Source organism: Orcinus orca, chromosome 20 (assembly GCF_937001465.1).
Source record: "Orcinus orca chromosome 20, mOrcOrc1.1, whole genome shotgun sequence".
Classification (NCBI taxonomy): Eukaryota; Metazoa; Chordata; class Mammalia; order Artiodactyla; family Delphinidae; genus Orcinus; species Orcinus orca.
The window spans coordinates 3041791-4153317 of NC_064578.1; the positions used below are offsets into that span (position 1 = coordinate 3041791).

At 54.8% G+C, this 1111527-nt stretch overlaps 12 protein-coding genes, 3 long non-coding RNA genes and 1 other non-coding gene across 47 annotated transcripts; 9 read left to right on the plus strand and 7 right to left on the minus strand.

Moving 5' to 3' along the window:
• Positions 1-182338: 182338 nt before the first annotated feature.
• On the minus strand, positions 182339-204422 carry IRF8 (interferon regulatory factor 8). Of its 3 annotated transcripts, none has more exons than XM_004280077.3 (9): positions 204319-204422; positions 200604-200778; positions 194652-194835; positions 192104-192192; positions 190638-190743; positions 189503-189550; positions 184629-185015; positions 183919-184034; positions 182339-183400 (listed from the first exon to the last, which is right to left on the minus strand). In XM_004280077.3, the coding sequence occupies exons 2-9, from the start codon at positions 200775-200777 to the stop codon at positions 183224-183226; spliced, it is 1281 nt and encodes a 426-aa protein (XP_004280125.1). In that variant the 5' UTR covers position 200778; positions 204319-204422; the 3' UTR covers positions 182339-183223. The 3 variants fall into 3 exon arrangements, with proteins under 3 accessions (XP_004280125.1, XP_033262221.1, XP_049560033.1); XM_033406330.2 differs by having other exon boundaries at positions 189503-189553; positions 204319-204421; XM_049704076.1 differs by lacking the exon at positions 204319-204422 and adding an exon at positions 204048-204067 and having other exon boundaries at positions 189503-189553.
• Positions 204423-236559: 32137 nt separating this feature from the next.
• Positions 236560-239875, plus strand: LOC105748533 (non-histone chromosomal protein HMG-14-like). Its single transcript, XM_033406182.2, has one exon. It carries the CDS (start codon positions 239570-239572, stop codon positions 239873-239875), a length of 306 nt encoding a protein of 101 aa, XP_033262073.1. The 5' UTR covers positions 236560-239569.
• Positions 239876-271992: 32117 nt separating this feature from the next.
• LOC117196733 (U6atac minor spliceosomal RNA) lies at positions 271993-272123 on the plus strand. Its single transcript, XR_004477064.2, has one exon. It is a non-coding gene; the product is annotated as a U6atac minor spliceosomal RNA (small nuclear RNA).
• A 4304-nt stretch (positions 272124-276427) lies between these two features.
• Positions 276428-284106, minus strand: LOC101278353 (cytochrome c oxidase subunit 4 isoform 1, mitochondrial). 3 transcript variants are annotated; one of them, XM_004280078.4, is made up of 5 exons: positions 283968-284106; positions 282728-282801; positions 278282-278449; positions 277559-277690; positions 276428-276671 (listed from the first exon to the last, which is right to left on the minus strand). In XM_004280078.4, exons 2-5 carry the CDS (start codon positions 282798-282800, stop codon positions 276535-276537), a joined length of 510 nt encoding a protein of 169 aa, XP_004280126.1. In that variant the 5' UTR covers position 282801; positions 283968-284106; the 3' UTR covers positions 276428-276534. The 3 variants fall into 3 exon arrangements, with proteins under 3 accessions (XP_004280126.1, XP_012392292.1, XP_049560053.1); XM_012536838.3 differs by having other exon boundaries at positions 283993-284073; XM_049704096.1 differs by lacking the exon at positions 283968-284106 and adding an exon at positions 283931-283951.
• Positions 284107-284190: 84 nt separating this feature from the next.
• Positions 284191-302739, plus strand: EMC8 (ER membrane protein complex subunit 8). Its single transcript, XM_004280079.4, has 5 exons — positions 284191-284676; positions 292718-292794; positions 298154-298223; positions 298925-299019; positions 299531-302739. The coding sequence occupies exons 1-5, from the start codon at positions 284446-284448 to the stop codon at positions 299688-299690; spliced, it is 633 nt and encodes a 210-aa protein (XP_004280127.1). The 5' UTR covers positions 284191-284445; the 3' UTR covers positions 299691-302739.
• Positions 302740-328293: 25554 nt separating this feature from the next.
• C20H16orf74 (chromosome 20 C16orf74 homolog) lies at positions 328294-358803 on the plus strand. Of its 3 annotated transcripts, XM_033406333.2 has the most exons (5): positions 328294-328439; positions 329744-329855; positions 337093-337137; positions 354805-354939; positions 357740-358803. In XM_033406333.2, exons 3-5 carry the CDS (start codon positions 337110-337112, stop codon positions 357796-357798), a joined length of 222 nt encoding a protein of 73 aa, XP_033262224.1. In that variant the 5' UTR covers positions 328294-328439; positions 329744-329855; positions 337093-337109; the 3' UTR covers positions 357799-358803. The 3 variants fall into 3 exon arrangements, with proteins under 3 accessions (XP_033262224.1, XP_033262225.1, XP_033262223.1); XM_033406334.2 differs by lacking the exons at positions 328294-328439; positions 329744-329855; positions 337093-337137 and adding an exon at positions 350922-354392; XM_033406332.2 differs by lacking the exons at positions 328294-328439; positions 329744-329855; positions 337093-337137 and having other exon boundaries at positions 350922-354939.
• Positions 358804-366892: 8089 nt separating this feature from the next.
• On the plus strand, positions 366893-388650 carry GINS2 (GINS complex subunit 2). 2 transcript variants are annotated; one of them, XM_049704095.1, is made up of 6 exons: positions 366893-366968; positions 367005-367134; positions 367364-367478; positions 384655-384754; positions 387607-387733; positions 387948-388650. In XM_049704095.1, exons 2-6 carry the CDS (start codon positions 367045-367047, stop codon positions 388071-388073), a joined length of 558 nt encoding a protein of 185 aa, XP_049560052.1. In that variant the 5' UTR covers positions 366893-366968; positions 367005-367044; the 3' UTR covers positions 388074-388650. The 2 variants fall into 2 exon arrangements, with proteins under 2 accessions (XP_049560052.1, XP_004280193.1); XM_004280145.4 differs by lacking the exon at positions 366893-366968 and having other exon boundaries at positions 366977-367134.
• A 3659-nt stretch (positions 388651-392309) lies between these two features.
• On the minus strand, positions 392310-807115 carry GSE1 (Gse1 coiled-coil protein). 8 transcript variants are annotated; one of them, XM_049704032.1, is made up of 16 exons: positions 804794-807115; positions 649284-649464; positions 426202-426420; positions 415729-415928; positions 410299-410474; positions 409655-409852; positions 408852-409043; positions 408103-408401; positions 406989-407313; positions 404037-404641; positions 402721-402833; positions 402212-402482; positions 399533-399898; positions 397591-397869; positions 394203-394306; positions 392310-393513 (listed from the first exon to the last, which is right to left on the minus strand). In XM_049704032.1, exons 1-16 carry the CDS (start codon positions 807089-807091, stop codon positions 393379-393381), a joined length of 5961 nt encoding a protein of 1986 aa, XP_049559989.1. In that variant the 5' UTR covers positions 807092-807115; the 3' UTR covers positions 392310-393378. The 8 variants fall into 8 exon arrangements, with proteins under 8 accessions (XP_049559989.1, XP_033262226.2, XP_049559990.1 ...); XM_033406335.2 differs by lacking the exon at positions 426202-426420 and adding an exon at positions 400682-400795 and having other exon boundaries at positions 804794-807066; XM_049704033.1 differs by lacking the exons at positions 649284-649464; positions 804794-807115 and adding exons at positions 400682-400795; positions 639741-639874.
• On the plus strand, positions 497204-505286 carry LOC117196701 (uncharacterized). 2 transcript variants are annotated; one of them, XR_007474543.1, is made up of 3 exons: positions 497204-497334; positions 498031-501761; positions 505118-505286. It is a non-coding gene; the product is annotated as an uncharacterized LOC117196701 (long non-coding RNA). The 2 variants fall into 2 exon arrangements; XR_004477013.2 differs by lacking the exon at positions 505118-505286 and having other exon boundaries at positions 498031-504084.
• Positions 807116-860683: 53568 nt separating the features above from the next.
• CIBAR2 (CBY1 interacting BAR domain containing 2) lies at positions 860684-869858 on the plus strand (the record flags this gene model as incomplete). Its single annotated transcript, XM_004280146.2, has 8 exons — positions 860684-861062; positions 862914-862987; positions 863060-863151; positions 863308-863323; positions 864108-864212; positions 867250-867363; positions 868853-868951; positions 869441-869858. Coding segments are annotated over 8 exons (993 nt in total), but the record flags the coding sequence as incomplete, so codon positions are not given.
• Positions 869859-870216: 358 nt separating this feature from the next.
• Positions 870217-933588, minus strand: KIAA0513 (KIAA0513 ortholog). Of its 7 annotated transcripts, XM_033406342.2 has the most exons (14): positions 933436-933570; positions 930869-930982; positions 895743-896246; positions 893605-893704; positions 892746-892819; positions 889703-889773; positions 888351-888555; positions 887599-887639; positions 887084-887162; positions 885135-885212; positions 883931-883960; positions 881055-881135; positions 880512-880606; positions 870217-873394 (listed from the first exon to the last, which is right to left on the minus strand). In XM_033406342.2, the coding sequence occupies exons 3-14, from the start codon at positions 896075-896077 to the stop codon at positions 873168-873170; spliced, it is 1416 nt and encodes a 471-aa protein (XP_033262233.1). In that variant the 5' UTR covers positions 896078-896246; positions 930869-930982; positions 933436-933570; the 3' UTR covers positions 870217-873167. The 7 variants fall into 7 exon arrangements, with proteins under 7 accessions (XP_033262233.1, XP_049560021.1, XP_033262234.1 ...); XM_049704064.1 differs by lacking the exon at positions 930869-930982 and having other exon boundaries at positions 933436-933588; XM_033406343.2 differs by lacking the exon at positions 930869-930982 and having other exon boundaries at positions 933329-933553.
• A 1904-nt stretch (positions 933589-935492) lies between these two features.
• Positions 935493-997744, minus strand: LOC117196704 (uncharacterized). Its single transcript, XR_007474540.1, has 6 exons — positions 997186-997744; positions 992133-992232; positions 979735-979861; positions 943543-946040; positions 941561-943506; positions 935493-935991 (listed from the first exon to the last, which is right to left on the minus strand). It is a non-coding gene; the product is annotated as an uncharacterized LOC117196704 (long non-coding RNA).
• ZDHHC7 (zinc finger DHHC-type palmitoyltransferase 7) lies at positions 942207-972687 on the plus strand. 8 transcript variants are annotated; one of them, XM_049704091.1, is made up of 10 exons: positions 948960-949232; positions 949441-949598; positions 953605-953721; positions 958394-958479; positions 961334-961655; positions 967768-967892; positions 968659-968755; positions 969194-969275; positions 969966-970096; positions 970721-972687. In XM_049704091.1, the coding sequence occupies exons 5-10, from the start codon at positions 961341-961343 to the stop codon at positions 970895-970897; spliced, it is 927 nt and encodes a 308-aa protein (XP_049560048.1). In that variant the 5' UTR covers positions 948960-949232; positions 949441-949598; positions 953605-953721; positions 958394-958479; positions 961334-961340; the 3' UTR covers positions 970898-972687. The 8 variants fall into 8 exon arrangements, with proteins under 8 accessions (XP_033262239.1, XP_049560045.1, XP_049560048.1 ...); XM_049704088.1 differs by lacking the exons at positions 948960-949232; positions 949441-949598 and adding an exon at positions 942213-942346; XM_049704087.1 differs by having other exon boundaries at positions 948960-949598.
• A 23232-nt stretch (positions 997745-1020976) lies between the features above and the next one.
• On the minus strand, positions 1020977-1106069 carry CRISPLD2 (cysteine rich secretory protein LCCL domain containing 2). 4 transcript variants are annotated; one of them, XR_004477017.2, is made up of 18 exons: positions 1105820-1106069; positions 1088269-1088574; positions 1083786-1083904; positions 1080919-1081051; positions 1080351-1080466; positions 1076382-1076482; positions 1070987-1071127; positions 1068698-1068758; positions 1065037-1065103; positions 1064427-1064557; positions 1062252-1062295; positions 1059966-1060038; positions 1057463-1057538; positions 1050936-1051069; positions 1029781-1029886; positions 1027390-1027668; positions 1027084-1027288; positions 1020977-1021304 (listed from the first exon to the last, which is right to left on the minus strand). XR_004477017.2 is itself a non-coding variant. In XM_012536846.3 (15 exons), exons 1-15 carry the CDS (start codon positions 1106039-1106041, stop codon positions 1041382-1041384), a joined length of 1779 nt encoding a protein of 592 aa, XP_012392300.2. In that variant the 5' UTR covers positions 1106042-1106064; the 3' UTR covers positions 1039049-1041381. The 4 variants fall into 4 exon arrangements, 1 of the variants encoding a protein (XP_012392300.2); XR_004477016.2 differs by lacking the exon at positions 1027390-1027668 and having other exon boundaries at positions 1020985-1021304; positions 1105820-1106068; XR_004477018.2 differs by lacking the exons at positions 1027084-1027288; positions 1027390-1027668 and having other exon boundaries at positions 1020989-1021304.
• Positions 1022113-1023763, minus strand: LOC117196683 (V-type proton ATPase subunit e 1-like). The gene is made up of 2 exons (XM_033406183.2): positions 1023739-1023763; positions 1022113-1022596 (listed from the first exon to the last, which is right to left on the minus strand). Exons 1-2 carry the CDS (start codon positions 1023761-1023763, stop codon positions 1022361-1022363), a joined length of 261 nt encoding a protein of 86 aa, XP_033262074.1. The 3' UTR covers positions 1022113-1022360.
• LOC117196706 (uncharacterized) lies at positions 1066217-1069205 on the plus strand. Its single transcript, XR_004477022.2, has 2 exons — positions 1066217-1067139; positions 1067309-1069205. It is a non-coding gene; the product is annotated as an uncharacterized LOC117196706 (long non-coding RNA).
• Positions 1106070-1111527: the final 5458 nt, after the last annotated feature.

Below are 1111527 nucleotides of genomic sequence, written 5' to 3' on the forward strand. Positions count from 1 at the left end.
TCCTCTTCTCTGCCTTTGCCTTTCTGATCAGATTCTCTCCGCCTTCAGTGGGACTGCAGTGGAGAGTCAAGATCTCAGGGCCCAAGGTTTTCTATTTTACAATGAAAATGCAGTGTTGGGCCTGGGGCAGAGGAAAGAGGAAATAAGCATCTTCTCTTTGGCTGCAAGGAGTGTAAATCAGGCCCCAGCCTAGAGGGCAAGGTGGCCGTGTGTAACCAGCCCCTCACGATGTGTGTGTCCATTGGCCCAGCGAGTCCACCTCCAATGATGTCATATAAGGAAAACTCAGAGATTGCATTCAAGTGTATGTATACGGACCCAAAACGTGGAGCATTTTTTTTTATACCAACGCACTAGATGTTCAACAATATGGAATTGTTAAATCATTAAATGATAAAGACAAGAAAGAGATGCAACCGTTAAGAAACATCTTTGTGGAAAACAGTTAAAACCAAGAAAAATTCGTAACAGTTCATATACGTGAATGCAACGTGCTAGGTGAAGCAAGTAATAGAATGAGATATGTAGCTGGATACGACTTAACCGCAGCTAAGCATCCGCGGACCAAGCACACGGTACACCTCTTGCAAGAATGCACTGGCTAATGAGCTCTTCTGTTCTGCTCACTGTGTGCAGGATGCCATTCTAAGTAGCCTCATGTCCAAGCAACACATTTTAAGTGCGTGCATTCATTGGGTAAATAGATATTAAAATATTATTATGTATTTTAATAAAATTACACTTTAAAATACCATTATTATGTAAACTGAGGCTCCAAGTCACACAGCTAATCAATATCAGATCTGGGATTCGAGACCAGGAAGTCGGGCGCTCTAGCTTCGTGCTACAAACAGTGATGTTCACAGTGAATATATTAAAGTGATTGTCCCGAGATGGGGGTGGGGGTTGGAGGACAAGTGGGAATAAGCAAGCAAACCAGCAAGGTGGGACTTTGCATGGTATGATAATGCCACCCCCTCCGCTGGAGGCCCGAGGAAGGGCGGGAAGAGGGAAGCTGTGCGTGGATGCAGCAGTGGGTATAGGTGTAGGTATCGACAGAGACAGAGGTTTGGAAATGTACGTATATGTTAACTCTGGCGTGCCCCGGCCTCCTAGGAGGACATGTTGTACCTTGGACTCCCACCCCCCAACCCACCCACCTCCTTACCCTGGTCACAGCCGACTAGATCAGGGCTAGACACAACCCGCAGGAAAAATAATGCACAAGATGGCCAGCAATCTCTAACCTCAGAAGTGCGCAAACAGGTTATTCGATTCACTCAGAGTCCAGAGAACTTGAACTTAAAAACATGGAAGGAATCTTCCAGTGATGGCAGAGCTGGAACAGAGGGGTGAAGTGGAGGGTGCTGAGGGGGCTGCCATGGAAGGCACGAGGGCTGTGGGGTTGTGCAGAAGAAAACCTCAGAGATGTATATGAAAGGGAGAGAGAGGAAAAGAGAACGGAAACTAACCCCACTGAGACCTCCCAGGTCTAGGGATTCTGGATCTAAGCCCATTAAATCCTAACAACAACGCTCTAAACAAACAAACCAAAACTGGCAAATACCAAATGTTATCTATTTTATTAATTGTGCAGTGCACGTGTTTTTTTTTTTTTTTTTTTGGCTGCACGACATGGCATACAGAATCTTAGTTCCTCAACCCGGGATTGAACCCGCGCCCCCTGCAGTGGAAGCAGCGGAGTCTTAACCACTGGACCGCCAGGGAAGTCCCAATGGATATGCCCATTTTAAATCGACTTCCACTTAATCTGTCTCTTCCCTTCCCAGGGAGATCTCTCATATGAGCTTTCATGCGTGTCTGTGCAACATCTTGGGACTGATTCTCAAATACCATACAAAACACAGATAATTTTGCAAGAGCTAATACTCTTCTAGCTGTTAGCAACAGAAAATTAAGAACACACACACACACTCAGCCACCCGTCAGGCAGACTCAGTCTTCTCTGAGGTTTTCCATTACAGCTCATTTTGTCCTCTGCTGGCAAACAAATACTGGCAGTTGCTTTAGGGTTCAGAAAAGCCTTTGGCAGAAAGACTTAAGAGGCAGGAGTGCTCGCCAGACATTCTGTCTGCCCCCTCATGTCACAGCCCCCTTACATTTAGGCGGATTCATGTGATGGTGCTGGTGGTGGGTGGAAGGGGCCCATCACTTCTGGCGTGAGGCTCAGGCCCATGACCCTCCGATGTCCCTTCCCCCACCTCAGTGACCACGGAGGCTTCCTAATGATGTGGCAGAGCCAAAACGTGTGGAGACTCCCCACTTGAAGAACAGGACCCGCCCCAGACTCCGTGTGAGTGAGAAATAAAGTCTTGGTTGAGCAGAGCCACTGAGATTCAGGGGCTACTTGTCACACAGCACAGCTGGCCTATGTTGACTAATACATGGAGGAGATTCCTTTCTCTTGCTGAGCTTCTTAGTAATGTGGGGAAATAGCAGCTTGGTTTTCCTCCTGGAAGATGGCCTGGCCTCTCACTGCACGGAGTCGTTTCTAGGAGAAAGCACTCAGTGTGAAGGCAGAGGCTTCCGGTGTCTGAAAACCCAGCCTCAGAAATTCCACGGTGGCACTCGCACCACATTCTGTGGGTCAGAAGAAGTCCCCAAACCCCTATTTCCCTGTAGGACGTGCAAGCATTTTTAACTCTACAAGTCTCTACGTGGTCTTCGCCTCCTCTGTGCCCTGCCGCTCCTTCACAGCCCCTCCCTGGCGTCACCTGGACTGGTCACTTCCCACTGTGACAAGAGATGTGATTGTCCCAAAGCCCTCTCTGTTGTGCCTTCAATCTTTTATACCCCTCACCCCACCACCGCTATTGACATGCCTCTTTAAGCTGTTAATTATGTAGACTTTGTACCCCGAAAGGCCAGTCTGGCTACAGGTTTCACATGCTTATTTCTCTTCTTTTTTCTCTCTTTTATTCTTGAAAAAAAAAAAAAAAAAAAAAGAGCTTGACCTTGAAAAGTCAAAACACATCACCAGTACGACACCAACCGGTTAACATTGGGAGGGGTTCCCAAGGGAATGTGAAATTGAGTGTGTAAAGTGGTTAAACTAAACCGTGAGCCTGGGAGCCAGCCCTCGGGGGCCTCTTCTCAGCTTCAGGCATCTGTGTGGTCCTGGGGGGCACTCGTCGGTGCCCACACCCCCACGCCTCTGTTTCCCAGCGGAAGTATAAATAGCAATGTCCTCTCCCACTTGAGGGTTTTCTCTCCCTGAAACTCAAATGTTGGACTAAAAATATTTGTTCAAATGTGAAAATGAAACCACAGAAACTCACATCCGCATAGGATAACTGGATTCTCTCTTCCTCTGTGCGTGCACTGTAGATTCCCAGGAACAGTGACTAAGAGCTGGATGACCAGGGTTCTAATCTAGCCTGGAGATGAGCTACCATTGGGGTCTGCACAAGTCACATGACCCCCCCCAGGCCCCCGTTTTGCATGAGCAGAAAGAATGCTGGCCCAGATGAGTGGCTCTCAACCCTGGTGGCACGTTAGAGTCACTGAGGAGGATTTTTCTTTTTTTAAAATCGGACTACTGTTGATTTACAGTGTTGTGTTAGTTTCAGGTATACAGCAAAGTGATTCAGTTATACATATATCCACTCTCCTTTAGATTCTTTTCCCATATAGGCCATTACAGAGTACTGAGTAGAGTTCCCTGTGCTGTACAGTAGGTCCTTATTAGTTATCTATTTTATATGTAGTAGTGTGTGTATGTCGATTCCAATCTCCCAATTTATCCCTCCCCCCCTTACCCCCCTTGTAACCGTAAGTTTGTTTTCTGCATCCGTGAGTCTATTTCTGTTTTGTAGATAAGTTCATTTGTACCGTTCTTTTTAGATTCCACATATAAGCGATATCATATGATATTTGTCTTTCTCTGTCAGACTTACTTCACTTAGCATGATCATCTCTCGGTCCATCCATGTTGCTGCAAATGGCATTATTTCGTTCTTTTTTATGGCTGAGTAATATTTTTTTTTAATGCTGACGCCCATACCTCACCACAGCCCCATTACATCAAATTTCTGGATGTAGGGCCTGGGTCAAGGAACTTTTGTTTTTGTCAAGGAACTTTTCAAAATTCCTTAAGTGATTCCCAATGTGCAGCCAGGATTAAGAGCCTCTGAATTGGATTCATGGTTTCAAAACTATTTTTAATCCGAGATTCATTTCTTTAAACAAAACTTACACTAGACGCCCTGCGTGTGAAGCAGGCAGACGTGTGGTTGTTCAGTTGGCGCAGGAGAGAGGCCCGAAGTTCTGCCCACTCGGCCTCTCCTCCCTTCACCTTTCCACCCTGGAACTAGCCCCTGGGACCCCCGGGACCCCGGGAAGCCCTTCCGGGCTCTGGAGCCCAAGAGGGTTGCTAAACACTGTTTAAAAACTGCTGGAGAGTATGCAACCTCCAAGACTGTTTAAAGAACTGAACTTCTGAAATCACGTGAACTAGTCAACATCTGGAGAGCTATCTGGGTCATAAATATCTTCACAAACGTACGTGCTGGTTGAAACCTAGTTTCCGCCCTGTTTCGTGTCTGGCTGTGGAGCCGTGGACCACGCTGGCCAGCAGTGAGGAAATTCCACCATCTGCTGAGTCCCCTAGCACCAGCCATGGGGCTGCCCAGAGCCCGAGGGGACGGGGTCCACGGTCTGCATGGCGGTGGGCAAGGAATGGCTTCATCAGAAACGCCCCTGGAACCATGCGCCGGGTGCTGAGGAGGGAAGAGTATTCCTGTTACACAGGAAGTGCCGGGAATCCATCTTCCAGACTCAATGGTGAGCACTTTGGTCGAAATCCGACCCAAACCAGGAAGTGCCAGTTCCAGCCCTGAAGTATTGAAAACAAACTTCCCTTTGCTGTGCAAGATGAGAAAGTACCAGGCTGCTAGTACAGCCCAAAGGAACAGCGCCACAGCGCCCCCTATGGGTGTCAGGTGGCACCTGGAGGAATGAGGACTTGAAGCCCTTCCCCAGGTGACAAGGAAAGTCAGACCAGGCTGAGGCTAGGGAAGTGTCTGTTCCATCTGCAGCACTTCAGGGCCGCTAGAACACACAGTAACCAAGGTCAGAGATACTTGAATGCAATATTTTTTTTAAAAAAAATGAAAATTAATGTGGAGTTCCCTGGTGGCCTAATGGTTAGGATTCCAGGCTCTCACTGCTGTGGCCTGGGTTCAATCCCTGCTCAGGGAACTGAGATCCCGCAAGCCATGCAGCGCCGTCAAAAAAACAAAAACAAAAAAAACACAAAAACTCAAAATTAATGCAAACAATTCGATTATAAAATATGAAAAATTTCAAAGGGAGAGGAGTATTCCTGATTTTTCTTATTGCCACAGGCTCCAGTAGAGCTTGGCTTGGTCCTGACAGTCCTTTGGAAGGAAGCAAAGAAAGCCTCCTTTCGCCCGTCACTCATGACGATTCTACCGAGGGTAAACCAAAACGACATCATCATGTTCGCCATGATCCAACAGCTAGGATGCCTGAGGACTTACCATGGTCTAGACGCTTCACCCCGATCATGTGCATTTCATTTTCACAACCATCCTGACAAGAAGGAATTTATTACCATTTTACAGATGAAGAAACAGGAGGCCTCAGGCGGATAGTAATATATCCAAGTGTGAGTGGAAGCAACGTGGAGCCCACAGAAAACCATCTGCAGAACCCAGGCACGGAGGAAACCTCTAGGAAAAGAGTCATCCTGGCCAAGGTTTTCCCCAGGTCCTCAGCCAGGAGTAACACGAATACCACCAAGGCCCACGGCGTACCCTTGACAACGGTTGTTTTTAATTGTGCTCATGTAACGTCATAGGAAACAGGACACAGCGTCTACACTCAGTGATGCGCTGGGGCAAATCACGCGGCTTTGCAAGTCAGTTTGCCCTGCTGTGAAGCCGGAGACGGACCTGACTGATCTCCAAGCATCTCAGGACGCTGAGGAGTCGATTTCCCAGCCGTCCACATCCTCTCTGGCTGCTCCTGGCCTTGTTGGGCGCGTCCCCTCCCTCTGAATGTGAGGTTGCAGCTGGGGATTGCCTGGACCTTTCCCCGGGAAGGGGCGCAATGGCCCCAGGACTGTAAGTTTCGCCTTAGTCTCTCGTTACTTTCGGGCAATCTTTACGAAGCTCCGCGGTGGAGAAGAGCTCCCTGCCTCGACCTTCACAGCCTCAACTCTGGAGGGCGTACCGGGTAGGCAGCCTCCTTGCTGAATGTTGATTCGAGAGGCCAAGTTTCTGACTCAGGCTCCTGCCGGATACGTTTGTTGTAAGCTCAGCTGCAGAGCAGCTCTGCACACCCCCTCATGCTGACCCCTCCTGCGAGACCCAATGACACAGGAGGTGCAGGAGGGACAGGGAGAGAGACAAAGGAGCGCGCTCAGCCTAGAGGCGCTTGTCATCAAGAAGAGAAAGGGGCAAAGATACGGAGAGAGGGAGCGTCCTCCATGGCCGCAGGGAGAGGGGTTTCTCCTCCCTCACATCCTTCCCAAACCCACTTCATTTTATTGTTTGAAGAACTGCCAGGAATCTGGCTAACAGGCCTGACACCTTATAGCTTGGATATGTACAAAAACAAATGGTCTTAAAATGAACAGAAACAGCGAATATAACTTAGCTCAGAGCCGAAGTCTCGGGTAGCTAAGCTCAGTGCTTGCTGAGAACGTTTTATTTGCAAGTATCAGAAACAGTCTGGAGAGTTTAGGGTGGCTGTGATAGGGCAGTGTGGGTGACAGTGCCCGTTCTTACCAGTATCTGTGTTGTCCCCTCCTCCTGGGCACACAGCAGGACTGCATTTTCCAGAAGCCCTCGCACTTAGAAGCCACCAGCGGCTTATGGGCAGGAGGGATGTGCCACCCCCCCCACGATGATCAACAACTCCTCCGCGCTACCCTTCCCTGCAGGGACCCAGGGGGGCCAGAGCCACAGGAGCATGGGCTGTTCCTTCTGCCTGGAATCAATCTTTCCTCCCAGTCTGCCCAGCAAATTCTTCGGCATCCTCAGGGCGCAGTTCAACTGTCACCTCCTCCTTGAAGCCCTCCCTGATCCCCCAGAGAGGAGAAGCCACTCCCACAGGTCTTCACACACCTGGACTTCTACACCTGTGACCACCTTAGCAAATTACCACATGCTAGGCAGCTACAAACGAGAGAAGTGTGCTCCTTCCTGGTCCAGGAGACCAGAAGTCCGAAAACAAGGTGTCACCAGGGCCGGGATCTCCCTGGAGGCTCAAGGGAGAATTTCTTCCATGCCCTTCTCTCAGCTCCCCATGTCGCTGGCCATCCTCGGTGTCCCTTGACTCCTAGACGCGTCCATCCAGTCTCTGCCTCCAGAGCTCCGTGGCCTTCTCCCTGTGCATCTGTTGGTCCTTTTCTGTCTCTTCTAAAGACACCCTGGTGGAACTTACAGCCCACCCGAATCCAGTACGATCTCGTCTGCATTCTTACCTTAAACACATTGGCAAAGGTGCTATTTCCAAGTAAATCACACCTTCACTTATTTGTTCATGTTCTGGAAGGACATGGATTTGGGTGGGGGGAACACTAGTTAACACACCGCACACCCCTTTTATTGCAGTTCTCGCTTGTGATTACTGTGTGCGTGTCTCAGGTGACCGCCAGCTCCTGGAGAGACAGGCTGTGCCACCTTTGCTCTGTGTCCTCAGCCTCGTGCCTGGAGCTCCGGCTAAGCGTCCGCTAACTAAGTGATGGATGAGGGATCAGAACGTGCTTCCCTCTGTAGGCACGCCATCCCCTAAGCCTTCTGATGTGACCTCTTGCGTCTCAAACACCCTGCCAAGTCCTCCCATCATAAGGAGGCTGGAGGAGAAAATGAAGTTGTTTAGTGGCTCTTTGGTTCGGTTGCTTGGGTTTCCAGAAACTCTCAAAGCCAGCAGCCAGAATGATTTAGTCAGTCTCAGGAACTCCAGGGCCCCGGCGCTGAGGAGCTTGATGGGAAAAATCGGATCTGTGCTCTTCTGTGTGGGCGGAGAGGGCCTGCTGTGAACGTTTTCCAGGAAGCAGATGGAGGGCAGAGCTGGGTAATTTTTTATGAGCATTTGTTCCGGATGTTGCTTGGCGATTTGCTTTCTGGAGCATCTGGAACCAGACAGCAAGACCCCTGAATTCCAACCTGCTTTGCAACCTGCTTTGTAATTACCGAGAAATTACGTGGCCTGCAAGTTGGGTAATCCCTGCAAAACCCAAATGGCCCTGGGAACGATGAATACCCGACTCGTCAGCTCTCGGAGCCCCCTACATCCCAAGGACCTCAGCTCGCCCACGCCCCGAGGTCTGCAGGTTCTTTCTGGGAGCCTGCAGGGATGACAACCGGCCCTCTCTGTTCTACTCTGGTCCCCTCTCTGGTCCAATTCGCTGCCCGGGTCTGTCTCCTGAGTTCCTAAAGTCGAGAAGTGGTGAGTTAGCTCTGCTGTCCGCTGCGCCGAGATAGGAGCCCCTTTCTGTAGCGCCCTATGTCAGCCAGGGAGCCAGGTTCCATCCATCTCGTTGGGTCACCAGTGTTTGGTCCCTGTCCCCTGGTTGCTGAGGAAAAAGGGGAAGTGGCGGGAAGGCATTTCCTTGGAAGAAAAGATGCAGAAGATGCAGGGCTATTTCCACTCCTGTCCTAAAGGAGTGAACTTGGTCACAGGCCCCCATCTAGCGTCAAGGGAGGCTGTAGATGGGTGTCCACAGGCCTAGTGAACACTCGGGGGGTTTTACTAATACAGGCAGACCTTGGCTTATTGCACGTTGCTTTACTGTGCTTCAAAGAGATTTTTACAAATTGAAGGTTTGTGGCAACCCTGCGTCGAGCAGGTCCGTCGACGCCATTTTTCCAATAGCATTTGCGCACTAAATGTCTCTGTATCGCGTTCTGGTAACTCTTGTGATATTTCAGACTTCTCCATCGTTGTTATATTTGTTATGGGGATCTGTGATCAGTGATCTTAGATGTGACTGTTGGAATTGCTTTGGGGCGCCACAAACCACACCCAGGTAAGAGAGCAAACAATCGATAAGTCGCGCGTGTTCCGACTGCGCCACAGACCAGCCGTTCCCCCCCTCTCCCTCTCCTCGGGCCTCCCTATTCCCTGAGACACAGCAATATTGAAATTAGGCCAATTAATAACCCTGCGATAGCCTCTAAGTGTTCAAGTGAAATGAAGAGCCGCACGTCTCTCACTTTAAATCAAAAGCTAGAAACGATGCAGCTTCGTGAGGAAGGCGTGTGGAAAGCAGAGCCAGAGGCCTGCTGTGCCAGCTATCTGAGCTGTGAATGCAAAGGAACAGTTCTCGAAGGAAATTAAAAGCACTGCTCCGGTAAACACACTGATGGGAAGAGGAAACAGCCTTACTGCCGATATGGAGAAAGTCTGAGTGGTCTGGATAGAAGATCAAACCAGCCACATTCCCTGAAGCTACAGCCTAATCCGGAGCAAGGCCCCAACTCTCTCCAGTTCCGCGAAGGCTGAGAGGGGAGGGAGCTGCAGGAGGAAAGTCTGAAGCAGAGGTCGGTTCATGAGGTTGAAGGACAGAAGCCGCCTCCGTAGCACAGAAGTGCCAGGTGAAGCCGCAGGTGCTGAGGGGGAAGCTGCGGCTCAGGTCGTCCATGAAGGTGGCTGCGCTGAGCCAGAGATGATCACTGTGGAGGAAACAGCCTGCTACCGGAAGAAGATGCCATCTAGGACTTTCCGAGCTGGAGAGGGGAAGACGATGCCTGGCTTCAAAACTTCCAAGGACAGGCTGACTCTCTTGTTAGGGGCTAATGCCTAATGTTAGAGTGACTTTCAGTGGAAGCCAGTGCTCATTTGCCATTCCGAAAACCCTAGGCCCCTTAAGGACGATGCTAAAGCTACCCCGCCTGTGCTCCATAAACGGAACAACAAAGCCTGGACGACAGCGAATCTGCTGACAACACGGTTTACTGAATATTTTTAGTCCCACTGTTGAGACCTGAGGCTCAGAAAGGAAGGTTCTTTTCACAATATTGCTGCTCACCGACAATGCACCTGGTCACCCAAGAGCTCCGATGGGGACGGACAACGAGATTAAGAGCGTTTTCATGCTGCTAATAACACAACTTCCATCCTGTAGCCCATGGATCAAGGAGTCATTTTGACCTGTAAGTCTTATTATTTAAGAAACACATTTCTTAAGGCTCTAACTGCCACAGTGATTCCTCTGACGGATCTGGGCAAAGTAAATTGAAAACCTTGTGGAAAGGATTCACCATTCTAGATGCCATTAAGAACATTCGTGATTCTTGGGAAGAGGTCAAAATACCAACATGGACAGGAGTTGGGAAGAAGTCGATTCCAGCCCTCATGGACGTCTTTCAGGGGTTCAAGATTCAGAGGAGGAAGGAACTGCAGATGTGGTGGAAACAGCAAGAGAACTAGAATTAGAAGCGGAGCCTGAAGGTGTGGCTGAATTGATGCAATCTCATGATAAAACCTGAACGGATGAGTTCTTATGGATGGACACAGAAGTGGTTTCTTGAGATGGCATGTGCTCCTGGTGAAGCTGCTGCGGAAATTATTGAAATGACAGCAAAGGACTTAGAATATTCCATAAACTTAGTGCATAAAGCAGTGGCAGGCTTTGAGAGGACTGAGTCCAGTTTTGAAAGAAGTTCTACAGTGGGTGAAATGCTATCACATGGTATTGCAGGCTACAGAGAAGTCAGTGAGAGGGAGTGTCCACGATGTGGCGAAATTCGCTGTTGTCTTATTTTAAGAAATTGTACCCCGGCCTTCAGCAACCACCGCCCTGAGCAGCCAGCGGCCGTCAACGCTGAGGCAGGCCCCTCCACCAGCAAAACGGTTATGACTCGCTGAAGGCTCAGATGATGGGTAGCAGTGTTTAGAAATAAAGTATTTTTTAATTGAGGTATGTACTTTTTTAGACATATGTTATTGCACACTTAATAGACTACCGTGTAGTGTAAAGATAATTTTACGTGCACTGGGAAGCCGAAAAGTTCCTGTGACTGTCTTCGCTGCGATATTCGCTTTATTGCCGTCGTCTGGAATCAAACCCACAGTATCTCGGAGGCCCACCTGCCAAGGAGAAGAGGATGGAGGATTCAGAAGGGTAGTGAGTGCTGTCTGCAGCAGCCGCTACCACAGACCCGCCTGCCCAGCAGCTTTTTTTGTGGAGACTGGGCACAGGGCAGCTGTGTGACATGGCACAGTGGGAAATGCACGCTGCAGTCTTCAGCTGTCATCTCTCTGGTTCTGGAAGGGGAAGAGGACATCTGTATCCAATTCCCTCTTGGGAGTCACCAAAGAAATGCCCCAAATGAGGTCAGAACAGGTGATCTCTTGCACTCCTAGAGGGTTATAGTTTGCAACAAAGTATACAATTTGGAAAGAACTGTGAAAATTTTAAATGTACAAATTATTTGATCTAGCAGTTCAATTTCTAAGAATTTCTTCTACAGCTGTATTCACAGTAAGAGGCAAAGACCTGCGTAAAAACATATTCATTGCAGCATCATTTGTAATAGCCAAATGCTAGGAATAACCCACGTGTCCAACAATAGGGGACTGGTTTAATAAATTACGGTAGAGCCATAAGGGGGGAATAGTATACAGCCATCAAAAAGAATAAATCGTATGTATGTGTACTGATGTCCATCTTCAAGATTATATATATAATATTATAATACTATTGTAAATATAATTAAGGGGCTAGATAGAGGAGAGGGCAAATAGCCTATTTCCCTGGTGGGCTGGGCATGGGGGCAGAAGCCAGCATGTAGGAGGCCTGTGTGCCTAGGCGTGGCCATCACACAAGGAACTGGAGATGCTGGTGGGCTCCAGGTAGAGACACAGAGTCTGGAAAAGGAGGAAGAATTTCTTCCGCTGTCTGCTCCTCTTTGTACACATTGATTTCTGTGGCCATGTGGATAAATCACTTTTCATTTAAAAAGACAAATAAATGAATAGGTAAGTAACTGGGGTTTAAAGATTTACAGAGGTGAAACCTGCTGTTTCAAGCGTCCTCCTCCCTGCTGGGGTTGACTTAACCCATCACCCGCTGGTCCCACTAGAGCTCGTCCGTGGCCTGGCCAGCGGCCACATCGCCAGGACAGATGCTCGGCTCTGGAAAGCATCATGGCGTTTCTCCTGTTTACAGAACCTGAATTCAGCTGCCCAGCGGAAAGTTCCCAGATCCCTGGGCAAGTTGCTCTCCCAGCAGCAACTTTACTGCTACGCGGTTGTAATTGCAGGGTTTACCGGGTCTCCACAGCCAAATTAGATCTGTGCTGTCCAGAAAACAGATATTTCAAAGAGTTTTCAGGACACAGAATACTCTCTACGTCGTGATTCCACGTGTGTTACAAACAACACCACCAGCAACAAAAACAAACCGAAAAACATAAACCAAGAGATAAACATAAACGAGATAAAACGTGAAAAATGGTATATTTGGCACCGCACGTGCTAAGGTGCCCCTGCGGCTTATTTTTAAGCGGTAGGTTGCTGTTTTCTATTTTCTTCTTTTTGGTTATCTGTCGTTTTTAATTTTTCCAGCGTGAACAGATACCAATAAAAGGTGGTGTGCAGGGCTTCCCTGGTGGCGCAGTGGTTGAGAGTCCGCCTGCCGATGCAGGGGACGCGGGTTCGTGCCCTGGTCCGGGAAGATCCCACATGCCGCGGAGCAGCTGGGCCCGTGAGCCATGGCCGCTGAGCCTGCGCGTCCGGAGCCTGTGCTCCGCAACGGGAGAGGCCACAACAGTGAGAGGCCCGCGTACCGCAAAAAAAAAAAAAAAAAAAAAAAAAGGTGGTGTGCAAAACAAGGACATTTATTTTTTTAACAGCTTTATTGAGATATAATTCACAGACCCAAAATTCATGCGTTTAAAATGTACCGCTCCATGGCTTCTAGTGTATTCAGTGATTTGTGCAACCGTCACCACAGTTGATATTAGAACATTTTCATCACCTCAGAAAGAAACCCCACCCCCTCAGTAATCGCTACCCATGTCCCTGTAACCCTAGGCAGTCGCTAATCTAATCTGTGTCTGAGCCTTTGCCTGTTCTTGACGTTTCATATGATGCTATCATAATACTATCTATCCTTTTGTGACCGGCTTCACTTAGCAAAATGTCTTCAGGTTTCATCTGTGCTATGGCACGAATCAGAAGTTCATTCCTTTTTTATTACCGTACAATATTCTATTACGTTAGACATAACACTCATTTTTTTAAACCCCCGCATTTTAACTGTTACAGTGGAAATAGCCATTCACCATGATGTATTCGCCCAGTGCCTCTCAGCTTCCATAAAGATCACACAACTGTGTGTGCTTCCGCAGATTCTCTACTTGTAGGGGGGCCACAGCCTGTCGGGACCACCCTCCACCCCAGTTCCCTCGCTGTGAGCTTTGTGACGTGGCAGCTCACATCTCCCTTTGGATGTGGCCTCTGGTCCAGGCAAGTCGAGGGACCAGATGGGAAAGGAATTCAACCGGGGGAGAAAATATCTTTAACAAAAATTAAACATTTGGGGGTCTCTCTCTCCGTCAAACCCGCCCCTACGTTATAGCTGCCAGTCTTTGGGAGGGAAGGTGGGAAGGAAACAGGACGGGGGCCGCAGAACGTGGGGTCATAGAAACAGTCGTGGCCAACAAGGCGGGGCCGCCAGGCAAGAGCGCCTAATTAATATGTGATGAATGAATGAACGAATGAACGAATGACTGTCTTGCTAACTAGGAACAGCCAGAAGGCAGAGACTAGACCCTGGTCCTTTCTGTGACCCCAGTCCAATGCCCTGCACGTAGTAGGTGTTCAAGTGACTGTAGTCTGTGACTTGGCCATAGATCACAATCATTTCTCTTAAGAGAGTTTTGAACTTTTCCCCTCTTCGTTGGATTTTTTTTTTTCTAAAACCCTTTACTTTGTAAAGGATAATGTGGTAATGGTACAAGCCAACACTGGACTATCTGTTTAATCTTCTTTCCCCTAAATATTAGCTCAGTGGGAAAAGGAGCCTAACCTCTCTGTATATTTTTCTCTGTATATACTTTTGGCCAGAAGGCTGGAAAAACTAGGACTAAAGCAAGATGCTTAGAGATTCTGAGAAAAGATGGGGAGAAACCGCCTGCCAGAGGCAGGAAGAGGGGGTGTCGGGAGGGCAAGAACAGATGTGACATGTCTCTTCTAGAAAGGCTCCGTCCGAGGATTTGCCTGTTTTACGTGTGAGCCGTTCTCAGTGACAAGCCACTTGCACGTCCGTGACCCCGAGGGGAGGACAGGTTCCATCTGGGCGGCTGCTTAGACTGACCCTGGCCAGGCTGGGGGCGCCCTTCACAGAGCCCGAGAAATGCAAGCCGGAGCCTGTGTTCTGGATTCTGCTCCAGCGGACGCACAGGGTGAGCTTGTGCCGCTGGTTGCATAACCCGTCCATTTATTAAAGGTCACTGCGTTACGCCCTCACGCTGCGTGGGTTTTATGATATGTAAGTTATACTTCAATAAACTGTTGAAAAGGTAAAACGTGCTCATTGGAAAAGCCTACATGTATGTGAGTATGGATATATATACACACATGCATAGGTGTATGTTATATATCTACACATGCACATGTACGAATCTCTGTATACGGATACAAATGTGTATATTACATGTACATATCTATATAGATACACACATATGTATATGCATACCTATGTACACATAGATATATATACATAAGCATTTATTTTTATTATTATTTTTTAAATTTACTTTTGACTGCGTTGGGTCTTCGTTGCTGTGCACGGGTTTTCTCTAGTTGTGGCGAGCGGGGGCTACTCTTCGTTGCGGTGTGCGGGCTTCTCGTTGCGGTGGCTTCTCTTATTGCAGAGCATGGCCTCTAGGCGCACAGGCTTCGGGAGTTGTGGCACATGGGTTCAGTAGTTGCGGCTCGTGAACTCTAGAGCGCAGGCTCAGTAGTTGTGGCGCATGGGCTTTGTTGCTCCGCGGCATGTGGGATCTTCCGGGACTGGGGCTCGAACCCGTGTCTCCTGCATTGGCAGGCGGATTCTTAACCACTGCGCCACCAGGGAAGTCCCGCATATGCGTTTAAAGAAGAAAGGCCATCTCTAATGGGAAAAGCCCCAGAATGAGAGGTAGGAGACCCCACGTAGACCTGGCTCTGCTACTGATTTGCGGAGTGACCCTGATGGGCAGTTCCTTTCTCCCTCTGGACCACATCGGTCAGCCTCTCCCTTTTCTCTCTAAAATCATTGCTCAGCAGCCGGAGTGACCCTTTGAAAATATCAGTCCTCCCGTCAAAACCCTCCAACGGTTTCCCACGCCTCGGAGTAGAAGCCACAGTTCTCACGATGATCTTTGCAAATCCCGCCAGGGCCCTAGAGGGCGCTGCACGGCGGAACTTTTCCTGCAGTGATGGAATGTTCTAGATCTGCAACAGAGCAGCCACTGGCCACATGTGGTTACTGAGCACTTGAAACGCAGCCAGTGTGGCTAAGGGGTCGATTTTTAGCTCGCTTTTACTTTAATTAACGTAAAGGAAAATGTAGGGAGTCAAGTGAGCCCAGAGGCTCCAGAGCCGGCCAGCACGCTCCCCAGCACCTTCCCTCCCCACTCACTCCTCTGACCTCCCCGCTGCTCCTCTCTCCTTGTCCTCCCTGCTCCAGCCACACTGGATCCTCGCTGCTCTGCCAGCGCTCCAGGCCCAGCCCTGCCCCAGGGCCTTTGCATCAGCTGTCCTCTGTGCAGTGTCCTTGTGGGTTATGTTTCCCACTCATTCTCTGTCTCCTCCTTCTGGAACGCTCCGTGGAAGCAGGGACCTCTGCCTGATTGGTGCATCTGTGCTTCCCAAGCTGGTGGAACAGTGCTTGGCACCTAGCAGGCGCTCAACAAATATTTGTTGAATAAAAACTTGAATGATGACCCCCACTCTGGTTTTGCTTGTGGAGCAGGACGGTCTGATCACTCGCTGTGCTACGTCCAGACTCCCCTGGCTCTTCTTAGCTCCCAGGGTCCGGATTCCCTCTCTCTGTCTCGTCCAAGCAGCTGAAAGGCTTTGGACTAAAATAACAGCCACCGTTCCCCGGGCAGCCTGGCTTTGCGAGACTCACGCGGAAGCTTTCACTGTGGACCGGCAGTCATAGGCTGGCGGGCTGTAGGGCTGGTGTGCTCAGCCTGGAGACGGCAAGCCCGCTTGGGTAGCTGGGTCCCTACAGCCCCCTCGCCCCCAGCCTGCCTCCTCTCCTGCACTTCCTGGACTTCGCTGCCCTTCTGCATTGAGTGAGGAGCTGGGATGGGGAACACGTGTCGCTGAGGACCTTCCAGCCCACCGTGCGCCCGCACCCGCCTTCCACACGTCTCATGAGTGGGAAGCTGTGGGTCTGGATTCCCACAGAGACACACAGCAAAGGCCATCCAGACGATGGCCAGCGGTGTGTGTCTCCTGGTCTATAGGTCCGTCTGTCTTCTCCCGTGAAAACAATTCTCCCTTTGAAACTCTCCGTGAACCCGAATGCTCCCAAGATACAGATGCGTCCTGGATTCTGTCCCCTCTAGAAATTCTGTTTTGCTTTTCCTCTGCTCTGGAGTGCTTTGCCCACGTAACAAGACCCAGATCTCCCGAAATCTGCGAAAGGCTGTTTGTTTCCAGGCTGATAGATTCCCTGATCCCGAGCTCACTGCAGCTCTGACGACAGTTTATAAACGCAAGGCCACTCTGCTCACTAGAGCAGCGCTTTAGTCTTGGGGCCAAACTAAATCTTTAAATGGTAGAGAGGCATTTAGATTTCTCTTCTGCCCAGCTGACAGTGGGTTTACAGTTTATGATCTGGCCTTTGTAAAAGCATTTGTCAGCCTGGATATTTCATTCTAAGCCCGACCACCCATGCAGAGGGACAGGCAGGAAGTGGCCCTTCATTCGTACCAACAGTCAACTTGGAAGTTGGCTGCAGAATCACAGAATCCAGGCGCAAAGGGGGACTTTTTTGGCATTATCTACTTCGCATCTCAGCGGCTGAAGCGGCCCTTGTTTATACGAAGCGATTCCTGAATGCTAAATTTGGAAATTCTATTTCTCTAATCCTCCAGGCCCCAGGCAGGACGGGGCCTCCTCTGAGATGCTTCTCCACTTCCCCAGCGTTCCTTGGGCTCCAGCCGACCCTCTCAGCGTGACAGGGAAGGCCTTGGGCGCGGAGGACCGGGCAGCCGGGGGCCACGCCAGCACCAACCTAAGCACTTCTCCCATCAGCCAGGGAGGCGCTCCGAGGCTGGCCGGCGGTTTTATTTTGAAGTGTCTGTGTACACATGTATATAATACGGCTCCCTCTGGGCCGGCCCAGCCTGATCTTTGGCAGAATCTCAGGGCTCCGGTCCACGGGAGTGGACCGGGGACCAGGGGGAGGTCTGTGCAAAGACAGCCTGAACTGATAAAGATTCTCGGTAGCCCAGGCTGCCATGATAGCGGGGAAGGAATGTAATATAATAAGGAACACTCACGTTTTATCTCTGTTGCTTGAAGACATTTTCAAGGGAGGAAATAACACCATTTCGGGCAGCAGATAAAGGAGATGGCGTCCACGATGGTTCATTTCCAGAGTACACTTTTCTCCCCCCACCTCCTCCGCACCCATGCCCCATCCCCCATCCTCTACCTGAGGGGAAGCGTTGGAATTTTGCTTTGAGCCTTCTTGCTGCCGCTGCAACATCTTATCACATACCAGCCACCTCCCAGAGGCTCCAGCCTCTCTTTAAGCTGTCACCCCTCCCTACTGCTGCCAGACCTTCTCCCACATCGTAGCTCACACCTCCTGCGGTCTGAACGCTACACCTCAGCACCTTCAGAGAATCAAGGACAGGCTGGTGGACAGGGACACAGATGCACAAGACCAAGGCAGAGCTCCAGCGAGCTTTCTCACCTTCACATGACTCCTTGCCCTGGAGCTGGGGCTGCTTTTCTGCCACCCAAAACTGGGCACATCCCAGGCCCCGGGACCTACCCAGGGACAGAAGGAAGAAATCACTCCTGTGTTTGGAGTGTGGGCTTTATGCCAGCAACTTACTTACGTCGGGTCCCTTTATCCCATCTCAGGGTGGGTGTCTCCCAGGCAGAGCCTGAGACGAGGATTCTCACACAAATGGATGAGCTGAGGGCAACCTCAGGAATACCAGCAGGGGAGGGAGGGACGGAGGGAGACAAGGAAGGGAATGCACCAGCGCAGTGCGCCTTGTCAAGCCAGTAACTCAGTGTCAGGCCACCGGAGCATAGCCCCTCTGGCGGGCTCCCTGGAAGAGTGTGGACATGCACAGCAGAGTTATCCACCCCGAGGGGACAGCAAGCTGGGGTGTCCCCCACTAACTCACTCCCATCCATCGTTAGACGAGAGCTACTCCCACGTGGCATTATTCCCTAAGGCTGCTGGCCTCCAGTGAGCATGGGCACAGCCTGTTCTTATAGCCAGACGAAGCCCTCAGGCAAAGCAGCACAGGCGCAGGCAGTTAAAAGCCAGACGGACGTTTGCCAGGACAGCCAGAGTGAGGGATACGAATGGGCACGGAGAGCCTAAGCTCCTCGCCTGGAAAGGAACGGAGATGCGGAGCCCGGCTTGTTCAGCACAGAGCCCTCTCCCCAAACCAGGCTTGGTTTCTCTTCATGCCTTATCAATTCAAATGACTGTCCATGAAAGCTTCCTGCTTTCTCACCGGGAATATATAGTTTATTTGGATAGAGTTATCATATGCTGCCTTGCAGATACCCCAAAGGTTAATGTTACCCTTTAAGTGGCCATAACCGAAGTCTGTTGGGACTACTCAGCTATTAACCAGATTCAACAGAAGTTTATGGCAAAACATATTTTCTCCTCTAATAAATAAAATTAAGACTCTAACATATAGGAGAGCTGTGGAGACTAGTGTTTACTGAATGACTACGTAGATACTGGTTTGGGCCGAGCACTTACTCAGGTACCCGTGTGTGGGATAGCTCCTGGTCTCCTAGAACACTGGCAACCTAATGCACCTGCTTCTCTAAGAATAGACGGCCGGAACTAGAATAGAGGTGAAATCTCCTAGTGTCACTAGTAACGATCTTACAAACCTGGGGCAAAGGTACTTGCAGAGGGGTGGATATAAAAGTGGTGCAGACTCATGTATCCAGTGGAATAGGATGGTGTTACACTACTATTTGTTTTTACAGATATTTACAGATTATTTCCCACTTTAAGAGGCATAACATCCCTCTTAATCTGTGGATCAGTTTAGCTCACCCATCTTGCTGCATGTCGCGTGGAGCTGGCATGTAATCTAGAGATAGCTATATAGTGGTTTCTCAGATTTTTCACGTAACGACAGTTATTCCTATGAAGTCTTATGTAGCCCTTCAAGATGTGAAACAGAGAAACATGAAGCTGTTTGGCTAGAAGTCGGGTAAGGGGTTCTAGTTGAAACCTCTGTTTCCCACCCGACCACCCGTGGTGCTTCCTCATGTACCTCCACGCACCCCAAGGACTGATAAAAACAGCATGAAAAACACTAATTAAGGCCAGTCCTACAACTGGAGTATGAGAAAAGTAAAGATAAGCAATGTTAAGTCATTTGGGTAATATGACAGAGGAAGTCTAAAGGCAGACCGAAATGAGAATTCAGCTCTCTTAACTCTGGGCTGCCCTCTAGAGCCGTAGATAAACCAGGATCCTCAGCAGAGATTCCAGAAGGGTCCTGCCTTAGCAGTCAGGCTAAAGGGACCCTAGAGTAAAGGCTAACAAAGATTAAAAACAAGCTTCTAAAGGATCAAGCTGGTTTTCAAGTAACTTAACCTCCTGCCAAAACAAATTTCAACCCTCTTTAGAGGAAGACAACCAAATCCAACAACTCAATAAATAACGAGTGTTTGTAATGTTTGGCATCCCATCAAAAATGACTGGACACATGACAAGCCGTAAAATGTGACCTATAACCAGGATAAAAATCAGTCAAAATAAACAGAGGCAGACGTGACAGTAATGTTAGAATTAGCATGGAAGAACTTGTAACAGCTTTCATAGATACGCTCAAGGATTTAAAGAAAAACATCAACATAATGGAAAGAGAATTGGAAGATAGGAAAAAGAACCAAATGGGATGTTATGAGCTGAAAATACTGCATCTAAAGTGAAATTTTCACTGGGCGAACTTTACAGAAGATTAATCATTGCATGAGAAGAGATGAGTGACCTTGTAGGCATACCCACGTAAGCCATAGAAACCAAAACACACTTGCGTGGGACAACATCAAACAGTCTAACATGCGTGTAATTGGAGTGCCAGAAGGAGGAGGTAAAGAAAGAGAAAGCAGTGGAAGACTGATGAAGAGGTAATGGCCAAAATGTTTCCAAATCTGATGAAAACTATAACCTGTTGATCCAAGATCACTGAAACTCAAGCAGGATAAACACAAAGAAAAGTGCACCGAGGCTCATCGCGATGAAACCGCTGGCGTACAGTGATAAAGAGTAAAGGTTAAAGGGCCAGAGGGAAAAAAACACACTGAATTCGAGGAACAAACATAAGAGTCCTCGTGGGACTTCCCCAGTGGTCCAGTGGTAAAGAATCCGCCTTCCAATGCAGGGGACGTGGGTTCGATCCCTGATGGGGGAACTAAGATCCCACATGCCGCGGGGCAACTAAGCCCACGCGCACCACAACTACTGAGCTCGCGCGCCTCAACGATAGAGCCCAGGTGCCGGAAACCATGGAGCCCATGCACCCTGGAGCCTGCGCGCCACAACTAGAGAGAGAAAACCTGCACACCACGACTAGAGAGAAGCCCACGCTGCAACGAAGAGCCCACACACCACAATGAAAAAGATCCCGCATGCCTCAACAAAGATTCCGCGTGCCACAACTAGGACCCGACACAGCCGAGAAAGAAAAAAAAAAATCCTCGCAGGTGTCTCATCAGGAAAGGCGGCCATCGTGACTGAGGAAGCTGATGAATAAGGAGCCAGCTGAGTTAGGAAACTTCCATTAAGCTTCCGGCTGGAAAGGCATTCATTCCTCCCTGGGATGATCTATGCTGGCCCAGTGTGTGCCCGACATGCCACCTCTCTACTCACCAGGTTCAGCCCCCGTGGCAGACAGGGTCGTAGCTCAACAAATGTTCACTCCTTCCCCAGCACAAACCTCCATGGAAAGAATGTATTTCTCCACTGCTTGACTTTAAGCTTCAGCGCTGGGGCTTGCTTGGGCTGAGATATTAGATATCACACTAGCAAAGTCTCGGCGTGAGTTTGCACATTTGGGTTTCCCCCCTCGTACTCCCATCTTTGACCATGAGAAGAGTGTACCCTGGGCCAGCTCTGAGCCTAGCACAGCAGAGCTTGCCCTAGCTCAGACAGACCTCAGGCAAACCTCTTGCATGCCATTGTATGGCCTCCTTTTCTTTATAACTCGTTCTGAAATATGTCTGAGTACTCACTCTGTTGTCCAGGTATGTAACCTCAAGCAAACCACTTCACCACTCTAAGTCTCAGTTTTCCTCTTCTGTAAAATTTTTCCACTCAAAGTACATTCGGCAAAGTTCTCTTTCACATGAAGAAACCTTGTTCAATTAAAGTCGACTAATACAAATAAGAAAATCAAATAAAGGCGTATGTAATTAAGAGTGAAATGGGTACAGAGATGTGAAATATTATCCCATTGGGGGGTACTTCATTTGCACAGGCAAAGGAATCACAAGGAAGGGTACAACGTCCACGGGATCTTGTAAAATAATGAAATGAGTCCCGGGACCCTTCAAGGCCACCTTCCAGGGATCTGTGTTGGGGATTCTCTCAGACATTTACGTCTACAACTTCCACTCCACTTAGCGGTGTTTGCAGAGAGGCGCTCTTGGCGGGAAGACCTTTCTACGACCATGCATCTTCATCGCCTCTTTCTGGATCAGCGTACCCGCGCTCCCCTGACATGTTCACCATTCTCCACACTCAGGACGATCTGCTACTCCATGAATTTGTATCTTCTTTGTTGTCATTAGTTTGTTTTTCAAGTTTTGACTGCCAGCTCTTCCCTGTCCTTTCCTGTCGGAGTTCTCCTGATTCTCATTTCTCTGCCCAATGTTTGATCCACTGCCCCCGTATCACAGCTGTCTCAGTGTGGGTCCCCCTGAAGGCAGACCCTGAGACCTGAGGGCCCCTGGTTTCTCTGGGAGGTGACCCCTGGCAGCACAAGCAAGCAGGCAGGGAAGTGAGTCAGGGCAGGGCGACATCAGCGGGAGGGCTACCGTTGGACGTAACGGGTTCAGCGCCTCGGGGTCTTCTCTGATGAACCACGTAGAAAGCACTTCAAAGTCGTCCCACTGACGGATGGGGGCTCTGAATATTTAGCCACCAAATCCCACCCTTCCTTGATTGAGGATTGCCCCGGAGGCATTAAATCTCGGCATCCCGTGACCTGATAAAGTCCCCACAGTGCTGGAGAAAGCTGTCAGGTAGAGGAGAGGGGAGATGCAGCGGCTCGGGGTGCACGGGAACCGGCCAGCACAGCTGGAGGTGGACGTCACGGTGAGCTGCGAACGGTGCCTCAGCAACACCTGCCGCCAGGTGATAATCCCCACCAGGTATGGACACCGCTGGAGACTGAGCCACCCTCTTTATGGGCATCATGTTACTGGCCTCCTCGCTAATTCTATACGACAGGTTTTACCATTGCTCCCATTTCACAGATGAAGAAAATAAGGCTTAGAGATGTCGTGTATCTTGCCCAGAGTCACCGAGCTCGTGACTGACACAGCCGGGATTTGGACCCCGACCTGGTGAGCACCGGGCTACTCCTCCTTCCATGTGGCCATGACTCCAGAGGCTCCGGGAGACCTCTGACCTCCTGCACACCTCAGTCCCACGGTCCACGCTCGGCCCTCTTGGCTCATGAAGGGATGGACGCCCACCACCCTCATCTCGGAGCCCTGGGGAATTCCACAAGGCTGCCCTCAGTGGGCCCTGCAGTGAAGGATGGACCCCGGACTGCCACTGCTCACCACGGCCTTGCAGATGCACGCGGTCAGAGGGCAGAGGAGGGCGGCATCGGAAAACACAGTTCTGCGAAGGATGCCACAAGGGCTGTGCTGAGAATACCAGCCTCATGTGACCAGCGCCTGGGGAGCGGGGAATCAACCACCACGCCTCCTGGGACAAGGCTAACTCTTCCTCTGACCGCATTTAAGAAGAGGCTTGCAGGAGGAACAAAGAGCTAGCGGGCCGGGCGACCAGCACGATGCTGGCCTGGCTGGTTAGGGTAATTCCAGGACAGACAGTGATTAAACTGCTTATGGTTTTGGCTCTGAACCCATAGAGCTCAAGGCAACAGAAGAATGATCTAAGAGCCAGGCCCATGCAGAACCTTCAGAAAGGGCTCCAGATGCTGTGGTGAGTCCTGCCTATCCCCCATGCCTTCTGTCCTCGCTGCCCCGGGAGCAGCAGCCTCGTGGCTGAGTGATGCCGTGGGCGACAGGAGGACGCAGGAGGCCGCAGGACCTGGTTCACAGCCCTGTCCTGTCATGAAGTAATTGATTTCCCGGGGCTTCCATGACAGAGTACCCCGAACTGCATGGCTTGAGAGCACAGAAAGCTATTCTGTCACAGTTCCGGAGTCCACAAGTCTAAAATCAAGGTGTGGGCAGAGCCAGGCTCCCCCTGAAGGCTCTCGGGGAGGATCCCTCCTGCCTCCTCGCAGCTTCCACCGTTGCCAGCCATCCTTGGTGTCCTTGGCCTGAGCTGCCTCACTCTACCCTCTGTCTCCGTCCTCACGGGCCATCTTGCCTCTGTGTCCAAATTTCCCTCCTCTTCTAAGGACACCGGTCATTGGCTTAGGGCCACCCTAGCCCAGTAGGGCCTCATCGTAACTGCATCTGCTAACACATGTTTCAAAGGTACCAGGGTTAGGACTCGAACATATCTTTTGGGGACATGGCTCAGCCCACAAGAGCCGCTTAGCGTAGGTCTCCTACCTTCCCTGGCAAAGGCTACTCAGAGTGCGTTCAGAGGACCATTGCTGGTCTGCTCAGAAACTTTCACAGCAATCTGACATGACTGTGACATCCAGTGTTCCCAGACTATCTTTGGTGAAGCACTAGATGTTTTTTATGTCCAGTTTTTCATGACTGGAACCATAGCCCTACTGGGCCGGCATTTGCCGTTCAAGGAGGTGTGTCCGCTGAATGGGTTGGCGTGGAACTCTGTGTGTCACACACACACACACACACACACACACACACACACACACACACACACACGCAGTGTCTCCCCCAAGAGACTGACCCTGGTGATCTTTACACCGAGTCCCCTCCCTTGGATAGGCGGGCCTTTGCCTCCTTAACTGGCAGTAACCCTTCAGAGCTCTGCGTCCTGGACACCGTCCATCCTGTGGGAAATAATTCAATCTCGTCAGGGATCTTCACAGTCAAGAAACTTCAGTTTCAGAAACAGCTTAGAAAAATCTACAAATAGGGCTGTGACTGGGTCTTACGATAGATTTGCTGGCCCAAATTTGACATCAAGAAGCACCTCACTGGTAAATAGAAATGAAACGGCTGTCCGAGGAGAATGAGGCTTCCCAAGACATCATGCCATTGCTAATTATGCAACAACTCAAGCCTGCAAAAAAAAGTGCAGATAATAATTTAACACATGTTCACGTGACGGTCGGGGAAGAACCCCAACCCCCTGGAAGGTGATGAGGGCAACAGGCCTCCAGTGAAGATGACCCAGCGGGCGGAAGGCCGGCTGGCCACCGCCGCAGGTGCGGAAATAGGTGAGATTCGATGGGCCAGCGCAAGACGGTGCGTCGCTCACAGCACGGCAAACAGGAATGTCAGCGTGGTCACGGGACTCCCCTGAGCCCAAGTCCCTCGGGTGATGTGAGAAGCCCAGATGGTGGCCACGCGTGCAGTGTGTTGTACCCCAGCTGAGGTTCCCAGAACCGCGGGCTCGGCACCCTTTACAACAAGCAGTAAACAGGTGCGGTCACCTTGACCTTCCTGACTGTCTACGTGACCAGCCGCAGAAACGGCTCGGCGTTGGAGGACGGCTGGGCCCAACACTCCACGGGGGCGTGCAGTGAGACTGGGGGCCCGTGGTGGACAGGTTCTGCCAACAGAGCCCACCCTCAGCTTAAGAAATAAAATTGACAGACACAACGGCAGCTCCCCGGGTGGGCTTCTCTCTTGAGTTGTCCTGACTAGGCTCACGCATGGCTTCCTACGTCTACTGCACAGACTTATTTCTAATAATAATGTATAGCTGAGTTTGACCTGTTTCTCAACTTCATAGAAATAGCATCGTCCCGGCGTCTCCTTGTCTTACTCTTTTCAACGTCACCTTAAGGAAATTCACCCACGTTGACGTGTGTAGCTAAAATTCATTCACGTTTCACTGCTGTGCAATATTCTGTGACGTGAGCAGATGACAGTTTATTTGTTTTTCTGTTGCGGGGCACTGAGGTTGTGACCGTTTCCTAGGACCAGTTGTCCAGCTATCACCGTCCTTGAAGACCAGCTTCCTTGCACACATTTAGGGAATGTTCACCAGCCAGTGGTCCTCAAAGTGAGGTCCTCAAACCAGCAGCACCACCACCTGGGAGCTTATCAGAAATGCAGATTCCTGGGTCCCGCCCCAGACCCGCCGAATCACGGCTGGTGTGGATGGCAGTGAGTGGCGGGTGAGTGAGTCGATGACCCACCAGAGATCCACCTCGGCCCCAAAGGATCTCCAGAGCTAACAGGGGGAAAAGACATCAACAGAAAGTCACAAAGACGAACAGCCCAATTAAGAATGGGCAAATGATCTGAATCGACGTTTCTCCAGAGAAGATATATGAATGCCAGAAAGCACGTGAAAAGATGCTCAACATCGTTAGTCGTTAGGGAAATGCAAATCAAAACCACGATGAAGTAACACTTGACACCCACTAGAATGGCTCGAATCAAAAAGGTAACGTGTTGGAGAAGAGGGGGGGATCTTGGACCCCTCATACACTTCTGGTGGGAATGCAAAATGGTGCATTTGGAAAACAGTCTGGCAGCTCCTCAAAACGTTAAACGTTGAGTGACCGTATGCCCTGGCAATTCCACTCTTACGTATGTATGCCCAAGAGAAAAAAACATACGTTCACAAAAAAAATTGTCGACAGATGTTCACGGCAGCATTATTTAGAACAGCCAAAAGTGGAAACAACCCACATGTCCACCGGCTGATGAAATGGATAAAACAAATGTGAGATATCCACACAATGGCGTATTACTCGGTCATAAAAAGGAGTGAAGTTCTGATTCGTGGTGCAATGTAGATGAACCTTGGAATCATTATGTTGACTGAAAGAATCCCAGCACAAAAGACCACGTATTGTATGATTCCATTTACATGGAATATCCAGACAGAATAGTAAACCCATGGAGACAGAAAGTAGATCAGTGCTTACCCAGGAGTGGGAGAACGGAGCAACGGGGCGTGACTGCTAATGAGTATGGAGTTTCTTTTTGAGGTGATGAAAATATCCTAAAACTAATAGGAGTGATGGTTGCAGAACTCTGTGAATACACTTTAAATAAATGAATTAGATGGTATGTGAATTATACCTTAATAAAGATGTCCACACACAGCAGTCACATCAGAAACGTTTGTGAACCGCTCTCTATTTTGGGGGCAGACCAGGGAACAGGAGAATTTTGAGACAAGTACAGGACACAGTCCCTGAGTTGGACACACTTGGATCCTAATACTCTCCACCACGTATGAGTCACATCAACCCAGATGGGTGCCTTTGCTCCTCTACTCTTCACTTCGCCTCCTTTGCAAAACGGCTGCTGACAGGACCTAGCTCCAATGGCCGCTGGGAGAGTTAAATGTGATCACGAGTACGCACTGACCACAGGGCCTTGGCACGTGCTGGGGCTGCCTCAGTGTCACCGTGTAACTTCTGCCGTTGCCAGCCACAGGCCGAGGACCGCTCAAGACCCAGAGAGAGCCGTACCCCAGGGGTTATAGCCTGGAAAATCCCAAGTTGGAACGGAGTGGGTGGCAAACCCTGGCCATAAGGCACTTGGGATCAGTTGAAAGAAGGCCCGGACCCTATTAACATGTTTGTTCCTGACACAGAGATTGACCTCACACCCCAAATCAGAGAGGGTGAGAGAGATCCTTCTAAGCCTAGGGACAGCCATGGAGAAAAATGACAAAAGACGGGCCATTTCCCTCCAACTTCAGAAAGCCACATCTGAGTGGGGCCGGGTGCTACCAGGGTCTCCTATTCAACCCCTACCTCTGCTCGGAGAAAAAAAATCCCTGGACGGGATCCATCTTTAACTCACTTGCTGTGTCTGAGGTCCAGACGCGCACTGTTTAGACAGCCTGTTTCGGTGGGTGGCCAGGCCGGGAGACCCGCATGCAGAGTTTACAGAAGGTCCTGGCACAAATGAACTGTTGACGACCAATTGGAAGGGCTCAGTGAAATCACAACATGTAAAATATGAAAAGGGGGGTGGGGGGCAGGGAGAAAAAAGGAAAGAAAGGCCCATTTGGAAGGGATTCAAACAACCCGAATAAGGCAAAGCCATCAGACACATGTGCCCTCGGCGAGAACCGGCCCCCCTTCCCTCCCCACCAGCACACACCACCTTTTAAAAAAAAATTCATAGATTTAAATAGTTTTTCTGCATCAGATACAAGAAACAGACCGACATTTTCTCATCCCCTGTTATGTGGCAGGCTAATATTTGGCCATTTACGCTCCATTGGAGACCATTTCTGGGAGAACGCAGCCCTCTCCAGGTTGGTGGCCGGCCACCCATACCCACCTTGACTGCAGGCGCTGGGCCGAGGTCTGAGCAGCGGGGCCGCCCCTCCGGCTGCTTTGGGGCACCGAGAGCTGGAGGGGGGCTCGGCTTCCGGCCCGTCCAATGGGTCCACACCCAGCAGCCCTGACATTGGCGGAAGATGTGGGAAGGTCCTCTTTGTGGACGTGAGCGCCCAGCAGCCGTCAGGACGGAGGGTCCGTCCGGGTGTCAATTCTAGAACTTTCCCACAGTAGCTTCAGGCCCCTCTTGGCTTAAGAGCTAGAGCGTTGCAGGGGACCTGGAGACCTCCGTGCACCCTCCCCTGTGCCCTTCCGTCCCCGAAGTCCCGCGAATGCCATCCCCTGGAGTTCTGTGCGTTTGCTCTTTACCCTTAGTTGCACACGGGTCCCAAAACGACCTATAGCTTTGTTTTGCACTTTTTAAAAGGTTTTAGAAGCATCATTATTGACATTTCCTTCTGAAACCTTTCAGTGTTGCTCTACCTCCGTTTTCAAAGTCTGTGGATACAAAGTATCCCTCGGATGAACTGTTCTGTCTTCGCTGCCGGGAACAGGGCACAAGCAGCTGGCTCTGCTGTTACAAAGGCGGTGGCAGCCTTGACCGTCAGTGCAGCTGGGACTGTTCTCCCGCCCACACCCCTGCATACAGATGGGCGTCTGCAAGAATTTCCCCAGAAAATGGGATCCGTGCATCGGGGGCTACCTATCTTCAATTTTACCGCTGATTTTGCCAAACGCCGTCCAATGCGTGTGCTCTGAGCTGCGTTCTGACCACAACAGACGCTCTCCCCTGCTCTGCTCTGTGCTCTGATGACGTCTGGGGTTGACACACCTCTGAGTTTGTCAACACAACCAGACTGAAAAGTTATCTCGCTGTTTACGTTATCATGTTCCCAGCTGCTGGTGAGAATACGCACCTTTACGGTGATACACGAATGTTTTGTTTCATCTTCTGTGAATCACCTGTTCACATCCTTACGTACTTTTCTCTTAGGTTGTCTGTTACTATTTATAGATTTGTTTTAAAATAGTTTACAAATTGGATAATTACAATACTGACAAACCCTGGTGCCTACCATGCATGAAGTGCTGTTCTAAGCAGACTAGAGATGTCATCTTTTATAACCCGTAACAATTGATAGATGAGGAAGCGGGGCGTGGTGGGGGGAAGACTGGTGACAGGGAGACTTACATGCAATCGCTGGAGGGAACGAGGCCGGAGCGGCCCTTGCACTGGGAAATATCTGCTTCCAGGCTGTGGCTTTCCCCCTATTTCATTCGTGGTGTATTTGTCGAGGACGAGAGAATCCGTGTTTTCATTTTAATATGAGCAGATTTACCAAACTCCTTTAAGGTCTGTGATATTTGTGTGTTGTTTATGAAAGGTGTCCTGTCTCCAAGGCCACAGAGATATTCTCCAATAGTTTCTGCTTAGCGTTTGAACACTCACCTTCCACGCTTAGTTGTCTTCTTACTTATTTTCTATTTATTTATTTATATTTAATTTAAAATTTCTATTTATTTTATTCTATATTTATTACTATTCTACTTTTAATTTTATTTATTTATTTCATATTTTCTTGTTTTCTTTATTTGATATTGTTTTATTTATTTTATATTTTATTTTATTTAGTTTTTTGTTTTTTTTGTGTGTGTGTGGTACGCGGGCCTCTCCCTGCTGTGGCCTCTCCCGTTGCGGAGCACAGGCTCCGGACGCGCAGGCTCAGCGGCCATGGCTCACGGGCCCAGCCGCTCCGCGGCACGTGGAATCTTCCCGGACCAGGGCATGAACCCGTGTCCCCTGCATCGGCAGGCAGACTCTCAACAACTGCGCCACCAGGGAAGCACTATTTTATTTAGTTTTATTTAATTTTTAAATTTTATTTTATTTCATTTCATTTTCTTATTTCTTAAACACCTACCCTGACTTTGCGGACCCATTGATCAACTATGGCTTGATAAGCCAGCTGCCTGATAGACTAAGGTTCCACCTAAGGGCTCTGAGGTGGTGTGGGAACCGCCATACAGTCGTTAGAGGGTGTTCTGGTCATAAAAACATTGAGAACCCTTGATCTGCAGCCAAAGTTTATTGCCTTTGGGACTATCTGGAGGAGAGAAGGTTACAGTCGCGCAAAATTCTTTTAGGCGTCTTTTGGCCCTATTTACAGGCGAATCCTGCACCCACTTGGTGACTGCCGGGCTCTGCAGGACCCCCAGGCTGCAGGCCCACGAGGTCTCCAGCTTAGGACTCGGGCTCTGCAGGCAGGCAGCCCGTGTCGAGAGCTGCTGCGTTACTCCCACTTACCCCCATCCCCACCTCTGCCGACACCCCGGGGCTCGGGGCGTGACAAGGCTCTGCCCAGGTCCCCGAGCTGGAATTCAGAGGTAAAGTGGATTCCAAAACAAGTGCTCCCTCCCTGCCCCCGAACTTCTCAGAGTGACATGCCCGCTCCCGGCGACGTGCCAGATGATTCAAGTGGCACAGACAGAGCGCCTGATCGTTTCCATAGTTCTTTGTTTATCTTAGCGTGAATTGGGGAAAGTATAACCTGCACATTAGCTCCTCAGCTCGCGGGCCGGATGTGGTCGGTTCCATGCGCGTGCCTGGAGCCGCCCTCCTGGGTCAAAGCCCAGCGCTGTCCCGGCGGCTGTGTGGCCTCGGGCTATGTGCCCTCTCCTTGCCTCCGGGTCCCTGTGTAAAACGGGACCAGTCCTGGCTCTATCTCAGCTGGTTGCTGCAAAGTTTAAATGCCAATATATAAAGAATGTCGGGAACAGCGCCTGGTACCAAGGGGGCATGCAGCGAGTGTGAAGTATCGGTTAAGATGTTTATAAAGTGGCTCTACTTAAAGGAAGAGATTACTGTTTAAAACACTTTAAAGATGACTATTTTAAATATTTTCTATTTAAAGAAAAATGGTACCGACATTTTGTGGATGCAGAAACGACATCCCCTACATCCTCCATCACACTCAGTGTTTTCAGAGCGGGATTCTCTGCCTGGCTGTGTTTGAATCGCGGGGGGAGCTTGCAAGATGCCCAGCGCCTGGGCCCCTCCTCAGACCACTTGAAGCAGCATCCCCGGGGTGCAGCCTGGGTTCCAGGAAGCTGCAGATGCCCCCTCGACTGCAACACACAGCACGTTCGAGAACCGCTCTTTCTGAACATCTGCTCTCCCCCGGGTCAGGAGGACCTGGGGACCCAGGTAGTCAGGCACAGTGGGTCTCCTAGTGCAGGTGCGGAGGAAGGACTCTGGATGTGGCGGGAAGAGTGCGGACATCTCGTCGGGAGGTGAACATCACTGCAGCATAAGACAGCGGGCTGTCCAGAGCAGCGGGGGCAGAGGGCTGGCACCTCGGGCAGCGGTGGGGGGCTCTGGGAGCCCAGAGGCCATGGGGGGCACAGCGCCCGCCTGAGGAATGACCATGAGCCATATTTTTAAATTAAGGTAAAGTTCATATAACCTAAAATTAACCATTTTAAAGTGAAAGAGTCTGTGGCCTTTAGTGCGTTCGTAATGCTGTGTGACCATCCCCTCTATCTCGTTCCAGAGCCTTTTCATCACCCCAAAAGGACACCTGTACCCATTAGCAACCCGTCCCCTTTCCTGCCTCCCCCCCAGCCCCGGTCAACCATGAATCTAGTCTCCATGGGTTTATCTACTCTGGATATTCCATATAAGTGAAATCATGTGATACCTAGCCTTCCGCATCCGGCTTCGTTCACTCGGCATAACGTTTTCAAGGTTCCCACGTCGCAGCGTGTGTCACTGCTTCATTCCTTTTCATAGCTGAGTCATATTCCGCTATGTGGATGGACCACATTTTATTTAGCCATTCATCAGCTGATAGACATTTTAGTGGATTCCACCTTCCAGCTGTTGTGAACGGTGCTTCTGTGAACATTTGTGTACAGGCTTTGTGTGGACCTGTGTTTGCATTTCTCTTGGGCAGATACTAGGAGTGGAATTGTCAGGTCATGTGGTCACTGTACATTTAATTTTTGAGCCCTGCACACCTCTCCCCAGCTGTCTGGAAGAACAGTGGGTGGACAGTCATGTCCTTGCTTCCTTCTGGTGGGGGTTTCTGGACAGGAAAATGGGACCTGGAGGGGGCAGCATCAGAAACTTTTCTCCCAGGAGCGTCTTTGGGGAGGAGGGCTGAGCCTCGAGCCTCCAACCTGCTGTGACTAAGAGAACTGGGGAAGCTTCCCATCCCGCTAGCCGTGCCCCGCCCCCACGGGTTCATTCAGTGGACCTTGGTGAGGCTGCTCCTTTGTACAGATGCAGCACCAGGTACAGTATGGGACACACACCCTGAGAAGCAGATCCTACCAGTATATGCAGGGTGTGCGGAACATGAGGGAGTGGGCAGGCACAGCTAGGGTGGCCCCAGGAAGGCTGGAGTACTGGTGGTTGGAGGAGCATCCAGGAAGACTTCCTGGAGGAAGGGGCTTTCCTCTGCCCTCTCCCCTCCCCACCCCCAGCACTAGCCTGGCATCATGTCTTCCAAACCCCCCTCCCACTCATTTAGTTACACACACACGCCAAGGCCTTCCTGTCTGTTTTGCACGGAGGGGGTTGGATCACGTACGAGTCTCAGCATCTTGCCTCTCTCACCCAAGAGTGCGTGGAAACCCCTCCAGCCAGATACACACCTCACTCGCTCTTTTACAGCAATAATCACAGCTAATGTTTATTTCTGAGAATATACGACATACCAGGCACTTTTCTCGACGTTTCCTCGCACCATCTCATTTAACCCGCAAGCCGCCCTATGAGGCGGAGAGTGTTAGTATTCCCACTTAAGGCCAGAGAGCTTGTGACCTGCCTACAGTCACAGGGCCTGCGAGGGGCGGGGCAGGGAGGGACGCAGCCAGCCTGGGGAGCCCCTCACCTCACCCTTGGCCCTCACTCTGACTTCCTGCTGAGCCCCCATCCACGGAACGAGGGGAGCCGTTGACGCGCTGGGAAGAGGTGAGCTCCCGGGGGCCCAGAGCAGACAGGAGAGGGTGGTGAGCAGAGCTGGAGGGAGACAGGAGATGCGGCGCTGGGGATGGAGTTGGAGAGACATGGGGCTGGAAGACCACCTGGAAACCTGGCATCGGTTATGCTCAGGGCCTGCAACGTGGGGTGGTCGCGAGGATGGAGAAGAGGGGAAGGGGATGGGCAGCACGCAGACATCCGAGGCGCAGACGACCGAGGACCAACAGGATGAAGTACCCAGATGGCTCCCAGCGCTTCCTCACTCCTCCCATCCAAACACTCCGCAGGGTGGTGGCTCTGGGCTCCCGGGAGAATCCACCGCCATCGCCGGGAAGCTCCTCCTCTCAGGCCCTGCGGCCGACCCTGGGGATGGTCACCAGCCATCCTGTCTAGCCTGACCTTGTGAATGAGGAATCAGAGACCAGGAATCCACGGCAGGCACAGGCCTGGGGGCCGGCGATGGTGAGAGGCCCGGTAGGGGTGCTGGAGGGGCCTGCCCTCTGCAGCGGCCCTCACTGTCACCCTGGGAGACCTGGAGAGACAAGAGGAGAGAATGCATGAGAGAAGGCACAGCCAGAGCCTGGGAGGGTGGCCACGGAGCACGGCCCACGAGCAAGGATGCGGACGGGGTCAAGGTGCCCGGCGTGGGCACCCTCGGCTGCCTGCCGGGCCCAGGCAAGCCCTCTCAGACCCCAATCTCATCACCTGTCGTGAGGAGGCCCTCTCAGGACACTGCCAGCTCAGAAGGACGCTGCGTGGGACAGTGCTCACGTCACCTCCCACTTGGGCCGCACGGGTGCTGGCTCCAGGGTCCAAGGTCACATCCCGGCTGCACAACTTCCCCCGTGAGTCTCATTTGCAAAACGAGGATAATAAGGCAACCAGCTCCTTCGGTCGGGGTGAGGCTTATGTGGGTGAGGCACGCACGTGTTCAACCCCTGCTGGCTTTTCCCATCGCCATTTGGTCACCAAAAGGGACTCTTCGCATCAGCCTGGCCAGCCGTAACCAAATCAAAGTGGAGGAGATGGAGAGGAAGAGGGAGGAAGGGGGTGGGGGGAGAAGGCCGAGGGGGAGGAAGAAGCTGGTTGGAGCGCAGAGAAGGCCGCCCTAGAACCTCCAGGCTTCATCTCAAATACCGGCTTTAATTACACATAGGGGCCGGCAAAGAAAAGTACGAACTGCAAGGGGGTCATGACCTCAGAATATGTCTTTAAATATACAGAGGAAATTCCCCATTTGATTGTGCTGGATGGGCGATGTTTTTATGCTCTCCCCTCACTGAAATCTGCTGCGGGACCTTCAGCCGAAAATCAGTGCTACCTTGACACTCAGCTTTGAACGTTGAAACAGGTTCCTAGCTGATGTCTGTGGTTGTGGGTGAGATGCTCGCCCCTATGAGTGGTCCTGCGGCCCGAAACCCAGGCCCCCGCCTACCCCTGTCACACCGGATACACCTTCCGTTCAGGAGAAGAACTGAAGAGGTGCCTTAGGAAGGAGAGAGGTGGAGCCAAGCATACCGGCATCTCCAACTTTAAAATGAGGTTACGGGTCTCACTCCTTACTCAGTGGAACCTGGGCCGCTAGGCCTGGTGGTTGGTTTCCTTGGCAACAGACCTGTCCGTGACCGCACTGCAGACAAGTGACTCAATCAGGTCCCCACATTGTTTGCGCCGCTTTAATCAACCAAACTTTTTTTTTTAATTTCAACCGTTTTCATGGAATTTTGTTTTCCAAAACGACTTGCACATTTCTCAGACGGTTTAGTCATAGTTTGAATTTCTTCAGATGCCGCAGGGCTGCCGCTGTGAGTCTGGACCACTGGGCTGGCCTTCATTCATTTCACCCGTTATGCTCCAGAGCTGCTGCGGGCGCTGGGGATTCACGGGGAGACAGAACAGACGAGCTCCCTGCCCACCGGGAAGGCCAGCACGAATCCCAAGTGACGTGGTGCTGGTCTTAGGAGGTGCTGAGTGCTGTGGAGACCAGACAGGAGGCGCAGGTGCTGAAAGATGGGCCACATTCCTCCGAGATGCAGGGTATTTGCCTCGGTGCTAAATTGTCCCCGCCCGCTACTCCTTGCATGATCATGTTGATTCTTTTCTATAATATTTTTCTTTCTCCTACTGTGGTCATCCTTGAATGGGAATTTCTGAGCAACCAGAAGAAATGGCAGGAAGTCCAGTCCATTGAAAGCCCTTACGCTCCCCCCAGGCCCTCAGCGGTTACAGGCTGTGGACCTACTTTGCTTATCTGGTTGTCACGTCAGTGCCCATTAGAGCTGAAAGGTAAAAGGACTGCCCGAGGTGGGAAAGCCGCCGGCGATAAAAAGCAGCAGCTGGGCTCTTAACCCCTCGTGATGGCTCAGAAACTTAAATTTACTTTCAGATACGTGCCTAAATTCTGAAGAAAACTTCCTGGCTATGAAGGCTGTTTCTGCTGTATTCTGACTTAGATGGGTTTTCCTGGATTAACCGGGAAACTTAAAAACTAAATGAACGGTCGTGAGAGAGGAATGCTTTCATGGCAAAAACAACATGGTCTCTGGGAATGTGTTCTGCCCCCAATGAACCGCTGGCTGTCCAGGCCTCGGTCCCACGGGGACAGGGCAGCACTGTGACAACGGGTCCTGAGGCCACACTGTGTGCTGGGCACTGGAGCTGGCCATCCTGCTACAACAAGGGGGACCCTCAGCCGTGCCTGGAGCAGGGTAGCCTGGGTGGGGAGGCCGACGGGGCTGCAGATCTCAGTGTGGACGAGCTACTTAACCTGGCTTTCAACCTCAGTGTTTCCGTCTCTAAAGTGGGGATAAAAGTGCTTCGTCAGAACGCTGAGAGAAGCAAATGGGTTAACCCATGCGAAATACTTAAAACAGTGCCGGAGGGCTTCCCTGGTGGCGCAGTGGGTAAGAATCCGCCTGCCAGTGCAGGGGACACGGGTTCGAGCCCTGGTCCGGGAAGATCCCACATGCCGCAGAGCAACTAAGCCTGTGCGCCACAACTACTGAGCCCACGTGCTGCAACTACTGAATCCCACGCGCCTAGAGCCCGTGCTCCGCAACAAGAGAAGCCACTGCAGTGAGAAGCCCGCGCACCGCAACGAAGAGTAGCCCCGCTCACCGCAACTAGAGAAAGCCCGCACGCAGCAACGAAGACCCAACGCAGCCAAAAATAAATAAATAAAATTTTTTTAATTGTAAAAAAAAACCCAAAACAGTTCCGTGATGTAGTAAGTGTCCGATAATTGTTACTTTCATTGCTACTGTTAATACTTAGCTTGGGAGATTTGTGAATTAGGCATTGATGTCAGTTTTGGGGACCTACAGCTGACGACCCCGCACAGCGCCGGGCATATCAAGAAATATCCACAATGAATGAATCTCCAACGGGTGTCACTCTGCCACCCCTCAGAATCAGCTGGTGACCTTGAAAACTCCCGCTGCCCCAGACAAATAGATACCAGTTCACCCGAATCTCAGGGGTGGGACCCAGGCAGCAGGAGATAGCACAGCTCCCAGATTATCTCGACGTGCGGCCCAGCCGGGACCCATGTTGATCTAAAGCACACGTTCTCGGAGCGGGTCCTCAGACCAGCTGGGAGCTTGGGAGCTTGCTAGAAATGCAGGTGCTCGGGCCCCACCCAGACCTCCTGAATCAGAAGTGCTGGGGAGTCTTTCACAAGATGGGTTACTGATGAGAACCTTCCTTACACCTGGAAGCACCTGGGTCACGGCAGTGGCAGAGGGCGCTTCCCGCAGGGCTGTGGGCCTTGCTGGGCCCCGCGGCGGGCAGATCACCGAGGGTCCCTCCCACGCCCAGCTATCTCTTTCCTTAGCCCCCAGCTCCCACACACCCTCCCCGCCGACACAGCCGCCACTCCCGACCCTGCCGCCTCCTTCACGGCTCACCAGGAAGCAGCCTATCACAGCCATTTTTCTCCTGTCTCGGCTCTGCTGTGTGGGTGATAAAGGCGGCCCTTCCTTGTGGAGGCTCCGCGGCTAATTAGATCCAGATGCGGCCTCATTAGGCCGTCGGCAGCAGGGCCTGGGCTGGCGTTGAGGGCGCTTAAGCCCCCGACTGACCGGGGGCAGGTCTGCACGGGGACAGCGGCCCGGGCATGGGTGTGCCCCAAGGCCTCTCGGTCCCCAACGCTGGATCATGGCTGTCGTGCGCGCGCGTGTGTGTGCACGTGTGTGTGCGTGTGAGTGTGCGTGTGCGTGCGTGTGTGTGCCTGTGCGTGCGTGCGTGCGTGTGTGTGTGGAGCCCCAAGCCGGGGAGACAGGAGCACCTGCTGAGGAGGGCGCAGGTGTGCTAGGGCTGTCTCAGGGCCGCTGGGACACCTCCACGGGGAGCGCCCTTCCTCCAAGCCCATCAACCCAGCTGTCCCTGCAGCCTCCTCAGGGGGACTGTCCCCTAGTTCTCCCAGCCCAGCGGGGTCCCCTGGAAGCCACTGGACTTTATGGCCAGGCTCAGACCTGCGGGGCGTGCTCCCTCTCACAGGGCTTGCCCAGGAACGAAAGGGTGTGTGTTTTCCTCCGCACCTTAGAAGCTTCTAGATCGGTAGTTCTCCAACCGCAGTGCTGTCAAGATCACCTGGAGGGAGGGCGTGTTCATGGACACACTGCCGGACCGCACGCCAGCATTTCTGGTTCAGGCGGTCTGGGCTGGAACCCAAGAGTCTACATTTCTAGCAAGTTCCCTGGTGACCCTGATGCCTGCTTGTGCAAGCACCTCACTGAGACTCTCTGATCTGCACTGACACAGGGTCTCCAACTTGGCTGCACGCAGACATCACCTGGGAAGGCCCCGGTGTTTCGTGACCTTCCGCTCTCTATCCTGGAAAGTAAGACAGGGTGGCCTTTCTTACTTTGGGGTGGCCTCGCCAGTCATTTCTTCCGCTAAGAGGGGAGACAGACAGGCAACACTGAGGACAGAGGGAACCAGTCAGGAGGCTCCGGAGCTGCCCCCGGGACTTGCTGGGTGGCCCTTATCAGTCCCAGTTTGCAGATGTGGACACTGAGGCTCAGGAAGCGCTGGGACTCACTTGGGGTCGCTCCTAGTCAGGCCCCGCCTGATACCAAGTTGATGCTGTTTCCATGAAGTCCTGCGGCCTCTCTAGGGGCTCTGTGGCCTCGGCTCTGTCCCCACCTTGGTCTTGGGAGAGTGCCTTCCAAGGGAGAGTGCCTGGAGAAGCAAAGCAGCGCTGAGGCTGTAACTGGAAAGCCCACATGTGGGCAGGGTCGCTTCCTGTTCTCAGAGTCCAGGGTGAGTGATCCCACCTGGCCCAGTGGCCGCCGTCCTAACTGCGATCAGAGACCCACGTTCCTTCTGGCTCCTGGCTCTTCGACCACTGGTTTCCGAGGCGGACACGTGCGTCTGAGCCAGGCTGGCAGGAGGGCAAAGAGAGCGGAGGATGCAGGGAGGTTTGGGACCAGGCCGGGGAGTGGTGCCCGTCACTTCTGCTCAGTCCCATCGATACAGCCTGGCCCATGCAAGGGCCGCTGGGAACGTGGTCCAGCTGGGAGCCCAAGAAGAATAGGAAACCAGGTGTGAACTGCAAGCTGGTCTCCACCACATCTGAAGACTGAACTTAAAATAACACCAGGCGGATTCCACTCCTAGATATGTTTACCCCTAAGAAATGAAAATCTTTCCACAAAAGACTTGGTCGCAAAATGTTCGTAACAGCCTTAATCGTAAGAGCCCCGAACTGGAGATGGCCCAGTGTCCATCTGCAGGTGGGAGGGTGACCGCGTGATGGTTCTCCATGGCGTGGGGCCCCACTCAGCAGGCACAGTGGACCAAGTGCCAACCCACGCACACGTGGGCAAATCCCCGAAACACCACCAGGCACAAGAAACCAGAAAGGAAGGGGTACGTGCATGACCCCACGTGTGAAACTCCACAGCAGGCAAAGCCACTTTCGAGTGACAGAAAGCAGATCATGGGTGCCTGAGGCCGGGGTGGGGAGACGGGTGGGTGGCAGAGGGCTGGGGGCCTTTTCTAGGAGGGCAACGCTCTATGTCTTCACAGGGGTGGTTACAGGGGCATGCGCCCGTGTCAAAGTTCATCAGACGGCATGCTTGTTCGGGTTGACCCTCGGACAGCACAGGGTTTGGGGCGGTGGCCCTACACACAGTTGAAAATGCAAGTATAACTTACCGTTATCCCTCCCTATCCATGGTCCCTCTGTATCCAAGGCACCGCGTCTGCAGATTCAACCCGCCCGGATGGTACAGGACTGTAGTGTTCACTATGGAAACAATCCCCGTACAGTGGACCCGTGCAGTTTAACATATGCGTGTGCAGGCAGCTACCCGGCTTCACGGATGCCATGTCCGTGTTTTCTGCCCCGCACCCTGGGAAGCTCCCTGGGAAGCATCTCATCCCTCGTGGCCAGTGCCGCACCTCACGTATTGCAGCCTTTGAGTAAGTACCAGCAGTACCCAGATTTTACTGTTCAGAAAATAGGGTCCCAAAGAGGCTAAAATTTCCTGGAGGTCAGCAAATGGCAGGGATGGGATTTGAATCCAGGCAGTCTGGCATCAATGACCCTGATCTTCACAGTCACATGATTCTGTGTCCAGTTAGCCTTCCATCCAGCCATCTGTCCATCAAGAGTCCCCCCAGCCATCCTGCCAGCCCCCCATCCATCCACACACCCAACCATCCAGCCATCTGTCTGCTCAGCCGTCCTTCCATCCAAACATCCTTCCACCCAGCTGTCCACCCACTGAGCCATTCAACCAACTCAACCAACCAGCCATCATTCATCAAAACAAACCACACTTATTGGCCGCCAGCTGTGTGCAAGGCCCTGGAGACGTGACAGTGAACACACACTCCTCACACTCCAGGAAGCTGTAGTCCACAAGAGGAGACTGACGTGACAGTGGACCTTGGCGGGTGAGCGGGCGTGAGCCAGAGTGTACACAGGGACACAGCTGTTGGCCAGCGGAACTGGCTCCACCTGGAGTGAACTGTCCTTGCACATGGAAGCCAGAGCTTGGCCTGGAGGGCCTGAGAATTTGCTGAAAGTCCTGCCCTGCTGGGGCTGACCCAGGAGCGAAATTGTGAAATCATGCAGCTTGCCCGCAAACCTCTCCCTCTGTTTGGAAAGTTCCAGCACCCACACCAGGGGCTGTCACGCCATCCTCTGAACGTCAGAGCCTCCCACAGAGACTTCCTGACCTCCAGAAGGCTCTCCCTGTCATAGCTTACTTGTCCCCTGCTCCAGACCTCAAGTCCCTGCCTGTGCTGATGACAGTGGGTGTTGGCAACTTATTCAGCTAACCCCCGTCCCTGTTAATATACTAATGGCGGTCACCCCGTTAGAGTAGCAGAAGGTTACCACCCAGGAAAAAGGCCCTGTTCCTCAGAAGGTCTTGAAGGGGACGTGTCACGTGGTGGTGTTTCGGGCACCAGACTGGACAGTCCGCTTCAGGGATGAGCCTCTCAATTTCCTTCCGGGAACTATTCCTTCCCCACTCTCACTCCACGAGACTCAGGTGGTGGATGGCACCACTCGACTCCCATTTCAGGGGTGAACACAGGACCCAGACAACCCAAGTCACAGTGATCGGTTGGGAGATGTCACATGATGAGCCAGTAAGCATCAACCCCAGGATGTCGCGGGGACAACAGAATAGAGCACACTCTTCACGTTTGCATCACGAGACTGGTGGAGTATAGTCGGAGCTTCCAGAGGCCAGGACATGGGGGAAAACTCTGTAAATGAAGACAACCTAGAGCAAAGTAGAACCCCGGGAAGGGAGAGAGGCAGACTGCCACATTATTCAAGCACCTGGATCGAGCTGTACCTGAACTCCTAGGACTGAGTCCTCGTATTATTTGAGTCATAAAGACTGTTCTCTTTAATTTAAATGCAAAGTGAGTCTCTGTCACTTAAAACGGAGAGAACCTTGAGCGGGGGGATCACATAGAAACACAACACGCAGACTGAAGCCCTGACGTCACTCCCTCTGAGAACGTTCCCCAACGCCATCCTCTTCTCTTCCACGTAGATACAACACCCCTCCAGGAGGGTCTGGAGATGCTGCTTCTGGTAGTCGTGTGACCCAGAGCAAGGCACTTCCCCTCTCCCAAGCTTCCTATCCTCATCTATAAAGGGTGGGTAAAGCTAGCAGCCACGGCGCACCGCAGTGTCGCTGGAGAATAGGTGGGCTGCTGCAGGGAGGCTGTGCAGAGCTCACCTGCAACCTGGACACGCGAATGCGGGGGAGGGGGCTGACGCGGGCGGCGACCTCGTCCCTGGGCCCTGACCCACTCTGGTCACCGCAGTGACTGTGCTGTTCTCTGTTTAGACTTTGCAACCCCAGGGCATCTCATTTCCTCAGTGAAGCCATGCGCTTGTCAGCTTGTCATAATTTCAAATGAGTGAAATTAGGCAACGTGTACACATAGGTCAGCTTCCTCTCCCGAGGTCAAGGAGAGAAGTGGAGCAGGGGCTGGGAGAGTGAGAGAGAGTCTGGAAGGACATAACCAGAGAGCTAAAGGTGAATTATTTCTGGGTGATGGGATTTCGGACGATTTTAATTTAATTCCTTCTGCCTTTTTGCTTAGCATTTTCCCAGTTTTCTGTCAGGAAGGTGTATCCCTTTTCTAATCAGACCAAAACTGAATTTTATTCTAAAGGAAAAAAGGAATTTAAAACAGAAATAGCCTGGACTTCAAAGTTGGCGGGAAGGAAGAAGTCGGCCACCGACATAATAGAACCAAGGAGGCGGGGATTTTCCTCCTGAGGAACACTAAGTGGTTGGCGTTCTCCTTGTCCTCTGGAATTTCGTTCTGCTGTACTTTATCTAACATGGCAGAGAACATGAGGTCTTCTTGCTAAGCCTGTAAAGAAAGTGGGCTGCTAAACCCCAGTACGGCCCGGGCGAAAGAAATGGGCAAGCCGCCTCTACCCCGCCTCACTCCCCAACACAGATGATCAGTTTTCCGATGATAAACGCTTCTGGTACGGAAGGAAGAGTTTTACCTAAATCTAGGCTGCAGACGCTGAGCCAGGAGCTCCAAAGCTCTCCACACCCGCTTCCATGCAGACGTGACTAATGGACCACCACACTCCTCCCGCTGAGTCTGGGCAGGGCTTTGTGGTGCTTCTCAGGAAGCCACCCCGGTGGATCGAGTTGGCATAGGGTGTGAGACGTGTGTACCCTCCCCAGGCCTCAGGGAGAGGGTCAGACTTGGGGAGTAAGTGCTCAGCCGGGGCGAGGCTGGGAGCCCCAGAGCCGAGAGCAAGCGGACCTGTTTTGTGGCTCAGGGCGGAGCCCGCCGCAGGATCACCTGGAGAGCTTGTGCGCAGATGCGTACAGTTACTGACTCAACAGGTCTGGGGTGGGGCCTGAGAACATGCATTTCCTGCAGGTTCCCAGGGGATGTGGATGCTGTTGGTCCAGGACCCCACTTTAAGAATCACTGGATTAGAGCAAGAAGAACTGAGAATTAGTTACTTAGTGAAGGAGATTGACTAGGGGCTGGTGGTTCTCAACATTAACTGCGTTCAGATAAGCTGGGAAGCAACAAAGCCATCCGACCTGATTCCCCACCCCACCCTCGAGGCTTCGACTTGGTTGGTTTTAGCTGGGACCAATGGGGATCTCTTTTTCAAACCTCCTCAAGTGATTCAAAAATGCAGCTAGATTTTGAAACCACCACTCTAGACCTTTCTAAAGTATTAGGTTTCTATTTCCTTTACCTCTTGCTCCTTACGATGTCTTTTCCTTTTTACTTGTTTCTTTTTTTGGGCGGGGGAGGGTACACATTAGTTATAAGTGATCATGGCTATAACACATCAGCTCCTAAGATGGAGTTTGGTGGTGGACACTTAACAATTACTTGTTGAATGACTCATTCTCTGATGAGTGACACAGAGGTCCTAATATGGATCTAATAGGAACTACTGCATCTAGTGGGGACTACTGAGATGACAGCCCTATAAAGTCTGAAGAAGGGATACACAGTCTTGTAAATCCAGAACATGCTGTCTGGTCCACGAACAAGGTGGTTAAATTGGCCATATTGAAAAGCTTGTTATAATGAGTGTAACGGAAGGAAGGAAGGAAGGAAAGGGTGAAGAGAAGAAGGAAGGAAAGGGAAAAACATGGCAGGGAGGAAGGGAGAGGGCAGGAAGGAGGGAGGCGTTGTTCCGGAGCTCCCTAGCTGTGTTCTAAAGTTGCTGTCCCTCAGCTACCAGCTGACCCCTCAGCTGAAGTGCGCTCCCCCCGCCCCACCCCAGTCACTCCAAATCCCATGGCTCGGACCCCAGTCCCATGACAACCACACTGCATGTCCGCTGTGTGACCCTCCCCGCTCCCTCAGTCTCAGCTTTGAACCGCGCAGATGAGGAAAACGAAGCTCCCGCAGGCGACACTGGACAAAGCTAGGGTTGGAACCTGTGATGGTTTGATTCCAAAGCCCAGTTCTTTCCAGGAAACCGAGCCCAAGGGAGCCCAGCTTCCACATGGAGCCGGAGTCCAGACTCCAGAGCCCAGGTCTGAGGGTGGAGCCTGCCAGAAGGGCCCCGGTCTGGAAGTGTCCACGAGGGAGAGGCAGACTGCACAGGGGCCTGGGCAGCACAGGTGGGGACCTGCCGCAGGTGCGGGCACAGGCAGGCCAGAGGGCATGGGCTCCACGACCACCGGGCTTCTCTGTGGGTTTGAGGGGGCTGCATGCGGGACCCTGGGCCGGGAGAGATGTCGCCTGTGTCACTCCCCCGTTATCCTCGCCCTGCAGGCTACCTGCATTCCAGGATGGCTGGAACGCCATCCAAGGGGGCAGAGGACAGGCCGAGATCCTTCCGGTGGGAGTGTGCCCCGAGGAGGAAGCAGGAGGATGGGCTGGCAGGCCCCAGAGCCCAGCCCGAGGCCACACGCGATCGAGGGGCTATTTTTAAACCAATACCAATCTCTGCGCTAGGGCCAGGGCATGGCACGTCCCTCCTCCCAGGGGCACTGCTGCAGGCCGGGGAGAGGGAGACCGTTCCAGCCCAATCACAGTTTTGGGGATTGAGTCGTCTTTCTCTAAATAAGTAAATTAGCTCTAATACCCTTATTTGCTATCAACCTTATAAACCTAATGCAAACCAGATGGGCCTCACTTCCCGAGCCCCCCATGCCGTGTGGCCCAGCCTCCTCGGGTCTGCCCATGGCTAACTGGCTTCCTTGGCCCCCGTGCCCCTCCCTCCTCGTTCCCACATTAACAGCCCCTTGGAAAGGAAAAGGCTTTTGGGTTACTGCCCGCGCAAGAGGCTTCCTGGGGTCCTCCCAGGCCCTCCTGGGAAGCAGGCTCAGGAGCCAGAGATGACTCATTTTCAGGGTCAGCCCAGTGGTACCTTCCACTGCCCTGTCTCATACTTTATTATTTTGTAGTAAAAAAGCATTGAGGGTTTTTCTTCCTTATTGCCAAAGTAATGTTTTCATTTCCGACACTGAAGAAACATTTGAAAGAGACATAAAAAGAAGAAAAATGCAAAATCGCCTATGATCTCTCCGTAGAGATAGTTAACATTCTGGGAACCAGCCATCCAGACTTTCATCTCGAGCAGAGGTCGGCAAATTTTTTCTGTAAGAGGCCAGATAGTGAACATTCAGGCCTTCGTGGCTCATACCATCTCTGCTGCAACTGCTGAACTCTGCTTGTAGAGTGCGAGAACAGCCAAAGGAACTATGCCAAGGAATGGCTGGGCTGTGTACCAATAAAACTTTATTTACAAAAAAATCCCACAGACAAACAGGCTTCGGGCCACACTGAGCCCAGGAGCCGTAACTTACTGACCCCTGCTCTGGGTCAGTGCCGTACGACAGAAACAAAGTCTGAGCCACGCTGTAACTAATGTTTTCCAGGAGCCCGTTAGAAAAAGTAAAAAGCAGGTGAAATTAGTATTCATGATAGGTTTTACTTAACCCAGTATAGACAAAATACTATTTCAGCATGAAACACAATTTTAAAAACTTATCAATGAGATGTCTTACATTTTTCGGTACCAAGTCTTCAAAATCCAGACCTAATTTCACACTGCCAGCGCATTTCAATTCAGAATAGTCACATTTCAGAAGTTCAGTAGCCGCGTGTGGCCAGTGGCCACTGTGCTGGGTGGTGTGAGACGACACCCCGCTTCACCTCCCACTTGGTTTTACAAGGCGGCATCCTCCACTCGTTCCACACCTGGGCACAATCAGCTACGTAGCCTCTCTCGGTTCTAGTTCCCTCATCTGTCAAGTGAAGACTGTAAATGCACATCTCTTAAGGTTGGTGTAAGGACCGAAAGAGAAGATGCTTAGAAGGCCAGCCTCGGGTCTGAAGAACGACAGATATCCCATAAGTGTAAACTCTTCGGTTAGCTGTTGGCGTGAAGGCAAAGGCAGAGAAAAGCTGGTTCTTGTCGGCATTCTCAGCGTCCCCATCACCAGACCGCAAGGGCCTTCAGCAATCAGCCATCCAGCCCCCCTCGCCATGTAGGGAGGGGCCAGCCTGACGTTAAATGACTTATCCGAAGTCGCTCAGCCAGAAAAACCTAGAAGCCATTAGTAATACTGGGTACCTAAAGCACTTCAAAATGTAGTTTTTTTGTTCATCAAAAATTCAATGAACTTGAAAATCAATGAGTAGTATTTACTACATTAATAGATTAAACAAGAGAAGGCATAGGATAATTTTAGTAGATGCTGAAACTGCATTTGACAAAATTCAATATCCATTCATGACCAAAAAGAAAAGTAGGGGTACAAGGGTATTTTGGGACAGAAAACCCACAGTTCACATCGGACTTAACAGTGAGAGGCTAAGACCGGGGACAGGGCGAGGAGGACTTCTCCCACCAGTCCTGTCCCCATCTTACTGGAGTCCTGGCCAGTGCAGTAAGGTCAGAAAAAGCAATAAAGAGCATATGCAGACTGGAAAGGAAGAAATAAAACTGTCTTTGTTTGCGGTTGACGTGATTATCTATTCAGAAAATCCCCCAAAATCTTTAAATATATATATATATATTTTAGAATAAGTAAATGAGCTTTAGCGAGGTCACAGGACACAAGGTCAAGATATATAAAGAACTCTTAAAACTCAACAATTTGACACATACCTCACACTTGACCCAAAAAGTAGCTCAAAATGGATCACTCACCTAAATGTAAGATGTAAAGCCGTAAAGTTCCCGGGAAGGAAGCGCATAATGAAATCTACATCCCCTTGTGTTTGGCAATGAGTGTTTAGATATGGCACCAAAAGCACAATCTATAAACGAACAAAATGAACACATCGTCCCGTATCAAAGTTAAAAGCATTTACTTTATGAAAGACAATGTTAAGAGAACGAAAAGACAAGCAACAGACTTGGAGAAAATACTTGAAATCATATATCTGATAAAAAGGACTGGTATCAGAATATATAAAGAACTCTTAAAACTCAACAATAAGAAAACAAACAAACCAAATAAAAATGGGCAGAAGATCTAAACGGACACAGCTTCACCGAAGGAGATATACGGATGGCAAATAAACATGAAAAAGATGTTCAGCGTCGTGTGTCGTTAAGGAAATGCACATTAAAACTAAAGAGAGATCGTGACGTGCCTCTCAGAATGGCTAAAATCCAAAAACCTGACGAGAATTCCCATTCCCTGCTGGTGCCGCAAAATGACACCGTCACCTTTGAAGACCGCTTGGTGGTTTCTTGTACAGTTAAACATACGCTCATTATACAGCCTAGCAACTCTGCTCCTAGGATTCATGTCATTGCCATGAGGGTCTGTCAATTAAATGTCAGGGCCACGAGGTGGGAGTCCCACTGGCAGGTGGTTGGGCGCAGAGAGCCGGAGTTTGAGTTTCCTGAGCCCCCAGCCCACCCGCGTGGACTCTGCACACCTCACCCCTGCAGCGCAGTCCTGTTTCTCTTCGTAGAGTCCTGTTATCTGTACAGTTTTTCCCGAATTTATAACTTGTAATCAACTCAGCCTATTTCTCCTGACTCATCTTGTAACTTCCCACCCCAGACGCCCCTCGGACGACTGTTATCAGTGCCACACACGGGTTTCAAAGTTTTCTTGACGCTGGGCTTCTCAGAACCTTGCTGCTCTGGACAGCACGTGACCGGCCGGCAGGGAGACGAGGATAAAGCGTGCAATTTGTTCAGACTGATCTGACCACAAAGCGGTTTTTTCCCACCGAGCCTTTCATGGGATTTGAAGGTGGTAGTTGAGGGTGCGGGATCCTCACCGAGCCCCCCAGCGGTCCTCCAGATGGGACTTGTTATCAGTCCCATTTTGCAGATAAGAAAGTCGAGACCTGGAGAAGTTAAGAGACTTGGTTTGTTTGAGGCCACGAGTGCGTAAACGGACCGGATTCTGACCCACGTGTCCAGACTCCACAGCCCACCTGGGGCCTAGCCCACCTTCCCTTTGGGGTCCCGTCCCAGCCTGCAGGGAGCTTTCGGCCACCCAGGCCCTCTCCCACCTTCAGCTGCCCAGTCACCCCATCGCCGATGCTCTCAGACCCACCGCCGTACGAGGCTCATAGGTGCACCCTCCCGTCCAAGATGCCAGCACCCCGGAGCTTGACCTTCTGCCCGGCGGGAGCTGCAACCACCAAGACTTGTGTGGGAGTCCTGAGGGTCCAGATGCTCCAGGAAGCTGCCCTGTTGTCAAACTTGGTGGAGGCCTTTTTGGGAAAATGAGTCAGAGCCGTGTCCTCCCGAAGGGCCAGAGGTCCCAAGCCTGGCAGCATCGCTGGGGCTCCAGTCTCCCTGGGTCTGGAGAAGGCCAAGGGCCGTGGGCAGGCGCGGTGTGGGAGGCCGGCTTGCAGGCTGTAGCCGGGTTTGCGCTTATCACGTCTGTGGGCACCCTGGCCCTCTGTGTTTGCTCCGAGACCTCAGGAAAGTGTGAGATCTTTCCTATGCTCCTGGCAGCCTCTTGTGTCCTGGTAAGTTGGGCCACCCAAGGCCATGGCCTTGTCTGGGACCCGGCACTCTTCCTGGCCCTTGAGCTCCTGGGGAGCCCCTTCGCCCAAAACCCGCAAGAACCCTCAACAGCTCCCCTCTCAGAGGCCTCACTTCCGTCCGGGTAAAAAAAGACCCCCATCAAATTTCTTCTGGAAGCACACCATCCTGTAGGGGAGCCGAGAGAGGGAGTGGGAACTGAGTTCATGACGGAGATGGAATTCTCCAGACAGAAAAGGTGGAAGTGAGTAAGTAGTTATCAGTTTCCTTAACTGTAGAACGGGGCTAAGGTGGTTCTTATCTGGGAGGGTAAATCGTGAAGACAGACGAGGCCATAAACACACAGCTCTTAGAAGAAAACAGGGCGCAGGGTCACCCTACACCTGATCATCATGGTGACTTAACCGCTTTAATAATGACCATTGTAACGATAGCAACGTGATCATCACAACACGCCCACGTCACGCGTGTGCCACACACGGTGCTGGCTCCCCTCCCGCTTCGTCCCGCCCCTGCTCTGTGACGATGAACGTTGCTGGCCCAGCTCCCCCGCCCCGGCCTTCTGCCTCGCAGACTCTTGCACAATTTTGCCGTGTCCGGGGAGGAGGAGTTCAGGAGAAATCCAGACCTGCCCCCGCGGACGTCTGTCCACATCCCATGGGAGGCAAGGAGGACATCTGGTGAACTGAGTCAGCTTCCCCGGCCTCAGCTCCTGCCCGTGGTGCTGCCTGGCCTCGGGCAGGGGCTCAGATGGCCCCGGACTCAGTTGCCTCCATTGAGATGAGGGTTGTTTTAAGGATTAAGAGTTTGGATAAAGAGCACAGAGCCCATGAAGTGGGCTGATAACCTCTGAAAATCTATGTCCAAACCCCGGAATCTGTGGATGGGACCTTTTTTGGAAAAAGGTCTTTGAGGGGGCGATTAAGTGAAGGATCTCGAGGTGAGATCCTCCTGGAATATCTGCGTGGAGCCTATCGATCTAATGACAGGTGTCTTAATAAGAGAAGAGCAGGGAGAGTTTTGTGACAGGCACACAGGGGGAGGCCACGTGAGGATGGAGGCAGAGACTAGAGCCATGTGGCCACAAGCCAAGGGACACCCAGAGCCCCCAAGAGCTGGAAGCCACAGGAAGGACGCTTCCCTAGAGCCTCCGAGGGAGCCAACCCCTTGATGTCCCACCTCTTCCTTCCAGAACTGGGAGAGCACATTTGTGGTGTCATAAGCACCCCGGCCTGGGCCCCTCAGTTTTGTTACAGCAGCTCAGGCGGCTCCCGGCACGTGGCTCACACTCAGTAAGCGGCAGCTGTTCTTCCATCAGCGGGTGTGTCTCCGGTACCTGCGTGCCTCCACCCCCAGCCTGGCACCCGGGACGCAGCGGCGACCACTGTTGGCATCACCGTTAGTGACACCGCACCGTGGATTCTTCTTAGCCATCTTAGTGAACACCCTCACGGCCGAGTCCAAAACACAGCAGTCTTACCCGCACGCCAGCACAGTGGAACCCAAAGCCCAAACACCCCCGTTCCCTCCATCCAGTTGCCTCAATCCTCAAGGCTCCGCCCACTTTGCAGGCTCTTCCAGCCTGGAATTTGAGATGGGCCTTCAGCTCCTAACGCAAGGGCCCAGGAAGCACGAGACCCGGTTACACACGGCCGCGTAGTCAGAGGATGCGTCAGACCTTGGGTAAGCTGGGGTCCCCCAGGTCTACAGAGAATTCTGGAGTTTCCCACTTCCCAGTTAGGGTTCAAGCTGCCCCCTTGGACTGGAGAGCTCAGGAAACCAGAGACCTCCGAGATCACAGGACCTTGAGATCCTTGTCAGAAAGGAGGAAACCAGAGAGGTGCCTGGGCTCCCGTCACCCATCCCACTAAAGGCCTGCAGCGCTCACACCCCCAGAAGCCAACTAGAGCCAGGCTGCTGGGGCCAGTGACACTGCCTCCCGGGCCTCAGTTTCCTCACCTGTAAAATGGGCTTATTAGGAGCGCTTCACCTGCAAAGCACCTGCACGTTGGATAGTATTATATCATCTGCATTAAATTGTGGAGGTAGACACCAAAGTCTGTTCAGGTCAAGTACACCTGATTCTTTTTTTTTTTTTTTTTTTTGCGGTACGCGGGCCTCTCACCGCTGCGGCCTCTCCCGTCGCGGGGCACAGGCTCCGGACGCGCAGGCTCAGCGGCCATGGCTCACGGGCCCAGCCGCTCCGCGGCGTGTGGGATCCTCCCGGACCGGGGCACGAACCCGCGTCCCCCGCATCGGCAGGCGGACTCCCAACCACTGCGCCACCAGGGAGGCCCCGCCCTGATTCTAAGAGACGCATCCACTGGCTTTTTCCTCCCAGAGAGAAACCAAATCAGTCCTCCTGCATGTGAGTCCTGAGCTCCCGGGGAAGTGACTTGAGCGGGGGCTGGCCCAGGAGTGACTGAGTCCTCCCGCGGCTGCCCTCCACCAAGCCCGGCGGTGACTTAATCCGTCCCACATGGAGCCCTGGTAGGCGCTGACCTTTGCCCATTAACCCCGAGCCCCGGCTGCCCTGGCGGAGAACTACCGTCTGTCCCCGATAACCTCCCCAGCATAATTCAACCGGCCTCGCACAGGCTGCAGAGATGGGCCGATAACGCCGCCCCTTCTGGGGTCAAGGTAGCGGGGCACGGCTGCCAGCCCTCTCTGCCTGTAAAAAAAAAAAAAAAAAAAAAGCCCACGTCACGGGGCCCCTCGGAACAGATCCTGCCACACTTTCAAACGCCTTCTCTCTGGAAACCTGGAGGAAACAACAGAAGGCGTGCGGGACTGCAAGGAGACGCCATCCTTGCAGCCGCTGGCCAAGCCTGCCCCAGAGAAGTTTCTCGCACACTCCTGAGCCCTGGGATTTGGCCAGGGAGGCACACCATGGCGCTGGCCTTGCTTGTTTTTTTCAAATATAAGTTGTAAAGATGGACCCAGGGTAGTAAGGGAGAGGCCCAGGGACTGAGGCCACAGCCGTCTTCCCCAGGGAGCGGTGCAGGGCCCTGAAGCTCTCGGCATGAAGACGGGCGGTCGCCACATCGCAGGGGCTCCGGGAACTCAGCTGGGAGGTGGCCTTCTAGGTGGGGAGCAGATCCCCCCCTGGGGGCTCGGGAGCCACCAGGCCTGGGTCCAAGCCCAGCTCCCCACCCCCACCTGAGCAACCTTGGGGGAGTCCCATGGCCTCTCTTGGCCTCAGTTTTCTCATCTGTAAAATGGGGATAATGGGTGGGGGTTGGGGATTGGCACTCCTAGAAGCTCCCAGCGCAGAAGCTAATGGGGTAGTGGTTCAATCAGTAGCACCTCCCGCTCCTCCCAGCCTCACCTGAGTCACCCCGAAGGCAGGAGAGCCAGGACGTGACACCGCAAGTCCGGCCAACCCCCTCGGGCCTGGATCCCTGCAGGCGACACTGCAGGAACAAGGTCTCCCCCCAGCCCCGCCTGACTCCCCCATCTGGGCCCCGCTTCTCACCTGTGAATGCGGGGTCACGCCACATGTCCTCTGAGCCTCTCCACCGTGAGCCCCGACCCCATGTGTCCTTTCTGGGGAAACCCAGATCCAGGGAGAAAAGAGCACGTCCACCGGGCGTGATTCAAAGCCCCAAGGCGTCGGTGGATGTGGAGGAGGACGCCGTCGCTGGGCCCGTGAGCCATGGCCACTGGGCCTGCACGTCCGTAGCCTGTGCTCCGCAACGGGAGAGGCCACAACAGTGAGAGGCCCGCCTTACGCCAAAAAAAAAAAAAAAAAGCTGAGCAGTAATGTTATTGTTCAGCAGCTCCACGTTCATTTAGCTTTGATTTTTAGAATGCTTTTTTGAGGTATAAAGTACGTACAGAAAAGTGCGTTAACCACGAGTGCATGGATGGGTGAATCCTCGTGAAGTAGCCCATCGTGTACCCAGCCCGCAGACCAGGAGACAGAAGGTGACCCGTCGACCCCCAAACCCCCTTGCGGCCCCTGCCAGTCACTGCTGCCCGCTGGGACCCGTGACCCTGACTTTGACAGCCTCGTTTCGGCCTCCCACCGTTTCTCATTCAAACAAGAAAAGTGTGAGGAAGTACGTCAACGTTCTGATTTCTCCCATATAACTTTTTAGACACGGCTACAACATCTATTTAAATTTATTGCAAAAGACAATGTCAGCCCCCGCGTTGCTGGGCACCCCTTCTGTCACTGTAACCTGGGATCCCTGCTCTGGACAGCCCCTCCCTCCCTCTGGCCTGTGCTCTGTGTGCCCAGAGCCTCCTCTGTTTGTTCAGGGACCGACATCCTGTTGCAGGAGGACACGGGTCGGAGTTCCATTCCCATCTCCACCATTCGGCACGTCACAACTTCTCTGACCCTCAGTCTCCTCGCCTGCAAAACAGGCATCCTAGCAGGACCTCCCTCCCAGGGGGCTGTGAAGGTTCAGTACATGAGCTGGTGTGGAAGAGCGGGCAGCCCAGCCCCTGCGGAGGGGACGCCGGCGCCGGCGGCTGGCCCTGGGAGCAGGGGCATAGCTGCCTGCTCGAACCCCAGCTCCCTCACCTGCGCCATGGGCCTGATGACAACTCCCCGTACAGGGTTACCGGGAAGAGCGGGGTCTGTAAAGCGTCTGGCACGTAGGGAGTGAGTGTGGCTGCCACAATTCGTTATTTATTTATTTTATTATTGTTATCGACATCTACCTGGCTGAGGGCCGCCTCCTCGAGGCAGGTGGAGGTCACCCACAGGGCAGCTGGGGAGGTCTGGCCCCCGGCCACCTCCCCTCCTTCCGGGAGATAAAGTCCATCACGGACCATCTGGGCTGGGACGTGTCCGTCGTAACCTCTAGGAGAGCAGATGTGTCATCAGCCAGAGGCCAGCTCCCTGGGCGGCAGATAACCCAGAGACCCCTCGTGGACGGCTCTCACCCACGGAGGGGCCGGGAGGCACCCCCTGCCCCGCCTCACGTGTCCCCATGCAGATCCCGTCAGCCCCGGCCTCCCCCAGTCCCGCCTCCCCGCCTTCAGCTGGCCACCGCGCAGCAGCAGGAGATGCTCAAAGACACTTGTTTGATGAGTGAGCCAGAGGGACGCCGGGTCCCCTCGGCCACTTGGCCCATTATAAATCACCACCTTCCCAGTAACCCCATCTTCCCTCTGCCTAGGACGCCGGCCCCAGGAATTCCACCTGCCTTTTGAGACCAGCTGAGTGTGTGGTCCAGCTACCCAAAGTCTAGCTGTGTGTTCTCAGAAACTCTCCAACCAGGAAGCAAAGGTGTATCTGTTGTCCACCTCTAGTTATTTAAGAGGCAAAAAAAACTGTCTGGGACGACAGAAGCCTCACAGTAATGGCGATGGTGATGATTCTCACGTTGCCCACCGTCTCAAGGGGCCAGTCTGCCAACAGTGGGTTAAATGATATTGATTCGTTGTGTTTAATTCCGTCCACTGGAAGCCGTGCAGCAGGGACGTTTGTGTGGCCTGGCCTGCCACAGCGCAGACGAGCACCGTTGCCGTTTGGGATGACAAAACCTCTCCAAAAGCCAGAGGTGACGAGGCGGGTACAGGACGGAGGGCCTGAGAGAGGAGCGAGGGCATCTCAGGCCCAGGCTGAGGGCAGCCACCGCCGGTATGACTAATGGACCGGCTCGCAGGCTCCAGGCCAGATAAACGCATCCCCTGTCCAGGCCATTTTTCCTCCGCTATCTCTTGTTGAGGCCACACTAACAACCCCGTCAGCCCGCCGAGTGATGGATGGCCTCGGGAAGGCCCCGGCACACCCCTCATGCCGACCCTTGCAGGGGCTTTGCAGAGCCCGCCTGCGAACCTTCAAGACTGGTTCTCTTTGGCGTGAAGAGTGAGCACCCCAGACTGGAGCTTCTCACCCTCCACAGACACCTATGCACACACACATGTGTGCACGCACACACACGCACACACCACTGCGTCCGCTCAGCCAGGTTTTAAAGCTTGGAGCTCTGCAAGCTCAGCTCCCAGGAACCTGCCTGAGATCACAACACCAGACACTGAGCTTCTTACTGACCCTTCGTGGGTCTCTATAGGGGTCATGCTCAAGTTCCCAAGGGGTCAGGGTGTCCACAGAGCGATTTTGGACGAGGAGGCAAGCTGACCACCACCTCCCGGGAAAGGCCCACACCGGCCCACCTTGGTCTGTCCAAATGCCAGATGACTCAGACCCCACTATTTCCTGGGGAAAGTTGGCCAGCGGTCCGTGTGCCCCCAAATCCTCAAAGGCGGTCAGAAACGGGAGAGCAATTACAAAGCCTCACGCCAAACACTCCACCTTCAGGCCGTAAACTTCCTGTCGAGCAAAATAGAATGAGCTGCGCGGGCTCCAGTTACAAACTGAATGTGGGAGCGTCACGCGGCCACACTGGATAAACAGTGGGCTCCCCGTCTATCCTGGCCTCTCTGCGTCTCATCCGTGCCCGTCTCAAATCCCACCCCTCGCCCCGGCCGTCTCCGGGGAAATGACAAACACCGGATGGAACCGATGGGACCCCGGAGGCCGGATGCCCACCGTCCAGGACTGTTTATGCCTGAGGCCGTCCTGGAAGAAAAATGTGAGAACGCCTTTTCGGAACATGGTGGCCAAGCGAGGTCCGACCGGGTGCCAGGGAAGGCCATACAATAGGGGCAAGTGCGTAGCGGAAGGATAGGGCTGGGCACGGCCGCCACGGGGACGGAGTGGGGCCGACGGGGCCCTTCCCTCCTCTCTCTGTCCAGACGCTGCAAAAGCCTCCCAGGGTCTGTTCCCCTACCTGGTACCCAGGGTTTGACCTCCCTCGACCCAGCAAGTCATGGGAACCAAATCCAGCTTCCCGCTGACTGGCCGTAAAAACACCGAGGTTTGGGCAGCGGACGTTCAAGATGGACACACGGTTTCCTTGCGAGAGTTATTGGTACCAGTCCTTTCTAGAAGCAGGCTTTTTATTTTATTTCAGCTCAAATGCATTGTTCGTTCAGAGGTAGGCAAGTTTCTCCAACAAGAGAGGTATTGCTGAACTCTGCGGCCATGTCCACAGCTCAGACGATGCTCGTCACAGAAGCCTCAGCTTTTTAGCAAGGAGGAATCACGAGGCACGTGGCTTCCCAGGAATCTGCAGGAGAACCAGGCACCTTGGCAGCTGCCATTACGAGTCTCACATCTTAATAAGAACCAAATTTCTGGGGATATCAACCCAGAAAAAAAGCCAATCTATCAATGAAAGCCCCACCCTGTACAAAGTGCTGCACGTAAGACTCATCAATGCCCGAGGGAAAAGTTGGTTGCTTCTGTGAGCCAGGAAAACTCATATTGGATTTCCAGAAGACGAGCTCTGGGGGCGCTTCAGATATTGTGTTTCAAGTAAGGGCTCCGCCTTTTGAGTAGCTACGTGAGTGCGGCCACATGATTTCGCCCGTCTGCCTGGATCTTCTCGTCTGGGAAATGGAGAGAGTAATCGTGCCTTCCCCTCTTCAAGGGTCGGTTATGAAAACTGAATGACAAGATGCTCGTGAAACTCATAGCCTTGCTCTCGGCCTCATCAATCTGCACTGGGGAGTGGAGGTCTGGGGGCGAGCTGTGTCTAACAGACCCCAACCAACAAGTCCATATTCTCCTTCATAGAAGTCCAAGCTCTGTTCCACAAAGCCCACAGGGGGCAAGGGTCCCTCCATCCTGCTCTTCCCACACCTCGTGTGTCCTCACCCGCTGGGTCCACAGTGGCTCCTCCACAGTACGGCCCGAGGGGAGGGATACAGGGACCCCGGGCAGCTGCAGAATCACATCGTCACGACCCACTGGCCAGCGCCCATTCACACGACCACAGCCAGCTGCAGGGGAGGCTGGAAAGCGAAGTCTTTATTTGGGGCCATCATTTCCCTTGCTCAAAATCGGGGGGTGTTATTATACAGAGGAAGGGAAGATGGATATTGGGGGCCTACAGGCAGTCTAGTTACTCTATGAGATAAGTATTGTTAGCTCCGTTTTACAGATGAAGAGGCCAGAGAGGTGAAGTACATTTCTCCGAAGCACACAGCTTTGTCAAACGTCCAGCCTTACCCACTGGGCTACACCACCGCCTCAGCAATGGCCAGAAGGGGGTATGTTTTCTCCGTGCGAACTCATGGAATCTCATTGAACGAACAGTGTGGTCATCTGGGGGCAGAGTGGGCTGCAGGCCGACATCCGCACGTCATCCAGGCCTTCCAGGAAGAGACCACAACTCCCCAGGCCAGGCAGGGCGTCTTCGGGAATGCAGCTGCTCCAAGGTGGGAGCCGCCCAAGGAGGCCCTTTCCACACTGGCCATTTTTTTTCAGCGTCTCAAGGGATTAAGATAGCAGAGAGGGAGCCTCTCCCGGAGAGCTGAGGCTCCCTCGCCCCGCTCCAGCCCTCAAGCTCTCCTCCCCCGGCCTCGCTCAGCAGTGTCCAGTGGGGCGGCGAGGCCCGGCAGGGGCAGACCCTTGAGCCCTGCCCTCGTCTAACGCGCTGACGTGGGCCGGGGGCTGCTCACACACTGCGCCAGACACTCCACACGCATCGCTAGCCCACGAGGACTGGCAACAGCTCCACGAAGCAGGCACTGCCGCCACCCCATCCCCAGCAAGAAAACAAGGCCCGGGTGACGGAGGCGGCCTGGGAGGGGCTTGGAATCCGGGTCGCCGGGCACCTTTACACCAGCCTCGTCCCACTGTCTTCTTCCTCGAGGTAAAGTTCAGCGGACCTGCGGCTCAAGGCGACCTCCCGGTAAAGGCTTTGACACAGGAATTCCGGAGGCACCTCGCGGACAGGTCTCAGACTCCACGAGATTTAGGTTCACGCGAACACTGTTGCCACGCTGGGTGTTAGGCCTGGGCGGCCTGTGTGCAAACCTTGCCTCTGCCCTTCCTGGCCGTGCTTCGTCTGCTAAGACACGTCACCCTCTGGACCACAGTGTCCTCATCTGTGACATGGGCAGGAGAGCAACTGCTGGTTAGGGCTGCTGGGAGAAAGCTGTCTCTTCAGTAGTGGCAGCGGTGGGCATTGGTACCTTTGTGTTTTTCTTGACTTTTTTCTTTACATGCGAAATGAGATCAAAAGTTAAAATAATTAAATGCGTGAGAAAAGAGGTGGAGGTCAATCTACAGATTAAAGGCGACTTAGATGAGATCGTAGCCCATCAGAGCGGAAACCATGGCATCACCTTTCTGTCTACCTGGTGATCGCAGAACCCTACAAGTGCATGGCTGGCAGAAAAGAAATACAGCTAAAGTTTTAAAACTTCTTGAAATGTAAAGCACAGTTCTAGCCCTCAGAGAATCTGGTCTGGGACACAGATAACCCCAACCCAGCGAGAGGGGGCAGGAGGGCAATGCTGAGACCAGCCCTCGAGCCTGGATGGCCCTCCTGTGAGGTCATAGGGGAGGCCTGGTTCCCACACTGTTACCTCCTCAAAACAAAAAGTGCCTGTTGGGCTTCTCTGGTGGCGCAGTGGTTGAGAGTCTGCCTGCCGATGCAGGGGACACGGGTTCGTGCCCCGGTCTGGGAGGATCCCACATGCCGCGGAGCGGCTGAGCCCGTGAGCCATGGCCGCTGAGCCTGTGCGTCCGGAGCCTGTGCTCCGCAACGGGAGAGGCCACAACAGTGAGAGGCCCGCGTACCGCAAAAAAAAAAAAAAAAAAAAAAAGTGCCTGTTGCAGGGACCTCACTTCCCCCGTGAGGAGACTGAACCTCAGGGGTGCCAGGGTACGGGTCACCCCCTCGTCAGTGGCAGCTGGGATCACACCCCCAGTGTTGTCGGTCCAGGGCCCCCTGTTCCCAGGAGGACCAAGGTGCCAGACGGTGTGCCTGAGGTGTCCAACGACACGTACAGAGACACATGGGGGAAGGGGGACTTGCGTCCATCCCAGCGGCCAGGGAGCAGAAGTGTGCCTCCACCAGCTCCCACCTGTACTGGGCTCAGGGTAGGAAGCCAGCCGTCCAGCTTGAGGGCCGAGGGGATGTAGGCGGGGCTGCCACGCGTGAGCCCACACACCTACGCCTGCATCTGCACCTGCGCTCTCGCTCTTTCCGTCCCTCTCCCCAACTACAGTTTCCTAAGTCGTAATATCCTTGATAACAAGAGAAGAGCAACAAAAGTCACTGAATTTTTTAAAAAACACAAGGAATGTTTGCCCAGACCTTCTCCCCAGAAGAGCTGGCTCACAGTGGGGCGCCTGGACGCAGCCTCCTTCCAACCAGGTCCCGCCTCTGGCCACACTCCCCCACCCTGCTTCCGTGGCCCATCAGGTGACACGTCATTATATACTTGAACAACAGTGGTGTCCATCAGCAGCCTGAGGCCACCGCTGCCTGGCTGTGATGACGCGGTCCTGACAAGGCCCCTTTTAGACAGAAATTCCTCACTCTTGGTGATCAGGCTTGGACCGACCCTCATGTGGGAGTTTTTGCGTTTTTCGTTTTGGGTCATTGAAATTATTATTAAACATCGCCCGGGGCAGGGAGTGAGGGGAGCATTCACGATGCAGTGAGTGTCTGGGCTGTGGGGGGGGCTGCAGTCCCACGAGTTCCTTCTCTTCCTGGGCCCCGACTAACCTTGGGATGCCCCACAGCAGTGAGAATGAGGCGTCAGGCCAACCCAGAGAATTCCAAACCAGCTCCTGGCAGGTCTGGGGAACCATTTGTGCGTTTGCCCCCGACAGAGAACCGGAGTCATCCCCTGAGCAGAATAAATGGAGAGCCACTTCCTGGAACTCTGTGCCTCAGGGGACAGAGGCTGAACCTGAAACCTGGCAGGGACCAGCCATGCTGTGTGACCTTGGGCAAGTGACTTAAAGTCTCTGTGCCTTTGGTTCCTCCTCTGAAAAAAAAAATGGCTATAATGATACTTGCTACTAATATAGATAACACCTAATCTTGTAAATGTAATAAAATAATAGGGCAAGGGTAATAACTGGGAGCCGTGGTGGTTGTGGTGGGGATTGGATGAGTTTCTATATTTAGAGAACTCAGAACTTTGCTGGGCACAGAGCTAGGGTCTCAAGGTGATTATTATTATTAGCGACATTGTCATTACGAGGCAGGGTGTTGTGTAGGAGAAAGACTGTAGAGGCTTTGGAGACTGAGAAATCCGTGGGCTCAGCCACTTACTGTGTGTCTTTAGGAGAATCACCTAACCTCTCTGAGCTTAGTTCCCCATCCGTAAAATGGATTGTTGTTGGGGCAAATAAGATAATGCAGCACTTTCAGAAATGTACAGCATAGGTCCTTGGGTGGCAACAGGAGATGATTTTAGGTGATCAATGAGCAGATTTTTATTTTAATGGTAAATGTATTTCTTTTCATGTTTACCAAGGAAAAGAATGCAGAATTGTATCCAACCCGTCATTTTTCAGGAATTATTACTGGGACCGAGATTCCTTTTACGTATACTTGAATGTCCTCTGTAGTGAATCTATTTATAGAAAAATATTAGGAAAAAGTACAGGGGAAAGACTTCCCTCATGGTTCAGTGGTTAAGAATCCGCCTGCCAACGCAGGGTTCGCAGGCTCGAGCCCTGGTCCGGGAGGATCCCACATGCTGCAGAGCAGCTAAGCCCGTGCGCCACAACTACTGAAGCCTGCGTGCCACAACTACTGAAGCCCACGTGCCTAGAGCCCGTGCTCTGCAACAAGAGAAGCCACCGCAATGAGAAGCCCGCGCACCGCAACGAAGAGTAGCCCCCGCTCGCCGCAAGTAGAGAAAACCCAAGCACAGCAACAAAGACCCAACGCAGCCCAAAATAAATAAATAAATATGTACAGCTTTAAAAAAAAATAAACTCAATTTATTTTATTTATTTTTAAAATTTATTTATTTATTTTTAAAAGTTATTTATTTATTTTGGGCTGCATTGGGTCTTCGTTGCTGCACACTGGCTTTCTCTAGTTGTGGCGAGCAGGGGCTACTCTTCATCGTGGTGTGTGGGCTTCTCACTGCTGTGGCTTCTCATTGCAGAGCACGGGCTCTAGGCATGCGGGCTTCAGTAGTTGTGGCACACGGGCTCAGTAGTGTGGCACACGGGCTCAGTAGTTGTAGCACGTGGGCTTCAGTAGTTGTGGCTCCGGGCTCTACAGCACAGGCTCAGTAGTTGTGGCACACGGGATTAGTCGCTCTGCAGCATGTGGGATCTTCCCGGACCAGTGCTTGAACCCGTGTCCCCTGCATTGGCAGGCGGATTCTTAGCCACTGTGCCATCAGGGAAGCCCCTAAAAATAAACTCAATTTATTAAAAAAAAAAAAGTACAGGGGAACCGACACATGGCAGAAATGGGGGAGGCGGTACTTGGATGAAGTTAGGTTTGCGCCGTGCGTAGCCCTGGGGGCACTGGCATCCCCGCAGCTGTGTCCGCATCTCTCTGCTTCTCACCTGTGCCAGGGAATTGTGCCACACTGCAGAGGGAAGCCTGGGAGTGGCGGAAACCTTCCCACAGTGAGCGATGGGCTCTGGGGATGAATGCGTCGCTTCCCATCTAGCCCCTCGTGGCACAGCTCTGAGGCACCTGTATGGTCCCTCAGAGGGTCCCCGGTGGGGCTGAGCCCCAGTTGCCTGCGCACTTACTAATGAACTTCTCCAGCATTCCTGGGCTCATGGCCCCTTCTCTGTCTTCAGAGTCAGCAGGGTAACACCTTCAAGTTTCTCTTCCATCTTTCAAGGATCTTCATGATTACTCTGGGCCTACTCAGATAATCTAAGCCTCTCTATTCTCTTTTCATGTTTTTTTCCTTTTTTTTTTTAAATTTTTATCGAAGTATAGTTGATTTACAGTGTTGTGTTAATTTCTGCTGCACAGCAAAGTGACTCAGTTGTACATATATATTCTTTTTCATATTCTTTTCCATTCTGGTTTATCACAGGATATTGAATATAGTTGCCTGTGCTCTACAGTAGGACCTTGTTTTTTACCCATCCTCTGTGCAAAGACATAGCTGCTCACCCCAAGCTCCCACGGTCCCCTCCCCCTTGGCAACCACAAGTCTGTTCTCTATGTCTGAGAGTCTGTTTGTGCTTCAGAGATGTGTTCACTTGTGTCATATTTTAGATTCCGCATATAAGTGATATCACATGGTAGTTGTCTCTCTCTTTCTGACTGACTTTGCGTAGTATGGTAATCTCTAGGTCCATCCATGTTGCTGTGAATGGCATTATTTCATTCTTTTTTATGGCTGAGTAATATTCCACGCTATATTATGTATGTATGTATGTGTGTGTATATATATATATATATACACCACACCTTCTTTATCCATTTATCTGTCGATGGACATTTAGGTTGTTTCCATGCTTTGGCTATTGTAAATAGTGCTGCTCTGAACATAGGTGTACCTGTATATTTTCAAATTATAGTTTTGTCTGGGTATATTCCCAGGAGTGGGATTGCTGGATCATATGGTAGCTCTATTTTTAGTTTTCTGAGGAACCTCCGTACTGTTCTCCATAGTGGCTGCACCAATTTACGTTCCCACCGACAGTGCAGGAGGGTTCCCTTTTCTCCACACCCTCTCCAGCGTTTGTGGTTTGCAGACTTTTTAATGATGGCCATTCTGACTGGTGTGAGGTAGTACCTCATTGTAGTTTTGATTTCTCTAATAATTAGCAGTGATGAGCATCTTTTCATGCGCCTATTGGCCATCTGTATGTCTTCTTTGGAATCTCCCTATTTTAAAAAGTTTAACTCAATTATACCTGCGAAGTCCCTTTCGCTGTGTAATGTCACATATTCACAGGTTCCAGGGATTAGGGTGTGGACGTCTTTGGGGGCCATTATCCTATCGACCACAGGCTTCCTGGATCATACTCCCTGAAAAGCTACCCATACCCAAATCCTTATCTCAGGCTCTGTTTCTGGGGGACCCAACCCCCGCCCCAAGATACAGCACACCACCACTCGGCCTCAAGGGTCCCTTGTTCTGTGCTCTTGGGAGTCCGTATGAGGCTTCTGTGTATGGAATTGGACTTCACGCTGCTGTGACTCCGACTCAGGTGCAGACACACCCACCAGCAGCCATTGTTCCCGGCTGCTCTTGAGTTTCAGCTGCAGGAATATCAATTTTATCTCAAAGTTACCCTCACGGCCTGTTCACCTAAAAGAAAGACCCCGAATAAGACAATATTGGCTGCTTTTCCCAAGCTTCTCAGAGCCCCTCTGTCTCCAGTAGCTGGGATCCCCAAGCCACTGGCAGTCAGGCACATATCTGGGACAGAACAGACACCCTGCTTGGCGGAGGTGGGGAGGCGGCAGGAAATGGGGTCCTTGTTGTGAGAGGGGAAGATTTTTCCCCAAGCTCCTGGACTTGGGAGTGGAGTGTGGTTGCCCTGGCTTTGAACCCAGCTCTTCCGCTTCCTAGCTAAGTGAAACTTGATTCCCCCAAGACTCCACTTACCCATCTGTGAAATGGGATAACAATATTCACCCACCTCCAAGGGGTGATAGTCAAAATATCTAGCAGCTCACAGAGAACAGGCATCAAACGTTCTGAGCAGGGCCAGGCATAAACAACCAACACGACGGAGCCAGCACTGCGAGCTGAGCACCAGCCTTGCCCACCCCCAGGGCCGTCGTGAGGGTGTGATGAGAACGCAGGAGAAGCAGTGTGTCCTCCAGCAGCGGGGCCGCGATGAGCTGCCCTTATCCTACCAAGGCCATCAGGTCATATCACTGTGCTGAGGATGAGTCCCTCAGCTGGACGCAAACTGAGTCTTTCGAAAAGCAAGTCCAAAGAATTGCACGGAAGGCAGGCCTTGCTGATTCCATGCCTGGACGAGGCAGCAGAGGCCGCTACGCTCGAGGAAAAGGCAGGACCGGGACTGGTCCCAGCTCCACCACGTCTGGACTTTATCTTGAAAATCAGGACATGTCTCACTTGAGGCTTGCCCCAAATTGCTCAACGAGAGCATCAGATCTTGGCATCGACTGTCTGGACAGAGGGCCATGTGGAATTGAGTCTCTGAAGCCAGGGCCCTAGAGGGGGCAGGCGGGCACTGGTACAGGGCAGCTGCCCCCCTGCTCTGGGGAGGGAGGCAGAGGGCAGGAGAGGGTGGCTGGCCAGGTTCCGAAGCTCTGGAAGACTCAGGGACAGTGTGACCTGGAGCCCAGAGAGGCCGACATCTGCAGATTCCGTCTGAGCCGAAGCCAGAGCCCAGCCGTCCTGTTACCTATTAGGGGACACGAACCCTGCAGAGGCCCAGCCTGGCTTTGGAAACCAAATGTGGGTGATTCCTACGCCCTGAGTCACGCCTGGGAAAGAGCGTTGGTGGGCCACGTTGCACGGGGTGGATTCCTGTTTCCCATTTTGTTCCTCCACATTTGCATCCTGTCCTGGGCCTGCAGGAAGGTGGGGTGGGTTGTAGAAGGAGGGTAGGCCCTCACTTCGGGGGTCCTGGCGGAGAAACAGAACAGAGGAAAACGATGGATGGGACACAGCGCCACCCCTGCTGGCCTCACGGAAGCAGTCTACCAGAGAGGACCTTCCGTGTGGCTAGCCTGGGAGGAGGGGCGGGAGTTCAGAGCCAGCCCTGCAGCTCCGTCCCTAAGCAACTCAGAGAACTCAACCACCGGCTCACACACAGCCACCAAACAAAAGAGTGGCACCGTTTATGCACAGAACACTTTACATATGTTATCACATATATGATCTCATTCAATCTTCACAGTAACCCTGCAATAGAAACCGAGGCCCAGAGGGGTTAAGTAACTTGCCCAAGGACACACAGCCAGTGAGTAGTGGAGCCCAGACTCACCATCTGGTCCATGAGATGCTAAAACCCCTTCAACACGCAGAGGGGGTAGAGCTGTAGATGCAGTGTGTCTTCTAGACATGCCTCCAGTGAAGCCCCACTGATGGCATTAAGCAGAGGGAGCAAAGAATGTGGTCATTCAAAGGAGGAGTTGTTTGCTCAGAATCAAGGACCTTTTTGAGCAGATGAGATCCTGATACCAGGAGATCCTGACACCAGGGCCAAGCCCTCTGACCGCTGAGCCCCCAGCTGAAAGCCCGTGCTTTGGTTCCCGGTCTGAGTGAACGCCGGCCGGGACCCTCCCTTTCAGTGCTGGAAAATTCCAACTGCCAGGGCCAGCATCTCCACGCCCGGAAGCTGCGTGAAGCTTGCCCTCAAAACGCTTGTCCACCCAGAACCTGTGAAGGGGACCTTATTTGGAATTTGGATCTTTGCTGAGGTGATTAATTAAAATGAGGTTATAGCGGACTTGCGCGGGTGCTAAAAGCACCAACTGCTGTCCGAGAGGAAGGCCACGTGAGGACGGAGGCAGAGACTGGAGTGATGAGGCCAGAGCCAAGTATCACCAAGGGTGGCCGGAACCACCCAAAGCTAGTAGCAAGGCCAGGAAGGACTCTTCCCTAGAGCCATCCGAGCGTGGCCCTGCGACACACTGATTTCAGGCTTCTGGCCTCCAAAAGTATGAGAGGGTAGATTTCCGTTGTTTTAAGACACAATTTATGATGGTGGCCCTAGACATCTGGAAATAGCCATTATACCTGAGCACAGGTAAACTGGAGGTGCTGGGTATTAACACCCCTCAGAGCAGCCCTCAGCCAATGACAGACGAGAGCCGATGACGAGAGACTTGGCTCCTCACCCCTTGGGTGAGACGGTCCACTTCCTAAAGCCTTGGCGGGAAGCAGCGACCATCTTCACCACTCGCTCCTATTGATGAGAACCAGTCACGTGACCACCTGGACGCAAAGAAGTCTGGGAAATGTAGTCCCTGGCCAGGCAGCCACAACTAAAGAGAGTTCTATAGAAAGGGGAGCAGTTTTTGGAGGACAACTAGCCATGAATGCATAATAAATATTTGTTTGACTCATTAATGTATTAACTAATGAATGAGCAAACCAACCACTGGGAAAGGCTATTTCACAAATGGTGGCTGGTTGCTGAGCTCACTTAGGGACCCTCACATTGAATAGATCCGGATACGGATCTGGAAGAGAGTCTGCCATGGGCCCCCCTCAGCCCCCTGCCTACTTCCCTCCCTACACATCCACCAGGTACGTCACCCACCGAGGGGCCGTAGAGGGGTCTCAGAGGCCAGCTCGCCGGCCTCCGCCTTTCCCACGCAGAGAAACAGGCCCAGGGTGGCACGGGGACAGGCCAGGGTCACACGGCAAGTTTGTCAGTGAGGAGCCGGGCCCCTGGCCGCTTGACCCCACGCCAGGGCCTGAGCCACTCAGTAGCTGCTGGACCCTCATTGTTCAGCTAATTACTGCAAGTCCAGGCCTGTGCAGCATCTGCGTGGGGACGCTGTGTAAACATTTCCTCTTTGGCAGAGCAGGAAATGAAGGGATGATGAGGTCAAGTGACTTTGCTGGGCTCCTGCTGTCCTGCCTATCATCCAGGCCCCACCCGAGCTGCCCGCGGCCCTTCCCAAGGCTCCTGAGTCAGGTCAGAGGGACGGCCGCGAGGCCTGGGCCCTCCCTCGCCTTCTGCGCCCGGGCCAGGGAGGCCTGGGGTTGAACCCTGCTCTGCACTTCCTGGCTGGGTGCTCTTGAGCAGGTTGCTCAACCCCTCTGAGCTTCCATCTCCTCCCCTGCCAAGTCCCTTCATCCCTCGTGCAGTGGTGAGGATCAAAGGACGCCATGTGGGCAAAACATTTGGCACAGACCCTGACAGACAGTCCTCACCACTGTTTTCCTAATTTTTAAGCTCTTTTGAAAAGATTAGTCACTGAACTGTACACTTTAAAATAGATAATTGTGTTATGTGAATTCCACCGCAATTAAAAAAGGATTATATATTAGACGTTTTTCCCCACTGTCGCCCCGTCACATACACACTCATACACATATGCACACTCACGACTTCCACATCCACATACTCTCACACACTAATACAGTCTCACACACACACACATATATACTCTCATTTGTTATCACACTGAAAATTCACAACAGCCCTGCAAATGTACACCCTGATCCCAGCCTGCAGATGGGTAAACTGAGGCTCAGAGAAACAAGCCACTGGAGGTCACCCAGCCAGTTAGTGGCAGGGCCAAGAATCAGCCTCAGTTCCACTCCAAAGCTGGAGGTAAACACTGACTGCAGATCCATCCAGGTCCGCCCCTGAGTCCCACACAATCCGCCAGCATTTATGAAGTACCTCCAAGGCCTGCTCTATCCCAGGCACTGGGCTAGGAGCCCTCCCCTCCCCATGGACTTTCGTGCTCAAAGAAATTTCAAGATGAGTTGATCCAATCTGGCACCCCATTTAAAGAAAAGTAAACAGACCAGAGAGGTTAAGTGACTTGCCTAAGGTCACACAGCTAATTAGTACCAGACCAGACACACAGCCGAGGCTTCCTGTTCCCCCGCCCCCTCCCTGGCCAGGGCGGCCCCTGGACTTGCTGCAGACATCTCCTGGGGAATTCTGCTCCAAAGACAGAGCTGTGTGACTGTGACGCCAGCAGGCAGGCCGGCAGTGATGGGCTGTGGCAGATCCAATGGACTTTTAAAAGTCTTTAGATAACAAGCGCCATTCCCGAGCTAGTCAAAATCTAAGACCCGTGCCACAGGTCTCTCTGTGTCCTGAACAAAGAAAAGTCACTTTGAAACTTAGGAGGAAACAATTTCCCAAGTGCCTGTGTATTAGATCAAGTAATCTTCCCCCCTCGTGTGGACTGTGGGAGTTTTGAAAAAAATATTTCCCATTAAACTTCAAAAATAAGTTCAAAGAGGAAAAAAAGAAATGAGCCCTTCTGAGCATGGCAAGATTTCCAAGCTGTCAGGAACGGGTTGCCCTCTGCTGGACAAAAGGGGCACGGCCACTTTATAATCAGAACCCTCTCACTCCCCCAGGTATCCTGGATCCAACACGATAGTAGCTGTGCTTTGCACAAGTGGGTTTGCATTTTCTCCGTAACTAACGGCTACTCAGAAATCAGAAACGCGTTCAATGTGTCATCTGTGCTGTTCACTCACTCACTCATCTATGCATTCGCCCTGCCTCACATCTTTGTGGAGCGGCTCCTGTCTGTTGAGCAATGTCCCGGGATGTTCTACATAGCCAACACATTCCAGAGGAGACCACAGACAAGAAGCAACTTAGAAATTAACAGACAAAGCAAATTAACCAAAAAAAAATCCAGGTGGCTATAAATGCTGTGAGAATAAATCCCAGAGGCAGGGAAGGGGCCGTGGGGTGAGGTGGGCAGGGAGGCCACACGGAGCCCAGACGGAATGCAGGGAGGGATGGAGTCGCGTGGGCTTGGGGGGGGCAGTGCTCCTGGCAGAGGGAACAGCCAGGGCAAAGGCACGGCCGATGAGGTGCGTCTGCCCGGTCGGAGGAGAGAAAGGGGGCCAGTTGGCTGGGACTCAGGGATGAGGGAGAAGCAGGAGGACACGCCACGGATGGGGCCGTCCCCGCCGCCCTGCAAGGAATTGAAACTGTGTCCAGCAAACACGCGAGAGAACCGGACCATGGACAGAGGAAGCGGGGGCCTTTGCACTGAGGGACTGCCGAGGGCTGGACCTTAGAGGAGTGAGAGGTGAGCAGGAACTGCACACGCCACCTCCGGCGGGGAGTCCCAGAGCCTCCCAGGAAAGAGAAAACACACGGCCTGAGATGCAGCCTCTCCCTCTGTCAGAGGGAAGTCGTGGCCTTGCTCACGGTTCGGGAGAACTAACTAGATTCTAAACCTTAGTAAGGGATCGGGGGCCAGTTTTGCTGACTGCTTCCCACTGTTAACCCGCATGGAAGTGGTCCTCGTGGGAAGCTAGAGCATCCAGAGGCTGCCGAGCACTGGAGGGAGGGTGGGCTTCGCTGGAGGACACGGTGCAGCAGCCCCGCCCACCCCCCATTGACCCCACCGCCCCCAGGCTGCAGGCTGGGCCCGCCGTGCTGAGCACAGGCCTCCGTGTCCCACACCCGGTTTCCTCTCGGAAAGGGGCCTTGCCTCCCTCCAGCTCAGGCCATGATGACGAGTGGAGGACAGCTGACCCCTGGCCCCAGGGTCAGGCGCCCATGGGCACCCAAGGCCAGGCAGCACCCGAGGGGCTCAGGCTGGAGCCCCACAGGCAGGCACTTGGTCCCTGTGAGGCGTGAGGGTAGGGCAGGGTTCCTTCCTATTCCTGGGCCCCTCTGGAGATGGCTTCGCTTACCGCAAAGGAAAGAGTGGCCCCGGCTGGAGGCATCTGCATTGCCAGGGAGCTGAGAGAAATGCAGAGCCTCAGGCCCACCCACCCCCCGAATATGCCCACCTCACCGGGTCCTGTTGCACCGGGCAGGTGAGACCAGCCTGCGCCCAGCCAGCTGCTCCCGGCTTCTGGCATCATCCGAAGTGAGGGCTCACTTTCTCCACCAAGGCCAGTCCACGCAGAACACAAGAGCCAGCTCTAGTCTAGTGCCGGGTGCCCACCCCGGGACGGCTCCGGGCCAGCCCTGTGCCCACCGTGCCGAGGCCACAAAACTCAAGTGCCAGGGTTCTCCTCCTGCCCTCCCACCACCAAGCTGCACCCTGGCCTTCCGGGCAGCTCCCAAAATGCCCCCGACGTCCCCTCCCGCCAGGCGGCAGCGGAGCCACAGCTTAGCTCACACCCACCGGCACTTTCCAGCAGGCCCCGAGAGGAAAGCGCTCCTCAGACACTGACATCTGAGTGTCCGGAAGGGAGAGGTGTCTCCCCACTGCCCCGGGGTCCACGGCAGCTCCTGGGACAGCCGGGCACGAGGGGACCCTCCAGGCGGCAGCAGGGTTGTGGGAACGAGGCCGGAGCCCCCGAGGTGCAGCCCGGGACCCCAGGGCAGGAGGCGGGCAGCCCAGCCAGTGGCTCAGGTGGAGACGGCTCCCGCTGGCTGAGCCCTCAGCACGTGCAGACACTTGCCATGGGGGTTTTCTGCCCTCAAACGAGTATTTAAAAGTTCAATATGTGAGAAAATTAGTAATAAAAGCAAATGGTTCCCATATATCCACGACTTAGACTCAACAATTATGATCTTTTTGCCGAATTTTCTGCTCAGCAGAAAGGCGGACAGATGTGGTTGAACCGTCGGATAGATGTGGTTGAACCATTTTAAAGTATCTCACAGGCAGCAGGACACTTTCACCCTGAATACTGCGGCAGGCGTCTCCGAAACCAGAAGGGCATCCTTCTGTGTGCTCACAGTGCTATTAGCTCACCTAGCAAAATTAGCAAGACTTTCCTGATATCGTCTGATACCCGGTCCACATCCAGATTTCTCCCGGTTGTCCCCAACGTGTCCTTCATGGCTAGCCTTTTAACCAGGACGCAGGCAAGGGCTGCACGTGGCGCTTGGCAGTCACGACGTCTTGTCGCTCCGGAGCGGTGTCCCCGCCCCTCCCGGTCTCACCGCTGCCGCCCGCCCCGCTGCCGTGGGCTGTTGAGGAGGCCAGGCTGTGGCTGCAGAGCGGCCTGTCTTCATCTTCAGGATGGGCCCAGTGCTCGTCAGGAGGGCCTGTCCTTCCTGCCAAGAAGGGGCCCTGTGACGCCCTCAGGGCGGCATCCACGGCACAGGCCAGCCAACCAGCACCAGCCTGGACACAGCTGCAGCCATGCAGGGACAAAGGACCCCGAGGGATACTGGCCGGAGCTGCCCAGACCCCTGCAACCGCAGCTCCCGATTGTGGGGGGCCCAGGGGTGGGCTGCACAGGTGCCCCCCCGGGGGGTCTCGGCTGGGCAGAACTGGAGGGAGATAGAGGCCGGGAGGCCCGGGCGCCGACGGGGCCGGAGGAAGGTGGGCCAGCAACACGCTGGACCCGGGCCTGTCCATTCACTCGCTCCGCCTGGGCATTTGCGGGCTCCCCGAAGGGCACTCTCCACACCGTTCTCCATCAGCGCTGACTTCAGCTCGCCAGCATCGCCTCCTCCAGCCCCACCCTGTCCCCCACACCGTGAACTCCCCAGGGAGGGGCTTCTTGCCCCCTCCGCCCCACCCCCACGGCTTCTGCGGGGCCGAGCCCAACACCAGTACTTGGAAGGTGCTCAGAAATGTTGAGGCCGAGGGCGTGAGTGAACAAGAAACAGAACAGCAGCAGCGACAGCTCACCCGCTCACCAGGCTGAGCCGGCCTCTGATCTGAGCACGTCGCCATCCACGCTTCACAAGAGAGGAAACTGAGCCCTGAGAGGGGAGTGACTGCCCCAGGTCCCACAGCCGGTAGGCGGCGTAAGGTGGTTCACCTGCGCTCCGGGTGGCTCGCAGACCCAGACCGGGAGGAGGAAGGTGGGCACGATCCGTGCGGTGCTGGGGGCTGCGCGAGCACCGGGCCTGGGGCTGCAGAGACTCGCCCCCTCCCCCCCGACCCAGGAGAGCTGACACCTAAAGGGAACCGTGAAAGGGGGCAGGTGACAGCCCAGGGCAGACAGGTGAGCAGTCGGCTGGGGAGGGACTGGAACAGAAAACAGGGTGCAGGGGCCTAGGGGGAGAGTCTCAGCTCCGGGATGCCTTGTGCAGAGACACATTCAGTTTTGTTTGCTTGTTGTTGTTGTTTAAACTCTTGCAAGGTAAGGAATTCCTGGCTTTGGGGGTGGCAGAGATTGGGGTTCGATTCATATGCACTTAGAAGAGCCACAGCGAGCAAAGTGGAAACAGATGAGCCTGAGAGGCGGGCAGCAGCCAGATCCCACCCTCAGGAGCTCGGGAGAGAACTTGGGTGGGGTGGGCACACGAGGGTGCTGTGCCTGTAGGTCTCCCTGCGGGGTCAAGGCCCACTGTGAGGGCTGGAGGCCTCAGGGTCTCCAGCAACAGGGGCCCAACCCTTGTCTGCAAGCCTGCGGGAACCTGGGTGCCTACCTGGCGTCACCATGGCATGCACTTGAGTGGGGTCTAACCCCCTAGAACGTGAGCCCCATGAAAAAACAGGCTGCCCCAGGGGTCACTGCTGGACCCCCAGCAAGTGGCCCAGTGCCTGCCCACAGTAGGAGCTCAAAAATATGTGATGACTTGGCCAGAAGCTCGACAGGGGCAAAGGGAGCTTGGCAACCGCCCAGACGACAAAGAACCAGGCCCCGTGTGGGACTTTGCACTAGGAACGTGCAGGCCACCCTGCGTTGAGGGGCGCTGGCCCCTCCCCCTGCTGTGACTCCTAGCACCCACCTCTCTCCCCCTCCCCTCCGTCTTCCTCACCCCCTTCCCTCTCTCTGTCTTCACCTTCTCACCCTCCTGGACAGGCTGAGGCAACACGTGTCCGGGACACCTGTTCCGTGGCACATGGCCGAGGCCGGAGCCGTCTGCAAACGCACAAGGAGGGTCAGGCTGAGGGCAGCCGCATAGGCAATGTTACTGAGAGCGGGAAGGGAGTCACAGAGGTGCAGCAGGAAGAAACCAGGGAATCTCAGTGGATGGGGAACGGAGAGGCAAGGGAGAAAGTCGCCCAGATTCCCCAGCAAATTGGAGCAGAGTGCGCCCTGAATCCTGGCGGCTCCGTGTATGTCACACTAGTCCCAGCCCCGATATTCCAGCAGCAGCGGTCAACCTACAAACAGGCAGCAGATACCGCTGGTGCCCCAGCCGGTGATGCCCCACCACTTTTAAGGTTTTGGTGTGTTCTTCCGCCGGCTTCTCTGTGTTTCTGCTTCTCCAGGCTTTCACCTGGGACTCTCTTCCGAGAACTGGCCAAGGGCTTCTGGAACCGCCTGGCACAGTCCTCCGGGCAGCCCTTAGCCGCCGGCTTAGCGTACGGGACTAGGAAAGCAGCTCTGCGGTGTGGCTCACCCTCCAGAGCCACCCCCCCCACGGGATCAGGCTGAGGCTGCGTCTTTGCCTTGAAGTCGCTGGTGGCCTTTTTCTCCTGTTTGCTTCACCCCTTCCTGGTTTCTCCCGGAGTCTATCTCTAGGGAACCCAATATATGCCAGTCAGTTGATTACCTCCCCAATTAGCCTGTTTAGAAATCTTATAAATCAATGCAGCTGCTCGTCAGGGAGAAAGAATTCATATTTACATCAATTTGCATACAGTTCTGGATCCCCCAGAAGTCTGCCCGCACCTGCCTTCCGGACCCTGAGCCCCAGGTCATGATCTGCTGCCAGTGTGTGTGTCCAGTGGAGGGTGGGGGCAAGACAGGGGTCTGCATTTGGATACCAGCCACCCGCCGGCAGTGTGAGTGATCTGGGGCAATTCATCCCCCTCTCTCAGCTCAGTTTCCTTGCTGCAAAGTGGGTATAACAATACCACAATCGCAGGTTCTCATGGAGACTGGTTATACTAATCTATATAAAGCGCTGAGCACAGTGCCCGGCACCTGGTAAGCATAGTATAAGTGCTGACACTATTATCGTTGTTATTTTACTGTAAGCTTCTGCAAATCCTTACTGACTTGCTTGTTATTAGAATAATTAAATGTGCCAAACCACTCAGAGGCTATTGGGAAGGTCTGATTCACTTAAAGGATCCAGAAATTCAACATCATACGTAGTAGCTCCTTTCTACATACAGTCTCAATTAAATCTGTAGACAGGTCCCACGAGGGGTGATGTTACCAGCCAAGGACACCCAGGTGCAGAGCCGGGGCTGAGGTCACCTGCCCCAGGTCACACAGCTAGCAGGGGTGACGTGGGCTGCCTTGGGACCTGCCATGACATGGGAGACTCCCAGGTGCCACGTACAGTGTTTGCCGCTTTTCTGGAAAGACTTCTTGAGGACCGGAAATCTGGATCTGTTGTCTTAACTGCCACGTATTCTGCTGTTCATCAACCTTGGAAAGCAGATGCTAAAATATCGTTTCCGCCTCGTGGGTTCCCATGCAAATCACTCCCAGAGCTGGGGAAAGTGCAGCGCTGTCAATAGTTCACAGCCTTCGCTCTTTCCTCTCCTTTCCAATTCAGGAACTGAGTCTAGTTCCTTTCTCCACAATGCGGGCAAGAGAGGAAGCAGTTTCTGCCCACCGCAGCCTGTGCAGGCAGAGACTTGGGTGGGCTGCTGGCTTCCTGCCTGCCCTTTGCCCCCTGACACCTCCTGCCCATCCTCCACTAATGAATGGGCTGCCTCCAGACACAAGTTCCTGCTGCTTCTGCCAGGCAGCCCACCTGGATTTCTCCCACTCACCAGACAAGAACAGGCAAGGGTGGCCAGGGTTGGCAGAGGGATCTCCTTTGAAACAAAATGATGAGCTTCACTCGCCAGTGACACAACCATCTGTCCCTCTCCTCAAGGCAGCCACCAACCACACTGGGGTCCCCAGAGCTCACAGGTAGAACATTTTTACATGGCCTTTCTATTGCACCACTAATGTCTGCTCAATGGAGAAACACCTAGCAGCACAGAGGAAATAAATCACCCACAATGATCTCAATAAAATAAGAACAATAACCAGTAACTGTGAAGGACTTACTGGACCAGGCACTGTGTGATAGACTCTCTCTTTGTGTCCATCCACTGGCTAGATTCTAGTCTAACTCCTTGCCTGGTCCAAAGCTTGAGTCAAGAAGCTGTCATCCGGAACTTCCCTGGAGGTCCAGTGGTTAAGACTCCGCACTTCCAGTGCAGGGGCACGGGTTCGATCCCTGGTCGGGGAACTAAGATCCCACATGCCGGTGCAGCACGGCCAAAAAAAAAAAAAAAAGCTGTCATCCGGCTTGTATGCCTCCAGGAGTAGGGAGCTCATTCCCTCGGGAAAGTTCTTCCACGTGATGAGATGAAACTGGACTCCTGCCCCTTTCTCCATGGGACCTTTGGAGCCAACCCCACAAAGCAAGCCTGGTTACAGCCCGTGAGACACCTGAACATAGCTGGCCTTCCGCCTTCAGTTCCTTCGCCCTTTCTCTGGCTTCGTCCCCATCGCACCACCTCTCCCTGGACATTGAAGCCAACACTGACTGAAGGCGTCCTTTATGCCAGGAGCTGGGCCGTCCTCTGAGTCTTCACAACAGGATGGCCACGTGGGCACTGTTCTCATCCCTGTGTCACAGGTGAGGACACCTGAGTGTCACAGAAGTAACCCCCAAAGTGCACGGTCGGAGCCCAAAGACCCTCTCAACCCTTAGCCCTCAGGCCGGAAGTACTTTCCATAAACCCGGAAGTGTTTCCATGAACGCAGAAGTGCGTTTCTGCAAAGCTGAGGAGTGCGTCTGTGAACCCGGAAGTACTTTTCAAAGCCTGGGTGTTTCCATGAACTCTGAAGACTTGGGGATCTTCCAGAGCACCTATTAAAGGGCTGTGAGCCTGAAAAGACGGAGGGAGTGTCTTAGGAACTGATGCGGAATGTTCTCCATGACATCCGTGTGTGTGTGTGTGTGTGTCTGCACCTGTGCGTGTCTGCCTGGAGACTGTTACAACTCATCTCCTGGGAGGGCACGGGGACCAGGAGGCAAGAAGGGAGGGGAGAGCTCCTTTTCACCCTCTGTCCTTTTTCACTGTTTGAAATTAGTTTTACCCTATGTAATTATTGCCTCTTTGAAATGATTTTTTTTTTTTTTTTTTTTTTTTTTTGCGGTTCGCGGGCCTCTCACTGTTGTGGCCTCTCCCGTTGCGGAGCACAGGCTCCGGACGTGCAGGCTCAGCGGCCATGGCTCACGGGCCCAGCCGCTCCGTGGCATGTGGGATCTTCCCGGACCGGGGCACGAACCCGTGTCCCCTGCATCGGCAGGCGACTCTCAACCACTGCGCCACCAGGGAAGCCCTCTTTGAAATGTTTTTTAAAATGGAAAGATTCGAACTCCTGGCGGGGAGAGACCATGGAATAGTCCTCTGTCCCCCCACCGGAGAGGGAGGGGGGCCTAATATCTGTTTGAAAGGAGACGGGTGGAGGGGAAGAAGAATAGCCTTTTGGAAAATTTTAGCCAAATTTTATCACATAGCAGGCATCACGTGTTGTGTAGGGAGAGCCCTGGAATGAGCTAGAAAAGGGCCAGAGACCTGTTTTTGTAGCTTCTTTCCTGGTGTGGCCAGCCCTGTAGCGATACAGTGGACATATGACTTACCAAAATCATTACCTTTCTTGCTGACCGTGGCAACCATTTCTCAGACACCAGCAGGAAAAGATGAGGAAAGTTTCTAATTTGGGGTGTGCTCTGGCCCTTGGCCACCAGCTCCACCCCCAACCCCAGGCCAGGTCCCTGGGCAATGCCCCAGCTAACGCTGCTTCGGGAATGACCTGGATCAGAGGTGTTTGCTCGGAGTGTGGCTCCAGGCCTGGCCTGCCTCCCAGCCCTTCCAGGCAAAGGGCCTCCCACCAGCAGGCCTCCCTGAGCGCCAGACGGAGAAAAAAATGCTCCTGGCAGCTCAAACATTTCTCCCGGCAGGTGCCAGGTCCCTTCCCCGCACACCTCCACTCACACGCCCCCTAGAAGAGCAGATTCTGCAGGTTTTCCTCAGTTCTTGTCTCTGATAGAACTAAGGTGGGAAGCCAACAGGAAAGAGGCTGGCTAGCTCCTGGAATTCGTCCTCAAGGGCATCTCACACACTGATGAAGGAAATCCAGATCCCTACAATGATGGGGTCCTGGGAGGCAGGGGTAGTACTCATCAACAGCCTTAACAATGTCCCTGTCTTTAACCCAGCCGCCTCCACTGCTCGGAATTCAACCAGGGAAGCCATTTGACAAGCAAAGAGACATAACTCTGGGGATGTCTAGCCCAGCATGGTTTTGATAGCAAACACTGGGAAACAGCCTAAGTGTCCCACAGGCAGGGCCAGGTGATATAAGTGAGGATATAGTCATAGGAGGCAATTCTGCCACTCCCATTAAAAGTGCAGGTATAGGAATGCTTTTGTGGATGTGGAAATATGTTTTCAAGATGTTGTTAAACGGAAAAAGGAAGTTACAAAATAGCAAATGTAACATGACTCTGATTTTGTAAAACACTACATATATATGACCTATGTACAAAGAAAATGTCTGCAGTGTCATTGGGGCTATAGGCCAAAATACTTACACGATTATTTCCAAAGGGTAGGATTACAGGTGATGTGTTTTGTTTTTGTTTTTTAATTTCAGTTAATCTGTGCATTCTAATTGTTTGTGAAATGATAACTATTCTTGAACTTTTTAAAGGTAGAATTTGTGTACAATGAAAAGCACTCATTTTAAGTGTATGTTTCCACCAATTTCGAAAAATTCATGCCATCCATGTAAATACCACCACGAACAAGATATAGAACATCCCATCATCACCCAAAACAATTTCCCTTGAGCCCCTCTTCAGGCAATCCTTGCCCCCTCCCCCAATCCTGGCTCCAAACAACCATTGATCTGCTTTCGGTTGCTAAATTAGATTTGTCTTTTCTAGAGTTTCATATAAGGGGAATCATACTGTATGTTCTCTTCTGTGTACGCCCTCTTTCACTCAGCATAATGTTTTTGAGATTCACCCACATGTATCATTCGGGGTTTTTTCCCTTTTAAAGCTGAGTAGTATTCCACTGTATGGACTTGCCAAACTTTATTTATCCATTTACCTCTTCATGGGCATGTAGATTGTTTCCAGTTTGGGGTTACAATTACAAAGTGATGGTGAGCATTGTTGTTCAAGTATTTCTGTGGTCCTCTGTTTCCATTTCTCTTGGGGGAAAATGCATAGGAGTGGAATTATTGGGTCACATGGTAAATGTAAGCTTGGTTCTATAAGAAATTATGAAACTGTTTTCCACAGTTACTATATAATTGCACACGCCCATCAGCAACAGAAGTTCTAGTTGTTCCAATCTTTGCCAGTAGTTGGTATTATTAGCTATCTTAATGGGTGTGTATCTCATTGTGGTTTTAATTTACATTTCCCTGATAACTAGTGAGGTTGAACATCTTTATTGTGTTTATCGACCTTTCATATATCGTTTTGCGTGCCGATACCTTCACACACCTCTAATAATTCTTCCATTTTTTCATGGTGCTGTTGGCTTATTATTCAGTGTAACAGGTTTTTGGTTTGGGTTCTTTTTTTTTTTAATATTACTGGATACAAGTCCTTCATTAAATATAAACATTGTGAATATTTTCTCCCAGTCAGGGACTGACATAGGCTTTTTTATTTTCTGAAGAACATAAGTTTAAAATTTTGATTAAGTTCACTTATCAGTGTTTTTCTTTTATGGTTTATGCTTTTTGTGCCTTATCTAAGAAATCTTTGACTGTCCCAAGGTTATAAAGATATCCTCTTGTGTTTTCTTCTTGAAGTTTTATAGTTTTGGCTTTTATACGTAGGTCGATGATCCATTTCAACTTAATTTTATAAATGGTATGAGACAATGTTCAGGGTACTATTTTTGTCCATAGTGTGCATTGTACAGAATGGTAGCCACTGACCACAGGTAGCTCTTGTGCCCTGAAGATGTGGCTAATCTGGATTGAAATGTGTTGTAACCATAAAACATACACCAGATTTCGAAGACTTGGGACCAAAAAAAATGTAAAGTGTCAATGTTGAAATGACGCAGTTTTGGATATATTGGGTTAAGTTATATATATATATATATATATATATATACACACACACACACATATATATACATATATATGTGTATATATAGACGTATGTGTATATATATATATTTAGTAGATCTTAATTGGAGTATAATTGCTTCACAATACTGTGTTAGTTTCTGTTACACAACAAAGCAAATCAGCCATATGAATACACATGTCCCCATATCTCCTCCCTCTTGAGCCTCCCTCCCACCCTCCCTATCCCACCCCTCTAGGTCATCACAAAGCACCGAGCTGATCTCCCTGTGCTATGCTGCTGGTTCCCACCAGTCAACTATTTTACATGCGGTAGTGTATGTATGTTGATGCCACTGTCACTTCGCCCCTGCTTTGTCCTACCACACCATGTCCTCAAGTCCATTCTCTATGTCTACCTCTTTATTCCTGCCCTGCAACTAGGTTCATCAGTACCTTTTTTTTTTTTTTTTAGATTCCATATATATGCGTTAGCATACAGTATTTGTTTTTCTCTTTCTGACTTACTTCATTCTGTATGACAGACTCTAGGTCCATCCACTTCACTACAAATAACTCAATTTCATTTCTTTTTATGGCTGAGTAATATTCCATTGTATGTATGTGCCACATCTTCTTTATCCATTCATCTGTCAATGGACATTTAGGTTGGGTCCATGTCCTGGCTATTGTAAATAATGCTGCAATGAACATTGTGGTACATGTCTCTTTTTGAATTATGGTTTTCTCAGGGAATATGCCCAATAGTGGGATTGCTGGGTCATATGGTAGTTCTATTTTTAGTTTTTTAAGGAACCTCCATACTGTTTTCCATAGTGGTTGTATCAATTTATATTCCCACCAACAGTGCAGGAGGGTTCCCTTTCACCACACCCTATCCAGCATTTATTGTTTCTAGATTTTTTGATAATGTCCATTCTGACCAGCATGAGGTGATATCTCACTGTAGTTTTGATTTGCATTTCTCTAATAATTAGTGATGTTGAGCATCTTTTCATGTGCTTCTTGGCCATCTGTATGTCTTCCTTGGTGAAATGTCTATTTAGGTCTTCTGCCCATTTTTTAACAGGTCTGTTTGGTTTTTTTGATATTGAACTCCATGAGCTGTTTGTATATTTTGGAGATTAATCCTTTGTCTGTTGTTTCATTTGCAAATATTTTCTCCTGCTCTGAGGGTTGTCTTTTTGTCTTGTTTATGGTTTCCTTTGCTGTATAAAAGCTTTTAATTAAGTCCCATTTGTTTATTTTTGTTTTTATTTCCATTAAGCTAGGAGGTGGGTCAAAAAAAGATCTTGCTGTGGTTTATGTCAAAGAGTGTTTTTCCTATGTTTTCCTCTAAGAGTTTTATAGTGTCTGGTCTTATATTTAAGCCTTTAATCCATGTTTATTTTTGTATACGGTGTTAGGGAGTGTTCCAATTTCATTCTTTTACATGTAGCTGTCCAATTTTCCCAGCACCAATTATTGAACAGGCTGTCTTTTCTCCATTGTATGTTCTTGCCTCCTTTGTCATAAATTAGGTGCCCATATGTGTGTGGGTTTATCTCTGGGCATTCTATCCTGTACCATTGATCTATATTTCTGTTTTTGTGCCAGTACCATACTGTCTTGATTACTGTAGCTTTGTGGTATAGTTTGAAGTCAGGGAGCCTGATTCCTCCAACTCTGTTTTGCTTTCTCAAGATTGCTTTGGTTATTCGGGGTCTTTTGTGTTTCCATACGAATTGTTAAAACTTTTTGTTCTAATTCTATGAAGAATGCCATTGGTAGTTTGATAGAGACTGCACTGAATCTGTAGATTGCTTTGGGTAGTATAGTCATTTTCACAATATTGATTCTTCCAATCCAAGAAGATGGCATATTTCTCCATCTGTTTATGTCATCTTTGATTTCTTTCATCAGTGTTTTATAGTTTTCTGAGTACCAGTCTTTCACCTCCTTAGGCAGGTTTATTCCTAGGTATTTTATTCTTTTTGTTGCAGTGATAAATGGGAGTGTTTCCTTAATTTCTCTGATTTTTCATTGTTGGTGTATAGGAATGCCAGAGATTTCTGTGCATTAATTTTGTATCCTGCAACCTTACCAAATTCATTGATTAGTTGTAGTAGTTTTCTGTGGCATCTTTAGGATTTTCTATGTATAGTATCATGTCATCAGCAAACAGTGACAGTTTTACTTCTTCTTTTCCAATTTGTATTCCTTTTATTTCTTTTTTCTTCTATGATTGCCATGGTTAAGACGTGCAAAACTATGTTGAATAATAGTGGTGAGAGTAGACTTCCTTGTCTTGTTCCTGATCTTAGAGGAAACGCTTTCAGTTTTTCACCATTGAGAATGATGTTTGCTGAGGGTTTGTCATATATGGGCTTTATTGTGCTGAGGTAGGTTCCCTCTATGCCCACTTTCTGGAGATTTTTTATCATAAATTTGTGTTGAATTTTGTCAAAAGCTTTTTCTGCATCTATTGAGATAATCATATTATTTTTATTCTTCAGTTTGTTAATATGGTGTATCACATTGATTGATTTGCGTATATTGAAGAATCGTTGCATCCCTGGGATAAATCCCACTTGATCATGGTGTATGATCCTTTTAATGTGTTGTTGGATTCTGTTTGCTAGTATTTTGTTGAGGATTTTTGCATCTCAGTATTCATCAGTGATTTTGGTCGGTAGTTTTCTTTTTTTGTAGTATCTCTGTCTGGTTGTGGTATCAGGGTGTTGGTGGCCTCGTAGAATGAGTTTGGGAGTGTTCCTTCCTCTGCAATTTTTTGGAAGAGTTTGAGAAGGATGGGTGTTAGTTCTTCTCTAAATGTTTGATAGAATTCACCTGTGAAGCCATCTGGTCCTGGACTTTTGTTTGTTGGAAGATTTTTAATCACAGTTTCAATTTCATGACTTGTGATTGGTCTGTTCATATTTTCTATTTCTTCCTGGTTTAGTCTTGGAAAGTTTTACCTGAATTCCAAGAATTGTCCATTTCTTCCAGGTTGTCCATTTTATTTGCATAGAGTTGCTTGTAGTAGTCTCTTAGGATGCTTTGTATTTCTATGGTGTCCATTGTAACTTCTCCTTTTTCATTTCTAATTTTATGGATTTGAGTCCTCTCCCTCTTTTTCTTGATGCATCTGGCTAAAGGTTTATCAATTTTGTTTATCTTCTCAAAGAACCAGCTTTTAGTTTTATTGATCTTTGCTATTGTTTTCTTTGTTTCTATTTCATTTATTTCTGCTCTGATCTTTATGATTTCTTTCCTTCTACTAACTTTGAGTTTTGTTTGTTCTTCTTTCTCTAGTTCCTTTAGGTGTAAGATTAGATTGTTTATTTGAGATTTTTCTTGTTTCTTGAGGTAGGCTTGTATAGCTATAAAATTCCCTCTTAGAGCTGCTTTTGCTGCATCCCATAGGTTTTGGATCATCGTGTTTTCATTGTCATTTGTCTCTAGGTATTCTTTGATTTCTTCAGTGATCTCTTGGTTATTTAGTAACATATTGTGTAGCCTCCATGTGTTTGTGTTTTTTTATGTTATTTTCCCTGTAATTGATTTCTAATCTCATAGCATTGTGGTTGGAAAAGATGCTTGATATGATTTCAGTTTTCTTAAATTTACTGAGGCTTGATTTGATGTGATCTATCCTGGAGAATGTTCCATGAACACTTGAGAAGAAAGTGTAATCTGCTGTTTTCGGGTGGAATGTCCTATAAATATCAATTAAATCTATCTGGTCTATTGTGTCATTTAAAGCTTGTTTCCTTATTAATTTTCTGTCTGGATGATCTGTCCACTGGTGTAACTGAGGTGTTAAAGTCCCCTACTATTATTGTGTTACTGTTGATTTCCTCTTTTATAGCTATTAGCAGTTACCTTATGTCTTGAGGTGCTCCTATGTTGGGTGCATATATATTTATAATTGTTATATCTTCTTCTTTGATTTACCCCTTGATCATTATGTAGTGTCCTTCCTTGTCTCTTGTAACATTCTTTATTTTAAACTCTATTTTATCTGATATGAGTATTGCTACTCCAGCTTTCTTTTGATTTCCATTTGCATGGAAAATCTTTTTTCATCGCCTCACTTTCAGTCTGTGTTTATCCCTAGGTCTGAAATGGGTCTCTTGTAGACAGCATATATATGGGTCTTGTTTTTGTATCCATTCAGCCAGTCTGTGTCTTTTGGTTGGGGCATTTAATCCATTTACATTCAAGGTTATTATCGATATGTATGTTCCTATTACCATTTTCTTAATTGTTTTGTGTTTGTTTTTGTCTTTTTTTTCTCTTGTGTTTCCCGCTTAGAGAAGATTCTTTAGCATTTGTTGTAAAGCTGGTTTGGTGGTGCTGAATTCTGTTAGCTTTTGCTTGTCTGAAAAGCTTTTGACTTCTCCATCAAATCTGAATGAGATCCTTGCTGGGTAGAGTAATCTTGGTTGTAGGTTTTTCTCTTTCATCACATTAAGTATATCCTGCCACTCCCTTCTGGCCTGCAGAGTTTCCACTGAAAAATCAGCTAATAACATTATGGGGATTCCTTTTTACATTATTTGTTGTTTTCCCTTGCTGCTTTTAATATTTTTTCTGTGAATTTAATTTTTGTTAGTTTGATTAATATGTGTCTTGGTGTATTTTTCCTAGGGTTTATCCTGTATGGGACTCCCTGTGCTTCCTGGACTTGGGTGACTATTTCCTTTCCCATATTAAGGACGTTTTCAACTATAATCTCTTCAAATATTTTCTCAGACCCTTTCTTTTTCTCTTCTTCTTCTGGGACCCCTATAATTCGAATGTTGGTGTGTTTAATGTTGTCCCCGAGGTCTCTGAGACTGTCTTCAATTCTTTTCATTCTTTTTTCTTTATTCTGCACCTTGGCAGTTATTTCCACCATTCTGTCTTCCAGCTCACTTATTCGTTCTTCTGTCTCAGTTATTCTGTTATTGATTCCTTCGAGTGTATTTTTCATTTCAGTTATTGTGTTGTTCCTCTCTGTTTGTTTGTTCTTTAGTCCTTCTAGATCTTTGTTAAACATTTCTTGTATTTTCTCAATCCGTGCCTCCATTCTATTTCCGAGATTCTGGATCATCTTTACTATCATTACTCTGAATTCTTTTTCAGGTAGACTGCCTACTTCCTCTTCATTTATTTGGTCTCGTAGGTTTTTACCTTGTTCCTTCATCTGTGACGTATTTTTTTGCTGTCTCATTTTTTTTTTTTTTTTTTTTTTTTTAATGAGTGGGATTGTGTTCCCGTCTTACTGGTTGTTTGGCCTGAGGCTTCCAACACTGGAGTTTGTAGGCTATTGGGTAGGGATGGATCCTGGTGCCGAGATGAGGAACTCCGTGAGACCTCACTCCAATGAGTATTCCCTGGGGTCTGAGGTTCTCTGTTAGTCCAGTGGTTCCGACACAGAGCTCCCACTGCAGGAGCTCTGGCCCAACCCCGGGCTCATGAACCAGGATCCCGCAAGCCGCGTGGGGTGGCGAAAAAAAATAAAAGCACAATAACAAAGTAAAAAATAAAATTAGACTAGGAAACTAACAGATATGTTAGGAAGAATATAAAAATACAGATGAATCAACAACCAGAAGGCACATCGGTACCACAATAGTAAGAAAGAGTAAGAGGGAAAAGAAAAAAAAAAGGGGGGGGGGAAGGCCTTGGCTGTGGAGGATGGGGCCTAAGCACGGGTGAGGTTTGGGTGGTGAGCGGGGCCCATGCTCAGGACCCACAGGACCGGAAAAGGCCCTAGGGGCTGTGGGAGGTGGGGCTTAGGCTCAAGGAACAGACGGGGCCCAGGCGTGCCCCCCAGCCCTGGTCTCAGAGGGTGGGGACGTCATCTGGGAGCCCAGCAGGCTCACCGGGCCGAGTGGGCGGGGCAAACGCCCTCCTCTCCCTCCTGCTCCTCTGGTCTGGGAGGGCCCCTCCCGCTTGCCTCTCCTGGTCTCCCCCGCCTCAGGGGTGCTGATCCTGTCTGGCCTCCACTTCTCCTCCCCCCTCAGTTCCCCCACATCCTACTGGTTCACTTTGGGGTTCCTCCCATCTCCTTGGGCGTCAGAGTCCCCCCCAGCGGTGGCAGGAGCTCTATTTGTGGGGAGATGCTAACTCCAAGTCTTCCCACACCGCCATCTTGACTCCGCCTCTAAAATATATTATTAACATTAATTTCCCTTATTTCCTTTTACTTTTTTAACGTGACCACCAGGAACTTAAAATTACCTATTTAGCTTGCATTATATTTCTGATGGGCAGCAGTGGTCCATATGGATATCCATTCCAGCACAGGTTCTTGAAAACACTATCCTTTCCTTGATTTTCATTGGCACCGTTGTCGAGAATCAACTGACCACGTGGATGCAGATCAGTGAGTGGGCTCTCTTCTGTTCCATTGATCTATAAGTGTCCTTGTGCCAATCCCACACTGTCCCAAGTACTGTAGCTTTTTTTTTAATATATATAAATTTATTTATTTGTTTATTTTTGGCTGCATTGGGTCTTTGTTGCTGCACGTGGGCTTCCTCTAGTTGCGGCGAGCGGGGGCTAGTCTTCGTTGCGGTGCGCGGCTTCTCATTGCGGTGGCTTCTCTTGTTGCAGAGCACGGGCTCTAGGCGCTCAGGCTTCAGTAGTTGTGGCACACAGGCTCTAGGAGTGCAGGCTCAGTAGTTGTGGCACATGGGCTTAGTTGCTCCACGGCATGTGGGATCTTCCCGGACCAGGGCTCAAACGCGTGTCCCCTGCGTTGGCAGGTAGATTCTTAACCACTGCACCACCAGGGATGTCCCACTGTAGCTTTATAGTAAGGTTTGAAATCAGGTCATATACTCTCTCCGATTTTATCCTTGTTCTCCAAAATTGTTTTTCTTATCTTAAGCTCTTTCCATTTCTGTGTAAGTTTTAGAGTTGGCTTGTCAATTTCTTTCTTTATGTCTTTCTTTCTTTCTTTCTTTTTTTAGCCCGTTGGAATTTTATTAAGATTGCATTAAATCTATAGATCCATTTGGGGAAAATTGTCTTCTAAATACAGTGACTCTTTTGATCCACAAACATGGCATATCACTCTATGTAGGTCTTCCTTAATTTCTCTTAGCAATACTTTATGGTGTAATTTATTCTTAAATATGTTATGGGTTTGATATTATTTTAAATGGTACTTTAAAATTTTTATCTTCCAATTATCAATTGCTACTCTGTAGAAACACAACTAAATTTATTTTGGTAAATTGACCTAGTATATTGCTAGCTTACTGCGTTCACTTAATACTTCAAGTAGTTTTTTGTACACTCCTTAGGATTCTGTGTGTACACAGTGATGCCATCTATGAAGACAGTCATTTTCCTTCCTTGTTTCCAATCGACCTTTCTTCTGTTGCCTTCTCCTATTAGCCAGAACCCCCAGGGCAAAGTGCAATATACATGGTCACAGTGGGTATCTTTTCCTCACTCCTGACCTCAGGGGGAATGTGTTCAGTCTTTACTATTAAGTATGATGTCAACTGTAGGTTTTTCATGTAGTCATGACCCTTTATCAGGCTGAGGAAGATTTCCTCTATCCCTAGTTTGCTGAGAGCTTTTATTATGAATTGGTTCTGAATTTTTGAAGTGTTTTTTTCTGGATATATCAAATTAGCCATATGGTTTTTCTCCCTTATTCTGTTAATGTGGTTATTTTCATATGTTTAACCAACCTTGCATTCCTGGAATAAACTACTTGATCATAGTATCATAGATCAGAGATGTGCTAGGCCCATCGCAGACACTGGACACTCTTCTATGGGCTGGTTAACGCTGGATCCCGGCCCTGGTCCTTTCACCTTAGAGCCCAGGAGGTCAGGCGTCCGTGAAGGGCAGGAGTCCGTGAGCCAGGTCGGAGCTGGGGTTGCTCTCCGCGCATCTCGCCGCAGAGTCCTTCTGCACTCTAGGCTGGCCACACTCCCGGTGCTATCAGACCCATGTTGTGGGGAGAAAGACTGACATCTTTCTCTAAGATCCCAGACATCACTGGGATCAAAATGGTTCGGCTGTCCCCATGGATTTACCCTCAGTTTCTGCCGTTAGTTCAAAGGGGGCTTCATGGGACACTCACACCCTCTGTACAAGTGGGTGGTCCAGTGCCGATTTGCCAAAACCCTCAGACAGTAGGGTGTCTGGTCAATTGTGCTTCGAGGTAATTCAGAGGCAGAGAGGCACCTTGATGCTTCAAGCCACTTCCAAGGTCAACCTCCCGGCGTCCTACGCAGCCCTGCAGAGAAAGGCGCCTTTGTAGGGCCGAGACCGTGAGGTCGCACCAGTCCAGCCTGACCACAGGAGCTCCAGCCCTGTGCCTGTCATCAGGTTCACTTCATCCCCAGAAAACATCACAATCTGAAGCATCCTCGGCAGGACCGAGGACATAAAGCGTGATTTATTGCCGTGGAAGCACGTCCTTGTGTATTTCCAAACCGCCTTAGGGAGCAATTCCTCACCATGTCAGCAGCTGGCTCAGGAGAGGTGGGAAGGGGGGAGTGTGAGGAAGAGAGACGTGAGACAGCGCATGCGTGCCCGTGTCTGGGCGCCCTCCCCAGGACTGCTGCTGACCACCTCGGCTCAGGAAGACATCTGGCCTCAAAGTCCTTGGGAGGGGGCTCCAAGGTCCCTGGTGTGACCGGGCCCATGGGCTCAGGGGAGCAGCCCTGGCTCTTCTGCACTTCCTGCCCTCCTGGCCCAGCTGCCCCGGTTTTATTAGAACCAGTTGCAGATGAGTTTCCTAGAAACAGAGGGGCTGATCTCATTGGCCTCCCCCTGTGCAGAGGAAATGCGAGCGCAAGAGCCTTGTCCGTGGGCTCAGAGCCTTTCCAACACCGCGTCCTGGGTCCTCACAGACACCCAGGAAGTCACTGGGGGATCGCCTTTGTCCCTGTACAGGAGGGAACACCGAGGCACAGAGAGGCTGGGTGCCCGGCCCAAGGTCCCAGAGCTGGATCTGAACTGGTGCCCTTCAGGCCCTCCGTGGCATTGCCATTGGCATCAGCAAGCCCGGCCTGCCCCCGAGATCCGGAAGCTTGGCTTCCTGTCCCACGTCCTGCCCAAAGGGAATAAGAACCCCACAGATACTACAGACCCGTCCCCCATGCCCCTCTGGCCCTGGGATTCCTCTACGAGGGGACAGTGACAGGTAAGAGCCTTCACCTGACGCCGATTCCTCACCTTTGCAGGTGGGGCAGGTCCCCCTCGGGAACAGTCATTGAACATCAGCGTTTGCTCAGGACTCCCTCCCTGCCAGGCGCGGTGCTGCCAGCTTCCCGGGTTTTATCTCATGTGGTCCTAAGAGCTCTTATTATCAGACGGAGGACAGGGACCTCGAAGGTCGGGGGACCTGAGCTGCAGTAGGCACAGCCAGGACTGAGGCTGGTCGTCCTGGCTGGCATGGAGGCCCTGGCCTCCCACGAGGAGTGTGGACGCCTCCCCCAGAATGGCACGTGGTACCAAAAAATGGTCAGTGACGTCTTGGTAAGGCCTCAGCGTAGCCAGATTCTCCCATGGTGCTGAAGGCTCCAGGGCAAGGGTCCCAAGAAAAACTGGCAAGAGCCACACGGCCTTTTCCAGCCCAGACCCCAAGTCACCCAGCGTCACTTCCGCTGCGCTCTTTTCTCCGAGGCAGCCAGTAGCCAGCCCAGGTTCAAGGGAAGGAGACAGATTCACCTCCACATGGGAGGAGGGTCAGAGAATGTGTGGACATGTGTTAAATCCACTGCAGATGAACACTACTAACATCTCCATTCTACAGATGAGATAACTGAGGCACAGAGAGGTTAAGTGAGCAGCCCAGGGTCACACAGCTGGTCAGTGGAGAACTTAGGAGTTGAACCCAAGAGAGTCTGTGCTCTTGACCACCTCACTGTGCTACGGTGTTAGGGGTTCATGTTTTCCTGACATTCCTGCCTGGGTCCCAGGCCAAAATCCTAGGTCTAAGTAGTGCCATACATTGAATCCTCAGTTTCTGGTCCACCAATATTTTCCAAGATCCCCTGTGCCCCAGGCCCTGCGTTAACCTGTGGTGACACTAATGAGGACACAGTCCCTGCCGTCAGGGAGCTCCTGGCCAGGCAGGGAGACGGACTCATCCCCATCTAACTGCTGCCCACGCAGCTGGCTTCACAGGCCGGAGAGGGGTGGGACGCTGATGCCTGGGGATCTGATGGGGCTTCTCTGAGGACACGTGGCATTGATGGGCTTAGAGCAGGCTTCCTGAGCCTCAGCCTGGTTGACACATTTGGGACTGTCCTGTGCATTATAGGATGTTGAGTGGCATCCCTAGCTTTGACCAGTAACACACACTGTCAATTTATGACAACCAGAAATAGCTCCAGATACTGCCAGATGTCCCCTGGGAACAAAATTACTCCTAGTTGAGTACCACTGGCTGTGGAGAAGGAGCGGGACTTTTTCCAGGTGGAGAATAAAGGAAGAGCATTCTGGGACTTCCCTGGTGGCGCAGTGGTTAAGAATCCGCCTGCCAATGCAGGGGACACGGGTTCGATCCCAGGTCCGGGAAGATCCCACATGTCGCGGAGCAACTAAGCCTGTGCGCCACAACTACTGAGCCTGCGCTCTAGAGCCCGCACGCCACAACTACTGAGCCCACGTGCCACAACTACTGAGCCTGCGCTCTAGAGCCCGCACGCCACAACTACTGAGCCCACGTGCCACAACTACTGAGCCCACGTGCCACAACTACTGAGCCTGAGCTCTAGAACCGGCGAGCCACAACTACTGAAGCCCACGCGCCTAGAGCCTGTGCTCCGGAACGAGAGAAGCCACCGCAATGAGAAGCCCGCGCACCGCAACAAAGAGTAGCCCCTGCTCACCGCAACTAGAGAAAGCCCGTGTGCAGCAACGAAGACCCAACGCAGCCAAAAATAAATTAATTAAAATTAATTTTTTTTTAATTAGAAAAAAAAGGGCATTCCAGGTGGAAGAAACGAAATAAACTAAATACAGGCAGGTTCAAGGTGAGGCTGAAAGGTAGGGTGCATCACAAGATATGAAACCAGAAAGGTGAGATTAAGCTAGACTGGGAGAGCCTTGGATATCTTGTTAGGAAATTTGGACTCTATCTTGTAGGCAGTGGGGAGCCATGGAAGGTTATTAAGCAAAGGAGTGGCATGATAGACCTTGCTATTTAAAAAGATCACTCCGTTAGTGACGTGGAGGCTACTGTCATGGTCCCAGGCAGAGAAGACATGCACGTACACAAAGAGGAATGTCGCCATATAGCAATGTCACCAAATGGGAATGTCACCAGGCAAGACCTGTGAACTTGGAGGAGGAAGGTGTAGAAGGCAGAGATGGTTGAGGGAAGTTCCAGGCCATTGGATGCTTTGCCTTGAAGGGGCGGCCAGGAGGGAAGAGGTGCTCCTTGCTATTGAAGAGGCGCGTAGCCAGTGGGGCAGAGCTCCGGGTCAGCCTGGCTGCAGTGCAGGGCCTGTCCTCCCAGAAGCCAAGCTACAGGACCTGGGCTTGGTCTGGGGCCGCCTGCTGGGGAAGGACATTCTCACACAGGGGTTCGGAGGATGGTGTGTAAGACAGATCACGTAGGCGTGTGCACATCCACTGCCATGGTGTCACTGGGGGTAGAACCCCAGGATGAAGCCCCCCAGCCCCTATGTCCTTACAGCTGTCTAGCCCAAAGGACCTTGCAGTTGCCCAGAGAACAGGCCAAGGGCTGCCGTGCCCAAGTGTCACCCCATCAGCCAGAACAAAGGCAGCAATTTTCTCAGAGCAGGTGTAAATCCCAAAAGGAGACACCTCATTTAACGTGACCAAAAATGAGAATTTGGGTGAATTCTGGTATTGCAAAAGCAGGGTCTGGGGGTGTCTTTGTGCAGACCCCTCCACCGTCCCGTCGTGTGCGTCCTCGTGTCTCATCTCACCGGCCCCGCCAGGTCTGGGAGGTCCCGTGGCACACGCCAGAGAACGGGGCGGGGGCCGCTTCACTGCTGCCTGCTCTCCACACCTAGCTCTGCGCCTGGCACAGAATTGATGCTCAGAGAATATGCATGAGTGCCAGCGCTGCTCTGCCCATTAGACGAGCTCTGGAACCACCCCATAAAGACGCCTTAAAAAGACCAGCGTCTTATGCAAAGCTATGTGAGCAGTCAGCACGTTTTTATCCAAAGAGAGAAGCCTGGGCCTTTTTTAATCTGACCATCGGAGATCCAGCCAGGCCTGAGAGTTTGGAGAAACATGCCCCAACAGAAGGTAGATGTATGAAGGACATACAGATGAACTGGGCAGGGCGCTTCCAGCTGCGGACACCCCGGGTGCCGGCCCACGACTGACCGTCTCACGGACAAATACCCGCTGATCGCATTTTGCTGCCATTTTCCCCCCGAGCCTAACCGCTCCGATGGGTAATGTTTAACGACATCTAGGAGGCGGTGGGTGACACTTACAGAGCTGTCCCTGCAGCCAGCCTCTTGGCTAAGGCCACGGGTCTCATTCGAGCCCCGCTGCCATCCCCTGAGGTCATTGCCTCATTTCACAGACAGGCGATGGAGGGCGTGAGATTCAGGCGCCGGCAAGGACTGGAGCCCACGTCCCGAATGCTGTGTTCTGCTGTCTCGGGAGCTCATGGCGGTGGGTGGTGGGGTGCGGGGGCGGAGAGGGGAGCGTGCTCGCAGCACGGAGCCTGGCGCGTGAGGAGGGGGGTGGAGTTCACAGCATCACTCCCGCATGACTGGGCTCCAGCCCCCTCTGCCTGCGCACTCGGGTGTAGCGGAGCATTGGATGCCCTCATTATCCCCATTTTACAGATGGGGCACCAAGGCACAGAGAGGTTACACGTCGCCTCCAAGGTCACCCAGCTGATAAGAGGCAAAGCTGGGAACGGCTGCCCTGAACTAGGAAACCACACAGACTGTCACATCGTTTGTGTTCGGTAAACCTGTGCTGTGCGAACAGGAAGTACATGAACAGAGTGTAATGACCACACTCACTGCCCAGCTGTGATGACCACAGCCACCGTCATTATTCCCAGCACAGGCCATCGTGGGGCCTGCAGCTCAGTCGGCTGCGGGGATGGGGGACAACAGTGCTGCCTGCCTGGCCAGGGTGGGCTGGGGTCGTTGCTGTGGGCCCAGTGGTCATTGTGTGGGCCCGGTGGTCATTGCTGTGGGCCCAGTAGTCATTGTATTGGCCCAGTGGTCATTGCTATGAGCCCGATGGTCATTGCTGTGAGCCCGGTGGTCATTGTGTGGGCCCGGTGGTCATTGCTGTGGGCCCAGTAGTCATTGCCATGGGCACAGTGGTCATTGCTGTGAGCCCCGTGGTCATTGCGTGGGCCCGGTGGTCATTGCTATGAGCCCGGTGGTCATTGCTGTGAGCCCGGTGGTCATTGCGTGGGCCCGGTGGTCATTGCTATGAGCCCCGTGGTCATTGCTGTGAGCCCGGTGGTCATTGCATGGGCCCGGTGGTCATTGCTATGAGCCCGGTGGTCATTGCTGTGAGCCCGGTGGTCATTGCGTGGGCCCGGTGGTCATTGCTGTGAGCCCGGTGGTCATTGCGTGGGCCCGGTGGTCATTGTGTGGGCCCGGTGGTCATTGCTATGAGCCCGGTGGTCATTGCTGTGGGCCCAGTAGTCATTGTATTGGCCCAGTGGTCATTGCTATGAGCCCCGTGGTCATTGCTATGAGCCCGGTGGTCATTGCGTGGGCCCGGTGGTCATTGCTGTGGGCCCAGTAGTCATTGTATTGGCCCAGTGGTCATTGCTATGAGCCCCGTGGTCATTGCTGTGGGCCCAGTGGTCATTGCTGTGAGCCCGGTGGTCATTGCTATGAGCCCGGTGGTCATTGCTGTGAGCCCGCTGGTCATTGTATTGGCCCAGTGGTCATTGCCATGGGCACAGTGGTCAAGGTGTTGGAGGTTCATCTGCACCGTGGCCTACACTGATCCTGGAATCTTTCCTGCTGCCTAGTAGTATTCCATTGTCTGAACATCTCGCAGCTGACGTACCCATCTACTACCAGTGGACCCTGGGCTTATTCCCAGTGTAGGGCTGTGATCCATGAAGCCACCGTGGACACCTTTGTAGGAGTCTTTTGGTGACCAACGTCCTCATTCTCTTGGGACTGTGTCTAGGGGGGAACTAGTGAACCGTTTCCCTATGTCCCTATGTCACTTTGGGCCCCGTGGGCAGGGCGTGAGTCCCGGCTGCTCTGCCCCTTCTCTAGCCCTTGATATTCTGTGGGTGGGAGCTGTGCCTCCTTATGACTTTGTGACATTTCTCCGTGAGCAGTGATGCCCGGGGTGTCGCATTTGCTCCCTGGCCATTCCGTATCCTCCTCGTGGAGATGCCGGTTCTAGGCTTTCGCCTGGATTTCACCCAGCTCTTTGTCTTTTTCTTATTGATTTGTGGGATTGTGGGAGTTCTTTGTATATTCTGTGAGTCCTTTATGAGATACACGTATTTGGAATATTTTCTCCCAGTCTGTGGCTTGTCTTTTCGGGTTCTTAATGGTGTCTTTTGATGAACAGAAGTTTCTTATTTTGATGAGGTCCGTCGTACCAACTTTGTCTCTTAGGGTTGCATTGTCTGGCTCGTGTTTGAGACCTTTGCCTGTCCCAAGGTCATCAGCGCCCCACAAGTGTGCATATCCTTCAGTCTCAGCCCTGAGAACTTCACACGGCCAGGGAGGCCTCTCTTGTCACTGCACCCCATCCCCGGCACAGCACCTGGCACACCGTGGGGCTCCCCAGATATGTGGCTGAAGGAGGTATTAGGTTCCCCTGCAAAGCCAGAGCTGCCCCCCACTGGCTCCCTCACTGCCCCTCAGATAAGGGAAGACACGGCCGTTCGGAAGGCGAGATGGCAGAGGCGCCCCCAGCTCCCCATGATAACTGCCCCTACAGTGTCCCCAGGGAGCCCGCCTGGCCAAAGGCCAGGACTCAAGTCACCTCACAGCCTGGCCTGCACCCCAGGCCCTCCGCCGAGCTCAGATCTTCCCCGAAGGGAAGATCAAAGACCCAGCTCCACTTCAGAGGCAGGAATTTGGACTGCGGAGATAATTGGGTCCTGGGGTGAGCGAGCGCAGAGATAACTGTGTGTGGGCGGGGGGGGGGGGGGGGGGGGGGGGGGGAGATAGCTGGGTCACTTGAAACCCTGACTCCTCGCACTTGAGGCAGACTCGCCAGACCCTTGCATCCCGGGATCCTGGCTGGATTAGAAGCCCCGGTTTAGAGGACGCAGTGGGAAAAAACTCACCCAGGCGTCCAAGACCCTAAAAACCCATCGCGAGAGATCCAGAAAACTCCTGCGTTGCAGGTGGGAGCTCACGTTGGTCCCCTGACTTTGGAAAATCGTCTTATAGCATTTGCTGCAGTTGAGCCCGAGCGTGGTTGCCCGTGTCGTGTCGCGTGTGCCCCACAGCCCCAAACTGGGACCCACCCAAATGCCTATCTGCAGTGGGATCGGTAAACAAATTGCGTGGAGACCAACATGCTGTCGCTACACGCAACAACGTGTATGCGTCTCACACGGGGCGGAGAGAAAGAATCCGGGAAGAGCAGAGTGTTCCGTGAATCTGTTTGTATGATGAATTTCAAGAACAGATAAATTAATCTGCGCTGTTGGAAGTCGAGAGAGGCCAGGGCGTACACGGGGCGGGGGCTCCAGGGGGCTTCGGGGGCTGGTCTCGTTCTGAGTTTTGACCTGGGTGCTGGACTGGGTTCAGTTGGTGAAACTTCCCTGAGATGTCCCTTATCTCCTGTGCATTTTCCCACGTGTATGTTACACTGCAGTTGGCAGGGGGGTTGGGGGAGGCTCTTTTTTTTTTAAATGGAAGTATATTCGGTTTACAATGTTGTGTTAGTTTCAGGTACACAGCAAAGTGATTCCGATACACGTATATATATTCTTTTTCATATCCTTTTCCGTTGTTGTTTATTACAGGATACGGAATATAGTTCCCTGTGCTATACACATTACATCCTTGTTTTTATCTATTTTATATATAGTAGCGTGTGTATGTTAATCCCAAACTCCTAATTTATCCCTCCCTCCCCCCTTTCGCCTTTGGTAACCATACGTTTGTTTTCTACATCTGTGAGTCTATTTTTGTTTTGTAAATAAGTTCATTTGTATCATTTTAGATTCCACATATAAGTAACATCATATGGTATTTTCTTTCTCTTTCTGACTTACTTCACTTAGTATGATAATCTCTAGTTGCATCCATGTTGCTGCAAATGGCATTATTTCATTCTTGTTCATGGCTGAGTAGTATTCCATTTGTATATGTGTACCACATCTTCTTTATCCATTCATCTGTCGATGGACACCTAGGTTGCTTCCATGACTTGGCTATTGTAAATAGGGCTGCAATGAACATAGGGGTGCATGTATCTTTTTGAATTATAGTTTTGTCCAGATATACGCACAGGAGTGGGATTGCTGGATCATAGTTCTGTTTTTTTAAGGAACCTCCGTAACTGTTCTCCATAGTGGCTGTACCAATTTACATTCAGAAGGGGTGCTCTTTTTAAAAGGGGAGGGTCATCTTGGCATCAGAAAAACCTGGGCTCCCACCTGGAGTGCCCCCTTGGCAAGCAGCTTTGCCCCCTGCCCCTCGGTTCCTCCCCTGTGAAATGGCCAGGCAGCAGCCCTGCTCCTTGACTTGTGATCGAGATGCTGAGGAGTGAGACTGTCCCACGAACGTCAGGCTGACCCGTGGAAACTTCATCTGAACCGGAGGAAGCCAGTACCTGCCGAAAGGAATAAAAATGAAAGAAATGTTACATTGTTTGACAGGGTCCCCGAGTCTTACTCAAGGACTGAGAAATAAGGATTGAAACAAGGAGTAACAGAGCAAAGTCTTGCAGTGTGAGGAACAGATTTCCCTTTCAAACCGGAGACAGGCTATTTATTTGAACAAGAACTTGCACAGGTCTCTTTTTATCCCCTTTGGAGCATATTTCATGTCGCCAAGAATTTCACGGCTATTAAAAGCTGCAAAGAAAAAATCCTTTTAAAACTGCCTGTTTGTAGCACGGGGTGGTTTCCAAAGCCCTGAGGACGGGAGGCTTCAGAAGCGCTTTTAAAGTTGACGGTCCTTAGACTCCGCCAAGGCTGTGCGTGCTCCCCGACCCAGGACCCAGCAAGGCCATTTCTGGGTGTCCCCCGCACCAAAAGGGGACGTGTGCTCACCAAAAGACAGGTACTAGAATGTTTGCTGCTGCCCTACCCAAACATCCATCGGTGGTAAAGTGGAGAAGTGACTGAGGACATAGTCTCACCATGGAATAGTATACGGCAATGAACATTAAAAAATCAACAGCTACCGAAAAAAAAGATTCATTAGGGCTTCCCTGGTGGCGCAGAGGTTGAGAGTCCGCCTGCCGATGCAGGGGACGCGGGTTCATGCCCTGGTCTGGGAGGATCCCACATGCTGCGGAGCGGCTGGGCCCGTGAGCCAAGGCCACTGAGCCTGCGCGTCCGGAGCCTGTGCTCCGCAACGGGCGAGGCCGCAGCAGTGAGAGGCCCGCGTACCGCAAAAAAAACAAAAACAATCAACAGCCACATACCCACAAACAAAGCCAGACACAGATTTTGATTTGGTCACAAGCCCAAAAGCAAACAAAGTGCTCTGCGGTGATGGAGGTCAGCATCCTGGGACGGGGTGGCTGTGGGAATGGGGCAAAGAGGGGCTTTGGGGCGGGGTCATGTTCTGTGTCTTCACCTGGGAGCTAGTATCACACAGTGATCATCGCTCAGGGCTGTTCTTACAACACCGAGGCATGGGTGTTCCACGCCAATAAAACATTAGTACAAGTTTAAAACACGTTTTTAAAATATGGCCTAGCTAAACCTGGGATGCAGAGTTGGAAAATCACCCCGGGTATCTTCCCGAAGGACCTTCTGGGCGGGAGAGCAGGTGCCTCGAGGCTCACACCCAACGAACCGCACCCAGGGAAATGCGTGACCAGGACTTCTACTGCCCACCCGTCCCCAGCCTGGGCCCTCGGAACACCGGCTCAGAGAAGGTGTGCATCTGACAGACCTCTGTGTCCAGCCTGCCTCTGGCCTGAGGCAGGAGGCTGCGTCTAGAGCCAGAAGCAAGTGCCCCAGACGGTCTCCTGCAAGACTGGAGGACAGGAGGGAGGCAGTGGCTTTTTCGTAGTGCATGACCTCCTCCCGGTTGCTCGTCCAATGCTAGTCTAGTTGCTGCTGGGGAGAGATTTTGCAGATGGGATGTAAGTCCCTAGGAGTTGGTTTTAAATTCATCTAAACAGAGCTCATCTTGGATGGGCCTGGCTTAATCAGGAGAAAGGTCTTTATAAAGGGATGTCAGTTTTCCGTGAAGGAGAGACCCAACAGCCACAGGGTCTTCAATGCCCTCCCTTATCCCTGAATCCTCCCTCCTGCAAGTCTGCCTCCGGGACAGCTTCACCCGAGCCCACGGGTCCCAGCCTGCCCCTCACGTTCCCTTCCTAGGCCTCTGCCCTGCGGACACTGGACATGCTTAGCCCCCACTAGAGTGTAAGCCAGTGCCTTATGCTCTGTCTGTCCATCCATCCCTCTGTGCATCTGTACCTATCCATCTGTATCCCTATATCCATCCACCTAGATAACTAGATCTATCCATGTATCTGTATCCATCTGTATATCCGTGTCTATACCTATATCTACATCTTTATCTCTCCACCTGCTTCTGCTTTTCTGGTTGAGCCCTGCTGCAGATGCCTCTGTTCCCCTATCTGATGGATGCTTGCTAGACTATAGGGGTTAACTACACAGGGTTCCCCCCTACCACTTATTAGGTAATGGTTCTAGGCAGGTTACTTCACCTCTGTGTCTCAGTCTTCTCCTCTGTAAAATGGGGATAAGAAGAAAGTCTCCTCCTCCCAGAGTTCTTGTGAGAATTAAACAAGGTAGTATATTTAAAGTACATAGACAAATGGCAGCACACAATAAGTACTTGATAAGTATTAGCTATTATTTCCTGCAGAATGGAACTGGAAAGAATCCATTATGCCCTCCATGTCGCCGTGGGGCCCGGGTTAGATCTGTGTTCCCTAAATTTAGGTCATCGCTATTTTTATTGTATCTGCATGCCACTTGTATTTTTTGTTTACTTAATATATTTATGTTAATCAACTTTTTTGTAACTTACAACTTGTATTCAGAAGGGAAACTGTGTATCACCAAGATAAAAGGAAAATCAGTTTCACTTTCCATAAATGGAAGGTATGATTTCCCATAAAAATCAACACAGCCCCGCCACCCCTTTTCACAATCCCAAAACCCAAGACTCTGAAAAGCACACAATTGTTTGGGGGTTTTGTTTGCTTCTGGTTCGTTTTGAGAATTTGATGCCAAACCTGACCTGATCTGACTTGAGTCTGTTCAGTCTATTTCTTCCACTTAGCGTGAAAATCACGTTTCACCGGAGAAACAGAAATAGAAAAGAACTAGAATCCACTAAAGGTATTAAATGAATCCCCGTATAAGCACCATACTGTCTTTTTTTAAAATCCAAGAGAGGGCTTCCCTGGTGGCGCAGTGGTTGAGAGTCCGCCTGCCGATGCAGGGGACACGGGTCCGTGCCCCGGTCTGGGAGGATCCCACGTGCCGCGGAGCGGCTGGGCGCGTGAGCCATGGCCGCTGAGCCTGCGCGTCCGGAGCCTGTGCTCCGCAACGGGAGAGGCCACAACGGTGAGGGGCCCGCGTACCGCCAAAAAAAAAAAAAAAAAAAAAAAATCCAAGAGAAATACGGATTTCAAAGTACGTCTGGCTAAAAATTTTGACTAAGAGAAGACCCTGAAGAAACATTGGTTGTAGAAATGAAGTTATGCGTAAATAGATGATTCTGCGTATACTCCACACGCAAAGTGAATGGGGAAACGCCTCATGCTCTGCTCACGCTCCAGAGTCACATGTCAAGCGGCCGGGACACCCAGGCCGGCAGCTGTTGCTGACGGCCGTCTGGAGCTCGGCTGGGCCGCGGATGGGAGCCCCCAGTGTGGTCCCTCCAATATGGCGGCCTTGGGGAAGTTGGGCGGCTTACGTGGTGGCCGGCAAGCGCCCTGATGGCACTGGGAAGAAGCTGCCTGCTCTTCTGACCCGGCCTAGACAGCCTCATTCCTGCCAGCTCTCTTGGTCAAGTGGCCAGAGAGCCTGCCCATACTCCAGAGGGGGAGATAGAGCCCACCCGCCAGTAAGTGGAGGATCAAAGAAGGCGGGCCATATTTTACAGGCTTTAATGCTGTTTGAATTTGTACAAGCACGTACTTCTTTTCTGAGTAAGAAAGAAGACATCTGCGCATCTATTTTCTCTGCAGTATGGGCTGTAGAGTCCAAAGATCCCAGTTCTGTCATCTACTGAGGATGTGAGGCCGGTGAGTCACTGGGCCTCACAGGGTGACCTTCCCAACCTCAAGTGATGTGGCCCCTTTCCTGTAACTTCGACAGTTCTCTCGTGTCTCCCTCAGTGACAGTTGTGCCTCCATTGGAGGCTGGAATGCTGGCAGGAGGGAGAGACCCCCCTGGAGCCCCCTACCATGCTACGCTGGCGTGGTGCCCCTTCGGGGATCTCCCTCGGGCCCCACTCAGTCCTCTTCCTTCCCCACCCCGCCCCCAGTTCCCTCCAGGCCCCTGCACGCTGGGAAGTCCAGAAGCCTCCCCGTGCTCCATCCTTCCTTCTGGTGCCAAACAAGGGCCCAGAGGGAGAGAAGAGCCTCAAGCCCGAGGAAGGATGGCCATCCCGGCGTTCAGAGGCCAGCGGTCCCTCTGAGACTCCATGAGGACAGTACTCGGCAAAACAGCTTCGGAGTTCTAGGTGGTTTCCAGGGCTCGGAACTTATAACCTTACTTTCTGTTTTCCCATGTAGAGAAAATGCCTTGGCTACTGGCCAGCCTCTGACCAGCAGCTTCTAATTATGCATGTGTGGAGGAGAAGGGCAGGGTGGAGACCGAGAAGGGTGTGCTGGATGGTGGGGGAACAGGGGAAGGAAGCCCAGAAACTTCCCTCCTCCCCAGGCCACCAGGAAGCTCGGCAGGGGAGGTCGGGCCAGTATAGGGAGGCCTGCACATTTTCACTGAGGCCTCACCCACCGGTTCCTGTGACCCGGACATACAGCTCTTCAGGGCAAAGGACTGTAGTTAGTCAAGGCACCAGCTGCTGTAATAAATGGGTCCTGAAATTTCGGTGGCATCTCACAAGCAAAGTTCATTTTTCACTCTGGATGTAATCCAGGGGCAAGTTAGCGCAGAGCACGGCTCCACACGCTTATTAGGGACCCAGGCCTCTTCCGCCTGTGGTTATGGGTCCCGAGGTGTTTCCAGTTTCTTCTCTGGGATCCTCACCGTCCCGCCAGCAAACAGGGGAGGAGGAGAAGGTGGAGAAGGAACATTGCTCTCAACTCTCCCTCCTTACCTGTGAACTTATTCCTCATCCTGCAGACCTTCCTCCCAGATGCTTAGATGGCCTCAGGAAACAATGGGTTCTAAGTCTATTAATGTCTAGATTACAGGAAATTGCTCTTAAATTTAAAAGCGCTGCGTACATATCTAGTATTCATGTTGAGAGACCTTGACATTCAACTTCACGCAAATCAGTAAAGGCCCTCTTGTGCAGTCAGCAACCTGCACAACTGTGCCCAGCAACTCTGTTGTAAATTCCACCAGTTGCCCAGCTTCAAAGTGGGAATGGTGTGAGCTAGCCCTCAGCCCAACCATAGAATCACAGTGGGAAGGAATCGAGGTCACCGAATCTGGTGGTTTTGAAAGCCCCACCCCCTCGGTTTCCCTCCAATAACCCAAATCCACTGGTCCAGCCCAACCTCCTCAATGTGGCACTGGGAACTTGAGGTTCAGATAGAGTTGGGGCTTTCCCAAGGTCACAGAGCCCTGTTATTGGTCAACATTACAACGGCAGATAAGTTCAGACTTGCAGTTTAGCCATCTAGACCAGCACTGCCCCACTGCAAAATAGAACATAAACCACATGCGTAATTTTAAACCTTCTAGTTACCATATTTTAAAAAGTAAAAAAAAAAAGGGGTGGGGTGGGGGATGGAGATTAGTTTTAATAATATGTTTTCTTTAACCCAGTATACCCAAAACATCAACACGTAGTGAATATTAAAAATTGACATATTTTACATTCTTCATTTCACCCTAAGTCTTCAAAATCCTGTGTATTTACACTTACACTCGACGAAATCTGGTGCAATTTCACACTTCCACCTCTTAATTTGGGTGGTCAATTTTCACTGAAAATACTTGCTCCGTCTTTACAGTTCATAAAACTTACAGTTGTAGAGGTAAACTCACACGCCAAGTGGGTGCACACACACTTCAGAGTTTTCTTAATCGCTGGAGGATCTGTTTTCAAGTTAAAATTCATGGAAGTTAAATACAATTGAAAACGTAGCTCCTGGGCCGCAAGGGCAGCATCTGCGGCGCTGGGAGGCCACACCAGGCTCGTGGAGACCGTATCCAAAAGAGTAGCTCTGGAACTTGCCCCACATCCTCAGTGACCCTGGGACCCTTCATTACAGGGAAAATCTGTGAGGATTACTGCTTCCCCAAGCGTTGGAGAAAGAAACCATCGTACCGGGAAAATAACGGAGGCTCTGAGACGGCTCCTTAGTCTTAGTTTCCTGCGGTCACACCTCTGGTTTGCCAGGGCACTTGTCTGATAAATGGCAGCGTTGCACCCACCGCGGAGGGCGGCCTGAATCTCCGGCAGGAAAGGCCCACAGAGCCTGGGGACACGTGGACGAGCGCCGGACCTGGGTCCCTGTAGACGGGGAGGATTGTGGGTGAGGCACGTGGCTTTGGAGCAGAGCCGATGTCCTGAGACCTCCAACGCCCATGAGCCACGTGACCAGGGAGAGTCTGGGTGCAGTGATGGGCCTTCAAAGGTTGGGTTTTCTAGGGCTACCGAGTGAGTGTTCTAGGGCTGCTGCCCAAGTCCTGTAGCGTGGGGCAGAAGACGGAGATCAGGGTGTCTGCAGGGCTGGCTCCCTTCCAGCGGCTCTGCAGGAAGATCCTTCCTGTCTCTTCCAGCTTCTGGGGTCGCCGGGCATCCTTGGCTTGCGGACGCATCTCTCTGACCTCTCTGTCATCACATGGCCATCTTCCCTGTGTACGTGTGTCTGTATCCAAATGTCCCTCTTCTTATAAGGACAATGGTCAGCCTGCATTTAGGGCCACCCTAATCCTTCTGAGCTCATCTCTTTTTTTTTTTTTTTTCGGTACGCGGGCCTCTCACTGTTGTGGCCTCTCCCGTTGCGGAGCACAGGCTCCGGACGCGCAGGCCCAGCGGCCATGGCTCACGGGCCCAGCCGCTCCGTGGCATGTGGGATCTTCCCGAACTGGGACACGAACCCGCGTCCCCTGCATCAGCAGGCGGACTCTCAACCACTGCGCCACCAGGGAAGCCCCCTGAGCTCATCTCTTAATCGCATCTGCAAAGACCTCATTTCCCAAAAAGGTCACATTCACAAGCACTGGGGGTTAGGCCTTGAACGTATCTTCTGGGGGGACCCGAGCCATAACAGTGCTTCACAATCAACTATGCGTTGACCCTCAATCCACCCTAAGAGGTTGGTGTCCCCGGGATCCCCATTTCACAGGCGGGAAATGGAGCCCTGGGGCTGTGGGAACCTTGCCCTGCTTGTCGCTGGCATCCTAGGACTCGAAGATGGTCCTTCCCCAGAGCCATGCTCTCAGGCACTTCCTGGGCCTCGGGCCCTTCTGGCTCAGAAACCAGGATAGTTGTTTTGCAAAACAACTTGTAAAACCCAGGTCAGTCTGCTCAGGCTCCAGCCTCCCCCATCCAGTGACCCAGGAGGACAATTCTGATTGGTTTCAAATGCTTGCCTAGGGAATGATCCAAGATTCTGGAAGAGATTCTCCGCTCCTTCCAGCTCAGCAAACTGGACCACAATACGGGAAACTGCAGACTCCACACGTGAGCGTGAAGTTTTCCTCTAACGAGCTGGCGAGCATGGCCAGGGATGGCTTGGTTTACTCCTGCCGAGGGGACGCCCCCACCTCCCGGGACCCCTTCTCCAGTCTCAGCTCGTGGCCCCTTCCTGTCCCCCACACAGCTCAGCCCCCAGCCAAGTGGCACAGAGGACAAGGCAGGTGCTGAGATTACTCCAGGCAAGTCCTCCACACCAGGACGGGTGCACTGGAAACCACACGGGCACAGCACCCACGAGGGGAGACAGAGAAACAGGAGGCTTTGGAAACGTCCACAGGATCCCTCCTCAAACCTGGCCAGACGTGCTCAGGGGAGAGCGTCCGTGCCAACAGGGGCCATCGGGAGCGACCCTGCTGCCGGGTCCTGCCCTCCTGGCAGGGAGGCCGGGGCAGAGGGCAAGCTGCCCCAGAGAGGTTGGGGCCCCCTGCCCCGGACGATTCCCTGGGGAGCCGAAGCCTCTTGCCAGGTGGCAGTGGGAGGGAGGCTCTTCCAAACGCTCCCAGAGCCTGAGTTTGGGGAAGTTGAGGCTTTGATCCCAGGCCTGCGTCTGCCGGCTGGAGCCCGACCACTTTCCTGCCTCTCATTAGGGAGCCCTGTGCGGCCGGGGGATCAGACAAGCCTGGCATTCTCTGTGTGACCTAATAAAGCCTTGCTAAATTGCGCTGCTCTCATTCCTGGAGAAATGAGACCTGCTCCAATTACTCCCATAAGAAAAGGCCTCTTAGAAAACGCCGGAGCGCAGGCAAAGGAAGGCTCTTCCTGCCGGCCTGGGAGCAGGGCTCGGAAATCCCAGGCGCCTTCTCCAAACAGACCCAGAGAGGAGCCTGTGTGGAGCCGAGGGTGCTCTGAGGGAAGTGGGGACCTCGGGAGCCTCTCAAGGCGGTGCTTTCCTCCCACAGGATAGGGGGCCGTTGTCTCACAAGTTGGCAGGTGAAATTGAGCATTAAGAAAAAATTGGCCTGGCCAGGTCAGGGTGGAGACAGAAAGCGCTTGGCTTTGGTAGGAAATAGAGTGGAGAGAGGGAGAGAGCGAGAGCGAGAGAGAGTGAGAGAGAGAGAGAGAGAGCGAGAGAGAGAGAGAGAGAGAGAGAGAGAGAGAGCGCCTTTCACAAGGTGTGGGTTTCCGTGAATTAGCGATGGGCTGTAGCCCCTGCAGGACTTGGTCTGAGATTGTCCAGTCTGGGTTTGGAACACAGGGTGGGATTGATTTAGCTACTGCTCGAAACCTTCACTTCCCCCTCCCCTCCCCTGCACCTTCCAGCAAGGGGGCTTTAGAAAGTGCAGGGTTGGGCTCCCCAGGAGGCTGCCCCCTGGTTTTCAGGAGGCTTGGCGGGGGAGCCCTTCTGGGAAGGGAAAAGAAAGGAAGGACGCAGGCCTGGGCACCCGGAGAAGCTGGGCTGGGATGCCATTTCAGGACCGGCCTCCGCTGTCCCCACGGAGAGCACCACGGATCCAGTGACCCTTGGAGCTGTTCCCTGTTGGACGGGGGGGGTCTGGGCCTTTAACCCCCATGTCGATCGGCCATTGGATGTGAGCTGCCCCACGCTGTGCAGAATGTTATAAAATTATGCAAAGCAACTGTACACATCGGTCTAAGAATTAGCTTAGGTATGCAATTACGCATCAAATTTAATTAAATAGCATATTTTTTAAATGGGCTTATTTTCATAATTTGGGGGTTTGTGGTTTTAAGACAAAGGCTCATCTGACTCTGAACGTTCAGTTCATTTTAAGCAGATTCACTTTTTCAGTGCGTGGCTTACTTGCCACCGCTCCACACCCATGGCATGCGGCGCTAGTCATTCACAGAGCACGTCAGCCTCCCGCTAACTCACAAGCACCCGTCCTGAGCCTTCCCCGGCTACGTCTCCATTTAAATTCTCCAGAACTACTTTTCTGGCCGTGGCCACGCTGCGTCAGCTGTCCCTTCCCCATGCTTGCCCTGTCATGTGCATATCCCACTGCACTGCATATGTCTGCTTTCTTATCTGTCTCTCTAACAGCCTATTGAGCCCCCACCCCCCACCGCCAGGGCCTGGCACAAAGACTGGCACGTGATAGGGGCTCATGGTGACCATGGCCGAAGTGTCCCTGAGACCCCTTCCACCCTGCCTCTTTGTGAGTTAGACATAGGTGTTGAGGAGGGGCTGACTGTATGCCAAGGTTTAGGTGTGAATCCTGTCACAGAGATCAGCCCAGGTAAGTCAGACCTAAACCATCAGAGCACGTTATTCCTCTGGCCAAAGGCGTTGGTCCAGGAATGGGCACACCATCCAGCTGGGGCCAACGAGACGTGACAGGGAGCTTGCTAGAGGCTTCTGGGAAAGAAGAGGCCTCTCCTTAAAACAAGCTCTTTCTCCTTGTAAAGGGATGGTGTTTAGGTGTGATGCCTGGAACTCCTGCCGCCCTTTTGCAACCTAGAGGGCAGTCACCCTGAGAATGACCTGACAGTCACCCTGAGAATGACCTGACACTGCAGAAAGAAAGAAATAGGGTCCTTGGTGATACCATCCGGTACTAAACCAAATCAACACCAATGCCCTCCCCATCTCCAGAACATTCCTTACATGAACTGACAAGTAAAATCCTTTATTGCATCAGCCAATACAAGTGGGCTTAGCCCCCACTTCCCACCTCTCTGACTTGGCCACTTGTTGGAGTCACTTCGTCTCATGGTCTGGGGATCCACAGGTTCCACCGCCAGCTCCAGGGCTTCCTCACTGTGGACCTCACTGTGGCACGTCACATCGCCAAGTTGAGCCTCCATTTCTTCAGACCAAAAATGTGGTTTAATAGGAAAAATGACTCTGGATCGGGTGTCAAGCATCACTTCTCCTTTGACGCTGCCTCTCTGTGCCCTCACTCCACCTAGCCACAGCTGACAACCACGAAGAGCATGGACGTCCCTCCGGCATGCAAGCAAAGGGTTGCCCCAAGGCTCAGGGCCCCACGTTGCCGGCTCTTTCTGGAAGAGACGAGTATATTTTTTCAGCAAATACCAGTAGAGTACTTACTCTGTGCTGGGCCCTGTTCTGCATGCTTTCAAATGTTAACTTGTATATCATCAACAACTCCATGAAGTGAGTACTGCGGCTATACCCATTTACAGGTGAGAAAACCAAGGCCCAGAGAGGTTAAGTGACTTGCCTGAGGTCACAGAGCCAGTGGGCGGTGGAGCCTGGGTTTGAACCCCAGAGGCCTATGGCTGCAGAGGTGGAACATTTAGCCACCCTCTCGTGTCAGAATAATCATCATGTGTGTTTGCTGTGTCTAGGCACCAAACACGAAATATCTCATTTGATTTTCCCAGCAGCCCCCCCGGCGTATGTGTCATTACTACCCCATTTTACAGATGGCAAACATATCTCTGAGAAACAGAGAAAAGACTACATCCGTGGGTGAGTGAATGAATGAACGAATGAGTGAGTGAATGCTGGGGAGCCGGACCTGCTGAATGACCTTGGCTTGAGCCCCACGTTCCCGGCCAAGAGTGGACTCAGGAAGTCCCAGTTACCCCGGGGTGTGCTCTTGGGACCCAGAGCCTCATCCTGTCTGGGATCCCTGAGAGCGGCCCTGGGCACTGAGTTCCCAGTAGCTTCAAAGGGAGCCGGAGCCGGCCAGGCTCCCAGGGGGCGAGGACAGCAGGAAAGCTGGGCTAGCCCCACTGCCAGACGTCAGAAGCGTTAGGCGGCTTTGGTCTCGGGCCCTGGCTGATGGAACCAGGGCAGCGCAGAGCCAGGCGCTTCTGGGAACTGCATGCTGGCATTTCCTTGTTTTGTCAACTCCACCGAAGGGCCCCGGAAACCACACGCAGAACAAAGTCTCCGGGGCGCTGTCTGGAAGGCGAGAGGATTAGAGAGGGAGCGGGGAACGTGCCTCTGGGCCAGCCTCCCAGGGCCTGGGAACTTCTCCCGGCCTCCCCTGAGATGTCAGCTCCACCCACACGTCCCAGGGACCTCGCACTACACTCATCAGCGCCACCGGGCATCGGGAGCCACCCAGGTGCTGAGCGCGGGCTCGTCAGCCAGGTGTGCTGGCCAGGTGTATCTCAGCCATCCTCAGAGCCCCCAGGGTAAGGACCAGCAGTGTCCCCGTTTTACGAATGGGATAAACAAGGCTGGGAACAGTGAGTAGCTGGCAGGTGATGCGGCTGGGTTTGGGAAAGCCCATTTCAGCCCCAGGGCCAGGCCTGGGGTGTTTGTTTGCTCTTCTCTTTGCTCGTTTTCGTGGATGATGTGGTTCAAAAATGAGAACGTGGAAGAGGTACTCATGAAGAGTCCCCGCATCCCTTAGCGATGAGGAAACTGGGGCCGAGGGCCCCGCTTTCACCGCCGCTACCACACGCGCCACGAGGGTTGGAAGGAGGATGGACGCTCTGTGGCAGCAAAGCCCTCGGCAAAGCGGGTCCTGGAATCGCAGTGATTGTGAAGGGAGGCCTCACGCAGGACCGCCCGGGGTCGGCGTGCGTGCGGGCAGGGGTGACCAGAGTTGGGTGAGGGGACACCCAAGCCCCAGCAGCCCCACGTGGAGGCGGGGGTCCCCCAGGGCTAGCGGGGAGAGTCCTCCACTTCGGATGCGGCCTCAGGCCCTGGGTATCCTCCCCGTCCAGCAACCTGCTCGAGGGTCCTGGGAGTGGGGGCAGATCTCAGGATGAGAAGCGGGGCTCCTTCAGGGAAGGGAACCAGATACACACGCAGGTGTGCGCGGTCCCCAGACGGGCCCGCACACACGCTCACGTGCATGCTCTGCGTACCTGCAACCCAGGTTCCCACTGGCTGTTCCAGGCAGGGCCGGATGAGGGTCTTGGGAGGGTCGCGTCCCAGACAAGGCGCCCCTCCCCTGCCCCTCCCGGTGCAGCTGGAGGCTGGCGTCACTGTCTCTGTCCTCTGCCTCACTGGTTCCCTCCATCTCCAGTGTGTCTCTGACACTCTGCGTGTTGGTTTCTTTGCATCTCTGTGGGTGTAGCGCTCTCCTCTCCCCACCCCAGGGGTCTCCCCTGTGGGCGTTTCGGGGGCAATCCTCTAACGAGGCCCATGACTGATCCGCTGTTAGACCTGGACCCTCGTGGCCCTGGAGCCCTGCGCAGGCCACGTCCCTGGAACCGGGGGTGGCCAGGAGGAGTGGACCCCGGATGGGGGGCTTTTGGGGCTTTGCATGGGGGCAGAGCGCCTTTGCAGGACGCAGCTGGGCCGTCCTCCAGGCGTCCTCCACGTGGGGTGGGGCGGTGCTCCTGTCTGGAGGGATTTGCGTCTTATCACTGCCCCACCAGCCTCCCCCATGCTGGGGCTCCCGGGGAGGCATTCTTGCGCTCCCCTGGAACGTGCGGAGGGACCCGCTAGGCTCCCCTGGAGATCAACTACGCCTGCCCCAGAACCCACTCCTTTTCTCCGTGCGTGGCCCTGGTCCGCTTCCAAATCCTGAACCTCCTGCGGGGAAGGGCTGAGCGGCCAAAGAAATCCAGGTCTCTGCTGTGTGCTGGGTGGGACATCTGACCAGTCCTGTCTGTCCGGAGGCGGGGTCAGCAAAGACCCTGCCCGGCCTCGGGGACCACTGCAAGCGGTGCGAGAAGGACCAGGCCGGGGGCTGGGGGCCGAGGTGAGCAGACAGAGAGACAGTGAGAGATGGTCCGAGAAACCGACAGAGAGAGAGAACTCTGCAAGAGACCAGTGGAGAAACAGAAAAGACAGACATGGACGGAGGGAGCGGGGAGGTCCAGGGCAGCCCAGAAGAGCCTAGAAGAGGGAACGCAGCTGCACGGTGTTGTACAGTAACATAGTGGGGATGGAGGCCACTCCCACTGCGCTTGGCCGCCTTGGGAACACGCGGGCGCTACAAGCCAGTTGTGTGCCTGCAGCCTGGCTTCAAATCCCTAATCAGCCACTTACTGGCTGTGTGACCTGCAGAAGGTGACTCCACCTCTCTGAGCCTTTGTTTCCTTATCGAGAAAATAGGGATAAGTGTCTGCATCATGAGACTGTCACAAGAACTGTACGAGTTCATACACTCAAAGCAGTGAGGAGCCCGGCTGGAGTACCACCTGCCAGGCTGCCCTGAGGACTGAGGTGTTCCTGCCCGAGACCCACGGCCCAGGTCAGATCAAGGAGAAGCATCAGAAAAACCAAATTGAGGGACATTCTACACAATAAGTGGCCCGCTCTCTGCAAGCGTGTCAAGGGTCTGAGCGACACAGAAAGAAGGAGTGACAATCGCTCTGACCACATCCGCTCAATGCGCTGTGGCAGACCAGACGGGAGCCTTTGCTATAAAAACTTATTGCGACGATTGGTGAGACCTGAACGGGGCCTGAGGACCCGATGGCAGTGCTGGGTCAGTGTCAGCCTGTGAGTGCGGTTCTGCAGGGGATGTCCTGTGCGCAGGACACTCACGCTGACCTATACAGGGGGACTGCACGTCAGGTGGGAGACAACTTACAAAGCCCGGTTCTCCACACTGGCAGCTCTTCTGTAAGTTTAACATGACTTCTATTTTTTTTAATATATGAAAAAATTAAAAGTAATAAACTTGGATCTGAAGCAAGCAACGATAACAATAAAACCTCAAGACAGACTAGCAGATGTTACACAGCAGTCAGGACCTGTTGACACCACCCTTAGACTTTCCTCTTGACCATCAAAAGGCCTAGAAGCAGCCTTTCCCCCCAAGTTTGAGTCTGTATTTTAGGGCCCAGCCCCAGGACCCCCGCCCCTGCATTTGGGAAGCGTTGGCGTCCTAGGAAGACCCTGGGCTGTAGGTCAGATCTACGTGCCCCAGAACCCTCCTCTGCTTTATAGCTGGGCAGCCTTAGACAACTGGCTCACCTTCTCTGAGCCTCAGTTTTCTCATCTGAGGCGTGATGGCTGACACCTCCCCTCAAGTGACTGTAATGAAATGGGACAAGTGTTCAAAATGCAATGGAAAGGGGAGGATCTTTTCAAGGACTCCTTTCCCTTCAGTTCTCCAAGACCAGGGTCCCTGTCCCTCTTTTGCTTTGTCTCAGACATGAGCCTGCAGGCTAGCAGGCTCCCGGGCCAAATACAGGCCACCTCCTGGCTGGATAAGTTCCCTCTGGAGCCGCTGAGCTGATTCAAGTCCTGGGGGAAGTGGAGCCGTAAACCACCCAACCCGCTGCTCCTGTCACTGGAGATCAAACCATTATCGGAATCAAAGCCGCCCCACTGATGGATGAGCTCTCTGGATCCGGGGCCCAGGCCTCCAGCCCCCTCCTGTTCTTGGAGTTCAGAGCACTCCAGCCACCTTGCCAGGAGCCCCTGCACAGTTTAATTGGGGCCAGAACACCTTCTGCCCCTTGTTGCCTCCTCAGGAAAGATGCTTATCTCTCTCTGCAGGGAGGGAGGGTACAGAGGTGTCAGCAGACGGGGAAGGATGAAGAGGCCTGATAGGGAAGGCCTGGCTGGCGGCCGGGCCCCTCTCCTCCGACAGCGTCTCAGCTGTAGGACAGATGCCTGGAGCCCCAAATGGCTTTCCAAGCCCAGGGAGCCCTGAGGTTAAAATGTGGCAGCAGCCGACAGATCTAGCAACTGAGAACGTTTTATTTCAGGAGGCTCTGCAGGGGACAGACAAGGGGCGGTGTCACCCTGACACCCTCTGGACTCTTGGCCTCCCAGGAGAAAGGAAGACACAATACCCAGGGGTCGGAAGATTCCAGAAGGGCCTGGCCAGCCTGAGAGCTGGCTAAGGCCCCAGCCTTGGGAGATCCCTGAAGGGGTTCCCAGAGCTGAATAATTATTATTAAGTATTATTAGGAACTGGTTGTTCACAGAGCTGAATAATTATTATTAATTATTATTAGGAACTGCTTGTGATATAACATCAAATGAAAATTCAAATGACAGTACATGGGGTGGTGAGTGGCGTCTGAAAGGAAATACCCCAAAATGCCAGTAGTGAATTTGAATGTGCAACGGAAGATTTCTCACTTTATCCATGCAATTTCCAAAGCCTTCTTAATAAACCTGTGCTTCCTTTTAACTGAAGAAGCTAAACCCAATAAGTCGTGTAAGAGATGGCCACGCAGCCAGGCCTGGGGCAGGGTGGCAGGTCCTCTAATTCTGCTTCTTGGAGAAACCCCGAGTTGCACCGGGTCACGCTGCTGCCCTCACCGGGTCCTCTAGCTGTTGAGAGCTGGTATAATCGCCGGCCGCCGCGTGGAGGTACTTAGATGATTGTAACTTTCCTGCCTCTGTTTCTGCGCCACTTGCCTACACTGCCTGTCGTGTCTGGGCCACAAGACATGCTGTCCCTGTGCTCCAAGGCTGAGCTCCGCCTGGCAATGCCACCAGCCCAGCCACTCTGCACGGCTGCTGCCTGCTCCGGGTCCGCATGGCCCCACGTGCAAAATATGCTTTCAGCTTCGCTACCCTGCAGCTTAGCAATGAGTGAATGAAAGAATGGAGATTAAAACATCACACTCTCCGGAGGAACATCGTTGGTAGAATGGGAGGAGGGCAAGCTTGGGCACATAGGGAAGACTGATTTTCTTCTCTGCTAGGACTGGAAAGCCAGAAATTAGAGGCAGAACAGGGAAGTGGAGGGACTCTGGAGGCAGGGGGGACCTGGGTTCAGCTCTGACCTCTGTCCCCCATCAATTGTGTGGCTCCGCCCCCCGCAACCAGGTGCCTAGTTCAGGGGTCTTCGGTTTTTCCTGTGCAAAACTGGTTAACAATTTATCCCATATGGGTTGTTTGTAAGGGCCCAACAAGATGCTAAATGAACAGCGCCAGCACATAGTAAATGTTCACTAAACGTGGTTGTGGAGATAAGGGAAGGAACATCCTTGCTCCCCACGCCCCTGCCCCAGGCCAGTGGCTCTCAACACCGGTTCCCATTACAGTCACCTGGGGAGGCTTTAATATCATGGGTGCCAGGCCCCAAGCCCCTTGGAGAAACGTCTGATTCCAGGCTGGGCGGGGAAAGCCAGGATGAACCCAGAATCAGTCCTTAGGAGAGGGTGTTCGGGGCTGAGGGCCTGGAGCAGAAGTATTTATGGTCGCTTCCAGTATCCATCTTACGAGGTTCTGAGAGTGAAACAACGTACCCAGAGTCCGCACAAGAATTTTGCAGAACCAGGATTTGAATACAAAAATATCTAGCTCAGAAGCCCGGTTTTTTTCCTAACCCATGGAGATCCCGTCCTTGTTTCCACCAGGGGTTTTTGCAGGAATCTTTAGCTGGAGCAGCGCCATCCCTAAAATACCTTAGAATAAATCTGCCCCTCACACTTCCACATTACCCACAATGTGTGTGTATTGTGTGTGTGTGTGCGTGTGTGTTTTAGGAGTCTGGTCCTTCTGGCTGTGTGGCATCGCGGCGGCCGCGTCCCCTCTCTGGCCAGTCTAGAAGCACCTCTGGACCCAGTCACTCTGGCGCCCTGTGGCCCTTGGGAGAACAAAGGCTGAGCCGGGGAGTGTGGATTGCAAGAGCTCTGGCCCGGGGCCTCCGGTGGGGTGGGGGGCGGTTACCATTGCAGCAGAGGGCCAGGGTCCCTCAGGCTGTGCGAACCCGGTGTTCAGCAGTGACACCATGTGGCCACCCCTGGAGCAGCAGCTGCTCCCGGGCCGGGCGTCAAGCTTGTTCCCACCCTCTCTCCTGCCCGGTGCAGGCAGCCTGACCTCCGCCTGGCACCGAGAACGCGTTCCAAAGCTCTAGGACAACGGGGAAGTAGGGTCTTTAAGAGGTGATACCAGACTTGGAGCAAATAAGGACAAGTTGAGCGTAAGTGGTTACATTTTAAAAATGTAATGTGGTCATGTTTGACCTCCGCGCTGGGGATCTGGGCGGATGAGTTATATTTCATCATAGCCCCCACGACTGCTTTTTTGGGAAACACAGCTCTGAGATCATAGTAGCTCATATCTGTCAATGAGAAGAGGTTGGCATGGGATTTGCAAACACGTGATTAACGCGAAAATTCCAGGGGCCGACAGGGAGGTGGGCCGGCCTCTGGGGCGCTTGCCCAGCGTGGACTCTGACCGCTTCCTCTTGCTTTTCTGTGTGCGTGAGTCCCCCAGAGGGTCTTTCCTTGCCTGACCGTGTCGTGTTCTCACATTGTTCTGTTTCTCTGACAACAGCTGGTTGCCAAGGAAACCACTGTGGAGCCCCAAATCAGACCCGTGTCTTCCCTGCAGGGAAATTCAGCCCTTAATCATCTCTCCGTCCACAGAAAGCTGTGTCAAACCCCAAGCAAGGAGTCCCCTCCCTCCCGCTGGGACCTTTCCCTGGGGGCTGAGCCCTTCTGAGAGAAGGAAGCAGGGGGGTGGGATGAGAGCACCAGGGACAGCAGAGCCGGAATGGCCCTCAGACCATGTCGTCGACCCTTCCTTGTTTCAGTGTAAACGTTTTACCCAAGTGTAACGTACCGTATAAAAAGCAGGAGGAACACCCTTTGCATCCCCTGGTGGCCACGCCCCCCCCATGCCCAGGAAGGTAACCACTCTCCTGACTTCTGAGAGCAGATGCACTTGACATAATAGAATCACACGGTGTGCGCTCTCTGCGGCCTGGACCGTGTTTTGAACACTACGTTGGTGGAAGCCACAGGTGCCATAGCCTGTGGCAGGCTCGCTCACTCTCACTGCCGTGGCCTAGCCCACCGTATGCACAGCCTAGAGCTCACTCCTTCATGTCCCATCGATGGGCACTGGGGCGCTTCCCAGCTTTGTCTGAAATGAGCGGCGTTGCTGTGACCTTGCCTGTCTGTGTCTGCGGGGGAACCTGTTTACATATCTCTCGCGTGTGTATCCAGGATCGGAGATGCCGGGTCATAGGGGATGGATCTAGTAGCCATGGCTAAAAGTTTTCCAAAACACTTGTTGCAAATGTCACTCCCACCAAACGGTATGAGATTCGGCCCTTCCACCTCCTCGTCAGCACTTGGTATTGTCTGCCTTTTTCTCTTAGCCATTTTTCCCTCCCTCTCATGTTGTGGTTGGAGATACTGAGGCCAAAGAGATGGCCACTCCCAGGATCCCAGAAGCAGAGGCGTTGGCACCAGCCTGGAGCCAGCTCTGCTGTCATTTCATCCTCTCTACTGTGCAAAAGGCACCAATTCAGTTTCCATGTCAAGTCTCGTCCAATTAAACTGTACTTAGAAATCAAGGCAGGCATTCCGCCGAGCGGTAACAATAAATACACTCATAACTAGCGTTTGTCAGACACTGACTGAGAGCCAGGACCACGTGAGAGCTTTGCCTGCATCGCCTCACTCGGTCCTCTCGCGGCCTCGGGAGGGAGGCCCTTCTCTGTCCCCGTCCTAGAGGTGGGAAACCGGAGGCCCAGAGAGGCGGAGCAGCTCTCCCAGGATCACACAGCCACGTCCTCTGTCTCCAGAGCCCACGTTGTTGGCCCATCCAGTGGGAGCTGAGATGCTCTCCCCGGTCTCTCCCAGGTTTCTTTCTCTTTCTGGACTCAGTCTTAACAGGCAGTGTTTGTCTTTTCAGAATTTGCTAATCTGAAAATTATATTTTTCAAAGATTAGGTAGCTAAGTAAACCGTTCCAAAGACGCATGCTTTTCAGGTCTCTTGATTGACACTTGAAAGCATTCTACAGTGAATCTGCACGTGTTCACCACATGTGCATGCGTGTGCGTGTGTATGTACCCTAGTCTAGCTTCATCCCAGGTGTCTTTACACCACGTCAAAGCGTACAGGTCAGGAATCATCTCCCGCCTGAAAGGGTTTGAGGCCACAAGGCCTGTCTCGTTCCTTCATTGATCCCACATGTCGTGATTCAGCCCCATAAGCCTGGCCCGGGCACACGATGTGAACTTCTGACACGGCCAGTCCCTGTGCTTGCACAAGGCAAATCCAGTGCAGTGAGAAAAGTGCTATGAGGAGGACATTCGGGGCACTAAAGGGGTATGGCCCCCATCCAGTTTTGGGAAGACAGAAGGCTTAGAGGAGGAAGCTGAGACCTCCAGGGTGAGTAGGACGAGCCAGGCCAGCGGGGAAGTGGGCTCCCAGCAGAGGGAGGGCAGGTGCATCAAGGAGACTAATCAGGCAGCAGTCTCCAGGAGCGTCCAGGGGGCGTTGTTCTTAACATGCTAATTTGATATGCTAATCCAACATGCTGATCTAATATGCTAATTTGGTGTGCTGAATTAATATGCTAATTTAGCATGCTAGTTCAACGTGCTGGTTTAATATGCTAATTCGGTGTGCTGAATTAATATGCTAATTTAGCATGCGGATTTAATATGCTAATTCAGCATGCTAACTTAACACACCAGTCTACACTATGAGCCTCCAAGAGCACTTCCCAAGCTCTTCAACCAAAGAATACAGTCACCCAATGATAAACCCTTATGATGTATGAGACACCTTTTCCCCGTGCTGTCTCCTTTGATCTCTTAAACCCTTGTGGCCTGTGCACCAGCAGCGCTGGCCTTCCCTGGGGGCTGGTTAGAAATGCAGAGTCTCAGGCCCCGGGACCGACCTACTCCATCAGAACCTGCATTTTATCAAGATCCTGCGTACCTCATATGCCTGTGAGAGTCCAGAAGCACTGCTGCCCTAAGAGTCCAGGAAGAGCTTTTGTCGTACCCATTTTACAGTGAGGAGACGTAGGCCCAGAAGGGCAGAGTCCGCAGCTAGGAAGTAACTGGCCGCTCTTGCGCCTCCGTCTCCAGTCCAAACTGCTGCTCTGTGGATGGGGACACAGAGGCCCAGAGAGGGAACATGCCTCGCCCAAAGCCACACAGCAAGACTATCATCCTGGTCTTCAGACACCACAGGCACGCAGGTGCTTTCCCTCCCCCTAAAATGCTGGGGAGCCGTGGTCACCCCGGATGCTAGTTAGAATGCACATTTCCAGGCCCTTCCCAGAGCTGCTGAATCCAAATCCCTGAGGACGAGGCCTTGAAATCTGCATTTTAGCAAGCTCTTCAGCTGTTTCTTAAGTCTCGCTTGGGAAATTGCTGAGGACCCCGAGGGAACATTGTGCAATTCTCAGGCTATCCACCAGAGGGAGCCCGCACCCCAGAGACGCAGCCTCGTGGTGCCCTGAGGCCCCAGATAGCAGGTTCCCGTGGCTTTCTCCCAGTGGGTCCAGCGTGGTTGCTGTTTAGGAAAGATCCTCAGGTCACACCAGTCAGAGGTGGTCGGGAAAGGGAGCACTTCTGTCAACATGGGAGACAGGAAGGCTGAGTTCTGATCTCATGCTGTCCACCTGGACCCTCACATCCAGGCCTCTTGCAGGCAGATTCACAGTGAGGCCTCAGCAGCGCCCTTCACCTCTGAGCATCGGCTTCCTCCTCTGCAGATCAGGCTGTCGTACCTAAACGTCCCGAGTCCCCCAGCCCAGCCTCAATATTTTACAAGGCGCACGTTAATGTCTGTAAAACGTTAGGAAACAGAAGGCATGTTGTCACAGAGATGTTCACAGGTTGTTTTTGGAAGGCTGTGCTGTGATGGCATGTGCTCTCCCGTGTATCTCCATGAATCAAATGCTCTCCAGCCAGGGTGAGCCAGGGAATGGCACAGGAGGTTGTTGTGCCGTGTGTGAGGGCTGGAACTGTGGCAGCCACCTTGGGCCCCTGAGGGGAGATGGATGGCTGCGCTTCTGAGACCATGGTTCATTGTGACCTGCAGCACAGATGCAGAACACTTTCATCATCACAGTGAGTTCTATTGGACAGCACTTTGAATAATACATATACATACTTTTAATGGGGATAATTAACACTGGGTCTTGAAGTTCAGAAGTTTTTCATCTCTGTCTGTTCTCACAAGAACCCTGTCAAATTTGGATCAATATATTACTATTCTCGTTTTTAATGAGGAAACTGGGGCTCAAAGAGAGACTTGCCCAAGGATGCATGGTCAGAGGCAGCAAAGCCAGGGCTCGAACCCTGATCTCCTGGCTTTTCATTTTATGCTCATTTGCTGCCTCTCCTCCAGGTTGAACCCATCACAGTGACAGTTTCCTCATCAGCCCGATGAGGCATGTTTTTAATTAAACCCATGCTCCTCAGAACGAGGCTCAGAGTTTTGCAATCATTGCCCTTCCCGTGGATGAAGTAGAAAGTGTTAGAATTCAGGAAATAGCTCTGCTTGGTTCTGAGAACAACACCCACTGAGTCCATGGCTCTGGAGCTATTTCTGAAGATGCCAGGACCAACGCTCCCTCAAAAGAGCAATTATCTTATTGCAAAACTATAATCAGCTTTCCCCTGGAATAACAGCTTTGCTCTCCCTGAGCAGAATGGAAGGGCAATCAGGACTACAGTCAGAGGCCCTGTGTTGCTACCTACTGATCTAATTCTAATCACGGCTAGGGATTGGAATCCAAAAGATTACCTCACCCCACCCTCTAAATATCGTAGCTCCTAAGAATTTGATTACTTTTCCCACTGCATCAACACTGCCCCCACTGTACACAGCTGATTTGGAAAGGCAGAAGGCAAGAAACACTGACCAGGGCTCTGTGATGGTGATGATGATAGTAATGGTGATAAAGATGGTGCTGATGGTGGTGACGGTGGTGGTGATGGTGGTGATGATGGTGGTTTAGGTTAATGATATAAATCACACCCTTGCTGGTACTTGCAACGTACCAGCCCCTGAGCCACGTGCTTTGGCCATCTCGTTACTTTTCTCACCCTCCCCTAGCCTCTGAGGAGCGTGAACTCCTAAACTCTGTTTGCTTCTGTGAGCTGGGACTCACAGCATTCCCCACGGCGGGGGGGGGGGTGTAGTGGAGAAAGCACAGGTTCAAATCCTAGTCTGCTGTTTCCTAGGCATGTGACTTTGGGAACTGACTTCCTGTCTCCGTTTCCTCATCAGTAAGATGGGGGTGACACAGTCCGTATCTTAGGGGGTAACTGTAACAATTACATGAGGTGATGGATGCAAACAGCTGAGACAGGTGCACCTGACAGGTACCCCCATAATCTCTGTTTCCCTGGCCGTGCCGCACACACAATCTTGGGCAATCATACTTGTCATTGGGGTTGTAAGGACACCTACTACAGAAACTGGAGCTCTACAGCAGTGGCTCCCATACTTCAATGACATAAGAATCACCCATGGAGCTTTGAAAGCGTCGAATGCCTGGCCCATGCCCCAGGAGAGTTAAATCAGATCCTCTAGGGATGGCTCAGTGGCTTATGGAGCTCCAGGTGGTTCCAACATGTAGCCCGTGTTCTGGACCAGGCTGCCCAATGGAAATGTAATGTAAGCCCATGTCATTTAAAAGTTTTCTTAGCCACATTGACAGGAGTAGAAAGAGACAAGAGAAGTTAATTTTAATAAAACATTTTATTTAGCCCAAATAAAACCAAAATGTTATCACTTTAACATGTAAACCCGGGACTTCCCTGGCAGTCCAGTGGTTAAGACTCCACACTTCCACTGCAGGGGGCATGGGTTCAATCCCCGGTTGGGGAACTCAGATCCTGCATATCGCATTGTGCGGCCACAAAATTTTAAAAAAAAGAAATTTAAATAGACATGTAAATCCAATACTGAAAAACTACCAGTGAGATATTTCCTGAATTCTAACACTTTCTACTTCATCCACGGGAAGGGCAGCAACTGCAAACATGTTTTCTGCCCCAAGTCTTTGAACTCTGCTGAGTATTTCACACTCAGGGTACGTCTCACTTCAGATTCACAAGTTTCAAGAGGCTTGTGGCTTCCATCTTGCACACCCACCTGGCGAGAAGAGCTCTCCCCACTTTACAGATGAGGAAACTGAGAGTCAGAGGGGTGAAGGGACCAGCCCAGGCCCCACAGCTGCTTCGTGACAAAGGTGACTCAAACCCAGGTGTTCTGGCCGCAGCCGGGTGCCCCCTCTCTGCCCACACCCTGGTCCACGTGGTTCCTGGCTGCCATGTGCTGCCCCAGACCATGGGAGGGGAGCAGCAGAGAGCAGGCCCTGGTGCCAACACCCCAGAAGCTGAGCCCCCAAGCTGGGCCTCCGGGATCCGTATACCTTGTTGGGTCTGATCCCTCTGGGGGAATGATTTCTCCATTGTCCACACTCGCCTCCCAGCTGCACTCCCAGGGCGGTGGCTGGGATTTGGGCCTCTTTGCAGTTTGCCCAGCACAGTGCCCAGGGCCCGCCAGGGGCACAGGTGAGACCCCAGAAACTAGGGCGTGTCTTCAGGAACCTCTGAAGGTAGCTGATCTGGAGGCAGACGTTTCCAGGGGTCCCAGCATCATAACCCCTGGGCAGCGGCCATCTGTTCCCACGGCTTGGGCAGCCCCTCCTAACGGCCGTCCTCCCCAGAACCCCTTTCTGGTCCTTGGAGACCCTAGAGGTGCACCCAGGCACCCTGCCTGCTTTGCTTTTGCTCCCGCTGGGGGTGCGGCTTGTGCGTTTGCCGGGGTCTGTCTTCCCCTCCTGAGTGGAGGTTCTGGAAGGGAGGCTCTGTGTCTGTTTCAGCTCCTACCGCGTCCCCGCCCTGAGGGCCTGGTGCACCCCGGCTCTGTAGACACTTGTTAAAGGAACCCATTCCTCAGCTCCCAGTCCCGAGGCACCTGAAAAGGTTCGTGCAGCTTCTAAGGACTCCACACTTAGAACAGGGAACGGCGGGGGCCTGGAAGAATCCAGTCCCACAGCTCCGAGGGGAGACGCCACCACGTCTCTTCTGCCACCAGATTAGCCGGTTTGTTTCCATTTTCTCAGTAGAGCTGCCGCCATGGGCCACCTGCGCCAGCCCAGAGCGCTGGGGGCACCTTTAGCGATGATGACGTTCGGTCAGGGACTTTGTACGGGAGCTAACATTCAGGAAAAGGGACCTAGCTTCCCACCAGGGCGGATCCGGCGTGGAGGGAAGCATGATGTAACAACTAGCATCTCAGCATGTGATAGACGCGTAGCCCGTGGGGAGGTGGGTTTCCCTTTCCGTCACCTCTGCAGCCCCCACATGTCGGCTGGGAGCCAGGGTGCCACAGGCACCTTCCCAAGGAAGCCCTCTGAAGTCCTGGCATCCCATTTAAAATCTCAGAAGGATGTTCAGAAAGAGATGCTGGGTAGACATAGAGAGCAGACTTGTGGTCGCCAAGGGGGGTGGTGGGGGGAGGGAGAGGGACGGACTGGGAGTTTGGGGTCGGTGGATGCGAACTATTACATAGAGGATGGATACACAACAAGGTCCTACTGTAGAGCACAGGGGACTATATTCAATTTCCCGTGATAAACCATAATGGAAAAGAATATGAAAAAAGAATGCATATGTGTGTATGGCTCAGTCACTTTGCTGCGCAGCAGAGACGGGCACACCATTGTAAATCAACTATACTTCCATTTAAAAAAACTAAAATTAAAAAGAAATAGATGCTGGAGGGTGTCTGTGTCAGGAGAGCGCTTGCCTCCCCCGCCCCGTGGCCCCGAGCACGAGGGGAGTGGCCCCAGGTGCTCTCCGGGAAAAGGACGTTTCACAACGGCTCACCCGATAGAGCCCACACCCCAAACCAGAGCACATTTAAACCAACTTCTTATATAACTCAGTTCATTCTTGTTCATCCTTGTGGTTGGAGTTTTCTAGAACCCACCAGCAACCTTCTGGTTCATCTTCTGGTTTTGATGTGCTGCTCTCCACCTTTGAAGGAGGAAATGGTCGGGAGACCTCAGGTTTCGTTCTGTTTTGTTGTTTTAATCTTTAGTAATGAGGGTGGTGGCCGCGCTCCATCAAAATGCTCCCTGCGGAGGGAGCTGGGCCCATCTGTTCCATGAAGGGAGCACAGACTCTGAGAAAGGGGAAGTAAGAACAGCAACTCGAGGATGCGAATCTAGACTTCCGTGGGGCGCAGGGAAGCCAGAAGAATTTCGCTGTATTTGTTGTGGTTACTTTTGTTGTTCATTGTGTTCAACGTGGTCCTTAACTCTGTGCTTCTGTGGATTCCTACAAACCGATTCTCAAAGCTGCCTACCGTATGAGGCCAACTGTTTGACATTCTAGAAAAGGCAAAACTATGAAGACAGGGCTTCCCTGGTGGCGCAGTGGTTGGGAGTCCGCCTGCCGATACAGGGGACGCGGGTTCGTGCCCCGGTCCGGGAGGATCCCACGTGCCGCGGAGCGGCTGGGCCTGTGAGCCATGGCCACTGAGCCTGCGCGTCTAGAGCCTGTGCTCCGCAGCGGGAGAGGCCACAACAGTGAGAGGCCCGCGTACCGCAAAAAAAACAAAAAAAAACTATGAAGACAGTAAAAAGATCAGTGGTTGCCAGGGGTCAGGCCCACCCGGATAACCCAGCATCATCTTGCTGACTTAAGGTCCATAACCCTAATCACATCTGCAAAAGTCCCTTTTGCTGCACGAGATAATACATTTACAGATTCTAGGGGAAACGGTATGAACGTTTTGGGCTAGGGGTTCATTCTGCCTACCACAGCATCTGTTCATGTAAATACTCGTACACAAATGTTCCCAGAAGCTCTGTCATCTCCAAAAGCTGGAACCAGCGCCCACATGGGAGTGGATAAAGAAATAGCGGTATATCTATACAATGTCACGCTGCTCCACAAGCAACAGAATGAATTCTTGATACCTGCCATGACGTAGACGAACCTTAAAATAATTATGCTGTAGGAGAGCAGCCAGCCTCCCCCTAAGAGCCACACAAACTATGTAGTTCCATTGGTATAAAATTCTAGAAAATGCAGGTTCATCTCTAGTGACAGGAAGTAGTTGCCACGGGCCAGGGGTGGGGTGCATTGGGAGGGACTGCAGAAGGGCCTGAGGAAACCTTGGGGTGATGGGTCTGTACGTTATCTTGGTTTTATGAGTGTAAACATAGGTCAACGCTTATCAAATTGTCCACTTTAAATATATATGACTCATTGTACATCAGGTATACCTCAGTACAGCTGGAATTAAAAGGCAATCCTCTGAGATGGTATACACATTCCATAGAGAGAGAGAAAACATAAATATGCCAAATGTGAAATTGCTGAAACCAGGTGGTGGCTATACAGGTGATCATCGCACTGCCCTTTCAACTTCTCCAAGTACTTGAAAGTTTTCATAATTAAAAAGTGGGGGTGGGGGGGAGGGGGGTACTTCCCTGGCGGCCCAGCGGTTAAGACTTTGCGCTTCCACTGCAGCGGGCGAGCGTTCGATCCCTGGTTGGGGAACTAAGATCCTTCATGCCGCACAGTGCAGCCACATAAATAAATAAGTAATGTGGAAGGGGGGCGGAAATCCAAGCTTTGGGATCACACCTCCAGGGGGTCAAGTCTGATTCAAGTCATATCCTAGCTGTGTGAGCTTGGGCAAGAGATGATTTCTCGAGCCTCGTTTTTTTCATCTGTGAAATGGGCCTAATCACCACGCTGAGCTCATTGGGCTGTGAGCATGAAATTACATTAACGCACAGAGCAGGCTTAGCAGGGGCCTGGGTTTGTCGTGAAGCCTCCGTGAAGGTAGTCGTCACTATTGAGTCTTAATCTGAGCTCCCTTATCTGAGAGACATGGAAACTGAATTAGAAAACTTGGCAGCCTTCTCTGAGATCACACAGTCACATGGTCCGAATCTGGCCATAGAGAACTACCCCTTTGGATGCCCACTGGCTACAACGCTTCTTAGAATTCTGATGTAAATAGTTTATGCAAATATGGCCAAGCCACCCCACCTGAGATGAGGCCCTCCCTCTGACCAAGAAAGGAAGCCAGGCCCAGCACCCAGATGTATTTTTAACGGAGTGGACATGTGCACTTTGCATATCTTGTCTGCTTGGCAGTTTGAGGTTCAAGGTCCCAAGCAAAAGTAGATGTTTTTATTTGTTTGTTTAGACAGGTAAGATCTCATAGTCTCAGACTCCACTATCAGAACACTGACTCTAAAATGGAGATAGATCCATTCCTAAAACCACTCAGTTGGTTATTCAGTGTGTGCTGAAGCCTTTATCCTCCAGGGGTCGCGTGAGGGTTGGCCAGGAGTGTACTGCATATCCTCCGTGTACAGGCGCTCGAGACACGTGCGCCAACAGAGGCCCAGTTGAGTCTATGAGTGAGAGGGTTTTCTAGAAGCAAGGAAATATCTTGGGCAGTCCTACCCCTCTCAGCTTTGGGGGATATTGCTACTTGATTTGCTCAGTGGTTTTTGTTAAAGGGAGCGGGGGTGGGGGGAGCTGTAAAGGAAGGCTGAATGTAATGGTAGAGAGGAAGTTGAAGGGTGGTCACTGTGAAGAGGAAAACGTACTCTGGGGAACCATGTTCCTCTTTTATTTGTCTCTTTACACACCAGCCTACCCACTTACCTAGAACACACACAGCAACTTTCAAGTATTTTGGTGACGGTTATATGAAAGGGACTTGTGTTCAACTATTTATTGCCAAGAACTCCTTTTGGTGAGGCAACCACAATAGCTTGTAGGCATATCCCTCCAACCAGTGCGAGTCCAAATGAGGTACAGGTGCCAATCCACAAACCGTGTCTGGTGCAAAAGGGGAAAAGAAATTGAGAGGAACAGTTTGGAAACTTTTATTCAATTTGACAGCGCACTTTTCAGTCTCTTACTAATAAAGCTGGGGCTTATATTTTGTATATTTTTACTTTATTTTCTAGTAATTCACTTTTATTAAAAAATCCACATGCAATGGATTAGATTTTTTTTCATTTCGAAGATAATTTGCCTAGCTTTTCTCAAGGATCAGCTCCAAATATATTCAGTAGAGGTCAACCATCATTTTTTAAGCTTTATAACCTGATGTCAAATATACAGGGTATTAGATATGAGCTCCTGAATACATTACACTCCATGCCCAAGTTAGCACACAGAAAGAGGACACAATTTGCCCAAAGACACAGTCCAAGTTTGTGGCAAAGAGAGTTGGTAAGGCCAGTTATTCAAGTTTTTCTCAGACCGAAAAGGATGTCTGCTTCACTTTGGTTTTCCTAATACAACATTTTAAACCACTTATTTACACACACAGAAACACAAACACAACTGTAAACTTAGAAATCCTTAGGAAATACACTACAAATAAGGGAATGAAAGGAGATTAGCCAACCTTAGAGAGCAAAAAGCAATTCTACCGCTTGGAATATCTTTCCTCAATAAGAAGTGACGCTGTACACAAGAAAGCAAGGCTCTGAAGATATCCAGGACCCTCTGTATGCTCAGGAAGTCCAGTGCTTTATAACCGAGCAAGTACACTACCCTCCCTTCACTGGGAGCATTGCTCAAGTCCATAAATAAAAAAGCAAACACACATTGGTGTGTGTATAAATCCTCGGTACTGAATCACACATTTCTTGGGGATTTGGAGAAAATAAATGTAATTTTTTTTCAGAAATTAAAAACCTCAACCCTTGGATTCAGTTACTTGATTGTCTTCCTTGGTCCAATGCACTTAGGTCTCAGGCAAATCTTGGTCTCATCTGGGAATAATTTACAATTAAGTGCTGGCTCAGAAAGACAAAAAAAGAATTTTTTGAATCCACCAGTAATGGTTGAAAAATGTATTCTCTGATGCTCTTCTCATCGAGAGCGGACTCCCACTGTACTTCCGTTGAATACGGCTCCCTTCTAAGGAAGAGAAGTTAGCGCATTTCGGCGTGGCTTCTGAGGCTACGTCCATAAAAGGTACCTTGTTCTCTCACTTCTTGGGACACAGACCTCTGGAGCCCTGAGCCACCGTGTAAGTCTGGCTATCTTATAACCACCGTGTCACTGCCACACGCTTCTACTCTTCTCTTGCCGATTAGATGCAGGGAGAGATGGGACATGCCAGGTGGATTTTATGATTTCCCTATTCCTCTACGGGTAAGATTCCGGGCGAGGAGAAACAGGCAACATGGATTGCATGAGATCATTTGGGGGTTACTTGCTATGGGAACAGGAAACAATGAAATACGAATTTTCTAACAACAGTGTGGTGCTCAGTCCAGACTCCCTGATAGTGTGTCTCCAGGGAGAGGTGGGGAGGTGGGGATAGTTCGGGGAACTCAACCAAAAAGGAGAACACACCAGTGAGTGAGCTCAGGCAGCATGTATTGGTGAATTGGGATGGTGGGAGTTGTGGAGTGTTTAGAGACCCCTCTGACCACCTTTGAACACAGTGACCTCTGCTGACTTCTAGTAAATAAACACTGCACTTTTCTTTAAAATATATATATATATATATATTATACACACACACACACACACACACACACACACACACACACAGACACACACACCGGTTATATACAGTACAAGTATTTCTCTATATCAGTCACCTTCATTTGGAAAGTGCCTCTTAAAAAAACAACAAAGACTCACCTTCCAGGTAAATGATTACCATACGTGTGTAGTGCAGAAAAAATATTTATAAATATGAATTTTCATCTGAACAAGGCAAGATACATTTTCGTCACTCATATAAAAACAATAGCATGGGGGCTTCCCTGGTGGCACAGTGGTTGAGAATCCACCTGCCAATGCAGGGGACGCGGGTTGGAGCCCCGGTCCGGGAAGAGCCCACGTGCCACGGAGCAGCTAAGCCCGTGCACCACAACTACTGAGCCTGCACTCTAGAGCCCGCGAGCCACACCTACTGAGCCTGCATGCTACAACTACTGAAGCCTGTGCACTCTAGAGCCCATGCTCTGCAACAAGAGAAGCCAGTGCAGTGAGAAGCGCGCGCACCGCAACGAAGAGAAGCCCCCGCTCGCCACAGCTAGAGAAAAGCCCGTGCGCAGCAACGAAGACCCAGTACAGCCAAAAATAAATTAATGAATTTTTTTAAAAAAGAAGAAGAAGCTCCCACCCCATGATGCAGACTCAGCCGGCCCACACCTGAGCTTGGGAACCTCTACTTTGCAATCACTGCCTCCCTCATTTTCTGGCTGAATTGTCCACACACATGTTCCTATCTTCAACGTCAGGTGCACAGTATTCAGGCTGGTCCTTAGGGACTTGGGGTGGAACATGCAGGGAGAGTGACAGGCCTGGAGGAAAAGCACAGATGCAGGAAAGTGTAAAGAAGGTTGGGGTGGGCTGGAGAGAGAAGCGCACTCTGGTGAAAAATAGGCTGGCAACTATACGGCACACTGCACCACCCCTCACCCACAGCAGACATTGCTAATCGATTGCAGCACTCCTGCAGCAAGCCCAGAGGCAGCCTTATAATCCCTGCAATCATCGCACAGCTCCACGGCAGAACGTTCCAGACCCACAACCACCAACTAAGCACAGTTGGCCCATGAAATACTATCTCAGGGCTGGAGAGTGGGGTAAGGGAGGAGGAGGAGAGGGGAAAGATCCTTTTAGGGCAAGATCGCGACAGACGCTGAATACGTTGCTAAGGAAGAGAACGTTATCCTGGTGGCTATGAGGGCTACGAGGGTTTTGAGCGGAGGACCCGATGTGTTCAAAGCTGTGCTTCTGAGGTCACAAGGAGCTATGCGAGCTGTTTTGGAGTTTGCAGAAGACAGAGCCAGGGAAGTGATAGGGTCCGGACACAGACTCTGGACGTGGAAGAAAGGGTGGAAAGCAAGAGAGAGCAAGCAGTGGGGAGCGAGGGAGAAGTTGGCAGTGACTCTGAGGTTTGGAGCCTCGGTAACTGGGGGATGAGTTGGTGTCATTAAGAATAGAGAAGGGCTTCCCTGGTGGTGCAGTGGTTGGCAGTCCGCCTGCCGATGCAGGGGACGTGGGTTCGTGCCCCGGTCCGGGAGGATCCCACGTGCCGCGCAGCGGCTGGGCCCGTGAGCCATGGCCGCTGAGCCTGCGCGTCCGGAGCCTGTGCTCCGCAACGGGAGAGGCCACAACAGTGAGAGCCCCGCGTAGCGCCAAACAAAAAAAAAAAAGAATAGAGAAAACCACAGGGCGGGCTGGGGGTGCTGACTTCACCCTGGGGATTTTTCATTCTTGCAACCAGAAGAACACGCAGGTGGAAATTTCCAGCAGGCAGCAGAAACTGTAAGCAGCGAAAGGAGAGGTCAAGCCAGGAGGGGCCAATGAGCCATAGAAGGAACGACTATAAATTTCAACGTTCCTGACACCCAGGGGTCAACCAGCAGCTCTGGGAAAGGGATCCCCGGCTTGTGGTGTCTTCCAGCCCCGGCGGGCAGCCCGCCCAGCGCAGCCGCTTCCATGCTGCTCCGTGACGTCACGAACAGGGGCTGGGAGGTGATGCTCCCAGCGGTTCTCTCCCACCCCGCTGGCTCCCTCACACCCCCTCCAGCTCCCGGAGGTGTAGCAAAGCCGGCCCCGCCCCCCGCGCCTCACAGCCCACCCCCAACTATGACTTTCTGGTTTTCTTCTGCCCAAAAGGGAGGCAGGCTTGGTTTCTTTGAAGTCGAGCCAAGTGGGTTTCACAGAAGAAGGTGTCCGCGTCCCGGTTTCTACCTGCTGGCCACAGTGGGGTGAGATCTGAGCGGTGGTGGCTCCGCGGCTGCTGTGGCTTCGTGGGCGCTGGGGGGGGCCTGCGGCGGCCTGTGACTTGAAATGAGATCAGTGGGGCTCAGCCAGTTCCCCCCGAGACGCATCTCCAAACCCAGACCTGCCCCGGGCCCAGCACCCCGGCTCTGAAAAGGTGGGCTGCAGGGGGCCGGAGGCTGCAGGGACCCCAGGGAGGCCAGCAGACACAGAGGAAGGCTCCCCCCCTGGCTGGCAGATCCAGGTGGGAGGAGGCCGGGGACCACATCCACTCCTGAAGGCCCCCCAGGCCCACCCTGGGTGCAGGGTGGGGGAGTCACGTGCCCACGTACGTTAGAGGCAGAGCTGAGATTCCATACAAGGGGTGTAAAGGACTTTGACATGAGGAAATGGAGGCCCAGAGAGAAGTGACGTGTTCTCGCAGGGACTGTGTGGCTGACCTGGGACCCGAGCTGATTCTCCCAAATTTCCTTCCTGCTTCCCTCTTCCATCTCTTTCTTTCCTCCCCTCCCTCCCTCCCTCCCTCCCGCTACCCATCCTTCCCTCCTTCCCTCTGATGTGTATTAAACACTTTCTGCTGACATTCGTGACCGTGGTAAAGAGACGGGCACCTCCATCCTCTTGGGCAGAAGGCCCACTGTGGGGGGCACGATGCTCTCTGTTTTACTGCATTTTAAAATAGAGACATAATTCACGTGCCGTAGGATTCGCCCTTTCAAGTGTGCCATTCCGTGGTTTTTAGCACATTTACCGTCTTGCTGTGTTTTAAGAGACAGCAGGTCTTTCGTTCCCAGGCCCAGCCACTCCTGCTGTCACAGCCGTGGCGAGTTACTCCAGGTGTCATATGGAGACGGTGACCGCCCCACCCCAGAGTGCAGACCCTGGCCTCAGTGGGAAGCACACAGTAGGTGATCTCATGTGACAGCTGTCATCATGACTCACTAAGTGGTGGGCCCTGGGCCCCGTGTGGACCGTGGAAAATGAACAGCCCAGAAACCGCCTTCCAGAGGCTCACAGCCTTGGAGAGGAACTTGTTATTAATTGCAAGAGAGAGAAAAAGCAGAGAACAGCTTCCTAGGGGGTCGTTCTTATAGGACGGAGGGCCTTCAGACATGACTGTCCCGACAGAGCAAATAATCTGTCTCCTGGCTCAAGCCACACGCTATGTTTATGGCCTTCACCCCACACTCTAGTTCTCCAATTTCTTTTCTTTTTTAAATTATTTATTTATTTGTTTTGGCTGTGCCGGGTCTTAGTTGCGGCACACGGGATCTTTGGTTGCGGCACGTGGGCTTCTTAGTTGTGGCACGTGGGATCTTTAGTTGCGGCATGCGGAATCTAGTTCCCCGACCAGGCATCGAACCCCGGCCCCCTGCATTGGGAGCGTGGAGTCTTACCCACTGGACCACCAGGGAAGTCCCCTATTTCTGCAACTTCTAAAGACAGGTGTTTACGTGACTGAATGGGGCAGGGGCAGGTATGCACCTCCTGCACGAGAAATTGAGAACAGGTGCTCGGTTTCCGTTTCCTGGGGAGATGGGATGATGTGGGGGCCACGGGGTCCGTTCTTCAGTCCAAACCCCAGCGCCTCCTCCTTTGGCCTCTGCAGAATGGACAGTGCTGGTGTCCGCGTTCCACCAGGACTCAGATATCATCTGCGGCAGCTGACCGCCCCCCCGGAGAAGCCCTCGGCATCTCCCGGGCTCAGTGCCTGCAGAACGAAGCTCAAACTCCCATCGCAGCTGGGTCCTGGGGGCGAGGACCAGCCTGGTTCCACCCGCCCGTCCCCAACTGCGGACGTTCCACTCCAGGCCCGCGGGCTGCCGAGCGTTCCCTGGGATGCGTGTGGCTGGGCTGCAGGCTTCAGTTCGTCTCTTTCTTCGTCTTCATACTCCAGATACTTATCTAGCACATAGTAGGTCCCCTTAAATGTTTGTTGAGTGAATAAGTAGACCAGAGGTCCACAGTTTCACTTGCCAAATCCCAGAGGAATAAAACCCAAACCCAAATGTGTGTGTGTGTGTGTGTGTGTGTGTGTGTTTTCAATGAGCCACAAGTAGAAACACAATGGTAAAAACAAGCCCCCATGGGAAACCGGAACGGAGCCTCCAGGCTTCTTGAACCAAAGAACCCAGAACAGAACTGGCCCATCAGACTGTCCTCCAGCCTGGATCGATATTTCAGTTTGACTCTCTGCTCGATGAGAGTCGCGGCTCCATTTCCATCCAAGATCAGAGGTACCTGATGCTCTGTCTAGTGCACCCTTCCGACCTGGTCCAAGAGAGGCCCGGAGGAGAGGGGCCCCCAGGCACGTCCAGCGGCAGCCCCCAGGGAGATGTGTGAGCGCAGGGGATGCCGGAGGCCGGAGGGCCGGTCCTGCCACACATGAGAAGCGAGAACCCTTTGTAGCTGGCCCTTGGTCCTGCTGTCCTCAAGCACACCTGGCCAGGTCTCCCATGCCTCGCCTGCCGGGGTCAACAGAGCATTACACTTCCCTGCTTGGGAGGGAGGTCCGTAAGCGTTCGGTGACTGTCGCGTGCAACCGAAGAGCCTCTGAGAGCACCTGCTAACTTAGACCTCTGGTATTTATGGCCTTTGACGGCAATGACGAGGGACATCTTGTGACTAGGGATGGTGTTTTCATTCCATGACATCCATTTCAAAAGGTTAGGAACGTGCCTGGAATGTGCCCCGGACAGTTCATTATGGGTCGGTGGTCACGGTGCTGGGTGCTCCAGCCCTGCCACCTGCATCCTGTGGCATCGTGGCCATGTGGCGTGGCCTCTCCAAGCCCAGTCCTAGGCTTGGCTTTGCCGTGTATAACCCACAGGACCTTGGACAAGTGTGTCTGTCCAAGTTCACTGTCTCCCCATGCGATATAGAGACAGCGGCTGCGGGGATCACACGGGTGGTTCACGGGGCCCCCGGCCAGCCGGGCCTGGCTCCCAGGGAGCCGTCCGGCGGCAGGAGCGTGACCGGCTGTTTCACTGGGAGGCGCCTTGAGGCTGTGCGGAGCGGTCCTCAGTGTCGTGTTTCTCACTGTAGGGGAAGCATACCTGGTGCTTCTCTCGAACCAAACCCCTATTTTCCTCCTCTGTAAAATGGGGACCCTAGGATTGGGGGAAACTGAAGGAGATAAGCAGGTAATGTTTTAGCATGATGCCTGGTGCGGGACCAAGTCTTCTACCTTTCTGTGCTACCCATCCTAGAACTCACTGCCAACAGCTGCTCCCATACGTGTGTGCTGAAGCCTTAAGGAGGGGCCCCCGTCCCTCCTTCCCCCCGCATCCTGAAATTACGTACATTGATCCACCACCTGCAGAAGGGCCTGGAAGCCAACATCTCATGAAAGAACAACTTACAAGATTAAATGGTTAAATCCCCGACCCCCCAAACAACCATCAAAGGCCAAGAGCCCTTCACAAAATGGTACATAACCCCGCCTTGAATGAAAAGGTGAAGGTCAGGGGACTCCCCTGGTGGTCCAGGGGTTAGGACTCCACACTTCCACTGCAAGGGGTGAGGGTTTGATCCCTGGTTGAGGAACTAGGATCCTACATGCCCTGTGGCGTGACTAGTAAAGGAAAGAAAAGAAAATAGGCAAAGGTCAAGAAAACTCGGGCTAATCGAAGTTGCTCTGCGGAGCACACTTCTGTGTGGCACTCCGTGCAGACCACCCATAAACACAGGGGGGCTCGCAGGTGTTCTTGAGCAGGGATGGCATCACGCCTGCCGTGATCTACAAGGGCTGCAGTGACAGCGACAAAGCTGCTTTTCTGGGAGGTTTCCCACACATAGGCCCCGGGGTTATGCAAGCCACAGACCTTTTGATACTTCCCTCGTTCAAGGAACATCTGGACACCCAGCTCACATGCTGTCTGCTCACTCACTCTCTCTCCTCCCAATTCCATCTGTCCTTCGAGGTGAATTCCAAACCTACAGGGAAGGCCGTCTGCTTTTCCTTAGGCGAGTTTGTCATGCTCCCATTTTTGCCGTGGCTGCCAGGAAGCTCCAAGCTGAGCTTTGTGTTCAGTGTCTTGCTTTCCTCCTCTCACTGACCTTCCTCTCCATGCTGCTTCCGGAACCCACGGGTCCCTTCTCTCTCTCCAGAATCCCTGACTCAGGCGTCCTCAGACCTCAGATCACAGTTTCTTCTCCTCATGTGCAGGCTCGAATCCTTGCGTCATACCTGCTCCTTGGCCTCCCTGGGGCCTCCAGTCCACTGGGCAGTTCATTCCTCTCCTGCCGCCCTTCCTGCTTTGCTCACTTCCATATCCAGCAGGGGTTCCATGATTTAGAACGACTATCACAGTGCTCTGAACTCCCAGCATCCCAAGGGCGCTGGAGAGGATTCTTGTCGTGCGGGGCCATCTGTGTGCTCTTGTTGATCCAGTAGTTCTTCCAGTTTAACCACTGTCTGTGGGCGGGGGGCGGGGGAAGCACATGAGCCACCCCCCTTCCTCTGGGAAAATAGGATCAAAAATAACACTTTCTCTTTTAAGAATGGTGGGCAGCTTCTGAGCAGTGCAGCGTGAGGCAGCAAGGACAAAGGCCACAGAGAAGAGTTCCAGGGCGGGTTTATTTATTCCCTTTCACGCTTACACTCGCGTATGCCACCCGGAGAACAAAGAATTCTGCTGGTGTGAATAAATGTGATTGGTTACTTTGCTTACAGAGGTTTTAAAAATCTTTTATGTCCTGTGGCTGTTCTGAGAGCTTTGGAAGCATGTTGGATGATTATACAAGTCATAAGTTAATTATGGTGAAATGAACTCTTTTTAATAATTTTTTATAAATTTATTTATTTATTTAATTTATTTTTGGCTGCATTGGGTGTTCGTTGCTGCGCGCGGGCTTTCTCTAGTTGTGACGAGCGGGGGCTACTCTTCGTTGCGGCGCGCGGGCTTCTCGTTGTGGCGGCTTCTCTTGTTGCGGAGCACGGACTCTAGGCACACGGGCTTCAGTAGTTGTGGCACTCGGGCTCAGTAGTTGTGGCGCGCAGGCTCAGTAGTTGTGGCTCACGGGCTTAGTTGCTCCAGGGCATGTGGGATCTTCCCGGACCAGGGCTCGAACCCGTGTCCCCTGCATCGGCAGGCAGACTCTCAACCACTGCGCCACCAGGGAAGCCCATGAACTCTTTTTAGATGTGGCGTCATTTGTTGTAAAGGACCCAGTTTTGAGCTCCAAGCCTTCCTTCAGTGTCGTCAGTGCTCAAAGCCTTGGCAGCCTCCACGTGAGCTCGCGGTGTGAGGGGAGGTAAATAGGAAGTAATTAGCATGCTTTTCCGTTTGTTTTACTTCTCCTAATAACCAAGCGCAGAATGACATTTTCTGCTCTTGGGATGTGATCGGTCCCCTGAAATAACAGGAAGGCAAAGTAAAGATGGGACACAGTGATGTACACTTTGGGTCCTTAGGCATCATTTGATGGACCCCCCCTCCCCCTAGAAATGCGGAAACCGAGGTCCAGAAGACCCAGTGAATGACAGAGCCCAGAACACACCCAGTAGCTCTTACTCCCAGTCTGAGGGTATAAACTGAGATCCAGGAGACTCTGAGCTACCGTTTTCGACAGACCCAGCTTCCCCCGCTTTGCAGGCGGACAGAGGACCCCTCTCTCCAGCCCCCAGCATCACTCCCAGCTGTCGGATCAGACCCCCGAGCCATCCGTGTCGTCTCTCCCTGCAGTATCTCGCTCACAGTGTAAAATTAGCTGTCATGAGTTTCAGGAACAAATACCTGCCGCTCCTTCGGTGGCAAGAAAAAGAAACCAGTGGGGACTTTCCTCCTTTCCTACTGCCAGGGCTGGGCCCCTGCAGTGCAGGGGTGCAGCGGGGAGCTTGGGGAGGGGCTGGGGGACTCTGCAGTCAGCGGGGGGCCTTGCTTTTCCCCTGGGATGCCCAGGTGGCAGAGGAGAGAGGTCTGGGCGTTTTCCCATCTCGTTCCCTCCCCATCCTGGGCAACTCCTCACCACGCTGAACGCAAAGACTGCTGTTCCTGGATTTTCTTGTAAACGCCCGTTCTCATTTAGAGGCGTACACTCCGGAGCTTTTATGGAAGGGGGACCCAGGTACAGAAAAGCACGCAAACCATGAGCTCCATGGATCTGCACACATCGGGCACCCGTGTAACAGCACCGCGTGAAGAACTGGTACGCTATTAACGCCGCCAGTGCCCCCCAAGGGGAACCCTACCGTAGCCTCCGATAACATAGACCCATTTTGCCTGGCTTTGAGCTCTGTAAAACGGAACCATAGTGTGGACTGCTTCGTTTCTGTCCTATTTTACTGCATATGCTGTCTGGGCCGTCACCCACGTTGTTATTCATGCATGTAGTATAGATCCTCCGTTCTCATCGCTCTGTTCTCTTTTCTGTAAATACACCTCAATTTTGTAAGGTCACACGACATGATATCCTCATTTTTGTAGGTTAAAAAAAAAAAAAGCAGTGAAACCATTCATGATTTCTGTTGATTTCCCCTTAGTATTTATCCGCACGTTTATTTCCGGTAAATGCATGGCTTTGTAACGTACTCTCATTCTGTTTGTTTGTTTGTTTGTTTGTTTTTTGTTGTAAATTCACCTGTGCTGCTGCCTCTCCACCCGGTCTGCCTGCACGCACGCCCTCACGTGGGCTGCCCCTCCCTGACGGCCACCAGGAGACCTCTGCGCGCCCTGCGCGTGCCTTAAACATCCTCACCCGTGTCACCTGACGGGCCCGGGTGGAAATTTCTTGGGAACCTGGGAGTGGAATTGTAGGGTCGTTTGTGTGTCCTTGAGGGGCCGCATCTGTAAAAATCATCCACCCCACGGACGCCCTGTGGCATGTCCTGCAGCCCCAAAGGCGCACAGTGTGTGGGCTGGAGATGAGAAGACGTCCTCTAGTTTCAGGGCCGGGGAATGGGAGGGAAAGGGGTGCACCAGCCAGCAGGGGGTGCTGCTTCCCTGGGGATCCTGGAGGCCCTGGGGTCCCAGGAATCTGGAGAGGCCATTGCACCGCTGCCGTTCCAGCGGCCCCTGTGCCTTCCCAGCGACCCCAGGCACCATCTGGAGTTGGCCGGAGCTCCCAGGTCGTCTGTTGGCAGGGTTGGGGGGCGGGGATTACGAGAGCGCGCTGGGCAAAAAGGGCTCCCCGCGTCTCACACACCAGGTGTCCTCTGCTGCCGTCACTTGGTTATCCGGAAAAGAAGACAGAGGGCAGTGAGAGACCCTCAGGACCCATCCCGGCGCCGCAGGGTCGGGACCCAAGCTCCCAGCCAGCAGCCTCCAGACATTTTGCCGAGGCCTGTCCCTCTCTGTGGCCCTGCCCTGTTTGTCATCTGGACTTTGCATTGCAAGGGAAGACCGAAAGTGAAAAGAAAAGAGAAAGTTGAGCAAATATTGCCAGCAGAGGCCGGTGGATAAGTGCCCGCAGGCCCGGGGGACAGCTGTCCCCTTATCCGACGTGATAAGCGTGGATAACGCTTCTTGTCTCTGCCCCTTCTCCCATGAAGGGATCCCGTTCACGCATCCATTTGTTCACGGTCTCGCTCGGCATCTTCCTGGCACCTACCGTGCGCCGGACAGGGTTCAGCTTCCGAGACGGAGCGGCCGCACTGCCAGAGCCTCACACAGCGGGGCGGCGGCCGGGGGCGCCGGGGGGAGGCAGCGGGCCAGCGCCCCACTCACCAGGTACGTCCATCTCAGACTCATCGAGGCCTCATACCCACTGCCACAGCTTTTCAAGAAGACTTCCACCCCAGGAGGTTAAACTTCTGTCTGGTTTTGCAACCCCGTTTCGGCATTTCTTCACTGGTAAAATATAAGCCAACAGCGTCCACCAAACCGGGAGTGGCCCTGCCTCTTCCCACTTGTTCCTGGACGAGACCAGACACAGGCCCTCGAGGGAAGGGCTGCTTGAGTTTCCACGGGCTGCTTTCATGAACCTTCCCACGCTGTGTTCCTAAGGCAACTGCTTTTTATTACGTGAATGATCGGGCTGGATCTAAAGTCACAGTAGCCACTGCCGTGTGCAAAGCCCTCTGTCCTGAGCACGACACATTTATCGACTTAGAAGGATCCCCATCCCACAGATGAGGGAGGCGAGTCACACAGAAGCCAGGAAACTCTTTCAAGGTCACCTTGAAAATCCACGCGGAAAGGGGGATAGCCCAGGCCGTCTGGGCCTAACGCGCCTTGAACCTCGTGCTCTGTCCTGCGGACATGCATGTCCCAGAGGCCAGGCCAGGGCTGCACCAATCCACTTCGTGGGTGACTGGGTGTCTGGTGTGCAGAAGAAGGTTCTAGAAAATGAGGATTTCCTTCAGCAGGCTCCAAGATGCTCTGGGGAGGGCAACACCCTGAGGTTTCATGGCTGTTCAACCTGGACCAGGACAGCATTCACCAGAGATGCGGAGGTTTTATGACAGGGCCCCCCATCTGGTAATAAACGTTTGCTTCACTTTCCTTTTCACTTTCTTTTTGTTTTGAGGGGTTTTTTTTAATTCTCCATCTTGCTGCTTTTTTTTTTTTCTTTTCCCTCTAACTTTCTGTTTTCCTTCCTTTCTAGGCTTCCTGCATTGAGCCCATATAACATTTGGAAATAAAAGAAAAGTTACTTTATGCCAGTCGAGAAATAAATGCTTACTGCCTCTAACCCACAGGTCAAGGGAAAAAGAAACTACGGGATTGATTCAAGCAAACAGTCGATATCATTTAGTTGTGTCATTTTCTCAGTGTATTTCCTAGGCAGACATGGCCCCAAAGAAACTTCTTTGAAAACTTTCCTCCATCTCAGTGTGAAAACGTGATCCGGGCTGGCAGTGCTAGGGGACGGTAGGGGTGGCGGTATTACATGCGAGGAAATGAGAACCAGAGTGGTTAAGTGCTGTTCCTGAGGCCACACAGCTGATTCCTAAGAAACAGACCCTAAAGCAAACCTCCCTTCATTCAGAGGGATGAGGTTCTGTCTCAGCTCCGTCAATCCCGCAGTTGCTAAGACCAGATGGCCTCATAAAGATCCCTTCCTCTGTCTAGGTCTCAGTTTCCCTGTCTGCACAATGAGAGGGTTGATCAAGAGAGTAACAGTCACTCACGTGTGTTAAAGGCTAGTTATCTGCCGTGTAGAAAATAGATAGTGATACCTGTACTATTCTCACGAGAGCCCCGTGCAGACAGGGAAACGGAAGCAGAAGGTGGTTGTCTACACCGGAGACGATGTCTCAGCTACAAGCAAGACCAGGGTTTGAACCCAGGGCCTCCAGCGCCAGAGCCAGGGACCCAGTCTCCACACTGTCTTCTTCTGGCAGGTTTTAGCAGCCCTGCTGGTTCCCTTTCCTGCTCCAGGCTTCCCCTCAACAGAAAAAGAAGCGGGTCCCAGGACGTGTCCAACGTGAGCGGACACTCACGCAGCAACGTCTGACGCTCACCAGGGCGGGGTGTCGTGGTGTTTGTGCCGAGACTCTGCGCTCAATTTTTCTGCAGGTGAGATATTCGGGGCAAACTGGCTCCCTTGACACTCAAAAGGGCAGGAAGAGGGGACAAAGTGGGCTCAGCACCTCGGCCAGGAGCCCGATCCTTCCTCAGATCTGAACACGTGAGCCTCGATTTCCCCCTCTGCAAAATGGGATGACGGGGCTGCTGAAAGCTATCGACTCCTGACTAAGGCACAGCTCCGAACACCTCCGCCCCTCCTTTGAGGTGCCAATCACAGCTACACACAGGGAGCGCTTAGGAGGTGCTGGCTCGGCACCAAATCTCATGAGGCAGAGGCTGTTACTTTGTCGCCACGTCCCTGACAAGGACACCGAGGCACTGAGAACACTGGTAGGTCCCGCGACTAGAGAGTCGGGGGACTGGCAGGTGAGCCCCACACTGCAGACCTCCCCAGGCCGGGCACCACTGTTCCCACCTGGCTCCCCAGGAGCTGGGGCCACTCGTGTCACTGTCCCCATCGTGCCAGACGCCACCAGATGGCCCAGAAGGGGAGGCCGCGAGGGCTCAGGGGAGCGAGGACTCCGTCCTTCTTCCCGGGCGCGGAGGGGCAGGGACCCTGCTGGTGGTAGGGCCAGGCTCCCACGTGGCCAGCGCGGGTGCAGCCCCCCTCCTCATGGGAGGAAGCGCAGCAGGGCCGGGGACCGCACCCGGGCAGCTGCACAGCCAGACCCCAGGCAGGAAAGCCGCTCGCCCTGCTGCCCTTCCGGCGCGGCAGGAGGCCCTGACCAGCAGGGAGCCGCGCTGCAAGGGCGGGCGTCCCCTGTATCCCAGAGCTGGGGGCCTCAGCGAGACGCCCTGGAGCGTAGCAGAAGGGACCAGACCCCGGAGACGGGCAGACGACTGCTTCAACCCCACTAGAGCGATTCCTAGCTGGGGGCCTCAGGGCCCAACCACTTCCCCACGTGGCTCCCATCCCTCAGGACCTTCAGCGCAGCCACAGCCCTCTCGGGCCTCCCTGCAAGGTCGTCAGATGGCTTAGAAGCCTCCAGAGGGCCAAGGGGCGAGAGGAAGGGCCCCCCTGCTGAGGCCACACCTGCCCAGGCGCCTCGGGCTGGTACTCTCGCACGAGGCCGTGGAATGGAGTATTCAGGCCTCGGTCCTGGATCCAGGCTTCCTCCCTCCTTGCCCCAATGCTGTGTGGCCTCAGGAAAATGACTTCACCTCTCTGGACTTCAGTTCTGCTCCATTCAGTGGGACTAAAAGTAGTTCTCATCTCACAGGCTCATGGGTTCCGTGGATTGGTGCGATGATATGCTTAAGACCAGGGCCCAGCACATAGTAAGAGCTCAATAAATTCCTTATTCCATCACTACCGTCTGTCCCCTCGCGACCTCAGCTGGGGCCCAGCCGAGGGCTCTTCTGACTGTCCTTCAGCCTGGTACCCCGGGCCTCGAGGAGTGCTGTGGAGCCGCTGGCTGGCCTGCACCCCGGCACGCGAGGGCACGCGAGGGCACACGGGCACGCCGGCAGCGGCCTTGCCTCGCCCCGCCTTTCGTGGGAGCGTGGCGGGGCAGCCGGTGGGTACGGGGCCAGGGCAGAGCCCTATTATTGCTCAATGCCAGGACCACGCTGGGTCTCAACCGTCAGGGACCTGGCTGTCGGGGCCCGAGGGGCCTCGCAATCAGACCTCTGTGGGCCACAGGCTTTTAATATTTTTAGAGAAGTTGGGTTTCTACCAAGTTCCTCTGCCTCAGATTCTTCCTAGAGCTGGCGTGTCCCCGGCCCACCACTGGCAGGAGCTCTGCAGAATCTCAGAGGCCACCGCGGCTGCCAGGTCACCCTGTGACCTCCACAAGGGGTCGTGCGGCCAGGCCACCCAGAGCCCCGTGTCCCTCAAGGTCAGGCCAGGGCCTCTGGAGGCACTGCATTTCCTCCCTGCCCTCCGGCTCCCCAGCTTCTGGTTTTCCTTTCTTTTCTTTTGTCCCCTCTGCATTTTTTTTTTTTTTTTTTTAATGTGAAAGATCCGGTCTGAGCAGCTGTGAACCAAGAGGGACATTCATTTCACCCTTTGTGAGGGAAGGTGCCTGCCTCTGGGCAGGAAGAGGCAGCGGGGCTTGGACCTCCCCTCCCCCCACACACACCCAGAGCCCTCGGGGGCCATTTTCCTCTGTTCTGTTCTGTTTGCTCAGACATGGGCAAAAGTCACTTTTCCCACATCCCACTAGGCCATAGTTCAAAAGTCAGCTCCCCACCTGGCTGAGCACAGGGCTGTCCTCAGTGCAGCATGTGGCTGGAACACGGTCTCACACAACCTTCTTGGGGGTCAGGGGGTACAGGGGACTGGGGGTCGGCCCCGTGGTGCAGACAGCAGGTGGCTGGCATCACGGGGAGTCTCTCTGCTCCAAGAGGGGCATCGGGTTACAAAGCAGGATATTCGGGTTGTAAAGTCATTCTTTTATCCATTCAACTTCTGTTGCTGCCATAACGTGTGACCACAACTTTAGCAGATGGAAACAGCACCGATGTATTATCTCAGAATTCTGGGAGTCAGAAGTCTGACACGGGTCTCGCCGGGTTAAAATCAAGGTGTGGGCAGGGCTGTGCTCCTTCCGGGGCCTCCAGGGCGGAGTTTGTTTCCTTGTCCTTTACGGTTTCTAGAGGCGCCTGCTATCGTTGGCTCGTGGCCTCGTGGCCAGCGGCTGCCAGTCTGTGACTCTGCTTCTGTCCTCACATCTTCCTGTGACTCTGACCCTCCTGCCTCCCTCTCCCTTGTATAAGACCTTCGTGGTTATCCTGAGCCACGTGGGCCATCCAGAATAATCTCCTCACCTCAAATCCTTAACCACATGTGCAAGGTCCCTTGTGCCGCGGCAGGGCACATGCTCTGGGGATCACAGTGCAGACATCTTTGGGGGGTGTTATTCTGCCAATCACACTAACTCCGGGCAACTTACTGGACGTGATTATGATGATGGGGGTGATGATGGTGGTGATGATGGTGATGATGGTGGTGATGATGGTGGTGATGGTGATGATGGTGATGGTGATGGTGATGGTGATGGTGATGGTGATGATGATGGTGGTGATGATGGTGATGGTGATGATGATGATGGGGGTGATGATGGTGATGATGATGATGGTGATGGTGGTGATGGTGATGATGACGGTGATGGTGGTGATGATGGTGATGATGGTGGTGGCGATGATGATGATGGGGGTGATGATGGTGGTGATGATGATGGTGGTGATGGTGGTGATGATGGTGGCGATGGTGGTGATGATGGGGGTGATGATGGTGATGATGATGATGGGGGTGATGATGGTGATGATGATGATGGTGATGGTGGTGATGATGGTGGTGATGGTGATGATGACGGTGATGGTGGTGATGATGGTGATGATGGTGGTGGCGATGATGGTGATGGGGGTGATGATGGTGATGATGATGATGGTGATGGTGATGATGGTGGTGATGGTGATGATGACGTGATGGTGGTAATGATGGTGATGATGGTGGTGGCGATGATGGTGATGATGGTGATGATGATGATGGTGGTGATGATGATGACGGTGATGGTGGTGATGATGGTGATGATGATGGTGGTGATGATTATGGTGATGGTGATGGTGGTGATGATGGTGATGATGACGGTGATGGTGGTGGTGATGATGACGGTGATGGTGGTGGTGATGATGCTGGTACCTACCCATATGGGGTTGTTGGGAAGATTAAATCAATTCATATTTACAGCTCATACAAAGATTAAGAATTTGCAGCTCAGTCTCCATCTTTCGAAGGGGGAGAGATCTGGGAGCAGAGCTGAGCAGGGTCTGGGCTGGGGAGGAGGGATTGAAGGTTGGCCCACACAGAAGAGGGCTGGGGGTTCAAATGTCTAGGACAAGCTTAAGACAGCTGAGAGATAAGCTCTAAATTCAGGGGAGTACACTCGAGCATGGCCCTTGGAGTGCTTGCTAAGTAACAAATCATGACTGTGTCTATTTATACCTCATCTTCAACATTCCCAGTGGTGAAAGAGCTGTGAAAATTGAGGAAGTGGTGGGTGGACCTTTTTTTTCTTCTTAATCAAAGTGCAAAGCTTTCCTTTAAGATTCCAGCTTCTCAGAGCATGCGCTGGGGCCACAGGCGCAAGCGGAGGTGGCAGCCGCTCCAAGAGCGAATCCTCTGTCGGTCCTCCTAACATGAGGCTGGAAGGCCACAGCCAGGTCCCCGCAGGTCCAGCATGGGGGCAGCCCTGGGAGCCGTGTGTTGTGACATCTCCAGGGTGGGTCGGGCATGCGCTTAGGCTCAGCGTTGGTTTGTAGATTGCCCTTGAAAACTCTCGCACAGGGTCCTTTCATAATGTGGCTCAGAACAGTCCCACAAACCGTTACAAAGTATTTTAGGCGACACATTTCTATAACTGTTAAGCTTTTTAAAACAATTTTTTTTCAGTTTTGCCCTTTTGCAAAATAACTGTTTTTATACTGATTCAGAAGCTCTTTTTTCTCAGCATTATTCTTGGCCAGAATTGCTCTAGCATATGACACTAAAGGGAAGCTGAGACCAAGGGCGCGATCCCTCCACGTCTAACCCAGGGTCCTGCCGTGGAGATTTAGCCTAAAGTAGCAAGAGCCACCTCCTCTGCCACAGAATCTTCATGCCAAGTATTCGATGGAGGGAAACTCATGCACGCTTTCCTCTGTAAGAGAAGAAGGCGTCCCCATGTGAAAGCGACCAAGAAAACAAGCCCTCATTCTGATGTCTCATCGGCACGAATCCCAGACACAGGGCTGGGCCAGCAGGTCACTTTTCAGGTACACATCGCTGTGAAGCAACATAAACATCGTCCACCCGCAGAATATGGACATCACGAGGTGCAGGCAGTGCATTCAGCGTAATCCTGTTATAAAAATCACACACGCGCGCGCGCCTGAGAAGGATGCCCAGCAAACACAAGCGTCACTTACCTCTTGTTGGAAGTTTGAGGAGGACGGCGTTTCCATTTTTTACTTTTCTACTTTTCTCTATTGTGTAAATTTTGGGGCAAGATGCATCTCTTCCTTGCATGGGCCTCTTACATTTGTATGTATTTTCCCTTAAAAAACAGTAATGGGAAGATACCATCGTTCACCGAGTACACTCAAGACGTTAAATTCGATGTTGAATGTCATACAAAAATGAGAAGTGGCAATAAAAGTAGTCATTACCGTTTTATTTAACTGAGCATTTACTATGCGCCCAGCACTTTGATAACCACTTTGCATACGGGATCTCCTTTGATCCTGAAGCAGCTCTTTGAAGTGGGGGCTAGTATTCTTCCCGCTTTGCAGGGAAGGAACAAGAATGTTGACTCAAAGTTAAGCCATTCGGCCAAAGTCACCAGTGTGGACCTCAGCCAGCAGGGCCGGGTTTGAACTCAGGAGCCTCTGGTCTGAACATGATGGCTCAGCACCGCGGAGCAGGGAAACAGGGCAGAGGGGCACGGATGGGGAGGGCGTGAGCTGAGATGCAGGAGAGGAAAGGCGTGAGGCAGGGGGGCCATGCTGACCCATGCCGAGGGGTCTTGCAGATGGACGGAGGGAAGGAAGGAAAACAAGAGGAGAAGGAGCTTTCAAGTCCTGGGAAACGTTTGGATGAAGGGGGGTGGTGGTGATTTGGAATGTTTATCCGGAGGCACCTTCTGCAGCTCTGGTTTTGAGATTCTCCATTTTTTTATGATACGCTCCAATTTTTCTTAAAACCACTGTTGTCGTTCATCTGTTTACACTTCACCGGTCAATACACGGATGTCAAACAGACGAGGCTCAAGAAAGAGTTCCTTTCAGCCTCCAGGACTTCGCGATAAGGCCACACAGGAAAGCCAGACCCGGGGAAATGCAACACTGGACACAGCATCACCCGGAAATTAAATCTCAAGCCACTGAGCGTTGAGAAGAGCTTTTTCAAGTACAGTTTGCATAACATGAAACTCATGGAGGCAACGTTCCCAGAGCCGTTTAGAGACAGTGAATCGGGAGGAGGTGTGCTTACAGGAGCAGGTTCTTAACACACGTTTGGTTTGAGGGGATTTCATTCCGTGCCGTTGGTTTTCTTTGTGATTTTTTTTTCTCTCCACCTGCAGTTTAGCAGCCTGGCTGTTTTTGAGGTGCATAACTGCATGGCCAGCAAGAGATTACACCACTGAGTTTTCAAGGCCGGTAGATTGGGTGTTCAAGGCAGGGCTGCCACAGACAGTGGTGCGGTTCGTGCACTGCCCAAAGCAGCTGGCTTTCAAGTGGAGCTAAAAATACAAGCTGTGCGCTGCCCCATCTGAAGCAAGGGGCTCCTTTTTCTTTGTACGAAAGGCACGGCAGTCAGCTTGCCAAGCCCTAGGCCTGCAGGTCTGCACTGGCCCAGAGGGGCGCCTTTCCCAGTCCATAGGACAGTACCATATAGGACGGCTAGCCTCGGCTCTGGACTGGGGAAGCTCCGGAAGGGAGGGGAGCCGGGAGCAAGGCTGGCCTGGAAGAGCCCCTCTCCATTGAGGTCAAAAGAATGAAGTGGAGCCCCAGGTGTGGGCTGATCGAGGAAAAGAAACAAGGCCCTTTTATGAGTTCAGTTCGCAGTGACTATAGACCTTTCAGGAACCCTTTGCCCTGAGGTTGGCCTTGGGCCCTTGGTTAAACATTGACCAACACACATGACAAAGGCAGTCCGACCTTCCCTTCAAGGCCACACCGCAGTCTTACTCTTGTCTAGGACGTTGGGGGTAGGGTAGGGACCATCCTGCACAGGCCAGGCTGGCGGTCTCCCCCTGGCAGCGTTTTAATTAAACAGCCCTCGCGCCTGCTTACCTGAAATCCTTTCATCAGGAACTTCTTAGTCCTGAAATATGGGAAAGGAGCCCCCTGTAGTTACTCTAAAAGTGATGCTTTGTTGATTGAAATCCCATGGAGGTGATACCAGACCCCTGAGGACAAGGTGTGACAACAAGGCAGTCCCAGCAGGAGACGTGGAAGGGAAGGGGGGCAGGGAGAGCAGAGAGAGAGAAAGAGAGGAAACCACATGGACCCGCCTCCCCGTGGGCGCCCCAGCCCTGGGATCTCAGCTCCGAACATCTCCTTGGTTTATTGCGTCCACGTGCACGGAGCCAGGGCTGGAACCAGGGAAACAAAGGCAGTCTCCCTGTTCTCACGGGCCTTCATCTCTGACATCGGGACGTTGTGTCAGGCGCTCCACCAAGCACTGTAGCTGCTTTATCTCATTAATCCTCACACTAATCCCCGGAGGCAGGTGCCGTGCTTACCCCCACTTCATGGAAGAAGAAACAGAAACTCAGAGTGGGGAAGCGACTTAGCTCACGCAGCCAGGACCGTCTGGCTCCAGTGCCGGTATTCTTCCTGACTCAGTTAGGGTGTGGGGAGTTTTACTGAAGCAGCCATAATGATGGTAACTATAGCAACTGTAGTAGCTGCAGTAGTCATGGTGATAGTGATAGCAGTTGTAGTAATCGTAGTATAATCCTCTGAGAACTAGTAATCATAGCAGGGAGGTAGGGGCTGTGCTAAGTGTTTTCACATATCAATTCATTTAATCCTCATGACACATGTGATAGGCACCAGCATTGTCCCCATCGTACAGATAGAGAAACTGAGGCACCCGCACACTAAGTATCCCACCCAAGGCCACCCAAGCGTCAGAAGTCGACTGTGAACGCAGGATGTAACGGGTCTTAACGGTGCCCACACCTATGGGGGGAACACAAGACCTGCTTTCTCTAGACCTGTGGGTGGCAGTGCTGGCAGCCATGAGGGGGATCATACCGTCCGTGTGGCCACCTGCCGCTGGCCAGGTGCCATCCAAGGGCCAGAGCGCCAGCCCTTGGAAGCCCATGTCTATTTAGCGGTGGGGAGGTCAGATGACAGAGAGGAACCCTGCAGAGAGGGCAAGGCGCAGGGAAGGAGACGCACAGTCTGAGGGGCGTGGAGGCAGCTGAGGGGCGGATGTCTCGGGTGGGCGAGGGTCAGGGCAGGTCTCTTCAGGAGGGGACACCCGGGCAGAGATCTGTAGCCACCTAGGGGTCCAGGGAAAGAACATTCCAGGCCTGCAGAAGCCCCTCCCTTGCCATAGCCCTGGAGAGGAAACTTTTTCCGTTAAAACTTTTTGAAAAATATTGCAAAAATACACCAAAGATAAAAACCTCGCTCATAATCTCACCACTTTTGCAAGTATCTAAAGCTGAGAAAATTCCCCCTTCTGTCCTGCGCCCCAGTCACGTCGGGGGGATTAATTGGCAGGGGAAGCACGTCGATCCAAGCGTACAGAACCATTTGTGTTGACATGAAAGGCCCCAGATTTCTCTGTTTTCATCACCCTCTTGAAGGCATGTGACTGTCCTTTCCTCGGCAGCTCCCAGCTGGCGCAGGTCTGGCAGCACAACAAACTGTTGTGGCCTGAGCACCCGTACAGCAAGAAAGTTAGAATTGTACGTAAACTAAGGTCCACAGGCTCTCAGCAAGCTTGGAGGTCTCTCACCTTGACCACAGGGCAAGGGCGGGAACACCCGCCTCTTTGGGTCACATATGTGGACCTGAGGCTTTTTGTCCTCGTTTTGGTTTTCCCAGCTGCTTTCCGGGGGGCTGGAATTTTTTGACAGTTGAGTTCCGGACTCACAGCGTTGGGATGGTGACCAGTGAGCCCAGTAAGAGACAAACACGCAGCTGCTTGAGCCAGAGAGAGCCGGAGCGCCTCAGCGCCAACCTGTCAACCACACGGCGCAAAAGAGCCCAAATGACACTCAGGAGGACTCAGGCTGCCAGGAGCCCCTCCAGCAAGGGTGCCACAGCCTAGATTCACAGCGAAGAGCCCTTGGCAACATCTTTCAGAACACGTGAAAATGGGGTGACACTACCGTGAAGAAAGGCAGTTCTGAGGGCTATTCTCAGCGTGCCACGGGGGACCAGATTCCAACCACAGAGGTAAATGAAAAACCAAAATTAATGAAATGATCTAACCAGAGAAAGCTGCCTTTGGGCAGCAGGGAGCTTCGTGTTTCAGGTAATCTCTTAAACGAGCAAAACTGCTTATGGGCCGTCGCCTCTCCCAGATGTGTGAGGTGTGAGCTCTTTTCTCCTATTGTCTGTTTAGTCTCCATCCTGCACCCGCGTTCCCCCCTCCCACTCCGTGTCTCTCTCTCTTCTCTCTCTGTCTCTCTCTGTCTCTCTCTGTCTCTGTCTCTCTCTCTCTCTCTCTTCTCTCTCTGTCTCTCTCTGTCTCTGTCTCTCTCTGTCTCTCTCTGTCTCTGTCTCTCTCTCTCTCTCTTCTCTCTCTGTCTCTCTCTGTCTCTGTCTCTCTCTCTCTCTCTCTCTCTCTCTCTCTCTCTCTCGTTATTTCTCTCTCCCCCTCTCCCTCTCCCTCTCTCTCTCTCTTCTCTCTCTGTCTCTCTCTGTCTCTGTCTCTCTCTCTCTCTCTCTTCTCTCTCTGTCTCTCTCTGTCTCTGTCTCTCTCTGTCTCTCTCTCTCTCTCTCTCTTCTCTCTCTGTCTCTCTCTGTCTCTCTCTGTCTCTCTCTCTCTCTCTCTCTCTCTCTCTCTCTCTCTCTCTCGTTATTTCTCTCTCCCCCTCTCCCTCTCCCTCTCTCTCTCTCTCCCTCTCTCTCCCCACCCCCCCAAAAAACCATTACAATACACTTTAAACCAACCGCCTTCTGGAATCTTTTCCCTTTTGTAAAACTCCATTAAACCTCACTCATTCATTCTGCAAACAATGTCTTGATACTTTATTCTGATTTGATTTACATCTTTTTAGAAACATCAACTCCCAATAGACTGCTGTTGAATATGTAATTGGAACTCAGACATAATTTTTATAGAACTGTGCTGTTCTGACTCTCCTCTCAGTTCTGAGAGCTGACGTCAGCCGTGGTAGTGCAGCAAATGCTGCTGTGGGGCAGAGTGAGTGAGGGGTGGGATTAGGGCTGTGGTGACTCTCATGTCCTCATCAGGACCCCGGAGCCGCCTGCCTGTCCCCGCAGTGTTTTCTTTCCCTACTGAAGTTTTTGCTTTCGATCTTTCATGCATCGTGGGACCAGTCAAGCTCAAGAATTGTCTTTTTTTTTTTTTAAGGCCCCCTCAAAACTTCCCACATAATTCCCCAGCAAGTGTTAATGAAACTCTTCTTCACCCTTGCTGTTCAAAGTGTGGTCTGCACCCCGCACCCTGGGCGCCCCCGGGGGCTGGGGAGAAACACACAGCCTCAGGCTTCACCTACCATCGTTTCGCGCCGCTGTTCACTCATCCGTTTCCACAACATGGTTTTTTTGAACCCTTGCAATTCTCAGAGCACCTGCCTGCTTCCTGGGGAGGACAGAAAGTGTAAGATCCGGTGCCCGCTCCAGGGGCCCACCGCCCAAGGTGGGCCGAGCACCCAGGCTTGGAGCCAGTACTGGCCACCCTGCCAGCCCGGCTGCACGCCCCACGTCGGAAGCAAAGGGACTGCATCCTCAGGTTTCTGGACCTCTGTGACCCAGAAGCACACCTATCTCTGGTTTTGGTACAAGAGAAAGCAGGCGCCCTGTGTGATGTGACATCACCTCTTCCAGGGAGCCTTTGTGTGTCCAGCCCCCCCACGCTGAGATCCGGCCCCGCAGTCCGAGATCCAGCCCCCCACTGCTGCACAGCGCTGTCATCTGAGTTGACTGTTTTAAATACGTAGGCCCAGGCCCCTCCCCTCATCAGTAGAATCAGGATTTCTGGGGTGGGGTCCCAGCAGCTCCCAGGGGGTCTGCTCTGCAGCCAGGGCCGAGGGCCCCCGCACACCCAGTACTCCCACTGTCCCCGGTTTGAACCTGCGCTGTCCCCTGCAGAGAAGCCTCATCCCACCCACCCCCGCCAGGTCGGATGCCCCACTGGTGTCCCGCCGCGCCCAGCTCTTGGTCCTGAGTGTGATATTCTATTTCTCGGCCTGCCCCACTAGACTGCAAGCGCCTGGAGGTCAGGAGCTGTGTCTTGTCTGCCGTATGTCCCAAGTGCCCAGCACACAATCAGGTCTCATTAAATGTGCGTGTCAATGAATAACCAGCCAGGTGGGATTGTGAACACCTGGCACCGACCCACGCTTCTTCACAGCCTCACGCAGGCCCGAGCACGCCCAGCCTGGGCCTCGACCTCTTTGCTCCCGTCTGCCCACAGCTGATGCCATTGGACCCCTTCACAGGGCCGGCTCTGCCGGCCACACCCAGCCCTCTGGGGTCCCCGCACTAGTGCCTGGGCTGCTCATCAGGTTGACCTTGGGCACCTGGGTTTCCTTCTTGCTTTTTTTACCTTTAATCCCCTTTGCCGGGGCCCCGATTCCTTCTTCTTCACTCTTCCAAACGTACAGCTGTTCTCTGATGTCTGAGAACCCTACCTAATACCCTAATATCCCATTCTTAAATATCCCATAGTTAAGCTCAGCAAATGTGTGTCGCTGGATGAGAAGACAGATGGTTTTGTTTGTGTGTTTGTTTAATAAGTTTTTTTTGGCCACACCACATGGCGTGCGGGGTCTTAGTTCCCGGACCAGGGATCGAACCCCTTCCCCCTGCAGTGGAAGCGTGGAGTCTTAACCACTGGACCGCCAGGGAAGCCCCTAGAAGACAGATGATTGAATGGGGGCTGGGTGGACGGATAGATGGATGGTTAAAAGAATGGAGGAGGATGGAGGATGGATAGACGAGTGAATGGACAGATGGATAGATGAATGGTTGGACAGACGGAGTGGTGGATGGATGGATAGAGAGGCAGAGAGACACAGTAAGTCAGCTGACCTACCTCAATCCTGAATGTCCAGCACCTGCAGCGGAGGTTACGGGATCAGCTCAGAGAGACATCTAGACAGTTTACCAACATGCCTAGACCAGAGTCTACAGAGAAGTAGTCGTAATCCTTGGCCCCTGCCCTCATGGCCCTCAAAGTCTGGAGTACTTGGGCCCCAATTTTCAGTGGGCGCTGGATGGACAGGCCACAGGCAAACTGACCAAATCCCTGGTCATATCCAGCGCTTCCCTTACGGGTCAGGATCACGGCTAGGATGGCCTCCTCACCTGTAAACTGAGGTGACGTTCACGGTACCTACCTGCGGCACTTTCCTGGGAGCGCTTCCCTTACGGGTCAGGATCACGGCTAGGCTGGCCTCCTCACCTGTAAACTGAGGTGACGGTCACGGTACCTACCTGCGGTACTTTCCTGGGGACGGCTACAGCAAATCGCCTCAAACTTCATGGCTTACACTAACAGAACTGTACTCTCTCATAGTTCTGGAAGCCTGAAGTCTGAAATCAGTTTCCAGGCCAAAGTTAAGGTGGCAGCAGGGCCGTGCTTCCTCTGGTGGCTCCAGGGCAAATCCATTTCCTCGACCCTGCCGGGGTCTAGTGGCTGCTGTCTGTTCCTGGCTCGTGGCCCCATCACTCAATCTTTGCCTCCATGACCACATGGCTTGCACGCCTCTCCCTCCCTCTTCGAAGGATACTTGTGATTGTATGTGGGCCCGCCCAGGTCATCCAGCATAATCTCCCATCTCAAGATGCTTAGCTTGACCACGTCTGCAAAGTCCTGTTTGGGCCACATAAGGGAACATTCCTAGGTTCCAAGCATTAGGCCACGGCTATCTCTGGAGGCCATCATTCAGTCTCCCACACGACCCCATAGGAGCGGATTAAGTTGCACCAGATACATAGCCACTACTCTCTAAATAGTAGCTGTGTCAATAATACCAATTATCCAGCACTGCCCTGGAGGCGCCTGGGAGCATCTGAGGAGAAAAGAGGAATTGTCCTTCTCTCTGAGTCCAGAAAACAGAATCATCACTGTCGCACACGTTTGTTTGGAAAACACAAACAGCTGCTGTTTGGCTGGGGCTCCCACCACCACTTTTTTGTGGCCACAGACCCTGTGGTCACTTCCCTGAAAGGCTCAGTCAACACAGTTTACTGAGAAACCTAATTTGGAGGAACTGTTGCTTCAGCGTTGGAGGACAGGCAAACCAGGAGCCTACCAGCCATTGTGGTATCATTTAAAGTCAAGAGAACTGACCCAGCAAACTCTCAGAAGGAGGAACGGAACCCACTTCCGAGCGAGCTGCTGGAAGCGGGAGAGACACCATCTCGTGCCGAGACCCGGGAGCCTTCCCAGGACGAGGCCCTTGAGTTGCAGATTAAAATGCCATCTGGTTTCTGCCCTAAGCCTGACCTGAAAAAAAAAAAAAAAAAAATCACTTTGAAAGATGGAAGTGGGGGTAGAGAAAAGGGTGAGGAAGACTTTTGGGAAAATGGCATGTGTTTTTCCAGGTATTTTTGGTCACTTTGGAACAACCTTATTAACCCCTCACAGGCTGGAAGAAATTCACTTCTTTTCAGATTCAAATGAATCCCAATGATGGATGCATCAGTGGGAAATTTTAACAGGGGCTAGATAGTAAAGATGATATTAAGTTTCTTTTTTTAAATTTTTATTGAAATGTAGTTGATTTACAAAGTTGTGTTAGTTTCAGGTATACAGCAAAGTGATTCAGTTATACATATATATATAAATATATATATATTCGTTTTAAGATTCTTTTCCATTATAGATGGTAAGAAGCTATTGAGTATAATTCCCTGTAATATACAGTAGGTCCTTGTTGATTATCTATTTTATATATAGTAGTGTGTATATTTTATTTTTATTTTTTTTGTGTGTGGTACGCGGGCCTCTCACTGTTGCGGAGCACAGGCTCCGGACGCGCAGGCTCAGCGGCCATGGCTCACGGGCCCAGCCGCTCCGCGGCATGTGGGATCTTCCCGGACCGGGGCACGAACCCGTGTCCCCTGCATCGGCAGGCGGACTCTCAACCACTGCGCCACCAGGGAAGCCCAGTAGTGTGTATATTTTAATCCCAAACTCCTAATTTATCCCTCCCCACCCTTTCTCCTTTGGTAACCATAAGTTTATTTTCTATGTCTGTGAGTCTTTTTCTATTTTGTAAATAAGTTGATTTGTATCATTTTTTAGACTCCACATATAAGTGATATCAGATGATATTTGTCTTTGTCTGCCTGACTTACTTCACTTAGTATGATGATCTCTAGATCCACCCATGTTGCCGCAAATGGCATTATTTCATTCTTGTTTATGGCTGAGTAATATTCCATTGTGTATAGGTACCACATCTTCTTTATCCACTCATCTGTCGCTGGACACTTAGGTTGCTTCCATGTCTTGCCTATTGTCAGTAGTGCTGCTGTGAACATTGGGGTGCATGTATCTTTTTGAATTAGAGTTTTCTCCACATCTATGCCCAGGAGTGGGATTGCTGGATCCTGCGGCAACTCTATTTTCAGTTTTTTGAGGAACCCCCATACTGTTCTCCCCAGCGGCTGCACCAGTTAACGTTTCCGCAAACAGACTGGTGGGGGTCCTCTTTCTCCACACCCTCTCTGGCTTTTATTATTTGTAGACTTTTGGGTGATGGCCATTCTGGCCAGTGTGAGGTGGTACCTCCTTGTAGTTTTGATTTGCGTAAAGATGATATTAAGTTTCTTTGGTGTGACAATAGCATTCGGATTCTGAAGGGGGAATCTAACGGATTTGTGTGTGGTCTGTGAACGCACCTTCAAATTTACTTTCAAATGGATCAACAAATACATAAACACAGATCTCTGAAGCGAGTATGCCACAGTGGTAACAGCTGTTGAACGTGGGGAGTGAGGAAATGCAGGTGTCCATAACTCTCAGCTTCTCTGTATGTTTGAAAATCTTCATAACACAGAGTTGTGGGGTTGGGGAGAAAGGAAAGATGGTTAAATGAAGCAAAGAGTTCCCCTGATCACTTTTCCAAGACTCGACTGGATGGGCTGGGAGCACCATCTGAGGTTGAAGGGAAACCTTCAGAGAGCGGAGGCTTGTGGGAACAAAGATGCAAAACCTGGACTTTTAGGGCAAGGGACCAGAGAGGGAGATGGGAAGGGGAGAGAACACCATGGTGAGGTGCTTTCTTGGCGTAAGGACATCGGCAGAACCAAAACCAAAGCACCCGTGGAGTACCGGGGGACTGGGCGGTGTTGGCATATCGCTGGGTACAGCTCAGTAAATCATATGTCAGTCAAGGACGATGTTAAAGGTTAAAGGTCAGCAGCAGGAGCCGGGGTGAGCCTCTGAGCGTTTCAAATGCAGCTCCTCTGAATCTGCTATGTTGGGGGCAGTCTGCTCTGTCCATTTTAACATAGAAGAACTGGGAGACCTGGATTTCCAGAGGAAAGAACCCCACAGGGCTCATGGAATCCTGGTCTTTTAGGCTGTGGTGGACATTGAGGCTGACATCTGCAGCCTCCCTCCCCCCAACCCCATCATTAGTCTAAACCAATCATCAATCCATCCCTCCAGAGTGATTGGCTCAGGACGGGGCATGTGACCCAGTTCTAGGCAATGAAATGTACGACGGTGTCGGCCAGGAGCCTTCTGGGAAAAGTGACGTCACTCCCAGGAGAGTACCGTGGAAGAGACGGTCTCGCTTCTTCCTCTGGATTCCGTCACCTGAACGGGATGCCTGGAGGCACGGCTGCCATCTTGTGACCAGCCCGAGGAGAAAGCCAACGTCAGGGTTGTCCGCGCAGGGAGATGGGAAGGCCCTCGTTCCTTGAGGACTCCTCTGGGGCATGGGGCCAGCCAAGCCTGAAGCCTCCCTGTACACTCCTGTGATGTGAAATCGCACATGTCCTGATTCTGGAATTTTGTTGGATTCCACGCCTATTCCTGATACGAGACCAGGAAGCTGAACCCGTGCTGGCCCATACGGTGCCTTTGCCTGAGTTGGGAAAGCGGCACCTTCCGCAGCCTGGGGAGTGGGACGCAGCCGGCTTTCAAGCCCACCTTGCCCTTGACTCCAGGGACCCGCCTGCGGTGGACATCCCGCACAGCGGGCGCAGAGGACCTCCGGCAAAGCCCCCAGGCCCCACCTGCCAGGCTGGTACCCCTGCTGAGACGGAGGACTCCCTCCCTCCGTTTCTGGATGATTCTGGCCCTTGAGAAGTTCAGGATGGTGCCGGGGGTGAGTGTAGCCCCTACCCTCCGACTCAGTCGGCCCTTCGTGGATCCTTTGTTTTGAACACGTCACATTTCCTCCATTCTCATTCAAAGTGCTGTTTAAGTGCACCTTCAAGCCCCACCCCACTTCCTTTCCAGCCGGAGTGACCCCTGAGCTGCCCTTGATGGAAACCCTGGAGGCGAGGCTGCAGCGTGAGCACCTCCGACCGGGCTCCTCCTTCCGTCTGGCCCCACCCGGCCCAAAGGCGCTGGGGGGGAAATCAGGGCGACTGCCTGCTCTTCACTCAGCTGAGGACCCAAAGGTGGGTGGGTACACGTTTCCCACGAAGTGTCTAAAGGAGCCAGATGTTTCCAGGGCAGATCCAAGCCCCTGCCCTGTGGGCCTCCTGCAGGACTCGGGACTCAACGACCTGGAGAGTGAGAGGGCGTTGGCGGGCTGGGCCCAGGGGACGTGAGGCCGGATGGAGCTCAAGGGCCAGGAGAGTATTTTGGTCTTGACCCCCGGGGCACCACGCAAGAGGTGGCCAGGCCATCGACTTCTGTTTCTCACCCGAAAAGGAGAGTGTCAGCCTCTTTTCCCGACATGGGGCGAATTCTGCTGGTGGAGCGCGCCGGACCTTGAGGGTCCCGCTCAGGCTTCTGAAGACCCAGATGTGGACGGGGCGGTGGTAGCAGCCAGGATGATCCAGCCGCCTCAGCGAGCATAGTCACCGGCCACCTTCTCCAGTCACAAACGTTTGCTGACCCTTCTCCCAGTTCCAGGAGCCAGGACACCCCAAAGATGCAGCTCGGTGCAGAGGTCAAAGATTACAGCTTGGAGTCAGTTGGATACAAGCTCTGCCTGTCCTCAGCTGTGTGACCTTGGGCAAGTGACTTCACCTCTCTGGTCCTGGTTTCCTTGTCTACCAAATGGGGGTAACAGTCGCTCCCTCCTGGGGCTTTCAGCAGGACTTGTTACACACAAAGCACTTAACACACTCCCTGGCATGTAGTAAGCATCAGTAAATGTGTCTAGTTACTGGTAAGAAGGAACCGCACTTCACAGTTTGCGAAGCACTCTCAAGGCTGTTACCTCATCACCCTGAAGAACTGTTGCTCTGGCTCAAAAGGCAGAGTAACCCATCCTGAAGGGAGTCCAGCTAATTCCCAGCCCCGTCTTTCTGGCTCCCCCCTCCCACTTTCCTGCCGCCTCCAAAGCCATCGACTCCCCAGCACAACCCCCGCAAGGCTGAGCGTCAGCGCAGGTTGAGTTTCAGTGTTGATTCCCACTCACCAGATGACTGGGGGCCCGTCGCTTCTTCCCCTTTCTGTTCCCAGTTTCTTTATCTGAAAAGTTAAAAGCTGGATCAACCCCCGAGTCCCTTTTCCTTCAACATGCTGAGATTTCTGCTAGATTTAATGTCTATTGCCTTAATTATGTTTTTAATACTTACTGTGTGCCCTCTCTGTGTCAGACACCAAATATTATGATAGCAATATATGATTTCTAGTCCTCACAAAAAAACCTTGGGAGGCGAGCCACTTTATCCCCATTGTACAGATGGGGAAACTGAGGCTCAGAGGGGAAGGGACTTCCCCAAGGCCACTCAGTGAGTTGGGGGGGGGGGTAGAGCTGGGCTTTGAACCCATGTTGGTCAGATTCCAAACTCAACCTTTTCCCGTAATGTTGCCTTCAGCTCAATCCCTCCACGGCCCGGTTAGCTTCTCGGTAAATGACCAGGCTTCCCCTCGGTCGACCACCTTGGAACTGGGTGGCATTGGTGACATCATGAAGACCAGAACCTCCCACAGGGCGGGGAGCCCTCTAGGCACACAGCCCCCGCTCATTCCGTGAACATCCCCTGTGCACCTGTGCCGTGCAGGTCCTCGGCCAGGTATGCAGTTACGAGAGGCACCCGAAGCCACCAGACAGCTGCCGGGCCGTGTGATCAGAGCCTGGGAAAGGCCAGATGGCTCCAGCCGCGCCTTGCTTTCCATTGCAGGTCCCTTGAGTCCCCTCCTCATGAGCACGCCAGAGCCCCCTACACACACACACACACACACACACACACACACACCACACACGCACGCGCACGCACGCGCGCGCACACACACACACACACACCCCTGGGGAGCAACCATGGATGCCTCACTCACTCGTGCAGTGCCTGGAATAACACGCGCAGGGAGTCCCTGTTCAGTAAATGTTGTCTTAATTAGCTCATGAATGAGTGAGTAAAGTGGATGAGGGAATTAGTGGTCTAACCCTTGAATATAGAGCTTGTCGTTTCCTGTATGTTCTGTGTGGCCGTAGAGACCACGGTGTCATGTTTTTCACAACGAGCTTCTCGCACTGCTTAGAACTTGGGACGCGGCGTATGGACAGAGAGCTCATTGCCTGCAGGTGGGGAGCTGGCTTCTCGCAGTGACTCTGTTACGAATTCCCTGACAGACGTACAACTAATTTTCCCACTTCTCCAGCCTCTCTAGACCTAAGCTTTTCATATTCTACGGAGAAGTCTGAGTTCTGTCCGCCAAGATCTGTAGGGCCAGTGCTGTTCGGAGCCAGCTTAAATAGGCTCAGGTGGGAGATGTACACCATGGAAATTGGCAAAGGCCTTTTTTGCTTTCCTGAAGAGCCTGTTAAATTTCTACCAGCTTGCCACTTTAAAAGGCCCAGATTTCTTTGAAGCATCGGTCTTATCTTTAAAATTCCTGTGCATTTTGCAGTTACTTCACAAAACATTATTTGTCATTTTAATGAATTTTTAAAATAAACTTATTTATTTATTTATTTATATTTTTGGCTGCGTTGGGTCTTCGTTGCTGCGCACGGGCTTTCTCTAGCTGCGGCGAGCGGGGGCTCCTCTTCGTTGCGGTTCACGGGCTTCTCATGGCGGTGGCTTCTCTTGTTGTGGAGCACGGGCTCTAGGTGCGTGGGCTTCAGTAGTTGTGGCACGTGGGCTCAGCAGTTGTGGCTCGCAGGCTCTAGAGCGCAGGCTCAGTAGTTGTGGTGCGCGGGCTTAGTTGCTCTCGGCATGTGGGATCTTCCTGGACGTGGGATCTTCCTGGCCAAGGGCTCGAGCCCGTGTCCCCTGCATTGGCAGGTGGATTCTTAACCACTGCGCCACCAGGTAGGTCCCCATTTTAATGAATTTTAAATGACCAATTAAATTACTTTATTCCCTCCCCCAAATAGTTTATTAAATTGTAGGCTTCTGTGTCTGTCCTGGGCCTTGATACATCTGCCAGCAACTGGATATTCCAGTTTAAAAAAGCAGGGTCGGGCTTCCCTGGTGGCATAGTGGTTAAGAATCCACCTGCCAATGCAGGGGACAGGGGTTCCATCCCTGGTCCGGAAAGATCCCATGTGCCGTGGGGCAACTAAGCCCAGGCGCCACTGAGCCTGCACTCTAGAGCCCGCGAGCCACAACTACTGAATCCCATGCACCTAGAGGCCACGCTCCATAACAAAGAGAAGCCACCGCAATGAGAAGCCCGTGCGCAGCAACGAAGAGTAGCCCCCGCTCACCACAACTAGAGAAAGCCCGCGCGCAGCAACGAAGACCCAACGCAACCAAAAGTAAATAAACAAATTAATGAATTAATTAAATCTGTGAGTGTTAAGAAAAAACGCAGGGTAGTGGGGAGGGAGGGATGAGTGGGTGGAACAGAGAGGGTTTTTAGGGCAGTGAAACTACTCTGTGTGATGCTCTGATGGTGGATACACGTCATCATATGTTTGACCAAAACCATACAATGTACAAGATCAAGACTGAACTTGAATGTACACCATGGACTTTGGGTGCTGACAGTGTGTCAGTGTGGGTTCATCAAGTGTAAGGAATGTGCCGCCCTGTGGGGCGTGGTGATGGTTGGAGGACCCCGGAGAGGCCGTAGGGGGGCAAGGGGTACATGGGAACGCCCTGTACTTCCTCTCAGTCTTGCTGCGAACCTGCTCTAAAAACAAACCCAATTTTCTAAAAAATCAGAACCCAAGAGGAAAAAGCCCTGGAGCACTGCATGATTTCTAAGTGTCCTAAGAGTCCATAGGGTCTGGCCTGCCTTCTTTAATTAGCACCAGTGAAGGTAGGATTTCCTCGTACTGCGCGTGCGGGAGGCGCCGCGGCTTACACAGGTGCCGGCCCATCACCGTCAGTTGTCTTGCCGTGTGGTCAGAGTTTGCGGAAGGTGAGCGAAGGGAGGCTTGATTCTTCCAGGGCCGTCGTTTCTCCAAGTGTCTTTAGCCACCTGCTGAGTTTATTAAAATGCAGATCCCCAGGACCTGCCGAGACCTCTTTCTGGGATAAGCCTGGGAATAACAAGCTCTCCGCTTGCAGAAACGGCGTGAGCGACCGCCATGTTGCAAAACACTGGTGCGTTAAGCGTACACTTCCCTACCCGGGGCAGGCGGGCCTCAGTAGGATGGAGTAGCATGTTTATCGCCTGTTAGTCCTTTCTTGGGAGCTAGAACTCGCTCTCCCTGCCCCCATCTCCTTGCAAAGAGGGGACGTATCAATTTGGATTTCCCCCAAGAAACTGAGGGGTCATCCAGCCCTTCTCTTCCCTCAGCTTGGGGTGGACCTTGGGGTGATACAAAAGGAAGCAGTTTTAGTATCAGAAAAAGCTTATTAGAAAATTCTCATCCTGAGCTGGTGTAGCACGTGATGTGGTATTGCCATTCATTAAAACCAAGTGGAGGAAAAAAAAAAAAATCTCTGCTTGCAGGGCTTCCCTGGTGGCGCAGTGGTTGAGAGTCCGCCTGCCGATGCAGGGGACACGGGTTCGTGCCCCGATCCGGGAGGATCCCACATGCCGCGGAGCGGCTGGGCCCGTGAGCCATGGCCGCTGAGCCTGCGCGTCCGGAGCCTGAGCTCCGCGACGGGAGAGGCCACAACAATGATAGGCCTGAGTACCGCAAAAAAAAAAAAAAAAAATCTCTGCTTGCAGTGGACCAGTGCACAGCCCGGCGGTCCAGGTGGGCCGCGTGGGTCCATCCCAAGAGCGGCAGGACTGTTGGGCTCTGTCCATCTCAGCTAATGGAAAAGTGCCGACTCCTGACTCAGGCAGCCCTGGAAGCCAAAGGCCCCTCCGTTACCTACCGTGTGAGCTTCCATCACTTTGAGCCCCAGTGTCCTCAGCTGAAAACATGGGGCCGACGCTCCCTCCCCAGGGTCGTGGGGAGAATCAAACTGGACACCCCGTGACTGGAAAGCACTGGTCACCTGCGAGCCCTCAGAATGTGGGTGTGCTCCTGGGAGCACCCGGACCTGGCCCTTGTGGGGTCACTGCCCGGCAGGATCCAGCCAGCCGGATTCCTGGGACACTCGGGCTTCTCGACTTCCTCATCTGGGTCACATCCCAGAGCTGAGACACCCGAGTCTGGGTTTGGGGCAAGTTTGGTTCAGGCCGCCCCAGGGGCAGGTCAGCATCACGTGGACCACAGTGTTCTGGCCTCTAGAGTGGGGTCACCCCTGCCGTGGGGAGTGAAGGGGCTCTGACCATGGTTGCAGCCTGAAATCTCCAGGACGCCAGTGGTCAAACAGGGCCAAAAATGTTGCTTCTAAAGGCAGAGACCTATTCTTCCACCCGGGACCTCCCCCAGCACCTACCAAACTAACACCCAGAATGTGTTCACGTCCACCTTTTTGGAGGCATGAATGTGCCACGGAAAATCCCCAACTGAAGTTGCCCCTGGATCCGGGCACCTTCATAAGAGCCTTTGCCGAGGGCCGGGAAACAGCCACCCCTTCTGTAAACAATTTGGAAATCCATGTCAGGAGGCCTGAAAGGTTCGTACCAACTCCGTGTACTCGAATGTTTGTCCAGTGGGTGCTGTCGGGCACCTCCTGTACGCCAGGCCCCTGTAGGAAGCTGGAGATGGGATGATGCAACAGACGTCGTCCTCAGGGTGTGTGCTGTCTAGCGGCGGCCACCAACCGCATTCATGTCACGTGGTGACAAGTGCCCCCGAGAAAAGAAAGCCAGACCATGGCAGAGAAAGCGAGGACGGCCCTCTCTGAAGAGGTGACATTTGAGCAGACCCCTGGATGAAGAAAAGGAAAAGCCACATGAACGACTGGGAAAAGAGCATTCTGGGAGCAGCAGTGCAAAGGCCCTGAGGCAGGACCACGAGGACAGCAGAGAGCCCCAATGTGGCCACAGAGGGGTGAGGGGTGCAAGGGGGGATGACTTGGCGAAGTGACCAGGGACTAGATCATACTGGCCACCCAGTAATGCCACTCCTGGACGTTATCCTAAGAGAACAATTAGAAAGAAGCAAAAACACACACCCACAGGCATTTGCAGCATCATCCCAGAGGACCAGAAGTTTCCAGCCCACCTAAATGGCCACCAGCACGGGGGCAGTGTCATAGAGAATGGCACGCCAGCCCCTGGGTACTACCCAAGCTCCCCAGACAGTTGTGAAGATTTGGTAGCAACGGGCACAGTATGCATGATATAATATGCTTTTTTAAAAACTCACAGTTCAAAAATACATTCTGGCACCAAAATGAGGACCAAAAGCTGTTGGGTTAGAGCGGGGGTGGGGGGCAGGATATGGGAGGACAGTTCTTTTTTTCCTTTTTCAAATTTTATATAATGCGGTTGCTGTATTATTTTTATAATGTAAAAAAAATTAAGGGGGAAAATGTGTTCAAACCAAACCAATGGTGGAGGCAACGAAAAGGCTGGTTTCCCTTCCTCATGATACCAACCCCCGCACCGAGGTTTCAGGTCTTCTCACCACCACCTCCTGGAACCCAGCCAGCCCGGGGAGCGCTCCATTCAGCCCCAAAGGGCAGCATGGATCCTCAGGGATGTGCGAATCCTACCCCGCTGAGTAGCCGTCTTGCCCAAAGCATAACTAGATGTCATGTCCAGAACAGGTGCGGGGCGCTGGGGGTGCGTTCTTACAGGACGGCCGGAAAAACCTCGTCCCCAAATACCCACCTGGCTTCTGCCTGACATCCCACCATCTGAGACTCATGTGGTCACTAGGGCTTTCCTCCCAAACCCTGATGGAGGCCGTGTTCAATCCAAGGTGAGGCCGGCCCCAGCTGCAGCTGAGCTCCAGGCTCGCTGCCTCTGGCCCAGGGGGTTAAACAGCCCCCCAGCCCCCTCCTGCCGTGGGTCCCCAGGCTTGCAGGCAAATCGGAGGCTGCCTTGCCCTGAAACACCCTGTGGATCGCCGGCCGCCCTCGCAAGGGGCACGAGGCCCTGATGGACTCAGAAAGCCTCGCCCCCACTCCTGCTTCCTCCGCTGTCCCCCTCCCAGGCTGCCCCCTCCCCGGGTGCCAGCCAACCCACTACACCGCTGTTTCTTGGGCTTAAAGCATCCTGCCCGCCCAGCTCTGTGCTTGGCTGAGCCCTTGACACTCAGCGCAGACGTCCCCTCCTCCAAGAAGCCCTCCCTGACCTCACCACATTCCAGTGTGGAGCAGGACCCTGGCCTGGCCTCTCCTGCCCAGCATGCATCGCGGCAAGCCTGAGGGGAAAAGGCTCCCTACGTGCCCCTTCCCCATCCCACACTCTCGGGAGTACCAAGGGCCCCTGCTGAGAAAGCCACGGAGTCACAGGACAGAGCCAGCTCGGTGGGGAGAAGCCCTTTGGGCAGCCAGCAGCACAGAAGGAGAGGCAGCCCCTGCAGCCACCAGAGGGTAGAACCAGGCCGGCCCCGCCCAGCCCACCCAGCGCCCCACACGGGTAACATGTCCTGGGTGTGACACCCACCAGCAGGCAAGGGACCTTGCGTTTGCTGAGTGAGCCCCCCAGAATGACCATGTCTGAGCCTGCACGGACCAGGTCCCTGCGGGGCCTGAACGGGGGCCGTGCCCAGCAGCTGTAGACACACACAGGCGTCCATGTGATGGGAGTTGTGGCTTCCTTTTTCCCAAATGGAAATAGTATATAAATTGTGTCCTCCCCCTGTTGCTGTTGTTGTTGTTTTAATGCTCATTGCAAAAACAAAAACAAAACGAAAAACATACAAAGACAAAACCCCAAATTGGACTCATCTCTACACCCACCCTCAGAAGGCTCTGGAAACTTTAAAGAGAACTTTAAACGGGGATTCTCAGATTCCTGGGTCCAGGGAGGCAGCGGGGGGGGGGGGGGGCACCGCTAAAGGGCCCCCAGGTGCGTGTTCCCAGGAGGTCCCAAAGGCCCCCGAGAGGGTGCATCAGTGCCCAGGAACTCAGAGTTTCCACCTTCAAGTGTTTGCTTTCTTGCAAGTGTTTGAAGTCCTGCCAGCATCTTCCGAGGGGAGGCAGGGCTGCAGGAGGGGAGTCCAGGAGAGAGAGGAGAGGGAGGGGGAAGGGAGAGTCTTCTGAAACGGGTCACGAGCCTTGGCAGCCCCCGACGGGTGGCCCTGCCCTTGGGAGGCCGCAGAGGCCTGGGCTCGTGTCTCAAAGCCCTGCTCCCTCTCCGGGTGGCCTGGGCGAGCAGGGCCCTTGGGGACCCCGTGTCCTTACCAGCACACAGAGGTCTGTCTCTAAGGGGCCTCCAGGCCCTGAGATCCTGCCTCAAGTATAGTTTTCCTGATTCCTTCCATGTCAAGTGGCACAGATACACATCACCTTTGGTGCAAACACCACCTCACTGAAGATTTTGTTCTATGACGTCAGCTGCTCCCTCCAGCACTTACGCCTCACCCAAGATGCTGATGAGTATTGACTCTGTGGCTTTCACTCCCAAACCCGCCCCAAATGGCCCCCAGAAGGAGAACCAGTCGTCAAAGAGGCGAGGGCTTCAGATTCATGAATCTCCCAAACGAAAACTACAAGCTTTGGAAACCGTTCCCGGTGAGTTCCAGAGTCTGAACAGTTGCTTATTTTCACCCCCCTCCACGCTCCCAGCTGGTCTCGACTCAACACGTAATGGGCCCGATTCGATGAACAGAAACTGGCTTGGAAGGGTGTGACGAGGTATTTGGTTGAAGCCCGTCTGTGAATCGAGGAGGCTGGGCATGGGGTGGGCAGCGAGGGGCCCTGCCCGGCTTCACGTGTGGCTTCTGCAGCTGCTCTGGCCGCAGGAGTGGGATGAACCTCCGTGACTTGGATACGAGGGTGCGGAACTCCGCAGCCCGAGTCAGGCCTGCAGAGGCTGAAGAGAGAGGACGGTGGGCCCCTGGCCTCCACACGAAGGGCCCAGGGATCTCGCTGGAGCCCTCAGTTGCTGTGTGGCCACGTGGCCACTCTGAACCTCTGCGTCTTCATCTCCGTAACGGGGATGAGCTGAACTTAAACTGGTGGGCAGCGGTCCCCCCAGAGATGTCCCACCCTCGTTCCCAGTACCTGTGGGTGTGTCAGGTTACACGGCAAAGGGGAATTACTGTGGAAGACAAGTTTAGCTCGCTCATCAGCTGATTTAAAGACAGAAATTAGCCTGGGTTATCCAGGTGGGTCCAGTGTAATCCTAAGGGTCCTTAAAAGTGGAGAGAGAGGTAGAAAAGGGAGTCAAAGAAAATGATGGAGAAAGGACTCCACCTTCCAGGGCTGGCCTTGAGGACGACGGAAAGTACGTGAGGCAAGGCACACAGGCGCCTGTACAATCTGGGAAAGGCAAGAAGCAGGGCTCTCCCCTGGCACCTTCAGAAGGAACACGGCTCCACGGACACCTTACTTTGGCCCAGAGACACCACGTCAGGCGTCTGACCTCCAAAACTGTAAGATAATACGTTTGTGTTGTTCTAAGCCTCCAGGCGGGTGCTGATTGGTTACAGCGGCCATAGGAAACTCATTCACATACCGTGCGGGGTTGTGGGGATTAAAGGAATGTCTGCACCTGCAGCCCTCAGCACGCTGGAAGCGCTCAACAAACGTTGGCCATTTTCATCACACGCGAGAGGGATTCGGGGTTTGCTGCCGACCGCTTCCCCGTAACACCCACCATTCCCAGGCTTCTGGCAGTCCTGGGCACAGCCAATGGGATGCACCTCCTAAAGATAGCCCTGGGGGTGCAAAACTGGGCCCTGGCCGCCGTGAGCAGACCATCAGAACCGTCCATTCTTACTTGCTCAGCAGAGCTGTGTGGATTTAAGGGGGACGGAGGCCGTGTCCAGTTTTTCTCGGCACCAACTTATTCCTAACCTCGGGGGTGGGAGGCGGGAGCGGGGGCATCTGTGTTTGTTACAGCTCCCAGGTGGTTCCCGTGGACGGCCAGTGCCGAGGACTTAATCTAATCCAGAAAGAATGCTGACTGCAGGCCTAGCCAGCAGATCTTTACTATGTAGTTAAGGACAGTGACATCAACCATGGCGTCACTGTTTGTTGACGGGGCACTGGGCTACACGCCTCTTATATGCAGTCTACTAAGTCCTTCGACAAATGGCAGCTGTTGGTACTAATATCAGCTCCCCCACTTTACAGATGGGAAAGCTGAGGTTCAGGAACGTGAAGAAACTCACCCAAGACCACTCAGTTACGGAGAGACGGAGCCCAGATTTGAAATCATAACCATCCGACACCACCGTCTTTCCCCCAAGAGCGCGTAAGTCCTCGCCCAGCTCCATGCAGCGCTGCGGGGCGTGGCCACCGGCCCCGTTCCTCCAGCGCCCGATGGCAGATGTGGGCCGCAGTGGAAGCAGCTCACTGCGGTTTAGGGAGACCTGGGTTTAAGTTTGGACTTCGGGAGGGAGGAGTAAACTGTCTCCTTCCGTCAGTCACTGTATAGTACTTCTTGGTCTACGGCTTGCTTCGAAAACACAGTCCCCCGAGTCAAGGCTTATCACAAGGAATATCTTTGCAAAATAAATTCCACATATTTTCAAAAGGATGCTTCATGTGTAATGCAGTGGAGATGTGTTCAGCTCAGAGGACCATGTGTTTTCGAGTGTCGAAGGCCCCCAGCCAGGACCACCAGGAGGCCAGCGATGGAACAACTGGGTCTTTCCCTCGTTGCGTCATCAGTGGACCCTCCCTATGGGCACCTGTTGAGCGAGGGGGTGTCAGAAAGAGCCTGCTGTGGGAGTGGGCTTTGGACAGGCGGGTGGTTCTGAGGAAGGGGGTTCGCCCTGGTGTGGGTGCTGTCGGAAACGGGGGCAGTCCTCTGATGAGGGTCTGACTCATCCACAGGGAGGGTGGGGGGAGCTGTGACGGGTAAAGAAGCAACCCCTCATTTTGGCCGAGCGGAGACAAGGTTTGCTGTTGCGTGTGTGACCTCCGTCACTTTATCATGACCTCGTGTGAGGTCGGCGTGCTGTGAGGCGGCTGATGCCCACATCAGGAGGACAGCATGGCCCAGCTGGGCGCCAGGCCAGTGCCCGGGGGTCAGGGGGGCCTTTGGCTCCCTCAAGAGTAACGAGAGTGAACCCTTCTTCAAATACTCGACGATTCCTGCTTTTCACACCGGCCTCCCCTCTGCGCAGGCTCCGGATGGGGCCCTTAGACAATTCCCAGCTCACACCTCAGCTGGCTCATCTGCAGAATTAAGCCCTGTTTCCCAAAGCATTTTCCACATAACACTAGTTTCACCAGAGTAACGGAGTAAAAGGGTTCCCTGGACTACTGAGTTTGGGCATCACTGGCTTCTTTGCTGCAGGACTTCTCAGAGCCTTTAATACGCTTCAGTACATCGTGAAATGCCCAGAAAGAAATGGGGTGCTCTTGAAACTTGTTGGGCTAGAATAACTCTTGGGGTTTGGTTTTGTTTTCTTCAGCGTGCAGTGACCTATGGAACAGTGTTTATACAATGCTAAGACAAAGGGGGTTCTAAAACAATGGTGTCCAGCTGGGAGGACTTGGGTCCTGAGGCCGGGGGTACTTACAAGCGGTTCCTATCCCACTCCATCTCGCACATGCGTACATGACTACTGCACAGATGGACCAGAAGCTGCTGTGATTAAGGACAAATCCGTTGGCCAAACCATGTAAGAGAACTCAGCCGTGTCAGATAATTATGGAGGTTCCCAGTGTGTGGAGATGTAACGTGAAGCCCTCTATGAGCCCTGGGTGGTCTGCTGTTGCCCCCCCACGCTCCGGCAGCCTCAGGTGACCCTGCAGCTGAAACTGGCCTTTTCCAGATCTGCTGTCGAGCGAGCTTCTTCCCTGGGAAGGCTTCTCACCTGCTGCTCCCTCCGTCGGGACGCTCCCAGGTCCACCCTCCCTCCCTCCCGGGTGAGGCCAGGTCCCTGCTGCGTTCTCCTTCTCCGGTGCCCCTTTCCTCGTTCTTTTCCAGAACCTTCCACGCTGTGACTTGCGTGGCTTCCTCTCAGCGTCTGATGGTGTCTGTTTTGTTCTCAGTTGCAGCCAGCAGGCTTGGCACACAGTAGGTGCTCCCTAACCACGTGTTGAGTGAATAAGTGAATGAGAGGCCTGTGCAGAGTACTTAACACTTAAAAGGGTCTCTACGACTCAAAAACGTTGGAAGCCACAGCTCAAAGGATGCATAGAAGTATTAACAGTTAAAAAAAAATATATATATATATATATATATGTATATTAACCATAGGTGAGGGGTGGCCGCCGAGGGGCGTGGGGTTGCCTGGAGGAGGGAGCAATGAACTTGTTCTAAAATGGACTGCGGTGACGGTTGCACAACCTGTGATACCAAAGGGCATGGATGGAATGGCATACTTTCAGTGAGTGAATTGTACACTAGTGAGTTAGGCCTCAGAGCTATTACCAAAAAGAGGTGAATCTGGGCGAAAAAGTAGGAGAGTGTTCTTTGCACTATACTTAAAGCTTTTCTGCACACTTAAAATTGTGTCCCCCCCCCCCCGAAAAAAGTTTTCTAAGTGGCTGTACCAGCTTCCTCTGTCTCGAGGGACCAGGACTTTCGCGACCCCCGCCCCCTCCCTCCTTCAACAGGCACTGACTTTGCATTCATTCTGAGCCTTACGTGTGTCTATGAGAAGGACTTTACGGCATTAATTTGCTCCATCCTCAGCGCCTCCCTGGGAGCTAAGTCTTATCAATTGATCCATCATGCAGATGGGAAAACTGAGGCCCATGAGGGGAATAGCTTGCTGAAATTACCCGGCACACAATGAGAGGGGGCAGGACCCCAACGCAGGACCTCAAAGAGTCCAGAGTCTTGGCCACTGATCCCCTGAATTCAGGCGTGTGTGTCAGTTATGGGATGTGGGTCCGGAGACCAGCCCTGTGAAAAATTAGGCGGGGTGCTGTGTTTTTCCAAGGGGGTCTAATTCGGTCTCTGGCATGTGTCTTGCCCACAGCACCTGGGCTGCCTCTGACCAAAGGGGCCACAGAAACCTCAGCAGCTCGTGTCGCAACAGCACGGCCCTGCCACACGGCCAAGCAGGCAGCTGCCCAGGAAGACACAGCCGCGGGTGGCCTGGCACAGGTGTCGCCAGGGGTCAGGCCGCCTCGGTGACGCCCGGCAGGGATGCCAGGGCCTCAGGCAACCAGACCTCCCCCCAGGACACCTTTCCTGACCCCCCACCGGCCAGGAGGCGAGATCCTGAAACCAAGCTCCCCCGCCAGTTCTCCTTCCACGGGCAGCGAAACGTACAACTTCCACCCAGGACTCCTCTCGGGGAGTCGCTTGTTCCTTCGGGCAGGACGTGGAGCAGTGGATTCAGGAAGTTGCAGGGCGCCTGCAGTTTGCAACTTCACGTTTTCGCTTTTCTTATCAGAAAGGTGCATGACTAATCCTGGGAGCCGGGCACCTTGTCGCTGTGGAACTACCTTGGTGTTCAGGGTCCTCGAAACTTTGCTCGCTTCTCCTGTGTGCGCATCAAGGTAGGGGCCTGAGCTGAAACGAAATTCAGAATGAGAAGAGCCGAAATAGAAAGGAGAAGAGTGGGAGACCCAGCGGGAGCCGGTCACGCGCTCCGAGCCCAGGCTGCCCCTGCTGGGGTCTCTGCACCGGGCGGGGATCCCACTCCCAGCGGCCTCCCCAGGAATCAGCATTGGCCCAGCAACGGCCCAGCTTCTGAGCCACGGAGACCTGGCTCCACCAGTGGACCACTGCCCGACACACAGAATCACTCCTCTCTCCTAAGCCTCAGTTTCCACATCTGAAAAATGGGTGACAGTAACACCCACCCACCAGGTTGTAGAGGACCGAGTCAGCATGCCCAGAAATAGGTACTGTTAATTCTAACAGTGACTATAACTGCTGAGCACCGCTTTATTCTATCAGGCGATATGATCCAACATTTAACTGTTCCACCCCATCGTGCTCCAGGTATCATGCTGAGCGCTGCCCCCTTTCCTTATGTGATCCTTATAGCACTCCAGTGAGGAGGTCCTATTATTTCTAGTTTTAAAATGAGGGAACTGAGGTTATTAGGGCCGAGTGGCCTGCCCAGAGCGGATCTAAGCTTGTGGGCCTTAGACGACTTAAGTCCTCTTTGAGATAAAGAAAACAAAAATTATTAATGGAATTTTAAAAAAAAATTTTAAAAGAATACAAAATTCGGCACCCAGCCCAGTAAAGGACCCATGCAAGAAGGCAGCAGTAGACTGTCAGCTTCACACGCCCCGTGGTACCTCTGTCACTGAGCCAGGATCCCCCCAAGGCCGGGTGAGCCCAGGCCTAGGCCTCGACCTCTTCCCCATGCAAGGAAAGTGCATGTCACCCCGGGACCCTGCAGGAGGAGTGAGGAAGAGGAGAGGATGAAGGGCAGGGAGGGGACTGAGAGTGGCACACGTGGGAGGGAGACAGGAGGAGGCCGGCAGGTGGCTGAGGGGCAGCCGGGAGCGTGGGCCGTGCAATGCACCGCCACTGATGGTTAAGCAGAGCGTGGGAGTTGGCCACTGGCCCCCTAAGAGCCAGCCAGGTTCTAGGTCATTCTCCTTAGCGCTTGTGTGGATAGTAGAGAAGAGCAAGCGGCCTGGAGGCCAGGTGGGAGGCTGTCATGACTTGGTTATAAGTAATGTAAGTGTAGGTAGCCACGTGGGCCAGTGGCTGCCACGCTGGACAGCACAGCACTGAGCCGTCATGGGGCTCAGGCTGGGGACCTGTGATCAGATCTGTGTGGCTCGTGGCCAGATGTTTGCAGAAAAATAGTGACTCCCCTCGGGTACCAGGCCAGGCAAGAGAGGGTGGAGGCCCAGAGGGAGCCAGGTGGCAAGGGTGACCCTCAGGTTTCTAGACTCCGCAGCTGTCCTTAACTGAGGAGCGAAGAGCAGAAGCCGGCTCTGGGGCTGAGGGCAGTGGTTGCAATAAGGATTTCAGGTTAAGACAGTTTGAGCTGGAGGTGCCGGTGGGCCGTCTCGGCAGAGAAGTCAAGGGGGGCTTCGTTAGACAGTTCGGGAACCTGTCACATTGGTGCTAAAGGTGTGGGTGTGGATGTCGTCAGCCACGGGTGGCTGTGTCATGTGAGGAGACCCGAAGAGATGGCACAACCCTAGGAGGTGGCAGATGAAATAACAAATTCCTACCTGGCCACCTCGATCCTGACACCAGCAGCGGGCGCACACTGCCTTGACAGACGACCGTCTGGATAGCAACAGCCATAGGTGTCGAGCTGTGTCACCGCCAGGCCTGAGCCAGGCACTCTGCGTGCATTTCATCCTTGCTGCCCCACTGCAAGTTCAGGGCTGAGGGTGCCATTTCACTGGCAGAAGCTTCTCTCTTCACACGCTAGACTCAGGATTTAAAAATAAAGAAAAATAAAGCTTGGTTCAAAATTAGCACAAGACTCGCTACAAAGAACACAAGACACGGCTTCCTGTGTGTTTTTTTCTTCAGTTTTTTTTTGAGACTTCCAGAAAAGTCTCCTCTGCAAAGCTGAAACGAAAAGGGTAAAAAATGCAAATGTGATGGTCCGACCTTGAACCATCATCTGTATGTGCTCAGCCCAGGGGAGCCACACAGAGACTGAAGAGAGAGGTATCCGAGTCCTAAGTTCCCAGAAGCTCCAGACAGGAGCTGCCTGGAATTATGGGGCGGGGGGGGGGGGGGAGGTCACCAAGACTGTGGGCTCCTTTAGGGCAGAGGCAGCTCCTTTAACACTGTGTCCCAAACCTGGCCTCATGCTTGGCTCAGTGAATGGATGGATAGATGGATGGACAGAAGATCGGTGGATGGATAGAAGGTGGACGGGTGGGTGGGTGGGTGAATGCGTTCATGAACAAACTGTACTTCTGGAAGCTCCATCACTTGACGTCTAACAGAACCAATGTAAGAGGAAATGCAGCCCAGTGCCTCTACTTGCAGGTTAGGGACTCACACGGACCCAGACGTGAGTCCCCACTCCACCCTCGCTGGTACTCGATGCTGTTTTGACCAATTATTCCGGTTATTTTGAGGCATCTAGTCTTTCACGTGATTGGTCAGATTCCAGTGTTCAAACACAAGGTACCAAAAGGAAAAATGCCCAGAAGCCCTTTCCGACCCCTCCAGTCTCAGACGCTAGTCCCATCCACACAGCTGAACAGAGACATCTTGGCGGTAAACCGTAAGCTTCCCTCTCTTGCAGCCAGTCGACGTGGATGGGATACGGTTGGGCCACCCGCTTGCCAGGTTGAAGAGGATATTCACTCGTCCCTGACTTGGGCCACCCCAGCTTCAGAGACCTGCTGCCTCGGGAACCATCCATCCTGCAGAGGCGAGGAGAAAACGCTAGTCCTTGCGTCCCAGCCTCTCTTGCAGCTGGGGTACAGCCATGTGACCCAGGCTCACCAATCAGATGCTAGTCCTCACTTCCCAGCATCCTTGGGGGGGGGAGCAGCAAACATGCGAGCCAGGCACACCAATCAGATGCTAGTCCTCACTTCCCAGCCTCCCCTGCAGCAGAGCTGCAGCCCCCATGTGACCCAGGCTCACCAATCAGACGCTGCCTGACTAGGCTACCTGGCCTCGGGCCCTTTATTCCGCACACCTGGCGTCCTCCCAACAGGCTCCGTTTTGGCGAAACAACGGCAGTTGCTGTCTGCTGTTCTCAACGAACGCGTCTGCATGATTCCGGCGTGCAATTGCTCACGCAAAGTGGCTCTGTCCTCAGAGAGAGCGTGGGGCCTGGACCACGCAGGGCTGCAACGCCGTCCTCGGAGGAGGTCTGAGGCCCCCCCGCCGGCCTGCCCCGGCCGCCCGCTCCCTAAGAGGGCTGGGGAAGGCGAGGCGTTGCCGTAGCTCTGACTGTGATCAGCCATCATGGGAACCACACAGAGCACTGAGGGAGAACCGGGAAAGGACGCCCGTCCAGAGAGGGGCGAGTCCCCGGCGCGCGAGCACGTGTGTCAGCGGCAGAGATGGCGCTACAGGTAAGTGGAGTGACACTCCGCACGTTTTCTGCCGTGGTGACAGTTTTGAGGGTGCCTTGCTTTGTGCGTGATCCCTCGCTTACCCTTTGGCCACGCTACTGAAGTGCGCGGCAACGCAGGAGAATCCCATTTTACTGCTGAGCAAACGGAGGCCAGGGAGGTGATTTCTGTAAATGACGGGGCGGGGTCGGGAGCAGGGCGCCGAAGAGTCCTCGTGCTTTTCTGGCGGGTAAAGGAGGGAGGCTGAGAGGAGACGGGGGAGAGGAGCCAGAGACGCCCCTTAGGACGCTTGCCAAGGAGCAGAAAACTCCAGGTGCAAGGGAATATCTGCCCTTGAAAACAAGATATACCAAACTGAGGCAGCCTGGGGCTGGCACGCCTCTGCCACGTCCCCTCCAGGGGTCAGCGTCACCCATAGGCTGGCAGCGGGATGGTGGTGGCAATTCCACCACCTCCCCAGACACGGCCACATGCCAAGGAAGGAGGCTCCTGCTCTCTCACAGGAGTGAGAAGACGCCCCAGAAGCCCCAGCAGGTGTTTTCCTCACAGCCCATCACCATTATTCGGCCCCAGGCTCCTTCCTGAACCCTGACTGTCAAGGGCAATGGGTGACCCCATTGTCTCAGAGAGGGATCAAGAATCGTAGCTGGGTCTGAGGATGCGGACCCCCCTCCCTGAATCAGGTAGAGCAGATGCGTGAACAAAAACCTGGGCTCAAGGTGTAAGAGCCCAGAGTGGGGAGATGGATGTCAGCCCTCAAACAGCCGTGTCCTGTCACTGGCCAACCTTGAGGCAAATTCTGGTCACCCAGACCTGGGCACTTTGCTTACTTGTATATCGCTGAGTCTGTGTTTTCATGTGGATAATGGGAAAAGTGCTCTGGTAAGGTTGTTGATGACATGATAGGCTCTCGACAGGTGTGAGTTCCTTTCACAATTAGGAAGATGCCTTGTTGTCGAAGAGGATAGGCTCTCGACAGCTGTGAGCTCCTTTCACAATTAGGAAGATGCCTTGTTGTCGATCTGATACACACAGGGTTCCTACACACTAATCCCCGTCAGAGCCTGTGTGATCGCTGGTGTACTTAGTGAGCCAAAGCCTGGCTCTCTGTTTCCTCCAGACTTGGGAAGCTTGGTCCCACCAGGCCCTCTGACTCAGGGAGTTTGAGCCACAGGGAAACGCTCCTTAGTCCCCGTTAAGCAAGACTCGGGGTCATTGGTTCCACCTGATACACGGTTCAAAGCGAGGCAGAGCGTGAGGGTAAACTCTGGAATATCTCAGTTGCTTCAGAATTCATTGCTCCCCAACTCACGCATGCGTTCATTTGGTTGTTCATTCAACAAACATCCCTTGTGCCAGGGAGTAAATTGGACACCTCGTTGGCCACTGTTAGGTTGAGTCTTTATGGCGAGCACAGGCTTTTTTTTTTTTTTTTCCTTTTTTTCTAACATCTTTGGCATTTTGGAAGCATTCCTGTCTGAAATGAAACAGATTGTAAGCCTCATTTAGAAAATAATTCCTTTCCTCCCACACATCCTAAGACGACGTGTCAGGTGATGCTGTTCAGATTTTCCAAGTACAAATCACCTTTAGGTCAAGCCCAGGAACCCAGTGGAAGCAAAGGAAAATTTCGTAGGGCTGTGCTAACGGTGGTTTTGAATGGAAATATCTTCTTGGCTATAACAGCATCATGGTTGAATTTCACACCAGAGAAAGGAAGCACCGACTTTAACCTCAAAACGAGGAAGATCATAATAGTCACAAAAAAGGGAAAAAAAAAAAAACAAAAAACACCAATCCTCTAAACCAGAAACCCCTGGTTGCAGGCCGGCCTGGACCCATGTCAGGAATTTTTCCAAGGAAGTACGCTTTGAGGTTGGTCCACACCCTGACCCCAGAATGGCTGAGAGCTTGGCTTTCGCAGAACTTGAGCTTAAAAGGAATGGGAGTGTGGGGAAATGCCAGTGAAGACAGCTGGCAGAAGCGAGTCAGGAGGAAGTGGCTTTGTGAGTTGACAACCTCACAGCAGGCTGAGAAGCAGAAACCGAACCACACCGGGTACAGAGCTATTTTCAACCTTGGGGTTTTCACCCCCTGTCCCCAGTGTTCTGGGCAGTGTAACTCCCGTATGACACTGTCAGAGCCGTGGGCTCAGGACAGAAGAGAAGGCAGGTCTGAGAAGCAGAGGCAGGAGGGCGCCTGCAGCGGTGCGTCCCCGCCGTGGAAACTTGGCCGCGTGACGCCCTTTCTCCGGGCCTTGTTTTCCTCCCCTGCTCTATCACTAAGGCTCTGTATCACTGTCCTCTTGCTGCTGTAACAAATGACCCGAAAGCGAGTGGCTTGAAACAACACACGTCCATTCTCTCACAGGTCTGGAGGGCAGAAGTCTGACACGGGTCTCACTGGGCTACAATCACGGGGTCACAGGGCTGTCTCCTTCTGGAGGCCGCAGGGGGACGTTTGTTGCCTTTTCCACCTTCAGGAGGTACTGCTTTCCTTGGCTGCATTTTCCAAGCCAACAGGTAGCATCTTTCAGTCCCTGACTTTGATCGTCCTGCGTCCCCCTTTTAAGGACCCTTGTGATGACATAGGCTCTACCCAGGGAATCCAGGACCGTCTCCCCACCTCAGGGTCTTTAACCTTTTCACATCTGCAAGATCCCTTCTGCCGTGAAGGTCGCTAGGATGTGGACATGTTGGGAGCATTATTTTTCCTACTACGAGCTCCTTCCCTCTTGAACTTTCTAAGAGCTGGGGTAAGAGCTGAGTCTTCTGTGAAACTTGCTGTCAGTTACAACAGTGGCTGACGTTCACGCATGCCCTCCTCCCCACACCCCAGTTACCAAGGTGCCCCATGTAGTCCACCAGCATCCCCGGAGTTAAGGCCCATCTGCATCTCCTGTCCACAGACGAGGACAGTAAGGCTGGGGGTGGGGGTGGTCCTTGGCCTGTCCACACTCGCGTGGAGGTGAGCTATAGAGCTGGGTAATTGAACCCCCCTCCTGCCAAAGCCTGAGCCGTCGACCACGTCCATAACTGTCGCCCGGGTGTTGCCTCATCGAATCAACTGGGATCAAAGGTTCACAAAGCAGACTCAGCCACAGGACCTCCCACTCGTTGCTGGCGGGAATGCAGAATGCACAGCCACTTTGGAAAACAGCTGGGCGGTTGTTTCACAAAGCCAGACATAGGCTTAACCGTATGATCCGGTAGTTGTGCTCCTAGGTGTTCACCCAGAGGAGGTGAGAATGGACGTCCACACAAATACCCGTGCACAGGTGTCGTAGCAGCTTCATTCATAATCGCCGGGCAGTCCGGGGGGCATGGAGGTTACGGAGGTGCCACTGCTGGGCATCGCAGTGCTGTGTGAGCTCCTGACTTTGGGCAGAGTCCAGGCAGAAAAGCCCACACCTGTCACCGTGGTGACCCAGCCGCCTCTCACCACCCTCACCGGTCCCCACACCCCACGATAATGTGCCTCGGCTGTGCCCTCTCCCCTCTCGCCCTCCTGACCCCTCTGTGTTTATCGCATCCCGGGGCAAAGCCCTCCGCCAGTCTTGCCTGTGCTCCACAGTGGGTAAGGGGCCCTCCTGGCGCTGGGCAGCTCCATCCTTCACTAGTCCACGCTGCTGTCATAGTTTCCTTTTCCTAGATGTGAGCTGGGGAGGGGGGCCAAACAGCGATGTGCCCCCACTGGCCCCGTGTCCTAGCGCCAAGCCTGGGCTCCCTGAGCCTTCAGTGGACCGCCGGACACCTCCTGGGTCCTCGCGTGGGTTCCGGCCCCGTCTGTCCTTCCTCTGATCCGGCAGCCCTACGCTGCCGAGGGGCCTCCTGGACACACACCCACGTGTCCCAGCACGCCCGGCCCCGACGTAGTGATAGGCAGCGTCCCTGAGCGCCCTGCTCTGAGAACCTTGGGTGTGTCCGTCGTCTCATCTCCACGGCAACCCTGGGAGAAGTGCGGAAGCTGAGGCTCCTGAAGGCCGGTGAGTCGCACCACCTCGGAGCCAGAAAGCCTCAGGGCCGGGGCCACACTCACCTCGGTGCTTCCCGCGTCCTCGATCTCTGATGGTGCCCGTTGTCCGGGGAGCAATCTAACGCACCAGCGTGGCATCAGGGCCACCCCCACCGCGGCTCCGGCCACAGGCCTCGCCACCACTCGCTCAGGACACCAGCACCGGCCCGCGTCACCCCGGCACGCGTACCCCCGTGCCCGCTCGTGCTGTTCTAGCATGCCCTTCCCCCTCTTCTCCTGATGAGCTCCTCTGCTTTCTTCTTCCTCAAGGCCCAGTTCATGTATCATGTGTTTCTGTGGACACTCACTGCCGCGCCAGACACAGGGGCCTGTGATGTGGGCAACAGACAAAGCTGGGCTGAGATCGCGGCCAGCTGGGGGGACGGTGGGAGCCTGCGCTTGAAGCTGACTGGACGCCCGGTCCGGGGGGGCAGCAACGGGCAGACGTGGAGAGGAGCCCAGGGCTGGCGTCAGAGGTGCCAGGAGCCTCGAAGACCTGGAGGAGGAGCCAGCATAAACGCCAGAGCGAGCTCGTGCCCTGGCGAGTCCCCTCTGCGCCCTCGGCGGCGCCCTCGGCGGCACCTGCGTCGTCTCGCGGCTTCAGAGCTTCCGCTGGGTTCGCCCCCGGCTTGTACTTACCCAGAGAGCACACCTGGGCTGAGCAGGGGTCTCAGGAGATATTTGGAACCCTTGACATCCCTCCAGGCCCCAACCACTCAGAGCCAATGGCAGCTCCGCAGAACGGGCGTGGGCTCCCACCCAGAGACCAGGAGGAAAGACAGCCCGATGACAAAGTGGGCAACAGCTCAAACTAACGGCCCTTCACTGCCTGCTAAACCGACGACAAGGAGCCCAATCCCGTTAGCCACCAGAGAGATGCCGGCGACGGCAGACAGAGGCATCACAGCACCACCCGAATGGCCGCAACACGAACGACTGAAAGCGCCACGTGTTGGTGGGGACACGGAGCCTCGGGAACGCTCGCGCTTCAGCGGGAGGGCGGCCAAGCCAGCCACGTGCGCCCGCGACTCGGAAACCTGAGCGGGGCGCGGGTACCACACCTCGGTGCAGGGGCCCCAAACTGGAGACAAAGCCAGCGCCCCATCCACGGAAGAAGGGAACAGTCGTGACTGTCACACGCGGACGCGACACCGCCTTGGAACAAACGCACGGCAGTGGGTGACACTCCCCGCCTGAAGGTGGGTGAGTGAAGCCAGACGTGGAGGTTTCAAACGTACAGTTGTCTTGTGGAACATCCCCAAATAGGAGCGTGTTGAGGGGCTACTGGGGGTAGAGGTGTAAAGAAGAGGAGGGCAGCGGTTACCCTGAAAGTCAGGACAACGCTGTTCTTCTGACACCCTGCCCCCAGCAGGGGAGAGGAGGGCACTGACGGGCACCGGGCGGGCCCAGCCGAGCCCAGGCAGTGAGGGCGCAGCTCCCCACTTACTCGGCAGCGTCCAAGGCCCTTCCACAAAACAACTCACTGTGGCTTCGCACCCATTTGCCAGACGAGGAAACTTAGGGTCAGAGAGGTCACGCCATCAGGCGTGGCAGCGGTGGGACACAGCACCCCGGGCTGTGGGCGGCGGCTCCAGGGGGCCGTCACTGATCACTTCCGGTGCCAGCAGTTCTTCACGTCTGAGAAGGAGGGAAGTGATCCCAGCTCACTTCACGATCAGGAAACGAAAGGCACAGTTGAGAGAATTACCTTGAGTTTCGGAACGGCCGCGTCCCACACCTTGTCCCGACACTTCCGGAAAGCAGGCTCGTCTTGAGTAAAGCCTCGCGGCTGGGCTGGGCCAGGCAGGTGCGGCCGTCTGGAGTCTCTTGTTCTCCCTCTGGCCACACAAAGGCCCTGGTTTGCCTCCAGACACCCTCCGTTGGGCCCCCATCTCTCATCCACTCTGAGTCCAGGCTCCAGGCCCCAGCCCGAGGTGCCTCCCCACGGGCCCCCCCATCTTGCTCCTCCGTCAGGGCTCCACCAGTCCCCCAGAGTCGCCCTCTGCTCCCATCCTCTGAGCCCACAGGGCCGTGTCCCGCCCCGCACGTGGGGCACGCAGTGCCTTAGATCTGGGAGGCACATGCAGCCCCGTTCCTGTGGCGCCCTGAGCGTTTGCTCCTGCATCGGGAACTCTAGTTTTGAGCACATACTATATGCTGGAGACTTAGTAACAAGCAAGACAGACGTGGCCCCTTCTCCACCCACACTAATGCCACCTTCCTTCCTCTGATCTCCTGCTGGGGCTCCCACTGGCTGAGCTCAGCCGGAGGCCAGAGGGTAGGGAAGCCGTTAGTGGTCTGTGGCAGTCAGCCTTCCAGAGACCGAGCAGGGCGGCACTGGGGACCGTGGAAGACATCCAGCATGACGAGCGTAGAATGCTGTGTGCCCACGTGGGTCCCCACTCAGAGTTGCACCACCTCCGTGGACAGGCCCTCTGGAAAATCTCTCGGCTCCTTCTGTTCGATTCCACACCCACTAAGCAGGGTCCCCAATTGCTGCCCACGTCACCTGCCATAAAAGACCTCAGTGAATCCTCACAGCAACCCCACGAGGTCAGGGCAGTGAATCCTCACAGCGTCCACATGAGGTAGGAATGATGGGTAATTTATAGCCGAGGACACTGAAATTGAGGGAAGGAAAGCCCTCACCCCAGTGTCTCACAGCTCATCAGCGGCGGACTCAGGCTTTGAACCCAGGTCTAGCTGACTTCACGGACCATAGATGTGCCCCTTGCATCGGCCCGTACTGGACCTGGGTAAGAATTCAGGCACTTTTCCCCCCTTTCTCTTCTCCTCTGCCAGCTTCTGCTCCACCCCCGCCCCCGTCGACGCCTGCCTTTGGACAACTGAGCCTGCCGCCCAGTGGTCAGCCCCCAGGGCTCCCCGCCTCTGTGCCGTGGCCCTGTCTGACCCAGTGATGCAACAGCCGGCGCCAGCCTTGCAGTTGAAATGTAATGCAATGTACAGTAGACCAGGCCATCTGCTTCCTCCACACATCGCCCTCTGCCTCCGTCGGGACCCGGAGCAAACGTGCAGGGACACCAAAGCAACAGTCTCTTTATTTCTGGGCTCAGGATTTCTAACTGGCCTGATTGCTCAATGCGTGTTTCAGACATAGGAGCCGGGAGGAGGTCAGAAGAAAGGGCTCTGCAGATGCTGCAGGAAGGGAAATGCTGAATGGAGAGATAACATCTTGGTCTGCTAAGTGCACTGTGATTTTTTTCCCCCAAAAGCTCTTCAAGAAAACAGCCGGAGTCTCTCCCTCTTGTGTTTCTCTGAGAGATTTTTATTTTCAAGATTCTCTATTCTTTCTAACACCGTCTGGTCCTTACAGTTTAATACAAAGGTGCAGGAGGGAACAACTACATGTACTGGACGCTTGATGTACGTGGGTGTCCCTTAAACAGCCAGGAACCATAGGGCTCAGTCTGAGAAATGCCCCTCCTGACGTAACATAGCTCTGCAGCCACATGTAGTTGCACAGTAGCTCAAATGCCCTAGTGCTGTGGGTTGAGAACCGTGAGGTAGGTCCATTGAGAGGTGTGTGAACCCGATCACACGAGAGAAGGGCTACATTCAGAAGAAGGTACACGACCCTGTCGTGCTCCCAAGTCAGAGTGAGAAAAGTCTACCTGCCTGGGATTCAAGGAATCAGGGCAGAAAGGAGCCAGGGCTTCCAGGGCAAGGGCAGAAGATTTAGGAAAAAAAAAAAGTGGGATGAGCAGCAAAGGAGAAGATGCTTCTGGGCTCCAAATATGACTGCATGTTCCTTGACACTCCTGTCATCAGGAGGTGGGGCTCTGCCCATCCCCCTGAATTTGGACAGCCTTGTGACTGCTCTGACCAATAGAGGTGGCAGAAGTGATGCCAGATGGTGTCTGAGGCTGGGTCATAAAAAGCCATTCAGCTTCCCCGGTGTCCACTGGACGGCCTGGGGGCTGCCATGCTGGGAGGAAGCCCGACCTGCCCGGAGAGAGCACGTTCCAGGGGAGAGTCGTGGCTGTACCCAGCCCTCCAGCCCTCTCCATGCCCACACAGGACGTAGATGCAAAGCCTGCAGCTGATGCCACCCCAGGCACTCAAGCCACCCTCAGCTGTTCGAGTCTTCCCAGCTAAGACCCCAGACGCTATGGACACCATCGTACCCTGTCTTAATCCTGACCCACGAAATCTGTGAGCAAATAAAATGTCCTTGATACCAACAAGTCTGTGGGTCACTTGTTACACAGAAAGAGACGCGTGGAGCCGTCGCCATGCGGGGCCGACTCCGTCGAGTCTGAAGGCCGCAGCCCAAGCAGAACAGGAAGGAAAACGCACGCTTTCCTCCCGATGCCTGAGGTTTCTGACTTGGATGAGGCCCCGCCTCCTAGACACACTGCGAGGCGTGATCTCGGAGCACGTGAATTAAAGAAACACTGCATGAAACGACTTTCTTGCCTTGAGAGTGAACTTTTAAAATGCCAGTGAACAGTGCACGTGTCCGAGAGGAAGATGCCGGCTGTGAGTGGGCTGAGACATTTGCTGCTGCTCTCCCACTTGCGGTAAACGCAGCCAGACTTTCCACTGAGACACCACCTCCCTGACTCTCAACCCACTGAGCTGTTAAAATTACAGTCATTAGTTATAGATCATTCTTTAGCAAGAACTTCTAAGTATTTCTGGGTAGTTGAGTTGCAAAACTTTCTATCACGGAGGGTCTGAATCACTCACACAAACAATTTCTTCCTGGTTCCCACAATTGCTTCTTTGTGGAGAGAAACCGTCCCGGTAGCACACAGGGATGCCTGCCCAGTCTGTCCCTTTCAGGAGGATTCTCCAGGCTTCAGGAGGGTTCCCTGGGCCCAGCAGATCCTGTGGACGCTTATCCCAGGGTCCATCATCTCATTAATCCATCTGAACATTACAGAGGAAAACAAACATCTTGCATCCCGGGGTGGGGTGTGGGTGGGATGACCTGGGAGACTGGGATTGACATATACACACTATGGATACTACGTATAAAATAGCTAGCTAATGAGAACCTACTGCAGAGCACAGGGAGCTCTACTCAGTGCTCTGTGGTGACCTAAATGGGAAGGAAATCCGAAAAAGGGGATATATGTGTATGTATAGCTGGTTCATTTTGCTGTACGTCAGAAACTAACACAACATTGTAAAGCAACTATACTCCAATAAAAATTACTTAAAAAATTTTTTTGCATCACAGAGGGATTTTGCAAGTTAGTATGCCAAGTGGCAGTCACCCACAAAGTGAGTGTTACCTTAATTTTGTTAATGATTTTAAAGCACAAAGAGTGAAGGCTCCTTGTTTCCCCGAACGTCTCATCAGCCCATTCCCACGAGTTGCCTTTCAAAGGCCCCAGAAGCCAACTGTCCAGAGGGGTCAACATCTCAAAACTTAGTTCACATCTAGGACCTTAGCAATGTTTTCTCGACGCCCCGGTTTATACTGAAGCATCTCGTCCTTGAATTCCCTCCTCCGCAAATGAAAGCCCTTGCGGCTCCCCGCCTGTCTCTCCGAGGTTCCTGCAAGAACTCGAGTGGGAAGGATTTGTCAACTGTCTGCCTCAGGGTCTCGAACTCTGGGGAGAAGCAGACTTTATCGAGTATCCACGTGTGGCCCTGAATCCACAGGACAGAAGAGGACTTGCTCGTAAACACGGCCCGGGCTGTGGCGTGCAGGAACGACGTGACCCGCTTCCGAGAGAGCCAGCCATTTGCCTGCCCACTGCCTCTCCCCGGCTGTCGGCCAGCCGGCCAGCCAGCTGAAGCAATGCAGCAAGAGCTGGCCCCCCAGGACACAAAGGGCCCAGCGGCAGCCACGCATGGCCCTGTGCCTAGGACTCCTCATCTGTAAGCTGAGAGTAAGAACCGTCCCATCCCGCCGGGCTCGCCCGAGCCAGAGGGAGAAGGCCCGTGGCCTTGCAGACAGTGTGTCGGGTAGCTTGTCTCTGCCCTGCCATCCATCAGTCTGTCCTGGGTGGTTCAGTGGGCACGTCCCATGAGGACATCTCCATGACGGCTGGACTAGGCCCCCCGTGTCCCCGCTGTATCCCCAGGACCAGCACAGTGGGCGTGTGAGTGAGTGGAAGAAAGCACTCCCCCATCATGGGTGGCTCTCCAACAGGTCATTTCCAGCAGCTCCCAGGATGGTGCTCAGGGCCAGCCTCCTCCCTTCTCCACACCCCTGCATACTCTCCAGTCAGCTCACGGAAAGTCAAGCATGAGAAAACCCTCAGAGTTCATAAAAACATGGTGTGCCCACACCACACTTTCTCCAAGAAGTTCTGTACGGTCTGTAAGTCTCCAGACCTTTCTGCTACTGTTCTGAGGATTAGTAAAAAAACAAGCAAAAAAATCCTGAAAAATCACAGTGCAGGGACTTCCTGGTGGTCCAGTGGGTAAGACTCCACGCTCCCCAATGCAGGGGGCCTGGGTTTGATCCCTGGTCAGGGAACTAGATCCCGCGTGCTGCAGCTAAGACCCGGCACAGACAAATAAGTCGATTTTTTTTTTTTTAAATCACAGTGCAATATCGTTTTGCAATCCCCCCTTTGAAGAATCTAGAATCTGATGAAAATGATAAAAGATTTGACAATGACTTAAAAAAACCCAACACAGCAGCTTTTTAAAAAGCACTTTATTTTAATAAAGATCAGTAAACTTTTTAAATGGATGCAAAAGTAAATGTTAATTCGGCATATTAAAGATGTCTGCTCTGACAGTCATCTGAGCAGAGACTAAAGCCTATTTTTATCTGACAGAACTTCAGAAAACAGGTCTATTATCCTTAAAAATGTAATGCCGGCTTTGTCGGCCCAAGAGGAGAAGCCACTCCTCCTGGAGTTTTCCTGTATTCTCATGTGAATTCCAGCACGTCTGAAGAACCTATGATGGAATCTCGCTCACACCACACCTCCATCACCTTCGTACAAATGGCAACAGGAAGAATAAAACGGCATTCTTTGACTTTTCAGATTTTTTACTGGGGACTCTCACAAGGCCACCGGGTTGGCTGAGCTGGGGCAATCATGTCCTCAAGCCCCAGCTTCTCTCACTTCTCAAAACAAGGGTTGACAGGTGAGGCCCCTCCTTGCCTTTTCCTCGTGAGATTCTGAGTTCGGGATGGTGGTGACCCAGGCTGGGAGAAAGAAGAACGAATAGAAAATTCTCCTCCCCACCCTGGAGAGAGTGGATGGGAAGCAAAATGGACCGTCACCAATGCCCCCACCCCAAACCTGCCCCGTGTCTACACTGACTGTGGGATCGACTCGGCCAAACCCACAGGCTCTGTGACACCGAGCAGTGGGGAGCCTGCAGGTCCTCAACCACGCCGTGCCTGTCCAATCCTGGCCTGCCCCTGGGTACACCCATCTAGCAAAATACGTTTGTTTTTTAGAAAAAATGTCCAAGTGCTTATTTGCTTATTTTTTAAATAATTATTATTGGAGTATAGTTCATTTAAAATGTTGTGTTAGTTTCAGGTGTACAGCACAGTGAATCAGTTGTACATATGTATATGTCCATTCTTTTCCAGATTCTTTTCTCATATAGGTTATCACAGAATATTGAGTAGAGTTCCCTGTGCTGTACAGTAGGTCCTTGTTGGTTATCTATTTTATATATAGTAGTGTGTATATGTTAATCCCAATCTCCTAATGTATCACTTCCCCCCATGTTTCCCCTTTGGTAACCAAAAACTTGACTGTGATGCCCATGAGTCTGCTTCTGTTTTGTAAATAAGTTCATCTGTATCATTTGTTACTAGAGTCCCCATATAAGTGATATCATATGGTAAACAGTTGTCTTTCTCTAACTTCACTTAGTGTGATAATCTCTAGGTCCAGCCATGTTGCAAATGGCATTATTTCATTCTTTTTTATGGCTGTGTTCCATTGTATGTATGTACCACACCTTCTTTATCCGTTCCTCTGTCGCTGGACACTCAGGTTGCTTCCGCGTCCTGGCTATTGTAAATAGTGCTGCAGTGAACATCGGGGGTGCATGTATCTTTTCAAATTATAGTTTTGTCTGGATGTATGCCCAGGAGTGGGATTGCTGGGTCATATGGTAATTCTATCTTTAGTTTTTTAATGAACCTCCATTCTGTTCTCCATAGTGGCTGCACCAATTTACATTCCCACCAACAGTGTAGGAGGTTTCCCTTTTCTCCACGCCCTCTCCAGCATTTATTGTTTGTGGACTTTTTAACGATGGCCATTCTGACTGGTGTGAGGTGGTAACTCATTGTAGTTTTGATTTGCATTTCTCTAATAATTAGTGATGTTGAGCATCTTTTCATGTGCCTTTTGGCCATCTATGTCTTCTTTGGGGAAATGTCTGTTTAGATCTGCTGCCCATTTTTTTATTGGGATTTTGTTGTTTTTCTGATACTGAGCTGCATGAGCTGTTTGTATATTTTGGAGATTAATCCCTTGTCGGTCACTTTGTTTGCAAATATTTTCTCCCGTTCTCTGGGTTGTCTTTTCACTTTGTTTATGGTTTCTTTTGCTGTGCAAAAGCTTTTAAGTTTAATTAGGTCCCATTTGTTTATTTTTTGTTTTTATTTTCATTACTCTAGGAGGTGGATCAAAAAAGATATTCTGTGATTTATAACAGAGTGTTATGTCTGTGTTTTCCTCTAAGAGTTTTAGACTATCCAGTCTTACATTTTAGGTCTTTGGAGTTTATTTTTGTGTTTGGTGTTACAGTGTTCTAATTTCATTCTCTTACATGCAGTTGTCCAGTTTCCCCAGCACCCCTTTTTTTTCTTAGCGATTGATTGATTTTAACCACTTATTGAAGAGACTGTATTTTCTCCATTTTATATTCTTGCTGCCTTTGTCATAGATTAGTTGATCATAGGTGCGTGGGTTTATCTATGGACTCTGTATCCTATTCCATTGATCTGTATTTCTGTTTTTGTGCCAGTACCATACTGACTTGATTACTGTTGCTTTGTAGTATAGTCTGAAGTCAGGGAGCCAGATTCCTCCAGCTCAGTTTTTCTTTCTTAAGATTGCTTTGGCTGTTTGGGGTCTTTTGTGTTTCCATACAAATTTTAAAATTCTTTGTTCTAGTTCTGTGAAAAATGCCATTGGTATCAAGTGCTTTGTAATTACGAAAGTGATTTTAAGTGGTTGTAGAGATACATTATCCTGCACGTTGGAAGGTCAGTGCGATATTGTGAACCAGAAAGCCAAGCAAGCCACTGTTTTCAGGCTCCTATCTGGCTTTTGATTAGTATCATGATTGAGGGTAAATATGTGGATATATTTTTGGGGGGAGTAGATGCATGTTATTTGCTAGTAAATAGGGTAAGTTCTTCCAGGGCTAAAACTGGGACTTCTCTGTTGGAATCCCACTATGTTGAAGGGTAGAATTTGGTGTGCAGTGGGGTCATTTTTTAAAAAATTTTATGTGTATTTTACCACAATTTTTAGAAATTTTATTGAAGTATAGTTGATTTACAATGTTGTTCTAATTTCCGCTGTACAGCACAGCAATTCAGTTATATATTTTTTCATGTTTTTCTCCATTATGGTTTATCACAGGATTTTGAATATAGTTCCCTGTGCTGTACAGTAGGATCTTTTGTGTATCCATTCTGTACATAATAGTTTCCACCCGCTAATCCCAAACTCCCAATCCATCCCTCCCCCAGCCACCCCCTTGGCAACCGCAAGTTCTGTTCTGTGAATCTGTTTCTTTTTCAGATGGGTTCGTTTGTGTTGTATCTTAGATGCCACATACACGTGATATCATACTGTATTTGTCTTTCTCTAACTTCATTTAGTGTGATAATCTCTAGGTCCAGCCATGTCGCTTCAAATGGCATCATTTCATTCTTTTTTTTTTTTATGGCTGAGTAGTGTTCCACTGTGTATATGTACCACACCTTCTTTATCCATTCCTCTGTTGATGGACATTTAGGTCACTTCCATGTGTTGGCTACTGTGAGTAGTGCTGCTATGAACATAGGGGTGCAGGGATCTGTTCGAATTATTATTTTGACTGGATATATGCCCAGGAGTGGGAGTGCAGGATCATATGGTGAGTCTATTTTTAGTTTTTTAAGGAACCTCCATACTGTTCTCCATAGTGGCTGCACCACCTTACATTCCCCCCAGTTGGCAGTGTAGGAGGGTTCCCTTTTCTCCACACTGAGTGGGGTCATCTTTGACTGCAAGGAGTACTGGGGCTAGGGGACCAGCGTAGTGGTGAGAAGCTGACATATCTCACCCCGTGTTCCCCAGTCAACTCCGGCTGCCCTCCCACGTTCCACATCGCAGGCCCACGAATGGGTTGACTGAATCGAAGCCACGATCAAAAAGCTGGTGCCATCCACAGTTATTTTTTGAACTCGTGGTTTACATCCTGCCCACTTTATAAAAAAAAAGATTCAAGGCAGTTTACAATAGGACAATTAACTCAAAAAGGGCCATTAAAAGTACAAATATTTTAAAAACAGGTGAAAACCATTCAGAATGAAGAAGAGAGAGGTATGTCAGATGATTTAATTACAGAAATGAAAAAATAAACTTAGCTCTAAGCTTCCTGGCAACAAAGGCCCCAAAGGAAAGGTTTCATTGTCTGAAGATGAAAACACACCAGTTCACCTGGCAATGGAAATGCTCTCCTGGCACCAAATTCTAGGAAGACGATGCGTTCTTCTAAAAAAACCCAAGCGTTGTGCTTTCACTTATTAAAGGAAGGCCGGTATCCAGGTGTCTTTAAATCTTATTAACATGCTTAAAAGAAGACACTTCACTGAATCAAGCATATGAAATGATAACTCTATAGCTCTAACCAAAGTTAAACTGATCTTCTACTCCAGATTTCTGTTCTGGAAACAGCTATTTGCTAATAAAATTGAATGCCAGGTCTTTGGAAATATCAAGTATCCCCAAATACTGAAAGAATCATAGCAACTAATGGTAATTAGGGGAAAATGCAGGAAATAAATGTTTTAATCACAGGTTATCGTTACAGCCTCCAGAGCGTCTGGTGCGAGTTTCGATGCTTACACCTGAACGGCAGAAGTGGGGCACGGCTCTGTTTCCCTGTCAAGTCCTCAGAGGACGCCCTTACTAAATGAAGAGCAGGGGTAAAGCCTTCCACCCCAGGTCAGAGGGATCCACATCCTTAAATAATTACGACAGTAATTGTAATAATGAAATTCTAGATGTGGGCGGGGCGGGGTGCCCGAGAGAGAGACTTAAACTGTGATCTGTTGGTTTTCTCTGAAAAAAGGTCTCTGGTGTGAGGCGCAAATATCTGGAAACATGCGGAAGACCTGGTCTGGCAGGGGCTCCTCGGGAGCCTGCATCACGGAGCCGGCGCTGCAGCTCTTCCCAGCCTCTTCCACCAGCTGTCGGATGTAGAGCTGCTCGACCTGGAGGGACATGCACCACAAGGTCAGAGATGGAGGTGGGGAGTGAGGTGGGCCTCTCTGATTACCCCGGTCTGGAGCCATCCATCAGACCTCCAGGCCGCCAGTGGATGAATGAGCAAGCAGTCCTCTGTATACGCTCCAGTCTGGCGAGCCAGGGTCCAGAATTCCACCAGTTAGAGTTCATTTCTTTGACTAGAGTTAAACAAGGGCTGGCAAAGTGCTAATCTGTCAACTTAGACCTTAAGACAACTGAACAGGGGCGACTCCTTCTGAAAAGGAGGTTTTCAGTTTTAAACAACGACCTAAACAAAAGGAGGGGAAACAACGTGGACTCTGAGAGTCCTGGAACATGAGAAGATAGTTCAGGGGTGAAAAGAAAGAGTCTCCTTCCCCCACCCGAAGCGCTCGTCCAAGCCTGCACACGGGTGGAGCCCCGCCCCGGGCCCTGCTGCCTGGTCCCCAGCCAGACGTGCAGGCTGCAAGGTCTGGACGCGAGCCCTGAAGCCGCAGGTTCTCACCTGCACGAGAATGAGCTTGGAGCGCAACGGGGTCATATCTGGAAACTCCTCTCCGAAGCACAGCACCACCCTGCTGTCGGGAAGCCGGCTCTGGCTGTTGTAGAACTGCTGCAGCTCTGCAGGGACACCAGCGCAGGGCAAGGTGTTGGCAGATCCCGGCCTCGCGACCCCCTGGGCCAGGTGGACTCAGGGCTTTCGCACCTGAGCTCGTCCCCCGTCGCGGGGCCCCTTCTACAGAAAGCCCCCGGGAGTTCTCTGGCCAGCAGCCTCAGGGGACCAGAGTGACTGATTTCACACGTCCCGACCTTCCAGGAGGAACTCGCAGGCGTGGGATCCTAGCCACATGCCTCCCAGGATGACGGCAGCCTCGGGCAGCACTCCCGTGCAGGCGTGCACAAGGTCACTGTCTCAGGACGTGGACACGGCTGCCCGGGGACCTTGCCAAGCTGCAGATTCTGACCGCGCAGGCCCGAGCTGGGGCCTGAGACTCTGTGTCAGTAACCAGCTCCCAGGGCCCGGGGACAGCCCCCAACGACGTGGCAAGGCGCTAAGTTCCTTAATCCTCCAACAGCTGCACAGGGAAAGAACCGCACAGGCGCCCCCTCTGCGGGCACCCCCCTCTAGACGCCGGGAGTCAGGCAGGGGAGGGGCCTCTCCTCCACAGGCCACCCCTGGACGCACCGGTGGGAGGGAGGCGGGTCGGGACTGACCTCGGAAGAACTGGCTGGTGTCGAAGACCTTGACCACCTCGTCGCGCTCCAGCTTGTTGGGGCCGCCCCTGCCCACCGCGGCGTTGCCGCTGTAGAACACGCGGCCCTGGCACTGCCGCTTGACCAGCACGCCCTGCCGGCTGCTGTGCAGGAGGACGCCGCGCTCCAGGTGCCCGAACAGCTTCCGCGTCACCTGCCGCTGCCGCTCACTGGGGATGGCGTCGGCCGGCGGGAAGCGCACCAGCTCCAGGCCCTCGGGCCCACACAGCTTGCCGCCGGGCAGGCCGGGCTGGCCCAGGGACAGGCGGCAGCCCTCGGGGCACGTGGTGGTGGTCTGGCCCATCAGCTTGCCCCCGTAGTAGAAGCTGATGACCATCTGGGAGAAGGCTGTGGGGAGACGGGAACAGGTCAGGGGCCGCGGGAGCAGGGGCCCCGGTCCCTTCTGTGCCAACACGGCCGGAGCTTGCCTTTCTCCCAAGGGGGGGGGGGGGGGTGGCTTAACCCTGGGAGTCTTCGGCATTCTGGGGAAGTTCACGCACCCCTTCTAGAAATGATGTTTTTATAAGCATGAATAAATACACAGAATCACTAAGGAAGCCAGTGATTCAAAAAATAGTAAAAACTGCTGGCGGGTCCTCCCTCCCTCTGGGGATGGTCTCTAACTTACAAGTCACGGTTGAGGGTAAACGATTGTTGTGACAACTTAAATTCTTCGGAAAATAACTCCATCTCACAGGCCCTGCTCTACCACTATCACGTACACAGCATACGATTTATACTAGATGTATACATACATATCTACACATGCACGTATATGAACGTACATATATATGTACACACGCAAACACACACACACAGTACTGCCGACGTTCATAAGGGAAGGAAATGCTGGATCTGATTTCCAGGTTAGTGAAAACAAAGATGTAACCTTTTTCCTGACAAATTCACAGTCGCCTTGGGGTTCCCTGAATTTCCAATTAAGAATCTCTCCAAAACCTTTCCTCCAAACCTGTTCTCAGGAAGAAGTCTGAAAAGTTCTCAAATTAAGGCAACGTTTCCCAAAATGTGCCACACGTAAGATGACTGGGGGGCGGGGGGAGACAGCATTACATAAATGACGAGGTTATTCCATTTTCAATATTCTCTCAATCTCTGATCAAAGAAAGCCCTAGTTTGGTGCCGATGGACCCTTAACACGTAATTCTGACAACCTCCCTTTCAAACGAGGCAGAGAACCTGAGCCTCTGAGCCTTGGGTGGGGGTAATATAACGGCCAGGATTTCTGAACAGTGTGTCTGGTTGCCACTGGCTTTGCTTTGGCCGCCGAGTTCCTACTTACAGCAAGTGGCACTGGTTCCACCTGTACAGGCCATGACAGATGGTCCCCATTTAAATTAAACTTCATTTTTTAAAAGAGAAACTTAGAGAAAAGTCAGACATTAATAATAGTCCAGGCGGTACCCAGATGTGAAAACCAACTGCGAAGGCGGGGCTCACGTGACCACTGTTTGTTTGGGAACCTCTAAACTAAGGTGAGAGTGAAGACAACAGGCAGTCCAGGGACACCCCCAGAGGGAGCTGCATCTTACTACCTTAAGCTACAAGAAGTACCCACACTACCAATGAGCCTGGTGAGTTCAGGGCACCTTCCGAGTGCCCCGGACCCGCCGAAGGCTGCCCCTGGAGCCACACAGGCTGTGAGTGGCCCAACTCCGTGGTGCCCCAGAGAGCTGTGCAGCGCACCACCTGCCCCACTGTCAGGGGCGGCCCCGCGAGCAGCCCGCCTGGCCTGGGTTAACGCTGCCGTGCACTCCTGATTCCTCGGACCCGCCCGCTGGGCTCCGCTCAAACGGCACCACTCCCTGCTCCATACCCCAGGCTCCGTTTTCTCCCACGTCGGAGTTCAGCGGCGTTCCCGAATCATGCGGGGTTGTGGGTCAGGGCTTCAGGTGGTCCAGTCCAACGCGTTTACTTGACATTTGGGGAAACTGAGGCCCGGGGGGGGGGGCTCAGCAGCACCCGCATCCCAGCCCGCGTCTCGTCCCCCGCTCACCACCCTCCCCACGTGCCGTGTCTGCACCACCTAATGCTCCGCGCTCCGCTCCCCACGCTCCAGGGCAATTCTGACCTTTGTCCCAAATGGATGAAACGCTCCAGATTGACTCTGTCACCGCTCTGCCCCTTCGCCCTGTCATCGCCCAGGCCTTATCTCATGCCAGCGCCCCTGGGCCGTGTGAACGGCTGCCGCACAGGTGCTCCAGACAGGCCCAGGAGGGCTGTGCAAATGGCCCCTGCGGAGGGGCGGCGCGGGCTGGCAAGGCCTGAGCGGGGACACGCGGCCGCTCCAGCCGAGCGGTGGAGGCCCCGGAGGAGAAGCGCCTCAGCCCGGCCACCGGGGAGCGCAGGCCAGCCTTCCTGCGGATCTAAGAGCCGCACGGCAACCCCGTCCTGCACCCGGTTTAGCCGCTCGCCCGCCGAGGACAGCCCTGCTGGGGGACAGTCTGACCACGCTGGCGGCTCAGCACAGATGTCAGGGGCATGGACTCTGGAGCGTGTGCGCCTGGCGTGTGGCCCCAGCTGGGTGGCCCGGGCAGCGGCTCCACCACTCCGAGCCTCGGTCTCCCCATCAGCAGAGTGGAGACGACGGCCCCACCCCGCCGGGCAGCTGTGAGGACAGCGTGGGCTCGCATTTGTGTCCGGCACGTGTAAGCACCGTGTAAGCGATGGTTAAATAAACTGGGACGACGGGACAAAAGACGAGCCGCGCAGATGAGACCCTTGAAATTACGTCCCATCCCTGGTCTCACAGCCGTACCGTGCTGAGCCCAGTGGTGGGGACCCATTAGCGTACTGAGTCCTCAAAGCGACCCCTTGAGATAGAGACTGTTCCTAATGACACCATTTTCCAGGTAAGCAAACCGGGGCATAGACAAGCGAAGGCGCTCGCCCCGACGACGCGACTGCTAATTTGGGGGCCTGGACCCAGCCCCCCCAGCAGGCCAGCTCCTTGCCTGCCACTCCTGCCACTCTGACAGTTCCAGACGATGCCCTTGACCCTGGTCACTTGAACGACACAGTCGAGAGCACACGCTGGCGGCCCGAGGCGCGTGTGGATCCGCCAGCACAGTGGGGTGCTGTCAACACGTGTCTGTAGCCAGCGTTTTACATGGGATGTTTCACATAAAAATCCAGACCTCTGGTTTCTCTACAGTAAACGGGGAAAGCAAGGCTGGCTGGGTCTGCGAGTCCACAGGGCAGCGCGGTGGGCATGGGGTTCCACTTTGCCACACTCCCTACCGCTCCCTGGCGCCTTTCACCTGCCCGCTTCACTCACTGCCTCTGCCCTTGCCAGCTTATTCACCTAGCGGTGGGTGTGTGAACGAAACAGAGGGACCGAAGTCCACAACTCCTACAGGAACGTTTTAGGACTTTCTCGGCATGAGGCAGTGGCTGTGAGTCTCCTCCCACGTGGGGCGCTGAGAAGCTCTGGAACAACCCGGGAAACTTCCTCCCTAAACTGTCTTCACTCACCCAGATGCCGCAGCCCTGTGCCCGGCTACTCTTCTGCCCCCAGAAAGCATCAGTCAGCAGACTCCCTGGGCCACGGCCCCGTGACCCAGGCATAAAGCGGTCTCAACGACGGGCTCGCACCAGATGCCTGGGTGTGAGCCCTGCACCCCTCTTCCCAGCTGTGGGACCTCGGGCCAGCAATTTAACCTCTAAGCCTGTTTGCTTCCTCTTCTGTGAAGACGGAGTTCTAACAGCCCCCAGCTCGCAGGGCTGCCGCGCGACGCATAAGAGCTCTGAGAACAGGAGAGTTGTTTTCTTTATAATCTTCTGGCCTGGGTGAGACCTGGCTCCACCCCCACCCCCCAAATACACCCGTCCCCTGAAGGCCTTGGTCGAGACACTGCTCCCTGAGCCCCGTTTCCTCCGCTACACCAGGAGGCCCGAAGCCCGCAGCCCTAATGTCCTGTGGTCCACCTTGATGAGTCAAGCCGCTCGCTTCTCACAAAACAGGGCAGCTACTGGGGAAGACACCGCCTTCCTCTGCCCTGAAGATGCCACCAATGAGCCTGAACGTAAATTCCAGAATCCCCAGCAAAACTAGACAACCACGTGGCCCAGGCCACCTCTGCCCGCAAGGGACAGGGGCACGGACGGAACGGCCCAGCTCGGCGGCCCACGAGCTGCGTGACACAGGGTTTCTGAGCCTGTGCAGTGGGGACAGTAACAGCACCTACCTAGAGGTGCTGCCGTACTGAGATGAGGCCGTGAAAGTCTCAGCACGGATCCTGGCACCCAACTAGCACCATCTTCACCACCACCACCACCTCCGTCATCATCAACACCGTCACCCTGTCGTCGCCATCATTGTCATTAGTATCCCTATCGCTACAAGCTTGGGCGTGGGAGAGGGTATGTCAGTAAAGGAAACTGACCCCAGGAACGCTGACCAATTATGTCCCTACCAGAAAGTTGTCATAACACTCCGTTAAAACCTCAGAGCACTCTGGTGAGGTGGCTGTCACCGTTGTTCCTACTTTATAGGTGAGGCGCCTGACGTTCCGAACGGTTCCGTTACTCCACCTGGGGTCACACAGAGCTGGGCCTCGAGCGTGTCTGTGCCCACCCTCTTCCTCCTGCATAATTACACCCAGAAAGAACTCTCTGGATCTGTTGGTCCGACCCAAGAAGAAGCCCAAGAAGACCACCACTTGCTCCCAAGCCAAACAGGGAGAAGGAATCGGACTCCCAACTGCCGACACTGGATCGCGCTCGTCCGCAACCCTCGTGGGCCCCCACGGGTCCGTAGAGCTTTGTTCAAAGAGCTCGCCTGGCCCGCCCCCGGCCCGCCCCGAGCCCCTCCGTACCTGCGTGGTGCGCGTCGTAGGTGCTGTACCCTGGCACCAGCGGCAGGCCTGCTGGAGAGAGACAAAAGCAGCGTGAGACCCAGCCAGACCCCCAGCCGTGTGCGGGGACCCAGTCTCCTTAGGAGCCGCACATGCGTGCTCCTGAGGCCCCGCCGCAGGCTTCCGCCGCATTCAGGGTGCTCCCTCCCGGCACAGCGGCCCTTGTTTCATAAAGCCAGACCTCAACCCGACGGGCGGGCAGGGGGAGGAGCCTTCCCCCGTGCTGTGGGACCTCTGATCGTGTGTCGGCGTGACACCACGGGGCCACACTTCCTTCCCGCCCCAGGGTCTGCTCCTGAAATACCCCTGGACTGCGGCCCCTCACCCAGGCCTTGCCCCGGAGGGGAGCCCGGAGCCCAGCGAGTGTTCCCGGTCGCGCTGCCGCAGCACAGGGACCTGGGGCGACACTGTCCCCCAGCAGCCTGGCCAACTCTGAGGCCGCTAGGCCAGCTGTCACCTCCCGGTCTCCCACAGGGGATAGCGGGGCAAAGAGGCGAGGGAGGAGGCAAAGATGCTCGTGCCCACAGAGGGAGGGTCGTGTCAAGGAGCGGGGGCGGGGGGCATGAGAAGCTAAGAAAAGGGCGAAGGCCTCACTTAGTCCTCACGACCCCAGGGGGGCAGGTCCCGGTGTCTCCATTTTATAGTCAAGGAAACTGAGGCTCGAATAAGATATGCAACTTCCTGGCATGGGCTTCGAATCCAGGGCTCCAAGCTCTCCCCATCTCAGCTGCCCTCGGCTATCCTTGGCTCTCAGGGGTCCTCACGTCACGAGACTGTCCTAACGGACCTACGAGCCCCGCTGCATCTTCCCTCTGGTCTCCCACCCCTCCGTCCACCCTTCACAGGGGCACAGCGGAGCGCGCCACCGCTTACGGGAAGGACACTGTGCCTCCAGGGGACAGTGGCAAGTGGGGCGCAAAGGCGTGGCCGGGCTGTGCCCTCGGGCCCGGAAGCCACGCCAGCTCTCTGGGCTCAGTCACCTTCAGGAAAATAGGGATCACGGTAGCCTCCCCGCCCACCCACCCCAAGCAGAAAGGAGTGAAGGCCTGAAGGCCGGCAGCCATGGGAACACCTCTGGGGGGCGAGGCGCCCTCACCTGCGCTGGGCTGCTGCATCCACCAGTCCGGGAGGAGCTGACTCCTGCAGGCCTCGGGCGGGGAGGGGCTCCTTTTGACCATCCCCATGTAATCGTCCACGGGAGGCTGGGGCAGGGGCGAGAGAGGAGAGCGGTGCTGTCACTGGGTTTCCAGACTTAACTGAAACCACGCTGTCATCTCTATCGCACGAGATGAAGCGAAGTTTCACTTTGCATCTTGAAAGATCCAAGACAATAAATCCACCAGGCTGGGCGGTCAAACCACGAGACCGAAGCCCTGGCCTCTGCGGGGCCCCTCCTGTGTCCACTGGCCTTTTCCATGGAAGTGCCTATTGCAAAACCGAATGGCCAGGTCACGCAGCTGCCCTCACGCCCTGGGGAAGCACACGGTGACCTCAGACACAGTCTCCCGCGCTCCAGCCCATCTCACTCCACACGCCACGTCTAGACTCTCCACCTCTGACCCATTCCTTAAAGGAGGCTGGCAAATCCAATTAGAAAACGTTCTGAAACCTGCTCTCGCTGTGATCCTCACGTGCCAACGCAAGTATCGCACTCTCTTAGCTGAGCTGGCTGGAAAGCCTTGTATGGAAAACGGGACATCACTGGAAAGGAGCGAAGCCAGGAATTCACTGGGTGTCTGCCAGAGCCCACCCAGAGACTCACCAGCTGCCATCTGCAGGAGAGCCGGGCAGCCCGGAGGAGGCTGCATTGTGTTATCTGCGTTCTCTCCCTCAAAGCACTCCCAGCGATTCTATTATTGCCATGTGAGCGCTGAGAAGAATCTGGAGAGCACCCACACCCCCTTTTGCAAGGCCGTGCGGAATAATTTTAGCTAGGCAATGTCGGCCTTGCAACGTGCAAAAAAACACAGCTACGCAGCGAAAGGTAGCTAAAACTAGTATTCAGAAACCCACGTGTTTTGCCTAAGGAGACCCCATTAAGCCTTCACTTACAGCCTATGAACTATGAGCTTGTGTACGATTCTAATAAGCCTGGTTATATGGCTTTCCAACCCATCAAGGACTGAGAGGTGCGTGTTAGTAAACAGGCAGCCCCCCAGCGCGAGAGCTGTACGATAATGCGTATCATGGCGACAACCCCAGCAGCAAAGAACGTTTACTTTTTCACGACAGCCTGCCTGAAAAGGCAAGGGCATGTATGGTGCCACTCAACATGTGTAAAACATGACAAGTTTAGAGGGAACTTCACTGATGCAGAGCCGGCAGCTCGGCCCCAGCCCTCGGGATGAAGGACAGGCTGTAAGTTGCAGGGGGCTGACCAGCGGGCCGAGCCTGGCCTCGCGAGGACGGCGGGTCCTCACGCCCCACCCCTGAGCGAGCGAGAGCCCGAGGCCCCGGATGCCTCGGCGGAGCATTGGGGATGGTGCCGCTCTCCGCCGCTCTCCACCGAACACGCGCAGCTTCTGTCGGGGCCGGACCTCCGGAAACGCTGCCCCCACTCACCTCCTTGATCAGCTCGTCGATTTCGGAGCGACCGCACTCCATCTCTGTGGCTTCACTAATGCAACCGGGAGCCACCACGCCTAACTTGCCTACGGAAAAAAGGACAAACGCGTGACAGCCGGCACTGGGGCATCACAACCATCATCAAGGCCACAGTCAGAGGCTTTTTCTTAAGGCTAGGCTGAGGGAAACGGAAGCCAATACGCGTCTTCAGTGGTTTGGGAAAGGCCGAGAAATCCTTCTCCCATGCTGCTTCAGTCGTCTGGTCAGCGGGAAGCGGGCTGCTGCTGCGTCCACTCAGAGGACCAAGGCAGCATTGGTCTCTTCCTTCTATCTGCTGAGATCTAAGATGAACTCACGTCTGATCTACTCTACACCTGACAGAGGTTAGAGTTACCAGCTAGGGCATCTGAAGACAGGCAAAGATTTCCCGGCAAAATGTGTTTGCAGGTTGGAGTCTTCTTTTTTTTTTAAAGTTAACGGGCAGGAAACCTCATTTTGGCCTTTCCCAATAGACATGTGTGCATCTGTGCACGCACGCGGCGCACCGTAAAGGCCCGCGGGTGCCCAGGCTGGAACCCGCCTGCAGCGGGAACCGTCTAAAGGCACACGGGCGTTCCCACGACAAGCACTCCGGACCTGGCTAGTTTCTTCCCCCCTCTCAGCCCTCTTCTCCAACCAGAAACTCACCACATTACATATATCCACGTGAGATGTATTATGACCAACAAACACTCGTTTGCTGGAATTCATCAGTCCCAATCATCTATAGAACTGACCCACTGTTTCATCCGGACTGAATATTGATTTGATTTTGATTTGAGAAAATCACTCAGAAGCTGCTGATGGGGGAAGCAGGGGGCAGGTGGGGCACCCCCAGAGTAGCCAGCAAAGCCCTGAGGTACCGAGGAGAGTGCGCCCACCTAGGCATTATGCAAATGCAAAGCTTCTCTGCCCCCTGAGAACCGCTGCTTCTGTAACATCCACGCCTGCAGGTGACGCTGGCTGCGCTCTGAGCTATAAACAAGCCAGGGTCGCCTGCCTGTTCAAGCTTGGCTGACCTTGTGGGTGGGAGGATTAAGAGAAACTTCTCTATTCCTTCAAGTCACAATTTATTATACTTGGCGATGATGAAAAATTTATCCCAAACTGGAAGTAAGATGGCAATAGAGCATCCGAGAGTATTAGCTAAGAGGTGTCCCCCTAAGGGCCATCTGATTCTCCACGGGGAAGGTCAGTTTGTTTGACTTCCTACTGATTATCCATGAGGGTTCAGACTCAGTAGAGTTAGGTGTTAATTCACAGACAACTAAGCTACAAATGATCACTAGAGAAGAGCGCCCCCAGCTATGGTTGTGCCGCCCGGGCAGGACACTCACAGGTTCGGCTCAGCCTTCTGCCTTTCGCTGACCGTGCGCACCTGCGTGGCATGTTCTGTGAAGCAGTCTTGGGTGACAGCACACTGGTGCCCTCGTTAGTGAGTTCAACAACTCTCCACCCCAGGCTCACCATTTATTTCTGAGAGTCACGATTTTAACTTAAAAAATTATGTATCAACATTTTCAACCTCCCTGCGGTGGGAAGAGCCCTCTCAGAAACTCAGAATTCCTGCCCAGCCCTAGGCAGTTTTCAAGGGTTCTGTTTTCTTCCCAGCATTACTGGACAACTAACTAAGCAGCTACGAGGAAAGGATGCTGTGCTAAGATTCTAACGGCTACATCAAATGGCTAAGAAAGTCAACGTGTTGAAAGAACGTTTTAACTAGGGGTGGTAATTAGGTTTCATCTCCTGGGCCAGCTCTAATCTGTAGCAGCTGCAGAGCACAGCACTTTGAAAACGCCTGAGGCCCGATCTGAGCTCAACACATCCTGATCGATTAGTGATGTCTGACCAGAGCAGAGCGTGGACAGCAGGACGGGGGTGGGGGGGGGCGGATGTGAGGCAGGTTTTTGCTATTCTGCTTTAATCTCCTCACAATTGCTTTCCTGGGATTTTACAGCGGGAGGAGACTTCAGGAATTATCACAGCTGGGGGTTCCCAAACAACGGTCAGGATCTAATATCTAGAAGCATATCCCGTCTCCAGCAATGAAGCCAACAGTGCTCCACCTGCAAGTTCATTCAAGAACTCTGCCCTCAACCCCTATCAGCCATCCCTCCTTTGTCCACCTTATTTTCTCCTAGCCTGCTCCGCGAGCTGCTAGAAAACAAAAGGAATCCCTCATCGGCACTGTTCGGGGAGCCTTGCTCCCGTCCAAGCCCGTTGCTGAGCCCCAGGGAGGCCCCAGCACTCGCTCCTGGTCCAACAGTCAGCGAGCTGCAATGCCAGCTGCCACCCCGTCTCCCGCCCCTTCCTCCCGTCCGCTGCCTCTCAACTGGAAGCTGCCACAGTCGGCAGATGGTGGGTGAGGTCAGCGGAAGGAGACCTCAACCTCTGCTGACATAAAGGAGAGAACTATTTGTTTAGCTGGACCCCGTGGGCGGCGACTCGAACCCCAGACCCAGGCGGCCTCCGTTGGGCCAAGTGCCCATAAAGAAAGGATACTTACATTTTTGCTCCTCCTCGGGGACGATTCGGTAAACTTTATACGGTTCAGAAATGTCCAGCTGGGACCGGTCTGTCACTTCCTCAAAATCCGGGCTCTTGTTCAAAGCACAGCGTAACCTCGTCTTCCATGTGGCCGGCTCGGCCTTGTCCCCTTCCTTAAACTTCCCTTTAAAAACGGCCCAGGCCTGAAGGAAGGAAAGAAAACACATGAAGTACCCAGCAGGCCCCGGGACCATGCACACCCAGGGCCACGGGCAGGCCCTGCTCTGCTCGCCCTCCTGAAGGTCCTCAGTCAAGGATTTCAGGGTTCAGGGACCCCAATCAGACCACTTCCTCTGACAGAAGTGAAAAGACCCAGGTCGGGGGTGGGGGCGGGGGGGGTTCCGGAACTTGAACCCAGGCCCAAGGACACACACACATGGATCTTGGATCTGTCCCCTGCAAATCCTCCCCGGGACCAGAGGGCCAGGAGGAGCCTGAGGTCAAGCAGCGCAAAGAGGAAGTTGCACATGGTTTCACTCGAATGTTCAAAACAAAGAACAATTTGTTGCTTTTTCAAATCAACCTCTAGCTACAACGCAGCACGAAAAGGGAACATTTGCAAAGAAGTCTGAATGTGGTCATCCACTGCCCTGCTACTTTTAACAGAAATTTTGTTTTGCATTTTGGCGTTCATTCTAACCTTCCCCACCCCCTTCTCCCCTACCGCTCCCCAGGGTACTGTTTAAAATGCAAACAAATGTTTTCCCTCTCTGTGGGTTTTTTTTTTACAGCTCTGTTTTCTGACCTCTCCAAACCTTAGAATGTGAACTAGGACCAGAAATTCAAAGCTGGAAACTTTAAGTCAAAATGTAAAATGGGGCAGTATTTAAAAAAAAAAAAAAAAAAAATTAAAAACACGTGGATGGGCACAGTTTTTAGATTTCAAATTTGGAATACCGACACACCAATCAGAGGGTCACTACTGTCAGGTGAAACTAACGTTTGGTGTCAGGCAAAATCAGACATGTCTTCCAGCCTAAAATAACAGGAGATCTGGAGGGAATTCTCAATGCTCACCGGGGAAAATGAAATTCTAAGAGCTGACTTTCCCCAAGGTGACCCAGTCTGGGCTTAAAAACCAGCTGTTTTGACTTCCAACCCAAGGAATTTCTACTTCAGCAAGCAGCAGGCAGGTGTTCCCAAGCTTCATGCATATACCGATCCCCTGGGAAGCTCGTTAAGATGCGATTCCTGGGCCCTGCCCCTCAAGAGTCTCCTTGGGTACCTGTGGGTTAGGTCTGGGAACCCGTATCTTTAGCCTACATCCCAGTGATTCTGACTTAGGTGGCCAGGAACTCCATAACATCCTGAGTCAGATTCCCATTTAAAATAGTCCTGGTAGAGCTTCCCTGATGGTACAGTGGTTAAGAATCCACCTGCCAATACAGGGGACACAGGTTTAAGCCCTGGTCCGGGAAGATCCCACATGTCGCGGAGCAACTCAGCCGGTGAGCCACAACTACTGAGCCTGCACTCTAGAGCCGCGAGCCACTACTACTGAAGCCTGTGTGCCTAGAGCCTGTGCTCCACAACAAGAGAAGCCACTGCAATGAGAAGCCCACGCACCGCAAGGAAGAGTAGCCCCCACTCGCCGCAACTAAAGAAAGCCCGCGTGCAGCAACAAAGACCCAACGCAGCCAAATAAATAAATAGATTTTATAAAATCGCCCCGGCTTTTCCCCCGATGTAAGACAAGTTCAGTGCCTGTGCTCTCTGCTCAGCTGCCGCCCTAAGCTCAGAGTCTGCAGTCTTACCCGAGGTAAAGGAACCGGAGAAGCTCCCTTACTCATACTAGTGAGCACGCGCAGTCACTTCCTCCTCACAGACGCAGGACTCCCCTTTAGAAACATGTTTAAAAGTAAATGGCTTTCAAGCCTTTTCCGTCCTTTTCTCTTCGTTTATTAACTGCGTCACAGACCAAGCACTGATTTATGTTTTTCACAGAAATTGAAGTGTAAACTGTGTACACACTGAACGGTAATTTCAAACGTGCATTTACGTTAAATGCGGTTTCTCCACCTGGCACTAATGACGTTTGGGGCTGGATCACTCTTCGGGCTGGGGGCCATCCTGGGCACGGTGGGAGGTCCAGCAGCATCCCTGGCGTCTACCCACTAGTGTCAGTAGCATCCCCTCGCCCCGCTGTGACACCCAGAACATCTCCAGACACCATCAACTGTCCCCTAAGGAAGTACTATCATGACTCACGCGCATCCTCATTTGAGAACCACTGAGCTGGTAATCCGCGTTACCAATGGGACTGGAAGACCGTGGATCTGGGGGCCATATTAGGCCGGCTGGGGTGTACCCAGAGCTGCACAGCCCAGGGGGCACTGCCGTGGGCACCCGTCCATTCAAAGCTCACGCTCACCCCATCAGGAAAGCCAGATCCAGAGAGCAAGGCAGGGCCCCACAGTCAGGACGTGCACCGGGCTGCATCGGGTGCCCCACCGCCAGCCTGCCCTGAGCCCTCGCAGGGCTCTCTGGCCAGCTCTAAAATACCAGCTTACCTGGGTGACCTCTCAGGACTCTTCAAGAGCAAATGCTAGACAGAACAGAGGGATCTGAGGCCCGTCAACAGCCACGCAGCGGCTCAGAATACACCAGAACCCACGTCTCCCCTGTCCGTGCGCTGCTCTGCACTCGTCAGCAGCCAGCGTTAAACCCGGGACCACCGGCTCTTCCCCATTTAACATTATTGTCTCATAGAGAACAGACTTGTGGTTGCCAAGGGGGAGGGATGATTGGGAGTTTGGGGTTAGCAGATGCAAACTATTAAATACAGAATGGATAAGAAACAAGGCCCTACTGTAGAGCACTGGGAACTATATTCAATTTCCTGTGATAAACGAGAATGGAAAAGAATATAAAAAAGAATATATATATATGTATAACTGAGTCACTTTGCTGTGCAGCAGAAATTAACACAACACTGTAAATCAACTGCACTTCAATAAAATTTAAAAACAACAGAAAACAAACATTACTGTCTCATTTTGTGCTTTAAAAGTCAAATGCGATTTTCTTCCTCGAAGGCCTGCTGAATTGGAAATATCTGCTACGAAGTACGTTCTAATTTATTCAGGCCTGTCAAAAGCCTGGTCAATGGCAGAACAATTAACGAGTCGTAACCCTCAGTTAACTAGATCTTCCCCCTCAACTTTATGAAAAGGAGGCAAAATACTTTTTTAAGAGTAAGTATGAGCTGATATCAGGGCCTCATCATACAGTCAGGGATAATACAAAATGAGCTAATGTCTTTTTCAATCTCCTGTCTCTGGTCCACACCGCGAAGCTGCCCTCACGATGACACCTGCAGACAATGAAGGATTCTCTGGTGTAAGTGGCTTCTTACAATCCCTAAGTCAGGAAAGCAGGCTCATTTTTTTCCTCTTAACTCATACATTTTTGAAAGGTTTTCTTTGAATGTTTGCAACGAAATGTTCTCTACTTAAACAGAAAATCCCCAAGATGGCTCAAGGCCTGACTGCTGGCTTCTTCCAACAGCAGCACTCTGTTGGTGGACAGGGCAGAGACGTGCCCCTTGGTGGATGGAAGTAAGCACCACTTGGGGACAGGCCAGACAGGTCTTCCACCACGTGCATGTCCACCAGCCCAGGATGTCACCCTTCGGGTGGCCGCCCAGCTCTGGGCGGGCGCCTGGTCTCCCTCCCGCCCCCATTCCTGCCGAGATTGTAGACTCATTTCAGCTTGCCACACTGAGGGACTGCGTAATCAACGGAAACATTGGGAATCTTGCACATGTTTCTCAACGCTGTTGAAACGGCCATGAGGAACATTGCATAAGATGTATAAATCTGGGGCTCTATTTCATTACCCCCCAGAGCAAAGCGGGAGCAGGGTGAAAGGAGAGGCCTGCATCTCTGCCGGCAAGCCACAAGCAGGGCTGTGCAGCCACTGGTCTCGCCCCCAGCCCCCTCCTGAAGCAGTTTTACTGACGGTCAGCTTCCAACTGTGCCCTTCGCACCCCCAGGCCTCTGCTTCAATCTGTTCATCCTGGCCACAGTCCACTCCTAGCAGGCTTCTCAATGGGGACGGGGGCATCTGGCAATGTCAGAGGCATTTTTTGTCGTCACAGTGGGGCAGAGGGTGCTACTGGCATCTAGAAGGTCAAGGCCAGGATGCCGCTAACACCCTCTTAGGTGCACGAGATGGACCCACACAAGGAACAATCTGGCCCCGGGTGGCGGAGCCCTGGCTCACAGCCATCTATGATCGAGAATTCCCAATCGACTGGCTGGACCTTGGGCAATATTAAAATTTAGACGGAGCCGTTCCCAAGAGAAATTCCCTGAGATGCCAAAGGCAAAAATCTTCTCCGAGAGAGGAATCCACGAGGCCACCAAGGAGGAGAAAGGAGGCATGAGCAGTGCCCAGGCTCCCGACCAGGGCTCCCTGAAGGGAAGAAGCCTGCCGGATGGATGTCCAGGCCACGAGAGCCCCCTTGAAGGTAAGCGCAGAACGTCCGCACGCGCCCACTTTTCTTGGAGGGGCAGGCAACTGGCATCAGATTGTCAAAGAGCTCTGTGACCCGCGCTACACAGTAACAGAAGTGCTGAGACGTGCAGCCCCCCTGCAAACACCAGGCAGAGACGTGAAGGACTGAAATGCCTCACAAGCCAGCTCTGACCTATCAGTGCTCTGCTCTGGGGCCAAGGTATAATCTCTGTCATTTTGGCTGTGGTGGGGACAGTCGTCCCAGCTAAGGGTCCAGTGCTGTGCTGGGGTCCTGCAGGCCTTTGCTCCCCTCACTCATGCACGCCTGGGGTCTGGCTCTGCGCCCCCCACACCCTGCTCAGCCTCCTGGCTCCTTCCCACACTCACTCACTCTCCCCTCCTGGACTCTGGCCCCCAAATGCCCACACGACAAGCACATATAGCAGCAGTTTGCAACCCAGATTCGGAGTCGGATCACCTCTGATATGTCTGTTTGCAAACATGGAGGCCTGGCCTCACCTTGGACCTAGCGCTCCAAGTCTCCCAAGGGGCAGAGCCCGCACTTCTGTGACCCTGCTGACCGATGGGGGATTCTGATGACCCGGCTGGGCTGCAGAGCTGGGACGCCCTGGCTCCTCTGCCTGGATCTAGGTGATGGGTACGGCTAGGGGTTGGGAGCCTGGGCTCACGGCTGGGATGCCTGGGTTCAAACACTGGCTCCATCATCCAAGAGCTGGGAGATCTTGGACAAGTCACATCTCCTCTTGGAGCCTCTACAGAACAAGGACAGGAACGGCACCTACTGCATAGGATTGTGTGAGAGGAAAACAAATCAAACACGTGCGGCTGGGCCTCGCACAGAGCAAACTCTCAGTCAGTGCTGCTGTCTCAGTGCACGTGGTGGAACTACACAGCAGCTCGCTCCATGCTTGGGGTACTGATGATTCTCAAGGGAAGTGGACTAGTTTTAGACACCAGCTGCAGGTTCAGGACACCCACATGACCTGGTCCCAGAAGTGATGACAGATGGTGTCTCTCTCATCTGAGCTGACCCTACACTGCCAAGCAGAAGTAGCACCTCTGAAAGAATGAAGAATTAAACCTTTCCTAGAATTCTAAATGGAATTTAGGGGGCAGCCCGGGGGAAAAGGTCTCAGTGTAAAAGAAGTATTTTCTCTCTGTGTTTGCCAGTCCTCATGCAAAAGAAATGGTAGCGCAAGGGAAGAAAGTGCTCTGTTTTCCTCATCGGAAAATGCCAACAATATACAACATACCGGGAAAGTGGTTAAATCGTATGACAGGTGTACAATCACCTACTATATTTTTTGAGACACACTCGGCACTCATTTGTTTTAAAAAAAACTGGATTAACTTTCAAGCAAATAAGCGAGACATCAATCACTCAACAGCTGCACCAGGAGCTCACGATGTGGCAGGGAGGCCAAGCCACTACCTTGAAGATGGAGGCGTCCACTTCCTGGTTGTAATCCTGTTTGCCGGCGTGTTTCCAAGGGATCCGGAACATGCTCTTCTCGTCGTTCTCCCAGATCAGCCCTGGGTACATGGTACTGTCGATCTGCTCAATCAGCCATTGCCGCAGCCGCCGGCCGCCGTTGCGGTCACACATCCTTGGAAAGAGAAAACATAGCCTGTGAAATTACACAGCCGTCTAATTACTCACAGCACCCCAGGTACTCAACAGCCAAGCACTGCTAACAGGAAAATCAGAGGATCACGACACAGGTGCCAGCTTGGGGGAAACCCGTGGATCCAGGAACTCTGGGCCACCTGCTGTGAGAAGACAATGCCGGCTTCCAGGGCCTCCAACCCTGAATGGAAACTGAAAGCTCGCTGGGAAATCTGCAGCTGTGCCTCACAGATGTGGCCCCGACTAAGGCTCTGGCTGTGCTCTTTCCAGCTTTCACCCCCTGTTCTGTTTCACGCAAACACAGCCGCATCTGAGAGCATCACTCATCGTTCCATTTTTAGCAGGAGATGGGGGAAATCACTTTCACCTTTTCAGGTGCCCTCAATGAGCAGTCCATCGCTCTGAGAGCCAATTCCATGACTTAATGCCCCACTGGACCAGCATGCGTGAGCAAACATGACATTTGTGCTCTCCGAGAAACAAGAAATCCTCAAGGCTATCCCTTCTAGATTGCCCCTTCACAGCTGGTTTGGGAATGGGACCAAGCTGGGGTCCCATTCAGGTCTCACCATCTCTCAGCTGGGTGAGCCTGGATCGTCATTTAACCTCGGAGTGTCAGCTACGCTGGCTGACACACCAGGATAAGTGCAGATACCGGGCGTTGTCATGGTGAGGACTCAGACGACACATACAGAGCACCTCACACAGTGCCTGGACCTGCGAAGATTCTCTTTAAACAACACATGTTACTACTGTCCCAACTTTCCTCCTCAGGAACTCTTATGACAAACTGGGAGATAGAGGACAAGAGTGAGGAAAAAAACCGCAGTGACAGAACAGAGCAAAGCTAGCCTCTCCCAGAATGCACGAGAATCTGGGGGCCTCAACACCCCGGGCGCCCAAAGACACCCCTGGGAAGAACATTCTAGCCAGAGCAGACAGCTTTCCCAACAGCACAGAGAAAGAGAGCGCGACCGTGCCGTATCGACTCACAGCCCACGTTTACAAGAACAGGGTGGAAATCCCCTAGGCGGTTGGACAGACGCCCACCCCAAAAAAATCAGCATTTCAGTTCTTCCGATTAAAATGTGACCGCTTCGGGCCAACAAATTTGAAACAATCACCAGTGACAAGACATAACATCCCTAAGAACACGGTCACATCCAGAGCCATCCTGGTCCGTAATGCAAGAAGTGTGTGTGTGTTTTGGACACTCCAGCCACCCCACGGATGGCTATGCGGTCGGTGAAGGGGTCCAGGTCCCAGGCAGCAGGAGAGGAGGTGAGGGCCCATGAGCGCCACCTGTAACTTTTTCATCCAATTAACTCCAGCTGCCCGTTTGTGGATTCAAAAGCAGTGAAGCGTGTGAAATGGGAACTAGACTTCGATTTGGAAACTGTAGACCCCAGCGAAGGCTTTTCTCTAACTAGCCCTTGGGAAAGTCACCTGACCACCTCTCTGAGGCTCTCCTCATCGGCAAAGTGCATGGATCTCAGAAGTCCCAGAATTTGAAAACAGTCCCTCGTGTTTATAAGCTGGAAGGGACAGATGTGGGAGGGACACCTGGTGAGAGAGATGAAACAACACCGCCACGCACCCCAGAAAATAACTTGGCAGGGCAGAGATTCCCACAGGGCTTTCCTGGAGGAAAGATGGAGCAGCTCCCCTCACTTGAGGAAGGAGCTGTGTGGAGGAGGGCGAAAGGGGTCAGAACACAAAAGAAGGCTGGTGTCTGCGCATCTGTCGATTAAATGAAATGTCCCCACTCGTCAGCATTTTGCTCACCCCCTTAGTACAAAGTCCATACACTGGAGTCCGTGCTCCAGGAGCCTCCTGAAATAAAAAGCAAAGTTTCGTTTGTACAGGCATTTTTCTAGAAAGCAGGTCAACACCTTCTCATCAGGATTTCTAACGGATTCATGACCCCCAAACTGTTAAGGACGAATCTCGTGGTGATTTATAAAAAGAAAAAAAAAAGGTAAGAGAATGGCATTGAGAGGAAGAGTGAGTCAGAGAACATGAAAATACTCTAGAAATCATCTAATCCAGCCCCCGCTTCATTCAAAAGACAAAACTCTGAGGCCCAGAGAGACATCCCAACCCCCAAGGCCCCCAGCAGGATCTCGTTTTACTCACCCTGCAGAGAAAAGCCACGGTTAAGTGAGAGGATCTCAGCACATGGACAGCTCACCTGAATTGTCACCGAAACCCCCCGTCCAAGATTCTAAGTGGCGTTAAAAGCCTAAGATTCTCTTACAGTGTGATCCATAACGATTTACTGAACACTAACAAAATCCCACCAAATACAGAGCCAGGAAACGTTTATAAGCCCAGTCACATGTTTAAAACTTCCTCTTCCTTGATTTTTAGGTAATAATTCTCTTTATGGCCAAGTCCTATCTGGAGCTAATCTGCATTAGCTATAAATCGGCCGGGGATCAGGCTTCCCAGGCAGGAGGTGATAAGAGGCTGCCCTGGGCCCACCCAACCCGGATTCCAGGAAGGGCCTGAGAGGTGGTGCAGGTGCAGGACTCACCTTCCCCACGTCTCTCAGGGCGCCTGGTCATTTGCCCTGGACACCCATAAGACCCAAAGCACAAAAGCCATTTCTCCTTCTGGTCCCAATCTTGCTGAAATACCTAAACCTCTCCCAATTCTCTCGAGAGGAAACTGCATAATCTAAAAGGACTGTCATTCAAGGGCTGGCTCCTAACTTGGCTTTCATAAAAGGTGGGTTACATCCCTCGTACGCTGGGGGGTAGTTTAAACTCTGGAAAATCCAGTCTCTAGTTTCCATCCACAAAGCACTCCGCCGCTCTGGGTAAGGAGCACACCTCACCTTAGAAAAGTCTGCCCTTTGCCCTGGGGCTCATGTTACACCAAAATGCTCTTTTAGCTGTGAGCCCGAAGGAGACTTTCTTGCCAGGAACGACCGGGCTATTACGGAAGCAAAGTACCTCCACCCGCACTCAGAAATCTTACTTGTCATCGATGAGAATTTAAAAATCCAGCCCGCCCCGCTTCACAATCTAACCCCACCCGCGCGGCTGGACAAGAGGCAGTTTCACAGTTATGACTCCAGCCCGGTTCCAAGAGCAGGATTTGAGCGGGAAAGGAGCAGGTCTTATAACAAGGGGGTCAATATTTCCCCGCATTGTTCGAGCCATTCTAAAATTTTCCGTGCAAACCAGATTTTAAGAAAAACGAGATTATTTTAAAGCACCAGCCAATCTCTGGGAGCAGCCGCACCTGGATGCTCGGTTCGGATTCAGGAGAAAACGAGGAGAGAGAAAACAGACCAAGACTGCACGGCCGCTGCCTCCGCGCCAGCCGACGTCCGCGCCCCCGGCCCGAGCTCCCAGCCCACCGCCTACCTGCGCCGCCTCCCGCCGTCCGCGCCCCAGGGCCCCGGGCCCACCTGCGCCGCCCGCCGCCGCCCGCGCCCCAGGCCCACCTGCGCCCCCGGCCCAGGACCCCCAGCCCGCCGTCCGCGCCCCTGGTGCTCCAGCCCGCCGCCCACCTGCGCCGCCGCCAACCGTCTGCCGCCGCCCGCGTCCCCACGCCCGCCGCCGAGCTCCGGAGATGCGCCGCGGCCCCGGGCGCCCGCGCTAATTTAAGGCCGGGGGCGGGCCCGGCGCGCAGAGCGACGGCCGTGCCGGCCAATAGGCGCGGAAGGGCGGGAGGGGCCGCCCAATGGGAGCGGCGCGCCTGGCCCGCCTTCTTCGAAGCGTTCGGCTTTCCGAGAAATCACTTTGCTCGGAGGCGTCGGCGGCCGAACGGTCCGCGAGTCTTCCGGGGTTCGTTCCGGGGGTCCCGGGAGTGTCCGCAGGAATTCCCGAGGGCCGCGGGGGCCGTCCGTCGGCCCAGGTCAAGGTTAGGGCGGATGGTGGGTACCAGATGGCGTAAGTCAGGCCAGTTGGGGCTGAGGCAGGGGGTCAGATGGCGGAGGTCAGGGCTGTGCGGTGGATGGTGGGTGTCAGCTGGCCGAGGTCGGGGCCGAGGTGGAGGTCTGACAGCGCAGGCCAAGGCTGGAATGGTAGGGGCCCCGAGGTCGGTGCTGCACACGGCCAGGGGTCCCCGCAGTGTGGCTCCCGCGCCACCACCATCTCTGCTAGTGTGGCCGAAGTTCCTGGAGCTGCTGTGGGCCAGCTGAAGACGTGTCTGAAACCACTGCCCTCTGAACATGGGAAATAAAAGCGGCAGTGTCTAGCTGTTAAGGCTAGAATGTCCAACTAGGGAAATTTTCATCATAAATTCTCTTCCCCAGAAAACATGGGTTGTGTTGAGAAGGGTCCCCTGTGTATCTGTGTCAGCGTCCAGCCTCTCCTGCATGTCAGCGGGCACTTACTGCAAACATGGGAGTGGAGTGGGGGAACAGAAATGAGAAACAAAGTCCTGGAAATGAAAAGAAGAAGACTTGTTTTCCCATGTTCTGTTCTGGGGTAGCCTTAGAATAGAGAAAAGCGAGATTCTTCATTGACTTTTATGCCTAGTTGGTGAATCATACACAAGCAGCAGTGTTCATTGGGCCATTTTTTTCATTAGGCTTTTCAAGGACCTATGAAAAGGTGTGGGACTGAAAAAGAAATTTTATTAGGCCCCAAATGCAAAAAAATACACTGCAAATCTGAAGTGAATAAATATTCAAAGAAAGATCCCTGAAATATAACATGTCAACGTCATAACTGTAATTTATTGATAAACATGTCATTATATTTGAAAACCATGTGTGAGTTAGAAATCACTTGGTAAGAATTTCCTAATACCACGATTCCCAGGCAGTCATGGCAATCATAAATTAAGTGAGTACCCCACTGCCAAATAATTTCCAGTGAAAACTATTTTTTTAAAGCTTAAATTCTTTAAGAGTATTTAGACAATGTGGGGGTATTTTGATATGTCTGTTATGATGGGGGATCAGCATCCTGAACTCAGAAGTTCTTACAACAGCCTGTATGTACGTGTATCCTCATATCTTTCCACCTATGTGCCCCTTAAGCCTACCCAGATTTACTAACCTATAAACGCTGTCCACTGCACAATGATGTGTGATCAAATTTCCGCTCAACGCGCCACTTAAGTAAAAAGATAAGAGCAACAAGTATAGAGAAGTTGGTGGAAGGGTCCCAGCATATATTATTGGCAGTAGGTGTCACTATATACATGACAGGAACTGTTCACAGCACCCTGGCTTGCATCAGAGCTGCTCCTGAAACCCTGTATTTTCAACGGGGTGATTCCTCGCTGCTAGGAACAACTGCTGACCTTATCCGCTTAGCTCTGCCCTTATGCAATGAGCACTTATCGAGCCACTACTGTGCGCTAGAGGCGGTGCCAAGGACAGGAAACGCAAACAACAAATTATCCCTGGTCACGCCTTCCTCTTCAGTTACCTCCAGCATCTCCCACTCGTGGGAGAGTTCATCGTGATTTCCGCAGCAGCCGACTCACTCCCCTTCCTGCCTCCACCTCACGTCCCTGTTTATCCTACTCTTCGCTCCCCCAGCCTGAGCCTCTCCGTCGTACACTGGTTTCCCCGTGGCTGCCACGGCAGGTCCAGGTGCTCGTCCTGGCGTCTGAAAACCGTGCTCTCCCAGCCTTCTCTCTCCCCATCGTCCAGCAGGAGCCCCTTCTGGAGACAGCAGCCCGTCACCACACTTAGAACAGCATGTTCTGGAGTCAGGCCCCTGTTCAAGTCTACGTGCCCTGACTCACTAAATGTGTGACCTTGAGCAAATGACTTAACCTTCCTAAGCCTCAGTTTCCTCATCCATCTAATGGCGTTGATGATAATATTATGTTAAACGGTATGAAATCGCCAATATTCAACTGTTTTTCCATCTACAGAAAGGACAGTTCCCTGCGGGTCAACCTAATCATTCCTGCCTCTTAGGATTAGTGGGGACTGAGTGAGCTCTGTGGGTTGGGGCAGGTTGGCGACTAGGGAAGGGAACTGGTGAAAAGCTTTCCTAGGAGACGGTGTTTCCACTTTCGAGTCCCCACCTCTCCCTTCACACTTTCCAAGCCCAAGCACAGCAAGGGGGGTTCAGGAGAGCTCTGCAGCGTGTCTGCTGAGAGGACAGGTGTCAGCTCTCCTGAGAAAACCAAAGTCACCGACAGCAGGGCTCCGACTCCTGCCCTGGAAATCTACAGGACAACGGAGGCGCTTGGTGGTGGTACCAAGGACCCGTGTGCCCGTGTGCCCTCCTCCACATTCAAGCACCCTGAGATCACCTTAGGCACATATACTGTACACATCCCACGCGGACAAGCCAGGACACGCTCCCCACCTTAAGGTCGGCAGACCTTAACTCCATCGGCAACCTTAACTCCATCGGCAACCGTGTTGCCCTTTGCCCCGGAAGGTAACATCCTCCCGGGGCCCGCAGGTTAGGCTGTGGGTGTCTTTAGGGGTCGCTGTCCTGCCTGCCACACCCTTAACATCCACCTCAAGTCATCTTTCCTACCCCCGCCTTCAGTGACCCTCATTTTCAAAACACCAGACTCCAGCCACACTGAAATCTTTCCAACATAATTTGGGACTTAATGTAGCCTTTGTGAACTATTTCACTGAACGCTTCTTTAGATGAAGTGTAAAATCTTATTCTGGTTCAGTACCCCTAGTTAGCACAGCACTGAATTAGGAGTGCCTTACATAACAAGGGTAACTTCATTGCAAGATCTCAGGCGGAGCAACAGAAGAGGGGCTGGAAGCACAGCTGTTCATCTCTGTGCTCCAATATATGAGTTGGGGGTCTGAGGTGGGGGTCTCCAAGAACACGTCCAAGTTCAGTGGGTCGCTAGGAGGACTCGGGGACGCAGCACAGCGCTGTCATCACAGCTGATCTATTACAGTGAGAGGATGCAGAGCACGATCAGCTCAGAGGCTGGGTAGGGGTTGGGGGGGTGAAGTCCAGGGGAACCAGGCTCCAGCATCCTGTCTAGTGGGGTCGCACAGGACGCGCTAAATTCCCCCAGCCGCGAGCTGTGACAGCACGTGTGCAGTGTCGTCCATCAGGGATGCGTTAGAGCTTCAGCGCGCGGGGTCTTTATTCGGGGGGCCGTTCACACGAGCACCCTCTGCCTGGCACGCACCCAAACCCCAGACTCGCAGGAGGACAGCAGGAGTCCGGCATCCCCCGCCCCCGCCCCCCAAACCCCAGACTCGCAGGAGGATAGCAGGAGTCCGGCACCAACACCCCTGTCTGTACACACGGCCTAGGCACAGGGAGCCGCTCATCAGTCCTGGGAGGGGGGGACCCTCCCCAAATCCACCTTCCCAGACACTGGCTGAGGGCCGACCCTGGAAGGCAGCCCTTCTGGGGACCCCAGTCTCGAGCCTGCTGTGTTAACTCCTCTGCACATGTTCCTAATTCTGAGGGGGCTTTTGACATGCAAAACCTGCTACACTCGTTGCAAAGGAGACCGTGGCTGTTTTCACCTACCATCAGGTGCATTTACCTGCCATTAACTAGGGTGGGCTGAGTTTTCTTGCCCTTCGCTAGGCTGGGGGCTCATAATTAGGGACAAAGGAGCCGCTGCAGGCCAGCTTTTGGAGGACGGTGGGAGCAAATCCGGATCAGGTGGGGTGCCGAGTCTTCCAGGGAGGGGTCTCTCTCCCCCTGGGAACGCCTTGTCCTCCCAGCCCCAGCACGCAGGCTCACTTCGTCAGATACCAAACATGCAGGAGTGGAAGCTCTTTTTCCTCTTTTGGGCTTTAACGTTCCCAATTTCATCTGCTCTCCGGATTGGCCACCCGTGCTCCGCAGTGCCTGCTGGCTCCCACCTCTGTCAGCCACGTGGATCTCAAGAGGCCTCTGGTTTTCCCCTCTCCCCCAGTCTGACCCAGTGTCCTCCAAGTACAACTCGTAGGAAACGCAAATTGTGGAAATTCCTGCAGATTGCATACTTCCACAGGAGGCTAATAAAGGACGACCCTAATGGAATCGAGCCCCTTCGACATGTCGTGTTGACTCTAAATTGAAGTTTCCCCTTAAGACGGCGCCGGCGCGGCGAGACGAGACTACTGAGGCGGTCATTAACTGCAAGACGTGGCACTGACGCTGCAGCTGTGACCAGGCACAACTCAGAGAGCCAGAGAGAGAGGCCCAAGAAACAGGGAGTAATGAGAGGTCTATCTGTCAGCAGATCACCGATCTGCACAGGTAAGAGAGGCTTTGAAGAATATCACTGCAATGGGGTCAGGGCAGCCGGTAAGTCAGAAATTCAAAGCAGATGAAACAGGACATCTGCGAAGAAATAAGCTCACAGTCAAGAATGTAACAGGGTTGGGGATGGCAGTGAGGTAGGCAACTGTTTCTTAAACAGGACAGAGAAATTACTAACCAGAAAAGAAAAGCTAGATAGACTGGACTTCATTAAATTAAGAGCTTGTGTTCATTAAAAGACAGCATGCAGAGTGCAGAGGCAAGCGAAAACCGGGAGGAGATGATGCCAACACACGTTTCCAAGGAAAAAACTTACACCCAGACATAAAAAGAAATCCTATGACTCAATAAGAAAAAAGATTCCATCCTAAATTCTCAGGCAGAGGTAGTTTATTGCATGGATCTTTGCAGATATTTTAAGTTAGAGCAACAGGAACTGTGGCTACTATAGGAATGCACTTTGCTCATATTCGAGTCGTGGCGATGTTTAATTATCCGCTTGGCTGTTATGGGAAAATTCTCAGCTGTAACTGGGGGTTGTTGCTGTAGTAGTGTATTGCCCGTACACTTCTGTCTCCAGTGGGTTTTTATGTGCCAAGTTTTCATAGCCTTGAGCCTGGGCAAGTGCTTTAGGCTTTTTAAAAGAAACGTAATCGAACTGCACAAAGCTGACCACTTTTTTGTGTTTTTAATTTATTTTATTTATTTATTTTTGGCTGTGTTGGGTCTTCGTTGCTGTGTGCGGGCTTCCTCTAGTGGTGAGCGGGTGCTGCTCTTCGTTGCGGTGCACGGGCTTCTCACTGAGGTGGCTTCTCTTGCTGCGGAGCACGGGCTCTAGGCGCACAGGCTTCAGTAGTTGTGGTACATGGGCTCAGTAGTTGTGGCTTGCAGGCTCTAGAGCTCAGGCTCAGTAGTTGTGGCACACGGGCTTAGTTGCTCCGCGGCATGTGGGATCCTCCCGGACCAGGACTCGAACCCGTGTCCCCAGCATTGGCAGGCGGATTCTTAACCACTGCACCACCAGGGAAGCCCCTAGAGCCGATCAGTTTTGAGAGATCATTAATGTCCTTGAAGTCATTTTTGTGGGTGCAAAACAAATGGTAAATTTGAATTGGTCCCTCTTATAAGAGTTTGCAATCAAGTCTGCTGAACTTACGAAGTTATGCCCTTGCCCTGATTTTATATACTCATGTCCATCAATAAATATTGTGATACTTGAATTAAAAAAGAAAATAGGAAGACTGAACAGCCACTGCACTAACCAAATAGCCAAGAAGCACATGAAAAGATGATGAAGGACTTCCCTGATGGCGCAGTGGTTAAGAATCCACCTGCCAATGCAGGGGACACGGGTTCAATCCCTGGTCCGCGGAGATCCCACATGCCGCAGAGCGACTAAGCCCTTGCACCACATCTACTGAGCCTGTGCTCTAGAACTCGTGAGCCACAACTACTGAGCCCACGTGCCACAACTACTGAAGCCTGCGCGCCTAGAGCCTGTGCTCCACGGCAAGAGAAGCCACTGCAATGAGAAGCCCGCGCCCCGCAATGAAGAGTAGCCCCCGCTGACACAACTAGAGAAAGCCCACACGCAGCAACAAAGACCCAATGCAGCCATAAATAAATAAAAGTTTTTTAAAAAGAGAAAAGAAAAGAAGGAGGCAGCAGGAATCCATGCACTCACACCAAAACACAGAGGCGGGCACATCGAGGATGAGGAGAAAATTCTTCCTCGGTCCTTCACCCAAGACTAACTTTTTAACCTCACTGTTTAGAAAACGTACGCATGCAGGGTATGCTGAGTAATCAGGAGGGATGGAGAAGAGGAACCGTATGTCCTCTCTGAGGAAGCCTGGGGCCACTGAGTGGGGAAGATGGGACAGGTGCACAAATCACGATAATTCAAAGCAAAATATACTTGTGGTTAGAAGGCTCTGCGTGGGGCCAGCGAGGCGGGAATCCAGAGGGACAGAGAAGGACACACAGACGCAGTGCGCTTGGAGAGCACTGTAACCGAGCAGGACCCTCGGAGGCCGTCCCAGAATAGACCCCACCATGTCCTCCACCTGCCTTTGGTCTGTAGAAAACTTCAGTCAAAGGATACATTTAATCAGAGAAGTGAGAAAGCGTAGAAAGAAAGGAAAACAGTCAAGCAAGAGAAAATAACAATACTTTAGCCATTGAACAAAGTCAAGGACCTTTAGCTCCTCCTCGAGGACTAGAGATGATACTCTGCGCCATGTCCTGGGAGCTGTTTGGCAGGTACTGAAACCTCCACCAAGTGGAAGAAGTTAACTGTGTGCCGCCCACGAGCACGTGGACCCCAGACCGGTTGCAACCAGCAGGTGGAGGAGGCTGACTCCCGATGACCTCACCACCAGCCAATCAGAAGAAGGTCCGCGAGCTGACCACGCCCTCCTCCTTGACTCCTCACTACCCGCTCCAGGGCGGGACACAGTCTTGAGAGTGCTGGCCCGCTGCGGGGCCCCCCTTTGCCTGGCAAATTTCTACTTCACCCAAACTCTGTCTCGTAGATTTGCTCCAGCACCGGTGCACAGAGGCCGAATTTCGGCAACATTGTCCACGAAGCTCCTCCCTGGTGCTTCCAGACCATCAGGCAGGGCGGGCGGCTGGCCAGCAGCATTCCACCCCGCCAAACAAACACAGAAACTAAGATGCAGCGAGGCAACGGGAGCCGAGGAGGAGGAAACGCAGGTTCTCCGGTGTGAAGGAAGCGGGGGCTTACCCCCTGCATGGAACTCACCACCACCAACCCTCCACCCCCAACCCGCCGGAACATGCAAGAAAGGCTTCGTGGGGGAAGCAGCATTTGCAATGGGTCTTAACGGTTGAGAAAGGCTTTTCACAGGTGGAGGAAGAAAAGACCAAAGCAGGAGAAAGACTCGTGCCAGGGACCCGGGGGCCATGTGGGCGGGCGGGGCGTGGAAAGCCTCATGTCCTTCTTGGAACCGAAGGTGCCTCCTGCGTAGAAGAGCAGTGTCACCACGAACACACTGAGCATGCCAGGGGACAGGCGTGTCCCCACGGGCGGTGTCCACCTTCGAGCTAGGAGAGTAAGGGACGAGCTGGGGGGAGGGGGCGTGCTGGGCGGGCTCCTGAGCGGGGCTGGGACACAGACGAGGCGTCCCTTGGGAAGGTCCCCAGGCTCGATCACAGGGAGCCTCTGCGACACCTTCGTGGCGGGCTGTCGACAGTACAGAAGGACACACAGTGTCACTGAGAAAACGTTTCATGGGCAGTGGGTCTCCCTGGCCATGGCCCTGGGGGTCTCCAGGGTGGCAGCTCCCCTTCCTGGTCGCCCTTCCTCCCGCCATGGCAGGTCTCCCAAACACAACAGACTCTGCAGCAAACAATAATCTTTCATATCCTCAATTTTTTTAAATGTGATTTTAATTCTGTGCCCCTTAATAAACACTACACAAATTCCACAGCAGAAAAAATTTAAAACGCTTTGCCTCTGCAGTAGCCAAGCATCCCAAATGCCACCTGGGTCAACCTTGTGAAAGTGCTAAAATCCATTGCAGGGCACACTTGAAAACGGTGCCTGTTTACGGCGTGTGCATTCTAACTCAATAAAAAGAAATGGGCTTCCCTGGTGGCCCAGTGGTCGCGAGTCTGCCTGCCAATGCAGGGGACACGGGTTCGAGCCCTGGTCTGGGGAGATCCCACATGCCGCGGAGCAACTGGGCCCATGAGCCACAACTACTGAGCCTGCGCGTCTGGAGCCTGTGCTCCGCAACAGGAGAGGCCGCGACAGTGAGAGGCCCGCGCACCGCGATGAAGAGGGGCCCCTGCTCGCCGCAACCAGAGAAAGCCCTCGCACAGAAACGAAGACCCAACGCAGCCAAATAAATAAATAAATAAATAAAACGAATTTATTAAAAAAAAAAGATTAAAAAAAATAATATTAAATTAAAAAAAATAAAAAGAAATGAAGAAAAACCAACATAAAGTAGTGGGCCTGGGAATGGAAGCGTTTCAAACTCAGTATGGTCGATTTCTAGCTACTGTGCTATTTCAGAAAAATTATAATGTTCAAACTAAAATCACCAAAATTTCACTTTGCCTAAGTTGTTGAATGACATGGTTTTCACCCAAGGTTTTCCACTTCTCTCTTCTGGTTTTGACTGGAGGAAATTTAAAAATTATGTCATCCCTAGGCATTGAAGTTGCCTGTCTGCCCACCACGTAGATATCATCAGGAGAGGATGACGAAGAAAAAAGAGAAGAGAAAACGCGAGGGACCTCGGGACAGAGAGGGTGGGCAGACAGCCTCGAGGAGGTGACATTTAAGTTGGGACCCGAGAGCAGAGAAGTCGGGCGTCCCGGAGGCTGAAGTCAGGTGGGTGAAAGGTATTTGGAAACTACAAGACTTCCAGCCAGCTCCGACCCAGCAGAGGCTTCCAGTGTCTCGGGAGAAGTGGCAGGGAGTGTGGGTGTTGAACTTGAGACAGCTACATGAAGTAGACGAGCCTGGAGCTGAGATGCGCTGTCCCAAGCACTGCGGGAGTTTCCTCCTGCCAAAAAAGCCTTTAGTACGTTTCACGCTGTAGGATGTATGTGGGAGAGATTTTTGACTCATGTCCACTCAGTGCTTTCCCGATTAGATAATGTTTGAGAGTAAAAAAATAAAAAGGTCAGTCCTCACCATAACTTAATCCTGTTCAGAAGCTCTTTTGGGGGCGGGGGTGGGGGGAGGCGTTATTTTCAATTTGCAAGCCAAGAATACAAGCAAGTTACAGCAGCAAAAACCATGAAAAAGTGAGATTTGGACAGGAAAGCTCAGTAATCCTCTAGGAAGGTCACAAGGGTTCTTACCCTTTCCAGTGTGCTGTGGGCTCCCTAGTGAGTTGAATGGTGATCCCGCCAAAGAGATATGGCCCCGGGCTAAGCCCCAGGACCTGGGAACGTGATCTTATTTGGAAAAGGGGTCTTTGTAGATGTAATTAAGCTAAGGATCTCAAGGTGAGACAACCCTGGATTTAGAGTGTCCTTCTAAGAAGAGAGGACTCACCACTGCAGAGGGAAGCAGAGATGGGAGTGACAGCAGCCCCAAGCCAAGGACCACCCAGGGGTGAGGCAGCCACCAGAAAGAAAGCACAGAATCAATTCCCCTCCAGAGCCTGTGACACCCTGACTTCAGACTTGCGGCCTCCAGAGCTGTGAGCGAATACATTTCTGTTGTTTTAAGCCCCCCACTTTTTGGTGATTCATTAAGCGTCCACAGGAAACTGATACAGATTCCCTAGCGATCAAGAACGTTTCTGAAATGCGTATATAATGAAATGCACAGGATTGGGAAAAAAAAAACAACAACAGTTGTACTGACCTCTGCGTCTCTCTCTCTGGTAACTGAAGACACCCCAGGAACCCGGATAACTAGACAAGTTCCATGTATCAGAATTCCTTAAGAAGAGCCACTGGCCCGGCGAGGGGCCACCTGTCACTGGCAGCCATGTACGCATTCCGCCATGGAAACAGTGGGGTCCTGAGGCTTCCTCCCCAGGACACTCAGACTAAAATGTAATTCCAAACTTCAGTGCCAAGTGACTAAGGTGGAATGTGAAACCCTGAACAATGACTTCTAATAGGGCTAAAGAAATACAAAACATTTCTGTTAAACATCTTCTATTTAACTTCCTGGTAAAAGACACTAGAGCACTGCGCCACCTTTATTTCAGGGAATGGGTACAAAGCTGGCTCTTCAAGGGGCCCAGGTGGCCTCCAACCCAGGATCCACTCAAGTCCTCACTGTGCCTACAGTGAATCTATACAGCCTGCTGTGGGTCCGCACTCCTCGCCACGAAATGGGATCCAATCCTCATAACCGGGGGTGGGGGTGGGGGGAAGCATTGTGATGACCAGCCTCTCAACAAATACTGTTTTGCTTCCAAAATATTCAAGATAATATTCAAGTGACCCTAAAATCACCACTGCATTCAGAAACCCAAAAGGACTAAAAGTGTTACCATCACATCACAGTGTCCCCTGGTCTGCATACTTAGCAGGAGGACTGGTCGCCCGTTGACCTTGGTCAAACACTTGGGAAGATCGTTAGTTCGGAGAAAAAGAGAGAATGTCCAGAAACAATCACCAGAGGCAGCACAAAATCAAACTCCAGAAGCCTCATCCCCTTCAGCACTTTCCCCTCCTCACCTCCAGAGAGCCACAGCCTCAAGGCACCCCACAACCCTTCCTGTGACCTCCAGACCAGGTGGGCAGGAGAGCCTGCCACATACCGAGTGAGGCTCACTTGCAGTAATGGGGTGGACAGAACCCAAGAATGGCCCCCAATGTTTCCCACCCTAATCCCTGGAGCTATGAAGGTGATGAGATCTCACACCCTGATTATGTTATGTTACATGGCAGAAGGAATTTTACAGGTGTAATTAAGGAAATCGGTTGACCTTGAGTGAATCGAAAGGGAGATTATCTGGGTGAGTCTAATCTAATCACACGAGCCCTTAAAAAGCAGAGCGTTTTCTCCAGCTGGTAGCAGAAGGGGAAGTCAAAGGGTCAAAGCATGAGGGGGCCACACGGAAAGCATAAGAAGGGATGTGGGTGGTATCTGGGAGCAAAGACTGGTCCCGGCTGACATCCAGCAAGGAAACGGGGGCCCTCAGTCCTACAGCCGCAAGGACCCAAAGTCAGCCAACAGCCTGCGTGAGCTTAGAAGCACAGCTTTCCCTAGTCGAGCCTCCAGATGAGAACGCAGCCTCGCTGACACCCTGACTGCAGCCCGTGACAGCCTGAGCAGAGAACCCAGTTGGGTCCATGTGGACTTCTGACCTACAGAACCAAGATGACAAATGGGTGTTGTTGAAAGTCACTAAGTTTCTGGCAACTTGTTATCCAGCAGTAGGAGACTGACACAAGTAACATTCCATCAAGCGTGCTAGCTGCTTGGCCAGCTGGAACTGGTCAATTCACACGGCAAGGGAGCAGCAAAGAGTCCACACAGCACCAGCTACCGCCAGGCCCTGTCCACTCCCATTTTGCCCAATAGGGCAGCCACTAGCTACATATGGACACTGCGCGTTTGAAATGTGGCTGGTATGAACTGAGATGTAAAACACACTAGGGCTTCCCTGGTGGCGCAGTGGTTGAGAGTCCGCCTGCCGATGCAGGGGACACGGGTTCGTGCCCCGGTCTGGGAAGATCCCACATGCCGCGGAGCGGCTGGGCCCGTGAGCCATGGCCGCTGAGCCTGCGCGTCCGGAGCCTGTGCTCCGCAACGGGAGAGGCCACAGCGGTGAGAGGCCCGCGTACCGCAAAAATAATAAATAAATAAAAAATAAAACACACTAGATTTTGGAGATTCAGTACATGAAAAAAAGAATGTAAACTATTTCTTTAATACTTTTTATATTGATTGCATGTTGAATTGATAATATTAGGAATCTATTGGGATAAATGAACTATATTATTAACATTGATTTCACCTGTTTCTTTTTAGTTTTGGGGGTTTTTTTTTTCTTTTTAGTTTTTAAATGTGACTTCGAGAAAATTTTAAATTAGGCCTAGGAATCACATTGTATTTCCACTGGACGGTGCTGATCTAGGTATTATCTCCTGTAATCCTCCCAGCTCCCCTGTGAGGTGGGTGCTACGCTGTGATTCAGAGGAAAAAACTGAGACTTTGCAGAATAAATTGTTCAATGTCAGAGGGTGAGGGAGTGAACCAGGGATGAGAACCGGGGTTATCAGAGCCCAAAGCCCATTCTCCCACAGCTAGGTGGGCTACTCTCTCAAACAACAACAAAAGTCTGCATTTTCAGCAGGGGCCACTAATGTCTTAAACCAAACAAGTGGCTACAGATGTGGACAAAACCATAAGCCGATCTATTTAGGGAAGTACTTTGGGGTGGAGGGAGAGCTTTCACCACCATTCAGATTACACTCTAGGAACGGACTCTGATAAGCCCAGGGAACTGGATCTTTGAAATGAGTGATGAAGCAGTCATTAGGGAAATTTAGGGGTTCTTGGTCTCCTTCTCCATGATATCCAAGGACATGTTATAAGAAAAAAAAAAGGTTAGGGAATTTCCTGGTAGCCCAGTGGTTAGGACTCTGCACTTTCACTGCCAAGGTTGTGGGTTCGACCCCTGGTCAGAGAACTAAGATCCCACAAGCCACATGGTGTAACCAAAAAAATTTTTTTTAATTAAAAAAAAAAGAAAGAAAAGAAATGTTGTTAAATGTCCATCGACAGATGAATGGATAAAGAAGATGTGGTACATATATACAATGGAATACTACTCAGCCATAAAAAAGAACGAAATAATGCCATTTGCAGCAACGTGGATGCAACTAGAGCTTATCATACTAAGTGAAGTAAGACAGAAAGAGAAAGACAAATATCATATGATACCACTTATATTTGGAATCTACAATATGACACAAATGAATCTATCTATGAAACAGGCTCACCAACAAAGAGAAGAGAGTTGTGGTTGCCAAGGGGGAGGGGTGGGGGAGGGATGGAGTAGCAGTTTGGGATTAGTAGATGCAAACTATTATATATAGAATGGATAAACAACAAGGTCCTTCTTTAGAGCACAGGAAACTATATTCAATATCTTATGATAAACCATAATGGAAGAATATGAAAGAGAATATATATATATAACTGAATCACTTTGCTGTACAGCAGAGATTAACACAACACTGTAAATCAGCTACACTTCAATTTAAAAAAAAGAAAGAAAAGGTTATGATCCATACAACATGATCCATTTTTATAAATGCCTTTTATAAGCCTTAGCATTTGAACTACAAATAAAGAAGTTAAATGTACCAGTTATCTTTTTCTTTTTAATTTATTTATTTTTGGCTGCGTTGGGTCTTCGTTGCTGCACGTGGGCTTTCTCTAGTTGTGGTGAGCGGAGGCTACTCTTCGCTGCGGTGCACAGGCTCCTCATTGCGGTGGCTTCTCTTGTTGCGGAGCACAGGTTCTAGGTGCCCGGGCTTCAGGAGTTGTGGCTCGCGGGTTCTGGAGCTCAGGCTCAGCAGTTGTGGTACATGGGTTTAGTTGCTCCGCGGCATGTGGGATCTTCCCAGACCAGGGCTCGAACCCATGTCCCCTGCACTGGTAGGCAGATTCTTAACCAGTGTGCCAACCAGGGAAGCCCATGCCAGTTATCTTGATGTAAGTTCTACCCAATACCCTTCCAATCGCCCAAAACAAAATTGCAGAGAAGCCTGCCCGTCAGGGGCATATGCTGCCTCTTCGTCGCACTATGGATACAGTCTAGGAACAGAAAGGGAAGTGGTGGGGCTTCTCTGGTGGCGCAGTGGTTGAGAGTCTGCCTGCCGATGCAGGGGACACGGGTTCGTGCCCCGGTCCGGGAAGATCCCACATGCCGCGGAGCGGCTGGGCCCGTGAGCCATGGCCGCTGAGCCTGTGCGTCCGGAGCCTGTGCTCTGCAACGGGAGAGGCCACAACAGTGAGAGGCCCGTGTACCGCAAAAAACAAAACAAAACACACACACACACACACACAAAAAAGAAAGGGAAGTGGTGGCCTGTGTCCCAGCAACATATAGAAAACCAGCAGGATGCAGTCCTTCCATCTCCCTAAAGGCCAGTCCCTCGAGGGATCGGGGGCCAGGGGTCACCCTTGACACCAGGAGAAACTGAGGGTTACTTCAGGAAGTGGTGATTTAAGGATGTGGCCCAGTCCCTCATAATCACCCACTGTTCATCCGTTTCCACTCTATCTACTGATCCCAAGACACTTGTCGTGTTTCACACTTCTAGTGTCCCGTTTCAATTTATATTCAACTTGCACTCCTCCTTAGCAAATGTTGATCCATTTACAATTCAGTGTTTATTGTGTCAAGGATGCTGAGCTCCAAATTCCTCCCTTGGAAAGGCTGTTATTGTAATTGCCATGCCTATCATCAAGGATGCAAAGATCTGCCAAACACACCACCTCCCAGAAGGCCTCCTGGGATTGTTCCTGGGGTGGAGGTCAGGGGAGGCGGGATGGTGTTGGTAGGGGGATCTCCAGGATCATGTTTTGAAATCCATTCTAGACTTGTTTTTGCTATTGACATGTGACACTCACTGTTACTTCTCAAAAAATCTTGCTCCAAAGATGCTGACCTCGCTAACATGGACTGTGGCCCCAGCAAGGAACTAGGGTCCTTCCTGCTCATCCCGGGATAGGCGGAGCGTGACCTGGGGGGAATGTGCTTCCTTCTGAGTCACAAGACCAAACTGGGGTGACTGTGGGTCGGGAAAGACAAACACCCCACTCAAGTCCCAAGAGCTTGACGAGCAGATTATCATTTTTCTTACACTGGAGATGAACTGAAATCCTTTGTTTTAAAAGTTATGGCTCTGCCTTTGAGCCTCTGTGTATTTTAATTTTTATCAAGGGTTTTTACCTGCCAGCATCTCGAATGGCTAACTTTAGGTGCATTAGCCTGAGTCCATCCTCTGCTTAAGATTAGAAGCAAGGCGCTTGAATTCCCTAGACCCACTCCTCCCCCCACCTCCCCCGTGTGCTGCCTTTTAAAAATTGATTATCTGACATGTACACACACGTTCATAGCAGCACAATTCATAATAACCAAAAGGCAGAAACAAGCCAAATTGTTCATCGACGGACAAAGGGATAAACAAATGTGGTCTGTGCATATAACTAAATATTTTTCAGCCTTAAAAAGGAAGGAAATTCTGACACACTACATGGTGGATGAACCATAAGTACATTATGCTAAATGAAAGAAACCAGACACAGAAGGACACACACGGTCTGATTTCACTTATATGAGGCATAAACGATAGGCAAATTCGTAAGGACAGAAAACAAAATAGTGCTTTCCAGGGGCTGGGGGAGGTGGAAGGGTGAGTCAGGGTTTAATGGGGGCAGAGTTTCAGCTGGAGAAGATGGAAAAGTTCTGGAGACGGATGGTGGGTGATGGTTGCACAACAGCGTGAATGTACTTAATGCCACTGAACTGTACACTTCAAAGTACTTAAAATGGTACGTTTTATGTTATGTATATTTTACCACAGTAAAAAAATTTTAACACTTTCGGCAACAGGAAAAGATGAACGAGATGCACTCTTTGAATGATAAATATTAACCTTATGACAATGAAAACCTTCCAATTCTGAAATGTTGAATCAACAGCTAACCAAGGAATGTAGGATGGGGGAAAATCAAATTGCTATTTCCTTGAACATGTGCAGAAAAAACTGGATGTTAATATATAGATTTTGAATGTAAAAATATATTTTAAAATATGTGTAAAAAATTTTTGAGGAGTTGAGAGAAAATATAAAGATCACTTTCCATGTGAGGCTGTAAACTGCTTGTTGACACTTTACTGATTCCTTTGTTTCCCTGATGTTCACTATGGATTTAATTTAGGACAGCTCCCCACTCAAACTGGTTTTACGCTTTATAAAGATAAAAGATACTTGTAGGAAATTTCCACGCTGTAGAAAAGCATAAGGAAAAAATTTAAATTCCCTGAAATTAAATCACTCAATATAAATACCATCAACATTTGGATAACACCCTTCCAAACCCCTTGCTATTCTAATGGTTGGAGGTAGGTAGATTAGCTGGACAGATTAGATTAGCTGGATAGATAAATGATTGATGGATGGATAGATAGATAGATTAGAAGGATAGATAAATGACTGATGGATGGCTAGATAGATTAGAAGGATAAATGACTGATGCATGGATAGACAGATTAGAAGGATAGATAAATGACTGATGGATGGATGGATTAGAAGGATAGATAAATGATTGATGGATAGATAGGTAGATAGGTAGATAATGAATGGACAGATGATGGAGAGATAGCTAGATTAAGTTTACACAAATACAATCATTATATTTTCCCTTTTTTTACTCAGCAAAACATTGTATAGATAATTCCATGTTAAGGAATATATATATCTTCAGAATATATGATGATAAAAGAATTCATCCAGAAGACGTAACAATCCTAAATGTGTATGCACCTAAAAACAGAGAATCAAAATACGTGAATAAATAAACAATAGAAATGAAAGGAGAGAAGGCCAAATTCTAAAATTATACTTTGGGGAATTCCCTGATGGTCCAGTGGTTAGGACTTGGGGCTGTCACTGCCGGGGCCAGGGTTCGATCCCTGGTCAGGAACTAAGATCCCGCAAGCCATGGAGCATGGCAAAAAATAAAAATAAAAATTATACGTAATGACATAAACACTCTCTCAGAAACCGATCAAATAAGTAGACAGAAAATCACCAAGAATATAGAAGACCTGAACAACACAGCAACCAACTTGACCCAATTAACACTTACAGAACAGCCAGCCAACAACAGGACAGTCTTCAAGACGGACCGTATCCTCAGCCACATAACAAACCTTAGCAAATTTAAAATAATTGAAATCATACAAAGTAGGTTCTCTGACCACAGCAGAATTAAACTACAAATTAATGACAAAAAAGATACTTAGAACCCCCCCACACAAAAAAATATTTGGGAATTAAACACATGTCTAAATAATTCCTGGGTCAAAAAGTTAAGTCACAAGGGAAATTATAAAATATTTTGAATGGAATGAAAATGAAAATACAAAATATCAAAATTTGTGGGGTGCCAGTAAAGCACTGCTTAGAGGGAAGTTTAGAGACATCAGATGCTTAGGTTAGAAAAGAAGATAGTTTTCAAATAAGTGATCTATGACTTTACCTTAAGGAATTAGGAAAACAAAAAAAAGGGCAAATTAAACCCAAAGCAAGCAAAATGAAAGAAAAAATAAAGACAGCAACAAGTGTGAATTAAATTAAAAACAGAAAAACAGTGGGTAAAATCAATAAAACCAAAAGCTCTTTCTTTGAAAAGATCAAGAAAATTGATAAACCTCTAGCCAGACTGACCAAGAAAAAAAAAAAGACAAAAACTACCAAAATAAGGACTATCATACACATCTCAGAGATATTAAACAAAGAACAAAGTAATATTGTAAACAACTCTATGAGAAATTGGACAACTTGGGTGGAACTGACCAAGGACACAGATTACCGAAACTCACAAAATAGATCATCTAAATAGTCCTATGTCTAAAGAAATTGAGTTTGTATTTTTAAAAAACCTTCCAAGAAAGAAACTCCAAGCCCTTTACCAAACATTTAATAAAGGAATAATACAAATTCTACAGTGTCTTCCAGAAAATAAAAGATAAGAGAACAATTCCCAAGTCATTCCATTCAGCCAGCATTACCCAGATACCAAAACCAGAGAAATACTACACAAGACAGGAAAATTACAGACCCATATCCCTCGTGAATATAGGTACCAACGTCCTCATTAAAATATTAGCAAATCACAGCCATTCATAAGAAAACAAAATCAACACCAAGTAGAATTTAGCCTGGAATTCTAGGCTGGATCAACATGAGAAAATCAACCAGTGTAATCTACTGTATTAGGAGATTAAAGAATAAAAACCACACATCATTATCTGGATAGATACAGAAAATGTATTTGACTAAATCTAATATCTATTCATGACATTAAAAAAAAAAAAAAAAAAACCTCTGCAAACTAAGTTTCCGCTTCTCCATTCTTTGGCCATTGGATAAAGTTTGTGCTGTTCCAGTCTCAAAAAAATAAAAAACCTCTCAGCAAATTAAGAATATAAGGGAACTTTTCTAACCTGATAAAGGACATCTACAAAAAACCTACAGCTAACATTATCCTCATCGTTGAAAAACTGAATGCTTTCCCCCTACATTCAGGAATAAGGCAAGCATGCCCACCCTCACCCTACAGAGTTGAAAACATGTCTTCCCAAAAATCTATACAAAAAACTTCAAAACTTACAGCTTTAGCTTTGCTCAAAATTGCTAAAAATCAGAAACAATCTAGACGTCCTTCAGTGGATGACTAGATAAAGAAACTGTGGTATGTTTCCCTACGATGGTATAGTATATGCTACATTTCCATAAGCCAGAATACTACTCAGCAAAACAAAATAATAAGGAACAAACTATCAATTACATACAACATGGATGAATCTGAAATACACTAAATGAAAGCAGCCAGACATAAGAAAGTACAGTCTGTATGACTCCATTTATACGACATTCTTGAAATGGCAAAACTAGAGGGGAGAGGAGAGGTCCGTGACTGCCTTGGATTACGGATGGGGGGGGGGGTTCCGTCTACAAAGGGGCAGCTCGGGGTACTGGGTGGGGTGGGAAGTGGCACAGCTCCATTTCCTGGTGTGCTGGTGGCTGCAGAACCCCACACAGTTGTCAAAACATAAAGACCGTACCTCAAAAAAAGTGAAACTTACTATACGAAAAATTTAAAATAAATTTTGTAGAAGCTAGAAACACACACACACCCACTTCCTAGCCATCCTGCCATGTACGGTCTTATAGATAAACTTTAGATTAATTGTGGGGCTATTTTTAAAGCTCACGAATAATTTGCTTGGAACTGCACTTGAATTATAGATAATTCGTGAAGAACTGACATACTTTCAACAGTAGGTCTTTCTATCCAAGAACATCCGTGTCATCTTTTATGCCCTTTAACAGAGTCCTTGAGTTTTTTCACTTTGGCTCCTACACGTTTTTCTGAAAAATTTCCTAGGTTTTTAATGCATTTTGTTGTTACTGAAAATGAAATCTTTTTTCCATTGCGATTTCTAAGTGATCATTATTGGTTTAAAGGGAAAATACAGATTTCTGAGTAGCTGTTTTATAACTGGCCACCTCACTCATCTCCCTGTTCATATTAATATCAATTATTAATTAATATGATGACACATATGCTTACATCACCCACCAATAGTGACTGCTTTTTTCCACCCTGTATATGTCTGACTTCCCTTTTTTCAAATTGCGATGACTAACGCTTCGAAAACAATGTGAAGTAATTCCACTTTTATTTTCTAAGTTCCACCCGCAAGTAGGAGACCAAGCAGCTGTCCAGCCTTTTGCTTTCGGGCATCATTTTTCTAAACTCAAAATCAAAAGCGCGGAGCCTGTATACACATCGCTCTGTATTTCTCACAACTTCCCATTCATTAAAAATTAATGACTCGGCAATATTGAAAATTTTAAAGGAAGAAAGCAAATCGTTGCTCCCCACGCCACGACCCCAGCCAGCCGCCTCCGGTTTGCTCTCCGCGCTCATCCTGTGTAGTTAGCACTTAGTTGTTATCGGAACATAGGAAATGTCAGTTCAGAGGTTGAAAGCACTTCCTGGATCCTGCACGCAGACCCTAGACCCAGACAGGCATCCGCGCACGTTCCCACCTCCCCGTCAGAAACGGCGATAAAACAGTGGAAAACAGAAAGCATCGGAGTGACAGCTTCTCTAAGGATCACTGTGAAAAGACAGGAGGGAAACAAACCGGGCGTGGTGCCTGTCCCATACTCCCCGCAACCCCAGAAGGGGACGGAGCTGGCAAGGAAGCAGACAGCCAGAACGGCCGCATCGTCAGGCTGGGCTGGCTGATCCAGCAGCTAGAAAGGCCAGGAGAGCTGTCCCTGTCACTGACTGACTGGGTAACCGTGGACAAATCAACTCCCCTTAGTAAAGAGAGCAAACTGAATTTCTAAGGACACTTCCAGCCCTAAGTTCTCATATCTGTTTCTTTGGGGAAACTGGGCACCTGGGATGAGGGTTGAGCCATCAGAGCAAGACGACTGAGAAGCAATTCCAGGTTTTTTCCAGATCATGAAATCAACCGCTCCTTGTGTTGGAAAGGACCGGAGGGCTGACCTAACATAACCTCCTCCCCTTCAGGAATCCCCTCTCGAACACCCTTGACATCCCAAGACTGCCTGATTCTGACCCTGTGTCCTTTCCATGGGTCTAAATGGCAATTCTCAGACGCTGGTACAGGGACAACACCAGTCTGAGACGGTCTTCACCCTTTGGAGCCAAAATTTCTTTTATGAATAATGACACTGCCATATGGGAGCTGGTTTTGAAAATCACCTTATAACAAAATCAAAGCATCAATTCCCCCAACACACACAGGGTTCTTTTCCTGCTAGTGTTTAAAACACCAAAGAGTAAGAAGCCCTAGAGAACATCATATGTGATCAAACATATCATACATGAAAGTAGAACACGCTGTGAGAGTATCACTGTTTCTGTGCATGTGATAAACAATAAATGCAAATACAAAAATATGGTTTGTGGTGGCGAGAATATAAGTGCTCTTTCACCTTTTTCCCCCTCACACCCTGAGATGGGAATGCAGGATCACACATGTGTGTAACCCCAGACTGTCTACAACTGATGAACGTGCATATTAATTACTGAGCCAGGGAACAGAAACTCACCCAGGTAGTCTCATGCCTGACATCTGAACAACCAGAGAAGATTTAAGATAGTCCTAGAAACTGGGAAGCGTTCCTAAGGTGCACTAAGATGGGGACCTGTATTTGAAACCAGCTCCCATCCTCCCAGGTTTAAGGCAGAGGTTCTCTTGGACACTCACTGACCTGGGAGTTGTGTAAGATAAAGAAACGCAGAAATAGGGGGAAGGCGTGCATTTCAGATCGTCATACCTCATTCTCAAAAGGCATCTGACCATTTGTTTCCACGAGTTACAGTATTTAAACTGTTCCCAGATACTAATGCTTTTGACCGAAACGCACTACAATCTTGCACAAAAATAGACTATACTCTTCAGAGGGAATGGAAATATTCTTTTTTTTAATTAATTTTTATTGGAGTATAGTCGCTTTACAATGTTGTGTTAGTTTCTGCTGTGCAACAAAGTGAATCAGTTATACAGAGACATACATCCGCTCTTCTTTTTAGCTTTGGAGTAGAAATATTCTAATTGGCATCCTAGATAAATACATTATTGGATAAAGTATGAATGGGTTTTCACGAGAGGCGCTGTGCTTTAATCTTACTTCTTCCAGTAAAATCAGAACAGAATAGAGCCCAGAAATAGACCCACTTAGACGCGGCCACTTGATTCTCTATAAAGGTGCCAAGGCGATTTAACAGAGAAAGAATAATTTTTCCAGCTAATGGTAGTCCCAACAGCTGAACAATTGGGCACACATATAGGAAAAAAAAAAAAAAGACCAGTGACTCATATCATATACGAAAATGAACTCAAAATAAGTCTAAGACATAAATGTAAGCTAAAACTATAAAACTTCTAGAAGAAAACACAGGAGAAAATCTAAGTGACTTTGGGTTGGGCAAAGATTTCTTAAACAGGACACAAAAAAACTATAAAAGAAATATTTGAGGGGCTTCCCTGGTGGCGCAGTGGTTAAGAATCTGCCTGCCAATGCAGGGGACACGTGTTCGAGCCCTGGTCTGGGAAGATCCCACAGGCCGCAGAACAAATGGGCCCGTGAGCCACAACTACTGAGCCTGTGCGTCTGGAGCCTGTGCTCCGCAACAAGAGAGGCCGTGCACCGCGATGAAGAGTGGCCCCCGCTCGCCGCAACTAGAGAAAGCCCTCGCACAGAAACGAAGACCCAACACAGCCAAAATTTAATTAATTAATTAATTAATTAATTATTTTAAAAAAAGGGCTTCCCTGGTGGCGCACTGGTTGAGAGTCCGCCTGCCGATGCAGGGGACACAGGTTCATGCCCCGGTCCGGGAAGATCCCACATGCCGCGGAGCGGCTGGGCCTGTAAGCCACAGCCGCTGAGCCTGGACGTCCGGAGCCTGTGCTCCGCAACGGGAGAGGCCACAACAGTGAGAGGCCCGCGTACCACAAAAAAAAAAAAAAAAAAGAAATATTTGATAAACTGGACTTCATCAAAAATTTTAAAAGTTTTGCTCTTAGGTGACACTGTTAAGAAAATGAAAAGGCAAACCACAAAAAATAGTTGCAAAACGTGTATCTGACAAAGGACCTGTCTCTAGAATATAAAGAACTCTTGCAACTCAATAAGAAGAAAACAAACAACCCAGTTTTCTTAAATAGTCAAATGATCTGAGCAGACATTTCATCAAAGAAGATAAACAGAGGGCCAATAAGCACATGAAAACATCATTGGTCATCACAGAAATACAAATTAAACCCACGAAGGGATACCCCTATATGGTCATTAGGAAAGTTAAAATTAAAACACTAACACCGCCAAGTGCTGCGAAGGATGTGGGGCAACGGGCACTATGGCACTGCTGGCGCGAGTGTAGAGTGGTGCAGCTGCTTTGGGAAACAGTTTGGTGGTCCCTTAAAAGGTAAACCATAAACCTATCACATGACCCAGCAATTCCACTCATAGGTATTTGCCACAAAAACAGAAAACATACGTTCACATTAATATATGTATAAATGAATGTTTACAGCAGCTTTATTCAAGGCTTCAAAAACTGGAGACAACCCAACTGTCCATTAACTGGTGAACTGGGGACTCCCCTGGTGGTCCAGTGGTTAAGAATCCGCCTTCCAATCCAGGGGACATGGGTTCGATCCCTGATGGGGGAACTAAGATCCCACATGCCGCGGGGCAACTAAGCCCACGCACCTCAACTAGAGAGCCTGTGTGCCGCAAACTACAGAGCCCGCGTGCTCTGGAGCCCGTGTGCCACAACTAGAGAGAAGCCCACGCGCCACAATGTGCCACAACTGAGACCCGACACAGCCATAAATAAATAAATAAAATATTAAAAACTTCATTCCTAAAAAGACTGGTGAATTGAGGAACAAACTGGGTGTCGCCAGGCCATGGAACAGTACTCAGCTAAAAGAACAAACTGCTGATACACACGACGGTGTGGGTGAATCGTAAAAGCGTGACATCAAGTTTAAAAAGCCAAACATAAAGACTACTTACTGTAACATTCCATGCACATGCAATTATTTAAAAAGACCAAACCACAGTGAGAGAAAGCAGATGAGTGGTTGCCAGGGACCAGGGGAAGAGGGAGGAGATTAGCACAAGGAGATAAGAGAACTTCGGGGAGTGATGGGAACGTTTTATCTCGTAATTGCGGTGCTTACACGACTGTACACGTTTGTTGAAACTCACTGAATTGTCCACTTAAAACTGGTGAAGTGTACTGTCCATAAATTACCCGCTGGCAAAGCTGAACCCCCAAAGCCATCCAGAGTCCGTGACCAAGAGCAAGCCCATTACTGCGGTCACCAGGAGACTAGGGTGGGGAAGTAAGACTGCAGTTTCGTTTTGCCAGAAGACTCCTCTAAATCTAGGTGAGTGAAAACAAAACACTGCAGAATTTTCAGGCTTTTCCTATGCCGCCCCCACGCCAGGCCCCTAGCCCAACCATGTGGCTCTCCGGGCACGTGGCCCAAGACTCTCGGTTTCTCTTTTTTTAGACAACTTTGACCTCAAGCTCAGAGGGGTTTTGGTTCTCAGCTGCCATGTCAGCGTGGACTTTCCACACTGCGTTCCCCCGTGTACATCCCGGACCTGGAGCCTCAGCGATCTGAGGATGCTCGCGCCCACCCTCATCCCTCCTTTTCTGTGACACTTGGCTAACACTTACATCAAGGGCAGTCTTGAAGAGAGAAGGTTCTCCATGGACCCATCACGAGATGACAGATGGTCCTCGGATCCACCTGAAAAGGCATGAGTCGGACAGGGCAGAGAGGCCCAGCCAGCCCCTCTGTGCTCCACCTCCAAGGCCGCCTGTGCGGGGCTGAGCCTTCAAAGGACCGGTACGGGCCACCAAGGAGCCATCCTCGGTGGCGAGAGTCAGGTTAGTGGGAAAGGCACCCAGCAAGGCTGGTCTGGGGTGAACCATCACCTATAGCACCACCTGCCACGCCCAGGTGCATAGGACCTCCTAAAACCAGCCCGAGCTGCTGTGTCCCCACTAGAGGAAAGGTTCAACAGCGACTATCCAAGGAGAGGCAACGTGGGATGTAAATCATGTGTATCAAGGGGCCAATAACTGGCGATACCCTCTCCTGTGTAGATAAGGGGAAATCAAAAAGGATGCTTCATAGGGAAAAGATCAACACTCCGGACCCCAACATCAACTTTTCCACGTCCACAATTCAACCCAAAGGCCACATCACACATACTGTTGCAGCTCAAGAAAAAAAAAAAAAGGAGCTTTCTCCACTGGAGAAGTTCCCAGCCGAATGAGTCCTTCCTGAGGGGCTCGGGTGGAAATCCTCGGGTTCCCTGTCCTCCAGCCTCAGCCACTCCTTTGAGTGGCTTCTGCTGACTTTAGGGCTGGATCATAGCTCATGGTGGGGCCGGCCTGGGCACTGTAGGTGTTGAGAGCATCCCTGGCCGCCACCCACTAGATGCCAATCGCACCCCCTCCTCTGGTTGTGACAACCAGAAATGCTTCCAGGCACTGCCCAATGTCCCTTGGGGGTACAACCGCCCCCCGGATGAGAACCACTGAGTTATGCTTCTTCCTTTTCTTTTTTTCGGGCGGGGGGGAGGCCACACCACACAGCTTGCAGGATCTTAGTTCCCTGACCAGGGATCGAACCCGGGCCCCGACAGTGGAAGCGTGGAGTCCTAACCACTGGACCACCAGGGAATTCCCTGCTTCAGTCTCTTTTAAATCTCTTCGCCTCCACTCCCTCCTTCCTCTGCTCCCCAGCCTTCAAATCTGCCCCCAAACCAAAGTCACCCCATTGGTACTGTCAAAGGGTCAGTGACCCAGCACAGGGTCCCTCGGAGAGCACAGTGGCTTCTAAAATGACCGAGTGCTACTGTCCCTGGGCGAGTGCCAGCCCTGCAGGGAGCAGGCTAGACCTGCCTGGTGGGCATCACCAAGTTCCCTCACCCCAGTTGGTGGCCTTCTGGCTCGATGACGCCCACCCTTTGCCTGTCAGTACCCAAGGCCCTGCGGGCAGTCTGAGGGGCAAAAGCCCACAGCACCAGAAATTCCTAGGAAGGGCTTTTCCCAACACTTCTTGAAGTGTGAGAGTAACAGGATTCAAAAGAAACTGATGTGAAAGGAAACTGAATGATGGGGCGTCACTTCCCGTCAGCGGGACCTACCACACCAGAAGACCGGGGGAGTCCCCGGGGCTGCCTGAGCCACAGATGTGGTCCATAAAAGGCCCTGAGAGCACACCTGTCAGGAGCAACCCACAGCACAGACAGGAACTTGGCCTTCAACTCTCCTGGCCCCTGGTTTTTTCTCCTATTGCCTGGCTCAGGGGTAAATTCAAACCAGGCTGGGTCATAATCCCCAGGTCTGAATGAGAAATAACTTCTGAGCTAGTTAAATATCACAATAACTGTGTTCTGGTGTCAGCTGATCTATCACAACCAGAATGTAAGTTTCTTGAGGATTTACGCTACCTGCCCCCCACCTGCTGGGCACGGTGGCCGCTCAGGTTTCCAGGTAAAGATCTGTGTGCTGAGCTCTCTGTTCAGACCACAGTCCCCAGCGGGGGCGTCAGGCCTGGGTCAGTGGCCTCAGGGCCCTGCGCTCTCCGCCTACCATGTGTTCATGAGATCAGAGTTAAGGACAGCCTCGGAGGAAAGTACACTGGGGTTTCCCTGATGGACACATCCTGGCTGCTCTGGAGGTCCGTGAGCGCCACTCCCACCTCCAGACCCGCCCTCTGTCCGCAGTGGGAGGTCCCACCTGCTCGGCCCAAAAGGAAGGGGAACCAGTACCCGCAGAGCGTCACCCTCTCGGCGGGTACCAAGCCTGGCCAAACGCCACCCTTTCTCCTGCCTGTGCCCCGCGGTGGAACGTGGCCGGGGGAGAGCACGCAACGGCTGGCCCGCCTCTCTTTTGTCACGTTCCTGATCCTCTGCGCGCCTTCCTGCTGCCCGGTAACTGGACCCATCTCTCTATCCTGCTCCTCTCTCCTGGAAACCATCGCATACTTTCTCTCTCCCCAAGCCTCCAGCACTCCCTTGATCTTGCTCCTATTTCACGGAGAAAATAAAAGCAACCAGAAAAGGAGACGGGAGCCGAGGTCCGCCTTTACTTGGCATCTTCACGGAGGGTTTACTTCCCCAGCGCCCAGCTCCCCAGGCCTGGCACTGCCCACAGCACCGGGCCACTTGGGGAGGCCACGATGCTTACCTAAGTGTATGCCCTGACACTGGCTGCAAAGCCCCTGGGGTTAGAATACTGTGTTGGATTTCCTCCTCTCTTATTGGACAAACACGCGGCCTGCAAGTGGATAGGAATGGATCAAAGGAGAAAAATTTCAAGTTGAGGATAATTCAAGCAACATCCCTTTCTCGGTCCCAGGAATAGAGCTGTGGACAAGACAGAGTTCCTAAAACAGTGGGGGAGACAGCCCTGAAAACACACATACAGGATTACAACTTGTGCAGACCCTGTGACAGAAAGAAGGGCGGGGGGGGGGGGGGAGTACAGAAAAGAGATGTGATTATAAGTCTTGAAATGGGGAGAGTATCCTGCCTCATCCAGGTGGGTCCAGTGTCATCACAAGGGTCCTTACAAGAGGACTGCAAGAGGGTCAGAGTCAGGGAAAGAGACGTGATGACAGAAACAGAGTCAGAGAGAGAGAGAAAGAGACATTTGAAGCTGTTATGCTGCTGACTTTGAAGAAAGAGGAAGGGGCCACGAGCCTAGGGATGCGGCTGCCTCTGGAAGGTGGAAAGGCCAGGAAAGGATTCTCCCCTGGCGCGTCCAGAAGGAGCACAGCCCTGCCCACACCTGCTGTCAGCCCAGTGAGACCCGTGTCAGCCTTCTGACTCCAGAGCTGCAGGAAAACAAAGTGGTGTGGTAGGACAGACATACCACATTATATTGGCTTCACATATACAACAGAATGATTCGACATTTGTACACACTGTGAAATGATCACCGCAAAAGTCTAGTTAACATCTGTCACCACACACGGCTACAGAATTTTTTTTCTTGTGACGAGAACTTTTAAGATCTGCTCTCTTAGCAACTTTCAAATACGCAAGACATTTTGTTAACCAGAGTCACCGTGCTGTACGTTATATCTCCAGGACTTAAATGTGTGTTGTTTTCAGCCATTAAGTTGGTGGTAATTTGTTACAGCAGCAAGAGGAAACTCATACGGGACCTTAAATGTCAAATCCATTCCTTGAATGATGGAAAAACTGAAAAAGGAAAATCGGGTAGTATTACGAGGCAGCAAGGCAACATATACTAGATGTCAAATCAAATGGACACCTAGTAAGTAAGTGCACTGACGGCTAAGAGGTCTTCTAATTCCTGGCAAGAGTTCAGCAAGAAACGTCTCAGGCTGCTGAGAACAGCTTCTGGAACAAAGGCTCTCCTGTCCCCAAAGCCAGACACTTTGTGTCCATTATGTCCAACAGCCCCACAAGCCCTGACTGGGGAACAGTCAGGTGCTCGCGTATAATTGCTCTGGTTTCAGCAGGAGTCACGCTCCACGCCTCCGGGAATATTTTGTCACAGATTCTCCAGGGCACTCACCATGAGGAGAGCTATGCAAAGTCAACACTAGGAAACAACTCAACCTAACCATGGAAGATTCTGAGTTCCTACGACCTTTGAGCCAGCGCTGCACAGGTCCTAGTCTGTTACGGAGCACGCTGACTGAGCTCACGTCCTGTCTCCACCACACCAGCCGTGCGCTCCTGCCCCGAAGTCCCTTTGATTGCCCTGAGCCCGTGTCCTCCTTTGCAAACTGCAGAGAGAAGCATCCACCTCAAAGAGCTGCTGCGAAGGTGAAATGAGATGTGTGAAGCAGCCGGGACCTGGCAGGTGCTAAAGACGGCAGTTATCACCTGCATCTGTACTTCAGCGCAAACATGCGTGGAGACATCCACCTCCAACAGGAAGGAGAAAGAAGAATGGTGGGAAGCAAAGGACAGAAAGTCAGACAATTTCAGTCATGCCTATAATGTAAATGATTAGTACTTTATTTTCCTTTCTTTTCTGTTTTGGCTGCATTGGGTCTTTGTTGCTGCACACAGGCTTTCTCTAGTTGTGGCAAGCGGGGGTTACTCTTCGTTGCAGTGAGCGGGCTTCTCATTGTGGTGGCTTCTTTTGTTGCAGAGCACGGGCTCTAGGCGCGCGGGCTTCAGTAGTTGCAGCACGTGGGCTCAGGAGTTGCAGCACTCGGGCACTAGGATGCACGGGCTTCAGTAGTTGTGGTGCGCGGGCTCAGTAGTTGTGGCTTGCGGGCTCTAGAGCGCAGGCTCGTAGTTGTGGTGAATGGGCTTAGTTGCTCCACGGCATCTGGGATCTTCCCAGACCAGGGATCGAACCCGTGTCCCCTGCATTGGCAGGTGGATTCTTTTTTTTTTTTTTTTTCTCACTGTTGTGGCCTCTCCCATTGTGGAGCACAGGCTCCGGACGCGCAGGCTCAGCGGCCATGGCTCACGGGCCCAGCCGCTCTGCGGTAGGTGGGATCCTCCTGGACCGGGGCACGAACCCAGGTCCCCCGCATCGGCAGGCGGACTCTCAACCACTGTACCACCAGGGAAGCCCGGCAGGTGGATTCTTAACCACTGCACCACCAGGTTAAGTCCCTCTTTCTTTCTTTTTTTTTTTTTTTTTGGCCATGCCGCATGGTTTGTGGGATCTTAGATCCCCAACCAGGGATTGAACCTGGGCCCTCGGCAGTGAGAACATGGCATCCCGACCACTGGACAGCCAGGGAATTCCCAATCATTCATACTTTTAAGGGCAGCTGGGCTGGATACAAACTCCACGTAGTTCAGAGGCCAGACCCATGGGGAAACTGGAGGGAGACCCTCCCTTGACTTATACGGACGAGCACACACACTGAGGTGAGTCGCTAACGCGAGAGGCCAATGCTGGCTGCACATTCCTCAGGCCATAAACCAGTGACCCCGGGCTCACCGTCTTACGTGAAGGGGTACTTTTAAGAGCAGCAGTCTTCCCAGAAGGCCCCTGGGTGATTCTGAGGGTTTTGAGAACCACTGCTCTAGGAAAAGTATTTTATTGCTTCTGGGAGAAAGGTGCTCCCCGAAATATCGAGCCAGGATCTTTCGACTGGTAGCTCCACAGAAACCTATCTAAACTTGTAGGATTAACATTGACGAAGTGTAGGGGGTCGATGGAAAAGAAACTGGCGTTTGACAGAATTGTCCAAGATAAGTTATGTGAACTCAAACAGACATATAGAAAAAGCGCAGCAGTACAGGCCACTGGGACCCCCCAGTGGTTGGGTCACTCTATTTTTTCCTAGTCCTTCTCCAAACTCTTAACTTCCCCATTGCAGAGTCTCATGGAGTTGACCTCTCACTTCAGGCGCATTTCCAGAAGTGTTTAGACGCTCTGCTCTGAAAGTCTCCTTCTCTAAAGGCAATATTTAATGATCCCTCTGATTCTTACCCTCTCTGACCAGACAAGGGGATCCACAGAAGCCCTAAGTACCTCCTGAGAGCATCTGACTCCCAAACTGCCGCTGCCATTGAGGGCATGAAGCCTCCATCTCCCCACCTAAAGGCATGCCTGTTGTGAAATCTAGGGTGTAGAGGGATGTTCAGAAAATAGCTTCTTGAACGAGGCTTCCTTCCTGTGGCCAATTTCATGTAGACATGTCACAATTGCAGGGGGAAAAAAATGAGAGGTTAAAAAAATACACTGGATTTGCTGAAAAAGTTATTTCTTGTAAAAAGCATCTCCCTTCCACTTAGGGAGGACATGAACAGGCAGATGCCCCTCGGTTTCCTTTATCTGTGAAGGTGAAGAAAACCTCACTTCAGCAAGGGCTCTGCGCCTAGGCCAGCAGCCATCTGCCCAGCCATGGGGTGAAAATAACTTGCAGGGTCGATCAGACCAAACCCCAGCACACTCATGGCCTGTCCAGTGGGCTCTGTTTGAACACTTCGCATGACCTCAGAAAAATGTGACGGTTCAGCCTGCAGAACCTGGCGGAGATGTGGGTAGATCTTCCACTTGCATGCGGTTACTCCATTCCTGCCTACAGCCCTTAAAAGGTCTTTCAGTTCAGGTCACAAGTGGTAAACCTCTCTCCGTCTTCATCCGAAATGTCTTTGTGTCGCAGTTCCTCTTGAGGGATGGTTTAGCCTGGTTTAGATTCTAGCTTGACAGTTACTTTCGCTCATCTCTTTGAAGATATTGTTCTATTGTGTTCCATTTTAATAAGCATGCTGGGATAACTGGGCATCCATATGGGAAAAAAAATGAAACTGGAGCCCTACCTCACACCATAGACAAAAAACTCAATTCTGTGTGAATTATAGGCCTACATGTGAAGGCAATAATACAAAGTCTTTAGAATTAAGGTAGAAATCTCTCTTCACGAACTTGGAATAGGGAAACCTTCCTTAAGACAAAAACAAGTCAATAACCATAAAGGGAAAGATTAATAAATTCAACTCTACTATAATTTATCCCCAAAAAATGCCATTAAAAAATCCACAGATGAGGGCTTCCCTGGTGGCGCAGTGGTTGAGAGTCCGCCTGCTGACGCAGGGGACACGGGTTCGTGCCCCGGTCTGGGAGGATGCCACATGCCGCGGAGCGGCTGGGCCCGTGAGCCATGGCCGCTGAGCCTGCGCGTCCGGAGCCTGTGCTCCGCAACGGGAGAGGCTGCAACAGTGAGAGGCCCGCGTATCATAAAAAAAAAAAAAAAAATCCACAGATGAGAGAAGATATTTATAATACATGCACCAAACAACTGGTTCAGGATATATAAAGATCTCCTACAAAGCAATAAGGAAATGACAGACACCATAACTGGAAAACTGGAGGACACTTTTTACAAGAAATCCAGAGGCCAATAAACACACAAAAGCAGGCTCAACCTCACTGGTAATCAGATAAATACAAATTAAAACCATAATGAGGTACAACTACGTACACCCTATGACCTACAATTCCACATCTAGCATATGCCCGATAGAAATGCAAATACCAGAATACATGTGAAAAAAAATATATACACATATATATGTATCTGTGTGCATGTATGTGTATATATACGTATGTATATGTATATATAGTAATTCCCAAAGCATAAGGGAAAACGTCCATCAGCATTAGAATGGATAAACTGTGGTATATTCATGCAAAGGAATAATATACAGCAATGAAGATCAATCGCCTAGGGCTACACATGACACAGATGAATCTTTAATAGAGTGTTGAGTGAAAGGAGCCAGTCCCACCCCTCCCTCCAAAAAAATTGCATATGATATGGTTCCACTAGTATCAATTTGGAAATAAATGAAAATGGAACATTTAGGGATACATACACAGGCCAGGGGAGCAGAAGGCAAAGTAGGGATCAGATGACCACCGGGGCAGTGGCTGCTCCAGGGACGGAGGGCCTGATGGGAGGGGATACTTCCCAGGGACGCGTCAGCGACACATTTATATTTTATGCACTTTTCTGTGAAACGTTAACACAATAATAAGGGAAAGTTAAGGGTACCTGCTAAAATAATAGGAACGCAATGTATATCTTCCAAACTAGCAGATTAGAAAACCTGCAGAGGGACTTCCCTGGTGGTGCAGTGGTTAAAAATCTGCCTGCCAATGCAGGGGACACGGGTTCGAGCCCTGGTCCGGGAAGATCCCACATGCCGCGGAGCAACTAAGCCCGTACGCCACAACTACGGAGGCTGCGCTCTAGAGCCCGCGAGCCACAACTACTGAAGACCGCACTCTGCAACAAGAGAAGCCACCACAATGAGAAGCCCGCGCACCGCAACGAAGAGTAGCCCCCGCTCGCCGCAACTAGAGAAAGCCCGTGTGCAGCAACAAAGACCCAACGCAGCCATAAATAAATAAATAAAATAAAGGTTAGCATGGATTCTTTAAAAAGAAAAAAAAGAAAACCTGGGGAGAAGAGTGCAGAGAGGGATATAAAAAGATTAACAAAACTTAAAGCAAAATGTTGGGGACAAGAATAACACCGAAAGGAGAGTAAACAGAAAGAGCAACCTAAATGCCAGTGGGAAGAGGTCAGCTGAGTGAACTGGAGGCGTCCACTCACTGGGCGGCTGCCCCCTCGATGCCCACCGCACACGACTGAGAGGAAAGGGAGGTTCCCACGCCGAGGCAGCATCACAGTCTGTCTTTGTTTAAAATAAATACACGTTGACATGGCTACACACACGCATCTACAGGTTCTGAGGGACCATTCAGCAAAGTGTTAAACAGTGGTTATCTCCGGGTGGTACAACTGTGGATCGTTTTTCATTTGTATCTCTAATATTTCTACCATTAACTTGTGTCACTTAGACTTTTTTAAGACTTTATATTTTAGAGCAGTTGTAGGTTCACAGCAAAATTGAGAGGAAGGTAGAGAGAGTTCCCATACACCCCCGTCCCTGTCCCCACACACACACAGCCTCCCCGCACTGTCAACATCCCCACCAGAGTGGTCCATTCATCACACCTGATGAATCTACATTGACACGCCATCATCACCCGCAGTCAACAGTCTACACTGGGGCTCATTCTCGGTGTTGCACATTCTGTGGATCTGGACAAACCTATAAGGATGTGTATCCACCAGCGTAGTATCACACAGAGTATTTTCACTGCCCTAAAAATCCCCTGTGCTCCACCCATTCACCTCTCCCTGCCCCTAATCCCTGGCATCCACTGATCTTTTTATTCTCTCCAGAGTTCTGCCTTTTCCAGAATGTCACAGGGCTGGAAGCATACAGTCTACAGCCTTTTCGGATTGGCTTCTTTTGCACGGTAATATGCCTTTAAGGCTCCTCCACGTCTTTTCACGGCTTCATAGCGCATTTCTCTTTAGTGCTGAATAGTAGTATTCCATTGTCTGGGCATGCCACAGCTTATTCACTCACCTATTTAAGATATCTCGATGCTTCCAAACTTTGGCAAGATTGCTTTCTTAAGTAATGGGAGTTAAGTGGGTAACTAAGATGAAGCCATGGTATGGAGATCCTCAGAGCTGGGCCAAGTTGAGACGTCACACAGTGGGGAGCTACTGAAGATTCTTGAGCAGAGCCGCAATGGGACAAGAGCCGGGTTTGGGGAGGACCCATTCACTGCAGAATTGGGGTGTGGTGGGATCGGAGGCAAGAGCTCAGCCAGAAGGCGCTGAAACAGCCCCGAAGGAAGGTGGGGAGGGGAGTTTGAGGATGATGCAAAAAGGCCGGCGAGGGGAGGGGGAGTGGGGCCTTAAAATCTTTTAGGACATTTTGTAGGAAAGAAATAATAGAGCACAGTGAGTTTCAGGTGGCTGGGTGAGTCCCAGGAGGAGGGAGTGGGCAGGAAGTTGATGCTCAGCCTGGGAAACCAGGAGGGGAGGCTTTAAGTCAGTCGGGGTTAACCTCAAGGGCTCCCAGCGTGTGCTAAGACGATGCCCAGGGAAAGCCAGGCGCAGTTAGAGCATCTCTGGGGACGCAGAGAGGCCACTGGGTAAGAGCGCTGTCCAGAATGCATTGCACCCTCAGCTCTGACGCCTCCCTCTGGCCTTACCGCACAGTCCTACAAGGTGGGAATTACGATTCTCCCTATTCTGCAGATGGGGACAGTGACTCTCAGAGAGGTCAGGTGACTTGTCCTGGATCAGAAACAGTGCAGGATGTGACTACAATTTGAACTCGCATCTCCTGTGGGCAAATCCCACTTTGCTCTCCAATAAGCTGCTCCCACAGAGATGCTTCCATCCGTGGGGCTGAGGAGCAGAGAGAGGCGGGCAAAGGATCCCGTATGCGAGGAGAGGGTTGTGGGTGGCAGGCACAGATTGCACCTTCTGGGGATCTGGACGCCAGGCATGGCGGTGAGTGGACACAGGACGCAGCAGGTGGTCTCATAGAAGCGTGTGAGAACACGAACAGGCGTCGGGTTCCCTGGTCCTGTGAGGAGGTGCTTCACACACACTGCTCTTTCCTTCCTCACCAGAGCCTGGCACTCAGGATTGCTATCCTTCCTCCCTCTTATAATGGAAGAGTCAGAGGTCCCAAGTGGCACACAAGTCCCAAGATGTAGTAAGGCAAGAGGTCGAGGGCACAGGCTTCAGGGTCAGTCGGACTAGCTTTGAGCCTGGCTCTGTAACTTCGCAGCCTCGGGTTCCCCATCTGTAAGATGGGGACAGCATTGACAACCTCACAGGCACCCGTTACGCGCTAAAGCGTGCTCGCTGTTACTATGACTACTGCTCTTATTACATCATCACAACTAGCACCTGCACAGAAATGATGGCTCATATTGATCAAGCATTTTCCAGATGTCAGATACTGTGTTACAAAGTTTTCATAACTCTGAGACCAGTTTTTTTTTTTGTTTTTTTTTTGCGGTACGCGGGCCTCTCACTGTTGTGGCCTCTCCCGTTGCGGAGCACAGGCTCCGGACGCGCAGGCTCAGCGGCCATGGCTCACGGGCCCAGCCGCTCCGCGGCATGTGGGATCTTCCCGGACCGGGGCACGAACCCGTGTCCCCTGCATCGGCAGGTGGACTCTCAACCACTGCGCCACCAGGGAAGCCCTGAGACCAGTTTTTTTTTGAACTCCAGTTCAAGCGCCCTTTCCACGACATTATACCATTTCATTGGAAGAAACAGTCTGTGGAGAGGAAGAAACTGAAGATGCTCAAATATAAGGCTCTGGCCCCTTGGCCACCGCAGCTCTTGTCCCCGCCGGCACTCTCCGCCGCGCCGCCCGGCAGCCGCACTATGTAGCACGGTGGCGGGAAGTGGCAGCTTCACCGCCGCCACGATGCCCGAGAGGAAGCCTGGCTCCACCGAGGGGGCGGCGAAGGACGAGCCCAAGAGGATATCGGCGAGGTTGTTAGCTAAACCGGCTCCTGCAAAAGTGGAAACGCAGCCCCAAAAGCCGGCAGGAAAGAATGAATCTTCAGACAAAAAAGTGCAAACACAAGGGAAAAGGCGGGCAAAGGAGAAACAGGCTGAAGCCGCTAACCAAGAGACTAAAGAAGATGTACCTGCAGAGAATGGAGAAACCGAAAACGGGGGCAGCCCAGCCTTCGATGAAGCAGGAGAGAAAGAAGCCAAGTCACATTAACGTCACCCACCCGGTCCTCTCAGTGGTCCCTGTCCCTCTTCTTACACAACCCACAGGAATATTTTTATAACTGTTTTGTAAATGCCAGTTTTTTAGGAGCTCTAGAAACATTTTTAAAAGGGGGAAATCCCCCCCATCCCATTATTTTTAAGTGTAAAAAAAAATTTTTTTTTAAGAGGTGAAATCATTTGCTGGTTGTTCATTTTCTGGTACAACCAGAACATAGTAGGATATTGAATGTGGGGGGCTCTGATTGTCTTGGGTGTGAGCTTAACATTCCACAGGTGGGGGTAGCCTTTCTATCCTATAATACAAAGCGTACTAAATGGTAGGTTGGAGTCAGCTGTGCATTTAATGTCTTGAACACGTTTTTTTTTTTTTAATTTTTGTTGGAGTGTAGTTGCTTTACAATATTGTGTTAGTCTGTACTGTACAGCAAGGTGAATCAGTTATACATATTCATACATCCCCTCTTTTTTGGATTTCCTTCTAATTTCGGTCACCACAGAGCACTGAGTAGAGTTCCCTGGGCTACACAGTAGGTTCTCATTACTTATCTATTTTATACATAGTATCAATAGTGTGTATATGTCAATCCCAGTCTCCCAGTTCATCCCATCCACCCCGACCCCCAACACTTTAAATTACTTCTCTTCCCATGTTGTTTTTGGTAGAATTTTGCCTAAAGCAAACCACTCACTCCTTGATCTTGGCTCTCCTGGTCAGAATTTTGTGTGCTCTGTAAGTAACATCTTTGGTCGTGGTCGTACAGTTCTAGTAACTTTGTCAATGTGCTGTGAACGATGGACAATTTGAGTATGTACAGTACATGATATTAAATTGTGAATTAGTGGGATTTATGACGGAACGGCATATCAATATTTGAAGATATTGGTACTTGCTGTCCTGTTAAGGAAAATTTGCCTCCAAATTTTAAGCTGGAAAGTCACTGGAATAACTAACTGTTCAGAAAAGAATCACAACTGCATGATTTTTTAGATTTTTGGTATGTAGGTTAAGAATTGTGTACAGGGACTTCCCTGGTGGCGCAGCGATTCAGAATCCGCCTGCCAATGCAGGGGACAAGGGTTGAAGCCCTGGTCCGGGAAGATCCCACATGCCACGGAGCAACTAAGCCCATGCGCCACAACTACAGAGCCTACACTCTAGAGCCTGTGGGCCACAACTACTGAGCCCGTGCACCTGGAGCCTGTGCTCTGCAACAAAGAGAAGCCACAGCAATGAGAAGCCCACTCACCGCAACTAGAGAAAGCCCGCGCGCAGCAACGAAGACCCAACGCAGCCAAAAATAAATTATTTAATTAATTAACTTAAAAAAAATAAGGTTCTGGCTGAGAGTGAAAGGCAGGAAGAAGGATTGAGTGTAACCAGGATCACTCTCCTGGGAGTGGGGGGAGGGGGGAGGGCGCCGCATGGCTTGTGGGATCTTAGCTCCCCGACCAAAAACGGAACCCGTGCCCCTGCAGTGGAAGCACGGAGTCCTAACCACTGGACCGCCAGGGAAGTCCCAGTGCTGGATTCTTGAATCCTGCATCTTTGCGGAGGGAGACTGCGGGCTGGGCAGTCTGAGAGACTGGCACGACACAAAGTTTCTGCTTTCAGAGTAAAGGGGGCACTAGTGCCATCCCACCGAATGGGCTCGTCCCACCGGAAGTCATCCCCAATGAGCTCCGGCCTTCCTGAGACCCTGGGTTTGGGATCGTTTTGAACACGTCTTCCTTCCGCTGACACATTCAAAGCTTCTGATTGTTTTTGTGAGCCCTATGGCATGGGGCCCAGCATGTCTCACCCATAGAAGGGTTTTGGGGTTTGTTTTTTTAATATATTTTTATTTATTTTTGGCTGTGTTGGGTTTTCGTTGCTGCGCGCGGCCTTTCTCTAGCTGTGGCGAGCGGGGGCTACTCTTCATTGTGGTGCGCGGGCTTCTCATTGCCATGGCTTCTCTTGTTGCGGAGCACGGGCTCTAGGCGTGCGGGCTTCAGTAGTTGTGGCATGCAGGCTCAGTAGTTGTGGCTCGTGGGCTCTAGAGCGCAGGCTCAGTTGTTGTGGCACACGGGCTTAGTTGCTCCACAGCATGTGGGATCTTCCCGGACCGGGGATCGAACCCATGTCCCCTACATTGGCAGGCGGATTCTCAACCACTGCACCACCAGGGAAGTCCCCATAGAAGCATTTCGATAAATATTTATGGAAGGCAAGGATAGGGAGAGTGAGAGAGCAGCCTAGATGGAAAATTGCTAAGGACCAAGACCTCCTTCGCAGAGAGCGTTTGTTATGCCAGCGTATAAATACGACGGTTCCAAGATTATACAATTTTTTTCCCTTGGGATTCAGACACACTGCCTATAGGAACAAGTGTGGCGTCGATGACCTGGGCACACAGGCCTCCTTCAGGTTGAAAAGCTGTGTCCTGTGCTACAAATGGCCTAAGATGTGGAGAAGGGGCTGGGCTGCTTCCCCATCAGACAGCGACACATAAGCACAGGCTCCGTCCAGCAGCTGTTCTTGACCGCTGGCTGTGGACCTCTCTCGACCAACGAAGAGTACTGGGGGTTGGCAGAATTTCTTTTCAGGGCAAATCTTTTTCAATGAAATGAGACCTGCCCCCACCCCCAATCCTTCTATCACACTGAAATTAAGACGTGGGAACTCTTTGGAAGCCGCACGGAAAGGTGAGTGTTCAGCCTGTCGGACAAGGTCTAAACACAGCTCGCTCCACATGCAGAGCCCGGCATCCCACCCACCTCCCGGCACCACGGGTGACCTACACTGTGCTTGACCTTCACAAAACCACAGGCACATAAACAGTGTGAGAGAAGACACAGCCGTGGTGTCCGCTCCCAAGTGGAGAGTGGCTGAGAACCTCAGAGAGGGAAGTGGCCGTGTCGCTGAAATAGAGCACGTTAGTCAGGAAGGCCCAGCCCAGCTTCCCTCCAACAGCTGCCTTTTGCTATGTTATTAGATCTGGAAACATTCAAGCAAAGAGTGCGATTGAGAGGTCAAAACAGTAATACTCAGAAGCAGACAAGCAGAGACCTGGAGAGACGGTGCTTCAAGAACAGGCTTGTACGGCGCACACGGGTGTGTCCTACTACACCACTGTCGGTACCCAAAGAATAATGAACAGACACTCCCACAACCTCAAAACTGAAGAGGGTGACGTGGGTTCGGGATCATTTTGAACACGTACATAGAAATCAACTGATTCCTAAAAGATCTGGAGTTATGTATTCTATTTTTAAAAGCCCAAATTTGAAACACTAATGCGGATGATAGAATTAATCCTGTACTGGGGGATCTCAGTGATGATACGCTGCCGTGTGTTTGCCATGTGGGATAAAGGAACAATAAAAATTCAAAACAAACACGGAGGTGTAGGGAGTGAGCACTCGGATGCTGGGGTGACACAAGGGCATCTATGTTACGAGGACTCTGGGGGCCAAAAGCAGAGCATGGGGGATAACGGGAAAGGTGCTGGGATTCTGGGGAGGGGTTTGGGAAGTTTCAAATATCTAAACTCTGAAGTGCTGTGGTCACAGGGAGGCTGAAAGCAGCAGGGGAGGGACTCGGGCAACGTCAGTGTTAACACAGCAGGCTCGAGACTGGGGTCCCCAGAAGGGCCGCCTTCCAAGGTCAGCCCTTGGCTGGAGTCTGGGAAGGTGGATTTGGGGAGGGTCCCCCCCTCCCAGGACTGATGAGCGGCTCCCTGTGGCTAAGCTGTGTGTACAGACGGGGGTGTTGGTGCCGGACTCCTGCTGTCCTCCTGCGAGTCTGGGGTTTGGGTGCGCGTCAGGCAGAGGGTGCTCGTGTGAACGGCCCCCCGAATAAAGACCCCGTGCGCTGAAGCTCTAACGCATCCCTGATGGACGACGCTGCACACGTGCTGTCACAGCTCGCGGCTGGGGGAATTTAGCACGTCCTGTGCGACCCCACTAGAGAGGATGCTGGAGCCTGGTTCCCCTGGACTTCACCCCCCAACCTGTTCCCTTCACAGTGGCAAAACCAGCCCTGGAACCCAGTCGGGTGTCCTAGGGGAGGATGGTAAAGCAGGAGACAGCATTCTTAAGCACACAGCCACACAAAGGTTGATACGAGGCCAAACGCAGATGAATGACAGCTAGGAAGACCTGAAGTGGGTCACGAGTTATCACAGGAATGGTTAAAACCAGATAAACAAATAAAACAAGCCATGGTCTGCTTTTAAATGGGACTTCCAAAATTACTGTGTTCTGAACGTAAGCTAGATTGATTACCAAATAAAAATAAAAATGAGGATGTGGTATATCAGTGTGGTAAATCCGTATATCCCGAAAAGATATACTGAAGCCCTAACCACTGGCACCTGTGAATGTGGCCTTATTTAGAAGTAGGGTGTTTGCAGATGTGATCACATGAAGATGAGGTAGACTGGATTGGGGGGCCCTGATGCAATGACTGGTACCCTAAGAAAAAGAGGGTGCCTGGACACAGACACGGGGAGAGGGCCATGGGACGATGGAGCCAGAGGTTGGAGCCACGCCTCCGCGAATGAAGGAAAGCCCAGGATTTCAGGAGCCACCGGAAGAAGAGAGAAAGGGAAGGAAGGAGGCTTCCCTAGCGCCTCCAGAGGGACCAGGGCCCCGCCCTTACCGTCAGACTTCCGGCCCCAGAACTGTGAGAGATACACTTCTGCTGTTTTAAGCCGCCCAGTTTTCACTGCCGCCCAGAAGCTCATACACCGACCTGGCTAAGGAGGGTGAGTACGTGGAACGCATCCTGTATCGCCCAATGTAAGAGCCACAGCTTTACCCGCACGACACATATTTCATACACACATCAAACTTTTTCACTCCGTGTGGCAGAGAATCAGTCAACTTCAGTAAACTGATTCACAGTTTTTAAATCAATCAATCAATCAGCCGCCTCTGCCCTGGAGAAGCAGCCTCTGACACTCAGCTTCCCAGTCAAAGGCAGGTGACTCAAATCAAATCCAAACAGGTGGTGCAAGGACACCCTCCCCTGACAGGTGGGTTTGTCTCGGTTACTGGAGTCCGGGGAAGGGGAATCTATGAGCTTTGAAAGGGGCTGCCCCAGTGTGGGAAAAATGCTTTTAAATTCTATGTGCTCGAATTGAAAGAAACAAGTCTTCACCCTCAAAGCATTTGTTCAGGGCCATTAAAAGTTCAAAGACAGGGCTTCCCTGGTGGCACAGTGGTTGAGAGTCCGCCTGCCGATGCGGGCGACACGGGTTCGTGCCCCGGTCCGGGAAGATCCCACATGCCGTGGAGCGGCTGGGCCCGTGAGCCATGGCCGCTGAGCCTGCGCGTCTGGAGCCTGTGCTCCACAAAGGGAGAGGCCACAACAGTGAGAGGCCCGCGTACCGCAAAAAAAATAAAAAAATAAAAGTTCAAAGACAGACTTTGGAATCTTAATACCATAGGGTGGATTTTAAGTCACATCCATGCCAGGAACACCAAAAGGCCCACAACAGGATCCCTGGGCTGGGGCCAGCTAGGCGCGGACAGGTGGGTGGGGGACCACAACCCGGCAAGGGACCAATGCCGAAGAGGTCAGAGCATAAGAAATACCTTACGCAGGCTTCCCTGGTGGCGCAGTGGTTGAGAATCTGCCTGCCGATGCAGGGGATACGGGTTCGAGCCCTGGTCTGGGAAGATCCCACATGCCGCGGAGCCACTAAGCCCGTACGCCACAGCTACTGAGCCTGCGCGTCTGGAGCCTGTGCTCCGCAACAAGAGAAGCCGCGACAGTGAGAGGCCCGCGCACCGCGATGTAGAGTAGCCCCCACTCCCCGCAACTAGAGAAAGTCTTCGCACAGAAACGAGGACCCAACACAGCCAAAAATAAATAAATAAATAAATTTGTATATATATATAAAGAAATACCTTATGCGGCGTCCAAAGCCCCTCACAACACACTTAAGAGATTCCGGCACCTTCCAGAAGGAACCTTTGAGCTTAGAGTCTCTAATCCCCACATTCGAAGGCTTAGGAAATTCTGTACCCGAGGAAGAAGCCACTCCCTCAGGGTTACACGGAGGGAGGGACGGGCTGGGCCAGCTTGGGGGCTCCCGGCTTCCCGTGTCCTCATCCCCCTCCATCCACACGCGGCCCAGCGGCCCAGGGATCCACGCAGAGCGCTCTGTGCGCTTCCGTACTCCGCCTAGTCGACAGGTGAGAAAACAGAACTGGAAGAGGCAAAGCTGCGTTCCCAGGAGCCCCCGCCTCCCCTCCAGCGAGCGGTGAGGTTGGGACGGAGCCCAGCTCAGCCCGCATTCCCCTGCACAGCCCCACCCCCTGGCCCTGGGGAGAAGGATTTGATGCAGCGGATGGCAGGGGAGTGGTGGAGAGAAAGCTTCCAGAAGGGTCTTCCTTGAGCTTTGGAGGCTGGGGAGTCTGTGGCCGGGCTGAAGGGGTGGAGGGCATCCCCTTGGGTGGGAAGAGGGGAAGGAAATGAAAGGCTTCTCATGAAGCAGGCCCAGAAGCAAACCCCCTCCAACCCACTGCCGCAGCAGAGCAAACGTGGGAGCCGCAGTGGCGTTCAACCCGGGGGCTCCCCACTAACTGTTACCCTGGGGAAGAATTTACAACCTTGAGGCCGAAAGGGGACACCCGTGTGAGGTGCAGGGTCTCCCCGGTAACTCTGGATATCCAGGTGTTAACCTTTACCTGGCCCCCTGCAGCCCTGTCTCCTGGACCCCGTGAGGATTCGGGGAGGCTCACTGAACTCCAGAGACCTACAGCAGAGGCTGCCTGTCCCTGCACTTTGAAACCCAGCCCGTGCCCTCTCCTCGGGGACCCTGTGGAGACGGGACAGGGAACAGAGTCCCCGGCCAGCAAGTGCACGTGGGAGGTCACCCCCACCCCATGCCCCCTCTGCCCACAGGGGGATGGGCTCCTGGTCTCTGGGTTCCACGCTACAAGGGGGCTGGAGGTGAATGTATCTGCCCAGGCGGGGGGACTTCCAGAAATGGAGTTTGACAGAGGACGTCTCGGGGACAATGGCAAGAGAGTCTTTTCCCTGGGACTCAGGACTGTTTCTTGCTTCCAGCTCGTCGGTAAAAGCAGTGGTCCTGAGCTCACGCCGGCAGGGAGCTTTTGGCTTTGACTTCCCACGAGTTCGATTGTCCCGTGGTCACCCCGAGTTTTGGAGGTGGCTGTGTGGCCCTCTGCAGGCGGGGGTGGGAGGGCGCAGAAAGACTCCACTGAAAGGCATCCCAAACCCCTGACCCCCAGCCACCCCTCTGGTGGGGACCCCTCACTGGGACCCTTTCATCTGGCCAATGTAGTGAGCGCCCCCTGCACCAGACGTGGTCCCGGTTGAGCGCTCTGTGTCTGCAGAGAGAAGGGCAGGCCGAGCTGAGGGGACCCACACCACCGACCTCCAAAGGGAAGCAGAGGGACCGTCCCGGACGTGGGGGGAGCAGTGAGGTGTCCTGCGTGGGGAAGGAAGGAGAGGGCTTGGAGGCGCCAGAAGGTCCTGAGAGGGACCTCCAAAGGGAAGGGGGACACAGTCAACGTCTGGTGCATAGTGCGAGGGGGTTTACACACACACACACACACACACACACACACACACACATATACACACACACACACACACACACACACGGCCCCTTTGACCCCCCAGCAACCCTGTGCCGTAGATCTTATCACCCAAGTTAACAGAGGGGGGCGGTCCGAGGGGCTGGTGCCTCGCCCGATGACAACAGCAACCAGCTCAGGCCGGGAAGCCGTGGACCCCGGCCTTCCCCTGCACCCCCAGCCCTCTGAGAGCCAACACTCACGGCCAGACGGGCCACACCCATGTCCCCATCCAGGCCGGGACAGGCGCTGGCACGCAGAGCCCCGCTCCCAGCTGCCGCGCCAGCCGCAGGCCAGGGACCACAGCCCCATGGCCAGGCTTCCAGCTGCGTTGGGCAGCAGCAGCCCTGGGAACGAGGGCCGATGGGGAACTGAAAGAGCACAGCCTGACCCAGCTGGAGTGCGGAGCCCAGTTCCCAGGGACCCAGCGAGGACAAGGTCAAGACCACACTGGTGTTTGTTTTGTTCTTCGTTCATTTCTGGAGCGCCATCTGCCTTCCCGTACTGGTGCACCCACCTGCCCGTCCCCGGGGCCCCCGCAGAGCCTGGCCAACAGCATACACAGCAGGCCTGTCCTCATCAATCGACTCCCTGGAGACGGGGCGGGCGGCACCGAGGTAGAGACGGAGCCCCAGAGGGCCCGTCTCCAGGAGAGGGCAGAGGGTGGGCAGGGACGTGCAGGGCCCATCCGGGGACCCTCGCGCGGGGACAGGTCCAGCGACTTCCTCCTCCCTCCCTACCAAGCCTCGCAGGCACGCCGAATGCTGGGCGCCGGGGCCCCCTCGGGAAACCCTGACGCTGCTCCCACCTGTGCAGCCCAGACGACTTGCCCGGCTTCACCTGCCCTGGCTGCCCTGGGCCCTGCGCCTCAGGTGTTTGCTGAATCACATCTTACCCCTCTCTCCTGGAACACTCATCAATGCTCACTCCTCACTTCATGAGCAAGGAACCCTCCGCCCCTCGGTCTCACCGGTACACTCAGCACCGCACCAATTGCTTTCTAATGTTCTCAGCTCCTTTCTGGATCCAATCCAGCTGGGACGCTCCTTACTGCACAGAATGGGGGGGAAATGGGTCTTGTTGGTCAAAAACGGGGGCAATACTTGAGCCCCAGAGCAGCCGATGTCTCTCGAGCTGCCTCTCGCACCCGACGTTGGGTTTCATCTGTTTTCACCTCTATCCTCTAGGGAGTCACCCCAGCTCCCTGCCTGGGAACACAGCTCAGTGGCCTCTGAGTGTCAAGGGGCAGGAAAGACTGCTGCCACCCTCTGGGAGGGGACCCCAGGCCATGTCAGAAACTGAACACCCACATCCAGCCCGTGATTCACGAGTTGTCACCTGGGTGGGTCACCCCTGTGGCTCTCGGAGGCTGAGCTGTGAGGCTGGGGGGCTAAGGCCTCACTGCCAGGGAGAGGAGAGGAGAGAAGAGGGAGGGGAGGAGAGGGAGGGAGGGGGAGGGGAGAGGGAGAGGAGGGGGAGGGGAGAGGGAGAGGAGGGGGAGGGGAGAGGGAGAGGAGGGGGAGGGGAGGGGGAGAGGAGGGGGAGGGGAGGGGAAGGGGAGGGGAGGGGAGGGGGAGGGGAGGGGAGGGGGAGGGGGAGGGGAGGGGAGGGGGAGGGGGAGGGGAGGGGAGGGGGAGGGGAGGGGAGGGGAGGGGGAGGGGGAGGGGAGGGGAGGGGGAGGGGAGGGGAGGGGGAGGGGGAGGGGAGGGGAGGGGAGGGGGAGGGGAGGGGAAGGGGAGGGGAGGGGAGGGGGAGGGGGAGGGGAGGGGAGGGGGAGGGGAGGGGAGGGGAGGGAGAGGGGAAGGGGAGGGGAGGGAGAGGGGAAGGTGGGGAGGGGAGGGGAGGGGAGGGGAAGGAGGGGAGGGGAGGGGAGGGGAGAACTGAACTGCAGGTCTCCAGAGTCCCTGGCGCTGAGATGGATGACTCGCACTCAACACAAGCGCCGTGGCAGTTTCCTGAGACAGAGGCTTCCGAGGACCCGGAAGCACTTCCGCTTCTACAAGTCAAGAGCGTTCTCCGTAGATGGGTGAGACGGGGTGGACCCACACCAGCCCAGGACGGCCCCTGGAAGCCTAAGGTCATCAACCTTTTTTATAATTTGCCTTTTAAAAATTTTTAAATTCCCTTATTCAACGTTTTACTTCATGACGAATTCTCAGAACGGCATTCACTCCCACTTCTCAAAGTAGCCTGGACTCCAGAGTCGAACACAGAATCATTTTTGACTTTGTCACTATTTTATTCTGAGGTCTGGATAGAAGCTCAACTGATCTCAAAAGCCAGGAACCTATTTTTACAAATGACTTTTAGGGTGTAAGTCTCCTACTGTTACCGTCAGCCAGCAGCCTTTCAGCCTGCTTTTAACAGTGACCTTTTAAATCAACTTTAATGCTGAGCATTTCACCGGCATTTGATTCTGCCGACAATTCCGAGGCGGGGGTTACGATCCCCGCGTGACCGAAGAGCCATCTGAGGCTCAGTGACCGTGCCTTCCAAACCCTCTGCAGCAGGACTGCTGTCGCCACCCCCCACCCCCCAGCCACAGGACTGAGCTCACATCGTTGGCCCTTTCCAGACCACTCCGCCCACTGACGTTTCTAAAGCCCGGGTTTTGAGAGCAAAGTGCTATTTTGTAGTGGCTTCAAATCCCTCAATCCTCAGAGCAGTGGCTCTCTACTCTTTGCGACCCACTTCTTACGTTCAGTTCTTGCACTGCTCACTGGAAAACATGAAAAGACTCAAAACTACATTCAACAAGATTGCAATGATGCAGCCAGGTTCCCAGAGCACAGCAGGGCCCTGGGGGCCACGAGTGACCCTGAGCTGTCCCATTCCTCCGTGGCTCACCCACGGCCACGCGCCGCCTTGACTGTGCTCTCCTGTATGCCGCGCGTCCTCAGGCGAGGCACGGTTGTTGGCTTCAAGAGATACCTTTGAAACTTCCCAAAGGCTTCTTTTGCTTATGGCTTCCCTGGAACAGGGGTTAATTGTGCCCCTCTCTGTGTGCGGTTAGAGGACAAGTGACCTTCAGCCCAGTCCATCAGGGTTCCAGACCCACAGGGGGGCACTCCTTTCCAACTCCACGTTTGGTGAGGCCACGTTGGCAGCTTGAGATCGGCCTTGGCGGGAGCGCTTCCATGGTAATGCGCCAGCACTAAGGAATCAGGGCTCTCCCCCAGGCCAGCTGGTTGCTAAATCTACCAGCACCCACCAGAGGAAGGAGCAAGCACTGGGCTTATTGTCCCGTGAGGGGTTGAATTAGGAGCTCCAAGACCCCCTTCTGGCTTCAGAACCAACGTTCTCCAACACACAGCACAAGGGGACTCAGACCGGAGCTGCCAACGGGTTTCCTTTGAGGACTGCCCTCCTTCCTCTCCAGGCGGCGGGTGTCAGCACCTGCACGCCTGCAGGAGCTCAGGCTGCTTAGTGTCTGCGGGGCTGTCTGACAGGCCCCTGAGACAGAGGGCCTCGGCCTGCCATGACTCTCCTAGCTGAGTACTTGCTTTCTGTTCGTTATTCGTAAAGGACAACCCACCTTCCACAAGGGCTGGGGGGATGCCAGCAAGGAGTTTCCACCCCCAGAATCCCCAACCCCATCCTGATACCCCAACCAGCAGCACGTGCCACTGTGGAGAAGGATCTGGAATGTGGACCTCAGGGTGGCTGGGGAGACCAGGTAGCCCTCCCCAGGAGGCCTCCTGGGGTGGCCTTCGTCCCCTTGTCCCCCTAACTCTGCTCCTCCGGGGTCTGCCAGTCTCAAAGACGCAGATCAAGCGCAGACCCCGGCTTGCTAGCCGAGCTTGGGAAACCAGAAGGCTGCTGCATTGATCGTTACTGAAGATTCCGCGTGTCGGGGGACCGGAAGACGCCTGTCAGCGTTACCTGTGCAGTCTCTCCCTCTAGATGGATCTGCACGGGAAGCCGGGTCATAAACCGGCAGTGTCTCGGCCGGCGCAGGGCCAGACAGCAGGGGCTGCATGAAGCAGACGCTCCGCAGCCCCAGCTAAGAGGTCTGGGTCCTCCATCCTGCACTGGACGGGCGTCTGCAGCCAGTGGCCCAGAACGTTGTGGGGCAGAGCTGATACCCACTGCCCTGGGCACCTCCTGGAGGGGCCGGGCCTCTGGGACTCTCCCTTCCCCAGATGCGGGCCAAGTCCCTCCCTCTGCCCTGGAAACCCGTCTTCCTTCAGCTACGCCGACACCCTCGTGGGGCCACCCAGTCTGTGTAGGGGTGGAAACCACGCCTGACTCTTGGCCTATGTATCTCTGCTCCGGTCTGGTCCACCAGACGGACGTGCTGTCCAGGTCAAGCCTCTGTCCCTGCAGGCTGTGGACAGACGGCCGCCAGCCTCTGCTTGCTGGGCTGCGGGTGCAGGGGCTTGAAAGACTGGGCAAGCCCAGGGAACTCTTGCGACAGCACCTGGCACAGACCGATCACGCGCAACAAAGGTTAATGACCCCCACGTGCGGGATCCCGGGCTTCACTCCCCTACACCTTGCCAGTTTTCAGGAACTCCTCCGTGGACCAGAAGAGTCCCCGATCTCTATTCTAGGAAGTGCGCTTAGAGGTGCGGGAGGTTGTCCCCCCCACCCCAAACGCCCAGAGAAAAGCCACCGTGTTGCCTCTTTCAGAGCTTTCAATGTGAAAGTGCTTTATAACATTTGAGTTGAAATCTGCCTCCCCGGACCTTCCCCCCAGGGTCCCACACCAGTCTAATTCCCAACTCCTCCCTGGCAGGACGGCCTCTGCAAGGCTTAGGCTTCCCCACAGGGCTGCCCCTTGAGGTCAACACCTCCATCCTCTTCACCTCATGCACACAGCTCCTCACTCCCCACTGGCTTGGGCTCCGGCTGCACCTCTTGGAGGCATCTCCTGGTAATCGTGGGAGTCTACCATCAGGCGAGAATCGGGGCACCGCCCCATCCCCGTCCCCAGAGGCGCCCAACATTAAGAGCTGGCATGCATCCTTGCAGAGGATTCTCTCAGGGAGAGAAGCTACTTTTCAAACAAACGAACTGTAAGGCGAAGTGTTATGTCCCTTCTATTCATTCTACTCAAAACAAAAGGACTGGCTCTGTCTCCTCGTTTCTCCTTCTTGCTGGCTAGAATGCAGACATGATGGCTGGAGCTTGAGCAGCCATCTTAGACCATAAGGCACTGTGCTAGGAATGACAGAACAGCACAACAGGAGAAGCGTGAGGTACTGATGACCATATAGTAGCCACACCAGCCTGGAGCTGCTCCCTCTGGAGTTTTCTTTTTTAATATGTGGACGGGAAATGATCTGTCTGGTGAAAGACCTGTTTTTCTCTCTCATCTCTTTCCCTATTCTTCCTTCATTCCCCCTTTCCTTCTCTCCCTTCTTTCCTCTTTCCCTTTTCCCTTCCCTCCCTCCACTCCTCTCACTTTCCCTCCATCCTCTTTTGCACTCGAACTTAATTCTAACTGATACTCAGCCTGACGCTGTTTCCATTTCAACCAGCAAAGCAGATCAAGTAGGAAATAAATTGAGCAGAGCGGCCCCGCTACCTGCTCTGCAGGAAAACAACATCCATCAGAAGAGACGGCTTTTTCCAGACAGGCCATGTGCTGAGGAGAAACACAGACCAGCACCGTGGGGCGGAGATGCTGCACAGGTGGGTCCTGCAGTGCCCTGGCTCGGCCCAGGACCACGGGCTTTGCACCAGCTTCCCTGGGCACTTGCTCTGCGGGCTGAGCACAGAGGGTGTCACTCACTCACCCACCCGACTCATGGGCTGGCGTGACAGGGGCTCAACCTACCAGGCACAGAGCTGGGGGCGCCCACGATTTAAAGAGAGCACGTGGTTGGGGGAGGGGGAAGGAGAGGGGGTGAGCTGAGACCCCTGGTCTAGAACCCATGTGTTAGCCACCACCACCCTCCCCCAGTTCCTTCTCAGACCTCAGGCCCTTCACTAAACCTCTGTGCCAGAATCTTCCACCTGCCCCCCCAGCCTGTCCTCCCTGCCCCGGCAAGGCTGGCCCATGTGGCTCCACTGGCTCGGGGATGGGGATGGGGGGGAGGGCTGGCTAATGGGGAGCCCCGTGGGAGACTGGAGGGAGGGAGGAGGGCACTGTCGGGCATCTACCCGCTGACCACCCTCCCGCCCCCCTGCCCACCACTGGCTGTGTCCCTTCATCAGAGACCCCTGCTCCTCTCAGGGAGACAGAAGCCACACGACTCTGTCCTTCTGGTTCTAGAAACTTCTTCCTTCCCTCGCCCCTTCTGGACTGGGGTGGAGACAGCTCCTCTGCGACCAGCCTGGGGGCCCCAACTCTCCCTTGAGGTTCTGCTCACAGCCACACAAAGGGCCCCTGCACTACCCTAATCTGAGGGGGCCCTCTGCATGGGGCGGGTAACCTCATCGTTTGTAAACGTGGGTGGTCACGCCTATTTCCAGGGTTGCAGAGAGAGTTCAGTTGATGGTGCAAATAAAAAAGCTGCGTCATCTCTCACAGGCCCTGCAGACTCGGCCAGACCGAAGTCCAGCTGGGTCAGCAGTAGGTCGTGGCTGCCAAATGCAAGGGTCAGCAACTGGTTCTCAGACCTGGGGTCCAAAGAAAGGAGGTGGGAGGCCTGCTGGCCCCTGTGGTCAGGCCGTGGGGAGGGCTGTGTTCACTGCGGGCCTGGCACCGCAGACCAGGCTGTGATGAGAGCGGGGCTGGCGCGGGGTCAGAGGCCAGGGCAGCGGGGGAGCTGGAAGGGCCATGGCTGGTACCTGGAGACGGGAAGCTGTGCGGGACCCAAGCGCTTCTTCACCGGTTCTGTGACCCGCGGGGTGGACAAGCATTAGAGCTCATGGCTCCTGCCAGCAGGAGTGGGTAGGTGGAAGCTGCAAGGAGGTGGATTTGGTTCAAAAGGAGGAAGAAATTTCCAGTGATTCAAGCTTTCTAAAATAGAATGCCTCCCACAGGGAACAAGGTCCCTGCACAGGGATATTCGCCGCACTGCTGTTGGGGGAAGGTAGAGGTAGATTAAGGGACCATCAATAGAACTGTCACATCATGGGACAAATGAGCCACATTCAGAGAGGAGGGGTCTGTAGGTCCTGCTGTGGGACAAGCTCTGTCATAGATGGTTCAGTGACAAAAGCAACTTCCAGAAATGCAGGGGTAGCTGAGGATGAAAGTAAATAATGATAGTAACAGGGTCTGGCTTTGAATGAAATAGGAATCCACGAATGCACATTGATATCAGTGGATAAACGTGGACAGACCTCCATCATGAACCCACCCCCCCCCAAACACAGGATTCCCTTAGAAGAACCCAGCATTATTTCTGTGATTTTCCAGCCAAAATGCGTAACTTGCTATGAGGAAACATCAGACAAACCCAAATTGAGAGGCATTTGACAAAAGACTACTTTGGAATATTCAAACACGTCGAGGCTGCAAATGCCAAGGAAAGACCCCAGAACTGATCCAGATTGGCGACGGGCCATCGTGTGATCCTGGATGGGGTTGCGCCCCAAGAGCAAGAGGCTGGAGCCGTGGGTCCCATCTGTTGGGAAACCTGAATGGGGTCTCTGGGTGAAGGGTGCACAGGAATGCTTTGAAATACTCCTACGTTTCTGTAAGTTCAAAAAAGTTTCAAAGTAAAGAGTAACAATAAATGTAAAGGAGAAAAAACAAGCAAAACATAAAGTGATGGCGGTGACTGCCATGCCTCCCGCCCGATGCAATGTCACAGGAAGGCCATGGCGCCCTCTGAGCCCTTCCTGCCAAAAAGTGAACTCGAGTCGGGTCCAGCCTGGGGGAAAGAGGGACACACAGAGACCCACCATCCACGTCAGCATGTGAGACATTCTCCAGCACAACGACCCAGTTTCTTCCACAAACAAAGGGCCAGAGAGAGAAAAGAGAATTAAAGGAGACTTACAGCAGCCTTTCTTGGATCCTAATTCAAGCAAACCAACTTCAGGAAGACGTTCACGAGAAAAAATCAGAGCAACGTGGACCCTGCTTAGATACTGGACAATACAAGGGAATTACTTACTGTTAACTTGTCTGCATGGGATCATGCTATGGCTGTGATGTTTTTAAAAAGTCCTCATCTTTAAGAGAACTTCGACACATCTGTGGACAAAACAAGATGGTGTCTGGAATTTGCTCAAAAACACCTGAGCGAACGTGCATCGACAGGTGAATGGATAAACAAAATGCGGGACGCACATACAGTGCAGTATTATTCAGCCTTCGAAGGGAATGAAGTGCTGGCGCCTGCTGCAACTTCAGTGAACCCTGCAAACATTATGCTACGTCAAAGAAGTCAGACACAGAAGGCCCGGATTTTTACTCCACTTATAGGAGGCACCTAGATAGTCAAATTCACAGACACAGAAAGTGGAAGAGGCCCCAGAGCCAGGGGAGGGAGAAGGAGGAGTTAGCGCTTAATGGGGACAGAGTTTCAGTTTGGGAAGATGAAAAATTTCTGGAGACGATGATGGTGATGATTGCAGAACAATGTGAATGTGCCTAACGACCCTGAACTGAGCCCTTAAATGGTTAAAAATGGTAAGTTTTATGTTATGTGTATTCTACCACAATAAGAAAAAAAATACGGGGGGGGGGGGGGCTGGTGAGGGGGGCGCGGTGAGCCACAGGCTGATACTCGTCGAAACTGGATGATGAGAATCTAGTGATTCCTTTTACGATTCACTCTACTTTTATGCAAGCTTGAAATGTTTCCACAGTGAAACACTTTCTTAAATCCTTACAAATAAAACAGCAGTCCAAACACCCAGGGCTGGGCTTCCCTGGTGGCGCAGTGGTTGAGAGTCCGCCTGCCGATGCAGGGGACACGGGTTCGTGCCCCGGTCCAGGAAGATGCCACATGCCGCGGAGCGGCTGAGCCCGTGAGCCGTGGCCGCTGAGCCTGCGCGTCCGGAGCCTGTGCTCCGCAACGGGAGAGGCCCCAACAGTGAGAGGCCCGCGTACCGCAAAAAAAAAAAAACAAAAAACACCCAGGGCTGACAAGGACAGCTATGAAAACCACAGCAGCATGGAAAATGCTCGTGAGATTATGTTCGGTCAAAAGCTGGCTCTCCAATTATGTCTACACTATGTTTAAATCACATGCAAAAATATGAATTGAGGAAAAAAGTCTGGAAGGACACATACCAGAATTACAGTAGCTGTAGTGTTTGGATGGTGGGATCGTAGGTAAATTTTGTTTTCTTTTTCTGAACTTTCTCTAATAGAGTTACTCGTATAGGTTTTGGAAATAAATTACATACACCCCAGGGCAGGCAGTCACAGGCTACGAGAAGGGTGCCAGTTGATAAGGTAGCAATCCTCGTGGAGAGTTCTGGGACTTCTTGGGAGAGGCAGGCTGAAGCGTGACCCGAGGATTTAGGGAAGAGCCACCAGCCCAGGGCATGGGGTTGGTGCCTTCTTCCCCTGCCTCTCTGACCCTGGGGTGTGAGGGGGGCTTCCCCCAGGGCCAGCCCCTTCCTGGTGTGCAATGGGCGCAGGACAGTGGCGGCCCGGGCCTGACCCCAAGGCGCCGCCTGCACAGGAGGGCCCACTCGAGCCGGGCTGCGGGTGCTTCCTGTGCAAACGCCCGGCGGCTGTGGCGTCCAGGGCTGTGGTCGCCCGGCCCCAATCTGGGCTCCTGTTGCTCAACCCGCCGTGCTTTTCCTGTTCCCCTTTCCCGACGGCACAGCCTGGGCGGCAGGGGCTGGGGGCTCTGCGGGTTCACCGCATGGCGGACCCCCCCGGAGCTGTTTCCACGTCTCTGATTGTTTTTTCCCTCCCTGGGTTGCTAAACAGCTTATGAAGAAACCCCTTTCTTTTGCTTTTTTATTCTGGGGCAGGAATCCAGCACCGTCTGTTTGCCGAGAGGCTGTGCCGTCCAGCCAAAGTGGCAGGACAGGCCCCGGGGCCCCCCAAGGCCCAGGTGGGGCAGCTCCCCTCCTCCCGCCCCCTGAGGAATGGCGCCCAAACCTGTCCAGAGGTTGCACAATAATAATAACAGCTAACATGTACCGAGGCGGCGGGAGCTGGCCCCCTCCGTCCTCCCGACAGCCCTCCCGAGTGGGCCCGCCGTGACACCAGTGTTTTGAGGAGGAAGCTGCAGCATCACAGGGAGGTGACACAGTCAACCCAGGTCAGGCGGGGGAGGGGGGGTCAACCAGAACCAGGACTCAGCCGCTCACCCTCAAGGGTCCCCCTGCACTGTCCCAGATGCCCAAGTGCCCCCAAGGCCACACGAAGGCTACAGTACAGGAGGTCTCGGGGTTCCTTTGGAAAAGTGAAGGCTCACCCTGAGGTCACCCCTTTTGGAAGGAAATTTCAAGGGGAGGAGAAAAATGCCCACAGGGAAAAACACCTGTGTCGAGGAGAGCATCACTTCTGGGGGAGGGAGGGGCCAACTGAGAAGAGGTCCCAGGTAATGTTTTGTTTCTTACACCACGTGACAGGTCCATGGGGTTCACTGCGGTATCTTGCGTAGAGGTTTCTATGTCTGAAATATTTCATAACAATTTTAAAGCAAAAAACAAACCAACCAACCCAATTGCACAGGCCTTTTCTCTAACACTGAGTCAACACTCTGAAGAATGTTAGGCAAGTGGCTGACGATCTCTGCAGCAGACACTGGACTCCAGGATTTATCCCAAGATACATCCTCAGGATTGAAGCCTCCAGCAGACAAAACAGGAGTGGAACGAGGCCCTCCCTGACCGTGGAATCGTGGCTTTGATGACGGCCAGACAGCACCCTCCGGCTCCGAGGGAGGCCCCCTAACCCTGCAACAGGTCTTCCCTCCCCTCCCTTTCAAGAACCCCGTGGGAGACTACCAACCGCGCTGACACAGCAAGCCGGCCTCCGGGGAACCTGCCGTATTTTTCAAGCCCAAGAAAAGGAATCTTCTGGCTGCTCAGACAACTGAAACAAACATTGGCTTTTCTGATTCTGAGACCCACAGGGATCTTTATTACATAAACATCTGAGGGATATGTTCTGTGCAAATGGACAAAAGTGCATAATTCACTTACAACATAAATAGCTCAGCGTTCCACTGCTCCAGCCCCTGGCTATGTATTTTTTTTTTCCAGTTGTTATTATTTCGTTTTTTCCAGAATGGAAATTAGACTTTATAAAATTACATTTCAAGTAGTCCATGTATGGACCATATTTCTCAGCTTTTTACCAAACTACATGAAAAGCTGTAGTAGTCTAATATGTGAACCTGTGATAAAATGTTTATTAGAACGAATTTAATGAATATTGGCATCAATATTTTTTTAACATCTTTACTGGAGCATAATTGCTTTACAATGGTGTGTTAGCTTCTGCTGTATGATAAAGTCAATCAGCTATACATACATCCCCGTATCTCCTCCCTCTTGCATCTCCCTCCCACCCCCCCATTCCACCCCTCTAGGTGGTCACAAAGCACCGAGCTGATCTCCCCATGCAATGCAGCTGCTTCCCACCAGCTAGCTATTTTACATTTGGTGGTGTATATATGTCCATGCCACTCTCTCACTTCGTGCCAGCTTACCCTTCCCCCTCCCCGTGTCCTCAACTCCATTCTATGTCTGTGTCTTTATTCCTGTCCTGCCCCTAGGTTCTTCAGAACCTTTTTTTTTTTTTTAGATTCCATATATATGTGTTAGCATATGGTATTTGTTTTTCTCTTCCTGACTTGCTTCACTCTGTATGACAGGCTCTAGGTCCATCCACCTCACTACAAATAGCTCTAGGTCCATCCACCTCACTACAAATAACTCAATTTCATTTCTTTTTATGGCTAATATTCCATTGTATATATGTGCCACATCTTCTTTATCCATTCATCTGTCGATGGACATTTAGGTTGCTTCCATGTCCTGGCTATTGTAAGCAGCGCTACGATGAACATTGTGGTACATGACTCTTTCTGAATTATGGTTTTCTCAGGGTATATGCCCAGTAGCAGGATTGCTGTGTCGTATGGTAGTTCTATTTTTAGATCCTCCACACTGTTTTCCATAGTGGCTGTATCAATTTACATTCCCACCAACAGTGCAAGAGGGTTCCCTTTTCTCCACACCCTCTCCAGCATTTATTGTTTGTAGATTTTTTGATGATGGCCATTCTGACTGGTGTGAGGTGATACCTCATTGTAGTTTTGATTTGCATTTCTCTAATGATTAGTGATGTTGAGCATCCTTTCAGGTGTTTGTTGGCAATCTGTATATCTTCTTTGGAGAAATGTCTACATAGGTCTTCTGCCCATTTTTGGATTGGGTTGTTTGTTTTTTTGATATTGAGCTGCATGAGCTGCTTATATATTTTGGAGACTAATCCTTTGTCCGTTGATTCGTTTGCAAATATTTTCTCCCATTCTGAGTGTTGTCTTTTCGTCTCGTTTATGGTTTCCTTTGCTGTGCAAAAGCTTTTAAGTTTCAGTAGGTCCCACTTGTTTATTTTTATTTTTATTTCCATTGCTCTAGGACGTGGGTCAAAAAGAATCTTGCTGTGATTTATGTCATAGAGTGTTCTACCTGCATTTTCCTCTAAGAGTTTTATAGTGTCTGGTCTCACATTTAGGTCTTTAATCCATTTTGAGGTTTTTTTTTTTTTTCCTTTTAAAATTTATTTATTTATTTATTTTTGGCTGTGTTGGGTCTTCGTTTCTGTGCGAGGGCTTTCTCTAGTTGCGGCGAGCAGGGGCCACTCTTCATCGCAGTGCATGGGCCTCACTATTGCGGCCTCTCGCTGCAGAGCACAGGCTCCAAACACGCAGGCTCAGTAACTGTGGCTCACGGGCCCAGTTGCTCCGCGGCATGTGGGATCTTCCCGGACCAGGGTGCGAACCCGTGTACCCTGCATTGGCAGGCAGACTCCCAACCACTGCGCCACCAGGGAAGCCCCTTGAGTTTCTTTTTGTGCATGGTATTAGGGAGTGTTCTAATTTCATTCTTTTACATGTAGCTGTCCAGTTTTCCCAGCACCACTTGAAGAGGCTGTCTTTTCTCCACTGTATATTCTTGCCTCTTTTGTCAAAGATAAGGTGACCATATGTGCATGGGTTTATCTCTGGGCTTTCTATCCTGTTCCATTGATCTATATTTCTGTTTTTGTGCCAGTACCATACTGTCTTGATTACTGTAACTTTGTAGTATAGTCTGAAGTCAGGGAGCCTGATTCCTCCAGCTCCGTTTTTCTTTCTCAAGATTGCTTTGGCTATTCAGAATCTTTTGTGTTTCCATACAAATTGTGAAATTTTTTATTCCAGTTCTGTGAAAAAGGCCATTGATAGTTTGACAGGGATTGCACTGAATCTGTAGATTGCTTTGGGTAGTATAGTCATTTTCACAATGTTGATTCTTTCAATCCAAGAACGTGGTGTATCTCTCCATCTGTTTGTATCATCTTTAATTTCTTTCATCAGTGTCTTATAGTTTTCTGCATACAGGTCTCTTGTCTCCTTAAGTAGCTTTATTCCTAGGTATTTTATTCTTTATGTTGCAGTGGTAAATGGGAGTGTTTCCTTAATTTCTCTTTCAGATTTTTCACCATTAGTGTATAGGAATGCAAGAGATTTCTGTGCATTAATTTTGTATCCTGCTACTTTACCATATTCATTGATTACCTCTAGTAGTTTTCTGGTGGCATCTTTAGGGTTCTCTATGTATAGTATCATGTCATCTGCAAACAGTGACAGTTTTACTTCTTCTTTTCCGATTTGGATTGCTTTATTTCTTTTTCTTCTCTGATTGCTTGGCGAAAACTTCCAAAACTATGGTGATAATAGTGGTGCGAGTGGGCAACCTTGTCTTGTTCCTGATCTTAGTGAAAATGGTTTCAGTTTTTCACCATTGAGAATGATGTTAGCTGCGGGTTTGTCATATATGGCCTTTACTATGTTGAGGTAAGTTCCCTCTATGCTTACTTTCTAGAGGGTTTTTACCACAAATGGGTGTTGAATTTTGTCGGAAGCTTTTTCTGCATCTATTGGGATGATCATATGGTTTTTCTGCTTCAATTTATTAATATGGTTTATCACACTGATTGATTTGCATATACTGAAGAATCCTTGCATTCTTGGGATATATATGATTATTTCAAAAACTCGTGGAGGGTTCTGTGGCCAGTGACCAAGGCTCAGTCACCATGAGCAGAAGTCTGGCAATGAAAGGCTCTGTGTGGAGTAAACATGGGAAAGCCTGGAGCGGGGCCAGGACACAGGTCCCCAAGGCCCTGCATCCCAGCATCTGGCCACCGGCTCCCTTTTGTGTCGATGGTGTGCAGGTGGCACTGGATTCTGAGGTTCTGCTTTTCGGGATTGCTTCAAGTTGAAAACACTTTTAAGGGAATAACTCGGAGCTGCTGAGGATTCGGTTCCAGTCCACGCAAGAAAAAGTGCGTCATGAATCTTTTGGTTTCTCAGTGCACGTAAAAGTTACCTTTACACTCTACTGAGCCTATTAAGTGTGCAGTAGTATTATGTCGAAAAAATGTGCAAAGACAAAAAAATAATTACAACAGTAACATCTAAGATCACAGAGCACAAATAATAATGAAAAAGTTTAAAATATTGCGAGAATTATCAAAATGTGACACATGGACATAAAGTGAGCAAATGCTGTTGGAAAATGGCACTAATAGACCTGCTCAACACCGGGGTGCCACAAACCTTCAATTTGTAAAAAAAAATGCACCACCTACGAAGCCCAGTAAAGCAAAGCACAATAAAGCCAGGTGTGCGTGCACAGGGGAGCGGGCAAGTGTTTATACCTCTAAGCTCACCTCTCTGAACCTCAGCTGTTCATCTATGATTCGGGAGGGGGTGGAGACCAGATCCACAGTTAAAACGTCTCCTCTGATCTCAGATGCCCAGGGTGGGCTTCCAAGAACTTTTTAGCATTTTTTTCCAATCCATTTCAGCCTGAGATTCTTGGTACCTAGAAGACCCATGAAAGAGATCCACTGAGCCCGTGTGCTCAACCACATGCTTGTACGTATCTGCACGCTTGTACGTATTTCTGGGGAGAGGATTCTTAGCTTTTGTTGGATTCTCAAAGAGGGTGGTGAGTCCAAAAGTCTTTGAACCTGTCTGTTGGGACCCTTCTGTTATGAATGACCGAAAAAAAAAAAAAAAAACCCAACCTAAAGTGGCTGGAGTAGATAAAGGAGAAAAATGGAATTTATTGGCTCGGGCAAGCAAAAGGTCCAGGGGACGCCTGGCTTATGTAAAGCTGAATCCAGAAAGCCCAAGTCTCTCTCCATCTCTGGCTCCACTTTCCTCTTTTGGCTTCATCACTGTCAGGTGGACTCACTATAACCAGGTCCCCCAGTGGGTGCAGACTCACACCCTCACCGTTCCAGATGCAGAAGTCCTGGCATCCCGCGGGTCCAGTGTGGGTCACGTGCACATTCAGAGGACCAGGATGCTCATCCAGGACGTGGGTGCTCAGTCTCTCCAGCCCATCTCCCCTGCAGCCCCAGAACAGTGGTTCTGCCACTCATGAGGATCCCAAGCTGGTGTTTTCCAGGGGACATCTGGGAGGTCTGAGGAAGTGGTAGCCCTAATGGCTGGGAAAGTCCTCTGGGGCAGCCTTGTGACTTGCTTTGCAGGTGACCCCAGCAGGTTCCTGATCAAAGGGAAAACCCCACGAGTCCCTCTCCAGCCTGGCACAGCTACAGCGTGTACAGAAACGCTTGGGAAGCACCAGAAGCCAACGTGGCCACTGGCCAAGAAGCCCCAGACATGGAAATGCTGCCTAAACCCCCTGCTGGTCACACCTCTGGACACACGTGGTCACCTCCAGCTTGTGCCCTCTGGTATGTGGACCCTGATTGTCTCAGTACCCAACAGAGAAACTAAACCAAAGCCATCCCTAACCCAGCCAGCCTCTGAGCTTGCGTCCTGCCTGACAGCTGTGCCAGGAGCCTCGGGCCATCATGGTTGAAGGTGGAATGTCCAGGCACTGCAGTGGGACAGACCAGGGTTTAGCTCCTGACTCTACCAGGTGATACACAACATAGACGTCAGCGTGATTATTTACTGAGTATCTAATACGTGCCAGTTACAGCAGGGAACAACGCAGACACAGGTGTTCTGGAGCTTACGAAGGTGAAGAAGGAGGTGGTGATGGTCATAATAGTGATGATGAGGATGGTGGAGACCACAAGATCCTCGGGAGAAGGCGCTGTAGTTCCTACTTCCCGCCCCTCCATGTCTAGCACCGTGCCTTGCACGTAGTAGGTACTCAAGAAATGGGTGTTGTTGATGGACTTATTCTCCAAGTCGCTCTAGGCAGAGAAGCCCTCCAAGGGTGGCTCAAGCTGGCCCCCATGCAAATCTCCTTAAAGTGGTGTGTCTTACCTTTAAAACGGACTTGAGCCTCTTTCTACTCTGCGGTATATCTACGTTTCTTCTACTTGTAACAACAAGAAACTTTTTCCAAAACTTCGAGTGAAAATGATGCCCCAAGAAAACATACCCTGTTTACTCCTGTGGCTTTTGAGACGCGCACGCACGCACGCGCGCGCGCGCACACACACACACACACAGATCGGAGGTCCACAGAGCCCAGGGCCAGAAGCACGAACCCAAACTGTTAAGCGTCTGGGAAAATGCGTCTCTCCTGGCGGCGCTGAGCCAGAGCAAGAAGGGCAGCTGGGCACTGCTCCACCCTCCAGACGGGACCTACCAGGAGGAGGCTGAGCCCGGACTCGGCCACTCCGTGCTGAGAGCCAAAGGCTCTGAAAAGGCCTCTGGAAACTTTGTTTTCCCCTTAAAACCTGGTGTTTCCATCCCGGGGGCCGTATCACCACTGGACGGCCTCTGGATGACACGTGGGTTCTGGGACTCACGGCATTTAGGGAGCTGCTACTCGGGGTGGCCAGAGTCTCAGAACTTGCTCAGGAACCCTCGCAACTCCCCAGCAACAGCATTTCCAACCAGGAAACAGGCAGGAAGAGGGCAGGACACTCCCCACGGCTGCTGGCCGACCAGAACCTGATCAGAGCCCGGCTCCCCGCTCGCACCACCCCACTGCCTCGCCGCCCTGAGTTTCTATTTTGCCATTTCTGAAGTGAGTCTCCTACACCATCTCTCAGATGGTTTTCAGTTCTGTCACATAACATCCATCCTCCAAAGCGTGGAGGTGGACAACAGCTGAAGGGCGATTTGATGATGACACGCTCGTCACCTGATCCCCGAGGATGGGGGGGTCCTGTCCTTCCCGTGGCAGGACGCTAGCACTGACGTGAAAATGAACCAAGGGGGGGACAGTCAATCTCGGTCCCTCCCCTGCGCGTGTTAGGAGGCAGGTCCGAGAAGCCTGCAAAAGCCAGTGCATCTTCCTTGGGGGGCAATTTTACTTGGAATTTGTGGCAATCATTATTTCTATATTAAAACAAACACAGCAATGTCATGGAGTAAAACACAAAATTTCTGTGGATTTTCACGATCAAATACAAGACTTTCGAAGGCACGTCGCGTACGCGGCAGGACAATTCAGATCACTGCCCCACAGTCCAGACTGCACAAACTCTCCTGCCAACTATTCAGTAGACAAGCTTGACAAGGGGAAAAAAAAAATTGGGGGAGGGGGGCTTCCCTGGTGGCGCAGTGGTTGAGAGTCCGCCTGCCAATGCAGGCGACGCGGGTTCGTGCCCCGGTCCAGGAGGATCCCACATGCCACGGAGCAGCTGGGCCCGTGAGCCATGGCCGCTGAGTCTGCGCGTCCGGAGCCTGTGCTCAGCAACGGGAGAGGCCACAAGAGTGAGAGGCCCGCGTACCACAAATTAAAAAAAAAGAAAAAAAAAATTTTTTTTTAGTGCAGAGCCTGCCTCTGGGGGCTCCAGGACAAGCACGGAGGCTGGATGCCACCTCGTGTTCATTTGGGACATGACAGCCAGCTTGTGAGGATGTCAGATGCAAAGGCCTGCTGGCAGAAGGGGTTCCTACGTCCCTGCGGGAACCTCGCATTTCCCGGCCTCCCCACCCCTCCCCCGACAGCCTGTCTCAGCACCTGGGCCCCCCTTTGTTAACAGGCTCCTCTGCGTGAGGTGGAGCCTCCCCCGGCCTGGCCTCAACAGCACCCATGGGCTGGTTAACCCCAGCTTTGCTGCCCCGCAGATCATGGCCCAGCAGCCCTGGGTTAGGCAGAGAGGTCTCTGTTTTCAACTGGTTGTCCAGGCAACTTGGGAATGAAGGCAGTGGTTTGAACCTGCACTTGAATCACCTGGGGCCGATTTTAGACCCTGCAGACGCACCTAGGACAAGGCCCACGCATCAGTGCCTTCACACAGTCACCCAGGTGATCAAAGCGCAGCCTGAGCTGAGCACCACTGGGATGAAGACTTGCATCACATGAATTTCCCGAAAAGATTTCAGCATCCAGGGACGTCCCTGGCGGTCCAGGGGTTAAGACTCACGTTTCCAATGCAGGGGGTGCAGGTTCAATCCCTGGTGGGGGAATTAAGATCCCACATGCTGTGTGGCACGGCCAAAAAATAACTTAATTAATCTTTTAAAAGGTTTCCGCATCCTTGGGAAGGACGTCGGCGGTGAACCTCACTCCTCAGTTGTGTGATCAGCGCTGTCAGCTGTCCTGGGACCAAGGGGTTCCCGGATGTGTAGGCCGCCTGCGTGGACTCGTCCTGTGTTTGGGGACTATACCCTGCTTTTGCAAGGACTCTGTCAGGACACCCTAAATATCCTGTTTTCAGCTTTTTTCAATAAAACACATAAATTCCACAGTTAGAGCTATTTTCTGCCACAGTAATTGGTGGAATTAATCGGGTAAATGACGACACCAGGAATGCGGGGCTTTAGCGCTAAAATGGGGATGGACGATCCTGGGAAAACTAAGATAGGTTTGTCACCGTCAACCTCAGACCTGCCTCAGACTAGCAATAACTGGAGCCTCCCCGTGCATTTCTGAGAGTGGCAGTGGGAGCGGCCATCAGATTCTCGAAGGGTCTGTAATCCCCAAGGATGACAATCCTGCCTTCCGTGCTTATCCACAATGCAACCCTGCTGGTGCGCTGGCCTGAATCTGACAATAGCACAGCTAAGTTTTATGGAAGGAATGAGACCCCAAGAAACGTCCAACCCAAGACCAGGTGCTGCCCACAGGGCAGGTCTAGGAAGGGAAGGCTCGGGAGGTCACGGGTCAGCTGGAGAGCAGTGGACATCTGAGTTCAGCTGGTTTCGTTGTTGACTTTGGTTTGGTTGGGGAGTTGGGGAGAAATCACTGTTACAGGACAAAAGATGAGGAAATCGCTTGAAAAGACCCTTAGACGTTGACCCTTTCCTAGGGTTTGGACATGTTTGTTTATTTAATAAACATTTACTGAGCACCTATTTTGTGCCAGGAGTTGTACAGATGCTCAAGCGAAAACAGCAACACATCAGGCACTGAGTGGTCTCTGGTGCAGCCCAACTGGAATTCAAATCCAAGCTCTGACTTTACCGGCTGTGTGCCTTTAAACAAGTCACTTAACCTCTCTGTGCCCCATCCCGTAATCTGTAAAATGGAAGAATAACCTCATGTCTGTAACGAGGAAATAAAGCACGTAGGGCAGTAAGCCAGAGCTGGGACCCAGGCAGTCTGAGCTGGTGATGGTACACTTAACCCCTCGCCAGCCTACTTCACAGATAAAGCCCTTATGTACTTTAACCCAGGGAGCAGCAATGCCAGAAGCAACTGGCTCTCAGGCCTTGTAAGCCTACATCACATCCTTGTAAATTACGTTTTGCTTTCAGGGTCTGTACCAAGTCAAACCAAAGCATCTTCCTGGTAGTGAAATGAAGTTTCCAGCCTGCAGAGCTGAAGTCTGCAGCGGGATCTCCCCATGGGCCAGAGGATTCTTCAGGAGGACAGAGAAAGGGCAGCTGGAGGAGAGGACATCACTGCGACTGCCTGGTTTTGATGGGTTTGGCCAAAGCTGCCCTGCAAGTGCCCAGCCTGTGGGTGAAGCACTGCTACAAGCAGAGACGCATGCCGGGGAGGGTGTGTGAACAAACGTGCCACCCATACCTCAGCTTCTGCACCCCAACCCTAGAGAAAGCTCAGGAGAAAGCCCCACTCACTGTGCTGGTACTTTTTTCTGGATGTCCCACCCTACAAACGGGATGGCTGAGGACTCAGCTCTCCCTCTACTGTGCAGAATTGAGAATGCGGCCCAATGAACTACCAAGTCTAACTCTCCAAGACGCAGGTCCAATTGTGCATTTGAGATGCTTGCAAGCTGCAGACAACCCTTTAGAAGGCACGTGAGCCCCTACTTTGGGGTCAGAACTTCTGCTCAGGGGTGATAAAGGAGTTAGCCAAACTCCAAATGAGCAAAGGACCTGAACAGACATCTTCCCAAAGAAGATACACAAGATGCCAGCAGGTACATGAAAAGATGCTCAACGTTACTAGTCATTAGGGAAATCCAAATTAAAACCACAGTGAAATACAACCTCGCCCCTGTTAGAACGGCCATCATTAAAGTCAAGAGATAACAAATGCCAGTGAGGATGTGGAAAAAAGGGAACCCTTGTGCATTGTTGGTGGGAAAGTAGATTGGTGAAGCCACTATGGCAAGAAGTATGGAGGATCCTGAAAAAATCAGAAATAGAACTGCCATATGATCCAGGAATTCCACTTCTGGGAAGAAATGAAAGAAATGAAATGAAATGAAATGAAATGAAAACTCTAACTCAAAAACTCTAACTCAAAAGATACCTGCACCCTTATGTCCACAGCAGCATTATTTACCATAGCCAAGATATGAAAACAACCTAAGTGTGCATCAATGGACGAACAGATATAGAAGTTGTGGTACATATATGTACACAATGGAATACTACTCAGCCATATAAAATGAAGAAATCCCACCGTCTGCAACATGACTGGACCCTGAAGGCATTATGCTAAGTGAAGTAAGTTGGACAGAGAAAGACACTGTATGTTCTCACTTACATGTGGAATCTAAAAACAAAGGAACAAAAAACAAACCAAAAAATCCAAACTCATAGAAAGAGATGAGACTTGTGGTTAACGGCAGTGGGGGTGCGTGTGGGGAGGGGGGATTGGAGGAAGGTGGTCAAAAGATGCAAACGTCCAGTTGTGAGATAAGTAAGTTCCAGGGATGTGATGTACAACGTGACAACTCTAGCTAACACTGCTCCACGAAATACTAAGGAAATAGGAAATACTAGGAAATACTAAGAGTTCTCATGACAATAGGGAATTTTTGTCCTTTTTTCTTCTTTCTTTTCTTTTTACTGTATCTATATGAGAGGATGAGTGTTGTCTAGACCTATTGCGGTAATCATTTTACAGCATATGCAAGTCAAACCGGCAGGCTGACCGCCTTAAACTTACAGAGTGATGTACATCAATTATCTATCAATCAAGCTAGGGGTGGAGGTGAAGAATGTAGAGTTAAAAGAAGAATCAAAAAATAATTTTAAAATGTAACTTCATTCCGAATATTGAAACCGCCAAGCACTTGGAGAGAAAGTGGGTCAAGTCAGTACCTAACACGTCTGAAAGCTGCGGGAATAGGACTGGTCACTCATCACACTCAGGGAAAAACTAAAGTTCTGACGTGAAATTTGACACAATAAGGTAATATTGGCATCCACTTCTGAAGCCTTTCAAAGCACAGAGAAGACTTACAAGAACTCAAGAGTTTCTCTAGAGTCACTGTCAAAAAGCAGAGCTATCTACAGATTTTCCCCTTCAAATACCTATACCAAGGATAAATTAAAAATAAGCGTTCAGGGGCTTCCCTGGTGGCGCAGTGGTTGAGAGTCTGCCTGCTGATGCAGGGGACACGGGTTCGTGCCCCGGTCCGGGAAGATCCCACATGCTGCGGAGCGGCTGGGCCCGTGAGCCATGGCCGCTGAGCCTGCGCGTCCGGGGCCTGTGCTCCGCAACGGGAGAGGCCACAACAGTGAGAGGCCCACGTACCACACACAAAAAAATAATAATAAATAAATAAATAAATAAAATTTTAAAAATAAGCGTTCAGGACTTCCCTGGTGACACACTGGTTAAGAACTCGCTTGCCAATTCAGGGGACACAGGTTCGATACCTGGTAGGGGAAGATTCCACATGCCGCGGAGCAACTAAGCCCATGAGCCACAACTACTGAAGCCTGTGCACCTAGAGCCCATGCTCCACAACAAGAGAAGCCACTGCAATGAGAAGCCCGCACGCAGCAACGAAGACCAGCCCCCGCTCGCTACAAGTAGGGAAAGCGCACACGCAGCAACGATGACCCAACGCAGCCAAAAATAAATAAATAAATAAATTTATTTAAAAAGAAAAGGATTCCTAAGACTTAAAAAAAATAATAAGAGTTCAACTTATTCAACTTCTTTTCACAAAAAAATGAGCCCTGTCTCCCATGGTGACACTCCCTTTTAGAGAGCACACTGGGACACCTTGGGCTTCTCACAGGCCCAAGTGACGGCCTGTGAGCCACACGGGAGGCCATGCAGAGACTCCTCAACATGCCAGCCTGGCTGCATGCTGCTCCACACCTGTGCCAGGCCTTCTCCAAGAAATACGCTTAGGCTGATCCTGCATGCGTGGGAACAACTGAAAGCTGGGCTCAGCTACTGCTACGACAGTAACTGCCACTGCAGGGGTAAAGCAGCAGGCTGGGTGACACTCACAGGAAGTGAAAAGAAGTGGACAGCAAGCAGACGGGAGGCAGACAGGAAGCAGACAGGGAGCAGGGGCAGACAGGAAGCAGACAGGAAGCAGACAGGAAGCAGGGGCAGACAGAAAGCAGGGGCAGACAGGAAGCAGACAGGAAGCAGAGGCAGACAGGAAGCAGACAGGAAGCAGGGGCAGACAGGAAGCAGGGGCAGACAGGAAGCAGACAGGAAGCAGGGGCAGACAGCAAGCAGGGGCAGACAGGAAGCAGGGGCAGACAGGAAGCAGACAAGAAGCAGGGGTAGATAGGAGGCAGGGGTAGACAGGAAGCAGGCAGGAAACAGGGGCAGACAGGAAGCAGACAAGAAGCAGGGGCAGACAGGAAGCAGGCAGGAAGCAGGGGCAGACAGGAAGCAGACAGGAAGCAGGGGCAGACAGCAAGCAGGGGCAGACAGGAAGCAGACAGGAGGCAGGGGCAGACAGGAAGCAGACAAGAAGCAGGGGCAGACAGGAAGCAGGGGCAGACAGGAAGCAGACAGGAAGCAGGGGCAGACAGCAAGCAGAGGCAGACAGGAAGCAGACAGGAAGCAGACAGGAAGCAGGGGCAGACAGGAAGCAGGGGCAGACAGGAAGCAGACAAGAAGCAGGGGCAGACAGGAAGCAGGGGCAGACAGGAAGCAGGGGCAGACAGGAAGCAGGGGCAGACAGGAAGAGCTCCTTTCTCCTCCAGCCTTCCAACTCCCTGAGGGCCCCCAGCAGCAGAGGCTATGCCAGCTGGCCAAGCCCAAATGCTGTTTGCAGCATCCTGGCCCCAGCATCCATCAGCCAGTATGGAAGGGTAGGTTTGAAGCCAAGACAGTAACTTACCGGGCACTGTCCATCTCTTAGGCTACTCTGTGACCACGCCTGTTTAAGAACCTCCATACAGCATCAGACGACTCTACGACCCCACCAAACAAGATGCAAACGGCCTTCATACAAAGGAAGATGTTCTCACCCTCAGCCCAAAATGAGTCCCAAGAGCCACTACAGGCATCCCTGGGCCATGTGACTTGCTCCTTCAATTCAGTCACAGTCTCATCTGAATATTGTTACCTAGGGACTAAAACGTAAAATTAACCTCCAACAAACGTGTAGAAAACAATACGGAGAAGAAAAGCAGAAAAGAAAAACTAGTTAATACGCACACAGGCACACACAACAAGCAAGGAAGAAAATATGCCTGGAGGCTGCCGTCCTGACTTCTGAAACAGTCATGAAGCCATAATTAACATTCTTAACTTCCTTCTTCTGCTCCCATTCTGCTTCCTTCGCCCCTCTCCAGGGCTCAGCTGGTTGAGGTTCTTCACCTATTGGAGTGACCTTCATTCACGTAGGTCATGAATAGGGTCTGAACGCTTGGTGGTCCTGTCTCTTTGTTGTTACTGTGAACTACTGTTTTACGTTGACTTTGACTGTTGGACTTGGAAGATCTAAGTAAGAGGCACCCAGGAGAGTCCCCTGGGTTCTAGCCATAGCTTTCCTCAGCCCCATTATGTAACACAAACCCCATTTCCCATTTTTACTCAGGATCACACGTCCCACAGAGTGAGCAACCCTCTTCTCTTTCCGTTGGTCAGCGGCATGAGAAGCCCATCCAGTCTTGGCGAACTCAATCTCCAGCTCATGGGAGCCCACCGTGGCGTCTCCTGGTGGAAGCGTTCATTCATTCCCTAAGGAATCAGACCTCCAAACCAACAGAGTGTTCACAAATGGGAAACAAAGACCCTGTCGATGTGTTATTAGGTGTAACTGTGAAAGGAGACACTCCCCTTTCCACCTCGGATCCCTGGCCCATGTATTCAGTCTAAGAGAAAGAGAGAACCATGCACTGGTCCCTGATTAAAAGCATCATTTCGTATGAAAGGAAAGAAAGTTAGCATTCTCCTTGACGAGGATGGAAAATGCCCTTGGGTCTCACGACATGCAGACAGTTAAAGCATTGCTACCTACTTCCTGGCTCTTCCCACTTCTAGGTATATTCCCAAGAATCGAGAGCTGAGACTCAAATTTGGTACGCCCATGTTCGTATCAGCATTACTCACAACAGCCGAAGAAAACAACCCAAATGTCCCTCACAGGACAAAGGGATACAGAGAATGAGGTGTATACGTACAATGGAAAATTATTCGACCTTAAAAAAGAAAGGAGGAAACTCTGACATATGCTACAATATGAACAAACCTTGAGGTCATTATGTTGAGTGAAATAAGTCATACACACAAGGCCACACACAGTATGATTCCAGTTACATGAGGTTCATAGCGTCTGCAAATTCATACAGACAGAGAGTAGAAGAGCAGTTACCAGGGGCTGGGGGAGGGGAGAATGGGGAGCTACGGTTTAACAGGTACGGAATTTTCAGTTTGGGATGATGGAAGTTCTGGAGATGGAGAGCGATGATGGCTGTACAACAAGGCAAAGGTACCTAATGCCGTTGACCTACACACTTAAAAATGGTTAAAACGGTGAATTTCATGCTACATATATTCTCCCACAGTACAAAATTGATATAAAAAAGGCATATACTGCATCCTGTAAGATAGAATCCCATTCCCTGAGAGCGTTATCGCCCAAGTGCCCACCACTGAGTGTTCAGAAGTCCGCTGCCTCTAGGTGAGGGGTAGTGGGACCAGTGAGCCCGCTGATGCACGAAGAAAGTCCACCGGTGCCGTGCTGGGCCTTCTCAATGGTCTCCGCCATTGGCAGGTTAGGTACACGACATCCGTGGCCGGCAGGTCAGCCTCGGGGAAAGGAAGTCTAGGTTATGGGGCCTGCACGGCCTCCATCCCTGCCACCACGGCGGCTTAGTTCACGGACCCACTGAACACACACACACTGACATGCTGGGGGGAGAGCCGGCCAACAACCCCCACTCTTGTTGGCTGCTTCTATCCCTGAGTGTTGCTCGCGCTTCCCTGTTTCCTTGTGTGTCTCAGGACCCAGACATTGAAATATGTTGGACAGACGTTAATCCATTGTCGAAGCTGAAGTTCGCTTTCCTGAACTTCTAGAAGGAGGTGTGGTTCAGGATAACGTTTCTAATTTCACAAGGTTGTTTTCATTTGGGGTTGAAAAATATGGCAACTGGCCTTCTGAGATCTGGGGCCTGTCTTCAGTTCCTCCACACATATCTGGGGTTCACCTTTCCTTCAGCCCTGCCATCCCTGCCCTGGTCAGTCTGATCCCACTCTCAGCAATTTCTCTGCAGTGTGGGTCCCTGTCTCAGAGGTCAGCCCAGGAGGGTCAGTGTCAGGACCGAGAGTACTCCCGCCCCCTGGACCTTACTGAGGGCCCCCAGCATTCGCCCGTTGTTGGACCGGACAACCCTCCCAGCTTCATCAGCTGCTCCCACCACACCTCCTCCCTGGCAAAATCCTTGGCTACCCCAGGGTCTCAGCTCTCAGGTCCATCAGCTGTCCCTGCTTCCCTCTGCTTCCCCTGGCACCAAAGCGGATACTGTGCAGGGCTTGTGGCCGTGCTTGATCTGCCCCCACCCATCTGTACTTCGGGGGATCACGGGGGTCGGTTCATAGTAATATCTCCTCACCTCATTTTTTGGTATTATCAGCAGGGTTTTTGGTTTTGCTCTCTAGTTACCACTTCTATGCAGGGTTTCACAGAAATTCAAAAAGTATGCCACCACAGCCTTCACCTCCCCAGAATCCGCCCCCCCAGATTGGTCACGATGACTTTTATTGTTGTAGGCAACCAGTGTTTGGGTGGATCTGCCCTCATGGTTTCCAATCCCTTTGCTCCCCCTTCTTGCTTATAGCTCACTCCTTCCAAGTTTTCTCCTTCCTAGATTATGTCCTTCAGCGCTTCTGCCAGCAAAGGCCTGTTGGTAATCAATACTCCTCATGTTCGCCTGTGAATATCTTTATTTTTTCCCTCGCTCTTGCTTAATAGTTGAGCTGACTTTATCATTCTAGTTGAAACTATGGTTCCACTGCCTTCTGGCATCTAGGGTTGCGTTTGATACGTCTGCTGTTACTTGTTCCTTTGTACATAATGATTTTTAAGCTCTACAGGGTAGAAAGCTGCCAGCCGGTAACAAGGTGAGCGCTGACTGACAGGCAAAAATAAGAAGAGTAGAAAAGGATGAAACACACTTTAAACGGCAAGGAGCTCTCCACGCGTCAGTTGAGAGCCAGCAGCCCAGCAGGGCCTTGCAACGCTCCCAGGTAGAGTCCAAGCCTGGGCTGGTCAGGGACCCCCCACTCTGAAGAATCTCCACTCCTGGGGGGGACAGGGACCCTCTGGCCTCCGGGGAGCTAAGCTGGTGGCTGTCCCGTCAGCCTTCTTGGTGTTTCTCCAAGTCCTGCCCCAGCTTCATGTTACACAAGGAACCACAACAGTCTCCCCAGATACCCTGGGAGGGGCAGGGTGAGCGCCCTGTCTGCGGCTACATGAGCACACCCCCCAAGAGAGCTCAGCCTGCCCTCTCTCCTGGGCCCCCATGCTCTCCACACCCTTCCCCTCCTCCCTCACATGGTCTCAGCCCCACGGGTCATCTTTCAGGTCCTCGAACCGAGTCAGCTCCGTCCTCAGGGCCTTCGTCCGCGGTCCTTCGAGCATGACTGTCTCCACCCGTGCCCCCTCGTCCCTGCCTCTGCTCACGGGTGGGCGAGAGTCATCAAGCCTCAGCTCAAGGGCTACCTCCTGGGGGACGTCTCCCACCACCGACCTCGAATTTTTCCTACCCCCAGCTGAAACCCCCCCTCCATCACCACCCTGAGCCCTCTCGAACCCTCTAATTACGTTGTCCGTTGTTTCACTCGTCCTCGGTGCTCCTGGGAGCCCCAACGGTGAGCCCCAAGGGTCGTGTTCACTGTTACTCTCACAACATGCAGACCATGCATAAGTGCTCAGGAGACCTCCAGCTTAAGGATGGTGGGCTGGATCGAGCATTCATTGTTTCCTCCTCAATTTCCACGAAAATGGCAGTAAAGGGATTTTTTTTTTTTTTTAAGGCATAGACCCACAAAGACAGAGAGACAGAAGAGGACAACAGTCTCATCTTGGAAGCTGACGCTGAGGTACAGGAGGCCATCCTCTGAGCAAGTGCAAGAGTGGTTCCGACGTGGCCGGGGGAAGCCCCCAGGCCCAGGGAGACTCCATGTGAAGCCACTCCGGGGCAGCAGCAGTCCGGGGGTCAGTCTCCAGCACCCCCGGCTCCCACTCAGGCAGAGCCCTCGGCCTCTAGCTGCATTCAGCTCCACCACCCAACCCGGGAAGGGCCCCTTCCTCTTGGGGTCGTTCTGGGGAGTGAGACGGTGAGCGCCTGGCCCATGGCAGGGGACCCACCAGAGATCGTTCAAGGGTCAGAACTCCAGCCCCACCACAGGAGCCCTCGCTGGCAAGGAGCTGAAAATGGCACTGCCCGAGGGAGGTCCAAGCCACCCAGAGCCACACTGGTCCTCACAGCCAGGCTCGCACCCCACAGCTCCCGGCATTTCCTCTCCCCCCAGACGGCCCCCCGGGGAGGCAGCTGGCCCTTGAGAACAAGCCAGCAAGGCCATTTCCAGAGCAGCGGGAGATACTGCAATCAGGGGCTACAGTTCACCTGCCCCTCCTGTTACACTGGTTGGTTCAAGCCCTCTCACAAGCCTATCTGAGGCCAACTTCCTGTGACATTCCTCTGGTCGAGCTCTAGGGACCAGCTTCCCTTCCCAGTCACAGCTCCCCCCGACCCACCCCTGCACCGATGCTGCTGGGAGACCCCTCTGCACCAGCTCTATTCTGGAATCTGTTCTGCTTCCCTACGCAGGGGCTCCAGGACCCAGGGAAGGGAACGGACGTTAGAGCAAGGGGAGAGAACCACAGGATAGACCGAGGAGCCCCCACAGGACGCCTGCCGGGGGCTCGGGCAGGGCTCCTTAACTCCTGCCCGGCCTACGACTGGCTTCGCTGTTGCTTCTTAGATAAAAGAAAGGCAGGAGCGCAGAACTCGGTCTGCCCTTCCCAATCTCGTGGTCACACACTCCAACCAACACTCACAATTTCAAGGGGAGAGACAGTCCCAGGAGAAAAGCGACCACGGTGAGGTCTGTCAGTCTGGCTACTGTGATGGGGATTTCACTCTCATAAAAATCTCTTGTCAAAACATCCCATGCCACAGCACTGTATATTTTTAGTTTTTATATGCTATTCCCTAATAAAACTTATTTTTGCCAGTTCATTTATACCCAAAGTGTACTTAATACGGACACCTGGGAGAAACTTACTGTGTTTCGAACGACGCTTTCACTTCCTTCAGTTATCATTAAAGAAGCAGCCACGAGGACGTCACGTAAACTGCTCGTTTATTAGCACTGGTACTGGGAAAGAACGCTCCCGTAAGCGTGCGGGGCTGCAGGGAGGTGACGGGGGGCCCCGGCGTGCGAACGCGGCCCTCACTTCTTCCACTCGCTCCTGTCGTAGTCCCACTTGGCTGAGAAGCCCTGGATCGGGGCCACCTTCATGTCGAGCATCCTCTTGGTCTGCTTGGCCACCCACTCCTCCTCGAAGGTGTGCGGGACGGGGCCGTACACTGCAGTCCAAAACAACTTCGTGAGGCAACGCTGTCCTGACCAGGCGTTTCCAAGCCAACGCGCTACACGGGGGAGGCCTTCCCCCATCTCACTGGCAACCCGAGCAGCACAGTCATCTGCCACTTGACAGCCACACACAGGCGAACACACTGATTTCGAATCCTGGGCACTGACAACTCAGTATTTCCAAATTATTCCTTCGTTTGTAAAAGCAAGCAATAAAATACTTAAGCTAAAAGCAGAGCGTCCTCTCTCCAGGATACAGACAATGGGTCTACAGGCAAGCACAGAGCACAAACAGAACGAAAGGTGACGCAGGGGAAGAGCAAAGGGTCACAGGTCTGTCACCGACCCGCGTCCACAGGCAGGCCACAAACACAGGATCACACCTGCTCAGCACGGGAAGATACCTGCTCGGCTGGACAGAGAGAACGCAGGACAGGCAGCACCAGAACAAGCACACAGGCAGCGCAACGCTGGCCGGGCGGAAACTGCTAGGCCCGAAGACCCAGAACTCTGGTTACTGAGCTGCAGTCCCCGACGGCAGAAGCAGCCCTTGACGCGTAAACGTTCCCTTCTCCTTGAGCTAACCTCCACTACTCCTTCTTCTGACAACTGACTGGCGAGCAGAGAAAGCACTGCTGGATACGTGGCGGGCCGCACAAAGGAAGCCGTTCGTGACCGAGCGTGGCCCGCTCAGAATAAAGCAGACTCTGCTTACACCACTTCTGTTCACGCGAGCCACTCTCTCAAACCCGGTACACAAGCTGGGGATGGAGCCCAGGACGGAAGCGCCGATTCTGTGTGGAGGCCCCATGGCCCACTCTTGGGCACCGAAAGATGCAGCCGTTCCGGGTACACGGCCCCTTCTCTCCCCGCCACTCACCGTACAGCTTCTCCCAGATGAGGATGAGACCAGTGAAGCCGATGAAGAACATGGCGGCGCCCACAACCGTCTTCCACTCGTTTGTGCTCCTGTTCATTTCTGCGAAGCTCTCCTTGAACTTGAGGCGGTACACTGGGGACAGAAAGGACAGCGCTGCAGGCGCAGAGGGCCATGGGGACCGACAGCCCCTCCGCAGCGCGGGGCTCCATCACTCCTCCCCACAACACGGGGGCGGCAAACATACAGCTAGGAACACAACACAGGCCTGAGGCCCGGACGCACCCACGCACACATAAGGGGGAAGGAAGGAGATGCATGAAGTTATGGAGTTTACTCTGGGCACAAAAAGGCAGTGAAATTCCTTCTCCTTTAGATTAAGGTTTAAGGGTCTTTTTAAGCCCATAATACTTTCATGCCTCTTTCCTACCTGACAGCGAAATTTCGCTGATCTTCCATCAATAATTTACAGCCAACCCAGTCCCACCCAGGGAGGCCCGAGAAGCTACTCTCATACGCTAAGCCCTCCGCAGAGCCCTGCATCCTTGTTCCTGCTCCTCCCCGGGGGCGCTGGAGCCAACAAGCCCGGACATAGGGGCCTGGGCCCTGGACAGCCCCACAGAGCCACAGGAACCCACCCTCCCCAGCACACTGTGCTCTGGGCAGCAGCCCAGGACCAGAATTCTCAGCCAACGCAAGCTGCCCTTGCTTCCCTTCAATACCCACATTCCACTTTCTCATCGATGGAGAGGCTGCTCCAGGAGGCCTTCTCCTTCTCCTTCAAGGCCTTCTGGCTGGCAGAAAGGCTCCTGACGTGGGCCACATCGGGCAAGGGGTAGTCACGCCGGTCGACGTAATTCGGGAGAGCATAGTCTTCACTCTTCACAACACTTCCTAAAACATGCATTGGATAAATATTTGAAAATTCACATGGGTTCAGAGTTACAAACAGGGCGGTGCTTCTAAAAACCAAAGTAAGTACATGTATGTGCACCCTGAAAACTTCAGTTACCCCAGGGGCTGTGGCCACCATCCCAAATAGCCACAGGACTGTCATGTGCAACAGGGAGCAGGCCTGTCCCGAGGGGCCCAGACGGCACAGTGAGGCTGGCAGATGGGTAACAGCAGCGCTCTTCATCACAGCAAAACAAAAACCTGCCAGGGGCCTCGCTAACAAGGCGGCACTTCCAGCAACGACCAGTGTTCATGTAGAGCTCAGAGGGGGCGCTCAGGTTCCCTGGACTGGACTGCAGACCGGACTAAGTGAAGGCCCTTCTGCAAGGGACTCCAACTAACAGGGAAGAACAAAAACAATATACAACTCATGAAAAGGGCTTCCCTGGTGGCGCAGTGGTTGAGAGTCCGCCTGCCGATGCAGGGGACACAGGTTCGTGCCCCAGTCTGGGAAGATCCCACATGCCGCGGAGCGGCTGGGCCCGTGAGCCATGGCCGCTGAGCCTGCGCGTCCGGAGCCTGTGCTCCGCAACGGGAGAGGCCACAGCAGTGAGAGGCCCGCGTACCGCAAAAAACAAAAAAAAAAACTCATGAAAGAAACAAGGTTCAAAGTTCAGAAAGAAAGATGTATGAAAAGCTGGTTACTGCACCCCTGCTTATTACAGCAAAGTACCAAACAACCTGTGTCCAACCAAGGACGCACTAAGAAGCTGTGCTCCTTAGAAACACGCCATCATGGAGCCATTTGGCCTGTTCAACAACGGTTCACCAAGCACCTACTGTATGCCAAGCGTGGCTCCAACCTGGGGTGATCAGTGAACAACGCAAACATTCCTGCCTACCAGTGTCAACGTGCTAGAAGTGGGAATCAAACAATAAACTACAGAGCATGTTGGGAAATGAGAGATCTGGAAAAAAAAGAAAAAGGCAAGCAGAGGAAGGGAACCAGTGGTACATGCATGGCAGGAAACAAGTTACAACAGTACAATGAATGACAGAGATCCACGTGCCCAAAATGGAAAGTCAACTGTGTACCCGCCAAGTCACAGAACACTATCAGGGTTATGTTTTCTTTTTAAAAAGCTAAGTTACGTGTAGATACTCACAGGTATGTGTAGCTAAACACACAAATCCCCTGGCAAGTTAAACCCAAGCTGTTATCAGTGGAAAGAGGAGAGGACAAAAATGATGATTCTGCTCAAAAAGTGAGAAATTTTAGTGCCTTCACGTGGGTGTGTCCCCATGTATTCTTCCAGTAGAGAGGAAAAAAGTTCAGACAGCAGGGAAAAAAAGGAATAGCTTCAATTTTATTTAGGGTTTTCCCTCTGCAAAAAGCTGTGTTCAATTCTACCCTACATCTGCAAGAAAATGTTGTGTTCCAAACTGATTTAGAGGTATGAAGTCCTGCAAAAATGCTTCACCTCTATTTAGCTTAGTCCCAATGATTAAAATCTCCCAAACACGTTAACAGTAGTGAAATAAAACCTTGAGTCTTAAAGCAGTAAAGTTTCTCTAGGTGCGTATCTGTGACTTGCAAATGCCTAGCGTACTTATATATTTATACCCGACCTTATCCCAAAAGGATGTGAGATGAAAATGGCTAGAATTACCTTCCAATTTAAAAACTCTCAAAATGATGAGTGGAGTACAAAGCACTCAGGTTACACATGAGTTATTAAAAATAGATGCTAACTGGGGTCATGAGAATGTTCTACAATTGACTGCGTGATAATGGCACAACTCAGTGAATGAACTAAAAAACGACTCAAGTGCACCCTTTAGTGGGGGAATGTGTTATGTAAATTCCATCTCAATAAAGCTGTTATAAAGACGTAAATGCTCATAACCTTCAAGCACTCTAAGCATGAAATTGCACTTTCTAGAACAAGAATGGCCAATCCATGCTCTCAGGGCTGCCAAGGGCTCTTCAGCAGTTTGGGCCTGGTCCCCAGTAAGTGGGGGCGGGGAGGGGAGTGCGGAGCACAAACACGTAAAGGTTAACACACCAAGCATTCCTGTTAAAGAGAGAAAAGCAAAGACGTTGCATTCTAGTGCATGTTTTAGCATGTGTATCCTCAAACTGGATGGATTTTGGGGAGCCTCTGCTGAGGCAATCTGGTGAATCTAAGCTCCCCTCTCAATCAGACGTGTCACCACACAAATATCCGAACTTCCCACAAGGGCTACCAATGGCGCTCCAGACTGTGCTATTTTATGTGGAGAACCGGTTCATGTATTCGTGTGCGACTTGTACAACTAAAACTTTAAAATTAAAGGACGAGACTTGTCTAATGGACTGCAGTTCTCTCCACCTGCCTACCGTGTGCTGGAGACGCGGCAATGAACAAGCCCGGTAAGGTCCCTGGCCTCCAAAGCTGGCGCTCTAGAAGCAGACGACACTCTAACTACCCCAAATCCACAGTCTCTACGGAAGCACAAAGCAAGGTAAGGAAGGACAGGTGGTCAGGAAAGGCTGTTCTAAAACAACACCTGCACGGAGGGCGATGATTCGAAAGAAGCAACCGTCCACACCTGTGGAGCTGAGGCAGGAGGGGCCCGCGCGGGGCATCTGGGGAACAGCACACCCGTGTGGGCTGGGAGCCTGAGCCCACAGGAAGGGCTGGTGTGGGCTGCTCTCTGCCGCTCTGGGTCTGACATGACGAGACCAGAGAGGCTGGGCGCTGTTCGTACTCCAGGCACAAGAAGCCAGCAGGGGCTTCAAGAAGGGACTGACTAGATCCGACCTCCTCTGCCTAACGCAATACCCTAAGAATAAGTCACGGCCAGTGCCACCGAGGGAGGTTCGAGTTGACTTCTTACAGAAGATCCGAACGACCAAAGGGACATGAAAGAACTCCTGGGGGTGACGGAAGTATTGTATGTCCTGACAGAGGTCATTGTTACACAACTGTGTGAGTGTACCTAAATCCATAGAAACGTAACACCTAGAAAAGATAAATTTTCCTTTCTGTAAATTATACTACCAACTAAACTAAGCAAACAAACTAAAAGCTAAGGAAATACATTAGCAAAACCAAAATGGAAACAAAATGTAATTTCTGTCCTACGTGACTTGCCAGGCTTTTAGTGAAGGAGTGCTTCTTTCTGCGTGTATTAACTAAACAACTAATTTTTTTCATTACCTAGTCATTTAAATTACATATTTCAATAATACTCTTACTAATATGATCTGTTTTAGAGTCTATGTCCATCGTGTTACCCTGAGCAATACCAGCAATATAGAGAAACGTAAGACAACAGTACTGCCAACTAAAGGACACAATTTTAAGGAAAAATTCACACACAAAGCAACTCAGGCAACAGCTTTTGAGCCCCTGGATACATAAGCCTTGCTCTCTGACTTTATCACCCACCACTCAAGCCTTGCCCTCGACCCCTCAGTAACACAACCTGCCATGCTGACTTGCATTTCCTCCTTCTGCTTGTTCTCCCTCCGACTGGAATGCTGTGAGGTTAAAGCTACTAACCCTTCAGCAGAGCAAGGCCTCTCCTCTAGAAGCCCCCCCTGTGCCCCAGAGGCCAGGCTAAATGTTCCTCCTCAGGGTCCCTCTCTTACTGAAACGCTGCCTTCATGTATCTTCCCTCTCCAGACGGCAAACATCCTTGGGGAATGATTTCATATCTCATATTCTTTTATTCTAAGTGCCTAACAGTGACAAGTACAAAGAAGTGCTTGATAAATGCAAAACTAACCTCGCTATCTGCCAGGCACTGCACTAAGCCGTTTACATATATTTCAGGTGAGAAAACAGATTCCTAAACTTGAGTAACTAGTCCAAGGTAGAAATGAGATTGAACCCAGTTCAGGCGAGGAACTCCAAGCTCCTTCCCTTCCATTGTCCCAATAATGTAAACCATGTTCAAGGTAAGTGGCTGGGAGTTTTGTCGGAGGGAGAGAGTGTTAAAGTCAGGTATAGTGGGGATCTCTTAAAAGGGGTGGAACTTGAACTTGAACCTGAAAATATGGGAAGGGAAGGAAAAGGGGGAAAATACCAGTCTAAGCAAAGACTCAGACCAGAATTCAGTATGATTCATAAATAACTCTCTAATCTAGAAGTATGCCCCATTAACATATTTATACCTCCCCTCAAGTTCCTCAACAGCATGATCAGGATCTTAGCCATCTCAGCCCTCTGTGTTTGAAACTCCAGCACAGGGCCTTAAACAGAGCAGAGCAAAAAGAAAAGTTACACTTACCGTGTGCCCGTACACACACCGAAGTGGAAATTGCTCGCTTGCCAATTAGGCTAAATACTCTGGTAGCCAACATTCTGAAAGACAAAAACGTACCTTCCCTATGAATAAGCGTAAACACCTATTAGGAATGATTGCTTTTTGCCCCAATGCATTTTGGAAGTCAATGCAATTCTTTTCTCTTCTTCTCCCCCCTAACATAACTGATCCCTTCTTCATTACTGACTCTGAATTCACAAATTAACCTAGGATGAGATTTTTTTTTCTCAGCAGTCAGCACGTCTTAACGGAGCTTCATTATAAACCAAGCACCATATGTATGCACTTAAGGCAATTCGGAGAAAACTGGGTTTTTGGGTTATTTTGCATATCGTTTCTCTGCTTTTGTCTTTTAAACATTAGCTTTCTTACAAAGCAAAGAGAAAAATATTTTTAAAGGAGACTCCGGAAAAGCTAGAATGTGCTATGATGGGCTCCATTGTTCAGAGAAAAAAAGTCAACAGTTCAAAGGGACGGTGGCACGCACTGCATTCATTATTTGGTTTAAGACCTAATGTGTGCACAAGACAGGAAGGGGAAACCCGGGAGAAAGGCTGCAAACAGGGCCCTGGGCCACTTCCAAACCCTGCAGGACAACGAATGACCTGGATGACCCCCCTCTCACCTGGGCCTTCACTGAATCATGCCTAGCTCCCCTACCTCCCCCTCCCTTAAAACTGGACGTTTCAGGGGACCCCACCGATGACGAAAAGGATGCCAAACGCATTCAGAAAATGCCCATTACGGGCAGAAGCATGACAATCAGGGCTGAACTCGTTCCCGTTTCCCTTGTTTTCTCCACCTGCCTGGCCCGCGCGTGGGCGGACGCCGAACGCCTGCCCCTGAGCCCCGTTACACCCGGGGCAGTGGCGCAGCACCGTCTGAAGGGGTGGCCGGGAGCCCGCAAAGCGACCTGCCCTAGGGTGCGCGCCCGCGGCCAGCGGACGCTCCAAGGTCAGAGCCGAAGCCAGCCCGCGGCCGCGGCAGCGCAGGCAAGGACCGGCCGATGCTTCTGGGAGGCACAGAGACCGCCACCGGGCAGCTCCGGAGCCCGGAGCCCCCGCCGGCCGGCCTCAATGTCACCGGGACCGGAGGCCCAGCGCCGGTTCCTGTTGGCGCCGCGCGGCGCGCACGCAGGCCCGGCGGCTCCCTGCGCCCGACCCTCACCAGCCTCGCGACGCAGACCGGTCGCCGGCCGCCTCACCTGCAGCCGGCCAGCCGCTGCTCACCTTGCCAGCCAACGACCGCCCTCTACGCCCCGGGTACTCACGACCGGAAGAGAGCGAGGCCGCGCCGCGGAGCACCACGGGATCGAGGAGGACCCCACCCCGCGCCCGACCGCACAGGAGGTCACAGGACCGGAAGTCGGGGGGCGCCGCGAACGTCGTAAAACGCAGGGCCGGGCTGCTTTCCGGCGGCCGCTGGGAGACAGCTTTTCGGCGGCGCCCGGCGAGAGGCGCGAGGGGAGACTGACGTGAGCTCATCGGTCTCTCCCGGGGGGAAGCCGGCGTCGAGAGGAGCTGAGCCCCAGCGGGGCCTGGCCTGTGGAGGCCTTCGCCAGCCGCGGGGCCGCGCCAGGCAGCCGCCGCCTCGTCCCACTTCTCCCCCGAGGCGCCGCACGGCCGGGCAGCGGACCCAGGCCTCGGCCGGCGCCGGGCCTCCGGGGCCCTCCCGGGCTCAGCATGCCCGGGGTGAAGCTGACCACCCAGGCCTACTGCAAGATGGTGCTGCACGGCGCCAAGTACCCGCACTGCGCCGTCAACGGACTGCTGGTGGCCGAGAAGCAGAAGCCGCGCAAGGAGCACCTTCCTCTGGGCGGCCCGGGTGCCCACCACACCCTCTTCGTGGACTGTATACCCCTCTTCCACGGCACCCTGGCCCTCGCCCCCATGCTGGAGGTGGCCCTCACCCTGGTAAGCGCGGGAAGGGTCCTGCCACGGAATCAGCAGGGCAGGAGACCGCCTGGCGATCAGCTTCCGAGCAGTCCCAGCTGGAAGCTCCCAGTGGTCCAGCCAGAGTCTAGACCCACCCCCGAGGTAGCCGTGACCACGAACGCACGACCCGCGAGGGCGCTTAGGCCTTTGCCTGCACTTAGCAAGGCCCCGCAGATGGCAGCTCGTAGTGGCAGCGGCCGCAGGAGCGATCTTAACCGTCCTGGGTGTTTTTAGACGCTTTAGGCGACGAATAATGCATTAATTTTCTCACACCGGTATCCTTTATAGAAACAAGCCGTCGTTAAGTGAGCGATGATTTGACAGCGTTTGTATTTGGGATTTTGAGTCACGAGAAGTTTTGACACTGCGGTTTGGCTTTTGCGCACCTTCGCGGGGCCGGATCCGTGTCTGCCGTGGGTGTAAAGGCTGCGGTTCTTCCGACGTTAGTGCCCCGGACCCCGAGGGTGGAGGCACGTTTAGAGGCAGCGTTGGCCTCACGGGCACTGCGGCCCGAGAATGCGCCTGAGCGCTTTGTAAGGGAAGCTCGTCTGTCCTCCTTAGTGACATCTAGAATGCACCCGTGGTTTTAAAAGCTAAAACCCGCAGATGGCAGGTTTGTGGAATTTAAAAGCCGGAGCAGACATACCTTCCAGCCCGCACACTTATGTGGGTCTGCTCACGACTGGTCGGTCTATTGAAGTACAGTGAGAAAAGATGTGGCATAGGGATAGACTGGCTGGTCATTGAATCCTAGGCAGTGCTTGTTGAGGTATGGTGTCCCATAAAGGAAAAAAGACCACCGATAAATTTGAGTTGAAACCTTAGGGAAAAATAAACTGTAGACTCAGACTTGCCTGGCTTGAGGTGCAGTTTTTCATATACATATAAACTACGATACTAAAAAATATTAGTTGATTATGCAAAAACTAGTTAAGTTTGAGAAGGTGTAGCTAGAAGTCCTTTCTCTATACCTCCCAACAAGTAAAATGAATCCATTTTGTAATTTACCTAATTATGACACCCATGTAAAGTCTTGGTGAGCAGAAAGTATCTTGAGACGAACGGTCCTCGCCTAAGCTTACTGGGCACATCTTTGAATGCCTTTTAAACTGAGTCATTGTCTGAATTTCTTCATATCATCTTGGGGCAGGAGATAGATAAGAAGTAAATGATATTTATAAAATCAACCATTTTAGCTCCTGAAGAAATAGCTTGTCAGTACCAATACATCCCTAGGGTGTGCATGTGTCTGTTACTTCAAGTCTTCTCAACCACCTGTCTTGATTATTTTGTTATCAAGGGAATTGCGCGGCGATTGGATACGTGAAGTGCATTCCCTTTCGGGAACTAGATCAACCAGTAGCATCAATGCAGGATTATTCAGTTGTCCAGTGGTGTCAGGACTGTGCTGGGGGAGGGATATGCCTATGGATCAAACACTGCACCTGCTTCGCAGTTGAACTTGTACCAAGCGGACAAGTACAGTAGCGAAGCATAAGTGCCGTATGAGGAGTTGAGCAGAAAGTGGGGAAGGTTCACGTAACCCAGCCTTCCTTCAGGGGATGCAGGAAAACCGCTCAAGGCAGAGGGAGTAGCTTGTGCAAAGATCGGGAGAAAATGGGGGGAGGGGTATTTCGGGAGGAGCTAGAGTGTAGAGTATAAAGCGACCTGGCATGGAGAGAGGTGAGCAGTGGGCAGATTTCATTGTAGAGGACCTTGCAGATCACACAGCGGAGTTTGGGCTCCATCATGAGGACAGGGAAGCCACTGGAGGAGAGTTGCATGGTCACATTTGTGTCTTGGAATGATTGCCCCAGCCTGCAGCAAAGAGGATGTTGGAAACGGGAGTATATATAATACTAGAGGCAGAGAGGTGGCCTAAACTAAGTGCACTGTGGAAGCAGAGGAGACAGACCAGAGAGAGCCAGGAGGGAGAATCCACAGCATTCCGTGACTAATCGTGTGGGGACATAGGGAAAAGGAAGCAAGGGTGACACACCTCTATTTCTGACTTAAGCATCAGAAGGACAGTGGCACCATTCATTGAGGGAAAATGACCTAGGGTTGACGGCTGAAAAATGGGTCTGAAACTCAGAAGATGGGTGGGCTGGAGACGTAGATGGGGGACCAGTAGCTTCCCAATGACTTTTGAAACCATGAGAGCAGGTCCTATTGGCTGGGACTATGTGCAATGAGTAGAGAGCCATGGACAGAAACCTGAGGAACTCCAGCTTCTGTGGGGTGGGTGGAAGGAGGGAAGTCAGCAGACTAACCAAGGTGGAGCCAGGGTGGGTAGGAGGAAAAGGTGTGTTGCTTTATCCCTAGAAAATCCTATCAGAAATAAAGAGCATCTTAAAGGCAAACCTGAGCCTCACTTGGAATTGTCAAAATAGGATTAATTCTTTTCATCCTTAAGTAAGCTCTACAGAGTTAAAGGGTTATGTTCCTATTACAAGATATAAATGCAATACTTGAACGAATTAAATATACCAACTGTAAGCAGCTGCATTCGGAGTCGCCTTTACGTGAATTTTCCCCAAGGATTAGGGCTGTGTCCACCGTTTACCTGGGGAGGGAAGATGCCCAGAGGGGCCCTTGACTCTTAAGGCAGGCCCACTGCCACAGCTTGTTAAGGGGCACTGCTTGAGGCCTTGTTCTGACCCTGTTCCCCCTGCATCACTGCACGCTGCACTCCAGACTCGCCTTCCAGCATGTCCCCAAATGTGCCCTTCAGTGTTTGTGTCTGCTGTCCAGCAAAATTAAGTGCAAACTAGATTCTCTGCGCTTAGCTTTTCAAACAGTAGAAACTAACAGCCAAAGTTTTATCCTTGCCAAGCAGTGGTGGTTTGTGCTTACTTTTCTTCTATTGATCAAAACTTTGAATCATAGACTCAGAATTTGAAAAATACGAGAAAGATGTCAACTGAGTACAAATTAAATAACTTTCAAAATAAAGTTATAAAGGAAAATTTGCAGTTTGAGTCCATCCACAAATTTTGTATTACAATTAAGATATTTAAGTTTATATCATTCAGCTTGTGACTTAGCAACTTTATAACCTGAAGGCAGTGAAAAAATCTCCGTGTATGGAGCCATGGTTTATCAGCTATAGAAGATGTAGTTTTAATAAAGCGTGTAACTCCATGAAACTGTGTAAACGAGGCCTCATTCTCGCAGCTTGTTTCTATTCAGGGAGTTTCGTATCGAGTTTTTTTGATAAGTGGGAAAGACTGACTTGATATGCAGTCCATCAAAGGGCAGCCTCAGATTCCTTTGCAAGGCTTTTCATTATAATTTTCCATTAAAAAAAAATCCTTGCATTTCTGGGTGCTTTCTATTTTTTTTTTAAAGTACTTATGCCTGTTAATTTATCCTTATAACCCTTTGACGTAGGTAGTGATGGAATTATTTCTAAAAGCAAAAATCCATAAAATGTCAGTAGGGAAATGAGCATAAACCTGCTGTCCCCCTAAGCCCTCTTTGCCCTTTTCCCCGGTCGGTGGCTTCCTGGTGCCGTGGACCTGCTCTGCATTACATTCTGCTCCAGGACTTCCTTCTTTGCCGGTTGGTCTAGTCACTGTGACTTGGGTCTAGAATTCTTTCTGCTGCCTCCACACGTGCCTTCTCTACTCATCTGCACAGGCTGCTGCCCCTCTGGCTTTTGGCTCAGCCCCCTGCTTCCTCCTGCCCCTTTTTCTCTCCAGAACATAAACGTGCTGGCCTGGGAGAGGGAAGCTGGCTGTTCTGGGTTCTCCTTTCAGTTCTTGCCCTTGACCTTCACCCTCTGTCCCCATGCCATTTACCTCCAGAGCTTTTCCTCCTTGGAGCCAGCTCCTTTCCTGCCAGAGGAGGATCAGCAGCCGACTTGAGAAGGAGCTTTTCTTCTCGTGAAACTAACAAGCCCTCTACTTTTAGAAGCCAGGGCCTGCTCATTGCTGCAGACAGGGAGGCTTGTAAGTGGCAAACACGGGAGCAACGCCCTGCTGGGGGTGGCTCTTATCAGCTCCCTGCCTCGCCTACTTCATGGCTGTTATATAGCCACCTGAGGTGGGTGCTGGTGCTTTGAAAATTACAAGGTGCCTCATACGTGCAAATGTTAGTGAGATTGCTGAGAGAAGCTGCTTTCTTTGTGCAGTCTAACTGGGAACGGATGAGTTGGGCCCAGGGCCTTCAGTTGTTCTCCTATGTGTCTGGAATGGAACGAGCCTGAAAGGGCATTGAACAGAGGGTGGCAGACTTATGCCAAGGTGAAAGTGTCCTTCTTTCCCTCTGAAAAGTAAAAGAAACTAATAAGCAAATGCAGGATTTGGACCCTGTATTCAGAGTCACTTGACGAGTTTCAGAGTGTTGTCCTGAACTTTTTCATTTTGATCGTTCACAAGATGCATCGCGGGAGTAGGGCATCTTAGCAGCAAGGTGAGGAAGATGGAAGCGGATTCGTTGAGAACAGCGGTCAGACAGCTTCTCAGTTCTTTTGCCTTGTCCGGCCCCACTTGGGAGGGAGCGAGTTGCCATTTGGGCTGACTTCAGGATTCTGAGGGCCCTCAAGAGCTGCCTGCCCCACCCCCACCCTCCCGACTGTCCACACTGCTCGCCTCCTCCCACACCCTGACTCTTACTGCCCGCCGGGTCACTCTCACCGATGAGGTCTGGTTCCACTGAAACTTGTTTATGCCCCCTCTGTAGGCTCTGATGGCCAGTCTCCATTCCTCAACTGTGGGCCACTTGTGTCTGAATCTGGACAGCTGCGGACAGGCTGTGCGTGCCTGTCAACAGGCATCCAGACTTAACTTGGTCGTTCTTTTTTGAATCATTGAAAGGTTTCTAAAGCCAAGCCAGAGCTTTTGTGCCTGGTTCACTTTGGGGACAGCCTCTTCAAAGAGTTCTACTAGGGAGATCCCTGGTGGTCTAGTGGTTAGGACTTAGCGCTTTCAATGCCTGGGCCCAGGTTCAATCCCTGGTCAGGGAACTAAGATCCCGCAAGCCATGCGGCATTGCCAAAAAAACAAAAACAAAACAAAAGGGCTTCCCTGGTGGCGCAGTGGATAAGAATCTGCCTGCTAATGCAGGGGACACGGGTTCGAGCCCTGGTCCGAGAAGATCCCACATGCCGCAGAGCAACTAAGCCCGTGCGCCACAGCTACTAAGCCTGCGCTCTAGAGCCCGCGAGCCACAACTACTGAGCCTGCGAGCCACAACTACTGAAGCCCGCGTGCCTAGAGCCCGTGCTCCGCAACAAGAGAAACCACCACAATGAGAAGCCCGCGCACCGCAACGAAGAGTAGCCCCGCTCCCCACAACTAGAGAAAGCCCGCACACAGCAACAAAGAACCAATGCAGCCAAAAATAAATTAAATAAATAAAATTTTTTTAAAAAGAGTTCTACTAGAAGTTCAAGGTCCTGACGTTATTTTTCTGCTGGAATTTGGTTAGGCCCTTGGAGTTTTACATACAGGAATTCACCCTCGTTAGGTAAAGTGTAAGTTGAGGTGTGCATTGTGTGTGTCACAAGAATCATCCTTCATGTCAAGTGACTCCTCTGCTCTCTGAGTGCAGGTATAAGGTGCCACCATGTGTTTGCTAAGGATTGAGTCCTGAACCGATACCTTCAGCCCAGGAAAGGGATCTGGGAGCAGCTTAGACTGCTCACTAAAGACTGCTGTGGGAGTCCCTGGTGGCGTAGTGGTTAGCAATCTGGGCTTTCACTGCCGTGGCGCGGGTTGATCCCTGGTCAGGGAACTGAGATCCCGCAAGCTCATGGCCATGAGCTTGGCGCAGCATGGCCATAAAAAAGGACTACTGCTGGGGATGGTCAGGATAGCAGCAGCAGAAAATAATTATCTTATATTAAACGTAGCTGTGGTGGGCCAAAAAATGGCCCCCCAGGATGTCCACACCTCAATCCTTGGAACCTGTGAACGTGTAACCTTACGTGGTAAAAGGGACTGCAAATGAGATGAAGTTAAGGATCTTGAGACGTGGTGATTATCCTAGATTGTCTGATGGACCCAGTGTCATCACAGGGGTCCTCGTAAGAGGCAGCAGGGTAAGAGTCAGAGAGAAGAGTTGTGACAGAAGCAGAGGTCAGAGTGGTACAGCCACCAGCCACACCTAGGGTGACCCCTAGGTGTCGGGAAAGGCAAGGAACGAATTCTCCCCTAGAGCCTCCAGAAGGAATCAGCCCATTTTAGACTTCGGACCCGTAAGATAAATTTGTGTTGTATTAAGCCACTAAGTTTTTGTAACTTGTTACAAGGGCATTAGGAAGCCAGGACAGTAGCCAAACTTGGGATACCATCTGTAGTTGTGACTCTGGCTATAAGAACAGCCCACACCACAGGGCTGGGAGAGGGGCACCCAAGTGGGCAGGGGTGAGGGTCACCTCAAGGGAGGACACACTCAAGAGACCAGTCTTTGATCAGAAACAAAGACTGAGAGGGCTACACTAAAGGATGGGCTAACTTATGGGTTTGAGTTCAGGGAATGGGACCAAATGCCAAATTTTAGAACAGGACTATGCCCTTTGATACCACATAGAGATACATTTAGAAAGAAATGAAAGAATTTGCTGCTGTAAGCAGCAAGAGAGAGTTTCTAGAACTCATTCCTTGAAGAGGTGATAGAAACAAAATATAAGTAATTGTGGAATAATTTGCATCAAAGTTACAGTGAAAGATCCGTTATAAATATTTTGTAGACATGGCTCTCGTCTTTTGAGTGGATGACCAAAACGTCTAATTCGTTCACTGAGCCTTGGTTTTGGCCAAATGTGGTAATTTGTGAGCTCTTAGGAAGCCAGAATTATTATTCTAATCCTTGTGTGAGCGAGGGAACCTTGGGCTGTAACCATTCTGTAATGTCTGCTTTTAGTCATAAAGGAGACTGTTGGAGACCCACACCAGAACTTGAGAAAAAGAGCAGTAGAGCTATGTTTAAAAAAGGAAAAAAATAAGAAAGAAAAGGAAAACATTTTTAACCAGTTACTTTGAAAAACTCAAGGATCAATTTTATCTCTTCTTTTGCAGACTGAGGATAGAATTTACTGCAGTGTATTATTAAAGTTCCATTATGGCAAAACAGGATGACCTTTTGTTGCTTTTAATAATAGCATTAGACCTGCAGGATGCTAAATCTGATGAGAGAAGAGTGGCATTATAAAACAAAAAACTTTAAAAATCCACTGCCATGCTCCCATTTAAAAACATGCCACAGAGAAGGGTGTGCGCGTGCACGCGCGTGCCTGTTTACCCCACATCCCGGCATGATGGATTTTTCATGGTGTGTTGCTAGGAATACGGAGATACGGTATTAAAGCAGTTGGCTTTGAAACAGACTTATATTCCCAGGCTGGCTGTGCTAGCTGGCTGTGCAAACTTAGACCCTCTCCGAGCTTTTTAGTTTGCTTATCTGTGAAGGATTGATTTAAGGCTTATTCAAGCCCCAGAATGCCTCAGTGCTTCATATTGTCAGAGAAGGTGTGTAACTCTGGTCTCACCTCACCCGCGGCACTGTACCCATTTAATATATGTCTGCACTGGGGCCTTCTGCTGGGACTGGGGGAGGAGGTGATTCCTCATGTCCAGCCCCACCCTTCCCAGTCATTACAGGGTCCTCCTCTATGGGAAGACACCCCACCTCAGTGACAGTTGGAGCCCAGGCTCTTCTTTGCTTTCTCTGGCCTCACGTGGACTGTGAAAAGCAAATTGGGGTGACCTTCTTTCCTCTGAACGCCCATTTCATGCTTGTTTTTTTTTTTTTTTTTTTTTGGCGGTCCTGCTCGGCTTGCAGGATCTCAGTTCCCCAGTCAGGGATTGAACCTGGGCCACAGCAGTGACAGCCTGGAATCCTCACCACTAGGCCACCAGGGAACTCCCCCATTTCATTCTTATAGGGAGGAGGATACAGGGCTTATATCTGACTTGTCCCAGCATCTTGGGGGGGGGTTCCCTCTGTTTATTGAGACTTGATATTTAAGGGAAAATCATTCACCTTTTCTTCCCAAATTTTGTTCTTCTTTCAGATTGATTCATGGTGCAAAGATAATAGCTATGTGATTGCTGGTTATTATCAAGCTAACGAGCGAGTAAAGGATGCCAGGTATGTCCATGCAAAACCCCTCTGTGGTCTGAAAGAATGATACTGTGAGGGAGGTGATCTCTGCTACACGTTTTGACCTCCGTGGTCTCAGGATGCAAAATCTGTTAGAACCCCTCTGGGCCCTCCTTGCTTGTTTATGGTATTCCAGGGGGACTGCGGTATGGGTAATTCCAAACAACAGTAATTCTAAACTTTAGTAATTCTAAACATTTATATTAACGTTCTGTTCTGTATCTTCTTTATTTTGCTTGAAGGGAATTCATAGAATGAAAGCAACAGTCCAGGGCCTCCTGTTTCTATCCCCACTCAGCTGTGTCTTGCTTCCCATTCCCAAGGTGGGAATGATGTAGGGCATAGTGTTAGGAAAGAACTCCGCTCTTTTGGGGGGTTAAAAAAAGAGTAACTTGTAGGTGTGGTGCTCTTAAGGTCTGATACTTTGATGAAAATGCGGTGTTTGCTGCTTCTTTCATGTTAAGTTCCGGTTTCTTTTATCCGGCTATTTGCACCCACTGTGATTCTCACTAATGAGCAAAGCTGAGGTCTTTGCTTTCTTTCTGTGTCAAAGTCCCAGCAGAAAAACACTTGACACCCTGTAGTTAGGATAATTTGTGGAGGACTTAATAAGGCGGTTGTTTCCAGAGGTGTGAACGGTATGTAAGAGAACTCAGGAGAGGGTGGTGCAGTCACCTGGAGCTGGTGACAAAAGCTGGTACCTGCGCTGCCAGAAGGGGTGAGGGGGGTTGGGTCAAGACGTCCGGCCCGAGGATAGAGTGCCCTCTGGTCGAGGGGTACGACCAGCAGCCAGCCTGATGGACCTCACAGGCCGAGTCCCAGAGGAATCAGCACCCTGACCAGCCGAAAGCCAGAGGCAGAAGCCGGGGTGCCCTCGCACGCTTCCCTCACGTGGCCAGGCAGCCTGGGACGCAGTGAAGGACCCCAGACCGAAGTGTCTCCTGGAGTCACATCCACTTGCCCAGCAAAGGCAAGAAGAGGCTGGACTCACAGCGTTAGGGCCATAATACAATAAGCTGATGAAACACTTCAGGGATGGAAGCCGTTTTGCCCTAGAGGACTGGGCCCAGTCGGGACTCAGAGGGAGACAGGGTCACCGGCGCAGACCCCTGTGAAAGCCTCTGTGTGGGCCACGGCGCAGGGGCGCCCTCCGAAGCCTGGCTCCCACGCTCTTCCCGCCCGCTGCTGGTCGGGCTCTCTCTCAGGTGCATCTCTTGTTGACCACGCCTTCCGCTTGAGCCCCCCTGCCTCCCGGGTCCTGATGAGCTGGGGGTATTCATGGCCTGTTCATGGCCGGTGTCAGTCTTGGTCTTTGTTACACAAAAGAGGCTGCAGGGCACAAAGAGCCTGTCCCGGGCCAAGCTCTGTGCTGAGCCAAGCTGGACTCTTGGCCTTGCCCTCGAGTTGCTGGATTGAACACAAAAGGCACCGAAACCTAGGCCTGTGGTGCAGGCCCCCAGGCCCCATGCCGGGAGGGCGGTACAGAGGGCTGTCCAGCAGTAGCAGGCAGGCATTGAGTCCATTGCTGTGACCAGAGGGGCCCCCGGGGAGGGGTGTCGTTTGAACTGGATGCTTGCGCGTGGCAGGGTCCTGTCACGTGCAGACGTGGAGAGCAGAGGGAAGAGTGCGGAGCGGGGACAGCGTGATGCAGACACCAGGTGGAAACCGGCAGGAGTGTGGGGCGCACGCACAGAGGGGGCGCCAGCAGGTGAGGCCACCCTGACGGCTGTGAGGCATTTCTCTCTTTTGTAAGCAGCGGGGAGCTGTCCTTGGAAGGTTTCCCTGTCCCGCAGCTGTTCTTGCAGGAAGGAGAGGAGACCGGGCCAGAGGGGATGGCGCTGGCTTCCTTCCTCCCCCGCCCCCAGACGCGCCCGCACAGGCTCTCCCCTCCGCTGCCTCACTTGGCTCATGGCCTCTTCATCGTCCTGCCTCTCTTCGGACCTCATTGCAGCCCAGCCTAGAATCATCTTGCTCAGACACCACTTTCATGCTCTTCACACCTTCTAGAATTTCCCAGGTCCTTCACCTGCTCTGCTCAGGAGGTCTTCATTCTCCCACTGAAGCCAGTGTCTAAGTGCCTACCAGCCATTGGTGAGATCTGTAGAGAGTGTGGTGGGCGGTGAGACAAGTGTGTCCAGTAACCCTCTGGATCCCTTCTGACCCCGTGAGCCTCGGCCATACTCCGGGATCTAATCCACCGCCGCAGCGTGTTTGGAGTAAACCTCCAGTCACTACCACTGTGCCTGGCCTGGGGCTTTCGTGGTGTCATCCTTTCGAATCCTCACAAGGGCACTCAGCTGAAGAAACTCCAGCCAGAGACGCTCGCTGCACCAAAGCCACACAGCCAGGAAGCTCAGAAGCTGGGATCACACTGACTTCCTTCTTCGGTACCGTTTGCTTCTACCTAGAAAACCTTCCCTTCTCTCTTCAGCCTCGCCTAGCTAAAATTTTGCTCCTCTTTCAGAAACATCAGCTGATTCACATCGTCTCACAGCATAAGCTTTGGAGCCAGGTTAGACTTGCATTCAAGTCCTCAGTGACTTACTGATTCACCACTTTGGCCTCAGTGGTCCTGTCTGTAAAATGGAGCTAAAGAGTTCATCCCTCGGAGAGTGGTAGTGAGGAGGGCAGAGCGAAGCCACGTGCAGCGTGCTTATTAACTTTGTGTTTGATTCCAAGTAGAGGCCGGTCCTGTTACTAGTCCTGCGATTACCTTTTTTAAAAAAGGATCATTCAGTCACTGTTTTAATCAGAGAAAAAGAACTATAAGGTGTTTGTAACTAAAAGAACTGTAAGGTGTTTGTAACCTAAAAACTTCAGGTTATCCCATCAAGTTTCATTTGATCATTTCATAATTGCTGGAGCTTTGCTTCATGATAAACATTTCATGAGGGGTAGATTTCAGTACCAGGTCCAGTGCCTTGGCCTGAGGTAGAAGCTCAGTAAAGAGCTTTTAGATGTAAATGTGAGCTCTCAGTCACAGGTAGATGCCTAGTCTTGTGTGGGTTGGGAAGGGGGAGTGGCAAGAGGCTTCCTTCTCCAGGGTCCCCGCCGTTGTGTTTGGCAGCTGACTGTTCACAGGAACAAGGACTTGCGCAGCCTGGTTGGAAACAAAGTACTGACCTGACTGTCACAATGTGACAATCTGACATTAGGAGTGGAGCAGGTCGGTGTTAGAGACTAAGTGTGAAATACAAATAAGAGGTAAACAAAATTGGTAGTTCTTTGAAATACTTTGGCAATTCATTAACTATTGTAAGTTTTAAGTTCTTTCAAAAGAACACGTGTTAAGTGTGAGTTTGGGGGCACCTGAAATGAAACATAATAAATGTTTCTCGATCCCCTTCCCAATAAAAGTCACCAAGTACTATGATAATCATAAACGTTAGGATAATAGTATTTTGCCAGTTTCTTTGTGGCAAATGCTCCTAGGGAGAAGATCACGCTCTTAGCAAACGCTGGCTTCGTTTCCCTTCGCACTTAAGGTGCGAGTGAGCGAGGATGCGCAGAGACTCGGAGCGCGGTGCGCCTTCTCTGCAGTGGGCGGGTGAGTCAGCAGGTCCCACTACGCCGACTCCTGTGAAGCGCTGCCTTCACTTTGAGGGCCTTCCGGGGTGACCTGAGGGACAAGAATCCCTGAGGCCCTTTCTCTATGAAACTTTTTTTGTTTCATTTTTCTTAACACGATACTGCAGGTAAATAATCACACATCTCTGTAAATTCTCAATTTTAAAAGTGAAAATAGAATAATTGATAAACGTATTTTTATAAAGCATTGAACCAGCTTTTTCACCTCAGTCACAAAGAAACGACCGTAATTGTGTAGCGTGTTTCTTTATGGCTCTGTCCCTGCTTCGGAAAGCTGAGACTCTAGTTGTGCAGGGAAAAAAGACGCGGAAAAAGACAACTGCATACCGAGGCCTAAGTGTTCAGAGAGGGGGCTAATGGACCTCATCTGGGGCAGCTGGCAAGACGTCCCAGAGAGGACGGTGTTTTCTGGGCATTAAAGATGGAAGGAATTGAGTAAGCAGAGGTGGGCGCCGAAGGGCATTCCAGACCGGGAAAGGTCTGAGCGGGAGGAGGGGCGTGTGAGGAGGAGACGCGCAGACAGTTCCCTGGGATGGAAGGCACACAGCGTTGCTCCGGGGGTGGGAACGGTAGCTGGTCCCGTGGCGAGAGCGGCTGGGTCTACCAGCCTGAGCACGGGGGGCTTTTATCTTCTAAGAAGAGCCTGGAAATTGAGACTGGTGAGGAGGCAGTTTTAGAAACGCATGCCTCTGGTGACAGGCTGAAGGGGGCGGGTGGCAGGGAGAATGAAGGAGGCAAAGTGGAGGCGCCTGGAGCGGGGCTGGAAAGAAGTGGGAAAGGTCACCTCAGCCAGAGAAACTGGGAACAAGGCGGCCTGCCCGCCTCGGACTCCAGCCGCCCCGGATTCCAGCCGCGGGGCCTTGGGAGCCTGGCAGACGGTGGGGAGGCTTCGGGGTGCTGGCCCTCCGGGGTGAGGGTGCAGACGCCAGCCTGCACGGCATAGTGAGGAAATGGAGCGACAGGGACAGGACCGTCAGCTTACTAAAGAGGTTGAAGAAATATGGTTGAAAGCGAGAAGAGAAGTTGGACCGTGGCTGGACAGAACCGGTTAATTTTCTTGTCCTAAAAAGGAAAAGACTCAGATTTGACATCAGAGCTGGGCCGGTTGTGGGGGAAGGGAGCTAAGTAAGGCCCCGAGGGGGAGGTCAGAGTGGATGGGCCTGCGGGCGGGAGGAGGGGGCGCAGGGACGCGTGAGACCCGCTCTCCAAGTCACCCTATTGACGTAAGGTGGAAAGTTGCCATTTATCAAGGTTGCGGTGGGCGCAGGGCCAGAGCCAGCCAGGGAAGGCTCACGAGCACTGAGAAGATCTGGAATGGCTTAGGAATTTTTAAAACTAAAAAAAAGGAAAAGCAACTGACCCCATTCCAGCGGCTGAGGGCGAAGATGGAGGAGGTGGGCCCTGGAGGCTGCTGGCCTGGGGCAGCTCTCAGCAGCACCGTTGTCGCAGGCCCTGGGTGGCGCTCTCCCCCGGGGTCCAGGGAGCCTTTCCATTTAGAAGACACCCTCTCAGGACCCCCTCCCAGGGCTTCCTGGTGGGGGAAGGGCCCCACATGGCCCACGCAGCATTCCCCATCTTCACCAGTCACTGCAGGGGGAACGCAGTCACCAGAAGCTACTTAAGCGGGCGGGCGTAACAAGCTCGGGCAGCTTACTGGTGCCCTTGGTCTCTGTATCATTGCTCTCCACTCTGCCTTAGGCAGACAGTGTTGAACGGCGTTAACTAGAATGCGGTAACCTCGCTGGTTCTTCTCTCACAGTCCAAACCAGGTTGCAGAAAAGGTGGCCTCCAGAATCGCCGAGGGCTTCAGCGACACGGCTCTCATCATGGTAAGTCGCTCTCGCTCGCTCCGGAGTCTTCTGTGTGCGGGCGGCTTCTGAGCGTCCTCTTGCTGACGTGGAGCTCTATCTGTGGATGTCAGCGGTTTTCCTTCCTGCGGGTACTTCATCGGACCGTGGCCCCCTTTTGCAGTCTGCTCCCAACCGCACGCCACTGCTGTCCCGGCGCACGGAGTTCCAGGGGTGGGGGTCGTTCCACTTCAGCATGTCTCACAGCGGGGTCCCCATGGCAGCACCACCACCACCACCTGGGAATTTGTTAGAAATGCAGATTCTAGGGGCCTAGCAGTCTGTGTTTCAGTAAGCTTCCAGATGATTCTCACGCACGCTCAAGTGTGAGAACTGTTGGATTACGTTAGCTGGCACGGCTGAGGGAGCAGGGGAGGGAACCAGGGAGGGGAGTAGCTCTCCTCAAGAGCCTGTAAACCTCAGTTCAGGTGGGATTCTAACAGGGAAGGCAGAAGTAAAGTTTGGAAGCTTCACGTTTGTGAAAAAGCGGTAAAGTACTTAGTGTTTCTCCGGTATGACACAGTGCACCTGGGCCGTGCTCTCGTGGTGTCATGCGCTGTGAGGTGGGGTTTCGGCCACGGGCAGTGTTGACACTGGTCCTGGGAGAGCCATGAGGAAGGGTCTGCGGACTTGCAGCAGAAGTGCTGGCTCTGTTCACGAGCATGTCCTTTGTCTCGTTGCAGGTAGACAACACTAAGTTCACGATGGACTGCGTGGTACCCACAATCCATGTGTACGAACACCACGAAAACAAATGGCGCTGCCGAGACCCTCACTAGTGAGTGCCCTGTTCCCGGGATGGCCCACGTGCCACGTGTGCTGGTGCCATTCCGGGCACCCAGCTCCCACAGGAAAGCGTTTTTAAGTTAGCGTCTTCCCCAGAGGAGTGTGCAGACCTCACACAGAAGTCATGCATGTTCCTCGACCCCTGGAGGACTGAGGCCTACAGGGTTTCCGAGCAGTCGGGACAACCTGAGTGTCACTCGAGGGTCTTCCCACCCCAACCCCAGGGCACCCCTCCCCAAGCCACACCCTCTTTCCAGGCATTTGGCTCGGTTTATTTGTAATCAGTCATCTACTTCCAGCTTTTTCAGAATTTCATGTGGAGGGTGACTCCTTCACGTTTCAGATTCCTTATGTACATCTTCATGTGTTTAAACGTACGTGTTTGCTAGTGTTCAGTATTGTCTTCCTTTATACCACTCTGCATGTGGCTGGTTTCCTGTTTACTCTATTGAAAAGCCGCCGGTTTTCATTAAGAGGCTGATTTCTCCTGTTTCACCTCGTAGCGATTACTGTGAAGACTGGCCAGAGGCCCAGAGGATCTCGGCATCACTCCTGGAAAGCCGGTCCTATGAAGCGCTCGTGGATTTTGATAATCACCTGGATGACATTCGGAATGACTGGACAAACCCAGAGATCAATAAAGCTGTTCTGCACCTGTGTTAGGGAGGGATCTCAGTGACTGGCCTCTGGGCATTTCCGCTACACTGAAGAAGAAAAGCTATTTTTAAATGTAAATAAAATCTCTCATAGCCCGTGTGTCAAGCTGACAGTTTACAGAAGTGGCATGTGCCTTGCAAGAGGGCACAGTGTCCCGTCAGTCGTCTTTCTAATGCAGAGCCTCGAGAACAGGCACAGACTGTCCCATCTGACCATCCCTGTGGACTCCTTCCCAGTTGTACGTTGCTATAATGCTTTAAATCAAAGCTATTTCTGCTTGTCCAAGATTGTTCCTATTAAACGATTTTAACCTTTTATAATCTGGAGAGAATACTTTTTTTTTTTTTTTTTTTTTTTCTTTGCGGTACGCAGGCCTCTCACTGTTGTGGCCTCTCCCATTGCGGAGCACAGGCTCCGGACGCGCAGGCTCAACGGCCATGGCTTACGGGCCCAGCCGCTCCGCGGCACGTGGGATCTTCCCGGACCAAGGGACACGAACCTGTGTCCTCTGCATCAGCAGGCGGACTCTCAACCACTGCACCACCAGGGAAGCCCTGGAGAGAATACTTTTTAAGGCTTATGAACTATCTTTAAAAAAAAAAAAAGGCCCAGATCTTATACCCAAATGAGAGTGCGTGTGAGTTTTCATCCTGTTTGAGTTAATATCCAGACCCTGGGATTGGGCAGGCACGTAGCGTGCGGGTGCTGAGCAGTGTCTGAGAGCTGTGTGCTGGTGTCAGCAGCTACGAACAGCACGCCCCCGCCCCCCCACTGTCAGGCTTCCGTAGCTGCCACGACTCTACACGTGGGAATAATGCCACAGTTGCCTGAGAAACCTTCACCATTAAGGGTAAAAACAAACATCGTTGGGAAGGCAGCTTGGATGGGAGCACAGTGTAATAATCCTCAACCAGAAAGCTTGTAAACCTGTGGAACCAAAGGAAAAGTGGAACCATGCTAAGATTATCTTCAAGAGGCAAGAATCGGTCCTGACTCCCGACTGACTTGCATGATTGTCCAAATGGTTCTAATTTATGTCTTCAAAACAATTATTTTTTTGTATTTGAAGCAACAAAAGCAGAACAAAACTTAGGGTCCCGGAGTTTTACACTGCACTGTCTGTAATCATTATACTTGAAACAATCAGTCAAGCTTTTTAACCCAGTCGTAGGAAACTGATGGGGAAACTTTATGGTTCCATTACATCTTTTTCTTTTTTACATGAATTATTTCACGCAGAGTTCAGAGAACTGTACCTTTGCTACTGTCCTTTTTTGGACTACATGAAGGAAATTTGTAACAATCGGATAATCTATTGAAAAGGTTTATGACACAGCATTCACTATTTTCTCTTAATTAATAAGTAGGAAATATTTCAGCATTGCTTACAATAGATGTGCTTTATCTGGTCCACCAGATTTTCTCTTCTTTCTTCAAATCCTGCTCGCCCTTGGCTTTTTTTTTTTTTTTTGCCCTTGGCTTTTTAAGCTGACTTTAAGTCACGTGGGGAAGACAAATGAAGGGGTGATGGATGCATCGGTACACTTTATCTTTTCACTCTCCTCGACTTAGACGCCAGGGCCAGCACAAGTGGAATGCAGTGCACAGTCTCGTCCCAGATGGGTCTGTATTTGTGTCGAAAAAGAGTGAGTTACCTCCAGCATTTACCACAGAAAAGGCTGTCTTGGGACTTCCCTGGTGGCGCAATCGTTAAGAATCCGCCTGCCAATTCAGGGGACAAGGGTTCGATCCCTGGTCTGGGAGGATACCACATGCCGGGGAGCAACTGAGTACGTGCGCCACAACTACTGAGCCTGCACTCTAGAGCCCGCGAGCCACAGCTACTGAAGCCCGCACGCCTAGAGCCCGTGCTCCACAACAAGAGAAGCCACCGCAATGAGAAGCCCGCGCACCGCAAGGAGGAGTAGCCCCACTCGCCGCAACTAGAGAAAGCCTGTGCGCAGCAACGAAGACCCAACGCCGCCAAAAATAAATAAATAAATAAATAAAAATAAAATGAAAAAGAAAAGGCTCTCTTTTCCTGGGATTAAAATGAACGTGTGCTACCTCCAGGTCAAGGTCAAGGGGAACTGGCAGAGCGGTTTGGAACAAAAGGTGTGGCCAAGGCTAGTTTTGGAGGCATTGCAAGGATAGTCTTATTTCCCCTCATTTTCACCTCTTTGTGGAATTCTTGTTCTTGATGCCCCCACCTTCCCAGGAACATGTGCCGTTCTCCAGTCTGGATTTCAGCCTAGAACCAGGCGCCCCGTCCATGGCTGAGTCGGGCTTATGTTTTCAAAAGAAAGCATATTAAATACTCTAAAGGGAGGAACGTATCTGTGAAAAAAACAAAAACAGATTCCAGAGTGCAGATAACTGGTCCTGGGTGCTTGTAAAGACAGCAGAAGCCTCTGAGGGGAGCCCCAGGCCCTGGGCTGGGCTCCCCTCCCTGTTACCTCGCCAAGCCTTGCTGTGTGGCCTCTGAGCCTCCAGTCTCCTGGCCCTAAGAACAGTCTTCATTCTTCCCCACGCAGCATAAAAGTGAGAGCCTGTCAGTTAGCCACTGAAATGGACTCATACTCTGCCTTTTCCTAGAAAACTTAAAGGAGCAACACAGAGTATATTTGTACATTGAAGAGATCTTCGTCCGTCAAAATGCCCCTGAGTAACTCTTTCCTACTTAAATCTGAAGGGGTTGGAGGGGAAGGGGGAGGTGTAGCGATATCCCCTTAGAACCAGCCATATGCTTAAAATCCTGGTGGACATTTTTCTGTCTTCCATAGCATCTATCCATCATGAAGTGAGTGGGACAGATGAATTACTGGTTTATGTAAAAATGCCATTTTCCATGTCTAATGGTTGCCTTTAAGAACTGGGGATACTAGGGGCTTCACTGGTGACGCAGTGGTAGAGAGTCCGCCTGCCGATGCAGGGGACACGTGTTCGTGCCCCGGTCCGGGAAGATCCCACATGCTGCGGAGCGCCTGGGCCCGTGAGCCATGGCCTCTGAGCCTGCGCGTCCGGAGCCTGTGCTCCGCAACAGAAGAGGCCACAACAGTGAGAGGCCCCCGTACTGCAAAAAAAAAAAAGAACTGAGAATACTAAATGTGAAAAGGTAGGCATAAATGACAGAAAGCAATGCGTATACTAAGGAAAAATTGACTTTGCTAGTTCTAATGAAATTAGATTGACCTAGAATAAAAAGCAAATTAGAAATCTTGAGTAATTGAAGTTTTCCAGGCATCTGGTATTTTTAAGACTCCTCAGTGTAAAAAGTTCTGTCTAAGTAGCTTTGACTTAATAGCTCATTTTTCTGATTGATGTGTTTGGAAAACTCTTGTTCCTGTGTGTAGTCATTTTCAGCTTTTCTGACCTACCTTTTTTGTTTTGCCTTCAAAAGAAAAATATTTGCTTCCAAAACTGCCCCGTTTTAGCATTACAACTGTCTTAACAGGGTAGCTGCTTCGTGACATGCTGTTAAGTAGAAGCCAGAAAAATAACCGTGAGCATTCATCTCCGTACCCTGCGGAGATTTTTAGCAATTTTAATGAAGAGAGCTGAATTTTAAAATAGACTTTCGTTTTACTAATTGACATTTCTTTAGCCTTTCCATCAACTCAGTGCCTCTTAAGCGTTAGATTTTTTTCTTCGGTTCAGTAGAAAGCCTGGCAGCAAATGTTGGTTTGTGTTCCTCCTGCCACCTCTCAGATAGGTGGTGTGTTAACCTGACTGCGTTCACACTTCAGCGTCCAGGGGATAACTTTGATATTTGTATCCTCATAACGTTGACTTGTTGTTACTCCTAAAATGCTTACGATCTCCTCGAATGGGATGCAAAATCTGATCCAGTTTTGCATTTCTCCAAAATGAATCCCCATTCTTCTAAGGAGCTTTTTTTCCCTTAAAGATTAACTTCTTGGGATCTAGTCCAGCTTTAGAACCGCCAAAAATTGTGTCTTCCTTGGTCTTTTGCTTTCAAAGTAGTGTGACAAGTGCCAGCAGAAGCTCCACTTCGATTTGAGTGGAGGAAACCTTTGGCTTGAACTTGCGTTACCATATGAAGCAGAATAGCGTCCTGTATTAATGCTGTCTGAGAAAAGTTCCAGATACAGTCAGTAAGCCTGTAGTAAGTAATTGCGTTTCCGAACACAGGCACACCTCGGAGATATTATGGGTCCAGATCCAGATCACCGAAATAAAGCAATAGAGTCACATGAATTTTTTGGCTTCCCAGTGCATAAAAAAGTTATGTTTACATTATACTGTAGTCTGCTAAGTGTACAATAGCATTATGTCTGAGAAAACAATGTACGTACCTTAAAATACGTCATTGCTAAAACGTACTACCCATCATCTGAGCCTTCAGCGAGTCAGGATCTTCTTGCTGGTGGAGGGGCCTGCCTCAGTGTTGACGGCCGCTGCCTGATCAGGGCGGTGGTTGCTGAAGGCCGGGGTGCCAGTGGCAGTTCCTTAAAATGAGACAACAGTGAAGTTTGCTGCATGGATTGACTTCCGTGAACAATCTCTCTGTAGCATGTAATGCTGTCTGATAGCATTTGACCCACAGTAGAACTTCTTTCAAAATAGGAGTCAGTCCTCTCAAACCCTGCCTTATCAACTAAACTGATGTCATAGTCTAAACCCTTGGTGGTCATTTCAGCAGTCTTAACATCTTCATAGGGAGCAGATGCCATCTCAAGAAACCACTTCTGTGTCCATCCATAAGAACTCATCCGTTCAGGTTTTATCATGAGATTGCATCAATTCAGCCACATCTTCAGGCTCCGCTTCTAATTCTAGTTCTCTTGCTGTTTCCACCACATCTGCAGTTCCTTCCTCCTCTGAATCTTGAACCCCTGAAAGACGTCCATGAGGGCTGGAATCGACTTCTTCCCAACTCCTGTCCATGTTGGTATTTTGACCTCTTCCCAAGAATCAGGAATGTTCTTAATGGCATCTAGAATGGTGAATCCTTTCCACAAGGTTTTCAATTTACTTTGCCCAGATCCGTCAGAGGAATCACTGTGGCAGTTAGAGCCTTAAGAAATGTGTTTCTTAAATAATAAGACTTACAGGTCAAAATGACTCCTTGATCCATGGGCTACAGGATGGAAGTTGTGTTATTAGCAGCATGAAAATGCTCTTAATCTCATTGTCCGTCCCCATCGGAGCTCTTGGGTGACCAGGTGCATTGTCGGTGAGCAGCAATATTGTGAAAAGAACCTTTCTTTCTGAGCCTCAGGTCTCAACGGTGGGACTAAAAATATTCAGTAAACCGTGTTGTCAGCAGATTCGCGTCATCCAGGCTTTGTTGTTCCGTTTATGGAGCACAGGCGGGGTAGCTTTAGCATCGTCCTTAAGGGCCCTAGGGTTTTCGGAATGGCAAATGAGCACTGGCTTCCACTGGAAGTCACTCTAACGTTAGGCATTAGCCCCTAACAAGAGAGTCAGCCTGTCCTTGGAAGCTTTGAAGCCAGGCATTGTCTTCCCCTCTCCAGCTCGGAAAGTCCTAGACGGCATCTTCTTCCGGTAGCAGGCTGTTTCCTCCGTAGTGATCATCTCTTGCTCAGTGCAGCACTTTCACGGACGACCTGAGCCGCAGCTTCCCCCTCAGCACCTGCGGCTTCACCTGGCACTTCCGTGCTACGGAGGCGGCTTCTGTCCTTCAACCTCATGAACCGACCTCTGTTTCAGACTTTCCTCCTGCAGCTCCCTCCCCTCTCTCAGCCTTCGCGGAACTGGAGAGAGTTGGGGTCTTGCTCCGGATTAGGCTGTAGCTTCAGGGAATGTGGCTGGTTTGATCTTCTATCCAGACCACTCAGACTTTCTCCATATCGGCAGTAAGGCTGTTTCCTCTTCCCATCAGTGTGTTTACCGGAGCAGTGCTTTTAATTTCCTTCGAGAACTGTTCCTTTGCATTCACAGCTCAGATAGCTGGCACAGCAGGCCTCTGGCTCTGCTTTCCACACGCCTTCCTCACGAAGCTGCATCGTTTCTAGCTTTTGATTTAAAGTGAGAGACGTGCGGCTCTTCATTTCACTTGAACACTTAGAGGCTATCGCAGGGTTATTAATTGGCCTAATTTCAATATTGTTGTGTCTCAGGGAATAGCGAGGCCCGAGGAGAGGGAGAGAGGGGGGAACGGCTGGTCTGTGGCGCAGTCGGAACACGCGCGATTTATCGATTGTTTGCTCTCTTACCTGGGTGTGGTTTGTGGCGCCCCAAAACAATTCCAACAGTCACATCTAAGATCACTGATCACAGATCCCCATAACAAATATAACAATAGTGGAAAAGTTGGAAATACTGTGAGATTTACCAAAATGTAACGCAGAGTGAGCAGATGTTCTTGGGAAAATGGTGCCAATAGACTTGCCCAACACAGGGTTGCCACAGAGCTGCAATTTTAAAAAAATGCAGTATCTGCAAAGCGCAGTAAAAGGAGATCTACCTGTGCTTGTGAAGTTCTCTGGACAAGGCTTCAGGCCCAGCGCAGCCCGCGTAGTCGGGGAGTCTGCCCCACGACAGGACACTCACCCGAGTTTGCTGAGGGCCTGGGTGTGCCCTGGGCGCTGAGGGTTACGTGAAGTGTGTAGAGTGGACCCCGCTGTCGTCCCCCAGCTGCCCTTCTCCATTGCGCTGACCTCACTACTGAAGAGATGGTTGTTCCTCAGAGAAGAATGTTCTCAGAAACTGATCTTCCTGTTGCCTGGGAAGTGCTTCATCGCCCCGGTTCTTAGACGGCTGCGCCAGGCTGCAGCGGTGTGCGGTGTGGGTCCCAGCTGGCTACTTCAACTCTGTGGCCGTGGGCGGGTTACCTCTCGGGTCTCGTCTGAAAAAGGAGGGTGATGACACCTACTTGCAGGGAGGTTGTGAAGACCAGAGGTACTAATACATGTGCTAGCTCTTAGTAGAATGTGTTTGGGCTACGCTGCATAAGGTTCTTGATGCAAATGTTTTAACAGTTCTACAACATAGTGTTGGCCAGACTGACCCTCAAGGTAAAAGCCTACTTAGTCCTTTGCTAAGAAAGATGTTAAGTGTTTATTCATCGTAAACATTCAGTGAACCGTTTCTTGAATGAATGAGTGAATAAAAGCATTTGCTCTCAGCAGCAACAGCAGCTTACCTTTCTTTAACCCTTCGTTTACACTTGTCTTCCCAGTCCGCGCCCCCCACCCCAGCCCCGAGGAAGTGGAAGGGTGTTATGGTCTGCATTTCACAGGTGGGGAACCAAGGCCCGGACTAGAAGTGACTGCCTGAGGACTCCTACGGCCAGATCCCAGGGCGTGGGCCTCTCCTGGGAGACGAGGGGCAGAGAAGCCGTGTCCCTCCTCCTCTTTCCACGCTGCCTGGCCTCGCTCCTGCCCCCACCCCAGTCTTAATGCAGTTTCTGGCTTACTACGATGTCAGTGTCTGTTCACAGTAGAAAACCCAAAAGAAACTAGAAGTCACTACCATTCTGCCAGCCTCCCATTCCCCCCTGTTCACGAAGACGCGACGGAAAGCTGTCACATCGTCAGGATCTCCTGAGACCTTTAATGTCCTGGATACTGAGATGCAAAGTGGGAAGCGTGGGAAGCCTACATTTGAGGAGCTTACAGTGTAAATTAAGAGGTAAAATGCATAATTACAAGTAAACTATTAGAAAATTTGTGCAGATTCTTGGGCTCAGGCCCTGAGAATCCAAATTCATTGAGATTTCGGACCCAGAAGTCAGTTTTTAGCAGGTAATTCAGGCCATACTTTTAAAAACCCTGAGCTCTGACCAGAATCCATGCATTATTGTGAAGAATTAGAGATCCTCAGAACTGAAGTGACTTACCCCACTGTGTACACTCAGCCAGGGACAGAGGACTCGGACCGTTAGGCCGACCCTGTGAAGTTGCTAATTCAACAGGTCAGCAGCTCAAGCATCACAATTCCATAGGGTTCACCCTGGCGGGAGGTCTCCTGAGTGAACTCTGTCTCAGCAGGAAGCTCTTTGATTTTTTTCTCTTTTAAAATGTGCCACGCGCGGAATGCATGAATGTGCTGTAAACGTTTGAGCAACAGGAAGCAGGCAGGTGACGCCGGACTCAAAGCTTCTGAGCCATCTCAAGCCCCTGGACCCAGGACGGCTGGGCAAGGACAGTATTTTATACTTTCCCTGCGTCGCAAGTTATCTTATACCTAGGAAGGCCTGTTGATTATCTTTAATCTTTAAATTATATCTGGAATCTGTCAGTACTTCCCACTTCCTGGAGGCGGCTCTGTACCAAGAGTGCTCCGTGCAGCTGCCTCCTGTGTCCCCAGTGCCCTGTCCTAGGCCCTGGTGTGCGGGACATACCCCCGGAGACCTGCTGTTGTTCAAGTCGGACAAAGGTAGGAACTGGAAAAGCAGAATCATCTGAAATCTCCCCATTTGCTGAATATCCTCTCCCCTAAATGTTACAGTCCTTTATGTTTGAATTCTGAAGTCTTAGATTTAAATTTGTTGAAAGAAATGTAATTGATATTTTCTGGATTATTTAATCACTTCATCTCCAGAACCGTTAAGTTTGCCCTTTATATTCACGTCCTACGTTCTCTGTGTTCCCGTCTCAGACATATTTGGCAAGAGTTTTTTTTTTTCTTAATAAAATTTACTTATTGAAATATAACAGTTGTATAGAAAAGTGTACAAATCACAGGTACGTAGCTCAGTGAATTTTCACAAAGTGGACACAGTGGGCAGGTGCAGGCTCTTGTAACTACCACCGAGCTCCAGATATAGGACATTAGAACACTGCCAGCACCCAGGAGCCCCTCATGCCCAAACCTAGGTTAGTTCCGCCTGGTCTTTGAGCTTTATATAAATGGAAGGGTACAGCATGTATTCGAATTGTGTGTGAGATTCATTCATGTTACAGGCAGCAATTTTTCATGCATTTTCCTTGTTGTGTGTTATTTCTTTGTATCACCGTACCCCAATTTCCCCATTTCACTGTGGATGGACATTTGGGGGTTTTCCTGACTTGGGCTGATACAAATCTTGCTGCAATTAATTTTTTTCTTTAATTCATTTATTTGTTTGGTTGCACCGGGTGGGCTCCTTAATTGCAGCTTGCCAGCTCCTGAGTTGCAGCTCTTGGGCTCCTTAGTTGCGGCACACGGGCTCGTCAGTTGTGGCACATGGGCTCCTTAGTTGTGTCATGCGAACTCTTAGTTGCGGCATGCGTGTGGGAATCTAATTCCCTGACTAGGGATCGAATCCAGGCCCCCTGCACTGGGAGCGCGGAGTCTTAACCCCTGCGCCACCAGGGAAGTCCCTAACTTTCTTGTATTCTTTTGTGCGCATACATACACGTTCCTTTCAGGATTATGTGCAGAAGTGAGCCTGTCGGGGTGTGTATGTTCAGCTTTTTAGGGGACGTTACCAGTTGAACATCTGCCCCCCACTTTCTCCGTACCTTCAGCAACACTGCGTTGTCAGTCTTTTGAATGTGAGACATGTTGGTGGTGTGGAGTGGTATCTCATGGATTATTGGTCTACATATGAAAAGTAAAATGATAAGCTTTCCAGAAAATAACAGGAGGATATACTCACGTCCTTGGCTTGGCAAAGATTTTTAAACAGGACACCTAAAGAAGTGATCAGTTGTTAAAAAAAAAAAAAAAAAAAAAAGAAGTGATCGGTTGTACTACATTACAATCAAAACTTTTGTTCTTTAAAAAAAAATTACGACTGTGAAAAGGGAGGTCACAGAGCGAGAGAAGATATTTATAATACAGTCACCCAACAAAGACTTCGATATATCCAAATATATTAAAATTTTCAGACCAATTTTCTTAAAAAGGCAACACAACTGATCAGGTACTTCCCAAAAGGAGATATCCAAATGGCCAGTAACATCAAAAATATGCTCAAGTAGGGCTTCCCTGTGGCGCAGTGGTTGAGAATCCGCCTGCCAATGCAGGGGACATGGGTTCGAGCCCTGGTCGGGGAAGATCCCACATGCTGCGGAGCAACTAAGCCTGGGTGCCTCAAGTACAGAGCCTGCGTTCTAGAGCCCACGAGCCATAACTACTGAACACGCTTGCCACAACTACTGAAACCCGTGCGCCTAGAGCCCGTGCTCTGCAATAAGAGAAGCCACTGCCTACGCACCTCGACGGAGAGTAGCCCCCGCTCGCTGCAACTAGAGAAAGCCCGCGCACAGCAACGAAGACCCAGAGCAGCCCAAAATAGATATATTAAATAAATTAATTTAATTAAAAAATATATATATATATATGCTCAAGTAAAGTCATCAAGGAGAAGCAAATTGAAAACAGAGTTTTTCATGGGAAGAAAATGTGAAGAAGCAGAATCCCCCCGCTGCGCACAACTCCCATGTCCTGGGCCTCCCGGCACAATCTCGCGTGCTGTGACAGTGTCGGGCATCCGAAGGAGCAGCAGCCTCCGTGGCTCCTTCAACTGGGCTGGCGTATTCCTGAGACTCGGCTTTAATACTAGGCCTCCGCCAATAGGGAGCAACAGTGCTTTGTCTGAGGAGCTCGGCTGTGCCTTTCTCCTCGCCTACTTAGGACGTGTCCCTCTGTGAGACTTAAGGAAGACTACTGTGGGTGTCACCTGCTGCCTCTGCCATCCTTGCCTCCCACCTCATCCTGCCCTGCAGCTCAGAGCTGGTCCTTCCAGAGTCCAGCTGTTCTGTCCATCACCTCTAATGCCTGGAGTTTACTCAGTGCCGGCCTCACTCACTTTGAGGAGCTCAAAGCCATTTGCAGATTCTGATGGGAAAATGGCTGTCCCGCGGTCAGCCAGGCTCTCTGCTAAATTACTTCTGGGCGAAGAGGCCGTTCTCAAGACTCACGGAGCCCTGGGGTGCCTTTACCAGCAGGCTCTGCGCCCGCGGAAACCCCAGGAGGAAGGCGCCGCTCCTCCAGGCCTTACGGGATTATCCAGGAGGGGCGGCGTTCCGCATAATTACGGGAGCGTGGTTATCCAGGCCGGCTGACGCTCTGCGCACGCAGCCACACGCCGGGCCACCACCCACATCCGGGCAGAGGGAAACTGAGGCAGGAGTGGACCTGGGCAAGTGGGGCAGGCCGGCAGCAGAGACGAGGGGAGTGCATTTTGGTTGGGGGCCTGGGGGAGCAAAGCAGATGGGGAGCAGCCTGGGACCCAAAGGAAATTAAGTATTTTTCCAGTTTCAGCAAGGAGTCACTTGGCATTCTTCCCAAATGTGTCTCCCAAGCAGCCCACCTTTGAGACCAGCTTCACGCGGGCAGAGCCTCAGACACCCTGTGGACCCCACACCTCCCCTGGGCCTGCAGGAAGGTCGGGGGGGGTGCTCAGAGCTGCCCCCCGCCCCGCCCCCACCCCCCGCAGCCTCTAACCCAGCTGACTCCTGGCCATTCCTTTACTCAGCCGTCGGTACACTGTGTGAGAGCAGAAGGCGTAGAGAAGAGTCCCCTGCGGGCCCCGCCCACAGGCCCTTCAGTGCGGTGAAGGCCACAGCTGGTGCGCAAACACACAGGAGGAGCTTGAGTTCCTAGGTAAGGGCCGTCCCTCTGGTGGACGGAAGCTGGGGCAGAGAAGCATCCCAGGTGGGCCTCCCACCTGAGCAGCCAGGGAGGCGGGACAGAGCCAGGACAGAGCCACTCCCAGGGAGTGACCAGCCACCGGGAGTGTGGGCAGGTTGAGACCACTATCCCTGGCTGCTACCACCCTGTTGCTCGGCTATCCCTGCAGCTCCACCCTGCCCCCCAGCCCTGTGGGTCCGGGGATTGGGTGGTGGTCAAAGGCTGGCAGTGGGGGCGGGAACTGTCAGCCCGGGGGTCGTGCCTGGGGGCCAGGGTGACAGCTGACTTATCTCGTCCTTTCCATTGGCGCCTCTGATGTCTCACATACCCGAGCATCCAGACCAGGCAGTGTGCCCCATGCCCAGCATAGAGGAAGTGTGGGTGCTGTGTGTACAGGCTCCAAAGGGCAGGGGAGCGGCATTTAGGACGAGGAGGGACATTCCAGTGAATCGTGGAAAAGGAAGTGTTCCTCTATGCACACAGGTCTCCCTCCTCTGCGCCAATAAGCAAGGGCTGCCCTGTGGTCAGAGAGAATGTGGGATGTGAGAGCACATGCCCACCCACTGCCCATCTTGCCTGGTATCTCCTGTGAAATACCCTTGATGGTGCCAGCTTCCTGCGCCACCTGAGGGGCACCTGTCAGAACCTCAGAGACAGATGCTGCAGGGAGACACCTGGAAACGTGTGTCTCTGAGAAGCTCCTCTAGCAGAGCCTGGCTGTCCGTCTCACTGTCCGTGGAAGAGTCTGAGGTTAGAGCTGAGCCGTCCTCACCTGGCCCACGTGACGGCCCACCTTGGTCTGGCCCTCCCACCCCAAGCAGAGGGGCTGGACCAGTGTCAGGAATGTCCTTTGACGTGTGTGGCGACAACAGAATTCTAGAAGCCAGGACGAATCTGGGAAAAGTGCCACCACGGTCATTTCCCTCCGGCCTCCGGCTGCGCCTGGGCCCCCTTCGCTTAGCGGCCTTGGCTTCAGCCCTGTTACAACACAATGACGTGCGTGGGAGCGGTGAACACAGCAGAGGCCAAGCTCAGCCGTGGACAGCGTTTAGTTACCCCCAGGACTGCGCCCAGCGGAGCAGAGGCCGAGTTCTCCAGCCTGACCTGCTGCAAAAGGCCTCTGGTCCTCCCCCTGGGATGGCTGTGTTCTTGGCATGGGAGCCGAGAACGCACTGGTGACCCCTACACCCAGCTCCATTTACTCTGCTTCTCGGGCTCCGGGCTTTAATTGCAGGAACATTCCTTACTCCAGGGTGGGGGGCATGGAGGGGGATGTCAGAGTGGAGCCTTTCAGCGATGCTTCCATCTGAACTGCAGAAGGCGTCAGAGCTAAGCCTGGGGAAGGTGCTGGGGGAAGAGGCCTGCCTTCCCTTCTGGGACTGGGGCGAGCGCTGGCTTCGGGTGGGTTTTCCAGGTCTGAGCAAACGTCCTTGCCAGGGCTGACTTGGGTCTCATCAGCTAACTGGAAAGCCCTGGTCTCTCTGCCAGCCTGGTCTCACCCCCCAACCACAGCTCTCGGCCATGTGTGAAGACCTCGCAGCTCTCCACCTGCAGGTCATGCCATCGCCTGCTCTCGTCTGGCCTGCTACATGGCTTTGAAGCATCTGGGCTAGGGTCAGGGTTGCTTTCTTGCCCCGAGGCTGCTTGTCTGGCATCTCACGTGGGCTGCGTCATTGGAGCACAAGAGCCTCTCCCAGCACCATTGTTAGGGGTGGGGGCGACGGCAGGGTGCTGAGTTCTGCTTCTCCTCCCTGAGGCCACAGGCGGCCTGCTCACAAGGGGCGCACAGTGACAATGGAGCCTGGACACCCTTCCTCCCAGGCTCTCAAGTCATCAGGTCAACCATCCCAGTAAAGCCAGTGCGGTGACCGGCGTGCCCAGCACTCCCAAACTTGGGGAGCCCACCCCAGTCCCGAATGCCAGACCTTTCCCCTCCTGCTTTGTGAACCGCTTCCTGACATTCCCCCACTGACCCTAGTGTCACCCCCTAGGACCCCACAAGACTCCCACAGCTGCGTTCCTAGGGGAGCCTTCCAGAAATGGTCCCATCCTCGCTCTGTCTCTTCTCCCCTGCCGTGGTTTCGATCCTCCGCCACGTGGGTTTCTGTCTTCTGCGGGGCTCCGGCTGGCTCATCCCCCTATCCTCGAGGCCAGAAACTGGGGATATGAGCCAGGGATTAATGGCACAGAGTAAGCTTCCGAAAGCCGCGGGGCCCATTGGAAGGCCTTAGCTTACAGATAATTTCCCTTCTCTGCGAAGGCCAGGCATTTAGTCCATATGGGCAGAGTCAGGGGACAGTCAGCCAGCAGGGGCAGGGAACAGCCACAGCCCAGATGGCCGCCCAGGAAGAGCAAGCGACCGTGCCCAGCCTGAGGCGCGAGATGGCCACTGACCTCTTCTCCTAGAGGTAAGAGCTGGGGCACTGGGACCCCCCCCCCCCCGCTGTGCCTCCAGACCCCCAGAAGGCTTGGGCGGCCCCCTGTCTCTGTCCTCACTGTGGAACTCCCTCCCGCCAAGTGCCCAGCAGTGTGCCAGTTACTTTCCTGTCCTCTCCTGAACTGTACAAACTGTACCTTTACTTTGTTACGGCAGAATGCACTCCTGGGTTTTTTTAATGTAAAGATTTCAGAAGTTTATGCGAGAGAAAGACGTGGCAGTGCTGCCGCTTCTCACTCCCCACCCCGTCACCAAACCAAAGTGAGTCGTTCCAGTTCGTTCAATGAGGTATTGAAGTGACCCGGGAAAAGCAAGTCCGCTTTCTTCTCACTGTCGGCCGGCAGTGCCCATGGGGAGGAGGATGTTGGTCTGCGGCACAAATCTTTTCTTCGTGGAGGAGAGCTCGCTGCCGTTTTCAGGCTGCAGGGAGGCTGTGACCCCCTCACTCCCCAGCCCAGGTAGTTGGGGGGCTTCCATGGAGGGGAGCTGCTCTCTGGGGCCGCAGGGTAACTTGAAGGTGGATTTGGACTTGGAACTTCCCTTTCTGCGTGCACCCCACCCTGTTGGATATTTTTGTAGCTGGGAGATGTCCTCAGCAGCATGTAATAAGCAGATGGAACTTGGTGCGCTTGGGGGTCCCCTAAAGTCAGTGGGGGGCACTATGGTCTTCCATAGACCATATGGCCCATCTCTTCCATAGACGGGCTCGTCCGTGCCGGGGAGAGGGCTGTGAGCCGTCTGCGGCCAGGGTGGGCATCCCCTGCCTCTCCAGGGATTAGCATAGGCCCTGTGCCCTGGGGCTGATTTGGCACCTGCAGACTTGAAAAATAATTTTCAATCTCTGCAAAAGGAAAGAGAATCGGCACTGATTAGAGGCAGTCTACAGAAGGGGTCAAAATGCCAGTTCTGAACCTGGCTGGCTGAGTTCAAATCCCAGTTGCACCATTTACTAGCTGGTAACGCTGGGCGACTTAACTAACTCTGCCTCGGTATTCTCATCTGTAAAATGGGGATAGAGATGCCTGCTTTTTTTTTTTTTTTTTTTTGGCTGCACTGCGCAGCATGTGGGATCCCAGTTCCCCAACCAGGGGAAGAGTCCTAACCACTGGACTGCCAGGAAGTCCCAAGGATGCCTGCCTTTTGTACCTGATGTCATTAAGTCAGTTCATTTGTGTTTGGCACTTGGCAAGCACTCAGTAAACACTCAGGACCATTACTGACTAAGAGCTTCTATTACCCGATGCTGGTCATGAAAAAGTGGCCACGTTTTTGCCCCACGTCAACTCAATGACACAGGTACCATTATCCCATCTTTCAGGTGTGGGAAATGAAGCACAGAAGACAGGTGACTTTCACAAGGCCACTCATTCATTCATTTTTTTTTTTTACATTCAGAGGCGTTTTAATTTTTTATTATGAAATATTTCACGCATAGGAAAGTACAGAGAATACTTTAACACACACTTATGTACTTAACATATATTAGCATTTTGCTGTATTTGCAGAATTTTTTAACAGATCAAATGTTGAGATAAGACTCCCTTTGTCCTCCTCTCTTACTCCACCTTTCTCTCTCTGGAACCGATCACTCACCTGAAGCTGGTGGGCACCCCCTCAGATAGTCCTACAGTGTTCTTATGTACAGTTATAGACTGCTTTGTCTTTTTCAAAATGCTCCAGTCAACTTCATATCATACCATACAATCTTGCTTTCTCCCACTCAGTATGCTTTTGAGTATTTCTGTGTGGATGCCCGCAGACCTAGCTCGTTCACATTGGGTGCTGTGTGGTCTTCCATCGGACGAACAGGTCATGATAACACGCCACAAACTGTCTATTCGGTCTTCTGACCAACAGAGCCTTTCCAAGTTTGCTATTTTATACGCAATGCTACAGTGAACACCCCCATGCCCCCTCCTGGCGCTCATGTGTAGGCTTCCCAGGACACAGACCCCCTCCGTGGGGAGGCTGGCTGGCGGAGGTTAGCTTCCCCAGATGGTGCCCAGTTGCCCTCCAGTCGCCCCACTTCCACTCCCTGAGCAGCTCTCTGGCCAGGACCAGCACTTTTTAAGTTTTCATTTCAGTGGATGTGGAGTGGCACCTCCTCGTAGTAATTCCTTAAATGCATACCAGCGGCCGGAGCTGGCCAGGCACTGTGCACGGTTATCAAATGGCAAAGCAGGGACCAGGGGCCCACGGAGGATACTCTAGACAGAGCACCCGTGCTCTTGTGTCCCGTAGCGCTTAGCAAGCTCTGATTTGCATAATCAGTTATTTACATGTCTGCACACCCCCACGCCCCGTCCGCCCCAAGGAGCAGTGACCCCGTTCAGCAGAAGGTTTGGGTGTTACTGTTTCTCGCACCTCTAGATCCCTGCTGCCTGATATGGCAGCCGGCAGCCATGTGTGTCTCCTGAGGACTTGAAGTGCAGCTGGGCCAAATCAAGATGTGCTCTGAGTGTAACATACATACCGGCTTTGGAAGAGTTAGCATGGAAGGAAAGCATGTAAACTATCTTGTTAATAATTTTTATATTGATGACATGTTGAAGTGATCATTTTTGGATAAATCAGGTTCAATGGAATATGCTCCTAAAATGAAAATCACTTGTTTTAACAAGACTACTAGGAAATCATAAATGATAAATGGTACCTGTGGCTCGAAATAGATTTCTGTTAGATAGAAATAGCCCTAGACTTTACCAGGCTGGCACCCTGCGGCAGGTGCCTGGGGAAAGTTTGATGAATGAATGGGTGTGTGACCCGACGCTTTGAGAACAGAACTGCGGTGTATCTGAGCCCCTTCTGGCCCATCCCTGGTGTTCTCAGACTGTGCAGAGCGGCTGGTCCCTGACACCCTTCCCTTCCTCCCTTCTCCTCCTGCCCCAGGGGAGTGAGGGAGAGGCCGCAGGAGCCAGCCGCCTGTGCAGGGAACACTGGGTGTCTGCCAGGCTGACCTCCCCCTGAGCAGTGCCTCCCGGAAAGCCCCACGCTGACCAGGGAAACAACGTCCTGCAGAACAGCTCAGGCCCCTTCGGGGTCAGGCCCCTGCCAGCCACTGTGTGTGACGTCCGCACCCTCCTGGCACCGTCCCGGGTACATTCATCCAAACCCCCCGGGAGGCCGAGACCACACTGAGGGTTGCAAGCCAGGACGCTGGCTGCCCAAGGCCTCCCGGAAGAAAGCAGAGCTGCACTCGGCCCCTGGGCATGGGGCCCGGGCCCGGCACACCAGGGCACCCGCTTTGATGCCTTGAGAAAGGTTAACTTTGAAGCTGCCTGTCTGGGTGGCTGAGCCGGCAGGACTTGAAGAAAGCGCTGTCAGGCTCCAGCCTGCACCGTTCCACGGAGTTACCCCCTGGCAGGTGGGGAGGCCGGTCTGAATTGCCTGGGAATCCCCCGCTCTTTCCAAAGATGTGCAGAAACCTTACCCGTTTGGAATCTTTGGGAAGAAGTCTAGTTGACTTAAGCTAAGGTTTCGGGTAACCGAATCTGACCCCTCAGGCACAATGCTTCCACATATTTTAATGGTTTTAGGTGGGAAGTATTTAACGATGGGGTTTATTCTGTACGAGCCTGGACGGACGGGTGACCGGCGATGCCCTCAGACTCTGTCGAGCAGGGAGGATTGTCCCTCCACGCCGTCCCCAGTGGCCACACTTCCTGGGTCTTCATTCTTCTTCCTGGTACCAGGCGCTTCACCAGTGTGTGCTCTAGCTCCGTCGGGGCACCCACCTCCTTCGTCATCCCTGACCCACTTTCCCCATGGCCCATCTACATCCCCTTTGCAATGCTTCTACTGAGCTGAGCTGGGAAAGCCAAGCTTATTCAAGCCCATGTAAAAGAAGGGCAAAGCTTTGGCCCAGGTCTTGCCTCTAACCCCTGGGTGGACTTTGGCACAGGGCCTTGGGGTGTGGATAGGGAGGTCCCCGGATGTGCCCTGAAATAAACGGCGCTTACTGTCCTTATAAGGACAGACTGGTTTATGAACAAGAATGTCTAGCAAAAGCAACAAATTCCCTACAGATCACAAGGTACCGATCTTTTTATCTTCAAGATGGTTCCAGGATGGGCTGCTGCCCTGAATCTGGCAAAATCAGAGTTAATTCCTCCATTCCTGCTGTCCCCACCACGTCTCTCTCGTCACAGATCCATGCCTACCCCTCCCCCACTTCTCAGGAACCCCTCTGTATCTCTCCACACCCACGAGCTCAACCCCAGCCCGGGCTGGGGCTCCACATCTGCTGTGGGAGGTCCCATCCCAGCGGCGGGAAGACTGATGAGAAATCCCACCCACACCCACCATTAAACACCTTTGGTTCTGGAACATTTTTAAAATAATTCTTTTAGTTTGGCATTTGAAATTATGTGGCTATAAGTAACTTATTAAATTTAACAAGCACAGTCAAGCACGCTCAGGAATGCTCGTGAAGGGCAACCTCGATTTGTCTTCAAAGAACTGAAACTTTGTGAAGACCAAATTTAACTCAGAAGAATGTTGCAGTGTCTTAAGTAAACTTTTATTAGCTTCTATCTTGCAGGTTTCTCTATACTTTAAAACCCATGGATTTTTTTTTTAACTTTTGGACTGCGTAATCCATTCTCCTGATTCAAGTTTCAAAAGGAGCTAAAGGGAAGGGAATGAAAAGTTCCCCCCCCACCAGCCTCTGCCCGGAGCCCCACTCCCTCCCGCCGCGGGCAGCCGAAGGAGCTGGATTCTGCAGAACCCTCCAGAGTCACCCCAGCAAACACGAACAAACAAACGCAGGGCCTTGTGTTCTCCTCCCTTTTCAGTGAGAGGACTGAACCCTTCTGCAACTTGTTTTTTTCCACTTGGAGATCTTTCCGCATCAGGACATGAAGAGCTTTCTTGCGGCTGCAATCTTGTTTCTGTTTATTGTTTTTTGGGGGGTTCCCCCCCCCCCCGCTCTGGAGCAATTTCCTGGGTCATAGAGAGCCCAGAGGGCCTGGTGCGCCCCCGCCCCCTGACTGCAGTCTCTCCCCGGCCCTCCAGCCCAGCCGCCCCTCCCTGCGACAGGCTGGAGCCAGCTTTGCAGCCGCTCTGATCTGCCCACCGCCTGCCGAAACCGTCTCCAGGACCAGCTGCTACCAAACTCTGTGACCCCCGAGCCCGCGGGTTTGGCCTCCTCTGACCTCCAGGCGCGGCTAACGCCGCCCTCACCCTCTGGGCTCCGCTGCCCGGCCTCCCGAGGGACTCAAGGCAGGGCTGCCCTGCTGTCACTTCCATCCTATCACCTTGCCTCAGGGACGCCTTTTTGCTTGTCCCTGAACCCTGCCATCTGCCCCTGTGCCCCTGAACTTTGCCCCCGTGAGCCCCCAACATGCTTGTCTCCGCACATGTCAGGGCTCCCCTCCCCGCCCCCGTGCTGCTCTTCTGTTCCCCAAGCTGCCGGCACCCAACAGAGCGCGAGTACCTGTGAGATGCTCCGTACCTAAGGAACTGAAGAAGGAATGGCTCCTCGTTCTTTTGCTCCGTCACAAGTGTGAGCTAGGAAACACGAGGCTCGGTCCCGCTGCCGACGTGAGCCCCTCCCTCGGATCCCTGGGCCGCCAGCCCGCCTGCCCGCCAGCCCGCCAGCCCGCCAGCCCGGTCACGGTGCTCTCCAAGGTGCCGGGCCACGCCCCCCTCCTCTCCCTCCTCCCCCTCCTTCTTCTCCTTCTCGGGTCGCCTCTGCTTTTTGTCTTCCCTCCTCTGCCCACACCCTCCCACCCCTCATTTTTAGGACCCTCCCTTTGCCCTCCAGCTCCTCTCTGCAGGTGCTGCGGCCCCTCCACGAGGGTCCCGGGCTCCCCCTTCTCTGCTGCAGAGCCAGCCCTCAGGCTGGTGCTGAAGCTCGTCCACCTCGCTCTTTCCAAAAGCCCCGGAGCCCGAGAGACCTCTGCCTGGCAGCAGGCGGGGTCCCCTGGTCATTCCAGGGCCCAGTCCCTGCGGGACGTGCCTCTTCCTCCCTCGGCTCCTGTGGCCGTGCCCGCCCGGGAGGTGTTAACGTGGCAGCTGGGGCTGTCGTTGTTGTTGTCGCCGCATTGCAGCCTTCAGGAGGTGTAACTCACATACCACAAAATTCACCTGCTTCGCGTGCACTACTCAATCAGTTTTAATAAGTCTACAGATCCCTCTGCCCACCGCAGTCTCTCCTCATCCCCAGCCCCAGCCCTTGGCAACCACCCATGTTCTTTCTGTCTCCATACCTTTTGCCTGTCTGGACACTTCATATACATGGAATCGTCCTCTGTGTGGCTTTTTGTGTCTGGCTTCCTGAACTGAGCATCACGGTTTTGAGGTGCATCCGTGTCGGGAAATAGCGGTGCTTCCTGCCGTCTTACGGCTGAGTCATGTTCCATGGTGTGGGTGGACCACCATTTACTTCTCCGTACATGAGTTGACGGACAGCTGGATTGTTTGCACCTTCTGGTTCTTGTGAATAGTCCTGCTGTGAACATCTGTGTAGAAGTCTCTGTGTAGACATGTGTTTTCATTTCTCTTGGGTAGATACCTAGGAGTGGAATTGATAGATTGGTAACTAAACGTCTCACTTTCTAAGAATCTGCCAAGCTGGACTCCAAAGTGGCTGCATCACTTTACACTCCCAGCAGTGATTTAAGGGTTTCTCCACATTCTCACCAACATTTGGTATTTTCCTTTTATTTTTTTGATGAAAGTCATCCGGGTGCACTTGAAGTGTCATCTCATCGTGATTTTGACTTGCAAAACCCGTAAGACTAATGACATTGTGCTTCTTTTCACATGCTTCTTGACCATTTGTAGATCTTCTTTGGTGAAATATCTATTGTAATCTTTAAAAAAGTTTTTTAAATTTATGGTACCTTTTTTTTTTTTTTTTTTGCGGTACGCGGGCCTCTCACTGTCGTGGCCTCTCCCGTTGCGGAGCACAGGCTCCGGACGCGCAGGCTCAGCGGCCATGGCTCACGGGCCCAGCCGCTCCGCGGCATGTGGGATCTTCCCGGACCGGGGCACGAACCCGCGTCCCCTGCATCGGCAGGCGGACTCTCAACCACTGCGCCACCAGGGAAGCCCCTAAAAAATTTTTTTTAATTTAAATGTCAGTTGTTAATAGGGTTATTTGCCGTCTTGCTGTTGAGTTCTGAGAGTCCTTTATGTATTTAGTCCCTGATCGCGTGTATGATGTGCCAACGTATTCTCCCCGTCTGCAGCTTGGCTTTTCATTTCCTTAAAGGTGTCTTTTGACGTTTTTAATTTTGATGAAGTGGCCCTCGATATGTGTGACTTTCCCTCTATTGGTGGACGCTGCTTTGGCGCCAGGCATAGCGCAGAAACCACGCTCTGTCCTCACTAGCCCAAGACCCAGGGCAAGTGACAGCACCTCTCTGGGCATCAGTCGCCTCATGTGCAAAAGGGGGACAAGGATAGCGCCCACCTCAGAAAGCTGTGCAAAGCTGTACTTAAAACCGTGCCTGGCGCCCAGTTAGCTCAAAACAACCCTTAACTATGGATTGTGGATCCTTCAGGGAATTTACATTCACTCTTACTTTGGATCCTTACCGCAGCCCTTGGAGCTGATGCTCCTTACTCCATTTTAGGGTGAAAAACAGAGACTCAAACAGCTGAGTGACTTGCTGGAGGTCCCACAGACTGCGAGGGGCCACAGAGGTGTCACCCCAAGTGAGGGTTCCAGACCTGCTGCCTCGCCTCCCAATGGCTGACCCCCGGAGGCAAAGTGAGGCTCCCTCCCTGGACCCAGCAAGCCCAGGCAGAAGCTGTCCCCCGGGGACACTAAACCAGCACGGGCCAGGCCCCAGCCAGCAGGGGATGCAGAGACGAGGGACTCATCACCACTGCCCCAAGCCAAGCCTGTGCTCTGGGGGGAGACGAAGTGAGATTGGAGGGCCCCGGGCGGAGTTGGGAGCACTGAGGAGGGGCCAGACCCAGCCTGGGGTGTGGAAGGGGGCGTCTCAGCCTCTTCCTGGGTGGGGTTAAGCCCTGGGCCCCTTCTGACGGCCTGGCCTCCGGAGCTACAATGCAAGTCTGTGGCTCTCCAGTGATGCTTTCGGGTAGACAGGCCTGCAGACTGGGGTGGCCCCGCCCACGTGGCCCGCCTACCCTTCACCTGGGACCTGTCTCCCCAGGACCTGCGTTGCTTTTCTAACTTCAGGAATTTTCAAACTTGCATGTGGAGAGGAGACAGCACAGCCAATCCCCACATACCCATCACCCGGATCCAACACTGGCCTTTCCAGGGCCATTCTCGTCTGATCTCCCATCCTCTGAATAAATTCCAGGCATCATATCATTGCATCCCCAAATCCTGCAGTACAAGTGCAGACACACACATGCACACAAGGGTTTCCCCAGAAAGAGAGGAACTACCTGCCGCCCACTCCGTACCGGTGGGTCCTGGTGAGAGAGGCCGGCCCTGCCCCTTTGCAGCCAGACGTCCTCAGTCCAGGCCGTTTCACCTCTCTGAGCCCCAGTTTCCTCATCTGTACAATGGGATACCAGTGCCTACTGCCTGGCAAGATGGCTGTGGAGATTAGCCAAGACTGCAGACTGTCTGTGGGTGCACAGGTGGACAGCAGAACAGTAACAGCACAGCGGAGAAGGCTAACCCCAATGTCAGGATGGGAGGGAGGGGAGAGAATGGGATGGGGAGTGACACGCAGATCTTCAAATACCTGCAACAACGAATTCTTGGGGGAAAAAACCTCAAGCAAAGGTAGCAAGTTATAGGTGTATACTTTCTCATACTCTCTGCTTTTTTGGACATTGGAACAGTTCATAAATCTAACTGCAGCGAATTAAAGCTGCAGTTAGATCACGTCTCTGCTTGACACTTAGTAGGAGCCTGGCTCAGCGACCTATTCTCTGTAACAAACATCCCCAAACGTAAGACAGCAGTAACTTAAAACAGCCACCATTGTATATTTGCTCCCAACTCTGTGGGTTGCCTGGGCTCGGCCGGGTGGTTCTTGGGCATCTCATGGCACCGGCTGGGGCTGCTGTCACCTGGTGGGGACTTGCCTGGGCTGGATGTCCAACCTGGCTCACACACATGGCGGGTGTGGGGGACTGGGCGTCAGCTGGGGGCTCAGCCGGAGCTCTGACAGGCAGTCTACACCCGCGCTCTCCCTGTGACTTGGGCGTCTCAGCATGGCGGTGGGGTTCTGAGAGGGAGCCTTCCCGAGAGCAAATCTTCCCAGAGGGAGAAAGCAGAAGCCCCCGGGTCTCCATAGGGCTTAGTCCCGGAAAAGGCACATCATTGCTTCTCTTGCATTCTGTTGGCCGTGCAGTCTCAGGGCCATAGCTGTCAAGGAGGGGAAATAAATGTCACCTTTCAGTGGGGGAGGGAGGAAGAATTTGCAGCCTGCAGCCGTCTTTAACCTACCACTATGATCAACAAATGATTGTTGAATATGAAACTGAATTTCACAGACTTGCCTCAAATAGGGAATTAGCTGCAGGTGAGGCCTGGGGGGTTGTGAATGGACCGATCTCCCCCCTCCCCCCCCACCAGCCCTGCTCCCCACCCTCCTCGACAGCTTGTGGAGCCCCTCTGGGCCCGAAATCCTCCAATGCCACGTGTGACTGGGTAGCGCTCTCTGGGCGTGGGGAGGTCATGCTGTGGTGACCAGGAAGGCCCAGCTTCTCAGACCCTTGCACGGTCTGCTGGCAGTCCAGTGGGTGCAGGACACCCACTCTCCTACCCTGCTGCCTCGGCTGGGGGCTCCCAAGCGCCCCTATTCACAGGCGTCCTGGGCTGGGATGGTCTTTAGCCAGCAACGGCCCCTGCTGAGCCTTGGGCCTACGCTGATGTCCTTCCAGGCTCAGAAAATGTCCGGGGCGAGCACTGTCGTCTCAGCCCTGCCCCTCCCCTCGGCTCCCTCTGGTCCCCTCCCTGGTGTGGCTCCGGTGCTGCCTGGCCTCCACCGCTGTCGTCATCCACGCTGCCCCTTGCTGGCAACTAGAAGGGGCACAGGTGGGCGGGGCTGTGCAGACAGAACTGCCTCCTCCCTGTTCTGGGCTGGGCAACCTTACAGCCGCTCCCTCCCCAGCAGCTGCCCCGGGCAGCTCCCCTGGCTTGGCATTCAAGCAGATGGTTCCCTTTGGGAATGGGCTGTCCACCTGCTGCTCTCCTTGCGATGCGTCTGGTCCTCCGGTCCTCGGAAACCTTCCGAGGACTTGCCGCTCTTTATTGGTTTGTTCAAACCCCCAATGCGTTCCACATGTGTGTCCGGAGTGCCTGCCCTGTGCTCGGCCCTGCGTCCCAGGCCGAGGCTGTGAGGCCAGTGCTGCGGACCTGGTCCCTGTCCTCCGGGGGTTTCCCTGCTAGTGAGACCCAGACCTTCAGTCATCGCATTGATGAACCCACGGCAGCCTGCGGTCTGCCAGGCAAAGGGACACTTGCCTAGATCCGTGAAAGCGGGGGGGAGCTAACTGGACAAGGGCAGGGGGGAAGGACATCTCAGGAGGAGGAGCTGTCCTACAAACATGGTCCTTTTTTGCCCTCCATGGGCCATGCCCTGGACCCAGAACCATCACAGCAAGCGTTTCCTCCTGTTACTCACGCGGGACCCGGCTCCCTTTGGGGGCTTCTCAAAGGCCACCTTCTGCGAGTTCTCATCCACCCTGTCTAAAGTTTTAGCTCCTCTGTTTTATTTTCCCTCCTTAGCACTTAGACTCTGACATCCATAGGGGGCAAGGACTGTCTCGTTCACTCCCTGTATCCTCAGAGCCTGGAACTGTTTCTGACACGTGGCAGGTGCTCAGTGCACGTTGGAATCCTTGTAGAATCATGCACAGGAAGTGGGTCCCCAAGGGGAGGAGAGGGTGGAATTGCTCTAATTACCCTTCTCCTGCGTCCCCTGCAGACCAAGGGGCTGAGAAGGGAGGGCTTTGGGGGACAAGCATCAGGGTCCCAACTTCCCAAATCACCACCCCTCGGGGGCCACGCCTGAGGAATCCCCGCCTCTAGCACCTGCCTTTTCCCAAAGCTCCGGGTGATTCTGATCACAGACAGGCGTGGGCTGCTGCCTTGATCTCCAGGGTCTGTGGGTTCAAGGCTGACCCCTCCTCTTCAGTCACTGCAGCCGCTTCCAGGTGCGCGGTGCAAGGTAAGCCCACTGAGCTGAACTCTCCTCCAGAGCCCGTGGGGTCCCCACCACCAGCTTCCCTTACCCCCCCCACCCCAAAACAGGACCAACTTCCTGGGCACCTCACCTGGCTGCCAGGAAAATGGTGTCCAAGTGAGCGCTCTCTCTTTAAAAAGAAAACCCACTTTATTTCGGAAATTTCAAACACACACAAAAGTAAAGAGAATAGTATAATAAGCCTCCATGTACCCACCACTTAACTTCAACTATTACCAACATTTGCCATTGTTTTCACCTCCCTCTACCCCTCCCACCCTCACTCTGCCACCTTTTTATTTTCCATGTCTTTTAAAGCAAACCTCATCTTCATACTAATTCACTCATAAATACTTTTCCACATGGATCACTAACAGATAAGGGCTTTAGAAAACACAGTGATATCACTATCACAACTATTAACATTAGTAGTAATTTCTTTTTTAAAATTATTTAATTGGCTGCATCGGATCCCAGTTGCGGCGCTCGAGATCTTCTTAGTTGTGGCGTGCGAACTCCCAGTCGCGGCATGCATGTGGGATGTAGCTCCCCGACCAGGGATCGAACCCAGGCCCCCTGCCCTGGGAGTATGGTGTCCTATCCACTGGACTGCCAGGGAAGTCCCAGTAATTTCTTTCTTTTTTTTTTTTTTTTTTTTTTGTGGTACACGGGCCTCTCACTGTTGTGGCCTCTCGCGTTGCGGAGCACAGGCTCCGGATGCGCAGGGTCAGCGGCCATGGCTCACGGGCCCAGCCGCTCCGCGGCATGTGGGATCTTCCCGGACCGGGGCACGAACCCGCGTGCCCTGCATCGGCAGGCGGACTTTCAACCACCGCGCCACCAGGGAAGTCCCAGTAATTTCTTAATATGATCTAATACCCAGACTATGTTTAATTTTCTAGTATCTCACAAATATATTTTTCTGGTTGGTTTGTTCAAATCAGGACGCGTCCAGACCGCACAGATTTGCATTAGGTAGATCTGTGCCTGAAGTCTCTATCCTTCCAAGTGGGCTCTGACCCTCAAATCGAGGTTCTCCGTGGTATCAGCCGATTAACGTACGTGGGAGTTTTTACGGAACAAACACCTATACCTTGGCCCTAACTGGACCAATTAGGTCAGGGTCCCTGGGGTGAACCCTAGCCTGGGTGTTTGCTTCATTCATTTGTATTTATTTACTGGTTGAGCGCCACCCTCGGGGATCCTGGCATGCTGCCAGGGCTGGAACCCACTGGAATACTCTCAGGGGTTCTCAAGGCACTAGCAGTCGTGCCCCCCAGGGTGTCCCCTGGCAACCTCTGGGGAGGTGTTTGGTTGTCACCACTTGGGGAGGGGGCTATGCTACTGACCTTTAGTGGGTAGAAGCCAGGGATGCTGCCCAGGGCAGCCCCCCAATGGCTACAGTGCCCAGGGCAGCCCCCCAATGGCAGATCTAATTATCCAGCCCCGATGTCCAAGTGCTGACATTGAGAATTCCTGAGCCTGGGGCACAAACCCCGGTTCTCAGGCCTCCTGAGGGAGGAGGCAAACTAAGCTGGATTCTTTCCATTCCTTATCTCAACCCCATACAGTCCACGAAACACATCCGCCTGGACCTCCTCACATGAGCCCCGCGTCCCCTCCCCCAGTGCTGAGCCTGGCCGCTCCTCTCTCTGCTTGGGGCAGCAGAGCAGGGCACAGGTCGGAACGCACCACTCAGCGGCGGGATGACCTGTGGCCTCCCTCTGCTGCGGGCCCCACACCTGGGAAATGGAGAGAGCAGGGCTGTCCTGAGCAGGCGGTGACAGCAGGCCACGTGCCTAAGGAGCGCTCAGTCAGTGCCAGTTATGCTGTTCACTGCGGTACCCGGTGTCCTGCGCAGAATAGATGCTCAAAAAGTGCTTACAGAAATGAATGGTCTGTACACTAATAAGCATAAAATAGATAACTAATAAGAACCTGCTGTATAAAAAAAAAAAGAAATCAATGGGTCCCCATTTCTCCTTGTGGGAACTGGGGCCCAGAGACAGGCTGATCTCACAACCAGTGCCCAGCATGCGGCCTGCTCAGGGCTTCTCGGCCCGCAGAAGGGGCCTCGCTTCCGTGACAAGAATGTGGTTGGCTGTGCCCGCCGTCTCTGGAGGCCTCCCCACCCCTTTGTTGCCACCATCACAGGAGACGATGCGAAGCAGCCCTGCCCCACAGCTCCCTGGGGAGGAACCAGGGCACAGGACCCTCGCAGGCCACTTTCCCTTCCGAGGCGGAAGGCAGGGACGGGGACGGGTGGGGGGACATCCAGCCCCTAACCCTGCCCCCCACCTCTGTCCTTCTATTTGGAGGGGGGGGACATGATACATTTCCTGCCTGTCCCTCTGGACTGGATACGCTCAGGGGAACCAAAAGATTGTGATACTTTAGGAATGACTCAAAAGGAGAACACGGCTAGGGCACTGACTGTTATTTAGGAATGACTCAAAGGGAGAACACGGCTAGGGTGCTGACTCTTATTTCCTGCAACCCATGCTTCCCTGCATTCACAGAAGGGGTGTCACTGTCCTGCTCTGAGACTCAGTTTCCCTTTCGAAGCCTCCAGAAGGACACAGAGCAGGGGGTGTGGGGATCTTGGGCTTGTAAGACGGAGCTGGCCGGACAGGCTTGTGACAATGACATGGGAAACACTTGCTAGGGGTTGGCTTTGTTCTTCCTGGCACGCTGGGTAGGTGCCTGCAGAGGTCTCCTCTCTGTGGGAGGCCTCCTGAGAAACCCACTTGGTAAAAGGCCTCTGCACCCACACCTCTGGGAACTGGGTAATGACTACCAGCTGGGCGTCCTCAGAAACCCGAAGGCGGCCCAGCGGCCAGGAGGCAAGTCCTAACACCCTCCAGCTGGGCCGCGCCCCCTGGTTCACCCCCAGAAGTGGGGTGCAAAAGCATGTGTGGCGAGCCAAAGGGCCAGACGCTGACACCGGGGAAGCTGCCCTCTGATCACGAGGGCCATCTGAAGCCCCACAGGCCAGCGACTAGCCGGGGTGGGGAGAGGGTGCGTACTGTCAACGTGTCCCCAGGGCCCAGGGTGGGGGTGGCGAGATGCTGGAGCCCCACACCTCCCCCCTCCCCTCTCCGCAGCCTGGCGGTGGGGCCTGCTCAAGCACAGGCGTCCGGTGTGGAGGGAACCCCGAGGCTCAACTTCCACCACCCAGGGCTGGGGGGGCACAGCCGCAGGGGACCCGGCACCCAGCCTCGGAAGGGGCGCGCGGCCGAGAGCGCCCCCCGGGCCGCGGCCCAGACCTTCCCTGGGTTCCCCCTTTTCGACCTCACCCTCGGGCCGGGGCGAGAGGAAACTAAGGAGGGTAGGGGAGTCCGCGAGGCCGGAGGCGCGGGCGCCCGGCGCACCCCTGGCCCGCTCCCTAAGGAGGCGGCGGGCGGTACCCGCTCTGCCCCCGCGCCGGGCCGGTGAGATCCGGCGCCCGCGGGCGAGGCGGGGCCGCCGTCAGCACCGCCCTCGGGGGCCAGGGAGGGGGCGGTGGGAGGCGTGCGCGCGGCGTGCTACCCGGCCCGGGCCAGGAGCTCCGCTGCTCTCTCTTGAAGGCTTGTCGCCGCGGCCCCTCGAGCCCGGCTGCCGCCGCCAGCGGCGCCGGGGCGGGCCCCACAGTGAGCCCACCAGGAAGCGGTGAGTGCCCTGCGCCGCGCTCCCCGGTGCCTGGCACGGCGCTGCCCACCCCACCCTTCTAGAAGACGCCGCTCTTCCCGAGAGCCGCAGCCCCGCCGAGCAGCGTCCACGCCCCGCCAGCCCCCGCGGCGGGAGTGGCGTCCCTGGGGCGGGCGGGGGCCCCGGGGGGCGGCGGGGGACCCTCGCGGGCTCGGGCGTGCCCCTCCAACTTCTTGCAGACTTTTCTGCGGATACGCGGGTTTGGGGAGAGTTGGGCCTCCTCCGGCCGTGTTGCAGCTTAAGACTGGGCGGGTCGGGGGAGGGGTGTGTCCCCGCGCTTGGAAGCCTCCGGCCCCCCACTCCCCACCTGCCACCCCGCGCTGTCACGAGCTCCTGGGGGACGGACCAGACCGCCACTCCTGAAAGCTGGAAAGGAGCCCGGCGGGGGGTGGGGGCAGGAGGCCTCGAGAGGAACCATTTCCCCTCTATCGAGTATTTCAGAATATATTATTTATGAACCGCCTCACTTAGGGGCCCCCTTCGCTCCCAGAGCATCAAAGCAGGTTTGCAATCTCGAAAGGCGATTTGAGTGTGAACGCACTCGCGACTCTCCGGGCCTGCTGAGCTCAGCGGACCTGGGGGGAGGCACTCCTTACAAAGGATGACCTGTAGCCCGGCGTGGCCAGCCTGGTGGGCGGGGTCAGGGCGGCTGGGACCTCTCTCAGACTGCCCCCCGGCTCAGAAAAGTCTGTGCAAGCTGAGCCTCCTTGTCTCACTGAGGATGGGGTGGGGGACGAGGAGGTGAAGGCAGCCCGGTGGAAGCGCTCCTGTGATTGTGCAGCCTTTGTGAAAAAACACCCCATCTTACAGATGAGGAAACTGAGGCTCGGAGTGGCCCACCTGGATTGGCAGGCTCCAGGGTTTCCTGCACAGCCCCCAGGGGCGCTTGGGGAGCCCTTGTCCCAGGCCAGGTTAACTCCAGAAAGCACCGTGTTACCTGTCCAGGCCACACCCACCTTGGGTTCTGTGTCCCCACCCTGGATGGGAGGGAGGCCATGTATTTATGGAAAGACTTAATCCCTCTGCCCGCCCCAAGGAGGCTGAAACCTCCACCAGGCTAATCTCCTCTCCCTGGAAGCCTTTCTCTTGGCCAGTGGGGTGCCCTCCGTGGGCCCTGAGGTTGAGAACACCTGTGGACTTCCCCTCAGGGGCCACGGAAAGACGGCGGTGCTATTGAATGTCTATTGAGCACTAAATGACGGTACCCATCACCTGCGTTTTCTGTGTTCATTCTCTGACCTAATGCTGTTATCTCCATTTTACAGATGAGGACGCAGAGGCTTGTAACGATAAAGTGACTGATCCAAGGTCACGCGCGGGCGGTAAGTGGCAAGGCCGGGCCTTGGACCCCTAGCCCTCACGGCGTAGGACCACCAAGTACGAGCCTTCCCCCACGGAAATATTGTTAATGTATAATGTACACACAATAATGTGTAGACATGAAAAGTGTACCCCCAGATCAAGAAACAGAAATTCCACAGGAACCCACTCGTACCCCATGGAGCCGCAGTCTCCCCTGGGAGCCGTGGGTGGTTCTGTGTGTACCACAGGCAGTGCCACATTGTAGGTACTTTTTAGTTGGTGCAAAGAACACAATAGTTTACTTTTCTCTTTGCACTGCAAACCTGCAGGGAGTGATTAGGAGTTTGTGACTCCTAACTTCAAGGTTGCTGTAAAAACAATGACATGTTTTCTACTTAACCCCATGATGAATTAACCATTAGCCTAACTTCTAGTACAGTACCTCTTATTTTGAAACATTTTTATTGATGTATAACATAGGGAAAGTTGCACAGATCCTAAGTGTTGAGTTTAATCTCCCAGAGGCCCCGAGGTGGCAGTGGGCTAGTATTGTGCTCAGGCTTACATGGGCAGTCAGCGGAAGGCCACGGCTAGACCCCAGGTGGCCCAAGACCCTGCCGGGTGACAGCGAAGCGGGTGGGGATTTTGGTGGGCACCTTGCCCCCGCCCCCAGGCCCATCCTCTTTCGCTTCCCGTCGGCAAGCAGCTGTGGGCCAGGCCTCCTGCAGGTGTGTGGGCTAAAGCCAGGGAGAGGCTCGTGTTTGCACTCTGTGTACCAGGATGGGAAGCATGTTAACGCTCGTAGCATCTGTTCCCAGCACAGTCCCTTTGGCTGGTGTTGCAGGAATTCTAATCCTGTTGCAAAAGGAAAGTGCATTTTTTAAAAAAGGAAGAAAACCAAGATGTGTCGCGTGCCTGCTGGGAGCCCTGACTGGCCAGTCTGTTAGTACGTCTCCCCTGTGTTTGCAGTAAGGAAACAGGCACGGAGAGCTTACCCAGACTCCCCCAGCTGGGAGGGGAACCTGACTCCATCTGCTCTGGTGGGTCCACCCACCTAGGCAAAGGGTCACATTCCTCAGCTATGATTCTTCACACCTGGCCTCTCCTTGGTCCTCAAGTGAGATCTTGGTTCGGGGTGTGAGGCCCTGTGCCTGGGCTGAGTCATGACCTCCACGCAGCTACTCTGATTTCATCTGGGAGCTTGACTCCCCAGAGACCAAGTTCAGGCTTCTAGCCCGACGCTGCCTTTCACTGACTTTCCCTTTCTACATGGCCTCATCTGGGAAACCCAGGTGACAGCCTTTGTGTAGGGTTGCCAGGTTTAGCAAATTAAATGCCCAGTTCGATGTGAATTGCAGATAAATGATAGATGATGATTAGTGGGGGTATGTCCCATGCAGTAGTCGGGCATCCTGTATTTTATTTGACCAGTTTCAGTTCCAGATCTGCAGGATTCATGCCGGGAGGGGTTTTATTTCATCCTCTACAGCCCAACCTCCATGAGCCACCAAAGCAGAAACTGAAGGGACTCAGCCGACCTTGGCCAGAATTCTACAAGCAGGGTGCCTTCGGCCCTTGGGTGGTTCTTGTGTCTCCGGTACACAGGGCTACATCTTCTTTACTTTTTACTCTGTGCAGACAACACATTTGTTGACTGTTCTCTTCATATTGCAAACCTGCAGGGGGTGAGCTGGCCAGCACTCACGGCTGCGAGCTGGTCGTTTGTGGCCCTTACCTGCAAGGCGGCTATAAAGACAGCAACGGACACCTTGGCAAGGTGTGTCCTTTCCCCATGGCTTTAGAGAGGCCGTGTGGGGTGCAAAGCAGCAGATATCCCATCTATCTCTCCACCTCTCAGGGGAGGGGCAGACCCCCTGCAGAAGGACGTAAGTTTTTATCACTCGCTGCCCATCCCTGTCACCAGAGAGGATCCTGTCGTGGCCATTTGGCGGTAGGGAGATTTTTATGCCTGGGTGCAAGAAAGAACCTGTTCTAACTCAGGCTGTTGTGCAAATAAGTAACAATCCGATATTTTGAATGGAACATAAACAGACCCCGATTCAATATGAAAGGGAGGTTTTTCACACTCCTGCGAATGTGTGAAAAGAGAGAACATTTATACCTAAACTAGCAATTCTCTTGGGTCCGACTGCTTCCCTACCATCGTGCCAAGCTAAGGGGGCCCCCTCTCGTGAAATCTTTCCTTTCAGCCCATTAAATTTTTATTTTCTAATTACAAAAATGTGTATCTTTGTAACAAATTCAGACGGTGTAGACCTCCGCGAGTAGAATGATAGACACTTAAGCGGTGTGGCGAGATCAGCCGGGCTAGGGGCTGCGGTGTGGCGAGATCAGCCGGGCTAGGGGCTGCGGCTCCCTGGCCGCTTGACCGCTTGGAGCTCCGTTCCCTCCTGTGTACATTGGGGATGGGCATGATGTTATCTCGTCGGGTGTTGTCAGGGTTAGGAACTCTTGTAATGGGCTCGGCCTCTTGAAAGCATTAGCCTGACATCTGTCAGCTGTGATGGTGGCGTTTGGGGGGATATAGCCCCACTCCCCACAGTTAGGTGTCGGTGTGGCTACCGTTTGGACAGATGAAGCATCAGGCTTGCCTTCCTCATCGCCAGACATCCCATCCCATCCCACATACGGGGGTGTCTCCCACAAAAGCATCTTCCATCTCTGCAGGGGGCTGCCCCCCCAGCCCACTCACGAAGGGAGCAGAGTGGATGGGGCTCTGCCCACAGTCCTACATAAATCACCCTGGGGAACGATTCCTTCTGCTGCAACAGGCCACACCTCGGAATCCGGGACCACGTGGCAGGGTGCCCCTGGTTCTGTTCCCACACAGCACCCTCAGAGGGTGCTGAATGGTGACATGATGACATGTATGCTTGACAGTGAGGTGATGATGACGGTGACACCTGTCCCAGGCCCTGTCCTGGAGGCTGGGCCTGGATGCCTGATGAGGACACAGAGCCTGGGAGGCAGAGCATCAGCGTCTCAGGCTCAGAGAGGGAAATGACTGGCCTAAGGTCACACAGCTTGCACAGACTCCCAGTTCCTCTCAGCCACTCCCACCTTCCTTCTGCCCCTGTGGGGCGTTACAGCAACGTGCACTGGGATAAGAAAAGTCGGTTAGTGAAAACTCCATTTGGGAATTCTAGAAACCAGAAATAGAATCACTACACGTAGACAAGGCCTCTTGATGCGACATTTACCCGACCCTGGCACGGCTTCCTGTCCCCCAGTGTCTCCTGAATCCAGGCTGCCAGGTCCTCTCCCTCCTGCTTTCTTCTTTCTTTCCCTGAGTGCTTTGAGATAGACATTTATTTATTTATTTATCTATTTATCTATTTTTGGCTGCGTTGGGTCTTCGTTGCTGCGCGCGGGCTTTCCTCTAGTTGTGGTGAGCGGGGGCCGCTCTTCGTTGCGGTGCGCGGGCTTCTCATTGCGGTGGCTTCTCGTTGCAGAGCGCGGGCTCTAGGCACGTGGGCTTCAGTAGTTGTGGCACACGGGCTCAGTAGTTGTGGCTCGCGGGCTCTAGGGCGCAGGCTCAGTAGTTGTGGCGCACAGGCTTAGTTGCTTCGCAGCATGTGGCATCTTCCCGGACCAGGGCTCGAACCCGTGTCCCCTGCACCGCAGGCGGATTCTTAACCACTGCGCCACCAGGGAAGCCTGCAGAGATAGGTATTTTTAAGGTCACAAGACAACTTTGGGGATAAAACCCGTCAATTCAGGACTATTTTCTGGGAGGAACAGTGTGACACAGCGCTTTCCCCCAGCGAGAGCTGCAGTCCCTGGCTGCCCCTCCAGCCACATCAGAGAAGTTGTAGGAAAGCCCGATCTGATGCTCCAGCTGCGGGGGCTGGGTAACTCTGGTTGAGCTGCGCTCTGCTTTCCTTTCCTTTGTTGAATGCTTCTCTTGAAATAGTTTCAAGCTTGCAGACAACGTGTGGGAACAGGAGGTGCTACTGTGTATCCTTCACCGTTTGCCCACCGTTGCTTTATGGGCTTGAGGCCCGTTAAGATTTCTGGCCGAACTCTGTGAGTGAAGCTGCAGAAATGATGGCCCTGGAACCTGAACACTTCAGTGTGTGTTTCCTAAGAACAAGGACTGTCTCTTGCAAAGCACAGCCCAATGATCAAAATCAGAAAACTCGACACTGGCCTCATACCGTCACTTCCTAGGCAGTTGTCTTTCTTTTGACCATTTTATTACTTTTCAGACAGACACAAAAGTATGTCACGAACTCCCATGTCCCAGCTTCAACAGCAAATGGCGTCCCCAGCTCCCCCCACAGCACTGCCACTGTTTTTCTGTTGTATTTGACAGCAAAGTCGTGACATCACTTTATCAATGAGGACTTCAGCACGAATCACTGTTTTATAAACCCTGCGCTGGGATGTGTTGTAAACTCTATTGGGTGGGTTGTGACCAGCACTTAGCTGAGACAGAATGGAAGAGCCATAGACTGTGGAATCAGAGTGCTGCGCACAGCGTCTGTACAGTTGTGATGTTAAGTGTGCCTAGCAGGGGTCCCGACCTCAGGGGCAGACCGCTGGGCAGGAGACCCAGCTTGGGGGAGAGTGGTGGGGTGGGCAGAGACGACGGAGGTAAGCTCTGCGGTTGGCTTGAAATTCCGATCCCACCATCTGCTCCCCGTACGACCTTTTTGCAGGTTAACTAATAACCTCTTGGTGCCTCAGTTTCCCCATCGGCAAAGTGAGGGTAGGAACGGTCCCAATCTCACCGGGCTGTTGTGAGGCTTAACTGACCGTGAATCTCTGTCAAGTTTCTCTGGAGGGTGCTGGGCACATAGCAGATGCTCAGAAAGGTGCCCAGTGTGCCCATAGGTCTGCTCTGGGGCTCTCTCTCCTCCAGCCCCAGTCCCCCTTTCTCCTAAGGAAGGATGCATTCTCCCTGGCATCTCATCTTGCACACTAGAGTCCCCCCACTGCCCCCCACCCCGGGAGCTTTTGAAAATCCCAGTGCCAGGCCGCACCGCAGGCCAATTACCAGGAATCTCTGGGGGAGGGACCCAGGCCTCTGTGTTTTTGGAAAGCGCCTGGCGACCGGCTCTCACGCTGCTCAGAACATCACCCGGTTCTTGCTGGGATGCAGCTCCTGAGCGTGCGGGTGGGCGGGGTCTGAGAGCCCACGCTTTTCACAGCCTCCCCGTGGGCGTGCTGGAGCTGCCAACCCGACCTGACCTGACCGGGAGCAGTTCTGAGCGGTGGGGCCCTGGAGAAGAGGCTCCAGTGGGAAAACACCACCTCCCTCCCCTCCATCACTGTCAGAAATAACGGCAGCCCACGCTTCTGGGACCTTTGCTGTGCGCCGTGCAGAGCAAAGCCCTTTCGCAGTCGCCCCCTCCCGACACCCAGTTGACACCATTGCACGCGCATCAGCCCCGTTTTACAGATAAGGAGAGTGAAGGCTTGGCAGGTTGAGAAACCTGCCTGCGGTCACATGGCTGAGCCAGGCTCGGGTCCCAGCCAGGGAAACGTTTCCCTTAGCACACAGCTGCCCTGAATCTGTTCCCCAAGGTGTCTGTCTGTCCGCCCTCCCTTTCTCTCCCTCTCTCCCTCCCCCTCCCCCTCCCCCTTCCCTCCCTCCTAGTCCCCCAGTCCATCCCCTAGTGGACGTCTCCTGTCCACCTCCTGCCGGCCCACAAGTTCAACCTGGCTAAATTGAAGCCTTTATCTCGGCCCCTCCTGCAGACCGAGCCCTCTCACAAGCCTGAGCCTGTGCATCACCCCAACTTCCAGCTGCTTCCCCCTCCGTACCCTCACTGCCCCGCTGTCTTCACCACTCAGGCTCCACAGTTTCTGGCCCAGCGCCGAGCTGCTCTGACCTCGAGGGGCCTTGTTAAAATGCTGATTCTGGCTCAGTGCATCCAGGTAGAGCTGAGATGCTGCATTGTTAACAAGCTCTTGGTGCCAGGGCTGCTGGTAGCGAGGGCCTGGGGGGAGGAGACGGGCCTGCACAGCCCCCTAGAATGTGGAGGCTCCTAGGAGTGCTCAGAATAACCTCTGAACTGTGTAACCAGCCTCCAGAGACCCCACGGTCCGGCTCAGCTTTGGCCCTTCTGTGGCCTGTACCTGCCCGCCCCCCCACCCCCACCCTCTGTTTCCTCCCGTGGGCCACGCCCCTCTTGTCCTCTGGGCCGTGGTACATTCTGTCCCTGCAACACACCTCTGTTGCTGCCAGTTTGCCTACATTGAGGTGCGGGGTCCCATGTGGCCTTGAATCCACTTGTGTTGGGTCTTCTGAGACCAGACGCCAGGATGGGAAATGTGCAAAGGAAAGTATCAATAAGGGAAACAGGGAAGGGGGCTGGGAGGTCTGAGCCCAAGGAGCAGCGAAGCGCGGCAGAGAAAGCAAGGAGCGGCTGGGGTGAACCCAGGGGCAGCCGGCAAAGCCAGCGGTGGCCGGCAGGGGCGCCTGCCTTGGGTCTCGGCCTCGCGCAGGACAAAGAGGCGGCGGGCTTGCGAGCACAAGGGCCCGCCAGAGATGTGTGGGCGCTGCTCGCGGCCACCCCCCGCCGCTGCCAGCCTAGCACACAGGTGCCCTGGGAGGCAAGGGATCCCCGACTTCACCCTCTCAGAGAGCCTGCAAGAGCCTCACAGACCCCTGTGGGCGGGCGGGGGTCAGGGCAGCAGCAGCTTGGAATCCCAGCTCCACTCCTTCTAGTAAGCTGAGTGGCCTCAGGCAGCTGCTGACACCTCTCTGAGCCTCGATTTCCACATCCGTAAAACGGGGGCAGTGATAGCACTTCCCAGGGGCGCACCCGAGGCTTGAGTGTCGAGCCGCTGCCTCTGTTCACCCATCAACTAGTCGGAATGCTTAGGACCATCCCCTTGCAGGGAGATCGTGGGAACGGGCTGGGAAATTTTAACACTGGGGACTGGGGTCCCTTCATCTGTTAGATCTCTGAAGAATTTGCATTTTAGAAGAGGGGCAGCATTGTAACAAAAGGCACACCCATTTTGCGAGCTCAGGGCCCCCTTGTCCCCAACGCCAGCCACGCTCTGCTGGTTCTGCCTCATCTGCCCGGGCCAGGCCTCACCGGCACCTTCACTGGCTCCTACGCCGCTCTGGGCCTCCTCCGGTATATTTAGCTTTGAGGCGCCTGAAAGTTTTTTCCGCCAGCACACCCTGGGCTCTGAGCAAATGCAGCCCAGCTGTAGCGGGCAAGCGCCTCGGCCGCGGCTTCTCTCCGCTGCTACTTCCTGTTGTGCACCCATCAGGACGGGGGCGGGGCCTGGACACGCGTGGCCGATACAAACAAGCCTCTCCTCTCCTCAGGCTGCAGAGGCACCGACATGGGGCTGAAGCTGACCTGCCTGAAAGGTAAGCGGGTGGCTCTCCCTCCAGCCCTTAAGGGGGGCGGGGCGGGGGAGGTGGGGGGAGGCAGGAGAGAGAGTGGACCCTGAGACCCCACTGTTGCCGTCCCTGAGACGGAAGGTGCACGCCCACTGAAGGAGCACCTGTGCGCAGTAGGCGCCGTGCGAGTGCGCTGAGCGCTCCTCCAGGCCTTCCGCTTCCCTGGAGCTGAGTGATGGGGGAACGTCCCAGGGCCCCCCCACGCTTTGGTTGGCCCCTCGGAGGGATGAATCCCAGGCTGTGCAGAGTCAGGGGGTAAGAGGTCCTGGAGAAAGGTGCCACGGCCGCACGGGGGTGTTTGCTGTCCACCCCGAGGGGCCTGTTATCACTGAGATAGGTGGTCCCACCTGCCGGGTGCCGGGGAAGGAGGGCTGGGAGAGGGGAAAGGCCAGCGGGGAGAAAGTTCTAGGACACTGAGTCATTGAGGGGTGATACGGGCGCCGGCGGAGGCAGCCCAGACCTCTGTCTCGTGCTCTGGACCCTTCGGACCAGCGTCTGGATGTCTCAAGGGCACCTCAGACCCACACGGCCCACGCGAAGCTCATTATGGGGTGACGAATGCTCCCACCCCACGTCTCCCCAGCCTGAAATCTGGGAGTCGCCCTGGTGCCCCCTTGCCCACGTACAGCACTCCTACCAGCCCCTGACTCCCCTCCTGCCTGTCTCAGGCCTTTCCCCAGCTCCATCCTCTGGCACAGGAAGTCAGGAGGTATGGGAGGGGCCCCCCCAGGATGAGGGACCAGCCTTCAAGTCCTGCAGCTGGGATGAGTGAGCTCCAGTGAGCCTCTGGTTGGCCCTCGGGGGGAGGCAGGGCATCTTGACGGACAGCTCCTCCAAGACTGTGGGCCAGTGGGGAGCAGTGGTCCCCCTGGACGAGCGGGGGGAGGTGTTTGTTGAGCGGGCATCCGGAAGGGTTAGCTCCGAACGCTTGGCGCTCAAGGACCCTTTTCCCTTAGATTTTGCTGTGGGTCTCCCCAGTGCCGGGCACAGAGCAGGCGTTCAGGACAAGCGTTTTGTTTTGGTTTTTGATTGTGGTAAAATACGCATGAGATGAAATTTGCCATCTTACCCATTTTTAGGCATACAATTCAGTGGCATCGAGTACATTCACATTGTTGTGCAACCATCACCCACCATCCGTCTCCAGAACTTCTCCATCTTCTCCAGCTGAAACTCGGTCCGCATTAAACCCTGACTCACCCTTCCCCTCCCCCAGCCCTGACCCCTACAGCCTACTTTCCGTCTCTGAATTTGCCCCCTCCGGGTGCCTCACATAAGTGGAATCCTACGGCCACTGTCCTTTTGTGTCTGGCGTAACTTCACTCAGCATAATGGGGAAGCTTCGTCCATGTTGTAGCAGGTGTGTCAGAATAGCTTTCCTTTCCGTGGCTGAATAATATTCCGTGGTGTGTGTAGCCCACGTTTGGTTTATCCGTTTATCCCTTGATAGAGACTGGGCTGCTTCCACACTTGGCTGTGTGTCAGGACATCTTTGACAAACCGAGGTCCTGGAGGGGCCTCTGGGGACCCCTTGCCTTCCAGCCCGAGGCTGGGGGTCGGCCAGGGGAGGAGACCCAGGAGCTACAGCTGCTGAGGATCCCTGGGAGAGCCCCCCACCTGCAGGACTGAAGCCCGGGCAGCAGGCCGGGTGCCCCTGGGCTGGGAGCTTTTCAAAGGGCCCCGACGGAGCTGGGCGCTGGGAGGGGTACGGGAGCTGGTGGCGCCCAGCGAGGGGCGCTCATGCATCTTTCCTCACTGGCGCTCTGGAGCTGGCCCACCGCCTTCTCCCTCCCCCAGCCCCACCCCCCAGCCTTGGTCTCTGGAGGTGACAGGCCCACACAGGGTTAGGTGTGACTCAGGGCACAGGGGTTGGGGGGAGCACAGAACCCCTCTCCCTGTGCTTCACCAGGATGACCCAGGCCCCCCAGCCCAGGAGCCCTGGGTCCTCTCCCTCTTGGGAACCTCTTTCGTACGGGGAAGTGCAGAGGGCTGGATGCCTGCGCCGGTGAAGTTCACGGTTATCCGTGTCCCTTCCCTCGCTGCCCACAGGTGTGCTTCCGCCTGGTTGTTGGTGCTGGGACGTGCAGTTTGCGCACGGTCTCCTGTTTATATTTTGTTTAATGTTGGGTGCGAGTGCTGCACGTCTCCAGCCAGTATCACTTTCACGATTCTTTAATGCCTGTGTGTGTCCATTTCTGCCAAGAGTGGGTCTTTGGGTTGTTCCCAGCGTGTTGCTTTCGTGGACCATGTCATTTTGATCATCTTTGCTTTCTAACTTTTTTTTTTTTTTTTTTTTGCGTTATGTGGGCCTCTCACTGTCATGGCCTCTCTCGTTGCGGAGCACAGGCTCCAGACGTGCCGGCTCAGCGGCCATGGCTCATGGGCCTAGCCGCTCCGCGGCATGTGGGATCCTCCCGGACCGGGGCACGAACCCGTGTCCCCTGCATCGGCAGGTGGACTCTCAACCACTGCGCCACCAGGGAAGCCCGTCTAACTTTTTAAAATTAGTATTTGTTTGAGGTAAATTCCAGAAATCAGAATGACCTGGTCAAGTAATATGGATAAATGGTGGCTTCTTCCTGGGGGCTTGGCCCAGGCAAGGCCCTTTTCTGTGCCTTCTGAGTGGGTCAAGTCATCCATCCCTCCTCCCACCACGAAGTGAGTACTTCTAGGATTCCCAGTTTTCAGGTGAGGAAGCTGAGGAACAGAGAGGTCATGCAGTTGCCCGGGGCCACACAGCTGGGACCCAGGTGGGATTGGAACCCAGGCGGGCTGTCCCTGAAGCCCAGCTTTAGCCTCCGCTGGTATGGCCTCTTCAGAGGAAAACATTTTAATTCAACACTTGAAGTGACCACTGTAGCTAGAGGCTTTATCCACACCCTCTCCTAAATCTTCACATTAACCCTAGAAGACGATGTTTTAGTTTCCTGGGGCCATTGTAACAAATTACCGCAAACTGGGGGGCTTAAAACCACAGAAATCTATTTTCTCACAGTTCTAGAGGCCAGAAGTGTGAAATCAGAGTGTCAGCAGGGCCGTGCTCCCTCTGGGGGCTCGAGGGGAGAATCCTTCCTGCCTCTTCTGGCTCCTGGGGGCTCCAGGCATCCTTGGCTTGTGGCTGCATCCCTCCTGTGTCTGCCTCTGTCTTCACCCGGCTTCCTCCCCTGTGTTTCCCTGTGTCCTTTCTCTTAGAAAGACATTGTTCTCCCCTTTGTCTTATGGAGACACCCATCTTTGGACTTAAAGCCAGTCTTAAATACAGGATGATTGCGTCACAAGATCCTTAAGTAATTACATCTGCAAAGACCTTATTTCCAAATAAGGTCATATTTTGAAGTTCTGGGTAGATGTGAATTTGGAGGGAACTCTACTCCGCCCACCACAAGTCACTTCACCTCTGAGCCTCCTGCGTGTGGGACAAGCACGTAGCTCTCTGTCTTATTTTTAGAACGTGCTCATTGCCTGTCTGGCAGTAAAGACTCAGCCCAAGGTGGGCGATCACGAGAGTGTGACATGGGAGACAGCAGCACAGCTGGGCCCAAGTCCTTTTGTTTCTGGTTCCAGAGGAGGGTGGGCACAGCGGGACGCTTTGAGTGGGGGCCTTGTGCTCAAGGGCCTGGCTGTAGCAGCTGTGACCCGTGGGGACGGTCCGCCGTCCAGAGAGCACCTCCCTCGCACTTTCTCACGTAAGGGCTGGCGTGTCTGTCCCCGTGATCCGGGCCCTGTTCGCTGAACGTCTTCCCCCAGTTTGCTCATCTCGTCCTCACTACAGCTGGACAACGTAGGTAACATTATAGATGGGGAGACCGAGGCACAGGGACAGAGGCTGGAGGCCCCAGGGCCGGTCAGGAGGGGCTTGGCTCAGCAGGCGGTGGGGAGGGGGGAGTGCTTTTCCTGCTCTCTGAGCATGTCTGTCCCGGTCGGCCTCAGGTGGCACTGCCAGGAAACATGATGGGGCCGTGTGGCTCTCAGCGGGGCGTCCCCGGCCTGAAGCCTGGACTTAACATCTTGCATTAGAGTGGTACATTCATTACAGTCAGTGAACCAATACAGATAACATTATTTTAACTAGAGTCCATACTTTATCCTAATTTCCTAGTTTTTACCGAACATCCCTATTCTGTCCCCCGATCCCATCTGGGACCCACCTTACGTTTAGTCATCACGTCTCCTTAGGCCCCTCTGGGCTGGGCCAGTGTCTCAGAAGTTCCTCGTCTTGGTGACCTTGACTGTCCTGAGGAGGACAGGTCGGGTGCTTTGAGGATGCCCCACTGTAGAGATTCGGCTGCTGTCGGGGCTTTTGTAGAGTCTGTTTTGTGGAGTGTATGATCACGTTGAGGGTGGGGAGTGAGGAGGACACAGGTGCATTCCCCAGGACACTGGGCACTGGGGGCCCTGACTGCTCGGGCATCTTTCCTGGCTCCCTTCTGGGGCTCAGAGCCTCCGCTCCCCGTAATCCAGGTTTAGGTGGTTGGGAGGTGGCAGTTACAATGCCGATTTTTCTGATTGGTGTTTGGAGGCCCGAGACCAGCCCCGGACCACAGCAAAAGTGAGAGTCACCCCGCACTGCCCCATTCGAGTGCAAACACATGCTTCCAGCTGTCCCGCAGCGGGGTCCAGAGTTGGTCGAGAGATTGTTCATCACACAAACACTGATTGTGTCCCTACTGTGTGCCAACCCACAGCCGGGTGTACAGGGCTTCAGGGCTGAGCAAGGCGGCCACGGTCACTGAACCCCTGGAGCCCAGAAAGTAAGGAGGAGATGCACGTTACTTGGAACCGACGTCCGAGCACAAGCTGCTCTGTGCTAGGACAGAGAGCACCACCCAGCCCACCCAGCCCGGGGGTGGTACCGCTGAGGAAGCCGCACGCCTGGCGGAGCTGGCCTGCGAAAGAGTGGGACGGGACCGTGTCCCAGGCCACACGCACTCCCCAGGCAAACGCCAGAAGCAGGAAGGTGTCAGAGGGTTTGAAGGGGGATGGCGGGTGGGCAGACCGAGGACTGCTCTGGCCGGATGGGGCTGGAGGAAGCTGGGGTTTAGTCATCTTCGGGGACAGGAGCGCAACACAAGGGTAGGAGACAAAGGCATTCGTTTGGCTAATACATCTTGAGCAGTTTTCAGAACCGTGCTGGCTCCGTACTTTTAAAGGGAAGGTCACACGGTGGGATCCACCCCGAGGTAGAGAATGGCCAAGGCTCGATATGTTAATTTGCTGAGGTTTAGTGTTCCCACCTGTGAAATGGGCCTGTGGAGATCCTGGGGTGTCCCTAACCTCGCCACCCCTGCGCACCCTGGAACAGAGCCCGACACACAGCAGGTGCTCTCTCCCCCTGGAGGATCGGCCCAGGCCAGAGCTGTGCTCCTGTGTGACTTTTCATTTGTTCGGCAAACGGTCCTTGAGCGCCTGCCACGTGCCGGGCACTGCACTGGGTCCAGGGACACAGCAGCGACAAGCACGGCTCCCCTGCCTCCACGTACAGGGGACAGAAATGAATGTGTGAACACGGGACCCGGGCTGGTAGACTTTGTGGTGAGAGCTGCAAAGGGGGTTGAACAAAGAGGTGCAATAGAGGGGCTTGAGGTAAGTGAAGGCCTCTCTGTAGTGCCGACACTGGAGCCAGCCACGCAACGCAGGGAACAGTGTCTAGGCAGAGGGAACAGCAACAAAGGCCCTGAGACCGGAACAGGCTTGGTGAGCTGATGAGCAGCGAAGAGTCAAATGTGGTTGGAATTGGGGGCAGGGGCGGGGACCAAGCAGAGGGAATGGAGGTCCCTGGGACAGGCACGGCCATGGGAGCTGAGCGTTGTATCAAGAATGTCTTTTCCGAGTAATCGGAGACACTGGAATCACTGCAGAGCAGCGGTCTCATCCTCCACTGCACATCAGGATCACTCACGGCGCCTACAGGAGGCAGCAGCCCTGGTGCGCTGCCCAGCGCCGGGATTTAGTTTGGAAGAAGCTCCCCAGGTGATTGTCCTGTGCAGCCTGGGGTGAGAACCACTGTCTGGGGCCCGTGCCCTTGCTTTTCTGGTGGGCCTGGGGTATAGACTGACACCCAAAGGTGACAAGGGCCAGGCTAGCTTGACTGGGCTTCAGGGATGCAGGCTCCAATCCAGGGCTTGTTCTGGAACCTTCTGAACAGATCTCTGACCGGGAGAAGGGCTCGGGGGGCTAGGAGACCCCCAGCCTACTCAGAGGAGGGGTGGGCAGTCAAAGCCTGTTCTAAATGCTGAAGCAGATGGGGCTTAGTTTGGCCCCGCCCCTTCCCGGGGGAGAGCTGTCAGCCCTCCTGGCTCACAGCAGGGATTTATTAAACCCAGCACCTGCCTCCTTCCAAAGGAGGGAGGGAGGGCCCGCGGCTCGGTCCCTAACTGGGGCCCACCCGGGATTAACCTTTGTCTCCTCCTTATTCTCGGGGCTCCACGGGGTCAGGAATCACGCAGCCTTACTCATCCCTGGAGCCCTGTTCCCGGCTGTGGGTCAGCGCACAGTAGGGACACAATAAGTGTTTGCGGAATGAACACTCTCTCGACTTTAACTAAGATGTGGGACCCTCGCAGGCCTGTCCCTGGCTGGCTGGGGCCGCTGTGCCCTCTCAGCCCCTCGGCCCAGTAGGGAGGTCCACTCCTGCCTTCCCGCATCTCCTGCCATCCGCTCAGCAAGGCTCTGAGGACGATTGCTCATGCCCCCCCCCCCGGGTACGGAGGGGGAAACCGAGGCATAGGGTGGTGAAGCTCCGCGCCCCAGGTCACACGGCTAGAATGTGGCCGCGCTGGGGCCCTGAGGGCCTCGGGAACTGACCGGGCACCCCGGACACGAGGAGCCCCTGCCACCTGGTGCCGTGCCCGCAGTTTCCTCCGGGCCTGGCCTGGGCGAGGTGCTGCGGAAGTGTTTGTGGAATGAAGGCCAGACAGAGCAAGGCGGGGACGGGACACGGAGGGGGGGAGGCGGGGCTGGACCCGCCGCCTGGCTCTGCTGCTCTCAGTGGACAGGGACCTGGCGCTGCTTAGGACTCCTGGGCGAGGGCCGTGTTCACCAGTTATGAGCTGCTGCCACGCGGCTGGCCCGGGCCTGTGGAATTCCTCTCTGCCTCCTGGGCCGTGGTTCCTCAGCCTCACGGTTGGGGTGTAGACGTGATTCTCGGCCAGGATGGAGCTGCCCCACGTCCACCTCTGGCCGCCCCCCCCCCCCCCCCCCCCGCCCATCCTAATGCTTCTGCCTCACGGGCTTCGCGGGGCCCGAGACAGGTGGGTGTGAAGCTGGCTCGTGTGACCTGGCTGAGGGTCTTCAATCACTCCCTGAATCAGTGCTTTTTGTTTTTAACTGTGAAACAGGCAGAGTTAGACCCCACCCGGGTCAGGGCTGCTGCTGGAGGGGAAGAGGCATGCCAGGAGGTGGGACTGCGGCCCGCGGTGCGGTGCGCACGCAGACGTGCTAAGATGCGCCCATGCGCTTTCTTCCCTTTTGGAATGGCTTTGAAATTTTATTTATGACCGTGGGCCAGGCCTTCCACGGCCAAAGCAAGAGTAAGTGATCCTGGTGTCCACCCTGAGAGGTCACTGACTTGCCCGGGAGTCCAGCACACAAATGGACAGCTGTCCTCAGTCTGTCCCAGGTGGCAGGATGGACCTGCGGCCTGGCGAGCGCTTGTGGCATCCACGCCCACCGTGGGCAGCCAGGCCGGCTGAGGGCGGGGCTGGGCTTCCGCCCGTCCCATGGGAGTTTGGGAGCTGAGTGGCCCTGCGGAGCTGTCCTGGATGGCGGGGGACAGGCCTTTTGCCTGGCCACCTACTGGGGAGGGCTGGCCCCGAGAGCAGGTGCCTCCTTAAGCTGTGCACCCTAAGCGCCCTGCTTGCCTCACCCCAGCTCCACCCAGCTGGGTGAACACCTTTCCTGGGCTGAGGGTAGGCCCTGGGAGGGGCTGAACTGTGAGCCAGCCGCGGGCAGCATCCGGGCCGCTGGGGACTAGCCTGGCCCTGGGGGGTGGGTCTGGGCCGCACAGCCCAGCATCTACATGGGCCGAAGGCTCAGACCAGGTGCTGTGGGACAGGAAGGGCCTGGCGCTGAGGACACCTGTCCTTTTAGCCAGAGCCCCCTGTCACAGCCACCCGCCACAGCCGGCCTCGGCTCCGCGAGACACACTCTGAGGGCCCAGCCGTGGGCTTCCCACCTGTGGGTCAGAAGGGTGAGCCGTGCAGGGGAATACTCTACAGCTGTGAGAAAGGACCGGCAGCTCTGTCTGAGCTGATAGAGAGCCATTTCCAACTCTTGCAGTGAAGTGAAAAGAACAAGGTGCAAAACAGTGGCTCTGTTGCCACCACCTGTATTGGAAAAAGAAGAGGCACATGCCTGGGAACATATTTGCACGTATATACATAGAATATTCTGGAAGGAGACACAAGAAAACAGTAATCATGGCTGTCTCCAAGTGAAGAGGTGAAAAAGAGCTGGGTGGCTGGGGAGTGAGGTGAGAGCAGGACTGAGGTGGACCTTCCGGAGTCTCTTCCAGCTGCCCGTGTCTCTGGCCTGGGGAGACCGGCTCGACCCCATTGCCCAGGACTCTGTGAGGTTGACTCCCAGCTTCCTGGGCTCCTGCGACCACACGCTGGGCCACGCTCCTCAGTGATTCAAGGGAGAAGGAGTGTTCCTGGTGGCGTTCCCATCCCCCTCCCTGCCTCTCCAGGCCTGTACTCCGAATTCTCCCCCCGGCCCTTTCACCGCCTTTTTACTGTCTCACCTCCTCAACTTGATCAGACCTTTCCTGCAGCAGGAATGCCCCGCCACCCCCATTTCCCCATGCCACCTCCTAAATCTGTCTATGTCCACGCCTCCTCAGAAGATGTTTTATTTCTCTTTTAAATTATTTTATTTTTTGAATGCGTACAACGTCATGTAAAATGTGCAAGAGAATATGTAGTAATAAGTCAGACTCCTCTCACCTCCCTCCCAGCCACCTGCTCGGAGGCAGCCGTTGTTGCCTCCCCGTCTTTGGAGCGCTCTGCTGTCTGGCTGCCCATCTGCACCCCTCTCAGGCCTCAGCTGCCCACGGCTGGCGGACACGTCCCTATCCTCGGGGCCCAGACTCCCCCAGGTGCTCCCCGGTTTGCCCTGGATAACGCCAGCCACCTCCTTCCTCTGGGACTAACTGGGATCTCCTTGCCTATTTGCACATTAATAACCCCAATATCCTATTAATAGCAGTAATAACTACTAATAGCATTAATAACGATTGGCCCCCTGCTGTTAGCCAGGCTGCCCCAGACACCTTCTGCCTGATGTCACATGTCCTGACGAGAGCCCTGCAGGTTATGGGTTAGTATCTAGGGCAAAGGTTCAAATCTTTATTCCACCAAGGGGCCCACCACTTGCAGCCTCTTTGCAGCTGAGGAAACACAGGCTCAGAGAAGTTAAGAAGCTTGCTCAGCCCGCACAGCCGGTGAAGGGCGAACTGGGGAGGCCAGTCCTCTGGCTCAGGCCATCCTCGAGCCACTTCCCGTGGCTCCAGCCACGCAGATGTGCAGTGGAGCCCCTCGGGACAAAGGAAACCACCTGCTCCCAGGCACCTGCTCTGAGATACCCAAATATCGTCTCAGTTAGTAACAGCTCTGACGGTGGTTCTCAGCTCTGGGGTATCTTGCCCCCCACCAGGTAGAGTTGCCAGATTTAGGAGGGAAAAAAACATAAAATGGGATGCCCAGTTACATTTGAATTCAGATAAACGAGGACTAATGGCCTAGGATACGTCCGTCCGTCCCACATGTAGCATGGGACATATACTAAAACAAATTATTTGTCCTGAATCTCATCTGACAACCCTGCCCCCAGGGGACACTTGGCAATGTCTGGAGACACTTTTTGTTGTCACCAGTGCGGGAGCTACAGCGTCTGGAGGCCAGGATGCCGATCAGCCCCCTTCAGAGCACAGGACGGCCCCACCACAAAGAATAACCTGGCCCCAGAAGCCAGCAGCGCCGAGGCTGAGGACCCAGAGCTACACACGTCACGCGTTTCCCACGGCTCAGGCAGGCATCAAGGGCTTTGTGGATTTTCTTTGCCTTCAGTTCTCCGTCATCCTCTGAGGGCAGGCCTACTCTTGAGTCCATTTTAGAGGCCAGAAGACTGAGGGCTGGGGGCGGGGCTGCTTGCCCATCACACAGTGGAGACATGATGGAGCCGGGCTGGCCCCGCCATCTGAGCCCTCACTCTGCAGGCCGAGACCCCGAGAAGCCTTCCCAAGGGGCTGGTGTGAGGAGGAGAAAGGCCCGCCCACCAGGAGCGGCAGGGCTGGTGGGGAGGGAGGGACTGCGGGGTCCAGCAGAGGCAGGGAGGCGGTCGGTTGCTGTCGGGGAGGTGAACACACTTCCCACTTGGTCGTGGCGAAGCTTCTTGCTCTCTGTCTCCTCCTCCCAGCTTCTCCCTTCAGTAGCTCATCCCTGACGCAAGCTGGGGCTTTTCCCTTAATTAAAAAGAGATTTAAAACATCCAGTGCCATCTCCGCTGGGCCCGGGCTGCCGAGAAATGGTAAAACCCCCATCCATCCGCCCTGGCCTCGTTCGTAATAATGCAAGGCTTTCCCCTTAATTGGAATTTAAAAAAAAAAGAAGAAAAAGATTAAGTGCATCTGGAACCCTCGGAGGCATTTGTCCATTTGTTTTTTTTGAAAGACCTGCACTAAATCCAGACACCCGGTCATCTCCGAGGAATTAGTGCCAGCCCCAGTCTGCGCCTGGCCCCAGGGCCTTTGTGCCTGCTGCTGCCCACCCGAGAGCCCTCCCTGCCATCGTCTGCTGCTTGCTCCCATCGCTGACCCAGGCTCTGCAACGGGTTTCTTTGCTTCCTGGCCCCCAGGAGGACAGGCTGTGTGTCAAATCCCCTGTGAGTTCTCTGTGCCCCAGGGTGTCCATCTGGAAGATGGGCCTCGTTGGAAGGACCGAATAATGAATCCCTGCGAAATGCTCACACAGACCCCGGCCTCCCGGGAGCCCTGTTGTCATAGATCACCCATGTGGGCCCCTCCCGACAATGGCTTGGATCAGAGGGGACCCTCGTTATTTTTTCCAGCCTCCTCTGAACTCTTTGGGGTCCTGGTTTGCTGCTGGGGCCTGAAGCAAGAGGCAGAGGAAGTCAGTGTGTGACGGGAGAAGCAGAGAAGCATCTGCTGAGACGGTCTTGTTCTCTGCTGTGTCCCCAGCACCTGGAACAATGCCCAGCACACAGTAGGTGCACAGTAGCTGCCTGTGGACTGAGCATCTCCCCTGGGCCTGGCTCTGTGCGGCGGGCTTTATCCGTGTGCTGCAGGGGAAAGGAAGCATCCCCTCACCCTGCAGGTGAGCAGGCCGGGCTCGGGGAAGTGACAGAAGGGAAGCAGGAGGACCGAGACTCAGATTCGGTGTTTCCTCCTTCCCGAGCCCGTGGCCCTTCCAACCCAATGAGGAGGAAGGGTCTCCTTTGAGTGTTAAGTTGGAACCAGGAATATCTTTTCAGAGTCACTCCACAGACAGCTGTGTGACTGCAGGGATGAGACAAGGTCCCTGACCTGCACGCAGAGGGCGGGTGGTGCTCAGAATTGGCTGCGTCGGTGAATAAGTGCTAAGGTTAGAATATCATGTTAATAATAACAGGTTGTGTTTCTTGAGTGCACTGCAAGGCGGGTTCTGTGGTTTCCTCACCTGCGAAATGCGTGTAACAGTCAGACCCCTAGGCTGGAGTGAAGGCTTCAGTGTGGCTCTTAATCTTCTCAGCGCCCCCTGGAGGTGGCGAATATGAAGTACCCCCATTTTTGCAGGTGAGGAAAGGAGGCCCAGAGGTGGAGCCCCGCCAGTGGTGGAACCCAGGTGTACGTTCTGGCCTCCCACTGCACTGTGGGTCCGGCAGGGCCACTGTGTGATGGTGCCTTGGGGAAGAGTGGATATGGTCCCAGGGACGTGGTCCCAGGCAGGGTCTGCGAGCCGGCACCAGGGTGCTGATCGAGCGCCATTTTAAAAAGAGCCAGCAGAGGGCGCCCTTAAGCCACGATGCCTGCTCTTGGCGGCCTCTGGGTGGCTCGGGGGCCAGGAATGGTGCGGTGTCCCCCGTGCCTGGGGCATCCTGAACAGAGGATAGGCCTGGCTCAGGGCTTCTGAAGGATGAGAAGTGGTGGCTGATACCGGAAGGAGTGAGGTGGGTGCTCAGGCCTGGGAGCCACCTGGCCTCTGCGTGTCCTCAGACACGTCACCTTCCTTCTCCAAGCCTTGGTTTTCTCGCTGGAGAATGGCCATGACCCTAGCGTGCAATCCGAGGGATGGTGTGAGGATTAATGTGGACTCCGCCCAGAGCCTGGCACGGGGGGTGCTTAAGAAGGGGTGGCTCATCTCTGTGGGAGGCGGCAGCAGTGCTCACCTCCCCCAGTGTTTGACCCCAGGCCACTTCTCCCACACTGGGCAGCCCCACGCCCCATACCTTGTATTTCATCCCTACAAGATTGGTATCAGAGCTCCATTTTTCCAGCCGTGGATACGAGGAAAGCCGTGTGTTCCCAGGTGCCCTAGCTTAGGGGGTCCCAGCCCTGCTGTCAGAGTCACCCAGGAACGTTTTAAAGTCCTGGTGGCCTGTGTAGCACGGTGAAATCTGGCCCCCTGGGGGCAGGGTCCCCCCCACCCCGGGATATTTTTTAAACTTTCCAGGTGGCCGCAGTAGGCAGCCAAGATGGAAAACCACTGCCCAGGAGCGGGGTATGGGCAAGGGCCGAACCAAGTTTTCAGAGGCAGTCGGCCTGGCCTCCCATCACAGCCTCCACGTTTCCCCCATGGGAAAGTGGGCGCCAGGAGGCCAGAGAGCTCAGGCCCAGCTTGTTCCGTCTCCACAACTGAGACAGCGTGTGCCCCAGAGCAGGGCCTGGTTGAGGCGGGTGACAGCTGCCAGCCCGGAAGGCTTCCTGCGCAAGCCCCCCATCACATGCCCAGTCAAAATCTTCAGCGGCTCTGGGGCCCTGCTTCCTCCCTCCTGGGGCCCCGCCCCTTGGGATCCCAGCCAAGCCCTTCCCCTCAGGAAATGGGCTCTCACTGGCCTGAGACGGGCACATAATTAACAAATAACTATTCTGGCTTTAGCACAAATGAGCTTCTTGTCTGGGGCAAGGCTGGCTTTTGTTTTTAATCCCTAAAGTCGGCTTTATCTCCTGAGAGCTGCTCCCTCGTGCTCAGCCACCTCTGCTCTGAGGCTGGGGGGCCTGGGGGGTCAAAAGGGGCAGGAGTCCTGGCTCCCTCCTTTCCCGCCCGCTCCTCCCTCCTCCCTCCCCCCTTCTCTCCCTCCCTCCCTTCTCCCTCCTTCCTCTCTCCTCCCCCATCTCTTCCTCTCTCTCTCCTCCCTCCCCTCCCCTCCCCCTTTCTCTCCCTTCCCCCTCCCCTCCCCCTTCCCTCCCCTCCCCCTTCCCTCCCCTCCCCCTTCCCTCCCCTCTCCCCCCTTCCCTCCCCTCTTCCTCCTTCCCCTCCCCTCCCCTTCCTCCTCCCCTCTCTCCTCTCAGCCTCCAGCATCTCTCCAGGGCCCACCAAGCGACCTGATGCTTCCTGATTAAGAATGTGGGCTTTGGGGCTTCCCTGGTGGCGCAGTGGTTGAGAGTCCGCCTGCCGATGCAGGGGACGCGGGTTCATCCGGGAAGATCCCACATGCCGCGCATGGCTGCGGAGCCTTTGCGTCCGGAGCCTGTGCTCCGCAACGGGAGAGGCCACAACAGTGAGAGGCCCGCGTACCTCAAAAAAAAAAAAAAAAAAAGAATGTGGGCTTTGTCACCGAGCTCCCAGAACATGTTAAAATGCAAATGGTGGCCCTGGGAGGAGTGTGGTTTTTCTCCATTAGCCTTTTATTTTAGAACTTTGGAATATTCGCCAAGGAAGGGGCCTTGGAGACCGAGCAGGGAGACTCCCTTCGGTTCCAGGTAATAATAATCAGACCTTGCTTTTGTGGCCGGTGCTCCGCGAGACGCACGTTATGGATGATTCTAGAGGAAGCTAGCAGGGACCGAACACCCTCTTGGCCCCAGCTCACTGGGCAAGTACTTCCCATTCATTCATTCCGTTCATTTTCTCACGCCCAGCACCTGTCACTTGGCGGCAGCAGCAGCCAGGTCTGGGATTTGGGTTTTGGTTTTGGCATTAACGAGCCTCGGGCTTTTGAGGTTCCTTTGTTGCCTGTTAGGACGTCAGGCATGTCCCTGATCCAAACTCCCCGACCCCTGGATGTTATAGAGCTGGCAGTGGCAAACCACAGCCCTTGCGCCAAAGCTGGCTGCTCCTCCTATTTGAGTAAATAAAGTTTTATTGGCACACAGCCCCGCCCACTCATTCACATATTGTCTGTGGCTGTGTTTGCCCTCAGTGGCAGAGCTGGGAAGTTGCAACAGAGACTGCATAGCCCCCAAAGTAAAACATATTTACTCTCAGGCACCTTTCAGATAGTTTCCTGGCTCTGTTATAGGATCGTGGTTACAAGAAGCAGAAGCTTTTGGAGTCAGACAGACCCGGGTTTGGGTTCAGATCCTGCCCCTGCCTGTGCACTGGGTGTTCACCGCTGTGCAAGCTCTTACCCTCTCTGGTCCTCAGTCTGTGAGTTTGCATCTCACGGGGTAGCCATGAAGACTGAAGGAGGAAGTGTCTAGCACGTGGCCAATGATCCTTAAAGGCTGACTGGTGCAGTGATAACAGGAGGGCTTCCTCCAAGTGGCTTCTTTTTATGTGTTTTACATTCTGGGCTTCTGTGTAAGATGGCAGGAAGAAACAGCATACTAAGGCTTTCAAGAAGGTTGGCAGTGGCCTTGGTGGGTACTCCTGAGGGGCTTGTAGTCTGATGCAGGGGACGTGGCCTCTTTCTACAAAACTAACCAGCCTGTTAGATTCAGGGGGCCACAGGGGCTCCCTAGCGGGGAAACAGGAATGGAGTTTCAAGGACAGGCAAGCTGTGCTGACTGTATCAGTTACCTACTGCTGCGTAACAAATCACCCCCAAACTTAGTGGCTTAAATATTTATTATCTCACAGTTTCTGGGGGTTGGGAATTCAGGGATGATTTAGCTTGGAGGTTCCGTCGCAGAGGGTCTCGTGAGGTTACAGTCAAGCTGTCGGCTGGGTCTGTGGTCTCATCTGCAGGCTTGCCTGGGCTGGCGGACTCACTTCTTAAGTGGCTCCCTCCCACGGCTGTTGGCTCACCACCTGGGCTTCTCCTCAGGCTGCTTGAGCATCCTTACAACGTGGTGGCTGGCTTCCCCAGAGCGAGAGCATGAAGGAAGTGCAGTGTCTTTTATGACCTCTCCTGAAGTCACACGCCATCCCTTCCCTCTTTTTCTAGGCATTAGAATTCATCCTCAGTCCATCCCGTGCTGGAGAGGAGGGGAATTAGACTCCACCTGTTGGGGACATACTTGAGAACCACCACCCCAACCCTAGAGTGGTCATTTAGGAGCACTGTCCCAGTGGGGGTCAGGGAAGGCCACCCCACTGCTCGGCTCCTCATGTTGGCTAGGGGCTCAGATACTTGAGCTGATGCAATCCAGTCTGGGGCTGTTTGGGGGGGGGAAAAAACGCAGTGATGGAACATAGAGACAAAGATGTGACTACCCAATTCAGCAGTGCCTGAAGTTGTTGTGTTTTTTTAAAATTTTATTTATTTATTTATGGCTGTGTCAGGTCTTCGTTTCTGTCCGAGGGCTTTCTCTAGTTGCGGCGAGCGGGGGCCACTCTTCATCGCGGTGCGCGGGCCTCTCACTGTCGCGGCCTCTCTTGTTGTGGAGCACAGGCTCCGGACGCGCAGGTTCAGTGGCCATGGCTCACGGGCCCAGTTGCTCCGCAGCATGTGGGATCTTCCCAGACCAGGGCTCGAACCCGTGTCCCCTGCATTGGCAGGCAGACTCTCAACCACTGTGCCACCAGGGAAGCCCCTGAAGTTGTTTTTTATTTAAAATTGAAAGCACCCCTACTTGCTCTGTCCCAGGCAGAATGCTAGCTTCAAGGGACACGTGGCTGAGTGAGTAGAGGCTGTCCTCCAGCCGCGCACAGTAAAGGGAGACAGAACTAGTCGTTGCCATACAGTGAGATGAGCCCTGGAAGACCTCAGACTGAAGGAGCGGGGTCAGATACCTGGGACATCTTCCCCCACAGAAGAGCGTACTGTGCTGGCTTTTGCAGGATGAGTAGGAGGTCACCACCCTACCAAAGCAACGAGGAGCACTCCAGGCAGGCGGGGCGGCCTGTGCAAAGGCACGAAAGGGCTGGGGAGCCCAGGGCATTTGGGGGACTGTGGGCATTTCGGGGCGTGTGGGCAGGTGGCAGGGAATGAAGCTTCAAAACGAGTTTGGGCTAGACCGTGAAGGCTGAAGGCTGGGCTAAGAGGCTGACTCTAATTTATGATCAGCATTTCCCAAAACGTATCTCATGACTCATGGTCTTGTGAGATGGTAACAGGTGTCCCTCCAAAAACAGACATCAAGGTTATTTAAGTTCAGGAAGCCCGGGTTGAAGCACAGTGAAAGCAGCTTCCTTAGTGCAGGACTTCTCAGAGCCTTTAATTCTCTAACATGCATGGGACGCTCCAAGAGGACAGAGTAGATGGGATTCGCAGACTCATTTGATCATGGAGCCCCCTTCCTGAGGGAGTCTGAGGAGGCCAGTGTTGCAGGGGACACACTTTTGGAAAAATGCTGCCTGTAGCTAGCTGACAAGAGCTGGTGAGAATTCTGAGCAGCTGCGAGGTACGATCAGGTTTGTTTCTGATGCTGTTTGGAGGGCGGGCTGCCGAGGGGTAAGCCAGGGGGCGGAGAGGCTAGCTAGGGGCGTGAGAGGGGGAGAGGAAGGATGTCCTAGGTATTAAGGCGGTGGAATCTGCGGGCTTGGTGGTTGATTAAACTGGCCGGAGGGTTGGAGGGCAAGGAGGATAGGAGAACTGTGGCCGAGGCTCTGGTTTCCAGCGCACGGTGACGGCTTTGACTCAGATGGGGAGAATAAGGAAGGGGTTTGGCGAGAGTACTTTTATGTCAGCTGGAGATGAAAACTGGGCTGGGCTGGATTACCTGCACTGAGTTTATGGGAGAGAGAAGAGAAGGAATTCAACAACTTAGAAGACATGGACAGATTCCTTGATTAATGCAACGTAGCCAAATGGACGTAAGAGGAAACAGAAAATCTGAATAGCCCCATCTCTATTAAAGAAACCAAAGCGCCCAAAGAAAATTCCAGGCCCAGACAGTTTCTCCGGTGAGTTCATCACTCTTAAGGAAGAAACAATACTGATCTCATGCAAACTCTCTCAGAAAATAATTTGTGGGAGAGGTCACTTCATACATGGCTATGATTCGGACAGGTCTGGGTTCCGGTTCAAGGCCGGTTGGTTTCATCCATTCAGAGCCGTGTTTTGAATACCTACTGCGTGTCACACACCCAGGTCACAGTAGTGAACAAAGCAAAGCAAACTCACGCCCTCGCCAAGTTGCGCAGGGTCGGACGGGGCATTTCGCCGTCCTGAGGCGCAGTTTCCTCGCGTGTGGCGTGGGGACACACCGTGCTGGAGAAGGGCGGCCGGCAGGAGTGGGGGGCAGTCCCCGGCAGCCACTGATGCTTGTCTCTCTGTCGTGTGTGTACGTGTGTGTTCCACGGCCTGCCCTCTCAGGCTTAAAAATGTGTGTCAGCAGCAGCCACGATGAGGCCCCCGTCCTGAGCGACAAGCACCTGGATGTGCCCAACATCATCATCACCCCGCCGACCCCCACGGGCGTGATCCTGCCGAGGGACTCCCGGAGGGCAGGTGAGGCCACCCTGCCACCATGCTAAGCCAGGGGGTCTGGGGGGCCCCCTTCCGGGCTGTGGGTCTGCCCCCACCCCCAGTTTATTAAAAATTTACACTCGGCTCTGCGTACACTCCACCGTGGGCCCCTCGCCGTGGCACCAGCCTCAGCAAGGTGTGGCACGTTAAGTAATTAGCTAGACAGCCCCCGCCGGCAGCCGGGCGAGTGATGGATGGGGCTGGGCGGGCCCACGGAGGTGACGGATGCAGGTGCCTTCCGCTGCAGCTGGGGAACTGGGCCTCCGTCTTGCCGGCCACCACGGTTCAGCCGGACAGGACAGGCTTGGAAACTCCCCCGCGCCCAGGCTGTGGCTAATCTCCGCGCCTTCCGTGGCAGCGCACTGCAGAGAGGAGAGAAGGGATGGGACCGTTCCCAGAGAGAGGGTGAGAGGGAGCCGCCCAAACTGCTGGGTCCCCACCCCCGGCCCCTTTCTGGACACTATTGGAGCCAGTGGGACATTTTTCATGAACAGATTTATTGCTGCTGTTGCGAATAATACAGTAAGTCCCCTACACACGAACGGGTTCCATTCCGAGAGTGCATTCTGAAGTCCAGCAGAGCTAGCCTAGGTACCCAGCTAACACAGTTGGCTAGATAGTACCGTGCTGTAATAGGTTTATAATACCTTTCACAAATAATACGTAAAAAACAAACACAAAAAATAAAGGCACCGTTTTTAATCGTACAGTACAGTCCCTTGAAAAGTACAGTAGTAGAGCACGACACCTGGCACCCAGGGGCTGGCAAGGACCGTCAGCAACAGGAGACGGAGGGCCGGCTGCAGTTTCACTCGTGCCTGACGTTGACGGCACAGGTTCTGGTTTCTTGCTGGACTCAAGTCTAGCTACTCTCTTGAAAAAACGGTCCAGTGATGTCTGGGTAGTGCCGTACCAGCTACATCACCGCTGCTTCTACACTTGCTTCCGGACACGTGACGATGTACGCCAGACACGTGAACTAACTTACGTGATTGGACGTGCGAACGCACGTTTGCATCTTTGAAAGTTTGCAACTTGAAGGTTCGTATGTAGGGGACTTACCGATTATGATTATTTTTTCCTTGAGGTCCCACAGTAACTCTGAGTTAGGTCCCGTTTTCATCATCCCCATTCTGTAGATGGGTAAACTGATGTTCAGAGAGGTTGAGACACTCGCCGTACCGCTGGTACGTGGCAGAGTTGGGATTCAGACCCAGGCCGTGAGATCTGGAGCTCGCGCTCTGGACTGCCAGGCTAGACCCCGTCTCAGTGGCTACCGTCATTCAGCCAATCAACCGTCGTGACGTGAGCCCTGCCTGGCTCCTGCAGAGGACACGGGCCTTCAAGGCTGATGTGGGACTGGTGGGAGTCAGTGGGGGACTTGGGGAGGCTTTTCCAGAAGTTCTCAGTTTGGATGTCAGCTTGCCCGCCAGGGGGAATGAGCTGGAGAAGCCGTCGGACTCGGGCCAGGCCCCGTGTGGTTACTGGAGCTGGGCCATGCACAGTAGTGATAGCCATTGGTCACAGTCCTGTGTCACCTTTTCAAGTGCCCGGCACTGGGCTAAATGCTTTCCACAAATCTTATTTAATTCTCGCTCCAACCCTGTGGGCTGTGAGTACCGCCTTTATCTCTAGTTTATAGCTGGGGAAACTGAGGTTCAGAGAGGGACAACAACTCACCCAAGGGCACACAGCAGGGTGGGAGAAGAGCTGGGTTTCTGCTTCAGCGTCTAATCAGAGAGCTGAGTGTGGGCAGCCGAGGCCCTGGTCCTTGGCTCTGCCATTACGCTCCCTTCTCTCTCAGTGCCTCAGTGTTCTCATCTGTAAGATGGGATCATAACCACCTTCCCTGCTCCTAGGGCCAGTGTGAGTGCCGGGGAGACTCATGGTTACTCCTCAGGGTCCGCGGGGTGAGAGCCCAGAGGCCCTGAGAGCCCACGGAGTCCCAGGGTGGATTAGTGCCGAGGGACCAGCACAGGGGACCCCTCCTGTCCTGTCCGGTGGCAGAGCTCAGGCCTGACCCTCTGCTTTTCCGCATGTAGAGAGGGAGGTGTAGGAGAAAGGGCACAGGCCTTGGAGGCACAAAACCCTGAATTTGGATCCCGGCTCTGCCACGCGTTAGCGTGTGGTTTTGGGAACGAGGCCTCGGCTCCCCTGTCTCACAGAGAACAGCTGTGCCTCAGAGAGGCCGTGAGCATTCGTGACAAGGAAGGTCAAGGGCCTCACTTCACAGCCCGCACGCGGCCTGTGTCCTTGGTCTTCTCACCAGCGATATTTAGGGCAGCACTTCCTCCAGGGCTGTGGGCTCTGAGTGGTGATCAGATACCTGGGGCTCCCCCCACAGCGAGGGACTGGAGAGAACCCTGCCCTGCCCAGACTACCCTGCTCACTGGGGGAAGGTCACCCCTCTCTGGGTCTCAACTCCCCGTCTAGAAGCGGGGACCTCCCGCCCAGCCTCGGGCCTGAAGGCATCTCCAGACAGGCACTCAGAAGAGGCCAAGCCAGGGGTACAATCCCAGGGACCTCAGCCGGAGATCTGGGGGAGCTCGGTGCTGGGTGTGGGCAGAGGATGGGTGGGAAATCCCACGGGACCCAGGTGAGACCCAGCATCACTGGGGTCCCCTCTCAGAAGCGGCTGACACCAGTGCTGTATGCACAGGGAGCTGGGGCGTTGGTACAAAGCAAGGCGCCCAGAGGCACCGGCCATGGAGCTCCCAGGGAAAGGGGCCTGGCTGTGGTGGTGGGGTCCATCCAGATGTTGACGCCCCCCTCTGTCTCCTAGTCTGGCTGGAGGAGTCAGGGTCGGGCCCGGAGGATGGAGAAGCAGACCCTGAGGCCTGAGGAGAAGGCACGCGTGGGTCGGGGATTTGCCTGCACTGGATCCTTCCCTCGCTGCCCTTCGCTTGGCGTGTCCCGGGGTGCCTGGGACAGATGTGCTGAGAACGCTGGCTGGGAAGACAGAGAGATTCCGGCACTGGACCAGCAGAGGCGTGGCGAGAGGAGCGAGGAAGCGGCCCTGCCCTCGTCCAGAACGACATTTCCCAGGCCCCGTTGAGTGGACCGGACCTCTGATGCCTACATATTCTTGCCGACCCCGAGGCACAGTGACGGCCATCTGGGTACCAGGGACAGGCTTTCTTCTAGACAGACTCCCAGCGGCCTGGGCCATGCAGACGGGTGCCCAGGAGGTCTGCACATATAAGGACTTCTTGCAAAGGGCTGGCTTCATTTTTTACAAGTTGTCTTACCGACATTGAAACAGTCCAAAAAGTGATTTATAATTTCTTTTTTGCACTGTAAGTAAAGATCCCGTGTAACGAGCAGTGGACCCTGCTTCTTGGGCGGGCAGAGAAGGTGGTGCACACCCGGGTACCCAGGTGGGCTCCAGAGAATCGCTTATCATGGAGGGGCTGGTCCGGCTGGTGACGGGTCTTTGGATGGTCTTGGCCTCTTGATTTGCAGAGTGCCCTGTGCCGCCTCATTCTGTGGCCAGCAGCTACTGGAGTGCGTTCTTGTGACAGACGCACAGAGCACAAGCCAGGCCGTGCGAGAGCATTCTCAGCTTGGGCGTGTGGGCCAAGCAAGTCCCACGGCCAAACCCCACGTGGGTGAGCTGGGCGGTCCCATGGCACAGGAAGGGATGGACGTGTCTATTAAAGGGAGTGAGAGACGGGCTGGGAATAATAATCCAGTCTCCTGGCATAGACACTATTATTATCCCCATTTTACAGACGGGGCACTTGAGGAACTTAGAGGCTTAGATCCCTTGCCCAAGGCCATCAGATAGTAAGAATTTGAACCCAGACCCCATACTCTTTTCTTTTTTAATATAAATTTATTTATTTATTTTTGGCTGCGTTTGGGTCTTCATTGCTGCACACGGGCTTTCTCTAGTTGCGGCGAGTAGGGGCTACTCTTCGTTGCGGTGCACGGGCTTCTCATTGCGGTGGATTCTCTTGTTGTAGAGCACGGGCTCTAGGCGCGCGGGCTTCGGTAGTTGTGGCACACGGGCTCAGTACTTGTGGCTCACGGGCTCTAGAGCACAGGCTCAGTAGTTGTAGAGCATGGGCTCAGTAGTTGTGGCTCACGGTCTCTAGAGCGCAGGCTCCATAGTTGTGGTGCACGGGCTCAGTAGCTGTGGCTTGCAGGCTCTAGAGCACGGGCTCAGTAGTTGTGGAGCACGGGCTCTAGAGTGCAGGCTCCGTAGTTGTGGCACGTGGGCTCAGTAGTTTTGGCTTGCGGGCTTCAGTAGCTGTGGCGCGTGGGCTCAGTAGTTGTGGCGCGCGGGCTTAGTTGCTCCGCGGCATGTGGGATCCTCCCAGCCTAGGGCTGGAACCCGCGTCCCCCGCATTGGCAGGCGGGTTCCTAACCACTGCGCCCCCAGGGAGGCCCCGACCCTGTTCTCTTACCATCCCCACAGAGCTGCCTCCCAGCACATATTTCTCGTTGGTTGTCCAGGCAAAGCATCCCTTTCCGCCTGGATTCCCAGTGTCCCTCATATCTGCTTGGATGTGACGCTGACACTTCGTCCCCGTCCTTTTCCCTCTGGAACCCAGGGGATGCTGGGTCTCGGGGCTGGGTGCTCGCCCTGAGGGCTGGCTCCGTCCACAGCTGGAGGAGCCCACACACCTCCTGGGCACCGCTCAGAGGCCTCCAGCTCACTCAGCAGCCTGCCCTGGCTCATCGCCACTTCATCCCAGGCGTTTAGTGCCCATGGCAATGGGAAGAGGGCTGTGAGCTGGAGGCGAGGTGGAGGGGCCGGCCAGAGGCTGTGCAGCCCTGGGGTGCTGGCAATGGGAAGAGGGCTGTGAGCTGGAGGCGAGGTGGAGGGGCGGCCAGAGGCTGTGCAGCCCTGGGGTGCTGGCTTGACTTTCGTGCAGGGCCCAGGCGAGTCCCCTTGGTCTCCTGGAGAAAGAAAGGTATTGAGGTCCAAGGCACCCACACCAGTCCTGGGCTCTGGGCCTCTTGAATCTGGAGGCCCTGGTGAAGCCAGCCCGGGTTACGCACCCCAGAACGGTGCCGGCTGAGTGAGGGGGACCCTTACTGGTGACATCTGCACCCCAGGCTGCAGGAAACTCCGTGACGCTACTCACTGCCCCTGAGGCTCTGCCTTCAAGCAAGCTGTGTCTCCCCGTGAGGGAGGGGTGAGGTGTAGGGGGCCTGCTCCGTGCAGGCTCTAGGGCGTGACATCAGGGGGCATGGGACCGCACTGCAGCCCCAGCATCCCTCTTAGGAGCCGTGAGAAAGATTAGGGGTGCAAGGGTGTCAGCCGGAGCCGCATGGTGCTGTGTGGCCTTGGGAAGCCGTTCAACCTCTCTGAACCTTTGCTTCACCTGTAAAAGTGAGGGTAACAGGACCTCCCATGTGGGGTGCACCTGTGGATTAAGGAAAATGATCTACGTAAAACCCCACGTGGTCCCTGGCACAGAGCAGACAGTCAGTAAATGGGAGTCACAGTCACACAGGTCACCAACCTCCCTGGGCCTCCATTTGCTCATGTGGGGAATGGGCACAATTCCACGGGGATGTGAGGAGTCTGGGAGATTGAGGGTGTGAATGTGGGGTGGGTGGTAAGAGCAGGGTACCTGGGACCACATCTGCAGGGGCAGTGCCCCCCCCTTTATGTGTCAGCAGGATTCTGCTGCCGCACCCGCACCTTTCTTTCCAAGGGCTTCCTTCAGTGCAGGAGCAGTTGGGGTGCAGGCTCTCAGGGCCGCCTGGCAGTAACCCTCACCCACTGTGGATGGGAGTTAGCGGGTAGATTCCCCACCTTCCTTGTCCCTTGTGGGGGCCGTGAGGCAACCAGTGCTTCGCGGTGGGGAGCTGGTTCAAATCCAGATCCCGTCGCAGGGTGGTCTGAGGTAGGGCCTGCTGCTGTGCAACTCGCAGGGCGGCAGTGCTGCTGGCCCGGGGACACACTGTGAGGCACCAGGCTTCCTAGCTGCCCCAGGTTCCGAAGGGTCTGAGCCCCAGGGGCCCAGCAGCAGAAACCTTCTCCTTACCCTGAATTGGCCCCTGCTTCCTGGGCTCCATCCCCGGGCTCCATGTCTCAGCTGGGTGACCTGGAGCAAGTTACTTTGCCTCTCTGAGCTTCAGTTTTCCCCAGTCTTCACATGAGGGTAGTAACTAGGTTGTTGGGAAGCTGCAGCGGATGACCATGCGTACAGAACCTAGAATAACGCCTGGCACAGGGTCTAAAAAGCCCTCTAGAATGTTAGTGACTATGCTGACACTTGCAAAGCTGTATTTGAGGAGGTCTACCAGGAGTAGTTTGTGGTCACGACCTTGTGGGGTTGTTGGGTTCTACGTGGACTTGACCCTTCATGAAAGGTCAGGGATGCCATATAGCTGGGGGTGGGTGTCTCTTCGGGGCTGGTCTAGAATGACAACTTGTTTTGAACTCAAAACATGGCTCTCTGATCCTTATTTCTCTAGTCTGTTCTTCCTGAAATACATTCTGGGGGAATGGTTACTAATGTCTGCAGTTTATATATATATATATATATATATATATATATATATATATATATTTTTTTTTTTTATTTGCGGTACGCGGGCCTGTCACTGCCGTGGCCTCTCCCGTTGCGGAGCACAGGCTCCGGACGCGCAGGCTCAGCGGCCATGGCTCACGGGCCCAGCCGCTCCGCGGCATGTGGGATCTTCCCGGACCGGGGCACGAACCCGTGTCCCCTGCATCGGCAGGCGGACTCTCAACCACTGCGCCACCAGGGAAGCCCTGCAGTTTATTTTTCATGTATTTTTAATGCCAAAGCCACACATACAGATGAAAACGACCAACAAAAAAGTTTTGTTAAGTGGCTCCCCGCAAAGTGTGTGTGGAGCAGTGGGGGGAGGGGCAGAGGTCACTGTCAGTAGCGACCTAAGAGGAATTAACAGCTCTGGTCACCCACAAAGGCCGTTACCCCTAACCCCTGTGCGTCGCGGAGAAGCTCCCAGATTCCAAGAGGCGAGGGAACGTTCAGGTCCTCGGCGTGGGATTCGTGCTACATGCCTCCGGGAAGGGAAGCTGGGAGGCGAGAAAAGTGTGAAAACAGATGGAAATGTAAGTTTTTAATGACAGCGGCAGATGGCAAAAAGACACAAGAGTGTATTCGCACCATGTCGGAGGCATTTGAGAGCCCCTGGCTCAGCCGTGATGTGCACCGTGCGACTGGCGGGATGGCTCCCTTGCCAGACACTGGTGGTCGGGGAGCGGCAGGGAGGGACTCGTGGGCCCAGGGGTGGGGCTGGCAGCGGGGGCACTGCCAGGCTGTATGGAGCCACAGGTAGCTGTGGTCACCTGGGTGGGGTCCGGAGGCGCCCCCGGACCTGGCTTTTCTGGACACTGGCAGACAGTCCATGGGCTCTGGTTTCAGACCGTTCCTCCTCTAGATCCCCGTGGCTGTGCCCTAGGTGCCACAGCTCTGCTAGACGTCTGCTCCCAGCCTCCAGGTGAGTCTCCTGCTGCCAGACCGAGTCCCACCCCCACTCCATCCCCCAGAGTTCTCTTTCTAAACTGCGAATCGGCGCATGTCACTCCCCGACCTGCATCCCTCACACAGCCTGCCACTGGGCGCGGGATCTGGTCCAGGTCCCGGTAGCAGCTTACACAGCAGCCCTGGAGAACTGGCCGCCGCCTGTCTTTCCTGCTCCACTTGTCACCGCACTCAACAGAGAGAACACCGTGAGGGCTGTCGTGAGAAGAAACAACACTGCCGCTGCGTGCAGGAGCCCCCGCTGTCTACACGGCTGCATCAGACGCAGCTGAGGATTCACCTGTGTCAGTCCCGGCCCACCTCTCAAGGGCTCAAGGGCTCTAGGAGATGAAGGATGGAACGGGTACCCGTTGAAGTAGCTGGGCCCCCACCAGTGGGAGCCGCCAAGGGCCAGAAACTTCAGGTGACGTCAGGCCTGCGGGGCTCATGCTGTCGCCTTGCCTCGGAGACCTCAGAGGGGCAGGCGGTGTCCACGTCCCAGGAGGAGCCGTACTCTCTGGTGGGAGCCCAGGTAGGGAAGCAGCCTTGTGCTATGATCAGGGCCCTGCTCGGTAGGTACCACCGCATTGCCCCTTTCAGCTGGGGCCAGGAAGGGAGACTTTCCGGAGGAGGTGTTTTCCATTCCGCATTTCCCTTTTGCTGCTGTGACTGTAATTCTAGCCCCCTCTTTAGATGGGAGGTACCACCAGTGGCAAGTCACTGCTTCTCCTAAAGTCCCCTGGAGACCACAGGAGAGTGGCTGGCCTCCCAGCCACGGCCGAGGCCTGAGCCCCACCCGGAGGTTCCGATTCCCTCGGTCCAGGTGTGGCCGGGGATCCGGCAGATTCTCCTGCACAGGCAGGGCCGAGAGTCCCTGGAAGGTCTCGCCCACCTCCTCGATTCTTAGCTGTAATTAATTCTTTGTTTTCCTGGACCACTGTCTCCTCGCTGTAAGCGTATCGCTCCCCCGTGGCAGAGGTTCAGACCTCTGAGGTAGCCTGACCTGGGACTGAACGCAGATGCTCTGTGCAGGGGGACCACGGGCCCTTCCCAACGTGCTCAACCCCACGATCATCGAGGTGCATTGGTGGGCGACCGGCCCCGTGTCTGGGGCCCCGCCCCTTCAGAGGACGCCAGTCCCCCGAAAGTGCCCAGTTTCCACGTGGGGCTAGTGGCTACTGTCCTGGATCAGACAGCTACGGGACATTTCCAGCATTTCAGAAAGATCCACTGCTTTAAAATCAGAAGGCCGGGTTGCTGACTCATTTGGGGAGCGCTGTTCTGTGGCCTAAATTCAAATGTGACCAAAAGGTATTGTAGTGCTGACGACCCTGAGGGGGACACTCGGTTAGGTGCCCCGGGGTAACATGGAGGGGAGACTTTTTAATTTTATGTTTGTTTTTTTTTTTTTTTTTTTTGCGGTACGCGGGCCTCTCACTGTTGCGGCCTCCCCCGTCGCGGAGCACAGGCTCCGGACGCGCAGGCTCAGCGGCCACGGCTCACGGGCCCAGCCGCTCCGCGGCACGTGGGATCCTCCCGGACCGGGGCACGAACCCGTGTCCCCTGCCTCGGCAGGTGGACCCTCAACCACTGCGCCACCAGGGAAGCCCTCATGTTGATCTTGATCACTTGGCTGAGGGCTTGTTGGTCAGGTTTCTCTGTTTTTCCCTGTTTCCATCCTGTTCTCTTTAGGAGGAAGTGGCCATGGGCGGCCCGCACTTCAGGAGCGATGAGCTTTATCACACCATCTGGAGTTCTGCCCAGGAGATGTGCCCCTCCATCCCGATTTATTTTGTCCCCACCTCTTCATTCCTTACCACAGGGGTCATCTAGCTTCCTGGGGAGGCACTGTTCACAACAGGAGATAATGGCGCGAGGGCCCCGGCTACCCCGTCTAAAGTAGCGCCCCAGCCCCCCCCCGCTTGACTTTTCCTCTTGCCTGTTCCCCTCTCTCCTTCCCCGACTTTCAGAGGCCAGGCCTGAGGATGGGCGATCGGGAGTCCTCTCTGGATCCTGGGAGCAGCTCAGAGGCGGACCGGATTGGGACAAATCACTTCCCTCCCCAGTTTTGCAATTATAAGAACTTCCTGGGGAGCGTGTAAAGTGTGTGATTACTGAGTCAGAAAGCCTGGGTCTGGAGCTTAGGGAGGGGCATTTAAATCACAGTTTTCTTGAGGAATAATTCACATATTGTACAATTCACCCTTTCAAAGTTTACAGTTCAGTCAGTAGTTTTTAGTATGTTTAGAGTTGAACAAACACCACCACGGTCTAATTCCAGAACATTTCCATCCACCTCGAAAGAAACTCCGTCCCCCTCTCCCTCAACCCTGGTAACCACTAATCTAGTTCCCGTCTCTATGGGTTTACCTCTTCTGCACAGTTCATGTAAATGGATCATATATGGTTTTTGCGTCTGGCCTCTGGTTTTTGCGTCTGGCCTCTTTCATGCAGTACAATGTTTTCAAGGGTCCTCCACATTGTAGCATGAACCAGTGCTTCGTTCCTGTCTGTGGCCGAATAATATTCCGTAATAAGCATGGACCCCATGTTGTTTATCCAACCCTCAGCTGATGGACATTTGGTATTTCCACCTGCTGGCTATTGTGATTTGTGCTGCTTTAATAAGCCCCCTAAGGACCTTGGTGTCTCTGCTCAAGTTTGCGATTCCAGGACGCCACCATTTTGCAGTGTGTAAAGCTGCACCCCCCTTGTCTCGTTCTCCCAACAGCCCTGCAAGGTAAGCAGCGGCACTGTCCCCACCTTACCCACAAGGACACCAAGGTACCGGGCTCTGCTGGCTCTCCTGCCCATTCTGCTGAGGCCTCTCTGAACCTCGGCTTTCCAGCCAGCTTTTTTCCTTTGCTCTTTTACAAAAAGTTTTGCGAAAATCAGCGAGGGAAGCCTCACCCAATTTGAAACGCAGATATTTGCCGGTCAGGAAAACATTCCCCCATCAGTCAAAACCCAGACAAGCTGGCACACACTCTCTGCAGACTGAGGGAGCTTCTATTTTAGGAGGGGCCAGGTGGCCTACAGCTTCCCCTCCCCCGCAACCCCCCTGGGTACTCCTCTTCCTACCTGGCTTGCAGATGAAGAGACTGAAGTTCAGAGTGGTCACGTGCTCTCACACAGCATCCCGAAGGATCTTTTATTTTCTTTGAAAGTATTTGTCTTCGTAAATGACACAATGAAGGAAATCTCCAGGCCTGCAATGACAGCTTCCAATGCAGATAAACAACAGACAACTTTCCAGGCCATGCGAGTGAGCAGAACTGAAGTATGACCTTATTTCATCTTCCCGACAACCTGACATGGGGCAGGTTTCAGGGTGGTTAGAGAGGAAAGTGTGCTGTTTTCTGGGGTGAGGCAGCTTTCCTGCTGGGATCTAGAACCCTGAAATCCTCCTGTCACATATGTTTTTTCTTAGAGCCTAATGATCATGGTGTTGAACTCAACTCCCCCCGCCCCCCGCCCCTTCCTGACCCCCCACCCCCACCCCACCCCAGTTTTCTTCTAGCTGCTTCACCTCCTGGGAAGTTTTCCTGGCCTATTATCACCCCATCAAAATCCCTGATTAAAATCAACACTGTGTCCTCACCCAGACCCCTGAATCACAAGTCTGCAGGTGTGTGCATGTGAACATTCGGAATCTCCCAGGGGATGCTGACAGGCGGGTCTTAGAACCCCTGTTGTAAAGGTTACCATGAGCCCGCGGTATAGAGGGCACCCGGAATGGCCAACAGATGAGCTCATCAATACGTTATTTGCCCCAGTCGGGCAAAGTTGACCCTTCACAAGTCTCACCTGGGGAGTTTGCCAAAGTGCAAATTGTGAGCCTCTCCCCCGTGGTTTCCGAATTGGAATATGTGGGTGCAGTGGAGGAATCTGCGTGGTTTTTTTCTTTTGGCCGCACCGCGCTGCTTGTGGGATCTTAGTTCCCCAACCAGGGATCAACCCGGGCCCAAAGCGCGGAGTCCTAACCACTGGACCGCCAGGGAATTCCCAGGAATCTTCATTTTTATAGATATTAACCCCGTGTACAGGGAAGACAGAAGATTGTGAAGTTAAAGGAAACAACGCCTTCGCTCGCTCCGCTGCGGCCCGAGGCCGCGTCTGTGTAGCCAGGTCACGCCGTAACCAATTACATGCATATACTCCTGGCCCCGAAGCCCACCCGCAGTTTGACTCGCGGTGTTGGCGGGCGGGCGCCCGGGGCAGGTGAAGGGACGCCGAAGGCTGTACTAGGTGCAGGTGGGCCGGCGGCGCCAGGCGCGCTGGCCCACGGGAGGGGCGGGCCGGGACACGGGAGGGGGCGGGGCCTGCCCACGAGAGGGGCGGGGTCCACTCGCAGCCTCGTTCAGGCTCGCCAGTCCGCGGGCTCGTAGCATCCGCGGTCCCCGCCTTCCGCCGCCCCGTGGAGAACGCCGCGTTTCTATAGGCCGGCCGAGGCTTTTTCCGGCCAGAGGCTAGGCATTGCTCGGTGGCGGGAAAGCGGCGGCTGTAGCGCGTCTTCCCGGACGCTGAGGGGCCGGAGGCGGCGGCGGCGGCGGCGGCGGCGGCGGCGGCGGCGGCGGCGGCGGCGAGTCCCGGGCTGGCCGCGGGCCCCACCATGGACGCGGCCGAGGTGGAGTTCCTTGCCGAGAAGGAGCTGGTCACCATCATCCCGAACTTCAGTCTGGACAAGATCTACCTCATCGGGGTGAGACCCGCCGGGCCTCCGGCTCTCCCTGGTTGGTTCCCGCTTCCGGGAGGGGGGCTGGGCGGCGGGTCCAGCGCCCACAGGTGTCGTCTGGCGGCGTTCGGGACCCAGCGCAGATGAGCGGTGGGGCGCAGTGTGGCCGAGAGCGCGCTCGGGCTTCAAGCCCGTGGACAGCAGAGGTCCAGCGATGCAGTTTTGAGGGACGGTGTGTGTGTGTGTTTGCTTGCAGGGCGACCTGGGGCCTTTCAACCCCGGCTTACCAGTGCAGGTGCCTCTGTGGCTGGCGATCAACCTGAAACAGAGACAGAAGTGTCGGCTGCTCCCCCCCGAGTGGATGGACGTGGGTGAGCACGTGGAGGGGGAGCGGGGTGTGGTGGGGGGGCGGGCCGTGGGGGCTGGGGTCGCCCTCCCGCGGGTGGAGGCAAGCGGTCCTTCCAGGGACGCGGCGTCGCTCATCAGGTGAAATCAATGAATGCTTCCCAGCCTCAGCTGCGCGAGGCCGCGGACCACTGTTAGTAATGGTCGTTTGGGGTATGTGTACAAATTCTACTTAAGGTTTTGATTTTAAGATATTTCCACAAACTTTTTAATTTTAATTCTAGTTTTATATTGCAGTATAGTCGATCGACAGTGTTGTGGTAGTTTCAGGTGTTCAGCAAAGTGATTCAGGTACATATACATGTGTCTACTCTTTTTCAAATTCTTTTCCCACTTTGGTTATTACAGAATAGTGAGCAGAGTTCCCTGTGCTGTACAGTAGGTCCTTATTGATTATCTTTTTTTCCCTCCCCCCCAATTATCTGTTTTAAATATCATAGTATGTATATGTCAACCCCAAACTACCAGTTTCTCCCTCCCCTCCACCTTTTCCCTTTGGTCACCGTAAGTTTGTTTTCTAAGTCTGTGAGTCTGTTTACGTTTTGTAAATAAGTTCATTTGTATCATTTTTTTAAGATTCCGCATAAAAATGTTATCATATATTTGTCTTTCTCTGTCTGACTTATCTCACTTAGTATGATAATCTCCAGGTCCATCCATGTTGCTCCAAGTGGCATTCTTTCTTTCTTTTTTTAATGGCTGAGTAATATTCCATTGTATATATGTACCACATCTTCTTTATCCATTCCTCTGTCGATGGACATTTAGCTGACTTCCATGTCTGGGCTATTGTAAACAGGGCTGCAGTGAACATTGGGGTGCATGGATCTTTTCGAATTAAGTTTTGTCCTGGTAGATGCCCGGGAGTGGAATTGGCTGGATCATGTGGAAATGCTATTTTTAGTTTTCTGAGGAACCTCCACACTGTTCTCCATGGTGGCTGTATCAATTTACATTCCCACCAGCAGTGCAAGAGGGTTCCCTTTTCTCCACACCCTCTCCAGTATTTATTGTTTGTAGGTTTTTTGATGGTGGCCATTCTGACTGGTGTGAGGTAATATCTCATTGTAGTTTTGATTTGCATTTCTCTAATGATTAGAGATGTTGAGCATCTTCTCATGTGCCTGTGGACGTGTGTATGTTTTCTTTGGAAAAAAAGGCTATTTAGGTCTCCTGTCTGTCTTTTGATGGGGTTTTTTTTTTTTTTTTTTTTTTTTTGATATTGAGCTGCATGAGATCTTTCTAAATTTGGGAGATTAATTTTTTGTTGGTCACATCATTTGCAAATATTTCCTCCCATTCTGTGGGTTGTTTTTTCGTTTTGTATATGGTTTTCTTTGCTGTGCAAAAGCTTTCGAGTTTAAAGAGGTCCTGTTTATTTTTATTTTTGTTTTTAAGTTTTATTTTATATTGGAGTATAGTTGATTAACAATGTTGTGTTTGGGACTTTGCTGGTGGCACAGTGGTTAAGAATCCACCTGCCAGTGCAGGGGACACGGGTTCGAGCCCTGGTCTGGGAAGATCCCACATGCCGCGGAGCACCTAAGCCTGTGTGCCACAACTACTGAGCCTGCATTCTAGAGCCCGTAAGCCACAACTACTGAGCCTGTGTGCCACAACTACTGAAGCCCACGCGCCTAGAGCCTGTGCTCTGCAACAAGAGAAACCACTGCAATGAGAAGCCGGTGCTCAGTAACAAAGACCCAATGCAGCCAAATAAATAAATAAACAAAACAATGTTGTGTTAATTCCAGGTGTACAGAAAAGTGATTCAGTTATACGTATACATGTATCTATCCTTTTTCAAATTCTTTTCCCATTTAGATTACTAGGATATTGAGCAGAGTTCCATGTGCTATACAGTAGGTGCTTGTTGGGTATCTATTTTAGATATGGTAGTGTGTATATGTCAATTCCAAACTCCAAATTTATCCCTTTAGTAACCAAAAGTTTGGTTACTATTCTATTTCTCCCCTTTAGTAACCAAAAGTTTGTTTTCTAAGTCTGTGAGTCTGTTTCTGTTTTGTAAATAAGTTCATTTCCCTCTTTTTTTAGATTCTTCATATAAGTGATATCATATGATATTTGTCTTTCTCTGTCTGGCTTACTTTGCTTAGTATGTTAATCACCAGGTTCATCCATGTTGCTACAAATGGCATTATTTCATTCTTCTTTTATTTTTTAATTTTTTTAATTGAAGCATAGGTGATTTTTTTAACATCTTTATTGGAGTAGAATTGTTTTACAATGGTGTGTTAGTTTCTGCTGTATAACAAAGAGAATCAGCAATACATATACATATATCCCCCTATCTCCTCCCTGTTGCATCTCCCTCCCACCCTCCCTATCCCACCCCTCTAGGTGGTCACAAAGCACCGAGCTGATCTCCCTGTGCTAGCATGGGTGATTTACAATGTTGTGCTAATCTCTGCTGTACAGCAAAGTGACTCACATATGTACACATATATACATTCCTTTTTTTCCTAAAGAGTGGTACATTAGATCATTTATTTGTGGCAAGACAGATATTTCCATAGTGCATTTTTTCCCATGATAGAAGCTTTAAATATTCCCTTATTTTCCTTAGAAATTGGATTTTTGCTGGAAATGGACTAGATTTTTCAAGATTTTAAAAAAAATTTTTATTTTTATTGAAGTATATTTGATTTAGTGTTGTGTCACTGCTGTACAGCAAAGTGACTCATTTATACACGTACACTCATTTTTTATATTCTTTTCAATTATGCTTTATCCCAGGATATTGAGTATAGTTCACTGTGCTGTATAGTAGGACCTTGCTGTTTATCCATTCTCTGTATAATAGTTTACATCTGCTAACCTCAAACTCCGATTTGATCCCTCTCCCCCACCGCCCTCCCCCTTGGCAACCACAAGTATGAGCTCTTATGTCTGTGAGTCTGTTTCTGTTTTGTAGGTAGGTTCATTTGTGCCGTATTTTAGATTCCACATATAACTCATATCATATGGTATTTGTATTTCCCTTTCTGGCCTATTTCATTTAGTATGATAATCTCCAGGTCTATCTGTGTTGCTGCAAATGGCATTACTTCATTCTTCTTAATGGCTGAGTAATACTCCATTGTGTATATGTACCACATCATCTTTATGCATTCATATGTTGATGGACATTTGGGTGGCTGACATGTCTGGGCTAATTGTAAGCAGCACTGCAGTGAACATTGGGGTGCATGTATCCTTTCAAACCATGGTTTTCTCCAGATATATGACCAGAAGTGGGATTGCTGGGTCATATGGTAGTTCTATTTTTAGTTTTTTAAGGAACGTCCATACTGTTCTCCGTAGTGGCTGCACCAATTTACATTCCCACCAACAGTGTAGGAGGGTTCCCTTTTCTCCACACCCTCTCCAGTATTTATGGTCTGTAGAGTTTTTGATGATGGCCGTTCTGAGTGGTATGAGGTGATATCTCATTGTAGTTTCAATTTGCATCTCTCTAAGAATTAGCGATGTTGAGCATGTTTTCATGTGCCTGTGGACGTCTATATGTCTTCTTTGGAGGAAAGTGTATTTAGGTCTTCGTCCATTTTTTTATTGGGTTGTTTGATTTTTCGATATTGAGCTGCACGACCTGTTTGTAAATTTTGGAGATTAATCTTTTGTTGGTCACATCGTTTGCAAATACTTTCTCCCATTCTTTGGGTTGTCTTGTCATTTTGCTTATGGTTTCCTTTGCTTGTAGAAGCTTTTGAGTTCAGTGAGATACCATTTGTTTTTTTGTTTTTGTTTTAATTTTTAAAAATTTATTATTTTTTATTTATTTGTTTTGGCTGTGCCAGGTCTTTGTTGTGGCATGCAGGCTTCTAAGTTTTGACATGTGGGCTTCTTAGTTGTGGCCTGCAGGCTTCTTAGTTTTGGTATGCATGCAGGATCTAGTTCCCTGTTCAGGGATCAAACCAGGGTGCCCTGCATTGGGAGCTCAGAGTCTTTCCCACTGGATCACCAGGTAAGTCCCTTTTTGTTTTTTATTTTTAATTTTTATTTTATATTGGAGTATAGTTGATTAACAATGTTGTGTTATTTTCAGGTGTACAATGAAGTGATTTAGTTATACATGTATGAACTCTTTCAAATTCTTTTTTCATTTAGGTTATTAGAGAATGTTAATCAGAGTTCCCTGTGCTGTACAGTAGGTCCTTGTTGGTTATGTATTTTAAATATAGTAGTGTGTACAGTAAGTGCCTACATATGAACCTTCAAGTTGCGAACTTTCAAAGATGGGAACGTGCGTTCACATGTCCAGTCACGTCTGTTAGTTCACGTGTCTGTCGTACATTGCCATGTGCGTGCATCCTCTACAAGTGGTTGTGCTTTGGTGTACTTTACTATATAGAGTACACTAGTACAGTATCTTTATTTCAAGCCCAGGATGTCCGGAAGCAGGCATAAAAGCAGCGGTGATGTAGCTGGTACTGCTAAGAAGCGCCAAGCAATAATAGTGGAAACAAAAGTGAAAATAATTGAGAGAGTGGAGTGAGGCAAAAAGATGGCAGATGCCGCTCGTTCTCATAACAAGAATCGTTAACCACCAGCACGATCCTAAAGAAGAAGGACAAGATCATGGAACGTGTGAAGGCTGCTGTGCCGATGATGTTGACAGTGATATCAAAGAAGCGTGGAAAAGTGATGGAGGAGATGCAGAAACTTCTCAATAGGTGGATGACGGATCAGCATCAGCGTCGAGTCCCACTCAGCTTAATGCTGATTCAAGAGAAAGCCAAAAGCCTTGAAGAAGAAACACGGCAAAGAATCAGAGGGCACATCTTCTAATGCCAGCCACGGCTGGTTTCATGGGTTCAAGGCTGGAGCCAACTTCACAAGGTAAAAGTAAGTGGTGAGGCAGCGAGTGCAGATACGATAGCTGCCCGGGAATTTCCTGAAACGCTTTGAGAAATTATTGATGAAGGCGCGAATTTTCCCGAGCAGGTGTTTAATGTGGATGAGACAGGACTGTACTGGAAGAGGATGCCGGACTGAAGTTACATCAGCAAGGAGGGAAAGTTGATGCCAGGCTATAGAGCAGCAAAGGACAGGCTGACTCTGTTGTTTGGTGGCAATGCTTCTGGTGCTATGAAGCTGAAGCCTGTTAGTTTATCATTCAGAGAACCCAAGAGCCCTTAAAAACGTAGCCAAGGGCTCTCTTCCTGTTGTGTGGAAGAGTAACCCCAAAGCCTGGGTTATACAGGCCATTTTCCAGGATTGGCTTTTCCACCACTTTATCCCAGAGGTAGAGAAACATTGCTTGGAGAAGGACATCCCGTTCAACATTCTTTTGCTGCTCAACAGTGATCCGGGCTACCCCCCATTCATGAATGACTTTCATCCCAACGTCAAAGTAGTGCATCTGCCACTGAATACCATGTTGTTCATCCAACATATGGACCAGGGAGTTGTAGTGACTTTCAAGAAATATTATTTACGTCACACTTTCGTCAGGCAGTAAAGGCAAGTGACCAAGCAGGAACAACTTTGTGACAGTTTTGGAAGGACTGTAACATCTACACAGCCGTAAAAAAGATTGACTTTTCTTGGCATGACGTTATGGCCGTCACCATGAATGGGGTTTGGAAGAACCTTTGCCCACAGTTTGTTCACGATTTTCTTGGTTTTGAGAAGGTGGATGAGGAGTCCAAAGAAGTCTTCAGCAACGTAGTGACCCTCAGCGAGAAGCTGGCGCTAGATCTGCAAGAGGACAGCTTCATTGAACTCGTTGCTATGCAAAACGAGGGGCTTACTAACGAAGACCTGAAGGAATTGGAGGCCCAGAGAAAGGACAAAGACAGACAAGAGGAAGAAGTAACTGAAGAATCGAAGAGATTCACAACACAGGAAATTGCAAGGGGATTTTCTTTATTTGAGGGGGCACTGTTGGTTTTTGAGGCACAGGACCCTAACACAGAACGGTACACGAAGGTTGCAGCAGCCGATCAGAATGCAGTCCAGCGCTACCGTGTCGTCTGTGAGGAGATAAGAAGAGCCACTACCAAGACATCACTGGATCGTTTTTTCAAGAGGGTAGATAGAATCGATCCAGCAAAGAACCAGAACCTGTGCCGTGAACGTCAGGCGTGAGTGACATTGCAGCTTGCCCTCCATCTCCTGTTGCTGACGGTCCTTCAGCTCTACCATGTCCCACCTCCCCTCCCTCCTCCAGTCAGTAACTCTTCTTGCCTGTTCACTCGATGCCAGCTCTATGCCAGCTGTTGTACTACTGTACTTTTCAGGGTACTGTAAGATTTTAAATGTTTATTTTTTGTGTTTGTTTTTATGTATTATTTGTGTGAAAAGTATTATAAACCAATTACAGTACAGTACTATATAGCCTATTGTGCTAGTTGGGTACCTACGCTAACTTTGTTGGACTTGTGAACAAATGGGGCTACGAATGCCCTCGCGGAATGGAACTCGTTTGTATGTGGGAAACTTACTGTATATGTCAATCCCACACTCCCCGATTTATCCTTCCCCTACATCTTTTTCCTTTGGCAACCGTAAGTTTGTTTTCTAAGTCTCTGAGTCCGTTTCTGTTTTGTAAATAAGTCCATTTGTATATTTTGTTTTAGATTCCGCATAGAAGCCGTATCATATGATACTTGCCTTTCTCTGTGTGGCTTACTTTACTTAGTATGATAATCTCCAGGTTTGTCTGTGTTGCTGCAAATGGCATTATATCATTCCTTTTAATGGCTGAGTAATACCCCTTTGTATATATGTACCACATCTTCTTTATCCATTCCTCTGTCAAAGGACATTTAGCTTGCTTCCATGTCCTGGCTATTGTAAGCAGCGCTGCAATGAACATTGGGGTGCATGTATCCTTTCGAATCATGTTTTTTCCCCATATACATGCCCAGAAGTGGGATTCCTGGGTCATATGGTAGCTCTATTTTTAGTTTTTTTAAGGAACCTCCATACTGTTTTCCATAGTGGCTGTACCAGTTTACATTCCCAACAACAGTGTAGGAGGGTTCCCTTTTCTCCACACCCTCTCCAGTATTTATTGTTTTTAGACTCTTTGGTGATGGCCATTGTGACCAGTGTGAGGTGATATCTCATTATAGTTTTGTTTTTGTTTTTGTTTTTTGCGGTACGCGGGCCTCTCACTGTTGTGGCCTCTCCCGTTGCGGAGCACAGCCTCCGGACGCGCAGGCTCAGTGGCCATGGCTCACGGGCCTAGCCGCTCCGCGGCATGTGGGATCTTCCCGGACCGGGACACGAACCCATGTCCCCTGCATCGTCAGGCGGACTCTCAACCACTGCACCACCAGGGAAGCCTTCATTGTAGTTTTGATTTGCATTTCTCTAATAATTAGCGACGTTGAGCATCTTCTCATGTGCCTGGGGCCGTCTGTATGTTTTTTTTTTTTTTTTTGGCGGTATGCGGGCCTCTCACTGTTGTGGCCTCTCCCGTTGCGGAGCACAGGCTCCGGACGCGCAGGCTCAGCGGCCATGGCTCACGGGCCCAGCCTCTCCGCGGCACGTGGGATCTTCCCAGACCGGGGCACGAACCCATGTCCCCTGCATCGGCAGGCGGATTCTTAACCACTGCGTCACCAGGGAAGCCCTAGGACCTTGTTTTTTATCTGTTCTAAGTATGATAGTTTACATCTACCAACCCCAAACTCCCAGTCCATAGCTCTCTCCCTTCACCCGTCCTGTTTGGCAGCCACCAATCTGATCCCTGTGTCTGTGAGTCTGTTTCTGTTTTGTAGATAGGTTCATTTGTGCCATATTTTAGATTCCACGTGTAAGTGATATCACATGGTATTTGTCTTTCTCTTTCTGACTTCACGTAGTATGATACTCTCTAGTTGCATCCATGTTGCTGCAAATGGCATTATTTCGTTCTCTTTTATGGCCAAGTAGTATTTGATTGTATATACGTACCACATCTTCTTTATGAAGATGGACATTTAGGTTTCTTCCATGTCTCAGCTATTGTAAGCAGTGCTACCGTGACCACAGTGGTGCGTGTATCTTTTTCAGTTATAGTTTTGTCCGGGTATATGCCCAGGAGTTGGATTGTTGGGTCATATGGTAGCTCTAGTTTTAGTTTCTGAGGAACCTCCATACTGTGCTCCACAGTGGCTGCACCAACTTACATTCCCACCAACAGTGTAGGAGGGTTCCCTTTTCTCCACACCCTCTCCAGCATTTATTGTTTGTGGGCTTTTTGATCATGGCCGTTCTGACTGGTGTGAGGTGATATTATAGTTCTGATTTGCATTTCTTTAATAATTAGCGATGTTGAGCATCTTCTCATGTGCCTGTGGATGTCTGTATGTTTTTTTTGGAGAAAAGGCTATTTAGGTCTCCTGTCCATTTTTTGATAGGGTTGTTTGCTTTTTTGATATTGAGTTGCATGAGCTCTTTGTAAATTTTGGAGATTGATTTCATGTCGGTCACATCCTTTGCCAGTATTTTCTCCCATTCTGTAGGTTGTCGTTTCCTTTGCTGTGAAAAGCTTTTGAGTTTAATGAGGTCCCATTTATTTTTGTTTTGGTTTTAATTTTTATTTTATACTGGGGTTTCGTTGATTAATAATGTTGTGTTAGTTTCAGGTATACAGTATAGTGATTCAGTTTTACATATACACGTATCTACTCTTTTTCAAATTCTTTTCACATTTCGGTTATTACAGGATAGTGAGCAGAGTTCCCTGTTTTATACAGTAGGTCCTTGTTGGTTATTTATTTGAAATGTAGTGTGTGTATGTCAGTCCCATACTCCCAATTTATCTTTCCCTTCCACTTTTCTCCTTTGGTAACTGTACGTTTATTTTCTAAGTCTGTGAGCCTGTTTCTATTTTGTAAATAAGTCAGTTTGCATATTTTGTTTTAGATTCTGCATATAAGCTGTATTGTATGATATTTGTCTTTCTCTGTCTGGTTTACTTCACTTAGTATGATAATCTCCAGGTCTGTCTGTGTTGCTGCAAATGGCATTACGTCATTCCTTTTGATGGCTGAGTAATACTCCAGTGTATATATGTACTGCATCTTCTTTATCCATTCATCTGTTGGTGAACATTTAGGTTGCTTCCCTGTCTTGGCTATTGTAAGCAGCACTTCAATGAACGTTGGGGTGCATGTATCCTTTCGAACCGTGGTTTTCTCCAGATATATGACCAGGAGTGGGATTGCTGCATCTTATGGTAGCTCTATTTTTAGTTTTTTAAAGAATGTCCATAGTGTTTTCCATAGTTACTGCACCAATTTACATTCCCACCAACAGTGTAGGAGGGTTCCCTTCTCTCCACACCCTCTCCAGTATTTATTGTTTGTATACGTTTTGATGTTAGCCATTCTGACTGGTATAAGGTGGTATCTCATTGTAGTTTTGATTTGCATTTCTCTTATAATTAGCGATGTCCAGCAACTTTTCATGTGCCTCTTGGCCCTCTGTATGTCTTCTTTGGAGAAAAGTCTATTTAGGTCTTCCCCTATTTTTATATCGGGTTGTTTGGGTTTTTTTTGATATTGAGCTGCATGAGCTGTCTGTAAATTTTGGAGATTAAGCTTTTGTCGGTCACAACGTTTGCAAGTATTTTCTCTCATTCTGTGGGTTGTTTTGTTGTTTTGTTTATGGTTTTGTTTGCTTGCAAGAGCTTTTGAGTTTAATGAGGTCTCATTTGTTTATTTTTGTTTTTATTTCCATTATTTGAGGAGACAGATCAAAAAGATCTCGCTGTGATTTATGTCAGAGTGTTCTGCCTATGTTTCCCTCTAAGAGTTTTTCGTCTCCCAGCCTTACACTTAGGTCTTTAATTCTGTTTGAGTTTATCTTTGTGTATGCTGTTAGTGTTTTAGTTTCAGTCTTTTGCATGTAGCTGTCCTGTACACACTGGTACACTGTGCACCAGTGTAGCACCCTTTATTTAAGAGACTGTCTTTTCTGCATTGTGTAGGCTTGCCTCCTTAGTCGTAGATTAATTGGCCATAAGTTTGTGTGTTTGTTTCTGAGCTTTCTTTGATCTATATGTTTTGTGTTTGATCTATATTTTTTGTGTTTGCCTGTAGCATACTTTTTTGATTACTGTAGCTTTTTTGTAGTATAGTCTGAAGTCAGGGAGCCTGATTGCTCAAGTTTCATTTTCTCTTGTCAGGATTCCTTTGGCTCTTCCGCATCTTTTTTGTTTCCATACGCATTTTAAAATGTTCTAGTTCTGTGAAAAATGCCACTGTTCATTTGATAGGGATCGCACTGATTCTGTAGAATGACTTGGGTAGTATAGTGATTTTGACAACATTGATCTTCCAGTTGAAGAACATGGTATATCTTTGCATCTGTTTGTATCATCTTGGATTTCTTTCATTAGTGTGTTAAAGTTTTCAGAGTACAGGTCTTTTGTCTCCTTAGGTAGGTTTATTCCTGGGAATTTTATTCTTTTTGATGTGCTGGTAAATGGGATTGTTTCTTTAATTTCTGTTTCTGATCTTTCGTTGCTAGTGTATAGAAGCAACAGATTTCTGTGTATGTATTTTGTATCCTGCCACTTTGCTAAATTCATTGATCAACTCTTGCAGTTTTCTGGTAGCATCTTTAGGATTTTCTTTGTATAGTATCCTGTCATCTTCAAACAGTGACAGTTTTACTTCTTTTCCAATTTGGATTCCTTTTATTTCTTTTTCTTCTCTGATTGCCATGACTAGGACTTCCAAACTATGTTGAATAAAAGTGGAGAGGGTGGACATCCTTATCTTGTTTTTTTTTGTTGTTGTTGTTTTTGTTTTTGAAGATGTTGGGGGTAGGAGTTTATTAATTTACTTATTTATTTTTGCTGTGTTGGGTCTTCGTTTCTGGGCAAGGGCTTTCTCTAGTTGTGGCAAGCGGGGGCCACTCTTCATCGCGGTGCGCGGGCCTCTCACTATCGTGGCCTCTCTTGTTACGGAGCACAGGCTCCAGACGCGCAGGCTCAGTAGTTGTGGCTCACGGGCCTAGTTGCTCCGCAGCATGTGGGATCTTCCCAGACCAGGGCTCGAACCCGTGTCCCCTGCATTAGCAGGCAGATTCTCAACCACTGCGCCACCAGGGAAGCCCCTTATCTTGTTCTTGATCTCATAGGAAATGCTTTCAGGTTTTCACCGTTGAGTATGATGTTAGCTGTAGGTTTGTCATATATGGCTTTTATTATGTTGAGGTAGGTTCCCTCTATGCCCACTTTCTGGAGAGTTTTTATTATAAATTGGTGTTGAATTTTGTCAAAAGCCCTTTTTGCATCTATTGAGATGATCATATGGTTTTGTTTGTTTTTGTTTTATTTATTCATTTGTGGCTTTCTTGGTTCTTTGTTGCTGCGCGTGGGCTTTCTCTAGTTGCGGCAAGCAGGGGCTACTCTTCGTTGTGGTGCGCAGGCTTCTCATTGTGGTGGCTTCTCTTGTTGCAAAGCACAGGCTCTAGGCACGTGGGCTTTAGTAGTTGTGGCTCGTGGGCTCTAGAGCACAGGCTCAGTAGTTGTGGCGTGCAGGCTTAGTTGCTCCACGGCATGTGGGGTCTTCCCAGAACAGGGCTCGAACCCGTGTCCCCTGCATTGGCAGGCGGATTCTTAACCACTGCGCCACCAGGAAAGTCTGATCATATGGTTTTTATTCTTCAGTTTGTTAATGTGGTGTATCACACTGATTGATTTGCAGATATTGAAAAATCCTTCCAACTTTGGGATAATCCCACTTGATCGTGGTGTATGATCCTTTTAGAGTATTGTTCAATTCAGTTTGCCAGTATTTTGCTGAGGATTTTTGCATCTGTTCATCAGTGATATTAGCCTGTAATTTTCTTTTTTTTATGGTATCGTCTGGTTTTGATATTAAAGTGATGGTGGCCTTATAGAATGAGTTTGGGTGTGTTCTTTCCTTTGCAATTTTTGGGAATAGTTTCAGAAGGTTAGGTGTTAAACTCTTCTCTGAATGTTTGATAGAATTTAGCTGTGAAGCCATCAGGTCCTGGAATTTGGTTTGTTGGGAGTTTTTTAATCACAGTTTCCTCTTTAGTACTTGTGATTTGTCTGTTCATGTTTTCTGTTTCTTCCTGGTTCAGTCTTGGAGGGTTGTACCTTTCTAAGCATTTGTCCGTTTCTTTTAGGTTGTCCATTTTACTGGCATAGAGTTGTTTGGCTCTTATGGTCCTTTGTATTTCTGTTGTAACTTCTCCTGTTTCATGTGTAATTTTATTTATTTTAGCCCCCTCCCTTTTTTTCTTGATGTGTCTGGCTAAAGATTTATCAATTTTGTTTATCCTTTCAAAAAACCAGCTTTTAGTTTTATTGATATTTTCTATTTTTTCTTTGTCTCTATTTCATTTATTTCTGCTCTGATATTTATTATTTCAGTGTACTATCTTTGGGTTTTGTTTTTTTCTTCTTTCTCTAGTTGCTTTAGGTCTAAGGTTAGGTTGTTTATTTGAGATTTTTCTTGTTTTCTGAGGTAGGATTGTATTGCTATACACTTCCCTCTTAGAACTGCTTTTTCTGTATCCTATACATTTTGGATGGTCATGATTTTGTTTTCATTTGTCTCTAGGTATTTTTTAATTTCCTCTATGGTTTCATCAGTGATCCATTGGTTGTTTCGTAACATATTGTTTAGCCTCCACGTATTTATGTTTTTACAGTTTTTTTCTTCTAGCTGATTCTAATCTCATAGTGTTGTGGTCGGAGAAGATGCCTGATATGATTTCAGTTTTCTTAAATTTACTGAGCCTTGCTTTGTAGCCTAGCATGTGATCAATCCTGGAGAATGTTCCACGTGCACTGGAAAAGAATGTGTATTCTGTGGCTTTTGCGTGGAATGCTCTGTAAATATCAATTAAGTCCATCTGGTCTAATTTGTCATTTAAGGCTCGTGTTTCCTTATTGATCTTCTGTCTGGATGATCTGTCTGTGATGAAAGTGGGGTGTTAAATCCCCCTACTATTATTGTGTTACTGTCAATTTCTCCCTTTATGGATGTTAGTATCTGCTTTATACATTGAGGTGCTCCTATGTTGGGTGCATATACATTTACAATTGTTATGTCTTCTTCTTTCATTGATCCTTTGATCATTATGTAGTGTCCTTCTTTGTCTCTTGTAACAGTGTTTATTTTAAAGTCTAGGGACATCCTTGGTGCAGCGGTTAAGAATCCACCTGCCAGTGCAGGGGACACGGGTTTGAGCCCTGATCCGGGAAGATCCCACATGCCACAGAGCAACTAAGCCCGTGCGCCACAACTACTGAGCCTGCGCTCTAGAACCTGCAAGCCATGACTACTGAGCCCGTGTGCCACCACTACTGAAGCCCGCATGCCTAGAGCCCGCGCTCCACAACAAGAGAAGCCACTGCAGTGAGAAGACCGTGCAGCACAATGAAGAGCAGCTCCCGCTCGCTGCAACTAGAGAAAGCCTGCGTGCAGCAACGAAGACCCAATGCAGCCAAAGATAAATAAATAAAAGTAAATATATCAAAAAAAATTTTTTTTAAAACCCATAGACCAGCATGAGGAGCAGAGTCGTTACCTTACATTAGAGAGAATGCATGACAATAAGGCATCGTCCATCCAAGGCAATATTGTTTTTGGCCACCTAAGTGGATGAGGTTGTGACACAGGGTGCAGACATAGATGAACCTTTATTTTTTATTTATATTTTTGGCTGCGTTGGGTGTTCATTGCTGCACGCGTGGGCTTTCTCTAGTTATGGTGAGCGGGGGCTACTCTTTGTTGTGGTGCGTGGGCTTCTCATTGCAGTGGCTTCTCTTCTTGCAGAGCACGGGCTCTAGGCACGACGGCCTCACAGGCCTCTAGAGCGGAGGCTCAGTAGTTGTGGCGCACGGGCTTAGTTGCTCCGTGGCATGTGGGATCTTCCCAGACCAGGGCTCAAACCCGTGTCTCCTGCATTGGCAGGCAGATTCTTAACCACTGTGCCACCAGGGAAGTCCCGATGAACCTGTAAAATGTTACATTAAGTGGGAGAAGAACCAGACACAAAGACCAACTATTGTATTCTTCTATTAATATGAATTGTTCAGAGCAGGCAGATCCACAGACAAAGAAGATTAGTGGTTGCCTAAGGATGAGGGTTTGAGCAGGTGATGGAACCATTATGGGGTTCCTTTTGGGGTGATGAAAGTGTTCTGAAGTTGATTGAAGTGATGGGTGCACAACTCTGTGAATATACTAAAAAACCATTGAATGGTGAATGGTATGGTATGTCGATTATGCCTCAGTAAAGCTGTTGGAAAAAAACCGAGAAGGAAATACCGCATCAAAGAGGCACATGGTCTTCTTCCTGAACCGTTGCAGTCTTTTTCTCACCTTGGAGCTATGAATGGCTCATTACTAGTAAAGAATGAATGTCACATTTATTTGGGGTCGGGGTTGGGGGGCATATGAAATTTGAAAAGCCTCTGAGAGATTTTGATTATCCCCTTCCCTTCGGAAATCACCCGGGGGTACCTACCTCCTAGAAGCTAGGACACTTGGAGCCAGGTGCACTCAAATACAGTTTAAGAAAGATTGCTCGCGCGTTTTGTCTTTACTTCCTGTCCCAAAGGGGTGTGTGAATCTGGTGGTCCTGAAACATGACAGGAAACTCCAGTCCCTTCTGCTCTGAAGGGCGTTTTTTTAAGCAGGGACCTCCCCACCCGCCCACCAGGCCCTGGTTCTGTTGGCGCTGCATCCCTTTCTGTCAATTTTGGCCTATTCTAACCCAGGTGTTAGAGGGCAAGAGCCTGTGTCGTGGGAGGGCCAGAGTCAGAGAGAAGGTGCGGAGACAGTCTGCCTGAGGCCCCTCATACGCCTGGGCAGTCGTGCGGTGACCAGGAGTGGAAATCACTAGTCATCCCGTGGGTCCTGCCCAGGAGCCAGCTGCTGCTCCTGCCCCTGTAGATTGGTTCCACCTGTTCTTGGACGGCATGGGAATGGAATCGTCTGGCATGTCAGTTTTCCTCTGACTTCTCTTATTCATCACAGTGTCTCTGAGATTCGCCCTTGTTGTTGCACGTGTCATTGCGTCATGCTGTTATCACTGTTACCGCTGAGTAGTGTTTCCTCTGTTGCGTGAGGATTCCGCAGCTTGATCCCCCATCCTTCTGTTGGTGCATATTTGGGTCATTTCCCATTTTACGCTACTGTGAAGAAGGCTGCTTTGAGCAGTCGTGTCTAAGTCTTTTTGCGGTTATGTATTTTTATTTCTCTTGGGTAAATAAACACCTAGAGTCGTGGAACTGGCAGCTCGTAGGGCAGACTGTGCTTCGCTCTGTTAGAAGCTGCCCAGGAGCCCTGCAGAGTGGTTGAGCCACCCCTGTAACCCCAGCAGAAACGTACGAGCTCCTGTTGTTGCACTCCGGGCCGTCACTGGGTATGGTCGGTCTTTTTGATTCGTTGCAGGGTTTGAACAGAGGTGTTTCATACTCTGATTTAGATGTGGAAAAGAAAGAGACTCAGTCTGTAGTGTGGAGATGAGTGTGGGGAGGGGGCGGTAGGGGGTTAGCCCGGCAAGAGCTCAGGGTGGCTTGCCCAGTGAGTTGATGGAAGCAGGCAGATGTGGTTGGCATCTAGGCGTATTTTGAAGAAAAGGGTCAGCAGGATTTGCTGAAGGACAGACCATGGGATGAGAGAGAGGAGGTAAGGGTGCCCACTGGGGTTGCTGGTGGGGCTGCCCTTTCCTGAGACATTGCAGGGACAGTGTGGACCAGGGTGGGAGCCGGGAGAGGGTTTGAACATGCGACACTGGAGGTGCCTGTTAGACATCCGAGTGGCAATTTTGTGGGCAGTGGGGCACCTGAGTCAGGAGGTCAGGGGAGGGGCTGAGCTGGGATTCTAGGTGTGGAAGGTGTCATGAGAGCATAGGTGGCGTTTAAATGAAGTGGGATGAGAACACGTGGGATATGGGTGTAGGCAGTGGAGAAGGGGTGAGGGAAGGAGCTCTGTCCTCCAGTGTGTTGAGGTCAGGAAGGCCTGGAGGAGTCGGGGAGATGAGAGGAGAACTTGGGGAGAGTGGTATCCCAGAAGCCAAGTGATAAACACACCCAAGGACTGGCCCTTGTCAGACGTGACGAGGCCTGAAATGTGGCCATTGGGTTTGGCCGAGCAGAGGTGGTGGCCTCGGTGAGCCGTGTCAGAGGGTGGGATAGTCGCCCACCCGAACAGTTAGTGCCGATGTCAGGGAACTCTTGAAGTTTTGTTGTGAAGGGCATGAGAAATGGGTTGGTAGCTGGAGAAGGATTTGGTGTCAGGGGAGGGTTTTCTTTTTAAGCTGGAAGATGTTGCATCGAGTTTGATGGACGGCTCCGATAGCGAGGGCAAGAGGGATCACTCAGGAGTGGGGACAGGTGCCGGAGCGGTGTTCTGTGCAGGTGAGAGAAGGTCCAGCGCGCCCCTTAGAAGGATGCGGTGGCGGTAGTGTGCGGAGCCCCGCAAGGTGTTGGGGAGAAAGCATGGAGAGGGCGGGCAGGATGGAAAGTGAGAGGGTGTCTGGAGCAGGGGAGTGTAAGGATTGCAGGGTAGCACCGAGGGCACCTGGAGATGCGTGGCCAGTCATTTCACACGAGGCCCCACTGCAGAGTTCTGTCTCTGTGTCCCTTCGCCATAGCGTGCAGTGGCGGGTTCAGGACTCGGGTTTTCTCAGGCCAGGGGGAAGGACAGAAGGGGAGAGGGGTGAGGCATATGGAGATTGTTCCTGTGGATGGAATTGGACTCAGCAGTTTGATTCCAGACGTGGGGTGTTCAGCTCTGTATTAGTTGTAAGTTGTCTTGCTGTCTGCTGAACAGGGTTTAATATAAAAGTAAATTTCTCCGGTCACTGGTTACTGTCATCACTGCTTGCATCAAAGGTAGAATACTTCACTCTTTACCTAAGAAAAGAACTTCAGACTCTGACATACTGTTTTCAGTCATATATTCTGCAGGCCCAGCAATAACCCAAATCTACCACCTTCTCTAAGAGAAGTGCTTGAGGAGATCGGCCCAGTGATGTCTAGTTACTGATATGTTATTTCAAAAAGTGGGTTTTTTAAATGTACTTTTTAGTTGATTGACTAGGTAATATAGGTACTTGGTAAATTTGGACGGTTTTAAAACTATATTTTGCTCGTGGTCATGGTAAAACGTACACACTTCTAAATTTCAGAGAAGTTGGAGGAGATTCGGGATCATGAACGCAAGGAAGAAACTTTTACCCCTATGCCCAGCCTTCACTACATGGAGCTCACCAAACTCCTGTTAAATCAGTAAGTACCTCTCACTTCTTCGAACCCACATGCACGATGGAACCCCCAGTTCCCAGCCCACCTCCTTTCGTGTTCCACGCTCATTACCGAGGGAAGTGGTAGCTTTGGCCCCCAGGTCCTCAGTCAGTAGTCTGGGAGTCGTTTGTGGGCACGCACACACTGGCCGGGCTCTGTCTCTCCCTGTTTCTCTTTTTTTCCCTTTCTCCACCCTTCCCTCTCCTGGTGGATCCCGTGGTTCTTTCCATTCTGCGTCCTACCCGTCACTTGATATTGGACTCTAGTATCAGCCCATCATCTCCAGCAGCAGCCTTTTTCTTAACTGCAAATGTTTCGTTAGTCGAGCTGCACCCCTTTTCTCCTTTGGGCCTGTGCATCTGCGTTCTTGTATCTCTTGCACAGGAAAGGGCCAGGGGTCGCATTTTCCTTCGACCCTGGGCTAGAAGGCAGGTCCACTGGGGCAAAACTGTTTCCCCTCATCCAGTTCAGGCTCCCCATGGGCTTCTAATTCATTCTCCGCCTTGCAGCCAGAGCGGCCTTGCAAAGATACAGCTGCCACGTGAGTCCCCTGCTCCTCGGAGCCTCTCTAGGGTCTGAAGTCCTGATCGTGGTATTCGAAGCACCGCATAGCCTGGTTCCCTTCTCCCGTCTCGCGCCACTCTCTGCAGTCCTTCCCTCCGATTCTCTAGGGTGCAGGCTCACGTTGGCCTCCTTCACTTCTTCACACATGCCCAGGTCCTCAGAGCGCACAGGCACGTGTGTGTGTGTGTGTGTGTGTGTGTGTGTGTGTGTGTGTGTGTGTGTGTGTGTGTGTGTGTGTGTGTGTGTGTGTGTGTGTGTGTGTTTGTGTGTGTGTGTGTGTGTGTGTGTGTGTACCGTCCTTCTGCCCCATGAGTCCACCCGTTCCCTGCTCCCTCCTCGGGTTTAGCATAGCAGGTCCTCCCTCCCAGGTTACGTGTACCAGTCCTCCTGGCAGCTCTGCACCCCTCTATAGCATTTGTCAGGTGTAATGCTCTAACTGCTGTGCCTGAGCTGTTCCCCACCCCTGCCCCCAGGTCTCATGGGCAGGGACTGTCTCGCCTGCCCCTGCACAGTGCCTGGTACTCACATGTTTGTGGAATGTCGGGGGCAGGCAGGTGTGGCTACTTAGAATGTAATTTGCACAATGTCAAGCTTTTGAAGCCCTGAGCACCTTTTCACTGATGGATTCAAGAGCAGAAGCAGAACCAAAGTTGGAAGCTCCCTACTGCCTCCCGAAGAGCAGCAGGGGCCGGGGGCCCACCTGTGGAATTCAGGTGAAAATGTGCACAACATGGACTTGTCCTTGAGTTGACATGTGGCTGCAGTTGTGTAGTTCACAACATTCTCAGCATTCAACATGCTAAGCATCCCACCAGGTAGTGGAGATGGTCATGTAGGCTTGAGTTCCAGTTTCGTGGGGAGGAGATGCGACCCTGTTGACAGATGTAGTATAACCCTGCAGTGTGTGCTAATGCTGTTCAGAGTATGTTGGGGTGCAACCCTCATGCCTGGTGCTGCCAGAGAAGGGATCCCTGGCTTGGAGGCTGCGGGGAAATTTACTAGGGGAGAGGGCAGTGTAGGTAGAAGGACAGAAGGTGAAAGGGCCTGGATTTGTGGAGCAGGGCTGTTGGGACCGGCGTGGACTGAGTGAGGGCAGGGCGGTGGACGCGGCGTCCCCAGGAGAGTGTTCAGGCAGGTGGGCGTTATCCGGAGGATATGAGAGGGCTGCTTTTGTAGGGGAGTGTGACTTCAGAAGGGAGAATATGGGAGCAGAGGGGAGGCCGGTTCATCTTCAGTTTTTGAAGTTCAATGAGTTACGTACGCAGTGCCTATCGAAACCCTTGTTTTATAATTCCTTAGAGCCATGCATTCAGTGAAGGGACCTCGGTTCTGCAGTGCAGTTCACGAGGAGCTGGGGTCCTTTGTTCTTTAACCTGCTGTTCAGAGCATAAGATCCAAATGTTTGGGTCTTAAATAAAATCTACTGTATCAATTGTATGCTACTGATTCTCTATCTACTCATCTTGAGCTATTTTAGCCTGTGGAGACAGCCTTGCCAGCTTACCCTAGGACGCCTGGTGATCCGTGATGTTGGCTTTTGCTTTTGTCTTCTAGTTTGTCTCTTCCTTCAAAGGTTAGTTTAGTTTACAAATGTGTCACACAGGAAGGCTCTCAGTGCGGCCCCGCTGGCTCCAGTCAGACTGTTACCCAGAATTTGCTGTGTATAGGTGTGCTGTTTATGCTCATTTGCGATTTGTTCTGTGACTTCTGCAAATGTATCTTTGTTTTCTCTGTAGAGTGGGACAGTCCTATCCTTCAGGGATTTTGTGAGGATAGAAATGCCTGGCACAGAGCCTTCGTCTTCTTTGCCTAGTGGGTTCTAGCCCTTGGATAACAGATGGGGTATTAGCATTAGAGGTCATGACTGCTGAGCCAGCCTTTGAAAGAAATTCATTCTCGATGGAAATTCTATAGTATAGAACACTCAGTTATCCTGAGTCAGGGGAGGACCGACTCAGAGCTGCTTCTCCAAGATCTCATTTTTTTTGGTGAATAACAGAAGTCCTTGTACCACAGCTTGCCCAGGGACAGGTAACATGAGCACAGATAACTCGGTGAGGATCACGGCTGAATTTTCTTGGCACCAAGCTTAACCGCTAGAAATCCTTACATTTTAAAAAACTGAAAAAGCGAAACCAATTTTGAGTCTAGAACAGCTTGTGCATTTTTGCCTAAATCCAAGCAGCATTTACACAAGCCACTTCTACCTGGAAGTTGCCTTAGTTCGCTGAGTGCTTCCTTATACGATTTATTTCACCTTTTGCTTCCTTTAGTGCTTCAGACAACATCCCGAAAGCAGATGAGATCCGGACCCTGATCAAGGACGTGTGGGACACTCGCATAGCCAAGCTCCGGGTGTCTGCTGACAGCTTCGTGAGACAGCAGGAGGCACACGCCAAGGTGGGCATGCGGTGGGCCGCCCACGGAGGCCGGATGCTCTGTGGGACAGCCCGCGGCATCTTGTCTGCTTAGGGCGTCGCGGGAAGGGATAACTAGCCATGCGGGGCTTTCAGAAAATTATTACTCATTGGTTCCTTATTTTTTATCCAGTAGATTTAACCTTTCGTGAAATCAAAGACTCAACCAACCCGGTCTGTTTGCCCTTGTGTTTTAGCTGGATAACTTGACCTTGATGGAGATCAACACCAGTGGGGCTTTCCTCACACAAGCGCTCAATCACATGTACAAACTCCGCACGAACCTGCAACCTTCTGACAGCTCCCAGTCTCAGGACTTGTAGGCAGAGACTGGTTTGTAGAGGCCCGTGTCTGCCAGCAGGAGGCTCACCGGGTGGCCTGAGCGCTCGGGACGTGACAGAGGTACTCACATTTCCAGAGTTCTAGAACTATTTCTGAATGTATGCAAAAAACTGCAGTGAATCAAGGGATGGGTTCATAACCTTGTTGGCAAGCAACAGGCTTGTGCTTAGTCCTCGAGACATTCTGTAATTCCATGTCTGTATCTGGGAGCCAGCTGTCCTTTCATGGGGAAACAAGAAAAGCATTGGCAGAACGAATGATTTCGCTAGCAGAGCTCTGGGTCTCCTGCACGGGACTGTTGTGTGCAGGTGAGTGTTCGGTGCCGTCCAGTGTTGCTTTTAAGACGGAGATGTAGCAGGATGGTAAGATGGAGATGTAGCAGGATGGTAACGTGGCCTCGGCCATTCTTCTCCCTTCTTGACCCTCATCTCTGGGGCTAAATTTAGTCTGCTACAGAGGCTCTTCACACGGAGGAGGACAGCAGATGAGTGGCGAGTGACAGCAACCCATATTTATCATCTAAGCCCTGATACACAATAAAGATGGAATCAACCCACATCTCTGTTGGGTTTTTTTCCTGCATAACTGCCACGCAAGGGAGCAGGCCAAGTGGCTAGAATGATCTGATGGACCAAACTTGAGAGGTTTAGCAGGCAACTGTCAACTTCCGACCGACACTCTGGGTATGTCTTGTTCTCTTGGCTGTTTCTGGGTAAGGCCCTAAGGGTTGCTTATCAGCAAGAGGAAAGTCAGGACAAAATCAATTCCATGTTATCGAGTGTATGAGTGAAGCTGAAGACATGACCCCAGGGGGAAAAGTGGGGCCTGTTACATGGTTCTTGATGAACTGAGGGGAAGACAGTTCTAGGCAGCAATGGCTCAGGTAACGGTATTGGTTTTTTTCCCTAGGAGGAAAAGTTTAAGCGCTAGCATTGCTCAGTCCCTTACAGAAAAGTACATTACCGCAGGAGGCGGCGGGGGGGAGATCGTCTCGTCATGTAATGAGTAGGTTCGGTAACCAGCTGGTTTCCAATGCTAGCGCCGTCAGTCAAAAGCAGTCACATGCCATCTCAAGGGTTATGAGGGGTACGTGTGCGTGATCAACTGGGCCTAAAGAATATCTGCTGGTGTTTTTACCCTTCAGTGTTTAAAATACAAACTTACTTCAGGTTGCTCAAGCAGCTATTGTTTAAGCACCGAAGGGCTGCACATGGAGGGATGAGGACCCAGAAGACCTGGTCTCCATCACTTAAGAGATGACAGGACTTGTCTTTTCATCTCTCTCTTATGCAGAATCCTTCAGAGTTAATCTGGGGAATGTTCTAGAATGAAACCACATGTTACTGTGGCAGTTTAGGAGTCCTGTGTATCTCAGATTTCACCCCGAATCCCCTTCTCTTAAAACCTGGCCGAGGCACAGTCGAATGTGTCTTCACACTTTACCTTAAAGCTGTGTAATTGTTGAGCTCTTATTTTTATTTTTTGGCCTTATTACAACATAGAAAAGATTTTTCTCTTAAGATGATTTAGGAAGATTTTATTTTTTGGATGTTGTCAGAAATTACAGCAATATATTCATAAATACCTAATTACTACATTCAACAAATAATATTACAATACAGTTAATTCAAACAAGTACACTTAGAACAGGTTTAATTTCACAGCATCTAAACTGCCCCCCAGAGTGACCGAGGCACTGTTCCTCCTCCTTCCATGTACTGGTTGACTGTTCTAGCAGTTAAGCATAGGTACATACAGAGTAACACGACTGATTGATTAGCATGGTCTTCCTCGGGTCAAGGTAGAGTTAAGGAGTTAAGGTTAAGCGCTGGATCAGAAGGTTGGGGACAGGCTACTGCAAGTAGTAAAGTCGATAGTGTGGTTACTTGGAAGAGGACAGGGCTGCTGCGAAGTGGCTAATCCACGCTGTACGATGAACAGCATCGCGGTGCTGACCATCTCCATCTGGTGGCAGGTCCCTGGAACTTGCTACACTTTAAGCCGTGGCCCAGAGGGAAGCGGGGTATGCAATCTAATGTTGGAGATGTGACAGCATTGTGAGCTACTTGACGAAACACCATCCCACATACAAACTTAAGACTTCCTGTTAGAATACTTCGCTACTTTGCTGAAGGTGTCGGCTCCTTTTAATATTCTTTGAGTTTCCCTGAGGGTGTATAATCTATGAGCATGTATGCCAATTAAGTGTTTTGTTTCCTTTAGAATATAGACTACACTGTTGAAGAGCCTATCTTGGTCACTTATCTGAGATAATGGATTAAGATTACGATATTTCACATCAGTTTGGCTTGTTTCTACGTGTGGCGCCAAGTTTGGGGGGAAGCTCTGGGTTGTTGCTAACGATCTGATTAAATGCAGAACCACACGACTCACTTTTGGAAGGGATCCCATCCTGCACAGGTTTAGCGAAACCCCCTTTAGAGGGTAGACGGCAGCCGTCTCTCCCAGGTGCCGTGGGAAGACACAGGTCGTGCAGGACTGTTCACAAAAGTACTGACACAGAAGTTGCATGATCAGTTCTAGAGCAAATGTGGTGCACTTCTGAACTTTGTCTTTCAGACTCAGTGTGAAACAGCTGAACAGAAAGCTTCAGGGATTCCATATTTCTCTGTCAGTTTTTAAGCCCAAACTGAAAAGAGGCTCTGATGCTACCATGCTCTTTCAGAATAAGTGTTTTCAGATTATAAAACTAATTACTAAATGGAACAAAAAAACCCCCAAGATTGGGTACTATGTCTCAGTGGTGCAGAGACATAGTACCCAATCTTTTGTTTTCAAGACACTTTGTTTCCTTTTTCTTAGTTTATTCATGTTGCCTTATGGGTTTGTATTTATATTCTGATTGTCCTATTACTTCTTGAGCCTTAGAATATCCAGAGACCCTCACAGGTTGGTGGGAGTATGGGGAAGCAGAGTGATGGAGCAGCTCAGAGGCGGGGCAGGGGGGAGGCAGGCAGTTCTAGCTCAGTGACACAGCTGCACCCCTGGGCAGGCGTCCCTTTAACCTGTGTGCCGCGTCCTCCTCCCCAAAAGCAAAACAGCCGCAGACACAGACGCTCCCCTCAGGTGGTAACAGGATGGGGCTGTGCACGTTATCAGATCTACTCATCCCTTTGCTTTTTGGCCAGGACCCCTACCAGAGCCGAGGAGCAAAGGCATCCAGACATTTTCTACTACGGAGTTAGGAGGACTGGGGGGAAGCGTTAAGATGTAGTAACCTTAGGCCTTCAGAGCCAGCAAGCAGATTTTAGGTAGAGAAATTCAGTGACGTTTTGCCCTGATCGTTGGGCAGTGGGGCTCCCTCTAAACACCTGTCGCCACCTGTGGCACATGGCGCTCTGTGTCTTTGCAGGGGAGGAGGCCCCCGGAAGAGCCCTTAGTTCTCGTCAAGTCGCTTCTGTAGAGAGAAAAGCACTTGCTGACTGCTGCTAACACTGGCGGCACTTTTCGTCTGAGTTTGCTAATAACTGGAAGATTCTTGGCAGATATACAGAGCAAACTGTGTGGGAACAGATAAAGTGACACAACGCCATCTGCCAGCAAGCTGTTCCGCGCAGCTGAGGTCTGGGGCCGAGGGCGTGGCCACTTCCTGAAGGTCAGCCAGCCCTTCCCCTGGCCCGGGGCGCGATGCTCGGGTCCCCTCTCCCTCCCCCCTCCCCCGGGCAGACCAACAACCACTGGCTGCTTTGGCCTCTGGTTCAGGCCCACTTGGGCAAGAGATGCCTTCCTGATCTAGATTTCACGCTGCCTGAACCTGCCTCATCCCCGTTCCTAGCCGCTCCTGTGGTTGGCACAGTAAGTCAGTCCAAGAAGAGAAGTTCTGCGCAGACATTGTTCACCCTACTTTCAGGCTGGTACAAAGCTTTGCATCTAAATAAATAAACCCTATACAGTTTCTACTTTGCACCTGCGCAGACTGCCGTAAGACACCTCAGCATCCTGTCCCAGCAGCCGCTCCCTTCCTCAAAGGCTCTTAACGAAGCCCATGTGCGCCTGCGTGCGTGAAGGCGCACACACAGCGTCCACCTGGCTCCCACTGGAGCCCGCCCCTCCTCGCTTCATAGCATGGGCTGTGGTGAACTGGCTGCTGTCCGGAGCAGGGGCGGGGCACAAGAGGAAGTGAGGCGTAACCATGGCTTTCTACATCATCACTCTGGTGCAACTCAAAAATGAAGTGATCGCATAGGCGCCAGTGGTAAGCTCTTTACTTTTCTTCTTCTTTAATTTTTTTAAAAACACTTCAATATCTTAATGTCCTGACCAGCAGCAGTACAAACACTAAAAAGCAAGGATTTTTTTTTTTGCCCAGAAAAACAAAACAAAAACAAACAAAACCCCCAAACAAGAAAACAAACAACAAAAATCCCTCCAAACCACATATTAAAAATGGCAGGCTTTTTTATAACAATAATTAAAGTAATAAAAACATACAAAACTTTGTTTTTTAATATATATACACAGTACAAGGCTGAAGCACCTTTGACTTTCCTCTCAAAAATTTACGTTTGTATGAAAACACCCCTACCGCAGTAACAATCTGGTGGGTGTGAATAAACGTGTACACAGAGCTCTGTACATTTTCCCCCGTGAAGTAATAGAAAGGTACCTTCAGTTTGTTGATTCGCTTTTTATCTTTAGGTAAGGTAAGAGCTTTTCTGGGGAAAAGCCTTTGGGTAAGGCTTCAGCACTGTTGCTTTGTGTGCTCCTAGGACCTGTTGCTTTGAAGAAAATTTTGCAGAAAAAGTAACTGAAATAAGCCCTTTACTTAAAAATGCACCCCACCTCCCTTCCACTGAAGGTAGGTCTCAGTCCCGGGGAGGACTGAGACCGGCCACCACCCCCTGCAGCCAGAACCACCTGGGTTCTCGAGGCCTAGTCACATGGCAACCAAGACAGAACACCGACGGTCCGGTCCAGTCCTACACACCCAGGGGCTAGAAACGATTGGATTTTAGTGTTGGTAATGGAGCCTTTCATCTTCAGATTAAAAAATCATGACGTGGGGAAAGAATAAAACTGCCTTTAAAAAGAAAAAACTGGGTGTTCTACAGGGGTTGCTCGCTGAATTACAAAGGCGATTCAATTGCATTGAAGTCAAGGCGAGTTCGTTCTTTCTTCTGGAGCCTGGAATCCTTTGCTTCATGCATGTGGCACATTCTCATTTCTTTAAGCTTCAAACCTCCCAGTGAAAAATATTAAATATTCAAGGTAATAAAATAGATAATATGTCTATACTATAGGTTCGGCCTAGTGCAAGGGAAACCGTCACCTAGGATATCCCTTAAAGTAACCTCTAGGCCAATGCATTGCAGGCAACGCAAGGCACTTCCGTAAGTGATCCAGTTCTGCCTGGAGTCGCTCCCTTTCTGAAACAATCTTCTGTTTCTGGCTCCTCAACTCCTGGAGAGAGAGAGAGAGAAATTCACGTAAAGCACTCATTTCACGCGGTAAGGAAACGTGTGTGTGGAATGCTAAGGAAACGTGTGTGTGGAATGCACGAATGTGCTGGAGGCCGACCTTCAGCACTCAGAACCAGCTCTGACTGTCCCCGAGGTTTCGGATTCTTACAGTACCTGCGCTCGCTCATAGGAACAGGGTCTCCTGCTGTCTCAGCTTCAACGCTGAGATTTGAAAAATTAGTCCTGCCGCTATAAAACTTATGTCCTGCTGCTTCAGGACTGGCCAAGACATGAGACCCGATCTGAGACGAGCCCCCACCCCGCGGACGGGAGGAAGCACAGCCGCAGGGCTGAGCCTGGCTGCGGGGGGAGTCCGACTCGCTTCAAGAGCTTCCTCCCTCCATCTTCCTGAGCAAAGCACAGGAGGGGGAGACTTGACACAGGCGATATATACACGCAGCATCGTCACCCTTCCAGGATCAATAGTCTGCAAATGAATGACGCTTCCCTCCTTAGGCCGAGACTGTTTTCATCTCTCAAGGGCACAATTTCCCTTCAAAACTTGTCTGTATGGGTGCTCTTGAACCCAGACTCGAAAGGCTGAACAAAAATAAGCATTATGTGTTTAAGAAAACCCCCCAGGAGCCGATTTTCATTCCTTTCCCCCACGTGTGGTGCCCTGGGACTCACCGCCATGCTGTGGGAGAGCTGCTCGGCCGTGAGACTGAGGCTGTAGTGCTGGGCCTCCAGCCGCCTGCACTGCGTCTGTAACACCTGCCGCTCTAGATTTTGCTCTGAAAAGACAAGTGATGCTGACACATTTCCTGTATGCAGGGGCCACAGGCCTGGCGAGTGTTCCCCTCTCTCTAGAGCCGCCAGCAAAGTCCTCTCCTTTGGACCACACTGCTCCCAGCCCTTCCATCATGCTGGTAAGTACATTAAGTATCACTAAAGTAAATCCAACCCAGTGGAATGAGAACCAAGGATCTAGCATTGAAAGGCAATTTTAAGGGATACAGGTTAGGAAGTAATTAAGGATAAATGTATAGCCTTAAAATGCATTTTTCAAAAAGAAAGATAAAAAGATAAGGGTTAGATATGAAAACTTTCAAGCTGTTAAAAATTTATAGTTTTAAAATCTCTGCCTTTCCAAAAGATACTGAGCCTGGTTTTAACAGGAGAGTGACTTCAAACCATCAAGAACAAATCCCTGCTTTAACAGTCTCTTCGATAAGAAGTGGACAGCTACATGTAAAAGAATGAAATTTAGAACACTCCCTGACACAAAAAATAAACTCAAAATGGATTAAAGACCTAAATGTAAGACCAGATACCATAACACTCTCAGAGGAAAACAGAACTCTCTGACATAAACTACAGCAAGATCTTTTTTGATCCACCTCCTAGAGTCATGAAAATAAAAAACAAATGGGACTGAATTTAAAACTTAAAGGTTTTACACAGCAGTGGAAACCATAAACAAAATGACAAGACAACACACAGAACGGGAGAATATATTTGCAATAATCAGACCCACGAGGGATTGGTCTCCAAAATATACAAACAGCTCCTGCAGCTCAATATCAAAAAAAAAGACCCAATCAAAAAAAAAAGGGCAGAAGATCTAAACAGACATTTCTCCAGAGAAGACATAGAGATGGCCAAAAAGCACACGAGAAGATGTTCAACATCACTAATTATTAGAGAAATGCAAATCAAAACTACAGTGAGGTACCACCTCACGCTGGTCAGAACGGCCATCATCAAAAAATCTACAAACAATAAATGCTGGAGAGGGTGTGGAGAAAAGGGAACCCTCCTGTATAAGCTGGTGCAGCCACGATGGACCAAGAGTACGGAGGATCCTCAGAAAACTAAAAAAAGAATTACCATAAGATCCAGCAATCCCACTCCTGGGCATGAAACTAACATTGTAAATCAACTCTACTCCAATAAAAAAAAAAAAGAAATCCCTCCTTTACATGAAGTGTTTCAGAGAGTAGAAGCCAGGGAAGGCTACCTGACTGATTTTATAGAAGCTAGAACAATCATGAGAGCAGGGTAAAGTACAATAAAATCAATCTAATACCAATTAAGAATATAAATTAAAAATCTTAGAAGTACTACCAAATCAAATTCAGCAAGGAGTAAACAAGCAACATCAGAAAACATCAAGAGGTGAAAAACAAGGTTGTCACCTCAGTAAATCTAGAAAATACATTAGTTGACTTTCAACAACCGCACACCAGAAAACTCAGCAGCAACTTACTGGAGCGCTTGTAAAGTTTCACAGAAAAGAGCCCCACAGGTGTCCCTGTTCAACAGTCTACAAATGATCCTAGGCGATGCAGCATGACAAGAAAAAGGAAATGTATACAAAATTCAAAAGGAAAGAATGAAACTTTTTATGGGCAGGCCTGATCATCCATGATCATCGAACGAATAAGGGACGACAAACACTAAAACATCCCCAGTGACAACTGATACCTACAATTAGATCTAATAAAAGGAAAGTCAGCCGCTCATGGAGCAAAAATGATGTAACGCCATATTCATAGGTGGGATAACATCACCATCAAAGATGGCCATTTTCCCCAACTCTATCAATTCAGTGTACCTGAAAATCTAACATTTTTGGGTGGAACAAAAAAGGCGATCCTAAAATTCACCAGGGAAAGCCAAGGGCCAAGAACAGCTGAGCTGTCAGAAGTCAGGGTGAGTTACTCCAGACAATGGGGAGCTGCAACGCTACGGCAGTGACACAGGGACAGGCCAGGAGAGCACCCAGAGACAGGCCTGGGCACGTGGGGGGTACACTGCCTGCCAGGAGCACACCCCATGGGGAAGAGGGTACCCCATAAACCTCCAGGATAATTGGTTGTCTGGGTGGGAAAGAAGGAGTTACACTTCTACCTTACTCCATCCACAGAAATGAATTCTACACATAAGAAAAGCAGAACTTGAAGACTTAGAAGGAAATGCATTTGTTACCAAGGAATTCCAACAAGGCACCAAAAAATAAACCCAGAAAAGACGGATACATGTCACTGTGTTAAAATAAAAAGGAATGCTATTAACACATATCCTTCTGGATATATATGTACTTAATAAATTCAAAACGAGGGTTTCATTTGAAGGAGAAAAGGAAGCAAAATGTAGGAGTTGATACTACATAAAATAGGGTAAACAACAAGGTCCTACTGTATAGCACAGGGAACTATATTCAATGTTCTGTGATAAACCCATAATGGAAAAGAACTGAATGTGTAACCGAATCCCTGCTACGCACCTGAAAATAACACAACACTGTAAATCAACTATACACGTCAATAAAAAGTAAATAAAATGTAGGAGTTGACACTGGCATTCCTTTTGATTGTACTTGGCGTGTTTTAAAATATTTGAAAGGATCATGATATTCATGATAAAAATTAAGACTCCTGTATGATATGGTGATAAACAGAATTTGGGGTTGGCACTGGCCTGGGTTTTGACATGCTGGTGGCCAACAAGGGTTCGCCTCCTGTACAAAGCTCTAGTCCAGGAGGACCACAGAGCACGTGGGGGACACCACCACGTCGCCCAGATGCTGCACACTTGAGCAGCCTGGCCACGTGGGGCTCGGCTAAATGAAGCAGCTTTGCACTTTCCAGGACCCTTGTACGTACCCACAAGCGTCAGGACGGATACAATGTTTAGAAGTGCATGGAAGACAGCAGAGGGCGAGCAGGCCCAGGTTTGCGCTGTCATGCTGAGTGGGGACGGGCGCCTGGTGCCTAAATTCCTCCAGTGAGGATGGCCTCACGTTTGTCCGTGAGGAACTGCCCCTGTAAGCCAGCCTGGGCACCCACAGAAGCCTGAGGAACGGTTCTGGGAATAGGTGAAATGGCTGACGGAGACGTACCTTCCGGTGTTTCTGCCTAGTTGTGGCCCAGGGACCCTGAGAACCCTGAGAGCTAGTGCCATGACTTAGTCCCCAGCCCGGTGACAAAATCTGGTGCTGACTGGCCTGTTAAGCTTTCCTTCCCTGCCTTTCCCGGGCCCCTCGCCTGGGCCTGCCTCCCGCTCCCCTGCGTACCTTCTACGTGTTCCTGGTAAGCTTCAAAGATGGCCTCGATCCCATGCCACTTGCGCTTCGGGGGGTCCTCGTCGTCGTCCTCTCCATCGTCGTCGTCCTCCTCCTCTGAGTCCGGGTCCACCTCCTGTGCCAGGGGGCCCTTCCTCCCGGCGGGGGGCTCCTGCTGCCCGTCACGCTGGGGCAGAGGCAGCCGGCTGGAGGACCGCAGCTCGGGGATGTTGTAGTGGACAGAGGTGTCGATGCTGTGGTTCTGCTCTGCACACAGCACAGCTGCGCTTCCTGGGGAAGAGAAGACGGCTCATCACAGGGCCCATGGGGACCTGTGCTGGGGGCAGGCGATGGAGTCAGCGTGACTGAGGTCTCACTGCGGACAAGACGAAGCATGGTGAGGCCTGTGCCCTTCGGAGACCGAAGACGGCACCATCAGGAGGGCTGAAAAGAGCCGTAAAGACGGCAGCAGGCAGAGCAACTAAGCCCGTGCGCCACAACTACTGAGCCTGCGCCCTACAGCCCACAAGCCACAACTACTGAGCCCGCACGCCTAGAGCCCGTGCTCTGCAACAAGAGAAGCCACTGCAATGAGAAGCCCGCGCACCGCAACGAAGAGTGGCCCCCACACGCCGCAACTAGAGAAAGCCCGTGTGCAGCAACGAAGACCCAGTGCAGCCATAAATAAATAAGACAGCAGCAGGCCTAGATTCAGTTAATCGCACCACGGGTACGAGCTCAGCTGTGTTAGGCCCTGAGCTTCCGACGTCGTGTTCTGTGAAACTGTGGGTTTGACCTTGGTCTACAGTGGGCCCTCAGTAAGTATCTGCCCCCGCTCGTCAGGAAATGCAGGCGCTCCAGTCCCTGAACACACCCCGTGCCCTGCCGGCTACCAGGAGGCTGCTAACTGGCGGGGGCCTGTGTAGACAAGGTCCGCTCTGCCTTGTGGCCCTGCTGCTGGTGGTCTAACAGGCGCAAAGGTCCTCCCCGCGTGGACAGCAGCCTCGGGCAGTCAGTGGACCGGTACGGCCCAAACTGTCAGGGGCTGGGTGACTTTAAAGTCCGGACAAAACAGGTGTAACATCAGGGAATGGTTGAAATGAGGCAGGAAAAATGTGTCCTCAGGCCACCGAAAAGCCTCTGTGGGTGTGTCTTAGCGGGGGGCACAGAGGGGTTTGATCTAGTCACACAGTCAAAACGTTTCCTTCTGGAAAAATACGGTTCAAGTAAATTCACAACAAACTTCCCATAAAGCGCTCCTCCTGCCTTGGAGAGTTGTTTTCAAAGGTCACTGCGAAAACCACTGCCCTTTGCTTTGAGTATCATTTCATCTCTGCTGACAGCATTAATTTACCTGAAGGATACTGACGTCAGAGCTGTATGTCTAATAGTCAGCTCTTCTAGGTTGCAGGAGTAAAATTTCTTTTATACTTTCTTCTGGCTACTGGAGTGTACAGAAATTTATTTTACACTCAGTAGTGATTTAATCACTGAGGATTCTTTTCTAATCAACGGGAATGAAATGTACTGACCCCTGTTCTCTGACCTGCAGTGATTCCCACCAAAATGTCCAAGGGGCATGAATCTGGGGGCTCACACATGGGGCTGGAGCAACCAGTGTGTCACACAAAGTGCTCGCTGGGTCTAGTTATCAAAGGACAGGGAGCTTTCCGGGTGAGTCTGTAGGGGAAGCTGGGAAATCATTCAGCTGTAGAAGGCATGGATCCTGTTTTTGCTGAAAAGGCTCCTCAAAGGGCCTTATTAAATTCAGACGGCCTCTCTTGCTAAGCTTCCCTGACGTGTGGTCCACGAAGCAGCAGCACCCGGGCACCCGCTGCAAGCGGTGCGCTCTCAGGCCCCACCCCGGACCCGCAAAGGCAAAGCCCGCCTCTACCGCCAGGTGCCTCACACACCCCGAGCGGCGCTCCTCAACAAAGCCAGGCGGCCCCGTTACCTCTGTGCTTCTGCAGGGCTTTCTGGGTGGACTGCAGGACGGACTCGTGGAACTGATGCGCGAACTCTTCCGCCACGAAGGGCTCCCACGGCTTGCTCTTCCCGTTGATGCCGTGGGACAGCGGCACGGGGATGTCCTTGGGCGCGGGGCCCCGGATGTAGTGGAGCATGCTCAGGCTCTTCCTGCCCCCAGGGGTCTCGCTCGGCCTGGCTTTCTCGCCGCTGGCGGGGGCTGGCTCTGGGACTCGCTCCTGGGGCAGGAGCTGTTCCAGTCTCCCAGGCTCCGTGGCCTTCTGGGTGTCAGACAAGGAAGCAGTGATACCCACAGGCTTCTCCGTATCCAGAGAGGCTTGCTGCGTGGCTGGTTCTTTTAGAGACAGAAAGTGAGGAACACGTTAAGACCTGCAAATGTGAACGGGCCAACCCTGATGTCTAGAGCTTACACTGAATGAAGACCCGGACTCCGGAGCCATTTAATTAAAGGTCAGTGTGCACTGTGTGGTCTGAGACGGGGTGTGTTTAGCAGCAAGGCCATCCTTGAGAGGTGCCCCAAGAGGGCATCTGAGAGGCAGAAGAAGAATCTGAAGAAAGAAGCAAGTCGCTTCCAGTCATCCAAAAGGCAGGAAGTTACGTAGCCTGACCCGACCGGAAAGATCCAGTTAAGAGCTGAGAACAGGGCCAGACCAACAAGATTTCCTGCTCCGTCAGCAGGACAGTGCAGGAGAGTCAGAGCCACGAGAGAGAGAGACAGAAGGTGTGAAAGCAGGTACTGGAGGGGCCTGCAAGGCAGAAAAAGCGAGACAAAGACGCCGGGAGGAGGGCGGAGGGTGGATGGACGGGAGCACAGAGCCCAAGCAGCAGGTGCTGAGACCCGGGCCACCGCTGGGCGGACGGACGGCGGCCAGAGCCACGCCGACCACCGGGCACAGTCTGCCGCAGCCGGGACCCTCCCCCGAACCCTCAGAGCCCCGACTGCCAAGGCTCGCGCTGCGGCCGAGGAGATCCTTCCCACGCGCAGGAAGCTTGAGAGAGAGATGGAGAGAAAGAAGCACACGCTGTGTCCAGGAGGAAGACGACCTGGGGTGGTGGCCTCTGACCCTGGGCAGCCCCCGGGACAGTCCCGGGCGGTGGCGGATGGGGCTGGCCTTACCGCTCAGGGACCCAGCAGGACTGTCCCTCGGAGAGTTCCTGAGCGGGTCTGCCACCGCTGCTGACAGCGCCCTCTGCTTCATGGCCTGGAGCAGCTCAACAAGCCTCTCTTTGTCTATGAGAAAAGCAGCCCGAGATTAACAAGAGGATCGTGTCACTCCTGGGAGGGAAGGAGAGCAGGAGTCCAGCCCAGGCCGCGACCGGCAGGCGCGAGTCCTTTAGAACGAGAAACACAAAGCCACGGGGACAGGCTAGGTTTAGAGGAAGAAACTGCACTTTACAGCGAGCCCAGATTCCTCTCAGCTTTTACTACATAACATTTCAGGTGTGTTCGAGAACAGCTGTGTGTGTGCAGCGAATGACTGGTACCTGCGAGCTTCTGGGAACGAATTCTTATTTAAAAGAGAAAAAAGTTGGCTCCGACACAGGAAGCAACCCCGAAGAGCCCCACAGAACCCTGGGACGCACAGGCTGCTTCCTGACACAGTCTCCTCCCCGCCGCCTGCCACGCGAGTGCGAATCCCACGACGGCTGCCGTTTAGGGAAAAGGGACACCGACCTGGTGACATCTGATGCCACAGATTCCTGACACAGTTCAGGGGCCTCTCGTGGACTGAAACTTAAGTGGCCACATCGCCGGCGGCCTCCTCCAGGAATGAAGCCAGGCACAAAGATTCTCTTTACAAGCAAAACTATGCGCGTTCCCAGGGATTTGCCCTGGCAATCGTGTCACTGCCCCTTCAAGAGAAAGCAAGAACGCCAGCTCACTGGTTCAACACAGTAACTGAATGCTACACCCCCGCTACCGAAATAAGTGAAAGTAACTAGATGACCAAGAAGCACTTCTGCTTTCCTCTTCCTTCTGGAAAGAGGGGAGCGAGTGCCAGCAAGGGGAACGTGGGGGTGCGCACCCCAGGAAGGCCTAGTTTTCACCTGCGCCACCATCCTGGCACTGAGCGAGCGTGAGCGGCACACCAAGGCAGCAGGTGCCCCAGAAAGTGTTCAGACCGCACCACGGGCTCCAGCCCAAGAGTCGGCCCCGACATGGCCCTTGGTGGCCAGACCGATCTGGAAGCATCTCTCAGGGCAAACTGTCCACTCAGTGGCTGTCGGCTCTGCCCAGTGGCCACGAGAGCGGCCGCCAAGAGAAAACGCCCGCTACCAAGAAGCCTGAGCACCTTGCTCGGGAAGGCGCACATCCACCCCACACGCAGGGCGGGCTGAACGTGCTGGGAGGCCTGACGAGGGCCAAGAGCAGCCAGCAAGCTCACGGTGGGCTGTGCACAGAACATCAGCGCGTCTTCAATCCCACCCGGGATGAGACAAGAGCAAACAGGCTTTGAAGGGGGCCGTGCAAGTTTCCGACGGAGAGAGGTGTGACAGCGGAGACAGTGAGGCAAGTCTGTGAGAGCAGAGGGGAGCCGAGAGGAAGCCCGAGAGCCCCAGGACGCCGCCAGGAGCCCGCGGCCCCGCCTCCTTCCTCAGAGACCCTCAGCCCTCCTGGCGAGGCCCCGCCACACCCAGGCCTCACCTTTCCTCTTCTCAGTGCTGATGTGGGTCAGGTTGAAGATGGTCAGGAACTTCCTCTTCTCCTCGAAGTTGGGGCTGCTGTTCATCTCGTCGGGGCTGTAGCGGGTGGACAGCGCCAGTCTCGGCGAAGGCGTCTGCCGCTTGCTCTGAACCGTCGGGGGCGACGGGCTTCTTTCTCTCAGCATCCGCCGCCGCTTCCTCCGCTTCTGAGTCAGCAATTCCTCCTTCTGCTGTTGGGTGGTCAAGCCAAAAAGTTGCAAAAACTCTAGCTTCTAGATTGGGAAAGAAAACAAATGAGTTTGAAACCACTGGCGGTGGCGTGCTTCCACTGACCCAGGGGCCCCTCCTGGGGTCCTCGAAGCTCTTGTGCTGTGGCCACTCCGCGCCGGGCCTGGGAGGAGAAGGGCCCTGACGGCGTCCCAACGAGCGTGGGAAAGCCCAGAGGCAGGCACCGAGGTGAGTGCCAGCAGCCCAGCCCCGCGCCTGACCGCAGCGACGCGCCCCAGATACCTCGGAGGACGTGTCCAATTTGAGGGGCGGCTGCTCGGCCACGCAGCGGAGGTGGGCCCTAACCTCCTCCTCGTCACTCTCGTCGTAGGAGTCGTCCAGGTCGTAGTAGTATCCTGGAGGTGGAACGGATCTACTCAGCTGGGCAGGGAGCCTCGATTCGCCAGTGAACACACACAGGGCACTCCACCTGGCAGGCCAGGCCCTACCGCCCTTTGAGCACCCCCAAAGCCAGACTCCTTTCACCCCAGGTGGAAATGTGCATTAACCCCTAGTCCTAGGGCTTCTCCGGGCTGGCAGGTGGGGGGCAGAAAGCAGGCACCAGGCTTCCCTTGGATCCACAGACCCCAAGTGACCACGCGGTCTCCTGGCCAGCACCGATCCCCCAGCAGGGGACCGTTCATCACACAGGCCCGGGGCCACGTCCACGGCAGCCCAAGGCTGTGTGTGCACATCCACTCCCTCCTGCTCTCGAGGGGACAGGCACACTCAGGTCCCCATCCCCTCAAAGGTATAGAGCATACATGCCAACTCCTGTGCAGAGAACAGAACCCCTGCACCCGAGGGCACCGGGGCTCTCCCCCCGCCTTCTCACAAGGTGAGTGGAGCAGAGAAATCTTCCTGGGGTTCTACATTTAGCCTAGACCAACAACGTAGACCAACCAAGAGTCGCTCGGCCTTGGCCCCCGCTTCCGGCTAAGAGGCTGAATTTAACACCATGCAGAAGAAACTGGTCTGGACCCCTGATCCCTCCTGGTCTGACAGGGGCTGAAGGTAGGGGACAGCCATGCTTGCCCTGGGCCTGCTCGCCTGTTCTCCGTAGCTTTTTGGGGAACCCAGGGTGCCGCTGGCTGAGTCCCACCCCACCCTGTGCAGGAGCAGGAAGGAGAGGCAGCCAGAGCTCCCGCCTGCCCCGCCCCCTAGGGCGCCCACCCGCCTGCAACTGGGACGGCAGCCCCAGGAGAGGAGTCCCCGCCGGGCCCTGGGCCACCCTCTCGACAGCCTCCTCCCCTTTATGCTGCACTGTTAATACTTCAGACCGTCTTACTGGCCTCTGTTCATCACCTATTAAATGTGTGTGTCTGTGGAACTGTTTTCACAGACAGTCTACAATTTGGCTTTTCGGGATAACATGCATTGTGGCAGGACAGACGAGGGGCCCAGGTCTGTCTTCCCAGAAGTGTCAGGCAGAAGCCAGTGAACTTGCTCCCTGGAGCTGCTGAGACCCCGGGGCAGAAAGCCAGAGGGAGGAGGGAAAAGGAGGGAGGAGGGAGGAGGGAGGAGGGAGGAGGGAGGGCCGCGGCCGCCAGGGACAAGACCTTTCTCCTGGGCCTCCCGCCGCCGGCGCTCCTCCAGGTCCAGCTTGCTGACCAGCCTCCGTCGCTGCTGCAAGAACTCGTCGTAGACATAGGTGGGGTCGGGGCCCCGGGGCGCCGGGGGCCGGTAGGGCGAGCCCGGCTTCAGGGGCCCAGGGGTCTCCCCGAAGGGGGCCGGCGGGGCCCGGGGCTGGCCCAGGACGGTCTGGGTGGACGGCTCGAGCTCCGCCAGGAAGTGCGCAGGCGCAGGGGGGAAGGCCTGCTGCTCCAGGCCCCCTGCCTCGCGGGCCGGCGGCTGGTACTTGTCCAGGGGGGCGGCCTCTCGCTTCCGGGGTCCCTCCTCCGCCTTCTCGGGGCAGTAGACCCTCTCCACCTTCACCAGCGGGACGGCCGCCTGGCGGCTGGGCTCAAACGGGGCAGGGTGGCCGTGCAGAGGGTGGCCCTCGGGGGCGCGCCGTGTCTCCAGCGTGCTGTCCATCAGGGACACCGGGTTCCAGAGGGCCGTGGGCACCGAGTGGTGCTGGGGCTTGGGTGAGATGAGGGGCGGGGGGCCGCCAAAGTGCTGCGGGGGGTCGCGGCCTCCCGGCTCGTGACGGTTTGGTCCCGGCCTGCGAAGGGAGCGGAAGCAGCCATCAGCCGCGAGGGCCCAGGCGCGCCAGCCACCCTGGCCCCCAGGCCGCCTGCTGGGAGCCCCGAGCCGGCCAGAGCTGGAGGGGCGAGCAGGAGGCCTCCTCTGGGCCACGTCCCAGGGCTGGAGGGAGGACGGGCCTTCCGCTCCGCCGGCTTCTCTGTGGACAGCTCGCGGCAGGCGTGTGCAGGCCCGCTTTGGAGAGAACAGGGAGCCCAACATGGCTCTGCGGGTCTAGGGCAGAGACAGTCCCGGCCCGGCCAGACCCGCTCGAGCCCGTCTCTCACCAGCGACCTCACAGCAGCTCACCCTGTGCCACCGCTTCCTGAATTCCGAGCACGCTGAGAACAGACCCGCCCCCGGGTGATCCCAACTCCAGGCGAGCCACGCGGAGGGGGCCCGGCCTCCTCTCTCCCTCCGTGCTCACAGACAGCAGCAAGAGGCCGGCCTCGGGGGCCCACCCGGCCTAGACCTGCTTCCGTGGACACCCTCACAGCCGGCAGCTACGCCCAGAGGGTCTTCAAGGCCCGGGCTGGGGCCTGTCCAGGGAGCCAGGCCACCTGCCGGAGCGCGCGCCCCTGACACACAGGGAGGGAGGGAGAGGACCTTCCATCAGACACGCAGCTTTGCCCCGAAGCCAAACTAAGTGCCTCTTTGCTCGGTGCATTTAAAACAACATTCACCTTCCAGAGGACTATGTGGCCGCTGTTTCTCCAAAGTTTATCTATTTTCTTAAGGGAAGCCCCACGCTGCCACGGAGACCGAGGGTAAGGTCTGAGGGGACGGAAGGGGAAGGGCAGAGGCCACGGCAGGCACGTGAGCAGCCTTCTCCCAGGGCTCCACCTGCCGGGCCAAGGAGGGGGCCGGCTAATCAGAGCCACCAAGGCCACTGCGCCTCTGCTGGGCGGATACGCAAGGGAACCGTATCGAGAAGCGCTAAGTCCTCAAGTAAACAGCAGAGGAATGAAAGCTGTTAGCGAAGCAATATTTCACGTGCTGTAGCCAGGTACAGGCTGGTTTTCTAACCCGGAGCCCAGGGGCCCGAAAGACCATCAGGTTTGCGCTGCTGTGGGGACCACCGAGGCCAGGTGAGGACCGAGGCAGAGGCCACCCCCGCTGGGGACAGCAGCACACAGGCCCTGACAGCTGCGCTGGGATCTTGCAACCCCAAGCAGAGGAAGCCACCCTCGGGTGTCAGCACGCCCTGAATTTATCAGGAGATGCTGGACGTGTGCTGACTGCTCGCCCAGTCCCCTGGGTGTGACGGGGACCAGAGGAACAGAGGGCAGCTCAGAAGCAGACGAGATAGCCCCTGTATAGCCTCGGACGGGCCCAGAGAAGCAGAGGGACCGTCTGCAGCACAGACCTCGCTGTGGCCACGCTGAGCGGAGCAGAGGCCGGAGGAGGTAGGAGACCCAGGCAGGGGCCTGGCCACAGTGCACTCCCGGTCACACCCAACTAGCAAGCGAATCCCCTCAGTGGATGCAGAGGCAGGATGCAGACCGCTGGACGGGCCAGCCATGCCCAGGACACAGAAAAAAACCCACCAGTCAGCGAGAAGCTGGAGAAAGAGGGAGGGAACAAGTGGACATTTACAACGCCTCCGACCCAGAAACCCAGCACCGTGGACACCAGGGGCTGGCAAGAGGCTCAGAAATCCTCCCACCCAAGCTCCTTTGTGCAAAGCTGAGGGAGATGGGCCTGGAGAAGGCGAGTGGGGTCCAGTGTGCCCAGGCCTGGCCAGGCTCTCGCCACCACCTCTGGTGTGGGTCTCAGCCCGGCCCTTCAGAATGAGCCCTGGAGGGAGGAAAGGTGCGGTGGGGGACACAAGGTGACAGCCAGATCAGCAGACGGGGAGCAGTGAGGCCCCACGGGCAGCTGTAAGAAGAAGGAGCCCAGCTCACAAGGCAGGTGTCGGCAGCCAGGGGTCCCAGAGACAGGTGCAAAGGCCTCTTGGAAATTTTTTAGAACAGGGCTGGAAAAACGGGTATTTTTTAAAATTACAAAAGCAGTAAAATTAATTTTTTGTTTGATTAAAAATTAAAGGGAGTTCCCCTTCTCATTAAAAAAAAAGTTTGGGCAGAGGGAGATGGAAAGGACATAATTATTGAATGAAAATTCTCCATCGCCCTCCTTCAGGCGCCGCGAGCGTCGCTGCTGGGAAGCAGCTGGGCCGAGGCTGTAGATACAAGTTACTCGGGGATCGACGCCCCTGAGCAACCGGCCTTCCCTCCTCACCGCTCCCTCCTCCAGGCCAAAGCGGGGGTTAGACAAGTGGCAACACACAGGCTCCCTCGTGCAGACGCCGCCCCCATCCCCGGGCCCACCTGGCACTCTCAGGCCTGTGCTCCGCGTCCGTGGGCGCCGGCGGCCGGCCCAGGTCCAGGTGCTGCTCCAGCACCTGCTGCCGGAACTCAGACACCTGCGACTGGCGGTCCTCCTTCTCCTGCCGCAGCCGCCGCTGCCGCGCCAGCCACTTCTCCTCCTCGTTGGTGCGCTGGAGGAGCAGGGCCGTGGCCGCACTGCTGCCCGGCAGAGAGAAGAGGCCGTGGGTGGAGAGGAGGCCGGGCACGGGGTGGTGCGGGGCGGCCGCCGGGTGCAGGGGGTGCTGCACGGGCTTGGGCGCCTGCAGGCCCGCGTCCTTCAGCTTCTCTGTGGGGGAGAAAGGCTGTCACGGCGGGATCTCAGCGCCAGGCTCAGTCCCTCCCCGCTGCCTGTCCTCCCGGAGGAGACGTGCACCACCCTCCAAGGGCCTCCCCGCGGCTGGGCCAAGACAGCCAGGGGCATGGATGCTCCCGGGCACTCGCCTCATCTGGGTGACACGCTGGGTGTGGGTGTGTGGGGCAGGCTCACGCCCACACGCCAAAGCAGACTTGAACTCTGGGAATCACCCGAGCCGGTTGCTACAAGTTAGATTACGCGTACGTATAATAAAATAAAATGTTTAAAAACTAATGCTAGGGCTTCCCTGGTGGCGCAGTGGTTGAGAGTCCGCCTGACGATGCAGGGGACGCGGGTTCGTGCCCCGGTCCGGGAAGATCCCACATGCCGCGGAGCGGCTGGGCCCGTGAGCCATGGCCGCTGAGCCTGCGCGTCTGGAGCCTGTGCTCCGCAATGGGAGAGGCCACAACAGTGAGAGGCCCGCGTACGGCAAAAAAGAAAAAAAACTAAAGCTAACAAATACTTAAAACTATCCCCTCCTAAGAATTATGTCACGTTTTACCACGGTGCACAGTCTTTCAGCTGTCTACCTACATCTGTCTTCTCTGTGTCGTGTGCCTCTCCCCCCGGCTCCCTGTCCGGGGACATCAGGCGCGTAGCTTGCAAAAGGCATGGTGTGAATCTGCTCCAGGCCGGCGGGCAGACGCTACGCGGCAGGGCCCTTTCCTCGGGGAGCCCCCCAGCACGCAGCTCCCCACGCACGGTCCTCCTCTCGGGTACCTGCTCGGGTTGGGGTCAGCTGCTCCGAGGCCTTGCCCCGCTCCTCAGCGGCGTGGCTCCGTAGCCCGTGCAGCTCGCCCACGGGCAGGAAGGCCGGCTCCAGCGCCTTGGCGGCCAGCAGCTCCTTCTCGCGGGCCCGCTGCTCCCGCTGACGCTCCAGCTCCCGCTCGCGCTCCAGCTCCTTCTCACGCTCACGCTCCTTCTCACGCTCACGCTCGCGCTCCTTCTCACGCTCGCGGTCAGCCTCCCGCTCACGCTCGCGCTCCCGCTCCCGCCTCAGCTCCTCGTCCATCTGCATCCTGCGGGGCGAGCAGAGGGAGATGTGCGGGGGCGCTCGGGGCCGGGCCGGGCCGCTAGGGAGAACCCCCAAAAGCAAGGAGCTGACACCCGAGACCAAGGTTTTCGTGAAAAAGCCAGCATTCCCATCCGAACGGTGACGGGAGGTGAGGCGGGTTCTACTCTAGTTTAACGCGCTAAGAGACTCAAAGTCCATTAGATCAAAAGTTGTGCACCAACTCCCGAAGCGCCATGGAAAGCTCACGGCCAGGGGCTGGAGATTCTGAGGATGCAGCCTCGCCAGGCACTGGCCAGGAGCTCAGAGCACCCACCGTCACCGCCCCGTGTGCAGGCGAACAGACCCAGGACCCGAGTGGCCAAGGAGCCCGCCTGGCCACACACGAACGGCCCAGCCAGGCTCTGCCATCCGGGGAGGGAAGAGCAGAAGACACCCGGCCTGGGACGGGACTTACCTCTCAGCACTGAGGCTGGACATCCGCTCCGAGTGCAGCGCTGCCAGGGACGAGTGCGAGAGCTCGGGCGGGTAGCGGACCCCAGAGAGGTGAAGATGCATAGCTGATGGATGCAGTGGGGGCAGGGAGCCGGGGGTGGGGATGGGGTAGAAGGGGGACCGCAGGGCCGACAGGCAGTAGGAGTCGTCCATCCTGTGCGAGAAGATGGGGCTAGTGAACACGGAACGTAAAGGAAAAAAGGCAAGACCCAGCCCTACCACCAGGTGCCCCGGCCAGGTACGGTTATTGATCCAGGGGCGTTGGACAGGGCAGGACGGCCACAGAGCCTCCACGAAGGCCCTGAAGAAAGGGTCCACACCCACAGCCAGACCCAAAGCCCCTTCCTCCCAGAGGCCAACAGATGGTAACAGCTCAGGGCTCCGAGGCCCTGCTGGCCACCCCAGGCCAAGTGAGGAGACTTCCAGGTCTGGGGTGGGGTGGTCCACAGCATAACTGCCGACCCGTCACGGAGGACGCAGGAAGCTTCTACGTAGAGCAGTGGTCCAGCGCCGTCTCCAGCGGGGTTTCCTGGTCGCACACAAACCTTGCGCTCTGCGCTTTAACGCGTAAGTGCACCAGTGGAGCCGATGGCGGGAGAGGGAGGGGCTGGGGCGAGGCCAGCTCGGACAGAATTTCCCTCTGGGGGGAAAGTCCTAACGGCTCATCTGCAGGGCTGGGAGGGGCGGCCGCCTGGGGTCTCCCTGGGAATCTGGCCCCAAGCAGTGTCTGCCCAAGGGTGGGTGGGGAGGTCTGGGGCGCCTCACCTGAAGGCCGGGTGGGGGAAAGGGTGCGGGGCCAGGTAGCTGGGGTGGTAGTAGGCCGCGGCGGTGGCCGGGTCCAGGCCCAGGGGAGGCAGGGAGGACACGCGGAGGTCCTCGGCGGTGTGGTAGGGCCGGAAGCTCCGCAGGTAGTCCTCCGTCACCGTGCTGGGGGGCACCACGTGGTGCACGGGCCGCTGGAGGCTGCGGGAGGGACGGACAGAGGACGAAAGGCGGAGGTGAGCCCCAGGCCGGGAAACGGGCCAACCTCCCGGTACTTCCACCATGCCTCCCTCGCAAGGACAGGTCCTGGCAGGAGGCCCAGGGCACAGGTGGGCAGCTGCTGCTCCTTGGGCCCCCCCCAGCCCCCTGCCGTCCTCACCAAGTGGGCGCAGGGCCGCTATCCGCGGCCTGGAGGGACCCCTGGCCCCGGGAGCCCCAGACTGGGGGTTTAGGGTCGGGCAGACGGCAGAGCCAGCCGTCGGCTCAGCATGGAAACAGCCAGCAGGCACAGACGGGGCTGCCGGCCCGGGGCTGAGCCACCATCTGGCGGCTCTTGGGCTCAGCTGGTGCAGCTGGCCTGGCGGCCAGAGCCTCAGGGGTCCAGAGCCCAGCACGCGTGCCCTCCCCGGGCCCCGACCTGCACTTACTTCAGCGGAGGAAAGCGGGAGTCCTGCACCACCGAGCTGGGGGAGATGCCAAAAGGGTAGGGGGTGCTGAGCAGGTGGGAGGGGATGGCCGGGCCCCCTGCCTTCTCCTGGGGCAGCGGGGCCTCCACGATGAGGCGTTCCCGACCGCTGCCGCTGCCCCGAGAGCCAGCGTCTTGCTAGAGGACAGAAAGAGCGGGTCAGGGCAGGGGCGGGCGGCTCCGACCACGGCCAACGACGAGCCAGGCCTTCCTCCAGACTCGGGGTGGGGGGGGAGGGTTCAAGCTTTAGAGCACGATCTAGAGATGGCCTTTCCTTACGCTTTTCCACTCAAACCTGCGGTATGAGCGGCGTGGCAGGCGAAACAGAAAGAAGGGAGGACACGGGTTCCAATGATGGGGGGGTCTGGACTGAAACACATCTGGGCGACAGGAAAGGACAGACGCCCCAGAATCGGACTGGGGTCCAGAAGAGTGCCCGCCAGGGGACACAGCACAGTAGGGCCGCCCATGCCCTCCCAGCACGGATCTCCCACAGGTCACAGCTGCTCCAAACTCAGACGCGGGAGCTGGATGACGGTGGTCCCCGCACACACCCCCAACCCCCGGCGGTGAGCTCTGCACTGCAGCGGCTGTGACAGAACCACGCGGAGCCCCTGGCCACTGATCGCCAGGCACGTGCCGGCATCCCGAGGGGCCGAGGTGTCAGCTGTGCTGCCAGCTGCCGGCCTGCGTCACAGATACCTCTCGGCCCACGATGCCCATGGAGGATGTGGCCGAGAAGCTGCTGCTGCCCTTGGGCAGGGCATGCCAACCTATCCCCCGGACAAACCCCGGGGCGGCCGGGGCACCGACCAGAGCACAACTGGCCAGAGCTGTCTGGGGCCTTTGCACACTGATGGGGGCAGGGCCGTGGGCCCGCCTGCCCCAGACTCCCGGACACAGGGAGTGACCTGGGGCCTGGCGGGGAAGGCAGACCCCCGAGAAACCAGAAAGCGCTCACACAAGGCAGGACGGGGGGAGGAGGCGGCCCCCAGAACCCCCGGCCACACGGAGGAACGTCCTGCACGCCCGCCCACAGGAGCGTCCGCAACACATCGAAAGGTTCTGTCGTTGGGGTCATTCACACGGCTGAGAGGGGGCCGCACAGCAGGCACTGAGCGCCAACAGCAGCCGGGGGCTCTCGCTCTGGACGCGGGAGTCAGTCTGGGGGCTCCGTCACCATGACACCCTGCTCAGCATAGGGTGAGGATATCTCGGCCCAGGCCTCCCCTGAGCCCCGAAAGCTCCACAACCCGGCCCCTCCTTGGCCAGATGGCACGACGCCCGCCACCTGGTGCCAGGGCCGGCCGCCCCTGACCCACTGCCGCAAGCAGGGCGTGGGCCCAGGTCCGTCCACCCCAAACCCACGGTGTTGCCGCTGGGCCACAGCCCTGTCTCCTCACTGATGTGGCGCATGTCCAGGAATGACCACTGTACGTGGGGCGGTGACAAGAGTCTGTCCCCAAGGAGACACCCTCTACTGTCCCTCCAGCCCTGACTCTGCCAGTAACCTTCCCGTCAGAGTCAGGAGATGGGGCAGCAGAGACCCCCAGCCATCTCACTCCCTGGGTTGGGGGGCAAGAGACAGACTGCGCAGCCCCCTGGGCGACCCCTCCACCTCCACACCAGCAGACGGTAACCCCGCGGAGCACGAGGGGCCCATCCGTCACCGTGTTTACCAAGCGTGCTGGTGGGTGGGCGCCGCGGCAGTGATCACTAATTGGAGGAGACAGGCCGCTGACTGGGACTTTTAATGAGCGGCCACATCTGTTCCCACGTGTGGGCGCAGTCCCTCCGCTCACGGCGGGGCCCTCGTGGTGCGTGAACTCCGACCTGCCCTCCCCGGGATGGGTGGCCACGAAGCGGCGGCCAAGGGTGGGACCCGCGCGTGCGCCAAGCCCGGGTCAGGGCAGGGAGCCCGGGACCCCCGCCCGGGTAGTACGAGCCTTCTACACAGGGTCCGGCGCGGGGTGGCTCCCGTCTGGTCCTGGAGACCCTGGACGGGTCCCATAACTGCCCCGGGCCTCGGTTCCCCCAGCTGTCAAACGTGCAATCACAGCAGCGGCTCACAGAGCAGCAGGGGTGGGTGCACGGGTGTACACGGGAAGCGGGGGTCTCACCCAAGCAGCCGCACCTCCTAGCCCACCCCCCTACACCCTCTCGCGCTCCCCGTCGACACTACCACCCAAGGGGCTGTCCTCAGCATGCCGTGTCCCCCTCGCACCCCTCCCTCTGGGGGCGCAGGGCCAGGCCAGCACAAGTGCTGACCCCCACGACAAGGTGCCCCAGCTGCTCTGGGGCCTGCCCCTCACGGGGGCCACCGTGGAGTGGAGAGGCCCTGTGCCCGACGTCTCGGATGCACTAACAAGGGACGGCATGGCCCTCAGATGCTCTCTGGACGGGGATGCAGTGGCTGCAGCCAGAGGCCCCCTAGGTGCCAGGGCGGCTCCCCCGATAAATGCCCGGGGTGATGGGACCCGCAGTGACCTGGGCTCTGCCTCCAGGCTGGCAGCAAGGCCCCTCCTCCCCTCAGGCCGCAGTAGGAGGAAGACGGCAGCCAAGGGCCTCCACCATCAGCCCAGGACAGTGAAGTCCTCGAGGGGACCTCGATTTAAGGACAAAATCTGCGGACAAGCTCCAGGCAACTCCAGGCCACCACACGCTTCCTTGCGCTTCCGGCACTGTTTGCTGAATCAAACAGCAGAGTGAGGGGCCCCAGGCAGCCCCTGTCCCAGGAGAGGGGCCCCGAACGCACCAGCCCCAGCTCAACGCCGTCCCCAGAAGCCCCCTTCAACCCTCGGCAGGACAAAGCCCTGCTTGAAGGCGGCTGGGCCAGATGGTACCTTCCCAGCCCGGCCGAGGACAAACAAGGAGCTGGAGAGGCGGGGGGAGGGGTGGGCTGGCAGGCAGGGGGTCCAGAGAGCCAGACCCACGCGCCCGTCTGGCTGGAGCCCTGCCAAGCTTATGACAGGCACCTGGGAACGAGGTCACGGGGGGTGGGCCCGGGCAGCAGCCCCCAAACCAGGCCGGGCCCAGGAGGCTCAGCCGGCCACCCCGACGCCCCCGATGGTGGCGTCCAGGCCCCCGCGCCGGCCCGCGGCCGGGCTCGCCCCGAGGAACATCTGCGGGCAGCTCTCATTTCTGAGCAGCGGCTGCAGGCGCAGCTGTAGAGATGAAAGAAGGAAGGGGGGGGGTGGGGAGGGAGGAGAATCCTTCATTCTCTGGTGATTAGAGAGGTTTCCACTAGGCAGCCGGGCAGACATGCCCTGTTAGCTTTAAAACAGACTATTTGTCATTGCATCCGTCCTTCCACAGCTCCCGCTACCTGGGAAATACCGGTGACCCCGGTGCGCGGGAGGGCCCCCCGTGACTCACGTGCCGGGACTTCAGGACGCCCCCCTCCCCCCTCACTACTCTGCTCTTCCTGGTCTCCCCCTCCCCGGGCGGATTCAATTCTCTGCTGAGCCTTTGTGCCGGGGCGGCGAGCTGCACGTCTCCCACTGATCCAGCTCCCTTCCCGCCGCCCTCCCTGGTGGCACTAGTGTTTCATTAACCACCGCCTTGGTAAGTGGCTGGAGAGAGCCACCGCGGCCCCTCCTCTGGGGGTTGCTCGGTGTTTCTGAGGCAGTGAGGACCCCCTCCACCCCGAGGAGGGCTGAGCTTGGAGGGAAGGGGCCCAAGGCCAAGGCACCTGAGTGTCCAGGAGGGGGTCGCTTAGGAGGCTCCTGGGTCTGGATAGCAGCTGCTGGGACAGGGGACAGGACCAAAGGGGAGGATCTGGGCCGTGGGTGGCCGTCACCAGCCAGGGCCAAACCAGGGACGTGGCAACAGGATCAGAAACCACCTGGGCCCCCGGGAGTTAGGGGAGACGCAGGTGGTTAGGGCCCCGAGGTCGACGCTGGTCGCCAGGTGGCAACGGGCCCCTCTGGAGGCAGGAGATGCTGGTGAAGACCCCTTGTCCTCCCTCAAACCAGGACTGCGGCGTCTTGGGCATCTCCAAACCCCTCTGGCCAGGATCCGCTCACCAGGCCCTGCCCTGGCTCTCCTGCGTCCAAACTGCACTCGGGGTAGAGCGACAAAGCCAAGGCAGCAGCTTCTAGGCGGGCACGGGGGCCTTGGCCAGGTGATGACCCAGCAGTGTCTATCACCTCGGATGTGGGAGTCAAGCTACGGTCCCCTGGCCTATTTCCAGGAATTCAGGGGGTCCCCACTGGGCTCCGTGGTCAGGACCTGCCTGAGGGTGGCCCCCTCTGTGGACGGAGGCTGGCTCCCCCCACCTCCAGGGCAGAGAAAAGACAGATCCTGAGTGATGTTCAGCTGGGGCCCTGGGGCCCATCCCCCCACCCACCCCAGCAGGGCAGAGAGCTGCGAGGGGGGCGAGGGGAGAGTTCCACCCTCCCCGCTCCCCCCCCACTTTCTCTGTGGTTTAATTAGTATTTCCAAGTGGTGCTTTCCCTCTGGGAACTCCAGAAAAATCCAGGAGACAAGCACAGGGACAGTGTTCTTAGTTAGGAAGGGCCTCTCCAGGCTGGGGGCACCGGAGCTGGGGGCGGGTGGTGGAGGTAGGCAGGTGCAGGGGCAGCTCCCAAGGCCACGTGCTCCTTCTGCACGGCCACGTCATACCAGGGACCCACCCCCCCAAGCGCGGGAAAGGGCCTCCTGGGGCGGGCGGACTTCAAAAGTTAAGACAGAAATAGGAAATCTGATCTGTGAAAATACGGGCTGGTATTTTCGCTATTTCGATTCCTTGTTTGTGCAATAGAGAATAATCATAACAGCTATTGTCTACCTAGTGCTTAGGATGTGTAAACACCATTTTAAGCACTTTGTCCCCCAAAACTTCTATGTTGGAGTCCCAGCCCCCAGGACCTCGGAAAGTGACCATATTTGGAGACAGGATCTTTGAACAGGTAATTAAGGTAACACGAGGTCACGAGCATGGGCCCTGATCCAATAGGACTGGTGTCCTTAAAAGAAGAGGAGATTAGGACACAGACACACACAGAAGGAAGAGCACAGGAAGAGACAGGGAGAAGACGGCCGCCTACACACCGAGGAGAGAGGCCTCAGGAGAAACTGACCCTGTCCACACCTGGAACTTGGGCCTCCAGCCTCTAGAATAAATCTGTCTTAAATAAGCCCCCGTCTGTGATGCTCTGTGAGGCTCGTTTTGGCAGCCCAAGACCACTAACGCCCATGAGTCTTCTTGAATCACACAGACCCTCCAGGTAGGAGCTGTAGTTACACCATTTTGCAGAGAAAAAGACAAGCTCAGGGGAGTGAGCTGGGGCAGGGGATTTCAACCCCGAAACCCAGTCCCACTCCGCGGGAGGCCGCCTCCCCAGCACCTGTGGCACATCCGCCCCCCCCCAAGCCCCCTCCCCACACTCACCTGCCGGCTCTCGCTCCTCCACACGCCATTGACGGTCTTGGTGGGGGCGATGGTCACCACGGGGGGCGTGCTAGGGACGCTGTGGCCCCCGGGGGGGACGATGATGGGGCCCATGGGCACGCGCTTGGGCGTGCTGGCTGGAGAGCTGTGGTTGGTGGCCGGAGAGGAGACGGGGGACGACTCACTGCTCAGTGAAGACCCTGCGGGAGAAGGACACAGCAGCCTGAGCGGGTGCCCCCCGGCCCCCAGCAGCCGGGCAGGGGCACGCGGGCTCCTGCGGACGCCCCGCCCCAGCCTGGGATCTGGGCGGTACCTCCCCACCCCCACCCACGGACAGGGCCTCCCGTGCCCCATGCTGCTCACCGCAAGCCTCCCCCGAGTGGGGGAAAGAGCCGGGGGCGGAGCAAGTGTGGCTCGACGAGTTACACCCACGGCAGCTGGGGGCCGTGCGCGACACCCCGGGTCACCGGGGCTGATGTGGGCCGCTGGGCGCAGGGTGAGTGAGGGACCTGCTGAACCTGCCCCACAAGAGGCAGCAGCTGCACGTGAGGCTCTGAGCGAGGGGGTGGGCACGGGACGCCCCGAGGTGCACAGAAAGGCCCGAAGTTCTCCCTGCGAGCCCCCTGTGTGCTGGAGGGTGGGCGTCCTAGCTGCGGGACGGGCCTGGCAGAGTGGGGAACAGGTGAGGGCGTGGCTGACGAAGGCTTGTATTTTCAAAATACCGAACGTGTTCATTTCAAGTTTTAAGAACTGAGTTACGATCCGGCGCTGAAAGCATACAGGTCGGTGGTTTTGGGCACATTCACAGTGTTGTGGAAACGACACCATTATCTGATTTCCATCACCTCCAAAAGAAGCCCCACCCTCAGCATCACCCCCATGTGCTGCCCCCCGAGGGGGGTGGTGTGGAGGGTGGCAGGAGGATGGGATTGGTTTAGCTCCTGGCAGGGGCACAGGGTCGTGGTGGTGCGTGGGGTGGGAGGAGAGGGCGGGGCCTGGGGGGGCTGGGAGGAAGTCACCCATTTGCAGCCAGGTTGGCCGGCAGCTGCTCCTCCCGCGAGGGGCGGGGCCGCCTGTGAGCGAGGGGTGGAGGTGCGTCCCCCCTCCCCCACCCCCAGCGCCCAGGCTCGCCCCAACGTCACCGCCCGGTGGGATATCTATCCCGGCAGGCGGGCAGCAGAGTGGCCCCTGAGGGCTGGAGCTGCCGGCAGGGCCTGGTCCTGGGGTCCCCGAGAGTCACACCCAGGCCCAACGAGATTCGGCCGTGTGCACATCCACACCCCGCACTGCTCTGGGCTGCAGTCTGGTGACAGAGGAGACCCCTCACATGCCCCCCCACCGCCGAGGCCCCATGGCCCACAGGCCCCCGACACAAACCCCACCGCACCTGAGAGCCACGGAGAGCACCCAGGGCCCTGAATCTGGGGCAGGCCAGACAGGGGACCCCCAGATTTTACTACACAGCAGAACTTCAGCTCGTCCCAGGTACCGCGCTCGCCCATGGTCACGGGGGTTGTGTGAGCTCGGGCGGCCCGAGGGGGTGGACCTGGCCGAGGAGCCTGCTGACGACGGCCCCAAGCAGCAGCCCGGACATGCGCCACCTTGCAGAGCTCCCCTCTGACGGGCTCAACTGGGCGGCGTCTGTCTGCGGGAGCCCCACTTGGGGCACCTGGGGCCTCGGGGCCGGGGGGGGAAGCTGGGGCCAGCACAGACTCCCCCCTCCGCAAGCAGCACATCCTCCCTGGATTTTGTTCAGAACCTTCCTGGGTCCCCGGGACCAAGACCCGCGTCTTTTCTCCAAACCATCTCGAGTGGGCACACTCCTGCTACCTGATCAAACCTCTGCTTGAAGGGGAGGCACGGCAGCCTACAGCTCAGGGTGCTGGGAGACAGTCACCCCTCCCTCTGCCCCAGAGGCCCCGACCGTCGAGGCGCGGGCTCAGCAGTGACCAGGAGGCAGAGTGGTCGGAAGCCGAGGCCCCACGGACGCTGGGACAGAGCTTCGCCCTGAGCAGCGTGCTTCCCTACGCTTGTGCACAGCTTGAACAACTGTACGGGGCAGCCCCACGGGGAGACACCCGGGCCAGCCAGACCTGCCCCCAGCCGAGCCGCTCGCCAGCCCCAAGAACGATGCTGAGGCCAGGTGCCCCCTTCACCTGCAGCCCTCACCGTCAGTGCCCGGCCAGTGGGCAGTGAGGAGGCACCTGAAGGCTGCTGCCCCTGACGTGTGACCCCCGATTCCCCAAACAGATCCGCCGACCACGGCCCACACAATTCTGCAACCCCAAGTCGGCCGGGCCAACCACCGAGACCCAGCACCAGGTCAGGATCCCAGCCGTGGGGCAAGTTCCAGCCTCGGTCAGCTGTCAGTACCGCCCGCCTGGGGACAGCCGACAGGCGACAACGTCGGCGGCCTTCCTTTCCCAGTGGGACAGCCGCCAAAGTTTTGAAACGAGCTGTGTCTGCCAGGTTGGCGGGGCCCACCCGAGAAGCCAGCTTCCAGGGAGAAGCAGGAGGCAGGCGGCGGGCTGACCAGGCCGGGAAACCCCTGTACCCTGAGCGCTCACCAGGTTTGTGCAACTTGGAGAAACCGGGAGCATCTGTCTCCCCACCACCACCCACGCCCTGGCACGGTAACCCCGCTCCTGGGGCCCCAGCAAAGCAGGCTGCCGTCCACCAAACACGCAGGCGGGCGGCCCCTACGAGAAACTCCCGCCACGTCCACCAGCAGCCGGAAGGACACAGCGGGGAGGGGGTGAAAAGCCACCAGAGCTCTCGGCCACCAAGCAGGAGGACCTACCGTGTACCCAGCCTGCACCCCGGGCCGCCCTGTGTAAACTCCGCCTGGGGGTAGAGGGAGCGAAAAGAAAGAAAACAAACACACCGAGAACCCCACCAGTCAAGGGAGAGGCTGCACTGCCTGGAGAAAACGGTGGGGTCAAGGCCAGGTGGGCTCTGCTCCTCGAGGGGCCGGGCAGACGGGGGGAAGCTGGAGCAGACACTTCAGAGCCCCAGCCTGTGCCAGCCCCTGGGGCCTCACAGCCAGGAGGGCCCGGTGGCCATGCCACCTGAGCACAGAGACTCAGGGCCACCTGGCTCCCGCCCCCGCCGCTCCCCCGTCCCCGCCCACCTCTCAGATCACCCCCCTCCGGCCTCCGAGCCCCCGCCCCACGCCATTAGCAGGTCTCCACGGATCAGCATCGTTTCCAAGCGCTGGGCAGTGAGTGAGGAAGGAGGAGGGGAGGGCGAGAGACGGAGCCTGGGGGCCAGGTGCCCCTGCCCGCCCGGAGGCCACGGGCAATTAGCAGCCTCATCCCTCAGGGGCAGGCCGGACGCCTCGCTCGGCAGCCAGATCGATGCCTGACCACGCAACCGCCAATTAGCGACCCCGTTCTCAGGGCGGCGCGAGCTGTAATGAACCGGCGGTACACGGCAGGCGGCAGCGAGCCCCGCGCGGGTGCACAGCGCTCCGCGTCACCTCTGTCATCTGACCTCGCGGATTAGCGCCCGAGGCCCCCTGAGCCCATGTAATTAACAGCTGAGATACCGAAGTCGCTGTGAGGGGAGATGGAGATAAGCCTGGAAACACAAGTACAGCATGTCAGCTCTCTAGACGCCACCCGAACGACCTGAAGCACCCACTGGGCGCCCTAAACAACGGCTCCTGTGCCGGGACCAACCCTGCCCGGCGCACTGCAGAGTGTGATCTCAGTGCCACCGCACAGCCCTCCCTCTCCCCGGGCACAAGCCTGCACTGAGTCAGGCCGCCTCACCCGGGGAGGGACGGAGAGCCGATGATGGACAACGGTCCCCTGATGTGCTCCCTAAAGGAGGACCCCTGGGACGCCTTCCCAAGACGCCCCCTCCCGTGGCCAAAGCCGCAGCACCACAGGGCCAGCCCAGGTGCCGGCCGGAGGTGGGTGCGACAGATTCCGGAGCGAGCGCCAAGCAGCAGGGGTCCCCCCGCCGGGCTGAGCCTCGCCCAGACTTTCACTCGGTGCAGGCAGGGACCCGCCAGCCACGAGCACGTGCAGATCCCCACCATCATCACATGGAGGCGGGGAAGGAGGTGGGGGACCCCCTGGACTCCCCGCAGGCCGGGCGCAGCGGCGACAGCCGGGCACACGGCACATGCAATGGCCCCACCCACCTGTGGGCTCAGGGAGAACCCCCCGAGAAAGAGCCGCAGGGCTGCCCTCTGCCCGCTTCCCTTCCTGGAAGAGGCCCTCCCGGCCTGCCTGCCAGCTCCTCCATGGCGTGGGAACAGTCAGAGGCCCGTCCACCCAAAGCCCCCTCCCAGGAGCCCTCACCCCACCTCATGCCACCAGTGGGCGGGGCACACCTGCCCCAACGTAGCGTCACAGGACCGTCACTAAACCCCAGCCAGCAAAGGCAAGGTGTGGTCCTTCTTACAAGACACACTTCCAGGGGCCCATGATGTGGTGATGAGCAGGACGGGGGCTGGGAGGACGGTGGGCTTCCACTGTGCTGAGGGGCACAAGGGGCCGAGAGGGGGCGCATCCAGGGACAGGAGAGGAACTGGGGGCGAGAAGGCGGAGGGGGCTTCGGGGGGGGACGGGAAAAGTCGCTGTTGCAGCGACACGGCCCGGGGAGGCCTCTTGTCCCAGTGTCTCAGGGCCGGGCAGCCCCCATCAGGGCAGGCGCAAGCCCCCCTCTCCTCTGAATCCCCGGCCCCGAGCACAGAGAAGGAGGGCGGGGCACCGAGGACGCGCCTGTACGCTCACACCTGCGCCACGAGCCAGACGGGGCTGCAGACACGCTGGGAAGCCCGGCCCCGCCGAGCCCTGCGGCCACACGACTGACACACACGCGTGTCCGCTCAGTTGTTTCGCTGCGTTCTTTGGAAGAGGCAGGCTTCAGACGGCAGAACGGGGGCGCCGCCCCCCCTCCTGACTCAGGCCGGCTGAGTGAGGCACCACTGGCGGGCAGAGTCCCACCTCCAACCCCGACAGAGGGAGGATGCTCCCGCCTCCTCCAGGGGCCCCAGGGAAACCAGACCCACCCGCAAAGCCAGCGACAAGATGAGGTGAGGCCAGCGGCCGGCAAACACGCCTGCAGAAAAGCACACTCCCGCCCGCCTGGGCTCGGGGTCCTGGCCCGCGCCGCCCTTGCCAGCCTGCTTGCGTCGGGTCCAAACGAAGCCGGGGTCCGTCAGTCACTTCTCTTGCAGGCGGCGAAAACGGTGCTCGTGCCCTCGGGAGACCAGCTCCCTGAGGCCGCTCGGTGCCCCCCACACCCCGCCGGGAGGGACGGGACACGTGGGATGTGCACAGGCCGTGAGGCTTTGGAGCCCACCCTGCTCCTTCCGCGCCGCCCCGCCGGCAAAGGGGCCGAAGACAGACGCCAAGGGCACTGCTGCGGGACGCCTCAGTCAAGGGGGCCCCGGCCTGTCACTGCCGAAGGGTCCCACGGGTACAGCCGGGACCAACGTGGGGCCCAAACCTTCAGCCCGAGGCTCCTTCCAGAACGTGCTGTGTGGGCCTGGTCACGGCCTGGGACTCCCTTTCTCCAAAGAGGCAAGACGAGAGTTGAGGTGACAGGGAGCGGATGCCCTGGGCCTGCGCGCACCCACGCTGTCAGGACGTCTGGGAGCAGCCGTGGCAACTCCTCCGGCCCGGAAAGGACGGGCTCTCCCCAAACGGGGTCAATCTGGGCCTCGAGACACGTGCGCAGCAACTCAGCCCCGCTCTCAGCCATGGAAGCACTCGCCTTCCTTTCCCGGCCCCTCAAGCCCTGGCCGCACCGCAGGGGTGGGGGAAGGTGGGGATGGCCAGGGTTGGGGTGACGGCGTGGGTGGATCTCATCTGCTGCACACGGCGCCGCACCTGGAGCTAGCGTGTTCTTCCTACGTCGGCAAAATCTACGCAGTAGAGACGTTATCCTCAGCCTCTGTTGTTTTTCACCTTTTTTATTTTTGGCTGTGCCGTGAGGCACGCGGGATCTTAGTTCCCAGACCAGGGATCGGACCCACGTCCCCTGCATTGGAAGCACCGAGCCCTAACCACTGGACCACCAGGGAAGTCCCTAGACGCTACCCTCATCCTGAGGACACAAGGCAGCTCAGAGAGGTAGAGCACCGTGCCCAGGCCACACAGCAAGGGCGTGAACCAGAATCTGCCGGCGTCCGTGTCCACCCTGCTGGGCGCCCGTGTCAGAGTGGGTTACAGGGTCAGGCAGATATGGCCCCTCCCCCTCCCCGGACAGGCAGGCCCTTCGAGTCCCCCAGGGAAAGACACCCGGTCCCCCGCTGGCCGACAGGCACGGAGCAGGACCTTGGGGCTGCAAAGAAGCCTCAGGAAAGATGAAAACCCAGCGGGGGCCAACGTCTCCTCGTCGCATCCTCTCTCTGGGGGCAGAACAAATGATGGGCATGTGGATTACTTGCTCTGAACTGGATTTTTAAACTGCAGCCTGGAGACACGACGTGAGGAAAGACATCAGCCGGGGAAGCAGAGGGGAGAGCTGGGCCACGGCTCAGGGTAAGACGCTTCCACAGCGTGGGGGGCGGCGGGGCCGGAGGAGAGGGTCACGAGGCAGCCGGAGGCGCTCAGGGCTGCGGCCAGCACCCAGGCGGCCCGCGGCTGACCAGCACGGGCCGGGCAGCAGGAGGGGCCTGGGGGGGGCGGGGCTGTGGCCTCGGCTGTCTTGGCTCTGCCGTCGGGCCCGCCTCTCCCACCATCTCCCTGTGCAGGAGGGGACGCCGTACCTGCTCCACCTGGGACCTCTGCCCTTGGGGACAGGGCCCTCTGGGGTCAGCCATGGGGTCCTGGGTCACCCCGAAGAGACGGGGGCCTCGCCCTTAGGGAGGGACAGCTGCGGCAGAGGCGGTGGCTCCCTTCTCCGGGAAGGTGGACACGGATGTCAGGGTGGGGCAGGAGGCCGTGGAGTTCCCAGAGTCCCCTCTGCTGACTACGGCTTGGGACACCAGGGAGCCCGAAGCTCTCGGCTTTGCCCACCAGCAGGACGGACAGAGAACAGAGGCCAGGGCTATGCTGGGAACGCAGCGGGAGACTGCCCTGTACTCCGCAGGTGCTCGATAAACGCTCACTGCCGCGATGCGGGAGGGGAGAGCCCTTGCTGGGTCCACCTCCTCACACACCTGGTGCCAGGTGTGCGGTGCCAACCACCCGCGAGAAGTGTGCCGTGCGTGGACAGCCCTGCAAACAACGGTCTGAGAGCGGAAGCCAGCCGCGGGGCTGCGTGCGTGGACAGCCCTGCAAACACCGGTCTGAGAGCGGAAGCCGCGGGGCTGCGTGCGCGGACAGCCCTGCAAACACCGGTCTGAGAGCGGAAGCCAGCCGCGGGGCTGCGTGCGTGGACAGCCCTGCAAACACCGGTCTGAGAGAGAGCGGAAGCCAGCCGCGGGGCTGCGTGCACCCACAGGCGACAGGTGTCCAGACAGCGGGTCCTGGCTGCCAGGGCCGGGGGCGGCGTGGGGACAGGGTTGCTTTTAGAGGTGACAAAACATGCTAGAATTAAGAGTGATGGTCGCAGAACTCTGAATGCACAAAAACCCACTGAACTGTGTCCTTTAAAAGATGAATTTTCCGGGACGCGAATTATACCTTAAGAAGTTATTAACCAGCAAAAAAAATCAACCCCCACCCCCGCCATCACCAAGCCCAGCAAACGCCCCCCTTGGGCTCTCTGGTCCCCTGTGGAGAGGCAGGCAGGGGAGCTGGGGGGCTGCTGGCTCTCCCCCCTGTGCCCCTACAGCCCCCAGGCTTCCAGAAGCTGACAGCCCACATCTCCACCCTGTCCCCCGCTCTGTGGGGAGCACAGAGCCCCCCCCCAGGGCTCCCTGCACCACTGTGGTGGGTGTTGGGGGGTGGGAAGGGGGTGCCCCCCCCAGCCAGGACCATGCACTCAGTCTTGCCGTCCTAAGTCCGGCTCTCCATATCCACTTGGAAAGGCTGAAGAAGCAGCAGTTGAGGAGCACAGGGCGTGTCCTCACCAGCTGTGTGACCTCACGCCCATGACCTGACCTCTCTGAGCCTCAGCTTCCCCACCTGTACAATGGGCCGACGACTCTGGGCTGCCAGCCAATTCTACAGACGGGAGACAGCCCATCAGAGCTGGGGCAACTCCGTGAGAAAAATGGGGACCAGGCATGGGATGTGGCCCAGAGGATGCTCCAGAGAGTAACTGAGCTCATTTCTTCAAACCAGAGCCCCACTGGGGTGCACCAGACGGTGCACTGCCAATGAACCTCATCACTGCTGCTTTAAACTCCAGACTTTGCCTGGGGCCCCCAGAGTCAGAAATGAGGTCACAAGTCCCCAGGACACACACAGAGTAACTCGAGCATCAGGGCAGCCCAGGGTCCAAATACTGAGCACCCCCCCACCCAAACCTCGGCTTTCTCATCAGAACGATGGGAACAGCCTCGGGTCAACCAGCGGCGGACAGCACAAGCTCAGGCCAGCGTGGCTCGCCCCTCTCCTCTCTCTCCTGATCCTGTCACAAAGCTCCCGGGCGTCACGTAGAACACCCAGATCGCAGCCCCCGGGGAGCAGGGTCCGCTCCACAACGGCACACGCTGCTCCCGGCCGGCGAGGCCCGGCCATCTCCGGCACGCGGGCTGTCCACCGGCCCATTATTCGAGCCGGACGCTGGGGCCAGCCTGGGGCAGCAGAGAGGAGACGGAGGCCACCAAGGCAGGCTCTCGTGTGAGCCACGCCCGCAGACCTCTCCACCGCCCACTCGGCAAGGAGGGAAACGTGCCCTTTCACTGCCACATCCTCTACAGACGGGGGGCGTCGCCCCAGGATGAGCCCAGCTGCCCGGGAACGGACACAGCTGTTGGCTGAAGCCCTGACGCTCGGGGGTGGCTCAGCCAGACGGCCCCAGTGCCTCCCACGTGCTGACAGTTGTCTTTGAAAGCTGCGACAGCCCTGTTTCTCCGCCTCCTGGAATGCCGGGAAGACGCCAAAGCAGGGACCAAGTTCTGCCCTGGGGGCTTCGCGTCGACTCTGAAGAGACCCCCAAGTCTCGGCCCCAGCTCAGGGTGCCACTGTGCACGCTGCTCCCGGGGTGCTCGCAGCCAGCCCAGGACGTCTGTTCTGGGGGCCTCGCCGGCACGCAGCTCACCGTATCTCTGCTCTCCGGCCGCGTGGCCAAGGAGGGGCATGCGTGCAGGGACTGGGAAGGTCTGTCTGGGTGGACAGAACAGCCCAGGGCAGGCGGACACCAGCAGTGAGGGCGATCCCTAGCGATGCAGAAACCGGGCCCCGAAGGCCTTCGCTCCTGGGTCACATCCACGCCGCCCGTCAACTCCTGTCTACCCCCCTCACATTCCTCCTCCGTCCAACAACCACGTGATCAGCAAGGGTGTGGAGACAAGTCAGATTCAGAAATCAGCAGACCCCCAGCCACCCCGGTCAGGGCAAATGTCCGCTCTGCTGAGCTAGAGACCCCAGAGTCCACAAAGACAGACAGAGTTCCCGCACACGTGTTCTTTGGGTGCCCCAGAAGGCCTGGAAGCCAGGACGCCAAGCCCTGGACATTTGAGGCAAGGCAGATGGCCGGCAGAGGCACCCAGGGTCTCTGCTTCCTCTGCCCAGGAGGCCGACCCCCTGCCTCCAAGCAGTGAGTCCAGAGGGTGCCTGAGAGGCCTGCACCAGAACCCGCAACGGCCCAGGCCTCCCAGCAGCTCTGGTTGCAAACTGCCCGCCAGCCCCACTCATCCAGCCAGCAGCCCTTGGACTAACAGCCCTAGAAGTGCCCGGAGCCAGAGCTGTAGTGAGCCTCGTCGTATAAACAGGAAGGCGGAAGCTCAGAGAGGGTCAGCACTTGCCCAAAGTCACAGAGCACGTCACTGCCCACCAGGAGCTGGGGCTCTGGACCTCTGGGGGACACCTGTTCATGCCACCCCAAGACCCCTGCCTTGGACGGATTAAGCTGCGCTCCCACTTTGGGGCACTCGGGATAAAGAGGGTTTCCAGAGACCCTGCTCCCTGCCACGTCTGGAGGGGGTATCAAGGCCTGGTGCTCCCGGTCTCCCGGGAAACATGCCACCTGGGAAGAGGCCCCCGGGGCAGGCTGGGGGCTCCTGAGGGACGTATTGGGGTGCAGCACATCCACCCTCTGAAGCCACAGCTGCCGGACGCCCCCTCGGTGGTCCTACAGCCAAAGAAGGACAGAGCAGCAGGGAGCGCGGGAAGCAGGAGCAAGCAGAGCTGCTGGGGCCGCTGGGCTCACCGGACGGGCGGGGGTCAGGCAGCGCGGTCCCCGCCAGAACGAGGCAGCACGAGAAAAGCCAGCACGTGTAGACGCTGGCGTGCAAGCACGTGGGCGGGAGCGGCCCCGCCCCCAGAGCCCGTGCACGTGCGGGGTGGCGGCTCGTGGGACCGGCTGTGCCCCCCGAGCGCAGGAGCCGCAAGGCCTGGGCAGGAAGGAAGGGGCCGCTCTCTCCCCTGCTTCGTGGAGCCGCCCGGCGGGCGCGCCTCTTACCTCTGGGCTCCTCTGCCTGTTTGGCGAGCTTGCGCAGCGCGGCAGCAAAGCTGGAGGACGGCGCGGCCTGGGCCGACAGCGCGCTGCTGGTGGCGGGGCTGCCACTGGGCACCAGGGCGCCATTGAGCGGCGAGGGGGTGAGGGGGTTGACGGTGGCGGTGGTCCTGGTCGCGGTGGAAAGCATCCCTAGTGAAGGGGACTTGGGCTCATGGCTCATGCCTGAAACAGGAAAAGAAGAACCAGAAGTCACCCAGAGAGCAGGAGGGCCCGGCACCGGAGCGGGGTCTGCGCGGCCTGGGGGGCTGGTGCCAGTGGGCGGCATGCGGGGAGCGGGAGCTGAGCCGGCGGCCCCGGCAGCACAGGAGACGGAGCAGAGCCAGCGCTGCGCAGAGAACGGGGGCGCGACCCCGGCGTCCGCGGGCAGCCCCACCCTCTCGGCTCCGTAAGCGAAGAGCCGCTGTGCCCAGGACCCCTGTGAGTCCAGATGCCCAACGGCTCATCCCGGCCCGAGCCGACAGCCTCTCCGGAAGATCTGAGAGCATCCCGACAGGCGTGGGGGACGGAGACCAAGGCGCGGGGCCAGTGTCCTCGCAAGAAAGAGAACGCCAGAGGCAAGGGAAACGGCTGAGCCACTGACGATCACGCAGACGAACACACTTCTGCCAGGCCTTCAGCACATCGCTCTGGAGAGAGCACATCCTTTTCCTTCCAGAAAAGCAAACAGGCTCGTACGGGCAGGCAGCACAGACCCGGGATCGTCCCAGGCGGGTTGGCCGGAGCCCTCCTGCGCCGCAACCGTCCCCCCTTGAATCCCAAAGCCACAGGCACCCAGCGGGTCTGCACTGAGAAGGTGCCTCAGAGGAGAGAAACAGGCAGAGAACACAGCCATCCGCAGACCCTGCTGCCGTCTCGCCCAGTGCAAACCCCGCCTAGACGCTAGAAGACCCGCGACCGCAGGTCTAAACCGCTGTCCAGGGGAAGCCCCCTTCCCACGGGGGTCCAGGTTCAGGTGCCACGCGGGCCAAGGAGCCGCCACCCGCCAGGAGTGACATCAGAGGCCTTCCCGTGAGCCCCCGGCCCTTCAACCTTCACCCGGCCCCACGCGCCCCACTGACATCGGCCGGGCTCCCTCGCGGGCGGGCGTGAACAGTGCCGTAAGTCTTCGGTTAACTCCTCCTGCCCTCTCAGGGGCACCTGTCACATCCCCGCTCCCTCACCGTGGGTACACTCGAGAGGCGTAGATCAAGGCACACGGCCTCGCGGGTGGCACGGGCAACGGGCTGGGTGCAGGGAGAGGTAAACGAACTTGCGAAGCCCCAGACGGAGACCTAGGAGGGACGGCTCCAGGGAACACCCGGGGTCACCTGGGGAGGGGACCTGGGGAGTCATGGGAGGGGTAAGAGCGCACAAGCAGAGTGTCCCAGAAGATGACAGAGCAGGAACATGTGCTGCCCCCAGGCCACGGTCCCCACCCCAAGGGGCTCTCCGCAACCCCCCGAGCCCACGCCACCTCTGCAGCACTCTGCATACAGTCCAACTCGAGTCTAACTGCAACCTGCTTCCATGCCTGTCCCCGTGGGTAGCCAGGTGAACACTGGGGACCCCACCGGTGGCCAGGCAGGGGTGGGCCCCTGAGACCTGCCCTGCCCCCAGAACTAGCCAGGAGAGGCCGCGGGCGCCGACACACGCCCTGAACCCAGGGTCCCGGAGAGCCGGGCTGCGGCCACCATCGCCCTCTCGCCGGGCGGGGGGCAAAAGAGATCTTGGGGGCTCGGCCGCATAAACGGCCACGGCAGGGATGGGGTGAGGGGCGCATAAAAGGCAGTACTGAGGCAGGCGCAAGTTCGAGGGAACACCGTTCTCTCCGGAGAGGGCTCGCACCTCGGAAATAAAGGACCTGCACAAGCGCCCCTGTGCCCAGGCTGGCCTCCCAGCTGCCGGCGGGTCACGTGGGCGGTGTCACGCCGGGCGACAGGGCCCCTGAGCGGCCGGGGCGGCACCAACCCGAGGCTGACCCCGCGTGGCCTCCTCTTTCTGGAAGAACAGGGGAGAGGGTGGGAACCACATGCCCACAGGCACCGCAAGCCCACCAGAGAAACCCGAGAACCCAGTGGGGCGCAGGGTCCCTGCCCCAGCAGGCGGGTCACTAGAAAACACAGGTTCCTAACAAGAGTCCTTTCTCGGCCAAGCCAGCACCCAGCCAGCCACTGGAGGGCCGTGGAGCCCGATGGACGCCATGTCCCGGAAGCTCGGCCCAGGCCCCCCTCGGCCCCTCTCCTCCTCCACGGACGGTGTGAACAGGGAGGGCAGGAGGTGCTGCCGGCCACGGGGCCTGGAGGTCAGGCTCAGCATGGGCCAGGCTGCCACACGCTGGGGCCTGAATCCCGGCTCTGCCACCTGCAGCTGTGTGATGTTGGGCAAGTTACTTGGCCTCTCTGGGCCTCCTCAGTCTCCTCACCTATAAATGGGGGATAAAGACAAAGTCTGCCTCACGACGTTAATTCCATGAGGGCTCAAGGAGGTAAATTCCGTGAGAAGCTCCAGGGCACGGCTGGCGCATCCCAGGAGTCGCTGTTACTATCACGCAGCTGGTCAGCGGACGGGGGCAGAAACGCAGGTCTCGGGCGGGCGAGGGGCTTGGCTAGGCTCACATGGGTCAGGCTGGGCAAAATGGGACCCGACCTGCCGAATCTGTGCCTCCTACCCCCACGCCCATCCCTTCCGTGTCCGGGCCGGGAGTCACACAGCCCAGCTCTCCACATCCGTGAGTGGCACTGGCTGGTCAACGCGAACACACAGGACACCCCGGGACAGAGGGGGACTGGAGCTCTTGTCCTGCCGCCTGCGGGGACACCGAGGACGTGACCCCACGCAGGACCTGCTCTGGGTGGTCCAGATGTCTTCTGGGTCCTGCTCGGAACCGAAGCACCCACACTCAGTGGACCGACCGATGGGTTTCTTTTCTTGGGGGGCGGGTGGTGGTACACAAGGGCGCACCACCCTGTGGGGACCCCGTCTGGGCATGGCTCGCACAGGTCCTGGAGGTCCTGACTAACACCTAGAGGAAGGCATCGCCACGAGGTGCTGCCCGGAGACAAGGTATGTGACAGGGGACCCCGGGGCTCCATACCCCAGGGAAATGAAGACCCCCCCCGGGACATCAGGTCACACAGACGGTCGGGTCACCTCTCAAGACAGCCTCGTGATGGGCCTGGGAGAGGCCGCAGCAGCAGTGGACACCCCCCCCAAGCCCGCACTCACTCCCACCCTGGGCCTGCCCTCAGGGTCTCAGACAATCCTGAGAGGCCAGCAGAGCACCGGCGGGGACACCGAGGCCAGGAGCTGTTCGAAGATAGGTCACAGAGATGACGCAAGGTCACAGAGATGACGCAAGGTCACAGAGACGACCCAAGGCCACACAGACAATCCAAGGCCATTAACCACCTCCCTCCCCTTTCCCACATTCCTTAGAGAACTAGCCACCACCTTTAAATCCTTTCACCTCTAAGGGAAAGGTGTCACTGTGCCCATTTTACAGAAGGGAGACTCCAGGCTTGGGCCCAAGGGCCGACAGCTGGTCAACATCAGGGCTGGGATTACCTGAACACAGCACCTGTGTCCCACATACATAAAGCTGGTCAGGGCCCAGATCCAGACCCATCCTGGGGCTGCAGCAGGAGGGCCTGGCTCTGCTCCACCCCACAGCCCACACCGCATGCTGCCTCCAGACAGAGGGAGGGGGGCCGGCAAAGTGAGGCAGGCGAAGCGGTCCTCACCTCCCAGTGACCGGTCCCCGTGGCCCAGGGAGCAGATGTGGAGGTCTCTGCCCAGTGGCCCTGTGACAGGCTGGCCAGCTGGTGACCCAGCGGACATGCTGTGACCGCCAGCTGCCAGCGCTGGGCAGGATGGTACACGGGTGCTCGAGTAAGTGGGGAGCAGCCATGGGGCAAATCCCAGGGCAGACCCCAAAGTGTCACGGGCCCCTTAAAGCCACGGGTGGGGGTCTTCAGGTGACAGCAGGAGGAACAATTTTCTCGTTTTTAGCCTTTTTACTTCTCTCTGTTCTAGTTTTTCTGTAGTGAAGCAGGTTTTTAAAAGTGGGGGGCCCACGAACAGACTTGCCTGCATGAGTCTGGAATAACCAACAGGGGGCTGGGGTCTTCCCCAGACCGGGGCCTCCTGCGGGGCAGATGCGGGAGCTGAGGGAACTGGGGTGCCCCTCCTGGAACCCAAACCCTCACCGACAACCCCCGCCTTTCCCTGGTGACCAGGGTTCTGGGGGGCAGACCCACCCTCTGCCCCCTCCTGGACCAGCCACCACCTGAACGTCACTGTCACACTCCTACTGGCATCCAGCGGCGCCCCACCCCCCCTGAGCCTGCTCTCCCCCTTCCTTAGAGCCCGGCACGTGCTGCACAGGCCCCATGTACAGCGCCCCCAGGCTCCTGGGGCTCCCCCAGAGCTGGCGTCCCTGTCGTAGTGTCAGTCGTGGTCTCTGGAGCAGCTTCGGGCCAGGAACGCTGCTCTGCTGATGTCAGGTCACTCAAAATAGAATTCCAAACGAGCAGCCTCGTTAGGGGAGTCTAAAATTAGCATCCCTCCTCAGCATGTGTGCATTGGAAGGGAGGGGAGGCGAGGCAGGGGCCCGAGGGACCACCGGCAGCTGGGGTGACGGCCCCCTTGCACCTAGGACGGGGAAGGACAAAGGCCAAATTCGGGGGACCCAGAGACCCTGTAAAGGGTCACCTTGGACCTGCTGGGGATCGACACGGCCTCCGGGAGCACACCCCCCGCCGTGTGCCTCGCACCCCGAGTCACAGGCTCACGGTCACTTCAGGGCTGCTCTGCCGCCAGCCCTGCACAGGCAGGTGGGTCCCACACCCCGCCACAGGTGCCACCGCGACTGTGGAAGCCCCAGCGGTGCGTGGAGAGGAGAGGAGAGGAGAGGGAGCCCCGGGCAGCCCTGCACCCTCGAGAAGCCCCGCAGAGCAGGGGTGGTGCCTATTTTCCCCCACGCCGTCATCAGAGAGGTATTTATTAACTTCTGCGCTCCTGGCCATCGACTGAGTTCTTGTCTACATTATCAGCTCATGTAAATTCATTATCCTAACAGCTGGGAATAGGCACCACAGCACGAAGGCCAATGATGGACGAGGGCCGGGGGCTGGGGCGGCCCTGGGGGCAGGGCCAGAGCTCCCTCTCCAGCTGTACCAGCCCCTGACACACGGGGAGCTCAGGTGGCCTCCTGGCCGCCTCATTTGCATCACATGCTGCTGTCCACCTCCCGCCCCCTCGACCCCCCAGGAGAAAGAGCCGCCACGGCCAGACACCCAGAGCTGAGAGCCCCTCCCTGTGCCCGAAGCTGAGAGCAGGAGGGAAGGCCACCAGGCCGACAGCGCGCACCGCATCTGCCAGTCCCCTCCTCCCCCGCGTGGTGTCGGTCTTTAGAAGCAAGGACTGCCCGGCCCAGGACTGCCATCACCCTTCCCGCTCCTTCTACCAAAGTGTGGTGTCCTTAACCAATACCCTTTCCCCTTCCCTGTCCAGGTTTCTAACATGACCAGAAGCAGTACAAAGCTTAAACCAAAAAAAAGAAAAGAGCAAAGACGACAAATCCAAGTGCGCAGGGGCGAGCTGGGCTGACGGCTTGGCAGCCGTGTTCCGGAACCACTTTGTCCCGGTGCTTCCGAACAGACCCCGATGGACTCTGAACGTTCCCAACAGCTGGACTTAAGGGGCGGGGGGGGGGGGGGAGGGAGGCCCTAACACTCCATTAAACATGGTCGCGGCGCGGCTCCCCGCCCTGCGCGAGGGCGGAGGGTGTTATTAATCAGCGCGCCTCGGCCTCCCTCCGGCCTCCCACCGATCCCGTAATTACCGCTGCCTTCGCGCCGCTGTTCCGCGGCTCCAGACCTCAGGCCTGCTCCCTCCATGCTCTGTAATTACAAGCTAATAGCCGAGATGCACTTTCTGCTGGCCCCCGGTTCAAGCACCAACCCGCCCCGCTTCCCCTGACAGCCACCCCCCACCCCGGGTAATTACGCCCCACGGGGCCGGGCCCAGCAGGGCCTCAGTTTCAGGCCCGCGTGCGCAATCTGGACTTGGATTCTCTAATCACCCCCCTTGGTAATTTTTCATTACCGCAGAGAGAAATGTTTGTGAACAAATACAGGTGTCCCCCAGCTCGGGGCCTCCATGCCACTGCCCCGCCCCCCAAAAGGGGCGATACTTCTGCAGCGCTAACAAGGCTGGGGTCACCTGAGCAGAAACCCCAGCAGGCGGCGGCGGGGGGCACCACGTGATCCCGGGAGCCCGAGCGGCTTCATAATAAATTCATTATTACGTTTGCCTTTGGCGTGTCCCGAGCTCGCTCGCACGAAGCAATGTTTCTTGGGGATGGGGGCAGGGGCGGCGCCTGGGAGAGGCAGGAAGGCCTCTGGCTCCCGGACGCACACGGGTGGCCTGCTTCAGGCCTTAATGTTCTCTTCCAGTGACGGCCACCCTCTCAGGTTGTAGGTTTCCAAGGGGACTGAGGCCTTTTCTTGCCCAGGGTCCCAGAACTGGACGTACTCCCCAAGGCTAAGGCCCCAGTAACCGGCGGACCAAGCCAAAGCCATTTCGTTTTGGTTTGGGGACGGCCGTAGCAGATGGCCTGGATCCTGACCCGGAACCAGAGGGAAGAACTGAGGGGGGGATCGGGGGGAGGCCAGCCTGTGTGTCCAGAGACGACCCTGGCCGGGGAGTAAAATGAGTAACGAGGCAGCTCATTTTACGACAGGGCTGCCATCCCCCGCCCCGTGCAGCCCTGTTGGTCAGCAGTGTTTATGAAGTGACTACAGAACGGGGAAGGCAGGCGCTTACGAGCTGCAGAAAGTGTCTGGCAGGACCCCAGTCAATGGGAACGGCAGCCCACCCCTCCCAGAGCCAGCACCGCGGCGTGAGCTGTTTGCAAAGCTAACTTCTGGGGTCCCCAGGCAGCCACGGCAGACGGGTTCAGCAACGCCCCGCAGCTGCAGCCGATGGGGGGGGTTGGTGCAGGGTGGGAGCTGGGTAACATTTGCGGGTCCCCCCTTGCCTGCGCACTGCCATGTTAGCGACACCGCTTGGGGGGCGGCTCTCCAGAGGCTGAATCCAGGTCTGGGAGTGAAGAGCGGTCAGGACAGACGCCCACACATGGGAGTCCCTCAGGGCACTGGTGCCAGGTAACACCGGGAGTGTAGGTGGGGCTGGGGCCACTCGAGCTGGTTCACGGGGCAGCGGCTCCTGGGTGGAGAGGAGAGCGAGCGGTTCTCTGCTGCCCGCGGACAGCGACGGGCACGGGGTTGGCGCCCGGAGCAGCCCGCTGACAGAGGCCTCCAAGGACAGCCTAGGGGTTGAGGTTCAAGGCCTCAGACGCTCGGGAGTCCCGGAGGTTCCGGTGGATGCAAAGGACGGAAGTCAGGCAGCAGATGACAGCAACGTTCGACGGCGATTATTCTAAGCGGCCGCTGCGTCTGGAGCAGCCTGGGACGGGCAGATGAAGGGCGGCGGCAGCCAGGGGGTGGCGGGCGGCCTGGGGTGCGGGGCAGGCAGAAAGCTGGCAGCCCCGGGGAGGCGCACAATTAACACAAAAAAGGCTGAGAGAGCGGGTCAAGGGTGGCACCCAGGACCCCCGGAGGTGGTCCTTAACAACGGCGTCGGCAGTAACAACAAGAAGGCCTAGCTTCGACCAGAGCGTCCCAATCACCCTTCACAGTAACTCCAGGAACAGACCCCAGGCAAACACGTCACCCGAGGAGCCTCCTACATGGCCCGTCCCTACCCCCACTCTACAGATGGGTAAACTGAGGCTGAAGAGTCATCCCCTTGTCTGGGGCTGCGTGCTGAGATACTGGGGTGGGGATCCAGTTTTCCTTGCGGCTGTGCCACCAATTTCCCTTTAAACGAGAAGACACTGGAAAGGACCCCCCACCTCCTAGGGGTCCCGTCCCGTCCTGCAGGCCGCTGTGGGCGCCCACCCACATGCTGCATCATTTTAAAGGTGGCAGCAGGGAGGATCAGAGGTGGCACACAGCCAGGGAGTAAGAACAGATCTCACCTTGGGGCCACTGCACCCCCTGAATCCCACATTCCGGCAGCTCTGGGCTGGAGGGCACCCAGGCAACAACCCCAGGAGCAACTCCTTTGTGTGCCCAAGGCCCCTGAGCTAACCAGGCCGCCTCCTTACAAAGGAGCCCTTTGAGTGGAGCCCGGAGGCACGGGGTGCAGGACGCAGGTGGGGGTCAGAGGTCCCAGAGGACAGGAACCCAACCTAGCCAGGAGGTGGCGGCCAAACGCCTCCAAGTTTCCATGGAGCGGCAGGCCAGGGCCGGCAGGTGGGAAAACAGGCCAGGAGGGCAGGGGTCAAGGCCAGGTCCTTCTCCCAAAGGGAAGAAACCTGACTGGGAGACCAAACTCTGAGGAGCACTGAGAAGAGGAAGCAGAGGCCGCTGCTGAATGGGGCCTGCCCAGCCCAGGGCCCAGGAAGCCAGGTGTTTAGGCAGCTCCTGCCCTGCCCCTCAGGTGAGGAGAGAGGATCAAAGAACAGAAGAGCATTTGTCCCTTCAAACAAATTATTATTTTTAATTTCGGGGGTCTGCGTTGGGTTTTTGTTGCCGCACGTGGGCTTTTCTCTAGTTGCGGCAAGCGGGGGCTACTCTTCGTTGCGGTGCGCGGGCTGCTCATTGCAGTGGCTTCTCTTGTTGCAGAGCACGGGCTCTAGGCGCGCGGGCTTCAGTAGTTGTGGCGCATGGGCTTAGTTGCTCCGTGACATGTGGGATCTTCCTGGACCAGGGATCAAACCCATGTCCCCTGCACTGGCAGGCGGATTCTTAACCACTGCGCCACCAGGGAAGTCCTGTCCCTTCAATACTGAGTGGGTGTTGACAAAGCTGTCTGTGCAGGGCGGGCATCTCCACCTGCACCCCCAGGCCCAAAGGGCACTTAGTAGGTCCTCAGCCTGCAGAACAGGTATGTCAGTCCCACCTTCACAGTGCACAGCCCACCAGATTCAACGTGGAGAAGGCAACTTCAGAGTCTCACATGGCAGGACCACCAGGAGCTAAGTCAAGGAATTGCATCCTCGGTTGGAAACCAGCCAGAAGATGGGGATCCGGGCCTGGCTCCCCCGCACCTGCTGGTGGGGTCCTGTCGGGTCCTCATGTAGTCTGAGCCTCAGTTTCTCCATCCGTACCTCGGGGTTGGGGTGGGGGGACTAGACAGCAGGTGGCAGAGGCTGAGGGCTGCCTTTCATCCATCAACCTGTTTATTTGGCCTGAAGTCAAGACATGTTTAAATGTGAATCCATGGGGACTTCCCGGGTGGTCCAGTGGGTAACACTCCGCACTCCCAATGCAGGGGGCCCGGGTTCGATCCCTAGTGGGGGAACATGCAGGCCGCAACTAAGAGTCCGCATGTCGCAACAAAGATCCCGTGTGCTGCAACTAAGACCCGGTGCAACCAAGATAACAAAATATCAAATAATAATAAAATATTAAATATTAATAAATAAAATATTTTAATAAAATATTTAAAATTTAAAAAGAAATGTCAATCAATGGATGATATCTTAAAACCGGTTTCAAGTCAAAATGAAGATTTCCCATTTCCCTTGAAAAAGGAGGCGCCACCGACCATAATCCCGAGCGTGGCGACCGTCCCTTCGTCTGTCCCTAGGTCGCCAACTCGCCAGAGTCCCCGCCACTCCCTGCTGTTTAGAAACTATGTGGGTCTGGGTGATGAACGGGGTCCACAGGAGATTAATAAACGTGCGCGCGACCGGGACGCTCAGCACAGATGTCAGCAACACCTTCGAGCAGATTCAGCAGCAAGAGGTCAACTCCTCCACCCCCAGCTTCAGGGGTGATCCCAGCACCTGTCAACCGCAGGTGGGTCCCACGTGAATCAGAGCCAGGACTTGCCTCGAGTTATAAGATGTGTTTGTGGGGTTTTTTTGCTTTTGCAGAAGTTCCATTCTCACAATGGTTCAAAGTGACACACCAGACCCCCTGCCCAGAAAAACATTTCCACTGAATTCTGCATGTAGTTTGACCGTGTTCACAGAAGCCCATCTGTAAACCCCACAGGGATGTGTGTGTAGAGGTGGCTGGCACCCACAAACCCAGATTACAGACGCCTATAGCGAAGAATTCTTTACATATCAAACGCCGATACTAACACCCTCCCCCAACATATTCTACCAGGCCAAGGGAGTCCAGGGTGTCAAAGGTAAAATACTAAGTTCTTGTGGTGTTTCCATGGTCCAAGTTCTAATGGTGTTTCCTCACCTGGGCTCATCTGCCATCTTCAAAGCCCTAGGTACCATGCCCAGACATCAGAAAATGCCCCACCGGAAAAAACCAACTACCCTGCAGCCAAAGTGGGCTTCAGAACAGGACGACCAGGTAAAGTTTCGCAAAAGCAGTCACGAGCCACCAGCCATGAGCTCCCTACTTCCACCCCTGCCACACGCCAGGTCAAGCCAGCCACCTTCCTCTGGCCACAGCCATCGTCCACCAACTGCTGAGCAGCCAACTGCCTAAGCCTAACTAACCCTTCAGTTTCTCCAAAGAAACAAACAAAACCCCCTCCACAGCCCCAGCTGGTAACTTGTAAGGTTCCTGCCCGCCAGGCAGGATGCTGAGGCCAGAACTGGCTCTCACGGGTACCAGGCTTCAGCCCCCAGGACTCTTGGGTCACGTGGCAAGGAGCAGTGGGATCTATGCCCGAGACCTGCCGGGGGCAACAAAAGCCGAGGCTGACCAAAGGGTTTTCCTCCCCTTGTGGGATGACCTTGGAGGCCAAGGGCTGAGGGGCACAGAGGGGACCCCAGAATTGAGTAACTAAAGGTCTGGGTTGTACAGGCGGGCAGAAAAGCGAGTCCCTGCAACGCTCTCTGGAGGAATCTGGCAATATCTTTAAAGATGTGTCAAGCCTTCACGCCCAGCCCTCTCCCCTCTGGAAATGTAGCCAACAGATCAGTCCTGAGGTGTGAACACACCCACTGGGGGCTTGCTGCATGGGGCACGGACACGGCTGGAAACTGCAGCATGAAACCCTGACGCCCACTGAGCGCCCTGGCTGGGGAAGCCCGGCACGGACACCACACCACACACAGTTCCTCCCAAGGAGGAAGGCGACGCAGTCCTGCTGGTTTCAACTTGGAAACCTGTCTGGTTAAAATGCACTCCCCGGACCCAGGTGACAGGCTCCCGGGACTGGCATCCCTACTAAGGAAGTCCTTCTTAGTCTTATAAGACACGTATTTAGGTGAAAACTGCACCTTAAAAAAGCTAAGTCGATGTGTTCAGAAATGAGAAAAGCCTGGCCACCAATCTGATTTATTTTTAAAAATATTTTTTTAATTCATTTTTATTTCTCCTTCTTTTTTTGCGGTGTGTGTGGGGGGCTGCGTTGGGTCTTCCTTGCTGCACGCGGGCTTACTCCAGCTGTGGTGAGCTGGGGCTACTCTTCACTGCGGTGCATGGGCTTCTCACTGCGGCCGCTTCTCCTGTTGCGGAGCACAGGCTCTACGTTCATGGGCTTCAGTACTTGTGGCTCACGGGCTCAGTACTTGTGGCTCACGGGCTCTAGAGCGCAGGCTCACTAGTTGTGGTACCCAGGCTCAGTTGCTCCGCGGCATGTGGGATCTTCCCAGACCAGGGCTCGAACCCGTGTCCCCTGCACTGGCAGGCGGATTCTTATCCACTGCGCCACCAGGGAAGTCCCATCAATCTGATATAAAACCTACAATCTCAGACCACACTTCCACTCCCCTTGGGAGCCCACGCAGGGGCGACCAGAAATCCTTTCCAAGAGTCCATGGAAACAGGGCCCTGAGAGCCCACAGGGCAGAGCCACGGGGGCTGATCCTGAGCCTCAGTGTTCCCATCTTGTAAATGGGGCAACTACCCTTCCCCCACTCACGAGGCGGCAGGGGCCGACCACGCAGCCTCGCCACCTCTGGGAAGCAGAAGTCCCTCCAACACTGTCATCTGATGAAGCATTTTAGCTTCACCCATCTTCAACTCTGATATCTAGTCTAACACATCCTCACGTGTTTTAAGCGAACAGAGAAAGACCACATTCCCTATGTAAAAAAGTTACAAAAAAGCATTCAAAGATAAACGGACACCAGGCATTCAGTAGGACGAATCCGCTCACGCCCCCTGGTTTTCCACTTCACACCTATTACCAGCGGTCTGACGGCACGTAGGCAAGAGCCCCCGCGGAGGCAGAGGAGGGGAGACAGACGAGCTCCCGTGGGGCCCCCTGTTTCTCCCAACTAACAGTCAAAGGGGGGTAATCCCTACCCCACAAGCCAGACCCTCAGGGGAAGACAGGCAGCAGAGTGAGAACACAGCCCCACCTCACGTGTCACACGACGCCAGCCAGCCCTCCCGCCCCCCCCAAACAGGCTCTGGCTCAGCTCAGGGGGAGAGGAGACCGAGGTGAGCACAAAGGAGGCCTCTGCCCGCCCCTGCTGACACGCCTGGCCCTCCTCAGCTTGACGCGTGGATTTCCTTCAGGACGGCATAACCTGACCCAAAAAAAAAAAAAAGCCTGCCGATCGATTCCTTTTATTGCTGCCCGCGGTCACAGAGGCGCCATCAGAGCGCAGGAAGGGCCGGGCTGGGGAGGGGCCGCCATTTCACCTCCCTCCTCCCCACCTGGGGTGCAATCCCACCCACGGCCACCAAGGTGCGCGGGGGCAACAAGTTGCTGAGCAAGGGGTGAGTGTGCGAGCACGTGATCAAGACCCTGGGCGGGGGGGTGAGGCCCCAGAAGAACACGTCTGGCTGCTGCAGCCCCAACAGGGGAGGGTCCGCAGGGGCTGATTCGGCACCTTGAGCCTCTGGGTCTCGGTCGGAGAAGTGGTCTCCGCCCCTCCCCACACCAAACACTGCCAAGGCCGGGGTCTAGGGGAACAGAGCCTTCTGGGTTTCACAAGTTAGAATCCCAGAGATCCTAGAGCCACTGAACTGGGAATGATCTGTGCGCCTCTGACATACCCTTACACAAGAGCTCTCGGGCTTTATAAGAAAGCATTTAAGCCCCAACAGCCCAAGGACACAGGTGCCGCTGCCTCTCCCACTTTACGGACGAGAAAACCGAGGCCTGGAAGGAAAGCATGCGAGGTCATACTGGTTGAGCCAGAGGTGGACGTTAACGCCCTGGCCAGGACCTGACCACCATATCAACAGACACGTGGGGGCTAACCCCAGGCCCCCGAGGCTTTCAGGCCCTCCCCTGCAATGACCCCTTGAGGGCAGGCTGTGGCATACGTTACATCATCTAAACCCTTACCTCTGAAAAAACCTGTGCAGAGCCATCCTACAGATGGGAAACAGCTGGGGCTACTGATGGCGGCGGGAGGGCTGAGGTCCTCATTTGCCCGTGGGATGCCCCCCACCCGGGTCTGGCCACCCCAAAGCCACGGAAACGTGCAACTCCTCACACACGTCGAGTCCTCCAGCTGGAGGAACCGGTTCCAGAATTGGAAGGCTTGGCCAGAGCTTCAGACAGGCACAGAAGCCACCCATCCAAACACAACTCTGCACCTGAAGGCCCCTTTAGGAGAAGGGCTTGCAGCTCACCGGGGGCAGGGAAGGAGTACTACCTTCAGAAGTGGCCCCCAGGTTAACACAAAGCCCAGAGCCATCCAGTGACCCAGCGATGGGGTCGTGGGCACTGTTTCTCCCCGCCTCCCCGGCCGGGAGAGGGCTACCCAGTCCCATGTATTTCTGGAGCGAACAGGGCACACTCTGGCTTCCCACGTGGGACCCCAGTTCTCCTTAAGAAGCATGCGCCCACCTTCCCCCAAGGAGAGGAATTCCTTGCGCACTCTGCCCCCTGCCCCCGGCAGAAGGCCCTTCTAGCTCAGCTGGGGGTTTATAAAATACAGATGTCCGGCCCCCACCCCTAGAGATCTGGGTCTTAACTGGTCACAGGTCCGGCCTGGGCGTCTGAAGTTCCCCAGGTGAGCCTAAGTACGGCCAAGGATGAGCACTTGGCCTGGGGGCTTCCTGCCGCCCGCACACCTCCTTCCTCAGTTAAAAGTCACCTCGCAGAGACCCCCCCAAGTCCAACCAGGACCCCACAAAGCCTCCAGTTCAGCCAGATCCCCTCTCTTCCACGAATGCTTGCGAGCTCTGGTCCCCCTCCCCCATCCGCAGCCCAGATGGGCTTCTCTCCAGGCCTGGCCTCCGTCCCACCCTCTCCAGAGGCTGCTCTCACTTCCCCAGCCCTGCGGCAGCTTCCGCTCTGAACCAGCTCCCGGCATGGGGAAGGGAGGGGCAGGGGAAGGTGGTCTCAGGGACCCCTGGGATTTGCGGCTGACTGGAGAATTCCAGGCGGAAGAGCAGCCCCAGCAAAGACAGGTATAGGGCACGGAGCACGAACGCCCATGGTTGCATTCCTGCTGGAGCAGAGGCGCAAGCGCGAAGGCTAGGCTGGTGGGGAGAAGACGCTGCCGAGGCGAGATTAAGAGCCCCCCCGCCGCCCCCCGCGCGCTCTGGCAGGCGTGCACAGGGCCGCTCTGGAGGCACCGGCGGTGTTAGCTGTGTGCATACCTCCCAGCAGCGGGCACGGGCCAGGTTCTTAGCAGGCGCTCAATAAATTCTCATTGACAGGAACACTCCCAAACGTCACCTCCCGCCTGTGGCCTCGGCCGGGGAGCAAGGCCAGCGTGGGGAAACCACACTCGGCGAGAGAGGAAAGCGAGTGGCCAAGCTGAAATGTCACCCGAAACACGGATCCCTGTAGCTTAGAAAAACAGCTCTGCCGGCTGAAGGGGGGAGGGGAGGGGACGGGACAGGAGGGGGGCCGGGCGGCCTCACGCAGCCCTGTGCTTTGGAGACTGCTGTGTCGCCCTAACAGAGGTAATTAACGCGCTGCCACCCAACCCCAGCCTGGCGTGGACTTCGAGTAACCCAGGCTGGGAATTCCAAGCCTTCGGATGGGGCCAGGAAAAACCTGCCTTGCTGGCTGACTCCACAAGCCCCTACGAGTTCCCGGGGCAAGAGCGGAGAGGTAGCGGCCAGGTCCTGCTCACCTGCGTTCTTCTGGGAAAGCAGAAGCCGCGGGCACCCACCCTTCAGGAAGGGGCTCTGAGCCCAGAGGCCCTTCCTCCTTCAGAGAGGGGAGCGGGGACGCCACCTGCCGAAGGGTCAAAGGCCATTAGAGACTGAGTGGGCTGGGGAGGTGTCCGGCTTGGAGGTGCAGGACCCAGGTCTGCCACAGAGTGGCGCTGTGCGCAGTTTGCTGTCTCTTCCAGCCAGAGGCCAGAGACGCTGAACCCAGAGGCAGGCGGTGTCTTCTGCTCTGAAACCACAAGGCTCTCGCAGATCTGCAGCCCCTGACCTTCCCCGAGAGGCAGGCAAGTTAGGAGGCCAAAGGTCTGCCCGCGAGCACGGTTTGGCAAAGGCCACGGGAGCTTCCAAAGGGGTCCGCTGCTTGCCGTGGGCTCGGGTGCTGGCCCCATGCTTCTCTGGGCCTCAGTGTGCCCACTGTTAGGGCAGATTCCCAGCCCCAGTCTGCACATTAGAATCACCCGCGGAACTCTGAGAACTCTCCAGGCAGGAGCCACAAACCCAGAGGCTGTAGCTTAACTGGGCGGGGGAAGGCTGGCCGGCAGCAGCTGTAGAAAACCCAACAGGGGGCTCTCTAAACCCTTTTCAACTCCAGCGAGCCAGGATTCGGAAAGCTGTACCCAACAGGCCAGGGCCTGGCCCCAGAGATATGACGGTGCCTGGAGCCCGGACAGGCCTCCCAGCCTCCCCTCCCAAGGCAGGGCTGACCCCGGGTCGCTGGCCTGGCCGCTCACCAGCTCCAGACTCGCACCGCCCACACGGTTCACAGAAAGGAAAATCCGACTGTCAAAAGCCTGGCTGGCTCCTGCGGCCCCCTTCCCTCCTCACCGCAGTGACACGAAGTGACAAAGGCCAACCCAGCACCCCCTTTCACCCAGGGGTCAGGACTGCGCTGACAGGGCCCCTCGTGAAGTATCCTTGTAGCTGTTATCACAGAGCCAGGCCTGCGGAGAGCTTCCGAGTCCCCGGGGCAGGCGGGGCGGTGACTCCCCTGCGAAGCCGGGGCAGCCGGGATGACACACGGGCTGCCCGTCAGAGCCTGCGCCCTGGGCCCCCGTCACCTGTGGCGTGGCCGGGCTGAGTCAGGCGGTGGCCTGAGCCTAAGGGTCTGGGCGGAGGCAACCCACAAACACGAGCTGAGCAACACTTACATGCCCCGAGCTTAAGTAATCCTGAGGGCAGCCCGGAAGCAGCCTGCTCACCTGGGGTCCCCCCACCTTCCCCTGGGAGGGGGGGCCGAATCCCAGGGGAGAGGGCCCAGCCAGCCAACCAGGGGACATCTCAGAGTGCCCCAACGAGACCTTCTGCCCTCCCGTCCCTCTGCCTGGAAATCGGCTTAGGCGGGGAGGTTCCCACCCAGAATCCGCTGGGTCCTTTGTTCCAGCTTTTCACAAAAGCAGCCCTTTTTTTTCATCCGGTGGTCCCGCTTTTTGTTTCCAAACCACAGCCTGTGTGGGCCCCAGATAAGGCACTGCAGGGGTTAACAAGGGTTTAATGTATTTTAGACGCACTTCCCAGACAAAGGCCAGTTTACAAAACAAGAACCAAGTCGACTCAACCCGGCTGGTATCCACCACCCAGCCGGCGGGCAGGTGCTTTCCCCGCGTGCGCACAGCCCTCCAAACTCAAAGCCGGCGCTCCAGCAAGGGACCCCGGCCCATCACGTGGGGTGTCGCGGCAACACTTCACCCAATCCGGGCGACCCCTTCTCCCCGGGACCTGCGCCTCAGTCTCCACTGCACACTTCTAAGTGGTCCCCTTGTCCCTCCCCCCTCCTCCCCAGCTCGGGAGGGGGAGCGGGAAGGGGGAGGTGGGAGGGTGAGCCCAACTCCCGCTCCGCCTCCACGAAGGGAATTTAATTAGCCTGCTGGAGAGGCGGGCGGGCGGCCGAGGAGGTGTCTCTGGTGCTGCAATATAATTGAATCGGCTCCACTCGGTCGGGCCACTGGCCGCCCATCAGCGCGGCTGCCGGGCTGGGGGCGGGGAGGCGCATCCAGGCGGAGCAGGAAGGGCCGGGGAGGGGAAAAAGGACAGTGCGAGTGGGGGGCGGCGGATGCAATCACCTCCCACCTCCGAGGCTGGGGCAGCCATCTTCAGCAGGGGGAGGGGCAGGGGAACGGCTCCAAGAAGCGGGGGGAGCGGAGAGGGAGGAAAAAAGCGCCGGAGCCCCGGGCGCGCCCTTGGGAAGCAGGGCGTGGGGGTCGGAGACCCCGGAGGCTGCAGTCCCGCCTTCCCGGCGGTCTCCCTAGCTCCGAGGGAAGGGGGAGGAGAGAAAGACAAAACACCAAAACGTGCGGCTCCGGCGGGCAAGCGCCCCCCCCAGCCGCCGCCAACACCTGCCGCGGGGGCGTACCGCCGCCCCCCCTCGCTCCCTCCCCCGCCGCCGCAAAGTTTTCACTCCGGAGTCGGAGTGTAGACAGCTCACCGAGAGCCCCCCAGCTCCCTTGCTCCCCACTCGCCGCACACTCTAAGCGCCCCTCGCCGAACGCAGCCACCGAGCGCGAGCCCCGCGGCGGCCCGAGCCCCCGCCTGGAGCCCGGACGCCCAGGCTACGACTCGCCGCGGGCGGGGGGACCTTTGGTCGCATGCCCGCCCGCCTGGCTCTTATCGCCGTTCACACTCCGGGGGAAGTTGCCCCGGAGCCGTTGGCTGCCGCCCCAGCGGAACCCGCGAACTTGGAGAGGGGGGCGAGCGCGGAGACCGCCCCCCGCGCCCCAGCCCCCGCCGGCGCGGCGCGCTCACCTTTCATGCCAGGGCCCCGCAGCTCCGCCTCGCCTGACACATGCTGGAGCCACCGTCGCCCAGTGTTTGTCTAAACTGCTTATCTCACCCGGGGCTGCTCGGCGGCGGCGGCGGCGGCTCGGGCCCGCTGGGGAGGTGGAGCTTCCGGGGCCCCGGCCAAGAAACACCTGCTGCTGTCGCCGCCGCCGAGGACACACCCAAGCGCAACGCCGCCCACTCCCGGGCCACTGGCTCGCTCCCGGCTCCCTGACCTCAGCCAGCGGGAGGTGTCGGGTTTCAGCCGCAAACACACACGCGCGCGCGCACCGACGAGCGCCCGGGTACACCCGCGCGGGCACACGCCCCTCCCCAGCCAGGCTGGCCAGGTGAGCCGAGGACACTAGGAGGTAGGGGAAGCGCCACCCTCAGGCTCCCGGGGGCCCCTGGCTCGACTGCTCAGAGGTCCCATATACACTGGTGTCCAAGACTAGGCCCTTGCTTCCAAAAGTAGGGAGCAGTCACTTGCAACACGCCCGCCAAGCGAGCAGCGCCCCTGCGTCTCACGACCGCTTCCCCGGCGCCTAGAACAGTGTCTGGCACAAAGCAGGCCCAACAAGGAGTGGACGGATAAACTCACGTGCTCTAGAGACCTTCTGGAGGAAAACTTTCTCGGAGCCGGTGTCTGTGTTGGGGGAGGGGAGGGAGATACAAGGTCGGCTCTGTGCGTTTATCTTCCCCAAACCCCTCTTTCGGCCGCACCTCGAAAGGGTTGAATGTTAAGAACTGGGGCCTATGTTCCTTCCTCCCTAAATTCTAGGAACTCCGCCTTCCCGTTTCGTTTGAAAGAACTTTTGGGAAGCCCACAGCGCAGGGGGCAGGGGGTAGTTTTTTAAAGAACCCACGTCCCAGCGGCTGGAGAGCCCACGGAGGCGCCGCTCCGCCCGGGGGGTCATTAAGTAGCCGGGATTGCGGTCACAGCCGAGGCCGCCCGGCTCCAGAAACTGGCACGACCCACTGGGCCTCCGGCCCCAGAGCAACGCCTCCCCATTCCTGGCACCCACCCACCCCCCCCACCTCACCCAGGCACTTGACAGACTAGAATGACTCAGGGAGCGTCCTGAAATTCCTGGGCACCCACAAGCGGCACGGCGAAGAATGGCGGGCCCCAGCCACCCCCCAACGCCGGGCTCCGCCCCGCCCCCACCGACGGCGAGCGCAGACGATCAGCCTCGAGCCCACCCCCAGCGCGGCCCGCGTCTCCCGGAAGCGCCGGGTTAATGGGCGCAGGCCTCGCCCGACGCCCCTGGCCCTGGCGCATTACGGCGCCCCGGGCTCCGACCCCGCGCGTCCGAAGCTCCCAACGTTGCTCGGATGGCCCAGGGTCTCTCCCCGTACATCCTCTTTTGAAAATCCTCTACAGCTTTCATACTTCTGAGCCTGGAGGCAAACTAGTACCCACTCCCCGCCCCCCCCCCCGCCCCAAGCGGCCGCCCTTGCGCCGCGCTGCGGGTTTCAACTTTCGGCCGCCGGTGCCAGCCCGCGCTTCTGCCAGCCCCAAACCTGCCCCGGGACATGCCCGCGCCGCGCTTGGCAGGCGCGCACGCAGCCGTCCCCGCGGGCCCAGCCTCCCCCGCCTTCCCTCCTCCCTCTCTCTCCCTCTCTCCCTCCCTCCCCGCGCCAGTCAGGATTGCGACGGGAGGGAGCGCTGGGCGCCTGCCACCCCCCATCCATCTGTTCCCGATGACGCTGGCGGGCCTGGAGCAGTCGGAGCCCGCGCCAGCGGGGAGCAGAACCCGCCTGTGTGCCCGCTGGGGGACTAGGGGTAGGGCCCAGACGGGCGCCGCCAAGCCACCCACTCCCCCTGCTCCACCTTCCACCGAGCGCACGCGGATCGGCCCCTCGCCTTGCACAAGGCTCCTGGCCGACCACAAACGAAAAAGGAAACGGACCTGCGAGGCCGAGCCGGGGGCCGTTACTGGCTTCTACCTGTGGGCGCCGGCCGGCCCTGGCACCTCGTGGGAGGGGCGCTTTCGCTTCACCACCCGCCTCGCTCCGGGCCGCGCCTCCCTCCTGCGGGCCTAGGCCTCCGCCCGACGACGCTTTAATTTACGCACCACACGGTGTCTCCGCAGCGCGGCCTCCGGTAATTTATCCTCAGCAATGGCCGGCAGATTCACCGCGGCCGGGACGCGCAGGAGGGGGTGCCTCTGTCCACGCCGGGAGTGTCGGGGAGGGGGAGGGGGAGGGAGGAGTTAGAGAATTCAACAACGGGCCTAGAGCCTGAAAAACAAAATTAAAAACCTCTGGGGGCGGTTCCAACCCTTTCCCACCTGGATTACAGGCTGCGGGGGGAGGGGAGTAACTTACTAATGAAACTACTCGCACCTGGACCGGAGTCTCCTCCCAGCCCTGGTCCAGGCCCGGACACCCAGGCCCCACCTCCCAATCTCTCTCACCAGGACGAGGTGCTCGAGTTTATGTCCCTTCATCCCTGGGGAGGCCCTCGTGGTGGTGGTGGTGGTTTGGGGCGGGGGGTCAAGTTCTTCCACCTGTTTGAGAAGGACCACGATGGCCAAACATGAAATTTTGTGGGCTAGTTTTTAGTGTTGGCAGATCCCTCCCCTGTAGACATCTGGTTCCACTGCGTTGCGAGAGGGGTAGCCTGATCCCCGTTTCACAGATGAGGAAGTCGAGGCCAGAGTTGCTCAAGGTCACGTGCACGCTGGTGCAATGGGAGCTGTGCTGGGAGCTGCTCACACCTGCAGTCTCCCTTTCCAAGAACAGCCCGCGGAGACTGCGGGGAGCTGCAGGGATCCCCAGCGACCGCCGGGGCGCAGCAGCGAGCCGGCCTGCGCGCCCTGGCCAGAAAATGCTGGCGGCCACCAGGAGGGCTGGCAGAGCGGAGATGGATGACACTCACTGTCAGCGCGCCTGGCCTGAGGAAATTAGTAATCCGGGAGCACGGCCTCTGAGTTTAAGGGTGGGAATTGCTCTCCTGCAGCCTGCGCGCGCCCCGCTAACGAGGTTTGTAGCTGGACTCAATTTCCCGCCACTCCGGGCTCAGGCTGGCCGCCCTCCATTTCCCTCCGGGGCCGTTCCTTCCCCTCCTGGTGGCAGCTCCCACCCCGCAGCCATTCCCAGCCCTCCCTGGGCAAAACGCTCCTTCTCTGCACCTCCTCTCCCTCATTCCCATATGCCTGGAAACCGGGCAGAAAAAGAAGGTTCAGGGTAAAAGCAGTTGTTTTACCCAAGGCCAGGGTCAGTCCTAAGGTGGGACATATGGGGACGCTTTCCAGAGTGGGGACACCTGCCCTGATGACCCTGCTCACCAGGTTCCTGCTTCCTTTTCGCCAGGGGCAACGGGATGCTTGGTGGGTGCCTGCCCGCGCCCCCAGACTCGGGTCAGTCTGAACCGTGCTTCCTGGAGCAGGAAGCAGAAATCAGAAAGCCCTCAGTTAAGGAAAAGCCCCAGGAGCCCCGTAAACATACCCCCTGAGGCAACTGACAAGGGATCTGCCGGAAAGAAAGGCATGCCTCTAACCAACATGGTGGGCATTTAGTCACTCAACAAACACACCAGCCTTCCAGATACAGAACTGTAAATGCCAGGCCCCGGGGTGGAGGGTGGGGGGTAGGTGCTGACAGGAGAAGCACTTCAAGGCAGCAAGGAACTGGAAAGACAGGAGAGCGGGTTGGCGACTCACCCATCACCACTACCACCACCTGGGCACCTACTAGTCAGGTGAGATTCCCTGGAACGGAGGCACCACCGAGTCCCAGCACGGATCCAGCCCCTGGCCTATGAGGGGCCCTGGATACCAGGGAAGGGAATCCTGCGTCCTGCTCGTTATCACCTTGCGTCCTTTGGGGTCAGCAGGACTCAGGCTGTGCCATCCACCCGAACCAGGTGTTCCAGCACATAAGGGCTGCACGTCACCGTCATTTTCCCATCACCCCAGCCACCCCATTCAGCACCTGACTGGCAAACAAGCGTCAGGGACCTGGACGTCAGTGTGGGTGTGAAGGGAGGTTCATTTCTGCCATTTACCAAACACCTAACACGTGCCAGAGCTGCTCAGCTCCTGTCATTTAATCCCCTCGGGCCCTGCAAGGCAGCCTCCTGACCTCCATCACGAAGCCCGGTGAGGAGACCAGAGAAGGTTAATTAACTTGCCTAGGGCACACACATTCGATCCAAGCCTGATCCAGACCCTGGCTGTCCTATACCAGCAGCATTTCTCTGTAGCTACCTGCTGTAGATATATCAGGGCCGGGCAGGGGCAGCGGGGCGGGGGGAGGGGGGGTCGCAGCATCTCCAGCTGGCCATCCTGGTGTCCGAAAATCAGCCTCCCTTCCAGGAGGGTTGGGGGACCCACCACCCAGAGCCCCGAGATTTGCTCAGTCCCTCTGCATGTGTGCTCCACTCACCCGGAGGCTACCAGCACAGAGGGTACCCCCAAGCGCCTCAAGGGCTGAGGGACAGGGGGCCTGCCCAGCCGCCCCCTCCAGCCCCAGCCCCTCCTGCCCTGCCCTGCCGCCAACCCTCCATCGCTTACACTCCGAAGTCCCCTTTCTCTCTCCAGCCAGCTATCACTGGCCCAGAAATCCTCTCCATTCTTCAAAGCCCGGCTTAAATCTTATCTCTTCCAAGGAGGTTTTTCCCATCCCCGCCTCTGGAATTCTTCTCTCCAGGCACTGCGTCCCACTCTTAGATGCTGATCGCACAGGGGAGCGGTCGTGGATAATGGGGGCGTGGGGGAGAGCGTGTGAAATACAGATTCCCAGGCCACCCTAAGGAGCTATGGTCTGGGGTCAGGGACAGGAAAGAGCACGCTTAGCAAGAGCTGGGGGCAGGACTGGGGGTGTCTGGGCCTCCCCAGTGATAGCTGGAGCCCCAGACTCCCCTCCCCACACCCCCCCAAGAGACAGTGGGTACCCAGAGGGGAAAGGACTCTCGTCTGGTAGCGGTGACACAGCCCCAGCCTCTGCACATTCACATCTCACGCAGACCCGCAGGAAGGATAAAGGGAAGGAAAACCATGGCAGCTCTCTCCCCTTCCCCCTCTGCCCTCCCGGGGAGGAGCCGGGCTCTCCAGGGACACGGGGGCACATCCAGGCCCGGCCTGGGAAGCCTCCGCCGACTCGCCATCTCAGCCGGCTGTCCAGTAGCCAAGGTCACCCCCAGGGAACACGGGCCCAGACGACCCCGGTGGACGAGGTGGCAGGAGTTGGCCTCTTAACCCAGGGCTGCCCCGACACTTCCTGCCCTTTCAGTGCCGGCCTCCAAGCTGCACCCCCCTCACAGCTGCACTCCTTCACAATCAGTTAACAGCTGTTTTGCATAGATTTTCAATTCTAATTGCCCGGCTTTGTGAGCCGCCGAGCCCCGGTGAATGGGGAAGCCGCAGCGCGGCTAGAAAGCAGGCGGGGAGGGGCGACACTCCAGAGCGACTCAAAGGAAGCCAGTGTGCGCGCCAGGCCGGCTGCTTTATTTTTATTTTTTAATAGAAGAATACCCACTAACTGTCCCCGCTCCAGCTCCTGCCTCTTCTCCTGGAGCCCAGAATCTGAAGGGTGCCCCCCACCCAACCTCGGGAGGGATGCCCACTCCCCTCCCCCCGCCCCTCCCCCTTCTGACCCACCCCCGACACACTACCCCGGGGGGCAGCTTCCAGCTCCAGAGGCGCTGCAGGAGCCAGCGCTCCCCTCCCCCTCCGCCCCTCTAGCCCCCCAGGCTCTCCAGTGCCCAGATTTGGGAAGCTAATTGGACAATAAAGTCGAGCAGCGAGGAAACGCGCTCTCTGGAGACAGCTGGCATCTATAAAAGAGAAATATTTGCATTTAAAACCTTTAAACTTTATAGCGCAGGCCAGGCCAAGGCAGGGGGAGGGGGGATGGAGGGGGGTGCTCGGACTCTCAGGCGGGCGGCGGCTCCGGGGGGAGACCTCATGGGCTGCTGGGGGTCCACGGAGGCCCTGGGGCTGGTAGTTCTGAACTTCTCTGCCACCGGCGACTCCCCGCCCCCTCCCAACGCCCCTGCTACTTCCTGCAAGATACCAGCCGTGCACGCAGGCCTGGGTGGCCTTGCCACGGGTCAAGCACAGACCCTCCTAGCCCCCTGCCCACCCGGGAGCCCAGGCACTCCGTGGGAGTCCCGAGGCCTTTCCAGGCCAAGCACTCGGGGCTGGGGTCCACACCCTCCTGGTGGGCCTGCCTTGGCCCCTGCCCATCGCCCAGCCACCCTGACAGAGCTTCCGGCTACTCTCCCCAAGCCGTCGCGTCGCGGGGAAGTGGCCCCCAGGCTGCAGCTTCCAGCAAGAAGCCAGTCTGCCGCTTCCCTACGCCGTGAACAACCTAAACGTGCTGCAGGGGGAGCGCGCTTGACCCCGTCTGTACTCAGAGCCCCCTGGGGCAGTGCCACCCCATTGCCCGATGGAGAAATGGGGGCTGGCAGGGCCCCTCCCCCTCCAGGCTGCTGTCTGGGGTTGAGGGGGGCCGGGTTTTCATTTCTTCGCCTGCCTAGTTCCCACTTTTCATATTTGAGAGAAACCTGGCCGCCGTTTCCTACTGTCAACATTTGTGATGTAAAGCCGGGAGAGAACATGTGCCTGAGTGGTCTTATTTTAGCAGGCTTTCATGAGATCTCAGCTCCGCGGCCCGTCTACCTGGCAGGCCTGCAAATGAGGGGGCGCGCAGTGTAGACTCCCAGGCTCTGCTTTCCAGGGCAGGAGCAAACTTCCAGGGTGGAGGGAGGCGGCAGAGTATGTGGCCGAAATCAACGGCACGTGAGTCATTTTCAACAACGTCAATTAAGCAAACACCAAACCAGAAGCATCCCCTCTGCCCTGGAGCGTCGTATCCTCACCACTTCTGCTGTCATCAGGAAACACTTCCAGTCCCAGCAGTGCCCGCTCAGCTCCTGGGCCTCGTCCTGGCTTGGCGTTCAAGGCCCCGAGCAGCTATGAAACTGTCCTGCGGCTTTACCACACTCTACCTCCAGCCACGGAATCCCCACACCCTCGGCAGATCTTTTCACCATCTCTTCCTAAACACGACTTCCTGATCATCTTGGTGTGAACCTCATTCCAGGTTCATCCAAAACAGAAAAGTCAAAACATGGCTTCTGGGAATTCCCCGGCGGTCTAGTGGTTAGGGCTCCGCGCTGCCACTGCAGGGGTGCAGATTCGGAGAACTAAGATCCCAGAAGCAGCATAGCTCGGCCAGAGACAAAGCAAAACAAAACACGGCTTCTGAGAGCGCCCACTGGCGTGTGGGAGGGAGGGGAGAGGGGAGGGGAGAGGGTCAAAGGACAGACACCGGCCTGAGCCTGAGGGACGGCCACCCGGCCGGGCAAAGAGCCACCTTGCTCACTGTGCACCGCTTTTGCCAGCTGTTGACGTGCAAGCAGCATGACCCCTTCCCCAGCTTTCAGGTGACGATTCAACAAGATAATGAGCTAGAAAGAGCCTTGCATCGTGCCTGGAACACAGCTGGAGCTCCACAGAACGACTTATGTTTGGCTTGCGGAGGAAGTGGATGAGAAGGAGACAGCAAACAAAGTTTTACAAGGAAGCAGACGGGCGGGCAGGGAGGCCACATCGGCACTGGGGGGCATCAGGGCCTGCGACGGAGTCTGGGACCAGGCAGCGTTGGGCTGGCCTGCTCTCTCGAAAGGCCTGGCCTTTGGGCACAACCCTGTGCTGGCTTCAGGGTCAGTTCCACTGGCTGGTCACCTGCAGGGTCTGTGTAGCCAGATGGATGGGAGGAGAGCCAGAGAGAAGTGTGGGACCCAGTGGGCCACCAAAGGTTCTCGGCTGTGTCTTTTTTTTTTTTTTTTTTTGCGGTACGCGGGCCTCTCACTGCTGTGGCCTCTCCCATTGCGGAGCACAGGCTCCGGACGCGCAGGCTCAGCGGCCATAGCTCACAGGCCCAGCCGCTCCGCGGCATGTGGGATCTTCCCGGACCGGGGCACGAACCCGCGTCCCCTGCATCGGCAGGCGGACTCTCAACCACTGCGCCACCAGGGAAGCCCTGTCATTTTTTTAAATGCTGACAATACCCAGTCCTGACTTCCTTTTCAGAGATGTGTCCTAAAAATTATCCAGCCACCCCAAGTGTCCTCCCACAGATGACTGATACACAAGTGTGTGGTCTGTGCACACAGCGGATGATTCAGCCATAAAAAGGAGTGAAGTCCTGATATCGACTCTATGTGGGTGAACAGTGGGACCTGAAAACATACACACAAAACCTTGGACATGAACGTTCGTGGCAGCACATTCAAAATGGCCAGAAAGTGGAAACAACCTAAATGTCCAGCGACTGACAAGGGATTTTTAAAACCTGCGGTCTATCCACACAACGGAATACTATTCAACCATGAAAAGGAAGCAGGGACTGATCGTGTGACAGCGAGGATGAGCCTGGCAAACAGTAGGCTGAGTGAAAGGAGCCAGACACAGAGAGCCACTCACTCAGTGTATGAGTCTATCCAGAGGAAAGTCCAGAACAGGCCAGACCACAGGGACAGAGAGCACGTGAGTGGTTGCCAGGGGCGGGGGGAGTGACTGCTGACAGATACAGGGCTTCCTTTGGGGGTAAAAAAAAAACCGTCTCGCGACAAGGTAGAGGTAGTGGTTGCACAGCTTCGCGAATGGATTAAATACCACTGAATCTGTTCACTTTAAAACGGTTCATCTTACATTGTGTAAATCTTATCTCAATTCAAAAAAAAAAAAAAAAAAAGATCCAATGTGAAGGCCCCCCGCCTGCCCCCTGCTTGAGGTTGGGAGAGGCAGGGCCTGCAGTTTCTGGAGAAGCCGCCACGCAGATGCCCCTGAGACGAGCATCCCCTGGAAATTCCCTTTCACGCTGTTCTGTTCGCGACTCTCAGGCAACAGGAGGGAAACCCATCAGGTTCAAGCGTTTCTGTTCCCGGGGCGTTTTTCCACGCTCGGCGCCGACCCTCACACACACACAAGACACGCTAGGCACTGTCTCTCTACAGGCGGGAGGGACCTCTGCGCCCTCGAGGTGGGGGGTTCGCAGTGTCCTTCCCCCATCTGTGTTTTTCTGTCCCCATCGACAGTTCTGCGGCCTCGGGGAGGGCTGAGCAGCTGGAGGTGAGGACGCCGAAAGGCACACACCTGTCCCCGGCTCCCGCCACCTGGCCACTGGGCTGGAAAGCGGCCAGTGGTGGCCTGCAGCAGGCCTGGGGGACAGGAAGGGAGCTGGGGCGGGGGGGTGGCAGCTCCCCACCAGGGAAGCTAAGCCCACCAGAGATCACTGGTGACAGGGGAGTCCCCGATCCTGGACCCCTGACCGGAAGCCAGAGTGGGCCCTCAGTGGCGGGGAGGCCACAGCGCCCGGGAGCCCCGCACATCCGCGCTGGCAGCAGGCACACTTCCTCCTTCCGAGCCTGGACACCCAGCGGATGCAGAAATCAGGGTGGTTCCCTCAACAGCTTCTCAGGAACGACCCTTCTTTGTAAAATTTAACCACCTGGGGGCTTCCCTGGTGATGCAGTGGTTGAGAGTCCGCCTGCCGATGCAGGGGACATGGGTTCGTGCCCCGGTCCGGGAAGATCCCACGTGCCGCGGAGCGGCTGGGCCCGTGAGCCATGGCCACTGAGCCTGCGCGTCTGGAGCCTGTGCTCCGCAACGGGAGAGGCCACAGCAGTGAGAGGTCCGTGTACCACAAAAAAAAAAAAAAAGAAAAGAAAAAGAAAAAATTAACCACCTGTCCTCCACCAGGTGAGGGTCTTTCCTTTCTTCCTGGTCTGTCAGCTCAGAGAATAGGGCGCCTGGACTCCCAGCCAGGTGGCCACACAGGCCACAGGCCCAGGGGAGCCCTGGGGCAGCAAGTCACCACGAGGTCTGGGCTGATCTGGGTGGGACAGGGCTCAGGGTGAAGCTATAGGACCCTGTCCAGCAGCAGGAGAAGGATATGTTCTAGAACCCAGGCTGCCGAGCCTGCGGGGTCGCCACTGACACCCACACCAACTTGAAGGGATCCTCAGAAATTTATTTCAGGGGCTTCCCTGGTGGCACAGTGGTTAAGAATCCTCCTGCCAATGCAGGGGACACGGGTTTGAACCCTGGTCCGGGAAGATCCCACATGCCGCGGAGCAACTAAGCCCGTGCGCCACAACTACTGAGCCTATGCTCTAGAGCCCGCAAGCCACAACTACTGAAGCCCGTGCGCCTAGAGCCCATGCTCCACAACGAGAGAAGCCACCACAATGAGAAGCCCGCCCACCGCGACGAAGAGTAGCCCCTGCTCGCCGCAACTAGAGAAAGCCAGTGCGCAGCAACAAAGACCCCATGTAGCAAAAAAAGAAAAAAAGAAGGAAACTTATTTCAGGTCTCCATTCCCCAATTTCCCTTGCACGTTTAAAAGCTTTCAAAGTTCTTTACATTCGAATCGCCCTGGAAAACCGACATCTGTACAGGCCTGAGGATTCGCACACGTGTGTGCAGGGTGCTTCCCCCACCCCACGTGCCCCGCTCCACCTGGCAGCAGCTGGGGCTCTGGGAGCTGACGTTTGCTGAGTGCCTACTACGTGCTAGGCCTGCCTCTCGGGGCAGGAGACTAAGGCTGGGGTTTGAACCCGGCCCTCATTTAGAACCACACTCAGTCCTCCCTTCCCCTGCACTCCCCCGCTCACCATCCTTTCAGGGTGGCCCTGCTCCTGACAAATTTCTGGATTCATTATCTACTGCCTGTCATTCAAGTCCCAAACCATCACTTGGACAATCAAATCCCAGATGCGTCTATCACCTGCCAACTGGGCAAGTTTGGTGTGGGCAGATGACCAGTCCTCATGTGACCTCGGCACCTCCCGGCCAGGCCGGGGACCCCAGGGACGAGAGGTCGAGGCTGGGCCCCGTCTCCACTGGCTCACGGAGGCTGCAAGGACCCGCCTGCTCAACTCCCGTTGCATTTATGTTTTTATAATTTGGCCTCACGAATGGAAATAATCAAGGAGAAAGGATTTCATTCAAAGTGTCGTTTTCACCGCTGGAAGTCCCGGTGGTCATGGCCGCTGCCCAAGATCCTCTGGGTGTCTGCAGGGGGGCCCCAGGTGGAAGGTCGGGTGAGGGCGCTGCTGCCCGGGGCGCCCCTCTCACCTTCTACCTGTTTGCTCCAAGAAGGGCCTTTGCTTTCTTTCCCTCCTGTGGCTCTGCAGCCTCGCTGCGAAGCCCCCATCCCTGAAGCACCTCCTCCCAGCTGCATGTCCCCACCTGCCATAAAGGCTGCTCTGCCGGCCCAGCCCCTGCTGCCTGAACCCCCGACTCTCTGCAACCCAGACCCTGGCCCAGTCCCACCGCGACGCTGCCCGCAAAGGCGCCCAGAGCCTCCAGGTCCACTGTCTCCTCACTGTGCCCTCCTGACAGGTCCCCGGGGCCTCTCCTGGGCTGCCCTCCCCCCAGCCCTCTGCCCTCACCTTCTTGGGCTCCTCCAGCCGTCAAGACCTCAGGGTCCCGTTTCCCGGGTCATGCCTTGCGAATCCAGGTACCAGCCAGCCCACGTCTCCACCCTCCCACGCACAGGCCTTTCTAGAAGCGGCTACACGCACAAGGCCCCCGCCACACTTTCCCATCCCTGCTGTGCCCCGGCCCAACCCTCTCTCGACAGCGTAATTTAGATTAAGAGCCCCTCTCCTTTCCTTACCTTCAAGGCCAGCTCTACCTGCTACTCGGGGCACCCTCCCTGGCCCCTCCTAAAGCTCCTCTGTTTGCTGCTGACCTCTTCCCTCAGGCCCCAGCTTAAACTCCACCTCCTCCAGGTAGTCCTCCGGGATGCGGCTCTAACCTCCTCTAGCGGAAAGGGACCTTCTCCCTCCCACGGGGGTAAATTTCAAATTCTTTACTTTCTGCCCTGGGCTTACCAAGGCTGAGTCTATGGTGGAGAGGAAACAGCTGTCCTTATTTCTGGACCTTCCCAAGCCCTTAAACAGATGTTTGCTGAATCCATCTAAATGAGTTTAAGGAGCCCCTCTGAGGACTCGAGCCCTCGTTAGCAACAAACGCTGTGCGCATCCCTCTTCCCCCAAAATAAACTCAGCCCAAAACAGGAACCTCCCGGAATATACAGCCTCTGGTTCTAGAATGCTGAGCGCCTTTCCAGGGCAGACGAGGGTGGGTTTTCCCCATCGGCCCTTGTCGGATCCTCCATCGGGCGATGCCACCCCAATCCCTCCCCCTGAGAGTAGTTAAAAGTATTCTGCAAAGAGGCACCAGGGAAGCAAAAGCTGGGTTTTTCTGTCGCTGTTGTCTTCGTCGAAGGCTCCCACATGACCTTAGAGGAAGCACACGGAGGAACGCCACTGGCACCTTCCCAGCTACACACCCAGCCATCCCCACTCAACACCAACCTCTCACTCAGAGCGCACAACAGCCTCCTCTCCCAGGAAGGACAGGGACACTGGAGAGAGCTCTCAGCCTGGCCTTCACCATCAACTCGGGATGACAGCTCCCAGCCCCTCCTCTTGGCCCACATATAGGACTCCTGGTGGCTTCCCCCCCACCCGCCCCCCAGCACCCAGCTCCCCGTGCAGACCTGCCTGGCTAGCAATTTGAGCCCAGGGTTAGCACAGCCGAGCTCAGGACTTCTATTCCTGGCTCAGCCGGCAAATTGCTTCGTGACCTTGGAAAAGTCCCCACGCCGCCTGACCCCATCTGCGAGCGCCGTTAATAACGCGAGGTGGGACGTTAGAGCAGGCCCCGCTGGAAGCCACATCGTTTCGAGGTGACCCCAGTGTCTCTCCAGCCGGCTGTTCAGAGCCCTCGGGGGAAATGCTTACACAACCCCTGGAGGCCCTCTGAGCGCAGGGAGCCAGGGCACACGATCAAGGCCTCAGACACTCCCGAGGGGGGGGCCTTGCCCGCTCGGGTCGGGCCTGTCACAGCGGGGAGGGCGGCCACCCTCGCTTACAGAGAGGAGCGCCTCAGAGCCCTGCCCATGGGCGGGGGCGACAAGCTCACCTGTCTGGCAGGTGCCAAGCCTGTGAGCCTCACAGGCGGTGCTGGGCCGGCTGGGATCTTAGGAGGAACAGGAGGGGGGAGGGGAGGGGCCTGAGCTAAGTGGTCCTCCTGGCGCCTCCAGCTGCCCACTCCTGGCAACTCTTCAGACGCAGAGCCCACCAGAGAGGTGAAATGCAAGAGCGCGTGGTCACAGCTGGCCAGATCGGGCCCTGGGCAGGAAGCCGGTTCTCCAGACTCACCTCGCTGCTCTTTCTATTAACCCACAATCTCCAAACTTCACTTTCCACAAGATCAGCAGGGGTCACGCCCTCACCTCCATCACCCACAGACCAAGTTGGGGTGGAGCCCAGGAATCTACGTTTTCAACAGGTAGCCCCGCCCTCCTCCCCTGAGGGAGGTGCCCTGGGGCTCCCTCTTTGAGAACCACCACCTTACCCCAGCCTCTGTCATCTGACTTGTGGAGCGATCTTCTTTTAAAAAGTAATTTGGGGCTTCCCTGGTGGCGCGGTGGTTGAGAGTCCGCCTGCCGATGCAGGGGACGCGGGTTCGTGCCCCGGTCCGGGAAGATCCCACATGCCGCGGAGCGGCTGGGCCCGTGAGCCATGGCCGCTGAGCCTGCGCGTCCGGAGCCTGTGCTCCGCAATGGGAGAGGCCCAGGTACAGAAAAAAAAAAAAAAAGTAATTTTAATTTATCTCTTCCCCGGCTCTCTCCCCCAAAAGGATCCGAAGAAGCATTACCAACCTCTGATACGGAGACATGTTTATTATTTTTACGGTTTCTGCAGGAAGCTCCCCGGAACTCGAAGGGGAATTATATTCAGAGAGAATTGGGTCCCCAGCGTAAGTCAACATTATTCATTTAACAACTTCTATCGGCGCGTGGAGGTGTGAGCGGGGCCCTGCCCAGAGATGTCTCCAGTGGTTACGGGAAGATTTAATTCACGACATCCAAGAAAAATAATTAGGGGCAGCAGGAGGAAGGAGGTTGTGTGGAGGGGCCCGCAGACACTGCTGTTGCTGACGCCACCCGCTGCCGGTTACCCCAAGCATCCCCGTGGCTTCGATCAGGGGCTGCAGGGCCCGCTCTGGGCGGGTCTCATGGGGCACCTCACATGCAGACGAGGAAGGCTGGTACCGCCGAGCCCGTCTGGACAGAACTCTGGGGAGGAGGGACCTCCATGCTCATTCGGACCAGCCAAGCCACCCATCCCCAGCGCTCAGCTACTGGGGGAGCACCCCGCATGGGGGGCCGCCCAGGAGCCCCTTCCCTCCCCTGGCCTGAGCCAGGATTCTCCACGAAGGCCGAGGGAGCGGGGTCCAGGTGAGGGGGATTAGGTGTCCCTGCTCAGCTATTAGCAGTGCTGGGACTTTCTTAAGCACGTTGTAAATTATACTGGAGAGTCCTGAAAGATCAAAGTTGGTTTTTAGCCTGCGTTGTCTGTTGGAGGTAGGACACAGAAAACCAGACCCTGCTGGGGGCAGGGGTGCTCCTGTGAAAGCCGCGGCCTGCTGGCGCGGGTGACCCAGGCTCACAGCACGCTCTCCACCTGCCCACGGTGACCCGGCTCTAGGGGTGGCCCAAGCCAGCAGCTTGCTGGTCGGGGCAACGATTTACGGTGGAGAGGGGACAAGAGGCAGGGCAGGGGCTCTCGGGAGTGACCGGCCCAGACCTGGCGCTGACAAATCCCAGTGCAGCCCACAGGGACCCAGGAAGCAGGGATCTGCTACAAAGAACCTTCTGGATCATTGTGTCCAGCCTCCCCTCTTGAGAGTTGAGATAGTGAAGAAACAGGAGGTGGGACACATGCCTGGGAGGAGGAGAGAGCGAGAGAAAGAAAAACATCTTCCCTCACACACCGCTTCGCCCTGAAACTGTATAGCACTGGCTCCATGGAACCACAGCCGTTTTTATGTTTTATGTTATTAACAAGCCTAGGGAATACTACGTATCTATTTTGGCCCACGTCTCACCTTCCTCTGTACCATTTCAAGACAGAAGGAAACTCCCTCTTCCGAAGGTCCGCAAGTCTGATCTCTACAGCCCAGAGAGGTTAAGTGATCAAATCCAAGTCACACAGCACCACAGACAAGGTGAAATTCAAATCTGATTCTCAGCTCAGTCCTCCCTCCCCTATCAGGAGAACCCAGGAAAATCTAACTCGGGACCAGTAACGGCTGAGGACGGCCCATCTTTTAGTTATTTAAGACCGCCTGAGGGACCTCCCTGGTGGCACGGTGGTTAAGAATCAGCCTGCCAATGCAGGGGACACGGGTTCGAGCCCTGGTCTGGGCAGATCCCACATGCTACGGGGCAACTAAGCCCGTGTGCCACAACTACTGAGCCTGCGCTCTAGAGCCCACGAGCCACAATTACTGAAGCCCATGCAGTCCAGGGCCCACGTGCTGCAACTACTGAAGCCTGCGCGCCCTAGAGCCCGTGCTCCGCAGCAAGAGAAGCTACCGTAATGAGAAGCCCACGCACCGCAAGGAAGAGTAGCCCCCGCTCGCCGCTCTAGAGAAAAGCCTGTGTGCAGCAACGAAGACCCAACGCAGCCAAGAATTGAAAAAAAAAAAAGACTGCCTGAGTAAACACTTAGAACAGCGCCGTCCAATAGAACTTTCCACGATGGCTGACGTGTTCTGTATCGGAGCTGTCCCACGCAGTTGTCCCCAGCCACGTGTGGCCACTGCACACTTGAAACGTGCCCAGTGCAACCAAGGTACTGAATCTTTAATTTCATTGAACTTTTAATTAACTTAAAATTAAAAAATTAAATTTAAATAGCCTCATGTGGCCAGTGGCCACCATACTGGAAAACACAACTGTAGAGTATAAGAAACGACCATATTTTCCCAGCCAAAGGTTGAGATATTCGGTCTGAGAGGTACACGTGGGCTCATGGACAAAACAAGGCAGAGTATCTGATTAGGAGAGAATCCAGAGCTTATAGCTACAGCGAGTTCAGACCCCCAGCTGCCCCAGCAGGGGTCCCCTGGAAAGCTGTAGTCTAGAAACATTTCAGGAGTCTGAGAACACGCCTCCCTGGGGAATTGTTCTGAGGCCTCATTTCTCAAGTTAGTGACAGGGGTCTGCAGCTAAGGTTCAGGCAGGGGGACCATCATGACGGCGTCAGAAGAGCAACGGCATTCTTCCTGGGAGGGGGGACATGGCAGTGGGTAAGGAGAAAGAGTCCCGCCTTTAGACCAAGGACAGACATTATAAATGGATGGGTGAGTGTATTGGTGGATGCATGATGGATGGACGGATGGAAGGAAGGAACGGAGAGTGGGAGAAGATGGAGAATGGATCATGGATGGGTGGACATGATAGATGGAAAAACACAGGACATGTCTGCTTTCCAAAATCCCAGCCACACGGACCATGTCCAGAATTTTCCCAACATACCTCAATGGGTTTTCGGGAAGATACAAGTATTTTCTGGTCAATAAGACCATGAGGCCAGTGAGCCAGCGATCTGCGCCCAGGGGTCCTCCGTCGGGAGGGCACGTCCTCTCTCCCCCGCTAGGTCTCGCTCTAGAAGGGGCCCGGAGCTCTCAGGGTGCCTTTTGTCAGGGTGAAAAGGAGAAGTTGAGCCGCACAGAGAAAGGAGGCTTCCTGGGTTTCTGCAGATGCAAACTCTGGAAGACTAGACACACGAGGCCAATGGGCCAGCCTTTAAGGCCTGGGCAAAGCCTCCGGGGAGAGTGCCGTGTGGGGCGGGGCTGCAGGGGCCTGTCTGTCCCGAGCAGAAACACGGGTGCCCTGGAATCAGGGATGTCCGGGTCTGGGTGGCTCCTGCCTTTCCTCTCCTTTCTTTATCACCTGGGCTTCCTTTCCCAAGCCCCGTCTCCCCTGGGTCCTTCCCACCACACTGGGTGCCACTTCCATGACAGCCATCCCTTAATCGGCGGTCTTGATCGGCACCGCACCCCAGCGACCACACGTCCTAGGCATCTGTTTACTGCAGGCATCGCCTGACGGGCTTCATCCCCATCATGTCCTCTGATGCCCCCACAGGCCACAGGTAGGGACAATTATGATCCCCGTCCCACAGATGAAGAAACAGGCTCCAGGAGGTCATGGACCTTCCTCAAGTCGCAAAGGGAGGTCTGACTCACAGGGACCAATGCTCAAACTTACGCTCACCAAGCAGGAAGAAGCGTGGGCGTTTGCTGAATGACTGCACGAGCGAGTGAGAGAAGTGAGGACAATGTGAAGCAGTTCCGGGTGGGCCAGGGGACTGAGGCTGGGTGGAAGAAAAGCGAGAAGGTAGGCCGGCCCTGAAGAAGGCCCCCGGCCACACCCAGCCGGCCCAGGATCCCCAGTTCCCCCAGAGACTCCTGGGCTCACAGATGGGGCCCGGAACACGGGAAAGCAGATGGAGAAGCTGACCGCGGTGGGCAAGGATATCCGCAGGTTCTAACCTCTGCCCACCTGCCCCCATCGGCATGGGGCCCAGGCCCTCCACAGCGGGCCTCCTGCCCTGGCTGTCAGGGCCACTCGACAAATCGCAGGCAGGCCAGGCCTGGGGCAGCCCCTGCTGGTCCCTTCCTGCCCTGGGCTCCTCTCCTCGAGGCTTGCCTTTTCTGCAAAGAAGTCAAATTTGCCACTCGGCTGCGTTAACCAAGCTGGTAATGGATGGCAACCGTGTGGTGCCCCCGCTTGGAGAGGGAGACGCAGGCCAGGCGCGGACCCCAGCAACCAGGCAGTTTTCCAGGCTCTGCTTCCGAGCCCCTCCATTCAAGCCCCCTCCCGCCCGCCCCCCGCCCCCCATAAGAGAGGAGCAGCATGCTCCGTCATCAGAACCGCATTGTTCTGGCCAGAAGAAAAAACGGGTCCAGCAGATGGCAGGTGTAACAAAAGCAGCTTGCTGTGGCCAAACCAATTATTTATCTAATTATGATTTACCACTTAACCACATGATCTTTCTGCAGAGTTGTGGGCAATTAAAACCAGAGTGACTATGTGGATTATGCAAATGGGCCGGGGCCCAGCGAATAAAATTGGAGATTAGACATTCACACAGGCAGAAGCTGGCACAGGGCAGCCCCCAGGGGGAGCGGAGGGGCCTGAGGAGAGGGGAGGCTAAGGGGCCGGGCTGGGGGGGTCACGAAGGATGGGAAGCAGGAAGGAGAGAGAATGGAGGGGAAGGGGATAAGGGAGGGTGGGGGAGGGGATCCGGCTGTGGGAATCGCACCTCCCCGCCAGGCCTCCAGGCTGCCCGAGTGATGACATCAGGCCCCTGGGAGAGGGAAAGTCAGGGCAGCTGTCGAGACGGGAGCTGCAGAGAACATGGGCCAGGGAAGGGGGGCTCACCCCCCGGGGCGACTTGGAGGCCAGGCTGGACAGGGCGCAGCGAGGCTCCAAGACCAAGGCCAGGCGAAGCCAAGGCCAGGTGAGTGGTGGCTGGGGAGTCTCCGAGGAGGGGAGGGGAGGGGACTTGGACCCTCGGATGCGGGCGACTTTCCAAGGTTCTCCGAGGACCGGACCCAGACTCAGCGCATTGCTGTGAATTATTTTGTTTGCTCTTCGTCACCACCTTGGAGGCACGGCACCAGGCGGGCCCGTTTTACAGATTAGGAAACTGAGGCTTAATGAGGTTCTTTGCCCAGGTGGTGGCCTGCAGGGCCGGCCCAGGCAGCCTCCGGACCTGCGCTGAGCCCCCAGCCTGCCAGGGCAGGTTCCTTGCTGGAGGGGGCGGGGCAGGCTGTGCATGTGCGCGACTCTCAGCCGGTGAGGACAGGTCTGTTCAGGTAGTGACCAGACCAGGACGCGGGACACCCAGGATCAGTCCCAGCTCCGTGACTGACCAAGCAGCTGTGTGGTCCCAGCCAGGTCACCTGTCTTTGGGCTCGGTGTCCAAACAAAGGAACTGGAGATGATGACTCCTCCTTCCTCTGCCACTCTAAAGGTGTGGGGGACACGCGCCAACATCCAAAAGTGCTCCAGATTGCCCCTGAGACGGCTGAGCAGAGGAAGGAGCAACCCGGAGAGATGGCCAGGAATCATCATTGGTTTCCTCTGTTACTAATAAAAGCAGAAACTTCCAGAACACTGGTCCCAGATCCTGCTCCAAACACTTTGGGTGTCTTACCCCATCGGCCTCATAACAACCCTGAGAGCTGGTGCTACCATTATTCCCATCAGCTGAGGCACAGAGAGGGTGAGTAACTCGCCTAAGGTCACACAGCTGGCAAACGGCAGAGCTGGGATTGTCATTCACTGATTCATTCAACAGATATTTGAGCAGCCCCTGAAATGCCAAGTTTGGGGCCGGAAGTTAAATATAAAAACCGACATAAGAGAAGGTCCCTGTTCTCAAGAACCTGTGTTCTGGTGCAGTGACATTTTTGCATCTTCTGTGATTAAGCGGAGGAGGGGCGCTATGGCCAGAAAAGCTCCTCCCCTCCTCCCCCTGCAGTATGGTGGGAGGGGCAAACCCTCCTCCCACAGACACACGTGAAGGTCACTGAGACGTAGGAAGGGCGTCAGAAAAGGAAAACCACACAGAAAATCAGTTCCTACCCGGGTGTTCTTTCCACTAGATCTGCACTTTTTGGAGGGTGGTCGCTGGCCAAGGTGCCACTTAAACTGCAATACAAATGAATTCAAATCAAATCAAACAAAACCTTCAGTTCCTCAGTCTCACTAATCCTCGACAGCCACACGTGGCCAGCAGCTACCGATTTGGGCATCGCAGATCTAGAACATTCCATCATCCTGAAATATTGCCCCGAGAGTTCTGCTCCAGGGAACGGTATTGGGTAGGCAGGATTTTTACCTGCTTTGCTCACGGATGAGCCCCCAGCACCTAGAGCAGCGCCTGGCTCTTCACTTTTGGAAGGAAAGAACGAATGCAAGGCGTCCCCTAAGAAGGATGACAGTGCCAATGTGGAAAACGGAGAAGGAGCAGCAGCCACAGTCCTGGTGAGCTCTGACTGCTGAGCCGACAGCCTGCCAGCAGCAGGTCCACGGGCCCCGGGCCCATCTCAGGGCCCAGCGGGGAGGCCCTTCCCACCGCAGCCTGCGCCCGGGTGAGCTTCCCCATGACCCCAGCCCAGCGAGGCCAGGAGGAGGAGGGATGGCTCTCTTCACAGAGAAGCCAGTTCCCTACTGAGACGCAGCCCCTGGGAGCCGGGGCAGAGTGGGGGACGCCCTAGGGACCCCCACCCTCTTGTCTCACCTCTGAACTGCTATCTTCGCCTCCTCCCTTTCTGAGTCAGGGCCCTGGGTTCCACTGTGTGTGGGGGGAGAGGGCAGGGAGGTTAGCAAGTTCGGAGAAAACTTTGGCTCGACAACCCGGCTCCCAGGAGGCCTCCGGGACCCCCGGACTAAGCCAGGGGCTGCCCAGTGAGGACCCTGCACTTTGGGGTCAGGTGCTCTCCTGAGGATCTGATGAAAGCAATGGACCTTCAGCTCGAAGGTGGTCAGGATAACCCCAGTTGTGCCATAACGTCGGGGATCTGTGACCCGAATGTGTCTTTACGCACTGGGAAGAACAGGCAGAAGGTGACACCGAGCCTGTGTCCGGCCCCCCTGCAGCCCAGCAGGAGGAGCAGGGTGGCCAGGGCCCCTTCTCCAGCCAGGCCTCAGGTGGCCCCCGTGACACAAGCGGTGACCCTGGCCCCGACCCCAAATGGCAGGGTGAAGGGTCTGCCCCGCACGCCTGGCTGAGACCCCCCACTGTCCCCAGAAGGGCACCCGGCCACGTGCCACCCCTGGTCCAGTTCTGTGAGTCTGTCCCGTCCCCTAAGAATGCCGTCCTAAGTCCCCTCTACCGAGCTGCCCAGCGCATGCAGTATCCCTGGGGGACAGGAGTGTCCCCATTTCACTGGCTGTAAGACATAGGTTCCCAGAGGAAAGGGAGCTGCTGAGGCCCGCAGAGCCAGGCCTGAGCTCGAAGGGACGGCGGGCTCCCGTGTCCGCGCTGTGCGTCCTCCACACTCACGAACTCACACCCTCTCACACATGCGCCGTCGTGCACACACTCACACTCATACACACTCACATCTGATGCTTCATAAATGTTACGAATCAGTAAACAAACAGCAGGGACCCACCCCCTTCCAGAGACGCCAGGGAACCTCAAACACCAGGTTCCGGCCAAGGCTCTTCTAGAGTTTCTCTAGAAACGCCCACGCCTCACACCCCCGCCCGCTGCTCACACCCCGCCCACCAGGCCCCGCCCCCATCAAGCGTCCAGGCCCCGCCCGCCTACTGCCTTGGGTCGAAGGCCCATAGCCCTCTCCGCTATCACCCAATGTAGCCTCACCAGAGGGTCTGCAGTTCGGTGGGGGCGGACGTGGGACCCAGCCACCCACCCCTGCCACTAAGAAACAGGGCCCTACGTGACCCAGACATCACCCCAGCAGGCCTGGACGGCTGGCCTGGGTCTCGCGCCCTCGGGGCACACTCCCAACCCGAGATGAGAAATCTGTAGCGAGGCGCTCTTTAGCCCTGGCCTGGAGGCTCGGGGCAGGCGGGGCGAGGGGAGGGGGCGGAGTTGAGAGGGGGAGGCGAGTAGGGCCTGCGGGTCAGGACAACCGTGCCCCAAGGGCGCGCCCGAGCTGGGGGCGACCGCAGGGGCGCGGGCGCTCGCCTCCCCTCCCCTGGGCCCCGCCTGACAAAGGCCTGCTCTCCTCCGGGTAAGTGCTCCGTATTCATAACGGCAGCGGCGGCAGATTCCGCCGCCTGCCTGAGTTGATAGGAGATTTATGCAGCCTGCAAAGTCGGGAAACACAGAAGTATTTCTGATAATACTTCTTGTCCTACCAAAGGTCACGGGCAGGGCCCATCAATCCCGCGAAATAAAGAAGGTCCTGGTTTTGCTTGTTCTTCAACGAAGGAGGAGAAGAGCCTTTTAATCGCCTCATTTGGAGAGCTGGCTGGGGTTGTATGTCATCCGAATTACAGATTCAGCATTAATTGACCAGATGTGGGGGGCTCTCTCAGGGCCCCGGAGGACCATAAAGCCATTCCCACACTGGTAATTAGCAGACAGCGAGGCCCAGGCTGGGCCACCGGCCCCCAAGGCACGCAGCGGGAGGAAGGGGGGAGCGCACCGGATGCCGGGGTCGGGGGGGACACTGGTCATCCACCGACCATGTGCAGTGTCCCCTTGAGTCCAGGGGCCCCAGGGGCTCATAGGCCCACCCTCCACGCAGCAGGACTGAAGCCCTGCAGCCCTGTAGGGCACACTACATCCTGAAAAGTGGGTGGAAGGGGGTCCTTTCTCCCCGACAACTGCCTGCCCCGAGTGCATCCGGCTGGTGCAAGGTTCTGCCCTCCCGCCAGGAACCCAGTGGGACGCAAGCGACCAGCTGCAGAGCAGGGGCCAAGGCTGCCTGTCCTACGAAACTGTAACTCTTTACTGGCCCAGACACGGGAAGGCCTGGGGGAGGGGGCCCAAGGGAGAGTCCAGGAAGGCATGGGGGTGGGGAGATGGGGATCACCAGCCCCGTTAGTACCGGCTCCCTGGGGACGAGTGGGAGACCTTCCTGGGGTCCTGAAGCTTCCCCCTCCCCCTCCCCGGGCCTCTGCTCAGCGATGGGGGCAAACCTACAATGGGCCTGACCCGAGAAGCCCTACTGCACCCAGGTGTGTCCCTGGGTGTCCCTGGGCTGAAGGTGGGAAGCACACCGGCTAATCCCCAGGACCCTGGCAGGTGTGTTCTCGTCCCCCCCCCCCACCCCCCCGGAGCCCGGCCACCCGGAGCCCCACATGCGCACTGCTGGTCCATCAATTCTGCCGTAATGTGTTTTATGAACATGCAGATGGCATGGCTGGGCCAGGGGGAAGGTTTTACCTTGGGATAAGAAATTAACACTGGCAAAGAGCGAATTTGCTGCATGTATTTTCATTTTCCTAATACCAGTACCATCTGCTCGCAATTGGGGCTCCACACCGCTGTCTTCCCCCTTTATTTCTCCCGCCTGCTCTTTTTTAGTTATTTTTTTTCATTTCCCGAAGCCGGGCCCTCCAGATGCCCCCGGGGGCGGGGGGTTTCATCACCCCACCAGGGACACTGGCAGCCAGCAATCCCCGCCCGGGCCAAGGGCCATCCCTAGTTTTGTCTTCTCCAGGCTGCGAGCGATGGAGGTGCCCCCCAGTTCCATGCCTCGGAGGGGTGACGTGAGCCCAACAAGAAAGACAGACGTCAACCAACCCGCACACTGAACGGAGGCAGTTCAATAACAGCCAGCTACATCAAGACCCCTGGCAGCTGTGGGCACCGATTTCTCCCTTGCCGCTTACTGGAATTACTGAAAATTAAAAAGTTAGCCACTGTGCATTCCACAAGGAGCTCCCACCGGGCAGGAGGAGTGATGTGGGGCTGGGGGGTCTCGCGGGCTGCAGGGGGGCCCGGGGCCACGGATGACTAGTGCATGAGACGGAGAGGGGGCAGAGGCTTGAAGGTCCTCTGCGACACGGGGAGAAAGCAGTCCCTTTGCACCCAGCTGTGTGGCCGGGGTTCTGTGTGAGAGCTGGTCCCAGAGGAGGGCAGAGGGGATGCTCCCCCGGATGCGAGGCCACGGAGCAGGAGAGTGAGCACGACGACGGAGCACCTTTTGGGAGCAGCTGTCACTCTTGGCCAAGCAGCCTGGCAGTGGGACAGCTGGGGCGGCCGGGCTTCCGGAAGGAGGGAGTCCATCCTGGGAGCCCCTGGAAGAACACACGTCCCAGGGCCAGCTGCTGGAGAGCCCACAGTGGGGCAAGACCAGAGAAAGGAGTGGGAGGAGAGAGGCTGGGGGTGGGAGGCGGGAGCGAGGTCCTTCCCCCAGCGAGGCCAGGGCACGCGCGTGTTTTAGAACCGGAAGACCCGCCACGTGGGGCTTCCGTTACGGGCTGAACGGTGTCCCCCCACCCCTAAGTTGATACGTTGAGGCTCCAACCCCAGCACCTCAGAACACCACCTCGTTTGGGAACAGGGTCGTCGCAGATGTAATTCATTAGCTGAGATGAGGTCATGCTGGAGTAGGATGGGCCCCTAATCCAATGAGTGGTGTCTCTATAAAAAGGGGAAAGTCGGATACAGACACATGTAGAGGGAAGACAGCTGTCTCCAAGCCAAGGAGGGAGGCCTGGAACAGACCCTTTTCCCACGGCGTCAGGAGGACCAGCCCTGCTGAGAGCCACCCTGAGCACAGACTTCTGGCTCCCAGAGCTGAGAGAGGATGCATTTCTCTTGTTCCAGCCACACAGTTTGTGGTACTTTGCTGCGGCAGCCCTGGGACAGCTGAGCAGCCCTTCCTTGAACATGTGTCTTGAAACACGCGACCACCTTGGTAAGCGTCAGCCACCTCATGTGTACTGTCCTCCTTCATAGGTATCGGATGGAAAATTGATTACTGATGATAACGGCTATCTGACGTTCTAAGCACTTCCCATTTAATCCTTGCAAAGCCCTGCTCCCATCATGAGGTAGGTTCTTCTATTACCCCCATTTTATAAGCAAGGGAACGGAGGCACAGAGAGCTTCAGTAACTTGCCTAAGGTCACACAGCTAAGTAAGTAGCAGAGCCAGGAAGTGAACCCAGGCAGGCCAGCCCTGCGTCCGTGGTCCCCACCACGTCACACTCCTGAGCGAGAAGAGGTGTGGACCGGGGACCTGGCTCGGTGCCTGGCTTGGAAGCACTTAGGAAGGACCCCTGCTAGTGTCATCCCACCAGCTTTACAAATGAGGCAATTGCAGCCCAGAGAGAGGAGGTGACTTGCCCAAGGCCATTCAGGAAGCCAGCACCAGAACTGGGTGGACCAACATCTCCTGACGCCAGACAGCAATTACAGGGGAGGGCTCTAGACTCAGGCTGGGGCAGGGCAGGAAACTCTCCTCCCCCACCAATGGAGATACAGGTGGGGAGAAAAACGCCCCCAAACCAACAAGGGGCCGAAGCAAGAGTCTGCAGAAACTACCCGCCGCACAGGAGAGGATCCTGCTGTCCCTGGCGTCCCAGCTGGTGTCTCCTGGCATGGCTACACCCCAGCTCCGGGCCCCATTCCTGGGTATCCTAGAAATGCCACTTTGGCTGCCATGCAGGAGGGCCACTAAAAAGGGGAGGGGGGAGAAGGGAAGCCCCAGGTGGATGGATGGGGCCCTTTCAGGAGCCAGAGCAGCAGGGCAGAGCGAGGGACATTCCAGACAGGCCTCTGGTCTCTGCTGCCCTTGGGGGCCAACGGGTAGAGGCGACTGGACCCCAGGATGCTGGCGGTGCACGGGCTTGGCAGGCCGAGCCACAGGGGCTGGCCGCCACCGGCCAAGCACGTCCTCAGTACCCTGCCCTCCCCGCTGCTGAGACAAGAGCGGTGGAGGCTGCTGGCTCTACCCTCTCCCCTTAAACCACTCAGCTCATCACACCGTTTATCCCGCACCTTTTCAAAAATGCCCTGGCAACATTTCTTTCCCATCCGCAAAAAGGAGGAGGGAGGATCCAGCCCCACACGGCGGATCTGGCCCTGGAACACCTCCCCTGGCCCATCCGGGGTGGGTCTGTCACTGGTGGCAGCACAGATTACATGGACCCCACTATGTATTTCCACGAGGGCTCTGGATTGGACGGGGCACAGCAGGCAGGGGGGAGGAGTGGATCGGGCGGGCGGCGGGGGTCTCAGCGCCTCCTCGTTGGCACTCGCTTCATTCAAACAGACCACACCCCCCACCCCCAACCCTGGCTCGGCCAGCGCCGCCCCCCCCCACTCACTTTTCCGGCCGGAGGGAAGCCAGAGCACGAGATTGGAGGATAAAATTTGATTTGAAAGAATTTTATCGCTCAGCCCAATGACGGCTTTAAATATTAAAAAGGCATAAAGCGGAGGGGGGACGGAAAAGCTGTACCAAGTATCAGCCTCAGACAGCTTTTGCCAAATACGATGCCATCTGAGAAAAAACGAGCATTCGGAGAGAAGGAGTCTGCAGGGGCGGGGGGACCATTGTGCCTCCCGCATCCTCCTGCTTTACAGACATTTTCAAAGCAGCATCCTGGGTCTCCCAAACCTTACCCAGAGACAGGTAATACCTTCATTACTGATGGATCAGTACCCAGAGAGTGTAAATTACTGAAACAAACACGGCGTAATTAGGGCATTAGAGGGAGCTGGAGGGAAGGCAGGGTCTGCCACGCTTGGCTGTGGCTTTCATCTTTGCAGGTGTTCATCTCGGTGGCAGCCAGCATCCCAGCCTGCTTACCATATGCATATCCCGGCTAGCCAGTTCTCAGCTGGGAGGTCCACTGGGAACTCCCTTCTGCCCCCAAAGAGGGGTCCCGAACCAGCCAGGCATTTGGGGGAACAAGCAGAGGGGAAGAGAGCAGGTCTCTAAGCATATAGGCACACGCGTGCACACACACACACGTGCACACACGCACACAAAGACCGAAGGCCAGTCTGCGGGCTGTGCAGCTGGCGAGCCTGTGTCCCCGTCCCCATGCGTGCCCTCAGGATTTCATGACAAGAATGAAACTGATCAGGCAGCCTCCAGTTCCATAATTAGGGCCAATTGAAGGAGACAAAGAAATCTATGGAGATCACAGTGGGAAGTGGTAGTGATGAACACTGGCTTTGAAATAGCATTTTGTACTCACTGGACCATCACTGTCTTTACATAAAAGCTGCCTGCCTCCTTTCTCCTGCCCCCTCCCCCGTGGCAGGGCGGCCGGGGAGGCTGGCTCCAGACGGCCCCCTCCACCAATTGCCTTTTCTGGGTCAGGCCTCTTTTCTGGTGGCACAACTCAGAGGAGGATGGGGAGAGGGTCCTTTTTCGGGGTGTGTGTGTGTGTGTGTGTTTTGGCGGTGGGAAAAGACAAAAGGCGGGCATGAAAAGCACGCCGTCTCCCAGATGCATCTGAATTGGAAGGAGCTCAGGCAGGTGACTAACTTACTGGCTTTCTGCAACAGGACTCTCTGCGTGTGTGCACGCACGCGCGTGGGACTGGGTGTGGATGTGTGGAACTGTGTACATGCAAGAGTGTGCACGTGTGACTGTGTGTGCATAAAAGTTGACCACATGCACGATGGGAGATGTGTGAATGTGGGGTACACAGGCGCAGGTTGGGGGACCACAGAGGACCGAGAGCCTTGGAATCGGAGCCCCTGTCTTGCTCTCAATGTACTTCCTAAAAAGTTGGGACAACAAAACCAACCCAGGCCCAGAAGTGACAGCCTTCAGCTCCCGAGGACCCTGGAGGCAGGCAAAGAAAGGTGAGACTGGGGGGAACTGGGGCAGCTGGCAGAACTGCAGACTGCGGGGCACATGTGGCCAGGGCCGCCCACGCTGGGCCCCACCATCACACCTCGGGATTCTGGAAGGAGACCCCAGCTGAGAGCGGCCGCCCATCTCCTCAGCTGCCTGCTGTCCTGCTATGGGGCACGTGGGGCAGGGGTGCTGGAAGGCTGGGCCAGCCTCGCCAACTGTCCTCCAGAATTCCAGCTAGAGACCCCACGACACCAGCCTCAGGAAGGTGGCCGCCGGGCAGCACTGGGAGGAATGAAGGGCCTCCGGGAAGCGTCCCCGGCTGGCATCCCCGCGACCGTGCCAACCTGCTCACGCACGCATGTGTGGTTTCCCTCCTCGTGCCCGCAGTAATCCTCTGACTTTACAGCAAATTATTAAAACTCACTTATATTTAATCTGCCGTCTGGAATTAATTGAATTTTTACGCTCAGCAAATGCCACAGTGTGTGCTGCCTCCCGATTGCTGGCTCGGAACAGCTAAATGACGAGGCAGCAGACCAACCGCAGACTCTGCAGACAAGCTCTGGGGCTAAAAAGGCGTTAAGAGGCGGGCGTGGGGCGGGTACGGGGGTGCCGCATGGGACAGCCCGTCCCCACCTGACGGCCTGAACCACGGAGAACAGAAGCTCCGTTTATCAACACAGGGGCGGGGGCCTGGGCTCAGTACCTGGGGGGCCCATGCTCCAGAGGACGCCCCAGACGTAGGAGCAAGCCAGGAATGACCCCTCCCCTCGCTGGGGGTGTCCCCCGGTTGATTTCAGGCCAGGGAAGCTCTGCCCTCTCCCAAGAGACCGGGCTGTGGCCGGCCCCCAAAGAGGCCCAAAGAACACCAGCTCCTTCCCTGAACTTGGCGTTCGCAGCAGCCCAGCACACGGGGGCTTCCGACCCCTCTGAACCCTGGCCAACTTGTGCAGCGGGGTTCCACCCCGAAGGCGCCGAAGACCCGAGGTCACATGGAATCCTGGCACGCTCCCTTCTTGCCGGGACACATCAATCCAAGGGGCGCTGACACCTCCGGGGGAGGAGGGGCAATGTTTGCAGAGCCCTGTCTGGGGTGCTAAGAGCATTCTCTTACATCTGCCAGGCTCAGAGTTCTACGTGAGATGACACCAGGGCTGGGGCAGAAGCGGCTGTGTGTGTCTGCTCCCGCCCCCTTCCCTCCTGATTTCCACGCCAACAGCCAACCGCCTGCAGCCGGAAGACCAAACGGAGGAGGGGGAGGGGAGGGGAAGGAGGCGGCAGCGGCTAGCCACTGGTTTAGAGATTCTGAGCAGAGCCCACCCCCACCCACCCACCCCACACTGGCAGTGTCTGCTTCCTAAATATGACTGATTATCCAGTTGGGGTGGAGGGCTTTGAAAAATGCAGACCGCCCCCTCCTCGCCCGGGTCCAGCCCGGGTCCCCTGAACCAGATGTGCTGGGTGGTAGGGGCCTGGGGGCGGCGGCGGGGGTGGGGTGGGGGGTGGGATGCTGTATTTTTTTTAACTCCATGAAATTCAGATGCAGCCCGCAGTGGCTGGGAACCTCAGCGGGAGAATTACAACACTGGAGGGACTGGATTCCACCCCCTTCTGTTTGTAGGAAGGGCTCCTGAATGAAGGCAGAGGTCAGCCTGATTCACCAAGTGTGGAAAGTTCCAGGCAGCTTCGAGGGAGGGGCCACCAAGACTCACTGCATTTTGTGCCGGGGATCAGAGACAGGAGGTAAAGCAAGGCTCAGTCCCCATGGGACAGCCAAGTTACCCGGCCATGCCTGTCCCTACCCCGCTCCGTACACACACACACACACACACACACACACACACACACACACACACGCACACACACGTCTATGGAGTCAGGGAGCAGGGACCCCACTGGACCAGGTTCGCCTGTGTCCTGCCTATGACCCTTTCCACAACAGTGGCACAGAAACAGGAGAGGCTCATAGATCCCGCCCTCCCCAGCTCCCAATCCCAAAAGGCACGCCCCCAGGTTTATCCAGGCTTCCGAGCGCCTGTCCCGTTCAGACTCAGCAGAGAGCTGGGCCTCCTGGGCCCGGCGCCCCCGCAACCTGGCATCGATGCCGTGACCTCAGCGTCTGCCTTCCTATCTCCCTGCCTAATTCCCAGCATGGGGGTGGGGGCTGGAGGGCAAGGAGGCTTCATCTTCACCTCTCGGGGAGCCTTCCTCTGCCCCCCACTCCAGGTCCCTAATGCAGGAGGCAGGAGAGAGAGGCAGGAGGGGAGCCCCTCCCCAAACCAGGCCAGAGGTGTTTCACCAAATTCTTATTAAAACCATTCTCCGGGTCATGCCCAGGGCCCGGCCCTGCCTGGAGACAGTCAGCCAACTTTCAGGCGCCTACACCACCTGGCAGGATGAGGAGATAATGCCCGGGCATTATATGTGGGGCCTTAGTGACCGTCTTGGTCAGCTTGGGCTGCCATGACAAAATGCCATGGACTGGGGGCTTAAGCCACAGGAGGCTGCGAGTCCAAGATCAAGGCACTGGCAGGGCTCTCCCCTTGGGGTGCAGACCGCCTCCTTCTCCCCGTGGACAGAGAACACGCTCTCTGTGTCTCTTCTTTTAAGGACACTAATTCTATGGGATTGGGGCCCCACCCTTAGGTGGCCTCATTTACTCTTAATTACTTCCTGAGAGGTCCCATCTCCGAATACAGCCACAATGGGGGGTCAGGGCTTCAACATATGAATTTGGAGGGGGACACAAATATTCAGTCCATAACAGCAACCCCCCTGACATGTGTCAGCCACCAGTGCCAGGCTGTGTGGCCAGCAGGACACTTGAACCTCTGAGCATCGGCTGGGGCCTGTGTCAAACGGAGCTAACGTGTCTCCCTGGCAGAGGGCAGAGGGGTCCAGACAAGGTTTGACAGGCTCCTCTGGGCCCCCACTGAGGACACATGACTGGGCGGACCCAAATTCAACAGCAGGGCAGAGAAACACCAGCCCCTGCCCTCCTTCCCTGCGGCTCAGCTGCTGCCCAGCTTTCAGGGCTCACCACCTGCTCCCAAGTTCTTTTTTTTTTTTTTTTTAAATTAATTAATTTATTTTTGGCTGCATTGGGTCTCAGTTGCTGTGCGTGGGCTTTCTCTAGCTGTGGCGGGCAAGCGGGGGCTACTCTACTCTTTGTTGTGGTGCGCGGGCTTCTCTTGTTGTGGAGCACGGGCTCTAGGCACGCGGGCTTCAGTAGTTGTGGCACGCGGGCTCTAGAGCGTAGGCTCAGTAGTTGTGGTGCACGGGCTTAGTTGCTCCGTGGCATGTGGGATCTTCCTGGACCAGGGCTCGAACCCGTGTCTCCTGCACTGGCAGGCGGATTCTTAACCACTGCGCCGCCAGGGAAGTGCCTACTCCCAAATTCTCACATATCCAGCAAGGAAGCGTCCCTCCAAAGGCTCTGCATGCACTGATTGCTCTCTCTTTCTCTTAGCTCATCTAATTCTCTCTCTCATCATATATTTTTCCACTGTGGGACCAGAGTATCTGCAACCAAAACCACCTCTTGTTCTTCTTTGCTTTCCCCACGGCTTGTAGGCGCTCAATACACATGTACAGAACGGACATTTAGAGCTGGGTCACCGGGCAACTTAGTCCAGGAGCTGAGCCAGGATCCAGCCACAGGGCCTTTGCACTTGCTCCCCTCACACAGCGTGCTCTTCCCCCAGGAATCTACTGAGCCGCCTCCCTCACTGCCATGAAAGCTCTTACTCGAGGCTACCTAGTCTCCTCCCTGTGGCTGCCCTATCGAAAACTCTACCCACCCTTCGCCCTGCACTGCCTCCCCCTTTCCCTTCCCTGCTGTCTCTTTCCTCTGTAACCCCCATCTATCCCATATCTTATTGATCTTGTCTGTTGTCTACCTTCCCCACTACTGTGTCAGGTCCAGGAAGTAAGGAGTTTTCATCTGCTCAGTTCAGTCCTGGATCTCCAGTACCCAATTTACTTACTGAGTAAATGCTCGATAAATTTGTTGACTGCATGGAGTGAGCTCCCCATCTGTGGACGTATTCAAGCCAAGTGTGGGATCCTTCAGGGCCAGTTCTGACCTAAGACTTGGCAGTTCTGTGACTTTCTGAGAGGGGGCTTCTTGGGGAATTCTGCTCCCGGGTGAGGGACGAGAGGCCACGCCAGGAAACCATCCCTTAGTGGGGCTCCCACGCTCAGGTCTGGGGAAATCCCCCAACCCCAGTTCCAGTTACCTCAGGAGCGACACAGCAGGATGCAGCCAGACCCCGCTGTCCCCAGATCTCCAGGACATGTCCCTTTGACCCCGGTTGTCCTACACACAGCCGGCCCAGGCTCACAGCTGACACAGGCTGCCGGGCAACAGGGCCAGGCTGGATTATCATACATTAAGACATAATTACTCTGTGGAAATTTACAATACAAAGCACCCTCCCCAACAAGTTGGCTTCAGAAGGATTCCAAGGATACAATGCACTGCTGTGTCTGTGACTGACCACCGCTCCCCCCCCCCAACCAGCAAGCTGGACTCAGAATTTCAAAAGAAGCCGGTGTGTGAGACTTTTCAGAAACCCTATTCTGCAGAAGCCCTGCCCAGGGAGGGGCCCTTTGGCTCACTAAGCCCCACCCCAAGGGGAGGGTCCCCCATGTCCCCTCGGTCCCACCCCCGAAGCCCCCCTCAGATCCCCCAGCCCAGGAGGCTGCAAGCTGGCATCACTGGGTCCTGTCTTTCTCACACTAACCCTTCTCTGCTTAGGGTAGAGGGAACCATAAATCCCAAGCCACATGCTGGCTGTGACGTGCAGTGAAGCGGAGCTTCCAACTAATAGGCATTACTGAGCACCTACTGTGTGCCAGGCACTGTGTTAGCACCGGGTTGCAACTGCAAACAAGACAAACCAGATCTCTCCCTGTTCTGGCAACGCCTACAGTCCAGCTGGGGAGACTGACGATAAAATACACAAAACATGCACTTCAGGTGTGTGAAGTGCACACACAGGGTGGTAGAGGGTCCGCGTGCAAAGGCCCTGCGGTGGGACCGAGAGTGGGCGGGGCACAGCAGTGCGGTAAGACCGTTGGCTTTTATTCTAGGGAGAGTTTGAGTAGGGAGCCACCTGGTGGGATTTAAGTGATGGCTGGGCCTGGGTCCGAATCCTTCCGCCACTTCCTGGCCACAGGACCTTGGGCAGGTCTGTTAGCCCTTTAAGCCCCTGTTCCTCTCTGCAAAATAAAAACAACTCACTGCGCAGAGCCAGAGAGAGAACATAAACAGAATGAGCTGGCACGCAAGCGGGGCAGTGGGAGGAAGCTCTCGGGGCCTCAGTTGCCCCCATCTGTAAAATGGGCACCAGTGGCCAGGTCACCTGTGCCTCTGGCCTGTCGTCTGGGAGGTGATCCTGAGTAGACTGCCCGCCCACCTCCATCTACACTAGGGTCCAGCAGCTATGCCGTCAATGTCATCAACAGCATTAAGGTGAAAACACTGATTCGGGGTTATTGATCCTCTGACCATAAAACCCAGGGGCAGCCGGGCAGGAACAGCTGCCCCATCTCCACCCTCCCAGGTGTCAGCGCGCAGCGTCTGGGGCTGCTCTGGCCTCTCGGGAGAGGCTCCTGCCAATCGCGTCTGCCTGCTGGGCGCCAGCAGGAGGGGCTGGGAGAAGCCTGCACTTATCTTAAGAATCACAGGGCCTTTCACCAGCCTTGCCGGCTCTAGGAGAACAAAGGCCAGCAGCCTCCCAACACCAGGTGGCTGACAGTTCAGCGAGAGGCTCAGAGAGGGGAAGGCACTTGCCTGCCGTCACACAGCACCGAACTGGGGTCCTTCGCGGCTGGCTGCCAACCGCAGCCTCCCCGGTCTAGGCGACTGTGCAGAGGAGTCGGCCACGGGGCTTCTGACCAGCTTGGGGGGCTCGGCTGAGAATCACAAAGTGCTGGAGACCCAGGGGTGTGGGGGGACCCCGAGTCCTCCCAGAAACTCTCAGGTAAAGGTGGCCTTTGCCTTCTGAAGGTGCGGCTCCCGGGGTGGGCGAGCTGGACCTCTGGGCCACTGTCACACCCTGGACAGGTGGGGATGATGCCGGGGTGGGCAGAGGACTAAACGAGCTAATGCAGCGGCTAAGGTGGGGCTGGGGGCCAGAGGGCGGCCCTGAATTGCGTCCCCCGCCACCTTCTCAGGGCAGTATGCTCGGGACAGCACAGAAAAACCAAAGCGCCTTGAATGCTCAGCCCACTCCTCTGGAGGACCTTCTCCCTGGGTCCTCCCATCCCCCTGCTCTGAGGCACCCATCCTGTGGCCTAGCTGAGCTCCTGGCTGGCACGGGGTGGGGGGGGCAGGTCACCCCACCTCCAGGACCTCAGCTTCCTGTCTGGGATGCGGGGATGAGGTGATATTAAAGCCCCACGTAGGACCTGCTGGCTCTTATAAACCAGGCAGCATTGCCCAACGTGGGTGAGGGCTGCCGTGGTGGCCCGGTGACGACTTCGGGGGGCCAGCTGCACGTCCCTCGGGGTTTGCAGTGGCCAAGCACAAGATTCCCAAGGTCACACCGGGCATGGCCAAGGTGAGCTGGGGATCTAAGCTGCAACCCCAGAACACGGCTGTCAGTGAGGCTCTCCCTGGACCTCTTAGGAAGGAAAGGAGCCGTAATACCCACAACACACACCCCTGCTCTGGGAAGGACGGAGTTTCTGGCAAGAGAGAGTCTGGAGGGACCTCCGTCTGGGAGTGGGGGCCGAACAGTCTCCTGGGGGTTTGCTGAAGAAAGCCACTCAGAGGTCAGCCCTGGACTCCGCACACCCTGCTCCCCCATCACCGGGCGAACCCAGCCCAGGAATAAGGAGAGAGGGGTTCCTGCTGGCTTTTCAAAGGCAACCTCACCTCTAGACTCATTTTCTTTCAAAGTCTTTTTTCCTCCTGGATTCTGTAAAACCCACTGATTTTCAAATTCCAGTTACATCTGAGACCACGTCCCTTTAGATGTGCCTTTCTCTCTCTGGAGTCCACATGACTGAAAACCATTTGGTAATATCGTGTATTAAGGACACACCGTAAAAATAAATTGCATTGTAAAAGGGGGCCTCTTAACAGACAACCCTGGCTCTGGGGTTAAATGTCTAATTTCATACCATTAACCACAGCGAGATCAGATACATCAAAGGGCACCTGGGATTCTGGACCTGCTCCCGCAGGACTCCAGCCTGGCACAGAGCGGGTTAAACAGGGCCCCAGAGGAAGAAACCTCTTCCAGGTAATGCTTCCTCATCGCTGCATTAGGACCAGAAAATTCCTTGGGACCAAATGCTCCTGAAGACAGCTGTCAGACACGTTAGAAAACAGGAAGGAAAAAAAAAATAAAAAACATCTACACACATACACAAAACGAGGCAACGTACCAAATGCCAAAATATCATGAAAATTCAAACAGCTAAAACAAATATAACCACAAAAAGACTGGAATCCTAGAAAAGCAAACTCTGCAATTAAGCAGTTTTCTGCTATATACTGATAATCACCTAATTATATTATTAATGACAGTTCAACCTGCTCTGAAATAAAAGGGCATTCCTCCATACCAGGATGCCAGCTGTTAGTTACAGATGTCAAACATCTTTAAAGCATGTTTATTAAGGGGGAAAAAAAAAACCCTATAAAATGAACACATCTATATTTCCCCCCCTCCGTGAAAAAAAAAAAATCACAGTTAGCCACATTGCCTTTGCGGTGCCCAAATGAAAACGTGAAAATAAAATGGCAAAGTCCAAGTTGAAGGGAGAGGAAAGGGCAGGGAGAGCGCGGCTGTGTATCCCTCACCTGGGCCATGCGTGAGTATCCAGCCCACCAGGAGGGCTATAAGGAGGATCTGTATGTATTTTCACAGCATCTTTCATTCCTTCCAATGAAATAATCTCCGGAACCAGAATGCTGACGCCGGATAACAGATCTCCTGGCCATCCCGCCAGAGCTGCCCCAGGAAACACACACTGTCAGATGCGTGGCATTGGGAAGCCATCAGCTGCAGCTAAATCTGAAAGAACTCAGGTCACCCGAGGTCGCAGCCGCCCACCCACCTGCCCCGGACCCCGCAGACATACGCTTGGGCTTAGTCCCTGCCAGTATTTTTTCAGACTCTGTGCACCTTTGACATTCGGGGGCACCAAGGTGTGATAAACATCCCCCTTTGTCTTCTGACAATAGGGAGCCCCGTTTGATTAACTGGAGCAAAAGAGCTGGGAGGGGGGGAGGGGACACCGGGAGTAGCCACAGGGCGAGGGGATTAACCTTTGCAGCAAGCGGCTGGCAGGGCAAGGTGGGGTGCTGGCAGGGCAAGGTGGGGTGCTGGCAGCAGACAAGGCTGATAAATTGAAAGCAGGGGCGGCAGGGGGTGGTGCTGGGGGTTACAGCCACCCCCCTCCCCCCCCCGCCCCGAGGAGAGCAGATACTGATAACCCTGTCGGGCTCCCTCCAGGGGCCCCGGGGTCTCCAGGGTGGCAGGGACAAACGTCAGGCTGTCTCCCGTCCCGTGCTGATGGGTGGACCGAGGGGGCCTGCCATCTAGGAAGCCACCCAAATCCCAGCAGAGCTGCAAAAGGGACAGACAGGCTGGCGTTGTGCTTTCTGGAAGGTACATCTGCTGCATTTCCAAACCTGCTCCCCTGTGGGCTCTTAGCAGGGTGGCCCAGGAGCCCTTTAGAGGCAGGGTGGAGACCCCCAGAAAGGAACTGTGTGGTTTGGGGATGTATCCTGTGAGGTTGCTCTGGTGGCCTCCTGACCCCTGGGCCCTGTCAAGTGGAGGGAGGGGCAGCTTTGTGGAGGCTGGCTGCTGCTGACCTGCGGGGATTAAGCCTCGGGTTTTAATGGGATAGAAGAGGTTATGTCAGAGGGCAGGAGAGGATTTCAGAGCTGCTGAAAGGCACAGACTGGTGTCAGGAGGAGCCTTCCTAGCTCAGCTCGAACTTGCTGTGTGACCCCAGGCAAGTCACTTTCCCTCTCTGGGCTGCAGCTGAATAATGGACACTGGGATTTTCCCAGGCTGAATTCTCCCTGCAGAGCCGAGGAAACGCATTCTGGAGGGTCATTTATCCAGTTTACAACTTCCACGGCCGGCCCTCAATAGCTTCCTTTCTCTCCCACAAGAGCGCCAGGGCCAAGCCAGCTCTGCACCAGCTGGACGCCCTCCAAGAAAAATTCAGGCTCCAGGGGCCGCCTGTCAGAACCAGATGGGAGGTCCAGGCGCCCCACCCCTATGTAGGGGGAATAAGGCTCCCCAAACCAGTCCTCCAGAAGCTGAACTCCTGGGACGTCCTGATTCTGCCCCGGCCAAGAAGGCAACACTGCGTCCACCCAAGTTCTCCCGAAAATCCCCACCCAGAGGAGGGCGGCAGAGGTTACGTACATGTCCCAGCCTTCACCTCTTTTTCTATGGAATTCAGCTTTGGAGAAATTTCTCTCAAATTCGTAGGAAGTTCCCCAGAAACACATGAAGGACACTCACTCACGAGTCCATTCTGAGCACTGATGGCCAGAGGAGGGGAAATGCTTCCTGGGCAGAGGCTGGCAAGGGCAAGGGTGCTATTGGCCACCTGCTGTGGCCTCACCTGCTGGGTGGCCCTGGTGTTACTATTAACAGGAGCAATGAAAGGCATCATTTAGCTTCTGAGAGTTTCCAGTGAAGCTGTATCACTTGATACGGAAAAACAGTGCATCACGGCACTGCTCCATTTCACAGCAGTGAAAACTGAGGCTCGGGCAAACGGTCTTACAGCTCAGCTCCTCAGAAGCCTAAATGCAGAGCCACCATGCGATCCTGCAATTCCACTCCAGGGTACACACTCAAGAGAAATAAAAACATGTGTCCACACAAAAACTTGTACACAGACGTGCACAGCAGTGTTATTCACAACAGCCAAGAAGTGGCAACAGCCCAAACGTCCATCCAACGACATTTGGATAAACCAAATGTGTTCCATCCATACGATGGAATGGTATCTGTTCATAAAAAGGAATGACGTTCTGACACCTGCAATGACACGGATGAACCTTGAGGACATAACGCTAAAGGAAATCAGACCCAGAAGGATAAATGCCGTATGGTTCCACGCATATGAACTGTCCAGAACAGGCGAGTCCCTGGAGATGGAAAGCAGCGGTTGTCCAGGGCTTGGGTGATGGGGTAAAGTGGCGAGTGGCTGCTAATGGGTTTCTTTTGGGGTGAAAAATGTTCTAGAACTAGATTACTGGTGATTGCAACACTTCGTATTAAAAAATCATCAAAGTGCATACTTTAAATTCATTGTATGTGAATTATGTCTCAATAATTCAAAAAACCAGCTGAAACTCTGAGATGTGCAAGGTGGCAAGGCCAGGGAGGTGATCCCCAGGAGGGGCAGAACTCCCCGTGGGGCTCCTGACTCTACGTTATGTAAAGTTTGTGCCATGATCCTGGAGATGGAGGGTAACTGAGGGGCTGGAAAACAGGGGGGGTCATTACTGCCTCTGGAATCAGAATGTCAGGGTTCATACCCTGGCTCCTCCACTTACTGGCTGTGTGACCTTGGGCAAGTCACTTAACCTCTCTGTGCTTCGGTTTCCACCTCTGTATATGCGGCTGGTGATAACAGGGAACATGAAGGTTGGATGAACCAACGCATGGGAAGCCCCTTTAACCCCTCGCCTGGGGCTTCAGGCAGCCCCCTAACCAGAGCCCGTTGTGTCCCGGGAGGCCAACACTCACACAGTCAAACCCTCCTCTTCCCAGCCCAGGTTTCCCTGACGTCCAGCCTTCGTGTGTGATCCCCCTCACGAGGACTGCCCTGATGACACAGACGTCAGGAGGCCCCCTGGACGCTCAGGTGTCCTTTCCACGGATCTTCTCTAGCACTTGGAAGAAGTCACTGAGGTCCCGTGGCCACGGGGACTCCTAGGTTAGGGAGAGGCCCTAGAAACCGAGGGAGGAGAGCTGTGTTCCGGAACAGCCTCTTCCAGGTTCATGCTGCTCTGTACTTCTGGGTGTGTTGAGGACAGACTGAAGTGTGTGTGCACACAGGAGAGAGTGAATCCATTTGGAGACCTATTTTTTTGGGTGTTTTTGGCCACAAGGCCTGTAGGATCTTAGTTCCCCGACCAGGGAGTGAACCCGGGCCCTGGCAGTGGAAGCGCCGAGTCCTTAACCACTGGACCGCCAGGGAATTCCTGAGACCTTCTAGAGAGACATATCCCCGCGGGAGATGACGCACATGTGCACATGAGTGGACAGGCACATAACAAATCGCTAGAACTGTTGCCCTCCGGGGCCCACCTGGCCCCAAAGCCAATACCACTTGACAATGAAATCACTCCTCCCTTCATCAAACTGTCACTTGGTGGTTTCGGGCCCCTACCTCCAACCCAGCTCACTTCCCCATTTCACTGACGGGCACTGACACCATCTCTCCAGCTCCTAACACGTGTCCCCCACTTCCACCCCCTCCCTGGCCCTCGTCACCCACACGTGACGCTGCTAGCCTGACCTCCATAATGGCTCTGGCCCCCGTCCCTCCGACTTGGGCTCTCGTTACCTCTGAACTGTCCTTCCTGTGTTTAATGTTACAGGTAGGTCAATCCCCGTCCAGGGCTTCCCCGTGGCCCCTGACACAGCGAAGAGCGCCCCCAGGCTCCTGAGAGACTCTCTGCGAAGACTCAAAGGCTGTCCCAGGCCCCTGCTGGCGTCCCCTGGCCCCTGCCCGAGGTCACAAGCCAGGCCTGTCCGATGGAAGTTTCCATGATGATGGAAACATTCTCTTCCTGCACCGTCCAGTACTGTGGCCATCAGCCCCATGTGGCGATTGAGCACTTGAAGTGGGGCCAGTGTGACTGAGGAATGGAAGTTTTGATTTTGTTTCATTTTACTTATTTATTTTAATTTCAATTTTTGGCTGCGTTGGGTGTTTGCTGCTGCGAGCGGGCTTTGTCTAGTTGAGGCGAGCGGGGGCTACTCTTTGTTGCCGTGCACGGGCTTCTCATTGCGGTGGCTTCTCTTGTTGTACAGCAGGTGCTGTAGGTGCATGGGCTTCAGTAGGTGTGGCACGCAGGCTCAGTAGTTGTGGCTCGCGCGCTCTAGAGCGCAGGCTCAGTAGCTGTGGCACACAGGCTTAGCTGCTCCACGGCATGTGGGATCTTCCCGGACCTGGGATAGAACCCGTGTCCCCTGCATTGGCAGGTGGATTCTTAACCACTGTGCAACCAGGGAAGTCCCTTGATTTTGTTTCATTTTAATCAATTTAATTTTACGTTTTATGTTTCGATGGTCACATGTGGCTAGGCCTGGCCCCTCGCTACTCCAAGTGTGCCCTATGGATCAGCCACATCGATGCAACCTGGGCCTGGGGAGGATGCAGATGACCTCAGAGCCTCAAGGGAGGGAAAGTCCCCATCTGGTTTGTCAGGCACCACCCTGACCCACTTGAATCAGAACCTGCCCCTTAAGATCCCAGGTCACTGGAGGGCACATTACAGTTTGTCTCCTCCCTTCACACCTCCCCCATCTTCCCCTTTCAAAACCCACTAAGTCGGGCTTCCCTGGTGGCGCAGTGGTTGAGAGTCCGCCTGCCGATGCAGGGGACACGGGTTTGTGACCCGGTCTGGGAGGATCCCACATGCCGCGGAGCGGCTGGGCCCGTGAGCCATGGCCGCTGAGCCTGCGCATCCGGAGCCTGTGCTCCACGACGGGGGAGGCCACAACAGTGAGAGGCCCACGTACAGCAAAAAAAAAAAAAAAAAAAAAAGGAAAAAAAAAAACCCACTAAGTCTTCAGAATCTTGTTTCCGACACCACCTCCTCCAGGAAGCCCTCTCAGATTGCTCCAGCCAATTGGGAACTCTCTGTCCTCTGAGCCCCTGGAGTCCTCTGCATCCTTCCAAGGCCCCAAAGCTGGCCGTCCACGTGGGGCTTAGCCCCTCCCCTGCTCAGGTGGCCAGGAGGGCCTCAAAGGCATGACCTGTGACTTACTTTCCATTCTCCCCTCAGCCCCAGGCCTGGCACCCAGCAAGTTGCTCGACAACTGCCCCGGCAGTTGCAGCTGCAACAAGCCAACGTCTTTCCAAACCAGGGCAAGGAGAACAAAGTTGGTTGCGGGCTATTTGCTTTATTATTCCTTCCACTGGGCTCGCCCCACCGGTCTGACCCACTGGCTGCCTCCCTCTGAGCCCGAGCACCTGGGAGGTGACAGAGCCCTGAGTCAAAGGCATCAAAACCAGAATGAAAGGCCAGGCAGGTGGAGTTATTGGTTTCAATAAGCCACATAAAACCTCACATGCTTTTCATGAACCACTCTGCAGGCCAGGAGGAGTGCCGCGGCTTCGTCACGCAGCAGGTGTCAGGCCTCCAACAGCCCGCCTGCAGCCCACCTTCGGGACCCCGGAAGACCCTGAGCATCAAGGGCAGAGGCGGGTCAAGGGCAAGGTCTTTCCTCCCCCAACACGTTTCCTCTCACCTCCACACACTGGGCAGTGCCCCCCACACGGCCTGGGCTCTGAGGATCTCCCCTAACGCCAAAGCCTCGAAGGCCAACGCTGACCAAGGGCCAAGGCCATCCAGGACTCCCCCACCCTGGACAAGGCCCTCAGAACCAGCCTGTGTCCCTGGGACTCAGACAGGCGACATTTAATCCCATCTGGCAGCTCAGCCTGCCCCCGAGAGCCGTTTCTCTGAAGAGCTTGCTGAGAGGAGCCGCCGGTTCAACCTGGGAACCCGGGGCTGCAGGTCCTATCTTGGCTCTAACCCCGGAAGCCGCCAGCAACCTCGCTTTTCTGTGTCCTCCTCTGCCAGGCGGCGGGGGATCGAAACCCCCGCCTCCACGCCCGGGGCTCAGGCAGGAAGTGGCCTCAGCTCCACGCAGAGACGATCTCCAGGCAGGGGCTGAGACACAAACAGGCCCATCCAAGCTGAGGGCAGGTGCAAAGCCCCGAAGAGACCCACCCAAACCCACACGAGCCCAGCGTGCCTCCAAGGCCCTCACCACAGCACGCTAGGGTGACAGTGTGATCAGAAGTCCCGGGTTCCCGAGAAGCAGGGAAAACACACATTGACATGAGACTGCAGTCACCAGCAGAGGCCTGCTGTGCTCCCACGCTGAGCTGGGGAGACCCGGGGGGCCTGCCCTGGACCTCCAATCCCAGCCGGAAACAAGAGCAGTGCGGCCAGCTGGTTTCTTCCTGGCAGGCGTTACCCACCGTCAGTGACTCGATGATAGCGACAGAGTCACTGCGGTGAAACCCCAGGGGTCAGGGACCCTCTGACGAATGCTCCCCTCTCTCAAGCCGCTCCCAGCCCTGCTCTAGCTACAACTATGCTAATAATGAGATGTCAGTCATCAGCCCCATCTATGGATGGAGAAACTGAGCGAGACAAAGGTGGGAGCTTTCCCAGGAGCCTCCGCCCCAGGTACCTCGTCCGTCTCTGGGTCACGAGCCTAGCTGGCTGCCCTAGCCACGGATCACCCCTGCACGCTGAAGCCGAGGATGAATATTCATGAGCCTCTCTGGTTCCACACTTTCATTTCTGGCCCAAATTAATAATTTACCACGGAGTTTCATAAAAATCAGACAGAGCTCATTAGCAGCTCCCCAAAAGGCACACTAGGCTTCTCGCTGATCCCGGTGAGGGGCTGGTCTTTCTTCTGTGACAAGTAACAAGCCCTTATTTTGAGAAACAACCCTTATTTGTACAGGGATAGTGAACCTGAAACTGGAGGATACTGGCTGCCGTGGGAGACCACCTAGGCGTGCACCTCCCTGCTGCCTCACCAGAACACCAAGGCCTCTGCTTGAAGCCCCACCACATACAGTTCAGGACACTTGGGAAGTTGTCCCTGGAAAAGACAAGGCCACCACCTACCCGGACACAGAGCCAGCAGGCGAATGGAGTATGTGTTCCGAAGAGGCTCCACCACCTCCCACCCCCAAGCTCTGCTAGCACCTCGCTATGCCCACATCGACAAGTGGGGCTTCACTCCCCTCCAGTTGACCCCGGGCAGGCTCATCCCTCGCTTGTAAGGAACAGAATGTGGCGTAAGTGAAACTGCGTGACTTCTGAGGCTGGGTCCCAAAAGGCCATGCAGCTTCCCCCTTGCGAGCCGGGACGCCTGCCTTTGGAGCCCTGAGTCCCCACGTAGGAAGCACGGCTTCCCCGAGGCCACCATGATGTGAGAACGCCCAAGCCGCGTGCAGGGGCCACACGGAGGTGCCGGGACTGAGAACCCCAGCTGAGGTCCTGGCCAGCAGCCAGCATCACCTGCCGGACGAGAGGGTGGAACAAGCCCTCAGATGATTCCCGAGCCTGGCCACCAAACGGCCTCCAGCCTCCCAGTCTTCCTAGCAGAGGCCCCAGGCCTCGTGAAGCAGAGACCACCTGCACCCCATCATGCCCTTTCTGAAGGCCTGACCCGCCGCACACGTGAGCATAATAAACGACATCGTATTATAACCACACGCGTGCTTATGAAGGCCTCCTCCATCCCAGGGAGTCCAGGGAGATGTTGATGGGGCCCCACCCCACCACGGGCCAGCATGCTGTCACGGTGAGCGCTGAAGTAGAGATGCGGTGAAGTCTGCCTGGGTGGGAGACTTCTCAAAAGAGCAGTGGCGGGGGGAGAGAGTGACATCTTTGGCCCTGGGCCCTTAAGATCTAAGATAAAGGCTGGGGATACCTGTGCCACTCATTCCCAGAGGGGGTGAGAAGCCCGTGTGCCACCCGCCTCCGCACGCAGCTGCCGGGGGGGTGCCTCACCTCACCCCATCCTTTCTCTAACTGCTCTCCGGCAGGCAGCCCCACCCGCCGGGCCCCTCCAGGGAGTTCAATTAAGACCCAGGCACTATCTCCTCCTCCCCTTCCTTTATGTTTCCTGCCAGCCCCCCTTTTCTCTTGTCAGATAATCACGGGAAACCAGCGAACGGTTGACACAGTTACCAAGACGACAGAAGTTAGGACTGGAGGAGCTCTGAAAGCTAATCCTAAATGAATTATAGGACAAGAGTGACAAGGGGGTGGAGACCAGTGTCGGGCAGCTTCAAAGAAGGCCCCAGTGTACGAGACGAGGTGCCGTCTGCCTCTGGCGTGGGCTCTGTCGCTGGCTTGAGGGTGACACTGGAGTCCTCTGGGGGTGGAGCGGTCGGAGAAGGAATTCATTAAAATGAAAGTCTCCACTGGAGACGGTCTGGCAACGCCACCCGCCACCCAGGAAGACCCAGGGTCCCGGGCTCACCCCATTTTCCTTTTCTGACATGGGGGGCAGTGGGAAAGGGGCCAGGACGATCTAATCAAGGCGATTCCATTTCTTCTTTACTTATTTAGAACTTACCATCTTGTGACCAGAGCGTCGTGCATGGCCCCAGCTGGCTGACAGCCATTTCGAGCCTGAGCAAAGGGGCCTGCCCAGCCCCAGGGGCCACGGGCAATGTGCTCCTTGCCCCGGCTGCTGCCCCCCATCAAGCATGACTCATCCAGGTCCCTCGGGAAGGGCCTCCTTCCTCACATCCGTCCAGAATCCAAGACACAGGCAGAGCGAAGTCCAAACGTAAGCGCAGCTAACGGTTCCGCAGTGCCTGGTCCGCGTTTCCACAGATTAGCTCACCGAATGCTTGCAACAACCCGAGGAGGCAGGCCCTACCGTTGGCCCCATTTAACAGATGGGGAAACTGAGGCCCAGAGAAGGTAAGTAACCTGCCCAGAGTCACACAGCCTGCCAGGAGCTGAGACAGGATCGACCCCAGTGCTCTCACCCCAGAGTCTTTGTTCCAACCAGCACTGCAGCATCAGAAAAGTTCGCTGACCTTGAAGCCCGCCAGGCAGACCCCCACAGGGGCACCCCTGGAACCTCAGCTTCTTGCTGCTACCCACCTGAGGGCAGGCCCTGAAACCCCACGCACCACTTTCTTCCTAGGAGGCCCTTCCCGATTACTCTAATCCCCTGCTCTTTCACTTGCCAAGGGCTCCTATGTTAATTAAAACTCCATTCTCAAACTTCCTGGGGACCAGTTACCGCCAGCTTGTTTCCGCAGTGAGGCCGAAGTGTTAGACCAGTTCTCACCCCTGAGCGAGCACGAGAATCCCCTGGAGGGCTGAGAACACACAGATTGCTGGACCCCACCACAGACTTCCTGCCTCAGTAGGTCTTGGTGCGGGGGTGGGGGTTCCCGAGAAGCTGCATCTTATCAGCTCCAGCTGGTGCCAATGCTGCTGGCCCAGGAACCCCATTCTGAGAACCACCGGGGTGCTGGCCCACACTCAGAGCCCCCGGCCCTCTTCCTGCAGGACCCCATGGCTCTGAGAGGAGCCTCTGCTGATAGTCTGCCTCCACGATGGAGGCTGTCCGAGCCGCCTTCCTAAAACAGATGGGACGAGGCACGCCGCCATCTGACCCACCTCTCCCTGCCTGGCCCGGCCTGGTCCTTGGCGGTCACCTCCATGCTGGCCTCCCTCCTGCCCCCCAACCGCCCGGAATCTATCTCAGCCCAGCAGCCAGAAGGAGCGGCTGAAGTCACACTGCCCCCTCCTCTGCTCCCAGCTCTCCCAGCTCATCCCCCACCCCTCCTGCCCCTGTGGCCACACGGACACCCTTGAGGCCCCAGGACCTTTGCACGTGTTTGACCCTCTGCCTGGGACTTTCCCCTCAGCCCTCTCCAGGGCTAACCCCTCTGCTTCTTCGGGTCTCTGGCCAACCCTGCCCACACTCTGGCTACCCCATTCCCTTCTCCAGAGCCTGCACTGGGGGACGCAGTGCCATGGGCTCGTTGCTGGAACGGGTGCTCTAGGAGGGCACGGCTCCTGGGAGCTTCTCGGCCGTATTTCCGCGTGCCTGGGCCAGTGCCTGGCATGTCGTAAACACACGTGGAATAAACAGATGAACTTGGCTAACCCACTTACAGCAGAATCAGGGTCATGTGTCACTGGCCTTACGTCATTCAAGACGCTCCAAACGTGGTTCCGACCCACCCCGTGGCTTCATTTCCCACCACGCTGCTTTATCCCTCCTCGCCAAGCTCTCCTCTCCCCCAATACTCTCCTTTCTGCCCTTCCTGGGAGGCCCAGTGCGAAGGCCGCCATCTTCCAGGGGCCTGGCCCAGCCCCCCGCGGGGACAGCGCTGCCTCCCACCAGCTGGGCCCTGCCTGCCCGGCCCCCATTCTCTGAGGGCAAGGGCTGGTCCTAGTGCCGCTGCCTGGTCTCCAGAGTGGGGAGAGAGGCCCAAGGGCCCACTGGGCAGCCAGGGAGGCCCCTTCTGAGTGAGGCTCCATCCTGCCCACTCACTTTCTCCTTCTCGTGCTTCAGGTCCAGGGCCCTCACAGTCTAGAAGGGGTCCTGCTGTCTAGACACTCTCTTTAAAGGATGTGCAGGCTTCAGAGCCCTGTCACCAGCAGGCACCTCTAAGAATCAGAGCAGGACTGGTGGCCTTTCCTTTCAAGTGCCCAGACTAGAAAGGCCAGCTCAAACTTCACCTCCTCTCTGTGGCCTCTCAGATGCTGACTCCACCCCTACTTCAAAACCAATCGGTGCTTCCTCCGCACTCCCAGAAATTTCTACACACGCTCCCGGGCACCAGCATTTTTTACCCTGTATTACTCAATCCACATCCCCCACTTCCACCAGGGCAGGGAAGGCCCAGCACCCAGTTCTCAGCACACCTGGCATAAACTTAACATGCTGAATGTCTTAAGAGTGGCTTCCCTATTCTTGTTCATCCCTCCTCACTGTACTAGCCTCCTTTCACCCAGCCTCACCCCGCCTCTGCACACCTCACTTCCAAGGCCTGCCTCCAACGCCACCTCCTCCACGGAGGCTTCCTGGATTTCCTCCACCAGGGTGACTGATCCCGGGAGATTCCAGAGCACTCTGTCCTCACTCATCTTGCTCCCTATTCGTTCCTGAAGCAACTTGAGAATGAGACACAGACCTCCTTCGCCGCTCCTTCTGGGTCAACACAGGGCCCAGCACTTGCCCAGCTCAAACCGGTGATATTTAGGAAGGGACAGACTGGTTTTGTGTCCCAGGAGCACAGAACTAAGTGAAATGCACGTGTATGTTCCCCATAAAAAGCAACATTCTAACAACCCACGGTAGCATGGCAGGTGTGACCGTCAGAGACCACCAAATGGAGAGGAGGGAGGGGCTGGGCCATCTGACCTCTGAGGTCCCTTCCAAGCCCAATGTTCCATGACTTCCCAACCCCGCAGGCCATTAAGTAAGTGGCCAAATGCCCACTGGGCGGCAGTCCAGGCCTGGTCAGAGGGCGCTTCCTGTCTCTCTGCAGGGGGAGAGGGAGAAAGAAGGCCCTGATCTTTCAAGGCTGTGGGCTTCCACTGGGTAGGCTCGGGCTCTGGGGGCGAGACCTGGGTGCAGATTAACTCAAATTCGGCCAGTCCCCAACAAGCACTGCCCTCAGCTCTAATCCAGGCTCAGGGCAACCATCAACCCGAAGCTGTGGAAGGCCTGGCATTGGTGGGAACAAGCCGGAAAAATGCGTTTTCCCCTAAAGACTTGTAAAAAAAATGCTCACTGATTTTTCTCCCTTTTACCCCAAGCTTTTCTAGCTCTAAATATGCCACACGTAGTAATTTTACAAGCAAACTAAGCTATACATCACACGGTTTTATGTTCCTAAATTAACAAAAGGACTTTAAATCTATATGGAGCTCTTAAAAAAAAAAAGGCACTGCATCTCTTTTTACTCCCTCACCCCCAAATTCCCTCTTCTTAATACACCGCCCCCCACCTGCCCGAGTGGCTTCAAAATTTCTGATTGTGTAGCCAGACCAGCAAGGAGAGACAATTCCAGATGTGAATGTAGAACCGCTTTGTTGAGAGACCCTGTAAGAGGTGAGGCCACTGTCCTTTGGGAAAGGGTCACGTTAGGGGTTATTAATGCCTGATTTTTTTTTCCCTGCAAAGTACAGTATGATAGGACATTCCCTAGTAGATGAAGAGGCCACATCTAGCAACCCAATCTCACCAAAAATCTAAGAATTAGAAATCAACAGGTCCAGGCCTTCCCTGGTGGTGCAGTGGTTGAGAATCCGCCTGCCAATTCAGGGGACATGGGTTCGAGCCCTGGTCCAGGAAGATCCCACATGCCACGGGACAACTAAGCCCGTGCGCCACAACTACTGAGCCTGGGCCCTAGAGCCTGCGAGCTGCAACTACTGAGCCCACGTGCTACAACTACTGAAGCCCACACGCCTAGAGCCCGTGCTCCGCAACAAGAGAAGCCACCACAATGAGAAGCCTGCGCACCGCAACGAAGGGTAGCCCCCGCTCGCCACAACTAGAGGAAGCCCACGTGCAGCAACGAAGACCCAACGCAGTCAAAGATAAATAAATAAATAAATTTATATAAATAAATAAGTAAATAAAAAAGAAATCAACAGGTCCCTCAAGGTCTTCAGACGTCTGTGTTCTTAGCTGCCAAGCGTGGGGTAGACCAGATGACCAGAGGGGCCCATCTGTACTTGACCTTGGAGAGAGAGAAGCACAGTGGGGCTGCTCCGTTCACACATGTCCATGTCCAAGTGATATGGAGCCCTGGACTTGGAACAGAAGCCCAGGTCCAGACACTTCATCCCACTGCTGGCTCTGTCCCTGGGAGCTGGGTGGCCCTGGCCGGCTGCCCTCCAACCCTCCACTTCCTCCTGCACAGAAGGAAGCAAATCTTCCCTGCCCCTGCCCTGTTCTAGGGCAGGAATCCAGGTATCGTAATGAGTGCTCCGAGAGCATAAAAGAAACTTCTCCTGACTCCAAGAGTCAAGAAGAAGCAGAAGAGTTTCCAGTGGGGCCATATCAGATTCCCACCCATGGAGTAAAAACAACACATTTAAGGCAAGAAAAAAATCTTAATGAGAACCAAATTGAGCAGGGGGGTGGGAACCAGACCAGGCCCCTTGGTGAAGGGCTGGGCCGCAGCTGGGACAGAAGGGCCCCTGGCTTTCCCAGCCTGACAGATGGAAACGTGGCGGCCCCTCCCCCTTTCTCAGGGGTATCGGAAGATTAATTAGTGATTGCCTGGAAAGTGCAAGACGGGAGCCGAAATGCTTGTCCCTGCTGAGTTTCTGAGCTGTAAATAAGGAGCTTTCTCCATCACAACTGAAACGGCAGTGCTGTCCTTTTATCTGAGTCAGATTCCATTAGGCCCAACCGCCCCGAGAACAGGCTCTGGGTGGTTCCGGAGCCCCCCCCACAGCCGTGAGTTTGCTCATGACCCAGCAGCTTCCCACAATGAACCAGAGCTGGGCATGAGCTCGGTCACAGCTGGCAACTGCAGACAACCCACCCCCCTCCCAGCTTCAGCTCCTGAGGGGGCACCCCGGGATCGGGCAGCTGGAGGTCCGCGGCTCTGGCCTGCCCTCACCTCCAGCTGCCTCCCCCAGACCAGGTGGGCCTGAGCACAGATCCACACACGGCCACACCCTGGGGCTTTCTGGAAGCAGTCTAGGGGGTGAAAAAGAAAGTCTAGGCAGCTCCCCACCGGCCATTTGGGCCTAGGTTTACTTCTCCCGGGCAACAGCAGCTCCCAATAGGGGAAGCCCATCTCTTGCAAGCCTGTCAAAGGATGCGTAGAGAGGGGCCCAGGCCAGCTGACCCTCGGGGAAGAGAGGCAGCTGGGGGAAGAGAAAATGTTCTGGGGAGACCTGGATTCTCTGGGAGCAGCCTCCAGCAGGCCATGTGGCTTTGGGCCAAGCCCCAGCCCTCTCCGGGCCTCAGTTTCCTCACTGGAGAATCTGGAGTGTCCTTCCCAGCAGTGGACAGTAAATCCCCAGGGGAAGCCAGGGTCACCCAGAGTTCAGCATGGGGCCGGGGTGGGGTCAGCTGACAGCTGAGGAGTCCTCCCTCCGTGAACTCCAGGAATCAAGATAAGGGGGCCAGCAGGGCGCCACCACCAACACCAACGGCCAATTCCCTCCCTCACTCCCTCCCTCACTCGTTCAACAAATATTTATTAAGCAGGGACTCTGGAGCCAGACTGCCCGGGGTCAAAGCCCGGCTGCACCATTTACTGCCTGTGCGGCCTCAACCTCTCTGTGCCTCGGTTTCTTTAGGTGGCAAATGGGATTACGTTAACCCCATGGCTGGTACGGAATGGGCACCACAGAAGGACTGGCTGCTGCCACCTCTTCCTCATTATTTTTATTAGTATTTTTATTACTGGTCTGGCACTGAGTCAGGTAGGAAAGCAACACACAGTCCCCACCTGCGTGGAGCTCACAGTCTGGTGGAATTCCGGAAAGGGAGTAGCTGGGCGCAGGTGTGCACAGAAGGGAGTTTTGAGAAGAGGCACGCGAGACCCCCCGACCACTACCCACCAGTCCCCAGCTCTCTGTGCCGCCTTCTCCTGACACAGAAAGCATCCCCACCAGCAAATGAGCACCAGAGGCCAGACACCGCGTCATGGGGCGCGAGGGGCCTGGTCCAAAGACCCGAGTTCAAGTCCAGCTCGACTGCTAAGAAGCCCTGTGATTTTCTGCAACTAATTCCACCTTAATAATAATTATTACGATTACTATAGCTGTCCCTTGCTAAGTGTTCACGTCATCCCAGGCACTGTCCTCAGTACCCCGCAAGGATTCACTCGTTTAATCCCTTACACCAGATGTCAGCACACCTCCCTGGAAAGGGCCAGATAATGAATCTTAGGCTTGGCCGTCCTGGTCACACCGACTTGTTGGGGCTCTAGCTCGAAAGCTGCCACAGATAACACGTCAAGGAACGGGCGTGGCCACGTGCCAAGAAAACTTTATTCACCTAGTCAAGCAGCGGGCCGCAGAGGGCCAGCACCTGCCTTACGCTCACGCTGAGGTAGACCCTGTTATGGACCCTACTTCACAAATGGGAAAACTGAGGCCCAGAGAGCTCAAGACACCTGCCCCAGGTCACGGCTCCGGAGAGGCAGAGCAGGACTTCAAACCTCCACTGCCTGGCCTCAGTCCCGACACACAGGAGGAGTGGTGCCTGATGCCAGCCTGACTGTGAATGAACTGCCCCCCCGCCCCCGCCCGGGAACGGCTGGACGGGCAGGTTCTGGGCCCTGGCTCTCTGCAGTTACAGACACTGTGACAGGATCCGGCTGTGGGGACACAACGGGGTCCCAGAAACTGAAGAGCACCTACGTGTCAGGCGTCTAAGGCGACAGAGTCACAGCATGCCGGGCTGGCTGCATCCAGGCCCCTCCGTCCTGGGCCAGTGTGGTGGGCAGTGGGCAGCTTCACGGCCCAGCTCTACCACTTCCCAGCTGGGCAAACTGCTAGCTCCCCTGAGCCTCACTTTCCTCTTCCGTGAAATGGGCAGACACCAGCACTTAGCTCAGGGGTGGGAATGGGGTTTACAGGACCGATTCCCAGAAGGCACTTGCAAGGGAGCCTGAGGGTGACCACAGAACCAGGTCACTCCTTTCACAATTCCACCTTCTACTCTAACGTGAGTTGACTGAAGCCCAGGGAAGCAAAGCCACTGGACCACGGCTCTTCTTTCTACACTATTATAGCAAAATTAAAAAATACAAACCCTAGTTGGGCAATTGAAAAAAAGAAAACTCTAGTGGAGGACAAACCTGCCTCCACAGACCCAGAGGACGTGCGCACTGACCTCCCCAGGGTCCCGACCGGCAGCCCTCACCTCTGCTGATCAGGGCTTCTTCACATCAGCCAGGACTGATTTTCCTTAATTGCTCTGCGTTTCCTAAACTGACGCTTCCTCCTTTTCTCTGGGAGGCTCCCAGTGTAAAAAGACAATCGGTTACCTGATGAATAAATGTGCACCAGCAGTCACCCAGTGGCAGGTAAAGTGGGGTGGAGATTACAAATGCCTGTGCTTTTAAGAGCTCCGTACTTAAGAAGATGCACTCTTGCCACAATCATGTCGTGAGTGTCTCTAAGACAAGGTGCAGCTCTGAGGGCGGCGCTGCACGTACAAAGCGGGGGTGGAGAGGCCACCAGGAGCCGCCAGCCAGAGCAGGAACGCTGGGCCAGAGCTTGGGTTTAAAGGGCCCTGGCACCAGCTCTTGGGCACCCGGGGTCTACCTATGGGGGGAGCCGGCTCTCAGCCTGAGCACTTGGCCCTGCACCCTTTTGTCAATTGGGGATTCCAGCTTTAATGTGGAACGGACCCGCCCAGTGTATGCGGTGCAGAGGGAAGAGAAGTGCTAACTTTGCATTTCGGGCAGTGAAGGAAAAAGAGATCAAGAATACAGAGATACAAGCTAAAGAGACCAAGTGCCGACCCTGAGAACTATTCTTCCTGTGAAAGTGGTGGAGACACCAAGCAAGAGACATAGAATCTGTCAGTTCCTGGGAAGGGCTGGGGACCCAAAACAGCCACAAAGAAACTCAACAAGAGTAAATGGACAGATTTCCCACAGAATGGAGAAGTCCTTTCCACTCTTCCCCCCTTCTAGCCTCCCTCTATGCTATCAACTTGGTGAAGACGTTTGCCCCGGTTTCAGGGTCAGCGAGGGTCAGATCTAGCAGAGCTGGGTCCTCCCCGGGCCCATTCCCTCCCCCATGCTCCTCCCCAGGGGATCCAGGACAGCTGTGGGAGCCTCAGACAAAATGACAGGGGCTTCTGAACACAGAGGGAAAAACTCAAAACCCAACACCCGGCCACGTGCACCTTTTGCCAGCCAAACATTAAACCTCCTCTGGCGGCCTCCTATGCAGAATTTTAAAAGCCCCAACATAAGCCCAGAAACTTCCCCTCTCCTCTCTAAAGTGCCCCAACGTCCCCCCAAACCCTCCAATCAATGGACGCCCCAACTTCCATAGGAACTGTGTGTCAACGCCCAGGGAAGATAAAACTCTGAGAGGAAGGAAAGGGAAATAAAAACAGCTCATTCCTAGATCAAGCGGTCACACCAGCCTTCCTGACCTGCGGGTCACGTGGCCCACCGGGGGTTAGGCCTGCTGAGTTACTCCTGACCCGAGGGGGCTCTGGAAGGCGGTGACAGCGCGCCAGCCAGGAGGGCCCCAGGGATCACCAAGGCTCCCACCTCCCTCACCAGGAATCCTGGCTCGCCTGCTTCCCTTTAGCCTACATGTAATTATTTTTAAGGTTTCAAAGTGCAAATAAGGTCAACACAAGAGGGGCCCCCCAAACCTCCCGCTGTCACCCCCCTCCCCTTTGGGCTGCAAGTGCGACTTGCCCCGAAACAGAAAGTTACAGGGCAGGCTGCTGTCAGCGCGCAGGAAGGTTAGGGAAACAGGAAGCCACGCCAACCACCCTCCAGAGCTTCCCCCGGCCCCCTCCTCCGACCTCCGCAGGCACAAAACCTTCCAGGGAATCCCAGGCAGGAAGGGGGGCGGGGGGCGTGCGCGCCACGCTCGCGCGGAGACCGCGCAAGGGGCTGGCTGGAGGGAGAGGAAAATAATCCCGGGGACTGGGGGCGGGGAGGCGCATGCTACCCGATCAGGGCGGCCTGCGGGAAAGTAACTTCACACCCGGTGCTTAATTCACCTTGGAAGGCTCGACTGCCCCGGCCGCTCGCTGCGCCGCCGCCCCGGAGCCGGCTCCGGGCAGGCAGACAAAAGGAGCGAGACGCGCAACCCCCGGCGGCGGCGCAGCGGGGGCGGCGGGCCGGGTGGGCGCTCCCCGCCGCACGTAGCGCACACACCGCCGGCTGGACCGCAGCGGGAGCGGCCGGGGCCGCGCGCGCCCGCCGGTCTGCTGGGGGCTCGGCGGACCCACCGCCCCGACCCAGGCCGGGGTGGGGGGAGGGGTCTGGAGGGGTAAGTTAGGTTGGGGATCCGGGGCGCGCCGGCGCCGCGCGGGACCCAGGGAGGCGCACAGAGCTCGCTTACCTGGTAAGTAATACAGAGGCGGCTTCAATCCAAACATGATTCAGATTAGAATTCCATAGTGGCCAGAGAGGGATGAAGAAGGAAAAAAAATTAAAACCCAGCGAGGAGACAAAAAGCGCCGTCCGAGGCACGGCGCTCAAAAATGCCCAAAACAATAAAATAAAGGCAGAAGAGCGATCCGGACAGCGACGGGAAAAAAAAAAAAAAAATCAGTCTTTTTTTTTTTTTTTCCCCTCCCTAAAATGATCAAAAGGCTCTCTCTCCGGCCAGCGCCCGGGCAGTTTCGGCCACCTTGGCCCTGGCAGATCCACAATGAGGTAATTGACGACCAAGGACGGGCCGGAGCCTCCACGGCTGCCCGGTGTCTTCGCCGCGTGTGTATTTTCTGCCTTTTGGACTTGAGATGCAAATAAAAAAAGGAGGGGGGCGCACGGCGGAGGGAAGCAGGCGGGAGAGCGGAGAGGAGCGCGAGAAAAATAAAGGGGGGAGGTGAGGGTGAGGAAATTGGGGGGTTAAGATCTTCAGGGATTACTCATATGAAAGAAAAAAAGATAGAGAAAAAAGCAGCCCCCAAGACGTGCGAGTAGCAATCTCTCCTCCATTCAGCCATTTGAATGTCAAGGGCGAGGGTCAAGAGACCTGTTTCCAACAGGGTTTCACGTTCAGAACCAGAAGGAAGAAGGAAGGGGGGTCGGCGGGAGGGGGTATCTCTTGTTGCCAAGGAGAAATCGGCTTTGTTTTCGTTTCCCCTTAGCTACTGGGTGAGGAGGGGCGGGGGGGGGGGAGAAGAGGAGGGGGCGAGCGGGGAGGAGAGAGGAGAAAATTAATAGCCAAACAGCCAAGAAGTACCGAGGGGCAGATTTCTTCTCGTAAATAAGAGGCAGCGATTGCAAACAAGTCCCGGGCAGGAGAAAGCAGGCCGGCTCCCCTCCCCCTCTCGCCACCAACACCCCCCCCCTTTTTTTTTTTTTTTTTGGTTATCTCCCTGGCCCGGCGTCCCACCACTGACTCAGAGAGCAGGGGTGGGGGAAGGAGGAGAAAGAACTCGCGGGGGCTCGGGCGCCCGAGCAGAAGGAGCAGGAGAACGGGCAGGCGACAGCGCACGGCGGTGGAGAGCCCCTCGATCAATTTTCATGCAAGAATCATTATCGGTAAATTGGAAAGCTGGCTGCCTGACAGCAAATTTGTCTCCCCTAATGAAAGCGAAAGGGTAGGGGCGCAGCGGCTGGCGGCTGCAGGCGGCGGCGGCTCCTTCCGTCTCTACGCGGCATCTTCCAAGAGCTCCATGCTTCGCAGGGCGATAATAATAGTTTCACTTGCGAGCTTCCCCCCGCGCGGCTGCCGCGCCGGGCAGCATATCCACGCGGACCGGGATCGGGGCGCAGAGAGCCGGGTTCCCCTCTGCCAACGCGGGGAGAGTGATGCTGCTGGCGGCGGGGTGCTCCCCTCTGCCCCGAAGCGGGGGCCGTTTGCAAACTGTGGGCGGCTGCGGGCGCCGCCGGTCCCCCCTCCGGCTGCCCAACTCCGCGCTCTGGCCGCCCGCCCGCCCGCCCCTCCTCCCTCCCTCCCCACCCACGTCTGACAGCTGCGGGAGCTGGGAGTTCACCCGCCGCCGGGGCCTGGGAGAAGGGTCCCCAAGTCGTGCTCCGGGAGCTCTGGCCCGCCTTTTGTGAAACCCACACGGGGCTGCAGAAACACACCGGCCCGGCCCAGGGTGAGCTCCTAAGGACAGCGGCTGCCTTCTCTCCTTCTTTTCCTCTCACCCCCCCACCCCTCAAAAATCCCTGTTGCAAGTGTAATCAAATGCTTGATACCATCTCCCACACTCTCCCTGAACTGCTTGCATTATCAGATCCGGGAAGGCATGCTTCCAGGCAAATAGACCTAATAAATGCTATTACTGGGCTTCTGCAACCCCGGCTGCACCATAGTAACGAGAGCCCTGGCTAATTTGGTTGAAGAAAACGACCAACTGCACAGAGTGTGTGTGAGCGAGTGTGGAGCCTGTATCCCTCCTCCCCACCCGCCTCCCTTTCACACCAGCTCACGAAGGCCCCATGTGATAATTCCCCAAATCGAAGGGGGAAAAACCCTGCCGCCAAACCACATCCTGTGCGCTCGTTGTCCAGCCCAGCGATTTTAAAGAGACAGGACCCATTTCCCCACGCCCGCACACACACTTAAACGCACGCTGCAAAGCTGCCTCTTGATGTGACAATTTATTTTCAAGCCCTTTTACCTTATGAAGGGCCGGTCCCTCAGTGGCACAACCAACCGGAATCGCGACTTCGTAACACTAAGGGGTCACCTTTTGACCCCAGATACAATCACCTTTGTCTGTGGAACAGACCTGAGCCTGCAGGTACGCACCGCAGGTCACCGCGGCCACGACAGGCTTGGGTTCCCGCCAACGCTTTCCAGCCGCTGCGTAAATCAGGGGTCCCCAGAGGCAGCCCCGGGGGTCCCTACTAAACGCGGCGGCTTCGGGTGACAATTGCACTCCTGGAATATGATACTCTAGAGGGCGAACTGGAGGAGGTGGGCGGACTCCGCGTGCCTTCCGACCCCTCTCTGCCACTCACCCCCCCCCACGCCCACCCTGCAAGAATATCTTAAATGGGCTGGGCGGAGCGCTCGGAGCCAAGGGAGGGGTGGCGCTCCTCCCCGCCGCCACCAACGTCTGGGTGGGTGCAGCGCGCAGGCGGCTGCCTTCTCCGCCCGCTGGGCCGCCGGGGGTGCGAGGAGCATCTTTGAATCCCCCAGCCCCCGCGGCGCCCCGCCTGGCGCCCCCTCCCCGCGGGCGGCCGAGCGCGCGCGGGCACCCGGGAGGGCGCTGGGGCTGCTGACCCGGAGGAAACGGGCCGCTCGGGGCCGCCGGCGCCCGCCGCCAGCATCTGGCCGCTCCGCCCCGCGCTGACCCCGGAGGTCACGCCCGGCCCTCGGCGGCGGCGGCCCTTTGTTTCCGGGGCTGCGTGGCGGCGCGCTCAGCACTCCTCGCGCCTCCTCCTGCGCCCGCCGCCGCCTGCGGCCCTGCGAGGGAGACAACGGCCTGGCACGGCGGGGTCGGGGTCCAGCACCTGCCCGCCCGACCCCGGACCAGCGTCCGTTTCCCAGCCCGCCTTCGCCTCCCACCCACATATTTGATCATCTGTGCCCTTCTGGGAGTCGGTGGGGGGGGGGCACCAAGGCGCACAACGGACAGCCCAGGCGAGCAGCTGCCCACCCCCCCTGACTCCTCATAAGCTCGGAAAATCTCTGATTCTACTTGGGGGAAAAGAGAACTATTTTTCAAAGATCCTAACCTATCAGTTTCTGTTGTCATTCTTTTATTGGTTTTTAATTCTCCGGGATTACACGAACAACAGTAGTAATTAATACTAAACCTTCCTCTACTGTATATGCTAATGGCAGAAGCCATAAAAATTAATTTGCAAACATGTCATTACACAATAGCTGTACAGGCAATAAACCTGTAATTATGGGCCAATCACAGGCAGGGTACAGAGGGAGGGATGCTCCCCCAATCTGCTGGGTGCCCCCCTTCCCCTGCTATAGTAGAGAAGATGGTACCAGAAAGAAGCTTGCCTGCTGGGAGCCACCTGTGGAGAATGCGCCCAGACTGGGGATGGCAGAAGGGGTCTTTAGTCTTGAGTTCTAATGGCTTGGCTTCTATACAAGGCCCCCTGGAGACAGCCACTCCAGGGGAGACTGAAACTGTGGGAGGAGAGGCACGGTGAAGCCTTGGAGAGCTCCCGGGCCTGGCTGGCTGGCTGGTGGTGGGTGAGCAGAAGAGGGGGAGGGGGCAGAGAGAACAGGACTTCCCGGGTGGCGCAGTGGCTAAGAATCCGCCTGTCATTGCAGCGCACACGAGTTCAAGCCCTGGTCCGGGAAGATCCCCACGTGCCACGAAGCAACTAAGCCCGTGCGCCACAACTACTGAGCCCACGCACCACAACTACTGAAGCCCCCGCACCTGGAGCCCGTGCTCCACAACAAGAGAAGCCACGGCGATGAGAAGCCCTGCGCTCACGGCAACTAGAGAGAGCCCACGCGCAACAACGAAGACCCAATGCAGCCAAAAATAGATAAGATAAATTAATTTTTTAAAAAAAGGGAGAGAGGGAATAGGAGACCCCACACTGGCAGGCCAGCACCCGTTTATCTTTGCTTCCCGGTCAAAAGGCAAACATCTCCCCCCCCAATAAGTAGTTGAAGGCCTGCATCAAATTATCTCAAAATGCTCAGGCCAAGCCCTAATTGCTTTTAGCCACTCCCTGGGGCAGGAGGTGAGCTGTGAGATTCGAGCGATACCCTAAGTCTCCTTTGGCCCTGCGTCTGGGTGGCTCAGAGTAGGTTATTGACATTTCCTGGTGACAGGGACGTTTATAACGGAGGAAAATATGAAACCTACCATGGGAGGGTGGCTGCACCACAGCTCCCGACCTGATGCCAAAACAGCTGAAAAGTATAAAGCACCCCCGCCATGCCAAGCAGCCTGCTTAACGGGCTGCCTCGCCACTGAATGGCTCGGTTGTTTGCCATAACGTGGCTGAACGGGGGGGAGCTGGAAGGATTTTTCCTTTCCCACCGGCCCTTGTGGCTTGGCTGTCATTTTTGGAACCCATCACTAAGGCCATTCATTTCCAGGGGACTCGCCCCTCCTCGGACGGTGCCTATGGCCTGGCTAGAGGCGGAGGGGCAGCCAGTCTGGGCCCACACGTGGACCAGCTGCCAGGTGCCCAAGGTGAGAAGGACAGCACTCTTCTGGGGATTTCAGTTCCGCGGGATCATCTGCAAGGACGGGTTGCCTCTCTCCATCCCCGTTTCTCTTCCAGAGCCTGGTCACGGCAATACCCTCCTGCTCTCCCGGCTCACACCTCTGGGGAGGAGTCGGGCATTTATAGAAGAAAGGCAGCAATCGATGCCACTGAAGGGCAAACTCATGCCCACCTCCCTGAGAGACCCCTGCCCACGCTGCCAGCCAACCCAGGGGGAGAGGGAAGCGCTGGGCCTGTCCTGGGCCCAGTGGAAAGAAAAGGAAAGCGCAGCGCTTCATGTCTCAATGGGAAACAAGCTGGGGGCGGGCTGCTTCTTGGAAGCCGCGTGGAGCTCACCAGACACCCCCCAGCCAAGATGCGGGGGGGGAGGCCCTCCTTCCCCCTCTCCCCGGCTGCACCTTCAAAATGGAGGGGCCCCAGACTCCCTCTAGCGGGCCTGCCATTGCCACAGCACAGAGACAGCCTAGCCGGCCAAGAGCGTCAGCTGAATGCAGTAAAAATAGCCTCCCAGCACGTGCTGCAAACGCTGAGGCCGCAGACTGGGTCTGGATGTGCAGCGGTGTAGTGCCCGGCTCTGAGCGGGAGAGCCCAGTGCCTCTGTGTGCCCACTGGCACTCTGGTGGCGGCCCAGGCCAGGCTGCGACCTCACCTTTCTGGAGGGGGCACTGCTCCCCAAGGATTCCAGGGAAAGAAGGCGAGGGGAGGCTGGGAGGCCACGTGACTAAGCTGAAATGCCCCTTTAGGTCTGCCCCCTCCATTTCCCTCCCTGGGATAATCATGCCAGCTGATTGCTGTTCTGAGCGCTCTTCACAGAGAGCTCATTAGATCCTCATGACAACTGTGTTCAAGGTCACCCTTAGGAGTTCCATTTTCTAGATGAGGCCCAGAGAGGCCAAGCATCTTGCCCAAGGACACACAGCCAGGAAAGGGCAGAGCCGGGATTTGAAGCTGAGCTGGTTCCAGAGTCCATGTTCATAACCATCAGCTTGGAGTCGGACATACCAGAGTTCAAATTCTGGCTGGGCCCCCCACCCACCGTGTGCCCCCAGGCAGTGACATCACCATTTGAAAATGCCTCAGTTGCCTCACCTGGAAAATGGGATGAAATCAGCCCTGCGTTCCAGGAAGATGCGGGTGTGTAACCACTCTGGTGCCTGGCACAGAATAAGGACTCCATAAATAGAGCTGTAAATGACTGTGTTTGGGATAATAGTGATAATAGCAATAATAGCAGTTACCACGGGCAGGGCCTCAGGACAGCCACGCTACTAGCTTTGCTAAGGGCTTTATCTTATCTGGAACCTGCCCCCACCCCAAGGGGCAGACCTACAATGACCATCACCCCGATCTGCACACGAGGACGCAGAGGCCCCAGGAGGTGAAGCCACTCACCCAAGGGCACCCAGGGAGTAGACACACCCGCTTTCTCCCTCCGTCCAGCTCTGGTCCTTAGGTGACTGGACATGAGTGAAAGTTCTGTCTCAAGATAAGCAAGTCTGAGCTTGAAAGAGAAAGGGAGAACTTCTGCCCCGTCAAGGTGATGTCTGCAAACCCAGGTTTTGTTTCCATCTTGGCCTGGTGTGTTTACTTCTGCTTTCCTCTGCCAGTGGCTCCAGGCTCCCCACCCAGGGAGTGCTCCCAGGCTTCCCACGGCCTTGTCCACCTGTCCTGGTATGATGGGCTAATGGTGGCCCGCCAAAGTATATGTCCACCTGGAACCATGAATTGGACCTTAACTGGAAAAGGAGTCTAGGGACTTCCCTGGTGGCACAGTGGTTGAGACTCCACACTCCCAATGCAGGGGGCCCGGGTTCGATCCCTGGTCAGGGAACTAGATCCCACGTGCATGCCGCAACTAAGGAGCCCACGTGCCACAACTAAGGAGCTCGCGAGCTGCAACTAGGACCCGGTGCAACCAAATAAATAAATATTTTTTAAAAAAAGAAAGAAAGAAAAGGAGTCTGTGCAGGTGTAATTAAGTTAAGGACCTCGAGTTGACATCATCCTGAGTCATCAGGGTGCGCCCTAAAACCAATGGCAAGTAACCTTATAAAAAGAGAAGCAGACAGAAGAGAAGACACAAGGGAAAATGCCGTGTAAAGACGGAGGCAGAGGTTGGAGGGAAGCAGCCATAAGCCAAGGACACTTGGAGCCCCCAGGAGCTGGAAGAGACGGGAAGGACCCTCCCCTACGGCCGCTATAGGGAGGATGGTGGCCCTGCTGACACCTTGACTTCAGATTTCTGGCCTCCAGAACTGCGAGAGAATAAATTTCTGATGTTTCAAGCCACCCAGTTGGGGGTACTTTGTTACGGCAGCCACAGGAAACTCATACATCCTGTCACTTCTGTGAAAATGGAATGCCCTCTGTCCTGCCAACCCAGGGAGGCCCTGGGCCTTGTCCAAGGCGGGATGCCATGGGCCTTGGGCCAGCTGGGTCAATCTCTCCTTCAGGCCTGTAGCAAGGGCTGGGAAGGAAGATGAAGTGTGCCAGGCCCATGGGCAGGTGTGCACTCAGGGCACCTGCACTCCGTGAAGCTGATGTCAACCCTCCTTTCCGATGACCTGCCTGCCCTCTTGTCTCCCCCGCCGGTGACACACGTTTGTGGGCTGGGGTTTGGGCAGCGGCCTGGGCTACAGGAGATCATCGAGTATGGTAATTTGCCTGGGGAAGAGCCAGCCAGCCAGCCTTGCCCAATCAACCTATAAACTGAGGGCGCTGCTGGCCTTGAGCATCTCAGCCAGCCCCATGAGGCCCAGGGTAACAACAACAAACAAGAAGCCTGGTGGCCGGCTTTTCCCCAAACCTGTTTCCCTTCTCTCTTCGGCTCAGACCCAGACTACATTTCTCAGCCTACCACGCAGATGTGTGGGGCCAGATGACCACATTCTGGCCAAGGGAACGCAGTGGAAGTCATCACTCGCCGCCTCCACGTTCCCCTCCTGGGTCTGCCCACCAGATGTCAGCTCCCAGGATGACCTTGAACCCATGTACAGGAGACACAGCACCTCCATCACGCCCCCAACTGCTGTTGAGAGCAGAGGCCCCTGCATGGGCCCCCACTGATTATATATCACAGTGGCACACGATTAAGAAATATATTTCCACTGGGGAGTGTGTATAGAAGGCAGCTTCTAGCGTGATGAGCCACTGAGCTACCCGGGGCTCTTTGTTACAGCAGCTAATGTTACTTGCACATACATCCCAAGAGATCTCCTTTACGGATTTACTTAATGACCAGCATTGCACTGGATGCTCTGAATACATTATCTTATATCATCCTCACACTAAAAATCAATCTTTCATTACCCTCATTTTTCAGATGAGCAAACTGAGGTCCAGAGAAGTCAAGTGACTTGCCCAAGGTCATACAGCCAGTAAGAGGAAAATCCGATTGCAATCCAGACCCTGCATTTTACACTGCTCTCTCTGGTGGCCCCCTCAACTCTCTTCAGCAGGAGCTGGCAAAGGGGCTTAAACCCCCCCCCTTTTTTTTTGCGGTACGCAGGTCTCTCACTGCTGTGGCCTCTCCCGTTGCGGAGCACAGGCTCCGGACGCGCAGGCTCAGCAGCCATGGCTCACGGGCCCAGCCGCTCCGCGGCACGCGGGATCTTCCCGGACCAGGGCACGAACTCGCGTCCCCTGCATCGGCAGGCAGACTCTCAACCACTGCGCCACCAGGGAAGCCCCAAACCCCCTTTTTAATGAAAAGCCAAGCAAGGAGACAAAAACGAGCACACCGCACGTTGCTGCCTACACACAGAACCGCGTGCCTGACCTCCAGGTCGAGGCCGCCGCTGGAGCCGGATGCCGGGCCAGCTCAGGATTTGGGAGCTCTTTACAATAATGGTTTTACAAGACATACGCCATGATGTCGCCAAAGCGCTGCCTCCCCGTGGGCTGCACGGATGCCAGAGAAATCAGACAGAGACTGCGTCTGGGACTGCCGGGCCACACAGCTCCTCCCTGCGGGGGGACCCCCCGCCTGTCCTCGCCCCCGCGCCACCACCCTGGGATGCTGGCAGCCCTCAGTCTTTTCATAATCTCAGACAGCTCTGGTTGTCAACATCTTGCTGCGTGCAGAGCCAGCAAGTACAGAGCTGGCAAGCGTCTGTGGAAAGGCACGGAGGAAGGTCTCCGGGGGCTGGGGAGGGAAAACACGGGGGTCAGGCGCGGCGGCACCTTCTGTGGACACGGCGACAGCCCCTGTGTGGCCTGCCCTCTCAGATCCTACTCCAGCCGCCATCCTGCTCAGCTGCCTGGAGGCAGGCTGACAAGGCTTTCTTCTCCCCACCGGTGCCTGCCCACCAGGGACCCAGGGACCAGGCGAAAAGCCTGTGCGAGGGAAAAAGGCATTTGTGAACAGTTCTCCCCACTGCCTGCTGCTGGCGTCTGCCGAGCAAGGAGTCACTGCCGGGACATAATTAGCCGTTGGTGGATGACACACAGATCTGCCTGTCTACCTCCTGGGCCTGACTGCTTCAGGTCTGTGTAGCCCTCTGGCCAACACGATGCGGTTCTGAAGAGGTGGCTTCGTGCCTGCTTCTCTTCACGCCGGGCACAGCTTTCAGTAGGACAGAGTTGGAGTGGGGGAGCCCTGGCCCCCCTTTTATTCTTCTCTACCTGTACCTTGCAAAGAAATCCCGGTGGGCCCTCCCACTTCTTTTCCCCCTGCACCTCCCTTGCCCACCATCTCTCTGCCGTCCCCCAAGCCCTGAGCCGCCCCTTCATCCTCCGAGGGGTCATGCCTAAACTGAGGAGACTCCTGCCATGTCCCCAACAAGAGACATTCTCCCCGGAGAACAGCTCCTCTTTCGGTCGTTTTCAAAGCACAGATGCGGCACAACTGACATTGGGGCCAGATCATTCTTTCTTGTGGGGGCTGCCCTGTGCATTGCAGGCTGTTTAGCCCTGGCCTCCACCCAGGGGATGCCAGGGGCACAGCCCAGCTATGACAAGGAAAAGGTCCCCAGACATGGCCAAATTCCACCCCCCGCAGGGGTATAACAATTGCCCTGGTTGAGAGCCATTGATGTTGCATAAAGGATGCAGCTGAGAGAATTCCCTGGAGGTCCAGTGGTTAGGATTCCGCTCTTCCGCTGCCGAGGGCCTGGGTTCCATCTCTGGTCAGGGAACTAAGATGCCCCGAGATCCCCAGGCAAGCAGCTTGGTGCAGCCAGAAAGGATCCAGCCAGGGCGCTCAGTGACCGGACCTTTAGACTTAGCGCTACCGTTGGCCTCACGCAAACAAATGCTCTCTCTTGGCCCCAATTTTACCATATAAAAAATTAGAGGGGCTGGGCTTCCCTGGTGGCGCAGTGGATGGGAGTCCGCCTGCCGATGCAGGGAACGCGGGTTCGTGCCCCGGTCCGGGAGGATCCCACATGCTGCGGAGCGGCTGGGCCCGTGGGCCGTGGCCGCTGAGCCTGCGCGTCCGGAGCCTGTGCTCCGCAACGGGAGAGGCCACAGCAGTGAGAGGCCCGCGTACTGCAAAAAAAAAAAAAAAAATTAGAGGGGCTGAATGGGGTGCTGTGGTCTTCCAGCTGCCTCTGATTCTCTGAGGCTGATGGTTCCAAAGTGGGGATGAGCTTGGGATTCAGGAAATAGGGTCATAAGGAAAGGAATCTAGTGATGCCGCAGTGTCATACAGGAAAAAGGAGGGAGGGGCCGTATGTTAGAGGTGGGCGACCTCAGTGCCTCGGGGCCTTTTCTCCAATCCTCTTTCTCTCTAACCTAAACAAAACCTGCTCTGAAAAAAAGTACCCCGGCTATCAGTCATTAACACTCTAGTATGATTTAACTCCACCTCCACTGTCGTCTTACAACCAAGGCTGCGGCCCCGACTGGAGCCATCTCATGGCTAAGTGGAACGGCTGTAGGACGCATTTGGGAAAGGCAGGACAAAAGAGCCTTTCTGCCCACTGGGGTTTAAACGGTGGTTTCAATTTCATAACATCATGTGAGGTGAACTTCCGGGTGCCCTGTGTTACACACAGTCCGTTTCAACAGCTGCCACGGGGGAGGAAACAGCATCACTCAAGAGCTGGGGTTGGGAGAAGTTATGTGGCTTTGGATGAACTTGGATACGGACGCACATCCAGCAGGACCACCAACAAACCGGGCACTGGTGGCCGGCTCCCCCCGGCGTCACGACCATCAGTCTCCTGACAGCACCTGGCAAACGCCAGTTTGTGCTGAGCTAAACAGAGCGACAAGGCCAGAGCATTCTCAGTTGGTGACCACAATCCTGACCCCTGTGTCTCAAAGACAGGATTTCCGGTTGTTTGTGGGGGTGGATTATCCCAGAATCGGCTCTGCTTCAGATTTTGGTTGGGAGGCAGGATGCCTGTTCCTGGGGTTGGTGGGGGGGGAACATACACCTGTTTAATTCCATAGAGTGGGAGGCATGTGGGCTTGGGAAAGGCCGCTGGGTCCTAGCGCAGCTCCACCCCCACTGCAGGTGCAGCGTGGCTGTGGCCTTCTCTGGCCTTCAGTCTCCTCCTCGGTAGGACGCTCAGACTAAATGATCCCCCAGGCCTTCCAGCTCTGTGAGTCCATGATTAATAAAACTCAGACACACCATCTGCTCACTCTGACATTTAAGAAACAGAACAGGTTTCCGAGAAAGCTGCCCCGTGCAGCCTGCTCTTCCTCCTGCGCCCCGCTGATCGAGTGTGGGTTCACACCCTCCCCGCATCCCAGCCCCGACACACACACGCATACACAATCACACACAGAGCTGTCTCCCCTGCTCCCCCGCAGAGGTCAGAGATGCGGGAGCTAGCTGATGCCCTAGTCCAACTCGGAACCACCCGGCCTCCTTCCGGACCTTGCACCCTTTCTCATGTCCTCTCCGGCTGGAGGGCGAGACGTGCATCTTGGTAACACGGCCCCGAACTTCCCAACTCAGCTGGCAGTGACTCATCTCTCCCATCAGTTCAGCTCCTCCTCAGTGCCGGGGAGTGAGAATTGCTGCCCGCTTCACAGATGGGGAAACTGAGCTCGAGGAGGGAAGGGTCAGCCCCTAGGCCACACAGGTGACAAGGGGCGTCGCCTCGGCAGAGTAGGCGCGTGTCAAATGTTCGTGCCATGCAGGGCCGGTTCCCACAGCCCGGCTCATCACACAGGACGCCCGCGAGGCTGTATCCTGCAGATGACACCTCGCCACCCGAGGTGGCCTTGTCTCTAACACAAGGTGCTAAGAAGGCCAGAGAAGGCCACAGCCACGCTGTACCTGCAGTGGGGGTGGAGCTGCGCTAGGACCCAGCGGCCTTTCCCAAACCCACATGCCTCCCACTCTATGGGATTAAACAGGTGTATGTTCCCCCCCCAACCCCAGGAACGGTCCTCAGGCCCACTTGCTGTCAGACACAGAACACGGACCCTCCGTGCCAGGCTGATGGCCCTGCTGCGTCCGCTGAGTGGCCTACGATCAAGGGCACCTGAAGCCAGGCCGAGGGGAGGGAGGCGGGGGAGACATTCTGGGCCAGGTGAGACCTGGCCAAACTCGAGAGCTGAGCCTGGGCGGCGAGGGTAAGGTTGGACCGGTGATGGCTGTGTGGCAGCCAGGTGTCCTGATGGACCTGCTCTGTTACCTCCTCCAACTGCCCAGGTCCTGCCCCCAGCTGGGACCCAGAGAGGAGATTCCTAGGAAAGCCCCTGGGCCCAGGATCTGCGACTCCATGTGGGTTGAATCTCGGCAGACCCCACTCAAGTGCCCTCTCTCTGCGGGCCGCCCCCACGGGGTCAGCTGGATTCCAGACTCTCTCTGCTGCTCTTGCCTGGATGCTGCACTTGGCCACCAGCTCCTGCCCTGATCACACCGTCGGCCGGCCACTCCATGCCGAGCACAGACCTCCCTCTCACCCTCTGTCCCCTGCCACGCCCACTGCTCCCCCCACCCTGCTCGGAGAAGTGGCCTGGACTTCCTGTTTCTCGTAATCTCCAATAAGGTCAGCCCCAAAAGCCAGATAAAAATATCCCTCCAGCTTCTCAAGAGTACCAGGTCAAAGGGGACAGGGAAACTGGAATCCCCAGAGCTCACTGGGCCCACAGGCCACACTGGTCCCAAGGGCATGTACCATCCTATGACATTCGAACTTAGGTTATGATGGCCTTGAAGGTCAAGGGGGACAGAAAGCGAAGCCTGGGTCCCCTGTACAAGTTGGGGGTCTAAGAGAAGACCCTTCCCACAATAAGCCAAGGCCCCAGAGAAGTACCCACTCAGGGTGAGAGGAAGGGGAAGCTGGCCAGCCGAGTGCTGCCTGGGAATGTCAAATCCTGGACTGGATTAAGGAGGCTCTAGAGCGGTTGTGTCTCTAGGCCCCTACCAGCAGCACATACACGTCCACCTGAAGGAGACAACCTTCAGCCCAGGCTCAACTTACACCTCCAAATTTTTAAAAAAATATAATGACTAGCACACAGTCGAAGATAACCAGACCCCAAGAAACGCACACTTCCTGGTCGGGAGTCAGCAGCTGCAACAGCCTACAGAAGCAGATCTGCAGTGACTCGAGAGGCTGGAATTATTGAAGTCTCCGCAACTCCGCTGGCTCCCATCAAGAGAGAAGAGACAAGCCGAAGGGACGTGCAGAGAACAGGAAACCCTAACAAGAGCAGCATCAGAGTCGAACATCTCGCCAGGATGAAGTCTCCACAAGGGCAGGGACTCTGCCTGTTCACCACGACCTCCCCTAGAACCATGCCTGAGCCCCAGCGGGAGCTCAGTAGCTCCCTGTGGACTCTTTAGGACCCGAGACCCTCAGGGAGGTGAGAGTGGGGCGATCGGCCTGTTCCAGGGAAGTCTGGGGAATCATTCTAGTCAGTGAGAAAACAGGTGAGAGGAGGGGATTAACCCCAAAGTTCCCTTCACTGTGACATTTCTCTGTGCGAAGGTAGGCGCTCAGGAGAAACACAAACTCAGCCCTAGAACGGCCTCCACAGTGGAGAAGAACAACCCAGAGGTGTAATGGCTGCTGCAGAAAGCTAAATCCTTTAGGCCAGAACAAGCAACCCCTCACCGCTATAATTTCGAGTTATCCGTTCTTCACTATAATCCCTGGCCTTGGCTCTCAAAGCATCTACCAGGGAATCTTTCTGTAGGGGCAATTTTGGTGCCTGCAATTAGCTGAACAGGCATCTTTTGTCCCCACTAAAGTACTCAATTGCAGGTGTAATTAGGTTCCCTCACCCCTGAAATCTGCAGAGAGCTGCCCGCCTTGACTAACTGCACCCACAATTAAGTGCTTACGGGCATGTGGCTGGAGCCGGCAAACATGTGTGCGCAGCTAATAGCGGGGGCACCTAGCAGCCTTTCAAAAATAGACACTGTGTTGGAGAGATCCAGCCTCTTTCCATTTGTTGTTCAAACGGCTCTGTCCAGCTGGGAATAATGAGAAAAGACAAACAAGCCAATTAGGCTAGGTCCATACATAAATAAACCGCACAGCTCCTTAATTAAGCCACTTATAGGAGTGGGCAAGGCTGGGAGAAGCGGGAAGGAGAGCGATGGCCCTGTAGGGCCAGGGCCTGGCCTGGAGGAGCCGGGGGTAAGGATGCCGTTTTGGCCAAGATGGCGAAGCCAAGTGGGAGTCCTCCATCCATCACTGGGGGCTGTGGACCACTTTAGCCAAGGGATGCCGGCGGGCGTGGGGGGCAGACTTGGGGGCCGGAGGAGGACTATGGGGGTGGGGAGGGGTCTCCAGATGCTCCCCAGGGTGAGAGGGAGGTTGGGTTAGGGCAGGCAGCCTAAGTCCCGCCACCAGGAGACGGCAGTATGGGACTGAGCCTCCTTTGTCCTCTTCCATGGCTGCCTCGGCCTGGCACATGACCTCTTCCCTGAAAGCGGCCGCATCTGCTCTCTCCTCCTCTGCCGCCTCCTCCTCCCCGGGGCCTCAGAAGGGTGGTGAAGTCCACAATCAAATCACCTGCCTGTTTCCACAGCTGGGTCCCTCAAGGCGCCTTCAGTGGAGACACAGGCCCTGGCCAAGCCTCCGCAGCCACAGACTGTACCCAGGCTGTGTGGACGCACAGTTCAAGACAAAGGAGGGACACGTGTGGTCAGGGATGAGGCCAGGATGTGCCGGGGGGTAAAGGGCAGTCGGTGACGGGGGGTGATCTCTGTATCTCCGACACACCAGCAGCCCTAGCCCCATCATACACTTGCCACACTCCCTGCCACGCTGCTGCATTGCTTCTCGACAATAAAACCCAGCAGATTGCAGTCCCTGTAATCAGGAAAGGAAGCAAAGCCGCCCGCTCCCGCAGCAGTGCCTCCGAAAGTGATTTGCCTTTTGCGGAGCTCAGCAGTCCCGGCTGGAAGCAAAGGGCAAAGGCAATATTTAGATAATTAAAAACCTATTGCTGACGGGCCAGCCGGGTGGCCACAGGTGGCTTCAGGGCGGACCCGCAATGGCTCAGAGTGGCCAGCGCGCCTTCTCTCCTCCCCTTCCAGCTACGGTTAAAGGAGATAACAGGTCTGGGAGGCAGGCATGTGACCACTGGGAAATTCTGCCCCGAGAACAATGGGCCAAAGCCTGGGATTCTGGCTCCACAGTCCCTACCGGACCCGGGCCAGGCCCCGCCTCTGCCTCACCTCTCCTCCAGCCACGCCAGCCTGCCTGGACTCTTCCTGCCTCGGGGCCTTTGCACTGGCTGTGCCCTCTGCCTGGACCTCTCTTCCCCAGCTATCCACACAGCCTCCCTCCCCCCATTCAAATTCCACCTCCTCCGGAAGGCCCGCCCTGACTGCCATCCAAAGAAGTTTCACACGGCCCTCCCTAGTCACCCCATCCTCTCACTCTACAGCGGGGTTTCTGTTAACACTTGATCCCTGAATCTACACCCGACATTTTTGTCATCTTGTTCATCTTTCTCTGTGGGCCTCACCCGGCGTCTCCACCACTGCATCAGCGGTGCCTAGTGTGGTGGCCGGTGCTCCATGGGGACTTGGTTCTGAATAAGTGAATGAATGAATGATGCCGGAGTTGGATACAGAGCAACCCAGGGCATGGCCTCAGAAGGGGCACCGGGCTACAAACCAGACGGGGAAGGTACTCTGGAAGCTTCTGGGTTGGGGGGTGTCCCTCTCCGTGGGAGCTGGAGTTGGAAGGCGTCCCTGGCCGCAGCCCTCCCCCAGCTTTGCCGCCCTGGGCAGCAAAGGTGACCACAGGTCGATCTGGCCAAGCAGCCTGTGTCTCCTCACTTAGCCTCTGAATTTTTAAAGCTTGACTTGGAGCCAAGAATCACTGAGCTCCCAGGAACCCAGCCTCGCGCCTCTGTGTGACCCCCTTCCGGCTCCCCGCTCCCAGCTGATGCCTGTGAAAACCCAAACCAAGGCAGGCTCCTCACGGGGACGGCGGGAGCAGGGACTACTGCAGCACACAGATAACCTGAGGCCCCAGTCTCAGGCCCTGGGTCCTCTGCCCCATCAGACATCGCCGGCGGGGACTTCCCTGCTGGCGCAGTGGTTGAGAATCCGCCTGCCAACGCAGGGGACACGGGTTCGAGCCCTGGTCTGGGAGGATCCCACATGCCGCGGAGCAACTAGGCCCGTGAGCCACAACTACTGAGCCTGCACTCTAGAGCCCGTGCTCCACAAGAGAAGCCACCGCAGTGAGAACGAAGCCTGCGCACCACAATGAAGAGTAGCCCCCGCTCACCTCAACTAGAGAAACCGCGCAAACAGCAACGAAGACCCAACGCAGACAAAAAAAAAAAAAAAAAAAAAATCACCTGCAACTGCTTCTGGGCCCCCGAAGGGCAGGCTTGAATTTCATGTCCCCTTTGTCCCCCCACCTCTGCTTCAACGGGGCCTTCCCAGGAAACGTGATGGGCAACGGCCCCCTTCTCGCCCCACCTGTCGGGATGGGTCCTCTGACGGGCTTGGGGGCACACCTATGGCTCCAGACCCCTTGGTCTCCCGCTCCTCCAAACCCCTGGAGCGTGTGCTCCACACACAGGGCCATCCGCGCCCCGCCACCCCCCAGCATGCCAGCCCTGGAGTTTCTGAAGCCTTCCAGATCGTGACCAATGGCAGCCTTGACAGTCTGACTGGTGGCCAAGCCAGCCATGCCGCATCTCCTCGGAGGCCCCAGAGTGCCCCACCTCTCCCCAGCCCCTGCTCAGTTGGGTTGGATCACTTCTTCTTGGGTGCAGGAAACAGGTGTGACAGCCATTCCAGGCCAGGCAGCCTCCTGGGGGCCAGCTGGCCTGGGTCCAAACCCACCTGTCACTCGTGGCCCCTGACTTCTCTCCACCTCCAGTTCTTCCCAGCACTGAGTGTGGATGAAAGTGTAGAACATTCCAGCCCCCTGCCCCACGCATCCCGTTATCTGTTAACATGTGGCTAACGTCCCCACGTCACAGGCCCCGTCCGAGGTTGACTCAGGAAAGGGACCGCAAGAGCATGTGTTTGCCAAGTGGCGGACACCTTGGAGCCCCTCTTCCTCCCTGGGAATGGAGGTGGCTTGGCCCCCGAAGCTTCAGGAAGGGCCCTTGCCTCTTCCCACCCCCACGTAACCAACTTTGCCGTCAGTTCACCGAGAGGGTTCTGCTTCCCCTTTTCGAAGGAGTCCTGATCTAAGCCTGAGCGTCAGCCCACTTCCCTAAAGGAAACAAGCCAGTGGGGCCCCATGGAGAACTCAGAGCGTCCTGGCCTTTAGCCAAACCCACGGACGCTTGGCTGGTGACCTGGTCAGTTCTACGAATCCCCAGGCAGTTACTGGGCCTCCCTCTTTGGGACACTTCCCCTTAGTCGTCCCCTCCAAGTTCCCCCTGAATCTCTTTCTCATTGCCCTTGGGGCCTGCGTCACCATGGTCCCCTCCAGACACCACTGTCCTGATGACCCAGCCTTTACTGTCTCTTCCGTCTTTGAATCCCAAGGTCTGCTATACAGCAGGTAATCACTGAATGCTCGCCTGGTATACAGCAGGTGTTCCATGAATGCACGTCAGGAGACAGAGGCAGAGGCGCCGGGCCGTCAAGGCCCACACCTGCAGGAGTTGGGGAAACTGATTCTTCTGGCCCTGTAGTCATGCATCACCTTCCAGCAAAGTGAGGGTAGGGGGTGAAAAGGTGGTTCCCCAGTGGCCCCGGGGTAGGGGCTGCGTTGTTTTGGTCTCTCGGTCCCTGGGTTTGGGGCTGGGGTCTTGACCACAGGCAGCTCCAGATTAGTGGGGGTCCCACCCACTTCTGCTTTCGCTGGGTGTTACCACAAACCACCTAGCCAGCCTTCCCCTTATCAGCAACTGTCACGCCCAGAGGGCTGCGGTGGCTTTGTTTTTTCATCCCTCCCTCCAGGGAGCCCTGATAAGGAGGCCAACCTTTATCCTCTGCTGCTTCCCCTAGTAGCCTGGAAAAGCTTCCCCAGTAACTGGGGCCTGGGGCTTCTGCATGGTAACTCCACTGACCCCAGCCCTTGCCCTGCAGGAGGAAGCTGGGAGGGCCCGGTTCCCCATTCAGGCGAACCTCACCCCCCCAGGACACCTCACAGTGGCCCCAGGAGGCCAAGATGGTGGCCTGGAAGGGGCGTGCTGGGTGGAAAGCCAGGCCTGACAGCTGGTGGGTCTCCGCGAGAAAGCCTGTTTGCAGGACTAGCTCGCTGGCTGGTTTATAATCTTGGCACCGCTGAGCAGGAAGCGTGGAGCCAGCCAGAAGCGCAGAGGGCAAGCCTTGCTCGTGACCCCGCCCCCCCCATCTCAACAGCAGCCTCTCTTCCCTGTCTCGGTGCCGGGAGCCCTTCGGCGCAGGGGCCGGGTCTCGCTTATGTCTGCATCCAGCATCAGGGAGAAGCCTGGTCTAGGGAGTTGCTCAGAGGGCTGTGGGCTGCGTGCAGAAGCGAGAGTCCTGTTCCGTCAGCTGGTAAGGAGCCTGCGCCTCACCACACACACCTGGCCCTCTAGCTCACAGCCCCTAACGCTCCATCCCAAACAGCCCCGAGTGCCTATCCATCAGCAAAAGAACGGATAGAAGGACTTCCCTGGTGGCTCAGTGGTTGAGAATCTACCTACCAATGCAGGGGACACGTGTTCGAGCCCTGGTCCGGCAAGATCCCACATACTGCGGAACAACGAAGCCCGTGCACCACAACTACTGAGCCTGAGCTCTAGAGCCCACGAGCCACAACCACGGAGCCTGCGTGCCACAACTACTGAAGCCCGCGTGCCTAGAGCCCGCGCTCTGCAACAAGAGAAGCCACTGCAATGAGAAGCCCACGCACCGCAACGAAGAGTAGCCCCCGCTCGCCGCAACTAGAGAAAGCCCGCGCGCAGCAACGAAGACCCAACAACGAAGACCCAATGCAGCCAAAAATAAATTAAAAAATAAATAAATTTATATTAAGAAAAAAGAACGGATGGACAGCTGCGCTCTCACACAGGAATATTGCTCAGCAAACTGGACAAGTGTCACAGACAGAATGTTGCCCAGAGGCACCCAGGCTGCAGAGCACCCTCGGTACACACAACTCCCTTTGCACGAGGTCCCAGTGCACGCGAAGCTCCCCAAGGACACGTGCAGAAGAACGGGAGGTAGGGGCGCGCACAGATGCGGGCACACCCACGTGCGTCGCATTGTCCACAACAGGCCAAACGCGAAAGCAACTGTGCCCACCAACAGATGAACGCATAAACAAATATGCTATCCACATACAACGGAATGGTATTCAGCCTTAAAAAAGAAACGAAGCACTGCCACCTGCTACCACATGGATGAACCTTGAAGACACTGTGCCGAGTGAGATAAGCCAGTTACGAAAGGACAAATCCTGTATGAGTCCACGGATATGAGGTCCCTAGAGGAGTCACAGTCATAGAGACAGAAAGTAGGATGGTGGGCTTCCAGGGGCTGGGGGAGGGGGCTGGGGAGTTCCGTTTAGGAAGATGGATGGTGGGAACGCTCGTGTAACACTGAACACTGATCTGAACATCGAAAAATGGGTGAGACGCTAAATTTTCTGTATATTTTAACCACAGTTTGAAAATAAGCAGCAGCTAACCTCGAGGGATGGAAGGCAGATCAGTGGCCGGGGTGGGGAGAAGACTGGCCGGGTACACCTGGGAAGGAACTTTCTGGAGTGACAGCAATTTCCATACCTGGATTGAGATGGTGATTACACAGATGTGCACATACGTGTCAAAGGCCAAAGAACAGAACGCTTTAAATGGGGGCATTTTAGTAAACACAAACCCTACCTCAAAAAAGCTGATTTTAAACGGTAAAAAAACCTTCGAACGCTCGCCTCAATGCACATACGTTTTTATTTACAAGGTATTTTTATGTACTCTATATTAATCATCTCTCCGTTATAAAACATATGCAAAAAGAGGGTTTTTTGAAGAGATGAGAAACATAGAGTTCTAGCATATTCTTCCTGAGTTAATGGGTCGCTGGGTCCCCGCTTTGGAAGACAGGGGTCACGGCAGTCTGTGGGAGATTCCAAGTGCTGGGGGAGCTCGAGAGGAAGAGCTGGGGTGCGGGGCCGGGTTAGGGGCACGGGGGGCCCGCCCTGTAGAGAATCGCAAGGCCCTGCCGTCTGCTGATGCGGGCCCGAGACCAAGGCCACGGGCACAGGACGTGCAGGCGGGGAGCAGTTCGGTACCACACAGCCCTTCCCTCTCTGCCCCACACATATAAGATGTAACCCTCCCCCCCGAAAAAAAATACCCACATGGGCAAGTGTGCCAGAATGTTCCCTATGGAGTCCAGAGCCCCAGGCCAGAGGGATGGGCGCATCCTACCTTTCCTGGGGGGCTCAGCCTCTGCCCCGGGTGGCAGCTGGAAGCAACGTGGTGGAGAGGCAATCCCAGACCCGAGGTGGGTAGGGGTGGGAGATGGGGGAGCCCAGCTTCACGAGGCTTGGGGGCAGGATAGGAGCACCCGGGTTCAAACCCTGCTCTACCGCTGTTCGGCCGCGTGGCCCTGGCTGCATCCCTGTGTGTTCAGTTTCTCCGTATTTAAGGGGGGTGACGATGGTCCTCCGGCTGGTACTTTCTCCCTGGCCTCCGCCCACCCCGACTCCGGCCCCTTCTCCCTCAGGCTCCGTGGGGCACCCGGGGAAGGACAGTCTCTGCAGCCCAAGTTCAAGTCCACGGGGCGGGTCTGTGTTTATCTTTAAGTCGTCCTTTTCCTGCCCCGGGTCCAGCACCTGGCCCCTCCCTGGGCCCATTGTCTCAGGACCCAGGGCCATCCGGTCATCCTGGGGGAGAACAAGGGAGCCCCCCACCCCCATTTCCTCACACCGGCTTGGACTCCAAGTCCCTGACCCAGCCCTTGGCCAAATAAACAGAAGCGCACACAAAAGACATCCCGGCACAGACCTCAGGGCAGCGAGGGGCAGCTCGAGGGCGGAAGCGGGGCGGGGCACGACTCCCAGAGCCTTCTGCTCAGGATGCCCTGGGGCCGTCCGCCACCCCACCAGTCCGTGGGTGCCCGGGAGCCAGGGCCCATCCAGAAAGGTCTGTCGGCAGCGCTGCCCGAGGACCCTGCCTGGATGGCTGAAGCCCTCCTGAGTAAGAGGCCCTGTGTCCAGTGAGGGCAGCCCACCACCCCAGGGTATGAGACGCCACTGCTGATGCCGCCTGCACCCCACCACAGGCTGCCCTGGTGGGTTACGCTGCACCTGATACTCTCTGTCCCACGACTGGGGGACAGCGGAGGGGCATTCCCCACCGTCTCTCGGGGGCCGCCAGCAAGGCCAAGTCCCAGCTGCCTACATGGGGCTCAAGGACGCCCCCTCTATCAGCTCCTTCCCTTCCCCATCTCCTGTCCCCCCCTGGTGTCTCCTGGGATCACCTCCCAAATGAAGCTCTTGCACCCAAGTCCTGAATCCGGGCAACTAAATCCAGCCAAAGGCAGGTGTGTGCCAACAGCATCCCTGCGCGGGTGTGGGGGGGGGTGTCAGCGGGCACGACAAACTCAGTGAGGCACAGGGCTGCTTCATGCCCTCCAGGCAATGGCGGGGGTGGGGGGTGGGCGGGGAAGAAGCCAGAAGACAAAGTACCCCCAGGGGAGGTGCTGGGGCTCAGCCCTGGGACAGGGAACAGGAAAAGACTTGTCCTCACTTGGACCTCATGGCGTCTCCCTGCCTCAGATGGGTTTGGATTTTCTCTCCTCCCATTAGACCCGACTATCTCCAAAGAATTGCAGGGTGGTAGCTGTAATTGCTTCCTTCTCATTCCATCCATTAACGGGAACTCAGGTCCACGGGCTGGCTGCCTACTGAGGCTTCAGGTAGCAATTTTCCATTTGTGTTTCAAATTTTAATGAACACGCCTGTCCCCTGGGCCCAAGACGTGGGCTGTGAGTGGGTCGCAGGCGTGCCACCCAAGGCTGGGGCTCCCATGGGATTTCCACCAGAGCCTGACTTCTCCAGGGAATAGCTCTGAAGAAAAATGGTCCTCACCGCAGCCTCCCCGGCTCCCAGCGCCCCGCCCCACTGGCTCCGTGTTGTGTCGAGTAGGCTGCAAATCGTAAGATTATTATTTCTTTCCGACAGCCCCGAAGTATCCTATATCCCAAGATGGAGAGTAAAGTTCAGCTCTGATAAGATTGCATCACCGGGGAGGAGATACATTCTCACCCTTGCTCCCTCGGCCTCCTCCGGCTCACATAATTCCTTTCTGATCTTACCCAGGGCATCCAGTCAGGCTGGGAGGCAAACGGGATAAATCCATTTTAGAGAGATTGATCAATATCGTTAGAAACCTTTTAAATGGTTCCACCGGCTTCAAGGAGCCGAGGCAGACAGCTGAGCTGGAAATTGGGGGGCCAGGGGTGACCGGAGGGCAGGCGCTACCCGTAGGGGTTTTCAGAGAGTCCTCCCATTTCCTACCAGCCTTCAAGAGCTGGTTCTGATCAGGGCGAGGAGGCTGGGCACATGTGCGCAGGTCACGCACTGCTCAAGGAGCTGGGCTGAGGGGCTCGCAGGCTGAAGCCTGGCGGCTCCTGAGCTCATGACCTGGAGAAAACAGGAGGACACGTGCTCCTCCCGACATGGGCAGGAGCTGCCCAGCTCCCAGGGCCAGGTGCCAGTGGGGAAGGCAGACCCTGTGGAACCAGAGCTTCAGACTTTTGAAAGACAAGCTAGAAACCTGGGTTAAAAAAAAAAAAAAAAATCCCTGGACTTTTAAACATTGGCAATAATTTTTAAAAAATAAATAAAGTGCTGTGTGGGGACCAAGTAAAACACAGCTGCAGGCCAAGTATTGAGGTCTTCCACCAGCCCCAACCGCGAGGCTCTGCTCCTTCTTAGGACCTGCTACCCACCTGCCGCCGAGCCACCCCCTCACACTGCATCCCGCCGCCTCTCTGCGGAAACTCTCCCACGGCCTGACCCCCTTTTCTCTCATACCCCCAGCATAATCCACCTGTCAGCTCCTCCTTCAAAACGTGCCTGGAGTTGGACTACCTCTGACTCAGTCCTGCTAGCCTGGACTATTGCAGTACCTCCTCGCTGGTCTCCTGCTGCCACCAGCGCCCCCTGCAGTCTATTCTCAGTACAGCAGCCCGAGGAGGGCTGTCCCACCATCTCACCCTCGCTGGACTCCTGGCTTTCACTCCTGCCTCAGGGCCTTTGCACTTGCCCTTCCCTTGTTGTAACCTGGTCACCTCCTCTGCCAGACATCCACGTGACCACAGAGGGGCTCTATTAATAATCACACTGGAATAAGAGGCACAAATTGGGACTGCCTGCGGCAAACAGGATGTCCCCATCACCTTTTGTTTCTTCCAGGCTCTGCTAAAGGGTATCAGAAAACCCTTCCCTGGACACATCCCATAAAAAAAAGCAATTCCCACTCCCGCTGCCCTGAGCCCCCTTACCCTGTTACATTTTCTCCACATCACTTTTCACCATCAAACCTTGTGCTTGTTTATTTATCTGGTTTTGTTTGTTTTTTATCTACAGCCTCCATTAGACTGTAAACTCCATGAGGGCAGGGATTTTTGTCTGAGAAGCTCACTAATTGCCATGTGCCCAGGCAAGAAAGCACTAAATGGGTGAATGTCTCCCCATTTCCTTCAGGGTCCCTGCTTAGAAGCTGCTTAGAATGATGTTCAAGGCCCCTCACATCCCTACCCATCTCTCCAGCTGTATCCCCAATTCTCCCTCTGCGATGAACTGCCTGCAGTGTGTTCAGCACAACTCTATGCACATTCTCTTCTTTTCCCAAAAAGCCCTTCTCTTCCCCATCTACCAGGCAAACTCCTATTCATCCTTTAAAACCCAGTGAGAAAATCCCCTACTTCAGGAAACATTCCCTCTGTCCCTACTCCCGACTACAGTTAACCCCTCCTTCCACTACCACTCCCATATGTGCTAATGTTAGCATTTACAGCCTTCCATGTCCGTCTTCCAGGGCACAGTCTGCTGTGTCCCTCAGATTCCATGTGCCTGCGCTTTGCAGTCAGCCCACTGTTGTCATTCAAAGCTCCCCACCAAGGGCAGCTGATGGTCCCAGGAAAAAGGCATTGTTGCCACAATCGCTCCCCAGGGCGGCTTGATTCAGGGGTGGAAGGAAAGGAATTGCCTTCTGGACGTCTCTGTGCTCTCTGGCACGGAGTGACCCCCTGCTCTGAGATGCCAGTGGTGCTGGGAGAGAACACCAGGAGACCCAGCTGCCGCCCCCGCTCTGGGCATGCTGCCCTCGTCCTCACCCCCCCTCCCTGGGAGGGTGCGTCTCAGAGCAAATCTCTCTTCACCGTGTCATCTTGGCTTCCCTCCCCCACGGCAGGGGCAGCACCTTTCCCATAAATCATCTGCTAAGAGCGCAGGCGGCCCTAGAGCCTCTTGCACGTGGGTGCACACGGGTCAGGGGGCCAGGGCCGGGGAGGCAGGAGAGGCCAGCGGGAGCCTGGCAGACGATTCCTCCAGGAAGCACGAGGCATCTGTCCTGCCTGCAACCAGCTGCCCCTGCTTGAAGGGCCTCCCGCTGCTCTAGGAAGACAAGGAGGTGAGAGCGGGTCGGGGCGGCACCTGACCCATTGGGAGAGAAGGCCACTCGGAGGCGGGGAGTGGCCAGCGCGCCCCTCCCCAAATCCCTGCGCCCACAGCCGACGACATTTTTATAACACTGTTTTGGCACGTCCACTGTGAACTTAATTTAACATCCATGTTGCTGCTACTTAATTAAATAGATGAACTCATTCTACATTTACAAGTCTTCATTCATCCTGAACAAAACTGGCCATGTTTGGTTCTTTATACACTAGCAGCTCCCTGGAACAAATGGTGGCCTTTTCGAGTTAACGGCGGGGACAGGTTAAAAGCTAATTATCGGCTCCGGTTGCCTGTGTGAGAGAGCAGACGTCTTTATCCATCATCAGAAGTGAGGCGAGGGGCCGTCGAGTTCCACTTTCCCAGCCAGAGGGCGGTGGGGCTGGCAGCCCCTGCCTCTACCCAGGCCTGAACCCTCCATGGTGGGTGGGCTCCTGCCTCTGCACGGGGGCTCTTTCCATCCCCACCCACCGCCCCTCTCTCCTTGGGAGTGTTCACCTGTCCCACCTCCAGCCCCAGCTACCTGCATCACTCCACAGGGGTCCCATCAGGCGGCTGGGCTGCGTGCGTGTGTGTCCGCCCTTCCCAGCCAAAGCAATCGATCTGAGAATGGGGTCTGTGGTCTACATTTCTGCAGCCCCCTGAGGGCTGGGGGCAAGGGGCGTGGTGGGACCAGCTGGGCCCAGGCTGCCAGGGCGTCCTTATCTCACGGGGTTGGGGTTAGGGTTAGGTTTCCCCGAGCTAACCCTGGGGAGTGCCCAAACCAGGCCCTGGCACACAGTAGGTGCTCAGTACCTGTAGCAGGTACTAGCGTGTCTCCTAGTTTGCTGCTGGGCACAAAAGGCCTGTCTTGTAAAGAGAAAGTCAGGGACCAGCTGCCGTGACCCAGGGAGATCACGGCTCTGGCCGTCTCAAGGCAACCCTACCGGATTGGGACCAGCTCTGCCCTGACTGGCAGACGGAGGGGTAGCTTGGGGGCCTTCACCGCCCGCCACACGCCAGCCCCGGGTTGTAGGTTCCCAGAACATGAAGTCTGTGGCGAGGTGACTGGGGCACCCAGCCCACATTCCGCCAGGTGCTGCTCTAAGCGTTTCCAGGTCAGCCTCACAGCAACCCTGTGCAGGGAGGGACTACTCCTACCCCCACTTTACAGGAAGAAATTGAGCCCAGAGAGGTTAAATAGCTTGCCCAGGGTCACACAGCCAGCAACCGTGGAGAAGAGATTCTAACCCAGACATTCGGGGGGCAGAGCCCACAGTCTAAGCACCCCCAGGGGTGTGTGGCTGTGTCTGGGCTCCGTCTGAGACTCTGACCCCCAGGCACGTGGGCAGTGCCCCCCCCAGACACCCTGAAGAGCTGACCCCCCAAAGGAAAGCTTGCTGACCTACCACGGGGGTCCTGCCCCCATGGAATAAGAAAGCCTGGTGTCGGCCCTCCTTGCATCTGTCAAGATGCTGCTGGCCACCAGGCAGGCAGCTGGGCCCCGGCTGACGGCCAGCTCTCCTACAAAGCCCTGCTCTCCAGCCGGGCCGGTCACCACTCCGCCCCCTGACCCTTTGGGGCCTCTGCCAGAGAGGGCTCGGGCGTGGGAGAGGGGAGCGAAGCCCAGCAGAGGAATCATCTGTGCTTCCCAAGGCAGTCACCCCACCAGCCTGGGCCGCAGACAAGTGGGACAGAGGGGTCCAGCTGCAGGCAGGGGCGTGGTGTGTCGCCAACGGCTCCCTCGGGCCAAACGAGGCCACCGAGCTGCCCAGAGGCCACTGGCCCCCGCCCACTGGGCCAGGGCTCCATGTGGAGGCCGGGAGGCTGTGAATCGAGCGAGGCCGGCAGGCGCTGACATAACCTCCACAGCCAGTTGCCCAGCAGCCGGATCGCCCCAGGAGCGGTTGCTTGTTGGGAAGAGGGGAGCCGGCCGGGGGTCACTCACGAGCTTCCATCCTGGGTGGATTCACTAACGGCAAATCCCGCAGCCCCGGGGGCGGGGCAGGGGGTGGCGGCAGGGAGAGCCCAGAAATGCCCAGATGAGGCTCCAGCCGCCCTAGACCAGCCCCGAGGTGTGGGCTGGCCGCCTCAGTTTCCCCAGGGGGTGGACGCCCCGCCCACCTCCCCCCCCAGGTTGTGGAGAGGCCATCAGACCCCCCAGGAGAAGCCAGCTGGCCCCTCGGCCCTCTCCCCCTTGTAACTACAGGCCCGTGCCCTGGCTTCCCAGACCAGGAAAGCGAACAGGTCAGAGCGATACAAACTGCCTGCTTCCCGGAACCCATGAGTGGACACAACCCCGCCCACCTGCCCACCTTGTCCAGGTCCCTGCCCCAGACTGGGAGTCCCAGCCCCACCATTGCACACACCAACCTCCAGCCCCTCGCGCCCCGGGTGTGACGCTGTCTCTGACCGGTGCCCCGGGGCCTCAGCACCCTCGGGGGCTCTTCCTGGGCCCCTGGGACCAGGGCCTCATCTATTAACACCCACGACAGTGGCGGCCCCCTCAGCATTTCTGACGGCCTCCGATGGGCCAGAAGCATTATTTTTTTTTTTTGGTCGCGCCGTGTGGCACGTGGGATCTTAGTTCCCCGACCAAGGATCGAACCCGTGCTCCCTGCACTGGGAACGCGGAGTCTTAACCACTGGACCGCCAGGGAAGTCCCCAGAAGCATCTTTATATTCAGGCCATCTCGTTCTGTGTTTCACAAGTAGCCCCCACTTCTAGATAAGCAAATAAAGGCCCAGAGAGGTTGAGTTTCTTTCCTGAAGCCACGCAGCCGGCAAGAGGTATGACTGGGATCAGATCCCAGGTGGATCAGGTCTCCAACCTGAGCTCCAACCACGCCCCCTCCCCCCATTGCCTGCTCTGCTGACATCCAAGGGGCAAAGCCCCACCAAGCCCACCCACCCACCAGCCGAAGAGGGCAGGCCACCCGCAGACTACGGCCAGCACTGGCGTTAGAGGGCCGGGGAGGCTGGGAAATGGGGGTACCCCACCCCTTAGGGAGCCAGCCCAAGATGCGGCAGGGAATCAGGAGGGTGAGGGCTTCTTGCAGGCCTCCATCCCAGGCACTCAGTGTCACCCGCAAATGCCCCAGCCCTGGACGGGCAGGGAGGGGGCGAGCCTTTCCCCCCCGGGGATGGGGGCGGTAGGACAACGCTGAGACTGGACGCTTGGGACTCTCTCATCTCCCAGTGTCCAGGGGGCCCATGTGGGGTGACATATGGAACCCAACGGAGAGTCTGGGGTGCAGGCAGCCAAGACCCAGGGGCCCCCTCCCTTGCTCTACTGCCTGGAATTGCAGCAGCTCCAGCCCCCAGGGCTGGGGGTCTTGGGCGGGGTGGGAGGCAGGCGGCCCCCAGGGTCTCCCAGCTCTGCTTCCTTCCCCTGCCCCCACTCTGGCTCCTTAATCAGTCCCCAGGGACTCTTGCCTCCCAACTCGTCCCCATCCACAGACTATCTCATCAGACAGTCAGTCGACAAATATTTACCCAGCACCTACCCGAGCGTTCACGGGGCAGAGATGGGATTTTAAGAAAAGCAGAAGACAGCGCTGTGCTAGAAAGCGGGGTGGCCTCACACACAGGGTCACACTCTCACAGCACACACTCATGCACACACACACACCAACACACCACACACACACTCAACACACACACACGCCACCCCACCCCGTGGTTCAAACCTACCTTCTCTATAGGTGCCTCAGCTTCCCCGTCTGTAGGATGAGCACAATCGACCCAGCTGCTGTGAGTGAGAAATCAGCTCACGCAGGATGCGTGCAAGGGGCTCAGGTTGGTGCCTGCCCCCGAGCAAGTGCCCCAGGACCTCTGCTGCCCCCACTCAGGGCCTGAACCGCTACCCCCAGGATGAACAATCGAGGGGTCCCTGGGTGGAGAGTGAGCTGCATGGACCTGCCGGGGAGGGAGTCGCACTGACCCAGGAAGCAAGACAGCTGGGGCTGGCCGGGGCACAGAGGGAAGGGAGGGCTGCCCCTTGGGGGTGTCAGGGTGTGGGTGCGCCTCGGGCTGTGCTAATCTTTCACACCTGTTGACACCCTGCCCCGTCCTGACCCTGGCTCTCAGGCAGGTATGGTGGAGGGCGCAGGAGGGGCAGGAGGGCCGCGGGCTATGTTCTCGTTTGCCGCTGACCTGAACGCTCTGGGAGGGAGAGATAACGGATGAGCCACTTCCTGGCAAATCCCACAACTCACCGGGGGCCTGCCCTGCAGGAGGTGGAGGGGAAGACACGCCGGGCGGGGGAGGGGAGGGGCTGCCAACTGCTCATCACGCTCTTCCAGCTGCCCCCCACCTAGTCCCCGCTCAGCTGGCAAGGCCCTCTTCCCACGAGGGCTCCTGGGGTTTCGAGGAGGCCCTGGAGGGAATCCACAGGGAGGCAGACGCAGGGTCGCTCCCCCCTGCCACTTTCACCAGCGAGAAGACGCCACTCGTTCCCGTGAGCCGTGCCCAGTTTCTCGCTGGCATGCACAGACACGGGAACGCTTGGCATTGCCAGGGCCCTCATTAGCAGAGCATCTTAAAACAGTATGTGGAGACTCTTCAAGACCCCCTGGGCTGCGGGCCAGCGCGCTCCGGATTTTACAGGGTGAGAACACTGAGACAGAAGAGCTGGCCTCTCTCTGGCGGGCAGCGCAAGCGCACAGCCAGGCCCCCTGCCCCCAGGGCATGTCTTCCCCTCCTCCTGCAGGGGTGGGGCTGGAAACCCCTTCCTGCCTGCTCTGGAGGCTGAGAGCGGGGAGGCTGCAAACACACATTTTCAATGCAAGGGAAGGACGCCAGAGCAGGAAGGGGGTTTTGGGGACATGACTGCATAGAAGAAGAAACCGAGGTCCACAGAGGTCCCAAGCGTGCCCAGAGCTAGTTTGCATCAGGTAATGCTGGGCCTAGAACTCAGGCTTCTCAATGCCCACAGGCCAGCCCTGGGCAGGCTTTTGCACCAGGCAGGAGGGAGGGCCATGGTACCCAGGGAGGCTGGGCTGGGAGGAGAGCTCTGGGCCCAGAGGCAGGAGGCTTGGGACTCAATCTTGGCTGTGCCACAAACTCGCTTCGGGCTCCAGATCTTCATCTGAGGTGAGCCTGGGACATTCTTAGGGTTTAAGTCTCTCAATCTGGACAGAAAACATGCCCCCAGGCCTGAGCCCAGTGCCCTGTGCCCTCTGCACCCTGCCCTGGGGCCCTGGGAAGCACCCCTGGACTGCAGTCAGCAGCCAGTGGCTGGGACGCCTCCTGCCACTAGTCAAGGCAGAGGCACAGCCCAGGGTCAGTTTCTGCTGCAACCATGTTAATCCTGGAGGCCTTGCTGAAGACCCCAGACTCATTCCCCAACCCTCCCCGCCCCGGAGCGAAGACCTCTCAGCCGATCTCTGCCAAGCCCGAGACTGACGGACAGACCAACAGACGGACTGACTGGGCGAGAGAGACCCTCCTGAATGCTGGAAGGTGGGGCGGGCGCTTCCTGGGTGGGCACCTCAAGCAGCCGAGGCAAGTCTGGCTTTAACGACAATGTGTCCTAAACACACACCAACCGATCTGTCTACACCTGAGAACCACCCGCTGCACACCACGTGTTGGGTTTCCAACCAGCTCTGAACCTCTCCTGAGCGGCGTACTGTCCCCATTCTACAGCGGGGAAAACTGAGTCTCAGGGCAGCAGCTCGCCCGAGGCAGAGCTGGAGACTGAACATGGCCACCCGGAGCTCTCCCCGGCTGTGTGGCCTTGGCCAAGCCACTTCCCTCTCTGTGCCTGCGTTTCCCACAGCCTAACATGCTGATGTCACACCCCTGCCTCACAGCCAACGAAATGATTCAGACGAGCACGCGGCACAGTCGGCCACGCGGCCCCTGTATCACGGCCATTTCCGTGCGGCTCCTTCCGTGACCGCTGCCACGGCCAGCCCCATCCCACCCACGCGAGCATCCTCATTGCCTAGACACCCCCACGCTCTCTCTAGGACCCTCACATCCCGAGAGCCCCACCCCCACCAGTCCCTCCCATAGCCCCCTGCACTCTGGACCAGGAGACACAGCTGCCCGGGCAGCCAGGGACGCGGGGCCATCGCGGACACCCCTGCAGGGGAGAGATAACCCGCTGGCGGCAGCTCCCAGCACCTGATGCAGAGGGCCAGGGCCGGTGGCGGGAATTGACAGGAAGGCAGAGCCGGGGGACGGGCCCTCACAAAGAGCGCGTCCTCTGTAAGTGGAGATAAACCCTGGGAGGGAGCGGACGCTAAATCAGTTGCTGAGCCGATGTACCACATGCTGACAGGGCAGATGTGAGGCCTTTCACGGCCACCGGCTTTCATTTGTCATTCATGGAGGAGCCGGGGCCTTTATCTACCTCACATTATGTGAGGCCACGAGGCAGACACTGGCTCCGCGTGCGAGAGGCTCCCTCGGAAAATATTAATATGTAAATGTCACTCTCCCAAGACCAGAAATGAAATGGAATGACCGGCTGGGAGGTGCTCTGCTAGCAAGATAAAAAAAAAAAAAAAGAGAGAGAGCAAGAAAAAGCTGCTCGGGGCTGGAGGCGAGGGAACCGGCTTAGGGAGGGAGGGCTCACCGGGGAGCGCGGGATTTTGCGGGGGGGGGGGGTTCCAGCCATTTTCTCTCTCCAGGCAAACAACTTCAGGGCAAGACCTCGGAGCACGGAGGGGAAGCTTCTGGGCTGCGGCCTGATGTCAGGATGGCTTCACTAGTTCCGAGACAAATAGCACAGCTGCTAACGTGTGATCGGGCTGCCACTCTGCACCCGGGGACCCTTTGGAAGCAATTATGTGCATGGGCTCCTCGGTCACTGCCAGCCCTATGGCCCCATTTCCCGGATGAAAAGGTCGTGGTACACGGAGGCTAAGTGGCTGGGCCAAGGCATGTGATGGCGCAGCAGGAGGTGGAACCCAGGTCCAGGTGTGCCCAGCCCCTGCTGGCCACCATCCCATGTGCCCATGGTGAGAGAGCTGGGCTGGGAGTGGCGTCCTGGGAGCCAGGGGAGGGGTGCGCCCACCGGCCACAGGACTAGCAGGCCGGCACGCTGGCTTAAGGTCTTGGCAGAAGAGATGGGGGCACTCTGCCTCCGCTACGTTTCTGGGGTGTTCTGGGGGTCCCACCGGAGAGTGATGCTGTGGGTTCGCGTGTCTGCCCCGCCCCACTAGATCCTCAGAGCCCAGCCCTGCACAGCCGGCCACAGGGCACCCTGGAAGAATGTAGCGGTATTTCTGGCCCCCCCACCCCGCCTGCTCAGATGATCTCTCCACACACAGAAAACACCACCCCTGAGCCCCGAGAAAACACAGGCGTGAGCTGGCAGCAGCCTCTGGCCCTTCTTTCTGGGGCTGCTGCCCTCCTCCCACGTCCCCACCCCGCCTGCCCGCTGCCAGATGTCATCCGGGCTCCAGGGTGACCCCAGGCCAAGGAGCTCGCAGAAGCGGTTGTGTTTCTTCCTGGCAACGCCAGCTCCCTACTTAACCCCGTCAAGCAGGGAGCCCTCAGGAGGCCTGCGCGAGGGACCACGGGAGAGAGCAGGGTGTGGGTGCGGGCTAAGGCCAGGAGGCCCTTGGCTCCCTGGGCACCCCCAGGCTGGAGTGCAGGCCCCTGGGGACAGGGACAGGGACAGAGCAGAGGTGGGGCAGCGCCGGCAGATGGAAACTATGACTTCAGAAAGCTGGAATGCTGCTTGGGAAACATCAACGCTCCTTCATCACCGGGAAGCACCCCCAAGACGGAGCCCATGCACACACGTCCCGCCCCCTCACACATGAGCACGAACACAGACACACGTGTGTGCACATACGCGCACGCATACACAAGCATAAACTCGTGTACTCACACACACGTGCGTGTGCACACACCGCACGCACGCCCGTGCCCGCAGGTACACGTGCATACGTACATGTGCACACACACGTGTGCACAATACACACACAGGTACACACACACGCACACGTCCCTGCCGAGCTTCTGACTCACAGCCCTGACCGCCGCCCCGGTCCCTGCAGGCCTGCGGGCAGACCCAGGCGGAGGGCGGAGGGGAGGGAGCGGCGGCTTGGCGGGGGCTGGGGGCTCCGGGATGGAACACTGCGGAGGGGAGCGGGTGCTCACAGCCAGGCCTTGTGGTCTGGACCTGGGACATCTCCATCCCGTAATAAGAGATTCTGGCAACGGGGGCCCTTCCGCGAACAATGGGCTGCGCGTCTGTGAGCGCGACAGGCGCCGGTGTGCGAGGAGTCTGGGCAAGCTGGACGTGCGTTGTGAAGAGTGGAGCTTGGCAGGCTCTCGGGCTGCGCCAAACCACCGGCGGGGCCGCTGCTCCCCCAGGGCTGGGCCAGGGGGCTGCAGAGCCAGGCCTGCCCTCCCCTCCTTCTACCCTCCTCCAGGAGCTGCCCGGGGTGGGGGGCGGGGTGCAGGATTCATGTGATAGCTGGGAGGGGAGGGGACGAGGCTCCCATGGAGGGGGGAGCGGAGGCAGCGGTTGGGTCTGTTTCCAGGGAAGCCCTGGGGGCTCCTGGCCAGAGGGGGCCCGGGTCCCTGGTCCTCCTCTGAGACTGAACTGGAGGGAGTGGGAGGGGAGAGAAGGGATGCAGGGGGAGGGGAGGGGAGAGGACGAGCAGGGAAGGAGAGCAGGGGAGGGGGCAGCGTGGGCATCTTCAGGAGGAGATGCTGCTTGGGAGCCGCAGCCCTGACCTCGGCACCCAAGGTTGACCTCCTCCCTTCTCCAAGCACAGCTCTCCAAGGCTCTCAGCAGCCCTGGCTGCACCCCGGAATTGCCTGGGAAGCTTGGGGACTTCGTTTTTTCCAGGAGCCCCCAGGGAATCCACCTTGCATTGGTTCTCAAAGTGGGGTTCCCACGCAGCAGCAGCATCACCTGGGAGCAGCAATGCAGAGTCCCAGGCTCTCCCCAGAGCCGTGTCTGCCACACCGTCCTTCCCGGGGATGCTGATGCTGGGTGGAGGCTGGGCGGGACCCCCACCTGTGGTGTGCAACGGGGGGGGGGGGGCGCCTCCAAGAGCAAGGTGCTGTCAAGAGGAGGGAAAGCGCCGGGGGCGGGGGAGAGCCGTGGGGGTCCAAGCAGGGAGGGTCCTTCTGCTTCCTGGAGGGGTGGTAGGGCTGAGGCCGGAGGCAGCTGGTGCCCCAAGTCCTCCTGGCAGTCAGGCGGCCAAGGGAAGGGAGGTGCTGGGATGCCTGGGGACGTGTTCAGGCTGAAGGGCAGGAGAGGGAGGAGAGAGAAAAGTGGCTCATATGGGGTGAGGTCTGGGGGGCTTCTGCCCTGACGGGGGTGCCTGGAAGAGCCCCAACGTGGGCTGTGGCCTGTGAGGACGACAGTGGCGGGGACAGCTAGTGTATCAAGGTGCACTTTACAAACACCGTTCTTCCCACCCTACACACAGGAGCAAACGGATGCACAGAGAGGGGGAGTAAGTGGCCTGAGGGCACCCAGCTGCAAAGGTGCTGAGGGGGAGGGAAGGGACGGAGTGAAACCCAGCACAGAGTCAAGGTCCTCGCTGCGGCCAATCCAAAGGTGACAGACAGGAGTCAGGGCGTGGCAGAGTCCTCTCTGGGCCACGGCCAGAAGCTGCCCAGGATGTGCCAACGGACCAGAGAGCAGAGCGATGGACAAACCAGACAGAGGCCAGGATGGAGGAGGGTTTCGAAGGCTTCCAGAGGTCCCCAAGGTGACCTGAATGACGAATGCTGGGGTAAGGGTCAGGAGAAGTGTGGGATGGACTTTCCAAAAGCCCTGGCTAGTGACCTGCCCAACTGTCCCCATGCTCGCCAGGCTGGGGACAAGCGAGACTGAGGTCCCTCCGCCCTCCACCCTCTTGCAGATCTGCAGTTAAACTGGCGTCTCCACCAACGTCGTGCAGTCATCAGCCCCTGCCCTCCTGTTCCTGGGTGATGGGAGCGCTTTGATATCGGGCTGGACTCTAATGCGTGCTGTGCGAGGGACCCTTAATTTATTACGTGCTGGTAATTGATGTTTATATAAAGTAGCTCTTACAGCTACTCAAAGTAGGAGATGAAAGGCAGTCAATCAGCCGTTTGCCTCAAAGGAAAGGGGGAAAACACCACACATTGCAAAAGCAACCCCCCGAAAAAATACTGGAAGGCGGCTGGGTTAGCACGTCGGCACTTTGAAGCTCGGGGTTCCAACCACACAGACAGACGGCAGTTGCCGGGATGTGGGAAACCATCACCGGCCTGCCTGTGGCTTTCGGAGTGGGGCAGGTCTGGCGTCCCTCCCGGAGGACCCGGGCCGCGGTGCTGCCCTGTGGCCCAACTGCCACCCGGCCCATCACCGGCTCCTTCCCGGTCACTCGTTCTGTTCCCCCAGGCCACAGCTCCAAGAAATGTGGCTCAAGGCCCAGGCTCAGTTTTGAGGGGTCCCTGGTGAGGCCCAGAATGCCCCCAGAGCTGAGTTGGACCCCCGCACCCCAGCCCCATGGCTGAGGTTTAACGCCCCCCACGCGGGCCAAGTCCCAGAGATGCCTGGCCTCCAGGTGCCCCCTCCTCTGCCACCCACCCTCAAAACCAGCCCCATCCAGCAGATCCGGCACGCAGGGACCCGGGCTCAGAGCACTGGAGGGAGGCTGGCCTGCGGAGAGGGTGGCCCTCAAGCTGCCTGTCTGGCCCCTGCCCTGCTGCCGGAGCTTATCTACATTCTGTGTTAAATAGGGCCAGACACCGTGTTAGTTTCCTGTTACCCCAGATCTGTGGATTAAAACAACACACATGTATTCTCTCACAGCTCTGGAGGCCAGAAGTTGGAAATCAGTGCCACTGGGCTGAAATCAAGGTGCTGGCAGCGCCGTGCTCCCCGTAGAGGCTCCTGGGAGCATCCTTCCGACGTCTTCCAATTCCTGGTGGCTGCAGGAGCGCCCTGGCTCCGGGGCTGCCTCTGTGGTCACGTGGCCTCCTCCATGTCTGTGTCTCAGAGCTCCCTCGGCCTCTCTCGTGATTACACTGCAGGCCCACCTGGATAATCCAGGCTAATCACATCGCACAGTCCTTAACCTAATCACACCTGCAAAAACCCCTCTTCCGGGCTTCCCTGGTGGCGCAGTGGTTGAGAGTCCGCCTGCCGATGCAGGGGACACGGGTTCGTGCCCCGGTCCGGGAAGATCCCACGTGCCGCGGAGCGGCTGGGCCCGTGAGCCATGGCTGCTGAGCCTGCACGTCTGGAGCCTGTGCTCCGCAACGGGAGAGGCCACAACAGTGAGAGGCCCACATACCGCCATAAAAACCCAAAAAAACTCTTTTCTGAATCAGGTCACATTTACCGGTTCCAGGCGTTAGGATGTGATATCTTTGGGGGGCCACTTGTCAGCCTATCACACACACGAAGGGAACATCAAGCCAGGTTCCTGCTTCTTTCTGTGCACCTCAGCCGGGCCCTCATTCAGGAGCTCTTTCACCCGCCTACTTACAGAGCGCCAGGGACTGTCCTGGGCGTGGGGCAGTAAAGGAGACAGAACGCGGCCCCTGTCTACCTGCAGCTTCCATGCATATGAGGTTGAAGAGGAATCAATATCAAGTGAAACGAAGCCAGGAGAGGAATTTGGAGTTACGTTTCTTTTTTTTTTAAAGATTTCTTTTGATGTGGACCGTTTTTTTTAAGTCTTTATTGAATTTGTTATAACGTTGCTTCTGTTTTATGTTTTGCTTTTTGGCCACAAGGCATGTGGGATCTTAGCTCCCTGACCAGGGATCAAACCCGCACCCCCTGCACTGGAAGGTGAAGTCTTAACCACTGGACCACCAGGGAAGTCCCTCGGTGTTACATTTCAACAGCGTGGCCAGGGTCAGCCTCATGGAGCAGCTGACTTTTGAATAAAGGCCTGAAGGAGCCAGGGGCATGAGCAGTGTGGAGAGAACACTGCAGCAGGCGGAACAGCAGGTGCAAAGGCCCTGAGGCTAGAGAATGACTGGTGTGTTCCCGGAACAGCGAGGAGATCGGCGTGGCTAGAGTGAAGCGGATGAAGCGGGGGAATCAGAGGTGGATATAGGAGGGGGGAGCAGGACGTTGGCGGCGGGGGTCAAGGAAGGCTTTGCTGTTCTAGCTATGACCTTGACTTTGCTCCTGTGGGAGTGTTCCTACAACAAGGTCAAAGCCACGTATGCCCACACTCGGGGTCCTGCCTCCCTAACCAAGGGGTCCCTCCTTCCTTCCAGGGTTTTCTTCCAACAGTGACCGGCAGAAGCAGGTCCCAGACCTTGCTGAGTGCCCAGTCCAGAAGCCTGTGTTCACGCACACAGCTGCGGCCACGGAGCAAGGCCGCCAGCCATGGCGTGCGTGCCCCGGCCGAGGCTGGCTGCGCCGGCTGCGCACATGCACGTACACACACACACACACCCCCGGGGCGCCAGTCCCAGGCTTCTGGAACTGCAGCCTCCATTAAGAATTTATCAGCCCAGACGGAAGAAGCCTTTAGCTCTGGATTCCCTGCGGTGGGGTCCTCGGCAGTAGCGTAACTTTGCTTCTGGGACTAAAATGGAAATTCAGCCCCTGGAGTATAATGCAAAGCCCGCTCAGGGGGCGTCTCCCTTCGCGCTGAGCCGAGGGGCCCCTGATGCCGGGAGGGCTGGGGGGCGCTGGGCCACCTGCTCGGCGCCTCCTGGCCTCATAAACCCCCTCTCTTTGGAGCCCCATTCGACGCGGTTCCAACAGGGAGCCGTACGTCACCAAATCCAGCAAAAATTTGTGCTAAATTGAATCAATCCATCTTGGAAATGGCTCTTGTCAGGTTCTGCCAGGGAGACCGTCTGCAGGGGACGCAGAGATCAGGAGAGGCGATCAGGACGTGGGAGCTGGCGGGGCAGGGGGGGCGCAGATCCAAACCCCTCCAAGCCTCCTACAGCCTCTGGTGGGGGGAGGAAGAGGCCCGCACGCCCGCGTCCCGGCGAGTGAGTTCGCCGCACGCCGTAGGGTTTGCGGGTGGGGTGAGCGCCGGGTCCCCTCCGCCCGCAGCCTGGCTGGGCTGCCACTGCGCTACCTTAGACGGAGCCTTCTTGTCTCTCAGCTCCATACAGTTCTACAACGATCAGGCACCCAGCCATCTCCAGGTGAGCTGATGGCAGGTGGGGGCCCAGGCAAACCAGGCCGGGGGAGCCCAGATCTGAGGCTGCAGGACTCGGGCGTCTGGAGCCAAGGTGCCCTCCGGGTGGGCGGCTGAGGAAGGCAGCCTCTCCCGGCAGGAGCTGGCCTGGGGGACCACCGGGAGGCTGGAATTGGCCTGGAGAGGCTCTTGGCCTCCCCGCCGTGCGCCATGATTCTGGGTAGCAGACCCCACATCTGGAACTCTGGGCTCCTGAGATGAACAAGACACAGGGTCCCCAGGCCAGCCACCACCCCGCTGCTCTGAGTGAGGCCAGGCGGCCTCAGTAGCCAGCCTAGGAGTCCCTGCCAACGTGAGCCCCCGAGACCAGAACCCTCGCCGTCTCTTGCCCATGTCTGGCTCTCATCCACGGCCGGATCCAACCCCTCTAGCTGCCCTCCTTTCCACGCACGCTCGCACAAACCTGGCTCCCCTCCCGTGGACAGGCGGCTTTCCCCGTCCACGCGTAGCTCTGCGTGGTCCAGCTTTTGTCCGCGATGTGCCCTGCCCAGGTCAGCCTCCTCTTCTCTGCTGAGGTCACCGCAAGCCCCCTCTCCCTCAGGTTGTGGCTCAAGTCTCTCCTCCGCCATCCCCGCCATTGTCCGTCTCCCGGAACTCCAATCCCCACAGTCACGTCTAACGAGTTCCAACCAGCCAGCACTCAGTTACCCGAGGAGCTGCCGACCGGCCGGCCGCATGTGCCTGCCTCGTCCACACCCTCCAGCTGTCAGCCACACACCCGGAGGGCACAGAGCCGACGTGCACCCAAAACGTCCCAAAGAACGTGACACCCAGCAGGACACAAGATGTTTATAAACGTTTTCTCTGAATGTCAAGTTCATGGGCAACCAGGATGCAGGTAAAAGACAAAAAGCACCATAAACTTCCTTCGAGTTTCACTCTGTGGACAAGACAAACCGAGAAACCATCCCCCATCAGCACATCTAGTTCACACGGCGACCTCTTGCCCTCCGGCCGGGGGCTCAGAGTGACCATTGTCATGCGTCTGTGAAGCAGCTGCCGGATGCGTCAGCGGCTGGCCAGCCCCACCCCAAAGCCCGCTCAGGGCTCGGTCCAAGGGACAGCTGGACCACGTCTCCTTCCTGCAGGCAGCCTGCGTGCAAAGCTCCCGGACGGCCTGTCCCCGCTCCTGGAGCTGTTTCTGCTTCTCCCCCGTTTTGCCCCCAGTGGTGCAGAAGCCACTCAGAATATGTCACTTTGGAACATCAAAGTTGTTGTAAAAAAAAATTACCCCACGGGGCGACATTGGGGCAGTGGCTTCCCCAGGGGACAGTGGCTGACCAGGGGCCCGAGGGGGCTTCTGGGGGCCGGTCACACTCCATTTCTTTCCTGGGTGCTGGTCCCATGGTGAATTCAGCTGGTAAACACACATGAGGTGGGCACTTATATGCACTTTTTTGATGTACTTCACAGACAACTGAAAAGGAGAAATTTCACCTGTCATGGGCTGAAGCCCTAACCCCCAGCGCCTCAGACTGTGACTGTATTTGGAGACAGGGTCTTTCAAGAGGTGGTTAAGTTAAAACGAGGTCATTGGGGTGGGTCCTGATCCAACACGACTCCTCCTTAGAAGGACATTAGGACGCAGACACACACAGAGGGATGACCACGTGAGGACACAGGGAGAAGGCGGCCATCTACACACCGAGGAGAGAGCCCTCAGGAGAAACCAACTCTGCCGACACCTGGACCTTGGACTTACAGCCTCCATAACTGTGAGAGAATGAACGTCTAGTCTAAGCCGCCGCGTCCGTGATGCTTTGTTCTGGCGTCCAAGGCCGAGGACCACAGCCCCCATGTGGTGGGCCTGGAACCCTGTGGTCAGCTCACTCCCATCTGAGATGGGGGGGGGGCGGGGTCCGGTGGGGAAACAGCCAGGTATGGCTTCATGGGGTCGTTTCCCCTCAGAGTCACCACAACCCCCAACTCCATTTCCAAACCGGATACCAAGGAAGCAGAATGCCGAGGCCGAGATCTACAGAGGGGGGTTTATTAGCAGGCAGAGGAAGACGGAGGCAATCTCTCCTGACACAAATATAGATGAATACGTGCATAGGAGCCCACAGACTGGCGAATTAAAATGTGGTCAGAGCTGGCGAGCATCGAGGACGCCGGTGATGAATCTTCCCAGCTAGACAGCCGGGCCCACCAAACATGTCACCACGACACGTCCTCGGGCAACAGCAGCCCCGACACATGCACCCCGGTGCGGGGGGGAAGAAGGAAGAGGGGCCAGTGGGCCAGCAGGGCTGCGGACTCCAGGTGTAGGGGACAGTGTGCGTGCAAATCTGGTCTGGAACTTAAGCAAAAAGGGGCCTCAGGAAATGTGGGTGCATGGGGGGGACGGAAAACAGGACAGAGGCTTCCACTGCTTCCCCCCCTTGCTGAGCTGTCAGACCCCGCAGAGCAAAGGCTGTCTGTGCGGCCTCCCCCAGCAAGTAGCGGGAGCTCCCTGAATAGCTGATGAACGAACAAACGAACGAACGAACGAGTGAATGAATGAATGAGTGTGTGAACGGATGACGCTGGGTGCTCAGCAGAGCACTACACACACAGCTGAGACACTTCAGCTGTCAAGATCAGTGTTACTACATTGCCACCACCTCCCCAGGATCAAAGCCACATCGACGCGGATGAGCTGCGCTGCAAGAAACACCTGACCCCTTAGAAGCGTGTTCTGGGCTTTTCCCACCTGGGCCAGCCGCAGGCAACACCAGCTACTCGAGTCTCCCCGATGCCCAACGGCCCTGCCCTTTCCAGCCCCTCCCCATGCCTGTCTCATCCCCTTTTCCTGGAACAACCCTCCCTCCTTCCCCTGGTGGGTCCCACTTCATCCCTCTGGCTGCGTGGCAGGCACCACGGGTGATGGAAGGGCCCAGGTGACACTAATGTGTGGGGGTGGAGACTCCCACCCTCGGTGCCCCCCATCACCCTGCACTCTGGCACTCAGCTCTTGGGCACCACCACCACGGCGAGAGTGCCCCGTGAGTCCGTCCACCAGTAGCCACGGGGACGGAAGGGGTACAGAGCAAACATTTCAAAACCCAGGATCCAACCCGGAGAATGAGTGGAGAGGGCCCCTGTTGTTCCGGTGTCCATGTGCACGTATGTTTGCACATATAAGTGCATGTGGATATGTATGTAGACAGGGGCATGCAGGGTGTGTGGGTACAAGTGTGTATGCAAGTGGGGCACTTGCGTGTGTGTGTGTGTATATGCACGCGCACGTGTGTGCTGGTGGGTGGATGGCTGGGTACAGAGGGAATTCTCTGTCCAGCGACTGAATAGTTCTAACTTCTTTTCAGACCTTCACCTTCCTACATTCTTCGTTTACCTAACAAACAGGCCCAAGGACGATGCACACCCAGGGGCAGAGCCCACCTGACCCCCCTCTGCACCCCTTGCTCTGTGACATTAAGATCCCCGATGACTGAAGCCGGTTGCGGCCCCAGGCATCCAGCAGAGCCATCAGCTTAATAAGTGTCTAAACAGACTCGCTCACCATTTAAGCCCACACCCTCAAGACGCCACCGGCTTCCCAGGGAACTGCATGTCCTCTGGATACACGTTAGAACGACAGTCGGGTCACCCGTAAGCTTAGAGCCGGGAATCCACACACCCCGTGACTGCCCTGTGGTTGGGGATGGACCTCACTCCACACTGGGAAACCAGGCCTCAAAAGGCTTTTCCAGAGTCATGGTAAAGTGTGAGGGGAAAGAAGGTTGAGTATCGAGAAGTCTGAGTGCACGTGGGCGGGACAGCCTTTACAAACTGTAAAGTCCTGTTCTCACCATCCACCTCCCCGATCCCCAGGAGGGTCCAGGCCCCCCTCGGACGTCCTCTGCCCAGCAGGGCATCTGCTCCACCACTCTCCCTTCGGCCCAGGGGTGCGTGCAATCTGGTCCCTGAGCCCTCCCGCCCCACTGGGATCCGTGCCAGCCTCGGTCTGGAGGAGCGACACGGGCACTGCGGCGCAAGGCAGAGATGGCACCGACGAGGGAGGGGGCGCTTCCTGCACAGTCAGCAGCCCGGGCCCTCCTGCAGCCACCGCCACACCTGGCCCTCCCTGCTAACGCAGGAAGCGAGAAGGTGACCATCCGTCTTCGGCACGGCTGGTCCTAATTAAGCGTCCGTGAATTCCCCAACCTGGCTGCTTTCTGTCCCCAGAATAATATGTTATTTACCTGCAGCTAATAGGTTCACGGGTAATGATAGTCTTGTATCAGATGACAGCCGTTTGGCTTCTGACAGCTTTAAAGACCAGTCTCGGGGACACTACAGTTTCTAATTATAGGGTCTGTCACCGGTGAGGTTCGGTTCAACACCACTCCTTCTCCCGCGGGGACGCTTCTGTCCAGATAGGAAATTTAAGCTCAGCCGCGACAGTTAAGGTTAAAAATACTGTTGGGTACGAGGCCAGGGATCATAATTTGGGTCGCTGCCGCGTTTAATTAATTGGACTGCGGCAATCAGCACTCCGCAGGCCGTAATTACAGGCAGGGCGAGAGGCCCCGCTCCCCCTCGCAGTGTCTTACAGCTGTAATTTCGCGGGGGCTCTGACCTGGCTCAGAGCAAGAGGCCCTGGAGTTCTTTCAAGGCACGAGGTACTTCATTAGGCAGCCGTGATTTGCGAGCAGGCGAGGTGGTCGAGCTGCAGCGCAGGGGAGAGTGGAGGCTGGGCGGCGAGGCAGGAGGGGCCCCGCCTGCCCTCGCCCTTCCCAGCTGTGGGCTGCCTCCCCCCGGGGTCATCCTGGTCGGCAGCGTGGCGACAAAAACGAGAGACCCCTGGATGCCAGAGAAAGCCACAGGGGAGAGAGAATCCTGGCTCCCGAAGGCTGGCTCCGTGGTCCATGGTTTCCATGCCTCCCTGTTCTGCCTGGGCCAGGTGAGCTCAGACCACAGGGCCTTTGCACTTGTGGCTCCCTCGGCCCCCGGCCATCCTTCCCCAGATGCTGACGTGGTTTCCTCCCCATCTCTTGGTTCAGGTGCCAGCTTAGTCACCTCCTTAGGGGGGCCTTGCCCTGACCTCCTTACCCCCATCGCCCATCCCTGCACCCTCCCTTGTCCCTCCGATGCCCCCCGTCCCCACCCGAGGCCACGTTGTGCATGTGTGCCCTGGCTGGTGTTCCACAGTCCATGAGGACTCAGTCCTGGCCTGTCTTGGGAAGAATGGTTCTTTATCACTTCCGGGTCGCCCGGGGCCACCACCTGTCTCTGTACTGGGCTGATCTTGTTCAAGGCTTCAAGGAAGGGCCCGTGGACAAGTCAGGCTGGGTGCAACCCTTCCCGGCTCCACGAACACCTGCCCAGCCCGGGCCGCCGGACCTCCACCCCAGATGCGCCCCTGCCCGTGGGTCACAGGCAGCTTCGCATTCTTTCTCCGGCTTCTTCTAGCATCTCAGGCTCAAGCGTGACCTCGAGGACAGAGGACCCACCATCAGGACGGCAGACCTCGCAGACCTCGGCTCTGGCCCGGCCTCGGTGCTGACCGACCTCGGGGAAGGCAGTTTCCCTCGGAACCTCTCTGTGCATCTGCGGGGAATGACAGTCAACAGTGGGGGCTCTGGGTGTCAAGGGCCATGATCCTGCCAAGCTTCTTTGCCTCCTCTGTAAAATGGGCACCGTCCTATCTCCTCCCCCAGAGAGCCAGTTGAGGAGCAAATGAGCCGGGACACAGGAGGTGCTGGGGAAGAACAGGCAGGACCGCCTCGATGCCCCTCCTGGCGACCTCGCCCCAGGAAGTCTGGGGGGGTCAGGCTGGCCTCCCTGGTCAGCTGCCAGCATGGGAGTCTGCAATGAACTTCCGCATCCTCGGAAGCCACGGGCGGCAGCCTTCAGGCCTCAGCGTGACTGGAGCCTCGGCCTTCGGCCCCCAGGCCCACACACTTCCCTGCCCCCTGGCTGTCCGGTGCTCGGGGCTGGGGGTCTCGGTTTGCCCCGCCTCAGGCTGCTCTTCCCTGGGGTCAGCATCAGCAGCGCACACACCCCCTTTCCACTGTCACCCACGGAGCTGCCGCTGCTCCCACCCACTCCCCACCTTCCTGGATCTTCCTGCTGGAGCGAATTCCCCGTGGGTATCGGGCTCCCCGCTGAGCCTCCCACCGTGAGTGCGGGGCATGCTGAGCGGGGCCTCTGCCGGGTGCTCCCCCAACTGCTGAATGTCACCTGTCCACCCTCTGTCCCCACCTCACCGTCCAGGTAAGACAGCTGTTAAAGGAGAAGGAGGGGAGAGGGCAGGGCCCCAGGTGGGGGACAGACCCCCATTCCAAACCCACATGCAGAGGGGACGGCGTCCGTCAAGATCCTCACCCAGAACGGGGGTGTGGGCTGAGCTGTGGTTCCCCTCCCCCACAAAGATACAATGAAGCCCTAATCTGGGTATCTCTGGATGTGGCCCTGTTTGTTTGTTTGGTTTTTTTTTTTGGCTGCGTTGGGTCTTCGTTGCTGCACGCGGGCTTTCCCTAGTTGCGGCGAGCAGGGCTGCTCTTCCTTGCGGTGCGCAGGCTTCTCATTGTGGTGGCTTCTCTTGCTGCGGAGCATGGGCTCTAGGCGTGTGGGCTTCAGTAGTTGTGGCACACGCGCTCAGTAGTTGTGGCTCGCGGGCTCTACAGTGCAGGCTCAGTAGTTGGGGCGCATGGGCTTAGTTGCTCCGCGGCACGTGGGATCTTCCCGAACCGGGGCTTGAACCCGTGTCCCCTGCATTGGCAGGCGGATTCTTAGCCACTGTGCCACCAGGGAAGCCCCTGTGGCCCTGTCTGGAAAGAGTCTTTGCAGATGTAAAGAAGACGTATGCTAAAGAAAGGTTACACTGGGGTAGGGTAGGCTCTCAATCCGGTACAACTGGGGTCCTTGTAAGAAGAGAAGATACTCAGAGACAGACACACACAGGGAGGAAGCCACGTGACCACAGAGGTGGAGACGGGAGGGATGTGGCCACAAGCCAAGGAGCACTGAGGATGGCCAGCAACGCCAGAAGCTGGAAGAGACCAGGGGTCCTCCCCTGGAAACTTCAGAGGGGGCGGAGCCCTGCGGACACCTTGACCTCAGACTTCTGCCCTCCAGAACGTGACGGGATAGATTTCTGTTGTTTAAGCCGCCTGGTTTTGGACACTCCTTGGGGCACACAGGAGAGGAGCACGCCAGACTCGGTGACCTCTGCGGGTTGGCCAAATACATCACTGCCACGCGTGCCCCTCCTCCCGGACCCTCGGTCTGTGGTTCCCATGGAGCTCGGGGACCCAGTGGGTGGGGGGGAAACATGCCTGTTTATTAAGAATAGAAGGCCGGGCTGCTGCATCTCAGCAGAGAGCTGCTTTTGAAGTGCGGAGTGATTTATTTTAGCCAATTACTGGTGCACTTCCCCTTCCTGAGGACCCCACGTAATTGATTGAAACCTATTGAAAACAAATTAGCCAGCACCAGGATGCAAAGATCTGTTTATCACTTCTCTGGAGGTTTTCAGGGAATGCACGGGAACTACAAAACACATCCGCATTTGTTTTTCCCGGCCCCAAAAGGACAGGAGGAGAAAAAGAACAAATGTCTTCCAGACCCCTCCGTGCACCTGGCAGCCTGTCATTTATTACCGGATTCCCGCGGTCTCTGGGATTATTAGGACGATACGAGGACGCCCTAATACTCTTGTGCGCTGATGTCAGTGCCCGTCGGGGGATACGTAGGGGGGTCCCAGTTTTTCACAGTAGGATGTATGTCTTCGTACTTCCTGTTTTGTTCCTCACAATAAATCCCAGCATGGGATTTCTGGGATCTGAGCAAAGAAGCATCTCTGTGGGTCTCGCTACAACCTGCCCTTTTGCTTATCCAAAAGGGCTCTTCCCAAGCACGTGCTGCCAGCCTCCAGGCATCTGTCTGTTTCACCACAACTGTGCCAGCAATGCATGTTTTTCTTTTATTATGTCTGGGGGCTGACTTAGCAGGTATAAAATGGCATGGGGGGGGGCTTCAAATGTATAGGTAGGTTAACTTTTTTTTTTTTTTTGTGGTACGCGGGCCTCTCACTGTTGTGGCCTCTCCTGTTGCAGAGCACAGGCTCCGGACGCGCAGGCTCAGCGGCCATGGCTCACGGGCCCAGCCGCTCCGCGGCATGTGGGATCTTCCCGGACCGGGGCACGAACCCGTGTCCCCTGCATCGGCAGGCGGACTCTCAACCACTGCGCCACCAGGGAAGCCCATAGGTTAACTTTTAAAAAATCAATTTTAATTGTGGCAAAACTTACCACCTTAACCATTTTTAAGTGCACAGTTCAGTGGTATTAAGCACGTTCACATTAAATTGCATTTTTATTTTTTATTTTTTAAAAAATATGTATTTATTTATTTTCGCTGCGTCCAGTGTTAGTTGCGGCACGCAGGATCTTCGTTGCAGCAGGCGGGATCTGTCAGTTGTGGCGCACGGACTCTTAGTTGCAGCATGCGAACTCTTAGTTGCGGCATGCATGCGGGATCTAGTTCCCTGACAAGGGATCGAACCCAGGCCCCCTGCATTGGCAGCGTGGAGTCTTACCCACTGGACTGCCAGGGAAGTCCCTAAATTGCATTTAAAAAAAAATTCTTTCCCCACCTGTGTGAAGATGGCTCAGTGACGGCTGGCTGGCACACGCTCTCTGATGCCCTGCGCTTGGCTTACCCTAGCTTCTCTGTGGCCACGCCTCACCTGCCCAGGCCCACCTATCAGGAGCTACAGCCCAGTGTGTCCTAGTCCCACTTGTACGCTGGGCTTGAAAAGTGGGCAAAACCCTATAGTGCCTCCCCCTGCCCAGCCCATCAGAACTCAACTCCTTTTAGAAAAGCCCTGCCCCCCCCCACCAGGTGCAGGTCACTCTGGGCCGCCAGACCCGTCCACCTGACCCCTGATGCCAAGCTTCCAATTGCTCAAGCCGGTGTTTGCTTTTTCCTGCTCTTTTGCAAGCAAGGCAGGTGCACAGACCATACTGACCCTGCTGCCCTGCAGGTGGCCGGGCCAGACACTGTCCTTTCAGCAGGGACCTGACCAGGTCCTCCTGCATCCCAGCCAGCTGCGGGGCTGCCCCAAACCGAAGCAAAGCAAAGCTCCGGGCTCTGTGGGGACTCCGGCCGTCACCACCTCTGTCACCACGGCATGAATCCTGCTGCTATTTCTGTCACACCTCGCTACTGTCAGCAGGAACAGGCGTGTTGAAAGTACAAGCTGAAAGCGTCCCACAGAGCACCACACCCCGCAGGGCGGGTGTCCCCTGCTGCCGGGCATCCTCCTTGTCATCAGCAGGTGGAGGGGCTAGGAAGGTGCCACCCGCTGGCGGAGTCTGGGAACCTGGCAAACCCACGGCCTGGCCCTCGGGGCCCACATCAGTGTGTATACGTGTGTTACGTTTAGCTTGCGATACGTGTATGTGCCTGTTGTGTGCATGTGTGCATAGCGTGAGTGTATATGTATATATGTGCCATGTGCAAATGTGTGCATGGGTGTGTGTGCATGGGTGTAGTGCGTGTGTATGCGTCTCCGTGTGCGTGTGTATTTGCACGTGTATATGCGTGTGTATGTGCATATGTATGTATGCGAATGCGTGTTTATGTAGGCACAAGTATCTCTGTGTGTGCGTGTGTGCTGGGGGGGGGGGAATGAGGAGGCACAGACGGCAACCCAGCAGGTCAGTGCTACAGATGTGCAGGGCTGCGGGGATCCCAGCAGGGGGAATCACTGCCTGCAGGGCAGACGGGGGTGGCGTGGGGGACTGTGTCCTCCCTGCGCCCACCATCTACCCAACAGTGCTGCCCCTTCTCCATCAGCCCTTGGATTCTGGGCCCAGGTACCCGCACCCCGCCCCCGAACTTGGCGCTCCTCAGCAGCAGAGGCAGGGCAGCCAGGGCGTTGAGTCCCAGAGCCTGGGTCACCCGCTCCCCCGGCCCCCAGCCATGAGACTTTAGGGAAAAGTGGCCGCAACTCCCTCGGCCTCCATTTCCCCATTTGCAAAATGGGGACAACCAAAGCACCACCCTCACAGGAAGGCTTGTGTGGACTAAAAACGCCCAAGCTGAGTGCCGAGACCACGCAGGCACCAGGCCAGCACCTGAGGACGGCGGTGTGTGCCGTCCTGGGGCTCCCCTACCCCGCGACCTTGAGCCGGTCCTGGGCTGTGTCCTCGTGCAAACCCCTGGAACCTGCCACTGGGACCTTACTCGGGTCTCTGCAGCTGGGATTAGGATGTAAGTAAGCCATGGAGGTGTGACCCACCGCACCACGCAGCCGCCCAGAAGTGTGAGGCCAGGTGTGCTGGCAGTTCCTTCACTGTCTCGTCAGGAGAAAAATATATTTACATCAGAGACATTGACAAAGTAACACCAAGATGCATTCTAGGGAATGTCGGGCCGGCACTGGATCTAAGAATTCATGCACGTGATCTCATTTGTTCTGATCCTACCGGATAGATCCACAGCCCCACTTTACAGATGAGAAAACCGAGGCCCCAAGGCTGAAGCCTGTGGCTCAGGTTACGTGGCTTCCACAACTCACACGTGGGGATCCCCAAGTCCCCGTTGCAGCGCATTTCCCGATGTAAACCACGGGAGGCAGAGGAGGAAGGGGGTTTAATGCCAGACCCCCGCTCAGCGGACCAGGCGGGTCCCCAGGGAGCAATGCTAAGCGACAGCTTCAGCGGGACTAGGAAAGTCCAGACACAAAGGGAGCCGTGAAACACTCCACCACAAGGGCCATCCGGAACCCCCAGAAGCCCGGTGACAGCCAGCGGGGGAGGGACTTCGGCGACAGCTCCTCTTGGCTCTCGCCTGACCTCTCCTGCAGCAGCTGCCGGCCCCTCACCCGCACTCCAGGGAACCTGGCTGGCATTACAGGCCCTGAATCTTTCTAACACGCTGCCGTTGCTATCTGCCACTAACAGCACGGTTCCAACTCCCAGCTCCAAACAAGTCAGTTTCTCCCCAATTCCATTTCTGCCCTCAACCTAACCAAATCACCCAGCCCTCCATCAGCTGCAGGGCAGGCCTGGCTGCCCATTCGCAGACACACCTCGGGGCCCGGCCTTTCCACGCCAACTGCCTTCCCAGTGCCCTTTGGTAGCCTCTCGGGCACGGAAACCGTTCCTTCTTTGGAAGCTTTGCACGGTATTTATCATCGGGGAAGTCTCGTCCCTGGCACTGTCGGGTCCTGGCGGCACCTGGGCGTCAGAGGTACAAACACCATCGCTCACGCGGCGTAAACGTGTTGTAGCAAGTCCCCGCTGGGGCCCGTGAGAGGCGCCCATCACTCATCCCGATGACGGTGGCACCCAGAGGCGTGGGGTGCAGGGAGATGGATGGTTCTGGGAATTACCGCCGGCTGCAAAGTGGGGACCTTTCACCTCTGGGGAGCGGGGTCAACTCAATGCCACTACGGGGCTGGCCCCCAGGGAAATGAAGCAGGCGACCCCTGCCCCGGGCAGTGCGCCGGCTCCGCCCCACGTACAAGCATCTGGCCCACCAAGCCCCGGGGGATCCCATTCTGGCCTCCAGAACGATCGATTCCATAGGAGCCGCCTGCTGATGCTCTGAGGCAGGTGCCGTCTGTGGCTTTTGACAAATGAGGAATCAGAGACACAGGGACATTGGACAAATTACCCCAGGTCTCCTGGCTCCAATGTCCTTTCCGGCGGGGCACAAACTTGCCTCCCCTCCCCAGCCTCCCGGAGGCTATGATTAGGTCTTAACACCCTTCTCACCAGTTTAAGGAGTTCAAGGCACATTCTCATTTGAGTCTCAAAACCCAGGGAGACAGGGCTGTCTTTTTGTCAGCTGTCTTGAGAGCAAAGGGTCAAGAAGCCCTGAGGGTTTGAGCAGCTTGGCTTGCCGGGGTCACGTGGTCTGGCCAGGGGGCCTGGACTCCACAGCTCCAGTGGAATCCCCCTGCCTCAGGCTCATGGGAGAGGATCTCTCAAAAGCTTTCGGGGGACGGGCCACTGCCATCCTGGGCCTTCCCCCCTCTCCCTCCCCCAATCCCAATAGGGCCACAGAACACCAGCGTGGCCACATTCTAAATAATGCAGTGCCGGAAGAAGTCCAGCATGGTCATAGCCAGGAGGAGGGCTGCTGGCCTGACCTAGAAACTTCTGAGCCAGGCTGAGCCAGGCCAGGCCGAGCTCTGCCCACTCACGGGCAGCGGGTACCTCCCTACCATCCAGTCCTGTTTTCAGGCAGCACAACGCAGAGAGCCTGGACGGGGCCCGCCACCTCCTCGCTGCGTGCAAGGCCGCCCCTGAGGCATCTCGCCCACCTGGGCTCCGTTTCCTCCTTATCAGATGTGAGGGTCTTGCTTGGTGAGTCCCAAGGCTCCTTTTAGCAATCCAAGTCTGCAGTGGGGTGAAGAGTGTCCGCTCCAAAGTCACGTCCACCCAGAACCTCACGATGTGACCTTATTTGCAAATGCGTCTTTGCAGATGTAATTAGATAAGATGAGGTCATCCTGCATGAGGGTGGTCCCAAATCCAACATACCTGGTGTCCTTATAAGAAGATGGCCATGTGACAGAAGCAGAGACGGGGTGATGTGTCTACCAGCCAAGAAATACCAGGAAGCTGGGAGAGGCGAGGAAGGACCCTGCCCCAGGGGTGGCATTTCCTAAGCACTGGCTAAGCAGTTACTGATGACGATGCTATGCTGAGAATTCCTGGGAAAGACCAGTGAGGTGAGACGGGGGAGGGCTCCATCTGAGAGGCAGGACGTGAATGGGAGGCACCCACTAGATTCGTTGGAGGGGGGGCCTCGCGGCGGAACGTAAGAGACCCCCCGGAACAGGCCCATCTGGACAGCAGCAAACTTGTTAAAGGCTCAGAGTCAGTTCATTTACGGATCAAACATCAAGATCCCGGTGTTCCCAGCGCAAAGCTAGCTCTGAGGGGCAGGCACAAGGCAACCTGGCGCTCTGGCCAAGCCCCTCCGGTACCTGCAGCTTCCAGGGGGCGGGCACGGCTGCCGTCCGGGGGTCAGCTCCCCGTACCTCGGTGGTGCCCGGCAAGCAGAAAGATGTCCCAGCACCCCGGTGCGCCCAGAGCAGACCCGAGACCCAGGTGGGGACCAGGACAGGAGGACAGAAGGTCCCTCCTGTACACATGGGCCACGGGCCACAGCCACCACTGAGCTATTAGACACAGCTGGGGGACTGTGTCCCCCCAGTGAAGGACACTGTCCGGGTGGCAGGCAGCCAGGCCCAATGGGTCCCCACCCCCAATTCTCTGCCTCTGCTCAGCGCACACGTGGTTCAAGGGTGCCCCGGGGCACTGCATCGCCCCATCCTAGGAGGAAGAGACCCCACCCAGCCTTTCTCTCCCCTCCCCCCTCACAGGGCCTCCCTGCTTCTGTCCACCAACCCCCTTCCCCACACAACAGCCAGAAGGGTCACGCCTGGCCCTGCCCAAACCCTCCAAGGATGCCTGGCCCCGCTCCTAACCCCACCTGCGACCCAGCCTGACCCGCCCCCTCCCCCCAGCCCCCTCCCCAGCCTTTGCTCTCCCAGGCCCAGAGACTCCCCCAGACCCCAGACGCGGGCCTCTGTGCTCACTCCCCGGCCGCCTGCAAATCACTGCTCAAACGCCAGCTTCCCCTCCACCCTCTTCTACAACTGCAACCACCCGTCCCCAGAGCGCCCGCATTTCCAACACTCCAGCTCTTCCGCTGATGTACCGGGTTTATTATCTGTCTCTAAGGGCACGGACTGCTATCTGTGTGGCTCTGCTGTGTCCCAGGTGCTCCACAAATACCGGGTAAGAAGCAAACGGATCCTGGGTCCCTTCTCCGGGCCCCAGGGAGGCACCCAGAGGAGGTCTCAATCAGTGCCTGCTGCCCACACGAACAGGAGGGGTGGGCAGCCCAGCCGCGGCTCAGCAGGCAGAGCGGCTGGGGAAGCTCCCCGCAGCTGCACACATCCTGGCCCTGGGGTGGTGGCAGCACGTGGCACCCACAGGAACCGCCGGAAGCAGGGCTGGGGGGACCAGGCGGCCAGAAGCAGGAGCGGGGGGGGGAGAGAAGGCTGCCCTGCGGTCGGGGTCCAGGATGCGGCCCTCACCCCCGCGAGAGCGGGCAAGCTCCGGCAGGAGCTAATGGCTGCGCCCCCTCCAGCAGGCTTGGCCGGCATTAATTTGACCATATATACACACGCTAATCAGCTGTAACTGTGGCCCCCAGCTCAATTCAAATTGATTTACTGAGCCTGGAAATGGATACAAATGTGATTAAAGGCTTTTTATTTTACATAGGTTCTCTATAAAATGATTTAAATCAATTGCCCGGCAGGCCCCACGCTATTACTGCATAGAGCCTCCTCTTATATTGATGGATACGGTGCTCCAAGCTACAGCTGGGGTGGCAGCAACGCTGCCACCCAGCCCTGGGATCGAACTCTGGTGGCCGCAGCACCTGCCAGCCGTGGGTCCACCTCCGCTCAGCATGCCACTCTGCGGCCGGCCGGGCTGGCACCTTCAAGAGGGCAGTAAGGGCTGGAGGGCGAGGTGGGCAGGCCTGGGAGCGGGCTGGCACCGCCACGGCAACAGCCTTGAGCGCCATCTCCTAGCCCACGTGCCTCTTGTCCGAGACACCTGCCTCTGGACATCTCAGGGGGGCTGGACCTGAGCCTGGGAGGTCAAGTTTTTAATCTGGGCCTCCAAGGACACAGCTGGAATGGATGTTCTGCAGACAGCATCTGTCCCAGCCCCCTGGCCCCTGTTCACAGATAAGGAAACTGAGGCCGAGGGGTGTGAATCAGTAAGCAGAGTCTTGGACGGATGGGTCTCCTGGCTCCCTGGCCACCCACTTCTTCCATTAGAGCCTCTCCACCCTGAGTGTTGCTGCATGGCAGCCGTGGTGGTCTCCTCCATTTAAAATGGAAAATACGAGGTGTTCCTGGAAGCCCCAGCCTATGGGGGGCGCTCAGCATGGAGCCAGGGGCACAGCCGGACACCCAGCACAGGTGTCAGCAGGCAACACCCAGCAGGCCAAGGCCGGGTGTGTGCCCCACACCTTCCGTGTGCTGACAGGGGCCACAGACGGGGGCCTCAAACAATCCAAATTCATTCTTTCACATGCTGGAGGCCAGACGTCCGAAAGCGAGGTGTTGGCGGGGCCCCGCTCCCCCGGAGGCTCTTGGGAGCATCCTTCCCGCGTCCTCCAGTGTCTGGTGGCTCCGAGCATTCCTTGGCTCGTGGCTGCATCCTTCCAATCCTTTCCCCACCATCACACGGCCTTCTCCCCTGTGTCTCTGTGTGTCTTCGTCTAGGGAAGTTGTTGCATTTGGGCCCACTCTACTCAGGCTTGCCCTCACCTCTACTTGATTACATGTGCAAAGACCCTATTTCCAAATAAGGTCACATTTTGAGGTTCTGGGGGGATGTGAATTTTGAGGGGACGCTATTCATCCCGGTAGAGACGAGGTCTGACCCGCCACAAGGATACGGCTGTGAAGGGCCCATCCTTTTCTTTTCTTTTTTTTCTTTTTTGGTGGGGGGCCATGCCATGTGGCTTGAAGGATCTTAGTTTCTTAGCTCCCCAACCAGGGATTGAACCCGGGGCCACAGTAGTGAAAGCACCAAGTCCTAACCACTGAACCGCCAGGGAACGTCCCCCTATCCTTTTCTAAAGGAGGCCCTCGGCTGTTCAGTAACTGAACCACACGGCAGGGCACTGGACCACATGCCTGGGTCCATGGGCTGCACCTGCGCCTTCGAGAGGTGATGTGTCACTCCCGTCTCTGCCCGGGGGCTTCTGCAGCCTGCTCTGACCACCTGCAGAGGCAGGATGGGTGCCCAAGCCACAGGCCGCCTGACTCCCCTGCAGGCTCCTTCAGCGGCTGGGATAAACCTACAGCACCCACCTAGAAGTGAGGGCAGTGGGGGGAAAACACCTCAAGCATCCTCTTGCAAGGTCCTCGTTCAGAACAATCGTATCAGCCCTCGCCAAAGCTCATGGAGACAGAGGATGGGGTGGCTGGAGGGGGGAGGGTGGTTTCATTTCCCCTCCAGAGCTGTGCTGTTCAGGACAGCAGCGCCTAGTCACAGGCAGGGATTGGAATTCAAATTCAAACTAATTAACGTTAAATAAAATTTGAAATTCCATTCCTCGGCCTCAAGAGCCATGGGTAGCTTAGTGGCTACTGCACGGGACAGCACAGATAGAGAAAGTTTTCCACCATCGTAGAAAGTTCTACTGGACAGCAGCGCTAGACTCATTTTTCCTTGTGTATTTTGGACCACGGGCAAAAAGAATCAATGCCAAAAAAAAAAAAAAAACTGAATAAAAAAAAAATTAAAGCATACGGAGCTGCTGATTTCCCATCACACCAAATCCAATCCCTGGGGTGGTTTTGGAGTCAGCATTTTCACCTCTCCTCCCATCACTGACCAAACACAACACATTCTCCAGGTCCAACCCCTGCCTCGACTCTGAGAGGTCATCCACCACCTCTCCCCTCATTCTCGCTCTTGCCTAATCCCCAGGTCTGCTCAAATTTTTCCACAAGGCCCTCCTCCACAGTTTCAAACACTGTATCCTCTGTTCTCAGCCTCACAAACTCCTAGGCATCCTTCAAAACCCCAGTCCAAATTCACAGCCTCTGGAAATCCTGTTCCTACAGCATCTTGAACTTCCCTGTCTCGTGGCGTTTCCCACCATGAACCTGAGTCACTTGTGCATCTGTCCTCTCCTTGGCTGTGAGCGTTTTGTAACCAGGCTCGTCAGCATAATACCTGTGCTGCAGGAGGAATAATCCAGAATTCTCTCTCAACTAGACCCTGAGTTTCCTAGAGCTTAACACGGCCTAGAGCCCTGTGGACCATGACAGGTGTCGGCTGCATGAATAAGTGAATGAGTGACAAACAGAGATCCGGGGTCAGGTCCTATATCCTCCCTCCAGACGCTGAGCACACACGTAAGCACACAGTAGGAGCTTAAAATGGAGGGCGGCCGAGAAGCTGAATTAAGTGGAGAAAAGACTGCCGGAGGATGAGGCTACTGCGTGTGGAAACTACAGCTAGAAGGACCATTAAGACAGTGAGCCAGGCGGGGCACCTGTGTCCCCTGGGAGGACAGACTCCACCCTGGGAAGCTTGCTCCCAGCTCCATCTGTCCTCCGCCCCCACCTCAGCAGACAGTCAGGGGCCACGTGCAAGGTCACCGTGAGGCTGAGCAGTGGCTTCCTGGATGAATTAAAGCCATTTTCCCAGGCTCACCTTGCCTGCTCCGGCTTGAAGCCTCTGCAACCGGGCAGCGGGGCCTCCGCTGCTTCCTGACCCCACTGCTGCTGCCGCCGCCCTGCAGAGAGCCGAGCGGAGTGACGGGGGTGCAGAGGGCACCGGGGACGCGTCCCCGCGCCTGAACAGCCCTCTGGGAGGCCAGGGACCGAACGGGGGGAGAGCCTCCGAAGGACAAGTTAACCATCCAAGGTCATGCATGTGAGATCCCTGCTCCCCTGGGGCTACTTGGCCTGTCCCCTTCCCGAGTGAGCACAGCGCACCCCTTCTAAAGGGACACTTTTCTACTCAAAACACCTCTGACACCACGTTGGGGGTCGGGTGGGGGGGGTGTCCAACAACAATCCATTCTCTGGAGTCAGCGCCGGACCCCACAAAACTGCCCTGACCTCAGGTGCCAACAGAGGGTCCCGGGCGCCTTGCACTTCCGGGTGACCAGCTATAAATCAGAGGTTCCCATGACCTCTCCTTGGGTTCCATCAAGAACGGCTCACAGGGCTTCCCTGGTGGCGCAGTTGTTAAGAATCTGCCTGCCAATGCAGGGGACACGGGTTCGAGCCCTGGTCCGGGAAGATCCCACATGCTGCGGAGTAACTAAGCCCGTGCACCGCACCTACTGAGCCCGCGCGCACCTAGACCCCGCGCTCCGCAACAAAAGCAGCCACTGCAATGAGAAGCCCGCGCACCACAACGAAGAGTAGCCCCACTCGCCGCAAGCAGAGAAAGCCTGCGCGCAGCAACGAAGACGCAACGCATCCAAAAATAAATAAAATAAATTAAAAAAAAAAAAAAAAAGAACGGCTCACAGAACTCGGGGAAACACTTTACTTTTCCGGCTTATCATAAAGGATACAACTCAGGGACGGTGGATGGAAGAGGGGCCTCGGGCGAGGCCTGGGGGTGGACACGTCACCTCCCGAAACAGGATGTGTCCACCAAGCCAGAAGCTCTCAGAACTCTGTAGTTCATCAGGGATCTTTATGGAGGCTTCCTCACGTAGGCATGATCGATTATTAACTCAGTCCCTGGACGAAGGCGGTGGGGCTGAAAGCTCCAAGCTTCCCATCGTGGTCCTGGTGACCAGCCCCCTCCTGAAGCCGTCCCCGAGGCCACCCAGGGTCATGTCATTAGAACAAAAGATGCTCCCCTCACCCAGGAAATTCCAGGGGGCTTAGGAGCTCTGTGTCAGGGACCAGGCAGCAGCCAAGTAGATATTCCTCGTTATGTCACAGCTCCCTCGGCTCCCAGGGGCACGGCCCTGGCTTCCGAGCACCTGGCTCCCACTCCTGTTCTGTGCAAGGCTGCACAGGCATTCCCAGGTGGGCCAGACTGCCTGCGTTCAAGTCCCGGCCCGCCATTCCCCGCTGTGTGACCTGAGCCAGTCACCTAGCCTCTCTGTGCCTGTTTCCCACCTGTAACACAGACACGAGAACCACGAGGGTGCCATAGACTTCAGCCTGGCTCACGTGAGCCTCCCGTAAGCATTTATGAAATCAACTCACCCGGGGTGCGCACAGACACGACCCCACCGCAGCCGGGGCTACTCCCAAGGTCCTCAGAACTCAGGTCGGCAAAGGCACTGATTGTAATGAGGTGGATAGACCTAGAGTCTGTCATACAGAGTGAAGTAAGTCAGAAAGAGAAAGACAAATACCATATGCTAACACATATATATGGAATTTAAGGAAAAAAAATGTCATGAAGAACCTAGGGGTAAGACAGGAATAAAGACACAGACCTGCTAGAGAACGGACTTGAGGATATGGGGAGGGGGAAGGGTGAGCTGTGACAAAGTGAGAGAGTGGCATGGACATATATACACTACCAAACGTAAAGTAGATAGCTAGTGGGAAGCAGCCGCATAGCACAATAGCACAGGGAGATCAGCTCGGTGCTTTGTGACCACCTGGAGGGGTGGGATAGGGAGGGTGGGAGGGAGGGAGACGCAAGAGGGAAGAGATATGGGGATATATGTATATGTATAACTGATTCACTTTGTTACAAAGCAGAAACTAACACACCCTTGTAAAGCAATTATACTCCAATAAAGATGTTAAAAAAACCCCACTCCTCTCCAGCCACGTGTGACCAGGTCGCTGCACTGAGCAGGAAGGTGCAGCTTACGAGGTAAGGTAAACGCACTCCTTCTGGGTTGAAAACTGGGTCTGAATTAACAAGAACTTTCCCCAGGGGGGCAGGGCTGACTGCCCATGTCCTGGTAAGAGCCAGGCTCACTTAGGGAGTAAAGGATTTGCACTGCCCCCACCCTGCGGTCCATCCCTTCCCTGTGCCTGGATACCCAGGAGAGCGCTCAGCCAGCATCGGGCAGACCTACCCTGGAGCAGCGCCCGACGCCAGCCGGCCACTGGGAGCCACAGAAGGCTTGCACGGAGGGAGGCCACATCCATTTAGAATCCTGAAATTCTCAGAGGGGAGAAATGCCATCCTGAGCTGAGCCGCCAGCGCTTGAGGCCAAGTGTAACACCGGGGGGGGGGGGGGGGGGGGGGGGGGGGAGAGGGGAGGGGCCGTGCGCCCTCGGGGGGCCTCCCAGGGCTCGTGTGCACGTGCGTGTAACATGTGAGAGAGCAGACGTGTGGGACTGAGCCTATGAGCACGTGTGAGGGTGTGTTCTGAGTGCCCGTGTGCATTTCTGAGCACACACGTGTGCAAGCATGTGTGTGAGACTGCAGGTGAATTGCGTAAAAGGGTGGGCGTTGGCTGAGTGTGTGATCGTTGTGAGAGAGCATGAGTGTGAGAGGAAGTGCATGTGTACATGTGTGCCCACACGGGCGAGCTACGAGGGTGCGCACGCTCGTGTGCACGTGAGTGTGAGAGTGTAAGCACATGCGTGGGTGTGTAGGGAGTGTCATGAGTGTGTGTTGTGAGTGTGTGTGCCTGAGGGGGCCAAGGGGCCGAGTGTGGGTGGGCCCCGTCGGGTGCAGCTCACCGTCTGCCAGGCCCCCTCCCTCACCTGTAAAATGAGGCCATGACCCCTCCCAGCCAGCTTCAGGGCGAGACTTGGGGTTCTGCTGAGGTGAGGGCGCCCCCAGTCCAGGCCCAGGAGAGGGGCTCGTCCCCTTTTCAGTGGGAGGGGTGGGAGCAGCAGCTCCTGGCACCCCCGACCCCCAGGGACGGGCTGGGCAGGGGTCGGGTGGGTGGGAGAGGCGGGGCAGGGGTGGGGGCGTGGGGGGCAGCTCCTGCCGGCCGGCAGTCCCCGGGGAGGGCGGCACGAGGCTCCCAATTACAGGAACAATTAGGGCACACTGCTGCACAGCCAGCCACCTCGGCGCCACCGCGAGAGTGACAAGCTGGCCCCGGCGGGCTGCTCTAATCCCGGGAAGGCTCTCCAGTGCTAATGGTGCAAGCAGGCTCATTAGCTGTAATCCATCTGTCCTTAATGCGGCGGTGGCGGCGCGGGGCTGTGGGATGAAGGATGCCCTCCCAGGAACGGCGGGCGGGCACAGCGCTCAGAGGGGCCATGCCTCGTTCCCTCGCTCCCTCCCTGTCCTGCAAGATGAAATGGAGGCAGGGGTGACAGCCCAGGGGAAGAGAGAAGGACACAGCCTCCACTTCTCTGATGTGAGAAGTGCTGTGCGAAGGCTGGAACTGGAACCCGGCCACGCCTTGCTGTGTGACTGCGGGCGTGTCGATATCCCTCTCTGGGCCTAGGGTGGACTCTGGGAAAAAGCTGGGGCTAGAATGGATGTCTCCAGGGCACGGGAAACCATGGGTGGGCGGCCCTGAGGTGCCTGCCTCTGGGCTCGGCTGTCCCTCAGTTGTCTGGGGAGGTGTGGTGGTGTGAATGTCACCCAGACTGTTCCAGATGGTTTTCTGACGACCATAAATCCCGCCTTTGTGCATGGTGGCGGAAGGGGCCCTGCCACACCATCTGGGCAGTGGGTGCCCTGGCAAGGGGCCTAGGACAGGTGCTGAGGAATTAAGGGTGACTGAGCAGGTACATGCCTCGGGCCTGCTCAGGTGCAGCCGTGCCCAGGCAGCTGCAGGGGCGCTGGGCCCCAGGGGCGGGCATGGGGGAGGAGGCACCCCCATCGGCTGTCACACGGAGCACAGACCATGAACTGGAAGGGCTGTCCAGAGAGACAGGGCGGGCAGGAGAGCTGGCTGCAGAGGAAGGGGGTCTGGGGGCTTGCGGCGGTTCTGGGCCAGACTGCCGGGTTTAAGTCCCGGCTCTGCTGTGTGAGACGGGGAGGTTATTTACCCTCTCCGTGCCCTCCGTCTCCCCATCAGTAAAACGGCAAGTAACGGCACTCCCCCGACAGTTATGAGAAGGTGAGCGGATGTGTATAAAGCCGTCTCCCACGGGCCCAGCTCTCGGACGTGGCCACGTCAGCCGTCGTCATCTACGCTGTAGCACCCCCCCTCCAAGGCGCAACTCTGTACACCCCTGAATTACACACTCATTACTCCTTCAGATCGACCAGCTCTTTCTGGAGGGATAATTTACAACTCATTTTTTTAAAGACCCAATTTATGTCCAGAAGGAAGTTGCCGATCGGCAGCAGGAGGAAAGGGCAGCCCCCCAACCCCAAATCCTCCTGGATCCTGGGGGCCGAGCCCAGCTTGTTCAAAGGGGATTAAGCAAAGGTTAGTGTGCATGGGGCCCCCGGGCACCTGCCGGCCTTTCTCACCACAGGATCGGGAGGAAACGGTAGAGCAGGGAACCCACGGAGTGGCTTTACTTAATGGTCTCGAGCGCCCCGTAACATCGCCACGGTCTGCAGATCCGCGGGCCTCCACTGGGGCAACGCCACATCCCTAAGAGGCTTCGGAAGCAGGGCCAGCTCTTCCCCTCGCAGAAAAGCAGAACCAGCTCCGCCGAGCCTAGGACGCTGGGTCCCAGGCCCGTGCCCTGCATTTTAATCACCCTGGCCTCGGTTTCCCAATCTGGAAAATGGGAGCACTTGATCTATCCCTTTCCTGATGGCTGCTGTGGGGGTGGCTTCAGCCAGCACCCAGGTCTGCAAGCCCCTCTTGTCCTGTGGGCTCAGGGGCCACCAGCAGCACAGAGCCAGCTGGCCGCGGACGGGAGATGCGCCGAGGGCGGCTGTCTCCCCGACGTTCTTCAATTATTCAAACAAACACCACACCCTTATTTAAAGTCTAGTCTTGCATCTGTGCACCGGGCAGCGGTGAGCACCGGGGCCTGCTGGTAGATTTACATGGGGACAGGCTCCTTCTCGCAAAGTCAATTAATTAAGCAAACATTCCTGCCAGCGGGTTCTCAGGTGTGCAGCCGGGAGGCCCTCTGGTCTCAGCCGGCCGCCTCTGGGACACCCGATCCCACAGGGCCTGCCTAGCGGGCGGGGACAGTGGCCCCGAGGACGGGTGTTGGCTGGGAGAAGAGAAAGGACACAGAAACTACTGTTCCCAGGGCACCTACTGTGCGCCAGGCCTGGAACAGCCCGCGGCCACCGGGGGCTCTTCCAGCCCTCACCGCCAGCCCCTTACCACACCAACGCACAGACGGGGAAACGGAGGCACGGCGTGGTTGAGCGACTCACTCAAGGTCACCCAAGTGGTCAGTGCTGGGGTGGGGACTGGAGGCCAGGCCGTCTGGACACCCATGCACTAGGCCCCCTCCAGGCCCAGCTCCACATCTGGCCCTCCTCCGGGACAAACGTTCACGCACCTTCTGCCTCTCGCCCGGCAGAAGTGGGCACCACCCAGGGCGCCCCCAGAGTAAATGCAGCCCGTAGGCAGAGTTCTGCCATGTTGTGTCCCTGGACCGCTCGCCGCCTCGTATCTGCTGCTCTTCTCTGGAGAACGGCAACAGCCAGCACGTGGAGGCACTCGACAGCTTCCAAAGCCCTTTGCAACCATCGGCGCCTCCGAACGGATGTGACGACCAGGAGGGTCGGCGGCAGCAGCAGCAGCAGCTCCACTGTTCAGGTGAGGATGGGAAATCCGAAGGGGAAATGACCTAGGCCAGTCCCCCCGCCTCCAAGGGTCACAGTCAGGGACCAGGTCTCCGGACACCAGGCCACTGGGCCCTGAGGTGAAGGGCCAGCCTGTCCTGCAGAGGCCGCTAAGCACGGTGGCTAAGGGTGTGGACGCTGGGGTGGGGGGCCGGGTTGCACCCCAGCTCTGTCACCTCCCAGCTGTTTACCTTGGGCAAGTCACAAGTAACGGCTCTGGGCCTCAGTCTCCTCATCTGTAAAATGGGGGTGAAAACAGAAGCACATCCTCGTTCTGGCTGCCGTGAGAATAACGTAAGTTAATGCAAAATGAAGCACGGAGCGCAGGGCCGTCCTGACCGCACCTTTTCTGTGCTTCTCACTCCATCTCCCGAAGTGCCAACACACAGAGCGGATGGCCTCCAAAATGCATGACTGGCTCTAGCAACAGAATTGGCGGCATCAATGTGAAGAGAGGTTGCCAGGCTCTGTCTTTAGCAGCTCATCTCAGCTCCTGGAAACTGACCACACCAAGCACTTCCAGCAAACAGGTATTGACTGTCCAAACCCTGGCACGTGTACAGGACAGGATTACAGCTCAACTGAAACATCTCCATCAGCTCCCCACTTGGAAGGAGGAGGAGTCCATCCACACAGAACTAACGTCAGTTCTTTGACTGGGGTTCCTTTTATCCCCTCCTCATCCACTGAGAAAACTCCTACACACCCCTCAAAACCCTTCTCAAGCATCACATCCCTCTGCCCCCCACGGAGTTAATACTGCCTCTTCCCTGCCATCTCTGAGCCTGATGTGCACCTCTCCCATTGCCAAAACTGCCAACCACAAGCCAGATGCTGCATTATGCATTTTACGTGTTTTATCTCCGTTAATCTTTCAAAACGGGAGGTGCCGTTTTTCTTCCTTTGACAGATAAGGAAACTGACTGCACAGAGAGGTTGAGCCACATGCTGAGGCTGCACAGCTGGCCAGTGGCAGAGCCCGGACTTGAACCCAGGAAGTCTGGCTCTGATCTCAGGGAGGCTAAGCTGTTAGCCGGTGTCAGTATTTGGCTGGAATTGGTGGAACGGCAAGGGGAAAATTGCTGAAACGAGGCGGGAGGCCATTCGGCCCAGGGAGGAAGAAAGAGCGATCCAAAAAACAAGACTGAAATCCAGGCAGAGGCAGCACGCGCTGCCCCGGGAGGGAGGTGACAGAGACCTGTGGTTTCTGCACGCGCTGCTCCCTGGGGGACCCGCCAGCGCTCGTTCAGCTCGGAACCCAGCTGCTCCAGGAAATTATTATTTCAGGAGTGGAAGGAGGCGGGTGCAGGGCTCTAGGCCTCAAGCTGAAACCTCAGGGAGGGGGCGCAGGGGGTGCCAAGCAGAAAAATCAGACTGGGGGGCCCAGGGCCCCCAATGGTGCTGGTCACCCAATCTGGTCCCCTTTTTCCGAGGGCACCTCGGCCGCCCCCACCGCCTGCCACACCTGCTGTGAAAACGACACCCCTCGGCGGATGGTCCCTTCTTTACCTCCTGGGAGGGCAATCGGACACCACACACAGAGCAGGAACAGGCATGGGCCTCTGATCAGCTTGGAGTGGCTGGGGGTTAGGGTGGGGGGCCCTGCTGGGCCTCCCAGGAGCAGCAAAGCCCGAGAGGGTGGGCTTCAAAATGGGGGACAGCAGTAGGGATCCCAAGGGACCTGTGGGGCTTATGGCAGCCACAGACTTGCCCCAGTGAGAAACCAAGACACGGAGGCCCTGAAAGACGGAGTCTCATCTCGCCCAGCAGGGTCCCAGGATTTCCCTCCATCCCTGTCCAACATCTGCCTCTTACCCCAGCAGCAAAAGGTCGCGGTTCAGGCAGTAGCACCTGGAGCCAAACGGCCCAAGTTCAACTCCAGCCCTGACATTAAGGCCCATGACCGTGGCATTTACTTGGCCTCTCTGTGCCTCGGTTTCCTCATCTGTCAAACGGGAACAGCAACAGTCCACACACCAGCAGTGGGTTGTGAGAGGTTAGACGTTTCAACTGAGAGCTCGGGACGGGCCAGGGACACAGGAGATGCTACAGAGGTACCACCCACTGACGCCTGTTTCCACCCCTGCCGCCCTCTGATCTGCAAACAGGGCGAGGAGGAAATAAACCCTGACGCTGCGGCCACAAGTGAGGGCACCTGGGGCCTCAGTTTCCCCACCGTGTACTGAGCACGATAATAGCCCAGCCCAGAGCTGCTGAGGCCTCTGTGAACAGGCTCGGGCCAGCACGGGGCACGCGACGACACTAGGGAACTATTCCCTCCACCGTGACGATGGGCACCCCTGGCCACACACACCCCTCCCCCACCCCGCACTCAACACCAACAGGAAGTCCTCTGGAGGGGAGAGGCAGTGAGCGAGTTACCCACAGCAGGCCCCGAGATTTGAAAACACATGTCTGCACAAAAACGTGTCCACACATGTCCATACAGCACTAGTCATACGAGCCAAGAAGCGGAAACCACCCCAACGTCCATCGATGGATGAATGGAAACACGAAATGCGGTCCATCCACACACTGGAATATCACTCAGCCACGAAAAGCGGGGAGGTCCTGACTCACGCTACAGTGTGGATGAACCTTGAGAACACGATGCTCAGCGAGAGAAGCCACACAAAAGGTCCCAAATATTACGATTCCATTAACACGAAATGTCCAGTATAGGTAAATCCACAGAGACAGAAAGTAGACTAGTGGTCGTGAGGGGCCAGGGCGGGGGGAATAGGGGGTGACAGCGAATGGGTACAGGGTTTCTTTGTGGGGTGATGAGATGAGATGGTGGAATGAGATGGTGAGGACCGCTGCGCAATGCTGTGATTGTGCCCCAAACCACAGACTTGTACACTTTAAAGGGTGGTTTATACGGTATGCGAACTATATCTCAATAAAACCGCTAAAAATGCCAAAAGCCCTGAAGCCTCTTCTGTGTCTGGTGAGTGACTCCCGAGGGCCCAGGAGCCTCTCTGCAGGGGCAAGGATGGGGGCGGGGCAGGCAGAGGTGCCCACTTGGGGAATGGCCTGACCAGGCTGGAAGCCAGCCCCTGGCTGGGAGGGCACCGCTCACAAGCAGGCAGCACACGGTGGAAGATCTCTCAGTTTCCGTTTTGGCTGAAGAGTCAAGAAGCACATAGAACAGAACACTTATCCAGAATCATCACTGAGCACCTCCTGCGTACATGTTCCCCGAGAATCGCGAAGTCATGTGAATACATCCATACCAAGCAGACCCAGAAGACGGGCCAGAAACCTTCGATCCAAACGAAAAGTTGGAGTCAGCAGGGAACAGCATTACAGAAAGTGGGAACAGCATGTGCGAAAACTGTGAGGCTAACAGGAACATGAGGAACTAAAAACGGCCGGTGAGGCTGGACCCAGGGAACAAAAGGCAAGAGTGGCAGCAGTGAGGACCTACGTCTGGGATGACGGAAATCTCCCTGCTCCGTTCTGCACCCCGAACACTTACGATGTCCCCACCAGGCTGTGACGATGTCGGGTTGAAAGCACAACACACCTTATTTGGGACCGTCAGATGTGTATGTGAGAATGGAGGATGAGAAGGCGTAAGAGACTCCTCCAGCCCCTAACCGTTTGAAGTTTGCGATTCTCTGAACATCATCCCAACCCCGGTGGGCCCCTCCAAAATGCCAAGGAACCCCCTCCAGGCACCCCCAGGCCTTGGGGAGCCCATCACGTTCTTAGGAACCCTCACAGGCCTCCGGAAGAAATACTGTCCTCTGGGTTCCTGCTTCCTCTCCCTTCCCAGCAGAAGCAAGATGCCCTGTTTCCCTCCTGAGAGAGCTTCCTGCCCAGGAAATCACAGGCCCAGATACCCAGACACGGGCTCCTGTAGCCACAGAGAGATGTGACCCGGCAGCCCTGGCAGTGAGATTTATCAGGCCCCAAATTGCCTGTCATTGCAGACAAACCATGGCAGGCTACAAATAAACCAGCTTCTGATGGCCGGGGTGGTATTATTATAAATAATCGCTCCTCAGCATAATTACGGGTTCTGAGACGGGAGTCTGACTCCTGCAGCCGGGCAAGCTGAAGGATGGATACCCCACGCCCCGGCCCTCGCCCACTTCAGGACACCCTTCTGCATCCCGGGGGGCAGCAGGTGGCCCAGCCTGCAGGAGTTCAGATGTGGCAGGAAAACAGTCCACCCCCCTGGGAAGAAAGAGTCCCTGGAACAGTCCTTGGGCCTGGCGTGTACGGCCTGGTGACCAGACCTCTCCTGGGTAAAGGGCCCGTGGGGTCCCCAGCCCTGATTAAAGATTCAGCAACACTCCTGTCTACATTCCCACTTCCCTGCAAACTGTCCCGCCTCGGCGGCCCCAGGCTACACACCTGGCTGGTGGGGGCAGAGATAAGGAAGAGGGAGACAGAAAAGCTGGGACTCGTCCACAAGGGGCCGAGAAGAGAGGGGTCAGCGGGGCCCCCAGAGCAGATCAATGACTCCACTGGGAATGTTATGACAAGTTAAAATTGATCGTCCCTGGGCCACATCAGCTGTGGCATGGGGTATGTGGGGTCGCCCCGATTGAATCAGGAGATAAACTAGAACCGTCTGGAGAGCCAAGTGGGAGATTACAGCGAAATTCAGACCCAAGGTCCAAGCTGGGAGTCCATCAGTGCCAGGGGGACGTCCAATACTTTTGAGGAGAGAAGGATGGAAGGATGGAGCAGTGGAGGCAACACTTGTTTTGGAAACTGGCACAAGGACCTCACAGCATCCAGCTCCCCCAGCCCTACGGAGGCTGGAGGCGGAGGCGCGGGGAGGGGAGGAGGGCAGAGGGCGGAGGTGGAGAGGGCTATCTGGGAAGACAAGACACTCAGAAATCCACCCGAGAACACGCTGCCCCGGCTGGGTGGGAAACCGCACCGAGATGCCTGCTCGTCCCCAGACGCGAGCCGATCCCCACCTCTCGCCCGGACTGGTGCAGTAGCCAGCTAACTTGCTGGTCCCCGGCTTCTGCCCTGATCCCGCGCTTCACCCTCCGTGTGGCACCCGAGGACTCTGTGAGAAGGGAGGCCAGCTCACGTCCCCCTTCTGCCCAAACCCCCCCAGGCTCCCACCTCGCTCCCACGAAGGGCCAGTCTTTGGCACCGCTGCACGCACACCCCGTTCTCCTCCCACCCTGCTGTCCACACTGCCTGGCTTCCTTGCCGTTTCTTGAACACTTCGGGCAAGTTCCCTGCCCAGGGCTCTGCTTCAGCTGTTCTCCCCTCCGGCGTCGGTGTGACCAGCTCTGGCACCCAAAAGATATGCCCATGTCCTAGGGGACCTCTGAATGTGGCCTTATTTGGAAAAAGGGTCTTTGCAGATGTCATTAATGATCTTGAAATAAGACCGTCCTGGATTATCTGGGTGGGTCCTAAGTCCTATGATGAGTGTCCATATAAGACACATGGGAAGACCTGTGAACATAGAGCAGAGCTGAGGCCACAAGGCAAGGAACGCAAGCAGCTGTCAGAAGCTGGGAGAGGCAAGCAATGATTCTTCTCTGGAGCCCCGAAGGGAGCAGGCCTGCAGCAGGATCTCAACTGAGAGAATAAACAGCTTGTTGAGGACCTACTTCGTGGAGCTTTACTACAGCCATCCCAGGACAGCTAATAATCCTCCAACTTCACCCAGCGGTGCCCCCCGCACTTTCCTGCTGCCACAAGTTGGTCCTCATAGCACCTGCACCTTTAGACAACTCCGTAACAGGCGCTACTGCTATCATTTACTGCCTAGAATGCTCCCGACCTGGAACTGCTGGATCCTCCCTCACCTGCAACGAGCTCTGGGCCTATGGCGTGGCCGAGCCCCTCCCCAGGCCACACGCCCCTCACCTCTCAGACACCAAGTGCACGCAGGGGTGAGATGGCCCCCAGACGGTGCTACTGACTCTCAGCTGTGGCCATCATTTTGCCCCCCAGGGGACACTGGGCAATGTCTGGAGACCTCTTGGGCCATCACAACTGGAGGATGTTACTGGCACATAGCAGGCAGAGGCTGGGAACACTGCTCAACGACCTACGTTGCACAGAACGGCCCCACGACAAAGAAGCATCCAATCGTCAACAGTGTCCCAGCACCTTAAGACGTAACCACTCAGGTGACGGCTTCTCCCCCAACCTTAAGCGACCGGGAGGTCAGCACCGTTTTCATCCCTGAGCCATCGAGGCCCATCCCGGCTCCAGCCACAGGCCGGCGCCTAAGAAACCTGGGCTGAATGAATGATCCGAGGGACCGGCGGGCGGCACGACATAAGAACAGCACCACATTTACTCCTAGACCGTGGCCTCTGAGACTGAGCCACGACCTCCTCAAAGGCCACCGCTGAAACACGGCGCCGGTGGAGCCCCGCAATCAGCTGAGATGCTGAGAACCCAGCCTCCGTTCAGGTCAGCTGCTGCTGGGGTGTCTGAGGTGAGGGGGCCGGGCTGAGAAGGCCCAGGGCAGGCAGGCGAGGGCCTCCACCGGGGCGGGGCTCACCGAGGTGCCACAGGGGCCGTCCACAGGGGCAGCGCCCCGCTCTGGGCCTCCAGCAGGAACCCTGCGGCTACCCCTCCCTCCCGCCGCCTCCTCCCCCCTCCCCCCCCAGCATCAAGCTTCAGTGGGCTTGCGTGTCTGCCAGATGGCAACGCGCTATGTGTCAGGAGATAATCGCTATTAAAAATTCACTCGGTTTTATTTTATCTTTTTATTTTTTTAGGTTCCGTTTGGGCTCTCTGCTTCCTCCTAAAGAAGCTACCGAACGGCCACCGCCACACTGCTTTAACTGTCTCTAATTAAAAGAAACATTGACTGGGTCACCGGGGTTGCTCCACGCTGGAGGCTAGGGGCGGGGGGGCAGCATGGCGGCCGCAAGCCCCACCAGCTCGTCCCCCCCCCCCCAGGGAGCAGAGCGAGGCGCAGCCCCTCCCGTGGGGCGCCCAGCGGTCCTCCCAGACCCCCATCACTCCTTCTGCCCCAAGAGACTCCAGCTCGGTTGGGCATGGGTCACCAGCGTGATGAGTTCAGTATCCCAACAAGAGGCGATCGTGGCAAAGACAGCATTCGGGGCATCCCAGGAGGACACGGTGGCCGGGTGAAGACCTGTGTGCTACAGGCCCCGGACGGCAACTTCCCCCTGGAAGGTGACTCAGATCCCAGCTCTGTCCCTGGCCGACGGCCCAGGCTAGCCCTGACCTGCCCAGGGCTCAGTTTCCACATCTTCCCCGGGGCCCTGTGGTTGGTCTGATAGCTGCTGGGACTGCTGCCGGGCTGAGTGTGCAGGGGTGAGGTCAGGGCAGCAGAGGCAGGCAGAAACTCTGCCGGCCCCAAAGCTCCTTCCAAGACAATCAAGGATTCGGGCGCCTACTGGTTCCAGCATGCTCTGGGTGCTGGGATACGGCAGCGAACAGACAAGATGGCTTATGCTGCTAACCTTCTAGAAGGCGAACGTGGACGGGGGTTCCTGCAGACCCCGTGAGCCTCGCCCTGGCGCGAGGCCAAGGGGTGGGACCTGGGGGCAGAGGAGGTGGCAGCATCTCAGGCCGGGGATGAACAACAGTGACAGGCAGGGGCTTCCCTGGTGGCGCAGTGGTTGAGGGTCCACCTGCCGATGCAGGGGACGCGGGTTCGTGCCCCGGTCCGGGACGATCCCACATGCCGCGGAGCGGCTGGTCCCGTGAGCCATGGCCCCTGAGCCTGCGCGTCCGGAGCCTGTGCCCACAACGGGAGGGGCCACAGCAGTGAGAGGCCCGCGTACCGCAAAAAAAAAAAAAAAAAAAGAGTGACGGGCGGAAGGCTTGGCTCCACCCCCCACACCTCGCTCCCGCCCTCGGGCGTCCCTACCTCCTGCAGATGGGTGACCGCAGGGCGGCTACTGGGCCCAGCCTGGCCGTCTGCTGTGCCCATTGCAGACTGGAAAGGCCTTCCTTCCCGTCAGAGCAGCTCATTTTTCCCTCCTGAACTGGAGGCCAGGGAGGTAAAGGGAGGCCCCAGCTTCTGGGGTGGTGGGAAACAGGTCCCCCAAGCCAGGTCTGTATTCTCTAAGCCATCCCACAATACTGGGGGTCTTCAGAGGAATATCAGATGGTATTTTTCATATATTTATATATATTCTTTTTTCCGGTACGCGGGCCTCTCACTGCTGTGGCCTCTCTCATTGCGGAGCACAGGCTCCGGACGCGCAGGCCCAGCGGCCATGGCTCACGGGCCCAGCCGCTCCGCGGCATGTGGGATCCTCCCAGACCGGGGCACGATCCCACGTCACCTGCATTGGCAGGCGTACCCTCAACCACTGCGCCACCAGGGAAGCCCTATTTTAATATATTTTAAAAATATATTAAGGAGGGATGATGGCCTATGAGTGTCCTGGGGCTGCAATAACAAATAACCACAATCTGGGGGCTTAAAACCACAGAAACATATTCTCTCACAGTTCTGCAGACGGGAAGTCTGAAATCAAGGTGTCAGAGGGGCTCAGTCCCTCCAAAGGTTCTGGGGAGGATCCATCCCTGGCTCTTTCTGGTGGCTCCAGGCTCGGCTTGTGGCTGCATCCCTCCAGATGTTAGAAGCTCTGGGGAGGGTCCTTCCTGCCTCTTCCAGCTCCTGGGGGCTCCAGGTGTCCTTGGCTTGTGGCCTCATCCCTCCAGTGTCCACCTCCATCTTCACACAGCTGTCTTCCCTGTGTATCTCCTTTTTCTCTTACAAGAACACCACCAATCATTGGACTTTGGACCCCACGCTAATCCAGGTCGATTTCATCTCAGGATCCTTAACTACCTGCATATTTCCAAATAAGGTCACATTGCAAGGTTCCGGGTGGACATGTATCTTGGGAGACACTATTCACCCCAGCACAAATGACCCTCACTATCATCTATTATAACATCACCAGCATACTACCATGAGCCTTACCCCACTTTCCTTCCGGAGCTCACACTCCGATGTCAGTAGCTGGGAAAAGGCAGTCACTGTTCTCGACCACAGCGTGGCTGGAAGGGGGATGGGAGGAGAGAAGGAGAGAGCCGTTCCCCGGCTGGAAGGTCTCTGAGGCCAGGCTGTGGACCAGGTCCTCCTGTGGGCTCAGAAGGGTCGCTGGCCTTGACGTGGCTCAACTCACCTGCCCCCAGATCTGAGTGAGTCCCCGGGCCTGTGACACTGGTACTGCGCCCCCAGGAGGAGCCGGTCCAGCCCATCCTCATGGAGCTGGGTAGGCAGAGGCCCCAGAAGCGAAGTGCTTGTCTAAGGCCCCACGTTGGCTCCTGGATTCTTCCTGTTCCTCCAGGGCATCACCTCCTGCCTCCCCCTGTTCCTGTGGCCCCAAGACCCCTGAACACGGACACATGGGACACTGGACAGATGAGAGGCACCTTTCCAGGGGGACCCCCGTCAAGGCGGGCGATGGGGTCAGAAGGCCAGGACGCAGGCAGAAAGGGGGAGAACAGACTTCAAAGGTCAAGGGTCACTCCGAAAACCAGAGGCTGGGCAGAGAGGGAATGCTAACACAGGAGCAGGTGGGCCTACGACCCCAGACCCCCCCCAATTCCCCCTACCACATGCTCTCCTCCAGCACTTCACGTCACTTTTTTTTTTTTTTTTTTTTTTTTTTTTTTTTTGCGGTACGTGGGCCTCTCACTGCTGCGGCCTCTCCCGTTGTGGAGCACAGGCTCCGGACACGCAGGCTCAGCGGCCATGGCTCACGGGCCCAGCCGCTCCGCGGTATGGGGGATCCTCCCGGACCGGGACACGAACCTGTGTCCCCTGCATCGGCAGGCGGACTCTTAACCACTGCGCCGCCAGGGAAGCCCTTCATGTCGATTTCGATGAGAAGAATGTCACGGCGACCCAGCTCTGGGGAGAGCTAATGTTTACTAGGTAAACTCCGTGTTCTAAGCACTGTTTACGCATTTTAACCACTTAGTCCAACACCCTTAAGAGGTATGGAAGGGGGAGGTTTGAGACTTGTCTGAAATCCATCATCTTGGGGCAGTTTGTTACGCAGCAAGAGCTATCTGGAACAAGATAGATGCTATTATCATTTCCCCTTTTGTAGGGGAGGAAACCGTGGCACAGAGAGGTTATGTGTCTTGCCCTAAGGCACACAGCCAGTAAGAGGCAGATCCAGATGCAAACCCAGGCTGCCTGGCTCCAGACTGGCGCTCCTAACCGCTAGACCAGGCATAGGTGCCCCACGCTCGCTAGCGAGGGCCGGCATTCCCACCTGGCTGCTGAAGCCATGCTGAGCTCAGAACCTGGTGATTAAGCCGCCCGCTCAGCCCCACTTCCTTCTGGGCTGAGGGTCTCCAGATATGTTTTTTCCAAAAAGAGCGAGACATATGCAGACCTGGAAATGGCTTGTCTGGTTTCCTTACTGACAGATGAAAGCACAACTGATACTACCTCCACTGCCACCCCCAAGGAGTCTGCACTGCTGGCACAGGTGTTGCCACCTGCCTGTCTCCAAAGGGTTTACAAGGGCCATCCCCACCTCTCACAGTAGCTGACCTGAGGACCGACAGGCTAACCTACCAGCGTAGACCATCAGGACCCTTCTGAGGTCATGGAATCTCCTGAGAGAAGCCCTGGTCTGGGCCCACTGGCAGTGGCGGCAAGGGGCCCTGGGATCCAGACAACCCCTGTCCACACTCTGGGGGTTCCCTGGGACCCCACTTGGGGAATAATCCAAAGAGGTGGTATCCTACAGGCACAGAGAGGCCGTCCGAGGCTGCCACAGTGCAGAGGGACCAGATCCAGCCGGAGGAAGACGTGCCCGCGCAGCCAGCGATGGCTGACCAGGAACGCGGCCCAGAGTGGGACTGCCCGCGGCCCCAGCACCCCTCCCTCACCACCTCACTAGCTGTGTGACCCTGAGTAATGAGCTGAACCTCTCTGAGCCTATTTCCTTACCTGCCAAATCGATACACCACCAAACCAGCACCTCCCTCCTGAAGCTGCTGTGAAGCCTGAGGCATGGAGACCTGGGATTTCACCTCCGCACTGCGGGCCAGGGACACGGTCCACCTGGCAGATGGTGGCTCACACCCACGTGACCGCCATCCCGTCCACCCCGGGGAAACCGAGGTCTGAGGTGCCACGTGACCTGGCCAAGGGCACACGGCCGGCGAGGGGCCTCCTGGGGTCCCACGGGGCAGGGCCTCCAGTGCCCTCCATCCACCAGCCCTGGGAAGAAGGGCAATCACAGGGAGTGGGCAGAAGGCAGTGATGATCAAACACCTGAATGAGACGGGAGTTTCGTAGGTTCGTTTCACTAAAGGAAAAAAGCCTCCCCCTTCTTCTAAGCAGCTGCCCCGCACCTGGCCCCCGAGGAGAGCACGGGAAACCTTCTAAGCCGACATCCGACGGACGGGGATTTGTTTTAAGCTCTTTCTACCCACTGCACTATAATCATCAGCTGTTCACGACCTCTCCACAAGCCACTCTTCCCCTCCCCGAGTTTTCAAAAGGCAAAAAGCTTTAAAAGCCTTGGTTCAAACCGGCAGAGAGGCATACACACAGAGATGCAGGGCTGGAAGGGAGGTGAGGCAGGCAGGAGGGGCCCGGGGGACCCCAGCGGCGCGGATGATGGGGCGGGGGGGGGGAGCAGGAGGGACACCCTAGGCTCACCTGGAAGAAATCGTCTGCAGGTCAGGATGTCCTGTTCTCCAGGCCGTGAGGAGGGAGCTGTGCGGATGCCACCATGCCACCCAGCCTCTGTCACCAGCATCACCACGAAGGGACCTCGGCAGCAGTTACTGTCTGTGGCTGGCTTCTCCCCATCACCCCCTCCACCTGCCCTCCAGCCGAGGACCTCAGGGGCCCCCACCCTACCCACTACCATCTTCACAGCCTCTGCTTGTAGAGGTGCCCTGGACCTCAGAGACCTGCTGAACCCCCTCCAGTGGGGACTGATGAGGGGATCTGTCCACAGTGGGCTCTGCAACAGCGCTCGCCCTTTCACGGCCTGGTTCATACACAGCAATGTGAGGTCACAGCCTTGACACTGTTCCTCCACCAGGAGGGCCGGGTGGGCCCAGGGAGATGCTAGCACAGCTTGGGAAGGGGGCAAGTTGGGTGAAACATAATTTAAACCACCCTTGGTCCCCACCTGTGTGCAAGAGAGGGGAGAACCCCCCCACCCATTTTTTGTTCCTGGATCTCAGTCCCCTGGTTTCCTGCTGGCACAAAGGGGCCAGGCCTGGGTTGACACTCCCATCCCAGGTTGCTAATTGGCCGTGACAGCGCAGACCCCTGCAAGGCTGGTGCAGGCCCGGCTGCCCACGGACAAAATCTGCCGCTTTCTCCATGGTCTCACCGTTGGACCCTGGACGTGCCCCAGGCGTGGCCAGACAGACAGGTAGATGGGGCTTTTCTACCTTAAAAAAATAAATCGATCGGCTTCTTTTCTGAGTTGACAGGAAGACGAGGTGGCAGGCGCCCCGTCTGGGGGGACGGGCATGACCTGGGGGTAATCCCAGGTCCGCAAGCCAGGCGGGGTGGGCGGCGCGCCCCAGAAGTTCCATCCCAGGCCCTCCCCCTCTCCCTCTCCACGGGCTTGGGCTTGGGCGGCGAGCCCGGCACTTACTGAGGTTCTGGAGCAGGGACGACCAGGTCTTCATGCCGAGCATGCTGTGCTGCCCCCCGCCGGGGCGCGGGGACCCGGGGGGCTCTAGGAGGGGCTTCCCCGCATAGCCCGCGGCGTGGGCGCGGGGTCACCGAGCGGCGGGGCGTCCACGCGCGCCGTGCGCTGCTGCTGCCCGCTGCGCGCCGGGGGCGGGAACCCAGGGAGGTGGTGCGCGGGGGAAGGGTGGGGGGCGAGGGGGGGTGTCACGGGACAGCGGGACGTCCCCAGAGGGGCCAGGGAAATGGGGGATCAGGAGCCGCTGGGGGCGTCCGCCTGCCTGCTGCAGGGACCTGGGAGAGGGGCGCCCGGGGGCCGCGGCAGCCTCTCACGCCGCCCGCGGGAGCGCCCCGCGCCCCCTCGCCCGCGGCTTCATGCACCGCCGGCCGTGGCTACGCGGCCGCCTGGCAGCAACCATTTTATTCCCTTCCCGCTCGGCTGGGGCCGCGCGCCTCCCCCCCCCCCCCCGCCGCCCCCCGCCCCCCGCCACCTCCCGCGCGCCTCGGCGCCCCCATCGTCCGCCTCCCCTCCCCTCCCCTCCCGCTCCCCGGCGCTCCGCCCGCTCCCCGGGCAGCCCCCGCTCCGCTGCACTTGATAACGCGCTTGTCAAGACTGCTGAGTTGTTCCTGACCTCTCCCCCGCCGCTGCTAATTAAGGCTCCGCCGTGACAGTTCAAGTGCCGAGCATCAAGTTTGCAGAACCAAAGCCTCTAATTGGGACCGCTTTTCATTTCTCCATCCCGCGGGCTGGGGCTCCCCAGACCTGAGCACTGGCGCATTTTCCTTTTGTGTTTTTCATCAGAGGGGAGGAGAACCAGGGGGGACCGGCACCGGGAAAGGAGGGCAGGCAAACAGCCAAAAGGCACGAGGGGGAGCAGAGGAGCCGGGTGGGGGGCCCTCGCCTACCCCCCAAGAGCCCGTCGGCGGCTACGGGACGCCTCCCTCTAAGCCCACCTGACATCTCATCTAACCCAGGGGTCTCTGATCTCCTCGACTGAGGGTTGCCAGGAGCTGAGCACCCACCCCCGGCCCCCACAGGAGGCAACTGCAGCGGCACCCCCTGCCCCTCCCCTCCCCCTTGGGTGATGTGGCAAGGAGGGGCGGCCCCCAGACTGCGTGATGGGGGGCTCAGGTCGCCCAGGAGCTAATAACCCCGCAGAGGCTGCGAAGAGGCCGCCTTGCCGAGCCCCTCTCCGGCTGAGAGGTGTGCTCCTCCTTCCGCCCCGGCTCCCTCCAGGGGCCGCTGGCCTCTCCTTCCCAGATAAGTGCTGGCGAGCCTCAGGCTCTCAGTGACTCTTCAGGCTGCCTTTCTCCTCCAACGCCTACTAAATCAAGCGGGCGCTGAGAGCCACCGGCTGGGAGGAGAGGAGGAGGGAGGGGCCGGGCTGCTGGCTGGCTCTCCGGAGCTGCTGCAGGGGTGAGGGCTGGGAGAAGTCTCCGGGAGGACGAGGTGGGGGAGCTGAGCAAGAGGCCGAGACCCCGGGGTGGAGGAGGAGATCTGGGGGCGGGGGGGGGGGGCCCAGGCTGGAGGAAACCGAGGTACACGAGGTCCCTGCCAGGCTGGCTAGCCAGGGCCTTTCAGCTCAGAACCCTGGAGCCTCAGGCCGCCAAGGGGCTCACCGACACGGGGCGGTGATCCCCACGCTTGCCTGATTCCAGGTGATGCTAATTACATTGGGGGCCGTTATGTGGAGCCGCCAGCCAGGTGATCCTAGTTTGAGAAGCATTCTACCCCATGGGGTCTCAAACGTTGCTGCGTCTTAGAGCCTCCTGGAGCGGTTTTCAACACCTCTCCCACCCTCAGGTTGTCTGGGCCGGACCCAGACCTATGACATCACACCTCTGGGCAAGGGCCCAGGCGTCAGTATCTCTGCAAGCACCTAGGGGATTCCTACTTGCAGCCTAGGTAGAAAGCCCTCGTTCCAAGACAGTGGTTCTCAGTGAGCCAGGGGGTGGTTCTGCCCCCCAACCTCGGGCATATTTGGCAAGGTCGGCAGAAATCTTTCGCTGTCACAGTGCGGACGGGGGTGCTGCTGGCCTCTCGTGGGTGGAGGCCAGGGATGCTCTCAACAACCTGCGAGGCACAGGACGGCCCCGCCACAGAGAATCATCAGACCCCCATGTCTGTAGCGCTGAGGTCTAGGGCCCCGGGCTAGGCCAGTCCCTCCTGGCTGCAGGAAGATGCCCTTGGGAACACTACTCGAAAGGAGCCCAGCTCAGCACTTGCCCCAAGCATGCTCCCAGAGAACTGCTGGGTCTCCTTCCCTCTCTGGAACCCCTCCTGGGGCTAGAACAGCTCCGCAGAATTGCTTCCTGCAGTTGAGCTGAAATCTGGGAACTTCCACCCCCTGGGCCAAGCCCCACTCATCTGTCCTCAGACCCCAGATACTCACCAGCAGCCCACTTCCGGGGTCCCCTGAGTCTCCTCTGCTCCAACAGAATCTCACGCCATCCCCAGCCCAGCCCTGGTTTCCTCAACTCATTCCCCACCAAAGTCCCGGGTTCTGGAATGTTCCTCAGTTTATCAACATCCTTCCTAGAGTTCAGTCCTGCAGGACGATGACCACGCGCGTGTGCTCCACCATGCCAGCCTCCCTCCCACTCTCAGTGCCTCTGAAGATGACATTAGTAAAGGTCGCTACTGGTTCCTGCCCTACTTGGAGATGCCGAGGCTGAATTCTCCTCCTACCAAGTCAAGTTCCCCAGCCTCTGCTTGTCGGTTTGCTTTCTGAAACTAAGTGCTGGACCTCACATGAACGACACTGCAATTTATCAAGGGGTTTCTTCCATCGGCCAGCAGATTAGGAAACACCTGGGTTCCACATCCAACTAGTCTGCTGGCCCTCCCATGGGCGTGGGTATCTGTGTGAGGGTGATTCTCATCTCTGGGGGCCATGCCAGTCACCTGGGGTTTTTTTAAAATACCGGCCTGGGGCCCCACCCTGGACCAGTCATATCAGAATCTCTGGGGATGGGGCAGAAGCATCAATACTTCTAAAATATAGGTGGTTCCAATGTGCAGCCGGAGCTGAGAGCAGCTGCAGTAAGGACTGGGGACACAAGCTCTCCCCAGGTCAGCCCGTTTGACCTTGAACACACTTGGCAGTTCAGGCTAGAGCGGCTGTGGGGGAAGAGCTTATTGGTCCAGGGATATGGGCTGGGAGGGAAGGCAGGGTGCAGCCAGGATGGGTAGACCTCCCAGCAGCGGCGGTAACGCCCCACCACCCTCACCCTGCTGATGGCAGGAGGGGTGCCTGCTGATCCCATGCAGAGCCGGCGTGGGCAAATCCTGCCACAGGCCAGGACTTGGGTGAAGGTGCGTCCCGTACGTGTCCTGGGGGCCCCTCCTCTTCATCCCACAGGGAAGAGAACAGGATCCCAGGGAGCTATGGGGTCTGCTGCTTGGTGGGAACTCTTTGAGAAGCTGCTGGGAGGAGACAGGAGTGTAGACTCGGATCCAGCTGGGCTGGTAACTCACTGTGTGAGCCGGGGCGAAGCGCCCAGCAGCCCTGGGCTTCAGCACCATCGTTTGTAAAGGACGGGTGAACACCTGTTCAGCCCTGCATAGAGCAAGGGCTCAAGACGAAAGAGGAAGAGAAACAAAGTCTGAACTGACTTGCTCAAGGTCACACCAACTTGCAGGGCCTCAGTTTTCTCATCTGTACAATGGGCACACTGGGCTAAATGCCCTCTTAGAAAGCTCCACCTCTAAACCACCCTTTGGCAGAGCCGAGCAAAGCCCCACTAAGCACATGGGTAAAAGACACCAAGCAGGGCAGTGGAGATGAGCACCCTGGTCTCCCCAGGGTGAAAGAAGGCTGGGTGGTGTTGGGTTTGTGCTCTGAGTCTCTAGCAACCAACTGGGAGTGGTGGTGGGGGGGTGGTGGAGGGGGGAATCAATAGAAACCCCAGGAGAAGGGCCGCCAAGTGCAGTTGCTCAAGTTGTTCACTGCACAAAAGCATCTGGATGAAATGACAAATGGTTGCTGAAACCCAGCCCTCACTCTGCTCATAAAACATACCTGGGAATGTGTTCTATCTGCCTGGAGGAAGAGGTACCTTCCAATTTGCACAAAAGACCTGTATAGGCTGGTGGTGGCTCTCCTAGGGAAGGCCTGCTGCTTCCCAAATTCTGCCCTCCTAGTTCCAAATTCCTTTCCTAGGGATAGTGTTTCCTTTCGCTCTGAGAGCACAGACTGGAACTACAACCTCTCAGGAAGGACACAGACTCTTAAAATCATTCAAAGGGGTAAATGATTGACACCCATCATTTATAGACTGGACAAAGGAGGGCACAGGGGCAGTGTTTGGGGTGGGCAGGGTTGTCACCTAGAAATATCCTGCCTGTCTCCTGGCTTGGCCCCAATGCCACACTTTCAGGGTGAATGACTTACAGACCACCAAGCCAGCAGAGACAGCGATGGTGTCACATACAGTAGCAAAGTGGAACTCTCCAGAGCCCCCCAGAGCCTGAGAACAAAGGACCAAAACTGACACAAGCAAACCTGAACAGCACCTTGCTCCGGAGACGGGAGCTGGAGGGCATGGCCTCGGCCTCCCCTTCTGTAAAATGGGGCCAATGGCACTGCCCTCTGTCATGGGGTAAAATGAGGCAATGTATAGAAGGGGTTCGGAACAGGGTCTGGTGAGTTCTTTATAAATGTTAGTTGCTATTCTTACTGTTGTTCTTGGGAAACCCCAGGCAGCACCAAGCCTTGGGTCATATTTTGGGGCTCCCTTGACCCCCATATCTGTCTCGCTGGGGGCTAAGGCAGAATCACCCCAGTCGCGTTCCTGGGGTGTGAGCACCTCGCTGGCCGGCTCACACGGGGTGGCAGGGGAAGGCCACATGCAGGTGGCCTGTGGGTCCCTGGGAGGGAGCCCACCCAGGGAGCCCACCCCTTACCCTCACCCTGCTCCCCACATGCCCAGAGCTTAGGGACTCCCAGCTCCTGGGGTGATGACACATTTCATCCCCGTGAGGGAGATGACAAGGTCTGCCGTGCTGACCCTCTAAGGGACAGGAGAGAAACCCAAGATGGCCTGTATCATCGCAGGTCAGAGGTGGCCTCACCCCGGCGGCCACCACATTCCTGGTGTTCGTGACCAGGCAGCTGCAGCCCAGGCCTCCCGGGGAGCCCGCCCAGCCCCTGCTTCTGGGCTCACGATGGAGGCGCACACACTCCCCCACCCTCCTACCCCTTGTCTTGCCCGCTTCAGGGTCCTGACCTTTTCCAGATAAGCCAGACAGGGCCTCGCCCCTCTCCTCTCCCCATCCCTCTCTGACTGTTGGCTACACACTCCCAGGGCCCAGGGGGCAAACCCAGCTGCCCTTTCTTTTGGGGTCAGAGGAACGCAGGGGCGGCAGGAGCCGGCGGGCTCACCTCCTCAGCCATCCTGGGCTGGCGGCAAGGCTGGGACACCGACTTCTGGGGCTGGTTTATCAGAAGATGTCTCCGAGCCCCGTCGGCATCTCCTGGAGAGGAGGCCGCGGAAGCCCTCGTCAGCCTCTTTGGGTGCACAGCCGTGCGCTGTGATTCGGCAGGGAAAGGGCTGTCTCTGCGCTCACGTGGTGAAGGGTTGGGTGGCGTCCTCTGTGGCAAGCACAGCCCGTCTGACGGTCTCCCTTGGGGAGAGAGGAGGACCGAGGGCGGGGTCTTCCCTCCAGGACCGGGGTTCCTACAACCATCTCCCAGCAGGCCTGTCCCCGCGGCAATTTTCCCTCCGACAGATGCTAGATGACTCTTCTTTAAATACCACTTAGCCGCCTCGAGGGCTTCCAAGCACACACACGGCGAGGCAGCAGAAAACCACCGTTCCCTTCCCGTCCTCGGGATCCTCAGGGATTTGCAGGCGCCCCCGGTCCCCACTGCATGGGTCTGTGCTTCTTGCCGCCGCGTGAAATGCTGGGCTGCGTGTGCTGAGGCACCAGAAGTTGAGAAATTCCAGACCATAAAATGGGAAGCGCTGCTCCAGAGGAAGCTCTCTGGTACGTCCCATCGCCCGGATGCCCCCTCACCGCTCCAGATGCCCCAGCTCCGTCCGTCCCACCAAAACCAGGCACACAGAATGCTAACTCTCCCTGCACCACATGTCCGACGCACCACGGCGCTGTCACGCTGCGTCTCCCAAAAGGCCCGCCCGCCCTTCGCGGCCCCTCCTTGAAGCCAGGCCTCAGTTAACTCAACGAGAGGCCAGCCTCCTCTGGACCAGGCCAGGGTGAGCTGAGTCCAGGTGTAAAGCTGGATGCCTAGCTTCAAATCCCAGCTCTGCTACTTAGCAACCGTGTGCTCTCTCCAAGCAAGTCGTTAGCCTCTCTGAGCCTCGGTTTCCTCATCCGGCAAATGGGGACGCTTCAAGCATCCCCTTGCAGGGTTACAGTGACGAGGACACGAGTCCATACAGGTTTGTAGGGTGCATAGAGCAGGACCTGACCCGTGGGGTCACCTGGCCTGGGGGAGCTGGGAGGGCACTTCAGCCCAGGATGGGGGGCAGGTGGCATGAGCTGACCACGAGGGCTTCCAGGCTCTGGATGAGGGTCCGGGGGCAGCTATGGAGAGGCTCTGAGGGGCATCAAGCAGGTGGGGCTGTCCCTAGGGCCTTCCTCGATCAGACAGGCATCTTCCAAAAAAAAAAAAAGATACTCAACTCCCCAGGTCGGGGCGGGGTATGACCTCATTTTGCAGATGAGGAAAATGAGGTGTCAAGAGGGAAAAGGACTTGGGCAGGGTCACTCACAGGAAAGGCAAGGGCTACCCCCCTTCCCCAGCCACCCCGGACCCCAGGCCAGGAATCACACCATCTGAGCCCAGCCTTGAGGGACAGGCAAACCGCAGCCCTCAGCAGCTGGGGCTCCAGGACCGCCCCCCCATCAGCCCACAGAGTGGCCACCTGATGAGGCCTGCCCCATGGCCACCCACTGACTTCACCCCAATTAAAGGGGCCGCCTTCCCCGCGAGCTTGGGGGCCAGCCCTGCAGCCTCTACTGCTCGCTCCACAGCTGGCTCGCCGCCTACCTGCAGCCCCCCCTTCCCAGTTCATCATAATTATCAAACACTTAGAGCACGCTGAGCGCTCAGGGCCCGGCCTTCCTGCACACGGCTCACGGCGTGGTCTGCACAGCCTCTGCGGGGCTGCAGAAAGGAAGGGGCGCAGGGGGAGGGCGAGCTGCCCAGGGTCCCCAGCCCCCAGTGGTTTCACTGCTCCCCAAACGGCATCCCTTCACCCCCCCCGTCAGCTGTGCTGACGTCAAAAGCCAGAACCTTCATCCAGCGTGGGAACTAGAGGGGCTGCTTTGCTCTTGGCAACCGACCGCCTCCTCTGAACAAGGGGGGCCGGCCATGAGTCTGTGCCTCATCTGAGGTCCTGAGCCGGGGGTCTGCGCCCAGAACGACCAGCAATGGTGCGGCACCTCTTGGGGGTCACGAATCCCGAAACACACAGGCAAGGGGGGCACCTAGTGCCAAAACACACTCCCAGAGAAGGCAAAGGTCTCCAGCCAAGACCCTTGGTGCGGGCAGGATGGGTGGAGGCATCAAACGGCTCCCAGCCTCCCCGGAGGGGTCTCCTTCCAGGACACCTGGAGGAAAGGAGGCTCTCAGTGTTTACTAACAAAATAAACAGGGGGACAGGAAATGTGAACTCCAGGCCTGGAAAAGACACCCGGCGTCCCGCCCACCAGATGCTTCTCTCTGGCAACGTCCATACCGAGGGTCCCTGTGCTCAGACACTTCACCAGGATTCCACGAGTCCGTAAGGAGGAGACGACCACAAGCCTTCACCTGGGGACAGTCTGCGCCCATGGGAGCCCAGTGGGTCTGGGGAAGGAAGCGGCATCCGATCTAGCCTTCCAGAAGAATCCATCTCTTTAGGTCGGGGGCTGCCAGTCACACTCACCTGAGGGGGGGCTTTGAAAACTCCCAATGACTCGGCTATACCCCAAATTAACTACATCACACCCCCGGGGAAGGGGGTGGCCCGCATCACTATTTTAAAGTCTCCCAGGGATTCTGGAAGCTGTGGTCGGAGGGAGAGGTGAGTGGCTGGGTGGCAACACCCAGAGCCCAGATCCCGGCTCGCCACCCCACATTAATCACCCCCACCCCACCCGGCCTGGCATGTCCCAGCTCGTGAAAGTCGGGTAAATAAGTAAACAGCCGTGCTGGCGGGACCGGTAAGCACCACCAAATCAGGGATGCAAAGTCAGACAGCTTGACTCTCAAGACATAATCGGTTTAATTGCAGGGCCTCGGCATAGGCCAGGGTGGTGAACTGCTCCTGCACTCCCATCCGTTTTATTAAAATCCAATCATTTGAGTTGGCCACAGGGCTCCGTCAGGGACAAAGAGGCATCTTCAGCCAGGGTCAGACCTGATGCTGAGAGATGTGTCCATGGGGCCCAGACACTTCTTCCTTAGGGCACACGGGCCCCGGTCTCTCTGGGAATCAGAAAGGAGACAAAGGCAGGCAAGGAGGGCCTATCTCACGGCCTCCTGGGCTGAGTGGCCTGTGGGGAGGCGGCTGACAGCTCAACCCTGGGCTTCCATATCACCATCCACCAAAGGAGATGATGACGCCATAGACTTCATGAGAGTGTCACGAGCTGCTGTTGTGGACTGAACGTTTGTGTCCCTGCCAGTTTCACCCATTGAAGCCCTAATCCCCAGTGCAATGGTATTTGGAGGTGGGGCCTTTGGGAGATGATTTGGTCATGAAGGTGGGGCCCCCATGAGGGGATTAGTGCCCTTATAAGAAGTGAGACAGAACTGCACAAATAAGCAGCCACGTAAGAACACGGTGAGGAGACGGCCCCACCAGGAGCCCCGTCTGACGGCACCTGATCTCGTGCTTCCAGCCTCCAGAACCATAAGGAATAAACGTCTGCTGTCTAAGCCCCCAGTCGATGGGGCTCTGTCGTAGCAGCCTGAGCAGACGAAGACAGTTGTGGAAGAATTAAAACACACTAAGTAAACGCACAATGTCAACTGACGGGCGAACAGACGCACCAGTTGTGGCGCATCCTGACAACGGGAGCCGACTCGACCACGACACAGGCACCAACGGCAGCGTGCTCAGAGAAGGAAGCCAGACTCGTAATCTTCCCGCTGAATGATTCCTACAACATTCCAGCAAAGGCGAGGCCAGAGGGATGGAAAACAGACCTGCGGTTGCAGGGGGCAGAGGAGGGGAACCAGGGGATTTTCTGGGTTGAGGGGCAAGTTTTACATCTTGACTGTGGTGGTGATCTCACCACTGTATACATTTGTGAAAACCCACCAAACGGTACACTTAAAAAGACTGAATGTTGTTGAACGTAAGCTATGTCTTTATAACCCTGATCTTATAAGGAGACTGCAAAGAGCTGGCCACAAAGCGAGGCCATCGGAGGGTGTCTGGGTGCATCCAGGGAGCTCAGATTCTATGCAAAGGGCCTGGAGGGGGAAGGCCACTGGGGCTGAGACCCTGCCCCTCGGCCGGGCTGAGCTGGGAGCCCTGGTGGGCAGGGGGGCAGGAAGGGGGCAACCGGTAATTTGTCAGACTTTTCTGTCTTTCCACAGTATTACTGTCATCGTTGCCACTGTTGTCCTCATCAGATCCTCAAAGCGGCTCTTTAAAGGCAACCTCTACATTTTGCAGGAAGCAGGATCAGAGAAGTCAAGCCCTCTCTCCAAGGTCACACAGCGGCGGTGCAGAGCCCCCACCCACAACCACTAGGCTGGTGCTCAGTGTTCCGAGAGTGACTCTCAGCTGGGTGGAAACCAGGCAATGGGGTATCGAAAGCCTTGTTCCCGAGAGAGGAGAGGAGCCAGCGCTGGGCTCACATTCCAATCGATCTTACTCGGCACGTGTTTCTCCCGTCGTCCGGGCCTTATGGGAACGGGCTCCTCCGGTGACCCTGCCGCAAAGGTGGCACGACAGGGCCTGATCTGGGAGCCAGGGCTCGGCCCCCGACCCCCATGCCACTGCCACCGCTATCCCAGCGAGCGCCCTGAGGTTTCCCAGCCACCCTGGGCTTTGTTTTTCCAGGCCCTTCCAGGCCGCACACCGCCAGGAATGTCGTGGGTGAGGCCGGACACAGCTGCCCGGTGCCTCCGGAAAGCCTCAGATGAGGTGTGTGGCAGGAGCCCGCGGGCAGCACGCTGCCACGAGGTGAATCAGGCACCATTAGAGTCACAAAGGCCAATTAAAACGAGAGGAAGGACAGCCCTCCGGTCCCGCAGAGCACCCTGGCCAGCTGCTCCCTGCTCCCACCTCGCCGGCCCCGCGAGGCCGCTCCCTCCGCGCCCGGCCACCTGCCCCTGACAGCGGAGCCATGGACGCTGCCTCCTGGGCCTGGGCTTCGGCCGCCAGGGCCAAGGGGCGGAGGCCCCGGAGAAGCAAACGGCTCCCGGATTTTCGACTCAATTGCTGTGAGGAGAGGTGAGAAATTGCCTTTCTGACCCAAAACCCGAGTTCACAGCTGCACTTCATTACGGATTTCTCCAGGAGGCCCTGGGAGAGGCCAGCTCAGAAGGCCTCACCTGTTAACAGCAGCTGCGCCTGCCTCTTCCATAAGCCCGTTGGTGGTTTCCTGCCTGGCGCTGCAGGGGTAGGGGGTGTGGGCGGCATGGGCGGGCTGCCAGCGGTGCCCTGAAGCCCCCCTCCCCTGCCAGTCTGCATTAACTCAGCGGATGGAGGGAGGGAGAGGCGCCAGATAGGTGAGCGGGAGGGGGCGGAAATGGCCACAGGTCTGGGCCTTGCTCTCCTCAGAAGGTACCAGGAGGAAGGGGAGACATCGTCCCCCTGGGGGTCCCACCCTGTTCCTCTGGGTCTCACGTCCGCCTCGCTGGGCTAACGTGCACCTGTGTCAGGGGCCTGGAGCATCTCCGGGTACGTAGCCGCCGCTCAGTAAACGCCCCCTGCCCTCTGCCCTTGCAGCAGCCTCTCCGTGCTCGTGAAATGCCACCGTTCAATACCCGGCAGTTCTTTCAAGAGCACAGGAAACAGGGCTTCTCCACCCTGGCTGCATGTTAGAACCATCTGGAGGGCTTGTGGAGCCCAGGGCCAGCTACGGCAGGAGGAGAGCCAGGCTGAGGAGGCAGCCCGCGCTAGCCACCAGACTGCCCTGCCCTTCCTTCCAGCTGTGCTCTCCCTCTCCCATTAAGATTTGCACTCACGTCCCCCAACGCTGAGGTATAGAAGGCCACCCCCCGAGTCCGCCCCACCAGGAGAGAGCACACTGGCCTGGCAGAGAGAACCTGTGTGACACCAGGCAAGTCGCTTAACTTTTCCGGACCCTTGCTGACAAGGTCGGGTACTGGCGAGGTAGAGACAGCCTCAGAGATGTACCTGCAAGGCACCCGAGGGTCCAGCCTCACACCTAAAATCCTGTCTCATTTCTTCTTCCGTGCCTTTCCGAGCTCTCTGTGGTCTGGGGGGAAATGGGGTTTCAATTCAGTCTCTGCCTCTAGATCGCTGTATGAGCTAAAAAGGCTGAGTCACCTCATCGGGGAAGTGGGAAGGACGGACCAGCCTCATGGCTCATTGTGAAGGTGAAACAGGCACTGCATAAGTGCCTGGACCTGCGGCGGTGACGGCTGGCGTGTCCTGAGTCCTGAGACCTCACAGCACACCCGCCCGGCGGGTTCTTTTAGCAGCCCCATTCTCCAGATGAGAAAGCTGAGGTCTGGAGAGGTCGCTTGTCCAAGGTCAACTGGTGAGGCTGGGATTGGAACCCTGAACTTGTGAGTCCAAGGTCCTGGCCCCCACATGCTCCTGTGGGCCTCGTTCTGGTGCCTCCTCTTGTCCTGGGCTCTCCCACAGGGGCCACCGGGACCTTGGTATGGCCGGAGCCGATGGGCTGAAAGAACAGGACACACATAGGGCCCTGGGCCATGAAGGGGCTGCGGCTGGGGCTGCACACTCTCACCTGTGCCCGCCACCCAGGTCCGGGAATAGAGCAGGCAAGGCACGGGGGCCCAGGTCGAGAGGCCACACTGGGTCAGTGCCTGGAGCAGCTGGCTCGAGTCCTGGATGAACAGAGAGGCCCAGTCTGGGGCTGCAGCAGACACAGCACCTGACATTGTATGAGGCAGGGGTCAGGGGAGGGGAGGAGGAGGGAGGGAGGAAACTACAAAGGAAGTCCTGTGCCCGCAGAGGGAAGGCAGGTCAGGCCAGGCCGGGCCGGGGCCCTCGGTGGGCACAGACGAGGACACCGGGGCTCAGAGAGCTTAGCTCCCCCGGACGCCGGCGCACAGGAAGCCAAGTGGGACAGACGGCCACCGCTCCCGTGACACGCTGTACCCTCCCCCCTTCCATGGGCCAAGCTTCAGGCCCACCGGGGCCAGCGAGCAGGAGGTCCCACCACTACACATGCCGAGAACCAACGGCGGGCTGTCGACAGAGGACCCTGGAGGCCCCACCTGGCCCCCCTTCCTGCGCGTCTCCCATCCTGATTCCTCGTCCCCTCGGCGTCCCCCCAGGGGACCGTCCACAACACCAAGAGGTGTTTACTTGTCCCTACTACGTGGTCCTGGAGCTTCAAGCGGGTCAGCTCATGTAAGCCCCTCAGCCGTGCTTCCAGGCAAGTGCTGTGACTGTCCGCCTGTGACAGCCGGGGAAACGCAGACCCAGGGCATGGCGGCCGCCGCCGGGGGTCTCACAGCTGGTCAGGGCAGAGCCTGAGGTGGCCAGGCCGTGCGGCCCCAGAGCTCCCGCCTCTACCCAACAGGTGGAGGGATGAACAGGGGCCTTGGTGTCCTGGTAGAGCCCAGGTCCCCCCAGGAATGGGCCCCATCTTCCCATATGTGACCCTACACGGCTCCCCACCCACAGGATGCCGGGCCAGGCGAGGGTCTCTGGAAGCAAGAACGTTGACAATAATGACGACAATGGTGGCAGGGACACCGGCAGCTAATTGTTACACAACGCTCCCCGTATGCTTCCAAATGCTACGGGCACGACCATTACTCACGGAAACTCCCAAGCCTGAGCGGGCGGGAAACGGCATTACCTGCCCATGTTACAGATGAGGCACCCACAGCACAGAGAGGTTAGCTGGCCTGCCGGAGACACACAGCCAGTAGGTGTCAGAGCCCGGACGGGAGCCCATCGGCCTGACCCCAGGGCCTGTGAGATGGGGCCCCTGCCGAAACTCCACAGGCAGGCGAGGGTGGGAGCAGGCCAGCCGCCCCGGGGCTGAGGGCAGGAGGTGCCCTCCCTCCCACCAGGAGAGGCCAGGCCTTGCAAGGGAAGCAGAAATCTGTCGTTAGCACAGTGCCAAACCCAAAGTGGCTGCGCCCGAGCTGCAATCCAATAAAAGTGCGACTCGTCTATTTATCATCCTTGGGGCTTTTTATCACAGTGCAGATGGCTGCTACCTTGGGAAGCTCAGCAGCTCCCTGCCAGCCGCCCGCCACGCGGAGCTTAGCTCAACAGAATCTGGGCCCGCACCTGCGAGGGGCCTTGCGCGGCGGCCTCCCGGGCACGCGGGGTCCCGCCCTTCCCTCTCCACGCTCACCCCCAGCCGACTCTGCAACGTCTGCTCGGCTCTGACGGAGCAGGTAGCCCGCTCCCCTCCACCGCACCAGCCCGGGGCCGCCACACCTGGTGCCGAGCCCCTAATTACCCCGCGTGGCAGGTGCTCCTGGGAGGGAAGAGAAGGCGGCGAGCAGCCCCGCCGGGGGGCAGAGGGGGCGGCGGGGGGCGGGCTGTGGAGCGAGAGGCCCCCCAAGCCCATCGCCGGGCGGCTCAGAACCAGGGGGCCCCGTGGGGTTGCCGCAGGCGATTCAGGCTGGAGGATAAAGCCCGAGAAGATCAAGGGCGAGGCATGCGGAAAAGACAGCGACCGCGCAGCCTCCTGGCGTGCGTGTGGCGGGGGAGCCTGGCGGGGGAGCCGGAGGAATTAGAAGCTGCTTCGAGTTCACTGGAGGCTGAGACTCAGCTGCTGCAAAGCCAGAGGCCCGCTGGGGCCTCCCGAGAAGAGGGAGGGGGGTCGCTGAACCCCTGCGAGCCTCTGTGTCCACATCTGAAACCCACATGAAGCCTGGGATTAGACGGAGTGAGGACGGTCCCCGAGGTCAGGCCTGAGGCCAGGTGCTGGTTCCAGCCGCTGCGAGCATCACAGGGCGGCAGCTTTCTCCACCAAAACAGAGCCCCAGCTGCAGCGCGCGCGCACGCGCGCGCGCACGTGTGTGTGTGTGTGTGTGTGTCTGCGTGTCTGTGTGTGTCTGTGTGTGTGTGTGTGTCTCTGTGTGTGTGTCTGTGTCTCTGTGTGTGTCTGTGTGTGTGTGTATGTCTGTGTGTGTGTCTGCATGTCTGTCTGTGTGTGTGTGTCTGTGTGTGTGTGTGTGTCTCTGTGTCTCTGTGTGTGTGTCTGTGTGTGTGTGTGTGTGTGTGTGTGTGTGTGTGTCGGGGGCGGGGGGAGGCTGAAGGATTCGCCCCACCCAGCCTGTGAGGTCCAGGGGACCCGGGGTACCAGGGCACTGCAAGCCATGACCTCTGCCCTCTCGACTGTAGCCCAGGAAACAAAACAACCACCCCAACCCCCCACCCCCGAGGTTTCCCAGGCCGTTCCGGGTGTCCGCTCTCCAAATAAATCAGCCTCGGCAGCTGTAAAAATGAACGGCCTTCTGCATCACGCACCTCAGGGATCCAGCTGGACGAGGGGCTGCTGATCTGGAAAAGGCACTGAGCATCCTTCCTGCCAACTCTCTGGTCTTTCCCACAGGACTCGAGGCCCTGGCCATCCCCATGAAGTCCACTCCAGCTCCAGGGCTGTCGTTCCTGTCCCCCGGGGCACTGTAGCGTGTGCCCTTCCTGTTGCCTGGGAAGTCCCTCTCTGCCCTCAGAACCTGCCGGCCACCCTTCAAGGCCTCACTTAATTGCAGGAGCTCCGGGCCTCCGACAAACATTATTTCTGGTTGTCACAAGGTTCTACAAGTGGGCACGATCATCCCCCCTCAGCTGAGGAGGAAACTGAAGCTCTGAGAGGTCAGGGGAACTGGGTGGGGACACCCAGCCTGCCACCTTCTCCCCGGGGCCAGGTCCTCTGTCTTCCAGATGCTAGCGCTCCTGCTGTCCCGGCCTCTCCTGTGAGGAGGAGAGTGGGGGCCTGGGCATACGTGTGCAACGTTCCCTTGTGCACACGCCACACAGTCCACATTTGCCTCTAGGTTTCTGTTTTTCTAACAATACTTAAGTTCTTGCTTGTAATAATAGCTAACACATATAAATAATAGCACAGGCTGGGCTTCCCTGGTGGTGCAGTGGTTGAGAGTCCGCCTGCCGATGCAGGGGACACGGGTTCGTGCCCCGGTCCGGGAAGATCCCACATGCCGTGGAGCGGCTGGGCCCGTGAGCCGTGGCCGCTGGGCCTGCGCATCCGGAGCCTGTGCTCCGCAACGGGAGAGGCCACAACAGTGAGAGGCCCACGTACCGCCAAAAAAAAAAAAAATATATATATATATAGCGCAGGCCAGATCCAGATCTAAGCACTCTACATACATTTCCTTATTCGATCCCCTCGACAACACTAGGAGGAAGGTATTATCGATATCTCTGTTCCACAGATGGAAAGCAGCACAGAGAGGTGAAGAAACAAGCCCAAGGTCACACAGCTGGAGGAAGAATTCAAACCTGTAGTCAAGTAACCGAAGCCACGCTCTTGACCGCGTGTTGCACCTCACGGCCCTGGCGGGCCTCATCTCCAATACCACCTGGTCACAGCCGCCTGGACCATCTTTGTCTCAGACAACAGGGACCTGAGATTTCTACGCTCTAGCTGAAGCTTTCTTAGGGTGAAGGGGGGGATGGGTAATATCAAGCCACTTGTCACCCGAGAGTTCAAGGTGGCCAGCCTGCTGGGAACCACACCAGGAGACCTGTCCTGGGCTCCCAGAGACGGAAAATGCATCTCCCTCTGCCAGATAGGAAACTGACAGGGAGATGTCAGATCTCAGTGGGCAGGGTGGCCAACCGGGAGAGGCCATGTGAAGACAGAGGCGGAGGTTGGAGGGATTCAGCCACAAGCCAAGGACACCTGGAGCCACCAAGGAGCTGGAGGAGGCAGGAGGGCTCCCCCCAGAGTCTCCAGGAGGAACTAACCCTGCTGACGTCTTGACTCTGGACTTCTGGCCTCCAGAACTGGGGGAACAGATTTCTGTTGTTTCACACAGAGTTTGTGATAATGTGTCATGGCAGCCCCAGGACACTAATACGGGGGCTACCAGGGAGGCCACTGCTGAGGAAGGGTCCCCATCTGACGGGCTGCCTAACTGGGACTCCTGGCACCCTCTGTGTTCAAGGCAGGTCTGACACCTGGAGCAGTCACATCACGCCCCTCTCCCGACCAGACAATCCTGGATGACGGATTGGCACCTGATACTGTGCATCACCAGCCTCAGTTTACCTGGGCAGTGGGGTCCAACCTCCTGCTTCCCAACACATCGCCCTTCAATTCTTTCAACAAATGTGTATCAACCAGCTGAGCACCCGCACTGTTCCAAGCGCTGGGAACGGGACAGGGAAGGTGTTAAAGGTCCAGCGTGCATGGGGCAGACGCTGGGGTGGGGGAGCCAGACGGTAAGCAAGCAGACAAGTAACACCATTCCAGCCACGGACGACTGCCAGAAGGGAAACGAAGCGAGGGGAGGCGGCGGCCATGGCTGTTCTAAGGAGGGGTGGCCAGCAAGGGCCTCTCTGACGAGGTGATGCTTGACCTGAGCCCCGACGAAGGGAGGGACTGAATCCTGCAAACATCTGGAAGAAGAGGGCGCCAGGCCATTGGAACAGCAGGTGCAAAGGCCCTGGGGCAGGAACGAGATCTGTGCGCTTGAGCACCAGCAAGGCAGTCAGTGTGGCTACTACCTCTAAACTCCAAGAACATACGGTGTCTCTCCAGCCCAGACTTGCCCCAAGTCATGCGTCCGTTCATTCACTCACTCAACAAACATTTCCTGTGCCGGGAACTGTACCAGGCTTCAGGGATACGCAGGTGAACAAGACGCGGGAGGTCCGTTTGCGTGGGGTTTACACGCTCAGGAGTCAGAGAGATGATAAAGGCAGTCCAGATAAACATGGCAACACAAGGGGGCAGGATGGGGAGAGAGGCTGGTTCTCTGGAAAAGACTTTGCCGCGGGGAGAGAGCCGGCGGGTGGGGGCCGATTGTCCCGCGGGAGAGAGAATCTGCTCTGAAGCCCAGACGGACCAACCTACCCCTCCCTAAAGGTGAGAGCCTGGGGCTGAGCGAGTGTGAGTGCATCTGTGTGTCTGTGCGTGTGCACACGTGTGCGTATCTGGGCCTCTGTGTCTCCGTACGTGTGTCTGTGCACGTCTGTGTGCATGTGTGTCTGTGGATCTCTGTGCACGTGTGTGCACACGTATCTGTGCTCACGTGTTGGGGAGAAGCTTCCCCAGGCAAGTCTGGACCCGAAGACTCCTCAGAAGGCCACCCCCACTGACACAGGCCCAGAATTACAAAGTGCCTCAGCGTGGTGCCTGGTGCGTGCACGTGTGCTGTGTGTGTGCATGTGTGTGAGAGAGAGCCTTGTGTTCTCCCCCAGCGAGCCCCTCGGAACAAAGTCCACCCTCTACCTCTCAGGCCCACCACCATCTGTCTCTCCCCCTCCTGCCGGGCTCGGCCATTACAGCCAGAGGGGGGCACCCGCAACCTTCCAGGCCAGGAGAGGCCAGATGGCAGGAATCAAGGCCTCCTCTCCTCTCCCCCAAGGGAGGTCGCGCAGGGGCTGCTGCCCCCTCCTCCGAGCCCCCCAGCCACCTGGGTCACGGGGCAGGCCACCACCCTCATCCTCGGCGCCTCCTGGCTGTCCTGACCCCGTCCCTGAGCCCCACCGCCAGCGGCCTTTTGCCACCGCCACATAAATCACCATCCAGGTCACGGCCCCCAGGGCCCGCAGACAGAGTGGCTGACAGCTCCGGCCGGGGACCTCCAGGGGCCAGTGGGAAGGTCAGGAGGGCCCAGTGTTGCCCTGGGCCTCTGGGTGATGGCGCTGGCCCTACCGCGAGGGGAGGGCACCTTTGATCACAGGCCAAACCTTCCCAGGTGTCTCCCACGGACAGCAGGCAGGAGGCGGCACCGGGTGGCCCTCAGCAGCTGCCTGTGTCAGCGGACTCCCAGGCCTGAACCTCTGCACGCTGTGGTCAGGGAAGGGGCAGCACGGGCACTGCCCAGGGACCACCCCTAGAACCAGCTGGACCAGGGTCAGTGACTGGACTGTCTCTGGATTCAAATCCTCCTCTGAGTGGCCTCACCCTTTGTGTCTTCACACCGACTTTATAGGGATTTCGCGAGAATCCTCACCTAGGCTAACAGTCATACAACAAACGGAGGGGACAGAGGCTGGGCTGGACGCGCACGCTCTGGATCCAACTGCTTGGTTTGAATTCTGGTGTCTTGGTGAGCCTGAGCAAGTGACTCGGCTGCCTGGGCCTCAGTTTCCCCATCTGCGAAGGGGGGGAGGTGACTGCACCTACCTCCCTAGGCTCCCCTTAGGATCAAAAGAGGCAGCGCTTGGAACAGGGTCTGCACCTAGTATGACCTACCCAGTAAGGTCCTAGGGGTGGGCCCTGGGGGTACCAATAGGTACAGTGAGAAGGCACACCCTCCCCTTCCCCCCTTCCCTCCCCTCCCCCACGCGGAGACCACCCTAACCCCCGCTGTCCGTTCATTCATTCACTCACTCATTCCACACGCTTTACAGAACGCACAGAAATGGAGTGTCCAGTGTCCAGTGTGCGCTCACAGCCTGATGGGGCAGGAAGAGACAAAAACACAGACTCCCATTCAGGTGGGTACACATAGAGAGAGGGGGGCAGTCCCGGGGGTGCTCGGGACAGATCTCCTCCCCTAAGCCTGGGACAGCTACCCTGGGAGTGCATGAAGAGCCAGGGAATCAAAGTCCTAAGAGTAGCTATTGTTTATTGTCTGCCGCGTTCCAGCGCTTTTCACCCAGAACTGACAATCCCACAAAATCCCACAAACATAAAAATGTGACGGAGGTCCTATATGATCTAGGAAACCGGAGGCTCAGGGAGGGTCAGTGACTTGCCCAAGACCACACAATGAAAAGGGCAGAGGGGTATCTGAATCCAGAGACAGTCCAGTCACTGACCCACGGTCCGGCGGGTTCTAGGGGCGGTGTCCAGCCTCGTTGACAGCCCCTCCAACTGCTGGACTCCCGGAGCCGGAAACAAGGGGAGCAAAAAGCACATTCACTTTACAGGTGGGGAAACGCAGGCCCGGAGAGGGTAAGGGGCAGCCCAGAGTGGCAGGCGGTTAGTGGCAGCACTGGGACCGGAACCCAGATCCCTTCCTGGGCTCAGATCCCGGGTAGACCTTGCCGCCTCCCCCTCCCGTGCCCCTTCCTGGGCAGAGCCCACTGGGCTGTGCAAACACGCAGCTCTCCCCTCCTCAGGGCGGGGCGGCGTGGGTGCCCACTCCCTAGATGACACTATTTCCTTGTTTCTCCTCCACGGCACCATGCGGCAGCCTCCTGGTCCACAGAAGGGCCTCGGCAACGTCAGGCTTTCTAAATAAAAATGAGGGGAGAAAGCCTTTCCAGAAGGCCAGCTCTCGTATTTACATGTAAAAAGGGCTCCTCGGCGCTCTCCGACCCTCCCCCTGCTTCCTCTGGGGGCGGGGGACTGTTTGGAGGGCGCGCAGGGGGCCTCTGTGACCCCAGGCGCCTCCTCTGCGAACCAGGCAGAGGCGTCCGCCGGGAGGGAGATCAGATGGCCCCAGAGCAGGAGGGGCTGCGGGGGAGGGGAAGGCGGTGGCGGCCGCTTCTTAGCCCCCCCCCGCCCCCCACAATGGGAAATTTCATGGGCGTGGTAACACGTGAGACCCGCCGGCTGCGCCCGCGCCCCCCACCCCCGCCATCTGCTCCGAGGCCAAAAGTCGCCGCGGGAGGTGTGGGGCGCTGCTGCGGGCCCCGCCGCTCCGACCTCGGCGTTAACCTCCTCTCCCCACGCCCACTTTTTGAGCAGATGTCGCCCGTTGATGAGCTGGAGGTTCGCTCCAGGCCGCCCCCACCGTCCCGGGCCGCGCCGAGGGGTTGGGGGGCGGGGACAGGGGACCAAGCCCCGCCCACTCCCAGGCCTGCGGGCTCTCTCTCCCCGACCCCGCGAACGCCGCAGCGTGGGGTCCCAGCCCGGGAACCGGGCGCCCGGCCAGCGGGGCCCCTGCCAGGCAGCCGTCCCGCCCAAGGGGCGGGAGACCGGCGCCCACGGGCCCTCCGGGGTTTGGGCCGCGCCCAGCTAAGCAGGCCTGGGGCTGGAGCTGGTTCCCGGGGACTCCCCGCGAGGTCAAGTCCTTCTCCCTCCGGGGTGCCGAGGTCCATGACTTAACCCTCTGGGCCCAGAGTTTTGATTCTCACCACCCCCACTGAAGAAGGAAGTTTCTCTCTAACGGGGACCCTGTAAGGGTCGGCATTCTAGACAAGGCATTGCCCCAGTAATGTGAAAGGTTAATCCCCCACTCCTGCCCCAGAAGAGGCTTAGATGCCACCCCTGAACAGCCAGCCAGAGCCGTTAATACTGCAGGGACAGGCTGCGGCTGACACCATCACACTAGAATCACAGTGACTTAGCTGACACCGAGCTAGGGTCAGGGCTCTGACCAGGCTGAGCCAGCCAGCAGCTGTGTGGTCCGAGGCCAGTGTCTTGAGTTCTCTGGGCAGTTTCCCTATTTGCAAATTCAGGATAAGAAAAAACTGCCTTGCAGAACTGATGTACGCTTTCCCAAGTAGAGGGGAGAGGAGTTCTAACAGCCCCCCATTAACTGAGGGCCTGAGGGGCTCAACAGCCCCTGACCCAGGCTCCCTGCCCCTCCCTGGAAGGCCGCAGAGGTTGGAGGAACAAACAGAGCTAAATAAATTTACAAAGCACATCCCTGAGACTCAGGACCCCGGAGCCGCAGACCCTGCATGTCTTCTGGGGCAGCTGGGGGACCCCGAGGGCCTGCGCCTCGGAGTCCACAACCCGGGGATGGAGTGTGGCCCGATCCCGCTGGCTGATGTCTGAGCACACACAAACGTGACACCCCCCACCCCCACCCCCGGCCTCAGCTTCCTGCCTGGGGAAATGGGGCCCACAACACCCACTTGGCGGGAGACGCTTCACCAGGTGCCCGGCCCCCGATCCAACTCCAGCCCAGGTGAGGAAACAGGCGCGCACTGGGAGAGACAGAGCCGAGGGGGGCGCTGCGTTCCCCCCACTGTCGGACCATTCTACACACAGGCTCGCTCCCTCTCTCTCCCCCTCTCTCGTGTACACACACCATCAAGCTCTGATTACCCCCCAAGGCCTTCGAAGGCAGAAGGCTTCAGGGCGGAGGCAGTGGGAAACCAGGCCGGGCTCAGGCACTCCACAGCTCCAGCCGTTCCCACGACACCCACCCAGAAGTCAGGGGCCGCGCACCTGCTGGGGGGGCTTGGACAGATCTAGGGCACGGGCGTGGCACACACAGGGCTCCGAGGAATTTCCACTGCTGTGTGGCGGGGGAACGTGGTTGGGGGGGGCATCGCAGGTCGGGATCTCGGGGGCTGGGCAGAGGGAGGACCCAGACCAGGGCCACCCTTGGGAGGCTGCTGGCTGGAGCGCACCTCTGGGTGTGGCCCAAGGGTTCAGCCTCTTAGCAGGCTCGGGCCCCCTGTCCCAGCTGGACAGGGAGTGGGGCCCCTGAGGCACAACTGGCCACGGAATGGGTGGGGTCTGGTGCAAAATGAGAACGCAGGGCCCCTCGTTCAAAAAAGAAGTGAGTGTCAAGATGGCAACACCAGCATGAAACCAAGTGTGGGACTCCTGTGACTGTACAGGTCACATGCCCGTGAAGCCCCGCTCTCTGCTGTGGGGTCAGGGAGGAAGGGACCCACCCCGATGGGGCAGGGCAGAGATGGGCAAGCACAGGCCCCAGCCAGTCTGACATTCCGGCTCCAACACCTCCTAACTGTGTGGCCTCGGGCAAACAAGTCAACCTCTCTGTGCTTTACTTTCCTCATCTGTAAAATGCAGATAATAGCCCCTTCCTCACTGGATTATTGGGGAAGTTAAAGGAGCTACATACACATGTTAAGAGCTGGCACAGAGTAATCATGATGTGAATGTTATTAATTCTTATTAATATAAACTTTGTTATTGGCCGCCACCCTAGTGACCCCTGGGTCACACACTAGATGAGGCTCATCGTGGAGCAGAAGGGGACCATGGGGCGTCCTGTGGGAGCCATACTTCTATAGGAATGAGGCCAGGGTTCCCAAGCCTGCCATGAATAAATGCTGTGACTGCAGCAAGTCCCTTCCTGTCTGAGTCTCAGCTTCTTCCCTGGTACAGTGAGGAGTTGGGCCACAGTCCTTCAAACTGACGCTGCAGAATTCTTCGTGACACTCATCCCTTTCACCAGCGATATGAGGAATTATGGCTCTTCCCTCCCCGCACAGAGCCTTCCATTTAGTCATCTCACCTTCCATTCCATCTTTCCTTCCATTTAGTCATCTAACCAATTTCCATCCATCCAACCAACAACCGTCCATTCATATAACGCCAGCCAGTATTCATCCATCCACCCACCCATCCATCCACACAGCCTTCATCTGGTAAGAGAGACAGATATCGGTGCCAAGCAGAAGGGTCCCAGGACATGTCAAGAGTGGGCAGCAGAGGGCCCTGGGGGTGGCCAGCAGTCACGGTCCATGACATACACTCGGCTTCTCTCTCTAAGGCTCACAGAGGGTAGGACAAGTGGCTTGGGGGTCAGAACAAAAAGAGGGACCCACGGACTGAGATCAGATGGACCAGAGCTCAATCAAATCACAGTTCCGCTTTTATGTCTGGTGACCTGACCAAGGTGACTTAACCTCCCCAAGTCTCAGTTTCTTTGTCTGCAAAATGGGCGTAAGAACGACCTCCTTTGGGTGGTGTCCAGACTAAATGAGAGGAAAATGACAACATAAACCAAGCCAGAGAACGTATTTAACCCAAAGTGGGTTGGATGACTTTCTCACATCCTGCACCGCCACTGTCAATAACGGCACCTACCCGGGTCGGTGCCTGCACCGCCCCCTGAGCCCTCGAGTCCCCCAGAACCTCCAGGCCCCCTCCCGACTTCCCCAGAAGAGTCTTGGGGGGACTTATCACCATCTGGGCTTCAGAGCAGAACTGAAAAAGCACAAGATAAAAAACAGGGCCCACAGGGCCCTTCCATCCACATCCAGCGTAACTGCTCTAGACCTCGGGGAGACCAGCTCAAGACCCAGGGAAACCACCCGGGGGTGCGTGAAGGGGTCTGTGCGGCGGTGGGGGCTGTGTTCAGCCTGCAGCTGCAGCGTCAGACAGACCTGGGTTCAAACCCGGCTCCGTCACCAACAGTGTCTCCGGGGCCACGCTGCTTAAACGTCCCAGCCTCAGTCTCCTCACTTGTAAACTAGGGGCATTCAGACCTGTTGGAAGCATTACAGAGAATGACTGTAAAACACCCAACATATAACTGTCCTTCAATAAACACCTGTTATCATTAGAAACGGGGCAGAGCAGGGATGCGGGGAATCTCGGAAACGCACGAAGGGTATGACAGCAAAGGTGGCGTGCAATGGCCGGCTAGTGATACCCGCCACGTGTACAGAGATGTGAATGACACATGACACACGTGTACCACGTGCACACAAGGTGCAACATACAGATATGCAGGCAAGGCCCGGCAGGGAACGTGCAAAAAAGAAAACAACTGCGTGGAGATGCGTGTTCTGCGCCACTGCATGTAGGTGCCTGGGCCCCTGGCAGAGCAGAAAAGCACGGTTGGGACGCCAACACTGGGCCTCAATTTCAAGGTGCTGTTGCCTTTCTCCCACCTGCTCTCCACCTGCCCGTGAGGCAAATGCTCCCGAGATCCCTACTTCAAGGGAGAAGGTTCCACTTCGCTACGGACTTGACTTTCGATTTCAGGTGCCTCCCCAGTTCCCGACAGTCACTCGATGGGGCTGCAGCTGCGTACAGGTGCCACCCTCCAGCCTCCCGCACCTGGGCGTGCCCACATGGACGAGTTGTGGAGTGTTCTGGAAGGACTGCAATGCATTCTGCATGCTCAGAACCTCATCTTATGACCCTCTAAGGGTTTTATTAATAGCCTATTAGTGGGCAATTCATGCATTTTGATGAGAAATCATCTAGTGCTAGTTTATGGGGGAGGACGGTTTCTGGGCAAATTGAGGGGCGTGGAGCGAGGGTGTCGCCTCCAATTCGCTTCCCAGCACCTGTGCAGGCGACAATGACTCCGCTGGGTCCCACTGTGGTGGCGTGGCAGCGACGCCCCCCTCCTGACAGCCCCGCCACTCATTAATCTTGATGAGTTTTCTGCGGAGTGTTCTTCCAGGGCTTTCAAACCGCTCGCTAATTGCAATTAATCACTTACCGAAACAGATGTCAGGAACAATGGGATTGGGAAGGCTGGAGGCTCGATAAAGCTGTCAGGAGAGGATGCACGGGCGGCTGGGGGTCGAGGGGGCCCAGACACCCTCTGTGCTCTGGGTGCGTAGGGTGTCAGGGTCCCCGCTCCTGCCCAGGTGGGCTCGGAGGGGGCGGGAAGGCAGGGCCCCTCTGGGATGGAAGGAGGCGGGCTGGCCGAGTGTCAAGGAGCGACCACGAGAACGACGCCACATCCACCCCCGGAGGCCAGTCTCCAGTCCTGACCCCCCAGAGGATCAGATCAGGGGCCAGCGGGTGCTTGGATCAGAGAAGCACACTCTACCAACAGGGCCTGGCAACGCGGTTGGGGTTTTGTGTGGTTTTCTGCCCTGCGGGAACGTAGGAATTGTATATTCGCATCAGTTGCCAACATTTAAAAATCAGATTTGACAGAAAAACCTGGACTTCTGGCTTCTCTTGAAAAATACAAAGATTTTGCCATACGCCATCGTACAGCAACAATCAGCTGAGGCAGAGCAAGCCCCCCGCCCCTGCAAAGACCCCTCCAAGCACACCGGGGCGGCTGCCCTCGTCCTCTGGTTCCCGTGCGAGCTTCACGCGGCCACCTCTGTCGCGCAGACACAGAGACTCTGCACACGAATGCCCCTGAGGCCCCAAGCCTGTAGGCTTTGCTCGCTGGCCATAAGGACTCTGGCCCTCGAGGCCGGGATTTCCAACCCTTAGCTGCACAGGAGAATCTCAGGGGGTGCAGGTGGCGGTTAGAAATCATGCCCAATGTCCTCGGCTCTCCCAGTGCAGTTTCCACCTGTATCCCTCTCGGGGTCTGCCAAGCTGGTCCTGCCGAGCTGGGTGACGTCAGGCAGGTTGCTTGACCTCTCTGTGGGGTCTTCTCCCCCCATCTGTGAACTGGGGATGATTTCCACACAGGAGGCACGCCCTGTGTCCGGACAATTATCATCATTGATGATCATGGTTCATCTTTTTTTCATGTGCCTATTGCTGAAAATTACCATGAGGGGCTAGATTTTATCCTTCAGAGTAAGTCTGTGCCTGTTTCCTCATCTGCAAAATGGGTTTCATGGACCACAAGGTTGTGAAATTAAACGAGTTAACACGTGATGCTCCTACTTCAGCACCTGGCACGTTGTGAGTGCTCAGAAAGCGCTAGACGTTCTTAAGATCCTGCCCTGCAGCTGTCACGGAGCTGGGCTCAGGCTAAGCCCTGAATCTGTGCGTGGAGGACCGGGAAATGAAGACAGAAGAGGGCATGAAATCCACCGACATTCGCTCACTGCACAGTTTACGCCGTGCACCTGCCATGTGTCGGCCCCGTTCGCAGCCTTGGGAATAGTGCCTGCGTGGAACAAGTCCCCGGTGGAGCTGGCAGTCCAGCAGGGAGTCAGATAATAAGTAAATACACACATCCGTGTGTGCGTCAGCTGCGATGATGAGCTCTGGAGAAGAACAGCAGAGTAGGTGGATTGAGAGCCCCGAGGGAGAGAAGGAGGGAGGGAGGGAGGCCTCACAGAGGCCCTGCTGTGAAAGGAAGAGTGGCTAGAGTCATGCAGATGCGTGTGAGTGGGAAGAGGCAGTGCAAGCAGCAAGTGCAAAGGCCCTGGGGGCACGTCTGAGAGTCAGGGAGGAGGCCAGTGGGGCTGGAGAGAGTGGGAGACAGGACGGGGATAAGGGGGCTGGGGGTGTGGGTCAGACCACCCCAGGCCTGGAGGCCAGAGCAAGGACTCTGGCTTTGCCCCAGTGACAGGGGAGCCATGGAAGGTTCTGAGCAAGGAGGGACGAGACAACGCCTCCTTAGCAGATCTGGAGCGAGCTGCCCCCTGCCCGCCCACTGCCACCAGAGCCCCTCGGGGTCCACACAGGGTCCTTGGCGCCCTGTGCACGCAGCTTTCTGGGAGGACTATTTCTGCGCAGCGGTGCGGCGCTGTCCCTTCGGGAGCTCCCTGTGCCCTGGGTCTGCTGCACACATGCCCGTGACAGCGTGAGACAGCAGGCGTCTGGCTCTGCGGGGCGTCCTCTGGGGGTGCCCTAGATGCGTGTTCTGGGCAGGAGTCCTGTGCTGTGTTTCCATGAGTGTGACCCTTCCTGTTCCATTTGAGGGTGTGTGTTGCAGGCACATGGGTGCCCATGAGTGTCTGCTGCTTCCATGTGTGTTTTCAGAAGTTATGCAGCGTATTGGGGGGAGGGTGCATGTGTGTGTGTACTCGGACCTGTGTGGGCGTGGGCTTAGAGCTGCGGGTAAATGACGTGTGTACACAGAGACGGCACGTGCTGAGCCGTTCCCGCTGCAAGGTCATAGGTGAGGGGAGATGGGGTAGACAGTCTCATGGCTCCATTTCCCAGGTAAGGAAACTGACGCTCCGAAGTCACTCAATACTAAGGGGAGCAGCTGGAATTCAAACCACGGTCTGGGGGACCCACCGCGGCCCACGTTCTGTCCTGCCCTCCCCAGTCTCCGCTTCAAGCACTTCTCACTAGAAGACAAAAGATTAGGACCTTTGAGCCAACAGAAGTGGGCTAAAGCCAGGGTTAATTCAGCACCGTTCCACTGACTTCAAATGCCTCTCGCCAAGGGGACATTTTTCTGTTGTTTGTTCATCCATCCATCTATCCATCCCTCCGTCCATCTATCCTTTCTCCCATCCATCCTCCATCCATCCATCGCGCTTCCAGCCATCCATCCATCCGCCCATTTCCAACACATTCCTAGAGAGTGGTGACGAAAAGTGCAGACTGTGGAGCGGGACCATCTGAAGCTTGAATCCCGGCCCTGCCACTGACCAGCTGAGCAACTGTGGGCTGGTAACCCCACCTGTCGAGCCTCCCTAGCTATAAGAAGGGATATATCTATACGATATTATCTGTAAGATATTCGCCTGAGGAGGTTGCAAAATAGGAAGTTCAGATTCCTACCTGCCTCCTCTTGGCCAAGGTAAAAGTTACTTCACTGCTCAGCCTCAGATCTCCCCACCTGTAATTTGGGAACAAAGTTGCCCCTTCCTCGCACTGAGAGGCCAGGGAGACAAGGTTGCCCAGCACGGCTCGATCAGCGGGGGTTGGAGTGATTTTAGGAGGGCAGGAAGGGGAGGCTGGCCTTGGAGGGTGAGGTAGGGGTGGCAGTGTATGGGCGACAGCATCTTTTTCCTGCCCCTTTGTCCTCGCAGCTCTGTCCCCCAGCAGGAGGATCCCACGCCCCTTTGCCGCCATGAGATCTGCTTTGTCTCGTGAGCGACACCCCGGTGATTCTTTTCTCCAGCTGCTGTTTTCTCCCCACACGTCCAGCACCAGGCCAGCCTCGCCCCCTCCTCCAAGGCCTGGCTCCCAGCTCCGAGGGTCCCTCCTCTGTCAACCTTCTGCCTTTCAGCAGCCCCAACCTCTTCCTTGGCCCTAGGGGGTGTACTGCTTCCAGCTGGTAAGACCTCTCTGTTACCCACGTGTCCCACTTCTGCCTTTTCAGTCCTCCAACACCTGTTTCACCAATGCCCTGCATTAAATTCTCTCTGCTGAAATACCTCGGGTGGTTTCTGCTTTCTGGCTGGCCCCCAACTGAGACAACAGGACAGCTGTTCCACAGCTGGGACAACGTGGGAGCAGCCAGGGTCGTGGGGCACTGCCGATCCCCCAACCCAGAGCACTGAGGGAGGGCAGACCAGAGCCCTGGGCTTAAGGATGGGGTCCCTGAGCACAGCCCAGCGCCCCTGGTGTGTGCTGCCTGCCCGGCTCTCCGCCTACCCTGCTGTCCTCCGGGAAGAAGGCCCCGCTCCAGCTGCCTGTACATGAGGCAGAGAGGCTCTGCCTACAACCCGAGGAGGCCCTGACACGTGTTAAAATAAATATTCCGCAAATATGATGTCCCATATGTATGGCTTCGTGGGGTGATGATTTTCCTACTGATCGCCGTCAGTGACAGCTGTGCGGGAAACGCTGGAAACATGGACTCGGCGGCCTCCCTGCGCCACGCAGCGGGGGGGCGAGGGGGGCGTCACGGCGCGGGAGCATCTGGCAACTCGGGACACGCGGGGAGCCCAGCGCCTGTCAGTGCTCCCTGAGACACATTAGCTATTCCAAGGGACGGGTGGAGCAGGTGTTCCCAAGCAGCCTGTTCGTGATAATTACTTTTAGATTGTTTTAAAGTATTTAAGCAAGATCCTGGAGGCTGGGAGAGAAGGGAGAAGGGGGGAGGCGGGGTGGTGGGCCGGGCCCCCCAGGGGCCAGCCTCCCGGATTGGCAGAGGTGGGCAGGGGCTGGACCACATGACACAAGTGGATCCCACTGGCCACTGGGTCACTGTGCGGCTTGTAGCAACTAGGCCAGCTGGGCCAGTTGTTAAAATATTGACATACTTCCACCCTGTGGCCCCAGGTCCCGGCAAGCTGCTTCCAGAAGGCCTGGCCTCTCGCCAGGAAACCGCCGGTCTCCCCATGACCCATAATGAAAGGCGGGCTGGCGGCAGAACAGGTGAAACATCTTGAACATTGACCCTGGTGGCGCATCGCAAGCTCCACTTCCCCCAAGAACACTCGGCCCCCGCCCTGTGAGGTCAGGGGTCTTGGGTCCTCTGGCCCCACCCCCATGCCAAGAACACACAGAGGAGCTTAAGAAGCCCTCCGTGAACAAGTGAATGAATGAGTGAGTGAATGGATGAACGGGGACCGTGCTTATTAGGGAGACGAGAGCTGCCTTTCTGGCTCCTTCAGGAGACCTCAGAATATTCTTTGAACAAATAAGGTGCCCGAGGTGTGGGGCGCTGGGCAGGGGGCTCCATTCTCTCAGCCGGGACTGAGATGAGAGCAGGAAGCTTGGCTCTGGAAGTGTCCTCAGGTCAGTCCCCCAGGCGGGGAGCCGGAGCCAGAACTGACACCCCAACGAAGGGCTCGGGGGCTCCCCTAAAGAAATCTGATGATGCTGGGGCCGTGAGCCGGGCCGGGAAGCAGGCACCTGGCAGAGAGCTCTGCAGACAGGGGCACGAGCTGGAGCAGTGAGGGTTGGGTGAGGACAGACAGATGGACAGACAGTTGCATACTCTCACCACGGCTTGGTGGAGGAAGGATGTTGCCCCAGCCTTCCCTGACCCCTGCTAAGATCTACTTTTTCTTTGGTCCAAGCCCCTCTCAACCCCCAGCCCATCGCAGAACCCGCGGCTCAGGACATGTAGCGTTAAGGGCCCAGCAGCCCCCATGAATGTGTGCGGAGGCCCGGCCACTCCGGACCCATTAAATGGGAACCCTGGCAGGTTGGATTCTGGGTGATTTCAGAAGTGCTCCCAGGCGTCTAAGGCTCAGCAGAAGGTGATCGCACTCCAGGAGCAGCGGCCTAGGCCTGCAGCCTCTGGGCATTGGTGGGGGCCGGCTGGGTACCCCGCCAAGGGGCCTGACCCCAGCATTGGGGAGTACAGGAGGACAAAAGGCTGGTTCTGCATCAGGGAGGATGTCCATGCAGGGCTGGAAATGGATCCCCAGACAGGCTGGGACCTTTGCCTCTTTCTCCAGAGGAGGGTTCCTTCTGGCTATTTCCAGCCCAAACGTACACCTGCCCTCAGGGGTGGGTCAGATTATTAGGATTCTGGTTCCTGGGTAACTGGCTCCACCCACCCTTGCCCTCTGTGGTGTTTGCCCAGGTGGCGCCTGGGGCCAGCCGCACCTGAATGCCCCCCTCGGGCAGGGATCAGAGGGCCAGGGGCTGGGAGCAGTGATGTTGAAAGCTGCTATTTAAAATCCAGGCAAGTTCAATATTAGCTCAGGGGTTTGTGCAATCTGTTGCCAAGATAAAGCAGCGGAGCTGGTGAGCGGGGTGCCCTGCCCTGCCCCGTTGGAGCCCAGAGCGGCCAGGCCTGGTTAACAAGCAGCCTGTGGGCTCCAGCAGCCCCTCCTCCAAAGCCTGTTTGCCACAGTGCACCGAGCCCAATCCCAGAGTAGCTGCGCTCCAGCCACGGGGGAACCTAAAGGTTCCTTCCCTCCCCACTCAGCAAAGGAGCCAGAGCCCTGAGGGGCCTCTGAGGTCCTGCATGACCGGCCCCACTCCCCTTACTCCCCAGCTCCAGCCTCAAACGCACCCAAGCACACAGCCACCTCAGGGCCTTTGCACCTGCCTAGGACACTCTTCTTCCTCACCCGCAACGACAGCTCCTGCCTGTCCCTTTCCTCCCCTTCCCCGCTTGACTGTTTCCATAGAACTTATCACACCTGGCCTGGTATCCTGTATTCATTAGAGCACAGGTTTATCTTCTATCCATGCCCCTTCGTGAGGGCAGGAACTTTGTCTGCCCCGTTCTCGGCTAGAAGAGCGCCAGGCACAGAGTGGCAGCTCAGCAAACGTCTGCGTGGTGGCCTGGACTCCCAGCTCAGTGCTCTTCCTGTTCTGCCTTCCCGCACGGCCTCCAGGCCTCCTGGGCGGGGGAGGGGGAGGCGACATACCTCATTTAGTGGCTCTGTGGGGACACCCCAGCTCCTTCCCGAGAAGCCTCTTACTGTCAGTCTTGCCTGGAGCCTGTGTGCACGTGAGAGGACTCTGACAACCACCCCAGCGGAATTCATCTTTTATTCATGCCGATAATGTAAACGCGATGGTGTCTGCAGCAAAGTCACTTAGCCCATTAGAAGAAGCTGCCGCTGCGTCACAGACCCAGAGGCAGGAGGTGGGGGCCAAGGTGGGCTGAGCTGGGCCTCAGATGCACCCTGGGGGACAGCTGGGCGCAGGGGTCCACAGATGGGCTGCCTGGGTTCCAGGCCCAGCTTCCCCGCACTAGGTCATCCCCTCAGAAATGAACGACGGGGCTTCCCTGGTGGCGCAGTGGTTGAGAGTCCACCTGCCGATGCAGGGGACGCGGGTTCGTGCCCTGGTCCGGGAAGATCCCACGTGCTGCGGAACGGCTGGGCCCGTGAGCCATGGCCGCTGAGCCTGCGTGTCTGGAGCCTGTGCTCCGCAACGGGAGAGGCCGCAGCAGTGAGAGGCCCGCGTACCGCAAAAAAAGAAAACAGAAAACAAAAAACAAAAAAAACTGACTCGTTGTAGCACGCACACACACACGCGGAAGGAGACAGTTCACAAGTGCAGCAGTTAGGAGACCTGCCTTGTCCTCTGCCCGTCAGAAAGTGACTGTCCAGCCATCTGTCGAATGAATAAGTGATGAGCTAGCTGGGAGCCGTTGGAGGCCCGGCTCTATATCCTGCCATCTCGGAGACTGGGGCCCGGGAGCCCCCTTGGGCTCAGGCTCATCGGCTGTACTGCAGGGAGGGTCATACATCACCACGTCACAGGTGAGGATTAAATGAGATACTACAAGGGGGTATCGGCGGGCCAGCTATGCATCCGCGGGCCAGGCTCTGCCCCTCTCGGTGCCTGGGCTTGCTCCTCATTGAACGAGGGGGTGGAGTCGATGTCCTGCTTGCAGTGCTCGTTCGTGGGATTGGTGAGACAGAAAGAGGCCCGGGAAATCGACGGGCCTGTGGAAAGCAGGCACCTGGCAGGATGCCCCAGGCCCCCATCCTCCCACGATCTAGGGCCAGGGCCAGAGACAGCCCCAGACACCTCCATCCTGGGTCCAGGCCGCTGGGGGACCTCGCTCAGGAGAGACCAGGGCCTCCGCCCGCCTTCCCTCTGCCTGGCTTCCCTTCTGTAGCGCTCACTGCCTGCTGGGCGCTGTCCTGAACACCGCAGACGGCTCTCTAATCCTCCCAAGGGGCCCCTGAGGTAGGCATGTTCTTATTCCTATTGGACAGAGGAGGAAACTGAGGCCCAGAGGGTCAGGTGACACAGCCAGGGCAGGAGGCAGCAGGTGCTCCCAGAATGCTCCCTGCAGGGCGGGCGGCATCTGAGTGGCACCCCCTTATGGAAGCCCTCGACACTGCAGCCCAGGCGTTCCAGCCTGGGAGTCCCCACCCTCTCCGGGGGCCCCCCGCTGGGAGGCCCTAACCCCCTCCCCCCGCAAAGGTCGTCAGGAAGCCACCCGCCTGATCACAGGCGAACAGACACCTGAGCCTCGGGGGACAGGGTGTACTGGGTCACTGGGGGCTCACTGTCACCGCAGGAGCCAATCGGCCATCAATAGGAGGCGTGACTGGTGGGGACCCAGAGGGCAGGTGGGCCCGGGTGGGACCAGAGAGCACAGGTGCACAGCCTCAGCCCTGGAACCGCCTGGGTCTCTCAGGGCCTCTCCCTGCTTTCCTTTGAGTGAATTGAGGGGGGAGGATGAAATGAGGTGAGAATCAAAACCTGCTTGGCCCTCTATGAGTTTCCTGCGGCTGCTGTAACAAAGGACCATAAATGGGCTGAGTTACAAAACCAGGAATTTACTCTCCCATGGTCCTGGAGGCCGCAAGCCTGAGATCACCTTTCTGGAGGCCCTATGGGAGGATCCTTCCTGCCCCTTCCAGATTCTGGTGGCTACCAGCCATTCTGGTCCCTTCCCCAGGGCCTTCTTATAGGGACACAGGTCTCGGATTGAAGCTCCGCCCTAACCCTGTATCGCCTCGTTTTAACTACGTCTGCAAAGACCCTATTTCCAATGAAGGTCACACTCTGAGGTTCCAGGTGGACGATGCATTTTGGGGGCCACTGTCCAACCCAGCACAGCCCCATATTCAGCAATAACTCAGGCCCCAAGCCGGCCTCCCCACCTTAGCGCCCAAGCTGACCTGGCCCCTGCTGCTCCCCAGGGCTTTGTCTGCGTCCCGACAGCGGCACCTCATCCTCCATCCCAGTCACATGGAGCTCTGCCCCCACGGCCCCCTGTTCGTGCTGCCTCGGGCTCCAAGCTTTTCCCCACGCCATGCCCTCTGTCTGGAATGCCCTTCTCCAGTTTTCCATGGAGGGAACTTCCTTTGCCTTCAAAGCCCAGCTCAAGCATCACCACCCTCAGGAAGCCCTCCCTGATTTCGGGTGGGGCTCCCTGCTCTTTGTGCTTATTCCAGTCACTGTGACAAGCACGCTGTTCAGTATCTGCCGAGGTAACTGCTGGACTCCTTTAGACACTAGGAAGGCAGGGGGTTCGTCTTATTCAGGTCAGCAACTCAGCCCCTAACACAGACTCTGGGCACTTCACAGACCCGTGACAGAAGGAGTGACCGAACAGTCCCAGCTGGGTCTGGGCCTTTCTGGGGCTACGACTCTGGCCCAGCACCCCACGACGCTGGCCCTCCCAGAGCAGCGGCTCAGCCCCCAGTACACACACCGATCACACAGGAGGTCAGGGAGCCCCACCCAGCCGGTTCCATCAAGATCTCTGGGGCTGGGGCCCGGGCCTCAGAGGTGTTTCAGAATTTCCCCAGATGATGTGAACAAGCGCTCAAGGCTGGGAAGCCGTGCACCAAGGCAAGGGAAAGGCTGGTGTATTCTTAAACTCTGCCCCCCCAACTCTAGACAGGGTCCCTGATGTGGGCCACAGCACCCCCTATTAGGGCAGGGCCCTGCACCCTTGCTGCTGTCCTGCAGTGACCAACCCAGCACCCCCCCAGCTGTCATCACGCCCCAGGACCCCCACTCCTTCCCAAGGTGCCTCCCCCAGGCACCCAGCTTCACACACCATCTGTGCACCAAGGGTGCTGTGATCGTAGCTCCAGACTCAAATATCCAACTGCCAACTGGAGCTCCACTTGGGCGTCTAACAGCATCTCTTAACGTGGCCGGAACGGAGCTCCGGCTCCTCTCCCCAAACCCGCTCCTCCTGGCAACGCCAGCCTTGCAGTTCCTCGAGTCAGAAACTTGGAGATGATCTTGAGTCCTCTTTCTCTCCTCTCCCACCTCCGATCCACCAGCAGCAAATCCTGACAGCTCTGCGTTCCAAATGTACCCCGAATCCAATCACTCCCTCCAAAGCGCCACCCTGGGCCCAGGAGCCATCATGTCTTCGCCTTGATCCGTTTTCTTTTTTTAAATTTATGTATTTATTTATTTATTTTTGGCTGAGTTGGGTCTTTGCTGCGGTGCGCGGGCTTCTCATTGCCGTGGCTTCTCTTGTTGCGGAGCACGGCCTGCCGGCTCCGTAGTCGTGGCGCGCAGGCTCAGTAGTCGCGGCGCACGGGCTTAGGCGCTCCGCGGCATGTGGGATGCTCCCGGACCAGGGCTCGATCCCGTGTCCCCTGCGCCGGCAGGCGGGCTCTCAGCCACTGCGCCCCCGGGGAGGTCCTGTCTGGATTCTTGCAACAACTGTCCAATGGTCTCAATGCTCCATCCTTGCCCCGCTTTGTCTGTTCCCCACACAAAGCCCGGGGGATCCTGGGGTGGAGCCTGGAAGGGACGATATAGGAGCTGTGTATCCTTTCAGCTCTGGACCATGTCCTCCTGGTGGCGCCTGTCACCAACATTCCACAGACGGCAGTGGCTTCTCTGGGCCGAGGGCTGGAACGGTCAGAGAGGGCTTCCTGGAAGAGGTGGGATTTGTGTGGATCGGGATAGGCAGCCAGGGGGGAGATGGACAGTCCATCGTGTCCAAATTTGAGTAGCATGCTGGGAAAGCCAGCAGCGAACTGGACCATAGCTTCTGAGGGAGCCAGCAGTCAAGGGCACGCCTGGCATAGCCCTGGGGCCCCAAGCCTCGTAGCCTGCAGCCTTTTAGCCCCACCTCTGTGACTCTGCACGAAGCCTGCTTCCTGGCAGCCCCAAAGACTCCTGTCCAGTAACACTTCCCCACCTTGCCTTCCTTGAGCCCAGTGATTCTGTCTGTGGCCCCAGACCTGCAGCATCAGCGTCACCAGGGAACTTGCCGGAAATGCAGAGTCTCTGGCTCCATCCAGACCCACTGAGTCAGAAATGCTGAGACAGAGCCCAGCACCGTGGATGTTACCACACCCTCCGGGGATGCTGACGCTGCTGGAGTTTGAGAACCGCCACCCAGCCTTGCTGGAAGCTGGTGAACTTTTGGGACCCAGAGCCCTGTCCCTTCCCACTGGACGTGGGATCCAGCCTTCCGTCTAAGGAACGTCACCTGAGCGTATGACCGCTGGGAGCAGCCTGGGCCATCAGTGGGCGAGGGGGGATGGGGACAGAGCTGCAAACGCTGACACGGGGATGCACCACATCAGCAGTGACAGTGGGATTCCTGCCGCTGTCTCGACACACCTCGGCAAGCTCTTCTAGAACCGCAGGAGGGTAAGCAGAGGAAGCCAGGAATCCAGGGCTCGGACCCCATCCTTCCATCGGTGAGAACACGGAGGCCAGGAAAGCCAAAATAAATCATAGGGGTGGCCAGTGGCTGTGCTAGATAGAGCCTGGCCTCAGGGCTTCCGACGTTAAGTCCAGAGCCTGGTGGGCTGTATCGGTGGTTCCGCCGAGGGCCATCTCACCCCTGGGGGACAGCTGGCAATGTCTGGAGACGTTCTGGGTCTTCACTCCTGGGGGAGTAGGTGCTAACGGCATCTCGTGGGTCACGGCCAGGGATGTGGCTCCGCCACAGAGAATGGTCTAGACCCAAACATCAATAGCAACAATGTTGAGAAGCCCTGGGCTATACATACGTTCTTGGGCCTCCAAGCCAGCCCAGGACCAGGAAACCGGTGATTCCACGGGAGTCCATGTGCCAGGACCTCAAATTCCTGCCAAACCCTGCATGGCTGCTGAAATGTCCAGTAGGAGTTTGCTGGGCACCCTGCAGGTCAGCAGGGCACCATCCCTCACCACTGTCACCCCGGGACCCCTCCAGAGAGCTAGTGGCCATGCACCCTCCTGGCCTGGCAGCTGACCAAGCCCTCCTTCCTGGAAGGAGCTGGGCCATAGGGTAGCCCCGGACTTCACCCTGCTCAGAGGTGGGTCAGTCTGAGCCCGCTGCCTCCACCCCATCACGCCCCTTGCTCCCACTTGGGGCTCCGAACAGAGAAAACCCAAGGAGCAGAATCACACATTCAACCTTGAGAAATTCGGGGGCCCCTCCCAGCTCCAGGCTCCAAGACTCCTGTCCTCCTCTTGCTGGCAAGCACTGGTTCCAGGAGCGGTTCATATTTAATAACTCAATTTATATTCCACTCTCCACATAAACTATGGTAAAGGCGCGCTAATGTAAAAATACATCTGGCTTGCCCATCGTTTATCTTCTGGCTCTGCATCTAAATCCCTGGGCCTTTCTGACTTATGGCTACACCACTGCCTAATGAATAAAAAGGTGCAAATTATAGTCCCGGCTTTAATGCTCATCATAAAATTAGACGATAGTTGCAAAAGCTGCATTCTCCTGCCCACAGTGCAGCGACGGTGAGCCATAAATAAAGGGTATTTAATGTATCCCAGGGCTGTGAAAACCCAGGAAACAGTGTGTTATCGCTCGGCCTTCGACGCGTCCGCCAGAAGTTCAATGAAGTGATAACGGATCCATCATGTGAATTTATGTTAACTGTCTCTGCGCAAAGCCATGGCCTCAACACTGTAAATAGCCTACAATCCTTCTAGCAGGCCCGCCTGCCAATAAAACTGTCACTGCCGGGCTGGCAGCAAGCACCTTCAGGACAGGGGGACAAGCCGTTAAATTCCGGAGGCCGACGGGGGCCTTGCCTCCCACCCTCGCTGGCTCTTCTGCGGGTCCGTCAATTGCAAAGGGAATGAATCGTCTTTCAAACAACAGTTCCCGATTACGGGGGTCAGCAGAGGCTGGCCGCTGTGGACAGGTTTGCTGGGGATGTGGCCGGCGGGAGACAGCTGTCTGCCTAGGCAGGGGGCGGGGCGGGAGCCGGGATCCAGTCACTTCCTGCCCTGGTTGTCAGGCTCTTCCTCTCTAGGATGTGGTTTGTAGCCTCACGACACCTTCGGCACCTGGAACCTGCTGGTTCCATATGGTTTCATTATATAGTTATCCATCCGTCCATCCATCCATCCAACCACCCACCCACCCATCCATCCATCCATCCATCCATCCATCCGTCCATTCATCCATCCATCCTTTCGTTCATCACTAATATTTTACTCTGCACTTGCTATGTTCCAGGTCCTATGAGGACATGAAGAGGACACAGGAAGACCCAACACTTGAGAAGTCAGGACCCCCAAGTATTACGAAACTCCTCCCTTCTTAATATCATATCTCGTGTGTATCTAATTTACACCCATCTATCTCCTTCTCTGAAGCCCTGTGGCTTCACTCTCACTCCTTTCTTGTTCAAACTGAGTTGAGACCTGAGAAGGGGTCACGAAATCATTCTGTGGATGGGGCAAGAATCTTCCGTGGCACAAAACAGAACAGAAAACACCAGAGTCACTCAAGCACCATTTCAAGGGCGCATGCGTGCACGTGGGGCATGATGTGAAATGGAAAATTCATACTGTGAGTCGCAGACAGAAGTTTGAGAAACTCTCGTCTGTACCAGTCATTTGGCAAGTAACGTGGTTCCTGAAATACTAGCTTTCTTGGCATGTGGGAACGTCTGATCTTCCTGTATGAGTCCCACAAATGCCCGCCTCCCTGCCCTGTGTCTAGCTGGACCTCGTACCCCGTAGGACGGTGGTCTTGAAGGCAAGCGTGGGCCAGGGGGTGTGCAAACACCCACATCCTCCACAGGGCTCTGGGAGTATCTCCTAGGACTCTCTGAATCCTTTCTGAGTTGCTACTCCGGGCTCAGTTTTGTAAGCTACCCAGCCTGTTAGGACAGTGGTACACGTATGTAACATGTAAGTATACATGTTCTGGGAAGCACGTGCTACAAACGATTTGACTGATATGGGCTCGGGAAGTCTGGAGACCCCTGGGACCCGAGGTGGGCCATCACCTCAGTGTCATTGATGCTAACAATTAAAGATGGAGCTCTACAACAAAAGAAGCCACCGCGATGGGAAGCCTGCACACCGCACAGAAGAGTAGCCTCTGCTCACCACACCAGAGAAAGCCCGTGCGCAGCAACAAAGACCCAACACAGCCAAAAATGAATAAAATAAGTAAAGATGGAGCTCTAAACCCAACTGGGAGAGTGGGACAGTTGGGAATGACATCTGGAGAAGAGGTGACACCCATCTTTGTGTCCTCAGCAATGTCTCAGGGATGCCCCTGCCTTCCCCCTGGGTAGACCAGAAGCTGCCCATCTCCCCACTCTCCCAGCCCCCCACGGACAACACACCGCAGCCACCATGAGCATGTTCTCCCCCTATCTTGCTGCTTCAACCTCACTCTTTGGGGGGCTCAGAAAACAGGGGCTCCCACTTGGGTGGAGAAGTGTCCCTGTGGTGTCTGTCACTATGCACGTTCCCAGGCCTGGCCGTGCGCTCCCGGGTCAGCACCCCTGGGAGGCCAGCGATTCAGCTACTTCACGGATCCCCCTGAAGTGTGACAGCCTCCAACTGTCACACTGGGTTGGCAGGGCACGCGGAAACACACGGGCTTTGAAATGAGATTAAGCACTCTGACCTCACCAGTCAGCCGTGAGGCAAGCGGAACAGCTGGGGCTTGGAGCAGGGCATCCTGTGCGTTCCCGGCAGCAGCATGGAAGCTTCCGGAAGCCAGGCCTTCCGGAAGCAGAATCCTGACTTCATACATGTCGATCAAAGGTTCAACTTAGAACCTGTAACTGAATAAGCGGCAGGGCTGGCTTCATGAGTGTGTGGCCCGTGGAGCACGCGGGGCTGGGGGTAGGCTGAAAATCACCCCCAAAGATGTCCTTGCCCTCATGTTACCTTAGAGCCTGCATTATCCAGGTGCGTCCTAAATACAATCACATGCATCCTTCCAAGACGAAGGCAGAGGGAGCTTTGCCACAAAAGGAGGACAAGGCCACGTGAAGATGGGGCAGAGAGAGGGGAAGATGCTGGCCTTAAAGACCGGAGCGCACGAGCCAAAGATGCCGACAGCCTCCAGAAGCTGGCAGAGGCTAGAACGGATCCCTGTCAAGGCTCCCGAGGGAGCAGGGCTCCACCCACACCTTGATTTCGGCCCATTAGACTGATTCTAGACTTCTGGCCTCAGGACTACGAGACAACATGTCTTGTCTTAAGCCGCTGAGTTTGCGGTCATTTGCTACTGTGGCCCCGGGGCCCGCATACAAGGCCCCAGGTTCCAAAGGGTCTAGTGCTGGGAATTTAATGCTCTGTGGTCGGCGCCTGTAAATCCTTAGTCATTTCACCTTTTGATCTGTGTTTTGTAAGTGAGGTCTGCTGGGACCACAGTGTGTACAGGGGGCTCGACGCTTTGGCAGAGCAGTGGTCCTGCCCCCCACTGCGTCCCTCCCACAAAGCATCAGCCAGCTGTGTGTGGAGAGTGGGAGACTCTCGTTCCGGCATTACCTCCACGGCTGGTGAGGACCCAGGTATGGGTCAGGACGCAGCCCCCGGGGCTCGGGGTGGGGCACCGTGGGGACCCTAGGATGCCACTGCTGGGAAGCATCCCTCTTATCCACCCCCAGGTACTCAGCACGTCCTGGGGTGGAGGCTGCGATCCCTCAGGATCCGTCTGCAGTGGGCTGAGGTGGCAGGCCTGGGGGAAGGTGAAGTTGACTTTCATTTCGCAGCGGGACCGCAGAAGATGGAGCTGGCCTGACACCCAGAGCTCCAGGTGCGCCAGTGGGGCAGCGGTCCGGACAACCTGGGCCACTTCCTCGGCAGTGTCCCATCACTGCGCCCTGGACCAGGCCCCCAGAGGGTGCTCGAACCTGCAGAGCAGAGGGAGGCTGCCCAGCAGCTTTTCTGCCTTCATAGCAACCAGAGCTGAGGGCTGGCGTCACAGTAAAGACGTTTTCAAGAATTAGGACGAGTGCCGCCAGCTCTGCATCGCTCCCAGCAGTGCGGCTGGTTCCTGAAACCTCCTTCCCCTGGGAGCCAAGGGGAAGCACCTCAGCCACACCCCATGCTCGACACTGTCACTGTTCCTTCCGTAACAGTCCCCCAGATCTCTGCTGAGTCCCAGGATGGTAACTGCAGAAACACTGCTAATTTCATCCCCCCCCGGAAGACTCCCAGGGCACGTACAAACTTCACGGACCGAGGAACGTTCTGCTCTCCCAAAACTCCCAAAGTTGGGGCAGCCTTGACAGGCTCCCCGTGACCGCCCCCTCCCGGTGCTCATACCCCTTCAGTGTGGGCCGGACATAGGGACTTGCCTCTAATGAACAGAATATGGCAAAAGAGATGGGATGTCCCTCGTGAGATTCGTTTAAAAGACGGTGGTGCCCTCTCTGCCCCGCACACACTCTTGCCTCCTTGGCTCGCTCAATGTGACAAAGCGCGTGTGAGCTGCCACATGGGAGACGGCCACGTGGTAAGGAACTGAGGGAAGCGTCCAGCCAATCTCCAGCAAAGGACTGAGGCCCTCCATCCAACAGCCCTCAAGGAACAGAATCCTGCCCGTGACAGTGAGTGAGCCGGGAAGCGGGCCCTTCTCCGGCGAGCCCTCAGATGAGACGGCAGCCCCGGCCCACACCTGGATCACAGCCTGTGAGGGACCCTGAAGCAGGAGATCCGGCTGGGCTGCACCCAGATTCCTGACCCACAGACACTGGGAGATAACGAGTGTGAGCCCCAAGTTGTGGGGGCATTTGTTACAGAGCCAGACGTGCCTGAGGCACCTCCTTCGGGAAGCACTGCTCTGTGGTTCTGCAGCCCACGCTCAGCGGAGCTGGCAGAGTCCCATCTGCTCGCCCACACTCATCCCTCCAACCTCAGTCCTCACAGCTCAGCCTGGCCTTGACTCTCCATCAGACCACGATGGTCCCCGTCAGCTCATTCTCAGCTGCGAGGCTGCTCTCTCCGTCCCTCTGCAGACTAGGCTCACTCCCTTTAGGCCCACTCCAGGCTCCCCTTCGTGGCCGGCTTCTCTGATCAACTCCATCCAGGCCAAGTCCCTGCTCCCCTGGGGCCCTCAGCATCTCTGGGTTCAGTTCAGGGAACACCGTGGCCCCAACTGACAGGCCACGTCCTGGTCTCAGGATCCAATGGCTCGTTTGGCCTCCTCCCCAGGCAGCAAGGCTCCTACGGACAGATCACTCTTAACCAACTCAACACCAGACATTGTAGGGCACCTACTGTGTGCTGGAAGCTGGGCTTTCAGAAAAACAGCACCGGATCCTTGGCCTCCCTGGGTCAATGGTTCTCAGACCTGGGGACTGCAGGGCTTGTGAGAAAACGGTTCCCTCGATGGGTGTCCTTAATGTGCCTGGGCTCCGGTTTTGAGAAGCCCAGTGTGTGGCACTCACCGCCGTCCCCAGGGGAGTTCCGTGCAGATGTGACTGCACGCGGACGCAGGCCCCGAGTCCCCGGAAACGCTCGGTTAAAGGGTGGTCGCCCAGTAACCAGAATATGCCCAAGTTAATTATATTTAGACCGCCGTCAAGGTGGAGAGCACAAGGTTAAAATATTCTGGTAGGGAGCTGGTGGCACCCAGGCTGAGGAGCACACACTCAGAGCAGGGTGGCCATCAGCCAGCCCCACACACGTGCTCAAGGCTACAGCCTGGAATAACAGGAGGTACGGACGCAGCCAGGGAAGCGCCCCGGGCAGGACAAGACGTGGCATCTACGAAGGGACGGGGAGTCTGGGGCATCAGACCAGGGCACGCATGCTCAGTCAGCCTGAACCGTCTGCAGCACCCTTTCCAAACCTGACTGGACTCGCGGCCTGACTGTTTGAGGACAAAGAGACGGGCTAAATGCAGCAAATCCCGGGAGGATTTACACCGTGCAGTGCCAAGTGCACACAGTAGGGGCTCTATAAGCACTCGGTGATGAGAGCCTCACGTGGGCTCGCCAGCCCCTCGCTCATCGCTCAGCTTCCAGCTGCCCCCACGGCCTTTTCTCTCATCCGACCTGGGTGGTCCCCTCCCACCACCTTGTGGCCACAGCCGAGGCCGCCTAGCGCGAAGCCTGCCCTGGAGGGCGCACAGCTGGCGGGCCTGGCCGCAGCCTCCCCAGGAGCCCCGAGCCAGCTGGGGAGACAGCCGCCTGCCTCTGAGCCAGCTCGCCCGCCTGGCGTGACTCTGGGCAGATGCCCAGACCATGGCAGCCGCGGGTCCCCCTGGGGTCAGCAAACCAAGCCCAGCCTCCCCGGCCAGAGCGGCAGCATCTCCACCCGCCCCGCCCCGTTCTGATGGTCCCGAGGACTCCCTAATAATAGCGATCCTGCATCCTCGTGGCCAATTCTGCTCCATTTCTATAAATAATGTAGAATCTTTTTATTTACTGACAGGTTGTAAAAGTAGCAGGGAGAATAATGTGAAATCAGGAGCTGCTGAATAATGCATGACGTCGGCCTCAGTCCCCTGCCTGGGCGGGGTTCCCCACAGCCCCCAGCGACTGCACCCGGGTGCGGGGGATGCTCCCAGGCCCTGGGCACCACTTCCTCCCATTCAGACCTTCAAGGTTTGGACTTGATCTTGGGGGAGGGGTTCTGGGGCCACTTGGGACAAAGGCAGGGTCTGGGGTCCACACCCTTGTGCTTTTCATATTCAAACCAAGCCTCAGGCCCAGCCACCTCCTCTGGCAAACAGATATTTGCAAGGTCAAAGCCAGGTCTCTGCTACACCCCCTTCCCAGCACGTGTACTCAGACACACACAGACACGCACCCACAATCACACAGAGACATACACGTAATCATACAAAATACACAGCTACAGACACATACATAACGCGCACACACACACACGACACACAAATACACACATACACACCCAGACATGTATCCTCAAAGACGCACAATCACACAAGATATACAACCACATAAACACAGAGACACACACACCGATATACACAATCACGCACACACAGCCACCCACACAGACGTGAGATACGCAACCACACAGACACACACAGACATACCTAACACACACACACACGCACACACACACATAGACACAACCACACACAGAGATACAACCACACACACACAAGATGCAGACACACAGGAGAGCGGGGAGGGCGGGCTGAACCTTCGGTGGATAATTGCGTGTATTTCTTCTTGACTTTTGAAGAATCTGCATTAATTATTCAAGGTGCTGGCTTGGTTATGAGGGTGCAGGTGTTAAGGGTTGGGGCTCAGAGTGGCCACAAGGTGGGCGCGACTCGGCAGGCCCCGAGTCCAGCTGTGCTGTCCAGGCAGAGCCTCTGGGCAGGGCCTGGGCCCAGGTCTGCCCCAGCCGGTAGTGATCTCTCAGACATCAGCGAGTGGGTGCAGGGCTGCTGAGCGCTGGAAAGTGCGCCCATGAGGGTGGGGGCCTGGTCTGTCCGCTGACGGCTGTAGCCCCTGTGCCCAGGGAGCCTGGCACACAGCAGGTGCTCAGCAATGACTAACCACGCTCCGTGCTGCTGGTACCTCCATTTTACAGGCAGGGAAACCGAGGCAGGAGAGGTGAGAAAAGCACGAGGTCTCCCCGGCGGCCTGCAGGGGCTCTATAAAGCCCACAGCACTGGGGCAAGAGGAAGTTCTGAGGGGGTACAACCCATGTGAGTCACACTTTCTTCCGGAGGCTTTGCGTGGAGGGGGGCGGGGGGCGGGTGTGAGACTGGTTATTCTAGTCTTTGTATTTTTCTGAAAGCATCGAACATTCACAGTGAGATGCTTTCCAGTCCCTGCAGCCCCTGTGGACTGACACCCCCTGCCCCACATGGAAGGAGACCTTTCCAGAGTGCATGGGGCCTTGCTCTGGGTCAGGGGGCAGCTGGAGAGGGCTCAGAGCTGGGGGGACCCCGCAGGGCCACCCGATGAGGCAGCTCCCTGTGAGTGCAGGGCCTAGGAGCTGAGGCCACGCTGGAGAGCTTCCGACAGCACACTCACACCGCACATGTATTCACACCAGTCAGACAGTACACGCAAACACACACACATTGCTGGTTTGCACAGTGCAATACATACATTGGTGTGTTTGCACACAGCAGTGCACCAAACACTGCCACGTGTGCATGAAAGCACACACCCACGTGTACTCAGGACACACACACAAGTGTGCCTGCAGCACGCAATCGCACACATGTGTGTACGTGTGTGTATGCATACACGGTCACACACCATGTGAGTCTGCACACGCCACCATCACACATATGTCCACGTATGCACACAGCCCCCACACCCCAAACATACCTATACACGTGCACACACATCTGCACACACCTCCACACACATGCACACGTTTCCCTGAGCAGGACCAAGTGACCAGAAGAGGGACACTGTCCACTGGGCCAGGAACCCGGCACCGGCTGTGAGGTTTGGTTTCACCTGTGAGTTGCAGGCCCCCCAGTTCCAGCCTATTCCCCCATTTTACATCTGGGGGCGCTGAGGCGCCAGGCCGCACAGCCACTTGCCTGAGAGGATGGGATCTGGTGTTTGTTTAGCGCCGGTGCCCTGGCGGTTGTCACACACGTTACCTCTATTCCTGCCACGGCCATAGGTGGCAGACGTGTCCCCATGCTACAGACCCAGCGGAGGGTGCAGTCATTTTCCCAAAGACAGACAGCGATGCAGCTGGGACGGGACACAGGCTGGTGGCCTCTGAGCCTCCGCCTCCTGACAGGGGAGGGACTGAGCTCTCAGGTCTGCCTGGGTCCCTCCACCCACAGAAGGATATTCCGAACGCCCGCACCCCGCTTTCCCAGCAGGCATCCCAGTTCTTCACATGCATGAACTCATTCAATCCTCGAGCCCATCGGCGGAGTCGGCACTATTATCAGGCCCGTTTTGCAGGTGTGGACAGCGAGATAGAGAGCGACGACAGCACTTACAGGGTCGGAACCCCGGAGACTCTGGAACGCAGAGCGAGGTGCATCCACACCGGGGTTCTCCCGTGGGTGGCATGTGGAGTCACCCAGAAGCCTTGAAAACACAGCGATGTCTGGACGCTCCCACCCTGAGATTCTGAATTAATCAGTCTGTGGGTTGGAATGCGGGCCTCAGGCTTTCGGAAAAGTGATGCTAAGGGGCGGCTCCCAGGGGAGATGCCCAAATTCAAATCAGACCACAGGCGGGTCCCCTTTCCTGCGTCATTTTTAGTCCCGAAGCCCGAGGCCAGCAGGTCCCTGGAGAAGTGGTTGCGAAGAAGACCAAGGTGTGAAGCTGGCGGGTGTCCTTGAGCACGGCCAGATGGCTGCTCGGCCGGCGGGCGGTGCCGCGTGCGCTGCCAGAAGCTCTCGGGGTGCCCGGAGCTGAGTCAGACACCTAGGCTCCCTGCCCAGAAGGTGACTTTGGAACCTTGTGAAATCGGACTTGACGGCTCCAGAATCGGCCCTTCCCCAAGCCTTGGTCACCGGAGACCACGTGCTTCGGGTAGGGATGGTGCAAGGGGACCCCAATACCGGGTACCTGTCTGAGGGGTGGGGACAGCACAGTACTCACAGCAGGGGGCGGACACAGAGACGCGCGCGTGCGTGCGTGTGTGTGCGGGTGCGCGCACATGGGCGCGCGTGTGAAGGCGGAGGGCCAGGGCTCTTGGGCTGGCGATCTCTGCTGTTCGGCACTCTGCCTCTCTGAGCCATGACTCACTTTCCCATCTGGGAGCGGGGTGGGGGATCTCCACTTTGCCTGGGGGCTGAGAGAAGGTATCTGAACCCTTGACCCAGGCATGGGAAACCAAGCCTCACCTCTCCCCTTCCTCCCACCACACTTTGTGAGCGAGGGGGGCCCTGGGGTGTCGGCTTCTCCCCTTTTCCATCCACTCCGTACCTCCCCTACATCCTCTCCTGCCTCTGCCAGCTGGGTGGAGCCACACCCCTCCCCCAATCTCCTGCTCCCTGCCCAGCCGCCACTCCCCTCTCTTTCTGTCTCCCTTGTCTGACGGTGCCAAGCCTTGTGGGGTCCCAGGCTTCCTGGAGAGGGCACCCGATCTCCCACACAGACAGGAAACAGCAGCTTCCTGGGCGGCAGCCACACCGCTGCTCCTAGCGCACAGGCGTTCCAGATGGGACCTCCTCCGATGCAGCCCTGGTTCCAGTCCCCACCAGGCCTGCAACCTCCAAGGGGCCCTGCTCCACTTGGGCAGCCCCTGGATATTCATCCTGACCCCTTGAGAGAAAGTGGACATGCCCTGGACACTCTGAAATGCACACAGCCACCCTCTTTCCAAGTCGGGGAGAGGAGTGAGCCGCTGGGCCGTGGGCCAACTGATTTCCTCTGCTGGCGCCTGGTGGTGGGCAGCCCGCCTCTGGCGGTGGCCTGGCATCGGAAGGCGTTGGCAGACCGCAGGAGTGGAGGGAGCCGGCGGGGAGGCTCCTCCCCCATCGAACTGGAAGCGGGTGCTGGGTGGGGGAGGGGAGCGTTTTTGCATCACAGTTGCGGCGAATCTGCTGTCTTCTGGAGTTCAAGCCGGGACCTGTCTATGTTAGGGCCTGTGGTCGAATATTTCCTGTCTCTTAGAACAAGATACACCGCCCACTCCCAAGCTGCTGGCCCAGAAGAGGCTGCATTTTATCCACTCCGCGGCTCACAGGCTTGGGGTGGGGCTGGGGACCAGGACTGATGGCTGTCCACACCCACCTTCTTCTCACGGGGTCTGAGTGGGTTTTCCGACAAGGAACGTGAGCTGTGAGTGAGCAGGACAGGCTGAGGCTGGGAATGGGCCCCCAGGGTCTGAGAGGATGCTCTCAATGGCCCTATTAATATCTGAGAGAACATTCTAGAGGAAGGAAGCCTGGGGGCAAAAAGGAGGAAAAACCCCGAGCACCTCGGGGGAGCTCAGTGGACACAAAGGAGCCTGGGGATCGATAGCCTGCCAGCCCTCCAGGCCCCGGGCCGGGGGTCTCAGTTCTGGTCTGGAGGGACTCCCCAGGCATCCCTTCTGCAGGACCTGGGCATTTACGGTTTTCCTCTGTCTCCTGATCTATTCTGGGCTCGCTCTGCTCCCGGCCAGGCTGGGAAAGGGGCTGAGGCCAGGGGAGGGCGGCAGGGGGCCAGAGGGGGGCCGGAGGAAGCCAGGAGGAGGCGGGCGTGGACGATTTAGGAGCTGCTCTGGGCAGGCCCCTGGAGAGTGTGGGCAGGGGAGGGCGAGGTGACAGATGGAAGGCACATGTATTAAGGGTGAGTCAAAAGATGTGAAGGGTTTTCTTGGGAGCCCTGGTGGGAAGGGAGGCTCAGAGACGCTGCGGTGAGGGCTGGGCACCGTGCCCGGCCCAAAGCCAGAGCCACAGAGCTGGGCACTGGCCCCTGGGAGGTGTCTCTGGCTGGCATACATGCCAGCCTGTGTCCAGCCAGGCTGGGCCTGCAGGCTCCAAGACGCCCCTCTGCATTCCTGCTCCACCCTTGGGCAGACTGGGCCCAGGCGCCGGCCTCAGTTTGTCCATCCATAAAATGGGGAGATTCATGCTGCCCTTCTCACCTGGAAGAGCCTGGCACACAGTAGGGACGCGGTAATCTTAGTTTCTCCCTTTCCTTGTTTTGTAACACATTCCACAGCTGATGCTGTCTTGAGGGCCTGGCTGCCGCAGGCTTAGATTTTCTGGGCCTGATCCATTCCATTCTCAGACCAGGGGTTCAGGGCAAGGTCCATACTCTTAGCCTGGCATGCAGGTCCTGCCCTACCTGCCATCTCCCACCTCGCCTGGGCCCGACCTCCAGCCTCCCTTTTTCAAGGTGCCCAAGCCCCCACCCTCCCTATAAGTTCCCCCCTCCCCATGTGAGAATGCCCAGCTGCCTCTCTACACTAGCCTAATTCCCACACATGTCCTTCGAGGACTTTAGCACCACTTCCTACAGGGAGCCTTCCAGGGATGCTTCCAGTATGTCCCTAGTTGAGTTTCCGGAGCACTAGGCCTGGGCCCACGCCGAGCCCAGAAACCGTGTGCCAACGGAGCCAGGGCTGGCACGGAGGGCAGCAGGAAATGGGAGAGGAAAGGTTCACTCTGCTGCAGGAAAAGAGATGCTCTGGGCGGAGGAGGGGGGACTGCCACTCTAAAGATGACAAATGAGCTAATACCGACACCCCCAGAGACCTTCCGAGGGGAAGTCCACACCTGGCTGCCGGCAGGGCCTGGAAGCGTGGGGTGAACCCGCACAGGGGAGGTGCGGGAGAGCCATACAGGATGAGACCAGCCACCCCACAAAGAACGGGCGCAGGGGACTCGCTAGCCCAAGGACCCACCAAACCGTCGGCTTGAAGGTGAAGCTCAAAGCCAGACGGTCCTCTTCATGTTAACATGCGAAAAGCAAGTCCCAACCTCCACGATTATTTGAGAATTCTCCCTCTACACCCATCAAATTAAAGCAGCGTCCAACGGGGCCGCGGGAGCGCAGACAGGTATGAAATTTTAATGAGCACTAATGGCTTTGCCCTACATCGTGAGTGCCAGGCCTACATTCACGAACGCTTAATTTCTCGGGCCTTGACCCCTTTCCTTTCCTCTCCTGCCGACCCCTCGCCGGCTTCCACCCTCACAGATGTTTGCGGGCAGCAGGTATGGGCGAGAGCCTTCCTGGACCACCTGACAGCCGGCTCCCTGAGCCTGGTGACTAAATATTCATTCTCCTGGGGAGAGAAGCAAAACTCAACAGTCACAGCCCCAAGGCCAGCACGGCAGCAAGACTGTCAATCTGACACGAGGGAGGTGGCCTTTCATTAATTCCTTTGCTCCCAAGTACAGCAGCAGAAGCGTCAGTAGCACGCACCCTGGGGGAGGGGCACAGTACACTGATGCCTGCAGGCCGGCACTGCCGCCCTCATGACCAAAGTTCCCCAAGCCCAGGTCCGTCCCAGGGGGCCTGAGTCAGGACTGCAGGGCCGGGGTGGCAGCTAAACCCCTGTTGCCCCCTGGCGGCGATAAGGCCCACCTGTCTGGGGTGGCGTGGTGGGCGGGAGGGTGGCGGTGGTTGACCACAAATGCCTGGGCTCAGGCCCAGCCACTAGGCTGGGGGACCGCCTGGTTCTGGACCAGAACCTCTAGGAAGATCAGAGCCCTGGCGTCGGCTGCTATCTTATGGCTGTGGGTTCCATGGCCTTCGTGGGACTGCACATCACACAGCAGCCTGAAGACACACTGTTCCGGAAGGTTCCAGGCCTCTCTCAGTCAGCGACCGGTGGCCCTTTGGACCTCAGGAGTCGTCTCTGCTAAATGAACTTAACAAAGCATCCTCCCAGCTGCCTCATCAGCCCTTCAGCTCCAAGGGGGAGTCAATGCCAGTAGCACTTATGAAGCCCCTACTGTGTGCCAGGTGCTGTGCAGGGCTGCGCTGTAATGAGGCATCAGACGTGACTGCCAGCAGGTGTCATGGGGGTGATGCCATCAGGGACATCAGGTCACGCAGCCTGGAGTCCCCCGGGGAGGGTGTAGACCACCGCCTCCCCCCTGCCCTCGTACAGCCAGAGGCCCTCAGACACGGCCGAATTCTCTGGGAGGGAGCCGCAGCGCCCCAGCTGGGCCTGCTGGAAGCAATACCTGTAGCAGCAGCGTCTCACTGGACCCTCTCTCAGATCCTCCTCTCTCTGACCAGCCTGCTGTCCTGTCAAAGGGAAGAGGCCGAGCCCAAAAAGGCAGGCAGAGAGGGGGACAGAGAAACCCAGGCTCTGTTCCCAGCCACGCCAGGGTGCAGCTGCTCAGAGAGACACATGCCTCTCGGTGGAAAGACATCATTGTGAGGGTCCCTGGCCTGGCAGGGGTCAGCCAACCTGGACCCAGTCACCCCTTAGGTGATGCTCCCTAAAGGTCGGGGAGGCAACCGCCTGGGTTCCCGTCCCTTCCACCACTTCCTGGCTGTGCTCTCTGGCTGGGCCTCAGTTTTCTCGTCCATGAACTGGGGACAGTGGGAGAACCTATACCCTAACAAGACGGCCAGATAAAATACAGCGAAATTTAAATTTCACATATGAATACATTTTTAAATATAACAGCTTGATTAAGATATAATTCCCATACCATGTACAATTCACCCATCTAAAGTATACAGCTCTGTGGTTTTTATTATAGTCACAGAGCTGGACAACTACCCCCACAGTCCATTTAAAAATATACGCATCGGCCTCCCTGGTGGCGCAGTGGTTGGGAGTCCACCTGCCGATGCAGGGGACATGGGTTCGTGCCCCGGTCCGGGAAGATCCCACGTGCCGCGGAGCGGCTGGGCCCGTGAGCCATGGCCACTGAGCCTGCGCGTCCGGAGCCTGTGCTCCACGACAGGAGAGGCCACAGCAGTGAAAGGCCCGCGTGCCGCAAAAAATAAATAAATTAAAAAAATATATATATATATGCATCACCCCAAAAAGAAACCCCATACTCATGAGCACCACTTCCATTCCCCCCCAGCCCTAGACAATGAACACATTTTTAGCATAAGCACACCGCAAATATTACATGGGATATACTTATATAAAAATGTATTTGTAGTTGATCTGAAGTGGAAATTTAACCCAGCGTGCTACTTTGTGTTTCTTCCTAAATGTGGCAGCCCTACCCCCAGGCCTGCTGTAGGCATTAAACACATTAACTACCTCATACACAGTCAACGATACTCACGTTGGCTGTTCTGTTCTTACTTTTACTATTTGTATTGTTTTCATTTGGGTTCCCCGGCAGCAGAGCCTGAGACAAGGATTCGAAGGCAAGGGGTTTATTTGTGAGGGCCTTTGGGAAGTGGGGTGCGGAGCAGTGAGACTGGGAAGGTGGGAGGGCCGATGAGGGGCCATGGTGAGTGGTCCTGCTGGGGACCCTGGGAGAGAAGGGTCCCTGGGAAGGACAGGAGGATGGCGGCTTCATCAGCAACACCTTTCTTCCTTGGTGGGATGTCAACCCCCTGCCTGGAGACGCAGCTAAGACTTTGAATCTTAGAGGTCTGGAAGCTACAGGGGCCTCGGAACTCTCTGCTGGTGAGTGCCGGGGCAGGTGGAGGAGATGAAGGTGGGGTCTCAACAGCATCCGCTACAGGGACCCGAGGCAAGTGTACTGGGGTGAACGGTGTCCCCCCAACTCATGTTCACCTGTAACCTGTGAGTGTGTCTCCTTACGGAAAGGGGTCTTTGCAGATGTGATCAAGTTAAAATGAGTCCGATGTGGGCCCTCATCGAATGCCTGGTGTCCTTCTAAGAAGAGGGGAATATAGACGTGGACACAGACAGGGAATGTGGTCACGTGAAAGCAGAGACAGAGATTGGAGGGATGCGGCCACAAGCCAAGGAGCACCGAGGATGGCCGGAACCACCAGAAGCTGGAAGAGACAACGAGGGATCCTCCCCTGGAACCTTCCCAGGGATCACGGCCCTGCCCACACCTTGATTTCGGACGTCTGGCCTCCAGGACTGAGGGAGGATACATTTCTGTTGTTTGAAGCTGACCAGTGTGTGGTCCTTCGTTACGGCCGCCCTGGGACTCGAACACAGCGAGTTCCTGTATCTTTGAGCCACCGTCTCTTCAACTGACAAAAGGGATGAAAACGCCTGTCTCCTAGGGTGGCCGTGTGCGCCGCGCATTCATAAACCCAAGGCGTTCAGCACGGTGCCCAGGACGCACTAAATCCCAGACAGCGCCGGCGGGTGCTGCTGCGGGTTTGTCTCGTTCTGTCCCAGTCTCCTCTGTAGTGTGCTGGGCTGACAGCCGTGGGGGCCTGCAGAGCTGACAGCATCAAACCGTTTAAGCAGCCCCAGCCAGGGAGGCTGGTGCCCTTGTTCTGTCAACTCCTGGGGCGCCCACGATGGGGCCGGGCAGGCGTCGCAATAGAGGGGACTGCTATTAATCCCCCGGCCGGCTCTGCCCAGACCTTACCATTCTGCCAGCATCACACATCTCAAGAGCACAGACACAAAATGTAATGTCATAACATTCGCAGTCCAATCACCTTTGCTTCGGGAGACAGCTACGGCTGTCAGAGGAGCTTGGAGGTAAATATTTCAGCAGGCGGAGGCCAGCGCCGGGGCTCTGCCGGGGCCGGGCTCCCCCCGGGGCGGGTGGGAGGGGACAGGCAGCGTGGGGAACACCGGGGTCAAACCTCAACCCGTTTAAAATATTCGCACAGTAAATCCAAGGCAAGTAGGCAGGAGACGCTAAGGCAAGGATAAGATATGAGCGGATATAAAGCCAGACACCTTTATTGTTCTGAAATGTCTTCCAGCAAGTTACGGGCCCACAGCTTGACCCTAACCTATCATATTGTTATACAGCGGGACACAAAGCAGGTTCTTGGAATTAGGTCTCAAAGGGGGCTCGTCGCCCTGCCTGCCCGCCCAGCCCCGCGTCCCTCTGCTCGGCGGGAATCTGACCGTGACATTGCTGTAAAGAGCCCCGTCCTCCTATCCTGCTGGGCACCTCCCCTCGGTCACTTGAATGTGTCCTCCTGCTCTAGCAGAGCTGTGTCTGAGGCCTCGCAGAGCTACAGGCGCTAAGAATTTATTGAGCACCTACTACGCTCCAGCGATGGTCCCGGATCCTGGGGACACAGAAGTACGTGAAGGGACGTGGACTTCCCAGCCCAGTCTGAGGATGCATCTGAGCTCGTTCCCAAGTACAGCCGGCGCTTTATTCTCTCTGCCCCTTCTCAGGAGTCCACACTGCCCCTGGTGCCTCTCGGGTGAAGTGGACAAAGAGCCCATCTCCATCCAGGGGGTCTTTGGGAGACTTCAGCACCCCAGCAACACAAAGCGCTAAAGCTCAGGTCTACCCGCCGCGTGGCTGCCTGTCAGCGACTCCGCTCCCTGCGGCTCAGTTTGCTCCTCTGTGAAATGGGGGCAGCAGCCACACCTCCCTTGTGGGGTTGTGAGGATTCAGTGGGTGAATACAGGTAGCGGCTTCAGCAGGAAGGACTCCGTGCTTCCATGTAACTAAGAATAAGGATTATTCTTTTTTACACAGAAGGGGAGACCCTGGAGGCTCAGCCAGCAGAGCAGGGCACCCTCCTCCCTGTTTTAGGGTGTCTGGGACAGTGACAAAGGGTGGGGGGAGGCAGGAGGAAAAGCAGAGACAGGACCACCTGAAGGAGGTCTGAACAGCCAGGTTTGACACCACCAGTGTGCAAGTCTGATGCAAACACACTTGCTCCCCTCACCGTGGGCCCCAACACACACACCCTGGTATAGGGCCAGCAGCTTCTCGGAGAGGTTCTGCTCGATCGCACAGCTCCAGACGGTGCCAGGCAGGCCCTGGCTGCTGCTGGGCGGGGGCCACCTCTCCCTGCAGCACCTGGCTTGGAGGCCTCAGGACTGAGTTGCCTTTCTTGATCAAAAGGCCACTCCCAGGTCCCGAGAGGACCCTCAACATCACAGAGATTTTCTCCACCTTTTAGAATCTGTGACACACCTGTGACCTTGCCTGGAGGTGATTCCTCTAACCCACCTTGTCACAACCCAGCCACCAATACAGAGCCACCAGCCACCTCCCGCGGTCCCCCATCAGTGGGCAGAACTGGGTCAGGGGAAGGAAAGAAACCTGCTTTCCTCTCTTCTCTTCTTCCTTCCACCCGCCCCGCCCCCCGTCTATCCACCCAAGTGTCCTCCCTCCCTTCCTCCTTCCATCCACACACCTGTCTGTCCTTCCATCCACTCATTTGTGCAGCCAGTTATATTTATTGAGCAATTACTTTGCACCAGGCACCATTCCACGTTCTGGGGACACACTAGTGAACAAAAGAGAAGCAGAAGCTCTCACAATAGTATGTTCTAGCCAAGGGAGATTTTTAAAACCATGGAAATCAATAAACAAGACAATTTGGGGTGACGAGTGCCAAGCATGAAGAAGGAAGCAAATCAAGGTGTTTGAGAATGAGGGATTCCACAAGGGAGGTCATCAGATCGGGTGATCCAGAGGGCCTCACGGAGGAGGTGACATTGGAGCTCAGGCCCGAAGGGGAGCCAATCACGCAGAGCGCTGGGGCACGGGCATTCCAGGTAGAGGGAAGAGCAAGGGCAAAGGCCCTGTTGCAGGACCAGGAGAGAAGGGGCCACAGGAGGCCGGCTGCGGTGGGGCTCCAGTCGGGCGGTGAGGACGCCAGGAGCTGGGAAGTGGTGATTCTGGGAAACTGGTGGGGGTGGGACTGGGCGGGGCCTGGAGGGGGGGCCCTCAGGTGCTCAGGGAGCTGGCACCCTCTTCAGGCCCAGAGTCTACAGTGCAGTCCCCGGGCAGCCTGCGTGGAGAACCTGCCAATCCCGTACCAGAAAAGCCATCTCCAGAAACCACAGTGTCAGACGGGAGTGGGGACACCCCAGCAAGGCTCCCTGCAGCCTTCAAGGGGCTCTGAGAGCCCCACTCTCAAACTGTCGGGAACTCGGGGATCTGGGTGAGGACACTGCTTGTGATGGCCTGGGGGGTCACCAAGCCTTTGTGCCTCAGTTTCCCCACCTGGACGTGACGAGTGTTTGGCTCATGTCCACGGGCCTGGCCCAGAGTCTCACTGTTGGGGCCTACTGACCGGGAGCCCTCTTTTCTCCCTTCCCATTGCACAATGGAACATCCCAGAAGGGCAGTGGGGAGCTGTTTCCAGCACCCAACAACCGGAACTAATCTTCCCTGGGCGCTGACTCCACGGAGCCTCCCTTCCAAGGCTTTTCATGAGCGAGCCTGTTCAATCTTCTCATCATCTGACAGGTCAAGAAACTGAGGCCCAGAGAGGGTAAGCGTGTGCTCAGAGGTCACACAGCTGGGATCCGAGCCTGAGCTGTGAACTAATGTTGCCGCTGCTGCCAGCAGTAATAGTAACAAACCTGACTTCTGTAGCGCTCGGTCCCCAGTGCTGTCAAAAGTACATCCCATTTGCAATGCATCTTAACTCCCTTATCCCATTTTACACATGAGAAAACTAAGGCAAGAGAGGCTTGCCCATTTGCACAGCAGGTTAAGACGCCGAGGCTGGGGTTTGAACCAGGCAGGATGGGACTCCCGCCCAGCTTTGGAATCCACTGGCTTGGGGGCAGGAGGGCTGTTAATATGGGGGGGCCCGGGGTGTCTGCCACCATTGCAACCTCTGCAGGCCACACTGCTGAGCCGGACAGGGGCAAGGCAGCGTGTGAAGCATCCCACCTGCAGTCACAGTGTTTAAACAGTGGGAGGTCGGGGTGGCCTCCATGCTGGCATCCTGGCAACCCTGACCCATCGCAGAGAGGCCTTGACCAAAGGGGCAGCTGTCACACGGCCCCAGGAAGCCCCACACCGGCCAGCGAAATGATGCAAAATGCAGGACTGTCCTCCTCTGGGGGCCCCACCCCCCGGGGGTGTGCAGCAACCCTGAAGCCGTCCCTCGGCCCTCTCCCACCCTCACCCACGTTCAGGGAGTGGCAGGGCCCATCTGGAACTGGAGGCAGAGCTGGAGTCGGCCTGGCCCGGGGCCAGCAGTGGTCATCCTTAACGGCTCCACTCTGCCGTCCAGCTCCGTCTCCGCGAGGAGTGATCTATGACCCCATTACTGCCGAGGCCTCTGAAGGGCTCCAGGATGAATTACCGGCTGCCTTGGGAGAGCAGGGAGGCGAAGTCACGGGCAGGTGAAAAATGAACTTCATCAGACTCCCCGGGTCTCATTACCATCCGTCAGCAGCCGGCCCGACCCTGGTGGGGGGCTGCGGACACCCCTCCTCCGCTGCCGGGGCTCCACCTAAGCCACGGCGCTCAGCTCGGCTTTGCCCCCTGCCTCGTTCCCCAGGGACCCCAAGAAGGAGCCGGCAGCCAGCGGTGGGTTCCGGAAGCAGGCACCTCCCGCCAGGCCCTGACTCCGTGAGCTGGCGAATCTCTCCAGGTGTCTGGGCGGTGGCTCCAACAGTGGGGGCCACCCCGAGAGACACACAGTCAGTGTGCTTCCCCCCTCTGACCCCCTACCCCTGCCCCAGACAAGCAGCTACTGGCTGGCACCCACCCCCAAACACCTGCTGGGCCCAGGGCAAGAACGGACTTGTGTCCCAACTGACGGAGCAACCTGGGGCCCGGGGAAGGTGACAGGGAGCCAGCGAGACCTTTAGGAGAGAACGCGGTTCTGGAGGGCAGGCGGGGCAGGGGCCGGCGCCCAGCACCCTTAGCTGGCACAGCAGGGCTCCGAGTGGCCGGAAGCAGAGCAGGCCTGCTCCAGCGGCGGATCTCCCACCCTCCCCCGGTCCTCTGGTCACTCACCAAAGAGCCCCCAGGGCACAGGAAAGGCCCACAAGACTTGGACACGCCTGTGCTGTGCCCCTTCCCAGGCCCCTCCGCCCAGCTTCAAGTCACTCCACTCTTCCGCCCACGAATGTATCCCCCCAGGAGGTCAGGGCTTAAGCAGTCGGAGCTCACCAAGGTCCCCAAAGATGAAGGCTGCTGGGCATTCAGGACATGCCACCCTCACGCCTGGCCGCGAGCTGCCACCTGCACAGGTCCCAGCTTGTATGAGAAGGGAGAGCTAGGCCCAGGGGACAGAGGAACAGGTAAACGACATCTTTTCTCCTGATAATATCGGAGACCACTGGTTCACCGCCTCCTCTGTAGGTCCCGTGCGGCACAACGAGCAGGAGCTCGCGTGATCCTCCGGGCGAGGCTGCGGGTTGGTGATGTTGTGGGTGTGGAAATGAAAGTTCAGAGAGGTTGAGAGCATGGTCTGAGGTCACACAGCAAGTAAACAGCAGGGCTGGGAGGGAAGCCAGCACCCGGCGCCTGACGGCTCTGTTTCATCGCAGGATGGAAGCCACCCTGCAACCCCTGCCACATCCTCGGGGGGGGGGGGTCTCAGCCGGTGTAAGGAGGCCCAGTGCCCGTTCTCTCGGGGGGGGGGCGGTCTCTGGGGCCCCAGATCAGTATCCTGGGCTGGGTGGTCCCCACTGGCACATCACTACCCCCCTCTGAGGCTGTTCTCATCTATGGAGGGAGGTGACACTGACTGCTTCTCAGCATGGAGACAGTTCTGGGGAGGGACACTCTGTGAAGCGGTTTTGGCAAAGGAAGTCTCCTCCGATGTGGAGGGAGGGCTGACACTGATTGGATTCTGAGGGGAAAACCAACCAGGATCTGAGCCACAGCTGGGGGTGGCTGCCAAGCCCCACAGGGAAGAGCCAGGATTGATGACAGCAGCCTCCGGGCCAAAGACACAATCCTGTGGCTTAGAGGCCAGGGGTTCACTAGGACCCCAGGCTCTGCAGGTAGGAGGCACACGGGGTCTTCCCAAGGGTCCTCCCACCCCTGGCCTGATGATTTCCTGCCCTTGGGCGGGTCCCTTTAATGGCAGACCCCTCTTATCCCAGTCCCACCCTCAAGACCACTCGAGATCCTCCCGGCCTTGGCCCCCCTACCCAGGCAGACAAACACCCAGGAGGCAATTAGAGGGAAGCATGAATAGTCAATTGTGGGCAGCTTCTGAGGAAATGCGCAGTCACCCAGGCTGGCCTTGGGGGAGAAGTGTGTGTCAGAGAGACAGAGAGAGAGAAAGAGAGAGAGAGAGAGAGAGAGAGAGAGAGAGAGAGAGAGAGAGAGACATACACAGCATACAAGTGTGTGTGTGAGTGTGCTGCGAGCTCTGTGCATGCTTGAGTGTGAGACAGACTGTGTGTCTGAGTGCACGTATGTGAGTAGATGCGTGTGCTTATGCACTAAGGCTGTGTGCATATGTGTGGGCAGCTCCGTGTGTGTACAAGTTGGGAACTGTGTGTGTACGTGTGTGCGCGCACACACGCCTGTATCCATGAACGGAGCTCCGTGTGCCCGCAGCAGGCCCGCGAGGCTACGGTGAAGCGCCCAGCGGCTGCCCCAAGCTGAAGGGTGCCGGAGTATGTCCCTGCTCCCAGATAAGCCTACGGGAAGGAGGAGGCCTTCTAGAATTTCCCCTCTTATTCAGAAGCACTTTGACCTGCTCCGCCCCCATGCCCACTCCGTCCTTCCAAGTCACCCAGAGTCCAGGGGTGGGGTCCCCGGCCCGGGTGCCAGCTGAGGGCCCCCCAGCAGGTCCCCCACGTGCCCCGGCCTCTGTCATCGGGAAATCGAGGGGCTGTCTGTCTGCCCTGGGGTCCCTCCGGGCTGTGAGACCGGGAGGGATTTTATTTAGTTACCCACACTGCAGAGACGGGGGGCTGAGCGTCCGGAAGATCCTGGGGTCACTGTGTGTCCTCTCGGACACAAGTGCTCACAGCGGGGGCCTCGTGGGTGACTAGCCTTGGGGAGGAAACTCTGCCCCGAGGGTCCGGGACCACCAAGGTTCCGGCCCCCATCCCACTGGCAGCCAGGGCTTGTGGGTAAAGGAAGAGCCCAGAATGGAGAGATAAAGCCAGACTCGGAGGGACTGGGGAGGGAGCAACAGGCCGGGGAGATAAGCCATCGGAGCCGCTGGGGTCCCCGGCCGCGCAGGAGCGTGTGGCCGGGAGATAACCACGTTCCAGGGGGTGGCCAGCCGGGGCCCAGGATCGCGTGACTAATGCCCAGTGGACGAGTCCACCACCCGCAGGAGTGGGGGCTCTGCGGAAGTCCAGGGGCCCAGGAGAGCAGGGCTGGCTGAGAGCCTGCACTGCCGTCATGTATTCCTGACATGACACCCCCGTGAGCGGGCAGGGGAGCCCCAGGGGGGCCCACGGGGCCGGCCCCCTGGTCAGCACGGTGATCTCAGGCTGCTGTCAGGAGAGGCACCTGACCCGGAGAGGTACCCACCTCCAGCTCATCCTTGGCGACACTCCTCTCTAAGAACGAACACCCCGGCTTCAGGTTTACCCCACAGCCTCTTGGGATGGTGAGCACAGCAAGCTCTCCCAGACCTGGCCAGTGTTCTGAGTTACCCTGAGATGTGGTCACCATCCCAAGGGCCGGACAGAGCTGCTGGCCTCAGTTCTGCATGAGTGGGAGCTGCCAGGGTCTGACTACCTGGTTCAATTTCTGGCTGTCTAACTGCCATGCCTCAGTTTCCTCATCTGTAAATGGGGCTAACAGTGCCTACCTCTCAGGGGATGCCGTGAACACAAAACTGCACCTAGTCAGAGCGCTATACATGTTTATGAAATAAAATTAAATTCAGAGGATGACCTAGCAGATTCCGCTCCGAGGTATACAACTGACCCTTGAACAACACGCGTTTCAATGGCGCGGGTCCATTTATACGCGTATTTTTTTCAATAGTAAATACGACAGTACTACAGGACCCATGGTTGGTTGAATCTAAGGATGCGGAGAAACCGTCGGTGCGGAGGGCCGAGGGCATCAATCCTCCTATAAGAGGATTTTCGACTGCTCGAAGGGTTGGCTCCCCTAAGCCCTGCATTTTTTAAGGGTCAACTGTATACCCCAAAGAACTGAAAACAAGTGTTCCGAGTCAAGATTGTACAGGAACGTCCACAGCAGCATTCATCACAACGGCCAAAATGTGGGGACAGCCCAGGTGTCCGTCAGCAGAAGAACGAGTACATAAAATGTGGCCCATCCGGGCAGTGGAATATTATTCAGCCATGAAAAGGGATGAACTCCTGACACAGCTACAACATCATGGACCTTGGAAACACGCTCAGTGAGAGAAGCCAGGCACAAAAGACCACACGTGGTATGATTCCATGTATATGAAACGTCCAGAAGAGGCAACTCCATAGAGGCGGAAAGCAGGTTAGTGGTTGCCAGGGGCTGGGGGGCAGGCGGAGTGAGAATAACTAATTGGTACGGGGGTTCCTTTGGGAGCGATGAACTGGAAAGAGGTGATGGCCGTACAACATTGTGAATGGACTAACTGCCACGGAGTTATTCACTTTAAAATGGCTAGTTTTACGTTACGTGAATTCTATCTCAATACAAAAATTTAAATTAACATGCGTTGCCACGACTTTACCGGGCGGGCTCCCACAGTCACCTGGAAATTCACAGGTCCCCAGATAAAATGCAAAGACTGGGAAAAGGCATGCCTCCCACCTGGGCAGGAGGAGCAGTGGAGGGGCTGGTGTGCAGGCTGGATGACAGATCGGGGGCTGCTGACTCAGACCCCCCGTGCGTGTTAACTGGATCCAATTAGATCTGGGGCCACACCAAATGAGGCCAATTTGTTAACCATGTTTACGTCAGGACTTCAAACCACTACTGTCTACTGCAGAGCACAGACCAAATGTCTGACATTCAACACTAAACCCGACCGTGGTTGGGGGCCGGGAGGTGGGGGCACCTGGGCAACAGAGAGGGGATTCCTCACCTCACTTTCCCCCACCTCTGTCTTGCTTGTGACCTTGACCGGCGGCTCCCCAGGCTTCAGTTTCCTCATGTGCAGAAACAAGGCCCTGATTCCGGGGCTCAGGGAGGAGATGGGGGAAGCTTCAACATCCCCCCAATTCAGATGAGGCCCAGAGGCACCACCCCTCCCCACTGGAATAGCCTCCCTCTGTCTCCAAGAAGACCTCAACGGTCCTCCTTTGCATCTTGGAATCCTTCCAGTCACAGCTCTGTCTCTCTTCCTCCAGGAAGCCCTCCCAGACTTCCTCAGCTGCATGCCCTTAACCCTTGGGGTGCCCAGCTGGACTTTAAGATCCCTGAGGACAAGGTGTCTACCTCTGACCTCCTGCTGTCATTCAGGGAGATGGTGACCGTCCACATTAGAATTTCCTGGCCAGTCCTGCGGTCCTTATAATCCACCAGAATGTTCTGGGAATGACAAGGTTTTGACCTCCCAAGGCCAAATACCTGATGTCCTATCTTTGGATTTGGAAAATACACCCCTTTGCCACCAAGCTTGGCACCCAGTAGGCGTGGACTGGGCAGGAAGGCCAGCGGGCCAGGCACCCTCTCAATGGCCATGCCCTGGACCTGCAAAGGGTCTTATCTCCTGGGAGTCACAGCAGGAAGGTGACTGCAGTGACCTGCTTCCCTCGCCTACTGGCCGGGCTGGGGGTCAGGGAGCAGAGAGAACACACACCCAGGTGGCAGGACTCCAGGACCCTCACGGCCCTGCTGGTGGTCTCCTAGCCCATCAGGGAGCGGGGTCCAGGCCTGGTAGCCTGAGCTGGCACCCGCAGGGAGGGGGCGGCAGGAAATGCATCCCCCTACCCCGGAACGGGGCTGCTGGCTCTGTTTTGGTGAGACCTCAATTGATCCATGAGGACCGGAGGCCTGGGGGCCTGAGCAGCTGCTCAGCATGGGGGCGGGGAAGGACACCGACACTTAGAAGTACCTACTATGTGCCCGTCAAGTGAGCACCCATCAGGAGAACCATCGTCTCTTCAGGAGCAAGATGGGGGTAATAATCAATTCATCAATGAGAGAAAAGTGAAGAAACTCTTAGTTTGCTTATTTTGCTGATCTGTCCATTCATTCATTTGACATGTATTAATACATTGAGGGCCTACTATATGCCAGGCACTGATCTAGGTGCTGGGGAGACTGAGAGAAACAAGAACAGATGGAAAGTCTTGTCCTCTTGGAGCTGCCCGGCCAGTGAGGACAGCAGACGATGATCAAAGAAAGCCAGTGAAAAACACACGAGGTAGTGACGCATGCCCAGGACAGCCTAAGGACGGGGATGTGACATGGCAGGAGGTTGACGTTTTAGAAGAGAGGGACAGGGCGCTCTCAGAGAGTGCGACTTCGCCCACAGATCTGAGGCAAGAGAGGGAGAGCCCTTGGCTATCTGGGGAAGAGCCAGCAGCAGGGCCAAGGCCTGGGGGGGTGTACTTGGGATGTGCAAAGGGTACATGCCCCGCTGCGCGACACGGAGGGCTAGGAGGCTTGTCCAGGTTTGCAGCCAGTAGGTGCCCGAGCTGGGATCTGAACCCGGATATTTAAAATCTCCAGCTGCCTCTCTGGCTGTTTGCACCTACTGGGGAGGGTCCAATTCTGCTACCTCCACCACTGGTTTAGCAGGACTTCTCCCTGAGCGGAGGGGAGGGGAGGGGACGGGAGGGGAGGAGAGGGTGCAATGGGACGGAGAAACGATGGCAGAATGGCGCTAGGGTAGCCGGATGGCCAGGGACCAAAGGGACCATCTTCCATCCCCAAGTTGACTGTCCCGTGCGCCCAGAGACCCAGGGTGTGCACAAGCCTGCAGGGTGCAAATGTTCACCCGGGCCTCAGTCTCCTGGTCTCTAAGATGGGTTAATAAATGGTCCTGGCTTATGAGAACGTGAGGAGGAGTCAAAGAGTGAATTGGTATAAAGCATGGCGAGCAGGGCCGCCCTGTTCAATACATGCTCAACACACGTGAGTTGTTGTTCCTATAAGGGCAGAGGACTGGGTCTCTCTGGCCATTCGGGGGGCATCAGGGAGCCTGGGCGGCCTTCCCACGGCTCACTGCCTGAAATGGGCTTCCCAGCTTCCATCCTCCAGACCCAGGCCAGGCTTCCTGGCTGCTCCCTGGGAGGCCCAAATGGTCAGTGGCCGCGTGGAGGGCACCAAGTCCGCGGGCTGTGGAAGGGGCCAGTGGGGCCTGAATGTCATGGAATCTGGGAAGGGAGTTTGGAGACTTGGCCCTTCCTCAGGTGCCCAGAGCCCCCCATGGAGGAAGGGGGGGCCATGTCAGGCCAGCGTGGGTATGCCCCTGCCCCCCCGGCCCCCCGCTGGCCTCCCTCCGAGCTCCCTGCCACTAGACCACATGTTTTTCCAAGCCTCTAGGGACACAGATGACCAGGCTGATAAAACCCTTTCCCGGGGACAGGGCTGTCTGCAGAAGGCCTGAGATAAGGCTGAGCGGCAGTGCCGAGCCTGCGGTTTCCCTGCAGCGGGGCAGGGGGGCCCGCGTGGACAAAGGGGCCGGGACAGCAGGGGGCCCACGCCTCCAGGGCTCACCCTGTGCCAAGCCTGGTGCCAGCCACCCCTGGGGGACAAGGTGAACCCCAGCCTCCTGCCTGCCACGACCTCCAGGGGTCAGAGGAAAGATCAAAGCTGGTACTTTCTACTCAGGGCACACGGAGTGAGAAAGCTGCTGCCACTTTCTACACGCTGTCCCGGCTCGAGGTGCTTTTCACCATTAGCTCATTTAATCTGCCCACAACCCTACAATGTAGTCTATCACCTCTACTTTTCAGATGAGGAAACGAAGGCACAGAGAGGTTAGGTAACTTGCCCAAGGTCACACAGCTAGGAAAGGTTTCAGTTGGTGTCTCTCTTCCCAGGTTCTGTTTGGCCAGCAGCCCACAGTGAGCCCTGGAGTTTAGACGTCATATCTTGGCAAGGAGGGCTAGGACGCAAAAGAGAGAACGAGGTGGGGGGCAGGGAGACACGGTACCCACAAAGTTCTGATGTTACACAGATGCCCGTGGAGAAGGGGATGCACGGGACACTCAGACACGCAGACATCACTCTGACCTCTGAGGGACAGACACAGCTTCTTGCAACCCCCCAACCTCCACACCATGTTCAGCCCACGATGGGTGCCCTGTCACCCACAATCATTCACACATGTCACCCCCACCAACACTCCAGGCTTCTGATCAAAGGTGACCAGGATTCCAGAACCGAAAATCAAAATATGGTAGGTGCAGGGCTTCCCTGGTGGCGCAGTGGTTAAGAATCCGCCTGCCAATGCAGGAGACATGGGTTCGATCCCTGGTCCGGGAAGATCCCACATACCGCGGAGCAACTAAGCCCGTGTGCCACAACTACTGAGCCTGTGCCCTAGAGCCTTTGAACCACAGCTACTGAAGCCTGTGAACCTAGAACCCGCGCTCCGCATCAACAGAAGACACCGCAATGAGAACCCGCGCACAGCAACGAAGACCCAACGCAGCCATAAATTAATTAATTAATTTAAAAAAATATATATGGTAGGTGCAGACGGGAGGGAGGCCCTAGGCCACTGCACAACTCTACCCAAAGGCCCCCTGAGATTGTGCAGTGCACAGCCTGCACAACGGCAGAAGCAGTTTGGAAATCCAGCGGGACCCGCAGCCCTGGTGATGGTGGCCGTGCAGACCAACCTGTGTGGCCTTGGACACCTCTAAAGCCCCAGAACAGAGGGGGGCGGCTCCGCCCACCAGAACCCCCTCCTCGCTCTCCTGCACTCCCCTCCCTGGCGCCCCAGGCCTCCACTCACACCCTGTGCTGCGGGGGCACCTGTGGCTAGGCAGGGCCTGGCGCTGAGGGTGAGGGAAGGCGCAGACATCCGCTGCCCCTCCCCCACTTCTGGGCTCCCCTCCAGCTCCTGGCTCCTGCCGTGACAGCCCGCCTCCCAAAGCTCTGAGAACAGAGCCAGGCTGTGTTCACGTGCCCCCGCTGGGACCACACGGCAGGCAGGAGGGCAGGCGGGCAGGGGAGCACAACCACCACCCCACACCGCCAGGCCACAGGCTCTGTCTGTGCCCAAACCTGCCATTAGGGAGACGTGAGGCGGCCAGACCAGCCCACCCAGCTCTGAACTCACCCCAGACCAGCCCCTGGGGACAGGGGTGGGGCCTCAACAGCCCGGCCTTCCCCACACTAGAGAAGATGAACAACCTTGGTTATCCCCATTTCACGGATGGGGAAACTGAGCCTCAGACAGGGTGCACAGATCGGCCTGCGGGGTCTGGTTCCTAAGAATGTGCAGTTAGCCGTCTCCCCGGGCTCTGCTTCCTGCGGGGAGCGGGGGAGAAGCTGGGGACAGGCTGGAGCCCTGCCTGGGGGCCAGAGGGGCTTAGGGGGCAGGGGTTCGGGTCCAAAGAGATGGGAGGGAGGCCCACGCAGAGTGTGTAGGTTGGTTCCTGGTGGGAATTCCTGCTTTGCCTGGGGCTGGTCCCACGCCCCACGTATGCCTGGGGTGAGCATCCCACGGCTCTCAGTTTCCCTATCTGTAAAGTGGGGCCAATGACTTGAGAACGGGCATTCATGGTGCTTGACGAATGCTCCTTCCCATGCTGCACCCTGCTGGGTGAGGGGGATAGAGGGCCAGAGGCTGGGATGCTGGTGGGGGGAGGGTGGCTGGAAGCCGCCCTGAGGACGGCATTTTCCTGTGATTTCTGAACATTCCAGACAAGGGGGCTGTGTCTCACCTTGGCTGGCTGCCTCCCGCCCCAGGTCTGGTGAGGGTCAAATGCGAACTTCCCTGACCCAGTCAGGGTCCTGAGATTCCTGCCTTTCTCCCCACCTAGAGGAAGTGGGTTGTGGTAGGGTAGGGGGGGAGGAGTGACACTGGGATTCAAATGCTCCCAGACAAGGAAAACAGAATGATGATTGGGACAGTGAAAATCAGGGTGCTGACAGCTCGTGCTGCCTGAGCTGAGCTGTCCCGAGGGCCTCAGGTCCTGACCCACTCCATCCTCACAGCCCTGGTTCATGTCGGGAAATAGCCCAGAGAAGTTAGGCAGCTTGTCCAGGACACACAGCATTGAGTAGCAGTAAGGGGATTTGAGCCCAGGACAGCCAGGTCCAGAGCCCCACTTTTCACACCACATCTGGGGAGCGAGGGGTGCCAGGAATGGCTTCTTAGCCCCCATAAGGGAGGGCGTGGTACCACTGTCACCGGTGAAGGGACAGGGAGGCTGGTCCTTGTCCACTCATCTGTCCCCACCCACAGAGGACAAGAGCCTTCTTCTGGCCTTGGGGCAACAGTGGGTGGCCCAGGACGAGGGGGTTAGGGTCCCAAAAGCTAGCCTCAGGGGCCCTCTCCTCCACAGCCCCCCTCGAACCAGCAGGTCAGACTCGTGTCACGTCCACGCCCCTCACAGCTTCCAGGGACAGCAGACCTGGCCAGTTACCAAAGCCACTGTCTGCACACTAATTCCCTCAGCCTGAAGCCACAGGGGCCACGTCGCCCGCTGGGCCTGCCGGGCGCACGCACACATGCACACCGACACGCACATAAAACCACACACGCCCACAAACTCAGACCCACACACACCAACACACACAGATACAGACACATGTACTCACAGAGACACAGAGAGACAGACAGACACACACACACACGCACACACACAGAGCCCCCAGAGAGAGGGGGCAAGGAGCCGCTGATCCGAAAGCCACTTGACCTGTCTGTACTGATGGTGCCAAAGGGAGGGAGGGAGGAAGGCCTGGTGCGCAGCCAGGGCCTGTGGCTTAGGGAGGAGGTGCAGAGAGTGTGCGGCCCTGCCACGGCAATGGGCAGCCACGGGGGACCGTGGGGACAAAAGCACAGTCATACTAGCCCTGGGCTACCTGCTGCCAGTCGGCTGGGGTCTCCAGGCCTGCCTGGGATGAGAGGAGACCCGACATTCGTTCACTATTCATTCAGCCAAACATCCATGCACCCATCCACCTACCCATCCATCTATCCACCCATCCATCCTCCACTGTCCATCCATCCACCCATCCACCCATCCTCCGCTATCCATACACCCATCCACCCATCCACCCATCCTCCGCTATCCATCCACCCATCCACCCACCCATCCATCCACCCACCCATCCATCCATCCATCCTTCTAGAAATGTTACTGAGCACCTACTGTGTGCAGACCCTCTTCCAGGAAGCAATCAGTACATCTGAGGCCGTGTCTGGCACTAGTTTGGTGCCGGAAGGATGGAGGCAAAGACCGGTCACTTCCCAGAAACAAGGACAGCATGACTGAACGTTTGCTGTGCACGTAGCCTCATTTAACCTCACGGTGACCCTACGTGATAGCTGCTGCCAGCACTCCCACTTTACAGATGAGTAAGCTGAGGCTCCACTAGAAAGCAGCAACACAAGAGCCCATGCTTTGCATCTCTCCCCTCCCTCCTTTCCCCTTCCCTTTTTTGTCTGTTTTATCTGACAGGAAAGAGAACCAAAGAAGGCAACACGCAAATGGCCAACAATCATGGTAGAAGCCAGGCAACTGTATGTCCTGGTTTGCCCAGGACAGTCCTGGTTTTCAGCTAATGTCCCCACATAATAGGTTAATAGTGCCACCTGTGTTCTCCCACGCCCCCTGGTTTAGACCTCAGTGAAGTCAAGTGAGCTCCCTTCCCACTCTGGGGCTGAGGAAACGATGTAATACTGGGAGAGAGGGGGGAAAGGGAGGTTCTGAGGAGGAGCAATCACTGAAGGCTTCCTAAAAGAGGCGGGGCTGAGCCGCATCTACAGGAAGGGACACACTACCCACCAAGACCCCACGCCCATGGCCCAGGCCAGGGCTCAGCTTCAGTCCTCTGTTTAAAGAGGGTCTGGGGGATCCCAGGAAGCGCAGACACTGGGTACCGGGCAGTGTTGGGGACAGGGCCTGCAGTTGCCTGGGGCAAATGTGGCCTGTCTGGCTGCCAAGGGTGTGAGGAAGGGGCTGGAGTCCGGGCTGTGCCTTCGTGATGGGAACAAAGGCAATGACGGCCCCTGGCTGCCCTCCTAGCACCCACGAGGCAGGCTGGGCCCGGGCCTGCTCTTGGGCTCCCAGTGCCCCCCCGCCCCCAGGAGGACAAGGTGCCCCATCTCCCATCACCACAGATGCCTCACTGCCTGGCACCTGCCTGTCCTGGCAGGACTGGGGCTACCCAGTCCTGAAAAGCCACAGCCCACTGTCCTCCCAGCCAAAGCCCCGCAGTGACGCTGGAGAACCTTCTGGACTTCTCAAAGCTTAGGAAACATTTTCCTAAATGGGGTTGGCCTTCCTGTAATTGAGGATACCTCTTATCCTGCGTGGTGGGGCAGGATGCAAACTCTGTGCCACACTTTCATGCCAGTTCTGCCACTCAACTGACTGGCCTGGGGACCATCAGCCAGTCACCTGAACCTCCGTGCCTGGGTCTTCTCATCTGGAACATGGTGGAAGAAGGGCGCCCGCACACGGGGTGTGGTGAGGGTTCAGTGAACTGTCTGCCAAGGGTGGCAAAGAGCCTTAGTATACAGTAGGTACTCACTGAACGCCAGCTGCTACAGTCCCTCTTGCCGCACAGATGGGGCACACAGAGGAGGAGGGACCTGGAATCTCAGACACGGAAGGAAGATTGTCCCGTCTGACCTCTGCGCCTCTACAACCTCTCCAATGGGTTGGTGATTCCCGCTCGCATACGATCGAGGACGGAGAGCTCACTACCTCACAGCCAACCACCCTGTGGATGGGCAGGGGAGCGCGCTCCCCTCGCCAGTGTGTTCCTTCGTAATCAGATTAAATCCAAGGCAGGGAGTGGAGGGTCAGGACTAGAGTCCACGCCTCCCACCTCCCAGCCCAGAGCCCTGCATGCTGTCCTAGGGGCCAAGAAGCTGGCTGTGATGGGAGGAGGGGGAGCCCTCGCACCCCACCTGGTATGGAACGGGGAGCTCTGGGGTTCAGCATCACCTGTGCCGAGCACACCTATGTTCCTCCCAGCACCTCCTCGGAGGCTGTCCCTTGGCCTCCTCCACCAGCTCCCGAGCTCCCAGATCTGCCCGGCTCCTCTCCCAGCCCTTCTGCCCTTTTCCTCCCACTTCCGGCGGCAGGAGGGGGTTTGGCAGGTGGGTCACCTGGGTTCTAGACCCTGCTCTGTCCCGGGGGGCTGGGCAGCCCCCAGCAGCGATGCTCCCTCCTCCGAGCCTCAGGTTCCCCTCTGTAGGAAGGGACGGTAGGATTCAGTGACCTCTGTGAGCCACCTGGCTCTGGGCTTCACCTCCAGCGGCTGGGAGGACAGCAGGCTCACCTGTGCGCACCCCCAGGTGCCCAGCGCCAGGCCCCGCGCCAGCCTGAGCCCCGTGACGGCACAGACGGCGGTGGGGGCAGCGGGGACATGCCCGGGGGCGCCCAGGGCTGCGGTACTTGCTGTCATGCCTCAGCGCTCTGCTGCGCCCCCTTGCTACCCAACGCTTGCCCTTGGGCCCCGGCTCAGACTGAGGCCATTATGCCGGCCCCCGGGGACATTCCATCTGTCCCCTGGGCCGTGCTGCGTTCCACACATGCGCCTCGGTGCCCTTGCAGCCAGGACGTGCTCCCCTCACCGAGTCCCTGCTCAGCATCTGCTCCCCCATCTCTGCCTCTGCCCTGTGAGTCTGGGCACCGTCCCAGGACCCCCCTTCCCCCCCCCGCCCCCGCCATGGGGCCATCCCAGGGACTCACCCGGCAGGGGCACTGGCCACTTGGGGCTCTTCTGGTCCACGAGAACTGACAGTCCCAGCCCCTGGCCCCCTGGCCTGGCCATCTCGGAGCAGCTCCCTTCGGCCCGGGGTGGGGGGGGAGGGGGCGGAGCAGCAAGGCGGGGGGAGGGGCAGAGAAAGCCTCTCTCCCAGGTCTGCAGACCAGCTCCTGGAGCACACTCCCGAGAAGTCAGCTGAGAGACGGAGCGCGTGCAAGCCAGGGCTGCCCGGCGAGCCCCAGCACAACCACGCGGCCGCCCTCCCCCCGCCCCCCAGCCTTCCCCCCCTTCCCCCCCTCCCGGCCTGGCACACGCCCCGCCAGCTGTAGACAGGAGCCGCGCTCCGGAGGGTGGCGGCCACTTCCTGCCTTCCCTGCACTGTTCTCGTCCCGCAGGACCCAGGGGGCCCAAGGGATTTATTGCACATGGGAGACCTATGCCCTGGGCAGCAGAGGAGCCTCCGGATCCCAAAGGGGGTCACACCCCCCACCAAGGTCACCCTTGCTGAGTCACACCATCGTTCAACAGTCTGTACTGGGCACCTACTACGTGCCGGGTGCCGGGCCTCTAACCGTGTGCCAAGTCCCCATGGCTGCCGTGATGCGCTCCAGGCAGCAGGAGCCACCCCCGTGGGGGCATTCCTGCAGAGAAAGGGCCAAGGACGGCTCAGCTCAGGCTGGAGGAAGGGCACAGGGGAGCTGGGAGTGTGGGCGGCGTCCACCGTGGGCCGTGGTCTCTGGCGACCTATAGAGAAGTTCCCGTGGGAGACTTGTGGGAGAAGGAAGGAAGGATGGAGGGGGGAAGGGGAGGAGCCTGTTGTCATCAGGGTTTGTCCTCTCCCTACAAGGGTCCAGGTGCCCAGTTCGAGCGCTGCCTTCTCCCTGGAGCGCCCCCCAGCGGCACTGTTCTTTGTCTGCCACTCTGTCCTTGTTAGAGCCCATCTTGGTGCATTTGGGGACAAAAGGGCTGGACATTTGCTGGGGGTGGGGACCACGACTGCCTTGGGGCTCAGGCCGGGCCCAAAGGGTCACCCAAGGACCCGAAGGTGGGCCCACAGGCTGCTTGCTGGGGTGCAGTGGTGAGAGGGGAGGGGAGGGGACAGAGCCTTGTCCGGTCTCTGGGGTCAATCCCCTTCCTTGTACCTAGGATGGGCAGCAGGCGTGGGAACTGGGGTTGGGGGCGACCTGAGGGCTGTGGCTTCGGCCATGTTTCCAGTGCCCTGTTGTGTCACCTCCTGGGCAAACACCAAACTGCACCCAGAACCTCCTGGGATGGGCGAGAATCCAGGGTGGCGTGGGGACCCCCGGAGGTCCCCCATCTCCATTCTAAACGATGGTCGTTAACTGAGGCCATCTTCATGCAACAGCCCGGGGGAAAGGTTCTATCAAGACCCTGATGTTCTAGGGGAGGAAACTGACCCAGGGTGACCCAGAGCACACCTGCTGGGGCTGAACCGGCTGTGTCAGGTTCCGCAGCAGCACGGCCACAAGGCCAGAGGGTTCAGTCCCAGCACACACAATGGTGCCCGGTGCAGAATCAGTGCTCAGGAAATCCCTCTATCGCCGTGCAGTCCTCACCAACCTGCCTGTCCTTCAGCCGTGGGCACGGACTCCACGACCCAGGGGCCGCATGTGGCCAGCTCAGCCCGGCAAGAATGACTGGTGTGGAGGTCAAATAATGGTCCCCAGAGTCGGCCATGTCCTAATCTCTGGAACCTGCAAATGTGTCACTTTATAGAACAAAAGGGACCTTGCAGATGTGATTAAGTTGCGGACCCTGAGATGGGAGATCAGCCCCGCGGGCCCAGTGCAAGCACAAGGGTCCTCGTAAGAGGGAGGCAGGGGTGGGAAGGAGGAGATGTGATGACAGAAGGAAGAGGTTGGAGGGATGTGGGACCACAAGCAAAGGAATGCGGGAGCCTCTGGCAGCGGGAAAAGGAAGGAAACATTCTCCCCTGGAGCCTCCAGGAGCAACCAGCCCTGCGACACCCTGATTCTAGCCGGGCGAGACCTGTGTCAGATCTCTGACCTCCAGACTGTAAGGTAATAAACTTGTGTTGCTTTAAACTGCCAAGTTGGTGGGGGTCTGTTACAGAAGCAACAGGAAACGACAAATGTTTCCAGACTCACAGCACCTGACATACAACAGTTGCTCAGTAAATGCTCTTCTCTGTGTTTGATCCAGGGAGCTCACAGCCCACCCCCAACGTCAGCCAAGTCCGAGGGGGAGAAAGGACCAATCACTCACAGGTGACCTTGAAGTGTCCTTGACCCCAACATGATCACCCTGGGAAGCCTCGGGGAAAAGCAAGCAGCCCGTGGTTGCTGGAATTTTCTATTTTAGAGCAAAGCCCTGGAGAGGGAAGAAAAGTTCCAGAATGGAGTAAGGACCTGCTTGGGACATCAGCCCTCGGCCCAGGAAGCTCGAGTAAATGCACGCCCCCGATGTTTACAAGAGACTCATTTCTTCTTTACCTTCCCCTCATCTGGTCCCCCGGCACCAGCTGACTTAAAACTTGAATTCACTCAACAAACTTCGACCGAGCACCTATTACGTGCACTGGGCCAGGTGCTGGAAAGATAAGGAGGAGAGTAAAATACGGCCCCTGCCTTCACGGAGAGGGCGGGTGGGCTGCCTCGGAGCCTTTGCGCTTGCGCTTCCCCTTCCCCTGGCCTGGAACTCTCTGCCTAATGCCACCTCCTCTGCAAGGCCTCCGGGACCAGCCCGCCTACAGTCACAACTCTCGTCTCTGTGTTCTCCGACCCTATTTTGCTTCATGGCCCCTGTCACCACCTGGCATCGCACGTGCTGCCTAGCACAGTCTTTGGCACACAGCAGGTGCTCCACAAATATCTGTGAACAAAAGCCTCCACGTGAACGGCCGTGTAGTGGTGGAGACATGTGCCAACAGGCAACCGTGGTGGGGACGCAAGCAAAGGTCTTCTGGGAGATGCCCAATGTCAAGTGGTTTCTGCTCTAAATAGAAGGTTATAGGTGAGAGTTGGTGTGGACACAGGAGGAGTCTTACAAATGATGCTCTTCTAGCCAGTTAAATCCCTGTGGTGCTAAACCAGGAGAGCCAAGGTACCCCGAGTGCCAGCTTATCTACCAGCTTAGACCTGGTCAAGGGGAAAGCAGGGTGGTGGGTGGGTGGAGGCCACGGCAGAGATGGCAGACAGGTGGGCCCCAAGCGCAGTAGCCCTTGGAGGAGTGGACTGTGCTGGCTTTACTCCCTGGGGTCCCGAACGCTGCCCCCGGGACATCCCATCCTGAGCCCCGGAACAGTCATTTCTATGGCTCAACTGATCTCTTTTTTTCTACCTGAAATTTTTATTTTATTGTATTTTATTTATTTTTTTGGCATGCGGGATCCTAGTTCACCGACCAGGGATCAAACCCGTGCCCCCCGCAGTGGAAGCGCCGAGTCCTAGCCGCTAGACCGCCAGGGAATCCCCCTACCTGAAGTCTTAATCACAACCTTAATGGAAAGAAATTAAGAGTTCGGGGCAAAGAGACCCACCTCATAGCAATTTTGCCAGGTCTAAAGAGCTGCTTTTATCTTTGTGCCATTTTGAACTTTGTTGAAGTCAACACGCAGTTTATCGTTTTCTTAAATTGCCCAAGTTCTCTTTTCTTTTTCACGTCATGGACACCTGAATCAGTCAGACAGACACACACCAGCCAAGGGACCAGACCCTGGCAATCGGAGGAGAGAGGAGGGAAGGGGCTTCAGGCCCAGCCCGTGTGAGTCCCGCTAAATATTCAGAGGCTCCTGGGGAGAGATCGACTTACAAGCCTGGAGCCTCTGGGGCTGCCCGGGCTTCTCCACCTCCTGCCCAGACTTGCCAGCTCCGTGCTCCTGGCATTACAAGAAGTTCCCGAGAAGATAAACAGTCGCTAGTTGGAGGAAAAACAGACTTTGGATCCCAGCTTGGCTGGAGATGTACAAGGGAAGACAGAGGGGGTGACGGGAGCACGGAGACACTTCCACTGCACAAAGCCCCTTTCCATCAAGCCAGGATGAGCTACAGCCAAGCCCGGCGGCCCCTGTGTTCTCTGAGCAGCTGCCGCTTGGCCTCGGGGCACAGGAGTCCACCCAGCACCACCCGCCAAAGCGCTCCGCACCCGCAGCGCTCCAGGTGAGACCTGCCAAGGACGTCTCGGGGCCTGAGCCAGTACCCGAGGGGAGGCCCCGCCTTCCTGGCCACGGAGGTCCAACCCCGCTGGCCGGGAGCCCGTTCTCCCGACAAAGGAGAGACAAAAGCCGCGCAGGGCCAGGACCCTGGTGGTCACCAGCTCGCTCTCCTCGCAGGGCCAGGGCCAGCTCCCGTGTCCCTGAGTGCCGGGCACGGTGCTCAGCGATAGATGTGGATCGACTCTTGGATCTCCCAGCGATGGAGGGGGAAACCAAGGCACAGAGAGGTTGTCTGCCTAAAACCAGAAGCTTGGGAGGAGCAGAGGAGGGATCTGAATTTAGGGAGCGCCAGTCTGGATCCGAAAGCTTAGAAGATGTCCACGCCCAGCAAACGCTGATTTGATCTACACACATGGCTAGAAAGGAAAAGAGGAAAAACCCCAGTAGCCCCAGGACGGACGTTGGGACCTATGACCATTCAAGGTCCAGGCAACTCTTACTGCTCTGTCCTCACGGCTCTCAGGTTACATCTTCCAGGCGCGGCCCCCAGGCTCCAAGAACTCAGCCTGGGCCTGCGGGGCTCAGCTCCCGGGAAGCCGCCTGGTTCTCCGTGCTCTTGGCTCGTGGGGTGCCCTTCCTGGGAGAGCTGGTTGAGCCACAGCACCTGCGGTCAATTCCCCCATATCCGTGGGGCTGGGGAGCCCGGGCAGAGGCCGGTCACACTGGGGGCCGGTGCACGCATGTGCCGTGTCGCTTGCAGGCAAGGCTGAGCGGACGGCCCTGGGAAATACGCCATCCCAGGTGGTTCGTCAGAAGCAGACAAGGATGTGTGAGAGTGATTCATAAGGCACGGCACCCAGGGAGCAGGGCCGGGACGGGATAAGGAAGCAGAGAAAGAAAGCAAAGGCCAGTCCAGGTAAACCCCAGCCTGGTCCAGGGGAGCCCTGGAGGGGCCTCACGTTCCCACACCTGCCAGGGGATGAGGACGCCCAGCCCTTCCCCCAAAGCACACAGGGACCAGGGCAGGGTATCCAGGTGCAGCAGGACAGACTCAGACCCACGTTCTTGGAGCTCACGGAGCCGTGGATGAACCGCCCAGGGTGGTGGGCAGCCGGGGCAAAGATGACCAGCTGACTCTCCACCATGCCCGGGCGCTGCTGCAGTGGACAGCTGTCACTGCCCAGCTCCCTTCCATCTTTGGGGCCAGTGGGAGGACACGGGTCACCACAAGGCCAAGGGTGTATGTCCAGTGGCTTTCTCGTGTTCTCTTCTCCGTGTCTGTTGGTGATGGAATCGGGAAACTCTGGAAGCCACGAGCTAAAGGAAACCTGGGACCCTGTGTCACTCACAATGGGCTCGGGGTTACCTGTACAACTCCCGTCAATGGTTGCCCTGACTCATAAACTGATTTTATAAGGGACTTTAAAAAGGTCAGCAGGACAGTGGCCCTTAGAGACACCCACATCCTAAATCCCTGGAACCTGTGAGTACGCTCCCTCACGCGGCAAAGGGGAATGAAGTTTGCTAATCAGCTGACCTTGAGATGACAGCGTACTGTGGATGGTACAGTGGGCCCCTGGAATCATAGGTCCTTATATGTGGAGGAAGGGGGCAGGACAGAGCCAGAGGAGCTGGGACCACAGAAGCAGGGCAGAGAGACGCAAGGTTCTTGGCTTTGAAGGTGGAGCAGGGAGGACGCAGCCCTGCCCATATCTTGATTTTAGCCTAGGGAGACCCAGATTGGACTTGCGGCCTCCGGAAGTGTAAGATGCTAAATACGTATCGCTTTCAACCACCGACTTGGTGATGACCTGTTACAGCAGCAGCAGGAACTAACCCCGAACTCTTCCAAGGCAGCCGCTGCCGTGGCCGTGACAGGAGCAGGTGAAGGGAGGGGTCTTCTGGAAGGTGCACGGTGTCTCCCATATTGGCTCCTACCCCCACCCTGCCAGCCCCACTCCTCCTGTCCCCTCCCCGCTGGACCAGTGGTCCCCCAAAACCTGGAATAAGTACAAATGAGAATGGAGGCTTTCTGGGTGGGAGCAGGTCAGCGGCTATTAGGACAGCAGGAACCCACAGGCCACCCCCAACAGGGCTGGCCCAGCCCAGCACTCCAACGTGGCAGGGGAGAAAGGGAGGTGCCCAGGAACACAGCCGTGATGGGAGAGTCTGTCTCTGCCTGGCTTTCTGTGACCCCATCCCAGAGCCTTCAGTGGGGTCTGTGGCTCTCACTAGCTCTATATTATTTGCCATTTCAGAAGCTGTCCCACAGCTCAGAAAGGACACCCAGGGCCCATGCGGCAGAACTACAGGGCCACTGCTCCGCGGTGCAACGTGGCAGCCCCGATGGCCAGGCAGGGAGCACGTGCACAGAGGCGGCAAGAGGACCGGCGCCCCCTGGAATGGTGCAGTGTGCAGCCTGCACAGCCTTGCCCTGCAGCCCAGGTGCCCCCTTGGCGTTCCTCCCATGTCACTGATACTATGCTACAAAGAAGATTTCATTGTTACAATTTCACGCCTACTCCGCAGCTGGAGCAGCTAAGCTTTCAGAAGATTCTGAACCTTGCAGAGGCTCCACGGCCCGGAAGTGGCAGCTCTGAGACCTGGAAACTCGGACTTGGGTCTAGGACACCAGCCACACCCTCACTCATCACCAGACGCTGCTGCTTCTCTCCCAAGGAGCCTGCGACGGCAGAGATCATCGTTCAGGAACGCCTGTCCCCATGAGCTGGTGATGAATTGCAAGCGTCCTCCTGCTGGATTCCATACCGCCTGCGAGTGGCACATGAGAAATGGACCTCCCTTGGACTAAAGGCTTAAGAATACTGGAAAGAGCTGGGCCTGGGGGCTTGCCGCCTACAAGGGAAGGCTGCCTCGTGGTGAGCTTTGGATGGAACCCTTCCCCCACCAGCTTGGTCAGTCCAAGGTCCGTGCCTGGCCCGCCAGAGGGATGCCAGCCGTGGGGGTCCCCGCTTCCCCTGCAGCCCTGGAGCTCTTCCCCCTGCAGCCAGCAAGTGACCACTCCCCAGGTGGGCCCTCCCAGCGCGGCGCCCGAGGACCACACGGCCTCCTCCTCTGGGAGAAACCGAGGCGGGTTGGCCGTGCATATCCCTGGGGGCACGTGGCCCAGCCCCCCAGCCCGGCACCAGGGCTGCCGGTGTGACAGCTTCCTTCCCCTGGCAAAGATGTCTGCAGGGAACTGGGGCTCAGAAACGGATGGCAATGGAAAGCTACCCCCTCCCCAAGGCAACAGATGCAGCCCCCAACCTGCCCACAGCCACCCCGTCCTCTGCGAAAGGCAGCACTGGGGTGGATGCCACCATGCAGAGAGTGGGAGAGACAGCGGGGAGACGGGGAGGGGCTCAGAGCTCTGGAGAGAGGGAGTGACAGGGCTGTGTGTGTGGGGGACATGTGTGCATACGGATATGCGTTCCCAGGTGTGTGTCTGCGATGTGTCCTTATGTGCACGTGTAAGAGCGTCTAGTGCCTGTGTGTGTGTCTCTGCACATGTACCCTCATGTCTGGTGCGTCTGCCAGGTCTGCGCCTGTCCCCGCGTGTCCCTGCGCCTGTGTCCATGTGTCTCTAAGTGCTCGCCCCTGCGCCCGCCCCGCCGTCCAGCTGGCAGTGCACAGCTGGACCCGGGGGCTGTGCGCGCCTGCCCGATGAGAGGTGGCAGGTGTGTAATAAACCATTAGTCACTGTCACGTTTCCAAGTAGCAGCAGCAGCGGCCTCCCCGGGAGGGGCTGACTGTGGGAGGCTGCTCCTGGCGGGTCTCCAGCTGTGAGCTGGGCCCCCCCATTCCCCCCCCCAGGCAGGGCCACAGCCTGACAGAGAGCAGCTGGCAGACGTGGGTCTTGTGCCCCTGCCCTGGGGCGGCCCCAGGGCAGGGGGCAGGGGCTCGTGTGTGCCAACCGGGGGAGGGGAGGGTCCCCGAGGGTCACGGTTTTGCAGGTTATTACCCAGAGCTGAGGCACTCGTGGGGGCGGGGGGTCAGGACCTGCACTGAGTGCGCTCCTGTCCTGGTTACTTTAATTCTCACACCTGCCCGCGAGCCAGGCACTTCCACTGGCCTTCCTTCCCATTCCTCAGATGAGGAAACTGAGGCACACTGCAAGAAGACACTTGTCCCAGGCTCAGAGAATGCTCGGGGCCTCCCTGCCCAGCACCTGCATGTCCCCTTTGCTGCCTGACACTCCGTCCCCAGCAGCCAGGGTCTGGAAGCCCCGCAGAGGGCTGGGTGGCCCCTTCCCTCGCTGAGTCCACATTGCGGAGAGGAAGGTGGGTACCGGGGCCGTCCTGAACATGGATGTCCACGTGACCATGCGCCGGCTCCCCCAACCTGCCCGCTCCGGCTCCCTAACAAGCAGTGTTTTCCGCCAGCTGCCCCCGCAGTGGGCCAGCAACAGGGAGGCCTGGGCTGGGGGGCGGTCTTGAGACTCAGTCCTCTTAGGGGCAGGACACACACAGGGACTCGCTCTGAGGGCTCTCGGCCTAAGGGGCTGTTCCACGACCCTCCCTAGGTAAGAACGCAGGTGTCCACTCACTGTTCCCAGCCCGGGGCCCATGTGCCCCACGATAAACGCCTTGGGACTCCACACTCAGGCCCAACAACCCACGAGGGAGCTGCGTCTCCACCAATGGGGAAAGTGATGTGTCCAATGGGGCCGAGATGCGCGGACGGGGTCTCCAAGGCTGAAGGGGGAGGGGGTGAACGCCCACGCAGGAGAACGCTGGTCAGCATCTTCCCCGGCTGGACACCCTCGTTCCCTCTGGCCTAAATGGGGTTACGCCGAGAGCCACGCGCCGGGACACGTGTGGCGCAGCCACAAGGCGGGAGGGAGCACGGGCACACGCACCGGGCGGGCCCACCATCCCGTGGCGCACGACGGTGAAAGCAAGCACTGCGGCAGCTGTGACAACAGAAGGACCTCGCAGCGCTGAGCCGGGCCCAGGAGACAAAGCTCACACCCCCAGGACACCGGCGAGTCAGGCAAACACAGGTGCGACGGAAACGGCAAATGGGACCTGGCGGGTCCCTCCGGGGGCGCCGGGGCATCCAGGTAGATGGAGCGTCCTAGGGCTGGGTTGGGTGGTGGTTCACGGGGACCCATTACATTATTTTTTAAACGAACGAGTGAACACAATGGAACGTAGAGATGAAAAAACAACCACCACCCAACCAAGGCCATCTGAATCAACCATGAGACAGTGTTAAGAAGCAGGGGAAGAAAATCAAACAAGTCAGGGAGACGCAGCCTCCTGGCTTTTCCCTGGAACGTGGTGGCCGCGGGGTGGGAGTCTGCGCCAGAACTTTCTCTGCGTGCTCCCTCGCTGCCGGGGGCAACCTGATCGACTCCAGCACTCAGAGACAGTAAAAAGCTGGCACCTACCTGTGCCCGTGAGGTCCGGTCCGGCCCCGTCCAGGCTGCTCTGCTGACACCGGACTGGCCCCTGCTCCTGGGCGGTCCTGGGGCCCCTGGGCAGGCTCTCCGTTGGGGCGCCTGGCCGAGGCTCGGGCTCCCGGGAGGGAGGGTGGACGGCCGTCGATGCCTCGAGAGATGCAGAGGTGACCTGGAAGGACGGGGGAGGGGGGACATGGTGAGTCTTGGTCACGCCTGCCGGGAGGTGCCCAAGGGGTGGGCCCCCTGGGCCGCTGGGTACCACCCCTCCCCCATGATGGCCTGGCTTTGTCATCAGGGCCGCAGCGTGGCTGGCTCGCGGCAGCAGCAGAGCTGGTCCCCAGACTGCCAGTGTGAGTCAGTACCAGCGACTGCCTCGCCCAGCAAACCTGCCCAGCAGCATGGTGGACACCAGGCGATCACTGGGCACTGAGGATCCACTCCCAGGTCCCATCACTACCCAAGCCCCTATTCTCTGCACAGAAGTTTGTAATAACTACCCACGAGTTAGTTGCAACTATAACCATTAACCTAGTTCATCTTCAGTTCACCCCACAGGGCAGTCATCTCCCCCGCCTTTTCTGTCTTCAAAAAGAAATCGTAGTAAAACACACATTACCGTCTTGACCACTTTTAAGTGTACAACTCAGTGGCGTGAAGTCCAAACACAACGTGCAACCATCCCCGGATCCATTTCGAGAACTTTCTCATCGACCCAAACGGAAATTCCACACCCACTAAACACTACCGCTCCGTACTCCCTCCCCCAGGCCCTGGCACCCACCGCCCTACTTTCCGTCTCTATGGGTGTGACTATCCCGGTCACCCCACCCCCTTTCCACAGTTGGGGAAACTGAGGCTCAGAGAGGGGTAGTGGGGGCCTGAGGTCAGAGCTGCCAAGGCAGGGTCAACTCAGCTGAGCATCCTGGGCGCCAGGGTTCCAGGGTCTGAACAAGAGCAGTTCCCTGGGGGCCGGTCCCGGGGACTGGCGACGCCCCACGGCCCCGATTACGAGCTTCAGAGCCGCACGGCTGTCGAAAAGCAACTTCACGTTGACCCTGTTTTTCCAGGGATTAGGGCTATAAAACCAAAGTACCGGGGAGAGACGGACGGCGCTGCATCCAGGCTCCAGCAGCTCCACATGCGGGAGACGGATAAATTTACCATTTGTTTCCGGGAACGCTTTAATTTATGGGATCCATATGGTGACACTGCCCAGACTGCAGCCCCCGCAAATCCCACAGGGGTGCTGGCGGCTTAGGCTGGAGCCAGGAGAGGGCGGCGCCGGGGCCCAGCACACTTCATTCACTCGCTGGCTCGCTTAGGGCCGGGGGCCCCTCAGCATGGCGGGGAGCCTGGAGCCCCCGTACGGACCCCGCCCCGCAGGCTTTTAGCTGCTCTGGCAACCTTGCCAACATCACTTCGGGAAACTCTGCCAGATGTAGGGCTGCCGTGTCCCCGTTAGTCCAGCCGAGCCCAGGGACTGTCTGTGGGGTGGTACCTCATCAGAGCAGGCAGCATTCTTGCAACCCCCTCGGGGCAGGCTGGCAGGGAGTGAAGGAGGGTGGCATTGTGCCCTGGCCTTGACCCTGCCCATGCGCTGGTGGAAAGCAGAGTGGGGTGAGGCCCACCTACTGCTTGTCCTCCTGGGGCTGGGGGACCAGGGTTCTGCTGGGGAAAGTGGCCGGGGGGATGCCGCATGGGGGTGGGGATGGCTCCCTGGATGAAGAGCTTGTGGGCATGAGGATGCCGTTTACTGAGCACCTACTACGTGCTACGGTTAATCCTCCCAACGGTCCTGTCTCGAACAAAAACATGGAAACACGAAGAGACAAAGTGGCCTGCCTGAGTCCCCACAGTAAGTGGAGGTGTCGGGATGTGAACTCAAGCAGCTGGGAGAAGACTCTGCTGTCACAAAGCATGCAGGGAACATGGCTTTTAAGTAGAAAACAGCAGATGGCAAAAGAGAACACTACTGGGTGGGAGGGCGTGCAGATGACAAGGTCTAGAGGAGTTTGATAATAGGAGAACTCCCCAAGGGCTGGAAAATTCCAGGCAGGCTTCCTGGAGCAGGTGGAATTTGAACTAGGCCTTCAAAGGGAGCAGGCTTTAAAGGAAGGGGGGGACAGGAAGGACAAGAGATTCAAACACACATCTCTGCGGGGACCAGGGGGGTAAACCGGAAACAAGGCACTGGTAGGTGAGACTGTATGGGGCACCAGTGGGGGCCACATGGAAGGAAGCCAGCCCCGTCACGCCAGTTCTGATCTTTCAGGAGGAAGCGGGGAATCCATTTTTAAAAGCTGCACTCTCGTGATTCTTAAGTGTTGAAACAGGATGCAAACCCTCATACGCTGCTGGTGGGACTGTAAACTGGTGCAGCTGCTTTGGAGACGGCCTGGCAGATCGTCAAGGTCCAAACAGAGTCATCCCAGGACCCACCAATTCCACTCCTAGGTAGATACCCCAGAGAACCGAAAACAGACGTCCACACAAAAACGTGCATCTAAATGTTCACGACAGCGCTCAGTTCGCAGGCAAATGACTTCTGCCAACGACGAACCTGCAGGTGGGTCCTTCCCCAGTCGATCTCCCAGGTGAGAGCGAAGCCCCACGGATGCCTTGACCTGCAGCAGGGGCCCCCGCTGAGCGGGCGGTGATAGGCGTCTTGCTGTGAGCTGCTTGTGTGCAGTCCTTTGTTACACAGCAGTCGATAACTAATAAACCCCCAAAGCCCTAGAACAGGGCCTGGCCCAGAAACACATGTTCCCTGGCACCACCGTGTGCCAGACACCCTCCCTCCTCAGGTCCAGCTGTTCCCACCATGTTGACTCTTGTTGGAAGTAAAAGGATTCTACCCCCTTCTCCGGCGTTTGCCGGCAGCTGCCCGTGGACTCCCGAGAGGGCTCAGTCACTGCTAACGGACGGGCGAGGCTGCCAGACACACGTGGGTGGGGAATACGCATTATCTCATGCTAGCATCATCGTAGGTGGAGGCAAGGGTTCTCAGCCAGAGCATCACATGGAAGCAGAGAGCAGCCTTTCCTCACCCTTCAAGGACAAATTTACAACAATGCCTGACTAATAAAAAGCAGACCCTCGAACCAACATATTCCTTGTGCCTTTTCTCTACCAGAGCCAAGAGTTCCAAGCTCACGGCCTGTCTTAATTTAAAGTGCTATTAGGACCGGGTCTGGGACATACACTGCTCCCTGCCCCGGGGACCCTGGAAATTGACAGCATCCCAGAGAGCCCATGGGGCCCTCGCAGAGCAAGCAGGATAAACTTTATTGTCCCCTTTATTTTCCCGGACCAGGGCCACTACATTTAAAGCGTTAGTTAACGGCGAAAGGCAAAAAGGGGGAAAATTTCCAGGGTTCTTTACCATAAAAGGGATTTGCAGCCCACCCCTGCATATCCTAATGAGATCGCGCCTTGTTACACTTCCTCCGGGGAACTGAGTGATTTCTGGAGAACAATGACTCCAGGTAAATTCGCACATAGGGATGGGGATGGATGGGGCAGAGAGCAGACACAGCATCCCTGCTTCACAGGGGAAAACCATGCAGCACTGCTGTCAGTACCCAGTTTATTTTATTAATTGTATTAGTCCATGAGCTCCCCAAGTTTGAGAACTCCTGTTTTATCGTTCTGTAGAATTGTTTTATTGAGATATAATTCATATACTATACAATTCGCCCATTTAAAGTGTACAGTTCAGTGGCTTAGAGAAGAGTCATAGAGTTGTGTAACCATCACCAGAATCCGTCTAGAACGTTCTCATTAGCCGGTACCCATGAGCAGTCACTCCTCGCGCCCCCACCCCGGCCCCCTGGCAACCCCTCGTCTCCTTTCTGTCTCGATGGATTTGTCCCTTCTGGACATTTCATACAGGTGGGCCCCTACCCCGTGCAGCCCTCTGTGTCTGGCTTCTTTTACTCAGCGTAATGTCTCCCAGGCTCACCCATGTGGTAGCCTGTAAATGACGTACTTTAAAAAACAAGGGAAGTTCCAGTTTGAGGGCACACAGCGGCCCAGAGGCCACTGCCCGAGACGCTAGGATTTCTCTCTCCAGCAGCCTCTCCAACAGGGACTGGCTAGCTGGCTGTTCCCAGAGCCTGCTTCCCTCTCCCTCCTGGGCACCCAGCCAGACTCTACCTCTCCGGCTCCCTGTAGTGAGATGGGGCCAGGCACTGGGTCCTGGCCACTCTCCCCAGCTGGGAGATCTTAGCAAAGTGACTTCACCTCTCTGGGCCTCAGTTTCCCCTTCTGCAAAATGGATTAATAACACAGCAAGTGTCCACCTCCAAGAGGGAGGGTGCAGGGGATTAGATGAGTTCTTTCTGCTAAAGCACTTGGTACACAGTAGGTGCTCAAGAAATGGCAGCTCATCTCATGACCTGACTGCATAAGCATCAGAAACGAGAGCCACAGGGGGACCCCACAGAGCCTGGAGGGGTGTGTGCTGGGGAAGCCTTCACGGCCTCGGCCTTCGCAGGGGGGCCCACCTGGCCTCTGGGCAGTTTCGGCCCCAGCTGGCAGGGACACCTTCTAGGCCCCCTTGCCCGCTGCTGACGCAGAGCCTGAGGCAGTCCCGGAGCCCCTTAACTCACGGGGGCAGGATCTGGGGCATGGGCTCCCCCACTTTTCCTGATCACCCTGAATCGTCTCTTTCCTCCAAATCGGCTCAAGATATGCTCCAGGAAGCTGGCTTTGCTGATCTTGAATAAAGTAGATGGGGGACTGAATCCTGAGTGCCACTTGCCTGTGGGCGTAACTAGGAGTAACAGGCAAGTCACAACTGCTTGGACCTCAGTTTATGCCTCTGGGAAATGGGCCCGTAACGCCTACCCTAGATTTACTGAGCACTTGCTATGTGCTAGGTATCCACCAAGCACCTGCTGTCTGTAGCCTGTTTCCTCCTCCCAACAACCCTACCTTAACTCCCACATTGTAGGAGGAAACTGAGGCACAGAGAAGTCAAGTCAGCTGCCCAAGGTCACCCAGCCGGTCACAGTCAGAGCCCCCACAGCGCCGGCACCCAGCAGGTGCTCCCTGCATACTAGCAGGGCCCGATTCCTGTCCTCGCTGCCTCAGCAGACACACAGCAGCCGGGACTGTGGTCTCTGGAGCACAGGTTTATCCTGCGGCGGAGTGACGGTGGGTTTGCTGATGGTCTGCGGCTGATTTATGTGAAGACCAAGCCTGGGAAGATGAGACAAGAGCTGCAGGAGGCGGGAGAGGAAACGCCAGCATCCCGATGGCACAAAGGACGTGGCATCATCACCTGCCCTCGGCCGCGAGGAAAACTCAGACACAGGCGGGAAGCCAAGCTTGGGGAGAAAAGCCACCTCCCTCCCAAAGAGTGATGGCGGGGGGCCTGCCTTGGTTGGAGGGTGGGTGGGCACAGCCGGGTTGGCGGGAGACCTTTGCCAGCTGCCGGCGACACGTGGGTCACAGGCCCGGGGCCGTCTGTCCAGGAGCGACATAAGGGGGCACGGGCCAGCCCTCCCACAGGGCCCCTCCTTCCCGTTTCCTGGTCCCCACGAGAGCCCACCCACAAAGATGCACTCAACCCTCTCTGGTGGGATTCCTTGTTCTGTGCCGCAAGCTGGTTCATCAGAGGCCGCAAAACAGTATTTTACGCCCCTTAATTCCCTGTAATAGCTGCATAATGGCGAGCAGAGAACTCCAAATGCCGCAGTAAAGGGAACGATAAGGCTCCGGGTCAGGGGGAGATGGAGCTGCAGAACGCAGAGTCCCCGATAAGCAGACAACTAACGGGTTATTAAACGTGCGGTGCAGACCGGGCGTAATTGGAAAGTTATTAGATATGGAATACACACAGCACCCAGTAAATGAGTAATCAGGGGCTAATTAAGCTCACGCGACCCAGCAGATCGCGAGGGAGAGGCTGGTGGCTGCTACATCTGTGACAGCAATTAGGGGCGCTCCGGCTGCCGCGCGCGTGGGAAGGGGGTCGACGGCTCGGGCACAGCAGCCGCAGCCGGGGGTCTCGATCTGACTCTTTTCCCGGCCGAGACCCCCCGCCGGCTGCTCCCACCTCTCAGGGGCTGGAGGGAGGGGGCGGGGAGGCACCAGGTGCATCCGGCCTCCAAGACAAGAGGAGCCCAAGTGGACACAAGGTCCGGGACTCGGAAAAAACAAAAAGAAGGTTTTATCCCTGGCTTCACATCCGACCAGGTGAGCACTCACTGCAGCCACCAGAGGGGACGGAAACAGTCGTAACTCTCCCCCCAGACGATCTGCAAGGTGTGTGTGCAGCGTCACCTCCTGGAGCTTTGCGGTGGTTCTGCCAGGTGGGCTAGGCGGGGAGAGTATCAGCCCATTTTATAGATGGGGAAACTGAGGCTAAGAGGACCGGAAGTGGACAGAGCTCATCCAGCCTGCTTCCCCTTCCAGCAGGCACAGGACACCACCCCCCTGCCCCGGGTGTCTCGAAAAGAGGAAGACACTGGTGTGTCTCAGGAGGACGGCAGCCAAGCTCAGTGGAGAAAAAGGGGCCAGAGGCAGTTAGGTGGCCAATGGGAGTGACCGTTTGGGTTCCAAGCTGGCGACCTTGGGCACGCTTTTAATGCCTCTGGGCCTCAGCTTCCTCGTCTGAAAAAGGGGGTGCTGACAGCCACACCCACGGCACAGGGCAGTCATGGGGAGTTAGCATTCGTGCAGCCCAGCCCAGGCCTGACGCACAGGAAGCCCATGAACGCACTTGTCAAAGCAAGAAAGAGCAGAACTAAGAGGGGAAGCCCAGTCCCTCCTGCCATAAAGAGAACCAGAGAGCCGCTGGTTCAAGACCTGGGGGCTGCTGGAGCTGAAAAATCTCTGGGTTCAGCTGAAACTAGGCACTGTCTCCAAGCCAGGAGCTACTGCCTGTCCCTGATAGGCTGTAGCAGAAGGGTCATGGGCCATGACCCTAAAGCAGGAGGTTTGGGACAGAAATGCCTTTCGTTGGTCACAGCTAAACGCTGACAGCACCTACGGAGCACCGGGCCCCGTGCCAGCCTTTGCCGTGTCAGCCCTTGAAGCCTTGGCCCTGGTGGGGAGGAACTGTTGGGCCCCATTACATAGTTGGGGAAACTGAGACACAGAAAGGGTAACTCACTGCCATGTTTGGACGGGGCAGGTGGGGCGTGATGTCTCTGGGAGCTTATCAGAAAGCCGGAGTCTGCTGCTAACGGCACTCAGAGCCTTGGGAGACACGCCTGGCGGGACAGGTGCAGCTGGGACGGGTGAGGCCACGGGGAGACTGGAGCTGGCCAGAGGCAGGCATGCCCAACTTCTGCTGCTCTTGTGGCTGAAAGGAACATTCCGGAAGGCATGGGCCCGGCCCCCTCCCTCAAGGGAGGCCTCTGAGCCAGCTGACCCCCTCATAAGTCCTGGGACAGAGCAGGGGGCTGCATGGAGGAATTCACTGTTTCCAGAGGCAAGCAGGCCTCCCCCATGACTGCCTAACAACAGAGCACGTGGGCGATGCTGGCGGAATCCAGCTCAGGCCCAGGGTCAGGGGTGAGGGCCCTCAGGGATGCGAGGGCTCCCGGAGTCCTTGACGTTAGTGCCGAACGCCAGTCCCTGGAGGCCGGCCGCGGGAGCTAGACTGATCTCAGACCGGTGAGGGCTCGACTCCCCGGCTCTCCTGGGGTGCCCCCTCCTACTCCTGCTGTGCCCACTCACCTTCCCGTCCTCCCAGGGAGAGAGTCTCTCCTGGGCACACAGTCTCACCCACTTCACCCCCCCGCCAACCATCCTTGGCCTGAGCCAGCTTTCCAGAACACTACGCTCACCCACCTGCACAAAATCCTTTCCAGAGGCTCCGCCACGCGGCCTCTCAGAGCCACGTGATTCGGGCCAGCCCAGCTTTTCAGCCTGTCGTGCCTCACATCCATCTACCTGTCTACCTGACCGACCATCCATCCATCCACCCATCCAACCACCTGTCTACCTGGCCGTCCATCTATCCATCGATCCAATCATCTGTCTATTCACCCCCCAACCTATTCATCTACCTGCCCATCCATCCATCCATCCGTCTGTCCATCATCTGTCTATCCACCCACCTACCTATTCATCTACCTGCCCATCCATCCATCCGTCCGTCCATCATCTGTCTATCCACCCACCTACCTATTCATCTACCTGCCCATCCATCCATCCATCTGTCCGTCCATCATCTGTCTATCCACCCACCTACCTATCCATCTACCTGTCTATCTGTCCAACTATCCATCCATCCACCCATCTATCTGGCCATCTGGCCATCAATCCTTTCATCCAGCTATCCGATCGTTCAGTCAAACATCCATCCATCTACTAAACATTTATCAAGCACCTACTATGGCTAGGCACTGTGCCTGGGATACAGGAGCAAACAAAAAAGTTAAAAATGTCTGCCATTAAGGAGGTGACATTCGGTCGGCGGAGACAGACAGCCAGTAAATACACATTTACATGACAGGTGGTAGGAGATGCCAGAAAGACAAACAGGAGAAGGGGACAGGCAGGAGGGGGGATGGGCAGTTAGAATTCTCCATAGGCTGGCCCCATTGAGAAGGGGACATCTGTGCAAACACTTGAAGGAAACACGAGAGTTAGCCATGGAGATAGATATCTGTGGGAAGAGTGTTCCAGGAAGAGGGAACAGCAAACACAGTGGCCCTGAGGCAGGGAGCATGTTTGGAAACCTTTTCTGAAAAGGCCAGATCGGATTTTCAGCTTATGGGCCGTATGTTCTCTGTTGGAACTAAGCAACTTAGGCCTTGTAGCTCTAAGGCACACTTAAACAACATGAACAGGAACACTGTGTGGCTGTTCCAATAAACCTTTACTTACACACACTGAAATTTGAATCTCATATAATTTTCACGCCGCGAAACATTACTCTCCCTTTGATTTTTTTTTCTTGGCAATCATTTAAAGATGTAAAATCCATTTTTAGTCCATGGGCTGTATGGAAACTGGCTGTGGGCGAAGTTTGCCGATCCCTGTTCTACAAGCAGCAGGGTCCGTGTGGCTGCAGGGGTGGCGGTCGTGGTAGAGATGGAACACCATTTGCTGCGACTCCTAAACACACCTGGGGGAGAGGGGTCTGTGGGAGGACGGAAGCTGAGCCTTGACTCGGAGCAGAGGCGAGGCTGGGAGACATGGAGGTGGTGAGGCCGCTGCAGAGGCTCCCTCTGGTTGCCTAGGTCCACCCGATGCAGGAAGGGCTGCGGAAGGACGTGTGTGCACCTCTACTGCTGGGCTCATTACCTTCTGGTCTCCCCTGTAGGTATCCTGTAAGGGGCTGAGGGCAGATGCAGAAACCATCTTGCCTGGTTCAAATCCCAGCTCTGCCACCTATGAGCTGTGTGCCTTCAGGCAAGTGACTCTACCTCTCTGGGCCTTGGCTTCCCTATCCGTAAAATGGTGAGGATGCCCCAGGTTCAGGGTTCGGGGTGGAAGCAACATAGGGGTCTGCTCACGAGCCACTGTCATGCCCATGAGTCCCCCCTCACCCCGAAACGCCCTCTGCCCCTCCCCAATTCCCTGCCTCCTTTTCAGCCAACAGTCTGCCCCCCTCCCCTGGACTCTCTCCCCAGCTCCCCTTCCCAGGCAGAGCCAGACCCTCCCTTGGACCACCTCCATTAGTGCCGTCATCTGAGTACCACTGATTCAGCTGTTGCACTTCTGCCCCCACCAAGACTGTCGCTCCCCTGAACAGCACCTGGGGAACCCAGGTGCTGGCATGGTGTCCCCAACACAGCACAAAGAGGAGACATCTAAGTTATAGAAGGAACCATGTGGAAGCCTAGGGAACAGTGTTTTAGGCATGGGGAACAGCCCATGCAAAGGCCCTGAGGCAGGAGAGTGCCTGGTATGCCTGAGGAACAGCAATGGGGCCCACATGGCTGAAGAGTGGGGGAAGCAATGGAGCCATGTTTTGTAGGGCCTTGTGGGCCCCTAAAGGACTCTGGCTCTCATTCAGAGTTAAGATGGGAAACGGGTGTGTGTGGGGGGGGGGTAGTTTCTGAGCCAAGGAGAGATGTGATCTGATTTTTGTTTTAACTTTAACTTTTTACGATGAGATGCTTCTAGATTCACATGCAGTCGTAAGAAATGATACAGGGAGATCCTGAGCACCCTTTGCTCAGTTTCCCCAATGGTAACATCTTACAAAACTGTAGTACAAGGTCACAGAAGGAAATGAACAGGGCAACCTGCCTATCTTATGCAGACTTCCCCAGTGTGACCTGTACTTGCGCGCGCGTGTATTTTGTTCTCTGCGGTGTCACCACCAGCACAGGCTCCTGTAACCACCTCCACAGCTGAGATACAGAAAGTCCCACCTTAAGCATCCCTTGTGACACCTCTTGATAAACACACCTAGCTCCCTCCTGCCCCAGATGACAAGCCCTGGCAACCACCGATCCGTTCCCCATTTCTATATTTCGCCATTTCAAGCTTGTTATGTAAATCACAGTGGGTAACCCTCTGGGACCGGCCGTTTCCACTCAGCACGACTCCCTGGAGATTCACCAGGTTGTTGGGCATTTCGGTGGTTTGTTCCTTTTTCGTTCTTTTTTTTTTTTTTAATAAATTTCTTTTTTTATTTTTGGCTGCGGTGGGTCTTTGTTGCTGTGCGTGGGCTCTCTCTCGTTGCGGCGAGCGGGGGCTACTCTCTGTTGCGGTGTGCGGGCTTCTCATGGCGGTGGCCTCTCCTGTTGCGGAGCACGGGCTCTAGGGCACGGGCTCAGTAGTTGTGGCGCACAGGCTTAGTTGCTCCGCGGCATGTGGGATCTTCCCGGACCCGGGCTCGAACCCATGTCCCCTGCGTTGGCAGGAGGATTCTTAACCACTGCGCCACCAGGGAAGCCCCGGTTTGTTCCTTTTTATTACGGAGTTGTCGTCCACGGCATGGCCGTTCCAAAGCTTGGTAGCCCGTTGCCTGATTTCGGTGGAGGGAAGCCAGTTCCCTGCAGGTTGAGCTGCTTCCTCTGCCCCCACCCCAGGCTCACATCCCACCGCGGCCCTGGCCTTCCTCCTGTCTTCAGAGTCTGTGCCTGGCTTTACCTGCCAGCTCCCCATTAAGGGCCTGCCTCTCCCCCCGCTTTGGGAATCGACACCCTGTTCACCAGACGTGATGCTCTCGCACCTCTGCCCATAGCCTCCTTCGATGCCTCCGAACTGGGGAGGTCAGGGGGTTTATCGACAGTAACCCTTCTGCAGTTGCTCCCCATGCAAATGGGGATCAGAGATGTTTAGCAACCTGCCAAATGCCCCACAGCGGGAAGATGGGCAGACGCCCACCCTCGTGTGCTTCAATTACATCAAAGGCAGATGCTGTGGACCGGGGGGTGAGGGGGCCTGCCCTGGGCTCTGTGGGGGGGCTCAGCTCGACCCCACGCCTGCACCAAGGGGGTCTCGCCAGCTTCAGGTAAACATGACATAATTACTGTGGAGAGAACTGTGCTGTCTCAGCCAGGCAGTCCGTTTATCAGGCGCTGACAGTGCATTAGCTAAGTGATCACTAGACTATTAAATTTTTTCCCCAGCCCTTGCCAGGGGTATTACAGTGAAGAATGGCAGCTTAACCGCAGGGAAATTCTTCAGGGTGACAAAAATAAAAATAGCTCTAATTGAAGCTGATAAAAATTATACCCTTTAAAAACACACGTCGGGGGCTTCCCTGGTGGCGCAGTGGTTGAGAGTCCGCCTGCCGATGCAGGGGACGCGGGTTCGTGCCCCGGTCCGGGAAGATCCCACGTGCCGCGGAGCGGCTGGGCCCGTGAGCCATGGCCGCTGAGCCTGCGCGTCCGGAGCCTGTGCTCCGCAACGGGAGAGGCCACAGCAGTGAGAGGCCCGCGTACCGCAAAAAAACAAAACAAAAAACACATCGGGGTGCACTGGCTATAATGTAAATTAATGCCAGGGCAGGATTTCTGTCACAAGATCGTGGAAACACAGTGACAGCCACGGCAAACAGCCTCCCAGGGCGTCACATCTGCTGGGTCACGGCTCAGCAGCCTTGGGAGACAGCAGGCTGGGCTGGAGGCTGGCACCCAGGGGCCTGCAGATGTGGCCTCACCCACCACCCAGCCCCTGCAGAGGGAAAGCGGTCAGGACATGGCCAGGGCCCTTGTCAACGTCACTGCCAAGAGTGCTGGCGTGTCCTGGCAGGCGTGCTGCGGGCCTGGGGGCAGAGGTGGCCGGGCCCTTAGCAGGCCAAGCCGGTGCTCCAACACCACTGCCATCGCAGGGCCCTGCTCGTTCAGCTGGATGCTGACTTGAAACTCCCCCATTAAAACGTGTTAATAACAGAGGCCCCAGACAAACCGACAGAATCTGCGTGTTCTGGTCACAGCAGTGAGTGTCTCCCGGCAGCCAAAACGTTTCAGTTTGGTGCGTGCAAGAATGATGAATATAATGGCGATAAAGTCCTAATAATCACAGGCGTAGCATCTGCTCTGCGCACCACGCTGTTTCAAGTACTTTCCACATGTTTTAATTCACTTAATCCTCGATACAACCGGTGAGGCAAACACTGTCATTATCATCATGGTGTTCCAGACGAGGAAGCGTGTCTGGAGGCCAGAGAGATCGTGTAACCTGCCTGCAGGGCCAATCGGGGCTGAGCAGACGTTGAGCCCACTCAGCCCCCTCTAGAGCTGCCCTCTGAACCCCCCTGCCAGCTGCCTCTAAGCCCGGCAGGGGACGGGCCCCTCGACCCACGGGCACTTGGCAAGCATCTCTGCTGGCCACCGAATCTGAACTCAGCACACAGCACGTGCAGCTGTGTTGGGGGCTGGTCCTGCAAACCCTTGTAACGGGAGCAACAAATCTGACTCCGTGTTAGCTCTGTCTCCTTTCCTTTCTCACCTTTGTATTGCTTTTGCTTCCAGTTAAGAATGTTGCCGGCAGCCTGAAATAGACAGGATATAGCCCACTCTCAAGGCTCTGATCTTTAAGGATATAACACTTCTCCATTCACATAGAGATGAAAAGTTGCAGAACAGAGAATAACATTTGTCTTGATGGAAGTTTACAGGAACGTCATATCCTGACCCACGCGGACAGCTGCAAGAACAAAGGATTCCGACACCAAGAAGTTTGCAACAACTAACCACGCCCCTCCCTCACCTTGACTTTATTTGCTTGTTTGTTTTTCTGGCTGCGCCGTGTGGGGCTTGTGGGATCTTAGTTCCCAGACCAGGGATCCAATCCGTGCCCCCTGCAGTGGAAATGCAGAGTCTTAACCACTGGACCACCAGGGAAGTCCCCACCTTGATTTTATTGTTTTTTCTCAATACATTCTTAATGCTTTGTTCCCGCAACATTTTTTTTCCCCTGAACATTTTAAAAATATGTATGTATGTACGTATGTGGCTGCATCGGGTCTTCTTTGTGGCCTATGGGGTCTTTCGTTGTGGCACGCGGACTCTTCATTGAGGCACGCTGGCTTCTCTCTAGTTGTGGCACGCGAGCTCCAGAGCGCACGGGCTCAGCAGTTGCGGTGCACGGGCTCAGCTGCCCTGCGGCATATGGGATCTTAGTTCCCTGACCAGGGATCGAACCTGCATCCTCTGCATTGGAAGGCGGATTCTTAACCACCGTGCCACCAAGGAAGTCGCCCCACCTTGACTTTAAAAGGGCTTTACTGAAACCCTTCGGGGAGTTCAGGGTTTTGGGGGCATGAGCCGCCTGTGTCCTTGCCTGGCCCTGCAATAAACCCTTCTCTGCTCCGAACTCCGATGTTTCGGTATTGTCTGCCCTCACCGGGCGTCAGGCACACACACCTGCGTTCAGCAGCGCTCACAATTATTTTGACAAGCCTTGTGCAATTCTATTTTGACTACACCTTTACCTACTGCGGTTGAGAAAATTCACCTAGATTTCCTACAGCTCCCCCTGACTCAAAGCTGGGCTGGGTATGCATGGGTGGGGGGCTCTGAAGAAAAAACAGACCTAGGAATTAATTCTGGAATATTAATTGGGCCCCTGCCCTGTGCCAGGCACTGGAGATTCAGAGCAAAGGCAGGGAAAGTTCCAGGCCTCTTGCTGCTGACGTTTCAGGTTGGAAGAAGACAGATAATAGCACAGCCGCTCCTTCTGGGTCCACAGGCAAAGAGGAAAGGCATCAAAAATGAAAATCCAAACACGGTCTTATGATGTAAAGACACAAGTCAAAATCTAAGCATTTGACCAGCAAAGGATTTTAAGCTTACTCTTTTAAAAAGAATAAAGGGAAAGATTAGAAAGAATCTCTCATTTTCTCTCTCTTTCCGTGAGCGTGTGCATGTACACACACACACACACACACACACACACACACACACACACACACACACACACACACACACCATTTCCAGGGAAAGAAATCGAATAATGGGAGAAACATTGAGAAGAGCGACTTTTGTGGCTTTGCACTGCTGTCTTCCCTGAAAAGATCTGAAGGGAATAATTGACTGGAGTGAGTCCTGATTGAGGTGGAAAAGGGAAAAGTAAAAGTGGGAAATGAAGATCGGAGCTTCTAGAAAGGGTACAGCTTGTGGGCAAGTCATGCCAGGGCTGGGTCAGCCCTGCCAGCTGTTTGTTCAGAGAAATCACGGGAGACCCCGGGGCTGACCCAGATACACGTACCCCTTTCCCAGGAGGGAAGAGATGCCCCACGATGGAAATGACAGGCCAGCTAGGCAGACTCCAGAACAAATCACTAGGCGGGGTATGTGACCCCACGCAGCATTAACTTGGGCCATAGCAGCCGCCTGGGTCAGACCCGGGCCCCTGGGGGCACAGATGCCCCGCTTTGACCTCACGCGATCACCTGCCTGAATGCTAAGATCAGGGACGCCAACGGGAAGAGCTGTGACTTGGCCCATCACGTGCCCGGCCGCGCTCTGCACACGTCACCTTATTTCATCCTGAAGCAACAGTATCGGTAATAACCAGGAGGTTGACAGCAGCCTCCGTCTACTAAAGCTTTCCTGGACTCAGGCAGCGACTCCTTCCCTGTGGGCTGTGTGGCCCCAGAGAAGTTACTAAACTTCTCTGGACCCCAGTTTCCTCACCTGTAAAATGGTCATAATGATAGTATCCACTTCACAGAAAGAAAAGAAAAAAGACTCAAGACACACGCGCTTAGAACACAACCTGGCCCTCAGGAGCTGCTCAAGAAAGCCCACAGGGTGCTTCCCTGGTGGCGCAGTGGTTAAGAATCCGCCCGCCAATGCAGGGGACATGGGTTTGAGCCCTGGTCCGGGAAGATCCCACATGCCACGGAGCAACTAAGCCCGTGCGCCACAACTAGTGAGCCTGCGCTCTAGAGCCCGCGAGCCACAGCTACTGAAGCCCGCGTGCCTACAGCCCGTGCTCCGCAACAAGAGAAGCCACCGCAACGAGAAGCCCGCGCACCGCAACGAAGAGTAGCCCCGTTCGCTACAACTAGAGAAAGCCCACGCGCAATGACGAAGACCCGATGCCGCCAAAAATAAATAAATAAAATAAATTTATATATATATGTATAAAAGAAAGCCCAGATGATTTTACTTTTCCTTATGGCCGACCCCTTGAGATAATTACTTCATGTCATTTGATTTATGTGCCGAGCGCTGTTCAAACACTTTGTACCTCTTAACTGGCTTGATTCTCCTAACACGCCTACGAGGTAGGTTCCACTATATTACACACCCACTTTATGGATAGGGAGACCAAGGCACAGAAGAGGTAAGTCAGCTGCCCCAGGTCACCTGGCACCCGCTCTGCATCTAGATGCTGTCACGCTGTCTGTTAACCTCCACGCAAAACCGTCCCCGAGAACAGCCGGAAAGTTCACAGGGCACTCAGGGTCCCCCCTCACCTTACAAAGGCGACTTCATACACACGGCTGGTCAGAGGTGAAGCAAGATACAGATGAAGGTGAGTCTGGAGACCAGAGGGATAGAGATCTAATACTGCGATGGTCAGAAAGGAGAATAAAGTGGGCATAAAATGGGGAGGGAGGGATGCGGGGGAGTCAGCCCTTCTGTGGGAGGCAAAGGGCCCTGACTCCAGGGGAAGAGCAGAGGAGAGAGGGAGGGAGAGGAGACGGAGCCTGGGAGCACGAGGCTCCAGGAATAGGAAGGGGCCCTCCCTCTGTCCCGCATCCATTCTCCAGATCTTCATTCTGATGCTGCGTTTCTTTTGATCATCATGAAAAAGGAAAACCACCACTGGCACCTTGCGAGCAGAGGGGCTGGCGTGATGGGGCGCAGCTCCCGCGGGGCTGGGAAGGCACAGAGCAGCCGGCTTTGTCTGTGTAATCTCTGTCTCGTTGCAAAGATGAATGGGAGCTTAGGGAGGTTTCCAGCATCCCCAAATCTCAGAGGTGGGAGGAACCTGAAACGCTGTCTGCCTCATGTTTCTCAAACTCTGGGATGTGTCCCACATGGGAGCAATTTTTTTTTAAAGAGAATGGAATAAAAAAAAAAAAATACTGTAATGCACCGCATGTAGTAAAAATATTTTGTGAAACTTACGTTTCAGGTACTGATGTATATCAGTGTCACCTCGGACCGGGGCCCTGTATTTAAAGCCCACCTCTTTTCTGGCCTCCTCCCAGGTACCCCCAAGGGCGAGGAGTCTGTGAGGCCAAGAGGCCACACCCCACTGCCGTTATGCTCTCAAACCCTGCCCCCAGTTCCAGGACGCAGGGCCCCTGCTTGCGTGCCCAAGTGCACGTCCTGAGCCGTGCAAGCCTCTCTCCGGTGTGTCCCGCTGAGAAGAGGACCCCTGCCCTGCCGGGCAGCCCATCCTGAAGGGTGGCCAAAGGGCAGCGTGGCTGGAACTTGGACAAGCAGGCTGGGTGTCCAAGTGTGGGAGCCCTGTGTGATGTAGGATGCAAGGCCAGGCAAGAAGACGGAATGGGCACAAGTCTCTGTTTGTCCACTGTCCCCAACCCCGCAGATACTGGGGCGGACCTGGGGTGTGCGTGTGTGTGAGCACATGTGTGCACGCGTGAATGTGCACGTGGACGCACGCAGTTGTGTGTTCGTGTAGGCACATGTGCCTGTATGTGAGCACATACGTATGCACACAGGTACACACGTGCGCCGCTAAACAGGCATGTGCGCACACACGAATCACATTGTGCAAGCAGGCATGTGTGCACGCATGCGTGTGTGTATAAGTGTGTGCATGTGTGCACGTGTGAACCACACGTATGGCTTTGGCACGGGGTTGTATGCACCAGCGTGCCTTGTATGTGAGCATGTGGTGTGCCCATGTGAATGCGCGTGAGCGTGTGTGCACACACGATGCACTGCCCGTGTTCAGGAGCGCACAGTCTAGCAGTCGGAGGGGGCTGCCCCATCCACCCCCCTTCACCAAGGGGGCGGGCGCTCTGATTCCGCACCACACCTCTGCCCTCCCCTGTGGGGCTCCCTTACCGCCAGCACCTTGGATATTCTGTCTGCAAAGTCTGATGCTCAGACTGGGAGCTCCCTGAGCAAACCCTTGCCAACCTCCTGGCCCAGAGCCAGGCTTCATAAAAGTTTGTTGAATGAATAACTGAAGGAACACAGAATCCAGCAGCCAAGCCCCAAGCATCACGGAGTCCCACCCAGCAGGAGAAGGGTTAATGGAGGCTCCCAAATGAGCCCGCTGATCACCAAGGCCCGAGGCACAGCCCAGAGACTTCTAGAAGGACGCCAGCCCACACCTGAGTCAGAAGCAGCCCCCATGCTCCATTCTGTCACAGCCCCGAGATGCTGGGGACTCTTTAGGGAACCCTAAGGTGAGCAGGAAAACTCCACACAAATATTTATTGGGCGTGAGGGGTAGGAAGTCCCCACCTGTGCCCAGCGTGGCAGTGGCTTCCTCGGAGGCCTCCCACCAGGCAGCTGCTTTCCGTGGCCTTGAGGTTCCCAACTCTAAAATGGGGGTGATCCTTTCTCCCCCTCCCTCCCTCCTCCCTCCCTCGCAGAAGTTGTCATTACCATTGCTGTTGCTGGTACGGGACTGCCGCCGGCAGTGGAGGGGCTCCACGCGCCCCGGATGGGGGAGCCTGTCCAAAGGAGAGGGGGCTGCCTGGAAGTCGGGTTGGCCCAACAAACACCCATTTTATGTTATTTATTGAGGCTGCGCCGGGTCTTAGCTGCAGCACGGGGCCTTTGTTGCCGCGTGTGGGATCTTCGTCGCGGCACGCAGACTCTAGTTCCCCGACCAGGCATCGATCCCGAGCCCCCTGCTTTGGGAGCGTGGAGTCTTAACCACTGACCACCAGGGAAGTCCCCCAACACCTGTTTCAAACTTCACGCTCGGGTTATTTAGGACACCTGGTGGGCTGGTGGAGATGAAGGGGGACTAAAGCCCCCAAGCCTTCCCTTGGGGGCACAGCTCACTAAGGGGGGTGGCCTGAGGACGGGCACGCTGCTCACAGAAGCCAGGCTGGGCCGGCAGAGGGAGGCCCCCGGGTGCCCTGCACGGGGGCGGGAGGGGCAGCTCTGCAGCGGGACAGAGCAGAGGATGGGCATGCCCAGAGCGCTGCCTTCTCCTGCGGCCACAGAGCCGCCCCACGGGCGAGCGGGGCCCTGGGTGAGCGTCCTGAGCCAGTGAGGGGACCGGGGGACTGGGCGGCCTTTCTGCGCTGTTCACCTCGTGGGCAGCATCTCACTCCGGCCTCCTGAGTGAAGGGCGAACACCCCCACTTTACAGATGGGGAAGTTGAGGCTCGAGAGGAAGGTGGTCCGCCGAGGTCCCCGGGCTCCCGGTGGGGGCAGAGGAGCCAGGTGCCCCCCCCGGGGCTTGTGGCTCCCTGTCCCTGGCGATGCCCCCCACCCCCGGAAACAGGCGCCCCAGCATAGAGGAGCCTGATCTGCACAGCGGCCTCCGCCTCCAGCAGCTCCAGAGGCCCTGCCTTGTGTGATCAGCCAGCCTCGAAGCTGCCACGGTGCCAACTCACTGGCTCCTTGCTAATTACTCATTTTTGCAGATCAAAGGCCTCGTTTATTAAAAAGTGGATTGGACCTGCCTGCTTGCCTCCCTAGGAAACAAAGCTAAGACAGTACAGCCTCCGCCTCCGCCTCCGCCTCCGCGCCCTGCCTTCCACCAGAGCCCTGCCCTCCGCCCGCCCCAGCTTTGCAGAGCGAGCCCCCATGCACACGCCCTGCACAGCAGCGGCAGTGGGCCTGAGGCCATGAAGGGCAGAGTCAGCTCAGGGAAGCGGCTTACCTGCACCCGGGGCCCGGCCAGTGGTGTGGGGCTGGCTGGGCTCAGGGGAGGGCGGGGAAGGGGCTGGGGTCTCCAGCGAGGGGGTCCCACAGCCCCATTTAAGGGCTCCTGCCTGAGCGGCCCACCCCTCTCCCAGGGCCCGTGCCCCTCGAAGCTCACCCTCCGGGCAGGATGCCAGGGTGAGACCGACGCTGCAGGAAGGAGCTCGGCCTCCTAGGACGACCCTCTGACGCTGAGGGTCAGAGACAGGACGAAGGGCCTCAGGGAAGGGGAAGTGAGAAGGGGGTGCCCACCAGGCATGCAGCCACCCAGCCCAGGTGTCGGGAGGCGTGAATGCTACTGTGTGACCTTGGGCAAGTCACTTCACCTCTCTGAGCCTTCACTGCCCCATCTGGAAAGTGTGGCCAATGGTGGTCCTTATTTTGTAAAGTTGCTGGAGGATTCTATGAGTTAAGAAATATAGGGCTTCCCTGATGGTGCAGCGGTTGGGAGTCTGCCTACTGATGCAGGGGACACGGGTTTGTGCCCCAGTCCGGGAGGATCCCACATGCTGCGGAGCGGCTGGGCCCGTGAGCCATGGCCGCTGAGCCTGCGCGTCCGGAGGCTGTGCTCCGAAACAAGAGAGGCCACGATACTGAGAGGCCCGTGCACCGCGATGAAGAGTGGTCCCCGCTTGCCAAAACTAGAGAAAGCCCTCGCACAGAAACGAAGACCCAACACAGCAAAAATAAATAAATTAATAAACTCCTACCCCCAACATCTTAAAAAAAAAAAAAGAAATATAAAGTACACGGCGTATACTCTCCAAACGCTTGGGCTAGTTTTGACGTTATTTGGAAGGGATCATGCACGTGGGTCCGTGAACCCGATTATCCGGCACGCAGACCCAGGGATGGGTGGAGCGGCAGCCCCATCTCGTGGCTGAGGGCAACACAGCCCTAGAAGACCGGGCAGCAGCGATGCGTTTTTCCACCTCTAGGTAAATAAGAGTCCTGTTTGGTACCTGCCCCACCTGGCAGGATGTGACTCAGAGTCTGGGCCCCCCACCCTGTGCTTGAGGCTGCCCCTGGGGCCGCAGGTGCAGGAGAGGGGCCCCTGCGGTCCCCGGCAGATGCCCAGAGCCTGGAGCAGAGCAGCTGAGACACCTCAGAGGCAGCCAAACTGGTCCCGCACCTTGAGGCTCCGCGTCAAGGCAGGAAGCATCCAGGGGACATGGAATCACCACAAAGGTGACGCACGTGTCCACACCCCTTTCATCAAGAGGTCTCAGGGCCTGACACACACACTCATTAACTCCCTGGCGTCCACCTGACGGGGAGGTCCTGTGCCCACACTTCCTGCACCAGGCCCTGCTCTGGGCCTTACAACATCAAAAGAGATGCAAATATCAGAAGCATTTCCTTGTTTTCTACAAGAGAAGCCTGAGCTCAGAAAGGTTAGGCATCTTGCCCCAGGTCACACAGCAGCCTCTGAACTTGGTCTCTCTAACTCCCATCTGGTTGGTTGGATTAACTCCTGTCAGGCTGGGCAAGGTGAGCAGTTAACAGCTCCTATGTGCCCTGGGCCATCCGACTCCCTGCAAGCCCTCGGCCTCCCCAAGGGCCTGGTCCAAGCAAGGGAAGGTCTGGCCCCAGGCTCCCAGGGCCCACCCTTGCCCACGGATACTTGCCAAAGAGGGGCGGGAGGAGCCTGAGAGAGGGTCTGGGGACCAGGCAGATGTCACTTGGAAACATTTTAAATAATGCAATATCTCAAACATACAGAAAATAATGTAGCAAGCACACAGCTGCCCACTTCTTGCCCACATGTACCCCCCACCCCCCCCAATGCAGCAGAGCTGGACACCACTGTGCAGACAGCATCCCTGCCCGAGAGCCTGCAGAGCCCCGGGCTTGCCAGTCACTGTAGCATGGCTGTCACTCAGCAGAGGCATCAGTTTCTTGTGGCCGCTGTAACAGCGACCACAAGCTCGGTCCTGAAAACAACACCCCTTCATTCTCTTACAGTTTGGAGGGCACAAGTCCGACCCGGGTCTCAGGGAGCTAAAATCAGGTGTGGGCAGGCGTGGTTCCTTCCAGAGGGTCCAGGGGAGCTCCTCGTCTTTTCCAGTTTCTAAAGGCGCCTACATGCCCTGGCTCGGGGCCTCTTCCTCACGTCACTCCAGCTCTTACTTCTGCCGTCTCATGGCCTACTGCCTTTTCTGTAGAATGCCCCCCACCTCTCTCTCATAAGGACCCCAGGGGGACACCGGTCCCACCCGGATAATCCAGGATCCCCATCGCCAGGTCCTTAACTTAGTCACACCTACGAAGCTCCTTTGGCCATGTCAGGTCACATACACACGGGCTCTGTGGATTGGAACGTGGACATCTTGGGGACCATTATTCAGCCTGGCACAGCAGGCATTTAACAAACGTTGCTTGGGACCTCCCTGGAGGTCCAGTGGTTAGGACTCTGTGCTTCCACTGCAGGGGGGCACGGGGTCAACCCCTGGTCGGGGAGCTAGGATCCCACATGCCCCGCAGCATGGCCAAAAAACCCAAAAAGCAAAAAAAAACAACAAAAAAACCCAAACGTGGCTTTGCTCCTGTTTCTTCCCACTCTTCACCGTCACAGGAAGAACTCGTGGACCCCAGGGAGGCGGCAGAGCACGGGCAGGTAGGGGCAGAAGCACAGGAATGACAGCTAAGGGGCCAGGGGTCCGGGCTGGGGCTCTCAGGTAAAGCAGCTTGGAGAAAGGGGTCTGGCACCTGCCTCTCGAGTCCCCTGGCCACGCCCATGATGGGGGGAGTGTCTGTCCCCCCCGCCCGGGAAGGATGCTGTGCCCTGGGTTCCGCCCACCCACCACCCAGCCTCCCCTCCCCCAGCCCTTCTTTCCAGGCAGCCCCAAGTTACAGTTTTAATGAGTTCCTTGCCCTCTAATTAGCAGGTACGGCTTTGAAAGGAAGCGCCTGGTGTTTACCTTGCAAGGAGCCTTTAATAACCAAACCCAAGGAATCGAGGGCTGGCTCCCACCTAATCCCCATCTGAACAGCAGGCTTAACGAGGCTTGGCACCGGCGAACCCCGTCCTGCCCTCTCCCAGGCGCCCCACAGAGCCCCGCAGTGTCCCCGGGCTCGTTACCCAGCAGCGTCGGCCCTGCCAGGAGGTGCCCCAGCAGCCCAGGGGGACTGAGGCCTGGGGGCCAGCACGGGCTCAGATCGGGTGGCGTCCTACAGGCCACTCTGTGTCCCCGAGCTGGCAGGGGATAGGGGGCCGGGCCCTGCCTTAGCACCGACCAGGAGCCCAGCCTGTCCTGAGGCTTTACCCGTCCAGCGGCTGACACCCTGATGTCGTCCTGTGTCATCCCAGGCCCCTGGGGGCGCTGAGACCTGTACACCCAGGGCCCTGGGCACTGCGTAGGCACCTCCTGGATTAATTTCACTCACCAGCCCTGGGAGGCAGGCGGTGCTAACCCGCACTTTACAGATGAGAAAACCAAGGTGCAGGGCAGCTGAAGCCTTTGCTGGCAGCTAAAGGGTGGTACTGGGACTCACTCGGACTAGGGCTGGCCTGATTCCCAGGCTGTGGCTCTTTCCACGGAACCCAGGGAGCTGTGGGGAACAGCAGGGGCAGAGGACACAGTTCAAATGTTAAAACAGCGGTTGTCGCCTGAGCCTCTGGCCCCACCAGGGGTTACGATGACCCCCCTTTAGCCCATCGCCAAACGCCTGTCTCTTTAGAAGTTTCCAACCCTGGAGGCCATCGGCCAGCCTCCCGCAGACCTAGCGTCTCCTACTGGGAGGCTGGGGGCAGGGGTGGGAGTGGTGTCCTCTGTCCACATCCATCCCATCTGCTGCAGGAGGCCCCGGGGGGGCCCCCAGAAGGAACAGCCAGCTGTGTGCCGGGTGGCAGCTTCATAAATCACAGAAGAGGCAGAGCCCGCAAGGACCCCTGGGGGGGGGGGACATGCATGGCGGTGGGGGGGGGCGGTGAGCGGGGTCCCAGGCCCATCACCTCTCTCCAATTCCCTCCCCAGTGCATGCCCCGCAGGGCCCAGAAAGGGGTCTACTCTCTGAGAGGGAATATTCTAGAACATGGGGGGGGGTGTTCATCTCTTTAAAAATCAATGGATCCGCCTCGGGCTGCCGGAAGGCAGGGGAGCCTCCCACCCCATTTTGTGCGGTCATTACCTCCTCCCTCGTCTGCCTGCCGGGGAGCTTGAAAGGCATCTGGAGTGTTTAGGCGGGAGAGAAGAGGTCTCCACTGGCTTCCTTTGTTGGGAAAGGGCCCCCGCTGGGCCTTTATCTGGCTCCGCCGGCTCTTCCCAAGCCACCGAGGCACCTCCAGCAGGGGCTCAGGAAGCCCGCCCTCCAGGCCTCCGATCCCTTCAGCAGCCGGGTAGGGGCCAGCCAGGCCGGCACCTCCAGGCCCTTCTACCCCGGGCGGGCGGGCGGGCGGGGCGGGGTGGGGATGCAGTGCGGTGGTCAGGGCTCAGTTTGGAAGAGGAGGGGCTGCCAGGCTTGGCCATCCCGCGTGCCCTGCTGACCCCACGGCCCCTGGCATTGGTCTGTCGAGCATCGATTGAGCACCTACTGCATGCAGCCCTGGGGGGGTCGACACGGGAGAGAGACACCGAAGGTCTGAGGGGCCTTTAGGGACCTGGCCAGGGGGTCAGCTGGAATTCAGGTGGCTGGGGATCTGAGCTGGGCACTGGGGGGGCAGAGGGGATACAAAGACAAAGATGAATCAGCTCCTCCTCTACAGGAGTCTGCTATCAAGCAGGAAATACGGCCTCCTTCCAAAGAACCTGATTCCGGGCAAGGGGAGAATCTGTGACCTTGAGCTTCCGCTTTGCTCTCAGGACCTCAGTTTTCCCATCTGTGAAGTGGGGTGTGTGGTGGGGGCCGAGTGACCTGTACAAACCCATCCAGCCCTGACCCTTCGTGTCGCAAGAATGGATTCTCTTTCTCAAAACGGCTACGGTGATAATTTCCATCCCACAGGCTCTTCCAGAACTTTCCAGTTTTGTCCCTTTCCCTTGAATCTGGAGGGGGCAGGGGCTTTGAGACAGCCTCCGCTGATGGAGTATGATGGGAGCGGATGCCAGGTAACCTGGGAGGCCCCATCATGAGGGTGGGACAGCTTCTGCTGGGCTCTCTCTCTCTCTGTCAGCCACCCTGCTGTAATGCAGCCCAGGCCACGTAGGGGAGCCAACACCACCGAGCTCCAGGCTCCTGCCCTGGGGAGCAGAGACGGGTCATCCCCGCCAAGCTTCACCCAAATTGTAGATTTGTGAGCAAAAGCAATGCCGGGTTGTTTTCTGCTCTGAGTTTGGAGGTAGTTGGTCACACAGCAATAGATGAGTATTGGGAGAAATATCTCCGGGCGGGAGCTGAATCTTTCTGATTGGGACCCCACGGCATTTAGCATGAAGTGGGTGCCCACAAATACTTGTTGACGATCGGCTCTAAAACAGGAGATAAATCCAGACAGTAAGGACTTCCTAAGTGCCAGGCACTGTTCTAAGGATGACACGCATTTCATCAACATTCATTATCATTTTACGGATGAGGCAATCGAAGCACAGAGAGGTCAAGGAACTCTCCCGAGGTCACACAGCCAGGAAGTGGTAAAGCTGGGATTCAAACAGGGCCAGTGGCTCCAGAGTCCTCCCGTTTAACCTTTAGGTTTTACTGCCCCTTCCCAGTGGCTGCGATGGTCCCGAAAAAGTCAAGAGGGCCCTGATTCCAGAAAAAAACGTGTTCTTTCCAATGAAATGATGTTAAGTGCAAACTGTCAGGCTACTTTTCTACCCCTGTAAATGTTTTCGTGTGACAATATTTTAAAATCAACTTGAAAATCTCCTTTCTCAGATCACAGGACCCAGGTTTTGTCTGAAAATCTTGATTGTGATAGAGGGATAACTCAGACGGACAATAAATAATAAGCCCTCAGAGGTCAAAGTGGTCTGGGATATAAAGAAACAAAGTGTGCAGCCCAGGCGCAAAGCATGCTCTCGCCACTAAACCTTCTTGAAAGACAGAGACGTAATTTACATATCATACAACGCACCATTTAAAAGCGTGCAACCCAGTTAGTCGTTAGTATATTCACACATTACCACTACCTAATCCCAGAACGCTGCCACCACCCCAAACAAAACCTTGTCCCCCTTAAGAGCCATCTTCCCCTCCCCGCTCATCACCCGCCACAGCTCCCAGGCAAACACTTGTCTACTTTCTGTTGCTACGGACGTCTCTCTTCTGGACATTTCACATCAATGAAATCATACAATATGCAGCCGTTTGTGTCCGGCTCCAAGTTTCCAAGGTTTATTATGCATGTGTAGCATGAATCAGTACTTTGTTCCTTTTTCGAGCCAAATAATATTCCATTGTCTGGATGGACCACATTTTTGTTTATCCACTCGTCGGTGGATGGACATTTGGGTTGTTTCCACTTTTTGTTTATTGTGACTGGTGGTGCTGTGAGCACTTGTGGACAAACTTCTGTGTGGATGTATGTTTTCAATTCGTGTGGGCATCTACCTGGGAGTGGGATTGCAGGGTCGTACAGTGACTCAATGTTTTGAGTGTTTGAGGGACCATCAAACTGTTTCCACAGCAGCTGACCCATTTGACATTCCCACCAGCCATGGATGAGGGTTCCGATTTCCCCACATCCTCACGGACACTTGTTACTGTTTTTTGATTCCAGCCATGCGAGTGGGGCGTGAAGTGGTGTCTCGCTGTGGTTGAGTTTTCATGCAAAAAGAGATCAGGGGACACAGGGACAGTTCACAGAAAATTCTCCTAGACTCAAGAGACATTCGGGGTCAAGGCTTTACGGGACATGGAAGCTGTGTGGCCCTAAGCCAGGTGACCAGCCTCTCTGTGTCAAGGGACCTCATAAGGCAGATAAGAGGCAAGCACGTGACAGACACACACGGCCTACATCATTTGTGGGACCCAGCACAAGATGAAAATGGAGGTGGTGGGGAGGGGTCCTTGTTCAACGGCGATTAAGAACGTCAGGACGGCGACAGCATTAAACCCGGTGCGGGACGCTGGGTGACTGCAGGCGGCCACAGAGCTGGCCCTGGTCACGTGGTCGGTACTCGGACAAAGGCTCTCTCCAGGCCTCTGCCCTCCGCTCAGCCTGGGAGGACCCGGGGAGGTAGGGACCCACAGGGCAGTGCCTCCAGGAGTTCTGGAAGGTTCCACCTGCAAAGGCCTGCGGACTGGGGTCCCCGTTACAGGTCTCGTGCACACACCCCCTCCTCTCCAGCAGGGACTGGCCCGTCTCCAAGCTGTCACCCTCCCTCCCAGATCCCCTGCTTCTGGAAACTTCTCTTCCTCCTGCTAGAATGGGCCCAACCTCAGAGCCTCCTTGGAATCCCACTCTCACAATCCTGGTCGGCCAGCGCCCCCAGACCTCTAACTTTTCATCCTTTCTAAGGGCAGCTGAAGCGGGCGGCCGGGGCAGGGGGGTCCAATCCCACCCACAGAACGTTCCAGAAAGTGCTGAGCCTGTGGCACCGAACGCTGTTCCCCGAGACCATGTCTCCCGCTCCGAGGTGGCAAAGAAACGCCTGGGGGCCCACGTGAGCCCGTGTTTGGTTTGGAGACTGTGGCCTCCGAGGCCCTCCTGAGACTGGCGTTCAGGCCGTCAGAGATTCTCTCTCTGCCGGGAGCCACAAATGCTCAGAGGCAACGAGCCCCGGGCTATTTCTGTGGCTGGAGACACAGAGCAGGGACAGTGTGACCCTCGCCCCAGACCGACCCAGGCCCGGTCCCCGCGGGACCCAGGGCCCTCAGAGCTCGGTGCCCAGAGCAGCAGACCTCATGGACGTTAGCGGCTGGCACAGCGGCAGGATAAACAGTCCCTGGTCATCGCATGCGGCAAGTTCACCTTGATTAGGTTTATGTATTTATTTTTCTTTGCAATAGGGTTTGGAAATGCAAACAGTGTGGCCGGTTACAATGTTTCCAGAAGGCTCTGGGAGTTCTCGCCGCTCTGGGTGGGCTGCCCCAACTCGCCCCCGAGGGCGCTGACCCACTGGGTGCTATCAGACCAACCGGGACCGGCCGCCAAGGATGGCAGAAGACACACTGTTTCCCGGAACGTGTGCCACGTGACAGGACGGCGATGTTGAACTTGGAAGGTGACGTGCTGCTCTGGAGCCTGGGAGGGTCCACACGCCCCGGCCCTCCTGCCTGCACACTGCTGGGTGCAGGGCCTGGGGTGCCTCCCCACGAAAGCCCTGTGCCAGCCCTGAGCACTGGGCCCCTGAAGCTGCCCGGGGAGGGAGCGGCGGTGGTCAGGCCTGGAGTGGGGACACCACCTGGGTCAGACAGCAGAACCCGGGTCTGGCTCTACCCTGACTGGCTTAGAAGCCTGACCCTTCCCGCAGCCGCCGTGCCCTCATCTGTGAAAAGGGGCTGCTCGTCTAGATAAGAGGTTCGATCGGCTGTAGGCAGCAGGATTCTACCCCTGTCCCTTTCAAATAAGAAACAGATAAAATTGGGACTTCCCTGGTTAAAACTCTGCGCTCCCAATGCTGGGGGCCCGGGTTCAATCCCTGGTCGGGGAACTAGATCCTGCATGCCACAACTAAGACCGGTGCAGGCAGATAAATAAATATTAATTAATTAACTAATTAATTAGATGAGAGCAGAATAGCTCAGGCATGGGCGGGCGGAGTGGCACAGACGTCTTTGCTTCCCGCCCCCCCTCCCACTTGCTTCCCTGTCCTGTGGCCCCTGCAGCCCCACAGCTGAATAAATCATTATTTTAAGGATACCATGGTATCCTTAAAGCCTGAACACCGGAGCTCCATGAGCACTCACTTGGGCTACAGATTAGTTGAGCACCTACTGTGTGCCACGAAGTATTTTAGGGGCTGGGGACCCAGCTGTGAACAAGACAGACAAGGCCCCTAGTCCTCCAGACTCCTGGAGGTGGCGAGACCAAAAACAAACATGTGATATGCAGGGGGTGAGTGGAATGAAGGAAACTAGATCCACAGAAGGAAGATGCAGAGTGATGGAGGGTGTTACTTCTGGGGGGGCCACATGAGGAGACTCACGAGGGAAGAGAAGAAGGGAGCTCTGAGCGCCTTCCAGGCAGGAGGACCAGCAGGTGCAAAGGCCCTGAGGCACAAGCACCCCTGGTGCTTTGGAGGAACGGCAAGAAGGCCCGAGTGGCCGAGGCAGCCAAGGTGAGTGGGAAGAAAGGACGCAGGACGGCTGGCTAAGGGGACAGATCGTTCCTTGGTTGGCTAAGCGTACAGTGTTGAATAGCATCTTCCCCGATTCGTGTCCCCCTGGAACCTCAGGATGTGACCTTATCTGGAGATGGAGCCTTTGCTGACGTATATTAGTTAACATGAGGTCACGCTGGATTGGGGTGGGCCTGAGGTCCAGTAAAAGTGTTTTTATAAAAAGAGAACACTGACACGGAGGGTAAAGCCAGGTGAAGACAGATGCAGAGGTTGGAGGGATACGGCCACAAGCCAAGGACTCCTGGAGCTCCCAGGAGCTGGAAAAGGCAGGAGGGAACCTCCCGTGGAGCCTTCAGACGGAGCCTGGTCCCGCCCACACCTTGATTTAGGACTTCCGGCGTCCTGACTGTGACAGAATGCATTTCTGCTGTTTACACCCCCAGTCTGCGGTCATTTGGTACGACAGCCCCAGGACACCAAACATCCAGGGAAGGACTTTGGTTTTATTTGGGGTGAGATGGGGGTGAACACAGACACTGAGGGTGGGCATGGCATGAACTGCCTGGCACTTTAAAGGGTCGTGTGACATCACACTGCCCACCATACCGGGCTCCTAGCCTCAGAGGAAGCTAACAAGCACAGCATTCTGGGGAAGGAAAAACCACTCGTGGCCTGTGGTCACCCGAGAGCCCTCAAGTGTTACATCTGCTAAGCCCTCAAGGGCTCGCTCCCTCTGTGGAAGGGGGACCAGTGCCCTACTCTCCACCCAGGCCCCTCCAGAGGCCCCTGGCCCCAGGAACAGCAGCAAAATGGATTCCCAAGCCCCACCTGGCTCTCCCTGTTGCCTTGGTGAAAGTTTCCCAGACAGAGTTTCCCCTCTGAAAAGTTGGAACCCTTCATTATGCATCTGAGAACCTGTAATTTTTTTTTTTAAGGGAACACAGCCCCAGAGGAGAAGTGAGTCAGCTACACGCTCTGCCAACCGTAAGCCCCAGGACGAGGTGACGAACACAGGGACGGAGGGAAGGTCACCCACTGCCCTTGTGTCTGCCAGCCGCCGGCAGCCGCCATGCTGGGTGTTCCCACAAACGCAGCCTCAATTCAGTTGGAGGTTATTTTGCTGAATGTGTACAGTTTGCAAAAAGGTCTTCCAGGAAGGTGAGGAGACGGTAAGGCCCAAGGCCAACCAGAAGCATCTGGGTACCAGGCAGAGTGAGACAGGCCTCTGAGAGATCACGGGGGTGTTCAGAGGAAAGAGTGTATAACACTGGGTCTGGAACTCGAGGGCCCTGTGCGCTCTGTGTTCTGAGTCGAGCCTCTGCTGGTTCATCTGTGACACGGCTGTGACGATGGGTGCTCAAGCCCTTGCACGGTCACCACAAAGCTCACCTGGGATGTGCCTGGGAGCCCGTCCTGGTGAGCTCAGCCCCACGTGGTCCCCACCCCACCCCGCCCCACCCCGGCCGGATAACTCCGGGAGGACAAGGGCCAGGAGCTGCACGCCGTGGCGGGCACAGCTGCCCCGCTGCAGCCTGCTATGATGTCATGTGACCTAGAAGCTCTGGAAGGATTTCTGCTGTCCTGCCCCACCAGCACTGCAGCACTGACCGCAAGCCGTGGGTCACACGCCCACTTTTCCGGTGCTTCCTTCGCAAATTTCCAACCCCTGGCAGTGGGGAGTTGGTAATTGGCTCTGAGACCCCAGCCCAGCCCTGTCCCCATGTCAGAGGCCTACTGCACGCCCAGCCCCACGGTTCCACGTCAGGCGTCACCCAAGCTCCATCCTCTGGAGCTGCCCTGGCTTTCGAACCGAGACTCGGCACCCAGACACAGGGCCACGTGCCATCCGAGCGCTGCGCCCCCCTGGCCTGCCCTGTCCCCTAGGAACGCCGCCCGACTTACAAGCCGTTCATCAGCCACACTGAGGAGCTGACGGGCCATTCAGAGCTGAGAACATTCAGGCCCAAGGTCCCTGAACGACACGATGGCTGGAGCGGACAGCTAAGGAGGCCCAGGAACGGACAGTCCCGGGAATCGCCCCACCCCCGCCCCGCGTCTCCTGCACCAGCTCTGCGGGGGCGGGGAGGGAGGACCCCAGAAGCCACATCCTCCCTGGCGGTTGGCTCCAGAGTCCGCCCACAGCCAACCACCACCACCAGTGATGCCTCTGACGACAGCGCCGGCTCCGTGCGTGTCCCGCACGCGCTCCGCCCCACCCTGCCCGCTTCCACACACCACATGCTCAGCCCCACCACTAGAGACTACTGTCCCCATCCTGTAGATGGGGAAACTGAGGCACAGGGTGGCTCGAGCCCTTGTCTTCCAGGGCAGCCAAACCCCGGAGAGGACGCCCCTGACAGAGAGGGGCCCCCGTCTTCCTGCTTGCAAAGCACTGGCTCTCCCAAGGGGCCTGGCGCGGTGCCCTGTCCCATCGCATCCTGCCCACGTGGACGCAGGTCCCCGCCCCACTGCCCACCTTGCCTGTGCCACCGCCAGGCCTCTGTAGGAACTGTTCTCCCTGCCAGCCCAGGCAGCCAGCCCCTCCTTTTCCCAGCTTTCTAGAACCTTCCCATTGTTTGGTTGCTTTGTTTTTGTGTTTTGGCCATACTGCGTGGCTTGTGGGATCTTAGTTCCCCAACCAGGGATTGAGCCCCAGGCCCCGGCAGTGAAAGCACCGAGTCCTAACCACTGGACCACCAGGGAATTCCCTAGAACCTTCCCAGTTCTTCTGTGGCCTCGGTCAGGCCCTGTCTCCCCCGCACGGGACCCACAGCCCCAGGTTGATATTTGAATACTTCGCAACTGGTAAGGCAGGCTTTTTGTCTTAGTTTGGGGTCCCCAGAAGCAGACTCTGAGGCCGGGATTGGCATGGGAATAGCTAATTCGGCGGGGGGGGCGGTGCCGGATGCACAGGTCGGGGTGAGATGGGAAGGGAGGAGCCAGTGTGGGCCACACTGCTGCCCATCAGGTGACACCACAGTGACTGGGGTGCTGTGTGGGTCGGCTGCTGGCTGGGGGCTTCTCCTGGGACCCTGGTCCCAGCGCTGTGAGCCAGAGAACCTGATCGCCGCGTGTTGCCCCGACCTCACAGGTGCCCTGCCAGACAAGGCCCACACGGCACACAGTAGGTGCTCAATAAATGCTCCAGGTTAAATAAACACACAGCAGATGGAGCGAGAGACCTTTCCACGTGGGTAGGGAATAAGTGCCCGTGCCTTCAGCCCAGTGGCAGATGGAAAGCTCCCGTGGGCGGGGCACCTCGCTGCACCCCGCAGGGCCTGCACGCGCACCACCCCCGCCTGTGGAAGCCGCTCCCAACAGCAGCACCAGGGCGCCACTTCTGGGGCTCCCGCCCTGATGGCCGCTGACTCAAGCAGCAGCTCAGATTCTGTGAAGCCCTCCCCACACACCCCGCCGCTGGGCCGTAGCCAAGCTGGCTTGGGCGACCTGAGCAAGACGGGCGTTCACACCTGCCCAGGTTCAGCTCTGCACACCCCTGGTGAGAGAACAGGTTCTCCTGCCAAGAGGATGCCACCTCCCAACTCCCGAGGCACACAGGGAAACAAGCCACGGTGTCAGGTCGGACCATGACACCTGCAAAGCACCAGGGGGGTTCGGGGGGGGCCACCAGGGGTTCCTGACCAGCTCATCTGCTGCGAGATCACAGGTTGTTTCCATGGCCCCTCTGCTGAGGACAGCCTGCTTGCCGTCCTTGCAGGCGGCCTGGTCTGTGCAGAGACGCTGGGCACTGACCCACCGCTTCCCCCTACTGGCCACCGGGTCACGAGCACATCCTTTTCCCTCCAGAGTCGGGGATGAGACCCCAGTCAACAGGAGGTCGCACTGTCGGGGTGCTCACCCCTGCCCCCCAGGAGAGAAAGTGTCTGGACCAGGTGTCGGAAGATGTGGGTCCCAGAAACACTTGTCCAAAACAGTGGCCACAGACCACACGTGGCTATGGAGCCCTTGACATGCACCCCGCGTGACTGAGAAGCGCACACACCGGGTTCTGAGCACTCGCTACGAGACAAAGAAAATCGACTAATCATTCGATATCCTGATTACATGTTCAAACGATAACATTTCAGATATGCTGAGTTAAAGAAAATACATTAAAATTAGCTTCACCTGTTTCCCTCCCCACCCCTGTTTTATTGAGAAGTAATTGACATATAACGTGGTACTACTTTAAGGTAAACAACCTAATATTTGATAAATAGGCATATTGCAAAATGATTACTACAGTAAGTTTAGTTAACATCCATCACCTCGTGTGGTTACAGATTTTTTTCTTGGGATGAAGATGTTTTTACTTTTTCTCAACGTGGCTACTAGGAAATTTAAGGTTCCGTGGGTGGCTGGCATTGTATTTTTACTGGACAGCGGTTGGAGTTTCTGGTAAGTCACTTGGCCCTTTGGAAACCAGCAGACAGACCAGGCGGCCTCTGGCGTCCATCCATCCAGGACACCTTGTGGCCCTGAGCGCAGACTCTGAAGCAGCTGGAGCAGAGCCTGGCAGGGGCCACAGTCCCGCAGGATGCAGCCGCTCCTCTCTGGCCTTAACCCCAGCGGTCCCTTCCCCGCAGGCCGTCCTCGGCATCTCACTTAACATTGAAGCTCTGCGTTAGCGACTGGCTCTCACCCTTCCCCGCTTGAGTGACTCCACGCCCTTTATCCTTCCCACTTAGGGTTACCAGATGCAGCAAATAAAAGTCCAGGGCACCCCGTTAAGTCTGCATTTAAGATCAACAACAAATGCTTTTTTTAAAAAAAAAAATTTATTTATTTACTTTTGGCTGCATGGGGTCTTCGTTGCTGCGCACGGGCTTTCTCTAGTTGCGGCGAGCGGGGGCTACTCTTCGTTGCGGTGCGTGGGCTTCTCATGGCTGTGGCTTCTCTTGTTTCGGAGCATGGGCTCTAGGCGTGTGGGCTTCAGTAGTTGTGGCACGCGGGCTCAGTCGTTGTGGCTCGCGGGCTCTAGAGCGCAGGCTCGGTAGTTGCAGCGCACGGGTTCAGTTGTTCCGTGGCATGTGGGATCTTCCTGGACCAGGGCTCGAACCCGTGTCCCCTGCATTGGCAGGCGGATTCTTAACCACTGCGCCACCAGGGAAGTCCAACAAATACTTTCTTAGCGTAAGTATATCCCATGCAATACTTGGGATATACTTATACCAAAAATTTATCCCTTGTTGACGGAAATGCGAATTTAACCGGGTGCCCTGGATCTCGCCTGGCGCCCCCATTGCTATGAGATCTGCAGCCCACTCTTGTTCTGCATGTTGCCTGGAGTACCTGAGCCAGGACCACAGCTCCCGGAGGACAGGGGCATTGGCCACAGTTACCCTGGGACCCTCGGCATTTAGTTCCGTCCAACAAGCAATCTATTTCAACGACTACTGGTCACATGAATGAGGGAGACCAACGTTTCCTCCAGGAAGACGGCAGCTGACCTGAGACCCCCCCCCCGACCTCCTGCTGCTCCCTGACACACTCAGAGTGGGCTCCATTCTCCAAGTAAGCCTGACCGCTTGCAAACATCCTCCGGTCTCGAAGTACACGCAGGAAGCGCCTCAGCTGAAATGAGGCCGCGAGAGGCCCAGAGAGCCGGCCCTGACCGCTGCTGGCGTCACCACGCTCCTGGCCTGGGTGACCCTGAGCGCTCAGCAGGGATAAGTGTGGTCCCCAGCCTCCCGTTCCCCTCTCCCTCAACCGGCCCCTCTGCCTCCTTCTCAGCTGTCAAAAGCTAACTCTGCAGAGGTGCCTCTGGAAGTTCTCAAAGTTGCCGAAGACAGGGTCACTGGGCACCTCGGCCGCCTCTGTCCAGAGCGGGCAGGGCTCAGATCTTCGCTGGGCCTCTGCTTTGGCCCGGGACACACGTGGCTGATTTTCTGAGCCAGCCGTGATTTGAAGCACTGTGACCAGGTGTCCCATCAAGCCATCCAAATGTCCTGCATGTTCTGCTAGGTCAGCAAACCGCAAAGGCAGGAGTGTGCCAGTTTGCATCCTGATGGACACACAAAGGCCCTGGAACTCCTAGCGGGGAAGGACGGGCGCCCCAGCTGCTCTGTCTCTCCTACCAGATGCCCTGGAAGATACGCAAGAAACAGAGACCACACTGCCGCCTGCCCTCGGGGAATCTTGTCTGGGGAGATAAGACTCCAGAAGCAGCAGGAGAAAAACGCGAGCTGGAAAAAACTGAGAACCGAGTGATGGGGCAGAGGCAGCTCCACGCCGTGGGCTTCTTCAAGAGTGACGACCCAGGCTGGCGGGGCCACGAGAGGAGGCGGGAGAGGACCGAGGGAGCCTGTGTGCGCACGTGTATGCGTGTGTGTGCACACGGGAGTGTGTGTACGTGCGTGCATGTGCAAATGTGTACTCACACGTGCAGGGGCCGGCCAGCTTGGCCGCCACCAAGGCCCGCAGCTTCACCAGGCCCCACGGTGCCTGCCACCGCCCATCTGGGCCCCAGCTGTCCTTCGCCCGGTGCTGGGCCAGGTCCCAGCATGCTGTGTGCCTCACCTCCACTGAGTTGTAAGCTTAAACATGAACCCCCGAGTGGTCTCAAGAACTTTCCAAAGGGTTCCTGGGAGGCGGCAGCACTCACGCCCCCCTACTGTGGTGAGCTGGGTGCAGTGGGTGTTGGGTTCTGGCCTGTTCTGTGGCCCCAGCTGGTGAAATGCCTTCTTCTCCTTTCTCTTCCTTCCCCAGCTCCATGAGGCACAGCTGGAGAGGAGGGGGTGGAGAAGAGGGGCCCCTCTCGGAGCAAGGCTGTGTGTGTGTGTGTGTGTGTGTGTGTGTGTGTGTGTGAGACACACACACACACACACACACACACACACACACACACTCGGCTGGGACTAGTGCAGTATCACATCACCCCCGCACCTGCTCACGACTCAGGTGCCCCAGCCTCCCAGCCCCCAAAGTGAGCAGGTGTGGGGATCCAGCAGGCCCTGGGTAGACGCTGCCAGCTCAGCCCGGCTGCAGGGTGGCAGGTGGCAGGTCTCAGGCAGGAGAGCAGCTCAGCAGCCTCTGTATCCCTTCCCCACAGCAGTCCCGCTCCCAGGCCTTAGGGCCTGCCCGGCCTCAGCCCCCGGTGCCTGCTGCGCTGGCCGTGGAGGCCTACTTGAGGCTGAGGCCTCACTCCCCCCGGCCTGAGGCCCCTCCAGCTGTCCTGGGGTGACCGACAGGGCAGGAAACCCTCTCATGGCACAGAACAGGATGCTGGGGGTGCAGGAAGGAGAACTGGGGGCAGGGTTGGGATTTTTCTGCTTGGCTTCCCCAGAGAAAACATGAAAGGGCCCGTTGTCCACCAGAGAGGGAGAGAAGGCCAAGATGGCCTGGCCCGGGCCCAGCCAGGCAGGCTGTCCTGGGACGTCTACCAGGGTGGTCTTCGGGCAGGGGGGAGCCCCCCAAACATGGAACCACAGGCCGAGGGTCGAGCAAGGGGCCCCAGGGGCCTTGAAGGGGAGACACAGAGAACGGGGGTGTCAGCCGAGGGGGAGCAGGCCATGGGGAGGGCGAGGGCTCTCCGGCCGCCTCTCTGCAGGCGATTGTAGATGAACTCACCCACAGGCGGCCCTCACGCGGCTGCTACAGGTGCGGCTCCTCCCTGGACGGGAAGACGGGGTCGGCAGGGAGGGTGCAGAGCGGGGACTGGAACCCAGAGCCCACCTGGTTGCGGGACAAGAGTGCTGCCGGGCCTCCCCTCCCCTCTGAGAAAGCGCCTGGGAGGCCCGTGGCTTCCCTCCTGCTGGGACGGTGGGAGGGGCTCTCCCCCCAACTCCCACCCCACAGTCAGGGTCCTGGGGCTGATCGCAGACCTGGGTATCAGGCCTCCTCGGGGCCCCTGTGAGCTTCAGTGGACAGCAGGTCCAGTCCCAGGGACTGGCAGCCCCCGTTGGCCCCATGCCTGCTTCACTCGCTGCTTGGTGGCCCTGTAGCCTGGGACATGCTGCAGCCCAGCCAGGCCCGGCCAGTGAGGGCAGGGAGGGCTGCGGCCCCTCCTCTGAGGCCAGTTTCAGTCTAGATGGACAAGGCCTCCCATCCTGCTCTTGCCTGTGCTGGGGTTAACAGTGCCGCCCCCAACGCGTGCCTCCCGGAACCACGAACGGGACCTTATTTAGCAATCAGTCTTTGCAGATGGAATCAAGTTATGATGAGGTCAGACTGGATTAGGGTGGTCCTGCAGCCCATGGCAGCGAACCTCTAGGAGAGAGGAAGAGGAGAGGCCTCATGACAACGCAGGCAAAGACTGGAGGGGTGCGGCCACAAGCCAAGGGACGCCAGAAGCCACCAGACCTGGCAGGGGAGCCCACGGCCTGGTGCCTGGGGAGAGGCACCGCTCTGCGCCTTGGCCCGCCCACCTTGTGCCAGCACCGGTGGGCTTTAGGCATCAGCCCAGCTGCTGGTGGTGGGGAGCCCCAGAAATGAGGCCTCCGTTGGGCCTTGGAATTGGGTACCAAGGAGCGGGCCGTGCCTCCCCCCAGGCTGTCCTCTGTGGCTGTCAGACCCACTGCCTGCGGGCGGACCGGCTAATCCGTCTGGAGAGCCCACCACCATTCCTGACAACCACGGAGGAGAGTCCGACGTGGCTATATTTAGCCTCCAACTGCTCCGCCTGGGAGGCTGTGACGTACCTGGGGGAGGCGGGGGCCTGATGGATACAGGGTGGGGGCGGGAGGGGCGCAGGGCCCTGACCCCTCTGTGTGTGCCCCAGGCAGGTGCCCCAGCCTCCAGGGCAGACTTTCCGATTCAGGGCCTTCTTTGGCTGCGACACTGGGGGTGGGTGTTCCCAGTGCGGGGGCCACAGCCCACCTGGCCAAGTGACCGGGATGGAGGGCTTAGCGGAGCTCGTATGCTGGGCAGCCGTGGGTGGGCCTGGAGAAGAGCACAGGCCAGAGGTGGCTCTGAGTGCCCTCCCGGGGTGTCCTGACCGGGCACACTGCCCTTTCCAGATGGGGCTGGAAGCCCCCTCCCTGGCCTGGCTTGCTCCACCAGCTGCCCCATCTCACCCTGGCGGGCCTGGGCAGTCCCCACCCGACACTGGACAGAGGGGCTGATAAATGACGCCCAGGTGCCTGGGCGCAGGGAGGAGGGTGACAGAGGGAGAAGCAGCAAGGAGGGGTACAGGTGAGAGGGTCCGAGAGAGGAGCGCGGGGAGAGAGACGGGGAGGGAGGGAGGGGGCGGGGAGAGAGGGCAAGGCAGGCTGAGCCCAGTCATTACGAAGACCAAGGGTGGGTCGATGATAATATTAATAAAACGATGGTCTAATAAAAATAGCTGCTATTTCTTGAGCACCGCCATCCAGTGCGGCAGCCACGGCTAGTATCCCCATTTCCCTGATTGAGGAAACTGAGGCCCACAGCAGTGATGGGCACCAAAATGAGGGTGCCGCTCCCCGGCCCTCTCCCGGCACCGTCAGCACAGCTCTGCCTGAGCTGCCCCGCCGGTGGGCGGCAGCTGGCGGGGGAGCCAGCAGGAGGCACAGGCCAAGGCCAACAACCGCCCTCACCCTGCCCCCCGGCCCGGCCCGGCCCGGCCCAGCTGCGCGCCCGATGGCGGGTCAGGGGTGAGGCGGCACGAAGTGGCTTACGCCTCCGTGCAGAGGCCGACTGACAGACGGCTGGATTAACACAGACGCACTCTGTTCCCCAGCAGGTCATGTGGAAAGCAGAGCCACAACCCCTGTCACTTCTCCTTTTTTATTTTTTTGTAAGAAGAGATGTTTGTTCCTGAGCCGGGGTGGGGGAGGAGGGGGGCGCCTGCCTCTCTGCCAGCTGTAAGCACATGAGCTGCTGCGGGCACAATGGAAACTTCTCCGGCGCATCCACCCCTCACCCGGAGCCCCAGCCCCAGGCCACCAGCCAGCCCGGCGAACAGGGCTCAGCCTGCCGCCCGGCTTTGCAGCAGAGCCACGCTCCCGAGTGCCAGCTCGCAGAGCAGCAGCTGAAAAGGGATCATTAGCCCCAAAAGGAGCCTGCAGAGAAGAGGGCAGTGGGTGGGCAGCCTCAGCAGCTGCGGCCGCTGCTCCCCGCCGGGAGGACCACGGAAGCGTCCAGTGCCTCCTGCCGGCCCCAGCTGGTCACATCCCACACTGCTGCTATTTCAGACATACCAAGTAAAGGAAAAGACAGCCTCACAACTAATCTCCGCTTTTTAACTTTAAAATGTGGCTACTTGACAATTTAACATTACACACGTGGCTGGCGTTCTAATTCTATTGGGCAGTGGGTCCAGGCCCCTAGCATCAGCACTCCCCGTGGCGTGTTAGAAATGCAGATTCCCAGGCCGCCCCCAGGCTTGCAGAAGCGAATCCTCATTCTCAGGCCAGCTCTGGAGCCCCACCACCGCTGTGCTTGTGACCTGTCTCCAAACTGCATCAGGCCTCCGGCACTGCCACGTGCCCTTCTGGGCTCCTGCAAAGCCCTAAGTCAGCAGAAACGCCCACCCCTCCATCCGAGGCAGCACAGGCCCCAGCTGGGGGTAGTTTCTCCTGTGGGTCATGGTGGCAGAAAGTATGATCTTATCAGAATGCTGAGCTTGCCCTGGTCCCTCCAAAGAGCTTCTGGTCAAAATCTCTCTGATTTAAACTAAACGGAGAGAGACCATCTAGTTTGCAGAATTCAAGAACTGTTTACCAAGAGCCTTCTACAGGCAAAGCATTTAAAATACATATATTTCAGGGACTTCCCCGGTGGCGCAGTGGTTAAGAATCCGCCTGCCAACTCAGGGGACAGGGGTTTCAGCCCTGGTCCAGGAAGATCCCACATGTCGCGGAGCAGCTAAGCCCGTGCACCACAACTACTGAGCCTGCGCTCTACTACGCCACAACTACTGGGTCCGCGTGCCACAACTACTGAAGCCCGCGTGCCTAGAGCCCGTGCTCCGCAACAAGAGAAGCCACCGCAGTGAGAAGTCCGCGCACCGTGACGAAGAGTAGCCCCCGCTCACCGCAACTAGAGAAAGCCCGCGCGCAGCAATGAAGACCCAACGCAGCCAAAAGCAAATAAATAAATAAATTTATTTTTAAAAAAAATAAATAAAATACATACATTTCACTCTTCACACGTCAATACGAGCTGAGCTTGCCTCTTGAGCATCTTCTGGGGGCCAGTTTTACTAAATAGATAAGAAAGATTTCCCACTAAGGACCGGTTGCAACAGGTATGTTCGACAGTCGCTTTTAAAGCTCCTGGGGAGTCTGTTTTCTCAAGCAGTTTAAAATAAGTCCCTGTGTCCTTCTCTGTCATCAGCATCACACTCTGTGGCTGAAAACGTGTCCTGATATTTGAGGAGGGCGTCCCAGGCCTGGGAAACCGAGAGACTGTTCTGACACCCCGTCTAGCATCTTAAGAAGTAAAACGTGCCCTCGGCCCTGGCTGCCCCCAAAGGTTCTGGAGGCTGGACTCGGGGTCCAGGGAGAGTGGGGAACAGGCGGCCCTTCCCGCCCCCTGGCTCTCACCACCGAGACATCACCTACATGCACTGAGGCCTTCAGGGCTGAGGGTTCCTTTAGACGTGTCCTTTAAATTTACAGAGGACGCAAAGGGCCTGCCATTCACTTCAACAGAACTGACCCCAAATTTCTAAAACTCCCAGGTGACGGTGAGTAGTGAAGAGTGAGCCATGCCCACAGCGGTCTGACCTTGACCCCTGGCTCCTGGGAGGTGACCTCCACGCCACTGGGATGGCCTGCTGGATACGGGTGTCTTTGTTTCCCCGGGGCCTTGGGCCACACTGTATAGTCTGTGTGAATGTGACTTACAATGGGGGTCTCGACCATCTCCGGAGGGGCTGGAGGCGAAGGTCGGCCAGTTGGCCTTGTCTTTGTAACAAGCTCCAGTAAAAACTCTGGGCACCGCAGCTCGGGGGAGCGGCCCCGGTTGTGAGATTCCAGGCGGGTGTCACCGCTGTTGCCACGGGGAGTGAATGCTGTGCTGACTTGCTGCGAGGGGCGGCTACAGGTCTGGGCCCCTCCTGGACCCGCCCCAGGTGCCTCTCTTCTTGGCTGACTTTCCTCTGAATCCTCTTGTCATGAACCACAGCCGTGAGCAGAGCAGCCTTCAGCTTTGAGGTCTGTACGCAAACGGTCGAACCTGAGAGTGGCCTTGGGGGACCCCCGCCCCCCACCGCAGCCGCTCCGGTGGGAGAGGTGAGGGCAGGCTGCGGACCCCCTCTGAACCTGGCGCATGGCTAAACCAGAGACCGTGTAGACAAGAAACAAGAGAAAGGCAAGGAGCTGCCAGATATGATGAGGGACTTACCTGCCGCCCACCACCTGCCCCCGCCCACCACTGAAGTCCCTTAGAAGCCACATGCCAGCAGCAGAGCCAGGCCCGGGGGCAGTGGGTCTCCTGCAGCCTGTCTGTGTGGCCTGAGCACAAACTCTGCCCAAACCCTGCTGCTGGGTGGGCCTTGCAGACCCCCCTCACCTGCCCTCACCTGCCAGGTGCCTGGGCCCACACCCCAGAGCTCGGGGCTGCCGCCCTGGACGGTGGGAGCTGGGGTTTGGACACTGGGCCTCCGACTCCCAAAGCAGAGCTTGTGCCCGGGCGCAGAGCGGGAAGGGGTGCCGGCTCCCCCGCTCCCGTGATGAAGTGTCTCTCTACAGGGCTGCTCCCCTCTCTGGAAAATTCCGCTTAAAAGCCACTCCGTCAACCCCACAGCTCCATCAAACCTGCTTCCGTGTGGCCATGCCCAGGGCCAGAGGCAGCCCCCTCTCTGGTTGGCCTCAAATGGCTAGAAAGTTCCTTCCCACACTGAGTCAGAGTCTTCTGGAACTCCGCCTCCAGTCTGAGGAAGCTCTATCCTGAATAAATCAAACTGCTCTTGACATGACGCGTCCGTAAGCACAGCCACCAAGCCGTCCAGTCCCCTCCCCTGCTGCCATCCTGGCGGCCTCCCCCTTCAGACCTGCTCGGCCGGGCCAGTGTTCCAGCGCGTCGCCACCTGCCCTCCCGCCCTGGGCGGATTAGGAAACGAAGCTGGGCAGGAACGCAGCCAGAGCTGGAGGGCCGCTGGCAGCCGTAGACAACCGGAGGATGGTTCTTGCTCCTTCTCTAGAGCGGCAGCTCCTGTCCCCGGCTGCACAGAATCACCACCAGGGAACTTCACAAAATACGGATGCCCGAGGCCCACGGTCAGAGATTCTGGTTCAGTTGGGCTGGGCGGGGCCCGGGCATCAGCATTTTGCTGAAAGCTCCCTGGGCGGTTGTAAGGTGCAGCCGGGCCTAGGACCACTGCCCCTCAGCCCACACTGGGAGGGGAGAACCCGGGACCCCCAGGGAGCATCTTTGCCAGGGCACCAGGGCAGGGCCCACCATCAGGATGCCCCTGCAGCAAAGGGCGTGCACCCTGAGGAAAGCGGGGCCTCCCACAAGGCAGGCCGGGCTGGGCCGCGCACAGGGGCAGGTTTCTAACAGGACTTGGGCTGTGCAGCTCGGCCCTACTCACTCAGGCTTTAAGAAAGTGGGTCCCTAGGGCTTCCCTGGTGGCACAGCGGTTAAGAATCTGCCTGCCAATGCAGGGGACACGGGTTCGAGCCCTGGTCCAGGAAGATCCCACATGCCGCGGAGTAACTAAGCCCATGCGCCACAGCTACTGAGCCTGCGCTCTAGAGCCCACGAGCCACAACTACTGAGCCTGCGTACCACAACTACTGAAGCCCGTGCGCCTAGAGCCCGTGCTCCGCAACAAGAGAAGCCCCTGCTCGCCACAACTAGAGAAAGCCTGCGTGCAGCAACGAAGACCCAGCTCAGCCATAAACAAACACACAAACAAATAAATAAAAGGAAGTGGGTCCCGTTCCGGGTGCAGTCCTAAAGCAGGGGATGCCGGCTGATGGGGGAATCTTCACTTCTTCCCAGGTCGCTAGAGTTGCCACTGGCAAAGAGGAGCAGCCGTGATGCGGGGGGAAGAGGGGGCATCCGGCCACCTTGGGGCCGTAGAGCAGCTGTCTGTGCCCAGCGAGGCTACGGGTGCCCTCGCTGTCCTGTCTGTAGCCTGTTAGCGTTGCTTATGTTCGGCGGGAATGTCACAGCCCAGTGGCCCGCGGGCGGTTTTTCACACCAGGTCTGATGGGGTCTAGGGAAAGGGACCCCGCCACCGACCTTGGTGGCGGCGCACGGTGGGGAGTTCAATCCCGAAAGCCCTCTTTCTCTTTCTGTTTTGAAGACGCAAGCCTGGGGCTTCTCCTGGCATGGAAGGAGCTGCCCCTGGCAGCTACCCAGCCTCACCTGCGATGCCCGGTGGCCTCCACAAAGAGCGGTCTCCACCCACCTGAGTGCCCATCCTCTCCTGGCCGTGGCGGTGAAAGACAACCGGCCCAGACATCAGCCCAGGGCTATTCTAAGCTCCACACAAAACGGCATAGGGATTGGTCCCTGCCTCCTCCTGGGACTCAGCTTCCCCCTCATGAAACAGGAAGGCTGCCGCCGAGGTCCCTCAGTGCTCTGAAAAGGCCATGCTTTGGGGCGTCTGGTGCAGAAGGGACACACAGCAGCCGCCCTGTCCCCTAAGCTTGGACAGTCACTCCTGAGGCCTCTGGAGGAACTTGCTGCCATCTCCCTGTGTCCTGAATTCTGGAATCTTCTCCTGCCCCGCCCAGGACCACACCTGATCCTGTTCTCCTCAACTGGGTCACAGCCTTTGCCCGGAGCGAGGAAGCAGACGCTTCCTGTGGTCAGTCGGTTAGGATGCCCTGGCTGGCCCTGAAGAGTGCATGGAAAAGCATAGGGCACAGCCCTTGTGCTCAGAGCTCCCAGGGGCCTCGGGCCTGAGAAAGCAGGAGCTGTGGCAGCCCAGGGGCTCTGCCCCCCTGGACACTCACCCCGGCCAGACGCTTCACACACAATCCCGCATTTCATTCTCACCACCATCTGAAGGGGGGCATCCTGTTTTCACCCTCGTTTTACTCATGGGGAAACTGAGGCGGGGCCAGGCTAAAGTCACTTCTCCCAGGTCTCCCAGAGCACAAGAGGTAGGGCTGGCTGTGAAGCCGGGCAGCCTGGCTCCACAGCCCTGCTCCTGGCCATCATATATGTAACCTGGTCTGCATCTTGTGAGCTGTGTGACCTTGGGCAGGCCGCTTCGCCTCTCTGGGCCTCAGTCTCTTTGTCCGTAAAATGGGAGTAACAGTAGACCCTGCCATGCAGGATTTGTTGGGAGGGTCAAATGAATGAGTCCAGGAAGAACCCAGGGCACACAGCAAGTGCTTAGTAAGTGCCAACCACTAGGGTTGCCACGGTGCTACTTCTAGTTCAGGGGCTGGGGGCGTTTATAGCGCCCTCTGGTGACTGGGAGGTCTCCTGCAGGAGGAGACGCGCAGCAGCATCGGACGATAGGTAGGGACGGCAACAGCCACCGTCCACTGGCCACAGGTGACCACTGACATCAGGATGGGCTTCTACTCTGGGAACACCTGGGTGTGCTTCAGCACTGAAGCGTGGGCCCCGAACCCAAAGCACCCCACCGATCTCAGTGTTAACCATTGCTGGGGCATGTCCTGGAGCCCCAGAAAGGAGCTAAGTCAGAGTGACCATTACACAGCAAGCCTCCAGTCACTCGGCCATCTCACCTAAATGCCAGGCGCGTGCTTGGAATCCTGCTAGGCCTTGGGTGAGGCAGAGACTGGCCAATGCTCACCAAATCGGACACACAGCTCTGGACACACCCCTCGCTACCGCGGGGCTAGCAGTGGGGGGTCTGAGGTCCCAAGATACGGTGGTGCCTGGAACCCTGAACCATCTCCTGGAAGGCCTACTGAACACCCTACTGGACTGGGATACTGCATTAACCATTAAAGACCGGGGGCTTTTTGTTACAGCAGCTGGCATCACCCGCCTTGCCTAATACACCGAACGTCAACAATGGCTAAGGCCAAGATCCTACCTTGAGGAACGCACAGGGCTCTCAGGGAGAGAGCTCTGGGTCTTCTGCATCAGAATTACCAGGAGTGCTTGTTAAAACGCAGGTGCCGGTCCCCAGCCCTTGCCTCCTGAATCAGAAGTTTGGGGGAGGCCCTGTAACCCACATTTTCAACCAGCACCCCTCACATGCACAACGCATGTGAGAACGGCCGGTGTCAGAGCAGAAAACGACGCCCTCTCACTTGGTGCTGGAGAAGAGGGCGGGCTGGGTCCTGCGGCCTGAGCCCAGCCGCCCCCCCCCCCCCCGCCCCCGCCGCGCTCTCCGTGAAAAGCCTTGAGGGCAGCAGGCAGCGCCCTGTGGGGGTGAGTCACTCGACGCTGATGGTCAGTCAGTAAACTCAGCAGACAGCAGATTCATTAGGGTCCTTGCTTAACGCGATGACGAATTCATTGAATTCTGATAAGGTCGTCTCTTAGCAGGTGGGATAAATCGCGGCTGATCTCTTGTCAGGACGACTCTCAGTCATCCCGGATTAAATTAATAATGATTAATTGGGGCTCCTGAAAGCCGAGCGGCCAGGCGAAGATTAGAGTGTGCGTTCGAGCTCCCTCTCTCTCCCCTTTATTTCCTCTCTCCCTTCCTGGACTGCGCCTCCTCCCCCAGGTGACATTCTAAGACGGGAAATTGGAAGTGGAGGATTTGGAAATCTGGAGCAGCTATGAACAGCTGCTCAGAGGGCCGCTGGGCAGCTCAGCCGGGCGGGGAGGCCTGGGAGGGCTGCTGCCTGGGGAGCTCTGCTGCTGCTTGAAGATTTTCAGCCACCAGCGTGGCGCAGCCGTCTTCCTGGGTCAGGCAACCCAGATGGGCCGACTCCCCCCAACACTGCCAGGGCCTCAGGCCGCTCTGCCCCACTTAGGGCAGCTGGGGCTACACCTAATCGCTTCCTCACCAGGCTCTGCTGACAGGCGGCTTGTAGAGGTGAGGGCAGACAGAATCTGTGTTTTCGGGGACAGATTTTTAGGAGGAGATTGCATTTTCTGGAAACCATTCATTATCCCTAGAATCCGTCTGCCAGGGACTGCCCCATTCCGGGGGCCTCTCCAACTGCCCCCAGGAATTCCAGGCTCCCCCCCGCCCAAGCGAAGGCGGCTTCTGCCAACGGCTTGGGCTGTCAGCAAACGTTCACAGAGGGCATCACTCTGCTAGGCCCACACGGCTCATAAAATCAACACGGTCTCGACTTGGGAGGTTTAACCATAAACATTCCTGCAGCGGGCCTGGCGCCATGTGAGGTGACAGGAGAGGCGGGGTGAGGGGGGCGGGTCCCGGCCAGGCGCTATGGGTCGGGAAGGTTTTGTGCCACTTCAGAGAGCCGGCAGCTGGAAGTGAAGGAATTCTCAGCGGTGGGAGGGTGCAGGGGGAAGGGAGCCCCCGGGGGGAGGGCGGCTGGACCCTCTCCCCAAACGCTCCCAGCCCACTCCCAAGGGGGCCAGAGAGGTGAGCAAGCCCTGCGGCGCCAGCTCGTGGGACCAGCTGTCCCGTGGCAGCTCTGCCCGTGTCTTCTCCTCCTCTAGCCTCACAGCAGCCCCAAATTCCAGGAGGCAGGGCCAGCTGGGGGTCTCAAGGTGCGGGTCGTGGAGTGCAAGCCCCCTGCGGGTATCCCAGCCTAGGGGCACGCTAGGAGCGTGACCGGGGCCGAGCCGCTCACCTTTGGAAACCCTGTCTTCTTGGCCACAGTTCGGGGGTGAGGCTGGGCTCTAAATCACAGGGCTGTTGTGAGAACTGAGGTGGGTGCCAGGTACACGGTGACTGTTCCAAAAACGTCATTCATCACACATGAGTGGATAAGCAAAATGTGGTCTCTGCACACAGTGGAATAGTACTCGGCCATGAAAAAGGAAAGAAGCACTGACACAGTCACACCCCGGATGAACCTGTAAAACACGCTGCGCTAAAGAGGCCAGACAGATGGGCAACTACGGTATGATTCCCCTTCTAGGAGTCATCCGGCACAGGCTGATTCACAGGAAACAGATGAAAGGTACCACGGGCTGGCCAGAGGGGTACGGGGAGTTATTACTGAAGGGGTATAGAGTTTCTGCCTGGAAAGATGAAAAAGTTTTGGAAATAGTGGTGATGGTTGTATGACACCGTGAATGTACTTAATGCCACTGAATTCATTGTACACTTAACGATTCAAATGGCAAATTTTCTATTATATCTATTTTAACACAGTAACAAAATATAATTGTTCAGTCTACGGTTAAACCCATCTTAACTTCTGCGGAGGAAGGGGTAGGGCAGGGGTGTCAGATGGGAAGTGCTGCCCTTGAATGCTAAGAACATGCCTAGAAGCAGGCCCTCTTGAGGACACGCTCCCTGCAACCTTGGGCAAGTCGCTCAGCCTCACCTATCTGGCAAGGTGGATGTGGGCGTGCACACGGCCCAGGATCCAGGAGCCTGGATCCTGCCCCTAGCTCTGCTATCCACCAACGTGCCGTCCCGAAGACTGGCCGCTTCCCAGACAGACACAGGAATTCTGCTGTGTCAGACTCAGTGGGACATTCGGGACCGAACCCGTCAACGAGGTACTTTTGGGCCAGCACATTTCCTAGGCTTGCCAGGTCAACCCCAAATGCATTTTCTCCCTGAAGATGAGACGGTGCACGCGTCACTGTACGAGGTTTGATTGGAGCCATGATACACGTTCACTGAACAAATGTGCTGCCCAGAAGGCCATGCCCCACGACAGGCTGGGAACTAGGGCTGCAGAATGTCAGGAAGACAGACAGACAGATGAGGGGGTGCCCACAATCACAGGTGGTTGGAGGGACTGGCGTTACTGGCCAAGAGGGAAAACTGTCCAACGCCATGCACATGAATACCCAGACGCCCTCTGAGACACTCCTGCAAGTTCTATGCCACCCGCAGCCGAGTGTCCATGCCCGAGCCATGATATTAGCCGGGCTGGGATCCGTTCAATTAATATTATGAGGTCTCTTTTGTGAGGGCCGGACAAACAGATGTCCCTCCCAGAGGTCCTCCTCAGGGACCAAGGACATCGACCAGTCAAACAGGGTGTTCCAGACCCCAAAGGCAACCCTGGAAAGAAGCCCCCTAACAAAGCACCTTCCTGGAATTCTGGGGTCCTTCATTCACAGAGGGGTCCCATCACCCAGGCTGGCTGCAATCAGAGATGCTCACTGGGCCGACTGACCTTGAGAAGTGGAAACGTGCTCGCCCAGGGCTGGGTCCCTGGGCCCTGGTATCTCTCCTGCTCCTCCCTGTTGGCCTCCACCTGCCGGCCAACTGGTCACCCAGGGTGTGGCAGGCAGAATAACGGCCCCCAAAGATGAGTCCACCCTAATCCCCGGAACCTGTCAATACGTGACCTGACACGGCTAAAGAGACTCTGCAGGTGCGATTAAGTTAAGGGCCTTGAGATGGGAGATGATTCTGGATTATCCAGGTGGTCTCCCGGCCACGGTGAGTGGGAGATGTGACAATGGAGGCAGGGTCAGAGCGATGCAATGCTGCCAGCTTTGAAGATGGAGGAGGGGCCACGAGCCAAGGAGCGTGGGCGCCTCCAGAAGCTGGAAAAGGTCCGGAAACGGATTCCCCCTCCAGAAAGGAAGCAGCCCTGCCAATGCCTTGATTTCAGCCCCGTGAGACCAATGCCAGACTTCTGACCCACAGAACTGTAAGAGCATAAACGTGACTTGAGCCACCAAGTTCACGGTAATTTGTGAAGCAGCCACAGAGAGCCAGCACGGGGCTGGGGGCTCACCCTGAGCTGCTGAGACAGAACGGAGCTGCTGGTCGGCTGAGCGCACGGCAGGGTGCCCTGAGGAGACCTCTCTCCCCAGACGGCTTCCCAAGGCGCAGGCAGGGACCAAGGCACGCACAGCCCTGGAATCGGCCCTCCTGGTCCAGACTCTGCCCCTCCCCAGCCTCTCCTCTGCATGCCGGCAGGTCTGCAGGTGGAGCGACGGAGCAGATGTGGAGGCTGCCTGTTCAACGCCAGCCCCACGCTGGCCCCATCCTGGAGGCAACTGACAAGCGTCTACGGGAAGAATTCTCACGGTGTCACTTGCATGTCAAAAGCCTTCACGGCTGCCTGCCGTCCACAGAATCAACTCCACCCACCAGGACACTTCCAACGGGGCCTCAACTTACCTTTTCCCCTGCTCTCTGGAATTTGCCTCCGTTTAACTGCAGGGACAGGGTGAAGACCCGGGAGCCCCAGCTGTTCTACCCCTGCTGCTTAGATCTTCCCAGCCCGGCCCCCACGGGACACCCCCCGAGCCCAGCATCAACCACCTTGAGCCCAGCCGGGGCCCTGATGGTGGGAGCTCACGAGAAAACGGCAGTCACCATTTTACACCACCAAGTTTGGGGTGGTTTGTCACGTCCTACAGATAGTCCGAAGCTATCCTAAAGGAAATTCACTGCTCGCTCACCACCCCCAGATAACACCCAGGCTGCAGTCAACACAGAAAGTGAACCCACATGCACCGGAGTCTCTGTTAGGGCCTGAAGGGCGTCGGCAGTGAGAAGGGGCTGATGGGCAGGGTGGTAAAGAGGCCATGCAGGGCATCCGCCCTCTCTCGAGGGGACCGACAGGTGCAGACCGCAGACTTGAACCCCGAGAAGAGCCCACTGGGCTCAGATTCTGGCTGTGCTACTGGCCAGACGTTTGACAGTGAACCAATGACTTAACCTCTCTGTGCCTTAGTTTTCCCGTCTGTACAATGGGAATGACAATGCGAACCTATGGGGAAGGGTTACCTCTTGGGAGAACTGCACGACTTAGGTCAGAGTAGGTGCTGGCCCCGTGTTAAAAACCAGCAGGGCAGCCCACAGCCTCCCCCCACCGCCTACGCAGGGACTCACTTGCTCACTTCTGGGCTGGGCAGGATGGGGGTCACTCTCCACTCTCAGGGAACCTCAACCGTAAAGGCAAGCTCTGAAGGGCAGGTGCTCCCAGGAAGCATTTACCCGGAGCTTAAAAAGCAGGCCAACCGAAGCCATAGGTGGTCTCCGGTTAGAGCCACACGCCCTGAAAGTCTGAAAGATCAAACTCTGATAGAGGGTTGCTCTGGGGTGGAGGGGGCCCGAGGCGTCTCCCCGCTGCTGGAGCGATGCCAGCAGGAACAGGCATCTGAACTGGCTGATGCTGGGAGCTGGGCCGTGCTCTGTTATCTCATTTAATCAACAGCCCCAGGAAGAGGCGTTCCCGCCATTAACCCCACTGTACAGATGGGCAAACTGAAGCAGAGAGGTGCTGCGCTCGGTTGGGTAGCGTCCCCCTAAAATTCACGTGCACCCGGAAGCTCAGAATGTGACCTTACTTGGAAATAGGGTCTTTGCAGATATAATTAATTAAGACGAGGTTACACCGGATTAGTGTGGGCCCTGAATCCAGTGACGGTGTTCCCTACAAGAAGGCCATGTGAAGACACAGACCACGGGACAGGGGAGGCACAGACAGAAGGGATGCATCTCTAAACCCAGGATGCCAAGGAGGGCTGGCAGCCACACGTGGGAGAGGGGTACGAACAGAGTCCTCCCCGAGCTTCCACAAAACAGCAGCCTTGCTGACACCCTGACCTCAGATCTCTGGCCTCTGAGATTTGAGAGAATACATCTCTGTTGCTTTAAGCCACCACGTTTGTGGGCATTTGTTACGCCAGCCCCAGGACACGAATGCAGGTCTGCAACAGAGCTATCTGCCCAACGGCGAACAGAAGAGGCCCAGCTGATGACAGGTGACAGGTCTGTGGCTGCCGAGGGGAGGGGAGGGGGAGGGGATTGACGACAAAGGGGCACACAGAACTTTCTGGAGTGACGGAGACAGTCTACGCGACGATGTGGTGGTGGTTACATGACTCTATACGTTTGTCAAAACTCATTTAAGTGCCTCATGAATTAGGCACTTAAAACTCACGGGTTTTACTGTATATAAATTATATCTCAATAAAGCTGATCGAAAAAATAAAACAATTTAATTGGCATGCACACACACACATAATTATTCCTCACAAGAGAAGTGATACCTATTATTTGCCCCCTTTTACAGATGAGAAGTCAAAGCCCAGAGAGGTTAAGTAATTCACTCCAAAGATGCACAGCAAGTAACCGTGGATGTGGGGCGCCGGCACCTCCCAGGCTGAGGCTGGTTATTCTGTTTATCCCTCTGCCTCCTTACTGGGCTCGGAGGGTCAAGGGCAGGGCTGCTCTATTTCTGTAGAAGTCCCCACAGCCTGACCCAGTCAACCCGAAGCCAGCGCTAATAAAAGATGGAGGGGAATAAGGGCCCTTTGTGGTAACGGGAACAAGGGCAGTGCTCTGTGCTCCGAAGGGAAGGGGGCAGAGCCCGGCCAGGAGTTTAATGACCCCACAGACAGGCCTGGGAGGTGGCTTCTCGGCCCTGGACGGCTGTGACAGGCCGGACCTGCGCCCCCAGCCTCCTGCAGGGTGACGACAGCGTGGGGAGGGTCTCCCGGGGCTCAGGGGCTCTGTCTCAGCAGCTGGGGCTGGCGGGGGAAGAGGGGCTGGGATGAGGTTCGCCTCCCTGCCATGGCCCTGAGCCCTGCGGGCACGTCCACCCTGCCGGGGCGGACAGCCCTTCATTCAACACCCCAGGATGCCAGGGCACACGGGCAGGGGTGGAGACGGCAGGCGTGGTGTCCTCCCCCACCCCGCCCAGGCAGGGAAGGAAGGGAAGAATCCAGAAAATGCCGCTTGATTGCCTCGGGAAGGAAAAAAATACAGCAAAGAGCCAGACGGGCACAGAGGCGCTCTTCGGCAAGGCGGCCGCTGCGCAGGGCTTGTGCTGCCCTGGGTCCCCTGACCCCCTGCTTCTTACCTGAGCCCCAGACCCCGTGTGGACAGTCAGGGACGTGTAAGGGTCTGCTGTCGTTCCCGTGCCTGGCTGGGGCCAGCAGCCCTGCCCCGGGTTTGCTAACTTGGCTCTGACGGTGGAGAAACGCCTCCCTGCTACCCTGCCCTGGAGCGCTAAGCAGATACTGCTGAGTTGCCCACTCCTGGGGGACTGTGCAAGCTGGCAGTGCCTGCGGGAGGGGCAAAAAAGTACAGGATGTGGTCCCTGCCAGTCATCTGGTCAAAACACAAAGTAACTCAGAAACTGCAGGACAGCGTGGGACGGCGGGGGGAGGGCGCATCCTATCCTCTGTGCCTGTCTCGACCCCCGCAAAGACTCTTCGCAGAGTTGGTTAACATCACAGATTATTACAAAAAGAGAAGCAGGGTGTAAATTAGAGGTTTATGTGAGAAAAAGGTGTCCTCTTGCCCCAGGACACATGGCTCGGTGTGTGGTGGGTAGGCTGGATTTCAGTTGATGTCCTTGTGCAGTGTGGAGCCTGCACAACCGCACATGGGAGCCCCGGAATAATGAATAGAAAGCCACGTGAATGACAAGGGGTTTAAGGCATGTTCCTTGATCTCTAGAGGCCTAGCATCTAGGCCTGGGAAAGAGACGCACTTATGTTTCAGTCAACAACGTAAAGCAGCACGTCACTGGTGCTGAAGCCTGGGGCCGGGGATCCCTGAAAGCCAGCGTGTTCCTGGTGGAGTGGCCAGGCAAGGGGAGCGACGTGGACAAGGTCGAGCGATCAGACGACAGCCTCGGGGGCACAGGAGACAGCTGGCCAGGACGAGCTGGGCCAGCTAATGGGCCCAAGGGCAGGACAAGTGCCCTCAGCTGTGACACGAAGATGACCCTCCCTCTAGGGAAAAGGCCCAGTTGTCCAGAAACTGGCATCCAAACCACTTCTCTCTGCGTCAAGGAAAAGGCAAGCAGCCCTTTTGGGAGGAAGAGCAATGCCTCCTTCCCCACACGGGCAGCCTGGACCCAGACCCGACCTCATCCGGAGGGTTCCGGCTTCCCCGGGTTCTGCACCCCAGATCCCGCTCCTGGCTCCGTCCCCAAACACCTCCTCCCGACCTCCATCTGAGAGGACACACGCGAGAGAGCTGAGACTCCAGCAAAGGAGAGAAGAAGGAGCCCTAGGCGCTCAACCAAGTCAGCAAAAACCTCGGCAGGAGGGGGAGTCGGGGTGGCCCGCCCTGGGGCCGCGGGCCCTCAGCCTCCGGGACAGGGGTCTCGGCCGCGAGCAGGGGCCTTACATTGCCTCCGCACCCCCCGCGATGGAATGCCATCCCTCCCCGCTCCAAAGACTTCGACAGCTCTCGATGATGACCCATCCCCAGTCCCCAGAGGAGACGGAGCTGGCCCTGGCTTGGAGATGACCCTCACCCCCAACCTTCAGGGGCTCCCCACTGCCCACGGTTACTTTCCAACAAGGCCTTCAGCCCCACCACCCTCGGCTTCTCCCCGGAGACCAGGGATCTTCACCCACCAACAGCCCCTGCCTGTGCAGGCCCCCGGGGTCTCGACTCGCCTCTCCCTCTCCAAACACCCCCTTTCTCTGGCCCCTAAAACACAGAAGCCACACACGTGTGGTTCTGGCCTGGGCGGTCCAGGCCCAAACGGGGGTGGATTGAGCCTGTGAGGCTGAGCGGTTTCCCTTCTCACTCACAGCTTTTTGGGTTGGAATCAGTCCAGAAGCCGACGTCCCCTGCCCCTGGACCTGCAGTCTGAATGTCACCAGGGCCTCCAGGAAGCCCTTGCAGACAGATGTCAGCTGGTCTCTGCCCGGCACACAGGTTCTACCACCTAATTCAGCCCTTTGTAACCACCCACCACGTTAGCATCAGCGTTACGGTGGCATTTTGATAACATCAGGCAAGTGCTCAGCGCTTTCCTAAGTACCACACAACCCTCCCATTTTACAGATGAGGAAACCGAGGCGCAGAACAGCTAAACCTTGCCCCAGCGACACCGTGGCCTGACCCCCGTCTCCTGGGTCCGGGCGCAGCACGCAGCCACCAGACCATCCTGGCAGGGGCACCAGGTGATGCTGGTTCTAGCTAAACACCCAGGGGCCCCATGGTTGCTGTGCGCCAGCCCCTGGGCCGGCGTGGAGGGAGGGCAGGCCAGGAAAGGCGGCCCCTTACGCCTCCCTGCCCAATGAACCGTTGCCACCCCTGCACTGCGTCTCCTTGGCTTCCTGACTGCCGAGTTTCAGCCAGCAGCTCCCTCTCACCTCCTGCCTGCGCCCCCCTCCCCCGGTGAAAGGCTGTGGAGGGCTGTGGCTGGCCTGATAGGAGCCCAGAGCCCAGGCTGGCTTCGGTTTTGAATGTTCAGAGGCACAGTTGTTATTTGCACGTGAGGACTTGGAATGGAAATGAACGGGGGGCCAGCTCAGGCCCCACCTGCCAAGTGCCCCTTTGGGAAACAGGAATGAGCCGCTCTGAGCTTCACGCACGTGTGGGTGTAGGAGGGGGGGGTGTCTGATGGATGGAAGCCCGGGGGACGTGCTCAGTGCACCTAACCCTCTCCAGCCCTTCCCCATGCAAATCCCTCAGCAGCTGTCACAGCTCATCCTGCAGGGCCAGCTGCACCAGCTGGGCAGCGGGGCGAGCGGTGTGGGCCCAGGCTCCCTCCCAGGGCCCCTCCCCACACTGCTGGCTTTGTTTTGCATGGGGGCTTCAGAGAGGCCAGGAGCAGACTCCAAAGAAGCTTTAAGCAAGGTCTTGTGGGCCTGACAGCGGAAAGCCTGCCCTCCCTGCCTGGCACTGTTCCGGAAGCGGCAGGAGGTGCTGGGAGGCCCTGTGGGGTGTTTTTAGCCCTGGTGGTTAGATGTGCCCTGGGAGTCGGGCTGCCCTGGTATGAATCCTGGTTTTACCATTTCCTAGCTGTGTGACCTTGGGCAAGTTACCTGCCCTCTCTGGGCCTCAACCACCCCTTCTGTATCCTGGGGACAGTAATGGTCTCTAACCTCCAAGGATGGGGTGAGGAACAGGATGAGACAATCCTTGCAAAGGATTAAGAACAGTGCTACCTGACCCTGGACCAGTGCTCAGAAAATGCCAGCCAACACCAGTAATAAATGACGGGTGCCCATCTTCTGCATCCCCCCCACCCCCGCCCATTGCCAGTGTCAGGAGAGGCCTAACTTGAGAGCTGGAGAGACGGTGGAAGCTTCCATATCCCAGAGGAACAAAGCAGCAGGAGCTGCTCTCTCTAGCACCCTACAGGGACCTGTGGCTACTGCGCTGCACGTGGACTTGAGTCCAACGCCTCTTGGCTGTGTGACCTCGGGCAAGTTCTCAACCTCTCTGGGCCTCGGCCCTCATCAAGCAAACAGGGATGAGAAAGCCCTTCTGAGGAGACAGTGTCAGGAAGACTCAGAAGAAGCTCTGCAGAGTGCAGGCTCCGTCCTCTTCAAATCACCCTTTGCAGTTCTCAGAGTTTGCCCTCTCTGGGCCTCATCCAAACCCTCTGTGCATTTCCTCCTTGGGGCTGCCTTGGCAGCTGGGTTGGGGGTCATATCGGAGAAGGAGCCTCATGACATGACACTTGCCTCTCGGTCCTGCTCCACGTGGCACCCACAGAACCTCATTTATTCCAGGCTCACTGGCAACTACCACTGGCTGTTTCCAGAAATCAGTCCCCACCTCCCCACAGATGAGAACTTAATGGGTTCTGAGGAATTGCCAAGCTTCCCAACGTGACCACAGAAGGACAGGAGGCCTGTGAGTGCTGGCAGGTCACCGAGCTTGGGTCCAACCTGGGGGTGTTTGTGCCGTAAGCGCCATGTGACTGAATAATTCACTCTGTCTCCGCAGAGTCACACGCTGGCTTTTCTTTCTTCCTGCCTGGGGAGCCCCGTCCTTGTCCATCAGACAGAGGCTTCTCAGGGCTCCTGTGAAATACCATCTCTTCCGGGAAGCCCATCTGGGTTGACGGTTCTCAGCAGCACCTTCACTGCTCGCACAGAAGTGCTGCCCCCACTATCCCGGCTGTGCCCCTTGCCAGGACCGGGAACTCCTGCAGTGGGACGCAGCCTCTTCCTTCATCTGGACTCTGGAGTCAGACCACCTAAGTCAAATCAGTCACATGCTGCTTGCTCCCAGGCCCCAACAAACACACACGTGTGCTGAACACCACACTGCGATGAAAATGGGGGTTAAAACGGGATTCTAGAATATTACCTGTAATGGAACTAACAGCCATAATTAATTTTTAAAGATCTTTACTCTTTTCACGCCACTTTCACACACCCATCTCCCCAGGGCCTCACCATGTCCTCCACAAGCTGTGGGCTCCCTGTCACCAACTCCACACCTTCCTGTCTCCACCACCCTGGTTGCTCACCTAACTTCCCTCTCTGCAACCGTCCCACTGCAATTTCACCTGCCCAACATTTACCCAACGGGCTTACAGAGCTCTAGTGCCCGCACCAGTTAGAAGCTGGTGATGGGCACAAAGAACCCCAGCACCCCTGAAGGCAGGGCCCAGGTGTCAGCATTTTGGAGGCGATTCCTATGGGCAGCAGGCGTGCAAACGGTCCAGCTCGGTGGTTCTCAAAGTATGGCCCGTGGCCCGGCACACTGGCCTTCCCTGGGAGCAGGTTAGGAATGCAGAGTCTCAGGCCTCCCCCCAGACCTGCACCTCCACGAGGGCTGAGGGGTTCGCGCACAGTCCCCTTTGAAAAGCTTGGCTCTGTGACGCGTGAACTACGAAGGGGACACGCTCAGAGGTGAGTGGAGCTGAGCTGGACACAGGTCACCGAGGTACAGGGGAGTCCCGAGGGGCACAAAGTAGGAAGGGTGGCCCGGGCTCACAAGGGCCGGACCCCACTGCTCGCTCACCAACTACCTCCCCTCGAAGCACCCCAAGTCAACCCTCAGACACCCGTTGCTCACGCCGATGCAGGCCAGGTGGGGCTCAGGGCTCCGCCGGCAGAGGGGAGTTCAGCCACCGCGCCCCACTCCGCAGTGCGGGTGCCTTGTGTGGATGTCCACAGCCCGGCCTCCCTGCTTCCAACTGTGTCGGGGCCGAAATACCTCCCACCCCAGATCCCACTGACCCAAGCACGAATGCTGCCTCCTCGGAAGCCAGCCTGAATCCACGCCGCCTTTGGTCCCTCCTCTACGGCGCAGACTGAATCCCGACTTCCGCCGTTCTAAGTGGCAGCGGTGTCTCCCCCCAGACACGGGGCACCGTAGGATCAGAACCTCCTGGAACCTTGTCGGGTCTCCAGCCAGTGCTTGACGTGTCACAGATTCCCAGGCTGCCATGTCCTCACCAGGCGGCTGAGACGGCAGGCGGGAGAGGCGGGTGCACGGGTGCTGGGCGTGGCCTCAAGCAGCTCACTTCCTCACTCAGGGTCTCCTGCCCACCTGCCCACCTGGCTTTGTTGTCTGTGAGGTTCCCTCCCCCACCATCCACACCCCCCCCAACCCTGGCTCTGACATTCTCCAGTGACTTCAGAGTCGGTGCCTCTTTCGTTATTTTTTAAAGGTCAAAAAGCGGGGAGGAGGAGGTCAGTAGTGCTTCTTTCTCACTGATCTTCATTTCCTCCTTCCACAAATATTTATTAAGCACCTACTGTGTGCCAGGCACTGACCTCAGCCCCGTGCACACGGCCGTGAGCAAATCGGGCCACCTCTGCGGACGACGGAGCTTAGTCAGGTTTCGGAGGGACTGGGGGAGATAGGTGCCAAACAAGTAAAACAGTACGTCAGGGACACACGTGGAGAAGGAAAATAGAGCTCAGGAGGTGGGAGAGGTGTTGTTGAGCCGGGGGCTGCAATTTTAGGTAGGATGGCTGGGGGAAGGTAGCCATTAAGGAAGCCCCGGAAGGAAGTGAGGGAGCAAGCCATGCAGCTATCAGGAGGAACAGTATTCCAGGCAGAGGGAACAGCACATGCGAAGGCCCTGGGGCAGCGAAACGGCCAGCACATATGAGGAACAGCAAGGAAAGGGGCTGGGTTAGAACAGAGTAAGGACGAGAGAGCAGGCCAGAGGTAGGGGTGTGGGCAGATCAGGAAAGGCTCAGGGGTCACTGTGAGGTCGTGAGTGGTTGGTCAGCTTCCTGGTGCTCCAACAGGTCCTCCTATAAAACCCTGGCATGGGTGGCACAGGGGACAGGCAGGTAGCGTTTGCTTTGGGTCGCACCGAGTCGGCCGCGAGGCCACCCTGGAGCCCAGGTCTCTGCAGGCCCGCCAAGTGCAGCGTGTCTTGCACAATTTCTGGGAACCAAATCTGACAGAGCCATCTGTCTCGAACAGACCCCAGCGCCTGCCTCCAGCTGGTCCCTCGCACGAGCCAGAGTTCTCAGTGACACCGCAGAACAGTCATTTGCTGTCCCCATCCCCTGAGACACTGGGGGGGGGGCGGACAGAGGCGGTGCCCAGAGCTGCGTGTGCAGCTGAGGCAACAGCCGTCCCCCGCGGCAGGTGGGTGACCCCCCAGCCCCTGGTCCTTCCCAGGGTGGATGCACATTTTTCAATAGCTCGTCTTTTCTTTTCTTTTAATTATAAATTTATTAAATTTATTTATTTTTGGCTGCACTGGGTCTTCGTTGCTGCACGTGGGCTTTCTCTAGCTGCGGCCAGCGGGGTCTACTCTTCGTCGCGGTGCACAGGCTTCTCACTGCAGTGGCTTCTCTTGTTGCAGAGTACGGGTTCTAGGCGCACGGGCTTCAGTAGTTGTGGCACGCGGGCTCAGTAGTTCTGGATCGCGGGCTTTCGGGCGCAGGCTCAGTAGTTGTGGCTTGTGGGCTTTCGGGCGCAGGCTCAGTAGTTGTGGCTTGTGGGCTTTCGGGCGCAGGCTCAGTAGTTGTGGCGTATGGGCTTAGTTGCTCCGCGGCATGTGGGATCTTCCCGGACCCGGGCTCAAATCCGTGTCCCGTGCACTGGCAGGCGGATTCACGGGCAGAACCGCTGCAGCTGGTTCCTGCAGGGCACCAAACCCCAGGAGAACCCCGAGCCCCACGCCATGGAATGAGGAAAACACTCACGTGTTGTTTTCACTTTTTTTTCTTTCTTTTTTTCTTTTCTGAACTCCCTATGCAGGGAATAAAACACCCCACTCTGGCTGATAATACAAACTCGCCTGACTTGAAACTTCCCAAGCGATAGCAGAACAGATGTTCCAATAGCCCCCCAACCTTTCATCTTTCCACAAAAAAAAAACACAAACACCCCCCACAATCCAATCTGAAGCTGTTGGGCTTTGGACTCACAGATGTGTCCGCCGCGGCGCCAAATAATTTTTGGCAAGCCGAGAACTCCTCGTGGCGATGATTACAGCTCAGACGTGCCTGCTCTTAATTTATTATAACAGGACCCAGCCTTCCGGGCCAGGCGCTCGACAATGATCTATTGTCAGGATGGACGTCTCCCGGTGAGAGGAGTAGCATCTGGAAGCCCACCTTGTGAACGGCCACCCTGGCACGCCAAGCCCCCCATTCGGCCAGGTGGTGATTTGAGGGGACACCGGCCAGGCACGCGGATACAGACACCCCCGTTTGATTTTCCAGAGCTGTGTTGTCACACATTCCCTCAAATAAATGTTCCCGTTTCGAGTGAGTCACTTGGCAAAGATACCGGGCGCTGATGCCAGCACGTGGGCCGAGCCGCCTGAACCCTTCCTCGGAAAACATCAAGTGGCCACTGTGCTCCCACTAACGAGCTGGGGGGGACGGGCCCTCTGACCGTGCGCGTTTTCCGCGGCAGGGTCTGCTGCCCTCCTCCTGCGTGAGTGAGACGCCCACGTGGGCCCTGGGTTGTCAGTTCAGCAGCTCGGGACGAGGGGGCTATGCGAGAGAGCAGGAGCTGTTCTGTGACGATGTGTCAGGACATCACCTTTTCTGCAGCAACAGTCCAGGGAGCCACAGCCAGTCTCCCTGATAACCGGCCTCCGTGTCCCCATTTGCTCCCATGCGTCTGCCAGGGTCCTGTCGTGAAGTTCTGGTTTCCCGGGATGCTGAAACTGACTGGATTGAAACCACACCCTCTGGGAGCTGAAAGGTGCTTTCAAATTCTTGAGGGAGGTGTTTGCAGCCTTCACTGTGCTTGTGGAGCACCTGGGGGTGTGTGTGTGTGCGTGTTCCATTAAAGCGCAAGTTCTATTCTAGGTCGGGGGGGGGGGGGAGCTTAAGACACTGCATTCCTTGCATGCTCCGGGGAGGGGGCTGCCGCTGGAGCACAGACCACGCTGCGCATTGAAGGGCTGGTCCAAACCCCCTCCCTGTGCAGAGGCAGCTGGGTCAAGAAGCACCCACTCTCCTTAGTTTACCAAACAGGTCATTTTTGGCAGGAACACCCCAGAAGTGGCTGTAGCCTTCTCAATGTCTGATATCTGGAGTCCCCCGATGTCTTGTGTCCCACCCTCACGATGGTACCAAGGATCACTTGGCGTGGGTTGAAAGTGACCACTCTCCCCTTCACGATCAAGAAAGATCTCGAGGAAAGAAGCTTTGAGACAACGCGTACATCTCCCTTTCATCATCCTCCTGCCCACTGATTTCCGTAACCATTGGTGATTCCTGCCCGAGACAATGATGACTGTGCTGTCTGCAAATGGCGTTGCGCTATTTCCACCATTCCCTCTCTGTTCGTTAATTTTCTGATTCAAATTCTGGTCTGCTGCTGTACGTCTGATACAAAAAGGAGCCCAGATACGGCTGAGCTGAAGTCTTCCCAATGCCTGTTTGCTGCCGGCCGGTGAAAGTCCGCACACAACCGCCGAGCAGGCCGCCTCTGTTCGCACGGCGGCTGCGCATCCAGCCCTCGCCAGGCACTGGCAAGCCTTCCCTTTATTAGTCCTGCGCCACCATTTTCCCCACGATCCCTCCGGCCCTAATGACCCCAACAGGCCACGGACCACGACTCCCCAGCAGCGGGCGTTTAACATCCAGTTAGTGGCTCTCACCACCCCCTCACTGGCTCAAACACAAGGTCTGCACCGAGTTCCCGAGAAGCGTCAACCCGGCAGATCCCTTAATTGGCGGACATGAAAAACCCAGGGCTGTGTGTGTAGTAACAGAGTCCTGGGGGCCGGGGAGGCTGCACCTCTCGGAGGTCAGGTGTCTGGGGCAGGAGCAGAGGGAAGGGCACCGGGGCAGGTCTCCCCAGCCACCTCCCTGAGTGCTCTGAGAGGAGATGTAAGTGGAGGCTCCCAGGCCTGGCCCCCACCGGCTCTGCCCTCTCCCGCCTTCTCTCTGTCTGTTCATCCTCTGCTGTCATGTCCTTTGTCCCTGTGCTACACGCTGTGATTACACGCCAAGAGTCGTCCTGCAGTGACAGCTAAAGCACAACCCGTCGGGCAGATTCTCAATTCTCTCGGCCTCCTGACCCGCGGGGCCTTCTCCTGGGCCCGGGGGCATCTTGAAAGCAGAACCACGTGCTTCGGGGGACTGGCAGGCAGCTGTCCACGCAGGAGAGCCCCAGCCGTGGGCACGCACGGAACCGCGGGAGGAGGCAGAGAGCCTGTGCGGTCCCGACCCCCGCTCCCCACTCCCCGTCACTCACGCGAGGAAACCGAGGCTCGGAGGGGCAAAGAGATGGGACACCCAGGCAGGAGGGGTACACACGCAGAGTAGATCAGAACTCTGGAGCCAGACTGCTTGGGTTCAAATCCCAGCTCCGCCCTTTCCTAGCTGTGTGGCCTTCAGCAAGGGACTGAACTTCTCTGGGCCTCAGTTATCTCTAACATGGGGGTAACAGCAGTCTGCACTCCCCAGGGGTTGTCTGAGGGTTATATGAGCTACCACGCTTAGGAAGCACGGAGAAACAGCTGCAAAGGTTCTTTTCATTCTCAGCTTAGTGCCCTTGCCCGGGTCCACGGCCTGACGAGGCTGCACAGTGCAGCGGAAGCCTGCCCTCCTGCAACTCCAGCTCACCCCCGGGGGAGGGCGTCTGAGGATTTGGCACCGGCCCAGCCCCACTCTCTGGCCGCAGCGGGTGAAGATCCAGGTCCCTCTGGGGCCCTGGCCGCCCGCTCTGCCCAAGTCAGAGCATGCGTGAGGGCAGTGGGTCTCGTGAGGCCCCTGTGCTCCAGTCAGAGCACGCATGAGGGCAGTGGGTCTCGTGAGGGCCCTGTGCTCCAGTCAGAGCACGCGTGAGGGCAGTGGGTCTCGTGAGGGCCCTGTGCTCCAGTCAGAGCACGCGTGAGGGCAGTGGGTCTCGTGAGGGCCCTGTGCTCCAGTCAGAGCACGCGTGAGGGCAGTGGGTCTCGTGAGGGCCCTGTGCTCCAGTCAGAGCACGCGTGAGGGCAGTGGGTCTCGTGAGGGCCCTGTGCTCCAGTCAGAGCACGCGTGAGGGCAGTGGGTCTCGTGAGGCCCTGTGCTCCAGTCAGAGCACGCGTGAGGGCAGTGGGTCTCACGAGGACCCTGTGCTCCAGTCAGAGCACGCGTGAGGGCGGCACACGGGGCTGGTACCCACTCAACTGCAGCTTCTACAGCGCCAACTACCCCCGCAGGGTATTTCCAGCTTCCGCCAATTCAGCACTTGGTTAGGACAGAGCAAGGAGGGGTGAGGTGGAGGCCGGTGAAGCAAGAGCAGGGACCTGTGTGGCCAGCGAAATACGGTGGAAGGGACGGTTGATGACTCCTGAGGCGAGGACATCAGAGGTTTCACCCCTTCCACCCGGCTCTCGCGGGGAATCCAGCCGCCATGTTGTGAGGTCACTCAAGCAGCCCTGCGGAGAGACGCCCCACGGAGACAGGACCCAGCTCCCCTGCCATCCGAGGGCCCACCTTGGAAGCAGATCCTCCCACCCCGAGCCAGCCTGCAGCTGAGTCCAGCCCCCGCCGACGTCTCGAGAAACCCTGAGCTAGAACCATACCCGGTCAAGCCACTCCTGAAGTTCCGATCCACAGAAACCGACAGAGACAGTCAATGCTCACTGTGGTTTTAGGTCACTACGTTTGGGGGTGACTGGTTTTGCAGTATCAGTAATTAGTAACACGGCACTGAAGTGAACAAGTTAATCAGGAAACAAAACCTTGTAGCAGGCAATAAAGGTGAATCTGGACTTCAACCTTGGTATAGAAAATGTATAAAATTATGGACAGAAAGAAGGAAGTCACATTCATGATAAAATTCTCCTAGAAAACACAAGAGCCTTTGGGGTGCCCCGGCTCCAGCAACACGTGTTGTCGCAAACCCTATTCCTCTGGGGGATCAGCGTCCTTGGCATGAAAGCGATGGGCTACCTGCACGCTTCTCTGGACCTCTCTGACTCTGCTACTTGGCCATCTGGGATTGCAGCCCTGACCTGGTTCTGTAAACCCCCTGAGCCCCCCGGAGACCCAAGAACTCTGGAGCAGGCCCTTTTGATAAAAGCAACTTTCACAAGCCTGGAGGGAGGAAAGCTTTAAAATGAGTCAACCCCAGCAGGAGGCAGGTCACTGGCAGGTCGATGTAAACTAATGGTGAAAAAGCATGGTGACCAGAGGGTGGCCCCTGAGGTCGCCCCCAGCACCGCCCATGCTGCCCAAGACCCCAGAGGGGGCAAATGTAAGCCCTGAGGCTCTGAGGAAGTGGCTGAACCCAGGGACCCCGGGATTTCCGGCGAAATAATCCTGCATGCGGTGGGAACCATACACCTGCTCAGAAACGTGAGTCTCTCCAGCGTTGCTTCTAGATCTTCTGAAAGTAGGAGAGCAGCAATGACGCTTAGAAGGAACTCTAATCTCTTGCCCCTCCCCGCTTCCTATCCCGTAAAGACATCACCCATCACCTGGGAAGCGGGCTGAATCACCTAAGAAGAAGCAGAGCCTTTGCGACGTAACTGCCCCCCTCACTCCCCCGCCACCATGTCCGTTCCCCTCGGTTCTGCCCACAGAGACCAGGTTGGACAGAGCTTGAAATTCACGTTCTTCTGGGGTTTTCTTTTTCTGGAGTATCGCGTATGGTTTTTTTTTTTTTAAAGAAAACAACAAAACTGGAGTCTTTGAAAGTACTGGAAACTAATAGCCCCGACTAATTAAGAGGCAAGTTAGATTAGGCTCTGATGCACAGTAACTTCTCTATGGGGCATTTAATGCACTTGCTCAACCCCTGTGGGCCTCGGTTTAACCACCTACGGAAGGGATATGAGTAATAATTATCTCCTTTGGAGAGGTGCTGGGAGGGTTAATTAACTCGTGGCTGGGAATGCTTCGAGCCGCTCCGTGGCGGCCGGCTGGAGGGGGCGGGGGTGTGAACACCACCCCCAAGTGCTGTTCCAGAAGGAAGCCATCACTTGCCTGCTGACGAGAATCTGTGACCTCGGATTAAGTCCCCAGGCCCCGGATATCCCCCCTCCAGGTCCAGCACTGGCGCCCCGTAAGACCCCTTGCAGCTCTGAATCTCAGGGGCACTTGGGTAGAAAGAGAAGCCGTCTGCTTCTTCACCTTTCTGGATCTTTCCTTAAGGAACTTTAGAGCTGGGCGCAGCATTCTTCCCAAACTTCCCCACAGCGACCAGAGACACGAGCAGAGCAAGGGCACCTGGCCCAGCTCTTCCACCTAGTTTGGCCCTTCTCGGGTGAGTTCTCACCTGGCCCAGCTGCAGGAACGCACTCAGCCAGGGTGGGCTGGGCAGACACCCTCAGAACCGGGACAGGGTTCCACCCTAGGGTGCCAACCTCGGCCGCACCAGCTCAGCCCATGGGACCCACTCTTTGTACCCGGGCCCTCTGCTTCTCTCTGTCTTGTTTTTCTAAGAAACCAGATGTGGCAACATAAGACGATGTCCTCAGAGGGCTTTGAGAAAGAACAGGCGTTTATGCAAACACAGGAAGCAAGGGACACGTTTTGGAAACTAATGATAAAGTTTGCAGGAACGATGTTGGTGGGGGGAGTCCCCCAGTAAAAGAGATTGTGAGCCCCAGCGACCTCCGCCAGGAGATGACCCCCATGGGAGAAATCAGAGACTGCAGCGCTGGGAGGTATCTTGGGCAAAGAAGCCTCATCCTGGACCCGTGAGGGACTTTGTCAAGGTCACCGAGCAGACAGAAGCAGGAGCTGGGTGCACGCTCCCGCACCCTCCACGCCCTTGGCTCCGAGCTCCCCCCAAACACCTCAGGCTCCACCTGCAGGGAAGCCGTGTCCCCAGGGGCCAGCTCCGCTGCTCCTAAATGACATGGGCTTTGGAATGAGAGCTGCAGACCTTCTAGTTCTGGGAAAACTGCCAACGAAAGTGCTGACCTCAGCAGCTGTGGGTGAAAGGGAACGCTTTCTGGGGCCCCGGGCAGGGCTCAATTTCCCCCCTCAACTCTGTGGGTGCAAAGAATTAAGTCATCCCGCTGGGAATTCCTGGAGTCACACACTTTGACTCAGCGAACGCCCGTCTCCCCGGCTAGCAATGCACCAGATTCAAGCCGGCTGTTTGCTCTGAGACGACGTTCTTTCCAAGAGATGGGCTTCGCTCGCAATTCAGATCCTAACCTGGGCAGGGAAGGGTCAGTGTCTCAGGGACTTGACTGAACGCAAGAGGAGCTGGAGTGCGGAAAAGAATCACCTGCAACCCCGGCCCAACTCCTGGGGGATGCACAGGCATTCAGATACCGGGGCTCAACGGCTACCCATCAACTCCAAGAAGCAGCAGGGAGGGGGCGAGCCCTGTTACAGGCGAGCACGCGGCGGCGCCAAGCTCTGGAGCTACCTTCGGTGGGATCCGTGGCAGGCTGTGCAGAGGAGTTTCATGCCTGGGAACAAGAAAACACGGGTCCCCGCCCCAGGGACTTAGACCTGGAGCTCCCTCCCTCCCCGCACCAGCCACGACGCTCCACACCTGAGCTGGAAGAACAAACCAGGCCCCGAAAGCCTCTCTTCCACGTCCTGTAACATCGCATCATTTGCATTTTTAAAAATTGGGGGTGGGCTTCCCTGGTGGCGCAGTGGTTGAGAGTCCGCCTGCCGGTGCAGGGGACACAGGTTCGATCCCTGGTCCGGGAGGATCCCACGTGCTGCAGAGCAACTGGGCCTGTGCGCCACAACTGCTGAGCCTGAGCTCTGGAGCCCGTGAGCCACCAATAGTGAGCCCGCATGCCGCAACTACTGAAGCCCACGCGCCTAGAGCCCGTGCCCGGCAACAGGAGAAGCCACCGCAGTGAGAAGCCCCAGCTCGCCACAACTGGAGAAGGCCCACGCGCAGCAACGAAGACCCAACGCAGCCAAAAATAAATAAATTAAAAAAAAATATTGGGGGGGCTTCCCTGGTGGCGCAGTGGTTGAGAATCTGCCTGCCAATGCAGGGACACGGGTTCAGGCCCTGGTCTGGGAGGATCCCACATGCCGCAGAGCAACTAGGCCCGTGAGCCACAACTACTGAGCCTGTGCTCCGCAACAGGAGAGGCCGCAACAGTGAGAGGCCTGCGCACCGTGATGAAGAGTGGCCCCCACTCGCCACAACTAGAGAAAGCCCTCACACAGAAACGAAGACCCAACACAGCCCAAAAGAAAATAAATAAATAAATTAAATTAAAAAAAAAAAAAAAATTGGGGGTAAGAGGGAGGAGATAGGGGGATGTCTGTATACGTCTAGCTGATTCACTGTGTTATACAGCAGAAACTAACAGACCATTGTAAAGCAATTGCACTCCAATAAAGATGTTAAAATAAAACAAACAAGAACCAACAACAAAAAAATTGGGGGTAAACACATACTCAGCCAACATTTGAGGTAAAAAAACAAAAACAAAAAACCCTTAGGAATTCATGCTCACAGGGGAGGCACAAGTCAGTCTGGGATCAAGGGATTTTTTTTTAATCTGCATTATTAGGTGCAATGTCACCTTTCTCAAAGAAGCGCATGAGAAACAGGCAAATAAAAACAGAAAAAGCGCCATTTGGTAACGGGCACCGAGCCCCTTCCTCCAGCAGCAGACAAGGACCACCTGCTGTTGCTCCTGCCATCTCTGACCCACGGCTCCACAGCCAGGAGACAGGGTCTCAGGCCGAGGCCTGCAGCGCCTGGGCCACTGAAGGGTCCCCCCACTCAGGGAGGGTGAATCCAGGGGAGCCCCTTGCCCACTTGGAAACAAATCCTGTACTTTGGCCCAGAGAACCGAGCACCTCTCTCCTCAGTCTTGTCATCTGTAAAATGGGTCCTAGTGATGACGTTCCTTATGGGGCAGCTGTAAGGTTCAAACGGGACCATATAATTAGAGCAAGAGTGGCCAGCACTGTGCTTCCCAAGAGTGGAGCCAGGAAAGTCCCTGAGGACTGTTTTACTACCCATGTCCCCCCACCCCGCATACAGAGACGGCACCAGGGCCCCATGTCCCCCAGGCAGGAAGGAGCCCCGAGGTGGAGGCTCAGAGGAAACCACAGGCCACCCCAGTCAAAGGTCCTGCAGCCGGACGTCCTGGGGTCCCTTGAGGTCTCCCCCAGGCGCACACAGCTTGGAGGACATGAGCCGGCCCCGACACAGCCCAGAGTCAGGGGCGGGAAAGAAACTTTAGGCCTGAGCTGCTGGAGACAGACATAAGAAAGAGGAAATACTCCACGGGGGAGGCCAAGGTGACCAGGCCCCTACCTGCCCCGTCCCCTGACAGCTGCCCAGCTGCACCCCAGGGGCTCCTCCAGGTGGCGCCTCAAAGTGAGGCCTAGACCAGCATCACGGGTATCACTGGGAGTTGTTAGAAATGCAGAGTCTCAGGCCCTGCCCTGGACCCACCAGGGCCCGGGTGGCTGGCGTGCACATCTGAGCAGCCCGGGCCTGGGGTGGGCCTAGGTGGGACCCAAGAGTGCGTTTCTGAGGCTTCTGGGTGACTCCCACGTGGCCGCTCACCTTCACGCCCCCTGCCCTGGCCCACACCTGCAGAAAGGCTGCTCCCCATGCCACCTCTGCGGCCTCTGTCCGGCCAGCTGCCTCTGGTCACTCCTGGTCGTCACGCTCCACAGGCCTCCCTGACCCCACCGCCCTTTCTGGATCAAACAGCCTTCACGCTGCCCTGAAGAGCTGGGCAGCCTCTTCCTTGGCCCCGCTGCCGCGGTAACTGTTCAGTGACTGTCAGCTGATTTAGTCACGTTTTCCTTCCCCAGCAGGCTGCAGGGGCATGGGCGGTGGGGGAGGGTTGCTGGCACACAGTAGGTGCTCGGAAAACTGTGGGTGAATAGATGACTCTGAACCAGACTTCCTGGCCCACCCCAGAGCAGCTCTGAGGCTCCTAGGCCACCTTCCTGAGGTCCTTCTGCCTCAGTTTCCTCCTCTGGATTAAGTTCGGAGATTTGTGTAAAGTCCTCCAACAGTGCACACAGCAAGCACTCAGCTAAGGCAGAAGGGTCTTTGCAGCCACCAGAAGGGTCTTCCAGCTGCCCTGCAAGGTGGACACAACTGGCCTGGTCTAGTCCTCCCAGCTGTGTGACCCTGGGAAAGTAACGCAACCTCTCTGGGCCCCAGTTTCCTCGTCTGCAAAGCGGGGACGTGAACCCCGTCAATGCAGCCTCAGAGTTGAGACCACCTCCTCTGTGGCTCTGCCTGTCATGCTAGCACATGGCTAAATTATCTATGGGCGCCCCCCCATCAGAGGCAGGAAATGCACCCATTGTTGGGATGGGGACCCTGAGGCCTAGAGCTTAGGAGCATCCCCTCTGGTTTTGTCCACTGCCCTGCTAGCGCTGAGACTGGGCCTGTGTGAGGCCTGGTACCCACGTGTGCAAAAAATAAACCAGGTCGGAGGGCAGCGTGCAGGCCTGCAGCTCAGCCACCTGCCTCCTCCCTTCCCAGGCCAAGGGCGCCATCTGCTGGGAGCGTGGGGCTTGGCACCCTGGTGCACCGCTCTGCTGGGCTCCCACCTGGATCCAGGCTGGGTGGGGTCATGACCATAATGTAACCACGCTGGGCCCCTGGGTGGAGTCCTGACTGGTTCCCCACCCCAAGACAGACCCCTGGGATTCGGCCTTGACGCCCACGGACCTGGGGGGGGAATGCTGGGTGCCGGCTCCTCTCCTTTTGCTGGCGTGGTTCAAGTTCACTGGGTATTTACAATGAGCCTGGTGAGGCGGCTGAGATGCAGGCCAACGCACCTCCTGTGTGTGAGCCAGGCCCTGCCCTCAAGATGCTGCTGCTGGTGCGAGGGCCCGAGCCCCTCCCCAGGCCGTGCTCTCCCACCCCCAGGACTCTGCCCTCCCAGGGCCCTGGGCCTGGGCTTCCTCTGCGTCCCCCTGCCTTCTACACGGCTTTCAGGTCTGGTACTGAGGGGCTGGAGCTGTGGCTGGCTGTCCTGGCAGGAACTGCCCATTCTCCTCCCAATTCCTGGGGCTCTGGCTCTGGAATCTTCCTCTGCCCAAGGGGGGTCAGGAGAGCAACACGGGCACCCCCCTGCGCCTGTGGCCGGCTGAACACGCCACGCCACGCTCTGCGGGCAGCCCCGGCAGAATCCTGTGCGGCTTCTCAGTCCTGACAAGCTCCCAGCGCTGGACCCGGGCTGCCAACGAGCTATAATTAGGGATACTTTGATCCTCAAGTCGGCTGATGGTGAAATGGCAGGATATGCCTTGTCTTCCCCATGAACTGCAGAAGGAGCAGGGCCAGCCCCCCAGGGAGCCTACAGGGGCCAGGGCTCGGCTTGCACCGAGGAGGCGGCAGGTGACCTGTTCCAGGGCGCAGGTGCCAATGATCGGACCGGCCCAGACCAGCGCTCTGGGTTCTGTCCCTCCCGCTGGAGAGAAGGGAAAGGGCACTTGAGCCCCACCAGCACTGCAAAGACTAAGCCGCCCATCAGCCCTGCTCGCAGAGGGCGGGCAAGCCTGATGAAATCCCGCATCCCCCGGGCAGCAGGGTGCACGGCCGCTGGGACCCCGGGTCCCACGCCAGGCCTCAGGAGGGCCTTGCCGGCCATCACTGATGGGTGTCATCAAAAACACCCGGACGCCTCATCGCCCTCCCCCACCTCTGTCGTGGTGGTAAAACACGCACGAGATACACCTGAACGTTTTAACCACGTGAAAAGCAAACGATTCAGGGACACTTAGTACATTCTCAGTTTTGTGCAGCCATGACCTCTGTCTACTTCCAGAACCTTCTCACCACCCCAAACAGAAACCCTGTGGCCGTTCGCTGTCCTCCCCACCCTCCTTCCGCAGCCCCCAGCCCCCGGCAACTCCTAATCTGCTTTCTCACTCTGGACCTTCCATATACGTGGAATCGACCACGTGTGGCCTTTTGCAACTGGCCTCCTTCACTCTGTAGGCTGTCGTCAAGCTTCACCCACGTTGCAGCCTATGTCAGTGTTTCATTGCTGTTTATGGCTGAGGAATATTCCACTGTGTGGATGGACCCGTTTTGCTTGTCATCTGCTGATGGACACTTAGACCGTTTCTACCTTTTGGCTATTGTGAATCACTGCAGGGAATATTCATGTACAAGTTCCTTTAACGTGTTTAAAGGTCAAGTCCACTGAGGTGTAATTACACGCCGTAAAGTCCATCCTTCTCAGGCAGACAGTTGGCTGAGCTGTGACGGTCCCACGTCTCCCCTTCCAACCCTCACGCCCCACGGGCAGTGGGTGATGCTCACCCCACGTTGGAGGTGAGGACACTGGGGCCTGGAGAGGGTGAGTCGTTGCCTGGGGTCCCCCAGCTCTGGGGAGCAGGGCCTGTGTGGCCCCGAAGCTGGCGCGATGCCCCTCCAGGCCGTCATCGTGTCATCTCCCAGCCAGCCCTGGCTTCCGTTCCTGCCTGAGAAGATGCAGGGGCGCTTGGCACAGATGGGGCACCGTGGGGTTCTCCTCTGTTCCTCCTCCTGTCCCCTAAACCAGGCCCCAGAGCACAGCCAGGAGGGCCAGCCGAGCTCCGGCTCACCGGCTGCAGCCTGGGGCCACCTGGCGGCCTCTCCAGAAAGGTGCCAGGCACCTGGGGCCAGGGGATCAACCGGGCAGCCACTCAGAGGGTTGACGGAACACCGTGTGCAGCTGAACAGCACGCGTGGGAAGATCTCACCCAAACGGGACAGTTTTCCAGGAAAATAAAAACTGCCAAAACCCATCCAAGAAGCGGTAGAAACAAGAACAGACCTCAAACCGGGGAAGAAACAGCGAAAGTTGTCAAAGGATTAACTGCAAGGATGGTGAAGGCCAGACGTGTTTCCTTCGAAGTTGGAGGAACGGATCGTTCTCGTACTGGAAGCAGTTCCAACGTGCAGGCAGCGACGGCTCCCGGAGGAGAAGCCAAGGGCGAAGAGGGGGTGTGAGTGCCAATAACCCAGAACTGACTCCCATGTAGAAGAGGAGGACTGGGGCTTGCCTGTCCCTCAGCTCCCGGCAGACGAACGGTGACGAAGATGAGCACGCTGGATGCGGGCCTGGGGACACCAGGGCACCCCTGGGTCCAGGCTGGCGGCCGCCCACTCAGGGAGGGGTCGTCCACCTGCGGTGACCTCCATAGAGGGAAGGGGTGAGGCGGGAGGGTGTCTAGAGAAAGAGTCCTTATGAGGAGGCGCCCTGCAGACGCCGGCCTGGCCCCGAGGTCCCTGCAGGTGCCCCCAGGTTCCCCACCCCAGCCCTGGGGCCTCTGCCTGCTACCCCAGAACGAGGCACGTCTCAACCAGAATGTGACCCAGAAGCTGCCACTGCCCCCCTCCCCCCATGCCCTCATCCCCTCCCTCCAGGTGATGCTGTCCTCCCCACTGGGACTCTGTCCCAGGACTCAAGACGGTGGAAAAGGGGGGCGTGGGTCAGAAGATCCCTGCTGCCCTGTGACCGCGCCGCTCCCCCCCGACCCTTGGCCCCTCTGGGCCTGTTTCCAGCTGTACGACAGGGCTGGTTCTAGAGGCCCCGAAGGCTTCTCCGGACGGGTCAACATTCTGCTGCTGCAAGTGACAGGCAAGCGGTCTGTGAACCTTAAAGGTTCGTCATGGCTGCCCTCCCTGGCCTGGAGGGGTTTTCAGGCTTTGGGGCACCTCTCCACTCACCCCCCGAAGACTGCTGATGCCAATAACCACCATGACACTCTGCCACCACTTCCAGACCTTGTGTCCCTGAGACACTCTGCACCCCACCCAGCCCCAGGAGCAGACAAAGGTCCAAGCAGACATGTCAGAGCACAGGCAGGAGGTGAGGGAGAAGGGAAGGGAAGAGAGCCACGCTGGCCAGGTCACCCAGCCTTCAATCCTGCTCACCCTGCCGGGAGCTCAGTGGTCCCCCAGGACAGGAGGGAGCTGGGGTATCTATACACCAACCCAGGCCAGGTGTGCACCTGGGGCCCCAGAATCACCTGGAAAAGAAGGCCATTCAAGGGCAGGTAGCTGGAAGGTGGGCCTGCAGGATGAAGGGGGGCGGGGTGCGGGCGGGCCTGACGGACTCTGATGCGCCTGCAAACAAGCCCCGAGATGGGAGCACCGGCTCCGGTTAGGAAACAGGGAAACCAAAGTCACTCCAAGAGGGGGCAGATCTCCGAAACCAGGCGCGTCTGCCCCCAAGGCTGTCTGCTTCCCAAGTCCTCCCGCCCTGGTCTAGCCTGGGATGGATGGGCTGTCGGAGGCTGCAGACAGGCACATTTAGAAACTGCTCTTTCCGGAGGGGATGGCAAGACCTCATACAGAACCGCTCCCACCCCGGAAACACCCAGGGCGACGTTCTCTGCAGCTCGCGGGAGCCAGGCTTCCGAGGATTATTAAATGGATTTTTCCTCCCTCTGGTGTGTGTTTCCTTCAAGGCCGCACGCAGGACGGAGCATTAACGAAGCAGCCAGCCCAGGGCAGCAGCAATCCAACAAGTACAACAGCGTGCGAGCTTTGATTTAATAAAATCGGCCCCCACTGGGCCACTTTAATTGTTTCCAGATTCTGAAAACATCTGAAAAGAGGACGCAAATGGAAAAATCCACCTCTGGCTACCGCAGCGTCCGGAGCTCGCTGTGCTGAAGGTCCACGTGGGCTGTGAGCTCGGAGAGTCACCTGGGCAGAGGGAGTGAAACGCTGATGTCACTGAGACAAATGGCCCAGGAGGAGAAAGCCACAGGGAGGGGAGGATCTCTTTATCCATGAGACCAGGCTCCCGAAGGACGCGGGAGGGAGAGCGGCCAGTCAGCACGGTCATCGCCCTGCCAGTGAGCCCTGGAGGGACGGGGCCCGGGCGGCATTGCATCACCCCCCAGAGACCAGGCGGCTGCGCCACGGTAGGCAGCACGAAGGGCCAGGCCCCAGGAGTCTGCACAGGGAGCTGGCGGCCCAGGGAGGTCACTGTGGAGCGTCTATCTGGTCCCTTCTGGCCAGAGTGACTCTCTAGGAACAAAGCCACACCAGGCTCTGGGCAGAAGGCAACGCTGCAGCAGCACAGGAAGAATGCGGGCGTGGAGTCCAGTGGACGTGAGTTCAGCTGTGCAGCCTCAGGAAAGTCACCTGCTTACTCTGGGCCTCAGTTTTCACGCCTGCAAAATGGGCTGGCTAAGTGAACTCCAAAGTGCTCAACAGCGCCCACTGGTGGGTCAGTGGCACAGCATGTGCGCGGACCACAGGTGCCCCACCTATAGGGCCATCTCTCACCTGGAGACCCCGGGCAGACCTGCGGCCGAGGGCCAGGGTACAAGGGCACTTCGGCTACTTTCCAGGGGCACTGGAAGCCCTTCCCCATGACTTGGGTTTGAAGGGGGCCGGGAAGGCTGGAGAGAGGGGCTTCTCAGCGGCCAAGACACGGGCTGGGCAGGCAGAGCTGGGAGGAAGGTCGGCTCAGGAGTCCTGGGTCCCCAGCCCTGTATGCCACCTGCACGGCGCTTGTAAGGATCTCCCTCATCAGGAGGGACGGTTTGTTGTCTCCATAAAACATGAAGAGAGAACACGCAGCACACACAGGACGCACAGCATGAACGCACGCACGCACGCGCGCACACACACACACACACACACACTGACAGGTGCTCTCCCACCCCAAGCCTGACACAGATGACAGCCTGTCACGGTCTGAATGTTACAAGTCAATTACGCCCACCTCCCTGCCAGCCTCTGATGCCGCCAGGGGTAACCATCACACCGTATCGGGACACAGAGGAAGGACGTGGGATGCTCCCCTGGGGGGGCCCACCAGCCCTCAGGAGGCCGCCACCCGTCAATCAGGAGGAAACCGGAGGTGGGGCGGCTCATTTATTCTCATCCCTCAACCTCCATGTTAAACAGCATGGCAAGAAAAAAAGAAAAAAACAAGGTAGTTCCAGGGTAGCCTCGGTCAAGCTTCCAAGCATCCCTGCCCTCAGTTTCCCCATATGTACCATGGAGCCCAAGTCCACCGTAGGATCGCCCTATGGAAGGGAAGCCCCTGGCTCAGAGGGTCAGTCTCTCCCCGTCCTTGAGTTTTCTGCAGTTAAAATCAGAGCCTGCTGGCAACAGGGAGAAAGCGGGCCCAGCCACCTGGGGTAGACATGGGGCTCCTGCTTTTTTATTTATTTATTTTGCAGTACACGGGCCTCTCACTGCTGTGACCTCTCCCGTTGCAGAGCACAGGCTCCAGACGCGCAGGCTCAGCGGCCATGGCTCACAGGCCCAGCCGCTCTGCGGCATGTGGGATCCTCCCAGACCGGGGCACGAACCCGTGTCCCCTGCATCGGCAGGCGGACTCTCAACCACTGCGCCACCAGGGAAGCCCGGGGCTCCTGCTTTAAACCCTGTGTCTGGGCAGCTCTGAGTATGGAGAGACGCGCCCCTCCCCGAACGGTGACACCCACTACCCACACTGCTCCCCACAGAGGACCCATGCAGAGGGAGGGGGCGGGTGGCGAAGGGAGCTGAGGGGTCGTGTACGAAATGCAGAGTGGGGAAGGGGTGCTCGTCGTGCAGACCCTGTACGGTGGTCACTGCTGTCTCCTTTATCATCACCATCACATCATTGCCTATTAGGACGAGGATGCTGGGGGAGTAGCACCCGGAGCGTCAGAACAGGCAGGTGCTCTGTGTTAAAGGACTGCTCTGCACCTACGTTCTCCGGGGCGCCCGGCTGCCCAGGCCTGTGCTGCCCCCCGCCGCCCCAGCTCAGCGAACACAGCTGGTCCCAGGGCCCAGGCACGGACAACCCACCAGGGTAACAGGACGGACAGCGCCATGTGAACACAGAGGCAGGAGACAAGGCTACCGGGGGGCAGGGAGCTGAGAAAACCACCCTTCCTCACCGGCAGTGACAAACCCTGACAGGACAGCCCCTGGGTTGTGGCAGGCATGGGCCCAAGCTCATGACACATACGACTCCGTTCATCTTCATGCAGGCACGTCTGTCATCCCCACTTCACAGATGAAGAAACTGAGGCTCAGAGAGGCAACTTGGCCAAGGTTGCCGGCTAGTTCGCGGCAGAGCAGGCTTCGGACCGGGCATCCAGCCCACCATCCGTGTTTAACCAGCACACTCTGCCCCCGTTATATGGCAGCGCGTATCAATGCGGCGTGCGGCTGTCTGAGGAGGGGCCACCTGCAGAGGGTTCTGCAGGGTGAACAGTGGTTGGCCGGCAGAGGAAAGAACTCAGGGCTCGGGGAAAGTGTGGATGTGCTCAAGAGGACGGAGAGAAGTGAGTACAGGTGGAGAGAAAGGCAGGTATATGCCTGGCACACAGTAGGTGCTCAATAAATATTCATGGACCGAGGTGCTGGAGGTGGGGAGAGCATGAGACGCAGGCTGGGAGGGGTGGGCCGAGGCAGTCAGCTTTATCCCACACACACACCTGGGTGCACACCGAGTACCTCCACACCCCTCCCCCTCCAGACACGTTCACTGCCCGCACGTACTTCCTGCCGATCCCCAGCGGTGCCCCTGCATTGCCCAGGGCTGCCCTGCGCCACCCCTCGCTCCGCCTCGCCGAGCATCCTTGGGGACGGGGTGGACAGGGGCGCAGCAGGGATGGGAAAACTGGTCCACCAAGCCTTGGACGTTTAAGGACCAGGAACTACACTGCACGGAAGCGAGGTTAGCCGCCCGCTGCCATCCCCACTTCCCAGGAACCTCTGCAGTGGGTGTGGAGGGGGCCTCGGATGCACTCGGCCTCCGTCAAGGGCTGGAGTCTCAGGGGAGGCTGGCCGAGCGGCCACCGCTGCTGCTCCGATAACCTTCGGCCCTGACCTCATTTCCCACCGAGGCTCAGTGCAATTTCTTCCAATTTTCCACATAATTAGCTGAGCGGGAGACACGTCCCCCCTTTCTGAGGCAAGACAGAGCCAGCTGCTCCAGGGCTGCAAGCTTGCGGCTGAGGGCAGGGCCGGCCTGGCGGGCGCTGGACAGCGGGCAGTGGGGGGACAAGGTAGGAAGGGATGGGACTCGGGCAGGGGTTCGAATCTCTGCTCCCCAACCTGCTGGCTGTGGGACTTCGGGTCAGACGTCAGGCCTCTGAAAGATGCGAGTCACACAGGGTCTTTCCCGGGACGCAATCACTCAGCACTCAGAGTGGCCACTAGATCCTGGTCTCTACCCCACCCCTCTCGGCCCCCAACACACTCCCAGAAAACATTCACCCCTTTTTCCTGCTTCTCTCACTCTATCAGGTCTCAAACCACCCTCTTCCCGTTAGGAGCGTGGATCCAGGCCTGGCACCAGCTCCATCTCCCATCTGCCGTGTGACAGTCAGCAACGCAGACCCGCTGGTCTGGGTCTTGCCATCTGTGAAGTGGGCACAACAGAAGCCACCTCGAGGTTGGGAAGAAAGAGGTCCACACGTGGAGGCCCCGGGCACAGGCTGCCCGGCTCCCGGAAGCCACTGCAGGGGCCATGATGAAGCATCGGCGGCGCCGGCTCGGCTCCAACCACGGGGTTCCTTTCGAGGGATTCTGTCATCCCCGCCCAGCTCTGGGGGGCCCCGGGCATCTCAGCAATGTTCGCTGTCAGCGATCCCCAATTGGCTGAACAAAAGCAGGACTGAAAGGGTAAAGGCCTCCCCGGTGGGCCCCGACAAGCACCAATTCGCTCCTTGGGCCTCGGTTTCCCTTCCTGACTGCAGAAGGCATCCCAGAGAGAGAAGATGCGCCTCCCGGCAGCCTCCCTCTGGGGCAGGAAGGGGTCCCCATGGCCCTCAAGGTGCCCCACAGCCTGGGGAGGAGGCCGGCTGGGGTAGGGCATCCCCCGCCTCCCCGAGAAGCTGTGGGCTCCTTGGAATGACCTTCCCGTGACAGCATGAGCGATTCCCTTCGCCCCTCCGGAGCCAGAGGCAAGGCCTGGAATCCATCACTCCGCGGCGTCTGTCTAGGGCTCTGCCGGCCGCCAGGCCACTCTAACGGGGAGCATGGCAAACGTCCTCAGGCAGCACGGGGCCCAGAGAACGTCAAGGCTGCGCACAGACACCTGGGCCCACACCTGCCCCATGACTGTGGACGTGCGGCCTCACCTCCTGACCCTGGGATGCTCTTTGGAAAAATGCACTCACCTAGGTCTCATGAGCCCCGAACACCTGGGGTGCAGGTAGGGACCCAGGCACCCCTGTTTACCGTGCATAACAGAAAGCCCCCCACGGCCTGATCAGAACATGCTTCCCTCACGAAAATCAGCACCTGCCCTGAACGTGGGGCTTTCAGTGCCCTCCCCCAGCAGCAGGGGTGGCAGCAGGGGGATGGGGGGGGGTGGCACTCGGTGGCCTGGAGCCAGGCTGCATGCCCAGGGCAAGAAGCTGCCTGGGCTCCCTCACTGCAGGGTCTTGGTCAGTATCACAAGGCAGCTTCCCACACCCGGGGGGCACGGGGCCTGCTGCCCTAGGTGGATTGTGAATCCCAGGGCCTTTGGGGACCTACATCCTAGGACCTAGGGGCAGCCACTGGTGAAGGCACAGGGATGACAAATAAAGGAAAGGTCAGGGAGGCCTTCCTGGAGGAGGGGGACTGAGGCTGGCCTTGGAAGGAGCGAGGAGAAAAGGTGGCCCAGGGCGGGGAGCCAAGATGTGACAGCGCCTGTGATCTGGAACTCTCTGCAAATGGAAATGGATTGGGGCAGGTCTGGGTTGGGGAGGGGCTGTCTTTGCACGGACCCCCACGCTGGGAGGGAGTTCCTGGGTAGAGTGACAACTCTGTTTTCCAGTACCCAGGCCGGCCTGGGGTTCTCTGCTAGTCGGGGTTATGCCCCAGAAGAAAGCAACCTATCGTGAGGAGTGCAAGGAAACCATGCCCAGCTGGGATTCAGTTGCCCCAGGAGAACTTGGGGCAGAGAATAACATCATTCATTCATTCACTCATCAAATGTAAGGCCCCTGGCCCTCCTGGTGCTGACCACACAGGAGAAACCAGAGACACAGGCCTTGGCCTGAGGAACTCACGTTTCATGGGGGAGACAGATATGAAACCAGTTCCTAGAAAGCTGATTTGGAGGGGGCTATCATGGGAGACTTCCTGGAGGAGGTGACACCTAGGGTGAGTTTTCCCAGAAGAGAAAGGAGGGGTGGGGCAATCCCAGTTACAAGAGACAGCCCGGGCATACTCAGGGGGAGGCCAGAAGGGGGCCTGGGCTGGGAGGCAGTGTGTGGAAGGGTTCCGGAGACCAGAGACTGGGTCCCAGGAGGTCAGACTCGGCAGGAAAGGCAGCCTGTCTGAGCAGCCAGCTCCTATTAGCAGCAGTCATGACCGCCTCCACCCACTGCAGGGTGGCCGCAAGCTCCTTTCTGTTTTGTTGATGAAACTGACGTGCCAGGCTGCCAAGACTGGTGACAAGTTTTTCCTGCTACAAACAAGTTGGTTTCAGCCCCTTGTCTACACTCCCTGCATCTACCCGCAGGCCCTGACTCCTCTAATTCCACTGCTCGTGTGCTCTTACAAGTAACAAAATGGTGTTTATCCCCCCCTTCCCATGACTCCCAATTTGGCGACAGAGGGAAGCAGCCCCCCACCCCGAATGTTTACTGTGCATTTACAACATGCCACCCACCGCTCCGAGCACACCAGGGCCACCTGCCTGTTCACTCTTTACCACACCCCCACACGGCCATTCTGCTGTCACCGTCCCATTTCTCAGAGGCGAACGTGGAGGCACCGAGAGGCGAAGTCACCAGACTGGCATCACACAGCAACCCGAGTCAGGACCCAGGACGTCTGATCTTGAAATGCAGGGACTTAACCCCCCTGCTCCAGCCCTCCTGGTCCCAGCTGCCTGCACGCTCCCGACACATCTGACACCCGGGATTCTCAAGAGAGGGAGGGCCCAGTTTCACATCCTTCTCCCTGACTACCCACCTGGAACAGCTGCTGCTGGGGAGCTGGCGGGGAGGGCGAGGGCTCGAGCCCCTGGGGCCACCACACGCAGACGGACTGCACAGAGTGAAGGTCCGGAGGCTGCACCCGCCAGCCCCTTCCCCACCCTGCTGCTCCAGGCTGCTCTGAAGGTGGTTCTCAGGTCTCCGAGCAGGCTTGGGGCCAAGGATGCAAAGTGGAGGGTGCCCTGAGCACCACTAGGTCAGAAATAAAAAAGGAGTAGATGGTGGGGACAGGGGGACCACCGTAAGATAAAGATGGCCCCGGAAACCCAGAGAGGAGGTTTGTGACACCCCAGCAAGGGCCAGCTTGGGGTGCAGGCTCCTGTTCCACCTGGATCAGCCCCTGGCCAGCAGTGCCAGGCATGTGGGGTGGGGGGCTGGTTCACACCGCTGTACTGGGCCAGTCTGAGATGGGGTTCCCCGCCCCCAGAGTTTCCTTGTGCTCCGGGAAGGATCTAGGGGAAGGCAGAATCATATTCTGTATCCAAGACGTGTGTCCACACAAAGATGTGACACCTCATCCATCAGCGGCCCCCTTTGCCCTCAGGATAAAACTCCAGGGTGAAATGTCCCTGTCAGGATATCTGAGGCCCTTGGAGAGGGGTCCCAGTGCCTCATCTAGCTCCCCCCAAGCCCTCGCCCAGCAGGTTGGGTCCCAAGCTCACTCACTCCTAACCAGTGGACAAAAGGTCCCCTCCACCTGGAACACCCATCCCACCTTCCCTACCTGGTGGCCCTGAGACTCTATGGAAATACCACTCAGGTGTCACCTCCTCCTGGAAGCCTTCCCTGATGCCCAGGCTGACCTCTCCCACCCTGGACTGAGCTGTATGCCCGCACACAGTGTCCGTACGTCTGTCCTCCCTGCTAATCAGCAGCTCCATGAGGCCAGGACAGCTGTTTAGACCCAGCATACGTGGAACGGAACCAAATGCAACAGAACAAGAGGCGGTTTCATACAGTTGGATCTGATCCTCGGTGCCTCGGAAGTACGTGTCACAGGACTCCGTGGCTCTCAGCCACATCCACTAGATAGAAGAAAGTCAAGCTTTTGTGCACGAGACAAGTTTATTCCCGGCCCAGACCAGGGGTCCCTGAGCCAGCAGCCTCCGCATCACCTGGCAACTTGTCAGAAATGCAGATTCTGGATGAGGAACTCTGGGGAAGGCCTGCTGATGTGTTTACCAGGCACCCCAGGGGATCCTGATGTCGCTCAAGTGTGAGACCCCTGCCCTAAAAAGTATAAAGGAATACACCGTGTTTTTCTAACAAGCCAAAACGTGGAGCGGTGGTTAACGACCTTTGCCATTCGTCCTCGTAAACAAACACGATAGTAACAACCATCGATGATGTCAGTGAGGCCTTTCCTGACCACGGTGTTTGCAACTGCACCCTTCTCCCCTCCCCGCACTCTCTACCCACCCCAGGCTTCCCTCTCCTCCCTGCCTCTAATCACCTCTAATTAGCTGTCAGGAGGATGCGAGCCAGCCCGGCCCCCTCCCTGACAACAGCAGGGATTGCATATGCTATTCCTCGGTTTGTTATTTTCTCCTTCCCTTTTGGAAGGTCAGCAGCTTTTCTGTTCACTGCTCTGCCCCCGGCGCCCAGAACGGGGTGTGGCACTCAGTAGGCTGCTCGATACAAATTGGACCCACAGAACCTAGACGCTTCTTAGCTCCTTCAGCTCACTGTGTGACACACTCCTTTACGGGATGCTTGCAGCGAGCCTGAGGGAGCCAGAATGAGTATCCCTTTACACCCAATTTGCAGACAAGGAAACTGAGCCCCGGGGAGGAACGGACTTGCCTGGGGACAAACAGAGCCTCAGACTCCCACTCGGGTCTGGGTCCTAATCCAGAACCCTGCAACCGTTGGCAAATTCGGTCCCCAGGAATCCGCCGTTCCGGCCCTGCCCTCCGAACCCCAGCCAACAAGCAGGCCCCAGAGGGCCCGCAGTCCAAGGGCACCGCCGAAATGCAAACCGCTACCCTGGACACCTCCAAACCGGGGCTGGAGGCGGGAGGCCGTGGCGGGTCTCCGCTGAAGCCTTGGCGTGCGGCTTCGGGGCTGTGATGATGACGCCTGCCATATGAGAGGCCTCCCGGTGCAAAGACACACAGCTAATTAGCTGTCAGGAGCGATGCAAACTCTAGCTCGGCCCCTCCCCGACAGCCTCTCCCGGAATCGCCCTCTGCCACCTCGTGTCACCGCGTGATAAAAGGAAATATGTTCAAAGCTGAGGCACTAACGAGACGGAGAGGCACGCAGAGGCTGAGGGAAGCAGATTGCCTCTGACACTCTCCGAGGAAAGGGGGATAAATTAAAACCATTAAAAAAATAATGTGTCATCGTCAGTTTTCCGAAAGAAGTTATTCTTGGAGGGCACACTTCCTGTTCCGGCTGTGCCGAGCGTCGGCTGGGAGGGGCCAGCAAAGCGGCAGAGGGCCTGGGCTCTGCCCCTGCCACCTGTGTGACCTGGGGCAAGTGGCTCGCGGGCCTCAGTTTGCCCATCTGTAGAGTGGGGGTGATCAGAAGCCCTTCGTCATAAGGTTTAGGGGAGATGCTAGGACATGAATACATTTATGGGGGACATCGTAAGCGCTTCTTCGCCCCTGCTGGTGCCAGTCCCACGGAGCTATGGAAATCCTCAAACCCTCGACTGCTCTCTAGAATAGGGGTGACAACAGCTCAGACCTCAGAGATCGCAGGAGAACTCAATGAACGGGCGCCTAGAACACACCCGAGTAGATGGCTACTGTTCTGATTATCCATTCAAGGTCATTTGCTGGGCCCCGTGGACACTGTCAAAGGTGGGTGGCCTCAGGAAAAGGGGGACCAATAAATGCCAAGCCCTCTCCTACCAGCAGCCAGGGCTCCAGCAGACGGGGCTCAGCTGACCCCTCATCTGAGCTGGCTCTCCCCTCTCTCATGTGGCCCCCACGGAGCCTGCTGGAAATGCTACCTGGTGGTCAGAACCAGCTGTGCCACCTTGGAGATGTGCATACCCTCCCTGTGCCCCCCTTCTCTGCAGGGCAGGGAGACACACACGAATTGCTGACCCTCCCTGAGCCCTAACCAGAAGTCAGGCACAGTTCTAAACTCCACATGAATTCACTCACAGACGTCCGGCAACACTCCATTACACAGATGGGAACACTGAGGCACCAGGAGGCAAACTCATTTCCCCAAAGTCACACACCTAGTGAGTGGTGGCACCTGGACACCTATCCCCCAAGAGCCCTCGTAGGGTGTTACAAGGATTAAATCATGCACGTAAAGGGCTCCATGTATGCCTGGCACACAGCAAGCACTCAATAAATGTTGGCTGGTGATGGGGTCGGAGGAGGCGCCATTGGCAGGAAAGCATTCGCTCTGTGCCCGGGCTGTAGGAACACAAGCAGAGACGGGGTTTGCCAGGGCAGACGGACAGCGCCTGGATCATGGGGGTGGCCCTGCGGGGTAGGAGGGGAGATGAGAACGACCGCGAAGACTGGAAGCTGACTGGAACACCCAATTCCCACGTGGCCTGAGCTCCTGGAAAAGGACGATTCCCACTGGGTCACAAACTGTGTGAAAGTGGGCATCTCGGTTGAATTCCTGCCAAAATGCCAAGACACACCCCTCCCCCTTTGCTCTGCAGCTGGGCGGGGCGGGTCAACGGACGTCCCCACGAAAAAAACATGAGCCCATCTTGATGCTGAGACTGAGGCCACACATGGATTCCCTGCGTCCTGGTGGACAACAGCCCCGTGTGCTCATGTTACAGGACATGGAGGCGGTGGGGCGGGGCCCCACCAGACACAATCCTGGCCTTCGCGCAGCACAGTCTGGGGGGCGGTGGGCGAGCCCAGAGCGGTTACAACTCACGGGGGAAGGGCTACGACAGTGGGTGTGCAGGCAGGAGCGCAGAGAGGCTTCCCAGACAGGGGAGCGCTCAGGGGGCCGGGAGGCTCCTGTGGGGCAGCCCCCGTTGCCATGGAAACCCGCTCCTGCTAGATAGGTCCACTGAGTTGAAATATCTGACCTGACAAGCATCAAGGTCACTGAAATGAAAGCCATGGTGTAACCCCCTAAGACCAGAGGTGACCGCAGGGCTAGGGGCCTGGGAGGGCTTGCTGGAGGGGGTGGGGCTGGAGCACCCCCCTCTCCGCCCCCCCCCATGCTGTTGGAAGGGCAGGTGGGCTGCCATGGGGCCCCTCCCATGGGCCACTCCAGCCTGGGGCCACCATCCAGGGTCCTTTCAGGAGCTTGTGCTGGGAGGCGCATGGCCCTGTCCCATCCCTCACTAGACGCCCCCCACTTCCACCAGGCCCCCCACCCCGGCCCCACCATTCCTTCAGCTCCAGCCAGTCTAACCCCCTAGGGGGGTGTGCAGCTCCAGGAGGCCGAGTCGGGGGCGCCACCGCCTCTGAGCTGCCACAGCGCTCCCCCTGGCTCCGCACAGGACCCCCTGAGCTGCCCCAGCGCTCCTCCTGGCTCCGCACAGGACCCCCTGAGCTGCCCCAGCGCTCCTCCTGGCTCCACACAGGACCCCCTGAGCTGCCCCAGCGCTCCTCCTGGCTCCGCACAGGACCCCCTGAGCTGCCCCAGCACTCTCCCTGGCTCCGCACAGGACCCCCTGAGCTGCCCCAGCGCTCCCCATGGCTCCGCACAGGACCCCCTGAGCTGCCCCAGCGCTCCTCCTGGCTCCGCACAGGACCCCCTTCCCCTCCAGCTCTTACTTCTCGCTGGGTCCTCCACCTCCTGCACTGATGCTTCCACAGCGAGAACAGCCCTGCGAGGGCGGTGCAGCTACAGCCCTGTGCGGCTCGGCGCTGGTCGCTCACCCTCTCTGTGTCTCTGGGACGGTCACCAACCTTCCCGGAGAGCGGTGACTGCAGTCTGACACCAGTCACGGCTGACACCGCCGTCCGGCTGTTTCTAGACCCTCGGCCTCCTAACCCAAAGAAGTGTCTTCTGGAGCCTGGCACCCAGCGGAGCGGGCTGGAGCACACGGTGGCGGTGACACGCGGTAGGGGTGGCTGTCAGTGGGGCTGCGGCAGGCCTCCCAGGGGCAGGGGTGCTGCACAGATGCCTGGCTGAGAGGCGTCCACCAGGCCCTTGGAGACCCAAGGGCACACGTCCCCACCACGGGGTTATTTGATTGTCTCTCTGCCCTCGCCCCACCCCCGGCTTCCCACCATCTCCCAGGCCACCCAGTGACACCCTCATTCTTTGCCTGGAGCCCCCATCCTCCGCTGGCAGCGGTCAAGGCCTGGCCTAGGCCCAGGACCCCGAGGGGCCTCTGGGGGAACTTCCCTCTGCCTGGCAGCCCCCGGGGCCTCCCCGAAGTGGCTCTGGCCCCAGAGAGAGATGAAGAGGGAGCAGCAGGCCCCACAGACATGCTGACGGATCGCCATGGCAACCGTGCAGGGCGGGCCAGCTGGCAGGAGTGGAGCCTGGCAGAGCAACGGGCCTGGCCTCCCACCAGGGCCGGTCGGGCTGGGGCGCGGGGGCCGGGGGGGCGGGGCGGAGGCCAACATGACAAGGCCGCGTCCTCTCCGAGGAGAGCGTGGGGACCCTGCCCAGGGGTCACGGGGCAGGAGCGGACATCTAGGGAAGCCCACCTCCCTTCTGCTCACCCCCGGGGGCGAGAGCTCTTGCTGGAATTCTCTGATGCCTTCTGAGGCAAAGGGCACCCCCCCTCCACCCCAGCTGGGAGGGGCTTCACGGCTGTGCCGTCCAGGAGGAGCAGCTTCACTGGCTGTGCTCCCTGTTTCTGCAGCACTTAGGAGGGGCCCAGTGAAACGGGCCGCATGGAAGGATGAACAAACGCGCATGTTCACAGCCACCTGTGGCTGTGGCTGGGGCGGGGGGGTGGGGAGGCTGCTGAGTTTGGGGCCGGGACAAAAGACCTGCTGAGGGGCTTCCCTGGTGGCGCAGTGGTTGAGAGTCCGCCTGCCGATGCAGGGGACACGGGTTCGTGCCCTGGTCCGGGAGGACCCCACGTGCCGCGGAGCGGCTGGGCCCGTGAGCCATGGCTGCTGAGCCTGCGCGTCCGGAGCCTGTGCTCCGCAATGGGAGAGGCCACGGCAGTGAGAGGCCCACATACCGCAAAAAAAAAAGACCCGCTGAGATCAAACTCGGTCTGTCGGACCCTGCCCTCCCCTGCCCTGCGGATGAAGGTGGCAGCACCCGCCCCTGCTGGACCTTCCTTGCTCTCACCTGCGCCCCTGGAAGAACTCAGACCCCTGCTATGAGAACAGGATGCCAGGAAGATGCACGTTCCCAGGGAGATTCTGGTCCCCTTCCCTCCCTCCATCCCATGACAGGGGAGCCGGGCTATCCTGGGCTGTGTGACGGGCCTGCAGGAAAATGGCCCAACTTGGCCCGGGCCCGGGTGGCGTCGGCGGTGCAGGGCGAGGCGGAGGGGCCTCGTGGCCCAGCTCTGTCCATTCTGCTACTTCTCACAGTGGGCGAAGAGGGCCCTGCTCCCGCCAGGCCTCCACCAGGTGCTACACACGCACCCCACCCCCACCGAGATCCTCACCTCAGCCGGGGCTCTTCTGCCCATTCTAGAGATGAAGAACCCTGAGGCCCACAAGTGAGCCAAGCTCGCTGGCCAAAGCGAGGCTGAGTCCCCGACCTGTGCTCCCCACTGCCCCGCCCGGCCTCCCGGCACCCCCAGCTGGGGGCCCAGGAGACCGCCCCTCATGCAGATGTGTAAACTGAGGCCTGGAGGAAGGATGATAAACATCCCAGATGTTCAGAGAGACGTTCGATTTTAGTTTCTTTCTTCTTCTCGATGAAAGCAATCTGTAAAATGCTTAACCAAACGTGGCTTCATTTTTCATGTCTTTTAAGACTTCTTTAAATCAATTTACAAATATATAAGCAGTTTCCCTGCCCGGACCGTGTGCTCCAGCTCTAGGCTTGGTAAACCAGAACAGCCTGAATTCCTGGGGAAACAGGCCGCAAAACGCAGGGAGCGGTGCCACTATGTGCCCGCCTGCCTCTTAGAGTGGGACAGCCCGAGCAGCCCACCCTGCGTCTCTCCAGCTCCCCAGGAGGCATCCGCGGCACTCCCCAAGAGAACGCTCTGTGGGGATGGAATGTTCTAGATCAGTGCTGCCCGCTGCGGTAGCTGCCAGCCAGCCACGTGTGGTTACTGACCACTTGGAACGTGGCCAGTGCGACCAAGGAACGGAATTTCTAGCTGTCTTTCATTAAGTGGCCACATGTGGCTGGTGGCCACCCCCCATTCATTCCCCTCTCTGGAGTAAACTTCTCTGTTCAGTGCGAGCGTGGCTGAGGTCAGAGGGTAGGCAGGGAGGGACGAGACCCCGAGGCTGACAGCACAGCAGGACCTAAGCAGCCCCTGGGACTGGGACAGACGGGATGAGGTGGGGGAGGGGTGACAGGATCTAGGATCCCGGCCGGAGGCACTGTATCAGCAGATATGGGGAGGCCGGACCAGGTGATGGAGGCAGGCTGGACGAGGTGAGGGCTTGGTGAAGGGATGTGGGGAGGTGACCCTAAGCCAGTGCCTCCGCTGCTCTGAGCCTCAGTTTCCCCATCTGAAAACTGCATCTGTAAAGGTACCAAGCCCAAGGGCACTGTAAGATTAAATGAGTCCCCACGTGTGAGGCACTCAGAACACGCCTGGCTGTGGGAGCACGCCATGAATGCCGGAGACTGCCATCCTTACATGTTTGGCTGTGGTCATCCTCCCTACCTGAGGCCTCCCCGCAGGGCCATCTGAGTCTCCCTGCCGACGGCACAGCCCGTGGCTCCTGGCATCCCCTGCCTCCTACATGCTTTTACCAGAAAAAACTCCTTTCAGCACCGCAACGCTGCAGGTTAGGTAGTATAACTCTCCCCGTTTTACAGATGCGGAAGCCAAGGCACAGAGAGGTTAGGGGACCTACCCAAGGTCACACAGCTCCATGGAGTAGAGCCAGGATTCAAAAGTAGGCACGAACATGACCCCATCTGTAAGATGGGGAAACCGAGACTGGGAGGGGCGTCCTCAGTGGTCCTGGGTCACACAGCCGGGAAGAGGCTGAGCTGGGCTGGCAGCTGGGACTTGGGCCTCTTCAGGCCAGGCTCTGACCACTGGGCTCTCAGGCCTCCCAGGCGGGCTCCAGGCAGGGTGTTTTGGGAAGAAGCCTGTGGAAGGGCCAAGGAGGCAGGCCAGGGGGGGCAGGCGGAGGTGGCAACAGCAGGCCGGGCTTCTGCCACTGGCTTCCGTCCCTGCTTCTCACACCCGCCACTGCGGGGGAGGCAGAAGCTGGCGGCACCAACTGTTGCTGCCTCTCCCATCTGCTCCCGCAGGATCGGGGTGGGCGTCAGGTCCTCGCCTAGACCGCCCGCTGCTGTCGCAGTGGGGGGGCTGTCCCCCACCCTCCCCTGCTCCCGGGCCTGGAGATCGCCGGGGGGGGGGGGCGGTTTGGGGGGCACAGTGCTTGGGATGCCCCCTCACCTCCCTGAGCCCCGCCGTCACACGTGTCCTGGGCATAGCACACACCATGCACGTGGCTGTGAGCCCTCAGCCAGCTCCCACCCGTCGGCGGGACCCTGCAGCCCTCCCTCTGGGGGCTTTCTGACCACAGAGCCCCGCCCCCTGAAAAGGTCTCCTGCTGTCCCAGAAACACAGTTATCCTTGTTTCCCAAGGTGTGACCTGACTCACCGCAGCAAGGTGAGGGGCACGTGTGGGCGGGGACCTCTGCGGCTCCCCCGCTGGGGGCAGAGGCCCGCGGAAGCTGAGAGCTCAGCGCCGCCCCGTCTCTACCGTGACACCCTTCGCCAGACCTCCTGGGGGCTCAGCAGACCCCCTCCCCGCAGTACAGCCCCACTGAGGGACCACCCAACAAGAGCAGAGCATGTACTGGACGCCCGCTGTGTTCAGGGCACTGAGGGAGAGGCCAAAGGACAACCTCGAAGGGTCAACGTGCGTCCCAGTCCAGGCAGCCACGACGACAAGGCCTGCAGGGCACGTGGGCCGAGGGGGACACAGGGAGGAACACGGTGGCAGGTGAGGCTCCACAGGCAGAAAACCTGGGCCCTGACGGCTGCGGAGGGCTCAGTGGGCACCCAGGACCTCCCCCTGCTCCCCTCGCCTCTGACACTACCCCGTGGGAGGGCTGCATACTGGCCCTGCCACTTCCTGGCTGTGGGAAGGCAGGCCGGGTACCTGGCCTCTCTGAGTACCAAGGGGAGGCTGCACGGGCAGCGCCCTCCCCCCGCCCCCCCCCCCCGTGGGAGAGCCCCCGCCCCATTTCCAGGGCCTGTTAGGCTGTGGGTCTGCTGAATCTTGCAGGGGACAGCGACATCTAGTGGGCCGAGGGCACACTGCCCCATCACCCCAGGAGGTCCCCCCAGCGCACCCCAAGTCCCCAAGGGGCGGAGGCTCACTCTCCAGGGGGGACCAGGGCGCGGGCGGGCGGGCGACGTGCAGCGCTGGCACCAACGCCGGGCTCTGCTCCGTCCCTCCACAACTCCTATGCCTTGTCCCGTGGACGGCCGTGTTCCCACGTGGCAGATGCCCGCCATATGCTCTCTCGCTGTCACAGCACCCTCAGTGGGCCTGCAAGCAGCCTGGCGGCGGGGGTGGGGTGCCTCTGAGCTGGAGCTCACCCCAACCGCAACACGGAGCAGGATGCACGGGGAGCTGATCTGAGGAGGGCCAGCCGGCTGTGCGGGAGGCTGGCCTGTGATCCCATTTCACAGACCACCAAACTGAGGCTCAGAGAGGCCACACGGCTTGGGGTCCTGTGGTCCACAGCCTCCGGCCGTGCATCGGTAACTCGAGGGGGGCTGGGCGGGACAAAGCCCTGCGGGATTCTCTGGTGGCTGGAGGCTCGGTTTCTTCAAAGCTTTGCCTTTTCGAGTCCTCACACCAGAATACCCCCATGTCCTCCTCCCCCTGGAAGTGTCAGGGCCCCCTTGGAGGCCTCGGCCTCGCTGGTCTCCTCCTGTTCGGACCACCCCACAAATGGAGCCTTCAGGGCACTCTGGGCCAAAAGCCTGAAAGGGACTCATGCTTCTCACACTGGGTTCCCGGAGCTCTGGTGTCCTGCACACGGGCTTGGGGTCTGCCTGGGAAGCTGGGGGGAAATCGAGGGGTTGGGGGCTGGTCCCCTTAAACCACAAAGTGTCTAGAGATGATTTCCACAGTAAGCACATGGGCACACAGTCTGAAGTGGTGGGGAGAGGGGAGGAAGATTCTGGAGGCTTGCACACCATGCGAGCTAAGAGTGAGGGTATGACAACAGGCCCAGGGCCCTAGTGCACCAAACTCCCTGCAGCAGCCCGGCTCAGGCAGCTCCACGGCACCTTCTCATTGGCACAAACCCTTGTGAGCATCTACTGAGGACCGGGCAGGGTCACTGAAGCCCACATGCAGGGGTTAACTTCGGGGGAGGCGGGGCTCAGGAATCAGAATCCCAGGCTTTGAATCCTACCGCTGCCACCTGTCAGCTTATGTGGCTCAGGTGAAGAGACTCCATCTCTGTACCTCAGTCCCCTCATCTCTGAAACGGAGCCAATAACAGCTCCTACCTATGGATGACGGAATAAATGAGTTCACGGACTGACTAAAACAGAAATGTATCCTCTCACAGCTCTGGAGGTCCGCAGTCTGGAATCGAGGTACCGGGAGGGCAGTGCTCCCCACAGAGGCTCTAGGGGAGGGTCCTTCCTGCATCTTCCCGCTTCTGGGGTGGCTTGGCTGGTGGCAGCACGATTCGCATCTCTGCCTCGGTCTTCACGTGGCCTGCCCCCTGTGTCTCTGTCCCCACGTGCCACTCTGTTTGTGTCCAGATTCCCCTCTTCTTCTAAGGACACTCGTCACTGCATTTAGGGCCACCCTCATCCAGTGTGATGTCATTTTAACAAACTACATCTGCGAAGACCCTCCTTCCTAACGAGGTCACATTCTGAGGTTCTGGGAGGACAGGTATTTGGGGGGACACTCTCCAACCATGACATCCACCTACCAGTTAAGAACAGTGGTTGGCACACACGTGGGTTTTCTGCTCCGCGCCAGAACACCCAGAGGGTGTGAAGAGGCTCGCTCTTCAGTATGAGGACACCACGGGTGAGAACGGAGAACTGTCTGCCAGGACGCAGCCCTGCAACGTGCGGCTGGTTTTGCACCTCCACCGCCCGGGCATTTCCTGGCCTGACGTCCCACCCTGGCCACCTGTCTGGGCAACACAGGCATCACACGCTGCCCTGGAGGCCAGCCCATCCACGGAGACTTGCTGCCCATCTGGCCACCACACCAGCCTCTCTGATCTTCTGGGCTGCCCTCTGTAAATGAGAAGACAGACGGCTCCAACCTCAGAGGAGGAGAACAGGAGGGCATGGCCTGGCAGGGGCATGGCCTAGGGAGGGCGTGGCCCCATGGGAGGGCGTGGCCCGTGGGAGGATGCAGTTCACAGGGGCCAGCACTGCTGTTATTTTCGCTCATTGCCATGAACACAGCAGCCTTGTCCTGGTACAGAACAAGCACTAGATGAATGTTGGCTCTGATGGAGGACGGGACAGGTAGCTCAACCTGACTGCTAGGTTCCCATCTAGCAAACAAGCATGGAGCCCCCCCTCTGGGCCAGGCAGGTCACTGTGTCCACATCACAGACCAGGCAATGCCCCAGCCAGGCCGGCCCTGCCAGGGAGATGCAGGAGAGGAGCCCAGAGCATCTCGGAGTCAGAGCATGTTACCCAGAGGACCAGCAGTGTGAGAGGAAGTCCCTAACGCAGACAGGCAGCTGCCTCTGATGGAGACGAGGACAGGGTGGGGCTGAGGAGAGAGCCGGGTGCAGGGCTGCCGGGCAGCTGCTCTATTACTCAGGCCTCTGGACATAGAATTACCCAGGAAAGAAGAAAAGCCTTCTGCATCCTGGGAAGCTGGGGACCTGCCCACAGCAGGCAGGCTCAGATGGCCCGGCAAGGCTCCAGGCCTCCTCCAGGGTCACCCTGATCCTCTACTCCGGCCCCGTCTGGCTTCCGAGTGAGCCTGAGCAGGGATCAAAGACCTTGGGCCCCATCACCTCCGCCGAGCTCCAGTGAATCAGGGACACTGGCAGTGTCTGCTCTACTGGCCGCTGACGAGTGCCAGGTCCTGAGCGAGGCACTGGAGGGAAGTTAAGGCCCCTGGGCAGAGAGGTGGCCAGGCTAGCAGAAGCACCAGGTCTCGTGGCTCAGTCATCCACCCTGTGTTTACTGAACACCTACTTTGTGACACTGCTGTGCTCAGGACTGGGACAGAGCGGCAGACAAGACCCAAGTCCTTCCCCAGAGGGATGGGCTACACTGCCCTTGCGGTGTCCATGAGGGGACCAGACAGGGTAACACTGGGGCAGGGCCTAGAAGAGCTGGCAGAGGTGCTACTGGGAAAGGGGGCCGGAGCCTGGAGTCACCCAGCAATTCCAGTCCTGGGGGTGTGAACCCGAGAGAAACGCAAACACACATCACACGAGACCTGTCCGGGCGCGTTCACAGCAGCACCATCGCAGCAGCCCAGCTGCCCATCGACGGTGAACACATGGACCAAATGTGGCATGTCCGTCCCACGGCATATTACTCGGCCACACAAAGGAGCGATGGACCGACCTACGCTGCCGCGGGGATGAACCTTGAAAACGTTCTTCCAAGTGAAGGAAGCTAGTCTCAAGAGGACACATACCTGTAAGACTCCATTTATGCGAGACGCCCACACTAGGCAAGTCCACAGACTGAAAGTAGGTTCGTGGTTGCCAAGGGCTGGAGGGAGCGGAGGGCGGGGAGTGCCTGCTAAGGGTAAGGGATTTCTTTGTGGGGTGACGAGACACTCCAGAATTCGATGACCAAAATCCACTGAACTCTGTACTGCAAATGCGTGGACTGTTACAAAATTCCTATTGAAAACACTGCACTTAACACTTGCAAAATGCCATTTTTCATACAGTGGGGTGTTTTCGAAATTACAGAAATTAAAAGGAACGAGCACATGTTATTTTGTGGTCAGACATGTAACACAGGTGCTCGCAAGGCTTCTGTGACAAGGGGGTTTTGCGGGCAGGGCCGTGCAGGCTCAGGGAAGGCAGCACAGGCCTACAGCAGGGGAGGGGTGGCCAGCCAGTCCCCGCCAGCCCAGCTCGCCCTGGACCCAGCCAGCTGGCGCGGGGGGCACTGAGAAGAGGCGCCACAAGGCTGCTGTCTGCAAACCATCAGTGGTCCTCGGGGGCCTGGCCTTGGGGGGGCGTGTCTGGAGCTGGCAGGGGCCTGGCCAGGGATCGAGGGGAGTATGGGTGACCACCAGTCACTCTGAACGGGGACGCGTGGAAAGGGGTCCAAGGCCCTTCTGAAAGACAGGCCACCGTCTTCTCTCTTTGCAGTGGGCAGGGAGCGGGGGGCGGGGGGTGTCCCTCCAGGGTCAGCCAAGGGCTCGGCCTGGCCGCAGGATGGTGGACGAAACTAGAGAGGACTGGTAAGAAGCTGCCTGAGGCCGTGGCCAATACAATAACAACGTCACAGAGTGCGTGGCATGTGCCCCATGGGCGCCGTTCTGCAAACCTCCCACTGCCCCAGTGAACCCGCAACAGCCCGAGAATAGAAACCAGTATCACCCCTGCTGTACAGACGAGGAAACTGAGGCAGCAAGGGGTCCCAGTCACACCACTCTCGGCCCCAGAGCACCCGCAGCTGCTGCAGCAGTGACACTGGCTGTCCTCCCGGGGGTGTCCGGGCGCCGGGCTGTGGGCCCCCCCCCCGCCCCATCGCAGGATGAGCCTAGCACTTGCTTCCTGAGCCCCACTCAGAGCCAGGCCCTGAGGCTCCCAGAATAACACCCCTCCCTACACTGACCATCCATTTCTACCCGCAGGACTGGGCGTCCCACAATGTAACTCAGCTCTGACGCTAACACCCAGAGTTAGCACGACGCCACGGGTGGACAACGGCCCACGAGGGGGCCCCCCCGGCCCGCTTCCGTGCCCATCGCCGGCGCTCCCCCGCTTCTAGCTGACCGGCTCTCAATCGGGGGCTCCCACGACCCCTTCCTCGGGTTTGATAATTTGCTAGAATGGCTCACAGAACTCAGGGAAACATGACTCGCGAGAACCGGTTTACTGTAGAGGATACAGCTCAGGGACCGCCCCATGGAAGGTCCACAGCATCCTGCTGGGTGGACAGCTGGACAGTGGGAGCCCTGGTAACACCCTGGCCCTGAGGGCGGCCTGGCGGCCCGCCTGTCCCACGCGGTGGCACAGAGCCCGGAGCTCTGCTCTGAGGAGCTGTCGTTTCCACTGAGTGACTTCCAACGTGCAAGGTCCCTGCGCCGGGGGCGGGCGGTGACCTCAGAGGGAGATGCTCGCCGGCCCCCGGAGCTGGGGGTCCTGGTTTGCATCCCAGCTGTGCTGCTTAGTTTCTCGGTCTGTGAAACAGGCTAATGCCGTCCTCCTTGAGAGTTGCTAGCTACGCGAGGCCCATAAAACCCTGGAACGCAGCCTGGGCGTGGCCCTCCGCGGGTCTGCCCCTCGCTGAGCCCCATGCCTCCTTCTGGAAGGCCAGGGGAGGGGTCTGCAGCCGGGGATCCCCATTGCCCCCTGGGACCTAGGGAAGGGGCCAGGCGGCGGGTGGGCTCTGGCCTGGCATCCTCCCTCTGCAGCAGTTTTGTTCCTCCTGACTGGGTATATTGGGCTACGAGGTACAATGAAATCTGAACGAACACCCCTGTCGCTCAAAAACCTTTCATGCCTGGGTAAGGCAGGAGTTCTCAGCTGTGCCTCAAGCTGGTTGAGCAAAAGACGGACTCGACTTGGTAAGTGAAGAGTCTGGGGCAGAAGGACTTCAGGCACGGCTGGATCCAGAGGCTCATACACGTCACCTGGGAGCTGCCTTCTGTCTGTCTGTCTGTCTCCTCCACCCACACCAGCCCTGAGTTCTTCAACCTTGGCCTTGCTCTTGGGGGACTCATGCCACGTGATGCCCCCAGAGCAGCAACTGGAGGGGATGCTCAGTGCCCAGTGCCCACCCAGGCTGGTCCAATCAGACCATGCCCAGCATTGAGCCCACACCTCCCAGGACCCTCAGCCCAGGGCCTGGCATCCCCACCCAAAGGGAGCAGTTCCCACTGACCAAAGACCTTCTGAGCGGGTGCCAACAGGGGAGATGGTACCAGCCAGAACTGCCTCTCCCAGTTCGGCTCCAGCCAAGATAAGGCTCCCGGAGGACTAATGCTGGTGTGTAAATATTAGATCCTTCTGTCTCCTGTGAGACCAATTACACAGATCATGGCGGCTCCCGCAGGACTCTGCCTTCCACTTACTGAATCATCATCAACAGCCTATTAGGTAACAGCTGCTCAGAGAGTGGGGGTGGGGGGCGGGCGGAAGAGAGGGGAGAGAGAAGGGAGACAGAAAAAGGGAAAGAGACAAAAGGAGAGAAAGAGACAGAGATAGCGAGGATGACAGAGACACAGAGGCAGAGAGACAGACAGTGACAGAGAGTCAAGGAGCAAGGAGAGAGAGGCACATGGAATAGTCAGAGACACAGACATTCGGGGGAGAGCCAGGGAGAAGGCAGCTGTGAGCGCTCCAAGGGGGTGTGGGGCTCCTGGGGCAGCAGGCCCAGCTGCCCATCAGGGTCCCCTGCCTGTCCTCGTCCGCCGCCCCTGCAGCTGTGCTCACCCCGTGCTGCCCTCAGTCCCACAGGCAGGCCCCAGGAAAGCCCTTCTAAGGCCAGGGCTGCCCTCAGCAGGCCTTAACCCCGCACCACTGGCTGATTTAACCCCCAGGGATTCCTACAGCCAAAAGATGAGAGTCACTGCGGCACAGAACCCCAGATCCTTCTAGGGAAAGGCCTTCGGGTGCATATCCAGCCTGGCCGCATGCCACACCGTGGGTGCCCAGCACTGCTTAGAAGAGAAAGCCGGGGATCACTCATCTCCATTGGCCATCACGGACCAGCCCCCCTGGCACGTCTGCCAGGCACCCAGCCCCTCCTTGCGTCCCCTCTTCGAATCCCTGGGACAGCCCCATGGGGCAACCTATGCAGAGGTAAGGAGAAAGGACACAGAGAGGCTGAGTGACCGGCCCGCCCAAAGCCACCCAGCTGGGGAGCCCCATGCTGGAGTTCAAGGCCAGGGACTCAAGGTCAGGGCCATGCTCCCGAACCCTGGCACAGTGCCTCTGGGAGCAGCCAGTCCTCTGCTGGAGGCTTAGGGACAAAACGCAGCCCCCCAGGACCAAGGGCTTGAGCCAAGTTCCCAGAGGACGAGGGGCAGAGCATCCCCGTGTGGCCGGCCAAGACCAGGACTCCTCTGGTGAACGGGCTCTGCAGACCCTGATGCCCTCCAAGGCCACCTCCCCTTACTTCTCCCCACCCACGGGGCCCCCCTGCTTCTGCGCACTGAGGTCCTGTCCACCCCGAGCCTCGGCCTCTCAGCACGGCTGCGGGCTTACCACCCGTCTGTCTGTCCATCCAAACCACAAATACTTACTGAGCACTCCCTAGCCACAGGCGCTAGTCCGGGCACTGGGGACGGCGCGAACGGGGGGACGCAGACCCCGCCGGCGTGGGGCCAAGGGCACCCTTGGTCAGAGATGAGCGCCAAACAACAGTGGCCCAGTGGCCAAAGAAGGCCACGGTGACGGCGTGAAGGGGCAGCACCCGCGAGACGACGTGAAAGCCGAGGTAGAACTAACTTACACGTCTGGGAGGTAAAGAAGCCAGTGGTGCAGGGGGATGTGGGGTGGGGAGGGGTACAAGATGAGGTCAGACAGGAGACACCCCTTGAACCCTAAGGCGAGAATTGGACTTTCCTCCTAAGAGCATCGGGACGCTGCCTCGGGGACCTAGGCAGAGGGGGACCCAGCCCGGCCCCTCCACAAAGCTGCTTGGGCTGAGTGTGGGAGACACACCACTGTGGGCCCCCCGAGCGCCTCCCCCCCTCCATCATTCAGAAGAGGTGGCAGATGCCCCCCACCCAGCGCCGCTCCCCAGAGAGCCCCCCTCGCATCACTTCCAGGCGCAGAACCCTTGGCTGCCCCCTCAGTCCCCTCTCCAGGCTGCGGGAGGTCTGGGGCCTTTGAAGGTGCAGATGGGGAGGGCCTGGTGCCCTGGAGCCCCCGCTGGGATTTCGGGTTCCCAGCCCTGCAAAGCATTATACTTCTCCTCCTTCAGGGCTGGGAATAATTAGGTGACCGGGAACATAAATCACGGCCCGGTCCTCTACATCTGCTAATCACATCTCCTGAGGATGGGCAGGCGGGGTGGGGTGCAGGGGCCTCCTGCAGGGGGGTCCCCGCACCCCACGTCCACCATGCTCCCCCAGTGAGGGTGTGGGGTGCTGGTGGGGAGGGTGTGGTTCCAGGTTCCCTGAAACTCACACCCACGCACAGACACACACACCCACTACTCACACCACACCCAGAGACAAAACTCCCATACACACACACACACATTCACACACATACATTCGCATATACAGACATATCCTACACACACACACACACACACACACACACGCACACGCACATGCACGCACACAGGATCCCCTAGTGAGGAGCGGGAAATTGCAGTTTGGGGATTTGGCGCCGCCTAGGGTCTGTCACTGGAACTGCCAGCCTGAGACCTGGCCCGCCCCAAGGCAGAGCCCCCGCCCTGCCTCCTCCTTCCAGCCAGGAGGAAACTTCTTTCTATTAAAGGCCCGGTAATCTGTATCAATTCTGGTATATATGCCTACAGGAAACACTTAATTAACTGGCAATGGGAGGGAGGATTAAGGACTATTTTAAGAACTAAATATATAAAAAATTTAAGGTAACTGCCTAAGAGACTAATGCGTGTAACTTTATCTCAACAATCCAACCAAAAGGGGCGCAAAAGGAGTTTTTATGACAGTCAGGAAACTCCTTCTCCAAAAACAACAATAATAACAACGGGCCAGCCAGGGCCACTGCTACCACCACAGTTGTGATGCAAAGGATTCTTTTAAAATAAATTGACTTGGGACTTCTCTGGAGGCCCCCTGGTCAAGATACTGCGTTTCCAATGCAGGGGGCGAGGGTTCGATCCCTGGTCGGGGAACTAAGATCCCGCATGCCGTGTGGAGTGGCCTAAGGAAGTAAATAAATTTTATTTAGGGAAAGGAGGATCCGCTTTAGATAAAATTATGAAACGAGTAGTGGTGTAAGTGTCGTGTGAGGGTGAATATGCCAAAGCAAAAGGTGGTGCTGGAGACATCCTCACGGGCGTGGGAGGGGGGCTCTGCCTTTGGTGTCCGTCTTTCAGGGAGAAGCAGTAACCCAGGAAGGTTCTTTGACCGCCCAGGTCACTCAGCTCAGCGGCACAGCTGGACATCTGAACCAGGACGGTGTTTTGGACACAAAATGGTCCCCTGGCCCTCATCTCGCCCCCTCTGCTTCCAGGCAGCACCATGGGGTCTGGGAGGTGCACACACCAGGTTGACTGTCCTCAGGTGTACCGCTCAGGGCCACCGGCCCACGGTGTTCCTCTCGTCAGTCAGTCTGTGACTCAGTTTACCGCTTCATCCACCCTGCAGCCTTTCACACACCTGACCCTTGAGCTTTTCTCTGTCCAGACACCTCGCAGGACCCCCTTACAAGCTCCCTCCAGCAGACACCTGGCCGAGTGGTGACCCTGCAGCAACAGGACAGAGCAGAGGGGGCAGCCCCACCAGCTCCGAGCATCTCGAGGGCGCAGTATCCTGGAGGCACCCACCACCCGACATCTCCTGGGCCTTCCCTCCACCTCCATCACCGCCCTAAGGGAACATCTAACCAGAGAAAGCCACCTCCACGTTACTGGCCTTTGAGCCAGTAATACAAAGTCCCCTGGCGCCTGGTAACATTTCATTTTACACCAAAGGCTTTTAAAAATGTTAAATAGCAAGACACATGACTTCTAAGAAGCCAAGCAGCGTAGCACTCTGTACCATTACGTGAGGGTCCCTCGGACTTCAGAAGCGACCACTGTCCACACTTTCCTGCACCTTTCCAAAATCCACCATACACACACATGTGCGTCTGTGAGTGGATCTGCTCCTGGCTTTCCCACCGAAATACCTCTGGGAGCTTTCCACTCAGCCCCGCCTGCTGCACAGGGGCCTGGGTTGATTTCACAGTCCTGCACCCTAGCAGGGGCACCCGGCGGCCTGGGTGCACAGTGCCGCAGCGGGCATCTGCGTACCCCACCTTGTTTGAATGTGTCAGGCTGCTCTGGGACACGACGTCCGCCCCCCGAGGGCCCCTCTGGGTGAAGTAACAGCAGGGGACGCAGTCCTGGCAGCAGAACTGTTAGGTCAGAGGGATGTGCGTCCCATAATACCCGCTGTCTTCTGATGTCTCTCTCCCTCGGGGTGGCCTCTAGAAGCTGGAAAAGAGAATGAACAGATTGTCCCCTGGAGCTTCTGGAAGGAACCAGCCCTGCTGACACCTTGATGTGAGTTTCCACCGAGACTGATTTTGGACTGCTGGCCTCTGGACATTACTATTCAGATATTATCCAACACAATTAAGATTATAAACGGGTGTTGTTCTAAACCACTGTGTTTGTGTTCATCTGTCACAGCAGCCACAGGAAACTGGTACCCTTGTGTGTTCCCTCGCTGGCTACCCATGACATCCCCGTGGGGAACTTTACAAACACACCCAGGCCTCACCCCAGACCAGTCATATCGGAATCCCCTGGCAGCGCTGGCAACTGGATTTTTCTAAGGGACACGGCCCGGACCTCCTGCTCCTGGAGCCCCAGCACGGGCCATGGGCACACGTCTCCTTCCCAACGGTGGCAGACCAAGGCAGGCCGGGGCGGGGGCTGTGCTGGGGTGATGGGGAACAGACAGGGACCTGGCTGGACTTGGGGGCGCAGGCAGCAACTGGGAGGGATCAGTGGCCTTCCAGGGGCTGGCTCCCTCCTGCAGCCACCAGAAACGATGGGCAGGCTGCCCATTTCCGGGCCAGAGGGCGCTTGAGGAGGGTGCCGTAAAGGGTAGCTGGCCCACCCTTAGCCCTAAAGCCAGAGTCGGGGATAGAGCTGTGCGAGAGAACCCTTCAAAGCCTGGCTGGGAGCCCCGCCACCTCCAAGAAGCCCTCCCTGACCATCTCTGCAGGACTGAGGACTTAAAGCAAAGAGTTCAGGATTCCTGCAGACCTCAGCTTGAATCCTTGCTCTGTCACTAACTGTGTGACATATTCCCAGGTCAAGGCACTAGTGGGGACACACCAGGTAAAAGACACAGTTCCTTCTGAGACTCACTGACACTCCCTTCCCAGTGGTGTGGGGCAAATGTTTAACAACCAGCTTTCTGAAAAGACGAAAACAGAAAAAGAACAACTCTGACTCACAGCACCTGCCGATTTCCGTGGTGTAAACAGCCCCACCACAGCTGACCTGGGGAGAGGTGTGCAGGGACGGGAGGTGGCATGAGGAAACACAACTGCAGTGAGCATCTAAAAGTGCCAGGTGCCCGGCTGGGGCTCCTGCGGTGAGTCCGCACCACAGCCCTTCAGAGTGGGAATCACCAGCCCCATTTTACTGATGCAAAGACTGAGTCTCAGAGAGGGAAAGCACTGAGCCCGTGGCACACAGCTAGAAGGTTCATACCTGGGTCTGTCTGCCCCCAAAGGGGGAAGAAAGGCTTATGACAGCACCCCCACCCCACCCAGGAAGACGGGAACCTGTCTGACTGATGCTCCACGGTCTCAGGACCTCAGATGTCATTAATAAGGCATTTTTCCAAAGTGAGCCTGGACAGTCAAAAGCAGGGCCAGAGCATCTCATCTGCCATCTGTGGGGTGGAGAAGGAGCCAGCCTGGCACCCACAGGGAGAGTGTGGCCAATTACCGTGGGCTATACGGAAAACACCTGGGGCTACACGTTTCATCAGAACCGCGACAGCCGCTGAGCACTGCACTTGTGTTCACTTACTGCATCTTCCCAAGAGCCCTAGGAAGACGGCACCCATGTCCCCACCTTACAGACAGTGAAGCTGAGGCTCAATGACACATGAAGTCACCCAGCTCACCGATGATGCCACAGGCCCACAGCCCTGATTTTTCCAGGCCCTCGAGCCTGTGTCTTCCCAGCAGGCTACAGACTTTTATAAATAGTTAAGGGCACACAGTTCAACATCCTGCCGGGTGCTTAGGTACAGAGGGACATACCCTGTACCCAGCAGATCGAGACAGAACATTTCCAGCCCTGAGGGCTCTGTGTTCCTTCCAGACTGACAGGTCTCACCGCCGTCCTGATGGGCTGCTTGTCTGTCCTGGGATCCAATGGAACAGATTCTTGACTCCACCCCCGGCCAGCCTAAAGGCCCCTCATTCTGGGATCTGGGATCTTCAGGATTCCAGGGTGGGGTTTTATGATCTGGTACCACGGGGCCCAGAGTGGAGGGCAGATTTAGGCTGAACCACGGCAAGTGGCAAAATCACAGACTGTGCGTGGAGAAAAGGGAACCTCCTGCACAGCTGGGGGGAATGTAAATTGGTGCAGCCACTATGCAGAACAGTATGGAGGTTCCTCAGAAAACTAAACATACAGTTGCCATACAATCCGGCAATCCCACTCCTGGGCATATATCCAGACAAAACTGTAATTCAAAAAGATACGTGCACCCCTATGTTCACAGCAGCACTGTTCACGATAGCCAAGACATGGAAGCAACCTAAATGTCCATCGACAGATGAATGGATAAAGAAGATATAGTACATATATACAATGGAATACTACTCAGCCATAAAAAAGAATGAAAGAATGCCATTTGCGGCAACACGGACAGAACTAGAGGTTATGATACCAGGTGAAGTCAGTCAGAAAAAGACAAATACTGTATGATGTCGGTTACATGTGGAATCTAAAATATGACACAAATGGGGCTTCCCTGGTGGCGCAGTGGTTGAGAGTCTGCCTGCCGATGCAGGGGACGCGGGTCTGTGCCCCGGTCCGGGAAGGTCCCACATGCCGCGGAGCGGCTGGGCCCGTGAGCCATGGCCGCTGAGCCTGCGCGTCCGGAGCCTGTGCTCCACAACGGGAGAGGCCACAACAGTGAGAGGCCCGCGTACCGCAAAAAAAAAAAAAATGACACAAATGAACTTATCCATGAAACAGAAACAGACTCACAGACAGAGAGAACAGACTTGTGGTTGCCGAGGGGGAGGGGCAAGGGAAGGATTGCAAGTTTGGCGTTAGCAGATGCAACCTATTATATACAGAATAGATGAACAACAAGGTCCTACTGTATAGCACAGGGAACTATATTCAATATCCCGTGATAAGCCGTAATGGAAAAAAATATTTAAAAAGGATTTATATATATACATACATATGTATAACTGAATCACTTTGCTGTACAGCAGCAATTAATAAAACACTGTAAATCAACTACACTTCAATAAGAAAAATTTTAAGGCACCCAAACGACTTAAGAAAAAAAAAAAAAATCACAGATCGTGGGTGATGCCCCAACTGTGTTCACAGGGGAACGGAGTTACCCAGAAGAAGCCCCCCACCCCCTGGCTGTGCCCCTCCCCGCCTCCCAGCCCCAGCTCCCCTCCTGCACGGTGGCCATGGCCTCCCTGGAGAGCTGGGGCTGGGGCTCAAGGGCAAGGTGTCTGACCCTGAAGGAGCCCGAGCCCCAGCTCCAGGGAGAGGCTCAAAGGAGGGGGAGGGCCAGCTAGGGGTGCGTCCACATCCCTTCTTATGGTTCTTCCAGAACCCCCTTCTCCCCTCGCCTGCCGACCCCCCTGTGCAAACTGCCCAGGGGAGTGGCGGGGGGCATTTCTGACTGCTTTGCTCACACCCTGTACCTCACTCAACACAGTTCTGTCCCCGTGTAGGCACCTCAGCCACCTGGCCCCCTTTCTCCATGTGAGTCACGGCGGTCTGTTACAAGCCACTCTGGTCAGGACACCTTCCTTGCTGCCTGCCTACGGCTCTGCTGGGCGGGTCTCGCCAGCCAGCACGTAGTAGGTCTTCATTAGGTGTCAGCAGGATGAACTGACTAAATGAAAGTAGGAAATGAAAAGAAGGGGTGCGGCCAGGGTCTGGGGAGAGGAAAGGGTGCATGTTGCACGTGCCTCTGTTCTGAACAGGCCCGGGGTCCTGGGCCACCAGGGAGAGCCCGGCAGCCCAGTCTGGAGCCCACCCCTGCGGGGGCTCTGACCAAATCCTGCCTGGGTGGGGAGGGGGGGGCAAGGGGGAGCAGGGAGAGGGGCCAAGACAAGCAGAGGGCCATCCAGAGCCCCTTTCCAGTACACACGGAGGTGAGGGCTCCTCTCACGCACGGCCAGGATTCCACCAGCAGATCCAGGATCCAAGGCTGAAGAAACCCCGGCGCCCAAGGATGCCGCCTGCCGCCCGGGGCCCGAGCCTCCCACACCATGCCCTCCATGGCTGAGGCCTGATGGCCTTTGAGGGCAGAGGGATGTCTCCAGAACACCACCCCCCCTGGATGACTGCCTTCGTGGGAGGCAATGGTTCTGGAAGAAAAACAAACAGGCGCTGGGGGAGGGAGGAAGCAGGCAGCAGATGCTGGTGGGAGAGACGCGGTGTCTGGGGGAGGTCAGGGCAGGCTGGCGGGTGGCTGAGCTGGAGGGTGGCCCCCCGGGTGCCCTATGGCGCCAGGCCAGGGTCGGGCCCTCAGGCTCTTCTGACTGGGCCTGGCAGGGAACTCGGGCAGAGAAAGTGTCCCTGGCAGGATGCCACCACCCGGGGGTCCTCCTGTGCCCACGGCCAATGCTCCCCCGCCTTGGGTCTGACAGCACCATTGGCTGGGTGGCCCAAGCCAGGACCCCGGGCGCTACTGTCCCCTCTTCCCCACTGCCCCGTCTGCGGCCAAGCCCTTGGCTTTGCTCCCCGCCTCCATCCTTTCTTCATTCCCTCAAGCAGTAATTAGGGGGCTCCTAGGATGTCCAGGGGCCACTCAAGGCACTGGGGTTGGAGCAGCAAACAGACCCATCCTGCCCCGAGGAGCTTCACTCGCCCACCTTCGAAGGTCCCCAAACCCCCAAGCGTGCACCCAACGCTGTCAACTGCGAGTCTGAACTCCCCTCTCGGGACGCCTGCCCTGCCCTGACTGTGGACCTGCTGGAGCTCACCCCCTCCTCCAAGCCTCTGTCCACACCAGCCACTCTGCCCGTGGCCCCTGTCCACTAGCCCTTCGGGAAGCCTCCCTCATCCCCTCCACAAGAGACTAGCTTCAAACTGAAGACCCCTGGGGCGAGGGGGAGGTGACACACGCGCTCAGGGTGGACGTCATTCACAGGAGGCATTGCAGGAGGAGAAGGGTGCGGGGCCTGAGGAAGGGGTAGCAGAGGCAGCTGGGCAGAGGTCCCGGGGGGCCTGGTGGGAGCCGGGGTGTCCCCTTAGAGTTCCTGGGGCGCTCTACCCAAAGTGGAGAAGGAACTGCTGGCCAGGGATCCAGGCCACTCTCCTGCTCATGAACCTTCAAGGGCTCCCCACGGCCTGGCCACAAAGTCCAAGAGATGCTGGGTGTTGGCACCCAAGAGCAGATGTTCCTAGCCTTCACACTGGCCCCCACATACCCAGCCACCTCTACTCCAGACTCAGGCACTCACACCTGCTGTTCCCTCTCCAAACACACCCTTTTCTCTTTTCTACATCTGACTGTTTTCACAGCCCCCCTCTTCCTCTCAGGGAAGCCCTCGGTTCCATCCCTTCCCTCCCTGTTCTCAGGCCCTGAGCTATTTGCGTTACCCACTGCGTCGCACTCCTTGAACTAGGAACGCGGAGCAGCCCATGTTACAGCCAAGGGTGAGGCACAGAGAAGTTAAGTCACACGCCCAGGTCACACAGCTCGGAAGTGATGAGGCTGGGCTGGGAGCCAGGCTGGGCTCCTGGGTGCATTACGCAGCTTGGACTGTCCCCAGCCTTGGCCTTGGGGCGCTCGCTTCGCCGTTCATTCGTTACTGTGCCCCCAGCCGGGCCCTAGGCCCTAGAGCTTCTAGCCCAGCCGGCCAGAGGTGAAGACCCAGCCAGGACGATGCCACAGGGGGTGTGATAATGAACCGCCGTGGGCTCCATCAGACTCAGACCTGAACGATGGGAGGTTAACGCCGAAATCACCATCTGCCCTACAACCGCGGCACCACAGGGGAGGCGCGCGGCCCTGGCCTCGGTTTCCCCCTCTCTGCAATGGGGGCCAAGCAGCTGGTCCCTAGGTCTCCCGCCCCAGGGGAGAAAGCCACATCCCACGGCCCTTTCCATCCCGCGGCCCAACGGGGGGCCTGCCTGGGAGCCACACCGGCAGCCGGAGGAGGGAGGAGCCAGGAAATCCGGGCAGGGCGGCGCCCACCCCCAGCCCCGGGCCAGGCGCCGGAGGGGACGCCGGCTGCCCCCAGAAACACGCTGCAGATGCGCGAGGCACTGCCAGCATTCCTGGAAGGTAACGCCAGGCCAGGCGGGGGGCGGGGGTACAGCCCCAGCCCGCTGCCAGATGTGCATCGCGAACAGCTGCCCCCGGCTAATAAGGTCAGCTCCTGGCTCCGGCGAGCCGCGCACTCACCCGCCGCCTCCGCCAGCCTGGCACCCGCGCCGCCGCGCTTCTCGGGGCGGGAGGTGCGCCACCTCCCCGCGGAGGGGCCAGAGCCAACCCCAGCCCTGCTGCGGTGGACGGGGGGAGCCCACCCCCGGCCCCCGCCCCCCGTGGATGGGGAGGGGCCAGAACACCTCCCCACCCCCTAGCGGTCGGGCGCAGGGAGAGGTAAGAAGCCGCCCCTCTGGGAGGCAGGACTCCCTTGGGGGGCAGGGGGCTGGAGTGGGGCAGAAACACCCAGCCCCCCCTCCCACCAAAGCCAACACTTCCCTGCTGCTGAAGGAGAGCTGGGGGGTTCGGGCGGGCTCTGATTTTCTATTTTACGGGCTGTTTCCCTTCTGTGACCGAAAGGGGAGACCTGGTGGTGAGCCTGGGGCCGTGGCTTGAGGGGGAAGTACTCGCATTCCACGTGCCCCCAGGTTGGGGATCCCCACCGCGGCCTGGGCAGGTTGCCTGGGAAGGGCAGCTGCGGGGACCCTGGGGTTCCTAGGATTCCCTGCCCCCTCCCCCAGCCTCACCCCCCCAGCCTACCCCCTCCACCTCGCCCCACCCCAGGAACACCCTGTCCTCCATCCAGAAAAGTGAGGTCACCTCCCTGCGGGTCGAGGGGCGGGTAGGGGAGCCAGTTTCGGGATCGGGGCCCAGATTCCGCTCCTCCCTTCCCCCCAGGTCCCCCACAGGGCTGAGAGCAGCCCCCCTCCTGCCCCGTCCCAACCCTCCCACCAGATAAAGGCGCCGGCAGCCGCCTTTGTTTCTCTGGTGTAAACCGAGCCAGATGCAGTCTAATCCCCCAGCTGGGCTGGATCTGCTGGCGGCTGTGGCTCCAGCGCCTCCCAACCCCTCCGGCCCCTCCCGTCCCTGCTGTGTCCGCTGCCTGGCGTTCCCAGGGTTGCTGGGGGCTGGGGGAGGGGGCGGAGGGGAGCAGGGGCCTGGCAGCCTCAACCTCACCTATGTCCCACCCGAAGGCCAAGGGCAGACAGAGTAAGATCACGGGCTTTGGGATCAAGCCCTCCTGGGCCCAGCCACCTTAGGTGAGTCATGTGACTTCTCTGAGCCTTGGTTTTCTTGTCTGTAAACTGGGAATGATGAGGTCACAGGTTGTAGGAGGCTGTAAGCTCAGATGCTATTATTAGGATCTAGAGTGATACTCACCTCCCTGACCACCCACTGTGCACCACGTGACCCCACCTAACCACACATCCCATGTCCAGGGCATGGAACAGCAGTGACAGTCATTTAGGTGCCCATGGGCCTCCTCAGGCATGACGCATTCCCTCCTCCCAAGGACCTGAGAACCTGAGGAGGCTGGTGCTCGTATTAACCCCACGGCACAGACGAAGAAGCTGAGGCCCAGAAAGCTCCCAAAGCTACTAAGAGGCAGGATTGTTATTAAAAATGAGCAAGTGGCCCAGAAAGGTAAAGTGACTTGCCTAGGGTCACACAGCAAGTAAGCGGCAGAGAGAATGGCTGCCCTAGGGGCAAATATAGGATGGGGCAGGGGAGGGCACCTTCCCAGCCTTTGCTTCTCTTGTAGCACTAGGTGGGTTCTTCAAAGTGTAGTCTGAAGCCCTCCGGAATCAGACCCCTGCAATACTTTTTAAAAATGCAGATTCTGGGGCCTTGGTCTGGTCCTACCGGTGGGGGCCGCCCTGGACTCTGCATTTATTACAAATGTGGTGGGGGATGTGAGGCGCTGCAGTCCGTGCTGCCGCCCAGGTGGTCCATGTATGAGGGGCAAGGCAGGAAGGGCCTGGGGCAGGTCAAGCCGAAAGCAGCTCTGAAGGGGGCTCTCTGTCCCCTCTGGGACTGGCCTGCCGGCCCTGGGCCACCAGGCTGGGAACACAGCCTCACCTGGGCTGGTTCAGCCCGGAGGCAGGCGGGCTGCCAAGCACAGAACGGGCCAGGAGCGTCTGATGGACACGGCGCCTCCTTCCAAAGGCCATTAATCATCCAGAGAAACTCCCTGTCAGTCTGTCTGTTCCCAGTGCCTCCACCCATGCACAGCACGCACACATGCACCACTCGTGCCAACACACGTACCACGCATGCAGGAACCACCCCATGTTCACAAGCCACTCATGTAAGAACACACACTAGGCACACAGGCTCTGCATGGGCACACACCCACACTGCACACTGCACACTCATGCCACATGCACGCACATGGGAACACACACAGACATGTACGCGCACGAGTCTGTCAGAGCGATTCCCACCCGATGAAAGGAGACAAACGCGGCCCCTGGAGCTGTTCTAAACACCCCAAAAGGAGAAGCAGCCCCCTGCAGCCCCCCGGAGGGCCCCAGCCGGGTTCCAGCTCCCCATTCCTTTGCTTGGGGCGGCAATTCCGTCAACCTGGTACCTCCCCGGTGCTTCTCATCCCCATCCGAAGCTCTGGCTGGTCGGCAGACTGATTAATAAAAAATGAGGGAATGAATTAATGATTGGCTGATAAATGTGGTTTGGCAGACGCCTCGTCTTTGCAAGCAGAGAGGGAGGTAACTACCCGGGTTCTTGGAGCGAGAAGGCTGGTACCCAACTTCCCCATGCATTTCACTGATGAGCACAGGCCAGGGGCGGGGGCGGGGTGCCCGGCCACAGACAGCAGCCCCCAAGAGGCCCCTGAGCGCAGGTGCCCTGCCCACCGACCCCTATGACCCATGGCCGCACACCCAGAAGCCCAGCCACGGGTGTCCTGCTCGTGTGCGTCACACGCTGGAACCTGGTGCCATTCATTCATTCAGGTCAGAAAGGACACAAACACAGGGTTGAGACCTGAAGATGCAACCCGGGTGGAGAGAAGCTTTCTTCAGCTGGAGTAGGCAGGGAGGCCTCCTGGAGGAGGTGACATTTGAGCATTCAATGAAAAGAAGCTGGTACTCTGGGCAGGAGGGCAGGTACCATGCTGTATCTGAGGGCAGGGGGCTGCTGTTTCGACAGGATCCCCCCCCACTACTCCTAGAGCCTAAGAACGAGCACAAAGTGAGGGTGCGGGGAGGGGGCTGCCTTCTCTCTGCCTGACACCTCACACAGAATCTCAGCCGGACCTCGTCAGGGCCCGCGTGGCAGCAGAGCCGGCCTGAGGGTCTGTCTGTCCTGCTCCCAAGCCCAAATCCTCTAAGCAGGACAAGGCACCGGGGAGCAGTCCTGTCCCTCTTTGCTCCAGACACTCAGAGCCCATCGACACCCTGAGCCCCCATCCGCCCGCCCCTCTGAGGGGATCTGACAGGGTAGTCTGAGCTCCCGCCCGGGGGGCGCAGACTGGTGCTAAAATGGGCAGAACATTCCCATTCAGAGTGCGCCCCCCGGGAAGCACCTCGTGGCTTTGGGATCCACGTGTTCTTCTGGGTTTAGAAGGCAGCTCCCAAGAAAGAAGCCATAAAAACGCTTGGCTTCACGTGGCCTTGTGGCAACAAACGTACCTGTGAAGAGATGTACCAAAAGCCAACAACTTGGTTCTCATCTGCCTGCCAGAAAGGTCACCACTGTTCATCTCCCCAACTGTGTGGAAGCAACTCTGGCTGGGCCCAGGCCCCAGCATTCTGGCACTCCCTAAACCAAGGGCACAGGGGCCGCCAGGCACTGGCAGCTGGCAGAGAAGAGCCACAGAGTGACCCCCCCCAGCTGGCAGCACCGGGGGTCCCAGAGGCCAGTGCCATGATGACTCTCCATTTGCTTCTGCAAGTTTTTCTAAATCTTCCAAGTTTTCTAAGATGACCAGGCATCGTTTTGTGCTGAGGAAAGAGTAAGTGTTATTAAAGACACTCACAGGAGGAAGGAGCAGAAATGACCTCGATACAGAAGTGAAACTCTGAAGGTTTCAATGGGCTTTGGGGCCTAAGCACTTCGCTGCCTGAGAGCAAGAGCCAGTGAAGCCATCATACTGCTCACGGGGCAGCTCTGCCCAGGGAGCCCCTAGGGACAGGAGGAGGAGGGGCTACAGCCAGCCAGCCACGCCCCATTCCAACCATGCATCCAGCTATTGGTCCATCTATCCATCCATCTAAGCACCCATCTGTCTAACCATCAGCACACTCACCCATGCATCCATTCACCTGTCCATCTTTCCATCCATCCATCCATCATCCATCTGTCCGTCCATCTATCCCCACCATCCCATGCTTCCGTCCCTCCATCGATCCACTCATTCATCTGTCCATCTATCCATCCATCCATCCATCATCCATCCATCCTTCACCTTTCCATCATTCTGTCCTTCCGCTCACTCATCTGGAGTAAGCAACTTTTTTCATTTTATCTAACCAGCATCCGTCCCTCCCCAGCCTAGTGGGCCTGTCCACCAACACACTCCTTTTCCCTTTACAGGGGTGAGCCAATCAGAATCTTCCCTGGGACACTTGCTAGGAACCGCTCTCCCCATCCCTCTTGCGAGTCACTAGATACCAGCCTAGAACTGTTCTTAGCTGTCTCTGACATGTGAGGAGAAGCTGCCCAAGAATGAATTCCACACAGGAGAAGGCGGAGCTGAGGATGGAGACAGGGGGATGAGCCTGGGTCCAAGAGTGCCTGGGGCCAGCTTCACCCTCACCACTTACGTGGGGCAACAAACGCCCTTTTGGAATTGGGTTTGTGGCATTTGCAAACAGAAAGGGGCGTGGGTAACACAAGCCCTCCCAATACAGTACAAGGTGATTTAGAACCTTCTAGATGCTCATTCCTGAGTCAGACAAGGATGCCCAAAAGACAAATAAGCCCTGTTCCGGCCTGCCAGAGGCTGACCCCCAGTTGGAGTTGCAGCTCTAAAACATGAACAAGGAGGAAAGCCACCCAGCCCAGCTGCTCAAGGCCAGCATGGGGTCAAAGGCCAGACAAGGCCCCTATCACTAAGCCTCAGTTTCCTTATCTGTAAAATGGAGACAGCATCCCCTACGGTGCGGCGCTGCTTGACGATCAGGCTGACTGGGCTGCTCCCCCACCAGCCAATCCTACCCCCTTCTTTTTTTTTTTTTTTTTGCGGTACGCGGGCCTCTCACTGTTGTGGCCTCTCCCGCTGCGGAGCACAGGCTCCGGACGCGCAGGCTCAGCGGCCACGGCCCACGGGCCCAGCCGCTCTGCGGCATGTGGGATCTTCCCGGACCGGGGCACGAACCCGTGTCCCCTGCATCGGCAGGTGGACTCTCAACCACTGCACCACCAGGGAAGCCCCTCCCCCTTCTTTTTTTCATGGCACAGCCTGCTCCGCATAAAGTCTGAGAAGGTCAGACACTCATGTTCCCAGTAGCCCTGCAATTACAGACGGGCACGTGGCCAAGCCTGGAAAAGTGGACCTAAGTTTGCTAAAATCTGAGAAACACCCGTGCCCCAAAGAGAAAAGGGCAAGGGAGCCCCCTACCCTTTCCCATCCTGCTTTTGGATGCTCTCCTGGGGGGACGTAGTGCTTGGAGCTGTGGCAGCCAGCATGCAACCACGAGGCAAGGGCCAAAAGAATTATACTCAGATTTACTTTGATTTAAGGAAAAGGTCATCTCTTGTACACCTGGGGCTGTGGGCTGAGGTCTGCCCTCTCACTATTGGTTGTAGGAGGTGGTCTCGTGACGAAGTTAAAAGCATGGATTCTGGAGCCAGCACTATCTACTACCTGCTGGCTGTGTGACCTTTGGCAAGTTACTTAACCTCTCTGTGCCTCCGTCTCCTTCTCCATAAAACATGAATGATATTTGTGAGCGTTAAGTGACTTAGGACACGTGAAAACATTTTGCACAGTGCTTGGCACGTAGAAAGTGCCCCCGATAAACATTAGCTCTAATTAGCCATCGCTGTCAAGAGAATGTGGGGATGCGGTGGGGGGCCGGGCCAGTGGGAAAGCCAGGCGGGCACAGAGGCCCAGGCCCGCAGGAGCTGAACAGGAGCCACGAGCCTGCTCCCAGCCTTGGCACCGCGGAGGCCGCGCTGACTCGCTCTGTGTTCACCCTGCCAAGGCCAGAGCAGCGGGCTCCAGTCTGCCGGTACCTGCAGGGAGAGATGCCCCGCGACGCAGCCGCCCGCCTCCCTCCACTCCTGCCGGCCCGGAGCCAGCCTGGCAGCCCCGCGAGGTGGGCGCCCTGCCGGCCTGGGGGGACCTCAGCCCGGGCCTGGAGATGCCCCCCCACCCCCACTCTGCAGGCTGCAGTCCTGACTCGCAGCCGTGTGACCTCCCTTCGTGGAGAAGGTGGCATCCCCTCCACCCCTCCCGCCGGAGCCGACCGTGGAAGCGATTCCACTTGGCAGCCACGCTGCAGGGAGTCGAAAACAGTTGTTTGGCTTGTCGGATGCCCAGGCCCTGCACAGCTCGACACAGGCCGCCGGGCTGGGGGCCGTATAACTCCTTTGGGCGTGTTCTCTCTCTGGGGAGGGCGGGAGACCCCAGGCCCCTTTGCAACGGGGCAAACTGAGACATCTCTCTGCACACCTCCTCGTCGGACACAGCGGAGCTGCCCTCCTGCCTTCTGCGTCTACCCACGACTCATATGCAGTCCTCACGGGGCCTGGGGAGCTGCCAGGACCGATGCGAGGCTCCTACACATGCAGGGACTAGGCGGCTTACACACACCACCACCTGGCATCTCCATGACGACCCCGGAGACAGGCACAACCTTCACGCACATTCTGTAGGTGAGGACCCGAGGCTGTCAGAGAGCACGAGCACCTTGCCTGGGTCACAGCAGTTCACGGCAGGGGAGGGATTCAGCCCCAGGCCTGGCTGACCTTAAAGCCTGGGCACTAACTGCACTGACTCAGCATTCCCAGAAGCTTCCGGCCCCAGCCGGCCATCCTGCACGTTGCCGCCCAAGAACAGTGCTTACAAGCCTCCCCCGCTCAACAACCTTCAGTGGCTCCCCAGCGCCCACAGGAACGAACCCCAAATCCTGGTACAGCCCTCTCCACCTCTGACTTCCTGACATCACCCCGGCAATCTGTTCACTCCTCCCCACAAGTCAAGTGACAGGGGTGCTTGAGAGCCTGGACTAGGCACCACCTCCTCCAGTGGGCCAGGCTTGCACCCACCACAGGGCCTCTGTGTGTGCTGTTCCCTCTGCCTGGAAGCGATGCTCTCCCCACTGCCCCTCTGCTTAAGGGCCCCCTCCTGGGAGAGGCCATACCCCCGGCCCCCCTCTCCTGCACTATTTTCTCCACTATGCACTTCTCACTACTCATCAGGGAATTCTCGTGGCACTGGTTTAGGTGTAACGTCTGAGGCCTCCGATTAGGCTGTGAGCCTGTGAGGGCAGGACCTTGCCTGTCTTGTCTCCTGCTGTATCCCCTGCGCCAGGCTGGGTGGGTGAGTGAGTGAGTGAGTGAGTGAGTCCCCTTCTCCCGGGGCCCACCGCAGAGCTAGCATCCATCTGGAGTCCCAGCTGGCCTGAAAGGACCCCCCTCCCATGTTCTCTGCCTATGCTTATCCTCCCCAACTCCCAAGGTTTCCCTCAAGGGGCCCAACCACCCCTCACTCTGGCCCCAACCTCCAAGTCCTTCTCCATGAGTCCCCCAGGCGCTCCTCAACGGTGTAGATGTCCCCACACTTGCCTGTGCAGCTCCCGCCACCTGAATCACCCTTTCTCCCTCCCCTACCCGGCCAACTCCTGCACAGCCCTCAAGAGTCCTTCAGGTATTCCCTCCCTTGCAAGACAGAGCTGATCACGCCCCCTTTTGACACCCTCTGTCCAACAGACACACCCACTGCGAGGTCCTCATGTCTTTGCCCTCACTGATCTGCATACAGCTGCATACAGCAGGTGCTCACGACACCGTTACAGGATAACCCACTGTCTCCTCTCAGGTCCTTCACAACGTACAGGCCTCCTGACTGGGCAGGAACTCTCTGATGGCAGGGGCTGTTTTGTTCATTGCTACATCCTCAGTGCAAAATCCAGTGCCTGGACTTCCCTGGTGGCACAGTGGTTAAGAATCCGCCTGCCAATGCAGGGGACACGGGTTCAATCTCTGGTCCGGGAAGATCCCAAATGCCGCGGAGCAACTAAGCCCGTGTGCTACAACTACTGAGCCTGCGAGCCACAATGACTGAGCCCATGTGCCACAACTACTGAAGCCCACGCGCCTAGAGCCCATGCTCCCCAACAAGAGAAGCCACCGCAATGAGAAGCCTGTGCACCACAACGAAGAGCAGCCCCTGCTCACCACAACTAGAGAAAGCCCGCGTGCAGCAACGAAGACCCAACGCAGCCAAAAATAAATAAATAAGTTTATTTGAAAAAAAAAAAATCCAGTGCCTGTTGGATGGATGGACAGACCGATGGACAGATGAACTGGGCAGATGGATGGACAGATGGATGGATGAAAGGAAGGAAAAATGGATGGATGGATGGATGGATGGATGGATGGATGGATGGATGGATGGATGGATGGATGGGTGGGTGGGTGGGTGGGTGGGTGGATGGATGGGTGGGTGGATGGATGGGTGGGTGGATGGATGGATGGATGGATGGATGGATGGATGGATGGATGGACAGGAGGATGGATGCCCAGAGGGAAAAAAAGGTGAATGGAGAGATGGACGAAGAGAATGAAGGAATCAACTAAAACAGAGATATGAATGGACGGAAGAAGGAAGGAAAGGCAGATGGGTGGATGGAAGGATGGGTGAGGGATGCATGTGTCGATAATGGAAAGAAAAATGGATGGATGGGTGAGTGAATGGCTGGATGGATGGATGGATGGATGGATGGATGGATGGGTGGATGGGCGGGCAGCAACTGGATGGGGAGGATACCACTGCTTACATTACTTATTAGGTTACTTCATGGGTAACCTCAGTTTTCTGACCAGATGAAGAACCCCCCCTAGTCTTCCCCACCCTCACCAACAAGTGCTACCACTGCTCTGAGTGAGCAGAGGGGAGGGGTGGTATCTCCTTGGTCCTCCAGCTACACACACACACAGCGGGGGCGTCACGAGAGCCCCTCAGACCGTGTGGTGAGGCTGAGAGCATGTGTCATCTCCTAGCAGGGGACACTCATTGGGCCCTCACTCCCTGCCCGGCCCCATGCCAAGCCCTTCTGTGGAGACTCTACCTGGCCTGGCAGCAGGCTGCTCCCTCACTTCATCAAGGGGGAAACTGAGGCCCAGAGAGGTTAGATTATTACCCACGGTCACACAGCTCTAGGCAGCTGAGGCAGGATTCGAACCCAGAGCCCGCACTCTCAGCGACTCTGCCGCCCGCAGGCCCCACCCGTGGCCGTCATGTTCCACCTCCCCCTCTTAATTCTACTTAGCTTTTCTTACTTCATAATCTTCCTTAAGTCAACTCACTGCTTAAGCTTAAGTAAATTTAAAATGTACATGAGTACCCTAAAAGGAAAATCAGTATTAAACAACACAAATAGAAAGTAACCCTAAAAATACATACTGTGAAAACGAAGCAATGCTATTCAGTTTTAGCCAAATACTACTCCCAGTGAAGGCTCGGGACCCAAGGCCTATTCTCTCCCTATTAAAAATGGAGATCAGCAAGTGTAGTGGTTTAAAAATATGTCCACAGATGCTTTGACATGCCTCCCTTGAAGAGGTAGAGCCCTTGAGTTTGGGCCAGACTTAGTGATTCACTTCCAATGAATTGAACGTGGCAGAAGTGACCGTGTGTGGCTTCTGAGACCAGGTCATTTGAGGCACAGAAGTTCCTTCCTGGTTCTCTCGTGGGTCACTGGCTCTGGGTGAAGCCAGCTGCTCTAGGGAGAGACCCACATGGTAAGGAACTGAGGCCTCCAGCCAACAGCCATGTGAGACATCGGTCATATCTTCAGGAAAGACCGCAGCCCCGGCAACATCCTGACTACAGCCTCATCAGAAACCTGGAGCCAGAAACACCCGCCTGAGCCACTCCCCACAGAAATGGTGAGAAAACAAATAACTGTTGTTCCAAGCTGCAACGTTATGGTGTATTTTGTTACACAGCAGTAGATGACTTATACAGCAAGTGTTCGGGAGGCATCACAGACAGCCTGAGACTCTCCATGAAGCAGTCAGAATGATCAAAGGGCAACTGAAAGGGGAAGAAGTGGACCTTGACGGGACTCAGTGTATTCTCTGATGCCATGTCCATGCCTGCCCACTGCGGCCTGCTCCCCACTCAGCAGCCAGAGGGAGGGGCGTTACGTGAATCAGGTCACATTTCCCTGGGGAACTGCCCCCATGGATCCCCTTCCCACTTGAAACTCCCAAGGCTACATGTCCTCCAGTCCCACTGGCCTCTCAGACCTCCCCCTGGGATCTCCTTCCTCCCTATTCATCCACTCCAACCATGCCGGCCTCCTGCTTTACCTACAAAACCTCAAGCTCATTTCCCATCAGGGCCTCTGCACGGAGCGCTTTTCTGTCCCCTCTGCCAGCACCACTCCTCACCTGGCCTGCCCCCTGTACCTCCACAGCATCTGTTAGTCAATCCCCACACGGCCCCTGCTCCCCGACTCCCTCCAGCCCTCACCATCTCCACATGATAGCTGGTTGCGTATTTGTTCCCTTTCTTCTTCTCAGTCAGGCTCCCGCAGCAGAAGGTACACTGGATGGGGGAGGGATGGGGGAGGGATGGGGGAGGGATGGGGGAGCAGAGGCAGGTCTGTCTTGTTCAGAGCTGTCTTCCTTACTCAGAACAGTGCCCCACACGTAATGGGTACTCAGTAGACCTTCATGGAATGATGGAGCCCACCAAGGGCTGGGCATCCAGGAAACCAGCGAGTCGGAATAGAAATGCACTAAGCTAAACTAGACCTGGACCAGACCCGCGCACAATTTTCTGCCACGATTTTCTGCTCCTTTGTTCTCTCCACTGCGTCCCTACACAGGAACCCTCTGAGTGTGCCCCGTGGGGCCTGGGCAGTGTCTCTGCCTCAGAACGTCTTGAAAATGGTACTGGAAATGGGTATGGAGTTTCTGCTCAGGGTGATGAGAAAGTTCTGGAACTAGACGGTGGTGATGGTTACACAACAGTGTGAACATACCTGACGCCACTAGACTGGATGCTTAAAAATGGTTACAGTGGTAAATTTTACGTGGTGTTTATTTTTTACACAATAAAGAAGTGTAAAAAAAAAAAAAAATGGTGCTGGCCCCATTTGGCCGTCATCAAGTTCAGCAGTTTGAAGATTTTATAATCTATAACACTGCTAGGTCTAAAGGCATTTTTCTGTGTTTTCCTGAGATAGACACATGGGTGTGATCGCTTTGATGCCTGCCTGCCCAGTAAACCAACTTCTCCTTCGTACAAGTCATCAGAAAACGAACAGAAACATCAATCTGCTAAAACCACGTGGAAAATGAAATTCTGAGACACTTCACAAACATACTTTGGGGCTATGCAGTATATAATTTTTAAATTTTTGTTTTCCTCTTTCTTACACAAAAATTAAACTAGACAGAGGAGAAAAAAAATCAAGGTATGAATGAAGCCCTGCGGTGGGTCCAGACCTCCGTGCGGGGAGGCCAGCGCGGGGGACCAATGAGACAGAAAATAAACGAATGAGAGCTTCCCCATCTCCCGGGGAGACTTTTCGACGGGAACCACCTCCACGCGCCCCGTCCATGCAGCAAGCCAGGATGCATTTTTTAATTGGGCCACGTTTTCAGCTCCCCGGGCTGCTCCAGGAGGAGCTAAACTCATTACAATTTTCAAACTGATCTGACAGAGATGCTGGTGCGTGGCTAAGCGGGACAGTGGGAATCGGCTGTTTGGAAAGTAGATGTAAACCTCTTGGGAGAGTTCTTTCAAGGCTTAAAGCTGCTGGTGGGCTCGTTTCCACCGTCCACGATGCCCCAGAGAACTAATGCACTTGCGCCGGGATGTGAAAATATCCCCCGTGGAGGCCACGGACCTGCGACTACTTCACCAACTCGCTGGCGGGCGAGGGACGCAGGAGTCCTGCTCCGGCCCCGAGCCGGGGCTGGGCTCCACACGCTGCCAGTTCTCGACAAGTCTGTCCCCAAGGTCTCCCTGCGCCCGGTTCGGGGCAGAGGCTGAGGGAGGAAGAGGCTGGGGCCTCCACCGGAGAGCACGTGAGGTCGTTCCACTGAGGACCCCAGAGGAGGCCGAGGGGCACTGGGGGCCCGGCCAGGTCCCCTGTCAGCACGGACGCGGCCGAGAGGAGGGGAGATGTGGAACCAGCATCCTGGCCTCTCCTCCAGGTCCCCCCGGCGGACCCTCGGCTGCAATGTGGCCAGCTTGGCGTAGGCCTCTCCTGTCCTCCCTGAGGCGGGCCAGCGAGTCAGGGGTGACCCTGGGGGACAGGGACCGGGAAGGACAGCTGAGTCAGCACCCACCAGATCGACTGCAGCCACCAGAGGCAGAAAAACATCCCAGAACCGCCCAGGGCCTGCCATGAGGCCTGGCCCCCCGCCCAGGCCAGGGGCCGCGTGCCATCGTTGCTCCCCACCCCCGCCGCGGTGCCGGGGGGCCGGGGGGGCCGCGCTCCACCCGCCCGGAGAGCGCTCCTTGGGGACCCGGGGTTATTTACAGGGCTGGCCGCTATTTCAAACCTTGGTTTGTTTAGGAAGCAGGGCAGTGGGTGCTGGGCCCCTTAGGGGATGAGGCCGGGCAGCCCTGGCTGGGGGGTCTGGGGCTGGAGAGCCTGCTGGCCATGTGAACAGGCCCAATTAGTCCCTTAGGGGGAGCGGGGGATGTAACTTGGCCTGTTCGCCTGCCGTTTGGTGGGGGGCACATGGCGGGGGGAGCATGAACCCCGCTGGCGGCCCCCAGCTGGCCTCCCCAGCCACACAGCGGGCTCCTCAGAGGTGCCCAGGCCACCCACCGCCCAGCGGGGACAGCTGCGGGCCGCCCAGCCTCCATGCCCCGGGCGGGGGCTGAGCCGTTTGACCTCGGAGGGCTGGTCCCCTCCAGGATTCTACGGTCGGGGCCTGGTGTTCCCAGCCACAGTGTCTCGCACAGGGGGCAGCCCGGAGGACGCTGAGTAGCCACAAAGGTTGGCTGTTCTCCCATGTGCCTGGAGCGGGGGGAGGAAGCCGCCGGAGGAAGCCAGGGAGCCGGGCGGGAGATGTGGGAAGGTTCCCCGCGAAAGGGAGCGACGAGGACACCCAGAGAGACCCAGAAAGCGGGAGCCGCACAGGGCCAGAGCCAGAGCGAGACAGGAGGACAAAGACAGAGGTGGCGGCAGCGAGACAAAGGGAGGACCGGGGAGCTGGGCGCAGCCGGGCCACGCGGAGAAGGCGCGCGCGGCCGCCGACATGTGTGTGGTGAGGCTCCAGTTCAAAAGGGAGGGAAGAGGTGGTTTGACGACCAAAGTCATTGAAAAATTTCTGGCGCAGCTGCCCCGAGGCTCCTGGCCACGGGCCCGGCTCGGAGCTGAACCTAAACAAACCCCTGCGGCAGCCATCTGCTTGATTTTAAAATAAATCAAACAGTCTGCTGAGCCGGGATCGAGTTTCCATCTGCGCCGCCGCCCGCTCGCCGGCTTGGAGCCGCGCTTGCCTCTCCCAGCCAAGGCTCCTGGCAACATGTGGGCTGGTAATTCCTCCAGGAGCAGGGAAACTGGGCCCCCGCCGCCCCCAGCTCCTAACTGAAAGCAAGTGCTATTTTTACAGCCACCCACTGGAGCGGGGGCCCCAACAGGGCTCGGGAAACCCAGGCACGGGGTTAACGCTGACTTGCCTCCAGCCCAGAGGGGTGGGGGCCGCGCCATGGGGTGCCCCCCTCTGCCTCCAGGAAAGGGGCGAGGGGCTGAGCGCAGGGGTGCTGGCCCCTCCCGGGCCAGGAGGATACTCCGACATCACGTGAGACCCACAGGCCAGTCCCGACAGCCGTGGACCGTGGCGGGTGGCAGCAGCCCAGGGTCTCCCTGGAGTGGCTGAAAATAGCAGCAGGAATCCCCCTCCCTCAGGCTGGGGCCACCCTGGGAGGTGCCGCCCACCTGTCCCCTGCAGGGCCAGGCGACCAGGGTAGCCTGCCTTCCCTGACCCAGGCGAGAAACAGAGAAAGGGAAACACCAGCCTGGCAGGGTTCAGTAAGCCCATCTGTGCAATGGGCATAACACGGCCCTTCGGGTGGTCTCGGGGGAACAAGGATGGGGTCCTAGGATCTTGCGGCCGCAGCTGGCACACGGGGGCTCTCTATGCCACCTTAGAAAACGCAGGGAGGAAAGAAGTGACAACAGGAAAAGATGCCTTCCTGGAGAGCTGCCCATTCCCACCCCTAAGGATACTCAGCGATAAGACAGGCCCCGGCCCCCAGATAGGCGGCGGGGGCCGGGGTCTCCATGCCCAGCAGGATGCCTCGCTTCCACAGTGCAGACCGCCCTCTGACCCCTGCCAGACGTTTCCCGACGTGTGTGCCGGGTTCCACAGGGAGATGCACGGGTGCAGGGGCGACCCCAGTTTCACTCAAAGCCCTCAGTACACAAACCAGGGCAGGCCAGGGGCAGAGTGCGGGTCTGCACCAGCGTCACCCCTCCCACACATCACGTTCCGTCTGAGCCTGGGTCCCCCTACTCAGAAGCACAGAGGGGAGGCCTGGATGGCTCGGGACATTCTGCATGGCTCTTTCAAGGGACGCCCGACCTTCAGATGCAAAGGCTTTTGTACCGAGAAGCTGCCTCTGGTTTGCCCAGCCAGCACTTTCCTCCTCAGCCCCGAATGCAGGCCAGAAACGAAGACAAGCCGATTCCACAGGTACGGAACGTCCTGTCCGTATCAGGCACCCTCTCCCGCCCTCTCCCCTCATCACCTGAGGTGCAGGCTTGGAGAGCCTGTGCAAGGCTCCCTGGCCCCTTCACACTCAGTCACCTGTGAGGTTGGTGCTGCCCCCATTTTCCACATGGGGAAACTGAGCCAGAGAGTCAGCTACCCCAGGACAGAAACGGTACAGCCGAGGGCCCACACAGGACCTGCCCTCCGACACCACGCCCTCAACCACTGCGCCCTCCTCCCTTCTCCACGGGCATCCTCCGCCCTCCTTCCTCCCTCGGCTGGCCCGGCTCTCCCCATCCAAACCAGCCTTTGTCCAGATCCACACAAACGTCCACCACGCTGCCTTCCACAGGCCAACTGGCTTATTTCCCAAGACGACCCAAAGGAGGGGTGCTGCAAACCCATTTTACACTGGGGGAAACTGGGGTCTGGTAAGTTGCCCAAAGCCAGACGGCCAGCAAGAGGCAGGAGACGGGACAGGAGCAGTGGGCAGTGGCCGGGCCTGAGCCTGGCACAGCACCCCTCCCCTCCCCTGAAGCCAAGCCTGGACAAGAAGGACGGCGCAGGCATGGGAAGGGGAGGGGAGGGGCCGCCCCCCACCCCCTGCCGGCCACAGGGCCATCTCTGAGAGTCACCCCTTCCCTTCTCCTCCTGCCCCAGCCCCTGCCCCTCTCATCCACTCAGCGAACCTTTACTGCGCACCTACCGTGTGCCGGCCCACGGCCAGCCCCACCCAGGAGACAAGGAGTGTGAAAGTCGCTCTCATCTCTTGGGACTCGCAGTCTGTAAGAGGGACGTGCCAGGCCATGGAGGGAGAAAGAAGGGAAGGACCACCGGGCGAGTGCACTGGCGTCCCAGGGCTGCCATAACTAATTATGACAAACCAGGTGGCTTCAACAACAGAAATTCGTTTGCTCGGTTTGGAGAAGTTTGAAATCAAGGTATCGGCAGGGCCCCACTCTTTCCAAAGGCTCTAGGGGAGGATCCGTCCTGCCTTTTCTAGCTTCTAGTGGCTGCCAGACATCCTTGCCGGCCCCTGGCTTGTAGCTGCATCCTTCCCATTCTCCTCCATCTTCACGTGGCCTCTGTGTGCGTGTCTGTCTCCGCCTACCATCCTCTCTGCCAGGGTCCAAATTCCCCTCGTCTTATAAGGACACCAGGCAGTGGTTTCAGGGCCACCCTCATCCAGTGACCTCATCCTAACTCGATCACATCTGCAAAGACCTTATTTCCAAATAAGGGCACCTTCACAGGTTCGGGTGGACGTGAACCTGGGGTCACACCGGGCCCCAGCACCGTCCCTCGAGGCGCTGACCCCCCGAGCAGACCTCTCCAGGTGCACAGAAGCCGCTAACGTGGCGGAGGGGCCAGCGGGCACTCCACTCACCGAACCCAACACTTGCGTGATGTCAATCTTTTTTCTGTCTCTGGACAGCCAGAGCCTATTATGGGATATTATGTACCCGGAGGGAGGACGCCGCTGCCAGCTCCCAGCCTGACAAGAGGCGCCTGGGGATGGCCTCCACCTCGCTTCACAGCTCTCCCTTTCTCTCCCGCTCTCTCTCTCCCAGAACCAGCCACAGAAAATCTTTGTGGGGACGACCGAGGCCTCCGTTCCCACACGACTGGCTCGGCGCAGCTGCCAGCAGGCGGCTGACCTCCGCCCCCGGGGCCTGTGAGCCTGAGCTGCCTGCGGACGCCGGTTTTCCCACCCCCGGCCGAGGGGCTCCTCCAACGCTCCCCGCTCCTACAGGAACCTCAGCTCAGAGTCAGAGCCCAGAAGATGACCTTCAGGGTCGTGCGGTCCCCTGGAGGGCACTCCTGCCGGGTGTGAGCCCGGGCTCTGGGCTCCCCCGGCCTGGGGTCTTCCTCACACGGAGGGACCAGCCTTGCTGACTAATAAGGCTGTGAACGTGCAGGAAGATGTTCTTTGCACTGTTATTTATAATAGTGGGGGAAACCATCTAAACGTCCAGCCATAAGGTGCAGTTAATAAAACCCACACAGCCCCCTTCACACACTGCTGAACATGCTCAGCTGTCACCCCGCGGGTGCTGGACACCCCTACGGACGTCTGTTGCTCAGGCTGCCGTAACCAAGTACCAGGCCGGCAGGTTCAAACAACAGAGATATATTTTTCTCACAATTCTGGAGGCTGGACGTTGGAGACCAAGGCTGTTGGTAGGTTTGGTTCCTTCCAAGGCCTCTCTCCTTGGCTTGCAGAGGACCATCTTCTCCCTGTATATCTCACGGGGTTTCCCCTCTGTGTGTGTCTGTGTGCTAATCTCTTCTTCTCACAAGGACACCAGTCCTACTGGATCAGGGCCCACCCTAATGACCTCTGTAAAGACCCAAATATAGTCAAATACAGTCACATCCTCAGGTGCTAGGGTTAGCAGTTCAACATAGGAATTTGTGGGGGGGGACACAATTCAGCCCACGACAGGAACCCTCCACCCAACGGAAGCCGTTTGACAGGCCACGTGTCAAGCGACACTGGCACCAACGGGACACAGAAGCTTTCAGCTCCCTGGTCGCATGAGATCCGAGAGTTCAAAGATCCCATCGGCTCCCAGGAAGGAAGCCCTATCTGAAAGGCTCTACCCCAGGAGACAGCATCAAAGCCAAGGAAAGGGCCTGGGGCAGCTCCCAGCTCCAAGTCTCAGGAGCTGGGTGGCCTTGGAGAGGCGACCCCACACCCGCCTCGCAGGTCGTCAATATCGGAGGCCGGGCTCCCCGCTTCACCTGGCAGGGGGGCCTGGTCTACAGCCCTCCACCCTCACTACTGGCCTCCTTGGGCTCCATGGTGACTCCAGCTCCACACAGGACAGCAAGGTGTCACCCACAATCCAGGCCTTGCAAGGCAGGCCCCTCCGGTTCCCATAACCCCACGGGCAGCTGCAGAGGTGCCGCCCCATTTCACAGATGGCGGAAGCGAGGCTGCCACAGCCCGCGGCCTGTCCAAGGTCACGGGGCACGGAAATGCCTGCCTCACGTTTAACACTAAGACAATCCGGTGATGGCGTTAACGCGTGTTTCAGTGGGAGGGGGTCCCATCACCTCGTGAACACAGCCGTGCCAGCTTTCCAAGCCCTCCTCCAGCCTGGACTTACGTGGACGTATTTCTTTAAGGCTGTAATCGAGACACGGGTACAATGTTGTGCTCTGCTTACGTTCACTCAGCATTAGATCATCAGCTTCTCTGTGTTGAAATGGGCTCCGTGGCTGTCATTTTAAAGCCACAGAATATTCTATCCCCAGGGATACACAACAGTTTGCCAACTGTATTTTATTGTTGGATGTTCAGAACTTCCCCACTATTATAAATAACAGCGCAAAGAACATCTTTTTGTGTCTTATCATTTGCATTCTTGCAAGTTCATTCCTTTGGATGCATTTCTAGAAATGGGATTATTGGGTCAAAGTATGGAGTTTTGTTTTGTTTTGTTTTGTTTTGTTTTGCGGTACACGGGCCTCTCACGGTTGTGGCCTCTCCCGTTGCAGAGCACAGGCTCCGGACGCTCAGGCCCGGCGGCCATGGCTCACGGGCCCAGCCGCTCCGCGGCCATGTGGGATCTTCCCGGACCGGGGCACGAACCCGCGTCCCCTGCATCGGCAGGCGGACTCTCAACCACTGCACCACCAGGGAAGCCCTGATATTTTAGTAGTTTTTATGTAACTATTTCCCCAGATATTATTTGTGTTGTCTCTCATTTGAATCACCTATCCAAAATTCCCAGTCTTTTTGACAGCACCCTGGGAGGCCAGAAAGTTCAGAATCAGCCTCTGGTGGCCCAAAGCTTCAGGACGCCAAGGGATCACTTTCTGTGCCTGATTAGTGGCAAGGAACAACCTCTCCCAGGGACCCTTCAGCCACAGCTGCCCCTACTGCCAGGACAAGTCCAGCGGGCAATGTCGGGCTGACGGCTTGGGGCTTCTACTCCCCACCTCAGTCACGTGCCGTGGCCAAGCCCACGTGGCTTAGATATAGGGTTGCAGAATGTGGGCCAAGCAGCTGAAGGGACACTGCTCTGCCTTGTGTGACCTGAGAGCTGGCCATGAAGAAGCAGGTGCTGCTGAAGCCATTTCTGGAACTTTGAGTTGTTCCAGAGGGTGTCTCCCTAATGTGGGGCAAGTGAAGGTGATGGGGACAGGTTGGGAGAAGGCAAATGTCAATGGGGACGCAGGCCAGCCGGGAGGCCAAGAGAGACCCAGAAAAAGCCAGGAATAGAATCCGGGCTTCCTTTACATCCAAAATAATCCAGGTAGGGGCAGGCGGCAGAGAAGCTGGGCGCCAAAAGACACATGGTGAGGCACCGTGGTTGAGACAGACACTGATGGCCTGGGTTCAAATCCCGGTGCTGCCCTGACCCGCTGTGAGACCACAGGCTGGTTTGCTCATCTCCCTGTGCCTCAGTTTCCTCACCTGTGAAATGGGTTCACAGTGCCCGTCACGGGGCTGTTGTCCGAGTTAACAGAGCCAATATATGTGTGCAGCTCAGCAGGTCTGTGCTCAGAAAACAAAAACTTCAGACGCGGGTGACGCACAGCCAGCCCACATCTCACCCGGCTGGTCCGCAGGAGGCCGCGGCGAACCGCAACCCACCAGCCAGCCGAGCTGAGAATGGTTTTTACATTTCACGTTAAAGAATTGTAAAGAATAAATAAATAACAGAGAAGAAAATGCGGCAGAGACCAGAGACGGGCCCGCAAAGCCTAAAATGTTAACGACCTGGTCCTTTAACAAAAAGTTGGCCAAGCCTGGCCTACAGACACCCAAGTTTCTGGTGGTCACAGAGAGGGGACGGGTGGTGTGGGGCAAGGACCTGAGGACTTAGGAGAGGAAGCAGCAGGACATCAGTGTGCGAGTGGAGGGCTGCACGGGAGGACCTGCGGGTCAGAGACAGTGCCGGGCCCAGCAGCGGGCACCCGCTCGCGTGTCCACCGGGGAACCGGGCTGGTGCGCCTCCGTGGGGTAGAGAAGCAGCCGCTGAGACACCTCGGGATGAGGTCCAGCCACGTGGTGTGGCCCCCTCCATCGGAGCTCAGAACCCAGATCTGGAGGGAACCAGAGAGGCCGCAGGGCCAGACCCCAGGGAAACAGCCGGCCCGTCCAGTCACCAGCCAGTCGGTGCTCCACACTACACTTGGGCCCAGGCACCTGGGACCCTCCTGAACACCCTCTGTCCCCAAAGACCCTAGCTGGACCTTCTGCACAGGGCTAACCTGGCCTGGACAGGGTGCTCCTTGAGAGAGGCCCTGGGATGCGGACGCAGGGACACCAATGCCATCCTTGGCTACACTCTAAGGATCACGTCTGCCCTTTCCTGGCCTGGTCCCTTGGGAAAGCGGCCCGTGCTTCATGCGCTGCCCCTAACAGCCACTCCGGTCTTCATCTGCCACTGCATGCCCAGCACAGCACCTGGTGACCCTGAGGGGGCGTTTGAATGCGTAAGTGATCGGCCCCCGAGGTCAGCTGTAAAGGGTCACAGTGCTCCTCCCACTTTCAGACGAGAGAGCAGAGCCCGGGAGAGGTGCAGGGCCTCATCTGAGGTCACCCTGCTGGTCAGCGGCAGAGCTGGGATCTGTCCCAGCACCGTCTGGCCCCAAAGCCCGGCTCTCTCACTGCAGCCAGCCTCGTGGGCGGACGGGGACCTGCAGGCACTGCGGGTGGGAAGGAGCTCTGCGGCTGGGTGGCGAGGAGACCTCCAGAGGAGCCCAGTTACCCCTGCCAGGGGACAGCCGGCCCCGGAAGACGAGGCCCCGTCTGTCTTGCTCACTGCCGTCACCCGAGGTCTGGCACTGGCCGGGTGCTCCGCAGGAATCTGCTGAGGGACCGAGGGGCCCCCAAGACCTTCCCGGTGGGACTCTGGAGCCCTGGCCCTACAGGGTCTCCCGGGAGCCCGAGCAGGGGGCCAGGGTGCAGCTTCTGAAGGTGCTGGGGACAGGGGGCCCCTGGGCCTCAGCTCCACATTTCACCGCCTTGAATGTAAAACAGGAGGGAGCGAGAGAGCAGGCGAGCACAGACACAAACAGCCCCCAGCCGCCAGCCTGTCCCCATCACCAAGAACCCTCCGCTCGGCCCTGCCAAGAGCCGGGGCCAGCAGTGGGCCTGGAGAATAAACATGTCACTGCAAGGCCAGCCCGCCGGACCTCTGGAGCCAAGAACCGCCGGAGGCTGTAAACAGTCTCTCTCTTGGCCGCAGACTCTGGCCCACCTCTCTGCGCTGGGAATTAGCACTTTGCCTGCCATAAAGACAGGGCAGGCGGGGGGGTGGGGGGGTGGGGGGGGCGTGTGGGGAGGGGCAGTGGGCAGGGAAGCTGGGCTGGCCCAGGGCCAGCACCTCCATCCTCGCAGCCTGCAAGCTCCCCCTTTCTCGAGGAGGCAGTGGGAGGCTGTGAATGAATGGGCCGCAGCGAGGCCCAGCTGGGCAGTGCCGGCCGCAGGCTGGAGAAGGGACAGGGGAGGGGTGAGGCCTCCTCTAGGGGCCCTGGACGTGGCCAGGGGCGGCAGATGCCTTTCACAGCACCCCAAACCCCACCTGGGGCTTCCAGCTGGATCTCGAGGAGGCAGGGGGTCCCTGGGCAGCAGAGGCCCAGGCCGCGCTGAGCAACCTCTCAGCCGTCTCGAAAAACCTCTCTCACCAGCCCTGGGGGGCAGCCACCACTCACTCTGCCTCGGACGGTTCCGGTTGCTGGTTCGTATCAGGCCCCAAAACTGCTGCCTTCATTTTGGTTCTACCCTCCAGAGCCACAGATCTTCTCGAAAGGCAACTCTAGCCATGCCACCCCCACTGGAACCCTTCAACGGAACCCTTGCCCTCCACATCATGGTGCTGCCGGCCCTGCTTGCCTCCTCAGCCTCCGCCTTAGACAGCCTCCCCGCCATGTGCCTTTCTCCTGCCTCTGGGCCTCTGCACACGCTGTCCCCTCTACGGTGAATACTCTTGCCTCCTCTCTTATGCCTTGTTCACTTCCTCTTATTATTCAGACCTCGGATCAACAGTCACCTCCTCCAGGAAGCCTCCCAGACATCACCCCCCGCCATGAAGACAAAGGCCCCCATGACCTACTTTCCTCGCAGCACGTTCCTCTCCTTCCAAGCCCTTAGCCCGGCCACAACTGCTTGTGTGTCCGGTAACCAGCACCTGTCTCTCTCTCCCACCAGACTGGGAGATGTGCGAAGAAGGGGCTGTGTCTGGTTTCACACATCACGGTTTCTTAGTCACCAGGCACCTGGTCACACTCAGTAAATAAATCATTGTGGAATGAATGAATCAGTGAATGAAGGGGTCATCTGAATGGCAGTGTCACCTAGAAAGGTCACCCAAGCTCAGTTCAAATCCCCTCGCTGGCCTGGGAGGCCTTCACGAGCAGGCTGTGTCCCCCGCTCCTCGGAGCTCCCCATGGCTCCTGGCCCAAAGGGACACCCACACCCCCTGTGGACAAGAGCATCCCCCCACCACAGACTGTCACGACTGCGGGGATGAAAGGGTTTGGGGGAAACCAAAGGAAGGGAGAGAAAGCAAGGCCGTGATGACCGTGGCCTGAGCATGGACTGTCCGGCCAAATGTGGGTTCAAGTCTTGGCTCTGCTGTGCAGCCTTGGGTCAGTGGTCTGACCTCTCTGGGCTTCAGTTTCTTCGCCCACAAAAAAGGACATGACGATCACAAGGGCTACGCAGAGGATCAAGCGACCTAAGATGTGCAAGTACGCAACCAGTGAGAGTCTGACGATTCATGATTCGGGAAAAGCACCTGTCCAGAACATTCTGGAGGCTTCAAGGGTTTTCTCCGGAATGTCCCAACCAGGGGCTTCAACGGCCTGGACTCTAGAACTCTGGGCCTGCGGGGTACCGCCCACCCAGTTCTTACCCCGTAAGGAGCGCTGAGCACAGAGCACCCCTGGCTGCCTGGCAGGGGCAGGGCAGACCTTCATCACAGCGGATCTGGGGCTGCACGACCCTGCCTTCCAGGAGCTCAGCCTGCCTCTGGGGACACTGGGGTCCCAAGGAGGATGGCCCCATGGGGGGTCAGCTCCCGCTGGGGAGAAGGCACAGCCTCGGGGTGCAAAGACCACAGTTCAAATCCCACTCCTTAACCACAGTGAGACACCACTGCACCCCACCGAGGCAGCTGGAATCAAAGAGACAGACAATAGCAAGTGTTGGTGAGCCTGTGGGGGGCTCAGAGACCTCACAGCTGCAGGCGGGAATGGAAAACAGTCTGGCGGTAACCACGTAACCCAGCAATTCCACTCCCAGCTCTCTACCCAAGAGAATGAAAGCATTACACTCACACGGAGCCTCACACGGATGTCCACCGCTGTACTATTGACAAGAGCCAAACAGCAGAAACACCCAACTGTCCATCATGTGATGAATGGATACACAAACGGATACATCCAGACAGTGAACGCAACTCAGCCACAGAAAGGAAGTCCTGACACAGGCTCCCGCACGGATGAACCTTGAACACAATAGGCAAAGTGAAAGAGAGCAGATGCAAAAGACCATGTATGAAATGATTCTATTCATATGAAACGCCCAGAACAGAAAAATCCAGACAGACAGACAGACCCGAGCTCACTTTAGGGCTTGCGGGGTGGAGTGGAGACTGAGGAGCGACTGTTCACAGGCACACGGTTCCCCTTCGGGGTGATAAACACGCTCTAAAACAGGCAGCGGTGACGGCTACACGACCCTGCGAATACGCTAACCCTTGTGAATGTGAACTGTACCCGTTAGATGGGTGAACCGTGCGGTGTGTGGATTCTATCTCAACAAAGCTGTTATAAAAAAAAGACGACCGCAGTCCCTAGCCTCGGCTTCCTCATCTGTAAAGTGGGAGTGGCTCCAGGGTCTTGCCCTCCTTGCCCCTGGCTCTGCGTCCCGTGAGGCAGATCTGGGTGGCACGCATCGGTGGGCCCTGGCCCTCTGGCTTCCGGCAGGAAGGGCCGGCAGACGAGAGGAGAGCAGGGTATTGGCTGCTCCAGCATCCTCCCCGCAGGGACACACGGACCGGCCGTGTCCGGTGTCCAGTGCATGGCCCTGCACACAGACCCCATGGCTCGCCGACAGCTCCCTCCTCCTGCCCTCGGGCCCCGGGGCTGCCCCTGCTGCCCTTACCGGCCCAGGGAGCTGCCCGCTGTGCTCTCGCTACGCCTGCCCATGCCTGGGCACACCGCCCATGCTTTAAGCTCTCCTCGGCCGTGAACACAGGTGTGCCCCTGGCTGCCAGGACCCGCCCTGAGCAGGCCCGATGCTCACGCCTTGCAGAGGAGCTGCAGGCCTAGAAGGCCCACAGGTCAAGGCCGGCCCTTTAGAGGCTCTGTCTGAGTGGCCATCGGGAACCGGGTGCCAAGAAGGACAGCTGGAGGGAAGAGGACAGGGGTGGGGCCCCGGGGCAGAGGCCCCAGAGCCAGGTGGGAATTCAGAGCTCAGGTGCCCCGAGGTCCGGCTCCCAGAGGAAGGGACTACGGCCCAAAGAGCCACAGCATCTGGGGAGCAATCGTCCGTGGGGCCGCTGGGGCTGGGAGCCTCACTCCCCGTGAGCACAGATGTTCCAGAGGCGGGGCAGGAGGGGAGCGGGAGAGGCCGAGGGCTGGCCGGCCTCCCCGAGGGGCTGGGGCGCAGCCAGGAGGCCTGCAGCCTGTCACCAGGGCGGCGGCGGGGTGAGGCCAGACCCCCGTCCTCCCGTCCCGCCTGGACGCCCGGCCTCACTCCACCCTGGGCCTGGGGAGACCGCATCTAGACTCTGAGGAGGGTCCTCAGGCGAGAGCAGACGGAGGGAACTGGGTGTGATTTCTGTCCAAATGGAGGTTCCCAGGCCGTCAGCAAAGTCATCTCCAGACAGACACGCTCGGCCTCCAGAACCACAGAGGCCTTTCCAAGAGGCACGTGGGTCTCCGGGGCGGCAGGAGGCGGGGGGACGATTTCTTCCGTGGGTCCACCCTGAGGATCACAGCACCCCGTGAAGGCTGACAGCCCCAAGACTGTGAGAACTGGAAACGGGCACCTATTCACCAACGCCGCTACCAGGCAGCAGGCCCCCGGCCTCAGGAAGCCAGGCCGGGCCTTCGGCAGAGGCCCCTGGTGTCCACACCCCGCGCTGATGCCGCAGAGCCTCGCCCGGGCTCCCGCGGGAAGGTGGCTGGGGGGAAACTCCCTGAGACCCTGGCACTCGGCTCCTTCCTGGGACGCTGCTGGATTCCAGAAGGCAGTGGGGACCCGGCAGGAGAGGGTCTGTGACGAGGACAGCCCACCCCGGCCCTCACCACCCAACCTGCCCGCCGCTGGGCAGGTGGGGCAGCCCTGGACCCCAGCTCTTCCACGCTGTGGACCACAGAGCTGACGGGCCTCCACAGGCCTGGACGGGGGGCATCCTCCCACCCCACCTCCCTGAGCTTGGTTAAGGCCCCAGACCACCCACCAGGCTCTCATTTATCTGAAAATTTCCTTTTCAACTCACTATTTTAACCTTCTGAAGATTGAAAAAAACAGCGTCATTCACCATCCACAGATGGTAAGGGAAATATATCAGGGATTTCGTTTGAAAGCACTCCTTTCTTCATCCTCAGTTCCAAAATCCAAAAGCCTTTGAGGGAAAAAAAATTCACAAGTTTGTGGCAAATTTTACTTTATGTCCATGTGACCACAATAATATATACATATAATATATATATACATATACACATATATATACAAAGAGAGAGATTTGAGTAAGACTCCAGGCCTTATGATTTCCTGCCATGTGATCCACGGCCAGTTCAACCTGCATCTCTGGGTTCCTTATAAGACTTCAGTCGTTGAAAAGCACCAACCACACCAGGAAATGCTGGCCCAGGGGAGAGGGCTTGGGACCCAGAGACCAGGGCCCTGAATTCAGGGCTGGCCCCCGCAGGACAGCTGTGTGACATGGGGGAAGTCAAATGACCTCTCTGAGCGAGGTTTCCTTGTTTCCCTGCTCCCGAAACAGAGCGTCTGTGCAGCCATTGAGACAATGAGACCAAAGTCCCTAGGAAACACTCCACAAATATTAATTATCCCTATGATGACACTGAAGTAGGAGAGATCAGTGATACTGGCCTGGCCGCCCGAGACTGGAGATACGGAAAACATTCAAGGATTCTTCCAAGAGGTCCCTGGCCCAGAGGGAACCTGGAGCCCCGGGAGGGAGAGAAAATTGGCTCACAAGGACAAGCCCCGTTAGTGACAGAAATGAGACGCAAGTGTATTTGAAGGTGGAAGGAAGCGGGAAGAAGAGTGTGACAGGGGACAGGTGAGGGAGAAGGTGATGCTGTCCTCACACAGCAGAGGGAAGGGCGACAGTCCCAGCTACTTCTATTCAGGGCAAAGTCAGGTAGACATGGTGATCACGTCTTCCAGCCTAAGAAGTCTGTCTCCAGGCCTGGCTTGCCCCATGCCCCAGCTGCCGTCCGCATCACCCCCTCGTCTGTGCTGGGACCACTGCAGTAGCCTCCCGCCTGCTCTCCCAGTCACTAGGCTCCAGACGGCACCTGGGCCTCCACACAGGAGTTGGCTTTGTCTCTGGTCACATCAGGCCCCCGCTCAAAATCCTTCCCCTGCTGCCCCTGGCTGAGGCACTTTGAGTGGACAGAGTGTACCCTCTGGACAGAATGTCCCCATTTAATCCCTTCTGGATCCTGAGCTCCCAAACTTAGATTTCAGAGAAGAAAAATTAAAAAGGAGCAGAGGCGCAAACTCCGAGTTCCCACCCAAAGCACTTTTGACAGACAAGAAAAAACTGCATATTTACACAGAAATAAAGGAGGGGGGATCTTGGTGCAGAAACTTGTCTCTCTTCACAGCTAAGCCAATATGCCTCTGACAAACTAAACACAGTAGGACCTCTGTTGTGTATTCCTGGAGAAGGTGATTACACTTCAGAATAAACACATCTCCCTCGCCTGAGTTTTTGGTCAAAAGGACTGGTGTCTGTGCCCAGGTCCATGTGAGCCACACTGGGGGACGGCGGAGTCCCACGCCCCAGCACACACCCTGCCAGCACAGAGGAGGTCTGGCCAGGAGGCAGCGCCGGGACCTGAGGAGCCAGGAGCCCGAGCGTGTGTACTGGGGGCGGGGTCTCTGCACTGCTCGTCAGAATCAGACGGCAGCGTCCAGGGTTGTCTGGGGCAAGTCTGGAGCACCTCTGAAGCCACCAGGGCCTCCCCTGGGGGGAGCTGTCAGCATCCATCCCCAAGTCCAGCCTCCGGCCAGCAGGACTCTGGACCACCTCCTTCCCACCCTCCCAACTGTCTCACCTCTCCCACCAGCCACCATCGGACATGCTGCGTGCTCTACCTGTCCACTCTTTACCGCCCGTCTCCCTGGCTGCAGGGTCAGCTCCGGGCGTGTAGGGACTCTGTGTTGTTCATGGCTTTGCGCCCCCTGCCCGTCCTGGGACAGGGCCTGGCCTGCAGCTGTCACTTAGAAAATGTCTGCCCAGTGAATGCACTGGGCCGGCCTCTCTCATCCATCCATTCATCCGACCAGCAGACGAAGATCCCTTTCTCTTTCACATCTAGGGACATGTGAGCTCCTTTCTCTGTGAGCCCCCGTCCCCATGGCTGGGGGCTGGGGTGACCTGTTCCGTGACCCTGAGAGCCCCCCAGGGTTACGGGACGGCTGGGAGCTGGATGCAACCAGGGTTTCCTGTTTCCTTCCCTCCTCTCACCTCCAAACAGGCACCGGGAGCAAGGACCCCTGAGGACCACAGCTCAGCATACAGCATCCCCCATGTGGGAGGATTCAACCAATTACATACGTATGTGTAACGGAATCAGTGTGCTGTACGGCAGAAATCAACACAATGTATACCAACTATACTTCAACAAAAATAAATAAATTAAATTAAATTTAAAAAAAAGAAAAGGCATTCTTGGCTGGAAGTAAGAACTGCTGCCTCCTTGGAGAAAAAACGTTCAGTGTGTCATTGACTGAATCTAGAAATTGCCCTGTACGCTCATCACACATTGAAGGTGGAGTAAGTTCATGCTGACTTTGCTCCGATCGGACCAGCTCAGCTCCAGCCACGAGGCTGAGGGTCAGCCCTGGTACAGCTGTGCTGCACGGACGAGCCGCCCTTTTCCAGCTATCAGAGCTCTTAGAATTTTCCCATTTTGCCAACCGGGAGACAGAGGCCCTGGATTAAGGGGCTTCGCTGCTCCAGGGTGACACAGAGCGGGGACGCCAGGACCAGGTTCCCTGACCTGGGTGACACATGGCCTTGATCCTGGGAGAGAACTGCCAAGTGACCGGGTGTACGGAGGTGTCGACTTCAGCCCTGCCGAGGGGCTGATGCTCTCGGGACCGTCGGCAGCTGGAGAAACACAGCCCCTGTTATGTTTCTTCTTGAATTGCAATTTGGTGAGCTGATTTCTTTGGGATTTGAGGCCCTCAACTGAGATACAGAGTCAAGATTTTAAAGCTGGAAGGGCCCTGGGGGTCAGAAGCCTTCCCCGCCCTTGCCCAGGTGAGTGAGGGCCTCCCTGTGTTACCAGTCTGTTCCCCTGGGGCTGACCCCCGGCTCGGCTCTTGTCCCACTGTCCTGGAATCGCCTGCCCATCTGTCCGGCTTCCCCACCAGGCTCTGAGCTGCTCAGGACTGGTGCTCTCCACCGCGTCTGGCACACAAAAGGTGCTCAATAAATGGTTGCTCAATGAATGAATCGCACCCACCCCCGCTTCTGACCCCAAGGAAACAGAGAAGTTTACGCTGATGGTCCAAGGTGACCAGATTAGCCAACGGGTCCCCAGCAGAGTCTCGAGACTCCCAAGCACAGAGTGACCTTCAAATTCAGTTAAAAATGGATTATGCTGACCTTAATAAAAGATCCATTTAGCTTCTAGATGAGAGAACACAAATTCCAGCAGGTCCCGCCCCGTCTCAACACGCGACGCGGGGCTTCCTCCCAGTGCTGCCGGGGAGCACGTGCGCAGGATGATAGCACGTCACTGGAGGAATTTATGGAGCTGCCCAAGGTCTGGGCAGGCCTGGCTGCCAGCAAGGGTGGGGAGAGCAGCCTGGGTCCCACTCGCGGTGGAGACAAGCTGACTTTTTAAAAGCCTCAGATCAAACTCTATTTAATACTCTGTCATGGGGACTTCCCGGGTGGCCCAGTGGTAAAGAATCCGCCTTCCAACGCAGGGGACGCGGGTTCGAGCCCTGGTCTGGGAACTAAGATCCCACATGCCGCGGGGCAACTGAGCCCGAGTACCACAGCTGTTGAGCTCCCGTGCCCCAACGAGAGAGCCCGCGGGCCGCAAACTACAGAGCCCATACACTCTGGAGCCCGCACGCCACAACTAGAGGGAAGCCTGAGAGCTGCAACTAGAGAGAAACCCAAGCAGACCGCGCGCCGTAATGAAAAGATGCCGCACGCCTCGACCAAGATCCCGTGTGCCGCAACTAAGGCCCGACGCAGCCAAAAAACAAAAGGAAAATAAATAAACAAAATTTAAAAATATTAAAAAAAATACTCTGTAATGGCCTATATGGGAAAAGAATCTAAAAGAGTGGATATATATGTATATGTGTAACTGATTCACTTTGCTGTACACCTGAAACTCACACAACATTGTAAACCAACTATACTCCAAAAAAAGTTAAAAATAAAATGACATAAAAACCTCAGATTGAATAAAAAAAAATCCCCAATGCCCCCAACACAAGGGGAGTCCTGGGCACACAAGGGGGTCATTTTTTCCTTTTCTCCTGAAATTGAAAAACGTTAACACACACTCATTGCATGAGTCAAACAGTGCAGGAGCATGTGGGTAGAAAGCCGGCCATTCCCCTTGCTCTCTCCGTACAATCAGACGCAGCTCCTTCCCCACTTTTCTCCGTCTTCACATGAACACAAAAGTCCAGAGAGGAGAGCGGCTTTCTCTCCCATCACCTAGACTCTCCTAGAGCCAGGAATCGACATCACACGGGCATCACTCCAGTGGCGGCACTCATATCACGGATCCCCAAATCCTTACAAGTCCCCAATCCAAAAGTCTGGAGACCAAAACTGCTCTGCACTCGTTTGTCAGCAAAACCTGCCCTGCCTGAAGGCTATATATAGTCCCCGCTTCTCTCCCACCGGGTATTCACATTGTGCCACAGGGACAGGACGGGGTTTGGTTCCACGGTGCTGCCCCTGGCCCTGCTGAGGCGTTAAGTAAAATGCAGCGTCGGCACTAAAGAATCTTACTAAGAGGCTGAAAAAATTCAGCAACGTTTCTGGCCTGAAAGGCATCCGGCAAGGGATGTGGACCAGAAGTGACATGAACGGCAGCTGCTAACGTTCACGGCAACAAGCTCTCCTCCTTTCTAACCTTTTCGTGGTATTCACGGTAGCACAGTGCCTGGGACGTCCTGAATCTTCTGTGTCACAGAGAAATTCACAGGGTAAATTTCTGCTACCACATGCGATGCTGCAGCAGACACCCGGACACACACACACACACACACACACACACACACACACACACACACACAGACACTGGAGTCCTGTTTTCTACAGGGTTGACCAGCAGTGCATACCCCAAATGGTGGTGAAAATACACTGCAGATGAAGACAGCTAGGTGCCACGTGGCAGTGTTCCAAGACGCTGAAATCAGAGAGCTGAATCCAAGTCCTGGGTGTGCAGACTGGCAGCTGTATGACTCAGGGCAAGTGACTTAATCTCTCTGGGCCACGGGGAAAATGAGAAGCTCTGAGGCTACATCCAGCTCCCACTGCGGCCCAGGCCTGGGTTATAGCAGCCACCTCCCAAGGGGGTTATACCTGTTTCCTTTTCTTCTCCCAACCTGCCTGCCTAACGCCACTCAGAAAAATCCTTCTTTTAAAAAAGAGACATGCACCCCAGTGTTCACTGCAGCACTATTTACAACAGCCAGGACGTGGACGCAAGTTAAGTGTCCATCGAGAGAGGAATGGATAAAGAAGGTGTGGTACATATATACAATGGAATATTACTCAGCCATAAAAAGGAATGAAATTAAGTTATTTGTAGTGAGGTGGATGGACCTAGAGTCTGTCATACAGATTGAAGCAAGTCAAAAAGAGAAAAACAAATACCATATGCTAACGCATATATATGGAATCTAAAAAAAAAGGTACTGATGAATCTAGTGGTCGGGCAGGAATAAAGATATAAATGTAGAGAATGGACTTGAGGACACGGGGTAGGAGGGGGAAGCTGGGGCAAAGTGAGAGAGTGGCATGGACATATATACACTACCGAGTGTAAAATGGATAGCTAGTGGGAAGCAGCCGCATAGCACAGGGAGATCAGCTCGGTGCTCTGCGACAACCTAGAGGGGTGGGATAGGGAGGGTGGGAGACGCAAGAGGGAGGGGATATGGGGATACTTGTATACGTATAGCTGATTCACTTTGTTGTATAGCAGAAACGAACATAGAATTGTGAAGCAATTATACGCCAATAAAGACGTATTAAAAAATAAAATAAAAATGTGCTACTTCAAAAATAAAATAAAATAAAGCCACTTCTGTCACGTTGCTCTCAACCCTCACTCCAAACACAATGGCTTTTCATTGCCCCAGTGAATGGAGTCCAATCTCCTCTGTTGGTTTAAGAAAAAACAAACAAACAAAAACCTTATATTAAAAATAATAAACCACCTGAAATTCTGTCAACCTGGCTGGCTTCATCTGTGCCTGTTTCTCCCCCATCTGAGCACATCCACACACAAGGGCACGTGGCTTGATCACGGTGGGTGGACAGCCCTGCATCCCAGTGTCTGCCCTTTACATTATCTCTTAAGTGTTTCCTATGCTGAGAAGGAGACTTCACGTTGATCTGAGAGCCACTGACCCTACGACCGTCCCCAGCAGAGCTACACCCGCCTTGCATGCTTGCTTGTAGCCACATCAGCCTCCTCTTTAAAAAAATACAAAGACTTCGGCCGCTTGTATCCTGCCCCCCTGGGCACTTCTGCCCACCTCAGCCCTGGCATCAGAACCTCAACATCTCACACTGGAGAGTGTCTTGTTAAGTACTTCCTGAAATACATTGTGCAGAACAGAAGTCCTTCCCCTGCCTAGAGGGTCACAGTGCATGTCAGTGCATTAAAGGCACTGATAAGTCCTGCAGCACACGACCCCGTTTAGCTTTCTTTAATCCCCTGTTTCCCAAATGAACGTGAATGAGGAAAAAAATCATGCCAACGCCCGAGTCCTTAGTGTTCCTTGGCACACACTTGGGGGCATGCTAAGTGTCTGAGGTCACCTCGCACACTTCCGGAGCCATCTCCTGCTCAGAAACCTTCCCGAAGGCCCCCACCATCTCCCTAGTAACCGATCTGAATCCTGAGCCTGGTGTTTGTGATCAACAGTGTCTTCTGTCCTTTTACCTCTTGAAAAAAGCAGCTCATTGTGGTCACTGCCACGTGCAGACCCGGAAGAAGCAGACCCAGACCAGTCCCTGACCAGCTGGGTGATGTTAGGCAAACCCATTAACTTCTCTGAGCCTCAGTTTTCTCGTCTGTGAAATGGAGGAGCCAGCACCTCAGCACCAACGTCTTAGGATTCTAGCCTCCCTAGGGGTCTCAGCTCACAGCTCCAGCAGAGACCAGTGGGGCTACCAGGTTCAAGAACGGCAGCAAAGAGTAAACGTGATTTTTTTCCCAAAGCAGTTCAGGAATGTGGAGTCAGGATGTCCAGATGGGAGACCCAACTCTCTGCGACCTGGCTGCGTGGTCCTGAGTAAGGCCTTCGTCCCTGAGCATCACTTCCTCTCTGTAAAATGAAGCAGGCCTCACAGACACACAGACACAAACATACACAGAGACCACGCACACACAGAGACAGACACACACAAACACACACAGAGACACACACACAGGTGCGTGTAAAACTGGTGAAATCTGAATAAGATGGGCGGGTTGTGTCAATCTCGCGGGTGTGACGTTGCACTACAGTTATGTAAGATGCTACCACTGGGGAAAACTGGGTGATTTCTCACAACTATACGTGAAATCACAATTATCTCAAAATAACACGTTTTTAAACAAAGAAGGCTAACACCTACATCATGGGGACAGTGCAAGTGTCCAACAAGATCATTCTCTCCTTGATGCCTAACCACACAATGCGTGTTCAGTAAACAGACACTGAAGAACTGAATGAATGTAGGAACAGGAGAAGCACATAGTAGGTGCGCAATATTTTCCCTTATTCTTTCAGTAAGGTCTTATCAGTCCAGAAAAGTAAACTCATTTGAAGCCTGCTTGCTGGGTATGCTGTCACCAGAGGGCCCCCTGTGGTCTCCCCAAAGCAGAGGCTTTATCAAGACTTGCGAGTTGGGCTTCCCTGGTGGCGCAGTGGTTAAGAATCCTCCTGCCAACGCAGGGGACACGGGTTCGAGCCCTGGTCTGCGAAGATCCCACGTGCCGCGGAGCAACTAAGCCCGTGCACCACAACTACTGAGCCTGTGCTCTAGAGCCCATGAGCCACAACTACTGAGCCCATGTGCCACAACTACTGAAGGCCACGCGCCACAACTACTGAAGCCCACGCACCCTAGAGCCCGTGCTCCACAACAAGAGAAGCCACCACACTGAGCAGCCTGCACACCGCAACGGAGAGTAGCCCCCGCTCGCCGCAGCTAGAGAAAGCCCGCGCGCAGCAACGAAGACCCAACGCAGCCAACAATAAATAAATTTATTAAAAAAAAAAAAAAAGACTCGCCAGCTGCCTGGGGGTGGGGAGGAGGACAGGCGTTGTCAGCAGAACCAAGAACAGGGTTCACTCTTGCTTGGGAAGGTGTGTATTCAAATCCCACCTCTCTCCCAAAAGGGCTGAGGCGGTTTCCAGCAGAGGTCCAGGTGTGAGACAGGCCGCCCGCACCCCCATGCCTGCTCCCCTCCTGCCCGGGTCCCTGCCCACAGCCGGTCCAGAGAAGCTGCTCAGAGGCTGCCAAAGAGAACTTCCCCCTCCTGGTCTCCCAGCCCTCTGGCAACTTGCTGCATGGCTAGCAATGAGGCCAGGAGGTCCCCAGGCTCCCCACTGCCCGATGAGTTCATGCTAGGGCAGCCCCTGAGGTCACCCAGTAAGGGCCAAGGTGGGAGAGTGGGGGACAGGCCCAGGGTGGAGGGAGCTGAGGTTCAAGAAGGCTTACTGCAGAGCTGCCACATCTGTGCAAACCCAGAAACAAACTGGGTGTCCAGCAACAGGTGACCCAGGGTCACCCATAAAATTCCTATTCTCAAAGGATACTAATCGACATGGGAACCAGAGGATAACAGCCAGCCTGCTGCTCTCACCTGTTATAGCTCGTCCAACCTGCAAAACAACCTTAGATAAAGACTGCCACTCCTCCACTTTACAGATGGGGAAATCATAGCACAAAGAGGTTCAGTAACTGGCCTAAGGACATACAGCTAGTAAGGGGTGAAGCCCCAAGCAGAACCCAGGCATCCTGGTCCACAGTCCGCAGTCCTAGCCCCTCTGAAACACATTCATGATGTCCTAGGTGGAAAAGACTAGAAGACACATCATGCATTATGATCCCACCTACAGCAGTGTGTGCGTGCGTGTGTGTGCACATACGTGCATTTAAAAAGGCCGGAAGCTCTGAGTGGCAGAATTCTGGGTAATTTTTATGACTTCCCTTGTATCTCTACCGTCTACCTTTTCAACACAGACCATGTCAGATTTCAGGAAAAGATCTGAAACTGTTAAGTCAGCTGCCCTTGGTCCCTCCTTTCTCTTTCCAGGTGCCCTTCCTCTGCATGTTCCCACCCAGGCCCACAAGCTCTGGAAACTTCGCTCAGGGCCTGAGTCCTTCCTGGCCACCATACCGTACCCGCCCCCGAGGCCTGTCACGAGGTCAGGGAAATCTTCTCTAGCCAAAAAGCTTACACAGCCTTGCCTGAAATATACTTTACAGTGGCATAAACGGCTCTGTGCTCCCTAAATTTTCACTCTTGGGCGGAGGGAGGGAGTGGGGGGTAAATGATAGCCCTTGTATTTGGGAGTCTATCTCACTGACATTAACACTGTGTTTACAACACCGGGAAATGTTTACGCTGGGACATTAAGTGATTAAGAGCAAGCCGCACGACTGCACATCGAGTTTCATTTCAACTTTGAAAAAAGAATGCATTGAAAATGCCCAGGAGAAAACAAGTAACAATGTTAACAGCAGCTGTCTCAGAGCTACGTGGAGAGCAGGTACTGCCGCTGGGCTGGGGGAGTAGTTCTCCTTTACTCCTTCTCGTACTTCCCCAAATCCCTACAATAATAATGGAATCATAATGAAAATAATAGCTGGCCCTTCTATGGGGTTTACTAGCTGCCAGATACCAAGCACTTTACATGCATTAATTTACTTAACACCCTCTTTGAGGCAGGTACAATCACAAATGTTTCACAGAAGAAGGAACCAGGGCACAGAGAGGTTAACTTACTTGCCCAAGACCACACAGCTGGGACTGGTCACCTTTAAAATTAAAAAAAAAATTTTTTTTTAAGTATTAAAACCATCTTTTGATACGAAGCCTCAAGGATGGAAAAGAATTTTAATATTTATTGAATGTGTACTGTTACTGATGTACAAATAAACGTAACCTGCCCACCTGCTTTTGCTCTTCTTTTAAAACACAAATCGCACGTGCTGGTGGGCATATACCCCTGTACAGCCTCTTTGAAAACAATCTGACAGTTCCTCAAATGGTTAAACCTAGGGTTATGAGACGACCCAGCAATTCCACTCTACCTATACCCTCAAGAGAAAAAAAATACATTCACACAAAAACCTGTACGTGAATGTTCAAAGCAGCACTATTCACAATAGCTGAAAGATGAAAACAACTCAAAATACCCATCAGCCACTGAGCGGATAAACAAAACGTAGCCTGTGCACACAAAGGACTATTACTCAGCCATGAAAAGCAGCGAAGTACCGACACACGCTACAGTGTGGATGAACCTTGACAACATTACACTGAGTCAAAGAAGAAAGGAGATGAGGGGTTGCCAGGGGCTGGGGGGAGGGGAGAATAGGGTTTCTTTTAGGGGTGATGAAAAATGTTCTAAAATTAGACAGTGATCATGGTCACACAATTTTGTGAATGTAATAAAAACCACTGAATCATACACTTCAAAAGGGTACATTTTATGGTTTGCGAATTTATCTCAATAAACCTGCTATTGGGAAAAAAAATATTTTTAAAGAATTCCACTCACCCAGAAATAATTCCCATGGTTCTGAGAGGACACAAGGTAGCCGTGAAGATGGAGGGGCAGGGGATTCACAGAAGGATACTGCTCACCACGCAGCCTCACCCTCGTGAGCCCCGCATTTGTGCTTAAGGCTGGGGATTCCCCATGGCTTAGCAGCTGGGACTGGCCTTCCACAGGCCCTCAAATTGCTAATGTAAAAATATCAAGATATCTGGGACGGGAGGGATAGCCTTAGCTGATGAATTGGAAATATCCCAGGACACTGGCACTCTGCCTCAGCCTCTAACATTCTCTGTGTTCATGGGCAAGTCCCTTCCCCTCTCTACGCCTTCTTTGATAAAGTGAGGGAGGCTGGACTCAAGGATCAGTAAGCTTCCTCCCAGGACTAAAGAGACACTCTGAGACTTGTCATAAACGCAAAGACAAGCGAAACAAAAGTTGCAATCAGGTTATAGATGAAATATACTTTGTAGCAAAAGCATGGATGGACACCACCGTTTTCAACAGTGGATCCTTTGTAGAATAAAAAGTGAAACTTAACATTACTGAATATGTATGTTCTAAATAACAGAGCCACCCGTATATTAAAAAGCCAGAGGTATCAAAATCTGCAGTTCTGATATCATGTCTTTTTCTCTTCTGCATAAAAAAAATTAAGTCTAGCATCTTTCTGACTTACCGGAGGTTTGATAAAACCTCCTCAAGCAAAGAACATACCATCTTGACGTCACCTGTGGCAGTCACAAGGGCAGGCTGACAGAAATCATTTTAACACCCACTGGCTCAACACAGGGAGAAAAGGTCAGGCTTGGAAAATGTTCCCTTAAGCATAAATAACTTGGAAGCGGCCTGGTGGTTTCACAACATTTTGTCTACAATTTCAAAAATAGAACAAGAGAGGATGCAAGTACAAGAGAAATTACATTTCAAGCCCAAAAGGACTCGTTCAAAACATTAAAGAGGCAGAGTCTCTAAATATAAACCTTTTGGGAGGTCAATAATATTGATAAACCTCCAGCTAGATTGATCCACGGAAAAAAGAGAGAAGGAACCCGTGACCAACATCAGGAATGCAAGAGGGGACATCATTACAGAACCTACAGACATTCAAAGGATAACAAGGGAATATTATGAAGGAGTTGTGCCAATTAACTTGACTACCTAGATGAAATGGACACGTTCCCTGAAAAACATAAATTACCAAAACTGACTCAAGAAGAAATAAACCTTACGGGAGACGTCTCCTTCAGCGCCTCAGGTCACCCACCCAGTGAAAAAGGAAACTCAGGAAAAGGCTACCTACTGGAACAGGTTTTTACTTTTATTTATTTTTATTTTATTTTTTGGCCACATGGCATGTGGGATCTTAGTTCCCCAACCAAGGATCGAACCCATGCCCCCTGCATTGGAAGGGCAGAGTCCCAACCACTAAACCACCAGGAAAGTCCCTGGAACAGGTTTTTTTTTTTTTTTTTTTTTTTTGGCGGTACGCGGGCCTCTCACTGCTGTGGCCTCTCCCGTTGCGGAGCACAGGCTCCGGATGCGCAGGCTCAGCGGCCATGGCTCACGGGCCCAGCCGCTCTGCGGCGTGTGGGATCTTCCCGGACCGGGGCACGAACCCGCGTCCCCTGCATCAGCAGGCGGACTCTCAACCACTGCGCCACCAGGGAAGCCCCCTGGAACAGGTTTTTAAACGTGGATGAAACTCGTGTGTTTTGACTTGATGTCTCCTAGAAAGTTTATTTACTGTGATTTTTAAAGACATACACTTAATACCATCTTTATTGTTTTTTTCCCCCTATTTTCTCTGAGACTTGGATTTTGCCAACCATGGGGCTCTTGAGGAATGCCATTCCCACGGCTGGTAAGGAATTGCCGTGTACAATGCACAAAAGAAAAACCAATGGAGGGTCCGAGGATAAAAATGTCAATGTTAGCTATTGTTTCCATGTAGTTGGAGAGACAGGGCTTACAGATATGAAGCAACCAGAAGACAACGGGAAACCACACATAATAAAGTGATGAATTATTACCAACTGGGAAAAAGCTGTAGACGGACAAGGGCCTAGGCCCTTGGGGGGAGCCGGGGGGGAGACTTCAGCTGGTAGGAGTTCACAAAGGAGGTTTCCAGGAGTGGGAAAATAGGCAGAAAAGTAGAAGAAAGAGCACGTGTCAAGATATGATGGTGGGAACAAGTCAGACGGTTTCGAGGAATATCGAGGAGTCAGCCCACGTGCATTGCGCTATGACTGTGTGCAGACGGGTGCAGATGTTAACAGTGGCTCTTTACCTTGGGGGGTCACACAACCCTCTGAGAGCCTAATAAAAGACACTGAGGTCCTATCCCCCGAAAACTGCGGATACACCCCAGATTCTGCATGGAGTTTGAGGTTAAGAAATCTGTATGTAAGAAAGGGGACACAGTGTTGAGAACGATGGGTCTCCGTAACTCCCCTGACTCCTGACTCTAGCGTATCCCTCTTCCTCATGGCCTGAGCCAAAAGGTCCTCCCTCCTCCTGGTTCATCTCGTCTCACTCATGGGGTCCAGATCCCTGTGGTTTTGAGGTCTACGGGTCAGCTCTCGAGAATGATGAGGACCGCAGAGGAAACTGAATGACAGATAGCAGAAGTGATCAGAGCCTGGGCATACATCCAGACAAAACTATAATTTGAAAAGATACCTGCACCCCTATGTTCACAGCAGCACTACTCACAGTAGCTAACAGATGGAAACAACTTAGATGTCCATCGACACATGAATGGATATAGAAGACGAGGTACATATATACAACGGAATACTACTCAGCCATAGAAAAGAATGAAATAATGCCATTTGCAGCAACACGGATGCAACCAGAGAGTATCATACTAAGCGAAGTAAGTCAGAAGGAGAAAGACATACCGTCCAATGTCACCTATATGTGGAATCTAAACTACGACACGAAGAAACAGCTCTATGAGACAAAAACAGACTCACAGACATAGAGAACAGACTTGTGGTTGCCAGGGAAGGGGGGTGGGGTGGGGGAGGGATGGAGTGGGAGTTTGGGATGAGCAGATGCAAACGATTATATACAGGATGGATAAACAACAAGGTCCTACTGTACAGCACAGGGGACCGTATTCAAAATCCTGTGATAAACCCCAATGGAAAAGAATACGAAAAAGAATATATGTACGTATAACTGAATCACTTTGCTGTACAGCAGAAATGAACACAACCCTGTAAATCAACTATACTTCAACAAAATTTTTTAAAAATAATAATAGGAGCCAACCTTTATTGAGCATGTACTATGTACCAAGCCCGATAACACACACACACTTCAGTAATTCCCATGTACAGATGAGGAAACAGGCCCACAGACCGACAGTCAGGTGGCACACACCTGCTGACTGCCACCAAATACCAACGTGGCTCTTGTCAGGGCCAGAGGTCACGTGAGGGTCGACCACCTGAATGCCCGCTTCATCTCTCCCATGTGCACTGGGAGCCCAGGGAGAGGACAAGGGCAGCTCAGATCCCAGGTGCCTCAGGCTACTTCCAGGTTTCCCATCCCCCTCTGAGTGGGGCCTCAGATTCCTCACACACCCCTCCTTCCTCTGCCCCCAGTAACCACAGCAAACATTTCTGGGGTCTTCACAGCTTGCCAGGCTCCCACTGGGGGCTTCAGCTGCCTCCCGTTCCCCTGAGGGAGGACATCAGATCGTCCCTGTGTATGGGCGAGAAGCCTGGGGCTCAGAGCCGTGAAGCGAAGCGGAGGACCACGTGGGTGGCAGGGGTGGGTGGCGAGGTCTGACTTCAGAATACCCTTGGCCAAAGCACACCATCCGTCCGTGGAGCGCAGAGCAGCACGGCCTCACCTGCAGCCATGGTGCCAGCCCCGCTTTTGTATGGACGGCTGGGAGAGCAGCGTGACACTAAGCGGAGGAGTGAGGGCTTCCTTCCAGGAAAAGTCTGGGAAGTGAGTTGGTGACGTCCTTGCGTATCTCTCCCCGGAGCAGAAAGGCTCCTGCGTTTGCAGGGTCCTGGCAGGGACCCTGAAGCCTCCCTAGGACCTTGGTCTGGCCTGAAGCTGCCCCCAGGAGGGTGGTGGGGAAGGGGGGGGGCACTGGCAGCCCTGCTTCTACCTCTCCCACCAGCCAGGCCCCCCGAGCCAGGCGGCTGCCAGTTTCTGCTGATGCCGTGTTCCGCCTGATTAAGGCCCCAGCGTCAATGCAGTCAGAATCACAAGGGAGCCCGGCACCAGGACACCACAGAGTCAGCCCGTCAGCTGGGTCACTCCCCGCTGCCCAGTGCCAGACCTGGAGGTGACAGAGGCAAGGCCTCTCAAGGCCGACTGCTCCCCCGTGGCGCCCCGTGCAGCTGTGTTGCTGTGTCAACCTCAACCGTGGCCCTATCCAGGCTCAGCGGGACCTCGCCCAGTCACTGCAAAGTCACCCCAAAGGGCCCAGCAGGAAAGACAGGTGCCAACTTCCCTCGTTCACCCACCAGATTCCTATCCACAGGGTCAGCGAGATGATGTCTTGTAAGCATCTAACGTGGCAGCTGCCGCTGCTGTGTCCTCATCACCACCATCGTCATCATCCCATCATCCCATCTCGCTGATCTGAAGACCCACTCTCTCTCTCTTACATTTTAAGCTCTCTGAAATCGGGATGAATCTTACAACGGGTGAAGTGTCGGTTTCATGAGCGGCATTTTTGCTTGCCTAGTGGCATATGAAACAATCATGTGTTTTACAGTGGACAGACCCCGTCTAGGATTAGATAACAGTATTCATCCCCTGCACCTGGCACAATCATGGTCCTTAACTCTGAGCACAGCATCTAGGGCAGTGAAAACTCTGCTGAGTGAACCAACCCATCCCTTTGCTTATACTCCCTTATTTACAGCTTAAGGCAAATATGGCCCCTCACTGTGTCAATTCTCCCCACAAACGTCTCCTAGGCAACACCCCTCCCAGGCCCCCTGCAGGTCCCAGAGTTTCCCAGCATGCCCCAGGGAGGTGGAGGTGGCTCTCCTCCGGGACCCGGGAGCAGGGCTGGCTGGGATGACTTGGACCACAGGCAGGCAGCCTGCCTCCAGCAAGGAGCCCCCGAGGATCTCCAGGCGTGGGCCCGGCTGGGGTGAAGCCACCGGAAAGTACGGATTTAGCATGAGCTCCAAAAGGCCCACACGGACCAGAGAAGCCAGCGAGGGGGGACATTTCTGTTGCCCCCACCCCGGGAGAAATTCTACATGTGAGTCCTAGGAAGCTCCACTCAACATGTTCAGAACAATCTCACCAAATGGGGTGGGGGGCCAGGAGCTGCAGAGCAGAGTTTGGCCAGAAATCTCCGGAGGATGTTCCAAGCATGCTCAGCTGAGCTCCGCAGGCTGTAGGCCAGATGCTCGGCTCTGGGGCTCCTGGGGGGTCCTCTGCTGAGGATGGGCAGGGACACAGCTCTGGCCACCTGACAATCATGACATTAAAATGCAGACACCCAGAAAGTACCAGGAAGGGGCTTCTTTCAGACCCGCTGCCCCAAAGCAGCCAGTGGGGTGGAGAAACCTTTTGAGCTGCACGGAGAGACATGAATCCCACCCCGGACACTGAGAGCTGTGTGACCTTAGGCAAATCACTTTCCCTCTCTGAACCTCAGAGGCCTTGATTTTCAGACGGGGATGATTCCGATCAAATAGACTTCGAGACACAGACATTGCCAGAGATAGAAGGATACGTCTTTGCGACGACAGGGCCAACTCATCAGAAAGACGAAACGATCATAAACGTGCAGGAGCCTTGAAATTCACGAAGCAAAACTGACAAAATTCAAGAGAGAAAAACACAAATCCAAAATTGTGACAGATATGAACACCCCTCTCTCAGAGAATGTGATGGGGGGGGTGTATGAGCGTGTCCGTGCAAGAGAGCACGCACCCGTGTGAGTGTGTGTGTGATTGCATGTGCAACGAGGGAGTGGGTGTCACAGTAAAGGCTTGTGAGCCTGGGTATGAGAGGTGTGTCGGGGTGTCTGCGCATGAGTCGGCGGGGCAGGGGACATGGGGGAAAGACGCCATCCTCTCATGCCCGCACAACCGGCCATCCCAGGGCCGCCAGGGCCCCCTCCTCGGGACCCGCCCCGAAGCCAGCGCTCACCCCAGAGAAGGCCCGGTGCCTCCCCATCACGTGGGGAGTGACAGGTGAGTAAGGTCCGGGTTTCACCCGCTAACGAGAGGGACTCCGGCCACCCCACCCCACGGGATGGGAGCTCCAAAAACCGGTTCCCGCTCCCCCGACACAGTTTTGAAAAGCAAAGAAAATGCAGTTTGCCAAGAGAAGGAGGGCGAGGGGCAAGAGAAGCGATCCTCCCCTTGGCGGGAGGGGCGGCTGGGTGACTGCAGCCAGGCCAGGCTGCACGCAGGCCGGGGGCCAGCGCCACCCTGCTCTGGACCGGGATGTGCAGGTCCCCAAGGAGTCTCGGCTCCTGCACAGACAGGACAGAGGCCTTGTTTCCAGGACGGCACTGCCCCCACCCCCCGGGCCCCAGCAGGACGCAGCGGACGGCGCACAGGGAGGCTGCCTGACCTCCGCTCTCCCCGTGCTGGGGGCCCCGTGGCAGCCAAGGTGCTTGGTGCAGAGGGCCCTGCCTGGGGAGCCCCGCTCTGAACGTTCCGGGCCTCCCTGTCCAATGGCCCCAGGGCATCGCACAATCACACAAAAGAAAGAACCGCATACAACTGAGCGAGACCCTCCGGAAGGGAAAGGGCAAGCGGAGAGATCCCGCCGTCAAAGGAGAGGTCCCGCCATCAAAGGAATCAGGATTAGAAGAGCTGGCGCCCAAGCCCATCGAAGCCCACCCTCTCGGGCCATCTGAGCCTCAAAGGCTGAATGGCTCCTCCAGGCCGCCCTTGTCTTGGACCGACGGTCGTGGACACCAGGACCTCTGATCCCCCCCGTCCCGGGGCTGCGGCATTTGGGAGTCTACAAAGCCCACGCCTGTCTCCCACCTGTCTCCATCCCTCCCCGGCGGCAGAACCGTCACAAGCCTCTTAATCCCCGTCTGTGAACCCCCGTCTGGAAGCCGGGCGAGGTTTACGGGTCTGGGAAGGCTTATAAAACAGCGCTGCAGTGTGCCGATGCTCGGACCCCTCCCCACGCCGGTCCCCTAGGGGAGCTGGGGCAGGAGTCCAAGGGCAGCCTCCTTGTGTGGCTACACCAGGGCGGGCCCCTGACAGCCCCACATCCTCTCCTCCCATGGGTGCCACTCAAGCCCGGGCAGGGGGAGAGGCCAAGGCCGGGCGTTAGACCACTGGCTCTCGCACATCCCAGCTCTGCCACGTAACCCAAAACTCTCAGGGTCGTGAGCCTTGGCCTCCTCATCGGAGATTTGAGACTGATGCCACCTTCCCACAGGACAGTTCACGCCACCCTCCGCGGCCAGAGGAGGAACGGGCAGTCTGGGAAAGAGGGTCATCTGCTACAGCCAGCATCTGCATCATAACCACCACCATCTCCTCAGACCTCACGGTGTCTGCATCAGGACCAGGGGGGTGGACAGAACCTCAATCACCTTCCTTTTCACCGGCTCTGCCAACAATTGATACTAAAACGTGGGCAGGACAACGTGGTGGGCTCTGACCTTTGAGGGGTCTTCCTTGGACCCTGGACCGCTTGCTCTCCCCACTTCACTCTCACCTGCCAGGTAGAAACAGCTCTAAGAGGTGGTGCTCCTGGCCAGGGTCCCGGCATGCCTGCCTGGCTCCGCTGTACCAAATACCACCTGTGACTTTTGTGCCGTCCATTCAAGGCTGCTGGCACCTCTGGAAGGAAACTCAATCCAGCAATCGATTTCATACAGGGTTCCACACCAAGCAGGGCGGGCAGCAGGAGGCTGGGGCGGCCAGTGATGGGGCAGAGAACTTCAGAGCCGCTGGACTCACAGAGCCAAGCTAGGCCTTGACCCCAGGGGTCTTCTCTCTCCACCCCGCAATCCCACTCCTGCCAAAAGGTGCAGAAAGGTGACAGCTTGACAGCTGCGTAGGAGCCAAGGGGCTCAGCTACGAGTACACCATCTGCTCCCATTTTACAGAGGGGAAAACTGAGACCCAGACAGGTGGAGGGTCTTACCCAAGGCAACTGAGTGCTGGGGCCAGAATCTGGGTCCTCTGATTTCCAGGGGTGCAGCTACAGCAAGTCAAAATCCCCAAGAGCTCAATTCTTAATAAAGTTTCTCTTATCCCAGGGAGAAGACGACTAACTCCCAGCTTCAAACAAATCCAGCGATGGAGACCAGCCACAGAAGGTGCAACGGTGGCCAGTGAGTTGACGGCACACAGCTTCAAGGAGTCACAGATGGGACTTTCTCAAACCCAAGTCATGGGCTTCCCTGGTGGCGCAGTGGTTGAGAGTCCGCCTGCCGATGCAGGGGACGCGGGTTCGTGCCCCGGTCCGGGAGGATCCCACATGCCGCAGAGCAGCTGGGCCCGTGAGCCATGGCCGCTGAGCCTGCGCGTCCGGAGCCTGTGCTCCGCAACGGGAGAGGACACAACAGTGAGAGGCCCGCGTACCGCAAAAGAAAAAAAACAACAAAAAAACCCAAACTCAAGTCATATCATGTTATTTGCCTGCCTAAAACCCCCAGTGGGAAAGTGGAACTCAAAGGGTCAACATGGAATTACCAGATGACCCAGCCAATTCCACTCCTGGGTTTCTATCCAGGAGAAAACACAGATACACACAAAAACCTGTAAACATTCCCAGCAGCGTTATTCACAACAGCCAAAAGGTGGAAACAGCCCAAATGTCCATCCGCTGATGGACGGATAAATCCAATGTGCTCTATCCATGCAGTGGAATGGTACTCCGCCATGAAAAGGGCTGAAGGACTGATTCATGCTACAACGTGGATGGACCTCAGACACATAAACGACAAAAGTCAGACATGAAACACCACATATGGGATGGTTCCATTCCTACGAAATGTAGAATAGGTACTTCCATAGAGACAGGAGATTCACGGTTGCCAGGGGCTGGGGGAGGGGGTGATAGGAATGTTCTGGACTAGACAGTGGTGATGCGCGCACAGCCCCGTGAATACACTACAAACCGCTGCACCGTACACTGTAATTCACGCTGTAGGGTGCGAATTATACCTCAATTTAAAAACAAAACAGAAACAGCGCCTTCTCAGGGTCAGCCCACAGTCCCGGCTCCCCAGTGAGGGCCCCCTGACTGGCCCCTGCCCGCCTCTGAGAGGAACCCCGCCTTGCCCTCAGGCACCCTGGCTTCCTCACTATTCCTCAGGCCCCTGCCAGACCCCCCTCGCTGCTCAGGTGACAGCCGCCAACCCTCCCCTCTCCCGGCCACTCCGTCACCACCATCACAGCCCCTCCCACTGCACAGGCCTGGTTTGCTCCCTGCTGGGTCCTGATGCCCAGATAGCGCCTGGGATACAGCAGGCGCTTGGTAAAGACAAACTGAACAAATGAGTAGAATCCTTCTGGTGACTGCCAAGCCACAGCTTCAAGATAAAAGCCCCAAACTCCTGGGCTGTGCTTCCAAAATCTCTATCAGCAGTTCTCACCCCAACTCTGGAATCTTCCAGAAGCTTTAAAATACCAGTGCCACCAGGGCCACCCCTCACAGATTCTGCTTTAACAGGTTGGGGCAGTTGATTCAAATGTGCATCCAGGGATTCAAAACACTACCAACCCTTCCCACCGCATCCCCTCCTCCCACTTCAACAGGAACTATTTAAGGTTCTCCAGCAAATCCCACTCCCCACATCCAGGCTTTTCTTCATGCTCCTCTGCCAGGAGCACATGACCCCCTTGTGGACCTGGCTGATTCCTTTTCAGTCTTTGGGTCAGCTTAGGTGCCACCTCCTCCAGGAAGCCTTCCCTGAACATACCCATTTTCCATCATCCTATGGGCTCCCAGAAGACCCCAGCACAGAACTCAACACAGTATACGATCACAGCCGGATCCCTACACCACCACCCCATCCCCCATCCCCCCAAGGGCAGGGCCTGCCTGATTCCACATCACATCCTCAGAGCACCAAGTGCTCACAGAGCACCTGGCGCACTACAGGCATGCAAACGTTTGTTGAGCTAATGCGTAGAATGGGTACAAACGTTTCTGCAGGGCAGCCCTGGTCAAGGGCTGAGCTGGGCCAGGAGGCAGAACTGCTCCAGCATCCCTGGCACAGGACTGGCAGAATTTCTTTCAAAACTTATACATCTAACTACCTTGTATTACTGAAAGATCAAACCAGCAAAAGTGGCCTTAGGCTGTGGGCTTGTTGGTCCTCCTGGTATAAAGTTGCCTGAAAAATGATGATCCGTGAGGGTTTTGTGACCGTAATACTCTATCCTCCCCAGGACAGAACATCATGGTGTTCCGGGGCTCCGGCATCACATACCAATTTTAAAACCTAGACCCCATGAAATGGGGAGATACTGAACCAAGGGGCCAAATGTACATTAGGGGCATGACAGCTCACAACCCTGTATCACATACTTGAAAGCTGATAAGAGAGTAGATCTTAAATGTTCTCACCACAAAAAAGAAATGGCAACTTTGGGGCAGGGGAGATGGAGGTCATTTCGCAATAGACACATGTATCTAATCAACACTCCGCACACCTTAAAACTACATCCTGCCGTATGTCATTTACATCTCAAAAAGCTGGGGGGAAAAAATAACTTAATAAATTGCTAGATATTTTCCCAGCAAGTCCACACACAGCCTCAGCATCCTTCTCAACACAGTACCACCAGTCACATTTCACGTGTGGCAGGCAAACCGCCTGTGACCCCTGAGGACCACACCTTTCATTTGGACAGATGGGGAAATGAACAAAGGTCACACGGCCAGTAGAAACTCCTTCCACAACTGCCCTGGTGAGGCTCCCTCTGGGGACGGCATGGCAAACAGAAGCTAAGGTCCTAAGCGCCCACAAGGGCTGGACCCAGAGAGATCTAAGCAGAGAAGGAGCCAGAAAGCGCTGGGTGAATTCCCCTTCCCTGCTTCCAGGGAGGCTGAGTTTTGAAGACCTCTTGCCATCCCAGTTGTCTCTAATCACCTCCAGGGTTAAGACAAGGCGCATCTGGAAAGTTCACTCCGCGAGCAGATGGCCCCCACCCCGCCAAGAAAAGCAGAGACCTCCCCTCGGAGGAGGTGGTCAGAGCGTGGGGAAGGCCAAAGCCCAGTCACTTCCCGGCAGCTGCCAGGAAGAGGGTGCCAGTGTCAGCCCAGCCGGGCAGCCTCTCCTGGCACCTTCCGGAAGCTTCCCCTATCCTATCGCCTTGCCCGAGTGCCCCTGGATCCTGGATCCGAGGAGGAGGGGCTGGCAGGCCCTCCCTCAAGAGCAGGCAGCCGAGTGGGCGCAGAGAGCCGGGAACACGGGAAACAGATGTGCATGTGGCCCTGACAGGCGAGTGATGACAGACCCTCTCTGCAGGCCTCAGATGTCAGCGCGGAGAAAAGAAAGGCGGCCCAGCGGCAACACCTGTTCCAGGCCGGGAGGCCAGGCTCGGGGGGCTGGGCGGGCAGCCCCTAGCGAGGGCCGGGGTGCGGTTAGGTAAACAGCTGCACGCTCCACTGCCCGGAACGCTCCCCGGACGGAGGGAGAGTCAAGGGAGGCCTGGCGGCCAACTGGCTCGCGAGGGAAGCAGCTCGATCATGCGGCAAACCCATCCTTGACGGAGGGCCCGGCTGAAATCTGAACACCTGGACAGTGCTGGGGGAAGCAAAAGACAAAGGGCGCCACTTCTCAGCAGGTGGAGAAACTGGCGGCGGGGGGGTAGGCAGCAGAGGCAGCCGGGGGGGGTTCTCGGGGCCTCTGGCCCAGTCAAGCTGACTCCTGCCTCCCAGCTGCTCTGCCGGCTGGAATGCGGGGTGGGCAGGCTCACGCAGGGGCTATCAGGACCACCCTCCCCCCGCCCCAGGGCACTGCCACCCTTACAGCTGGAGCCTCCGAGGGGACAGAAAGTCTAGAGCACAGACTCCAAAGCCGGGCTCCCGGCTCCAATGCTGGCCTTGATGCCATGAGCTGGGCGGCCCTGGGCAGACGCCTTGGCCTCTGCACTTGCCTCTTCCTCTGTGACAGGCGGGGAGCGGCACCTCCCTAAGTGGGGTTGTTGTGAGGGCAGGTGAAGCCTCGCACAGCCTGGAACTCGGGAAGCATTCTGTATCTTCACCATTATTACGTCCCCAGATGCCACCTCTGAGCCCGGCCAGCCGTGCCTCCTAGCTCTGAAGGGAGGGACAACCTTTCCCCACCCCCAGCAAGAAAGTGGGGGGGCAGAGGCTGCGACGCTGGAGCCTGTGGGTGCCAGTGCGAGACCCAGCCTGAGTTACAAGTACCTCAGGGAGAATAAAGGAATGAATGGGACCCGTACCCCTGGTGCCCGCTAGCAGCTCTCACATCACAAACCTTCCAGAGGAACGAGCACCTCCACTTCTCAGGGGCAGCAACTGAGGCTCAGAGAGGACAAGAGTCTTTCCCAAGGTCACACAGCCAGCTCCCGGCAGAATGAAGATTGAAGTCAGGTCTGTCTTAAGGCCAAGCCAGGGTCTTTCCATGGCTTCACAGAGCTTCCCGTTGCTGGGGCTCCTCCTCGGGGAAGCCCCCCCAAAAAGGGTGGGTGGGCTACAGCCTCCACAGCCCACCCCCGACACAGCCCTACCCAAGCAGCCAGCTCAGAGATATGGTGGCTACAGGGCAGGGTGCTCTCCAGGGGCCAGGAGTCCAGCTGGTGAGAAAAGCCACAATCTAAAGGAAGGGCACCAGTGACAGACACCCTTCCTCACTTCTTTCTTTCACGTTTACTTTCTTAGCGGTTAAAGGTGATTCCCTTGTAAATGAACCCTTAACAGGAAACAACTGAGGCATCACAGGAGGCGGTACAGACGAGGTTCTGGAACACACTGTCCCAGCTAAATGGCTCCCCACAGCCACCTTCCAATGTCCCTAGCCACTCCCCCCCAAATTCTCAAACCACGCACCGAACGGAGACACGGAATATGGACACGAGAACCAAGGACTCGGAGCTGGCTTCGGGAAAGGAGCATGGGGGCCTCTGCACGTTCCTTGGTGGTGTCACCCGTGTCTTCACCCCTAACAGCCCTGCCAGGAGTCCCTTGGGTTGGTCTGCAGCTCCTGTGACCCTGCGCTCTCGTCCCCAAGCCCACCCTGGCACCTGGCCTAGCTTCATCCTGCCCCGCTCACAGCTCTGCAGGAAGTATTCTTTCCGGGCTCTTCGTGCCCCTCCCCCTGACACCACCAGCACCGCAGGGTCTGGAACAGTGCCTGGCTCAGAGGAGGCGCTCCACGAATATCTGTTGAATGAATGGGGGAGGGGGGAGAGGCTGTATTCCCGGCACTCTACTGACCGTCAGTCAGGCTCTCCTGGAGGCAGGAGTTGAGGTTTCTCTTTCCCTCTGTTTAAATGGGCCTGAGCCACGCACTGCTGCCCCACCACCCAGAGGCCTGATGGCCTCACCAACCACCTGGGATGCTGCCATGGTCCGGCCCCGGGCGTAGCTCTTCCCAGCCCATTCCAAGGCTTCGTTCACTTTTCATTGCTACCCCGTATCTTCAACTCTAAACCCGACCTCCTTTTTCTGATTTCAAGGCCTCTAGTTCACGCCAACCTTATTTCCCTTCCTCCTGAATCCTCTCCCACCGACAAATCCCGCCCATCTTCCAAGGTTCCACCTCTGCCAGGCGGTCCAACGGCGGAGGACTTTGGGGTTCAAGACCCACCTCAGCGACCTAGTGGCTGTGTGACAGTCAACAAGGTCATCTGACTTCTCTGGGCCTCCATTTACTCATCTCTAAGATGGGAATAATAACGCCTCATAGGAACGCGGTAAGGAGCAAAGGAAATAGGTTGCTCTAGAAACGGTGCAGAAGTTAGCGTGACGTTCAGCCCCCCAAACTCATGCTGACCCCCCCTGGGCGGACACCAGCTTGCGTTTTCGTCCACACCTGGCCACCCACCGCACCCCGCTTCGCAGCTGGACTGGGAGCTGCAGCTTCTCATTTCCTCACGTTCCTATCATTGAGGGCCCCAGTCGGCATCTCATCAACTCCCGATGAGTGAGCACATCAACGTGGGAAAACACCACAGTGTGGACGTTGTGCAGAAGACAATCTGAGAGGCCTCACGGGGGGTGCTTTGATGACCTCACGCCCACCACCGCCAAGCTGAAAATCTGTACCCACCCTGCAGAATCCACCTGCATCCTGGAACAATGTGCCCCAACACGTGGGGAGGACACAAGGGCGCCACTCTATGCCAAGCACCTGACTTGCCGGAAGCATTCAAATGCCCCGATTCATTTAATTCTCATGATGGCCCCTCGAGGCAGGTGATACTTATTTCCACTCCCCAGCTTAAAGAAATGAACTCAGGGAGGCTGAGACGCATCCTCCCTGGCGCTCAGTTAACAAGAGAAAGGGCAGGATTGGAACCCGGCTCTGTGCTGCTCAGCCAGGCTCTTCTCCCAGGCCCGGCCCTTCCGGGAACCGTAGGTCAGATTCCCAGCAGCAGACGCGCGGGCTGCGCTGCCGCACACCGCGAACAAGAGGTTTAGCATCCACGGTGCGGGGGTGGCAGGCTTGTCCGTTTAAAACGAGAGGCCCTCCAAAAACAGCTCTAAAGACAAAAGCCCCCAAACCAGACCAAAGCCCCCCAAAGACAGCACTAAGTCCAAAGGGGCCGTTGACATCCAAAGAACCCTGGGCAGAGCGTGAAGGCGTCGGGGCCGGACATCTACTTTATAGACGCAACCACCGTGAGTGAACACGTAACCCAGAACCCCACACGTGTGCACACGCGTGGATGCCTGGGAGGCAGGATCAGAAGCCTCTCAGGCAGACGCGACACCCACTCCTAGACGGGCGGAGACACCCTTCCCTGTTCACAGGTCCCTCCTCCAGCCCCACGCCAGCGGCTACCACTCCAGGTGTCTGATTAAGACAAGCCAGTGTCACCAGCTTTGGTGGAAACTAGGATTTCTGGCTCCGGTGGCCATGACGGTGATGACAACTCAGAGACGTCTGCTTCCCCAGACCCACCGGGGGCAGGTCCTGCTTCGGCCTTTGCAAAGCCAGATAGAAAATTAACTGCGCCCCGTCTGGCTCCTCCCGGGCAGGCAGCGTGAAGGCAGGCGCCTTATAAACAGGGCGCACGCCAGGCCTCCCACCCTCCGCCTGCACAGCTGACTTGCAGAAAAGAAAGACTCTCTTCCCACCGGGAGAAATGTCTGTTTGGGCCACTGTCCCCTGGGTCCCAAAGCCCCATGTCTGGAAATCCATCTCCAGCTGCTATTGAGCAACCAGAGAGCCTCAAAGGAAAGGTGTGAACTTGGGTGGGAAATTCTGGAAAAGCTAAGCTGAGTGGGAACAAGAGGAGAGAGGAACTTCGGATGTGTTTAAACCGGGTAAGTACGGAGACCTCTCGGTGACCTGCATGGCTGGACTAATTACCAATGTTATCAGGCGGATGACAGACGTGCCCCGAACTTCCTCTGTTTGATAGATTCCGCTGCAAACACACTCAAGTTCAGGCCCATGCCTGCTGTTCCCAGCAGTGCCCTATTCTTCCACAGGACCACTCTCGGCCCCCAGCTCCCCCGACCTGCCACATGCCTCCAGGCCAACGCACCCACCAAGCACTAGCGGGGTGACCCCGGAGGGCACCTCCTGCTGGAACACACCACACAGAATCGGTGCAAACTCCTCCCTGGCAGAAGATAAAACAACATCTCTTCCTTCCCTGCTGGGACTTCAGAGAATGACACGAGAACTGCTTACCTTCCTCGCAGCTGCCACTGGGGAGCTCCAGCCCATGGGTCCCTGGCGGGTGAGCCCTTGGCCAGCACACACCAGGGTCCCGCACTCTGTGCAGGCGCCGATTATCAGCTGCCGGCCATCGTCCACTAAGAGGCTGTGGCTCGCTCGCAGGGTGTAGAGAAACAAGGGCAGCCGGGCGACCCGCACGGCCTTCAGCCCGAGACACCGCTTCTTCTCCTGCCGGCAGAAGAAGCACACGAACGTCTCCACTTGGTACTGCCGAGACCAGGGGCTGACGGCGTGCTGGGTGCCGCGGGCCTCGTGCTGCAGCCACTGGCCCAGCAGGTCGTGGTAGCAAAGCACGCAGGTGGCCACCAGGCCGGTGGAGTCGGCAGGCCTGGCGCGCGGGGCGGGCGGATAGACGGTGAGGAAGGGAAAGAAGGGCTCTTTCTCGCCCAAGCGGCTGGAAGGGTTCACGTTGAGCTGGAACTCCTTCCCAGGGCCCAGCTCAGCCCCGCAGATGTAGCAGATGGACGCCGGGCTGCCCTGGGCCGACGCGGGCGGCTCGGAGAGAGCAGGATCTGAGGCCGAGAAAGCCTGGTGGTACCTGCCCAGGAAGCCCTGCACAGAGGTGATGAGCTCCTCGTTCTGGCAGGCCCGGTACAGGGCCCAGACGTCCTCCAGGACGCTGAAGCACTTGGGGCAGCTGCGGACCTCACAGCGCTTGTTGGGGCCCTGGGCATTGGGGGGGCAGGGCAGGAGGCTGAGGAAGGGGAAATGCATGGAGCCCCTGGTGTTGCCATTGAGCATCCTGGAGGCTACTGCCCGGGCATCCTGGGTACAGTCCTCCCCGCAGAGGTAGCACGCCTCTGGCAGGGCCCCGGCGGGTGGGCCCTCTTCCCTCTGGAGCCTCCTGCCCTTGGAGGCCATGCCGGGGGCGTGGCTGTTCAGGGGCACCACGTAGAGCCTCTGCAGGATGGGCACATCGGCCAGCTCGAAGCTCTGCCACTGCTGCATGAGGGACGAGAAGCAGCAGGGGCACACCAGGGTGCTGCCGCCCTCGCTGATGGGCTGTGCTCCCGGGGGTGGGCTGTGCAGCCACAGGAAGGGGAAGAAAGGGGCCTGGGCCAGCTTCTCCTGCTTCTGCACGTGGATCTGGTGCTGCGAGGCCGGGGACAGCGCCGACCCGCAGATGTAGCAGCAAAGGCCCTCTGGTGGTGCGGCCCGGCTCTCCAGGGGAGCTCGGGGCACGCGGCCGCCACCGTTTTCTGTGTCTCCGGGGCCACGGGGGCCTGAGGAAGGCTCTTCCTGGTGGCCCTCCTCCTCACTGGTGATGTTGACGTCACTGTCCTCAGACACGCAGCAGCCCCCGCGGGTCTCCCCCAGCGGCCTGCTCTCAGGAGTCTTGGCGGCCCTGCCGGAAGGGGCTCCTCTCATGCTCTCTGCAGGGGCCACCTGGACTGCAGGCCCTTGCCAAGGGTCCTGAATGCCCCTCAGGACGCTGGCCCGGGCCTCCGGGACCCAGTGCCTCCCATGGCCCTTCCGCCGGCGCCGGATGCCCGCCTTGGGCTCCCCGTCCACTCGGAGCTTCGAGGGGACCTCCTCCTTTTCCACGTCCCCCGCTGCGGTGGTCTCTGCGCCCTGTCCGGGAGAAGGGCCCGGCGCCAGCCTCCACTCCGGGCAGCGGCCCCCGCGAGGCCCGGGCCCCGGGGCAGCCCGAGCCGCCGGCGCCCCGTGCTGGTGGGGACTGGCGGCGTCGCGCGCGGCAGGGTCGGGCTCGGAGAGGGGGTCGGTGTCCGACAGCTCCGACAGCTCTGAGTCTCGAGGCTCCTCAGCGGCCGCGCGGGGCCCGGGGCCACCGCCGCTGCCACCGTCGTCGTCGTCTTCGTCGCCGGCCGCAGCGCCCAGCGCGTAGGCGACGTTCCACTCGCGGGGGGCCCCGGCACCCCCGCGGCGTCCGCCCGCACCCGCGTCGCACTGGTGGGGCCGCTTGAGCCAGTACATGCGCTTGTCCACGGGCGTGCGGGCGCGCTCGAAGGCGGCCCACTGCTCGCCCAGGAAGCATCGGCACACGGCGCACACCAGCACGCAGCCGTCGGCCGGGGACAGCTCGCGCGCGCCGGGCGCCGGCTCCTGCTGCTGCAAGAACGGGAAGAAGGGCTGCGCCGGGGCCCCCACGCCCGCCGCCGGCTGCTTCACCTGCAGCTTCAGCTCCTTGCCGCGCCCGATGCCGCCGCCGCAGATGAAGCAGGAGAGAGGCGCGCCGCCGCCGCCGCCGCCGCCGCCGCCGCCCGCCGCCCGCTCGCCCACCGCTGCCATGAGCCGCTGCTTGCGGGAGACCGGCGCCGGCCGCCCGCTCATGGCCGCGCCGCGCCGCCCGCCCGGGGCCCCGCGCGCCCCGAGCCGCCCTCACCGCCCGCCGCCGCCGCCGGGCCCAACTTGGAGCATGTGTGCGCGCTGCAAAGTTTGGCGGCGGGCGGCCGGCGCGGGCGCGGGCGCTCGGCCGCTCGCAGAGGCGCCCCCCCCGGCCGGCCGAGCCCCCGGCGGCGCCGCGGCGAGCGCGCCCGGAACGCAGCGGCGGCGGCGGCGGCGGCAGCGGCGGCAGCGGCGGGCCCGGGGCGGCTGGAGCGGCAGCCGCATGTGCGAGCTCCGGCGCCTGCCAAAGCGTTGGGTCATTTAATTGGGGAGGAGGGAGGCGGGGCGGCGGGCGGCGCGGAGGGAGGAGGGGAGGAGAAGGGCGGGAGGGCGGGAGCACGGCGGGCGGGGGGGGGGAATCCCTCCCTTACGCTTCCTCCCCTCCCTTTCCCTCCCCTCTGCCCGCCCCCCTCCTCGTCCTCCTCCTTCTCAGCCCTGCCTCCCCCTCTCTTCCCCCCCCCCCCCCCCCCGCGTCCCAAACTGCGCACAATAGCTCGCCGGCTCCTCTATCTATTTTGTGTCCGGCCGGGAGCCGCGCTCGATGATTCATTGCCCCAATTAGGGGTGCTCTCCTGCAAGCCCGGCGCGAGCCCTCTGAAGGGTCTCCTCGGGGACCCGCGGAAACCCATCAGCCGCTAGAGCTGGTCTTTAAGTAAAGGTCAAGCAGGACGCGGGAGGAGCCAGGTAAGGACGCGCCCGGCGTCCCCCGGAGACCGAGGAGCCCGGCGAGGAAGGGCAGCTCTCCGGAGGGGCAGCCTCCGCCCCCAAGTAGGGACGCCGCCAAATGAGCTGGGGCGGCCCCGGCCCCCTCCCCATTCTAAAGGGCCTTTTACAGCCCTGAAGAGCCCTGGTTTGGGGGCACCTCTCAGGGCCCAGGGTTCTAATCTTGGTGACAGAGGGACCAGGAGCTGTCCCCTATCCCCCAGAACACATTAGCGAATGCACCGTCCTGGCCCTCCCCACCTTCGGCCAGGGGCAGAAAGGGTCCTGTATGTCTGAGCTGTGTGTTCCAGGGCAAATGACTTGACAACTCTGGGCCCTTTCTTCCTCTTCTTAAGCAGGAGCTCTGGCAGGGGATTAACTGTTTCCATGTATTTACTTACCTATGTATAGATACATGTATTTATTAAACAGAGAGAGAGACCTCAGTATGTGTCAGGGGCAGAATCTAAGCACTTTATACACATCTGCTCAGTCGCTCCTCCCAATCACTCTGGGTTAAGTGCCGTGATCGGCCCATTCTACAGATGAGAAAGAAGAGACACTGAGCATTAAGGTACTCTTCAGGAGTGGCGGAGCTGGGATTCAGACGCCGGCAGCCGGCTCCAGGGCCCTGTTCTCAACTCCCCGGCTGTGCAGCGTCACTAAGCAAACGTCTGGTCCCCGTCATCCGTCTGCTGATGGAGACTGTCCACGGCAGGAGACACAGCCAGGACCTCTCCATCCTCCCTGCCGCTCTGGCTCCAGCTGGGAGGCCTTGTGCAAATCCAGGCCTCTCTGGGCCTCACACTTCCCATCTGCAAAATGCCCACCCCTTCCAGCTTCAAAAATCTACGAGTCTCTGATTTCTGAGCAGTGAACAGTCGTCCCAACCTGCCAGCTGGAGCCCAGAGTCAGCCCGGGGACAAAGGTGCCAGGTGAGCCCCTCTGCCCTCTGGGGCACTGATGTGTAAGTAAAACTAGGCTTCCTCTTGGCACGGAGGAGGGCCATGCATTATAAATAAATGGAACAAGAGAAAAGGGCCACCTCTTTGGAATCCCTGGTGGATATTCCAGGGATCGCAGTCCAGGGGTCAACAGGAAAGTCACCATCATCATCATGGCCAGAAATGCAGGACTGCGGGTCCTCACGCTGGCCAGAAAAAAGGCTGTGTCAGCAAAACTGTCCCGAAGGAATGTTGGGGGCAGGGCGAAGGGGCTTCCCCGCTTCTGGCATTTTTTTTTTTTTTTTTTTTTTTTTAATACCTGCTGAGAGGAGGGGGCCTGATTAGGAAGACTTTAAAGGGTGAGGCCTGTTTAGTTGTGTCCTAGCACATCTCTCAAGCACCACACAGACCGAGAGCTTGCTGGGAAAACAATCCCTGGCTCAGGAAAGGCAGGTCCTCTATGGAGTTGCACGTGGGTCGCCTAAGGTTTGGCACATGCCGCTCCTTGTTTCAAATGCTTTTCCAGGCTGTCTTTGTGAAGCCAGCTCCTCTCCTCTTTAAGGTCTTGGCTGCAGTATCTCCTCCCAGAGGACTCCATGCTTTGTTCATCTAAAGCTGCTTCCCCTGGCATTCTCGGTCTCAGCTCATCGGCATGGGAGTTTGCCATCGATTTTATTGTTCTCTTGTCTATTCTCTGTCTGGTTTCCCCAGGAGCCTGGTTGCTCCCTCCTGTGGGAAGCAGGTCTGTGTTGCTCACTGTGTAGATTCCAGGGCCTGGCTCACTGCCTGGGTGCCACACACCTGGGTTCCAATCCTGTCCCATCCCTCTCGAGCTGTGTGAGCCTTGGGCAAACCTGTTAGCTCCCTGAGCCTCAGTTTTCTGCTCTGTGCAACGGGATCGTAATCCTCACCCAACTTTTTTGCGAGAATCACAGGGGCCTGGCACGTCATAGGTGACTCTGTACGTGTGTGCGTGTTGATCCTTCCTGGCTCTGTCCAGTGGCTGACGAGGTTCTGCTACTGCCTGTCTGCACTCCGAGGTGAGGGGGGCGCTGTGGTGAGGCCACACACACGGTCTGAGGGAGGAGGGCCACAGGGGTCAACAGGACCAAGAGGGAGGTGGATTTTGGCTAAGCTGGAATCATCCAGAGAGTGTCCTGAGTATGTGTCACACGTGTGAAAGTTCGTGTATACATGTGTTGGTGTGTGCAGATGTTGTGTGCATGTGTATATGTATGCGTGTGTACAGGCACACAGGCCTGCCTTCACATGAGTGTGCACGTGTTAGTGTGTGCATTCCTGTGCGTGTGAATGCATGTGTTCGTGCGTGTGCCTACGTGTGTGTATAAGCAGGCCGGGAGTGGGAGGAGAGAGATATCCACGGGATGTTTCTGTTTCGTTCACTGACCCGGGGACTCAGGAAAGCCCCTGGGCACAGGTCTCGGGAGCCGGGGAGCAGGTGAGCACAGATCAGAGGAGGAGAGGCAGGTGATGAGGCTGGTCATTTGTGGACGGGTGACCGGGCTGGGGACACTGGCGCAGCCCGACACACCACAAGGACATCACAGCTCTGCCGTTTACGAGCCGTGTGGCCTTGGCCTGCTGCTTAATCTCTCTGAGCCTCGGCTGCCCCATCTACAAAACAAGGATAACGAAACGATGCACCCCACGGGGCTGGGAGAAAGGTGAACTGAGACGGTCCAGGCAGAGCACACCCTCCGGACGCAGACCCATGTGCTTGTGCACATGGGTCGATGGTGAAACATACACAGTCCCTGGTGAATTTCTGCGGCGAGCCAGAGAGGTAGATTCTGTTACGTCCTCAGTTTCCAGGTGAGGAGACAGAGAAAGGAAGTAGAGGCCCAAGGTCACGCAGCAGGTAGAGCTGGGGCTGGAGCCCAGGCGGTGTGTCTCTGTCACTCCCTGGCTTTGTTGTCCCTTAGCTTTGCCCCGAGCCCCGCGATGCCAGCCTGTCCTCACACATGTCCCCACTTTAACACCTAAAGCGACTGAGACACAAAACAGGCTGTGTCTGTGCCAGAGACACGGGGCAATCTCAAGGTTCATGCGTATCAACTTCATATCAGAGCCACGGCCTCCAGACCCCAGCAGAGCCAGCTCCTGGCTTCCCTCGGAGCCCCGCAGCCCTCCCTGCAGCTGGGGAGAGGGTGCCAGGCTGCCCCTAGACCACATGGATTGCCATCCAGCCCTCTCCATCTTCATTCCTAGGACTCAAGCGCGATGGACTTGAAGAGCAGCGACAGATGCTCCCAGGCGGCCCCGGCACTGGGAATGGGGAGAAAACGCCCACCTCGGGTCTATAGGAGACCAGGAGGCCGTGAGCCTGGACTATCCGGGCACCTCTCAAATTTGCGGCTTCCTGTAGGGTCGTCTTGGCCCAGGAACTGCGGGAATCTGCCCTCGCCCTGCGGGGGAGAGCAAAGCTTCCAGGCTCCGAGCACTCATCACACGTTGGATTATGTGTCTGTCTCTGGGTGACTTCCCTCGCTGTGTCCCACAGCGTTACAAGGCCGGGGACATAGTTGGGGCCCAATCCATGCTGAAACATGGGATACCAGACTCTATCCAAAACCTCACAGTGCCTTCCAAGTTCCAGGATCTCCTGCCAGCTTCCAGTCTTTCATTCTTTTGAGTGCCAGCAATGCAGACTAAAGCCTTCCATGTGCCCCCAGCTCCCCGCACCAACCCTGGAACTTGCCTCCCCTCCTCACCGGTACCCTTCTCCGTTTCCTCCTCTCTCTACACTGCGAAAGTTCCTCTGGCTCCTCTCCCAGGACCCCTTCACCTTCGGAGGCTGGTCCATCGTTCCTCTTTCAGAGGCTACGTGTGCTGTGTGTTGGCCTCTGGTTCACTGGGGACCAGGAAAACAAAATTTATCATCTGACTGTCGTATTTTTTTTTCTTTCCATTTTTTTTTTTTTTCCGTAAGAATGAAGCAAGCACTTCTCCTCTGTGCTCAGAAAGAGCTTCAAACATGGCAGGCCACAGGCAAAAGCATATCCTCCTCCTCAGAGGGAAGGAATGCAACCGTTAACAATAAAAAAAAAAAAAATCCCTGGGATTTATGGAGGCCTTGGGTTTAGGAGCTGCCTCACATCCGTTAGCTTGTAATGACACAGAGATCCAGGGGGGGGCGAAGCAGGATTCACCAGCTCCATCTAAGAGACGGAGAAGCTGAGGCTGCAGAGCGCGGTTCTGGGGGACCAGGAGAAGCTCCCAGCTGCCGAGGCTGGTGAGATATCCTTGCCTTTGTATGTGGAAACTGGGCTGATTTGTTCACTGTAAACATTAAAAATATACGGAGTGTTCGGTGACCCTGGCTTCGCATCCCTTCTGCTTTCAGATGCAGGAGTGTCAGAGGGTGGAAGTAGGAGGCCCACTTCCCATCTCTGGGGTCTGAGACGGCCAATGCAGAAGCATTTTGTAAGCTGCAAAGGGCTTTGTTTAAAAAAAATCACTGCTTGCATGACACAATTAAGGATCGGAGCACAGGGTACAGAGTCTAAGAGCAGATTTCAGGTGCCCCTGAAATCTTGCCTTGCTCCCGTGAACCTGAAAAAGAATCCGGAGGCAAACAGCCCAGGTTCCCCCTCCGGCGACACCCTCGGCCCCGCCTCCTCCATCTCGAAACCTGAGGCCACTGCCGTGAACTTCAGGGCCTCGTAAAACTCCTTTGATAAATGATCACCAGGGTGGACCTGCCACTGGGGATGATGGGACAAACACGCCACATAAATCTTGAGGGTACTCAGAGACTCCCCGGCTGCTGGTTTCTCAACAGACCCCTGATTTGCAGCGCAAAATCCACAGTAATCATTCATGTGGTTGGCTCCCCGCCTTCCAAGCTGGGGAGGTTTTGGAGAAGGTAGGAAATAGGTGGGTGGGGGAGGGGTGGGGGGAAAAGTAGACAGTAGCAACCCCATGTTGTCTTAAGAGTCCCCAGCATGCAACGGGCGCTCAGTATGGCCCAGTTCATGTCCTCCAGTGTGCACTGACAGCAGCTCAGGTATACTGTGTGCTGACGAAATGCCAGGCGCTATGTCCAGCATTTACATCATCACCTAGTTTAGATCTCACGACAGCCCGAAAAACAGGCGTTATTGTTGACTCGATTGTACCGACGGGGACCCTGAGGCTCTGAACGGTGAACACACGTCCCCGAGGTCCCAGAGCTCAGCTGGTAGGGCTGGATGCAAACCCAGGCAGTCTGGCCCAAGAGCCTTGCTCTAATCCATGCTGCTAACTGTGTGCCCAGCTCCTGGCCTGCCGGGCCAGCCTCCCCTGATTCTTGTCCTTGGCTGGGTCCGGCCAGGGAGGCTAAGGGTAGGGTTTGCCAGACGCCTTCGAGCCCTGCCTGTGGCTCCACCAGCGGCCACAGCCCAGCTTCCCCTGACCCTCAGCAGCCCAGGCTCTCAGGCCCCGGAATACTCGGTGGGCTGCGGCCGGGTCCTCAGCGCTGGCTAATGGCGGGGCGGGGGTGGTGCGGCAGCCACAGATCCCTTCCAGCTGTTCCTCTGAGTCACTGAAGGATGTTCCAAAGCCCACGGCCAGCCCGCCTGCCCTGGTCTTTCATTTCTGCGGTTGGTTGGTACTGGACTCCTTGATGGGGATGCAAAGCAGGACTGAAGCGTGTGTCCAACCCTCAACCAGGGTGCAGTGATTTTTAAAAGCTCTCATGAGGGGACTTCCCTGGTGGTCCAGTGGTTAAGAATCCACCTTCCAATGCAGGGGACACAGGTTTGATCCCTGGTTGGGGAACTAAGATTCCAACATGCCGTGGGGCAACTAAGCCCGTGCACCACAACTAGGAAGCCCACGTGCCGCAACTACTGAGCCTGCACACTCTGGTGCCCGCGCCACGAGAGAGCCTGCAGGCCGCAGCAAGTATACCACGTGCCACAACTAAGACCCAATGCAGCCAAATAAATATTTAAAAAAAAAAAAGACTCCAAGACCTATTTCTAAAATAAATAAATAAAAACCCTCGTTAGGTTTTTACATATAGAAAAGTGTGTCCATGTACATATAGAACCGTGGGCATCATGATATGGGTCCAGCTTGCAGAATTTTCACAGACTCAGCACAGCTGTGTCATCAACACCCAGAAGTAAGGCACGTCCAGCCTCCCGGCAGCTCCCCTCGCGTCCTAGTCTAGGCCCTACACCCCTATCAAGGGTAACGACTCACAGCCAGCATGCCAGGCATCCCGGCTTCTAAGGCCGAACTGTTTGGGGTGGTTTTTTTAGCAGCATTATTGAGATATAATTCACATACCACACCATCCACCAATTCAACGGTGGACGGTTCAATGGCTTTCCGTCTACTTAGAGCTGTGCCACCATGACCAGAATCAATTTTAGAACATTTTCGCTGCCCCCAAAAGAAACCCCATGTGAACGAGCTGTCACCTCTAGATCCCTCCAGCCCCTGCACGACCACTCATCCACCTTCCGTCTCTCTGGATTTACCCATCCTGGAGAATTCATGTAAATGGCATCACCCAACACGTGGTCCTTTGTGACTGGCGGCTTTCCCCGAGCACGTTGTCTTCAGTGTTCAGCCACGTTGTAGCCTGTGTCAGTTGTCAGTACAGACCGTCCTTGTCTTTTATATAAACAGAAGTGTATCATATGTAGTCTCTGAGTCTGGCTTGTGGCTCTATGTTGTGTCTGTGAAATTCTCCCGTTTTTGCACCTAGAGGTGCCCGATTCTTTTCCATCGCTATGTAGTATTCCACGGATTCATTTACCATAATTTATCCATTCCACTGTTGACTGGCTTTGGGGTAGTTCCCATTTTAGGCTAACGGGGACACTGTTTCTCCGAACATTTTCGTCCATGTCTTTTGTGGAAAACACGTGAGGCCGTTTCTGTTGGAGCTGCTGCTAGGGGGTAGGTATATGTTAGATGCCAGTATATACCTAGGATATTCGAAACCACGTTCGTGGTGGCTTGTGGAATTCCCAGGGTTCCCCAGTTCCTGAGCCCGCCTCTGAGCTGCCCACCTATCAGCCTGACCCCGTGGGCCATCTTCCCGCAGGACACCCGCCCCCTGTCTGCCCCAGAAGCCCCCATGCAGCCCACACGGGCCGCAGAGGAAAAGGGCTCGGTGGCTGACATCTTCGCCGGGTTATGGGAGCACGCATGGTTTCTCCACTCTGGCTCCGAAACTGTGTTCCTTTCATAGGCCAGAAATACTTAGGCATGGCTCGCTCTAAAAGGGGAAACACATTTTAAAATTCCAATCTGCCCAGGTCTTAGAATGATTTAGAACATTCCAGCTGTCCAGAGGACAGCACTCACCAGGAACAGTGACTTACAGTCCCCAGTTCCCACTCTGGGTCCCAGCTCCATTCCCTCCTGGGTTCAAAGTGTATTTCTTGAGCTCCTGCCCACCCAGAGGGCTGGGTCAGACGCTGCGCAGGGTCCAAGCAGACAGGCAGCGGGCTGGCTCACCGGAAGGAACATGGGTTTCAGGAGGAGGCGGTCCCAGACCCTCAGCTAGCCAGGCTCTGTTCTAAATCTGTGTACATCCTCTCACTTAATCCTTCCCACGGCCCCATGAGATAGAGGCACAGGTAGTATTTCCACTTTATAGATGAGGACACTGGTGCTGAGAGAGGCTATGCTACTTGCCCAAGGTCACACAGCTTCTAAGCGACAGAGCTGGAATTCAAACTGTTCGGCACTACGCTGCCTCTGGCTTTCACATCTGGACGGAGATCCCAGCCCTGCCACTTATTCTCTGCATGGCCTTGGGCGAGCGGCTGAACTTCTGAGCCATGTTCCCTTAGTCCTTATGAATGCGGAGAATAACCACCCCTGTCGCCCCTCGTTGCCTCGGGGAGATCAAAACACCCCTGAATGTAGAAGTGCTGAGAACTCAGCAGGTGATGCACGGGGGGTCCATTTCTGCACCCCCTCCCCGTAGCTCCCCAAAATGGTTCCCACCTCCAAGAAGTGTATATTTTTGGAGAGTTGAGGCTGTGGGCCCTGTCCAGCCCACCCCATTTATTGAACAGGTGGAGGGGACGTCCCTGGCGGTCCAGTGGTTAAGCCTCCATACTTCGACTGCAGGGGGCACGGGTTCGATCCCTGGTCGGGGAAATAAGATCCCAGATGCCACGTGGTGCCGCCAAAAAATTTAAAAAAAAAACCGGTGGAGAATCCAAGGCCCAGGGCGTAATACATCGTCCGAGGTCACACGCAGAGTTCCGAGGGGAACTCTCAGCCCATCACTCTTTCACCCTTTGGAAAATGGGGATCCATGGTTTTGAGACCAAGGTGCCCTCACCCAGTCGTTCAAGAACTGCTTGCTGGGACTTCCCTGGTGGCGCAATAGCTAAGAATCCGCCTGCCAATGCAGGGGATGCCGGTTCGAGCCCTGGTCGGGGAAGATCCCACATGCCACAGAGCAACTAAGCCCGTGCGCCGCAACTACTGAGCCTGTGCTCTAAAGCTTGCAGGCCACAACGACTGAGCCCGTGAGCCACAACTACTGAGCCCACGCGCCTAGAGCCCATGCTCCACAACAAGAGGAGCCACCGCCATGAGAAGCCCGCGCACCGCAACGAAGAGTAGCCCCTGCTCGCCACAACTAGAGAAAGCCTGCGTGCAGTCACGGAGACCCAACGCAGCCAAAAGTAAATAAATAAAATTTATTAAAAAAAAAAAAAAAATTCTTCTTGCTGACCCCATCTCTTCCTCGGGACCCCAAAGCTCAGCCCACGTGGTGAGCAGTTCCAGCCTTCAGAGAGAACCAGAGCAAGTCTGATGCTCCGGGCGGCCTCCCAGGGCTCCAGGCTCACCTCCCCTCCCGGAGTGGGGTGGGGGCAGGCATGGAGGCCAGAAGTCAGGCCCGGGTGTCCCGTTGCGACTCTGGCCGGGCACCCCGACTCGCCTTCCAGAAAGACTATCTCCCAGCAGGGCCACCCGGGACCCTGCTCGGTCATCAATATTTATCAGACCTGAAAACTGAGCCGTGAAAAACAGCTGAGAACAGGTGCCACGGTGGCGGGCACCCCAGCCCAGGCTGCAGGCAGCCGGGGGCGCTTAGAGGAGGGCGCGGGGGTGGACGAGGCCAGCTGAGCGCGGGGCGGGGCCCTCATCTGGGGAAAGATGATCAAGGAAGGGGCCGCCTCATTAGAAGAAGCTGGAGCTCTCCTCCTGCTGTGGGCGTGCAGGGCCGGAGCTGGGGGAAGAGTGGGGGCACTGCCAGGCCTCCTGGGGTGGAAGCTGGGAGTTGAGGTGGGTTTGGCAGGGCAGCGATGGCCCCCTACCTGCTTCCCCTATGCGGGTACCTCATATCTGCTCTCCACCCAAGAGCCTCGCGGTGTGATCTGTTCAAAAGTGCAAATCTGGTCGTGGTCTCCTTCTTGCTGCAAATCCTCAGGCTTCACAACTCTCAGGTGACAGATGGAGCTCCCTGTTTCTGGCCCTGCCCACATCTCCAGGAGACCCCAGGACCTCTGGGCCCCTTGTGCCCCCCCCCCCGGTGCCTTGGCCTTCCCAAGGGGCCCCATGCACTCTGCATCTCAGGGCCTTTGCACATGCCGTTTGGATTGATTGGAACTGGATTCCCTCCCCTCTGTGGCTATTTAATTCCTGCCTGTGCCAGACATAAGCCATTCTTCACTCTTCTGCTCTGCGGCCAATCCTGCAAACCACATGCCTCAGGTGCCCCGGCCTCTGCCGTCCCCGGGGTTCAGCCAGTGGAGGCACTGGAGGGACACCCACGTGTGAGAGGAGGGAGAAGCCGGGGCATCCGTCCTCCCTCTTCCTCTCCCCCCTCCATCTCTCCCCCTCTCCCCCTCTCCATCCCCCCCGCTTCAGGCAGCGTCTCTAGAAGTGGCTCTGTTTGCTCTGTGACTCCCCTGGCAGCCCCAGTAACCGTGTCCTCTGTGTCCATCCAGCCCGGGGTTGGGGGACAACAGCTTCCTGCAGTTCCGAATCTCCTCTATTTGCTCTTTCAACTACGTTACCACTTTTGTAACCAGGTCCCTTTATTTAATTCCCTCTCTGGAGCCACCTGACGCAGGGGCTCCTTCCTGGCTACCATGAGCTCATCCTGCATGAGGATCCAGGTCCCACAGGGCCCTCCCTGGCCCCCCAGGCCTGGCGCAGGAAATTCTAGGATGTGCTGGGTGATTTCTTTTCCTTCTGGGCACCTAGTGCTGTTCGCAATTATGAATTCATGAGTGTGGTTATTCGATTAACATCTCTCTCCTCCCAAATTTGCAAGTTCCATGAGGGTAAGGGCCAGACATCTGTTTCTGCTCCCCACTGTCTCTCCAGCACCAGAACCCGGTCTCGTGACCGGCGCCTAGGCACAGGCAGCAAACATTTGCTGAATGAATGAATGAACAAACGAACAAGGAGAGGTGTGAGGAACTCATTCAGTCAGAACCACTTACTCTAGATGAATCTTTTTTCTGTCTTTCACAAGGTTGCTGGATAGACTGCTTGGAGAAACTCTTCGTTCATTCATTCTACTACGATTTACTGGGGACTCACTGGGTGCCTGGATGGATGGATGGATGGATGGATGGATGGATGGATGGATACGTGGATAGATGGACGGCAGGAGAGAGGAAGAAAGGATGGGTGGATAAGTACATGAGCGGGAGGGAAGAAGGATTTACTCCTGGAAAAGAGGCAGGCAGGGAGGGGAGACAGACAGGCTGAATGAATTAAGACAAAAGACACAACCATCTTTTGAGAAGCAGCGAGGGGCGGGAAACGCGGCACTCACACGGGAACCTTGTGCTGAGTCCCTGAAAGATGCAGGAAGGTCAGGCTCTGAGAAGGCAGCGGGCTGGGAAAGCAGTTTCTGAATGGAGCAGCAGCTCCCTCGTGGTCACCAATATTAATGACTTTGGGTTGCAGAGCCCACTTCCTGCCACGGCTTTGAGGCCAACAGGGCACGCCCGGTAGGGTAGCTCTTGGGCTGCCCTGGAGACACACGACTCCTGAGTTGGCAGCTCAGGCTGACATGCCCCTGGCAGCAGGGACAGAGGCAACACTGAGCCCCCGAACACATGTCCAGTAGGAGCTGGACAGCATTTCTCTTCACTCGCGTCCCTGGGACCCAGACAGGCTCAAACTTGACGAGCCCCAGCATCGCCCTGACCCGTCGGGCAAGCTGCTGCCCGTGGCACTCCCGGGATCTGGGTCCCGAGGCTGGTGGGAGGCCTGGAAGTCTGCACTGCTTTAATGACCATCCAGGGATTCTGATGCAGGTGGTTCACGAACCACAGCTTGGAAAACACCGATACTGGTGCCATCGCAAATCGTATCAGGAGAGCACAGGGCGGGAGGCGGGGACGCAGCGTGTGCTTGAACTTGGCCGCCAAGGATCCGGGTTCCATCCTGACCCGTCCGGGGGACCCCCTGAGCCTCCGCATCTCCATCTGCCAACCGCATACACCACCAGTGTTCTCCCTCTCCCTGTCGGCGTAAGCATTACGCACCACACACCCGCAGGGAGTGTTACATCCAGCGAACGTAAGCGCGGAACGCATGCACTCAGGAAAAACCGAGTTCACCTCCGCGCCGCAAAGGAATTCCAGAATTCAGAATTCTGTGCGTTTTAGAAACATAAAATGCTACCCAGGCCCAACATTACCTTATACCTCAGTGGGGTCGGGGGCAGCCCCCTTAACCAAACCCACCGATATTTCTGTACCAAAATATATGAATCTTCACACTAAGGGGGAGCAACAGAGGCTATAAACAGCCTCATGTCAGTTCAAGGCAGATTTCTGCAGCCAAATGAGTTACAGACGAACTTGGCTTTTCCAGCCTTTATGATTTTGCAACTGCGGATAAGGCAGGGATCGCTGTACAAAGATGCGGCCATCCAGAATGATGCTATGAAAAAAAAATCACACACTGGCCACCTCAGTATGGGCTGAGAAGGAAATTCACACCAGATTGTGAGCGTAAAAGAACAATTTTTAAAAAGTTATTTGGGTGTTCATGGAAAAGAGACCAGAACAGTAGGTATGCCTGACACCTGGGGCTACAGACAGTGGGGTTTTTCGCCTTTTGCTTATGGGTACTTTCAAAAGTTTCTACCTTGAACCATGAATATATATTGCTTTGTGATTTTTGTTTGTTTGTTTAATAATAGGAGTTTCGAAATCTTTGCGAAGATTTGGTGAAATGACCCCTTCAGGGCGCAGCAGTGGGCCAAGGGAGCTGGAGACTTCGGGGCAGCATGACCATGGCTCGTCTCGGGGTCTTCTCGGAGGGTGGATAAAGCCCCTTGCCCGTCTGCTCAGGGCCTCCCCGCCCCCAGCCGGAGAACCAGGCTCTAAAGGGAACCAGCCTCAGTGGTCCCCCTCTCTGTGAGACTCCCAGGCCCAGAGCCCCACCGTGGATGCCCCGGGGGGCCAGCACGGAGCAGGGAGGGTGGGTGAGAGGCAAAGGCAGGTGGAGGGAGGGAGGGGCACGGGCGGCAGAGGGGCCGCTGGGCGGGAGCCGCTGATTCAGAGCCACCCCTCAACAGGTGGCCTGCCATCTGCTCCGGCTCCCTGCCCAGGCCACGTGTCAGGCTCTCTTGAGTTTAACTTTGGCTGCGCACGCGGCCTGAGTTCATACAGCCAGAAAAAGAACTCACGGAGAGCTGGCCAGGCCGAGGACAGAGCATGGGTCACTTGTCGCCTGAGAGCAAGGCTAAAAATGACCAGGGACCTTGGAAAGTCCCTGTGCTCAGGCCCTGCCCTGCATTTCTATTCACTGGGTTCCTGGAGTTTGGCCTAAAAGCTCTTGAGAGCGCCCATCCTCTGCTTGACAAATATCGAAATGCAGGCCCAGAGACGTGATGGAGGTGGCCTGGGGTCACTCAGCTTGACGTCCATCGAGTCACTCACTGATTCCCTAACTGTTTATTGCACGGGCTCCCTCCCCGCCAGCTGCAGAGATGAGGCCTTGGGGAGTCTGTAAACCCAGCAAGGAGAGGCCAAAACTTAAAAACGCAAGCGCTTCCCAGCGCTGCAGCTGACAACCTGCGAGAATTCTTGAAGCTCCCCGAGCCTCAGCTTCCTCATCTGTGAAATGGGAGTAACAGTAACAGCGCCGAACTCCTAGAGCCGAGGGTTGGATCCTCTTCTTCGACCCGAGCCTCACACACTTTTATTCTCACAATGACCTTGTGTGGTCAGTACCATCAGCCTTTTGCAGATGAGGGAAGGGACGTGTCAAGTCATCTGCCACCACGCCCAGGGCAGGCCCGGACTTGGGCCAGGTCACCCGGATCCCCAGCTGCACCCCCGCGCTGGTCCTCCTAGGCCCCCCTCCTTCCTCCTCCCTGAATCCGCCTCCACCCTGAAAGGGAACATGTTGAAACCTGCCCCCAGGGCGGGGCCCAGCTGTCACCCTCCCAACAGCTGGGACTCTGGTGTGTGGTGACCACTGCCAGCCTGCAGGCTGAGGCTAGGAGACACAGCTTCTGACCCCTCGGGGGCGGGGAAGAGGGCCCTGGGGCCAGACAGGAGCCACCGTTACAGCGTGTTCTTCCCTGCGCTAGCCTCTGCTCCCTAACAGGCCCCCTCCTCCGGGCAGCCAGCCCTGCCTGATGCCTTGTCTCCCCTTAGAACCCCAGGGCACGCAGGCCAGGAGTGCTTGCATGGGGGGCAGGAGGCAGGTCCCTCCCCGCGGTGCTCAGGGCCCCAGAGTTGATCCTAAAGGCGTGAAGAAGAAAGCCAGCCAGCTGCAGGGGGCAGGCAGTGGGCGGTCCTGTCCCCGGAAAGGCCTGCCTGCCAGGCCCTGGCCTCCCTGGGCTGCAGGCCTCTTCCCGCCGGCCCAGAGGCGCCAGAGCCGGCCTGGGAAGGAGCCGCGCCAGGTCAGGGCGGGCCTGTCCCCTCCCTCAAGTCCCCGCCCTGAGAAGGGTTTTCTTGCCACTGGAGCCAGAAGCAGGAGAGGACACGGTGATTCTGACCATGCAGAGATGGAAACACCAGAGAGAAAAGACAGAAACAGAGAGACACAGAGAGAGGGAGAAACAGACTCAGAGACAGAGACACAGAGAGGGAGAGAGAGGTGGAGGTACAGAGACAGAGAGTCAGGGAGAGAGAGACAAAGTCAGAGACAGAAACAGAGAGGGAGACACAGCGATACATAGACAGTCAGAGAAAGACAGAGAGACAGAGAGAGAGCCATACACAAAGAGACACAGACAGAAACAGGGAGAGACAGAGTTATAAAGACAAAGAGAGACAGAGACACCGAGACACAGAGACAGAGATACAAAGACAGAGAGACACACATACCAAGACAGATACAGAGACAGAGGGAGACAGAGACACAGAGAGCGACACACACACACCGACACAAGACCACATGTGTGGAGAAACACAAAATCGGAGTCAGAGATAGAGACAGAGACAGAGAGACAGAGGCCCGCCCCCGCCCCAGCCGGAGCAGGCCCTCTCCAGCCCGCTGCCGTCATCACCCCCGAATCCGCTGCTTCCTGGGGGAGCAGCTGGAGTGCAGCCTGGGGCCATCCTTCAGCCTCAGAAGCTGACAGTGTCCTACACCCTGACCCAGCCTCGCTCAGGGCCGCTGCGTCGCACAATGGGGGCGCCTGAGCTGTGGACGCGCGCCGGGACCAGCCCCCTGCAGCCCACGTTTGAGTGCCGGGTCTGCCCCCGACCCGCCTCGAGACACGGGTCCAGGGACGGCACCTCTCTGAGCCTCAGTTCCCTCACCTGCAGGGTAGAGAGAGGGTGGCTGCAGGGTCTGAAGGAGACCTGGCCTCCAGCCCCAGGGAGCGGGTAATGAGACCTGCGGCCCTAGGCTTGGGCCCCAAGTGGAGTTGTCTCAGACCTGGGCCCCGCCTCCATTCAGGGGGAGTCAGGGCAACCCGGTGGGGAGGCCACAGACCTCAGTCAGCCCGCAGCCAGGCTTTCCAGAGGGTCCACTGTGTGCCGTGCACCGGCGGGCTCAAAGGTGCTGCAAACTCAGGGACCACGCGAGTCAAGGGACCCAGGCTGTGTGGTCCAGAGAACAGGGGCTGGGGCACAGAGGTCGAGGAGAGCAGTGGGCACGTGAGGCCGGGACACACAGCTTCTTTTCTCAAACTGCCTGGTTGGAGGCACAATTCACATAGTGAAATGCATCCATTTAAGTAAGTGCGGCACATATATACACCTGACTGGCCGCCACCCAGACCAAGATGACCAACATTTCCATCGCCCCAAAAATCTTCCCTCCTGCCCCTCCCCAGGCGACCCTCCACCCCACCCCTTGAAAACAGCTGATGTGTTCTCTGTGGCAGTAGAGATGCCTTTTCTAGAATGTTCTAGACTTTTCTAGAATTTCATAGGAACAGAGTCAGTGTGCCTGGCAGCTCTCAGCAGGTTTTTGAGGGCCTTCCAAGCAGCGTGCAGGGATCACTCCTCCCTTTCTGCTGATACGTGGTGTTCCACTGTACGAAGACACCAGCTTGTGTGTCCGTCCCCTGTTGATGGACATGTGGGTGGTTTCCAGTGTGGGGTTACTATGAGCAAGCTGCTGTGGATGTCCGTGCAGCTCCTGGTGTGCATGTGGGTTCTTCTTCCTCTTGGATACACTCTTTGCTGGGTCATAGTCAGGTGCTGACCTTGAGCCAGTAGCTGCTTTGGCCCTGCTTCCCTTGTCTTTAAAATGGAGATTTTAAAAAGTGAAAATAACCCATATGTCCATCAACAGATGACTGAATAAATACAATGGGGTCCATCCACACAGTGGAGGATTATTCAACCATAGAAAAAGTGAGTGGCTTCCCTGGTGGCGCAGTGGTTAGGAATCCGCCTGCCCATGCAGGGGACACGGGTTCGAGCCCTGGTCCAGGAAGATCCCACATGCCGCGGAGCAACTAAGCCCATGCGCCACAACTACTGAGCCCATGTGCCACAACTACTGAGCCCGCACGCCTAGAGCCCGTGCTCCATGAGAGAAGCCACCGCAATGAGAAGCCCGCGCACCGCAACGAAGAGTAGCCCCCGCTCGTCGCAACTACAGAAAGCCCGCGCGGAGCAACGATGACCCAACGCAGCCCAAAATAAATTAAAATAAAGTAAATAAATTTTTAAAAAAAAGGAATGAGGTCCTGGCACAGGCTACCACGTGGATGAAAACGCCATGCAGAGGGAAAGAAGCCAGACACAGATGAAACCGAGCAGGACCCTGTGCGGCTCCGGGGCACAGAAGCCTTCCTGTGGCCTCCATTTCTTGTTTGTAGGAAACAGCCTCCAGCCTCCGTGACTCTCTCTGAGTCCCAGAGGACACATTCGAAGAGTGGCTGGTCAGGGAAGGGAGGGGGCGCAGAGACAAGGGAGGAGCAGCCCTGGGGCAGGGTCCTGGTTCCCCCTCAAGGGATACACATCCCAGGATCTTTGAACTCTTCTGCAGAACTAAAACCCCCCAACAAGTGGAAGAGGTCAGCACCCTTCATTCCAGAGAAGGTCACAGTTTGATAACTTCAAGAAGCTCATCAGGAAACCACCTGAGGCCCTGCACGTACCCCGATCCTTATCGGCAACCCTGCCCTTGAACCACCGCTATACAACCCCTCACCAAATCCCACCCCGGGTTTGAGACACACAGCGTTCGAGGCACGAGCCCTGCTGTGTCCCGCTTTGCCTGGCAAAGCGATAAAGCTTTTGTTTTGTACTTCACCCAAAACCCTGATTCGGCACTGGCGCACAGAGGGCGAATTTTTGGCATCGCAAAGGGCCACAAAATGTAGGGTTACATTTCTATGAGATGTCCAGAACAAGTAACTCCAGGGACACAAAGGAGATTAATGGTTGCTTAGGGCTGGGGAGGGGGAATCAGGAGTGATAGCTAATGGGCAAGGATCTCCTTTTGGGGGTAATGAAAATGTTCCAAAATTAGGTAGAGGCGAGGATTGCACAACCTTGTGAATGTACTAACTACCACTGAATTATACGCTCCAACACAGTTAAATTGGTGAATTTTATGGGATGCGAATTCTGCCTCAATTTTTAAAAGTTGGGTTTAATCTGATAATAATAGCGCATCTTTGTTAGATTTCTATGCAGGGTGAGGAGATGAGACACAGCAGCACTTAGCGCGGGGCTGGAACACTGCCTGGCGCAGAGTAGGTGCTCAACGCACATTCGTCAGTCTCCCCAGTCCCTCAGGCAAAGCCCTGCCAGGAAAAACGCTAATGAGCATGTTTGCAGCTATCCTGTCCTTCACCTGCATTATCTCCAAGAAATCTTTAAAACAATCCCACCAGATGGGAATCCTTTAACATTTATGATTATTATTAATCTCCCCATGTTTACAGAGAAGGAAATCAAGAGAGGTTAAGGAACCCGCCCAAGGTCAGCCACCAGCCTGGCCCAAGGTCAGCCACCAGCCCGGGCTGGCCGACATCCGAGCCCATGGGGCCAGGTGAGCACACGGCATGGTCAGCCAGCCCCGCGCCCCAGGACGCGTGTCATGGGGTCTGGATGCAGGGGCAGATGTGCCCTTGGCCATCTTTGCAGAGTGAGGGCTTCTCCCCGACTCTCAGGCTGGATTTTAACAGATCTGAGGGGAAGGGAGGCCAGCTGTATCCCTGTGAACCTGCCCTGAGAGCCTGGGCTCTATATCTCGGCCTCGCTGATCCCTCCCCCTGGCCATCACACCACTTCCTGCCTGACTGTGGGACAGTCTCTCCTAGAGGCCTCCCCTACCCTTCTCCCCACCCCACTTGGCTCACGTCACTCCCCTGCCCGCAAACCATCTGTGGCTCCCTAGTGCCCCAGAGAGGCAGTTTGGAAATTGGCAAATAGGAGGGACTCCGTAGCCAGGGTATGTGGGTTCATATCATGGCTCCACCACAGACAAATGGAGTGACATCACCAAGTCCCTCCACCTTGCCGTGCCTCACTTTCTCCATCTGTAAAATGGAGCAGGGATGGTGCCTCCTACACCAAGTCGCGGGCAGAGTCCATGTGCTGACACCACATGGAGAGTGTCTGGGGCAGTGCCAGCTGGTCATTCTGACTATTACAAATACTGGGGAGAGAAGCAGTCCATCTTCTTCGTCTGGCCGAGGCCGTGGTGTCCTGGGTCCACCCTGGCCAACATGCACAGCCCCCATCTCGCTGTTCCCATCCGGCCCCGAGGACGGCTGTCCCCATCACTACAATGTCACCTCCCGCCTTCTGCTCCGTGCTCTGCACATCGCAGTGGGGACCACCAAGTTGTGTCAATGGGACAGGAACAGTGGACGCTCACAAAGACCTTGCCAGGGCCCCTATGAAGGGCATCCCGTGTGTAGACCCATTTCATCATCATCACAACCCTACGAGGTCGGTACTGTTCTATTCCCAGTTGACAGATGGGGAAACCAAGGCACAAAGAGGTCAAGGGTCACCCAGCTGGCACAAGAAGAGGCGGGACTCAAACCCAGGCATCCCGGCTCTGGGGCCTGTGGTCTTAACCACCAGACTACGCGGCCTCTCTGCAGCCTCAACATAGGCCTGGCACACAGTAGGTGCTCTGTCAACGCAAACGTCCCTCAGGTATGAGTCATGGCTTGTGCAGGTACACAGGTGCACGTGGCAGGAGTCGGGCCGGTGGCAACTCTGGGTGGCTGGTGAATGTCCCTCGGGGGCCACCCTGCACGGGCTCCAGGGGTCCCGAGCGGAAGGGCGGCACCCTCTCCACTCACCAGCTCTCGCTGTAGCCACTGTCCTGCACTTGATCTCCGGCACAGTGTCACCGTCCTGCACATCGTCTCCTGGTGGTTCAGGGCTTTGGTGGCCCTGGTGTGTGGCTTCCGCCAGGAGCACCAGCCCGGCCACACCGTGGGGCTGCCCCCGGTCAGTGACCTCTGGGTCACTGCCCAGGTCTGTCCCTCCCCAGAGCAGGGCCAGGCCGGTTCACAGCCATCCCGGGCCATTCATCAGATGAAGGGACCTTGACAGTGAAAGGGCACTTCTGGCAGAGCAGGGCCTCAGCTGAGCTGCAGGCCTCTGCCCAACCCAAACCCATCACTGGGCAGAGCTCAGCGGCCCGCACTTCTCCCCTCTGAGGCCCCCTCCCCTGCATGGGACCCCGGTCCCTGCACTGATTCCCCCTACCTCACTTGTTCATTCATTCTACACACACCCCTTAGGCACCTACTCTGTGCCACTATGAGGCCCCCGGTGTCTTTGCTGCCATCAGAGTTCTTTCTGGGACATCCTTTACTTTCTCAGCTTATGAGATGGTCCTGGGACGGATCGTTTCAACCCCGGTGCTGCCTGGTAAGCACACACGCCCGTGGCACCGTCTCCCCGGACCCAGTGCAGGATGCCCGCGTGGTCAGCTGCCACTGCAGGTAAATCATCTCCTGTGTGCCAGGCACTGTGTCACGCAATTTTTTAAAAAATCTCATTAATAGCTTATTAACATATTTTTTAAATTAATTAGTTAATTTTATTTATTTATTTATTTTTGGCCGTGTTGGGTCTTCATTGCTGCGTGCGGGCTTTCTCTAGTTGCAGCGAGCGAGGGCTACTCTTCGCTGCGGTGCGCGGTCTTCTCATTGCGGTGGCTTCTCTTGTTGCGGAGCGCGGGCTCTAGGCACGTGGGCTTCCGTAGTTGGGGTTCATGGGCTCTAGAGCGCAGGCTCAGTAGTTGTGGTGCACGGTTTCATTGCTCCGCGGCATGTGGGAACTTCCCGGACCAGGGCTTGAACCTGTGTACCCTGCATTGGCAGGCGGATTCTTAACCACTGTGCAACCAGGGAAGCCCTGTGTCACACAATTTATAAATGCTTCTCATACCCCTCACCCTTCACCTGCAGAGAGTGAAGCTCAGAGAGGTAGAGTGACCTGTCCCAGGTCACACAGCTTGACTGGCAACTTGATTTTGGCCCAGGGAGACCCGTACCAGACTTCTGACTTGCAGAACACTAACCGAATAAATCTGTGATGTTTTAAGCCAACATGTTTGTGGTCATTTGTAACAGCGGCCACAGGAAACTCCTACAACACCCTGGACGTCCCCTATTGTTGTCAGGGTCCCAGCCACGTCTGTCCTCCCTTTCCCACCCCGACCCAGCCCACGCGGGCCTCGCCTGTCTCTGGGCCGCTGCACCCTCACCTCTGCTTCTGCTCACTTTCTTCCCAGGCCTGCCATTGTTAGTCACTTATCACGCCTCTGCATCTCACCTAGCGTCTAACTGGAATTTCCTCAAAGGCAGGAAACCTGATTTAGGCGTCTTTGTCTGTCCCATGGCACCCAGTGTGGCGTGGGCTCAGCCAGAGCACACGTGGCCTAACCATGTTTGCAGGTCCAGGGGTCTTCCCTCCCCCGCCTCGCTGCACTCCAGGCAGGCAGCCCAGTTCAGCCTGTCAGCTGAGCCTTTGTCCAAGCAGCTGCTGACTGCTTGTCCCCTCTCGATGCAAAGCTGTCTGTTCTCAGGGCTCAGCAAGGTGTGAGAATGTCCCCTCTTCCAAGAAGTGCTCCCTGATTTCCTATCAGAGATCTCCCATGTGGCATGCCTTGCAACTGGAAATCGTTTCATTTATTGCTTAGCTTTTTTTCCTAGAATCTTCTTGAGGGCAGCACCGTGCCTACACTGAGGAGGGGGATGCACAGAGCCCTCACAGACAGTGAAGACAGACGTCCCTGCTTCCAGCCCAGGCCCTCCTGACCAGCTGGGTGCCCTCTGGTGAGCCGCAACCCCTCTCTAAGTCTGGGTGTTTCACCTGTAATGTGACAAGAATAGCATTTGCCTCCCAGGATGGCGATGGCCGAACAAGACGCCCAGGATGGGGGCCCAGCACAGGCTGGCACATAGTAAGTGCTCAGCTAACGTCAGCTCTCATTTCCCTCCACTGTCCCATGGTGACCCGTGACCCGCAGGCCGGGGAGGTGGTTAACTTCCCTGGCAATGGAAATCACGGCCCACAGAAGCCCCGTCCTCCTCCCAGCCTGACCAAGGGCGAGGGGAGACCCACAGCTGTGCGGTGTCACCTCTGGGGGGAGGGCCACTTTCTAGGTGAAGCCACCTAACTCAGGATCACGCAGCCAGACTTCCAGCCGGCTCTGTCGGGTTTCCCCCATGGTATTTCACTGTGGTCTGCGGGAAGACAGTAGGGTTCAGAAGCATTCTGTAGGTGGAAACAACCGCATCTGTGCTCAGCTCCACAGTCTCCCGGGAGCAGCTCATGTCAGTTTCCCGGTCGGGCTGCGTGCGGATGGGCACAGCGGGGACAAGGTGTTCTAGGTGGGGGGACGGAGGGACCAAAGAGACTTGAGGGCTCCGAGGGCGAATCCTCCAGCCACCCTGGGGCAGAGATCAGGTCCTTGACACCCAGCCCAGCCCAGGCCTCACCCCAACCCCCAGGCCAGCTTCTCACGGGAACAGTCAGAGGCTGGATCCAGGCCGCAGGGACACACACTTGCCTCGGAAGTTTGGCGACAGGAAATGCAGTGTGGCCTCGGCTGGGTTTGGAGGCTGCAGTGGGCCAGGCTGTGCCGCGGGCCCCGTGGCCTCGAGCCATAGGTCTCGCCTCCCAGGAGGTGGCAGGTCAGGGTGCAGGTGGGAGTCCCCTCACCCCGGCCCGGCAGGGCAGCAGGGTGTCCTCCCACCCCCACTGTCTTCCCTGGACCCCGACACCCATTTACTGAGCCCCTTCTGTCTGGTCAGCGCTGGGTGGACACCGCGCATGAATAAAATTCCGCTGTGGCCAGTGTGTGTCCCCACCTCAGCCAACAGCCAGCTGGAGGCCGCGAGCGACAAGATCTGGCCGTCCCGGGGGAGGTGGGGGAGGGGAGTCAAGGGTGACCTTTCACATCTCACCCCTCCACGTCCTCAGAGCAGCGGGTCGTGCCCCGTGCCTGTGGGAGGTGGGCGTGGGGCTGAGAACGGGGACACAGCCCCCAGTAAGGTACCCGACAACCCAGATGTCATTTCTGCTGAGTGCAAAGAGCCGGGCAGCCTAGGACAGCCAGCCGGGGTCAGGAGCTGACAGCCATTCCCACTGTGGCCACTGCAGAGGATGCCGGGAGGTGACCCCCACCCAGAGCCAGGAGGCTGGTGGACGGGGCTCCGGAGGCCCCCTCGACCCCATAAGCGGAGAGCAGCCACTTCCGGTAAGGCCCTCTCCCCAAAGTCCTATAGCAAACATCCCTCCTGGGTCTGACCCTGGCCAGGCAGCCCAGGGCTCTCTGGGGAGGGTTTTCACAAAGACTCATCCAGCCCCTGGGCCGCTACAGGAAATCCTGGAGGCCAGCATTACAATGCATTGCTTCCGGCCACCGAGGGGTCCCCGGGCACAGGAAAGAGGTGCTGGTAGTCCTGGTGCTTTCCAAAGGGACTGGGCCAGGTAGCCCCCGGGAATGCCACGGCCCTGCTTGGGGAGGGGTGGGGAGAGAAAGGCTGCCCCGGGTGAGGGTGACAGGCATTTAAGCCTGTGAGGGACAGCCTTCCTCACGCCCCCTTTCTCATGCTTCTCCTCTGCTCACGCAACTTCTGTGGCTCCCCACCGCCTACGGGATCAAGGCTACACACCGAAGCTCGGCATTCAAGGCTCCCTCAGGCCTGTCCACCAATGGGAGCTTCCTCCCCATCCAGGCTCTGCTCTGACTCCAAACGTCCCAGGCCTGAGTGAGGCCTCCGTCTGGGAGACTGTCATTCCTCGCACTGTCTCAGCTCCAACGGTCAGCCCACTTTATTTAGTGCTAATCATGATCGACTCTGACAGCTCCTCCAACTCTAACCTCCTGGGTCCTGGACGCTGCCCCGGACTCTGCCTCACCTGCTCCCAAGGAAGATGAGCCTGGCGTGGTCAAGACAGCCAGACCTGCCTGACGCTGGTCCTGCCTCTGCTGTCCTCTGGTACCCCGTGGCTGAGACGGGAACACCACCTCCCCAAGGGTGGCCCTGTGGCTGGTACCAAAGCCCAGTGCCCGGCGGGCCAGAAGGGATCGATACATGTTAACCATTGGCACTGTGGTCAGAATAATGGTTCCAAAGATGTCCACGCCCTCATCCCCGAAACCCGTGAATATGCCACCTTAACATAGAAAGATGTAATCAAAGTGGGATCTTGAGATGGGAGATGACCCTGGGTTCTCCAGGGGCCCAATGTCATCTCAAGGGTCCTTATAAGAGGGAGGTGGGGGGGGGGTCAGAGTCAGAGAAGGAGATGTGACAACAGAAGCAGAGTCAGAGAGAGAGAGAGATTGTAAGATGACATTGCTGGCTGCCAAGACAGAGGAAGAGGCCATGAGCCAAGGAATGGGGGCGGCTCTAGAAAGCTGGAAAGGCAGAGAAAGCACCTCCTCTAGAGCCTCCAGAACGAATGCAGCCCCGCCCGCACCTTCACATTAGGGGTCTGCCCTCCGGAACTGCAAGATGAATAAACCTGTGTTGTCTCAAGCCACTGAATTTGTGGGAATTTGTGACAGCAGCCACAGGAAGCTAACACAGTCATCATCCCCACGGGAGACCTCATTAGTCCTCAGGGCACTCCCGTGACCAGGCTCAAGTGGTTGGCTCCACAGCCCGAGGTCTCTCTGTGCTGCCCGCGCCCCTCCCCCAGCTCCGGGCGGGGTGGGGGTGGGGGGCTCGCTTTGTTCCTGGACTTTTACTGATAAGGCTGTTTGCACTTCATTTCACGGGGTCACCAGCTAAGCTGGCAACTCCTTGAGGGAGGGGTGTGTCCTCCCTGGAAAGTGCCCGGGGGTGGGAGTGGGCCCGACAAACAGGTGCTTCACTGGCCAAGTGGAGACTGTATGCAGTCTCACGACTGTCCTGAGCCCACTTCCCTTTAAAATTACCTGGGAGTTTAAAAACAACTGTTTCCCAGGCTGCACCCGGAATGTATCCAATCAGAATTTCTGGGGAGGGGGGCCCTGGTAAGAGTACCTTTTAAGGTCCCCAAGAGCGTCCTGTGTGCTGGCAGGGCGGAGAACCCCTGCCCCCTGGGGCTGGTGCAAGGCTTAAAAGAAGTAACATGAGCTCATCATAGCAGCTAATATTTATTGAGCACTTACTATACACAATGAAGTCCTGCACCTGCGTTTGCTTATTTCATCCTCACAGCAACCCCAGGAGGTAGGTACAGTTATCACCCACATTGAACACCTGAGACGGATGACGCACAGAGAGGTCCAATACCTTGCCCGAGGTCCCACAGCTAGTAGGCAGTGGGGCCTGGGCTTCAACCCAGGCCCTTCAGCACTTCAGTCCACACCCTTCACCAGAGGTAGCCCCGTGGGGTGTGGGGATAGGAGAAGGAAGGTTTTATCATTGATACTGTTTAGAATAAAAGGCCGCTCAAAAACTGACAAGCTTATCCTAAATGTCACGCGGAAATGCAAAATTCATCTGGAAAATTCCAAAACAATCTTGAAAAAGAAGAACAAAGTTGGAGGACTGACACTTGCCTGATTTCAAAGCTTTCTACAAACCTATAGTCCTCAAGACCGCGGTTTTGGCATGAGGTCAGACACAGAGATCAACGGAAGAGAACAGGGAGTTCAGAAATAAACCCTCACATTTATTGTCCGCTGATGTTTGACAAGAGCGCCAAGATCACTCAACGGGGGAATACTGTCTTTTCAACAAATGGGGCTTGACGTCCACATGCAAAAGAACGAAGTTGGACCCTTACCTCACACCGTATACTTAAAATGAATCCAAGGACTATACGTAAGAGCTAAAATTATAAAACTCTTAGAAGAAAACATAGGGGAAAATCTTCATAACCTTGGACTAGGTAGTGGTTCTTAGAAACGACACCAAAAGGACAAGCAACAAAAACAACAGCGAAATTGGACTTCATCAAAATTAAAACCTTTTGCACTCCAAAGGAGACCATCCAGAAAGTGAAAAGAGAACTCACAGAATGGAAGAAATTATGTGCAAATCACATACCTGAGAAGGGATCTGTATCCAGAATGTATAAAGAACGCTTACAGTTGAACAGTAAAAAGACACATCACCGAATTTTTAAACGGGCAAAGGATCTGAATAGACATTTCTCCGAAGAAGATGTGCAAATGGCCAGCAAGCACGTGAAGGGCTGCTCAGCATCATTAGTCATCAGGGGAATGTAAACCAAAACCACAGAGAGGTACCACCTCCCACCCCCGAGGATGGCTAGGATCAGAAAGAGAGAAAGAAGCGTTGGTAAGGATGTAGAGCGATTGCAGCCCTCACACACGCCGATGGGAATGTAGAACGGGGCAGCCGCTTTGGGAGACAGTTTGGCAGCGCCTCAAACTGTGAAACATAGAGTCACCACAGGACCCGGCAATTCCACTCCCAGAGAGAACTGAAAACACCCATCCACACAAAAATCCCACCTACAGATGTTCAGAGCAGCGTTATTCATAATAGCCCAAGGTGGAAACAGCCCAAATGTCCATCAGTGGGTGAACGGATCAATAGGTATGGTCTATCCATACGCTGGAATATTATTCAGCCTTAAAAAAGAATGAAATACAACACAGGCGAACCTTGACCACATGACAAAGAGTGAGAGAAGCCAGCCACAGAAGACCAGATAGTGCAGCATTCTACCTCCAGCAAAGGCCCAGAGCAGGCAACTCGCTTGAGACAGACGGAAGACCGGGGGGGGCTTCCCTGGTGGCGCAGTGGTTAAGAATCCGCCTGCCAACGCAGGGGACACGGGGTCGAGCCCCGGCCCGGGAAGGTCCCACGTGCCGCGGGGCAGCTAAGCCCGTGCGCCACGGCTGCGGAGCCTGCGCTCTAAGGGCTGTGAGGCCACAACTACTGAGCCCACGTGCCACAACTACTGAAGCCCGCGCGCCTAGAGCCCGTGCTCCACAACGAGAGAAGCCACCGCAATGAGAAGCCCGCGCACCGCAACGAAGAGTAGCCCCCGCTCGCCGCAACTAGAGAAAGCCCGCGGGCAGCAACGAAGACCCAGCGCAGCCAAAAATAATTAAAATAAAATAAATTTATTTAAAAACAAAAAGAAAGAAAGAAGATCAGTGGTAGCTTAGGGCTGGGGTTGGTGGGAATGGAGTTTCTTTTGGGGTTGATAAAAGTGTTCTGGAATTAGGTAGTCGTGATGGTTGCAGAATCTATGAACGTACTAAAAACCATCAAATCATGCACTTTACAGGGTACACTTTACAGGGGTCAGCTGGGTGGTATGTGGATTATAGCGATACGTCAGTGACGCAGTTACACGTTAAAAAGCAGGCGGACTTTTAGCTGCTTTGCTGTCAAGTTCTCTGCAGACCGCCCCCCACCCGCCCCATCGCGTGCACTGCTCCCACGGCCCCGCTCTCAGTCACTACATGCTGTCACCTGTGTGTGATGCCCGGCACACAGTAGGTGCTCACAGAGAGAGAACCGGCCTCCTCTCCCCACTGCTCCTCCCCGGGCAGCACTCATGGCCCTGCCGTCTGCCCCACTGACGCCCCTGACACACACCTGTCATTCACACGCGTGTCCTTTCACTCCGGTGACCTGTGGGGCCACCCAGATCCCTCCAAGGGGACGCGTCCCAACCACTGGCAGTGCTGTCAGCCACACCCAAGGTCAGGCCCTTCCCAGGCGGCCTGGGCTCAGTGACCCCACGACGCTGGTGCATAAAGGCTCGGCCACCTCGGCCCAGCTGGGGACAGCTCCAAGGGCCACCCCAGCTCTGCAGCTCCTGGTGGGGCGGGCCGAGCTGCCCCCCTCCCCCACGGTGCTGACCCAGGGCCTCCCCCCAAACGCTTGCACACTGGCTCCCTCCCAGAATGGGCCTCATGCTACTGGTGTCTATAGGTGGACATCAGGGATGGTGCCCACCATCCTGCAGGGCACAGGGCAGCCCCGCCAAAGAGGACGAGCCAGCCCTAACGTCCGCCTTCCTGAGCCTGAGAACTTGAGAAGCCCTGACAGTGCGGGGGGGTTAAACTTTCATGTACGTATGTGTTTACATATATATATGTTTACATATATAGAGATTCTACTTCGCAGCAGACTCCCAGGACTGTGGGAACCTCTCCAAGACAAACAATCCTGTTTCTTAAATAAATACACCATAACGAAACAGAGAGAGAGGGGGAGAGACAGAGACAAAGAGGTCGGGAGGAGGGAGAGGGAGACAGAGGCAGAGAGAAAGAAATGGAGGAGAAACCTATATATTAAATTAGGAGTTTGGGATTAACTACACACGCTACTATATATAAAATAGATAATCAACAAGGACTACTGTATAGCACAGGGAACTCCACTCAGTATTCTGTAATAACCTATATGGGAAAAGAATCTGAAAAAGGATGGATATATGGTACGTGTATAACCGAATCACTGTGCTGTTCACCTGAAACTAACACAACATGGTAAATCAACTGTACTCCGATACAAAATTAAAGTATTTTTAAGAAGAGTCCATATATTAACTCCTCACAGTGTGGACCTTATTTGTATTCTGATACAAACCCACCCCGGGGTCAGGCAGTGGGTGGTGAGGGGACAGTGTTAAGAGTGGAAATAAACGGGGCACATCTTTGCCCGCAAATGGCGAGTCGGAAGAGCACTTGTTTTCCCCGGGAAAGGCCCACGAGGATGACAGACCCACACTGAGTTAAATGGGCTCGTTAATGCTGACGTTATAGTTATGGGGTGACAGCGATGAGCCTCGTCAGTCCTGGTGGGCCTAATTCCCGTCATCAGTGTTTCTCCTTCCATTCCATCCACTGCCCCAAACACGGCCTTTTACGGCCAGGGGGCAGCCACATCCCAGGCCAGCCTCAACGGCTGCTCCGAAAGCCCCCCACAGGGAAGCACTCATTGCTTTAAATATTTTAGTTTTTTTGTTTTTCCACTAGGTTATTATGCAATAGCTTTAATGGTCAAACCTATTCTACACTTTCCTCTTTTAATTAAAAAAGATCTTGTTCCGAGTATACCCCAAAACAGAACGTGATGCCAACACCTGGATCTGGGCAATGCTCCTTCCAGAGGTCAGAGATGGGGCCAGGTGAGTAGGCAGGCCAACCCCAGGCCACCATAAAGCACCAGACCCAGGAGGAAACATTTAGCCATCAGAACTCTGGGACCCATAAAATGGAAATATCCCCCAAAGCCTAATCTCACCCCTCTGTCGACTCATCTGTCGCACGGCCAGACAAGAGCGGGGCTGGGACTTGAACTTGGATCTACCTAACTCCTGAGCCCACTGCGCCACGTGTGCCACCTTCCCCCTGAGGCCTGCTGGAGCTCAGCTGCTCGGTGGCTGATTCTCATAGGAAGAAGCAGGAAGAAGCCGCCAGTTAGAACTGCCTCTTCTGGACCTGTCTCCCCTCCCCCAACACCAATGCCACCAGTAGCCACCCGGATGGCTCAAAACCACAAAACTGATGATGACACTGAGGCTTAAACCCTCCCGTGGCCCCAGGGCCCACAGAACAAAGTCTTCCGCCCTCCATGAACTCAGGCCAGTCACAGCCCAGCCCTGCCTGGCTCCCCAGCCTCACCTCCTCACCTGAGAACACTGACCTGCTGGAGTCCTCAAACCTGCATGCTTCCTCTTGTCTCTAGCCCTTTGCACAGGGTGCTCCTACTGCCCGGAACAGCGCTCTCCTGCTGCCCCAACCCCCTTTCTCCTGGCTGTTACTCATCTTTCCATTTTCAGCTGAAATGTCTCCTCCTCCAGGAAGCCCTCCTGATTCTTCCAAGATGGGGCTGGATGCCCGTCATGAACTCCTGCAGCCCTCAGGGCTGCCTCTATATTTTATGTTTTTTACTCTGTTTTGTAAGTGATCATTAAATTGTTCCGCTCACTAACTAGGCCCTTACAGGGTGGGGACCCTCTGACTTCCCCAGGTTTACCCTGCTGTTCTCTACCTCCAGGGCACCATCACCTCTGCTCAAATGATTACAATTGACTCCTCCCCGCTCTCTCCACTCTCTGCCTGCCCCCATGCTCTCCTCCACCTGGTAAGTGGTCTTCCCTTCCTAAAAGGTAAGCGAGACCACATTGCTCCCCTGCTTAAGCCCATGCAGTGACTTCCTTCCTGCTCTTAGAACAAAGCCCAAAGTCCTGCCCTCAGCTCACAGTGGCCCAGTTATCAGGCCCCGTCCCCCCAACATCCTCTTGTCCCTCTCCCCTTCCTTCCCCCTCTGTTCAAGCCCTGCTGGCTTCCATTCAGATCCTAGAAGCCAGCAAGCTGTTCCTGCCCCAGGGCCTTTGCATGTGCTGCTCCCACTGCCTGGAGCATTCCTCCCACTCCTCACAAGACGGGGCCCTCTCTTCCTGCCCAGCCCAGGTCGAAGGAGCTCCCGCTCTGAAGCAGGTCAACCAGGGACCTATGGGTTTTGGTGCCTCTATAGGCCCACCTTCCTAATTGTAATTATTTGCATTTACTCACTTGGTTTTGTCTTATTTCCAACATTTCACTAAAATGAAAGAGGCGGGGACCTTCTGTCTTGCACACTCTTATAATGCAGATACCTCGCACATGCCTTGACACCCAGGAGGACTTGGTCAATATTCATGAAACAAATGAATGAACAATAAAAGGGACACAGTGAACGTTCCTGGCCAAGCCTTGGGTCTGGTGAGAGCCTTAGCGACCCTTCAGGACTTCTCTGAGCTTTGAGGAGACCAGGGACTAGCAGCCTCTGGCCCCTGCCCCCCTAAGGCCACCCAGCCTCCCCCGGTGAGGTTTTTCATTTGAGAAGAGTTGACACTTTCAAACAAAATAAACATGTCATAATAAATCTGAAAAACGGCGTAATGTTGGTGGGGGTCTGAGAGGTGGCTGTTGGAGGGAGCCACAGACAGACACACGGACGGATGGATGGATGGATGGACAGATGTATGGACACAGGGTCAGGTAAGCAAGGGGCTGCCTGATGCCCAGCCAGCCAGGCTGGTGGGTTTGTGGATGCAGCAGGAAGGGCTCCTTAGCACCTCGGTCTAGTTCACGGCTCCGCCGAGGTCTACGCAGCCCTTTCTGTACCTGTGTTCACCTCAGAAGCAAGTGTCCACGACCCATGGACACCAGGAAATCTCTGGGCCTGCGGCTGGAGGCTGAAGGGTCATTTCTCTCCTTGAAAGGCTGGAGGGGAAGAAGGCACAGCACATGATGGAGAGGGGCAGGCAGGGGCACAGCCAGTTCCTCCCCTGACCCCGTTATCTTTAAGCAGAAAGACTAGGTTTGTCTAAAATAATGTTACTTGTTCAGGCTCTTGCTTCCTGCTGTTTCAAAGGTGGTTCTTAAAGATGTGCTCTTTGAGTGGGAAGATTCAAAAGTCATTTCAAGGGGAGGAGAGAGGAGGGGAAAGGAAGGAGAAAAGAAAGAAAGAAAGAGAGGAAGGAAGGGAGGGAGGAAGCGGGAGGGAGGGAGGAAGGAAGAGAGAGAGAAAGAAAGAAAGAAAAAAAGAAAGAAAGAAAGGAAGGAAGGAAGGAAGGAAGGAAGAAAGAGAAAGAGGAAGAAAGAAAGAAAGGCTAAGGAAGAAAAGCAAAGAGGGGAAAAATAAGAAAAGAAAAAAAAGAAGGGGGAGAATTAACACCTCAACCCCTAATCAGAGAAGCCCCACCGCCCAGGCCCGAAGCCGCCCCAGGGGCCCCTTTCTGGACTTGGCAGGCCAGGCTGGCTGGTGGGACCCCACCCTGGGCCCAGGCTGTCCCCTCCCTCCTGGACAAGGCTGGTTACACAACCCCTCTGTGGAATCGGCCCAGGAGGCCGGTCACATGCGGCAGCTTCGCGGGAGGGGCGGGGGAGGGAGGCGCTTCCCAGACCCAGGCTGTCGCCACGGCTCCCCACCCTGCCCCCATGAGCTTGGCCTGGGAGTCAGCTCTTCAGCCCACTGGCTCGGCCGGACTGATCCGAGAGTGTTCCCAGATGTGCGCCGAGGGTAATAAAAAGGCAAACGGTTCCTGTCAGCAGCAGGAAACTCCAGGAGGGCGACCCCCAGCAGCCAGCAGGGCAGATGTTTGCAACGTGTGCTCCGGCGGCAGGGAAGGGAGGCCTGAGGCACCAGGACAGCCGCACAGGGACTGCACAGGGGGTGTCACTGCACCCCTTCTCCTTGGACACGTGGCAGAAGGGGTTGGGGGTCTCCATGCATTCCCCTTGCTGGCCCCGCCTACCTAGTTCCATCCCACCCTGCTTCACCCCACCTTGGACTTAGCCTAAGTGTGGACATCTGGCGTTTGGGCTTTCCTCAAGAACTGCACAACTGCGTCCCTGACTTGGGGGAGTGGCTTCTCCCGCCCCAACCCTGAGGTTCTGGGGGCAGGTGCCAATCACAGTATTTTGCTCTTGTCCCTCTGCAACAGGAGAGAACATGTGACCCAGTCTGGGCCAATCACTGGTTTCCATTCTCCTAGCCACTGTGATTGGTGCTAGGATGGCCATGTGACCTAACCAGGACCAATCAAAGCCCTTCCCTGAGACTTTTCTAGGAAGATGGCAGAGGTGGAGGTAAGTGTCACCCTGAGTGAGGACCTTGTGGGAGGTGGAGCTGGAAGGAGGTTCAGGTCGCCTGAGCTGCTCCATGGACAAGGAAATGGGGTCCAGACTTGCAGGGAGAGGAAGTGAGCTGCATGATTCTGACCTTGAGCCTTAGAGCACCAGGAACTCGGAGCGACTGGAAGGGTCGGGGGTGCCGCAGCTGTGCAGCGTGGGGAGACCGTCCTGGATGGTACCCAGAGAGGTCTACTTTTGCCTTAAAATGCAGGCTGAGGCCAATTAAACCAAATGGGCGAGGTCAGGCCCTGCCCAAATGGCTGAGGTGACTTTGGGCAGGGGAGGGGTTAAATCTGGGCAGGCCTGATTGGCCAGATTGGGACAGGAAGTGGGGCCAAAGCGAGGCCAGGCCCTGGAGGAAATGGAGAATTCTTTCCCTCAGCCCTCAAACTGACCTTTTGGGATGGCCTGAGCCTTCTTCCTTTTCTTCCTAATGTGTATGAGCACTGAGGAGGCCGCTAATTTCGTCTTGCTGGCTTATCTACTCCTCACAACCACCCACGAGGTAGGAACTATGTTCTGCTCACTTTCCAGATGAAGAGACTGAGGGTCAGGGTGGCAGTACATCCACCCAGGAACGCAACTGTTAGCAAGTGCCAGCACTGAGGCTCTGCTGCCCACCCCGGGCCAGGGCTCTCTCCTCCACAGCACAGTGGCTCCCACTGACAGGGCTTCCCTGGGGATCTGGGGGGCAGACACGGTCCCCATGCCCCGGGGACCCCCACCGGAGGAGCCATGCCTTCTCTCTCATAACCACCGCCCCCCTCCCCCGGCCTTGTGGCTTGAGCGTGTTCCCTGCCTGCCTTCCCCTCTCTTCTCCTTCCAACCCCTCCCACTGTCCGCTCCCTCTTCGCTCTGACAGCCAGGCTCTGAGGAGACATCGGTTCTCCAGGTGAAGGTGGTAACACACACACACACACACACACACACCCCGGGGTCTGTCCTGGACAAACTTCAGAAGGAAGCAACACGACCGCTTCTGGTCTCCCCCATAAGAACACTGTTTGGGCAAAGTTCATCCCACTTCCTGGCCCATTTAGGGTGTTCTGTTGGATGTCACTGGAGCCAGGAGCTGGTGGGGGTGGGGCAAGGGGAACGTTCCCTCTGCTTCCAGCACAGTCCTGGGCATCTCCACCAGGGATGAGAATCCCAGATGCAGCGTGGGTGCGCGGGCTGAAGCCCTGGGGTGTGCAGGGCAGGAAGGCAGAATGCTTAGACACTCCCAGTTTGGAGGCAGACGTGCTTGAGCTCAAACCTTGACTGCCTCTGATAAACTTACTGTGACCCTGTCAAGTCCCTCAAGCTCTCAGAGGCTCAGTTTCCCCACCTGTGAAGTTGGGATAATGACCCCAGCCTATGCAAGGACCGCCGCGCGAGGCCTGAGGGAGTGAGTGCAGAGGGCGTCCACACGGTCCCATCACACAGGGGAGCACTGCTGTCTCAAGACCCACCCTCAGCGAGCGTGACACACGAGTCGGCTGCACAGAGCCAGAGCCGTCACCCCCTCGTGGGGGGCTGAGGCCCCCAGCCCTGTGCCCCAGAGGGACAGCCCAGAAAGGCCGGGGCTGGTGGCAGGCAGAAACTGGAGCAGCAAGGCCAGCAGGGTGGGGGCCGGGAAGAGAAGGGGCGGCCACAGGAAAGCGTGGCCGGAACCCCCGGAGCCAGCAGCTGGAAGGAAGGAGTCGCCAGGTGGGCCCCACCCTCACCAGGCGGCGCTGGGCGGGCAGAAGGCCAGAGCACTTGGCAGGACTGGTCCAGCCTCCGGAGACCCCGGGATGTCCTTCGGGAATGAGGGCCAAGCATTGTCCCTGATTACAAGAGGCTCTGGCCGGCGGCTTTCACACGGCTCACTGTGTCCCGGGGCCTGTGGGAACTGGCTCTCTTCCCTAGGCTCAGTGGGGTTTCAGATTGTGGCCCCTCCATCTGCCACCACCCCTGAGCTCAGGGCCGTGCGGGATGCAGACAAGGGGGTGGGGAGAGGAGTGGACTTAGCTTTCATTCACACAATCATTCATTCAGGCTGCCTTAAGGAGCCCACTGCATGCCAGGCCCTGTGCTAGGACTCGGGAGAGAGTGATAAAAACTGGATCTAATCCCTACACCTCTATTCCTTCCTTTCTGATTCATCAAGTGCTCTTTGTCATTAGCAGTGAGAAGCTGGGATGGGGCCAAATCGCAAGCCAGCTAAGCCATGGGAGGAGCCTGGCAGTACCCAGGCTCTGGAGAGACAGCCCCGGGTTCAAATCTGCTCACTCATCAGGGCTGCCGTGTTCGGTTGTTTAGGTTGTGCACTGCACGAGGTGCCATATCCGAGGGGATGCTGTTCACACTGTGAACATCTTTACCATTTAAAAACATTTTTGAATTTTTATTACAGCTTCATTGATGTGAAAGGTGGGCTATTTGCGCATCATTTATGCCCATTTTCTGTCAGATGGCAGGAAAGGGACCCGCTATAACAAAAGTGGCCTAACACGATTGCCTGAATTATTCCTAATTGTTATGAAAAATTTGAATTCTCCATTATTTTATGTTCAACAGTTTACAGAGAATGCCTTTACAGCTAGCATCCTGTCGTTAAACAGAGAACAGTACAACTTAAAATCATCTACGGGGGAAGAGATGGTTCTTTCTAAGGAGCCTGGGTCAGCCCGTGTGCCTCTCTGAGCCACGGTTTCCACATCTGTCTTACGGACCTAATGGCCCGTCCCTTGCAGGGATGCGTGCCGAGGATGCAGGGAAGCCTGCGGTACACAGTATGTGCTCGGCCAGCGGTACTTGTGGTCATTCTCCCCCGACATGCAGTCCTCATTTAAACTCTCTCTGCAAAGTGAAGGTACGCTGGTGCCTCAGTTTACAGCCCCCTCCCCCAAGAAGCAGAGGCAGCTCTCCCCAGGACCACCGCTGGGGGAGAGTGTTCTGCCTTACAGAGAGTCCTATTCCTGCCTGGGCTGAAATGCTTGCCCCTGAGTTTCTCCAAATTTGGTCCTGCCCAGACTCCCGAACCTGTTTCCTGTCCCCCGCCCCCGCCGCCGCCCCTCCGTGCTGGCCGCCAGAGGGGCCGCCACTGATGGGGGGCCCTCCCCAGAGCCCCCAGAAGCCGCCCAAAGAGGAAATCCTCTTCCTCCCCTTACAGGCTGGAAACTACAGAATGTTTCTTTTGGAATTTTTTGGCTTTCACACTGCAGAATGTTCTAGCCTCATCAGCCACAGGTTCCCCTTCCCTGTTGGCCAGCAGTTCTTCGGCCAAAGATGTGCTTGGACCTTACCTCCCCTTTCCCCACCCCCTTCGCCTATGTTTGTTGCAAGCCAAACAAAATATGCCAAGGAGCCCAGAAGAACCGACCGGAAATGACCCAAACACGCCTACGGCTGATCCCTTCCAAAACTAGAGCGGCCGGGGTGGCAGGAACATGACAGCTGTGGCCCCCAACAGGACACAGGGCGGGAGGACGGGGTAAATCTGAAGGGCCAGGTCGGATCCTGCCGTGGCCTTTGAGAAGAAAAATCCAGCTCTTTATTCATTTAGCTCCCAACCCTCCCCTCCTGGCAGCAGAATAATTAAATATTCATGCATTTTCTCCTCTCCCCTAAGAAAGCGATAAGTCAGATTTCTGCACACACATAGAAAAAGTGCCCCAAGGCAAGGAGCCGGAGCCACATTTCAGGGGAAGACAAAGCCTCCACTTCAATTTACGAATGAAAACACCCTTCACCTTTGCTGCTGTGAATTTCCTAGATACACATGGTCAAGACAATCTGAGAATTATGAGGCTCCAGGACCAATTAGGGCTGTTTGTGTTGACGTAAAGTCTGGGGGAATTTTTTTTCTTCCCCTTGCAAGTATTTATGATACTGACAGATGCAACAGGAAGAAAAAAAAAAAAAATCCCCTAACAGGAATCAGGCTCCTGGGGCCACATGTGGACGAGGATCCAAGGTGAAGAACAGCCTCTGGGTTTCTTTATTTTTTAATTATTTTTTTTGACTTTTATTTTTATTTATTTTTATACAGCAGGTTCTTTTTTAAATAGATTTTATTTATTTATTTTTGGCTGCGTTGGGTCTTCGTTGCTGCGCGCGGGCTTTCTCTAGTTGCGGCGAGCGGGGGCTACTCTTTGTTGCGGTGCGAGGGCTTCCCATGGCGGTGGCTTCTCTTGTTGCGGAGCACGGGCTCTAGGAGCACGGGCTTCAGCAGTTGTGGCTCTCGGGCCCTAGAGCGCGGGCTCAGTAGTTGTGGCGCACGGGCTTAGTTGCTCCGCGGCACGTGGGATCTTCCTGGACCAGGGCTCGAACCCCTGTCCCCTGCATTGGCAGGCGGATTCGTAACCACGGCACCGCCAGGGAAGCCCCTCGCCCCTGATTTTGTTTAAGCCACCAGATCTGTGTGTGCTGCCACGTGACGACGGGGACAGAGCTGTCGCCACAGGTGCCAACACCCTCGCAGGGACGCTGCACAGAGTAGGTGGTGTCAGCCACACAACAAACCTAGGGCGAGGTGTTCATCCCATTTTGCAGGTGAGGAAACTGAGGGCCAGAGCAGCCAAGTCGTTTTCTCAAGGTGACAAGGCCGGGGGTGGGGTGTGAACACGGGCTCTCCCAGTGGCAGAGATGACCCCGCTGTTTGGAATTCAGTCCATTTAGGCCCTACTGTGTGCAAAGCACACTGTGGCATGAGGAGGTGCAGGTGGGGAGCCCGCTCCAGAGGGGCCAGTGGGAGGCAAAGGACAGCAACCTTGGGACTCCGTCCTGAAACAAGCTTCTTCTGGGGAAGAGGAAAGTCGGGGAGAGGGGAGCAACTTAAGGGGTAAAGGCCCCCACATCAGCCTCCACGTCTGACCCGGCCTCCCAGGGAATGCGGACCCCCTCTGCCTCTCACAAAACCTCCTGGAGAGGGACCGGGCACTGGTGCACACTACTGCACCCAACCCTCACTCACATGGGCATTTACCCAGCACCTACTGTGCGCAGAGGCACAGTGTGGTGGTGTGATCTGGTATCCTCCATGCTGGGCCTCGAGCCCTGGACAAGGAAGTGACTGAGCTCTCTGACCTCCCTGTCCCATCTGGAAAATGGGCACAAGGAGAGAAGCCCCTGGCAGGGGGTTGTGAGGATTCCGTGAGCCGAGCCAGCACAGGATCCCCGTGGGTTGATGCAGCCGGAGGCCTGGGTTTAATCCTGCCTCTGCCATTCACTGTGTGATCTCAAGCCTGCAACTTACCCTCTGCATCTCAGTCTCCTCCTCTGGAAAATGGGATGGTAATGAAGGTTAAATGTGTTTATAGTTTGTTAGACAGTACATAGATGTTTTGTGCAGTTTTCTATATATGTGTTATGCTTGGTAATATAAAGATTACACGTGATGGGGGAAGAGGCATTGCACGCAAAATCCCTTAGCGCAGTCTGGGCATACCGTAAATGATTAGGCAGTGTGAGCGCTATGTTATTATTAGCCTAATTTTTATCCTGTAGGTCAGTGGGAACCATGGAGAGTCTCAGAGTGGGGGTGGGGGTGGTGGAAGCGGAGTCACACTTAGCAAAGTTCTGTTTTAAGCGTCTTAGAAGTAAAGATACAGGAGCCAGGACCACTAGCCCAGGTGGTGCCTTTGTGTGTGAGGAAACGATGCTCCGCTGGGCCCCAGAACCCCACGCCAGGGCACGCGGCTTGCTGGACGGAGCCAGGTCTTCGCGCAGAATGAACGACCTGCCCGACAGTCCCCGGCAGCCCCGGTTGAGAGGGAAGAATGGAACGGCTGGTGGAGGGGTAGGGGGCCTCCACCTCTGAAACTCTTTGCCTCTCGGGCCACTCCCCCCATCTCCACAGCTCGGGCAGCCCACACGGCAGATGGAAAGGCTGCCCGGCTGGCATGTGTGTGGGTGGGTGGAAAGGGGGCGGAGCAGCCACTCCCGGTGCCCCAATCCCAGCTTGCTGGCTCCCTGAGCTCATTTTTCCACCTCGCTTCTTTCCTTTTAATGCGCTCATACGTCTTAAGATCTAGATTGTTTTTTGTGAATGGAATGTAACTGGAGAGCTGGAGATGCAAGTCCCGGGAGGCCCTGCAGATGGAGAAGGTCCCCTCTCCGTGCGAAAGGCTCCCTGGTGGCCCGGGGCAGCCTGCGAGATGGACGGGGCCAGGTGGGGAAGGTCACGGTGCAGGCAAGGCCGCTAAACAGGAGAGGCCAGGACTCCCCCCGCTCCGCCCCCCGCCCCCCCCACCACGCGGGGGCCCTACAGCTGTGTTTTCTGGGCTTTGTTCTGATCACACCCCAGGGTGGGACCACCCATGGAGACTCTGACCTCTGCCAAGATGGGGCACCCGGCGGCTGTGGCCTCTTCTACCAGGGGTCTGGTGACTTCCAGGGGCCCATCCTGCAGTCTCAGCCCAGCCCCCAGCACTGAGCGGGACACATTCATTCATTCATTCACTCATTTGTTCAAAACAATATTAATTACGTCCTTACTACGTGCCAGGGAACGCACCAGGCACTGGGTACTGCTGTGAATGGGACGGCTGGGCCCCTGCCCTCGTGGACTGATGGGGAAACACAACCAGCACAGGACTGTGAAGCAGAGAGATTCAACAACTTGCATGAGAACAGAGCCAGCTAGGTTGGACCCAGGTCCTGTTGACCCCTGGTGCGAGCGTCTAACCACTGCACTTCCTCCAGCTAAGTAAGACCAGCTCTAGGCATGGAGAGGCCTGGGGTGGTGGAGAACTCTGGCTCCTCCCAGTGGTCAGACAGGGCCTGCTTTGCAGGAAGGCTCCTGCTGGAGTTGCATCCCTCCCAGCACAGCTGTGAAAGGAGTGGGAATTAGGGAGAATCATGAAATTTCCCAAGGCTCCTGCCTTCATAAACTGAGGGTAACAACTCTCACCCAAGGGTGAATGTGAAGATTAAACAAAGTTCATCGTAGAAAATGAGCTCAGTACAGTTTCTGGTATATCGCAAATGTTCAATCAATGCTGCTTGTACAGTGAATAACCTGCCCAACAGTACCTGGCAGTACCCACTCTGTTCTCTTTCATTAAAAGGCTATATATACATTTAAGTGGAGAGGGTCCAACAAGGGCTGGCTTTGAAGGACAGAAGGGTTTGAATGGAACTTAGACCTCCGAAGTAAAGCAAAGAGGTGACTGTCTCAGACATCCCTGTGGCTTCCGACATGCATGCGTTTTCTGAGCCCTTACTGTGCTCGAAATGCGCTAGCACCATCCCTGGACGGCCCAGGCCACAGAAATAACTGCTAGCAAGAAGATCATGAAGAACGGGCCACAGCTCTGTGGCCTGTGAAAGCCTGGAACGTTTCAAAGGAATGAATATTTTATACACTTTCCAGGACTTACGTGGGGAGAGATCCTTAAAAGATTGAAAGCTCCCGTTTCCCGGCCCTTCTCTCTGCTTTTTTTAATGTTGAGCTATAATTCATATACTATAAAATTCACAGTTTTAAAGTGTACAATTCAGCAGTCTTTTTTAAAACGTATTCACAAGGGTGTGTAACCATTAGCACTAGGTAATTCCAGAACATTTTCACCGCCCCCCAGAGAAACCCTATATCCTTTAGTGTCAACCCCCATTCTCCCTACCCCCCAGCTCTGGCAAACGCTAATCTACTTTCTGTCTCTTTGAATTTTCCTATTCTTGACATTTCGTACAAGTGGAATCACACCGTGTGTGGGTCTCTTGTAACTGGTTTCTTTCACTTAGTAGGATGTTTTCAAGGTTCGTCCATGTCACAGCCTGTGCTGCATTCCTTGTTACGGCTGAATAACAGCCCAGTGCGCGGACAGACCACATTTTGTTTATTCATTTATCCATGGATGGATATTTGGGTCGTTTCCACTTTGAGGCTATTGTGAATAGTGCTGCTGTGAACAGTTGTGGACACTTTTCCGTGTGGGGGCGTTTCCGTTTGTCTTGGGTAGATACCTAGGAGTGGAATGCCCGAGTCACGTGGTCACTCTATGTTTAACCTTTTGAGGAGCTGCCAGGCTGTCTTCCCAGGCAGCTGCACCAGTTTCCAGTCCCAGCGGCAGTGCATGCTGGTTCTGATTTCTCTGCATCCTCGCCAACACTTGTGACTGTCCATCTTTCCGACTGTGGCCGTCCTAGTGGGGGTGATGTGGCTTCTCGCTGCTCTTACCTTGCTTTTCCACCAGATCTTCTGAACACAGATCTTTACCACCCACGGAACTGCCAAGCTCTTGTTTAAAGGGGGGCTCCCCCGGGACTTCCCTGGTGGTCCAGTGGGTAAGACTCTGTGCTCCCAATGCAGGGGGCCCGGGTTCGATCCCTGATCAGGGAACTAGATCCCGTATGCATGCTGTAACTAAACATCCCACGTGCTGCAACTAAGACCCGGGGCAGACAAAATAAATTAAAAAAACAAAAAAAAAGTTGAGCCGCGGTAAACATTTAAAAAATAAATAAGTAGGGGCTCCCTCTGGACTGAGACTCCAGGAAATCAGGGCGCACACCTGTCCTGTCTGCTGTGGTCCCCTCCAGGGCGCAGTGGAGAGCAGCTGCTCGATCACAGTCCTGCTGAATGAATGGATGGCTTTATGATCATCTAAGCACCCACGTGGGAACACGGATCCTGACCGCATGCTGCGCTCTGAGCTCTAACGACCTCTGATCATTCAGAAGTCCAAGGAACCAGACCCAGACTCGCATTCTGTGGAAATTTCCACATTCTCATCAAGTTCTCCTCTGATATCATGTCGTCACTGAAGGCCCCGCCGGGTTGGACGGCGTCCTCCGGGCGACTGTCCTGGGAGGGACCTGGTGTCGGGCCACACACACCCCCACCCCTCCGAGTCTGCAGCTCCGCTCCTGGACGGAGCCCATCCCCCATGCCTTGGCCTCCGCGGCGTCCATCCCGGCCAAACGCAGCGGATGTGCGATGCCGCCCTTGTGGGGGAGGAAGCACAGGAGCTCAGCACTTATTGTTTAGAGGAAAAAGTTCCGCGGAGCCCGAGGAAGACGCCGAATTGTGCCTGTGGAACCGGGGAGCCCGAGGGGAGGTCACCCTTCGGTGCCTTGGACAGAGGCGGCTCGGACGCCTTGGTGGAGCCGGAAGTCAGTAGAGTTGACCTTGGCCAGCCTCCCACTTTCCTCGCTCACACTCCCCCCGGCCTCCCCGTCCTGAGCCCAGCCAGGTCCCTGCTTCAGGACCGGGAACAAAAGTGACCATCACTTCCGGGCACTCACCCCACGCGAGAGCCTGTCGAAGGGCTGTCTTCCTGTCCCCATTTTACAGATGAGGAAAATGAGGCCCCAGGCAGGTCAGACCTGGGCCACAGTCTCAGGACTGGCAGGCGGAGGAGCTGGGATTTGGGTCAAGCAGTTTGGCCACCGGGAGCTCAAAAAAGAGGAGCAAAATAGGGCCCCTGAGCGTTTAGAATATGTCAGCGTGAGGGGGCAGCTGGTACCTCCTCTGAGGTCATCTGCGTGTGTGTGTACGTTACAGTATTCGTTCCTTGAATAAAATGCTGTGATAGGGGAACCTCAGTTTTTTTTGGCTTTTGAAAAGTGTTTCTGCCTGGGCCAAATAAAAAGGTGTCTTACCTGCACTTGCTCCTCCCAGATTATTATTTTTGAATTTTCCTGATTGGTGAAGTCGGGACCCCTTGTGGAAGGGAGGCACAGGCTTTGGCGCCCGGCTCTGTTCTCCTCGGGCACAGGGCGCAAACCCTTCCGTGCCTCAGTTTCCTCGTTTGGAGGGCTGGCATAAAGGTGCCCCTGCCACACGTCCCAGAGAACTGTATCCCTGGAAGCCACGAGCATCCTTTCCCCCCTCTCTCACTGACAAAGGTGGCTCACCTATCTCCCAGGTGAGAATGCCCCTCCCCCTCGAGGCCTGGGGCCCGTGGACACTGGGACAGGCTGGACGGTAAGAAATTCAACCTGCATACTATTCACAATAGCCAAGACATGGAAATAACCTAAATGTCCATCGACAGATGAATGGATAAAGAAGATGTGGTACATACGTACAATGGAATATTACTCAGCCATAAAAAAGAATGAAAGAATGCCATTTGCGGCAACATGGATGGACCTGGAGATGATCATACTAAGAGAAGTCAGAAAGAGAAAGACAAATACCAGATGATATCACTTATCTGTGGAATCTAAAATATGGCACAAAAGAATTTCTCTACGAAACAGAAACAGACTCACAGACATAGAGAACAGACTTGTGGTTGCCAAGGGGGAGGGGGGTGGGGGAGGGATGGAGTGGGAGTTTGGGGTTAGCCATGCAAACTACTATACACAGAATGGATAAGCAATGAGGTCCTACTGTATAGCACGTGGAACTATATACAATAGCCTGTGATAAACCATCATGGAAAAAAATATGAAAAAGAATGTAGATATATGGATAACTGAGTCACTGTATTGTACGGTATAAATTCACACAACGCTGTAAATCAACTATACTTCAATAAAATAAATTAAGAAAAAAAAAGAAATTCAAGTTGAAAATGGAAAGCAGGAAAGGGTCACGATGCCTTGGCCATTCCCATCCTCTGTGAGTGACTGAGATGGACCCAGTGGCAGCTCCCAGCTCTTAGATGTCGTAGATTAGTAATTCTTCTTTTCCCCCAGTTTTGGGAATTAACAGAGGGTTGCCAACTCTTTGTCTGACCAAGAAAGGACAACTTCTAAAGTACCACTTACAACTACTGCCATTTGCCACCAGGCAAGAGACACGTTAGCACCAAAAGCAAAGGAAATCAACAACCTCGGAATTTTTTTTTTTTAATGGGATCAGCCCCACTTTGTGAGTACGCTTTTGCGTCTCCCATGTCCCTTCCTGTCTGTTTGCTTTGGACTGTGCAAATGCTTAAACAGGCCTCCTTTGGCATGTGGTCAGCCTTTGGGGACCACTGGGCTGGGCCCTGCTGCGGTGGCATCCTACCCACAGCCGGTGGCTGTTGTGGAGACGTGGCTGAAAAAAGTCAGGGACCACTTGGCACTGGTTTCCCACGGGCTGGGGGATGCCCTGATGACTCCATCGTACTGAGGAAGTGGGCCCCAAACTGATGGCCGAAGTCCCTGTAGAATATATAAAATAGATAACCAACAAGGACCTACTGTACAGCTCAGGGAACACTACTCAGCATTCTGTAATAACCTATATGGGAAAAGAATCTGAAAAAGAAGACTATGTATATATGTATAACTGAATCGCTATGTTGTCCACCTGAAACTAACATGACATTGTAAATCAACTCTACTCCAATAAAATTAAAAATACACACAAACACACACACACAAAACCCAAAAGTCCCCGTAGAGAACTTTCCCCCTTCTCAAGGGTGCCCTGAGCTCCCGGGAAGGCTGAGTTGCACGTTAGAAATTCCCCTTCGCCTGCTGGCTGTTAGCTCCTTGGTCTGGCTACATTCCGCACTGAATGCCCACTCAGGAAACGCAGGCCTACGCTTCCCTGACGTGGCCCCAGTGCCTAGGAGATCGCTGGGCACAGAGTAGCCACTTAATAAATATTTGTTCAGTAACTGACTGAGTTCAAGTACACCTACTGCCATGGAATATTATACAGCCAATAAAACAAGCTCAAAGACTGGCAAACGTTAACAGTATTGGAATCTAGATGGTGGGGACACAAACTATGTTGCCCTATTTTTTTCCACTGTTCCGTATATTTGAAATCTTTCTTAATAAAAAGCTGGAAAAAGTAACAAAAATTATACCCATGCAGAGTTTATAAGAAACAACAGGGGCAGACCTGTGATACACAGAAATTATGAACTCATATAAATTATTTACTAAAGAGATTGTGAGGAAACGTACCCCAGTGCAACTAATGGATATTTCTGGATGTGGGTTTTCACCTTCTCCCTCCGTACTTTCTACCTACGTTTCTGGATTTTCTAAAATTAGGGGGAAAACAGCTTTGTAAAAAATATGAATAAGATGCATCTTAGGGTTTTCTTTTCCCATCGTCCTTCCCTTTCTCTCTTCTCCCGGGGAACTGCTAATGGCTCCTAAATTGTCTTCTCTTTGCCTAGGAGGGAACAAGGCTTTCCTGTTCTGGAAACGTTTGTGTTGCCAGGAGTCCGGCAGATGAGAAAGAATTGAGGAGAGAGGCCCCTTCACGTGGAGCTGCGGCCGGGCTCCCAGGAACCACGGGTCCCCGGGGCAGCGCTGAGCTGTGGGCTCAGGGTTTTTCAGAAAGCTATACAGGGTCAGAGTGCAGGGTGCCCTGGGATGTGGAACTGATCCCCAGGGAACAGAGATGGGGGGACTCTTGATCCCACCCTCTCATTATACAGAAAAGAACATGAGATCCAGAGAGGGGAAGTGACTGCCCGGGTCACATGGCACCCAGCCGCCAAGGCGGACTTGATCCCACGACGCCCGAGCCCTCCTCCCGAGATCCCTCTCCCCAGTCCTTCAGGGCACTCTCCCAGGAGTGCTTCTGGATTTTCCTCTGTTCAGTGGACCCAGAGAGCAATCACTCCAACCCCTTCCCGACATTCTGCATCACTGGGTTTCAAAATCACCCCTGAGTTTTCCAAGGGAAACATATTTTGGTTTTGGTTCTGTTCTTCCACTCATTTGAAGAAATCTGAGAGCCCTTTCTAATTGTTTGGTCAAGACTGCAGACAGGCAGTGAGGCACGCCACAAACGAGATCTTGAGCCTGGGGAACCCAAGGCCACCGCTGGCCTGGAGAAAGACGGGACACCAGGCCTGTCCTGGGTGCCCGCTCAGCACATGAGCCCCGAGTTCTTGGAACACAGGGTGGGGTGTTTGCCAAGTTCCCCAGATCCCTGACATTGGTGTCCTGTTGGGAGAGGCTGGGGCTTTGGTGTCTGTGGGTGCATACTGAGTCCATGCGAAGTTGGTAGCTATGGGCCCTGCCAGAAGTGGGGCCCTGCAGCCTGGACTACATTTGCTAGCCTCCCTTGCAGCTAGGTGTGGCTGTGTGACTAAGTTCTAGCCAGCAGGATGTGAGTGCAAAGTGACGCACAGCTTAAGAAAGGGGCATGCCGTTCTTCGCCCCGCCCTTCTTCTTGCTTGCTGGATGGTAGATGTGATGACCTGAGTTCCAGCAGCCATTTTGGCACCTGGGGTGACTCTAGGAATAGGAAGAACAAAATGGGAGAAACTTGGGCCCTGACATCATGGAGCCCCCTGCAGTGAAAAATAAGTTTCCATCTTCTTTCTTTTTTTTTTTTTTTTGGTCCACGCTGCACAGCTTATGGGATCTTAGTGCCCCGACCAAGGACTGAACCCAGGCCCTCGGTGGTGAAAGCGCAGAGTTCTAACCACTAGACCACCAAGGAATTCCCCATTTCCATCTTCTTAAAGCCATGATTATTTGGGGTTTCCTTTGACTTGTGGACCCTCATGAGTCCTCTGGTCCCAGGGTTCACACTAGCTCTGTGTCCTCTGCAGCCAGCCCCAGAGAGCAGATGAATGGCCAGGCTTTGAATTAAAAAGGAGTCTCCTGGGGAGGCTGTAACCAAATGACCCCAGACAGAACACGTTTATTATCTCATGTTTCAGAGCTCAGGAGTCAGAGCAGAAGCAGAATCTGGGGGGGTGAGGGGCGAGCAGGACGAGACACCCCCGCCCCACCCCGGACGCTGCCCGTCATGTGAACTGGGACGTTCTGCTTGGCTCCTTACTGCTCTTTCCCAATTCGAGGCCAGGCACGGTCGGGGAACCTTCCCCATCGCCCCCTCCAGCCTCATCCCTCCCGGCTGGCCTGATGCCCCCAGCGCGGGCCCATCTAGGACAGAGCCATTTCCGGGCCTGGGACCACCCCTCCGCTTTCACCGAGCGGGACCCCTCGGGGGGCCCTGCCTGACCTCTGTCTCCCTGGGGCCTCTCAGCATGTCCCCCAAGCCGGACTCAAGAGTCAGAAGAAACACCGGGCCCAGCAGGGCTGCAAAGCCACTGCTGACTGTAGGGTCTGCAGCAGCCCAAACTGAGTGCCCCTTTCTGAGTTCATGTACCTGCCTGCTGGCTCCGTGAGGCCTGTGAAATGCCAGCTCGGTGTGATGTGGCTGCTAAAAAAAAAGCTAATTCAGGGACTTCCCTGGTGACGAAGTGATTAAGAATCCGGGTTCGAGCCCTGGTCTGGGAAGATCCCACATGCTGCGGAGCAACTAAGCCCGTGAGCCACAACTACTGAGCCTGCGCTCTAGAGCCCGTCAGCCACAACTACTGAAGCCCACGTGCCCTAGAGCCCGTGCTCCGCAACAAAAGAAGCCGCCGCAATGAGAAGCCCACGCACCGCAACGAAGAGTAGCCCCCGCTCGCCGCAACTAGAGAAAGCCCGCGTGCAGCAACAAAGACCCAATTGAAGCCAGGAAAAAAAAAAAAACAAAGCTAATTCAATATTGAGTGGCACTAAAAATGTTGGGGCTTGGATCTGGGAGGGCAGAGCTCCCGGAGCTCGGTGTGGTCAGACCCCACATGGGGATGGAGCCCCTCTGGGCACTGGCAGCCACCCCCATGCTGCCCAGGGCTACTTTGGCCTGACACCAAGGGTCCCTTCCTGGCACCATCTCATTTCCTCCCTGAGGTCACCGTGTGAGGGTGGAAGATGACTGTCCCCACTTCACAGATGAGGAAACTGAGGCTCAGGGGAGTCCTGGCCTGCCCTGGGGCCCAGCTAGGAGGGAGGAGCCTGGACTTGGCCCCTGGGCACTAGCTCCACGAGTCAGGGACCCTTCTGCCTGTGTAGAGAGGCGTCCCCAACAGCAGCCCGGGGCCGGGGGTGGAGGAGACACTCAGCAAACCCCTGGTGGGGGGCGGAGGATGACGGAGCCAGATCCTGGGCTCACCAGCAGGTGAGGGGCAAGTAAGAGAGCTGGCAGTGACATCACATGGGGAACGGAGGAGGGAACGCAGCTGGCCATGGAACACAGTCTCATAAAACGGGGAAGGACCACCCGCCTCAGTCCTCGTGCCCAGGTGTGAGACCCGCGCCCAGCCCAACGGAGCGACGTTCCCCCAAAGCAACTGGCCCCCCGTCCACGAAGACATCAGAATCATGCCAGCTAAGGACAGCAGGTGACCCTGGACTGGACACTGGAGCACGAGAAAATTATGTTTGCTTACGTACTGAAACGACATTACGGGGACAAGTGTGAAATCTGAATGAAGCCTGCAGATTAGATAAAGAGTGAAAGAGTGTGTAACAGTGTGAAGCGTCTGGTTTCGAGTTTGTCTGTGGCTGTGTGAGAGGCTCGTCCTGCTCTTAGGAAACACACACCGGGTATTTGGGTAAAGGGGCATCGGGTCTGCAACTTGCTCTCAAGTGGATCAGAAAAGAGAGAGAGAGAAGAGAATGATAAGGCAAACTCAGTAAAATGTTAACAGTTGGAGAATCTGGGTGAAGGAGTTCTTGTATTATTTCTGTAGGACAGAAATGATTTCTGTTACAAACAGAAAGGCAGCATCCTGAAAAGAAAAAGCCGGGGGGGCCACTTTCAACTCAAGGAGACTAAACGGACTCAGCAGGAATTGCAATGCATCCCGAATCGGCGGAAAAACCAGCCACCAGTGACTTTAGTGGGACGGTTGGGGAAATGCGCCCACGGAGAGAGTACCGCATGCCAGCCCTGCACCCATGTTTTCTGGGTGTGATGGTCACGTGAGTTCTTGCAGGAGAACATAAAGAACCTGCTCTTGAGGTGCACGCTGGATTTGGGGCAAAGGGGCAGGATGTCTGCGATGGGCTCTCACGTGGTTCAGCAAAAACACACATAGGAAAGAAAGAGTGCAAGCCATGGGCCCTAAACGGGTGGGGGTGGGGTGTGCACAGGGTCCATGCCATTTTTCTCTAAGACACAGACCTGCTTGCCCCTGCAGCCAAGGGTAGTGAAGGGGTCTGGGGTGGGGAGGGAGGGGGAGGGAGGGGAGGGAGGGGAGGAGGGGAGGGGAGGGGAGGGAGGGGGAGGGAGAGGGAGGGAGGGGAGGGAGGGGGAGGGAGAGGGAGGGAGGGGAGGGAGGGGAGGGAGGGGAGGGAGGGGAGGGGGAGGGAGGGGAGGGGGGAGGGAGGGGAGGGGGGAAGGAGGGGGAGGCTCTCTCCCCACCCAGCCCCTGCACCCCCCTCTCCCCAGTCTCTCGGCTTTTCTCTCTCTGGCCACAAGATGTCTCCGTGTAGCCCTACTAGAAAGTGGTCTCCGTTCTTTAAAGTTCTTTAAGTTCATGAATGACCCACTGCCCTTTCTCTCCATCAACTGCTCCTTTTCCCATCTTGCCTGAAGGCACGGGCTTTCCTGGGGTCACCTCCCACTCTGCCCTCCACGTGGTAATTCCCCATTGGGGGTCTCTGCTGCCCTCTGGTGGTCGTTGCTTATAACACTGAACTCACACTTCCGGGGCCCCAGAAACCTGAAATGGCTTTGCGGCCTCTCCTAGTCCTACAAGAGGTGGGTGCTCCCGGGAAACAGAACCCACTGAATATATGAGGAGATTTATTTTAAGGACCTGGCTCACGTGATGTGGGGCTGGCAAGTCCGAAATCCGAAGGGCGGGCTGGAAACTCAGGCAGGAGCTGAAGCTCCTGGAAACCTCACTTTTGCTCCTAGGATCTCCCAGTGGTGAAGGGGTGAAGCCTCGCGCCCCTCCCACCCCGCCATGTCACTGAGGGTCAGGTCCTTTACTTCAAGCCAACTGACTGCAAGGCCGACCGCATCCCCCAGTGCCTTCCCAGCAACCCACGCGTTCGTGTTGGATGGAACGGTGGGTCACTATGGCCCGGCAGAGATGACACAGAAGACTGACCATCGCAGTTCGCTAACTGAAAAGGTTGCATTTTAAAGTGAAATGTCACGTCTCCAATTAATGTTGGCCTGCTGATTCCCAACTCCAACTTTTTAAAAATCCCACATTTGGTAAGAAAACGCCGATTCTGTTTTCTGAGTGTATGAGTGAGTGAGTGTGGGGCTTGGAGCAAGACAGGCCCAGAGCTGCCCCGCAGGTATTATTATTGTTGCTGTTGTGATGAGAATTACCTGCATGAAAGGTTAATGAAGTTGGAAAGAGACAGAGGGAAGGAGGGAGGGAGAGAAGTCATATGTAACGAGGCCCAGGGATGGAGCTGAAGCTTTTCACCAAATGCACAGGAAGCGAGGGACGCCAGGCGTAGCTCAGAGCCACACCCCTCCGGTCTCCGCCCCTGCTGTCGCGTGGCCATCTTCCCTGTGTGTCTGCTTCCTCTTTTTACAAGACCCCAGTCGTTGGACCAGAGCCTGTCCTGCTCCAGGATGGCTCAGCTCAGCTAATGACATCTGCAAAGACCCTGTTTCCAAATAAGGTCACATTCTGAGGTCTGGGTGGACGTGCATTTGGGGGGGACACTATTCAGTGCGGTGCAGCCCCCGAGAGAGACGGAGCCGAGAGCGTGCAAGGGATCTGACTGGTACCAGGACGGCCGCTCCGCACAGAGCAGGGACACAGGAGCCCCTTCTGCGACCTCATCCAGGGAAGACCTGCACAGTGACTGGCAGAGCCTCGGGGCACCGGTCAGGGCCACAGTGTGGGAAGTCAGGGGAGGTGACATGCCCCAGACAGGAAGAAGCTGAGCTATGTGTATGCATTGCTCAGGGCCCACAGGGAGCACTGAGCTTGTGCAAAGGGACGTCTGGGGTGATAAAGGGACCACGCAGAGATGTGGGGGGAGGGGGCAGGTAACCAGCACAGGACCAGCCACCCCAGGGCTGGCGCCACTGTGGGCAGACAGGCCAGGAATTGCCCTGGGGGCTGCCCTGCCGTCTCTTTACTGATGCACCAGGGACTTATTTCCCCTAACAACAAGGCAAGGAAAGAGGGCCACGGTCCCATTTTACCGGGGAGAAGACTGCCGCCCAGAGAGGTCAGGTGATTTGCCTAAGGTCACACAGCAGGGCTGGGATTTGAACCTGTATTTAGCTGACTCTGAAGTCCTCGCTTTCAGGGTGTGGAGAAAAGGGAACCCTCCTTGAGCATTACATTCTCAATGCTGGTGAGAATGTAAGTTGGTGCAGCCACGGTGGAGAACAGTATGGAGGTTCCTTACAAAACTGAAAATAGACCTACCATAGGATCCAGCAATCCCACTCCTGGGCATATATCCAGAGAAAACTATAATTTGAAAAGATACATGCACCCCAATGTTCATAGCAGCACTAGTCACAATAGCCACGACCTGGAAGCAACCTAAGTGTCCAGCAACAGAGGAATAAAGAAGATGCGGTGTATATATACATATATACACACTTACAGAATGGAATACTACTCAGCCATTAAAAAAATGAAATAATGCCCTTTGCAGCAACATGGATGGACCTAGAGATTATCATACTAAGTGAAGTAAGTCAAACAGAGAAGAGACAAATATCATATGATATCACTTACATGGGGAATCTAAAAAAATATACAAAGGAACTTATTTACAAAACAGAAACAGACCCACAGGCAGAGAAAACAAACTTATGGTTACCAAAGGGGAAAGGAGGGGAGGGATAAATAAGGAGTATGGGATTAACAGACACACTCCTATATATAAAAGAGAGAACTATCAAGGACCTACTGTACAGCACAGGGAACTATATTCAATATCTTGTAAAAAACTATACTGGAAAAGAATCTGAAAAAGAGTGTCTGTGTGTTTGTGTGTGTCACCATGCTGTACACCAGAGACGAATACAACATTGTAAATCAACTGTATTTCAATAAAAATAAAGTCCTCGCTTTCATATACACTTTAAAAAAAACAAACACACTCTTCATCATAAAGACCTTCAGACGTATACAAAGTGAACAGACTTGTGCAGAGGGTCCTCCATGGCAAGTTACCAACATGCTGCTTTTCTACCTTCCCCTCTTCCCGCCCAATCTCTTCCTGTTGGGGTTGTTAGTTGCCTATTTCTTTTCTTCAGGTAAAACATAGATGCACTGAATTGCACACATCCTACAATTAGCAAAATGTACCGTACTTCAGTTAGCACAGTTTTGTATGTGCCGTTCTATTTTCTTCTTTTTGTGTTATCGTTGTTTTCTTGCGTTTCTAGCAAGGAGCAGCTAGTGTTTATAATAAGGGGGGAAAGGCCAGTAAAATGATGATTAACACGTTGAAGATGTCCCTGTGGGCTGGTGCCCTGTCCCCTCGATTCAGCGACGAGCAGCGATTCACTGTGCTTTTTCGCAAACCCCTCCTGAGTAGCCAAGTCTCCTAGGAGCCTGGGGAAGGCCGCGTGGCCTTCTCGGAGGAGGAGCCCCAGCAGTACGGCCCACGAGCACAGCTGGGCGCAGGGCCAGCAGCCCTAAGCCCGGTCCCCGCACCTCCTCGGGAACCCCAGCGCTGCCAGGTCCACAAGAACCTCCATCTTCACCGGGAGAGTGGGAGCCTCTCGGCGACCCCACCTGGACCAGCGCAAGGCTGGTTGAGGCCTCCTAATCCGCTAGGGGAGGCTGGCCCGGGGAGAGGTTGCCTTAGTGACCAGCGGAGGCTCCTCCCAGGGTGACTGCGGGTGGCCACGTCGCCTGGTAACCAGGTGGCAGCGTCCCTTGAGCCAGGACCATGCAGCTGCACCCAGCCCCGTGTGGCTTCTCCCAGGCCTGTGGGACCCCTGGGGCCCTGTCCGTATTCCCCAGGACCAGGACAGCTGCTGTCTCCAGCCACAATGAACATCGTTCTCTCCAGGTGAGCAGCCCCACGCTGGCCTGGGTTGGGAGGGAGGGGGCGGCCGGGTTTTCGGGGCCAGACGCACCAAGACAGATGGGGCCGCCTGGACTGCCGGCGGGGGGGGCAGTGGTAAGGATGCTCTCCCACCCACACCACACCCACCTGGAGGTCTAGAGACCATGGAGGCTTCCAGAATCTGGCCTCTGTCTGCGTCTCCAGCATTTTTGCCCACAGCCCTGGGGTAGCTAAATTCACAGGGGCCACCCCAACTTCCCTCACTCATCTCTACCTGGGAAACCCCTCTTCATACCTCAAAACCCCATCAGGCATCACCCCCTCTGTGAAATCGTCCCCGACCCCACTGCCTGCAGCCTGAATCTATCCCTGCCTTCTCAACTTGCCCCTTACCCAGTTGTTTCCACGCCTGGCTCCTCTGGGGCTCACAAACTCGAGGGTGCCCCTGGACCACCTGAAGGGCTTCTTTAAAAATGCAGCCCCCTGGACCTCGCTCACAGGGAGTCTGGCGGAGAGTGGGCTGGGATTCTGCAGGCTTAACTTGTGTCCCAGGCGATTCTGATTGAGGGGGTCCGAGGACCCCATGTGGAGGGACAGGGATTGCGGCCAGCTGTGTGACCTGGAGCAAGATGCTGCACCTCTCTGGTCTCTGTTTACCTTGTTTGCAGGGTAACACACACGATGCGCACTGCAAACCGTAAAGGGCTGCAGCAGTTAGGGTTTGCTAGGAGGACAAAGGGCCCTCCTCTCAGCTTCCAGCTTTAGAAATGTGATTGGAGGGACGCACAGGCTGGGGGCTTTGGTCATACAGAGAGAGGATGGGGCAGTGACCACCTGGGTGGGACGAGGGGCAAGGAGAGGGTGCAGTGGTGCGAGAGCGAGGCGACTGTCTGAGGCTGTGCCCCCTTTACTGTCTCGGGAAGATGAAATCCAGCAGGTCCTTCACTCACTCTGTATTTTTTCATGGAACACCTGCGATGGGCAGGCCCCAGGCTAGTGGCACGTAAAGATGACTCATCACGCTCCCCGCAAGCCCGACCCAGAAAGATGCGGAGGGTGAGAGGAACCAAGCACAACAGGAAGCGGTACATGGTGATAAACGGCCTGCCAGGAGGACACACTAAAGGTTCAGGGCTGGGGGAGGGAGGAGGGACCCACGGGCGGAGCACGGTGTCCTCAGGGCAGCGAGAGTTCTCTGCGACACTGTGAAGGTGGAGGCAGGGTACTGACGATGGCGCCTGTCAAAATCCACGGCATGCAGGACACCAAGAGGGAACCTTCATGTAAACGAGGGACTTTAGTTACTAAGAATGTGTCACTATTGGTTCACCTTTGGTAACAGAGGTCGGGCACTAAAGGGAAGCGGTTGATGATAGGGAAACCCTGAGCGCCGGGGACGGGGTATGTAGGAACCCTGTGTACTTTCCACTCAGCTTTTCTGTAAACCTAAAACTGGTCCCCCCACCGCCCAAAAAAGTTTATTAATCAAGATTTACGATGTAGAGAAGGGAGAGAATGTCAACAGCTCGGGGAAAAGAGAGAATCTGGGGATTTCAGAGAGAAGAGGAATACAGACCAACTCTGCTGGGAAGATAAAGCCCCTGTAAGGGCCCCGGGGTGGGAAAGGCCAGGTTAGGAGCCAAGCCCATGTTTGCACTCCTGCCCGGCCACTGACCGGCCCTGTGACCCCATTGGTCTCCCGCATCTGCCTTGACGGCCTGACCCGGGGACTTTGGGCATTATCCTGGGGACCGGACGCCTGGCCTGGGTTTGCCACCTAGGAGGAGGGCGGTGGGTGGGTGACCCCTGTTTCGCTGTCGTGGCCTGGCTGGGCGTCCGTGCCCAGAACGGCCCCCCACCTCCCCAGGGACAGCAGGTGTGGGTGACGGAGGACACAGTGACCAACGCTGAGAAGTGCTTCAGCCAGTTCTACTCGCTGCTGGCTGCCTACACCCGCAAGACAGCCCGGCTGCGTGACAAGGCCGACCAACCGGTCAAGCAGCTCATCGACTTCGCCAACACGGAGAACCCGGAGATGCGGGCCGCCCTGAGGAACTTCGCCGAGGACCTGGCCAAAGTGCAGGGTTACCGGCAGGCCGAGGGGAGCGAGTGGCCCCAGCGGACCCACTTCCCGGGGGGATCTGAGAGTTGGAGCCGGCCGGCAGGGTCCACAGTCAGCAGACGCATCTCCTCCAAAGGTGTCCCCAGAGTGAGGACGCTCACATCACTCCCTCCCCAGGGTGACACCGCAGTTTACAGGACTGAGAGCCTGGAGGCTTGTGGAGGGCAAGGAGGCTGCAGGGAGTTAGGGAAAGAATTAAAAATCAAAATCCCCATGGGGCGTATATACAATGGAATATTACTCAGCCATAAAAAAGAAGGAAATAATGCCATTTGCAGCAACACGGACGGACCTAGAGATGATCATACTAAGTGAAGTCAGTCAGACAGAGAAAGACAAATACCATATGACATCACTTCCACGTGGAATCTAAAATATGACACAAATGAACTATGAAACAGAAACAGACTCACAGACATAGAGAACAGACTTGTGGTTGCCAAGGGGGAGGGAGCATTGGAGACGGAAGGGTTAGGAGTTTGGGATAAAAAAACAATAATAAAAATAAAATAAAACAAAACTCCAGCCAGCCCAGAAAAATCCTCTCTGCGATGGTACAAAAGAATGAAACAGTTTTCTATTGAATAAGCGTTAAGCCAGAGGTAATGCACTTCACAGGCGATCGAATAAGTGATGGCAAAGACAGAGACCTCACTCCCCCTGAGGACAGGGAAGGGGACAGCACCTTTTGTCACACAGGACTTCCTAATTCCACCTGGCGATTGGGTGGCCACCTGGGCTGGCTAATCATCTTTATCCAAAGAAAACTAAAACCTCACCTCTCTCTGACAAGCAGGTAGGTACAGCTGGGAGCCGGGCACCAGGCAAACTCCCTGGAGACGCTGTGCTCCCCAAGTTTACAGTTCAGAGATGACTGGGCTTTCCTGGTTGTAAAACCAGCCAGAGGCTTCTTCAGTTTTTAAAGGCTTTATATCCATCTCAAAGGGACAGAGAAAGGATTTACAACTGCATGTTTTCTCAAAGGAATACTGCACGGAAAGGGAAGGGATAAGTCCCTTTCCCTTTCAGCACTTGGGAAAAAATTATTTCTTCTTTAGGTTTGCGTTTACAAGAGCCATAAGCCATAATGGAGGAGGAAGGGGCTGGGTGGGGACTCCAGCTCCTCTGGCCCATCGGGCAAACCCGACTCTCAGGGGACCCCATCCTCCAGGCACCAGCCTCACCTGGGAACCTGTCAGAAAAAGGCAGATTCTTGGGCTGCACCCTGGACCTGCTGAGTCAGAAGCTCTGGGGTGGTGCCTGGAGATCAGGGTTTCAAGAAGCCCTTGGGGGGACTCCTACACCTGTTCTACTGTGACACCCACAGGGTAAGCACGTAACCCACACTAGCTTTAACTGTGACCACTGTTACCAGTACTGGTATTGTTTATCCTCATGTCTAGTTTTAGGCTTGGCACACAGGCACTGACTCAGGGGCGTGCGGTGTCCCCCTCGCTGACCCTGCCATGTCCCTGGATGCCGCACAGCACAGTCAGCTCTGAATTCCCCGCTAGTCCGTGTGCCAGGTGGCTCTGTCGGCATCCCTGGTGAGACCTAAGGCAGTCTGGAGAAACGAAATAGCGCTGGGTCCCAACCAGTTGCTAAAAAACCGTGGGCGGGTACACTCCTTATACCCATTGTACAGGCCAGGAAACAGGGCTCAGCGAGATGAAAGGTGTCGCCCGTGCTCGCAACCCCAAGGTGGGAGGAGGGCCCACCGTGCAGCTGCGGACATGCAGACGGCGCTCTGTAAGTGCAGGCCGGTGGCCGTGCAGCCCCCCAGCATCTGCCCGGCTCCACCCGCTCTGTGTTATGTCCGCGTGCCCCCAGGTCGAGAGGCTGGAGACCAAGGTGGTCAAGCCCGAAGCTCTACGGCGTGCAGATGAAGCAGACCCCCAGGTGAGCACGGCGCTGCGGCGCGGGCCACGTGGGGGGCTGGGGCCCCAGGAAAGCACCCTCCTCCTTCCATAGGCTGAGATCAAGGAATTCAAACGCGTCCGGAACGAGGAGCTCAAACAACTGGAAAAGCTGGAGAGACTCAGGCAGAAGTCCCCTTCCCAGAGGTAGACCATCGTATCCTTCCCGAGGCAGGGGCCGGGGGGCGCTGAGGCCGGGGCCGTGCATCACCGTGCCCCCCCCATGGGGGCCGCTGGCTGACCTGAATCCCTGACGCCACCTGTTTCAGCCCCAGGTGAGCGTCGCAAGTCTGTCTGGGGAAGGCAGGCTCGCACGCAGGTGACAAACGGCCTCACAAAACACCGAGGTGAGCTTTACCTGGGCAGGTGTGTGCAGGGCCCCGGGCTCAGGTCAGCAGAGTCAGAGGCTCTGGGACAGCCAGCCATCAGCCGGGGCTCAGGAGACCTGGCTTCCGTCCCATCAGCGATGCTACTCAGCGAGTCAGAGAGAGACTCCCCTCCACAGCCTGCTTCCTTGTCAGGGTTACCTACTTACTGCTCACGGGAGGCGGGTACTTCTAGGTGGGGAAACTGAGAAAAGTGACTTGCCCAAGGTCACACAGAGAGCTAAGGGGCAACCCCCAACTCAGCTCTGCGGGCGTCAGGCTCTGAAATCCAGCTTCCTCACGTGCCAGGCCTGCTGTGGAGTCAGGCCATATAGATGCCAAACAAGGCAACCAGTAAGTTAATTACCTAAAATCGTTCCACACGCGGGAATTAATTATCAGCGAACGTGGAGTACCTGTCATAGCAGTAGTTCAGCTGAGCCCACTCTCATGCTTGCAACAATCCTGCAAAGCAGGCCTTACAGCCATCCCCTGTTTGCAGGCAAGCACACTGAGGCTCAGAGGGGTTCAGTGACTTGCCTGAGGTCACACAGCTAACAAGAGGGTCTGTCCAAGAAGCAGCTGCCCCTTTCGCTGTGGTCCCACTCGGCCATTCCTTCCAAAACCAAACTGGCAAGAGGCTCCCACGATGCAGGACAGCTGGCCCAAGGGTGGGGTGAAGGGACAGAGAATGATCCAGAATGGAGCCCCCATGACACTTTGTATCTCTGGGGCCAGGCGGAGACCGGCGTGCAGAGGGCCTTGGCGGATGCCAGCCGCACCTCCCACCAGCCGGAGGAGATGGTGGATGCCTTCCAGGAGCAGAAGCTGCAGGGCCTCCAGGTGGGGGTGGTCGGTCCCTGGTCGGAAGTACTCTGGGCGGCCCCGTGGGTGAGCTCTGGCGGGTGTGCACCTGTGTATGTGTGAGAGCATGTGTGTTCCCTGCGACACTGTGTGTGTGTGAGCTTGTGCCTGCTCGGCTCTCAGGGCCCTGACTCCCAGGACAGTTCATCCTGGCTTCCTCCTGGCCGCGGCGGGTAGAGGCCGGCTGCTCGGGCAGCTGTCCTGCTCAGCTGTCCTGCCCGGAAGCCAGCAGTGGCAGCCGTGCGCTCTCAGCACCCGGCCAAGCTCCCCGCCTACCAGGAGAACTGGGCAGAGTCTGTGCCCCCCAGCCCCTGCCTTTCCGCACAGTATCCACAGGACCCTCTTCCTTTTCTCTGCACAGCCCCAGGGGCACAAATACTTCCTCTCTCCACCCCGACCCACGCAGAGCCCCAGGCCCAGAGCCCCAGCTCCTACAAGAGGCCTCAGGGAGGTGGCGTCTTTAAGGGCAAGATGGTCACAGAGACCCCCGCACCCACTCTTGCCCCCCTGCCACTTTCGTCCATTTTCCAAACTGCTGCCCCAAGGCTCTCACAAAAGGCAGCTCTGATTTGTCACTCCCGGGTGTAACACCCTCCTGTGCTTCCCTCATTCCAAGGAGAAAGGCTGAAATCCTCCCCAAGGCTTCAAAGCCCCAGCCCCGCCCTCCAGCCTTCCCTTGGACACACCACTCCACGCTCCAAGAGTTCACCAAGACCTTTTATACCTCAGGGCCTTTGCACAGGCTGTGTCCTCTACCAGGAGGGCTCTGCCCCTACTCTGCATCGCGTTCACACCTGCTGTCCTTCAGAGAAACTCACCTGGACCCCCAGACCTGGTCCGACCAACTGTTAACACTCTCTGCTCCGCTCCCTCTGGGGGCAGTTATCCCAGGGGGTGGATTCATTGTATCTTTAATTCACTCGTGAATCTCACAGATGTTGAATACACACCTACTGTGTGCCAGGCGCTATGCCTGAGGCTGGGGACACCACAGCCAGCAAAGCAAGGCCCCGTCCTCACAGAGCTGACGCTCTTGGGAGACAGAGTTCACGCAGACGCCGTGATGGCGGACAGCAGGGGAGATCTCACTGCTCCACGCCACCTCCTATACTGCACATCGAAGCCACAGAGAAGACCCCCTGCCTGCCACGTCCCCTCCTGGGTCCTGGGCACCACGTCTAGGGCCTGGCACTTGGTGGGTACTCAGTAAATATTGGGAAAAAGAATGAACGAATGAAGCGAGTGAAACAGTGGTAATTACTGCTCAAGCATCCACGCTGCAGGCAGAACCTAAAAGCACCAGCAGGCCATTATCAAGCACCTGACGTTTTCGAGGCCGGCGAGAGCACACAAGGTTCTGCACGGTCGGTGGCCAGCAGAAGCATACATTTTAACATGGGCATCCTTTAAAATTGGGGGAATTCATTTGTAAGAGACGCTTATCCAAACCTCCAAATGTTAAAAGAGATAAAAGCCCAAACTTGAAATAATCATTACCACTCTATCAGTTTTAGGTCACGATTCTAATGAAGTATCTACAAAATAACTCTCTGGCTCCTCTAAAAAGAATGTAAGCCATGCTTTCAAGCAGCGGTTCACTCACCTGAGCGCGCGTCAGAAATGCCCTGGCGGTCTCCTTAAAACGCACACGGGGGGCACACCCTGGCGTCCCATCCAGTGGGCCTGGGTGGGCCGAAGAATGTGCATCTCTGACAAGCTCCCAGGTGAGGCTGGTGTTGATGAGGGGCCCGCAGGTCGAGAGACGCGGCGCTCACTGAATCTCTCGTAGGGCTTTGTGAACTGGGACCACTCCTGTCCTTCCTGTGCAGACGAATAAACTGAGGCTTGAGAGGATACGTCATTTCCTCGGGGGCCACAGGCCGGCAAAGGGCAGGACGCGGCCTGTTGTTGTCACCAGCACGGCCTCCCGGGGGCAGGACGGGAGGACGCAGGAGCCAGGGATTTCCAGCACAGTCTTTGGGCCCCTCGCCCCTTCCTTCTCCCAGGCGGCCTAGCGGCTTCCTCTGGCCCGCCTCTTCCAGGTGCTTCCCACGTGACAGGAAGAGGTGTGTCTCCACACTGCAGGCTCCGCCCCCAACAGCAAGCCTGTTTCCTGCTGGGGCCTGACACGGTGTAGGAGCTTGTGCTGAGCCCAGCACACAGTGGGAGGTTGTGCTGGGCCCTACACACAGTGGGAGCTTGTGCTGGGCCCTACACACAGTGGGAGGTTGTGCTGAGCCCAGCACACAGTGGGAGCTTGTGCTGGGCCCTGCACACAGTGGGAGCTTGTGCTGGGCCCTGCACACAGTGGGAGCTCGTGCTGGGCCCAGCACGTAGGAGGGGACTGACACACAGTAGGAGCCTGTGCTGGACTTGACACAAAGCAGGAGTTTCCCCTCAGGTCTGGCACATAGTAGGAGCTTGTGCTGGGCCCAGCACATGGTAGAAGCCCCCACTGGAGCCGGACACGCAGTAGGAGCTCTGTGAGAGCTTACTGAGCCAAGCTGAACCATCTGATCAAGAGAAGCCAACGTTTCCATCACTAATAATGTTTTGACAAGCTGGCTTATCAGGTTGTGGGGCTTCTGGGCCAGTAGCATCCCCTCCCCCTCCCATAAGACCCACTTACAGCCCGTCGGTGACAGAGGCTGAAAGTTTGTAGCCATCAACCTGACCTCAGAATGAGAGAAGCGCAAGCTGAGTGGAGGAGCCCAGGTTGACAGAGCTGAGAAAAGGATGCCCCTCAGAAAGTCCACAAGGCCTCACACATTTCTGGAACAATCTCTGTGCAAGGCAGCTTTTGAACTATGGGAATGCATTATCTGTTCAACAAAAATAAATTAATTAGAAATAATATATTGAAATTCCACACCTAGGACCTGCCCTGCAAAGACAACTAAGCCCCCCCACACACCCCGCCCACACACACCCCCCCCCAATTGGTCCGTGTCGAGATGACCCCAGGACAGTCCTTCTGACAGTGTTACTTATGTGACCTGGGCGTCTCTCCCCATAGAAAATTTTTTCGGACTTTGTGACCATTGAGATGGTCTTCCACGCCAAAGCGGTGGAGGTGTATTCCAGTGCCTTCCAGACCCTGGAGAGCTACGACCTGGAGAGAGATCTGGAGGTGGGTCACGGACATCTCATCTCCTATTTGGGGGCTGGGGCTGAATTGGAGGTTGTTTTTGTCTTTTTTTTTTTTTATTGAAGCCTAGTTGATTGACAATGCTGTGCTAATCTCTTCTGTACAGCAAAGTGCCTCAGTTTTACACATACGACATTCTTTTTTAAAATATTCTTTGCCATTATGGTTTATCCCAGGAGATCCAATATAGTCCCCTGTGCTCTACAGTAGGACCTTGTTGTTTATCCATTCTATATGTAATAGTTTGCATCTGCTAATCCCAAACTCCCAGTCCATCCCTCTCCCTCCCACCCTCCCCCTTGGCAACCACAAGTCCCCAGAGGTGGGGAATTTCCCCAACACCTTCTCTCTGGACCATCCACGTTCATGACCATCACCTGGGTGCTTAAAAACAAATGAATCAACAACAAGAAGCATCGCCAGGCTGATGCCTGCTGAACTTCGGAGGGAGACAAAGTGCTTATTATCCACACCTGATGTGATGAGGATCTAGAAAAAGCCATCTGAGTTATCTCTAATGTGCTGCGTCACACCTCGTGGTGTAAAGCAGCGGTCGTTTACCGGGATTATCTTCTGTGGCTCTAGGGTTGGTGGGTTCAGCTGGGCTGTCCTCACTCCCGTCTTTCAGCCAATCCGTAGCTGGGGCCAGAGCTGCTTCCAAGGCCTCCTCGCCCGTGTGTGGTAGATGATGGCTGTCATCTGGGTCCAGGATGGGCCACGTGATTTGCAGAGTTTAGGGCAAAATGAAGACGTGGGCCCTTTGTTCAATAATTATTAACAATTCCAAGATGGCAGAGTCCTTCTGAGCTGGGGGCCCTGGGCGACTGCATGAGCTGTACCCCAGTGAGGCCCATCCCGTCTGGGTCTGCAGTGGGGTCTGCAGCCTGAATAACTGCCCACAGCCTCTCCATGGGGCGTGGACTTCCTCACAGCACGGCAGCTGGTCCAAGAGTGAGCATCAGAGAATTACACTGTGTCACCTTCCGTGACCTAAGCTCCGAAGAAACTGAGCATCCTGTCTGCCACATTCTGTTCCTTAGAAGTGCGTCACTAAGGCCATATTCAAGGGGAGGAGAATTACAGTCCAGCTCCTGATGGGAGAAGTGTCAAAGAATTTGTGGATGAGCTTTAAAACCATCATAGGAGGGTCAGTGAAGGTTGGCTGGGCTCTGCTGCGTTCACTCAACTCTATTTTGGTCGGGGGGCAGTGTGATCTCTAATCTCCCTGCACGACTATGGACGTGTTACCTTGCCTCTGGGCCTCAGTTTTCCCATCTGTAAAATGGGATGACAATGCCCACTTACAGCTCTGCAGTAGATCATAAGGAATAAGAAACAGGAGACTCCTAGGCGGACCTGGTGTAGGTGGGGGTCCCTGCAGTTACCTGGGCACCGGCTTCTCGTCCCACGTCTTTCTTTCCCGCTGGCACCCCTTTCTTTGTTTCCTGACCGGATCCAACCCTCCTGGCAGGATTTTAGAGCCAAGATGCGTGGAGTTCACGGGCGTTATGACGCTCGGCTGCTCACGGACACCACCTTGCCCCTGGCCGTCCCGTGGTTTCTCACCCAGGTGAGCACTGGGGGTGGGGCGTAACACCTGTGACAAGGTGAAGAGACCAGAGACCAGAGGCCGGCTGAGAACTCGGGTCTGAGAAGGGAGTGCTGCTTGGGGAGTGGGAGGGTGGCCCTGAGTCTGACCCGGACCTGCCTGAAGCAGACTCAGGGAACCACAGTGTGGTGAGGGGCGTCTCATGCTCTCTGAATAATTCTCTTGAAAGGCAGCGGAGGAAGTATGGTCCCCAGCCAGACTGCCTGGGTCCAAACCCACTGCTCCCAAGCTGTGTGACCCGGGGAAATTTCTTTAACCTCTCTGTGCCTTAGATTCCTCACCTGCAAAGTGGGGCCAATGATAGTAACCCCCTCAAAGGGCTGTGGCATTAGGCGAACACATCTACCCGAAACATTCAGGAAACAATGCTTGTCACTGCCATTATTATTATCGCTGTTGTTGCTGTGATGGTGATGATGATTTTGTTGTTGTTGTATTTCTTTTATTTAGAGCACCCAGAGCACCGTACGGAGCGAGAGAAAAGAAGCAGCCAGTGAGGACAAGTCTGCCGAGGAGGACCCCGTGGAGGACCTCAGGGGACAGGGGAAGGGGCTGCTTCGCTAGGACGAGATCTCCCCAGTCAGGAAAAGGGGGCTGAGGCTGGATGCTCGGAGGCTCTGCCGTGTGCAAGCCCCGTGTCCTCTGAGTCCCGCTTTCCTCATCTGTCTGGCAGGAATCACATCACTCAGCTCACAGGCTGCTCTGGGGATCAGGGTGCCCAGAAGGACACCTGGTACATAGCAGGTGTTCAATAAACATGGGCGCATCTCACCCTGACTCCTGCTGGGTCTCATTTCCTGTCTTACGACTGGGCTTCTGGGTGTTTAAGCCCGTGTGAACGTGTGTTGCCGAACCAAACTCGGGTCCATTTGCCTGTGTGCAGTAAAGCCAATTTACTGACACCGGGTTGTAGTGAAGGAAAGGGCAGGATTTATTGCAGGCACCAAGCAGAGAGTCCAGGCAGCTGGTGCTCAAAAGGTCCCAACTTCCCGATGACTTTCAGGAAAGGTTTTTAAACACAGGGTGAGGGAGGGAGACTGTGGGGCGCGTTATCAGCTCTCGGACATTTTTCTTTTATTCTTTTTTTTTTTTTCGGCTGTACCGTGTGACTTGTGGGATCTTAGTTCCCCAGTCAGGGATCGAACCCGGGCCCCCTGTAGTTGAAGTGCAGAGTCCTAACCGCTGGACCACCAGGGAAGTCCCTTGTGGACATTCTTCTGATTGGCTGGTGGTGAGGTAACTGGGCAGCATCCAGTTAACTTCTTCCACCTGTCGGGTTTCCGTACCTGCAAAACAGCTCAAAGGACATGGCGCAGAATATTATCTATAGCCCTTGAGGAGGAACTAAAGGTCCTTGGCTTTGTTTAATGGCTGAACTCTTATTATTTTGTCTTGCTTGACTATTTTCCTTAGCTTCTGCATTTTCTCATTTCTCTGATTAAATTTATTCTTTGGAACTCAGGGAACTAGCCTAGGAGGCTAAAGTTTTTCTACAAACAAGAGTCAGGTGGAGGACGTTGGGTGGGTCTGTCCCGGGAGAGCCCCACAGAGTCCTTATTGGTCGCAGGTGAATCATCTCCCAGGGCTGCCCTAACACAGCACCACACACTGGGGGCTTCAAACCACAGAAATCTATTCTCCCTCAGGCTGGACTCCAAGATCAGGGTGCTGGCAGGTCTGGCTCCTTCTGGGGTCTGTTTCCCCTTTTTATAAGGACACCAGTCATAGGATCAGGGGTCCACCCCATTCATCCTAACTAACTATATCTGCAAAGACTCTATTTCCAAATAAGGTCACATTGTGAGTACTGGGAGTTAGGACTTCAACACATGAGTTTTGGGGACGCAATTCACCCAAACCATAGGGACGTGATGTGCGGAGATGACCTTGGGACCAGGGACACATCACAGAAGTGGAGGAGGGGTGGGAGTCCGCAGGCTCGGCCGCCTGCCCGCCTGGGCCCCCTGGGTGTGCACATTTGGGGAGCAAATTCCTGATGGTGGCTGGGGGCATCTGAGCTCTGGGTCACTCGGCTCTCAGCACACCTCCTGCTGCCTCCTAGAGACCTCTGCCAGGGAGAGGACGTCCTGCAGCCGTTCAGGATAAACACTACGCTCTGGAGCCAGCTAGCCCCTGATTTCATTCCCCACTGCGGGTACCATGGTTTCCTCCTCAGCAAAGTGGTGAACAAAACCTTCCTCGCGGCTGTGGTGAAAAGGGAACCCTCCTACACTGTTGGCGGGAATGTGTTATAAACTGGTGCAGCCACTATGGAAAACAGTATGGAGGTTCTTTAAAAAATAGTGTTACCATATGATCCAGCAATCCCACTCCTGGGCATGTATCCGGAGAAAACTAATTCAAGAAGATACATGCACCCCAAGGTTCATGGCAGCACTATTTACAATAGCCAAGATACGGAAGCAACCTAAATGTCCACTGACAGATGAATGGATAAAGATGTGGTACCTACATACAATGGAATATTACTCAGCCATAAAAAAGAATGAAATAATGTCATTTGCAACAGCATGGATGGACCTGGAGATTATCACACTAAGTGAAGTAAGTCAGACAGAAAGACAAATATCATATGATATCACTTACATGTGGAATCTAAAATACGACACAAAGGAACTTATCTACGAAACAGAAATAGACTCACAGACGTAGAAAACAAACTTATGGTTACCAAAGGGTTAAGGGGGGGTGGCATAAATTAGGAGTATGGGATTAACAGATACACACTGGCATATATAAAATAGATAAACAAGGTCCTACTATATAGCACAGGGGTATCTTGTAATAACATATAATGGAAAAAAATATGGAAAAGAATATGGATATGTACAACTGAATCACCTTGCTGTACACCAGAAGCTAACACAACATTGTAAGTTAGCTATATTTCAATAAAAAATTAAATTAAATTAAAAAATACCAAACCTTTCTCATGGGATCATTGCAGGATTAACGTCTTTGCCACAGTGACTTTTATTTCCCAAAATGCAGCGCCAAGGCACCTCCTCAGGGAAGCCCACCCTGATTCAACCAGGAAGGACACTCACTCCAAAAATAACTAAAACATTCTATATTTCCTATATAATAATTTATAAAATAACCTTATCATAGATTGTATTATATCATCACATTTACAGTATATATTTTATGTTGTATTTTTATACTCTAAGCATTTATATGTGTGCACATGCACGCACACACAGACACACACAAATGGACCTTTTTTTAACCTCAGCTGTGTCTGAACCCCACTGATAGTTTCTGAAGGAAAAGGACCTTGCTTCTTCATCTGTGGTCCTGGAGCCTGGTGGCGCCTGGCACACAGTAGGTGCTCATTAAAGGTAAGTTGACGGCACAAGGGGGCCTCTCCCCTCCCTCTCTGGCCCCAGCACGCCGAAGAGACCAATCGTTCCCAATTCCAGGGTTGGACATCGGCCAGGAGCTTCCCTGGCTCTGTGTGCATGGTCGCTTGGGAGTAGAGACAAAATTCCTAGCTCCTCTCTTTGGGGCCCAGGAGGGGGGAGGTGGGGTGAGCAGGGGTGGAAGGAGCATAACTTTTGGGGTCTCTTCCTTTCAGAGTCCCAGGCATTGAGGACAAACCCACCCCACTGCTTCCCAGTGCAACTCACGCAGGATCTGAGTACAGGAGAAAAGAGAGCACCTGCGGTCATTTCCTGTGACATTAAAAGGTGACTTCGTTAGTGAGAGGCTTGTTCCAAATATGGAAAGGGGGAGATGCTTCTTTCGGGGAGCCGGAGCGTTTGTGGCACTGCGCAGGGGAGGTGGCTGCAGGCAGAGGTGCTCGGCGCGAATTTAAGGGACAGGGCTGTTACCATGGTCAGGGTGCCCTGGAAGCCTCAGCACAGTTTTAAGCGTCAATAAAGTCAGAAGTAGGAAGGTTACAATTTACAAAGGAACACGATGTGAATGCCTAATTGTTTACATTTCTTTTGTATTTAGTGTCATGAATTTTGAAGAGTATGTTTTAAATGGATTCCTATAAAATTTAGAGAGAAGTTTGGTCGTTTTTCTTTTTCCTTTAATGGGCAGGACCCTTCCTACAGGTACAGCTCCCAGGTTGATTTATTTCCTCATCGGGACAAGGAGGAAAGAGATTAGAGTGAGAAGCACATTTGCATTTCTCGCAGGAACCGCCTCAGAGGGGTGATGTTTTCCCTCCCATTATATGGATGAAGAAACTGAGGTTCAAAAGACAATTTGGCAAAAGGCACGCAGTGGGTTGGTGGGGAGGTAGAACGGGACCCAGGCTCGGGTCCCCGTGCTCTTCAGAATCCTTGCTGCCTTCAGAGGGGTCCTTCCCCGTCACCAGGAGTTGCCTCTGAATCCAGCCCCTGGCCTTCAGCTGCTGGACTCTCCTGGCACCTGAGGAAAAGTCAGGTGTGAAGGCTTCTACCACCCGGGCCGGTCCTCCAGGCTGGGTGGGAGAACCAGAGACAGGGCGGTCCGGCCCCTGCCCCACCAAGCATCAGGGCACATACCGCAGCCCATCTCAGGTGGCCAGGCCCGGGCTGGGGGACCTGCTTGCACCTTTGCCCTGGGAACCATCCCACCCGGGGCCCCTGGAACTGAGTCCACTTCTCCAGGTACCAAGGACACTTCTTCTAGGCCCTGTGCTGGTCCTCAGGCTTACCTCCCGGATCTGTTAGTCTGGAGAGTTAGAACATGGCTATTGACCTCTTATAATCAGAAAAAAAGAAAGCCCAACATTTCACAAAATACGTCTGTCAAACCAAGTTGTCAGGGGTGATGAAGGTGTCCTGTGTGTGTCAGGCGGGGGTGGTAATCGCGTTCTACTCACAGCCCCCCGACCCCCAAAAGCAAGAAGTGAGGCAGCTGTGGCTCAAAGGCAAGACCAGGATATCAGCTGGAAGGGGCTGGAGGCATCCTGGAGGCCAAGGCCCCTCCGTTCACTAACACACCCCGGCGGTGACTCAGCGGACACTCCCTCTGCCCATCGGTTTGGCCACGACACACACACACGTCTGCACAAGACCCAGCTGCTTAGCCTAAGTGGGGAGAACGTCTATTTGACCCCAGAAAAAGGTGTTTTCTCTGTCATCACTGAGAAGATTGTAAATTCTGTAAAAAAAAAAAAAAAAAAAAAATGTGCTCACGGACATGTGAAAACAAAACTTCAACAGACTGACTTCTTTTTTTTTAAGAATTTATTTCAGTTTCTGCCCTCTGACAATCTGAGGTGAAATATATAGACGTTTTTTTTCTTCAGAGGAAACAGCTTTGACTTTAGCACTGTTCTGAGAGCTCGACCTTGAAACTTTCTCCACCTGAAAATATAGTTTGTAGAACGTCGCCTCGTGGGACACGAAATCGCGTAAGCGTACATATAACATACCTGCATCACGGACCCCGGCTTCTGGGCCACTAAGGGCAATGCGTGGGTATGGCCAAGGCAAGTTCAGGTCCGAGACCAATGGGTGGGAGAGAAACAGGGGATGCACGTGGGAGACCCTCCTGAAGCCCCAGAGGCCACAGTTAGAGCCACGAGGCTCTCGAGCTGACACGTCTTAAGGGGAGGTACCTGCCATTTGAGTTCGAGCCTTTCCTACTGTTCAAATGGTCGGCCCGTCCATCTCAAGGCGTCCACAGGAACCTAAGCAAGCCTCCAGCACAGGGACAGATCAGGGCCCGCATGTGCAGCCTGTGTGTGGGAACCGGGCCTGCTGAGCACTTCCCTTTCATTTCCGCGAGTGCACTGTCCAGGACCAAGGTGGGGACAGGCACAGCCCCCCGGGGTCCGAGGGGCATCACAGCAGCAGGAGCCCTCCTTCCAGCTCAGCGACCCCGTCTGTGCTGCTCAGGAGGGCGCCAAGCGACAGCGCCCTGGTCTGACCCTGCAGGACAAGCGAGGATGCAGGGTCCCCCCCGCCTGCACAGAGTGATGGGAAGATGGGCAAACCCAGACGATCCTGACTCGCTCCTGGAAATGACAAGGTGTTCCTTCTCCAATAGTAACCGAGAACTCTAGAGCGGGAGCAGTGTCCCCTTGACTCCTGGGGACACAGCCAGGGGGAAGGTTCGCCCCGCAGCCCTTCACTCATCTCAAGCTCAGACAGACCAGCCAACGCAGGGACACAGGCCAGCGCCAGGACACCCAGGGACGAGGTAGGCCGGCCACCCGAGGCGCTTGCTGGAGAGGGACTGCAGGGAGATGGTGGCAGAATGAGGCCGGGGGGGCCGGCCACGCGGAGGGTCTTGGCGTTGAGGGTGCTCCTGGGTGGGAACCATCTGGAGAACCCACACAGGCCTGTTCCCGGCTGCCGGGCGACAAGGACGTACTGGGACATGTGACTTGACTGAGGCCTGGCTCCAGCCCAGGTCGGAACGTCGCACACCAGCCAGTTAGGGGCACTTGTCACCGATGCCATTCCCCGTACGAACTCAGCTTCAAACGCTTTTCTGGTGAAACTCCCCCTCAAGAATCGTAAAAAGGGATCAGTGATTTGCAGGAAGACGGGGAGATGGCTGAGTGGCAGAAACAGTGGTTCAAGGAAACTAAAAGGCAGGGGGTGGGGCGCTGCGAGAAGAACCCCGGGACCGAGGGGCTGTGGGCCCCCAGCCCCGCAGCTCTGCCTATGGCTGAGGAAGAGGGTGGCCAGGGGGTGACAAGCCTGGCACCGCCCGGCTGCTACCCCTCCCCCGAGGCTGGTGCTGGGCCCTTCTCCCCCTGCTTCCCAAGCTCCCTGCTGTTCTGGCAAATGGCTCAGGCCCCTGGCTGCCCAGCTGTCTCCATTGTAGGTGATTCGGCCATACAGCTGATCTAACCGCACCGACCTGCTGGGATCCCCACTAGCTGAAAAGCCAACTCGGGGTGCAGCAACGCCCAGGAAGGTCAGGCTTGTAGCTGCAGCCCTGACTGCTGGTCACGGTCACCTGGGTTCAACAAAACTCGCAAGCCCCTTTGTGGCGTGAACACTGCGCTTCTCACGCTGGGAGGCTGCAATACCAAGTGCTCTGGGCGATAAACCAACCCACTTAAAACAGCCGACGGAAAAGCCACCCTCAAGGCTGCCACCTTCTCTCCACGGCAATGAACTTCACCGTCTAACCGGGCAGGGAGAGGTGAGTACGGGCTCCACTGGTTCCAGCTCCCGGGAAGGAGGAAAGAGAAAGGTCAGGCAGCACCTCTGACTCCAGTGCTGGGTCTCTGCCCTAAACCCAGCGTGGGGCTTGCCCGTGACCCTGACCGTCCCGGGTTTCACTGGAGCACAAAACTCGTGAACTGGACTCTCTCCAGCCCTCCTTTTGGCAACTTAAGAGCTCCTTGGTCTGCTTTTTTCCCCTTTCGGCGATAGGAAAATCACGGTCTACTCCCTTTCACTGTACAAAGAACTTACAATATCAGAACTTGGTTCTCCTGCCTTCGATTAAACGCGCGCACACGGTAGATATAATCTGAATACTAGCACAGCCCCTCTTAAACATCTAACAACATTGCTAAAACTGCAACAAAGGCTGAAGACGTACAAAGCACATCTCGACACCATCCTATTTCCAAAGCAGGGTACTTTTCACTTGGGAGAATTAGCTGTTTTTGGCTCATTACGATTCACATCGCCCTGAAGGGCAGACAGCAGGAGACTGAAATGCCATTGCTAACGCAGGCCTTCGAAGCTCCTGGCTTGGGACCCTGAACCTACTGGGACTGGAAACTCTCCTCGTGGATATGACCCGACGCTTCCTGCCCCGAGTCTAAGGGTCCTGAGTTTACAGGGAAGGCCACCAGAGCTCTTTCTCCAAAGCCTCCTGTGTGTACGGCGGGGTGAGACTTCTCCGCCCTCGGACCTGAGAGCCCGCCCTGTGTCTGTCTGCTCGGAGCGGGCCTCGGAGGGAAGATCGTGCCACAGAGAGGGGAAACGTCAGCGAGGCAGGCTGCCGGCTCCTGCTAGGCACGCCGTGCGTCCTCCGGGTGACAGCGGTCAGACACTCCGAGGTGAAATGCTCGGCCAAAGGCAGACGCCACCAGGACACAGCAGGGCAGCCTCAGAGCCACCCCGACACTGGTCGCTCCACGAGGCCCACGGTCTCCGGCAGTGTCCCCTCGTAGGGCTGAAAGCAACAAGCAGCACTTCTGGGGTCAGACTCCACACTTAGGAGCTAGATTTACACAAACAAGGGGAGAGGAAAAAACCCAAAGCAACCCCTGCTTCTACCTTCAACTGCTATTTCAAGAGGCCTGTATGGAAAAAAAAAAGTCTCAAGATCATCTTGAAGTTAAAGTGCCTGGAAAAGCCCCAAGAAGTCAAAGCTGCATTTTTCCTTCCAAGGCTGCACGGGCCCTCCCGCCCCACCCCGCGGGGAGAGAGCCGCCAGCTCCCCAGCACCCCTGGGAAGACCCAGAACCTACTGTCTCCCTCCAGAAACCAGACTGGATCGAACGTCCGTACAAAAATCTTCTATGTACAAGGATAAGTCTTTTGGGCACCTTTAGAATAAAATCTTAATGCCTTTCAACTAACCACGAAGAAAGCCAACGACACGCAGCCGCAGGGGGAGAGCCCTGCGAGGGCACGTGGCCCGGCTCCTGTGGGGGGTGGGGGGAGCACAGCACACGCGGGGGTCGTAGTTGAACGTCTCAGGAGGGGCTGCGTCATCTTCAGGAGGCACTGGAGGAGGGGCCCGCACACCCGTCAGCTGGATGTGATTTCTCTGAAACGCGTTCCATAGAGACCCGTCCTATCACTGGGCCCAGCATCGGGTGGAGGCGCTCCGGCCCGTGTGACCCGCCCCGCACAGGACAGGCAAACTGGCAACACAGCTGTGCTTTGTTTAGTGACATGGCCAGAGAGGCTGCCACCACACACACACACACACACGCACACACGTGCGCGCGCACGCACACGCCATTGCGAAAACAGCAGGGTTTCTGAAGCCCCAGCCCCCCAGGTCTCCTGGAGGAGCAGCTCACGCCGGCGCACTCGGGTCCTGCCGTGTTTCCTGTCATCTCTCTTACGATCACCCGGATGTGCGTTCCTCGGCTCAACCAACGCACGCTCTGCTCTGGAACATTCCAGGGAGGCATCCCCCACGAGGGGAAACTTGGAGGGCCGGAGGGCTGGGTATCTGGCATGTGCTTGTCATGCTGGAGGAGATGCAGTGGGGACACGGGACGAAGGACCAAAGCGGGAAGGACGGAGCCCCGCTGGCCTCGTTGTCAGTGCCCAAGAGCTGGGGCTGGGGCGGGGGAACTGGGCTCGCCAGGGAAGCTGGTGGCAGGCTGGAGGCCTGCTGGCCAGACTGCAGTCCCTTGGGCTGGTCAGCTGTGCCTGGTACAAACCTGGGGGGAAGAGCCCCGGCTCCCGGCACCTGAGACGGCGAGGGAGTGTCCGCAGAGTCCGCAGGAATGGGGTCCAAGGGCTCGGGTGGCGGAAGGTACAGGCTTCCCCAGGCGGCCGGGGTGGAGGGCCCGACCCTCCGAAGCCCCGCTACCCAGCCTCACACAGTCACCGCCACAAGCGGCCTCTGCCACGGTGCCTGTAACGCTGACACAGATTCTTTTGTCTGTTTGGAAATAAAGGGCAGCACTGTCTGCTTTCAGAAAGGGCGGCTGTCCTGAAGCCGCTGAAGAAGCTTCTCTTGTCTGCGCTTGTCACGGGACTGATGGCCCCGAGCTACTCCCAGGGAGCAAGGGGCGGAAGCGTCTCCACTCCAGAAGGAAGCTGTCGGCGGCCTGACACAGACACCTGCGTGCTACGTGGGTCCAACACAGCCACTCGGAGCCGTGCCGTCTCCCGGCGCCCACACCCCTGACCGTGGCCGGGCCTTCTGCAGCCGGGAAGGCACGTCCTCTGCCCCGGTCTCTCTCCCGTCCTGGAATAGGGGGTGTCCCTCTCCTCCTGGAGCTTCCTGGGACTCCCGTCCCTGCTGCACGGAGAGGGGACCCGGAAAAGAGCCAGCACCGGCCGTGGACCGACACTCAGAGGCCCCCGCCCCCTCTGCTTGGCCCCCGCTCAGCAGGAACCCCACTGTGGGAGGAACCCAATCCCACCCTGCCGGGGGGCCCCCAATCATCACTCCTGACTGCCCTGTGTCACTGGCATGTGCCACCCCACAGCTGCCCTTCCCTACCCTCCCATGTGCACCCCAGCCTCTCCCGCAGGAGGCTACGATGGACACCGGCCCATCGTGGACCCAGCATCCTCCCTCCTGCGCCCCCTCCGTCCCACGTCGCAGGTCTGCCACTCGGGGATATGGAAGTCACCTTGGTGTTAGCTGTGTAATCCCAGAGACACTTTGGCACGCAGATGGGGGAGCAGACACAGGCAGAGGGGAGGCAGGGAAAACGGGCAACCAGATTCTTCTAGCCGCTAGTTCTAGGGCGGTGTGGGGCGCCTCTGGGTGCTGCCAATGTCATGCGGGGGTGGGGGGGGTGACAGCCAGCCGTGGGCGCGGGAGGGAGGCGTGCACCCACAGTCCTCCTGGGGGAGCCTCGGGCCACCTGCCGAGGCCTACTCGGCGGCCATCTGCTCGATGTGGTCACTCAGCAGCTTGTACTGCTCTGGAAGAGAGAACAACGTTATTCCTCGTGAGGGAGACGGCGACACGGACAGGCAGGTCCTTCTCATTCGGGGTGATGACAAAGCAGGCCCTCCCAGGCACGGTGAGTGTGGGCTTCTGAAGGTGTGCCCTCGGGATGCATCTTCCCATGGCAATGACGCACCACAGGGCAGCCCCGCAGGCCCCCAGGAAGCCTGGTGTGGGCAGATGAACCCTGTCACGGGAGCCGGGCGTGGGTCCTGGAGGCCACGCAGGGGTCACGTGGTGGAGGGCACAGTGTTCTTGCCCTGTGACGAGTGGTGGGGCTGGTGACGGCACTTGGAGATTTTCCGGGGGCACCTCCTGAGGCCACCCGTCCTTGGCCCTCTTTAACTCGGTCCAGGATGGAGTTTTATTTGTAAACAATATCGATCTGTACAAATCTATGTCTAAGTGGAAGAGTTTTCAGGGGACACGCAGGAAGCATCTTGTAGCACGTGGGATGACGCCTAAAGGCCAGCTGTCGATCAGGGAAGCTGACATCAGCAACATGTCCCCTCCCGTTACAGAAGCCAGAGATGCCGGAAAGACCTCAAGAGCCCCGCCGCTCCCCCGGGACCTGCGGCAGCAGTGTCATTCAAGCAACGAAGACAGGCCATGTGCTGGCCATTTAGACAGAGGGGCAACTCAGAGCCAGAGTCTGCCCATTTTCAAGGTCAGAGTCTGAGCACCAAGTTATATCTTTTCCTGGGCCCTGTCTGTAAGCACTGACCTGGTGGGCCCCGCACCATCCTGCCCCACGTGGGCAAGCCCTACCTAGCAGAACTGGGTCTCCAAGGGGAAGGAAGAGGGTCCCGCGCACGCAGGCCGACAGGAACGTTTAGTGTCCCGTGGGTAATTACAGCAGGGACAGTCCTCTGAGCCAGGTGGGGATTCCAGCACGCAGCGCACTCGCCCCCGAAACCCCGGCCCTGCCGCCACTCACCCTCATCCAGGTTGCCGATCACCGCCTGCTTCTTCAGAAAGTCGTTGCACAGCTTCTTGTTCAGCCCGAACGCCAGCATGTTGTGCGTGAACGTGCTGGGGGGGACACGGCTGTGAGCTGGCAGCCCTCCCGCCTCCCGAGGGGAAGGGAGCCGGGGCCCGACATGCAGCCCACCGGGCCGGGGAATCGATAGAAAGATGTAAAACCAAATCGCCTCATGGCCAGCCCTGCTCACCATGAAACCGTGTTAGGGGCGGACTAATTAGGAACCGGAGTCAAGGCCAAGTGGACTGAATCGTGTGCTTCTGAGCCATTTAAGAACGCACAGTGGTCGTGACACTGAGTCGGGGATGTGTGACGTCATAAGGGTGGCGCTCCCCCAGCAGAGCCCCCGGGTAGGAGCGTCTCACCCAGCGGTCTCTCCTCACACCGCCCTGCTTGCTCATCTCCTGGGTGACCCGGGGTGGGCGTGGCCCTGTCCGGGTCACAGGGCGGGGGGGGGTGTGGGGGGCGGGCGGGTGGCAGGCCGGCCCTGGCGCTCACCCCAGCTGCCCGAAGGTGATGTTCTCGTTGAACCGCAGGCTGTCGTCCCGCTCCTCCTGGGTCATGTGGCACCACCTCTCTCTGCAAGCACAGGAGGGGCAGCGGAGGGGCTTCAGAGCCCACATCCCCGCCGCTTGGCCCCCTCCTGCTCTGACCCACAGGTGCTGGCCTCCCTGACAGAGAGGGGACACCTCTGCCGAAGAGCTGCTGGCGCTGCTTCTAGGAAGCCTGACCGAAGGCTGCCCCTCTGCCTGGGGGCCCGAGACCCACACTCATCACCTTCTCCTGGCGGAGACAAGGCTCAGGACCCAGAGACAATGTGCGCTGAGCGGCTGCCCGGAACATTCTCCGGGAGACGAGAACGCTGCCCCCACATCCTTCTCTAAGGTTCAAGGACGACGGAGGCCGAGGCCCGTGTCACCGGTGGGGAGGCGTGCCGAGAAGCCGGCGGAGCAGGGGTCAGGAGCCCAGCGAGCGTCTGCGGCCTCTGACCACACGCTGCCCATCAGGCCGGCCCGCCTCTGCCGTTCACTGTGCTCCCAGGCTGCCTCGTAGGGCGCGGGGACGGGCCCGTGAGCACGGAGAAGACGGCACAGAGCCTCTCAGCGAAGCCGGGAACCCAACGAGGAGGGACCACGGCCCGTGAGGCTCCACGTGCTCTCCGTGAAGCAGCGCGGGGCTCAGGGTTCGGGCAGGGAAGGTGCGCTTTTGAGCTCTTTTTGAGCTCGGTGTCCCTGACTGAGAGTGAACGCCGCCCGCTCCTGCAGGGCGTCAGCCCCTCCCCTTACGGCCGAGCACCCTTGTCCCCAGTGGCCCAGGACCGTCAGCCACTGCACCACTCCACCTCCACCCCCCGGGGCACGGGAGCCGCGTGGCCACCTGAGAAGTGAGCAGATGCCTATTTCCCCTTAAAAAGTACACTCTGGACAAGGAGTCTGACTAAAACAGGGCTGAGAGGAAAAAGACAAAAGAAAAGGGAGAGAAGAGGCAGTATGAGGGGGTGAGGGGTCAGGGCGATGGAGAAGCTGAAAGAAGAGGAACAGAACCAACAACATCGACTCTTAACTCCTCTCCCCCCTCCCAGGGAGGCTACTGGTGCCGCTGCAGCTGAGCGGGAGCCACGGGACACCAGGGCGCAACAGAGGCGGCACTGTCAGTCTCCCAGTCTCCTCATGCTGACAGGACACCCACGAAGACACCTGGAATGTGCTTCCAGGCACTATGCTAATCCCATGCCATGTTCCTTCCTATCCTTTTTCCCTGAGTGGTCACCCTTAGAATCGTCCAGGCACATAAACTCCCACACCACCACCAGGCTCGCTGGGTACTGTTGCACAGGTTGTGCACTGCACAACCCCAGACCATGTGGAAGTGGCTCCCTTGCAGGCGTGCAGCACAGCAGCCCTGACCCAGACGAGGAGGTCAGTCCTTTTGCTGTGGCGAGGACTAGAGTTGGGACATTTTATCTGATCTCTGAAGAAATAGGTAGAAGGTCATTTGGGATCAGGGGATGCCTACCAACAAATCAATTCCTTAAAATTGAGTTCAACACCCAATACTGGTCGAGGTCTAATACCACAGGAGGGCAGATCGTGTGTCTAAATTGCCACAGTGGGAATTCGGATGTGTCCAGCAGCTTGCAGAAGAGGAAGCCTCCTGAAACGGGGACATTTCCACCTCTGAGAACAGAGAGGGTGCTGATGGTGCTGCCGGCAGAGTCTGCCAAAGAGGAATCATGCTGGAGGCACAAGGTTGCCCAAGGACCCAGAGCCAACCCCCGGCCCCCAATCTCGGGGTGTCCTGGGGGTCAGATCTGGGATGTGCATGGCCAGACCACATTTGCTCTGGGTGAGGAGGCCTGTGAGGCCCAGAGGCTCACTTCCCCTCGTGGGCCTCAGAGGTCACGATGCTCCAGCCCTGTCGGGCCTCGGCTGTGGTGCTGGGACGCCTTGCTCCAGGAAGGCTGGTTAATTACACACACACCCCCGCCCCCCAGAGAGTCTGTGGGAACTTGGGGGCTTTTTAGGAATGGAGGTAGCTGCCGTGCCCAAATGCTCCTTTTAAAGCCATAATAAGGCTGCGTTAAAAAAAACAAGATTTCTCATAAAACAATAAGCACTAAAAATACATCACTGATTAAAGGAAGCATGCTTTGGGAAATTTCCACCAAATTAAAAACAAGCACTGAATCAGAAACTATATTTTGAATAGGCAGGCCTTTCACTCTAAAAATATCTTAACCAAGATATCGAGCACATATCAAGTTCAAACAATTGCAGTCAGACCCCACCGTGGGCTCGCAGGAAATAGCCTGTTCTAGACCTTTGTCTTCAGGGGACCCCCTCACACACACAGGCCTCACATCACACAGTGGCTGGGGGGAGGAAGCAGCTGTCCTTCCTCCGGGACCCCCCAGACCTGTCAGAGTGGGCGAGGGTCTGCCAGAGCCCGCAGGCCCCTAGGCACGACTGCAGGGACAGGTTCTCTGGCCCGACCTGCGGCTCCTGAGCCCGGATCAATGACCGAGCGGACAACAAGGGAACCCAAGGGTGTGGTTTCGGGGTCCGCTGGGAGGGCCAGAGTGGCCCATGGAGGCTGGACTCGCTCCAGGTCAGAGCTGACCTCCTGGACCTCACTGCCCTCTCCTCTCGGGATGCGCACCGGGCCTCATGGGGGTCTCGGGGGCCGTGTCTGTCTCCTGACCATTTCGGGGTCTCTATGCTCGGCGAGCTCCCCACTGTCTGTCGCCAGCCTGTCCCAGCGCTGGGCCCGCCGGCCGCGAGTCACACCCACGTCTGGTCACACCCCCCTCCCCTCCGACCCAGCGGCCCCGAAGGGCCCCCGCACTGTCCATGGACAGTCACGTGGACACACACCTCTTCTTCTCCTCCTCTCCAGCATCCCCTCTGGAGCGGCAGCAGAAACAGGTAAACAGAGGAACACGTCAAAGTCATGCAAGATATGTGGATGGAAAAGAGAGCAAAGCGTGGAAGGAGGGTTATCACAGCGGAGACGGATATGGAGACGGGGTTCCGGGGGGCGGTGGCCCAGGAGTCTGAGAGCAAAGCAACACGAGGATCCCCCTCGCCTACAGGCACTTCCTGCATCTGCGACTCCCAGAAGGGCGGAGAACTCTCTCTCTAGAATGCTTAGGAACGTTCCAGCATCGCTTCCTCTCCACGTGCTCCCCTGCCTTCCCGGGGCACACAGCCACAGCAGGCCGCCGTGGGGTACGAGGCAGGTCATCCCGATAGGGTTTACTTCCCCCCCAAAAAAGATTTCACTTAAGATCCCCCAAGTGCTCGTGGACTAAAGCCTTAACCAGCAGGCACCTGCCCTCTCTCCTGCCGGGAGAAAGGTTAAGGGGTCTCCCCAGGGTCAAAGAAGGCGGGGATTCAATTTCATCAACGAGGAGAGACTCAGACTTCAAAGTCCCATGACTGGAGGGGCCCACGAGGTGACCCAGGCCTGGGAGGCCGCTGCCCCTTCCCCACCCCACTGCTGCACACAGCAGGCACCAGCCTTAGCTCGCCGCTGTGGCCAGAGAGAGCTGAGCACCGTGCCCAGCCCTCGCCGCCGCCCAGTGCTCAGTGAACCGCTTTACAAAGGGAGTCTTCCGAAGTGGCAAGACTGCCCTCGGGGAAGCTGCAGCCCAGAGGAGTAAGTTGACAGTAGCGACTGCCCTTCCCAGACGTTAGCCCAGCACCCAGGGTCCCGCGGCAGCGGTCTCAGCTCGGGACTCTGGAGTCTCACAGAGACAGGCAGAGTGGGTCCGAGGGGGGCCCTGTGGGCTTCACTCAGTGGGAGTCTGCATTTCTTAGGAGGGTCAGGCCGAGTCATGCCGGAGCCCCGGGGCAGGAAGCGCTCATGCAAGCTGGACCCCCCACCCAGGAAGCGGTGCGCCCGGGACCCTTCAGGCAGCCTGCTGTAGGGCACCGGGGCCGCCAGGGGTTGAGGAAGAAACACAGACGCGTCGACTCAGCCGTTCTGTCCTCCTGCTTTCCTCTTCAGGAACGGGACAATAAAGCCTCGCCCTGGTCCTCTTCCCTGGGGCAAAGCGGGCCCGGACTTGGCTCCTACCTGGTGGTGGGAGACCGCTTTCTCCTCTCACAGTGGACAGCGTCGAAAAAGGCCGCGTTCCAGAACCTCAGCGTGTGCCTGCAAGACAGACAAGGCCCACGTGCCTTTATCCTCAATGGAGCTGGTTCCCCCCCCCCCCCCCCCGACCACCCGGCAAAGTGTCCTGAGGGCATCCGTGCGTCTCTCCCAGGACTCAGCCTGGACTCATGGGGTCAAAGGGGAAGCCGCCACCAGTGGGATGTGGGCGAAGGCCATTTCCCCTTCTCTGTCTCCGGCTGAGGCTCCCAACAGGAAGCAGAGGCTTTGAGGAGGCCTGCTTCTCTAGAACACAGTCTAGTAACATAAATGGGAACCCCGGCAGGGACAGGCCACGTGCAGAGAGCAAACGCATTTATAGCGACACACAAGGAAGAGGCATTCTTCCCAGGGATCAGGGTCAGCAGACCTACGGCACGTGGGCCAAGTCCGGCCTGCTCTCCGTCTGTGTAAATCAAGCTTTATGGGATCACAGCCACCCCTCCACTTACACCCTGTCCACGGCGGCTCTGGCACTACAGCAGTGGAGGGCAGTGGTTGCCTGTCAAGCCTAAAATACCACCCGGCTCTGTACAGAAAAGTGGGGCTGAGCCCTGTTGCAGATAAGACAGCAGCGGAGCCTAGAGGGGCCCAAGCTACGTCAGACGGTGGGACCGGGGCTGCTGGGCTCCCTCTCCCTGCTTCCCCCCGAGGCTGGCCCTGCAGGGTGGGCCCTCCTCGCGGAGGCTTCGGGACAGCTACAGCCCAGCCCTGGCCGGCCGCGTGCCTCACGCGCCCCATTCTGCCGCCCCAGGTTCTCCCACCGCAGCGAGACTGTGATCCTCGTGGGAGGGGCACGTCTGACACCCTTGGGGTTCCAGGGGCTACTACACCGCCTACGCGTGAGGAAATAAAAGCCACCGACGGAGAGGCTTCAGAGGGACGACAGCGTCCTCAGAGAAAGACAGAGGGCGAGATGTCCCCTGACCACTGGTCTCCCACTGCAACCACGGCCGTCACGTGTGTACATTATTGACACACACAGAACAGCTGTACTAGGATATAAGTCACATACCGTAAAATGCACGCTTTTCAAGTACACAGTTCAGTGGGTTTTAGTATATTCACAGAATTGTGCAACCACCGCCACTATCCATTTCCGGGACATTTTCATCACCGCACTCCCGGCTTCCCCCAGCCCCGGGCAACCACCAATCTGCTCTGTCTCCAGGGCTTTGCCTCCTGGACATTTTGTGTACATACGCTACGTGGTCTTTTGTGTCTGGCCTGGGTCACGTGGCAGAACGTTTTCCAGGTCCACCCATGTCGTGGCAGGGGTGGGTGCCTCATTCCTTTACGTGGCTGAGTGACAGCCCACATTTCATGTACCTACCTTTGGGCTCTTACGAATGACACTGTCATGAACATACGTGCACAGGTTTTTGCTTGAGTACCTGTTTTCAACTCTTTTCAGTATCTACCCAGGAGTAAAACTGCCGGGGTCATGGGCTAAAATTCTGTTTAACTGCTGCCCGACCACTCTCCGCAGTGGCTGCTGCGTGGGACAAGCCCACCAGCCGTGTACGAGTTTCCAATTTCCCTGCATCCTCGCCCATCTTTTCTCCTTTGGTTCTCCTAGGGGGCGTGAGTGGCCTTCACTTCTTTTGTTTATTTGTTTGTTTTGTGGTACGCGGGCCTCTCACTGTTGCGGCCTCTCCCGTTGCGGAGCACAGGCTCCAGACGCGCAGGCTCAGCGGCCACGGCTCACGGGCCCAGCCGCTCCGCGGCATGTGGGATCCTCCCGGACCCGGGCACAAACCCGCGTCCCCTGCATCGGCAGGTGGACTCTCAACCACTGCGCCACCAGGGAAGCCCTGGCCTTCACTTCTGATGGAGACATGGGTGCTGGTGACAAACGTCGAGGGTGGCCTTACCAGATGGGCTGCTGCTTCAGGTGTGTGTACAGGTAGATCTTCTCCCCCTTCCTCTCCTCCTCTGGGCTGCACACAGTCACTGCGGGAGGGGGAGGGAGACTGAGCGAGGCAGACCCCCGCCCGCCCCGACTCCAGCGACCCTCCCAGCAGGCCCCGCATCATCCCACAGGTCACACAAACATAAGCGGAAACTCCATGGCACCTGCCCTGCGGCTCTCAGGCCTGGCCCTGAGGACTCCTCCCCAGGGAGGGTCCCGGGAACAGCTCCCCCACCACTGGGGATACTTTCCTTGAGTCCCCTGGGAGGAGGAGTTGATCCCCAGAGAGGCGGGTTTTCCGTGGAAATTCAGGAAGCAGTTAGAGACCAGAGCAGAGCGCAGTAGGACAGCATCCCCTGCTACGGGGGAGCTGGAGCCCCAGGCGTCCAGGGACCTGCGGCTCCCCGTGGGCCGGACTGAGACCCCGTGGCGCTGCTGCGGCACCGCCCGGCCCCGCGAGCACGGGCAGGCACTCACCCGTCTTCCGTGGCTTCTCCTGGGACTTGCCTTCTTTCTCCCTTGGGGAGAGAAACCATAGCAGTGACAAAACGACCCAAAGAACCCTGTTACGTTGCTGAAACGGGATGATGCCTCATAACCAATGTGTAAACCGAAGGTGGTCTTCTCTGCAAACACGTTTACGAAATCAACGCCACTTGTACCACCTGCCAGCCTTTTAGTGCCTGAGATGTGCTGTTCAGGCTCCTCTGTGCCATTTTCTCTGAATCCAAGACTGTCCAGACCAGAGGAGGAATAAAGCCAAGTGGGCTGGTTGTAACCGAGCCGTCGGAGGGGACGGCGGGGACCACAGGGCGCCCCTGCTTTGTGGAAGTCTCGGTCCCTGCACTGCTCCGAAGCGGCCCCGCCCCCCGCGGGTCCCCGAGTGGCTATGGGAACACCGCTGCCCTGGGGAACGCGGTTTCTTTCACGGCAGCGGGAGGCGGGGTGCAGGGAGGGGGGTGTAACTCCCCTCCTGCCTACCGACAATTTCCGCACGCTCCTCTCCAGCCCTAGAAACACGGGCCCACGGGGAGCATCCCAGCACGTCAGCAAATGGAACAGCGTTTGGAAGCCCCAGAAAACTGGAGGGTGGGGAGGCAGCTGCCCCCCGGGAGCAGCTCTCAGGCCCCAGTGACGGCCGAGGGCGCAGAGATGCTCCCGACACTGGGCCAGGGTGGCCTCCTTGTCACACCCACGGTCGGGGAGGGACGCACGCAGGCGATACTCACTCGCTTCTCCTGGCCAGGGGCCCCTTGGGCTTGGTCTCCAGCCCGAAGAAGCCCTTGACGTTCTCCGTCTTGGCCGACGTGTTCTTCAGAAGCCGCTCGGCGATGTCCTTCTTCTCCGCTAACCAGCTATTGGCCGACTTCAAGTAGGAGTCGATGCTCCCGGCCGGCTTCTCCTTGAACTCGGCGGGGAGCAGGTGTGGTTTACCTGGAGACAGGGGGAGAGAGCAGGGATGAGAGCCAAATGGAACCACGGAGGCCGGGGCCACCTCCCTCCGCCATGGCCAGACATGGCGGCGGTGGGAAGCAAGAGGCTCAGGAGGCCCGTGGGCACACGGAGGGCCGGGGCCCCTGCCCTCTCGGGCGGTCGCTGAGGACCTAGTGTGGACAAGTCAGCCAGGTGCCACCAGGGGCTGCAGAGGAAACAGGCAGGGATCCAGCCCCAAAGAAGCAGCAAGTCCAGAGGGCAGGGGAGCAGCGCACACAGGGAAAGTGTAACGTGCAAAGTGATGGAGGAAGACACAAGAGTCTCCCCTTGTGGAGGGAGGGGCCGTGCGGATTCCAGACGGCCTGGCTGGCACCTGGGCTGGTCCTGAAACAGGGAGGCCACTGGACATGGGAGACGGTGCGAGAAGGGCAGCGAGGGAAAAAGAGGTATGTCCCTTCCTAAGGCTGTGCATGGACCGATGTGTCCCGCCCCATATCAAAGGGCTCCACGCTAAGGCCATCAGAGCAGCTGCTGCAATGGCGCAGAGCAGCAAGGAGAGGGTGGGCTGCTGAGGCGAGGAGACGATGAAGCTGAGCTGCAGAGGTAGGGGACGCGCCACAAGAGCCAGCCCACTGGTGCCTGCGCTGCCCTGACCCAGCTGCAGCCCGCGGGCAAGCCCTCGGCAACCCTCCCCTCACGGCTGCCTGAACGAGCGCCAGTGGTCATAGCCCAAGGCGCTTAACACGGGGAGCCCCCCAGCTGCCCCCAGCTGCGATGCACCAGGAGGCCCCAGGGCCACGAGCCCTGCCCCAGACCCCGGGCTGCTCCAGGTCACCCCGGTCCACAGCTGACCCTGTGTCACATTTGGCCAGAACATGAGACGATGTCCTGCGTCTACCCTGAAGCGTCCTGCCCGTGTGTCTACTTTCTCGTGTCCTCCCAGCCAGGGCCGTCAGCCTCCTGACCCACGCTGTGGACCGTTCTTCGCCTCCCGCTCTAGGGGTCTCCCTCCTCCTTGTTCCCGCCCTGATATCAGCTCCCTTTGTTTTCTGGATGCCTCGCAGCTCTGCCTTAAGAAATCCCCACTTGACGTGGCGTTGGAAGGTGACAGGTCTGCCTGCCACGTAAGCCGCACCCCGGGTCTCACCGATGTGATAGTAGGTGAAGCACATGGTCATGAGGTTCTTTGCAGGCCCGAAGTCGTCCATCTGGTGACACCTGAAATGGAAAGAGAGGTGACTGGCTAACAGATCCTTCCACCGGGTCCTCTCTGCACGTTCCTGAGACAAGACCAGCATGTTCCACAGACACCTCTAAGCTAGTACCTCACTCCCCAGACACTCCAGAGGAGAAGCCACAGAAAGAACTCCCCTGGGTCCAGGCACCCGGCCTGGGAGCGGGTCCAATTTAGGGCACTAAGGCGCTCACCATCCACCCGCCTGGCTTCCTTCACTTTCAAGGTGGAATAGCCAGGGCCCTACCCCAAGGAGCAGACCCGGAACTGGAGGTCAGGCCTCAGGTCTCAGGCTTAAACCGTTGGCCCCGTCCAGCCCCTACTTCTCAGGAATGAGCAGTGGCTTAGATGATACCCACCCCCCCGATGTGGGCAGCAGCAGAGTCCCCTGGCAGGGGGGAGTGGGGGAGGCCATGTGAAGATGTGGATTGCTGGGCCCACCCCGGAGTCTCTGGGTCAGCAGGTCTGGGGCAGGGCCTGAGAGTGTGCATTTCTAACAAACCGGCTTGGGAAGCTGATGCTCTGAGGCTCCTGGCCCAGGGACAGCACCCTGAGAATGACTGGGAATATGAATACCTACGTACCCTACACCACTTGCTGAAAATCAAATTAAAGTATGACGCGCCAGAACCTTTGCTATGCTAAAAGATGTGCTACAAATATAAAGGATTATATTAATACTTACTATATTATATCACACTTACTACATTGAGAGTATGAGATATACGTGGATCCATTCAATTTAGCAAACAAAAAAGGGGGGAAACACTTCAAAAAGAGGGTCTGTCGGCCACTAAGAATTTGTACTGTTACAGTGGCAGAAGCTACGGTGATGTGCACTGTGGCGCTGCAAATTAGAGAAGAAAATGAGGAATCAGCTAAATGCCCATCGACAGGGCAGGAGCCAAATTAATTATGGAGCATGTGTACGTTCATGTATTAGAACACCTCACAGCTGTTACAGACGCAGCACTGAGTGCAAACGCACAGTACTGCCTTTTTATTTGCGGTACGCGGGCCTCCCACTGCTGTGGCCTCTCCCGTTGCGGAGTAACAGGCTCTGGACGCGCAGGCCCAGCGGTCATGGCTCACGGGCCCAGCTGCTCCGCGGCATGTGACGCGCAGGCTCAGTGGCCATGGCTCACGGGCCCAGCCGCTCCGTGGCATGCGGGATCTTCCCGGACCGGGGCACGAACCCATGTCCCCTGCATCGGCAGGCGGACTCTCAACCACTGCGCCACCAGGGAAGCCCAGTACTGCATTTTTAGAAAAAATATCTATTTGCTGGTATGTGCTTTATTAAGACGGTTATCACTGAGAGATGGACGAAAAGTGAGAGAAGAGGGTGTGAAAGAACACCTCCTTTCCCTCTTAGGCTTCTGTGCCTCTCCATCCTGTTCCCTCACGTACTTTCCTTTCCTGTTTAGTTTTTCACCTTGGACTAGTGTTACTTAAAGAAAGAAAATCAACAGAAATTATCTAGATGTGGGATGAGGGTCATTTTTGTTTATCTTTTTGACATAAAAATAATAAATCTAAAAAACTAAACTTCTCTAAGTTCTTTTTTTTTTTTTTTTGCAACCACATAAAAAAATATACGCTCACAAAGTAATGAAAGATTCTGTGTTTTGGCAGGGTTGGAACTTGAGGTTAACTACACCCCCCCCACCACCTACCAGTTTGCTTACTTAAGGAAAAACTGGAAGAAAAATTGAGAATTAGATAAGCACGTTACCATGCAGACAGGCACCATCTACACAAAACACAGGTTCCTGAAAATTATGGATGCAAACGTCTCGAGGTCAAAGGGTCTTTGGGGCAGGAGACCACACTGACCCCCGACCCCCTGGGGCTCTTTTACTGAAGCTCCCGAGGCAAGCAAGCGTGGGCCCTTGGCTACCTCAGTGAGGGCCTCTCGTCCCTCCACCCACACTAGCTCCCAGACCCAGATCCCCGCCCCCACCCCTGGGGAGCACACCCTGATCTTGGGACATTCTGAGAGCAAGTGCAGGAAAAAACAGGGGCTCCTCTCTTTTGGCCATTTTCCTCTAGTACATGCCCCGTGTGCATGGGGGACAGAGAAAGTTGGGGAGACACCGAGACAGGGAATTAAAATCAAGAGAGCAGCTACATTTCTGTTGGGAGAAGAAGGGGAAGGAACAGGAAAGGAGGAGTTTTCAGGCCTGGAAGGACACAGAGACACAGAGAAGTGGCCACGGCCTAAGCCAGGGGACCAGGACCTGCTCCGAGGCCACACTGAGGTGAGGGGGGAAAGCGGGCTCAACTGAAGGTCAGATCAGGGTCAGAGCTTCCCTCCCTGCCCCACGCATTTCCCCCACCCACACGATCCCCCAGGTAGACACGGCCGCTCCGGTTCACACTGCGGAGGGCGCGTGCGGCTCTGATGCACGACAGGATGTAGGAAGAGGGTCAGGAGTCCTAGAGCCATGCGCGGGCCTCAGCAGGAGCCCCTCAAGGCAGGTGGCCGGCCCCCCCGGCCACACGGAGGTGGGGGGCCCTTCTCCCCAGCCCATGCTGTCCTTGGCGATAAAAGGCCCCAGTGGTGCCTCATTAGACCTCAGGGCAGCGATGCCATCCAACCATCTCATTAGTGGGCGGTGACCCGTTTTAGAGTACTTCACCACAGGAAATCCAGAGAACCCCAGACCTCAGCTGGAGGAGGGCAGGGCCGCTGTGTAATCACAGCCTGTCGCGGGGCCCGCTGCTGTCAGGTGGGGACCGCTCACTCCCCGCCGCCGCCCCCACCCGTGAGATACTGGATACTGGTCACGACTTCCAGACAATGCTGCCGCCGCGGGGCAGGGGAGGTGGTGGGGGAGGGGAGCAATTGAGCTGATGACGCATGCGGCTGGTTCTCACGACTGGGGTCTCCCAGGTGGGGAGGGAGGGAGGACGAGAGGTCAGGACGGAGGCGCTAAGCCGCAGCATCACTTACTCAAATAGGACCACCGCGAAGGACTGCACCAGGCGGTAGAAGGTGGCCTCCGAGACGCACTTGGAGTTGCAGCGCTGTCCGGGAAGAGGGCAGCCGCGTCAGGCGGCTGCTGGAGGAGGTGCACCCAGCTCAGAGGGGCTGCATGCTCACCCCGCCCAGCATCTCTAAACACAGCTGGGGCTCGAGCCCAGGACAGGCCCTGCTACCCAGAGACCGGGACCCAGCAGAGGGCTGCCCCACCCCCGACCATCACTCAGGTGTTTCCGGCGTCTCCTTGTGAGACTTTTAAAACTAGGAGCTTCGCGCGCTCACCCACGTGTGGGAAACTACAGAGGGATGGGACCCCAAGATGACAATGCTGGCTGTTTTCTGGGTGGGTGAGGTATGGGCAGTTTCTCTGTTTTTGCTTATCTGTATTTTCTAATTTTTCTTGGAAGAATAAATTATTTGTGACCAAAAAATACTTTAAAAACAAAGAACTTAATCCACTTTACAGGAAAAAAATAAAAAGAACCTACTGGCTGTTTTTAAAACTTACTGTTTATCTGAGCTTACATACATGGCTGTCATTCTCTTGAATATTTTATCTTTACAAAAATGGAATATTGTAGGTTATTTAATAAAAACATGTGTGGACATAGCCCATGCGCTGGTCTTTAAAAAAGCAAACTTTTCTGGAATTTCATGAGGTTGACAGCCCAGCATTCCTTTCTAGCGGGGCATCTTCCACTATTCTAATTAGACTTTATAACATCTCTAGACGAGCTTTACTCTTTTTCCGGTGGGATCGTTTTCCTCAACTCCCTTCTCCAGAGCGGGTGGGCTGCCCCACACCACAGCCCCACGTCACCCCTCTTACCTGGGCGCTCACGTACCGGGCAAACCATTCCCGGCCTTTTCCGTTCTCACTGCTGCAGTACTCTCCGAACTTGGCTTTCTCCTCCTGGTCCAAGTCCTCTCTGGAAAAGAGGGCAAAGGGAAAAGACAGGAAAGCTTTAATCCTCTGCAACAAAAATGGCTACAGTAGGGAAAGAGGAAGGAGAGGAACTCCTAAGTGCGGTCGGCCCTCGGCATCCGCACCACGGAACCCCGACGGTAACTCGCCCCGGCCAAGTGCGGACGCTCATCTCAGCCTCCGGGCAACCCCGAGAGGAAACACTATTACTTCTGTTTCCAGGATGAGAAGCCCGGCTCGGAGGATCACACACAGCTGGGGAGTGGCAGGTGGGAGCCCCATCCAGACCTCCTGGCTCCAAAGCCCATGTGCATTCCCCCGACCTCCTGCCTCAGTGAGGTCTGGGTACTCACAAGGGTTCCATAACTCTGCGAGGGCTTGGCTCTCCAGCTCATCCTACCGCCCCCCATCTTTGCTGCTGAGGTCGGCACGGAGCCATCGACTGGATTCAAGAATTCCTAATGTGCTCAGTCTCAGCAGGACCCACTGGGGCCACGAAACGCAAGAGGTCTGACGCCACCTCCAGCCATCAGGAGGAGGACACGGTTGCTTATTCCTCTGCACTTCGGAAGAGCCGGTCTGCTCTCTGACTCTCCACGGCTCTGTGTGAGGGGTGAAGATCGGGGAACCCCAGGCCTGGGGGTCACCCCCGCCAGGGTGGACAACATGCCCACCTGATCTCAAACCACTTCCAATCATCTTCGTGGGGGGGGGGGCAGTACTCTACCCCAAATGTAACCACTAAAAGGGGGAAGCAGGAGGCTAAGGATCCACTGGCTTCTGCAGTTTCATTCATTTAAGGTTTTATAGAAAACATCTTGGTCTCACTTATCCCAAGTACCGACACCAGATGAAATGTGAGAATTCGCCGGGCGTTTGCAGGGAGTTGTGGAAAGCTCTTAAAGAGGCATCTGACTCACTTGTCCACGTTGCATGTTGCCGACTGCCTGTCACAAATCTAGACTGGCCTTCCTGGCACATTAGTGAGCTTCTGGGCTTTCTCCCCTTTGCGTGAACTGGGTGTGCTCAGAAAAAGCTGACTAATTTCGGTGTCAGTCAAACAAAATGAGTAGGAAGCCACATCTACCGCTCTCCCAGAATGCATTCAAAATCAAACATAAAAGCAGTCTGGGGACAGTCAAATATTAGGATCCTAGAACTCCTCCCCCTTCTAACTGCAGAGAAGACAGAGGCACACCTGGGAAAGGTGGAAAGCAACCTTGCCAGTTAACAAACCAGGGGCCTAAACCTCAGCAGGGAGGAACATCCTCGGTGCGTGGCGTCAACAAGCAGAAATTCTTCTTACGCTTTAGACATTGGAAAAGGGTCCCTTCAGCCAGAGCGCCTCAGGCCGCAATGTGTGCACGGGTAGAGGCCTCACTGAAATGCAGATGCTGACTCAGTGGGTCAGGTGGGGCTCACGACTCTGCATTTCTCAGCCCCCCCGCCCCGCGATGCTGATGCTGCGGGTCCCAGAGACGACCTGAGGGGCAGGACCGCCAGCATTTCGCGCACCGCTCTGAACGATGCAAGACCAGCCGTCAAGGTCTGAGGCCTGAACCGAGTTTGCGGCGTGCTCCCCTTTCCGCTGCTGAGACGCCACAGCCGTGAGTCAGATTCCCGGCTCCTCGGCCTCCGCTCTCACTCCAGGCCCCACCTGTGCTACCACTGTCACTGCTCGTTGTTTGCACTGTCAAGAACCACCAACGCGAGGCCAGAAAGAGGTGCGAGGGTGGGTCCCCATCCTAGCAGCTGCTTAAGGCTCAGCTGCCCGAGAGCGTCCCAAGGGCTGCGGGTAACTGAAACCTCCTGGCCTTGTACTGCCCCTAAGTCACTGCCAGCTAACAACCACCTCTGAAGGCGTGCCCATGGGGGCTCACCTGAGGTGCCGCGGGAGCAAAGCCAGGGCCCTGAGCGGAGGGAGGGAGTGGCAGAAGCTCCCCAAGGGGGCCTACGTGCACTGGGGTGGGGCGGAGACGCGAGGGGCCCAGCAGCTTGTGAGGCCTGGAGCCCTGGCCGGTGGCGCCCTGCGAGGGGCTCACCCTCCGGAGAAGATCTTCTCCACGTAGCCGCGCATGAACTCCCGGAGCTCCAGCAGCTCCGCATCCTTGGCCGAGTCGGTGCTCTGGTTGGAGGAGAAGGACTCGCTGGAAGAGCAGCGGCGGCACTGGCCCCAGGAAGGGTGCGAGGGCGACTCGCCCATGTCGTTCTCGCTGTCGGCCGACTCCGTGGTCTCACTCTCCGACGCACCCTCACCCGGGGAGCTGTCCCCGTCCTGCAGCTTTGGGGACAGCATCTCCAGGGGCGAGGAGGTGGATGGCTTGGCCCCGGCCCCGAAGTCAATCAGCGAGCCCACGGGGACCTCGGGGGCCTCCATGGCTCGGGGGGGTGGGGGGCACTGCCGGCAAGGATGCCAGGTGGGGGCTGGCGAGCGAGGTTCCCAGGTGCGTCAGCGGGAGCCTGAGGCTGAGCACACATGAGCTGCTTGGGAGCCGCTGGCCACCGGGACTGAGTCCTCTGGGGCGGCCCACGGGGCCCTAAGGCATCTGGAATGGAAGCAGAGACACGTCATCATCACCACGAGAGCTTCTCTTCATATAACGGGAAAGAATTAGGGCACGAATGCCCTGTAAGAGGCTCCAAACTTCCAGAATTTGGGCCACCTGTCTGCTGATGTCATCTTCCTACTGCCCACTGACTGTTAAACACCTGCTATACGGTGGGCAAACAATGAACACACACACACCATCCGTCAGGATTTCTCCGAACTAAGCAAGGAGACCTTGAGGGGGCTGCACCCCCCGGCCCTCTCCCGACTCTGGCCGACCAGACTGAGGCCAGTCAGAACAGAAATCACCGCAGATGGCCGTCTGCCGCCCACTCCTGCTGGGTCACCAACCAATAGAAATCACCGCAGATGGCTGTCTGCCGCCCACTCCTGCTGGGTCACCAACCACTGAAGACGGTGTCGTCAGGCACACGCTAAGCGCACGAGTCTCCAAGGCCCACGTCTCTCCCTTCCCGGGTTCCTTTCTCAGCATTTTCCCACTCAAGACCCAGCACCTTCCTGGCTGTCGGATATATGTCCCCTCTCATCATCCCCCTAAACCCTCCCGTGGTTTCTCTCTTTTCTTTTCTTTTTTAAGCAACTCACCAGACACAAGATCTGCTGGCACATTTTAAAAAATGATTTTCATTGTTTTTTGGCCGCACCGCGCGGCATGCGGGATCTTGGTTCCCCAGCCAGGGACTGAACCCGCGCCCCCTGCAGTGGTGGCGCGGAGTCTTAACCACTGGATGGCCAGGGAAGCCCCTCCCTCTGATGGTTTCTAAGCAGCATTTGCCGAAGGACCCACCTCCTCCTCCCTGCCCCCTCCCTGCATGACGGCCACACTGGGCAACGGCATCCACCTCTGGTGTCTGTTCCTCCGCCCCTGAAGCCGGACGGTCCTCTCCCTTCTCCCCCATCTTCCTCCCTCAGCCCCAACCCGAGTTCTATTCATCCCTCGAGGCCCGGCTTAGTGCCGTCTCTTCTGAGAAGCTTCACTCAAACCCTGTGCAAACTATTTACTGATTCCCGCGTGGCCCCCGGCATCTTGCTTACACTCATCTCTAAGTCTGCTTGTCTCACAGGTACATGTGGGCATTTCTGTTTGTCCCACCGAAGTACAATCCCCTGAGGGCTGGACCATGCCTCAGCCACCTTGGTAGCCATGCGAGTGCCCAGCACAGAGTCCTAACTAAGGGTCCACTGGACGTTTGCTGAATGGATGACCAGACCTGACCGTGAACACGCTCTAGGAGTCGCGAAGTCAACGGTGTAGGCAGAGCTGGGATTAGGATCTTGGCTTCTAAACCAGTCTCCTGCTGGTCAGTTCAGGGGTCACCTGCCAATTCTGGGGCTCCCTCCCCCATGACGATGGGCAGACAGCTAAGCAGTAAGTTAAAGCCCTCCTGATGTAAGAATCCAACTCGATCCTGGGCACTGTCCCTATCCTCCACCTCTACAGACCCCAAATATCTAGGACAACACCTGGCAGACAGGTGGCTGCCGATACTGTGAAACTAATGCATCTTCTGAGGGTAATTCAATATCAAAGCTGCATTCACTGCCCGTTAAGAGCTTCATGTTCACAAATCGATTACGGGCTCCTCCAAATTCCCCAGCCTGGGATATTTTTAGACGCCCTGAGTCAGAAGGATGGAATGGCTGGCTCCGTGTCACTGGAGTGGCAACCGCCCCCCTTCGGAGAGTCCTACAAAGCCCGCCGTGGTCCAAAACAGAGACGCATACACCTCAGCTCAAAAGAACTTTCTGGGCCAGGAGAGCAACAGGGAGTCTTAGGAGCTCAGGTGGCAACGCAGACTAAGGAGTCTTGGGCCAGGGCCAGGGTAGCCCTGGCCCCTTCTCGCCAGCAGGGCTGGTGAGCTGTGGTCTCTGCTCTCCGGGCCAGAGTCCCCGTCAGACACTGAGGTCAGGTTAGATCTCTAAGGTCCTTCTGGCAACCACACTCACAGACTCTCCAAAGGACAGAAAATGACACCTATAATGACTCACCGGATATTAAAAATGGAAAATCACACACTAGGAAAATGTTTGCAGCCACTATGATAGGAAAATTGAGTTAATCATATCTGTATGATAAATTCACCCAAATCCAACTAAAAATCTATGTTCTAATAGATACACAAACTACTCAGATAGGCATGGCACACAAGAGGAAGTATTATTATTAAGTGCTTAGACAATTCTTCAACCCATACTAATAACCACACGTATAGATAGGCAAATCAAAACAATTAGGTACCTGCTTATACTACAAAATAAGCAAAAATTTGAAAATTATAACCCAAAAGCACATGAGATTAAGATAAAACTAATATTCTCAAACAATCCTGGCAATAGGGATAAATAAGACTTTAGAAAGCAATTTCTATAATTCTTATTTTTCTCTCCTCTGATCCGAGAATTCAAATGCTTGGAATTTATTCTGAGAAGAGAATTCCAAACAGTCAAAAACAGTTATGTGGAGAAAAACGCTCGCTGCAACATTAGTTATCGTCCTGAAAAATAGGGGAAAAAAATCTAAATATAGTAAAGTGGCAAATATATTCTAACAACTTGATGTAATGGTAATCAGTGTATGATGCAATTAGAAAAATGCTCACTTTATAGTCAAACAAATATTCCACAATCAGCAAATACTTACTGAATCCTATTGCAGGCCAACCTCTTGTTTTGGGTGCTAGAAATACTGAAGTGAGTGAATTTTAATTGTACTATAATTACAATCACGTATACACGTGAAAAAGGACTGAAAAAGGAGATAGAGATGTATTACAGTGCTGGCACCGAGATAACCGCCCCTTTTTATTTTATTATCATTAACAGTGGAGTTTACAATCAATAAAAATTCAGAGGAAAAGGAAACAAGTTACTGTATCTTGCAACATTTCAGGTGGTTGGTCTGAAGGGCGGCATCTATTTACCAAAGCAGAACTTGACAGCACAGGAGGGGCAAGGTCAGACCCAATGGTTACGGCTATTTCTGGTCCGGCCCAAGGCGCTCTCCCAGCGCCTTTCTAGCTTGGAAATTCGGGGAGTGCATGAGTCATCCTTTCCCAGAAGCCTCCTCTGTGGGCTCAGGAAGGAGCGGACAAGGTGAGGGGCCTGGCCCTGCAGGAGAGGAAGCAAAATTGACGGGGGGCCCAGTCCTGGGCGCCATGTGGGCAGCATGGGCTGCAGAGTGCGGGTCCCTCTGCCTGGGATCTCATCTCTCAGCCAACCTTGCTCCCGGAGCTGAGATGCAGGTGAAGTGGCCACTTATGCTAAGGGCCTTGGAAGTGACCCCACCCTCTTTCTCCAGGAAGGAAACATAATTACGGGCCTCTGTCCAGGACAAGGTGATGGTCACTCTCAAGACACCAGGATCACACACCTCACTCGACTACCCATGCTCTCCTAGCTGCAGAACACAGAGGAAGTGGGCCCAGTGGGGACTGACTGCACTGTCCCCGAGTAGGGCCAGCCAGCGGCTGCCACTCAGGATCGTGGGCCCAGCGGGATCAGATCTAAAGAGCTTTCTATAAAAGTGCTGAAATCCACTTCATGAAATCTTCCAAGTCTTCAACACTGGCAACTAATTTAAATTTATTTCAAAACCCATCATGGACCAAAGAGAACGTGTCTGCGGATTGCACTCAATCCCTCTGCTCTGTCCTGTGTACAAGGAGGTCCCCAGACCCACTGCAGGGCCACAGGCTCTGAGACTCAGGGTTTTAAATCACAGCGGAATCTCTGCAAACAGACAGCGTGGATATTTAAAATGCTTTCTACAGACTTGCAGCCAAACAGACCTTCCTGCAACCGCATCTTTACAATTCACCTCTTAGGCCCTATGGCAGAAGCTTCTACCCATCAAATTAGGCTAAAATTCTAAGTCAGCCCATGTCTCTGAGCGCTGAGAGGGGGCTTCTTCGGACTGGGGGTCAGGGAGGTAGATATCTGAGCTGAGATGGAGGGGGGCTGGGCCAGCCGAGAAGGCTGGAGAAGGCTGGAGAAGGCTGTCTTCTGAGCAGAGGACAGGGGTCTGGGTGGAGGAACAGCCCACACAGAGGCCCTCGGCAGCCATGACTTTGGAAAGTTCAGGAACTGGGAAGGCTGAGGAGGGAGGAGGTTGGCAAGGGGGGCCAGGTGAGACACTAGGAGCCTCGACTGGGTTCTCAGGGTGATGGGCAGGCAGCCGTGGCAGCAGTTTGGAGAAGAGAACGAGCGCAAGGGGGCCAGGGGAGGTGGTCCCGGCGGGCGCATTCGGGGGGAGGTTTCCTGACCTCCTGCCCCGCCTCCCGCCCACATCCCCGCACCACGTGGCCCCAGCTGCGGCAGGAACTCGGAAGGAGATTGCCGTCTGTGGCTGCTGCGCCACATCCTCAGGGGCTTTGCTCAAACCCTGATTTCCCCAGCACCCGGCGTGCCCAGACTGAGCCCTCCTCCAGCAGGCTGACCTTGGGCAATCACACAGGCTCCCGGGGCCGGGGGAGGCTCCGGAACCTTCTGGAACTCTGCCTCTGCCATCCGTCTCAGGCAGCTCCCTCTCCTTTACTGTCCCAGAGCCAACAGACGTGCTGCTCCTCCCACCAAAAGAAGAGACGGCAAGCCTCAATGGACCAGCACAGCCCACACGCTGGCTCAGGCTCCCTCCACCCCACCCGCCCCTCCTTTCACAGCATCAGAGAATCGAGGCGGGGGTGGGGAAGCAGGAGGCCCCCCCCCCCCCCCCCCCCCCCCGCACACAGCTAGGAAGTGACGGGGCCCAGAGTCAAAACTCAGGTGAACGCCGAGCCCAGGCTCTCAAGTCACCACGTGGGCCCTGCAGCAGCCTCTCTGATGCTCTCCTGCGGGTGCGTCTCTAGAAGTGGAGCTGAGGGTCAGAGGCCTGCACAGCAGTGAGGCTCTGCTGGGGCTGCCGAATCGCCTTCCCCAGTCTGTGCTGTGTGCTAGAACAGGGGTCCCCAGCCCCCGGGCCATGGACCGGTATCGGGCCGCGGCCTGTTAGGAACCGGGCCGCACGGCAGGAGATGAGCGGCGGGCGGGCGGGCGAAGCTTCATCTGCGGCTCCCCATTGCTCGCGCTACCGCCTGAACCATCGCCCCCGCCCCCGGCCCCCAGTCCGTGGAAAAATGGACTTCCACGAAACCGGTCCCTGGTGCCAAAAAGGCTGGGGACCGCTGGCCTAGAAGGCAAGCCCGGGCCACGCCCAACAAACACCTTCCCTGCCGCTGGGGCCGAGAACCTGATGTAGGGCTTCACACACATTTGTTAGATGGTTTCTCCCCAGCACTCAAGTCAAGCTTGTGGAGACTATTTTCTTTTCCCTTTATCGTCAATGTATCGTTAGAGAAAGATTTGGAAATAGAAGAGGGAGAAAAAGCTCCTGGTCCCCCCAGGCCGACAAAATCCCATCTCCATTCTCGTGGATGCCCTTCTGGTCTTGGTCAAAAGGCAAACCCTTTTTTTTTTTTTTTTTTTTTTTTTTTACCATTTCAACGGCGAGAGAAATTCGGATGTTTATTTGGCACCTAGCTAGTGGCTATCCCTCTCGTGACAGCTACAAACCTGCAGGGGACCCCAGTGGAGAGGGTCTGCTCTGCTCTCCCGAGGTGTGTTTTACTTCAAATGGACCTGACAGAAGGTCGACAGGCCGTCTGCGTTTGGCTGCAGGGAGGAGGGGAGACAAGTGAACTTGATCGATGATTAGATTACTGTTATCTGTTTCGGTTCAGCTATGAGAGGACTTATAATGCACGGTTTCCAGGAAAACTGTGCCTCACTGGAATAGCTGGAGGAGAGGAGAGGGAGAGGAAATAAGGGAGACCTTTCAACCCGCTGCTGCTTCCTTCGCCCTGTAGAGACTGCTGAGGACACGATGGATGGACTGCAAACCTCAAGGTTCTGCAGAGCCCTCCTCCCCTCCCCATGCGCCCGCCTGTGCCCTGGCAGGGTCCCAGCAGCACGGGGCGCAGGTACCACTTCCACACCTCCCCGGCCTGCCACAAACAATCAGCCTCACAGCACACAGGCTCTTCCTGCACCTCCGTCTGCATCTGTTCCCCGGGCACCCCTCCTGCTCATAGGTCACAGGTCACAGAGAGACCCTGTGGGCTGGCCAGGGAGGCGGGGCTGAGGAGAGACCCCAGGTGGACCGCAGCCACAACTGAGGCTCGTGGAAACCCGCTTCCTGTCGCTCAGAACCTCTCCTGCAGCGAGACCCTAACAAGGACCTCCATTTGCCTCTGCCAGGGGCTGGTCACAGCGCAGCCCTACAGACGGATAAATCCGCTCAGCGCTTTCTGGCTGGGTGATAACTGACACTGCCTTGGAATCAGGAAGAAATGTGGCGCTACTTGGGGCTAGGAGACAAGAGTCATTCCGAAGAATGAATACGTGTCGAGTAAGAAGTGTCAGCATGCTTTCAGATGTCAGTGTGTTCGTGCAACCGTTCAGACGTAGATTTATGTCCAGTCAATGTGGATCTAGGGCAACCTCAGGCCAGTGGAATCGAAACCCATTATTGCAGTCGGGCAACAAATGTAGTGGAGCTTCCTGGCAGCCAAAGCAAAAATGGGAATCACACCGGGTCACAAATTCTTTTCATTCCGACAAACTCATCTGTATGTGAACTTTATCCAAATACCGAACTTAAAAATCAATTTGTCAAGAAGATCCTCATATGAAAAGACACTGATTATTACAGTGGAAGTCTCTAACAGGTTCTGTAAAAGATACAGAGATGCTGAAACATACATTTTTTAAATGGCTCTCCAAAAATCTGAAAGCACATGTTACATGCATTTGGAGCAGGTATCTGTCGGTTGGAGCACGCTACTGGGTGAAGGTAAGATCTCCTCGGTGGCGCAGGGATGGAGCGTCACAGACCTGGAGACGTCATAGTTAATAATATGCCCATGAGGGTCCCTCTCCCTCAAACATCAGATGTCCCCCGGGGCTCTGGCAAGCACCAATCGCCACCATTCACGGCAGAATTCTCTGAAGAGCGCTTGCGCCAACATTCCGATTTGGTGATCGAAACAGAACTAGAGCTGGAGGGGTGCAGGGAAGGGGCGACCCCAAAGCCCTGCTTGAGGCACCAGCTCCAGGGGTTTATTCGGGATCAGAGCCCACACTGGTTAAGGAGGCGGGAACCGAGCAGCTGGTGAGGAATCACAACCCACAGCCTCTGCAGGGAGTCTCCCAGCCATGAGCTCTCATCCTCAAGGAAGGAGGGAGGACGGGTGGGGGAGGGAGAGGGACATACGTAACCTGGTTTCAAAAGGGAATGAGCTCTAGAGCCTCACTCGCACGCGTGTGTGTGTGTGTGTGTGTGTGTGTGTGAGTGTGTGTGAGTCTTACAGACCCGCCAATCAAGGGAACACAGTGGAAACAGCACAAGGGCTTTAGCAAGATACTAGACAAACGCATTACAGCTCTGAGGACAAAACAGAACAATGTGGCCTGAATGCTGTGTAATTAGGTGGTTTCATCCATACTGTATCTCGTTATCCTAAAATGCACTTTTCTGGCACTTTAAGACCTCTGAAATCAGATGTGTCTGAGCGTCGCTCCCAGCCAGGCCCGCTGGGATACAGCTGTCATTGTCCAGAGACAGGAGTAGAGCCTCTTCTACTCTTTAATTTCAAAAATCAATTCAAAACACATAAATTGTAGTCACATCACTCAAAGTGAATCAATTCCCACACAGCGAACTCCCCTCGAAATCCACCACCCGCCTCAGGGAATAGAACACAACAAGCCCCCACCTCGTCCCCCTCCCCCGAGCTCCCCTCCTCCCCAAAGGGAAGTGGACCCGTAAAGGGCACGCGGATGGCGGAGAGGATGGTATGTTACAGAAACCCATGCACTTCAACGGCTCTGAGGCAACGGCAGAACAGGCCTCCGAACGTGAGGAAGATTTAGAAGCCCTTTAACCAGCTTATTTTCCTTATATTTTCCTCTTTATTATGGACAAGAGGGATGCTTCATAATAATCTATGCCCAAGTCATTCTATAGGCGTTCTTACAAGAAAGACACAATAAGATTCTAGGGACAAGAGAGCATTATGTCATAGTTTAAATGGCAGTGCCGCATCTTAATTCCTTGTGCGTAAAATAGTGGTGAATCTTAAAACTGACGGGGTCTTCAATCTGAAGAAAGACGGTGGTTGAACCCCTCCCCCAGCGTCAACTTGGAAAGATGTCTCTACCGCTCATGGGCTAAGGACTCCAGCCCGGCTCTATCCTACCCCTTCATTAATTACTCAGACTTGAGGGCAGTAACATGTTGGTGGAGAACGTGGGGAGCCGAAAGCCGGAGGGAAAGTTAACTCAGAGAACGACACAGTCGGGACCCAAAAGATTCCGGCAGACTCAGGGAGGCTGAGTCTAAAAGATGCCCCTGGACGGGGAATGTGGTCATTCGCTGGGCACCAGCCAAGTGCCTTCCACGTGCCAGGCCTGCTGTGGGAGCAAAGAGATGGTGACAGTGTGGCCTCTGTCTCTGAATAACTCATAAATCATTAGCGAGGGAGTCTGACCTCCTGACTCAAAGTTTCACAAGTCCAATGTCGAGAGGCAGCTCGTTCTCGGGCGGCACACGTGCCACACGAGTCAATGGGTGTGACGCCGACAATAACAGCAAACTCGAAACTGACCTTGGGCTGCCCTGACGGAAGCACCTGACCCAAAAGAGGAGAGACGGTTTCACTCACCTCTGCTTCCGCCCGTCAGGCCGCTCCTGGACCATTCTGTCCAACCCCACCCCTTGGAAGGAGTAACCAGCTCCTCTTAGGGCAGCAAATCTCAGTAAACACGTCAGGGGACCCAGGCCTTGTTGTCCCCAGCCGTTAAGCCCAAAGCGACTCGGCAGGATCCATCATTTTGGAAAACGTAATAAACTGGCACAAGTATTTTAATTTAATAAATGTTTGGAAGACGTGTAAAAAAGCAGAGAGCATCCCCCAACATGAGAAGAAAAACAAAAGCCCACTGGATAACCGTGTCACATGAGCAATGGTGAGAAAGTCGAAGGGATTTACTGAGGGGTAAGTAACTTGGGAAACAAGACAGTGAATTCAGGGACTTCCCTGGCAGGCCAGTGGTTAAAACTCCACGCTTTCAACGTGGGAGGGTCGCGGGTTCGATCCCTGGTCGGGGAACTAAGATCCCACATGCTGCGTGGCCACACACACACACACACACAAAAAGACAGCGGATTCAAATCTGTGAGGAGTGGCTATGTGACCAAGGGACTAGGTTGTCCTCCATACTTCCAGAAGGGAGAACAGAGTCCCAGCAAGGCAGCCGTCTCCACCAGCCCCGGGAGTGGTCCCTCAAGAGTCTCCTTTCTAAATGGGAAGCCGGAAGCAGAAGGTGTTAGCACGCTGTTAGCAGGAGATGCTGCTGGACCTCTAGGGTTTCATGCCAATTCCATCCGGAGATAACATTTTATGACACTTAACGCAGGTTTTTCTCCGCTGCAGCTGTTGTAATGGTTATATCCAAGATAACTCTTATTTTATGACCTCCAGGAAAAAGGAAAGGTCTAAAATATTCACAGTTCACAGGAAAAAGAGATAAGGGGCCATCTGCTGGTTCCCGCACACCTGACCTCACTGGGTCCCTATTAAAACCACCACGACGGGCCAGGCACTGTGCTAAGTGTGGGGAAAAGGGCCGTGGAAGAGACAAGTTCCCTACAGTCTAGTGACTCTGCCTGCCTCGGTTCAGCAACAGTGCAGACGGCTCCAGAGCAAATCCTTTTTCACCACCACACTGCCCGAATCAGAAGGGTCCAGGAATTCAACGAGCCCCAACTGGATTAGGGAGGAAGGAAAGGGTATACTATGATTACAAACCAACAGGTCCTCCCCAGTCTGAGACTTTGAAATTTCTTAGTTTTTCCAAAGTTGCTCAAAGTCTCAAGTCACCTCCCACCAGGGTGTGGATGTACCTTACGCACTTTACTAATGTTTAATTCATCCCAGGTAGTTCTTCAATGAATTGGCGAGCCCGCTAGTTTAAGGCCACAAGGAGGAATTTGGCGACAGGTGTTTCCCATTAATTCTCACCACTGACTTACCGAGGTGGTTGCATTATAACCAAATGTTCGAATTTACTAGGCACATCCCTCCCTCTGTGAGCAGCTGCACTGCTTTAGTAGGAGAAGGACATAGCTGGCGATTCAGTGACAGCCGGATTTGATCTGGATACAGACGGCCTTGGCCTTCCATCCTTTTGGGTAACGTGGCAAAATAACTGCATACTTCCCCCACCCCTGGCACGAAGACAGCCGCACTCCATCGGATTAGGATAGGCTCCCTAAAAGCTCTGAAACTTGGTCCTTCTCCTAGAACCCAAGGTGGGTGAGGGATGGAACTGAACAACATCTAGTCTCTTTGGGGTTGGTGCTTTGCTCCACTGGCCCAACTCAGGGCCAAAACGAAGAGCCGTGCAAACGGACATCTGTGCCTCCGTGGGAGGGAAGGCTCTGGGCAAATCCTCCTGGATGTGGGATCACCTGGAGACCGCAGTAAGCACTCTGCGTGAAACCCGCTAGTGTCCGTCACCAGTTAGCTTCATCTCTGGCTGCTGGTCAAGGAGCTCTGCCATCTGGAGCTGGTCAAGGCTGCCCACGCAGCTCTCCAATGGCCACATGCAGAGGGGATGCTGTTGTCATTCAAAAGCAACCTCACATAAGCATGGGTTGCTGGTTTCTTCAAGACAGAACTTCTGCATAATCAAGCTAGTTTCCTCCTTCCCTCTCTCTGACACACACTGGGCCTTTGCTAATGCCTTCTTCATTTCCCTATACACACCACCCACCTCCCTCTGGCTAAATCTCTTGGCACATACAAAACCTGCTCTGCAACATGGAGAAATCTGAAAATTGTGGTTGTGTCACACCGGTGCTTTCTCTAGGTCATCTGTGGTCTTTTGAAATCCTCCCTAATGTTGAAACATGTTTAAAAATATTTTTTAAGTCTATCTATTTAATTTATCCTAAGGAACTAACCCCCCAAATGGCCCCAAATACCTCTATGCAGCATGCTTTATAATAGCAAAAAAAGTGAAAATAAACTAAACGCTCGACAAGAAGAAGGTTATGTCAATTCTGCTACATTAATTCTGGCACTCCACTGAAACAGGACAGCACTAATGACAACATGGCATATTGTGAAAATACTTCTGTTAAATGATAAAGACATGGGAAATGAAAAACCGAGATGTAAATTTATATTCTCCCTGTAATTACAGCTATGTAAAGATAATACAGGGCAACGCCACAGCTATCCTGTCTGCCTTACACTGTTGTCATAAGGATCAAATGAACTGATAGAACAAACCAGAAAAGAAGAAGGCAAATGGCTAAAGTACTGTACGAATTCTGAATGGGATTCCTGTCAGGCACTGGAAGAATGTTCAGTACATGAATCGACAGGGCAATGGGGACTTTAAAGATCACATCAGTATCAGAGACCCTGGAGAAAACGGCCACTTCCGAAGTGCTGCCTTACGATTTTCAGATGGTTTTTGCTTTCATCTGGGTCAACACATGGAGACTGAAATTCAGTGACACTTAACGGTATCTGCAGTCCTCTCATTCAGAAAATCTTTTAACAAAGCAAGAGTTATTCTTGCAATAAAGGCTTTGCTTTATTTGAGAGAGAGAGAGAGAGAGAGAGAGAGAGAGGATCTACTTTAAGAGGTTCTTTTTTTTTTTTTTTTAATGTTTAATAGATCCTTTCCAGGGAGCAGATTTAGTTATTTATTAGGTTGCACCGGGTCTTAGTCGCGGCAGGCAGCCTCCTTTTTTTTTTTTTTGGCTCAGCGGCCATGGCTCACGGGCCCAGCTGCTCCGCGGCATGTGGGATCCTCCCGGACCGGGTCACGAATCCGCGTCCCCTGTATCGGCAGGTGGACTCTCAACCACTGCGCCACCAGGGAAGCCCTAGGTAGGCTCCTTAGTTGCAGCATGCATGTGGGATCTAGTTCCCTGACCGGGGCTCGAACCCTGGGCCCCTGCATTGGTAATGCGGAGTCTTATCCACTGAGCCACCAGGGAAGTCCCCTAAGAGATTAATTCTTTATCAAGCCCAGATCAGATTCTGCAGCACGAGGCTATACACATTGGTGACCACCTGGATACAAATACCCAAATACGCTAGATGAAAGCCTCTTGAATCTCAGAGAGACCTTTCCCTGCTTCTCTATGTGTACATTTCCTGACACCCCCAACGGAGAGGAATAAAGCTCATTTGCTTACAGTAAACCATTCCCTTCAACCTGGCAACCTGAGTGGGTGAGAAGGAACCCCCTTCACACTGTGCAAGGCTAGATACGTAACGATGGGGTAAGGGAAGCTCAGGGAGAGGGTTCCTTCCATCAGTCCTTTACGTGATGCTGCAGGTCAGTTATTTCTGTTACCATCCACCCAATCCTTCAACTTTTACTCTTTTATTTTCCTCCTTCTCCACACGAGCCACAGTTCTCCTGCATCAGTGACATTCTGACTTCCTCATGTGTCCGTTTAACCTGGACTTTTTGTTGAACGTCTCTAAAACTCCCGTCTTCTGGCTTCCTCATGGTTCTGAGTGAGATGGAGTGAGCACACTCCGTCCTGTCTCACCCACTGAGTGTGGCTATAAAACGTGGGCAGAATGGACAGGGCAGCTATTGGAGGACTCTGGAAAGTAAACAGTAGCAGGCCGAGGAGGGAAGATCATCAGAATTTGCAGCACCCCCAACATGGTGGTGATCCTGCCACCTCCCCACTCCAGGACCGCCAGCCTGGACTGAATATGACCCGATATCCAGAAACAGGTATCAGCGGAGCTCCAGCAGGCTGGTCCTGGCTTGGGGAGCAGGGAAGCGGTTGTCTAATTCTCAGAGGCAGTGAGCCCAAACCCAGGGCTTTTCCTTTTCTGTGCTTCTGTCTTCTTGGAGCTCTCACGCCCCAGTCTCCCAGCAAATCCCCAGCAGCAGAGGGGTCCACAGATGCCTAAAACTTTGCGGGATGGAAGCCTCCTTTCCAACTGGAGGAGCTGAAGCAGGTGAAAACCCCACTGAATTTTTCTCTCTTGGTCCTTCTCTTGCTTAGTCACAGATGTGAGCTAAGTCCCAGGAAGAAGGTAGCAGAACAGGAGAAATAACGCCCCTGCTTTCTGGCTGAAGAACCAAACAGAAGGCGTCCCTGGAACTGGAAAGGACTGGGGAGACTGTGGAACAGGAGAAGCTCAGGAGAACAACCCCATAAAGTGTGTATGAGCCCCCGGGCTCAGTCCTGAGATGAGCATGTGTAGGTAGAACCCTAAACAGCATACTGTGGACTCTGGGTACTGAACTTCAGGAGAGAACCCTGCCAAGGTCCCACACTGGCCACGGAGTGACACGTAGGGGCAGATCTGAAAAGCACCATGAAGACTCTGAACACACAATTGATACTGAAACTCACAGAAGGCTGGTAGGGACTTAGAATCTGAACTCAAATTGGTTGAGTGTCTGCTACAACAAAGATGGCAACATTCTCCACAGGACTGAACCAAGACCAAGAGTCTCATAATGTAATATTCATATATTCAGGATCAATCCAAAATCACTCAACATACAAAGAATGAGGAAAATCCTCAACTCACATGGGAAAGGATAATCAACTGATACCAGTGCCAAGACAACAAAGTATTGGAATTAACTAAGACTTCAAAGTAGTTACTATAAAAAGTACTCCAAGAAGTAAGGAAGAACATTCTTGAAATAAAGGGAAAGATAAAAAGTCTCAGCAAAGGGCTTCCCTGGTGGCGCAGTGCTTGGGAGTCCGCCTACCAATGCAGGGGACACGGGTTCGTGCCCCGGTCCGGGAAGATCCCACATGCCGCGGAGCGGCTGGGGGGCGTGTGAGCCATGGCCGCGGAGCCTGTGCGTCCGGAGCCTGTGCTCCGCAATGGGAAGGGCCACAGCAGTGAGAGGCCCGCGTATCGCAAAAAAAAAAAAAAAAAAAAAAAGTCTCAGCAAAGAAACAAAAGATATGAAGAAGAATCAAATGAAAATTTTAGAACTAAAAAATCCAGTAACTGAAAAATTTAAAACCACTGGATAGGCTCAATAGCAGAACGAATATGATAAAAGAAAGAGTCGGGCTTCCCTGGTGGCACAGTGGTTAAGAGTCCGCCTGCCAATGCAGGGGACAAAGGTTCGAGCCCTGGTCCAGGAAGATGCCACATGCCATGGAGCAACTAAGCCCGTGCGCCACAGCTACCGAGCCTGCGCTCTAGAGCCCGTGAGCCATAACTACTGAGCCCACATGCCACAACTACTGAAGCCTGCACGTCTAGAGCCTGTGCTCCACAACAAGAGAAGCCACCGCCATGAGAAGCCCGCGCACCGCAACGAAGAGTAGCCCCCGCTCACTGCAACTAGAGAAAGCCCGCACGCAGCAATGAAGACCCAACTCAGCCAAAAATAAATAAATAAATTTATTTTAAAAAATAATCACTTCTTTATAAAAAAAGAGGAAAGAGTCAGTGAACATGAAGACAGATCAATAAAAATGATCTCATCTGAAAAACAGGGAGAAAAAGGGTTTTAAAAAAGTGAGCAGAGCCTTGGGGACTTGTGGACAAAATTAAAGGATGTAACATTTGTGTCATTAGAGTCCCAGAAGGAGAGGAGAAAGAAGATGGTGCAAAAAATATATCTGAGGAAATAATGACTGAAACTTCCCCAAGTTAGCAAAGGACATAAACCAACAGATTTTGGCAGCTCAGGGAATACAAAAAAGATAAATCCAAAAAATCCACACCCACATACATCATAATGAAACTGCTGAAAACTAAAGACAAAGAACAAATCTTGAAAGCAACCAGAGAAAAATGCATTACTCAGAGGAGAATACGGATTCAAGGGACTGTAGATTTTTCAACAAAAACTGTGGCACCCAGAGGAAGTGGGAAAAAAAAACAAACACTTTTTAAGTGCCGAAAGAAAAGAACTGCCAGTCTAGAATTCTAGATGTGCCCCCCAAAATCTTTGTGGAATGAGGGTGAAAACTTTCTCAAGAGAATTTGCTGCCAGTGTATGTGCTCTATAAGAAGTTATAAAGAAACCTCCCTAGATAGAAGAGAAATAATACCAGAAGGAAATGGAACATCAGGAATGAAGGAAGACCAAAGGAAAAAAATCTGGGTAAATATAATGGACTATCCTCCTCCTCTTGAGTTCTTTAAAGTATGTTTGACAGCTGAAAGCAAAAGTGATAGGGACTTCCCTGGAGGTCCAGTGGTTAGGGCTCTGTGCTTTCACTGTAGGGGGCACGGGTTCAATCCCTGGTCAACGAACTAAGATCCCACAAGTCACGCAGAATACATATGAAAACTACAACATACAGGGAAGAGAATAAAGGGGCCTGTGATGGTTAGTTTTCTACTTTCACCTGAAGTGGTAAAATACTGATTCTAAGTAGACTGTGAAAAATTAAGTGTGCATATTGTAATCCCTAGAGCAAATACACACACACACACACACACACACACACACACAAGCTATACATAAAGAACACAATAGATAAATTAAAATGGAATGCTAAAACACATTCCAATAGTCCTGAAGAATACAGGAAAATGGACAGAGAGTGGGAAAAAGAGGGAACAAATAGAAAACAAAGAAACAGAATGTAGACCTAAATCCAAACATATTGATAATTATATTAGACGTAAATTGTGTAAACACACCAATTAGGGATTTCCGTGGTGTCCAGTGGTAAAGAATCCACCTTCCAATGCAGGGGACGTGGGTTCGATCCCTGGTTGGGGAACTAAGATCCCACATGCTGTGGGGCAACTAAGCCTTCACCACAACTACTGAGCCTGTGCGCCTCAACTAGAGAGCACACGTGCCACAACTAAGACCCGAGCAGCCAAAAATAAATAAATTAATTAAATAAATATTTTTTTTAAAAAAAACAGACAAATTAAATGACAGAGATGACCAGAATGGATAAAAACACATGACCTAACTCCATTCTGTCTACAAGAAACTCACATCACATATAGTTATATTGGTAGATTAACAATAAAAGGGTAGAGAAAAGATATACCATGCAAACACTAATCAAAAGAAAGCTGAAATGCTCTATTAATAACAAAGTACACATCAGAACTAAGAGAATTACTAGAAATAAAAAGGAACATTACATAATGATAGAAGTTTCAATTCATTAAGAAGATATAATCATCCTAAATACGTATGTACCTAACAACAGAGTCTCAAAATACATGAAGCAGAAACTGCCAAAACTGAAAGGAGAAGGAGACAAATCCACAATTAAAGTAGGAGACTTTAAAAACTCCTCTCTTAGTGATCTGTAGAGCGAGCAGACAGAAAATCAGCATGGATGCAGAAGGGCGGGTAAGTAACCTCACCCAGCTGGATATAGCTGACATTTCTAGAACAGGTCGCCAAAAATCAGCAGAATAAACGTTCTTTTCAAGCGCACATGCGATATTCACCAAGATATCCTGGACTAAAAACACACCTTAGTCAATTTAAAACAACTGAAATCACACCAAGTATGTTCTCTGACCATAATGGAATTCAACTAGAAACTGATAAGAAGTATAACAGGAAAATCTCCAAACATTTGGAAATGAAACAGCATACTTCTACATAATCCATGGGTCAAAAAGGAAGTCTCGAGGAAAGTCAGAAAACATACTGAACTGAATGAAAGTGAAAATGCAGTATATTTAAACCTGTTAAGTGCAGCTAAATCAGCACTTAGAGAGATATTTATAGCACAAAATGCTTACATTAGAGAAAGAGAAAGGTATCAAATCAATCATTTAAGCTTCTACCTTAAAAACTAGAAAAAAAGGGCAAAAGAACCCAAAAAGAAGAAATAAGGAAATAAGGAAGAGCAGAAATCAATGACGTTGAAAAAGAGAGTCCAATAAAGCCAAAAACTTCTTTGAGATCACTAAACTTGATAAACCTCTAACAAGACAGATCAATGAAAAAAGACACAAATGACGGATATCAGGAATGAAAGAGGGGGATATCACCAGAGATCCTGCAGACATTCAAAGGATGATGAGGGCAAACTACAAACAGCTCTACATACCCAAAGCCACAAGTTAGATTCAACGGACCAATTCCTTGACTATCACAAACGACCTAAACTCACCTAAGATGAAACGGATAACCTAAGTAGTCCCATAACTATTAAAGAAATTAAACTGATAGTTTAAAACCTTTCAGAAAAGAAAACTCCAGGTCCAGATGGTTTCCATGGCAAAGGCAACCAAACATTTAAAGAAGAAACAACATCAAGTCTACACAATCTCTTCTTGGAAATTCAACATTTTCCATTTCATTTTATGAAGCCAGTACTACTCTCTACCAAATCAGACAAAGACAGTACAAGAAAATGACAAACCAATGTCCTTCGTGAACATAGGTGCAAGTCAGATACAGCATCATGTGAAAAGAATTTAATACATCATAACCAAGTGGAGTTTATCCTGGGGATATAATGAAAAAGATCAAACAATGTAATCCACTGTGTTAATGGTCTAAAGAAGAAAAATCATATGATCATATCAACTGAAGCAACAGCAACAAAAAAGCATTTGACGAAACTCAATCTCCATTTATGACAAAAATTCTCAGCAAACAGAATAGAAGGGAACTTCCTCAATCCGATAAAGGGCATCTATAAAAACTCTGGGACTTCCCTGGTGGCGCAGGGGTTAAGAATCCACCTGCAGTGCAGGGGACATGGGTTTGAGCCCTGGTCTGGGAAGATCCCATATGCTGTGGAGCAACTAAGCCCGTGTGCCACAACTATTGAGCCTGCGCTCTAGAGCCCGCAAGCCACAACTACTGAAGCCCACGTGCCCAGAGCCCATGCTCCGCAGCAAGAGAAGCCACCGCAATGAAGAGTAGCCCACAGTCGCTGCAACTAGAGAAAACTCGCACGCGAAGACCCAACGCAGCCAAAAACAAACAAACAAACAAACAAACAAAACTCTGTATCTAACATTACACTTAATGGTGAAAGACTGAATGCTTTCCCTGTAAGACTGGGAACAAGGCAAGAATATCTGCTCTTACCATTCCTATTCCACACAGTATGGGAAGTTCCATCTAGTGCAATAAGGCAAGGGAAAGATATTAAAAGGCATTGGAAAAAAATACTGGAAAGAAGAGAATAAACCTGTCTCCATTCACAGATGACATCTTGTCTAAGTAGAAAATCCCAAGGCATCTTTCCTTAAAAAGCCCTAGAACTGATAGGTGACTTTAACAACGTTGTAAGATACAAGGTTAACACAAACATTCAATCATATCTCTATACACTAGCAACAAACATTTGGAAACTGAAGTTAAAAACTGAACAGCATTTCCAATAACTTGAAAAAGTGACTACTTAGGCAAAAATCTAACAAAACATGTACAGTACTTGTGTGCTAAAGAATCCAAAACACTGATGAAAGAAACCACAGATGACTTTAATAAAGAAAATAACTGTCGTGTTCAAGGACTGTTAAGACTCAACACAGTAAAGACGTCCAGTCTCCCCAGACTGATCTACAGGTTTCATGCAATTCCTATCCCAGCAGGATTTTTTGGTAGATATAAACAAACCTATTCTAAAATGTATATAGAAAGACAAAGGAACTAGAATACATAAAACAACTGTGAAAGAGAAAAACCGAGTTGCAGGAATCATACTTTCTGATTTTAATCATACTTACTGTAATAGCTATGGTAACCAAGACAGTGTCATGGAGGTGGGTGACGGACACACAGATCAATGAAACAGGATGGAATCCAGAAACAGCCCCACATAAGTACAGCCAACTGATTCTTGACAAAGATGCAAAAGCAGTTCAATGGAGCAAGGACAGTCATTTCAACAACAAATGGTGTTGAAACAACTGGACATACATGAACAAAGAAATAAACAGAAAAACCTTGACCTAACACTCACACCTTATAAGAAGTTAACTCAAATGGATCCCAGACCAAATGTAACACAAAACTATAAAAGTTTTAGAATAAAACAAGGTGAAGAGTTCTTAGACACTATGACATTGAAAGCACTATCCAGAGAAGAAAAAGGTGATATACTGGACTTCACAAAAATTGAAACCTTTTGCTCTGTGAAAAACACTATTAAAAGAATGAAAAGACAACTTACAGACTAGGAGAAAATATCTGCAAATCACATATCCAGCAAAGGACTTGTATTCAGAAAACAGAAAGAATTCTCAAAACCTAACAGTAAGAAAACAAAGAAACCAGCTTCCCTGGTGGCGCAGTGGTTGAGAGTCCGCCTGCCGATGCAGGGGACACGGGTTCGTGCCCCGGTCCGGGAAGATCCCACACGCCACGGAGCGGCTGGGCCCGTGAGCCATGGCCGCTGAGCCTGCGCGTCTGGAGGCTGCGCTCCGCAACGGGAGAGGCCACAACGGTGAGAGGCCTGCGTACCGCAAAAAAAATAAAAAATAAAAAAAAAGAAAGAAAACAAAGAAGCCAACCTAACAATGGGAAAAAGAACAGAGATGAAACGGATGGTGAATAAGTAGATGAAAAGGTGTTCAACATTATTAGCCATGAGGGAAATGCAAATTAAAACCATGATGAGCCACAACTACACACCTGCTAAAATGGCTAAATTAAAAAATATTGATAAGATCAAGTGTTGACAAGGATGCTGAGTAACTGGAACTCTATGTTGCTGGTGGGGATGCAAAATGGTTTGGCAGCTCTGTTTGTTGTTTTTTTTTAAAAAAAAAACATCAATTTTAGGATAGTTTTAGATTTACAGAAAAGTAACAAAGATAGTACAGACCTCCCATATACCCCACATCAAGTTTCCCCTACTGTTAACATCTTATATTAATTAGGTATATTTGTCATTATTCGTGAACTGGTATTCATCCCTTCTCATTAACTAAAGTCTGCACTTTATCCGTACTTCCTCAGTCTTGTCCTGATGCCCTTTTTCTGTTCCGGGATCCCACATGACACTATCATCCTGTCTTCTCAGACTCCTTTCACCTATGACAGTTTCTCAGACCTTCTTTGTTGTTGATAACTTTGACAACTTTGAGTATTTGTCGGGTATTTTGCAGAACGTGCCTGAGTGGGGATTTCTCTGGTATTTTTCTCATGGTTAGACTTGGGTCATGGGTTTTGGGGAGGAAGACCACAGAGGCAAAGTGCCGTTTTCACCACGTCATTTCAAAGTCACATATCATCAACTTGACTTCTCACCGGTGACCCTGATCACCAGGCTGAGGTCATGCTTACCAGGCTTCCCCACTGGAAAGTGCTCTTTTGTTAATCTCCCCTTCCAAACTGTGCTCTTTGGAAGGAGGTCACTTCATGCAGCACCCCCTTAAGGAGTAGGGAGTTAGGCTCCAAGTCCTTCAGGGTAGAGGATCTACAGAATTCTTCTGCGTGGGAGATGTGGGGAGTTTCTTATAAAGTTAAGCATATACTTACCACATAACCCAGCAACACCTAGATATGTATTCAAGACAAATGAAAACTTGGCTTCACACAAAATTCTGTACACAAATGTTTCTAGCAACTCTATTCATAATCGCCCCAAACGGAAAACCACCCAAATGTCCTCCTGCGGGTGAATGACTAAACAAACTGTGGTGTACCCACACTAGAGCCTACCTCTCAGCAATGAAATCCTCCCACACGTAACACCTCAGTGAACCTCAAATGCGTGATGCTGAGTGAAAGATGGTCCTCAGAAGTTCACCTAAGGCAAGACTCCATTTATAAGATGTGCTCCAAAAGAAGGGGGTGCGGGTTGCCAGGAGTTAGGGATGGGGTGCAACAAGGGGGAACCCAAGGGAGATGCGGGGTTGATGAAGAAAACGTTTTGCCTCCTAATTGAATTTGTGGTTACACAAATCTATATGTATTTTAAATTTCACAGAAATGTACTCAAAAAAAAAGGTGAATTTTACTATATGTTAATTAAAAAAAAAAAAGAGGTGGAAGCAGCCAGCCAAGTGCCCCACACAAGGGCTAAGTAAATAGTTCCCTTTTCTTATAAAAAGCGGGGCCCTAGAGACCCCAGACCCCTCAGCTGCATGGCTGACATTCCCTTGTCATCCAGCCTAGCGCGTGTCCTAGATTTCTTGGTTCGGTGGCTACCTGTGTCCACATGCCTCCCAGGTGTCCATTTGGAAGCACACACCCTTCCTGACAAACAGGTTCTGAACCTGAATCCCTAGAGAACGTGAACAACCAAACCAGTCCTTTCAATCTCCGTGCCAGCTGACCTTAAAGGATAGCACCTCCCTACACGTGGGCTGTCCTTCCTCTGCAGGTAGACAGGGTCAGACACGTGAAAAAAGAGGTGGAGAACGGGGGGGAGTCCTCGAGCCCAGAGTCCCTCATTTTTCTGTGATTTTTCATCCTTTGTCTGCATGGAGGAAGGGGTCAAGCAGGTAGAAGCTACTCTGGATCAAGTCAGTTTTGTCTTAAAACTGAACAGGGAAGAAACCACTGGCAGAATAGCCACGTGTAGCAGGTGTGGCTGCACAGTGAAGACACATGGTAAGAAAGGTTTAATGAGAGAAAATCTCACAGAAATGCTTCCTACTGGATTCTCTCCGGGAAGCACAAAGACCAAAGTCACGACAGTAAAGTTAAAAGACGCGGCAGTGTCAGCACACGGGCCCGCTCGCTGCCCCAGGGCTGCACACGGCTCCCCATCGCCGGCCAACATCTCCCTTCTAACCCCTACTGCAGGTGGATGCCACTGGAAGATGTGCCTCACCCACTGGGGGTCCAGCCACAGGCCCGAGACAAGTACAAAAGCCCATTGGGCTTCCCTGGTGGCACACTGGTTGAGAGTCCGCCTGCCGATGCAGGGGACACGGGTTCGTGCCCCGGTCTGGGAAGATCCCACATGCCGCGGAGCGGCTGGGCCCATGAGCCATGGCCGCTGAGCCTGTGCGTCCGGAGCCTGTGCTCCGCAACGGGAGAGGCCACAACAGTGAGAGGCCCGCGTACCGCAAAAACAATAATAATAATAATTTTTTAAAAGCCCAAGCTGGACTTGAGGATCAAGGTCAGGAACCCACAGGAGCTCCATTAAGCCTCGTGAGCTGACCACAGGTCTGACGTCAACGCAGCCCGCAGGGGCTGAAGGACAGGCCCCCTCCACACACGCGCAGGGCAGGACTTGGTCCCCTCTCTGCAGTGACAATGACTTAGGGTCACTGAACCTTTGAAGTGGGGCTCAATTCCAAGAGCCCCCGCACTACACTGTTAAAACACAGTCACGGAGCCTCCGCTGAAGTATCAAATACAAGCACTGTCTCCCCAGAGAACCGGCTCACTGTGCAAAGTAAGACAGCCCCTTGCAGCTCTGGGAGGAGCTGGGTGGCAGCCCCGGCCTCCTCTCCACCCACTCTTTCCTGTCAAGGAAACGTCCAGGAACGCGTCTGTCTGTTACAGACCACGCCCATGACTGGGGAGGAACACCTCCTATTTTAAGGGAAGCACTGCCTTTTGGCGGTGGCAGGAGACAGGCTGATTCCAGAGCTGCTGGGAGAGTTGGGGTCTCACTCTTCTGCACCACGGACAGTAAATGCAGTCAAAGCTACCCCTTGGGGCCTGGTTTCTGAGTCACCTCCCTGCAAGCCTGGACCGGGTGACACAGGAGCCCACCACCTCCCCTTCCTGGGGACCCGTGGCCCCTGAGGTGCACTCTGGGCCCGGGGTCACCTCCTTCCTCCGAGCTCACGCTGTGGACCCAGCTTCCTCGCTACTGGCTGGACAAAGGCGCTGAGCTGCAGAGACCTCGTCGAGTGTCCACGAGGAGAAGAGACAAGCCTTCTTTCAGAGCCACTGTGGTTTTTAGGAAACAGAGATGGGGAAACGTTCACGCCTTTCTAAAGGCACGAAGGTCCCTGTAAGGCATTTCAGGCAATTTAACACACGTCAGTCATGCAGGGCAGATTGGGGAGGAGGCCACACTCTCTGTGCTGGGCCACAGCCTGACCCAAACCTCTGCTGGCCATCGGCCCGTCTTTCCACCCAAGGCCCAGGGCTCAGGAGAACCAGGGGCGATGGCTCTGGGTGCCCTGCTGGGATGAGACAGGATGCCTGCTTCCAGGGTGCCACATCCACGGCTGGTTTTGCTTGTTCTTTCCTCAAGTGATTTACCCCCAATTCCCCACTGCTGCCCCCCTTATGGAGCAAATGTGAGTGTATTCCTAAAATCCCATTCCAGACTCTTCATGTTAACATAAGAGATCCCACGTGCCTTTGGCCTCAGAATCCCCCAAAACATGACATGGAGGAAAGTGTCATCTCATCAAGGGCCTCTAACCAGACCGTACTTGCTAGGTTGCTCCAATGACCAGAGAGACAGACGGACAGAGACAGAGGCAGAAAGAAAGTGAGAGAGACGGAGACAGCAAAAGAGACACAGAGAGGGAGACGGGGGTGGGGTGATGGTGGGTTTCAACGCTGGATCTAACGACAGAGTATCATCAGTTCTACAGAGTGGTCTGAGATGTGAAACGAGAGTCTTCCACCAAACCTTTTAAACAGTTTTATACCAGCCATGATAGAAGCGATACACAATCACATTTTTCTAAAAATTTTCTCCCCCTGGCAAATTTTAATTTGAATAAAAAGATGGCATTTCCAGACATCTCAAAAGAGTCACCGCTCCCACCTCTCACGCATTCACCTGAGACCTCCTGCCACACCTGAGTCCTGCTGTGGTTCCCGGTGTGACGTTCTCTCTAGAAGGTCAAAGCCACCGCTCCCTAATGCTGCTTCCGCCAACGACAATGGCGTGAGAAAGCCAAGCTGACTTGGACTGTTCTTTTCCTATTACTATTATTTAGTACTTTTTGATAATTGCAACCAATACTCATTGTATGCTCACGACACGCCAGGCCCTAAGCTAAGGGCTCTGTGCTGAGAACCTGATTTCATTCTCCTGTAACACAGAAGCTAGGTTATTATTATCCCCATTTTACAGCTGAAGAAACTTTAAGGCTTAGAAAAGCTGTGTAAAGAGCTTTTTAGATAGATATTTTTAAGTAGCTGTCTAAAGCCATAGAGCTAAATACGAGAGTCTAGATAAGCCCCAGCAGAGTCTGAGTCCACAGCCTTGCTGTAGGGCAAGTAGGTAACTGTGCTCATTTGGGGTGCAGATAAGGACGCTCCAAAGAGCCGTCAACCACTGGAGTGGATTAAGCCTCCCTCACCAATCCCTACCGGAGCTACAGGTCTTCCTGTTTGGAAGTGATACAGGCAACGTCTGATTTAGCAATGTGACATTTATTCCAAAGCATTTAAAGAAGTTTTCTAATTCCTATTTCAGTAGAGACAGGCAAAGAAGAAGGGTTTAGCACTTTTCACCCACAAATCCTAGGCTTTCATATTAGTTACTCGGGGCCTTCAGGAAAAAAAACTGAACGATTTTAAAATAATAATAAAAGAACTGGGAATTCCCTGGCGGTCCAGTGGTTAGGACTCCGAGTTTCCAATGCAGGGAGCACGGGTTCGATCCCATCAGCTGCGTGGCACAGTCGAGAAAAAAAAGAGAAAAAAGAATAAAGGAGAGGCTTCCCTGGTGGCGCAGTGTTTAAGAATCCGCCGGCCGAAGATACCGTTGGTGAGGAAAAGGGAAACCAGCAGCCCTAACCCAGCTCACCCACTCCTTTCCCCCCCTTCCTCGTTCTTCTTTTGCTTCTTGTTTGCAGATCCACCGTTGAGACCCTGTGCTCTGTATGTCAAAGTCACACCTGGCTCATTGTTTCCGATGTCTCCACCATTCGGATACAGGACACCGGTCTGCCGGGCCTTCAGGGTCTCAACTAAAAAAGCAAGGTCTTCTATAGGTTCTTCTTCAGCAAGTCTCTCTGTCTGAGGTGCTTAGAATTGTGTAGAAAGACGGTCTCCATAAAAGATTAGAAAAATATCTTTTACGAAGACATTAATATATACGTGTGTAATTAAAATGCCTTTTCGGTGTAATATTGTTAATGATTGGTATGCAGAGGAAAATAAAATCCCTGAGTGGCAGTGACTGTGAAAGAGGCATATTTTCAGTTGTTGCTCTATTGGGCACTTGCACCGAAATCCATTTGCTGGATGTAATTCGAGCTGCTCTGAGCACAGGGAGTTGAAGGAAGCGGTCAGTGTCTGTCAGTGAGACCCGTGCTATTTTTATGCTGATGGCTTTTTCACCCTCTGTTTACAGTGTTAACTGACAGATGCCACAGATGGTCATTAATTCAGAGACATCGTTATCCTACCATGTCAGTTTTAATGAATACTTGGATGAAAGTTAATATAGTGATGAAGGGCTTCCCTGGTGGCGCAGTGGTTGAGAGTCCGCCTGCCGATGCAGGGGACACGGGTTCGTGCCCTGGTCCGGGAAGATCCCACATGCCGCGGAGCGGCTGGGCCTGTGAGCCATGGCTGCTGAGCCTGCACGTCCGAAGCCTGTGCTCTGCAACGGGAGTAGGCCACAACAGTGAGAGGCCCGCGTACCGCAAGAAACAAAAACAACAACAAAAAAACAAAAACAAAACAAAACAAAAAATATATATATATAGTGATGAAAAACTAAACGCAGGAATTTATTGCTAGGTACGGTTGGTTCACGACCTTTCGCAGCATGGATGTTGACACAGGTGGAGTGAAAACTCTGTACTGAAGAATTCAACTGTTGAACAAATTTCTTGGGTTTTGTTGTTGATGCAGTGATGAAAATGTGTATCAAAGTCCTTAATGTGATTCCAGGACTATCAGGTTACGTAACATCCATCACTGATGAACCAGCATTATTCCAATAGCATGCAGATGTCAACAGTTTACGTTTTGTAATTAAAGAAACTGTGCAATTTAATTGTTATTCTTGAAGGAGTTGAACTCAAAATAGTTTTGTTCACAGCTTTGTTGCGGTAGGTAATAGTCTATCCACATCGCTGCATTTAACATAGAAAATGGCTAACCCAGTCATTCAGGGAGTTAAAACTAAACACAAGTGACATTTCACAGCAAATGCTGTTTCGAGTCTTTGACTCCTGCGATTCCATATAATCAAGTGGCATTGTTCTGACGACTGCAGCATGTCATGCAATCTGATACTGCAGATTCTGCTCAAAGTACTCTGCCAGTTTACTGCATACGTGTACTAAGCAGGTTGTATTTATCTGAATAAAGAGTCTATTTGAAATTGTTCATTAAATTTGTTAAGCCTATAGGATTTCCATTGGGAAGTGTTTTTGCCTGGACATCTGTTTAAAAAGTAACTAAATGATCCTCATGAGAAGGGTGTATATTCCTCTGTTTTAGTTTTGTAGATTGAGAGAGCTATTGATCTGGTATCAGGATGACCATCACCCATCTTTTCACGGCCTGTCTGACTACAGGTGTTTTGTCTTATTTTTTAACATCCTTCCTTGTATTAATAGTCTAGGGGGTGCGGGGATATGATATAAATATACAGGTATAGAAACCTGAGAATATGCTGCAATCTCTAGTTCCTTTGGATACCTTAGATGTAATATGTTTGTTGGAAGCACTTGTGCTATTTAATGTTTAATTTAATGTTTAATTTTTTTTTTTTTTTTGGCGGTACGCGGGCCTCTCACTGTTGCGGCCTCTTCCGTTGTGGAGCACAGGCTCCGGACGCGCAGGCTCAGCGGCCATGGCTCACAGGCCCAGCCGCTCCGCAGCATGTGGGATCTTCCCGGACCGGGGCATGAACCCGTGTCCCCTGCATCGGCAGGCGGACTCTCAACCACTGCGCCACCAGGGAAGCCCTTGTTTAATGTTTTGATTTTATAATTTTTGGTATATTCTCATCAGTCTTAGCTCTAGAGTTCAAGCTCTCACTGGGCAGTAGTTACTGTCTATGTGATGTGCAACTTGGCATCTAATAAATGATTTTTTATGATGGTGACAAAAAAAAAAGAATCCGCCTGCCCATGCAGGGGACACAGGTTCGAGCCCTGGTCCGGGAAGATCCCACATGCCACGGAGCAACTAAGCCCGTGCACCACAACGACTGAGCCCGTAAGCCACAACGAGTGAGCCCGCGTGACACAACTACTGAAGTCCGCGCGCCTAGAGCCCGTGCTCCGCAACAAGAGAAGCCACCGCAATGAGAAGCCCACACACCACAACCAAGAGTAGCCCCCGCTCGCTGTAACTAGAGAAAGCCCGCACGCAGCAACAAAGACCCAACACAGCCAAAAATGAAATAAATAAAATAAATTAATTTTAAAAAGAGAAGAAGAAAGGAGATGTTTGCAAAGGAGTGGGAACAAAACCGTTATGCACTACGTAATTCTAGATTTTGTTTTACTCGAATAAAACCCCAAGATGTTACGCTTGGATGTGACTTCAGATTTCCAGAAGACGGTGGCGGCTGGCAGACAGACAAGAAAGGGATGGGGCGGCAAGAAGACAAGAAGTTCAGGGGAAAGGCACAGACTCGTGGAAGCTGCCCTAAGATGGGAAATGGAGACCCAGGGCAGGGAAGGGACAGGGGGATGGTGTGTCAGCAAAGCCTCACAGCGGTGCGCACACAGCTGCGTCTGGAACCCACACTTTCCGCCCACAGTGTCACCAGCCGACTAAAACAGAGACCCAGGGACAATGCGGGGCCACTACTACCCCGGGACTGGTTTGTCATCTCCGCTCAGTGCCGAGTCCTGCAACTTCACCATCCAAGGCGAAGAACAGAGCCGCTGCCTCACTTCTCGGATGGAGGCCGTACCAGCGTGACGGATAAAAGGTGTTATCTTGTAGCGTTCAGGTCATTCATGCGACAGACATTTATGAAGCCCCTACCATGTCCTGTGAACTGTGATTAAGTCCTGGGGATACAAAGATAAAGAGGATATGGGCCTTCCTTTCCCAAACACAATCTAAGAAGACACAGACATAAGTAAATGATTATAGGAACGGGACAAGTGCTGTAATTCCAGGATGCAGACGTGCATGGAAGCCCAGAAGCAGAGCCTTCGATGCTGCCTGGGGAGACTTAGACTGCAGCGCTTGGGTCAAATCTGGTAGGAGCCTGACAGTCAGACAAGGGAAGACACTGCAGGAGAAAACAGCACGAAGCAGCGGGCGAGGGGTGGTGGGAACCACCCGACACACACACACAACTGTTCAGACTTATTCAGAACTAGTCGGAGGACTGGGAAAGATAAAAAATATTGCCAAGTCTACCACAACTCTATATTTGCAAGTATTCCCCCAAACCTTAAAATCGAAACATATAGAATCAATCCCTTTTCTACCCACAATACTATGAGAGCTGAATTCTCTTATTTTCGGGGGCCTTAACATTGAACAAGAATTGAAATATATGTAATTTTGCACTCCAGTCCTGCTTCTGAGTATAAATACGTGTGTGTTTGTTTGTTTGAAAGTGTAGTTGACAGATGTTTGTTTCAACGTAGGTGAAAAGAGATGGGTTTCTGCCGCTGCGTTGCTTCAAAGCTTTCCAAACGGCCTCCAAGGGCTTCAAGTGCATTGATCCCTGGTTCTCGAGGCATGGGCTTCTCCAGACGTCTTCTCTGCAGAATTCTAATTCATGCTGTAAACGTGGAGCTGATTTTCTTTCATCTCAAGGGCTTTAGCTGGAGACAGCTCCCGTTTGGGCTATCTTTTTAGGAAAATAAATGATAAGTAGGGGCCGGTTTACATGAAAGAGAGACAAGGGAATGAAAGGATGGGGCCCGGCATAGAACCTGTCAAGTTTCTGGAGACTAATAACCTCCCTGACGTTACCAGAGGCAATTCAGAAACGCAGCCAATGCGGAGCTGCGCTGGTCTACAGCAGGGCTTCCAACAGTGACTCCATCAACACGCAGGCTGGGTAATTCTTGGTGGTGGGGTCTGTCCCGTGGGCCAAGCTGTAGCACGGTTAGAAGCATCCCTTGCCTCCACCCACTGGATGCCGGAAGCAACCCCCAGTCGTGACAACCAAAAGGTCCCTAGATGTCGTCCCCAGTTGAAATCCCCGATCTAGATTAACTCCTAGCAGTAACAACACCAGGGTCTCAATCCTGTTAACTGCTTCCTTTTGAAAATCCTTCTCTCGTTAGTATCACTGTCACTCCCCCAAAAAAAGCCCAATCAAGAACAATCATGATGGGCCTTTGACAATACACAAGTCCCGATAGGAAACAGTTAGGGACCTACAAGAAGCAGGGAACCCTGTGCATGCAATCTCCCTGATCAGAAGAGGCTCCAAATGGCACTAACTACTGAGTTGCCTCTGGGACATGAAGAGGATGGAGGTGAGGTTCGTTTGTTCGGTCATGTGTTTATTTGATCACTCAATAAACATTCTTGAGCATCACAGGGTGCCAGGTGCTGGGCCACGTGGACAAGGCAAACGGAAGTCCGGGCCTCCAGGAGCGTGTGCTCAAGTCAGAGAACAGAGGTAAACAGACGGCATCATGGTCCGTCATAAGTGCTGTGAATGAAGCACTAGCAGGTTGGAGCTGCAGCCACTGTCCCCGTGTGGTCACTGAGCCAGCGAACGTGGCTCGTTCAAACTGAGACGTGCCAACCACGCAGATCCCAGACTTAGCGCAGAAGGAGAACGTACGCTGTCTCATTAATAACTTCTATGTTGATTAGATATGTCAACGATAATATTCTGGGTATCTTGGATTAAATAAAACCTCCTAGCAAAATTAACTGGGCCTGTTTCCTTTACTTGTTTCGCGTGGCTGCCAGAAGCTGAAGCCCATGCATGTGGCTCAGCCTGAGAGACCTCCACCACCAGCGTCCTCGGCCCCAGGAAATGACAAGTTTACGGGCTCTGCGGTGGGAATGAACTTGGCCCGGCTGAGGCTGGCAGAGCTGCAGGCCGTGCACTAGGTAGGGGCTTGGGAGCCAAGTTAAGGAGTCGGGATTTCACCCCAGGAACAACGGGAGAGCAGTGGAGGGTTTGCACCAGGGGAACACCACAGTCTGTTTCCGATTTTGCAAAGATGCTGCACTCGGATGGCCGTGCAGAGAGTCGACAGGCACGGAGGCGAGGACAGAGCAGGACCACCAGGCGGGAGGGCTCAACCTAGCGGGACCCCTCGGCTTTCAGCCCCTTGACGTGACCTGAGAGAGGAGGTCTTTGCCACAGGGCACAGGACTCTTGTTAATTCCCCTTACATTAGATTTTGATTATGTACACGACCTCTTTCGTCCTCCTCACTTTCTTCTTTCAGATTAGTGAAATTTTTTTCTTTTTCTTTTTGGCCTCACCACACGGCATGCGGGATCTTAGTTCCCCGACCAGGGGTGGCCCTGAAGTTTTTCATCGCCCACACCGAGCCTCGGGGTTCTGAGAGTGATCCTGCTGCTTCAGGAAGTTCAACATGATCTACCCCCTCCTAGAGCAGAGAGGGAACCAGACCAGCTTTCCTCGGTGGACGGGTTTCCTATTCCTGTACATCACCACACGAATTAAGCGGGGAGGGGTCTTGGGTTTTCACTGTTCTGATCTCACTTAATTCTTTTACTTCAGTCTTGGTATTTACTATGAACGCACAGTTCCGTTCCGTTTTCTTCTCTGGTGCGGTTTTTTCCCCCACTTTTCTTGGGCCCTATTTTTGATCTTAGCCTCCCTGCTTTACTCCCAAAGCCTCTCGCTCAAGGATGTCAGCTGCACAGCAGCCCTCCAAGCTCATTTACTCTGGTATTTTCCCTTTGCTCTGCTGATCCTAGAGTCTCCTTTTTCCCCAGCTCATTGGTCATTTTTGCTACTGGTGAGTCATCTTCTCTGACTCATGCCAGGCTGTGATGCAAAGGCCTCAGAGCACACCTGTCTGTGAAAGGCTGTCCCTGAGGAACACGGCCTGCACCCAGGCACGAGCTTGCGCATGTGGATTTGGTAAAGAGGAGAAAAAAATAATCCCCTTTTCTCTCTCTCTTTTTTTCCCCTCCGAATTTACCATTTCTTTCAGCTTTTGTTGGAGATTATCCCTACGGTGGGATGAGTCTTGGTCATTCGTTTTGCATCCTTGTTTTTTTCAGTCTTAACTGAATTGGTTACAATATTGCTTCTGCTTTGTTTTGGTTGTTTGGCCATGAGGCATGTGGGATCTCAGCTCCCCCACCAGGGATCAAACCCACACCCCCTGCATTGGAAGGTGAAGACTTAACCACTGAACCGCCAGGGAAGTCCCGTCATTTTGCATCTTTAGAGGCAGGAGAACATTTCTTGAATGAGCCCAGAAAGCCTGAGGGGTGACAGATTTTCCTTCTGTGAGGTTCCTCCTCTGGGGCACAACATGGAGTCTCACCCGTGTGCCACACTGGGATCACGCTGCCTTTTGACAGCTATGAAGATACCACCAAACTCAGGGGAGACGACATGTACACGCAGCTTTGGTACCTGGACTGAACCTGCCTGGAGCTGCGAGCCAGCTCTGCCCTTACAAGCAGATGTGACGGAGGCCTCTGCCTCTCTGCGCCTCGGCTTTCTCACCTGTGAAACGGGGAGGGTATCAGCAGCTCCCCCATTAGTGTTCTTGTGAGGTTTAGGGACACCCCCCAGAGAGCACCCGGCACAGCAAATCCGAGCTGGAAAGACACCATCTCGATCCCCGGGGGAAACACACCATCAACTGCCCCTCCCTCCTTCCTTCCCTGAGTCTCTGTACGCACCTCTTCATCAGGGCTAACCCTGAAGTTCAAGGAACCCGATCCAAAAAGCACCCCATAAATACAAGCTCTTTCCCCACACTCTTCCCTGAAAGCCCCACATTTTACCGTTACAGACTCATTTAAGCACCTCCCGTCTAAATATAAAACTCCTGGCTGAGGTGTTGTCATTAGCTCTTAGCACCTGGGAACAGACCAGCCTCTCAGGTGCCCACAGCAAGGGGTCTGAAAAGGCCAGAGGAAGGAGGAACGGAAAGCAGGGATGGGAGCACAGCCCACGGGGTCTAAAAAGGCCGGAGGAAGGAGGAACGGAAAGCAGGGATGGGAGCACAGCCCGTGGGGTGGGGCGGGGTGGAGGTGATACTTGGGGACAGCAAAGGACAGCAAGGTCTTTGCAAGGAGACAGAAGAAACTGGTGGAGATGGTGCCACTGGGGAAGAGACTGGGAAGCTGGGGGAGGGTAGGGGAAGCAGTGACAGAAACCACTTTTCACTGGACATCTTTCTGTATTATTTGAGTTTTGTACCGTCTGCATGTATGACCCAGCCAACAAAAAATGAAATAAGGGAGCGGGGGATATTGGGTATTTGGGTGAGACAGAGCCAGAAACAGAAAGGTCCTGAAGGCGAAGGGACCAGTCACGTTGGCTATCTCGCTGGCAGCCTGCCCTGCTCTCACCGCCCCCGCCCCCCGGGCCCAAATCAGGAAAGTCTCTCTATGAACTCCTGCACGGCTCATCTTTAGAACATCGGCAATACTTTCTCAGGGTCAAAATCTGAGACACTGCAACTCAGAGTTCTCCAGACCTTACTTAAAAGCCCCTCAGAACCACTGGAAAAGCCCAACAAAGGAAAAACGCGACTTCTCTGATGTTGTGGCCTCCGGCTTTGACCAGCTGCGTGAGGTCTGACCTGGGAACATCATGTCCAGCTGCACCGTTTATCTCACTGTCAGTGAGCCACTCCTCTACCACAAGGACGACGGGGTAAAGCAGAAGGCCAAGGGAGGAAATCATCCCTCCAGGGCCCCTGAAGAGCCATCGGAGAAACCCACATCCTAACCTGGGCCGGAGCCACGAGAAAGGCCTGCCACTGGCGGATGGGGGAGGGGAGGAGAGGCCACGGGCTCTGCAATCAGTCAGGAGGCTGGTCGGGTCCTGCACGACCTCCGGCAAGTCACTCAACGGCTCAGACCCTCCCTCCCCTCACCTGGGACACACACAGATCACAAGCTGTCAGTTGCGAGTTGTAAGCATCACAAACGCTTGGGGCACAAACATCCAAAACCACGTCCTTAGCCTGAAAAACAACCCAGCCCCTCCTGCCAGTTCTTCCCTTTAAAAGGTCAATGGATCTCGAAGTTAGAAGGTGTTATGCATTGAATTGAACAATGAAAAGAGACGCTGAAGTCCGAAGCCCTGGAACCTGTGAATGGGACCTTATTTGGAAACAGGGTCTTTGCAGATGTAATTAGTTAAGATAAAGTCATTATGGAATAGGGTGGGCCCCAAATCCCATTTGACTGGTGTCCTTACAAGAAGAGAGGAGACAGAGAGACACGCACAGAGGGAAGATAATGTGAAAACACACACACACACACACGCACACGCACACACACACACGCACATACATGCATGCACGTGCAGAGAAGGCCATGTGACCACAGAGGCAGGAGTAGGAGTCATGCAGCTGCAAGCTGAGGAACAGAAAGGATGGCTGGAAACCCCCAGAGGCTGGGAGGGGGCCCCGAACAGACGCTCCCGCTGAGCCCCCAAGAAGGAACCAACCCTGCTGACACCTTGATTTTGGATGTCTTGCCTCCAGATCCGTAAGAGAATATCTATTGCTCTAAGGCCCCCAGTCTGTGGTACTTTGTTACAGCAGACCTAGGAGACTCATACAGAAAGGGATCTGGTTTTGCTGTCTATCTAAGGCTTGAATTCTCTTGCCCGATGGTCAGTTAGCCAGCCTGTGGATGGCTGTCTCTAGTAAAAGACGACTAGTTTAGTATCTACCAATGCAGCAACCCCTCCCATCTTCGAAAAGGTCTGTCATAAAAATCATTCATTCAACAAATATTCATTGAGCACCTACTACGTGCCAGGCAGGCACGGTTTGGAGCACTGTTGATACAACGGTAAAACGGGGAGCAGACAATAAAAGCACTTACAAATAAGGCCATTTCTGATGTTTTGAAGAAAGTAGAACACCGTAACACCAGTGAGTGGGTTGGGGACCAGGATGAAATTATTTATATTGTTAGGGAAGGTCCCACTAAGCATGTGATACTGGACCAGCGACCTGAATGACAAGGAGTCAGCCACGGAGAATCTGGCTGGAGGAAGAGCCAGTGCAAGGACCTGAGGCAGAGCAAGCTAGACCTGGACAAAGCACAGAAAGAAAGAGGGACTTTTGTGAGAGAGTGAGAGAGGGTTAATTGATGAAGCTGGAGGAACAAGGAAGGTCAGTCAGTCCTCGTATAGTAGACCCAGGTAAGTAGTTTGCATCTGACCGCAAGACTACTGAGAAGTCACTGGGGAGAGACATGATTTGACTCTTCGTTTTTAAAAGATCACTCTGACACCATAAAGTTCTTATAACTGAAGTCTTTTTAAGTATAACTTTTGTCCTTTCATTCTTGGGATCTTGGACCCTCACAGAACAAGTCTGATAACTGACATTCCTGAATCATGGCTCCCAAGATTTCCAGGCTTACCAGCTCTAATTCATTCCCCACTGTAGCAGTTTCCAGTAAATATGCCTGATGTTTTTTTCTATGTCCTTCATTAAATGTGATGCCCAGAAAAGAACTCGATATTCTAAGCATGAAGTAGATGAGAACTTTCACCTTGGTCATTCCAGATCTACATGTCCACTGACGTGCCCCAAGATTGCCTTGGTTTTAATTCTGTTTTGTAGCACTGACCTGCTGGAACACATCTCAGATAACCTCCGCTGGTGTCCTTTTTCAGATCTAGATGCTCAGATCGAGAAAACAGGATTCAAGCTTATTCTTCCCTAATGAGAACAGCTGTGCCCTCTTTAAAAAAAAAAAAGTGTCACCATAACGCAAACAATGCCATGCATAAAAAACTGGATAAAATAAACAAAAGTACTGGGCCAACTCCTCAGGTTTCACAACCACTGCATTTTTCTTCCCGGTGGAGGACAAGGAAAATGATTATGGTAAGTTTCCCTAGAATTGCTTTGGTCTCTTGCATCACATGGCTGAAGACACCTAGACTATTAGGAAACACTGAGCGCTTGGGCAAAAGACACTCCCTGCAATCATACTTCCCACTAGATTTCTCAAAGACTTAAACAAATCTGAGTAGGCGCAGACTGCCAAGCCTGGGATAGAGGGAAGTGGTGAAGAGAATCTACACCTGCGAGCCAAGCTGACTTAGCAGGTGGGGCAAGCGGTGGGAGAGGAGGATGCTGGGAAAGCCCTAGGGCCCTGGGATGTGTGTGTAATCTGTCCTCATCCTTCCCACATCCCACTCGGCAGAGTGGTGACGGGCCACTGCATCTGGTGTCAGATGGCTAGGGTTAACGCTCTGCTTTGCCCCCTAGTAGCTAAGTGACCTTGAGCAAGTCACTTAGCCTCAGTTTCCTCATCTGTGACATTTGTGAAGATCAATTAAGATTCTGTGTGAAAGACGTTTGCAAATTACTCCGTCCCGTAAAAGTGAGGGGTTATCATTGGCAAAAAGGATTTTTACCCCTCCCTTTGCATGTCATGAGGGTTGACTTTTCCTGACGTTTTCTCTTCCCAGGCTGCTTCTGATGGTTCTTTTAACTGGATTATTTTCTTTTTTGAGGGAGGATGGGGAGGCATGTAGCATGACTCATCCCACCCTAAACCCTTCCTAAAGACTATCTTAAAAGAAGTGTCCTCAGAGCCATCTGGGGTCACCCCAAAGCAATTTACCTTCAAAGAACCAAAGCTATTGTCATGCAAAAACAAGCACATCTAATATCTGTGGATACCCTCCACTCTCTGGAAATCCGAAGCAAGTTATTTAAGGCTTGTGATTTACTCAGGTCACCGAGTAGCTTTTCATTGGCCTTAGTCGTTATGTTCTCAAGTAATATGAACTATCTTCACATTAACTCACACAGGCCATACAAAAGACAAACACTGCAAAAAACAAAACAAAACACAGGAATGGACTCCAGAACCAAATAAGAAGTTAACCTGCTGCTCGCTAAAGTGTCTATGCCTGAGTCCTTAGCCATCTTCATTTCCTTAATGGAAAAAGAGAATCTTATGAGTCAACTTTCTCATCGTGAGCTGATCTCAATAGCCGGTCGCCCTGTGTTTCAAATGCGTTGCACAAGGTGGAAATAAAAACCAGTGACAGCCCAAGGGAGAGATGGAACAATGGGAGAACATACACTTCCAAACAGAACCGTGAAAAGATGGGAAGAAGCGCTCACGTGTAATACAACTGGATTTTTTTTTCTTTGCTTAATTCGGTGTTAAGCATCTTGGCTGCCCTGGTTTAGGGTGAGGGAGGGGGTGCCTCTCAGCAAATGAGCCCCAAACCTTAGCATTAGGTGACAATGGTCTGGAGGGCGGTCTGGCTACAGCAGCCTGGTCCCTGACAGCTATTGGCTTGCCTCCAAACGCTGACTCGCCTCAGGGACAGCCTGCATGTCAAGCACCTCACCTGTGCCAGCTCAGAGGTGAGTTCCTGCCCAGTCTGCAGGCTGGCACTCTGGCCTCACACTTAAGCACAGTCATAGGAGCTGGCTGGTGCCCACTGCCAAGTCCTCTTCCTCTTCCCAAATCCAATCAACGTACAACCCAGGGAAACCCAGACCCCACCAAGGGGCAACTCGCACCCAGCTCCAGAAAGACCGCATCCTGTCCTTTCCAAGACCCTGGACGCTGGTGCAGGCCACCCTGAACCAGCTGTTCCAAACAGCCTGTAACACTGTGTCGGTAGTGCTGGCCCCTCTGCGAAGCTCCTCCTGCTTCCTGAGCCTGGGGAGGAGGGGGCCCTGGGAAGGCACAAGCTGAGCCCTTTCTCCTTGGCCCCCATGCCGCCCCCAGCTGCCACCCCAGGAGCAGAGGGACAGCAAACTTAAAATCCAACACACAGCACAACTTGGCAAATGTCTTTCCCATCCCGGTCCCACGCACCCCTCCCCAGCACGCCCTTCCAGGAGTCGAGGCAGGGCGGGGGGGGGCGGGGGGGGGAACCGGCTCCATCCCTAAGCCACCTGGCGACACCGTCAGCCACCGGGGAGCGGGGACACCTTGTCCAACCCCCCACCCCCACAGGTATCGCACTGCTCCTGACACGCTGGGCTCCTGCCCCGCCTTCCCATTTCCTGCAGAAACCCCAGAGGCCCTCGACCCCACCCCACGGTCCCTCACCCGCCGGTCCCTGGGCGCTCCAGCTGTCGCCCCTCGGAGAGCCCCCTCGCCGCCGGGAGAACCCGGCACGCCTTCCCCTCTCGGCCCCTGGCAGGGTCCCCTCTCACCGCGGCGGGGGCCGGCCGGCCGGCCGGGCAGACGAGGAGCTAGCGGGCGCCGTCGGGCTCGGGAATGCGGCCACTGCTCCGGCCCCAGAGCCGGGTCCTTCTGAGGCGCCGGCCAGCGCGAGCTGTCAGTCAGCTGGCCGCGCCCGCCCCCGCCCCCGCCCCCGCCCCCCCCGCAACCCCCGGTCCCGTCTGCGCAGGCGCGGGGCGGCCCGGGAGCGACGTCACGTGACGGGGCGGTGCAGCTGTCGGCGCCCGGCCCTCCCGAGGGTTTCGGTCCAAGTCCCGCGTCGCTCGGGCCTGGGGTCGCCCCTCGGCGGGAGGCCTCGTCCTGCGGCCCTGGCACGCTCGGGGACTTCCCGTGGTTCGCGCTAACAGAGGGTCCCGGGAACCCCGTTTGCTGGATCTGCTCAAAACTAGGGTGTTCTCCGGGGCGGGGCAGAGCTGGGTGGGCGCAGGCCGCTATGCAAACAAATGAGTGGGTGATTTGGTGATTTTGGAGGGGGGAGCCCCGGCAGGGAGCCAGAAAGTATGGCCTGATAATGGTTGCTTGCCCGCCGTGGTATCCGCACCTTTAAAACAAGGATGCCCTTTGCCATTTCCTCCTCGCCTATTTCAGAGTTAGGGTGACGTCTTGACATTAACGAGCATACTTGTAAAACAAGTCAAGCGAGGATGTATAGAATAGAAGGGCAATTTGAGGCCGATTGATTTTTTGAAAGGGGGCTTCTTAAAAGCTGATGGATTCCACCTTCTGCTCTGAAACGTCTAGGCCAATCAGCATCTTTTCACCAGATACAATAAACACAATTTTCAGGCTGTCGGGTTTCGGTTTCTTCCACGTGTCTTCAATTCAAACAAACCAAAACCACAAAGGTAAAAAATAAAAGTATGTCCTAGGGGAGCTTTTTCCGTTCTAGAGCAAGTACAGAAATGTAAACTGACACCCCCTCCCAGTAATTTTGCAGTTATGGCAAACTTGGTTCCAGCACCTAGCAAAACAGTGTGGGCTCTGACGCCTCAAATTCTCTAAAGGCATTTCCAGAGCTACACTGCAGAACTACAGTGCTCCTTCTGGGGGTTGGCTGTATGACATAATAAAGCTCTACCTTTAAATGAATGCCCTGGTATCTGAACTAGGGCAGACTGTCCATTTCAGAAAACTGGGGGTTCTCCGAAGTCCTAGCAGTTCTTTAGTCTTTAGTTCCTAGAAGTCTTTAGTTCCTAGAAGGAACTAAAGATCTGCCAGGTAGGAGAAAAGATGACATATGGATTGATGATCAAGTGTCTTTCCTGTGCACCAAGCATGGAGCTGCTGATCGCAGGGAAGTTGGCCTATTGAACTTAAAAGACTTTCTGGGAGGGAGGTCTTCCCTGGCAGTCCAGTGATTAAGACTCCCTTCCCCACTGCAGGGGGCATGGGTTCGATTCCTGGTTGGGGAACTGAGATCCTGCATGCCCGTGTGGTGTGGTCAAAAAGTTAAGAAAAAACTTGTTGGGGGAAGTTAAAGGGACCAACGTGGAGGACAAAGCTGGAAGCTGTGGTTCCACAAGAGTTATGGGGCCTTCAGCACCACAGGTCCATTCCAGGTTTGCTTGACCAGCTCAGTGTAGCCATCATGTGCAAGAAACCGGATCTCTGGGTGTTTTAAGCTTGGTATGAAATCAGGAAGGGAAGGAGTGTAAGGTGGCGTTCATTCCCTTATGTGGGCACTACAGATTGGTGGGCATGCCATTGGTCCCTGTGAGTTTCTGCCCTGCGTCCAGCAGAATACAAGCCCATCATGAAGACTTTATGGGATGGAGGAGGGTCATATGTGTGGCTAGAGGAAGTCCTCCCTTCGTTCAGCGAGTGAACCCAGGACCAGGCATGGGCTCTTGCAGCCTTGTTCTGACTCTGGATATACCAACTAGTCAAGAAAATTGGAAAATGTGAGTTTATTCAGGGTCAGATTCCATTTGGAGGAAATGTCATTTCTCCTCAAGAGATTCATATGGACCTTATCTCTCCATACCACATAAAAGATATTCTGTACTTGCCAGAAAGTTGGAGAGAGGCAGATGATATGGCCATTTTATTTAAAAAAAAAGGGGGGGTAGTGAGTTCTACAAACCACAGACCAGTGAACTTGACATTGGACCTGGGAAGCATTCAGGCCAGATAACTCATGAAAAACATCTGTGACCCCTCAGAAGAGGAAGCACTGATGTCAAAGACCAAGTCATGCTGGCTTAAGCATGAGATTTCAAGCTATGAAATCTATAGACTCGTAATTCAAGGAAATATGATAGAAGTAGTGTATTTGCACCTGGAAGGTATATTTACCAAAATTCTTTCAGTAATAAGTGACAGAAATCCCGGCAAACTGGTTTTTCAAAAACTGAAAAGTTCTGGGGTTGGCCCAGCAGGATCCAGGGGCCAAGTAATGTCATCAGAACTTGGTCTCTCTCCCCTTCTTGACTGCTTCCCTCTGAGCTGGGCTTCATTCTCAGATCAGGTTCTTTTTATAGAGTGGTCTTCAGCAGCAACAGGCTTATGTTCTCTCAACTCAGCAGCCCCTGTGGAAAAAAAGAATTTTCTCCTTCGGTATTTCCAGCAAACGTCTCAGGATTTGGTCTGAAAGGACCAGCAGCGCTCATGTGCTCATGCCCTTAAACCAACCGCTGAGGCCAGGTGTTGGAGATTGGCCCCACCTAACTACTGGGTGGAGAGGAAGGAAAAGGTGGGTGCCCATGGGAAACTGAGGTGCTCTTGCCAGAAGAAGAGGGGTGGATTTGGGTCAGGCAACAGAAAACAACAGGGCCTTCCCTGGTGGCGCAGTGGTTAAGAATCTGCCTGACAACGCAGGGGACAGGGGTTCGAGCCCTGGTCCGGGAAGATCCCACGTGCGGCGGAGCAACTAAGCCTGTGTGCCACAACTACTGAGCCTGTGTACCACAATTACTGAAGCCCGCGTACCTAGAGCCCGTGCTCCGCAACAAGAGAAGCCACCGCAATGAGAAGCCTGCGCACCGCAACGAAGAGTCGTCCCCACTCGCCGCAATTAGAGAAAGCCCACGCACAGCAACGAAGACCCAGCGCAGCCAAAAATAAATAAATAAATAAATTTATTAAAAAAAAAAAAAGGGAAAGCAACAGATACCCGGAACCAAGCATTTGCTAAGGTATCTTGTGATATTGTATAATGAGCATGAAGAAAAGGTGGGAGAAATAGTATATTCATTTGATGGGTGAATCAATATTCAAAATACTTTGATTAGAGGATGAATCCAAAAAAGAACTATACAGGATAAAGCAGGCAATGTGGCTTCTCCACTTTATCAGTTTAATTAGTCTCTGAGCTCCACGACAGGTAGGAACTTTGGTTTTGCTCACCCCCGTGTCTGTAGCACTTAACATGTTTCCGAGAGTAGGCGATTAAATATTTGTTGAATGAACCAACATAGGTTTAAGATAAGGATCTGGGGGGTGGAGGTGGAGGAAAAGAAGAGGACTGAGTTGTTGGAGCCAGAGCACAAGTGGGCAGGGACTTGCTTCCAGGCAACTTGGTGGATCAGGTCCTGGTAGGAGGAGCTGGGGATCACATCCCAGGTGAGCCCTCAGGACTTGGTATAGAGCTGCTATGTATAGCGCATGGCCTCTGGCTCCTTAGAGAGTGAGAATGTTACGGTATAAAGAGCAGGATCTTCAGAGCTGGACAGAATGAGGTCTGCAGGCTAGCTGTGCTCTGCTTCTTTGGGGCGATCACTTAACTGAGCCTGTTTTCTCAGCTGCACAAAGAGATCGTACCAGTTTCACAGACATGAGGATGAAGAGAGTCTATGAGGCAGCGAGGCTCCTCTCCTAGCTGTATGACCTTCAGCACACTCCTTAAACTCATTGGGCCTGTTTCTTCGTCTGAAAAAGGGGCCAACCATGGCATGTTCATTCATTCATTCAATGCATATTTATTGAGTCGCTGCATTTTGACAGCGAACGAGACCAACAAAATCCCTGCCTTTCACGAGGCTTGCATTGCAGTGAGGGATAAACGATGGCATAACTAAGTGACAGACGATGTTAGCTGACTTGTGACCAGGAGCAAAGCAGGGAGGGGGAAGTGAACTGTTGCAGGAATGGGAGAGAGGGAGAATTTTTCAATAGGCTGCCGGGGAGGAAGATGTGCTCCGAGTCAAGTCCTGAAGGGCCTGAGAGAGCCAGCTTGGGACATCCAGGGGACACAGAGCCCCAAGCACAGGCCTGCTGCCGCAGCAGGCTTTACCCACAGCTGGAGGTGAGGTGGCCCAGTGAAAAGGAATTCAGGAACATATCATACCACTTTGGGTTTCTGGACTTCCTGGGCCTTGTTCAACACCATGGGTTGTGGAGTTTCAACCTTCCGGCTTCCTGATGCATTCAACATCACGATCTCAGTGGAAAAAGTAAGAAACCACCCAAACTCCCTTCTGAAGAAATTTCTGATTTTCCACTGTACAATAAACCGTTGGAAGTCTCTCTCTCTTTCTCCCACTGTTTACTTAAAGTACAGCATACAAATCATAAATGTACGTGGCTGAATTTTTACCAAGTGAACACTCATACAACCAGCACCCAGGTCAAGAAATAGAATATAACTGGCACCCTAGCATCCACACCTCAGTGGTCATCACTGCCCTGCCCTGTCTTCCTCTACCAAAGATCAGTTTTGCCCAACTTTGAGCTTTTTATTAATAAAATTATACAGTATGCACTCTTTCATGTCTTGCTTCTCTTATTCAACATCCTGTGTGAGATTTATTTGTATTGTTGTATGTAGTGTGTACTTTCATTCCGTACCGTATTTCACTGTATACGTATAACACGATTCATTCATTCTACCCCCAAACTACAAACAACCTAAACATCTGTGAACAACACTGTACTGTGTATTGTGGGAACATTCTAGCACAAGTCTTTTGGTCCACCTTCAGCAGGTACTCCTAACAGCTGCCCTGGGCGGTTTAATCATCACATCCCTACCCCCAGCAGTGAGGTGTATGGAAGTCCCAGTTTTTCTACATGTTTGCCAGCACTTGTTTTTTCACGTTAGCCGTTCTAGTGGGTGTGTAAATACGATTTCATTGTGGTTTAAGTTTGCATTTCCCTGATGACTAATGAAAATGAGCATTTTTCATGTTTTGGATATTCTTTTGTGAAGTACCTGTGTTTTGCCAATTGTTCTATTGGGTTGTCTCATTTAATTTTTATGTATTTAAAAATGGATACATGGTTTACAAGCTTAACAAGTTACAGACCTATTCCTTGTATATTTTTCCAGGGATATTCTGTGTACGTAAACATATATATCCCCCAAATCTTCTTTTTCACACAAATACAGTTTTACACAATGGACTTAATATACCTCAAAGGCCACTGCACACCACAGCATCCCATTTGTATGTATAACATACTTTATTTAATATACTGATGGCATACAGGGCGATGCAGTTTTTTGCTTCTACAAACATCCTACTGTAAACACTGAAGTGCAAACATCTTTGTGTACATGGGTGAGTCTGCCTGTAGGATAAATTCCTGAGCGGGACTGCTGGGTCACAGGGTGCGTACACTTAGATTTCTGTGATTCACATTTGCTATCTTGCTCTGCAAAGAGCTGAATAAATTGACAATGGCATCAATTTGGGCTGCCTTGGCAACAGAGGATCACCAAACTTTCATCTTTGCCAACCCACTAGGTGAAAAATGCGGTCTCTTGGTACTCTAAATTTGCATTCATTCCTTTTACTTTGAATGAGGCTGAGGATCTTTCCACGTGGTTGAACAGAGGCTCCACTTTAAAAGAACTATTTCCTGGGATGAGTGGTTAGCTGGAAACTAGCTCCTGATGGGTAAACAGAACTAATCCTGAAGATGGGATGTTTCCCATCCTTGCAAGGGCGTCCAATGTTAGGTTTTTGGTTCTATGGGCCTTATGAAATCAAGGTGAGGCAAAAAACTGTGTTGAACCACAGTCTCAGAACAGGAAGAAACCTTAGAAATCAAGTCTGAGATCATATTTTAGAGATTAAAAAAAAAAAAAAGCTGAGGTTTGGAGAGGGGAAATGACTTGCAGAAGACCACATATCAAGTCTGTTGAGAAAGAGATGAAAGTCCTTGAAAGAGTTGAATTGTTTTTGTCAACTGCTGTCATCCCTGTTAAATATTTTGATGAATGATTTTACTGTGCTATCTCCTTTAGCAACAATGCAATTTTAAAGTCACAATAAACAAGCCTATACAAGTGTGGGGACAGAGGAGAATTATGAGTCTTTTTGTGAAAGACTTTGAAATGGGTCAAAAAAGATTATTGGGTGCCTTCAATGGACAGCTAGGTGTTGTCATGCACACCCTTGGGTTATGTGGTTCTATGGATTTTTTTCTTTGCTTTATGCTATTTATAACTCTATAGGTTTTGGAGAATCGAAAGCAATCCAAGTGATTCTGTTACCAAGGCTGTTGCCCCAGAATCATATCCCTGACCCTCCCTCGAATGGAAACCAATTATTCTTATCTAAGTTTCAGGAGGAAGATGCAAACAGAAAAAAAATAAGAACTGGTTAGAACCAACCAGGCCCAAGATGGCCGAAGATTTGACTTCCAGTAGACCTTGAGCCTCATTATACTCTGTAATATATTAGCATATGTTAAATGACACACCCACCAGGGCCAGGAAGTTGACGACTGCCATGACAACAACCAGAAAAGCCCACATAAGGACTGAAAAGGAGAGTTGCAACGGTTCAAGGTCCAAACCACACCCCTGTTCTCCAGTAAGTCAGGAATATTCCTCCCACTCCTTCCAATTCCCTCCTTTTAACCTCGACCTGCCAATGTATTTGGTGGCTCCCCCTGAATTGGGTGGAGAAGTCGATTTGCGAACTAGATGCCCCCTTTCCATTCTTTGGCCACTAAATACAGCTGGTACTGTTCCAGTCTCAGCACTGGTTTCATCGTTGTCTGTGCGAATCTGATCGGAAAAAGACAAGAGGTCTCGGCTGGGGCTAGGACCCCGGCGCAGGTCCAGCTGACCAACTTGGTAACAATTTTTGTCCACCGACATCAGACATACAAATGAATCTCGTCTGGTAGAAGTTCAATTGACTTCCCCATTGTAGAAGAAGCCAGAAGCAGCTACTAAGCAAATTCACTGCAGCCTTCCTCACTGCACACATGTGCCTGCCTTTCGGACTCATCTCTGAACCACATGTATCACCTTACCTACTTCCTCAAGAATCAGTGAGTTAAATTAAATCTCTGACATGTGTTTATATTTGTATGACAGTCATGATTTAAGCTTTTCTTTTTTTTTTTTTAAAGATACTCTTTTGGCGGGAGGGATAAATTAGGAGGTTGGGATTAACATACACACTACTATATATAAAATAGATAACCAACAAGGACCTACTGTATAGCACAAGGAACTATACTCAATATTTTGTAATAACCTATAAGGGCAAAGAATCTGAAAAAGAATAGATACATATGTATATCTATGTATAACTGAAATCACTGTGCTGTACACCTGAAACTAACACGATATTGTAAATCAACTATACTTCAATTAAAAAAAAAGATACTCTTAATTTGCTCATAGCAAGTATATCTTAAGCATAGCAGGCACTTGTAGTCTTGATGTTCTCCAAAGACAATCATCCTTTCTTTCAGCCTATGCAAAAAGAATTGACCACGGATTGGAGGCCTACCCCACTTTTCTTCCACGTGGGAATAAACAGACCAGGAGATAGGAGGCTCAATGAGGGCTGACTGAATGCATAGCCCCATTGTGAGTGCAGAGGTACAGTAACAAAATTTTAAGCTTTCAAAGTTCAAATTTTGATGATTAATGCACCCCTTACTTCCAAAAGCTTGGCTGGATAAGCGTTTCTGGGAGTAAGAACGGTAAATTGTAAAAAGGTGGCTTGCAGGCAGCGGAGTCTGATAGATCCCGCAGCTGCAATGACTGTTTCTAATCAATCTTACAAGTTAGTGGGTACTTAAAGAGTTTAATAACAAACACTGAGCGCCTACTTCCCAGCCCTGCGGAAATTGTCCCAAATATTGTAGGAAATACCACTCCCACCCCCCCAAAAAACCCAACCACGTTTCCACCTTCAAAAACCTTAGGACTTAGCATCTGGAAGGAATCGCTGGGATGCCATGGTTTCCAGGTCGCTCAGAGGGGAACCAGAGGCTCAGCGAATCAGGAATCGCGCATCCAATGGCGCTTCCCCTACTCCCCACGTGCTTTCTGGCTCCGTCGTTCCCACTCGCGCTTCTCCATTAACCCGTGTTCCGTCCTCGCACGCCGTACAGGTCACACCTAACGCTGGCTCAGGAGGGCCACCACGGGCTCAGTAAACCCGGGCAAGAACTCCTCCCCGAGTCAAAAAGCCTAGCCGCGCGGCTTGGACCTTGCGGTAGCACGTAGCCCTCATCCTTTCTCTTCCGGACCTCAGTTTGAATGGGTCCCTTTATTTTAGCGAGGGGACCTTGCGACTAAGAGTCGCCTTTCTCTGGGAAATGTCAGTCTTTAAGGTCCTCTGTCCCAAAGGGATCCCGGCCGCCGAGTCCCAGCAAACCACCTCAAACACCCTTCTCCGCTGCCGGGAGCGGCGCGACCGGAACTGCGCAAACGCGGCGCCGCTGACCACGCGAGGTTCACTTCCGGGGGTCGTGCCGCCAAGCTCTCCAGGTTGGGCTCTGTCTCTCGTGTCCGCTCGGAGGCCGCCTCCCTCCGACCGGCCCGGCAGGACCGAGCTGAGCCGCGGGGCCCCCTCCGGCCCGGCCATGAGTGCGGCCGCATGATGCGTCCCTGCCTCGGCCGCTGCAGTCGCCGCCGCCGCCGCCGCAGGCCGGGAGGAGCCGCAGCGCCGGGCGACCCCGCCCGGGCCTCGGGTGAGTGCGGTGGGCCGGGGCGGGCTGCTCGCGCCCGGGTCTCCCGGCCACTCCAGGCCCCCGTCCGCCAGCCCCGAGGCCCCTGCTCCCTTTCCTCCACCCCACCCCGCACCTGCGACCTTCCCGAGTTCCTCGGGGCACCTCTCTGCCAGCGCTTGACTTCTCTTCCAGGTGTCTCCTTGTCACTCTTTAGTGCACCTTTCGGGGTAGGGCCCGAATTGCAGCCCCAGCTTTCTGCCTGACCTTGGGTGCGACACTCAGGGCTCCGAGCCGCGGTTTTCTCCTTTAATAACTAATAACGGGGTTGTCGTTGGAGTTAGAAGAGTGGCAGTAAATCCTGTGTAAGCTGTAAGGAGTAGTTTATAGGCATGCGTTACAGTGGGCTTCCTCTCACGTCACCCATGGCTTCTCGAATGAATGCTCCAGTTCTTCCCTCCCTTGTAAGTTTTAATTTTCCTTTGCCCACCTTCTTCCTTATCTTCCCTTCCCCTGCCAATGATCTTTGGGGGATTGCCTGCCAGGGCACCTGGGACAGTCAGGTCAGCCTTCAGGGCAATGTTTGCATCTTTTCTTGCTGTCGCCAAGGCTCATCTCTCCTGAGGCGTCATTGCTGCTGAAACTAAGTCTCTTTTCGCTGTTGGATGGACACACTTTATTGGCTTATGGGTAACCAGTTTTTTTGGGGGGGGTGGTTAAGAACTGTTGGTGTAGCTGCTTTGTAGCTTCTTTTACTGACCAGGTGGTGTAAAGGGCTGTCCAAGCAATGCTACAGTGTTCAATGTTTGCAGTCTGCTTAGTGTTTGTACTTAATGTACATAGATTTATCTGTTTCACTACTGCTGTCTCAAATGGTCTAGAAATCTGGGCCAATGTATATTTCTTCTTAGACTCTTCACCTTAAAGATGATGAATTTAATCTGTTGATACTTTCACAAATTTTATTTGCTTAAAGTCACCTTTTTAAAAGTCAGATTTAATCTTTTTGATTCTGTCTTAACAAGCTTTACTTATCTGAAGTCGCCTTTTTAGAAAGTCACCTTGGGGACTTCTCTGGTTGCTCAGTGGTTAAGAATCCGCCTGCCAATGCAGGGGACACGGGTTCGAGCCCTGGTCTGGGAAGATCCCACATGCCACGGGGCAACTAAGCCAGTGGGCCACAACTACTGAGCCTGCGCTCCAGAGCCCGCAAGCCACACCTACTGAGCCTGCGAGCCACAGCTACTGAAGCCCACACGCCTAGAGCCCATGCTCCGCAACAAGAGAAGTCACTGCAGTGAGAAGTCCGCGCCCCACAACGAAGTGTAGCCCCCGCTCGCTGCAACTAGAGAAAGCCCGCGCCGTAAATTTGCTTCTTAGGAAGTCAGAATACTTTTTTTTTTTAACATTTATTTATTTTGGCTGTGCTGGGTCTTAGTTACGGCATGCGGGATCTTCGTTGCAGCATGCAAACTTAGTTGCGGCATGCGAACTCTTAGTTGCGGCATGTGGGATCTAGTTCCCTGACCAGGGATCAAACCCAAGCCCCTTGCACTGGGGGCGCGGAGCCTTAGCCATTGGACCACCAGGGAAGCCCCAGAGTACTTGATTAAAGAGAAAGGCTCTTGGGATATTTGAAAAACGGAATGGAACAGACGTCTTAAATTGCACCTCTTGAAGATTCTGGTAAATAGAAGCGTCGGGTGACTGACATTATTTGGGTTGTGTGCTTTCAGGAGTGAGGCTGGTAGGTGGGCTTTTCAGTTGTGAGGTGGAGGAGCATGAGACTATTTGATAGTAATTTCCTAAATAATTCATAAATCAACAACTGGAACTCTTTTTCTTTTTCTTTTTTTTTGCGGTACGCGGGCCTCTCACTGTTGTGGCCTCTCCCGTTGCGGAGCACAGGCTCCGGATGCGCAGGCTCAGCGGCCATGGCTCACGGGCCCAGCCGCTCCGCGGCATGTGGGATCTTCACAGACCGGGTCACGAACCCGCGTCCCCTGCATCGGCAGGCGGACTCTCAACCACTGCGCCACCAGGGAAGCCCAACAACTGGAACTCTTTATGCACACGTCTCACGTCAAAGCAAAGTGGGTAGAGATGTATACAGAAGTTTTCTTTTGTTATTTTTTATTACTTTTTTTTACCAATGACGCAGAGCCTGCCTCGATTACAAGGAGTGAATTGGGAATTTTCAGCCTTGCTCATCAATGCACTATGAAAGCAGAAGTCCTCTTCTAGAAAGGACAAATATTAGCATGAGTAGAATGACCCTGTCAGCGACAGAGAGAAAGTACTGAAAGGAACTTTGTGTAAGAACGGTCTTGAGCCAGTCAAAAGTCTGGACATGCTTTTACATTCTTTCTGAAACTTACCTGCAAGGCTTGGACCCTTTGGTGACATAAATCACATAATCTTTGTTAATGTGAGGAAATGGAATGAGCAGTAAGTTCACATGTGAAGTTAATGCTTGGGATGAATTGAGAAGTAGTTTTCCTGATGATTCCAGAATTTCCCTGCTCCAATCCGTGCTGAGCAACTCTACAAGATAGTTTTCTTAAAGTAGCTTTTTGGGGGTATGTTTCTTAAAAGTAATGTTTTAATTACAGAGGTAACACATGCTTGTTTTGTTAAAAAAAAAAAAAGAAGAAGTTCGAACACTGGAGCAGAGCATAAAGTATAGAATCTAAACACTCACTCTTGCTCCCTTTTGTCCCCAAAGCCAGTTTCCAGGGTCAGGTTAGCAACTTGTGTGTGACCCTTCAGCTGAAGCACCTGAGAAGAGTTTGGGCCACCTGCAGAGTTGGTCAGCTACAAAGTTGAGAGGGAACAGTCCACACGAGACCACCGTCACTTCTGACACCAGTTGCAAGTCTGGGGGTTCCCCAAGCCCCCCTCAGGTTGGATTACTAGCTAGCAGGCCTCACGGAACTCACTGAAAGCTGTTGTGCTCAGAGTTATGGTTTATTAAAAGTCAGCCAAGTGAAGCGGCTCTCAGGACAGGATCTGGGGCTCCGAACACGGAGCTTCCATCGTCCTCTCCCCAAGGAGCTGGAACGTGGTGCGTAACTGGTGTTGACACGAGACACTGCGCCAGGTATTGCCAACCAGGGATGCTCACCTGAGCCTTGGTGTTTGCAGTCTTTATTGGGCTTCTGTGACATGGGCATAAATGATTGATTGATTGACCGCCCACAAGGTTGATCTCAGTTTCCAGGTCAGCTGATACTGCGTGACCCAGAGCCCCACCCTAAATCATGTTGGTCTTTCTGGTGTGGCCAGTCCCCACCCTAAATCAGATGGTCAGCCGATGATAAAGCCCAGACCTTCATTTGAGCGTGGTTAGATTCTTTATTACACAGCATCCTTCCTTCATTCATGGTACCTTCCTTAAAAATATACTTTTTAAAAAGAGATGCAGACTCACAGCTATAGAACAAACCAGTGGTTACCAGTGGGGAGAGGGAAGGGGAGGGGCAAGATGGGGTGGGGGATTAAGAGGTACAAACCATCGTTAATAAATACGCTCCAAGGATATATTGTAAAACTCAGGGAATACAGCCAATTTTTAAGTTTTTTTATTTATTTGCTTTGTTGCACCGGGTCTCAGCTGTGGCAGGCGGGCTCCTTAGTTGCAGCTCATTGGCTCTTTAGTTGCAGCATGTGGGCTCCTCAGTTGTGGCAGGCAGGCTCCTTAGTTGTGGCTCCAGGGCTCCTTAGTTGCAGCATAAATGGAATATAACCTTTAAAAATTGTGAATGTCATACACCTGAAACATATATTGTAAATCAACTATACCTCACTTAAAATTATGTATATATGTGTATCTATATTATATATATACACACACACTTTTTTTGCTTTACCATTGACAGAGGACTCTCCCTTATAGATCATAGAGCAGAGGCTGCTGGGAGAGTTCTCTCAACTTTGACTCCATTCCAGCTGAGATATCTCTGAATGCCCATCAGTCTTTTTCTTCCCCTTGCCTCTGAGGAGGAGAAAACGCCTCCTTTCCAGTTTAACATGTGTCTGTACTTTGGTCTGCCTGTTAGGGGATGGCATTTAGTCACTTACTCTCACTTGCCTCTGATTTTTTTTCTCTTTCACTCACTTCTTTGCCTCTATCTACAGACATATTCTTGTTTTGCTTACTAGTTCATTCTATTCTTGAAAAACCTCTAGTAGAATTTTAATAATTGTCTAATAAATCCAGACTCTTCATGGGGCCAAGATAATGCCTTATATTGGTACAGCACCTCACAGTTTTGAAAACACTTACCCTGCAGTGGTTTGTACATAGTGGGTGCGTGGTAAATAGGCAGAGAGCGAGAGTCTTCTAATTGGAGGAAACAGCGGGAGCAGAAGCACAGAGGTGTGAACAGGCCCGGCAGGGGAAGCAGGATGAACGCTGCGTGGAAGAGCCTGGAAGGGCAGGGGAGCCAGATTCAGTGGCGCCTTGAATGCCATGGTCCCAAGGTTTGGCACCTCTGTTGGTTAGGGTTCTACAGAGGTACAGCCAGAGGTGAGGGTGCCTAAGCTTGGGTTGTGAGAAAGGTGGGAAGGGAAGGGTCAGAGCTGTAAGCAGGAAGCGTGGGCAGCATGTAGGAATGAGGGAAGAAGAGGCCTTGTGTCCAGAGGTTAAAATGTGCTTAGTACTGCTTCCCTGGTGGCGCAGTGGTTGAGAATCTGCCTGCTAATGCAGGGGACACGGGTTCGAGCCCTGGTCTGGGAGGATCCCACATGCCGCAGAGCAACTGGGCCCGTGAGCCACAACTACTGAGCCTGCGCATTTGGAGCCTGTGCTCCGCAACAGGAGAGGCCACGACAGTGAGAGGCCCGCGCACCGCGATGAAGAGTGGCCCCCGCTTGCCGCAACTGGAGAAAGCGCTCGCACTGAAACGAAGACCCAACACAGCCAAAAATAAAAATAAATAAATTAAAAGAAGGCTCAACATTAAAAAAAAAAAAAAGGTGCTTAGTAAATACTGGCTGTGTGAGGAGTGTTATCAGTAAATGGAAGGAGAGGCCAGCTCTGTGTTAAGCTGGTGGTTTGGGTCATTCTGGGACAGGGCGCAGTGCGTTTGCAGACCTAGTAATAAGCAGGGGCAGGCAGGATAGAGAAGCTTCCAGTTTCTCTTGAGACAGGCTCTTACAGTATTTCTGGTCGGGACGTTTTGAATTCTTAGCGGTCTGTATTTCCCAGATTCAGTGTCCACGTTACGGAACATGTTTTCTGAAACCAAGTGCTCAGGGAGATGCCGTGTTTTCATGGAAGAGCATGGGCTTTGGAGTCGGAACAGCCCCGACTCCACACTTTGCTGGCTGTGAGCTTGGGCAGGGTACTGCAGCTCGAAGGCGCAATTTCCTCATCCCTTAGCGAGCACCTCGTTTTTAGGGTAGCGGCAGGGTTCACCGTCGTGATGTATACAAAGGTCCTGACCCATGGCAGATGTTCAGTAACTGGCCTGTCCTTTCACATTCCAGTATCTTACATTGTCGTTAACTTGCATCTGAGAGCTAGGTTCACTGTGAGCGGGTCAGATGGGCCTCGTGTTGCAGGTTTGGGCAAGTCTGATGTTACAAAAGTTCATTTCCTATTAAACAAAGAAACCCCATTTAGGAAGATAAGGAAAGAGGCGGGGATTCACCAGCTTGGTTCAGGCTCAGCTTTTCCCTGGGACGGGACACTTGAAGCGTTTGGGGACTCTGGGGTTCTTTTTGTCTCTGGCTTTGGAATTCTTGAGGGTTTAGTTACCATGTTGGGATTAAAAATAGCTCCTCCATTTGACTTTCCGGCTGTGGCTCTGGTATGGGGATAAAGGTGGAAGCTTTGGCATTTGTGTACACGTGCCTTTGAGGCTGCCTCGTGCAGCCTGTGTGCTCCCAGTGACACACCCAGAAAAAGCCCTGCCAGCGTGGGTCTCTCTCCTTCCTCCCCTTCTCCCTCTCCCCCCTTAACCCGTCCACGTTTCTCCCCCTTCAGCTCCCCGGACCGTCTGACCCCATCCCATCCGACCCCATCCCATCCCACCCCACCCCAGGCCTCCCACTTTGACCCTCTTTCTTACTCCTTTCCGGTTCCTTTGGGGTTTGTTTTTGCTTTTCCTTCTCTCACTGAACAAGGGTTTGCGGAGTTCGGGGTGTGCTGGGGATATTACGAGAACATTCTGTTGCGGTGATGACAGAGGAACGAGACAGCCCGGGTGGGAGGGGGGGTAAGAGGTGCGGTCCACAGGCTCTGGGCCAGGTAGGGCTGTGTAGCCACAGGGTGGCCTTTGGGTTTTATTCTAACCACAGAGGCAGCAATTGGCTGGTTTTAATAGGTAAGGGAGTGGCAGGACCCGACTTACATCTGTAAAAGCTGGGCCTGGGTGCTGATCGGGGAGTGGGTTATGGGCACACAGAGGCAGTGAGTGTGGAAACGGAGCGCTGGTTTGTGCTGCCCGGGCGGGGCAGCCTTGATCTGGGTCGGTGTTGGAGGTCCAGCCCACAGGACCTGCTGACGGGTTAGGTGTGGGGAGGTTGGGAAAAGAGTGGAATGAAGGGTGTGTCCTGGCTTTTGACCTTGGTACCATTTATGGAGACGAGAAGGTAGGCTCAGGAGGTTTTGGTGGGTGGAGGGGTTTCTGCTTTGACCCTGCCGTGGAGTTGCTGAGTGACGGACTGGAGACGCCCAGTAACGCACTACGCTTGGCAGCTTCCCAGGGGCATCTTTTCTGACTACATGGGCCTGAGATCCTGGGAGATTATTCAGAGAGCCTGTAGCTAAAGAGGACAACCCAGGACCCAGCCCAGGCACCGCCACAGTTCCACGTCTGTGGAGGAGAAGGACCTGGCAGGAGGCTGAAGAGTGGCTGCTGGGATGGGGAAAAGCCCAGTGTCGTCCCCTCCCCACCCCCGTGAGGTTGGCTTTCCTCTCCCAGAGCCTTGGCTCCTTGTGTGTTTCTCAGTTTGCCCTGTTTTGTTTTAGTTTGAAAGACCTTTCTGGAAAGGTTACATAAGTTTACTGTTCACAGTGTGGACAGTGTGCCAGCACATTATTGAGACCTGGCTTTTGTTCACTTAATATTCCATTGGTTTTTTCCCTTAAAGGTTAATATTCTGTTCTTCAGATTCAGTAACTTGAGAAGAAGATACTGGTTCGTATGGCATACATTACTGGTCTGGTTTGAAAGCACAAACTAAACCTTTCATGACTGCAGATTGATGGAAAGAACATACAAGAACATAACTGCAGTGGCACTGAATGCACTGGAGCCAAGGCACTGGGGTAGGCTGTCTGAATGCTCCATTCTTTTTTTTTTTTTGGCGGTACGTGGGCCTCTAACTGTTGTGGCCTCTCCCGTTGCGGAGCACAGGCTCCGGACGCGCAGGCTCAGCGGCCACGGCTCACGGGCCCAGCCGCTCTGCGGCACGTGGGATCTTCCCAGACCGGGGCACGAACCCGTATCCCCTGCATCGGCAGGCGGACTCTCAGCCACTGCGCCACCAGGGAAGCCCAAGAAACTTTTTTTTTTTAATTAAAAAAAAATTTTTTTTCTCCTCTGAGTTCTTAAAATTGCACCTTGCAGGCTTATTTTTTGGTCATACTTATGTATCTTACATCATACTAAGTTGAGAGAATATCAAGAAATTGAAAGAATGAAATTTAGACTAAATGATGGAAAATGTACCATTGAAGAGGATAAATCTCACACACACACACACACACACGCACGCACGCACGCACGCACGCACACACGCACACACACCCCTGCCGCGACCTGACTCCCTTGCACATCCCTCGCAGTTTCCTGTCACCTGGCTTCGCAGGCTGCTCCCCTTCGTCCTGCCCTCCATGGCGAACCCCCAACCCCCTGCAGGGCTTTGGGTCCAGGCTGCGCTTGTGGATGAAAGGCCTGGCTGTTGTGGCGTTTATTGGGAACCGGGGTTCCAGCGCTGTCTGGCCCACGGTGCTGAGTTTCAGCTCTCTCTTGCCACCTCCCCTACCCGCCTTCCTTTTTCCAGTCTCAGTCGCCGTCCTCAGCTTTTCTCCACTTCCAGCGCCCACAGCCCACCTCCTGCCGCTCAGAACGGCGTGTGGGGTGGGATCTGCTTTAGCTCTGCGTCGTCCATCTTCTCCGTACCCTCTCCCCCACCCTCCCCCGCCTAGGGAAGAAGGGTCCCTCTGCTCTGTCAGCCCCTGCGTCTGCAGACTGGGACCCTTATTCTTTAAAAACAGAAAAAATGAGCCTATGTTTCTTTTGTAGTTGCAGGAAAAGCTCAAATAACCATAAAATGAGAAAGAAAAAAGCAACCATGCCGGGACCTCTTGGTTTATAGTTTCTTAATCTGATTGTTTAGTTGGCTTAACTAGGCATTTCGTCCTCAGTCTCTCTTCGTTACATCTCTTTGGGGCTGTCCTAGGCTTTTTAAAAGTGTGGCCTGTTCAAACCGAGAAGCAGCGTGGTGGGACTTGTGTGGAGGTCCCAGACTAACTGGGGGTCCGGGGTGGCTCATCTGTAAAATAGGGAGACCAAGTCCTTCTTTAGGTTCATCATAGCTTTTCTTTTTTTTTTAAATTTACTTATTTTCTTTTATTTATTTTTATTTTTGGCTACGTTGGGTCTTCATTGCTTTCATTGCGCACAGGCTTAGTCGCTCCGCAGCATGTGGGATCTTCCTGGAGCAGGGCTCGAACCCATGTTCCCTGCATTGGCAGGCGGATTCTTAACCACTGCACCACCAGGGAAGCCCCTATGATTTCTTTCCTTCTACTAACTTTGGGTTTTGTTTGTTCTTTCTTCTCTAGTTGCTTTAGGTGTAAGTTTAAGTTGTTTGAGATTTTTCTTGTTTCCTGAGGTAAAACTGTATTGCTATCACCTTCCCTCTTAGAACTGGTTTTGCTGTGTCCCACAGGTTCTGGATCATCTTGTTTTTTTGTCATTTATCTCTAGGTATTTTTTGAATTCCTCTCTGATATCGTCAGTGATCCATTGGTTGTTTAGTAACATATTGTTTAGCCTTCGTGTATTTGTGTTTTTTTTTCCCCCGAACTGACCTACCTCCCTTCCTTCCTTCCTTCCTTCCTTCCTTCCTCCCTCCCTTCCTTTCTTTCTTTCTCTTTCTTTTTCTTTCTTTCTTTCTCTCTCTGTTTCTCTCTCTCTTTCTTCCTTCCTTCGTTCCTTCCTCCCTTTCTTTCTTTCTTTCTTCCTTCCTTTCTTTCTTTTTATTGGGACTTCCCTGGTGGCGCAGCGGTTAAGAATCTGCCTGCCAATGCAGGGGACACAGGTTCAAGCCCTGGTCCGGGAAGATCCCACATGCCGTGGAGCAGATAAGCCTGTGCACCACAACTACTGAGCCTGAACTCTAGAGCCCATGAGCCACAACTACTGGGCCCACGTGCCACAACTACTGAAGCCCATGCACCTAGAGCCCGTGCTCCACAACAAAGAGAAGCCACTGCAGTGAGAAGCCCGTGCACTGCAATGAAGAGTAGCCCCCGCTCGCCGCAACTAGAGAAAGTCCAAGTGCAGCAACGAAGACCGGACACGGCCAAAAATAAACAAATAAATATTTATTTATTTATTTTTCAATATTTGATTATTTATTAGATTGCATCAGGTCCTTAGCTGTGGCATGCGGACTCTTAGTTGCAGCATGCATGTGGGATCTAGTTCCTGGACTAGGGATCGAACCTGGGTCTCCTGCTTTGGGAGCACAGAGTCTTAACCACTGTGTCACCAGGGAGGTCCCCCGAATTGATTTCTCATCTCATAGCACTGTGGTCGGAAAGATGCTTGATATGATTTCAGTTTTCTTAAATTTACTGAGGCTTGATTTGTGGCCCAAGGTATGATCTGTCCTGGAGAATGTTTCATGTGCACTTGAGAAGAAAGTGTATTTTGCTTCCTTTGTATGGAATGTTCTATAAATATCAATTAAGTCCATCTGGTTTCATGGTCATTTAAGGCCTGTGTTTCCTTATTGATTTTCTATCTGAATTATCTGTCCATTGATGTAAGTGGGGTGTTAAATTTCCCCACTATTATTGTGTTACTCTCGATTTCTCCTTTTATGGCTGTTAGCATTTGCCTTATATATCGAGATGCTCCTGTGTTGGGTGCATATATATTTACAATTGTTATATCTTCTTGGATTGATCCCTTGTTCATTATGTAGTGTCCTTCTTTGTCTCTTGTAACAGTCTTTATTTTAAAGTCTGTTTTGTCTGCTAAGAGTATTGCTACTCCAGCTTTCTTTTGATTTCCATTTGCATGGAATACGTTTTTCCATCGCCTCACTTGCAGTCTGCACATGACTCTGAGTCTGAAGTGGGTCTTTTGTAGACAGCATATATACGGGTCTTGTTTTTGTATCCATTACGAATCCCATTAAATTTTAGGTAATTATATGTATGTTCTTATTGCCATTTTGTTCATTATCTTGGCACGAAAGCACCTCGCCTACCGTCTCATTGTGACTCCTCTTTTGTCTTTGAATGTAAAATATCTTTTTTGGTAGGTTTCAGTCTTTTTTGTCGATGATTGTTCAGCAGTTCGTTGTGATGTTGCTGTTTTCGTGAGAGGAGGTGAGCTCGATCCTTCTACTCCGCCATCTTTTCCAGAATTGAGGGGCTGCTGTTAGTTTGGACGCTTGCTGTCTGTATCCTCAGCACCTGCTGGCTTTTATTCCCTTGATATGGGGTGTGCAGGTGCAGCCGCCCTTGTGCGCTACTGGGAGGGCGGGGGCAGCACTTGGCGACTGCTCGCAGGTCTCGTAGCGGTGGCCTGTGCCTGCCTCTGGAGCCCACGATGGCGGCAGCGACTCGCGCCCGCCCCCAGAGCTCCTGTAGGCAGTGTCCTGTTGCCTGGGAGCGCTCGTAAGGAAAGAAGCTCTTACGGTGGTCCCTCCCCTCTCCTCGTGCACCCCTCAGTACGGCGCCTTGGCTCTCTGACAGGCCCCGGCTTCTTCCGAGCACACCCTCAGTTGCCACAGTCCAGCCTCTTCAGCTGTCTCCGTGCATCCCGCCCCGGGCCTCTCCCTGGGTCTGACCTCCGAAGCCTGAGCTTCAGCACTGGACGGATGAGCGTCTGAGGCTGGGGAGCGCAGGGTGGCGGCGCCGACCTTCCGTTCAGGCTGCTCTCTGTGCTGCCCTCCGCAGACGGGTTCCTGTGCTCTCCTGCTAGGCTCCGACGCTCGCCGCCTGTCCAGGCTGATCTCCTCCACAGCTCCCTGCCTGGGGCGCAGGCCCCGTCTACATTCCTTTCTTTTTCTTTTTCCTTTTGTTCTACCAGGTTAGCTGGAGGTTTTCTTGCCCTTCGGGAAGTCTGAGGTCTTGTGCCTGCGCTCAGGAGCCGTTCTGTGGGAGCCGTCCACGTGCAGATGTGCTTTCCACGTTCCTGTGGGAGGAGGTGAGCGCCTCGTCCTATTCCTCCGCCATCTTGGTCCCGTCCTCTTGTTTTATTTATTATTATTATTTTTACTAATAAAGATATTTATTGGAACAGTATAAAGGGTTTTATATAAAATGAAAACAAGGTATCACATCAATTAAATACTTGGACAAAGCAATCATTTGTTACACAAATTAAAATTCGTTGCAGAAGCCACGTTAATTCTATTTATTGGGAGCCAGTGAGGGTGAAGTCAGCTTACACAACAAATAGAATTCTGTCTTGTTGAGAGGTTCATCGAAGCTCTATTATTTTTTTTAATTAATTTATTTTTGGCTGCATTGGGTCTTCGTTGCTGCACACAGGCTTTCTCTAGTGGCAGAGAGCGGGGGCTGCTCTTTGTTGTGGTGCGCAGGCTTCTCACCGTCGTGGCTTCTCGTTGCGGAGCGCGGGTTCTAGAGCGCGGGCTCAGTAGTTGTGGCGCACGGGCGTAGTTGCTCCGCGGCATGTGGGATCTTCCCGGACCGGGGCTCGAACCCGTGTCTCCTGCACTGGCAGGCGGATTCCCAACCACTGCGCCACCAGGGCAGCCCCACTGTAGCTCTAAATGAGATAATAGGTAAGAGGGGAAACTGACCAATTGTTTTTCCTTCCAGCTACGCACGTCCTTGACTTAACCACAGGGAAACGAATGTGCTCCTTTAGTTTGCTCACCGCCCCGTCTGCAAGCTTCTTGGCTCTTTACCGAAACTGCTGGGGGGAGGTCGCGGCCCCTGGCGTGCTGTCTGCTCCAGCCAGCCTTCCTGCTCCCAGCCCCTGCTCGTCCCCTGCAGGCCCCGCTCCCCTGCTGGCCCTGCCTCTGTCAGCTCTGCTCTGGGGCATGGCAGCCGCCTCCCGGCTGCCCGTCTTCCTCCTTCCATCCTAATCTTAGTTTGTCACCAGTTATCTTTCTAAAACACTTGTCTGTTGACCGAAGTTCCAGTCTCCCTTTGCAGCAGAATGACGTACGGAATTTCAGGCTGCCTAGCTCGGCCGTCGGAGTGCTTTGTGCGGGGCCCTGGCCTCCCCTTCCCTGCCTTCCCGCCCTCCCTCGTGCTGAGCCCAGGGCCCTGCAGCCCGCGGGTTCCCCTTCCAGCCTCTGTGCCTCCCTCACTGTCCTCTCCTGTGCGATCTTGCCTGTCCTGTGGGCCCACTCCTGCTGTCGTCCTAACCGACACTTTTCTGGTTCCTCTGGACGGGATAAGCGATTGTCATCTCTCTCCGTCATCGCCCTCTGCCTGCCACTGGGGATAACACCGAGCACGTTGTTTACCAGGCTGGTCCCCGCCTCTCTCTCCCATGAGCCCTCGTGGGCTGAGGGCCTGTCCGAGGTCGAGCATCCTTGGGCCTCACGTGGAGTCTGCAGCTTAGAGGCCCCGCCCCCACGTTTGAATTCAGCACATCTCACGGCCTGTGTTTGCCTCACATGCTGCTTCTGTGCCTGAAGCAGAGATGTGCTTATTCCTGTTTCTTATAGGTCAGCAGTTGGCGTATGAATAGTAAAACAGTGATGAGTTTAAGCAGTGTTTAACGTACACGTGAATACCAGGCTCTAGGGTAGACATTTCCTTTTTTGCAACAGTGAAAATCATTGGATCTTCATTCTTTTTTGTAGCAACTAATCACCAAAGTATATTGATGTCTTTTGTTTACTTGTCTTCAGTTTGTTTATGAGAAATGCATCTTCTGTTTATAGACACGGGGAAAAAAGTGAGGGGAAGAGTTTAAGACACTTGCCCGAAGATACTGTTAAAAGTAAACTGTGACAGGGTCTGGCTCGGAAGGCAGTGTCTGTAGGGAGAGAACGGGTTCAGCAGCACTTAGAACTTGGCTGTTACTACACCCTTTTACACCTGCACGTGTACCTGTGCTGGTTATTTTTTCTCCTGTTCATTTTTTAACTGAGGCATAGTTAACGTACAGTGAAATGCACAATTTTAAGTGTATAATTTTAACAGTTCATTGAATTTGGTTTGACAGTGCGTGTGCCTGTGTCGCCTGCTGCCCTTTCCGTCAACTCAGAAAGTTACCTTGGACTCTCCGTCATTCCCTCTTGTGCTCCAACCCCGTTCTGATCTCTTTCAAAATAAATTAGCTTCGCCTGGTTCAGAGTGCCATGCAGATGGACTCCTACTGTACATACTGTGTTTTTCACTTGGCGTGGTTTTTTGAGATGTATCCACACGGTGGCCTGTATCCGTCCGCAGTCCCCCTTGTATGAATGTACTGTGGTTTGTTGATTCATCTCCTGGTGAGGGGTGTTTGGGTTGTTCTGGTTTGGTGACTTAATGAATGCAGCAGCTGTGAACAGTTCTGTACAAGTTTTGTGTTCATATTCACCTTGAGGTAAATACCTAGAAGTGGAATTGCCGAGGCACAGGGAGGGTGTTGGTTTAACTCTGAGAAAGTACCAGGCCGCTTTCCGACGTGGTTGCCATTTTGGTTATTTTTAAAAATTTATAAAAGTAACGGGGTTTGGTCTCATTGTAGAGATTCTGCTGTAGACCTGAGGACTGCGATGGGCAGTCCTGGGTTTTGCAAAGCCGGTTTTCTTTTAAAACAGTGCTAACATAAGCTCATTTGAAGATACTCAAAATGAATGTGAATGCAAAGTTGAAAGTATCACTAGGCATAATCAGGCATTACTGGTTCAGCATGTTACCTGGCGTTTAAAGCTGTTGGCTACTGCATAGATATTTGAATAGAGTTACCATATATATATATATATATATAAATGCCATATTTTACAAGTCACCTCCGTTAGTTTAAGCAGCTTGTGGTTCACGGCCACATTTGTTACTGAGAAGTTCAGAGGGGACTCAGAGCCACAGATAGGCTAGGGAACCTTTGGTGTGCAGGGTGGCGGTGACGGGTGCGGGGAGGCTGTCCACGTCCTTGTGGAGGGAGGACGGGTCCTGAGGAGACTTGTAGGGTCGGGTGGGCAGGGGAGCCTGACAGCAGAGCCGGGCCCGGCGGAGGGGGCACTCCCGGTCAGGAAGCAGCGAGCAGCCTCCAGTTACTGGGAGGAGACCAGGGGAGCTTACCCTGCCCACCCCTCGACCCCCGAGTCCCCTCACCCTCTTCCACGCCAGCCCCCTGGTGTCCTAGTCAGGGGTCTTGGTTTCAGAAAACAGACACCAACTGAGGGTTTGCTGAGAGAAAAATGTTACGTTGGAAGGATATCAGATGCAAAGAGAGTGGACAGGCTGCGAGGCACACGGGGCTGCCGGCCTGGGTGGCAGTGGAGCTGTGCAGAGGAAGGACGTCTTGTTCGGGGTGCCTTTGCCAGACCTGTTGTTTGGAAGATGGACCTCCTGGATTGGTCCTCTGATTTCATTTCATTTTCTCTCCTAAGGTCTTTGTCTTTGTCTTTGTCTTGTTTTTGTTTGTTTTTTGCTGATTTACTGTAGCTGATTTACAATGTTGTGTTAGTTTTAGGTGTACAGCAGACTGATTCAGTTTTATATATATGTATATCTAATCTTTTCCAGATTCTTTCCCAGGATAGGTTATCATAAGGTACCGAATACAGTTCCCTGTGCTATACAGGAGGTCCTTGTTGGTTAATCTATTTTCTGTATAGTGTGTATATGTTAATCCCAAACTCCAAGTTTATCCTTCCCCCCTTCCCCTTTGTTGTTTAGTTCTCCTTTCTGGGAAATTTCCCCATTCTCTCTTCCAGTCCTGTTTGTATGATTAAAAAATTCTACCATCATATTTTTATTTTTCAATAACTAGGAAGTTCTCAGAATGTTCCTCTTTGTCTCACAAATGCAGTCTCTTAATTCTTCGTAAGTTTTCTTCTCTGTGCATTATGCCTGCTCTAAATTCCGGTTTCTCTCTTTTCTCTCTGGGGCTCTTCCATGAGACCTGTTTGAGCTTTTCTCCAGAACATCTGTTGGCTCTTGGTTCACATTTAAGGATGAGATGTACCAGGAGCGTGTGCTTGGAGCGTCTGCGTCCATGGTCCTTTGTCCTCTGGTGGCCCTGGTCTTAGGGAAACCTGGCAGCAATCTGACCTCTTTGGGAGGGGGACACGCCGCCTCTTGGTGTTTTCCAGCCTCTTTTCTTGGGCCAGATGAGTGCTTCTAGGGAGGCTACGTCTGCTTGCCCACCCAGTGGGAGACGCTGCCAGGCTGGGACGCCCCTCACTCATTCCACCCGCTCCTTCGTGCACCGTGCCCCCTCCCCCGGGGCACCCTCCCCCAGCGGGGCCTGGTGCACCTCTCACCTCTTTCTCTCTCGTCTTTTCTGTAATTCCTCTGCTGTGGCTGGTGAACGGTGAACACTTGCTGCCTGTTGAAATGCAGGTTGACCAGATTTGGTCTGGATTATCCCTGGGGCTCTTTCTCAGGGATTTTGGCTTAGAGATTTGTATTTAAGACCAGGGCTAAAGTAACAAGAGTGTAAAATGGACAGGTTTAAAATAAATTACTTAATTTTCAGGATTGTCAAGCAGTTTACTAGTAACGAAAACCTAGAGGAGTCATGATTTCATAGTTAAAGATGGTTCTGAGCAACGGAACTTCAGGTGTGAAGCATCACATCGGTTACATGTGCTCCCAAAGTTGATCACATGCACTGAGAAATAGTATATGCGCCTTGGTCATAAAATAAGTAACTTTTCTAATCAGATTTTATTATCTTTCAGATCCTACCACATAGGACAGTATGCACCTTAAGATCCTGAAGAAAAGACACAAAACGTCCAAGTAATGTCTAAAAATAATTTGTGAGGTAAGTGATTGCTTATTTAGGCCTCTAATCACTGTTTCCTCTCTAACGGCTGACACTAACTTGCACACCTTTGAAAAGGCAAATACGGGCAGTTCAGATGGTTAATGGTGACAAGTAGATCTTTTTCTTCACGTATTGTCTTTGGGTTTGCTTACCACCTACGCTAAAAGGAGAGTGTGTCCCTGGAGGAAGATTCCATGAAGAGAATTGATCAGTTACTAGCAGGTATTACAAGATGAGGGGAGTTCTCAAATGTAAACCACTGGAAGGGTTTTGCTCGAGTGGTTGTCCCTTCAATAATGGGAGTCTGCAATGTTGCTCTTAGTGTTCTGGGAAACGGGGCTTGATTTAACACGACGATAAACAGCTCAGGTTCGGAGTGTAGACAGCATCCCATTAAACTGGACATTAAAGTAGAAAAACCGTCGGTCAGTGCACAGTGCTTTCAGGTCTTTTTCAGACGTGATCACGCAGAGTATTCAGTCACCAGTGACGGGTATCAGCACAGAGTGAGGCTGTGCCCTCGCCCTGGCTTCGCATCGCCAGTTGCCGTGCCATTTGCTCTTGTGTTCCCAGCATTTTTAGATTAGTTGAGTGTAAAGGAATTGTTTCTTCATTTCCTCCCCTCCCTTCCTGTTGCATTAATGAAGTGTAAGTGCTGTGACTCAGCGGAAGGCGCCTGCTCTTGATGACAGATAATCGGATGTGTTCAGCCTAACCTCGCCGTGTTCACCGATTGCTTTCTTGCAAATGAAGTGACTTTTGGGCATCAGATTGTTCTCCCTTTGCCTTCTAGTGGATTTTACAAATTCAGCTCTGAAGCACACAGGCGTGATGCCTCAGTATCCTAACGTGCTTCTGGGAATGTCCCTTCCCGCCCACTGGGGTTGGTATGTGTGCAGTCACCCTTCCTCACAAATACAGCTGCCATCTGCCCCTCTGGGGGAGGCCTGCAGCTGCTGTCACCAGTGCCTCAGCCGGGAAGGTTAATCGGGACTGGGTCAGGCGTCCAGAAGACTCAGGTCCTGATTTCTAGGCAGCACTCGGGCTGCACGAGTGTGCTCTGACAAAAAGCTGGCCTGTCTCTGGACACGTGGCCCCTGCGACTGCTCGCTGCCCAGCAGGCGGGCACCCATTGCTCCTAGAAAGCGTCTTACCTGAGGAGTAGCCATAGAGCAGAGGGATTCTGGTCAGGGGAGTTTTTCAGCTAAGGCTTTGATGAACATTGATGATTCACTAAAAACTTCCGTGGCCATCACTAGGCCTCTCTCTGGATCTGAGACGGGGACCAATTCACGTTGTTGCGTCTGCCTGGAAACAGATGCGCGCTTGCCGTGAGCCCAGGGGCGTGCGGGCACCCGACGGGGAGCCCGGAGAGAAGAGCCAGGCCTTTCCCACGAGGGCTGACAGCCAGCCCAGGGCTGAGACACGGACGCCCTCTCAGGGTAGGGAGTGCTGAGCGCACTGCCCGTGGAGCTGCCGAGCCGGTCCTCCTCCCAGAGAGTCTCAGCCCCCTGGCGGCATCAGGCTTTACAGTGGTGTAGACAGGACCGCGCTCCAGCACCCTCTCCAGATAGCCGTGTCTGCTGTTCAGAGTCCCTTTGCAGAGTGCTCTTCAGAGGCACGAGGACTGCCTCTGCAGGATGACTTGCTTGGCAGAGAGAAGCCTCGGGCGCTGCATGGCGGGTGGCCTCTGCGGCAGAGGCCTTAGCAGGAAGGCAGCCGTCGGGTCCAGTGTGTGCTGGCTGAAGAACGGCTGGTTCGGGGCTGCCCAAATTCTTATCTTCAGTTTCTTCACTTCAGTAATTTTAAAGCTCTTGTTGTCTGATCTAAGAGCAGGCTGCGGGGAACAGTTTCCTTGCTGTCTTGTACTAGTCAGTATCTTTGTATCGAGAGGGAAACCTGCAAAATATTTGCAGAAGGAACTCTCACCAGCAGATTCACTCATTCAGTAATGTTTTCATCGTTCCCGTGCTCCAGTTACAGTTAAGGAAGGAAGTAATGCCAGGATTCCGAGCGGATGCTGTGCGTCAGCTGTAGCAGACCCGGCCCCAAGAGCATTCTCATCCCTCCTCCCCCGCCACGCTGGGGAGGCCACAGTCGCTTGCTCTGTGCTTGTTTGAAAGAAGCCGAGCCTGAGTGGAGAAAGCCCTCGGGTCGTTTGATAAAGTGCTATCAGTGTTTTTCTATCCCCTGCACGAACAACAGGGCCACATGAACTGACTCTGTTTCCCTTTCTTTATTTATCATGAGTATTTCTACTCATATCAGACACTGATGACAGGAGGTTATAGGTTTAAAGAAGCAGCAAAATGTTTGCTAGGAAAAGTGTAAGTTTTCCTTTAGTTTCTGACCCTGTGTGTTCTCGGGTATTAGGAAATATGGGAGAGTTGTCGAAAGAACAGATAAGTGAAGGAAACTGTTAAAAGACTGAAAGAGGAAGGGCGTTCTAGAAACAGCACAGAGTTAAAGAAGACTGCCTCAAAAACATGGTCGCACGTTGTCACAGTTCAAACGAGGGAGAAGTGAGAGTGAAGAACTCAGTGAAACAGGGAAGAGTCAGGTGAGAACTGGGCTCTGTGGTCATGAGCCGGGGTGGAAACGAGCAGTGAAAGAGCCCCTTGTCTGTCACCCTCTCATCAGCTGCTGGCATGTGTGCGCTGCGGGCCCTCGGGCCTTGGCACCGTGGATGGGGCCGTGGTACCCCAGGCCTCGTCTTGCCCAGGCTTGGAGCCTGGGTGCCAAGGGTGTCTAGCTCCTGCCCCGCGTCGTCCTTGTGCAGCGTGGCTGGGGCCAGCCGCAGGTGACCGTGTGTCCCCGGGAGCCTCACCGGTTGTGTCCCATGCCCCTCCAGGGAAACCATGCCGTCATCAGGACACCGGCTCCGGGATGTCGAACACCATCCTCTCCTGACCGAAAATGACAACTACGACTCTTCCTCCTCCTCTTCATCCGAGGCCGACGTGGCAGACAGGGTCTGGTTCATCCGCGACGGCTGTGGCATGATCTGTGCTGTCGTGACGTGGCTACTGGTCGTGTACGCGGACTTCGTGGTGACGTTTGTCATGCTGCTGCCTTCCAAAGACTTCTGGTACTCCGTGGTCAATGGAGTCGTTTTTAACTGCCTGGCGGTGCTTGCCCTGTCCTCTCACTTGAGGACCATGCTCACCGACCCCGTGAGTACCTGCCCTCTCGCTGGGGTTTTCGGCCGGGTCTGGGCTGGGGAGGCACCAGCGGCACCGGGCGGAGGGCCTCATGCTCCCGCAGCCTCGGGGTTCACGAGTTCCTGGATACAGGCTGGTGGCGTTGTTTGTGGCTTCGCTGGAGAGAACCCAGCGCCCAGAGAGAGGTGATGTCATGGTATATTCATGGAAAACATTACACTGAGCTGTTTATTCAGATGAAGAAAGTGTACTGAATAATGCCTGAAATCCTATTTTATTTTTTAATGTTTATTTATTTACTTGGCTGTGCTGGGTCTTAGTCGCTGCGCGTGGGATCTTTATTGCTGCTTGCGGGATCTTCGTTGCGGCCTGCGGGATCTTTTTAGTTGCGACATGCGGGATCTTTAGTTGTGGCATATGGGATCTAGCTCCTGGACCAGGGGTCAAACCCACGCCCCCTGCACTGGGAGCACGGAGCCTTAGCCACTGGACCGCCAGGGAAGTCCCCCCTTCTAGTTTAAATACTTTGTTTCTCTGAAGTATGGACTGAAAGCTGAGCGATGTGGCATCTAGGTTTCACCACTTTACGAATCACACGCAACTAATTTAACTTCTTTGGGCTGCAGGTTAGCTATTATCTTTAAGTTCGCTGTAGGAAGAGCTGGTAGTGTCAGCCATCTTCCTGCATGTTGAAAACGGGGCTGGGTCCATCGTTTGTAGGCGTTTCGGCGAGGAGGCCACCACGTCGGTGCCCAGGTGCCAGGCTGCGGTGTGCCCGGTGGGGCCGGGGGAGGGAGGGCTACCCGGCTGGGCCCCTCTCATCACAGTGCTTGTGTCTTCTGACCAGTGTAGGCCTCCTTCCCCCCGTGGTCCCGCTCCTGCTACAGCCCCTCTCCTGCGGGAAGAGGCCTCACAGCTCTTCAGGAAGCCCCGAGAGCCAGGGGTCGGGTAGCAGGTGTGTGTAGGGCGCTGCCTCTGCTCCCGCCGGGCGTGTTCGCTTCACTTGTTTCGCTGCCAAGAAGCTGGATGGAAGCGCTGAGGGCTGGAGTGTGAGGTGGGGGAGGGTGTGAGTCCTGGATGCAAGCATTTTTTAATTGAAATTTAATTCACATTCCACAAAATTCACCCTTTTGTTCGATAATTTTCATGTATTCACATCACCGCAGTCATTTTAGACATTTTCATCACCCGAAAAAGAAATCCTGCAGCCCTTAGCTGTCACCGCCCCGCCCCCCCAGGTCCCCCAGCGCCAGGCAACTGCTGATGTACTTTCTGTCTCTGGACTGGCCTGTTCTGGACAGATCACATAGATGGAATCACACAGGGACACATGGCCTTGACGTCTGGCTTCCTTCGCGGCGCGAGGTTCCTAGGGCTCACCCACACCGCGCACTGTCAGGGCTTCGTTCCTCTTCACGGCTGAAGACTGTTCCACTGTGGGGTTGGGCCACGTTTTGTTTACAGCCATCGTCAGTTGGTGGCCATCGGGGTCCTTCCCACTTTCTGGCTGTTATGGACAGTTCTGCCGTGAACCCTTGTGGACCAGGTTTGTGTGGACCCATGTTTCGTTTCTCTTGGGTAGAGACCCAGGAGTGGAAGTACCGTGTCATATGTTCACGCTACGCTGAACTGCTGAGGGTGGTTTTTCGTGGCGGCTGCAGCGCGTTAGAGTCCCCCCAGCAGTGTATGGGTTCCTGCTTCTCCACCTCCTCAGGTGATGTTCATGTGTTTGATGAGAGCCATCCTGACGGCTGTGAGGTGGTACCCCATTGTGTTTTGATTTGCATTTCCCTGATGACTAACGATGCTGGGCTTCTCGGCCGTTTGTAGGTCTTTGGAGGACGGTCCGTTCACGTCCTCCGTCTTGACATCTGGCTGTCACTGCTTCCGCCATGCCACACGTCAGGACTCCAGTGGCAAGTTACAGAAACCACCGGGAGTCGGTGAATAGAACCAAGGGCACCCCGCGGGGTGTCAGGAGCCCAGGGCAGGGGTGCGTCTGGCCGCGGGCAGGCACTGGGACTGGGGTGGGGAAGCTCTCGGGAAGGAGGCAGGGGAGAGGCCGACTGAGCCCCCAGGCACCCCTGTCCTTCCTGGCATCTGGCCCTCTGCCGCCTAGTGAAGACGGTGGCCCCTCACCAGAGGGAATTGGGAGCGCTGGCTTCCAGACGCACCGTGTGGGGGAGACTGCGTGGCCGGCGGGGTCGGGTGTCTGCTCCGTCCTCTCCTCGGGGCAGCTGCTTTCTCCTCCCTGAGGATCACCTTCAACACGGGGTCCAGTCTGGGCTGAACGAGAGCCGTCACGCCACCCGGGTGAGGCCAGTTCTCTGCCGGACGTCCTTTTACTAAGCCATTAGGAACAGTCAGTCTTTGCTAGGATTGGCTCTGGCCTGGGTGGTTTCTTGAGAAGTTATTGGTACTTTGAGGGGGGAGCAGAAAGGAAGTTGGGGTCTCTGACATGTGATGGACCAGGGAGCTGATCGATCCCAAGGCGGCAAGCTCACCTCTGGAGGCGAGTCTCAGGGTCAGAAGCATGAGACTGTGCAAGGCCACCCGCTGCCCCGCGCCCAGAGCCTGCTCTCCTCTGTCCCCAGCCTTGTTCTACAAGCATCAGCCTTAGCAGCAGATGTGTGCCGAGGGCCCACTAAGGCGCCTTTGGGCGTTCATTAGCCCACCAGCACCTCGCGGAGGTGGGCGTACGTCACATTAGAAGGTGAGACCCACAGCTGGCAAGAGGCAAAGCTGGGGTTTGAGCAGTTATCCGTTGCCAAAGCCCTTGCTTCTTCGTTAACTTCTCACAGACATTTCATTATACACAGAGGTGGAGAGAAGAGGGTCACGAACCTTGCTTATCACCTCGTGGTCAGTCTCGTGTCAGCGACATCCTCGCCTACTCCCTTTCCCTCCCCAGAATATTTGGAAGTACATCTCAGACATTATAAAACTTTATTTGTAAATAACTGTGTGTATCTTTAAAAAGGGCTCTTCTTTTTTTTTTTTAATATAAATTTATTTTTTATTCTTGGCTGCGTTGCATCTTCGTTGCTGCACGCGAGCTTCCTCTAGTTGCGGCGAGCGGGGGCTACTCTTCGTTGCAGTGCACGGGCTTCTCATGGCGGTGGCTTCTCTTGTTGCAGAGCATGGGCTCTAGGTGCGCGGGCTTCAGTAGTTGTGGCACGTGGGCTCAGTAGCTGTGGCATGCGGGCTTTAGTAGCTGTGGCGCGCGGGCTCAGTTGCTCCGCGGCATGTGGGATCTTCCCGTCCAGGGCTCAACCCCTGCATCGGCAGGCGGATTCTTAACCACTGAGCCACCAGGGAAGTCCCAGAAGGGCTCTTCTTTATAAAAGCATGGCTACAACGTCAGTGGCTCATGTGGAGCGGTTGAAGAATTCCTTACTGTGTCCAGTGAGAGTCCACATCTCCTCAGTCGTCTCAGTCCTTTTATATTCTTTTGTTTGAATCAGGATCCAAATAAGATCTATCCTTTGTGACTGGTTGACGTGTCTCATTTTTCTCCTTCCGCTCTGGGGTTTTCAGCTTATATCCCTGTACGTGGTTTAACGTGCTCCTCGTCCCCTGTGCTGCCCATGGATTAGCAGGTAGACCTAGGGGAAGCGCCACACTCCCATGCCCCTAGGTCAGGTCCTGGGGATCCAGGATGCGTGACAGGGAGGGAACCAGGGCATCAAGATGGAAAGATATGGGGGGGAAATGTGCTTTGCAAATCATAACTTCCCTGGATATATGTATGCCGTGGTTGGGAGCACTCTTCCTAAGAGTGGGCACCTGGTTTCCTTCTCCAGGGCGGATCAGAGGTGGGTGGGTGCAGGTGTGAGACGTCGGGCGCCAGCAGCAGCAGCGAATGGAAAAGCTGTCAAGAGGACGCTGTGCCACAGGGGAGCCGTCTGGGCCGTGCTGGGGTAGGAGGCGTGGCTATGGCAGGGAGCACAGTCCTGGCGAGACACAGATGAAACACGCAAGATGCGTCTTAGAAAAAACATGCCCTGAAAATGGTTCAAAGGCGAACGCGAGCTTGAGGAACGTGCCTCACCTGTTCGGAAGGTTTCTTTGATGGAGCGAAGAGGGGCCCGCTGGTGCCGAGGAAGCGGGCGCTCCTCTGGTGTGACCTGGTGAGACCCGGTGCTGAGCGGACCCGGGCCCGCCCTTCTGCTCCGCGTCTGGCCTGCGAGAGCACATCGGACTAGGGAATCGAAGTGTAGATCGCCAGCCACGGGGACCTGGGTGAGTCATCGAGAGGCACTGTGGGAGACGGGCTGCCTGCCCAGGGCTCTGAGCCGCAAGAAGGACCAGAAGATGCCTTCATCTCCACGTGGGCTGGTTGTTACGTGTTATCTGACGTGTCGCCCCCTCGAGATGCACACCTGTCCTCCGTGAGCATCGCAGGAGCGCTCTCCAACCAGCGGGCAGCGTGGGGTGCCGTGCTCCACAGAAGTGTCAGGTCACGTGTTTTACTGTGGAAGCAGCGTGTGTGTGGCTAAACCTGCTCCATTCCATCGTCTTATGAAACGTGTGACCCGAGCTGTCGCCAGGAGCGGCTGTACAAGGTGGGAGCTCCTGAAGTCAGAACAGTGTCACGGGGCCGGCGGTAGGCGTGGGGCGGGCTGGGGTCCTGGCTTGGTTGAGGGACCAGAAAGACTCCAGAGGGTGTTGGGAAAATTGAGTAAAATGCTGGACCTGACCTTCTGATGTGAATTCTCAAAAATGAACCTTTAAACCCTGAACTTTTTTTACACTGTAGATTAAGGAGACAGGTGGCATGTTAAGGCCAGGATCTTGACCACAGCAGCTTCCCTGTGTTAGGATGGGGGACTGACCGGTGCCCATCTGGAGGGCAGTCAGCTGCAGGGGAGGGTCGGGCAGTGAACCTTCCCATTTTGCCTGCAGCCCTTCCTGTACTGCCCCCTGAACCCGGGGCACGTTGTGGGACCTCACTCCTGCTGGTGACAGGGCCGCCTCTCCAGCTCCCCAGGGGCCTTGGAGCCAGTGGTCCTGGGTCTCCACACGTGCCTGCTGGGTTTTGCAGATGTGGGTGTCGGCCCTGGCCCTGCAGAGGTTGGCTCGGGCAGCCAGACAGTGGGCTTTCAAGAGCTCCAGCGCAGCTCCTGCTGCCAGTGGTGTGCCTGCCGTCTCCCCGTGCCCTCCTGTCACTGCGCCCCCGTCTCCCCGTGCCCTCCTGTCACTGCGCCCGTCTCCCCGTGCCCTCCTGTCACTGCGCCCCCGTCTCCCCGTGCCCTCCTGTCACTGTGCCCCCGTCTCCCCGTGCCCTCCTGTCACTGCGCCCCTGCTCTACTCCTCCCTCCCAGTGGGGCTCCTTCTCCAGAAACGTGCATTTCTGTGTGAAGGACAGGCTCCATGGGGCACAGAAACGGGGTCCTGGCCTTGTCCACAGGCCATGGTGCCCAGAATGATCTTCCAAACGTGATTTCCACTGCCTGTCTCCACTGCCCAGAGAACAATTCCTCCCCCTCTGCAGCCTACTCGGGCCCGCTGCCCTCCCGTGTGCGGGGCTGTCCGGCTCTTGCTCCCATTTCCAGATTCTTGGTCCCTCTCAAGCTCCCCTAGCGCTCAGGGCTCCTGCAGACACACTCTTACAGCCCCGCTGTTCCTGCCCCTGGGCCCGGACGCCTGGGGGAGGGGGGTGCTTGGGGCTCGTGTGTGACGGCTCCTAATTAGGTTGGCAACTTCAAACACACAAGATAAAGTCCTTTTTGAGATTGCTTTGTTCAGCACTCCCTGCTGCCGCTGATAGGAAACCTGTGTGTCAGGAAGTGTGCGCACCCTGGGGACGCCAGCTGCCCTGGGGCTGGAGTGGCTTCCAAACACACCTCACCTCTGGCACGTCCTGCATGAAGTTTGAAAAACCCAGGTGACTCACCTTATGAAAGATGACGCACTCTATATTTTGAATTCATTTTAAAGCATGTTATTTTTCATGAAAAATAAAACTTCTGGTCCTGCCTGAGTAATAGTTATTTTTCATATTAATGTAAGTGGCAACTACAGCATGATAAATTATATCATGGTACATAACACCCAAGACTAATTCCTAAATTCACTGATGTTTCCTTCCGCCCAGCTAAAATACACTGTTATTAAACCATAGGGGGCAGTACCCAAAGGGAATGCTACTAAGGAATACATGGAGAGTTTGCAGCTGAAGCCTGGAGAAGTGATCTACAAATGCCCCAAGTGCTGCTGTATCAAGCCCGAGCGTGCCCACCACTGCAGGTATGGCGGCCCTCCCCCAGGGGAACCCGAGTGCCCATCACTGCAGGGACCCCTTCCCCAGGGTGACCCGAGCACCCATTACTGAAGGGACACCTTTGCCAGGGCAACCAGAGCACCCAGCACTGCAGGGACCCATTATCTGCGGCAGCCAGTGCATCCACCAGTGCTGGGGCCCCTTCCCCGGCACAGCCAGAGCCCACGCTGAAGGATTTCTTCCCCAGGGCAGTCTGTTCACCCACACCCACCCTTACGGGGACCCCTTTCCTTAGGCAACCCGAGCACCCACCACTGAGGGACCCTCTCCTCAGGGCAGCCAGAGTACCGAGCACTGCTGGAATCCCTGCCCCAGGGAAGCCTGAGTACCCACCACTGGAGGGACCGCTTCCCCAGCAGCCATAGACTCACCACTGCTGTAACCCCTTACTTGGGGCTGAGCCCCCCACTACTGCAGGCACGGCTTCCCCAGGGCATGTTGAGTGCCCAATCTGCAGACACCCTTCATAGTGCAGTCCAAGTGCCCACCACTGGAGGGAGCCCTTCCCCGGTGCAGCCAGAGAACCCAGTGCTGCTGGGACCCCTTCCCCAGGCAGTGTGAACACCCACCACTGGATGGAACCCTTTGCAGGTGCAGCCTGAGCCCCAGCCCCTGCAGCGACCCCTTCCACAGGGCAGGAGGCCCCCTGGGTGGCTTCTTCCCAGTACTGTCTTCATTGGGCGGTGTTTCCTCCGAGCGTGGAATAGTGAAAATCTAACTGCTCCTTTTCAGTATTTGCAAAAGATGTATTCGGAAAATGGATCATCACTGCCCCTGGGTGAACAACTGTGTCGGAGAAAAGAATCAGAGATTTTTCGTGCTCTTCACTGTGAGTAAAGATACTCATGGAGTGAGTGACTTGTACTAAGTTCTTTATCTGGAATCTTACCTGGAGCGAGTAAGTTTATTCTGACGTCAGCCCTGCAGCCTCTTCTCTGGGACTCAAATTATACCTGTGCTGTCACTGGTAGGAAGTAGTCCACCAGATGAGTGTACGTTGCTTGTGTTATTCTGGGTGTTTTACTGTGATTTAATTCTCTCCCAGATACCTTGAACCCCAGTTGTTAATAGGCTCTTGCTGAAGTGGTAGAACGTATTTCCCCATGTGGATTTCTGTGCTTGGTCCAGTGTGGTCCTGGCGAGGCGGATGTCAACTGCTGCTGTTACTCCTTCCCTCACTCATTTTCACTGACCCATGAGATCAGGAGGAAACGTACGGTTCAGCGGCCTTTCGTCCTCGCATGGGCTAATGGGTGTCTCCCCGCAGATGTACATCGCGCTGGCGTCCGTGCACGCGCTCGTGCTCTGCGGGCTGCAGTTCGTCGCCTGTGTCCGAGGGCAGTGGACTGGTAAGTGCAGGTGCAGGCCCCCCTGCACGTGCACGCTGTGGGGGGAGAGGGGAGGCAGAGGAAGAAGGGATCCTCCAGTTTCGAAGGAAATCGTCTTGGTTATTTTAGGAGTTAAATGAGCTTTTTAAGAAAAGAGTATGGGGACAGTTCTCACACTGCCATTTTGCTATAATGAAGCCATGTACATACACTTGGTCTTCCTTAGTCAGCTAATAGTTTCTGCACCTTGCAGATTTTTGAGACTGGGTGAGAATGCGTATTGTTCCCAGCAGGCCTGTGTGTGCTCTGGCTGGTCGAGCGTGCATGGCTGAGTACGAGTCGCCCCGCGAGTGTAGCCAGGCAGGCGCGAGCTGGGCGGCCCTGGCCTTGGGTGTGCGGCCTGCTCACAGGTGTAGGCACACGCGACTCTCATCTTTTCTGGCTTTTGCTGTATCTTAGTACGCAGTGCTGTACACGAATACAGTCTCAGTAGAAAGCGGGGTAATACAGAACCTTCCGCATCTGCCGACCAGGAAGTGGTGGTGTGGGTTCTTGCCTGGCAGGGCTGCCTCCCGCCCCTGGTGGACAGCGGGTGTGCCTGTTTACGAAACGAGCTCCTTCCTCCGTGTACGCCGGCCTGAGGGCGGCACAGAGCCGGGGCCACTCGCCGCGCTCCGATGTCCGGCCACAGCCAGCTCTTCTCGTTCACAGAATGCAGTGGTTTCTCACCTCCAGTCACTGTGATCCTGCTGATCTTCCTGTGCCTTGAGGGTCTGCTGTTTTTCACTTTCACCGCAGTGATGTTCGGCACCCAGATCCACTCCATATGCAATGATGAAACGGTACGCTCCTCGTCTGCTGTGTCTGCTGCGGCCTTCGTGCGGGCACGAGTCGGCGGGCAGCACTGCTGTGGACAGCGGGGCCCGCGCGTTACCCGGGAGGTGGACGGGGCAGCCCCGAGGGGCCGCGACAGCATCACTGCACGCGCCCCCCTCGCTGCGAGCAGCTCGGGTTTCCAGCGTACCTGTGATGTGAGAGTCAACAGAGCCAGGCGGGGAGAGCCGGTACATTCCGTTTCTAGGAGGCCCCGCCCCCTGGCAGCTGCAGGGAGCTGGTCGCCTTCATGTCTTTGAACTGAAGGCCCAGAGCAGGCGCTTCATCAGCATTTGTAATAATATAGTATGTGGAAAAAAAGACAATCCTGGCCTGGAGGGCTGGCTCCCCCTTTGCCTCTGAGGCTGCCTAGGCTGTCCACCCCGCTGGTGGCTGCAGCCTGGCTGTGCTCGGGGGCCGCGGGGCTGGTGCCAGGAGAGCCCCCGCTGCTGACCCCGACGCCTCGTTCCCACGTGCGGAGGGAGGGACGTGTGAGTCTGGTGGTGCTTCCCCTGTTGTCACCGCTCGCCTGACCCGTACCTGCTGCGGGTTTTCCTGGCGCTGCCGCCCACTTGCTTTTCTTTCTCCCGCAGGAGATTGAGAGGCTAAAGAGTGAGAAGCCGACGTGGGAGCGGAGGCTGCGGTGGGAAGGGATGAAGTCCGTCTTTGGGGGCCCCCCCTCGCTGCTCTGGATGAACCCCTTCGTCGGTTTCCGATTCAGGCGACTGCAGACGAGACCTAGGAAAGGGGGCCCCGAGTTCTCAGTGTGAGGCTCTCATCGTGCTGGGACTTGTTCACGGACTTTATCTATTTGGGGTCGGAGAGGGTATCAGCAGCTCATCTGTGGCCAGTAGGGCAAGTGGAGAGCAGTTGCTTGCAGCAAGCAGAGTTTATACGTTTCCGGTCACAGATGGCGGAGTTCCCACACTAACTGGGTGGCGCTCTGATCCGTGTCACCGTCCAGTAACAAAGGGACGTGGCCGCGCGGAGAAGCCGAATGTCATTATCTTCCTGCACAGTTAGGAGTTCTGTTAACGTACTTGGCATTTTCTAAGAAGTTTCGTGGGTTGTTACACGGGTTAAAATCCTGTGGGCTGAGCTGCTTTTCTCACTCATGAAGAAAACGAGCCAAGCCAGTGACCAGGAATTCTGCGGCTGGTGGCTTCGGGGAGCTCCCGCTGGCCCCGTGATTCCCGAGGGTCCGCCTCGGTCCAGGAGGGGCCTGGATGCAGGAGCCGCAGGCGCTGCACGGAGCATCAGGGCTGCAGGTTCGCTCCCCGCCCGGGGCTGGTGGGCCCTGACCCTGTGGGCAAGTCCACGTGTGTCTGTGTGTGTGCGTGCACGTGTGTTTTAAAGTGGGCCGTGTTGTTCAGGCAACATAACACGTTATGGGCGTGTGCCACAGACAAGCTATTTTTTAGAAACCGACGTTTCAGGGAAGAGGGGAGAGCTGCGCGGGGTCCCCCCTCCCGTGGGGTTTACTATGAATGTATTGCATATTGGAGAATATCTCAATCCAAAGAACAGTCATTCCTGTGTGGTCTTCTGTTGCCCTCCTGTTTTAATTTTTTTTACAAAAATCTTGAGTGCGTGAGAGGGCTTTGGCACTGACCTGTCTGGTTCTGGCCAAATGAGCAGCGTGTAAACGGCCCCTCCGTGAGAGGAGAGCAGCGTCTGTGGCGGCCTGGCACCTGCAGCCTGATGCTCGCGCAGATGGCCTGCAGGGGGCGCACGCGGCCCCGACGAGGTGAGGGGGCCGCGAGGCAGGAGCCCCTGGGCCCCGTGGGCCTCGCTTGCAGACTATTCAGGATGGCGACAGCTTGTCTGATTTTTCAGTTTTTACCTTTTTGGGGCATCATTTTGTTTCTTTACCCACGTCACAAGCGATAAAATAGGACCCTTGGTGCAGAGCTTAAAATTATGCCAGAAAGCAAACAGCTCCCCTCCCTGGGGACTCGCCTTAAACTTGCCTGGTTTGTCGGTGTTTCGCGGGACTGAGGAGGAAGCCATCTCTGACAAGGTCTTGGGGGGGGTGGTGTCCCCTGAGCCCACGTCCCACGCTGAGAAGAGTGGGCGTCTCCCTCCTGGTCTCCACGCCTCTCTGCTCATCTGTGAGCTGTTTTGCTTTCGTTTGCATTAACCCGTCCCCTGTCCTGATCAGGGTTTCTACCACTGCTGGCGCAGAACCACAAAGGGCCTATTGGACAACAGTCTAGCTGAGTAAGCGAGCTGTGGGACGGGTGTGAAATGGACTCAGTCACTGCAGGACGTGGGCTGTGACGGGGGGCGCCGAGTCGCAGCCGGAGGACTAACAGAACAGGAGACTGATGGGTTTCCCGAGACTGTTCTGCAGCATCTGTCGTCTGGGTTGGACGTGTGTATTGGGCTTCAATGTGAGGCTTTTCATATGTATATCCTGGTTATCAATAAAAACAATTATCAAAGTGGTTGAATCCTGTGAGACTTGGCAAATACGTGCAAATCAAGTATACTTGACTTTTCAACCTCTTCTTTCAATGTAACTTTTTTAAGAAATAAAGCCACCAGTTGACATTCTCCAGCCCTTTGTTCAGTGGCGCGGTTCTTGGTGGGTCGTTGGCGTGTTTCCGTGCTCGGCTCTGACACCGGCACCCGGGCCGCTGCGGTCCCCCCTGCTGCTTCCAGAGCCCCATCCTCGCCGGGGACAAGTGAGCCGCTCTCCCAAAGGTCGCCGTCTCCACATTTAACATTTTACTTCCAGTCGACGCAACTGATCTCACTTAGCTTTGTCCTAAACATCCCTTCATTTTTTTAGTGCTCTTGGAAATAAAAATTGTAAAGATCACGCTCTTCCATCCAGCATCTCAGGTGCCCACAACTTCATTCAACAGTGTGTCTAGTACTTGCAGTCAAGGGAGGGACCCAGAGAGGCGAGGCGAGGCGAGGGTGGCCGCCACGTAGGGAGGCACTGGCCGGCCTTGCAGACGCGTCCCCGAGCACGCCGCTGCGCCGGCAGCCGCCCTCAGGCTTGTGTCTGTGGCTCTGCAGAATTGTGCCGCGGTTCTGTGTTCTTCCTGTTGGAATGTTTTATAGGCTCATCTCAGATGACGTCTGCATTAAAATGGAAAATGAAAAGATGACCCAACTAGGAAGGTGGCTGAATCCCGTCTTCCGTTAGATTTGGGTTTCGCAGCTTAAGCAGAGAGAAGTATCCTGACGGGGAGACGGCCTGGGAAGAGCCCGGGAACGGTGGGCGGGGTGCCCATAAAATCCTTGTTGATCCCAAAGTAGCATTCTGGAGCCTTCAGTGACAGGCCAGCTGCCCACAGTGTTGCCTGAGGATCCAGTATGAAACCGGATCGCTCCCCGCACAGGACACAGGGAAGTTACGGCCAACTGCAGGTGTGCGGCTGGGTCAGCGAGCGCTCCCCGAGCCGGGTGCTGCTCTTTACGGAAGGAATGGCTCTGCCCCAGGACTGATGGCAGGCGTGGAAATTACGGGGTCTCTGTGCACTTTGGAGACCCCACTGCGGCCTCCCAGTTTTGCCGCCGAGAGGGTCTGGGAACTTCCGGTTCCTGTCTCAGACGACCTTTTTTTTTTTTTTTTTTTTAACTCAGGAAGCCTTCACTATCTTCTTTTTAGTCCTTGGTTCCTCAAAGTCAACAGTCCTCTGCCTTGATGCCAATGCTTGGTGGACCCTTTCCACCTTAGACACGTGCTCCTCGGTTCTGACAAAAGTGCTGTGTTCCAGGGGCTTCCCTGGTGGTGCAGTGGTTCAGAATCCGCCTGCCAATGCAGGGGACACAGGTTCGAGCCCTGGTCCGAGAAGATCCCACATGCTGCAGAGCAACTAAGCCCGTGCACCACAACTACTGAGTCTGAGCTCTAGAGCCCGCGAGCCACAGCTACTGAGCCCGCGTGCCTAGAGCCTGTGCTCCACAACAAGAGAAGCCATCACAATGAGAAGTCCGCGCACCGCAAAGAAAAGTAGCCCCTGCTCGCCGCAACTAGAGAAAGCCCGCGCGCAGCAACGAAGACCCAACAGCCAATAATAAATAAAGTTAAAAAAAAAAAAAAAAAGACTGCCGTGTTCTGTCTTTGGGAGTTTCACCCTCTCCAGTTTCTTATTTTTCTGACTTTTACGCATTGGGCTGCCTAGACTCTACTCTGATTTCCTCTCATTGTCTCCTCTGTTTTCTGGAAAATATACCTAACTTTGTCTTCTATCTCTTCTATTGGATATTTTATTCAGGCTGTGATAGTTTTAATTTCCAAGAGTTTTATAAAAGACTGCTTTTTTAAGAGCAGTTTAAGGTGCACAGTATAGTTGAGAGGAAGGTAGAGAGAGTTCCCACATACCCGCTGTCCCCACACACGCACAGCCTCCCCGCGCTGTCAGCGTCTCCGCCAGATGGTGCACTTGTCACTGATGAGCTGATGAACCTACACTGACACGTCATCACCACCCAGAGTCCACAGTTACATTAGGCTCACTCTTGGTGGTGTACATTCCATGGGTTTGGACAAGCGTCTGATGCTGTGTATCCTCCATTATGGCAGCACTCCGAGTATTTTCAGTGCCCTAGAAATATTCTGTGCTCTGCCTACCTACCCCTCCACTCCCTTGCCCACACTGGCAACCACTGATCTTTTTACTGTCTTCATAGTTGTGCCTTCTTCCACAATCTCATAGAGTTGGAACCATAAAGTAGCCTTTCAGATTGGCTGCTTTCACACGGTAATATGCCTTTACGGTTCCTCCGTGTCTTTTCACGGCTTGACAGGGCATTTCTCTTTAGTGCTGAATAGTATTCCGCTCTCTGGCTGTGCCACAGTGTATCCATTCGTCCACCTAAGGGCATCGTGCTTGTTTCCAAGTTTTGGCAATGATGGGTAAAGCTGCCATAAACATCCATGCACAGGTTGTATGGACACTGTTTTCAACCCCTGTGTGCTATGCTATGAGTTTCAGGCCTCTTAAGTCTGACCCACTTGGAGTTGATGTGTTTTATGTGCGGTGTAAGGTAAGGGTCCAGTCTCTGTGGTGTAAGATGTGTGGACGTCCAGTTTTCTAAAAATCACTTGCTGAAGAGACTGTCCTTTCCCCATCGTGTAACATTGGCACCCTTGTTGAAGACCAGTTGACCGTACACACGTGGTTTTATTTCTGGGCTCTGTATTCTGTTCCATTGGTCTATATGTTTGTCTTCATGCCAGTACCATACAGTTTTGATTACAACAGCTTTGTGATATATTTTGAATCTAGAAAGTGTGAGGCCTCTAGCTTTGTTCTTTCTCAAGAGTGATTTGGCTCTTTGTGATCTTCTGTGGTTCCATATGAATTTTAGAGTTTTCTCTATTTCTGTAAAAAATACTGTTGGGATTTTGATAGGGATTGTGCTGAATCTGTAGATATATTTGGGTAGTATGGACATTTTCACAATATTAAGTCTTCCAGTCCAGAAACATGGATGTCTTTCCATTTGTTTGTTTCTTTAATTTCTTTGATCAGCGTTCTGTAGTTTTCAGTATACAAGTCTTTTACCTCCTTAGTTAAGTTTTTTTTTTTTTTTTTCCTCCTTAGTTAAGTTTATTCCTAAGTATTTTATTCTTTTTGGTGCCATTGTAAACAGGATTGTTTTCCTAATTTCCTTCAGGCAGTTTGTGGTTAGGGTATAGAAATGCAGCTGATTTTTGCATGCTGATTTTGTATTCTGCAACTTTACTGAATTTATTAGTTTTAGCAGTTTTTTGGTGGCATCTTTAGAGTTTGCAACATTATGTTGTCTGCCAACAGGGACAGTTTTATTTCTTCCTTTCCAACCTGAATGCCTTTTACTTCTTTTTCTTGCCTACCTGCTCTGGCTGGGACTTCCAGTACTATGTTAAATAGAAGAGGTGTGAGCGGGCATCCTTGCCTTGTTTCTGGTTTAGAGGAAAAGATTTCAGTTTTTCACTATTGAGTATGATATTAATTGTGGGCTTTTTATATATAGCCTTTATTATGTTGAGTTACTTGCCTTCTATTCCTAGCTTGTTGAGAGTTTTTATCATGAAAGGGGGTTGAATTTTGTCAAATGCTTTTTTTTTTTTTGCTTCTATAGAGGCGATCATATCTTTTATCTTTTATTCGGTTAACATGGTGTATCACATTAATTGATTTTTGTTTGTTGAAACATCCTTGCATTCCAAAGCTAAATCCCACTTGGTCATGGCATACGATTCTTTTAATGTGCTGTTGCATTCAGTTCGTTGGTGTTTTATGGAGGATTTTTGCATCCATGTTCATCAGGGATATTGGCCTGTAGTTTTTTCTTGTGGTGTCGTTGGCTTTGGTATCAGGGTAATGCTGGCCTCATAAAATCACTTTGGAAGTGTTTCCACCTTTTCAGTTTTTTGAAAGAGTTTGAGAAGGAATGGCATTAATTCTTCCTTAAATGTTTGGTGGACTTTACCAGTGAAGCCATCTATTCCTGGACTTGACTTTGTTGGGAGATTTTTGATCACTGACTCAATCTCTGTATTAGTTATAGGTCTGTGCAGACTTAATAAGACTAGAGATGAAAAACTAGACATTATAACCGATGCCAGAGGAAGAAGAATGGTCACAAGAGACCACTACGAACAATTACGGGCCTGCAAACTGGATAACCCAGAAGAAGAGGATCAATTCCTAGAATCAGAAACCTACCAAGACTAAACCACGAAGAAACAGCACACCACTTGAAAACGCCAGCCGAGGTGAGTGCTGCGGTGGGTCTGGTAGAGAGTTAACGGTCGGCATCACTGCTCTGGGGGTCACCAACGCAAGCATTAGTGGCACATACTTTGTTTTGAGGAATTTTGGGGGGAGGTACTTGAGACCTCAAATTGATAAAGAAGCAATGTTCAAACCAAATGACACATTTGGGGTTTAATTATGCTTCTTTTATTGCATCTCCTCGTTCTCACTGTCGTCCTGAGGACATCGTGTGGAACGAGTCGAGAAGGGAGAAATGAAGGCTCCTACCCAGCCCCAGACCAAGGGTGACGAGCTGCTCCAGACCACGTGGACCTCCCAGAGCTTTAAAGATGGCGCCGCAGGAACGGTGACCTGGTTGCAGGTCACATGGTCACCACACGTTTTCCAAGTAACACCAACACAGCAACTCCGGGTAAGACTAAACAGCTGCAGGAATCAGCGATGACGTCATTTAATTCCAACTCATGAAACTTGGCGTTGCCACCGTTATGCCGTCTCCCTTCCTGTGGCGTCAGCCCATCGTTCCTAAAAACATCCGGCCCATTTTTTGGTCATCTCCTCTGTCCACCCAGGTGGGCCAGAGACACTTGGCTCTATGGTTGTGATTTCTTTTCCAGTGCTGGAACATCCCAGAGAAGCACGACTTTGCAGGCTGACTGGAGAGAGCTGGGAGCAAGCACTGACATTCACTCGGGTCCCTAAAGCCCCCAGGTTCTTCTCAAGAGTCGTTCACACACGAGAACCCACAGAAGTGAACGCCCTGCAAGGCCTTCTTCTCGTGAGGACATCACCGTGTTGTCCAAATACATCCAACATTTTACACACTGACACTTTCATGGACACACAAATTCCCTGCATCCGGGTAAACTTTAGATTCTGATTCAGCAGGTCCTGGGTGCGGCCTGAGACTCTGCATTTCTAACCAACTCCTGGTGGTGCTGTTGCTGCTGGTCCGTGGCCCACACTTTGAGTAGCAAAGTCTAGATGTCAGCCAACATGGGAAGCGTTAATTACCCTATGGTAGCTGCGCAGTCAAAGTATTAACCATTTGGCAACGTTGAAACGTATTTCGCTTGTGTGAGCGAAGAAGACCACCCTCGGTTACACTCCTGTGTCAGGATGACATGCACGGGCACACAGGCACGTCCGTATAAAGTCGAAACAGGAGGGGAACAGAGGGCAAGGAGAGCATTTGGATTTGCTGAGGTGACGAGCCTTTCAGAAAATCTCAATTTTTAAGTCCTCATAGGTTTGTAGAATAAACAGTGTTTTTGAGTACATGACCCAGAAAGCAGGCTACTGAGCTGAGCCGCTTGCCGTCTACTTTAGAAGGGTGTTTAGAGCCTCCTCATTCTGAGGACAGCCTGCGGCTTAACGAGACAAGCCTGGACGGTGACACGGCTCATACAGGCCGAAGGAAAAGGCAAGAAAAGGCCGATTATTTAAGCAGGAAACGCGTCGGTCAGTGGGGGGGGGCCCTTTGGCGGGGTCACATGGCAGGGGAGAGTAGCAGTCCTGCAGAGCTAGCATCCCGGCTGCTGCTGGAGTTTGGTGAGACCTGCGGCAGCGCAGGGCGGTCCTCGCTGACCTGCCGCCCTGCAGTGACCCTGGCTGCTTCCCAGCCACCCCGAGGAAGGGCTCACCCAGCTCTGAAGCCACTTCCCCTAAGTGGCAGGCCTGTCTTAAGGTCCGGAGACATCATCAAATCAGTGCGGAGGTGGCCGGGGCCCACTTTGAAGCGGACGTGGTCCTTTGGGTACACAAGCTCTGGCTCATTCGAGACACAGTGTTCTGAGTCCACAGGCGCACCAGCCCTGAAATCCTCTCCCGAGCAGGTGCCCGGCGTGGGACGGCCAAGCTCGACAGGCCCGTGGGCACCAGGAAGCTGAGGCTCACAGGCAGCAACCAGCCCTCCGACAAACCAGCACCGGCCCCAGGCTGGAAGAACTTGCTCGAGTTCCAAGAAGAACTCCAAGTGCAAGGTTAAAGAATAGTAATGATCGCCAGGACGCAGTTCTGACGTTTCCGGTCTCCAAAATGCCTTCCTATACATGATCTGATTGCATTTTCCCTACGACCTTCAGGCAGGTAACAGTGTACCCATTTTATAGACCAAAACAACTGAGTTTCTTCAAGGTTACAGGATGTGCCCAGGTTGTCACAGGTACGGAGAAAGGAGGGATTCCCCACGGGCGTTTTGGCTAGAATAAAAGCACTTTTTTCTAACCTAGATCCTTCTCTGTTTTTATTTTTTAAAGTAAAAACAGTAAAAAAAATAATAACTTCTTGAATAAACAGAGGAGTCGAGAACAATAAAACCTTCACCGAGGTTTTTTCGATAATATTTTCAGTTCAGGGTTTGAACCGCAAAGTATATGCCAGATGACCCTCACCCTTGTCTGCAGGCTGAGTCGCGCCTCCCTCAGCCTTGAGCAATGGCTGTCGATTTCCCGGAGCTGCGCCCGCCCCCGCGCCGGAAGCTCTGTGTTGTGCTCAGCGTGTGTGCAGGTGCCAGGCCCAACCGGGCACTTGTGGGCTTCCTCGGATATTCAGACTCTGCTTTCTGAGTGTCTGGGATGTGTGTCCCACAGCATCACATTCCCTGGCTCGGGATATAAACTCGCTTGACCTTTTCCCCATGAGCTTTAATGCAAATCCAGGGGCGACGGAGATGGGTTAATGACAGGGACATGCCCACCACGGTTTCCATCACCACCTGGAAGAGGAGAGAGGGAAGGGACCCAGGCGACGACAGGGAGAGGCTGCTCAGGGACCCATGGGTGGCGCACAATGAGTGTTTTATGTTGAACGTTACTAACGCTATTTAATAACAATGACAATATTATTAATGATAATAATGAGAAGCTGGCTGACTTCAAACTCACCTTGTCATCCAGAAGCAGCTCACAGAACTCCAGGAAGACCCACTTCTGCTGCTTCATGTACTCACGTCACCGATGGTGGCCACACCTTGGTGGCCAGGTCCCGGGTGGCACGGGGCTGGGGACGATGCTGAAAGGAGAGGAGAAAGGGGTTAGTCTCAGCCTGGCATCTGCCTAATGTCCACCAGAGGGCGCCATGGGATAGCAAATGCATGGGCACTGCACACTGCTCAGGCCACAGAAAAATTCCTACAACATTGGCGCATCCAGCTGGCCGGTCCACAAATATTTACTGAACACCTACTGTGTGCTGGCGAGGCCTCTGCCCTCAGTAAACACAAATATAAGAAATTAAATGTATAATTATATGCTGTGATTCGTGCTATAAAAGAACAGCAGCAGGGGGCTTCCCTGGTGGCACAGTGGTTGGGAGTCTGCCTGCCGATGCAGGGGACATGGGTTCGTGCCCCGGTCCGGGAAGATCCCACATGCCGCGGAGCGGGTGGGCCCATGAGCCATGGCTGCTGAGCCTGCGTGTCCGGAGCCTGTGCTCCGTAGCGGGAGACGCCACAACAGTGAGAGGCCCGCATAAGGCAAAAAAAAAAAAAAAAAAAAAGAACAGCAGCAGGGAGAGGGAGCATTAGCGAGAGTATCACAGAGACAGAAGAATCAGGGAGGGCCCCTGGGGGAGGGAAGGACTGTGCAAAGGCCCTGGGGCAGGGAAAGGCTTGGCAGTGAACTCAGAATTGGAGCTGGTTAAAATCAGAGAACACTGGGGTTGGAAGAGCTGGTGAAGCTCACGTGTCAGCCTACCAGGCTCAGAGAAGATGCTGAGGGGTTAACACGTGTGCACAGACACAAAGGTCATCAGCTGGGTGGGGCAGGGGCTCATCTGAAGCTGATTTCTCAAAGATGGGCTGACCATCTCCCCCAAGGCCCAGGAGCAAAGCAAACGGACTTCTCAAGATCAGGAATTTCAAAGACATTTCCGTCTTGGATGGATTGTTAGGGAGGGGTCCTTGGTGGGAGCAGGGGTTGCATCTGCTGTGGAAAGCCACCCCAATGGGATGCAGGGGTGCGGGTTTAAGTGGCCAGGGAGAGGGGTCTGCACATGGCCTTTCTCTGGCCTCGGCCTGGGTGACACCTTGCCATCTAGGCACCAGGGGACGGTTGCTCACCGGTGGCCTTGCAGGCTCGCTGGCAGACACAGGGCTCTGCTCATCGCCCCAGAAATCTCGGTGACCAGGTGGCCTCCGTGAGGGTTACTCTAGGGGCAGGTCTGGCTTTCAGCCTAAGTGGCTGTGAGATACCATTGAAAGAGCCAGACAGGCTACAATGTCCATCCTTGCCACCTTCCAGCTGTGTGACCTGGGGCAAGCACCTTCACCTCTCTGGGCCTCAGTTTGCTCATCTTTAAAACAATGCAACAACAGTTCCTGCCTTGTGAAGCCTTTGGGAGGGTTAGAAAGAAGGAACCATACAGGGCTGACCGGGACGGTTGGTACACAGTAGGCACTCCAGAAACGGTAGCAACTATGACAGGCTGGTCCGATGAAGGGCTTTGCAGCCAGACCCGACGTGCAGCGGGCAGTCGGACTACTGGTCCATCTTGTTTGCCCTTTCTTGGTTTTTTTGGATTAACATGGAGTCCTCAGTTAAGATGATCTTGTAGGGTTGGGTTTTTTTAACCAAATAAAACCGTAACCAACTAAACAAAACCAAGTCCATTTATAACAAAGTCCCACCAGAGCAAACATTTGCAATCTCCCCAGAAAGCACTTTATCCATGGCAGGGAGGCCTGGGGAATTTTAAGAGGCTGCAGCTCGTGTCTTTGAAAACCACCAGCGCCTTCAGTTTGTCTGGGACTCTCCCCACCGGGGGTACTTTTCCATCTGCCCTCCTGTTTCCCAGCAAAGCCCGAGGCCTGTGGGCAGCCACCAAGGCGCTCTGGACCAAGGGTGGATGCTCTTGGGCAGCGGCCACAGACTGGTGGCCGTGACCTGGAACCGGCCCCCATGGGTGGGTCAAATACCCACAGTCAGTTGCTCCCATCTGTAAAACAGGAGGTTTCACCTAGAAATGCAGATTCATGGCTGCCTGGGCCCCATTCTTCCCTGGTCAGCAGCCTGGGGCCCGGGGCAGCCGTCCTTACATGCACAGTCATCGGGACAACGTTTGAATTCTTTTAAAAGAACTTATGGGGGCAAAATTCACATAACATAAAACTGCCCATTTTAAGGCATAACGCTCCCAGACTTCAGATAATACTACAAAGCTACAGTAATAAAAACAGCATGGTATTGGCACAAAAACAGACATATGGATCAATGGAACAGAACAGAGAGCCCAGAAATAAACCCACACACCTATGGTCAATTAATCTTTGACAAAGGAGGCAAGAATATACAATGGGAAAACGACAGTCTCTTCAGCAAGTGGTGCTGGAAAAGCGGGACAGCTGCACGTAAATCAATGAAGCTGGAACACACCCTCACACCACACACAAAAATACACTCAAAATGGCTTAAAGACCTAAATGTAAGAGAGGACAACCATAAAACTCCTAGAACAGCATAGAGGCAAGACATTCTCTGACATAAATCATACCACTGTTCTCTTAGGTCAGTCCCCCAAGGCAACAGAAGTAAAAGCAAAAATAAATGGGACTTAAACAAACTTACAAGCTTTTGCACAGCAAAGGAAACCATAAACAAAATGAAAAGAGAACCTATAGAATGGGAGAAAATGTTTGCAAATGATGTGACCAACAAGGGCTTACTTGCCAAAATATACAAACAGCTCATACAACTCAACAACAAAAAAACAACCCAACTGAAAATGGGTAGAAGACCTAAATAGACAGTTCTGCAAAGAAGACATACAGGTGGCCAACAGGCACATGAAAAGATGCTCAACATCGCTAATTATTAGAGAAATGCAAATCAAAACTACAATGAGGTACCACCTCACACCCGTCAGAATGGCCATCATTAAAAAGTCTACAAATAATAAATGCTGGAGAGGGTGTGGAGAAAAGGGAACCCTCCTGCACTGTTACTGGGAAAGTAAACTGGTACAGTCACAATGGAAAACAATATGGAGGTTCCTTAAAAACTAAAAATAGAGCTACCATATGATCCAGCAATCCCACTCCTGGGCATATGTCCAGACAAAACTGTAATTCAAAAAGATGCATGCACCCCTATGTTCACAGCAGCACTATTCACAATAGCCAAGACGTGGAAACAACCGAAATGTCCATCGACAGAGGAATGGATAAAGAAGATGTGGTACATATACACAATGGAATATTACTCAGCCAGAAAAAACAATGAAATAATGCCATTTGCAGCAACATGGATGCAACTAGAGATTATCATACTAAGTGAGGTAAGTCAGAAAGAGAAAGACAACTACCATATGATATCAGGTATATGTGGAATCTAAAATATGACACAAGTGAACCCATCTCTGAAGCACAAACAGACTCTCAGACATAGAGAACAGACTTGTGGTTGCCAAGGGGGAGGGGACTGTGGGAGCTTGGGGTGAGCAGCTATGTCTTTGCACAGAGGATGGGTAAACAACAAGGTCCTCCTGTGGAGCACAGGCAACTGTATTCAATATCCTGTGATAGAGCAGAATGGAAAAGAATATGGAAAAGAATATATATGTACAACTGGGTCACTTTGCTGTGCAGCAGAAATTAACACAACACTGTAAACCAACTACACTTCAATTAAAAAAAAAGAAGAAAAACAACTGACCATTTTAAAGTAGACAATTCAGTGGCATTTGGTACCCTCACAGTGTTGTGTAACCACTACCTGTGTTTAGTTCCAAAGCATTTCCATCATCCCCCAAAAAACCCTAGACCCAACATCACTGACTCCCGCTTCCGCAGCCCCCAGCGACCATTCACTCTGTCTCTATGGACTGGCCTGCTCTGGACACTGCTTGTGGACGGACTCACACGCTGTGCCTGGCTTCCTTCACTCAGCACGTCTTCGAGGCTCACGCGTGGTGGAGCGGGTCACGGCTGAGTAACACCCCATCACATGCTTGTATGCATATAACAAGCGTCCACCTCAATGCCACGCGGCAACCCCGTGTTGGGGGGGGCCTTCTCCCCAGCTGTGCTAGCCTGCTCTGGGCCTGTCCCCTCTCCCCCCGGCCCTGCTGGCTTTCTGCAACCCCGTGGGCTCCTCAGATGAGCAGCAAACATCCTCCCAGGAGCAGGGTCTCAGGTGGGTGAGAGACTTCCAGTCCGTGTCCTGGGCGTCCCGTACGTGTGCTCACACACACACGTGCACACGTATGTAGCATAATGGCCCCATCCTGCAAGTCTGGCACTTTGTTTTTCACTTAACGATGTATCTTGGAGGTCGTTGGCTGCATGCTACTCCACCACACGGCTCTCCCATACCTAACGGGGTGCGGGGCCCTTGGCTCTGACCCTCACGTGGGGACAGCCCTGCCAGCACTCCCTCACCCAGCCTGGCCACGCCCTGGCCCCGTGCAGCCTGGAAAGGGAGGTCTGAGACATCCTCGCCACTTTCCTGGCCTCAAATCTCCCAGGGCCAACACTTGATGTGCCCTCATTTTCCCAACACCTGACTTGGCATTCCTACTCTGTAGACATGGTATAGATGCTTGTTAATCACACAGATGGAAAAATGAACGACTACTTTTCACACACTGTTTAAGGCCTGGCTCAGTCACCACCTCCTCCAGGGAGCCTTCCCTGGTCACCCCAGGCTGGGTTAGGCCCCCCTTTAAGCCCACAGGCCCCGTACTCTCATCAAAGCAATTACGCCCACTGGGTGAGACTGTCAGCGACCACCCCGGCAGCTACTACTCCTCGGGTACCACCAGGAGTTGGTGGGACGCCCGGCACGGAGTGCTGAATGGACAGCCGGCAGATGCCTGGTGCACAGAGAGGGAATGCACGGCGGCCCACAGCTAAGCGTGCCTAGCAGGTTCGGCTTCCTCCGAGCCCTGTGCCGTGAGGGGGCAGGTATCATCACGACCACTTCGCGGATGAGGAGGGCGACGCTTGTAGAGGCCCAGCACCCTACGTGAGGCCACCCAGCTCCTAAGAAGGGCTGACCCCAGGCTGACCCCACCTCTCCAGCTCTCCCCAGCCCCGAACCTTGCTCCACCCTCCCGTCAGGGCTGGACAGGACACACAGGAGCAGAGCACGCTCTGCATCTCAGGGAACACGATAAGGTTCAGGGCAAGGCTCAGGGGGGGCTCGGCACCTGGCGCTCTCAGGACCCCAGCAGGAGGGTGAGGATGGTGGCGGAGGGAGAGGCGACCTCGGTGGGTTCTGTTTGAACACATGCTGTGCAAGCAACGGGGCCCTCTGACAATGGGGGGAAGAGGCTAGAGAAAGAGGCAGCCACTGAAGACGACCTCCCACCAGCCCCAACCTCCCACGCCTGCCTCTCCCAAGGCTGGGCCGCCATGCCGGTCTGGCCCCAAAACTCGGGTTAGAACTTGCCCCCCCTCACCTCTCTTTCGGGAGACTCAGAGGAAAAAAAGAACATGTTCACTACAGGGAAAGCTCCAAAGATGTTACAAAGCTTCAGTTAAGGAAGAAGTGACGGAAGCAGGGGAGCCAGCGGCAGCACACGCGGATACGTTTACAGAACGGGCCCCCATCAGTTAAAGAGTATTTTGTCTTTGCCCACTAAGCTCCCTCCCACCCCGCTTCCCGAAGAGAGTTCTGTCTTTCTCAGACTGGTTCCACGTTGTAGGCAGAGGCAGGAATAGGTAGAGGGGAACAGGACCCACAGAGGCCAGAAAACAGAGGGGAGGATCCTCCCTTTCTTGTGGAGAATCTAGATCCTAGGGGAGGCCATGAGGAAACAAGCACAACTGGAGAGAGGAAGCTCATTTCCATGACAAAAGCAAAGTGGAGGGGGCAAGGGGCAAAAGTGAGAGCTGACCTTTGCGGGGGGATTGGGGGGCTGCGGGGGTCCTGGAGCTGCCGCAGGATGGACGCAAGACACGCAGGGGGCAGAGGAAGCAGGATGTTAAGAAACACAACTGTGGGCTAAGGAGTGGATTCCCCTTGACGTTTGAGAGAAGGGCAAGGGGGAATCCAGATTCCTTCCTAACCCGTTCTGGTGGCTGGACTACACCTCTCTGCGATGCTCTCTGGATTGGGGCCACCTGGAACCTCAGCTTGTATTAGGGTTCCACACGCAAAGCCCATCTCATAACGAGGAAATGATTTAATCCCCATCAAACTCAGAGAGGTCGGGGCTGTCGTTATGCCACATCAAAGATAAGGAAACTGAGGTGCAAAACGCTCACGTAAGTTGCCCAAGGTCACGGAGCTAGAAAGGGGCCAGGTCAGGACAAACCCTCGGGTGTTCCTGACTCCAAATCCCAACGTCTCTTCTCTCTCCCACTCTGTTCCGGGGAAGGATCCTATGACACTGAATCTTCTCTTTTTCAGAGTTTAATATTTCGGGCCAAATCTGAGTGTGGTCTGCTGTTTCCTCCAAAAATTTGGCCTGACCTCAGGGCACCGCTGCCCAGTCATTGGCAAGAGTCCTCTGCTGGCAGCGATGGGCTGGTGGGCAGGCTGCTCTGGGCATGACTCGGTAGAAACTGAGATAACTCAATAAAAGCTCTATTTACCTTTGTGGTCAAAACACACAGGACAATTTATAGATGTCAAATAGGATAATGGCCAGTGTTGGCATAGATGGGAGAATGGGTACCGCTGGTCTGCGTTAGTGGAAGTTTAAATCTGTACAACCTTCTGGAGAGCAGTTTGGCACTATGAATCTCATGTCTTAAAAATGCAAAACCTTTGACCCAGCAAGTCCACTTCTAGGAACACAGCCCAAGGAAACAGTCTTACCCACTACACTGTTCTCATTCCCACAGTGACCGACCTCAGACTGAGCTCCTACGGGGTCGGTGGCGTTCACATCCGACTGCTTAACTAGAGCAGCTGTTCTTCCCCGGACTCGTTTTGCTTCCCCACAATTGCAGGAGCATTTTGACTATATTTAAAATTAGTATCTAATCACGCATACACTTTTCTATGTATTTCATGGCTTGGCTTCCAATTCCAAAAGCAACAGAACTTTCAGCCTGGAGGAGATGTCAGGAATTTTCTAGTCCAATGTTTCCCAAAGTGGGTCCCATGGGAGGTGAAAGGGTAGTTGCAGCTGGATGCCTGCATGATGGGATAAGCTCGGGAAAATGGAACACGTGCTCACTTGCAGAATTTCTCAGGGGCTTTGCTAGATGATGAGCGTTGCAATCTCCACACGGCAGATAGAGGAGGCGGCATTAGTCTCCTGTGGCTGTTATAACAAATGGCCACAAACTGGGTGGCGTCAAACAACGGAAGTATGTTGTCTCACGGTTTGGGAGACCAGAAGTCTGGAATCAAGGTGTCAGCGGGGCCAGGCTCCACCTGAAGGCTCTCAGGGAGGATCCTGCCTTGTCTCTTCTGGCTTCTGGTGGCCTCAGGTGTCCTTGGCCTGTGGCCGCATTCCTCCCCCCTGCACCTCTGTCTTCACACATGTGTCTTCCCTCTGTGTCTGTGCCTAAATTCCCCTTTTCTTATAAAGACCCTGGTCATTAGATTAGGGCTACTTTAGTCTGACCTCATTTAAACTTGATTACATCTGCAAAGACCTTATTTCCAAATGACGTCACGCTCACAGGTCCAGGCAGATGTGAATTTGGCGGGGGGATGCTATTCACCTCAGTATAGATGGAAAGACCTTGGGGGCTTCTGAGAGGGGAGGCCCAGGAGAGGACGGAAGTCAAGTTCTCCACGCATCCCTCGGCCTGCTACGTTGGGAGAGAGCACGCAGGGTGAGGGCGGGCTCACGGGGACACACAGCACAGCGGGGATACCACAGCATGGCCCAGGCGAGAAGACGGCGGCCTGGACCAGGCAGAGGCAGTGCAGGTGGAGAGAAGCAGCTGGCCTTGGACTTCCCTTTGCAGGTGAGCCAGTATAAGGCGACCCAGCGTTTGGGTGTGAGATGCGAGAAAATGAGGCCTCAAGGGTGACCTCTGGGTTTTAGCCAGAGACACCAGAACAGCGGAGTTGCCATCAGTGCCAAGGGCCGACTAGTTACCGGACACAGTTCCAGGCAGAGCGATGTGGACGGAGGAAGCGGTCCTCCAGTGGAGCGTGGACCTAAATACAGAGCTCGCCCCGCCCCGCCCCACGCCCATCAGCCCTCCTGTGAGTCCAGGAGAAAGGCCACCAGGGCCTGTGTATGCTGGCCTCAATCCAGTCACTCCCGACGCCCCTGCTCCAGGGGCCCTGCGCTCCACTCACACCCGTCTCTCTGTGTACCCACTGCCTGTCAACGCGGGGGCCACAAGTCTTGGGCCCTCCCGCGTTGACATGGGGCCCTCCCGGCAACTGGGCCCTCCTAGGGAGGACTGGGCTGGCCCTTCCCGGCGGGGCCGGAGGGGGGAGCTGCACAGGGCAGCACAGGTCCCTCGGGTGGGACTCGTGTGGCTTTCGGTGACTGCGTCTCTGGCTGGGCTGACCAGCTGGGCTCAGCGGATCCTGTGGGCACAACCTCAAGCCTGGAACCCGCTGCTGTTTCGTCGGGGCCAAGGGCGGTTCACGCTCATGAAAAAGGGTCTTGCTGCCCAGGCTGAAGGCACTCGCCAGCCGCCACGCCACAGGGTCACTTCCCAAGCTCGCCACAAAGCAGGCTAGAGAGCCACAGTCCACAGTCCTAATCTGAGCTCTGAGATGTCTGTGGACCTCTCCCTTCTGCTGGGAATTCAAAGGACTTGGTCCAACATCTGGGCGAAAAGGAGGCTGGCCCAAATTCCCGGCAACTGCCTGGTCTGAGCAGCAGAAGACGTGGCTGTGAACTGCTGAGGAATTTCTCGGGCGAGGGGTAGAGCCCTCAGAGCCTCGGTTTTCCTGTCTGTAAAATGGGATCTCGCTCCCATGTGTGCTGGGTGGGGATGGCTCTGTGACTTTCAGGCTCTGCTCTGTGGAGAAGCCTGGTCCGGGAAGATCCCACATGCCGTGGAGCAACTAAGCCTGTGCGCCACAACTATTGAGCCTGCGCACCTAGAGCCCATGCTCTGCAACAAGGGAAGCCACTGCAATGAGAAGCCCGCGCACCGCAAAGAAGAGTAGCGCCCTCTCACGGCGACTAGAGAAAGCCCACGCGCAGCAGTGAAGACCCAATGCAGCCAAAAATAAATAAAAATTAAATATATATATATATATATATATCTTGAAGTAACGGATGTGCAAAACCCACTGACCAGCACTGCAGGATCTCGTGGGTCTGATGTCCAGTCTAGGGCTCCTTGGGTTGTGGTCTGAGGGAGCTGGGGCACAGCTGGGGCCCGGCTCTGTCCACCTCCCTTTCCAGCCCTTGGAGAGCTGTGCTCCTCTTACCTCAGTCATGTGATGCTGGGTGAGCTGCCAATCACAGGGCCCCACCCCGAGTGGACATGTGATTCAGGCCTGGCCAATCATAGAACTCCTCCCCCCCAAGTGATAAGTCCACGGCTTAGCTATGTGACTAAGGCTGGCCAATAAAGGCCCTTCCCTGGAGCACCTATATTCTGAAACAGGAAGAGAGATGCTCTTCCTTCTCTTTTTGCATCAGGCTGGAGGACCTAAGCCCGAGGATACCAGCACTGTGTTTCCCACTGCTGGGAGAAAACCTGTTTACTCTCAGAGAAAACGAGGTCCCCATAGAGCCCCCAAGGTGGGGAGAGATGGAGACAGCATGAGACGTCACGGCACTGAAGTGCCTGGTTACAGCCTTCACGGCTCCCAGAGTGGCCTCTGATTGGGAGCCTCTTCTGGTTTGAGTTTCTGTCACTGACAAATACAGGAGTCCTGTCCGATCCACAACCAACGGGGAAGGTCAAGAAGGCTCGCTCGGCAGCAAAGTTCCCAGAGGGGACCTTTAAGCTTCTCGAGGCTACGTGTAACTAAGAACTTTGCTTTTTATTTACTTATTTATTTAGCGGCGTCCTTTCCTTGAGAAACCAAATACAGTTTGCACCACGCAGACAGCACTTGAGACCGGTTTAAGGGATGGAGAGAGGGGAGGCAGGAGGAACAGGCGTGGGGCTGGTCCAGTTTTAAAGGGACCTGACAACTGGCCAAGAGCTAGGCATGCTCCAACCCTCTTTTTATTTATTTTATTTATTTTTATTATTATTATTATTTTTTTGCGGTATGCGGGCCTCTCACTATTGTGGCCTCTCCCGCTGCGGAGCACAGGCTCCGGACGTGCAGGCTCAGCGGCCATGGCTCACAGGCCCAGCCGCTCCGCAGCATGTGGGATCTTCCCGGACCGGGGCACGAACCCACGTCCCCTGCATCGGCAGGTGGACTCCCAACCACTGCACCACCAGGGAATCCCGCTCCAACCCTCTTGATGGCAGGAAGACCCCGACGGTTGAGGTGCTCCTCTGAAATCACACACAGGGCATTTCAAGCAGGACCTGACCCAGAACCAGCTCTCTTAACTCCAGAGCCCATGTCACCAGACTTCTGAATTTCACAGAAATTCAGAAAACTCTTTTTTTCAAAAATTAATTAATTTATTTATTTTTGGCTGCATTGGGTCTTCATTGCTGCACGTGGGCTCTCTCTAGTTGTGGCGAGCGGGGGCTACTCTTCTTTGTGGTGCGCGGCCTTCTCATTGCAGTGCCTTCTCTTGTTGTGGAGCACGGGCTCTAGGCGCACGGGCTTCAGTAGTTGTGGCACGTGGGCCCAGTAGTTGTGGCTCGCAGGCTCAGTAGTTGTGGCACATGGGCTTAGTTGCTCTGCGGCATGTGGGATCTTCCCAGACCAGGGCTCGAGCCCATGTTCCCTGCATTGGCAGATGGATTCTTAACCACTGCACCACCAGGGAAGTCCCAGAAAAGTCTTTTGAGAACTAACAAAGGATCAGTAAAGTTCAACGGCCATCTCTGGCTAGCATCCCTTCGTAAAACGATTACCCCCAACAACGGAGGAAGGACATAAGCTGTGAGCAAAGGCCAGGCCTCGCGTTTGGATATGTTCAGTTTGAAGGGACACTAGGTGGTTTCCTCAAAGCAATGACTACTGGGAAATGGGCAAGAGCAGGCAGTGGGTGTGCAAGTGTCCTGGGGCCGCCGTAACAAAGCGCCACAAACTAGGGGCTCTTAAAACAGCAGAAACGTATAGTGCTGGAGCCCTGAAGTCTACAATCAAGCTGTCAGCAGGGCCGAGCTCTCTCTGAGGGCTCTAGGGACGATTCCGTGGCTTACAGAAGAAGCACTCCAATCTCTGCCTTCATTTACACATGGCTTTCTCCCTGTGTGTCTGTGTCTAAATTCCCCTCTTCTTATAAGGACACCAGGCATTACATTAGGGCCACCCTAATCCAGTATGAACCCATCTTAACTTGATGACATCTGCAAAGACCCTATTTCTAAATATAAGGTCACACTCACAGATTCTGGGGGTTAGGACTCGAACAGATCTTTCCAAGGGATACAACTCAAGTGGGCTGAGCGGGCCAGCATTATGGGGCACCCCACCCCCAAGGTCCTTCCCACGCTGACAGCAAAGTGTGAGAAAGACGGATCTGAGGCACGATGCCCTCCCAGATTAGGGAGAAGGCTTGGACTGCCAGGGACAGCTGGGGACCCCTGGGCTGTCCCACCTTCCCTCACGTTTCCCTTCCAGGGAGTAACTGTCTGGAGGTCAGCCAGGTGCCCACTGGCAAAGGCAGGCCAGGACACAGACCTTAGCTCCCGGCCAGGGCTAGACCACAACCTGGGGACCTTCCTGGGGAAGAAGGCCAGGAAAAGCCTCAGCCCCAGGCCAGGAGACCGGCCCCGCCAAGGGGACAGATTCACAGCAGAGGGAAATTCACACTTCGGCCTTTTGGAGGGCAGGAGGGCTTGACTTTGCTGTGAGGGCCCCTGTGTGCCCTCCCAGGACGCAGGTAGAGACACAGCAGCAGCCACCAGCCTGGCCGGACCTCAGTCCTCTGGACGGGGACCAGAGTTTGCTCACAGGCTCCCTGGAGACTGAGACTGCAGGGGGACTTGAGTCAACCGAAACTACACGCTTCCCAGAGAGGGGCGGTAACCAGCCTGAGGTCACACAGCAATCATTCAGAGCCAACGTGAGAGACGTGTCTCCCAGTTCTGCCCGTGAGAGCCTTTTACCCACCACGATGGCCTCTATCAGGGGAGGCTGTTGCCCTTGGGAACCAGGGCTGATCTTGTAATGGTTTTATAGAGCAGTCAGGAAGAAAATATCACCCACTTCCCAGCCAGACCTGCTGGACACCCGATGTTCGGGAGAAGGAAAGAGAGAAGGAACACTGACTGGACACCTACTGTGCCCCACACACTTCAAGCTCACATTCCTGCCCATCTTACCTGCGAGCAGCGCGGGGCCCAGGGCGGCTGGAGTCGGCCAAGGGTTCCCGTTCCCTCTCGGGATGTCAGTTCACCTCGCTGAGCCTCAGTTTACTCACACCTGTAAGATGGGATCACAAGCTCAGCGTCACAGGTGGTCACTAGGATTAGGGATCCCATCCCAGGAATGGGCACACAGTAGGTGCTCAAGAAAGGCGACGTTTGCTAATTATTAGAGAAGCGCAAAGCAAAACTGCAATTATGTCTCACACCAGTCAGAATGGCCACCATTAGAAAGTCTACAAATAGCAAATACTGGAGGGGATGTGGAGAAAAGGGAACCCTCCCACACTGTTGGTGGGAATGTAAATTGGTGCAGCCACTATGGAGAACAGTACGGAGGTTCCTTAAAAAATTAAAAATAGAGTTACTGTATGATCCAGCAATCCCACCCCTGGGCATACATCCAGAGAAAACTATAACTCAAAAAGATACCTGCACCCCAACGTTCATAGCAGCACTATTTACAATAGCCAAGACATGGAAGCAACCTAAGTACCCATCAGCAGATGAATGGATAAAGAAGATGTGGTACGTATATACGATGGAATACTACTCAGCCATAAAAAGTAATGAAATAATGCCATCTGCAGCAACAGGGATGGACCTGGAGATTATCATACTAAGTGAGGTAAGTCAGACAGAGAAAGACAAATACCATATGATATCACTTATCTGTGGAATCTAAAATATGACACGAATGAACTTATCTACAAAACAGAAACAGACTTGTGGCTGCCAAGGGGGTGCAGAGGGATGGAGTGGGAGTTTGGGGATTAGCAGATGCAAACTATTATACAGAGAATGGATAGACAACAAGGTCCTACTCTAAAGCACAGGGAACTACATTCAATATCCTGTGATAAACCATAATGGAAAAGACTATGAAAAAGAATATATGTAGGGCTTCCCCGGTGGCGCAGTGGTTGAGAGTCCGCCTGCCGATGCAGGGGACACGGGTTCGTGCCCCGGTCTGGGAAGATCCCACATGCCGCGGAGCAGCTGGGCCCATGAGCCATGGCCGCTGAGCCTGCGCGTCCGGAGCCTGTGCTCCGCAACGGGAGAGGCCACAACAGTGAGAGGCCCGCGTACCGCAAAAAAAAAAAAAAGAATATATGTAGATGTATAACTGAACCACTTTTCTGTACAGTAGAAAATAACACAACATTGTAAATCAACTCTACGTTAATCAATTTAAATAAAAAGAAGAAAGGTAATGTTTTGATTTTCTATCGCTGCTGCAATACATTTCCACAAACTCTGCAGCTTCAACAACACACGCTCAGCATCTTCCATCCGGAGGTCGGACATTCAACACGGGGCTCGCTGGGCTAAACCGAGGTATCAGTGGTGCTGCCTGAGGTTCTAGGGGGCAAGCTATTCGTCGCCCTTTCAGCTTCTAGCAGCGGCCCCTGGTCCTTGGCTCACGGCCCCCTTGCCCATCTTCAAAGCCAGCGACACTGCATCTCTGAACCTCCTCCACTGCCTCCTCTTCCTCTGACCACAGCTGGGAAAGCGTCTCTGATTTCAAGGACTCATGTGATTCCACTGGACCCACCCGGATCACCCAGGATCATCGCCCCGTCACAAGGTCCTCAACTCAAGCACGCCTGCAAAGTGCCTTCTGCCGCGTCAGGTCACGTCCACAGCGACTCCAGGAATGAGGCTGCGGTGGGGGCAGGCAGCGGGCAGTACTCTGCCGACCACAGGTGAGCTGAATTTCATAAAGCGAGGGACGCCTGGGCTGGTCTCGGCAGTTCTTTTTGGAAGAAGAGGATTCCACTAAAACCAGCTCCCTGGAGGGCCGTTTCCCATCCCTGCTGTTTTTGACTCTTTTCAAAGAGGCTCTGTCTAGCCAAGGAGACAGGGTCAGGGCTGCCAAACCTCTGCTTCAAAATAAACCCTACTCGGAAATTTCCACGGGACCAGGCCCTTTTCTCCCCCCTCCCCCCAGAGACCTGCCTGAAATCCCAAACCAAGCGGGACATCTTATAGCAAGATCATCAGACCCCAAGCTCTCCCGAGAAGGTGGTTTTTGTTGTCGTTTGGGTGTTCTTTTCTCTGTTTGTGTTCCCCTGTCCAACTAGACAGCACTGGGCATACTGTTACGCAGGCAGTGAACTGGGTTAGGACATCACCCTCGACTTAGGGAAGGGTTTTACGGTTGTCATCCTCAAAAGGACCTAATCTGTCCCCCCACCCAGCTTACATTCCCCAGGGTCCCTCCCCGTTGCCTTCAAAGAGCGCTCAGCTATTTCACAAGCTCTGCACATTTACAGCGAGCGTATCTTATGCCGACAGTGAGGCAAGCACGTAAATCCCACTTGCCTAACACCCAGCATCTCCTGATTTTATTTGATTCACCCGCGAAGTCACTATTTACCATGGGCTCAGCATCAGATGTTTTGCACGGGAAGGCGTGCACTTGTTTTGGATTTCAAGCAGGTTCACAGGGACAGACGTCATCTCATGAATTCCCCCAGCAGTGTCCTCACGTTCCTGGTGAGCAGAAAGGGTGGGACGGCGAGGGGCCTTGGTTACGGTCACTCAGCCCATAAGAGGCAGGGCTGGGTTTGAAGCTGCGTCCTCTGACTTTAGAGCATCCCAATTTACTGTGGCCACACTCATCCTCTCTTGTGATACCGTGACAGAAAAAGAATGTATATTTGGTCCTAAAACCTGTGTACTTTGCTGACGGGGAGACAGGGGTGTCCTTGGTTATCCGTAACAAGCTCCTCTCCACCACACCTGAGTTCATGCTAACGAGGTGATTCTTGGCGGCTCCCAGAGAGCTTCAGCACGGGGGCCAGGTGCCGGAGGCACCAATCATGTGATTAGAGTATTGGAACTTGCAGCTCCATCCCCGACCTCCAGGGAGGCACGTGGGGCATCCCCAGCGGCAAATGAGGTTATCGGCCATGCTTACATAATGGAACCTCCTTGAAAACGCTTCTGGGTTGGTGAACACACCCACGTGTCGAGAGGGTGTGCACCCCAAACTCCACGGGGACAGAAGCTCCCACACTTGGGACCCTTCCAGACCTCTCACTACGTACCTCTTTGTCTCGTTATTCATCTGTATCCTTTACAATAAATGTAAAGGATTTACATTTACAATAAAAGTAAATGTAAGGAAAGTATTTCCCTGAGTTCTATGAACCATTCTAGCACACTACTGAACCTGAGGAGGGGGCTGCGGGATGCCTTGGTTTGTTGCCAAGTCAGAGAGAAGGGTGGGTGAGCTGGGGACCCACCACTTGCGACTGGCATCTGAAGTGGGGGCAGTCTTGCGGGACTGAGCCCTTAACCGTGGGGTCTGCTCTCACTCTGGGTGGTTAGTATCAGAATCGAATTAAGTTGTAGGACACCCAGCTGGCGTCCACAGAGAACTGGAGAATTGCTTGGTGGAGAAAATCTACGTGTTTGGCGTCAGAAGTCTTACGAGCAAAAAACAGATCTTAGTAGTAACTATATTCATTCATGTATCAATTCATTCCATGTTTAGCAAGTTCGTTAAGTCAACTTTGCACTGCAGTAAGTGACGAGCAAGACAGGCACATCCCTACCCTTCCCGAACGCGCTAACAAGGGAAGAACCACCTCCAGATCAGTGTCTCTCCACCCCCTACGCCCAGGACTGTGTAACTTATCAACAGAAACAGCAGAGAGTCTGATTCAATTGGTGTGTGGTGGGGCCATCACACCAGTAATTAAAATTTTTCTTTTAAATTTAGTTACGCAGTGGGCTGAATAAGGGCCCCCAAACATAGCAGGTCCGAATCCCTGGGACCTATCAATGTTACCTTATATGGCAAAGACTTTGTAGATGTAACTAAGGATCCTGAGATGGAGAAATTATCCTGGATTATCTGGTGGGTTGAGATGCAATCACACGTATCCTTATAAGGGAGGCAGACGGAGATCACACAACCACAGAGGACAAGGTAGTGTGACAGCAGAAGCCGGGAGAGCAACGTGGCCACCAGAAGCTGGAGGAGATAAAGAAGGTCCCTCCCCTAGAGCCTCCAGAGAGAGGACAGCCCTGCGACACCTGATTTCACACTTCTGGCTTCTGGAACTCTGAGAGAACACACTCCTGTTTCTTTAAATCACCAAGTTTTGGTAATGTATTACAGCTGTCACAGGAGGCGAATACAAGGTGTAACAGTTATACGTGCAAATCTCAAGTGCACGGCACGATGAATCGTTATATGCGCGCACACCACGTGTCACCATGGAGATCAAGACAGAACATTCCCAGCGTCCCAGGTTTCCGGTCACTACCCTCCCCGGAAGTATCCACTCTCCCCACCTCTATCACGATAGACTGGCTTTGCCTGTTCCTGAACCCCACATACAAGGGATCACACGACATGTACTCTTGTGGGAGGCCTCCTTTGCTCAACTTCATAGCAGTGCAATTCATGCCTGTTTTGGGGGTTTTTTTGGTTTTTTTGGTGAGTATTATTCCACTATATGAATATATATGATTTGTTCATCTAGTCTCCTATGGATGGACATCTGGGCTGTTCCCAGCCATCAGCTATTAATAATACGCCCACAGGAACATAGTCCTACAGTCTATTGTAGACGTGCCTCGTTTATCTCAGGCCCATACCTAGGAGTGGACTTGCGGGGTCTGGAATGGTAATTGTCTGTAGCTTCCAGGTGATTCAAATGTGCAATCAGGTGTGAGAACCACTCTCCAGGCCAATGGCTCTCAACTGGCAACGGTTTTGCCCCCCAGGGGACAGCTGGCAAGGTCTGGAGACACTTTTGGTTGTCACAACTCAGAGCTGTGCTAAGAGTGTCTTGGGGAGAGAGGTCGGGGCTGCTGGTTAACGTCCTGCAGTACACGGGACGCACCCTACCCAGCGCGCGCGTACACACACACACACACACACACACACACACACACACACACACACAGGAATTAGCCAGCTCCCATGGTGGGACCTGAGGGTGGGAAACTCGACCGTACCCAGAACGCGCGACCCCACACGTGAATAACCCACCTGCACGTAAGCTGCAGCTCGCAGGGCCCGGCCCCGCTTGGAGGGGCGGGACCGGCTGACGGTGGTGTGGCGCCGAGGCCTGGCTGCTCCGGGTGAGCCCCGGAGACAGGGCAGGGCGCCCTGTTGAGAACGGGGAGCTGCCCTCAGCTGTCCGCCTTTCGCTGAAGCTCCGAGGCATCTTCCTGCCCCACGGGTGCCAGTGTGGACTTCTGAAACCATGCCTCGCTCAGGCCTCTCTTCCTGCGTCGGCTGACTCCAGGGACACAGAAAGCCCCAGAGGCCGGGGACCACGTCTATAGCCAGTCCTCCGATTCTGTGCAGCGAGCACTGAAGTGAGGTTGCCGCGTGGGACACGGGACATGGGAACAAAGTTCCAAAGGGCAGCCTTCCCCCCAGCTCTGTCTACAGGGGGACGTTTAACGGCGTCGCACACGCAATCTCACGGGGTCCGTGTGTGACGGAGACCGTCTGGCTGCTCACCACCCCACACCCCAAACGCTTCCTCTTCCTCCAGGGCACACAGCCGGACTGGTATTTCCCAGCGTCCCTTGCCGTCAGGCGAGGTCACGTGACTGAATTCTGGCCAATGGGATTCACGTGGAAGTCATGTGCTCCTCTAAAAACCTCCCACACCTGCTCCTTCCTGCCCTGTCCCTTCCCACCAGCTGGAAGCAAAGGGCTCTTGGGGGCTGGCAGAGTTCTCTGCCTTCAGTTGCTAAATTGCCTTGTGGAAAAGCCCTTAACACCTGCTCTCCATTATCGAGAGGAAAACAAACTTCAATTGCATTTAAAGTCATTGAAATGTGGAGACTTGCTTGTTAGGGCAGCTAGCATACCCTTAACTAGTAAACTATATTTCTGCCAACTGGCGGGGCGCGGGGGTTGAGTTTCAGCTCCACTCCTCTCCGCAAAAAGCACTTAAAATGCAGAATGAGGAAGAGGATGCTGAGTTTGCAGAAAAAGCACAGCTGCCGAGGAGACCACTGAATAACGCGTAACTCGGGAGCTCGGAGAGCTGAGCATGGGGCAGGCGTTTCTCAAGCTGTGCAGTGGGGTTGTTGAAATTTACGGATGAGCAAAAACGAGTGATCGTTCTTTGCTCTCCTTTAAAATATATGTGCATAATATTTATTTTATTAATGTACACATTCATATTTAAAATCACGTTAGAGGCTTCCTTAGGAATATAGCCATTTTCTACTCTCACGTTTCACGGACTCATTCTGTTCAAACTGTCCTTGGGTTTTCACAGCAGGGCTTTGTCATCTCTTAGAGTCACAATGCTGTTCTTTCGCTCGCATTACGATATCTGAGTTGGGGGACTCTCTGAATCCAGATGTTACTTTGACCGCTCCCCAGCTTCACTGTTCCGTGATCCTCCATCAGGGTCCCTGTGGTCCTTCCAGTGGTGACCCCCTCCCCCCAGGAGCTCACCAACCTGCCCCCACAGCCCTATTCCACATTCCCCACTGGGGCACACGGAACTTCTCAAACCCCCGCATGCCACTCCCAAGCCATGGGAAGCAGGGGTCTTCTCTCGGGCCCCAGTCTCCACCGTTTCTATTCTATCATTCGGGGCCATTTGGGAAGTGGTGCTGGGCTGTGGGGTCCTGGGCCTCTTTGCCTTCAAATCCCCTCCTGGTCCTTTCCTTCCTCTGTCCAGTTTCTCAGCCATTCCATCACCTGCATCATCAATTCCCTGCATTCAGTACCCTCCACTGAAATGCCCAGGAGGCTGTCTGCTTCCTGGGCTGGACCTTGACTGCTGCGTGGGCCCACAATGAGGCTCTCTGCCATGGGCCACCTTTCCAGGCCCACCGGGGAGCGGGGAAAGGCTGCATGGGGCCTCCGTCTCCCCAGCAGAGGGCTGCAGCCAGTCTCTGTCTCTCCCACTGGCCCTGCCCCCCAACTCTTCCTCTCCATGAGCTTTTCTCTTCCCTCAGCTGCCTCTTGCAACCTCCCGGCCCTGATTCACACCGAGGTCAGTCCTCCTGCGTGACTCTTCATGGGACACGGCTCAGCAATGGGAATTCCAGGAATATTTACTCATGCTTGAAAGCCCGGCTTTCAAGACCACTGTCTCACCAAGGATTAGAAAGAAAACTCAATTATTTTCCTGCTCAAAGCTGTATGTTTATACCTTTGTAGTCATTCTCCTCCGCCCTGAGCAACAAGCCACATTTCGTGGCCCTGTTGTGATAGCAGAAGGGGTGCTGATAGGGGCACCCCCCAAAAAATTACTGGGTTATTTCCAAATCTTCTTCCCCTACAGGAGTAAAGCCAGTAGCCGGCAAGGAACAGAGCATATTCACGGGAGGACAACTTTTGTAGAAATTGGTGGATCCGTGGTTGCTGCCCTGTGCCTGCTCCTCTGCAAGGGCAGGTACTGGCGACTGGGAAGGGAAACTGGGTTCCGGGGCCAGAGGGAGACTTGAGTGCACTTTGGAACGGTCACACTTTCCGAAAATGAAGGAGGAAAAACATCTCCTCTCCCTCTCCACAAAGTTCATTTGGCTCAATCGCCCTGTCTGAAAATAAAGAAGAAAAGCAGCTGATAAACGTCTCCTGCTCGAGGCTGTCCTTTGAGGAAGAACCCAAGCCATGACTCATCACTCGCCTGTGATAAGCATTTGCAGTTTCAGGCAGAAACAGGCCACAAGCATGCAAGGGAGGGTGGGGGCAGCGGCCACGGGATCCCCTGCTTCTGGCTGGTTGGCGTTTATCTGCCTTTGGTAATACGGGGGGATTTGAGTGGCCATCATTCCATCGGCCCTCGTTTGGGGAGGGGGGGGGTGTCTGTCCGAACACTCACAAGCACACACCCATGTGAGGTCTGAGATTACCCAGGATGCGAACGGGAAGGTAATCAGGGTCCCTCCCGTCCTGTCTGAAGTCAGACCCAGACCAGGCACCCGCTGGAGAAAACGCAGGCCAGCCAGACCTTTCGCTGTCTGGGTCTGCTCCACGCAGCCCTGGCATGTCCGTCTGGTGTCTCCTGGACAGCGTGGCTTGGTGGCATGCCATTTGGGAGGCTGGCCCCTGTGAGCTGTGTCCACCAGCATTAACGGGGCGGGCAGTCTCAGAAGGATTGCATCTCCACAGCCTGCGGGCAAGGGCTTAGAGACAAGCTCAGGACAAGCCCTGGCCGAGAGCACTACGGACGCCAGTCCTCACACAACCACCAGAGGGCGCTGTCCAGCTCCAACCCCCGACCGCACTCCCCTGCTGAAAACCTTCCGTGGCTCCCCATGGCTCTTAGGATACAGGCCAGCTTCATAAACCCGCTTACAAGGCCATGAATGATCTGGCCGCTGACCTTTCCAACTTCATCTCCATCTCCACGCTCTGTGCTCCAGCAGTGATGGCTTTCTTCCAGTTCCTGGAGAGGACACTGCCTGCATCCACAGGGCTTTTGCCATCACTCTGCCCACTTCTCAGAGGCTCTCCCATTCATCTCAACCTACAGAACCCTAGTCATCATCTTTTAGGTTTTATCTTAAGCATCAGCTCAGCCGCAGAGGGAGGTCTTCCAACGCCCCCAATGAGGTTATGTGGCCATGTTTGGTGCCCTGGTGTCTTGCGCTTCTTGGTAGCCCTTGCCATGGATGCAATTAAATCATTAATTCTGTCGTGGTTCGTTCACTGTCTCCCCAGCTAGACCGTCAGTGCGTGAGTTACCGTGTTCCCTGCTGACCCTCAGGCCCACATAACGCCCGTATTGCAGTGATAGTAGACGTTTGTGCCGGTCTCCGAATCTCTCTGGACCTCATTCTTCCGGGCACCTGGTAGGATTGCGTTTTCCGCCCCCTTGTGGTGGGGACACGTCACTGCCTAGGTGAGAGCCTGTAATCGCCCATGTGACCCCGGCCACAAAGTTGAGATGGCGGCTGCTCCCTTAGCTGGGGTCCCTCAGTCCCTATGACGATGAGAGCTCCCCTGCCCCCTGTGAGGAACATGGAGAAGGACCACTCCTGCCATCTGTCACCTGTGACCCACCATCTGCTCGTCACATAGAAATATCTCAAACACACACACATACCCCCCCGACACACTCAGAAACACACAGACACACGAGCATGGACATTCCTACCACCTAGAATAGTGCCCGGCACGCAGTCGGTGCTCAACATGTATCTATTTAGTAAAAGAATAAATCATTAAATGAATAAATGACTAAATCAATTAAGTGCTCACTGTGCGACAGGTGCTGGAGGAAACTCCCAAACACACAGTGTCTGGGGTCAGAGTCCCCACATCACACCCCCGAGGTGAGGCTTTGCGCGCAGGCGATACGGAAGTGCTCCTGGGATGGCGGCCTGGGAGTCGGACGGGACAGGTGCGACTTCAGGCCCAGTCCCGGGCTCAGCCTGACGCAGCATTAGCTGCAACGTGCAGGAATCCCGCGTGATATACACGGAAATGCTGCAGGAGGGAAAAACATCTTAACGAGCTTGCCCTGAATAGGAAAGGCGAAGGGAAGGGGAATTACCCGGCCGCCTCGGCCAGAATCAGCCAGGGTCCCAGGGGCCTCAGTTTCCCCCTTTATAAATGCACGATGGGCTGCTGTGAGCCTCAAGCAGGGGGCTCCTGCTGTCAGCTGTGACCAACCATCACTCCGCTCGGGCACCCGAGGCTGCCCTGGTACAACTTCCTTCCGGTTGGCGTGGGGGCCTGTCCGCAGCATGAAATTAACCACACACCCTTCTGACCGAGGCAAGGTGGCCTTAAAGCATGATCGAGACCAAGTACCAGCTTCTGGCCAAGCCCATCCTCTGCTCCTGCCCCGCCGGCCCCACCCAGGATCTGCCCTGCAGCCCAGCCTCACGGCTCTGCCTCCGGTAAATGAGAGGTGAGGGCCAGCAGCGGGCAGGAAATGGCTTACAGATGGTAGGTGGGCCAAAGGCAGCTAAAACTGAGCCAGATCGGGGGTCATTTAAAGGCTCGGTACATTGAAAGCCCTGAGCTGGCCTGGCCCAGCCCAGCCACAGCTGAACAAGCAACAGGCAGGCCGGAAACACTGGGCTTTTTCAGGCTGCACAACGGTCTTTTTAAGTGGAAATGTCAATCGGCTTTGAGAAGACGACTCAGCCCTCGGAGAGAGGCCGGGGCTTTCCCTGACCAACGGCCTCAGCTGCACACGAGCTGACCCAGCAGGGAGACCCGCTCCTACGTGGCGTTAGGAACTCGGGGGGCCTTGAGGAGACCCCCAAATGGAGCGCAAGAGGCTTGGGCCTAGGAGGAGATGCGATTCCTTCCTTCTCTCCCTGCCCATGAGCCAGTGAATGGATAAACCAAGGGTGGGCTGTCCTGATGGTGGGATATGATTAGGTCATAAAAGAGAATGAAGCATTGACACAGCTACGACATGAATGAACCTCGAAAACCTTATGCCAAGTGAGAGAAGCCAGACACCATCGGTCACAGAGCGTGTGACTCCACTTACACGGGACATCCAGAAGGGATAAACCCATAGACGCAGCAAGTAGGCTGTTGGCTGCCAGGAGCTGGGGGAGATGGAAAGAGGGAGAAACTGGCTAACTGGCGTGGGCTTTTCCTCTGGGGTGAGGGGAAGGTTTGGGAACCGGATGGAGGTGGTGCTTTACAACACTGTGAACGTGCTAAATACCACTGAAGTGATCACTTTAAAAGCGTTCATTTTATGTAATTTCACCTCAATAAGGTATTTTAGAACCGAAACGAGACCCACCAGAGTGGGCAAGACTGAACTCCAGCGAGACCGGCTGGAGCTGCCGATCAGAGAAGGGGGGATGTGGGCCGAGGAGGGGCGGGGGGAGCTCGGCACGTGCGGAGATTCCGGAAGGGTGGCGTCCCCTGAATACGGAGGAAAAGGATGAGATGCCCCAGCTTCTGCAGGGCCGGCTCGATGGTGGGAATCACCAGCGTCTGGAGCACAAAGGCCCCCGGAAGCTTCTGGAAGAAGAGCGATGAGCCGTCTGTGTGTTAGTTCGTGGTGCCTGGGGCCCTCCCGGGGTCAGGGAGCGGGGCTGCTCATGTGAGCATCTTCCACCAAGTGAGTCAGAGGGAGGGCTGCTAACATCTACCTGGAAAGACAGGCCACGTGTCCTGTCTTCCGGAACCTGCCCTCCCTCCCCACCCTGCTTCCGGGCTGAGCCCCGAGGTCAGAGTGGCGGCCATCAGCTCAGCGGGCGGCAGACGGGGTGGGAGTGGGGGTGCCTGGGCCGGGTGGGGTCGTAGAGGCTGGGGCTTCCTGTGGCTGGCAGTGCTGTGCTCGTGTCAAAGGCACGGCCAGGGTCCTCCCAGCTCAGCCAACCTTCCCTCGGGTTCGCCGGATTTGCCTCCAGCCATCTCTCTTTTGGGGCAGAATCCGGCCATTTGGGCATTAGGAGCCCCTCCTATCCTGATCGGGGCAGAAACACCGGAGGGCCCACATCAAGATGCCCGGGGATTGCCGCGTGCTCAGCCGGCCAGGCTGGGGTCCCCCGGCCTCACGAGGGTCAGGAGGGGAACTTATCCTGCTGTTGATAAACCTTGGAAAGCCAAACAGTCCCTCTAGAAGCCAGGCTGGGTTCATGGACATCTGGAAGCTGTTAGCCTACTTCCAGTCTCCGCCGATGCCCTTGGCGGTGGGAACGCTGTCCTCGGGACGCAGAAGTGGGCCCGAGGAGAGGCCGTCCCTGCAGGAGAGGGGCCAGGGGCCAGAGCACAGTGGGATCACGCTTGGTGGCCAGAGGGTCAGCGGAGGAGGCAGATCTCACTTGGGTCCTGTCTGATGTGCAGACATGGAGAGGATGGGCAGCCGTTCCGGAACCTTCCATGTGGTGCACCAGGCCTCATCTTAGGCCTTCTCCCCAGACCCCGGGCTTCATTTCCTCGTGCGCCCCTAGCCTTCCCCACTAGGGGGGGCCTTCCCTGGGCTGTGGCCTTTGGATGCTCATCAGTCCCCTTCCCTCCCCACCTCCCCACACCCCTCAGAGCTCATGGCAACATTCCCTGTCTCCCTAAACTGGGTTGGAGCCCAGTATAGGCTCTTGGAGCCCCTGGTGAAACAATGAATCACAGGTCTGTCTCCTGGTTGTCGGCCCAGGCGGGCAGGGGTGTGTCTGGCTGCTGACATCTGTCCATGCCTTGTACACGGTGGAAACTCAGGAAAGGATTTGTTGCATAAACGGATGATCATTGGAAAGCCCTGATAAAGGGTTTTTCTCGACTCCATTTGGTTTCTCCTATTGTAAACATGTTCAGAGACATGTGGCTGACAGAATTCCTAACTTTTCTTATACTTGTGATGTTCTGAGGGAAAAGGAAGTAGAAACAAGAAGCAGCTGCTTGTCAATGTTGCAACGACTGAAAGCTGCAGGGCACACTCTTCACAGCTCTTCAGCTGCTCCTAAACCTGCAGAGGCTTGCGCCCTGCATGGGCAGAGCTGCCCTTTGGACTGGGTCCGGGAGGTGGGGTCGGGGTGGAGGGCTGAAGGGTCCTGTAGCATTCCAAAGAACTCTTTCCTGAGGTCTTGGGTTCCCACCTGTGCTCTGGGAACTGTGGTACAGGATTCCGCGTGCCTAGGTTTCCTTCAATACAGCCGGGGTTGAAAACAGGGGTGTGCATCAAAATGCAGATACCTGGGCTTGGCCAATTCAGGAGGTCTGGTTTGGGACCCTCAGCGTGGAGGGGCTTGAGGAGCTCGGGGTGATGGCATGGCCTGTTGCCTCTCTAGGGAGGGCCCCCAAATCTGGAGCCCAGGGATAGGGAACTTCCATGAACTACAGCTCATTTGGACATCCCCTCCCCTCCCCCACCTTGGTGACTTCGCGGGAATGAAGATAACTGGGGACCAGGGTGGCCCTGGTTAGCATTTAGATAAGCAGAATGGTCTGACTCATCAGCAGCCTCTCCGAAAGCCAGGTCTGGAAAATTTACACAAGGGGAAAAAAAAAAAAAAACGCAAACAAACAGGAAAAGAGAGGGCAAAAATGTTTTTAAAAGAGGCTGGAACTAATTTGGGGGTTAAACCCAGCTGCCCACACAGATTCATTTCAGCTTTCCCAGTGTTATCCTGTATGATTTATTTCCTGCTAAAGCATTTGACCACTATTGTGTAAACCGTTTCCATTTATCCTGGAAAGGCATCTTTTCCGGCTTTGGGGAGGTCCGACCAGGCCCCAGCTAAATTGGAACAACCAGCACCAGTTTTGATTTGGAAAAAACAGAACCCACAAAAAAACAGAAGAGTAAAATAAATGCTGAGTCCAGAAGGAATCTTCAGACAACCCGGAATGAGTCACCCAGGGCACCTCTGGCCCTTGGAAAGATCTAGGTTTGAGTCCTGCTCTGTGTCCTTGGGCAAATGACTTAACCTTTCTGAGCCCCGCTTTCCTCATCTATACAATGGGGACAGTAGCTGGACCACCTCACAGGGAGGTTGTGAGCATGGCCCATCACAAACACTTAAAAATGGTAGCCGTTACTATTCTTGTAAAACGGAAACATTGTGAACAGTGAAGGACTTTTTCTCCCTACGCATAAGATACGAGTTCATACTGCAAAGTCTCCAAAGGGAACTGATAGCTCCAGGAATCCACTTTTGGACAGGAGGGTCACTTGTTATGGAGGAAACAGGTGAGGTTCACGAAAGGCCAAGGGATTCCTTTGCTCAAGGCTCACAGTCAGCTGAAGGTGGGGTTCTCTTCTGAATCTAAGCGTCCTTTCCTCTGAAAGAAAAGGGACCCTCTTTTTGAAAGAAATGGTTTGCCAACCCCTCACCTGAGTCACTCTTTCATCACCAAGACCAAAGGAAAATTTTAAGCCAATGCTGTGAAGCTAGTTAGAGGAAAAAAGAACTTTCCACGAACGGATACGGAAGCAGGATGGAATGCAGGTGTTGGGAAAGGGGCTTCCGGAAGTGAGAGAGGGTTTCTTGTGTGTGCCGGGGTCCGGGGCAGTCTGGAAGGGGGCTTGGATTTTGCCATGAGTGTGTGGATGGGGGCTGCAGGAGGGCAGGGCGGCTCGCCACCTTACACAGCTCCAGAGCAGCTACCATTCTGTGGGTTGCGATGTGAGGGGAACCCCCTGACTTTGGCCCAGGAAGTCTACACTGGCCCACAGCTGCCGGCTGGAACCAAGGGCCCCACAGGTCAGAGCACAGGAAAGGGCCACTTCCATCCGGTAAGTTCATCAGCACATCTGGGCTCCCCGTGGAAAGAGGAAGAGAGAGGCCAGGGGCTGGAGGCCAAGGGAATGATTCAAGGTCAGCACTGCAGAGCCAAGTGAGGGACAGAAGGAACAAGTGCAGGCCAGGGCCAGCAGCCCCACGCAGCCCCTGGGTTCCCACCAAGCCGGCGGCAGGCCAGGGTCAGCACAGGGATGCTGACCGGGCGTTGGGGAGCCCAGGGGTTCCCGGCAGTGACCCAGGCTGCGGCCGAGGACACAGACCATTCATTCTTGCCTGTGACCTTGGCTGCCTCCTGTCGGGAGGGGCAGGTGACGGGTGGGCAGGGGAGGCGGCCACAGCAGGGCACTTGGGATGACCTAAGAGTCTGGGAGGTACCCTGTGTTTCGGCCTTTCAGCTGTGACGTCCATTCTGACTCAAAGCCAGGCTTAGCACAGGCTAGAGGGGCCTCAGGACGGGGACACCCCTGCAAATTCCACGAACCTTGCCTGCACGTCAGGGCGACTATAGCTCCACCCCGTATTCTAATGAATATCTATGAACCCCCCCTGCCTTGTGTTTTACGTTGAGTTCTCTGGACGCAGGGCCTGAGACAAGGATTTGGTACAAATAGCCTGTTGGGGAGGTGCTCCCAGGAAGCACAAGTGAGGAGGTGCCGGAGGGAGGCGGGCAGGGGAAGACGATAAAGTGAGCGGTCCTGAGCGGGCAGCCTGCTGGGGACCCCACGACTTGGGGCGTGGCGCTGAGTGGTCCCATGGGAGGGGCAGGGCCTGGGGTTTATATACCAGCCTCGTCCTTCCCTGCTTGAGGGCTGCTCCCTGGACGTTAACCCCTCTGCAAGGTGACCACCGGCCCCGCTCTGCCTGGGACTGAGGGTTTGCTGGGCTCTGGGGCTTTCAGTGCTAAAGCCAGACACGAGTGGGTCACCCTACTCTCTGGCCCTTCTGGGGACCCCTGATGCACCCCGAGCTTGCTCCTGTGGCCAGAGAAAGCCCTTGCTTAGGGCACTGCAGGCTAAGAAGCCGTTGGCATGAATCACGATGGCGAGTTCAGAGGGGACACGGGCAGAGGACATCTAGCATTTATCTGCTACACCAGGCCGGTCACCCCCGTAAATCGATGACTGCCACACCTCCCCACATCCTTCCTGCTGTCTTCCCTTACCCACCAGCCACCACACGCCGACCAGCCTCGACGTTCCGCAAACGCTCGCGGCACCTCTGACCTCAGGGCCCTTGCACTGGCTGCTCCCTTTGCCTGGAAATCTTTTCCCCAGACACACCCATAGTAAAATGTAACCTCCATGAGGGAAGTTTGTTAGGTACGATCAGTGCAGTGATGTTCCCGCGGGCCCTGCTCTTAGACCAGGCCTTCAGTGGCCTCAAGAGGCCTCTTTTTGGAGCCATCCTCTACCAAGCACAGGCTTAGCTTCCGCTGCCCAATGACGATCATATGTAACCCGGAGAAATCGCGGGCCCCACGGTTGCTCAGCAAGTCCTCAAAGAACCCATCAGCCTCTGCCTTGCAACTACCAGGGAACTTTGAGAGAGCATTCGAGTGCATCCAATCCAGCGGTCGTTGCAATAGCGCTAGATGCCCCTTTTCTTTCCTCCCTGTTCTCTAACAGAGCGGCCGGTCTCACTGAGCCCCCCGGCCAGGCTCTGTCTCCCCGACTCCCAGTGTCCGCTCTCACCCAGGCCTCAGCAACCCCAGCGTCCAGCGGGACCACAGCTCCTGGCCCCCACTCACTGAGGAGCCCTCTATCCTCTCTGACTCCAAAACCACAGTCCTCTCGTACTCTGCCTCTTCCTGGAGGATTCCTGATGATTTCTACAAATAAGCAACCTTTTTACAAATAAGTGCTATTCACCGAGGGTTTCTTGTGTGCCGGGCGCTCTGCCCAAGACTCGCTGGCCTACATGACCTTTAAACTTCAGAACCATCCTTCAGAGTAAGGGTGGGTGTTATTACGCACCCCTCGCCCCTGCTGCAGGAAGGAAATGGGTGGAGAGGTCCGGTGCTTTGCCAAGGTCACCTTACTGGGAGGCAGAGGAGCGTGGGCTGGACCCCGGCCTGGCCGGGCACAGTCTCCAGCCGCTCCACCGCCTGCAGAGGACCATGTGCTCCGCCAGCCAGAACAGCTTGTCCATGTTTGCTTCCAGAAGGGTGGCCCTCGGGGTCCCCTAAGGCCACGGCTCTCTTCCCATCGGGAAAGAGCTGGCACTGTGGGTCGGCAGCTGGGCGGGGGGCAGAGGGACTCCGTGGCCAGGAGTGATGACTCAGCACGCACACGGCCCGGCCCGAAGGACGGGTTCTTCTCCGCCAGAGGACACGTCTGGCCGGGCCGGGAGGCTTTGCCGAAACAGCGTCCTTTCAAGGAGCCACACGGGCCGCAGAGGGGCCGCGGGTGGTACCACCCTCGCCCTCTCCCACCGTCTTGGAAACCTGGGAGAAGCTGAGGAGGAGAAGCAGGCTGGCTGGGAGCCCAGAGCTCAGAGACTCAGTTTCTCATCTGTAAAATGGAGCAATAGCCTGTTTCCTGTGCCCAGGTGCCGGGGAAGACCCAGTGAGATGGTGGAAGAGGAAGTATTTTGGAAACTCACTCACTCCCTTAAACACTTCGGTAGAAAGCCTGTGACGGGATGGGCTGGTGAACGGGACATGCAAGGGGGACCGTCCCGTGAGCCCTGCCCTCCAGGTGGCGTCAGTGTGGCCAAGAAGCAAACAGGCCACCAGACCATCATAGATGGGCCTAGGAACCTGAGAGTGCCAGAACATTCCAGAAGGTTCCAACATCAGGAAGGGAGCTGCAGCTGGAAGGATGAGCGGGCAGTTAGCAGTCTGACTCTGGGGAAAGAGCAATCCTGGAGGCATGAGGCAGTCAGAACACGAACTCACCCCAAGACTCTGGGCCCTCCGATCGCCACTGGTCATTGAGGAAGCTCCTCAAATGACCGGTGCGGATGTGAGGCCTGGGAGGGAGTGACTTGTCCAAGGGCACACAGCTGGCACCTGGTGGAACCTTCCCATGACAGCCTGTGCAAAGGCCCTGGGGTGTGGGGGACTTGGGAGAAGTGATAAGTTTGTACTGGGGGTAGAGGCAGGCTCCGAGACCTTAGGGCCACCCCCAGCCCTGAAACTGAAGTCGTGAGATGGTGATGGGAAGGTGTGGGGCGATCTGAGCCAGAGGGGAGACTGCGGACAGAGTCCTTCAGGCCCCGTGGGAAGCACACGTGCCAGGAGCCCCATCCATTCCCTGGTGCCTCTCCTCCTCCAGAGTGGGGTGGGGGGAGACTTTCTGGCTGGGGATGTGGGACTCTACTTGGCCCTATCCTTCTGGACAAACATTTGGAGCAGGGTGGGGACATTTCCTCCTGGAGATAAGGCCAGGGCAGGCCTCCCGGGCAGTTGCCTGCAAGGACAGCTGTAGACAGAGGGCCTGGCTCCCTGGGCCTGGAGATGCTGCAATTCTTCTGCTGATAATGTAGCCCCAAGCCCCCAAAGATCTTAGGGGCTTAACCCACCTCAGGGACTGTATGATGTTTTCAGACAAAATCCAGCTGGAAAGTCTGTAGCCTTAAAAAAAAAAAAACAACCCACAATGTGATGGGCTGCCCTACTTTGCTGTGTCATGAAGGGCTGACCTTGAAGGAGGGGCTGCAGGACAGAGCCCTAACTTGGAGATGAAATTGAACTTGAGTACCTTTTCGAAACTTCTTTGCTCAGGGGTCAAGTTGGGAAAAAAATCAAAATGTTCACAGGTCACTCTTTCCCTCCCCGCCCCTCATTAACAATAAAAAAAATAGCTTTAGGGCATCTCATGGGCAAAACATGGGCTTTTTTTTTTTTTTTTTTTTTTGCGGTATGCGGGCCTCTCACTGTTGTGGCCTCTCCCGTTGCGGAGCACAGGCTCCGGACGCACAGGCTCAGCGGCCATGGCTCACGGGCCCAGCCGCTCCATGGCATGTGGGATCCTCCCGGACCGGGGCACGAACCCGCAACCCCTGCATCGTCAGGCGGACTCTCAACCACTGCACCACCAGGGAAGCCCTACATGGGCTTTTTTTTTTTTTTTTTTTTGGTACGTGGGCCTCTCACTGTTGTGGCCTCTCCCGTTGCGGAGCACAGGCTCCGGACGCGCAGGCTCAGCGGCCATGGCTCACGGGCCCAGCCGCTCCGCGGCATGTGGGATCCTCGCGGACCGGGGCACGAACCCGCGTCCCCTGCATCGTCAGGCGGACTCTCAACCACTGCACCACCAGGGAAGCCCTACATGGGCTTTTTTAAAGGAGCTCTTTTGGGATATAATTCACACGCCACACGATTCACCCTTGGAAAGTACACAATTGGGTGGGTTTTGGCATATTCAGAGTCTTGCAACCATCAATACAATGACTTCTAGAATATTCCATCACCCCTAAAAGAATCCCTGTACTCTTAGCCATCCCCTCCGATCCCCCCACCCCCACCCCAGCCCCAGCAACCACTAATCTGCTCTCTGTCTCTATGGATTCTCTTCTGGACGTTTCATATACATGGAAGCCTATAGGCCATGGTCTTCCGTATCTGGTTTCTTTCACCCGAGCATAACGTTTTCAAGGTTCATCCACGTTGCAGCCTGTGTCAGCGCTTCATCCCTTTTTATGGCCAAAATCCTATTCCATTCTGTGGAGGGACCACGTTTTGCTTACCCATACATCCGTTGATGGACATTTGGGTTGTTTCCACTTTTGGGATGCTGTGAGTAGTGCTGCTATGAACGCTCGTGTGCAAGTTTTTTTGTACCTGAGTTTTCATTTCTCTTGGGTGCATAAGTAGAATGGCTGGATCATACAGTAACTCTATAACTTTTTAAGGAGCAGCCGGACTGACTGGGAAACCATAGAGTTTTACAACTTAAACGACCCATTTATTAAAAACTCACTAACACTTGTTGAGCACTTACTCTGGCCAGAGTGTCACATGAGCTATCATATTTCGTCCCCACAACAAGCTTATATGGTGTGTACTGTTGTCATCCCCATTGTATAGGGCAGGAGCTGGGGATCAGAGAGGTTGGATCACTGAATAGGGTGGCCCAGCTTCTAAATGTTGAGCAGGGATTTGAACCCAGGTAAGGGGTTCCCCTCCTTCCTGAACACCCCTGATGGGCAGCCTCTATTCTAGTGTCAGGAAAAGGACTGGGCTTCCTTTTTAGCTGTAGACGTTCTCATTTTGGAGAACTGACAACCCGAAGACCACTTTCTAATTCCTCCTCCCGGGAGTGGATTAGGGACTGGGTCACGATGCTGTATGACCATAACTGACCCACTCGCCCTTCACATTAACCACCCACCTGGCCCAGCGCGGGCCGAGTCCTGCCGGGCTGGATCCCTGCTCCAGAACAACATCCTTGCAGCAAACTGGACCGAACTGGGCTTTTCTTCCTCGGAGCAGTATTGACACGTGACTGAACACGAATCAGTGTTACCATCTTGCCTGCTACATTGAAAGCAGTGGTTCTCAACCCTGAGCTGATCAGGATGCCCTGGAGGGATGTTAAAACCCAAATTGCCTAAACAACCTAAATGTCCATCAACAGATGAATGGATAAAGAAGATGTATGTATCCACAATGGAATACTACTCAGCCATGAAAAAGGACAGGATAATGCCATTTGCAGCAACATGGATGGACCTAGAGATTATCATACTAAGTGAAGTAAGTCAGACAGAGAAAGACAAATATCATATGATATCACTTCTATGTGGAATCTAAAATATGACACAGGGAATTCCCTGGTGGTCCAGCAACTAAGAATCTACACTCCCAATGCAGGGGGCCCGGGTTTGATCCCTGGTCAGGGAACTAGATCCCGCATGCCGCAACTAAAGATCCTGCGTGCTGCAACTAAAAAAAAAAAAAAAATGACACAAATGAACTTATCTATGAAACAGACACAGATATAGAGAAAACACCTGTGGTTGCCAAGGGGGAGGGGGTATGGGGGAGGGATAAATTGGGAATTTGGGATTAGCAGATACAAACTACTATATATAGAATGGATAGGGCTTCCCTGGTGGCGCAGTGGTTAAGAATCCACCTGCCAATGCAGGGGACACAGGTTCGAGCCCTGGTCCGGGAAGATCCCACATGCTGCAGAGCAACTAAGCCCACAACTACCGAACCTGCGCTCTAGAGCCCATGAGCCACATCTACTGAGCCCGTGTGCCACAATTTCTGAAGCCCGTGCGCCTGGAGGCTGTGCTCCACAACAACAGAAGACACCGCAATTAGAAGCCCGCGCACCGCAACGAAGAGTAGCCCCCACTCGCCTCAACTAGAGAAAGCCTGTGTGCAGCAACAAAGACCCAACCCTGCCAAAAATAAATAAATAAAATAAAATAAAAATGAATAAAATCTATCTTAATAAAAAAAAGAATGGATAAACAAGATCCTACTGTAGAGCACAGGGAACTATATTCAATATCCTATGATAAACCACAATCGGAAAGAATAATGAAAAAGAACATATATACGTATAACTGAGTCACTCTGCTGTACAGCAGAAATTAACAAACACTGTAAATCAACTATACTTCAATAAAATAAATAAATAAATAAAACAAAAACAAATTGCTGGGCCTACCCTTAGAGAGTCTGATGCTGTGGGTCTGGGGTGGGACCTGAGAGTCTGCATTTCCAGCGAGCTTCCAGGTGAGGCTGACTCTGCTGGTCTGAGGCAATAGGAAGTCAGCAGTATTAGGGCTGGTCCGTATGACTTGAATAAGGTGTAATGTGCTTCTTTCTCTAGTTGGGCAAAACTGCATGTGAGGAATGAGGTTCCTGATTCATTTGGGACCATTCTGGACTTCCACCTGGGGGATGCTTGGAGAGAACGTGGATTCACTTGGAAGGAAGAAGAGGGGCTGCCTAGACGGGGTGGGCAGGAGTTTCACAACTTATCAAAGTACCAATTCAGACCCCTCCCTTTGTATTTGTAAACGGATCCCTGGTGCTCTGCTGCCCCCTAGTGGTGGGCAATTCTGTACCGCCTCCTTTGGGAGGTGCCCCTTGTAGGTGGGGGTGCCTGCTCCCCCGACCCCAATGCCAGGGTCCTGGTACTTGCTCTTTCTTGGGAACTGATCTGCTGTCAGTCATTTACACTTTAGTAAGAGTCAGTTCAAGTCCTTGAGCTCCGTGCCACTTAAATCCCAAAGCTTATGCTGGAGGACAGGAAGGATTCCCCACTGGCTTTAAGTTTATTCATAAGAATAAAGGGAAGGGTCCTTCCAAGAACCTTGGAGAGCAGCTGCCTCCTCTGACCTGGGAAGGTGGGAGAACCTGGCCGAGGCCCTGTTTCCCAGCTCTGGGCACTCCAACCTGGAAGGGCGGGTGTGCATTTTACATCTGCCTCGTGAGATGCTCACCTCTGATTCTGGGCGCCTGCCCTGTGCTTAGCATTATTGCTGCATCTTACAGCAGCCCTCCAAGGTCACGGTTACTAGCAGGGGCTCAGACAGGCTCAGAGGCTTGCTACCTTCATAACCGGAAAGCCAAGTGTCTGGAAGACATCTGAGTGGGCAGGCCCAGTGGGTGGTTGGCCCTGGAACTCTATGGACCTGGAACTCAGGGAGGCAAAAGCTGAAGGGGGATGTCGGGTGACCTGCACGTTAACGGCACTTAAAGCTTTTCAGGAGGGTCGGTCCAAGGGGGAGGGAAGAGGCCCAGGGTCAGGCGTCAGAGGGGAAGGAAAGGAGCTGGCAGGAGACGCCAGGAGGGAGGGGAACGGGGCGGGGGGTGAGGACTGTAGGTGTTGACAGGCAGATGCCAGCTGGAAGTGTGCGGTCTCAGAAAAACCTGTCGTATGATCAGCCACTTTGCTGGCTGTAGGGCAAAGCCTGACTGCTTTGAAGAGGGGCCAGGGACCCAGCCTGCGGCTCTGTTCCTGGGGTGGAACTGAACTCAGGCACCTTCCCCGTCCTTTTATTTGAAGTCCAATTTGGAGGGATGCGGCCACAAGCCAAAGAAAGTCTGGGGCCACCAGCAGCTGGAAGGATCTTCCCCTAGAGCCTTCCGAGGGAGGTGACCCTGCCAACACCTTGATTTCTGGATTTCTGGTCTCCAGACTGGGAAAATATATATCTGGGTTTCTTTTGTTTTTGTTTTTAATTAATTTATTTATTTTTGGCTGTGTTGGGTCTTCGTTGCTGCGTGTGGGCTTTCTCTAGTTGCAGCAAGCGGGGGCCACTCTTCACTGCGGTGCGCGGGCTTCTCATTGCAGTGGCTTCTCGTTGTGGAACATGGGCCCTAGGCACGCGGGCCTCAGTAGTTGTGGCACACAGGCTCAGCAGTTGTGGCTCGCGGGCTCTAGAGCACAGGCTCGGTAGTTGTGGTGCATGGGCTTAGATGCTCTGCAGCATGTGGGATCTTCCCGGACCAGGGCTCGAACTCATGCCCCCTGCAGTGGCAGGCGGATTCTTAACCACTGCACCAACAGGGAAGCCCCATGTCTGTTGTTTTAAGTCACTCAGTTTAGGTACTTTGTTATGGCAGCCCTAGGAAATTAATATAATAAATATCGAAATATCTGTATACATATATAGATATAAAATAGATAGCCCCCCTTGCCTATGTATATCATATATTGTACAAAATGAGAGTATACCGGCTGTGTCAGTGTTTTTCAATGTGTGGTCTGAGGAACCCCTGCATTGCCTGGGGACCTCCTCAAAAGTGAAGATCCCTGGACCCCTCCCAGACCTACAGGACAAGGCTCTCTGGGTGCAGCCCCCAAATGGGCATTTTAAGCCAGCTTCCCAGGTGATTCTGAAGGACCCGGAGGCCTGGAACTGCAGTGGTCCCCTGGATGTGGCCGTGAGGGTGACTTGAGGGCAGGTGGGAGGAGATTCGTCACTGAGGGCCCCGGAAAGCATCCGAGCAGAACAGGAGGGACCAGGACAGAGTGTTCTGCTGAGGGGAGGTGGCTGGCGTGCCTTCCGCGACGCTGGTGTGTGCTGGCGCCAGATGTCCGGCGTCACAGGGATCCAGCTCTTCCCCGTTGCAGCTGCCTGTGGGAGGAGCCAGGAGCACAAGGCCTGCCTGATGCGCTCCCTCTGCACGCTTGGCCTTCCCAGACACTTCAGCAGCTGCTGCATGTCAGGATCTTCCAGGAATTCCAGGGCCCAGGAAAGAGGCCGGGGCTGACATCCCAGAAGCAGCTGGTGGGATGGGCCACAGGCCCATCTGGAAGTTTCCGGGCCTCAGGGAACACTTATGTAAGCAGTTCAGAGGGGACGTTTGGACAGTGGATTAGCTCGGGGGCTGAGGACAAAGGAGCAGCCCACACGCTGCGCGGAGGGTCAGGGCAGCCCCTCCCCCTCCCATCCAGTCCGTGTAACGAGGACCATCCCTTATCCTCAAGTGGGAGCCAGGGAACCCGGGAGAAGCCCTTAGCCCAGCCCTGGGAAGAGACCGTCCTTTATCCCGCATGACCCCCGCGTGCTCCACGCTGCCAGGGGAGGAAGGGCGGATGCACGTGTGTAAGCTCTCCTTTTGCTTCATCACTCAGTTGCCGGAGGGCTTGGCACGCGGTCGGCGTTCGCTAGAGTTTGCTGAGTGAATGCACGGACGCATGGACCATGTTTCTGCCCGGGAGGTGGGATCTGGGCCGAGCAGGGCTTCTCAGAGTGGGGCGCCCGGCCAGCGGCATCAGCATCCCCTGAGAACTTAGTAGAAATGCAGGTTCCTAGGCCCCACCCAGACCTCTTGAATCAGAAAGCCGATGGGTGGGTGATAAGCTATATAACCTTTGTGGGTCCTGCTGCCTCCCTGATGGAGAGAACTACTGTGTAGCGTGGTGACGGTCAACACTGGCTGAGTGCCAGCATCCCCTTGGGAGCCTACGGCACAAAACTGGCACCAGGCTCCCCGCAGGCCGGCAGATCAGAGTCCCTGGCACGGGGCGGGGCCTTAGCTGCGTCCCGTGATTCTCTTGGGCAGCCGGATTGCGAACACACACCGGGCCTGGGAAGTGACACGGGTTTGGGTGCAAATCCTGGCCCTGCCTCTTAACAGCTGGGAGACTTTGGGGAAATCAGTTTCTTCATCTACAAACAGAGGACAGTAGTAGCAGAACCCTTCTCACAGGTGCCACGGAGAGTAAGGTGTTCATTTCTGTCTCGTGCTCCCAGCAGCGTTTGGGACAGAGCGACTAGTAAGTGGGAGTTGCTATTATTGGCAGTAGTAGTATGACGATTCTTACTATTCCTCCTGCTGTATTATTACTACTACTATTGCTACCATGATTACGATCACTATGATTACTACTGCTACTATGACTCATGGCATCACTATTAATAGTATTACTACCGGGCTTCCCTGGTGGCGCAGTGGTTGAGAATCTGCCTGCTAATGCAGGGGACACGGGTTCGAGCCCTGGTCTGGGAGGATCCCACATGCCTTGGAGCAACTAGGCCCGTGAGCCACAACTACTAAGCCTGCGCGTCTGGAGCCTGTGCTCCGCAACAAGAAAGGCTGCGATAGTGAGAGGCCCGCGCACCGCGATGAAGAGTGGCCCCCACTTGCCACAACTAGAGAAAGCCCTCGCACAGAAATGAAGACCCAACACAGCAAAATAAACTCCTAACCCCAACATCTTCTTTAAAAAAAAAAAAAATACTATTACTACCATGATTACCACCGTTATGACTATTGTTACTATTGCTACCAGTATTAATACTATTATCACTGTTATGACTACCACTGCTATTACTATCATTACTAGCATTGTTATCATTGCTACGATTAATACTATTACCATTATTACTACAATCAGTAGTACATTGCTATTGCTACAGCTTCTATCGTTACTGCTGTTAGTATTATTACTATTAGTATTATTGCTACGATGACTCTTACTACTGCTGCTTTTTGTCAAGGCAGAAGAACTCTGTCTTCCGAAGTCCTTTAAGGAGGGACAGTCACCTCTCATGCAGGCTCAGTTCTGGACTCTCGGATCAGGAACGCAACTAAAAGTCCAACCCTTTGCAGAACCAAAGGGGTCAAGGTCTTCCCGGGCCTCCAGTGCTACAGCACCTGGCTGCACCCACGGTGGGGGAAAGCCCTTTGGCAATCACTGGCTGGAGGCCGCAGAGGCCTGGAGCACGGCCTCCTTCCCCTGCATTTGCATTTGGGGGGTTCATCTCCCTGGAATGGGGCCGCGATCTTCCCCAGACGGTCGGCAGGGTCCCCCTGTGCCAGACTCAGTCCCTCAGGCTCACGTTTTAAAACGTTTCAACCTTTTGTCCTTCCTGAGCAAACAGATGGGATTTATGGGGGAGGTTGCTTCCGAGCGGCCCTTCCCCACCCAAATCCTATCTTCTCGGGGTCAGGCGTGAAAGACAACAGTGCACCTCTCCACGTTTTTGAAGCCAGGGAAGGGAACACCTCACTTTTTTAGAAAGGCCCAAGTACCGCAGGAAGATGTCAAGCACTACGAGTGTGGTGTGCTTTGCACGTTTCTTTGGGAGAGCAAGGGAGAAAATGTGACACTGAACTCAAAAAAGAAAACTCTTTTAGAATTCAGAATACAATCCACACACCTGGATTTAACAAATGGAGCAAAAATTTCTTGCAGAGATGGTGAGGACAGAGCCTGGCTGGCAGCTCCTGGTGGAAATGGGTGAGGCTAAACTATGGAGTCCCAACTATGGGACTTTTCTCTCCCTGCTCTGAGCAGCCAGACTTACTCTCTGGAAAAAACTGAAAAACGACCTCCATCAGAGGCAAGGATTGTCCTAGAATTGATCGAATGCATATCGATTTTCACTTGTGGTTTTCTCTAATTATTGTATTAGTACATGGTCATTAACAATCATTTGGGAAACAGAAAAAGGTAGAAAGAGGAGAATCCCGTGTTTAGAGAGAACCTCTGTTGACCTTTGGTGAATTTCCTTTCAGTCTTTTTTTTGTACATTTTAAAACAAGGATATTGTACTGCAGATTATGTTTTGTATTTTTTAAATTTACCACGACAAAGATTTTTCTTTCCCCCTCCCACCTGAGCTACCTGGCCAGGCAGACACCACCTGGACCAGTTTCTCTAAGCCTGGAGGTGACTGTGACCCTGCCTTCTCCCTCTGCCCAAAGTCCATGAACCCCAAGTCCTGTCAGGGTGGCCCCCTCAGTATCTCTCAACCCACCCACTTCTCTCCATCCCCTCGGCCACGCCGCCCAGAAGTGGAGGGAAGCACTTTAGAAATATTTGGCTGTGGGCCTCTCACCAGGGCTGGGCTAAGGTCTCCTCCCGGGTTCCCTGGCTCCCACTCTGAACTCCAACCATCTATTCTCCACACTGTAGCCAGAACACGCTTCCAAAATGCAAATGTGATCATGTCCCCCACCCTGATTAAAACCTCAATTGCCGTAGCCCACTGCTCCTAGGATAAAGACCGGATTCCTCCTCCAGGAAGCCTCCCTGACTGCACACACGAACGCGCCCACTTCATGGCACCGCCCGCCCCCGACTGCCATTCTCGAGGGTGTTGGCGGGTCCACTGCCCAGCATCCCTGAATCACGGCACCTTTGGGAACCACTCCATCGGCGGTGCTCAGCGAAGAGCAAGCTCTCTGAGAACGCATCTGTGGATGAACGAGCGCCATCCATAAACAGTGTTGGAGCAGCCTTATTATTCACACTGCGATTCCTTAAGTGTTGCCTTCTTGCCGGAAGTTAGGATACGTGGTCACGCGGTGTGGGGCATCTCTACACAGCCACAAAATTTTGGCATTGCCATCTTAAAAGCTGAGGATGGTGTGATCACTCCAATTTCATCTGGTTCTTAGTCTATAGACTTTCTGGGGAAATAGCTCGGCAAAAAAGTGGAGACTAGAGACAGTGGTCCCTGAAAACCCTGTTAGTTACCTGCATCCTTGCCTCCCAGGCATGGAAGGAGCGGCCCCAACCTGGGATGTCCCCTCTCCTGGGGTCAGGAGATGCAGTTGTCCTGTGACCATTATACTAATCACTGAAGACCACTGTCAAAGAGAGAGCCTCCTGGGGCCATTCTGAAAGGCAGCTGCCCAGGTGAGCTGAGGCCACACAGGTCCAGCCCAAATGAAAACACTGTTGGAATCTTCCCAGGGGCCAGCTTCTGAACTGTCTCTCCTCGACTATACTTTGGGGTGAGGTCCCCAAGCCCCTGGGGCCCATGTAGCAATGACACAGGAAGAGGCTACTAAGGGGTGAGACGTGGAACCTGAGGTTTGCTGGCACCCATGCCTGCTGACACTTTAGGGTTTTCCCAAGGTCCCCTAAGGTTTGCCATCGCTGTTCTTTTGGTTAAAATAATAATTCTCTTCCAAAGGGGCAGGTGGTGAGGTTTGTGACTCTTGCTCTTGGCAAAGAAACAAGGGGAAAAACAAACCCACACAGTCTGGAAGGAAAGGAGCTGGCCAAACAGTGAGATTTGGACGCAGTTCCTTAGCATCTGGGCCACGAATGGAGAAAATGAAGTGTTTCAGCCTCAAAATCATCGTCATTCTGATCAACATTGCCGCCATCGTCATAAAGTTTGTCCAGCCCTGAGCCAAGGCTGTGGGCACTATTACTGTCTGTGTTTTAGGGACAGGAAGGTGGAGGTTTAGACTCAAGATGTCAGGGCTCCTGAGTGGCAGGGCTGGGCCTGCCCCGCACGCAGATTCCTTACCTGGGCATCCTTGTCTGCGGTGTTCCCCTGCTTCCCGGACATCCAGGCAGCTCCGGCAGGGAGACGGCTGAGAAGTTGAAAGATCAGGTTGAGTGGGGACCTTGGGCCCAATTTTCCCATTGGTGTGATCACTCCAATTTCATTATCGGGGGAAGAAATCTGGCTTTTATAGAAATTCTTATAGAATTTCTGGGGAAATAGCTCAGCAAAAAGTAGACACTAGAGACAGTGGTTCCTGAAAATCCTGTTAGCTGTCTGCATCCTTGGCTCCTGGGGATGGAAGGGGTGGCCCCTCTCCTGGAGTGGGTTCTGGTCTCCCCATAGATGTCACCCCTCTTGCTCTTAGAAGGGTGTGGCATTGCTCCAGTGTGGATCCCAAGGCCACCACGTCCTAGCCACAGCACCTCGGGCAAGTTAATTACACGCCTGGAGCCTCAGTCTTCCCACCTATAAAATGGGCTCAGGGTACCTAACTCACAGATCTGCTGGGAAGCATTTTGCCCCCTCTCCTCCTTTGGGCCTTGGTGTAAGTTATTTCCACCTGGAAGCCTTTCCGCTCCCACCCTGCTCCAGACAAGTAGGTTCCCGGAGCACTTCTCCTTGGACCCTCCTCACCCTTGAAATTCCTGTCCTGTGTCTGTTGCTTCCCTGAGGGCGAGGGCGGGGGCGGGGTCTGCCTCGTTGACCCTGGAACCACCAGGGTCAGCTCCAGTGCCTGGCACACAGTGGGTGCTTTTGGCATCTCTGGAGCTGGGAGGGAGAGGCGAGGATGTCCAGGGCAGCCGGGGCCTCTCAAACAATCCGAGCAATGGGCCCCCCTGAACGTGGTAATCCGCGGCAGCCACTGGGGGACTGAGCGTGCACGGGTGTGTTTCAGTGTCGGTGGATGTCGAGAGGCTGAAAGACAGGTGCCGGGCCGCGCTGCCACATCACAGATTTGGGGCTAATTCCTTTTTTTTGGTTGTTATTTTCTGTAACTTTTTATTTTGGTATAATGACAACAGAAAAGTTGCAATAATAGAGGGGATTCCCGTGTACCTTCACCCAGATTCGCTTACATGTTACATTCTTTCCCTATATACGTTTTCATGTAAATATAATAAATACGTAAGTTGCAAACATCAGCCACTTTTCTCCCTGAACACTCTGGTGTGTGTTTCCTAAGAACACAACTTTCTATTACCTAAATACAATAAAATGACCCAAATCAGGAAATTTAGCATCTTACCAGAGTATAATACAGCCGAACCTCAGAGATGTTGCTGGCTCGATTCCAGACCACTGCAATAAAGCAAATATTGCAATAAATCTCCTGAATTTTTTGTTTTTTTTTTTTTTTTCAGTACGCGGGCTTCTCACTGCTGTGGCCTCTCCCGCCGCAGAGCACAGGCTCCGGACGCTCGGGCTCAGCGGCCATGGCTTACGGGCCCAGCCGCTCCACGGCATGTGGGATCTTCCCGGACGGGGCACGAACCCGTGTCCCCTGCATCGGCAGGCGGACTCTCAACCACTGCGCCACCAGGGAAGCCCTCCTGAATTTTTTGGTTTCCCAGTGCATATGAAAGTTATGTTTACACTATACTGTAGTCTGTTAAGTGTGCAATTACATTAAGTCTGAAAAAACAATGTACGTGCCTTCATTTAAAAATACTGCATTGCTAAAACATTCTAACCATCATCCGAACCTTCAGCGAGTCGTCCTCTTTTTTGCTGGTGGAGGGTCTTGCGTGGGTGTTGATGGCCACTGACTGATCAGGGCGGTGGCTACTGAAGGATGGCATGGCTGTGGCAATTTCTTTTTTTTTTTTTTTAGAGAGCAGAAAAATAATTTATTCCAAAGGAGGGCAGAAATAAGAAACTCATCCTGAAAATATACTCTGGTATAATTCTGATGGGACAGATTTTCCCTCTGAACATGTTCTCCTACTGACTGCCCCGCTGGAGTCTTATTGTCATGTAACAGTTTTTAAACACTTCGCTGATTCTCACGTTGTGAGCAGGCAGGAGTCATCTTCACATCCACAGTCTCCAAGGAGGGAGTAATGTTATTTCTCAGAAGAACAGCATTTTCTATCTCGGAAGAGTACGTAAACATTTTATAGAGGCAGCACAGTTTAGATCCAATACGCACATCATTCATCAAAGTGCAAAAAAGGCGACAGGAAAAAATACTGCTTTGTAGAATAAGATATTCAAATGTGGTGGGAACGTTTAAGGCAGCTGACGGCCAAAGTGGGCGAGGCAAGGAAGGTGGTCTGGGTACGGAGGTGATTTTGCATCTAGAGGAGTTCTCTTTGTGACCTCAATGACTGAGCCCTGGCGAGCAGGTCTTCTTACTCAAGGCCAATGATGCTTGAGGTACCAGATGGTTTCATTTTTCAACTGTGGTCCAAAGAGAGGGTTGAGTTGGGCCAGAATTGCAATCAGCCAAAAGAGGTAGCCGCAAACGGAACAGGTCACCAACATGGTGATGGGACCCTGAGGGATGAACCAGGGCACCAGGAAACCGACGAAGCCCCAGAACACGCTCATCACGCTGAGAGGCACGGTGAGGCCGGTATACGCCGTGGTTGCTGGGGGAGGGGCCAGCCCTGCCCCGCCGCCTCACTCACGGCAATTTCTTAACATAAGAGAACAGTCAAGTTTGCCGCATCGATTGACTTTCGTGACCAATTTCTCTGTAGCATATTGTGCTGTGTGATAGCACTTGACCCACAATAGAACTTCTTTCAAAATTGGAGTCAGTCTTCCCAAACCCTGCTTTATCAACTAAGTTAATATAATATTCTAAATCCTTAGGACATCCCTGGCGGTCCAGTGGTTAGGACTCCGCGCTTCCACGGCAGGGGGCGCAGGTTCCATCCTTGGTTGGGGAACTAAGATCCTGCGTGCCGCGCGGCGTGGCCAAAAAAAAAAAAATCTAAATCCTTTGTTGTCATTTCAACAATCTTCACAGCATCTTCACCTGGAGTAGATTCCATCTCAAGAAACCACTTTCTTTGTTCATCTGTAAGAAGCAACTGCTCATCCACCCAAGTTTTATCATGAGATTACATCAATTCAGTCACGTCTTCAGGCTCTACTTTTTTTTTTTTAAACGTTATTTCCAGTGCACTTTTGTTTTCTTAATTAATTAATTTATTCTTGGCTGCCTTGGGTCTTCGTTGCTGCGCACGGGCTTTCTCTAGTTGTGGCGAGCAGGGGCTACTCTTCGTTGCGGTGCGCGGGCTTCTCATTGCGGTGGCTTCTCTTGTGGAGCACGGGCTCTAGGCGTGCGGGCTCAATAGTTGTGGCACGTGGGCTCAGTAGCTGTGGCTCGCAGGCTCTAGAGCGCAGGCTCAGTGGTTGTGGCGTGCGGGCTTAGTTGCTCCGTGGCATGTGGGATCATCCCGGACCAGGGCTCAAACCTGTGTCCCCTGCACTGGCAGGCGGATTCTTAGCCACTGTGCCACCAGGGAAGCCCCCAGCCTCCACTTCTAATTCTAGTTCTCTTGCTGTTTCCACCACATCTGCAGTTCTTTCCTCCACTAAATCCTGAACCCCCGAAAGCTGTCCATGAGGGCTGGAATTGACTTCTTCCAAACTCTGGTCAATATTTGGACCTCTTCCCATGAACCATGAATGTTCTTCATGGCTGTTTCCTCCGCAGGGATCATCTCTTGCTCAGTGCAGCCACCTTCATGGATGACCTGAGCCGCAGCTTCCCCCTCCGCACCTGCGGCTTCACCTGGCACTTCCATGCTACGGAGGCGGCTTCTGTCCTTCAACCTCATGAACCGACCTCTGTTTCAGACTTTCCTCCTGCAGCTCCCTCCCCTCTCTCAGCCTTTGCGGAACTGGAGAGAGTTGGGGCCTTGCTCCGGATTAGGCTGTAGCTTCAGGGAATGTGGCTGGTTTCATCTTCTATCCAGACCACTCAGACTTTCTCCATATCGGCAGTAAGGCTGTTTCACTTTCTTATCATCCGTGTGTTCACTGGAGCAGCATTTTAATTTCCTTCAGGAACTTTCTTTTGCATTCACAACTTGGCTGACAGTTTGGCAAGAGAGGCCTCGACCTGGGCCTGTCTTGGCTTTTAACAAGCCTTCCTCAGGAAGCTTCATCGTTTCTAGCTTTTGCTTTAAAGTGAGAGATGTACGACTCTTCCTGAAACACGGAGAGGTTGTTGCAGGGTTATTAATTGGCCTAATTTCAATAGTGTTGTGTCTCGGAATAGGGAGGCCCGAGGAGAGGGACAGAGGGCAGAACGGCTGGTCTCTGGATTGGTCACAACACACACGATATTTATGGATTAAGTCTGCCTTCTAACATGGGTGTGGTTTGGGGCGCCCCAAACGATTACAAGAGTCACCTTAAGATCACTGGTCACAGATCCCCACAACATATAACAACAATGGAAAAGTTGGAAATACTGTGAGAATTACCAAAATGTGACACAGAAACAGGAAGTGAGCAAATGCTGTTGGAAAAACGGCGCTGGTAGACTTGCTAGACACGGGGTCGCCACGAACCAGCAATTTGTAAAAAACACAGTATCCACGAAGTGCAGTAAAGTGCAATAAACCAAGGTTGGCCTGTACTATTAGGGCATCATAGTATATTCTGTGTACTCTAACATGTCACAATACTACTGTGTAAGCCACAGCTCACTCTCAAGGTCAGCCCAGCTAAGCCTCTAAGAAGCCTTTATTTCCCGGGTCCAGGACCCACGTGTGTGTAGTTACCCCGTTCCTTTGTCTCCTCCGATTTGGAATGGTTTCCTGGACCGTCTTTCTTTCTCGACTTGCTTTTAAGAGTGTCCTTCTTGGACTTCCCTGGTGGCGCAGTGGTTAAGAATCCACCTGCCAATGCAGGGGACTCGGATTCGAGCCCTGGTCTGGGAAGATGCCACATGTCGCGGAGCAGCTAAGCCCGTGCACCACAACTACTGAGCCTGCGTGCCGCAACTACTGAAGCCCGTGTGCCACAACTGCTGAGCCCGCACGCCTAGAACCCGTGTTCCACAACAAGAGAAGCCAACGCAATGAGAAGCCCACGCACCGCAACGAACAGTAGCCTCCGCTCACCGCAACTAGAGAAAGCCCGCATGCAGCAACGAAGACCCAACACAGCCAAAAAACTATATAAATAAATGAATAAATTTATAACAACAACAAGAGTGCCCTTCTTGTTTTAACACATGAGTTGGGAACTCTGAAAGCCATTCAGAGCCAAGTATGGAGAATTAAGTGTGTTACGAGACTGATGCCCACCTTTCTGGTCACATCTTGTCACGTGGCCCTGAAATGTGGCTGTGAGCGACCCTGGGTCAGGGACTCCCTCTGAGGGTGGCGTGGCCTAGCGGTCAGAAGCAGGCAGTTTAACCCAACTGCTCGGGCTCAAATCCTGGCTCTGTTCCTCCCAGCCTGTATGACCTTGGGTAAGTCACCTATCCTCTCTGTGCCTCAGTTTCCTCATCGGTGAAACGGAGATAATACTGGTAGCTACCGCATGAGGCTGTTTTGAGGACTGATAAGTTAATATTTGTAAAGAGCTGAGAACAGTGCCTGGCTCGGGTGAAAGGGGGAGGATTTTTGGAATACGGTGGCTGTCTGGTTTCAACCATACAATCTTAAAGATGCAGTGTGTGTCACATTAATTCTGGGTACAGTGGCTCGGTCTTATGAAAGTATTCGTGCTCCCCGCTGTTCCTTTACCCTGGACTCTCCCTTACACACACACACACACACACACACACACACACGAGGAAACACAAGACCTCCTTTTCTCCGTTTTCTAAGCGCAGAACACCAGGTGGGAAGGACATTTAAACTATCACCTGAAGCTCCCAGCCTCCAATCCACTGCCTTCCGAGACTCTGGCTGGAAAAGGATTAGTCGCCACTCCCCAGGCAACTCAGCAGGAGCATTATTCCCCTTCACTGTTTTCACTATTTTATCTAGAATCACTGAAGGAGGCGGGCAGGGTGAACGTGGGGAAGGGGGCCTTGCAGAAACAAATCCTCTTCTTGTAGGGCTGGGGAAGCAGCCTGCGGATCCAGCTCACAGGTTTCCTGCACAGGGAAATCAAATTCTCCCCCTTCCATCCGTGTGGGCTTGGGTTACAACCACACACATCCTCACCGACAGCCCAGGGCTCCTGACACCGGAAAACAGGGCCAGGCTCCCGTGGGCTTCTGCTGGTCTAGTCTGGTCAGTTTCATGTTCATTCATTCACTCATTTGTTCATCCATGTGTTGCTGGTATGAGCACTTTTTGTTGCTCAGCTATTTTTATAATCATTCACTTATTATTGTGATACAATCAGACACATTTGCAGGGCTTCCTCTGTTATTGCATTATTCATCAGCCTTTATTAAATAGTCCAGGTGTGGTTTTAAACACCTTGCACACACTATCTCATCGACTCCTCGTGACTGCTCTATGAGATAGGTACTATTATTGGGCCCCTTGTACAGATAAGGAAATGGAAGCACAGAGAAGTTAAGGAATTTGCCCAAGATCACACAGCCAGAAGGGACCCCACAGGGACTCTAACCCGGGGGCTCCTCATTCTTTAGTTATACTCCCTTGCTTGATGATACCAGAGATGAAAAAGATTTTTGAGATGGTGAGAGAAGCTGATGGGCACGTGGTTTGAGGATGAAGCCCAGCTCAGGCCTATGAGCTGTGGGACCAGTCTCCAAGGCGGGTGGGTCTCCCACTGGGGCTCAGAGAGGGACCTCAAAGACCGCCTGCACTCAGCAAGTGGAGCGGACCTGGGATCCAGCGCAGGTGTGAGGTGCTGGCTGTGCACCTGGGTGCTGTGTGCCCCGGCGTAGCGGCCAAGGTCACAGAGGGGCAGCTGGGTCTACGGGAAGGTTCGGCTAGCATCTGCCTCTGCCTCTTGTCTGCATAACTTTGGCCCAATGATTTAACTCGGGCCTCTGACAAGTGGGCATAGTAACAATTCTTACGTCATGGGGCTGACGTGAAGACAAGATAAAGCATTTTAGCGCGCTCAGCTCAACGAGGAGTAGGAGAGAGGGCCCTTCACCTGGGCATTGCACTGCAGCTGTTACCTTGAAGCCAGCCAAGGGAAAGCTCCGGAAAGGCAGGAGCGGAGGGGGTGGCAGTGTGGTTTGAATTAAGCTGTTTATATGCACACTCGTCCAGTGACAGATGGCTGCAGTGACGGAGCAGCGTGGTTTCAATTTTCCATCTGGGATCAGACGTCTCGTGGCTCTGCCAGCCTTGTCCGGAAGTGGGCAGGTCGTCCTAGCAGCCCTGGGAAGGGGGGAAGGGGGGTCTTGGTCCTCCCGCCTGCTCCAGGCCTGGCCTGCCTGCGCCACCAGACCAGCCGGCGGGGGAAGACAGTCCTCGCTGACCTCGCCTGGGCCTCTCTGGGACTTGCGAGCTGTTCTCGCCGCTGTGTCCACAGGCACCCCTGCGTGACAAGGCCATCTTATTTGGGGGGCAAAACCGTGTTGGCCCAGGTCCACGCCCATCTCAATCCACCCATGGGCCAGGGCTGGTGCTTCCGGGCCAGCCCAGCAGGGAGGGTCGGGCCGTATCGGCAGCCGGAAGGGCAGGCTGGGCCTCTGGTCATTTCTGTCTTGATTTCCGTAGTCCCACGGAGTGCAAGCGCTCGCCAGAGGCAACTCAGGCTGGAAAGAAACTCGTGATCAAGGCAGGTCTGGGACTGAGCTCGGGACAGATAGGCCTGGGCGGGACCCGTGGCCCTGGGGGCCTGGGCGAGGTGCTCGGCCCGCCTCGGTTTCCCCATCTGTAAATGGGGTACTGTGGGGTTGTGGCGAGGAATAAATAGGGGATGCCTGTGAGGTGCGGTGAATTTTCCAGCCACCCACACCTGTGAGGAAACTTGACCTTTAGATCTCAAGTCCCCCCCGCCCCTCCCCCCCAACTAATGAACTTGGTAGAATAAAACTGGTCATTCAGGGAAAGGCATCCTCGTTTTCCTTGTTGTTTCAAGTTTAAATCAGTTCATTCGGAAGGCCCTCCTTCCCCCCTTCTCCTTGAGGTGGCTTTTAATGGCCTTTAAAAACAGAAGTCAGAGCCCAGCCCACCATGGCCCTGGACCCACCTGTGGCCCCCATTCCCCTGGAGTCAAACCCCAGTCCTTCCCACGGCCCGATGGCTGTCCCCAGTCTGTCCTCAGCTCTCGCCGCCCCTGCCGGTGCTCTCCCTCCCTGTGGCCTCCGCTGGGCCCTTGGACCAGGCGCGTTCTCTCCCCAGCACCTTGGGGCTCGCCGCTCCCTCCACCTGGAACTCTCTGCCCTCTGACTGCCACTGGGCTCCTCCCTCACCTCCATCCCCCTTTTCAAATGTCACCTTCTCAGGGACCTGACCTCACCTTCCTGACCACTCAGTGTAAAATACCAACAGCCCCAGCCTCGGCACGCCCTGCCCCCCTCCCCGTTCTCTGATCTTTACAGCACTTCTCACCAACTGACATAGAACGTGTGTAACTTGTTTTGTTTAATGCCTGCCTCCCCCACATGAATGTAAGCTCCATGTGGGAGCAGACACACTCGTATCTATTGGTTTTTTTCATCTGTAGTGTCTCTAGGACCCAGACAGTGCCTAACACACAGTAGGTGTTCAATAAATGTCAGATGGATGGAGGGAGGGATGAATGGATGGATGGGTAGATGGATGGATGGATGGATGGGTAGATGGATGGATGGACAGATGAATGGATGGGTGGGTGGGTGGGTGGATGGATGGGTGGATGGATGGGTAGATGGATGGATGGATGGGTGGGTGGGTGGATGGATGGATGGGTGGGTGGATGGATGGATGGGTGGGTGGATGGGTGGATGGGTGGGTGGGTGGGTGGATGGGTGGGTGGATGGGTGGGTGGATGGGTGGATGGGTGGGTGGATGGGTGGATGGGTGGGTGGATAGATGGATGGATGGGTGGATGGATGGGTGGATGGATGGGTGGATGGATGGATGGGTGGGTGGGTGGATGGATGGATGGATGGATGGGTGGATGGATGGGTGGGTGGGTGGGTGGGTGGGTGGATGGATGGATGGGTGGGTGGGTGGGTGGATGGATGGGTGGATGGGTGGGTGGGTGGATGGATGGGTGGATGGGTGGGTGGGTGGATGGATGGGTGGGTGGGTGGGTGTTTGGGTGGGTGTTTGGGTGGATGGGTGGGTGGGTGGATGGGTGGGTGGATGGATGGATGGGTGGGTGGATGGATGGATGGGTAGATGGATGGATGGGTAGATGGATGGATGGGTGGATGAATGGATGGGTGGGTAGATGGTAGATGATGGATGGATGGACGGAGGGATGATGGATGGATGGACAGATGAATGGATGGGTGGGTGGGTGGGTAGATGGTAGATGATGGACGGATGATGGATGGGTGGGTAGATGGATGAGTAGATGGGTGGATGGAAGATGATGGAGGATGGAGGGATGGGTGGGTGGCTGTCTTCAGGCTGCAGGCTGGGGAATCCTGCAAGTTCTGGAAGGAAGTGGGGAACTAGTCTCTTCTACTCTCCAGTTTCCTGGAACTGACCTGGGGGATTCTTCCTTTTGTCCCCACCTGACTCCAACACAATGAGAAGCAGGCACAGGTGGCCCTTCACAGCACCCTGTACTTATTTAAGCAAAAAAGGGACTTGTTACAAGAACACTGTGGTTCCCACAGAATATCAAGGAGGGCTGGAGGACCAGGCAGGAGGGCTCTGCAGCCAGGAATGACACCCAAAATCACTCTGCAGAATGGTCTGGTGGGACCTACCTGTGGGTGGCTGCCATACAGCCCGCCGGGGAGGGAGTCCAGACTCTCCTGTTATCCCATGCCTAGGGTTGCCAGATGAAACAGAGGTGAGCCAGTCCACCATGAACTGCACAAAAACAATAGTATTTTAGTAAGGGTATGTTCCATACAATATTTTAATGTTATTATTATTATTCTACTTTGTCTAAATCTGGCACCCCTGCCTGCTATCCCTGAAGTCCCACTGCTCCCCCGAGAAAAGTCTCTGGACACCACCTTCCTTGCTCCAGGGGCTCCCAATTGGAAGTTACAGAAACACGTCCCATGCATGCACCCTAGCTGCAAGGGATTCTGGGAAAGCAAGTGTCTCCAAGTTTCTACAGCACGAGGTGGGCTCAGCCTCCTGGGGTTGGGGAGCCCCTCAGACCATGGCCGGCAGCTGGGTTTAGGCTTCTGCTCTCCTATTATCTGCAGAGGCTGGGCAGGGTGAAGAACCAGATTCTCCCCAAATCTGCTGTGTGGTCCATGAGATGTGGCTTTTGAGATCTGAGCATCCTTTCCCTCAACCTATTTTCTCCACCAGAGAGTTTCACGTATCTATTTAGATACAGTCTCCACCAAAAGGAAGTAGGGCTCCTTGGAGAAATGACTGATTCCAAGACTAGGGGAAGGAAAGCACAAGGCGAGCCAGGAGCACCTTGTGCCAGAAAGCTGAGCCACAACTGATGGGCTGTGTGAAAAGGACACGAGCCAGCTGGAAGGGGTTCCCACCGCTCAAATCTGGGATGATTTGAGCATCAAAAAAAAAAAACAAAAACCAACATTGTAATGCACTGCATAAAATAAGAATTATTGAGTCCACAACAATATATGCCTGTGTGTATATATATTTGTATATAACATGTGTGTATATATATTGTATATAACATGTATATTCCAAGTAATACACTTGGAATATACGTTTATAAAATACAATGTGTGTGTGAATAAATAAACGAATACGGGAGAAGGGAAACCTCTTCCTTAGAGGAAAATGCCAACCGATAAATGTGGAAGGTGTAGCATAATTAGAGCAGACACCATTTGACAGCCGTCATAAAATACTTGTTCCAGGGAAGAGGCATCACTAGAGGGTAAAACCGGTGACTGAAGGTTTTCTGGGGATAGGAGATTTACATAGTTCCAACATATCTCTCTGCAAGATCATTATCTATTACCAAAAAATACAGGAACTTCACAGCGGAAAAAGCTGGCAGACACCACCTTAATCAAGATCTCAAAACTGACATCAGAGCCCACAGCACATAGACACATGCCCTTGGTATGAGGCACTGAGAAGCTTACAATGTCACTTCTGTGAGATTCCTTCCAAAAACGTGTCATCTGAATCTCATAAGGAAGAAACACAAGACAAACTTGATTTGAGGAACGTTCCACAACACATCTGGTCAGTAATCTTTTAAAAAATGTCAACATCATAAAAGAAGAACATAAGTGAGGAGTTGTCCAGATTCAAGGACACGAATTAAGACACGAAAACTGAATGTGACTCATTAGCTGAGAGTTTCTTTTGCGATAACGGACATTCCTGGGACAATCGGCAAAATCTGAATCAGGTCCGTAGATTAGATCCCATAATGCATCCGTGTCAACTTCCCTGATGCAGACAATTACACCAGGTGTTGTAAGAAAACGTCTCCTTCCTCAGAAGAGAGTGTCCTTGTTCTTAGGAAATACTGAAGCATTGAGAGATAAAGGGGGGTCTCATGTCTGCAACTCCCTCTTAAATAGAAAAGAAAAAAGGCAAAGACGATGATCACGGAAATGCAGTAAGTGTTCACATCTGGGGACGCTGCATGAAGGGTAGAGGGGAATTCTTTGGAGTATTTGTGTGGCTTTTCTGCAAGTCTGAAATGACGTCAAAAGAAAAAATTTTAAAAACCAGAAATCTGTCTAGTAAATCAAAAACTAAATAAAATGTACCTCTTTGTTCCTCCTGTTCTGCTGTGGTCTCCCTTCCCTGAGAACAGCAGGGGCTGCTGCCTGAAGGCCCAGGGCAGGGTTTTAGATGGAAAAAAAATGCCAGGAACGCACAACAACATATTTGTTAAAATAATGGTATCCAACTAACGTGTATACAGCATTTATTATGCACCAGGCTTCCAAATGCTTTAAAACAACTGTACTAACTTCTTGGAATCTCGTAACAACCGTACAAAGTAGCTGCTATTACAGCACTATTCACAATAGCCAAGACATGGAAACAACCTAAATGTAGACAGAGGAATGGATACAGATGTGCTACATGTATACAATGGAACACTACTCAGCCATAAAAAAAACATGCCATTTGCAGCAACATGGGTGGACCTAGAGATTATCATATTAAGTGAAGTCAGACAGAGAAAAACAAATACCATATGATATCACTTATATGCGGAATCTAAAATATGACCCAAACGAACTTATCTGTGAAACAGAAACAGACTCACAGACATAGACGACAGACTCGTGGTTGCCAAGGGGGAGGGGGAGTGGGGGAGGGATGGAGTGGGAGTTTGGGATTAGCAGATGCAAACCATTACATAGAGAATGCAGAAACAACAAGGTCCTACTGTAGAGCACAGGGAAATATATTCAATATCCTGTGATAAACCATAATGGAAAATAATATGAAAAAAATATATATGTGTATAACTGAGTCACTTTGCTGTACAGCAGACATTAACACAACATTGTAAATCAACTATACTTCAATAAAATAAATTAAAAAAAAACACAAAGTAGCTGCTATTACTGTTCCCATTTTATATATGAGGAAACTGATGCACAGAGAGGTTGAGTAACCCATCCAAGGTTTCACAGAGTATACGTAGTAGAGCTGGGATTTGAACCCAGGCCCACTGGCTCCAGATTCTTTTCCCACCCCTCAAAAGTGTCATATTGGGGCTATTTAAAGGTTCAAACTATGAGGGGCTGAAAAGGGAAAATGGGACACAGGGCACAGACTGGACACTGGAGCCACAACACTCACTAATTCCCAGAGTGCTGCCCCAACAGTGAGCTACAGAGGGGCTGCGGCAAAGACCCCAAAGATTGAATGGTGGCAACTCCAAGTGTCCAGGGAGATAAGCTATCACGTGGACAGCAGCTACCACTGCTCAGCCTGCAGGACTGGTGTCTTACCTGTTAGATTGGGTTGAACAGTACCCCTCCCAAATTCATGCCTTCCTGGAACCTCAGAACGTGACCTTGTTTTGAATTGGGATCTTTGTAGATGTAATTAGTTAAGGATCTTGAAATGGCCACGTAAGCTGGGGCAGAGTGATGGGAGTGATGCGGTCATATAAGCCAAGGGATGCCTGGGGCCCCCAGAAGCTGGAAGAGGCAGGAGGGACACTCCTCTGAAATCTTCAGAGAGAGCGTGGCCCTGCCCACACCTTGATTTCAGACTCTGGCTTCCAGAACTGTGAGAGAATACATTTCTGTTGTTTAAGTCACGGGACCTGTGGTCACTTGTTACAGCAGCTCTAACAAACTACACCTGTGGAAGTTCCCAAGTGAGCTGCATCTTAACTGCCCAAGGTCCCTTCTCCCATTCTTCTCCATAGGACCCACTTTACAGTTGGATTTGCAATGTGCTCAGGAAAAAACATGCATCTCTCCCAACTTCCTTGCAGCTAGGAATGGCTGTGGGACCCAATTCTGACCAACAAGTTGTCAGTGGAAATTTACCGGCTGCGACCTCTGGGAAAGCTATGCTTCCGTTGTTTTTCTGGGTGAGTTAGACTTGGGTTCTACTCTCCCAGCGATGGCAGAGTAGCTACAATCAGACCAACCATTCTATACGTGGCAACCATAAACTCCAGACAAAATATAAAATACAAGTCTCTGATGGTTATTGGGAGAAGCAAAGGCAGGCAGAAACTGCATGGGAGTCAACACTTGGAGGAAGGGGACTGCACTGTGTGAGTCTCCAGTGGTTTTCAACTTTTTGCCTGAACACAGCCCTAGTCAGCATCCTATAGGAGTGGCTAAACGTCTAAAAGAAGCCTTAAATCTTGAAGAACCAGGGGATGCAGCAGCTGGAAAGTGAGGAGGGAACCTCCAGAAAGGAGAGAGTTGTAGAAGAGGAATGCCAAATTCTGGGTACAAGCTCTGCCCGAGTCTCTGGCTGACCCCTGAACCATGCATGCACACAGCAGACTCCCAGCAGCTCAGCAAAGGCCAACAGAACCGAGAGTGATTTCAGTTACAGGCCACTGCAGTGGAGTAGCGTTGGAGTCCAGACAAGTTAATTCCCTGCTCAAACAAAATGTAACAATCTAGAATCCCCAGGATGCCTTACTGACAATGTCCGAGATACCATCTAAAATTACTAGACATACAAAGAAATAAACAAACCAAAAAATGTGTCCATCCTCAAGAGAACAGGTCAGCACACTATGGCCCAGGGGACGGCCGTCTGCTTTTTCTTTCTTTTTTTTTTTTGGTTTACTTTTAAAAATGAAGTTTTACTGGAACACAGTCATGTTCATCCACTTACATATCGCCTACGGCTGCTCTCAGACTACAACCACGAAGTTAACTCGTGACAGAGATGCTACTGCTCACAACCCTGAAATATTTATCAATTGGACCCTTTAAGAAAAGGGTATGTCAACCCCTGCTCAAGAGAAAAGACAGTGAACGGTGACTGGTCCAGATACACGGATTAGCTGATCTATATCTATGTTGAAGTCATAAAGAAAAATACATTCGAAATAAATGAAAAAATGAGAAATTTCACCAAGAATTAGAAAAGTAGGAAAAGAACCAACTGGACATTCTAGAATTGAAAGATACAATATCTGTAATAAAAGGGGGCAACATCACCTGCCAGATGGCTTCTGCCTTTTGAAACGTCTCTTCCTTTCTGGAATGTCTATGACTTGCTGGAGGTGAACCAGTCATCTTTCTTCTTTTAAAAATTAACTGATTTATTTATGTATTTTTGGCTGCACTGGGTCTTTGTTGATGCGCGTGGGCTTTCTCTAGTTGCGGCAAGTGGGGGCTACTCTTTGTTGCAGGCGTGGGCTTCTCATTGCGGTGGCTTCTCTTGTTGCAGAACACAGGCTCTAGGCGCACTGGCTTCAGTAGTTGTGGCACGCAGGCTCCGTAGTTGTGGCTCATGGGCTTAGTTGCTGTGGCATGCGGGATCTTCCTGGGCCAGGGCTCGAATCTGTGTCCCCTGCACTGGCAGGCAGATTCTTAACCACTGCGCCACCAGAGAAGTCCAAAGCAGTCACCTTTCAACCACAAGGACACGTGCCATGTGCTGTGGCTGGCAGAGCAGTAAGTGGGAAGGAACTTGGTCCTTGAGAACTTCCCAAGCACTGCACCCTGTTCATCTAGGAAATGGAAATTTCTCACAGCATCCTCACCCTCCTACCTTCCACTGTGGTTGGGTCTCTGTTACATGCAGCCCAACACATTCCTAGCTGACATTTTGACAAAGAAAATCTAACGAGGATTTGAATTATTATATTTGACAAGTGTATTGAATTAGCAAGTTGCTGATGGAGATGTGTGCTTATTAGATGAGACAGCATGTGTCTGGTGCCCATTCAGTCCTGGCACATAGTGGCACTCGGCACAGGTGAGTTCCTTTGCCATCTTCCTGGGTCAGGTAGGGGCGGGGCAGTGGGCCTGGGCTAGTGACAGCAGGATGGAGAGGAAATATCCTTGGGACCACAGCCATGTTTGGTGTAACAAGGTGAGAGCAGGTGAGCTGGGAGCCTGCTGCCTGACGAGCCAGCCCATCCCCGTCCAGCGTGGTGGCAGCCAGGTCCCACAGGGAGGCCTTCGCCCACCTCGGAGGCAGGCCAGGCACTGACAGAAGAATTGGTTTAATGGTCTGTCTCCCTGGTCCTTGGGTGAAGGCTGCTACCAGATTAGTTGGCCAAGATGAAAGAGTCAAAGGAATGCCATGAGGTTTTCAACACCTGGGCCTTTGGCAACAAATTAATTTTTTTAAGGGGCTAAAAGACTTTTTAAGGCCCAGTGGTCAGCTAGGACAGGTTTTGGTTTGGTGTGAAAAACTGGAAGGAAAATGGATAAAACAAACAAACAAAATCGAACCCAGTAAGACATAACGGCTTCAGGACCACCTACAGAGTTGTAGGGTTTTTGTTTTTCCTTTATAGAATGAAGGGGCCATGGTTGGAGGAGCCAGGATTCCACAGCTCATGTCACCCCTTCCGTGGGTCCCCAGGGCCCTCTGGGCAGGGCGGAGGAGGGAAAGGCAGGTCTCTGCTGGGAGCCAGAATCCGGAAAGAGGATTTAAAGTAGATCTAGTCTGAGGATCCTCCAGCTTCTGCTTGTATCCTTCCAAGGATGAGAAGCTCACTCCCTCTTCACAAGGGCCATTTCATCTTTGGAAGTTCCACCAATTTGAATCTTCTTTTTTGTATTTGGTAGAAATCTGTCTCCCTGTGGCATGTAACCACTGGCACTAGTTCCATGCTGCAAAGCAATACAGTGATCAAATGTGGCAGCTGTGTGTGCCCACCAAGGGCTGAGCACGTCTCAAGTTCGACCTCATTTAATCCGCATAACCACCCCTTGGAGTAGACACTGTTATTATTTCCCTTTAATGGAGGAGGCCACTGATGCTCAGAGAGGTTGAGCGACTTGCCCGGCATCACACAGCTGGTGAAGAGCTGATGTGGGAGTCAAACTGCGGCATGTCTGCGACCGAGCTCTTAACTCTTACACCGCATGACCCCTTCATGGCCCCCGGTCAGCCTCTCTTTACTCTAAACCTTCTTGTTCTATCCCGATTCCTCGTGATAAACCTAGGAATGGGCACGTGACCCATCAGTGATGAAAGGGATTTAGAAACAAGTCTGCTGGGTGATTCCCGGGAAAGATCTTCTTCCCTGAGAAAAGAGAGAATGCTGTGAGGAGGACCCACCCCCTCATCCCTTCGTCCCGTCTCAGACTCAGTGTGGGGACAGTTTGCGGCCGGTGGCCGTCCTGACCACAGAGGATGGGGCGAGGTTTGCTGACCAGGTGTCCCGACATCTCTGAGCTGCTGTCCCCGAATCGTCTCCCTCCTGACTTCTCACGTAAGATATCTGAACATTTTTCCGAGCAATGATTCTGCAATTGAACCAGCAGCAGAATCCCCCTGAGGGCTTGTTCACTCCCAGAGGTCTGACTCACTGGGTTTAGGCTGGGGCCTGAGAATCTGTCTTTCTGACAAGTCCTGGGGCTGTTAGATGGGGTCTGTGTTATCTGCAGCCCCAAAGCATGCCAACCAGTACACAGAGTTGCCATTATTAGTCAAGCACCTTTCAGCCTACAGCTCCCCTGTAATCTCTGCACTGCGGTGAGGATGCTGTGAGAAATTCCCACTTCCGAGATGAGCAGCCTGAGGTCCAAAGAGGCAAGAGTGACTTGTCTGAGGTCCCTCGATTGGTAAGAGGTGGAGCTACCCAGGGACTCCCAAGTCCGTGCTCTGTCCCTGTGTCACCTTGTGCCGGCGCCCCCTCTGTCGGGGGTTCCCAAGCAGCGTGGCGCTGGCATTCAGCCCGCTTACAGCACTCCTGCAGACCTTTGCTGCGTCTCAGACGGATTCTGCAAGAAGGAAGGGCCAGCTCCCTCCTCAGCTGCCAGTACATCGTTTGTATGTTGGAGGTTTGGGGCCCAGAAGTTTGGGGCCTGGGATTGTGGCATCCTGGGAGGTCAGAAGAACTTCCAGAAACAGAAGAAAGAGGCACACCCAGGAAGGCTGCAGATTCTGCGGGAGGAAAGCTGGAAGCAAGGCTCCCAATGCCCTGGGGTTGCTGTCAGTGGGGTTGGGGAGGGCATTTCCACAGCCTTGACAATGCATCCGTCAGAAACCAGTATTTCCCAAACATCAGTCACTATTCCCCCATCTTCGTGGGTTCTGCGGCCCACCTGCACACCTGCTTATGTGATATTTTAAAATCAACATTTAAAAAGCCTTAGATATACTTAGTAAAAAGGAAACCTGGGAGGGCTTCCCTGGTGGCGCGGTGGTTGAGAGTCCGCCTGCCGATGCAGGGGACACGGGTTTGCGCCCCGGTCCGGGAAGATCCCACATGCCACAGAGCGGCTGGGCCCGTGAGCCACGGCCGCTGAGCCTGCGCGTCCGGAGCCTGTGCTCCGCAGCGGGAGAGGCCACAGCAGTGAGAGGCCCGCGCACCGCAAAAAAACGACAACAAAGAAAAGGAAAGCTGGGAATCCCATGGTGGTCTAGCAGTTAGGACTCTGAGCTTCCACTGCAGGGGGCACGGGTTCGATCCCTGGTCAGGAAACTAAGATCCTGCATGCCATATGCGCAGCCAAAGAATTTTAAAAACTTTAAAAAAAAAAGGAAAGCTAACCCCGCCATCAATGAAAATGAGAAGCACGTGTTATAAACAGAAGGCCCATGAAAGCAAAGGCGGAGGGTGGGTGGCGGGAAGGAAGTCAGCCAGGAGCTCCCTAAGTCGCTCGTAGCTGACAGCGTTCGGAACACGGGGACACAAGACTCAACTGGGCACAAGGGGGCTGATGCCTGGGAAGATGGTGACCGTTAAGGACTGAATTGGGCTCCCCCCTCCCTAAATGCATATGTTGGAAGCCTTAACGCCTGACATGACTGTATCTGGAGATGGAGCCTTTTAAGGAGATAATTAAAGTTAAATGGAGTCTACAGGATAAGGCCCTGATCCTATAGGACCCGTGTCCTTATAAGACGAGGAAGAGACACCAGGGATGCTCGAACAAAGAAGAGGACACAGTGAGATGGTGGCCATCTGCAAGCCAAGGAGAGAGGCCTCAGGAGAAAGCAGCCCTGCGGCCCCTTGATCTTGGACTGCCAGCCTCTGGAAGTGTGGGGAAATAAACTTCTGTGGTGTGAGCTCCCCCGCCTGCGGTGCCCAAGCTGACTAGGACAGTGCTGGAATGAGGCTAAGCCTGTCGTACTCACCACGCAGAGTGTGATGTGGAGGTCAGCAGTCTCAGCGCCACCGGGAGCCCGTGGCAACTGCAGCCCCTCAGGCCCCAGCCCAGACCCGCCAGACCCGGAACCTGCGTTTCGACAAGCCCCGCCCCCCGCCCCACGTGATTCGCGCACATCTCAGGTGAAAATACTGCAGCAATTAGCATCTGGACGCCCCGGGCGCCACGTTCCTGGGAGGAGTGGCGTAGAAAATAGTAACGAGCCTGCAAGGAGGTTTCCATTGTTTTATTCCACAGACTGTTGAGATGTGTCCGTAAGAGATACGTCCCAGAGACGTTTTAGAAATCAAACCAGTTTTATTGAAACGACAGCAACGTGGTCCCTGTTCATGCGAAGCACACACAACATTTACAATAAACTTTTGTACATAGGAAGTAGTAAAATACATCATTTTTCATAGAAAAAAGCACACACGTAAGCTGCGGGCTGAGTGAGCCTACAGACAGTATGAAAAATCAGAACACGATGGGGAACAAATCAGAAGGCACCAAAATTTTTCATTTTGGGGGGCCCAGTAACACTGTTGGCCGGAGTTATGTTTTTATGGGTTTAGTGCTGAGGGCATGACGGCCCTTTAAACACGCTAAATTAGAAGGGGGTCCCTGATTACAAGGTCTTATACTTTGTAGCACTGTGTCCATTTCCAGAAGATAAATGGTTCCAGTTTCACAATGTTTGTGAAGGTGAAAAAGACAGCAAGGTCTGGTTCTGGGCGAGGAGTTTCCAGCCCATTAGACGGCCGGTTAATGAGGCGTTCAGGAACTCGGGAATTTTCTTTCAAAATGAGAGCAGTCCACTCACATTGGACGTTTCAGATTCTCCCTCCGGCAGGATGTTTCAAAAGCAAACCTACTGAAATTCCCCAGGACCGTCACTAATTCTAAAAACCCAAGCTTGCAGTCTGGACGTGGCCACAGACATAAAGGCCTCGTGACAAGCAAAAGTCCGACAGCGTAATACCTAGCATCCGGACGGTTCCAAGGACTCAGATCTTTGGCAGGAACTAGACGCGGTATCGGACAGTCTGACCAAATTCTTCCGCACTGACATTTGGAGTCGAACAGTCAGTACTTACGCATTATAACAAGCCCACAATGCACGAAGCAAAAACACAGTCCGCGCATCTCAGCTCTGTCAAGCTAAGAGTTTCATTACTTTTACAAACTCCTTTGGGGTGGGGGTGGGGGGAAGCGATCTACCTTCTGTTTCTTCACTAATTAGGGTTGCCCTGAAACAACACACCAACGTGGTTCCCCAGGTGGAGTTCCTTGTCCAGACTATGTTAGGTTTTGTTTGTTTGTTCATTTTAAACTTTCTGCTGGTTCTTCTGCCTTTGAAATATTCTGATGGAGACTGAAATCAACTTTGAAGTCAGCATTCACGAAAGTGATCTACTGGCCAGCCTGGTGGAGGAGGGTGGAATTTTACCTTCTGCAAAGAAATGCTATTTACAAAAGGGTATTTTATTTCACCGTGGGTTTTGGGTCTAGGCTGCTGAAGCAGTTTTGTACAGCCACGGCAGCCAGAGAGCACCGCACTCCTCAGAGCCTCAGGAACATTTGGCAAGAACTGTTTCACAAAAATAGGAAGAGAAATCCTTCCAGTGTGTTACCATCTCCTGTTGTTATGCCGCAGGACGGTTTCATAACTGCAGGCTGTCCCTCTTCCCAGAGCTGCTAACCTCGGCGAGGAATGTACTGAGGAATGAAGCCATTCCTCTCATGGCTAAAAAAATAGGTCATCCGACGGACGGGAAATCTGCACAATTCAGTGCCGTTTTTTAAAGGCAGCAACAAAACAGCCCTACTTTGGCTGTTCTTAGACATCTCAGTGGAACCCACAGAGACAAGGAGTTGGAAAGAAAAAAGTGGGCTTCAAACAGAATTGTTTGCCAAGCAAAGACCCTGGCGGGAGACACAAAAACCAGTCTGGGCAGGGCGTGACCCACAGCAGGGAGGGGATCAAGAAAGGGTCCTGGTTCATTAGTCCTCAGTGAGACCAAAGGTCACGGCAGCAAACAGACGGGCCACGTGGACGAAGGGAAGGACCAAGACAAGACACATCTCTGGAGTTACGGCTGAACTCGAAGGAAACCAGCACTGCTGTGTATAGAACCAGCCTGCACAGAGCAGGACGGGAAGAGGACGGGTGCCAGGGCAGAGTCCCCTTGTTCCGGCCCATTTGTCTGACCAGCAAACATGAAACCCATTTTTCTCCATTGGTAGGGACGGCCTGTGTTTTTTAATGTTTTAAATAGCTACCTCTACTCCATCCCTGAAACTCCCCCCTGAGTGTTCTCAGTACGCCCCTTCCCACACCCCTGAATGCCTCGCAGCGTCAGCTCCACATCCTTTGGAATGCTCTCTGCATCCACAAAAGAACACCTCCCAGGGGGAGACCCCCGGGCCTCAGCAGGACGGCCACCGGCTGTCTGCTCAGGACCCCAGGGATGCTCCCCTGGGTGGAGCTGAGACCAAGGCACGACGGATGGGACACGACGCCAATCAAAGGAAGTTTCCCCGGCCCACCCCCCCAATGACAAAATAAAAATAAAAAGCGAACCCCCGAAGCCCTCTTGAAGACGCCCCCTTCTCCCCGACCCTGCAAGCTCACGGCCTGACGGCAAAGATCCGGAAGGCCTTTCCATCTCGAGGGGTCCTCAAGCTGAAAAAGAAGGGAGAGCACATGTTACCGAAAGATCTGCAGGGCTGGAGCGGGAACGGGGGGGAACTGGGTGTCCCCAAGTCCCCGCGGTGGAAGAAGCACGGCCGAGGGACAGTTGGCGAAGCTGTTGGGAGCAGAGCATGCCCCAGCCAGGAGGAGCTGGCAAAGCCCTTTGCCTCTGCAGATGCGCCCGGGTCTCAACTGAGGTCAGGGTTGTTAACTTGGAATTTGCTGGCCCCTGTCTGCCTGAACTGAACCCAGCCTCCAAGACTTCTGCCTGGTTTTTGGTACCACCTGTCAACCCAGAGAGTGGCCACCTGCTTGACCGATGAATAGGACGGCATTATGACAAGAATGCACGTGCTCCTGTTACTAGAATGGGCGCACCGATCCGACTGGGCTCAGATATTGTGCAAAGGATTTTCTATACGCCTTTACCTCCTTCCGAGGAAGACCCATTAGTATCCCTATTTTGCAGGCAAAGGACAAATTAAGCTTCTGCCAGGTCACACAGCCAGTAAAAACCACCCTCTCAAGATAGGAGCTAAATCCTTTAGCTAACTGAATGCCTTTAAAAACAACAAACAAACAAACAAACACAACTTCATTAAGATATAACATGCCATGAAATTCACACTTCTGAAGCGTACAATTCGATGATGTTTAGTGATGGGGGGGCGGGGCTTGTGCAATCATCTCCACGATCCAGTTGTGGAGTGACCCCGGCTGCCCTGCTCGTTTCTCGAAAGCTCAGATTCCAGGGCCCTCCTCAGGCCTCTGGGCTACAGGACTTCCCTGGATCCTCTGCCCAAATGACTAGTCTGGGAGAGTCACCCGGAGCTACGAGGCACTCAGCTGTTGGACGTGGTGGGTAAGCCGCACTGGGGACCACTGCCAGGCTCTGTGATGCTGACTCACTACCAGCAATTCTACAGACAGGGCAGTGGGTGCCTCCACGCACAGGGCCCCCCGACAACCCAGGGACAAGGGGCCACTCAGGCTGTCGTCCAGGCAGGTACCCTAAGGTTCCTGGAGGTCCTGCCCAGTCCTACCAAGCATCCCCATTGAACAACCGGCCCACCCGGAAGGCACGAGCGGCCCCGCTGAACCGGGTGTGAATTTCTCAACACAGCACACAGCTGGCCGACTAGGTATCATGTGACACCAGCTGTGGTCCCTTCCACTGCTTCAGGCAAGGGGGGGGTTCCTATTGTTCAAGCTTCAAACATTTACTGAGCTCTAGTTCTCCTAGGAAAGTTGCCAGTTGTGTGCGTCTGATGAAAAACAAGTGTGATCGGATAAATTATAAAATAATCTCCTTTTCTAAATCTTGCCCTCTGACTCTTTTTAGCCTAGTCTGTAGCTCCCACAGGTATACGAAAAGGAATGTAAATTGGTACAGCACTTCTGGACAATTTTCACAAAAGGTACTGGATGAATTGTCTAAAAGATATTGAACAATTTTCGTAATGGGCATTAAAACTCCTACAAGCACTTCTGAACAAAGAGCTGAACTCAGCGTTTTGTCTGTCATTCAACCAGTGTTTACTGCAGACCTACTACGCACAGGCATCAAGTTGGGTGTCAGGGACACAGGGTCAACCAGACCGATGGGATTCTCGCCTTCATGGAGCTTATACAGTCTGGGGGGTGGGAGATCAACAGCTAACTATGTGTGAGAAATACAATAATTTCAGACAGTGGTGGGTGCTGGGAGGAAAACAGCACAGGGTGACGGGATCAGATTAGATTGGGGAGGAGGGCTACTGGAGACCCAACAGCAGGAGGACGCTTCCTCGGGCAGGTGGCATTTGTATGTCGGTCTGAACGACGTGCGGGCCCAGCCATGGGAGGTATAGGAGCTGGGAGGGTCTGGGGTTGGATACCAGCAGGTGCAAAGGCCCTGAGGCGAGATCTTGGTATCCAGGAACAGAGAGAAGGCTAGTGACAGGCACTGCTGTGACGAGGAGGGTGACGCACCAGGAGGGTGGAGAAGTGGGTGGGGTGGTGGTAGGTGTGGACTGCCCGTAAGGGGTAAGGGGCAAGGATTTTATTCTCAGCCCTAGGGGGCAGGGTACCAACAGGAGAGAGGCACACTGTGCCTCCCAGAAAGAAGTCGATTTGGTAGCTGTGGGTACTCTGATAAAAGGAAGTTACCTAAGAAAAGTGTGGGGAAAGCACATGGGCTTGTGCAAAGATGTTCTTTGCTGTGTTGTTTACAAGAGCAAAAGAGAAAAAGGAAACAACCCAGATGCCAGTCAGCTGGGTAAAGAAATGATGGTCTGGCCACACAATGGAATAGCGTGGAGCCACAGGAGTGACGACGTGGCTATGTCAGGCATTGGAAATGTCGGAAAGACACTCACAACCTGTTGCCGATTGAAAAAAAAAATGAACTGAACGATTTAGAGAGTCTGATCCCTTTTTTTTGTAGAAACAAAAACAAAAAAACAAAACAAACACATAAGAAATAAGCTGTTAGTGTGTAAACAGGAAAAATCTGGAAGGGAACATACCAGAATGTTTACAGTGGGTGTTTCTGGCTATGGGGTTTTCCATGATAGTAATTTCTTTTCTCTCTTTTTTTTTTTAATTTAAAAAAATGTTTTGGCCACACCGCACGGCACGCGGGATCTTAGTTCCCCAACCGGGGATCGAACCCACGCCCCCTGCAGTGGAAGCGCAGAGTCTTAACCACTGGACCGCCAGGGAAGTCCCATGATAGTAATTTCTTAATATTATTTTCGCTATTTCTTGAAGTTTCTCTAATCTTATTATGAAAAGTAGGGGGGAGAAAAGGAAGGAAGGAAGGGAGAAGGAGAGAAAGGAAAAGAAAGAAAGAGAGAGAGAGGAAGAGAGAGGGCGGGAGAGAGGAATGGAGGAAGGGAGGGCGGGATGGATGGAAGGGAGGGAAAACCAGCACAAAAATCCCGTCGCAGAACTGGGAGAGAACCTCAGCCGGACTGAGAAGCTTCTGGGGCATCCCCTTGGGCTGACTTAGTGCCCAAGGGTCGCTGACCTATTGGATGAGCTGGGATGGGTGCTCTGGGAAAGGTCGAGTGTCTGCAGCCTCGGGCGGTGTCACCAGCCCAGCTCCGGTGAGTGATTCCAGGCTCCTGACGGCCACTCACCCTGCCCTCGGCTCCAGGGTTCAGCTCTTTGTGCCAGCGGCTGTACCCAGCACACACACCACCATACCCCAGACGCTGCCTCCATCCTTTAAGTAATCTTACCCCGTCCGTGCCTCACAGCCCCGCACGAGATCTCTAGGGTTCCTCCCGCTTACAGAGAGGGAACCAAGGCTCTGAGAGGGGATGTGATTTGCCCCAAATCCAACACCTGTTCCAGGTACAGCTGGGAGGTGGATGCAGGTCTGTCGATGCTCTGGGACCCTTTCCTAACCCTTATCCTAAATGGGTGGGCTGTGGCCACGCCATCCCTGAGGACCACACTGGCCAAGCCCGCATGGCAGTGGGGGGACTCAGAGGCTGGGAGCCCCTCGCAGGCGGGAGGTCGCAGGTCCTGCAGGAGCCGCAAGCATAAGGCTGCGTCCTGGAGGCTCACTCCTGTCGGTGAAAATTACTCAGGCAGGAATTGATCGGCGTGCGGCAGCACACAACACAGACTGGATTAAAGAGAGAGGACAGCCAGCCATCTGTCCTGGGAGGGACGGAGGGGTTGTCCACCAGTTGGCCGCTGACCCCATGGAGTCACGGAACCCAGCGATAAAAGGATGGCGGAGTATTGCTCTTCTGGCTTTTAAATGTGCAATATCTTGTTTATTATTAATATCACTTATATGTATACACGTACGTCTTTGTATTTATATACGTGTGTGTGTTATACATATATATACAATTTTTCTTTTGAAGATTCTAACCCTACTCTCCCACAGTCGCACCCTCTACTGATCTTCCAGGAAAATTCAAGAGTCAGACACAGTTTCAGATCTTATCTGTCGGACCTTGGGGTGGTCAATCTATTTCTCTGAGTCTCAGTTCCCACATAGGTAAACAGGGTCCATAAAAGTACCCCCACCCTCCTCAGGGACCCTGTAGGAAGTGAATGAGCTTATCCAGGGAAAGCATCTGAGTCAGTGCTTCGCAGTTAGCAGGCGCTCAAAGCCATGGGCCATGGATACCGTCACCCTGCTAGGTTTAAGCCTCGTTCTCCCATCAGGAGAATGGTGGGTACATGCACGGCGATGAACAAGTTATCCACACAAAAGCCCAATCCCCAACGAATCAGCAAACCTCTTCATCTTATTTCATGAACTATGAAATATTTTTTAGAGAAAAAAATTTCAGAGCAGGGTGTATACACAATCTCCATTTTCATTTTTACGTGTGTTGCCCAGGGGGAAAAAAGGCCTGGAAGAGCTATAAGTAAGCAGTTAACAGAGGTTAATGGGGTGACTGCGGGAACTCTTTTTTTCTAATCCCTAGACATATTATTTAAATAATAAGTATGTATTTCCTTTCTAATAAATATTTTTAGGGTTACAAACAAGTATACCTTAGGACTGTAAGGCTCACCCCAACCCCTTCTGGGAAGGGCCTGTGCCCCAAGGTCAATGACTTGTCTGCAGTGAGGAGTCACGTGTGCTGGTTATAAGCATGGGTGCTGGAGCAGGCGTCCTGGGTTCAAGTCCTGGCCCTGCTGCTTGCTGGCTGAGTGACCTTGGGCAAGTTGCTTTACCTCTCTGTGCCTCCCTTTCCTTACTGATAAACTGTAGTCCCTGCCTCATAGGGCTGTTGGGAGGACGAGATGAGCTAATGTGTGTACAGATCTTAAGAGCGCTGGGAAGCGGGAACAGGCAGGGAGGGAGACGGCAGAGGAAACCAGTTCAGCCTTGGTCCAGCTGGCCTGGGGGAGAGTGCTAAGCTCATTCGATCTGGAAATAACGGCTCAATGGTTTCTGCTTCCCAGAGTTTCTGGACATGTCGAGAGATTTTCAGATGTCCAACGCTTGAAACTCCCAGAGCTCACAGTGGTTACCGAGTGCTTGAAATGCAGCTCGCCCAAACTGAGACGTGCTCTGTGTGCAAAATACCCGGTAGGTCTCCCAGCTCTTATGAGTAAAGGAGAGTGCAAGTTTCTCATCAATACTTCTATTCATACGTATTGAAGATAATATTTTTGATACACTGGATTAAATGAAATATACTCTAAATTCTCCCATCTGTTTCCTTTTACTGTGATTACTAGAAACTTCAAAATCCCATATGTGGCTCGCGGTACGCGTCTGGGACATGCCGCAGTAAACAGAGGCCCCTGAGGATGAAGATTTTTGTCTCTTCCGTCCCTGCCATGGCTCCGGCCCCGAGGACAGTGTCCAGCACACAGGAGCTGCCCCATAAATGCTAGTTCAGTGAGTCTACTATTTGGATAAAGGTCCATCCACATACATACCATCAACCTCTATAAACAGGTTATATCTGTTAAAACCAAGTAACCAAGGATGTTATCTGTCATTGTGTGGTATATTTCCCAATCTCATTGTAAAATCTGTCTTAAAAAATGGTCCTGGGGGCTTCCCTGGTGGCACAGTGGTTCAGAGTCCGCCTGCCGATGCAGGGGACACGGGTTCGTGCCCCGGTCCGGGAGGATCCCACATGCCACGGAGCGGCTGGGCCCGTAAGCCATGGCCGCTGAGCCTGCGCGTCCGGAGCCTGTGCTCCGCAATGGGAGAGGCCACAGCAGTGAGAGCCCCGTGTACCGCAAAAAAAAAAAAAAAAAAAAAAAAGTAGTCCTGGTCTCAGAAAAAATCCTGAACTGATATCCATCCAGATGTCCAGCTTCTTTCCGAGAACATCTGGACAAACCCTGGTCCCAACATCTGAAGCTCTTCCACACCCCTCTTCCTTCCCTTCCTTCATGCGCACGTGCGGGAGAGAGAAAGTGCCTGTCCTCTTACATTATCCCAGTTCTGCATGGTCATCTTTCAAAACTTTCAGGAAATCCTCTTCTAAAAACAGACAATTGCTAAACCAAAGCCACTCTGAAGCAGAAACAACTTTTGGCCCGTGTCCTGAGAATTCTGTAGAGGAGGTTTTGTTTGTTTGATGGCTTGAAGGATTCCCTAAATTTAGAATGCAGCTTGCTGTGAACGGGTTGCTATATGTCCAGTGTCCACATCTCCCTTGGGACTGCTGTGACCACTCCACGGTCCCAGCAGACACTGGGGACAGAGCCACCCTCCGGTCCCAGGCTGGGTTCCCAGAGTTCCTAATGGGAACAGGCTCTGGGGAAATTTCTCAGCCCTCGTCTCTACGCAGAGGGCCACCGAGGTCCCATCTAAACAAGGGGAGGATGGGGCATGGCCCTGCGTGGGGCATCCAGATATCTCTGCAGGAGCCACGTCACCAGGGAGGCACCTCCAGATAGTAAGGTGGGGCCCCGCTTGGTGTACTCGGCTCCCTGGTACCTCCCTCCACAGCTATGATGCTGTGCCCTGCTACAGATGATGCTGTTATTTCTGCATGGTCTGTGCCCCAACTAGATGATAGGCCCCACCAGGGCAGAGGTCCCAGTGCCTGGGACATCGTAAGGGCTCACCACGCATATGCCACCTGATGGGTGAGTGCAGGTGGAAAGGATGGATGCCAGGGCGAAAAAACAATTCCTGTAGGATGCTTTTGTCCTTGTCCAGAAGATAATCCATGCGGGCTATTTCCTACAACCGAGTTACCTGCCCCTACGTGACAAGAACCATAGCGTCTTGAGGTTTGCAACAGGCCTTAGAGGTTATGTCATAGCAACGAGGCCAGCGGATCCATCAGACACTTACTCAGAGCCACTGGGTGAGTGCTTTGCCCATACTGTCTCATTTAATCCTCACAGTAGCCACTGACAGAGGAAGGGACCGAGGTGTGGGGAGACTGCCTGCCCAAGGACACCCAGCTGGTGAGCAGTGCGGCGGGGTCACAAACGCCATCGGACCCTGTGTGCCCTCCTGGCCTGGTCTCTTCCCTCTGTACGTGCAGGGCGGACTCTATCATGCTGGTGCCCACGGATCCCAGCACTGGTCCAGGCCACCCTGAATACGTAGGAAATCAATGACTCTGCATCACAAACTATCAGAATCATGGGCGGTGCCGACTGTGCCAGGGACGTGGTCACCCTGGCGTCACCCTCACAGTAGCGGCTCTCACCCTCCAGTGGGCATCAGGACCACCAGAGGGCAGGTCCACGCAGCCTGCCCAGCCCGTTCCCCGAGGGTGTGTCTGAGGGGGGCCGGAGAACGTGCTTTTCTAGCAAAGCCCCCATTGATCTCGATGCTGCTGGTATGGGAGCCACTTGGAGACCCACTGTTTTACCACCACCCCAGGGGGCAGGTGCTATCATTTTCCCCTCTAAAGCTTGGGAAACTCACCCAGACATCACCACAGATTTCAGCACGCAGGACCTACTCAGGGGAAAGGGTTCGAGAAGGAAGGGAAGCAGAATCTCCACTCGCTAAAACTCTTCTGAATATCGTTGGGGGGCATCAACCACCCCGGGGCCTGGAAAAGGCTGCCTGGAAGAAGACACGGTCGGCCTTCCGCATCCGCAGGCTCTGCATCCGTGCACCCACGATTCAACCATCCGTGGCTGCGGAGTCCGTGGATGTAGACGGCCTCCTGTACTCCGACACTGTAGGTAAGGACCTGAGCGTCCGCACATTGGGGTATCTTTGGGGGATCCTGGAACCAAGGCCCCGCGGATACCAAAGGGCCACTCTACTTACAATGACGGCGCAATTTGGGCGGGTCCTTTGGGCAGAGAGAACTACAGGTGGCGGGGGAGTTAACAGTGGGGAAGAAGATACTTTGGGGGAGCCCCTCTCAGTCCCTAACCCTCCCCAGACACCCACCTGTGTCGCAGCCCTGGGATGGGGGTGGCGGCTGCTGGGGTCTTTTCTCTCTAAGGTGGGGAGAGAAAACAAAGCCCAGCCTACCAGCTTCTCACCAAGACGGTTTCTCCTAAAGGGGCACAAAGAGCTCAAGAGATTGGGGTCCTGGCATTTCTTTCCAGCCTGGCCAGGAAATTCCACCTAATCAGCTGCTTCATTTCCCTCCCATTAAATCAATGGAATTTCCCTTCATTACGCTTTTCCCAAACAGAGGTTGCAGACTTTGAAGGAGAAAATGCAGAAGCCCTTAACTCTAGCTCAGAACCCTGGGATTCTGCGTCACTTGATTCTGCAGGGTCTTCCCATACCTGGGAAGCACCATCCTGGGGCCCAAAGCGCCCCAGGGGGCTGGGAGGGTGGGGACAGCCGAGAAGTTCCCTGGAGTCGTGAAAGCCCAGGCTTCAAGGGACCCGACATATTTTGTATTCTTGACTTTACATTCCTTTTCTAAAGCGCTCCCTCAAACATAAAATCTTCAGCATTCCCCTCTGCTATGGGCTGAATCGTGCCCCCAAGTTTATCTGTTGAAGTCCTAGTCTCCGGTACCCTCAGAATATGACTGTACTTGGGAGACAGGGACTTCAAAGAGGTGATTAAATTAAAATGCGGTCATTAGCGTGGGCCCCAATCCAACGTGACTGGTGTCCTGGCAAGAAGAGCTAGGCGGGCTACTTCCCTGGTGGCGCAGTGGTTAAGAATCCGCCTGCTGATGCAGGGACACGGGTTCGGGCCCTGGTCCGGGAAGATCCCACATGCCGCGGAGCAACTAAGCCCGTGCGCCACAACTAACGGGCCTGCGCTCTAGAGCCCGCGTGCCACAACTACTGAGCCTGCGTGCCACAACTACTGAAGCCCGCGCGCCTAGAGCCCGTGCTCCGCAACAAGAGAAGCCACCACAGTGAGAAGCCCGTGCGCCGCAAGGAAGAGGAGCCCCCGCTCGCCGCAGCTAGAGAAAGCCCGTGCAGCAGCGAACACCCAACGCAGCCAAATAATAAATAAATAAATTAATTAATTAATTAATTTAAAATAAAAAGCAGAGCTAGGCAACATTTCCACCAAGCCTCCCAACAGTCCCCTAAAGTGGAGACTATGGTTATACCCATGTCACAGGCGAGGAAACGGAGGCTCCGGTGCCCTGCTCAAGGTCACAAAGCTGGTAAGAAGCAGGGCCTAGGTCTGCCGCACTGCAGACTCGGCTCTTATTTATGTAACGAGATGCAACTACATTCTGATGCAGCTATACATAACCATTGTGTGACTACAATTTGATCCCACTGTTTTGTTGGGGACGTGGGCAGGGGGCCGCACACACACATATAGAAAAAGGACCCTTTTGTGGGACACGCACCAAAACTCTCAGCAACTCTCCCAGGTGACAGGTAACAGATGCTTGTTTTCCTTTGGGCTTATCTGACGCCTCTAAATCGTCTACAAAACATGTGCTGGTCACAGAGGAAAGTTCTTATTGTGGAAAAAAGGAAGAGAAAAGAGAAGGACAGGCTTGTCCTGGGCGTTCTGATATTTTAAAGGGCACTGTCTTTGGCCCTCCTCCAATGCCCCTCACTGGCCTTGGGTGTCGAGGGTCCGAGGACGCAGCCGCCCTACCTTTCAGACTGAACTCCGTTCCTGAGAGAGCCCACGTAGATCTTCTTTTTATCCACGGGCATCACGTCCACGTAACCCCCGCTCTTGTTTCTGATGACTCCTGCGTGCACGGCGGTCTTACAGATGCTTGAAGTCTGAAAGCCCAGGAAGAGCTGTGATCAGTGTCAAGGGCAGCTGCTCGGGTGAAGAAGCCCTGCTGGGGTCAACCGTTACTTGGCCTCCTGGCTGGTGGCCAAGGAACCCCTAGGAAGTAACCGCGGCCTAGGAAGTAACCATGGCTACCTTAATTCCTCAGTGGTCTCTCCAGGGAGACCTGGCCTCATCCGTCCATTCATTCATATGTTCATTTTATCAACAAATATTTTCTGGGCACCTACTACGTGCCGGGCACTGTACTGGATATAGGAGGATTCAGCGGGGAACAAAATAAAGACTGTGCCTTCATGGAGTCAAGGGAGACGGACAAACAAGGGACTCAGGCTATGAAGAAAACAAAACCAGATCACGAGATAAAATGACTGGTGGAGGGAGCTCTTTTAGAACGGTTAACAAGGAAAGACTGCTCTTGACGTGACATTTGAGCTCAGATCAGAGTGACAACACAGGAACCGGCCACAGCCACGGGAATATCTCTGGGCAGAGTGTCCCAGGCAGAGGGAGCAGCTTGTGCAAAGGCCCTGGGGTGGGAATGAACTTGTCATGTCCGAAGTACAGGAGGAGGGACAGGGTGGATGGAATACAGTGAGTCCAGCAGAATGTGGCAGGAGAGGGGGAGAGGTGAGAAGGGGCCAGTCACGTGGGTCTGTGAGGGCCACAGGGTGGGGTCTGGGTTCATTCCAGGTGCCAAATGAGCCACTGGGTTTCAAGCAAGGGTAGGATGTGTTGTTTTCTAAAGTCATCAAATCATCTAATTCCTGGGTAACAAAATTGTCGAGTTAAACTTTCATTAGGGGCTTAACTTATCCAATAGAAAAATGGCCCTCAGATTGGACTGTCTGAGAGTAACTAATCAACATTTCCCAAAGTTGGGGAAATTCATTCAGGGGTGCGCTGGCTGGTGCCCGCTAAAGATGCAGCCTCCTGGGCCTCCCCCTGACCTACTGACTCAGAACCTCCTCAGGTGAGGGCCAGGTGATCCTGACACACACTCAAGGTTAAGAACCAGGTAGGTAGCACCCTCCTGCCTCTTCCGCGGTCATTGCACCTGGCCTGTGCTGGAACCTAACACTGGCCCTGGCAGTGACTCCCCACCCTCACTGCAGCTCAGAGCCACCTGCAGCATCTTTATGTGAAGATGATGCCCAAGTCCCCGCCCTTCCCATCCCTCCCACCCCCAGATTCACTTGCTCTGGGGTGAAGCCCGAGACTGAGTATTTTATTTTATTTTATTTTTATTATTATTTTTTGACTGAGTATTTTAAACACTTGCTGGGTGATTGTCAGGTGCAGCCGGGGCTGCAGACATGAGCGGAGCTAATCCATCTGTGGGGTGAACAGCCTCCTTCATGGTAAGTGGAGCTATCGTCGACTCTGAGCTTATTAAATACCAGCCTGGGCTGCCTTTTGTTTGCCATCTCATTTAATCTTCCAATGACATGGGTGACTACTGTCATTCCCACTTTACAGGCCAGAAAGCACAGGGTCAGCGAGATTAGATGACGTTGCCAACGCCCTGCAGACAGTTCAGGGTTTGGGAGTGATTCCAAATGAGGTCTGGCGGACGGCAAAGTCTGTGCTTCTATGGTCGGCAGAATAAAGGCCCCCAAAATGCCCATCCTCGTCCCTGGAACGTGTGGATATGTGACCTGACATGGCACAAGGACTTCACATGCAATGGGAGAGGATCCTGGATTGCCCGGGTGGGCCCAGTGGAATCTCAGGGGTCCTTACAAGAGGGAGGTGGGAGGGTCAGAGGCAGAGAGAAGCAGCATGAGAAAGACCCAACAGCCTTTCAGACTGTCAGCTCCTGCCACGTCCCTTCCAAATCCAGGTCATTCCAGACAAGTTACTGGTTTTGCAGAAGAAGGAAAAAATGCTCACAGCAGAAGGCCCCGCCCTGCCTGCTCCCTGGGAAGTTAATACTGCTGCAAAAAGGTGGAGAGGCTCAGAGTTGAAAGGCACCCTCACGCTAAAGACGGGAGAACTGGATTTCTCGGTTTCCACCACTAATCGACTTGAGTAACTGAAGGCCAGTTTTTCTAACCCCACACAAACATGTCTTGTCGTCAGTAAATAAATTAAATGGATGAGGGCAGGGTTCCTTAGCCTGAAGTGGGCTCTGGGGTGGGGGTGGGGCAGTCTGTGAGGCCCTGAGGCTACGGGCATAACTCTGTGGACCTACAGGGTCAGCAAGAACTTTCGAGGTTTTAGCACCGAGCCCAGGAAACCCCGCATCTCAGGCAAACTGGGATGGTTGGTCAACCCTGTCGGCACAAGGAAGCCTTTTTATCCCCCTGGAGGAAGGATCCACAGCTTTTCAGTTCTCAGAAGGGTTTGTGCCCCCAGAAGATTAAGAAGCAATAAATCTGCTGCCATCTAAAAGAGAGGCAGGGAGACCTTGGAAATGAAATGATCACTGTAGAATCCTTCGAAGTTCGCTGCGAGCGGGGCTGAGCTGTGGAAGCGAGCGTGGGTGGGGCTTCTCACCGGCAGGCAGAGCTGGGGTTTTTTTCTGTCTCCCTCAGTATTGCTCACCCTCTGAGTTACCAGCCCCAGGGCCTGCCTGGGGAGGCACATCCTCTGATGGTAGCTGCCAGGAGGTGGGCGCTTTGGTGTTGTGGCCTCTGTGACAGTCCTTTGCCCCGTCCCCGGAGGATTTCTGGGCACCAGAGGCACAGAAGTTTCCCATGATAACATCCAGCCGTGGGAATGGAAACCACACACGCACAGCCTGATCCTTCCTGCACGGGCCCAGCGATCACTGCACGCGTCTTCCACCGCTGATGCTGGACAAACCCTTTCCTCCCCTTGCCCCCTACCTCTTCCCACCCCTCTCCTCTCCCTGCTTCTTCCCCAGAGGTACAAGTTATCTGCTTTCTCTCCTCAGGACCCAAGGCAACACCGATATCTGAATATTTATGAACAACCACTATCAACAAAGATCTGGTCTCAGCAACACTGTCCCCACCACTTGTTGGCTGTGTGGTCTTGGATGACCTATTTTAACCCCCGGAGCCTCTATTTTCTTAGTATAAAGTGAGGATCAGGGGCTTCCCTGGTGGCGCAGTGGTTAAGAATCCGCCTGCCAGTGCGGGGGACATGGGTTCGAGCCCTGGTCCGGGAAGATCCCACATGCCGTGGAGCAACTAAGCCCGCGCGCCTAGAGCCCGTGCTCCGCCACAAGGGAAGCCACCGCAGTGAGAAGCCCGCGCACCTCAACGAAGAGTAGCCCCCGCTCGCCGCAACTAGAGAAAAAGCCCGCGTGCAGCAACGAAGACCCAACGCAGCCAAAAATAAAATTAATTAATTAATAAAGTGAGGATCATATTGGTAACCCTTTTGAGCATTTACCAGGGTGGGCCCAGTTCTAGGTGTTTCACATGATTGATATGGTAATCTCCCAATAACCTGCAAGGTAGGTATTTATTATTATTATTATTATCATTATCATTATCATTATTCCCTCTTAACAGGGGTTAAATGACTTGCCCCCAATCACTGGGCTAGCAAACAGCAGAGCTGCGACTGCTACCCAGACCAGCAATCCGCATTACTGCTCCACAGGGGTCAGTGAGAACCTAAGAGGGCCTATCGAGACGATTAAGTAAGACCAAGGGCTAAATGCAGGCTTGCACACAGTAAGTGCTCGATAGATGTTCGTTAATAAGACAAATATCACCATGATCATCACTCTCACCATCACCATTATCGAAAATTCTCAAGGGACTGTCCTCTCTAACCCAGTGGTCCTCAACGTGTAGTCCCAGACCAGCAACATCAGTGTCACCTGGAACTCGTTGGAAATGCAGGTTCTCCGGCTCTGCCTCAGATCCCGTGAGTCGGAAACACGTGGGGTGGGACCCGGAACCGTTTGAACAGCCCTCTGGGGGATTCTGATGTACGCACGAGTGTGCGAATTTATCCAGCCACCGAGGGAGATAGGACAGATAAGAAAACTCAGGTTCAGAGCAGGGAAAAAGGCTTGTCCACCATCCCACGACTGGTAAATGTCACAGCTGGGGTTTCAGTCTGCATCTTCTGACCCAGACTTCATTCGTAGGCTACACCCTGCTGCTTCTCCTGCCTGCAGCTCACCACAAAGTACGGGCTCTGCCAGCCAATGCACTCCGGGGGAGCAGGCAGGAACTGCAGGCACTGTTAGGCCCTTCGAAGGTCTGGAGACAACGCTCCCAAAATAAATCTCTCAGCGAAACAGACATTTTCCAAAAGGCATCATCATTTCCCAGAATACAGAGTGACCTAGAAACCAAGGCCAGAAAAGAACCTCTGATATGGAGATGATAGCTTTCTCTTTCTCCCTTTCTTGCTTCCTTCTTTTATTCTCTGAAGAGCTGTTTAAGCACTGACTACTGTGGTATTTTTGCTGATTTATTGTTTCAACAAACATGAATAGAACAGTTATTGGGTGCCAAGCCCTGTCATGAGCACAGGGCTTCCAAAAGCTCAAAACCCTAGTGAAGAAGAGACTGTATACAGGATTTCACCAACAGGCCTGTTCACACCTGTGCATTTATGAGGGTGGGTGCGTTCAAACAAGGCAGAACAGGGTAGGGAAAGAACAGACCCTAAGGCAAGATACACCCTCATTTGCATCTCGCCTTTGCCATGTACTAGCTGGGTGATTTGGGGCAGGTTATTCTGAGCCTCACTTTCCTTGTCTGTAAGATGGGGATAACAATACCTAGAGATGGTGTTTTTTAAGAGCCTAAAATACAGTAAAAAGTAGCCTTGTAATATTACTAAATTTTCATCAAGTTCTTGTATTTCTAAATACTTTTTCTCTTTTCTTTTTCTTCTTTTTTTCTTTATACGTTTAGCTGCTACACTGTTTGGAGCATACAGATTTGATTTTCATATCTTCATGAATTGTACCTTTCGTGCCACTGCATAACGAACTGTCATGTCCCATTCAGTATGTTTAACTTTCAATTCCACTTCCTCCGATAGCAATATTGCCACTCCTGCTTTATCTATTTGTTTCTTTGTATTTGGCTGGAATCGTTTTGCTCATCCCTTTACACTTCAAGCACTTGAAAAGCGAAGACGCTGTCTTTCGGTAGCAGATTTGGGTTCCAACATTTACTATAACAATTGATATACATTATTTTACTCCTTCATTAAACTTTTAGAACTCAATTTTGAATTAGCAGCTTTCAAGGAGAAAAAAAAGACTCATTTAATCGGGAAAGAAAAGAAGATGGGGGTGGGGGGCAGGTAGCCACGAAGGTTGCTTTGACTTGGCAGAACTCAATGACCTCCCATTTACAGGACTCCAGCATAAATGAAGGCAGATGGGGGCGAAGGTGATGGTCGTGGGTGAGGGAGAACGGTAAAAATGAAGGCTGAGTAAAAATGTCAGCTGGGGATGAGCGATGCTGATCTCATCATGGACTTTTAAACCTAGAAGATTTCCTGGACTAGAAAATCCCAGCTCTGGCTCATTCTACGGAGAGATAAACAACCTGGCAAGAAGATCAAATAGTCTGTTGGGCAGAACTGTGACCACAGTCACATCTTCTGGATCACCATGTCCCTAAAGCCTGGACCACCGGAGGGAGCAGACTACTTTTTGAAGGCCTCACTTCAGAAAAATCAGCCTAGGCAAACGAAATTATTATATATGGGACGGATCGACAACCAGGTCCCACGGTATAGCACAGGGAACTATATTCAATATCCTGTGAGAAACCATAATGGAAAAGAATAGGAAACTATATATGCGTAACTGAGTCACTCTGCTATACGGGAGAAATGAACATAACACTGTAAATCAACTATACTTCAATAAAATTTTTAAAAAAGGAAAAGAAAAAGAAAAATCAGGCTAAAGCTTCCTTGCTAAAGTTAGGAGGGACAAATGGAAGAACAGGCTCCAATATAATAAGAGTGGTTATTAACAAGTGGTAAATTGGAGGTAGCTTGTATTTTCTTCCATGTGCTTTTAGCTCCGTGTGTACACAGCCACAAAGAAATGCAGTGAGTACAGTGGACGAACAGCTTATAAATGCATCAGGAGAGCCAGAAGGGTGATTAGATATCTGGGGGAATGATGTGTGTGATGCATGGGAGCCTTCATATGAAAAAAGCACGTCAGTAGAGAAGCAGAATTCAGTTCACCAAACTCTGAAGCCCTCTGTGTAAGAGGAGGTACACCTGTGTCCGTATTCATGAGCACACATTGGTGGAAGTTCAAATATTTCTGTAAATGGAGAAACTAGGGCAATGGTAGCAAAAATGAGTGATCTAAAATTAGCTAGAGGCACAGGAATGGGATCTCAAGTTTCTGGTGTCCAGACCTTGGAATGTGGTTTCTGTGGGGTGGCAGTTGCAAAGGCCAGAATACTCACGTCTGCATAGATGTTGGTTCCAAGCACGGGAGCCCAGTAGGACGGCTCATCTTTGCAGTGCGCCGGACAATGTACTCTGGAAAACAAGCAGCATTTAGGTGATGGTTAGAATCAGCAGAAAACAAAATTTCTTGAGAAAAGCAGCTGGCCCTCTGTATTTGAACATCAAGATTTAAGCACTTGGGTGAAAGGCAACTACCACACGGTTTACTCTTTAAGAAAAAGATATGCCTCTCCTACCCTAGCAGTGATAAAGATATTCTTCCTTAAAAGTGCATATAGAATTTTAAAACCCCGTATGGGGAGGCATAAATTGGGAGACTGGGATTGACATATATACACTGCTATATATGAAATAGATAACTAATAAGGATCTACTGTATAGCACAGGGAACTCTACTCAATACTCTGTGATGGCCTATATGGAATAGAATCTAAAAAAGAGTGGAGATAGATATATGTATAATTGATTCACTTAGCTGTACACCTGAAACTAACACAACACTGTAAATCAACTATACTCCAATAAATTTTTTTTAATAAATAAATAAAAATTTTAAAAGCTGTAACTAAAATGAAAGGAATGAAAGGTTTTTGTCTGATTTGCTGATTGATTAGTTGATTAAAGTTGCTGGTTTACTCAGTGTACCTTAGTAATGCATGCTTTCTGTTTCTTTTTTCTGACCAGTCACTTATTAATAAAATGGAATATATTAATGGGAGAAAAACCTCCATACAACAAGACATGCACAAATGGCAAGGTGAAAGGAAATAAAAATCTAAGACATGCACAAACGGCAAGGTGAAAGGAAATAAAAATCTAAGAGAGGCGAGTATGGGATTGTAAGGGGTTGTGCCTCCCATTCTTGGATGTTGGCTGGTTCATACTGTGGCTACATTATGGAGATTACAATCAATAGATTTTCGGAAACGCCACTTCCCTGTGTAGGGGAGGGAAGGGTGGAGGCCTTCACCTCCATGAGTCACAGAATATTCCAGGCGGGGGGCACTGATAACCCGGGGCAGAAGGGTTGGCTCACCGCTGCGTCAGTCAGCACATCCCTGCCATAGGGGACGAGGAGAGTGCCTCAAACTGGAATCTCTCACACCAGGAAAGAACATGAGCTTTACTTAAACAAAGGTCTTTTGTCTTTATCCGGAACAGGTGCACCATGGGCTGGAGCCCAGGGACCAAGGAACCAAAACGGCATCTGGAAGCCCTCTGGCTTGTGAGTAGCAAAGGGGAGGATTCAGGAACCCCATCTGGTCCCCTCACTGGCCCCCCTCCCGGGGCTCTTCCCTGCTCACACCTCGGGGTTCTCCACCTGTTAGATTTTTGTTTTGTTTTTGTTTTGGCCATGCCGCACAGCTTGTGGAATCTCAGAGCTACATAACCCAGCTTCTGACAGGATCTAACAGGTACTTTGGAGATACCCCTTCTTTGGTTCTGATGCAACATCCTCCCAAAACTCAGCCGATTAAGGTTTGGGCAGATGCATGTGAAACCCACTCCTTAGACAAACACATTGCGGTACATCCACAGAATGGAACGCCCGCCACTCGGCAACATGAAAGGATAAGACAAATCACCGATTCCCTCCGCAACACAGAAGAATCGCAAAGCACTGTGCAGAGTGGAAGAAGGCAGATACCCAAGTCTCCGTGCTGTGACGGCTCCACGTATATGAGATTCCAGAAAAGGCAAGAGTACGGGGACAGAAGGGAGGTCAGTGGTTGGCAGGGATGTGGGTGGGAGTTGGAGGGAGGGGTGCGGACAGCAAGAGAGCGTGCTGGGGTGATGAAAATGTTCTCTGCCTGGATGGTGGTGTACATATGTCAAACCACATCGAACTGTATACTTTTAACAGGTGGATTCTGTTGTGTGTAAATTACACCTCCAAAAAGCTGAGTTTTAACGAGCTAGCTCTAAAGTGACCCACGGAAAGCGTAACAGATCAAGTACAAGAACCAAGGAGCTGATTCCAAGGGGACCAGTGACACCCAGCTTCCAGAGCTCTCGACAGATCTAAGAGGCCAAGAATGACAGGTCCCAAGGTCTGTCTGGGGGCTTGGGAAGAGCCTGGGGGCAAATGAAGTCAAATACTCTCTCCTTCAAGTGGAGGTGACATCGAGAAGGGCAAAGCCATCTTTTCAGTTAAGTTCCCAGAGTGGGGCCCTGGGGCCTGGCTACACACGGGGCTCACCCAGAACCTTCTCAAGATGTGGATGTCCTGCTGGGCCACGCCCGGAGATTGGGACTTGTTCTTTTAATGCCTCTCAGGCAATTCCAATGTGCAGCCAGGGTTGAGAACGAGGGGTCTCAGGGAGAGGCCAAGTGGGTCCTTGACCCGGAGCACAAAGCGACTGACTTCCTGGGTGGACACACACCAGGGCCACGTCTAGAACTCAGCTGTGCGTGGCTCCGGGCAGTGACCCGCCACCCAACCTGGCCCTCCTTCTCTCGGCCCCCATGTTTGCCAATCCAGATGCCAGGGAGCCTTACCTTGGGCAGTGGGTCCCCGGCTTCTCATATGGGCAGAGCTGGGCCACGGTGGTGTAGCAGTCCAGGTCCTGCACTGTGAATAGGAACACGGAGGGGAAGGGTCAGGTCACGGGCAAGCCTGGGCCTCAGGCTACTGGCCTGTGAAACAGGCTGCTGGACAACGGGTCCTAGGGGTTCCTTGGGCCCCCGAACCGGGATGAGAGCTGGGATGAGGCCCCAATGCTCCTGGCACCTCCCCCAGGGGCACTCTAGGGATGAGATAAAACCCAAGGCCCAAGCGTTTCTACAGGTCGAAGGTGTCATCACCCTAAACAGTTGCTCTGTGGGGCGAGCAAACTTTTCATTTGCATCGTGCTCTTCCACCTGGAAGCCTCTGCCTCTACTTCATCCTGCTGGAGCCTCATGGCGGGTATTATACTAACTATACAGATGGGGAAACTGAGGTCCAGAAAAGCTAAGAGACCTCCTGAGGCTGCACAGGACATGGTTGAGGGTCCACGTTTCCGATTCCCAGCCTAGAGCTCTTTGCTCACACCCTTCCCAAGGGGCAGGTGACTCTTTCCTTCAAGGTCACATGTTGTGTTTTAACAACAGATGTAAGAAAGCGGTTCTAATACTGGCCACCTGTAGTCTCTGACAGCCCGTCCTTGTCCAGTCCAGGGCTCGGCAAACTCTTCCTTAAAGAGCGAGAGAGTAAATATTTCCAGCTCTGTGGGCCCTATGCCATCGTAGCAGGAACCAGCCACAGACAATGTGGGAAGGAATGGGTGCGGCCAGGTGCCACTAAAACTGTATTTACAAAACAGTCAGCAGACAGGATTGGCCTTGAGGGTTGTAGTCTGCCCACTCTTGGTCCAGCCGATCACTTGCACGGGCCAGGGGTCTATGCAGCAATCCAGCAAGGGGATTGGTCTACTACACCGAGGGTCTGCTATACAATGGGATGCTGGGGAAATCATTAAAATGAGGTTTAGAAGTCCACTTAAAGGTATAGAAAACTATTCTTGATATATTATTATTTGAAAAAAAAAATCAAAAAATCAGTTTACCAATTCCATTTCAATTTTTAAAAACATATCAATGCATACGTTACCAATGTATATACTCTTAATGCAGAGGGAAAAGAAACACTACAGCTATCCACCAAAATGTTCAGAGCAGTTATCTCTGAATGGTGGAATTTAGGTCTTTTTTCCAACAATTCTCTGTATTTTTAAATTATCTGGAATAAACAGGCATTACTTTTGTAATAGGGGGAAAAGCTGCTATATGCTTTTTTGGTTTGTTTTTTCTTTTTTTTTTTTTTTGCTGTACGCGGGCCTCTCACTGCTGTGGCCTCTCCCGTTGTGGAGCCCAGGCTCCGGACATGCAGGCTCAGTGGCCATGGCTCACGGGCCCAGCCGCTCCGCGGCATGTGGGATCTTCCCGGACCGGGGCACGGACCCGTGTCCCCTGCATCGGCAGGCGGGCAGAAAGGGTCCGTAGGCAAGAATCAAGGACAGGGCCCAGGGGAGGGTGCTGGGTGGGGCACCCTGGCACCCCCACCTGCCTGAGACTATTCCAGTCAAGTGCCCGGTCTGGGCAACCATAAACCAGACCCCAGTTCTGGTTACAGTGTGCTCTCCCGTGGATCATGCCACCCTGCCAAATGAACATCCCGGAGGCCATACAAAAAGCTGGGCCAGAGACAGCAAGTATGGGCCACGGACTTCCCCACGTTTCCCTCTCTTGTCCATGGCAGACATTACTAATCTATCAAGCTCCGTGCTCTGCTGAGCCCAGAATGAGGCCTCAGAATCCTTCTCAAAACGACGCTCCAGGTAGCCACTGTCGCTCACTAGAAATTGACACTCCCTGTGCAACCTATTAGCTACTCTAGACCCAGGCATTCGTACTTCTGTGACAGTCAGCTGGGAACCCATGCCTGTGTTTCAGGTTAGCTATCTAGGTCCATGGCCAAGTTCAGATTTTTTTTTTTTTCACCGTGCCCCACGGTTTGCGGGATCTTAATTCCCAAACCAGAGACTGAACCTGGGCCACAGCAGTGAAAGCGCCGAGTGCTAACCACTGGACTGCCGGGCAACTCCCCCTAAGTCATGATATTTAAAAAAATTAGTTAAAGGATCGACCTCCTCAGGAACCTCTTAACCATCTTTACAGTGCTGAGAAGAGCAACATCAGCAGACACGGTAAACATTAAATCAATAACTAAGAGGAATGCAGTTCCAGGGAGACCCAAGATAACCTGCGTGTTGCGGTCATATGAGAAAAGACTGGCCGGCTTACCTTTTACCTTTGACACCGTGAAAGAGCTGGAGGCCTTGTATTTGCTGTAAAAGGAATCATTAGGTCAATGCAAACAGAAACGCGTCTGAAAGTACACGCTTGTTCCTGCAGTTATTTTATTTACGGCCTCAACTTTACATTTTTCTACTTGTTTCCCATCAGGCTGAAAGCCCTTGGGACGTTCTAGAGCAGGATCTAGAAGGAGAAGATTCTAGAGCAGGGCTCGTTAATCTTCCTGGTGCCAAGGGTCCCTCTAGCAGCCTGGTACAGCCTACGGACACCTTCTCAGAACGATGGTTTTAAAATGCAATGACAAATTGAAAAGATTAGAAGGAAATAAGGTATTATTAATATCATCATCAAAGTATTAAGACAAATGTGTGTTAGCGTCATAGCTGTGCACCTTTATCAACGTACTGAAAACAGAACCTAGCGGCAGGTCTTCTAACTGCTGTCATTTGGGGATCATGACAGCAGAGACTGTTTCACGGTGTCTCCATCACGTGGATGCCCACCCGTGAGAAAGTCGCTGGCCCTACGAGTGCTACTCAGACTGGGGGCTAACACCCATCAGGGAAGAAAATACCACATTTCAATGAGAGGTGAGTGAAACTAAAGTTTTAATTTGCTTTGCATTCACACACTCCCCGACTCTAATTCTAAGACGTGAAGAACCCCCCTCTAGATGTAAAGTTGGCCATTGGAAGGGACCAGAAATGGATTCAGGACAAGGGTCCCAGGCAATGCAGGACCTGAACCCTTGGTCAAGTCCACAGCTCCACCGGTGGTGGGGCGGAGCTTCATCAAGGCTGGGGTTGAGGTCACGCAACCGATCTCTCCATGAATATTTTCTTTGCTTTCGTTTAAACTTCCTTGCTCTTTTTTTGTTTACATAAAATCCCCAGCTAAGACAGAAGAAGGAATATTGCAACACTGCCGGAAGAACCAGGCCTTTCCAAACAGAATGACTCATGTAGTTTTTGAAATGTTCTGAGTGGCCTCACTATTCGGAAGGGACATGGACGTGCCACCTTGTAACTATCACAGGAGAGTCTGCTGGGTGCCTTCCTGCTGCAGACCCTGGGATGGGCACTGACATGGGGGTCCCTGACATGCTGCCTCGTGGTGGGTTAGCTGGGTGTCAGCCCCGGGTCCTGCCGTGGCCCTCATTTATAAATGAGAGTACTGCCACCCCGACGGGATGAAGAAGCCAGCCCCCGTCACGCAAAGGGAGAAGTCAGAGCCGGGTCTGTTTGACCCTAGAGCCCCCAGTGGGTCCCACCAGCTCCTGGTCACCTTATGCCTCAGATGCCATGGACAGATCAAGACATGATCTCCCACAGTTCTTCACAGTCCCCCCAACCCCATCAACCCCCAAAAGTCAGAATGGCGAAGATGGTCTGCCCCGTCAGCCATCCACATAACTTACATGAAAAACACCTTGCAAAAACAAGTAAGTATATTTAAAAAATGAAAGCCTCGTTCTCAGGGGGAAAAAAAGTGCCAGTCAAGAATTAGCCAACGGGGTGGGATACGGAGGGTGGGAGGGAGGCTCCAGAGGGAGGAGATATGTGGATATCTGTATATGCATAGCTGATTCACTTTGTTATACAGCAGAAACTAACACACCATTGTGAAGCAATTATACTCCAATAAAGGTGTATATAAAAAAAAGAATTAGCCTACAAACTCAAAGATACCATCAGTCATTACTGAAGTTTCTGAAGAGTTCTCAGGGACAAGGAAGGGAGAAAAAGCAGGATTCAGAACTCAGATTGCAAGGCTATGCTTTTGAAGGTCATGTACGTAGATTATCTCTGGGAAGTGGGAATGAAGAGATTAGTATTTCTTTATTTCCGTTTTTCTGTATCTTCATGGCTATGTGTACATTTCCTAATTAAGAGCAGTGTTCATTTTAAATACGCAATAAACTTTCCTAAAACCTACAAAAACAAACAAACAAGAAACAAAACTCAACCACATTAAACACACACACCGAAACCCACTGGGATTAAATAGGCTGAACGGCCAATGGGGCGATTTCTGAGTTACGGGATTAAGGTCATCTTCAGTGTTTTCCTCCTTCTTTATATTGTTCAGTACTTTTCAAAGTTTCAACAGTGCTCTCATAAGCAGAAAAGAAGTCTTCAGGAACCCTGATCACTGCATAGTTACCTCAAAGACTGCACGCCGTTTCTCTCAGACTTGACGAAAAAGGGGACCTTCCCATTCCTGGTGACGTCCACCAGGCCTCCCTTGTCGTCCAGGACCCCGTAGTGAATGGCGGCCCGGCAGATGCTGGACGCCTGCGGGGGACAGGTCAGACTGTAAGTAAATCTGAATTCATCTTTGTCTGCGATCATTTCCAGAAAACATCCAAGATGTTTGTCCTCAACCCACAAGAAGTCGGGCCAAGGCTCACCCCACTTCTCACTCTGGCTGCACTCTATAACACGTCTTTGTTCCAGGGGGCGCTTATCTCTAAGAACTCATCTGAGTTGCTTTACAAACTAAGAACAGGGACAAACAGCCCTTTCTCCCCATCCAGTGGAGCATTTAACGCTCGGCCTACAGTGGAGACTGGCTGCTCGAGGGTCATCCCCCGTTCCCAAAAGTGGCTTCACAAGTTTGTGACCCCAGAAACACACACGGATCAGCTCTACAAAAAGGGGGGCTTGACTAAGGAGCGGAAAGAAAATCTGTTCACCTGAAAACCAGCCACCTGCTTTTAAAACAGAGACAGGAGTCCACACAAGCCATTTAAAGAAATGCTGGCCATACTTACGCTTTCATAAAAGAGAGTCCCAAAGATCTTTGCCCTGTGGTGCAGGCAGCCTGCTGGGCACTGGTACCTGATGGAGAAGAAAGAAGATGATTTTCAGAGGTAAACATGTTCATGAAACCTCATCGTGAATTTATTGGGGTTTTTCCCTTCTATATTATTACATATAGAAAAGCGTCAGTGATATAGCATGCATTGTTTTGGAGCAACTCACAATTCACCCAGGCTGAAGTTTCTAGTCACACAGACACAATTAGATTCAACTTGACCTCCTTAAAGACTATTTTCATGTGCTTCAGGTTCAAATTGAATAGATGGACAATTCTATGAACAGATAGACAATTCACAGAATAAAGACAAGTGGCTTCAAAGGCACCAGAAAAAAAAAAAAAATCCTCAGATATCAGTCACCAAAGATGTGCAGACTGAAAGGAGTTGGCATTTTCCAGGCATCAAGGGTTTTTTAATAGAATAAAACTAAATGATGGTGATCATGTTCACAAACAACAGTTAATCTTTCCAGAAAGCCTTCAGAATTCATATCCCTTAAACCATAAACAAAACGAAAAGACAACCTCTGCACTGGGAAAAAGTATTTGCAAATGATGCTACCGACAAGGGATTAATTTCCAAAATATACAAACAGCTCATACAGCTTAATATTTTTTTAAAAACCACAGCCCAATCAAAAAATGGGCAGAAGACCTAAACAGACATTTCTCCAAAGAAGACATATAGATGGCCAAGAGGCACATGAAAAGATGCTCAATATTGCTAGTTATTAGAGAAATGCAAATCAAAACGACAATAAGGTATCACCTCACACCAGCCAGAATGGCCATCATTAAAAAGTCTACAAATAACAAATGCTGGAGAGGGTGTGGAGAAAAAGGAACCCTCCTACACTGTTGGTGGGAATGTAAATTAGTGCAGCCACTATGGAAAACAGTATGGAGGTTCCTCAAAAAAACTAAAAATAGAGCTACCATATGATCCAGCAATTGCACTCCTGGGCATATGTCCAGACAAAACTATAATGCAAAAAGATACATGCACCCCTATGTTCATAGCAGCACTATTCACAATAGCCAAGACACGGAAGCAACCTAAGTGTCCATCGACAGATGAATGGATAAAGAAGATGTGGTACATATATACAATGGAATATTACTCAGCCATAAAAAAATGTCATTTGCAGCAACATGGATGGACCTAAAGATTATCATACTAAGTGAAGTAAGTCAGACAAAGACAAGTATATGATATCACTTATAAGTGGAATCTAAAAAAATGATACAAATGAACTTATTTACACAACAGAAGCAGACTCGCAGACATAGAAAACTTAAGGCCACCAAAGGGGAAAGCGGGGCGAGGGATAAATTAGGAGTTTGGGATTAACATATACCCACTACTATATATAAAACAGATAACCAACAAGGACCTACTATATAGCACAGGGAACTGTACTCAAAATCTCGTAATAACCTATAATGGAAAAGAATCTGAAAAACAATATATATATGTATAACTGAATCACTTTGCTGTACACTTGAAACTAACACAACACTGTAAATTAACTATGCTTCCATTAAAAAAAAATTCATATCCCTTAATTCTTGAATCTCCCAAGTAAAAAGACAGAAAGTCAGACCTCCATGTTACTCCAACCATTTGTAATAGGGAAAAACTGTAAATAAGTCATCAGGTGTCAAAGGAATAGCCAAATATACTTTTGTGTGGCCAAATGTCAGAGTATTATGCAGCCACTAGAAATGAAGTTTTTGAGGAACAGTTATTGACTTTGGAAAACCTTAAGTGAAACCAGTAACACACAAGATTGCATAACAGTATAGCGTAATCAGTGCACAGAAACTACATAGAATGGTTACTGACGTTCACGAGATTGTGGGACACTTATTCTTTCCTTTATACTTGTTTTTGGTGGTTGTTTTCCTGAATTACAATGAACAAGAACACCTTTTAAAGTCAGAAAAAAAGTCCAGTAAATATTATTTTTTTAAAAGCACCACGTACAGAAAACTGATGTGACAGATGGCGGGACGGCTTCCAGGAGCTGCACCGGGAACGTTCTTGTGGTCGCAGGTGGGCTGAGTTCTATATCTTGACTGGAGGCATCTAACAGCCTTCATGTGGACAGACCCCTGCCTTTTCCGTGCTTGGGGAGGGTCCCACTACCCCCAACCCTGCAGCTCTTTTGATGCTAACAACGAATGTTCTCCAGACTTGTCATTTGTTCCCATTGAATGTTCAGGCGTGATGCTCTTGTAACAAGCCTGCGGTTCAGAAAGGCACATCACCACCAAGGGGCAACTCGGGAGCGTCCCGGGAATCCCAGACCTGTGAGTTTGTGGAGTGGAGACCCCTTCCGGTGCGAGGGGACAGACGGTTATTCCACCACCCTCATTGCCACGTCCTGCTCATCTCACCAACAAAGTGCCTGGTTCTACTTTCGTAGTACTTGCTGGCCCATCGCCAGCTGCTCGTGGGATGACGTATGAGCCCCTTGAACATCTGATCCTGGGCTGCTCTGTCTGTCCCAGGACACTCCTGCCAAAGTCTGAGTGATGCATTGTCCAGATCACAAAGTCTCCATGGTATAAAATAGGACCCTCTCTTTTAGGTAATACCATATACCTTCTCTTTTAGCGTGTGCTTTAAAGAACACGATTCACGGTTTCCCTGGTGGCGCAGTGGTTAAGAATCTGCCTGCTAATGCACGAGACACGGGTTCGAGCCCCGGTCTGGGAAGATCCCACATGCCATGGAGCAACTAAGCCCATGTGCCACGACTACTGAGCCTGCGCTCTAGAGCCCGCGAGTCACAACTACTGAACCCGCGTGCCACAGCTACACTACTGCCCGTGCTCCGCAACAAGAGAAGGTACCGCGATGAGAAGCCCGCGCACCGCAACAAAGAGTAGCCCCCGCTCGCCGCAACTAGACTAAGCCCGTGTGCAGCCACGAAGACCCAATGCAGCCAAAAATAAATATAAATAAAATAAATAAATGAAAAAAACATAAAAATGCAATTCAGCTTTAGATGAATGGACGCCAGAATCCATCGGAAGAAGAGTAAGGGCCCCTCCACCGATAACACAGTTTCCTGCCGTGAACCTGAGGACCTATGTAGGGCCGCTACACCTGTTGGCCACTCACTGCCAGAAGGCGCAGCCCAGCAGCTACGTTGCCAAAACCAAGCTTGTTCTTCTTGGCAGGTGTTTTTCAACATCTGAAATGGACGATACTAAGTGACTCCGTCAGCTACATGAATTTGTTCAACGCTCTTTGTCTGGTGGGGCCCCTCGGGAAGCAGGCCGACTTGGATTCCACAGCAGCCGTGCTGGACCCGTCCACGGCCACACCTGCCCTAACGCTGCCGCAGCCCCAGTCGTCCCCGGCACAGAGCTCTGGGCTAGCCTGTGCTAGCTCTGGGTAACCCCTTCATGCAGGGAGATGGGAGGGAGCCCCCAGGCTCACAAAAACGTTCGTCAAGATCTCCCTGTCGGTAGCACATCTGCTGCTGGCACATCTGGCATTTCTACAGATGTAGATCAGCTGACAGACCATGATGTGACCCAAGACCGAGAGCAGGTGCTTCAGAGGGCTGTAGGCAGCGAGATAGAGATGGGCCAGGTCTTACCTGTTGCACGTGGACCCTTTACACTTGTCCTTCATCTTGGTGTCACACTTGACGACTTGGGCTAGGAGAGAAATGCAGAAATACTTGTCAAGGCAAGAAGCGGGAAGATGAGTCTGAGTTAGAAGACCCCATCCCCCGCTCTGAGGAACTCTCTGGAACATTCTGGAATCCATGTCATAATGAAAACAAGAGCATGGCCCAATGGCTGCAGGCTTAGGGTGAGGTTCAGATCCCAGATCCTCTTTCTAGTAGCACTGTCACCTTGGACACCTTACTTCCCCTCTCTGAGGTTCAAATTCTGCTTACTAATGGGGATGAGTATAGTATCCACCTCCAACGGTTGCTGTGAGCCTGAAATGAGAAAGTAAATGTAGGCTTGGAAGGGAGCCTGGCACACTAAGTGCCCCATAGCCTCACAGGGCTCTGGAGGGCGAGCCTTGTCCAGCCCGGTTGGCGGGCACCCAGCCATTCTCACCAGTGTCGTCTCCCCGCCCCCGGCCAAGATGACTTTGCCAAGCTTTCCTTTTTTGTGTATTTTATAGGGACATATCAGAATCTTGCAGTAGTGTCACAGTTTGACAAAAAGACATATTACTTTGTAACGTTACCTTATTAAAGAAAAAAAAACAACTGAAGCGTTCGGAATTTCTGGACAGACAAGAACATCAGCGTATTTCCTGGTCAAGGAAAGCCACAGCTGACTAAACAGGCAGGAAGCCCAGGAGAAAGACGTCTGAAGGCCCAGAGGATAGAGACTAGTGGGGGCTGAGGGCAGGGCAGCTGACAGAACAGCAGAGGATTTTTGAGAAAGATGGGCATGCGCTGGCCTCCTCACTCAGGGGTGAGTCCCGTTTTATGCTGTGTGAGGTTTGGAGGGAAAAGAGAGACACCGGTGGGCAGAGAAGCCACACTTGGTGCCGTCTCTGTAAGAAAATGCCCTCCAGAGCCTCAACCCTTCACTAAAGGTGCCGCATACACAGGTGGGCAGCGGAGGGGGTAAGCGGAGCCCGGCAGGGGAGGGCAGAAAGAAAGGAGCGAGCCCTAGCTGGCGAAGCATCTTGGGAGACCGGGCAGAAGAAAGCGTGACAGAGGTGAGCGTGAGGACACTAGGCATCTGGGGACTTCCGGAAGTCTCTGGGAGGACATCCAACTTCCGGCCTTGGGGGGGGTGTCGGAGGCAACTTGATGGTGAGCTCAAAGCACAGCTGACACTGGGTGGCCCCCGTTTACTGCAAAAAATCTCCACAGCAAACTGACGGAGCTGCAACAGCTCTGGTAAGGAGACGTGTGAGAGTAACAGATGAGAACGTTGACATACAGCCCAGGAGGTTTGCCCCAGGTCTAGAATCCATGGCCTTGTTCCCTAGTAATTGCTGCAGTTCTCCTTTGTCAAGAACATGATGCCAGGCTTCCCTGGTGGCGCAGTGTTGAAATCCACCCGCCAGTGCAGGGGACACGGGTTTGAGCCCTGCTCCGGGAAGATCCCACAGGCCACGAAGCAACTGAACCCGTGCACCACAACTACCGAGCCTGCGCTCTAGAGCCCGCGAGCCACAACGACTGAGGCTGCGCACCACAAGTACTGAAGCCCACGCGCCTAGAGCCCGTGCTCCGCAGCAAGAGAAGCCACCACAATGAGAAGCCCGCGCACCGCAACGAAGAGTAGCCCCCGCTCACCACAACTAGAGAAAGCCCATGTGCAGCAACGAAGACCCAACACAGCCAAAAATAAGTAAAAAAAAAAAAAAAAAAAAAAAAGAACCCAATGCCTCTTGTAAAATATGGACATATGAAATGCACAGGTCCATATCTCACTGATTTAAAAAAATGCTGACAGAGGCATCACTGCTCCCACTTTATGGACGAGCACATCGACTCTCTAAGAGTCGGGTGACTGTCCGAGTCACAGGGCTGGTGCACGATGACCACGGGAGCCGGGCTCCACGCTGCACGTTCATTCTCCCTTTGGGAGCCAGGCACTTCCAACAGGAACCCAATTTTAGCCCAAGTCCTCTCTGAAAGGACAAGAGAAGGTCTAACCTTAAAATACCTGCCAGGGGGGAAAAGGCCACCCAAGCACAGCTCCTATAATGCTTCTTTTGAAATGACTTAAAAATATCATTTTTTAGAAACATCTTCAAGTTGTGCTTTTTGCAAGCTACACCCCACCCTGTTCCCTGCTGTTTGTCGACTTGGAGACCTCTCAACCCACCAGTTTCCCTCCTCTGCCCACCCCAAAGAAAACTGCCCCCTCCAGCGGTGGCTGGCAGAGGGCAGAGCCCCACTCACTCATGTAGTTCACGGCAGGGGCTTTCTTGGGCTTCGTGGGTCTGATCACCCTCGGCGGGACCCAGATGTGCTTCTCTTCAGGAACGGGGGCCACTTCCACCTCGTTCATCTCGTCCGTTTCAGGTTTCTGGTCGTATGTCTCTTAATAGTGAAGAGGGAGAGAAAAGCAACATGCTGGGATTCAACCAAAGTGCATTTAGGAAAAAATAAAGAAGCAATTTGGAAACTAAAGTTGTTCGAGGTTTGGCTTCACAAAGGGTCATTTCAGTGGCAAAGAGAAAGTTACCTTTCAGGACAGTGCTGGCCAGGTGGAATTCTCCCCGCCAAGGGGCGGTGGGTGGCTCTCTGCTCACTGTGTTTGCTTTGGACGCAAGAGCGGCTGGGCTGACCAGAGGTTAGAAGGCCCTGGCGCCCACCCCTGGATCATCAGAATGGTTTCTTGTCCCGTCTCTGCCCAAGGAAGCAGCTTCAGGAAGCCGCCTCATCCTCTGACCCCAAACCGTAGCTGTCTCCGCTGAGGTGCCTCTGGCCCTAGGTTCTCACTGGCGGAGGGGTCCGCCTCATTTACACGCCGTCAGGGCACACGAAGACCCTCGTCAATGGTCTTGGGCCCCAATGCCCCTCACCACCAGCACATTCTGCTTCCTTCCCCACTCCTGCAGGCCAAGATCACTTAACCTTTCTCTGCACTGACGTTTCGAAGCCCAATAACATTGGAACCATCATCTAGAACGAGCCAAAGACCCAACTCTTGGTTAAAACACTTAGTTCTTTGGGTCCCAATATTTTCCCCACCCAAATATTATTATTTCTCCAACCATGACCATGACCTTCATGTTTCAAAACATTCTAATTCACCGAATACACTGCATTTATTAAGCATCAGTTTATCTTCCAGTTTTCGTCATGGAAGTCAACTATTAACCACTCACTGTGATGTGTAATCAGGCCAGCTGGATACCAAAGCATAAATTCCAGCCAAAGTAGAGCAAAGTATTGCTGTTTGGGTTTGCTCGAGCACCCTTATCAAAGATGAATCAGTGCGCATCTCTGCTGGGGGACCCCCGCCCCTCCAAGGATGCCTGTGGACCCGAGGTGGAAACCCCTGCCTTCCAAGCTCCTCCAATGAGAAAAGACAACAGACGTGTTTGGGTAAGAACGGTTTCAAGGAGCAGGAATGAAGCGCCCTTGCAGCCTCTCTGTGTCAACGGATTAAAACTCAAGTCCCATCACGTGTTCACCAATCCCCAGCCTTATCCTTACTTCTTCTGAAGAGTAACAACTTTTCTCCAAAAAGCAGACCAAGGGTTTGCGTTGATACGAGACATTCAAGAATATGAAGGGCAAGTGACATCTTCTCTGATGCTTTTCAAGGCTGGGATGCTCTGCAGCTGTTTCACTGGCCGATTCATCACGGCACAACCACTACCCTGACTCATAGGAGGACAGACAGGATTTAAGCCGGAGGAGAACAGCAACCCTGAGTGCCAAGTTCATTATCAGAGCTCATGGACCTCCGTGTACTGCTCCTGGACGGCGTGCTCACCACCACCCACCTCCCCCACCAGCTGTAAACTCCCTGAGGCCAGCAGCCAGCCTGCTTCACACCACACTACACCCAGCTCCCAAAACATAGTAGCTGCTCAACAAAATGTGCTGAGTGAAGGATGATCCAAATGCCCAACAAATTCTGTCTTTGAATTCTTTCGGGGGAAAAAAAAAAAAAATAGTCCCAGCAAAGCTTAAAGACATCCAGGAAGGGAATTCTGAACACATCATTTGCAGCCAAACGCTATAGGTGAAATCTTTATGAAGATGCTGGGTTTGCAAACACCACTTGGGACCCAGCGGCCGTCTCTTGTCTGTCTTCCCGTCAATGTGGCTATTCAGGTTTGTCCTTCACTGAAAGCCAGAGCTGTCTCTGGAATAAGCTGGGTTTTCTTCCACTGGCCTTTAGGATTTTTATACCGCATAATCGTGGCTTTATTTAGCCAAATATAGTTGGGTGAAGCAGTCTAAAGCATTTGAGGGCTCACTATTTAAGAAAATGGGTAGACGGTCCTCGCCCTCAGACACACACATGAAAAGTGGAATGCTTACCCAGAGGACGGGCTGTATTTGATCACATCCTAATTAAGATCCCCTGTGTGGACCAGCACAGGCCTGGGGAAATTCCGTGCCCAAGTTCGCGGCAAGGTTACCCCGTGCACCGTCCAGCTCCGGACCGGGGGTCTCAAGGCACACAGCATTGCTCCATCATTCTGCAGACTCCCGCCTGGTTCCGTAAGTGGGGATGAAGCTCTCACCTCATCCTCTCGTTTCCCTGGGAGGCATGAGCAGCCCCATTTTACAGACGGGAAAACTGAGGCTCAGAGAGGCTATGTGACCTGCCCAAGCTCACACAGCTGAGAGTCAAATCACCTTTCCCCAAAGTCCACGCCCTTCCTCGCCACACAGGGAAGGGCTGGAGGGATGGAATCTTCTCTTATGGTCTATCCTTATCCCTGTTCCATCTCCATTAGAGGTCAAGGCCTTGCCAGGAACCTCAATAAATGCTTATTAAGTAGCTCATGCAGATAAGCTGCTTTAGAAGAGACTTTCTGCATGGTTAGCTAAGAAAATCGGGACGCCCACCAAGTGAAGTTGGGCATTTTCCACCAAAAATAAAGAAACAAGTCTAGGAGGCTTCATTGGGTGGGTTAACCAGCATCTAGGCTATCTTTGTGTGCATTTGTTCTTCGAAAATGACCCTCTGTGGATATCAGGGGTATATTTATTCAGACAACATGCAGAACACACCCGCTACGTGGCCCTGGAGGCCCGGGAGTGAACCAGCCGTTGTAACTACAGGTGAATCAAGTGCAAGGAGAGTCTGGGTGCAGTAAGAGCACGGAGGCAGGTGGGCTGCCTGTCTGTGGACTCAGGGAAGTCTCCCTGGAGGAGGTGTGACACCAGAGCTGTGTTTCCCGAGAAGAGAAGGGGTCTGCCAGGATCCTGAGATGGATGGGGCCCCCAGGCTGGGAGAGGGCCCCCAGTACCTCCCAGGTGAGGAAGAACCCCACGCCAGGTGATAAGCACAGTCATACCTCCCCACTCCCACCTCTCCAAGGAAGTAATGAGCTGTGTTCATAAGGCACCATGTGCAGGCTGCTGTCCTGGCAACTCACATCCTCCGTGTTGCATCCTCCCAGCAACTCATCTGCGGGAGAACGATGTCATCGCTCTTACAGATGGGGAAACCGAGGCTCAAAGAAGGCAAGCGGTGTGCCTGAGCACACGCGTCCAGGAACGCAGAGACGCCCCGCTCTGCCTGCCCTGCACCCTGACAGCCTGCCTTGTGCGCACGCGGAGCCCCCTCCCAATGCGAGAACCAACGGGGAGCCCCAGTGGGCATCCCTCCCTCACGGTCCCCAAATCAGCACTCAGGATCTGATGGGGGGATTTGCCCCTCTGGGTGACTGGACAGCAGCCACAGGACCTGCCTGAATGGGGATCTGCGGCCTGATATGCCTGGAGTGTCAGCCTGCATTCTTCTCAGCCCTCCTACGACCCCCAGGGGCTGACACATCACCCCATTTTCACACAGGACAACTGAGGCTCAGAGAGATGAAATGCCCTGCCCAGGTGCTCACCGCTGGAACATGTAGGGTTGATATTCCTCAGGCAGGTGTGCCGAACTCTAAAACCCACGCTTATCCCACGAATCCAGGAGTCAGAGTTGGGCTATCTGGGAATATTTCACTAAGGACAGGTGTGGGCGCCTCCCTCTCAAAGAGAGTGAAGAGGTGTGTTGCCTGAGAGGGGGTGGGAGAGCAGGAGAAACTCCATCTAACAAAAGCTTACAGAGCCCCGGCTGCGTGGCAGGCACTGCCGGGACCTGCACATCCCTGTGGGCCCTTCTGCCTCACAGTCTCGTGACCGCGATGCCTCATCTTCCAGGCCTTTGCACATGCTGTTCCGCCTGCCAGAAACACCCTTCCCTTCTCTCATTACTAGGCCATGTCCTCTGCCTCAATAGCCGCCTGCTTGGGAAGCCTTCCCTGACCTGGCTGATGGTGGATACTCCTGCCGTTAAGCCCTGAGGCATCCGTTACGTCCCCTGAAAGATGCGTGTCCCTCCTCGGGGCAGTGGCCCCGCTGGACCTCATGTTCCCGAGGGCAGGACCGTGACTGTCGGGTCCCCACAGGCATCCCCACCCCTATCCCCTGGCAACGTCCTGGCACACGGCAGGCGCTCAATACACTCGCACGAAATGCACCGACTCTCTCATCTGAGCCCGAGATACGTCATGGAAGGCTGGAGGTATCATACCCATTTTGCTGATGGGTAGAGTGATCAGCTGGCTTGAGCGAACAGCCTCCAATCATGCAGAGCCAGAACCAGAAGCCTAATGTCCAGACTTTGGGTTGAGCCCCCTGAGTTCCCCCTGGAGGCTCAGCCACCCGCATATAACTCACGACCCAGGGGACCAGCACGGACTGGACTCTCAGATCCTTGCTTCTCCCCCCCTGCAAGATCCCCACGCCCTCCCCGCAGTGGGCAGAATCAGTAGCGAACAGCGGGCCTGGGAGGGTCTGGGAGCCCCACGCTTCACCCCGGAGCCCACTGGACTGATCCTGCGTTTCCCCCCCAGTCCCACCTCTCCTGAAAGACCCCTCTCAGCCATTACAAGACCTGTCAATGGAGCCACGGGAAAAAATACACACCTCAACCTCAAAAACACGGTCAGCCCCTTGGCGGGCTCCGCTCCTTCTGGGACGGAGCCGGAGGAAACAGTCCCAAGTGCGAGGAGCACGTGAGGCACGAAAAACGCGCATTATTCACAGGAGCGGGGACGTGGGAACATTCTGAGCCGCAGGCAATAAGCAAATGCTGGCATCGCCGGAAAACACGGCCTTTGAGAGCCTTTGAGAGCTCGGCTTGGCCTGAGCTGTGGGGTAGGGGAAACAGGTTTCTGACGAGTAAGGGCCGGACGAGCTGCACACGCGGCTGGGTGGCCTGCGGGGGACAAGGACGGGCAGGAGGGGCTCTGACAAGCCGCGGAGGCGGCCCCTGCCCGGCCTGCAGCTGGCCGGACCATCAATCACGTGGCTGTTTTAAATTCCTTGTTTGTTGTCTGTTTTATACCAAACTCTGAGCATCAAGAGAGCAGGGATGCCTCCCACGGGAGACGCCCACTGGGGGGACGTCCCAGGGGCAGCCGTATCCCCGGGGAGCTGGGGCTGAACCCTGAGTCCAGAGATGGGGAGGCGAGGAGGCGAGGGCTGAGGGGGAGGGCAGGAGGGACCAATTTCCCCCCCAAATTGTCCAACTTCCCCATTTCACGTCAGCCACTCTGTGACTCAGGGACTGGAGGGGACGCCCATTCCAAAGGGTTTTGAAGTCGTTTCCTACCTCGGTAACACAAGTTGTTCCTGCAGCTGCCTCCGTACCTGGGCGGGCACTCGGAGCAGGGCCGGCCAGCTCTGTAGGGGGCTTCTCCGATCCAGTTCCCCCTGAGGACAGACCAGAAACCCCGTCAGGGGGCCGCCACGCCAGGGCCCGGGGGGCTTCTCGCTCCTTTCTGGAGCCTCTCGGGACCCCAGACACGGTCAGGGAGGAAGGAAGGTGTGAAGGGGGAAAGGCACCTGCCCTGAGCCCCTCCTGTGTACAGAGTCTAGAGAATTCCAGAAGAATCCCAGTCGGGAGCTACAAAGCATCCTTCTCCCTGCACCTTTGTCCTGTGGCCTCACGCAACTCTGAATGCTGTCAGCCACCCCCAGTCCCAGCCCCGATGCCTCTGCGCTGGAAGCTGCTGGGATCCTTTGAAGCCATTTCTCAAATGAGTAAAGGTCAGTGTGTTCCAGGGAGTGCCTCGTGTTTACCACGTACCTACCTGCTCACTCCATCCTTCCAACACCCCAGGAGGGACGTGCTGGAGTTCAATCCTTTTTCAGAAGAGGAAACTGAGGCTTAGAGAGGTTAAGGGACTTGCCCGAGGTCACACAACGAGGGAGTGGGAGGGCTGGGATTTGAACTCAGGCCGTGGGGCTCAGAGCCTTTGACCACACTCTGCTCTCGGGGCTGGGACCAAGGTCCCTCTGGGCATTGCAGGTGCCATCCGCCTCCCTTTGAAGTTCCCAGGGCAGGAAAACCAGAGGCCGGTCAGTGGGATTTCTCCAGGGGCCAGGCTGCAGGTGGTGAGTGGAATTCCCAAGCCCTTCTCCCTGCACCTGGGCCTTTAGCAGCACAAGCCGGAGAGGTGAGTGACTAGGAGCCAGTCTTCGTGATCTGTTCTAGAAACTTCCTTCATGGGTGCCCTGTCACCTGCCTGTCCACTCAGGAAAGAGACTGGCGGCCCCGATCCTGGGCCAAGCATGGCCGAGCGGTGATGAGCAGACTCCCGGGGCTGGACGTGGCCCTGCCAGCCGGGTGAACCCAGCCAATGCCCCTCGACCCTGAGCCTCTGCCCCCTTCTCTGTAGTGGGGTAAGCACGGGGGATGGTCATGAGATGAAGAGGGCGTCTGTGTGGATGCCCCAGACTGGGGCCAGCCCCTGGTGAGCATTTGCTAAATCAACATCCTCGTTGGCTGACGTTTTTGACAGCTGTCCAGGGTGGCCAAGGAGGGGTCCTGAGAGTGATGGCCGGGAGACAACTGCAGAAAACACACTCTCTGTTTGGCCCCGGACGGCTCAAAATAGCGGACCGGCATCACCCAGGGCCACGCGGGCATCGGGCCTGGGGATGGTGGGAGGGTGGCTGGGGGGTGCTGTTATAATCTGCACCCGTGGATGGAAAATAACCCCCCCACCAGGCTGCAGACCCTGCCTCGCGAGCACCTCGGCCCCATGTGCAGGCTGGCTAGGGGCGCACGGGGGGCTTCGGGATGGCCCTCCCAAATGGACCATCACCCGGCGGACCCAGGGGACCCCAGCACCTGCCAGGTCACCGGGTGGGGCTCAGTAGGTTTCTTCACACACTCCGGGCCTCCCAGACAGGCTCCTCCCCTCCCCCAGCCAAGTGCACCAGCACAGGTAGCTTCCACATTTCCTCAGCGACAAACCAAGTCTCCCACACAGCTGGAGCAGTAGCTCTCCGGGTTACCGGTCGTGGATGCGGGCTGGGTGCTACGCGTCTTGTAGACGGGCAACCTCCCCGCTCCCAACAGCCCCAGGAAGTGAGCACCCTCCCCCCACCCATGAGGCCATCAGGGCGCAAGACCACCCCACCCCACCCCCTCCCAAAGAGACCTGAGCCCAGACACCACCCCAGGGCCCACCCTCTCAGCCACTGCCCCCTGCATGGCCGGGGGCTCGGACTCTTGAAGAAAGAGGCTTGTGGACATCATGGAAAACCACAAAGACATCTGAAAAAAAATGCCCACCGAACACACAACACCACGGACGAATCTCCCAGACACGGTGTTGAAAGGCAGACGGCAGGCACAAGAGGGCATATCTGTCCATTCACAGGAGGGTCCGAACCAGACAGACTGACCGATGGGGAGGGGTGTCAGAATGTCAGCCACTCTGGGGGGCATGAGGGAGCCCCCCACTTCCAGCCTGGGGCCCTGGAAATACTCCCTCCCTTGACCTGGGTACCAGTTACACAGGTAGACATAATGCATACATAATGCATATACATATGCATGGACTGAACGTGTGTGCCCAGCCCCCCCAATTCGTATGATGAAACCCTAACCCCCCAACGTGGCTGCATTTGGAGATGGGGCCTCGGAGGAGGTGATTAAGGTTAAATGAGGTCACAAGGGTGGGACTCTGATAGGATTAGTGTCCTTATAAGAAGAGACACAGCGAGCTCAATTCCCCCTCCCTCTCCCTCCCCCTCCAACCCCCAGCACACGCTGAGGAAACGCCATGTGGAGACACAGGGAGAATGTGGCCATCCATGAGCCAGAAAGAGACTCCTCACTAGAAACTGACCCTGCTGGACCCTGATCTGGACTTCCAGCCCCCAGAGCTGTGAGAAATAATGTGTATTGCTCAAGCCACCCGATCTGTGGTATTCTGTTACGGCAGCCTGAGCTGACTAATACATGTCTAGATGTGTGAAAATTTATCCAGCTGGGCTCTTAGGATTAGTGTACTTTACTGTACACAAGTCATTATTTTTTCAAGAAAGCGGTAAAGACTAAATAAGGGAAGAATGGTATTTCTGGTTGGATCTTCTAGTGTATTTTTTAATATAAAGACTTAAATCAAATGATTCCTCACTCCCCAACTGCCACACTGCAACGAGCTCCACCATGGGGACCACCTTACTGCTCTTCCATGGGGCTCAGGTCCCTCCCATGGATGACGTAACCCCCCGCCCTCATCCCCGTGGGCTGCCTGAGACATCATTACCACAGGCGTCCCAGATGGTTTACGGAGAGTTTCTATTTTCCTCCCAACCTCAGCGATTCCCTCTTCATCCTACCTTCTCACGGCTACTCCTGATCCAACCCAGTAAATGAGGTCATTCCTGTTTCATGCAGTCATGGAGAAAACATGCCTCAAGGGCACACTGCGTGCAGGGCCCAGTGCTAGGATGGCGGCCAGCCCAGTGGCCAGTGTGCAAACCATAGGCTGTAACTGGGTGAGCCGATCTCTGAGAATCAGCACACACTTGTCTGATGAGCAACGGAGGTGAATGAGTAAAGAGATAAGGGACACACTGATGACATCAGGATGCTGTCAAGAGGAAGTGGGACTATGACCTAAAGGTGTGACGAGGTCCCTTCTGGGAGGGGAAATGTAAAGATGCAAAAACTAGGGCTAGCATGAATACCTATTTTCTAGAGTGCTATCTGCTGCGTATTTTCAGAGAAAAAGAATCTCTATGACAGACCCCACTGGTTGCCCAGCCAACTACTCCTGCTTCTGACTTATTCAAGTAGCCCCAGGGGGTGACGTGCAAAGCCAACTGGGGCAATTTCATTGGTCAAAGCCAACTGGGGCAATTTCATTGGTCAAAGCCAACTGGGGCAATTTCATTGGTCAAAGCCAACTGGGGCACTCTTGTTCTCCCTTGTCCATGAGTGGTCTAGTTCTGGCCAATGACATAAGGAGAAAGTGGGCCAGGGGTGAGAAAAGCCTAAGGAGACAGGCCTTTTCTACCATTCTCTTCCCTTCTGTTTGGGAAGATGTGATGCCTGGTGCTCTACAGCCATCTTGGGACCATGAGGAGAGGACAATACAGCAAGAAGACAGAAAGTTCTCATTGACATGCTGAGCTATTACACTAACCTAGATGCACCAACCTCTAGATGCCTTGTTATGTGAAATAATAAAGAGATTTTACCACTGAAGCCAGTTTCAGTTGGGTCTTCCATAGCAGGCGAACACACCCCAACCCATAAAACCACGTCACTTGTTCTTACTTTGGAGAGTAATTGCAGACGAGGTAGACCGCATTCTCCCAAACATCTCCCCAGACATTCATCCTCTCGCAGGTGTTCACAGCACAGCCAATCTTGGTGGTTGTGGCCCAAACTATCTGAAAAGATGACATCCATACATCTGAGCTCAAGGGACAAATGACCAGGGTGATATAATCTGGTCTGGATCCAGAAGGTGCTGGCACTAAAGGGGTGTGTGGTGAAGAGGTGAAGGACCAGATTCTTCCCCTAACCCATTGAAGAGCCACACATTTCTTTAAAACAAAAGCAAACAAACAAAAAAAAGAACAAAAAAACACACAAGGAAAATTCCCCAGCAATGTAAAGCTGCCATAGAAGTTTCCAGCGCTTACTCTCAGTTTCCATATTTGTGAACTGGCCACAAACAGCCTGGCCCACCAGCTATACTTTGAGTAGTGCTGAATTAAAGGAAAAACTTAAGGCAATGATAGAGCAGAGGTTTTCTGACTGGGCAACCGTCCCACAGGGCCAGGTGAGTGACAGTGTTTGGGGGTGCCAGGCTGAGGTCACACCTGATCTTCAGCCTTACCTGTGTGTAGTGGGTGCACATGGCCCCAGAGCACCTCTCTGGACACCAGGGGTTGCACTCGTGGGGGTAGGGGTAGGTGTAGTCCTTCACCTCGTCATACCAGGACTGCACGTGGAAGCCAGGAGAGCGATACCTGCAGGGGCAGATCAGCTTGTTACGTGCCAGCCACCAAGCACCCAACGACAGAGACCCCCGCTGGCAGCAGTGCCACCCATGGGGCAGCTGGAGGGGGTGCTTCTTTGGGCCAACAGCCCCATATCCCACCCAGTATCTGTTAAAAGTGCTTAAAACCCGAATTGGTCTCCTCTGGGTTCCAGGAGTGTCCCTGGGTGACCTACAAGCCACCAGTGTGTGTGGGAAACTTTTACCTGGCTCCCGGTGAGTTCTTTTTTATGTTAATAATTATGTATTAATTTTCACGTACGTTTGGGGAATCCCATATTTCACAGATATTACCGCTTAAGAACAAATCCCATATTTCACAGATATTACCGCTTAAGACAAAACTGAAGGTGCAAGTCCATTTACAGTCAATGTAGAGAAAAACAGTAAGTAGATAACTGAACAGATCCTGCCCAGATAACTGAACTGTGGCAGGGGAGGGTCTGGAAGTTGGGAAACAGCTGGCTATGGCGGACAGGGCAGACAGGTCCCTGTCACACACACACACACACACACACACACACACACACACACACACAGCCAAAGAGCAGCCTAAAGCCTCACGTTTCTGTAACGTCACGACCAGCTTCGTTCCTTGGCTGCCTGGGGACCCGAGGACTCAGACTCAAGGAAGAAAATTCATTCAAGGCACAGGAACCCACAGGTGTGCAGAGCCCTGCAGTCAGCTGGGCAAACCCTTCTACCAAGCTCCCCTTTGGGATTTTATCACCTGAGCCCTCCCTCGTCCCCAACCCTGAGGAGCACGGCCCCAGCCACTGTTGGTGGCCACCACCCCCTCGCTTCAGCCCTGTCCGCCAGGTTGGCACCGGGAAAGAAAATAAACCAGGTTGGAACCCCCGGTCGCTGTCACCAGCAAGTGTAAACAAAGTGGTTTCAATAAAGAGAACAGATGTGGTGGCGACTGGTGGCTTCTGAGGGCACCGTGGGGACCCGGGTGGTTAGAAGTCTTATAACAATTACTGTCAGGACCCAGGGAATGGTGGTGGTCAGTGCCGTGGCTGGAGAAGCAGCCTCCCTTCCTGGAGCCAGCTCGGGGAAAGAGACACACGCAGCAACAGAGCTCTAGGGACACAGGGAACCCATCACCAGTCTATTTCCCTGGAACCTCACAGCCAGGCTGGGGTGGTTTTGGAAAGAGAACAGTTGGCTGCAGAGGGGCCTTCAGAAGAGGGTCTCTTTTGTAAAGTGAGTTGGCAATATTCATCCAGAAGGGGGACAGTCTTTGTGCCCTGGGACCCATCAGTCCTACCCCTCAGAGTTTTCCTACTGAAATCATTCAAATGAGCCAAGGGGGAAAAGAGAAAAAAAAAAAAACCTAGCTACAAGAATGGAATGGCTTGGGCTTCCCTGGTGGCACAGTGGTTAAGAACCCTCCTGCCAATGCAGGGGACACGGGTTCGATCCCTGGCCAGGGAAGATCTCACTTGCCGCGGAGCAACTAAGCCTGTGCACCACAACTACTAGCCTGCGCTCTAGAGCCCGTGCTCCACAGCAAGAGAAGCCACCGCAATGAGAAGCCCGCGCACGGCAACGAAGGGTAGCCCCCTCTTGCCTCAACTAGAGAAAGTCCACGCATAGCAATGAAGACCCAACATAGCCAAAAAAAACCCAAAAAACAAATAAATTAATTAATTTTTAAAAAAAAAGAGGGGCTTCCCTGGTGGCGCAGTGGTTGAGAGTCCGCCTGCCGATGCAGGGGACGTGGGTTCGTGTCCCAGTCCGGGAAGATCCCACATGCCGCGGAGCGGCTGGGCCCATGAGCCGTGGCCGCTGAGCCCGCACTTCTGGAGCCTGTGCTCCGCAACGGGAGAGGCCACAACAGTGAGAGGCCCGCGTACCGCAAAAAAAAAAAAAAAAAAAAGAATGGAATGGCTAAATTCCAGTCTGTCAACTTCATGGCCCAAAGGCAGCCTTGACAAGGTGATAACCATGGCAACTATGTAACAGAAAATTGTTTGATATCGTAGGAGAAGGAAAAAAAAAAGAATTAACAGCTGTCCTGGCCACAGTTACAGCTACGTGAAAACATGCCGGCCCACAGCCAGATGCAGCCCAGAAGCCCAGGAACACGCAAATTGCTGAACCAGGGCAGTGGATCGATGGGTTTGGTTCCCTTTAGACATTTTCTCTTAATGCTGTCACAAGACTGACTTCATAAAAAGCAGAAAAGAATGCTGGGTTGCTGTGGTTCCACGAAGTCACCCCTCTGGACACACGGTGACACCTGCCCAGGTCCTTCCCGGAAGGGCACTGGCTAAAGGAAAATGCAGCTACTCGTGGCCCCATTACACTCCCCGCTTAAAGAGCTGGAAATAGAGTAAACAGGCGGTTGAAGGCAAGCAAACCCTGACGTGTACTTTGAGGGGCTGTTTCCAGCCCCGGCCAAATTTTCCATAAGTGTGGCTCAACGAAAGCGGAACCTGGGCCCCCGTTCGGAGGACTCGTGTGCACAGCACGTGGTCAGTGAGTCTTAGCCGGTCAGAAGACATTTTGTCCATTTCCTCTAAGGCAACCAGGCCCTAGCCCGGGAGGGGCTGCCAGCTGGCTTGGGTGCTCGGGCACGTGGCCCGGTTGACCTGGGGGAAGGTCCGTGGACGACATTTAACAGACACCGTCAAGGCCTTGGAGGTCTGGCGGCCTGAGTGAGACCCTGTCCACAAGTACGGGGTCACGGTGGCTCTTACCTGCCCCAGTGCACGGCCAGGTTCTGCCCGATGGACACCAGCAGGCTGTTGGGCCCATGCTCCCAGATGCACTCCTGGGCCCAGGCCACCGCCGACTTCTCCAGCTCTTCATCCCAGGTCTGCAGGGGGACGAGAAATGGGCACCAGGAGGTCAGGGTCAGGGGTGGGTATGAGAACCCAAACCGCAGAGACGCCCCCAGCTCAGGCCCTGGGAGACCCCGAGGGCCGGGCTTCGGCTTCCGCGACGCTAGACACAGGGCCTTCGTGCATGTCTCCGATGGGTTCCTTGCTCGGGAGGTGGGAAGCGGCCGGTCAGCAAAGAACCTAGAGGAGCCCCGATCCTCAGAGCACCTGCTCGGCCACTAACTTGTCGGGGACACTGGCAAGTCCCTTCTCTCAGCCTCAGTCTCCTCATCTGTGAAATGGGAGGATGAATAAATCCTGGAGATGAATGACGGTGATGGCGGTCATGGTTGCACAATGGTGTGAATGTAGTTAATGCCACTGAATAGTGCATTTAAAAATGGCTAAAATGGTAGGTTATATATTACGTATATTTTACTATTATATATATGTATATATGTATTTTTTTAGGTAGCAAGAAATGCCTTCAACTCGCCCAGTCCTGTTACCCTCCAACACAGCCCTCCCTGAGTCAGGGGTCTGGGCCAAAGAATCTGCAGCCCTCTTGCCTCCCAGCTGGCCCAGGGAGCACACATAACTCCTCAAGAAAGAACACGGTGAACAAGGCAAGTAGGGTCACTTCTCTTCTGCAGAGGAACAGAGGCCAAGCGGCCCTCCCAGCTGCGAGCCAGCGGCTGTCCCGCCCCCTCCCGGAGTCTTGAGGAAGATGCTGCAGCTCATGGGCAGCCAGGGGCTGTCCCTCGCTCTGGGAAGCCCCAGCCCTGGCACACAGTAGTTGCTCACTGAAAGCCTATTGCGGCAGAGCCCCGGGACCATCCAGGAACAGGAACAGGAGACTGGGTGAACCAACTGTGGGACCCCCGGATGGAAGCTGCCCACTGCCCTCTCCTCCTCCTCTCTTGCCGTCTCCTTCTGGCCAAGATAACTGCGACTCCTCAACACCCAGGGGCAAGTCCTGCCCCAGGGCAGACGCCTGGGGGGTGGGCGGGGTCACACCTCTGGACCCGCTGCCCGTTTCGGCTGCAGGGGATACTCTCCCCGACAGTGCCCCGCCTTCAGCGCCCACCAAACCCTGTGCCACTTCTGCCTCAGATCTTTCTCCAGTGCCCAAGCACAGCCTGAAACAGGGGGTCAACACCCTCCGGGGGCCACACTCAGTCAGTGGGAGACAGGCCTGTTGATAAGAGCACGCACCTCCCACCTTCAGAGGGCGGGGCAGTGAGGTGCTCTTGTTAGGTGAACCTGGGTACGGTGCCAGGCTCTGCCTCTTGCTGGCTGTGTGACTTCAAGCAAATGGTTGCACCTCTCTGTGCCTTTGTTTCCCTATCTCTAAATGGGCTAATGGTACCTGGAATAGGATTTGGGGGAAGGTTGACTGACAGCAGGCATGGAGCCCCCAGATGAGAAGCAAAGGAGCTCTCAGTCAATGGTACCTGGATATTAAGGAAGTTAACTTTCTCAAGCACCCGCCAGGGCAGTCATCATCTGAACACCTGCCCACTGCAGGTAACATTAGAACCATTTTCTTATTTAACTCCCCCAACAAGCCCTGGAGGTATGTTTTATCTCTCCATTGTTGCAGATAAAATGAACAAACAAACAAAAACCTCTGAGTTTAAGAGAGGTTAAGTAACTTGCCTAAGGTCACCCAGCTAGGAACTTGTTAGAACTTTAACAGCCCAGCCTCCAAGGGGGATCTTCCATCTTCCTGCTCTGCATGCTGCCACCAGGTGCTGGTCCCACTCCACTAAAATAATGGTTACTAAAATAATAGCAAGTCTAATTCACATTTATTTAGTATCATGCATTGTCTTACTGACTCCACCAAACAACTCTGTGAGAAAGGGACTTTTGTCGTCCCCCGTTGTGCTTGGTGAGGAATTATAAACACAGAGAGGCTAAGTAACCTGCCGAAGCCACACAGCTGGCACGTGGCAGCTACCTAATCCCAGAGCCTGTCCGCTCATAAAACCTCAAAATGGGGTATCTTAACCTCTGGAGTGTTAAAATCCACCTCTCAGTGCTCAGCCTGTTTCAAAGGACTGTGGCTAGAAGCCCCAGCAGGCAGGGCCGAGCAGGAAGCCATGACTCTGAGACACTTTCTCAAATCAGTGTCACTTGTCTGGGTGGAGACGGGGCTGGCAGCACTGCACCGAGGATGCCCAGAGGGAGGGGACGGTGCTGAGGCTCGGACTGCCGGCCCCGCCCCGAGGGCCCCTGCGCAGAGGCGGCCTCAACAACACCCCTAAAGGCTCTACTTCCCCTACAGGGGGGCTGTTGAGACGGAAGGAGCGAGATCCCAGCTCCCATCCTGAGATACCATGAAGTAAACAAATAAGAAAACAGCAGGCTAGTCACAGGCTGCCCAGGGCCTGTCCCTGCCTGCTGCGTACCCAAGCTCCTTTCCGCTGCCCTGAATCTCCCCCACAGGCACCAGACAAGCACAGGGCATGAGGAAAAGAGCAGCAGAAACCCAGCCTGCTCCCCACGGGAGGCAGGAAACAGCCAGGACCCTGGCGGGGCTGGGGCTCAGTCTAGCTTCAGGCCCAGGAGAATGCCTGCTCCCTGGTAGGCACCACACAGGGCCTTGGGGTGGGGAGGGGCACAGGATGGAGGGCGACTGATCCAGAAAGAGGTGGAGAGTGTCTTTTCCCCACAGGGACAGAAGCCAAATGACCAGTGGCTGGGAAGGAGCGGGGAGGAGTCCGTGCCCTGAAGAGAAAATCTACCCTGACTCTCTCCATCCTTAACCCTGTAAAGGTCTGCGCAGCTGCCCCCGGCGTTAGGCGCCCCACGTTGAAAGGGCGCCCACCCTGCCTCCTAAAATTATCACAGCCCCTTCGGAATAAATGTCTGGACCATTTTCTTCAGAGAAAAAAGAAATGGTTTCATAACGAGTTCCCAGAGGACTGGGGGCTTGCTCAGGGCTCTGCGCGGACGGGCATCCATTCATCCGTCCCACAGCTGGTGATGGGCCACCTCGCGCAAGCACAGACGCCGAGGGACTCACAGGCACGCGGGCAGGGGACCGCCCGTGAGGGTGGCCGAGGTCGGAGCACAGGCCACACGGAAAGCGGCAGCTGAGAGTCCAGAGGAAGGAGAGGGCCTGGGGCCAGGCCTGCAGGGAGGTGGATACGGGAATGATGAGGGTGCAGCCCTCCTGGGGGGGGGCGGGGTCTGTAACACACACAGCACCCAGAGGCCTCTCTGGCCAAAGGCAAGGGAGGGAAACAGGCTATCCAGACAGACAAGGGCTTGTGATAGGAGGCCTCGGATGCCGGAAGGAAGCACAGAGGGCCACCGAGGCTCCTGCCTGGGCAAAAGCTGGAAGAGAGTGAGATTTAGAAACTATAACGCGATACCAGGATGCAGAAGGGGCCGGAAGAGGGCAAGATGGGATGTGAAACAGCCCCTGCCCCCACTCCAGGGCTGACGCTGCCCCGATAATCAGGGGAGGATGGAAAAGGCTGGTGGGGTCGGGGGAGGGGGGGAGGGGTTCAACTGAGCGTGGAGAGGGGACAAGAGCACGGGTCCTGGACTCAGCCGGACCCAGGTCAGCATTCGCCTCCGCCTCTACAGCTGTGTGACCTCGGGCCTCGGTTTCCCAGTCTATAAAGTGGGGGGATACCACGGCGCCCGTTTCACAGGGCTGGGGGGATGGGACACGGAGACACATGAGTGAGGGCAGAGCTGGGGACGTGCACCGGGGAGCTGGCTGCCCCTTCTGCTCCGAAATGCAGGGCTTCTCCAGACGCACAGGGGACCCTCCACTGTCCCTTCTCTACTCCTTCCTCCCCAGCAGACACCCCATCACTCACGGACTCGGCCACCCCTCGCTACTCAGACGGAAGGCGCAGCTAAACGGTGGGGTGACGCTAAGGGTGACACAAGGACAGCGGTTACAGCACAGCCCCAGGGCTGAGCATCTGTGCCAGGCAGTCAACACACGTGCCGTTAGATGGTCACGGGGCGGGGGGGGTGGGGGGTGGGGGGGGGGGTGGGGGGGCACATGAGGTGGGATTTCCAAAGTAGACACTGAGACTCAGACTAGCTAAGGAGACGTCAAGGTCACACGGTGAAGACGTAGCAGAGCTGGGGTCGGACTCACCACAGCCTGGCCCTTGACCCTCCCCCTCCCCCTCCCCTCCCCCTCCCCTCCCCCTCCCCCTCCAGGAGGGCCGGGAGCTTGGGCTGAGCTACAGAGAGGTGCAGCCTGTGCTGATCGGGTAGGGCATCCAGAACAGAGGCAGGGGGCCCTCTCTCACCAGACGTCCCCAAGCCTGCCATCCCCCCCTCCCCCCGCGGATGGGGCCAGCCCCTGTGGTGCCCCCGCGCTCACCATGTACTCCATGTTGGAGGCCGGTGGTGACACCTGGCCCCGCAGCCTGTTGTGAAGCATGAGGATCTCCTCCTTGTCCGCCCTGGGGATGGCCCTCCGGACCCGGGAGTGGGGTCTGTCCTGCTGGTACTTGCTGAGCAGCTTCTCTAGGTGTGTGACATTGGGCAGGAAAAAGCCTTGGGCTCCACAGAGCAGTAGCACCAGCCCCAAGGGCACGAGGCCGTTCAGGACACAGCTCATGGCTCCACGCTGGCAGCAAGGGCTGGGATGACAGGGGGGCCTGGGCTCCTGAGGCGCTCGTGTGCTCTGAAAAGAAGCAGAGGGCGGCAGGAGAAGTCGATCAGTGTCAAACCCACGACGGCACTGACCGTACTGGACGTCATTCTCCCCACTTTGCAGATGTGGAGACTGAGGCCACAGAAGCTGAACCACCAAGGTCCCGCAGGCAGGAAGTGGTGGAGCTGGGACTCAAGCCAAGGGTCTCCAGCAAGGCAAGCGGCCTGATGCCACATGGGACATCCTGGCTGGGTCTCTCCTGGACTCAGCTTCTCACGGTACCATCTATTCTCACTCGGAGTCAGCATTTGGACTCATTCAAGAGTCTACGGCCTGAATTAAGTTCCATCTCCCGCCCCCCAAAGAGATCGCTAAAGTCATTTCACATCACGAAAGGACGTGCCGTGAACCAGCGTGAGTGGCAAACTTCCTGGTCCCTGTGAAGTAAGACTCAGTTCCCAAAGCGATTGTCAGGCATCCCCAGACCCATCACCGCATGAGGCCTCACCTATCACGGCCCTTCCACGGGGCACCACCCGTGTAACCGTCACACACTACGACACCATCTCCCAGGACCCAGCCAGGGACCCAGCCATGCACTCTGCCGATTTGCACCTTGGAGAAAGTGACAGTAGAAAGAGAGAGGACCTCCAGGGGTATCTGTGTACCCACTCTCATCCCATCCCTGCCTGGCAGAGCCCCTAAACAGCCTGGCGTGCAGCCTCCCTCAGGCAGCTTCTGTCTGACAGTGAGCCCGTTACAGGCACTGCCGGGTGTTACCCTGTTGGCTGCTAAGTTAGTGGTTCATAGGGGTTATTAGTACCCAACAACGGCATCAGTAGGGCCGAGGGGACAGAAGATGGTGGCTGGGACTCCCGGTCCTGCAAGGCCCATCTTGGAGCTGCACTTCCCAAGGAGTATTTCTGGAACCCTAACCCTGACACGTGCCGGGCTGGGGGCCGTGGCGCACGGCCTCGTGGTCACGGCGGTTGGGATTCGCCCCTCTCAGAGACCCCCGGTGCCGACTGCCGAATCCCTCACTTTAGGACCCAACAAGGATCTTGACGATCCCTCCTTGCCTTTGGGCGACAGGCCCTTTTCCCAAATAACGCCGCCTACTAACCTTTCTTAGTGTCTTAGGAAAAGCTGCCTTAGTCTTGGAATACACTTAGTAATTTTAAAATTCGAAGTTAGTTTATGAGGTGAATTTCCGCTGTGCCTTGTGTTCCTTCCCAGAACCCTTCCTGAGCATCTGCGTGGGCCCGCCACCTCATTATGCCGTTTCCAATCCTCACGACAACCCAGGAGGTCGGCCTGTTATCGCTCCCATTTTACAGGCAGGAGGTTGAGGCTTGACGTGCTGGTCCCAAGGCCGCTCCACGGGTAAGACTCGAACCCAGGTGTGGTGTCTCTGAGGATCCTGGATTTCCCATCATGCTACCCTGGTTCCCCGGGGTCACACTAAAGGTCACAAAGCATGGTCTTCCCCCTGGCTTATTGTCCGGTCCAAGAAGACAAGGCGGGGCTTGAATGAGTGTGTTCGTTCACCCTCTCGCCTCTGCTTTACTCCCAAGGAGAGTCAGTCAGTCACCCAATGACCTTTATTAGACACCTACTTTGTGCTGGGCGCCGGGACACGAAGATGAAGAGGGCCCTGTCCTGGCCTCAGGGAGCTCCCAGTTGGGCGACAGGCGAGGAAACCCACAGCCCCTACCCAGCGGGACAGGCCTGACAAGACAGCGCGGGGAGCTGGAGGGAGGGGCTCCAGGGCCCCCCTGGATGGGGGGGAGGCAGTCAAGCCTGGACGCTGACCCACCCGGAACCCCGGGTGGCCCCTCTGGTCTTCTCCTATACCGGCAACAGCTGCGTTTTCACCAGTCGCGTGGTCTGGGGCTGCAAGCCGGCAGCTGGAGGAGGACATCCTCAAGGGCGCATCCAGGGCATCCCAGGAGGCAGAGCTGCAGCGGAGGAGCTATGGGAACGCAGCAGTTCCCATCTCCAACCCTGGAAACTCTCCAGGGTCCTGACCGAGCTTACGCCATCTAGGGGGAGGCCCGACTCCTTGGAGTGGGTGAGATGTGGCCTCCCTCCCGAGGAGTTCCCTTTGGGGCAGAGCCTCAGGGACCTGGGTGAGGGTGGGGGACTTCTGAGTGCTCGCTCGCCCTGTGGGCATCAAGCCAGAGACGCAGACGCTCTCAGGGTCCCTGACGTCTCCCTGCTTAGTCACGCCACCATATACGAGCATTTCCCAGCGGCAGAGGCCAGGCTGAAAAGGATGCCAAAACGCACTGACACTGGGTTAAGATTTAGGACAAAGAAGGAGCGGAATCAACATCACGGAGCGTCCACTCGGGCATCACGGCCACACCCGACTGGCTTTACTCTTCATCCCGAGGGGCAGGGCACCCCAAAAGGCATGAAATAGGAACTGCTTACATGACTCAACTAAACTGGCTTTGGTTTAAATCACCAACGGGCACAACTCAAACGACTCTCAGCAGGGGGATGGGTAAGTGAACTGTGAGTCCGTGTGGGTGGAATATTATACAGCAAGTAAAAACGATGTCCTGGAGCTCTGTGAGTGTTGGCATAAACGAAGCTCAAATCTAATGTTGGGCTAAAAAAGCAAGTTGTAGAATACTATGCTAATGGTACTATCTGTGTGCATTTTAAGGCATATAAACCATACCTTGTATAGTTTATAGATATGTGTACAGGTACATACATCTGCGTATACGTGTGTATTATATACACATGTACTATACGTGTATGTACATATATGTATACGGTGCGTGTGTGTGTGCGCACGTGCACCTGCATGTGCTTGTATGGTAAAACCAGGACTGAACAGACCAAGTTCATGGTGGTAGACGATGCCAGGGTGAGGTAAATTGAACCGGGAAGGAGAATATGAGGGAACTCACCTTGATGTCTAACATATTGTTTCTATTAAAAACCTCGGGACTTCCCTGGTGGTGCAGTGGTTAAGAATCCACCTGCCAATGCAGGGGTTTGAACCCTGGTCCAGGAAGATCCCACATGCCGTGGAGCAACTAAGCCCGTGTGCCACAACTACTGAGCCTGCGCTCTAGAGCCCGTGAGCCACGACTACTGAGTCCACGTGCCACAACTACTGAAGCCTGCGCACCTAGAGCCTGTGCTCTGCAACGAGAGAATCCACCGCAATGAGAAGCCTGCGCACCGCAACGAAGAGTAGCCCCGCTCCCCGCAACTAGAGAAAGCCTGCGCGCAGCAACGAAGACCCAACACAGCCATAAATAAATAAATAAGTAAATTTATCGAAAAAGCAAATTCTCAAGCAAATATTGCAAAGTGTAAGCTCTGTTCACGCTGAGTGGACAGGCTGAGTTGGCAGGAATGTGATGTAGTCACCAGAGGAGGGTGTCCTCGGGGGCCGGACATCGGTGGTGAGCGCATACTAGCCTTTGGACTTGTCTACTTTAAACTTTTTAAAATATTAATGAATAAAACAAAGCAAAATCCCAAAGCATGAAAGGACAGTGAAACCACTGCTGGTTCCAAGTGCATTCTCCTGGCATGTTCTCCTGAACAAGGGTGACCTTACTCTGGAAGACTTGGTCGGCCGCCTTCACTCTGAACATTCAAGGGCCTTGCTTGGTCCATGGGCCGCAGGGTTCCCTCCAAGGGTCCAGAGACAACTGATGAAGCCTCAGCTGGAGCTTCAGAGTTGGGAGAACCATGGGGTTTGTTTGTTTGTTTGTTTGTTTATGGCCACACCGCGTGGTTTGCGGGATCTGAGTTCCCCAACCAGCGATTGAACCTGGGCCTTCGGCACTCAAAGCACAGAGCCCTAACCACTGGACCACCAGGGAATTCCCAACCATGGGGTTTAGTCAAACCTTCCCACGGGGAGAAACACAAGTGAAAAGAGGCGTTTCTCCAAGTGGCTTCTCCACCTTGACACAGTCGCTAGCCTGGACCACACCAACTTGTCTTGGGTTGGGCCATGCGGGACATGGTGCTGGGCGGCACTACTGGGTCTGAAAACGGTCTGGCCTGGCTGCAGCTCAGGGAGGGTTGGTGGGGTCCACGCTGGGGAGGGGGCAACGCCTGTACCTGGATGGCTTCCGCTAAGTGTGGGCCATAGGAGAACACTGAAGATTTAAGCAGAACTGTAACAGTAACAGGGCTGGCATCTCACATCTACATTCCAGAGCACAGCACTGGGCTGGCACACAGGGAAAAAAAAACAGAATCTTGGACTGAGCTGTGTGGCCTGCAAATTCCTGTGTCGAAGTCCCAACCCCCAGCACCTCAGACTGTGACTGTATTTGGAGAGAGGGTCTTGAAAGAGGTGCTTAAGTTAAAATGAGGTCATATGGGTGAGCCCTGCTCCAGTATGACTGGTGTCCTTATAAGAAGAAGGGATTAGGACACAGACACACACGGAGGGACGAGAGTGTGAGATACAGCAAGGAGACCGCCGTCTACACGCCAAGGAGCAAGGCCTAAAAGAAACCAGCCCCGCCGACACCTTGATCTTGGACTTCCAGACTCCAGAAGCGTGAGAAAATGAATTTGTGTTGTTTAAACCACTCAGTCTGTGGTACTTTATCCTGGCAGCCCTAGCAAACTAATACAAGCATCAGATAATAAGCGAGGAGAACTGTGTTCTAAGTATCCCACTGGCAGCTGTATGGAAGAGGGTAAGGGAGGAGCAGAGAGGCAGATGGGGAGGCCAAGGGTGGGATCGTGGCTGGAACCTGGGCAGTGGCGATCGGCGCTGTGTCACAGCACAAGCCCATCGGCCGAGGCGACTTGGCCGGGGCCCCGCCAGCCTGCCTTGGCCTTCAGCCCCTTGGCATTCAGCTTCCACTGCCGAAACAGCTCGATAAGAGCCTAGGGAAAAAGCACTTCAGCCCCCTTTCCATCTACAATTTAAAAGAAACAGACTCACAGACATAGAGAATAGACTAGTGGTTGCCAAGGGGTAGAGGGGATGGCGGGTGGGGTGGAGTGGGCGTCTGGGGTTAGCAGATGCAAACTATTATATAAAGAATGGATAAACAACGAGGTCCTACTGTATAGCACAGGGAACTACATTCAATATCCTGGGATAGGACTTCCCTGGTGGCGCAGTGGTTGAGAGTCTGCCTGCCGATGCAGGGGACGCGGGTTCGTGCCCCGGTCCGGGAAGATCCCACATGCCGCGGAGCGGCTGGGCCCGTGAGCCATGGCCGCTGAGCCTGCGCGTCCGGAGCCTGTGCTCCGCAACAGGAGAGGCCACAACAGTGAGAGGCCCACGTACCACAAAAAAATATATATATATCCTGGGATAAACCATAATGGAAAAGAATATGAAAAAGAATATATATTTGTATAACCGACTCACTTTGCTGTACAGCAGAAATTAACACAACATGATAAACCAACTATACTTCAATAAAATAAATTTAAAAAAAAAGTTTTCCCAATGAGACACACACACTGCCCACCACCACCAGGGGCTTTCCAATGATACGTACAGGCCCCCACCAGGGAGGCCAGCGGGGCTTACATGGAGGGAGATCTACCGCAAGCCCGTTGCTGCACTTCTCACTTCACCCTCCCGATGATTCAGAGGTTTGGGCTCTATTGCTCCCATTTTACAGGTGAGGAGACTGAGGCCCCTGGAGTGTCAGGAACCTGCCCAGGGTCACACAACTGCAAGCAGAAAACCCGGGGCTGGAACGCAGCTCCGTCTGACCTCCAAGCCCCTTCCTCAATGCCACAGTGCCTTCCCAAGGGGTGGGCTTCCTTGGGGATTTCCCGTCACTACCCACACAGGGGAGGGCCGCCCACAAACAACCCAGCACTCACTGCGACCCTCCCTTCCCTTCTCTGCTTCCTGCGCGGACAGTGGGGCTCAGTGGAGACAGGCACCGTGCCCCACCCCAGGTAGTGACTCTGTCGAGAAGGCATCCATTTGTCGCCCCCAGGGGAATGAAACATTTACATCATGGTTACATCTCACCAAGATACTTCCCGTCATGGGGCTTGGCACCCACCCAGTCTCTATCTGCTGACGTACCTTTGACTAAAATATGACGCCCGCACCGACGGACCCTCTCTGCCGGGCACCCTCCAGCCGTCCTAAGGTTCCCGAGGGGCTCACACTTCAGGGGGTCACCCCGAGCTCCCTTCTGTTCCTGGAGACGGAGGCCCACACTCCCCAGCTCTGCACTTTTGTCCCTGCTTTCTCCTAGGGTTGCCAAAGGCAAGCTTCATTTCTAGAGAAGCCCTTCTCCACTCTCTGTCCCTGGCCTCCTGCCAAAAGCCCGAAACACCCGCGTGGACGGCCGTACAATTCACAGAAACGCCGTCTGGGAGACATCGTCTCCTTGGCCCTAGTTGCAAAACCCAGCCCGGAAGACCACAAACAAGATAACGGCGCCAGGGTCCCATAAGCACATACCAGGGGGCGGGGAGGGGACCAAGAAAGCTTTCACGCCCCACGGTCAACGTCCAGACCCAACCTGGGGTCAGATTCCTGCAGCACAGCCTCAGCTTTCAGATGCACTTGGACCCTGGCTGTTTTCTACCCCATTTTCTGGAAAACAAAAACTGAGCCCGGGAGACGTTATGTGGTATCTGTGAGGTCGCGGGTCTGGTTTGAAGTGAAACCAAGGCTTGAAATCCAGCTTTCTGGAAGCGTGGGGAACTCTGAGCACGTGGGTGCTGCAACGTCAGCTCTGCCATCACCCCTCTACCCCGGCTAAGGCTCTGGGGACATTTAGGGCATCCACAGCCCCGCATGTCCGCCATCTAGCCAGGGGTCTCCTCAAGGGCTAGCTCCTGGGGGACGCTGCCGCCAAATTCAACTCTCAGGAACGAGAGAAAGAAAGAGAACGTGGTTGGAGTTCGATGTCATCCCGCCTGGGCTGCCTTCGCCTATGTTTAAGAAAGCCTGCCAGAAAGATGACTCGTAGGACGGAGCCCGCCAGCCGTCAGCCCCGAGACCGTGCCAAGCTCTCTGCTTCTGCACATGCTGTTCTCGCGGCTCATCTCATGACCCCAGCCTGCCCCTCCCCCGCCCGGGTCCCGCTGATGAATGAAGTCCTGCTCGTGGGTTAAGACACAACTGCAGGGTCGCTGCTTCATCACGGCCCCAGACCTGTCCGCCTTGTTCACCGCTGAACCGTCAGTTTCTGACCTCGTTGGGACGAGGAGATCCGCACATTCACTACGTAAATATTTATTGAACACCACTGGCGCCTCTGTGGGTGAACAAGACTTGACAGGTCTGCACGTGTGATTCAGCTCCAGGAGGCTTCCAGAAAGTGACGACCCTTCAGCTGAGTCTTCACTGCTGAGCGGGGACGGATCAGCCTGCAGGGGAGGGGGCAGGCCAGGGTCAAGGGACGAGCCGTGGTACGAGGAATGATGGAGATGAGGAACACGAGTGTTACAGTATTACAGGGCTCGCTACGAGGTCTATGGCTAATAGTACTGGCTATGACGATAGCGATGGTGATGCTAAATGCTCCACAGATGCACGGTGTGGAGGGATGTGGGGAAGGCTGGGATTAATAATGGGGAACACAGTGAAAAGGCTATTCTCTCTTCACCACATTATTTCAAAGCCCCACCTCTGGGCTTCCCTGGTGGCGCAGTGGTTGAGGGTCCGCCTGCAGATGCAGGGGACACGGGTTGGTGCCCCGGTCCGGGAAGATCCCACATGCCGCGGAGCAGCTGGGCCCGTGAGCCATGGCCGCTGAGCCTGCGTGTCCGGAGGCTGTGCTCCACAACGGGAGAGGCCACAACAGTGAGAGGCCCGCGTAACGCAAAAAAAAAAAAGCCCCACCTCTGCTTTGAGACAAAATCTAATTTTTAAAACTCCAATAAATGTCTTAATGCTTGTCGGGGGCGGGGGGGAAGCCCACCCCTAAACTTGAAACATGCTTCGGCTCACTGCATGCCTGGGGCCTTGGACACGTTTTCCCAGCTTTCTGGGGAAGTGGGTTCCGAGACGTCACAGACCGGGTCTGCAGCGTGAATGTGACCAACTGGCCGGGACCTGGATTCACAGTGGTGACAGTCAGCCGGTTCACAGGCCAATGCGGTTGCAGTGCTGGGTCCCCTTCCAGGGCTCAGCTCGGCTGAGTTCACCGGCCGTGGGTGTCAAGGCCTCAGCAGCCTGCCTCCTGTCTGCTCACACTTGCTGCCTTGCCCGCTAAGACTGGGCGCTTCTAGATGGCTGGAACCACTGCTGTGCTGGTAAATGTTTAACAACTGATGCTCGAAAAACCCCAAAATACCCACCCTGATCTGTAGTGTCTGCCAATTCTCTTGGTGTAAATATTCCCACCACGGCAACTTGAAGCCACCAACGTGGGGTCACTGAGCATGGAGTTTCTGGAAAGAGCCTCATGATAACACAGAATGATGTCGTTTTTCCATCACATGCACAGAATAGACATCAACCACCCCAAGGGCAGAGAGAATAGTAAAGCGAGGTAAAAGAATTAGGATGTGCTAAGTTTTGAGTATTTATTACCTTTGTTTTAAATAAGACTTATTTCACTATAAGTTTATATAACATTTAATGTTGGTGGTGTTCACGGGGAGTTATACTCAACATTTTGTAATAACCTATAAGGGAAAAAAAAGTATCTAGAAATACGGGTATATATACATATATGTGTATATAACTGAATCACTGTGCTGTACACCTGAAACTTACACGACATTGTACATCAACGATACTTCAATTAAAAAAAAACAAAATGATGGTTGGGTTGACCTTTTCAGAAACTTAACCACAACTTTTCTGAATACTTAACCACGGGCTCTCACAAGCCGGGACAAGCCAGCATGACCCAGTCGGCCAGTTCCAGCACAGCACTGGCCAACTGGGTCTTATTCAACTTGAATCCTCAGCGCGTATTAACTGCCCAGCAAACACTTATCCCCAATAACCCAGCCAACACTTGATGAGTGAGGGCGAAGCGGCAGATGTTGTTCTGGGTCCTCTACTCCCAGAATCTCCTCTGCACAGACTGATGGGGTCACTGCAATTATGATCCCTATTTTACAGATGAGAAAACTGAGGCTCAACACAGACAAGCGGCTTGCTCACGGTCATACAGAGTGCCTGCATACAGGAGCCTGACTGCCTACCCATCCTGCTCTCCAAAGAGTCAGGGCAGTTCTGACCTGTGCCCCGACGTCAGCCGGACTCAGCGAGAGACCTCGAGGCTAACCCCCAAGCCCAGGGTGCCCCAGGCTCCTCTCTTCTTCAGAAGCACAAGGGAGAACTCAAAACGTGAGCGAGGCCAAGGGCAGAGCAGAGTCAGACCCACAAACCACCCAGAAATTCCAGGAATGAAGTGGTGGCTGGGCGGAGGGGGGCGGGACACCCCAGGCTGTCTCAGGCAGATCCCAGGACTGGGTAAGTATCAGACACCCCAGGGGTGGGGATCTCCCTCCTCCACTGGAGCCAGTTTTCCTTAAACCTTTCTCAACAGAATTAGGGCACGACAATGGAGGAAACAGGCCTTCCCTTCCCTTGCCAACTGCTCTGCCCTCAACCCCACAAAGATAGACACTAGGCTTAACAAAAATGCCACCCCACCCCGCCCCGCTGCAGGCACTCTTTCCTCCTGTCCCCTCAGCCAGAGATACATCCTTATGGGACACACAGGGCAATATCTCGGGATGCTTACTTGAACAAATACAATATACAAAACCCATTCAGGTTTTTAAATACTACGCTGAGAATATACACAATTCTGAACAAAAAGAGAACGCTCCCTCAACAATCATTTACTTAATCTACTCTGTGTGAAAAAAAAAGAACTAAAAACCAGGTTTGTTCAGTGCAAGCCAAGATAATATATGAGAAGCCACTTCAAAGTGACCGGATAATAAATTAATATGTTCTTAAAATACCCAGTACCTAACTCCTGGGGCCCCTTTCTCCCTTCTTGCAGATGTGTGGATGCTTCCTTGGAAACAATGCTCCCAGCAAAGCTTTAGATAAATGACAGGAAACCTCCACCTCCAAGGGACAAGAAATCAAGGACCCCCAGGAGGCAGCGTCGATAAGCGTGGACATGGGGTCAACCCCAGTTCGAATCCTGACTCCACATCATTGAGCTGCGTGCTGCCCAGAGGGTCCCTCAACCTCGTGGAGTCTCCAGTTCCTCATGGGCAAAACGAAGCCCTGAATTTCTCCCAGGGCTGGGGGAGGATTTGCAGAGTATAGAGATGGTGGTTCTAAAGAGCCCAGCAGCAGAGTCCCAGGATCTACCGGTGCTTATGACTGTTCCTTCCCTTCCTCCTCCTGGGTGAATTCGGGCATCCCAGATCATCTCTGCTCCAGGCTACGAGGCTGACAGCACCTGGACCAGCCTCCCACCTGAAATGCATGATTCACTGGTATTGGGTGGTACCTGCAAGGATGAGTCACAGCCTTGAGCCAAGCTCAAGAATTCTATAGCAGCAGGTTATGGAATCTCCACACTGCTTCACAGAGGAACATCCCTAGGGCAACCCTCACACGGCCACGGAGTCCCTGGGATAGGCCAGTGAACAAGCCTCTGTCCCCAGGAATCGGGGGGCGGGGAGGGAGGGAACATCGCAGCAAATAGACGATACAGAGGCTGGAGGAAGACAGCCCTGGGACACGGGATGGTGAGGCTGGGCAGAGGGAGGGGCAGGGACCACTCTGGCTGGGGTGAACTCCAGGCAGCAGGAACCGCAAGCACAAAGACTCTGAGATGGTCACCACCTTGGCTTGACCAAGGAAGGGTGCAAAGCCAGTGTGGCCGGGGAGAAATGGGGTCACAGAGGCGAGCGGGGCCAAGCAGCCAGGGGCCTTGGGGGCCATGACAAAGATTTTATTCTAAATGCACAGAGGCGGAACTTCCCTGGTGGTCCAGTGGTTAAGACCCTGCGCTTCTACTGCAGGGGGTGCAGGTTTGATCCCTGGCTGGGGAACTAAGATCCCGCGTGCCATGTGGCATGGCCATAAAATAAAAACAATAAAAAATTTAAAAAATAATTGCAAAGAGGGGTGTGTGTGTGTGTGTGTGTGTGTGTGTGCATGCGTGCGTGTCGGGTGCAGGGCAGATGAAGCCGATGGTGACAGGGTCTGATTTATGCTTTGAGAGCCTGGCAGATGTAGCACTGCAGACGAAGCTCACAGACATAACACTGAACCAAAGCCAGACTCCAGTGATGAAACAGGCATGGTTCATTTACGTAAAGTTCAAAACCAGGCAAAACCAACCTATACCGTCAGAAGTCCGGAAGTGGTTACTCTGGGAGGTGGCGCTATGGGAGGGTTCCTGGGGGACGGTCAGGCTCTGTAGCTCTGGGGCCACAGCACGGGTACGCGCACTTGGAGAAAATTCATCCCCCGACGCACGAATGCATGTGCGTTCTTCTCTAGCATGTTGAACTTTAATAAAAAGTTTAAGAGAAATTTAAAGAAGTTCTGGCTTCTGTTGGAAGAACGGCTCCAGAGAAGCTGGAGAACAGATTATGCAAGAGAAAATCCTCCAGGGCTCCCCCAAGGAGGCTCCGCAATGAGACAAGTCCGGGGCCGGGTCTCCTACAGCCCTTCAAAGTGAACTTGAAGGTGCTGGAGCCCAGATAAAGCTCCGTGCTGCCAGAGCCTCCCACTTGGGCCAGACACCGACTCTCCCAGACAGGGCCCAGTTCATCCCCCGTCTGAAGGGCACTTTGTCCAACGATGCCAAAGCCGAAAATATCTCAGTCCCCGGGAAGCCCGGCCTTGAAGGTTCCCGGGAATAAACAGTGTTTTTACAGCAGCCCGTGCTTCCCCCATGAGAACAGACTGGCTGTGTTGGGAGCCGGTTTGGGGGCGGGATGGAGAGGTGCAGCGCACACGTGCATACACACAGATGTATTTTAAATGCTGGGAGGGAAACAACCCATTCTTTCACAGGGGCCGCTTAGGGGTTACAAACAGACGGACTTCACAAGCTCCTGGGCACGCGGGGCTCTAAATACAGGCGGAAGGAAAAGGCGGGAATCCTCAGGACACTTGCTCGGGCCCCAGAGCAACGGGTGCCAACGCCGAGCGCTCTTCCAGAAGAAAGTCCTAGGCGCACGTCAAGAGCTTGTTCTCAGGGGCCTCGGCTCTGGACAGAAGAGGTCATTCTAGCTCCCAAGCCACTGGCTCCATTCTCGCCACGTGATCTGTTTCTGGTCACACCAAGTCCTGTAAACAGAACCTTCTGCCCCCATCAGCCAGCCCCGCCCACCCCATTCTGGGGCCGGGGCCCAGGGCAAGTCTTCTCAGCTTTCCAGGGCAATGGGTCCCACCCTGGAGCCCGCACCAGAAAGTGCTGGAAGCCGCGTGAAAACGCAGATTGCCGCCCCCCCCCCCATAGCTCTAGGAGGCCTGGGGCAGGGCCTGAGAATCGGCATTCGGACGAGCTCCTGGGAGCCGCTGCTGGTCCGGGGACCCCACTTTGAGAACCGCTGCTCTAGGTGGTAACAGCCTCTCAAATCTTCTCACGCCGCACCTCAGTCCAGTGTTTCCCGAACTCCAGCCCTTGGCACACCCCCTTCCCCAAGCTTTGCCCACCTTCCTACCATCTCCCTGTTCTAGTTCACACTTCGTATTTTATTGAAGTTGGCTTGCTTTGGGGGTTCAAAGAAATTTACTTTAAAAAGGGAACCTTCTCTCATCGGCAGGTGCAGAGAACCTGAGGCTAGAGGAAAACGGAGCATGAGGAAAGCGGAAGAGAGTTGGGGCCAGGGGCGTCACTGTAGAGGGCGCTCTCTGTTGCAGCGAGGTTAGGGTGGGGAGGCATTCGGGGCAGAAAGCACCCCCTGAGACGGTCGCCTCGCTGTGACACAGAGGAGAGAACAGCGCCTGGGTGGGAGGCCTTTGCTGCTGGGTCACTAGACACGCTCAGTCACCTCGGGGACCAGCAGGATGGGCTCCCCACACTTTGGGGGATACTGCTCATCCCACAGTGATCTGTTCTCAAGTACAAAGGCCACCCTGTGACTCTCCTGTGCCCCGCAGCCCAGAGCGGGAAATCCAAGCTCAGTACCGCTGACCCCACCGCAGGGCAGGCTCCTCCGCCCTGAGCCTGACCCTTAGACCCCAGACACCCTGAGCTTGTCATTCTCAGGGTGCCAGGACCCTCCCCTCCTCCAGGCCTTTGCACATACCTGGTCCCTCCCCTTGGTGTACCCCCCAACATCTCCCCCGCACAACGTCACCTTTCCTTGCCAGGGAATACTGCCTCCTTGCTCTAAAAGGACTTCTAGGATCTTAGCAAGTCAGCCTCAGCAGTTGCCGGCTGAATGCCAGTTCCCAGTTCTAGAGAGATCCAGGAGTTTTTTTTTTGTTTTTTGTTTTTTTTTCCAAAATGGCATATAATCAACTTTATTCATAAGTTTTTGGAAATTTACATCTATCCAGGAGTTTTTCAACACAAAAGAACCTCAGGGCGGGGTCCATTCTGGGACACCTGACTGCAAACAAAATGGAAGCTGGATTCTTTTCCCCTTCTGGGATTTCACCATTCTGTATTCACCGTGGGATGCGATCCAGAAACTTGGACTGAAAATGTGGGATTTCATAATTTATATTTTTAAAAAATGATGGTCCAAAAGTTGCATAATCCTCATTAGGACTTTCCTTTTTCCCCTAAATCTGTGGTTTTTGTCTAAGCTGACACAGCATTTGAGACAATCAGAGAAGATATATCTCCCTCGGGCTGTAGCGTGAGAAACTGTCTATCCCCACAGCCTTGAAGAGGGGGTGTCTGTCGGTGAGTACCCACAACTGCACAGCCTGGGGTAGAAAGCTGAGCTCCCCCAGGGCAAAATCTCTGACACGAATCTCTGTCAGTTGCTCTCCTGGTGCAGAGGCAGGGGAACTGTGGACACCTCCCCCCAAACACCCAGACGCCAGATTCTCATTCCTGAATGAGATGATCTCAGTTGATGTTTCTTCAAGAGGGAAGTCAAGAAAATGGGACACGTGTTCCCTTAATACCATGTGACCCAGCTATTCTGCTCCTAGGCGTAGACCCAAAACAACTGAAAACAGGTGTACAAACAAGACTGTGTACACAGATGTTAACAGCAGCATTATGCACAACAGCCAGAAGGTGGAAATGGCCCAAACTTCCATCAGGGGAAGAAGGGATAAATGAAAGATGATGTATCCATACACTGGAATAGCATTCAGCCATAAAAAGGGATGCAGCACTGACACAGGCTACATCATGAATGAACCTTGGCAACGTTGTGCTCAGTGAGAGAAGCCAGACACAAAAAGCCATATACTGTAGGATTCCATTTATATGAAATGTCCAGTATAAGCAAATCCAGAGAGACAGAAAGCAGATGAGGAGTTGCCAGGGGCCGGGGAGGACAGACGGGGAGTGATTGCTAATGATGGTTATGGGGTCTCCTTTTGGGATGACGAAAACGTTCTGGAATTAGACAGTGGTGACGGTTGCAGAACACTGTTAACGTACTAGATGCCACCCAACTGTGCACTTTAAAATGTAAAATTTATGTTGACGAGTATTTTACCACAATAAAACCTTTTTTTTCAAGGAAAAAAAGAAAGAAAGGAAAAAGAGCATGGCTGGCCCTACCAACCACGACCCAGATCTGCCTGACCCTCCCTGTTCCAGAACAGAGTGTGCTCCCTTTGGGACTTTATGAGGGGCTCCAGATGCCCTATCCCGTGAAGGTCTGAGAAGCTATTCAGCTCAATGGACTGAGGATGAAATGAAATGACGCCTGTGTTATATTTTCCTTTCTTGACAAGCCATGAGCCCCTTTGAGTGATGCTGGGTTTGCACATCTGGGACTGATCAAAAACCAGTGAGTCTGCAAAAAAAAGGGGGGGAAAAAAGCTTCCTAGGTCGGGAGCAAGCAGACACAGAGGCACCTCCCATACGCAGTAAATTACTCTGGTGACAGAGAGAAGAAATGTTCCAGCTCCCACAAGCCCAAAGAGGTCGGCATTTGGGGGTCCTGCCTTTAAAAGCCAGTTTTCAAATGCAACCTACCACAAACCCCAGATATCCAACGTGAGGTCTCTGAGGGAGGGATGCAGTCTGGGGGCTTTTCAGAAGCTCATGCTCTTCGGCTGAGCTCCAGCCCCTCCCCATCAAGCCAGCTCTCCTTTCCAGATGCAGGACTGTGGGAGCAGCTGGCATTGCTCCGGGCTCCCCAGCGGGGCCCTCTGCACGTTGATACAGGTACCTGTCAGCAGAGTGTATCCCAAGCCCCTCTCCAGGCCCACCCTTAACCGGGGCCAGGGATTCAGAACCCACATGGCAGAAGCCTTGCACAGCAGCGTGCTCTGCGCTGACAGTCCTGTGGCCGGCCACCGGACGGGCATCTTCTTCCAGAATCTCGGGTGGGGTCCAGCCAGGATGGCAGCTCTTCCCCGCTCTGGCCGTGTCACGTGGGGTACATACCTTAATCCCTCTGAGCCTCGACTGCCTCCTTGTAAAAAGCAGGACAGTCCAGCTCATAAAAAAGCCAGCAGGACAGGTCATCCATGTAACACCCCAGGCGCGTCTGGGCCACGGTGTGCGCCAGATAAACGTCAGCTGCTGGGAGGATTACAGATGCTCTCGTTACTATCCGTACTCCTATTTTTTAAGAGGCTGTAAAAATCAAAATCACTCTCTTCATTCTCCTCCCTGGCTGCGTCAGCAGGGACGAGGCTGGGGCTCAACTCTGCTGCTGTTTCACGTGGAGCCCCTCTCAAACGAAACGGTTCCTTGTTGAAGGTCAGGTTCAGACGCAGAGTCAGCAGTTGGGCAGAGAAGTACCTTAAAGGAGGCAGGACCCAGCCGCTAAGCGTGTAGGGTAAGTGGACAGAGAGACCTGGGGTGACAGCATCACACACAAGCCAGGGGACCTTGGGCCAGCACGTCACCTCTTTGAGCCTCGGTTGCCTCATCTGTAATGAAAACCTAGAGGCCTCGTGCCCAGGTGTGTTGCAGGTAAAGACGACGGCAACGGCCCTCAGAGCCAGCACACCAGCAACACAGCTCCCACACCTTCTGCTCCTTCCCCCACGTGCAAACAGCCAGGTCAGGGGCAGAAACCGAAAATCAGGTGCACAAGACAGAGAGCCCTGAGAGCTCCCCTCTGGGTCTATCTGGAGAAGGGGGCACGGCCTTCACCTTGACCTTCACATGGTCTCTCATCTGTCAGGCTCCAGACCCTTGGTGTCCTGACCCCACTGGGGAAGGCAGGCTCACCCTATTCTGCCCGGGCAAGGAGACCAAAGGTTCAAGGTAGAAACTCACAAGCCCACTCTTGGTTGGAAGTTGAGCTGGGCGCCTGTCAGACTCCCAGCTGCTTCTCTTGACCAGAGGAGTAACTCACCTCTGGATAAGAGACACCCAGTTCAAATCGGACTGCGATGAGCAGACGTCAGCTAAGCCCTTCCTGGCTTGTCCACCAGCCCAGCCCTTTCAAGGGAGGTTCTGGGTCTGCACTGCATGAGGGGCTCGCCCTGGCTCTTCCACCTGGGGCTGCAGATCTCCTAGACCCCAGAGCTGAGCCCTCAGCTCCCAGCCGTCCCCCCACAAGAAGTTTATGCAGATATCCACTCTGGTTGAAGAGACCCAGGAACTCTTCCCAGACCTATAGGAACTCTGATATGCCCCACGCCTGGACGCATCCACAGCCACATGGAGCTTTGGAGGCAGACAGAACTGGGTCCCAGCCTCCGCTCTGCCTGGACACTTCACCTCTCTGACCCTCAGGAAGACTACCTGGAAGGTTTGTTCCAAACAAAATCATAAAGGGGCGTGGCCCTGTAAACTTGCCAAGCAGGACGCACACGCCCTTAGGATCACCCCGGCCCTCCACACGTGGGCAGGACACATTCGAAGTCCTGCCACATACACACCATCAGCTTTCTATTTATTGACGCCCACTGTGTACACAGGAACGCAACAGATGTTAGCGAACTGCACAGGTGAGGGAGGAGTACACAGCCTCAGGGAGCACGATTCTGCGGTCAGACGGCCTTTGAGTCCTGGCTCCCTAGCTTGCAGCATGTGAGGTCTCAGCCAACTTGCCCTCGCTGAGCCTCAGTTTCTCCATCTGTGGACGGGCATGCTGCCGAGCACGGTTCTGAGATACAGGTGGCGCGCTCAGCTAAGAGCCTGCACACAGTAAGCCCTAAGAGACGGCATCTGCTCTGGCTATTTCAGCTTCTCGGAGATTGCGGGAGCGGATCGTACGGTGCAGAGAGGAGAACAATTTAAGTCACACTTACCTCCCTCCGCAGGGCTCCAGCCACCTCCTCGCCGGCGTCTTCTGAGTGGAGTGGCGGCAGCGTCAGCAGCAGCACAGGCACAGCGGCCACAGCGGGCAGGTCGCGGGATACTGGACACCGGTGCCGCCGAGAGATGCAGTGGGTCCGAGGACCCTGCGCGCCGCCTCTTGTAGGCTGCCCGGAGCCCCGGGGCCACGCCCCGCGGCGGTCGGCGGCGCTCATCGCGCCGCGCCGTCGCGGCCCCGCCCTTGTACTCCCGGCCTCGCCCCGCCAGGTCCTCCCCCACCGCACCGGCCCCGCACCACCCCGGGAGCCCGGAGGACACCCGGAGGCGCGGGCGCCCGGGGTCGGATGGGGGGCGTCGCAGGGAGCGCGGGACCACCCGCGCCCAAAGAACTCGGCTTGACAAGAGGAGGACGCACTCAGTTTCTCGTCATGACCATAAAAGTATCGTTTCCATTGACAGCTTAACGATGCACCCAGCGCGATGCCAGGCACTTTCCACCAGGGGTGTGCAAATTTACCAAATTCCACTTCTCTGCGGCTCAAGTGGAAAATGGGAAAAGGGAAGCTATCTCCTGTGGATTGCAGCAAATGAAATCAGGAAGGGCGGGGGCTCCACCAACTATGGTGCAGAATATACACTTGCTAATTTATTTCCATCCTCTACGCGCGGATAGAAAACTTCACTCTTGACACACACACACACACACACACACACACACACTCTTGACACACACACACACACACACACACACACAATTTCCAGGGTGCGAATGAAGACAGGAAGACCTTACTGGATGAAGGCAGTAAAGCTGAGGTCCAGGCTAAGCACTTTACCGTCATTATTCCAGTACAGGTTCACAGGAATCCAGTGAGACGAAAATGATCCCATTTCACAGATTGGGCAACTGAGGCTTGGAGAACAGAGTGCCCCAAGTCCCCAGAGGACAGTGCAGTTTAACACTCTAATCAATTGAGCGCCAGAAGCAACTGCCTTTGAGGGATGTAAAGCCAAGGCCCTTGTTGGCAGGGGAAGAAACCAAGGCTGCAGGAGCTAAAGGACTCCCCCGTGCTCCCCACTCAGTCACATAGTGTGGACCTACTGTGTGTTGGTGGTACCCAAGGGCGAGATGGAGCCTGTCCTCACTACGTTGCTTATTCCTGCATGAAGACACCGAATCAGCTCACTCAGAATCGACTCCCCACACACAACCCCCATCCAGTCACTCTGCACCCGCCCCTGTGCTATGCGGGGCGATCTCAGAGTCTGGGGCACCCGGACAGGTCAGAGCACACGGGGCGGGGAGGGGGTGTGGACAGGGATAGGGCAAAGATAAGGGAAGAACCTCAGTGATTGGCCAGACATGTGTGACTCGGATTCAGAAAGCTGGAAGCTCTTGAAGATTTTGGTGCAGCTCAAATGCAGATAAAAAAGTTATCTTTTTTAAACTCATATTACTTTCATTTCTTTTACTTTTCTCCCTTTTCTTAGTTTTTGAAGCATCATTTTCAGCTCAACATCCATTCATCCAATACTTATTAAGCACCTACTATGTGCCAGACTCTGTCCCAAGTACTGGGGCATTTAGTGGTGAGCAAAAGACTGCTGCAGAACAAGTGTCCTCGGTTTGACAAAGAGCAAATCCAAGGGGAGAAGAGATTTGTATTCTTTTTTTTTTTTTTACTTATTTACTTTGGCTGCATTGGGTCTTCGTTGTTGGGTCTTCGTTGCTACGCGCGGGCTTAATATAGTTGCAGTGAGCGGGGGCTACTCGTTGTGGTGCATGGGCTTCTCATTGCGGTGGCTTCTCTTGTTGCAGAGCACAGGCTCTAGGCGCACGGGCTTCAGCAGTTGTGGCACGCGGGTTCAGTAGCTGTGGCTTGCGGGCTCTAGAGCACAGGCTCAGTAGTTTTAGCGCACAGGCTTAGTTGCTCCGCGGCATGTGGGATCTTCCCAGACCAGGGCTTGAACCCGCGTCCCCTGCATTTGCGGGTGGATTCCCAACCACTGCGCCACCAGCGAAGTCACAGATTTGTATTCTTGACGGATGCCTCTCAGGTCCCCAGCCTCACACCCATCATCCTGGCAAACTCCCCACTCCCAGCGGCCCTCTGAGGCTGCTGCTGTCATCATCAGGAAGCTGGGCACAGAGAGGTAAGTAGCTTTCCCAAGGTTACACAGCTCCCTAGTGGAGGAACTGGGATTTGTTTTTTTGTTTGTCTTTGTACTAGGGGAGAAATTTTATTTCACATTTACAATTTCAATTAAACTTTGGTAGAATAGTGACTGTGCATCTGAATCTTAGGAACACTGAGCAGCTTCTTCAGGCCTCACTCACCTCTCACCTGCCAGGCTGGTTCCCTGCTCTCACGCACACTCCCTCCCATCCCAAGGAACTGGGATTTCAACTCGCACTCACCCCCACTCAGCTGCCACCACCGTGTGTACCATGAAACCTGGGGTCCGGGGGAGTGGGAGAAAGTGGTCCCTGCCCCAGCAGAGGGGAAGGGAAGCCACACAGGGCCCAACATTTGGGTTGGGGTGGGAAGGTGTGGTCAGCACCGAAACACCCACAGCTCAGCTTGCTCGGGCCTCCGCCTCCTTTTTGTGGCAACTCTGCAGGCTCCTCACTGGTCCCGGATGGCTCTGGGGACACCTTTCCCAGCTCAGGTGTTCCAGGGGGGCTGTTGGCAGAGCTGCAACCTGAGGGCGCCTCTCTACCATGTCGCCCCCAGCCGAGCTGCCAACTCCTGCCCAGACTGGCAGCCGCTGCCCCAGCGCCCTGCACCAAGGAACTTCCAGACCCCCATCTCCCCTGTTTCTCCTTTCCTCCCCCTCTCTGGTCTCCTCTTCATCTGTGCACCTGCTTCTCGCCTGCTGTGCTGAGAGACGGGATCTGACCGTGCCCAGCACTGCCTGCTGACTTCCATCCAGCAAGCACTCACGCCTGTGACCTTGGCCCTGAACCAGGTGGTCTGAGAACAGGGAGAAGGACTGCCCGCAGTGTGAACCCGCTGGGCATTCTGAGCGACTTCATTTCTCTTTAACATCTCAGTGGGGTTAACACTTCTCAGATGGGATGTTATAGCCACTGGTGCTGTGTAACAAAACATCCCAAAATGTAGTGGCTTAAAACAACCATCTTATTTTCTCATCATTTTGTAGCTCAGGAATCTGGGATGGGCCCCGCTGGATGGTTCTTCCTTGCTTCATTGTGTGGTTGCGGTCAGAGGTTGGCTGGGCTGCAGACTTCTGAAGGTTCCACTGGGCTGGTCGTCCGAGCTGAGTCACCCACGTGGTAGGAGAGCCACGTGGCCTTTCCAGGAAGGTAGTCTCAGGGTAGCCAGACTTTTTACTTCCCCCAGAGCAAGGCTCCCGAGAGAACCAGGCAGAAGATGCGGCACCTTTAGTGGCCTGGCAATGGAAGTCACAGAACATCACGGCTGCCGTACCCTTGGTCAAGACACAGAGCCTGCTTGGAGTCAAGGAGAGAGGGCACGGACCACACTTTTTAACAGGTAGAGATCAAAGAATCTGCAGGCTTGTTTTAAATCCTCTCCGAGTTTTAAAACGGACACGATAGGGAATTCCCTGGCAGTCCAGTGGTTAGGACTCTGCACTTTTACTGCCACGGGCCTGGGTTCTATTCCTGGTCAGAGAACTAACATCCTGCAAGCTGTGCCGCGTGGACAAATTTATTAATTAATTAGTTAAATAAATAAAACAGACACAATATGTGAAAACACACAGACAGTGCCAAGCACCGAGCAGACACTCAGTGAAAGATAATCAATCCTTCTCAGGGAGCTAACTAGTTAGTCCAGGGGAAGGAGGGTCTAGATGGATGTTTGAATCCCGACTCCACCAGCTCTGTGTCTTTGCTCAAGTCACCTGGCCTCTCTGAGCTGCAACTGCCTCCCAGGCTGGATCACCCAACGGGCAGCTTGAGTCTGAGTCTGTAGCTTGTGGGTCGTGCCACCTTCTGGAACCAGCAGAACTGAGTTCAAATCCTGGCTCCTCTACTTCCAAGCCTGGCCTGTGTTCAGCTGCCCATCTGTAGAGTGCGGTGATGATAACAGCATCTTCCTTCTTCAGGGCTGCCATTAAATGGTTAATATATGGAAAACAGAACACGGCCTGGCACTTAGCAAGTATTAGTTAATATTATTGTTATTAGGGGCCAACAAGGTACAGAGAGAGGGGTTTGCTTTCCATCAACTTTTCCATCATTGTGCAATCTTAGACTCTAATTTCCAAAAAATAACATTTGAATTTGAATAAAATGGTGTGTCATGGGCAACATGGGCTCCTGGGAGGTCCCGGATAGGAAAGAACTGAGAGGCACCCAAGAGTCCTCCTGAGAAGGGACTGGCCACTTACATCCTTGGAAATCCCAGCAAAGGATCCCGTTTGTACCCAGGCAGGAGTTAAGTCATGGAGAGTCTGAGACCAAGGAAAAGGCCCTTCTGGTCATAATGAAGCGCGATCTGGAAAAAGGAACGCTCCGGCCTGGAGAGGTTCCACCCCTCTCTCCACTCGCTCTCTTGGAACCAAGGTGGGCTGATGGGAGGACCACCCACGTCTGCAAAACGGTGGGGTTGCGCCAGATGGCATCAAGGTCTTTCCTTCCTATCTCGTGAGGTGGTTGCCATAGAACTAATGGGTCTTGAACTCACACCAACATCTGCTCACCAGTTGTTTTGATTGGCGCCTCTGATTTGGACACCAAGAGCTAAGGCTGTGGAGTTCCAGCTTCTCGTCTGTTCCTGCCACACCCATTCAGCAGCTGCACTGAGCCTCAATTCGGCATCAAAGACCACTAACAATTTGAGTCAAGGAGACACAGGCGTACCATCTTGTGATGGGCACGGCTTAGAAAGAGGAACGAAAAGGACGGGGAAGATGATGACACCTCTGTGTTGACAGGTGCCGATCACGCGGTCCTCCGGGATCTCAGTGGGGTGGATTTGCTTGACTTGTCGGAGAGGAAGGGTGCAAGTGTGAGCTCCACATCTTATGTTGGCAGGCAACTCTTTGGGGGAGGGGGTGTAAATCTAGCGTAAGATCTTGATCAACTGAAGTTGCAAGTAACAGAAACCCACTCAAGTTAGCTTAAGCACAGAAGGGGGGTTCTTGGTAGGATACTGGGTTATTGGGGAATTCAAGGACTGCCAAGACCCTCAAAGAACTAGCATGAGTCCTGGAAGGGTGTCAAGCACGCTGGCAGTACTGTCTATTTCTCACACTCTGAAAGGGGTCCCTCCCTTCTCCCTCTGCAGCCAGGCCTTGCCCATCCCCTGTGGACATGACCATCCCACCAGCATGGGAGTTATCATCTCCCTTGTTCCAGGTTCCAGCTCAGGTTATGCCCAATCATCTCCCAGTTCTAACTTCATAGAGAGAGAATCTAACGGGCCCTGTTGGGAGCAAATGTCAATCCACGGCCAATCAAATGAGACCAAAGCCCCAAACGGCCTGGGACTGACTTCATGCCCCTGAGGCATCGGCTGACAGAGGCTAACAGGGCTGGGGGTGTAAATACCCCAGATCCTCCGCTCACGGCTGAGATGATTCAGAGGTGGACGTTTCCCAGAAGGATTCTCTAGCTGATCACACAGTTATCGGCTTAATGCTGTACACTTTACCACGCTCCTTCCCTTCCCTGTATTCCTTGCATCTCTCAAATAAGCTGCCTGCCCTCAAA

What these genes read in the sequence shown, in the direction of transcription:
- GSE1 (XM_049704032.1), bottom strand. Translation starts at nt 807,091, where the DNA reads ATGGCAGCGGTGGGCGAGCGGGCGGCGGGCGGCGGCGGCGGCGGCGGC. An exon ending in ACAGGCAGAGGAGCCCAGAG is followed by an intron (nt 415,929 to 426,201) that starts GTAAGAGGCGCG and finishes CTTCTCCCGCAG; the next exon opens with GGTCTTCACTGAGCAGTGAG. An exon ending in GCGGGAGGCCCAGGAGAAAG is followed by an intron (nt 402,834 to 404,036) that starts GTCTTGTCCCTG and finishes TTCCACCTCCAG; the next exon opens with GATACTACTACGACCTGGAC.
- GINS2 (XM_049704095.1), top strand. Translation starts at nt 367,045, where the DNA reads ATGGACGCGGCCGAGGTGGAGTTCCTTGCCGAGAAGGAGCTGGTCACC. An exon ending in CCCCGAGTGGATGGACGTGG is followed by an intron (nt 367,479 to 384,654) that starts GTGAGCACGTGG and finishes TCTAAATTTCAG; the next exon opens with AGAAGTTGGAGGAGATTCGG. An exon ending in ACCAAACTCCTGTTAAATCA is followed by an intron (nt 384,755 to 387,606) that starts GTAAGTACCTCT and finishes TGCTTCCTTTAG; the next exon opens with TGCTTCAGACAACATCCCGA.
- KIAA0513 (XM_049704064.1), bottom strand. Translation starts at nt 896,077, where the DNA reads ATGGAGGCCCCCGAGGTCCCCGTGGGCTCGCTGATTGACTTCGGGGCC. An exon ending in CCCGGTACGTGAGCGCCCAG is followed by an intron (nt 892,820 to 893,604) that starts GTAAGAGGGGTG and finishes CTTCCCGGACAG; the next exon opens with CGCTGCAACTCCAAGTGCGT. An exon ending in GGAGAAGCCACGGAAGACGG is followed by an intron (nt 887,163 to 887,598) that starts GTGAGTGCCTGC and finishes CCCCTCCCGCAG; the next exon opens with TGACTGTGTGCAGCCCAGAG.
- EMC8 (XM_004280079.4), top strand. Translation starts at nt 284,446, where the DNA reads ATGCCCGGGGTGAAGCTGACCACCCAGGCCTACTGCAAGATGGTGCTG. An exon ending in GAGCGAGTAAAGGATGCCAG is followed by an intron (nt 292,795 to 298,153) that starts GTATGTCCATGC and finishes CTTCTCTCACAG; the next exon opens with TCCAAACCAGGTTGCAGAAA. An exon ending in CGCTGCCGAGACCCTCACTA is followed by an intron (nt 299,020 to 299,530) that starts GTGAGTGCCCTG and finishes TTCACCTCGTAG; the next exon opens with CGATTACTGTGAAGACTGGC.
- ZDHHC7 (XM_033406348.2), top strand. Translation starts at nt 961,341, where the DNA reads ATGCCGTCATCAGGACACCGGCTCCGGGATGTCGAACACCATCCTCTC. An exon ending in GGACCATGCTCACCGACCCC is followed by an intron (nt 961,656 to 967,767) that starts GTGAGTACCTGC and finishes ATTAAACCATAG; the next exon opens with GGGGCAGTACCCAAAGGGAA. An exon ending in CCATATGCAATGATGAAACG is followed by an intron (nt 970,097 to 970,720) that starts GTACGCTCCTCG and finishes TTTCTCCCGCAG; the next exon opens with GAGATTGAGAGGCTAAAGAG.
- IRF8 (XM_033406330.2), bottom strand. Translation starts at nt 200,777, where the DNA reads ATGTGTGACCGCAACGGCGGCCGGCGGCTGCGGCAATGGCTGATTGAG. An exon ending in GATGCAGCAGCCCAGCGCAG is followed by an intron (nt 189,554 to 190,637) that starts GTGAGGGCGCCT and finishes GTCTCTCTCCAG; the next exon opens with CAGGCCTGCCGCTGGTGCCA. An exon ending in CTACGACGCGCACCACGCAG is followed by an intron (nt 185,016 to 189,502) that starts GTACGGAGGGGC and finishes GTCTCCCCACAG; the next exon opens with CCTTCTCCCAGATGGTCATC.
- C20H16orf74 (XM_033406332.2), top strand. Translation starts at nt 354,480, where the DNA reads ATGGCTATGATTCGGACAGGTCTGGGTTCCGGTTCAAGGCCGGTTGGT. An exon ending in GAGGGACTCCCGGAGGGCAG is followed by an intron (nt 354,940 to 357,739) that starts GTGAGGCCACCC and finishes TCTGTCTCCTAG; the next exon opens with TCTGGCTGGAGGAGTCAGGG.
- LOC105748533 (XM_033406182.2), top strand. Translation starts at nt 239,570, where the DNA reads ATGCCCGAGAGGAAGCCTGGCTCCACCGAGGGGGCGGCGAAGGACGAG.
- CRISPLD2 (XM_012536846.3), bottom strand. Translation starts at nt 1,106,041, where the DNA reads ATGAGCGCCGCCGACCGCCGCGGGGCGTGGCCCCGGGGCTCCGGGCAG. An exon ending in CCTCCAACATGGAGTACATG is followed by an intron (nt 1,083,905 to 1,088,268) that starts GTGAGCGCGGGG and finishes GTCCCCCTGCAG; the next exon opens with ACCTGGGATGAAGAGCTGGA. An exon ending in CTGGCCGTGCACTGGGGCAG is followed by an intron (nt 1,081,052 to 1,083,785) that starts GTAAGAGCCACC and finishes CTGCCCCTGCAG; the next exon opens with GTATCGCTCTCCTGGCTTCC.
- LOC101278353 (XM_004280078.4), bottom strand. Translation starts at nt 282,800, where the DNA reads ATGTTGGCTACCAGAGTATTTAGCCTAATTGGCAAGCGAGCAATTTCC. An exon ending in GGTGTGTGTACGGGCACACG is followed by an intron (nt 278,450 to 282,727) that starts GTAAGTGTAACT and finishes TGCATGTTTTAG; the next exon opens with GAAGTGTTGTGAAGAGTGAA. An exon ending in CATCTGGGAGAAGCTGTACG is followed by an intron (nt 276,672 to 277,558) that starts GTGAGTGGCGGG and finishes TTTGGACTGCAG; the next exon opens with TGTACGGCCCCGTCCCGCAC.
- LOC117196683 (XM_033406183.2), bottom strand. Translation starts at nt 1,023,763, where the DNA reads ATGGAAGTGCCAGGTGAAGCCGCAG. An exon ending in AGTGCCAGGTGAAGCCGCAG is followed by an intron (nt 1,022,597 to 1,023,738) that starts GTGCGGAGGGGG and finishes CCCCTCCCCCAG; the next exon opens with CAACCACGGCGTATACCGGC.